The sequence below is a fragment of the Staurois parvus genome, unplaced genomic scaffold (genome assembly GCF_062004578.1).
Source record: "Staurois parvus isolate SC_StPar_1 unplaced genomic scaffold, SC_StPar_1.0 ptg000147l, whole genome shotgun sequence".
NCBI classification, from domain to species: Eukaryota; Metazoa; Chordata; class Amphibia; order Anura; family Ranidae; genus Staurois; species Staurois parvus.
The window spans coordinates 12490536-13643968 of NW_028317943.1; the positions used below are offsets into that span (position 1 = coordinate 12490536).

At 40.2% G+C, this 1153433-nt stretch overlaps 1 protein-coding gene across 5 annotated transcripts; it reads right to left on the bottom strand.

The window, feature by feature from the left end:
* Positions 1–142748: 142748 nt before the first annotated feature.
* On the bottom strand, positions 142749–770737 carry SYT1 (synaptotagmin 1). Of its 5 annotated transcripts, XM_089674049.1 has the most exons (14): positions 770387–770737; positions 729288–729365; positions 669714–669802; positions 604173–604229; positions 543104–543144; positions 459041–459104; positions 352891–353074; positions 327305–327489; positions 310343–310474; positions 295988–296155; positions 265653–265820; positions 230070–230187; positions 151940–152073; positions 142749–146428 (listed from the first exon to the last, which is right to left on the bottom strand). In XM_089674049.1, exons 7-14 carry the CDS (start codon positions 353057–353059, stop codon positions 146222–146224), a joined length of 1281 nt encoding a protein of 426 aa, XP_089530175.1. In that variant the 5' UTR covers positions 353060–353074; positions 459041–459104; positions 543104–543144; positions 604173–604229; positions 669714–669802; positions 729288–729365; positions 770387–770737; the 3' UTR covers positions 142749–146221. The 5 variants fall into 5 exon arrangements, with proteins under 5 accessions (XP_089530175.1, XP_089530174.1, XP_089530177.1 ...); XM_089674048.1 differs by lacking the exon at positions 729288–729365; XM_089674051.1 differs by lacking the exon at positions 729288–729365 and having other exon boundaries at positions 310343–310465; positions 770387–770736.
* Positions 770738–1153433: the final 382696 nt, after the last annotated feature.

Sequence of the window (1153433 nt, forward strand, 5' to 3'; positions counted from 1 at the left end):
TCAAGCAGATCAGTACGGATGCCATTGTTGTTTTTTTTGGATTTGGTGCAGTTATGCACTGGAATTTCTCAGCTGCCTTGGAAAGGTGATGTCTGAGCTTCTGGTGTGTTGCTGCACCTTTCGGGAGGAAAGGGCTGTCTTCATCAGAGCCTGTTTTCAGTATGTACATTGCTATATATATAGTTGGGTATTAATAAAGTTTAGAGTCTGGGACAACCCTTACCAGAAGTGCCTTGACCTGATAGTGTGGCTTCCACAGGTATTTGCAATTGTTCCCCAGAGCTAAAGTGAATGCAACAAAAGTTCACTCTGCAAAGAATGCCCAAACACGCGCAAAAAATAAAAAACAGCATTTTTTGTTTTCTGGATGATACATTTCTGCAGAACCCTGCTTTATTCATTATGCTCTAGGGAAAATCCCCTTGAAAAGTGCCGTTAGCAAGTCAACCCCAATGTGTTTGTTATACTGTACATGTTAATGGATATATTGGATATATTGGATATCTAATAATTTGGTTTACATGAACACTGTACAAATGCTTTGACCAACAGTATTGTATTGTGCCACTTTTTTAAATTCAGGATATACTGCTTTGCAGTCTTCAAGAAGAAGTGAAAAGTTCACTGGTCCAAACACAGAAATAGCATGAGAATGTGAGCTGAAACTACTCATAAGATTTTTAGGTCAGAGAAAGGCTATTGCACATGAATGTCAGACTTGGTACAGCAGAAGAACTTTGATCACACTCTAGAGGTAACCTGGGTTAATTCACACAATGTGAACATTTAATGATGAGTATAGATCAAATCAAAACTTCTTGAAACAAAACAATTCACGTTATAACTATGGTTAGATATTATAATATTTTAACCCTCACAGGTAAGTGTACCTACAAACATCATAGAAAAATCGATCGTGTTACAAATGTTTGTCTGTCAATCAGGGGCGGACTGACAACTAATGGGGCCCCTGGGCAATAGGGGATCATGGGGCCCCTGTGTCCTTGCTCAAACTAAAAAAGCCTATGAAAAAGGTACCAGGGGCATCTCATGGGGCCCCCTACTGACCCCGGGCCCTTGGGCAGTGCCCGAGTTTCCAAATGGTCAGTCCGTCCCTGCTGTCAATATTTAGTGTGAAAGATGCAATAACCCTGAATATGTCATTGGCCTTTTCAGCATTATTCAGAAGACTGTCACAGACTGTTTTTATCCAACAAGAAAAAAAGGGAATTATAACAAAATAAATTGTTTGTTATTCTTCCCCTTCCTTCCTGCATTCAATTCAACTACCCTAAAAAATAGTGCAAAAATTGTTCTACATTGGCATCATCGAAGTGATCATGCATATATAAAAATGAATGGTCAAAAAATCCAAGTGGTTCAATTAACTCTAGGAAAAGGATACACGGTAGGTCACTTTTCAAATTTCTTGACATTCGTAAGAACAAATATTTGCCATACAACATACATTTTGTAATCCTGCATGTAAACATTTTGACTATTTTTCCCTGAATCAACTCTGGTAACTATAATTAACCATAATAAATACAATAGATTCCTTTGTCAACTTCATGTGCTAGGTGATGGTTTGCCCCAAGATTTGCCAGGGCAAAAATTCACCAGGACAGTGCAGTGTTCTGGTGGGACTGGGAGGGGGGTTGGTGAGAGGAACGTGTGGTACAGTTCCCCACAGGGAGAGACTGAGCTGTGGGTGAGACTGCAAGAGCGAGATGACTATGTTGTCAAGCCACAGCCAGGATACGGACCTTGCTGCACTGTCTATTTGAGCACATCATGGGCAACCCAGAGTGAGTGGACATCTGATTGAAAGGACCACTACTGCCGTGTTACTGGATCTGGTGAGAGGACCTTGCAGCCACTACTTGCTACTACCACTAGAGAATTAGCCATTAGGAACTATCTAACCAACTACCTTATAGCTATGGTACCAGTGTTGGAACTACCAGGGTCAAAAAGGTCATACTTGTGACTGTTTGCAGTGATGACATCATGTTTTACCGCCCTGGGTGACACCAACCCTAGTGACACCACTAGTAGAGTGATACTAAGTACATTTAGCCTGGGTCTTTTCTAGCAGCCTGAACAGCGATGCCAACAGCTGGAAGAGGAAAAAAAGGTCAGTGTATTAAACAACACATGAACTGCACTTTTTGCCTTGAGAGAGTACAACATTTGGTGTACAGTGTTGGCAAGCACTACAGAGGAAAAAAATGTGGGGGTCCTTATTTCAGATGATTGCAAAATGAGCAAACAGCGTGACCAGGCAGTGGAGAAAGCGAATAGATTTCTATGATGCATCACTACACCAGCAGGAACAAGTAGGTCCTGATTCTCCTGTATAGATCTTTAGTGAGACCTCATTTAGAATATTGTGTTCAGTTCTGGAGACCTCACTTATAAAAAGATATTGATAAGATAGAACGAGCCCAGAGACAGGTAACAAAAATGCTGAAAGGTCTGGGGATAAAACATATCAAGAGCGACTTCAGGAACTTACTAAAGTATTACTAAACCCAGGAACCTGCATTCACATTATCTGGTCTCCCACAGTACACAGAACATGGAAGTGCAATTATTTTAGTAAATATTAACTGATAAATACCTTTTCTCATCAGCAGTTAGGGCAGTGTTGTGACTTCTATCAGTTGTCCACAAGAGCACTGATTAAAGCTTGTAAGAGGAGTTTTAATTCTGCTGTAGGAGGATGCAGGATCCCTGACCTCTGTCTGGACAGTGCTGATTGGCCCTGTGCTGATCACATGCACTCTCCCAGGAAAAAAAAATCCTCTCTAGCAATACACACCAAATTGAGCATGAGCAGAGTGACTTCACACAATATGTCTTATCAGGAGATAGGAGGACAGTGAATGAAAAAAACAAAAAACAAACAAAAAAAAAAACCAGGCAGACTTGACAGACCACTGTCTTTTTTCTGCCATCACTTTTCTTTGTTTTGCAATGGACATATTAGCACCTGTTAAAGGGTTAACAACTAGTAGGCTGCTTTCACACTGATCCGCAGGTGCACCTGCAGGTTTTCCTGTGGATTAGCTGCACTGAGCCATAGACTTCTATTATAGCCTATGAGTGTGGTGCGATTTCAGAAAGTGCACCATACCGGCAAGATATAATAGACGTCTATGGCAAAGCGCAGCTAACCCACAGGAATGCCCACAGGTGCACTGCATTGCACCTGCAGTTAGGGTAAACCACAGTGCATCAGTGTGAAAGCAGCCTTATAGAGGGCTCATTTATATTTGTGGTTTGGGGATGGTAAGACCCCATAAATGAGACGTTTTTAAAACACACTCCCAACCAATGGTGTTGCATTAGGGGTTGCAATGCCAACCCTGTCCGATGTTCCGGGGGCTGAGAGGCCTCCTTGTCACATTTTGTTTTACACTTAGAAAGGAGGGGTGGCGGGGACAGCATATACAAGAACCGATCCTCTCCATTTTCCTCCTGTTGAAAGCTGGCTTCTCCTCCTTTCCCTCCCGCTGGCATTCAGCAGCTGCAAGAAGAAAATGTTCATTATGATATTCAAATTTAAAAAAATTAAATTCTGAACCATTTCATTTCATTTTGATCTGTGCTTGGTTAAAAAAATTACTTAAGTGGCCCTTGCTCTTCAATTGGTGGAGCACCGCTGCAGTACTGCTTAGGTCTCGCAAGGTCTAAACTACTATAAGATTGACTATTAACATAATGAGTTACAGACATATAAAAATCAACAGTTATATCAAAGATTCGGTATCACGGACTCGGGCAGGCTTGGGCATTCCCTATATCAATAAGGATGGAGCATTGAATGGGGTTGAATGCTGATAACAATGAACAGTTGGATTATTCGTATTTGAATATAATATATGGACAAAATGTTATTTTGAGTATGTAAAAAAGGCAACTGCCCCAACCTATAACTGGCCTTTGCAGGAAAGAGCACATGGAAACGAAACACGTCAAAAAATAACGAAAGAAAATTTCCCAGCTCAACTTACCAACCAGCCTGCAACCAACTGAATTGTCCTAACAATTCACAATAAAAATAGGGGTTTAGTTTGCACACATTTGCAAATACATGTGTAACCTGCAGAGCCTCTTCATGGCACCCCAGTATTGACAGTCCCAACTCTTACAGTCTTAAAATAAATTTTAAGAACCTCCATAGTAGAAGTACATGCACAATTATGGATAGATTGAGGGCAGGTAAACCTGGAGGGAACCCACCCCTCCTTAAAGGCACAGGGGCTCACTGGACTCCCAGCATACTGCCCAGTGGCAGCAAAGGTGTCCAGTGCGTCCCCTCACCAATATACCAACAGTACAAACAAATGGCAACTGCCCCAACCTATAACTGGAGTTTGCAGCAAGGAGTGCATTCTTTGCTGATGTTTGACATATTTTGAGTATATGAATGAACCCCTTCTAACCTATCTGTGGTCACTTTGGGTGTAGATGTGCTTTGTTTTTCTGCCTTTGAACTACTGTACATGTACACGGATTCATCCTCTTGCCTATTCACAGCGCAGCCTATTGCATCAAGGTGTACAAGGACACATGTATGTATATATATAGATATATATATATATATAAGTGTGTGTATATATATATATATATATATATATGTGTGTGTATAGATAGATAGATAGATAGATAGATAGATAGATAGAGCTGGCACATTGATCTCTCCACCAGTACATTGAAAGCACTTCTCTAATGGCAGAGCGGTCAGAGTATGATCACTTCTATCTCTCCGCCGGCACACAGAGCAATAATGCTAATGCACACAGAAGAGGCATAGCTTGAAGCTTCTGGGCCCCGATGTATAAGTTGACCTGGACACCCCCCCCACTACCACCCATCCTTTTCACCACACGCCAAGAAACACATGATGGGCTTGTATGTAAAAGAAGAAAATCAGAAGGTCCTGGCCTGGGTCCCATGGGCTGGCCCTCTGACTTCCAGATTCACATACCAGCCAACTGCTTTCATCTACCCACTCAGAGTGTGGCCTACCTGCCCCCCCCCCCCTTGTAGGTGTGTGTGTACAGTTGAGCAGAGTTGGGCAGGGAAAGGAGGGAAGGGCTGTACTAGGTTGGGTGGAAGCGCCTGAGCAGAGAGTACACCACTGGGGAAAAGGGCTTACCTTGTCACCCTGTGTTGGTGAAACAGGAATTACCAACACAGGGTGATGCATCAAGTGCTTTTCCCCAGCGACACAGTGTAAAACAGGAGTGGGCACCCTTTGAGAGCTGGAGATCTACCTGAACAACATGAAAGAGCTCAAATATCACCAGGGTTTGGAGCCCTTTTTTTTGTTTTTTGAAATTAATTAAGGCCTACCTTAATAGTAAGCAAAAATTTAGAAAAGTGTTATAAAACAAATGTCACTATAAAAATATAAACTTAGCCTACCTTAAAAGTGGACAGTGTCAGACAGTAGGGCATTGGATGGTGTCAGTAGGACAGTGGACAGTAGATGGTTTCAGTAGAGCAGTGGATGGTGTCAGTAGAGCAGTGGACAGTGTCAGAAGAGCAGTGGGCAGTATCAGTAGAGCAGACAATGGTGTCAGTAGGGTAGTGGATGGTGTCAGTAGGACAGTGGACAGTGTCAGTAGGGCAGTAGATGGTGTCAGTTGGGCATATGCTTATGTCAGTATAGCAGTGGACGGTGTCAGTAGTGTTTTACTTTTATTATTATTTGTTTTGATTATTTTTTACAATTTTTTTTACAATTTTATTTTTTTAGCAGCCCTGTTGGGGGACTTTATGAAATATCAGGGGTAAAACAGGACCCCAATGTCTCACTTTTGGGACACAGTGCTCATTCTCTTATCTCTGCAGGCTCATCTTCACAGAATGAACGAACAGCAGTAGCTCTGTACAAAGTTTCATGTTCATTCACAAACTGTTTACTATGCTTCAGACATGAATGAACACAGTGAGTGATTGTTACAGATTATTCGCTGCGTTCATTCAGAAAAGGGGCAGGTGAATGACATGTTTACAAGCCCCTTCCCCACTCTCAATCCTGAAACATCTCCTGCAGCAGCTGGCGGGAGAGGAAATGAGGAGAATCCGGAAGCGCTGCGGGTAGGGGGGGCATAGGAGCACACAGATGGCCCAGACAGCAAAAGGAAGGGAAAACTGGATAGGAGCAGGGGTGGTATTTATCAATCTCCTTTACCTCCTGCCAGCGGGAAGGAGAGGGAAAGAAGCAGGCTTTCAGTGGTTGCAAGAGGGAAAGGAGATCTGTTCCAGTAAATGCTGCTCTCACTCCTGTCCAGGTTCCATAAAACCTAATGTGACAGGGAGGCCGCAATGGCAACCTCGGAAGCTACTCCCATGGCGCATGAGGTGACCAGGGTGTTCCCAGGCACACGGACACACTCCATGCGCATGTCTATTCATTGTACTTTGAAATGACAAAAGGTGGCACTGTAGTCATAGCTGTGAATGAAGAGATTGGTATACAGTACACAAATATAAAGTAGCTTTGGTATATACTGCTGTCAGAGCAATCTGAGATAACAATACATTTTCCAGCTGCTGGGAGTGGTATTCATACCAGCTATGTGTTATTAAGGAAATTGATTCCAAAGCATGCATTTTGTTGACAATAAATGGAAAAGCTTGGATTCTTGAGTTGAATGCTGAAATAATACACATGGAATCCTCTCAATCATCTCTTTCTTTTATTTCACACAATGATCTTTTGCTTCTGATTACAATTATAGGCTCATGCAGCAGTAATTGTACCTTGGGCCCCGTGCTGTTTTAAATCCATGGACCCCTGTCAGTTTATTGGTATCATGCAAAAGAGTCTGTGTACACAGACATTCCTGTTTTAATTCTGATAAGGGTTTGTAAGACTTCTCTGAAAGTTTCTCAAATGCAGTGAATTTATTTAAAGTAAAACTTTTTTAGTTTTGTATGGCATGGAGAGGGATTAGAACACCTGTCAGATTCTTATTTTTGTCTGTGTCTCTATTAGGAAGATTTATCCTATTTGTCCTGTTTACCATTATCACTGAAAGCGAACGTGAAAGAAAATGCAAATGTTGGGCTGTCAACTGAACAGGAATAGAGGGAAATCTTCCAAAGAGGAGCAGAATTAATGACAGCCAGGCATTCCCTCACTTTGGAGGGATTTCCCCTCACTTCCCCTTTTGCCTATGGGACAGAAAGTGAAGGGAAATCTACCCAATGGAGCACAGATGACAAAAAATAAATTGACAGGATTTATAACCCTTCCTTAAGCTATTCAAAATGAAAAAAAAAAGTTTTGTCTTTAGCTCTTATTTAATTGGATCTAATGTAATAGCAAATGTTTAGCAAATACACATGTGATGGTTGCAGATAATATTGAAACAATGTTTCTAGGTCCAAGAATTGTTCATATCTTAAATATAACCTTTATTGGGAGGACTATGAAGGCTGCCATTGCTGTCTGAAAAAAAAAAAAGTTTAAAGACTTGTAAAGCTGAAATTGAATTACAATAAATAGCATTGAGTTAAAGTTTTTTCCAGAATCCCCATGGGCTACCCTGGGTGTAAGACCTTGGGCTGTGCTTCTAGGGACTGCTGGGGAGGAAATTTTTTTAAAGAATAAGTTCACCTATAAGAACATGTTACATGTTCCACCTGTTCTTAGGGTGGAACATGTAACATATTACAACTGTTGCAGTGTCTCCATGATCCACCACTGTCACAATTTAAGAAAAAACGCAGATGTCTGGGATACTTCCCACCCAGTCGGGTCATTAATTTACAGAGTTCTGCGAATGGGAGAACTACAAGTACCGACAGCCTTTACGGATGCCCGCTTGCAGTGCTCAGTGAACTACTAGAGCACTATTGAGTGCTGTGGTAGTTCATTGATGCTTACTGTCAGTGTGTAATTTCCTGACCGTATGAGGTATGAGATACACTGGCAGTCTGCAAGAGCCCTGCTACACCTGCTATCTGCTGATCACAAGTGCAATGCTTTATAGGCTTCTAAAGAAAAAAATAATAAATGCACATTCTTTTAACCTGAAAAAAGATGTGCATTTAATTACTCTTTTTTAAAGGGTGAACTAATCCTTTAAATTTAGCCCACTCTGGAGTTTAAATAAACCCCCCCCCCTTTAAGCTTTGAATGAGGACCTTCATACATACAAATGGTTAGCCTCCACCTTCTGTCTTTTTGGCAAATATAGTAATGACTAGTCTTGGCTAAATATATGCAGAAATATACAGATTTTAGATATATATTAATAGACATACTTTCAGTCAAGGTTCTCATTTGTGTATGTTTTTTTTGTGTATGTCTGTCTTATGTGTATTTTCTAAAGAGAGAGCACAATGCTAGTAGTTTCTTATCAGGCATGATGCCTCTGATTGAAATCTCAGATGGAGGGAGAGGAGGAGAAGTGGGGTGAATCCCTGCTCTCATTGTTGTGCATATGTACATCTTTTGTTGGAGCTATTGAACTCAGTAAACAAAAACATTTTTACAACCAAATGGAGAAACGGGAAAAAGCAGTCTTTTGGCATAACATTTTTCTATTTGGGTATTGGAGCCTGTGCCCTTTCTGGCATTGCTCTATTATACTAATTGGCAAGTTTTGCTTGTAAACCTGATGGATATTGCCTTAGTTCTAAGAATGTGGGGAAGTCCCCTTTATGGTTTTGCTCTATTATATTAATTGGCAAGTTTTGGCTAAAACATGTTGTATAGTACCCTGTAATGTGCAATTTATGATTCTATATTTGTGCATTTGCAGGATAGCTCCTTGTGTGGTTATATGATTTTCCGCCCCAAGATGGCATATGGCATTTATTGGTAGTTTATGCTGTATAGTGTTGACCTGTGGCTTGTACCACTCCTCCGCACTGCCCTTTTGTATGTGATTTGGGTTTCGCCAAATGCTGATGCAGTGGCAGCCCTGCCTATTCCTAAATGACTTGGGTCCTCTGCTGCTGTTACACCATCACTGAGCATGCACGGACATTCTGCCACTGTCCCGCCTTTACTGCGCATGTGGGACGGCTGAGCGGTGCATGCGCAGTGATGCATCCATGTGAGCCACCAATTTCCAGCATCTAGATATCATGGGCAGCCCGTAGGGAGGATTAAACAATGCTCCTCCATTATTTAATCCTAGGCAGGAGTGCACTTCCATGGAGTGGAGTTCATTGGAGCATGGAAAGGTATATTGTCTTTCACTTAGTGTACATTCTGGCCCCTAGTTTTTGAGGTTATGCTGACTGATGGATCATTCCATTTTTTATTGGGGTTTCCCTTTGATTTTTGTGCTTAGGTGTCACAATTAATTAGATGTGAAGTCCCTTGGACCCCAGTTGTTGTCTGGGTTGAACCTATTGGCTGTTTTCTATCCATACAGGTAATACATATATTCTATATGACCAGGCATTATTATAGATACACATGTGTGTGAACAGCTTTCCTTATAGCTCCATTGTACTGTTTTTCTATCTTATGCAGGTTTATGTATGGTTTTGTTGTGTGACAATTAAAGAGTGCCACCTTCTCCCCCTATGCATTGCTACTGGGACCCTTGAACATATTTCCCATTTTTCTGACATGGGAACGAAGGACACCTGTCAGCAAAAGTATGTTGGCATAGGACACACCCCCTGCCACGTCCCCCTTAAAGGAGAATTATACAAAAATAATTGTTGGTTAAACACACAAGTAACTTTTTCACCTCTACTATTCCTTTATATTGGCTTTGGAAATTTACAAATGCAGCAATTTAGCAATTGGATGAAAGATTTAATACTGTAAAACACTTCTTGATAGATAGATAAATAGTGCATTTTATTCACAATTATATGCATCAGACCAAAATGAGGGACAAATGAGGAGGAAGGAGGGACAGAGGGACTTTGTTCCAAATGATTGACAGTCCCTCGAAATCAGGGACAGTTGGGAACTATGCCTTTGGGTCGGTTTCTTGGATGCCATTTCTATTTTGATTCCACCTGCTACCCTCCACGCTCATTCACATACTTTGTGAAATTATCTTACCGGAGCTACTTCTGCCCCTTTTTGTCCTTAGGGGTTATTTATTTGGATTTGTAGTATGTATGTTAACTATCTACAGTATATGTATTACACACAGGGGCGGACTGACCATTTGGAAACTCGGGCACTGCCTGAGGGCCCAGGGTCAGTAGGGGGCCCCATGAGATGCCCTTGGTACCTTATTCATAGACTTTTTTGAATTTGGGCAAGGACACAGGGGCCCCATGATCCCCTATTGCCCGGGGGCCCCATGAGCTGTCAGTCTGCCCTTGATTACACACTATATGATATGTGCTCTGTACCACATGCTATATGCTATATACTATATGTTGTTTTGTCTCTAACAACCATTTCCAGTGGCACCCCCTGAACCCCTGAAGAAGCTAAAGTGCAAAACACGTCGGGACTCTGCACCCCATTCCTGAGATATGCACACTTTTTGATATTTTAATGCTATATGTGTTATCATGCAATCAATTATATAAGGAGGTGAGGGGTTTTCTGGGGTGGGGAGGGGAGGTGTTCAGCTAACTATGGTTCATTTCATTTTTATTTATTTAATTTCTGGGCGGTTGTGCTACCTGAACTAATTTTTAATGGAATTTGTAATAAAACCCATTGATTTTATATTAATATATTTGTTGAATTTGTCCTGAGAAAAGGCATCAGCATCATTAAAATCCTACTTTTTTTTCCTTTTTTGATTGTTATTTCATATACAGTATTCAATGTGGTTACTGAATTCATCAACTGGACCTATTATTTTGATCAGAAACAATATTTGACTTGACTTTACAATAAAATACAATTAAATCTCTCTTTTTTTAAAGTCCTGATCATAATAAAGGAAGAAAATGTGTAGACAACCACTATTGATTTACTTTTAAAAATGTAAGCACTTATTTCAACAAGGCAGAAAACATTTGCCTCTATGTTACTCATTTCTCATACTGGAATCCAGCTGCATTATTGGGATTTTATTGTGGAACTGATGATTTACAGTGAGCAGTTCCCTTTATGTGAGTCTGAACAGTTCGACATTACTCTTTTTTCATCTTCCACATCTTCCTGATCTTTTCATATAGGATTTATTTTCCATTGGCTAGACCAGCATGATTCTAATCCTAATCACACACCCAGGTTGTACAGCTGCCAATGTTCATTACTGTAATTCCTTCACACGAACTTGGCAGATAAAAGAGGCTGAATACCTTTTGTTCTATACAAAGGTCTGCAATTTGAAACACGCTTTGCTGTGCAGCACCATAATCAATGTTTATATAATGTAGCTCCCACCTATATCCTTTCTGCTTGCTCTAGTGTTGTATATAATATAAACTATTACCGGAGTGGAAGTAGAAGATATAAAAAAAAAAAACAGATTGTGCCCTAGATATTTCAATAACTCTGAGATTGCTGGCACCGCATTGGCTACCTTCTGCACTATAGGCTAATTCCAGATGGGCACATTGTGTGCTGTGTCTGCTGCAATTAAGATTTTTTTTTCTTGTTTTCAGTAGCATGTTTTTTAAATAGTCAAATGAGACACACAAAGGAAGTTTGCTTGGCACATTACATAAGAGCTGTACAGGAAATCTTTGCATATATTTCATTTTATTCAGATAAATATGAAGCATACATGATATATACATGCCAACTTCCTTACATTTCATAACCTTTTTCTATTGGCTGTCTAGTCCTCTTGTGGCAAGATGAGTTAATAGAAGTGCCATATTTTCTTACTGGAGAGATGACTGATGATAGATCTTGGAACATATGGCCTGCAATAGTCCTTGTAGTCTGGGAATCAGAGAGGGAGTGCTTTATTACCAGTTTAGGCATCTAAAAAACATGTGCAGCCTACTGAGCATATTATAACATGAACATATACTGGAACCAATTTTTAACAACTGAATAGTAACATCTAAAGGCCAGATGTATGAACACCACATATTCCCATCTCTATTGAAAAAAAAAAACAGACAACAAATAAATAATTATATCACGAAGCAGTACCATGCATTTTAATCACATCATAAACTCCTTAGTCCACACAGGAGGCATTCTGCTCCTTTGAAAGGCTTTGGTCAGTTAGGGTTTCTGGTATCTTGTTTGGTTGTTGTCAGTAAGAATAGGAAATTGTCCTTCCATCAAATGAAAAGCACTGTCCAACCGGAGCAAGGTGACTCGCATTCCATATGCCATCAGTCAGTTCATAGATGTAAGGTCCTTGTTGACTTGTTAACTTTAAGCAGATTGGAAAATGTGAACTGAAATGGAGAAAGTGTACTTGTCTTGCACCATGTTTCTGATCAATATTTGCCTTATATTTACCATTTTTTTTTAATTTCGCCCAGTCTTAGCAGCTGAGGCACTGGGCTTTGTGGGATTTGTATGTCTGCAATGCAATTGTTCAGCTGGTGATTATTAAGTGTTCTTGCATGGCAAGACCACTTACTGTTATCTCACATATATATTCTTATTATTATAGCCAAATTGACTACCCTAACTCCTCCCACAGTTTTTACACTACATAGACAGTAATATACCATAACATGTGGATTGTTCCCGATTGGTGCGCTATTTTTGTGGAACATTTCGCCAAATGGTTCACAAAATATCGGCGTTTTTGTGGTGAAATTGGTCCCATAGGAATGAATGGCAGAATGTTCAAAACTAGAGTGGGAGCTGACAAAAGCTAGAGTGTGAGCTGAAAAATCAGGACATGATTTCCAAATTGCCATCACGCCCTCATTTTCAAGCCCATCTACACAAATCTTATATCAAAACGTTCAGCTATCCCTGCTGCCACTAAAAATGTCCACTGCTAAGCCATAGTCCTAATAGTTTTCACAATATGACCATTTGTTTGCAACTCACGCCACCCATTGACATTCATTGAAACTCCACTCTAGCCACCTCAAATTTGAAGGGCAATTTCTAAACTGCGACTGTGCCTTCATTTTTAATATTTCAGAGACATACTATGCATCAAAATGTAGGTCTGGGTCTTGTGATTCCCACAATATAAAGCTCTTCCCTGTAGGATTTATAGTTTTTAAAACTATACATAATTAAAAGTTGAAAAGCATTTCTCACTCTATCAAGCTTGCCATGTGCACTTTTTAAATTTGATCAATCAATTGGTTAGTGTAATGTTTACTATCTTTACTCACTCCAAACACTCCACACAGTTACTCTGCCCACTCCATAAAGTTACTCTGCCCAGTCCAACCTTTTCACAGTTACTCCAGCCACTCCAACCACACAACATTTACTCAAGCCACTCCACCCAGTTACTCCGCCCACTCCAGTTGTAGACTGCTGGTGGAGGCAAGAACACTTCACACAATTTCCCCAGAAATTCTAGCTTTTCTAGTTATTATTATTATAATGCAGGATTTATATAGCACCAACAATTTGCTCAGTGCTTTACAATGTAACGGGAGACAATACAGCAACAATACAGTTCAATACAAGAGGGTTAGGAGGGCCCTGCTCCTTGGAGCTTACAATCTAGGAGATTCTTGTGTTATTGCATGTTTAATCACTCTGTAGACTTGAATGAACTTTCCAAGATTTCCCTGTAAGATTTGCAGTCTGAAGAGTTTCTTCAAAACTTCTGTTGAATCTCTCAGTCTCTCTATATATTTGGAGGTAATAAACTAAGGATTTCCTATGAATAACATTTTTTCACTCTCAAGAAGGACTTAAACTTGGATGAAACAAACTGTGGACCATTGTCAAGGACTAGTTCTTTGGGGTACCTTCAATGTGGAAAGAGATTACGATATTTACAGTAGCATATGTTATATTTGTGACAAATATAATTTATGTTATAGCAAATTGGTAGTCTGCATGTGACTCTGTGAAAAAACCTACAATACCATAAGCAAATTTCTCCCAAGCAGAATCAGGCAATGGCACTAGTTGGAGTAGTAAAGTGTGTATGACAGCAGATTTGTCATGACTGAAAAATAATGCAAAAAATAGCTCTGCTTTGTACTTACAATTCCTTGGAGACTGTCATGTACGTATAAGCTGATCTCTCTCGAAGTCTCCAATGCTACTAAGTGAAGATATCTATGGACTATGAAGCCATCAATTAAGGACAGTTTATGTCTAATCCTGTAGTAAGGATTATTTTGTTCATAGTTTTTCCATTTACTTTGTAGAATGTCTCTTTATTGTACTAGACATGAAAGACTAGCTTGTTCTACTAATTTCTTAGGTTCTTGGGAAAGTGTTTCATTCACAGAGTAGGGTAAGAATCACAATTTTTGGCACACCGGTTTCACATCTCATTGCATTTGTTTTTTGTGTACAAAGTTCTTTGTGCAGCCTAGTAGGATGCCTCTGAATATTGAAACATTGGACACTGGTAGCATATGGGCAAGTATAGTGATGTCTTTCTGTATAATGCTGAATTCAGCTTTTATACTAATTGATTAAAATTTTACAGTAACTGGCAACCATCAAGCACAATAAAAATATTGTCTCTAAGATAATTAAATATCCCAGTAGGTGTAGTGTGTGGTTAATTTGCAAAGTACTTTTTATAGATTTTCTTTGGTAATATAGAGACAATATATCCTGTATTAAGCATCGTAATATTTCCTCACCCAACTTGCTTCCTCCTCACAGTTTTCCATCAGATTAATAACGCAACTATCTTTTCCTCATACCAGGATGCTAGGTGTTTCCAACCTTTGCTTTCTGCACCACATCCAATCACTGTCTAAATCTTGCCACTTTTACCTCCTTAATATTTCCACAATATGCTCTTTCCTAACCAATGACACCACCAAGCTACAAATTCACTCACTAGTAGTTACTTGTCCTAACTACTACAATTTCTCCTAACTGGCTTCCCTCTATGCAGGCTATGCCTCATTCAGTTTGCCATAAATGCTGCTGCCAGACTCATCCGTCTTACAACCGCTCAATATCTGCCATCCTTTTCTGCTAATCCCTTCACTGAGTTCTGATCAAGCAACAAATAAAACTGAAAATATTATCAAAAATGTGCAAAGCCATCCACAGCTCTGGCCCAAGATACACCACAAACCTTGTCACAAAATATCAGCTAAACTATCCTCTTCATCTCCAAAGGCTTCTTGCTCTCTAGCTCACAGGCAGGAAAGAGGATTGCTGACAATAAGTTTTTCACATGGGCTTTCAGTGTGCCGCAAGAGGTCAACAAGCATAGAATTTAGACTAACCCATTTTTTAAAAAAAACTACTGAGACCCCTTGACTGCATAGTGATTTTTTAAAATATATTTTTTACCAGCATTAAAAGCAATTTGCATAGAATAAATAAAAAAAAAAAAAATCAGAAATCCTAAACATTCTGTATCCCACAGGGATGAAAAGAAACTAGAACCATCCATCCCCTTTGTGTGGTAACAGAACACATTAACAATCTATTTATTGCATTTACAGCCCCAGGATTAGTCAGCAGCTAGAGAATTAATGATTTGTAGTTTCTATCTGAGCCTATTCCTATTGCACTTCATGCCAGCATCATTCAGCCTACCAATTTGTTTGTAACTAGTGAGATTACTGCACTTTGACCCACTGGTGCCTCATGCTGCAATGATGTTACTAATTTGTTGTGGATGTGTGCTTATTTTATTCAAATAGAATCTGTGATCTGATATCTGTAAATCATTTGTTTTGGATTACTGTACTAGCATTGTTCTTTACACTGGATTGTTGAACTGGGCTGAAGACTGTGCAATATGGCACTCTTCCCCCTGAATGTCTGCCTATGCCAAAAATGAACAACGGGGACACTTTTGTGTGTTTAGATGGCCTGATTCCAGACATCATGTTTTTATTTGATTTAGTCTGTCCAACTACCTGTCTATCTTTGATAACTCATGCCTTTAATGTTGCTTAGTTCAGTGTACAAGGGCCCTCCATAGACCAAATTATTCTCCAGGGTGGATGCAGGCATCATTAGTCTTAATGCTTAGATGCTGTATGCTCTGTGGATGCATCTAGCTTTCTTCTAAGAGCCTACAAGTGCTGATATCCACCTCCACCATAGAGAACAGATATCTTTGTAATTGACTGTTATACTTCACTGCTCCAGGGGCACTAAATATATAAATAGCCAGACAAAAGTAGATACTGTAGTCCAGGCTAGTGTATCCATAAGTGGATGAATGAAGGATTTGGTGCAGTGTTACCAGTACCGTTTTGGTAATGGGATGGATTTCCAGCAGTGACATCTACAGCAAGTATGACAAAAGGGGGGATTAACAAAGAGAAATTTGTCATTATTTTGGTCACATTTTCCTGGTGCCAAATCAACAATGCCATCATACAATTTCTATGTGTTGTAGTGCCAGCTGTGTCAAATCGTTTTGAAATTGATATGTGACAGTTTTTATGATGTTTGATAGCATGCGCCAAAATACCAAGCATTTCTGCCAGTGTTCTATGTTAAAAATTAATCTAAAATGAACACCATGGCCAGAGGATTGGAGTGAAGGATGTGTATGAACAGACAGAGCATCATTATCATGCAACACATTAACAAACTGTTGTGCAACACTTTTTTGTATATGGTGCGTAAAACACTTTGGCCTCTTTCACACGGGCGTTCTGTACATCTATTTTTCATCTGTCCGTTTACGGATGAAAAACAGACACCCATGTATTTCTATGAACTAGCGGATGTAAATGGATGATCATCTGTTTACATCTGTTAATGTCTGTATCCGTTATCATCCTTTTTTTTAATGGAAGAAAACCCTATTTTTCTTCCATAAAAAAATAGGAACAGACAAAAAAACAGATGTAAACAGATGAAAAACTGATGTAAACAGATGTAAACACGGATGTAAACAGATGTAAACACGGATGTAAACAGATGTAAACACGGATGTAAACTGATGTAAACACGGATGTAAACTGATGTAAACACGGATGTAAACTGATGTAAACACGGATGTAAACTGGTGAAAAACGGATGTAAACTGGTGAAAAACGGATGTAAACCGCTTGCAAAAAACGTGGCTGAACTGATTAAAAAATGCCTGTGTGAAAGGGGCCTTTCTCCATGTATCAATCTTTATTAATACTCCTGAAAGTTTAACCACTTGCCCTCCAAAGGATTTACCCCCCTTCCTGACCAGGCCATTTTCTGTGGTACGGCACTGCGTACTTTAACTGACAATTGTGCGGTCATGCAATGCTGCACCCAAATTAAACTGATGTCCTTTTTTTCCCACAAAGAGAGCTTTCTTTTGGTGGTATTTGATCGCCTGTGCAGTTTTTATTTTTTGCGCTATTAAAAAAAAACAATAATTTTGAGAAAAAAAAAATATTTTTGACTTTTTGCTATTAAACATGTGCAGTGAAAAAAAAAAAATCAAATTTCGGCATAAATTTAGGCCAAAATGTATTCTGCTACATGTCTTCACTGTAAAAAATCCCAATACGTGTAAATTAATTGGTTTACGTGAAAGTTATCCTGAGATGCAAAATCACGTATATATACATGTGATTTTGCGCATCGTGCAGCCCTGTAGCAGTACTTCTGCTATAGGGCGGACGGGAAGCAGTTAAAAAATACAGGGATACAGAATATGATTGCCAGGAGCAGGGCTTACCAGTAGTGACATGAATTCATGTACCTAGGGTGGGGTGCATATATTTTTAAAATGTATCTTTGGTGGTGTCAAGAAGAGAAATGTCACCTTGATATAACAACTATGGTATCTCATCTGTGGTTAATGGTCTCCGCTGATAAGAAAATAAAAATGTAACCACTTCTCGTCTCGGCCTCTTGACCTTTTAAGAGCTTCTAGATGCTGGGAGGTGGAGGTGGCCATTCCATTCATGTGACCGCTGTGATTGGCAGTCACATGATTGGAAGGGCCCTGATAGCAAGTATGCATCAGGAGCTTTCCGAAACTCATTACTGTGCTGGGAGCGCTCTCTCAAAACAGTAAAGTGTTTAACTAGGGACACATATATGCAGCCACTTGGCATTAAAGTCCACCCTCCAAGAGGCCCCATCGATGGCTGTGCGGGGGGGGGGGAGCATGTCAGGATAAGTCTGATCATTGGAGGAATTGGAGGAGAGCAGCCTGAGTTACCAGCACAGCTAGAGAACTGACCACGGTGTATTCTGCTGCTTAGAGTGGTCAATTTTTAAGGTGGTAGTGAACTGAATATCTCCTGAACTTTTGAGATGTTCATCCTGGATGCAGCCGGTGAAGTCACAGGTGAATGTGCTCTGAAGGCATGTCAGTACCATCCCTTCGGAGCTCTGTGTGGTGAACCATGACTCCTATGTGTGTGGGAGTAACGTCATCGCTGCTCAGCCATTCAAAATACTGGAGCCAGTGAACCCGGATGGAAGACTGGGGGAAGATGGGAGCCCTGTCAGCAGTGACAGCGCACCGCTGGCATGATTCGTTCTAAGAGAGGTATTTCATAATGTACTAGTATGCGATACATACAAGCACATTATGCCATTGCCTTACAGGAAATACTACTGCTATTACTACCGCTTTAATAGGAAAACAGAGGGACTGGCAGGAACACCAGGGATTTCGCACAAAGGAAGCACTGCAAGAAGAACAGGATACTTTTTCATGCAAGTACATGGTACAGCAGGGTCATATCAGGAATTTGAAATTTTGGGTTTACATATTCTTTAACCCTTTCTCTGCAAGGTCTGTACGGTGTACGGAACTTCAGCACTGATTCCAGCTGGCCAGGTCCATACGCCAAACGGACCTTGCATTTTCTAAGCCTGTAAACTCATGATTGCTTTAACAACCATGAATTTACACTCAAATGAAAGCTGACACTTTGTATTTTACTGAATGAATGTAATCAGCAGCTAACAAGCTTCTGATTACATACAAACACCTTGTAAATGAGCAGTTCTAGTGTGGCTCCACTGCATGGCTTTGTAAATGTAATCAAGCAGCAGCATGGGTGCTGATTACATTCACATGCTGAAAGTGTGCTTTTTTTTACTTACCCATATCCCCTACAGTGTCTTCATCCAGTGCCCCCCTTCAGTGTCCCTTTCTCTGCCCCTCCTCTATCCCTAATCACTGCAAATGTCCCTATTGCTAGCGCCAGCTCTGTCATCCTGCCGACAGCTGGCTTCCTTAGCTTTCATCTAGCCGGGTTGTTCATTTCTCTCTGTAGATCCTACCTCCCACAATGTCCCTCCCCTTACTGATCCCCTGGCATAAGTCCTTCTCCGTTCCTGCTCCTGCTGTACTGCTGGCTCTCCCTCTTCCCCCTCCCACCAGTTGCCATCTTCCTTTTCCTGATCACTGGAAGTAGTAAACAGTGTTACTATGCTTTAGTTTTGTGAATGCATAGGAGCCTCTAAACAGACTCCTATTCATTCATATACAGGGCAGCTTAGGCTGCAGAGAAAGACTGCATTCAGTCCCTTTCTCTGTCTCAAAAAAGGCATAAGGGGTCTGTTTAGACCTCTGTTATCTCCCCACATCCCCCACCCCAAAAAATAAAAAATATAAAAAAATAAACTGGTAGAAAAAAATTTTAAAATGGAAAAAAAAATAAAAATAAAAAAACCCATAGTAAGGCCTTGTTCACAAAGCCTACTACAGTGTATGCCCCTGCAAGGCCATGTTTACCTGTACAGGGATGCACAGGTGTTCCGTGCATCCCCATGCAGGCAGTCCCATTGATGTAATTTGGGATGTAGCAACTGCATGAACAGAGCTGCTGCTGCCAATTTGACATGCATGGGGGTTCCGGGTACTTATCCCCGACCTCACACTATCTGCGTTCGGAGACACACACAGATGTCAGATTGGGAGCAGCAACTGTGCCCATGCAGCTGTTAAATCCCAATTGACATGAATAGGACTGCCTTCGCGAGGATGCATGAAACACCTGTGCATCACCTTGTGGATGAACACAGCCCTCCCAGGGAGTACACGTTAGTACGCCTCATGTGAATGAGGTCTTAGTAGCAATTTAGCAATAATTATGTGGTGTTTGTGTCTGCTAATAATGATTTTAGTGTATTTTTAGTGAAAATATCGGTTTGGTGAATGCAACTATTGCAGGGCCTAATAAATCAGTAGAACTTTTTTTATTCTACAGGTCATGTGCTTTCAGAAAATGTATGGTTTGGGGGGTTGTCTACAAATTCTGAAAGCTGTAAGTGAAAAATGATAACTTCAGATTGTAAGAGTAAAAATTCTGTGCACCTTCAGTTTTCACCATTTCACAAAAAGGTGCAATTTAAAATTTACAAATATTTGTTATTTATTAACTCAATACAGTTTCATACATTTAGTCATGTATGTATCCACTAATAATGATTTTAGTGTATTTTTATTGAAAAAAGTGATTTGATAAACATTTGTGCAAATATCGCGGGGCCTAAAACAAACTCTGAAACCTCTAATGTTAAAAGAAAAAAAGCAATGGAATAATTGTAAAAATGGTCTGGCCACCTGAGTTTAATAGTGGAGTGCAGGTCCTGGCAGTGAAAAGGTAATGTAAGCACCCTGGCTGAATGATTATTTTAGTAAACACACACTATGACTGGAATATATAAACTCCTAGTCTCCTCCATATAGCATGACATACTTTCTAAGATGGTTTTGCAACAAAGATAAAAAAAAATGGTCTTGTTTGTGGATAAAATCTCAGAAATTAGTGAATCAAATTAGAAAAGCGCCAAATTAAAGTACAAAAACTGTAAGCAGCAAACCTAAAACCCTTAACCAAGGTATAGATAATATAAATAAATATAGGAATGTGCTAAATAATACAATCAAGAAAAACCAACTTAATGGTGCCAATTTAACAAAAAATGTCCATGTGTCAAGTCCAAACAAAATATCACTCTGAAAATTATTGTGAATAAAATAACACCGTGATCACAATCCAACACCAGAAGAAATAAATAAACTCACCAGAGCTATATGCTGATCAGATTATAAATCAGCATAAGCACTGTTGCTCTGGGAGCGATGGTAATAGGGTATATCCAGACTTTAGAAGCAATAATCTTCAGCAATGGGGGCAGGGGTGGACTGACAACTCATGGGGCCCTGGGCAAGAGGGGATTATGGGGCCCTTGTGTCCTTGCCCAAGCTCAAAAAAGCCTATGAAAAAGGTAGCAGGGGTATCTCATGGGGCCCCCTACTGACCCCGGGCCCTCGGGCAGTGCCCGAGTTTCCAAATGGTCAGTCCGCCCCTGAATGGGGGATATCCAGACTCTAAGAGTAATACTCTAGAGCAACACCAAGTCAGCATATGAGGGAACCTCTTATCTGATTTTCTTCCCCACCATACCTGTAGAAACCACACTCAGGGATAAAGAAAAGGCATGATGGTGCAGTGTGTTTTAAAATCATTAACATTTATTTAAAATCAAATTAACACTCACAAACAAGGTGTCACGGCCGACACCAGCATGATCAGCATGAATAAATCCGCATGGATTGCAATAATGAACGAGTCCCGCTTACCGCAGACACCGCCGACAATACCAGGGAGCGTCCTGACGTCACATCTATCCAAGCTCCACGTCAGGGCGCGTCAGGACGCGCCCTAGTATTGTGCAGCCGTGACACCTTGTTTGTGAGTGTTAATTTGCTTTTGAATAAATTGTTAAATTGGCACTATTAAGTTGTTTTTTTTTTTTTCTTGATTGTATTATTTAGCACATTCCTATATTAATTTATAAAATCTCAAAAATTACTGAATTATGTAAAGCTTGTACTGAAACAACATGTTTACATAAATTTCTACCATAGTTTAACCCCTTCCCTCCTGAGGATTTACCCCCCTTCCTGACCAGGCCATTATTTACTTTAACTTTAACACCCAAATTAAATTTACATCCTTTTCCCATGAATTGAGCTTTCTTTTGGTGGTATTTGATCGCCTGTGCGGTTTTTATTTTTTGCGCTATAAAATAAAAAAGTCCGCCAATTTTGAAAAAAAAACACCCCAATATTTTTAACTTTTTGCTATTAACCAGTTGCCGACTGCAGATAGCTGAATGATGGCTGCACTGCGGCCGGCCAGTTCTGGGAGGGAGTCATATGACGTCCTCCCAGAACGCGCTCTTCTGCGCGCCCCCGGGGGTGCGCACCTGGCAATCTCCGTGATCGCTGTGTCCTACGGACACAGCTGATCACGTGATGTGGTAAAAGGCCAATCACAGCAGCCTTTTACCACGTGATCAGCCGTGTCCAATGACACACTGATCACAGGGAAATGCAATTGCTGGTTCTCGGCTGCACTTTCCTCACACTGTCAGAGCGTGAGGAAGGTCCTTCCAAGAACTGGCAGTTGTCAGAGCAGGGATCGGCACCGATCATCAGGGCACTAATGATCAGTGCCCTGATGATCGGTGCCACCCACCAGCTCCACCCACCTGTGCCGCCCACCTGTGCCCAGCAGTACCACCCACCTGTGCCACCCACCTGTGCCACCCACCTGTGCCCATCAGTTCAGCCCGTCAGTGCCACCAGTCAGTGCCCAGCAGTTGTGCCAGTCAATGCCCAGCAGTGCCGCCAGTCAGTGCCACCAGTCAGTGCCCAGCAGTTGCGCCAGTCAATGCCCAGCAGTACTACCAGTCAGTGCCGCCTATCAGTGCTGACTATCAGTGCCCTTCAGTGCTGCCTACCAGTGCCCATCAGTGCCGCCTATCAGTGCCCATCACTGCTGCCTCATCAACATACATCGGTGAAGGAGAAAAATTACCTGTTTGCAAAATTTTATAATAGAAACAAAGAAACTTTTTTTTAAAATTTTTTGCATTTTTTTTGTTTATAGCGCAAAAAGTAAAACACCCAGTGACAATTAAATACCACCAAAAGAAAGCTCTATTTATAAGAAAAAAATGATAAAAATTTCATTTGGGTACAATCTTGCATGACCGCGCAATTGTCATTCAAAGTGCGACAGCGCTGAAAGCTGAAAATTGGTCTGGTAAGGAAGGGGGTATAAGTGCCTGGTAGGCAAACATGTCCAGTAAAAAATTTTAAAAAATCAAATTTCGTCATAAATTTATGCCAAAATCTTTTCTGCGACATGTCTTTGTAAACTAATTAGTTTACGTGAAAGTTATAGTTTACAAATGGCAGTATATATACTGAAAATTTTCTAATTTTTACTAGTAATGGCGGCGATCAGCAACTTATAACGGGAGTGCGGCGGATATTCTGACACTGGGGGGAACTGACTTGGTGTCACTGACAACCCCAGTGACACCAACACAGTGATCATTGCTAAAAAAAGCACTGACACTGTACTAATGGCACAGGGCAGGAAGGAGTTAACATTAGGGGCGATCAAAGAGTTAACTATGTGCAGGGAGTGTTTTACTAGGGGACGGGGTGTGTGTGTTTCACTGTAAGCAAACTGCTCTGGATGGCTGTGCTGTGCAGGGACAGGGAGGAGAACTGTTAGTAAACAAACAGTCCTCCTTCCTGTCAGTGATCATCGGAAATCACCTGGCGCGTAATTACCAGCTGGGGCCCGGTGACTGACAGCTGCAGCTGTGAATGGGTGCACATCCCCTACCCGGAAATGTGAAATCACATATATACGCCCTGTAGCAGTATTTCTACTATAGGGCGGTTGGGAAGCAGTTAAAGAATCTCTCATTTTGTACTTGTTTGAATGTTTTGTTTTTTTATGTTTTTTTCTAAAACCTGTTAGGATTACAGGGAATTACTAAACTAGAAACAAAGCATATAGCACCCAGTCCGAAATACTACGTGCACTGGTCCTTGTCTGTCTGTTTGTCCTGCAAAAACCAATCTGGATTTTCCAGTCTGCCCTGGGAATTTGACAGGTGACTGACTCCAATAAAACCACTTTAGAACTAAGCAGTATTTTTATGGTATGGTGAAGGACCTGGACTGCCAGTATGGATGTTGATGAGAAGCACTTTTGGTTTATTGCATCTTATTTCACATATACAGAGATATATGGGATTCTTATATATAAAAAAAACAATTCATATGTTTGACCCTAATATATAAGACTTATATGAAATAAATTATATCTCACTAAATAATATAAAATGGGATCAACACAACTGGCATCATCTTCAATGCTCTTGGATAGGAAAAATATATTTATAATGAATATACTTCCCAAAGCACAATTCTTATTCCAGATAAGACTTATGGGCATTCCTTTCACATACTTCCATTACAAGTATATTCATATAAAGATGCAAAGATCCTAGGGTGCTTGGTGCTAGCAGACTTTCGAATATACTGTATAGCTGCTTCTTTATCATAAAACCTAGACTGAAAATATTTCTTGGATCATAAACAATGGGTAATATAGAAAACATGCTCATGAATTCTGTCTACTATAATTTGGATCCTGAAACTCTACAGATCTTTTGCAAAATTCACCTCTTCTCATACAACCTTAGATTGACTATTTGGGTTGCTCTTCGCTCCAAATATAAATGGGAATACAAGTCCCTACTACTTCTTATCTGGGGCCATTGTATATTCCTTCCAGATCAAACATTTTTGGCTTTTGATCTACTTTAATTTTGCACAGAGAGGAAAGCCAAAGTGGATAGTGTCACAGGAAAACCTGTGTAACAACTGCGCTCACCCCCCGGGAAAATATCACCTGTTTAAATAGCTATAATGAGCCCAATAAGGCTCTCCACTAGCTAAGAGATTGTCAGAACCTGATTAGGATTGTGTGAGCGTGATGAAAAACAAACAAACCATGAAATGCTAAAAATGAGGCTGAGAATAAATAAATTAATCAGTTCAAGAGTACAATATACATCTAATAAATAATACAAATATAAACAGTGAAAAAGCAATATAAATATAATCAGGGCTTTTTGTCTTGGGGAATAGGTGCAGGTACTCCATGCTTCTGAGTCACCCCTTGTTTTCGCCCCTTATTCACCTCTGAGCGCTGTCCCTTGGTTCCACCTCCTCCCAGTATGGCCCTTTTAGACAATAATTAACCAAGTATTATTCTGTGCATCATGTATATTTGTTATTGGCAACAAGAAAAGTAATAAAATAGATCCCATGCAACTAGTAACAACAGACCCCTAGCAACAATAGACCCCCTGCAGAAAAATACCCCCACCAGTAACAATAGATCCACACCAGCAACAATATATCTCTCAGCATCCAGCAAAAATCGACCCAACCTTGAACAATAGATCCGACCCAAAACCAACTGCCCCCCACCAACAATAGATCCCTCGCAAGGAACAATAGACATCCATGCTACAATAGATCCCCCAGCAGCCAGCAACAATGGACCCTCCAGAACACCCCATCCCTCCTTGCCACTATATACATTCAGAGCTTCTCCCCCACGTTCCTGCTGAAAAAAAGCCCTGGATATAATAATATCTAAAGGCGGGTACCCAGATTAAAATACAGTAGAAAAGCTTCTATAACTAAGAGGGTGCTGCTACTGAGCTGCATAGGCAAATGCTGCACATCTGTGTAAAACGAAGGAGAGAGGGGAGCGCACACCCCATAGCGTAGCATGCATAAGTTTAATGAGAAAATAAAATCAATAGTTGCACTCACAAACAACTGGAGGGTTTAGAGGCTTGTCAGGTGGCTTGGAGGATAAGTCCCGAGTCAGTCTATGAGTTTATCCAGATCCCTGCCTTGGCCACTGACTGGGGAAAGCACACGCTGAAGTGGAAATGACACTGCTGGCAAGTATGGTGCTGCTACAAGATCTGGAGTCCAAGATGTGAAAACCTCCTGTTGTCACCATTGTGTTTCCCCAAAATAAGCGTTTTGAAGCAATTTTGCTTTCTTCCCAACCTCTGAGTACAACTATTCATTTGATATTGTTAATTAAACTTCCCTATGCATGATACACTATGGGGTGTGCGCTCCTCTCTATCCTTTCTTCTTTTAATTTTGCACATCTCTTAAAGGGTTAGTACATCTGTAATGATGTTGCAAAAAAAAAGAAGGAACTCTCTATGTACTGCAGCAGGGGTCTCCAAACATTTTAAACAAAGGGCCGGTTTACTGTCCTTCAGAATTTAGGAGGGCTGGACTGTGGCCAGTGTGAGTAGAAAATGTCTCGGCATCAGTGGGAGTAAACAATGCCACATTGTTGGTTTTAGCAGAAAGAATAGTGCCCCATTGTTGGTATCATTAGGAAGCATATTGCCCCATCTATGGTGTCAATGGGAGGAGTGGTGCCCCATCATTGGTCTTAGCAGGAGGAATAGTGCCCCATTTATGGTGTCAGTGGGAGGAATGATGCCCCATTAATGGCACCAATGGGAGGAATGGTGCCTCATCATTGGTGTCAATTTGAGGAATAGTGTCCCAAGGGCCACACAGAGTCAAGCAAAGGTCTGCAGTTTGGAAACCACTGCACTACAGCTTTACACATTAATATGAAATCTTCTGTTTAGTAAAATAATGCTTACTGTTTGTATTAGGTTCCTAATGAAATGGTAGGATGTAGTGACTGTTTCAACTTTTTACCTACCCATGCAATTTGCTTGTGAGGTGCTGGGGCCACCCATCTTAGACAGGATGGAGAGGGGTGCCTGGTGTAAAAAGAAACTCAAAAATAAAGCCTGATTTTACAAAACAGAGGACTATGTATTAAAGAATATGTTGACCTGACATTTCATATTCCTGATATGTGACTGCTGTACCATGTATTTGTAGGAAAATGTACCCTGTTCTCCTTTGTCTCCTGTGCTTCTTTTGGGTAAAATCCCTGATTTTCCTGCCAGCCCCTCTGCTTACTTATTAAAAACTGACCACACTGGGCAGGAGAGCACAGCATGGTCAGATTTCTGGCTGTGTTGAGAATTCAATCTGCTCTCTTCCAATGATCAGACTTGTGCTGACACGCCTCCCTTGCACAGCCATTCACTTGAAAAACCATTGTACTGCTGTTTCTTCTTATGCACCTGAGAACAGAAGGTATGTGATCACTTACAAAAAAGGGAAACTGTATTTATAATGTTTTATATATTTATATATATATATATATATATATATATATATATATATAGGCACGTGTTTTACATTTAATTTCTATTTTAAACTGAATGAGTTGTTTTACAAGGTGAGGATTTACATATGCTGTAATGGACTGAGGATGCTGTAATGCATAAGGAATTTTTTTGCAAATGTCTTTAAGCACTTGCCCTCCAGAGTATTTACCCCTCTTCCTGACCAGGCCATTGTTTGCAATACGGCGCTGTATTACTTTAACTGACAATTGCGTGGTCATGTAACATTGCACCCAAATTAAATTTATGTCCTTTTTTTCCCACAAATGGAGCTTTCTTTTGGTGGTATTTGATCGCCTCTGTGTTTTTTATTTCTTGAGCTATAAACAAAAAAAGACCGACAATTTTGAAAAAATCCCAATATTTAACTTTTTTGCTATAAAACATCCAGTAAAAAATTAAAAAAAAATCACATTTCTTCATAAATTTAGGCCAAAATGTATTCTGCTGCATGTCTTTGCTAAAAAGAATCCCAATACGTGTAAATTAATTGGTTTACTTGAAAGTTGTATCATCTACAATTTACGTTATATATAGTGGAATTTTTTTTTATACTAGTAATGGCAGCGATCAACGACTGTGGGACTGCGGTGGCATTCTGACACTGGGGGGAAACTGACTAACTGCAACTGACATCCCCAATTACACTAATTCAGTGATCAGTGTTAATAAAAAAGCACTGTATTAAGGACACTGGGCAGGAAGGAGTTAACATATGGGGCAATCAAAGGGTTAACTGTGTGCTGTTTTACTATTTTCTCTGTGTGTGCTTTACTGTGTAAGCACCCTGATTTGCATTGCTCTGCTATGCAGAGCAATACAAAGCAGTGTGCTGGTGCTGACAGGGGAGAGATCTGTATTGGTTACATATAGACAGGGGCGGACTGACAACTCATGGGGACCCCAGGCAATAGGGGATCATGGGGCCCGTGTCCTTGCCCAAACTCAAAAAAGTCTATGAAAAAGGTACCAGGGTCATCTCATGGGGCCCCCTACTGACACGGGCCCTCGGGCAGTGCCCGAGTTTCCAAATGATCAGTCCGCCCCTGCATACAGACCTCTCCTCTCTCAGTGTTCCTCGGTGATCGCCAGGTGCCAGTGGGCAATCTCCGGCCGGCGATCGACAGCTGTAGCCACCAACGGTGGCGTGGGTAGGGCGTGTGCCCCCTACCTGGAAATAAAAAAATCACATATACAGTATATATGTGATTTTGTGCAGCCCTGCCGCCCTGTAGCAGTACTTCTGCTATAGGGAGGTGGAGAAGTGGTTAAAGGTGAACTAACCCTTTAAGTAAAAAGCTGTTTCACATAGTTTGCTGTTCAGGTCTGTAGGTGGAGGGGTTACAAATACACAAAAAAGTAATGCAAATCCTTTATTGAATGACAGAGTGGCTTGATTAGCACTAGCAATGTGCCTCACTTGCGTGATCACTCTCCCACATTGTGTTTGAAGAGCAAACAATATACTCAGGACTCTCAATCTTTCTATCTGTAGTTCTTGTGATTCCTGGTATCTCAAGTCACTAATTTGCTTCACTGGAAATGACGTCAGCAGGCCAGAGTACACAATGCTGTCTGAGCATTATGCTGCTGGCTCAGATACAAATTTCAGCAGAGCAAGCTTTTGCTTGAGATTCTTTACATGTCCTTTTTTTTTTAACATGATTTCATGTAAAACTGACTTTGCTAGTACATGTACTTTAAGTGGTCTTAGGCTGGGCACCTGTGTGCATTGATATAATACCTACCACAACCCTTTTTAGATGTTGCTGCTGACACAATACACAAGGTAGGTTAGTGTATTAGTACAGCATTTGAATCACAGATACCTGTGTTAAACTTGGATTCAGACTGAGTTATAATCTATGCTATAAAAATTGCTGACTTGAACGTTTGCATCCACAATATAAAATTATACAGCCACGCCTCACTTGTTTTTGATGTTTCGTTAACAATGACATTTATTTATGACATGCTGGGACTTTTCTATTGGTTTTTATGAAGTGTTTGCTGGAGGGGGTATCTTTGCAACATAATGACTATACAAAACTTCCTGTAGTCTGCTTCTGCCACCTAATGGACATGATGTGTAGTGCATGCAGAAGTGTCAAACATTTCTGTCCTATGCAATGTGCAGAATTCTAAGCCAGTGTTTCTCAACCTTTTTCAGTCAAGGCACCCTTTAAAATTATAGACAGTCCCAAGGCACCCTTTAAAATGAAGGACAGTCTTGAGGAACCCCATTCTAAAATTGGGTACCTCTAGATTGTCCATAATTTTAACAGAGCACTCCATTCTAAAATGGAAAAAACTATGCTAATAGTTTTATATAATGCAGCAACATCCACACATGTAGGAAGCCCAACATTGGAAGTAATTTATTCCTCCAAAGCAAATACACTTTTGCACACTGGTGCTGACTAGTATTCCAATGTTTCTCTTCTCCCTCAGTTTTTCTCCATCACTGAGCTAATGTGACCCCAGCACTAATGGAGAGGGACAGGGGAGGGTCAAACTAGGATTCTGTGCAGGCAGCTGACATCCTCATCAACTGATGATGTCATTGGTTGTCAGGACGCCGGCGGCTAGAAGGTCAGAATGATGTACAATAAAAACCTGTGGCTTTGTGTAACTAAAAGGCGGGCCTGTTCCACCCACTGGCTTGTATACAAGTTTTGGGCAGTTTTTAGACATTTTGCCAAGGCACCTCTGAAGAAACCTCAAGGCAGCCCAGGATGCCTGGACACCCTGGTTGAGAAAGACTGTTCTAAGCTATAAAATGACTCCAGTTTTATGTGAAATGTTTCAAATTATTTATTCTGAAATCAGATGTGAAAGGTGGCCTCGCTGGCCAATAAAGAGATATGGGGGGGGGGGGCTTTGGGGTGAGCTAGAGCTTGACTTTCCCAGTTTTGGCTTCAATGTGCACAGTTATCATCAGTAGTGTTAAGGCTGCTAATACCCTCTGGGAGTGGACTGGATGAGCATGCTAACACTTTGAAGTGTCTTATGTAGAATTTGATAACAGTTAAACAACTCTGAAATGTGCACATTTTGCTTTATTCTACCAGAAACATTACAAACTAAAAGTATGATCTCTGTACAAAACTCTTTAAGCAATCCTTACATTATATAATGTTCTTTCCTTCCACCACAGGTTGAAGAAAAAAAAACACTCGACTGTGTTGATGGCACTATTGTGTTATGCTGGTGAGTAGCCTTCCCGGTCGGCAGTGCACAATGATCAATGCTAGCGGCCAAGGTTGCTGTTAGAAATCACAGGGCCCCATACAGCCTAATTGACAGGGTCCCTCCTCAAAAAATTATCAAAACAATATTTTCACTAAAAATACACAAAAATCATTATTAGCAGACACAAACACAACTTACAAAATTATGGGGGGAACAGGAGGGTACTGTGTGGGGGGGGCAAGAGGGCACAGTATAGGGGAGGCAGGAGGGTGCAGTACAGTGGTTAGGAGGGTACAGTGCAGGGGGAGGGTAAGCAGCCACAGTACAGGGGGCAGGAGGGTATAGTACAGTGGTTAGGAGGGTACAGTGCAGGGGGAGAGTAAGCGGCCACAGTACAGGGGGCAGGAGGGTATAGTACAGTGGTTAGGAGGGTACAGTGCAGGGGGAGGGTAAGCGGCCACAGTACAGGGGGCAGGAGGGTATAGTACAGTGGTTAGGAGGGTACAGTGCAGGGGGAGAGTAAGCGGCCACAGTACAGGGGGCAGGAGGGTATAGTACAGTGGTTAGGAGGGTACAGTGCAGGGGGAGAGTAAGCGGCCACAGTACAGGGGGCAGGAGGGTATAGTACAGTGGTTAGGAGGGTACAGTGCAGGGGGAGGGTAAGCGGCCACAGTACAGGGGGCAGGAGGGTAGAGTACAGTGGTTAGGAGGGTACAGTGCAGGGGGAGAGTAAGCGGCCACAGTACAGGGGGCAGGAGGGTATAGTACAGTGGTTAGGAGGGTACAGTGCAGGGGGAGGGTAAGCGGCCACAGTACAGGGGGCAGGAGAGTATAGTACAGTGGTTAGGAGGGTACAGTGCAGGGGGAGAGTAAGCGGACACAGTACAGGGGGCAGGAGGGTATAGTACAGTGGTTAGGAAGATACAGTGCAGGGGGAGGGTAAGCGGCCACAGTACAGGGGGCAGGAGGGTATAGTACAGTGGTTAGGAAGATACAGTACAGGGGACAGGTGTCAAGGTACTACCTTTCTTCAGAGCTTGTGCATCTCCATGAGCTGGCATCCATCTTGGTTTTCTGCAAAGCATGGTGGGAACCTTTATGCCCTCAGGCTTCTGCGGCTCCTCCTCAGAAGGGTGTGGTTGAGCACATTTAAACCTGCTGTCTGCAAGTGTGCTCTGCACTTGTGTCCTGTATGTTGCCCTGTTGCAAGCGCTTGTGTTGTTCCTATTGCTCTCCTGGTAACCGACTCGGCTTGGACAAGACTACTCTCTGCGTTAACCCTTTACCTGACCTCCCGTTGCTGAACCCGGCCCGTTACCTGAGTATTCTTTGCCTACCGTCTAGTACTGTCTGCTCCGTTGTTATTGACCCGGCTTGTCTGACTACTCTACTCGTGTTCCAATCTAGCTCCCACCAGCTGTACGCCATTGGCGGCAGTCGTTATCGCAGCTGGGGTCACTCGGGGGCTGTGACCTGGTCTCAGGCTGCGTCAAGTCCATCCCCACCATCAGGGGCCTGGTGAAGGGTAGCCTGGGGCTTAGACTCCGTGGCCTGAGGGACTCTGGTCTGTGGGTAGTGGCTGTCGTCAGTCGCAGCGTGACCATACCATAGGCCTGCCTGCCCATTCCAGCGTTCCTGCCCTGACAGCAGGAGGGTATAGTACAGTGGTTAGGAAGGTGCAGGGGGAGGGTAAGCGGACACAGTACAGTGGGCAGGAGGGTATAGTACAGTGGTTAGGAGGGTAAGCGGACACAGTACAGGGGGCAGGAGGGTATAGTACAGTGGTTAGGAAGGTACAGTGCAGGGGGAGGGTAAGCGGACACAGTACAGGGAGACAGGAGGGTATAGTACAGTGGTTAGGAAGATACAGTGCAGGGGGAGGGTAAGCGGACACAGTACAGGGGGCAGGAGGGTATAGTACAGTGGTTAGGAGGGTACAGTGCAGGGGAAGGGTAAGCGGACACAGTACAGGGGGCAGGAGGGTATTGTACAGTGGTTAGGAAGATACAGTGCAGGGGGAGGGTAAGCGGACACAGTACAGGGGGCAGGAGGGTATAGTACAGTGGTTAGGAGGGTACAGTGCAGGGGGAGGGTAAGCAGACACAGTACAGGGGGCAGGAGGGTATAGTGCAGGGGGAGGGTAAGTGGACACAGTACAGGGGGCAGGAGGGTATAGTACAGTGGTTAGGAAGATACAGTGCAGGGGGAGGGTAAGCGGACACAGTACAGGGGGGAGGAGGGTATAGTACAGTGGTTAGGAAGATACAGTGCAGGGGGAGGGTAAGCGGACACAGTACAGGGGGCAGGAGGGTATAGTACAGTGGTTAGGAGATTACAGTGCAGGGGGAGGGTAAGCGGCCACAGTACAGGGGGCAGGAAGGTATAGTACAGTGCAGGGGGAGGGTAAGCGGACACAGTACAGGGGGCAGGAGGGTATAGTACAGTGGTTAGGAAGATACAGTGCAGGGGGAGGGTAAGCGGACACCGTACAGGGGGCAGGAGGGTATAGTACAGTGGTTAGGAAGGTACAGTGCAGGGGGAGGGTAAGCGGACACAGTACAGGGGGCAGGAGGGTATAGTACAGTGGTTAGGAGGGTACAGTGCAGAGGGAGGGTAAGCGGCCACAGTACAGGGGGCAGGAGGGTATAGTACAGTGGTTAGGAGGGTACAGTGCAGGGGGAGGGTAAGCGGACACAGTACAGGGGGCAGGAGGGTATAGTACAGTGGTTAGGAAGATACAGTGCAGGGGGAGGGTAAGCGGACACAGTACAGGGGGCAGGAGGGTACAGTGCAGGGGAAGGGTAAGCGGACACAGTACAGGGGGCAGGAGGGTATAGTACAGTGGTTAGGAAGATACAGTGCAGGGGGAGGGTAAGCGGACACAGTACAGGGGGCAGGAGGGTATAGTACAGTGGTTAGGAGGGTACAGTGCAGGGGGAGGGTAAGCGGCCACAGTACAGGGGGCAGGAATGTATAGTACAGTGCAGGGGGAGGGTAAGCGGACACAGTACAGGAGGCAGGAGGGTATAGTACAGTGGTTAGGAAGATACAGTGCAGGGGGAGGGTAAGCGGACACAGTACAGGGGGCAGGAGGGTATAGTACAGTGGTTAGGAAGATACAGTGCAGGGGGAGGGTAAGCGGACACAGTACAGGGGGCAGGAGGGTATAGTACAGTGGTTAGGAGGGTACAGTGCAGGGGGAGGGTAAGCGGCCACAGTACAGGGGGCAGGAGGGTATAGTACAGTGGTTAGGAGGGTACAGTGCAGGGGGAGGGTAAGCGGACACAGTACAGGGGGCAGGAGGGTATAGTACAGTGGTTAGGAGGGTACAGTGCAGGGGAAGGGTAAGCGGACACAGTACAGTGGGCAGGAGGGTATAGTACAGTGGTTAGGAAGATACAGTGCAGGGGGAGGGTAAGCGGACACAGTACAGGGGGCAGGAGGGTATAGTACAGTGGTTAGGAGGGTACAGTGCAGGGGGAGGGTAAGCGGCCACAGTACAGGGGGCAGGAGGGTATAGTACAGTGGTTAGGAGGGTACAGTGCAGGGGGAGGGTAAGCGGACACAGTACAGGGGGCAGGAGGGTATAGTACAGTGGTTAGGAGGGTACAGTGCAGGGGAAGGGTAAGCGGACACAGTACAGGGGGCAGGAGGGTATAGTACAGTGGTTAGGAGGGTACAGTGCAGGGGAAGGGTAAGCGGACACAGTACAGGGGGCAGGAGGGTATAGAACAGTGGTTATGAAGATACAGTGCAGGGGGAGGGTAAGCGGACACAGTACAGGGGGCAGGAGGGTATAGTACAGTGGTTAGGAGGGTACAGTGCAGGGGGAGGGTAAGCGGCCACAGTACAGGGGGCAGGAGGGTATAGTACAGTGGTTAGGAGGGTGCAGTGCAGGGGGAGGGTAAGCGGACACAGTACAGGGGGCAGGAGGGTATAGTACAGTGGTTAGGAGGGTACAGTGCAGGGGAAGGGGAAGCGGACACAGTACAGTGGGCAGGAGGGTATAGTACAGTGGTTAGGAAGATACAGTGCAGGGGGAGGGTAAGCGGACACAGTACAGGGGGCAGGAGGGTATAGTACAGTGGTTAGGAGGGTACATTGCAGGGGGAGGGTAAGCGGCCACAGTACAGGGGGCAGGAGGGTATAGTACAGTGGTTAGGAGGGTACAGTGCAGGGGAAGGGTAAGCGGCCACAGTACAGGGGGCAGGAGGGTATAGTACAGTGGTTAGGAGGGTACAGTGCAGGGGAAGGGTAAGCGGACACAGTACAGGGGGCAGGAGGGTATAGTACAGTGGTTAGGAAGATACAGTGCAGGGGGAGGGTAAGCGGACACAGTACAGGGGGCAGGAGGGTATAGCATAGGGGCAATAATGTATAATACAGACATTGTCTCTTCAATCAGAGCTACGCAGGGAAGCTGCCGTCACAGATCCTACCTATTCTGGCAGGCTGACACTAGGCTAAATCTACAACTGAAATGACATCTCCTCCTCTATCTCCCCTCTGCAGTCCTCTAGAACTTTAGAGGGGCAAAGGAAGAACCCTGAGGTGGAGCATCTTATTACTGCTGCTGCTTGTGTGGGTGGGATGTTAACTGTGCCAATCACATGGGATGAATAGGAGAAGAGGGACAGCAGGGCAGTACACATCCTGCCCACACAAGTAACAGCAGTAGTAAGATGCTCTGCCTTAGGATTCTTCACACGTAAGCATTTTCTTCAGCGTTTTGCAGAAATGCAGTACAGTCCATTTAACATGATTTCCTATGGGACATGTTCACACCTGTGTGTTTTCACCCAGTGCGTTTTTTGGTAAGGGTCAGGGACTTTTTTGCATTTTTGGTTCTATAGACTTCAATGGAAACACTGCAGAAAAGCATGTATTGCATTTTTGCTGCGTTTTTGCCACGTTTTTGATGTGTTTTGCATTTTAAATCCGCCTAGCAACAAGAAAAATTTTAAAAAAGAAAAAAAAATGCAAAATGCACCAAAAATGCAGCAAAAAGGCATTAAAAATGCAAGTGCAAAAACGCAACGCAGTGCAGAAACGGCTCAAACCTGCATAGGTGTGAACCCAGCCTGAAAATGGGAGATCCTGGTCTGCATAAGGATAAAAAAGGAGAAGGATTTGTGCTGGCATGAGGGAAGGGGGAGGAGAAGCAAATAGATGGGGGTCAAGGGGACTGGAGAAGGATGGTCAGGGATGGACATGGGGAATACTGCTGGCTGGTGAGGAATAGCCACAGTATAGCTAAAGCAAAGGGGCTCACTGGGAGAGAAGGAGTAATCTCCATTTAATAATAGAGATACAGTGTTGGGGGTGTGCAGGGTGGGGGACTCCAGCCATGTGTAGTGTTTGTGTATTGGACACATGCACACCTATGTGAAGGTGAAGGGCCTCCAGAGAGGAAGCAGATAGATGTGGAGGGAGGGGGAGTGAACTGGAGGGACTCTTGTTGAGAAAGTGTCAGGAACAGAATTCCAGCCAGCTGGTGGATGAGCTGTGAATTAGCAGGACTGCTAAGCTGGAAGAAGGGAGCGAGGGTTAACCATGATCTGAGAGAGGCAGTGTGACATGCAGAGATGGATGGATCTGTGCCAAGACAAAAGGGAACAGGACAGGATAGTGACTAAGGCAGGGGGGAAGATACCAGGGAGGGAGAGAAAACAGCTGGAGATTTGAGAAACCAATAATGTAACTGACCTCAACTGAAAGCGGAGGAACTGTGGGCGGGAAACTTGCAAGGGCCCCCCCATGCACTTAGGGCCCCTGGGCAGCCCTAGGAAGGGGCCCACTCTCAGTCCTGACACATTCCCGTTTTCCTATAGCGCCCGGCGGGAAAGGCTGCTGAAAGGAAAGACACACACACAGGTCATCATTCCTGTAATTGTCACACAACACCAATCTACCTCCCTGTCCAGGCCCCCTGTGTGCCCGGGCCCCCTACAGGAGGACCGGTGGTCCCATCCCATCAGTGGCCCTGCTATCAGCTATATGGGCAGCACAGTGGCTAAATGGTTAGCACTTCCACCTAGCAGTACTAGGGTCGTTGGTTCGTATCCCAGCCATGGCACCACCTGCCTGAAGTTTGCATGTTCCCCCTGTGACTGTGCTGGTTTCCTCCGGGTACTCCGGTTTCCTCCCACACTCCAAAGACATGCTGGTAGGTTAATTGGCTCCTGTCTAAATTGGCCCTAGTATGTGTATGTATGAATGTGAGTTAGGGACCTTAGATTGTACGCCCCTTGAGGGTTAGGGACTGATGTGAATGTACAATATATATGTAAAGTGCTGTGTAAATTGACAGCACTATATAAGTACCCGAAATAAATAAATAAATAACCACCGGTAGTCAGGACAGGTGCTAGACTATTTTTTGCGCCCTAGTCAAGACCAGCTACTTGCTCCCCCCAAAAAAAATTTATAAAAAGTTTTAAAAACAGTAGAAAATATTTAATCAAGAAAACATGAAACTGCTAAATTTATTTTAATTTACAAAAAGAAGTGCCATAAGAAGGTATGGGTATCAGAGTAAATACAAATGCATGCCACACTTTTCAGATATTTATTTGTAAACATTTTTGAAAACCATTTATAATTTTCCTTCCACTTTTTAATTATGTGCCAGTTTGTGTTGGTCTATCATATACTGTAAAATCCCAATAAAACACATTTACGTTTTTGGTTATAACATGACAAAATGTGGAAAATTTCAAGGTGTATGAATACTTTTTAATGGCACTGTATATAGTGTGAGGGATTAGTTAGACAATTTCTTCAGTTTATATCCACTCACATAGGCACAAACACTACCCAGTTGTTGGTCAAAATAAAATGAGATTATGCAATCAGATTGTGACGTATGCAGTCAGCTTTATTGTTATACTGGATACATGTTTTAGGCTTTGGACTAATGAATAGACACATTATGGTGTAGATACAGTAAAAGACTGAAGTATATCTAAATCCATACTTCCCAACTGTCCCTCATTTGGAAGGACTGGCCTCATTTGGAAGGACTGGCCCTCTTTTGGAGCCAAATACTCTTCCCTACTAACATTTCCCTGTTTTTGATCTGATGTATAGACCTGCAAAAAAATGTATTATTTAACTAAAAAAAGTGTTATACTGCACTAAAATCTTTCATCCCACCTCAAAATCATTGCATTAGAAATTCTGAAAAGCCAACAAAAAGGAATAGTAGTGGTTAAAAAATCAATTGTGGGATTAAGCATTCATTTTATACATAATAATTATTTGTGGTACACCTAGTATTGGAGGTGGCAGGGGTATGTTATTTGCCTATATACAGCATGCTAAAATGTTTTCTTCTTTCTCGTCTCAGAATGTTGGGAGGTATGCTAAAATAGGGGAGTCAGTTTTTTTGCCATCTGTGTCTCATTAGGAGGATTTCCTTTTACTTCCTTTCCGTTAAACTCAACAGGAAATGTGAGGATATCATTCCAATGTGATGGATATTCCATCTTAGAGAGTTGTCACAGGAACAGGTGTCCATGGTGGAAGATGTCCACTCTATTCCTGCTCTGCTGGTAACTCAAAATTTTGGATTTATCCTCATTTCCAATGGCATTGCGAATCAGGACAATTATGGTGAGTGAAGCTCCCCAAAATGTACAATAAAAAACAGAGGTTTTAACCCCACACCATTCTAACCAAATCTACCCCCCCCCCCCCCAAAAAAAACCAAACAAACAAAAAAAGCTAACTTTTGTCAATAGTTATAGTTCAAGACATTTGCTTTCCAAGTTGCAAATGCAAATTTTTGGCATTAGTGTGCAATACTAGAACGGCACTCTTTGTATTCGTGAGCTGCATACCAGTAAATCAATCCACTTCCCACAGCGAGATAATATTCTGCTTGTGCTTTTAATGCATTATTTTGAGCTAATATCCCCTGGACTGTAGTTAGTAAGTGAAATTAGACTCTGGCTCTGATTCCAGTTAATTACCTCCATTGCAATTAGAAAGGAAAGGCAAGATCAGATTTTATCACACACTTTCATTGTTGTGCTTTGCAGGATGTCATTCTTTGAAGAGGGCATGCAAACAGAAATAAATTGTTTTTACCCTTCTGGGAAGCAATCTCTCCACCTTTTTTCTTCAAATCCCAAAGAATGTTTGCCCCTGCAAATGTAGCATATACTCTAAATTCACACACTGGTTATTCTGCCCCAGAGACTTTCCGTATAGCGGACCACACATGCCAAATTGTTATTGTTCAGATTAATGACACATTTCCATCGGTATTTACATCTAATTTATCAGATTTAATACAATGGAGCACAGTGGTTAAATGGTTAGCACTTCCACCTGGCAGTACTAGGGTTGTTGGTTTCAATACGAACCACGGCACCACCTGCTTGGAGTTTGTATGTTCTCTCTGTGCCTATGTCGGTTTCCTCCCAGTACTCCGGTTTCCTCCCACACTCCAAAGATATGCTGGTAGGTTAATTGAATCCTGTCTAAACTGGCCCTAGTATGTGTGTGTATGAATGTAAGTTAGAGACCTTAGACTATATGCCCCTTGAGGGTTAGAGACTGATGTGAATGTACTATATATATGTAAAGCGCCGCGTAAATTGACGTAAAGTACCTGTAATAAATAATAATACCTGACAAGTTTGTGAAATAAATTGTTCATGGTTGCAAGGGAATAAAACTATGAAAATAAAATAAAAAATGCAAACCTTTAAGTATTTTTTCTAAATTAAGGAATTTTGCACCCCTAGATATGATCCCTGGTTCCTGGTAAGGTAAGTGTTAATCTGGGAATTATACTTTCATCCATGGGTGCAACCAGAGATCTGAAGCTGTAAAATTTGGATCCTGGTAGCTTAATTTTTGTCCCTGATCGCTAATGGTACTAAAACACTGCTCTGCAATGTGCAAGTTTAAGTAACTGGTCCCAGTAGAATTCTTCGAGAGTTTCATGATACCCAGCATGCTAGGGGCAGTGTTAAAAAGTCATTAGGTTGAGAAAACACATCAGGTGGACAAGAAAGATGATGACATAACACAGGAGGTGGGTAAGAGAGCATTATACACCTTTTAGCCTTCCCTGCTAATGAACTTAGCAGCAGATAACATTGGCCAGAAGTGTCAACACCTTTTTAATCCTCCAGTCTGTATTGGGTGCCCACCCTGAAGCTCCTCCCTACTCAACAACAATGCGTCCAAATGGAGGGAAAGAGCCACACACTGATGACATCACAATGCTTAAAAAATGTGTAAAGGTAACACAGATCTACATAATGACATCCCACCTGTCATCTACCTGCCCTAACACGTTTTACCCAAAAGGGCCCATTCCTTCCATCTTAGTTCTCCTTCTTTGATCCTATTAGAGATTTGGTATCATTTAATATGTGCATTGCTGCGCCTCCCTGAGTGTCAACAGAAACCTCCCAATTTTCATATAAAACTAAAGAAAAATATTAATTAGTGAAAGTGCTTGTGATTTCAAAGTGCAAATACATACAATTTATAAAATCAACAAATCCCCACATGTGCCAAAATCTAAAATCACATGAATCACTTTCAAGAGATATAAACAAATAAAGTGCTCATATTAAGGTGCAAATATCACTTATGAAAAAACATCCATATATCTGTGCAATAATCTTATAAAGTCTATGTGCTCTTTCAAAACCATGCATATGTGCGTGATCCTCCACCATTCAAATCCGCACTCACCTCCACTCTGCGACCTGCCCTCTCACAGGTCAATATGCCTATTTACTTATAATTAGGATTCTTAATTGGAATCTCTCTCTCATGTATGGTCTCTGTTCCAACCGATGGCTTGTTCTCAGTGGTTAAAATGGATCCTTCAGTTGTATGTGTAACTGGCCCTTTAAATTAGTGATCTCTGGTCTGCGGTAAAACTCACACAAAAGAGAGGGCCCCCATGGTGTAGTATAAAAGGGAATCACATTTCTTGAATAAAAAATGCACTTACAAATCTGACTTCCTCAGTAGTACATGACTTCCTAAATAGTATGATATGTGTGTAGGTGGAGCCGAGTGGCTGGGAGCTTGGACCCAGAGGTGATGTGAGACCATTAGATCCATACATTCATGTTCTCCCAACTTAACTACTGCAATGCTCTACTCGCTCTTGTACCTAGATCCACTAGTAATCCACTACAATCTATTCAAAGATTCTGCAGCCAGAATCCTGATTAAACCTGGTACAAGTGACCATATCATCCCTATCTTGGAGTGCTTGCACTGGCTACCCATCAAGTTTTGCATAGACTTTAAGATCCTCTTGCTCATCTTTAAGGCTCTTCATGGCTTGGCACCCTATTATCTGTCTGAACTTTTATCAACTTACTCCACCCTCGTAGCCTTCCCTCCTCAAATTCTGGTCTTCTGTGTTTCCTCCCTACTCACCTATACTCGAGACAGGGCCTTCTCCTGCCATGCTCCAAAACTCTGAAATTCACTTCCAAAGAACATCAGAGAGTCTTCTCTAAACTCATTCAAATCAAATCTTAAAATGTTTTTCTTTAGACAAACTTTCATGTACGTAATTGTCCTTTTTTTTTCTTTTGTTTTATCCTGTGTATCTCTTGTGTTTTTGCTTTTCTTTGTAAAGTACTTTGAGAAGCTACCTTTAAAGGCACTATAAAATAGAAAGGTTATTAAAAACAAAGATTTAAACATATAGTAATAATGTATTAAGAACTATTTATAAACATAATATTTAAAAAAAAACAAACAGTTCAAATAAAATGTACCCCACATCATTATTCGTTTCCCTAAATGAATAGCTTATCATATTAAACAACACTCCCTGTGTTCTTTTGGCTTTTGCATCCACTTGGCATTGCGCTCATTGTCTAATTGTCTACAGTATATTCTCTTCTGTTTGTACCCTTGCTGTCTTCTTTCTTCCTTGCCTTGCTCTGCTGCATCCAATCTCATTCTTCTGCTCTGCCTGACTGTCTTATGAACTTTCTATGATCCTTTTTTTTATCTGTGCTTTCCTTATTTGTCAGTGCTTCTATGTTCTTCTCATAAGTACCATATCTCCTAGAATCACTCCTCAATACTTGCACAAAGCGTCTCTGAGCAAAGCTCAGTCTTTTCTGTAGTTGCTTTCCAACTGTCACACTGTTGTGCCATTTTCCCCCAAAGCCTTTTGCTTGAAGTTGCTTTTTTTCTCTGGGAGCTCTCTATTTAAATTTTTAAATTACCTTTTCACCTTGATGTCTTTCACTTACTCATCTGTGGAGGTTCTCATTTTTCCTGGTCATAGAATAGATACTAGTAGTTAGTCACATTTGACTGGACTTGTTGCCATTTTGAAGTTTATTCAAGCTATTGTTTTTTTTCGGTAGAGTTGGGAAAGATTAGGGTTTGTGGCAGGTTTTTTATTTCAGTTTGTGTCTCCATTAGGAGAATTTGACCTAACGTTTGGATAGCTTAGGTACGAGGTTCACTAGGTCATGTGAACACAGAGAGTACTTACCCCCTCTCAAAAATTCAAACCTTTCCCTACTGTATTACAGAGGTGTTTTTATTGTTTTGTCAGTTTCCATTAGAGAGCTTTCCTATCACTTTCCTTGCCTTTGATCACAGGCCATTCACTGGGACAAGAAGTCACATTTGATATATTTGTACATTGCAATCATATCCCCTCCTCTCCACAGTGAATAATTGTAATTTACTGTATGTAATTGATCCTCATAGCTGCGGTCCTCCATCACCCTTATTAATTTTATTGCCCTTTGCTTTGCAATTCAACAACATCTTTCCTGACAGAGAGTGATTGGAAATGTGGTTGGAATTGACAAAAACATAAAACAGTAATTTTGTGTGAACTACAACCTTTGCAACAAGAAGTGTGACCCACCAGGTGCTTTGTTGATAGTATTCAAAACACATTTGTACTGGTGTATAGTAATTCCTTTATTTTTATCACTATCTATGGGTGAGCTATGCATTCAGCCTCTTCATTTGTCCTGGTGGTCATTGTCATGGGGACAGAAAGTGAGGAGGAAAATCCATAATGTTAAAGTTTTTGTCAGAACTGGAGTAAATGGGCATTTTAAAATAGGGGTACTTGTTCCAGCGACAATGTAAGAGGGAATGTCTATGAAGACAAAACGTACAGGGAAAGAAAACACACATCTCAGCAAAAATCAGTCTTGATACTTGAGTTTTTGGCCTTTTTCTTTCGTACTAAAAATTGTTTTTTTTGTATGCCCATTGTGCATAATTTGAAATATACATGTTGGCACACAAAATAAGTATATATTCAGTTGTGATACATCCTGTACAGAAAAGCCTACTTTTAGTTATTGGGCACTGTGCATGTGTATTATGTCATCCAATATACATCCAATTATCTTGGTAGAATGAGTTGATAGCATTGGAGCATGCTTCTGTACAATATTCTGAGGTATCACCCACAAGTCTGGCAAGCAGTGTCTATGGGGAGCCATAGTTATTGCTGTAGAATGACATATGTCTCTGTAGTGGGAATTTATTTAATAATGAGGTTGGCAAGCCTGGGGGCTATAAAATAATTGTATTAGGGCCCCAACAAATATTGTCCCTGTTGCGTTTGGATCATTTTCTATTCTTCACTTAGAAAAATGACATCTGCCATCTGAAACCCTGCTATAGGGAACATCAGCTAGAAGTCCAATATGTATTCTTGGGCTTCCTCCTACAGACAAAAATAGAATTGATTTTCAGGTTTTTCTGTATTTGTTTTTGCATTTTATCATCTCAGTAAGTACCCCATTATAATTCTATACGTTAGGTGAGCCTGGAAGAATTCTAACCTGCAACTAAGCCTCTATTTTCTACTTTACTTGATACTCACATGCCTAAGTTAGAATCTAAAGATAAGGCAGGGGATTATTTGGTGTGTAAGATCAGCGGTATAGCTCTTTGCAGCTTCAGGGCTTCATTCTTGACATATAAACCCCAAGACGCAAGACAGTGAAATTTCATAATCTACATTTCCCTAAGTAAAGTTTAAATGCTAACCTTTTCTTTGTTACTGCATGCCTTCATCTTGGATGTTAGTACCTTCTGCTAGCCATACACTTGAATGTCTTGGTAAGATTGCTGTTTAATTAAACAGAGGCACCCCCTCTGCATTACCAATTGAAAATCTAAATTTGTGTCACATCTGCATTCATGTCTTTAGGCCTAATGTAGTAACACTGAAGAAAATGTTCTGTGTTTCTGCCTTAAACCAATTTACACTATATGCTTGCTTGAGTCTTTCTTATTAAGGTTTGTGAGTACTGTGACATAGGTCAGTATTATTAGATTTAAAAGTAAATTAGCAGCCTCTATAAAACAAATGTTACATGAAAATCCAGTCAGTGTGTGAATCAATCAGTTGATCTGCATGGTTGATCATCAGTAGATTCCTGTGCTGACAAAGGGGGGCTGGAAACTCAGCAGAGAGAAAGATTTAACACAACCTGTATAAACAAAAACAAAAGCAACAGAGAGCGCACATCCACCCTAGTGTAACTCCATTAATTAATATTTTAAAAGAACTAAAACCAATGCACTCACATGATGGTAAAATGTATAAGGCACATCAGTCAATGGTCCTCCTCAGCTTCTCCCAGATCACCACCACAGTGTACAAGGGACTGGTGTAGCAACTACGCTCTCTGGATGCCAGCTCTCCATGTCAACAAATTAATGGTGGTACGAGAAAACGTGTAGTCGCTCCTGTGCATGTGTCCGGGCCAGCCGGTGCCACACTCCGTCCAGATGGGACACAACCCAGAGGGGAAGAGGGAGGTGATTGGTGTGCACAATGTGGTTGCTATGATGATGTATTTCGGAGGCCACCTTTATCAAATCATGCCCGCACACCTCGCCTGGAGTCTTAAAGACAGCAATAAAGGCCTCCCACTCAATTTTAAAGGAGAGACTCCAGGGACAATCTGTGGTGGGACTACAGCAACCAATATCACATCATACAAAGAAAATAGTAATGTTATTAATAACAAAACCATGCCTCTTTCTATGAGGTTCTAAGGATATATGCTTGTATATAAATTATATTGCCAAACGTATTGGGCCAGCCCTCCACATCATTGGATTCAGGTGTTTCAATCACCTCCATGGCCACAGGTGTATAAAATCAAGCACCTAGGCATGCAGACTGCTTCTACAAATATTTGTGAAAGAATGGCTCGCTCTCAGGAGATCAGTGAATTCAAGCGTGGTACGTGATAGGTTGCCACCTGTGCAATAAGTCTTTCCCTGAAATTTCCTTGCTACTAAATATTCCACAGTCAACTGTTAGTGGTATTATAACAAAGAGGAAGCAACTGGGAAAAACAGCAACTCAGCCACGAAGTGGTAGGCCACGTAAAATGAGAGAGCGGGGTCAGTGCATGCTGAAGCACACAGTGCGTAGAAGTCACCAACTGTCTGCAGAGTCAATATCTAAAGACCTCCAAACTTCATGTGGCATTCAGGTTAGCGCAACAACCATTTGTAGAGAGCTTCATGGAATGGGTTTTCATGGCCGAGCAGCTGCATCCAAGCCTTACATCACCAAATGCATTGGAAAGCGTCGGATGCAGTGCTGTAAAGCACGCTGCCTCTGGATGCTAGAGCATTGGAGATGTGCTATATGGAGTGTCAAATCATGTTTTTCGGTCTGGCAATCTGATGTCTGGGTTTGGTGGTTGCCAGGAGAACGGTATGGCATTGGCTGCATTGTGCCAAGTGGTGAAGTGTGTGGGGTTGTTTTTCAGGGGCTGGGCTTGGCCCCTTAGTTCCAGTTAAGGCGTCAGCACACCAAGACATTTTGGACAATTTCATGCTACCAACTTTGTGGGAACAGTATATAGCCAGACATCTTAACACCAGTCATTTGTGTTTACATCCCTGATTGCCAAACTCCAGGTACAATATAACATCCCCATGTTCAGGCAAAATAAAGTATACTCAGGATTTACTCCAGTGAAAGGAATGGAGAAACTCATGGCTTCAGGAACTTAATAGCAAGATACTGGAAGGAGATTTCAAAAAAGCAGCTTGTGACTAGTAGTTCCATATTGGCTGTGTGCTGGTGATTGCACATTGGGACTGCAGGGACTTGTAGTTCTATATTGACTGTTTGCTACTGTCTACACACTGGGACTGCTGCGACTTGTAATTAAATAATGACTGCGTGCCACTATCGGAACATTGGGATCCCTAGGAGTTGGGGGCTAATCTGACACAAGTGTAATGGTTTCTGGAGTTGTCGGCACCCCTGGAATGCTTTATTTGTGAAATAATGGAACTTGCGTATGACACCTGCTTTTTATATATGTTCTTTTCACTTTGACCTTTTCTGCCCTATTGTGTGCTGAAACCTCTCAATAAATGCTGCTCACACTGGGTCCTGTGTGCTTTGGTCTCTCTCAGCACGTTAGTAAAACGTACATGCAAGAGTTGAATGCTAATTGATTTTGAAACATTAAAGTACGCATATTTCCTAAATATACCTTGGATAAGGATTTTCAATTAGGGCATAAGAGCTTACTTTATTAAGCACTGTAGTACTGTATGCAGACTGAGCATCCTATATGTGCTATAGCATAACATTTTTAATGCAGTACAGTGGCTAAGTGGTTAACACTTTCACCTAGCAACACTTAGGTCATTGTTTCAAATCCCAACCACGGCACTACCTGCCAGGAGTTTGTATGTTCTTCCTCTGCCTGTGTGGGTTTTCTCTCACACTCCAAAGATGTGCTGGTAGCTTAATTGGCCCTAGTATTTGTGTGTATGATTGTCAGATAGAAACCTTAGATTGAAAGCTCCTTGAGGGCAAGGACTGATGTGAATGTAAAATATATTTATGTAAAGTGCTGCAATAAAACTGTCAATGCTAATTAAGTACCTGTGATAAATATGTTGTTAAGAATTTTTAAAGGGTACATTTTACTGAAATGTTCTCTTTTTTTCAACATACAAAAGAAAGAAAACAAAACCAAGCGAAAATATAAAACCACGACGTAGCTCAGCAGTTTACATAACAAGATCAAATAACAGCATGTCTGTACATACTAGTGTACTGATAAATGAAAAGGACAAAATACCCTTCTCCCAAGACAGAAACATAGCACAGGAAATATATCATTATAAATGTTTCGAAGGCATAGATATATGAAATGACCTCAGAGCCAATGTCAGTAAGTAATTATGTACATGTAGGTACAGAACACTATTCTGGAGTAACCATATCTTGGGAATCTAGCCAGGGGGACAAGACCTATTAGAACTTCTTAGGGCATACCCTCACCTCATATGTCAATTTGTACATGGTAATTGCTTTATTAACAAGAGCAAGCCATAAAGATATGGAGGGGGGGGGGTGGTGGTTTTCCAATGCAGCACTATTAATTTCTTAGTATAGAAAAACAGTAAACGTAGAAGTGTTTTCGTTCCATTAGGGAGAGGGTCATCCTCCACATAACCTAATTTGCAACGTAAGCTGTTACATATATCGGGGAGCTGTAGAATTGTTCTGGAATAGTTAGTGACCTCAGACCAAAAGGCTCACTTTGGTGGGCATACCAAGACCATATGTTAAAATGACCCCATGGCTCCAGAGAATTTGGCACAACCAGGAAAGGGAAGCCTACCCTTCCTACAAAGAATGCACGGAGTATAGTATGAGAAATGTAGACATTTTGTTTGTATCACTCTATCTTGAACAGCGATAACCATAGAAGACTGTAGAGCCAAAATGTCCTGTCACACTTCTTCCATCAACTCGGGTACATCCCTCTTCCAACTGGATTTAATTTGGGTAACACGTTTAGTCCTAGAGTGGAGCAGGGAGGTATAATATGTGGAGAAAAGTTTGGAATGCTCTGGTTGCTAGAGCAATTTTTCAAGCTTATAAATGTGGGGAGATACATTAAGAAGCCCAAATTGAACCGCAGTTGTGTGACAGATTTGTAAGTATCTAAAATAGGCAGTCTATGGTGTACTATAATCTTGTTGGAAGTCTAAAAAAAGTTTGAAGGTTTCCATGTGATACAAATGTGCAACAGTTTTAATGCTATGATGGGCCCAGAACAACCCATCATCTCAGAGATAGAACTCACCGAACCGTGGGTTGTGCCATAAAGGGGCATTAGGCGAGAGATTACCTGATTCCCCATCATCAACCATCTGGGATTCCTTAAAGACATGGAGGGTCATGGTAAGTATTTTGGTAGTTTCACAGTTGGGTAGACTGTCTGTGGACAAGATTTTGCAGGGACTCATAGGATGCAGGGAGAGTGGGCACATTGAGAGACAAAGTAATATGTCCATAGGTTGGGTATAGCTAAATGTCCCTCTGAGGGAGGAAGTTGCAAAGTATCTTTAGATAGGCTTACCCTCCCAAATAAACAACAATATCAAGGAGTCAATGGCTTGAAAGCTATTTTTAGGAGAATAAACCAGAGAGTTGACAAGTATATAGAGGAATCGTGCCAGAAAAATCATCTTAAATATGTTTATCCTGCCTAGCAGGTTAAGGGGCAACTTAGTCCAGATGGTAGGAGTGTTTTTAAGTCTGTTAATAAGAAGGGTCAGGTTATTGTTATCTTTGAATGTGTTGTTTGCACACCTAAATATCAAAAAGTGTTAAAGTGATTCTAAAGCCTCAGAGTTTTTTTTACCATAGTGCATTCTTCTTTGTAACAGAATGCCCCCTCACCCCCTTATAGTTATCTGATGCCCATCGCGATCCAGCGCTGTGCATGAAAGCTGCAGCTCTCCTGGCTTTGTCCCTCCTCACTGGGTATATTGATAGCAGCAGGAGCCAATGGCTCCGGCTCCTGTCAATCAACTCCAGTGACAAGGAAGCAGAGGCAAGGCCAAGTCCTGCTGTCTGTGTCAATGAATGCAGCAGCAGGACTCGGGAGAGAGCCCGCAGTAGTGCCCCCATGGGAATTTGCTTCCTATTAGGAGCACCAGCAAGAGAGGAGCCAGATGCGCCAGCTGAGGACCCGAGAAGAGGAGGATCGGGGATACTCTGTGCAATTCTGTTGCACAGAGCAGGTAAGTATAGACATGTTTTTTATTTAAAAGAAAAAAAAATCCTTTGTAACTACTTTAAATAATTTAGGAGGGCAAGAGCTTGGAGCATGAACAGATGTTCCTGGATCCAGGAGGAAGATAACGAACTTTTGTTGCTAATCATTATTAATAAATATTACCAAATATTTATCTTCTATTAACTGTGACAGTAGGCAGGTAAGACTACCTGGTTGCGTCTAGGATGGCATATATATCTGTCTGAGATTTAGGCTCTATGTAGATTTGTTCCACTAAGGGGAACTGCTGAGCCTTCAGCAGTGAGGTAATGAGTCCAGCTGACGGTAGTGGGCTCATTAGGGCCTCTATAAAACTTCTCAGCTTGCTTAGGGAGTTGCTCCATCCTGGAACCAGATCTGTGCCTGAGTAGACTGGGGAGCACCATACTTGTCTGTGTGGTGAGACAAAGGCCTGTGTGGCTAGCCTCCAACTGATAGGGACTGGGTGTAGCATAAGGCTGTACCTAGTGGATAGCTAGGGAAGCTATTGTATAGTACATGGCCAAGTTGGCAAGGGTTTAATTTCATGTTTCTTTTTGGTTTGATGATTTTCTTGTAAATAGTGTAAATAAACCGCACCTTTTTGTTTCTCACCTACACTGCCGTTTTGCTGTGCCTGGTTTTTTTGTGTTGTGAACTCACCCAGGGGGTCACACACACCCGCTGCTGAGCAAACCCTGTTACAAACCCTACAGCTACATTACAGATGACTTAAGTAGGTATAAACCGATCTGAATTGGTTTTGGTTCCAGCAGGGTTTGGTGAACTTCACCAATGGGAAAATTCACCAAAAGCAATGGGAGCCAAATCCGTCTAATTTAAAATGCCCCTTTTCTGGGATAATATGCAATGGTATGCAAAAATAGCATGGGAAATGGGCATTGCCATGGGGAACATGTAAAAAAAATTTAATTCTATTTGGCCAGAATCTGTGATTTTATTTTTTTAATGCCTAAAGTAAAACACTAAAAATGCTCAATACCTTTAAATAACATGCCTGGAGGTGCCCTAATCCCCTTAGTGAAGAAACACATCATACGGAAAGTTCTGCAGCAGCACTAACATTTACAAAGAAAAAAGGTGTTCAAAAATTGCCAGTACATGACCTTTATAATGCCAGCTTCTTTTTTAAAAAGAAAACAGATCTCCCCCCCCAAAAAATGCATTATTATTATAATTATACAGGATTTATATAGCGCCAACAGTGTGCTCAGCGCTTTACAATATAACAGGAGACAATACAGCAACAATACAGTTCAATACAAGAGGGATATGAGGGCCCTGCTCCTTGGAGCTTACAATCTAGGAAAATGCACTTCCTTTGAATCTGGTATGGTACTTCATGCAAACAAAAAAAAGTAGTTTGAAGTCCCCCAGGAAATCCCCACGAGACTCATAGGGTCTGGTATAGATTTTAGGGAGATCTTGACATAAAAAAAAAATTCAAGAGGCTCCCTTAAATTTCATATGCCCTTCACCTCCTGAACCATACCAGGCCACATGCCCTCATTCCCTCAACATGGGGGGTATGTTGATGAAGCTTAATGGAATTTGGAAGCCCCCTTTAATAATAAGAGGAGCCCTAGATACCTTCCCTCCGCATGAATGTGTATTGGGTAAAAAGATTTAACTTAGTTATAAAGACACCCAAATGTTTGGCAAGTCTTTCCTAAAAAAAAAATACCAAGAAAATGACCCCTATTGCATATTCACCATCAATCACAATGCCTGCTGCACACTGAAAAGAAAAACCCAATAACCCAGTGTACACGACTGATACTGACAGTACCACTAACCAAATTTATGCTCCCAAAGCTGTCATCAGCTTTATAAAGGAAACATCAGGGATGGTGGTGACATCATTGCCCAAGGACATGTGTCCATATTTAGGCAATAAGATAACCCCTTTTATCCCCGCCCATTTACTTACACAGCTGGGGATTCCTGTCCATGTAAGCAAATGGGCTGGGTGATGTCAGTGGTTGGTAAGGATGCTGCAGGTTCAAGCAATCCATGCTTCCCTAGCAACTAGTGACAACCAGAAGCAAATGTACAAACAGCCAGTGTTCTGTCTGAACTTACATTCAGACTGAACTCTGAGCTCATCCCTAGTCCTAGGCCTTTCCTTTAATAAAGTTCCAGATACATTCTTCTCAGAAAATGATTGCTGTCTCTGGATGGAAGAAAAATGGGCACCAGTCACTTTAAAGTTACATTTAAACAGGTTTTACTGCACTTGGAATAGAACATAAGAAGGAGGATGGAAAAAGCAAATTTAAAAACAACCATACCATGGAAAAAGTCCTTTATGGAGGGGCACTCACAAGCAGCGACTCAAGATGGCCACGTGCTAACTTTGCTCCTCGCCACCTGGACACATCCGTATCAATCTAAGAGTCCAGAGGGTCCCCTGCCCACCCTACTGACTGGTTACTGAGTCTAGTGACCCTTGCGCACTTCATGGGGAAGCGTTCAATGTCCACCTGGGCGACTAGCGCCGAGCAAATGGGATGCAATCTGGATGAGGCTCTCCCGCCCAACACCATCTTAGATGTGCCAGCTTCAAGCCTGGACCCTTTCTCCCTTCCTCCAATGGAGGACTCCATGCATCCCTCCGAAGCAGATGAAAGCCAGGGAGAACCACAACTGCTTCCCCAGGTTCTGGCTTTCTGGGATGCGAACCTCCTGGCCATACTGCAGACAGAACTCTCAGCAGCAACTAGAAAACTTGCCACGCATCTCATCAAGGAGATTCAGGAGCTCAGATCCTGAATAAACGATCTGGAGGACAAAATGGAGGCTGCCACCATGGTCCTGAAAACCATAAGCAGGAAATCACTGACCTAAAGAAAGAACTGGAGGCCACTTTATCTCCGCTTGGAGGATTACAAAAACCATTCCTGCAGAGGGAACCTATGTCTCAGAGACCTTCCCGAAATGATCACAGACCTCACCTCCACTGCCAGCGCCCTATTCAAGGAGCCATAGACTGCCTGGAGTTCAACCGAATCCATTGGGCACTTGGCACCAAAAAAACAGAGGGCCCACCCCGAGACATCATAAAATTTACCTTCTGTTGCACCAAAGAAACCCTCCTGATGGTGGCCAGGGAGAAGCCGGACCTGCAGTTCCAAGGCAATTGCTATCAGATCTTTGTCGATTTATCTGAAACCACCATTGTAAAGCGGCACCAGATGAAGCCCTATACCTCAGCCCTGCTGGACCATCGTATCAGATACTCCTCTGGCTTCCCGTTCAAGCTCTCCTTTACCTGCAAAAGCCGCAGACATGTGGTGACTACCCTGTGATGAAGCCCGGTCTGTGCTGTCTTCACTCCACCTGCTATCCCCAGGAGAGACATGGCACAGCCCTGACCTGGTCCATCCCTTTTTTTTTCCCTTGTCTCTCCCCACTAAAAACCTATCCACTGCTTCTCTTCCTTTCTTTTTTTACCTCCCCCTTGTACCTCAAATCCCTCACTGGACCCCAGGTCGCCTACCCCCTCATGGGGTCAATGCAACTGGGCCAAATGGACCCTGCTATGTTCTTGGATGCACCTGAACATAACACCTAACTTGGATGTGAGGCCTCCCACGAGCGTACCACCACTTCCAGTACTTTGTGACTGCACGCACACTTGCTCAATTGGACCTTCTGCACTTCCCATGTTCTGGTAACCTGGCTCCAGAACTCTAGTGTCTACCCCATCTCCATTTCTCCGGACCCTTCTGCTACCCACCCAAAGCCCCCCTACCCTCCCTTCCCCTACACCCATTAGCGGACCTTGGTGTTATGGCTATCTTTCCTGCTGTGAATTCTATGGAAACTTTACAATGTATGACCACTGCTGAAATGTTTTGAAGGGGGTCATGTCTCCGGGTGCTGAGGCTGGTCAGGCCCCGCACCTCCCGGAAGCCCTGCCCCAGCTGGGGCAGGGGATGGCCTGCTTGGTTCCTGGAACACCAGTTTGGATTTATGCCTGTGGGCCTTGCCTGGCCCAACACCATTTTGATATTTGCTTATAGTGTTATACTTATTTTGTTATTTGCTTGCTTAACATTCTTGATGGCCCCTCCATTCTTGGCTTTCCCATCAACACTCTGTGGGGCCTTCTCCCTGCCCGAATTATGGGGCTGGGTCTCTCCAGTGGATGCGTTGACTTAAACCCTCATGTTGTCTTCCCTTTGAAGGGCTCCCAGCCTTTTTATTATTTGTTGGAGTCATTGTCTCACCATATTTGTTATCATGGGGGCTTATGTCCCTCTTTTACTGCAGATGTTTTTTGATGATGTTTATTACCCTGATTTGTGCCCTTTTGTTGACCATCTATCTTCAAGTTTCCTCTCCCCCCTACTCCTGGGAGCTGGGGGACCAGAAGCATTGCCCTAGTACCCCATCCCCCTCCCCCTCCTTTTGTATTCTTTTCTCTTTCCCTCCCGCCCTCCTATGACCCTCCCCAATTTTCAGGTGGCCCGACGAGCCTTGAGCAGTCATGTGTCCGGTGGCAGAGCTCCCCTACCCCTAACGTCCCCATCTAGGATGTGGTCCACTCTTTTAGGGGCAGTTGATTGTGTTTTTTCCTCTTCCCTCCCCCTCCTTTCTTTCTTCTCTCTTCACCTTCTTTTCTCTCTGTTGCTTTTCTATTCCTTACTCTGGTCCATGCGAGCCATCCTTCTTCTGATGTGGCCGTCATTTGCTGTGGGACAAGAGGGCTCCTACACTGGGCAATGTCAGCGTTGCTAACCTCCATCTCTATACCATGGCATCTGCTCCACTAAACATAGTATACTCTCGCAACATTAATGATTTCAACTCTCCAGCTAAATGATCTAAAGTATTTCACTCTCTCAAGTCTAGCTGGGTTGACCTTGTATGTCTACATGAGACCAGTTTTTCCTCCTCCTCGGTCCCCGAATACCTCTCCCCTCACTATCCTACCTTTTATCTAGCTTCTGTTCCAGAGAAATACAGGGGTGTCCTCATCGCGTTCCGCCACCACTTAGTGTTTGACTATGTCAAGGAAATTGCAGACCCCACGGGTAGATATTTTCTCCTTTAGGGTACCCTGAAAATGTTACTAAACCCACAACAATAAGATCAGTCTGTATATGCAGTAAAGCGTGCATGTTATACTCAACGTAGAACCTAAGGAGTTAATCCTCTGTATTGTGTAAAAATGCTGTTTGATCCTGACTTCTCTGTGTCCCCCTCTTATCTCCTGATAAGAGTTATCATGTGGAGTCACACTGCACATATTCACTTTGGTGTGTATTGCTAGAGAGGTTTTTTTTTGCTTGGGAGAGTGCATGTGATCAGCACAGTGCCAATCAGCACTGTCCAGACAAAGAAATTCTGCATCCTCCTAGAGCAGAAAGAAAACAAGCTTTAACGTGCCCTGCTGGACACTGACAGAAGTCACAAGACTGCTCTAATTGCTGGTGAGAAAAGGTATTTTGCAGTTTATATTTACTAAAATAATTGCACTTCCATGTTCTGTGTACTGTGGGAGACTAGATATAGTAAACACAGGGTCCTGAGTTTAGTAACAATGGGCAAGAGGTTACTTTAGTCACATACTTTGCCCCCAACTGCTTCCAACACAAATTTTTTTCTCATCTCTTACACGTTATTGCCCATCACAGCTCTGGGATCCTCTTCCTTCTGGGGGATTCCAGTGTGGCTCTAGATTCCTTATTCCTTATTTTATTTTAATTGTTATTTAGAGAGATTTATTATAAAGATTCATTATAAAGTATTAGATGGGTATTTTAATTTATTGTATGCAATATGAGGATATATTAATACATTGGTAGGAAGTTTATCTAATCTGTTTATTGCATTGTCTTTTAATATATATATAACGGTATGTGTATTGTATATGTTAATATAGTTATCCGGTTGTATTGCCTGTATAGAAAGCCGCTCATAGGGTTTTGGGGTAATCGGTGACAGATGCCCTTAGATTAAATGGCGGCGTAGGTTCCCTGCCAGTAGTTTGGGCAGAATAAGAGGAACCGCACTTTGGACATCAAGATCCCTCGAGACGAAGTCGGAAGTGACGAAACGCATCAGAACGTGACGTCAAACGCAAAACCGGAAAGAGCAGCGCGGCCATCTTTGTTGTTGTTTGAGCTGTGCTGGAACAGGATGGACGTTCGTAACTTTGAATGTTTGTAAGCAGTAATAAATTCGTTTTTAATACTTGCACACTCCACTGAATCTTGCTTTTCTTTGCCCTATGAGGATCGGGGAACAATGGATTAAGTTATCCGCATGGGGAAAGCTATTGTACCCCGGAGTATGTGTAATGCCTATCTGAGCTGAAAGAGGGTAATAGTATTTAACCCTACCAGAGTGGTGGCACTGATGTGGATTGTGGATTAGTTTAAATTCACAAGTTGAACACTTGCTGTGTATCTATTTATTTTTTAGAGTGTTGGCACTTTTTGCACATATTTCACAAGCCTAGTTATTTGCAGTGGATTTCACATCAGGAGGGGGCTGTGCAGGTGTATTCACCTCATTTATTTATTTATTTTTGTTTTTTTACACGTGAGATTCACTTTAAGTAGTGATTTATTTAGATATATATTTTTTTCTTTCACGAGTGTTTTCTTGCATGGTATCACAATATTTATTGTTGTTAAAAGTTAATGCACTATATTTAGTTTACTTTTTTTGGAGGTTTCTTGGATTTGAAGTGATGAATGGGACAATTTTCAATGTTTGAAGACTCAATAATAGTGTGGACTTGTGGTGGACTATTTTAAATTGATTTAGGTTTTTGTATTTAGTACTTTGAAGAAAAGGTTTGCTATATACTTGTACTTTCAAGGGTGAAAGGTTTACTTTTCTTTGGGATACTTAGAGAATTTGTTTATGATTCTAGATTCCTTGGTGGAAAGATGGTACACCCCAGGGACTACCCCCTCACATGACCAAACAGTCAAGGAACAGATGCACTCATTCTTGCTCTCCCATTGTTTAGTGGATGTCTGAATTGATCATGTCTTTATCCCCTTCTGCTTTCTTTCCTGGGTCAGACGAATCTCTATCCATACTTCAGCCTGGTCAGATCATGACCCTTTAATCTTTTCTGTTTCACTAGGCCTCTTTCTCAGTGGTGGCTCAAAGAATCCCTTCTTACTACTCAGGATTCCTGTCTAGATGTACACTCTTGCATCCAACTTTCTTCACTGAAAATGTGGGCTCAGCTTCCTCAGCAACCTCCCTTTGGGAGGCTCACAAGGCTTCCTTAAGGGGCCATCTTATTCAAATAGCCTCAACCCACAGACATGAACAGGAACGGAGACTTCGAGACCTCACCTCCCAAATCAGCGGAGGATGCGGCCTGGAAGTCTTCTCTTTTGGCCAAGACCCAGAGTATCCACAACATTACTGAACCTTCTAGTCTCCGACAAGGCATAGAAGGCCCTACGTTGGGCCAGGCATAAATTTTACTCTTGGGCAAACAGGTCGGGGGCTATGCTGGCTTCCTGCCTCACCCAGTAACCCATCCAGCTTAGAACTGCAAGAGGCGACCCTTCCTCAGATCCCAAGAAAATTGTGGAGTTCTTTGCCACTTTTCTATCTTCTCTTTATAGTAAACCTGCCCCCTTTTCTACTGATCTGACCAATGTCTTTTTTTCAAGACCACCTCCCAACTTGCTGTCTGCGATATGCTGAATGCTAACATCACTGAACTGAAAGTGACACAAGCCATTAAATCCACCCACCCCTCAAATGCTCCAGGCCCCGACGACTTCTCTGGCCTATGCTACTGCAAGTTCTCCCAACTACTGGTTCCCCATCTTACAGCTTACTTTAGTGATTTACATGAGGGCGAGAGGCCTTCCCCTGATACACTTCGGGCGCACATCTCTATGATCTAAAGCCCACGACCCCCAGGCCTTCTGCTAAATGAGGATATGAAACTTCTGGGCAAAATCCTGAGCACCCGCATCAACAGGGACTTGTATGAGCTGATCCACGGGAACCAGATCGGATTCATCCCAGGTCGCCAGGCAGTGGACAATGTTTGCAAAATGGTGCAACTTATTTCCCTGATGAACCAACGTAAGATCCCGGGGTTCCTCCTTTCACTTGATTTCTTCAAGGCGTTTGACACCCTCTCCTGGGACTACCTCAGATACGTACTGCAGCATTGGGGCTTTGGAGATTATGGTAATTTATGCCTCCTTATCTGCAATAAGTTCGTCTCGCTGTCATCCATACATGTTCAAATGGGAAAGTGACCTCACAACCTTCATAAAACTAGAGGATTGGAGCAGGGCCTGGTCTGCTGTAGCCAAATGCTCCTTCAACACAATCACCATGGAGGTGGCCTACAAAGTCCTCCTCCGCTGGTATTGGGTCCCAGCTCGCATTGCTCATTTGAACCTGTCTCTCTGGCCTCTTCTCCTAACAGCAGAAATTGGCCATATTTCTCTTTATAGTGGTGAAACGCGCCATTTCCAGGGCTTGGAAGAAGCCCTCTGTTGAGTTAGCTGAAGTGAAGAACATTATGACCACCCTCATGGTTCTCGAGAAATTGATAAGTATACTCCATGACTCCCACTCCAAATTTCTCAAAATATGGAACCCGTGGTGGTCTTATGCTCTCCCCACTCGGCCCCCAACTAGCTTGGGCATCCCTGGCCACTAGGGGATATTTCCACTTGCAGGCACCTCCTCTTTCCTCTACCTGACTTTGCTCTTCTCCTCCTTTACGTCTTCTCTTCTGCCCTCTGCTATCTCTCCTCCTCTCTCCTTCTTCCCTCTCTTGTCTTCCTCAAACCCCTTCTTTTTTTCTTCTTTTCTTGTTCCTCTTTCCTCATTAAACTACCTCCCCATACCAAGGAGGGGGAATACCCACCCCCTCCACTTTGTCAAGCCCTGGATTGCATGCTGCCACTTCTGGAAATGACTGCTGGATGTTATTGCTTCCCTAGCCTTGGGATCTCTTTGAAACGGGCTTGTCTGTTATCACCTGCTTTTTTTTGTCTTTGAACCTGTCCACTGTGCAGGACTTCACCATTTAATTTGTATCCTGTTATTATTAATCAATAAAAATGGTTGTACCAGAAAAAGGGTCCTTTATTAAAAAAAAATAATAAACAATGCCCCGCGATATAAATCCAATTTCAATCATGTCTTCCAGTGATGCTGATACACATCATACACGATGAGCGCTAATGATGTTGACCTGTCAGTCCCAAGGATGCTGCCCCACCACTACTCCTGACACAAATTACAGATCCATGCCAACTTCTGTATGAAAGCAAGCCAGTGGGATCCTGGGTGATGGCATTGATCGAATAGGCTCATTACCATATTTGGTCAATGACATCACCCAGGATCCCTGCCAGCTTGTTTACGTACAGAAGCAAACTGGGGATCTGTCATTTTGTACCACCTCCACAAATTAAATATCCCCAGCCAGCTTCAGTAAGCAATCCAGCCAACGGGGATTCTGGGTGACTTCAATTACCAAATATGGCCACGACAGCAGTAAAAATCAGACAGGGATTTTATTCCTTTCCTGCTATATCCAAAACTAAGAAAAAAGTTTTGGTTGGACATATGGACATATGTTTTAAGTTAAGTTACACGATTGTCCCAACTGACTGCCAGGTGCCACACAGAAGGCTTGATGGGCATGATATAGAATAGAATAGAATTAGATCATAGAATTTAGGATAAATCATAACCCTCTATACAATTCAAAGTACTAAATCTGGAACTGAGATTGTTCTGACAATGTCGCCATTATATCAATACTTTACCTTTATTTGGCATCATTTTGGCTGGAGTCATCTGGATGAAGATTTGTAATACAGGCACTGGTGTGGGGGGATCAATCCAGAAAAGCTGACCATCCCCCGAACATTCAGTAACAACCACTACATGATCCGTAGATGGCCCATTCGTACTCTGTGCAGTTACCTGTTTTTTCCTCAGAAAAAAACTATAGTTTTCTGTGTGTCATGTTCAGACGAGAATGCAGTGTTTCATTGAGTTCCAGAGCTGTGTGCTATTATGTAACATGTGTGCATAATATTGCACTGCTTTGCATTTCCCTGCATGTCACAGTGCAGTAAATGCAGCACACTGTTCTCCTGTACGTGAATGAAGTGTCTGTATACATTACATAAAGTTGGAACAAAAAAGGAAGCTGTGTGATGTGATAAAATCTGAATCACTCCGGCCCCTGCTGCACAACTCTGCAGCCCAAAATGTTGGGTTGCAAATGTAATGGGACTGGCTAATTAGAGGTGAGGACATGTGGGTGGCAGTGCTGTCCTGATTCACAGGACTTTGTGCAGTGTCCTCAGAAATTCTCCTGCTATTCTGCAAGTGTTGTCAGTAAGGAGAACTGCTAGTAATATCAAATGGAAAATTCTACACATAACAGTTAATAAATATTTTTCAGAGTATAATTGGGCATCAGAAATATAAATATAAATGTATTATGATGGTCACAGGTCATCTTTCTGTAGAATTCAAGCAACATCAGCTCAAAGAACAACTTGCAATATTTTAAAACCCCAAATGGATCATACACCTTGTTTGTTTACTCATGTATACCGTATTCACAGATATTTTGAATTGTAATAATGAATGTATGGATTCTAGTAAGTTAAATAATAAGTATGCCTGCTAATCCCTGACTCTAAAATTGTTACTATGGGAAAAAAATCTTGCAAGCAGTACATTATTTGTTGATCATTCCAGTTAGGGAAAAAAAGCAGCAATGTTTTATATATATATATATATATATATATATATATATATATATATTGTGGCAGTGTGGTATTCTGCCACAGTCTAAATCAAGGTTATAACCCAGGATTCTCAACTATACAGGTTGAGGGGCTCCAGGCGGTTTGCTTAATGCAGAGGAAACTGGTTTGTCAGTGTCCTCTTTGGTTCGTAAAGCCTGTTTTGGGACCTGGGGCCTGGAGATTTCTAAGTGATTTGGGAGGGATGAAATCTCCAATCCTGGGTCCATGTTTTGTGAACAGCCAGCACACTGATTACACAGGTGTGTGCAAGCCTTTTTGTAGAGGCCTAACCATGGTTCTGGGCTCCACCCCGGCAGACAGGAGGTCATTGCCCAGGAGTCAGGAGGGCTCCACCTTTGTTTTGTCTGTATTGATGGTGGATACCCCTGCGTTGGAAACCTAAATTGTATGGAACTTTCATTTAAATAAAATTGGGCAAAAAGGCCCTTAAAAAAGAAGAAAGCGAGTGGCTGTGTGCTTTAAAGCTCTACCATTTGATGCTAGTTCTCACAATATATATATATGTACTTTTGGTTTTGCACTCCATTGTTTGTGTATGGGGTACTGCTTCTGATGTTGTAGCTGTATCCTCCTCTATTCCTCAAATTGTAGATGGATAGCCAGTCACAGTGTCAAGCAGGCTGCATAATATTCATGGAAGATGATGGCTCTTTCTTTATCTTTGTCTCAAGGGGCAGGCACAAAAATGTTCTTAGTATGGATCAATTAACAAATCAGCATATTACATTTGTTTTCATCTGCATGTCTGACAGACTGCCCTAGTTATCTGGAACAGCATGGAAGGGGTAGCTTCACTCAAGCATGGACAGGCTCACCCAAAACCCAAGTGGGTGAGACCATAGGTAGGAACTTAGGAATTATGGCAGGGAGTCCTCATCATTAGTCACCACGATTTTTAAACCAGAATGCAATTAGATGACCACTCCATCTATAGCACAAATGCTATTTTCAAGTAATGAGTTGAATTTGAAATACTAGGAACACTTCCACTGAAAGATTAGGAAATCAGGGGCAGCTAGATGTGTTCTCCTCTTATTCCATGATTCACGATAACTTTATTTTATCTGTAAATCCTTATGTTCTTCATGTGGAAATGTCTAGTTTAGAACTGTTGTGATAACATACAATATGATGCAGAAGAATTTAGGTTGTTGGGTCAGACAAATGTTGTAGTAGATTGTATGATCCCTTTACCATGTGTCTTTGCTATTAAACAAAAAGTGCTCTTTATATCATATTGAAGTGCTTCTCTTTTTTCTGTCCCCAGAGCATTATGCAGCCACAGGAATCCTCTTGCTTTGACCTGAGTCATTCGGCTGATTGATTACTGTTCAGGTGGCCTTGAGCACTCACCACTTGTTGGCTTTATTCGGCTTGACCTATGTCACTGTAGCTTAGTAAATATTTTACTGGCTGGATTTCTTTAGCTTTTTGACTTTTCGCGAACATTTCTGTATATAATAAATGTTATGTTTCCACTATAAATTTCACTAAAGGCTATATGAAAAAACATTTGATAATTATTAAATTGTTAAGTAGGGAAGAAATGTTTTTAATTTATATATATAACAGTAATTTAGCCTGCTTGCTCAGTGACTGGAAATTTTATTCCTAACTGATTTAGGATGTGAGATAGGACAGCTATAACAACAGAAAACATTTACAGTGTGATTCTGGCAAACTTCCATCTGTGAAGTGGGAATTTTCTGTTCCCAGACTGATTAGATTAACCTAGCTATGAGGGGAATGACTGGAAAGCTTAAATATTGCAATAGGGATTTGTCATAGAATATTTGGTACAGTAATATTCCTGTTGTCTGTATAATACTTATAACCAATTGTGTATTTTTATTTGCATTGTCTATGCTAAAATTTCAAGTAAGCATCCAGAGAGGAACAAACTGCCTAAACATTGTCAGCATCTTTTCCAGATAGATAAAATTGTTTCTTGGCACTCATATTTATTCAGATGCTGAGATTATTATATCAGAATGGAAAACAAATGTACAGTGAAGTAAACCAAGAGTCCAAATGAAAAGAGACAAATAACCTCTTGAATCACTAACCTATCTGACCTTAGGTCATGGCAGGCAGTGCAGGACAATGGATCAGTGGGGAACCAATAAAGAAATACATATAAGAAGCCAGAAAGATTACCTGCAGTCAACAAATTTAAATGCTCAACTAGATGGGTCAGTCTTCACGTACATGTGCATTTGCATCCATCGCTGAATCAATTTAGGTGGGCATAGCCTTGTCAGTGCATAATCTGTTGAACCTACATGAGATAAAGGGATTGGGTCTGTAGGTTAAACTCCCTACCATATTCAGTAATTGGCATCATATGTTAGAATTGAAGAAGCTTAAAATGTAATATTAATGTTTTGAAACAGAATATACTCCCCATGATTCTTTATCTTTTTCAAATAAACTTTCCAGCTTACTTTTTCAAAACTTTACAATCCATTTTTAACAAATGCTATTCCTTGCAGGCCAAAAACCTTAGGAAGATTGGCACTCCCTTATATTGAACTTTACTATTTAGCCTCTCACCTTTCAAGAGCCATAGATTAGTGTAGACATTCTAATATCAAACAATGGGTATCCAAGGAACAATTTTTTTCTTCCATTCCCCTCTCTGCTCCCCTATGGAGCCCAATACTTCCACAATCAATTCTGAGTACTCACCCCACCATTGCAACCACATGGAAACACTGTAAAACATTTTTTAGTAAATATGGGATCTCCCCTCTCCACTTCACCTGATTGTACTGCTATCTGAGGCTCTGTTAGAGAGATATACACTCACTTTCTGTTCTGAGGACATTTTACCAAGCAGGAAGTGAAGAAAAATCTGCATCAGTGAGACAGACAACAATAAAAAATGATAGAGGTTCTTGCAATCCACTTAAACCTAAAAGAATGCTTACTTCTGTCCTGGGGACAACCTTTTTTTTTTACCAGACAGGAAGTGAAGGGATCTCCCTCAAATGTCAGTAAAACTTGACAGGAGTTCTAATTCTTAAGCAATCTATTAAAAAAAAGTCTACAGATACACTTCAATGACAAAGATGTAGACTGAGAAAGTGAAAGACAAGTTGAAAAAAAAATGTTTGCTTTTTTCTGTTGAGACAATGTTTGTAAAACTACTGCTACTGGAACAATCCACTGTAGACCCTAATTTTGCCATATTTCAGCAGGGGTTCAAAATTAGGAATCTCCTTAAGGAAAAACAGATCTAATTACTGTTTTACTAAATAAAGACTACTTCTGACATTGATATAAATGTTAAACAGATACATTTCATTACACTGGAAAATTAATAATATTATTTGCCAACAGCCAAAAGCCAACCAAAATAGATTCATATTTTTGGAAATAGGGAAAATTATTCACATAAACTATTTTGTGAGTACTTCAATATAATGTCATTTGCATAGTGGGAAGAAAGTGGTGTTTGATGTGAGTGGATTACATAATCTCTAGAAGTGGTGGCATTTCAAACAAACTAACACAAATGGGTCATTGTCAGTGAATGAAGATTTACATATGACTGCTGCCAAGTTCAATCTAGTCACGAAACTGGTCATGGCTTTTCAGGGGGTACATGGCTCTTTCTTGACATATACTGATAAAACACGTAAAACTTGTTTTGAGACTTTCAAATTAGGGGTTGGTTATGCTCACTGGATTTATAAGAGTTAGGTTTTTTAATTTTATATTCTAGGTGCTATTTAAACGAGACATCTGCCAAAAAATGGTTACTACACTCTGGATTGAATGGACCAGGGTTCACACCTAGGTAAGGTCTTTAGAATTTCCAATAGATCTTCTTTAACCTGGCTGCAGTAAGGATAGCTTAGATTAGACTTGGACCTGCTAAGTCAAAACTTGCTATCTTACAGGAAACATCTAAACATGTGACAGGCATCTTATGCCATCTTTTGTATATCTTCAGCTGCAGGAAACAAGTAATTAAAAAAAATATTTTTTTTTTCTATTTACATTTTTTTCCTATCAAACTCAATGATTAACCCATAATAACAACCCTATTCTCCACCTTCTTTCCTTAGATACTGTAGTTTTTCTAACTGTTCATAGCCATATGATTTAAGTAACTTTACCATGTGTAATAGAAACATTATTTTAGTGTTTTGATAAATTAGACATATGACAGTAGATGCTTTAATTTTGAAATTTTATCTGCAATAATATTAATGGAAAAACTATTTCTTATCTATCTGGAAAAATGTGTATTTATTGTTTTTTGCTTGCTTTAAAACATTATGGAAGCTAATACCACCAAAATAAATGCCCTCTCTCCCCCATAGAAAAACTAAAAATATCATGTTGAAGAAGAAATTACAACATTATTGCCATATCAATAGGGATATAGCAAATATGTGAAAATTACTCCAGGGCATAAGATGTAAACTTTAACCACGTACAGACCTTAAAGTGTTACAAAACCCACAAAAGGGGTTAATCCTTTCCATTGTGTAAAAAAACGCTGTTTGATTCTGACTTCTCTAATCCTCCCCTTCTTCCAGTGTCCCCCCTCTTTTCACCTGATAAGACATATTGTTTGGACACACTCTGCACATGCTCAGTTTTGTGTATATTGCTAGAGAAGTTTTTTTTTTCTTAGGAGAGTGCATGTTATCAGCACAGGGTAACTCAGCACTGTCCAGACAGAGGTCAGGGGTTCTGCATCCTCCTAGAGCAGAAATAAAACTCCTCCTACAAACTTCACCAGTGCTCTGCTGAACACTGATAGAAATCACAAGACTACTACAGTATATACTGCTGAGAAAAGGTATTTTGCAGTTTATATTTACTAAAATAATTTAATTTCCATGTTCTGTGTACTGTAGGAGACCAGACACAGTGAATGCAGGGTCATGGGCTTAGTAACACTTTAAGTGTAAGAGATAAGCCCTAACAAAGTCAACAAAAATCCTAGGGCATAGCTCCTCATTCAGTGCTGCTTCTCCCCTATTGCCAGATAATCTTGGCTGTCATAACTGGGATTTGCATGGTATCACTGCAGTTGCTAATGTGTAAATTGAAGCTTTTGATTAGTGTTTGGAGGCTTTAGTGAGCAATTTCATATAATTTACTGTTTCGTTCATCTTAAGATCAAAGGGGTGGTCTTTGATTTGCATATGATGTAAGTTAATGTCAGTTAAAGAAACCCTACCAGTAAAAAATTAAATTATAATGATTTTCTTCACCTATTTAATCCTTTATTTTTACCTTAGTTAACCCTAATCGGATCCAAATAACTCCTTCCTCCCTTTCTCCCTTCAGCTATTTTTTCTGCTAATTCTTTAATTACAATTTTTTTACATTAATATGCATACTTTCTTTTCAATGTTAATATTATTATTATTCAGGATTTTTATAATACCAACAGTTCGAGCAGCACCTTACAACGGTACAGACAGTAGAGTTACAATACAGTTCAGTACAGGATGAATCAGAGGGCCCTACTTGTTAGCGCTTATGATCTATTTGGTTTGTTTTTTTGCACCAGAAAACCAGAAATGTAATTTTAGTTCTACTATGATCAAATAATGAAATAAAATGTGCATTTTTTTATCTAATTATAAAGCAATGAATTTGACATTACCAAACATTTACTGGTTGCAAATTAACCGCTTCAAGTCCGGACACTTTTACCCCCTTCCTGTCCAGGCCAATTTTCAGCTTTCAGTGCTATCACACTTTGAATGACAATTGCACGGTCATGCAACACTGTACCCATATGAATTTTTTAGGATTTTTTTTTGAGACAGATAAATCTTTATTTTGGTGGCATTTATTCACCACTGGAATTTTTATTTTTTTTGCTATGTAAATGAAAAAGTCCAAAAATTTTGAAAAATTTTGTTTTTCTTATAAAATTTTGCAAATAAATAGTATTTCATCATAAATCTTGGCCAAAATGTATTCTGTTATCTTTTTAGTAAAAACAAAATAACCCAAATTAGTTTATAACCAAAAATTATAATTTTTTAAACTTTTTTTTACATTTTTTAAACATTTTTTATATTATTATTTATGTTTTTGTTTTTTTTTAACATACTGTCACCCTAGCAGTACAGTGTCAGCATGGTGACACTGTACTACTTGTGGGGGGTGATGAAGATTTTTTTTTACACTGATTGCTTTTACACCCATAACGGCTGTAAAAGCAATCATTTCTCCTTCTCTCTGGCTGCATTCTTGCAGCCATTGAGAACTACTGTGTGAGCTGTGATTGCTCACAGCTTGTCACATGGTACAAGGCTGTTGTGAATAGCCTTGTACCATGTGACCTCTGTGATCATTCACAGATTTCACATGTAGTAGGCAATGATGTCAGAAGTGACATCCTGCTTACTACTCTGCATGTGATCACTGATTGGCCAATCAGTGATCACATGATTGGGGCCCCGCACAGAGGTCCCGTCTAACGATCATTATTCCACTGTGTATGGAGGACACAGCGGGCACCGGACCACGGTGCTGTGCGCTCCCAGGGAGCACGCACAAGCAGGGGGCATGGAGCCTGTTTATAAATGGCCACCCGACCCTGCACTGCCACAGTCCGGCCGTTTATATACATGGGCCGGACGGGAGGTGGTTAATCACTGTCACTGTTTTGGATAGCGTTGAGAGGTATTAGACTACCTGTTAGTTTTTATTGCTCTCTGTGCCCCTGTTAGGGAGATAGACTTTCTCCATTGGTCCTTTTTTCAATTATCATCGACAGTGAAAGTAAAAGAAAACCCCCAATTTTGGGTTGACATCAGAATACTAATAAATAAAAGGGAAAATAATAAAAGGGGAAATCTTCCAAAGGGAACGCTGATGGCCCTAGTGAAATACCCAAATTCCTTCACTTGGAAGGGATTCCTCTCATTCCCTGTTTTGGCTATTTGAAAAATCTCCCCAATAGGACACAGATGGCAAAAAAAAAAACTGATGGGGGTTATAACTCTTTTGTACTCTACCAAAAGAAAGGCTTTGGTTGTCTTTAGTTACACTTCAAAACCCATGCACCAGGAAGATTCACTTGCAGTGAATGTTTGGTAAATGTCAGATTCACATCTTTGTTGTTATATCCCTTGTTGTTTTAAAAATAATTCTAGTCAAACCGTTATTTTGTTAACCTTTTCTTGGTTTGCAATATATTTTGGTCTATCGATAGAAAGCAAATTAAAGTGGTAGTAAATTCTCTTCCTTGATTTTTACCTATAGGTAAGCTTACAATAAAGCTTACCTGTAGGTAAAATTAATATTTCCTAAACGTCCACCTTTTAGGAGATATTCCAGCTAGCAGAAGCTGTTAACGTCACTGGTGCATGCACTCTGAAGGAATGGTATACCCGTGCCCTTCCTTCAGAGTTCTGTGCCGTACCTGATGCTCCCTGCACGCATGCATGGGAATGACGTCATCGTGGCTCACCCAGTCAGATGGCCAGAGCCCGCAAACCAAGAAGGAAGGCCGGGAGAAGATGGAAGCCCTGTGAACAATGACAGCGTGCCACTGGGGGGCTTTATTTTTAGGTAAGTATTTCAAAATGTGCTAGTATTCAATGCATACTAGCACATTATGATATTACCTTGCGGGGGAAATCTGTTTTTAAATTTTCTTTTGAAGGTTTACTACTTCTTTAAGCCTTATTTTTCCCAAAATATATGAGGAATTTTCAAGTCAAACAGGGACTTTTAATTTTACAGGCATAAAAAGGGATGCTAGCATGGCGGTCCTACATGCAGTAGCAAGTGGCAAGTGTGTGCCATTACTGATAGGTGGTGCACATGTCGCAGGTCAGTCCAGAAATATTTAATCAAGATGGCAGACAACAGTGTTACTACATGCATGGAACATTGTGTGGTGATGAAGTTTCTTGTGAATGAAGGCGTAAAACCCACGGATACAGTTTGCTAAGGTGCTTATCATTTTCATTATGGAATAGAACCAGTTGCAGCTTGATCAAAATAAAGATGAATTAATTGTCAGTCAAGAAGTTACAGCCTATATGTGTCTATATGTGAAATCCTGCTAAGAATAACAACTACAAACTAGAATGAGCAATAGGTAGTGTCCGTCTGCAAACATGAATTGAAATTGCCTGTTTCTGCTTTTTGTTTTGTGTATTATATTATATTTAGTATTTCTTTTCCTTATTCATTTTTTCCCAAACTCAAAACAATTCAGCACTTGGTAGACAGAACTTTTAGTAAAGTCTGTTTTTACTTATAGTGTACAAAACAAGATGACTGACATTAACAGGACATAGATTGACTATGGCTTACTGCTTGGATGATCTCTGATTGGCCACAGGGAATTCAAGAATACAGCTTATATGTAAGAGTGAAAATGCTTCTTGGTTGTAATTTTCAGTTTTCAATATGTCATATTTTTTTTGTTCATTTCCACTTTTCACCAAATATCAGGAATAGGGACACAAATGAGTAGCACTGACAAATGACTGGTATGTTACAGATTTTGACGAAACAAAAGTGGTTTCCTGTGGCATAGTGTTTAGCTATAAAAGTTGATCCACATGTCTTGGCGAACAAAATAAGGGGAAAGTGAAATAATCCCATGAGCTAGCACTTTCTTACCATTAAAACACTTTTACATTATAAAGCCACCAAAGCACAGGCCGTTGTAGACCTAGTGAATTGACAACTTAACATATATTGGCAAGCAAACAACTCTGCCACTCTGCATGGAGGCCATCATTGCTGACTTTTCTTTTGAACAGCTTGTGGCTGTCATACGGATTATCTTGCTTTAATACTTTTATGATGTGAATATACAGTATGGTCTGATCAGTAACAGAAAAAACAGCCAGAGTACTTGCATTTATGGCAGGAGTCCAGGAATAGCAGCTCCTTTATTTATTTCATTATACAGTAGGTCTGTTTTAAAAACCAGGATAGCAAAGGTGGATGCATGAGGTCTGGGATTTACTGGTGTATTGTGCAAAGTCTTTTTTCGGCACAATGCATGCATGATATGAAAGAACCATTTAGGTATTGAGCAACTTTATTTGAAAGATTTGTACAAACAATATAGGATGCAGGTCTGATATGAAGTGTAAGGTGAATCCCATGCAAAAAAAACCCCCAGCATGTCCCCCTGCAAAGTATATACCCAGATCCTTACCAAGAATATGGCCCCATTCCTCTTGCTGGGCATGGTAAGGAAAAGGGACTCATTCCTACAACCTTGCCCGGTGGATGCACAGGTCTGCAGGGGGGAGACTTATTAGAATGTGAAAACCCCCTTTAAAATAGTGGGTTTCAGATATATGGACCCTCTTTGTTAATAAGTAAGGGGTACATAGCGCCCCTAGTTACTCAGTCACAAAAAAGTAAATTAGTAAATAACCACACAAACACAATAGATACATTCCTTTACTAAAAAAGCAACAATTATAATAATAATAATAATGCCCCACAATGTCTTAAAAAATAATTTCACATTATGCCCAAAATCATTTCCCTTGATGTCCAAAAATAATGTCTCTCAATGTCCAAAAATAATGTCCCACAATGTCCAAAAATTACAGTGAAGGAAATAAGTATTTTATCCCCTGCAGATTTTGAATGTTTGCCCACTCACAAAGAGATGATCAGTCTAAAAATCGAATGGTAGGTATATTGTAACACTGAGAGACAGAATAGCAACAAAAAATTCAAAAGAAATGCATGTCTAACAAATTATGCACTGATTTGCATGTTTATAAGGGAAATAAGTATTTGATCCCCTATCATTCAGCAGGATTTCTGGCTACCAGGTATCTTTCATAAAGGTAAAAAGCTGAGATTAGAAGCAGTCTCTTAAATGGAGTTCTGCTAATCTCATTTTGTTACCTGTATAAAAGACACCTCTCCACAGGAGCAATCAAGCAATCAGATTCCAAACTGTCCACCATGGCAAAACCAAGAGCTGTCCAAGGATGTCAGGGAAAAGATTGTAGACCTACACAAGGCTGGACTGGGCTACCAAACTATCACCAAGCAGCTTGGTGAGAAGGTGACAACAGTTTGTACAATTCGCAAATGGAAGAAACACAAAACAACTGCCAGTCTCCCTAGGTCTGGTGCACCATGCAAGATCTCACCTCGTGGAGTGTCAATGATCATGAGAACAGTGAGGAATCATCCCAAAACTACATGTGAGGATCTTGTCAATGATCTCAAGGCAGCTGGGACCACAGTCACCAAGAAAACAATTGGTAACACACTTTCAACCAGTCCTCCTCTGCATCATTCAGATGTTCAGTGGCAAACTTCAGATGGGCCTGGACATGTGCTTTCTTGAGCAGGGGGACCTTGCGGGCACTGCAGGATTTCAATCCTTGTCGGCGTAGTGTGTTACCAATTGTTTTCTTGGTGACTGTGGTCCCAGCTGCCTGGAGATCAGTGACAAGATCCTCACATGTAGTTCTGGGATGATTCCTCACTGTTCTCATGATCATTGACACTCCGCGTGGTGAGATCTTGCATGGTGCACCAGACCTAGGGAAACTGACAGTTGTTTTGTGTTTCTTCCATTTGCGAATGATTGCACCAGCTGTTGGCACTTTCTCACCAAGCTGCTTGGTGATAGTTTGGTAGCCCACCCCAGCCTTGTGTAGGTCTACAACCTTGTCCCTGACATCCTTGGACAGCTCTTTGGTCTTTGCTATAGTGGAGAGTTTGGAATTTGATTGTTTGATTGCTCCTGTGGATAGGTGTCTTTTATACAGGTAACAAAACAAGATTAGCAGCACTCCATTTAAGAGACTGCTTCTAATCTCAGCTTGTCACCTGTATGAAAGATACCTGGTAGCCAGAAATCCTGCTGAATGATAGGGGATCAAATACTTATTTCCCTCAAAAAAAGGTAAATCAGTGCATAATTTGTTAGACATGCATTTCTTTTGAATTTTTTGTTGCTATTCTGTCTCTCAGTGTTACAATACACCTACCATTCGATTTTTAGACTGATCATTTCTTTGTGAGTGGGCAAACATTAAAAATCAGCAGGGGATCAATACTTATTTCCTTCACTGTATGTCCCGTGATGTCCAAGAAATAATATCCTGCAATGTACAAATATAATGTCCCATGAAGTAGGTGTCTGCTGATTCTATTCCATGAATAATTGCAAAACCTTATTGCTCTAATTTACAGCAGGATAGTGTTTGCTAGTATGCTGGAAGCTACTTGAGCTTATTTTATCTCAAAGTGAATCAGGCTAGGTCTGGCAGTCCAGGTAAGTAGTTGAGGGTTTCCAGGGCCAACTCCACAGACAAATGGCAGATAAAGACTCCCAGCTTGACATGCAGACAAACAGCTGTAGGAACTGGACCACCCAACTTCAGGCTCAGCACTCTGGACAAATTTAACACAATGATCTATGCAATAACTTATTAGGAAGCTTCATTCTTTTTTTGTGCTCCACTCTGCTATGCTCCACCACACTTTAACTTTCCATGCCTGGAAGGTTTGCAAACAAAGTTATCCTGCACAAAGCATTCAGGGGTTCCCTCAAAATTAGGTGTCTAGGAGAGCCTCAGGGGTTTATTTTTAGATCTGTCCACTAAGACAAATGTGATACATCCAGGGGCGGACTGACCATTTGGAAACTCGGGCAGTGCCCGAGGGCCTGGGGTCAGTAGGGGGCCCCATGAGATACCCCTGGTACCTTTTTCATAGGCTTTTTTGAGTTTGGGCAAGAACACAGGGGCCCCATGATCCCCTATTGCCTGGGGGCCCCATGAGTTGTCAGTCCGCCCCTGGAAGCATCACTGACATTCTTAAATCCAGAAAGTTGAAAAATGCTCCAGTTCTTATGTTGGGACTGTGACTCAAAGGTCTGTGGGTGCCCTGTGTTTGTGAGCAGTTTCTCAGAATGCACTGTATGATGTATTTCCAGACTATCTAAGCTAAGTAATGGGTGATTTTTGTTTCTCACTGGACAAACCTCTTGGAAGCTGTATCACTGTGTGACTGGATTTTTCACATACTCCATTGCCCTGTGTGTGGTACCGGGCACTGTGTGATTTCTGATACCTAGAGAGTGGCACTATTCTTGGAAGAGCTTGCTTTTAAAATGGGGTTTCTGGTCTGATTGTATCATCTGCAGACAGCCATAAAGAAGCTAGAAGTGCCTTCACACCTTCTGGACAGTGGTCTTGGTTGTCTGATCATGGGTTGGTACTGCTACCATGAACTTAGCAAGGTGGACTACCATAACTAGAACATGATAATATCCATCTTCTGACACTTGAAGTGTAAGATGTTGATGGTTAGTTCTTCCAGTGGGGTAGATGTGTATCAAGTTGTCAAGCCGTAGGAGGAATCTGTGCCTTGGCCTTCTTCGAAACTGAACAGACCACACAGCTTCAGCAGACCTGTTCAAACCATTATAACAAACCCACATACATAGCTTTTCTTTCAAACCAGGTGAATATTTTGTGAATATCAAGATTATATTGTTAGTAACACAACACAGAAAGTATTCTTTTGGTGAACAGAAGCCAGTGTTCCAAAAAGACTTGAAACATTTAATATGGATATATTACTAGGACCAGTTGGCTTATTCCTGAGAGTCCTCAAAGATTTTCTCAATGTTATAGCTAGACCGTGATTCTTTAAGGACAGCTTAATGACTGGAAATACCAGCTGTTTAGCTAAATGCTAATGTGGTATCAATATTAAAAAAGAGACAAGATATATACAATACTTTGAAACTATAGATCAGTCAGCCTAACATCAATAGTGTATAATCTATTTAAGGGATGATAAGGGGCCATATTCAAATATTTGCTGATGAAAATAGTATCATTAATAGTAACCAGCATAAATTTATGAAAGATCATTCTTGCCAGGCCAACCTATTAACATTATGTGAGAAGGTGAGCTGTAATCTGGATAGAGGAATACCTGTAGATATAGCATACCTGGATTTCATCAAAGCATTTAATATAGTACCCCATAAAAGCTTAATTTACGGGGGGCATGGCCACCATCCGGCAAGATGGACATCTGAGCTCTGAGCTCCTCACACCCACCAGGAATATTGATGCTGACAGAGCTGCCAGCACTCCACCAGCACTGCCAATGGACTCCACAGGTCCCTGACAACCCCGCACCATGCCCTGGCGTAAATGGGAACAACCTCAGAAACTTGCAGGTTTCTTCCCGCCGATGAACAGGCGGCTACAACAAAATGGCGGCAGTCTCCACACCTCATGGCCCTCCGCTGAACCTCTAGTGACAGCTCTCCACAGATCCACAGACATAGAAACAGCACAAAGCCCTGTGAAAACAAAACCTCCAAAGCCTTCTGAAGAACAGGACAATGACATGCTTACTGAGGTACAGTCTGAATCTAATATTACTCTTAATACACCCCAATATTATCCAATATCACTGTTTCCTACCAGTGGACAACCAGTATCTGACACTATGATGAAAGATATGCTCCTGTTACTCAGAGCATCACTCCAAACGGATCTGATAGCGTGTATGAACAAGTCCAAGCTTAAATTGCAAGAGCTGGGAGAGTGGGTAGACCACATAGAACACTCTATGTGCGACTGTACTGACAACTACAATACCCTGATAGACACCCACACTGCACAGGCTGAAGACATGTGAAAGGTCTCAATCACCTGGCCAAGTGCCGCTCCATGTGGAAAGATGCATCCACCCACTCTGCAGATGTAATCAGCATACAGGAAACCCATTGCCACTCCTAAATGTACATATCCAGCCTATCCTCATATTTTTAGTGAATGCTTTCAGAAAAAAGAAGAGTCCTTACTGCTATTAAGGGCATGGTCTCCTTTGTCTTGAAGTACTGTATTGCAGATCCTGATGGCAGATATAGTATCTTGATCTGTAGTCTAAACTCCGTGTTCTGTCTCTCCAATCTAAGCATTGATAGTGTGATCTCTGTAACTTACAGTGGCGATGAGATAGTGATAACTTCAACCTCAGTTGGATACCACGGTCAGTGACTCAATCGGAATGATATCTTGTAGATCTTGTGAAGTTTATTACATAAACTGAGAGAATAAACAACAATGAACATTCGATAGGTCAAAAGATCATAATGTTTCCTGCTCCATGGCATGAGGCTAGAGCTGCAATGCATTTCTGGGAAAGGGAGAGTGCTATCTATACAGCATTAACTAAACCAAAGGAAAGGGAGGAACAGAAACAAAATATAGGCATATGACAGTCAATATGACAGTCATGTGAAACATGACACTCCCCGTCAAAATCTATGATTTCTATTATAATAATCTTTAGTTCAAGTCCAATATAAATAATGAAGATTCTTTTCAGGAACATCTGCAAAACAAGAGGGAAGGGAAGAACAAATAAAAACAATGCAAACATTTAGCATAATACTTGCAGATGTTGGTCTCGAAAGTCCAGGCTGAGACATGGAAATCCATATTCAGATGGGAAGGCAACAACATGCACGATTCCTTCTTACTTCCCTTTAATTCAGGTTGATGACTTGTCTTCCTCTTTGGGCAAAAGAAGTACTAGTTTCTTTATAAGCCTGAAGTAAAGGTGTGCAGAACCTTCTTTCGTGGTGGATATAGCCAAGATGTGTCCCGAAATGGAGAAGTAGGTACTTCACGACTGCCGCAGTCAGCAGGGTTGAGGCTTGTGGGAACATAGTGCCGTTGTTCAGGCATAGAGAAGACATAATCTCTCTTCTAGTGGCATTCTTTAAGGATGCTTGGGTGTAAGAGCGTGGTATCTGGAGTTGTTCTAATGCTTTTAAAGACTGTTTCCAGGATTCCTTCCTTTGTTGTTTCTCCTTGGGTAAGGGGGTAACCCAGTCTAAGATTTCAGAAGTTGTCTTAGCAGTATCTTACCCTGAATGGTGAGAGGTGTAATGAATCCGAACGGATCATAAATGCTGTTTACTGTAGACAATACTCCTCACATTGTGAAGGGCTTGTCACAGGCTGATGCTTGAAATGTGAATGTGTCTTGTTTAACATTCCAAAGCAATCCAAGACTGCGTTGTGTAACAGGTCAGATCCTAGTTGGAATTTCTTCACACTGACAGCATGGTCATCAGCTATCATGACCTTGTCGCTGTTATAGATGATTTTGTGAAGTCTGAGGTTTGCAGTTGCAGGCATGTTCTGGGTTCTAGTAAGTTCTTCTTCATTGGGCAGAGATTTGAGTCAGTCGTCTACATAGAAATGTCTTTCGATGAACTGTCTTGCATCAGATCCAAATTCTTTCTCACCCTCTTGAGCTGTTTTCCTCAGTCCATAAATTGCTACTGCAGGAGAAGGACTGTTACTGAAAACATGTACCTTCATTCGATAGTCTATGACTTCATCGTTTACATCATTATTGCGGTACCATCGGAACCTGAGAAAGTTTCTGTAGTCTTCACGGACGATGAAACAGTGGAACATCTGCTGAATGTCAGCCATAACAGCAATTGGCTCTTGTCTGAAGCGAAGTAAAACTCCTATGAGATTGTTGTTCAGATTAAGCCCACTGAGAAGATTGTCATTGAGGGAGACACCTTCATGACGAGCACTTGAGTCAAAGACCACCCTAATATGATCAGGCTTGTGAGGATGATAGACTCCAAAGCATGGTAGATACCAACATTATTCTCCTTCCATAAGAGGAGGTGCAGGCTCAGCATGATCTCTCTCAAACACCTTCTGCATAAAGTCCACAAAGTGCCTTTTCATCTCAGGATTCTGGTTCAAACTGCGATTTAAAGAAACAAACCGTGATTCTGCATTTTACCCTGTTGTTTGGTAGTCTCTATCTTTGGGTACGAAATGGTAGAGGTGCTACCCAACTGTTGGAATCATCTTGGTAGAACTCTTTACTCACGGTTTTCAAGAATTCTTTGTCTTCTATGGTAGCTGCCAACTCATTGTCTTTAGTGGTTACCTTGAATACTGTGTTGCCGATGTTGTCATCCCAGAGATTAAGACCTTTCTTATTATCTTGTATGATGTGCCGTTGTGCACCTTTTTCAAACAGTCTTTCTTTCACAATATATTTATGTGGTCGTTGTGCAGAACAAGTTGTTTGTCCATTTGACAGGATATGTGTTTTAAAGGAAAAGACTGAGTAGGACCTCCTGTCCTTGTCTAGGCAGACATTGCCTATGATGACCCATCCTAGATCCAGACGCTGAGCATATGGTGCATTGTGTGGACCGTTTATTTGATGACAAACCTTGTGCACCCTTAGGATGTCTTGACCAAGTAACAGCAGGATATCGGCACTTTCACCGAGGGCTGGTATTTGGTTGGCTATGTGCTTTAAGTGAGAATGGTGAAAAAGCAGCTTCAGGAGTAGGGATCTCCTCTTTGATGCTTGGAATCTGGTTGCACTCAGTGATAGTGGGCAAAGATATTTTCCACATTGTCATTCGGAGGAGCAACTACAAGACCACTGGCTCTCCTACCTAAGACTTCTGTAGTGCCGGAACAAGTGCTTAGAGTATAAGGCAGATTATCTCCAGTTATGTTCAACAGTTCAAAAAACTGTGTTCTAGCAAGAGATCTGTTACTCTGATCATCCAGAATAGTATACAGTCTTATGGTCTTTTCAGGTTGACCTTTGGGGCATACACGGACCAAGCATATCTGCACAGGATTTGTCGCAGAATCCTTCTTCACAGACCTCTGTACATGTAGAGAACACTGGGGTGGTAGGTGCTGCTTGATCTGGGCGCTCCCTGCCTTGCTTTGCCTCAGGAAGATTGTTTGTGAGTGTAGTAGAGTTGAGCGAATATTGATGAAGAGCTTGCACATGGTCATCACTCTCACACTCTATACATTTGATGATCAATTTACAATCCTTTGCAAAGTATTCAGTGGAGGCACAGCATTTGTAGCAAACCCCAAATTTCTTCAAAAGTTCCTTACGTTCTTGAAGGGTTTTCTTTCTGAAGCCGATACATTTCTTAAGTAGATATGGTTTGTTATGTATTGGACACTGGCGATTTGGGTCCTCAATTCTCTTGTTTTGATCAGTCTTTTCAAGAACTGTAGCAGGTACAGGTAGAACATTAGTCCTTTTCACTAATGCTGGACCTCTACGGTCTCTGTGCAACATTCGTGTGTTCGTAGGTCTTGGAGAGAGTGTACTGAGAAGGTTACAGTCCCCATATGAGAAACTTGGGTCATTCTTAGTGTCTGCAATTCTTTTGATAAACTCGCAGAAGTAGGAAAAAGGAGGAAAGGCAACTCTATGTTCTTCCATATACTTTGATCCAAGCACTGCCCATCTTTCTTGAATTCCATATGGTAGCTTGAGAACAATAGATTTGATGCCATGAGAGGTGTCAAGGTAACTGAGACCAGGTAAGTTGATGTCAGCCTTAGCAAGTTGAAGCTCTAATAGAACATCGCTGAGTTCTTGAAACTTTAGATTGTCGCTAGCAGAAATCCTTGGGAAGCTTTGCAACCTTTTGAATAAAGCATCTTCAATGGCCTCTGGGTTGTATGTTCAAGTCTGCCCCAAGCAGCATTAAGGCATGCAGCAGGGTTGTCAATATGAACTGCTTTGAGCCTCTTGATGCATTCATTAGACTGGGGACCCAGCCATCTGATGAGTAGATCTAATTCCTCTGTGGCATTAATGTCTAGGTCACTCATTGTGGCCTTAAAAGTGGATTTCCAGCCTCTGTAATTTTCAGGCTTGTCATCAAACTTGGTGAGGCCTGTCTTAACAAGCTCTCTGCGGAGCATGTATTTAGCAAACTGTGGCATGACTGTGTTTTCATATTTTGGGTGCATGACTGCAGGTGGAACAGAGTTGGTTGTGACTGCTGGTGGACGTACGTGGAGTGATTTGGGAACATATGTTGCTGCTAAGGCATTCAATGCTGGAGCTGGCTTAAAGTCCATTGGCTTGTTGGTTTGTAGAGTAGTGCGTTTGCTAGGAGGTACTCTGTTGGTGCCAAAGTATGATGTACGGTCTATTAAATACACACCAGTGTCTACGGCTAGCTGAGATGCTGCAGTCTGATGTATTGGAGGATATAAGGGCAAATGGTCTTGAGGTACGGTAGGTGCAGAGAACAGACTTTGATGGAGTAGTTTGGCTGTGGTGACAGGGAGTTAATGTTCTGGAGAGGTGTGTGAAGAATCTGAGACATAAGATACAACTGAGTGCCTGGAACCGTTGTCTCTTTCGTTTTCACTAGCGGCTTGTTCTAAGACCCTTAACCTTGCCATGGCTGTGGCATGCTCACATTGTTTTTCCAAAGCTTCAACTTCTGCCTTTTGACGTGTGGCTTCAGCTTCTTTTTCTGCTTTCTGATGTGCGGCCTGAGCCTTTATTTTTGTGGCCTGAGCCTCTCTTTCTGCTTTCTGATGTGCGGCCTGTGCCTCCATTTCTGCTTTCTTATATGTGGCCTGAGCCTCTATTTCCGCGGCCTGAGCCTCCATTTCTGTGGCCTGAGCCTCTCTTTCTGCTTTCTGATGTGTGGCCTGAGCCTCCACTTCTGCAGCCTGAGCCTCCATTTCTGCTTTCTTTTGGGCGAAAGCTGCCTGAATTTTTTAAGCTTCAGCATCAGCATGGGCTTTTATTAGTTGTTGACTGAACGTTGAAGACCTTGATTGTATGGATTTGGAAGATCTTGAGGAGTGTCTAGTAGATGCAGAGCGATAAGATCTGGATTCATGGAGCTGTGTTATTCTCACTTCTGCCTTTGTCTCTGTTCGCACCACTAAATTGTCTCTTTCAAGATTGAGCGCCTCAAAACTCATTAATTCTTCCAATGACCTTTGAGTGTTATACCGCTTTAATAGAGCAATATATATTTAACACACAGACCTTGATAATTCTCATAAGCAACATTCAATTGCTGGATAGCGCCCTCTAGTTGTTTTTACTCTTGAGATTGTTGGGAGAGAGCAGATATGCATTTAACAGTATTAGACCATAAGTCATTAATATTAGACAGCAATTCTCCTTTGTCAGCATTAAGATTTTCTTGCACTTTCCAGGTTGGACTTCTTAAGCATTTTTCTCTTTTATCTAAGTCCTGCTCTGGATGTAGCTTTGATTGTGGTTGTGTATTAGTTTCCCCAAACGGTATATTACTTTCCTGAAACATCATGTTAGCAAGGAGAGGGGTTGATAGAAAGTTTACAGAGAAATGTATCACTTTTTCTGTGGGTGAGTTCAGGTTTTCTAGGCAATGATTGCAGGAAGGGTTTATTTTTCTTTTTTATAAGTTCACAGGCAAGCCATGTGGTAATGCATACAGATGCAATGAATAAACTTGCATTTGTAAAACATTCACATCAATAATTTGTTCTGACACTGATGAGTGTTATGCTGGGATATATGAAGCATTCCACAGATCTTTTGACTGTTCTCTCTCTTCAATCTAAGCATTGATAGTGTGATCTCTGTAACTTACAGTTGTGATGAGATAGCGATAACTTCAACCTCAGTTGGAAACCTCAGTCAGTGACTCAATCGGAATGATATCTTGTAGATCTTGTGAAGTTTATTCCATAAACTGAGAGAATCTTACAACGATGAACATTCGATAGGTCAAAAGATCATAATGTTTCCTGCTCCATGACATTAGGCTAGAGCTACAATGCATTTCTGGGAAAGGGGTGGGCTATCTATACAGCATTAACTAAACCAAAGGAAAGGGAGGAGCAGACACAAAATATAGAAACACTTAAAGGCATATGACAGTCAATATGACAGACATGTGAAACATGACACTCCGTCCTATATACCTTGGTAAATGTCTATGCACCAAACACTCATCAACTACGTTTCTTCAAGAAGTTGTTCAAAAAAATCTCCTCTGTAAGATCGGGTCAATTACTCATGTGTGGGATCTTTAATATGCTCATGCACCCTTCCTTAGATACTACTTATACATCGAAAAGACATCGCCCTAACCTTGGGACCTTTATCCACACCGAAGAAATGTTTGATGTATGGAGATGCCTCCATGGAGGAGAGAGGGATTTTACTTTCTTTTCTTCTAGGCACCATTCTTATTCTAGAATATATTATTTCCTTGTTGATAAATGGTTATTACAACGGGCTTCCTCCTCCTCCATTCACGATATCACGTGGTACAACCATGCAGCAATTTCGTTAACAGTGGAGGAGAAGGACACCTATCCTCCTGTGTTTGTTTGGCATTGCAATAATTCGATTGTCCAAAATCCTGAATCTCAATTTAAGCTAAAGCAACATCTCTGTGATTATTTCACTACTAACGACACCCCTGACATGGGTATATTCCCATTATGCAACACCATAAGGCCTTTATTCGTGGGATCATACTGCAACTCAGTGCCAGAGCTAAAAGACAACAAAATAGTAAGCTCATGTCTCTTTTAAAATCCATTCATGAATTCGACATCCAAAATAAACAATCTCTTTCTGAATCTAACTCATTCACTCTAGTAAAACTACGCTACGACCTTAGATCTCTTCTAAGCTCACAACACGACAGTTATTTAAGATGCCTCAAGTTGCACAACTATTCTAACAACAATAAAGCTGGAAAGCTTCTGGTGAATAGGTTAAAAACACGCACTTCTAAATCTATATTGACCTATATCTATCACCTGTTTATGAAACAGAGAATTGGTAACCCACAACACATAGCTGATGCATTTGCCAATTATTACAAGGCCTTGTATAACCTGAAAGCAGATAATTTAACTCCTCAGCCCACGGTAGATGATATTAACAAATACTTACAACAGGTTAAACTACCAGCCTTATCTCCTTCACAATTAGAAACCTTGAACGCCCCAATTACTTCCACGGAAATAGCTCTCCTTATAAAATCTCTGCCTACTGGCAAATCTCCTGGTCCAGATGGTCTCACAAATTAATACTATCAATGATTTGCAGAAGTTTTAATTCCCTTTATGACTAAACTTTTCACAGCAGCAGCCCATGAGGAATCATCCCCCGCAGAGATGTTGTTGGCCAACATTGTTACATTATCCAAACCTGGCAAGGAGCCTACCACACCTGCCAACTTTCATCCTATTTCACTTTTGAACACTGATATAAAAGTATACGCCAAACTCTTAGCTAGACACATGGATGTACTCCCCACATTGATCAAACCTTATCAAACAGGTTTCACTAAGGGGTGGCAGACATCAGATGCGACTAGACATCTCTTGAACGTACTTAGCAATGCAAAATCATTCCAAAAACCTTCTCTCCTCTCCTCCGTAGACTCAGAGAAGGCGTTTGATCGAGTCCACTGGTTATATATGCATAAAGTATTGTTAACATTTTGTTTCTCGGGCAATATTCTATCAGCCATTATGGCCCTCTACTCCTCCCCTTCTTCACAAGTTTTTTCCTCCAGTCTTCTATCTAAATCATTTCCTATCACGAATGGTACTAGACAGGGTTGTACGCTATCTCCTTCTATATTTAACCTCCTAATAGAGCCACTAGCTGAAAACATACTCTCCCACCCATCTATCTCAGGTTTCCAATTCAAAAACCACTCCCACGTGATCAGTCTTTTTGCTGATGATGTTATTCTAATCCTGACAAACCCCAAGACATCCCTCCCTAATGCTCAACAAATGTTAACTACCTTCAGCTCTATTTCTTATTACAAGGCAAATTATACTAAATCACTTATTCTAGATCTTGGCGTCCTTAAATCTCTCAGAAAACAATTGACCCAGCAATTACCCTATACCTGGGAAGATAAAAGTATCCCCTACTTAGGAATACAGTTAACCCCTGGCCCATTCAAATTGGCATCAGCCAATTATGGGCCTCTTATAGCGAAACTAAATAAAGGAATTCAACAGCTCTCTCGCTGTGAACTAACCTGGATGGGTAGACTGGCTACCTACAAGATGAAGATTCTGCCTCAAATTATATATATATTCTGGCCCCTTCCTATTCCTATCAATCGCGAACATCCTTGATCTCTAACTGCACTTCTTAATGCATTTATTTGGCAAAACAAAAAAGCACGCTGCTCCTATACGCATCTTATTAAACACGAACTGGCCGGTGAAGTTGGCTTTATAGATCTCCTTGATTACTATTATTCAACAATTCTTACACAACTGAAATGCTGGTTTCATCCTTCTCCACATACGCTATGGGTTACTCTAGAATCCTCCCTGGCCAACACCCCAGATTTCAAATCAGTTTTCCTAGCGAATCTTTGGTCTCCTTTGGACCTACATAAATTCCCCCCAACAATCCGGGATCACAGCATGGAGAATATTTGTACACAAATCCATATACAATAAACATACTGCAAATGTGCTTACCCCGCTCTCTGATTTGGAACTTTTTATCCCTAATCTGCAGACTAAATCGTGGCGAGAACTAGATATTTTGTGGGTAGAAGAGCTCTTCAAAAATAATATTCCCAGAACCTTTGATGAATTGGTACAAACCTACAATTTACCCTCTACTGAATTCTTTACACACATACGCATTGCCCATTTCTTAAAAACTAACCCTAAACCATTAATTTATATGCACCCACAAGCCTGGCAGTTCTATAGAACCCGAATCTCCCACACCAAAGGCACCTCCATGTTTTACAATCTCCTCCAACATAAAGAGGTGTTTATTAAAACATCACCTATGGTAAAATGGGAATCTGACTTAAAATCAACCTTCTCAGTTGATCAGTGGAAGAAAGCAATACGCTACTCCTACACTATAACACATTGTGTTAATCATTGAGAATTAGTCCAAAAAAATCACCACTAGATGGTATCGCACCCCTTATAGGCTTGCCCAATTTTCCTTTGAGCACTCCTCTGTGTTAGAGAGGTTGTGGACAGGTGGGAAACATCCTTCATATTTTATGGGCATGTAAACATTTGACTGTTTTTTGGCTTCAAACCTTTAAACTTATATCCAGACTAACCAGTATATTATCTCCTCCTGATCCAGAATTAGCATTACTTAATCTGGGTATTGAGAATTTTACTACCCCCTATAGTATTCTTGCATTAAATATCCTGCTGGTAGCCAAATCACTAATTACAAAAAATGGGGTGTAAAAACATAGCACCTAGTATATCAGAACTCATAGCCATGATTAATCTTAATTACTCTTACAAAAGAATGCTTGCTCTCAGAACCAACTCCATGCCAAAATGTGAACAGACATGGAAATATTGGACCTCAGATATTATTGTTTGAAATTGGTTGATGTATATATGATTGTTGCCTACTGTTACCACTCTCACGAGTGTCATGTTTTTGTTCTTTTTTCCCTTAACTTTAAACTCTTCTTCTAATTTCAGACAACTTATTGAACGTGTTGAATGAAAATGCGTATTAATACTGGTAAATGTTTATTCTGGAAACATTTGCAAATGATTCTATGAGTCCGATCACTGTATGTTTTTCTCTTTTAAACTCCAATAAAAACTTGATTGTTAAAAAAAAAAAAAATCTTATTTACAAATTGAGGTCTGTTGACACTGCCTATAGTGTATGTACCTGGATAGAAAACTAGTTATAGGAGCATATCCAGAAGTTGGTAATAAACAGTGTATCTTCTGAATTGTCTGATGTTGTAAGTGGGGTACCCCAAGGCTCTGTCCTGGGACCAGTTCTGTTTAACCTGTTCATAAATGATATAGAGGTTGGTATAAATAGTTCAATCTCAGTGCTTGCTGACGATACAAAACCAAGCAGGGTAATAATTTCAGAACAGGATATAGCAACTTTACAGGAAGACCTTGATAAAATAAAGGGGGGGGGGGGGGTAAGTACATGGCAAATGATGTTTATCCCCATTTATTCCTCTAAATATTCTACTAATAGACTTCAGCAATGTGTTTGGGATAAATTGGTCAATGTCAGGACAGTACATAAGCAGCTGAATATGCTGCAAACAGAAACAGCTCTGTAGAGCGAGTCATATTTTAACTTCTCTGCTGCTAATAGCACTGTTTTGCCTGCAGGATATCAGCCATAGTAAAAATAACAGCCACTTGGGTAACAAAGGCATAGGGGTCCCAGCAGTCAAACAGCAACTGAAATAATTGCTGACATACACAAAAACATCTCGCTCCCTGCAAAAAATAGTGTGTCCCAATACACACTGACTGTAAATATACACTGCTCAAAAAAATTAACTGTTTAATCAAAGTATAGCAGAGTATAGCATCAAGTCAATTAAACAGAGTATAATCAGAGTATAGCATCAAGTCAATTAAACTCTGGGGATATTGATCTGGTTAGTTAAGTAACAGAGGGGGTTGCTAATCAATTTCAGCTGCTTTGGTGTTAATGAAATTGACAACAGGTGACTAGATGGGCAACAATAAGACAACCCCCAAAACAGGATTGGTTTTACAGGTGGAGGCCACTGACATTTGTTTTCTCTACTCATCTTTTCTGACTGTTTTTCACTATTTTTGCATTTGGCTAGTGTCAGTTTCACTATTGGTAGCATGAGGAAATACCTGGACCCTATAGAGGTTGCACAGGCAGTCCAACTTCTCCAGGTCAATATGTGCCATTGCCAGAAGGTTTGCTGTGTCTCCTAGCACTCAACAGTATGGAGGAGATTCCAGGAGACAGGCAGTTACTCTAGGAGAGCTGAACAGAGCTGTAGTAGGTCCTTAACCCATCAGCAGGACCGGTATCTGCTCCTATGTGCAAGGAGGATGAGCACTGCCAGAGCCCTATAAAATGACCCCCAGCAGGCCACTGGTGTGAATGTCTCTGGCCAAACAAACAGAAACAGACTTCATGAGGGTGGCTGAGGGCCCAACATCCTCTAGGGCCATGTGCTCACTGCTCTGCACCATAGAGCTTGATTGGCATTTGCCATCAAACACCAGAATTAGCAGGTCTGCCACTGGTGCCCTGTGCTTTTCACAGAAGAGAGCAGGTTCACCTTGAGCACATGTGACAGACGTGAAAGGGCCTGGAGAAGCCGTGGAGAACATTATGCTGCCTGTAACATCGTTCAGCATGACCGTTTTGGTGGTGGGTCAGTGATGGTCTGGGGAAACATATCTGTGGAGGGACGGACAGACCTCTACAGGCTAGACAAAGGTACCCTGACTGAAATTAGGTATGGGGATGAAATCCTTGGACCCACTGTCAGACCCTACATTGGTGCAGTGGAATCTGGGTTCCTCCTGGTGCATGACAATGCCCGGCCTCATGTTGCAAGAGCATGCAATCAGTTCCTGGAGGATAAAGGAAATTATACCATTGAATGGCCCCCACGCTTGCCTGACCTAAATCTAATACAACACCTCATCATGTTTCGGTCCATACGACGCCGCCAGGTTGCACCTCAGACTGTCCAGGAGCTCAGTGATGCCCTGGTCCAGATCTCCTAATCCGTTGTCTCATTAGAAGCATACCCCGACATTGTCAGACATGCATTCAATACCATTCTGACTTGCTGCAATGAAATTTCAGCAAAATGGACAAGCTTGCTGCATCATTTTTTCACTTTAATTTTCAGGGTGTCTTTGAAGTCCTTTGTAGGTTGATAGTTTTTATTTCCATCAAACGATGGGGCATCCTTACGTTCCTAAAGCATTACCCAGTCCATATCAGTAATGATATCTAGCATGATATTTTTTCCCAATGAAATCTGATGTGTTTTCAAAGCATTCCTTTAATTTTTTGAGCAGTGAAGATGTAGCACCCTCCTAGTTTAGCTAGGGGGAGCTAGACCCCACTGTTTAGTCAGGAGCTGGTTAGTAGCTCAGGTGAGATAGCCAGAGGAACCTCAGCCAATCCTCAATAAGTGGCTTGACAAGGGTCTGGACTCCCTTAAAAAGGGTAAGAGCCTGCTCAGTAGCAGGAGTGTGGTGGAAGAGGAGTGTGATCATAAATATGTGAGGCTGGAGGTGGAAGGCTGCCAAGAGGCCTAGTGGGATGGGGCCTGCCTGCGAGCCTGGAGCTGGAAAGGAGGAAAACTCAGCACTCACTGGCACCCTGAGAGAGGATCACCTGTATGGCAGGGAAGGAGCAGTCCAGCTGCTGCCCATTCCACAAGCGGTACAGGAGAGTTAGTACACCTGCACCTGCACTGGGTGGATAGGGTAAGAGCACTCTGGTGGGAAACCAGATTAGCCCTCTGCTAGTGACTGTTACCCATTTAAAGGAACAGGAGCCAGATTCCCTTCTTGGGAAGAAAGTCTCCAGATTGCTGGGTGAAGAGGAGTTCATCTAGGGCAGGAGTCCTCAAACTTTTTAAACAGGGGCCCAGTTCACTGTCCCTCAGACTGTTGGAGGGCCGGACTATAGTTTAAAAAAAAAAAATATGAACAAATGCGGACACAGTACAGGAGATGACCAGAGACTGCGGACATAGTACATGAGATGACCAGACATTTTCCCCCAAGTGTGTCTTATGGAGCGAAATATACGGTAAATGCAGGACACCTTGTTGGGTCAGATCTGTGTACACTTCTCACACATCTGGGACCCCGGGCTGTCACCAGGATATGAAGGTGACCCTGGACTACACATCCAGGGAGGGGGCATTCCACAGGAGGACCGACACACTCCTCATATATGGAGTCCATCCTCATTATCAGTATTCACCCAAATCTCTCTGTGCTCTGCTTCATACATGGGGGGTCAGTGTATACAGAATAGATGGGGGGAAAGGGGGGGTTAGTGTATATAGAATATATGGGGTCATGGGGGGTCAGTGTATATAGAATAGATGGGGGAGTCAGTGTATATAGAACAGATGGGGTCATGGGGGGTCAGTGTATATAGCATATACACTGACCCCCCATGACCCCATCTATTCTGTATACACTGACCCCCCCCCCCTCTCCCCCCATCTATTCTATATACACTGACCCCCCCCTCCCCATCTATTCTATATACACTGACCCAACCATCTATTCTATATACACTGACCCCCCCCTGACCCCATCTATTCTATATACACTGACCCCCCATGACCCATCTATTCTATATACACTGACCCCCCATGACCCCATCTATTCTATATACACTGACCCCCCTATCTATTCTATATACACTGACCCCCCATGACCCCATCTATTCTATATATACACTGACCCCCCATGTATGAAGCAGAGCACAGAGAGTTTTGGGTGAATACTAATAACGAGGATGGACTCCATATATGAGGAGTGTGTTGGTCCTCCTGTGGAATGCCCCCTCCCTGGATGTGTAGTCCGGAGTCACCTTCATATCCTGGTGACAGCCCGGGGTCCCAGATGTGTGAGAAGTGCCGCTCTCCAGACTAACTTGTCCCCTCCTCACCTCCCCCCTCCCAGGCTGGCAGACAATGTGTCACCCTGGGTGTAAATCCTGCTGTAAATCTCCGGCCATGCCCATCCTACCTGATCCGATCATCGCACACAAAGGAGCAGCGCTCCCCGGGCCCCATACACACACATGAAACTTCCGCAGCTCAGAGAGGAGAGGGCGGAGAGACAGGACACTGCACGCCTCTGCTCGGCGGCTGCCCTCCCGATGATTTTAGGTCGCGACCTGCCAAATCCTAGTCCCTTGCCTCGCGGCAGATACGCCCCTGCCCTGCGGGCCGGATAAATGTCCTTGGCAGGTCACATGTGGCCCGTGGGCCGTAGTTTGAGGACCACTGATCTAGGGTCTGGGGTAGTACAACTGGAGCTGTTGGCTAGCACTCCAACAGAGACTGTATCAGAGGAAAGATGTTGTGAATAGTTCAGGAAGTTGTCCTCAGATTTTGGTTCCCTTGGGCATCCTATACACCCCTTACCCCATCCAAGTTTAATCCCCTCACTAAAATAACAAAACCAATGCTCAAGAACTGATTTCTGCCTATAGATGAAAGCCTGTGTGGAAAATGCTAACAGATTGGCTTTGCAGGACCCAAATTCACCAACAATCCTTAAGGGGGTAGTGCTAGATTTTCAGCAGCCCTGTAAAGGGAGGCAGAAGCTCTCTCTCCCTGCAAACACTCTGTCCCTCTCTGTCCCCATGTCTCCTCCAACACACCTACAAAAGGCTGCTGAAAACCCAAACTTTTCTATCAAATCAACTGGAACATAGGAAACGTCTATGATTGGCTAGTCTAAGCCACAAGATCACAGTTCAAAGGCAAGGAAGTGTATTGTTGATAATTAGTTGCTATTGTTTGCCATTTTGTCAAACCACAAATGACTTGAGTTCAGGTCACATTTGCGTACGCCCAGAACCCGAAGTATATTCCTAACAATTGCTAGGATGAAAAAAATTCCATTTATAAAAATGGCTTTATTGTTTACTAACATAGCTAAAGTGAGACTACATACACCTACTGCCTGAATTTTTAATGCAAAATATTTTTCTGCAATGATATGTTGAACATATTTTCCTTTTGAGCATTACTAAATATATGAGATAAAAGAAATAACGACTCATTGGTTCCCCTGACAAATATAATAGATTTTATTTTCTCTCTGTGACAGAATTGTTAATTACGGATGTTTATTAATTGTTTCTTTCCCAGTTTAAATCATACTCACTGTTTTAGCTTTGAGCAAAGTGCTATTTCATGTGCTGACAGTTGAACCCTTGGGATGCAGGAATGCTATGGAATGTAAAATGCATGTTGCTGTAGTCCTTTGTCATAGTTAGTCATTGTCTTTTTTCTGTCTCTTATTTTACATATTCTTTGTTGCAGTGTTAGATGTCAGCTCCTCTCTGAGACTCTTATTTAACATTCTACCCTGATGTATGTTTCAACGATACCCATCCATCTTATACTTTGTGCTTTATTTATTGGTAACACAATTAGATATGCCCTTTCTGTGTCACTTGACTTCCAGTTAAAATATTATTTTCTATTAAAGCCAGCACAGTCTTCACAGTCCTTAATCTTCTAAGGGATGCAAGGATATAGTTTGCATTTCAATCCAGATACACATAGTATGTGTGCAGTGATGGGGCTTGTAGAGCATAGGAGAGCCGGAGGTAGCAGCTCTTAGCTGCCATAGAGGAGCACTGCCATGCATGAAACAGCTTTTTTCCTTGTATATCAAGTGGGTTTTAGAACCCAAAACTTGTGTATGTGAAAGCCATAGTTTATCCTTAAGCTGTGCTGTTATGAGGCTGTTACTCTAAACAAACATGTATTACTGTATTAAATATTAAATCAACAAAGATAATATTGTGCACTCACACACTAGAGGGAAAGGTGAACATGTCAGGGCCTGAGCAGTAATGTGTAGCATTACCCTTGTAAGGGCCGTTGGACTTGAATTGCATCCCCCTATGCTCTGCATGGCCAGGCAACACATATTTCCCACACTTTGCACACTGTAGTCAGTAAAAATTCCTTGAGCTTGGTTTTGTGATTTTGTTTTAAGGGGTTAAGCCTGGAATAGGGTCTAGGGGTACATGGGATGCCCAAGAAACTGTAGAACTTGAGGACAACTCCTTAGCAACTATGTACAAAGATTCAGATTAGCAACAGTCTTTTAGTACTCACACTGTCGTCTCCTGTTAGCTTAGTGGGTTAGTGGCTGCCTTCAGGCTTTTCACTGGGCTGGCTCCTTCCCTGCTGCTCAGGATGTCCTCCCTAAGAGACGATAGTACAGTGGAGAGCCTCTTCTCCAGCAGCTGGCCTTTTGGTAGGTCCCCCTCTCAGGTTCCACACTCCCACACTCCTCAATGCATCTTCCACCTGACTCTGCACACCACACCTCCCCCCAAGCTCTGCTACATTTGAGGGTTGCCTTTGTCACCATGCCCAGCCTCCTGCCAAGGTCCCTCCAACATAGAGATCTGGGCCTCCTCACTTCCTCCACCCCTCCTCCAGAAAGTTCTCAAGTTTCTGGAAAGGTGGGAGGGTCCTGACCTGTTAGAGCCTCCTAGCCTGTATTGAGGTAACCTCACTACCTCACTCCCCAGGCTGACTCATCCCCAGGCTGCTACTCAGCCTCTATCTAACAAAAAACTAACGTGGAGGGCTTTACAAATGGTAACATCAAATGGGTGAATCTGTCTGTAGATCAGTGTTTCTCAACTCCAGTCCTCATGGACCCCCAACAGGTCATGTTTTCAGGATTTCCCTCAGATGAAACAGCTGTGGTAATTACTAAGGCAGTGAAACTGATCAAATCACCTGTGCAAAATAATGGAAATCCTGAAAACATGACCTGTTGGGGGTCCATGAGGACTGAAGTTGAGAAACACTGCTGTAGATAGTGGTGCAAGCACTGAAAACTGCTGGTCTTAGTCCTGGTTCTGTTGTCCTTATTGGTTCCTAGATACTTGCCTTTGTGATTCAGCTGCTTCACCTGAACTAAGCTTCATTTCATGCATCAGTTGACTATATGACACCACAATGTCCACCTCTTTTACCAGTGTGTTTCATAGAAAATAGGACATTTCATAATAAGATAGCTAGTGGAGCAAGCATTGAAATCTGGTAGGCTTACTCCTGGTTTTGTTGTCCTTATTGGGTCATAGATCCTCGCTTTTGTGATCCAGCTGTTTCACCTGAACTAGCCTTCATTTCATGCATCGTTAGAATGTATGATACCATGTTCACCTCTTTTACCTGTGTGCTTCACTGAAAATGTTTACTATGTTAAACATTGTGTTAAATATTTAGATCTATTAGGTCATCACTTTATAGCAGGGGTTCTTTAACTTTTTAAACTTCAAATGATGGATCCATGGATTCAAATAAGAAAATTGTTACTATGCTTGGACCCATAAAGAGAATTATTACCAAAATGTCAGCAAAGCTAAACAAAGACAACATAACAACCACTGCATATCACTTTACAGATGCTCTTCACCATTTTTGTAAGCTGTAGTAAAGCAGAGAGAAGTTTGCTCTTTGTTATATTTTCCTGTTGACATTTTCAACTAGCACCAAGGTTACTCCTCTCAACCTTGTCTGTGTAATTGGCTTTGACCCCCTTCCCCACATCTCCCACTTGCAGTAGTCTCCCATATGTACCTGTGCTGTCAATCATACTGGTTTAATTGCTTCACAGGTTTCGAAAGTGGTTATAGTTTCATGGGCAGGAATATTTATTACATTTTCATCCAATAGAAATGAACACTCTCTGTGATATAGTAACACAATGCATTGTTTATTAGCTCTGTCTTAGATTGAGATAGTATACCAGTAGAAACACAGTTAACTAACGTTTGCTATATTACTCACCACTGATTTCACTTTATTACAAACTAGGTTCTGATTAATATACAGTCATGTGTTGACCCATCACAAACTCCTCTGCAACCCATATTGGCTCTATATGGTTTAATCAAACCAAATACTGAATATTATTATTATTATTATATAGAATTTATATAGCACCAACAGTTTGCTCAGCGCTTTACAATATAACGGCAGACAATACAGCAACAATACAGTTCAATACAAGAGGGATAGGAGGACCCTGCTCCTTGGAGCTTACATAACCATACATACTTGTGTAGCGCTACCCCTGTAGGAGCCAATAGTAATTTTGGGTCATCTGCTATCCCTAGCCCTAGGTGAGGCATCACCTTCACTGACACAACTGGAATAACTTTTCTTTGAACTCCCAGCAATTTACAAGAATTGCTCACAATGCACTTCAAATAGATAAGCATACTGTATTGGCAGATTAAAGTGAATAAAACAGAGCAGATTGGTGCATCAACATCAATGCACATGAATGCAACAGTAGCAATTACAGAGTACTCAACATAGGTACCCTTAGAGTTAAGCCCAGCTTATAATGAAGCATAAACAATAGCTCTCTGCATGAGAGGTATGCCTCAAGTGACCAAAAAAATAATTATGAAATGGCATGGCAGACTAAGCCACTTGAAGGCTCCCAGACAAAGGCCTAGGCTTAGGCCTTTAATTTAAGCTCAGTAACAGCAACACAGTCCTCAGGAATTAAATAACGTGGACAAGTCTTTATGGTGAACTTCTGGCGTCTATGTTGGGGCCCTTTTAATTCGTTGGCTCACAGAATCATAAAGATGGCTAAGAGGGAGACATCTAACAGCAGTATTAGTGTAAACTTGCGCTTATTAGATTTGTAGACTGCTTGAGGCAGCAATGCAGAAAGTGGAACTAGCTCAAAGGGCAATTGGGGGTAAATGGATACTAAGTAAGCAACAGGAAGCAGATGAAAGGCAGGGCAAAGTCAGTGTTCTGGAAAACTAATGGCCTTATGCTCTAGAATTGGGTGCTGCTTAGTGGTGGATACAGCAGCCAGCAAGTGTGATAGAACTCTTGATGCAAAGGGTCAATGGTAATAAATAGCTCTTTAACAAAACTAAACTGAAGACAGGGTTAACAGGTGATTGTAATTATAATGCAGGTCAAAAACCATCTCAACGGATTTCTCCATAGGCATACCTCTAATGGCAACAAGTGATCTGTTTGATGGGGGCCCCATTATATAGTGATACAGCAGATGGTAAAAGATGAAATGGTGACTTAGACAGCAACAACAGCAGATGCAATGGTGATTTGGACAGCTCGGCTCGGCACAACATGGCTTGATAGAGCACAGCACTTTCTCCTACCTGGTTGGCGTGCTTCCTCCAACTGCCTGGCTGCTTCTCGGATTTATACTTTTATACAGTCCCTTCTACTCTCAATTGCTTTTGGGTCTTGTAGTTATGGTCCGTGAACAGCTGTAGATAGAATCCTCCTTCAAGACTACATCTCCCAGACTGCTCCTGACAACCTGTAATACAGCCACAGTTAGACAAGTCTAATTGACATGCCATATTGTGAACACAAAGGGGTTGATTTACTAAAGGCAAATAGACTGTGCACTTTGCAAAGTGCATTTGCACTCTGCAAGTGCAGTTGCTCCAGAATTTAGTAAATGAGGTACAGCTTCACTTTGCAAAGAATACCCACTCACGTGCAGGGAAAATTAAAAAAAGCATATTTGCTTGCACATGATTGGATGATGCTTGCCAATGGAGCTTCTACTCATTTACTAAGCTCTGGAGCAACTTCACTTGCGGAGTGCAACTGCATTTTGCAAAGTGCACAGTCTATTTGCCTTTAGTAAATCAGCCCCATAAAGTACTGCAATTCAGTAACATTGCTCAATGTGGCTACAATACTATGAAGTGAATATATTTCATTTCCTGTAACCGAACTAGAACTATTATAAATTAAATATTTTAGTTGTTCAAACCCATTGCAGGCCAGGAATGAACCAAACATTTATTCTTAATGTATGTTCGTGCTGAACATTTACTGTTTGGAGAAGATCTGGATTTTAAGTACATTTGGTGGGAATTCTTTCTTCTGAATGTCCCACAATGCATTGCTTGAGTCATGATTGGCCAAAGGCATGCATCTGAAATCTGGTAAGGTGCAAGACTTTTGTCAATGTTGGCTCACAGTAAAGTTGAAGCCCACACACTGTAAAAGACTGCTTTCCCAGCAGCCTTCTGTCAGTGTGTTGGTAAATTTAATGTGAGTGAGGGACAGTCGGCATTGGTTTAAAAGAAAGACAGGTTAGTGTAGTGTGCTTTCAATAACATGCTATAAACATTGCTCAGTGCTATTTATATTTTCTGATATTCTTGGGGGTTTCACTCAAGTGTGAGTTCCCTCCAGCCAGGAAATACTTTTTAGACCTTGCTGGCTCGCTTTTATTTAAAAAAAAAAGAAAGCAAAAGTTCCGACAGGAAAGCTTTTCCTTGCAGGGGCTTCTACTTTCAATTCAAGCACAAAAAAATAAATGAAATTAGTCTCCTGCCTTGCTCTGGCAACACCACTAGTCAGGCCTCAAGCTTAGGCCGTTTTGGTTGGTTCTTCAGACCATTACACAGCACCACTGTGCTCACGTGGAACCCCTGCACCTTTCTCTCAGCTATCATAGCTCTCTTGGCTCTCTAGCAGCTCCATGCTGCACTGATCCATGCTCTGACTTGGGACCTGTTTCCTTGGTTTAGCTCAAAACTATGTCCAGCCACGTGACTATAAAAATCGAATTTATGTGTTACAAAACCCAGAGAAAACTGAAAAGGCAATTTTCTCCGCTCAAATCAGACATTTTGGAACCCTTCAGTCAGCATCTGTGAGAACCCTACCATTTATTTCTTCTAACACAGTGGCAGAGCTTAGCTCTGTCACAGTATCGTACTATATAGAGTCCCGTATATTTGCTATTGATACTTTGCAGTGAATTGCAGTTTGTAAGGCTAAGGAGAATGGGGTGTAAGTATTTAAACAGTCCTTTTAAGGACTACTTTTTAGTGCCTGCGCCAAGTTCTGTTGCAGCATCAATGATGTTTCCCCATTTTTATTTTGGAGTGTTTCTTAGCTTTGTGTTAATAGTAGGTAGTTTTAATTAAAAACAAATGGCATGGGTCCCCAAAAAATCCATACACTATGCAGCCTGGCAAGCCAGGGCAGTATGCATCCCCTCTCCTAAACCTTACCAGTCTACATGCCCTCAAAGTGTGTGGGGGGGTTCCCCCTGGCAAAGCACCTTGTCCATAACATTGGTTTTCAATTGTGGGGGTCAGCAGGCAGGGGGTTTATCAGAAGATGGAAGCCCCCTTTAAAAAAAGGATGCTTCCCCTTGGGAATGACACAATGTAAATCAAACATCAGACACGTCATTAATTGCTTTCAGTCCTGATGTCTGGCTACAACTGATATGCAGAAAAAAAACAATCTCCACACTTCCGCCAAGATGCGCTCCCAACAACTGACTGTCAGCAAATGTCAGGTTCTGCAATGATCTGCAAATGTTAACAAAGGGGTGGGACCTAGTGGTGATGTCAGTGACCGGATGTGTCATGCATATATTTGGTCATTGATGTCACCTCTAGACCCTCTCCCCTTTGTTATTTTTGTTAATATGCATCTGTCATTGCTGGACCTGACATGCAGATGACTGGCTGTCTGGAAGTCACTCATTGGGAGAGTATTGCTTTGTGATGGATATGATAAAATGCCTATTTGGTTTCCTATTGAATATATACATTTTTCTATACATATCTACTTTTATACCTTAATACTTTTTATATTTCTAAATGTTTTGTATGAATATATATATATATTTTATGCCTGCTGGGCTTTGTGGTACTTTAAGAAATCCTTGCTCAAGAAATGTCTGCTCACATGCACCAACCCCCTCCCATCATGTGGATTAGAAGACAAAGACATATTTTTCTTTCTATAGAAATATAGAAAGATACTCTGACGAAGATTGTTTTCATGTGGAAATGACCAATCAAAGACTAATATAATGCTTATGCAGTGCTCACATGACTCTTGCATCATTTTGCATATATAAGCTCACTTTCTCATTATAATAAACTAGAAGTGTTCATAGACTGAATTTGTGTGTCAGCGTGAGTCTCTTTGGACAGGAGCAGATAATCACCGGACATTTTTGTCCTCATCTAAATCAGATTCAGCGGTTGGTGTTTTTTTTTCTTTCGGTGTGTTGGTAGACATCAGGACAAGGGTGATTTGCAACGCTGGATGATGTGACTGATGATGGATTTACATCATGGAACAATTTTTGTTTTCTTTTATTTTTATTAGGGACTTATCCGAGTGTGTACTTGTAATTTTCTACTATTACATTCTTTTTCTCTCGAATGACTACAGGTACCTATCCCTGTTATACATTCACGGAGGGGGCTGGTATCTACACACCATCTTATTTTAAAGGGGACTTACAAATTCCGATAAGCTCCCTTTGTGATCGTTAACATGGGAGGGTGCTTTGCTGGGGGGGTTCCTCTTTCCCTCTTGGCAAGGTACCACTCCATGTTTAGGATATGTGATTTGGAAAGGTTGGGGGGCCATGCTCATCTCCCATTTCCTGGTCTGCCAGTCTACATGCTTGGATTAAGGGTCTGGTATGGACTTTTAGAGGTGATCCAACATCATTTCATTCTTGGTTTTGGTGTGGGGTTCCTCCTTAAAGTGGTAATAACCCAAAACTAAAAATTTTATATACTGCAGGTTACCAATCATTAGATGTGGTGGCTGCATCAGTTTTCTTTTTTTTGGCTTTTCCCCCTCTGTTTTCACCTGGTGATCTGGCCAGTAAAACATCTTCTGTATTAGTGAGCCACAACTCTGGATGGATAAGCACAGTAGGCACAGCAGACAGCAGCATTGTCAATTTGGGGAGGGAGGGTAGTATTACATGTATTAGCAGATTTAAATAAACTAAACAGAATTGAAGCCAAACTCCAGCTCACACAGTTACAGCAAACAATTTTTCCCTCTTGAGATAAAGGTTTGCATGAATAAATAAAAACTGATCATTTTAATCACTCCTGCCAGTGTTTAATGGTTTGTATCATCCATGTAAACTGACGAATTCTGCTGGAGGGCATGTGCTTCTGAAATACAACAGACCTGCTGGCTGGATCACCAGATGAAAATAGCAGAAATAAAGCCTAAAACACACCAGTGTACAAAACACCAGTGTACAAAGGCGTATTTGCTTTGGAACTAAAAATCAACTCTAACTCTGGGTGTCCTACATGTGTGGATGTTTCTGCATTATGTAAAAATAGAATAGGTGGCACCTTGCTTATGCAGGAGTGAAGGATGCCCCTCAACATCTACAATGCTTGATTTTCTTTGTTCTACTGGGAGCAAAGATGACTATTGCTAGGGCATGGAAGCAACCCTCTGTCTCAGTTGCCCAGGCGAACAAGAAGATCGCTTGGATTATGGTTCAGGAGAACGCTATTTGTATACTTCATGATACCGTTGCTAGATTTGAAAGTACATGGGAAACCTGGGCTGATTTTATGAAAATACTTTAATTACTATATAATTGATTGGTGGGGATGGGGTATGTATGTCATTTGATCTGGACATTTCTTTCTATCTATATGATTCTTTTTCTCCTCTTTTCTTCTTTTTCTCCCTTCTTTCTGGTAGTCTGTTGCCAGTTACAAGGAATGTTTTAAGCAGTCATCTGAGGTGTCTGGTACCAGCGGTTCCCTTTTAGGGAGATTATTAAGTGATGCTTAGGGGATGTTGACCATTGTTTGCTTTAGCTTTTATTTTGAATTTAGATGTTATAACAAGACATTTGCGGATTGTATGTTCCCTTTGCATTCATTATGGGTCTTTGTCTTTTGTTATCCTATGTTACTCATTACTGGAATTTTTGGTGGTTATTCATTGTATTCTGTTAAAACCTTAATAAAAATCTATTGAAAGTAAAATTAGAATAGGTGCCATCAGATTGTGCAAAATTGTAAAGGGTGCCCAACTGAAACAAAGTTGAGAAACACTGATCTAGATCATTAAATTTAGCCTGAGATAGATTCAATGACACTTGATGGTTTGTATGTATACAAACCTGGCTTGGAAAATGTCAATAGCTCCAGGGCAAACCCTTTTGGTTCTATCTGCGCAAATATGGTAACCAATGCAATTAGCTTTAAATAAAAGTAATGAGACCAAACGTAGGTTATATTTAAAGTGCTTACTTATCAAAAATTAAGTACAGGCTACAACATGGAAGATATAAATAATATTATAAAGAAAAATCGAGTGAGTGGACTACTATTTGTAGGGGAAACATCATATGAAGGAGCTAGAGAAGAGAATAACCTTTGAGGTAATTAAGGCTTTCTGGGTGCATAGTGAACCCAGGCTCAGACTCTCTGACTTGACCCATACTCCTTGTGCTGTAATCTGAAAGGACAGGTAGCAGAAATTCCATGTATGTATCTTCTATATATGTGTGTGTGTGGGGGGGGGGGGGCACTGCATGAGGGTTTGTCATATATGACCACAGTAAGCGACTGCAGCCTTTTGTTCTGTGCAGGGAAGTATTTTGTGAGGAATGAGTACATTTAGTTCCTAGCCTATGCATGCCATTCAGGTTTAAGTTCTATCAACATTGGCAGAAACACTTGTTTACATAAGACACTGGCACCTATGCTAATGATGATATCTTCAATGTCCACTTGGGACCGAGGAACCAGCTGTGTTAACCTTCTTGGCGGTATGATTCTTTCCGATTTTTTGTGCTGAAAGCGGTACCATTTTTTTGCATGAAAATATGTAGTTTTTTATTGTAGGCTGTAATTTTTAGGAATAACTCACTGAAATCTGTCCGAACAAGAGTCTATTAAACATTCCGGGTATGATAAAATTTGAAACACGAAATCATAAATTATAATTTAATAAATAATCATAAAAAATAATAATATAATAATAATAAATGTAATTCAATATTATAATCAAACCAAAAACACTGAAATTTGAAATACAGAGGCAAATTCGCACATCGCTGAGCAAAGTCGCAAAATCGTTTTTAGTGTCTGATGACGAATTTCCCCACAAATCATTATCACTCAATTCTGCAAGTGGTTCTGATTTACTATCGCTGTTCTAAAACCGCTTTTAACGTAAAGGGATGCTTTGTGGACGCCATAGACTTTTCTAAGTTTTCAGGCAGAAAGAACATTCAAAATGCAGGCAGGGCACAGGACAAAGCACTAGGGACAAAATGTATGTGAAATGCATTGAAACAGCAATGACAGCAAAAATGACATTTTTAAAAAATGTCAAATTTCCCGCCGGTTCCGGTGTCCGTACGTCCCGACTTCACAGGGAACGGAACACAGAAGCCGGATGCCGGCATCGGCCGGAGGAGATGGCCGGGGACGCTGCAGGGGACACATCGTGGGAGCGAAGGACAAGATAAGTGCTGCAGGGACCCCCAGAGCAACGCCGCATGGTAAGCCCGAGTGTAGCTCGGGGTTTCCGCTTTTGGTATAGAAATTTTACCCCGAGCTACACTCGGGAATACCACTAAGGAGGTTAACCTAAACTGCTCAAGCAAGAATCAAAACTTGACTCTCTAAGTTATTAGTTGTGCTTTGGTGACCTCTATGTGATCATTTTCACCATTGAATGGAAAGAGTGTACCTGAAGATGACTATTGAGAAAGATGCAGATGTTTTACTTTTCTGCAAATGCTTACTGAAGAGTAAATGATATGCAGAACCTACACCAACTCCACCTGCTTATGGGAATCCTGTGGCATGTCCTTTCAGACCACAGCAGGGAGATTATGGGCATAGTCAGAGATCAGCGCCTTTCCCACTTGCACCAAAATCACCCACCATAATCTGCAGTTCTTCTCTGCTCTTTCTCAACCCTATTGACAGCCCATCCACAAATAACAGTCAATGGACAATTGATGTTCTTTCTCAGCAATATACACCACCTGCCTTTTTTCAATACCTTACCTATCACCTAGCAACACAACTATTGTGTTACATAGTGGTTTAGATTACAATTTATTTATACACATTTTTTCTTTGCTGGTACTCATTGTCCAAAAAACGTACTTTCTCATCTCCAGGGTCCATTTTAATAACTCCATAGGGTTGATTTACTAAAGGCAAATAGTCTGTGCACTGCAAGTGCACTTCAAGTGCAGTTGCTCTAGATCTGAGGGGAAGCTCTGAAATGAAGGGACGCTCTGTTGATTTCTATCGTTTATTCTTGTGCAAGCAAAAACATGCTTTTTTTTATTTTCCTTGCATGTGATTGGGTATTCTTTGCAAAGTGAAGCTTTACCTCATTTACTAAGCTCTGGAGGAACTGCACTTGCAGTGCACAGTATATTTGCCTTTAGTAAATAAACCCTCTTGTCTTCCACACATGGTATGTCTTTCTATAGCACCACTATGTTCTCTTTCTTCCCTCAAATCCTTAACACACCCTGTCCAATTACCCAAGGCACTTGATACCACCTAACCATATTTTTATATGCAGACTGTTACAAATGACAAACTCACCTAGAAGCACCTCATCTCAATGTATATAATCTCATCTTGCATTTACATGTTTCACATGTTTTAAGATGTGTTCAGCATAAAGTATCTAATATGCCCTTGGAGCACAGAAATCTTTTTTTTTCCTAAGCTTGGTAAATTGAACACACCTAGACACAGACAAATGCTCAGTGTGAATGATACCATTGAAAATTAATGTATGCATTTAGAAATAACCTAAAAATGTATATGATCATGGGTACATCAGTGTCAGTGTGAATGAAACCTAAGTGATAACAACTTGTCTGTGTGGCATTAGCAAGCCCAACAAGGCCAGTAAAAATCCAGAAAGCTGGAAAAATGTGATGCGATAGTTCCTCTGAGGCTGATGAGAATTGATGAAATTCCCTATGTAGTATTGCGGTGCATCATACTGAAGCAGCCCATACATTAGTCATTTTTTCATTCAACCAGTGGATTGAACAAAAAAAATTACCTGATGCCCTAATCAGGGACGTCTGAACCCCCCCCCCCCCCAGAGCAGAGTCGCCAACTGACAGTTTGTAAAAATTAGTTTGTACAGTCAGGGCCAAGACAAGGGGGCGGAAGGGGCAGTGCGAGAGGGGGCAGTGTGTTATTAGTGTAGCACCCTTCTAGGTAGCTAGAGGGAGCTCTATCTCTAATTATTATTAAGGAGGACTGAGTAGCAGCCTGTTTGTAATAGCCAGTTGGGTCAAATTTAGGTTAGAGCTGAGAGGCTCTGCAGACCAGCTCTCTGGGATTTTCCCCTGCACTAGAACTTTGGAGAAAGATCTAAAAGGAGTGGGTGGAGGTGAGGAGTAGCTAGTCTGTATTCCTAGAAGATCCTGGCCAATCTCCAACATGAGGCTTGGCAAGGGGTCAGGACAGACTTTAAGAGTAATTGAGCCTACTCAGCATAGAGAGAATTGGAGATTTCGGGTGGAAGATGGAGAAGTGAGGCTAGAGAGCAGGAGCCTGGGAGGGGGCACAGATGGGAGAGGGGCTTGAAAGGAGGAAAGTTTGGGACTTCACCAGTCTCTAGAGAGAGGATCACCTGTGTGGCAGTCAAGGAGTGGCCCAGCTAGAAGCCCAGGACAAGGCCTAGTAGCAGCCAGGACCCACCAGCAACACAGGAGAAGGACTGTGTGAGTAGGCCTGCGCCCCCTGGGCTATATAGGGAAAGGAGGTGGGAAATCAGATTAGCGACTGCCTTACTGTAAAGTGACAGGCACTGGATCTCCTACTCAGGGATTTATCCAGATCAGCTGGATTAGGAGAATCTAGGATCAGAGGTGGTACAACCAGAGATGCTGGCTAGCTCTCCAAGAAGAGGATTTTGCTGTAAAAAACTTGTATATAGTTCCAGGAAATTGTACTCGGTTTCACAGTTCCATTGGGCATCCCTTACAACCCTAACCCTATCCCAGTTCAAATCCACTAACAAAACTTCAAAACAAAGTTCAAGGAGTGGTTACTGTCTCCTGGATGCAAGTTATTGTGGAAATGCGTGTTGCCTGGCTGTGCAAGACTATAGGGGAACCCAAAACGTCAGGGACTCCTAAGGGGGTAGTGCTACATTAGCACTCAGAAGAATCTCACTAGCTGATGCCCCATGTTGCTGCTACAGCCTGCCACAAAACAGAGCTGAGGATGTACCCTCAGTCACTGCTGATCTCCTTTCTGCATGCTCCAAACGTGTGCCGCCCTTTCTGTTTGCTGACCAGGAAGTGATGTCATCTCCTAACCTCATTCTCAGCCCTCAAGAGTACCACAGGGAATGTTGGAATCCACCAGCACCACCCAATCTACAGAGACACCCAGTGGGGCCACCCGGGACTGCACAGCAGGACTTCCATATCGATAAGCACAATTTCTTCTAACACTTGTGAGCTGCTTGCCTTTTAACCATTAAAGCATTTTTAACCTGCTACACTTAGATGCGCTGTTCCCTTCTGTTCTTAGACGTTCACAAATGTATACCTTTAGAAAATTCCCAATCTAGATCAAATCCTTACACTAGCTAGTCAATATAATTCCTGCTACCCATTACCTTCAGTGGCAAAGTTTTTCAGACTTAGTCCAAACTGTTATTTCTACTCTTCATAGAGATCAAATCATTTTGTGGAACGTCACCAAAATTTATGGATATGTGACGTGTTTAAATGCATTGGAAATAACTTACAAGTTGTACAAATTCAGTTGCAATCATTCAGATGAAAAAAAAATCTATTGCATAATTGCTAATGTTATGATGATCTCTTGTGATTAGTCAGAACATTAGGGAATTCATTCTATTCATTCTAATAGATATAAAACAATAAAATTTACAGTGCCTGTATTATGTGTTTTCAGGTATGTGGTGAGTGGTAATAGATCACTGTCATGGAAGTGGGTGGTTGAATAATGTGTTTTGGTAGAACAGACAAAATCAGTAGATTGGGCAATTTAGAAAATATTCTTAACCTGAATTTAAAGAAATAATCATTATTTCTTATAACTTTCCATATTTACAGCAAAAAAAAAAAAAATTAGAAATCATAATGTACAGAACAAAATAACATCAACAACTCAACAACTTAGTATTTCACTTATTGCTCTTTTCACAATATTGACTTAATATTTTTTACTTGCAGCATCCAATCCAAGAGTGCTTATCTTTAATCTTGACTATAGGCTAGGACACCTAGACTAGTTTCCCTGAATGTCCAGTTTCTTTCCCTATAGTCAATGTGTGCTCAGTCTGACCTTACTTGACAATAAACACTAACATTCACCCTGCCTATCGTTCTGTGGGGGAGATTTACTAAAACTGAAGCACTCGGAATCTGCCATGCAGCTGCGTATGGTATCCAATCAGCTTCTAACTTCTGCTTGTTCAATTAAAGGCTTAGTTAATTTTTTTTTAAATTCCAGCTCCCCTATGTACCAATATACCATTAATGTATCTCAGTTGCAAAAAGTAAAAGCTTTCTTTGATTTTGAGAAAAAGTCTTACCTTAGCCCTTGCTGAATTTCTTAAAAAGCTTCATCACTTGCTGGTATGTAGATTTAGGACAGAAAAAGCAGTAATGTAGGCCATACATAGCTCAAATTCTGAACAAATTTTCTTTTGAAAATCAGAAATTTTGTGCATTTTGTAATCTGATGGTGCCTCCCTTGATTTTGTAATTCGACCAACCAAGCCTTCAATTTCCCCTGATGTTGCTACAGAAAAGCAATTTAGTGGCAGGGAATATTCTTTTCTTTCCAGGTAACAGCTCATGTGCATTTTTTTTAAATTATATTTCTCACACAATTCTCTCATCATTGATTTGAAATTCGTTAGTATTAAAAACAATTTCCAACATGCCTGCTCACTCAAATTTGAAAGGCGCATGAAAATCTGCTGTTGCGGCAGCCTGCTAACAATGCAAAATTCGAACGAACATTCTTACTTCTAGTTTTCCAAAGACAAATCATTTGGAATTTGGCTTAAGACACAGGAAGGCTTTCACCAGATGACCTCATTAGCACACACCAGTGGCTGCCTTCCCCCCTTCCAGCAGATCACTACCACCCACTTCCACAGGTGCATGGTTTTATAATGCAATTAATCAGTTACCACCGTTCTTACTAAATACACAGACATCAATTTTTTTGACTATCTTAACCGCTTTAGCTCTACCCCAAAGCAGGAATACTGCTACATGGTGGCAGCTGTGCGCAAAATCATGTGTATATATATGTGATTTTGCGTTGCTGTCATTCGCGGCTGCGGCTATCAATCACCGGGTCCCGGCTGGTGCTTAATCGCCGGCCCCTGGTGATTTCCGAGGATTTCCGATGGAGGGGGAAGAACTGTTAGTAAATAAAACAGTTCTCCTCCCTCCCCACTCCTGCACACTGCAAAGCAGTGTGCTTACAGTGAAGCACAAACACAGAACATAATGTAAAACAGTACACAGCACACAGTTAACCCTTTGATCACCCCTCATGTTAACCCCTTCCTGCCCAGTGCCAATAGTACAGTGTCAGTGCTTTTTATTAGCACTGATCACTGTATTGGTGTCACTGGGGATGTCAGTGACACCAAGTCAGTTCCCCCCTGTGTCATAATGCCCTCCGCAGTCCCGTAGTCCTGCAGTCCTGCTAAAAGTTGCTGATCAACCCCATTACTAGTAAAAATTAAAAAAAAATCCCAGTATATATAGCGCCATTTGTAAACGCTATAACTTTCACGTAAACCAATTAACTTAAATGTATTGGTATTTTTTAAGCAAAGACGTAGCAGAATACATTTTGGCCTAAATGTATGATGAAATTTGATTTTTTTATCTTTTTTACGGGACATGTTTAATAGCAAAAAGTCAAACATGTTGTTTTTTTCTCAAAATTGTCAGTCTTTTTTTTTTATAGGGCAAAAAATAAAAAATGCACACTCAGTCAAATACCACCGAAAGAAAGATCTATTCCTGGGAAAAAAAGGATGTAAAGTTCATTTGGGTGCAGCATTGCATGACCACGCAATTGTCAGTTAAATTAACGCATCGCCGTAACGCAAAAATGGCCTGGTCAGGAAGGGGGGTAAATCTTCTGGAGGGCATGTGGCTAATTTCATCTTGCATAGATTGATCATTTGACAGAGTGTGCAGGAGATGAACGATCAGATTGCAGCCTATGTGGATAGCTGTAATATTGAAACAGGAGAAGTGTGTCCTGGGTTCTGTACAGCTCACCATAAACCACACAATCTGATTGTACAATCTCCTTTAGATCTACCATCAACTATGTAGTGCAAGGGCCTGCTTGGTTACAGAGTGATTAGATAGATGGTGTGTCCTCCTATGATCTATTTTTGGTAAATCCTAAAGGAGAGTGTACAATCAGATTGTATAGTGTAGGGCCCTAAAGTGAAATTGGTTTGTTTACATAAGAACAATAAATCATCTGTGTTTCCAAACATATGTCAAACTGTACAGAAAATGCATGCTTTGCACATATGCATTGTGTTTGTGTTGCCATTACATGTTAAAGGCACCCCAAGTGTGGCAAACACACTAAAAACCATGGTAATGCTCTGCTCCAAAAAAAGTCCTAGAGCTTCTCTGGGGCGATTGTTGCATGTAGGGTGGCCCATTTAAGTGAATGTCCTGCCCTATGCATGACGAGTGAAAATGCTCCACACCCAACACAAACGTATGCGGGAATGTGAGTTTTTACTACGTGGAGATGTGAATGGAGCCTGACAACTGAGTGACTCCATCCACTCCCTCCTATGTACTTGTATAAAGATGACCATACACTGTGCAATCTGATTGTGTAATTCTGTACAATTTCCTTTAGATTTACCAGAACTATGGAATAGGACTACACACCTGAACAATCTATTCAATCTCAATCAAATCAGACAGGCCCTTGTGCTACATAGCTGATAGGAGATCTTAAGGATATTGTACAATCAGACTCTATAGAAAGTGGATAGAAGGTAGTATTGTAATGAGGGAGGTGTGGTCTAGAGTGGTGAACACAACCTATCACACTCTTTTCTGAGATGCAACATGGAACTGAAGGTTTCTGGGAGATGGCCTACAGGAAGTGAATGCTGAGAGATGATCTACAGGAAGTGAATGCAGAGAGATGATCTACAGGAAGTGATGGAATCTGAAAGTCATTTCAAAAATTCAAACAAAGAAACTTCCTGTGGATAAGGTAAGTGAGAGAAAAGCACATTGAGATGGCTGGGCCAGAAATGGCATTGAAAAATGCTTCTATTTATTATGAAAAGTGAAATTCTGCCAAAAAAGGTGAACTTATCCTTTCAAGTGTTACTAAACCTACAATAGTAAAATTGGTCTGTATATGCAGTAAAGCATGCTTGTTATACTCACTGTGGAACCTAAAGGGTTATTCCTCCGCCTTGTGTAAAAAGGCTGTTTGATCCTGTCTTCTCTGATCCTTCCCTTCTTCTACTGTCCCCAATCCATTTGCTGATAGTACAGAGCCCTAGGAGACACTCTGCACATGCTCAGTTTGATGTGTATTGCTAGAGAGTTTTTTTTTCTTTGGGGGAGTGCATGTGATCAGCACAGGGCCAATCAGCACTGTCCAGGCAGAGGGTCAGGCATCATGCAGCCTCATAGGACAATCAGGGGAGAATGAAAACTCCTCCTACAAGATTGACCAGTGCTGAGCTGGACACTAATAGAAGTCACAAGACTGCTATATACTGCTAATGAGAAAAGGTATTTAGCAGTTTATATTTACTGAAATAATTGCACTTCCATGTTGTGTGTACTGTGGGAGACCAGATATAGTGAATGCAGGGTCCTGGGTTTAGTATCACTTTAAGCATTAAAAGTAAAATGTGGAAGCTGATTGGTTTCTCTGCGGACCTGCACCTGATTTTGCACTCTCTAATTTTAGTAAATAACCCCCTTTGTGACACTATTCATTCTCTCAGCCTCTGTGTTAGACACTATTCAGCTCAGCAAGCCCTGTGTGTGACTGGCTATATTTTTTTTCAATGTGAAGGACAGGCTAGGTACCCTCTTGTTCTTCAAATATTAGTTTATACTTTTATAGGGTTTAATATTAATGTTATTATAAGATCTTTCATTATAAAAGGAAGATAGGAATGATCAAAAACACAAACACTCTTAATAAAACATGCGGTTTGATCTGGTGCTTATGGCAAAAGTGAAATCCTGCCTTGCAGAATAGCCTAATCATATCAAAATAACATTAAATATGTAGATATGGACCAACTTCTTATTTCCATCATCAACAAGTTGGTGCATGAGTTCTAAATTGCAATTTTTATTTCACACTCCAGCACATCTGAATAGATCGTGTACCAAGTTTTATCTTGCAGTTGTAAACCTAACTTTTTTTTCAAATACCACAAAATTAGTATGTTGATTATTCATATGTTTGCCTTTATTTTATAGATTTAATGATCATTCTTATAAATAAGGATTTCTATTTAGTTAATGTCCTAGTTACATTGTCCAACATGGATTTTACCAAGTAATCATTCTGCTTGGTTTTCCAAAGATCTAGAGTTTGGTAATCATGCAGATGCTGGGTTTTGGTAGGATTAAGATAGTATAGCACAAGGACATTTGCTTTCCATGGTGCTATGCATAAAACAACCCCTTGCCTGCAGGCACAAAGGATTTCAAAGAACCATCCAGCTTTTGACATTGGCACTTTGGGAAGGGCCACACACATACATATATATATATATATATATTTGCATAAAAAGTGTCATATCTTTACTGCATCAGTAAGCCTAAAATGTCTATTTATGAAAGATTCACTGGAAAATTCACCATTCCATATTTGCCCAATTGGTTTAGCCCAGTATTGGACATAATTAATCCATTAGATCCTGCCTGCATTTACTCAAATGTTGGCTGGGTGAAATGTACAAATGTCCAAAATAAGGAATAGGTTTTATTAGTATTTTCTGGGTATATCTTGTTAAATAATTGGAGTCTTACCATTTATCTACTGGCATCTACTGCCCATGATGCTGTCCATACAACCACTATATGCTAGCACTCCTTCTTAGACACAAGGGAATCCAAGAAGCTTGTGAGCATTAGACATTGCTTTTGGAGGGTAATGCCATTTGTAGGAAACCCCTTTCACCCTCCATTATGCCTATATCCCCTGAAGATGTTGGTTACAGAGAAATTCATTGGGGCACAGCACGTGACATCATCACACATGCAAGCTGGGGAGGCGGCTGCGTGTTTTCCTGTTATGCCGATGTTGTTTAGCATCTTGTAAGTGCTAATCTATTTTATTAAAATAAGCTTTTTTTACAGATACTGCACTATGGCACCGCCTTCTTTATTTTAATTATTCTTGAGAATTACATTCCACTTAGATGTCGAAGGAGTGTTAACTGGAACTGTTGCTTGAAGATTTTGGTGCTGCTGGGCAGCATGGTGGTTTATGATCTCTGTGTGGGATCTGAATACATGGTAAGGAACCTGATAACCCTTTGGTGGAGTGATTTGGTGACACCTTTTCTCCTGTGGCACTAAGCTATTTGCTCATCTTCACTTTGTAATCTGGTGACTTTTTTGGTACTTTTTTCATTTAATCATTTGGACATTTATGAATTTGGACTTTTTCCCGGATATGAGTTTACCAATATTTATTTGTTTATTATGATGAATTTTATTTGTTAATTGCACGTATTATTTTTTTGCACTATATACAGTAGTTTATAAGATATCAGGGACATTATTTATTGCACCGTTTTTTACTATGTATTGCACAGTTTCTTTTGATACATATTGATGTTTACACTGATTAATTATTGATGGATCAACTTTTTTTGTCATTATAAAGCTTTAAAGGGACAGCACACTTAATCTATGGGGATATCAGCCAGCACACTTATTGTGTCAGGATGCTTAGTTCTGAGAGGGGGTATTTTTCATGTTTTCCATCAAAAAATGAGACAGTTAACTCTCCTAGTGTTTAAACAATGCATATTCTTGGCTTTGGCACCACGAAGAGCTCTTTCTATTTTGCAGTGTAAGGTCAAATCTATTCTTTACAGCTACTCTACACAAGATATTTGACAGTTGCTGTTTTCACCAGGTGCATCCATGTGACTTTGGAATTCCAATGCCGTCATATCTAACTTTTCAGATGTCAGTAAAAGATCTACTGGGCATATTCCTCAGTGAATACTTCAAAAGCAGACCCCATGTCATGTTTGTAAATCAGTTTATGTTCATACTGCAACAACTTGAACTAGCATAAACCAATGTGGTTGTGAAGCTGAGCATCCAAGAAGTTTAACCACTTTAGCTTCCATACCTGTACTCCTCTTATAGACTTAAAGGCTAAGTTCACTTTTTTTAAAAAAAAAATGGAAAATGCAGTAGATTAAAATATGCTATGCAGTATTTAAAAATATTTGTTAATGTAGTTTTCCATATGTGTCGGCAATTTTAGATACTCCAGATACCAGGCAAAAAATCCCACAATGTTTGTATTGCCCATCCTGGCTAGCTGCTAGGGCATGGAACACATTGAACGCTATACCCAGCAGCATCACACTAGAAAGCACTGTTCCTACTGCAAAAGCAGTGTACTCTCTTTCCCCCTCTTGTAGAAAGGCTGAGCTCAGCTGCTGCTGCTGCTAATAATATACCAATGGTAAAAAATAGAAATAAAGAAAAATTATTTGCAGAAAAATAAAAGCTAAGGGAAGAAGCAGAGGAAGGAATTAATTAGCGTTTTTTTAAAGTTAACTAAGGGTTAATAAAGGGTTAATTAGAAACACATATATTTTAACCACTTCAAGACCTGACTGTTGCACCCCCTTCCAGTCCAGGCCATTGTTCCATTTTCTGCATTGTCACACTTTGAATGACAATTACTTATGCAACACTGTACCCAAATTAATTTTATTTTTTTTTTAGAAAGATATGTCGTCTTTTGATGGTAGATAATCATCACTGGGTTTTTTACTTTTTAATATTAAAGGAAAAACAGAACAACATTTAAAAAAACACCCTGTTTTTCTTGGTTTATGTTACAAAACTTTGCAAATATATAATCCTTCTTCATACATTTATACAAGACATTGCTAATGTACAGCATAGGCCTACTTAGAGTTACACTCCAAAACACATTCTACTACTCCTCTCTTGTATAGTGATACCACAGATGTGAGACTTTTCAGAGCCTAGCCACATACAAAGGCCCCAAGTCCAAGGAACACTTTCAGGCATTCCAGGGACATAAATTATGCATCTGATTTCCAGACTTTATTGGTTACAGTGATCACATGGTACAAGGCCAGTTTCATGGGCCCTGTATGCTGATCTGTGATTCACTGTGTCTGAGGGACACAATGATCACAGAGCTTGGCACTGAACACCCTAGAGGGTATCCATGAGGTGCATGAGCTGGAGTACGTACAGGTACATCCACCCATATTGGAAAAGCTCCTATCCAGATATATATATATATATATATATATATATATAATATATACACACATACACACACACACACTATATTGCCAAAATTATTGGGAGACCCCTGCCTTTACACGTACATGAACTTTAATGGCATCTCATTCTTGGACCGACGGGTTCAATATTGAGTTGGCCTACCCTTTGCAGCTTCAATTCTTCTGGGAAGGATGTCCACAAGTATTAGGAGCCTGTCTATGGGAATGTTTGACCATTCTTCCAGAAGCGCATTTGTGAGGTCAGGCACTGATGTTGGATAAGAAGGCCTGGCTCGCAGTCTCCACTCCAATTCTTCCCAAAAGTGTTCTATCGGGTTGAGGCCAGGACTCTGTGCAGGTCAGTCAAGTTCCTCCACCCCAAACTCACTTATCCATGTCTTTATGGACCTTGCTGTGTGCACTGATGCGCTGTCAAAAACAACCCCACACCATAATCCCCCTCCACCAAACTTTACAGTTGGCACAATGCAGTCAGGCAAGTACCGTTCTCCTGGCAACCTTCAAACCCAGACATGTCCATTGGATTGCCAGATAGAGAAGCATGATTCGTCACTCCAGAGAACATGTCTCCAATGCTCTAGAGTCCAGTGGCAGTGTGCCTTACACCACTGCATCCAACACTTTGCATTGCACTTGGTGCTGTAAGGCTTGGATGCAGCTGCTCGGCCATGGAAACCCATTCCATGAAGCTCTCTATGCACTGTTGTTGTGCTAATCTGAAGGCCTCATGAAGTTTGGAGATCTTTAGCTATTGACTCTGCAGACAGTTGGTGACTTCTGTGTACTGTGCGCTTCAGCATGTGCTGACCCTGTTCTGTCATTCTAGGCGGCCTACCACTTTGCAGCTGAGATCCTGTTATTTCCAGTTGCTTCCATTTTGTTATAATACCACTAACAGTTGGTCATGGAATATATAGTAGCAAGCAAATTTAATGGATGGATTTATTGCAGCAACCTATCACGGTACCACAATTGAATTCACTGAGCTCCAGAGAGCGACCCATTCTTTCATAAATGTTTGTAGAAGCAGTCTACTTGCCCAAGTGCCTGACTTTATACACCTGTGGCCATGGAGGTGATTGGAACACCTGAATCCAATGATTTGGAGGGGTGTCCCAATACTTTTGGCTATATATATAGTGAAGGAAATAAGAATTTGATCCTTTGCTGATTTTGAATGTTTGCCCATTCACAAAGAAATGATCAGTCTAAAAATCGAATGGTAGGTGTATTGTAACATTGAGAGACAGAATAGCAACAAAAAATTCAATAGAAATGCATGTCTAACAAATTATGCACTGATTTGCATGTTCATGAGGGAAATAAGTATTTGATCCCCTATCATTCAGCAGGATTTCTGGCTATCAGGTGTCTCATACAGGTAAGAAGCTGAGACTAGAAGCAGTCTCTTAAAGGGAGTGCTGCTAATCCCATTTTGTTGCCTGTATAAAAGACATCTGCCCACAGGAGCAATAAAACAATCAGATTCCAAACTCTCCACTATAGCAAAGACCAAAGAGCTGTCCAAGAATGTCAGGGACAAGATTGTAGACCTGCACAAGGCTGGACTGGGCTACCAAACTATCACCAAGCAGCTTGGTGAGAAGGTGACAACAGTTAGTGCAATAATTTTCAAATAGAAGAAACACAAAACAACTGTCAGTCTCCCTAGGTCTGGTGGACCATGCAAGATCTCACCTCGTGGAGTGTCAATGATCATGAAAACAGTGAGGGATCAACCCAGAACTACACATGAGGATCTTGTCAATGATCTCCAGGCAGCTGGGACCACAGTCATCAAGAAAACAATTGGTATCACACTACGCCGACAAGGATTGAAATCCTGCAGTGCCCGCAAGGTACCTCTGCTTAAGAAAGAACATGTCCAGGCCCGTCTGAAGTTTGCCACTGAACATCTGAATGATGCAGAGGAGGACTGGTTGAAAGTGTTGTGGTCAGATGAGACCAAAATCGAGCTCTTTGGCATCAACTCAACTCGCCGTGTTTGGAGGAGGAATGCTGCCTATGACCCCAAGAACACCATCCCAACTGTCAAACACGGTGGTAGAAACATTCTGCTTTGGGGGTGTTTTTCTGCTAAGGGGACAGGAAAACTGCACCGCATCAAAGGGATGATGGACGGAGCAATGTACCATCAAATCTTGGGTGAGAGCCAGGGCATTGAAAATGGGTTGTGGATGGGTGTTCCAGCATGACAATTACCCAAAACACACGGCCAAGGCAACAAAGGAGTGGCTCAAGAAGAAGCACATTAAGATCCTGGAGTGGCTTAGCCAGTCTCCAGACCTTAATCCGATTGAAAATCTGTGGAGGGAGCTGAAAGTTCGAGTTGCCAAACGGCAGCCACCAAACCTAAATGACGTGGAAAGGATCTGCCAAGAGGAGTGGGCCAAAATCCCTCCTGACATGTGTGCAAACCTGGTGGCCAGCTACAGGAAACGTCTGACCTCTGTGATTGCTAACAAGGGATTTATGGAAGGGAGGTCATGGAAGAGCATACTGTATATCACGTTTTTGTTGTAGAGGGCTTGCAGTGCTTGCCACAGTGAAAAGTACAATCACTAGAGACCTTTCACAATGCTAACTGTGAGCAAACACACTGAGACAGTTGATCAATTAGAGAGGAACTTTTGTCTGATTTTATGGTTTAAGTATTTGCCAATTCCAAACAAAAGGTGTGTACTGTATGTGCAAGCAAAGTTCACCAATGTTTGCAGTAACTGGCTTTGTTGAAATGTTATTATACTGTATATTAATATAAGTATTTATATAGTGCAGACACTTAAAGCAGCACTTTACATACTTTATATTCACATCAGTCCCTACCTTCAATGAGCTTACAATCTATGGTCCTCTTCACACATACAGTACACACACACACACACACACACACTCTCTAACACATACTAGGGCCAATTTGGGCAGGAGCCAATTCCTACCAGAATGTCTTTGGTTTCTGCGAGTAAACCCAAGCAAGCACATTCCAGCTTTCAAAAAGTTTGACCATGTGACACGGTTTTAATTGTTGACAGTTGTGCTGTTTACAGTATCATTTTAAACCCACCATTTAACGTTCAAAAAGAATGTATCATCTTTTTTGATAAATAGTATGCATTAATGTTAACCTTGTTGTACAATGGGAAGAACTGTTGTACTCAGGAAATTGGAGCACACTCACAAACCTGTATTGAAATTCCCATCCGGAAACTATACCAGTAACCCCCTTAAAGTGCTACAAGAGTTCCATACTTGACTTATCACACACCTATATTGAAATTCCCAACCAGAAACTATACCAGTGACCCCCTACAAGAGTTCCATACTTGACTTATGCAACTATACTACGATGAGGGCACTTTCGATCAATCTTAGGCTGACTCCCTCTCTTTTCCCATCTTATAATGCCATCCCTATCTGCCGCTCAATGTAAACACCTAGAGAGCCTCTTAAAGAGGTCCTTTCCACTATCAGCTCTCATAAGTGCCATAAGCACCCTGGTCTGGATGGTCTATTGGCCACTTACTATTAAAAATGTGCTTACCTGTTAGCCCCAATACTCAGATCTGCTTTCAATGTTTTACTGCAATCCCACCACTTCTGCCCAGAAACAATAATTATGATGATCCCTAAACTGAACTCTGACACAACCTCTTGGTCCAATTTTAGGCCTATATCTCTCCTCGACCTAAATATTAAACTCTTGGCTAAAATACTAGCATCCTGGCACAATCCCATCATTGGCTCCCCAGTTCAGGATCAAGTGGTCTTTATCCCACTGCTTCAGGCCGGTGACAATATCCGTAGAGCATCCTACTTCACAGAGCTAAAACTCCCCAAATTCCTACCGGCTTCCTCTGACTCAATAGAACAAAAGTGTTTTGGCACAGTCTCCTGGCCTTATCTGGTTTTGGACTCCATTGTTCTTCAATGGATAATTTACTTATATAGCCGTCCTCAGGCTTATTTGAAATAGTTTATGCCGGACACAAATAACAGGGGAACTCGGCCGAGATTTCCTTTATCTCCTCTTATATTTGCCCACCATTTTAAACCCACCATGTGCAAAAAGAATGTATCATCTTATTTGATAAATAGTATGCATTAGTGTTAACCTTGTTGTACAATGCCTGTTAGAATTGGCAAAAATACGTAGTGAAAGGGTTAAAAAAAATCCAGTAATGTGAATGCACTGTTTAGATAGGAGAGCATACAAAGCTTGCATAATCAGATTTTAATGTACATGTTTTAGGGTGAGCATGACTGGCTGATTTACTGACAACGTTCATGCTCCCTGACTGTACTTCAAAGAACCTTGCTTGCTCTGAAGTTGTTTTCAGTTAAGCATGAAAGTTCAATTACAGATGGGCACTAAACTCTCGTAGCTTAGTACTTGTGTATATTGAGCAGTTCAGCTTAGTACACTCTTTATATCTTGGCATCTGAAGAATGGTCAGTTGGCATAAGGAAATCATGCCCCTTTTTAACAACTCTATGTAAAATGTCTAATTGTCACAGTCAGTTAATTTTAAAAAGCAATTCCAAACAACGATGCAAAACAACTGAAAAAAGCAACTAATGCTATCCAGTAAACACCTCAACATTACTAAAATAAAAAGCCTCCTCAGCTAGTCCTAACCTTAGCTCTACATCTGTCTGTTGACAGTTTTTGTAAATTTCCCCACATGGTCACTGGAAGGATAATTTCTCAAGCAGATGGTGTGTAACTTACTTTTTGCTTCTTGTATCGCAAATCACATTCAGACTTCCCAGGATAATTTGTATCTGACAGGTGACTGTAAGAAAGTTCTTAGCACTAACACTTTGATACATCAGACTTTCTGTATGGTCAAAAAAGTTACCTGTAGTGTGTGCATTTGGAGATACCTATCCTGCATTACAAGCCTCTTAATAAAAGAGATTCATAGATCGCCAGATTACTGACATGACAGATTGGGAAGAACTGTTGTACTCAGGAAATTGGAGCACACTCAAAAACCTGTATTGAAATTCCCATCCGGAAACTATACCAGTAACCCCCTTAAAGTGCTACAAGAGTTCCATACTTGACTTATGCAACTATACCATGATGAGGGGACTTTCAATCAATCTCAGGCCGACTCCCTCTCTTTTCCCATCCTACAATGCCATCCCTATCTGCTGCCCAATGTAAACCCCTAGAGCCCCATTACTCTTAAAGAGGTCCTTTCCGCTATCAGCTCTCATAAGTGCCTTAAGCACCCTGGTCCGGATGGTCTATTGGCCACTTACTATTAAAAATTTGTTGACCTGTTAGCCCCAATACTCACATCTGCTTTCAATGTTTTACTACAACCACACCACTTCTGCCCAGAAACACTAACTGCAATAATTATGATGATCTCCTGGCCTTATCTGGTTTTGGAATCCATTTTTCTTCAGTGGATAATTTCCTTATATAGCTGTCCTCAGGCTTATTTGAAATAGTGTATGCCGGACTCAAGTTCCCTATTAAAAGAGGAATTCGGCAGCGATGTCCTTTATCTCCCCTTATATTTGCCCTTACTATTGAACGCAATTAATTCATTCCAACCTCAACGCTAAAGACGTGGACTTGGAAAGTCAACATCACAAACTTTGCCTATTCATAGATGATGTCCCTCTTTGAAATCCCCCCTTACTTCTAGACCTGACCTACTACCCCTATTGATGCAGTTCATCCACTTATGTGGTCTAACCACTAATCCTCAACAATCACAGGCCTTAAATATCTCATTAATGCCCTTCACTGTGTCCCAGTTACAATCCATGTTCTCATTTAGCTGGGCCTCAGATTACTTACCTTATCTTAGGATAAAGTTACCTAGCAGACCTGAAGACTTGTAGTAGTCATTTAACTACCCCCCATGCTGTTGCTCACCACCCTTCTTGATCGCTGGTCTTTTTTATGAATTGCTTGGTTGGGGAGGATATGAGATGGCATCAAACTGGGCAAATCCACCACGGAGACATTTAACATGATTTGGCAAGTTTACGGGGATGCTGCAATGAGTCGTTCGAGGTGTTCTGAGTGGCACACACACTTCAATAGTGGAAGAACATCACTGAAAGACGGCGAGAGATCAGGAAGACCTTCAACTAGCTCAACCCCCAAACTTCCCTTAGTTGAAGATCCAACTCAAAGGTCGCCGTTTTGACAAAAATTATGGAGATCCAGCAATTTACCCAGTTTCATGCAGAATTCCATGTTTGCTATTTGTTCTAAGTTGCTCTTCATGATGAAATAGCAAATGTGGTAATGCACGTGGTCAGAATAGCAACAGTTGGTTGGCGTGTTACAAAACTAGTCTCGAAACGTTTTGATACCACCTAGTAATAGTGGTCAAAATGACCATTTTACCCCAAATACTGTACCTTTTCAGGGTATTACCAGTAAAGGCTCCTGCTTATCATCTGTGTATACTGCAGGAGAGGCTTACTTATTTTATATGGGGCACTCTCAGACCTTTTAAACTTTCTCGTTATACTTTAGAACTACCGAAACTTAGAGGAGGTTTGGGCCTGCCCAACATTGCAAAGTACCACTAAGCAGCCCAAATAGTCCCACTTATGAAGTATCATGTGATTAAGGAAACCCCCCTTTGGATACATATCGAGGCAACTGAGTGTGATCCCCTCTCTCCATTACAAATTTATTATGGCTGTCAGAAGCTGTCCAGCAATACATTATTAACCGAATAGTGAAACTTTCCCTCACCATGTAGGATAGGCTCAAAACCACCCATGGTCTCCTTTCAATACACTAACCCCTGTTATCCTATCTTAAAAACTCATCCTTTCGTCCGACCCACATTTTTTCATTCCTGAGTAGCAGAACCACAAAAAAATTGTTTAAAACTTTCCCTGCTCTCCAGGAAACCCACAGTCTGCTGAATTCAGAAATCTTTCCTTACTTACAGATTAAGCATTTTTAGACCCCACTGTGCAAATCAGGCCAATCTCTTGATATAATGACACAATTTTCATTTATATTCAAACAAGACCCCCATTCCCTAGGTCTTCTATCTAAATGATACCAGCAGATGGTAGATTACCATGGTGGTCGTCCTGTAGTTTATGTGGGAATCTGACCTCGGAGGTTACATTAACACCTGATGATTGGAGCAAAATATGGGTCAATACTAAATCTTCAACGCAGAACATAGTGGAACTAGAGGCAAACTATGAGGTGCTAACCCTTTGTTATCTAATCCCAGCCAGGACATCCAAATATGTTCCTTCTTACCCACGAACCTGTTTTCGTAACTGTGCAGGTACTGGAACTAACTTTCACGTGTGGTGGTCCCATTGTGACCTTGTTTTGAACCAACATTTTCCGGTACCTTTCCACCCTGTTCTCTCAAATGCTAGCTACCCATTAGCAGCCCTCTTGAATTGCCAACCGAATGCTGTCACACAAACTCAGACCCCTGTCCTCAACCTGGTCTAGACTAAAAATAGGATAACCCAAGCAATGGTGCATGCAAAAATTGAAGCGTGTTAAGTGATAGAGTTGTGAAATATACTAAATTTTTGGCAACCATGGGTTGGCCGTTATCTTCCACCACACTTCAATGACACACTCCTGCTCCTGTCTTAATGGCCTGCGTGCCTATGATGCTAAGAGGCTTCACCCAATCCCCCACCATGTAGGATGATTGCTCATATTTTCTGCTTTTTCCCATTAACTGACTGTATTACTTCCATGTCAGTGAGCACTATATGTCTTTTTTTTTTGTTCACCATTTTTGCTCTTGGTCTTCTACACTCTGGAAATCAGAACTCCTGTATTTTGCAAACTCACTTTGCGATGCTGATTTGAATATGCATTTGAATGTACCTTTGTAATATCTCCTGCACATCGTGAGTGCCTTCAAGTTATTGCCATCTGTAAAATTCAATAAACACATTGAACAAGGGAAGAACTGTTATACTATAGCAATGCCTGGCTGAAAAAGGTAAGAAATTAGCTGGTAAAATGTGCTCCCTGTATGCATCTCAGTGAATAATGTTCAGTTTTGAATGGTATGTTCTTTTTAATATTCACTGCTATGCAATTCATCATACTGAGTAGATGCGACAGAGTTGACATCGTCTTAGTAAACATTTTGTGAAACAGTGGTGTTTTACTTCTTGCATATAGTTTTCTGTGGATGCATATAGACACTTGAGTAATCCTCTGTTTTTATTAGCTGGACACAAGTTGATGCAAGTTGGTGGGGCATGAACATAGCATATTGCCTGAATGCTAAAAACTGTGTTAGCAGAATTCCACTAGCTCACAACAGGTGGGTGCTCAATGAATGCATAAGTATAGGACCTAAAAGCCTTACAGTTTGATTGTTTGCTAAAATGGACTAATGTCTAAGTGCAATTACAATATGCCTGCTGTGATTGCATTGTGAACCACAATCAATCTCTCTCTGATAACATAGCAGTGGTTCTAAAAAACAAACACAATTTGGTCTACCCGAGTGTGCTATACATTCATCATCACATGAATGTACAATGTCATATGTTGTGACCCCAACAAAGCAGATGAGTACCATTCTCTGACAGCCTATTATGGGCAAGCATAGCTACATTCTAACTGTACTACTATATCCTTCTATACAAAATCTAAGAAGAGTATGTTTTATCCAAGCTGAAGCAAGAAAAGATAAACGCTATAATACATACACACACATAACATCTAAATATGATGGATTGTTATATTGGATAAGGGCCAGACTCTGACTATGTCTATGCCTGAAAATTAGACTCGGGGAACATCATACAGGCACTTTGTAAAAGAGTACTCCCATTACATATGTTAGAAGTCTTCATTCATTATTAAACCTTAGGAAGTCTCTTGAGGCCAGAACATAAGCTGTAAGTGTGAAGCAGCAATTCTACTGCAACTGTGCACTTCCTGGGGCTTGCATATCTCCCAAAATCTTGACATCTGATAACTCAGCACCATTCTTCATACATCTCCTTAAAGTGGTTGTAAAGGTTTAATGTTTGTTACTTTTCATGTTTTCTATTGAATATTCATTTAATTTATCCAATAATGTGCAAATAAAATAAATAAACATGTATTTGCTTTTCACAACATTGAAAAATTGAAGTGAATATTCAAACAATTTGTTCTGTAAAGATTCTCAACCCCTTTAGTAAGCAGCCTCAGAGAGTCTAAGATGTTAGACTAATCTGAAGAATGCAGTCTGGGGATTATTTTGGACATACATAATGGTAGTACAATGTCTGTAGCCAGGCAAGTACAGCTTTTAAAAATTTAGAGAAGGGTCTGGTCCTGCAGAATAACACTAGTGTAATAACTTCCCATGCTTTTCTACAGGGATGCATTTAAAATTCCGTCAATGCCGCTCCACTGTAAAAAAAACATGCTGGAAAGTGTAGATTAACTTCAATAGATACTTGCTTTTAAAAATAAATTCACAAAATACAGCATTTTTGCTTGACAAGGCAAATAGAAAAAATAGGAAAATTTAGAAACTGTAATCAGAACACATAACAAGCTCATTCTTTTTGCATAAATGATAAGTAATTAGTTTGCTTTTCTTTGGATCACTATCAGCTAGAACTAGAAATGAGAAATATATTCATTCTACACTCCATAGCTAGGGCTGCCAGAAGGGACTTCTTCATTTTGATAGTTGATTTGAGTTAAAAGTACTGAAGAAAATAGATAATTCCTATTGTTAACTCTTTGAATAATAATCATTTATATATATTTGAAAACAGCACTGAAAGATGTGCATCACTTTACCATAACTTTGAATGGCAATGTGCCTTTTTTTCAGCACATCGCCTCTGTTCCACTGTATAGCTCAATTCAATAGCTAGAGCAAGACTTCAAAGTAAGAGCAAAGCAGTTCTGTTTAGCTGCTAGGAATGTGTAAACATGCTTGAAAATATCTAAGCTGCATGAATAAATGTGTCTTAATATGTGGTTTTGTGTGCACGATATAAAGGCTGGCATCCTGTCTTGCATGAAATGAGCAGGATTTCAAGGATAATTTCAGCAACGCAATGTGCATTCCCAAATCCCTTGATTCAAGACTTTGAAAAATCAGTCATGCTACTAGCTGAGATTGTTGAGCTCCTGTTAAGATCCATGAACCCAGCTCACCCACACCAACATGTGCATGTGCATAAAACCCATTTATACATTCTTGGAAAAGTCATTAGGCATCTATGTATTCCAGGCATGGGGCTTAGAGCAGATCTTCCATTTTAATAGCAAGGTACACTGTTTATGTTTGTTGCTGAACCATTGGACAAAAGTGTAAAAATAAATAAATAAGGCAAAAAGTAGGATAGCATACTTACTTTTCCCCCTACTTCTACTCACGGCACCTAGGAGAGGGTGTCATCCTTCATTCCGCAAATCTGAGTAATGTATAGTAGCCTAAATCTCACTGAGAAGATGTTACTAGCATTGTATTGCAGCACCTTCTCGTGAGATTTGGACTACTCAGCACCTCCTAGGATCACAATGTTGATGATCATCACGTGACCCAAGATTTAATTTATTTTAAATATTTTCTCCAGGGTTCCAGCAAGGGTTAAGGAGGAGCTTTGGGTTTGGGTCAACCATATACAGTGCTATTAACAATTCTATACAGTATTGGGCTAAATGACAGTGAATTGCAGTGCTCATTGTGCTGTATTGTGCTACATTACTATGAATTGCAATGCAGCAGGTTACATATTATTGTGTACCGTCAATTGAATCACAGTGAATATATTGAACAGTCATTTTTAGGACAAAATTTTTGTATGTGTCAGTAATAACTTGTGTTGTTGTTTGTCTGCTGGGCACCTCCTTGCAGTTGTTTTGTTTTTTTTTTATTTCTTTTACACTTTTATATTTTTTTGAGTTTCTGAAAAAAAAAAACCCCAAAAAATACAGCTTTATACTTTTAGTATTTTCGAGTTGATATTTGAGGTTTAGTGTTTTGGGTAAATTTTGTTTGGAGGGAGGTATATTTTATTTCTATATAATTTTGCTAGGGCCCTGTGCCCACTGCCCGGCACCATAGAGCTCGATTGGCATTTGCTAGAATTGGCAGGTCCACCACTGGCGCCCTGTGCTTTTCACAAATGACAGCAGGTTCACCCGGAGCACCCTGTGACAATGCAATTTCAGCAAAATGGACTAGCCTGCTGCATAATTTTTTCACTTTGATTTTTGGCGTGTCTTTGAATCCAGTCCTCTGTAGGTTGATAATTTTCATTTCTATCAAACGATGGGGCATCCTTACGTTCCTAACACATTACCTAGTCCATGACAGTATAGATATCCAGCATTATATTTTTTCCCATTGATATTTAATGTATTTTAAAAGTGTTCCTTTAATACCGGGATCGTGGTTGAGGCTACATCCATGATCCCCGTATCATTTTTTTTCAGCAGGCGATTTTCAGCTACTTTACTTTTTCTGGAGTTGGAAGGGGACCCCCCTCCGCCACTTACAGGTGCTGTTGCCTGACTTCCCATGCAATCAGGAAGCCCAGGATGTGATTCACTGCTGCTGCCCAGTGATCACAGAGATGACCGACCAAGGACCAGATCATCCCTGGCCATCTCTCTGATCCTAGAAGGATCAGAAACATTCACTTTTGGTTCTGGCAGATGTAAATACATATGTTTTCGCTGGAAAGCCTGAGATCACATTTTTTAAATCTCAGCATTTCCAGCATAGAGGGAAGATGTGGGGTCTTATAGACCCCACATCTCTCCATAAAGAGGACCTGTCATGCTTTATTTCTATCTCACGCAATGTTTACATTCCTTGTGATAGGAATAAAAGCGATAAAAAAAGAGAAAGGAACAGTGTAAGAATAAAGTAAAATAAAATGAAAACATTTTTTTTTTATAAAGAATCCCCCCCCGTGTTCGCGTGAAGTGGGAAACATATATGTTGGTAACTGATGTTTGTACAACACATGCAAGGTATCTCCATAAACATTAGAGCAAGAGCAATATTTCTAGTGCTAGACCTCCTCTGTAACTCTAATTGGGTAACCTGTAAAAAATGTTAAAGCTTCACCTGTGGAGATTTTAAAGTACTGTAGTTTGGTACTGTGACAGACCCAACTGGGACAGGGGCTTTTGGAGGGGACTGCAGGCTAGCATTTCGCCTACTGACCATGACCCTGGCATCTGAGGGGGCTCTATTCTTTGGTGGGGGCTTGGGGGACCTTTGGAATAGTTTACTTTGGATTCAAGCATATAGATTTTGGGTTTCTGTGCCCAAAGTAGCATTGACTGCTTCAACCCTCCCTTCCTAGACTCAGAGACTCTAAGAAGATGTTGATATAATCAGCTCAAAAAAATCTGATGCTAAGGACTCTTGCTGTAATCTATTTATTAAGGTGTTATGTGTTTACTATCTTCTCCCATTGTGTGCCTTCTAGGTGTGCATTAGCATTGTTAATTGAGTTAATTGAGCCCCCTGTTTGTCTGTTGGCAAATCCTTCTGGAGGTGCCTACATAATAGGATTAGACTGATGCCAGCTTGACCTCGTTATCTAATCAGTGTGGGATGTTTATATCAATGTGTAACATTTGTTTTATTGTGGGGACTGCCCCTATTTCTAAAGAATAAACAAAACTGTGTTCTTGTTCAACAAAGTAGTTCTAGTTTGGCATCTAAGCTAGTCTCATCTAGTCTTGGGTGCAATGCCCAGCTATAATACCTTAGTTCTGTCTTCCAGTGGCGAGGAAGCGGTTCACTGATAGAGTCACCCAATCGGGATGACAGGCGTTTCATCACAGACACCATTCCACGAGCGTGTGCAAATTTAAAGCATGACATATTAGGTTCTATTTACCTGGTGTAACATCATTTTTTATATTTAAAAAAATGGGTTATGTATTCTGTTTTTTTTTCACAAAAAGTGTATTTTTTTAAAAAAATTGTGTTTGAAAAAAAATCACTGTGCAGATACTGTGTGACATAAAATTTTTTAACACCCATAATTTTATGCTCTAGGGCTTCTGCTTAAAATATACATATAATGATTGGGGGTTCTGAATAATTTTCTAGCAAAAAATTTTGATTTTTACATGTAGGAGAGAAATGTCAGAATAGGCTTGGTAAGCAAGTGGGTATTCATGGGTATTCATGAAGTCTAGGTGATGGAGTAGAAAACTCGACCTATCTCATCCTTCTCCCAGGCACAGGGCAGCACATTTTCATCATCGGTAATTGCACTCTTTTCTGCCTCTTCCTCTGCAGGTAATCCTACAGTTGCCCCGAAAATTGTCATGCAGCAGTCATCTGAATTATTTGAGCACATCTTTTTTTAACTTCCTACAAGAGAAATGCAGGAATAAATTTGATCTAATTTTGAGGAAGAGTGTGCAAGGATCATATAGGGAGGGGAGAAGCAATTGCCCTTAATGTTCTTACGGTCATATGGGATTGAAAAATGAGGCAGGTGAAGATGATGAGGCGTTAGACCACACTTGGGTGCCAGAGATTGTAGAGGAGAAAAATGAGGGAGGCAGGATGTTATCCAGGTGCAAAGGCTTCCTGAAGAATAGTGGAGGCTGCAGCCTTCCTATTCCACCAGATCTCTGCACATCTCAAGGCCAGGCTTTTTTTTAACACATATGCTGCCAATAGCACCATAGTGGTTTGTAGCTGCTACTGGCAGTGTATCAAGCTTGGTAATTGTACCAGTCATTTGGATACCATGTGTGGCATGTCAGCATGAGGCCATGCAGAGAAGGGCTAAAAGTTGGCTTCAAAATCACCGTACGTTTCCTAACCCCACCCCACCATCTCCTGCAGCATTCTTGGCCAGGCAGGCATAAGAAAAAATATTCACCCAATCACCCTCATGCCCAGCATCTCATTACCAACTTGGAAAAATTTCTGGTTTTACACATGCTCCCATTCCAGCTGTCAGAGTCTTCTCCTTCTGTAACTGCGCAGCCTGAGCTGCAGCACAGTGAAGGGTACCTAGTCACCACTTTTTCACACAGAGGGTCATCCCTGCTCTTCATCAGCATGGACCAAGTGGACCACATGATGACCACCGATACATGGTCTACAAAGCATGGGCAGTGACACTACATCTCTTTTATGGCAACACTGGATAAATTTCATAGTGGTGCCACCCAGTGTCCTGCAACTTGGTGATGGTTACAAGCTCAATTATTTCTAACCCATGCTCTTCAATAGCTATCCTTGTGACTCATTAGAACCACCAATCCCTCCTAAATGACCAAGAGCGTCCCAGGCAAAAGCTGCCACACATTTTTCAGCTGGTCTTTTTAGCAGACAGTGGCCACATTGAGCCACAGACTCTGTCAGCTCTTCAGGGGTAGGCCTAGAAGTTAGTGATCCCAATGCTATCTTGTGCCATGAAAGCTCAAGTGTGAAAAAAGCACCAACCTGATGTATGGCCTTTGGAAAGGAAAGTCCAAGCATGCGCCTTGCCTTGTGCACATCCTCAACCTGGTCTTGCAGAGGGAACCAGGTTAGGTGCCCTGGCTTCCATGATATCCTGTGCCAGGTCAGAAGTGTGTGAAGCCACTGCAGGAGGTCATATCCAGCAATTTGCCACTGGGGCAAAGTTCAGCCGCAACACAAGTTGCCTACTAACTGCCCGATATTCAATAAAATTGGAGGGGCTGGAATTTGATGTTGTCCATGCTGCAGCAGCTACACCTGCAACAGTAAGCTGTCACTTAGTATTTGTGCAATTATGGTAGGAGGATAGGCTCTGGAGTTATTTCCACCATGTCAATGCCTCATGATTCAGGACTCATATACTGTTTTGTCACTGTTTACAGAGATGAGCTGTGTTGAAACTAGGATCAGTGACATAATTATTCTGGTGTTCCTGCTGGAGATGATGAGAAAGAAGAGGACTTCCTGCTTTTTCAAGAGCTGCAGAATCCTTTCACAACTGACTCAATTTTTGTGAGGCAGCGGTAGGCAGAGGAGAAATGCAAGTATGATGGTTAGCATACTGGCAGTGAGGATGAAGATGAAATGCGCCAGGATTCCAGGGCTATGTTTCACTCCTTTCACTTATTAAAAACATCATTGTCTGCAGCCACACTTCTATCACCCAAAATGTGTGGCAAATAAGCGTATGTGTTGTTAGATAAGGCATTAAGGGCAGCAGATTGTGACAGAGAAACAAATTTGACTGTTCCCTGACACAGTTGATCATTTCACTTTTAAAAAAAAAATGAACCGGTCATGGATCAGTAGTAGGTACAAAATCCCTGCATCATATGCTAATGAATATATTTTTTCTTAGAATAAGCTAAATGAAAGGTCTGGTTTGGTCAAAGAGGCCTAAAAGACATTGTTGGATAATGCAGTGTAGTTTTTTTGGTCCCCCAAAGCTAAGTGAGAGTTGTGCTTCAGCCAATAAGGCCTACAAAAGATTGTTAAAATAATGCCTATGCATTGTATACCATATTACTTATATTGCAAGAAAAATATTAACTGTAAATAGATTTTGGTCATAAATGTAGCATGTATTTTAGCCAATGAGGCCTACAAAAGATTGTTGAAATTCTTTGTATGCAGTGTACACCTAATTTCTTCTATTTTATTCTGAAAAATGTAAACTTTAATTCGTTTATGTCCTCTAAAATTGCGTGCAGGATGTGATTTAGCCAACAAGACTGTCTCATATTGTTGAAATAATGTCTATGTAGTGTAAAACATTAAACTATGTTGTGTATATTTGTTCTGAGCAGCTGCTTTTTGTCTACCAATTTTAACTTTAGCCTACTCCAACTGCTGCAATGCTGTCCATATAGTCTGTACAATATTTCTTCCTTTTCCTTCCATGACATACTGTATATACACTTAATTGTGAATTTTTGGAATGAAACGCTGCACAATGTGTCCTTTTCAAAATTTGGCTTATTTCAACTGCTTCAATACTGACTTTAGAATCTGTACAATGTTCTAGCTGTTGTCTCAGAAATATTGGACTCTAATATTTACTTCATGATAAAACCTCTCTGTTCACTGCCTTTGAAATTGAAGCCTAGTAAAAGGTCTGACATAGTGTGCATGAAATCTGTACCATTTTTTTGTCCCAGAAACAATACACTCTAAATTTCATTTCACAATAAAACCTGCCTAGTTTCCCCCCTCTTCACTTTCAGCTTAGTAAAACCATTTAAATGATGTGCAGCTGTTGTCTCTGACATTATACATTTTAATTTTTATTTCACAATAAAACTTGCCCCATCTCTGCACTGTCAATGTGCCCTGATAAAACTGCTTACACTACATGATGTGTGGTAAGTGTGTTCTGGCTTCTGTTTCTGAAATAATACACTCTAACTTTTATTTCATGATAAAAAACACATTGTTTCTCCCTCATACACTGCATTACAATCACGATTACATACTCTCCAGCTCCACTTTGCTATATGTCTGACTATTGCTATTGCCTCTGCAATTAGGTACTATAGTTTTTTTTTCAGCATAACATCCCTATTTCTGGAATATGGAGTTTGTTGTTTTGAAGTGTTTTTGAGCATTTTTGTAGAGATTTTAATAAACGGTTTAGACAATGCAGTGTGGTAATATATAAAAAGGAGATCACAATCTTTACTATGAAACTGTTTTGCCACTGTTTGGCATATGGTACAAAGTTGAGAGCTTTCAGTCCAAACTAAAAAAAAAACCCTTAAATATAGGGGGAGCCTGGAAAGCCTACACATAAAGATCCTGTGTATTATCCTTCTCCTTGAGCAGCTACCCAGTGAGCCTCACAGGGGGATATACACTGAAAAGACTCAACAGAAGTGGGGCACTTCTAAGAGTATCAATAGATCTAGATCTAAGACATTAATCAATGTAAAATACTCACATGTGCAGGTGGTTGAGAATACACTATGATGTGTATCATGGAAAACAAACTTGGATATTAAATATTCACATTATATTGATTCTAAAATGTATTCAAAATGATCTTCAATCACTAATACATAAAAGAATATAACATCTAAAAGCAGCTACATCTGTCAGCAGAGACAAACCCAAGGGAAAATACTCGCCAGATATTGATGCCCATTTATGATATCACTCGGCTCAAGTGCTGATTAATGGTGTGTATCTACAAGGCGCAAACCAGGGAAAGTCAATCCCACCAGGCTTTATAGATTAAAATAACCCTCAAAGTTGAAAAAAAAATTGGTTAAAACTCAACGTGCTTTAGAGCATGCATCCTGAAGGGGAAGCGATTTATGCTTTGAAATTTCTTTTCACAGTCCCTTGCCTATTAGCTTTAAAAATACTGTAGAAAATAATTTTTTTAAGGCTCAGCCCTATTGACTACAAATGGGTTTAGATTTCGGTGCACAATTTCCAGAATTTAAATTAAATTTAAATTACAAACCTAATCAGGCTTGTTACCTCTTGTTTTCAGACTGAGTGATCTGACTTTTTTCTCATGTAACCATGAAACAGTAATCTACAAGGTTGCAAGCAAGAAAAGCAGTGGCCTGGCTTTTGAAAGCCATACTGAGGACTCAAAAAGTCACACTGAGGACTGAGAGAATTGTATAGAAAATGAGAAAGCTAGTAGGAAAGAAAAAGCAAAACAAAAGCTTATAGAGAGGAAGAAGAAAAGGCTTATACACAATGCAGTTATAGATAAGTAACTATAAATAAATACAATGCAGTTATAGATAAAAACAAAGTGGAAACTCACATATGGTGACATTGGAAACACTGCGCACATCAAACAACCAGGAAGCAGTAGGCCGTGGAACACAGAGCAGGGCCGACTAGATGTCAATGTCAAAAACTGGTGGCTTGACAAAGGAGCTGGGTGTAGTTACGCCCCTTCCAGTTTCCATCGCTGATGGCATTTCTGGTGTTCTACAGGCTGGCCCGCTTCCTGGTTGTTTGATGTTTCTCGACCAAACTGGCCAGTAGTGGTGCCCTTACAACCCCTGGACCGTATCCACCATCCCTGTGTTCAAAGTTACCAATCATGGAAGACTTATTTGTGATTTGCAGTTTATCACCATATGTGAGTTGGCACATTGTTTTTATCTTTTAAAGGTTTTGTGCATTACTACACTGAGATTAGTGGCCTCTGATGGGCTGTACAAAGCAATGATAGATTGGCAGCGACCACAGCTGTCCAACAGTGTTTAGATATAATTGCACATGGAGTGATTACATGTGGTTAGGGACAGATGATCGACCCTGTTTGATGCAGCCTATCATTGCCTTTAACCTTCAGTTTACATTTATGCAGTGATTCTTGCATCCGCAACCACCCGCAGTCATAATGCACTGTTGTGTGAAAATGCGTAACCCCCACACATCTTAAAACGCAATGTGTTTGTGGGTGCAGGAACCGTAGGAGAATCATATGGTCAAAAGGACCATGTGATTCCCCTGAGGACCGCGAATTGAAAAAAGTGCATGCACCATTTTTCTGCAGCAAGCACGAGCATGGCAGCTCATTCAAATGAGAAACAAAGCCCGCACACCCGCAAAGGTGTAAGCCTAGTTTCACAGTTCAGTGTCCACAACTCTCAGCATCCACCTGTGAATCCATCCACCAGAATACAATGTATTATTGCAAAACTGTCACGTTTTCCAATGTAATTGTGCTCTTAGCATGCATCCAATGATTTCAGACTTGTTAGCTGTTATCAGACACCATGACTTCAGCTAAATACAGTCATAACATATTGTATACAGTATTAATTTGAATGTGTGTGTAGTAGCTTCCACTGGAAATAATAAAGACTGTTCATTTATCCTAATTACAAGGAAATACCAACTACAAGTGTACAGTTTGAGGTTACATAGCAGAACCAGCTTGGCAGTAATAACCGGAAGTTTGACTTCGTTAGTAATAATGTAGTTTTATTGTGCACTTTTGAATGAATTATAAGAATAAGACCTGAAATTATTTTTGGTAAATAGGTTAAAGCTGTGTGCACACTGTAAAGCCTCAGGTTGCAAAAACAGAAAAAGATAAATCACTAAGCTTGCAATGCTCAGCTGAAAACCAAATATGACCAGAAGCGTCTAGGACTTTTGGTACATTTTGCCATTAAAAAAATGTTCCTCTTGTTCGGTAGTTACTTAAAAGACTCTATATTGGCTTACTTAAAAATACAGATTTATTTTTATCACAAACTATACTGAATGCCTCATTCCTTTCAATGCTTATATAATACTACATTTTATGAAATTAGCAGGCTTATTAAAAAAACAAAGAATTTGCAAAATGTAACAAACCATAGGAACCAATTAGCAATCATATTTTATTGTTTTGTGTCTGCAATGATAAAAGGTTATGTCTGGTTGATTGCTCTGACTTTTCACTTTTCAAGCCATCTTTTATGTTCCTTGTATTTTGAATTAGACTACTTGATTAAATATTGTTTGTTTCTTTTTCACTTTCATTTGGTTAAATCCTGATAAACCACTATCTACCAAAATGATAGCACACATGCATTCTCCTCAATATGGCTGCCATTTCCTTTAAAACTGACAAAGGCCTCGGAGGCAGTAAACACATTACATGTTCACTGTAATTTACTGCACATTTCTAATTAAATAATTCTGTTACAGTTTTCTGCACACCAAGGTAATAGGGTGTAGATTTCTGCTTTAGGCCGCATACATTTAAGGTAACTGAGTTAGGCCACAATTTATTTTCAGCATCAACCAAATTAACATTCTCTTTTCTGGCAAAGAAAAAAAAAGAATGAGATTTAACCCCTCAAGCAAATTATAAGTACAGAAATATAAAAATACTTCACATGTGGAAATGTGGTTTCTGCATGGGATATGTTTTCTGTTATTCACACCAGAGCATAAAACGCAAAATTACAATGATAAAAATTTAAAGGATCAAACTAGTTGTTCATACCATTGTTTTAATTTCACCATTCATTTACTTATTCTATTTCCATTCCAAATGTATACTTAACCTTCCTAGCGGTCTGATTATTTCAGATTTTTGGTGCTGAAAGCAGTACCATTATTTTGCATGGAAATATGTAGTTTTTTTATTGTAGGCTTTAATTTTTAGGAATAACTCACTGAAATCTGTCCGACCAAGAGTCTATTAAACATCCTGGGTATGATAAAATTTGAAACACGAAATCATAAATTATAATTTAATAAATAATCATAAAAAATAATAATATAATAATAATACATTTAATTCAATAATATAATCAAACCAAAAACACTGAAATTTGAAATACAGCGCCAAGTTCACACATTGCTGAGCAAAGTCGCAAAATCGTTTTCAGTGTCTGAAGACGAATTTCCCCACGAATCATTATCACTCAATTCTGCAAGTGGTTCTGATTTACTATCGCTGTTCTCTAGCTGATCTAAACCCGCTTTTGACCTAAAGGGACACTTTTTGGACGCCATGGACTTTTCTCAGTTTCCAGGCAGAAAGAACAGACAAAATGCAGGCAGGACACAGGACAAAGCACTAGGGACAAAATGTATGTGAAATGGGTTGAAACAGCAATGTTTTGCTATGTAAAATTTGTTTGGAAAAAAATGAAATTTTTTAAAATTTTTAAATTTCCCGCTGCCGGCAGCGCCCGTACGTCCCGACGTCACAGGGACCGGAACACAGAAGCTGGATGCCGGCATTGGCCGGAGGAGATGGCCGGGGACGCTGCAGGGGACACATCGCGGGAGCGAAGGACAAGGTAAGCTCTGCAGGGACTCCCTATGCAGCGCCGCATGGTAAGCCCGAGTGTAGCTCGGGGTTACCGCTTTTGGCACTGACATTTTACCCCGAGTTACACTTGGGAATACCGCTAGGGAGGTTAAAGCACACAAAAACATAACAGCCTTCATCAAAAAAATTTAATTCCAGACTACTTTTTGTGTTCAAAACCCTGTCAGGATTTTATTGCCTATTGTGACCTTGATGTAGAAATTTCACCTCAATTCCTGTCTTGGTGACCAAGCAGAGGCCTCCCTAAGGGGAGGGCATTGCACTTTCAAAAATGTTTTCCTGGCATCCACATTGCAACATACAACTATAAATACATATATTGCCATAGGTGTGAGGATAGCAAAATTATAGTAAGTATTTGATACAATTTTCTGCTTTATTACTGGTCTGATCACTGGAGAACAGGTAGGCTCTTCTCCCAGCACAGCCAGAAAACTGACCACATTGAGATGGATGTGCTCTCATGCCTTGCTTGGTCAGTTTGAAATAACAAAACAGGGGCACTGGTATGATCACTAGATATTTCACACAAAGGAAGAAATACAAAGAGAACATGATACTTTTTAACACAAGTGCAGGGTACAGCACATACATGCTGTATCAGGAATTTGAAATGTTGGAGTAACATATTCTTTAAAGTCAAGCTTAGTAAAAAAAATCAGCACAAGGAACATTACATACTTGTGATAACATTCCTTGTGACCTTTGTGCTGCTGGCTCCTGTTTTTGTAAAAAAACATCCTCCTCTGACACCCTCCCCCACACATGCAGCTGTGATCTTCTGGTGCAGAGGAGGTTGATAGAGCTGGAGGAGCTGTCATCCTGAGTGCCCAACTATGCCTGCCCTTTCTGCCCACCTTCTTCATTCATAGAAGCTGTTTTATTAATTCTATAAATAAAAAGCGACTTATGAATGGAAGACAGGTGGATGATTGAAGGGGTCATCTCCTCCATTATAGATTGTGTTTCATTTATACATGTGATAATATGGCTTCTGGCTGGAGGAGTTGGGCAGGCATAGTAGGACACTCTTGATGAGTGTCTGTCCCAGTTCCCTCAGATCTATTAACACTGCTGCAATAGATGATTATGGTGGCAGGGAGTAGGAGAGGGGATTGGAGCAGGAAGATTTTTTTCTTAACCAGGAGACAGAAGCCCAAGGGACACATCAAACTGATAGCAAGTAATATCCTTTGTGATATTTTTTTTTTCTACCTAAACTTAGGCTTTAACCTTGTCCAGCTCTTTCCAAAACAAGCTAATGATCATTTATTTTCCTTTAATTTTTATTCTTTTTGATGCAGTCATTTTCACTGATTTAATTTTTTTTTCTCTAAGCCTATCTGTTTTTATTAAATTTTACTATGATCTTGCTACCCTTTTGTCTTTCTCACTTTTTTTTTACACATCTTACACTTCTTTATGCATATTCCTTTTTGCAGCTTTTTATATAGCACTTTGTGTTTAGTGGTTTTCATTTTAGGGCTTTGTTAATTACATTTTACTTGAGAATTGATGTAGAGAAACTGCTAAGTGCAGCCCACTGCAGGACTTTTATTATTTTTAGACGACAAGAAAAGCTATACAAGGGAAAAATTCAAAGAGAAGTCCGCGCACATTAACTAGAATAGTTCTATGTGATATTTATCAAACTTTCACTGCAGGATTGTCTTCCTGATGTACCTGTTTTAAACTACAGTGATTGATTCAATTACAGTGAATGTCACTACTTTATAGATATTCCCTTAAGTGTTCGGGACATAAGATTACTAAAAAGATCTAAGAAATTCCAAAATAATCGGTGTGGAAATCTGTTGTGCATAGCATGCAATACCCAATGCACTGTGCATACAATGTCAAATTAATTTATTAATTAATAATTTAAAATGATAAATCACAGCCATGTAAATTAGATACAATATCAATATGATTAATTTTTATTAATATTAATTCCTAATTAAATAAAAGTGTCTATCTTTTTAATTACATATGGTGTATGTGCTTTAATCAATATAACATTTAGGATTTCACAAAAAGATGCTATTGTGCTTTCAATATATAGTATCCTGTGTGCTCATTAGTACATTTTCATCATAGTTCAAAAATAAAAGAGCAGTAAAGCTTGTAAGCTAAACCCAGAAGTGACCTCTGGTAGTAGCAGATATTGACAAAAAGATACAATCAGAAACTAAGGAGAATCTAGAAAGAAACCAAGAAGTTTTATGAGGAAGAAGACAGAAGTGAGCATCCAAAACATACACAGAAGAGACTTTTTGCAATACACGGAGGTCAATCAGAGCAGGACAAGAGTAGAAATCAATGTGCCCAGGTCCATAGCCCTCTCCACCATGATCACAGATCTCTCCCCCTGCTTTATACAAAGGCAAATCAGAGAAGGTGGTACCTGTAATTCATTTATGCAAAAAAGAAATGGCCTTGTCCTGTTGACCTGTAGTATACACCTTTCCCAACAATAGTAAAGATGTCTGTTACCGACTTTTTTCTATTATAATTTTGCTTTTATGAAACTTTAAAAATGTATAACAGAAGCCGCCTTCACTGCCTTCTACCTAACTCTTACTAAAGTATCATATACTATAAGAAGCTGCCAGTTCATTTTTCCAGACTGAAATCATGTAGCTTTTGCTCAGTGGAACTTAGCGGAAGTGAGGCCCACATATCAATGAACAATCCACCTAAGGAAGGTATTAAAGAAAGCACCTAAACTGATTCCTAAGACTCAAGGCTAGAATGACAAGAAACATGTTGAAACGTTCAAATGTTTTAAACTCGTGAACACTTGCCTATTACATTTGAATATGCATTGAAGTAACAACATAGTGTTCATGTTGTTTCCTTGAAAACTTGTCAAGTACAATACTTTTGATGCACTCCTTTACTCCTTCTAGTACCTGTAAAAAAAGGCATCTTAGAGGGTGTCACTTCACAGGTAGCACATTGGAAAATGAGTCAAGTGTGCCTTACAGTTTCCCACTGTAGAATAGTGAACTGTCACCTATATTAATAGAGGTGTAAATGATGATCTGTGATATGTTTAGCATTGGTTTTACCAGATTATATGTACTCAGTATTTAGCTTCTTTTCTTCTGTATAATTAGTTGCACTAAAAAGTGGAAAGCATTTTTAATGTTGTAGAACTTTACCTTTTACCTGTTTAATATTTTGAATTCTGTTTCAATCCATTGGCTTTAGCCTCTTATGCAAACATTGTAACCTCCTTTGTAATGGTAAATGTTTTGACTTTGTTCACAGCTAAGAATTCCTATCCAGGTGATAATTTCATGTTCATATTGTAAAATCTGACTCCTTTGGCTGATTATAACCTACTTAAAAAAAGGGGAATGGCATTTATATTTGTACGATGATCACCCTACACCTAAATTCATGTACACTAACTGGAGTGAATGGAACTTAATTGAATTGACTGTCAAATGATTATTGATTTAATGGCACAACTACTGCCATCATTAGGAAGGCATTTGAAGTGATATTTAAAATCACTAGTTTATATATATTATCATTAGTCTTTCTTTGATAAAGTATATGTAAATATTTTTGTAGCTAAAAGAGAAACTGGTTCCCATGTGCTAACAAAACAGGAAGCCAAATAACATAGGTTACCTCTAAAGCAAATAACAAAGGTTACCTCTAAAGCAAATAACAAAGGTTACATCTAAAGCAAATAACAAAGGTTACCTTACACAAAACATAAACAGTAATAAGAACCCTTAAATAAACTTGTTTTAACCACTAAAGCTAGCCATACACATTTAGATGTGTTTTATCCAGTCTTATGGTGCCTTACTTCCCTATCAGTGCCAGACACCATGAATGGAGGAATCTTCCCTGCCACGGGTGCTACAGCTGAGAAATACCCAAGCAGTGACTGCAATGACTACATCTAATTGGATGTAGTCACTATTTGGCTGACACTTTTCCACTTTTCCGCTCCTTCAACTTTTCAGTTCAAGTTAGGTGCTTTCATTGGCACCCACAGTTCAGTTTTTTTTGCTGATTATGCAGAGGTGACTAAACCTTGAGCCATATACTGTATGTATCCAGCATGATTACAGAAACATTGTTTTTGTTGTCTCTTAGGGGTAGGCAGCTTAAAATGTTTGAATGGGGGTGGGGGTTATGGACTGGTACCATGGGTTCACAAAGCAGTGTCAGTGTATCAGTTTTAAACTGCATGGAACCAGGAAAGCTGACCTTATGCCCAGATTTCCCTCTATAAAACAATTCTTAATTTTTACAGCTACCATCACACAACAAGGTTAATTTAGTAAAGGGGTTGAGAATCTTCACAAAATATATTATGTGGATATTCACTTTAAAGTGATTGTAAACCCTTACATATACCCATTGAAGTGACTGGCCTCAAGTGATACACAGAGATAAAACAAATACTCCCAAATAAGTTGCACTCATTTATCTGCATTCTTCTGTTCTTCACATATGTTCAAAATTCAGAATTTATAAAGCTTGTCTGAGCTTGCAGAAAACAGGGGGCAAAGAGCTGAAATTACACTCAGCAGAGCTCAGTGAGAAGAGCTCTGTGAGCTGATTGGAGGAAAGGGACACACACCCCTTCACACAGCACAGAGGAACAGACCTGAGACTGTCACAGGCTGTGTGCGGGAGGTCCCTCCCCTGTCACTTTTTTTCTCTTGGTGTCAGAAAAACTTGTCAGAACAGATTTCTGCTGATAGCAGGTACGGGGCAGCAGACAGAAATGACACTTAGTGCTTTTATTTGAGACAAGTGCACACTATAGAGAAATATGCTTTGTTCATATTTCATGTCTGAGGTTCACAACCACTTTAATTATCAATTAACATGAAATACAAATGCTTATTTACTTTTTTCATTTGCACAAGATTGAATAATTGAGGTGAATATTTACACAATTTACTGTGTGAAGATTCTCTAGTTCTTTGCTAAATCAGCCCAACTATCTCTTTGGAGAAAACATGCTGTGGCTTCCCCAAGGTTTTTGACAGTTATAAAAGTAGATGTCCTCTAAAAAGATTGGGCCCGGCAATGCTGCTTACTGTTTTTGTTGGAGTTTCTGACATGAGGAAGCAAAGCCCTGCCTTTATCAAGATGGAAGCCACCACATAGAGACTCAGTAAAAATTAAAAAATGGTCACTAATGGGGGGAGACCAGCTACAGGGTGACCACAGGCAATCATGGTGGGTAGTCTTGTGTTTAGTGCCAGCCTTTTTTGGGGGCACAGATTCTGGGATTCAGTTACTCTTTAAGTTTTTCACAAAAAGGTTTATTGATTTTCTTCAGCTATGATAATTGTATACAAAATCAAAAACTGGTGTCCAAATACACTAAATAAAATATGCAAAAAAACAATAACCCTAAAGATTGACACTTAAAAAGTCACACTTTCACCCTTGAAAGTCAAAAATGAATAATAAAAACCTCTTAGTGTCAGTGAGTCTTCTCAATTCTTTTTTTTCTTCAATATAATTATCAAAAGTATGGACGATTTCCACCATGTACCTCCAAAAAATATATAAGAGACTGGATAGTGTATTATCCTCAATATTCGAATGATCATGACATATATACATAAATTGCCAATATGTGTAAAAACTGTGAAAACACCCAGTGAGCAATTTTATGTGGTTAGAGTAAATACTCTTACCCTAAATAAAATAACCAAAAGCCTTTAGAATAATAATCCAATAAGCAATCTACAAAGATTTCTCCACGATTATTCCATAATCACTATGCAAGATACCGGACTACTCCATGTTCTCAAGGAAACACTTCACACGGCCGTCCATAGATTACCACTCATGGCCTGAAATCAAATACTCTCAGGCTGTTAGTTTCCTCCTCCACTTTGCTCTTCTTTGCTCTTCTTCAGCTACCAGATCAACCTCAGTGAAGGGGTCCCCTTCACTGCGGTTGATCTGGTAGCTGAAGAAGAGCAAAGTGGAGCAAAGCGATTATGGAATAAGCTTGGAGAAATTTTTGGAGATTGCATATTGGATTATTTTTTTGTTTACAAATGATTTTATTTTTCAAGAAATAGACTGTAAAATTACATTACAGCTTCAAACGGTGTGTAAAACAGTAACAAGGTACAACTGAAGTGTACATTTCAAAAAGGCACAATCATATAGAGTAAAGAAAAAGTTAAGAGAAGAGAAGAAGAGAGAATAGAGCAATATAAATAAAGAGGTAGGCAGAGTTATACATCTACCAACAGAGTAAGTCAATCAACCCAAATAAGGATTGTCCTTAGTCGTGTAGTAAATGTCTATGAATTCTCCAAATTTCCCATTTTCTATCAAATACGTGCATCTTGTCCAGTAAAGTATAATGAATTATTTCCATGAGCATCACAGCATCAACTCTATGTAGAACGGAGACCAATGGTTCTGTGATAGATTTCCAGTGTAGGGTGGTGGCCCATAGACAGAACTGCATAGTCAGATGCACCGGGGCACCTACCAGTGCAGAAGCTACCTCAGAGATCTTGTGCCACACCAAGGCGAGTACTGGGCAAGCCCAGAATGTATAGGCCAGAGTACCTGCAAGGCCACAGCCCCGGAAGCATAGGTGGGACTCCCCTGGATACAGGGCATGTAGTCTAGATGGGGTATAATACCATCTGGTTAATACCGTGAGGGCTGTCTCACGGACAGAGAGAGATCTAGAGCTCTTACGTATGTTATCCACCATGGAATCCCAATCTTCACCCGAAAAGGTGATACCACTATCAGCTTCTCATTTTTGTCTATATAGAAGGGGTGTGGGAAAGGAACTAACCAGGAATTAGTGATACAAATCAGATATAAGACCCTTGCCCCTGGGAGAGTCACGGCTAATGCATTCGAAGAACGAAATCGGAGATGAAGGTATAAGGCCAAAATGTGAATTAAAAAAATGTCTAATCTGTCGATAACGATAATATTCCTGAAGCGTGATATCAAAAAGTATACATAGCATCTCAAAGGTGATTTAGGATCTTCCTCTTTGAAAGTCAGATAACCTGATAAAGGATCTATCGTACCACCAACGGAACACCTGTGGAGAGGGGAAAATGCCGTAATAAAATTCGGGTCACCAAAAAATGATGCACCTGGAGAGACAGAGGAGATCAGATTTAATTTAAGTTTATATCAGGACCAAAGCAACAATGATTGGGCAACAATGGAATTATGATTATATAATGAGCGGGGGGGGGGATTTTGGACCACAATATGCCTGGTAAGTAGAATGGACAAATAGATTGAGATTCAAATCTGATCCACGGGATCTGGGAATTAATAGTCGCCCATTGTGATAATTGTGCGAAAGGGGCCAACAAGTAGCAAAGCCAAAAATTGGGAAGACTGATGCCTCCCGTCCGTTGCGACCAGCATAGAACCGATGAAGTAAAGCGGGGACATTTGTTACGCCAGATAAAATTAATTAAATTAAATTATTAATCATCCGTTGAAAGCGATCTAGGAACGTTTTCAAGACAGGGATTGGGAGTGCTCTAAATAGATAAAGTAATTTAGGCAACATATTAATTTTGACTGCCGTGACTCTGCCCAAGAATGAGATAGGGTAACCATGCCATATCTTCAATAGAGTAAAGAGGCGTGACACACATGGTGGGTAATTAGCAGCAAATATTTTTGAGTATCTGGGAGTAAGGTTAATACCTAAGTAGGAAATCCGATCTGTGGCCCAACGAAATGGAAAAGAATTACGGAGAGATGCACTCAGGGAATCAGGAACATTGATAGGTATAACTACTGATTTACTAAGATTTACCGTAAGACCTGACACTATAGCAAAGTCATTCAGTACTGTGCATAAATTAGGCAATGATATTAACGGTTTAGAAAGGAAAAGCATAACATCATCAGCATACATGCATATTTTGAAATATGAAACCAATAATGGGTAACCAGAGATATCCGAATGTGATCTTATTGCAATTGCCAACGGTTCCAATACTAGCGCAAATAATAAGGCCGAAAGAGAACAACCCTAATGGGTGCCCCTGCCCAGTGTAAAAAAATCAGAGTTGCAGCCTGGAAGCCTTAATCTTGTTTTTGGGGAGTTGTATAAGGCATGTACGCCAGACAGAAACTCGTCACTAAAGCCCATCCTCTGCAGCAATGAAAACAAATAGGGCTAGAGAACACTATCAAAGGCCTTGTTTATGTCCAGGCTCAGCAACAAAACTTCTTTAGAATGCAAATTGGCATCCTGAATAACTTTTAATGTGAGATGAATGTTATCCATGATAAGTCTGTCTGGGATAAATCCCGATTGGTCCGGAGCAACCAAAGAGGAGATAATAGGGGCCAACCTATGTGCCAGAATGCAGCTGAATATTTTCAAGTCATTGTTCATTACCAAGATTGGTCTATAAATTTGAGGTAGATGATGGTCTTTTAGTGGTTTAGGTAATAGAGATATGTTAGCCAACAGCATCTCCTCAGGAAACCTACCTCCCTGCAAAACAACATTAAATAAAGATATTAAAAAGGGAGCTAACGTAAGGGCGAAATGTTTATAATAACTGGCAGTAAACCCATCAGGGCCCGGTACTGTGGAAGTTTTTAGTGCGCTAATCGCACTGGTTATTTCCTCCAAAGTGCATGGGGCATTGAGAGAGGATATCTGAGAGGGTGTGAGAGCTAGGAGGGGTAAAGAATCTAGCCATGAGCAGTTTGGGGAAAGGAAGTTGATTGCGTGGGAGCTAATAGGTTGGAATAGAAATGTTCAAAAATACCCAGGACTTCATGAGGAAGAGAGGAGACACTGCTGGATTTAGTACGTAACTTATAGATGTGTGGGGGTCGTATATAATGGTTTAATTTCCGTGTGAACATAGTAGACGCTGAGTTACTATGTAATAAAAAGGAGGCCTTCGACCAGCATAGAGCTTTTTCAGTTTTCTGGGAAAGCAAAGCATTCAATTTTAAACGCTTTTGTGATAACAACTTTTTGTTAAGGAGAGATGGATTACCAACATGAGCTCTATAATGTGCTTCTTATTCTCGGGTAAGTTTCTGAATTTGTTTCTACCATTCTCTATTTCTAGAAGAAGTCATGGAAATAAGGCGGCCCCACAGGACCGCCTTATGGGCTACCCACAGTGTGGCCGGAGAGATTACGGGAGTTGTGTTTGACTGAAAGTATTCCTGAATGGAAGTAACTTCCTCCTGGTGAGAGTTAGTATCCGTGAGCATAGAGTTGTTAAGTCACCAGGAGTAGGGGGTAGGTGCTAATCCTATAAATGTGATGGATAGCGTGATAATATTGTGATCATACCAGGGGCTTAAATGGAAATGGATGCTAGCTTTCCTACAGTTAGCTACCAGGATGGGGTAACAGTAGATATAATCTAGTCTAGCATAAGAGTCATGTGGGTGGAAGTAAAATGAATAATCTCTAGCTCCTACATTATGTGCCCTCCAGGAGTCCACCAGCTGGAGTGTATCAATTTTTTGGTAAGGGATTTTGGGAAAGCTTGGGAGGATGGTGAGAATGAGCATCGGTCTAAAAGGGAGTTAGCTACCAAATTAAAATCACCTTCCACCAGTAAATGGGGGGATAGAAACCCATCAAGAATTTTGAAAAACCGGGCAAAAAAGGATGCTTGCGCTGAATTTGGTGTATAGAAATTAGCGATCGTGAGTTCACGACCCAAGAGGGTGCCTTTAATAATGATAAATCTGCTCTCAGGGTCGCGATAAACATGTTGAACATCGAAGGGAAATGACTTGTGTAAAAAAATGGCCACGACTCTACTTTTAGTAGAGTGTAAGGTGTAGAACCCCTGTTTGTAAGATCTATGAAAATATGTCGGGTGTTTAGTGGCTGCAAAATGGGTTTCCTGTAGTAAAATAATTTTTGCCCCTAGGCGTTTATATTGAAGGAAGGCAGTTTTGCGCTTATTTGGTGAGTTGAAACCCTGGACATTATGTTAAATACACTGGATTACCATGGCAAACAAGAATCATATCTATCAGCATTATAGTATTCATTTGAAAGGTATCCCATATAGTTTGTCTAAAGAGTGGACCATACAGATCCACATCAGACAAGGCTAAATCCGCCAGTATCAATTTTTTGGAGCATCCAAGCCCCAATATGGGGGCCAGGACGTCCACAATTGGCGTATAAGCAACATCATGTACCAAAATTGTCAAAGAAATAGTAACATAAATCAATAGAATTGGAGCTTTAAGAGCTCCTACAACTAAAGAAATCGCTATTAACCATGGATCAGGCTGGGCTAACTGCCATACCTGAAAATACGTAAGAATCAAACATCAAAGGGCCAATCGGGCCCAAACTCTGCCGTCGTGAAACACGGGGAACGGAGCAGCCACCCCTCAACTGGGCAGTGACATCTCTGGCCATGCTAGGCTGCAGGTTGGGGTCACGTGTCCAAGTGTTCTAAAACATTAGCATACGGGCGGTAAAGTAAAGGTCTGAAGACCTCTGTTGATCTTTTGCTTGACCAGATAGATGAAGAGGAAATCAAACATAATAAACGTATGAGTATGAAGAGATCTCAGCCTTGACCAAAAAGCCATCCAAAGGGTGTATGACATACAAATGAGCAGAATCCTTTCATTCTCGTTCTTGCCTGACTCTCCTCCTTTCCCTTTGTGGAGATGGAGTATGCAAAATGGGGGATACCCGAGGAGTGGACGGTGGACGTTGAGGTGAGGGAGCGTCTGCCAGGCCTAATTTTGCAAGGATTTCTCGGCCTTCAGGAAGAGATATAGCTACATATGTGCTACCATTTTGTGGGACTATCAGCTTAAAGGGGAAGCCCCATTTGTAGCGGATACGAGCTGAAAAAAGGGTAGATTTGATTTCCTTCATTTTTCTGCATTTCTCCAATGTGGCCGGAGAGACATCCGGAAATATTTGCAATGTTGAACCTTCAAAAGTGATCATTGAAGTATTGTGAGCAGCCCTGAGTATATCTTCTGTGGTCAGGAAATCTTTCATAGACAGGACAATGTTGCGAGGCGGTTTATCATTAGGAGGTTTTATGCACAGAGCTCTATGGATGTGATCAGAAAACGAAGGATCCAGTATCGTGGTCTGGGAGGAGGGACCTAAATAACTTGGTTGTGGCCTGTGAAAGGTCAGTCACAGTCTCTGGGACTCCCTGAATTCGTAGATTATGTCTGCGGTTGCGCTTGCCCAGATCCTCAACCCGCGCCTGCAGCTGTGTAAAGGCTGTCTGCAAGTGATCGTGATTTCTGGACAGCTCGCCATATGCTAAGCTGAGCTTGTCATGTTTTGTTTCTAAACAGTCAGTTCTGCAACCTAACGCAGCTATTTCCTGAGAGAGGACGTTTGTGCTCTTGTGGAGTTCTGATTGGAATTTAGCAGCTAACTTGGTGTACATAGTTTCCAGGCAAGATTCCAAATCCCCCTTTGTAAGTTGCTGTGCGTATTCACTGTACTGAGCTGAAGGATGGGCTGTGGTATGCTATATGGAACCGGAAGGACATGCTCGTTCTGTGGTATCTTGAGACATGCTGCAAATCTCGTGCGTTTTCATTAGATATGTCGTAAGGGATTTTTGAGCATTACCCCTACTTTTTTTTTTGGTGGACGGCATGCAGGAAGTCTCCTGGGGGTGATCAATTGAATTTTATATAACCAAGGATAGTAGTGACCCCAGGGGACCTATAACGCCCGGTACTAGTGCAAGAGTATAGTTACATAGATGCAATCAGGCATCTAAACACAATTTCCATATTGTAAAAATCAGATTCAACATATGGGTTTAATAAGTGGATATCAGCTGTGTGGCTATATGCAATAAGGGTCAGAGAACCAGAAACTGGCTCAACCACTGTAATTGGGCAAGATAAGGCACAGATGACCGCCTGGCACAGGATCTCCAGGACTCCAGAATCCAGAGCTGGTCAGATGGGGTGTAGGGAACCCAGATACCTGACTCCCAGGCAGTTGCAGGCCAGCCACAAGCTTCTGGGCCCAATAGGGGCTACGTTTACGGTGATATAGGCCCCAGACACCTGTCACAGTCCCTGGGGCACTGGTAGGGGATCTGATGGGTGCTGGCTGTACTCCCCCTGCTGGCTGTACTCACGATTGAGCTGGATGGTGTCCAGAACAGGGGCCTGGCTATATTGTGGCAGGCTGCGGTAGGCCCTAACAGGCCAGGTATGCCAGCTGCTGCAGAGAGGGGCCAATTGCAATCCTCTCCCCTCTTCCAGGTGTGGGGAGGGTCGGAAAGGCCTCTGGTGCCCACCAGAGGCTCCCCACTGTTCAGATGGCAGCAGATTATGCGAGGAGGAGAGATCGAGGTAGGCCGTGGTAGACCGCACCGAGCCAAGTGTGTCTGCCGCCACAGAGAGGGGCCAAAGTTGCACTGCTCCCCTCATCTAGATGCGGGCAGGGTCGGGGAGAACTTCGGTGCCCGCCGATGGCTCCCTGCTGCCGGATGGCATCGCCATCTTGGACACGTCCCTGTATATTGGATTATTATCCTAAAGGCTTTTGGTTATTTTATTTAGGGTAAGAGTATTTATTCTAGCCACATAGAAGTGCTCACGGGGTGTTTTCACTTTGTCACGTGTTTCACAGTTTTTCACATATTGGCAATTTATGTATATATATTATGATCATTTGAATATTAAGAATAATACACTATCCAGTCTCTTATATATTTTTTGGAGGCACATGGTGGAAATCAACCATACTTTTGGATAATTGTATTGAAGAAAAAAGAATTGAGAAGACTCACTAACACTAAGAGGGTTTTATTATTCATTATGATTATATTATGTTACCAGTTTAGATGTAAATTGGGCTTTGTGTAGTTCTGATTTAGATTTGTTGTAGTAGGTTATCACATGTGCATACAGCTCACAAAATAAGTCAAAAACACATTAGTAACCCTTACAGTGCCATGCAAAAATCAATACATTGGCAAACAAAATACAATATGAGACCGAAACAGGAAATAAAATATTTTTATTGAATATTTGCTGAATATGTCAAGGTTTTTAACAACGACCTGAAAACTCTACTGTGGGAACCACTACACAAAGTGAAACTAAATTATAACCACTTCATCAAAAATGAAGGCTTACACAGCAAACTTTGTTAGCCCGCGGGTCACGAGCAGTATGGCAAGAGAAAACACCCGAACATTTCTACGAGATACAAGAGAGAAACTCACACATAGAAACACTCAAGCAGGCAGTAAGTATAGACAAAGGCAACTAGGATTTCTACAGCATCAGATTCTAATACTTTACACAGCTTTGTCCAAAAGGTAGATGTGGCTTTTTTTATGGATTAAACCATATACTGATCAAATAGCAGGTTCAGTATACAAATTTTTGTTGTGTGATAAGTTTAGGCAGTACATCAAGAGATATCAAAGCATCTTGGGTGGTATGAACCTGCATTTTGAGCATACCTGTTAGACATATACACATAGGTTGAGAAAACAAAATAAGCTGAAATAGTATGATGAACTTTGGTCGGTGTAGTTATTTTAGATATGTGTCACCTTACTATTTCAGATTATGCAGCATACAATTTGTCCCTTTTAGGGTATGTACACACTTATGGGGTTCCTTAAAAAAACACTCAGACGGTCTGGCTATACTGTGATGCCTAAAATAGGGTAGACAGTTACTTTGAATGGACTCTGCCTTACACATGAAAAATAAGAATTGTCATATCTATAGTTTGATCATTTTTGGAAAACATGACAAAATACACATATTCTGTCCCTATCAAGGTAACTTTATACAGCATTCAGCTTCTTCAGTCCAGCAGCACAAAGATCAATGGCAAAGTACAGACAGCAGCAATCCACAGCAACCAATCAGACATCAGCTTACTTAAATCAGAGGTATGAAAGATTATTGGTGATTGGTTGCTAAGGAATGCAATTTTTTTTAGTTTGTTCATTGGCTTGACTAAGTATCATCATGAAAAAGCATTCCCCTGTCAAATTGCTCTAGTGTGTACATACCCTAATTTGTGCCTTTCAAAAACCAATACAGCAGGGTACCTACTGTTGTTACCATTCAAAGCAGCTATGGGAAACCTTTGGTCCCAACAGTTACTGAGGAACTACATATCCTTGCATGACCTGACAGCAAATGACCCACAGTGTGAGCTTGGACCTGCAATTCGTCAGTGGGCAGATTGCCCAAAAGTGTTTTGGAGTAAGTCTATTTCTGACACACTGTACAATATGTAGCGAAATAATCTGTCAGGAATATATTACAATCACATGCAACAGTACTGATTTTCAACAATACCAATTGCTAAAATTAAAATCGTATATTTTACCTTGTCAGTAGAAAATGATATAATTTTTCATGGACACCCTTTAAAAAACTAAATGCAAGGTAACTTGAGGACATATTCTCTACTTTGTACCCATCTTACCATTTTATAAGAAAAAAAGACAAATACAAATCCCATTCACATTCTGTGCAATGAAAAAACTGGACAGTAAGGGGTTTATTTACTAAAGCTGGAGAGTCCAAAATCAGACTCCCTTCTGCATAGAAACCAATCAGCTTCCAGGTTTCATTGCCAAAGCTTCATTGAACAAGCTGAGGTTAGAAGCTGATTGGTTTCTATGCAGAAGGGAGTCTGATTTTGGACTCTCCAGCTTTAGTAGATAAACCCCTAAATGTTTATTGTATCCTGTTGTCCAAGGTCTATCCACCAAATGATATGCATAAAGGATATAATCTACAATATTCATTGATATTTATATATTATTTATAATATATATAGATAGATAATTTATGGGCTATATTGCACAGTGCTCAATACATTGCTGTGTGATCTACCTATTCTATGACCAAGATCCAGCATAGCTCCCAGTTCCGAATTGGTCCGTAGTAACCTGTTTGTGCTATGCTCTCCTGCAGCAGTGCAGTAGAAAGAGATGGCAGTATCAGTACAATATCACTATAGAATTAATTGATTGCTATTCACTGAGAGAACTAAGTTTTATCTAAGCACACACGGCAGTCACAGTGATACACAGAGCAGTCGTTTAAGACTTATGGAATGACTAATAGCTTCATAATAGTGCCATTTACTACATAATAACATTGAAAACATTTAAAAACTCCTCCTGAAATGAGCATCTAGTATACACAAGAGGGTGCTCCAGTTTGCTAGCACTTGTTCTTTGTTTTATACCATTTTTAAAGGACAAATTAAAACTCATTATACAAATAGTAAATATATATAAAAAAGGTCACTAGCTGTTTTGGCTTACTTGAAGTGCATTCAGAATTATGGCTAAATTAGTTTAGTCTTTTTATATATATATATATATATAATAGATAGATAGATAGAGCGAGGGGGAGAGAGAGAGGAGAGAGAGAGAGAGAGAGAGTCACAATACTGTTTGTTAACTATGAAGACATGACTGTGTATTCATTGCACGATGCTTTCCAGCAATGCTCAGTATGCCTCACAATCTGTCATTATCACAAGATTTTTTTTTTTCACAACAAACACACACATATATGAAATATGTCATGTGTAAACACATGGATAAATCACAAGATGTACATTCTATGTAAAGCTAAAATTTACAGAATTGAGTGAGGGTTGTCAGCATATATCATGAGATGTCATAATCATCTTGGCACTAGCCATTCCAATATATATATATATATATATATATATATATATATATATATATTTGCAACCCATTCGCTCATATCTAACAAATGCAATTTTAGCTTTGGTTTTTTCAACACATTAATATATATATATATACACCGATAGCATGGCATCTAGTGACCAGATCTCTTGAGGACAGTCATGCATTTTTATCTGATCAAACTTTGTTGCTCCTGACTGTAATCTACACGTATATGAACTTGAAAATGTGGAATGTTGCCTGTCTTGTATTCAAATGTATCTGGCCAACCTTAGATTTAAGTTGTCCTTTAAGATGTCAGTGCAACTTTACTAGTGCCTTATAAGTTGGAATTTCTCCTGGAATGTGGGCGATACAATAACCTGTAATATTATCAGCTCTTCTATATTTAGTCAATTTACATTTTCTTTTAAAATAGAACATCTTATTAAAAACATTGAAGTATACACATAATAAGAAACGCTTACAACATACAAATACACGGACTAGAAATCAATGTTGGCATACTGTTATATACAAGAGTGTGTTAACAACAAATTGATTCATGCTCTATCTACACATCATATTGCTTAAAAGAAGAGTAAGAGGGCAATTTGTGGTGCACAACTGGGTTTCTTTTGGAGAAGGACATTTAAATTTGTGCAAATAAAATGAATTAGGTACAAATGACCTGAATCAGGTATGCATTGAAAGACATGAAAGGACCCATACTACTGAGGTATTTACATATACTGGCTAAAGAGCACTATGTGGGCAACAGCAGATTGAATTTGTTTTTATTTCTTCACTCCAAGCATTACATCTACTTCCTCCTCAGGTTGTAAAGTGTGCCACTGTGCAATGGGTCGTCGAGGGTTGGCCAACATGTCTGACCAATGCCGAAGTTCCGCGCCAGTGCTGTTATATCCTACAAACACCTTTCCAATAGCATCGTTTTTGCCAATCTTGTCATAGTCCAAAACTGTCACAACCACCTGCACTTTCTATAAAAGAAAGGAAATAAATATGAGCATCTAAAGAAAAAAAAACACATCTAACACATTTAGTATAGTTTAGTATAGCTAAACTTTTAAAACATATCTATTACTAGCCAACCTTTCTGGTTTAGTCAGTGTAGTTAACCTCCTGCTAAGCAATAGTTAAACAGTATTTAAACCCAACATTTCATATTCTTGATATGCATTAGCTGTACCATGTACGTGTATGAAAAAGCATCCTGTTCTCTTTGTTGTTTTAATTTACCTTAGTAAAATATATATTCACTTTGAATACCTGGTCATGGACAAAGGATAAAAAAAAAATGGATGGCTTGTGAACATTCATTTTGCTAAGTGAATTGTCTCTGCTTCTTTATTAATGAACCCAATTGCCAACAACGACCCATTCCATAAAGTACAGAATACCCTACTACTGGTCATCTTTTACCTTTCTGTTTCAAATCACTTACCAGCTTTTTTCAAAAGTAGATTACATGAGGTTATATCATATAATCTACGGAATGGGTAATGTTGGAGGATCTATAGAATGGGAACTATAGTGTTTTCAAAGTTTTTGGGCACATGTATAAAACAGATGAATCAAATGTATGTTTTATCAATGTATGATCATGTAGTAAACACTTTGTTTAACTGCTTGCCACTTGCAATCTGGACACACGGTCACTGCCAAATTCTTGCTGAATGAATGGTAATCTACATTCAGTTTTGGAACTAGTTTAGGGACTGCATTGTCTCTGACACTACTGATCTTGCAATAATTTGGGACCACACTGAGCGGGCCCTCATTTTGTTATTATAAGCCAATCAAAGTGATCACATGGGTTGTATATAAAACAGACCTGCTGCCTCAGCTGTCATTGTGCTTCACACAAGAAGAGGCACATTGACAGCTGAAGCTGGCAGGCTGCAGCTCCTAAAGTGAAATACAGACTGTACAAAACTGAAACATTTAAATAACATTAAATAATATTTAAATAATTAAAAGCGGTAAGTATAAATTGTGTACAGCCTAAAATATCATCAATGTAAGCAATTTACAAATTAAAAATCGTATATGTCAAAATAAAATTGTATATGTCTTAAAAACATAAAAAATATTTAGGCAGGTAAGTTATTTATAGCTATAGGAAAATGAATGTATTAAATGGTTAAATTCATAGTTTGCAATCATCTGTTTAAAAGGGGAAGCTTTTGGATCTTCACATCTCAATAAAGAATAACCTCTTCCAGCTGACATGGCACACATACAGTGGGGATCAAAAGTTTGGGCACCCCAGCTAAAAATTTGTATTAATGTGCATAAAGAAGCCAAGGAAAGATGGAAAAATCTCCAAAAGGCATCAAATTACAGATTAGACATTCTTATAATATGTCAACAAAAGTTAGATTTTATTTCCATCATTTACACTTTCAAAATAACAGAAAACAAAAAAATGGTGTCTGTAAATGTTTGGGCACCCTGCAGAATTTATAGCATGCACTGCCCCCTTTGCCAAGCTGAGACCTGCCAGTGTCATGGATTGTTCTCAATCATCGTCTGGGAAGACCAGGTGATGTCAATCTCAAAGGTTTTAAATGCCCAGACTCATCTGACCTTGCCCCAACAATCAGCACCATGGGTTCTTCTAAGCAGTTGTCTAGAAAACTGAAACTGAAAATAGTTGACGCTCACAAAGCTGGAGAAGGCTATAAGAAGATAGCAAAGCGTTTTCAGATGTCAATATCCTCTGTTCGGAATGTAATTAAGAAATGGCAGTCATCAGGAACAGTGGAAGTTAAAGCAACATCTGGAAGACCAAGAAAAATATCAGACAGAACAGCTCGCAGGATTGTGAGAAAAACAATTCAAAACCCACGTTTGACTGCACGATCCCTCCAGAAAGATCTGGCAGACACTGGAGTTGTGGTACACTATTCCACTATAAAGAGATACTTGTACAAATATGGTCTTCATGGAAGAGTCATCAGAAGAAAACCTCTTCTACGTCCTCACCACAAAAATAATCGTTTGAACTTTGCAAATGAACATATAGACAAGCCTGATGCATTTTGGAAACAAGTTCTGTGGACCGATGAGGTTATAATTGAACTTTTTGGCCGGAATGAGCAAAGGTACGTTTGGAGAAGAAGGGGCACAGAATTTAATGAAAAGAACCTCTGTCCAACTGTTAAGCATGGGGTTGGATCAATCATGCTTTGGGGTTGTGTTGCAGCCAGTGGCACAGGGAACATCTCACGAGTAGAAGGAAAAATGGATTCAATAAAATTTCAGCAAATTTTGGATGGTAACTTGATGCCATCTGTGAAAAAGCTGAAGTTAAAGAGAGGATGGCTTCTACAAATGGATAATGATCCTAAACACACCTCGATATCCATGGGGGATTACATCAAGAGGCGTAAACTGAAGGTTTTGCCATGGCCTTCACAATCTCCTGACCTCAACATAATTGAAAATATATGGATAGACCTTAAAAGAGCGGTGCGTGACAGACAGCCCAGAAATCTCAAAGAACTGGAAGACTTTTGTAAGGAAGAATGGGCAAAGATACCTCAAACAAGAATTGAAAGACTCTTGGCTGGCTACAAAAAGCGTTTACAAGCTGTGATACTTGCCAAAGGGGGCAATACAAGATATTAACTCTGCAGGGTGCCCAATCTTTTGCAGACGCCTTTTTCTTGTTTTCTGTTATTTTGAAAGTGTAAATGATGGAAATAAAATCTAACTTTTGTTGATATATTATAAGAATGTCTAATCTGTAATTTGATGCCTTTTGGAGATTTTTCCATCTTTCCTTGGCTTCTTTATGCACATTAATACAAATTTTTAGCTGGGGTGCCCAAACTTTCGATCCCCACTGTATGTTTCCTCTAGGTGGGTGGGCTTTAACCACTTGCCTAATGGGCCCTTATAACCCCTTCGTGCCCAGGCCAATTTTCAACTTTCAGCGCTGTTGCATTTTGAATGAAAATTGTGCAGTCATGCAACACTGTACCCATATGAAATTTTTATGATTGGTTTCAGACACATAGAGATTTCTTTTGGTGGTATTTAATCACCACTGGGTTTTTTATTTTTTGCACTATAACCAAAAAAGTGCAAAAAAGTTTTTCTTTGTTTCTATTTTAAAATTTAGCAAACAGGTAATTTTTCTCCTTCACTGATGTGCGTTGATGAGGCTGCACTGATAGGCATCACTGATGGGCACTGATGAGGTGGCATGGATAGACAGCACTGATGGGCACTGATAGGCTGCACTGATGAGGTGGCACTGATGAGGCGGCACTGGTGGACATTGATGAGGAGGCACTGATTATGCTGCACTGATATGCAGCAATGATGGTCACTGATAGGCGGCACTGATGGTCACTGATAGGCAGCACTAATGGGCACTGTTGGGCAACACTGACGGGTGGCACTGACTGAAGGCACTGACTGACAGCCCTGACTGGCACTGTTGGGTAATGACGGGCAGCACTGATGGGCACTGATGGGTGCAACTGCTGTGCAGCACTGATGGGTGGCATTGATGGGTGGCACTGCTGGGCACTGATGGGTGGCACTGCTGGGCAGCACTGCAGGGCACAGACCATCAGTGCCCTAATGATCAATGCCGATCTGCTCTGTGACAGCTGACGGTTATCAGCAGTATTTTCCTCACACTGTGACAGCGTGAGGAAAGCGCTGCTGATAACCTACAACTGTATTTACTCCATGATCTGCTGTTTCATTTGACACAGCTGATCACGTGGTATAAGGCCGCTGTGATTGCCCTTTTACCTCATCACATGATCAGCTGTGTCCATAGGATACAGCGATCACAGAGATCACCGGGTGCGCACCCCTGGGGGCACGGGAGGGCGTGTTCTGGAAGGACATCCTATGACGCCCTCCTACAACTGGGTAATCGCGCTGTAGCCATCATTCGGCTATAGCGTGATTACTAAGTGGTTAATGCTGAGCATCTGCATATGTCTGTCTATTGGTAAACGATTTACTGTGCTGAGAATGCATTCACTGCGTGCTCCCAGCACAGTAACCAACATGTATGTGGATTTTGGAGGGGACCCCACACCATTTTAAAATAAAAATTTGGCTTGGTGGTTGCTCTTAACCTGTTCCCGCCCAGCAAATAGCAGGATGACAGCCGAGCGGGACTCGCCTGCAAGGCCGCGCTGTGGCGAGATCTGTCACCGGCTGTGTACCTCAGACACAGCTGATGACAGATCTGTGTACCATCCACTGTCAGTACCACCTGACCTGCTGTGACCAGTCACAGCAGGTCACCTGACAATTGTAAACAATGGATGGCTTCCTTTCATGCCATCCATTGTATACAATCGTGTCACTAGCTGTATCACAGTGATCACATGTATAGACTGGGCCAATCACAGCCCATCTGTGTCATGTGATTATCCATGGCCAATCACATCTAATCACAACAAAAGACCTGAATGAATAGATTTCATTCAGGTAAATGCTTGCATATAGCAAAGAAATTCTTTGCTATAAGCAATCATAATGTGTAAAAAAAAATTACTGATCACTTCCCCAAAGTAGTACAATGTTACTATGGTAACATTATACTACTCTGGTCACAGTGTATTATGAAAATTTTTTTTTAAAAAAAGTTATAAAAAATAAAAACAATTATCTTACTGCATATGTGGTAAGATACCGCTTTGTGAATTGTCCTTAGAGTCTCTGTAGTAATGATTGGTGGCCAGAGACCATGTGACCTAGACTGGTTAGGCTCTGGAATAGCTTTGTTATGGGAAGAAAGTAGAATTTTCTCAAAATAGTAATGTGACTTGGAAATGTTGCCATATGCCTTATACATTTATTTGAAGTGTGAGTTTTATTGATAGATCCACTTTAAAAAAAACTATGAAGAGAATATTCTGGCTCTGTGAACCAACCAATATAATGTTATCCCTGATGACAATGAATATATGACTCTTCAGTTTTCATATCTGGAAAAAAGCTCCACGGATTCATATCACATATCTATTCCATGGCAGGCAGATTATGATAAGGCAAATTACCTGTCAAATGTGACGCGGAGAAGAGAAGAAAAATCTCATTTGCTTTTATCAATATAACATTTATCAGGACACCTCTTACTATTTAGTCCTTGATGTTCTTATTAGAGCCTGTATTATTTAAACACAATGTCATGTATGGGTTTGGCACTCCTATAATGACTTATTGCTCAGGATGGAAAGTTCAGACCTTTCTTTTTTAATATAATGGTAGATAAAAAGGCACACTAATTAGTAAAAAGTGACTGAATAGTGCAAGAAGCCTGCACCCATGTTTTACCCTGTTCAACGCTACATCCATAGTTAATAAGGTTTTAAGTAGGATTCAGCAGAGTCATTTTCAAGGTCATCTGAGAACATGAAGAATATGGTAATTTAAAGCCTTAATACATGTGTTTGAAAATAGAACAAAGCAGAAAACATGTTTGGATGCTCTAAGGTGATGTTTTAGATTACCTGAATTTGTTCAAATGGTACTTCAAAGCTGAAAGACTCATTGTAATAGGGATTAAGAGTATTCTTCTTAATAGTTGTCTTCTTTTTCTTCAGTCTCTTACCATTCTGCATGAGATGAATTTTCACATAGGGATCTGAAAAGATTTAAATTTAATTATGAGTATGTAAACTGAATGCAAAGGTCTGAAAAAAAGGTATTTAACATTTCTGTGCAAACAAATGTTAGCAGTGGATAATAATACTGATGATAATAGTTAGCCTGTGTTAAACAATCCTGCATAGGAATTTGTGTGCCTCAAGAAGTCAATGGGATGAATCTGACAGTTGTCTACACAAGAGCTAAAAGCTGACCTTCAGGCAGATATAAAAGACATAAATTATTGCAGCTCCGTTATCATAAATAAATGATTAAAGTGATTGTAAACCTTTACATATACCCAGTGGAGTGACTAACCTCAGGTTATATGCAGAGATGAAACAAATCCTCCTGCATTAGTTGTACCTGTTTATCTGCAGCCTTCTCCCCTCTTCAGCTGTTCAAAGTGTCCAGCTTACACAGAATTTTTGAGCTTCAGGAGGCAGGGGGCGGGGATCTGTTGTCACACACTGCATAGAGCAGGGAACTGAGTGTAATCTAAGACCTAAGTGGAGGAAATGGACACACCCCCTTCTACACAGTGTCAAACATCCAGGAAGTCAATCATCTGCTGTGTGCTGGAGGGAGGTTGGGACTTTCTCCCACAACTGTATGGTGTCAGCATAGACTGTCAGAAGTGACTTAAGCAAAAAGGAATGACAGAGTAGACAGAAACTTTACTAGGTGCTTTTGGGTTTAGGCAAGCACGCATTATAGAAGGGTATGCTTTGTTCATTTTTTATTTCAGGGGTTTACAAGCACTTTAAATGCATTTTGTTAATATGAGCAGTATACTTAATATTAGCCTCTTGCATTCTACTGCAGTGCAGCTCAGATCCTCCTCTTCTTGGGTCCCCCACCAGCACTATTTGCCCCCCCCCTCCATTCACACACAGAGCTATGGCTTGGCCCCACCCCTCCCTGTCCTGATTGGCTCACTGGCTGTGACTGACAGCAGCGGGAGCCAATGGCTCCTGTTGCTGCTCAGCCAATCAGGATTGAGAGTTCCCAGAGAGCCGTGGACATTGTGGCTCTCGTGCACATCCCTGGATCAGTATGGTACTCATAGAAGTGTTAGGGGGGTGGGGGGGGGCTGCTACGCACAGAACGTTTTTTATCTTCATGCATACAAAGGTATGCATAAAGGTAAAAAAAACCTTGAGCCTTTAGAACCACTTTAATCTAAACAAAGAAAGGAGCAATCCCACTTCTGACAGTTTTCTCTAGAGCCCCCAGTGAGAAATGTCCCCTCTACTCTTGTTTTGGTGACATATATAAACTTTTAGATTGCCTTTCACTGTCTGTCCCAGGGATAACAGTTGCCAGGGAGAATGAGCCCCACAAATGGGAATACAGACTGCGCTAAATTTATGTCCACACTGTTTAAAACTTTCCATTTTGTTAATATTACGAGTGTAGCTTGTGCATTATTCTGTCTTTACTTACACTACTGCTGCTTCCAGCAGAATCAAGCCCTAGTGACCTTGCATTGGAAATCTGTGATATATGTGAGTAAGGGGAGGAGACGATCATCATGACATTTCTTTATATTTCAGCTTCTTTACTTCCTGCTTCCTTCACTTCTCAGTGGAAGCCCTCTTTAAGCCAGTCACTGCATACACTTTCATTTTACACCAACAGCATTGTAATGGCAGCAATAGTTATATTTGAGAATCCAATATGAGCTTATTTGAAAAATCTCCTTTCATGTTGTGAGTGCTGCCTTTTTGGGGATCTCTTTCCACAACTTCATGGATTCCCTGCAAGCCTTGCAGCTTCTTCCCTGCTATTTACATTCAATTTCTAAGAACTATATATCCCATGGTACCTTGCTGGCCGCAATCAGTGATTCCTGTACTGACTCCACCTCCTGAAACTCCTCCACTCAGCACCTCTGTAGTTCAGAAGGCAGGCTCTGTAAAATGTGTGACACAGCAGGGCTACACACAGGGCATAGTGAATATTTGAAACAGGAATATATGATTTTACATTTTGTCCATATATATGTTTTAAAACTTTTTATTTTGTTTTATACTGAGCAGGGAAGGGTTTTATTGTTTTCTGTGTCACTACTAGGGAGATTTCCCCTTGTTTCTTGAGAGGAAGTAATGGCTTGTTTCTTCAAAAAGCAAAACATAAAAATACATTTTGAGTAGAATGAGGAAGTTTCTGAACTTCCACAATCTTTTTATTGCTCTCTGTTTCCTCCAGTGCAAGTGACAACCTCTCCCTCAATAATTTGTAATATAGTATAACTCTTCCCCACTTTATTAAAAATGGATTGAATTAAGCTGGCCATACACTAGTAGAATTTCATTCAAAAAAATTAGTTTTAAGAATGTTTGAATTTCTGAAAGTTAATATGGTCAAATCAATGTTGATTTTCTACCACAATGATGAGAAAACTGGAAGGTGCAGGATGACACAAAATTCTCAAATGAATACATTTGTAATAGTGAATGTGACTTTTGTTTGGGAAAGTCCATTGATTCCAAGTCCAAATGTTAAAGTAAACTTTTCTGAAGTGCTTTTGAACGACATTCATCAAGTTCTCAAATATACTTATGAGAAATTTCTTACAGTGCATGGCCAGCCTTAGATTTTAAAGTGGATGTAGAGGAAGAAGGATTTTTTTTTACATTAATGCATTCTCTGTTTTAAGGTATTAAACCTGCTGTGACCAGCTCCCCTCTCAGCCCCCGCTAATTATGTTGTACTTAACTGAGCTTGATTTCAAACCAGAGCTGTGCCCAAGAGCAGCAGCTCTGTTCTCTCTCTCCTCACTGGACATGGAGGCAGCAGCGACAGTCATTCACTCCTTCTGCTGTCAATCAAATCCTGTGAGGCGGGAGCAGGGAGTGGGGCCAAGCCAAGCTGTGTGTATCAATAGATACACACATCCTGGCTCGAGATCAAGCCCACACGAGTGCCCCCATAGCAAGCGGGGCACTCAGAAGGAGGAGTAGCCAGGAACACTGGCAGTTGACACCAGAAGAGGAAGTTTGGGCTGCTCTGTGCAAAACCATTACACAGAGCTGGTAAGTAGAACATGTTTATTATTTAAAAAAAACCCTTTAGAATCACTTATAGCACATATAGATAAAAGATGTGCATAATCATACATATTCAGAAAGATGTGCAGAATCTGCTGCTGAAATAAAACAGCTAAAAAAATCCTAGTCTATTTAAAGTGTAGCTTTTCGCTGTTTATTAAACAACAGAATTCTGGGCTGTTGTGCGGGACATAAACTTTTATTCTAAGTTTAACTCCATTGAATTCTTTTTATAAACTAAATGGCGTCAGAGAAGCAGCAAATTCAATTACAACTTTATAGTTGTTATTACAGACTGAAATTCCAAGCAAGAAATTTGTGATTCACCGCATGTTAGAGAATTTGCTTTTATGTGGCTTTTTTTTCTGCAGTAAAAGCTTAACAGGCAGTAAACACATTTTCTTTCCAGAAGGCACGTTCAATCGGAAAAGCTGATTGGAAATACAGTTGCATTCTAAATAGTGTTTGAATGTTCAGGCACCTGGTAAGGCACACTTTGCACTTAAAACTAAATAGTTCACTGGCCCTGAAAAATATGCTGCCCTCTTGATAACTAGTGTAGCATGAGGGAGTCTATCAAATGCATGATATAAAATATCCCAGCAGACATTGGTCTCTTGGGACACTGCAAGCGTGAATACACGCAGGAACAGATGGCTTACTATCTTCAATGAAAGGGGGAATGGACGGCTCGGTGGATTTGGAGACGTGAAAAAATCTTTAACAGCACAATCCGTTAGATCAGTGTCCAATGTTCTACACAAGATAAAGTCAGAAATACATGGAACCTTTGAGAAAAACTACATCTGAAATGAAGGCTGGGTATTTCTATTTAGCAAAATGAAAAACCTATTTGTAAAATATATTATGCAGTGACAGACGCTTTTCAATATTTTCAATGGTATGCTGCTTTGTTTGACGGTTAGCTATGTAATTGCTCAAACCAGAATGTAAAATAAACGTCAGCCTTCTTACATAGTTGGAACTGACATTCTTTTTCCTTTCTGTTATGGATAGTTAAATCTTATCATTGCCCAAATGGCATAGCATGACATAGCAACTTTCTGTAACCTTACAGGCATTCAGTAATCAGTCTAACAATCCATTTACTTGTGTACTTTGCAGACTATTACTGTAAGGAAAGGTGTGCTAGTTCATTTTCTTCAGAAATCAGCCAGAGCATAAGTAGAAATATATGCCCCCTGCCAATATACTGCAGAGAAGGACCTTTGTTCTCTGTGTGGAAACAGTGGTCTCTCTGCAGAGGTCTGACATGCCCCCTGCTTATACAGACCTAACCTATACTCCTACAGTCAGCAAAGCTCATACCTCCTAGTGACTGGATAGCTAAAGTTTTTCGTGATTTATTACTTCTTATTTTTAAGAGTGGCTCTTAGTGGGCTAACCTAAACTTATACTGTACATTAATATAATGTTGTACAAACATGAGTACAATTCACTACTATTTCAAGTGACCACCCAGGGCAGGAGTGCTCAACCTTTTGAAGAGCAAGGGCCACCTAAGTGATTTGGTAACTGGTCGTGGGCTGAAATGAAATGGAGTGGTTCAAAATTTAGATTTTTTTTATTTTGAATAGCATAATAAACATTTTCCTCCTGCAGTCACTGATTGCTGGCAAAGAGAGAGGAGAAGAAGCTAGCTTTCAGCAGTAGCAGGAGGAAAATAGAGAGGATCGGTTCTTGTATATGCCACTCTCATTGCTCCTCCTGCTTAAGTGTAAAACAGAATGTGACAGGGAGGCTGCACGGGTCCCCTGGAGAATTGACCTGGGTCACCATTGAGACTCTTGACACTACACCAGTGGTTGGGGGGGGGGGGGTAAAAACCACCTTCTCCCCAACTGCAGATGTAAACAAGCTCTTACTGTCCTGAACCCCCTTATAAGGCTGCTTTCACACTGATGCCCTGCAGTTAACCTGCATCTGCAGGTGCAGCACAGTGCACCTGCAGCATTCCTGTAGGTTGGCTGCACTTTGCCATAGACTTTTTATATTATATCTTGCATTTGTGATGCACTTTCTGCAAGCACACCAAAACTCCTGCATTCAGTCTGAGGTCAAGGGCCACATCAGAGGGCTTAGAGGGCCACATGTGGCCTGTGGACAATGGGTTGAGCACTCTTGGCTTTGGGCATATTTATAAAGCATTCAGTAGCACATTCTCTGGTTACTGTGTTATGGCACATTGGCCTGCTGCTCATTTGCTCATATTTACTGGGCATTCCCAAGTCACATTCCTACTACACTGCTCAAAACATTTTTTGCTGAAATTTCATGGCAGCAACTCAGAGTGGTACTCAGTAGTTTGTATGGCCCCCACGTGCTTGTATGCATGTCTGACAATGTTGGAGCATGCTCCTAATGAGACGACATATGGTGTCCTGACAACATAGGGAGCTGCAGAACAGTCTGAGGTGCAACCTGGTGACATTGGATGGACCAAAACATGACATCCCAGAGGTGTTCTATTGGATTTAGGTCAGGCGAGCATGGGAGCCATTTAATGGTATCAATTCTTTCATCCTCAAGGAACTGCCTGCATACTCTCACCACATGAGGCCGGGCATTGTCGTGCACCGGGAGGAATCCAGGACCCACTGCACCAGCATAGGGTCTGGCAAGGGTTCAATGGCATGGTCTAGCCTGTAGAGATCTGTGTGTCCCTCCATGGATATACCTCCCCAGACCATCACTGACCCACCACCAAAATGGTCTTGCTGAATGATGTTATAGGCAGCATATTGTTCACCATGGCTTCTCCAGCCCCTTTCACGTCTGTCACATTTGCTCAGGGTGAACCTGCTCTCATCTGTGAGAAGCATAGGGCGCCAGTGGTGGACCTGCCAATTCTGGTGTTCAATGACAAATGCCAATCGAGCTCTATGGTGCCGGGCAGTGAGCATAGGGTCCATTAGAGGACGTTGGGCCCTCAGGCCACCCTCATGATGTCTGTTTCTGATTGTTTGGACAGAGACATTCACACCAGTGGCCTGCTGGAGGTCAGTGCTCATCCTGTTCCTCCTTGCACAAAGGAGCAGATACCGGTCCTGCTGATGGGTTAAGGACCTTCTACAGCCCTGTCAAGCTCTACTGAAGTAACTGCCTGTCTCCTGGAATCTCCTCCATGCACTTGAGACTGTGCTGGGAGACACTGCAAACCTTCTGGCACATCTTGATGTGCCATCCTGGAGGAGTTGGACTACCTGTGCAACCTCTGTAGGGTGAAGGTATCACCTCATGCTGCCAGCAGTGACACTGACCCTAGTCAAATGCAAAACTAGTGAAAAACAGTCAGGAAAGATTAGTAGGGAAAATGTCAGTGGCCTCCACCTTTAAAACCATTCCTGTTTTGGGGGTCATCTCAATGTTGCCCATTTAGTGCGGCTGTTAATAATTTAATTAACACCAAAGCAGCTGAAGCAGATTAAGAACCCCCTCTGCTCCTTAACTTACCAGATCAATGTCCCAGGAATTTAATTGACTTGATGCTATACTCTGATTAAAAAGTGTTCCTTTAATTTTTTTGAGGAGTGTATATTTAACAGGGCTAATGTGTACCTAATGAATGTGACAGAAAGTGAATGGTCAGCATATTAACAATAATCTGTTGTTGTAGCTTTTATCTTGATGGCTTTTTCAAACTTAAAGTCAGCAGACTAAAGACCCATTCCTTACCAGTTGAATTCAGGGGGAACAATGATTTTAAATCATTGGGGGAAAAAAAAGCTTAATGAAAAAAAACAAGTGACTTGGAAATTCCTTATTTTGCCAGATTTTATTTAAAATCTCTTTAAAGGCTTTTATACTTCACTCTCTCACAGATTACATCAAATATCATGGTGGAAATGAAGCAAAATGTCATCATAGCCCAACAAAGCACAGCTGATCTTTTTAATTTAAGCTTGATAAATGTGCTTCCAGACTAGGTTAATATCAAAGAGACATATACACATAGACATGGAGTGATTTGTGGCATCTTTCTTAAAATAGTTGAATTAATTTCCCTTCGATTAGTGTGATACCCAGAACCCATCTTGTATAACACTAAATCCATTAGTTAATAATGATTTTTAGAGCAGTTTTCTTCCTAAGGGCTCAAAGTCATTTACAAAACATAGAAAATGTAAAGCAGCTATTGGATAAGGGTCAATGAATCCTTATACAAGACTAGACTTATACAAACAAGTGCATTTTTTTAAATAATAGAGAAGGTGGAAGTCTAAGCTACACATGAGAAGGAATTATAACTACAGGTAGAACTACAGGTTTTTTTTAACAGAGGGTTGAAGGTATCAAATCCAGGTATATGGATTTAGTAGATACTTCATATATGTTCAACAGAAGTTATTAAGTGCTTTAAAAGTCAGCATAAAATGTTTATTTTAAATTCTCCATATAAATGGCAGCAAGTGTCGGGTATGGAAAATTTGGGTAATTTGTAAATAGCAGGACACATTTGTAAACAAAAAGCTGCTGTATTCTTCACAAAGGCCTCATGCTGGTACTAAACTTGGAACGTTTGGCTCTTTTGCCAAAGTCCCTGGACACAACTCAATAAAAGCCTATGTGCCCATGCACACATAGGGGTTGATTTACTAAAACTGGAGAGAGCAAAATCTAGTGTAGCCCTGCATACAAGTCAATCAGCTTCCAGTTTTTTGTGCCAAAGCTTAACTGAACTGCTAAAGTTAGAAGCTGATTGGCTACCATGCACAGCTGCACCAGATTTTGCACTCTCCAGTTTTAGTAATTCAACCCAATAGGCTTTTACCAGAGTTTAGGAGCAGCAGTGTTTAGAGGTAGTAAATGCTCCACTCCTGAACGCAGAAGAATTGTGTTCAGGAGAGGAGAGTTTTGGCAGAAAAAAAACTTGTTGTGGCAAAAATGTATGAAAATGCACGCAAAAGCACTTTAATGCTAGATGCATTTAGCACTTGAGTGTTAATTCATCTCAATGGCCAGAATAAGTTATTATTCTGGTCAATGAAATTAATTAACACCTAAATGCTAAATGTGGTTAAATGCGGATAAATGTAGTACGTGTATTTACCAGCATCAAGCGTTTTTCTGCTTCCAGGGGAAAGGTGTCTAGGGAGCGTCCAGTGTGCATAAACCCTAATTGTTGTAGTTGTAGAACCTTTTCTGGAAGTTATTTAAACAAAGCACTACAATAATCTAGTTAAAGGATCACAAACGCTTGTATACATTTAGCAGGTCTAGAATAAGGTGCTTATTGGAAGAATGAGGATTTGACAATAGTTGACACTCGATGTCTAAATGACCCCTACCTTGTTTATGGCAGACTAATAAAGGTTATGTCTATAATTTTATCTTATAAACTCATTTCAGGCAAATAATTAATAAGACTGTGCCTTCCTCTGGATCAACTGTGGGTATATGATTATAACTCTTTTTTTTTTAGTGGTTGAACTGGATGAACTTTTGTCTTTTTTTCAGCCAGACTAACTATGTACTGAAAGTGGTTGTAAACCCTTACATATACTCAGTGAAGTGACAAGCTTCAGGTGATACACAGAAACGAAACAAATCCTCCTGTGTAAGTTTTACCTGTTTATTTGCAGCCATTTATCCTGTAGATCCTTGTAAAACTCAGAAATAAAATTCTTTTTCACAGACTCACAAAGCAGGGGGTGGGGAGCTGCAGTTACACGCTCTACAAGAGCTCTGAGAGCTGATTGGAGGGAAGGGGCACACCACCCTTCACACAGAACACAGGAACAGAACTGAGGCTGTCAATCAGCTTGAGGTCCCTCCCTGTCACATTTTTTAGCTCTTGGTGTCAGGAACCTTGTCAGAATTGTCTCATTTTCATTGCAGAGGAACTAGACAGCAGAGAGAAGTGACACTTAGTGCTTTGGAGAAAGGCAAGTAAACACTATAGAAATATTTTCTTTGTTCAGATTTAATGTCTGAAGTTTGCAACCATTTTAAAGTTTGCTTTTTTTTATAGAAAGAGTAGATAAAGTAGCTTTCATACATGAATTATGTACCGATTTGGGTCATATTCATAATACTAAAAATCATTTGGAGGAAATGTATAGCCTTGGGTGATCTATTTGATATGCCACAATGCTTGTATACTATTGATTTTTATTTTAGAATGACCTCTAGAGGAGCTCAGTGAACTGTATGCTCATTTTGTACACTTGATATATTTTTTACTTACTGGATTTATCAAGATCAGGGGCGGACTAACCATTGGAGCACTGCCCGAGGGCCCTGGGTCAGTAGGGGGCCCCATGAGATGCCCCTGGTACCTTTCATTGGCTTTTTAATAGGCTTTTTTGGGTGTGGGCAAGGACACAGGGGCCCCATGATCCCCTATTGCCTGGGGGCTCTATGAGTTGTCAGTCCACCCCTGATCATGATGGCCTTTCATTTCCATAAATTACCAGAAGGGATCAGTTTTCAATGAAGCGAAATATATAAAAAGTATGAGACTGGTGGTGATGTGTACATCCCTATGAAGCCCAGTGGTCAAGTAACAAAATGCCCCAACCTCATCACATGTGGTTCTGCCCACCTACCCATGCTTTTAGACCAAAGAAAGCCCCGCGGTTGAGGGAACTGTTTGGCGTGCGGCATCCTCCCCCCGCAACATGCTTACTTTCGGATTAACTATTATACATGGATTTACTTGAAAACTGAAGGAAGTAACCCCCTCCCCCATCCTACTTGTATTGTAAATGTGCTTTCCACTATATGTCTTATTGGGAGGTTTAGGTGGTGATGGAGTGAACTGGAATCCTTGTGTGCACATTACATTTACAGATTTCAGGTCATGCTTAATGTATATACAGTATATGATGCTTAATTGGAGTACCAACGTCCCCCCAAAAATAGCCTAACTCACTGATGTTTGCATGATATCATTCAAACTTCAATAACCTATGACTTGATCTGTGACAAGTCTAACCTTACATCTATGAGATTTATGATGGACATTTTCCATTTGGATACTTCTATTTTGTTTTGGTTTGATATTTATTAACAACCTATGTAAAAGTTATGTATTCTGCACCAGAACCTATAAATAACAATCGTCAGGGAATAATTGTTTGAGGATATACATATTCTATCAGAACTGTTTTTCACAGATGCATGGCTAGCATATCTTTATTTACTGTATTGCTTTTTAACATGCTTGTATTGAATATATTAGGCATTCATTGGTGCACCTGATAACTCTGAGCCTGAACAGAGTGTTGGGGAGTTTTTCGACATTTTAGATCCACTGACAACATTGTGATTTTATTGCAGGGTCTGGAAGGATATGTTTCATATTATGTTTTAATATAAAGAAGCTATTTGTACTTTTTGGAGAAATATAGTAGTGGTGTCATATTCCATTTTTCTTCCATTTTGTTTCCAATAGAATATGGAAGAGATAGAATCACAGGACACAGGAACATTAAGATCTGTTAATTGATACAAATGAGTTTAATTACAAATTACAGGAGCATCATAAACTTGGAATGCAATTATTTCTTACAATTTTGAGAAGGTGCCAATAATTTTGTCCAGTTCATCTTGGGGTTTTTTCGCAGAATGTGTTAGATTTGGCTTTTTGTTTCTCCAATTTTTTGTGTCATACCAATACATACAAAAGAAATAAACAGGATAATGCCAAAACATTTGTAATTGAGAAATTTTTCTGGGGCGAAGTGGTGCATTATCTGACAGAAATGCAGGGGTGCCAATATTGTTGGCCATGACTGTATGTATGTAAACAATAAATGGCAGCATATCTATTACTCCTAACTCAGGACTCCTTAAAATCCCTAAGCTGGCCATACATGATTCAACTTTTTTCTCTCAGCCAGCAGGCTGAATTTGAGGTGGATGTGGGAACCCTTCCCGCTGTGTCATATTCTGTCAGTGGGAGTTTCCTGATGACAGAATACACTGATTAGCGCTGCAGCTGATTGGCTGAATGTGCTGATCAAGGCAACATTTTCCAACAAGCTGGTCCATCAGACATCGATTGATAGATCAACGTCACATGAATGGGAACAGACATAGATGGATCGAAATTCATCCGGTTCCATCAAAACCGGCCAAATTTCTAGCCATGCATGGCCAACTCTACACTAATTATGCTTTACTTGACAGCTCTTATTTGGAGTCCTTCAACCCTCTGGTACACTAAAAGTCACAAACACATCCCCTAGGATGATGAGATGATGGATGATGGGAACTCCTCCTATTAAGTTTTTTCAGCGTACTTTTGTAGTCCTTCCAAAGATCTTTAAGTTACTTAGAATAATAAGCAGACCCTGCCATTTAACCATGCTACACTAAACACATGATCCTATTTTTGAAATAGCCTAGAGCAGTGGTCGGCAAGCCGCGGCTCGCGAGCCACATGCGGCTCTTTACCCAGTCTAATGCGGCTCTTCTGTGTGCCGGGCGCCTGCTCCCCTCCCTCCTCTCGGTCGGCCGCTCCCCTGCCTCCTCTCGGTTGGCAGCCCCAAAAGTCCGCGCGGACCTTTTAATCCGGCTTGCGGATGTGGCTGTCAGGATGTGTGTAGGCGGGGCAGCGTGCCGAACGTGAGGGGAGGGGAGCTAGGCTCCTCTCACAGTCCGCCCTGAAGACCCGAACGGCGCGGGAAGACAGCGAGAGGAACGCAAAAGGTAAGTGAATTGACACGGGGGACTTGGCTTACTAGAAGGGGGGGGGGGGGAATAGTACTGTGGGGGATGAAATACTATATGAGGGATGAATTACTTTATGAGGGATGAAATACTATATGGGGGGATGAAATACTATATGGGGGATGAATTACTATATCAGGGATGAATTACTATATGAGGGATGAAATACTATATGGGGGGATGAAATACTATATGGGGGGATGAAATACTATATGGGGGGATGAATTACTATATGAGGGATGAAATACTATATGGGGGGATGAAATACTATATGAGGGATGAAATACTATATGGGGGATGAATTACTATATGAGGGATGAATTACTGTATGAGGGATGAAATACTATATGGGGGGATGAAATACTATATGAGGGATGAAATACTATATGAGGGGATGAAATACTATATGGGGGGATGAAATACTATATGGGGGATGAAATACTATATGAGGGATGAAATACTATATGAGGGATGAAATACTATATGAGGGATGAATTACTATATGAGGGATGAAATACTATATGGGGGGATGAAATACTATATGGGGGGATGAAATACTATATGGGGGGATGAAATACTATATGAGGGATGAATTACTATATGAGGGATGAAATACTATATGGGGGGATGAAATACTATATGGGGGGATGAAATACTATATGAGGGATGAATTACTATATGGGGGGATGAAATACTATATGAGGGATGAATTACTATATGAGGGATGAAATACTATATGAGGGATGAAATACTATATGGGGGGATGAAATACTATATGAGGGATGAAATACTATATGGGGGGATGAAATACTATATGAGGGATGAAATACTATATGAGGGATGAATTACTATATGGGGGATGAAATACTATATGAGGGATGAAATACTATATGGGGGATGAAATACTATATGGGGGATGAAATACTATACGGGGGATGAAATACTATACGGGGGATGAAATACTATACGAGGGATGAAATACTATACGGGGGATGAATTGCTATGGGGGATGAATTACTATATGGGGGATGAATTACTATGGGGGATGAATTACTATATGGAGGATGAATTACTATATGGGGGATGAATTACTATATGGGGGATGAATTACTATGGGGGATGAATTACTATGGGGGATGAATTACACTATGGGGGATGAATTACACTATGGGGGATGAATTACTATATGGGGGATGAATTACTATGGGGGATGAATTACTATATGGGAGATGTATTTTCAGTTTTAAAAATGTGGCTCTCAAAATAAATTTCAATCATGGTTTTGGCGAGATTTGGCTCAGTTGAAAAAAAAGGTTGCCCACCACTGGCCTAGAGTATCTAAAGTTGGAATGCGACCTTCATCTTTTTACTTCAAAGTCCTCTGCTTCATCTTTACTTTTATATACAAAACATTATAAACAAACAAAAATACAACAGAAAATAGCAGCATTATTTTTTTTTATTTGCCACAAGTTACCAGCCTATTGCTAAATGGCTTCAAACATAGTAAAGCATGATGCCTGCCTGTGTCTTGCTAACGTTTGAACTCCAAGCTCTGCCTTTCCTTTACTGTTTGCTCTCTTTCTTGTTTTCTTAAAAACATAGACGAGTGACAAAAGAAAAACGGCCAAGTGGTCTATTAAGTCAGTTCCATTTTTTTAAAAAACATATACATATTTTATTATTTTTATTTAGTTATTTATTAAACTTTCTTGTCTGAGTAAAGATCTGTGTTTGTCCCAAGCAGGTTTGAATCCAGTTACTGTTGATTGACTATTTACCTTTTATGGAAGTCTGTTCTACTCTTTCAGTAAAATAATACTTTTTAAGATTAGTTTTGAACGTTTCTCCTGGTGGTTGGTTCTTTTATGGTTCTTCCTATCTTATTCTTATATGTCCACTTTTAATTGTTCTGCTTACTGCTCATCATCATCTATGATCTTTTTACTGCTTCTAGAACTAGATGTTATTTACAATGCGAGCTTTCCCAACTTGCAGCTGCTCTTATTGTTGCTCATTTGCTCTTTCCCTATAGATGATTGCGAGCTGTTTTTTTATCTGCTGCTTCCCTGAACTATGGAAAAAGCCAGCTGCCCCAAAAAAAGGATGTGGAAGATATTTTATTGATTTATAAACCTAAACAAAACAGCTAAATACATGGTTAAAATGCATATATGAAAGTTGCTTTCTTTTCCAAGATGTTTGTACTTTGTCTAAGCAGTCCTAGAAGACAGCACAGCCAGTCTAATTACCTGATTTTTTTCCCACTGAAGTTATGCAATGCAGTTTGGCCACCTCCCTTCCCCAGCCTGTGATTGGACAGTTGAAGGAGCAGCAGCAGGCTAATGAATGAATTTTTCTCCTCTCTCCTCTTGTCAGCATATTCCTTGTCAGAACATATGCATAAAGTATACCTAATTGGTACTAAGCATTGCTCCCCCCATGCCTTCCCAATCTGAGTGCAGATGCATAGAGGATTGCAAGGGGCTGAAACCAAGTCAGATTTAGGTATTTGTTGTATTTAAAAATTCATCAATGTTTCACTAGCATTTTATACTTGTTTGAAGTTTAAGGCACTTCATTAATCCCATTTTCTAGCTTTTAGCTGCTATAGCACCCCAAAAAGGTGAAGGCTTGCAAGACTGGGATGGTGTACACTTAAGCATTGAGTATTTCTAGCTGTGTGTATATTCATGCTTCAGAAACAAAGCCTCTGTACTCCAAATGCTCCAAAGTTTCAGCACCCTGCATACCAAAATTACAACAGCATATAAAGGGGTTGTATCTCCCAATTGGCAATATCACTTGAATAAAATTATAGCTGAAAAAAATAACATTTTCCTTTTTGCAATGCATTCATTTATTGCTATCATTTTCATAATGACTTTGACTCTTTGACTTTATAGCAATTACTTAAGTATTGTGTATGCAAAATCACTGACACCTTATGTGGTTTAAAATGCTCCTTCAAAGATTATCTAAGGACTTGGAAGAAAGCTGTCATTGAGGTTTATTAAAACCAAACGCTAGGTAAGACACAGAAGTGACACATTCTACATATGGTTACTTCTCCTATTTCTTTGTTATAGAACGCCTGTACTGTTGCCAACAAATACATTTAGACAGTGGTTGACAAGAAAATAACTCACTGCTACAAATTATTCAGGTGGAATGAAAAAACTGCAGACAAAGATAAGCCGCTACATGAAATACTGATTTCTCTTGAAGGCACTCAATATCTCACAGGAGAGCTTGTTTGAATTTTTTTGTATGCAATGTTAGTGATTTTATACATGTATTAATATATTAAAATAAAATTGCTCTCAAGTAAAACAATTTTATCTTCGATATATATATATATATATATATATATATATATATATATACTGTATATATATATCAGACTCCTTCCTGTTGATATTCAGATTATTCTTACTGCTACTGTTATTTATATTTATGGCACAGCAACATATACAGTTGAAATACATGATTTGTAACTATTTTAATTACTTGCATGTACTTTTATCCAGGCATGTGATCTAGGCACCATTGTCAAGGAGCAAATCCAGCTCCAGCACTCAATACTTTTCTCCAGACTGAACCTGGTCTAGAATATGCCCCAGAATGTAACTGAACAACAAATGTGCAGCATTATACTGATGAAGTAATCTCTCTGTACTCTCCTCTTTTTGGAAAGTTCTAAGTATGTATGCAATGCTGTAGAGCCTGATTGCCTTACAGTGCTGTTCCTTCCACACCCAGTCTGAGTGATGTTGGGTAGGGATGTGTTACAAATGGCTAAGATCAAAACATACTCAAGTTTAAAGTACAAATAAATATATATAATTTTTCTTAATGAATGAATAACTGGATCAAATGGTAGACTTTTAGATCTTTAAAGGCATCTAGCTTTAACAACAAAGTGTGTAGACCATACATTTATTCTTCTCATGCTATATAATCAAAAGCATGTAAAAAGTATTTACTGTACTTAACAATTTTGATAAATACATGTATAAATGTAAAAATATTATACAGATTAATTGGTCTTCTCAAGAAATATTATAAGCACCCTCTTCACATTGCAGAAAGAAAACTCCTCCTACAAACATTAACCAGTGCTCTGCTGAAGTCACAAGACTGCTCTAACTGCTGATGAGAAAAGGTATTTAGCAATTTATATTTACTAAAATAATTGCATGTCCATGTTCTGTGTACTTTGGGAGACCAGATATAGTGAATGCAGGGTCCTGGGTTTAGTATCACTTTAAGTACATGTTATTATGCAATGTATAGGTTTCAAACTTCAGATAGCTAATTCATAAGCTATGGGTAAAAATTTGCAAGAGCAAAATAGCATAGAAATACCACATTCCAACAAGCCAAACAATGGTTCATAAGCAATGGCATCATAGGAGAATCCTTCCGCAACTGCAGCCATTGAATGACCCTGGCATTTGTAACTATTCTTGCTCATTTGCCACTGCTCCCTTTCTAGCTTGCCAACACATCTCTCCTTCTCCTTGCAGCTGCCAATAATAATATCTTTGTAGACCATTCTAAGACTCACAGTAAGTCTGCATGGCTGGGTGACACCTGAGCCTTCAATGCCTTCCCTTAGACAACTTCCATAGTAACGTCATGCCCAACATTGCAAACAACAAAATACAAATCTGTAGGGTAAAATTAAATTTAAAGAATCAAATTGGTTGCCTTGAAGTAACACAATAAGTGTTTATTTCAGACATTTTAATAATTTAGATTTTTGCACTTAAGTTGGCTTGGGTTTACTGTCAGGTGCGTGTAACACTCCTGCTCCATCACAGCTGCTGGTCTCGTTCAAGCATTTGGTTTTGGTTGTGATACATTCTCCCTGTCTGTCTGTCCACCTGCAAGGTGATTGATGTGGCCAGTCTCTGGGTGGAGACCAAACCTAATTTAAGCCAGCCAAGCCTGCAGTCTCATGCTTGTTATATTGCATTTGTAACACATGCTGCAAGCTCCTTGCTGTCTGCCCTGCCTGCTAGATTGGATCCCCTCATTGATGACCTTGGATCTGATATCAGCTACTTTCTGCGTATTGACTATGGATTCGACCCTGACTATTCTGAGCCTTGCCTGCCTTGTAACTGGACTGTCATTGAACCACTCTGCCACTCTGCCAACCACAAGAACCTGTTTGCTCTGCTCATATTGCACTATATCGTTTGGAGCCAGGCACTATAGCATTGTGTATATGTCCTGGGGGCAACTGAGTACTCGTAATCCTCCGTTCCTTATGAGAAAGGGGGCCGCTATAGGTGAAGAACACAGTAGCCAGCTATAGTGTCTGACCACCTGCTTTGGGATAAGCTTGACACTTACAATAACACCATCTTTAATAGAAACCTAACCTAATATGCCAGGTTACATACTAAGATTCCTACTGCGCATAAGCAACAGTGGCTTGGTTGCATTATCTTTGCATTTAATTAATTAATTTAATTGATTCAACTGAAGAAAGGTATAATTGATATGTAAAAGACAAGCTAAAATAAACTGAAGAACTATATGTTATAATTTATTATGGCAAACAGAAATTATTAACTTTGTATTAACAGTACAGAATGGCAACCTTCCAATCTCCAAATACTCTGCAAGCTGTGGCATCTTGTACACACTAGAGAGGACATGAAATTAAAGGCAGCCTCTATTTTAGAAGTGGTAATCTGTCAAATGTAGACAAGCTATTGCCAAGAAACAACTGTTGTCTATCTTTAGCCAGCAGCTCAGGACTCCAGTTCATGGGGCTCCTTTTTTCCATACACAACAAAATAGTTAAGAAAGCAATTACTGGGCCTGTACTTTCTCTACACAACAGCAGATTGTTGACTGCAGTTTGCCTTTCATCTCTTTTAGTCCAAGTATTTCAGCTGTAACTAGAGTTTCTCAAAGGTTTTATCTGTTGCTAAATTGAGAATCTGTGTTATCTTCTTGCCTGAGCACTGACAACAAGAGCAACTGGCATTTTCCTGGATAAATACAGCAGCAATTCTAACATTAGCAAAATATAAATTCTACTTAGCATTCTAACCGTGATTGCTGAATAGGTCCATAATTATGTGAAGGTACTTATTTGAAAGCCTTTATTTCACTTAGAATTAGAGCAAGATATCAGCCAATTATCTGAAGCTGAGCAATTGTCCTGCTTATCACAAGAATAAAAATAGAAATAGTATTATATAAACAGCAAATTGGCAATTCCTTTTCACATGAACTGATCCATTTAAGGATAAATAAAACAGCTCATAAGATGTGTTTAGAATTTTATAACCACTGCAACATTTTTTTCTGCATACTCTTCAAAACACTGTTTATGAGTTTTTCCAGAACACATCCAGTGGGCTTTCATATACTGATTAGAAGTAATTGCTCTTATTAGAAACAAATGGTCAATATATCAGGGCATTTTACTTAGGTTAGGTATCTTAAAGGTACATTTCATTATTAGTGGCTTGAATGACCCTGAATCTGCTTCTCTGAAAATTCAGGCCAAATGTACTGAGGATATGAGCACTTGACCATTTTGCTGTGCCATGGAGTTTGGTGAACCCACTGGGGGGTATTTACCAAAACTGGAGAGTGAAAAATCTTGTGCAACTCTGCAGGTTGTATTGTCAAAGCTTAATTGAACAAGCTGAGGTTAGAAGGTGATTGGCTACCATGCACAGCTGCACCAGATTCTAAGTGCACCAGTTTTAGTTAATCTCCCCCATTGTGCCACCAGAGGAAACAGTGATGCTTTAACTCATTTACTAAGCTTTGGAGTAAGTGCATGTGCAGTGCACAGTATATTTACCTGAATAAATCAACCCCAAAGTGAACAAGAAGTGTGTTGATCAGTTTTTTTTGGCACAGAAATTTCCATGTGGAATATCTGGGGAAAGGTTATCTTTTTAATTGTTCATTTTATTGTCATACAATGCTTGTTATTTGTTTTATTAGCCTATGTAAGGAAAAATGTCACCAGCACACTGAGGATCACCAATATGGGTCCAAAGGTTTTAATGAACGATCACATAGTTACAGCAAGGCATGCTGTAACTATGTGATCCTTCATTAAAACCTTTGGACCCATATTGGTGATCCTCGGTGTGCTGGTGACATTTTTCCTTGCTGATTTTGTTCGGTTCCAGCCGACGGTCGCTGCAGCACCCACTTATACACACATCTAATGCAGGAACGTGTGCGTTTGGATTGTACACTTGCATTATTAGCCTATGTTTCACATTACTGTAGCTATTCCTAACACTTGACCAGTTTAGAGACAGTAGGTCATCACTGGCTTTTCATAAGTGAACAAAATGTACTACAGAGTATTTTCTGATAGAAGGTTTCTTAGTACGTTTCTGTCTTTGTGACCTTATCATATAAAGTGGACAGAATTCAATACTATCAAATGACTCATTGGATGATTAGCGGTATATAAGTCTTACACGAAAAAAGGAACATTTTGACAATTTGTATCTCTGCTCATTTCATTTTCTCCCAGTTCATCATTTCCTGTTTGATAAGACTGTAGTGTACATAACCAAAAGGCATTATTGATGTCTCTACCCCAGAGAAAGGAGTTCATTCTACTGGCCTACAGAAAAGAACTGGAGGTCATGTTTTTATAAGCTTTGAACAAGAGCTCTGAGACCCTGTATTGCTATTTTTTTCCTGGTGAACTTGTATAACACAATACCTCAAGCAATTATATAACATGTTATCTAATGCAGAAAGACACAAATGCTGTAATACTGTAGATAGATTTTTGGGGGATTTTATTTGTTCTTTTAAAATACAGGATTAAATGTTAAAGCTACCTGTAAAAATAGGTATAATTTTACTGCTGTTTAGGTATATATGATTGAGACTGTGTAATGGGAAGTTAAAAACTGAAGGTGCATTTACCTATATGTTCTATGGACTCCTGCATCAGCACTGATTAGCCTGGGCGTTCAAGTGGAGTGAGTCTGATACTTCTCGATACCTGAAAGAATTAGGATTTTCCTTGGGCAACTGACATCAAGGGCACAGTGGGGGAGAGAAGGAAAACTACTGGAGACATGGGATTAAAGCAAACCTGTTGCTTTTCCCTTAACTGAGAAAGCACAAGTTTGTTTTAAAGTGGACCGAACTGTAAAAAAAATGAAGATCTGCTATGCTAAAGGAAACCTTATTAACCCCTTCCCACCACAGCCTCCCAGCCCTTTAAGGGCTCATGTACACTGCACTGATAAACTCACTGTACACTGATAAACTCACGTTTAGAAGGTGTTCAGTGTTTTTTTCAGCAGCCCCTGAACTCACCCTATTGTTTTCCTATGTGTCCATGTGAAGGATATGGTAGCCAGCATGTTGGAAAACCAGATGATCCAGGAGAGTCAAAGTCCTTGGGCTGCTCCAGTAGTCTTGGTGCGTAAGAAAGATGGGAGTCTCCGTTTCTGCGTGGATTATCGGAAGCTAAATGCCCAGACCGTCCAGGATGCCTACCCCCTACCGCGGATTGAGGAGTCGTTGTCCGCCCTGAGTCATGCAAAGTTCTTCTCGACTCTTGACCTGGCCAGTGGGTATTGGCAAGTACCGATGGCCAAGAAGGACAAAGCGAAGACGGCATTCATCCTACCTATGGGTCTCTACGAGTTCAACAGGATGCCATTCAGCCTGTTCAATGCCCCGGGAACACTCCAGCGGTTGATGGAGCACTGTCTGGGAGATCTCAACTTCGAGTCGGTATTGATATACCTGGACGACGTAGTAGTGTTCGGGGCCTCTTTTGAGGATCACCTCCAGAAACTGCGACAGGTCTTAGGACGGCTGCGAGACCATGGGCTCAAAATCAAGCCCAAGAAGTGCCAACTGTTTTGACAACAGATAAAGTATTTGGGACATTTGGTCACCCAGGAGGGGGTAAAGCCAACCCCCGACAAGGTGGAGGCCGTCCAGAAGTGGCCCCAGCTGAGTACACTACGAGAGGTGCGGGCATTCATTGGACTGGCCAGCTACTACAGGAGGTTTATACCCAAGTTTGCTCGTTTGGTGGGCCCGTTAAATGAATTATTAAGGGGCACTGCAGGGAGCCCGAAGAATCGCCCCATCGAGTGGGGACCCTGGCAACAAGGGGCCTTTGAAACAGTGAAGGGGGCGCTGATTAGTGCCCCGATTCTGCCTTATGTGGGGTTCGACACCTCATTCCTGTTGTACACTGACGGAAGTCTACATGGTCTGGGGGCTGTGTTATCCAAAGTCCAGGATGGACATGAGAGAGTCATTGCCTATGGCAGCCGGGCTCTGAGGGAGTCTGAGTGCAACCCTGACAACTATAGCTCCTTTAAATTGGTACTACTGGCTCTGGTGTGGGCCATGACCGAAAAGTTCGCGGAGTACCTGACCGGTGCAGAGGTGACCGTGATGACTGACAACAACCCGTTAGCACATCTGGAAAATGCCAAACTCGGTGCGCTTGAGCAGAGGTGGTTGGCTCGCCTCTCTAAGTACCAATACAGCATCAAGTTCCGGTCAGGTAGGGAAACCAGCAACGCTGACGCACTCTCCCTGTAGGGTTGTTGGCTCAGAGTGCCGATGAGGAGCTAGAGGACACTGAAACTCCTTGGTCGATTACCCATGTTCCAGGACGTGGCACATTCAAGTGGGGTGGCGTCCGGGATGCCAATGGTGCTGGGAAAGACGTTGGCTGATTGGGAGAGGGTCCAGGATAGCTGCCCGGACCTGTGCAAAGTGAAAGAATGGGTCCGGACCAAGATCTGGCGTCGGTCAGAAGAGCGGGCTCGTCTGACTCCCGAGGGGCAAAAGTTGTTGAGGTAGTGAGATAAGCTAACTGTTACCCAGGGCCTCCTGTGTCGGACCATATACTTGCAGTCAGAGTTGCAGTACTGGTGACAGATTGTCATCCCCATGTCATTGGGACCGGAGGCTGACCGGGAAACCCATGAGAGGGGTGCCCATTTTGTGAGTGATAAAACGTTCAAGTGGCTCCAATGGCTTGTGTACTGTCCAGATTTGGCAGACATGGTGGCTGCGGCATGCCTTAAGTGTCGGCCCTGCGAGCTGAGTAAGAGAACTAAACAGTGGGCTCCTGTCCAGGCCATCCGGACATCAGCACCCCTAGAGCTCCTTATGATCGATTATGTACAGATTGGGTACTCTACCTCGGGACACTTGTACTGTCTAGTCATGACAGATCATTTCAAGTATGCGGTGGCTGTGCCCACCAGAGACCAGACGGCAGAGTCGGCTGCTGAAGCAGTTTGCAAACACTTTATACAGGTGTTCGGGTGTCCACAGAGAATACATTCGGACCAGGGGGCATGTTTTCAGGGTACTCTAATCAATGAGTTGTACCAACTGTATGGGATTGAATATTCCCGCACCACCCGTATCACCCCCAGGGAAACGGGGCGTGGAAGTGGTTCAACCGCACCTTGCTCCAGATGCTGTGAATTCTGGAGGACCGCCAAAAGGCTTGGTGGCCTGAATACCTACCTGAACTGATGTGGGCCTATAATAACAGGGTACACAGTACCACTGGACACTCCCCACATATGCTCATGTTTGGGAGGGCCAGACGGGAGATTGAAGATCTCCACATGCCCGATCCGATGGAGCCACCACCAAGAAATACTACCGCATGGGTGCAAGAGCACTGCCGTCGGCTGAGAGCGATCCACAAGGTTGTGGGGGAGCGCCTTAGACAAGTGGTACACCCCAATCCAAGACCAGTGCAGAAGGAAGGGTATGCCCCGGGTGATCGAGTGATAGTCAAAGCCAAGCGGCCATCTGGAAAGTTGGATGAGCGGTGGGAGGTGGTCCCATATGCGGTGAAGAGGAGAGTAGACCCTGCCATCCCGGTCTATGAGGTAGAGCCAATAGGGACTGGGGGGCCCTCATGAAACTTGCATCGTAACATGTTGAGGCATTGTAATTTTGATGAACCAGTGTGCGTGAAGGGGATGGCTCCTCCTGCTCAGAGTACGGAGGAAATCCCCTTAGAGGAGGGGGAGGAATGGTGGGTTGTCCCTGCCCCGGTACCCACAGAGGCTCCAACCTTAGCAAGTTTGCCACCAAGGGAAAGTGTTGAGCAGTCAGCAGCTCCTCTCCCATTAAATGTGCCTGACGTCCCCAGTGCTTCTGAGCCTGTCACTCTACGAAGTTCAACAAGGCCCAATGCTGGTGTGCCCCCACAGCGTTGTGCCCAGAATGAGTTTGTATGGGGAGGGTTGCCGAGGACGACAATCTCTAGTGGGGTGGCATGTGAGATGGGGAAACAGCTTTCATTGTTTGAACCCTGATTGAAGTAAATTAAAAACGTTCTGACTGACATTCTGCAGTTTAGCCACAAGATGTCACTGTTTTTTCTAAGGCAGCCTCAGACTGCATAGAGATTTCTATATTCATGATGAGGTGGGGTTTTACACTTGGAGAGTGACCAGGAAAAGGAGAGGAGAGCAGCCATGCTTGAGAGAGAGAAGGGGGGCTGTGTGATCTGAGAATCCGCTACTATCCAGATGTGAGGACAGCCCTCCGTAATCAGAAATTCAGTTGAGTGAAGCTAATGGTGTTCAAGATGCTAACCCTGTTCAAAGAAAGGAAGATTGCTTCCAGGAAGCTGATGGGAAGCTGAGGAACTAAGCAATATATATACTGTGATATTGCATGCTTAGTGAAGAGACATTTGTTCTGTTCAGAGTCACCAGCGGATGGAAAGCAGACCCGGGTAGGTAAGATCGTGCACGCACCTCATTTCAGTGTTGGCGCCTATAGGACTGAGACAGGCCTATAGTTAGTTAGTTAGGGTCTCTGTTTGTGTCAGGCCACAAGTGTTGTTACTGATCATTGGAAGGACTCCACAACTTAAAGTGACATTTCACATTGGAGAGCTGATAAAATCCTACAAACTCAAGCCAGACTGACGTTTTGCTCAGAAGGAATACTCAGGCACATGCTACAGGACCAGTTATAGGAGGGGGAATACTGTAGATTTGTGTAAGATTGTAAGCTGTTGTGCTGCACCGCAGGCTAGCCCATACCATACACCCATACACTGATTCTTGTTCTTTTAGGGTAATAACAGGTAAGGTGAGGCAGCTTAGTTGTGCCCGCCAGTAGGTAAATTACTAAACTTTCTACCTTCATCCATCAGAAGGCGCCGTGCTGTGCAGCACAAAGGTCTTAGCCTTTGGGCTGATTGTATGTAAATTTATTGTATATACCAGAATTTGTGGTTTTGTTTATTTGCCACATCTAAGTAAAATTCTGTTGTGACAAAAGCTGGTGTTGGGGTTGCTTTCCTCGTTCGTGACTTCACTGTATCCTGGGGAGCCCACCCCGGTACACGGCTTACAACTTGGCGTAGTTGGCAGGATACAGCGACCGTTATGGACGGGAATGAGGCTGGAGATCTTCCCACGGCGCCAATGGCACCGGTCCAGGACCCAGCTCAGAGTTGTCCAAACACCGCTGATACAGCTTGCCCCCACCCTGCCTGTACCAGTAGGGTACATTCCCGTGGGGGAGCTGTTGAGTCACCTGCCAAAATTTGACGGTAAAAATATGACGTTGCAGGACTGGACTGAAAGAGTGCGAAGTGCGGTTAGGATGTGTAACCTGACGTCCGAGCTGCGGGCAGAGGTTGCATTGGGGACTCTAGAGGGTGACGTCAGACGGACAGTAATGGTAAGGCCCGAATCTGAGAGAGACACCCTAGAGAAAATATTCTCCCTGCTGGAGAGAGCCCAAGGGGGGCGTGCTAAAGTAGTGCAGCTGCAAAGCCACTTCTTCAACCGACCACAGTGAGAGGGCGAGACCCTGATGCAGTACTCCAATGCCCTACAGGAGACGCTAAATGAAATACAGCGGCGAGATCCAGAGGCCATGGGAGCTTTCCAGGAGGTGGACCGGCTACTACAAGACCAGTTCATAGTGGGGCTCTCCAACAAGTTCTTACAGGACAAATTGCAAGAGATGACCCAGACTGGGCCCAACATGACATTCTACAGCATCTACTTAGCCGCCGTGGAGAGAGAGGAAGAGTGCATACCCGTGGTGGCGAGAATAGTGAGTAGTACCCCTGCTACAAGAGGTCAGTCTGCATCTGAAGACTCAGAATCCTTAAAGGATGTGGTCCAGGCCCTGCGGACAGAATTAAGAGAACTTCGGCTGGAAGTGTCCCAGATGAAGGCAGAATCTCCCCGGTCTCCGGAAATTACCTCAGCACCTCGCGCCACTCCACTCAGGATAACTCAGCTGTGGGGGTACGTCAAAATGGGACCCTTCTGTTGGGCTTGTCGACAGTACGCCGTGCTGTACAGCACAAGGGTCTCAGCCTTTGGGCTGAGTGTATGTAAATTTATTGTATATTCCAGTATTTGTGGTTTTGTTTATTTGCCACATCTAAGTAAAATTCTGTTGTGACAAAAGCTGGTGTTGGGGTTGCTTTCCTCGTTCGTGACTTCACTGTATCCTGGGGAGCCCACCCCGGTACACGGCTTACATACACATCATCGTTTACAGTCGTTTACAGGTAGCTGAGTTTACAGTCATTTTTTTTTAACACAGAAAACTTGCGTTCAGGAGTAGATTTTATCAGCGTTTCAAACACCAAAATGCATGTAAACGCGGCTAAATGCGGCTAACCGCATTTATAAGCGTTTGCGTTTGGAATTTTTTTTTAATTCTTCCATTTGCAGATGCTGTCCATGGCCTTTTTTCATCATGAAAAATGCATGCAAAGCTTTTTCCCGGTACTCAAATGGACCTGGTACACCATACTTTGAGGTTTTGCATGAAAGAAAATAGGTTAGACACTGCTGTAATAATTTCTGCACAGAAATGAGCTGGAACACATCCAAACACCACATAAAAAAAAAAAAGCTAATCTCAACGAATAATGCTTTCTCTGCTTCTGCTCTCTCTATTTCTCTCAAAATGTCTGAAATTGTTAATTTTTTTTACTGCTTTTAGTGCATTCTGGACATTTTGGAAGGTCTCCTGAGGTTATCTTTAAAACACACTTCTAAACTCAAACGCTCATAAATGCTCATAAACGCGGCATGCAAACGTGGCTAAACAGAGATTTTTTTTAACCTACGTTTTCCAGCAGTTTCCATCTTTCAGAAGTGTCCTGTATACATGGAGCCTAAGAGCTTTTAAATGCTGGGAGGTGAAGGAGGGCATTTGGATCATGTGACCACTGTGATTGGCTGTCACAGTGGTCACATGATCAGAACGCTCCCGATTAATAATATGCTTCAGCGGCTTTCCAGTCCCCGCCGGTGTCTGTGCTGGGAGCACGCAGGGTGTGTGCTCTTATCACAGAGAGTTGTTTATTTTGGGCCACATATATGTGGCCTCTCGGCTTTAAAGCCCAATCTCCAAGAGGCTGCATATATGCGCCATGTTGGTGGAAGAAGGTTAATGGTAAATGTGACTAAGGTGTACCCTGAAAATGTACCTTTTTGTCTGCAATTCTTACTGAAAAATAGCACTGTACTTCCTTTTATGTGAGTGTGCTTAGGCACTCCTCTGTCTGCAGCCTCATAGCTGTATTTATTGGCAGTATGGGATTAAAAGCCACTGCTGCTTCTGGATTTGGAGTGAAATTTGGTTATCTCAGTACAGCGCTGTTCACTGTTCTCCTTGCGGTAGGTTCAGACATGAAAAAACAAAGTCCTATTCATCTACCAAGATGGCTACCTCCACACAAGGCAGAACAAGGCATAGTTAATCAGTATAAGGAAAGACTAACAGCAGTGAAACCATACCTGCCTCTTTATTGGTTCAGTTCCTCTTTAAATGTATTTCTGAGTGTTATTTTACAAACACAGTATACTGTCATGTAAATAGGCACATATACAACTATATAGGCAGAAAAATTGTAATCAGATAGAATGAATAGCAGATAACGTTTTGATTTGATGAAGAAATACTTATTCTGAGCACTTCAATCAAATAAATCACATTTTTCTCTGTTAAAGAAGCAGGAGTCAAAATACAGCAATCCTTTCATCTGATTACATTCTCACCTGTAGGATTTTCAAGCTGAATCCGCTAAATAATGCAGTGAAAACATCTGTAGCGATGCATGCAGTTCACAAAAATGTGTATACCAAGTGCTGCTGTTGCTTTTTCATTAAAAGTATTTAGTGTGTTACGAAAACTGTAATGGATTGTAATAGAAATGCTCAAGTCTTGTCCAAGCTTTGATCAGCAGCATGACCCTCATGCTGGCATTACATTTTCAATTAAAATGGTACTATTCACTAAGCAGACCCACAGGCCTAAATTTTACTTCATCAGTTCTTTATTAGCATATATCATCTTGCAGCTGTCTCTTTCAATAAATGTTCATCAGGAAATGCAGAACGCAGTAAAGGTTTGCCAGACACTAATATGATATAAATTACTTATTCATTACTCTCTATTCACTTCTTTCCTATTACTAGATTCTATTTTCTTGCTGTTGTCAGGAATTACATTTAATATCTGTTGTCTTGTTTTTGCAAGTACTTGTTGCTGTCTGAAAAACAAAGGCAAAACCTCTGACCCATGGCCATAGATGTACGGTGTTTAGACACTCCTCTATTCCATCTGACCCCGTATTGTTGTAATATTTACCCTGAGTGTGTTGACACTGCTGACCCTGCGTTGTGCTTACTTGTGCTTGTCTCTTTACTAAGCTACAATGTGAAATATAGGTAGTGGGGACAGAAACACATGCGTTCTAGTGCCTTTAGGGGTAGAAGGTTGTAGGTTGCCCCAAGCGAGCTGTAGGGTTGATTAAAGTTGCAATGCTGCAATCCCTAACCACTTGCCCTCCAGAGGATGTACATCCCTTCCTGAACAGGCCATTGTTTGCGTTACGGCACTGTGTTAATTTAACTGACAATTGCGCGGTCCTGCAAAGTTGCATAAAAACAAATGGCCAACAATTTTGAGAAAAAAAAACAATATTTTTGACTTTTTGCTATTAAACATGTCCAGTAAAAAAAAAATTAAAAATCAAATTTCATCATAAATTTAGACCAGAATGTATTCTGCTACATGTCTAAAAAAAATCCCAATACGTGTAAATTAATTGGTTTACGTGTAAGTTATAGGGTTTGCAAATGGCGGTATATATACTGGGATTTTTTTTTAAATTTCTACTAGTAATGGCGGCAATCAGCAACTTATAGCAGGATTGCGGAACTGCAGTGGGCATTCTGACACTGGGGAAAACTGACTTGGTGTCACTGACATCCCCAGTGACACCAATTCATTGATCAGTGCTAATAAAAAGCACTGACACTGTACGAATGGCACTGGGCAGGAAGGGGTTAACATGTGGGGTGATTAACTGTGTGCTGTGCGCTGTTTTACTCTGGGCTGTGTTAGTGCTTTCCACTGTAAGCACAATGCTTTGCATGGCTCTGTTATGCAGAGCCATGCAAAGCAGTGTGCAGGACCTGACAGCTGAACTGCATTGTTAATATACAGTTCTCTCCCTTTGTCGGTAATGCTCCTCGATCACCGGGTGCCGGCGAGTAATCACTGGTCAGGACCCAGTGATTGACAGCCAAGGTCGCGAATAGCCCAGAAATGCAAAATCACGTATATATACATGATTTTGGGCAGCGCTGCCGCCCTGTAGCAGTATATCTGCTATAGGGTGGTGGGAAAACAGTTAATAAAGCACTGAAACATGACACTTTAGGAAACTTTGATAAAAAGTTTTCAAAATTATTTTTTTTTTGATAAAATTAATTTGGGGTATTTATGATTTCTTCAACTCCTTTTTGCCTTATTTTGACAAGGGGGAAATAAATCAGTAAAATAAAAGTTGCAGGGAAGGTTTGCCACTTTAGGAAGAGCTTCCACATATTTTACAACAAAAATTACAAGATGCCAAATCTTAATTAATCCATTATTAAAAAAGAAAATGTATTAACTTTTCCTGAGAGAAAATCTCTTATTTATTGTTATTAAGGTTTCCACAGACATGAGACAGCAATCTGATGTCTACGGGGGGGAGTAAAAGGGAGGACATTGATTCTGTTTTCTGGGGAAGCAGTTAATCAGGGAGGCTATAAAACCTTCCCAAATCACTCCTGTGCCTCCTGAGATAAGCCACATTGACAGCATTGGCTAGTGCAACCCTTCTCCCCTCCCCTCTAGTGCCTCGGCATCATCCAATCCTGGATCTTTTTCTCCATGATTAAGATCAGAAAGAAACAGAAGCTATGGTGTCCGTTTATGGACCAGCGGTAATAGATCGCTGCTCAGTTCTCCGGCATTCTCGGAGAACACAGTTCTCCTGTGAATGCAGTTTATGAAGCAGTTCTCCAAACGAAGGGAGAACGGTCTCCAAACGCTGGAGAACGGTCTACAAACTCTGTCAAACGGCTCATTTTACTATAATCTCGAGAGATTACAGTAAAAGATCAGTTTACTAAGCAGAGGTAAATTATCTCTGCTTAGTTTTCGGTCCCTCTGATTCTCCAGCTCTGGGCTGGAGAATTTGGAGGGAGAACACAGATCTCCAGAGAAGGGCTGACATGATCTCCTGAGTGTCATAAACTGTGAATGACCAGAGAATAGCTGAGATCTGTTGAATCGCAGCTATTCTCTGTGTCATAAACGGACACCTAAATTTGAAAAAATGTAGCAACCTAAAGAGAAACGTTAAATTTGATAGGAGAAATGTTAAGGCATATGAACTCTGATAGATAAAACAAAAAGTACACCTGCTCCACCTCTGTTATTCTCTGTTCTGAGGGAGGGCATTGGTGTTGGGAAAGGTTTCCATGACTCAAGCTGCAGAGTATACAGTATATGGACAATCCCACACACAGTTGAAGATTCCATAAAATTTTAGTTTTTCATACAAAGGCATTCAGCTAAACCTGCTAACAGGTTTCAACCCTAAAAAAGGGTCTTGATCATCAGCTATGTTTAACCACTTCCAGTCCGGACACTTTTACCCCCTTCCTGACCAGGGCAATTTTCAGCTTTCAGCGCTATCACACTTTGAATGACAATTGCGCGGTCATGCAACACTGTACCCATATGAATTTATTACCATTTTTTTGAGACAGATAAAACTTTATTTTGGTGGTATTTATTCACTGCTGGGATTTAAATTTTTTTTGCTATGTAAATTAAATGTACAAAAATTTTGAAAAAAATTGTTTTTCTTAAAAAATTTTGCAAATAAATAATATTTTATCATAAATCTTGGCCAAAATGTATTCCGTTATCTTTTTAGTAAAAAAAAAAATAAGCCAAATTAGTTTATAACCAAAAATCATAATTTTTAAACATTTTTTTACATTTTTGTTTATATTATTATTTATTTTATTTTATTTTTTTTACATACTGTCACCCTAGCAGTACAGTGTCGCCATGGTGACACTGTACTACTTTTGGGGGGGTGATGAAGATTTTTTTTTTTACACTGATTGCTTTTACACCCATATAGAATGTAAAAGCAATCATTTCTCTTTCTCTCTGTCTGCATTCTTGCAGCCATTGAGAACTACTGAGTGAGCTGTGATTGGTCACAGCTTGTCACATGGTACAAGGCTGTTGTGAAATAGCCTTGTACCATGTGACCTCTGTGATCATTCACAGATTTCACACGTAGTAAGCAAGGATGTCAGAAGTGACATCTTGCTTACTACTTTGCATGTGATCACTGATTGGCCAATCAGTGATCACATGATTGGGACCTCGTACAGAGGTCCCGTCCGATGATCGGTGTTTCACTGTGTCCAGCGGTGCTGTGCGCTCCCAGGGAGCGCGCAGAAGCAGGGTTTATAAACAGTCACCCGACCCTGCAGTGCCACCGTCCTGCCGTTTATATACAACGGACGGTCGGGAAGTGGTTAAGACCCAGGTTTTTGACTGAATGCCTTTGTATAGATAAATAAAATTGTTAAAACCTTGGACTGTATGTGGGATCATTCATATATGCCATACATGAACTCTATAGTTAGGAAATGAAATTTAGAGAGGAATAATGTTTATATTTGTCTAACCATTAGGGAAACTGTGCCACTGTATTACCAGAAAATAGCACAAAGTATTACCAGGAAACTCAAGCTGGAGAAAAAAAGGTTACATTTTGGATGCATAGGGTTAAACCTAATCTTAATCTAAATCTAATCTGAATTTAATCTAAGCTTTAATAACCTAGTTGGGGAGGGGGAAGAGTGTGTGAGCATTAATTTTAAAAAGACCCCTCTCCTAGAGGGTCTTGGAGTGCAGATGACTAAAAGGGATCTGTTCTGTTGTTTTTAAAGCAGATTAATGAAGAGATTTTAGAAGATATGCTGTGTATGAACTGTGAACTATAAGAATTTGGGGAATGCACAGATAAAGAATTTGTTTTGCAGACTGTTTGCTGAAAAATTCCAACATAAAATGGTTTTGAGCCTTGAATCATACTCAAAACGTGTAATATTGGTAAAAATGAAACTAAAGAGTGTTATACCTTTTTTACATTTTTAAACGTTTAAAAGTTTATAAACTAATATTTTTGTCAACAACTTTAACATTTGTAGAAAAACTTGTTTTTAATAAACAAACACTATCAGGTAATTTAATGCTTCAGAATGTGAAGTGCATGCTGAGTTGCCTAACAAAAATTTCCAGTACTAATTGTACATTTGTTGACTACTTCTGCAGATACAAATGTCTTTGTATGGGGAGAACGAGGAGAGAAATTCCCTCCTTTGAATCATTCAGCTGACTCTGCTATGTATAACACAATGTCCTCCTATTTGTTCTGTACATGGCTAAACAGCAAACCAAAAATCAGAAGTACTCTTGCCATCTGCCAGAATGAAAAGTTTAAATATTAACTATTTCATACACTTACTGGTGCCTCCTGGCCCTTTACATGATTTGTGACGCTGGGAGGCAGGGCGGGTTAATGTAACCGCTGTGATTGGCTATCATATCAGTCACATGATTAGGACGCTTCCGACCTCAAGTAGCAACTGGGACCTTTCCACGAGGTGCCGCTGAACGTGCCAGGGGCGCACAGGGCGTGCTTTCTCAGCACATTTTGTGTTTACATTTGGTACGCAAATATACTGTGACAAGCAGGGAGGGGTAGGGGGGTGGAAGGGACGGAGGTTAGGTCAGAATTACCGTGACTCCTTCAGAAGCATCAGAGCTGTCGGCTGCTGCATTCAGTTTCCCGCCCACACATCCTCTGAAGCTTCATGGACTGGAGTGTGGGCAGGAAACTTAACACAGCAGCTGACAGCACTGATGCTTCTGAAGGAGTCACTGTAATTCTGACCTAACCTCCCTCCCTCCCTTCCTTCCACCCACCCTTCCTTTCACCCCTTCCTTCTTTCCTGCCACCCACCCTTCCCTCCCTTCCTCCCCTCCCTTACTTCCACCCACCCCTTCCTTCCACCCACCCCTCCCTTCCTTTTACCCACCACTTCCTTCCACCCACCCCTTCCTTCCTTCCACCCACCTCTCCCTTCCATCCACCTCTTCTTTCCTTACTTCCATCCACCCCTTCCTTCCTTCCTTCCTTCCTTCCTTCCACCCTCCCCTCCTTTCCTTGCTTCCACCCACCCCTCCTTTCCTTCCACCCACCCCTCCTTTCCTTCCTTCCACCCCTCTCTTCCTTCCTTCCACCCCTCTCTTCCTTCCTTCCACCCACCCCTTCCTTCCTTCCACCCACCCCTTCCCTCCTTCCTTCCTTCCTTCCACCCACCCCTTCCTTCCACCTACCCCTTCCTTCCTTCCACCCACCCACCCCACCCTTCCTTCTTTCCACCCACCCCTTCCTTCCACCCACCCCTCCCTTCTTTCCATCCACCCCTCTCTTCCTTCCACCCACCCAAACCTCCCTTCCTTCCACCCACCTTCCACCCACTCCCTTCCTTGCTTCCATCCACCCCCCCTTCCCTTCCATCCACCCCTTCCTTCCACCCACCTCTTCCTTCCTTCCTTCCACCCACCCACCCCTCCCTTCCTTCCACCCACCCCTTTCTTCCTTCCTTCCACCTACCCTTCCTTCCACCAACCCTTCCTTCCACCCACTCCTTCCCTCCTTCCTTCCTTCCTTCCACCCACCCCTTCCTTCCTTCCACCCACCCCTCCCTTCCTTCCTTCAAGAGGGAGAAGTTGGGGGGGAGGGGGGCGGAAAAATGCAGCTCAGCTGTGAGCTGAACCCCCCCCAGAAAAAAAAATTATCTACAGCCCTGCATATATATATATATATATATATATATATATATGCTTTTTCACACCCCTGTTGCCCTGTAGCAGTATATCTGCTATAGGGCAGTCAGGTAGCGGTTAAGGAAAATTACAATTTGATGATTCACCTGATTTTGAAAACAATTTTCAGATGAACATGCACCAAAGGGGGATAAAACATGCTGCCTATACAATATATGGCATCATGTATTTCTCCCTTCAAGAGAATACCATGGCATGGGCTCTTTTTTTCTTCTTCTTTGCATTACTAGAGCCAATGAGATATGTAATTAACATATCAACACATTTCATTTTTTCAGGGCATTCATTTATCATGCAGAGACTCAGTGACCTGAATTCTAAATGCTAGCACAAAGCCAATGCTGAATTTTCATACTGAGCTGTAAGCAGAAAACACAATGTGTTTCTCATATGCAAAATAAAAATAGACTTGTATGCATCAATGAAACTATGCATATTTCTAAACATTATGTGGGGGCAGACCAAGCTTCAAAGCTTATGTCAAGGCAAAAACTGCAGTAAATATCTTCAATACATGTACATTCCTGTGTAAGCACATAAAGACACATTTTGATCTGCCAGAAATGCACTCAGTTGTGGTCTGACAACACCCTGCCTTTTTGTGGACAAGTGTTGTCAGCCCTGCCCACAGTCAGTTGCTAAACTATTTAACCATTCCTACTCTCAGATCATCACAACATGAAGGCTAGTTTGTAGTCCAAAATAAGAACTAGGAAGTTCCTTTACAATAACACAGGAAATATGCATAGGATATAGGTCAGCACAGAATTTCTGACAAGATCTACAGGTTTATTTTTGACTTGTTAAACAGATGTAACAAAATGCTTCCTGTAGTATGTATGGTTTGTGATACAAAAAAGGAATTAAAGGCTTCTATTACACGCTATGGGTCATTCCTTTTGAATTATGTGACTTTGTTGCTGTACACTATTTGATTATGAAACTTAACCATATTTGTAATAAATATCAGTTTTATTGAATATCTTGTGTTGCTGATTTTGGATGGCATGAGAAAAGCCCCACAAATATGCATTTTTGGTCCTTGCTTCCAATGGCATTTTAAACAGACCACAAGGGAGGAAATAAGAGAAATATATTGGTGTGGTTTACATGCACTTTAATTCATGCAGGCTAATCCTAATCTCCAAAGAGTGGCATGCCATTGGTAGCAAAATTATGTAATATAAATTAAACAATCGTGCTATATTTTATCATATTACAAAGTAATGATCAATTCACAAGCTTATATATAGGATGTAGAAAACATCTGAATTTCAGGCAAGGGGTCTATAGCATGTACAGCTCATTATAGATTGAGTATCTGATTTAAATGTACACTTATAAGCACTAAGGGCCAAAGGGCAAATAGCTACTACATACAATTTCAATGAAAAAATGATAATGTAAAGACCCTGAATGAAATTACATTTGTAGATAAAGCATGTTCTCTATAAGAAAGGATATATTTTGTTCTAGGCAGTGGTGTCCATCTGAATGGGTAGTATACAATGGTAAGTAGCAATAGCTATATCATTGATTGTTTTCTTTCTCTGCTTTTTTTGTTTTGATAGAGTGGGGAAGGATTCCCTTTTGTTTTCATTACTGTTATCTGATGCTCCATATGAGAGATTTGCCTTCACTTCCAATCCTTGTGACAGTGGTTTCAATAGACAGAAAGTGGGGGTAAATCCCCAACAACAAAATAGATTAAACTGAAGTGCTTCTTTAGTAGGGTAGGAGCAGTACAGAATCCCCATAAGCTTTTTTGGCAGTGTGTGTCCCTGCTGCACATTTTACCTTCTTTTTCCAGTGAAACCAATGTTTCATTACAGTAAGTGAGAGAAAATCATGCTAACAGTGGCCCATATAGGAATAAAACCATACAGGCACTGTAACCCTTCCTTACTCTTTGCAAAACTGAAAAAGAGGCCTGGATATACAATTTAGCTAAAATTGTGAAAGAGTAGTATTTGCTTTATGTATCGCACATTTTATAACATCTAAACCTCTGGTTAAGTCACTAATTTATTCCTTTACTACTAAATTTGTATACTGTATTCAGTATTTTTCCTTTACCAGTGACATAGGCAGTTCTTTCTCAAAATACATGCCAGCTATATATCAAAGGTTAGCGTGGCATTCATGTAGGGGACACGTACTTAAATCATATGCATTTGGATTTCATGCTGGCAATTCTTCAAACTACCTCATTGTGATCTAGAGATTTGTACACATCTAAATTCTATGTCCAGTCAAAACTAATTTTAGTAGAGTAGAGCAAGGCTTGAACACCTGTCAGCTTTGCACTTTATTTATGTTAAAATGTCACTAAACCCACAAGAATAAAATCTGTCTGTATATGCAGTAATGCTTCCTTGTCATACTCACTCTGGCACCTAAAGGTAATCCTCAGAATTGTGTAAAACATCTTGCTGATTCTGTCATCTCTGCTTCCCTTCTTCCACTGTCCCCAATTCACCTGCTGATTCTACAGAGCAATGTAGGCAAGCTTGATCATGCTCAGTTTTATCTGTGTTTCAATATTGGACATTTCCTCTGTGATCAGAGCTGTACAGGTCTCATGACTGTGACATGATACATGTGGGCATGTATGCAGATGATGAATGACAGCCCACATTCTCCCTCCTCCATGGCCACTAACTAGCAAAATACACAGTGGGTAGGATGGAGAAAGACTTTATTATGAATGTGTAGCCTCGCCCACACCATACTGTTGCTGAATAATAACAAAGCTTGGTTTTCAGATACTGCATGAGCTTGTATGGTCATTTAGGAAAAATGTAATGTTATGTAATGTCTATATTTTTCTATTGTATCATTAAAAATTTAATTTTTTCCTGGGGGGGGGGGGGGCAGTACTGTCTGGACACAAGGGTCACAGTTCATGCTTCCTCTTCTGATGATCTCTCCCAGCACTAAGCATTAGATATGGCAGCACAGTGACTAAATGGTTAGAGCTTCCGCCTGGCAGTACTACGGTTGTTGGTTTGAATCCCAATGATGACACCACCTGCCTGGATTTTGCATGTTCTCCCTGTGCCTGCATGGGTGTCCTCCCCCACTCTAAATTGGCCCTGGTGTGTGAATGTAAGTTAGGGACTTTAGATTGTACACCCCTTGAGGGTTAGGGACTGATGTGAATGTACAACATACTGTATATATGTAAATCGCTGTGTAAATTAACGACACTAAATAAGTACCTGTAGTAAATATACATCATGATACCACTGTATACAGCTAAGGCATACAGGTACTTAGCAGTTTATTTTTTGCAAATGAACTACACAAACATGAATAGCATACTTTGGCAAAACATATAAAGGTTTGTATGAGGTATGTGTTTAGTATCACTTTTAATAGATTTATTTTTATTATTTTTATTTAATTTCTTTTTTGATCTTTAGGATCTATGCACACAGGCTTTAAAAACTCTGTTTCTACAGGAGTTTTGTGTTTTGCCTGTAGAAGCAGCTAGCATGTTATCCTAAGTGTCCATGCACATTAGGATGTTTAGAGGCATGTTTTAAGCTCATCGTTTAGAGGCAGAAATTAAAACCCTTCTGGTTTGCATTTTTGATTGGAGTTTTCTGGCAGAAAAAATGCTAAACACTCCTAAACACACCTAATCATGTGTACAAAAATGTTCTATAGGACCATTTTTTTCTGCCAAGGGAACTGGCGTTACTTTAAGCCCAGAGCGCATTAAGCCTTACTGTTTTTCACTATATTTATTGAGCTCTGTGGATCAACGTGAGATTATTTGTATATTTTATTCTTGCATTTATACTACAAACGTCTAACTGAATATTGTACATAGCCTATTGATTGTACCTATTCTATTTTATCCACTTGCCCTCCTGAAGATTTACCCCCCTTCCTGACCAGGCCATTTTTTGAGTTGCAGCACTGCATTACTTTAACTGGCAATTGCGTGGTCATGCAATGCTGCACCCAAATAAAATGTATGTTCTTTTTTTCTCATGAATAGAGCTTTCTTTTGGTGGTATTTGATAGCCTGTGCATTTTAAATTTTTTGTGCTATTAAAAAAAAAGCGACAATTTTGAGAAAACAATATTTTTGACTTTTTGCTATTAAACATGTCCAGTAAAAAAATTTAAAAAATCAAACTACATCATAAATTTAGGCCAAAATGTATTCTGCTACATGTCTTTGCTAAAAAAAAATCCCAATACGTGTAAAATAATTGGTTTACGTGAAATTTATAGCGTTTGCACATGGCGGTATATATATTGGGGTTTTTTTTTACTTTTTTATTTTTATTAGTAATGACAGCGATCAGGGACTTGAAGCAGGACTGCGGAGGGCATTCTGACACTGGGGGGAACTGACTTGGTGTCACTGACATCCCCAGTGACACCAATACAGTGATCAGTGCTAATAAAAAGCACTGACACTATACTAATAGCACTGGGCAGGAAGGGGTTAACATGCGGGCGATCAAAGCGTTAACTGTGTGCTGTTTTACTGTGGGGCTGTGTGTTTGTGCTTCACTGTAAGCACAATGCATTGCAAGACTGTACTATGCACAGCCATGCAAAGCAGTGTGCAGGAGCTAACAGGGGAGAGAACTGTTTTGTTTACAAACAGTTCTCCCCCCCCACCCCCCTGTCGGAGATGCTTGGCAATCACTGGGCGCTGGCGAGTAATCACCGTCTGTGACCCTGTGACTGACAGCAGCAGCCGCAAAATGCGAAATCACATATATATATATACGTGATTTTGCTCACCCGTGCTGTCCTGCAGCAGTACTTCTGCTATAGGGCAGACAGGAAGCGGTTAATGTGAAACTGAGAATTCTGGTGTGTTATACTTTGTACAGTATACATTTTTTTGGTTTGTATTTGCTAAAAAAGTGATATATTGAAGATTAGTTACTGTTATATATTTGGGTATATTTTACGTTTTTCAGCAGAGTTTTTTTGGATTTTCAAGAAAAGTAATTTGCAAAGCTAGTACTTTTATCAATTTTAATGTAGAATCTACCCACCAACTTTATATACCTTAAAATAAATGCTTATCTTTTTCATGACATGATCTGACACAATGAACTTTATGTCTGCAATGCAAAAAAGTGTTAAATGCATATTTTTACATAAGCAATATATTGCTGTAACAATATAGAAAATGGAATCACTTTTTTGTTTTAGTATAAAAATAAGTGTGCGCACTAGGTTGGAAAGAAAAATATATCTGTTTCCAAAATAGTTTCAAGATTAAATTAAAAGATAGAACTAAAATCTGTGTAGCTTATAGCTGACTCAAAGGAACATGAAGAGCCTTTCATATTTGTGGCCTTGTTACATTTCTCTATAAAGTAGGCTATATAGACGTGAATAGATCTTTCTTAGATCTAAGTACATTGGTATTTCTGAACCAGCAGGATTTCTGCCAGCTGGATACTTATTGTACTAGATGACCTTTATAACCTGAATCAGACATTCAAGAGTATTCATCAAACTGAAATTAAGACATACAAGTATTTCATGGGATACAAATATGTGACTTCCCTGGAATACAAAACACAAGTAAGAAGACTTCAAGCAATGTTCATGTGCTACAAAAAGAATTTTTGATGTTGTATAGTAATCAACCAGACATAATTTTCAGCTGTAAGTGAACGAATGTGCACAACTCCTAGAGGTAGGGAACTGCTGATTTTCCTCTCTGGATCAATGCATATAATATATATATATATATATATATATATATATATATAAAAGTTAAAATAAATAGATAAATATCCCCAAACTTGCCACTGATTCAATGGAAGGGCAACATCCTTATAAAGCAGTGGTTCTCAACCTTTCTAATGCCGCGACCCCTTAATACAGTTCCTCATGTTGTGGTGACCCCCAACCATAAAATTATTTTCATTGCTACTTCATAACTGTAATTTTGCAGTGGGAGGAGTAGTGCCATGTCATTGGTGTCAGTGGAAGGAGTAGTGCCCCATCACTGATGTCAGTGGGATGAATAGTGCCCCATTGTTGGTATCAGTGGGAGGAATAGTGCCCCATCATTGGTATCAGTGGGAGGAATAGTGCCCCATCATTGGTGTCAGAGGGAGGAATAGTGCCCCATCGTTGGTATCAGTGGGAGGAATAGTGCCCCATCGTTGGTATCAGTGGGAGGAATAGTGCCCCATCACTGATGTCAGTGGGATGAATAGTGCCCCATCACCGGTGTCAGTGGGAGGAATAGTGCCCCATCACTGGTGTCAGTGGGAGGAATAGTGCCCCATCACTGATGTCAGTGGGATGCATAGTGCCCCATCGTTGGTATCAGTGGGAGGAATAGTGCCCCATCACTGATGTCAGTGGGATGAATAGTGCCCCATCACTGGTGTCAGTGGGAGGAATAGTGCCCCATCGTTGGTGTCAGTGGGAGGAATAGTGCCCCATCGTTGGTGTCAGTGGGAGGAATAGTGCCCCATCGTTGGTGTCAGTGGGAGGAATAGTGCCCCATCGTTGGTGTCAGTGGGAGGAATAGTGCCCCATCGTTGGTGTCAGTGGGAGGAATAGTGCCCCATCGTTGGTATCAGTGGGAGGAATAGTGCCCCATCGTTGGTATCAGTGGGAGGAATAGTGCCCCATCGTTGGTGTCAGTGGGAGGAATAGTGCCCCATCGTTGGAGTCAGTGGGAGGAATAGTGCCCCATCATTGGTGTCAGTGGGAGGAATAGTGCCCCATCATTGGTGTCAGTGGGAGGAGTAGTGCCCCATCATTGGTGTCAGTGGGGGGAGTAGTGCCCCATCATTGGTGTCAGTGGGGGGAGTAGTGCTCCATCACTGGTGTCAGTGGGGGGAGTAGTGCCCCATCACTGGTGTCAGTGGGAGGAGTAGTGCTCCATCACTGGTGTCAGTGGGAGGAATAGTGCCACATCATTGGTGTCAGTGGGAGGAATAGTGCCCCATCATTGGTGTCAGTGGGGGGAGTAGTGCCCCATCATTGGTGTCAGTGGGGGGAGTAGTGCCCCATCATTGGTGTCAGTGGGAGGAATAGTGCCCCATCACTGGTGTCAGTGGGGGGAGTAGTGCCCCATCACTGGTGTCAGTGGGAGTAGTGCCCCATCACTGGTGTCAGTGGGAGGAATAGTGCCACATCATTGGTGTCAGTGGGAGGAATAGTGCCCCATCATTGGTGTCAGTGGGAGGAATAGTGCCCCATCATTGATGTCAGTGTGGTGGAGGGGAGAATAGTGCCCCATCATTGGGGTCAGGGGGGGGGAATAGTGTCCCATTGTTGGTGTCAGTGGGGGGAGGAATAGTGCCCCATCGTTGGTGTCAGTGGGGGGAGGAATAGTGGTCCATCGTTGGTGTCAGTGGGGGGAGGAATAGTGCCCCATCGTTGGTGTCAGTGGGGGGAGGAATAGTGCCCCATCGTTGGTGTCAGTGGGGGGAGGAATAGTGCCACATCGTTGGTGTCAGTGGGGGGAGGAATAGTGCCCCATCGTTGGTGTCAGTTGGGGGAGGAATAGTGCCCCATCGTTGGTGTCAGTGGGGGGAGGAATAGTGCCCCATCATTGGTATTAGTGACACAAATGATGGGGCACTATTCCTCCCACTGACACCAATGATACTTACCTTGCTGACCCCTGCTCCAGCCTGGGCTCGCTCTCTCACTTACCTGTCAGCTGTCTTCCTTCTCTGGCCGCTCTCCTCTTCACTCGCTCCGGCAGTTCCCGCGATCTTCTTTGATGTACGCGCGCTGCCGCTCGGCTCCTCCTCTCCAAGCTCCACCTCCTCGCCGGTGATTGGCCGCCTGTGTGCCTCTCCTGAGCTACAGTTCCGGTGGCCAATCAGCGGCGAGGAGGTGGAGCTGCTGAGCGATCCCGGAGGTGTGGCCAGGTGACAGGAGCAGCGTATCATCCCGCCCACACATCGCCGGAGACAGCAGCGGTGTCTCGGTTCCTAAGACCATCGGAAATATGTGTTTTCCGATGGTCTTAGGCGACCCCTGGGAAATGGTCGTTCGACCCCCAAAGGGGTCGCGACCCCCAGGTTGAGAACCGCTGTTATAAAGCATAGTCCTGTTCACTACAACAGTGAGAAAAAAATTCTTCCTGATCCCCAATGCCATTCAAGAACCGTTCTGGTACAAAATTCTACAATGTTTTTTTCAAATAATTGAAATGGTTAAACTATCTTAATCAGAATTGATCATTTTGAATCCATATGCTGCTATCATTAGCAAATAGATAGGAAAGAATATTATATTTACTTGTTTTAAACTTTTTTTTACCATGTATGCCAATATTGTACCGCGCTCCAATATATACCACCTTATGTGATATTGTGAATTCCTAAGTGTACCACCGATAATCAAATAATAGCATCAATCAATTATACTTAAATATATGATTAGTGTGAATATATAAATTAATTATTTTATAAATGTGAAAAAATAAATAATATACTGTATAAGTAAAAAATATATAAGAAAAAAATATATATTTGAAGTGGGAATGACAGTTCTCTTCTGTGTTAATGAGATGGTATTGTTGTTCAGTCTAGTTAGTGTGATGAGTCTGTGTCCACTGCGTGAACCTCTCTCTCCTCTCTCCTCTCCTCTCTCCTCAGCACAGCCTTCTCAGTAGGACTTTCTCAGCTGGCTGCTTGGCTTATTCCTCCATATATGGAACATACAGAGAAGGGAAAAGAAACATAGTGTCTTATCCGGGATATCAATTGTTTATTATACTTTGATTTCCCACTCACATTGTGAAAATTTAAGTAGCGCTTTACATGAAATGTGTCCAGATCGTACTACAAACAGCCTTGCAGGTGTGTTTGCCTTCAATGAGTATACTCGCCGTTCCTCTGTGGATGCGTGATGACGTCACCGCCCCTCCCCTACGCGTTACGCTACAGGGACTCGTAGCTTCCTCTGGGGGATGTAGTTCCCCCAGAGGAAGTAAAACTACATCCCCCAGAGGAAGCTACGAGTCCCTGTAGCGTAACGTGTAGGGGAGGGGCGGTGACATCATCACGCATCCACAGAGGAACGGCGAGTATACTCATTGAAGGCAAACACACCTGCAAGGCTGTTTGTAGTACGATCTGGACACATTTCATGTAAAGCGCTACTTAAATTTTCACAATGTGAGTGGGAAATCAAAGTATAATAAACAATTGATATCCCGGATAAGACACTATGTTTCTTTTCCCTTCTCTGTATGTTCCATATATGGAGGAATAAGCCAAGCAGCCAGCTGAGAAAGTCCTACTGAGAAGGCTGTGCTGAGGAGAGAGGAGAGGAGAGAGGAGAGAGAGGTTCACGCAGTGGACACAGACTCATCACACTAACTAGACTGAACAACAATACCATCTCATTTACACAGAAGAGAACTGTCATTCCCACTTCAAATATATATTTTTTTCTTATATATTTTTTACTTATATATTATTTATTTTTTCACATTTATAAAATAATTAATTTATATATTCACACTAATCATATATTTAAGTATAATTGATTGATGCTATTATTTGATTATCGGTGGTACACTTAGGAATTCACAATATCACATAAGGTGGTATATATTGGAGCGCGGTACAATATTGGCATACATGGTTAACATTCACACACCTAGAGAGGGTGTAACAAGTACCTGGCGATCTAATATTTCATACATATTAATTTAAGCACGTAATTAACTAATCAGTATTATTTTAGCATTTATAGTAATTTATATATATTTTTTATATATTTTTTATGTACGTAATTAATTGATTATAGAGTTTACATTTAGTAAGAAAAGTCCTAGTGGCTCACAAGTAATCACCCAATTTTAATTTAAAACTTTTTTTTACATTTTCTCAGTTACTACCTGGTTTCCAGGCCTAGACAAAATGATGTCATAGATCCCTGGAGTCTTCAAGCGGGGAGGAGGGGAGAGAGGAATTTCTCAGCTGAGCATACCCTCCTGCATGCATGCCTGGCCTAAGGGCAGGCGGATTCCAGGAAGCAAATGCTACATAAATCATCTACTCTTATTTAAGATGGCCACACCAGAAACACTATGGGGTGTTTTTCACCAAAATAAAGCATGGAGACATATAGATGGGTCTGTTTGGTTTAGATATTAAAAATGAATAAGGTTGCTTTCACACTGATCCATCTTTCTTATGCTTTTGCATTAAAAAAAGTGGAAGAAAAACATGTGACCATGTATTCCTTTGGAACTCTTCACATTGATCTGTTGCAGGTCAGGTGCATTTTTCAAAGTCCTTTTTGCGAAGGTTTTGTGCGGTAAAAAAAACACACCAAAAGAGCATCTCCTCATTTATGTCAGTGGAAAATGCAGCAAAAACGCGGCAATAACGCATAAAAAAATGCATTAAAAAATGCAGTGCATTTTTGGGTCACATGGCATGTTCAAAATAGACCGCAAACACGGTAAAAACGTGGCAAAATGTGGTAAAAATGCAAAAGAATGCATATGCGTTTTTGCTGCCGATCAGTGTGAAAGTAGCCTTAACCACGTTTATGTACATGGGCCGGACGGGAGCAGAGCAGGAGTGGGTGGTCGTTTATAAATGTCCTTCCGCTTCCCTGCCTGTGCACGCTCCCTGGGAACACCGATCGCTGTATGGGACCTCTGTGTGAGGTCCCGATCATGGGATCACTGATTGGCCAATCAGTGATCACATGAATAGTAGTAAGCAAGATGTCACTTCTGACATCATTGCTTACTATTAGTGAAATTTGTGAATAATCACAGAGGTCACATGATACAAGGCTATTCACAACAGCCTTGTACCATGTGACAAGCTGTGCCCAATCACAGCTCTCACAGTAATTCTCAATGGCTGCAAGAATGCAGCGGAGAGAAGGAGAAATGATTGCTTTTACAGCCTTTATGGGTGTAAATGCAATCAGTGTAAAAAAACAACCTTCACAAGTAGTACAGTGTCACTGTACTGCTAGGGTGACAGTTTATTTAAAAAAAAAAACATAAATATTAATAGAAAAAAAAAATAAAAATGAAAAAACAATTTTATAAAAATTATAATTTTTGGGTTATTTTGTTTTCACTAAAAAGATAGCTGAATACATATTGGCCAGGATTTATGAAGAAAGATTATCTATTTGCAAAATTTTATAGGAAAAACACTTTTTTTTCAAAATGTTTGGACTTTTTCATTTATATAGCAAACAAATAAAAATCCCAATGGTGAATAAATACCACTGAAATAAAGTTTTATCTGTCTCAAAAAAAATGCAAAAAAATTCATATGGGTACAGTGTTGCATGACCACGCAATTGTCATTTAAAGTGTGATAGCATTGAAAGCTGAACATTGGCCTTGACAGGAAGGGGGTGAAAGTGTTCGGACACAAAGTGGTTAAATAGCGTTTTCAGTTTATGATGCTCAGATGTAGTTTAGTTCCACTTGAATATTTTGAGCATTTACAGGCACATTACAGTTCTTACAGTAAAAAATTATTTCTGCATGTGAAAGGTAAACCTCTTCCAACTAGTTACAAAGGCTCTCATGTCTTTTTAGTGAACTTAAAGTGAACAACGCTCCACTGATTTAATTTTATGGACTGTTTTTGTAGTTATACAAGGTGATTATATATTTTGAACTGCATATTGTTTCCTGCAATAATGATACCTATACTGAAAGGCAGTAGTAGGGGAGCCAAAACTGTGAGATTGTAAAAGAATTGTATAATTGGGAAATGATTTAAATTAGTTAATAAAAACTGCATGCTTTGGCCATTATTAGGGATGAGTAAATAAGTAAGCTAGGTTTGAAATATATTCCAATAAACACATAATTATGTAATCAAAGCCTGCAGCATGGGAGAGCAGTATCCTTCATGTTTCCCACAACTTGCCTGGTCTCTCTTTAACCATAAACCCACAACCTGGTTCATGATGGTAACTTGCATAAATTGACAGGTTTAATCATGAGATAAAAGGTATGTTACATACAGGCATCAAAAATGACCTTAACCCATATTGCACGGTAGGTAATTACTCTTAAGCCAATAGGAATAAATTATGTACAGTACATACCCACTGATAGCATTGGAAGTGGCAAGTTGGTATTTCCCTGTGCTAAATATAAAACTATAATATAATGAATCTCTATTATGTTTATTTATTCTGGATCTGGATTTATTCTCCACATTTAATGGTACATTTCTTTTTAAAGAAGAGGGGACCCAACACAAAATGGGAGAATGAAAGACCATTGGGGTTACCATTTACCATTTTATGCAAGTGGACCTTTATTATAGGTCCTTTTCCATTGCACTTTTTTTAATCATCATGAACAGGATAGGGATCCAGTAGATCTATCAACTATTACACAAGGGCAGGAATAACAAGTGAGTGGACCAAGGACAGAAATTTTCCATCCTCCAGGTTGCTCATAGTATAGTGAAGGAGTCCAGACCAGCGCTAGTCAGAAATAGGCTCTGTTTTCCAAGAGAAGAGACCATTTTTAAGCACCTTGTTAAAGCACCTGCTTGGTGTGGATGGACAAGAAAGGACTATACTTAATGTCTCGCGCATGCAGATATCATCCAGTATGCGTGTTGTGAATTATTTTATGGTTTTCTTAAAAATAGCTGACGGTGAGCAAATTATCAGGAATTTGATGAATTGTGTTGTTGACTCATAATAAAGTATGGTAGAAATTTTTCACCTTTGCCGACTAAGTTGTGCTAAATAAACATTAATATTACAGGTGTTTAATATTCATCTTCTTGTCAATGAGAGAGGTGTATGCTATTTAAAGAAGCAGCAATAATTCAAGCAAACTAGATAAAATATGTATGATCTTACAGCCTATAATGCCTTATTGTGCACCTTTACACGACAGATCTCTAGCAAAAAAAAGGTAAGGGAAGAGGGAAGTGGACGGCCTATCTATTTTAACCAACTAGATGGTTGATTACAGTAGAATTCTACATTTTTTTTTATTTTGGATAGAGTGGGGAAGGATTAAAAACTTTATCCCCCTGGGGATATTTCTTCACACTTCCAGCCTTGGTAATAGGACAGGAGGTAAGGAAATCTCATCAGTGGGGTTGGACAAAGCAACAAAAACCTAACAAAGATTTTAATCTTTCCTCATTGTACTAGTGATAATTCTTCTCTAGATGCTGGTATCCTCATTTGAGATATTTACCTCACTTTCTGTCCAGATGAAACAAGGTGAGAGAAAATCCATAACAAGGATGTATGCTTTCTTACAGCTGGTTTTGTGGCACTCACTTGCTAAATATACTTTCTAGCAAATCAGTCACTGAATACAATATATTTTAGTCTTTTAATAGTTTATCTCTAATGATGGGTACTTTATAATTCTTATTAGTAGGGTTCTTGTTTTTAGTACACTATTGTAGCATATTTTGTAACAGTTCAGTAGCCGCACACTAGCAAGCAAATTACTGTATATTTATGATTCATATAACTATTCTGTAGTTATAGAAAATGTATTATTTTTAAATGGTGATAAACATAGAGTAAATAAAATTATTCCATGGTCCACTGACTGCCTGAATTCAAACTAGACTTTATAAAACAGGAAACTATGAAGCTACCAAATCTTCTCATATAAACATATTATCATGCACTTATCATAAGTAGTATCTCACATGTATTTTTTTTTCCCAAGTCTTTTCATTTCTTGATATCCATACACACAGCCAATGCCTTTTATTTTTTGAAACCTATTCTAACTCCACGGCAGAAAATGGAAGAGCCAGCAACTCAAATGGTGTGTTCTGCCACTGAAGCCTCTATGAGATTTAGTGTGATATAATGTGATTCAGCCCATAAATAAAAGGGCAGTTTAAATGGACTAACCCATGAAAATGTCTTAGAACGATATAATGTTGATGATCTGAGCTACAGTTGTACATTGGGCTGATATACTTTTCCACATATAGACATACTGTATATCTTTTTTACTGCATGAGGAAGTTACAAATACTTCATATGTTAGCTTCATAGATGATAGTGAAACACAAATATTTCTGAATCGCTGTTACAGTATGTGTAAGTGAGATCGAACCACACTATCTTCCTCTTGGATATACAATGCCAAATACCTGAAAAAACATGCATTTTCGCAATAATCACCCCCAAAATATTTCTCTACATACTGTAACAATCTTGTTCCAAGCGCCATGGTACAATTATTGCATGAACCAATGTGTACTGTGTAGATAAAGCAAGCAACATCCCAATTTATGGAACATAATAACATAAATGAATACATATTTACACTACTGTCTTGGGAGAGCAACACAATATTTTAATGTTGCATATAATGATGCAAACTTGCAGTTACATAATAGAAAACATCATACAAATGAACCGCAATCTAATCACTCTCAGCACATTACAAAATTCTGTTCATTTACACCTTGCACATTATTTAGACAATACAATGGTACTAAATTGTAATTTACCAGAATCTTCCTCAAGTCTTATCATTTTCAACAGCGTCTTTTAAATCCCAAGCGCCAAGTGGAGATCTATTGTCTTGATGACTTTGGAGCAAATAAAGTCTATAGTGATTTCTTTCTTTCATACAGAATGCTAACTGTCGTTTTGAACAAAGGTTTCTAATAAGCAGGAGATTTTACATACATTATTCAAAGCTGGAAAATGAAGCATTCACATTGTACCGGCAGAAGCTCCCGTCTTCTCCGCATTATTCATCAACTCTCTTTCTTGCTGTTTAATAGCCATTGTTTTTTTAACCCTATATCAGACATGTCAAGCTTAATTTTGTTCTGGGTCTGCATTTGATTATGTCCTCAAATCTATTTAAACTCTATCAGGGGATCTAAAGATGAGTTTGCACATTTATTTTCTGTGTATACATTTTACATGGTATGATAAATGAACATTTAGAAATCACTTTCCCTTCCTTGCAGAGTGATAGCCAAAACTGTGAATTGTCGACAGAGGAGTGAACTGTCTACAGCTGGCTATAGATGATACAATTTTTTCTCAATGCTCCCATTAACACAGTCAGTTTTGATGGGGGAATCGCCCCCATGGAGCAATTCTCATCATCCATTGGGGAAGGGAGAGTGGGTGTGGGAGCCGACCCGCTGGAAGAACACAGGGATTACTGTTAGCAGCTATAGCCACTGGAGATAATCTCATGAAAAATGCTGATTGCACCCAAGTCGTACAACAATCAGTTTGGGTACAATCAGCCTGCCCACAGATGGTTTGACTGTCGGCAGTCCCTGCTGAACTGGCTGATATTCTATGGCTGATTTAAGATTTTTGGAGCTTTGTGGTTCGCTTCCTTAAGCATGTCTGCTCACTATCAGAAAGTAACGTGATGGAATGCCTCTCTGTATCTTCTGTACCTGGTATATTACTATTTCTGGCCAACCTTAGTGGAATTAAGGTGTCTTATAAAATACATGCACATGAAGTCCCATTAATCTCCCTGGCGGTATGATTATTTCACATTTTTGGTGCTGAAAGCGGTACCATTATTTTGCATGGAAATTTGGTGTTTTATATTGTAGGCCTGTAATTCTTAGGAATAACTCACTGAAATCTGTCCGAACAAGAGTCTAGTAAACATCCCGGGTAGGATAAACTTGAAACACAAAATCATAAATTATAATTTAATAAATAATCATAAAAAATAATAATATAATAATAAATTTAATTAAATAATATAATCAAACCAAAAACACTGAAATTTTAAATATAGTGCCAAGTTCGCACATCACTGAGCAAAGTCGCAAAATTGTTTTCAGTGTCTGATGAAGAATTTCCCCACGAATCATTATCACTCAATTCTGCAAGTGGTTCTATTTTACTATCGCTGTTCTCTAGCTGGTCTAAAACCGCTTTTGACCTAAAGGGACACTTTTTGGATGCCATGGACGTTTCTCAGTTTCCAGGCAATAAGAACAGTAAAAATGCAGGCAGGGCACAGGACAAAGCACTAGGGACAAAATGTATGTGAAATGGTTTGATACAGTAATACATTTACTATGTGATTTTAGTGATTTTAGTGAATGTCACTTTTTGTCCTTTTCAAATTTCCCACCGTTCCGTCCCCCGTATGTCCCGACGCTCACAGGGGACGGAACCCAGAAGACAGATGCCGGCATCCGCCAGATTACATTGCCGGAGACACTTCAGGAGGGACATCGCGGGAGCGCAGGACAAGGTAAGTGATCGAGGGATCACAGAGCAGCGCCGCATGGTATTCCCAAGTGTAGCTCGGGGTTACCACTTGTGGTACTGAAATTTTACCCCGAGCTACACTCAGGAATACCGCCAGGGAGGTTAAAGTGGTTCTAAAGGCTCAAGGTTTTTAAAAAACTTTTTGTGTGTAGCAGCCCCCAACACTTTTCTGAGCCCCATTGTGATCCAGCAATGTCCACAAGAGCCTTGGTTCTCTGGGGACTCTCACTCCTGATTGGCTGAGGCCGAGCTGTGGCTCTGTGTGTCAATGGATATGCAGAGCCGTGGTTCAGGAGCGTGCCTGCTCAGGTGGAATCCCCCCATCATTTTCCAAGTCCCTTTGACAGAAGTTGATCAAATTTCTGTTAATCAGGGTTGACCACACTGACTGAAATTTGGCCAGTCCGTGCTGAGCTGTTGAATTTGAATTTGTCTATGGCCAGCTTAAGTACTTTGATCTAGATAATATTATTTCTGTGTATTGAAGTGTTAAAGTTTATAAAGAAATTATTGCAGCCCCTTGTTTTGGTAGACTAAACAGAAGCAACTGTTGGTCTTAAATTGAAGCCTGTTTGATAGCATTCTGTGGTTGCAGTCTTTTGGATTGTTGTTACTCAAATGGGATTTCTTGGCAAGATATGGTTATATTTAGTTCAAATGTTTCTTCTACACATGAAATTCCAGATTTAGTCAGATGTCAATTAATCAACCATTTGCAATATACAGGGAAATGATAATAAGTAGAGACATAAATACATACACACTTATACACCCACAGAGGTTGAACTGGATGGACTGATGTCTTTATTCAGCCTTACCAACTATTAAACTATGAAACCAATTGACAACTAACCAGACAATCAACCTATATCCTTTTGGAAGAAAATCTCCAAAAATGCATAACAAACTCAAAAACCCTCTATAGGTAGGAGTGTTCTAGTACTGTTCAAACTTAGGACTGCAAAACAAAATCAAATATCTAAAAAAAAGTAACAAAAGCTGAGGTTTTGGTATGTTTTTATAGCATACTTACATTAGTCCAGCTTGCACCAATGTAAGCATGCAAGGTGGAGAGCTGGGGCAGTGATGTTAGGAACTTGTGCAGTCAGAAAATGTTTTGTATTCATTGAAAAAATGATGGCAATGCTCAGCAAGCAACCCCCTGTTGTTACTATGAGGAAGAGCAGCCAATTGGCACTGTATCTGGAAGACAACTGCTCTCACTCTAGTAGCAGCTATTACTTCAGTAATTTGCAGCATACGCAGGTATTAGTGTGCGATATGCATACTTACATTGGTTCAAGCTGGACTAGCTATGCTCTAAAAATCTACATAAACTTCATCTTTAAACTTTTAACTCAAGTGTTAAATCACATGCAATAGAAATAGCTGGATATATAAAAGAGGAAAGAAATTCAAGCAGTATTCATCCCTACATTTATTCCCTGTGATTTGAACACCTGACTTAGAAAGTTTTTTTCACTTAGAAAAAAACTAAATGAAAGAGTATGTGCAAGCTTTACTTGGTTAATCGCTCATAGGGTATGAAAAGTATGTTGTAAGTGTAATATAATATGAAGCAACTGAAATGTTGTACAATTCAATGTGAAAGTGGTTCAATACAGGGAACATTTGTTTAGACCTAGGATGCAACTATAAATCATTTTTTTTAAATAAAACCCAACTGAACTTTATGTTTAAAATTACTACAAAAAAATCCAGGTGCTTAAAAAAAAGGTGTTCAAACTATTACAATTTGTTTTTTGTATTTTTTTCAAAAAGAAGCTGTAACCTGACTAGAAATGTATGTCCCCTGCAAGCATGCTGCAGAAAACGAACTTTGCTCTCATGTGGAAACTGTGGTCTCTCTGCAAAGGTGAACCTGAAATGTGTTTAGCTGATTTAAGCTGAAGGTTTAGTTGGACTTTAAATTCACCCTGGAACTGTATTGAAATGGTAATTTTTCCAGAGATAAACATTTCTAACCTCATATGAAAAAAACTCAAAATCACATCAAGAAAAACACAGCAATGGGCTCCAATTAAAATAATGGAGAACACAAAAGATATATGTACTTGTTAAAGGTAATTAGAGTTTCTGCCCCAGGCAACAATGAAACTCTGGGCATAATTAGATTTTTCTCCAGTAAAATGTGTGGAAGTTACAAACTGCCCTCATTATTTCTGGTGTATCTTAATAACTACATCTAGTTAATTTTATGAAAGCCTTTAGCTATCTTCTACTTTTTTTGCATGATCATGCATCAACAATTTAAACTATCATGTAGAAGTATAATTAAGGTTTAGTGTAACTAAAACGGATACTTTAGTCATAAGTAACTGTTGGCAGGTTAAATCTATTGTTTTCTTTAAGCTCTTAGGCCTGGTTCACACCTGTGTGCTGTGCAATAGTATTTGCATTTTACACACAGCTCCCTTTGACTTTTATTAGACCATACATTTCCTGAAAATGCATTAAAGATGCAACATGCAGGACTTTGATGCGCTTTCATGTAAAACGCGCATAAATCGAAATGTACCCAAACCTCGGCTCACTGGTGTGAAGCTTGCTTTAGGGATTTAGACAGTAAGGTCCCTCAACCTGTATTCAATGTGAATATAGGGGGGCTAACAATGTTGTTTTATGTAGTTTTATTTATGTATATTACATTATGATAACTACAGGAAAAGAGATAAGGCTTCTGTATGCATTTATAAGAGGAGGTTCCATATTTGAACAGTAAACTCAGGAACACCAGCAGGTGGATCTTTTCATGAGTGTTTAAGAGAAATTAAAAGCCAGTGAGTAATTCAACTCACAAACATCAACCTAGATTGTACATGAAACATCTGTTCTAAGGAGTTTGCAATATCATCTGATTGATCTAGGATCTGTTAAATAAGGCAACAAGCCATGTGAAAAATCAAAACTAGTGAAGCTACCATAAGAGCAAACATGGGGTCTGGATTTAATCATCCAATGAAAATGTAAGGGAAATTAGGGACCTCTGCACACTATTCCCATGCATGGAGAGACTTTCAATGCTTCATACAGTGAACACAAAAATATTCCTTTAGTATTACATAGGAAACTGTCTATATAATATGAGACAAATATCACTCTTATGGAATGGGAAAAGCTGCCAGGAATCGGGACACGCATTTGGCAATGTGAGAAAAGGACACAGATTATTGTAAATTTTTGAGAAAATCCATATAGGAGAGTACCATTATTTTCTTAAAGTGTATGTAAATCCTAACAATGAATTTTTCTTATTTTCTTCCAGTTTGTTAAAAAATTGATTGGTAGTTTTTTTTTTTTAAATAACAAACATGTCATACTTACCCGCTGTGTGCAATGGTTTTACACAGTGCAGCCTCGATTCTCTTTTTTTGGGTTCTCTTCTGGCACTCTTGGCTCTTCCCCCCTTCCAAGTACCCCCATAGTAAACTGCTCATGTGGGCTTGATCCTGAGCCGGGCTCTGTGTGTCCATTGACATATGAAGCGCAGCTCGACCCCGCCTCCACTCTCTCCTTACAGGCTGTAATTGACAGCAGCAGGAGACAATGGTAGCCAGGAGACAATGGTAGCCAATGGTAGCTTGCATGTCCAGTGGAAAGAGAGAGTGAACAGCTCTGAGCTGTTCTCAGGCAAGACACTAGATCAAGATTGGGCTCAAGTAAGTATTTAGGGAGGGGGGAGGGGGCTGTGGTGCGGAGCTGAACATACAATGTTTTTACCTTTACCTGAGAGAAAGCTTTAAGGTAAAAATCTCACTGCCTTTAAAACCACTTTAATTGAAAGTGTTTTGTTATAGTATCTCTTTGATAAGTGCCAAAAATACTGGTTGAGCCTGAGAAATCGTGTGTTCAGATAATTTCTTGTGCTGTCTTTCAGGCCTATCTTTAATCTACACTGGATCTTTGTGCCAGAAGATGAAATACTTGTTTTGGTGCATAACAATGTGCATTTATGTGCATTTACAGGTGTATTGTGTTGAGCCTAAACACATTCTACTTGTCAGAATACTAATTTATTCTGGCAACTGGAATAAATGTATATGCATAAATGATGCTCATATGCTTTTGTCATCTTTGGAACATTTGTATGCCTCTTAATCCTGCTCTTAAAATACTGATATAAACTCCTAATGTACATGGCCACATATTCTCGCATAGAATGTTAAAGGCATGAAAAAATGTTGTATGCCTGTAAAAGCAGCTTTTTTAAGCCTGAGCATGAGGCCTTATCAATCAGCATTGTTCCCAACTATCTGTGTGGATATGTGGAAAAGGTTTTGTACTCCTTTACTATATATATATTATTTACAAGATTAGCAGGCAAAAAAAAGGAAATAAAGGCTAAAAAATAAATGCAGCCACATTTAAGGACTGGTAAGCTGCAATATGTCACACTCTTGCTCTTGGGTTCAGATACACTTAAAGTATCTCTCATTCTTTGATTTACAGTTTCATATACAGTACATCAATGACTATCAATGTAAATCCCTAAAAAAATTATAATTCTTTGGTAATTGCTAATCCTTTTCTTCTATACCTTTTGAGTCACAGAATGACAGCAAGTGTGCAGATCAGGTGCTCTGAATGTACTCTGACCTTACTTAGTGTGTGCATGCTTCAAGTTACTGATACATAAAATATTGAATCCATAGTTAGTCAGGCACTAACAAACTTAGGAGGTGATCAGAAATGGCAGCCTACATATTTTTCTTAAATTTCCTCTAAGCTGAAATTTTGCTAATGAATGGTGCAATAGGCACTGTAGATATGTTTGTTAGCATAATCACATTCTCCTTATTGGCTTAAATGCATGTAAATATTATATTTGACTGATTTATTATTAAATAATACCATTTTAGTTTGCTTTGGTATTAGAGGTGTTGGATATCAGTGTGAGGCCCCCAAGATACCTACCAGACTGGCTGATCCAAAACATTTTAAGAAAATGTAAACCCAACATTTTATATTCCAGATATGTGCCTGCTTACCATGTATTTGTATGAAAAAGTACCCTGGTTTATTTGTATTGCTTCCTTTGTATAAAATCCCTGATGTTCCTGCCAGTCTCTCTGCTTTCCTATTAGAAAGTGACCACATTAGGCAAGACAGGACAGCGTGATCAATTTTCTGGAACTCAGGCCGCTCTCCTCCAATGAGCAGACTTCTGCTGACAACCCCCCCTGCACAGCCATTCACTGGGAAGATCAGTGTACTGCTGGCGCTCCTCCCTGAGCTCCTTATGCAGCTGTGAACAGAGGGTATGTGATTACTTATAAAGAGGGGATATTTTTATATGTATACACACAGTAAACGTGTCTATCATGAGTGCTGCTGCCAGACTCATCCACCTTACTAACCGTTCTGTATCAGCCACCCCTCTCTGCCAATCCCTCCACTGGCTTCCCATTGCCCAACTGATAAAAATCAAAACATTAACAATAACATATAAAGCCATTTATAACTCTGCCCCAAATTACATCACCAATTTTGTTTCCAAATATCACCCAAACCATACTCTCCATTCCTCGCACGACCTCCTGCTCTCTAGCTCCCTTGTCTCCTCCTCCTCCCATGCTCATCTCCAGGACTTCTCCAGAGCTTCTCCCATCCTCTGGAACTCTCTACCCAAATTTATCAGACTATCGACTACTCTGCTCACTTTTAGGCGATCTCTGAAAACCTATCTCTTCAGGGAAGCCTATCCTGCCCTCAGCTAATAATGGAATCTTGTACTCTTCCTACCAGTCCATCCCCCACAGTTACTACCTTTTGTACCACTAGCCCCTCCCTCCTAGATTGTAAGCTCCAAGGAGCAGGGCCCTCCTACCCCTCTTGTATTGAACTGTATTGTTTCTGTATTGTCTCCTGTTATATTGTAAGGCGCTGAGCAAACTGTTGGCGCTATAGAAATCCTGTATAATAATAGTTAAAAAAATAAAGGTTTGCCTTTCATTTCTATTTTAAACTGAATGTGTTGTTTTACAAGGTGATGGTTTACATATATTTTAAACCAGAAATATTTGTGTATTTTTTTATTTATTCATTTCTTTATTTTGGCTGAATTTTCTGTAATGTACCAATAAAAGGTTGTTGCATTAAGCAGTCAAAATTATCTTCTTTTCAGTATTTAGTATTTTGTTTCAGCTATGAAAGGTGACTGTAAGCTTGGTCTTGCGCTAAGCCCACTAAACTATATAAATGTAGGGCAATTTTCTTTGTGCTTCACCTGCAGTGAATCTTTGATGAATGTCATATTTACAGCTTTATAAATATGTCCTGTTACAGTTAAGTCATGGTCAAAGACAGACATTGAATATCTCCACATCTATTAAACTATGTAAGGTTTCCAGGGTATGCTACAGGAATGCACTCTGTAAATTACTAGGAAAACCCTTACTGTGATGTGATGTACTAAAGAAATGAAGAATCCATATGTAAAATAAGTGAAAAATATAAAATAAGTTGTAAGATAAACTGCATAGAGGATATACTGTATAGTTCTGTCAAATGTTGGCAAAGATCTACAACTTCTGCTGGGCAAGAAAAATTAATTGGGGATATACAGAGCTGTCATTCCAACTACATATCAGTAAGGATTTGAAGAGTCCTGGCACAATAATTCCTGCCTTAAAGTGACTTAAATGACCCAGCAGTTGAGCAAAAACACATTTCTCCAGCAAAATGTGCACATTAAGATTAGTCCACACACAAGCAGATCTTTTATACAGTTGGAGATCAAGGCAATACATTATATATTTTAGTTTGCATACATTTTATAATAGAAACATGTAAGTCTTTGATTTATTTTTACATTTCAGTTTGTTACCTTTCTTGTCCCTTCCTTCTATAACCACACTGTATTATATGTTTATTCTAAATCAGCACTTTGGACTTTTGTCTATTATTATGAAAAAAAACCCAATGTTGCAAGAATCATATTTTATGCATTTATACCAAACAAAAAGACTAATATAACCTTGCCTAAAAAGCTATTATTTTGATTATCCTACTAGAATCCCATATTTTTTGCAAACTGTTTTCTAGCTATCCTGTAGTAACACAACAAAGCTACAACTAGAAGATTCAGAGATTCAGAAATGATATACAGTACATCAGAACCTCACCTTTGTAGAATGGCTATGTATGTGTTTCTTTAATAAAAAAAACGCCAACATTAAGAGTTCTGATTTCTGGCAAAACTATCAGATCAGCTTTAATATAATCAAACCATAAGTAGTTATTATGTATGCCAGCATTGCGTGCCATGCTTGAGATCATCTAGAGCATGCCACTACTAATTGTCAAAAGCCATTAACAGTGTAATCATTTACTGGCACTTTTTATACTCTTGATTTCAAATAAATGCTTGAGCATTTTCTTTTGCCAGAAATATAATAAAAAGAAAAAAAAATCCTTCTGGAAAATACATCATGCAAGAATTGTGATTATTATTTATTAGGTAGTGCAATGGAAAACAAAATAAATATGCAGAGGTACCACCCACAGTGTAGACTGTGTGAGTACGACTAAGCTTTAGTCAAGCTGTGCAGTGGAACACCACCTGTCACAGTTATCAGCACATAAATATTCACTTGTTAGACTAATTGTATTGCAATAAGGAGCACTTACATTGCTTAGAATACCAAACTGTTCTAGGAAAAGATTCTCCAAAAAAGATAAATGCATACTTTTCCATATACAGTACATGTGTCTATCTTGCTTCACAAAGCAATGTGTTTGGCCGGCATCTTCAAAACTTGGTACTGCTGACAAGGGAAAGATCACATCTCCCATATACATAGAAAGACTTTAATGTATTCTTAATCAGCTGGCAATAGCTTACACTATAGAACTCAAGGAATGAGCTTTGGGTTTGGTTGAACATGAGTTTGACCTTAAACCAGCTTTGTACACAGTTCACTGAATGAGTGAACAAACATTGCCCTGTCTGCCTGCCCAAACTCTCAACTGATGTTTGGTTCTCATCCTACCTATCCCGACGCTCCTTCAGTGTCACCTACAATGGTGCCACCTCCCCCTCCCTCCCCCTCTCTGTTGGGGTCCCCCAAGGCTCTGTCCTTGGACCCCTTCTCTTCTCCATCTACACCTCCTCCCTGGGCAAACTCATACAATCTCACGGCTTCAACTATCACCTCTATGCTGACGACACCCAAATCTACCTCTCCACCCCTCACCTCACCCCCACTATCTCCGCCCGCATCACTCACCTCCTAAATGACATCTCAGACTGGATGTCGCTACATTTCCTCAAGATTAACCTCTCCAAAACCGAGCTTCTCGTCTTTCCCCCTGCCCACACCCCCCCCCCCCATCCTATCCATCATCACCAACAACTCCACTATCACTTCCGCCCCGCAAGCCAAAGTCCTTGGCGTCATTCTTGACGCGAACCTCTCCCTCCAACCGCATGTCAAATCACTCACAAACACATGCAGGCTCCATCTTCGCAACATTGCCAAGATCCGCTCCTTCCTCACCCCAGACACCACCAAACTTCTAGTACACTCCCTCATCATCTCACGCCTTGACTACTGCAACTCCCTCCTCACTGGCCTACCCAAGTGCAGGCTCTCCCCGCTCCAGACCATCCTGAACTCAGCTGCCAGACTCATCCACCTCACCACCCGCTCCACCTCTGCCACCCCCCTCTGCCTCTCCCTCCACTGGCTCCCGATTGCCCAACGCATCAAATTTAAACTCCTTACCCTGACCTACAAAGCCGTTCACAACACTGCCCCTGACTACCTCACCAATCTGATCACCAGGTACCACCCTACCCGTACCCTTCGCTCCTCACAGGACCTCCTTCTATCCTGCTCCCTGGTCTCCTCCTCCCATGCACGACTGCAGGACTTCTCCAGGTCCTCCCCCATCCTCTGGAACTCACTGCCCCAATCCATCAGACTGTCGCCTTCTCTATTCACATTCAGGCGCTCCCTCAAAACCCATCTCTTCAGGGAAGCCTACCCCACCCTCACCTAACGGCCATCCTCCCTCATTCCTCCTACCACTTCATCCCCCCCAGCCACTTCCTACTGTACCTTTACCCCCTCCCTCCTAGATTGTAAGCTCGTAAGAGTAGGGCCCTCTTACCCCTCGTACGCTGTCTGTCTTTGTTGTACTGTGCCATGTATTGTCCCCCCCTATTGTACAGCGCTGAGCAAACCCTTTGGCGCTATATAAACTCGTAGTAATAATAATAATAATAATAATAATGTTTGTAAACAGTCATCAACCAGAAGTTTGTCATTTTGCATCTGACAAAGGATTCATCTCCACATTCTTTCTCCAAAATGGTATGTTGGGGTCTGGGGGGAGCAGAATTTGAAAGCTCCCTTTAAAGTAATTACCTGGCCTTACCTATAGGTGAATGAATACACCTTGTTATTCTTTCACACAAACAGTGAAAATTTAAAAAAATCCAAATCCGCAGAGTACAAAAAAAAATTCTTATTAAAATAAAAAATGTTCCTTAATGTAAATCCAACATGAATTACATCATCAAGCTACGAAGATAAGCATCAATCTTATCTCCGCTGCCAATGAGGTTTATTTGCCACTTCTCCAGTCACAATGGAGCTTTGTATGTAAAAAATAGGCTGGGATCTTGGGTAAAGTCTTTAACCTAATGTAATAATGACTGTATTTTGCCAATGATATCATCTAGATTCCCCATCCAGTGTTGAGAATCAGAAACCTTAAGGGATCTGTCATTTTGTGGTGGTAGCACTACCATCAAACAAATGACAGATTGGAGATCTGTTATTAAGTAGAAGAAGCTCTACTGCTGCACTAGATCTAAAGCAGCGGTAGCACTAACATTAGCTAGCATTAGCTCAGTGGTAAAACTTCCACTGCTAAATAACAGATCCATGACTGGTTTTTTACAAACAGCAGCTAGGGATCTGTCATTTTATGAAGGCAGCACTACTACTGCAAAACTAGCAAATTAGCCTTGAAAATGGCTAGAAAAAAATAACAAGATTTGGATTCCATAGACATTAGTGTTGTTTGGTGCAAATTTCCCACTGGGTTCATCAAAATTCAGTGAACCAAACTTTGCATGGTTTGCTCATCACTGGTGTATACCTTTAATATGCTTTAACGACCTCCAGTATTTCCTGGAGCTGCAGTTTTTACATAGTTAGTTTCAAAGGTATACTGGATATTTTCAAAGGCCTGGTACAGCCTGCTTTTTGTGTAGGGCAGAACATATATTCATCATGCGGTAACCCACAACAACCAATCATTTATTCATTTTCACTTTTTAAAAACAATTACAAAAACTTCTATGTTGTTTTTGTAAGCTCAACTACAGCCAAAAAAATATGTTCTTTTGTATTTGAGTCTATGGGCTTGACATTTAACACAAGAATAAGTATCTTAATTTTACTCATGTGACAGTAATTTTTAAATATTTTTGTGCTCTTATATCTTTTAGTGTAAATTTCTCCTCACTTCCTTTCAGAACCTGGGTATAGAATTAATGAAATGTATAGGCAATGTGTATAAATACTTTTGTATTTGCTTTATGTAGCTTTGGATACAGTGGAGAGGGCTACAACCGTAGGTTTTTACTGCTGTTAATGTCTACATTGAAGAAATTTCCCCTTTGATTCCATTGACACTTTGTCAGACATTGGGTGTTTCCAGGAAAGAGATGAGGTGATAGCGCTTGTGGTTTATCCAGGGTAATGCATGTATAGCAACCCCATCAGATTAGCATACCAAGACACCCTTCATTTTTTGTGAAATCCGGGATTTCCCAGAGTCCTATATTTAATGATGCCACACAGGGTCATGTGTTTCCATGGCACAGACAGGCTAGACCACCAGCACCATGGGAACACAAAATGCTGATCCAGGGTGGACAGCATTTCAGTGTCACTCCCAGAGTTTAGAAGAGGACTCTGTCCAGTCCTGCTCGTCCTCCTGCCCTCTGCCATGCAGCTACTGATGTACTAATTATAAAGTAGTGAACAGTAAAAATAAAATGAAGTGTGGTGTATAAACACAGAATCAGTGTGGTTTACCAGAGTATCATCCCGTATATACTGTATACTGTATACAGTACCCAAAGATAAACATGGATGTGGGACTTTAATTATACTACTGGTGACCACAAATGATAGAAAACCAAAATAATATATATAAAATTTTTATAGCGTTATTATACATTTGCTTTAACCACGCTTTACGGAAGTTTTGCCTCCCTTCCTGACCAGGACATTTTTTGCTATTTGGCACTGCTCTATTTCAACTGGTAACTGCGCTGTCATGCAATGCTGTGCCCAAACAAAATGTATGTCCTTTTTTCCACACAAATAGAGATTTCTTTTGGTGGTATTTGATCACCACTGGGTTTTTATTTTTGGTGATATGAATGAGAAAATACCGAAAAATTTAAAACATTTTTGGTTATAAAAATATCCATTAAACTCAAAGTTAGTTATACATTTAGGCCAAAATGTATTCTGCTACATGTTTTTGGTGAAAAATAAAATCCCAATACGTGTATATTAATTGGATTTTGTGAAAGTTATAGCGTTTACAAACTATGGTATAGATACTGGAATTTACGCAGTTTTTACTTTCTGACTGCTTATCACATTTTATGAGGTGCTAAAATGTCAGACCCAAATGGCCCCTTTTTTAGAAAGTAGACATCCCAAGGAATTTGCTGAGAGGCATGTTGAGTCCATGGAAGATGCCTCACTGCCTATCACAGTTTCGGAGACCCTAAAATTCCAGGATAGTACAACCCCCCCAAATGACCCCTTTTTTTGGAAAAAGAAAAGAAAAATACATTTTTGTTTTCTTTTGTCATTTTCCAAAAGCATGTAGCAACAAATGAGATCTGCAAAATACTCACCATGCCCCTTAGTAAATATCTTGAAGTGTCTGCTTTCCAAAATTGGGATCATTGGGGGGGGGGGGTGCTTCTATTATCCTGGGATTTCAGGGTCAACATTAAAGGCTTCTGCCACACGTCACCCATTTTTCTAACCACTTGAAGAACAAGCCTTTTCTGCCACTTTTTGTTTACATGAAAAAAAAATTTTTTGCTAGAAAATTACTTTGAACCCCCAAACATTATATCTTTTTTTAAAGCAATGGCCCTAGAGAATACAATGGTGGGTATTGCAATTTTTTATGTCACACAGTACTTGCGCAGCAATTTTTCAAACGGTAATTTTTTGGAAAATCATAATGCACAAAAACACAATATATTGCCCAATTGTTTGATAAGATATAAAATATGTTACACCAATTAAATAAATACCAAACATGACATGACTTTAAAATTTCACAAGCCTGTGCAACAGCGACAAACTACGTACATTTTTAATATTGATAGGTGATGTTTAAAAGCCTTTACAGGTCACCAGTTTATATTTACATGGGAGGACTAGTGCTAGAATTACTGCCCTCAATGTGATGTTTGCGATGATACCTCACATGCATGGTGCAAGCTCTGTTTACATACCGACATTGGACAGATGCTTGTGTTAGCCTTTGCACATGAACACGGAAAGGGGGGGGGGGTGGGGCAGGGGTGATTTTTAAAATTTTTATTTACATTTTTTTTCTTACACTGTCCTTTTCTTTTTCTTTTTTTCTATCACTTTTATTGTTATTACAGGGAATGTAAATATACCCTGTGATAGCAATAGGCAATGACAGGTATTCTTTTCTGAGAAATCCGGGGTCTAATAGACTCTAGATCCCTCCTCTGCACTTACACCATCTGATCACACCAAGATCGGTGTGATCAGACGCCTTCTCAAATTAAAAATGGCTCTGTTAATATCCAGCATAATGGAAATGATGAAATGCTCATAGCTTTCGGCGGTTTCTTAGACCTTAGAGATGATCGGAGCCATTCTGGTCTCTGATCAGCTCTATGGTCAGCCAGTGGAACTGCTGGCTGCATTCTCAGATTCCCCTGTGGAATGGGAGAGCCCAAGAAAGCGGGGGGGGGGGGTGAAGTCCCTTCCCACTGCTTGTAAAAATGATCCAGCAGCTAATTAGCCACTAGGATTGCTTTTACATGAAAGCCAACCACCAGCTGAAAAAAAATATACTAGGATGATGCCTGTAGCAGCAGACATCATCCCGGTATAACCACTCAAAGTCCAGCAATGTACCAGTATATTGCTGTTCCTTGTGGGCATATATGCAACAGCAGAGAGCATGGGCATATGATTAATGGGGTCTGTGAACCAATATGACCGCAATTCATTCTTTTTTGTAATGTCCATGTTGAAGGTTAGGCCCCAAAAAGTTTTAAATTCAGAAACCGAGATAGGTTTTCATGCAAATTGTCTGGCAAGACCTGAATTTGGGTGGGTGGCGATGTATTGTTGTGCGTATAAATTGCTTTGGCCCACAATCAATTCATACAATTCATCCATGAAAAACTAAACCCTAGTGCTGGCAGGGAACAGGGCTGATCCTTTTACCACTGCTTTTTTGGGAACACTATATATATACACTATAAGGAGGCCAATCAAGGGTAGTGTAGCACACAAGTTGCACAAAAACAGTAGAGTAATTTCCCTGCAAAGATGTCTAGGGGTACAACTTTTCTGGAGGTTCAAGAGTCATCAAGGTTGTGTCAGAAAAAACGTACCATTCTGTCATCATGTTGGAAAGGCAGTAACCTTTATCAAGCCTGTCCTTGGGATCTTATGGTTATGCTAGGCACCTTTTGAAACCTTTCCTTATTGATTTGGAGACACAGTCTTTATTTTGGCTCACCACATGTTAAGATACCCTAAGGAACTCAAGGAAGGTTATATATCAAGGGAGGTTATATATGCTTGGTAGTTTTTCCCATGGGCTGGCAGGCACATGTGTTTTCTGATGTAGCCTTGATGACTCTTGAACCTCCTGAGAACCTGAGAAGTTACATTGTGCTACATTGCCCTTGATACACTACCCTTGACTGGCCCTGAAGGAGCTGGATAACCAGCAAAACGCATTAATCTAGCTCAAGGATATGTAATATTAATGCCTGATTGACGGTTCTCCTATTTTTCTTATATGTGAATGCCAATGATCATTTATTGTTTTAAAGCAAATGTATAATACAGCTATACGATTTTATATATATACTATTTTGGTTTTCTATCATTTGTGGTCACTAGTAGTATAATTAAAGTTCCACATCTATGTTTACCTTTGGTTAACTATAAAGTAGGATGCTGATGGGAGGAGGCTCTGAGGACTCTACTGTGGGGGGCTCTGAGGACATTAGTGAAAGGGGTGCTCTAAGGACAGTGATGTGACATGGGTGGGGGGTCTGAGGACACAGATGTAGGGGGAGCTCTTATGACACTGACGTAAGTGGTGAGGGAAATTGTGAAAATCTCAACAAAGATACATGACTGCTGCCCAGGCTAGAGCTACTCCACTCTCACACAGTGCAGAGGTGGATTAGACTGCACTTACAGTATGCTTGCTTAGTTAATCAACTACTCTTTGTTATGGATATATTGTTGATTAAAAGTTGTACAAGTTTAACTAGCATTTTTAAATTGACATTATGGTAAAGTTACCTAAAACACTAGTGCTAGATATTTGCACAGCAGCACTTCAGTGCTTGTCATAGGTGCTATTTCCTGTAGATATGCCCCTGGCTAGGGAACCCTTCACTATTCTACTTAATTTGCTGAAAATTTTTCTTACTTCTTGTCCCAATGATAAGGAGTTAAAAAGTGAGTGGAAATCTCACTGGGGACATACCCAACCACTCAATCAAACAAAAGTGAGCTTTAAATAGGAAATGCTTATTGGCTGTGGTGGACCTTTAAACAGTTTAAATCTTATATAAATATTGCGTTTATTTTATCACATAAGCCTGCTCATTTGACATTTGTGTTAGCTAAAACCCCATTTTAAAAGCTCTGTAGGCTTACTACTTTCATTTACTTAGACCTCGGGTATATCACACTATCCACATGCTGCAAAGGTTATGTCATTTTAATCCACACATTGTTACTGTGTTGAGTTTGTAAACTGCATAAAAATGAGCCATTTATGCAATGATTACTTTTGCAGTCAGTTTTGCTGGCCTGTCTGAGTCTGCTTTAAGATAATGACCTATTGTCTGTGCTGCGCTTTTTTAAATTACTTTCTTTCAGTGCAACAGAACATTTCAAACTGTGTCACAGCTTTACAGAATCTGCAAGATCTATATATTCCGTTCTTGGCAAAGAACCTTAAATTATTTGCCTCCTCTCTATTTTCTGAGTCATTGGTTTCTATTCCTCAGTTTACAGTTGAAATGTTCTATACACTTGAGCTCCAATCTTAAACCCTATCAATTTGTTGTTTTATCTGGGATTTTCTTCAGATGACCTATTCTTGAAGAAGCAATATATGTGTTTCTCGGGAGCAATTTTATAATTACTTATAAACTCAACCAAGCAAAACTGAGTCATATACACAAATGTATAATTCGGAATTATTTTGCCATTAAAAACATAGTTTTTGTAGTTTTCTTCCTCCCAAAAAATGTGCAGATCATAGTTAAAGTACGTCTATGAGCAAAATGTATATGTTGAAGCTTAGCAGACCTTTTATGTGGTGGCTGAATTGTTTTTATATTTTTTAGACTTTTTTGCTTTATTTTTACCTGGTGATCCTGCCAGTAAGAAACTGCCTGTCCTAGGGTGACAAGGCTCACTCGTTGTCCTGTTTCAGTGGAGGAGCAGTGTGGTCACCCTAGGAAAGGAAGTGTGTTGAGACTACTGAATACCTATCCCTCTCCTTCATCCCCATAATATAGGGAGGAGGTGCTCTATAGTCCACAAACCGGAACTGGGAGGGATATGAATGCAGATTGCTCAGGACAGCGTTAGATTTTTGTCAGGATCAATGGGTATTTTTTGCACTTATTGAACACCTGTATAAAAAATGCTTTCAATGGTATATCTAACAGACCAAAAGAGTGCAAATAAGAGAAATTCATTGTTAGGGTTTAAATTAATCCTGCCATAAAAGTATCTTGCGCATTGCAAATTCTCCCTCAGAAAGCACTAGTTAGCTATTACTGTGACTCTAGTATAAATATTTAAAAAACTACTGGAAAAAGTATGGAAATCAGAAATGTGTGGGAACATTCCCCATGACTCAAACTAATTAAGCAAGATGATCAGTATGATCGCAGTCAAGCAACTGATATTTTCAACAGGAAAGGTCAGCAATGACACCCTACATGTTTCTCTCTTGATAAGTTTTCTTTAGGGCACGTTTACATTTGCAATTGGGGGGCTGGTTGAGCAGCATCCCTCAACCACTCCCTGTTTTGTTACTGAAGCAGGGCCAGGGGTGTACATATACCACAGCCAAGATGCTTTGCTTTGTGGCTACTGCAGCTATTATACCCCCTATTGCACTTGGTGGGCAGTATTCCCCACTGAGTGCAACCAATTGGGGTCACACCCATTAGGGTGAATAGGGCTATTCTGCAACCACACACAACATGCATGGGTTTGGTGTGACTATCCAGTATTTAAGGGGTTAAAACAGGAGGTGAGGAGTAGATACAATGCCTCAATGCAACATCTGTCTACTGCTGTCTGAAGAAAGATCTGAACATGCATTGCAGTTCAATCTTCAAAGCTGGTGTAAACAAGGTCTTTGCAGGATAAGTTCACCTTTCAGAGCATGTTACACATTACACCTGTAATGTGTAACATGCTGTAGACCTGCCCCTCACACCCCTGATTCCCCCCTCCCTGTGATAGGGGGAGGAAGATCTTCTCTCTGTACCTGCAGTCATATTTTGAAAATAGCAAGGCTGTGCATTCCACCTTCACAGTTACATCATTCATTTGCAGCAATCTGTGAAAAAGAGAACTACAAGTGCCATCAGCCATTGCAGCTAACAGCTGTAGTTCTCAGTGAACTGCGAGGTCGCTGATGAGTGCTCTCATAGTTCATTCACAAGCCCTGCAGCTTGTAAACAGTCAGACTGTATTGGAGTTACAGGCTGAAAGCTGCAGGGCTTGTCTGCAACAGCCTGGCATTGTACCCGATTCACTTATCACTGGAGCTTTGCTGGCTCTTGGGCGGAAAAATGATAAATTCACATTTTTTTCCTGCAAAAATATGTGCTTTTATTATTTTTTCGCAAAAGGTGAGCTTTACCTTTAAAAAGTTATAAGTTATAATTTTGCACTGGCAGGAAATTGCTACACACACACACACACACACACACACACACACACACACACTGCTCCCTCTGGTGACAACAAATTGAATGGGACGCATATTACTTCTTTTAGTAGTTTTGCCTAGGCAGGTAACTGTGAACAGTGAGGGCTTGGTAACATCCAATTAAACATTCATATAAAAGTGCAGCGCTAAAAATCTGAATACTATATATTATCTTAGTTGATATAATAAAAAGAAAAAAGCAAAAAGAACACAGTGAAAGGAATAAATAAGTCCCAGTGCAAAAGGACACTGTGAAATGTCCTTATAATACATTCATGTGTCTTCAATCACTAGGATGATAATATATGTTCACGTGCGGCATATATCACCCCACTCTGTGTAAAATATCCTTAAGTGCAGTCATATATCTTCAATTAATATGGTGATCAGATATATCCAAGTGCAGCATGTGTCATCCCCTCAGTGCTCAAAGGAGGCTTACCAGACAAATTTGACCATCATGTTATAGAGTGGTCAAATAAGGCACAAATATGATCAAATGGAAACCGCTGCAACCTCCTCCACAGCCTCCAAACGTAGGTCAGGCAGCGTACATCCACTTTATACAGATCATTGATGTGAAGCATGTAATGTGCATGTGCATGTGCATGTGCATAGCCCAAAAAAAAAACTTCCCATAGTGTAAAATCTGCAGCAAAGTTTATTCAAACCAAAGTATTGCACTTACATGAAAGAGGATTTAAAACAGCATTGTATAGTGGCAAAAATCCGCGTGCTCCCACTTCTAAAATGGCCACGGGCGTGCGTGCATGCGTGGTGACGTACGCCCTAGCTCCACTCTGATGCCACTTTATCCAATGAAACATTGCTCTCATTTTAATAATCTTTCTATTAGTTACAGTAGTAAGAAAATATAAAAAGGAACTTTAATAATGTTAGAAAATCTTTACATAAGTTTGCAACTAAAACATCTTTTATTAATATTTTAGAAACATCTTTAAATTAGGCCCCTTTTGTTACCTGGCAAGGACCTCATTAGTATGTGCATTTATATTCACATTGGAAACTCTGTTGATGCCCAGCAGAAATATTTGTTTCCTTTTCTTCAGAATGGAAATGACCAATTGTCTCTCCTTGTGCACATCAAATTCTGCTTGTACCCAAGCTGTAAACAATATAATGGCATCTCCCAGCAGTTTGGAGATGCCAGCAACGGTAGGCAGACCTCTCTTCTCTTTACCATCATTATCAATTAGATCTCTCTTTGTCATGGATTACCCATACTTCTAGAGCTCCTGCCATTATTTGTTCTTGATAAGAATTTAGCATTGCAGCAAAATGAAAAACAATGAAAACAGAAAGTGTTTTGTTCACCAACATCTCAAGATGCAGGTGTGTCTCTACAACAAATCTAGCATGTAAAATAAAAACTGAAACCATTCAAATCAATGTACTATATCCTAGCACACTTGGAAAGTATTGTTGACGTAAACTGTTGCTTGTCACTTTTGTGAGTATGCACTTGTTACTTATTTTCTAATAAAGCATTTGATACCATGGTAATGCACGAGGAGAGTGACTGGGGTGACCGTTATCGTGAGGCACTGTGGAGCATGAAGATTTGAGCGCAAGTGGTCTTTTGACTTTGATTCAGTTGTTGAGCGTAAACTAAAACACGTTCATGTCTGCTGGTATGAAAAAATAGGTTTGAGGAGCAAGCTGCTGTGTGTACATGGTGTCCTGTGATTGTTTCAGATTTTTGCCTTTATGAGATTAATTATCATCATGTACATCAAATGGCCAGCTGTAGACATGCCTTACAAATGTTCTGTTATGCAGTAAAAATTACTTATGTCTTTAGTATTAGATTAATGAATGATCGTATGCAAATACTGTACAATTCAGCCTTACTTCTCAATGCATTAACTAAATATATAGTGACATTTGATTTGATTGCACTGCTAGAGAAACTCATGACCAACATGACCCAGCAATACACAGGTAATGATTACTGTTTTCATTGTGATGGTATTACAGACTAAATTGTATTTAACAATTAATATAATTACTGTTGGAGATGTAATATTTTTGGGGCAATTGAATAACCCTTCCCCATCCCCATGTGGAAAAAATGTAAAATATTTAGAAAAACTTTTTCTGTAACTGTAAAATGTTCTCACAGAAAGCATTATTCTGCTGAACATCATGATATCAGTGTATTATTTGGATTGCCGAGTTGTAGAGTAGAAATGATAATCTTAGATACATGAATGCAGCAGAACTTTTAATTCCATGCTTACATAAAACTTTCCAATGCTGCCATGCTGACCTTGGAGCTTAAATTGTCAGATAATAAGTACCAATGGGTGATTGCAGTGTACTATCTGTGTTTTGCACATAATTAACATCACACTATGTGGTTCAGATTTGGCTGACAATTTGTATAGGTCTTTCGCAAAGTCTTATCAGCTACCTGGTAATTTGCATATCATTACCCTCAGTAATCCTTCATTTGAGTTATGCTTGGATTAAAAACTCTAATTAACTTTTTTAAAGTGTTATAGTCTGGTTAAAACCTGTTTTATGGATTCTGCATTTTAATAAACTTTGCTTATGCATGGCATTTTGCAACAGCAGATTTTTTTTTTCTAGCATTTACAAATAGGAGAAATTATGCATACAATTAATTTATTCTACCAACAATATATCAACCTCATATATCAACAAAGACTGGCCCTTACCGGGCTTATAAAAACAACCAATATCTTGATATTAAATATCAAGATGTTCATGTGTTTTCTGACCTAGTAGAAATCAAACACTATTTTCACACTAATTGTTGCAAAGTCTCTTTGCAACCCTATTTTTCTGTAGAGAAGGGTTGAAGATCAGAATTATTGCACATGTGCAGGGATGGAGGGGGGGGGGGGCGGCACCAATAGGCAGAAATTGTTCAATACATATGTGGAACCACGGGAAGACATATGCCTAGTCAGTACTCTTTAGATTATACTGTATCTTCTGTATGGCCACCATAAACTAATGGTACAGTGGTAGGAAGGTCATATTTACGATAAATAGTCCTTTTATTCTATCTTGGCAATCTAGGACACAGCACATTGTCCATGTAATAACAGACTACATTCATACTGTTAGGGATGGGGAATTGCCAATATCCCAAAGGGTAATGTATAATGGGACTTGCGAAAATGCCTTTTTCATTTTCCTTATTTTCATTTTATGTCTGCTTCTGAAGAATGACATCTCTGCAGTATTACATTTCCATTCCTCCCCCATCCCCTTGTATGGCTTGTCATGTACTACTGTCATGCAGATATAATATCTACCCAAACACAGTGATGGAGTGTCTTTTTTGGCTGTTTGCATGCATGTGTGCATACGTGGCTAAGGAAATCTGGCATGTAGCACTTAACAATGTGATATTTAGACTTGTTTTTCCTTTTTTTGACTCAAAGCCAGTGAATCCAGGGTAATACATCTGACCCATATAGAAGCTAGTGTAGACCTGCTAGTGTGACTTTCATGTTCGGTTTGCCCATGTCTTGAAGTAGCTGTTTGTGATCACTGATTACAGGGAATGTATTGTCTCCCCCAACACTTGAATCTATTTTTTTTTTTTATATACTATCAAGACATATACATATACTATTATATTATATACTATTATTATATGCTATTATATTATATACTATACTATTATATACTATCAAGACACTTGAATCTATACATATTTTTTATATATACTATCATAACATTCAAGTCCATAACAATACTCAGACTGGTAATAAAGAATCTGTAGCAAACCAATGGCACAGAATTGGCAACTCAAAATGAAATCTTAGACTAGATCACAAGTTATGAACCAGTTATGAACCAAACTCTAAAAAGGCACCCAAATCACCAGCAATAGCCATCACAGTCAGCAAATTATGCTAAATTTAACAGTTTTTTAGTAAATCAATACCAAGCACAACAATCCTTCAGTTAATGGTCCTCAGATGTTTTTTCATACATATTGAACATGCACAAAGGTAAGTGCTTATAGGAAATGAACAGTCACATAGGCATCCATTGTCATTGATGAATGAGACCAAGAGAACATCAATTAGATGCTAATATATATGCACAATACTTAACCTCATTTATTTTAATTCTTTTTCTGAGTTTTCATTTTGCAGTGGGCTAAATATCAAAGCACATACCTCACCATTAAAGAAAATTAATTTCATGGCCTATGCACTCTGTATTTCCTTGGGGGAATTTGCCTATATAAATGAATTAAATAAGTGAATAAACACATAAAATTCTCTTCAAAATACATTTAGAGAAAGCATCTATAATGAATGTACATCTAAATATGGCTCAGACATCAGAGAATTAGTGGGCGTTCATCAACTTCATCAAGAACAGAGGTCATGACCATTGTATCTCAGGTGTCTTGGGGCAGAATGCCAACCATCTGCTCTCCAGTTTACTGACATCCAATTTACTTTGCCTTGTTACTAAGTACAGGAGATTAATATTAGAGAGTGTACCTGCGCACTTTATTTGCATAAAACATGTCATATTTCAACTGTTTATGCCAGATCGATGTTGCATAAAACAAAACTGCATACATCTCCCAAACACATGTTTAAATTAAAGTGACAATGGTAATGCAACTGAGCTGTTGATATGATGCTCTCAGACAAGATGCCTCCTACACAAGCTAGACAAAAATGGAGACATGTCAGAACAATATTAAAACAGGCCCCAGGGTATTCTGAGAAAGATGCGTACCAGGGATCTCAGGTAACTGTACAGGTGATCAGAGTATTAAAGCAGGTTTTTTTGCAGAAAATATTAGCATTCCGATATGCCAGTACTATAAATAATGAAGAAGGAGATAACTGCAAACATAGAAAGCTGTACATGAATGCCCAGGAGCAAGCAAACTCTTGTGTAAATAGCAAACATTCTGGCCTTATGTCAGAAGTAGTGTTTCAGCTCAAAAGCTCCTATAATCTGCTGAAACATTTCCGAAAAAAAATCTAAAAAAAAAAACCTGATAATTTGTAAGATATAGACCAAACTATTTCTTTATGCTTTTCTCTCCTGGAAGCCAGAATCACAGTGAGAGTTCTCTCAGTTACTGAAATATAAATCAGCTGGACTTGGAGTGTTTCTTTCATGAAAAAAAGCCAGCTTTCATGCTAGCTTGTAGTTACACAGATGTACTCACGAAACAAAACTGTATAGCTCTATTTGGCCTGTCCAGCAGAATGTGGCGTATTTTATATCTCACAATGTGGCTACATGAAAGACCATGTTTACATTACAACATTGTATCTGCTTCAGTTCTGCCCCATAGCAGAAATAGTGGGCCAGGGCTGTCAATCACTGGGTCCCGGCCAGTGATTACTCACTGGCACCTGATGATTGCTGAGGATCTCCGATGGGGGGGAGAACTGTTAGTAAACAAAAAAGTTCTCATCCCTGTCAGCTCCTGCACACTTCTTTGCATGGCTGTGCACAGCACAGCCATGCAAAGCAGTGTACTTACAGTGAAGCACAAATACAGCACACATTGTAAAATGGCACACAGCACACAGTTAACCCTTTGATCGCCCCACATGTTAACCCTTTCCTGTCTAGTGCCATTAGTACAGTGTCAGTGCTTTTTATTAGCACTGATCACTGTATTGGTGTCACTGGGGATGTCAGTGACACCAAATCAATTCCCCCTCAGTGTCAGAATGCCCGCCGCAGTCCCACTATAAGTCGCTGATCGTTGCCATTACTAGTAAAAAAAAAAAAAAAAAATCCCAGTATATATACCGCCATTTGTAAACATAATAACTTTCACTCAAACCAATTAATTGGGATTTTTTTTTTAGCAAAGACATGTAGCAGCATATATTTTGGCCTACATTTATGAAGAAATTAGATTTTTTTAATTTTACCAGACATGTTTATTAGCAAAAAGTCAAAAATATTGTTTTTTTTCTCAAAATTGACAGCCTTTTTTTTTTATAACGCTAAAAATAAAAAACACAAAGGCAATCAAATACCAATGAAAGAAAGCTCTATTCGTGGGAAAAAAGGACAGAAATTTAATTTGGGTGCAGTGTTGCATTACTGTGCAATTGTCAGTTAAAATATTGCAGCGCCGTAATGCAAAAAATAGCCTGGTCATGAAGGGGGGTAAATCCTCTGGAGGGCAAGTGGTTAATATAATCAGTTTATATATTGCTTTTTATAATTTGATTAGTTAGAAAAACAACTGAGGACTGTTACAGATGAGACATCCCCAAAAAGATTAAATCAGAATTCCAGGAAAACAGCTAAATGCACAGATGAAATACATACAATATATGAGAACTGTTTATCTGCCAGAAGGACTTGCATTTCTGCCCACCCAGATCTGAGATTTACACATCTTTGCCACCCAACACATTCCTTTCTGGCAAGGGGGGGAAACGGATTTTTCTCTGATTCGGTTTCATTTTCACAGGTCCATCTGCACTACCACCATGAGAATGGGCAGTAAAAGGAGACAAAGCAAACTGATGAGCTCAACTCTTTGTCACTCTGCTGTTTTCTACCATCAATATAGTCCATGCACTATAACAAATACTGGCTACTTGTGCTGCTTTTTCCTGCTTATAAGAGGCTAATAGCATGTCAAATTAATTTATTTCAAATACATTTATTAAGTATTATTGGCTCCAGATATGCAGTAAATTGTGTCTTTTATATCTACCTGGAGTTAATCTTTAAAGACCTATAAAAATAATGAGCTTTCTTTCAGGACAGTTCAATATCTATGCAGTGTATAAATCTGGTATTTATTAACAATAAGAAGTAATTTTTGTAGTGTTTATTTTATTTCCTGGACAAACATTAATAATACAATATAAAGTGCAATGGTGGCCTAAAACAACCAATGGCATGTATATTTAGGGCATGCATGCTTAATACACCTAAACAAGGTACACTATATTGCCAAAAGTACTGGGACGCCAGCCTTTACACGCACATGAACTTTAATGGCATCCCAGTCCTAATCTGTATTCTGGTTCAATATTGGGTTGGCCCACCCTTTGCAGCTATAACAGCTTCAACTCTTCTGGGAAAGCAATCCACAAGGTTTAGGAGTGTGTCTATGGGAATGTTTGACCTTTCTTCCAGAAGCGCATTTGTGAGGTCAGACACTGATGTCGGATGAGAAGGCCTGAATGGCAGTCTCATCTCTAATTCATTCCAAATGTATTCTATCGGGTTGAGGTCAGGACTCTGTGCAAGCCAGCCAGGTAACCCCACCCCAAACTCACTCATCCATGTCTTTATGGACCTTGCTGTGTGCACTGGTGCACAGTCATGTTGTTACAGGAAAGGGCAATCCCCAAACTGTTCCCACAAAGCATGAAATTGTCCAAAATGTCTGGGTATGTTGACACCTTAAGAGTTCCCTTCATTGGAACTAAGGGGCCAAGCCCAACCCCTGAAAAATAAACCCCACACTATAACCCCCCCTCCACCAAACTTTACACTTGGCACAATGCAGTCAGGCAAGTATCGTTCTCCTGGAAACCGCCAAACCCAGACACTGCTTTAGAGTCCAATGGTGGTGTGCTTTACACCACTGCTTTGCATTGCACTTGGCACAATGAAGTCAGGCAAGTACTGTTCTCCTGGAAACTGCCAAACCCAGACACTGCTTTAGAGTACAATGGTGGTGTGCTTTACACCACTGCTTTTCATTGCACTTGGTGATGTAAGTCTTGGATACAGCTGCTCAGCCATGGAAACCCATTTCATGAAGCTCTCTATGCACTGTTGTTGTGCTAATCTGAAGGCCACACAAAATTTTGAGGTCTTTAGCTATTGACTCTGCAGACAGTTGGAGTTGACCCACCTCTGTCATTTTACGTGGCCTACCACTTTATGGCTGCGTTGCGTTTGTTCCCAGTTGCTTCCACTTTGTTATGATACCACTAACAGTTGACTGTAGAATATTTAGTAGCAAGGAAATTTCACGGATGGACTTATTGCACAGGTGGCAATTCATTAAGCTCCTGAGAGCGACCCATTCTTTGACAAATGTTTGTAGAAGCAGTCTGCGTGCCTAGGTGCTTGTTTATATTCACCTGTGGTCATAGAGGTGATTGGAACACCTGAATCCAATGATTTGGAGGGTGTCCCAATACTTTTGGCAATATATTGTACCTTTTTTCTTTACTTAAAGTACACATTGATGTAAAATTTAACATGGATAGTAGCCATGCATGATTTCTTAAGAATAAGTGTACAAATCTATGAATACTAACTGATTAATTTTTGCTGATTTTATTTCACAACAAAGGCCAATAAAGGCAAAAAATATGTATGGTAATTTGCATGCTAATGTTAAGCATTTAAAAGTATTCCCTGGAGCAGAATTATTTTAACAGCAGATGGGAAAGCATATTTTTTCAGTTGTTATTCCAGAAGTAGTTGGAAAAAGCTTTTAAACTGAATGCATAAAATCATGTTTTAATGCACATATAGGTTATTTATATATAATTCTCACTAATGCTGTTATCCATATTTAGCAATTAATCCTAATATCTCATCCAGCTAGGAAAGTTTAGATATGGCACAGTTGATCTCAGAGTGTGGCCAACTTACTAAAGGAGATGGAAACATTCACACAACACATTACTATTAGCTACTGTATATTGGTTCAGTGGTAATTATAACAATATCATCTTTCCTTTCATTTAAGTGCATGCCATCGATTCTATCTATTAGTAAGGCTGACTGACCTATTACCATGTTTTATTTTATCTTCTACAAAAAAGATGAAATGAAGGTATTTCCTGAGAGATGCTAGAAAATAGCAGCAGTGTAGTGTATCTAGTTTGCTAGGTGCTGTTCAGTTAGGATATTTATATAAATGATATCTGCATGGCAGTACTTGGGTTTCCCAACAATGCCTGGGGCACAGACAACTGCAATATGTATTATTAGGACTCAGGAAAGTATGGAGCTGCTAATGAATGGATCATTTGCAGCCAAAAAACAGAATAACTATCTATAGTAACCTTTACTGTACTGCTCATGTAGTCAACTTGCAGACAAGAGATGCTGGTTCTTACTGGTCCTTTGTTTAACTTGTGTTCTGTAAAGGAAATTTGTAAATTCTGTATAAAACTGTATTTTAGTTTGTATGCTTTGCTTATCTATTGCATTCATTGTGCACACAGCACTAAAAAAGTTTTCATTACATGTTTGCATTCTTTCAAGTGAATGAGCCTTCTTATGTAATGCCCCCTGTTACCACGAAATTACAATTGTATATAATGTGATATCTACATAATCATGTGTATAAAAAAACTTCAAATGCCCCGAATAAACAGAACAGTTATTTAGAAGGATGCTGACTGTATCCTTTTGTGTCTGTTCCCTACTGCAGTAGTAATAATTTGGAACCACTAATCAATATGAGGATAGGAGTTGCCTATCTATAAACTTTTGAGTATTAATGTCAAGAACAGTTCCAAAGTTTTTCTCGTACCAGAAATACAGATCAAATCTGATCCAATGGGACACTCAGCAGGGTGATTTTAAACTCCATAAACATATAAAGCTGTAGTAGGTATTAATTTGGGACAATGTTTTACAGTAACTAAGTTATGTGTACCCCATTTGCAGCTTCTAACAACAAAGGCATGTTTTCAGATTCCTAATGAGATAGCAATCATGGCACAAGATCAGCTTATTCCTAAGTGCATGCATCTCACAAGGGAACTACTGACTGGAACACATCATGTGAAAGATTTTCAGTTTAGAAAGATTTTAGGTGTACACTTGCTCTGCTCTGAAGATAACATGTAAATGAATCATTATCTTCTTACAGAGTCTGACATGACTAAAAGAGGTACCTTCGCATTTTTAATTAAACCCTACTTGTGTCATACATACAGTGATAGTTATCAAATATGCTTAAAACAGCTACTCATTTAAAAGAATCTTGGTTATGCTATTATAAAGTATGTTAGTATGTTAGTCCCTTTAGAGATACAAGTGAAATGTTACTACAGTTTATTGCAGTAATAGGCTATTTTCTTTCATCACTGGTATGAATGCCTAAAGCAATCCTAAAGTCTAAAGGTAAACAATGTACAGACATGGGATGAACCACAATATTACCAAATGCAAACAGATTATTTAAAAACTAAAATTGTGAAGTTAAATATAAGAAAATTAGATTCCCAGAACTTCCAGGCTAGAAGTTGTCTATATCTTCTAGATGCATCCTGAGGGACTGATACCATCTGACTTCCACCCCTGTCCGTTGAGGCTTTTATTTGCTGTATATAGGTTTTTTATTTTATGGTACAGAGTGCGGTATTTCTTATTACAATATAGCAATATCCAATGCCAAGTATATGACAAGTTTAATTGTTTTACATTTTACCATCCAGCCTATAGAAGAAGTGATTTGGGCTCTTTGAAAATCTACTTAATCACTTCCACAATGTGTATCTCTATAAAAACTGGTAGTAAAATCTACTTGAAAAGGTAACATTAAATATAAAAAATTTATGAAAACAATACAAAACAATAACATTTTTTAAAAGACCATACACATGCAATGAACACAAATATACATTAAATGTACATACATAAATACTGAACACAGTCCATACATTAGGTATCCCTAATATGTTAGAGTTATAGGTTTTGGAGTATTACTTGCTAACTGCCATAAGTGCTAAATTGATATAAGTAATGAGTCACCTATTTACAGTTTTATGTTATCTGTATTTATTACTGTTTTACAAGCACATGATTTTAAACCCGGAGATATTTATTATTTATTAACAACCTTGTTTCATATTTTATGTTTGATGGAAAATTTGGATCTTTAGTGCATTTTTAATTAAAAATAAAGTTTTGATAAAGTTTTCCCAATTACTGTAGCATGTACTAAATCAAGAATATTATCTTTCAGATTTATAGGTCTTCCACTTCATAAGATATGATTTGAATATCTCTAGTGAATTTTCTCTAAGTTCAAACTGTGCAGTTCATGTGTGCATGTAAAAAACAGCAAAAATTGTCCCAGCTGCATGAAGATTAAAATTTGTTTAGACAGGACATGAAAAAGGAGATATTCCTCAAACCTCATTGTCTATTAAAATAGATTTAAAGTTTTAGTCTAATTTAGCATGATATGCTGTTTTGGGATTTTCAAGAAAGCTCTAAATAGAAGAAAAGGTATATTATAATATTTTTTTTACCATCTTAAGGATCTGGTGCATGTATGTTACATTTGTTTTCTTACACACCATGAAAATAAACTTATATCATACCACAGATAATATAAACAAATTGTGATCCACTATCTAAAGCTTGAAAATTAAAAATCCAGAAAGTACTATTATTCAGATTTCTTTCAGATTTAATTGCAAACACATTTATTCACATGTAGCTAGGTGTCACTTACCAGATAAACCACCAACATCCATCTTCTTAAGGTTCTTTGCTTCCAGAATAACAACTGTGAGCTTGCCAGCCGTGGGTACATAGCGGAGAGAGAAACAGATGTCCCCAAGTTTCTCTTGCTGTAAAACAATCCAACCAGTAAATCAGCCAAAATGTTTGTACTCATGCAATATTTCCAGAAACGCATCTTCTAGATATATGTGCAGAATGTAGTTAGTAGTTTGAAGCACTAATTTATTAGACAGTTAAATTATAACAAAATATTTTATATATAACATAGGTGATTGGGGATATTTATTTCTCCATTTATTTCTCCTTTTATGGTATTATTTAGTAGTACAAATACCTAGCTGTTTCTTTTTTTAAAATGTTTTCATTTTTATTTCACTCTTTGGCATAGTATATGTTTCAACATCATGTTAACATTCCACCTAACGTGGTGGGACAGGAACAGGCTTTATAAACACAAGATACAAAATCAGAAAGAACCATGTTGAGTAAAACTGTGTCGCCTCATACAGCACTCAGAGCAGTGGACGGTTACATAAGAAATATAATTACAATTATAAGGTCTAAAGTCAATTAGTAGACATTGTCTGGCTGCCCTACCACCCCTCCAGTGCATTGGCCAGAGTCCAGACCATGCTTTTTGATGAATACATAACTGGGTTAAATGGTAATTTTTAATATCAGCCTATCTTCATATATGACCCATTTAGGAGATATAAGTAGCTATACCGAGGGACAGAACTAGAAAGGGCTACTCCTTTCAAACGACAAAACAATATGTCTTTTTTCTTCTAGCTGCAGAATCACTTTGGGGTTGATTTACTAAAACTGGAGAGTGCAAAATCTGGTGCAGCTGTGCATGGTAGCCAATCAACTTCTAACTTCAGTTCTTTCAATTAAGCTCTGACAAAAAAAACCTGGAAGCGGATTAGTTTCCAAGCAGAGCTGCACCAGATTTTGCACTCTCCAGTTTTAGTAAATCAAGCTCTTTGTCTTCTTGATCATATCTTTACTTCAGTCACCTTACACAGTCATCAGCTGAACTTTACAAATAGTATATGAAGCAAGGAGCACATGTGTCTCAGATTATTATAGCAATACATAAGAACATGGAAAAGAGATGATTTATATTCCTTTTTTACTTAGCAACTAGTCAATCTTAATGGTACAGGTAGACAATATCTTCATATAAGTAGTGCAGCTAGAGGTTATGGCTTACGAACAGAGAGACAGCAGACTGATCAGAAGGACTTCTTTAGTGACTCGTTATATTGTAAAAGCTTACCTTCTTTCACATAAATGTATAGTTACATGCATCTTAATTTAGAACAGTTTTTATTTATTTATTGTTTGTGCCAGGCCCATATGCCCTAGTATCAGGATATACTTAGATCAGAATGGACTGTAGTAGTCACACAATTTTGATAACAACTACCAAGAGTTGTAGAAATGAGAGTTGCGGGCCCTCTGGACTATAAAGTGTTATGATGTGCAGAAAGGGTCTCCTGTGGCCTAATTATCTGATATGGATACTGTGTGGATAGAGTAGTAGAAACTTTTTTTCTTCACTGAAAATAAATAATTTATGTAAGTAAATGACTTTGATCATTACATGAAATCTGTAAGGTACTGTTAGAGGGATCCCACTGTGTGGCTTGCAGACACAGCGTTAACCTTCTATCTTAGAACACTAAATTGACAACAAGTAAAGTTCTTCTATCATCTTGTTGAGCATTAGTTATTTCTGTTTTAATTTAAGATAAAGTTTAAATCAGATGCTTGAAGAAGTGTACCAAAACACATTTTGTTGGTGAATTCCTTCAAGGCATACCCAAGTTGTTTATTGAATAAACTTCAACATAGTTTAGGTAATATAATGAGCTGCTTTAAATAAAAAAAAAAAAAAGATAAAGAGGGTAGCAGGTATTTTTGAATTACAGCAAATTGAACAGAAAGATCCATGCAAACCAGTGGCGTTGCTAGGGGTGGTGCAGGGGGTGCGCACCGCACCCGGGTGACACTCGCCACAGGGGTGATACAATTCAGAGGGTGGCTACGGGTCGCAAGGCTTTTATTACAGCTAGAAAATAGCGGAACAGAGTTTCGCCACCTCCAGTGCTAGCCCTATGTTTTCTCCTCTCCTCTCACTAGCTGCTGTGCTGTCACTTCTAAATACAGCTCGGCTTCTGCATTTAGAAGTGACAGAGCAATCAACTCTCAGGGCAGTGTGACAGCAACACTGAAGAATTGTTCATCCTCCCCTCCTGGGCTGGGAGCAGCTGAGGATGTGCTGCGTGATGTGGAGGGTGCTGGGTGGGCGGGCCATCCCTGTGGCCACTCCTCTAACAGGTAGATCCAGCCATGACATTGCTAGACTCCGGTGCAGGGCATCCATCCTGCTACATGCAATTACCGTAATGGTGGAACCCACAGTATCATTCCCACTTGGGGCTGCGGTCATCCTGTTAAGAAGATCTGGATTCCAACAAACTTCAGGTCAGTTCCAATGCCATCTAGTTCCCCCTCATTGCATTGTCTGCTTTACCGTCTTTTTATTATCGGAGGTCTCCCTCATTGCATGGTGATCTTTGCCATACACCACACCAGTGTCCTGATCACCACCCTACACCATACCAGTGCTCTGATCACCGCCATACACTATACCAGTGCCCTGATCACTGCCATACCCCATACCAGTGTCCTTATTGCCGCCATACCCCCTACCAGCAGGATGATTGCCACCATACCCCCTACCAGTGCCCTGATTGCCGCCATACACTATACTAGCACCCTGATCACTGCCATACCGCATAATAGCATCCTGTTTACTGCCACACACTATACCTGCACCCTGATCACTTCCATACACCATACCAGAGTCCTGATCACTGTCATACACTATACCAGCATCCTGATCACCTCCATACACCATACCAGCACCCTGATCACTGTCATACCCCATTACCAGCATCTTGATCAGTGTCATGCTCCAAACCAGCGTTCTTATCTCCACATATGCCATACCAGTGTTCTTATCACTGCCATACCCCATATCAGTGTCCTGATCCCTGCCATACTCTATACCAGCATTTTGATCTCCACATATGCCATACCAGTGTTCTCATCACCGCCATACCCCATACCAGCATCCTGATCACCACCTTAACCCATACCAGTGTTCCAATCACCACCATACACCATACCAGCATCCTGATCACCGCCATACTCCATACCAGTATTTTGATAGCCACCATAATTCATGCCAACGTCCTAATCACTGCCAAACATCATACCAGCATTTTAGGGTCTCAACTCACTTTTAAGATATATATCCCATTGTTTGTAAACTAAAGTCTTTCACGCAGACTGAATATTATACATTATTTGGGGTTATTTTTACCCCCCAAAATGGAGCACTTTGGCCTAAATTTATGAAGAAAGATTATTTATTTGCAATATTTTAAAACTAAACAAAAACATTTTTTTCAAACGTTTTGGTATATTTATATTTATCAAATTATTTGGGGGGGTGACACCATGTTTTACCGCACCAGGTGACACCAACCCTAGTGACGCCACTGATGCACACTTTTTGAAACATTTAAAAAGTAAGAATAACCTAATATTGATGAAATTATTGTATTGTATGGGTAACAGTGCCTCATTTAGCTTTGGTAAGTATTACATCTATTTCAAGTTAATGGTGTATAGTAATTTCACTACATAAATACAGTAACTGAGCTTCAGTATTGCAATCATAAATAGTCTCTACACAAAAGGCACATAAAAAGCAAGTTATATGGGATACAAATACTTACATTTTATATTTACATTTTGTTACTTTTCTTATTAAAAAGAATCTGTGTGGGACAAAACATTTGTGTATGTAAAGCATTTTTATTTTAGTTTTGGAGTAATAAAGGGGTAAAACCCTTGTTGATTTATTTTTTTGTCTGTGTCTGACTAGGGAAATTCCCATTCATTTGTTATCCTGTAGATCCAGCAGGAGATTAAGAGGAAGTCAGGATTATTCCTCTCTTACAAATCTGACACTGGAACAGATTGTAACTGTAAAATTAACCATGTGACCTCTGGAAGTTTTTACTCCCTTCAAGACCAGACCATTTTTTGCAATTCAGCACTGCACTACTTTAACTGGCAATTGTGCGGTCATGCAACACTGTACCCAAATGAAATTTATATAATTTTTTTCACACAAATAGTGTTTTATTTTGTTGGTATTTGACCACCACTGGGTTTTTTATTTTTAGTTATATAAACTAAAAATATCCAAAAATTAAAAAAAAAAACATAATATTTTCTACTTTCTGTTATTAAACCTATCTTATGAAAAAATCTTCATAGATTGAGACTAAAATGTATTTTTGCTACATGTCTTTGGTAAAAAAAATCCCAATTAGTGTACATTAATTGGTTTGTGTGAATGTTATAGCATCTAGAGACTATGGTACTGTATATATATTTGAAAATTGATCATTTCTGATGTACTGACAGCTTATCTAATTTCTTGAGGCCCTTAAAATGCCAGGAGAGTACATATAACCCCTAAATGACCCCCTTTTTTGCCACAAGTTTTTTTGAAAATTCATAAATTAAATAATTTTATTTACACAATTTCTACATACTGTCACCAGCACAGTACAGCATCATCATATAACTGGTGTGGTGATGATCAGGGACACTGACTGGTGACAGTATGTTAAAAAAAAACTAAAAAAAAGTAAACATTTATTAAATTTAAAAAAAAGTTTTTTCTTTTTTTTTTTACTATTTTTGTTTCTTTTTTTCATTACAGTAGTTTAGTGTCACCATAGTAACTCTGGGGGGGGGGGATTTTTTTTTTTACATTGCTTTTACAATGATGATCATTGTAACAGTAATGTTTTGAACTGTCATGAATGGGTTACATTAATAACAGCTGTGATTGTTAGTGATCTGCAGCTGGCTACAGGTAATCACAAAGTACATGTGATTGGCCCGACTAGTAAATATTTAATTTTTTAAAGTAGCCTTTGCTTGATTTATTAGGTTTTTTTTTTAGACCAGTAGATATTCTCTGACTGGTGGACACATGCTTTCCGAGATGTGACAGCCTATTCTTCCCTTTACCTGCACAAACTCCCTGTGCCACTAAATGCACACAACTCCAAATTATAATAAATCCAGACCCATGCTTTACAGATTGCAAGATATATTTTTCTTCAAATATTTCCCCTTTTTTTTTCAAGCTTACGTTTGTTTCCAAAATTCAATTTTTGATTAATCCAAGTTCCTGGCTCTACAATACTCCTGCATGATCTAATCAGATTAGTCTAGTCATCTGCTGAAATATGGAAATTTTATAAATCTGCAAATCTGACCAGTCTACAAGCAGTTCTATTAAAGCCTTTCTTGGTTTTCATTCACAGTATAATGCATTATAATATTGGAGAGAATAGACTGATATCATCATGTACATCATGCAGAACAATGCACCATCAGGAGAAGATCAGAAGAAGAAAACCTTGTGCATTACATGACTGGTCTGAAGACTTTAAAAAAATAAGTATACAAACAAGGCAAAACATATAGAACAGGGAGCTCTGGGGAAAGGGGGGGGGGCATACTATGTTAGTGCCACATGATCTATTTGCAAAATATTAAAGTCAGTTCATTTAAAAAAAAGTGGTATTTATTGAATAGAAAAAAGAAACTGTAGAAAATAATAATCAGAGCAACTCTGCACTGGCAAGTAAGTGAAAATAAAACAATGTATCAGTATGAGAATGCAATGTTGTTAGCGCAGGAATAGAAATAATTTGTAACAATGCACCAGAGTGAGCTTATTCTTTGAAGAAAGGTACACTCCTGTTCACTCTAGCTTTGGAGCCACTGGCATGCCTCATCAGATCTAACCTTGATATTCGAGGCATTGATCTGGGACCTTACTCATACAAAATAAGCCTGTTTGCTGATGACCTACTTCTAACTCTAACCCAACCACATACCACTCTACCTAATTTACTCTCTACCCTTAATCGATTCTCAAACATATCAGGTCTCTCTGTCAATGAAAACAAGTCTATGGCCCTAAACATCACACTTTCTGACACAGAGGTAACCTCCTTGAAGCAAAAATTTTAATTCATATGGGCTTCCTCCCACCTTTATTACCTTGGAATTTATCTCACCCATTTTTACCAGGCCCTATACACTGCCAATTATATCCCAATTTCTTCTAAACTAAAAGCCCTCCTCTTCTTCTGGTCTCACCACCACCTTTCTTGGGTAGGGAGGATCAACGCTACTAAAATGACTATACTTCTGAAGCTACTATATTTGTTCCACACTATCCCAGTCCCCATCCAATTGTATGTGTTGAAATCCTTTCTGATTAATGTTTTCTGTTTCATTAGGTCCAATAAAAAAAAATTGGGTTTCCCGACATACAATATTTACATATAAAAGACAAGGTGGCCTTGCAGTCCCTAATTTCAATAAATATTTTGCAGCTGCGCAAATTGCCCTCTTTGAACTCCCTGTGTGCTTTCCGACAAGCTCCCTTGTGGGTGCATCAGGAGGAATTCTGTTGCTCACCAGTTGCTATTAACTCATTTCCTTGGCTCCCACCTAAAGCTCAACCCATTTTTAGGAGCCCTCTTATGAAACATACTCGTGCTATTTGGGACACCACCAAATACTTTAGTAAATTTCTCTTGCCATACTTACCTATCTCACCCCTCCTGGGTATCCCAATTAGAGATGAGCGAATCGAACCAGGCGAAGTGGAATTCGATTCGAAATTCAGGAAAAAAATTCGCGTCGAATCCGAATATTAGCCTACTTCGGGTGCGCGAATCGGATTTTTCCCGATCAGCCGGCAAACGTGTCCCTGCAGAGAGCTCCGCTATTTCTGACAGTTCTCTGACAGTTCCTTCACATGTACAGCGGTTGAAACATTGTATCTATTTGTTTCCATTTAGGATACAGATGTTTTTATTCGGAAACAGATACAATGTTTCAACCGCTGTAAATGTGAAAGTCAGAGAACTGTCAGAAATAGAGGAGCTCTGCAGATACACTTTTTGCCGGTTTGGAATTATTCTTATTTTCATCCTACTTCTTCTTCTTCTTCTTCTTCATCATCCTCATCCTTAGAAGAAGAAGAAGAGGATGAGGATGAAGAAGAAGAAGAAGAAGTAGGATGAAAATAAGAAGAATTCCAAGCCGGCAAAAAGTGTATCTGCAGAGCTCCTCTAAGTGTATCTGCAGAATAGAGGAGCTCTGCAGATACACTTTTTGCCGGCTTGGAATTCTTCTTATTTTCATCCTACTTCTTCTTCTTCTTCTTCTTCCTCTTCATCCTCATCCTCTTCTTCTTCTTCTGAGGATGAGGATGAAGAAGAAGAAGAAGAAGAAGTAGGATGAAAATAAGAAGAATTCCAAGCCGGCAAAAAGTGTATCTGCAGAGCTCCTCTATTCTGCAGATACACTTAGAGGAGCTCTGCAGATACACTTTTTGCCGGCTTGGAATTCTTCTTATTTTCATCCTACTTCTTCTTCTTCTTCCTCTTCATCCTCATCCTCTTCTTCTTCTTCTGAGGATGAGGATGAAGAGGAAGAAGAAGAAGAAGAAGAAGAAGTGGGATGAAAATAAGAAGAATTCCAAGCCGGCAAAAAGTGTATCTGCAGAGCTCCTCTATTCTGCAGATACACTTAGAGGAGCTCTGCAGATACACTTTTTGCCGGCTTGGAATTCTTCTTATTTTCATCCTACTTCTTCTTCTTCTTCTTCATCCTCATCCTCAGAAGAAGAAGAAGAGGATGAGGATGAGGATGAAGAAGAAGAAGAAGTAGGATGAAAATAAGAAGAATTCCAAGCCGGCAAAAAGTGTATCTGCAGAGCTCCTCTATTCTGCAGATACACTTAGAGGAGCTCTGCAGATACACTTTTTGCCGGCTTGGAATTCTTCTTATTTTCATCCTACTTCTTCTTCTTCTTCCTCTTCATCCTCATCCTCTTCTTCTTCTTCTGAGGATGAGGATGAAGAAGAAGAAGTAGGATGAAAATAAGAAGAATTCCAAGCCGGCAAAAAGTGTATCTGCAGAGCTCCTCTATTCTGCAGATACACTTAGAGGAGCTCTGCAGATACACTTTTTGCCGGCTTGGAATTCTTCTTATTTTCATCCTACTTCTTCTTCTTCTTCTTCTTCCTCTTCATCCTCATCCTCTTCTTCTTCTTCTGAGGATGAAGAAGAAGAAGAAGAAGAAGTAGGATGAAAATAAGAAGAATTCCAAGCCGGCAAAAAGTGTATCTGCAGAGCTCCTCTATTCTGCAGATACACTTAGAGGAGCTCTGCAGATACACTTTTTGCCGGCTTGGAATTCTTCTTATTTTCATCCTACTTCTTCTTCTTCTTCTTCTTCTTCCTCTTCATCCTCATCCTCTTCTTCTTCTTCTGAGGATGAGGATGAAGAAGAAGAAGAAGAAGAAGTAGGATGAAAATAAGAAGAATTCCAAGCCGGCAAAAAGTGTATCTGCAGAGCTCCTCTATTCTGCAGATACACTTAGAGGAGCTCTGCAGATACACTTTTTGCCGGCTTGGAATTCTTCTTATTTTCATCCTACTTCTTCTTCTTCTTCTTCTTCATCCTCATCCTCAGAAGAAGAAGAAGAGGATGAGGATGAGGATGAAGAAGAAGAAGAAGAAGAAGAAGTAGGATGAAAATAAGAAGAATTCCAAGCCGGCAAAAAGTGTATCTGCAGAGCTCCGCTAAGTGTATCTGCAGAGCTCCGCTATTTCTGACAGTTCTGTGACATTCCCTCCATACAGCGGTTGAAACATTGTATCTATTTGTTTCCATTTATGGAAACAAATAGATACAATGTTTCAACCGCTGTATGGAGGGAATGTCACAGAACTGTCAGAAATAGCCTATTTCTGACAGTTCTGTGACATTCACTCCATACAGCGGTTGAAACATTGTATCTATTTGTTTCCATAAATGGAAACAAATAGATACAATGTTTCAACCGCTGTATGGAGGGAATGTCACAGAACTGTCAGAAATAGCGGAGCTCTGCAGATACACTTAGCGGAGCTCTGCAGATAGATACAGCGGTTGAAACATAGGCTATGTTTCAACCGCTGTATGGAGTGAATGTCAGAGAACTGTCAGAAATAGCCTATTTCTGACAGTTCTCTGACATTCACTCCATACAGCGGTTGAAACATAGCCTATGTTTCAACCGCTGTATCTATCTGCAGAGCTCCGCTAAGTGTATCTGCAGAGCTCTGCTATTTCTGACAGTTCTGTGACATTCCCTCCATACAGCGGTTGAAACATTGTATCTATTTGTTTCCTTCTCCTTCTTCTCATCCTTCTCCTTCTTCTCATCCTTCTCCTTCTTCTCATCCTTCTTCTCATCCTTCTCCTTCTTCTCATCCTTCTCCTTCTCCTTCTTCTCATCCTTCTCCTTCTTCTCATCCTTCTCCTTCTCCTTCTTCTCTCCTTCTCCTTCTCCTTCTTCTCATCCTTCTCCTTCTTCTCATCCTTCTCCTTCTCCTTCTTCTCATCCTTCTCCTTCTTCTCATCCTTCTCCATCTTCTCATCCTTCTCCTTCTTCTCATCCTTCTCCTTCTCCTTCTTCTCATCCTTCTCCTTCTTCTCATCCTTCTCCTTCTTCTCATCCTTCTTCTCATCCTTCTCCTTCTTCTCATCCTTCTCCTTCTTCTCATCCTTCTTCTTCTTCTCATCCTTCTTCTTCTCATCCTTCTCCTTCTTCTCATCCTTCTTCTCATCCTTCTCCTTCTTCTCTTCCTTCTTCTCATCCTTCTCCTTCTTCTCATCCTTCTCCTTCTTCTCATCCTTCTCCTTCTTCTCATCCTTCTCCTTCTCCTTCTTCTCATCCTTCTCCTTCTCCTTCTTCTCATCCTTCTCCTTCTCCTTCTTCTCATCCTTCTCCTTCTCCATCTTCTCATCCTTCTCCTTCTTCTCATCCTTCTCCTTCTCCTTCTTCTCATCCTTATCCTTCTTCTCATCCTTCTCCTTCTCCTTCTTCTCATCCTTCTCCTTCTTCTCATCCTTCTCCTTCTCCTTCTTCTCATCCTTCTCCTTCTCCTTCTCCTTGTCCTTCCTCATCTCCAAGGGCATTTAAATTAAAGGTATAGTGTTCTGCACTAATTTAAAGGCTCTCTGAAGCCTAGAAACCCTTTTAATAAGTTAAATTCGTAGCTAATTAATTCGCATCGAATCGAATTTCTTCCTCAAATTCGGCGAATCAGCCGAATTGAATTTTTGAATAATTCGCTCATCTCTAATCCCAATGTTTCTTCTGGGATTGGAGCCTTCCATTGGTGGCGCCTCCATAAATTTGTCAGCACCCATTCTTCCCTCAATGGCCATACTATTTATATTTGGGTTTAAATAAGGGAAAAATACCACTCCCTGTCTTCTGAATTATTTCGATTCCTACAAATAAAACATTGGCTCGCCACCAAATTCACTAACATATCCCTTACAAGTCAGCTATCACTATTTGAACACATATGCCACCATCACCTCTCTCCCCTAAACTGATCTCTATTCTCAATTAATTGAATAATTCTAATCATCTTACTGGCCACGCATATGTTTGAAAGTGGGAGACAGACCTTCAATGCAGAGATAGAAAAGATTTATTGCAAATATGGGCTACAATAGCCTTCGGCTCTATTAATGTGAATACTATAGAGTCTGCATTCAAAACAGTATCCAGATAATACCTGGTCCCATCACACGTAGCCCATCTTCAGCCTTTCCACACATGTCTGTGCTTTCATGGTTGTCCAACACCTGCTGATGTTTTACATACCTAGTGGACATTTCCCATGCTCACAGGATTCTCTAGAGATCTTTGGCATGTCTTATTACACCTCTAACCCCCCCCCCCCCGATTTAACTAAATCCCAATTCAAATTGGCAACCTACATTTTGTTAGCGGCAAAACAGAGTAATGTCAAAGCTTGGAAGAAACAATTTGTTTCCTTTGACGAAGTTCATTAGTGGGTTGATGGGTTCTTTATCAACAAAAAACTGAACAGCAGCTGGACACGCAAACTAAATTCTCCCAAATATGGACCCCGTGGATACAATATGCCCATCCGTCACTGTCTGTGGAGACCTGTGCCTCATTATAGCAGTCCAGCTTGGGCTTATTAGTTTTGAGCAACTCTGACATTCACTCCCATCCCCCTCACCTCACCTCTCTTTCCCACCTCCCTACTGCAGACATCCTTCCTTTCTCCTTTTTTCTTATTTTCTTGTTGCAGATCTTGTTGTTTATTCAGACTTCATGTCCTGATCTGCTTATTGTTTCATGGCCTGTAATGAATTTACCTGGCTCAATGATACCTACTCTAATTTGCAGGCTACAAGTTTTGTTTATTAATATGCTATGTACCCTGTTGAATGTTTTTACACTCTCGTCAGCTACGTTTCAGCTGTCTAACATCTTCTTGACAATTTCAAAAACGTTTTCTTATGCTATGCTTTGTACATTAATTTTTTCAATTAAAATTTATTGAAAGTGAAGGTAGGTACCCTAAAAATGTTTTCAGAATTTCACAAGTAAGGATGTCTTCATTAATAGCACTGTTGTAGTGTTACAGGCTGAGACAGGACAACAAAAAATTATACTAAATTAGATGTTAAGTATCTCAAAATAGAATAATTTATTGTGTTAGTTAAAGATGGTGTGTTTTTTGTAGTGAATTGATAACACCTGCAATATTTAACTCATGCATTTAATATATGCACAAATGTATAGGATATTTAACTCTTAATGAATTGAGACAAATGTTTGTTAATTATAATAATGTTATTATTATTATCATTACATTATATGGGATAAAGTTTTTTTAAGCACTGCTAAAAATGTAATCTAAACTTTAGGTATGGTAGTTTTTAAATTTTGCCAATGTAGGTATGTATGCACCATACCAGAGGGATCCCTGTGGAAGCTGGAAATCCAGATCCTGCTGAGAAGCTTCCCTGCTGCTTACTGAACAAAGGAGGTTGATTGTTTGGCATGGGTGCCATTAATTTTCTCAATGAATACAACATGTTTCTGATTGGATGAAGTGGGGATTGTAATGTCAACACCCACCCTCTCTACCCTGTCCAATCAGAGAACACTTTGCATGTGTTATGAAAATGCAAAGTGTTCCCTTAATGGCAGCTTTGCTGAGTGAGTGACCTTATGTTCACCATGCAGCAGGGGAGCTGCTTGACATGGGGCCCAGAAGTTAGCAGAGATCACTGTAGGCAAACTTTCACAGGAACCCCACGGGCATACATATTTACATTGCCACAAGATATAAAAAAAATATCATGCCTAATATTCAGCTTTAAGGCAAAGTGGTGTTTGATGCTACATATAGCGGGACATAGGCTGCTTGATAGCTGTTGGATATGAAATAAAAACTACATTGCTGCTATTGTTTTTGTGTTGTATTCCCTAGCTATGTGACAGCTTTGCAGTTTAATTTTGATAAATACTTCAATATTAATTCATTCCAAAGGTACTCTGTGTTTTAGTCTACTCTGACATATTACTCAAATTGTCAGGTCAAGCGCTAGGATTGCAAAATCTCATTATCACTACCACTATCACAGCTATCCCTATCATTTTATGGTTCCTGTAGATGATAACAGAAAATCTTACCAACCTTACATTTTTTGCCCTTTAGTTCTAAGAGTTGAGGGTGTAGATTATTATTGCCTTTTTGAATCTGAACATAGTAAGTAATAATAGCAGCAAAAGGGATAGCACAAAGCACAAGATCTAAAGGTAGTGGATTACCTTGGTGGGGCTAATGAGATTCTCTGTTGAGTGAAACATTTTTTTAAATTTTCTGCTGACATAATTCTGTACTGGCAGTGAATAAGGCAAAACTCTATTAGATTTTATGCAAGTTTAAAGAGTTTTTCTTTTCCATTTTTAAATGAATCTACCATTTTTTGTGTTGTGCAATAATTACCTTGCAAGAAGCATTTAATTTATACTGTCCTTGAGACATCAGCTTTCTACCATTTTAGAAATTCAGATATTCTCACATTTATATGCAGATCACATACTGGTAAGCAGTGCTCACACTATTTTTGGTTTGTTCCTTGATTTATATGCTGTAAAAATCCAGACAATATGCATAAAACAAGACAGGATATAGTTACAGGATTTTTTTTCTTGAGCAGGTCACAAATGAAATACTAATTGAGTTAATCAACTAGCTAATCCAAATGTACTTAATCATGCAAATTAAACTGATGCTTTAGAAATGTCAATATAAAAACGTCATAGCAATGAATGTCACTCATTTAGGGGCAAGTTGTAATGCATGAGAAAAATTTACCTTAAGATATTTTTCATACAAAACATACTGTATTGTGTATAATACTATGCAGAGTTTGGAGTTAAACAGCAATTTTTTTTAATATTACAGCACATTCTTTATTTTTGTAAATTCTAATCATTTAAGGTTTTCATGTCTGTCGATTCTACCCTTGAGACAATACGCTCTCACAAAGTTTGAAGAGACACATTCACATTTTTTACCTAAATCTGAAGTTTAATTCTCTTATAGTTTGCCTTTACCATTTTTCCTGCCCTAGGTAATGCCCACATGTAATGCTAAGCCTCCACAGACTAGCAACAGCTTCTAATGCACACTGCGAGAAGCTCACAGTGTACTGTGAAAATAGAGTAATACTTCAACTGTGTTAATTTGCCCTTATGTGAAGATTTATCAAGTGAAAAACAGTGTGGCCTTTTTTTATTTTACATCAGTCCTAAAGTAAGATTGCATTTAGGGTAATAAAAATGGAACAGAATGGATCAGATCAGACAGTTTTACTATAGGCTATCATATAGTACAATAGTCTAATTCTAAATTTACCAGCTATTATAGAACTATACATGTAGATTAATGTGAAATTAAACCTAAAAAAAACAAACAAAAAAACACTGCAGACAGGTAGGAGTTTATTTTATGACTGAAGAAACCCTGTTGGTCTTTTCTGTTGTGAACTCTTTTCCCTGCCTTTCAGCATTTGTGTACACTGAGCTGTACATGCACAGTTCATCGTACATTTGCTGCATGACTCTGTGCCATGACAATGTGTCTCCTGTGCATGTACAGGAGTGAGGTCATCCCAGCCTGGCCACCAGAGTGGCTGAAGTCAGAACCCAGGAGTAGGACTAGTAGAAAATGCCAGCCCCCATGACCAACAGCAGCACTGACAGTGCAGCACTGGAGGGGATCACTAAACAGGTAAGTCTGCCATAATGTGCCGATATGCTGTGCATACTAGGACATTATGGCTAAAAGGGCCTGGTATATTTATTTATTTATTTTTGCAGAGCTCTAAAGGGGAAGTGTGGGATAGCAAGAAACCAAACATGCATATTCATTTAGTTGGCTTCAGCATTAGTCAGATACTGCTGCTGTCTACCACTAGCTTTAAAACTGAGAAATGAGTGATCACATGACCGCTGATCACTCAGTTCTTGGTCTTCAGTGAGCAGAGAGTGGTGACTGTCAGTCACTGGCTCTCTGCTCTGCCCTTCCAGTGCTCACTGGAGCTCCAGGCTGTGGAGGGGCTGGCTCAGGCTTTCAGCAGTGCATTGATAAGCTGAGCCAGCTGCCAGTCAGACATCAGGGTGGATCTCAACATTGTTGTCAGGATCCTTACAGAGCTTGGACTGGCTATGTGACATCAGTTGTTGATAGCTGATGATGGTAGTGATTTGTGGCTGCGTAGATAAACATTGTTGCCAGCTACAGTGGCAAATCAGTAGCTAGCTAGCTGCAAATCACCAAAACAGGCAGAATGATCTGAAGCTGATACATATTGCTTATACAAAACTACCTGTGTGACATCAGCCTTAGGATCACCAGTAGCAAAAAGGGGGCACCTAGACATGGCATATGATTTGCTGTAGTAAAACCAAAACTATTCTGAGTGTTGACATATAATATACAAAGCCAGAAAGCCACGAAGGCAGATGAAATCAGAAACAAACCTTTGCATTTCCAAAATGTGTTTCAGAGTGCAACATTCCGTTCAATTGAATGCATCATTAAAAAAGATTGTACATAAATATACTATGTACCCCTTTAAAGTATATTTTGAAAAGACTTTGTATTTTAACTTTGTACTTAAACATTTTGGTAAACGGGAGTACTGAGATGTCTTATTTTGTGGCAGCATTAGCCTTCTGACAAGCCTTACCATTATGGTTGTTTTTCTTGTCTTTTAGAAGAGAGTTTATCTTTGTGTGGCTGTAAACAACACACACTTCTACTGACAAGCTAGAAAATTCCTTCCTGAGCCCTCAGCACTTCAATATATTTTCTTAACTATCTATGAGGACTACGTTGCTATTTGACAGAAAGTTGAAAGTGCTTCGCAAACAAACACTATAATTTGGGTTTTATGAAAATGCTGCTTGATTGTCATTACTAGGTGAAAAGCCTATGCAATCATCTGTTCTCCACACATCTCTAAAAGGCTATGGTTGAAAACATTAAATCACTGCTTAGACACTGAAAAATGCTCTTTCATTTCAAAATGGGGGTCATGATGTCAACCATCATGTGCCTTGGTTCAAGGGAAATGTTAGAACTAAAAAAGAGAAGAAAAACAAGAAAAAGGTAGGGAAAATTTCTTTGAAATGAAACCAAAACAGAAAATCACCCAGAAATGACATTCAAGTGCACTTTGGCTCTTACCACTAATGCCTACAGCTGGCTGCAATGCTTTAATGATTGCATCTCATTCCATTTTGCAACTTGGCTTTTCCTAAGCTTCTGCCTGATCATATTTCGAAATGTCACTCATGTTTATGTGGGCCATTGCACAAAACAAAATTAATTTAACTCAGAACAGAATCTTAATATTATTACTTTTGACAGCATGGAAAACTTATTAACTATAGCTTGTCAAAAAGCTTTTCCATGAATGAATTAAACATTGAGCGGAAACATAATATATGCTGGAGCTGTTTTCTTTTATACTTTATGAGAAGTTAAACTGCACAGCTCTTCTATAATTATGGTGAAATAATGTGCCCATTGTATGGTGTGGAGAGGTAATCGTTGTTCTATTATAATAGTTAATCAGAATTCACAATACGATTGCTTGCTTAGCAAATAAACTGGATGGACCAGACGGTCAATATGGGGAATCAATGTGTGAATGTTTTTTTTTGTGGACCTGCCTAGAGTCTATACCTTTTAATATAACATGTTATGTACTGCACATTTTTCTAAACTTGTCTAATGGTTGCTTTAAATAATTATAATGATATGGAAATAACCAGCCTAAGGGTCAATTATTAGTAGGCAAAATACTATTATTTTTCCTGCCTGCCTGATCTGATAACACATTTTCTCAGCTATGCCAACAGAAATAGTCATAGCACAGCTGATGCTATACCTTCTGACCACAGCATGTTACTACTTTTATAATATATGCTTGTCATAAGTAAAAACTGCTTTTATCTCACTAATTTTGAGAAGTCAATTTATTATGTTAATCTGAAATCTGTTACTGATAACCCTATACAGTCAATATTCGGATAATATTGTTCAATATACTTTAGAGCATGCAGATCACAAGATGCTATCCATTATACAGTATATTGTTGATTATGAACACAGAAACACTGAAAAGTAACAGCACAAAAAAGACCAAGTGGTCCATTGAGTCTGCCCCATTTATTTGAGTTGTATATTATTTTTTGTTGTCTAAGTATAGATCTGTGTTTGCCCCAAGCATGTTTGAATTCATTTACTGTTGACTGACTCACTACCTCTGCTGGAAGTCTATTCCAAGCATTGTTAGAACAAAAGAAAAACCTGTGCAACTATAAAGAGTGCTATACTAATATTACTTCCCATGATAATAGCTACAGCTTATATAACGTACTAACATTATCAACAATAAAACTGTTCTATTTCAAGCATTGATTACTTTTCAGTAAAATAATACTTTCTAAGATTAGTTTTGAACTTTCCTCCTGTTAGGCTGAGGCAATGTCCTTGTGTTCCCTGGTTTCATATTGAAAAGACTGCCCTTCTGAATGTTATTAACCCCCTTGATGAACTGAAAGGTTTCAATAATTTCTCCCCTTTCCCTTCTTTCCTCTAATTTGTTCATATTAAGTTCCTGAAGTCTCTTCTGATATGTTTTTATCCTTCAGACCTTTCACCATTTTTGTTGCCCATTTCTGGACTTGTTCTATCTTATCAATATCTTTCTGTAAGTGAGGTCTCCAGAAATGGACACAGTATTCTAAATGAGATCTAACTAAAGGTCTATATAGGGGACACCTGAAATATGTACCCCCTATAATATATGTATAATAAGTGTTATATGAATTACTAATGAAGATCTGAATATTCTCTCTTTGGGTTCAATAGAAATGAGGAAAATTACAACCTCTCTGTGTTGTTACACATAATGGGAAACGGCACAAGGAATATTTGGGACTCCCTGGGTCTGGGTCTCATATCAACTTATGAATCATATACAGTATATATAGCTGCACTAGGTAAAAAACAGTGAATATATATCAAATGTTAAACACTCAATAGTGCAACTATTTAACACAACTGTGCTCTCAATGTTCAATGCATATAAAAATAAAAGTTAAAAGATAAAGCAAACAAAGAGTGTCCATAAAGTGTCACATTATATGATATTTCATGCTTCATAAAGTCTTCCTTATATTCTTTTGTGCACACAAACACCCAAATGCCACCACTTTTAACACAGCACACTAACCGCATGACCATGACCCTATTCACAATATGGGTCATACAGCGCTTTTAAGGGAAGGGAGTCCCAGATCATCAGCTCAACCTTTACCTCCTTAAGTCTACGCTCAAGTCCAGATACAGTACAGCCAAATGAAAAAAAACTTGCATGGTGTAAAATCCTCAATTTATTTAAAATTGTATTCTAAAAGTAAAAAAGTGCTTACTCACATTCATGCAGCTTAGAACTACTTCTTCATTTAATTTATTTTATTTTATTTAACTTAGGCTAAATATAATTTCTTTGCGTGGCACAGGTTGATTCAATTCAACTTATGTTTCAACTTAAAAAGGTATTAAACCCAAAACCAAAAATGTAATATATTGCAGCTTACCAATCATTAGATGTGGTGCCTGCATTAGTTTTCTTTTTTTTTAGTTTTTTTTCCCTATGTTTTCACCTGGTGATCTGTCCAGTAACACATTTCCTGTATTACAGTGCCCCCACTCTGGATGCATGAGCACAGGGTGCACAGCAGATAGTAGCAGGGGAGGGGAGTCTTAGATGGACTAGCACATTTAAATACACTCACAAAATAAAGTAAAAATCCAGATCATACTTTATAATCAGTTACAACAAACCATTTGTTTTACTTTTGTGATAAAGGTTTTTCATAAATAATGAAAAGTTGATCATTCCAAGCAACCCTGGCTATAGTAAATGGGTTTTCTCATCCCTGAAAACTGCTAAACCCGGAAGAGAGTTTGTTCTTTTGAAAAACAACAGATTTACTGGCTGGATTACGAGATGAAAATAGAAGAATGAAAGCTGAAAAAAAAATAATGCAGCCATCACATCTAAGAATTGTTAAGCTGCAATATAATAAATGTTTGCTTTTGGGTTTAATACTGCTTTAAGTTATAGGGTTATCTGACTTTTTTCTCAATGTTTGATAAATCCTGCAGAAGCACACTTTATATATGTAATACTTTAAAACAGCCTGGGTCTGATAAACAAGGCTAAAGCCATGTTGCCCTTTATTTTTCAGTAAGTAATCTGAAAGATAATAAACATATTTGATGCATTCTTAATGGGGTAAATAAGCCTACAGTACAGGTTGCATCATGTAGGTAGTTTACTACTGCCTTTTGCAAGAATATGTAATAGTAAACATCGGAAAATGTAGATATTTGATCTCGATTTGCAGCCTACTGGGTAGTATATAGCTGAAGTTGCTTCTGGCAAGCTGTACCCATGCCTAGTGTACTTGGCTCAAGCAAGATGTGTCAATGATTTGTGGTTTTGCCAACCTCTGCCTACAGGGATAATCAGCTTACTGGAGCTCATAGACTGTCAGTGTGCTGGGATTTATGAATGCCTGGGAGCTGGTGAGAGTCATCTTTCTTTTATACGATACCTATAGGCAGTACATGGCTACTTTTGACATTTTACCATGATAAATTCATTCAGTGCTCATTCATTCACTTTGATCAATATTTTTCCTAATGCTAAGGTGTTAAAAGACTGAGGATTAAAGTAAATAATAAGTATTACTTAAATTAAAGGAACATATTTCTAAAACACCTAGAAAATCCAGGAACATACTCAGCATATTTGCTAGCAACATTTTCCCCATTTACATTGCAGTCAATGTTCTTCTGGCAGGATATAGTAGGGCCTTTTTTAAGCAGTGAGTATGTGAAAAATACATGCCTGGGAATGAAATGCTGTCCATGGTGCTGAACTGTTCTTTTATTGTTTAAGGAGTTGTAATGTTACTTTATTTACTTAAAGCGGAGTTCCACTCACTCTGTAGAAAAAAAAAGACAGCAGCTACTAAAACTGTAGCTGCTGACTTTTAAAAAACAGCCACTCACCTGTCCCATGATCCCGTGTTGCCCCTGCCGCAGCCTGTTTCACCGGCCATCCTGTATTCCAGGCGCTGACATCTTAAGTGTGGGCACCCAGCTGTGACAGCTTGCGGCTTTACAGCCAGGTGCCCACTGTGCATACGCGAGTAGCGCTGCGCTTCCTGAATGGCCCTGTCATCTTCTGGGACCTGCACGTGTCCCACAAGACTTTGGGGAGGGAGGGTAGGAGGACAACTTCTGTTTCCAATCGCAGTAGAAGTGGGAATGGGTACCTGTCAAATTTGGGTACCTGCCCCCCCCCAGCTCCCCAAAGGTGCAAATCCTTAATGTGGAGTGAGGGACCAATCTTTAAAGCGGAACTTCCCCTTCTGGGTGGAACTCCGCTTTAATGTTTCATAGAAATAGAATTCTGCATATTGCCATCTTCATATAAGAATTGGTAAATATACTGTAGACCTTCCTGCCATGCAGATAACAGTCCACGTGCTGTTTAGCTTTTTGGGGATATATTTCTCTTGTTTCACCAGGGAAAGAAAAAAGGCAACAGAGATTCTGACTCTTGACCACTATATCAAAAACTAAAAATATAAAGATTTTGATGCATTTCTGCTTTACCACTGGTGCTTAGTAGGAGACTGCTTGTCTTGTTTATACACAAGAGAGGGATAGCAAAAACAAAACTATTAAAGGTTTCACCAAACTTGTGGACTGGTTTTACCAAACTCTGTAACTTACAAAAAATCCAGAGTTCCAGCTTGACCCTCTGAAGAAAAAGCTTCATGAGAACATTCCATATCTCCCTCCACTGTGTGAAAATATAAAATAAAAGCTCCACATTTTAGTGGTTTGCATTTCACTCTCAAGGTAATTGTTATGCTGCAGGCTAGATATAAATGTGATACAGAGCAGTGGTACTTATAGTTTTCAAACCCGGGACCACAAATTTAAAGATGAATTTCAGGTTAAAAAAAAATAGTTCAACTAGTATACACCTGAATCAGTTTTAGTATCACCCTCCTGTTCCTGTCCTCCACATAGTGGCACTTATAGATAGAGTGACCCATTTAGGGTTGAATTGCTTTCCACAATGTTGTCAGTCTAACACCGTGTACATGCTTACAGGAAGAGAGAGCACTGAAATGACCTCATCAGAGAGGCATTGCTCCATCATTCTTCACTCTGCAGACTGGAGTGTCAAGGATCTGCTGTGCTGTCTGGTGAGGGTGACCAGTTCACAGAATAACAAATCATTTGGCAAGTAAAATATATTTGAACTGTGCATTTAGCTGTTTGCCTGATGTTCAACTTTAACAACAAGCAGGAAACCGACTCCATACTTACTCACACAACAGTGGAATACATGCAGGACCAAAGGTAAATTACTTTTATGTTGCCTTTCCTATGACCAAAAAGATATTTGACTGCACTAATTCCAACACCTTCTGTAACACAATTTACAGTGTCTATAATTAAATATCCTTCCATTTGATACTGTCAGGTTCCATTTGGTACAGAAAATAAGTGTTTTAGGATTATGAGCCAAAATGAGTCATTTGCACTTCATTTTGTAAAATTTTGCTACACTAAACCTGAGCTTATGTGACTTTTCTAAAAGTCTGTCCTAAATGCTCAAATATAGTTGAATACACAAACACTGTCACATCAATGCATTTTAGTTTCAAAAATACTTTTTCTGAAAAAAAAAAGAAAGAAAGAAAGAAAGAAAAAGAAACACCTCACTTATGGCCTCTTTTGGGTAACTGAGTGGTGGGGGAATGCAGAAGGGGTAAGCTACAGCAACCGTCTGATGCAGATCATGTCATGGGTAATTACTGTTATGACCCCAAAACTTCAGATTTTTTTTTTACTTAAGACAACCTACAAACATCCAATAATTTACCTACTGATAAAATTAAACTATGGAAGACAATTATAGTTGTTAGAACTTATGTCTAAAGTGCCCATAGTATTAAAGTGGTTCTAAAGGCTCAAGGTGTTTCCTATCTTAATGGATTCTATCCATTGAGGTAAAAAACCTTCTGGGTGCAACTTCCCCCAGCACCCCTTTTATATACCTGAGCCCCATCTCAGATATTGAGAGCAGTAGCTCTCCCAAGTCTCTGTATCCTCATTGGCTCACACACCAGTGGGATCCTTGGCATGCTCTGTGTGGGAATGAACACACAGAGCACTGATTAGGAGCGAGTCTTGGTATGGGTGGAACTCAGCAGGGGGGAAGAGCCAGCACTGCTGGCAGGGGATCCAAAAGGAAGAGGATTGGGGCTAATCTGTGCAAAACCATTGCACAGAGTAGGTAAGTGTAACATGTTTGGTTTTTTTAATTCTTTCCTTTAGAATAATTTTAAGGATGGATGTTTTTTAATAGCTGGATGTGCATGCAAAAAAAAAAAAAATTAGTGTGTGCCTATATTATACAAAAATATATAATATGCATTGCCCATTATAAAATAAAATAACAAAACCAGCTTTTGCTGCAATATTTGCCTTCAGAGATTTCCACTTATGTACTTTTTCTGCCACTAGATGTCCTCCGTCTAATGGCCAGCATCATTTAATGCACTTCCACTGAGCTCAGGTCATGCTGGACCTGCCCCAGCTTAAGGCAGGACAGTGAAAGGAGGTGCAGCCCAGCGTTGAGTTCATCTTTCTGTCCTACTTACTCTTCCAATCAGGATAATTCTTAACATTACATGAACTCACTGGTGCCCTGTACAGCTTATTTCCCTCACAATCTAGACAGGAGGAACGAGGACTACAAGAGCCTGTTACCAGGTAAAATTCAGGTTTTTAGGTGGCTTGCATTTAAAAATACATTCAACGAGCTATTATTGATTGCTTTAATAGTGTTTTTTTAATTGTATACTGTATCTGCTTAGAGTTCAGCATTATTGTAGATAGTTCTTTTAACATTTAACAACAAAAGGTCTGTTTTTTGAAAACTTTTCTATGTTGAAAAAAGGACAGCTTACAATTATCATGTCAAAGAAGTTCCTAATAGAAATATGAATAAAAAAGTTTGTATTTTTAGGCATCCACAAAATGTTATCTCCTAATTCCCACTGCTAGTTTCCAGGCTTTGAAAGAGAAAAAACTGGCAGAGAACACTAAAACAACTCTGAAGTACAGCTCTTTCATTTTATAAAGTTCCCCTCAAGCATTCACCAAAACAGAAAAAGGCTGTAGCACATTTTAAGAAAAAATAAATCTATTTTTAAAAAACCTAATAAATACATCTTCAGATGCAGGTTGAAAGCATTCCATATCTATTTGAAAAACATCCAAAAGAGCAGAAAATCTCTAAAGTAATTTTCCAAAATGTCAGGTACATATGCTGCATTCATATAAACTAGCTGCTTATTTACTACAAAAATACTGTAAAATGAAATTATTTGAACACAGAGCACAGCAGTAAGTTCTCAAGTTGCGAAGCTTACCTGTGAAATAAACAGCATAGATATACTGTATAGAGAAAAAAGATATTACAAAAGGCAAATTAAAACTATTGATGAGCAAATTTGCTTGGGCTCAATTTGGGGGTAGGTTCGGTGAACACACCCTGAAATCCACGAATTGAAAACTTTAATGTGAACCTCATTGAAGTCAATGGGTGACGAATCTTCAAAACCAATACTCTCCATTGTCAAGGTTAGTATGCAAGGAATTATAAAAGGGCATGAGGGGCTGGGCACTGTCAGACAATACATGTACCAATACATTTTTTAATATAGTTTGGCAGGAGCAGTGAAATATTAAAAAAGCACAATTTCTTCAAATAATATGCTTGGGAAATGCCTTAAACATGCTGTCTGGATAGGCGAAATGTGCCCAGGCACATATTTATGTGCAGACGGAGAATTCCTATTAGCCAAGCCCATACTCATGCTCATGTGCATAAGCACGTGTGCACATGTGTGTGCACCGGCACGCATGGCGGCACACACACCCGCCACTAGATAGATGCCTAGTGGGCTATTTAAGCACTTCTGCTGTGCTAGGACTTTGCCTTATGATCTACAGTGTTCTACTACTTGCTACCTGTTCCTGTGCCTGATCTCCTGCTGCCGTCCTGATCCATCTGACCACGCTTGAACTCTGCCTAAACTGACCCCTGGCTTACTCTTTGACCACGTTTCTCTGCCTGATCCTTCTGTCTGTTTGCTTACCGTTGCCAACTTCAGCCTGAACCTTCCTACTCTTCTGCCCGCTTCTCTGTTCCTGAGGTGCTTGCTAGTATCTGACCCTGTTTTGTGTCCAGCCTGTAGTGGCCATCCTTACTCCTGCAGCATGCCAAGCATCTGCTGGCCTTCCAGCTTGCTCAGTGCCTCCTGTCTGGGACCTGTCAGCCTGCCAGCCTGTCAAGTGCCTGCTGCCTGTGACCTGCCAGCCTGCCAAGTGCCTGCTGCCTGTGACCTGCCAGCCTGTCTACCAGCCTGCTGTGCCTGGTACCCTGCGTCACAATTCAGCATGCATCCGAGTGCACACTGACTTCTCATCTGTAGTTGTCATCACCAGAACTGCCAGGCACTCGTGCCACTCCAGTCTCTCGTGCCTCCTATCACTACACCAGGGATACCGAGCCGGAGGTGTAAAAGATCGCCTTCCTCTCCACGTCAGGCTCCATCACCAGGTACTTGACACCTGCCTGTAAAGTGGTGCACCCAAGTAAAGGAAAAAAAATCTAAATTGTTGGCTGCTAAATGACCATTTTTCTCCTGCTTTCTTCTGTTTGCAAACAAGGGAGACCACACAACATCAAAAACTTTTGCCTGCATCTTACCAACTTGAAATCCAGTGACTGCAGTGCTAAAGAACAGTTGCCACATGACCCTGGGTTAATATGGCACACTGTAACAGCCAATGATGGTTTGAAAAACAATAAAAAATGCTGTATGGTCCTCTCAAATTCCATTCCAGTCCTTTTAGATCTAGCTTAAATTTTAATGGGGGGGGGGGGGTCAGCAAATGTGCAGTACCTATCCTCTACAACCATACTAAAGGACTTTTCAAATGTTAGGTCAGCTTATTTACACTGAATTTTTGTAAATGAGTAAACATGTTAGGGCAGAGGGCTCCTAGTGAGGCACTCATTTTGTCTGGTACCTCCTTTGGCCTAATGTGTCTGCACAAACTACTTTGACTGTTTGAACTGTGCTGCCACTTTGACTTTTGAATTTTGGCACATTGGTGGGATTGATTCATTAATGCAGTTACTTTGTCTAAAGCATCAGTTTTGAACAATTCTTGCTTGACTGCTCTAGTTAGACTGCATGATAGAGCAATTAACCCTCAGTTTCTTAGAATTGCATTGAGCTTGATATGGCTCTATTCTGCACTGACAACAGCCTTTAAAACATAAATTGCATGAATTTTATTCGCATTGACTACTTGTGCATCTTCTCAGCTGGGATATGTTTGATATTGTTATTTCAGAAATGTGAATTACAAACTTATCTTTCTTGAGGTGATTGTAGCCGTATTAGTCCACTTGCGACAGAAACACTTGAGTACTGTCTGTGATACTTTTTTTATTTGCACTAACACATAATTTTCAGGACAAGCTTTTGGGGTATGTCCCCTTCTTCAAGGTCCAGGCAATACTATGTCACAAAGTTTCAGCAGAATGTTATAAGAAACAGGAAGGGAAAAAAAAAATAAAAAAAACACACACAAACAAATGTACACAGCAATCATTATAAAACTAGGATTAGACTAGACATAAGACAGAGCAAAAGCAAAGATTGAGGGGGGGAGTTGGGATGACAGTCACAGAGGGGGTTGTAAAACTGTTGGATACTGAGTGAGAAGACCCATGTCTAAACTAAGGACTTTATCTTTTGTATTAAATAGAAATATAATTTTTAGTTCAAAAGTTTTCCTTTCCCGAATAGTTTTGAAATTCCATTTGAAAACTAAGAGGTCTTTCATAATGTGGTCCAGTTGTGAGACATGGTGTCCGACAGGTGTGCAAAACTCATCTTCTTTATGTTCCTTGATGGTATGTCTGTGCAAATTCATCCTTTTTCGCAACTTCTGTTCTAGTTAGCCTCGTAAGATCCTTTTCTACATTTTGTTGCACTGGATAAAGTACACAACATTACTGGAGGTGCAGCTGTATGATCTGGTGATATTGAAGATCCCTTTTGAGTGTGTGACCCTTTTTGATGGATTAATTTGATTGCACAGTTTGCAGCATTTTTTATTGCAGGGTTTGCTTCCATTATTTGTGACATCGGAGTCAGAGTCAGAGTTCTGCACACCTGTGGGACACCATTTCTCACAACCGGACGCTCCAGACCACACTATGGAAAGCCTCAATTATCTCTAATCCTAGTTTTATAACCATTGCTGTGTACAATTGTTTGTGTGTATGTTTTTTTTTTCCTCAGAGATTGTTTCTGTTAACATTCTGCTAAAACTTTGTGAAGTAGTACTGCTTGAACCTTGAAGAAGAGGACATAGCCCGAAAGCTTGTCCTGAAAATTGTATGGTAGTGCAAATACAAAAAGTATCATGGACAGCACTCAATTATTTCTGTAAACTTATCTTTGAATAAGGTATCCAGGATTTATAAAGGGACACTGGTCAGTCATGTGTTTTTTTTTACATTATAATATGAAAAAACCCCCACAATTTTCATTACATTCTGTAATGGACAAAGCAGACAATACCTTGGGGTACACAAAACATACCTATAACTCATATTGAATATCATACTGGACCAATAATAAATGTACATTTAGATTTAGTATATATCTGTTTACATAGAGTAATGAATGAATGTGTTATGGGCACGTTGGCCTAATAGGTAAGATCATAGATGACATTATAGAATTGGAAAAAAATCAGTAACTGAAACAAGAGATAGCAGAAAGGGGATCAAACTGCTAAAAGAGGAAGAGTGATGATCAGTAAGGCCACGTGAAGCATGACATCTCCTGTGATCCAGTAGTGGGCGGGGCACTATGGTCACAGGTAGTGTCCATCTTCTTGTGTTAGGGCTCATTCACACTTGGCTGTTTTACCAACGCTTGCCAAACGCCCCTATAGCATTTGGCAAGCGTTGGTCCGGCGTTTGCGGAGCGTTTTTTAACGCTCCGCAAATGCTCCGCAAACGCCGCATGCGCGGTTTAGTGGCGGTTTCTAGGCATTTGCCGAGCGTTAATAACACCCCACAAATGCCTTTTATACAGTTTGAGTGGTGTTACCGCTCCGCAAACGCCCCGCAACCGCGTCGCAACCGCAGCGCAAACGCCGGCCGGGCGTTTGCGGAGCGGCACCATAGACGAGAATAGGAGGCTTCAAAGCCTCCTGACTCGACCAGAGGCATCCGTTTTGCCGCGACGCAACGCGACGCAAACGCTCCCGTTAGAACAGCACCATGTGCTGTAATGTGCAGAATTGGCAGAGGCGTTTGGGAAGCGGTAAAAACGCTTCCCAAACACCTCTCTGCCGCCTGCACACAAGGCTAGTGTGAACGTAGCCTTACAGTGCCAGCGGACTGGTGACTGCATTTGTGTGTGAACAAAGGAGTGTTGGCAAACATCTTTTTAAAGGGGCCATACACCTAATTTACCTGCTACTGACATCCCAGTTTGGAGTCCTGAATGTTTTGTCTGATCAGTTTCCTGGAGGTTCTAATGGTTTGGTGGCATGATTAGTGTACACAAACACATATATCTTCAGTATTTAGGGGTCATAATTTCTGGTAAGTAGCTGGGGTGTCAGTGTTGGGGCTGGATCACAGAGGAAGTTATGCTTCATGTGTATCATTATCACATGTTTGATACAATGTTAGCACTTTTTATCATATCACATAGGTGTGTTGGATTGATATTTTATGTTTCTATGATTCTTTTTACCCTGTTGTTTTGTGTCTTTTTCAGATAGCACAGCTGCTGTTTATATTAGTAAATTCAGTTTAATCAGTCTTTCCTCATAGCTAAGGTCCTCCATGCCTCTTATCTATTTAGTTGTCCTCTGCACTCTCTCCAGTTCCCCAATATCCTTTTGATGAATTTAAATACATATTTAACCTAACGTAAAACCTAATATTTTTACAGGGTAGAATTGTGTTGCTCTCTATGGAATCTATAGCTCTTTTAATACATGAAATCATTTGCTTGCTTTAGAAACCACAGATTAGCATTGCATTCTGTTATTAGGTTTATGATCTTTGAGGACACCCAGGTCCTTCCTGATCACTGACTCTCCTAGTTGTTTTTTTGCTCTCAAGTGCTTTCTGTGAACAGGATGCAGGAAAGCTTTGCTACTGTTTCTACTGCCATATCTGGAATCACTGCAGAAACTACCACATTTATGCAATTAATCTTTGCAATCGCATGTGCTAGTGTGATCTGTGTTACTATTTAATTATGATTTCAGATGTCTACATCTCTGAATCTACTGTTGTGTTTTTACATATGAGGCTGTTCACTCTGCAAGGGAATTTCAATTTGCAAGACGTTTTCCCTTAGCTTAGTGAATGAGGTCAAGCTGTGCTGATTTCCATCATTCTATCATGTGCACGCAAAACTACTTTATTTCTTTTCCTTGCCTGTAATTTAGTCTTCTTTGCAAACTGAATTATCACCAAATTCACAAAGCCAAAGGAAAAAAATCCCTTGCAAAGTAAATAGTGTATTTACCTTTACTAAATTACCCCCCTGAACCTTATTGGAGGTAACATCCACTTAATGCTGAACTCTACAGTAAGCAAATTTTGTCTAAATATAAGAGGCATATGTATTCTTCTTTGAATCTTGGTGAGCAGAGTGATGATGTCACTACTAACTTTTTAAAATAATAACTTGATTTACAAAGGCATTCAGTGCAAAGGCAATCTATGTATATTAGGGAATATACAGTAGTTATGCCCAGAGCTCAGCTTAAAACATTTTTTCATGACATACTCAGTTTGAATTTCCATTTTTATAGTTTTACCTTAAAGTACAAGACAGCAAGTAATGTGGACCATCTACCCTTTCTGGATTAGATAGGTATAACGTTTAACAAAAATGGGTATAAAGTGGTTTGATTTATCATGTGATGTATGCATTTTTGTCTAGCATTCTATAAAAACATAACACATAGTTTATTATATTGACACCAAGTGCATGTTATAGTAAGGATTGTCATGTTATAAATATATTTCAAAAATAGTATTCCTGGCAAGTGTGTTAACAAAATTACAGTTCTTTTGTCAAATGTCAGACACAATGGAACAGTCAAGCTTCGGAGACTTGTTTGAGTCATCAGTACCACATATGCCATTTTTACAGTATATTTCTATTTCTAACTCACATTTCATGTGCTCCTATTGATTGGGTCTCAAAAATAGTACTTTTTATCTGCCCTTTGTCTCAGCAGACTCTCGATCATGGCTGTAGCAAAGCACTTCTAAAATAACATTTTAAAATGGAGTGCTGTAGATTCTTAATAAAAGAATGCCCAGTAACTTTAGCAAATTTAAATGTGTCTAGTCTACGCTAGTAGAATTCGGAATTTGGATAATATATTTTTTCACCTCTAGTTCATGTAATGTGATGTTTAAAGTCTAGATTGAGAACAAAATATATATTTACTAACATCCTAAACTTGCTTTGCTCAACTTAACAAAAATCTATCAAAAGTTGTATGGTAAAAGTTTTATATGGTAAAAAAAAATGTAATAATAAAAGACACTTGATAAATGTAATTGGTGAAGACAAAATATATGCTTTTTACAAATTAACATAGAAACAGGCAAAATATTTTCTAATATAATCAAAAGACAAAAATGTGTTACTAGTCCTAAAGATAAGAGATTAAAAAAATATCCTACTCTATATTTATATTGATAGTTCTCTGGCACTTTGTGTTTTCTCTGCTGTTGTGCTATCCCATCTGGATATAACTCACTATAACCCACCTTTTACCTAACAAATAATGTAATAATCTCTAATATCTCTGCACCTAAACTTTCACCTCAAATCAGTATCTAGTTTTGATCTAACAATTATTTTCACATTGCCTGCACTGGCTTAGCCTCCCAGGTCCTGTATACCTAGTAAGTCTTCAAGGTACTGTACCTTGCATTAGCCTTGGAAGAGAACAGGATTGCTAATGGCCTGGCATAGACCCATGCATTAGGTCACTTGATAATCTGAGGAATGTACAAAGTGGTGTGGGTGCAGGGGGAGGATAAGGGGGCTAAGTTAATTAATGCAACCATATATGTTATATGTGGGCGCCGGGCGTAAAGCATAGAAGGAATCATCCCTTTTAAATATGTATAGGAAAAAATGGGACAGTAATACGGACAAACAGCCCCATAGTAGAGTTTTCAGAAAGAAAATCTACTATGGGACTCTTTTTTGGGAAAAACTTTGGACTATCTTTGGTTCCCGCTTGGAGGCTTATCTGTGGCCTGTATAGACAACCTAACCAATTTTCTATTAATTGTAGCTTATATGTTGGAAGTTTGGAAATTTATTTTATGGGTAACACACATTTTATAAAATATATTTCTTTGTGTAGCCCTTTCCCTTTGCTATGGAATAAGTACTTTAATATTGCCTACTGAAAGTCTCCTAAGTGCACATGGAGCTAAGATGAATTTAATCGTTCTAGGTAAGATCTCTGTGCTTTGATATCTCTATGGATTATGTATTCTCCAGTATCCCATATAGATTATATAAATATCCAGTCCTATCATACAGATACACTTAAGTTTGTTTCCCTGGATTATGAGGTGCTTTGAGATTGTGTCCCTCCCCACAGGCCAGTAAGGCTGTGTCACCAACCACACATTTCTGCAAGTGTAAATAAAAAGTTTTTCTTTTTTCTTCTCTTGTTCAGTTTGGTTATTTTTTTTCTTCCTTCTTTTGTCCTCCATTGTTCTCTTATATTTCAGGGTGGGTACAGTTCAGTCTAATTATTATCACATATACATATATTTATGTGTTATGTATAACAAAAGTAGAGTGTTTTTATGATGTTTCTGAAAAATTGTTAAATTTTCTAATTACAATCTATTTGTACATATTGTTTCAGCAGTTGTTTATATTGAGATCCAATGTCCTGATGAAGTGGAAGTTTCATGCGAAACGCATTGACCATTTACAAGCTGGTCTCAAGAGTACATGAATGGCTATGTTGCATGGCTAAACTGTCTTTAAAATTCTTTTAGTGAAATTGTCTAATATATGTTAAATAAAGTGGCAATATTTTACAATTATATTTTTTGCCTGTATTAAACCTTCAGAGGTATATACAAAGTTCCATTTTGCAAGTTTTTTCCTATGCATAAGTGAATTAATGTACAACAGTTTTTAAACCTTATAGAAGCTTCTACACTTACTAAAGCTGGGCCTTACATAGATCGAAATTCAGCCAGTTCAGCAGAGACTGGCCGAATGTCGATTCATGTATGGACAGGCTGGTTGTACAGAAGTAAATCTAACAATCATCCTCTGCACAACCAGCCTGTTGGATTTTCCCCACTTGATCAGTGCAGCCGACTATAGCCAGCAATGCTGATCAGCATATTCTGGTGGTTGTCAGAGTATTATAGCACAGTGGGGAGGATTCCCTCATCCAACTTGAATGTGTGGATGGTGGAATTTTTTTTGTTCACTGGTTAATCAAATATGGGCTGCCATAGCTCTACCTTTTTCTGAGTCTGAAACTTGTGTAGGTAAAAATTCTATATATTATATATTAGTTAGTACAGGAACCTCTGTTACTGCAGGAAGTATTAAACAATTCATTATTTACTATTAATCATCTGAAACCTCACAAATTACTTCTACTACAATAAATATTAGAAAGAACTTGAACAGGTCTTTTAACACCATGATATTCAGAATAATTATATCTACATCTGATAAACTCATAGTTAATGAAACTTAAAATGAACACTTTTATTATCCACGAATAGAATCTAATATTAATATAAATAACTAAAATATTAAATGTTTATACCTTAACTACTTGGTAACACTAAACTAAAATCCAATTGAGTACTGTGGATTTCTATTCTACATAATTAATGTAATTTCTGCTGCTTTATTGGATAAGCCCATGCAAGTTTTTAATGGGAGAAGAATTTGTCTTTCTTGATTTGGAATTTATTGTTTTTTATTATGTTTAGTTTTAAATATAATTGCAAAACATTTGAAATAAACTATCCTTGCCCCTTTATCCTTATAGTTTTATAGGCTGGACAAAATAAAGCATACATACATGGTGGTTTTCTTTATCTAAGCTTGATATGTGTGTAATAAAATGAATAGGAAAAGTGATCTGAAGATAATATCATGTACAAAGCTGAATAACAAAATGACCTTTACAGTGGATGGCCAAGCATTACAGAGAATGGTGGAAGCTTAATGGTATTATATTAAAAAAGGTGTATTGCCATAGAAGTAAAGCTTCATATGGTGAGTAATTACATTTATCCTCCAGAAGCGATAAGATTATGAAGAATAAAGAGATGTGCGTTGATGCATAATAAAATACCTAATTAAATCTATTCTTTTGAGGAATTTACATATATAGTTCTAATTAAATAAATAAAATAGAAATAGCTCAGATTAGTTTTAATATGTTGACCTAACTAATTACTAAGCTTTACCATACATGGTTTTTTCTTCCAAAAGCAGGTTGGCACTTGCCCTTAAAAAAAAACAAATGCAGGTATATGTTGTTATTCTTCAGTCTGCTATGAGATATATTGTGAATATTGTCAAAATATATAGGTATCATCTAATCTATCTATCTATCTATCTATCTATCTATCTATCTATCTATTCCTTAGTATTATATAAGAATTCATACTTAAATATAGTCACCAGATCCATCATACTTGGTGGATGGGATGCAAACTGCGGGGGGCTGCACAGCACACTTAAAGCAGAGCTCCACCCAAAAGGGGAAGTTCCGCTTTAAAGCTTTGTCCCCTGCTCCCCGTTAAGGATTGGCACTATTGGGGAATGGGGGGGTGGACGGTACCTGAATTTGACAGGTACCCACTCCCACTTCCACTGCGATTGCAAGCTGTCACAGCTGGGTGCCCACACTGAAGATGAGTGGGATTGATAGACAGGTGAGCGTCCATTTTTTTAAAGTCAGCAGCTTCAGTTTTTGTAGCTGTTGACTTATATTTTTTTTTAATTACCCTTGGACCTCTGCTTTAAGATGGCCATAGATGGATTGGGTTTTTTGATCAGCCAGCCAGTTGATAAAAAACAAAAAATGATTCTCCCATCCACACAGTCAAGGTGGCTGGAGGAATCCTCCCAGCTGCGCTATTGTATCATAACGGCGGGGACTCAGCTGCTGTGAGAATATAGTGATCAGAGCGGTAGCCAATCATCTGCAGTGCTGATCAAACAAGAATTTTTCAAAACTTTCATTTGAAAGAAGCCAATTGTTAGATTGATTTCTCTCTAGTGGGTTGGTATGGCAACAGGGAAACAGAGCATTATCATGATCGACAATGGATTTCATTGATGATATTTGTTCACAAACAAATATGGTAAATTATGTCACCCAGTATCCCCAGCTGCTTGTTGATACTTTAGTGGCAGGGATTGTGTCATTTGTGATGAGAGTAGCAGAGGCAAGCTCATCTGGTGTTGGGTTGATGTGTCATTGGGAAGGCATTGTTGTGAGCAGGTTGTTATGACAGTGGGTAATGACTAACGATAAATTACATAGCTGGACAATGTGATTGACCATGGATTTACATCAGGGGAATTGTTGACAATTTTTACATGTATTTTATTTTTAATAAAGGATTTTCTAATGGTGGGTGTCTTTATTTCATTTTAACTCTTTCTAAGGAAATGTTTAATGGGTACTAATGTACTGTACTCATTTCCCTAGAGTGTAACAAATACCTGGGGGGGGGGGGGCTTCCAGATACCTGTAATTAGACCCTCCACAAAACCCCATATACTTTTTGGTTGATAGAATATGGGAAAGAGGTCCTTGTCCATCAACATTGGGAACCCTTGCAAGATACCCCCAATGTTGAAATGCATGTGGTTTTCTATGGTACAGGGAGGGGGGACAGAGCGCTCACTGCCCTTTCTTTCCTTGCTACCCAGGCTGCATTCCTGGATACCTAATTCAAAACTAATTTGAATAACAAAGGGAACCCCACATTGTCTTTTTTTCTTTTTTAAAGATACAGTACACATTTTAACAAATAAAAAAAAACACATGGGGTTTGTCCTAAAATTCCACCAGACTATAATCCAGGCATATCTCCTTGGTGGCCATGAAAAGGGAGTGCACCATATCAGAAACCTTTCAACACTGGGGGTTACTTGCAAGTGAGGGAGAAACAGAGCATCTTTCCAAGGCATTGTGTCCCAATGTTTAGGGACTAGGGCCTCTTCCTCACAACTGGTCCCAAATAGGATGCGGGCGTTTGAGTGGAATTATAGGAAACCATCTTTATAATAAGGGGTAACCATGTATCTGCCTAAGAGGAATGAGTATAGGGGTATATAGCACCCCTTATTCATTTGCACAGAGAGTTAAAGCAAATAAAGACACTGACTCTGTGAGAAAATCCTTTAATAATGTTTTATTTAAAAAAAATGTAAACACAGCTTCCTGACAAATCCATCACGAATCATGTCTTCCAGCAATGTAGATCCAGCAAGTCAACCATGATGACCTTACAGCATCACCACCATCCTATGATATTTCCCTGTCTTCCAGATGACCTGTCAGTTATTTTATGTGATGATAGTGTGGTGGGGCAAAAACTTTGGGATGCTTCGCGATGGCAGAAACATTATTGTGCGATGATCTATCATGCTTAATGATGGATCTACATTGCTAAATTATGTAATTGTTTAATTATGTATGAAGATCCATTATCAATAATGATGAACTGCTACCCCATGATGTTTATTTCCTTGTTTCCTAACAATGTTGTCAGGAAGGGACTATATGTTATCGACCTTGACTTCTTCTGATATCCACCTGTACCGACCCTGGCTTGTACTTTGGCTACTCTTTTACTTGATCCTTACATTTCTGACCTGCTCATCAGTCACTGACTTTGGCTTATATTCTAGCTTCTGTCTATGTGACCATACTCAATCTGATTGTCAGTTACTGAACCGTCTCGCTGTACCTCACTTATCCGCTGTCCAGCCAGTCTGCTGTTCATCTTCCAGCTGCCCAGTCAGTCTCTGCTGATCCTCTACCTAATGCCCAGCTAGTCTCTGCTGATCATCTGGATGCTGCCTGGTCAGTCTCTACTGACATTCTGCCAGATACCTGGCCTGACTCTGCTTGCGATCAGCCTGTCTACCCATACCAACCTCTTGCAAGAACTACAAGGTATTAACCTCAGTCTGTGGCCTCGCTTCACCTGTTCACTTTACCAGGGGCCTTGAACCAGAGGTGTAGGAAAGGCTGTCCACATCAATTCAGGTTCCTCCAGGTGTGACTAAATGACAGAATTGCCAGTACTGCTATAATATATACCGCAGTCCCAGGGATCCTGAATTACGTCAATAAAATTATGATCATATTTGGTCAATTACATTACCCTGGGGTCGTGGTATACATTACAGAAGCACTAGGAATTCTATCAATTTGCAACAGTACTGTGTCAGGGCAACATTGTTGGGATGGTGGGAAAACATCATGATGATGTGATTGACAATGGATTTACATCAGGGGACTTTGTTCACTATTTTCTATAAAATTTAGTATTCACGTTTTCATGTTGTTAGTGTGCTTAGCTGCATTTGACCTTTTATGGGAATAAGTAGTAATGTACCTCATGAAGGGGCAGGACATCTGGGGGCCCCCTTATGGAAATATATTTTATTACATACATTCACAAACAAATCTGCAATAAGAACAAGCTTACCTCTTCTTTTTCAGCACTAATAAGATCCCGCCACTCTTCAGTCACATGGCCAAAATCTACAGTGTTCATAGGGACCTTTACTTCTCCAATTACGTCATGTTTAGAGAATCGATCAAAGTCATAAACATTCATCACCAACGTTTTGCCTCCCAGCTCAGAGTAGGGCACCTATTAAAAGAAGCAAAAATTTTACTATTATGCATTCATCATAAAACAAGCATAATAACCTTAACGCAAAACTCTAGGAAAACAGCTACATATGCAGATGAAGTAGATATAACAAAGTTGTTTTACATGGCAAGGAATTTGTATGTCTTTCCATCAGACAGTGTCCGTAAGATTTATACAAACCCTGAAAGACAGCACAAGCAGCCTTGAGACCTGACCTTTCCCTGCCACAGAAAGGTAATAAAAGTATTGCTTTTCTTGCCCCAACCTCCAGCTTGTGACTAAACAGTGAAGGAAAATCAGGTGAGCTTATCTCTCTGTCAGTCTGCTGTGCCCACCTATGAACATGCTCCTTGCTGTACCCGAGCACATCATCACAACTGATTAGCTTCTTGTACTGCTTATCCCTCTCCCACTTCAAGCTTTATTGCATTTATTGCAAGAGGCTGATATCAATTCAAATGTAGGTACTTACTCTAGTTGTTAAAAATGCACTTAAAGGATTAGTTCACTTTTACAGAAAAATAGGTGATCTACACCATACACCCTGCCCACCCTCTGGTCCCTGTTGTACTTACCTCAGGGTATACTGAGCATCCCTGCAGGCAGTCCAGTGGTTTGAGGATTTGAGAGAGAGTAGCGTAAAGGTTTCAAATTCCCAGACCACTGAACTGGTTGCAGGGTGCTGACAGCTCGGCATCCCTGGGGGTATGTACAGTGGGGACATGGAGGTGAGGAGGGTGTACGGTGTTAATTCACCTTTACATTTTTTCTATAAAGATGAACTAACACTTCAATTAATTTTGATGAACAGATGTTTGCATGTATTGTTGTTTTTTCTACTTGCAGTTCAGTTTTAATATAGAATAAATATTACCAAAAAACACATAAAAGTGTCATCACAATCTATAGCTCACAGAAAGCTTTTGTGAACAGTGAAATCACAGAAAATGAGAAGCGAGCAATCATTTTCTAAATAGTTTTATCATTCAAAATATACTTGCAGTTTCTGTAAAAATGTATGCATCCTTTAAAGAAAATGGCCCTGCCCATCTCCACAAATAAAGTACAAAAAATAGAAAAGAATCCAATAAAATATATTTAAAAAGGTATAAAAAGGCTACCCAAAACCTAGTCAATTATGTAAATATACAAACACATGCACACATCCCAAAACATAGTGCGTATGTCTTCCTTGTGCCAGTCTGATATAGTCCTCTGTTCCACATCCTTAATGATAAAAGTGTATAAGTGATTTATATAACACATTGTGAACACAACTCTCTTCTGTGAATCTCCACTGACTCTCACAAACATTGTGTTTTTTTCACTAGATATCCACCTTTATGCATGAAAACATCCAGATTCCATGCTCACCTCCTGTGATAGACCTCTTATACATAAGAAGGTCTGCACACACTTTAAATGCCACCACTGGATTTTTTCCTCACCTTCCAGTCTCTGTATGTAAGGTACCACTAATTTTCTCGTACACATTAATCACATGAAACATATGATATATATTATAAAAATTTTATTAAAACAAATATAAAAAAATACACACACCCGCCTAAATGCCTGACTGCAGATTCTGTACAGTGACTGCTACTGATGTCCTTGAACACACTTCCTCTTGGCCTGCCATGTGGGATGATGTCCTCCATACATGTATCATCACTGGGCTTTGTCAGGAGCTCAGCTTTGGCAAGGCAAGAGGAAACAGTCATACATCCAAGTAGGCTTACACAGCCTATTGTTTTGAGTGCATGGTTAAATATGCACCTTACTATGTAAGTGTATTTTTAAAATGTATTTTAATAAAGGTTGCATGATGGAAAGCACTATGAATCTACCTTATGTTTTCATGCGATTAATGTGTACGAGGAACTGAGTCGTACCTTCTATGTGGAGACCATAGGATGAGGAAAGATCTTGATGTGGCAGTTAAAGCTTGTACAGACCTTCTTACTGTATATATAAGGGGTCTAACATAGGAAGTGAGCATAAAATCTGGATGCCTTCATGCATAAAGGTGAGCATCAAGTGAAAAACGCAAAGTGGTTGATTTACTAAAAATGGAAAATCTGGTGCAGCTGTGCATGGTAGCCAATCAGCTTCTAACTTCAGCTTGTTCAATTAAGCTTTGATAAAAAAACCTGGACGCTGATTGGTTTCTATGCACTCTCAAGTTTTAGTTAGTCAACTTCAAAGTGTGTGAAAGACAGAGAGATTTGCATTCACAGATTGTTATATGAAGCACTTATGCACTTTTATCATTATGAATGTGGAATAGAGGATTATAACAGACTGGCACAAGGACCGCATACTCACTTTATGATTTGATTTGTTTGAATGTCTGTATGCAAATACATGACTTGGTTTTAGGTAGTTTTCTTTTTTTTTCCAAAATTTTAATAATTTTTTTTGGACTTAACACTGCACTGTTTTCTGGTTAGTTTATTTGTCTATTGATTTGTGAATCACATAGGAGTGCTAGCTGGCTGAGTAGTTAGAGTAGGATATGGTATAGCAGCGCAGAAAACTATTGCATTGTACTTCCTATCCATCTCAAGCTCACTGCATGTACCAGAGATGGCTACTATTTCTGGATCTGATGATATGCAATATTTCACAAGATGTCAAGAAAACTGCAAGGAGATAAACACTGCCCAGCCCTTAGTAGGGTAGTCCAGTGGAAAGCATTACTCATCTGTAACTGAGGTATGTACTTACTATAAAAGTAAAATATTGTTATAGAGGGTTGGTGCATAATATGTGATTTTAAAAAAATGCACATCTCTTTCAAAGCTTGTATGAGCACGTGTAGGGAAGGGATCATTTTCACTGGGAGACATTAATTGAGCTGTATTTTATCTACCAGCTATGTGATTGAGTTAATACAGATATAATTAAAATGCTTTGTGTACTTTACACTAATTAATCAATTTTGTCAAAATTAAATGAGAATTATAGGACCAAATGTTTCTCTGAAAAGCTATGATATAAAGTCTCCATAAATATTTATAACAGCATACATTTTAATGGACAATTAGGCAACATATAGTGGTGTTAAGAAATACACAATTGTAAACCATATTGATTTCACCTCATCTGTTAATGCATTGTTTATACCTGGACACAACATAAAGACTTGGTTGGTTGGTTTTGGCATAAAAACAATAATGTTCAGTAAGCTGTAAAAATGTAAGTGGGACTTTATATAATAAATAAAAATATTTGAACATAATATGTCTCTTTTGCATTAAAGTATTCCTATCTGTTTGTTTGCAATGTAAACCAAGTCACACATGTGCGGGAATGATGTCATCCCAACTCAGTCAATCAAAATGGCAGAAGATCAAAAGCCAGAAGAAGACCTGCTAAAGATGTCAGTGGCCAGTGGGAGTGCTTGAGGACACTGCAACACTGGAGTGGAGGTGCGTACAGTTCCATTTTAAGGAAAAACAGCTAAACTAATCTGACAAGGCAAAGGTCTCACTGGTGGAGCATCCAAGGCCTATAGAATGCCATGGTCTGACTGCGATCCACCTTTATCTGAATTCCCTTTTGTGTGAGCTAATGCTTCAGTATACATTCTATTCCAGACTCCTATGTTAAATGTTCACCAGGCAATCTAAAACATCTTGTGTAGTAGTCACCAGCCTTAAGTTTACACAATGGATGGATTTAATTGAGATCTTGTGAGCTCTGATTTTTCCTACCACTATGATTCATGTTTATTGCAGTTCTCCATCAGGTCCATTGGAGGGTTAGCATTCTAATTGGTCAAGATATCTACATGACTGTGTTGTGATTGGTTGAGGGTCATAGCTAAATATCTGAGTGTGTTTGTTTTATTGTATACTCCATGCTTGAAAAGGAGCTGCATTAAACGTGAAACCTTTACATTTTTTGGATGGTGGAGCATTGTAGGTATGCTTATGCTATGCGGGAAATAAATTGTTAAATATGATAACTTTGTGAAAAACTCACCACGCCTCTTATTGAAAACCTTGGATTGTCTACTTTCAAAAAAGGGGTCATTTGGGGGTATTTATACCGTCCTAGTACTTTGGACCCTCAAGAAATGCAAGAAAGGCAGTCATTACATCAGGATTGATAGATTGAGTCTGTAGTCTCTATAACTTTCACACAGATTAAATAAATATATACAGAATTGGGTTATTTTGTACCAAAGAAATGTAGCAGAATACACTTTGGCCTACATTTATGAAAAAATATTATTTATTTGAAAAAATGTATAACAGAAACTAAGAAATAGTTTTTTACAAAAAACTAGATTTTTTTTTTAAATTATATAGGAACTTTTTTTAAAAAAAATCCAGTGGTGATTAAATATCACAAAAAAGCTCTATATGTCTAAAAAAATGATAAAAATTTAATCATAACAGTGTTGCATGATTGAGCAATTATAAAACAGATTCTGTAAATATCCCCAAAGAAAAGTAAACCTTTCACCCTTGAAAGTACAAATATATAGAAAACCTTTTCTTCAAACTACTTAGTCCCCTTCCTTAAATACAAAATAACCTAAATCAATTCAAAATAGTCCACCACAAGTCCACGTGTCTTTGAATGTAAGCAGCAATAAATTTGTTTTATTACTTGTACACCCCACTGAATCTTGCTCTTCTTTGCCCTATGAGGATCGGGGAACAATGGATTGAGTTATCCACAAGGGGAAAGCTGTTGTACCACGGAGTATTTGAAATGCCTATCTGAGCTGAAAGAGGGTAATAGTATTTAACCCTACCAGAGTGGTGGCACTTATGTGGATTGTGGATTAGTATATACTCACAAGTTGAGCATGTGCTGTGTATCTATTTGCTAGAGTGTTGGCACTTTTTGCACATATATCACAAGCTTAGTCATTTGCTGTGGATTTCACCCCACGAGTGGGCTGTGTAGGTGTATTCACCTTATTTACTTATTTATTTTTAGTAATTTTTACACGTGAGATTCACCAAAAGTAGTGATTTATTTATTCAAATATTTTTTTTTTCTCTCTCTCTTTCTCCTCACGAGTGTTTTCTTGCATGGTATCACAATATTTGATTGTTGTTAAAAGTTAATGCACTATATTTAGTTTATTTCTTTTGAGGTTTCTTGGATTTGAAGTGATGAATGGGACAATGTTCAACGCTTGAAGACCTAATAATAGTGTGGACTTGTGGTGGACTATTTTGAATTGATTTAGGTTATTTTGTATTTAAGGAAGGGGACTAAGTAGTTTGAAGAAAAGGTTTTCTATATGATTGAGCAATTGTCATTCAAAGCATTACAGCACTGAAAGCTGAAAATTGGTCTGTACTGGAAGGGGGTGAAAGTGTCTGGTCTTGAAGTAGTTAAATTCCTTGGTGCAGGTTGACCTTTTCTTAGGGTAAATGTCTGGATTAATTAATCTTGAAAATGTTTTAAACCAAAGAATTAACCTACTGGATCTTTATCAATACAGGATTAAAACAGAAACATGGTTTGGAAAATGATGCAGGTTCAGAAATCAGCTTTTGCAGTCATACGTGTACCTTTTTTTAATTACATCCTAAATTTTCCTATATAGCAAGATCTCTGACAGTTTATGGGATTTATGAAAGGGGTATAGTCAAGGAAACTTTGCTTGTTATGCCACCCTTTTTTTGTGTTGTTCCCAATGTCTCTGACTGAAGATGTACTAACTAAAAGTGACTTAGAATTTCACTTACGGCAATGCATTATTTAGACAAACGCGATCAGCTCATACTGGTTTCTGCTTTAAAGTGTGCATCTTTAGTTTGAAATGTTGTTAACATTGATTATGCCATATGTTATGATATCATTGCAGCTAAAGGAATGACTCATCTGGGATGACTCATCTTCATGCTGAGTATCTAATAATAGTCTTTTATTATTTGTATTTATATTATTTGTATTTTGGCTGTCATCCATGTTCCTCTTCCAAGAGACTGTGTATCTAGGTCTCAATGAATAACTGCCGAATGAACAGTGACATTACTGCAGAGCTTAAAAAATAACAAGACACACTCTTTGGGAAACATTTTAAAGAAATGGTCCATGAAAAACAGATATAACTCATATTTATTAAAATTAATTCATTTAAAATGAATTAAAACTATTTTGTTTTAATGATCTTTCCTCTCCTGCTCTTTCCCTCTTTTGAAAGAGTAATCTTTAACATTTTGCTATTATCATTTTCTATGATGTCAGTCCTTAGAGTCTGCATAGCAGTCAAATGGATGGAAGCTTGTTGAGACAAAGCTGCATAGGGGTAATCAGAGAGCTTCTAATATTATGTTTTAAGTTTAACATAGAAAAAGAAGCAATGACAGCATTTTCACAAATTATTACTGTTGCTTACTATTAATTACTTACATGGCAAATTTTAAGATCAAGGTGAATTTTTCTTTTGCCTAAATTACATCTCAATATTTTGGTAACCTAACTAGACATATAGACATCAGTAAACTTACTCTATGAAGAAGTGTCATAGTTTATGATTGTGCTGAAAAAGTGTTGTTACTATGGGGTTTATTTACTAAAGCTTGTTTACTCAGAATCTTGTGCACTTCTTCAAAGAAACCAATCAGCTTACAGTTTTATGCTAAAGCTTAACTGAACAAGCTGAGGTTAGAAGCTGATTGGCTACCATGCACAAGTGAACCATCAAAATATCAACCAAACTGCCCTCTTTGATCCTCCCAAGACCTTCTGCTCTCTAGTTCCTGTGTAACCTCTTCCCATGCTCGTCTCCAGGACTTCTCCCATCCTATGGAACTCCCTACTCCAATCTATGAGACTATCTTCTAATCTGTCCACCTTTATACGATCTCTGAAACCCTTCTCTTTAACATCCCTAGCGATATGATTATGTCAATATTTCTGTGCTCAAAACGGTACTTTTTTTGCATGGAAATATGTTTTTTATTGTAGGCCTGTAATTTTTAGGAATAACTCACTGAAATCTGTCCGAACAAGAGTCTAGTAAACATCCCGGGTATGATAAAATTTGCAACACGAAATCATAAATTATAATATAATACATAATCATAAAAAATAATAATATAATAATAATAAATTTAATTCAATAATATAATCAAACCAAAAACACTGAAATTTGAAATATAGCACCAAGTTCGCACATCACTGAGCTTAGTCGCAAAATCGTTTTCAGTGTCTGATGACGAATTTCCCCATGAATCATTATCGCTCAATTCTGGAAGTGGTTCTGATTTACTATCGCTGTATTCTAGCTGGTCTAAAACTGCTTTTGACATAAAGGAACTCTTTTTGGACGCCATGGACTTTTCTCAGTTTCAAGGCAGAAAGAACAGTAAAATGCAGGCAGGGCACAGGACAAAGCAGTAGGGACAGTAGGGACAAATGTATGCGAAATGCTTTGAAACAGTATTGTTTTACTATGTGATTTTAGTGTATTTTGTGAATGTCACTTTTTAAAATTTTTACATTTCCCGCCGGTTCCGGCCCCAGTACGTCCCGTATGTCCCTCGCAGGGACTGGAACCCGGAAGACGGATGCCGGCATAATCCGGAGGAGATAGCCAGGGATGCTGCAGGGGACACATCGCGGGAGTGTAGGACAAGGTAAGTGAAACTGAGAATCCCTGAGCAACGCTGCAGGGTAATCCCAAGTGTAGCTCGGGGTTAGCGCTTTTGGCACTGATAATTAACCCCGAGCTACACTCGGGAATACCACTAGGGAGGTTAAAGAAGCCTATTCTGCTTTTAACTAGTAAACTGCTTTTTATTTCCTCAGCTTATCTCCCACAGCTATTACCTTTTGTATCACTCAACCCTTCCTCTTAGATTGTAAGCTCTAATGAGCAGGGCCCTCTGTTTCGTCTTGTATGAAATTGTATTGTAACTGTAATGTCTACCTTCATTTTGTAAAGCACTGCACAAACTGTTGGCGCTATATAAATCCTGTATAATAATAATTAATGATAGTAATCATATTTAGTAAATAAACCCCTGTGTGATAACTTGATTGGAGGGGTGCTATGCAATGCTGACTGGTTCAGTCAGTTACCAAAGATGTATATCACTTCCAAAGATTAAAAATGAAAGTGGTTGTAAACCTCAGACACAAAATATGAACAAAACATGCAGTATTTTTGCATATAAGGTTAGATAGTGAGTTTATGTGAAATCTCCATTAACAGATGTAAGCAATAGCATAATTACAAGTATATTTTAGTTAGATAAAAATATACAATACTTAAACTATTGAGTGTTTTGCAGCATCAAACTATTTCTAGCTTCCATACTGGTGTGAATGTATATAGTTTTCCACTATATAAGTTCTGGTCTTTGTTGTCCCCTTAGCACATCTCACATGAGTGGTCAGGCTGTGCTCAATATACATTTGCTAGGTACAGTTAGTGGTGTATTTGGGTTTTGTGCTGCCCTATGCAATACAAAAATTGGATGCCCCCCCTCCCCAGCGGAGAGAGCCTGCCACCAACCAACTCCAGCCCCCCCCCTTTCCCATGGAGAGAGCCTTCACAGCTCTGGCCATCCCCAGGAACGACAGTTGGGCTCTGCATACACCATCAAGCAGCCTACAGCCTCTCTCGGAACTCACCTGGTCCCACTGTCCCTTCTTCCTGGGGGCAGTGCTGCCCCCAGGAAGATTTCATTTCTATTGATTTTCATTTGATTTCATTTCTATTTTAAACTGAACAGGTTGTTTTACAAGGTGGTGATTTACATATACTTTAAGAGTCAGTAAGTAGTTCAGCAACTGACCTCATTAACACACACCCTAAACTTGTTCTCCAATGCTGGAGGTTGCTCCCACCCACAACTGTAGTTACATGCAATCAATGTGAGTGAACACTGTTTTCCCAGAATACACAGCCAATGCCTTCCTCTACTGATTGATTGTTTTTTAAAGTACCCAAAGATAATGTACTAGGCATTTGCGCCCTTTCTGTTCTTGTTGTTGAAGTACTGGAATTCCCGATTTGTGGAGGGCTGCAGCACCTACATGTCAAGTTTGGGTTGTTTGTCCTTGGTTCATCTCCACGTTTAAAGGTGGGGGCCCCTACCATTTAAGCACCAAAGTGTCAAGTTTGTACTTTGCCATAGATGTGAATGGAGGCTGAAAGTGAAATTGGTGTGTTTACACAAGAACAATTACAGCTGAATGTCTCCATTCGCTCCCTCCCATATATTTGTGTAAAATGTAATATGACTGTACAACCTCTGTACAATGTCCTTTAGATTTAGCAGAAATGAAATAGCAGGACCCACCTGAACAATCCATTTGATTTGCAGTAAATCAGGCAAGCCCTTGCATTACCTAGTTATTGGTAGATCTAAAGAAGATTGTACAATCAGATGGTACAGTGTATGGCTACCTTGAAGGAAGAAGTAGGAAAGTGGGTGGAAATAACAAAGAGTTGGTGTAGTAATGAGGGAGGTGTAGTCTAGAGTTGTAAAACATGCCCTATTCTCTGATGCAATAAGGCAGTGCATGATGGAATATGAAGTTTCCTGAATGGTCAAATTATGGTACTGTTGAAATAGTAGACACAAGAATGCACTTTTGATGGTAGATTAGGAGGCAGTTATTGAGAATAATGACAAGTACATCAAGCCAACATGTTTCGGGAGAAAATACTCTCCCTTCTTCAGGGCTATTAAACAAATACGAAAAGTATACAGGGCTATTTGTTTAATATCCCTGAAGAAGAGAGAGTCTTCTCTCGAAACACATTGGATTGATGTACTTGTTGTTACTCTCAATAAATGCCTCCTAATCTATCATCAAAAGTGCATTCTTTTGGACATTGGGCGCTCCTTCTTTTCTACTATTCCAAGTATACATGTGGAAATGATCAAGGCCTACCAGAAAGGCAACAGCCCAAACCCTAAGAGGGTTTACCGCCAATATCCACCATTGGGTACAACTGACTGGAGGGACATTTCCCTACCCACCCACGCAACCACCCACCTATGACCAGTGAGTGATCCAGTCAGTTCAGCGCTGTCTTCAGCACAAACAAATTATCGTACAGGAAGTGATAGGCTCAGATGTATTGTTTTTTTTTAATTTTGAACAGAGAGGTGCAGATTCAAAGCTGCCATGGACTAGGTAAGTGAGAAATAAGCATATTGGGATGACTCAGGCAGAAAGGCCACCAGTAAAGGCTTCTATTTATTATAAAAAGTGAAATTCTGTCCAAAAAAGGTGAAATTTGCCTTTAAGGTGGTTTAAGAACATGACAGTCAGTAGTAGGGAGGATTAAAAAACACTTATACATTCCAAAAGGTAAAGCTGCAAATGTGTAGCAACCTGTTGTGAGAGCAGTTATGCTGTATAATCTTTGGGAGCCATTCCCAACTGTGCCTATTTGTTACCTTTTGTGTACACATATCAGTGTATCAGTCTATTAGCACAGTAGTCACAATTCCTAATATTCTACCTACTTATTGCCTTTTTTTGTGGTGAGGGTGCAAAAAGCATGGTGGCACAGTTGTATGTAGGGGTGAAATTCCATCCAATACAAGGTATGAAATCACTTGCTTTTTGTTTGGATAGGACTATGACAGTTGCTGATGAGCCAGGAGTTCAATCAGGTCCACTAGGATTTGCCTTGTTCTCAAAGTGTATTGCAAAATTACAAAAATAAAATGATTCAGAAGCTCTCCTGTGTGAAAAAGTCAGAGTAAGGGACTGGTATTTTGTTTTATCAAATTTTTAATCTAGAGAAAAATGTCATATGTCTAGATGACAGGTAGAAGCAGAAACAGAAAATTTCCTATATTGTACAGTGTATTTTGAACATGTGTAAAAGTCAGAGAGTAAAAGCAGACACACTTTTCTTGGCTGACACTTAACCTTCATAAACTGTTACAGTCTCTAAGGATGATGAAAAGCTAGGTGTGTTATTTATAGCTTAAGAATTATTACAATTTGCCAATAAATGTTTTTTTTTGCTCTTTTTTTTATTTAATCCGCTAACAGCTACAGGTAGGAAAAAAAAGATAGATAGACAACACTCACTGCACTTTGCAGTATTACTCTTGTAGACCTACTTCTAGTATAAAGTTTTTTAGCATGGCTGTATCTGCCCTAATGGTGAGTTTTACTGAAGACAAATAGGATGTTCACTTTGAAAGGGGATTTCACTTTGCAGGGGAATTTTCTCTTAGTTTATTGAATGTAGTGGAAGTTGCAAATTTGCAAGGAATAGCTAATCATGTGCAAGAAAAATAAACAAAACAGTATTTTTGCTTTAAAAAAAATACTGCTTTGTGAATGTGTGTGAATATGTAGTGAATGTGGTGAAAATTCACATGACTGAATGATGGAAGTCAGCAGAACTTCTCATTCACTAAGCCAAGGGATGACTTCCTTGAAGAGTGAAAAATACTGTGCAAAGTGAAAAGCCTATTTTCCTTTAGTAAATCTACCCCACTGTGTCCTTAACCCCCTTCACTCCCAAGGATGTAAGTCTTGGAAGCTGGCCAGATCAGTAAGCTTTAAGCTCAGGTTGCTTCAGGGACCACAAAATTATTACAGAAGTGTCCCCTAGACTCTCGATTAAATGAATAGCTGACAAGCTGCTGATTGCAGCCAGTCATTTGAAAAGTGAGCATGCTGTGCTTCCTTAGTCAACCCAAATATATACTGTTTATTATTACAGGATTTTACATTTGCAGTTTTTCTGTGTTCATGTTATTTACTAATAATGTCTATCTATCTATCTATCTATCTATCTATCTATCTATCTATCTATATATCTTTAAGTGCTCATTGTACAAATTGCTAATCACAGCCTGGAGGAAATTCTTTTATGGACTATTATTGAGACTCAGTTCACTTTGTGCCTCCCAGGCATTACAGTTATGCTCAAAAGTCTGCATACTCTTGGAGAATCGGTAATAGTATGCATCATTTCTTTTATTTCTTATGGGAATCATATTCAACTGTAGGTCCTAACATGGCACAATCGTAAAACAAAATATGGCAACAAGTAAACAAATTAAATGACCCCTGTTCAAAAGTCTGCATACCCTTAGTTCTTAATATTGTGTATTGCCCCCTTTAGCATCAATGACAGTGTGCAGTATTTTGTAATAGCTGTCTATGAGGCCCCAAATTCTTGCAGGTGGTATAGCTACCCGTTTGTCTTTGCAAAATGACTCCAGGTCATGGAAAGTCTTTGGTCGACTTGAATTACCCATACATTTGAGATCTCCCCAGAGTGGCTCGACAATATTAAGGTCAGGAGACTGTGATGGCCACTCCAAAACCTTCACCTTTTTCTGCTGTAACCACTGGAGGGTAAACTTGGCCTTTGCTTAGGGTCATTGTCATGCTGAAAAGTACAAGAGTGTCCTATGAGCAGCATTCGTGCAAAAGAATGCAAATTGTCTGGCAGTTTTTTCTGATGGCATGCTGCATTCATCTTGCCATCAATTTTCACAAGATTCCTTTAGAGCTCACATCCCCACAAAACATTACTGAGCCACCACCATGCTTCACAGTGGGGATGGTATTCTTGTCGCTATAAGTCTTGCTGACCCCTCTCCAAACATAGCGCTTATGGTTGTGACCATAAAGCTCTATTTTGATCTCGGCACTCCATATTACAGCGTGCCAGAAGCAGTGAGACATGTCAAGGTGTTGCCGGGCATATTGCAGCCAGCTTTTTTTTATGGCATTGGGGCAGTAAAGGCTTTCTTCTGGCAACTCAATCATGCAGCTCATTTTTGTTTGAGTATCATTGTATTGTGCTCCTTTAAACAACCACACCGTCTTTTTTCAGAGCAGCCTGTATTTCTCCTGAAGTTACCTATGGGTTTTTCTTTGCATTTCGAACAATTCTTCTGGCAGTTGTGGCTGCAATCTTTCTTGATCTACCTTACCTTGACTTGATCTCAAGAGAGCCACGCATTTTCCACTTTTAACAAGTGAATGAACAGTACTGACTGGCATATTCAAGGCTTTGGATATCTTTTTATATCCTTTTCCATCTTTATAAAGTTCCACTACCTTGTTACGTAGGTCTTTTCTGCTCCCCATGGCTCAGTATCTAGCCTCATCAGTGCAAAGCTAACAAACTCATTGACTATTTATACACAGACACTAATTGCAATTTAAGAAGCCACAAATGTAGGAATTTAACCTTTAATTGCCATTTTAACCTGTGCATTTCACCTTCTGTGTCTGTATCAAGGCCAAACATTCCAGGGTATGTAAACTTTTGATCAAGACCATTTGGGTGATTTCTGTTATCATTATGATTTAAAAAGAAGCCAAACAACTATGTGATAATAAATGGCTTCATATGATCCTTAAATACAAAACAGCTTTTGGCATGATCAGTTATATTTTTAATGTCAATGCCAAAATTTCATGATTTCTGCCAGGGTATGCACACTTTTGGGCACAACTGTATGTGGTTCTCAGGATCAAACCTAACCTTTTAGTTAGATCATCCCCGAATTTTAAACAAAACTTTTCTTTGTATCCTTAAGAGAACAAAGTACCTGACTTAAAGGGACAAAAGATCCTACTGTGGATAATGTATTCTTTTTTAGTAAAAAGGAGGATATGTTCACTTACATTTCAAATAATCTATGATATTTTATTAAATGTTTGAAATGTTAAAACAGTCCTAATGTGTCATTAACCCCTTACAAGTGTCAATGCTCCAGTTCAGGATGGCTTTCCCCTTCCAGCTGTGCCTGTTGCATGCATTAAGTTCTACTATATAATTTTATGACTTGATAGAAATAGCAAGATGGATATGAACAGCTTAACCGCCTCTCGCCCGCCGTATTGAGAAATGACAAACAGGCAGGAGCTCTCTTGTTCTGGGAGGATGTCATATGACATTCTCCCACTCTAGCTGCTCAATCGGTGGTGCACTTTGTCCCTAGGACACAGTGGATCACCGATAATGGCAAAGAGCCACTGACATAGGCTCTTTACCATGTGATCAGCTGTGTCCAATCACAGCTGATCACATGTAAACAGGAAATGCCGACAAGCGGCAATCCACACAGGGGACAACTCCCTGATGATCAGTGCTGCCCCATCAGTGCCCATCAGTGCCCACTGCCTTCAGTGTCCATCAATGATGCCTTTCAGTGCCCATCAGTGCTGCATATCAGTGCCCATCATTGATGCATATCAATGCCCACCCGTGCTGCCTACCAGTGCTTCCTCATCAGTGCAGACTATTAGTACCCATGAGTACCACCTATCAGTGTGAATCAGTACCCATCAGTGCCACCTATTAGTTTCCATCAGTGCCACCTATCAGTGCCCATCAGTGCCACCTATCAGTGCTGCCCAGCAGTGCCACCTATCAGTGCCCATCAGTGTCACATATCAGTGCACATCAGTGATTCCTGTCAGTGCCCATCAGTGTTACCTGTCAGTGTCCATCAGTGCCACCTATTAGTGCCATCTATCAGTGCCGCCAATCAATGCAGCCTCATCAGCGCACATCAGTGAAGGAGAAAAATAACTTATTTACAACATTTTATAACAGAAACTAAGTAAAATATTTTCCCCTAAATTTGTTTAGCAAAAAATAAAAAACCCAGTGGTGATTAAATACCACAAAAAGAAAGTTCTATGTCTCAAAAAAATTATAAAAATGTTGTTTGGGTACAGTGTTGCATGATCACACAATTGTCATTCAAAGTGCAAGAGCACAGAAAGCTGAAAATTGGCCTGGGCAGGAAAGGGGTGAAAGTGCCCAGTAGGCAAGTGATTAAAGAGTAACTCCACTTATGCAGAGAAAAAAATAATATTTTCTGGGTGATCAATGTACATCACAGGGATTTTAACAAACTATGCTGCAGAGCCTGTTTCTCTTCTGAAGAAAAAAGCTGTTTGTTGTCTACAACGGTGATTCTGAATGGGAGTGAATTTTTCATTATTAATCAGCAGATTAACCCTTTGGGAGTTTCCTCATCAAAATGACATTTTTTTTTGCAGTAAATTCTTAAAATCTGACTTGTATCTTTCTGCCGACTTCTGGGAAGTCAGTGAGCCAATCACACAAGCAGGAAGTGACATTTCTGGGGGAGCCAATACACCAGTGGTGTATGGGACACCTCCAGGTTGCCATATTGCACTGAATTTTACAGAATATTAAAGCAACTGTAGACTGAAAAAATAGTAATTTTTAATACCATTCAACTAAAATATGGCTTGTGTAGCAATTGTATATGCTATGTTGTTTTTCCCACAAAAGTGGAGTTACCCTTTAAGATATCCATTATAGCTCATCCAAATCCACCTGTTCCTACTTACTTAGTTTATTTTGGATTTATTGTTAACATTAGTACAGCAATAGTGAATCTAGATACCTGCAAACTTAAATCTTCCAACCCTTTCTTTTAGTTGTTTTCTAAAATACAGTATGATGTAAAAGCAGTAACAAACTTTTCTAAAATACCACCTAAATGATAATTGTATTATATGTTTGTATAGCAGGCAGTATAGCAGGCAGCCAAACACTTACAACACTCATATTATGGGAATACCATCCATATCACTGAAGGTTTAAAAAGATAAAATAGGATTTAATTAAAGAGGAGTGGCAATTTGTGGACTGACAAATCAGAACACAAGTGTGGACTGCTGGCTAAGCAATATGAAAAATGTGTTCATTTCTTGATCTAACACAAAACAGGCCAGCAGTCTTTAATATGATGCAAATAATAAGTAATAAAAAGATAGATGGGGGGTCCTTTTCCTGAGCATGGTTGGTATTGAAATAGCTCAAGCAGAAGGTATGGAATTTATTTACTAAAGGCAAATAGATGTGCAAATCCAGTTGCACTTATTTTCCCCAGAGCTTAGTAAATGTGGGAAATTTGCTGATTGCTGATTTGTAAGCAATTTGTAAGCAAAATTGATGTTTTTTTATTTCCTTCCATCTGATTGGGTATTCTTTACAAGTGAAGTGAACCTTCACCACATTCACTAAGCTTTGGGGGAAATTAGTGTAACTGCACTTTCAAAGTGCACAGTCTACTTGCATTTGGTAAATTAACCCCATTATCTTCCCAGTGGGTATTTACACCTTTGATCCTGTTTAATAGCTAAAAGTACAGCACAAGCTCATCCAAAGAACATTGTATATAGCTATATGTGTGGAGTGAGAATTAATTTAAAATGTGATTCTAAAATATATTCCTTTCTACTCTCCTCTTGCTTTACAGCGTTGTCATATACAGGAATAACAATTTACATGACCTGGAAAACCATATAATTATATTCTGTACCAACATCTTTGGTGATTCAACAGTAACATGTTTATCTGAAATAGTGTAATCCTTTTGCAAACTGCAATCCAAAGACACATCTGTTATTTTCCTTACACAGCAGAAATAGAATAAAAGAACATTTTGCTCTAGAATTCATGGCTTATTGGTATGTTAAAGAAAACATAGCTTTCAGTGCAACTGTTAAAATTAAATGTTCAATTATGTTGAAAATAGCCTTTTTCTAGCTCTATTACTCTGTGGAATAAGCCATTTTCATGTTTCTCCAATTTAATCTGAATATCCTTAATGTACTTCTTATTGACAGTTGCGGAGTGGCATTTTATTATCACGGTAGAGGTACTTAAATGCAATATGAAATGAAGCTTAATGCATCCAAACATTTCACATGAATATTTTATATATGTATATTAACCACCTCAAAACCAGAAACTTTCACCCCCACCCTCACTTGCAGCCCAGACCAGTTTTCAGTGCTATCACACTTTGAGTGACAATTCTGCCTATCTCATTTTTTGAGGCCCAGGAATTCCAGGACAGTAAACATACCCCCAAATGACCCTTTCTTGGAAAGTAGACAGTCCACAGAATTTAATAAAAGGCATGATGAGTTTTTTCACATTGTTATTTTCTTGTCACAATATTTTGGAAAATGAAGACATTAAATAAATGTTTTTGTTTTTTTTGTTACAAAATTGTAATTTTAGTTATTTCTCACATGGTGAGGGACCCAAAATCCAAGGAGTACTTTGAGCTTTCAAGAAGCATAAGTTATGCATAAATTATAGATCTATTTTCCTGGCTACATGCTGAAGGACAGAAGAACAAAAGAGTTCCTGTGGTTCTAGAAGTTCAGTTGTCCACAGGGGATGTCTGAGACTGATGTCCTGCAGAAACTTAGTCAGTAGGATATGCAGATGAGTCAGTTCAGATCACAGGCGGACAAACATGTTTAGCAGTGTCCAGGAACACTGTTGCTGGCTTACACTGATCTGGGGATACTGGTGCTGATGTGGTGATAACCAGAGACACTGTTGCTGGCTTACACTTGTGTGGTGAAACTGTGATTGGTGTGGCAGTGATAAGGAGCACTTTTGCTGGCATACACTGGTCTAGTGACACTGGAACAGGTGTGGCGATGATCAGGGACATTGTAACTTTTGTGTCAGTGGTCTGGAACAATATGACTGTTACATGAGTGGCAGCAACTAGGACATTAACTGGTGTGGCGGTGATTAGGGACACTGCCTGGCAGCACAATTATTATTATTACATACTGTCACCAAAGCAGTGCAGTGTTACCAAAATGACACTGTTCTGTTCTGGGGGGTGATCAGGATTTTTTTACACTGTAATTGCTTATCACAGTGATGATCAATTGTATCTGTTTGGCATCTATTTATGATGCCATTGTTTACTATTGTGATTGCTGTGACTGGCCACCACTATCACATAGTCCAGAGACATTGTGATTGGCCTTGTACCAGGTGATCACTGTGACAAATCACAGTGATTACAGTAGTAAGCAATGGTGTCATGACTGACAGCCATTGTGTGCTGCTTTTCATGTGCTATCTGTGATTGGCCACAGCAATCACATGGTACCAAGGCCGCTCACAGCAGTCCAGTAGACTGATCTGTAATCCTCTAGATACAGTGGTCACAGATTGGTCTTCTGTGCAGCCCCAAGGATATGCAACAGAGCCAGAAGTGGGAGGAAGCACCGGTGTGTCCTCCCAGAATTGTGCTTATCCCACTCAGTCACATTTGTGCATTGGCTGCACAAGACAGGAGACAGTTCAATGGGATACTTTAAGTGCATCTACAGTCAAACACTTTTTATGTTTTGGATACAGTGGTGAGTGGTTAAAACTTCTATCAAGTTTTCATAGCTGTCTGTGTCCCAGTTAGCGAGATTCACTGTCTGTCTATTTGTACAGGTGATTACTGCCATCAAAATTGCAAGTAAGGAAAAAGCTAGAATTTTGAGTTGCCACCAGAACAACAGTGGAGCTGAAATATGTCAATGAACATATTTGTTCCCATGACAACTGATGGCATTTTTCCTCACTTTGGATACTTTCACTTCCTATTGTGTCTACAGAAGTGAAGACAAATCTCCCCAACAGGACAAAAATGGCAAATACATTTTTCAAGATATACCTTAAAGCAGCACGTTTTTCCTACAATTACCGCATACTTAAAATCTGTATAGTAACAAAAATATGGTAAATTGAAAAAGCAAAAGTCAGATACAGTATCAAGAGAAACAATAAAAAGTACATCAGGACATGTGTGGTTCCAAATTGTCTTTATACTAAAATTACACTTTGGAATTCGATGCTTATGCAAATCAGTAGGAGTCCTTGAACTAGTACTTAACTGTCACAGACATTTTGGGATTTCAAAATAGAATCAAATAGAGAACTTTAATTTAATTTTCCACTTAACTGTGGCTGATGGATGGCTGATAGCAAAATACTGAGTGTGTATAAATGCACACTGAGGGGTCTATTAATAAAAGTTTTCACCTGGGATTCACATAAATTTCACTGTCATACAATTTTCTAATTGGATTCAACTTGAAAATGTATGAATCCTGAGTAAATGTTGTGGGTATTTTAAGTGAAAGGATTTATTACTTAGTGTACTTTGAGTAAGTATAAATGTCAAAGAACTGAGTATGTATAAGCCGACTGCATTACACATTCATTGTATGTTTTGTGTATGTATTTGAATCTTCCTGTGACTCTTGGTTCCTGCTCTTTTCCATGTATACTTACCACTACAAAACTTGAACACAATGGTCTTCTGATATTTTTCAATAGCTTGTCATAATGCCATTTTACTTTTCTATTACAGTATCAATATGTTTTAGCTCTAGACATTTTGATTTAGGCATACCTACATTTCTTACCTAACTCTCGAGGTTCAACTATAAATGCTATAAAAATATGTATAGAACAACCAATAAAAGTTATCAGTCATAAAGCATTCACCATTCTTTGACTCCAAGACCATTTATTGACTCAATACAGGAAAGTCAATTACACTAACTCTAAATAGATTCAGCTTTAATGTTCTGAGAGTCAGAGAACAACACTTTTCATCTCCAGCTTCTCACAGATGAAACACATACATGGGAGCTGTTTTGTCAGCCAAAATGATTAGCATTTTTGTTCTTCAAGCCATACTGAACAACTAAGACACCGCTTTCTCTGTCACAGACAGGAATACGGTTGTGGCATCCCTGAACCCTCAGCTTGCTGACTGAATAGAACAGCAGAAGACTAAAGTGGTCATCTCTCTGTTCATTATGCTCTCTCCTCCTTTAGACTTGTTCCTTTTCAGTACATTTTTATTCAGTATTCCTGACCGACTCCCAGTTCTGAATCTCCCCATCTCAGTCTCAGTGCTGGTATACAGGTAGAGGCTTACACCAAGTGAAATTCAGGCACTTACACATTCAATGATGTATTAATGAATACAGAGCTGCATGTATTTTAATATGTTATAGTTTCCAAGAGTTCAGATTTAGAATAAAGATTTAAGCTAAAAAAAAATATTTTCTGTAAGCAACAGAAGCTGTTTACTTTTAACATCTACAACTGTCTTCCTATAAATCTAGATCATCATCAAGTGATCCCCTCATATACAGTTTCCTTCATACAGGATGCGTTTGGGGACCCGCACCCACACTCATCCGTATATCTATATCTGCCATTCAGCCAAATGTCCCAATAGAAATGAAAGCCGGCACAGGGATGTGTGTAACACCTGTGCATTCCTGTGCCAGGAAAACACAGAGTTGCGTAATAAACACCCCGTGTGAATGGCCCCTAAGTGTTTTGATTGAGTGTTCTGAGAGAGCTTAATTTTGCTCCAGCTTTTATAGATGTTTTATTATCTGATGTGTCATCATAATTCAATTCAATCAGCAGCATGCATGTTTTCATTTACTGCAAATTATAGAAAAATAGAGAATCAGCAATGCTCTATTACAGTTTTGAACATAAAACAGCTCATGTTAAATTATCAATAAAAATACATTTATAGGACAGTATACCCCACAATGATGATTATATTCCACAAGATAAAACTATACATTAGATATGGAAATTGATACTTAATCCTCATCCCTGGGATGTCTAGCATGTTACTCCTTTCTAAAACATCTCATGAACAACGTTCAGAAACAGCCTATGCTACCCAAGGTTAACTGCCACTCAGTATGTATAAATAATAACTAATACATCTATCCTAGATTGACAATGACTTTGTCAAATGCCAGGGCAGAAAAGACTGATATCAATCAACAGTAAGTTATGATCTTTAAAAAAATACACAGAAAAATTCACTGGCTCCTAGAGGGCTTGCAGATTTATTAAACATGAAATGCAACTTTCTGGACATTCTGTTAGAATACCATACAGGTATGATATTTAGAGACCAATAGAACAATCAGTTTAAATCTGCTAAATTCATTTCATGTGCACCAAAACAAAGAGTTTTCAAAATCTTAAAGCCTGAGTAGAAAAGCATGTCCCCTGCTAGCGGCTCCCGAGAAAGACCCCTTCTCTATGTGTAGAAACAGTTGCTGTCGGGGTCCAACATGCCCCTTGCTGAGTCAATGCAAGATTACCTCAATTAGGAAAGCTCATGCTCCTTGCTGATTGGAGTAGTTTAGCTCAGGCCCCAACCTGCGAACAAAAGCCTGTCCCTCGCCAGCATGCTTCAGAGAAGGACCCCTTCTCTCTGTCTTGAAACAACTGGGTCCAACATGCCCCTTGCTGAGTAAATGCAAAATGACCACAATCTGGAAAGTTCATGCTCCTTGCTGATTGGAAAGGTATGGCTCTGACCCAGTGGTAGCATGTTGGACGTCTGCAGATAAAACACTGCTTCCACAGAATAAGCAGTGGCCCTTGCATGTGCTGGCAGGGGGCTGGATTTTTTTTAAAAATAATAAACTAGGACTTTTTTTTTAAGGCACCAGGAATGTATTTACATGGCTTTAACTGGAAGTTTGGTTGGGCCTTAACTTGCTGTTGATGTAAGACAGCACTTGAAAGGCAGTACTGCTCACCCTGCACTCCATCATAAACTCCACCCCAATGGTAAGCCCTACACGAATCCTGTGGAGATTTCTATTATGCTGCACCTACATTTTCTCAATTGATACATGTTAGGAACAGGTCTGTCTTCATGTGCATAGACATACAGAAATCTCACCATACAGGGGACTCAGTGACCTCTCTCTCAATCACTCTAGCTCTTTCTCTTTCTCTCTCTGTCTCTTTCTTTCTCTTTTTAGTAAATATTTAAAGTCACTGTATTGATATTGACATTTTTAACCAGAGTAGTGTAACATTTGAATGTTATTACTTTTTCGAAGAGTGTCAAAAGACTGCATTACCATATTCCTGCATAATATGTATAGGGTTGATATGCTACAAAAGTAGAGATGGTTTATTTATTAAAGATAATATGCATTTTGGAAAATGTTTGTTTACTGAGCTTAGTATATATTTGAATTTATAGTATCATTAAATACCAAGAGAAAAAAAAATGCTTGCACATTCTTTGGTGACTGAAGCAAATGCAGCTTCATCATATTTATTAAGTGAAGTAAGGCTTCACTTTGCTAAGTAAAAAGTTGCAAAATACCAATGATACTTATACATATCTACAGGTGCATCTCAATAGAGGAGAATATCATCAAAAGGTTAATTTATTTCAGTAATTCAATTCAAACAGTGAAACTCATATATTATATAGATTCATTACACCCAGAGTGAAGCATTTAATTCTTTTAATTTTGACGATTATGGCTTACAGCTAGCAAAAACCCAAAATTCAGTATCTCAGAATATTAGCAGATTGCACAGGACCAATAAAAAAAAGATGTTTAATACAGAAATGTTGGCTTATGGAAATGTATGTCCATGTACAGTATAGTATAATATAGGGGCTCCTTTTGCATGAATTACTACATCAATCTGCCATGGCATGAAGACAAAGACGATCAGCCTGTGGCACTGCTGAGGTGTTATGGAATGGGCTTTGATAGGTTGCTTTGATAGCGTGCTTCAGCTGGTCTGCATCGTTGGGTCTGGTGTCTCTCATCTTCTTCTAGACAATACCCCACAGATTCTCTATGAAGGTGTCAGGTGAATTTGCTGGCCAATCAAGCACAGCAATACCATGATCATTAAACCAGTTATTGGTACTTTTGCCAGTATGGCAGGTGACAAGTCCTGATGGAAAATTAAATCAGCAGCTCCATAAAGGTGGTCAGCAGAGGGAAACATGAAGTGCTCTAGAATTTCCTGGTAGAAGGCTGCGCTGACTTTGGATTTGATAAAAGGCAGTGGACCAGCACCAGCAGGTGACATGGCTCCCCAAACATTATGCAACTTGGAGTCTGTATCTCTCTACTCTTCCTCCAGACTCTGGGACCTTGATTTCCAAATGAAATGTAAAATTTACTTTGGACCACTAAGCAACAGTCCAGTCCTTTTTCTCCTTAGCCCTGGTAAGACGCTTCCGATGTTGTCTCTGGTTTAGGAGTGGTTTGACACAAGGAATGCAACAGTTGTAGCCCATGTCCTGGATATGTCTGTGTGTGGTGGCTCTTGAAGCACTGACAACAGCTGTAGTCCACTCCTTGTGAATCTCCCTAAAGTTCTTGATTGGCATTTGCTTCACAATCCTCTCAAGGTTGTGATTATCCCTGTTGCTTGTGCACCTTTTTCTACCACATTTTTTCCTTCAACTCAGCTTTCCATATACTTGGATACAGCACTCTGTGAACAGCCAGTTTATTTATCAATGACCTTCTGTGACTTACCCTTCTTGTGGACTTCTGGACAACTATCAAGTCAGCATTCTTCCCTATGATTGTGTAGCCTACTGAACCAGACTGAGAGACAATTTAAAGACTTAGGAAACCTTTACAGGTGTTTTGAGTTAATTAGCTGATTAGAGTGTGACACCACGGGGGAGATTTACTAAAGCTGGTTCACTCAGAATCTGGTGCAGCTGTGCATGGTAGCCAATCAGCTTCTAACCTCAGCTTGTTCAATTAAGCTTTGCCAATAGAACCTGGAAGCTGATTGGTTTCTATGCAGAAGCGAGCATGATTTTGTACACCCCAATTTTAGTAAATAAACCCCTACGTGTCTACAATATTGAACTTTTTCTAATATTCTAATTTTCTGAGATACAGAATTTTGGATTTTCACTAGTTGTAAGCCATAAATCAAAATGAGTTCCACTTTTTGAATTGAATTACTGAAACAAATTAACTTTTGAATGATATTCTAATTTATTGAGAAGCACCTGTAAATGTCGAATATACCGCTACTATATCAAGCATTACATTTTTTTCCCTGTGTTTCAAAAAGGGGTTAAACTAATAAAGGCCAGTTGGGATCAAAACATCTTCACAGAGAAGAAGCTTCTAGTAAGAGGGAAGCAAAAAAGAATTATTGGGATGCTAAATTACCTGAGGGGGTCAGAAAGACTTTAGCACACAGTAAAGGCTAAAGCCTGTAGGGATATCTATCTTACTGAGTGATTATTGAGCCTGGATCTTTTATTGTCTCTGTTTGTGAACTAGAGCTGTCACCATAAGACTGAGCATGCTGTTGAAATGAAAACGGCCTAGAGAAAAACAAATGGTATGTACGTTAAAAAGATATTTAGGAGACGACAAAATATAATGAAGGATTACTGAGTGAGCAGTGACAGTTTCTGTGGCACAAGCAGCCTTTGGAATGATAATTCCTCCTCAATTTAATAGTGTGCAAACATAAACAAAAGAAATGGGCAATGTCCTTCAACAATGAATGATAACTCTTACAGGTATGGGTGAGTTGTGTTTTTTGAGTTTTAAAAACAATATTTTTTAAGCCTTTTTTCCTAAGCACTTCTTCTCATTTAGAACAATTTTTGTATTTTAGTGGTCCCAACCCAAGTTAAAATGAATGGGCATCTCAAGGGGAGCTGATGTATTAAATCACAGTGGCTAAATGGTTAGCACTTCCCCTGGCAGTACTAGGGTTGTTGGTTCGAATCCCAACCACAGCATCACCTGCCTGGAGTTTGTGTGTTCTCCCTGTGCCAGCATGGGTTTCCTCCAGGTAGTCTGGCTTCCTCCCACACTCCAAAAGACATGTTGGTTGGTTAATTGGCTCCTGTCTAAATTGGCCCTAGTATGTGTATGTATGAATGTGAGTTAGAGACTTTAGATTGTATGCATAATCCCTTGAGGGTTAAGAACTGATGTGAATGTACAATATATAAGTAAAGCGCTGTGTAAATTTACGATGCTATATAAGTACCTGTAATAATAAAGGGAAATAGGCTGTTCGCTTTGCAAAGTGTACTCAATCACATGCATTGGAAGTACAACAAACAGCATTTTTGCTTGCATATGATTAGATGCAGAGCTTCTCCTCATTCGCGAATCTCTGGGAAAAATTACCTTCCAAAGTGCAACTTCCTTTGCAAGAGGAACATTCTATTTGCCTTTAGCAAATCAATCCTAGTGACTCCATGCTTCATGTATTGCTATCACAGGATGTACAGTGTTTGATTTTTGCAATACATATTGTATTTTATATACTGTATAGACACACCCTATACAATTTAGCCTCCATCCTTATTATTTGGCTGTATCTTTGATGTATCCATTCATTGAACCATAGCTGGCATAGAGGGATTTAAAAGTAAATAGGTGCCAACAGTTCTTAAACCAGGAAATTCACACTCACCTGCCACTTTATTAGGTACACCTTGCTAAATATCCCCCACACCATTACACCACCACTAGCTTGAACCTTTGATATAACGCAGGATAGATCCATGCTTTCATGTTGTTTACATCAAATTCCTCTCTGTAAACCCTAGAGTTGGTTGTGCACGAAAATCCCAGTAGATCAGCAGTTTTTGAAACACTTAGACCTGCCCGTATGGAACCAACAACCATGCCACGTTCTAAGTAATTTAAATCCACTTTCATCCCCATTCTGATGCTCGGTTTGACCTTCAGCAAGTCATCTTCACCAAGTCTAGATGCCTAAGTGCATTGAGTTGCTGCCATGTCATTGGCTGATTAGCAATTTGTATTACCAAGCAATTAAACAGGTGTGCCTAATAAAGTCACTGCAGAGTGTATATATATTGAATGTTTTACACAACAAAGCTTCATCTCTTTTTAAAAGCTGCCTTTCTTCTCAATAAATCATACTGACTAAAAAAAAATACAGATCACAATGAAGCTTAAGTTTAGTGAAATATTTTTGTTATTAATCAGCACCAGAGATTGTGTTTACAATTAATGAAAGTGTCCATTGAAATCTTCATTCCTCTGCTGCCCCCAGATACCCCCACAGCGATCTTAGGGTGCAATAAAAAACACTTTATGAATGGAGAAGATGGACTTTTTTTTATTAGTCTACCCTTCCTTCATTTATAGAGTGCTTTTCATTGCAGGAAGTGACAGTACAGTTTTTATGAGTACATGAGGGGAGTGGAAAGGGCGGGCATTGTCATACTTTTACACTGGTCCCTGCCACTCATGTAAATCCCTGTAACATTGAATGATCACAGCTGTGGAGGTAGTTGGGATGGGGGCACTGAAGATTTCAATGAATATAGAAGCCACCAGCACAAGGGACACTTTTTACTCATTGTAAGTACTATCCTGATTTAAAAGTTTTTCCTAAAACCTAAGCTTTAACCCTTTCTTGCTGTAAACTACAGTTAGAACTGTATAAATGTAAGCAACACAAGTTTCCCACAGATTTTGAAAGCATACTTGAAAACTAGGCAAAGAGGAACAAAACATCTGAAACAAAGAAAGAAAAATATTAGCAGTAATAAAGAAGGACAATGCTGTATATGCCTGATGTATTAAAACATATTATGAAAGCCTTGATTGAATGTTCTTTAGGAAGGGATTACTATACTGCAATAAGCAAACGTTCTGCTCTAACAGTTTTCAAAGGTGTCATTTCACCATTTCTTTTGGGATAGTAAGATTTAACACTGGCTGCAAGTATAGCTACATTATATATTCCTGCTTCCTTATCAGTGTGAAACATCATTTACTTTTTTTAAAGATTTTTTTTAATCCTATGCTTTGATTTAGAGAAAAAGCACAAAGTGCGCAAGTAATCACAAATGGTCCCTCTTTCAATCACTTTTGCTTGTGTTTTTATTGCCCTCCAATTTGTAATTCTTTGTCAATGCAATATGAGATAAACATGCATAAAAGCTAGTAAAATTTTACTGAGAATATTTATCAGCAATTTTTAAAATAAGAGGTACAGCACAAAGTGTGCCTACTTACACTAATAAAAGTTTATCAGTTTTCACGTGAATTCCCTCAAATGGGTAGCACAGCACCTATACCTGTATTTCCTATATTGCACTATCGTCAATCATCTCAAGGTGTGATAGCTAGTGTTTAAAGCAAATTTTATTGCAATTGTGCCTAAATAAAGACAGTTTTTACTTACAAAGTGGATAAAACAGTAATTGGCAGCCATTTGCGCAGAAACATTGGAGGACAGATTGAGATTAAAAGGCACTTGCACAATTTGCACTGACAGATGGGATGTGATTTCATTGTATGTTCTAAGAGGTTGAAAACAGCTCATCCAATCAGATGATGAGCTCTTGGGCATTGCCTGGTTAGACAATTCTTATTTAATTAACTTTACAATGTGTATAATGCCTAATAATACTTATAACTTACACTGCCTGTGAAACAGACCCAAATAATACAACTAACCTTTAAGTGGGTTTGAAATCATGCAGCATGTACTCCATTGTAATATATTTCTCTAAAGTATTAGAACTGCTTTTTATAGTTGCAGTTGCTTTAGTGAAAATATTCCAGTTTAATCTGCTGTATAGTCATGTGTTTGGCTGCTTTTGATATGACTTGGCATTCATATAATTACTGTACATATGAGAATATGCTAATTGTCAGAAGTCTATTACATACTTCAAGCAAGTTCAGTAATATATACAGCTGCCTAGAGAGGGCAAACGATCCTTGTGCATCACCTGGATACCTAGGTAAAATCAGCTAGCAAAAGGAAAAAATGTAGCAAACCACTAATATCTTAATAGGTGAAAACACTGAAAGGCATTTTAAATGGACTATGTGACAAAGATCTCTTGTCTTATCCATGTCTTAGCCATGTTATTCAGTCATCAGAACACCTTTGATGTTTCAGGACCTCCCGTGGTCCTTTTCAAAGTTCACTCCTCAAGTTTTTGGATTAACTGCATACCTAAGAGTGGGTACAATTGGCCAAATGACTCACCAAGAATGATGGTCAGTGGCAAATCTCCCTGACTTCAAATGAATCACATACCATCCAAATCCACTGCAATCTGTTCCACAGTTCATCTGATGGATTTTATTATAATACTTTTTTCTACAGAAAAAGGAATGTTTGCTTACCATATCCATTGCAAAGTAATATTCCAACATGTTGAAAAATATATTTGTGGGGAATTACATGCAGATTACAGATTAGACCCTTACATGCAGATTATGCCATTACATGCATAATGTTTGAAACAGTCACATTGTTTATTTTATCAGACCAACTGTGGCTTCACTTAAGCAAGCCATATTATGCAATTTTCTTTCCTTCAAACTGGGGTTGAAAGAAAGAAATCCACTTGATTCCCCATCAACACAGTCAGTGTTGATGGGGGAATCCCTCCCACTGAGCTATTGTACTCTGGCAGCTGGAGGTTTCCCCACCCTTAGAATACAGTGATCACTGCTGGTGGCTATGACCGCATGAAAAAAAAACTGACAGGCTGGTTTGACTTCAGTACAGCCAACCCAACCATAGATAGATCAAAGTTCATCAGGAACTGGACAAATTTAAATCTGTCTATGGCTGGCATTACTCTGTTAGGTATACTTAAAGAGACCCTATTGCTATACTGTATATTACAGTAACAAATATTAATATAAGTGGTATGTTCTAACAACTTAGAAGTTATCCCACACAGATTTGTTTTATAGTGGTATAGCATACATGAATAATAACTTAGTAGCATCTGTGGCTTGATCAATAAAAAGTAAGGCTTCATTTTGGGCTGACAAGATTTCAAATCCCTAAATATAAGCTAGCTATCAACTTTCTTTGTGGTGGGGTTGCATCAAATATGCAATTTAAAGGAGAATTCCAGTCAGGATAAAATCCGTAAACATCTTCTGTATCGGGATGAATGCATCTATTGTTTGTGAGCTGCATCCTTAGCTACTACTACTAGAACCTCTTTTTGCATAGTCATGGTGTCATTAAAAAGTTTAAAACAGCCATCTTCTATATATTTTCCAGATCTATGACTTGTATTTTGTGTTTAATCAGGAGTTATCCTTTAATAGTTATTCTGTACTCAGTAGAAATTGAAATGACTGGGCTTTTACAATTGCGCAAAGAGCAAAGTGCACAGGGAAGCAACTAATAACATTCATCAAGAATTTGGGCCTATTCATATTCATGCGTTGGTGCGAAACAGTGCCAGAAATGATACATGCGTCTTTTTTTTGGTGTGTTAGGTACCCTTTTCAAATGAATGGGCTGCCTTAATGCAAAGCATGTTAACGTGCAGCATAACACCTAGTATGAGTAAAGTGAGCTAGAATCTGATAGTTTGCTATAGGCAACATCACTTCATATATCATTCATTTTCTTTGCACAGCTAAGCCTAAGTGTAGGTAAAATAAAAAGAAAACATAAAAATCAGCACACGGGACACATTTTACAATCAGCAGGATGTGTTCATTGTGTTGATGCCTCTTCTTTTAGGTGAAATCCCCCTCTGTCAATGCCCCCCTCCCCAACCTCCGTGGTGTAATTTTCTGGGGCGGTTGGGGGTTAATAAAACTAATGGGCTGTCACAAGCTCTCAACAGAGCATAAATATGCCTGCAATTTCTGGCCAGCTCTGCCATTCATAGATGCCATACTACAGTGTCTATGAATGCTCCTATGAATGACCCTGTTTCATTCATAGACATTTTAAACAGAAGAAGATTCAGCCCAAGAGACACATACTACTGACTGTAAGCTAAGTTCCTTGTGCAGATTTTTTATTTTTTTTAATTTTAGCTACATTTAGGCTTTAATTGAAAAAGCTAATGTTGTGTATGCAGTATACTGTTTTAAGAGAAAGCATGATTTATTCAGGAGCCGAGCATGGGATCATTGAATGCGTTTTGGAAACAGAGCTGATTCAAGCCTAATCTACTATACATTTCCACCAAGAACAGCCAAACTTAGCAAGTGCTAGTGAAGATTTCTACAATTGTACCTGGCAGCTGGCAGCTTGGTGAATAAACACACAGTTGTTTATGCTTACAGATATAGTTGCAATTTAATAAATTATAACAGGGCTATGTCCAATGACTATAATGCTTAGTGAAATTCCTATGTAATGGCTAACTACTTAAAAATTAACTGATGATCTAGAACTATTTTAATGACATACTGTATCACAATAGGTTTTAGTTACATTTGTAAGAATTTTTTTTTCAACTGCAACTGCCTGTACAATTAAACTTTACCAATTATATAGACTTTCAGCTTACACTTCTTGTATCTGTTAGCAAAATGAAACTTAAAGGGCTTTTTTACAAAATCAAAGACAAACATGCATATATGGCAACAAGTCCGAATTCATCTTTCTGTATTCTGAATCCTATAACATGAAGTATCATTGATTCTTTGATCACATTGCCCTGGTTTTACATTATCACTGAAGCATTTGTATTTCCTTTGTATTTCCTTTGTTTTACAGTCTAGTCCATATAGAAACAAAGATTAAATACCTTAAAAGTGAACTGTTCATTGAAAACAGGGTTGAGAGTCTTTCTGTGAACCTTAGTTTCAAATTTCTTCTTTTTATCTGGGAGAAGAAACAACTTCACGTAAGGATCGGATGTACCCCCCATATCTAAAGCGGGCAGCTCAGCAGCTTGAATTATTCCAACCATCAGCTAAAAATAAAACAAAAAAGAAAAATCAGATTCAGTTATGTTATATATAGCAATGCACACGATATTCTATATCATTTCAATTCAATGCTAAAAATAAATTTGAAAAGAACACATTACAAAACTTAACGTTTGTGATCTATACATGCTAAAAGCTCAATTCCAGTTTTAATAGCTACTCCACTCCAATATTAACAAAAAACAAGCAATATTCACCCTTATGTTCCAGTGCCGTTCTCTGAATCCTTTTCATGGATCAATACCAGTCCTCTTTTACCCACTACCTGTGAGACCAGGGCATCAAGAATATTCCCCCTGGGGCCAGTGCTGTCTTTTAGGTCTTCCTCCATGATCCAGCACTGGTCTTCTTCAACCAGAAGTCAGACATGCCCCAATAGGTTGGAGACAGGCATTATTAAAAATGCCCTGAATTTACAGTAGAATGCTGTCAAATTAAGCCATGTCATTGGGTGAGCACCCTTCTCTACAGCCCATCAATGAAGAAAGAAACGGAGGACCCCAGTGCAACAAGTTATCAAAGTAACAACACCAAATAAAAATGTATGTACAAAGAAATTTAAAAAGTTGGGGAGTTGGGACTTTGGAAGAGGGTGGGAGCAATTAGAAAGCTGGAATTGGATATATATATTATCTACTAAAGCAACAATTATTTTTAAAGTTAACATTATTTAATATAAATTTTAATTTCAAAGTTCAACAACAACCAAATGTAGATAGTAGATTCATTTTGTTCCAAACTGAAATTCGGAAACAAATTTTGTTATTCGGAGCTTCGAATGTATCTGAATTTTAAAATCACAATAGTAATGAATTTCAACCAATTTGACATAAATTATAACAAAACAAATTATTTGAATTTGAAAATGAATTTGAATTTGAAATAGAAACATATTGCAATAAATACAGTAAGGTATAAAAGTAAAATAAGATGATAATTTCTACTTAGGCTGCTTTATAGAGTAAAATAGAAGATACTATAATAGAATAAACAGAATAGAATATAAAGGAATAGAATAGAAAAGAACAGAATAGAAGAGAATAGAAAATAAAAGCACAGACTAAGAAAGAATAGAATAGAATAGAAATGAACAGAATAAAAAATAGAATAGAATAGAACAAATATAGCCATCTTCTGAAATTTGAATTTCAAATCGATTTAAAAATAACAAATATACAAAACAAATACGATCATATGAAAAAATTCCAAAAAATAATCATTCTAGCAAAATGCATATGATGAAGTGAAATTATTAACATACAGTGGCTGTAAAGGTTCAAGGTTATTTATCTTCATGTATCCTATGCATGAAGGTAATTAACCTTCTGAGCCCCATTCCAATCTAGTGATGAGCCTAGGCTTTCTGGGGACTCTCCATCCTCATTGGCTGAGACAACAGTGAGAGACATTAGCTCTCACTGCTATCAATCATAGCTGGAGAGCCAATGAGGAGAGAGAGGGGAGTGAGCCTGCTTTGGTGCCCCCATAGTGAGGGGCCAGGAGCATCTTTGGGGGATCCAAGATGAGAAGGATGCTTTGTGCAAAACCACTATACAGAGCAGATAAATATGATATGTTTGGGTTTTTTATGCATTTAATATCACTTTAATGAATGAATCTGAAATGATACAAATTTTTTCCATCATGCATATCTCTAGCCAAATGCTAGGTATGGATAGAGTAAGATCAGCAGTGAAGTTCTCATAACTTTTAAATTTTATCTGTGTCATCAGAAAGGACACAGTCATTAGCTGGACAGCAAATGCAAGGACATTTCCACAGTGGAAACATAACACGCAGTGTAAACATTTTATGGTTGTTTGTGTCATTGCTGGAGAGGTTCTTGCCCTCACCAAACATCATGTTCTGTATAACATTGACCAAAAGTGAAGGACAATTTGCCTGGGACACAGACAACAGTAAAAAAACAACAACTGAGGTATTAATCCTTCACTACTTTATCCAAAACTAAATAAAGTTTGTCTGAAGCGTGGCTTTAACATTTATTAATAGAATGAGGTATAAAATGAACATTTAAACTTAGCAGAACTTAGTTCATTCAATATTAATCTGAAATGCTATAATAACCTCTTATGTTTGATAACTGTGTAACACCCTGCATTAGTTTTGGTTGCAGGATGTTAATTAAACACAAGATGGCAGTGTTCTGTGATTCAGTTTGCAGACTCTATTGAAGTAAAGCCTTGTTGAACTTGAATGCTGGTAGCAGGAATTCTGTGCTCAGATAAGGAGTAAACAGACTACATTTCCCAGACGAGCCGGCAAAAGGGCAGAAACAGATATATAGAGAAGCCCAGGAACTTTACGGCAAGGAAGTGAATGGTGAAAGGCGGAGGATGGGTGTGTGGAGAAAGCTGTGCGGGACTCCGGAGATCTGGGCTGGGTTGGGCCACAGAGCAGAGAAGTGACAAGGGACTGCAGACCGCTGGTATCGCTGACAAGCAGGACAGACAACCCTTCAGGGAGGAGGATCATTGTGCTGTCATCAGCATCGCTTCCTAACAGAGGGACCAAGAGAACACGGGGGCCCCCCAAATGAGGGACTACTTGTTACGCTGCAGAAGCTACAGGTCGTGTTAAAGGGTTCCATACCCAGATCATCACAATTTGAAAGTGACTGTTTTATGTTCAATTGTCTTTTTCCAGTTTAGTACACCTCACACCACAGTTTATCACTCTGAGGTCCAGACTGAAAATTGCAGGAGTTTAGCTACGGCAGACAGAATTCCATTATTATCTCAATTCAAGTCTCTTTCAACTTCAAAGGAACTTCTCTCACCAGACTAGTTTACCATCTTTAAGGTGGTAAAACTCTGCTGAAGTCTGCTTCTGCCCCTTTCTACAACCTTAATTAATGTTTGCCTTCATTTTTTGTGTTAAAAAGACTATACCCAAATTCAACATCAGAGGGGAAATCTTTCTGTGATTACACTATCTTAAAGGAACTTTGCTCTCAAACCAGAGGGGAGCTGAACCTTAATGTGCACCAACCAAGGCCCCATCAAGCTCGCAGAAGATTTCACACCTTTATCTAAGGGGACATTGTTACTCGTAACCAAAATATTCACCTCCAGAGTTAAACCCAGTTACCAGCAACTGAGAACCCAAAAGTGAGTTAGCCTGACAACTTGATAGTTAATTCAAGCTCACTTGGGGAGAAATGTCGTAGAAGCTGGAACTGATGTTTAAATTCTGTCCCTGCAGGATATCTGGGAATTGCTTTAAGTGTTAGTGTTTCCTTTTAGAGTGTTGAACCTTTCAGAATGTTTACCTCTTATCTTTTGCACATCTACTGGCATTTTTGTTGTGCTTGCACTCTTTATATTCTGACCTCAATATAACCAGAATATCTGTTGTCTCTAAATTGTGTGTGTTTAGGTTATGGTTCAAAGCCAGGGGGTCATCCTGGTCAAAGGTCTACAGTGGTGTCAGCAGGGGTTGTGCTCACAGAGCAAGGCTTGTGACAGACAGGGAACCAAAAAAAAAAAGCATTCAGGGGCCCTGGAGAGGGTAGCTCTACAACTGTCATGATATTGCAGTTTGCTTTTATGTTTCAGGAGACTATTTTATACTTTTATATATACTGTATACTATACTATTTAGCAAAACTGTGAGCAGAGAGATTAATCTGACTCTTGTTTTTTGTATTTGTCCATTTACTAAAAAGTTTTAAACAAAAGTGAAGATTGGATGACTGATCAACTTGAAACAGAAAAAGACTATTAAACACACAGTACATGCTGCTATCCTGTCTAGTGCATGATTCTCTCAAATCCAGCTCCTACATTTTAAAGTTCAATTCACTCAGAATGGTTATGACACATAGAAAATAATTAACTTAAACCATGGTGTGTAAGTTCAATGTGGGTCAAATAGATCAATTTAGTTTCTGGGGCAAAGCACCTTGGTTTGCTTCATGTGCTTTAGCAAATATATTTTTGGCTGCAGGAATACTGCAGAGTTCAGCTCATAGAAAACTGCATAGCGTAAATCACAAATCACTGTATATATATATATATATATATATTAACAGTATAGAGAGGAGGATACTGAGTCTGAAAAAGAGGTGCACTAAAGGAGGAATGCTGGAAGGGGAGAAGAGCCACAATATGGGGAGACACTGAAGCCATAGAAGAGCACAATATAGGGAGCATACTGGAGGGAAAAGAAACGAACAGAATAGATGTGGATACTGAAAATGTATGAAAGATGCAGTGATAAAACAATGCATTGGAACACCTATATGAGGCTTCCTAAGCCCCCTCCACCCCTCCTTTGCACGAACAGGCACACTTTTACCAAATAAAGAGCAGAATTTAGGCATTTGAGCAAGTACTACTCCTTGCATGTAATTATTCTAACACAAAACAAATGCTAGAGTAAACAAGAGCCAGCATTTGATATGCCTTATATGAAGGAATACTTTTGCACCGTACGCACTACTAACAACAGAAGAAAAAAAACATGTTTCCTGATTTATAAAAAGACTCAATATCCCCTGCACCCCCTTATCCCTACAGTTCTCTTGCAGATCTTGGCCAACAATGTCCAGAGGTGTCAATACAAAAGCAATAATTTGTTCTGGAATGTACAAAAATTATTTTCCATGGAGATACATTTATTGTTGGAGGTGGCATCTTTGGATGAATATTTAAAAGAGAGTAGAATCAGAATAAAAAAAAACTAATTGTTTGAAACCATAGATGATTTTAAACTACAGTGGCCAAAATTTTTTAATGAGGCATCCTTTGGGTTTATGGCATCAATAACAAACCAAAAGAGGTCCCAACTGGATAAAAAAATATAAGCTCCAAGGAGATCTGTAAAAGTTTTGTGGCATATCAAATTTCCAGATGGATAAATAAACTACGGTATCCAAATCTAAACAAAAAACTGCACCCAATAGCATAAAGGTCTATCTTTCACCCTTGAAAGTATAATAATCTAAATACCACCCTAATAATATGCTTTAAACTCAAATACATAAAAAAATATATGTGAAAGTCCATACAATCTCCACCCTAAAAAAAGTCAAATTATTCACTCGTGTCCATAAATAAAGTCATTCCAAACTCTGATTCCAATAAGGAAAATTCCAAAATCTTTGTTGCCAAGCCCTCCAAAATTCAGCTGTGAAGAAACAAGTGAATCATGCAAACAGCATATTGTGTACGTGATTTGCTGTTTGCATGATACACTTGTTTGTTCTCAGCTGAATTTATGTATTTTGGTGCACTTATTAGCATGGACATTGTATTTTCACGTTTAAATTATTTATTTGTAGAAGGTAATACACTATTATAGTTTGATTTTTTGGAGGTTCACAAAGAGTGATAAGAGAATTGGAATTTCAACATGGATTTAGAAAGAATTCCTTTTGGACTATTGATTGGACTTATATTTTGGAGATTTTTTGGAACATTTTTTGGGACATTTTTGGACTATTTTTGGGACATTTTTATTTTTTTATTTATTTATTTAATTTACTATTTTATATTTATTTGGATTAGTTTATTATTTATTTATGTTGGGGTTGGAATAGGAGTGATTTATATGTGTTTGATAATCAGGTGATTGAAAAGGTGGGTTATAATAATTTACTTTCAAGGGTGAAAGTGTTACTTTTCTAAAAGGGTTTATTACAGTGGGTATTCACTATAGAGTAAGGTGTGCTGAGGTACTATTGATTGATATCTGGATGATGTTGTCATTTTCAGTTTGACTGGAATTCTACAGACAGTTCAGACAGTTTTAGATATAATCCATAAGGCCATGTTTACAGCCTTATATATTCAGATTTTTTGTGTTTACTTTTGTTAGGGTGATAAATACCTCCAAGGTTGTTATTTTTTTTTCCAGAAAATTATACTATCAAAACAAAACAAACAGTCATGGTTCTTGAAGAGTCATACTGAATCTCCCATTTACATTTTGTCTTTTAACTTCTGAAGCATCCATTTCCAATGCATATATTTTTATTGCTGAATTGAAAAGAATATTTTTTTGGCAGTTAGTTGTTCAGTGACAGGCTTCAGACAGTGTCTCGGCAAATCAATCTTGCAAGAAGAGTGTCAAGAAAAATAATAAAAAAAAAATATATGTCATTGCTGTCAACTAAGAAATTGCTGTCAACCTAAAAAGATGTCACAATCTAATAAGAAGTACGACAGTGGATACCGCACAAATAAAGAACCCCCTCCCCCCCAAAAAAAAGCTAAGGGAAGTGCTGGTGTCTATGACAAATATTGGGTTTGGAAAGGTAAGGGCAGACTAAGAACACTTGATGCCATATAAATTATTTTCTCTAGTAGTAAGATGTTCAATGTGACTGAGTAAGCTGCTGAACAGTAATTTAGTGGACAGGACATGGGAACAAAGTTGAAAAGAAGGAGATTTTAGAGAAGGGATTGTGTTACAGATGATGAAACACTGCGATCTATCACCATAGAGACAAAATTATCCAGGGTCATCTCTAAAGTTTATTGTGAAGGTAAAAAAAGTTCCCGGATAAGAAGTTACACTTAGAAACAAATGAATTACTTTAATGTAGTGCTCAGAGATCTGATTAATTAGTTAACCTGTATGATCATTAGCACACAATGGGGTCAATTTACAAAAGGAAAAAAGACTGTGCACTTTGTAAGTGCAGTTCATTTATTAACCTCAGAGCTTAACAAATTTTGTGACGTGGTGAAGGAAAAAAATAAAAGCAGTTTTGCTTGCACATGATTGGATGATGGGAATCAGCAGAGTTTCCCACATTTACTAAGCTTTGGGGAAAATTAGTGAAACTGCACTTGTAATGTGCACAATCCAGTTGCCTTTAGTAAATCAGCCCTATGGTGGACCATACTGACATTGTTTTGAAAAATACACAATGTGATGTTTTACAATGAATAGAACATTAGTTATGTTGAATGATGATAGACCAAACCTCTTGAATGTGTGACCTCTGTGCTATAACCTAATATTCCTATTAAAAAACATGTAAAGAACAAAAATATTGGCCAGAAGATAACATGCCATGGTGATAAAGATGCTCTCTTGGCCATGGGAAATGCCAGCAATGCATTTTGGTGATAAAAATGCTTTCCCTGGTGTATGGAAAAAATCCCAGTAAAAATGAAAAACAATTAAATAATTTAGTTACACTAAAAAAATAAACATTTCCCTGACTTAATTTAGTAAAGGGATTTTTGGTTCTTTGTCGTTCCGCTCCTTATAATCTGTCTGGTTATGTTTTTTGTTCTCCATAAAAGTCATACTTTCTATGTGCGGCAAAGGTGATGGGCAACCCTTATACATTTGTATGTCATTTAGAATAAGTCAATTCATTGTAATATGCTATATCTGTGCTTTATCAGCAGTCCTGGATTCACATTTGGTTTAGAGCCAAAAAGGAAAGATTAGCATGGTTCTATCTGCTGTTATTAAATACCCTTCTATTTTAGGATCATTTGATGGAAACAAGACATGCCACCACTGTTAGAATGGCTTATTTAGCCTCTGCTTCAACAATTCCTAACTTCGTATCTGCACTCCAGTGTCAGAATCCAGAATCAACTTGTATGTCTTCCCTGAAGTACTGACTATCACACACTATCTTTCTCTGCATGCTCATTTACAGTCACATCATTAGGGTGCCTCTGATTATTTCTAAGCATGTGTTAGCCCTAAGCAAGCAACCTCTTGATGCAAATAATTTTCAATAGCTGTGGAGAAGGCTGTTGGTGAACTATGTTTTAAAGCTTTTTTTGGTCCTAGCAATTGACCTATTTTGATCAGTTCCATTTGCAATAAAACTGCTGGACAAAGAGCATATCCAAGATGAAACTGATCATATGAAATCTTTAAACACTGTGTGCATTTAACAGGTTATTTTCAGTTTGTTTTGATATTGGTGATTCACAAAGTCACACAATTCACAGTCACTTAGCAGTTCAAGTCCAGGGATTCTAAGGTTCGGTGACTTTCATCACTTTTAGGTTTAGATGGCTGTATACATATTACATGTCAAGTTCTGTCTCAAAGGGAGAATTGCTCTGTAATATTGTACATCAAGGTAGAAAATGCAAATCATAATTTAATGTAATTTATTTTATTCTGATGCTATTATTACTCAAGACCCAAACAACAGCTATAACTTTACATGAAAGGCAGAGAAACGAGTCTATGATTTATACCCAGTGGAGTGGAAAAATAATTCACTTCCTCTACTGAAATATTTGCTTGAAATAAGCTATCATGCTCCTACAGAGTTCTTTGGTCATGCCTCCCTTTGAAGCACAGTGCAATGCCCTGCGCAAGGTGAATGACAATAAGGCTTCCTACAACCTAAATCACTGGGTCATTGCACATTGCCGCAGTCTATTTCGTTTATAGATTAATCTTGAAATCATTCATATAAGTCTAATATTCCTAATATATAATAATATAACTGGTCAGTTATTCATTATGGCTGGCAATGGTTAGGGGGGAATAAAAAAATAATATGTTGTATAAGCAGTTATTTTTATGTGATCAGGACACCTTGTGCAAAACTATAACTTTAAATGCTTATTTTACAAATAATAATGATAAAACCCCTTTAGTGAAAAGTATTGGGACACCCCTCCAAATCATTAGATTCAGGTTTTTCAATCACCTCCATGACCACAGGTGTATAAAATCAAGCACCTAAGCACACAGACTGCTTCTACAGACATTTGTGAAAGAAAGCTCTCAGGAGCTCAGTGAATTAAAGCGTGGTACCGTGATAGGTTGCAACTTGTGCAATAAGTTCATCTGTGACATTTGCTTGCTACTAATTATTCCACACTCAACTGTTATTATAACAAAGTGGAAGTAACTGGGAACAACAGTCACGTAAAATGACAGAGCAGAGTCAGCACATGCACAGTGCACAGAAGTTGCCAACTGTTTGCAGAGTCAATAGCTAAAGATCTCCAAATTTCATGCGGCCTTCAGATTAGCACAACAATAGTGTGTAGAGAGCTTCATGGAATGGGTTTCCATGGCTGAGCAGCTGCATCCAAGCCTTACATCACCAAATGCAATGCAAAGCGTCAGGTGCAGTGGTGTAAAGCATGCCACCACTGGACTCTAGAGCCGTGGAGACACGTTCTCTGGAGTGATGAATCATGCTTCTCTGTTTGGCAAACTGATGGACGTGTATGGGTTTGGCGGTTGCCAGGAGAACAGTACTCACCTGATTGCATTGTGCTAAGTGTAAAGTTTGGTGTAGGGGGGGTTATGGTGTGGGGTTGTTTTTCAGGGGTTGAGCTTGGCCCTTTAGTTCCAGTGAAGGGAACTCTTAAGGCGTCATCATACCAAGAGATTTTGGACAATTTTGTGGAAACAGTTTGGGGATGGCCCCTTCCTGTTACGACATGACTGCACACCAGTGCACAAAGCAAGGTCCATAAAGACATGGATAAATGAATTTGGGGTGGAGGAACTTGACTGTCCTGACCTCAACCCAATAGAACACCTTTGGGATGAATTAGAGTGGAGACTGTGAACCAGGCCTTCTCGTCCAACATCAGTGCCTGACCTCACAAATGCACTTCTGGAACAATGGTCAAACATTCCCATAGACACATTACTAACCCTTGTGGGCAGCCTTCCCAGAAGAGTTGAAGCTATTATAGCTACAAGGGGTGGGCCAACTCAATATTGAACCCTGTGGACTAAGACTGGGATACCATTAAAGTTCATGTGGGTGTAAAGGCAGGCGTCCCAATACATTTATATATATATAATTCTTAGATGTTATAAGAAATAAATATAGAAAATACATTACAGGGCCTATTATTCAAGTGTTTTTGCCCAATATCCACACATCTTTGTAGAATTGTATCTGCATTTGACACAAACTCCAAAGCTTCCACATTTCCTTCATTTGAGGGGACTGTCCTTTTTTGGAACCAAATCCTTTTTTCCCTCTTTCCTCCTCTGTTGTCCCTCTTTTTGGTCTAATCTATAGAGCTCTATATCAAAATTCACTTTTTAACTTCTGAATTGATATACCACACTAAATCTTTCATCCAGCCTCAGAATTATTGCATTATTTGTTATTTTGTAAAGCAAGAATAAAGGAACAGGGGTATGGGAAAAAGCACTTGTGGGTTTAACAGGTCATTTTCTACATATTCACATGGTAACTGGAGAAGTGACAGAGATGTGGTCTTTGCCTACCTGCTTTGCACTAAAGGGCATCCCTCTTTTTCATCTCAGTAAGTTGGAATGTATGATAAACACTGGACATGCTGGGGTCTTGGCTTTGTTTCCCACTAAAGCATTATCTGTTATGTGAAGTGAACATGCTATTCTCCTTTATGAATTCAGGGATATTTTGCTTGTTTTACAAGTTTCCACCTACATTCTTAAAACATAACAGTATGTTAATAGGTCTTTGCTCTTCGCTGTGTGTAAATGACTGTGACTTGATTCATGAATATAAATGCATGAAAAAGCAAGTGAAAACCAAGTCTTGCACACAGAGATTTATGTGAATGGCTTTTTGCCAACTGTAAGGTGCCATGAAGTACGATGACATAAATTAATAAAACTTATGATGGCTAAATTTGGCCATAGATGGAGCGATTTTCTTTCCTGCAACCATAGGTTGACTGTGTTCATGGCGGAATCCCTCCCATGGAGCCATTGTGTTCTCACGGTGGGGGGATCTTGTGCTGGAAGCTCCAATATTGCTCCCGCCAAAGGTCCCGATTATTGCCGCTTCCTATTCCAGCTTTACAAACTCCAGCCACGTGTCCTGCATATACAGCCCAGCTACTTGCAGGCATCACTGTGCTCTACCCTGCTCTGCTGAGCTTTGAAGATATCAGAGGACTAGTAATGCTTTTATGTTTTTATGCAATGCGAGTGCGATTTTTAACTTATTTTTATTGTTTCAAGTAAATCTAAACTTAGATGGCGGCGCCCACTGTTGCTTTTGTTTTAATACGATCTTTTTATTTTTGCCACTTTTTATTGTGAATACACCATAGCAGATCTTACTCTGCAAAGGGTCTATCTGCAGATATCAATAATTTAATTTAATGTATTATTTGTAGCTATAACGTAAAGTACAACCTGGCAATAACGATACAATTTTTATTGTATTACACAGGATATGCTGGAGGCAGACAAGTTTGGTAGCACAATAGTACAGCACAGAGTACCTTAAAAAGTCAGAATAAATGAATGTTTGCAGTCACACAAAAGGTTTGCAGAGATCTATCATCCATACCTCATACCTGCTTTTTCCTGTAGCTATATGTGTATATTCAATACTATTGCATCTCCTATTTAAAAGCTACGGTCACTGAAACTGTTTCAGTGTATTACTGGCACAAGCCTGTATATTTACAATATGGCTCTTAAATACAGTTCAATTGTTCTGCACACACTTTACCCAGTAGGGGAGTTCAATGACTTTTTATTTGACTTTGTAGCAACAAGAAGCAGAACAACTGCTTTCTTTCAATAAAGTTCACCAGTTTGTTTTCATCTGCAGAGAAAGTGAAATGTGTTTCTAAGGACCAATTTCTTCCACATATTATTCTTTGGCAGGAATAAGCTGTTTGAGGTTTATAAAGTCCCCCATTGATTTAATGATATTCTCTGAGTATTGAGTGGTCAGTCACAATGAAAGGGAACAGAGAAATTGTGCTCCTGCATTGGCATAGAACATTAAGATGAGGTCTCTTTGATCTGCAGGCTTCTGGATTTCCTTCATTTGAAATGTACTCATGTTAAATCAAAATTACAGGCTGTTTCCTGTCTTTCAAATAACCACATTTGTATTTAGAAACAAACACACTCAACCACGAAAAAATAAATTTCTGAATCTAACGAAACTATGCTATTGATGATGTTTCAAATCATTATATACATGTAACTAAGTATTTGTCCAGTATGTCATATCTAAAATCTTTCAGGTATACTTCATTTTGGACTTGCTATAGTGTGCAATGTTTTGGTAAATGTGAGCACAGCTGCGCCTGATGCTTGGTGTCCTTAAAATGTATGTATTCTGAGGCCTTTCATACATAAACCAGACTCTGATGAGACTATTTATTTATTAACATCTATGCTAATGGACTGGGACAATTGGTGCCAGCATCTGATATACTGGGGTTAATTTACTAAAGGCAAATAGTGTGTTCGCTTTGCAGAGGAAGTTCTACTTTGCAAGGACATTTTCCCCACAGAAAAGCAGCATTGCAGCCTTCCATCATTCAATCACATGCAAGCACATATGCCATATTTTTATTTTCCTTACATGTGATTGGGTATTCTTTGCAAAGTGAAATTCAACTACCGTACATTCACTGAGCTCTGGGTAAAATTCCCTTGCAAAATTCAACTTTCCTAGCAAAGTGAACAGCTTTTTTTGCCTTTAGTAAATCAACCTCATAGTGTCTTTAAAAGAAATGCATCCTGATCATCAGAGACCCATGGTAGTGGGTGGAGGCCCTGACGAAACTATTTGTAGATTAACAGCTATGGCTTGATTTAAGCAATCTTTCCAATAGGAGTTATTGTTTTATAAAACCTGTTTCTATTTAACCAGTTCCAGACCACCTCATAGCCAAAAGGCAGCTACAGCATGGTTGGCTAGTTCTGAGAGGACATCTATAGACGTCCTCCCAGAACCACACCCTCCATGCACTCCATGCACTGTGATCACGTGTCCAAGTAAAGGGCCAATCGGAGCCGCCTTTTATCATGTGACCAGCTGTGTCCAATCACAGCTGATCACAGTGCAAATAGGAAATGTCGGTTATCAGCAGTCCTCTCCTCATGCTGACAGTGCATGAGGAGAGGAGAGCCAGTAAGCAGCATTTCTCATCTACACTGATCATCAGGGCACTGATTATCAGTGCCATGATTATCAATGTAGCCCCATCAGTGCACCCAATAGTGCCCATCAGTGCCCATCTGTGCTGGCTATGGGTGCCCATCTGTTTTGGCTTTCAGTGCCCATCTGTGCTGGCTTTCAGTGCCCATCAGTGATGTCTGTCAGTGCCCATCAGCACCACCTATCAGTGCCCATCAGTGCCACCTATCAATGCCCATCAGTGCTGCCTATCAGTGCCCATCAGAGCCTCTTATCAGTGCCCATCAGTGCCGCATCTGCATATCAGTGCAGCCTCATCAGTGCCTCCTCATCAGTGCCCATCAGTGTCCATCAGTGCAGCCTCATCACTAAAGGTGAAAAATCACTCATTTACAAAACTTTATAACAGAAACTAAAAAAAACCTTTTTTTTGTCAAAATGTTTGGTCTTTTTTGTTTGTTTAGCAAAAAATAAAAACCCCAGTGGTGAATAAATACCACCAAAATAAAGCTCTATTTGTCTCAAAAAAGGATAAAAATGTAGTTTGGGTACAGTGTTGCATGGCCACACAATAGTCATTCCAAGTGCGACAACCCTGAAAGCTGAAAATTGGCCTAGGCAGGAAGGGGGTAAAAATGCCCAGAAAGGCAAGTGGTTAAAAATTGAATATATATATATATATATATATATATATATATATATATATATATACATATGAACATAAATGTGGTTATATGTGCTCATTACTTATGCAAGCCGTACCTCCTGCTTTTAAGTGCAATTTTTTTTTTTTTAAAGCTTTTCTCACAATGTAGATATATAGAGTTCAGTCTATGAAGAGAACCATAGGTGGCTATGTAGTCAGGTAACAACTGATGTAAAACATTCTGTATAAGGACAAGACACTGATGAGACCATTACTGTATTAATGGTTATGGCATAGGTTTGGATTGACTGGTGCCAGATATTTACAAGAAAGTGATTACTGGTAGTGCTAATGCCATTGAATGTGTATTTGCAATTTCTGGACTAGAGAGTGAAGATATATGAGAAATAATAAATATATAATAGTCATGCACACAATACTACAGACTAACTGCAGTTTCTAGACAGAGGCAAAAAAAGCAGAAGGCAAAATACCAAAATTGCATATATGTTTGTAGAGCAAGATCATACATTTCATTGGATTCATCTGCTTTTCTGCATAGGGGCTGTGTGGAATATGCCGACTTTATGCATCAGCTCATGAGAGTAATGACCTCTAAAAAAGCTTATAATATATAATTTAAGGCATGGATCTAACCTGGTTATTCTGAAAGTCATAGTCCAAAGAATACTGCAGTTTCCCAAGCTTTTCTTCTTCTTTTGGTTTCTCCTTGTCTTCTCCATCAGTTAAACCTGTCTCAGCATCATCATCATCATCATCCTTTAATGCCTGGCAAGAAAATGTATGACATTACTGAGCTTCTTAAAAAATATAACATTAACTAACTCAAAGTAGGAAAATCCTCATTATGGTTGTACCTGTCCATTTAAATAATATATATGCTCAACAAGCAGCAAAATATATATTTTTTTTAGAAAAAAGCAGGCAGATAAAAATAATATGTCTAATAATGTATGTTATATTTTAGTAAGTATAGGAGATTTAAACATACTTTATTTAAGCTTTGTGAACATGCTGATAGAGGTATGACAAGAAAAGTTCTCATTACAAAGTAACATACCAAATTTATAACATTACCGCATGCAATATATCAGGCCTCATTCAAAAAAATTTAGCTGCCAGCTTCTCGTGTCTGTATGATATTTGTCAGTATGAAAGTGCCAACCATGGGTACATATGCAGCTCAAAAGTACAACATGCTATTATATAGAATGGAAGCTCATGGAATAAAGGTTTGTCTACTCTAATAAGTTTATTTTTTAGGTAAAGCCAGGCTGATCTAAATTAATTGAACAATCATAATATTTCAGTAAATAAGATTTTTTTTTTGGTAATTAAGTAATCCATTTGCAATTTAGTTAGTTGGAGATTAAGTTTTACATTTTCAACTAGTAATGGGAGGCTTCTGTGTTCTTGCTGCACTCTAAAAACATTTATTCTTTACAATCTGTATGTTTTTGTCTTCCTTTGTCTGGCCATGAGATAATTTATATTTGTAGCTATCCAACTGTAAGTACAAACATTTGGTTATTTATACAAGGGATGCACAAAGTTGTCTGAAATTAATCATAATTTGGTTTTAAATAACTCCTTTTTCAAAAATGTTTCTTTAAAATGAACCCCTTATCAAAGTATTGCTGTATTTCCCAGTCCACTCTGGACTCTAAACAAGTGAATAACTTGCTGTTTAAAATTCTGGTGAATATCTATTCTGTGATGGCTATGAATTAAGTGACTGGTGACCACAGGTTTAGTGAGCAGGCTGTGCTCATATTTATGTGGTGCACAGACCTGTCTAAAAAGACCTAGATTTCATCTAAGGCCTTGGCATATCTACATAATGAGCACCAAGTCAACCATGTTCATAAAACACAGTGTATTAAATCCATTCTATTGATTGCCTGATAAGAGGAGTACATTTTAGCATAATATTTTTGCTGGAATGCTCAACATGATTTGGCTCCAGAACTAGTGATATTTGCCAAGAAGCTATTCAGCAAATGAAACAACAACAGTAAAAAAGTTCATGATAAATGTTAACTAAGGAATATATCTGGCAAAGCACTGTCCTACAACTGCCAAAATGTTAAATGCCTTTTTTATTGACATGTTTTAGTCTTTTGGGCAAAACTGCAGTTTTACAATACAGAGCATTCAAATCACTCAGAAACCATTTGGTCTTCAACAAAGGTTTCAATGAATTGTTCACAAAGCCAATAGCATGTTGAAGATCGTCTATGTTATGTTATAGCCTTAAAACCTTTACAGAGGTCTGCAGTAATTTAATACTTTCCTATAATTCTCTCTCCCCCCCAACAAAAAATTACTGGGTTATTTATTAAAATTTGCAAGGATTAAGTACCCATGACTGCCAATGCATTGGCATGGTCTTGCTTCAGTGAATACAATAAAACCTATATTGTTCTATGAAGTTTGCTGCCCATATGCACCTTACATCTGCTTGGTATAAATTAACCTGAGTGGTTGCCCTTTTCCTTTTTTCTTGTTGAATTTGATACTGATACACACTGGTGGTGCTCAGCTGCCTTTGAATGGGCCCCTTTGTTCTGGTGTGTCCCTTTCATATATGTCCCATATGTTGTAAATGTATGCAGCAAAAACCTTAGTTGTTTAATGCTAAATGTAGTGAAATCACACTGATTAGCTGGAAAATGTGCTGGATATTTTTTTTTGTAGTGTATTGTTCTGTAAACTGTCCTGCATATGTGTGCTTTACTTTTGCTAGGCATAGGTTAATCTGAGTGGTTGCCATTATTACTTTGGTTGTTTCAGTAAAGTGAATGTAGATTAGATATTGAATTTGCACTGCTTACCAAATATGCCCAATAAATATTTTCCTGTGTGTTTCCAGATAAAAACTTTACTTTTGCCACAATGCCTAATTCTAGAATCTGTTTTCTGGTTGCTTTATCATGGGTGTGACAAAGGCAAAGTTCACACAATTGTCCTGGTTTACGGTTTGTTGTTGGTTCTTCGTGAAGAAATGGGTCTCATATTGAGATTCATGGGCTATTACTTAGGAGAAAGTATATATTAGAAAATATATATTTGAACACCTCACGTGTTGATTTAAAAAAGAATATATATATATATTTGAATCTGTTTATCTATTTATCTATCTATCTATCTATCTATCTATCTATCTATCTATCTATCTATCTATTGCTGACCTTAGTCAGTTGTAATCTCATTAGGTAGTATAAATATCAGGCCTTAAATCAAATAATATTAGGGAGAAATGAACATGGGCTACATGATTGATTTGTACCTTTTATATCATAAATGTTAATTATTTGCAGCAATTACACAATTTTAGCCTTCTAATGCAATTCTGTTTGCATTTGTGGGGATAACTCTGTTTGAATAAAATCAATTTAGTTCAGCCTCTTGATGTATTAAGCAGTGTTAAGCAGTGGATTAATCTCAATTGAGAAGCCCCAGCTGTCAAGACAACTAATCACAAAATGTTTTCACTGTCTATGGTTTATCCAAACAGGAAAAAAAAACCTACCGCAATTGACAATCCAGAACAGTCATGAGATACAACACAGAGAGGGAGGACACAGAAGGAAGAAATCAAATTAAGACAGCCACACATAACCATTGTAAGAGCCATGGAGAAATGACCATTAGATATGCATCTCATTAGCACTTCATTTTATTTACAGGGAAAATTGCCATGTAGGTCAATGCTGTTCTGTAGGAAGAACTTCAAATGTCCCCTGGATTAATTTCTGTTTGCCACAGTAGCTGACCCCAAACTATGTGGAGAGAATGGGGAAATCATTCTGCACACACTGCCACCCTCATTTTCCAAAATTCACTCACTAATGGCACAAATAGTTAAAAATTAAATCTCACGTCTGTGCTAGGCATTTATGGGAGGTAATTCATTTAGTAAAAGGAACAACCAGTTCAAACACATTGACAAAAAGAAGGTCAGCTAGAAAGTAATGCAAAAACATCTTAGAATATGCATGATCTGTAAATCTTCTTAATGCAGCCTGTTCATAAATGGCTATTGGAAATTCCATATAAAACAGTCTGTTTCATGGCTTGTGCAAATACATACTCTGGTCTGGGTTTTATCAACTACCAAAGCACAATTCTGGTTAATTTTTAATAATTCTGACTGTAATAGAGATTTCTTCAAAAAAAGTTGTTATGCTAAAATATAAGAAAATAACAATCATTATCAGGTGCTTACGGCTGAGGGGACACACTACGCTTCCTAAAAGAAACATAATAGGTGGCAGTAAGAGAGAGTCCAGTGAAACATAATAAAACAATATAACTTCAGCACATCCTTCAGACTGTGCGATTGGTTGTGTCATGCCTGAAATACCCTCGCAATGGACCAGAAATAATGACTGTATATTCTCTGTAGCTCTTTGGTACAATCGAACCTGTGAAGGATTACTAAGCACCACGTATAAGAGTCAGTTACTCTGATATATCAGATTGGATTTACTCTGCATAGAAGAAAAGACCAGGAGAATTGTATTCACTTTTAATCCTATTTATTTTACTGTTGCTTATTGTCTGACTCTCTGAATGCTCTTATCAGCAACTATAGATTTTGGCATCCATAAAGAGCTACTGTACTGAAAACTCTGTTACATTCCTGTCTTAGCATGGCAGCAAATGATGCAGGCATTTCTTTTAAAAGTTCCAAATTACAATAGCAGATGTTGCCTGTTTCCTTTAAAACATGAGATGGCAACAACCACATGTGTGTGAATTTGGATAACTTCAAGTTAACCTGCCCCAGTGACAAATCTCAGTCTGCTGGTGCGTAAATTGTTGTACCATGGGCTGGAAAATCTCAGTGCAGAGCAAGGCTGGGAGTGTAATATATCAGACATACTGCTGGAGTTTTTGGGGGGTCCTACATATAGAGTTACAGAAAAGTGATCTTTGGTTTTATCAATGCATGTAATGATAGGTCATATTGTATATGAGAGCCACCAATACCTCATATTCATGACCTAAACAAATACCTCTTTCAAAAATGACAGATAAAAATAAATCAGATGAAAAACTGGGGTGGGTGCATTGCTTTATGCTGGGCAAAATGGACTGAATACATTACATGTAATTACTCTATATTAGTATATAGAGATATCTATGACTTTGTCTCAAAATAAAGTATACATGTTCTGCAGTTAGAATACCGTATTTGCCGGCGTATAAGACGACTGGGCGTATAAGACGACCCCCCTACTTTTCCTGCTAAAATGTAGTGTTTGGGCTATACTCGCTGTATAAGACTACCCCTCTTCCAATGCACACCAGTGGGAGGAATAGTGCCCCATCATTGATGTCAGTGGGAGGAATAGTGCCCCATCATTGATGTCAGTGGGAGGAATAGTGCCCCATCATTGGAATCAGTGGGAGGAATAGTGCCCCATCATTGGTATCAGTGGGGGGAATAGGTGCCCCATCATTGGTATCAGTGGCAGGAATAGTGCCCCATCATTGGTGTCAGTGGGAGGAATGGTGTCCCATCATTGGTGTCAGTGGGGGGAGGAATAGTGCCCCATCGTTGGTGTCAGTGGGGGGGGGAATAGTGCCCCATCGTTGGTGTCAGTGGGGGGGAGGAATAGTGCCCCATCGTTGGTGTCAGTGGGAGGAATAGTGCCCCATCGTTGGTATCAGTGGGAGGAATAGTGCCCCATCATTGGTATCAGTGACACCAATGATGGGGCACTATTCCTCCCACTGACACTTGCTGACCCTGTTCTAGTACGGTGCTGCTGCAGCCAGCATATGTGGTTGCAGCACCTCTACACAGAGCACTTACCTGCTGCTCCGGCACTCAATTTTCGCGGGGCCGCTCGGCTCCGCCCCCTCACCGGTGATTGGCCGCCTGTGTGCCTTTCCTGAGCTACAGTTCTGGCGGCCAATCACCGGTGAGGAGGCGGAGCCGCGCAGCCGCACGAACATCCAGTGGCCGAACTGAAGGAGACGCCGCGCTTCCTGGACCGGATCGTCGTGGGACTGGATCCAGGTAAGAGACGTCAGCCCCTGCAAACCCCTGTACTTAATGCCGCAGCCCCCCTAACATGTGTACCGGCGTATAAGACGACCCCCGACTTTTGAGAAGATTTTCAAGGGTCAAAAAGTCGTCTTATACGCCGGCAAATACGGTAAATTAGTTGAAACTTTTTATTCATATCAGCTAACTTTAATAAACAATTCATGTAAATGTAACCTGGACTTCAAAGTGAAATTTTTTTTATTGGTTTTATTTGATATTTGTAAGCACAATAAAAACAAAAGTAAAAAGGCTTGTAAATGTAGAACTGGTCCAGCCTTTTTAAATGGGATGACTTTGTAGTTATAATATTAATAGCAACTTTAAAGAAATGTTCTTAGCACTAAAACATTTCAGTAAATCCATTATGAAATAACCATTGACCTGCCATATGACAGCTAAATTCCATTTACACAGCAGTAACCACAAAGAATTTTGCCTGTAAATAAGATGACTTTTTTAATGGTACAATCACAAAGAAAATAACTCATATTGAGGTAATGTGTCTATTTATTTCTTTTTTTTTTCTTTTTTTATATTTTGTTTGCTATCAAGGACATTAATTCTCAAACAAATAGGTCATTTTTCCAACTAGTAACGGAGATAATACATTGTACAAAAACTGACATATTGCAAAAAAAAAAAAAAGAAACAAAACACAAGTAAGCATTTACAATACACGTTGTTAGTAACACAGCAATACAATGTGGACCATTTACATGGAAAATGTAGATATCAATCAGAGTTATAAAAATATTCAATTGTACCTATCAAACAGCAAAAATTGTTATCGTTATAAATATACAGTCAGACAATACGGCAATAAAGCTATTATATTCACAGGTTTTATAGATAATTAAATATGCTATCTGCTCTGAATCCATCTGCATGGTAAAAATAGTTCTCAACTCAAACCACTCCCAAGTTTATCTGGGATTAAAAATTATAGGACTCAATTAATACTCTGCAAAGTTCTATTTTGTTTAGTACAACCTGTAAGTAAATGTTAGCAGGATCAACATGAATCCTGCACTAATTTACATAGCTGTGTGTGGTGTGTGTAGAATATGCAGACCCCATAGTGTATTGCACTATCCCACGTGTATGTTATTGTCCCTGCACCATTTAACTATACCAGCCGTACACTATTTTAGTAAAACATTTAAATTGTTGGGTAAATTTCGTAAATTACATTTATGACAGTGTTTCAGTGGCTGTAGCTTGTTATCCTATTGTGGCACACATGGGGAAAGTGTAACTACTAGCGTTCCAATCTTCTGCTGCCAGGAGAGCTGGTTTTAACATTTGCTCTTTGTTATTCATACAGGGTGCAGAGCAGTGAGCATTACATTTACCCCCTCAAAAATATGTGGAAATTTAATTTGTGCATGTAGGACTTTTTGTGCCAAAAAATAATGCAACTGTAGCATTGTCACTTCTAAATGATTCCTGCTGTTAATAAAAATAATAGTGTTTATTATGTTGTATTTTAGTTATAAATATAATTGACATTGTAAAATGAATTGGATGCTGCAAATGAAGAGAGGTCAGAAACACTAACCCATAATAAGTCTGCATTTGTATTAGCGCAAATAAAGATAAATAAAAAATTCAGTTTCTTCTTCTGTGCACCAAATTAATTGAGAACACAAGACTTAATGCCTAAAAGAAAGCTCATGGTTAGTAAAAATGTAATGCTGCATATTATAATTTTTAGTAGACCAAGTGTTGTTTAGCATAAAGGATCAACCCAAAACTGGATTTTCCATTTTCAGTAGCTGCTGAAGAATGGTTGAGTTCTCTTTGACTTACTGCAGTAATTCTCAACCTTAGTATGACCAGGCCTGGTAAATTTTTCAAAAGCCTTCCATGCCTGAATATTCAAAAACATTTATATTCCTACAATAATTTTGACTTTTTTTTGCTCTCTGAATCTTTAGTCTTTCTCTCTCTCTCTTATTTTTTTTGTCTCTGGTTTTCTCTTCCTTAAAGTGGTACTAAGCCATGCTAAGAAAAACAAAACACAGGCTCTTGTTATAATGTTCTAGTATGCAGACTTACCTAAAAAGGGTATCCCTCCAGGTACACTATGTCATCACTGACAGGGAATATATCTTTACCCCATCTTCCTTCTGAGTTTGCAGGCTCTGGCAGCTTGAATGGTTGAGCTGCGAGGACGTCACTCCCACGCGTGTGCATGGGAGTCAGGACCGTGGCACAGCTCTCTAAATGAGAGCACAGTGGGCATTTGCAGGTAGTGCTACTACACATGTAAATATCTCCTAAACGGTGCATGTTTAGGGATGTTCGCTGTACCTACAGACATGCTTTATCATAGACTTACCTGTAGGCACAAGTTAAACAGTTTACTACTGCTTTAATTTTTCACTTTATTGTTGCTCTCTTATATTTTCTTGAGTTCTTTCTCATGTTCTCTCTTTCTCTTGCTAGCTTTTTCCTTTTCTCTCTCTCTTTTCCTCATTTTATCTCACTCATTAATAAAGTGTATATAAAAAAAAAAATCACATAATTGCCTTTCTTAGGCACAGGCAAATCATATAGTCCCAGGAGTTAACTTTTCAGTTGGAAATTAATGCTAAAAACAAAATAATTAATATTGTATTTTAAATACTTTGTGCATACATTAATCACATAAAAAATGAAACCTTAGAATTCACACATACTTTAAAGCACAAGTTCACCTTTTGGAACATGTTACATGTTCCACCCATATTTAGGGTGGGACATGTAACATGTTCCAGCAGCTGCAGCCCTTCCCCCCCTTCCAGTGACAGTCAGCGGGGGGATCTTCTTCTGGTGCCCGCTGTCACAGTCTCAGTTTGTCTCAGTTTAATAGCCTTTGTGGCTGACAGCTTGTAGTTTTGAATGGACTGCAAGGTCACTGATGAGCGGCCTTGTAGTTCATTCACAAACCTTGCATCACTGCAGGGCTTGTCTGCAGGAGTCTGGCATTGCACCGCTGATCCACTGATCATGGGTGCAATGCTTTACAGGATCCTTAGAAAAAAAAAACAAATATGGTTTTATGTGCATTTATTATTTTTTCCCAATAGGTGAACTTATCCTATAAAGTAGAATTCTTTTTGCCTGTGCAGTGGGGTTGTGCCTGCACTACACAAGCTAACTGCTCTTTTTGTTCTAGGGGAGAGAACAGCAGAGATATACTTACCTGAACTGCCAATCCTCCCTGTAGTCCAGCCCTACTGCATGGAAAAACATTTTTTTTTTTACCGGAGTTCTGCTTTAATGAATGAAACAGCTATGGTCCCACAGTTCACTGAGTTCAATGAGAAATCACAACATAACCAATCAGACACTATTAAAATGCAGCCAATCAGGAATATCTGATAATGTCAGTTGTCAATGCTAGAACTTGATTGGCTTCTGCTTTAAAGTGTTTGATGGGTTGAAGGCTGTGTTTAGACATTATAGTCAGGTAAATGCAGGACATCTGTTTTTGGCCCAGCTTTCCCAGGCAGCCACAACCCAGCAGATGAAACTAGGAATGAAAGGGAAGTGTTAAGATCTTGCAGCCAAAGTCCCCAATAAATTTAGGAAGCCAGGGGATCACTAGCATCTGCAAATAATAAATAATAATATTAATATTTAGATCGATTTCTACTTAGCAGTATCTCTGGAAGAAACGATTACGCTATTAAATAAAGTAAAATTGCAGTAAAACACATTTTGGGTTGAGGATCAACAAAAAACTTTTATACTTTTATAATAACTTTTACAAGATAATTCCCACCAATGCTGATTTATTAATAAAATGGCATATAGCCTTTTTGGATGTTTTTGTCTTTTGTGTTTTGGTTCCTTTCTTATTTCTGTTATTTCTATTGCAACATGATTGCCACACAAATGAAGAAATCATGATTATGCAACTTCTTGTTCATTCAAATGTGAAAAGAAGTAATGTAAAATTTAGTATGATGAAAACTAAGACTGCTAAGACATTTACTTGTTTACTAATGACTTAGGCACTCCCTTGACCTGATACAAATGATTTCCCAATTTGCAGAATTGGTGGTTGCAGCAATCAATTAAATTATTTTCCATCATGCTGTAAATGAGCTGCTTGCTTTCACCACAACTTGTATGGCCAGTTTAAGGCAACTGGATTCTGCTTTAGTAAGAAATTGGCAATAATAGCAGAGTGAAACTATAAAACTACTGAAGCTAGCAGAAGTGACATGCTTACCTAGAATGATATTATGTTTGTTATTATAATAACAAGACTTATACAAAAAAGGCTGTAATGATAGCAAAGCTTTACTCTTTGCATTACCAAACAAACCTATATATTGAGCTCAGTAGAGACAATTATGCACTGGGAAGAATTATCCTTTAATCCAAATTTTACCAAAGAACAAAAGATTAGAAAGCAAAACAGAGTCAAATTATGGCATGTGTCAGCAAGCACAGTGGCAATTTTCTGGAGACAAATTACCTTTGTCAGGAGTTCCTAAGGCTCCGTTCAAATCAGTGTGTTGTATATTGCTGCATCATGTTATTAGGCACATATTACACTTGCTTTTAGGTGAGCTGCTATTAAACTCTATTAGAATGCACATTTTCATTAAAGTGCATCAAAGTCCTGCATTCTGCATCTTTGATGTGCTTTTATTAAAAAACATTTTTAGTAGCATTGCAACGTGTGTAAAACATTCACGTGTGAAAAAAAAAAAAAAAAAACACACCGCACTGATGTGAACCTGGCCTAACTCTTAAAACACTACGCCTAAAAATATAAAAAAAGATGTGAATTAAAACATGAAATTCATTTAATAAATAATATTACATGTATTAACCTCTTTTCTTTTTATTGCTTTTTCTTAACCACAGAAACCCACAGCAGTCAATTGGAATTTAAGGAGTATGATTTTAGCAAAGTGAGATCGATTTGGTTCTGCACTTAATCATTTTTACCTAAGAATTAAGAACTTTCCATTGAGTAAGGCCAATTATTGTAAATCTAGCAGTTTGCTTGATAACAACTTAAATTTAAAATGTTTTTAGATTAGAGTGCCTCCTTAAAGGAAACTTGTACTGAGAAAATGCTGCCTTTTTGACTTCTTTCCTTCTAAGTGTTTTTCTGTCAAATGCTCCTCTGCATTTAACACTTTCTGAGTGGTGAACTTTGGACCGCTGGTTCAACATAAATCCCAGGCATTAGCTACAGTATTTTGTACATTTAAATTCTATTATAAAGCACTGTAAAAAATATTCATTCAAGGCAGGTAATATGCATCTTAATTTAAATAATATAAACCAGCGCTTTGGATGTGACCCCTTAATTTACCACAGCTGCTGCACCAAGCACTACACTAATCATATCAGCCCTTATATATACTCTATCTTTTATATAGCGCTATTGGTTTTGTTTAAACATGTGCAGTAAACAAGCATATCCTCTACAATGATCATATTCTCAAATAAAAATTAAACATAGTTCAATAAAGTGTCCTTTGTGCTTCAATAAAGCCTATTTGTGCATATAAAGTGTCCATGTGCTTCCAATTATTCACAGTACAATGCACAAACTTCAAACTTATTAAAGTGTCCATGCTCAAAAAGTGCTCCATTTCCAATAATCAGTGCCATAGTGTTACTGTAATCCTCCAGCATCCACACAGAACACTCACCAGGATTATATGACTGCCTATCACAGGTTAGTCATACAGCACTTAGTATCATAGTATCATCACATTGTTAGGTGCATATCTTTTCACCAGGATAAAAATGCATGTTACATCATAAGCATAGGGATAACATGGATCTGGCTCTAGTCTCTCTCACCACCACCTTCTCCTGTGTTAACCACTTCTGGTTTCGCTGTACGGGATGACGTCACATACTTCTACGGTGGCGCTGAGAGAGCCTAGATCCAGATCCGTGCTATCCCTATGCGTATGATGTAACATGGGTTTTTATCCTGGTGCAAGGGTATACACCTAACAATGTGATGGGCATTGTGGAAGTGGTTTTCATAAATAACAGGTTTTAAAAATTTCACACTCCCACCATCTCTCCCTACATGTTGTGTGAGTTACTTAAAGGGAAGGAGTACGGCTGGCCCAGGAAGGAAAAGGCTGATGGTGGTTATCCATGATACAGAGGTGTCCGTTTATGAACCAGTGGTAAATGATCGCTGCTCAGTTCTCCGGAATTCTCAGAGAACATAGTTCTCCTGTGAATACCATTTATGAAGCGGTGTAGATCAGTTCTCCAAACGAAAGGAGAACGGTCTACAAATGCTGGAAAACGGCTGCTTTTACAATAATCTTGCGAGATTACAGTAAAAGATCAGTTTACTAAACAGAGGTAAATTATTGCTGTTTCGAAATGTTGTATTTTCTAAAGTTCGCCAGGACATCAATAAATGTCAATTGAAATCTGGTAGATTTAGTGGGTGCCACGGAGTTGACAAAGTTCCTTACTTGGAATATGTAGAAGAAATGGTGTGGCGGGAGTCCATAAGTTTGTAGGATACTGTTAAGAGATCTTGGGGAACCCGTGGAGATGTCATATAGTTGTTGTACCAGAGTTAGGTGTTGAACTCGCCAAGTATCATATGCATCATGAGATTGAGGAGGAGGAAAGGAGGGTGATGAATAGGAAGAAAGCGTGAAAGACACGGGGAGACCCCCAATTTACTCCTGACTTCCCTCCATGTAATAAGGGTGTCGAGGATGAGTGGGTTATATTTTAAATAAGGTGGCAGAGAGTTAACATTGGAGTGTAATAAGGCCGAGAGATCATAAGGGTATGCTAGTGCAGATTCCAAATGATAGTTAGAGTAATTAGAAGATTGGCTGAGCCAGTCAAGGCCTATACAAAGTAAACAGGAAAGATTATAGACGCGAATATTCGGGAGATCGGAGCCTCCCTCGCATCTTGGTAGGAATAATTTATCAAGTGCTATACAGGGACATTTGCCTTTCCATAAAAAAGTTGATATTGCCTGATTTAGCCGCGTTATGTCGCTGTGCTTAAGCAGGAGAGGTATGGTTTGGAGCGGGTAAAGAAGTTTCGGAAAGCTGACCATCTTAAAAAGGTGTGATCTACCCAGGAGGGAAATCGGTAAGTCCTTCCACATATCCAGTTCCCCAATAACTTAACTAATAAATAATGGCGCATGATTTAACGTATATAAGGATGAAGCTAGTTTCCCTATCTCTATACCTAAGTAGGTGATATGTTTGGGAGCGATTTTGAATGTCGAGTTTTGGGTCCACACCGGGAGACGGAAGTGGAATAGTGGAAGCACCTCGCTTTTAGAAAAATGAATGCAGAGTCCGGAGCAAAGGCAAAAAGAGGAGAAAATATGTTGGATATAGGGCAAGTCGAGGGAAGGTTGCGAGGTGAAAATTAAAATATCATCTGCAAACAAGGCGAGTCTCAGCTTCTCTTGCTTGATTTTGATGCCATGTAGATCAGATTGAAATAATAGGAAGCGTGCTAACGGTTCTAGGGCCAAGTTGAAAAGTAACGGGGACAAAGGGCACCCCTGTCTAGTGCCTTTGTGGAGATGAACAGGGTTAGATATGTGACCCACTGCTACAACTTGGGCTGTTGGAGATGAGTACATAGTTTGGATTAGATGCATAAACGGGCCTTCAAACCCAAACTTTCCTAGCGCTCAGAAAAGCCATTCAAAACTAACATTATCAAAGGCCTTTTCGGCGTCTAATGAAATTATTGCCGCGTCTAGGAGTGTGACGTTCGAGACTTGACTCAAAGCGGATATCACCTTCTGAATATTCGAGGCTGCTGAGCGTCCCTGCACAAAACCCGCTTGGGAAGGATGAATAAGAGTGGGTAAAATAGTTTCTAGGCGAGAGGCTATCATTTTTGACATGAGTTTTGCATCAAGATTCAGCAGGGATATAGGACGATACGAGCCAGGTTCTAACGGATCTTTATCTTTTTTGGCAATCAATTTAATGTAGGCTTGGGAACCGGTGGGAAGGTAGTCTCCTCCTGTCTGAATGGTCTGGAACACTGATTGTAATGTAGGGGAAAGGGTTTCAGTCATTAACTTATAAAATTTGGCTATATAGCCATCGGGGCCTGGGGCTTTACCGTTTGCAAGTGATTTAATTGCTAGAGATACATCCGTCAAAGTAATGGGAGCATTTAAGGCTTGAAGTGAGGTGGGGTCTAACCGTGGCAATGAGACATGGTCCAGGAAGGAGGTAGCTTTAGATATGTCTATAGGGTCCGGGCCATAGTTATCGCTGCTTAGTTTGCGGTTCCTCCGATTCTTCAGCTCTGGGCTGGAGAATCTGGAGGGAGAACACAGATCTCCAGTGAAGGGCTGAGCATGTTCTCCGCTGATCTCCTGAGTGTCATAAACTGTGAATGACCAGAGAATAGCTGCGATCCTCTGAATCGCAGGTATTCTCTGTGTCATAAATGGACACCTGTATGACTAACCTGTGACCGGTAGTCATATAATTCTGGTGAGTGTCCTGAGTGGATGGTGGAGGATTACGGGAACACTATAGCACTGACTGTTGGAAATGGAGCACTTTTTTGAGCATGGACACTTTAATAAGTTGAAGGCATTGTGCATTATATTGTGAATAATGGAAAGCACTTGGACACTTTGTATGCACAGAAAGACTTTATTGATGCAAAAGGACACTTTATTGAATTATGTTTAATTTTGATTTGAGTATATGATCAGTGTAAAGGATATGTTTGTTTGCTGCACATGTTTAAACAAAACCAATAGCGTTCTATAAAAGATAGAGAATAAGCATCTTAAAAAAGATATATTCAGCTAAGAAAAGCTAAATTTTTCTCTCAAAACAGATATAATTCAATTTAGTATGAATAAATCAATAAATAGCTAAATCTGTAATGAGTATAAGCACAACATAGTTGAAAAATGTAAATTAGTATAGTATTGGATTGTATTATACCATATATCTTTTTTCCCATTTATGCCAATATAGCACTTGTAAATGCCTCAGTCCTCTTTTTATAGAACAAGATACATACAACACACCAATAGGTGCCAAAAAAGTAATCAAAATGCTTTCCTGACAAACCATTGATATATTCTTTTTTTTTGGTCTGGTTACATAATTCTGTTAAAATATAAATCATTGACTAATATCTGACTCAAAAGCACCTTGATCTTTGCACTCTATTTCTAAATATTTCTCTATGAGTTTTACAGACCATGAGGTCACACCAACAAAACTGCTGTTTTAGAAGGTAAGTCTGTATACCTATTAGTCACATTACATTTTACTCAGAAACGTTTTTTTTTTCCCGTGGACTCAGCCGCTGCTTCCAATTTGGCAGCCATGTGCGTGCAGGCAAGTGCAGGTCCTCAAATGCAGACAGTGTACAATCGGGGACCCAAAAGGATGTCAGATTGAAAGCAGTGGCTGTATCCATGTAGGTGCCGCTTCCCAATTGACATGAATGGGACTACTTGCATGGGAACAAATGTGTGGGAAAACGTGCCTCCCACATGGGTGTACCTTTATGTGAATGAGGCCTAAGACAAGCAATAGATGACTCAATTTTCTATCCTTCCATAAAGAAAATTGTTCTATCCACCCATCAACACATTCAGTGTTGATGGGGGAATGTGTCCTGCAGTGCTAGTGTGTTCTGCCAGTGGAAGAGGGGGGCACAGGGAGCCTTCCCGGCTGGCAGAACACAATGATTACTGCTAGCAGCTATAGCCACAGGCATGTTAAAATCTGACAGGCTGGTTGTACCCAAGACGATTGATGGATCAGCTTGGGTACAATTAGCCCGCTCAAAGATGGATTGAATCTCAGCCGGTCCTTTCTGAACCTGCCAAGATTTGATCCATTTATGGTCTGTTTAGGAAAATCTCACAAAGTACACACAAAAGACACTTCAGCAGCAGGGTAGATTTAGGGGTAAATCAAATAAATATTATTGCCTGCCAACTTCCCAAAAAAAGGCAGCATTATGTCCACCAAACAAACTTTTCTCTAGCCTTTACACACCATACTATTCTTGTATATGTATACATTATGTATCTGTATCAGGATACAGTATCTATTAATTAATCAATCACACTAATTAACACAATAAATACTTTATCATATTTATCATGTTATACAAAATATATAAACATAAAAAATTGTCTTTTTACCTAGATGGAAGATAGTGAATTGAAATAATACTGCAAATATAATACATTAATGCATATTCAAACTCATAAACACAAAGAAGAAAGGCTGATTTTGAACATTTATTGAGCAGAGCATGAACACAACATTAGGGGGGAAAAAAGAACAACAAGAAAAACAACAAAGTAACTCAAAACCAAAAGATATACAAAAAGTACAACTAGAAAACAGTGCTATCTGCCAATAAGAAGACCAAGTTTCATTGTCTAGATTCTGTTGTATTCAAACAGTTCAGTAGGCCAATTATTGGTAGATCATTGTTTTTGTTTAGACATAAACATATTTTGCTAAATCAATTTAGGTAAATAATGCATTATATTTATTTTTTACAGATAGCAACTGTAATTAGTTTGCATAACACATAAAATAAAGGCGGATTAGTAACATTAATATAATGATAACATTAAAGATAACATTTAATTGTAAAATGCTGTAGTGTACATGAAAAAATATATGCAAGTGATAAAGTAACACATTTATTCTTACAGAGTAATTAAACATAATTGGGAACAGTCAGAATCCATTAAGTGAGGTGCAGCATGTGTCATGTGTTTATGAAAACATGTGGGCAATGGAATAATATAAATCACTACATTCATATGAAGTCAGTAATTTTTCAGCTGATGTAATGTAAGTAGAACAAATAAGTGTACAATAAATCTACAGGGCAGGCTCCACAATATAAATAGAAGAACCTGTAAACACCCTGACTTCAAATAAAACATTTCTTTGGATAGCCTCCTGTTTACAGTTAGAAGAATTTGCCCTTTCCCATGAGACAGGATCTGACATACACATTGGCATAAGGCACTCTGTTATATTCAGAAACAAGGGCTGTCATATTGCACCCCAAAATGACCCCCCTTTCCCTTCATTTCCTTTCTTCAATGCTTGGCTCCTGCAAGAGATGGCCCTGAATACTCACCTTTATGATGGAAAGTGAGTAGGAATTCTGCTGACTTCAAGCAGTACATCATCTGGTAAAGTCTTCAGCATTCAGCACTTCCAGGAGTGTTGAAAAACTGCATCCCTGCCCTGCACTGTGGATCCTCCTACTTGAGGGAAATTAAACATTTCCAGAACTATTAAAAGCTGTAATATTTATACTAACAACTGTTCTTAGCAAATTAGTACATTTCTTTTGCTTAGAAATTTGATTGTAATTAAATATAATAAATAAATCATACTAATCTACGTGGCATTCAAGCTACATTAAATTTTAATATGTGTATCTGTTAAGAAAATAAGTAAGCTTATCAAAAGCTTATACATTGTTATTTTGTTCTATAAATGATACCATCAACAACTAAAATAATACATTATTTTTACCTGGTCTTTCATACTCTTGCCTAAATCTTTAACATCTTTCATGTTGATAGCATTCTTTCCACCCTTTTCCTTGCCCTTCTTCTTGTTCTTCTTTTTGAATAAACATTTTTTGCACACGCAGAAACAGCAGGTAAGAATCAAGAGAACGGCAACTATGGCTATTGCAATTAAGGCCCATGGTGGCACTGAAAAACAGAGGCAATGCAGCAGATCATAAAACCAAACTGGTGAACAGAATATTTAAGAATAATGAATGATGTACAGTGGAAACTTTACATATTTTTAACACACAGTAAATCTTTAGAAACAAACAAGCCATCAGCATAGCTGCAGGCATTGTGGAACATATGCTCCTTAACGTTTCTAGTTTTCTGTCCTTTTAGTAGATCATTGTATTCTTTTCCCCCCTTTCAACAATGACTTGGTAGCACAGGGAGAAAACACTCAGAGAGTGCTGATGCCTGACTTGGATGACCTCACTACATCTCTTGAGAACTTTGCGGATTCATTTTTTCATTGCATCTTTAGCTACAGAGGTTTGAGATGACATGTTGTAAAGCCTATTTATTGTTTGTTAAAATATTTATATAACCTAGTCACATTTTTATTTTAACCACTTTTATGCAATATGGCATTGCATTATTTTAACTGACAATTGCAAAGTCATGCAATGCTGTACATAAATGAAATTTATGTTCTGTTTTTCCCACAAATAGAGCTTTCTTTCAGTAATATTTGATCACCTCTGCATTTTTAATTTTTTATAAACAAATAAAGACCGACAATTTTGAAAAAAAACTATATTTTTGACTTTTTGCTATAAAACATATCCAATAAAAAAATTTTAAAAATCAAATTTCTTCAATAATTTAGGCCTAAATGTATTCTGCTACATGTCTTTGCTAAAAAAAAAATCCCAATACATGTAAATTAATTGGTTTACATGAAAGTTATAGTATCTACAAATGGTATATACTGGAATTTTTACTTTTTTATACTAACAATGGCGGTGATCAGAGACTTATAGCGGGACTGTGGGACTGCGGCAGGCATTCTGACATTGGGTAGGAACTGACTAACTGCCACTGACATCCCCAGTGACACTAATACAGTGATCAGTGCTAATAAAAAGCACTGACACTATACTAATGACACTGGGCAGGAAGGGGTTAACATCTGGGGCGATCAAAGGGTTAACTGTGTGCTGTGTGTGTTTTACATTATGTGCTACTACGGAGACATGCTGCTTTGTATTTCTCTACTGTGCAGAGAAATACAAAGCAGCATGTCCGTGTTGACAGGGGAGAGACCTGTATTGTTTACACACAGGTCTCTCCCTGTCAGCTTTCCACAACGATCGCCAAGTTTCGGCTGGGAATTGCTGGCCGGGGACCTGGTGATTGACATCCCTAGCAGCCAATGGTGGTGCGGGCCGTGTTAGATAATGAGTTTATGTGAAATTTCCATTCACAGATGGAAATAATATTATAATTACAAGTATATTTTAGTTAGAATTAAAAATATACAGTATTTAAACCATTGAGTGTTTTGCACCATCAAACTATTCCTAGCTTCCATACTGGTGTAAATGTATATTGTTTTCCACTATATAAGTTCTGGTCTTTTGTTGTCCCTTATCACATCTCACTTGAGTTGTAAACAGCAGCCCTCTTTGAACTCCTCCAACCAGGCTGTGCCCAATATACATTTGCTAGGTACAGTGACCAATTAGGGAGCATTATATTATCCACATTACAGAAAGGAGGGGGGGATATAATGCTTTGTCAACAAGCTGTGGGTCTCACTTTGTGTTAGGACACCAGCAGCCAGCATTGCCAGACCTGAAGTTAAGAGGTAAACTAACTTCATAATTAAGCTGTACATTGTGTTGTAAGTACTGCTTAGTGTGTAATTTGTATATATATTGTAATTTTTCAATAAATGTATATTGCAGATAGAACTACCTGTGTTGTGTAGGAGCTCTCAAATCTAGCTGTGTATATGAAATACTCCTGCAGGGATTGGGGTGTATTTACAAAATCACATGACTTAGGTAACAGTAGGGCGGCATGCTCACGCCCCCTACCCAGAACTGCAAATTTTATATATATATATATATATATATATATATATATATATATATATATATATATGTGTGTGTGTGTGTGATTTTGCGCAGCCCTGCTGCCCTGTAGCAGTACTACTATTTTTTATCAATTTAACCAATTTCATTCCCAATGACAATGGTCAGTAGGACAAAGAGAGCATGTTAATTTCCTACAGTGGGGGCAAAGCCAAGGTTTTAATCACTCACCACTCTATCCAAAACTAAAAAAATGTTTTGGCTTTGGATAAAATTTAAGTTGTACAAATACATTTTAAAGTACAGGCAATAGATGTTAGATGGCAATAATATATAGTAATTGTAGGAAATTCTACCTATGTATGCAAAGACAGCAAATGCTATTGCATAATATACAGTTTAGATGTACATTATATTCTGAAATTTATTTCTTGTCAGTGTTTATTCAGGCTTTTTTTTATAAAGTGATCTGACAATCTTGCCAAAACCAAAACATATTTTAAATGCAACTCAGAACAATGTAAATGCAGTCAAATCACCAGTATTAATGATCCTTTAGTTCGATTTTCTATTTGCAAACAGGGTTCAAACTTGTGTCTGCACTCCTATTAACATCCTTAAACATACCATAGAATTCCAATTTGTATATTTGTCTCTACATACTGAAAAGCACAAAAATGAAAAAATATTGAAATGGTGTACTTGTCTACAGGCAATTTCTGCTCAAGGTCACCTTTGTTTTGTACTTCAGATGCCTTTACAAATGTATGTCTGTATTCAACACTGCCAAATGATGCAATTTTATGTATAAGAATAAAACATTTTACTTTACTATACCAGTAGCAAATACTTATTAGAACAATTATACCAATTCATGAATGTCTGTTACTATGATTACTGGAAACAAAGCTTACAGATAATGATAGAAGAAAAGTATAAACCAATTGTAAATTAGGGATAGAGATAAAATAATATTGTTAAACTGTTATCAGCAAATGAAAATAGACTGCGTAGAAAATCATAAAAATCAAGTAGAGTTTACTATCTATTCAGTATCTGAAAAATGTTGAAGATTAGAAAGATTAATATGCAAGTTGTAAGTCTACTCTTGAAGCTTATATTGTCTGCGGAAGATAAGAAGATATAAGCAAAATGAGTTTGAGTTCAAAATCTACCATACCAATGATTAACTTGATCTATGCAATTGATCAGCTGCATGGAAACATTCTATCTTCAAATCACACACTTTCTCACTTTGAAGTTTATTGTGTTATTTGAAGTGGCAGAGAAAAGCACTCCTTTCTGTTCTCCTTTCTGCCTTTTGTGACTTGAGTATAAATCTAGAAATATGTCCAGATGAAAATATTGTAGGAAAAGTGTTTTTCCAAGGGTTTTTTAAATTAGCCACCACTGCACCATCAGCATCTGTTAGGATAGAGAATATAATGATTATTACAATTAGGAATTCTACTTTATTATTTTTAGGGTGTGGCATGTACACAGCAAAGTGGTAGCCAAGGAGAAAGATTTATAGGTAAAATAATGTTTGCAGGGTGATAATACCAAAAAGAAAAAAAAAACATGAACATTTTCAGAACACCTAATGCTTCCTCCTCTTCACCTTATGGTGACTGTAAGGAACATTTGTTAGTCTGAAAGACCTAATAGGAAACCTAAAGGTCCAATGAAGCAGCGCAAATAGCAGGCTGACAGTGCTACTGCTAATTGTGAGCCAGTGGCCTAATGTTTTCATCTTGCAACAAGAAAACAAGAAATTCTGCTCTAACCAAATAGTAGGATCTCCAGGTAAGAATCAGCAACAGATTCACAAAAAAATTATATATATATATATATATATATATGTATATATATACAGTCAGGTCCATAAATATTGGGACATCGACACAATTCTAACATTTTTGGCTCTATACACCACCACAATGGATTTGAAATGAAATGAACAAGATGTGCTTTAACTGCAGACTGTCAGCTTTAATTTGAGGGTACTTACATCCAAATCAGGTGAACGGTGTAGGAATTACAACAGTTTGCATATGTGCCTCCCACTTGTTAAGGGACCAAAAGTAATGGGACAGAATAACAATCATAAATCAAACTTTCACTTTTTAATACTTGGTTGCAAAGCCTTTGCAGTCAATTACAGCCTGAAGTCTGGAACGCATAGACATCACCAGACGCTGGGTTTCATCCCTGGTGATGCTTTGCCAGGCCTCTACTGCAACTGTCTTCAGTTCCTGCTTTTTCTTGGGGCATTTTCCCTTCAGTTTTGTCTTCAGCAAGTGAAATGCAGGCTCAATCGGATTCAGGTCAGGTGATTGACTTGGCCATTGCATAACATTCTACTTCTTTCCCTTAAAAAACTCTTTGGTTGCTTTTGCAGTATGCTTTGGGTCACACATCTTGTGGCGAACCCTCTGTATTCACTCTGGTGAAGTCTTCTCTTGATTGTTGACTTTGACACACATACACCTACCTCCTGGAGAGTGTTCTTGATCTGGCCAACTGTTGTGAAGGGTGTTTTCTTCACCAGGGAAAAAATTCTTCGGTCATCCACCACAGTTGTTTTCCGTGGTCTTCCGGGTCTTTTGGTGTTGCTGAGCTCACCGGTGCATTCCTTCTTTTTAGGAATGTTCCAAACAGTTGTTTTGGCCACGCCTAATGTTTTTGCTATCTCTCTGATGGGTTTGTTTTGTTTTTTCAGCCTAATGATGGCTTACTTCACTGATAGTGACAGCTCTTTGGATCTCATCTTGAGAGTTGACAGCAACAGATTCCAAATGCAAATAGCACACTTGAAATGAACTCTGGACCTTTTATCTTCTCATTGTAATTGGGATAATGAGGGAATAACACACACCTGGCCATGGAACAGCTGAGAAGCCAATTGTCCCATTACTTTTGGCCCCTTAACAAGTGGGAGGCACATATGCAAACTGTTGTAATTCCTACACCGTTCACCTGATTTGGATGTAAATACCCTCAAATTAAAGCTGACAGTCTGCAGTTAAAGCACATCTTGTTCGTTTCATTTCAAATCCATTGTGGTGTTGTATAGAGCCAAAAATGTTAGAATTGTGTCGCTGTCCCAATATTTATGGACCTGACTGTATATATATACACACACACACAAATATTTTTTTGCTTTAGTTAGTATTTTCAACCTTCACTGACCTGACCTTCTATCTCTAATATCTCACTCCATTAAGCAAGCAGAGTTCCATTATAGCATGCTGCTTCCCTGATATATGTTTATTTATTTAAATTTTAGACACCAAATTCATTTGACTGCCCTCACTGTTGCCAAGTCATGCTGATATTCAAATCAGTTTCCATCCTGGTTCGTCAGCCTATATTCACTGCTTATTTTAATGCAGTGCTATACTCCACATTATCTGATCTCCAACTTCCCTTCTCCTTCACACAATCCCCTCTTTTGTCACTTTCCCCTCTGATAGGGTTACTCCGAATGACCCAACAGTCACTCAACCCTGCTTAACCCAATATAGGCAGTGGCCGTTTTTTGTACTATTTAACAAACCCTCGCTTGATTACTCCACAAACTCTTTTATAAGGACATTCCATAGTATATAATATTCCTATTTTTCTTGATCCAGTCATGTTTTGATGCATTTTTTTCTATGAATTTATATTGATTTTCATGGTTATGAGTGATTATATAAATAGTTGAATTATGGATAATATTTAAGGTATAAATCATATTTTCATTGATTATACTTAAGTTATACTACTGTACATTTTAACATTTATAAACATATTAATTTTTATGCAACCCTCGGATGTACTGCCTTATTTATTTCTTTTTTAGGGCTCATGTACACGGAGCGATTGGAAAACTCTTCTGAACGATGGAAACTGACTGCTGGAAAACGTAGGTTAAAACCCGACAGTTTAGACGTGTTTGCATACCGCGTTTATGCGCGTTTATGTGCGTTTGCATTTAGAAGGGTTTTTATAAGATAACCTCAGGAGACCTTCCCAAATGCCCAGAATGCACTGAAAAATAGTAAAAAATTACCTATTTCAGACATTTTGAGAGGAATAGAGAGAGCAGTATGAAATTACCTGTCTTTTCTGGTTGTATTCACTGTGGATCCCATCATGAGCATAATGCAGCACGTTCTACCATTTTTTCCTTCACGCAAAACCTGGAACTGACTGTGCTGGTGTACTAGATCTATTTGAATACATGGAAAACGCTTTGCATGCATTTCTGATGATGAAAAAAAGGCTCTGGACAGCATCTGGACATGGAACAGTTAAAAAACTCTTCTAAACGCAAACGCTTATAAATGCTGTTAACCGCATTTACAAGCGTTTACAAGCATTTGGCGTTTGCAATGCTGGTGAAATCTGATCCTGAACGCAAATTCGGTGCGTTAAAAAAAATGACTGTAAACTCAACTGCCTGTAAACAACTGTAAACGACATAGTGGAAAACATTAGGGAGAGTTCAGGGGCTGCTGAAAAAAACACTGAACAGCTCCTGAACATCAATTTAGCAGTTGCAGTGTACATGAGCCCTTATAAATATACTTTTTTAAAATATTTTTTTATATTGTAAATGTACTGTTATTCATCACATATAGATATATTTTTTATTTTTCTTTGTAAATTGAAGACAGGGAAGGACTATGTCTAAAAAAAAGTGTTCATATGTTCTGATGTTCTTGTTCAATTAGCAATTTAATTAATTTCTAAGTGAGGTGACCATTTTTATTAGACACTCCTGATCCCATATACATGATTTATTGTGATGTAAAGAAAATAAAAGACATTTCAATATACAAAGGTTTTTTTTAAACCACATTAAAGTAGTTACCTAAGAAAAAACAATGTGCATTAGGATGTTTTGACACACAAAGCTCTTCATCATGTATCCCTTCAGTGCATAACAAACTGCCACCAATTTCTGCTTGTGTGATTACACGCTAGAATAATGATGAAAGAAAATCCAAGAACCATCTGCTGACAGAGACACTAATAACAGTGCCTGCCATCACTGGACTGATCATTTTCCCTTCCTAACATACCTTTCTGGTAGAACTCAACACTTTTCTTAGCATCTACATGGAAAAAACGAAACAGCAGTAATTTAGTAAAACGAGAACAGAGGCTGAAAACAGGAAAATTGCTCACTCAAAGTAGCCAAATGGAGTGGAAATTATGATTGCAAGATGCTGGATAGGATATTGCTACTTGAAGTGATAATTTATGTCTTTGGTGAGAAAATGAACACCTTCCATGGATGGCCACATTGTTCCTTCTTCATACAGCAGCAGCAATGTTCATACATGTCAAGAGAGAAACGGCTTCCTCCTAGCTATTTCAACAAGCGTATTTGCATAATTTTTATCATGAAAGCAAATTCCTATAGTAATTTTCTTAAATCAAGACCACTTTCAAGAAAATTATTAATCTGTCATTCATTATCCCTCCATGATATTGGAAAGTATAACATGTAGCATATAAGGAGGAAAAAAAGCTACAACGCTTCTTTTAAATGTATCTTTGGGGTTCAGGACCATTATAAAAAGATTTTAATGTAATTCTGGTATTATCACCTGGTATGCAAGTTCAAGTGTTCAGTGTATAATATAATGTCCTTTAACATTTATGCTCTGATCATTGCATTTCATTCTGTAGCAATAAGTCAGCTCATGAATTAAAGTGGATCTCTAACCTAAAGGTTAATTTCTTATATTCTATTTTAATGAGTAGTCACATGTAAATTGGGGCCACTCAAATCTTATATAAATACATCTGAGTATCCTGAAAGGACTTGAGGTTCTTATTTTTCATAACATTTGACAATTCTTTGTAATCCCTCTAAGATTACTAAAGGTAAATAACAAAAAGGGAAAATCTGTGTAAAAGAAATTCTGTTCTTGCCCATGGAAATGCATTGTGTGTATGCAGTGAGCAGGGATGTTTGGTTGGGTGTTGAATTTGGAATCTTATCTGACCTGGCAGGCCACAAATTGGAGGAGGGGGGGAAGCATGTGGCACCAAACCATACAAGCACACATACCCTCAACAAAGCATCTTATTCTGCTGTTGATAAAGTCATAAGGACAAGAGCCTCTTCTCCACAACTGGTCAGGGGTTTGTGGAAGTCTGTGGACAGGGGGCTTATCATAATCTGAAAGGCACTTACATGACATGAATAAATCAGTAGCATATAAAGTTGACCAGCAGGTGGAAGACCTCTCCCTAGGAGGACACAGATGGTTGTATAGAAGGACCACTATGTAAGGGCCTGGAGGCTTGACTAAGAGGCTACCCCACCCCAAAACGCACTGCCATGCCCCCGTACTATGTGTGATATCATTGGCATTGTAGCTCAGGAAAAACGCCTATTGGTGGTTTCCAGTATAATCTATACCCATTATCTTTTTCTCTATGGTCAGTTTGTGCTACTGGACTGGTACATTTGAATCAGTCAGTTAGCTCTTGGCTCTACTTATATTTGGCCTAATTCCTTTGGTATTAAATAATGATTGAAAAGGCCACTACTGAATATTGATGATGACCATCAGGACTTATTCTTCTTGCCCCACCTTTGCCTGTGGACCTTAATTACAACACTAGGCGCGATAGACATGCAGCTAACACAATTGATTAGTTGTGGCCTGAGCAGCCACTAAGCAACACCACCTAAAACTATAGCCCACACTGTACTGTAATAAAATCATTTTTTGGGACAAGGTCAGGATTGGAAACTGTGCCACCCCCTTTTCACCTCACCAGCCCACAGCCAACTGATCCCCCCCAAGCTATCCCCCACCTATCAGGCTCCTAGACCCTCATTGGGTGGAGAAGGAGAAGGGGGTCAGGCCAGTAGCTGCACATGCCAAAATGTTTGTGACATGAAATAAAATAGCACCAGTGTTTGTGGTACACTGCAGTGAACTGAAAAATTTTAAATCAGTGTATAAATATGGGGCTAACAATGGCAAAGAAAAAAGTGTTCCTGAGGAAAAGACGCCCCTGCATCAACAGTGTCACTGAAAGAAAAAAGTACTTACGTTAGTGGTGTCACTGAAAGGGGAAAAATGTCTGTGCATCTGTGGTGTCAATGAAAGGAAAAAAATGTTTCTATATTGGTAGTGGCACTGAAAGGAAATTAAATCGAAGAGCATAAGTGGAGGATGGGTATGGGGTAAATATTCCCCCTGAAGGTACCATCTCTTCATATTTTCAGGAAACAACACTTAGAGTTGGGACTATGAACGTACCTCCCGAGGTATAGAACAAAGATGAATGTCAACACATAAAACCAGTATTTTATTGTTAACATAGAATTGTATCACAAATACACATAATAAAATAAATAAGAAAGTGGGGTGGGAGATGGAGACAATAATCTATTGTGGTATGTATCTGGATGGACTTTGTCTGTGACTATTGGTTTTTATGTCTAAGGGTATCTTTGTACTATTTTGTATTGCTTAGTTGTATCCAAGTGATTATAGATGTGGGTATTATGGGATTATGCTTGGCCTTTTCTCCCTCTGCTATTGGTGATTTCCCCCCCCTCTTTGCAGGGTTTTGACTAATTACTAGGTTGGGGAGTAGGGGTGTAGATTGGAATACTGTAGGTCACCATTGACCATTTTATTATGTAATTTTTTTATAATGATATTTGAGCTTTTCATGGTGGATGTAAGGCTCCCCATGACTAGCGGTCACTGATACCTTTAGCTGAGGGCCACTGTCCATGCAGGTATGAATCAAATGCCCTATATGTTATGCACTGGTCTTATGGGAGGTCATCAATATCACCTACTGGTAAATGCTGTCAGCCTTCTATTTCATTGTTTTCTTTTTTAATTCTATGTACTATAATGGTCATATATCCATAATGTGTTTTGGGCCTATTCTTGCTCTATTTTAGAAATTTATACTTTGTCTCCCTGAAGAAGCGGGCTTTTTCCCGTGAAACACGTTGGAGTAACGAACAAAGTATCCACTTGTACTTAAATGCTGGAGCAATTAACAGAGTATTTTATCAGCACCAAAGATGTCAAGGAATCATCCTAAGAGTATCATTATTTCAATCTGTGATTTATTGTCAGTAGGCTACATTTTGTAGTACTGTCTGTCCAACACATTTGGGCCTATTATGACCCGTGTGTCCTATTGTCATGCCCCAGCAATATGGTGGTTTTTAACTAATAAAAAGCGGTAAACTTTTCTTCAACCCTTTTTTCTTATTTTTATATAGATTTTGTTATATATGGTATGGTAACTTAAAAACCCCATTAGTTTTAATTGGTTAGAGTTTTATTTACTGTGTAATAAAATAAATAATGTAGCTTAGAGTATAACCATATATCTGTTCAAAAGATCCTAGTCTTAAATGGCTGACGCATTTCACGAAAAAAAATCTTTTTTGTACATAAACTTCAAATGGCATATCCCAACTGATGACGTACTCCTTGTACGAAACACGTCTTGGAGGAAGCCTGCACGCCCTGACCTTACGCCGCCAGATCAGGGAGGTCCAGCGGCCACCATACTTACACCAGCTGGTCAGTGCTCATAGCAGTTCTTTAGGTTGAATTGTTGTATCCACATTAGGAATTTGCTGCATTTTATCCACATTTCATACATTTAATAAATTTTTTGGATTCTTAATATGCTACACTATGGGCATCTCCTTTTGTTGCTCTTTTGCAAGCTTTTAATTCCACAGAGCCCCCTTCCCCCAGTGGTGACCATTCCATTACCCAGAAGAGCCTGCGTCCGTATCCGTAAAGGGATCCTCCAGACACAGCACCTACCCTGACGTGTTATCATCCACTCCGGGCTGTCATCTCTAATACCATCCTAAGAGGGACACTGGGCGGATCTTAATTGATATATATACTGCGCATAATCTATGCGTATCCGGTGAGTGCGCACTTTAACTATTTGCTTGCCGCTCACATGGACTGTGGGGATACACCTTATTTGGATTAGCACAAGTCACTTTGGTCATACCATAATATTCTGTCTTCATCAATTTTGGGACTACATGTGTTTTATATATATTTTTTTGAGTCCATCTATTTGACACGTATATTTTATCTAGTACCTCAGAGCTGCACAATTTTTTATATATTTATTTTAAAGGTTTGTGGTTTCCTTTTAGTGTACAGCTGCTTTTTACCATTATAAGCGCTCACTGATTTCTATACATTTTGTGCATAAACTTTTGTTTACATGTGCAACCTGCAGGGCTCGTGGGGAGGGGCTCAATCGTGGAACACCATGGAATTAGCAACACTTTCAAAGGACTACTCAAATATCAACATCTTACAGCCCAATAGGTTTCAAGAGTAGATATAATGTCACTAGCAACACATCTCCATTGAGTTATTGAATTTAGGGCACCAGACATATATTGCCTATAAAGACTGCACAATATCCAAATATATAAATCTCGGGTCCCAGTCCCACTCCCAGGGAGCGCTCTGTGTGAGACAAGCATGCCATCACTTCTAAACACAGAAGCCAGCACAGGAATCCAGCTTCTGCATTTACAACAAGCGATAGCCATGAGCACAGGACAAGTGATAGAGGTGGTGGTATGAGTACACCAAGTTCCAGATGAAAAAAAGACCTTGCTGGCAGGAGTGACACTGCAGCCACTCCTGTCAGTGAGAGGCAGGAAGAAGAGAGCTGCTGGAGATCCTAGCGCACCCCCTCTTATAGCGATACTTTGCCTGTGGCATGTGCCCTTTCAGCCCCCTCCTTATCCCAGCCCAATTGAGTACAATCATCAAGGAGAGTTAACGCAATCTTGCCTATTGGAATTTTCTGTGCTACAGCTGAACTTGAGGAAAACATAAAAATTGTTTAAAGCAGTTATGTGTTTATTAAAAATTTTAAAACATATTGAACTACAGCTAGTGTAAATAACTTGGTATCAGCCCATGTACAGAATCACTCTTACTGAGAGAAGAAGGGACAGCACTAAGACAAGGTGTGCACATGCAAAAAAGACACACTGACCTGAGGACAAGACAGAGAAAAGAATGAGCTGCTACTGCTCCTTTACTGTCCTACCACAGGCTATAGCAGGGGTCGTGTCTAAGTGTATTGATTTACTGCAGCATGTTGCCTTGTAAGGCTGTGTAAAACTCAGGACTGGATGGACTGGAGTCAAATCCTTTGATTGGTAAAACAGCTCCCCTATCTCAGCTGTGCGTTAAGAGTTTGGCTTTAAACTTTTTTTTCCAATTGCTGCATTGTCCATTTTTGACATTGCTTGAAAAAAAACATAGTAGGAAGAAAAATAAACATAACAGTGTTCACAGTGCTTGAAGAAAATGTAGTAGGAAAAAATAAAAATAATAGTGTTCAAATACTGTACCTCCTTTAATTAATCATGATAGGGAATTAAAATAAATAAATAAACAAGAAAGCATTTCTGTTTTGTGGCGTTGCATAATTACATGGCACTTGATTTATACTCTAAGTGCATTCACTGCATTTGTGGTTTATGTATCAAGTTAATGCAGTGACTTTTATAATGACAAAAGGACTTGAATTAAAATTTTAAATTAAAAGTGTCAGATGAAGCATGACTGGCAATTCAAAGCTGTCGAGGAAAGTGTGTAATCAGAAAAAGTACATTGTTATTTCATAATGCGAACAATACATTAGAAAATTTAGTGTTGCAATTTCGACATGTCAGATTTTGTGATTTCATTAAAATGAGTAACAAATTAAATTTGCTCTGTAAAAAATATTTAACCAATAATGTACCCAATATAATAGCCTCAGATAATACCAGGTTTAGCTGAACAGGCAGCACTGCTCACTGTCAACTCTTCTTATACTGTTTTTACACTAGGATGGAAAATCAGGATTTTAAATGAAAACTGTCATGATGCAAAATGCCTGTGTAAGAAGACTCACATGGTAAGCATTATTATCCAAGGTAGCAGATGTAGACAGACTGTAGATAGAGGGCATTGACAGTCTTTTCCTAAAAACCGCAAGTGAACAAGCACACTGGGTCATGGGTCATGCTTTAATGTAAATAATTCATATAAACAAGTCAATCTTCTCTAGAACATCACTTCTACAATTCCTACTCTTGGTGCTAATAGAGTGAAGCAGATTAGTTAGAATCCTTGCCTACTGTTCTACATAAGGATCCACCTGTTGTTCTGGCACTGTCATTTTTGCTTTTGACAACAACACAACCTGAATCATCTCTACAATTCCTACTCTTGGTGCTAATAGAGAGAAGCATATGAAAAGTTACAATCCTTGCCTACTGTTCTATATAGAGATCCACCTGTAGTTCTGGCCCTGTAATTTTGGCTTTTGACAACAACAAACGAGTTTCTCACAGGAGCATTTCATAAAGGATCCTTCACATGATACCTTGATCAATTCCAACATGAAAGCAAACACGCGTCCACAAATCTGTAGCATGTTTCTCTGCCCTCCGTCTCTCAGTGTCTTAAATCAAGTCCTAGACATCTACCGAGAGCTTCTCACCACCAATCACAAACAGATAGAGATTCCTTTGCCAAAGTGAAAGCCATCCCAGACCTAGATGCTGCATGTCTGCACTCACATGGGACCTGTTATATTTTCACACCTCCAAGAATATTCAATAGAGACAGGCAGACTTTGGAAAATTTCAAAAATTGAATGGACAAAATAAAATAAGCATAATCAAAAGATCTTCAATGTTTTCCCTAGTGCATCATGTCACCCTTTCCTTTAACACGTACACAAACTAATCAATAATTATTGCTAGCAACAAGAAGTACTGACATATGGCATGGCATGGCATATATACTTGTGCAGTACTCTAGTTTTAACAACTTTCATATTACAGGGCAATTTAATATCCTACATCAGCTTTATGCAATTAATTTTGCTTTTATTTAACACTGCAGAGTTTATCTTTGCCTAATTAATTGTTAGGGGAGATAATGAAATGGTAGACAGTAGACACTGACAGTTTGTTAACTTTAATGATCTAAAGTAGGCGGCGAGAAATAAACACTAAATAAAAGCAAATCAAATAATATAAGTTTGTTTTGTTCACAAGATCCAGCAGGGTGACAATATGTTAATAAAAATCCTGGTGGTGTGCTGTCCTTGTTGGTCACTGCATATGTCTTTTTTAATGACATGCAAGCTATAGCTATAATAGCACCTCTCTCCTGGCGAAGGGGAATTTTATTTGACACGGAAAATATGCTTGTTATCAATTCTGCAAACACGGCATCTGCCAGATTGCCAAGATCCATCTCAGGGATGAAAATCAATTAATATTCTAATTCATCTGTCATTACTGGTCACAGTGCATTATTCATCCCAATTTATGAAGTCCTACATGACTGTTTTTGAAAGGCATATTTGGTCTATTTTTTGCTTCATTTTATATCCCTAAAGTACATACAACAACACCAATTTTTATACATTTGAAACTTACAAATTTTAAGAAAAACACAATAACACATGGAAATGGAACCTAATGATGTGATTTGTGTTTTAAATGTTTTGATCATTTACTGAAGGATTTAGACATGAATAATAATGCTATTACCGCATGACTCTAAGTTTCTTCAAGCAACTAGATAAATAAAGAAATACATTCAATGACTTTCAAAGCACAGCAACCAGTCATAGCCAATTAATTTCAGTTTATTATAGATGAGAGAAATATGACTTTTTATTGGTTGCTATGGAGTCCTAAATTGTGCAATTGCAAATGTTATATCACCTCTCTTTGTTGCATAAACATACAATACATTTTATATGTATAAACCCTTCAAGGGCTACTGCTGGCATTTATGTGTTCATAGCAGTAGACCATAATTTGTACACTATTTTCCACTCTACCAAAGGCAACATATTGTCAGTAGCCAAAAGTGATGAGTGAAAGTGCCTGGGCTCAATTCTACTTTATTATATTTTTGGGAGATGCCTTTAAGCTGTATGTGGCATATGAAGCATAGCATATCACCCTCTATATTAGCTGTAAACTAATTCAGCAGACAGAGTACCTTAATGCCATTTTTTGCTCAGAAGGCCATGCTTGCCTCCACCAAAATGTGCAATGTTAATGTTTCTGTTTTACTGGACCACACTGTCAGTATCGGGGTCCACATGTACTGGTTCAACAAGCATAGGCAGAAATTGTATATCATCATCAAGGCACACCAGTCATATACAATGACTGGGAATGATGTAAGTGGGGCACGATATTGGAGCTGGTGGTGCCACTCCATGTGTTCCACCTGTGTGACAGTGAGAAACCATTACAAACATTAAACTTAATATTCCTGGAGAAATGATTCTTAAGAGGAGAAATGATCTCAATATACAAATATCTAAATGGCGATTCTAGCATGGGGAGAAAACTATTAAGTCTTATGTCTCTTGAGAAGACACACGGCCAATCAATGAAGTTGGATGAGAAGCACTTTAACCTTAAACTGCATAAGGGCTTAGAGTGGTAAGGAATGTGAAACTCACCTCCACATTTGTCAGCAGCAGGGAGTATTTATAATTAAAAAAAAGATGTGTTTTTAGAGAATACAATATACAGGGATATGAAAAATGGCAGTGAAATAACCACATACACATAGAGGTTGAAAGGGATGGAATGGTGTCTTTATTCAACCTCACTAACTATGTAACTATGTTCACTTCCCCCCTTCTCTTCAATGGTCTAAGATGGTCAACCTATGCAACGTAAAAGGCAAAATAATGGCACCCTATTTTGCAGCTGATATACTTGAGGAAGACAAGCCACACTGGACATAGATGCTTTAGGTCCTTGGGGGGAAGACAAGCTGATAGCTGGATGACCTCATGCCAGTTTGTGCCAGGCCAAGTCTTGTTTTGTTTACCTATTTCAATTATTATACAAAACTTTTTGGTAATTCTCTCTTCGCTAGGCCCTGCACAGGTCAGGAAATATGGTAGACAGGGACATTAAGGCTGTAAATAAAACACTTTCAATTTATAACATGCATTCAATTTTGGGTGCTAAGATTGGATCCTGGGGGGAGGTGACCCTACGTGCGCTTGAGGTACCAGTCTAAGCCACTGCATGTGTCATATCACTGAGGTCTTGCATCACAGCTGGGTGATTTGGTGACTGAGAATCTGCATTTTTATAACCAGGTGGTGAGAGTCTTGTTTGGGTGCACACTGTTATACTAATCCCTTTCATGAACTGCTGGGTATGTGAGACTACTGGTTAGAATTGGCCCTCTATGCACTTTTGGTACACTACTGCAATTTTCTGAGAGGGCCTTCACCACAGTGAATGAAATTTGTGATTGAGTACCTGGCATGGGGGAAGCCATTCACTTATACTCTGCATCACCTTTTCCGTCTTCTATTTTATCTTTCCTCTTCCCCTTTTCTTTTCCTGTCTTTTTACCCCTCTTTTCTTCTTTTATATTGCTGAATCAGTACAGTTTGCTATATGAAGTTTACCTTCTGGGAGGTGACTCCTTGTTGATCGTTTTTGTTTTTTGTAGCACACTGAGGATGGTCATTAGTGGACCATCAACCCTGAAGTAATACACACAGTAACTTGTGCAGATAAAATTTAATTCTGCCATATTATATGCATATTGGAACTTGGGACTGTACAGGTTTATGTCATGCAATTCTCCCCATTTTAAATTATTGTGTGATAGTTTATATATAGTTGGATTCATCCTCATTGCTCTTGGTGCCATGTTTGAACCTTTGTTTTCAATAAACAACTGTACTCTTTTCCTTTTGTTAAACCAATAAAAATGAATAAACAACAAATTTGTGACTGAACAACTGCATGAGAATAATTTGTGTTGATGGTATGTAGTGTTTTTGTTGCAGCCTTAAAAAAAATGGGGGGTGGTTTTTAAAGGATGCAGTAAGGTGCAAGGACAATACAGGAAGGTCCGGAAACAACTGACAGCAACAACTGACTGATGTGGTCTAATTAATGAAAAGGTAAATGTTATGTTTCAAACCATAAATAAAGCTATACAGATAACATAAACAATTACAAATTATAAATTAAGAAATACAGTATATTATTTAGACACAACAGGCTGAAATATTGTACAGGCTAGTTCCACAATGTATAAGCATTTTTTACAAGCAATAATTGTAAAGAGAAAAACCATTATAATTAAGAAATCAAAATGAAAGTGTATTATTTCAGGGACTAAATCGAGCCATCAATGCACACTCTATAACCAACTTTAGTAGGCTGCAGTTTAGGAGGAAGACATCAGGCAAGTTTTAATAGAGAAATCACAATTAGAGGTTGTTTTTTCACTAAAATACAGTACATGCTCAAAATGTGAGTTGCTTTAGTTAACCATAGTTTAACAGGAAGACAAAGGGTAGGTTTATTATTGAGAAATCCAATTTACGGTTTTATTTTAAAGACTAGAATATCAGAAATATTTTACTGATTCCATGCATAGTATAACAGCAATTTTATTAGGCTGCAATTTCAGTGGGAATCAGAAGACAGGTTTTAATCTATAAATACAACATAAGAGTGTACTATTTCAAAGAAAAAAAGCCACAAAAATTGTGCAGACCCAATGTATTGTACTTTACGCAAGCAGCTTAAGTAGGCTGAAAATTTCCTTGAAATGTAAACAGCCTATCTACCTTTAGTAAATCAATCCCTCTGTCTCACTATAAATATAGAAGTTATCTTAATGACCATCAGTTTGGAAATATACCTGATGATCTGAAAATCTCTCTCTAACAATGCATAACAAGCTCTGTGAGTTTGTCTATCACTGCATGCGTGGAAAATAGAGGGAATTGTTTCACTAACAGCATTAGCCTCTAGCTGTTCTTGTTCAAACTCTTTAAGGGCCAATTTACGCAAGTGAGCTGATCCGCATTTTAGCACAGCTGTAAAATGCAGGTCAACGCAATGACACCTAAAAAAACAATTGTTTCTCACGTATCCTGTTCACAACACATCACTGCGTTTACCTGCGTTGCATTAAAATACAATGTGTATGCATTTTAATGCAAACCAGGTCAACGCGTGTAAAATGAAGGTCATTGCAGAGCAACGCAATGCAAGTAAAAAAAAAAGAAAGTGCTTTGTGATTTATTTTGTGACCCGCAGGATATGATGTCACAGGAAATCCTGCAAAATGCAGTGCACATCCAGATGCAAATCAACGCAAGTCAACACACGTTAAAGTGTGACTAAATTGCATGGAAATGGAAATGCATTTTCCATGCATTTTAGAGCATGTCAGTGTGAATTCACCCTAACTCATCCCCTAAACTACTAGACAACCGCACAACAAACTGAGTGTGTGTCTGTAACTGTGTGTCAAAAGAAAATTTCAGCAATGATTATTTATACAACATACAACACACACTAAACAAAGACTCTTAGGAACCGTGACTTTAATATGAGGGGGCTGACACATTAAACATGCCCCATTATGGGTCTTTCCAAGCCACCTGGCCACAGTTCAGATGCCAGAAAGTGCATGATTGGTAATGGTCACTATGGCGGTAAGCAATCCCAATAGTTCACCATTTCCAGCTAGAGTTTGGGTCAACCATGAGTTTGAAGCTCATCTCTGGTAGGCATTGATTACTGTAAGTGTCAATAACATCAATTAACAGTCAGACAAGGTTATGGTCTTGTAGGTTAGTAATGGGAGCCATGGGACAAACATATTGAAATCTCACATCTCAAGATCTCAAATATAATAGAGGTTTGTTATGTAATAAACATCTGGCATTACATTACTGCTTCATACTGCCAATCAGAGAACAGATAACAGTTGTACTGAATAGTGAAAACATAGAAATGATCTTATATATCAGACATGAATTTTGCAATGTACATTGTATCAGCCAGAGATCGCAACCAGAACTGGTTTAAAAAACCCAACATTCCTTGTGTACTGAAAGGACTGGTGATAGAAAATAAATATACAAAAATTTTCATTAACCTAAGAATTTTCATTTCTATTCCTAATCTTCATTGAGAATAGGGAGATAAGTTGGCACTCTATGCTGCACAACAAAGGGAGATCTCCCCATGTTCTGGTGGATCCTCTGGGATCAGCTCTGACTCTTCCTACTGCCTTGACCAAAGCCCATTTGCAGTGCTGAAGAGATTAACCTCTTCTATTCAGTCACAGAGCTTTCTCAACATGCAGGAAATCACTGTAAGCACTGATGATCCCTCACATACAATTTCAGTGTTACAATTGCCCCCTGATATCTCATGGTCAGGTCAGGTATGGATCATCAAACACTAAACAGTATATTTGTATGTCTGATTCATCCATGCTTACGCTTAAATTCTAAAATCACTATTTATAGAAATAAATATATATAGTATAGCTTTTTGTGCCTTTAAAACCAAACAATATTTTTCTTTAAGATTATTTTTCTTTAAAATTGATTCCTATCTCTACTTGGCTCTATAAAATATATTTTCTTTCTGACCACTGGTCGATTTCATCTTTAATAACAAGAAAAACTTTCCAATGTTCTGTGTCTCAGGTGAACTGTCACTAAGATAGTTTAGATAAAGTGATTGCAGTTTTCTGGTCTATATTTCAGTAACATGACGATAGAAGACATTTACCATCACATATGTACAAAACAAAATGTGTCTTTCTAGTGCTTAAATGTTCTGAAGAACTGCAAGATTTGCATAAAGTGTTACTAAACCCACAACTGTAAAATCAGTCTGTATATGCAGTAAAGCATGCTTATTATACTCATTGTGGAATCTAAGGAGTTAATCCTCCGCAATGTGTAAAAAGCCTGTTTGATCCTGTCTTTTCTGATCTTCCCCTTCTTCTACTGTCCCCAATCCAGCTGCTGATAGTACAGAGCTCTAGGAGTCACTCTGCACATGTTCAGTTTTTATTGCTAGAGAGTTGGGTTTTTTTTTTGAGTGGGTGCATGTGATCAGTACAGGGCCAATCAGCACTGTCTAGACTGTCACTGTCAGGGGGTCAGGGGTTATGCAGCCTCATAGGACAATCAGAGCAGAATGAAAACTCCTCCTACAAGCTTTAACCAGTACTGGAGACTATACTGCTCATGAGAAAAGGTATTTAGCAGTTTATATTTACTAAAATAATTGCAAATAATTACTGTGGGAGACCAGATATAGTGAATGCAGGATCATGGGTTTAGTAACACTATAAGTAGAAGAAGCACAATCCATTTTCTGCAGGTCTAGATGAACTTCTGCTGTTCTTTCTGATTAATAAAATTATGAACAAAATTGTATGAAGAAACCTCTAAATTAGGGTGTACACAGTATAAATGGCCCAACCTAAGATACTATTATATGTTTAAACTTTTAAAATACATATTTGAGACGTGGCATTCAGAAACAAAATATTTAATATGGCCAGATTCAAACAGGAGAACCAATAGAAATGTGCCTGATTTGTACCAATTGGACCCTAAACTTGTGTCCAAAATTTTTGAAAATCTGTTACAGTATTACACATTTTACTACATCTAATGTTTATGGGAAGGGTGTAAATACAAACATAGATGCCCAGGCACCTATTATGGAGTTCGTAAACAGGGAAGAGTCCCATCAATGCCTAATGAAAAATCATGTTCAAGACCGATTGGCCCTGGTTAACCACAGAAAAGAAGCTTCTCAACTTTGTTACTTGTACCTGCAAACTATGCAGTGTATGTGGCCACCAATGGTAAAGAGTATGAAAAGGAGCCCTATACATCTACAATCTAGGTTTCTTACCTCTACTCAAGGCTATTAAAAATATACAAAATACTGTACGTTGCCCTTCTCTGACTACCAAAGTTAAAGGGCTGTAAATAGGGATGCATTATATGCCACTTGCCCTCAGTGGGGACCTCAAAATTGTGCTATGGGGCCCTCTGATTTCTAGTTACACTTCTGGTTTACAGTGGTAATTTTGTGTATGTGGGGAAGCTAGCTTAGACCTTTTTTCATCATCATCATCATTCCATTATTTTGCACCATTTCTTGACTTGGAAAATAAGCTGTGAATAGGATGAAGAATGAAGATGATTAAAGTATAGGGGGAAAATATGTTCCCTCACAGGGCATTACTATTCATAATCATTTTGTAAAGTGCTGCACAAACTGATGTCGCTATAAAAATCCTGTATAATAATATAATAAAATAATAATAATAATCATCATCATCAATTTTGTTTTTTTTATTAATTCAGTCAGGGAAACTACTTAATGTTTTTTTTTTAGTGTAGCATCACTGAACATACTTCCAATACAATGAGGCAATTTTTGGTACTCTGTCTATGGCCAGTAGAAAGCAGAACTCCCAACTTTTTTAACCTGCAATATTAATATAAGTTATGTCTCAAGAGTTTTGTGCCACGTTATGTATGGATGTACTTTTTCATTTTGAAACTTTCATTGAGGCCAAGAAAGTATAGCTCTCCCTCCTTTTTCTGCCTGCTGCAGCTATGAGAGCTGCATCTTTTATACACAGAAGCTATAATGTTCTGTGAATGGATAAGAGGAGAGGAGGGGCAGAAAAATGGCATTGTGGCTTCTGTGTTTGAAAACCACAACTCTCATAGCCACAGTGCTGGAAGTAAAGTAAAGGCAAATACTATCTAGGCCTCAATGAAAGTGTAAATATTAAAGAACGTACAGTCATACTTGAAGTTGCATATACTGAACCTCTTGAGACCTACAGTAACATATTTACAATGTAGATTAATAGAAATGCCTGGAGTTGTGCTTTAAGTGTATGTGTCTACCATTAAAAGGCAACTCTAATATTCCAAAGGACCTTCTTGCTTTGGGATACTATGTAAAACCTTGGCAGAAGAGGGACCTGGATTGTCAGTAAGACCAAAAGTGATGTAGATAATGATAAAATGGAACTAAACCCCTTAATTTAAAGTGTTGCTAAACCCATGAAAAACAGAACATGGAAATTAAATTATTTTAGTAAATATAAACTGCTAAATACCTTTTCTCATCAGCAGTTAGAGCAGTCTTGTGACTTCTATCTGTATCCAGCAGAACATTGGTTAAAGCTTGTAGGAGGAGTTTTCATTCTCCCTTTATTGTCCTATGAGGCTGAAGGACCCCTGACCTTCTCTCTGGACAGCACTGATTAGCCCTGTGCTAATCACATGCATTCTCCCAAGAAAGCAAAAACTCTCTAGGAATACACACCAAAGTGAGGATGCGCAGCTTGCCCCCAAGGCTCTGTTCTATCAGCAAATGGATTGGGGAAAGTAAAAGAAGGGCAGAATTAGAGAAGGCAGGACCAGACATCCTTTTTACACAATGCAGAGGTTTAACCCCTCAAGTTCCACAGTGAGTATAACAAGGCATGCTTTGCTGCATATGCAAACTGATTTTACTGTTGTAGGTTTAATAACACTTTAATTATATCCCAAAAAGTTAAATTCAAGGCATTCTGTGAATGATAACTATCACAGTTTCTTGTGCTCTCAACCAAACTGTGAAGTCATCATGGCTTCTATAAATGATCACATGTGCCACAAGGAAACTGCATTAAAAGTGTTAATAAACCCACAACAGTAAACTCAGTCTTTATGGAGTACATAATCATACCTCATTTTGCTTGAGCACCTTATGCATACCTTTGGTGGCACACAGTGGCTTGATCTGTGATCTGTCCCTCAGACACAGTGAATCACAGATCGGAGTACAGGGCCACTTTCAATGGACCTGTGCCAAAGGATTGCTGTGACCAACCCACCCCAGAGCAGTAAAGTAGCACTATGGTGACCCTTCATTGCTCTGATGACAGTATGTATATACAATTGTAAATACTTTTTTTTTTACATACTGCCACCAGAGCAACTGCAGTGTCACTATGGTGACACTGCACTGCTGTTGCGGTGATCTTTTACAATGGTTGGCTGCTCTGATATCACTGTATGTCAGTGCCACCAGCCATTGTCTCTAAACACCACCACAGCAGTATAATGTCACCAGACCAGTGCTGCCATTCACCATAGTATCCCTATTCACTGCCCCACCAGTTACATTGTCCCCTAATCACCCTCACACCAGTCCCAGTATCCCTGATCATTACCACACCAGTCACAGTATCTCTAATCACCACTGTATCAGTTACAGTGTCACCTAATCACCCCAGCACCAGTCACAATTTCCCTGATCACAACCACACCAGTCCCAGTGCCCCTGACTACCATCACACTAGTCATAGAGTTCCTAATCATCGAAATACCAGTCCCAGTGTCCCTGATCACTGTCATACCCAGTATCACCAGGCCAGTGTAAGTCAGCAACAGTGTTCCTAATTGCTATCACACTAGTCCAGAGTGTCAACAGACCACTGTAAGCTGGCAACAGTATTTCTGGCTGCCACTACACAAGTCCTAGTGTCACCAGACCAGTGCAGCCAGAAACAGTCTTCCTAATCACCACCACACCAGTACAGTGTTGCCTCTGTTAGCTACCTGTACTGACCCTGGACTGTTTATTGACCACATTTGTGTCTGGACTGATCTTTTGCCTGTTTTCTGACCATGTCTCTGCCTCCCACTTGAACTGTAATGCAAGAAGAGTTTAAATTAAAGCGCCACACCATTGCTAAGAGGTCCAAATACTACTTCTTTCCATTCAATGTCAGGGATACAATTCAAGAAGTATCCAATGCATTTTTGGGGTCTAAGTGCCCCCTTCATCAGGGCTTGACTGACAACAAAGTGAACAAACCAGAAGTGAACTGGACCTACAATAGTATTTATTCTAGTATGAATTTAAAGCAAAGGCTTGATCAGCAGCTTGCTTCTTTCTGTGTTCAAAATGTTTAGCATTTTTAGTCTTTTTCTTTAAATAGCAAAAAAAAAACAGTGATGAATAAATGCCACCAAAAGAAAGCTCTATCTGTCTCAAAAATTATATAAAATTCATGGCTGAGTAATTGTCATACAAGTGTGACAACACTAAAATCTGAAAATTGGCCTGAGCAGGAAGGGGATGAAACAGTTCAGCCTTGAAAGCGTTGAAATGATTAAATGTTGATATGTTTACTACTTAAAGCATAAGCCATTCCACATAGGTTAGCTATGTTCTTTGAATATGGAGATGAGGAGTTGAAGTAGCCATGTGCATAACTTGAGATTGTTCATTTTGTGCACAGAAAAAAAATGGAAAACTTTTTGCAATATATACATTTGTATACACTAGATAAGTAGGTGAGTGCCCCTTCACTTACCATGCTTGGATGCAGGTATTCGTACTGTAAACTACTCTTTAGATTCCCACAAGCCTCTGTATTTTAGGGAGACTGCTCCTGATGAAGCAGAGGTAGTTGAGCATGTGATTTGCAGCCAGGTGTGTGGTCCTTCACTGTAAATCCCAGCATGCAGGCAGAAAGGCAGGAGTTTAATAGCATAAGGTTTCTACAGAAGACATAGCTACTGTAGTAGTACTGCAGGGAAGCATTTGTGCCTCAAGTGTGATGGTCCTGTATCTCCAGGCACTCACTTGTGGTACCAGTTCAGGGATCCTCAGACCTACTGTGAACCTCACTATGGTTGCAGAGGCTAAGTGGAACCACCTGTTTATATACCTTACTATTTACTGAAAGAATAGTGATCGCTATCTAGTACTGTATCTGTGGCTACAGAGCCTTATGGAGACTGTGCTGTACTGCCATCTAATGTCCTTGTGGATTAACATCGGAATCGCTCTTATTAGCTCCTGTTTGCATAACTTCATAATTGGTCTAACATTGTTAAGTATTGTATGCACACCCCTTTGCCATTTTGACAATTCCCCTGTCTGTTACATTTGGGAGTTAACTGGCATCACTTCTGATTTCAGTATTACTTTAAGGCAGTTCATAGAATATGCATTTTTTTTCTATCAACCAGGGGTTGAAAGAAAAAAAAATACCTCGATTCCCCCATCCCCACATTCAATATGGATGGGGGATTCTTTCCCACTGTGGTATTCTGACGGTGGGGAGCATTCTCTGCTGTCAGAATTCAATGATCAGTGTTGCCGGCTATAGAAAACCTGGCAAGCTGATTGTACACAAGCTGATCAATAGATTGTCTTGTGTACAACCAGTCTGCCCATACATGGATAAAAATTTGCTTGTCCCTGCTGAATCAGCTGAATTTTGATCCATGTATAAGGCCTTAAGTCTGATAGGAAGCAATAGGGCTTGCAAGATATGATGTGAAGGGCACAGGCCTTACTTCAAAATGCTGGTTAATAAAATTGATTCACTTTTTGGCTTGATATGACATTAGTTTCATTGGCAATTTGCAAAACAAAAGTGTTAAGTATGTCAGATTGTAAGGTAATGCAAGCCACAGTAATTTCCAACTATACTGAAAATGCTATCTGAATATGTTATTGCAAGAAAAAAAGATTACTTTATGGTGCTATAATGCTATCATTGGATATAAAAAGAAGTTGCACATTTTTTTTACTCACATGGAATTTTATTCAGCTCGTTCATGAACTTCTCTTTGAGCTTTGAAAAGTGATTATCTTTCCCATCGCTTGGAGCCGAAGCCTCCGTGGTGTTCTCCCGTAAAGCAGGTGCGACAATTGTTGTTTGGGGTGCTGTCATCGCCTCATGACGGCTCTCGCTTGACTTCATTTTGGCCCTAAGGAACTGTTGCAGATGAAAGATAACAGGAGAAATATTATTTCTAAAGATCCAAGATGAATTCTATCTCACAGCTAGTGAAAGTCATCAAAAGCTGCATCTGCTGTGCACCTGCTCACTAAATAAATATGACTTCATTTGTGCATTCATTGGCGTTGCTTCATATGATATTTAACAAAAGAACATTTTTTTTACTATATAACATACGCGTCTCTGGGTATACATATACACTAAGTGTCGTTCAAGCTTATCTGGGGCTTATACTTTTCTTTTTCATTTCATTACAAATGTTCTAGAAGATATTATTGTACTTTAGCACAATTTCTCCCAACAGTTTTGAATACACTGTACTTTTTAAGACTACACTCTATGTAATTCATAAAACTGCTATTTCCTTGTTCAAATTATTTATTCTTTTAGTAAAAAACATGGTATAGAACAAGTAAAGACAGGCCGCCACAGTACATTAAGCATGCACAATTTACATAGATGTACAAAGGACATAAACAGGTACAAAGCAATACATTTCACAGTGCCTTATAGAAGTATCAGCTGTTCAGCCTACGTATTATCATAGTACACAATGAGAAAATCAAGAAAGAAACGGTTAACTAGACTAGGACATTAGGGACTGGAAAGACCTCCGGCCAGGAGGCATTAAGAAAATCCAATCCATAGGCTTGGTATGAATCATGGTATATTGTGGCCTGGGAAAGACAGAGACAGTATGAGAGAGTTGTAAGAGGTGAGTGGGTCTTAGTAGCAAAGGTACCTGGAGGAGCCAACTAACAAGTCTTAGGCTGAGCCATGGTAATGGCGTAATTAGTAGGGTATACAGCCCATATTGTGAAAAAAGAGAGTAAGAAGAGAAAAGAGGAGGAGAAAGATAAGGGGAACAGGGAGACAAGGGTCTCCAAGGCTGGTGTGGCTATAGCTGGTTGACGAGCTGGGTATGCCTACAGGGATGGGTCACCATGGTAGAAGTATCGACTCATCAAACTCAGGTAAAAGACAATGTTTGATCAAAGGCAGCCATATTGCCTCAAATTTACTTATCTGGTCCTTTTCCAGGGCTTCCATTTTAGCATGAATCAGGTGCGGTGCATTTTGTGTTTAGTCTCCGCCAAAACCAATAAGAGGGATTTCCACGCTTTGGCATTCATCTGTTTTGCAGCTGTCGGAAGCTGGATAAAGAGCTTGAATTGTCTGGTCATTGTAGATGCTGGCTTTAGATTGAGGAGAGCGTTGGTTGGGTCTGGTTGGAGGGGTGCCTCAAAGAGTTATGTGACAAGCGCAAAGATCGCCTTCCAGAAGTTTTAGACCACTGGAAAATCCCACCAAATGTGCCTGTGAGTACCTGGCTCTAAACAGCCAGCAAATTTTGCAAATTTTGCAATTCTGGTTGGTTCCAGATACCACCTGACTAGAACAAACTTTATAATTGACGTCTACCGGAACTACGTTGGGCAAGGAACCTTTGGTACTGTAGCTTGCCATATCTCCGACCATTCAGCTGTGTCAAAGATGCAGATCAAATCTTTTTTCTACCTGACATAAGATGGGGTACCTTCATCAGGTTTAAAAAGAATATGATTGTAAAAAGTCGAAATAAGGCCTCTGGCATGAGGGTCTTTGTTACAGATTTGTTCAAACCATGATAGATGAGTCAATGAACTACCTCTATGCATGTAGTGTGAATACAAATTTTTAACTTGTAGGTAACAGAATAACTCTCATCTGGGGAGACCAAATGATTCACAGAGAGTTGGAAAAGAGAGAAATGAGGTTGCATTGACCAATCTGAATAAGCAGATAAGGCTATTCCACGAATGAAACAATGCAGGGCTATCCCAGGATAGGTAAAAGAGAGGAGTGGATCGTGTGGGGAGTGCAGACTGTATACAATCTTGAGTTTCTCCCAAACTGACAAATAGTGTTTTGTGATGAGGTTGTGCATAAAATCTACATACGGATCAATAGTAGTTTAATCACAGATAGAGGGTCATAATCAACCGTTTCAATTGACACCCACAGAGGGGGTTTCATGTACCGCGTGGTATTTGGGTAGGTGAGCCAGGTGGGATACGTAGTAGTAGGATGAAAAATTTGGGAGACCTAGTCCCCCGTGAAGTTTGGGGAGATATAAGGTAGCTTTGGGTATTCTTGGTTTTGACTTACCCCAGACAAACATCATGGTTTTCCTTTGCAAAATTCTCAGGTAGTACGTCATAAAACTCTAATGAGATATAAGACCTTGGGCAGTACAATCATTTTGACAACATTAATTTTGACAATCCTTGAAAGCGGAAGAGATGACCCTTGCACCCATCAGGCCTGTCACCTGTTTCAGCATTGGAGGGTAGTTGGCTGAGAATAGATCAGAGTTCTTAGCAGTGAGCTGAATGCCCAGATAAGAGAGGCGGTGAGAGGCCCATCCGAACGGCAACGCCCCTTGGGCCAGTCGCAAGTTTTCCTCTGACATATAGTAAGTGCAGTGGATTTCTGGGCATTAACAGAGAATCCCGAAATGGTTGCAAACGGTGTGGCCATCAAGTTTGGTGCAGATATGTGCAGGGATGATAACAAAAAACAATATTGTCTGCATATAAGCAGATTTTGTGATGATAACCACCCATTTCAATGCCGGGGACAGTGGAGTCAGCTTTTATGTATTGCGCCAAAGGCTCAATAAGAAGAGCGAATAATAGAGGATAGAGCAGGCATCCTTGGCACGTGCCCCTTTTGATGTTGAACAAATCTGATTTATAGCCAGCAGATTTGATATATGCTCTGGGTGTGTCATAGAGAGCTTAGATCCAGCATAGGAAGTGGAGACCAAAGCCCCAATTCCATACGGTAAAGTGTAGGTAGGGCCATGACACAGTATTGAAAGCTTTTTGTATATCTAAGGGCAGGCAGCAAGAGGGGATATGGCGTGATTTGGCTGCAGGGGCTATTAGCACAGCTCAACATATGCTGTCACTGGCCTGGCAGACTGGGATGAACCCTACCTTTTCGCAGTGGATCAGACCTCCAATGACGTTGTTTAGTCAGGTAGCAAGAATTTTGGCCAAGAGCTTGATGTCCAGGTTTAATAAGGAAATAGGACAGTAATTAGTCCAGGTAGAGACATCAGAATGGGGTTTTGGGAGCATGCATTTTATAGCTGTCAGTGTTTCTGGTCATTAAGCATGTCCGTCCAGCAGAGTGTTAAAAACTATAGTTAAGATAGAGGTTAGGAGCTCTGTAAAAGTTTTATAATATATCCATCAGGGCCGGATGTTTATTCAATTTCAGAGTACGAATGGCAGTAGATAACTCAGCTTCAAAGACAGGGGATTCTAGCTGGTCTCGGTGGGGTTGAGAAAGTGTCGGCAAGGTAGCAAGGTAATATGTGAGAAAAATTCTTCCGCCAGGGTAGTATCACATCACTTTCAGACATATAAAGAGATTAGATGCAACTGGAAATTGTGTAAGATCTTTACCGGGTTGCTTTTGTATGTGTCCCAAGCCACTTTGAGCCAAATAGGTTTAGTAAGCTTGTCAAGTGACTTAACCTCCCTAGCGGTCTGATTATGTCAGTATTTCTGTGCTCAAAGCTGTACATTTTTTTGCATGGAAATATGTTGTTTCTTTATTGTAGGCCTGTAATTCTTAGGAATAACTCACTGAAATCTGTCCGAACAAGAGTCTAGTAAACATCCCATGTATGATAAAATTTGAAACACGAAATCATAAATTATAATATAATGAATAATCATAAAAAATAATAATATCATAATAATACATTTTATTCAATAATATAATCAAACCAAAAACACTGAAATTTGAAATAGAGCGCCAAGGTCGCACATCACTAACCTTAGTCGCAAAATCATTTTCAGTGTCTGATGACGAATTTCCCCACAAATCATTATCACTCAATTCTGCAAGTGGTTCTAATTTACTATCGCTGTTCTCTAGCTGGTCTAAAATCGCTTTTGACCTAAAGAGACGCTTTTTGGATGCCATGGACATTTCTCAGTTTCCAGGCAGAAAGAACAGTAAAAATGCAGGCAGGGCACAGGACAAAGCACTAGGGACAAAATGTATGTGAAATGCTTTGATACAGTAATGTTATACTATGAGATTTTAGTGTATTGACTGAATGTCACTTTTAAACTTTTTGAATTTCCCGCCGGTTCTGTCCCCCATACGTCCCGTACGTCCCGATGCTCGCAGGGAATGGAACCCGGAAGACGGATGGAGATGGCCGGGGGTGCTGCAGGGGGGACATTGAGGGACACTGAGCAACGCTGCAGGGTAATCCCGAGTTTAGCTCGGGGTTTCCGCTTTTGGTACTGAAAGTTAACCCAGAGCTACACTTGGGAATACCACTAGGGAGGTTAAGCGTCCGTACCAGTAGAGTGTCTGGTTTGTTAGCTTTGAGATAATAAGTGTGTCTGGAGTGCCGCAGAGATTTGTCTGCCAATTCGGTAAGAAATATATTAATAAATCAAATTCCAATCAGGCTTTGTCTAGTTAAAGTTTTGTGGTCAGGGATGGGTTGGTTTGGAATGCTACGTAACAGGTGTTAAAGTCCAACTCCAATTTGTGTTAGAGGGCTTTGCGTTCTCATTTGAAATAAAACTGCTATTTCATCACACTGCATCATATTAAAATGCAGTAGAAACAAAAAACTCTATAACAGTTGATGCATTATTGTTCTTAAACTGGGTTTGCATAGATTGGTATGTTAAAGGATAATTCCAAAAAACATGAAAATGATTATGTAAAATGTTGATTATAACTATCAACAGCATACTTAGATAACTAGAGACATAACTAGTAACAACTAGGCAGATACTGAAATACCATTGTTAGATTAAAGTATGGAGAATATAGCAGTTCATACTAGCCTTCCCTTTCTCTTAACGTATACACATGCCCATATCATAATTTATAATTACTGAGAGAGTTTGCACACTGTTGGGAAGAGTGCAAAGTACTAGCCCATTAACATGTAAAAGAAATTACAATAGGTTTTGGTTAATTGCATGTGTTTATATTCATTAACACTATAGACTGCAACAGAAGGTTTAACATTCTGAGCTTTCTAAAAAAATATATACAGTATAATATATATATATATATATATATTGCCAAAAGTATTGGGACACCCCTCCAAATCATTGGCTTCAGGTGTTCCAATCACCTCCATGGCCACAGGTGTATAAAATCAAGCACTTAGGCATGTAGACTGCTTCTACAAACATTTGTGAAAGAATGGGTCACTCTCAGGAGCTCAGTAAATTCAAGTGTGGTACCGTGATAGGTTGCCACCTGTGCAATAGTCCATCCATGAAATTTCCTTGGTGTTAAATATTCCACGGTCAACTGTTAGTGGTATTATACCAATGTGGAAGCAACTGGGAACAACAGCAACTCATTCACAAAGTGGTAGGCCACATAAAATGACAGAGTGGGGTCAGCGCATGCTGAAACGCACAGTGTGTAGAAGTTGCCAACTGTCTGCAGAGTCAATAGCTAAAGACCTCCAAACTTTGTGTGGCCTTCAGATTAGCACAACAACAGTGCATGGAGAGCTTCATGGAATAGGTTTCCATGGCTTTGCAGCTGCATCTAAGCCTTACATCACCAAGTGCAATGCAAAGTGTCAGATGCACTGGACTCTAGAGTAGTGAACATGTGTTCTCTGGAGTGACCAATCCTGCTTCTCTGTCTGTCAATCCGATAGATGTGCCTGGGTTTTGGTGGTTGCCAGGGGAAACAATACTTGCCTGACTGCATTGTGCCAAGTGTAAAGTTTGGTGTGGGGTTGTTTTTTCAGGGGTTGGGTATGGCCTCTTAGTTTTAGTGAAGGGAACTCTGAAGACATCAGCATACCAAGACATTTTGGAAAATTTCATGCTTTCAACTTTGTGGGAACAGTTTGGGGATGGCCCCTTCCTGTTCCAACATGATTGCACACCAGTGCACAAAGCAAGGTCCATAAAGACATGGATAAATGAGTTTGGGGTGGAGGAACATGACTGTCATGACCTCAACCCAATAGAACACCTTTGGGATGAATTAAAGTGGAGACTGCAAGCCAGGCCTTCTTGTCCAACATCAGTGCCTGACCTCACAAATGTGCTTCTGGAAGAATGGTCAAACATTCTCATAGACACACTCCTAAACTTTGTGGACAGCCTTCCCAGAAGAGTTGTAGCTGTCATAGCTGCAAAGGGTGGGCCAACTCAATATTGAACCCTACAGACTAAGATTGGGATGCCATTAAAATTCATGTGCGTGTAAAGGCAGGCGTCCCAGCAATATAGTATACATAAAAAAAAAAGAATTAGAGCATAGAGCTCATTGACAGCATGTTGCATGTCAGGTATCTCTGCCTTTTCTTAAGTTAACTGCTACAAAATGACTATATATAACACTATCATCAGTCCCACCCCTCAAGCCAGCGTACTAGATGTCATCCTAGACTCCCATCTGTCCTTTCAGTCCCAGGTCCAATTGCTGACAAGCTTGTGTAGACTTCACCTCAGCAACATCTCCAAGATACGACTGTTCCTAACCTCAGAAACCACTAAGCAACTCATTCACTCCCTTGTTATATCACGCCTCGACTACTGTAACTCCCTTCTTATTGGCCTACCTCATCGCAGGCTATCCCCACTTCAGTCTATCACGAATGCTGCTGCCAGACTCATCCACCTTACTAAGCGTTCTGTATCTGTCACCCCTCTCTGCCAATCCCTCCACTGGCTTCCGATTGCCCAACGGATAAAATTCAAAACACTAACACTGACGTACAAAGACGTTCATAACACTGCCCCAAACTGCATCACCGATCTTGTCTCCAAATATCACCCTAACTGTACTCTCCGCTCCTCACAAGACCTCCTACTCTCTAGCTCCCTTGTCTCCTCTTCCCATGCTCATCTCCAGGACTTCTCCAGGGCTTCCCCCATCCTCTGGAACTCCCTACCCCAATTTATCAGACTATCGCCTACTCTGCTCACTTTTAGGCGCACTCTGAAAACCTATCTCTTCAGGGAAGCCTACCCCGCCCTCAGCTAATACTGGAATCCTCTACTCTCCCAACCACTCCATCCCCCACAGTTATTACCTTTTGTACCACTATCCCCTCCCTACTAGATTGTAAGCTCCAAGGAGCAGGGCCCTTGAATCCCTCTTGTATTGAACTGTATTGTTACTGTACTGTCTCCCACCATATTGTAAACTGTTGGCGCTTTATAAATCCTGTACAATAAATAATAATATATATATAGTATTTTTAGTTCTAATAAACAAAGACGTTATATAAAGAAAACCTAAAAGACTTTTCTGGGTCACAGGAGTAAACTTAGTTTTGCACTCCTGTGATCCGCTGTTGGCTGATGTCACAAAGCTGTTCCAGGCTCTGGAAGGATTCTGACAATAATGTCAGGAATCACTAAAATATCTGATCTGCAGCAGGCTCAGCCTCTCAGTGCACCTCTGAGCGCCTGAGCCAACCTGCACCAGAGAGCACTGGAGGGGCAAAGCAGAGAGCAGTGACTGACAGACATCACTCCCTGCTCAGGGCAGACTGAGAACGGAGTGATCAGTCAGTCTTAGAACCATCAGGGTACAGCTGCAACATCACAGCGATAAAGCAGCCATATAAGTGAATATAGATTTTATTTTTTTTATTCCCCTACTTCCCCTTTAACATTAAAAAAATGTGATGACACCCATTGGTGTTCACCTATCATTCATAAAAAGGCTTATTCATCAAACATGTTTAACAAAAGGGGGTCGGGGGGTTAACTTATTCAAAAGACTATCAAAGTTTTTGTAATTGCCTGCCTTAATTGCACAAGATAGATTTCAGTAGCACATTTTGCTATCTGACAGATCTTTCAGCTAGCGTGTAGTATATACAGCAACTTAAATGGTGCAGTTACTAAGCAACTTTGTGATACAGTAATGACTCTCAGTTATGAGTCTGCAAGTAAATAAGTATTTTTAGTGTACTAACATTAATGAACAATGAGTGCTGAGTGCATTTGCTTTTATAAGTGCCTTAGTAGTCATGCATCAAAAAAAAAAAATGTTCTATTGGAGAGGTGGGGGTAGCTTTAGCAGTCATGTAGACATTTATGGCTATAGTTATAGTTCTATTATAATTGTTTTTTTGTTTTTTTTACTAAGATTCCAAAATTGTGCTTGTGGACATGTGTAGGTGAAGATTGTGATTTCACAGCAACTCGGGTAAGAAATATTTGACTTAAGTATTAAAGTACTTTGTAATGATTGCTAGAGGGATGCTGTGCTATTGAAAGGTCTTGGGTGAGGTCAAAGTGTGCTCTATTATATAAATTTGCCTGGAGAAAGCACACAGAAAGACAGAGTGAAGAGAACATAAGGCTAAGTGAAATGATGTCAAATGCTGGTTGTTCACAAACAGAACAATGTTAGGATTACACATTAAGGTTAACGTGTATCTATTCCTTACACAAACGGTTTTAAAATGACAATTTTAAGATTGTAAAACTAGTATTAGTACTTTGTTCTAAGGGGGCTCAACTATCATTGTACTACTTTTCTATTACTTCAGCCATTACTTTGCTATTATTCTATAAATGATATGGTCTAAATAAAACAGAACAAATATCATGTTCGGAAGCTTTTTGGATACAGCAACTGATTCTGATCCTACATTTGCTGGCTAGACTTACAGCTTTCATACCATTAATCATACATGCACTAAATAAAAAAAAGGATTATGATGTATTTTTGGTGCATTCTTTATTGGGTATGATGAAACGCATCTTGTAAAACAAGTTCCACCAAAAATGGAATACATGTAGCCAGGGGCGGACTGACAACACATGGGGCCCCTGGGCAATAGGGGATCATGGGGCCCCTGTGTCCTTGCCCACACTCAAAGCACACCCAAAAAAGCCCACTGCCTGAGTTTCCAAATGGTCAATCCACCCCTGAATGTAGCATAATCATATTTTGAGATGAATTGATGTATCTTCAACGTGAAAAGGGTGTGTTGTGCTCTTGTGCAGAATACATCAAACCAATCAAATAAAAAAGATATTAGGCTGAAAAACGTGATATCGGAATTCAAACGATGAGTTGAGTTGAAATGACACAGTATGTACATCAATTTATTAGATAGAAAGTGTTATAAGGCTAATAAAATGTTAAATGGTTTGGTCTAATAGGTCACTATAACAGCCACAGAAATAAGCATATCATATTTAGAAAAAATTGAGATTCGTATACTAATAAGTGCACATGGAGAGACACTGTTCACCTATGAATGACGGACCATTGTTAAAGGAGTGCCTGTTAATCAACCTGTTAATTTATCCATCAATGCAAAATAGCCTGGCCTAAAAGTTTTCAATAAATGAATGAAAATTTTGTACAGACTCATAGTGATCAACGCCATCCTCATATTATCCTCATATTATATTTCAACACCATCAAAAAACTTTGTTTATACGCAATTAAATATTAATTTGTTACATTTGATTTTTCTTTTTTCCCCAATGACCAGTTCTATGTTATCATTTTTAGATTAGCTTATGTACTACGACTTGCTTTTTATTACATATATATGCTATATAATCATAACCTGGAATGTAGCTGATAACTGCTGTGGCGTGTCTTCCTTTGTTGCTGCTATATTATCTTTCTGCATTGTGGACAGGTATAGTCATTAATGCAGAAATGCAGCAGCCATCTTTGCAGTGCTCATCTCTTAAGTGTCTCCAGTGCAGGGCAGGGGTGGACTGACCATTTGGAAACTCGGGCACTGCCCGAGGGCCCGGGGTCAGTAGAGGGCCCCATGAGATGCCCCTGATACCTTTTTCATAGGCTTTTTTGAGTTTGGGCAAGGACACAGGGGCCCCATGATCCCCTATTGCCCAGGGGCCCCATGAGTTGTCAGTCCGCCCCTGGTGCAGGTTCAGCCATCTTGGCTGGGTCTGGAGGATGGTGATTGGCAGATGCAACAGAGCAAGGAAATAGTGAACTGGGTTGCTGGAGAAGGAGAGCTCTGTTGAGTCACCAACCTAGGGAATGCAGGGAGGAAGCCACTGTGGGGAACATGTGATGACAAACAATTTCTGGTGCTGAGCAGATGAGAGAGAGCACCATAAAGTTAAAGTGAAGGGGGAACAGCGGTGTTTGGCCAGAGTTTGTTGGAGCTGATGCTATGCTGCCCAGGAGAAGAAGGCTGATCAGAGACTGCTGCTGCCATCATACTCTGAACAATGCTGCATGTAAGGGGACAGTCCTGCAAGCAAGCAGGTGTGTAGGAAAGAGACTGGGCCAGCTCCCTGCCATAGCTGAGAACTCTCTCAGGTGAGAACTCTTAGAAGCAAAGAGAGCCATCTCCCTAAATGCCTGGTGAGATCAAACTGCACTAGAGAGCATTCCCACCATTTGTAATAAATTAAAAGAGGGATTGTCTCAGCAGGACTGAGAGAGAGAGATCACCAGCAACTTCGATTCCTGTCTGACTTGAACTTGACTTTTACTGAATCAGAGCATGTGTCTGGAGGCACAGTAAAGGGTGCCCTGGGACTGGTAAGAGACTATCATCATACAAGTTAATCTGTTGTCTGCTAGGAACTGTTGTGCTCTTTATAAGGGCCCACACATTTTCCGGACAGTGTTTTTTTGTATTCATCAATCACTGGTCACTGGGATTAAACTGTGACTGTTATAGCAAGTTAGGACTGCCTTTATATACTGTTGCTACTGTAGATAAATGCAGTTCACTTCTGTTAATTACTGATAGTAGAAATATTACAGGTATTTAACCATATCTCTGAGAGTAACATTATTGTCTTAAAGATTGTCTGTATAAGTGCACTTGCTTAACTTCTCTTCTTTTAGGCTATGCTTTGCCTAATAAAGTCTTTGAAATACCTTGAGGTGTGCTGATAAGTGGTGTGTGAAAAAGGTATGTCATCTTCAAAAGCCCCCAACTCAGAACAGGGTAATCCTGTACATATGAGATTTTCTGTTTTGCTTTTAACTTGTATTTTGAAAGCATTGTTGAAAGAGTTAGAATTCAGCGTGTTTGCATTTTGAACATGCTCATGTGCAGCTGTGTTAATTTGTATTTGCTTTAGCCATGTATCATTTTGCCTTTTTTATTCTGTTATACAATTTAATATTAGAGCATACTGAGTGTATGGTAGATGCATCTGAAATGAGTGTCAGAGACATTTAAAGTGATTTTAAAGGTTGTAATAAAAAAGAAACATGTTATACTTACCTGCTCTGCACAATGGCTTTGCACAGAGCAGTCTCGATCCTCTTCGTTTTGGGTCCCCTGTCAGAGATCCTGCTTCCCCCCCAGCTGAGTGCCCCCAATAGCAATCCTCATGGTATGGGGGCACTTGAGCAGGCTTGCTGTCGAGCCATGCTCCTGTGAATGGACATTGTCCATTCTCACACAGAGCACAGCTCAGCCCCGTCCCCACTCTCTCCTCATTGGCGCACTGGCTGTATATCTCCTGCTGCTGTGTTAGCCAATGAGGAGAAAGAGACCCAGGAGAACCGTGGCTCTCATGCACATTGCTGGATTGAGCTGGGGCTCAGGAAAGTATAAGGGCATCTGAGGGGGGATCTGCACCCAGAAGGTTTTATACCTTCATGCAAAGAATGCATGAAGGTAAAAAGCTTCTGCATTTAGACCACTTTAATATGCAACGCATTTTTACCTAAAAGCACCTAAAAACATGCTGCATCTGACTTGCTTCTTAAATCTGATGCTCATGTTCTCTAAGTGTATAAGATGTAAAGCTCACAGGTCATTCCCTATACTTCTCTTCAAGAAAATCAAAGTACCCCCAACAGTGCAAAAACAAAACCATCCAAAGAACGTTCAACTCACCTTTAATACCATTACAGATTTCAATACAATACAGATTGCTAGATGTTTTCGACCATGGTATAATGCTCTGAAAACCATTGAAAACTGTTTTTAAGCTCTGATATTGAATGAAGATTGCTTTATTATGAGTGAGCATCCTGTGAAAATCATTGTATAGTGTATTTCTGCCTGTTCCATTATGACTTAAAAGACTGAAATGCAATAGAATTATAAAGGCAAGTATACAATAAGTAGGGATAACGGATACTGTTTTCAAACTCATTTTTATGTACTGTAGCATTAGCATACCAACATAATGTCATTAAAGGCTCTAACACATACAATGAGAGCCCAAGATTTTCTAAGATTACATACCTGTATGCAAGGGGGGAGGGCAGCATTCTATATACCCCTCTTGCACATGCACAACGCTGTATCACAAATGCATGATATTGAAACATTGGTAAACCATCCAAGCCTCATGATTTGTATGTTAAGGCACATTTTAATGCATCTCTGTATTTATCCATACATCAATAAAAGTATTGCCAACAGAGTAAGTAACTGAATTTGTCTTGAAATTGGCATCTTGCAGTCCCTGCATAGTAGAGCTCAGTTTAGAGGTGGAAGAAAAAGCACAAGGAGCCAATTAATTAATTAAGCAGTGCAAAAAGTATATTGATAGGAGGAGAGATCAGAATGACAGAGAGATGAGCTCACCAGTGCACTTCTTCCTTTTTCGAGTTACCATATCCTTCTCTTTAAAGATGCCTATCCTGCTTTTAACTAATAAACTGTGTTTTTACTTTCTCCATCAGCTCATCCCCCACATCCAGGGGCGAACTGACCATTCAGGCACTCAGGCACTGCCCGAGGGCCCGGGGTCAGTAGGGGGCCCATGAGATGCCCCTGGTACCTTTTTATTGGCTTTTTTGGGTGTGCTTTGAGTGTGGGCAAGGACACAGGGGCCCCATGATCCCCTGTTGCCTGGGGGCCCCATGAGTTGTCAGTCCGACCCTGCCCGCAGCTATTATCTTTTGTATCACTCGACCCTCCCTCTTAGATTATAAGCTCTAACGAGCAGGGCCCTCTGATTCCTCTTGTTCCAAATTGTATTGCAACTGTACTGCCTGCCTTCATTTTGTAAAGTGCTGTGCAAACTGTTGGCACTATTTAAAGCAGAGCTCTACCCAAAAGGGGAAGTTCCACTTTAAGGACTGCTCCCCTGCTCTCCATTAAGGATTGGCACATTTGGGTGGTGGGGGGAGTGGGTACCCGAATTTGACAGGTACCCGCTCCCACTTCTGGTCTGATTGCCTAGGCGACCGGAAGCGGAAGGTGTCCTCCCTCACTGTAGTCTTTTGGGACACGTGACAGGTCCTAGATGACTACAGGACCATTCATACACAGTGGGTACCCAAGCTATCACAGCTGGGTGCCCACACTGAAGATGATCGCACCTGGAACACAGGACGGCCGCTGAAACGGGCTGCAGGGGACATACCATGGGACCGAGGGACAGGTAAGTGGCTGTTTCTTAAAAGTCAGCAGCTACAGTTTTTGTAGCTGCTGACTTTTATTTTTTGACAATGTGAGTGGAACTCCGCTTTAAATCCAGTATAATAATAATAAGACTCCATAAGAAATACTGAATCCATAAGAGTTACTGAACTGCTGCAGAGAAAAAACAGGTCTTTTTCCCTGTCCAAAAGGACTCTGTTCTGGACAGGATGGACAGTAATACAAATCTTTTAGCAAGTAAAAGGCTCTCTTATATGTATTTTGTCTGTTGATTTAGCTGATTGCTTCAGATTTAGTTGCAGACTACATTGGTCCTTAGTGTATATTTTGGCCTGCATTCTATGTATGCATAGAAAGATTATATTTGCCCGAAACGATTGAATTAAATACCAACTACCATGTCTATGTGCCTTCAGAGACAGCCTCGGCAGGTTAATCCTGGAGGGAAAAGAGCACTGCCCACATTAGATGTTTCCTCCAAGGATAGGGGGGAATGATCTGTTGTGTACAAACCTGGGAAACACAGTAATAGGAAATGAACATGGATGTTGATGTGTCTATAACAGAAGACCGAGATCACTAGCAAGTCATTTTCTAATGTGTGAATAATATGTTCTGTCTTTGGCCAGGTTAGGTTAAATTTTCTGAATTGTAGGGTTTTTTTTAGCTACGGATCTGTTATATCCATCTGTTTTAGCTTATTTTGTTGAGATATGCCTCTTTAGTAGTCATTAAAAAAACAAAAACTTTCATCAGTGTTAAGTTGCCTATATTTTGCAGCGTTGGAACCAAACAACTATAAAAAAGAAGTCTTGCATATTTCAAAAATCCCAAATCACTTTGAACACGTCTTGGTATTCAGTAAGACAAAAACTATTTTCTTTCATCAACTAGTCAAGATTTGCCATTCATTTATCTTTTGAAGAAATAAATGGCAGCTTGGAAAAGATATATTTTCAGACTTCTAACAGGTATGTGTTCTGAGGACTGAAGTTAAATGAACTTGTCACACTAAAGTCAGCCTTATCCAAGACATGACAAAAAGCAAAGGAACCAATTAGTAAAGAAAAGATTCTTTTTTGCAGCAAGACCATTTTTCATTCTGTTTAATTGTGTTTTGCAAGTATCATCCTGTACACACTTAATGAACCTATCATGGGAACTAAGGGAGACAAAGACATGTTATTCCAAAACATTCAGTGAGGGTCATTGGCTAAGGATGGGAAATGAATACTGTTATTTGATAAAAAGAATTATTTTTCATATGTATACTGATATTTACTGCCATGCACTATAAAAATACAATTAGGAGTAAATGGGTAACCTGGAAATGAGGAACAAAATACTATATTTCTAATTAGTTCAAATTAATTAATTTCTTATTTATATAGCTTAACTTGCAAATATTCTACACATTTTGTCATAAGAATGTAATTTTGTTTTTATTTAAAAGTATACATTTAAAAGAAGGATTCCATTAAAATAGCTAAAAGACAAATATTTAACTACACAGCATAATCATATATAGTGAAGCACAGTGGGTAAATGGTTAGCACTGCTGCCCGGCAGTATAAGGGTCATCGGTTTGAATCCCAACCACAGCACCACCTGCCTGGAGTTTGCATGTTCTCTCTGTGCCTGCATAGGTTTCCTCCCACACTCCAAAGACATGCTGGTAGGTGAATTGGATCCTGTCTAAATTGTATGTTTATGTATGAATGTAAGTTAGGGACCTTAGATTGTACACTCCTTGAGGGTTAAGGACTGATGTGAATGTACAATATATATGTAAAGTGCTGTGTAAATTGACAGCGCTATATAAGTACCTGTAATAAATTACTTATTCTATACCTTTCCTTGTTATTCCTACAAATCAGTTAGTATACGTTTTCTAACAAAGGGCTGTGATTTAGATCAATAATCTCTTCTCCATCATAGGAAGTTTAAACAATAAGATTGTTACTCTACCAAAATTGTGCTAATTTTTTTCTCAACATCTAAACCATAAAAGTAATCAGTAAACTAATATTTTTCTTATGTAAACAAAAAAAAAAAAGTCTCATTGCAATGTACATCACTGTATCCAATATATACTGTAAATAAATGACATAAAAGTCCACACAAAGTGCTCAGTGTAAGGATTCTCAGTCCATATCCATTCTGATGGCTCTTGTGAATAGCACACAGGTGTTTCCAAGTGATTCCTCCACCACAAATATTCAGCCTCTTATCAGATCAATTAATCTCGATACTGAGATCTATATGCACTTGTGTGTATACCTTTAAGCAGTGCTTGTCATGTTGTTTTCAGCCATTCAGCCTCCAACAGCAATGATTTGCCAAGAAATGAATAAACCCTTTTCTCACAAGCTCAGCGTTTCAATATTTCTCCAAATAGAAGCCAAAGGGAGTTGCAATAGTTTTATACCATAAAAACTTGTTTTTTAATAAAAATAGACAAATATCCACAAGATCAGAAGAAACAAGATCGTGCAATATTACAAATTCCAAGACATGCTCTCGGCATACATGTGACGTCACCGGCTAGGCCCTGCCTGGCATGTTTTGTGTCATTAGGGTGTGGAGCATGTGCAGTAAACTATAAGCTTTTGATTTCAGACTCACTATGAGTTCAAGCCAGAGAAACAGCTACAATTTGGGGATGATTTACTAAAGGCTAATATACGGTTCACTGGACTGAAGCTCTGCTTATATCCATCATCCATCCGTGTGCAAGCAAAATTACAGTTTTTTTTTTTAATTCCTCGCACATAATTGGGTATTCTTTTTAAAGTGAATGTTCTACACAGTTGGTAAGCTAGGGGAAAATATCTTTGCAAAGTAAACAGTCTATTTGCCTTTATTAAATCAACCACAGTTTTTCAGCAAGAAACCAGAATAAAAGTGAATAAAGCACCTGGTTCGGATGGCATACACCCACGGGTCCTTAAAGAATTGAGCTCTTTCATTTCAAAGCCATTGTTTCTAATTTTTAGAGACTCTTTAATGACTGGCTTAGTACCACTGGATTGGTAAGTAATTATAGACCTGTTAGTTTAACTTCTATAGTTGGGAAGATAATGGAGAGTTTAATAAAAGACCACACAGATGAGTTCTTGCTGGAAAAAAATGTTTAAGCAACAGACAGCATGGATTCATGAAAGACAGAAGTTGTCAAACAAATCTGATTTTTTTTTATGAGGGCGTGAGCAAAACCTTGGACAGAGGGGTGGCGGTGGACGTGGTATACTTGGATTTTGCAAAAGCGTTTGACACAGTTTCCCACACACAGCTAATGTGTAAGGTAAAGTCTATAGGCTTGGGAAAATCCATATGTAAATGGATAGAAAACTGGCTAAAAGAACTTATTCAAAGAGTAGTGGTTAATGATTCATACTCTGAATGTTCTGGAGTCATCAGTGGTGTACCCCAAGGTTCAGTGTTGGGACCCTTACTTTTTAATATACTTATAATTGATATTGGGTCTGGGATTACACATACCTTTTCAGTCTTTGCAGATGACACCAAGCTGTGCAGTGGAATAACGTCCTTACAGGATGTCTTCAACTGACCTCAATGCACTGTTTAATTGGGCAAATGAGGTTTAATGTTGATAAATGTAAGGTTATGAACGTGGGGGCTAAGAATATGCATGCATCATACATACTAGGGGGGGTTACAAATGGGGGAAGCAATGGTGGAGAAGGATCTGGGAGTTCTGGTAGATCACAAGCTTAATAATGGCATGCAATGCCAAGCTGTGGTTTCTAAAGCGAGCAAAATCCTCTCTTGTATTAAAAGAGGTATAGACTCCAGAGAGAGAGAGATAATTTTACCCCTGTGCAAATCATTAGTAAGACCTCATCTGGAATATGCAGTTCAGTTTTGGGCACCAACTCACATAAAAGAACATTGGGGAACTGGAGAAAGTACAAAGAAGGGCAACCAAACTGATAAGAGGCATGGAGGAGCTCAGCTTGGAGGAAAAATTGAAGGAACTGAATTTATCCTCTCTTGAGAAGAAGAGATTAAGGGGGGATATGATCAACATGTATACTGTATATACATCAGTGGTTCATATAGTGAACTCGGTGTAAAGTTATTCACCCTGAGGTCATCACAGAGGACAAGGGGGCACTCTTTACGTCTGGAGGAAGAGAAATTTAATCTCCAAACACAGAAAGGTTTCTTCACAGTAAGAGCTGTGCAAATGTGGAATAGACTCCCTCAAGAGTTAGTTCTGGCCAGCTCAGTGGATTGCTTTAAAAATGGCCTGGATTCTTTCTTATATACACAGAATATAACTGGATACTAACATTTATAGGTAAAGTTGATCCAGGTAATAATCGATCGCCTCTCGGGGGATCAGGAAGGATTTTTTTCCCCTGCTGGAGCAAATTGGATCATGCTTTGCTGGGTTTTTTTGCCTTCCTCTGGATCAACTGTGGGTATAGAAGTATAATTTTTTTTTCTATGGTTGAACTGGATGGACATTTGTCTTTTTTCAGCCCGACTAACTATGTAACTATTAAACAGTCATACATTTGGCAGCAGACACAAGGGCTGTGTTTGGGTGAGCTGCTTTTTGATATGTTATTTTACATTTATTAAACATATGCTAAGGAGTTTATTTTTGGGAAAAACAAAGAACTTGCTGTGTGAATGCCTTGATATTTGCACAGCTATTGTGAATAATCCCCATAATGTGTCTAATATATGTATATCCTAAGATCATCTACTGCATCTAGTGGCCATAATGTACAATACTGCACCCACTATAATTTATATCATTTTTGAGACAGATAAAGCTTTCTTTCAGTACTATTTAATAACCACTGGGTTTTTATATTTTATTTTAAAAGGTAAAAACAAAAGAAAATCTTAACCTTTTGAAAAAAAAAAACTGTTTATTTTATTTTCTAGTATAAAACATATATCAATAATATATTAAATATAAATGTCAGGACAGTAAGAGCACCTCCCAAATTACCCCTTTTGTTGAAAATAGATACCCTAAGGCAGGGCTGGGCAACTGTGGCCCTCCAGCTGTTGTACAACTACATGTCTCATGAGGCATTGCAAAACTGACAGCTACAAGCATGACTCCCAAAGGCAGAGGCATGATGGGACTTGTAGTTCACCAATAGCTGGAGGGCCACAGTTGCCCACCCCTGCCCTAAGATGATCTACTTTTTTGCCACAATCTTTGGAAATAAGCATACTGATATTGAGGTCCACTTGAATTAATGAAAAGTTTAAATGTTGAAATTGCATTGTGTGCAATGGCAAGATGTCACGGATAAAATTATAAAATCAAAATATTTTAACCCCCTCCCACACACACACCAATGCCATCACACAATCATTGTTGGTCAGTTGCATTTTAAAAAGAACCCTGCCTTCACTCCATCATTGGTGGTCACTGGCACTTTAAACCCCCCCAATACAAATTCCACAACATTGTAAGTAGGAAGCCCTGTACCTCCTTCCCCTCCCATCCTCCACACACATACACCTTTGATTGTAAATTCCTGCTGCTGCAGCCACAGATTCATTCATTAAAGTGATTCTAAACCCAGGACCCTGAATTCACTATATCTGGTCTCCCACAGTACACAGAACATGGAAGTGCAATTATTTTAGTGAATATAAACTGCTAAATACCTTTTCTCATCAGCAGTTAGAGCAGTCTTGTGACTTCAGAGCACTGGTAAAGCTTGTAGGAGGAGTTTCCTTTCTGCTCTAGGAGGATCTGAAGCCTCTGACCCCCTATCTGGACAGTGCTAAGTGGCCCTGTGCTCATGACATGCACCCTCCAAAAAAAAAAAAACCTCTCTAGCAATACACACCAAACTGAGCATGTGCATGTGACTAAGAGTTCAGTTTGTATCAGGTGGTCATTTCAAAGCAAGCAGGGACAGAGATCAAACAGCCTTTTTACACAATGTAGAGGATTAATCCTTTAGATTCCACAGGGAGTATAACAAGCATGCATTACTGCATATACAGACTGATTTTACTGTTGTGGATCAGTAACACCTTAAGTATATGCTCTTATGTCTGGCTTTTCAGAGCTATCTAGACCCAGGTTGTGAAGACACTGTTATATCTGCATGCAGTTTGCACCGTATAATGTATGCAGCCATGCCTACAAAGATGTAGTCACATATCCCCAGTAGCAGATTATAAAATTGGAGAGTACTTTAAATGCCATACCTGTAAGCCACACACTGCTTACCCATAGTTTGGTCAAAAAGCTACCAATGTTAATGATCTTCCCCATCCTGCCTAGGATGTGCAATACAGCACATGTGGAGCGCACCTCCAGCACACACAGAGGAGCAAGTGCTCTAATTTTTTCAACAACCGTGTTTGCAAAGTGTACTCTCCTTCCCCCCCGTTGCAGCAGTGCTGAGCTCAGCCACTGTAGAGACAGAGGGAGGCAGAGCCCACTGCAGCATTTGGTGCATTCTTGATTCTAGGCAGAAAGGGGCAGATTACTCACAATGGTAGTTTTACAGCTAAGTGATGGGGAAACAGAGCTTGGTCTACAGGTCTGACATTTAACCATGACTGCATACTACAATTATTAGAAACACTTTTAAGCACTTTAATGCACATTATGTGATTGTACGTTGTGATAATCCACACACAGTTGATTTATTAAACCTAGAGCGTGTAAAATCTGGAGACGCTGTACATGGTAACCAATCAGCTTCTAACTTCAGCTTGTTCAATTAAGCTTTGACAAAAAAAACTGGAAGCTGAATGGTTTCTATGCAGAGCAGCACCAGATTTTGCACTCTCTAGTTTTAGTAAATCAACCCTTGCTGTTTTTCAGTCGCCTTCAATTATTTTAACACTGAAATTTGAAATGGAAACGCAAAATATCTAACAGATATAAAATAGTCCCAAAAAAGAAAATTTATTTTTTTTAGGTACACAACCACATTGCAGTTGTGTTCATCTCTGTGAGCGCTGTGGTGCAGGTGCATCTGTGCAACAACATATGCAAATTTTTGTAAGCAAATTGTTCCAGTTGAATCAAACAGACGTGTTGTCTCTGTACTGTACAGTGCAGATTGCAGGGAAACCACATTTAAGCAAATCACCTTGGACTCCAAAAAAGGTTATTTCTGAAATTTTGCTAAATTCCTTATGGTGTTTGATGTTTACAGCTGCTGTACCAAAAAAAAAAAAAAAAGAACATAGGTGCAACATGAAAAATATGACCTATTTTATTTATTAAAAGTCCTGGAAACTGTAGGATTCCCCATTAAATTGGTTATATAACGCAATGTGTCTTACTGTAAGTACTTTTACACAAACTCAATAAAAAAAGGTTTTATATACACTAAAACTGATCATTTTACTATATAGAATAAATACATTTTTATAAATGTAAAATGTTTCAAAAAAAGATGTACTGATGTATTAATAATTATGTATTTTCTGAAGAGTAGGACTTGTGATATTAAAGGCAATTGAAAAAAATAGCAAACATGTTATACATACCTGCTCTGTGCAGTGGTTTTGCACAGAGAAACCTCAATCCTGGCCTCTCCCTCCTGCCGAGTGCCCCCAGAGCAAGCAGCTTGCTCTGGGGGCACCCAAGCAAACTCACTCCCAAGCCACTGCTCTGCTTGTCCATTCACACACAGAGCCGTGACTCCGCCCTGCCCCATCCCCTCTTTCCTCTCATTGGCTCACTGGTTGCGATTGACAGCAGTGGGAAGCAATGACTCCCACTGCTGTCTCAGCAAATGAGGAGGGAGAGTGCCCGGAGAGCCAAGACTCTCATGTACATCACTGAATCGTGATAGGGCTCAGGTAAGTATTGGATGACTGGGAGACTGCTGCACACAGGATATGTGTGCATGCATAGAATACCTTTAAAAGCACTTGAAACACTTTTTTGAGTGTGCATGTGCTAAATTCATGGATTCATTACTATACCAGTATGCACAATTAATTGCTCAGATAAAAATGGTAACAAAATATGGATGGCATAACTACTAGAGGAGATTGACTTCTCTTTTAAATTGACATGATAATTCTGAATCCTTGACCCCATGGCTGTTTGACTATTTATTTATGAGCTTTAGTCATGCAAGGCTATGTGTCATGCAGGATAGCGGTAATGATATACAATGATGGATGTTGTCATTTCATGACTATATCTATAATCTTGGTTGATCAATACACAATCAATGTTGATGGAAAATTGACCATTATCTGTCTTTTTGTGATGCATGGCTTAGTTCCACAATAAAGAAACACTGTAGCGTTCTCTTCTATGACTATTACTGCCGTAATTGGGCAGGTTATTAAAAACGAATACGCAAGTAGAAGAAAATAACATGATTATACCTGTATCGTACTAACGACTTTTAAAATTGTATTGTATTTGTAATTGTATTCAATGTAATATTTTAGGGAAGGCTGGCATGTGGGGAAAGATGGCAAATGTCTCCATGGACACTTTTGTGATGACAGCAAGGCCTCCTTTAGTACATTTTACACACTTTTAATTACAGATTCATGGCTGTAAAACATGGCACCCATATAGAAATCTAAAGTATCTGTAAACCTTAACTGCATGTAGGGACCTCATTTCAGGTGTGACTGCTGTAACCTTGAGTCAGATGCCACTGGATGATTGTTGTTATGGATTACGCCTCTTTACACGACTCCTTGGCAAAATAAATAAGCCTGCATTATGGTTGCACTGTGTACTTTATGTAAATAATTTTTTCAAACAAATTTATATTTTTATATGATTTATGAAAAGACATGTAAATCCAATTTCACAGCTTCTGCAGAAAAAAATAATAAGCTAATGAATAAAACATGTCAAACCTACAGTAAAACTTTATAGTCAGCCTGTGTAGTTGAGTTGTTATTGCCTATGTGGGTCATATTTTTGGAATTAAATTATTCCTTTGAATAATATCCAGGCTTTATATAGCATAATATACTCACTAGTAACCAAGGGATTAGTAAAATTAATTAGAACATGCAAGATAGTTCATGCACTGATGTACCAAACATGGGGATCTTAGAAGCAAAGATTAGTTTTAGCTCACAATGTTGTTAGCTGTCAGAAATATGTCTTGAGATTAGCATTTTAAATACAGTTCTTGAGATTTTAACAGTGAACTAATCATTTTGGCAACTGGGATTTGAACTGACATATTTCTGCAATCTGATGTTAAAGGGATATATTCTGTATGACTCAAGCTGACCTAATGATGTCCTATAAATTTCATAAAGGTTTGCGCTCCAAGACCCTTATGTTGTTGTGGGAATGCTAAGCTATTATTTCTCATTAGTGTTTTAAATGTGATGCAATACACTGTACACTGCAATCCTCTTCTGTTTGTATCTCTGGAGACATGTCTCCAAATTGGATGCCTAACTTTAGCCTAGTCTGTTTATTATCTTAAACAAAATATATACATTAGACAGATCTTACAAGGGTGGCAACCGCCCTTCTACATTTCAAGGCTGTGTGCTCAAATCACCACCTAAAATAATTCTCTACTGACCAGATTATATTACACTGCTTCCTGTGACTCTGATGTCCATGTAGAATCATTATCAGATTCAGAGAAAATAATAACATAACCTGTTCAAAATAAGTATTATCCTCTTTTTATCTGAACTGTCGGACAGGTTTTATTTTAAGCAGTGTGTATTTGTAGTGTTCTTAAAAAAAAAAGACACCTGAGAAATGTATGTACTTAAAAAAAATCTCCAACTGGTCTGTTGTGTCAAAATACAGTTAGATTTAACTTTACAGATCCAATGTTACAAAGACACAGGGTTGAGGAAGGCAGAGGAAGATGTTATTGTTTATATTATTAGTTACCTAAATTCAGGGTCACATGATGCACCAAGCCCTGAGTCTTTTCTTTTTGGGGACTACTGAGAGCCCGTTTTTGGGTTCGTATGTCGCTGCCTGGTTGATGTGGACACTTCCCATTGACTCCAAAGTTTTATAAGAGCAATGATAGTGTCACACACATTGTTGTAAAGTCCAGAAGAACTATAAACCCCTAACTGATGTCATATTAAAGCCAATAACTTTCAGGGAATTGCAACTGTTCCCCTTCATCAGGCTTTCGATAGTGCGGGGAACTGAGTGTAATTATTTTTCTGCAGTTTAAAGGTACTGGAAATGGGTAGCCACTTAATAAAGATGTACTTCAGCAGGGCTAAAGTGCATCTTTAACAATCAGATACCTATTTCCAGTACAATTGCATAGCAGTCCTACCATGAAAGCTCTGATGAAAAGTGGACTATTGTTTCCCCCAAAAACACATTGGCTGTAACATTTCATCTCACCTCGATTAAGGGTTGATAAATATACTTTTACAGGCTCTACAACAATTGGTTTGGTGCTTCCATTACTTCATGTGGCACTCCCTGTGGTCCCTTAGTATATGAGCGCTGCCTCATCCAAAGCACTGTGCTACACAAATTGTCTAATGTAAAATGTTGTCCATGTAAAAGCCATAATAGCCTAGGGTCCAGCACCTCACACCCATATATATCAAATACTTTCCATTGGCTGTGCATCAGCAAAGTTCATTATGATGTCAAGATGTGGGGACCAGTGACAGGCACAGGTGGCAGTGCTGGATCACTGGTTTGTTGTGGTGGCAAGGGGAGGATGGAGATGCAGAGGGGGTTTTAAAGACGTGCTTTAAGTCTTGTGTTACAAATCTGTTGAGCTGCAGCAATGTCCACAGTTATAGGCAAAAAATCTCCTTAAGAATGTTAATCTATTCCTGCATAAAATAGAAAGATAAAAAGCACCCACTGATTTCAGAGCTGACAGTCATAATGAGTTAAATTATAGCTTAATTCAATTAAATTTAAGTTTTCTAAATGTAAGTTTTCGAAAAAGTAGAACCACTTTCAGACCACCTATTTTTAAATGCCTGCTTGAAATTCATACTTCAGTGACACACTAATTGTGTCTACAGCACAGCTGGGGTTACTGCCAGTATAACTTAAATCTCAGATATACAGTAACTACACAGTGATCATGTGATGCCTTGCATACAAATGGAAATATATTAAGTTCACTGTGTTACTGTCTAATTGCTAAAACATAAATTACATAAATAGAAGCATATAGGGCAGAAAAGGTATTCCACTCAGTAGAATATCATATTAAGGCTAAGTTAGACAGAAGCCAATCAAGGGCGGACTGACCATTTGGAAACTCGGGCACTGCCCGAGGGCCTGGGGTCAGTAGGGGACCCCATGAGATGCCCCTGGTGCCTTTTTCATAGGCTTTTTTGAGTTTGGGCAGGGACACATGGGCCCCATGATCCCCTATTGCCCGGGGGCCCCATGAGTTGTCTGTCCGCCCCTGAAGCCAACTAACATAGCAACGTATCTCTGGAGTGTGGGAGGAATACGGAATACCCAAAGAAAACCCACATAAGCACAGGAAGAACATCCAAACCTAATGCAGATAGTGCCCTGAACAAGGACACCAGGGCTGCAAAGCAGAAGAGCTAACTACTAAGCCACATTACTGCATATAGAGCAGTATACTCCCCATCTGCTGGAAAATATTATTAGACTTTTTGTGATTATACTGTGTATCAGTGAAAGTGTGCCCCTTTGGAGACTCGAGGGCTCTATCTTGCCTGCATAGCCATGAAGCACTCCCCAGACCTGCTACTGATTTCTCCACTACCATAAGTTATAATTATTTATTAATTATTTATTGTAAAAATTATATAACATGTAATTGTCCAAGAAAGCAGCTCTTTGAAAATATGTTATTTATATGTATTGTTATCTATTTTTACTTAGGCACAGTGTATCGTTTGTTTTATATCATACTCATATTCATCAGAGAGGGTTCATACATTACTTTTTTTAGTTATGAACGGCACTTGGCAAAGCTTTCATCCATTCCCACAATATCACTATATTTGCTCCTATCAGGAAACCAAATCAGGACATGGCTCTACACCCTCCAATCAGGACATGGCTATAGCAACACACAACATAAAATAAATCTATGCGCTGATGACGTTATACTGATTCTGACAGGTCTTTCAATTTCACTAAACCTGTTTGGGGAGGCATACTTCTATAATATTAATGACACAAAATCTCCTATACATTCCCCCTGGACTAAAGAAATCCATTAAGTCATTATCACCTTATGCATGGGCTACCAACTCAATAAAATATTTTGATTTTTTGATACTTGTTTCCCCCCCACATCCCACCGCGTTGAGCTTAACTATTAAAAAACAAAACAAATAAAAACAAAAAACTCAATCCTCCAAAGAAGCTCAAACACTTAGTCACATTTAAGATGTCTATAATTGGAAAAATTGGCATCCTTTAGGATAATGAAAAGTCTCCCAAAACTACTCTAGCTGTTTTGAACTTAATCCCATTACCCATCACCTATCCTCCTTGCTTCAAAAACACCCATTAAGCAAACCTAGATAACATAAAAACCAAGATACAATTCTACCATTCTTACTAAATCATAACCTACAGGAGGACTTACTGTCTCTAGTCTCCTTTATTATTATCAAGCCACTCTTCTTGATCAAATTCAACATTGGTGGAGACCAGACCCATAGAAATTGTGGGCACAAAGGGCAAACTACCTATTAAAAAACAAACATTTGGAAGAAATTGGGCATATTGTTACTATCAAACACACAAGAAGATACTTCTCTGAAACCTTTTGACTCTCTTTTGAGCAAGTATAACCTCCCCCAAAATGAATTCTATCATTCTATCATCATGGGGGGATATTATTTGGGGGAATTCAATGCTTACTAATCCACCATTACCTTCAGAAACATTCCATGCAACGTATGTTTTAAATAAATTCCAAGGCTTTGCTTATTTATGGCATTTAAACTGGTTCACACCTTTACTAGGCTGTCAGTTACTATATTTTGGGGAAACCTCTAGATTATGTTTATATATGCTTTTTTAGCTGAATGCAAACAAAAAATGCTTAACTTGCAAAACACAATACAACCAATAATGCACTTGTGTTGGCCCTGGAATATCTAGAATAAATGTATTTGTATTTCAGACTTTCTGTACTAATAAAAGAAAAGTATGGCCAAAGCTTTTTGGTCATACTTGTCTTCTGGGCCACAGGAGTACACTTTTTTTTGCACTCCCAAAATTGACTGCTGGCTGATGTCACAGAGTCACTCTAGACTTTGGAAGGATCCTGACAATAATGCCAAGATCCACCCCAATGCCTGACCAGCAGCTGGCTCAGCCTCTCAGTGCACCTCTGAGAGCCTGACCAAGCTGCTACTGCTCACTCTCCTGTCCAACACTCCAGTGAGCACTGAAGGGACAGAGCACAGAGCAGTAACTGACAGTCATTACTCTCTGCTCAAAGTTATGTGACCTCTTAGTTAAGAGCTGGCAGGGGACAGCAGGGAGGTGAATAGGTATATTTTTTTTAGAGCCCCACACTTCTCCTTTAATGAAACAGACTTCTAAAATGTATTATTTTTCATACAGACAACCTCCTTGCTGTAGGACAAAGTACCAAAGCAAAATTCCTGTTTATTAAGGTCCCTACAATTTAGTCAGCAATGACTACATACATAATTATCTCCTAAATTCAGACTGAGTAGTAGGATTTTGTTACTTCTCAGTTTGACACTGGTGATGTTGGTGCAACATTAGCTAGAGATGCAACCAAAGGGATAATCTTTTTGTAATAGCTGAGATTGATATGTACAGGTGAAACTCGAAAAATTAGAATATCGTGCAAAAGTTCATTTATTTCAGTAATGAAACTTAAAAGGTGAAACTAATATATGAGATAGACTCATTACATGCAAAGCAAGATAGTTCAAGCCGTGATTTGTCATAATTGTGATGATTATGGTTTACAGCTCATGAAAACCCTAAATCCACAATCTCAGAAAATTAGAATATTACATGCAATCAATAAAACAAGGATTGTACATAGAACAATATCAGACCTCTGAAAAGTATAAGCATGCATATGTACTCAGTACTTGGTTTGGGCCCCTTTTGCAGCAATTACTGCCTAAATGCGGCGTGGCATGGAAGCTATCAGCCTGTGGCATGGCTGAGGTGTTATGGAAGACCAGGATGCTTCAATAGCGGCCTTCAGCTCTTCTGCATTGTTCGGTCTCATGTCTCTCATCTTTCTCTTGGCAATGCCCCATAGATTCTCTATGGGGTTGTGGTCAGGCGAGTTTGCTGGCCAATCAAGCACAGTAATCCCATGGTCATTGAACCAGGTTTTGGTGTTTTTGGCAGTGTGGGCAGGTGCCACGTCCTGCTGGAAAATGAAGTCAGCATCCCCATAAAGCTCGTATGCGGAAGGAAGCATGAAGTGCTCCAAAATCTCCTGGTAGACGGCTGCGTTGACCCTGGACTTAATGAAGCACAGTGGACCAACACCAGCAGATGACATGGCTCCCCAAATCAACACAAACTGTGGAAACTTCACACTGGACTTCAAGCATCTTGCAGTGTGTGCCTCTCCATTCTTCCTCCATACTCTGGGTCCTTGGTTTCTAAATGAGATGGAAAAGCTGCTCTCATCAGAAAAGAGGACTTTGAACCACTGAGCAACAGACCAGGTCTGTTTTTCTTTAGCCCAGGTAAGACGCTTCTGACATTATTTGTTGTTCAGGAGCGGCTTGACAAGAGGAATACGACATTTGAAGCCCATGTCCAGGATCCGTCTGTGTGTGGTGGCTCTTGATGAACTGACTCCAGCTTCAGTCCACTCCTTGTGAAAGTCCCCAACACTTTTGAATGACCGTTTCCTGACAATCCTCTCCAGGCTGCAGTCATCCCTGCTGCTTGTGCACCTTTTTCTTCCACACTTTTCCCTTCCACATAACTTTCTATTAATGTGCTTTGATACAGCACTTTGGGAACATCCAACTGCTTTTGCAATTACCTTTTGAGGCTTTCCCTCTTTATAAAGGGTGTCAATGATGGTTTTCTGCACAACTCTCAGGTCAGCAGTCTTTCCCATGATTGTGATTCCTACTGAACCAGACTGAGAGACCATTTAAAGGCTCAGGAACTGTTTGCAGGTGTTATGGCTTAATTAGCTGATTAGAGTGGGACACTTTGAGCCGAGAATATTGCACCTTTTCACAATATTCTAATTTTCTGAGATTGTGGATTTGGGGTTTTCATGAGCTGTAAGCTATAATCATCACAATTATGACAAATCACGGCTTGAACTATCTTGCTTTGCTCATAATGTGTCTATCTCATATATTAGTTTCACCTTTTAAGTTGCATTACTGAAATAAATGAACTTTTGCACGATATTCTAATTTTTTGAGTTTCACTTGTATTTCATGTCCCCTAGCTACATGTCCACTGAAAACTACATTTTTAACATGATAAGTCTGTCATTGCCTTTCTTTAATATCTCTGCAAATCTGGTGGTCATCTATTTGTGCTTGTATTTACAGGTTTTCTCCATGCAATGGTCTCAACCAGCCTGTTTTTTTTTTTTTTTAGATTGTGCAGAACACAGCAGAGGAGTAAAAATCACAGTTACAGCAGACATTCAGCTCCAGAATAAAAATTCCACTGAAAAATTTTAGACAAATAAACAGGAAATTTGTTTTCCTATATAACTGGAGTGCACTTTGCTGCAGAGGTTACAAAATAGCAAAACATACTGGCCTATTTAGTGTATATAATAATTGTATTAATGAATGCTGGTTCTTACAGTTCTGCTATAACTTTTACAAATCTCCATCAGTTTTCATTTTCAATATCTAATGTAACTTCAGGATCACTTGCATCGACCTGCAGTGATTTTTTTTTTATGTGAATAGCAGCTACACTGTGAATACATGCAGTGCGAAAATATACAGCTTCTTACAACTGCTGAGCAGATCACACAGATACACAGAGCTGCTGCTACCGCGTGATGGGGTGTTATGTCAGGTTTGTGTCTTGCTATAGAACATACACCAACATTTCCTTTACATTGCCATAGTGATTTATATCAGGAAAAACATGCATTCACTGGAGGAAATGATTAGCTGTTACCATGCCCATCAAAGTGCTTTAATCATTCTGTGCAATGCTAATATATGGTAATTTGAAGGTATATTTATGATTACCAGATCTCAGTTGATAAGCAGACAATTTAAGGTGTTCTTCTACCCGCCGACCAACTGCCACTTATTGCTACAGGATAATTATATTTCCTCTTCAGCTCAAGTGTTATATGCCGCATGAAAGGCTTGTGGGCTCTCAAATTGGCAAATGACTGCTTTTCTTCACTAAAGGCCACTTTATCTATCAATTATCTGCACTTTAGCTCACACATATAAAAAGAAATAACAACATGTTGGAGATTTAAAAAACAATGTTTGCTATCAATGTAAAACTTGGAGGATCTACAAGTTTAACATCAAAGTTGGGGACCTAAAATAACCCTTACCTTCAATATGCAGCTACCCCTCCCCCTTACCTTAGCACTTCTTTTTTCCTGCCACTAAATGCCCACATTCAACCAGGTAACCTCCAGACCAAATATTTTTGGAGTACTGTGCACGTGCTGTTATCATAGATGGGAGAGCTGATGCACATGTGTGTGTGACCAAAAGGTGGCATGGCCAAAATGGGTGTTGCCAATGTGATTGTTTCTTCCCAGTCTATAGCTTGTAGTGTGTCACCTTTCCTTCATTGTATGGACTAAAAAGGGCCTGGAGGTACACTGAAGAGATTGTGGAAGTAAAATAATCTCCATTGGGGCCAGCAATAAGAGCCACCAGCAAGTGTCAGGGTCAATAGTGATAACTCCTAGTGAGGTGTCTGGCCAACAATAATCTCAAGTGAGGGGGGTAGTTAAAGGATAAGTTCACCTTAAAAAAATAAATAAATAAATACACATCACTTTGCAGGTATAAACATATACACTCCCTATTTCTTTTTAATAGGAGCCTGCAAAGCATGAAACAAGAACGAGTTTAAATTTGTTGGGGACTACTTTGCAACCAGCAACTGTTAAGACAATAAACAACTTGCTAAAAATATGTAATGGCCAACAAAGCATATAAATTGCAGTGGTCAGGACTGTAACAAACAACTCAGTGTAAATAATGTAGTGGTCAGGACTATCTAACATACACAGCACAGCAGTTTGGACTATGTATCAAACAAAATAGATTATGGAGTGATCAGTACTATCTAATGTACAGCATGGTGTATATAGTGCAACTATCATATGTAGGGCAGTGGTAAGGACTACGTAACATACAACAGAGCATATTGAGTATGAGCACCGGAGGGGCAAAGCAGAGAATGGTAACTGACAGTCACCGCTCTGTGCTCAGAGCGAAGGGGGAGAACTAAGCGATCAGCAGTCATGTGAACGCTCAATGAACTTGGTGTAAAGTTATTCACTTTCAGGTCATTACATAGAACAAGGAGGAACTCTTTACATCTGGAGGAAAAGAGATTTAATATCCAATTATGGAAAGGCTTCTTTACAATAAGAGCTGGTTCTGGCCAGCGCAGTAGATGGTTTTAAAAAAAGAACTGAGTGTATTCCAAAATGCACAAAAATAACTTGATACTCATTTTTAGAGGTAATAAGGTTAGTGATAGTTGATCCTGGAAACACCTGATTGCCTCCTGTGGGACCAGGAAGGATTTTTTTGCCCACTGGAGTGAACTGGATTATGCTTCATTAGGGTTTTTGCCTTCCTCTGGATCAACTCTGGGTATATGATTGTGTATATGGGGGTGTTAAAATCTTATTTTGTCTCTCTGTTGGTTGAACTAGATTTTTTCAGCCTTACTGTGTAACTATGCATGCATTACACATGGTTGCAGGGTGGTGTTAGGGAGGGGCTCAGGTGGCAGTATAACAATGGCTCAAATGTCTGTTGTTATTGCTCCCTTACATTGCCCTTACATTGATTGTAATTGGCATGTATTTTTATCAGGTTAGGAAAAAAACCTTTACAGTAATAGAGAGCGTGTTCAGAGGGAAAGCTCACTTTTCTTATAGTAAGATTTAGACTCCTTTCACACAGGGCAAACTCCGTCAGCTCAGCGGGGGATCTGTCTTCTGATCCTCGCTGAGCAGGTGGGTGGCTGGTCCATGTCCATTCCACTTATGCAGAGTAGACACAGCCCACTCTTTTCTAAGGGGCAGTCGGATGTAAACAGACCCATTTACACTCAACTGTCATCTGATCCGATCTGCACAGACGATGGGGAAAGGATCCCCATCCGTCTGTTTTTAGGGGATCATATCAGATTGGATACAGGTAGGTGTAAATGGACACATGTCTGTTTACACCCACCGTTCCATAGAGGAGAAATGAGGGTCTTACTGGGTCCACCTGAAAACTGACAGAGTGACCTGATCAGACCGTTCATGTGAAAGAGGCCTTCTTGTAAAACCTCACCAGCAATGTTAGGACTCATTCACACTAGTGGATAGGGAGCTGTAAAATCAAGTAGTTGAACTACATTCTTACCACCCCAACTGCTACCCCTTTAGCTACATAGGATGTGGCTGGGGGTGTACATATGTTGCAGCCATGATGCTTAGTGTCACAGGAGGAATTACACTTCCTGTTGCTTTTGGCAGGTGCTACCACCCACTGAGTACAACCCATTCAAGTGAATGGGGCTGCTATGCACACTGTTGAGGCACACCAGTGTGGGGATCAAGGGGTTAAAGCATGTTGAGAGGAGGTGATAAAATACCTCCTCACCACCTGGCTAATGCTTTCCGAAGAGTGATCCTTCTGCTGCCTGCAACAACAAACCTCTCCCTCTCTGAAGCAAACCTAAAGGAAAAAGCTCAGTGTGATTCAGAGGATCATTTTAGCTTCTTCTTCCTCCTCTGGAACATCCTGAAGTCAAAAAATGGCAGCAGGGGAGGAGGAGTTGGAGCATGGACACATGATGATTGGCTAAAACTTAGCAAGTGACCGTGCACATCCCACCCTCCCTCCGTGTGCCGGCTGAGCACTGGAATGACATATTCCTGCATCTACCTGCTGTTCTGTGAGTTCCTCCGACATTAGAGACAGCTTGCTGAGTGTCCACAGAAGGGCGGACTGTGGACTGGGAGTGTTGCTTGCTTCAGGAGCCGGGTCTGCCTGCAGTCATTATGACAAGATGGAGACCTAGTCCGGACTGCAAACTGTGAACTTTTTCCTGGAGGCCCCAGGGTGGCTGCTGATGGGGGTGCAACAAGGCTTCTATGGAAATTTTGGGGGGTCATCTCTCTGTCACTCTGTCACTTATTTCTCCTATCAGCTCATTTATTTTCCAGCACAAACTGGCTGGCTCCTTTTACTGTTTCTTTATCTTCCGCTCTAACCTCTTTTGTACAGGGACTAAAAGCTAATACCATATCAAATCCATGTACAAACATTGCTTGCATTTAGAAAAGACTTTTAATAATGTATTACTGAATATAGGGAAACATTAAAGTGCATCTTAATAGCGTTCAGCTTTAAAGTACATAAAAAAATGCAATAAAAAATAACAATATAAAAATGAATAGCCCATTAAAAGATAAAATGAAAAAACCATGCTTTCCCATGGAGTACTTTTTCTATTCCACTAGATGTTCTCATTGTGATGGCCAGCATCATAAAATCCACTTCTAAACCCAGGTTGTCCTGAACCTGCCCCAGCCTGACTGGACTTTGAAATAAAAAGCAGCACAGTAATGAACTCACCTCGCTGTCACACTGCTTCCGATTTGCTGCTTTCTCTCACAATCCCACTCTCCTGTACATTTATTACAGTAGTCTGATACCAGGTCCAGTTCAGGTATGCACTGCTTGCATTTGTGTACCATCCTGTAATACTCCTTCATTACAAGAACATTTTTCAGTTTTCTGTGCTGTGATAATTTGACTGATGATTACCCATAAAACACTGTACATAAATCGATTTTGCCATTTTTTGAGAAAGATAGAGCTTTCTTTTGCTTATTTTTTTACGATGAAAGGGAAAAAAGCCCAACATTTTTTTTTTATAAAATCAGGACAGGACAGTACCATACCCCCAAATTACCTATTTTATGGGAAGTAGACTCCTCAAGATGATCTAATTTTTTTGGCACACTTTTTTTTTTGCAAATTAACAAACATGCTGTTATTGAGGGGATTAAAACATGGAGCTTGATTTTGGTGCACTAGATACCTATTTATCCAGTGTTATTTACATATATATGTTGATGTGACGTGTAATATATTTTTCAAGTTTTCTATCTCTGTTTTCATGGATATATTTTCATCTGGTAATGACACAAGCAATCAAGTGAGATGAAAAACAAACAAAAAAGGGTATATAGGTGCTACCACAGTGTACACAAATAATAACACCAATTTCAATAATAAATTAAAGTCTCTAAATCAACAAAGTCCAACATAACACTGTGCAGTTAAATTTTCTGTGTCTCAGTATATCAAATCTTGTATCAGTGCCACCGTGATTCCCCACCACAATAGGGAACACCCATCTAATTTTTAATATGGAATAAAGTGAGCTTAATTTTTTATAATATAGATAATATAGGGCATAAGATTTTAGATGGTGATTGTAATTCTATGTTTATTGATGTGTTTTTGTGACGCCCAAATGGTCCGTGCCATGTGAACAGCCTTAAAATATATGCAGATGAATCGGGGCAATTTAACCAATCAATGGCAATGGTGGCTTCATGGCTTCCTGAGGATGCATTCAGCGAACCTAGTCGAGGCCCTAACAAAGTTGTCACAGCCGAATCCAGTGACATGACGTCCGGCCCGCTCCTTCAGATTGGTGGAATGCACATGGATCTCGAGGGAGATCACATTAGTCGCAGGCTGTTTACATTGGTGCCGATCTTGGGTGCTATCTTATGTGAGTGCAGTGAAAAAGCTTTTAATATCATATATTTTTTAAATTAATAAAGTACTACACTGTAGTCCTTTTTCCCTTTGCCTTGATGGTCTGCTAATTTTCTGGAAGGACATTTCTGAATGAAAGGAGGTTTTTGGAGGAAGTAAAGTGAAAGGGCATTACCCATTTGGTACAATTTGGTACATTACCCATTTGGTACAAGATTGAATATACTGAGACACAGAAAATGTAACAGCAAGGTGTTATGTTGGACTTTGTTGATTTAGAGACTTTAATTTAATAATGAAATTGGGATTATTATTTGTCTACACTGTTGTAATGCCTATATACCCTTGTTTGTTTGCTTTTCTGTTGGAGTAATTGCAGATCACTATAGGAGGGCAGCTTCACTCTATATAGGTATTTGATTCGTAATAGCCAGCACCTTTACATATAATTTAATCAAGTGAGATAGTTCACTTAGCTTTTTGGACTGTGACCCCTTTGAAAACCACACTGACCCACATTGTTCTTATCACACAATTATTTGTAAAATCCACAGATTGTTTTTCCACTCTACCCTATCTACCTAACTTTTTCCATACGCTTACTGGCTTATATGCCTATGGGTAAGCAATATGCATTTCAACTCCTTGTAGCCATCTATTTATCTAACTACCAATGACTGATCATTGTACAATTGTTTCATGGAATGTTAGAGTTTTGGGGGAACAATAAGCAATGTATTCATAATAGGTAACTGTATTCACTATAATATTACATGCCGTCTGCTAGTTGTCTTCAGTAAACACACTTTAAGACACTGTCGATGTACCGAAAGATCCAAATTCCTAAGGGCCCTTTCATACTGATACACTTTTGATGTGCTTTTGATGTGTTCCCATTGACTTTTGAAAAACTGCACCAAAGATGCAGCTTGCAGGACTTTTCAAAATGCAGTGCACCTAGTATTTAATGGTGATTAGTTTACATGCACGTTTGTTGCCCTGGAAAGAGTGTCAAAAGCACACCAGTGCAATTCCAGACAGACTATGTGGAGGAAAAGATCTAATTTTATGCAGATGATGCCCTTATCTTTTTGGGTGACACTAGCTGCTTCCTGATATCTTGTATGTAACCTGTCACCTAGTTTGGTTAACACAGTTTTGCTCCAAGTAGGCCCTCTCCCAAGACCTTCTCTGCTTGTGCCTCCCAAGTTTAGGTGGTTCTATCCCTCACTTTCCTAGGGTTGCAGGTTACTTCCTCCATCTAGGGGTACCTGGATGATAACTTAACACCCTTTCTTCATAAATTCAAAAGAGCAGTATGGGTTCGTATAAAGCCAAACACACATACTCACCTAGGCAGATGCAGCATTGATCCATCTGTTCCCTGCTAGCTCTAAAACCAAGAACTGAATGATCAAACACCACTGACGCTCAGCTCTCGGACTGTCAGTCACTGGTTTTCTGCTCTGCCCCTCCAGTGCTTTCTGGAGCATAAGGCTGAGGAGGGAGCGGGAGTGGCTGGCTAAAGCTCTCAGCAGCACGCTGAGAGGCTGAGCCAGCTACCAGCACAGGAATCTGGGTGGATCCAACTGTAAACTCAGGATCTTTCCTGAGCCTGCACTGGCTGAGTGACATCAACTGACAGAGGGCTTTTCTTTCATTTTTTTAGTTTTTTCTTCTTCTTCACAAGATATTTAATTCATTTTTATACTCCTAGAAATACATGCCATGTTGTATTTTACCCCATCTTCCATCAGCTCATACAATATATAATATTAGAATTAGATGCATATCAAGTATATTAATTTGATAAACGCTTTTCATTCTGTTTGTTTCCATTTCTTTTTTTTATTGAAGTTTCTGTTGTTTTACATTGTTTTTTACAGTACAATTATTTTTTAAATAGGAAAATATAGGTGTAGGTGTTACCTTACAGGATAGTCCATAGCAAAGGATGGCTATGGACAACAAAGACATGTTCATGCATGGTGCATATATTCATTATTTACTAAAGACTCAGGTGGTTTGAATTTTGTTAGAGCAACCAATCACATGCAAACATTTATACTCTTAAGATTGCTAAATGTCTTAATAAACCACCAACAGTTTTTTTTAACTATGTATAAAGCAGCAAATAGCTAACTGGTCTTTTAAAGTTGTGATCAACATTTTTTTTTAAAATAGCACATTTTTGCAAAGAAAGCTGAAAAATGTAGGAGAATAAGGGATAGTCATGAATTACGTACCTATCTATTTTTGCCATCATTGCTTTATTCCTCTCAAACATCATTCATTTTTCCCAACTGCTATAACCATTAAAGTGTTAAAATACTTCCAGTACAATTTATTAAACATTTAGTATGTAAAGCCAGACTTTACCCAAAACGGGAAGGTCTGCTTCTTTGCATCCCCCCTCCTCTTTATATATTGGCACTATTTTAGGGAGGTGGGGGGATGGCGAGAGTCGGTTTTGGTGATTTGAGAAGGCATTCAGCCCCCCTCCTTCCTCTGCAGCCTTGTGGGACCATTCACAAAGCGCAATGCAGGTTGCGCATATGCAGTGGTAGCCAGCTGTGAAGCCACAAGGCTTCACTGCCAGTTTTGCTTACCTAAGATGCCAGCACCTGGTCCTGAAGTTGACTGAACAATCAGCTTAGCCCGAGGGCAACGCTGGATCATTGGACAGGTAAGTGTACTTATATTAAAAGTCAGCAGCTACAGTATTTGCAGCTGCTGACTTTTAATTTTTCTGGAGGAGATTAGAGCTCCTCTTTAGGTTGCATGATGGCTCTATATCTGAAAAATATTGCTATTAATGGTGAAAAATGTTAATTAAACATACAGAAAAACATACTTTCACTCTTCCAGGTATAGAATGAATTGGAGAAACTCACTGTCTCCCTGAGAGAAGAAGTGAAGAACTGATTCATCAAACTGGCTGCCATAGTTCAAAACAGTGGACCCTGTCGGTCCATAACTAAGCTACAAGTGTAAACTTTTCCCTATCTGGTGGAAAAACCTTAAGATCCATGTGCAAAACCATCATCAGGGCCTGAAAGAACATTGCTTAATATTCCACTGTGTATCGCCAGAAATGTGAAGATGCATCACTGCTCTTTGCCATCTTCAGGAATCACTGTTCTTGGCTGTCCCTTGTATAACTTACATAATTATTAGTAGCTAAGTATACCTGTCAGTACTGCACAGCATTTTAACAAAACCAGTAGAATGACTATTGACACTTAAGTAAAAAAAAAGTTGCTTTGAGCGAATAAGCTGTCAATAGAAATGGCTCTATTTCTATACCTGTCAATTTACAGTCCTATTTTTAGCTATGCTTCTGAATCTTCTTCCTATCATCTGAGTGACTATACAAAAGCATCCCCAGGCAAAGCTACTCATTAAATACAGAAATACTGCTGTAGAAAATGCTATTGTTGTAATTCGTATTCTATAGTCTTTATTTGGCATGGGATTTAGATGTTTTCTTCCAGAATGCTCATACTAGAAATGTTGGCCTTAGTAATCTGTGAGCTTTATAAATAGTGAGTTCCTGATCTTTTGCATTAGGAAGAAAACGTTGCAATGATTTCTGTATATCTGACTGTGGTCCAGCCTGAGATAAAGCCTCTCATCTGTCTCTAAATTTTAGATTGTTCCCCCATGAGTGGTCCTCTAAATTGCCAAGCTTGCTTTTCAGCCACTGGATATCAGATGATTGTGAGTGTTATCCTATCCCCAAAGTCCTGTATAGTGACTTCACGTTTAGAGACCATCATTGTCATATCCTGATGCAAGGAATTGCATAAAAATATGAACATTTCTTTCAAAGTAAGTCACCAGTGACTGGTTAGATACTTAAATAATATCAATAGAGGCATCTCTGTGGAGATTCTGTGCAGCAGAAACTTTGTTGCCTGCCTCCTAAGAGTATTTGGACCTTATGCTGCTTTTGCCTTGGCATAATAGGGCAGCGATTTGATGGATAGTTCAGGGGGAGATGACTCACCGAACATCCGGCCATAAAGCTCATCAGGAGGAGGATAAGAAGAGCCATGTCATTTCTCAGGTTGTCTGCTAGATAGATAAGCAGCTCATATCAGGTAAATGCATGTTGAGGAGTAAGCACCATCTTGAGGCTCTGGAGCCCTAAGCAGCAGTAGAAACTGCTGAGTGTCTTAGGTTTAGATTTAGTTTAGGTCAGGTGTTACATAAGCAAGGTCCCTAGGGTGTGCGCAGGGGTTTCCAGCAGTAAGGAGAACATCATAGTTGCTGCAGTATCACTATGTAGGTGATTTTCCAGTGGAGCTAATTCAATCAGCAACCATTCAGCTTGATAGCGAGCACCAACCCCACAAACCCCAACATGTGTATAAAATTATGGAAGAGAGAAGAGGTACATGTAGAAGAGCTCCACCAAAGTTTCTTAACTAAATCGTCAGCTTCAACAAATGAAGAAACTAGAACCCAAGAGAAACCAGTTCATCACTAGATTGCATTTGAGCTGGTAGCAGTTGAGCTCACTATCCAGATCTTCTGTAATCTAAGGTTTGAAAAGGTTAAAATATTATGCAATCAAATTTTCCATCATCTATTCACTAATTTTCCACCTTCTGAATGTTTTACAAATGAATAATACTGCATTTACTGCAAACCTGTTGTGTTAACATTGTTAATATTTTGGGACAATATTGATATCTCAGGAGTATACTGTAGGTCTATAGCAGGCAGGGCTTGGAACTAGGGATATTGTTGCAGGTTATAATGACTATACATACAGTACATATGACAACATCATCTTTTCACCCAAAATTGACCTCATTAACTTCTGGCTCAGATCAAACAGGATTTTGACCTAAACCCAAGTCACTTGCAGTTTGAGAAAACGGTGAACTAAATCGTTTGTTTCCATCTATAGCAATTATAGCATTTCCTGGCCTCTGAGCTATGGATATATGGCGTAGAAGGACCAATCATGGAGGTTTTCTTATGTACTGGCATCCTCCCTATAAAATTCAGGGTCCCTAGTAGGCAATTGTCAGTGGACTAGAGAAGACATGAATTAGGTACAGATCACAAAGTGTTTTCAGGGAGAGTTAGTTGTTGCTGCTGAAAAAATACACTGATTTTGCTGTCTTTTCACGTTCTTGCGTAGTGTATTGAACCTGGCAAATTGCTAACCAATACATAACTGATGTTTATATTTAGAATATTTTCAGGATAATCAGGGATACTGGGAATGGTGGAGGTTCAGTGTATTTGGAACTGTAGTTTAAAATGTTTTATTGAACTATGTTTTGCCATTGTATTAAACGTTTTAGACAACACAGTGTGGCAATGTGAAAAAAGAAGCTCATTTTGTAACTGCTTATTGTTTTAAAGCAAGGGGCTTGGCTTCATTTATTTAAAATTATACTTTCTTATATCTATTAGATTTGTTGTGGTTGCTACTTCCACAGTTCAATTCAGGCCTATTAGTGCTGGATTAAAAACATGAATAAATACATATATTTTTCAAAAAGTTGAAATGAAGAACATTGAGGACTACAAGCTGACAGCCTCTAAGGTTGTCGGGACTTGTAGTCTCTCATTTTCAGAAGACTGAATGAGTAATGCAGCCATGTGGGTGGAGTCCCCCACGGCTACGTTTAAAAAAAAATTGACAGCTAGCAAGGGGGAGATGATCCCCAGCTGTCAAAGCAGAGATCAGGGGAGAGCGGGGGCCGGTCAGATCATAACATGTTATATGTTACACCCTGAATATTTATATGTTACACCCTAAATATGCGTGTAACATGTAACATGTTATGAAAGATGAACTCATCCTTTAAAATTAAAAAATAAATTAATTACCCATGCTTAAAGGGATACTAAAGATTTGATTTTTTTTTTACAAAACTAACAAACATATTTATACTTACCTGCTCTGTGCACTGGTTTTGCACAGAGTAGCCCCAATCCTCCTCTTATCAGGTCCCTCATGGGCGATCCTGGCCCCTCCCTCCTGTCGGATGCCCCCAACAAAAAGCAGCTTGCTATGTGGGCATCAGAGCATGCACACTCCCCAGCTGCTGGTCAGTGTCCATTCACACATGGAGCCGAGGCTTGGCCCCACCCTGTCTCTCTTCTCATTGGTTCACTGGTTGTGATTGACAGCAGCTGCTGTATCAGCCAATGAGGGAGTCCCAGAATAGCTGAGACTCCAGTGCACATCTCTGGATCGAAAGGGGGCTTAGGTGAGTATTAGGGGGGCTGGGGGGGATGCTGCACAGAGAAGGTTGTTTACTTCCATGAATAGAATGCATGAAGGTAAAAAACCTTGATCCTTAACAACCACTTTATATGTGATGGCAAAATATAATGTCACTGATGCTGTCTATGGGAATGGTACTGTTCCATAGTACCACATACAACTTAAAGGCATCTCTCAGCCATGTGATAGAAAGGGATGTTGTTTTCACCATGTTGCTCTCAAAGACACTAAAAAAGTACTTAAATGGGTATTTAAATGTTTTTGAATTGATACATGTTTCCTTCGGAAGTGCCCAGTTCTTAATGCCAGTTGCTTGACAATCCTTAGCCTGTTAGCTTTGAAAACTGGCATAGACTTTAATGAAGTTTGTATCACAGTTCAATGGTTTCAATGAGTGGAATGTGAGCTGATCCCAGACATACTCACTCATTCCTGCTCCTTACATGTGTTTGTGAATGAGGAGGAACAATAATCTAGGAACACACCCTGCTGAGATTGTGAAGCAGCCTGGCTCCTATATATTTTTTCAAGCTGTAACTCCTGCATCCATAATAATTTTACCAGTACATTCAATGTGTATGACCAACTTTAAGTACATTTATCATTTATTTTCTGGAAAGTATCTTGTAAGTACAATTTATACCTACTTCAAAATATATATTTATAATTTAATAGATAATACGTATTTTGATACATTTAAAATTAAGCCATTTATTTTATGAAAGTAAGGCCTAAACAATTGAACCTGAAGTGTAGTTTTGGCATGTTAAGATTCTACATTTCCATTTTGTCAAGTAAAGAAAAAAACAAAATGAAAACTTTTTTTATTGTATTACCTTATAAATACCTTACATTTTATATTAATAAAACCTTTGCTTGGATGCTCGAGGATTTACATTCTTTTTCCCTTATCCTAACCTTACTACTTTCTAATTCTTAGATATGGAAAGAAACTGAGATTAAGCCAAGGAGTCTGAAAAGATTAGATAGCTATTACTGAATAGGCTTTACAGTCTATTTTGCAACACAAGCACAATTGGAAAGGTTGCATTTGTAACAGAGTGCACTTTTACAATCTTTAAAATCCTCAGCAAATTAAAGTATAAATCTGCAAAATTAAGTTTTAAGCATCATTGTATATTTTAAGAAATTGGTTAGTTAGAACAGCTACCATCATTTGTATCTATGTTTAGTAAATCTGTAACTTCAAATATTAACATGAAAAAATGTATATTATATTGGAATGCGAAAGGGACAAAAATAGTAACAGAGAGGAACCAGGGAAAGTAAAATATAAATGGATTAAACTTCAGCTTTAATTAATTAGCTTATGCAGGCATCTTTTCTCTGTATAACACTCACCTCCTTACTCTATCAATCTTTCAATTATCTTCACCATCTCAAACAAGCTGAGCTTCTTCTTCCATACAAGAAAATGCAGACCTGTTTTTTAAGTTCTCACACTTTTCATAATGTTTTGCAACACTAAGTAAGTTTTTAAAGTTAGCATGTCTACTTTTATGTACAGTATACCTACAGCTGAATTTATTGTGTAATTCCAGTCAATTCAGTACCATGGACAGCAAGCAACTATCCATGCATAATGAAAGGATACGTTCACCATTTCTAGGGTGGCAAATGTAACATGTTCTCAGTGCTGCAGCCGCTGCCCGCTGCCTCCTCTTGAAGGATTACAGGGAGAAGTTCCCTGTACAAGCTGTCACTTTTTAAAAACAGTGGTAGTTCATCAAATCGTCCTGTCAGTATATCAGATATACTGACAAGTCTGCTGGGGACCTGCATGGCACCTCACTTCTTGTCCTATGGTAACAATGCTGTTGTCTTAGGACAAAACAAAAAGTATGTTACTGGTAGGATCTCCAGGTGAAAATAAATTAAATAAGCCTGAAAAATAAAAACATAATGACACCTATGAAATGGAAGCCTGCAATATAATATTTTTTTGTTCATGAGCTTAGATAAACATTAATTGCCTTGTACTACAGTAATAAATTGGATATTTATATTGGGTCAAAAGGTGAACCTAGCCTTTAAGTATATATGAACTCCTTTAGTGTTTCCTTTCTTTTGGACTGATAAATATATAATCTTATGTTATGGAGATGAGGAGAGAGGAGGTATTCGGCAGTTCTTACACACTTCTTGTCCTATGGTGACAATGCTGTTGTCTTAGCACAAAACAAAAAGTATGTTACCGGGAGGATCTCCAGGTGAAAATAAATTAAATAAGCCTGAAAAATAAAAACATAATGACACCTATGAAATGGAAGCCTGCAATATAATATTTTTTAGTTCCTGGGCTTAGATAAATATTAATTGTCTTGCACTACAGTAATAAATCTGATATTTATATTTAGAATATGCAAGTATATTACTGCAGGCACCAAGGTGCCTTATCTACCTAAAGTTAACTAAAAAAGTAAACTTATGGTCTTGTCCTAACCTGCAAAATTCAGCTAGCATGCTCAAGAGGGAGTCATCAGTGTAAGATACCCACACTCACCACTTACTGTTGTTTTTTTTTTTTTACTTCCTGCCATTTGTCAGTGACCTATCGAGAAAGGCCGGGCATTTTAACATGATTGGCAGTGGACCTGCCTAATCTTATGTTAATTGCAATGTTGGTAAACTTTCTAAATTAGGAGGCCAGTGTATTCAGTGCATAAACTAGACACTGATTTATGGGTCCCTTCACCTTCACCTACAGTATATCACTCTTACTGGCAGGAAATCCAAATTCACTACCATTAATGAAGACCTAACCAGACCTTACAGAGCCACCCTTCAACCCCTTACATGGATATTCAAGTAGGTCTTATACCTCTAAAGTAAACCATGCCCCCCAGCAGCTCACCATCCTATTTGTGTTTAAAGGTCACCTTCTTATTTGTTTTCATTTATGACTCTCTCTATCATCTGTGCAGTCCTTTTTGTTTTCTACAGTGGCAGGCACTTCTGCAGTCCTGAGGAGGGAGAGCTTAGAGCCAAGAAGCACAAAGTAGGCCACCGCTGTTTATTGCCTGCAATATATTGCTATAGCCCTATACCTGATTGAGCATTGCATTCCAGGTCCAAGGTCTTTAAAATTGTAAGGACACCAGACCCTACTTGCTCACTAGGTATTACCAGTTCACCCATACATTTTCCTCTACCTTTGCCATGGGGGTGACAGTCCAAAATCAGTTTTCAGCTAGACTTTAGCTGCTGAAACATGAAGACTGCATTCTATCAGGTACATTAGAAGCTGAAAAGCAGAGTTCAACCTTTATCACCCAGCTGAAAAACTAGGGTTTGGAAAATATACTACGAATACTGAGCTTGTCACATCTTCAGAAAACTCATTATTTTATATAATAACTCAGTATAGTTTTGTATGTTCTAATAGATAAGGTGCTATTAAAGCTGTGGCTAATGTACCAGTCTAGATTGAAGTAAAACAATTGTGACTAGCATATTTGTGCTCTCAGCACTTCACCTTCTGCAATGTAATCACATTAGCTATAGCGCAAAAACAACTAATATATTCCAAGCAGTGGCAAGTATTTTCAAAGCACTCACTATTTTATGAGGCAAATTACACATTTTATGGACTGTTTTTAATGGGATTTTTATGAACACAACTTTCACAAATCTCCATTTTTAGTTCAGAGCTGGCTCAGCTAGGCACTTTAGCGTAATGTCAAATTTAGCTTTTCTGTTGCTAAAAGTAGATCTTAAAATGTCATGTGAATAAAATGCCCATGTTCTCTGCTAACCATGAATTTTATTTGTCTCACTTCACTTGCTAACATAACGCAGAGAAGCAAATAAGCACCCCATGATCATTGTTATTATGTATTATTATTTTGCTGTACCACAAATTTCTCTTTATGGAACAGCTAAGAAAAAATATGGGACATTAATTGTAGCATTTCAATATGTTCAGTTGTGCAATGCGTCTATTTATAAACGTTAAGCACCATACCCAGCTAAATGGATAACATAATGTTTTATATCCCAGAATAACAGAGTATAAATGAAATTGTTATCATGGAAAACAAATGATAGGAACACTAGGGAAATTTTAGAAATGCAAGCACACAGAATAACAGGAATTTGTCATTCGTTCTGTCAGGCAAATGCATTATTGGCTCATAGTTTTCATTAGTAACTCTTGCCCCTTATGGTCAGAAGTAGTTCTTCGATTTATAATGTTCTGACTTTAAAAGAAATCTATGATCGCAGCATACACTTTCATTTTATAACATCAATATTGTAGTAACAATACAAATAATGGTTAGTTTTGACAAAAGCTTAATTGAAAATCTCCTTTCAAGTTCTGAGAGCTGCCTGTTCATTGGCCATCTTTTTCTACAGTTTCCTGGATGTCTTGCATGCTTTGCAGATTCTCATCTGTTTACGTTCAATTTCTAAAGACTGCATATCCCAAGGTACTTTGCTGCTTGCAAACAGTAATATCTGTACTGACTCTTCCTCCTGAAACTCCTCTATAGTTCAATGGCCAAGCTCTGTGTATTCTGTGACACAGCAGAGCTTAATCACAGGCCATGATAAATTTGTGTTACAGAATTGAAGAAACTAAATGTGTGGGGATCTTCTCAAAGTAAGTTTCCAAACTTCAAGATCAATCAGATTAATAGAAGTAGGATACTAATAATTGAAATGCAATGTGGTAATGACTATATTGATTTTACATTTTGACCATAGATGTGCTTTAAGAGGCAAAGCCTAACATAAACATGTCAAACATTTTCCAGTTTTCTGACCTTCAGATACCAAGGGTCTCAAAATTAACAATAAAATTATTAAAAATAATAGTAAATAACTATATTGCTGTATTTAATAGGATACATATTTTAAAGCTGAACTACAAGAAAATAGCTAATAAGCCTAAATACATATATGGGAGCTGTTTTACCTGTCAAAGATTTGTATTTCTGTTCATCTAGTTAGGAGATTTACAGAATAGACTGTCTGGCAGTGTAGAAGCCCTGATTTTTCTCCACTGCAGTTCAGTAACACTCCTTCCTAGCCCTATTTTCTAAAAGGTCGAAGGAGAAGTAGCCCACTGGTTAACTCATCTATCCTTCACTCTGATCATTCCACCTATCAGCATAGGCATAAAATAAACAGATTGATCGCTACTATGTAATTTGAATCACTAAATAGCTGCTTCAGTCTGTGTCTTCTATATTTATATCTCAATTTTAGCCTTAATTGCTCTTCATATTTATTTTTTAACACCTCCATTGCCACAATAATGCAAAGAACATTTTTGAGACAATTCATTCTAAATAACAATCTTTTAAATATGTTGTTAACAAAAATAATTCTGTTCTAAATGGTAGGGGCTCATGGATGAAAAGGACAGAACCTGATTTCAGTTGCAGTAATGTAACTGCAGAAGGCTGACATTGATGTGCTACAGAAACGTTATTGGGTGATATGCAAATGTGCTTATAAATATAAAAAAGAAATCCGAAGGTGTTTTTGACATGTCTTTAACAGCTTATGCAATCTGGAGTTTGAGATTGTTGAATATGAAATGTCAAGATGTTTGAATTATCCACAGTTATTAGTTTTCAAACCCGTCATACTTTTACCTTAAAAAAAAATCTACTTTTTTTAAGCCAGGTTTTGTGATGTGGTTCTCAACTGTCAAAAACACAGAGAACCAAAAAGGCATCTACCAGATGTTCCATCTGCATTAAATAATTAATTGTATTCCTTTGGCGCGTTTGTTTATTCTAACCCAAATAAAAATTGATTAATAATTCAGTTTCATTCACTGAAATATGGTTATGTTTATTTCCATAAACTCTAACAAAATGATGTGAAGGTAATCAGAGATGATCTTGAAATAATCAGCACATTTTATACAGGTTTGCCTTGCTAAACAGATACTCATAAGAAATACAGTAAAGGATAAGTGACTGACATAAAGAGCAACTACTGGACATCTGGCACATATTGTTTTGATAGTGAAGTTTAAAATATTGTATTTTACCATTTTTTTTTTAGCATACGTCTTGGAAATCCCTTTAACATAAAATTTAATTCCACTAAGTATTGTGAATTCAGAGCTGCAGTATGAGGGCGTGTACTTTCATTTTCCAATACCACATTGCTCCAACGAATTGATGTTATTGGCAAACCAAGATTGGTACAATCGACTTTGTAACTTTATTGTTTCCTACACCTAACTTTATTGCTATCTTATGACAGCACACTATAATTACAGGTTCACTTTACTGAGACATCAGGTATCTATTAGAGATCTCCCCAGATTTCCACTGAAGCTAATGGAGCACAGATCATGCACCATTAGCTTTTTCTCCAGGCACAACAGAGGGTGTGTGTGACAGCCAAACCTGAAAGTGAAGTAGCTCACATTGCTTCTGTGTTCATTAACCAGCTGATCGGCAGCTGAACAAATGTAAAAAGCCTATTCTAACAGCCACCATTTATAAATGGAACTGGTAGATAAGTGGTTTTTCCAGAGAAAAAAGAAACTAGATAAACTTTAATGTTTACCGCACATAATGAGAAAACAGGATCCGCTCAAATGTGTACCGCACATAATGACCTCATAGATGCACACACAGACCATGAGGCTGACATCGAACAAATTAATCTCAAATTGGCAGATTTAGAAGATCGCTCCAGGCGAAACAACATCAAATTCCGTGGCATCCCGGAATCCGTCACTACAGATGCCATAGTCCCATATATTCAACAATATATGAAAAATCTCATCCCTACCCTCACAGATGTAGAATTGGCTATAGATCGAGCACATTGAATCCCCATACCATCATTTCTACCAGCGACGGTCCCCAGGGATACATTTTTATCACGTGAAAGAAAGAATAATGATAGCAGCAAGAAATTCTACCTCCATTCCCTCAGCCCAAGCAAACATCAAATTGTTCGCAGACCTATCCAAAGCCACCCTCTCTAACCATAAAAAGCTTGTCACCATAACTAAAACATTACGGAATCATGGAATTGGATACCAATGGGGCTTCCCTATGAAACTAAACGTCAAACACCAAGGCAGATTTTATACGATCAAATCTCTAGAAGCAGGCATCCAACTACTGAAAATGTGGAACATCATCCCAGCAGACTTCCACCAACCAGCACCTAACCGACCACAACAGATGGAAGCAGAACGGCCATAACCTTATGCTCAAATATATTTTCTCTATGCCCTACACCCTGGGCCTCACTCTCTAACACATAAGCTGGCAATGGGCCCCAGATCAAATATGTTGAACTTCGTCTCAAGCATGAGCTCTCGAATGAGTCATGCTTACTCGTGCCTCCTCATTTTACAGTAGCAGACATTACTACACATGTTACTTGTGTTTTTTGAAAGTTTTTTTTACCCCTGTTCATACCCCAATCTACAAGTCAACAGACTCTAGAATCACACCTCCCAGCAACCTCAATTACACAACTGAATGCTCCTACTTCAGCTAAGACCAACCCAAACTCAGCAAGCTGCATACTTGATGGTTCACCACCTTCGTCATGTGGAAAATCACTCCTCTCCACAATACCTGAAACACCACCGCTACAAGATCCAAACCATCTCCAATCAACAAAATGATTACTATTACCTCATTAGGTGTTCGAGGCCTCAACTCCACTTTCAAGAGGTCCTTACTCTCGAGAGAAGTCCGCTCCATGCAGCCTGACATCCTATTCTTACAGGAGACCCACTTTGCCTCATCCAAAATTCCTAAACTCAACATTCTCCACCTCTCCACAATGTATATGGCAACAAACCCAAAAAGGAAAATGGCGTCATTACAGCCATAAAAGACTCCCTACAGTTCCAATTCATTTCTGAAACATCAGACCCACAAGGCCGCTACCACATATTGAATTGCAAAATCAACGATACTCCATACACATTGGTGAACGTCTATGGTCCCAACACCAATCAACTCCAATTCTTCAACAAACTTAACTCCATCATTACTCAACACAGAAAAGGCAGATTACTCATCGACGAAGACTTTAACATTATCGGTAATCCTCTTCTGGACTCCTCATCCAAAAAAAGATCTTCAAAACAAACCTTCAACCAATTCCTTCATTCCAACGATCTTTAAGACATCTGGAGATGCCAACACAGTACAGAAAAGGACTATACCTACTACTCCCCATCCCATTTATCCTATTCCAGAATCGACTTCTTCATCACTGATAAATGGACTCTACAACACATCACCTCCTCCAATATCGGAACCATCACATGGTCAGACCATGCTCCAATCACTGTCTCTCTTGACAGCAAGCAACATTTGACGATTCCCCGAATATGGCGTTTAAATGCGACCTTGTTGAAAAATCGAGACTACAAGCAACAAATACTAGATGCTCACAAGACTTTTTTTGAACTTAACGATACACCTGATATATCCATACCCATTCTTTGGCCAACCTATAAAGCATACATGAGAGGTATTTTGATACAACTAAACGCCCGCATTACCAAAAATAGAACCCAACAAATAGATGAACTCCTCGCCGCAATTAAAACAAACGAAGAAAAAAACAAAAAATTCAGAGACCCAGCAACCTTCTCATCCCTTACAACAGATAGAAAATAATTAAGATCCCTCCTACTTTACAAATATGATCTAAATCTCCAAAAAATGAAATCTAAATTCTACTCATTAGACAACAAAGCCAGCTCATTACTATCCAAAACAATAAAACAAAAGCGTCTAAAATCCAAAATAGCTTCAATTAAACACCTGTCCACGAATACCCTGCACACAAATCTGCAAGGTATAGCTAATGCCTTTGCAGAATATTACCAAAACCTATACAACCTCAAAAATGACACAAACACCATTCAACCAACAGTCACATCCATACAACAATTTCTCCACACGACCAACCTCCCTCAACTATCCCCAGACCAGCTTGATACCATCTCTACCCCAATTTCCCCCAAGGAAATAGAAACGACCATTAAAACACTCCACAGACCTATCACCGTACTTGACCAAACTCTTCAACCATGCTGCCACAACAAGCTCATTTCCCAAAGACATGTTACAGTCCATCATAACAACTATACCAAAACCTCGCAAAGACCCTCAACTTGTCCAAAACTACAGGCCAATCTCATTACTCAATACCGACATAAAACTATATGCGAAAATCATATCCCGAAGAATTCTCCCATACCTCACCACCCTAATCCACCCAGACCAAATAGGTTTCATCCCAGGTCGCCAAGCACCCAATGCTACTAGAAGACTTATTTCCCTCCTACATAACTTAGAAAACTCCAAAAACCTCTCCTTACTCTTATCTCTAGACACAGAGAAAGCATTCGACCGGATACATTGGCAATTTATGCAACTCACTCTTCAAAAATTTGGTATCACAGGCTGGATACTGAACGCCATTCTATCTCTATACTCACACCCATCCGCTAGAGTATTGACAGATTGCACATTATCTGACCCCTTTGACATCTCTAACAGCACCAGACAAGGCTGTCCACTCTCCCCGATAATATATACACTCCTTATTGAACCCCTAGCATCCAAACTCAGAGAGGACCGGTCATTTACAGGAATCACACACCTCAACGTAGAACACAAAATTAGCCTATTTGCGGACGATATTATACTAATGGTGACCAGCCCAAAAATGTCCCTTTAAACGATTCGCTCACACCTCCATAATTACTCCACAGTCTCATACTATAAACTTAACGAACCCAAATCTTCCATACTAAACCTCTACATTTCACCCCAACTCCAAACCCTACTAGCGAACAAATTCCCATTCTCATGGGAAACAATCAGCATTCCTTAGTTAGGTATCAGACTCACACTAACAAAGAACCAACTATACTTCGCAAACCATAAAATATTACTTGAAACTATTCCCCAAGACCTAACAACACTCCGTACCTCAGAACTATCCAAACTAGGTTGAGTGGCAACCCTAAAAATATTCATTCTATCCAAAATCTTATACATATTCCGTACACTCCCCATACCAATCCCCAACTCGTTCTTCCCTAACCTACAAACAATTCTCACAAAATTCATTTGGAACTCGAAAAAGCCCAGTTGCACCATCAATCTCTTAATACGCCCTACAGCTAAAGGAGGAGCAGGACTTCCACACCTCAAGTCTTACTACACTGCGACTCTTTTAGACCAAATATACTTTTGGTGGAACCCATTGAAAAAAAAAATTTGGACTACAATGGAAACCCTTCCTTTTCACCCCCTTAAACCCCAAAATATAATCCTAACCCCACCAACCAACCGAATAGAATACCAACTAAAACATCCCTGCATGCAAGCCTGGCGTGACCTCCTATCCACCAAGTTTAAGGACATCAAACAAATCCCCACTCCAACCAATATATTACATCTTCTTATACCCTCGTTAGACCTATCTCAATGGACAAAACAAGGTATAACTAATATAACAGACCTCTACACCAACCAATCTATATGCCCCTTCCAAATTCTCCAAGCAAAGTATAATCTCCCTAATTCTGAATACTTCACATACCTAAGAATTGCTCACTGTCTACAAACAACAATACTACCCCATACCACTAAGATACCAATTACAGCCTTCCTTTTTTTCACCAAACCTCAATACCCAGGTAAGGGCATCTCTACTTTCTATACATACCTCACAAACTTACAATTTACACTACAAACTACTTCTCTAACCAACTGGGAAATAATCCTATCAGAACAAATAACCTTACAATGCTGGGAAAATGCTTTCAACATTACCTATAAAGCAACCCGATGCAGCTCCCACTGGGAGTCATATCTAAAAATACTCCACTAATGGTACCTGACTCCGGTCAAACTCTCCCTCCTACCCTACTACTAACAGTCTCCTACATGCTGGAGACAATGTGGTGAGACAGGCTCAACACTACATATTCTCTGGTAATGTAAATCACTTAGATCCTTCTGGAATGCTACCTTCCAATTAATATCTGATATAACCAAAATTTTGATAACCCCGAACCCCTCATTAGCACTCCTACATATCGGAATCGAGAAATTCCCCCCTCATTCCCGAACAATCATTACCCACACACTTTTTGCTGCTAAAATAAACATTACCAGATTATGGAACACAAATATTACTCCCCCAATTACCTCACTAATCACAGATCTCAACACCCAATGCGAAATGGAGAAAAATCTGCAATCAATAATTCCTCCCGCCATAAATGTAATAAAAAATGGACCCGATGGTTAATTCACCCAAAATGCTCTGTACAACCCTGATAACAATTAAATAGTAAAAATTGCCTCCTAAACCTAGACTGGTATATCCTTATTCACCCAGTTATATCTTTCCTCCCCTGCTCCCCTCCTCCCCCATCTCCCCCCATCAATACCCCCCTAACATCCCCCCTAATCTCCTAGATTGTAAGCTCGAAAGAGTAGGGCCCTCTTACCCCTTGTGTACTGTTTGATGTTACTGTTCTGTTTCATGTATTGTCCCCCCTCTATTGTACAGCGCTGAGCAAACCCCTTGGCGCTATATAAACTCGATAAATAAATAATAAATAAATAAATAAACATCCCAATCCCCTCACCAAGGTTCATCATACACATATAAATACCTCTGATGATATTGCTAAATAAGACTAACTCCACCATTGCCTAATGAATGGAGTAACAACAACAATGCTCAACTGTATAATGTTTTATCGCAATATTGTATGAATAAACAATGTCTCATTCCCTTGTTTTTCCCTGAAAAATTCAATAAAAATTATTGAAACATAACTAAGATGTCAGCGTTCTACCTATCCATTGCAGGCATTAGGAGGACACATACAAAATAATATGGATTAGCTGTATCCTAGGAAATGCTCAGGAACCACTAAACCTCAGACACAGAGTCCAATTTTGCTGTAGCCCCTAACATGTTTCAGGGCAGTGACCCAGAGCAACTGCAGCAACAGGACTGCCATGTAACTAGAACTAATGTTGATATCGATATCAACCTCTTTCTCCGTGTAGAGATGGCTGTATCAGTACATGGAAGAGAAGCTTAATACTAACTGACCTAAACCTATCTACCCTAATCCCTAATGCTTCCTAAAGACCTTTCAGCAGCATATTTACTTTATTAGATGGTGGAGCCATTGACCCCAAAAGATAGCAATCCAATCTCTAGCACAAATAACACATGCAGGCAGTAAAGACTACTGATTCACCTGCCAGTGCCAAATTTTCTATTAAATGAAATTCCCGCAATGTATTAGGACATTACAGAATGGGAGAGATTTACTACAACTGGAGCACTCAGAATGTGGTGTAACCAATCAGCTAAAATTTGACAATAAAATATGGAAGCTGATTGGTTTCTCTTCAAATATGCACCAGATTTTGCATGCCACCAGTTTTAGTAAATTCCCACTAATATCTCTTATAGAGAATACCTGCCTTTATGTTAAGTATTGTACAGATATCTGAGGATATATGAAAGATATAACTCCCATTAAATTAAAATGGAATAGAAGTGCTGTGCTAGGAAGAAAAACAATTCCAACTTTGAGGATTTTATCCTGTACTAATTTAACAATGAGATGCCATGCTTTGGTTTTTTGTTTTTTGTTTTGTTTTTGGGGAACAATTGAGTGATCACCAGGAGGTGATTATCCAGAAAGAAACACTCATATGATATGTAGTACAGCAGCAACAGTGATGAATACTGGCCACCTTACTCTTCGCTAGTGTTGCAGAAACTACAGGCATAAAAAGAGACCTTTTTTTTTTTAATCCAGAGGCAAGCAGGTTTACTATACTATTCTATACTCTACTAGACTAACATATTTAGGTTAGATCTTGTTAGGTAACTTGTGTCTGTGTTGCTGGTGGAAGCCCTGTCCTAATCAGCTGTGGGGTAATGAATCTGGCCACACTATTTAGCAGCCTGTGCTTCAGGCAATAGCTCTATCTTTCTCAGCTGTGGGGTAATTAATTTGACCACAAACCTCCAGCTCTATGACTTAGGAGGTCTTTTATCATCAACTTGTGCCTTAGTACTTGTAATAGTGTTCCTAGTGAACACATGTGCTCCTGTATGATCTGAGTCAGTATTGATCTATGGCTACATTTAGTGGCTCTGTTTCTTGCCTGCTGCCTATCCGGACCTTTTACTGTTTTCTGGATTATTCTCTTGTCTGCTACTATACTGGCCCATGACTACATTTGCTGTATTACTCTCTTGTCTGCTGCCCATCCTGACCCTTGGCTACATTGTCTCCAAATACTCAAACCAGTGATTTGCATACCTGGCCTTACATATTTCACCACTAGACATGACCGTTTGTGTGCATACCAGATGTATAACCTAGTTTTAACAATGTATTGCCTGCTGTATGTGCCATACTGTACCAATAAATATATATACTCAGGGGGCTGGATTAACCATTAAACAAAATAAGCACATGCTTAGGGCACCAAGGAAATAGGGTAACATCTATCATGCCCTTAAAGGATAAGTACACTTAAAAACAAAATGCACTTATCTTTTTTGCCCCTATGCTCTGAGCTAACTGATCCCACACTTCCCTCCATAGATGTTTAATTTCTGAGATTCAGCCTCCGCTGTTTATTTACATCCTACACTGCAAGTCCTTTGCAATTTAACATTAAGATAATTAAAGTGGTTGTAACCCTAAAATTAAAAAAAATGCTCCTGTCCCCTTAAGGCATGACATATAGCATAGTGCTTTGTATTGTCATTTGATCCTTTCCCTGTTCTACAATACCTAGTTGATCCTGCCTGTTCCTATGTTCCCCTGTGTAAACTGACAATGCTAATCCTGATCCCTAATAGCATGGTCCATTCATTCCTCCATCATCCTGCTGTGCATTCAGCGCAAGTGCATCTCCCCCTCCCTGTCATTTATGTAGTCTTTGGGCTCCATTCACAAAAGGAACTCGCATGCGGTATTTAGGTGTCCAGACACTCTGTGCCTAAATATCACATGTGATCCTGAAACTGTCAATTCACTGTACCATTTTGTGGTATTTATCACAAAATGCTGAAAATGATCAGTAAACCTGAACAGCCATTAAACTCAATTCACAGAAGGAAATAAATAATAAAAAACATGCAGGAATTAAGTAGTAGTCCAGGCATGCAGTGTTTAAGGAATGTGTATGATTTTAATGATTGTTAAGTTGCTGCATCCTTAACAACCGAGGAATCATTCAGCTGACAGCAAACTGTAAACAAAACAATTGCCAGCAATTAAAAATTACGGGGAAAAACAGTTTGGGGCCCCCCTCACCCTATACCGGGCCCTTTGGTCTGGTATAGATTTTGAGGGCAACCCCACACCAAAATTTAAAAAAAATGGTGTGGGGGTCCCCCAAAATCTATACCAGACCTAAAGAGCCTGGTATGGATTGAGGGGACCGTCGTGCTGTTTTTTCCTGTAATTTTTAACCACTTTCCATCCAACCTATAGCAGAAGTACAGCTACAGGGCGGCATGGGTGTGCAAAATCACGTATATATACGTGATTTTGCATTACCGGGTAGGGGGAGTGCACGCCGTACCCGCCCTACTGTTCGGTGCCATGGCTGTCAATCACCGGGTCCCGGCTGGTGATTACTTGCTGGCGCCTGGTGATTGCTGAGCATCTCCAATGGGGGGGAGAACTGTTTGTAAACAAAACAGTTCTCTTCCCTGTCAGCTTGTGCACACTGCTTTGCATGGCTGTGCATATCACAGCCATACAAAGCAGTGTGCTTACAGTGAAGCACACACACAGTGCAGTATGCAAAACTTGCACACAGTTAACCCTTTGATCACCCCTCATGTTAACCCCTTCCTGCCCAGTGCCATTAGTACAGTGTCAGGGCTTTTTATTAGCACTGATCACTGTATTGGTGTCACTGGGGATGTCAGTGACACCAAGTCAGTTCCCCCCAGTGTCAGAATGCCCGCCGCAGTCCTGTAGTCCCGCTATAAGTCGCTGATCTCCGCCATTACTAGTACAAAAAAATCCCAGTATATATACCGCCATTTGTAAACACTATAACTTTGACGTAAACCAATTAATTTACACATATTTTTACATGGGATTTTTTTTAACAAACACATGTAACAAAAACGCACAGGTGATCAAGTATCAACAAAAGAAAGCTCAATTCCTGAGAAAAAAAGGACATAAATTTCATTTGGGTGCAGCGTTGCATGACCACGCAATTGTCAGTTAAAGTAACACAGCGCCGTATCGCAAAAATGGCCTGGTCAGGAAGGAGGGTAAATCCTCTGGAGGGCAAGTGGTTAACTGCTGACAATTGTTTTGTTGACATTCATCTGTCAGTGGGGAACCTTGATGACTGCTGCTGACTCATCAGCTGACAGTTGCTGCTTGATAAGGGCGCTTCTTAGTAGTAGATACCCTATCTACTACTGTCAATAAATGCCGCTGGCAGTAAATTACTGCATGTTTTCACTACTAAAATACCACATGACTTCATAATATAGCTCATGTGGTATTTTAGTAGCATTTTTAGTGAAGGCCAAAAAAAGTTTTGAAAAATGTTATGAGGTATTTTACCGCAAAGTTTACCACTTTGTGAATGTAGCCCTGTGTGTGAAACTGATCTCCTTCCCTCCCTCCCCCTTCTGCCTATTCTCCTGCAGTTGTTCCTCCCCTCCTCTATGATGCCGACCAGAAAAAACCTGTTATTAGGTAAGAGTGAGAGAGGAATAACGGCCTCTCTCAATGGAGTCCCTATGCTTGGAAGTGAGTAACGGACTGAACCATGAGACTGCACAGAAGAGCTCCTTGCTAAAGTTACTTAGAGAAGACATTGCCACATAAGAGAATGGATAATAGGAATTTGTTTATGAGACTTTACAACCACTTTAAGAAGTTTAAATAAATATTTGCTTACAGGGTTTTATGGCCTATGTGAAAGATTGTTAACATCAAAGTAACGTCAAGTACCATCAAATAATTTTTTTAAAAAAAGAGTTTTGAGAAAATTAATTTGTAAACATCAATGTGAGAATTGCATACAAATACTGCAAATACAAATTTAGAATGAAAAAAAATATGTTTAATTATCATTAATTAAATAAGTAACTTCCTCATCATTTCTAAATAAAAGGCCTCAGATAATTGATTGATTTTGATTTATGTCCAGTCTGATAAATAAATAAAATATAAAAGGTTTTATTCAATATACTTGCGGGGTCTGGACTGAGGCTGACCTGCGGAAAAAATCTTCAAACTTTTATTACAGTTTCAGTACTTATTGATTATGAATGCCTTGTCAGTTTAGCAATGAAGCTGCTGAGGATGGCACCATTGTTGAGCTGTTCTTAGGACTTTAGTGACTCTTAATTAGCCCTTAATATTTTACACCACAGTTACCACCAAATAATTCCTACATATATGCTGGTATGTTGTTATTTAGCACTTGACTTTATATAAAATATTAATGCTTGTTGCCCAAACATTGTAGTTTGTATGAACAATATAGGATCAGCAAATATAAGTAACTTATTATGAATATTTAAGTAAAGATTTTACAGCTATCTTTTTAAATAAACATCTCCTTTGCATAATGGTATAATTTATATGCAAAAATGTATAATATGCTTGATTTAAAATGCTTGTCAATCCTTGTACTAATTAATGTGAAATTTTCTTCCATGAGCAGTTCAACTTAATTATAGTCATTTTAAAAGAAATGAACTTTGTGTCAAACTAATCTCCAAGCCATTATCAGAGGAAAACAAACTTCTGAATATATTTTCAAGTCCATTTATTGGCAACGATTTATCACTGAATATTTATATCAAAGTGCCCTTTCTTTAGTTGGTATCAGAGGTACCTAAACCTATTAAGATCATCCAACCTGTCCCCCTGATCCTCTTGATGTTCTGTAATGGGTGTTGTTCTGGAAGGTGGAGCAATATTATAAAGATGTGATGTAGGTAGGACAAACAGTGGCAATAGGTGAGATGAGAGACTGCAATAACCTGAGAGAGACAGAAAAAACATGGCTGTGTGATAGTTCAGGCTACTAGTCCAGTCTTTTTTTTTTTTTTTTTTTTTGAAGGGGCAAAAGTATATACTTTTTATTCATTCACATGACAGTTATGCTCATTTAGATTATACAGGAGTTAGACAAGAAAAATGGAAACACTACATGATTTTCTGGTGTGAATGTGACAACATGTTTTGCATTTAAAATGGAACTGATGTAACATTATTTTGCTTCTGCTGTGTGATGAGACACCTAGCTAACAGATGGGAAGCCTCACTTTTATCATTGACTGCATGTGTTGCTAGTAAAACGGTTATGTCAGCGCTTACTGAGCTCCAAAGAGGGCAAATTGTTGGCGCCTGCTTAGCTGGTGCCTCTCTTTTTTTTTTTTTTAAACAAAGCTTTATTTGAGTTTTTCAATTTACAAACACTCAGCGGATGAAACACTCCAAGGATGCATCATGGCAACAAAGTAACTTATGTAACAGAACTGATAGATTGACCAATATGAGCAATACAATATTTTGCATAGAAAACTGATCAGAAAGATTCACGAAATGTCAGCAGTTAGAACCTCTGAACAGAAACTCTGAAGGCAGATGAGACAAAAGAGGGGAGGCATTGTGAGTCAGTAGAGTGTGTAGGGGATGTGTAATGGTGAGCTATGATATATATCCAAAGATAAGAAGGTCAGGACATATCACAGAACTTTGAATGGGAACTGGGGTGCTTAGAGTATGTCAGTTGTCATGCGTAAGACGTGGATGTTGAAGTAGAAGAGAAGCGTACGAAGAGGAGATAATCAAAAAAAAGAAGGAGCAGAGAAGATAGGCTAGTCCAGTCTTTACATTCGTGGGTTCTTTTATGAATGGATTTGGTTATCTCCTAAGGTTGGTGGGCGGTCCACTTAAGATTTAACTACTTTTCAAGACTCTGTTAGTGATTAGGTGAAGTATCTCATAATGGTATGGTGGTTGAAAAAAAATGCTGTTGTTGGTTTTGTCAGGAATGGCAGAGGTAATGAAGTAATGATACAATGAGCAGCAGTGAAGGGCCCCATTATCAAAATCTGATCTAGCAGAATACCTACATGGCAAAAGTTGCTGCAAGCTTATTGCATAGAATTAGCTAATATCATCATGTATATCACTATTTAGATTCTCTTTCAAAATTGATTAAAAAAAAATCCCTCACATTGATTTTGTTAGCAAGACTATTAATGAGATATTCCTCTCATTGAAGTGTTACTAAACCCAAGACCCTGCATTCACAATATCTGGTCTCCCACAGTACACACTACATGGAAATGCAATTATTTTAGTAAATATAAACTGCTAAATACCTTTTCTCATCAGCAGTTAGAGCAGTCTTGTGACTTCTATCAGTGTCCAGCAAAGCACTAGTGAAAGCTTGTAGGAGAAGTTTTCATTTTCCCTCGATTTTCCTATGAGGCTGCATAACCCCTGACGCTCTGTCTGGACAGCTCCGATTGGCCCTGTGCTGACATGCACTCTCCCACAGAAAAAAAAACTCTCTAGCAATGCACACCAAATTGATCATGTGCAGCTTGCCCCCGAGGCTCTATTCTATCAGCAGATGGATTGGGGATAGTTAAAGAAGGGGAGGATCAGAGAACACAGGATCAAATATCCTTTTTACATAATGTGGAGGATTGACCACTTAGATTCCACAGTGATTGTAACAAGCATGCTTTACTGCATATGCAATACAGACTGATTTTACTGTTGTGGGTTTAGTAACACTTTAATATGGATGACATACTTGTCAATGTGGAAAACAAATCATAATGAATATATGGCTACAGATGTCTCAGCTTCTGTGCCCCAACTTTTCATCATAAATACCTGCGTGTATATCTCAGCATTGAGGGCACCACTGATACTGACCCAATCTACAACTCCTTTTGCAAAAATGCAGCCCCAAAATTGCAAGGAACCTCCACCATGCCTTACTGTTGCCTGCAGACACTCATTATTGTACCACTGTCCAGTCCTTCGGTGAACAAACTGCCTTTTTCTATGGCCAAATATTTAAAATTTTGACTCATCAGTCTAGATCACCTACTGCCATTTTTATGCACCCCAGTTTCTATGTTTTCATGCATGGTTGAGTTGCTTAGCCTTGTTTCCAAGCCAGAGGTATGGCTTTTGGCTTTTTTGGCCACAATTCTTCCATGAACGCCACTTCTGGCCAGACTTCTCTGGACAGTAAATGGGTGTACCTGGGTCCCATTGTTTCCCACCAGATCTGTGCTGTTGGCACTCCTGGACATCTTCCAATATTAAAGGGTAGTAAGCATGATGTGTCTTTCATCTGCTGTGTATACAGTCCTCAATGTTTCGCCCTACTTTGAGCTTCTTCAAAAGAGCTTGAACAGCACATCTTGAAACCCCAGTCTGCTTTGAAATCCTTGGCTGAAGAGAACTTGCTGTTGAGTCTAACTACCTTATGTCTTGTTCTTGTGCTCAGTCTTGCCATGGTGTATGACCTGTGGCATGAAACTGTCTTCCACAACCTCACCTTAGTAGCAGAGTTTGGCTGCTTCTCATCCGGTTTTAAGCCTTCTAAACCGCTGTTTCTCTTTCAGTTAATAACTGTGTCTCAACTTACATATGAAATTGATGATCATTAGACCCTGCTTGGTATAATTGGTTAATCATACACCTGACTCTAATCCTTCAAAATCCCTGACTTTGTGAAAGTATGCAATGGGGGAGGTGTACTAAAATTGGTGCACTCATAATCTGGTGCAACTGTGCATGGTAGCCAAACAGCTTCTAACTTCAGCTTGTTCAATTAAAATTTGGAAAAAAAACCTGGAAGCTGATTGCAATATGCACAGTTGCACCAGATTTTGCACTCTCCCATTTTAGTGAATAACCTCCAAAGTCTGCAAGTGTAAGAATTGATGCTGGTTTGAAGCCAAGAGGTAGTCACATGAAATATTGATTTGATTTAGATTTTTCTTTTGTTTGCTCACTTTGTATTTTGTAAATTGATAAAAATAAACAATTACAATCTATATTATTGAAACATTATTACTTTGCAGCATTTCTTCACACCTGCCTAAAACTTTTGCACAGTAGGTTATATAAAACATTTAGACTTACATATTACATCATTATAAAATCCAACTAAAGTAACCCTTGGCAACCAGTAATAACTTTTATTTCTCTGGTTTTATTGGCATAAACAGATATATGGTTGCTAAAGGTTACTGCACTTAGAATTTGAACTGCTTTCTTAGGCCCTGTTATGAGATAAAATGATATATCGATCAACATTACTAGGCACGTAAGACAATAATTATTTCCAGATGAGACATTGACTTATTGCTGAAGTGGAAAATCTTGATTGCAATTTATCCTTACAACCCTGAATACATTCTTTCATCAGAATTCCTGAAATTATATTTGTAATGGCAAGTGACACAACAGAGTACATTATCTGACATTGTATGGATCAATAAATCTACCAACTACTGCATTTAAGAAAAGGTTAAAATCAATGAACATGTGTCCTGTAAACGTCAGGTTTATTACTGTGTATGTTGTCATTTTCCAGCAAAATCATATGACCATAGCATTTCTATTTCCTGTGGTAATTCAGATCTGTAAGTGTAAAGTGCATCTACAGCTCAAAAAGACTTCCAATACCCTAAAATAAAATGCTAAAGAGTAATTGCATTCCTAGTACATAGCAGTCATTGTAATGAACCAGCTCAAACCATTAGTTACCGAGTCCAGCTTTTCCTTCCTCCCACTGCCCCCTTAAAAACTCTGCTTTGATCTTACATAACTTCAGTCCCAGGTTCACATCTTTATCCCATTCTAATCACAGTGGCTCTGCTAGGTTCAAGCAGTAGTTAATCGATCATCTCTTGTTCTTGCAATCCTGCTATGAAATGCTCTACAAATATGTTTTGTAGCATAGTGCAACATAATGAGGTTGGTTTACTGGAGGAGTTGAGTATCTTCACGCAATAAGATAAGTGAATATTCACTTTTATTATTCTGTAAAAAGCAGTTTCCTGTTTACTTATATCATCTGCACATGACTGGAAAATTGAAGTGAATAATCACAAAATGTATGTGCAGGTTCAAACAGCCCATATACATTTGCATTGTACTTAAGGGGCTAGTGTTGTCATCTGTGATATCACTGGTACTACCTAAGTGTTTCACCAACAATCTTGATGGCTTCATAGCTATGCATGCACTTTTTACTGTATGTTTACTTTTTGTACCACCTTTCCCTCTCTTTAGGTTGTAAGCTCCATTTTCAATGGCACCCCATGTGCCAACATAGAGAAAACAAAGACACCTCCCTCTCAATGCATTGCAACACATACATATAATTAAACATTAAATATGATACCTTGTAGTGCATAAAAAAAAAATTAGGCAGGTGTCTTTTTGTTCAGTTTGAGGGTCCTTTGGAAATTAATGAAGAAGGCACAGCAAGCAAACTGACACACCAAACAATTCACATAAGCCTGTGTGAGAAATAGATCCTCAAGTTTACTTTAATTTATTTTTCAAAGATGCTGAGTTAAAGAAGATTAACATTTTTAAAAATCAATAGTTAGCAGCTACAAATACTGTAGCTGCAGACTTATAAAAACCAGGTCCAAAAATTCCAGTTCCATTTTCCCACTGCCTATTCATTTCACATGCAGTGGGTCCCCAGTGTTGCCATCTTGGATTTATGAGTTGGCCATGAGTACTTGATGAATTGTAGCCCACTCCCTCCTGTGTATGCAGAAGATTGTGCTATGCAGGGAGACTTGTGCAGTCTCCTAGGATGTGTAGCATGTCTCAGAAGGCTGAGAGGTAAGACAAGCGACATCATCTTCACCTAGGCTAAGATTGTGTAATTGTACTGATAAAGAACTGTACATGCTTCCCCAAGCTCCCCTAAAAACCTTCAACTCAGTTACAGGGTGGGAGGGGAGGAGAAAATCAGTGGCATCACTTTTTAAGTGAAGTTTCACTTAGACAATAAACATGACTTAGAAAAAAGAAAAGTTTAACAACTTTGAATATGAAATCTGAATGCATTACATTGAAAGCCTGTAATTTTATTCAAAACAGGTCTTGCAGTCAAATACTGGAGATTTTATCATTTTGCAGGTACTCAAAATGATAAAAAAGCACACTCCCTGCTTTCTATTTAGTATCTACTAATATACAGTATGTGTCTGACTGCCGCTGTCTATGGGCCTGAAATGTTAGATCAGGTGCAGTGAAATGTATGTGTTCAAAAATAGTTGTATGCAGGAGGTGTCTTTTTTTAATCCTATGACAAAAAGACAGACTGCACTGCATTTTGCATACACTCGCTTTGCATTTAGTAAATGGAAACCAATGATTTCATAGAAAGCTCTGAGCATAGATATCATTGAAAGTGAGTATATCACCAGGGAAAACCTTTTTAACTTTGATTACACAAAATACAATTTGACTCATGGGTTGCTTGTAATTGTCGTTATATAGCAATAGCTGAACTGTTCAGCACATAGCTAGCTGTTTGAGGATACATCTACTGCCAGTATGTAAAAATGAAAACATGCACATATTACAGAATGGGCATATAATAAGCATTAACATTTTTTTTTATGCAAAAAGCGTTCCAAAATGAATTATTAACTTAAAGCAATTATAATATACATGCTTTTTAATATGATCTAAGGTTAGCAAGGACTAACATATTTCTTGCAATGTGTAGCCCACATTTTATTCCTAGTTTTCGACAGATCAAGGAGTGGGGAGCTGAACTTCAGAATAGTACTTCTCTCCAAGGAACTGTAAGAGCGATTTTCCTTAAAGCGATTCTAAAGGTTAATTTTTTTTTTCCAGAAAATAATAAAACATGTCTATGCTTACCTGCTGTGTGCAGTGGTTTTGCACAGAGCAGCCCGGATCCTTCTCTTCTCGGGTCCCCTGAAGGCTCTCCTGGCTCCTCCTGTCTGTCGGTGCCCCCACAGCAAGCAGCTTGCTTTGGGGACACCCACTGCTCCATGTGTCCATTCACACACGGAGCCGTGGCTTTGCCCCACCCTCCTCATTGGCTGCCTGGCTGTGATTGACAGCAATGGCTCCCGCATGCTCTCTCAGCCAAAGAGGAGGAAGAGAACAGGGGCAGCCGAGGCTGTCATTCACATCGCTGGATCACGATGAGGCTCAGGTAAATATTGATGGGACTGGGGGGTACTGCTGCACACAGAAGGTTTTTTTGTCTTCATGCATAAAATGCATGAAGGTAAAAAGCCATCAGACTTTTCAACCACTTTAATATACTGTCCCATCGTAACAATGATTTTACCATACAGGAAGTGAGGGAAAATATTTAACAGGGACATACAGAGCAATAAGGTTCTAGCTTTCCACTACTTTACTAATAATAAAAAAATACAATAAAAAATATATTAAAGTCTGTTTAGGTTGCTATTGGAAATTCACCCTCATTTCCTGTAAAATTGTTTGAAGGAAGTGAGAGTTAAACTCACTTAATGGAGCCCTGATTAGCCAACAGTAGTTTTATCCCTTCCCCACTATACCCCTAAACGGTTGTGGCTGAATACAAATTTTGTATTATCAAAAAGTTTTCCCTTTAGTTCTGGGTAGAGTGGGAAGGCATAAAACCACAGTCAGTTTACTTTTGCTGTCTGTACCACATTTGAGAAATGTCATGGAGATGCAAGAGAAAATTAAAAGAAACCCCCAAAAATTGAGGAAAATTCCGTTCTTAGATAGTTGTCACTGAAGCAAGTATCTTTAATGAAAGAATTAGACCTTACCCAGATTAAAACCAAAATAAAATAAAAGATGAATAAACACCTGAAAGGCAGCTTCTGAATTGTTTGTCGATCCAAATAAAGTTGGAAATAATATGTAATACCTTATGAATCATTGTTTTCAGTCTCTTGAGTACATTGTATATACGTGATTTATTTCTCATTTAAATGAAAAGCATTCTAATGAACTTGATGAAAACCTTTGCAAGCTCATTAAAGTTCAAATTATAACTGTGCCTGGTCTTTCAGTTTTCTAATTAACATACAATTTTATTAATAATTATAGATTTTATCTAAAATAAGGCTCACTTTGATTTTAATTATTTATTATATATCTGGATAATCAACTACAATATATTCCCAAAGAGATATTAAATTGTGTTTTACTAGTATTGCAATGCCTTTTCACTGTAATGTTCCAAGTAATTAATTTCATTTTGTCATTGTAAAAAAAAGTTGTTGAATAATCACAGAAAAAAGTACAGAATGCGATATGTAGACATGTGTTAAAACTAATTTAAGATTATCCTATAAAATGTAAAATAGCAACAATCTTTATACTGATTATTTTAGCATAGTAGTGATATCTTGGGTTTATTAATATAAGGCTGGAAGGAAACAGAATAGGTATGGGCTTGTAACCACCAGGTGGCACCGTGGTTACAGGTAGGTATTAGGTGCCATGTCCTATACCGTGAGAAAAAGAACGTAGGAGTATGAGATATGGACTTTATAGTTACATAAACTATACACCGATTATTATATTAAAAAAGGTATTTATTTACAAAACCTTAAAACCATTTGTCACAATGTAGAAAATCATGCACTCAAAGAGTGGAGTACGGTGTATTCCCTCAATACTCAGTAGAGGCACCTATTAGTGTTACAAGTATTGTAGGGAGCCCAGTAAACTGTCTCCTTCCACTGTGGGGGTTTCACCTTCCCTAAATATGCCCTACTGTACATGTTTTGTGACTTGGGTCACTTCCTTAGGGGATTTAAGTGCATCTATAAAAGAGATCATATACAGATAATATCCAAATACAGACGTGTTGGCTACTTTAAAGTGAATGGTACAGATATACACTTACTAGGTACAAAAGGATAAAAATCAATGTATACACACTCTCAGAATGGTGAAAAGAGCTCCACAGACAAGCAGCGGGCCTATTTCCTTTGACTGGAAGGAAAATGCATAGACTGCAATAATACATAGCAATCAATCACATTTTTATTTGCTGTACATGATCACTGTTATCTGCATTGACTTATAGAGTAAGACTACATGTAAATAATAAGGCCTTTCAGAAATGTTAGTTAATAACAAGAATCAGGTTAAAAATTTTTCTTCTATTTTATGACATTCAATAGGCTAAGGCCTAAGGAAAGAGGATAATGTCAGCAAAAGACGAGACATCTTTTTCAATTGTTCACTCTCCTAAGAGCCTATAGAGTTATAATGAGGACTCTGGTTTATAGATTCTCTTTAGAAGTGTGAATGTTCAAGAATGCATATTGTGAAACATTCTCATGTTATACTCCTTCTGCACTAAAATTTCTGTATAGGAGCGGCCACATACTGATATCTTCACTCCTTTAGAAAAACTTTATTCTAGGTCTGTTATCTGACAGTCCCTACAAGAACAAATAATGAAACTCCTGTGCTTCAGTGCAATGTCAAAAATGTATTTCAATGTTCCCATAGATTAATCGATTTCAAGAGGTGGCACCGGTCTTGCTTGATAGGGCTGTGGGTGTCCTCATTTCACTAGAAATAACAATAAAGAAAAAGGGTGCACCGATCTAGTGTATTACCAAAGACACCATTTACTGAGAATAAAAATATATAAATTGTCTACTCACAAACTTGTGTGAAGTACAGGCATATATTAGAATATAGCAGAGACCGCCTCCAAGTCCATGATACCACATCAGTAATATGGGAAGTCAGCGTGGCATCCAGAATGGCTTACATGTTTCGAGGGATGGACCCTCTTCCTCAGAGCCAAAGTATGTTAATAAATGCTCTACTAGAAGTTCAGCATCAGGAAGAGGACAGAGCAGCCCTGCAGTGAAGATTTCTACAGAATCCAGCAGCCTGCACATCATGGGACAGACTTCATTACAGGTAAGTAATGTAAATAGAGCTGTAGAGAATTTTTTTTTACCTTACTTTAGCCTTAAAGGGGTATTACAGCTAAACCAAAATGTAAGATATTGCAGTTTACCAATTATTAGATGTGGTGGCTACATTAGTTTTCTTTTTTTTCCCCTCTCTTTTCAGCTGGTGATGTGGCCAGTAACACATCACCTGCCGCCACTCTGGATGAATGAGCACAAGGAGCACAGCAGACAGTAGCATTTTCAGTCCTGGGGGGGGAGTGTTAGATGTACTAACCACTTTGGATAAATTAACAACTTGAAATTCGCTCATTCTTTATAATCAGTTACAGCAAACAGCTTTTTTTTTTTTATTCTTTTGGGATAAAGGTTTTACATGAATAAAAGCTGATGGTTGTAAGCACCCCTGGCAATGTTAAATGGTTTGTCTCATCCATGTAAACTAATACATCTATAAGGGAGCTTGTTCTTTAGGAACACAAATAACTTATGAACTGGATCATCAGATAATAAAGGACAGAGAGCAAAACAAATATAATTAATGCAGCCATTACATCTAAGACTTACTAATGTTGTAATATAATAAATGTTTTCTTCTGGGTTTAATAGGGAAACAAGCTGAAAATGAAAACTAATACAGCCACCTTATCTTATGACAGGTCAGTTACAATACAGTATATTACATTTTTGTTTTTGTATTTTTGTTTTGATATGCTTTAATGTTTCTAAATGTTCACTGTAATATAGCAGAATCTTCACTTTTGACTTCAGGTCCATTATAAAAAGAGAGGGAGTGAGAAGTACTAAGCTGACACCAACAGGTGAAGAAGCAAAGCCCTCCAACCCCAGCTGTCAGAAGAAAGTGAAGCTTAAGGATATCTTATTCACAGCTTGTATAATGAAGACACTGTGAGTTCTTGGATAGTAATGCCCAGTGTCATTTTGTCATTTTATCATTACACTTTTTTCCTAATTATCACAGACATTGCACCCAGTCTTTAAACATTCTTTACTGTCAAGAGGTTCTGTAAGTTGATACTTTGTTAAAGCCTTCTTCATCTTCTGATTGTTTGATGGAAACCTGTCCTCTGTTGCAATTGAGTATCCTCTGTGTGGTTCCTGCCACAACCTGGCACATTCTGCCATTTATTGGTAGTTGGATTTGGCCAGGGGCAGGAGAAAAGGTTGCAATCCTAGTTGTTAGCTTGTAAACTGTTAAAAAGTTTACATCTGTAAAAACAGGCTTACAAGAAATGACCATAAATGCTAGCTAGAGCTGATCTTGTGTGGCCATTAGCCAATTACATAATGCAGTAAATCAGCAAAGCATTCATTAACAATCTTGTACCATATTTGCCCTAAGCAGATTTTATTAAATACATTTTTAGGAAGGATGGAAAAATGTAACAACAGAAACAGCTCTATATGCACTTTGCCATCAACATTTTCCCATTAACAGCACATTTATATTACAAAATTCACTGCATGAACATAAAACATTAAGCATTACTGCATTTTAACCTTTAAGCACTTTCCAGCACAGCAATGCAAGCTTACCATTTACATTATTTACGTAAAAAAAAAAAAAATCTAATTTCTTGTCTATTCATGCATCAAATGTACACATTTGCTTTATGTTTTATGAGGTATTATCATGTGTAATGGGATGTTAATATGACCCGGAACATCCATAATGGCTAATACGCTTCAGTGAGAGTTAGCTATTTAACCTGATGTTCATTTTGAGCTTTGTGGGATAAGCAGGCTTGGATGAGTCATGTATCCATTCTTTTTTGATGTTTCAAAGAGACCATAACCAGCACAATGTAACAAATATCTGCAACACCACCATTTTACAGCATACAAAATCTTTCGTTAAAAATATCACAAACCACAATCCTCTGAGAATGTACATGTTCTAGGGATTATAACAATAACAGAAATGATGCTATTCTTTATATGTTTTTTACTAAGGAAGTAAATGAGCAATACAAATGGACCTAAACTACAGGCAGAAGCCTTGGCAAATATACAAACACTCTTTTGTCCAGCTATGTATTCAGTTAAGAAAAAATTGGAAAGAAAATTGGAAAAAAGCACAGATGTATAATATATAATGTGGTCAGTCATTTACATTGTACAATGTGGCCAATTATTTTTACAGAATATAAAAGGTAAAATCTGATTGGTTACTATGCACAAAAATATATTAAGGTATTTAAAAAATGTTTTTGAAATCTATATATTGTCTTCTCTCAGTATCCTTTAAATCATATATCATAGCCAGAGTTTAGGCACTGACCAAGCAGGCTTTATTGCATTGTTGTCAGACATGTGGTCAGACATTGGAAGTTGGATCGGGAAGAGTTCTTTTCCATTTCTTAATTGCAAACAGGAAAATGGAAGTACAATGTTGAGGAAATGTCATACAAATTAAAGTCAAACAGTTTAAAAGATCTTCAAAATCAATCAATAAGTTGCAATTTACAAGATTTCTAACTGGAAAGTGTTGTGCTTTGCATCAATATAGACACCGTTTCGCATTCTTGATCTTATTTTACTAAGACCCATTTCACATGGGGTGGATTCTGTTCTGATCAATAGGGGATCTGTCCACTGATCCCCTGCTGATGAGAGCAGAGCAAGTGAATGGCAGGACTGTGTCCGCTCAGTTTATGCAAAGAGGACATAGACAGTACTGTTCATTTACACTCAACTGCCCTCCAATCTGATCCACCTAGATGGCGGGGGTGGATGCTATTCTGTTTTTTTTTTTTCAGAGGACTAGATCAGATTGGAGGTAGGCAGGTATAAATGGACACAAGTTTCACAGGCTGTTTTTCTGTACTCCACTGGAATTATCTAATAAAAGGCCATGTTTATCACTCCAGTGGAACTAGCCGTCTGAGAAAGGGTGAGAGACTATTAGTGGCTGGATCAAGAGACCTTTTTATCTCTAAACCAGCACCAGGGGTCTGAGAAAGGGTTAGGGGCTGTGTATGCCTGTACCAGGGGAAGGAGAAGAGTGCTTTTATCAGTAGATTAGTGCCAAGTGCCTGGGAAGGAAGAGGCCTCTTTATCCTTAAATTAGCACCAGGTGAGAAAGAGTGACAGCCTCTTAATGCCTGAACCAGGGTAATAGTGAAGGTCGTTTTATCTCTAAACCAACACCAGAGGTCCAAGAATAAGTAAGGGATGCTTTATGCCTGCACCAGGGCCAGGACTTGTTTATCTCTATGCCAGTTCCAGAGGTGTGCAGAAGGTGGAGGGTCTGTTTATCCCTATGCCAGTTCTGGTGGTCTGGCCTTGCGGCTGCTTCACACTTAGTGCATTAACATTGGAAAATAACTTATTTCAAAGTGATAAAAAATAACTTTTTGAAAAAATAGAACAGAATTATCCTGCATATTATGCCATTGCTTTTGTTTCACTATCTTTATATCTTCTAAATGAATGAGCATTCCAGTCTTCAATTAATATCAATAAAATGTCTCAAAATTGATTGAAGGTTAGAATTTCCTTTCATCCTTTCATGTTCTTCATCTTGTTTAACCTTACCTGTTAAATGGTCGTGACTGCTATCTAGCTGTGGCCAGAGAAATTTCCAAAAGCCATGGTTTGCAAAACGATTTCCTTTCTATCACCTCTGATTTTATATCCTTAGACATCTATTTCATTAACGTTTACCTCTCATTCTGCATTACAATTACTTTCAGTAATTACTACCTGTGGTGGATTACATTAGTCTGCATTTTGATGTGACTACAAAAATTCCATCTCAAAGCAATTATACATTCATATAAGTGTGCAATTATCATTTGTCCCCCCCCCCCTTCTTTAAGATTTGCTGTGTATATTGTCCTGAATAGAATCTGTTCTTTTGTTCGCAAACAGAATATGGTTAAAATGTATAAAAATCACTATGTACTGTGTGCCCTGTCATTAGGAACTATTATGTATGTAAAGGGCATGAAATACTGTAGTTCTTTCCCAATAATAATATGCTTTAAATTGAAGTTGCAGCTAAAATTTCATATTATTTCATCTTGAATTATAGGTTCAGTCTCACATCTATTTCTGAAATTAACAAAAACTATTCTTAGTTCCAGGTTTAAGATGTTTTATTTGCTGTATTTTGTTTTTGGGTACAAAATAGTACACATTTTCCTTCAAAAATATTGACTGACAGTCACCAGTCTGGTTTATAGGCTATGTGTTTTAACACAAACTTACAACAGGGCATTTTATTTAACATGATGAACCTGATTTAAATAATCCATACATGTTGCATTGAAAATGCATCAACCGGCATTAAAGAAAAGTCCATCTTTTGCAAAAAAAGTAGTAAAAGCAGCAACAATAATCCCATTTTCAGTGTCAATTTACTATTTTCTTTTCAATCAAGCCGACAGAGCATTGATCCTGCAATTAGTACATCACTAATGCAATACACAGGCTCTTGCAATGTTTCCCCCAGACTCAAATCTGTACAGAGGTTGGAGGAAATGATACTTAACCACAGAGCAGGGTGAGGGATCCCTGGACTCTGCACATTTCCTCTGTCATGATGGCAGATTAATCTAGTAGTAATATTCATAGAGCATTCCCACTGCCGTGCTAAATTCAAATAATTACAAGGAACTGCAGGTAAAAGCAACCTCCCTCCTCAATCTCACAATTAAAACCCTTATATGATACAAGAAGATGCATGGTGTTGCATTTGATCAGTTTCCATCTATAACGGAATAACTTTTGGGAGAACTGACCCTTTAAAAGTACAAATGGACCTTTAATTTAAATTACCTACATACATTCCAGGTAAATCAAAACAAACAGGTGTGTAAATTCTTACAGTTTTTTCCTTTCTAAAGCAGATGCAGAATATAAAAGCCTGTGCCCTTCCCGCAGCCATATACTGGAGGTGTTGTTCTCTGTGGGGAAGCAGGAAACAGGGATCAACCTCTGCAGCTGCTGGCAGGGGAGAGGCTTCTCTTTTCAGGTTATGGCTGGCTTAGAAAGAAAACAAATTGTAGCACACTGAACACCATTTGTTTTAAGAGCTTAAAAAGTATTTATCTAATTTAACCAGAAGTGTCACTTGTGCTTCAAACTTAAGAGTCTGTAGCACTTGAATGACTGGGCTGTCCGAGTTGGCATTTCAATTATGGTTGGACCCCAGGAATAAGCAAGCTATCAAAAATTCATGTCCACCATTTATCCATCCAATCTACAGGGCTGATCCACAAAGCTTTAATATTCACTGACCCAATTTGTTGCAAATATTCAATCTCTCACTGATGCATGTTTTAAGTTTTACATCTCCCCTCCCCTCCCACACCATCTACACTGGTAAAGGGCCCCTAACAGGTTTACTGTGGTGGCATGAATTGATTAGAATGTGTGCTCCTGTTTTTACCGTTTGGCCACCAGTAACAGCAAGTATTGTAAATCTACAGATGATTTATATTTATGAGTGACAGCACATAGCATCTTGAGGGATTTCTGCACTGCCATTCACAATTAAGTCAATTATTCTATAGGGAATGTTATGAATCAATTCCTTCAGCTGTAGTATACACTCTTTGGCCCCAATTAAGTTCCTGGGGAGCTAAATCATTCACTGACTTCTTAAATCTGTGAACAAAGCAGACTCCTCATTTCGAGTTCTACACCGTGGGTGAGTCTTGCGCTCTTCTTTGCAGCAGAATAAATCTTACTACTCTTCCTTCATTTTTATATGGTAAAATAAATAACAAATAAAAAAGAGATAATGGAATCCTCTGGTAATGCAATGTGTAATACAACTGGATAAAGCTGTAAACTTTAGTGTAGGTGTCTGTTTTGCTCAGTATCTGAGTAACTGAAAAAAATAGTTATTCAATCTGCACACATTTACATGAAGCATTATTAAAGTTTTAAACGTAATTAGATACACTGAATAAATACAGTTAAAAAGTTTTTGTTACTCATTGATTTACTTAACATTCTTCCAAATGAATAATTACAAATTTAGCTGCAAAATATTTTCCTGAGTTTTGCCATGAATAAAGATGACTATTGAAAACTCTACTGATCAAAATGCATGTTTCTGCTTTAAAGAAAGAATATGAAATCGCTCATGCAAATCTTTGTGCAGTCAATGCTCATAGGCATATTATCATTCTAACATGTATATGAGTGTAGAGCATGGTACACTGCTCTAGTTGAGAACATAGCGGTTCCTGCCAATTGCTTATGGCAGTCTGACCTGCCTGAGAATATCTGAGATATTTAACCATGATAATTATAGTGTGTCTTTTTTTGTTATTGGCTGTACCCTGTGGATAAATCACTGCTAACCTCTACAAATATTGTGTGTTTGTGTGCTGAGAATCATGCATGTTCAGCAGGCTTAAATTGTCTGCACTTCTAGTAAATCAGCTCTGTAAATTGCCTCTCTGATTGCTTACAATGTTCCCAGCAAGATGACAGTGAGGTCCTAAATAGTGTCAAGATAAGTACCTTGCTCTTACGCTCAATCTCTATCTTACATCAGGCCAGCAATTGACTCACTTTTCCCTCTCTTTATATTAAAGGGATATTTTGGGAAAGCACCCAAAGTGTATGAACATTCAGTGTAGTGTAATTGCTTAATAGCAAGGGAAATCCCCCAATAAACAACCAAAATGTAACACTTTCTCTATTTAAAACAGCTGTGATTGCTAAAAACAGAATATACAGACAGACAAGAGTCAGTGAAAGACTATTCAAACATCATAAATGTTCTCAAGAGGTTTCTGTTTTACACATTTGTTCCTTACATATTACTAGTATAAACCTAAAGGACTCAATTCCTTTACTGTAAGCACCTTGAGGGTACGGAACTGATGTGAACGTACAATATATATGCAAAGCACTGCATAAATTGTTCGCGCTATGTAAGCACCTGTAATAATGATAATTCAAATATGATTTAGGTTCTATTACTGCTATGCGGAAGGGTAAGAATTGTGGCCCTATGAAGCAGATCAAGGATGCAGAACTTGCATCTATACTAATAAAAAGCAGCTAGGACTAGCAGGGGCCATGACTTGTTGACTGTGAGGGTTTAAAAAGGAAATGCTGCAATATATGTCTTTTTGGCATGTTTATATTGATCTAGATGAGAACAAAGGAAGTCCAATCAGCTGCACTCCAAACAATTCACTTTATTGAACCAAGATAAAACCAATACAAACAGTGGAAATACAGTGGGGGGACTGGCAGGTAAATGTGTTTCACTCTAAAGACAGCGCTTATTCATTACCCTGTAGCGTGAAACGCGTTTACCTGCCAGTCCCCCATTGTATTTCCACTGTCTGTATTGGTTTTATTCAATAAAGTGGATTGTTTGGAGTGCAGCCGATCAGACTTCCTTTGTTCTCATCTATACAGCACATGAACTGGGCTAGCACCTACAGGAGGAGTTGTGCTTGGAGATTGGGAGTCTCTCTACCTTGAACAGTGGTACACATTTATATTGATCTAATTATCTCCAGGCACCACCATTGTCTACTGTCAGGAGTGTATGAAAAAGACTAGTAAGATTCTATGACCAGACATTGCTCAAATTATTATTATTATTATTATAATTATTATACAGTATTTATAAAGCGCCAATAGTTCGCTCAGTGCTGTACATTACAAAGGGGGACAGAACATGTGACAGAACAATATCAATACAATGCAAAACATGAGGGGATCGAGGGCCCTGTTCTTTCGAGCTTACAATCTAGGAGGGAGGGGATAGTGGTACAGGAGGAGATAGCTGTGGGGGATGGAGTGGTAGGAAGAGTGGAGGAGGTCGGCAGGTTAGCAGGGGGTGGGGTAGGCTTCCCTGAAGATATGGGTTTTCAGGGTGCGCCTAAAGGAGAGGAGAGTAGGTGATAATCTGATGGGTTGGGGCAGGGAGTTCCAGAGGATGGGTGACACCCTGGAGAAGTCCTGGAGGCAGGCATGGGAGGAGGAGACCAGGGAACTAGAGAGAGGGAGGTCTTGTGAGGAGCGGAGTGTGCGTGCTGGGCAGTACTTGGATATTAGGTCAGAGATGTAGTACGGGGCAGTATGGTGGACAGCTTTGTACGTCAGTATTAGGATTTTGAATTTGATCCGTTGCGCAATCGGAAGCCAGTGGAGGGATTGGCAGAGGGGGGTGGCAGAGATGGAGTGGTTGGAAAGGTAAATGAGTCTGGCAGCCGTATTCAGGATCGACTGAAGTGTGGATAGCCAGCGGCGAGGCAGGCCAGTGAGGAGGGAGTTGCAGTAGTCGAGTCGTGATATAATGAGGGAGTGGATGAGCTGTTTGGTGGTTTCTGGGGTTAGGAACGTGCGTATTTTGGCGATGTTGCAGAGGTGGAGTCTGCACGAGTTTGTTAAAGATTGGACTTGGGGCTGGAAGGATAGGTTGGAGTCCAGAATGACACCCAGTACTCTGGCCTGCAGGGTGGGTTTGATGGTGGCGTTGTTGGATGTGACGGAGAAGTCAATGCAACCCAAACACTATCTACTGTCTCCCCCAACAAAAAAAAATACTTTAGGTTCCATTTAAAATGTAGGAAGATATCCTTGACCACTCTCTGCTGGATACCATATTGTTTAGTCCATACTGCACCTGCGTTTTTAAGAGTTAGTCATAAAATGCATGTTTTGGTGTTGAACAGAGTTTAGTTACATGACTTAGAAAGGTCATATGACCAGGCCTCACATCTTGCTTTTTTCATTCATTCATTGGAATGAACACTTTACTTGCTACTGAGTCCCAAAGCAAGAGAAGCACAAAGCACATTCACAGCAGAACAGCAGTGCTCTATAAATGTGCTGGTGCTTTTATGGAGCAGTGGTATGACCATATGGCTGCTTTATGAATGAGTCCCTTAGTGTTCCTGCAAAGGGCACTGGCTGAGATCTGCTAATCACATTGGAGGAAGATTGTTTCACACAGCAGCTTTTTGCTTGTCCTTCACTTGAAGATATAGATCAGATTACCAAGTGAAGGGTAAGCAAGGACCATCCCTGCATTCTCATCTAGGTTTCCACTACTTTCCTGACATTTAATCCTAAGAATGTGGAACACTTCTCTAAATTAAACAATGTCCAATAACCCAACTGGATTTATGTTATGTTTCTATTTAAAAAGCACACAAACCATCTTGGCCTAGGTGTGTTTTAGTGTACTATCAGAAATAAGTTCAGGCTTTTTGTAATATCATTCAGCAACCAAGTCTAAAAGAGAAAGTTCACAAACTTATTAGCATGCGATCATTTGCATGGCCTTCCTTGAAAGACTTGATTACTATAAATAGACAAACTATAACAGGCACTCATCAGAATTAGAGATGGATGCAAGGCTTCAAGCGTGGATACACCAAAAATTTAATTTTCCTTATGACATTGCCTGTGTAATTAAATGTGAAATGCACTAAATATATTTTTTTGCATTCCCTAACCATTACTTTATTTATTTTTTTATCATTACATGTAACAAAAACAGTTTTTTTACCATTATCATTCCTTTGAAAAATTTTATATATTGCGGTCAATTTTTTTATGGCCAGTAAGACTTGTTTTATAATGTGAATTATGATTTATGTTTTTTTTTGTTTTTTTTTTAGAATATAAAAAGGAGGTTCTCTACAACTGTACTTTTTGCCTGTATTTTGTGGCACTAGTTATATTATCAGTCTATAAATGATTTATCTCCATCAGAAACCAGCCCAAAAAAAAAGCATACTTTCAAATCAAAGATTAAGACCTTACCTGTTGCCAAGAGCAGATCTGTGTAAATATGTAGTAAAGTGAGCCTGTCTGATCCCAAGGTGCAAACCCCAGTCCACTACTTGATGTTCGTTAATCACTGAACAATGATCCTGACATTTCTGTAGAGCTTTTCTGAGCTCTAAAAGTAGACACATTCACCCAGGATTTATGCACAATGTCTGAAACACATTATCTATCCACTTCCTTAGCAATGCTGCTCACGTCTAATACAAGACAGCTACTAAAGCACAGTCAAGGGCATTCCCCGAGAAACAGTATGCTAATTCCACATCTCAAGCTGCTGCTATCTAAGCTGGGCCCAGATGTATATCAGAGCATGCTGCTGAGAGAAATGGGTGTCATCATCACACATTTAATAGATAATTCAGACATATGATTTTTTTTATTACTTGCATTTAATTTCCTTGCACAATTATGCAGTGATCAATACAGTAGCAACGTTTATTGAAGTAGCAAGCGCCATAGGTTCAGTGCCTCAGGTTCACATTCCACATTGAAAAATTAAATTCCGGTACGCAATTCTGATAGCTGTAAGAGCTTCTGATTTTCTATAAAATGCACATTGGCTTCCTGCTGGCTTCAAGTGAATGCATTAACTGACAGCATCAGCCAACTGTAATATTACATTGAACCATGGACTCCAATTCACAATGTTAATGAATGATTCTATTAATTTATACTGTTTATATTTATGGTATGAATGATTGTCAATAAGGTCGGTCGGAAAGTTCGAGCCGAACTTATGTTCGACTCCAACATTGGGTGTTTCTTGTTAAGGGCATTCGGTGGGTTATTAGCCCGCCGCGCCCCACAATGCCCTGCATTCTCACACTGCATTGTGATTGGCCAAAGCAATGCACCTGACCACATTGGCTTTGGCCAATCACAACACAGTGTACTGTGAGAGCCATGATTGGCAAAAGTCTCGGCAACTTTGGACAATCATGGCTCACAGCCCACACTATATAAGGCTGCTTACACAGCAGCCTCGTGTAGTGTGTTTGTGGAGTTTAGTGAATATAGTTAGTGATGTGTTAGGAGACAGTGTAGTGCAATGTTATGTAGAGCAGTGTAGTGGTGTTAGTGAAGTGTTTTTTACAGCACTTCTGATTCACTGCTTTTCCCATTTTTTTTTGCAGCATCAGGTTCTGTTGCCTTATCAGCACTAAAAATATTTGGGGCATAATTGAGTACCTGTGTGAGTATGGCACAAGAACAGGCTCAGGGGAGCTTGGCTTTTTCCCATGCCTGTGGCTGCTGATAATGGATGCATGCACTGTCCTGTCACCATTTGAGGAAGCCGCAAGGATGATGAGCCATGACAATGCATGCATCAATGACACTATCCCTTAGTCTTCCTGCTGGAGCACATGCACCGTGGAATCATGGACAGGGCACTTGAGGCAGAGCAGCGGGAGGAAGAGGAGGACTTTCTTTCCTCTCAAGGTCCCCTTTACGCAGATATCATTCCCGTGGGGCCACAGAATAAACAGGAAGAAGAGGATTGTGCTGGCATGGAAGTAGAGGATAACATACGGCAGTCTTCAAGGGATGGTTTTCAGTCCCCAGAGACCCAGCCAGGAGTAGTACATGGCTGGAATGAGGTATTTCCTGACATTGTTAATCCCAGAGGACTCAGAATCTCATGCCTCCTCAAACTTATGCTGCATGGGCTCCCTGATTCTGCAACATCTGCCAAAGGACCCAAGGATCCGTGGTATCAAGGAGAGGGACCATTACTGGTTGGCAACCCTTCTTGATTCCCATTAGAAGGGTAAAGCTGCAGAGCTAATCCTGCCTTTGCAGAAGAGCAGAGGATGAAACATTGAGGCTGCCTTGAAGAAAAATTTGTCTAACACATTTCCAGACACTGGGAGGTTACCATTTTCTGGACAACATATTTCTGAGGCTTCGTTCGGTCAAAGGATGAACGGTGGAGAAGGCGCTCGGCTAACCGATGCCTTTAAACAATTCTTTAGTCCTCAATGCCCAGGGCTATTAGATTTAAGTGCCCATTGGCAGCATTTCCATCATATGGTGCAGGATTATCTAGGGGCAAGAAAAGACTTGCAGACCTTTCCAACTGAGGATCCACTGGGTTACTGAGTCTTGAGGATGGATCACTGGCCAGAACTTTCTCAATATGCAATTGAGCTACTGACCTGTCCTGCATCCAGCGTGCTTTCTGAACAGATATTCAGTGCTGCTGGAGCTTTTATGATGGATAGAATGCATTTGTCCACAGACTCCATTGACCGACTGACATTTATCAAAATGAATCAGTCCTGTATCAACAGCAGCTATCAAGCTCCTGATGCTGATGTAACTGATTCAATTTGTTTGGTATCTGGGATCCCTTGAAGACTGCTCATGCTGCCTATCCTATTCCTGAATCCTGATTATGCTAGCTTCCAACAATGTTTTTTGGTTTAGGGCACTACAAACACCCAAGGCTCAATTTTTCTGCACCTGTTTGATCGGTACATGTAAATTCAATTTATTACAATATTTTTCAAATTTTTACCAATTTTTAACAACATAGCCCATTGCTGAGCCCAGCAAGAGTAGCTGTGAGGGATTACAGTGTTCAGGCACTACCAACACCCAGGGCCCAATTTTTCTGTACCTGTTTAACAGGTGCATCTAGTTTAAAGTGTTTTTTACGTTTACCAATTTTTAACATCAGACCACATTCCTGTGCTCACCAACAGTAACTGTGTGGGATTAAAGTGTTCAGGCCCCACCATCACCCAAGGACCAATTGTTCTGCACCTATTTGACAGGTGCATGTAATTTAAATTTTTTACAATTGTTTTCAAATGTTTACCAATTTTTAACAGCAGGGCCCATTCCTGTGCCCAGAAATAATAACTGTGAGGGGTTATAGTATTCAGGCATCTCCAACACCCACGGCCCAAATTTTCTGCACCTGTTTGGCAGGTGCATCTAATTAAAACATTTTTACCATCTTTCTTCAAATATTTTAAAATATTTAACAGCAGGGCCCATTTATGTGCTGTTAGGGGTTACAGTGCCCATTTATGTGCTGTTAGTAACTGTTAGGGGTTACAGTGTTCAAGCACCACCAACACCCAAGGCCCAATTTTTCGCACCTGGGTGACGGGGCATATCTTTTCAATTTTTTAGAGCAGTGCCAATTCCTGCACTCATCAAAGTAACTGTAAGGGGTTACAGTGCAGAGGCACCAACACCCAAGGCCCATTTTTTCAATACACTATGTGACAGGTACATTTGAATTTTTTGAGCAGGGTCCCCCCCCAGGCCCTTTAGGTCCCCACAGTAAAGTGCATGGGGTTCCCCCTAAAAGCCGTACCAGGCCCTTTAGGTCTGGTAGGACTTTTAAGGGGAGCCCCACCTCCCAAAAATGGGGGGGGGGAGTGTGTGAGGTTCCCCCTAAAAGCCATACTACGGGGTCCCTCCTAACTTTCCTACCAAACCTAAAGGGTCTAGTAAGGATTAGGGAGGGGACCCCATGCTGTTTTTTTTTTTTAATAAAAATGTCATTTAAAAAAAAAATGTCAGTCCTGCTGCTGCAGGCTCTATATATTGTACAGATGTGCAACTTTGCAGGTAGTTTTTAAAATTTTTTTTTACTTTGCAATGAAAAATGACTGCCCCTTTAACCACTTTCGAGTCGCCTGCCACAATTTACTGCAGATAGGCGGCAGCTACAGGACCAGCGACATACCCATATGTCACTGGTCTTTTGCCAACCCGGGGGGCTGTGCACCCGCTCCCCGTGATTGGGACCCTGTGATCCCATGATCACTGTGAGATCACATGATCACAATGATAACAAAGATTTTATGAATCAATATGATTCATAAAAGCTTTGCTTTTGTTCCTGGAGAGCTGTGATTGGTCCACAGTGCTCACATGACACATGGCGCCAATCACAGCGCCCTTTACCATGTGACCAGCTGAAGCCAATCACAGATCATGATTATATTGAACTGTCATGAACTTAACACATTCATGACAGTTCAAAGCAAACTTTTCATTAACTTCTTGCTGACCAGCCACTGTAGAAATATGGTGGCAGGTCGGCACGGCTGGGCAAAAGCACATTTTAAAACGTGCGCTTGCAAAACAGGTAGGGGGCGCGCGTGAGGCACGTGCCTGCCCTATCCGGGCACTGATCACTGTATTGGTGTCACTGGGGATGTCAGCGACCCCAAGTCAGTTCCCCCCCCCAGTGTCAGAATGTCCGCCGCAGTCCCGCAGTCCTGCCATAAGTCGCTGATCACCGCCATAAGTCACTGATCCCCACCATAAGTCGCTGATCGCCGCCATTATTAGTATAAAAAAAAATTAAAAATCCCAGTATCTTTCCCACCATTTGTAAACGCTATAACTTTCACATAAACCAATTAATTTACACATATTGGGGTTTTTTTTTAGCAAAGACATGTCGCAGAATACATTTTGGCAGAAATTTATGACTAAATTTGATTTTTACATGTTTTTTACTGGACATGTTTTATAGCAAAAAGTCCAAAATATTTTTTTTTTCTCAAAATTGTCAGCATTTTTTTTATAGCGCAAAAAATAAAAAGCGCACAGGCGATCAAATACCACCGAAAGAAAGCTCAATTTGTGGGAAAAAAAGGATGTAAATTTCATTTGCATGACCGCGCAATTGTCCGTTAAACTAGCGCAGTGCTGTATAGCAAAAAACCATAGTTTGTAGACGCTATAACTTTCACACAAAGCAATCAATATACACTTATTAGGATTTTTTTTACCAAAAACATGTAGCAGAATACATTTTGGCCTAAATGTATAACCAACTTTGAGTTTACTATATATCTTTTATAGCTGAAAGTAAAAAATATTGTTTTTGTTCAAAATGTTTGGTCTTTTTTTGTTTATAGCGTGAAAAATAAAAAGCGCACAGGTGATCAAATACCACCGAAAGAAAGCTCTATTTATGTGAAATAAAGGACGTAAATTTCATTTGGGTGCAGCATTGTATGACAGCGCAATTATCAGTTGAATTAGTGCAGCGGCGAGGAGCAAAAAGAGGCCTGGTCATTAAGGGGGGTAAATCCTCAGGAGGGGTTAAAGAGCAATAATCTTCATTGCTCATGCAATACAAAATGTAAAAAAAAAATCCTTGATAAACCCCCGGAGTAGTAGGAGTAGTGCAATGTTAACATTGCACTACTGTGATGAAAGTATTTTTTGTTAAAAATAGTAAAAAAAAAAAGAAAAATAATGTTCAAAAAAATTAAAAATATTTAAAAAAAAAATTATTGAGAGAGATTTTTACTTAATTTTTTTTTTAACGACTTGCCGCCCACCTATCAACAATGTGCAGGTGAGCGGCAGCTCTGGGCAAAGGGGCATAAACTTACGTCTCTTTCTATTTTCGCGTGTACGTGCGCACCCTGCTGCCCCCTATGTCGTCCAGGGAGAAAAGGATGAACACAGCACTGATTAAAAGCACTACATTTTACATGCACAATAGATTTAACTCTTTGATCACATCTATTAACCCTTTGATCACCCTGTCACCCAGCCAGTGCTATTAGTACAGTGTCAGTATATAGACTTTTTCACTGACCACTGCATTACTGCCTCTAGCGATATGAAATAGCGTCAGGGTCAGTTAGCGCCCCTTCCAGCCAGGGTCAGATAGCGTTAGATTGCCCGCACTCTATCGCAATAGGCCGCTGATCACCACCATTAGTGTATAGTGTTTGTACCGTACAGATCAATATATTGTTCATGAACAGAACTATACTAGTGTCTCCTTTGTAGAGTCTCCAAAAACATAGTGTTAGCAGGATCAGTCCCGTTCACTGTCAGCGCTAGCGTTTAGCCCCTCCGCTGTTTTTTACAGAAGATCAATTGATTGTGGGCCAAAGCAATATATACCCACAACAATACATTGCCGCCCACCCAAATTTAGCTCTTGCCAGACAATTCGCATAGAAACCTTTCACAGTTTCTGAATTTCAAACTTTTTTTGGCCTAACAATCAACATGGGTATTACAAAAAATAATGCATTACGGTTGTATTGGTCCACAGACCCAATTCATCATATGTCCATGTTTTCTGCTTCTACATATATGCCCAACATGAACCAACTGGTACGTCGCTGGACTTTGAGTAGTTATACCGGGATGATGCCTGCAGCTACAGGCATCATCCTGGTATCACTTTTTCAGCTGGCAGTCAGCTTTCATGTAAAAACAATCCTAGTTGCTAATTAGCTACTGGGTTACTTTTACAAGCAGTGGGAAGGGACTCTCCCATCCCTTCTGCTACCTTCCAAGGTTTTCTTTGGCTCTTCCGTCCCACCGGGGAACCCAAAAATGCAGCTAGAAGTTCTGCTGGCTGACAATAGAGCTGATTGGAGACTGGAATGCCTCCAGTCATCTCTATGGTCTAAGAGACTGGAAGCTACGAGTACTTCATCATTTCTGTTTTGCTGGATATAAACAGCGCCACTTTAAAATTGGGAAAGCATCTGATCACATCGATCTTAGTGTGATCAGATGTTTTAAGGGCAGAGGAGAGATCTAGAGTCTAATAGACCCCAGATTTCTCAGAAAAGAGTACCTGTCACTGCCCATTGCTATCACAGGGCATAATTACATTCCCTGTAATAACAATAAAAGTGATTTTTTAAAAAAAATGAAAGGGACAGTGTAAAAATAATTTAAAAAAGTAAAATAAATAATAAAAAAAAATTCACCACCATCCCCATCCCTGTGCTCATGCGTAAAGGCAAATGCAAACAGCGATCCCATGGTGGTATGTAAACAGAGATTGCACCATGCATATGAGATATCGCCACAAACGTAAGGTCAAGGGCAATAATTCTAGCACTAGACCTCCTGCTTAAATCTAAAGTGGTGACCTGTAAAGGCTTTTAATATATTGCAAATTTAAGTAATTTGTCGCCGTTGCGCAATTTTAAAGCATGTCATGTTTGGTATCCATTTACTCAGCATAACATCTTCTGTTTTATTTTATCCAACAATTGGGCAATATATTGTGTTTGTGTGCATTAAAATTCAAAAAAGCGCATTTGTTCCAAAAAACGTGCGTTTTAAAAAAAGCTGCGGAAATACTGTTTGAAATTAAATATATCAACACCCACCAATTTATTCTCTAGGGCCTCTGCTTTAAAAAAATTATAATGTTTGGGGGTTCAAAGTAATTTTCTAGCAAAGAAAAACTGTTTTTTCAAGTAAACAAAAAGTGTCAGAAAAGGCTTGGTCTTCAAGTGGTTAGAAAAGTGGGTGATGTCTGGCATAAGCTTCTAATGTTGGCCCTGAAATGTCAGGATAGTAGAACCCCCCCCCCCCCCAAATGCCCCCTTATTTGAAAATAGGCACTACAATGTATTTGCTAAGAGGCATGGTGATCTCATTTGTTGCCACAAGTTTTTGGAAAACAAAGAAAACGAAAATGTATTTTTTCTTTTCTTTTTTTTCAAAACCCTGTGACAAAAATGATATCTGCAAAGTACTCACCATACCTCTTATCAATTTCCTAGGGGTGTCTACTTTCCTCAGAAACTGTGATAGGTAGTGAGGATGTGATATGAGGAAATATGCCCTTTGAAAGTCTGGAGGTGGTCATTGGATTTTGGGGGTGTGTATGTGGATATCCCCATACTCGAGAGAAGTAGCAGAATGTGTTTTGGGGTGTTATTTCACATATACCCATGGCATGTGTGAGCAATATATAATTTAACTGACAACTTTGTGTAAAAAAAAAAATAACATTTTGCAATTTTCCAAAGATTTGTGGAAAAAAATAAAATGTTCCATGGACTCAACATGCCTATCAGCAAATTTCATGGGGTGCCTACTTTCTAAAAAATGGTCCTTTGGGGGTTTTTGTACTGTCCTGGCATTTTAGCACATCAAGAAAGGCAGTCAGAAAGTAAAAGCTGCGTAAATTCCAATAAATATACCATTTGTAGACGCTATAATTTTCACACAAACCAATTAATATACATGTATTGGGATTTTTTTTTACCAAAGACATGTAGCAGAATACATTTTGTCCTAAATTTATGACTAACTTTGAGTTTACTATATATTTTCTATAACCGAAAGTAAAAAAAAATTTTTTTTTTCAAACTTTTCGGTTGTTTTTCGTTTATATCATAAAAAGAAAAACATCCATTGGTGATCAAATATCACCAAAAGAAAGCTCTATTTGTGTGAAATATAGGACATACATTTAGTTTAGGCACAGCATTGCATGACCATGCAATTTCCAGTTAAAATAGCACAGTGCCGAATAGCAAACAATGGCCTGCTCATTAAGGGGGGTAAATCTTCTGGAAGGCAAGTGGTTAAAAACAGTACTTTTTGAAATTTTTTTTATTCACTGAGTCATGTCCCTTAAGGCAGTACCCAAGTCCCCATGCATCATATGGCCAATTGAGTTTGAAGTTCACGGTTAAACTTTCGTTAGGTTTGAATAATCAACAGCGAACCGAACACGGGGGGGTTTGGCCCATCACTAATTATCAACACTGCTAGTGGATTATTGAAATATGTGAATTAGGCATACTTAAAATTCTTAAAAGTGCTTCAAGGTGGGCAGGGCTTGTGATGGTTCCATAAATGCAATTCCAGGACTCTTTCAACCAGTCTCCACAGATACTTCTCTAGAATGGTGGACACACTAGCTGCCTTTAAAATGATGCCAGCCCCTGCTTCAAAACCAAACCCAGCTCCCTCTGATCAGCCAAACGCTTCCACTGCACTTTCCTCCATGGACTCTTATTCACCTCATAGTATGAAGTATCTCTGGTGGTATACTCCAATCCTCTACACACAAGGCAGCATAGCCTTCCTGACAGATATTATTAGAAAACTCTTGCACCTCCAAGATCAAGAAAATTCAGGAGGATATGGAAGCACTTACTCAGCCCATTTGAGGTTTACCACAGGCCACCAGGGCTGAAGACTTAATACCTACCTTGCAAGGGATCTTTAACTACCTGTTGATCAGCCTTCTGACCATGAACTGGTTATCGTTCACATCCACAAATCACTGTGAACCCCTAGTATCTCCTCTCCAAAAGATGTAATCTGCCACATCCACTACTTTCAGGATAAGAAGGAGATACGCCTCCTGTTAGACGCAAGGGTGCCCTAGACTTCATGGTGCTTAGCTGCACTTTTTTGCTGACCTTTCGCACATTACTCTACTAGGTTACAGAGCAATGACTCCTCTACTGATCTTTCTGCAACAGTATGAAGCTACATACTGCTACTGGTCAAATTTCAAGTACATGCCCATAAAGATTTGAAGTCATGCACCTTCCGCAACACTAGAGGCATCCCAGCCCTGTTTCATATGCTTGCAAGTCTCCTCATCGAGATCACTACTGCTTCTCCACAGAGACCTGGAAGAGACCTTTCAGTCTGCCGAAGGACTGTTGATATAGTCCCCTCCAAATCTGATTTTGTTTGCAGTGTCTACAGTGAAATGCCATGGGTGAGCCTGCTCTCAGTTTTTCCCTTTCTACATCAAATGTCTTGGATCCTTCCTTTACTATGAGACCCATACTATATTTGGAATGTGGTACTACCTCATCTTGCCTCAGCCTCACCTCATGCACCAGTCATTGGCTCATATATCGCTCTTAACAGACAGAAGAATAAGATCACAGTTGAGGTACTTATCTTAATTTGTTGTTATTTTCAGTTCACTTAAGTCTTTCAGGAATCCTTGAGGGCTGATTTATCATAATCAAGTGGGCTTATTTTAATCGAGAAAGGCCAGAGACAGCACAAAACACTCTGTTAATGAGATCCATTGGGTCCATAGTACCAACACCTGGATGATGCTCCTATCAATTCCAGCACTTGGCACTTGTATTTGAAAGCCTATATGTACTACGTACAAACACGACTGAAAGGTGTTCTCCTTTTTTTGATCTTGCAGCTGTAGTTAGCTGCTGTGTTTTGCACTGTTCCAAACAAAGTGGTATTTAGTACTCCAGTTTAGAGCTATGTGTATTAACATGGTATAGAGGATTGCCATAGATTGTCAACATTCTGCCTTGATAACAAGATCAAGAACTTTTCTCTACTTTCCTATAGAAAGCTCACTTACCACTTTAATTCATATATGCAGCATTCAAATACTCCGGTGTTAAGTTTTAGCCTGAGCTTTATCTTTAAGGGTAAATATACTTTCATATGAAGTACACTTACCCTTCTTGTCCCCCAATTTAACTACCCCCCCCCCAAGCTCCATAGTTTATGACATATAAAAGCCTTGGTTCACTACAAGGTTTACATACTATAGGTTTACATACTATTGGTCTGTATATTCTTCCCACAGGTTAATGTGTAACACATTAAAACATGTTAGACTTTTATGAGGCTGTCTCCTGAACATCTCATGCATCAGAAAAAAGGCCCATAGAACTCTGAGGGGCCACTCCTTTGTAAGATCTGGGCTAACAGGATGTAAACATTGTGATAGCCATGATAGTTATGGAGCTAAGTGAAAGGGGAGTTACTGTGGAGGACAAAAAGTATAGGTATACTTTGCTTGAAGGTACACTTGCTCTTTAGTCACAAGTTAATTAAGACCTTAATCCTTTTACTGCCAGGCCCTTCCTCTCATTTTTCAAAACTATTTTTGCAGGCTTTCACTTTTTTTGCTTATCTTCATTGATTTTCTTTTTACAGCTGTGAAAATTTACTAAAGAACCCCACAAACCATATATTTTCTGAAAGAATACAACCTGTAGAATTAAACGATCATGCTGATGGTTGTGCATGTCCCATGATAGTTAGGAAAACGTTTATCATAATGATATTTTCTATACAAAATACTACAAATCTACTGTAAGCCTACACACATACAACATAACTTCCAATTATCCTTCTAAATCTGAAAACTGTAATGTAATAAATAACAAATATTTGTAAATGTTAAATCATGCATTTTTGCAAAACAGTGCAGAGAAAGGTTGATGGGTGTGGGTGTGACAGTGTGATGGGTTATAGTGCCATTCATTTTGTATGGCACGTAATGCACTTTGCTAGTGCACCTGAATAAATGTTTCTGTGAAGCATAAAACACAGATAAGTACCATCTGTGCACTGTGGGTGCTCTATAAAATAGAATTGTAAGTATAGGATTATCCTAATCCTTATGGTAGCAGTACAGAGCTAACTTTACTTTTTTCCTTTTTTAACCTTTTTAAAAACTTTTATTTTTAACACCACATACGGAATGGTAGGTCCTTCTGAGACACAATTCTTTTGACCTCATCAGGAAAGCTTTTAACTCTCTTGGTGCCAATGAAGTGATCAAATGATCCTGAGGTCATCTTTTCACTTCCAGTTAGCTTTGTGGAGACATTTCTGTTGTCTCCTCTCTTTGCTGCATGCAGTGGTCAGGAACAAACACCCCCCGCCTCTACTCACCTAGCTTGGTACTGGGATATTGAGCATGAATCCAAACATGCTCAGGAGTGAGCATGTTTGGTTTCAATTGCTGCAAAGGAGATTGGTGAATGGGAGTTCACTGATCTCCTACACCCAGTTATCCTTCTCTCTTTTACCCAGCATGGGACATTTTTATTAATGAACAGACTCTTGAACATCTTTACACATTGTTACCGTTTGAGAAAAACCAACCACTATCTTACTGACTTGGTCTGTTGCAAACTAGCCTGTTTTGACTTATTATATATGTCAATGGCAGGGAAGGGTTAAAAGTATACAACATGCCTATAAATTTGTTTTCCTGAAAAAAGGATCCCATTACCTAAAATAAGTTTTTGTCCAATTTGTTGAAGGAGCCAAAAGATCTAACACAAAATTGAACATAGTTCCACTGTAATGTTTTTAAACTACAGAGGTTCATCTGCTGTGTTGACTTTGGCTTACATTCTAGTGAAGAATTTCATGATTCTTTTAATGCTTTCACCTTCCTGTCATATTTTTTCCACTGATTTATTGATAGCAATATCTCTGCAAAAAGTAGAAAAGGCATAGTGCAAGCTATCCACCAGAGGTGAAGTCATCTGACTTAATAACACCATATTTTTAGTGTCTGAAAGGGCAAGGAGAAAGAACATTCCTGAAGGTTTTTTGTCTCACATTTATCACTTCTTTCCATCTTTAGCGAGCATTCTTTAAATAGTATTCTAATTAGATATCATTTTAAACTCTACAAATGCCAAATTTGATTTCTGACCTTTTATTTACAAATGCAATTGCCCCCCTTGAATTTAAAGAAGAGAAAAGATTAATTTTATGCATGGGTTAATATGTACTTTCATAAGACATATGTGCACATTGTCCTGTGTTGTGTGAACTGGAAATGTTTTGATAAAGCAATCTACTAATTTTGAATGGGTTATACAGGCAAAAAGGGAATCAATAAAACACATTCAAACACACTTCAAGATTCTTACTGTAGTCAGCCTAAAGTCAAGTTCTCCAAAGTGTCAAATCTATGGGTATATTAATGTAGAGAGCCAAGCAGAAAGATCAGTTTCATGTTTCATTTTTTTTGTGAATGTGAAATATGATACTGTCAAATAAAAGCTTAAATCACTGCTGAGTATGAAATTCAGCTCCCGGAATACAAAGTCATTGTGCTTTCATGATAGTGGAGAAACTCTGCCTTCTGTGAAAGTCGTGGGCTATTAGCAATGACAGAAAGGACAAGGTCATACGAACAATCAGTACAGTAGAAATTACAGTTTATTTGCAGAGATGCATGCCTTACTGTCCATAATACCAAAATAAATGAAAGTAAAGTCTATGACAATAATAATAACTACCCACTGAAATTATAGTTACTGGCAGGTAGTTAACCATTCTTTATTCCTCCATCAGGTCCAGGACTCTAACCAGTGGCAAGGTCAATTGAGGGAAAGCATTTTCCTGTTCATGATCATTTGAGCAGGCATTGTTTTCTTCAATCTCTGCTAAATTCAGACATTATGACATCCTAGGCACACTAAAATGATGGCATCCTTTTGTAAAAGCTCCTCCCCTTGAGTCATGCAATTAGCTTGGTAAAAAGAAACATTAAAATGTGCTATTGGAGGAAACATTGCACCTCATTTATATTCACAACTATTTTTTACCGTACAAGCTAGCAGACAAGAAAAAACAAAAAAGAAATGCTCTACATTTATTGAACTATAAACATTCTTCTGACTTCTCTCAACATCCTGTTTACACACTTTGCTGTATAGTTCATTTGCTATATCTGTCCAAATATATCCATAGGTAGCTAAAGGGGGTAAGAAAATAATAAGGATCACAGTTTGTCCATTTGAAGGCTAGCACATAAGTATCTTAAGATCATTTCACTTCTAAACAACATACAATTATCAGCAACCTGAACGTTTAGCTGAATGTAGGCACACTTCATAAAAGAAAGAAATGCCATGAAATCCTGCGGCACCTGGGAGGGGGTTAAGTTACATGGAGTCACATTAGTATTTATCACCGTAACACTGCATTTTCCATATAGTAAAGCAGCAGCAATGTATCAAAACTAATCCAGAAACTGACAATTTGGATGAGGTCCCCAGGTAGATGCTAATGTAGTGAGAGAACAGTGAGCCTGACTTGCTAAAGATGTTTCAAAGTCAATTTTCACTTATGTTGGTAAATGAGGTGGAACAAACTGAAAAACTATTTTGCAAAGAGTACTTTATCATGTACAAGCATAAAAAACAGGATTTTTGCCTCCGCGTTGAATTTGGTTATTGGTGGCATCACAACTTCACCTCATTCACTAAGCTAAAGCTATTTGCAATGTGAAAATTAGAACTGGATTACTCTTTCTAATAAGTGTCTGTAATGCCTAAAAATTAACTGCTTTTGTAAAAAGGGAAAGGATCGCCACTACTCCCGACCAGCCCAGGTGAATAAACGACAGAGTCTCCACCAAACTACACACTGTGATGCATTTCACCCCGCCCACTGGTGTTTAGTCATGGGGCCCTATGACCCTTTCAGCCTATGACTAAGCCCTGGTGGGCAGGGTAAAATGCATCCGTTTTATTGTTTATTAACCCAGGCTGGTCAGAAGTAGCAGTGATCCTTCCCCCTTTACATTTAGCAGCCCTCTGAATTGGTATCGGGACAAGCCTGCACCCCATGCTCTAGGACACAGGGATATGCTTTCACCTCTACTTTGAGCTGTGCCAAAAGCAATATAACAGGTTGCAATGAACTTCTCTTATTTGCTCCATTTGTATTGTTAAATATACCACTTAAAGTGTTTTGTTTATCTGTTTGATAAGAAACTTGTTGATCCTACCTGAAATCCAGTGCTGCCCGGTGTTAGGACTACAGAACACTTCCCTATTATGTTATGGTAAAGCAGAGATGGGGAGGTGTTCTTTAGTCCTAATAAACTTTATGTCCTTGGGTGATAATATCCTAAGACAAAAAGTATGTTACTGGCAGGACTATCAGGTGAAAATGAAGTTAAAAAACCTGAAAAAAACAGCCTTTACATCTAAGCACAGAAAACCTGAAAAATATTACAGTTTTGTTCTCATTTTGGATACATTTTAATATCTGGTTACAATTCTCTAAATGCCCTTTCTTTTGTCATCCTAAACCAGTTAGAAAATACCTGCATATATTTGCCATCACTACAAAATTGTTTTAATGTTTAAACAATACATCACTGTTTTGTATTGTGATTTTTTAGGAAATGAAAAACGGAAGGCACAAAGGATTATTAGCATTGACAGTTTAATTTTCTCTCTAACTACTGTACAACACAAGCCAGCCATGTAGCATAAAATTTAATAACACAATTCACTCCTGCTTTTAAACTTTGGTATAAAAGTAAATCTAAACGTCTATATATTATTAAAGAACTCATAAATATTAAATGATATACAATTAAATATTAAAGGGTGAATATTATTTGGAGACTGTTGCTGTAACAATCATTTCTTGTGTTTTAAAAAGAAAATGCATCAGTAGAGGTCATCTGTTTAAGTAGGAAATGCATTTTAAAAAAATAAAATGTAATAGTACAGTTGTGTATTGATTTAAAAAAATATTTTTATATTATGAAATTTCTAAATACAACTGCATACAATATTTCCTTACATTACTTTCCATATTCACCTGTTCAGAAATTGTGGGAGGTTATAAACTGTAAGCCACTCAGGCTCCATTATATTGCACAGTGCTGTTAGAGAGGAACTGGGGGGAGGCAGTTCACAGGCCAGTAGAGTGCAAGAAGAACGTTTATAGTGTCACTATGTTCTTTTATTGTCCAATAAATAGGAAGATGATACAAGGCTGCAAATCAAGAACAGCGTGACTATGGAAACCATTTCACAGTCTAAGCAGTGTGGCACACAAACAAGTGTGCATATTAAAATTATAATAAAATAAAAGATAAAGAAAAAAATAGCCATATCAAGGTTTGATCTAGGTCTCTGCCAGGGTTAGTGTTAGGTGTAAGGTAAGGGTCAAAGGTCAAGGTTAGGGTCAAAGGTCAGGGTCAGTTTATTTATTTATTAAAATCAGTATCAGTGTCAGTTAGTGTCATTGTCAGAGTGTTTTAAATTCATATTAAAAGTACATTTTTAAAAATAGCAAACATGTTATACTTACCTAATCTGTGTAATGGTTTTGCACACAGCTTACCTGGTACCCCTCTTTTTGGGTCCCCTGTTGGTGCTCCTAACTCCTCCCCTGACCACGTGCCCCCAGAGCAAGGTGCTTGTTCCGGTGGCACACTGCACGCTCACTCCAGAGTCCTTCTCTGTGTCTCCAGAAAACTCAGAGTGTGGCTCAGCCCCACCCCCACTCCCTCCTCAATGGCTGTCATTGTCAGCAACAGGAGCTAATGGCTTCTGCTGTTGTCTCTAAGCAAATAAGATAGAAGTATGAAAAGAAAGGTTAAAGTAATTGCTGAGGGCAGCCACCTGGGCAGCAGAGGGGATGATTAGTGGGTCTTAGAGTCAGGAGTTGGGCTTTAAAATATTTATTCAACACTCATACACCAAAGCTGAAATGTGCTTGCTGAAACTAAAGGTTTAAGACTAGCATTTTCAGGAAACATATAAAAACTAAGATTAAACAATGCATGTGTGCTCAGGGCTACATATGAAATTAATGTTAAAGTCATTGCTCATTTTAATATATTCTCCAATTAATGCAAAAAAAATGTTGGGTGGCCTTAAAGTCTGGACACATGCACATTGAGAAAAAACATATAGTTAGTGATATTTCCTAGGCATCCAGACTTTAGGGACACCCTGTATTATTATTTTGAGATGGCCAATCTTGTCCTAACCAAAAGTGCAAAGCAGTGGCTTGGATGTGTTTTTTTTTTTTGGAATACCATTAGTTTGTTGATTTTATTTTGCGATTAACACCTTGATCAGTTGCCCCTTTCAGGCTGAAGATTCTTCATTTTTCTAGTGCTATTTATGTTACCATTGGTCACTTCTGACAAGACTCACCAGTTAATGGTTATGTTCTCTGAATTGGTACATCCAATCATTTTCAATGCTCTTTGATCAATTATAAATGCTATTTGTGAGATCTGAGAATATGATGCATATTTACTGCACATTTACTGAGCATTCCTCACAAACCAGACAAATATCCATTATTTCTAATCGAAGCGTATTCACTAAACTCGGAATTGCTGGCTTTCTGTTCCCAAAGAATCGTGGAAAATCCAAGAAAAGACATGTCCATATGTTCCCAGACTGCAAGTCTGAATAAAAACCTAGGTTTTCAGAAATGAAAAGGTGGTAAATAGTAAATGGCAGAAGGATGCTTATGTGTCCCTCAAAAAGATACTTTATTTTTGTTTATAATCAGGGGCAGTGAAGATTGTAACCAGCCTACAACCACCTAATCTCTGGCCTCCTCAGCTGGAGAAAACCAAAACTAAGCTTTACACAAGTGAACTTAGTGTCACCTTGATGTGATAAATCCTTCCTATGTTCATCAAACTACAAAAGCAGGTTATGACTAGTAATTACTTATCAATGAGTACTAATTCTCTTTGTAATGATGCACTTTAATGTGAAAGATGATTGTTTTCAATCTAGTACACAGTAGCATAAATACAATAATTATAGACATAAATATAAAAACAGACAAAACAAAGCAGAGATGATAAATCCATGCCTCAAAGAACTTACAATTTTTTTTTGTGTCTGAGATTCAGGGAGACGTCATGCCTAGGGTCAGCATAATGCAGCCAAACAAATCATCAAAGCTCTGCACTGTTCTAGAAACCAGCTCCAAGACCAGGCAAAAAAATCTCACTGACTTCACATACGCATATCTGATTGATCTGTTATGCTGCGTACATTGATTGTTTATATTTGTACAGTACTTTACACTTACATATATTACATACATATTACTTACACATATTTATAGATTGTTAAAGTAAAATAACTGTTTAATGGAAACACAAGATATTGTATTAAAATGAAAATGACTGTAAATTGCTGAATGTAAAAAATTAACAGTTTTGTCTGCTTTCCTTGTAATGGGATGGCAGCTTATATGCAGTCCAGAATCTAATATTTGCTTATCAGACAATTCAGATGTCCAGGCAATCATGATTCTCTATAGCTTGAACATATATTTTATGCATGTATATATTAACCACTTGTCCTGATGATTTACCCCCCTTCCTGACCAGGCCATGTTTTGCGTTATGGCGCTGCATTATTTTAACTGACAATTGTGCTGTCATGCAATGCTGCACCCAAATTACATTTATGTCCTTTTCCCCCCACGAACTGAACTCTCTTTTGATCGCCTGTGCGTTTTTTAGTTTTTGCGCCATAAAAACAAAAGCCCGACAATTTTGAGAGCATGGTTTTCATGGTTGAAAGAAAGAAAAAAAATGGACAGTTTTAAAAGCTCAAAGTTGGCAGTAGTTTCAATTTTAAGGCAAATGTATTAATAATACATACCCTGACTTGTGTAGCAATTATAGCATGTATGTTTTAACAATTTTTAACAAAGGTGGCATATTCCTTTAAAATGAAAGTCTTTTCAAAACCATAAAAAGCATTGGATACCTAGCTGATGAGATAGCATGGGAATTTCTGAATTTCCAGCACTTCAGCCAGATTATTTCAGTGGTACACTGGATCTTTCTGCCTCTTGCACCTCCCATTCATTAACACTCTTATATCTGATAATTTATATGCTGCATTGGAGGTTTAAATGATTGAAATTCATATATCAACTTAGCTCCAATACTGACGGTTTTACACCACATTTTCCCAGACGATTAATGTATTGTATAACTTTCTTAGCTTAATAGGCTATAAACAGCAACCTTTTTTAGATCCTCCAATGAGGCTGGGCCCTATATACTCTTGTTAGGTGTAGTGACCAATCAGTGTTTCTTATAATAGCCACTGCACAGAAAAGAGAGGGGATATGTAATGAATTGTTACCAAGCTGTGCTGTCTCTCTTTTTTCTAGGACTCAATCACACCGAATATGACCAGACATGAAGCATAACTCCATATGTATAGATAGATAGAGAGATAAGTATCATGTAACTTCCTTTATTTTTACTGTACAATGGGGGAGAATTACTAAAACTTGTGCACTCAGAATCTGGTGCAGCTGTGCATGGTAGCCAATCAGCTTCTAACTTAAACTTGTTCAATCAAGTTTTGACAACAAAACCTGGAAGCTAATTGATTACTATGCACCACTGCACCAGATTTTGCACTCTCCAGTTTTAGTAAATCCCCACCAACTGTTGTAAATATGGTTTAGTGTGTTATTTGTAACTATTTTATAACACTATCAATAAACATATATGGTAGATTGGATTACTTTTGTCCAGGAATCCAGATGTAGCTGTGTTTATATAAACACTCTTATAGTGATTACAGTGTATTCACATATACACTTAACCTGGTTAATAGTTTATATTCCTTTAGACCATCTGCAGCACAGCTATGACAAATCCAAGATCAAATTATATAAATGCCAGTTAATATATTTCAGTTACACTCCTGAATTTTCCTTTGATCCATAACAGCCTTTGATATTAGTATACGGACTGTAGTACTTTAAACATGCATTAAGCAAGCATGTCATGTGCGATTCATGTCAAACAAGCACGTGCAATTACATAGGTAATTTATTAATTATAACTTATAATAACTTAAGTAATATTTTAGTTACTTAGACGATAGAGGGGCATCGAATAATAGTGTAAGCATATAGCTAGTAGTAGTTAGTCACATTCATGTGGATTTGTTCTGTAATATTCAAGACATTTCACAGCATCTCCAAGCCATATTTTCAGTTTATCCAAGAATATTGTTACTGAGTTTTTTTCCCCTTTGTGAATTGGAATGACAGAAATGTGTTTAATTTAAACTATTTATGGACAGCCCTATGGTTCATCCTATTTCTAAAAAGAAAAAGTAAAACAATATTAAAGGAACTGTCATAGCGTACAGCAGCTATCTAGAATTTTAGAGTAGTCCTCTCCTTTTTAAAATGATCTGCCTACTTATTTTTTCCAAAAAATTTAATATCATTTAATTAGTTTTAAAACCAAATTAGTAAAAGCGCACAAGTACCATAAATAAATGATTCACTGCATCAAAATTTTTGCACCTCATAAATACATTAATAATAAATAAACTCATTGATATGAAATACCCTGTATTTATATAATGCCAATATATTATATAGCACTTTTCAGAGTACATGGAATCAGGCACTTGAGTCTATGTCCCCTCAGGGGTTCACAGTCTAGTGTCTTGCCTCACTCAGACCAATTAACCTACCAGTATGTTTTACATTGAGCAAAGAAATCCATGCAAATATGTGAAGAACATAAAAGCTCAATGCAGATAGTGTCCCTGATGTTATTTGAATGCAATCCCAGGGCTGCGTAGCAAGTGCACATGCTAGCTACTTAGCTGCCATACTACTGTATATTCATCTGCTTTTAATATCTTCATTTATAAACCTATTCATGTCAATAATTACCTCTCTCCCTTAATCTTCAAATCTTAGCTGTTATAGAGAGGAACACTGAGAACAGTGCATAGTCCACAATAGCCAAGAAAGGCCATGCTTTGGGTAACTACAACTTGTCACACTTACCATATCTGACTTTACAAACAGAAATATTCAGAGAAGCTTACACTTTGATCATCACTCATGACAAAGAAGATGGGAGGTAGTCCTTGATAGCCTGCTGATAACTGCTAGAGTTGAATTCTTTAATCTGAGGGGTTTTTTTTAATTTAGGAAAATATCAGTCATTTGTTCAAAAGTGTTAAATATCTCCAGTTAACATTCTCAATTCTATATATAAAGCATTAAACTTAAAATTTAAGCACCTAGAAATGTTCAATAACCTAATCCTTGAATTCTGATGCTATTGCAGATTAGCACATTAGTGCTTAGAATTTAATCACAAACCACAAGAAAAGCAGTTCAATATTTTTACATGAAAAGTACTTTATTTTTCATGATTAAGTAGGTACTTTAGGTAGATGTAAACCCTAACTGAATTACATTTAATTTCCTAGCAATGTGTATTTTGTTACATTTTAGTGATCCTCCTTTTTGCAACCACTTCCTGTCCACATGCATTCATTTCTAATTGATGCATAGTATTTCTCAGGACAGGGTTCCTGATGGTGACAACAATGGACTAAGGTGTCCTTTTATGACACAGAGAATAGCCGTGATTCAGAGGATCGCAGCTATTCTCTGGTCATTCACAGTTTATAACACTCAGGAGAACATGTTCAGCCCTTCCCTGGCGATCTGTGTTCTCCCTCCAGATTCTCCAGCCCAGAGCTGGAGAATCGGAGGGACCGCAAACTAAGCAGAAATAATTTACCTCTGCTTAGTAAACTGATCTTTTACTGTAATCTCGCGATATTATAGTAAAATCAACCGTTTTCCAGCGTTTGTAGACCGTTCTCCCTTCGTTTGGAGAACTGATCTACATATGCTTCATAAACGGCATTCACAGGAGAACTGTGTTCTCCGAGAATGCCGGAGAACTGAGCAGCGATCTATTACTGCTGGTTTATAAATGGACACCTATGCCTGTTGAAACATCCACTTGTAGTCTCAATTGAAAACCCTTGTGATATTATGATAATGCAGCATCAAATACTGAGACGGCTAGAGCGTTTGCACCCTAACAGAATATACCTAAACAAGGACCTTTATATGAGGATCACCCATAATTCCTGAAGATTTAAAAATACGGAACATTACTTGTGAAATTGCAATAACATTTTCAAGCTTATAGGAGATTTTAGTGATTGGGCTTGCATTCCCGAGCTATCATATCATGCTAATTAAAATTCACAGTTCACACAGAGAAGAATAAAAGAGGCCTTACATGATATGGGCAAAAATATTTTTCCTGGCTCTAACCTACTAAACCACACACAGAAGCTAAGAAATACCTCTAAGTGTGGGCAGTAAAGACATGTGAGCACCATATAAACACAATTACTTTTATAGGAAATTGTAATAGTGTTATATTATTTGTCTTGTAATATTTACATACAAACTATGTTTGTTTCTGGTTGTCATTTGTAACCATATTCATAGAACACTAATTTACTGCTTTGAAAGCATTGCTATTGTAGTATAAATAGCATAACGCATTTAGGTTTAGCACATTGGCATGAGACCTAATTCATTCTTTAATAATGACCATAAATATTATAGGTGAATTATTATGTAGCCTACTTGACTCAAACTTAACAACTTGCTTTAAATATCTTTTGGATTAGATTCTAAAGAAAAAAAAGCCAAAATCTAGTGAAAAACTTCATACTGTCATATACAAATTATTATCTCACTTAGTTGTAAATATATTTTAAACATTTATTGATGAGCGAACTGGTAGGTTTGTACTGGCTGTATTTAAATTGTTTTCATACATTTATTTAAAAAAAAATGAAAGAAAATTGAGACTCCTTCCCAAGTTATTCCTTTTTGACATAGCAGACTCAGGCTTTAGGGCCATTAAGTACATGGGTCATACACAATGGTAATAAGATCACTGCTGTTGCTGTTGCCACCACCCCCAAGATAAATATGGACCCCTCCTCTGTCAAACACCAACCTGTGCTGTACAAATATATATAAATATATATATTTCAGTGATTCTAAAGGCACATTTTTTAATAACAAATATGTTATACTTACCTGCTCTGTGCAATGGAGCAGCTTCAATCCTCCTCTTCACAGGTCCTCTGATGGCACTCCTGGCCTCTTCCCCTTGTCGTGAGCCCACATACAAAGCCGCATGCTATAGGGGCACTCATTCTTGCTTGCTCCCTAGCCAGCTCTGTTTATCCATAAGGCACACAAAGCGAGACTCGTCCCCCGAATGGAGCAAGACATGAAAACCTCCACTCTTTTGCACATTGCTGGATTGAAATTGGGCTCAAGTAAGTATTTAGGGAGGGTTGGGGGGGGTTACTTTCAGATACCACTTTAACCAAATGTTTGCACAAGACCAGTTATTTTAGTCAAAAAGAAGGGAAGAATGGAGTGTATCCGGGTGTCAGAACACTCCCAAAAAGGTAATATGCTAGTGCCATGTCCTAGTTATAACAATCAAACTAAGGGGGAAAGAAAGGGAGAGAAAAAATTGCAAATGGTCTTTAAAGTCCATTTGCAATTTTCCCCCCCCCCTTCTTTCCCAGTTATTTTAGTCTTTTAAACCACAGAAACATAAGACAGCATTGCTGCGTGTATATCTACTGTAAGCAATTTGCAGACAAAGTACACATCTACAGTTGTTTCCATTGTTTAAAGAAATGAAGGTTAATTATTGGACCCAGGATTAAAAGCAACTAGAGTTTGCTGGCAGGAATGCTTCTCCAATAGAAACTGAAGTACTAAGGAAGTGGGAAGAGGTACAACCTAGTAGGTATGGGTTACAAATTTTCCAGACAAAAACTGTGTGATCTTGATTTAGTATTAAGGTCAATGGATTGAGGTGAGCACATGATAAGAGCACTGGTTGGATGCATGCACAGCACAGATTACATTTATAAGAATGTAAAAAAAGTATTATTTTCACGACCTGGCGGTGGAGGAATTTTCAGTTGTCTACAATATATGGACATTTTAATGGAAGATGTTTATCAATGTCACAAAATTTTGATATGTTTTTATTTTTATTGGTAACACACATTTTAGTTTAGATTGCCCTAAATCGTATATATATTGTGTTTGTTAAGACGGTGCTTCTGGCAGTGATCATCATGGTAGGGAACATCACAAAGACCCTCCAGCCATTGCAAATTCCAGACATTGGTATCATACAGTAGAAGGAGACTCACATTTTTATTATGATAGCTATAGATCAAAGTATAACCTGTCAAGTGTTCAAATTTACTGATATTAAATATTCATTTTTGAAACAGAACAATAATACCTGGATTTACAGTATATTGTACAATCCTAAAATGTATTTCACTACTGATCTTTTCCCAAAGAGAAAGAGAATCCCTGGGAATCTATGGAAACAGAAACACTCTCTTTCCAGACATTTTTGGTACATGAGGCCCAACATTCTTTAAAATATTTAAAATGTTACTAAACCCAGGACCCTGCATTCACTATATCTGGTCTCCCCCAGTACACAGAACATGGAAATGCTATTATTTTAGTAAACATAAACAGTGAAAAACCTTTTCTCATCAGTAGTTGGAGCAGTCTTGTGATTTTTATCAGTGTCCAGCAAAGCACTGGTTACAGCTTGTTGGAGAAGCTTTCATTCTCCTGTAGGAGGATGCAGGACCCCTGATCCCTGTCTGGACAGTGCTGATTGGCCCTGTGCTGATCACATGCACTTTCCCAAAAAAAAAAACTCTCTAGCAATACACACCAAACTGACTATGTGCAGCTTGCCCCCAAGCCTCTGTTCTATCAGGAGATAGTTAGGAAACACTGGAAGAAGGAGATGATCAGAGAAGACAGGATCAAACATCCTCTTTACACAATACAGAGGATTAACCCCTTAGGTTACACAGTGAGTATAACCAGGGCTGCTGTTAGAAACCATGGGGCCCCATACAGCCAACATGATAGCCCCCCCCCAAAAAAAACAGTTTACTATGCTTCAGTTATAAACACAGTAAGCAATCGGTACCAATCACTTATTGTGTTCATTCAGGAAAAGGAGCCCACATGGAAGAAAAGTATATTTTAAAAATATTCTTCCCAAATATATTGACATATATTTGAAATGCTACTATTTTGGCCATATTCAATATATTTCAAAATATATTTTATTAAATAAATAAATATATATATATATATATATATATATATATATACTGTATGCTGAAATGCATTTTTATTACAAAATATATGAAAAATATTTTTTAAAATACATTTCAAATATACTGTATGTCTTTAAAAATACTAATCTACATTTTTGGAATTCATTTACAAATATATGTAAAAATATATATAAAATGACTTTTTTATATGTTAAAAAAACTGAAGATTATATTTTAAAAAACACATTAAAAATATATATTTTTAAAATATATTCTTTAGATTTTTTTTAACATATGAAAAAGTCATTTTAACATATATTTTTACATATATTTGTAAATGCATTCCACATAGATTTGTATTTTTAAAGACACACAGTATGTTTGAAATGTATTTTTATAAAGACATATTTACCTGACCCTTCCCCCACTCTCCATCCTAAACGATCCTATTGTGTGCTTGCAGCTGTCGGTGGGAAGGAGAGAAGGGAAACTGGAAGCAGAGCGGGGCTGGGGGCACACAAGTGGGTATGGCCAGCAGGTGGAAATGTATGGTGCACAGGGAGGGTAATGGGTGTGGCGGAGGGGTAATTACTGAAACCAATTCCCTGTATGGCACTCTCTGCAGCAACTGAAAACCAGCAGAAGGGAGATGAGAAGAAGCCAGCTTTCAGCTGCCACAGAGAGAGTCATACAGGGGATTGGTTCCAGTATTCCCCCCCACCATACTGATCACCCTCCCTGCCCACATCTAATTCACTCAGCTGCTTGGACCCCCCTGCTAGCCTGGCCTGGTACCCCCTTATCCACAGCCCTGAGTATAACAAGCATGCTTTACTGCATATGCAGACTGATTTTACTGTTGTGGGTTTAGTAACACTTTAATTGTTTCTTTAGCAATTTTGTGTCATTGGGTTTTCTAGTAATGTGCTTCAAGGATCAATTGATGCTTAAAATCTCCTTTGGACAGGAGAATTATAAAAAAGTATTCAAGTGAAAAAAACTGAAAATAAAGCCATGAGATAAATACAGTGAGTACATTCTACTTGCTTATTATTTCAGCTTTTTATTCAGCATTGCTGTAGTACTCAAGTCTACAATACTCCCTTTAATTGTTAATCTGGTGATCCTGGAATGTTACTGCTACTGATGATGGAACACCTTCATTGCTGCTGTTACACACAAAAGGCCCTATTAAAGTTTCATAAAGCATTTATTGAGTATAACATAGAAAAATCCCTCAGTCTCTCTATGAACATTTTGAGTACAGAGAAGAAGTTTCATTGTGCCAGGAGGCATGTACAGTACATAAAGTATATCTTGTGAAAATATAGAGCAACACAAACTAATGTTGAGCATAAAAGGTGTACAGTTGAAACATAAACTATAAAGTATCTGTCAACATTAGATAATGCAATTCAGTGCTGGACTACCATTCTCCGGGCCTCAGAGGGGTTGTATGGTAGAGAATATGACATGGAGAACAGTACGCAGGAAAAACTGCATGGCTTCGACATCAGTGCCATATACAGAAAGGAGAGAAAAAGAGGCCATATGAAAATGTTGCTAACAGCCACTAAACAAATCCAAAACTGTCTTAAAAATGAGAATATGACTTGTGATGCAAAGATAGGCATTAGTAGATACATGTCTACTGACTCCATGAGGGAGTATGTATGTGCTGTGAATGCAGTGGAACTCCGCCTAACTACAAAATTGCATTGGAGATTATTTTGGTTTTACTTGTTTGCTTGGAATTACACTTTAAGTTTTTGGGTTTAACAACTGTCCAAGAAATCAAACTGGATAAGATAAAACCAATAGCAAAATATTCCAAAAAGGTTGCTATGTGGTTTTAAAATATACCTAACACATTATGTAAATTTAAGCCCTAAATAAAATGGTATATACAGCCACAGATAACACTTATTTTGTTATTTTCGTTGTAGATGTCAAAATATTTTAGCTTTGGTTCATGAATATGTCAAATTTCATTCAAAATATAGAAGCTTGAGTGCTGAGCTGTCCATGAGACATGCCTCTCTGTCTTTTTGTATATAAGAACATATTAGGTGACTAGATGAAGCTATTTGTCAGCTAGCCTTGCATTATTAAGGTTTATTTGTTCCACATATTTGTTGGCTCTTTTGAACCAGTCGAGAAACTCTTTCATTTGTCTAATTTATAAGCTTTCCCGGGCTTGCATTCTAGTAGTTTAGAAGTGTCACCAGCAATAACTATGAAAAATTGCAGTGTGCATCTTGCTCTCCTTTTCTTTTTGCAGCTTTACAGTCTATCCCAACTACCAAAGGGACTTCAGTTTCAAGACGTAACAAATCTAATTTAACCCTGCTGAATTTCAGTATCTCTGCCTAATGGTCATTTTGTAGAGCTTAAATACATTTGAACTTGTGCTGAATCATTTATGGTAAAATAAAAAATTGAAGTAAAGTAAAAAGTATTGTATTTAAAGTAAGTGGCAAAATACATCCATAGTTTAAGTGCTTACAAAAAGCCTGTGGTATTTAGCCCCATTAAACTGCTCCAGGGACTCTATAGAAGGTACCTCCGGATGCAAGGACACATGCATGTCTGTTTCCAGAGCTTTCTGGAACTGTCCAAAGCCCTGAGAATTCTATAAGGCAAAAGTCCAAAAAGTTGATGACTTGTTTGCCTCTTCCACCAAATCTCTATCAGCCAATAAGGTTTTCTTGCTATGAATGCATTTGGTATTAAGGGACATATTAGAACATCACATGCTTTGGGGTTACAATGGTGCTCTGCATACAAGTTGAAGCAGTTTTCTTGCACTCAGAGGTGCCTGCTGTAGAATCATGGAAAAATGCAGCAGCATTAAAATTACTACAGGTATACCTTAATCAAAAAACCTAGTGACAAGAACGCACTATCCCCTATAGTGAATGTCTCAATATCATACCACTGATTTCCTAGGCAGCTGCCCCTTTAAGTCCACTGTGACACTCCACATATAAACAAAAACAATGATAGTGGCTGCTCATCCTTAGCATAACAAATTAATAAATTCATAAATAAATAAATACAATGGTGATCATAAAGTTCAAATAATATTGAACAGAAAAGTCCCCATCCACCAAATTCTTGTGTGTGAATTCAAAAATAGAGTGACCAAATCTTCTTAATATTCCAGCAGTGTTCCACCAACGTACTCAGCTGAATTGTGTATTCACCAGATATCCTCGACCACCAAGTGGTCAGTACATGTTTGATGATAAATCCTCTATTCGACCCCAATTAGACATTTACTTACGGAATCTCCAAAAAAGATGTTCCCACAAGCATTCATTTAAAAGGCCTCTTCCAGTATCAACAATCGCTCTCAGAGAGAGGCCAGAAAGAGAATGTATATAGTGTAGTAAGTTTATTAAAGCTACACAATAAAAACGTATACAATACATTCACTCACATGCATCTGGTGCCAAGAGGGGCACCACCATGTACAACCCACCAGAGGGAACCTTTCCCCACAACGCCGCTAGTCCTGCAGCTAACATGCGTTCCAGCGACCAGAAGTGATGTGATGTGTGCTTCTCAGTCTTTATACATTTTGTGCAATGCACGTCCTCAGGAAGCTCCACCTTAAACACCTTACTACTTTGCTAAAAAAAAAAAAGTGGGTAAGAAAAACCAATATTTTGGAGCGTCATTACAAAAGGCACTGTAGAAAGCACACATGGTTGGCCAGTGTGCCCGATGCCTATGATCGAGCTGTCATTAGACATTAGACATAACAGTCAAGATCACAGGCAAAATGTACAGAGCCAATCAGAGTGGCTTTGTACTTTGTGATTGTTGTGATCTTGTCAATCACAAATGCAAACAATTCATAGTAAACAAGCACCAGCCCATTCCTTTCTCTCACAAAGGTTGACTATCACAGTTCACTCTGCCAAAGAGCGAGAGGGGGAGAGCCAAACTGCTGCTGAATTGGTAAAAAGTCTCTACTGAATGTGTCCCTTCACAATTAAGTGTGTATGGTATCTCTATTCACAATAATTCTGTTCTCTTTGTGTAATGCTGATGGACAGTAACTATGGATAGATTATACACATAGATTCCTTGTGACTTTTCATTGCTGCCTTCCTTACTTGGACAGACAGCAAATAGTCTGGCATGAAGCCACAGAAAAGCTATTAATTTGATATGTTCTCTAAGAAAAAAGTAGGGGAAGCAATTCCTGTAGTCTCCTGCAGTAACCCTGTGACATTCCAGACAGCCAGGTCTTGTGTTCTTCCCATGAGGGAGATTTACTAAAACTAGCGCACACAGAATCTGGTGTGCCTCTGCATGGCAACCAATCAGCTTCTAGGTTTTATTGTCAAAGATTAAAGCTGAAGTTAGAAGCTGATTGGTTATTATGCACAACTGCACCAAATTCTCTCTGTTCCAGTTTTAGTAAATCTCCCCCATAGATTTCACCCACATCCCTTAAAGCTCCGAGTCAAGGAAAAAATATGGCGGTGCCCACTATAAATATTGGCAAAAAGGTATATATAACCATTTTATTTTGCAAATATGTTTTTTCCATCCTTTTTTTGCACAATATCTGTAAAAACCTTAAAAAATATTTTTTTTTCAACGTTCATGATTATGCTGCATTTTACATTTGTATGTGAAGAGGCACAAAATTTTAGCATTATTTGAAAATATTTATATACCTTTAAGCAATTAAAATATAGTATGTTACAGGTACAGCTGGCAAGCATACAAATACCATCTATTAGTAGCAACTAAAGCCTTTAAAAGTTGTCTGTGCTGAAGTACAGGACAACATGGCAAAAGAAAATGTCCTTAATGCAATGATATACATTGTTAAAATCATGCATAAAGATATTTGATGTTATTTGTGTTCACTATTTCATTTAGCAGAATGTAAAATGTTCTTTGTTAGCAGGAATCAAAAGTAAGAATACAAAGGAAGGAAGACTGACTCTTCACTAATGAGCAATAAATTATTCAGCTGGAAATAAAATTATGTTTTGTATTATATAAAAGTGCTGAACTATAACAAGAGCAGGCACCAGATAAACCAGACCAAGCGACTTTGTAATAGGATTACAATCTATTATGAATCCTATAAATAGTACAAACATCAGGAGGCCTCCTGGCTACATTAAGACAGCATGCAGCCCTTTCGAACAAGCAACGCTTTTTAATTTTATATAGTGGAATACATGGTATTAACATGAATTACTTTTCAAAGGCAAACATTAGCCATTTCCATTCTTTAAAATAAAAGGCTTTTACTGTACCTTTTGAATATGATTGTGGTAAAATCCCTTTATTCTTGTTCCAGTTCAAAGATTGATCTGCTCCCTACACAAAATAAAGATATAAAAAGTTACATGTATATTATATATAATAACTACAAAATTCCTCATCCTTTCTTTTTCTCATTCAAGTTCAAAGTTTGATCTGCTTCCTACACAAAATAAAAATAAAAAAGGACGTTACAGGTATATATATAATAACTACACCATTCCTCAAAAAAAACATAAAACGAACTGCTATGGATGCCTTGGGCTCTGTGATGTATTTAATGCATACCTTTAGATGAGCCACAATACACATTTTAATACATTTCAAAGATTTTTTTTGCTAGATGATTTCCCAAGTCAATAAAACTGACATGTCACAGGCATACACAGGTATGCATCAATGTGAGGGAGAAAATGATCAGGTTGTAAGATCACCATGGCCTTATTGTTCTTAGTATGCTTAAATAAATTAAAAACCAACTTTGCTATCTTATAAATGTGTATTAACAGAATTCATAATACACAATAGTAGATTGGCAGATAGTATAAATGCACTGCACTCAGCAAACATATGATACATAGTACAGCCCCACATCAAATTAAGGAAGCTAAACAGATTTTAGTTTGCTAGAGTTTGGTTAGTAAAAGACTGGGATTGATTTACTAAAACTGGAGAGTGCAAAATATGGTGCAGCTCTGAATAGAAACCAATCAGCTTCAAGTTTTTTTGTCAAAGCTTAATTGAACAATCTGAAGTAAGAAGCTGATTGGCTACCATGCATAGCTACAAATGATTTTGAACTTTCTGGTTTTAGTTAATCAACCCCATTGATTCTGATTGCTGTTATGAACTTCCTAGATTTCGACTTACTAAACTAAACTGAGGAAAATGTAAATAAACTATGATTTTTTTTTCAAGCACTGAGATTTTTACTTTTATTTTAACACCTGGTTGACCATGGAGGTACGAACACTACATTTTCTTAAGTACGTTACTGCTTTGAACAATGCTGTAAGTCTAATATTGTGGTGTGTATACTAAAAGGGGAGAACAGAGGGATCGGCTCATCCTAATGCTTCTTATTCATTGTACAATCAGCAGTGTTTCTTAGCTGTAACACAGAAAGCAGCATTAGCCTTCTAATCAGTGTGAGAGAGCTGTGTGAATAGAAGAATTGGCTGAACACATTTAGAATTTTTGCAGAAAACAAAGTACCCCTGCATGTATTTTCAATGAATATTTAGCTGTTTGGACAGATTTTAGCTTCAACTGATTGCATATAACTCAGAGCAATCAGAATTTATGTCATAACTAATACAACACAAAGAGCAATACCAATTTGTCCTACTACCATTAACAGGAATACATTTTATGAAAATTGCTCACTAAGCATTCATGCTGGACAGGGGGATAGGCCTCTTTGAGTGTGGAATAGTCAGAAGATTTTTTTACCGCTGATAGAGATTTTCCAGATTGTACATATATAAAACTCTAAAGTCTTAAATATGAAAAGGAATTGGAGTTTATCAATTCAGATTTTCATAGGTGATGTTACCAACAAAGCTAAGCTTATAGCGTCTATACTAAACTAACCGTAATTTGTGCTTAGCTAGCTCTTCACCAATATTTTTAAAATCTGTCATATTGCCATATAAAATAAATCATGAAATTCCTAATCTTTTTTGTGTAGAGAAAATAAATAACAAATTTCACTGTTGTCTCAGTAAAGTATCATATTTTGTCTCTTGCTAAGCACTACTGAGTTTAAATGCACCATTGATCAATGCATTAGCTATGTAGCACAAAGTCTATACCCTGTTGTTACCCTAGAGTGTTCCTATTTGGTTCATCATTGTGATAATGCGGGACAATGTACGGTTATATAAATAGACATGGTCAATCAATATTGTGTCAGTGGTATAAAACTGAAAAGTCCTGATAATAACTCTGCATAATTAGAGCAATTGATAGCCAAGGGAATATGTGATCCACAAGATTAGAGCTATTTAAGAGGATTGAACCGCAAAAAAAGAGGGAAAGTCTATTGCTACTTTTTCATTTATCACAAATTTTACAAAAAAAATTTAAAGATGTCTTAATCTTCTACTTCAGAGGACTGAGAAATTGTAGCTATATTTCACATGCACAGTACAGCCTTGAAAGTTTGTAAAAGACCCCCCTAAACCATATATTTTCTGAAAGTGCAGAACCTATGAAGGTAAATTTTGGTACTGTTGATATTCTAAATTCCAGGATAGCTTGGCCAATGCTCAAGGTTATTTTTCAATAAAAACACAAAAATATTATTATCACACACAAGCACAACATAATATCTCAAATTTCTACTGAACTAAAATGTAAAAGGTATAATATTACCAATAAGCCTCTTATATGACACTATACACGGGGGCAACAGGAGAAAGTTATGGAGACATCTGGGATGTAAATAGACCTTGTTACCTCCCCTGATGGCTAGAGATAGGCAAAGATCCCAATTTGCGTCTCCCAATCTGCCCAGCATAAGATTGGAAGAGTATGTGATTGAACACTTGTAGCTTCATTTACAATGATAAAGATAGTGGTGTTCATTAGACTCATGTTCTGCTATCCTAATATATTGGTAATGAAGGGGAGCCAGCAAGTGTGGGAGAGTTGTCCATATATTTTCTACCCTTAACAGAGAGGCCAATAATTATAGTTACTTTTTCACAACATAGGAAATCAAGCACCAAGAAAAATAAATACTGCATATTTTTAATAATTCATGTTGTTTATCAAATATAAATTGCTGTTATATATGACATACAAGGCTTGTGGTCTTTTTAATTAAAATTGATTAAACTTTTTATGAACATTTATTTAAAACCTATATCTGTAAGAAAGGCTGACCAAAGGATACACTCTACCACAGTGCTACACATGGATTTCTTCCTGAACTGATCATGTATTAAATTAAATAAAAGGCATTCTCTAAAGTTCATGCAAAGGGTCAAGACCATTTTAATGAATTCACTGTTTGAATCAATATAATCAATGTGTTTCAAAATCTACTGTTTCTACAAGTTATGTATGTGTGTGCATACATGTGTGCGCATCACTGCTTTAAGTTCATTTATTTATTATTGGGCTGGGTGCATGAATGTTTTGAAGTTCTGATGACACGTTTGAAAGGTAAGCATACTTAGAAACTGCAGCTAGGCTTATCTTCTCACTAATATTTCTCATCTATCAAACTGCAGTGATTATGAAACTCCAAAAGACAAAATCAATACTCACATAGCATTTAAAATCATGTCTTCAAAGGCAGCTCATTAGGCAGCTTCAAAAGCCTGTAAACATTGTTTTGAAACCTGGGTCTAGTGTCATAAAAGCTATGTGCTTCTTAAAAAGGATTTGCCTCAGCAACTGACTGTTAGCTTTCATACATATCTATCAGAATTTCCCAATAGACTTATGCATCTTTATCAAGATTGCTGCAACTCAGTATATACCAGCATCTCTTCAAATCCTGCAAAAACTGAAAAGTATGTAGGGATAAAGCAGATTTACTAAAAGAACAGAGGTTCAACTTACTTAGTAAAAAAGGCCTCCTTTAGTAAATCACTACCCTTGTGTGCTGATCTGTGTTTACCAAAAACATTTAATGAAGGAAAATACAGTATCTATTTTTTTAAGTGTAAGTCAATCTACTTTTAGATACAGCGGGAACAGGTTAGAACTCCTGTTGGATTTGTACTGATATTTGGGGCTCAGTTAGAGAGAGTACTTTCACTTCTTGTCCTGCTGGAAATGGTTTCACCAGACCACTTCAAACAGGAGTAATAGCAGGTTGATAGCTTACAATAAATGGTGGCTCTGACTGGCACTTGTGTGTGATGATACCACGCACAGGCCACACCCTACATGTTTCATCAAAAACGATTATTGCTATTACTGCTATTACTCCTGCTTGAAGTGGTGATTGTACACCGTGATGTTATATGGTGTAATTTTTATATACCACTACAAACTTGTTTGGATTATGTTTTATACGTACTTCACAATGGGAGTATATTCTTTTCTCTGATGGTAATATCTGCAAGCAGAGGTGTGGTACTTGATCCTATGGTGGGAGCCATCGGAGGAATATACAACCAAAGCGAGTCTGACCATTTATAATTTTATGGTCCATCATATCTGGTAAAAGTCTTCTATCAATGATGTTACATGGTGGTGGAACTCCCTTCAAGTTTTGGTATATGCACTATTTTCCAACAAATGAACTGTGGCCTTTTATATACACTTTATAATTAATAAGGGTCTTGGACTTATACATTCCTGTGTGATTAGGTTTGTGGAAGAGATTTGTTCACATATGGACCGCTATGGACTTTCACAAATGATTTTAGGTTTGTTTTTATTTAAATATTTAGTGCTGCTTTTTTATTATTCTATTTTTCACAACTGGTATCACAATTGCATTATAGCTGCTTTATTTATATATAGTATTTGTTTTTTTTGGTGACCTAGCATAGATATATTTTGTTTTTTGATTCTTTATAATATATCTTGAGACAAATTAAGTTTCTGGAAGGGAGCCCCTATTTGGAAATTGCTGCTTGAGTCCAAGGCTTTTGCTTTGCAGTCAATTGATAAGCAGCAGTTATTCATCCATTTTGCTTTTGCGCTGGGAATTAATGTTCAGATATCATGACCCTGAGGTATGCATTTCCTGCATGAGTCTAGAGTACAATGACCTTTGCTGATGATGTCATGCCCCTAGGGCTTTAAAACAGACATCTTCTTAGTCAATTGTGTTCAAGAAGAATCATTGGCTTAAGCTATTAATGGAGACCCAGTGAAATATGACCTAATAAATGCTAATAATATTGTAAATCTATTGAGGCTTTTTCAAGCAGGTGAATCTGATGTAAACGGTATTATTAAGTGCAGTTACTATTTTTCAGTAATGGCAGTTTCAATAATATGAGTCTTGGTATACTGTAGATGAGAAGAAAATAGGATTAGACTATTATTTGCCTTCAAGAGAACAGGAATTAACAGTTGAAACTGAAAAATAGAAAATCTTCTTTATGTTTCTAAGTAAGAAGGCCCTAAGGTCCTGAGGCTTAGCCATTCTAATTAGTTTAATGGGGAAGACAGAAGTGAAGGACACGCACAAGACAGCTTTCAGTAAAGCAAATAACAGATAGCTCTCCTATACTGACTGAGTGAAAGGGTGGATGATTTTGACCTTTGCATTATGAATGTCACATTGTAAATGTGCAAATTATATATCAATTTGTGAAATATGTTTAATACATGAGAAATAACATATTTATTTCAGCTGTGAAACTTAAGAAAAAGTTACAATACTACACCTTTAACATGACATTTAATCAAATCATTCGAAATAAACACTGTTTATATAATTTCAATGATATATTTAATGCTGACATGAATATTAATATCTGTGTAGCAACAGCAAAGACTACCCAATGTCCTTTGCGTTGTCTTTGGTATGACCATCAGTTGCAGGCAACTACGGAATTGTAGCCTATTTATATTTTATGCAAAATCACAACAATGTTTATTTTATGAAATGCTGACCTTCAACCTTTTTTTAAATATAGATAACACATTGTAATCTATTGGTAATATGGCATTGATGGATGAATGGTTTGAAAATAACTGAGTATAGCTTCTATAAGACATTACATCTTTGCCTTGTTAAAAAAGACAGGTGTCCATTGAGTTAAAACAAGAGACAAAAATAAAATAAATGAAAGCCTGCATCGTGAGAACCCAACACTTGGACTTGGCCAGAGGAAGCAGAAAACAATCTTATGATATATGATCCAGTTTGCTTCATTAAGAAAAAATTCCTTCCAGATCCCCAAAGGTACTTTTACACTTCTGAATCAACAATCAACAGTGTTATTGCTTACAACATACACTATATTGCCAAAAGTATTGGGACGCCTGCCTTTACACACACATGAACTTTAAAGGCATCCCAGTCTTAGTCCGTAGGGTTCAATATTAAGTTGGCCCACCCTTTGCAGCTATAACAGATTCAACTCTTCTGGGATGACTGTTCTCAAGGTTTAGGAGTGTGTCTATGTGAATGTTTGACCATTCTTCCAGAAGCACATTTGTGAGGTAAGGCACTGATGTTGGACGAGAAGGCCTTGCTCAAAGTATCTGCTCTAATTCATCCCAAAGGTGTTCTATCGGGTTGAGGTCAGAATTTTGTGCAGGGCAGTCAAGTTCCTCCACCCCAAACTCACTCATCCATGTCTTTATGAACCTTGCTTTGTGCACTATTGCGCAGTCATGTTGGAACAGGAAGGGGCCATCCACAAACTGTTCCCACAAAGTTGGGAGCATGAAATTGTCCAAAATGTCTTGGTTTACTGATGCCTTAATAGTTACCTTCACTGGAACTAAGGGGCCAAGCCCAACCCCTGAAAAACAATCCCACACCATAATCCCACCTCCACCAAACTTTATACTTGGCACAATGCAGTCACGCGAGTACCATTCTCCTGGAAATGCCAAATCCAAACAGGTCCATTGGATTGCCAGAGAGAGAAACATGATTTGTCACTCCAGAGAACACATCTCCAATGCTCTATAGTCCAGTGGCGGTATGCTTTACACCACTGCATCCGATGCGTTGGATTGCACTTGGCTTGGATGCAGCTGCCATTCCATGAAGCTCTCTATGCACTGTTATTGTGCGATTCTGAAGGCCACACAAAGTTTGGAGGTCTTAAGCTACTGACCCTGCAGACAGTTGGCAACTTCTGTGCACTGTCCCTTCAGCATGCGCTGACACCGCTCTGTCATTTTATGTGGCCTACCACTTTGTGGCTGAGTTGCTGTTGTTCCCAGTTGCTTACACTTTGTTATAATACCACTATCAGTTGATTGAGGAATATTTAGTAGCAAGTAAATTTCATGGATGGACTTACCATAGCACCATGCTTGAATTCACTGGGGTCCTTAGAGAGACCCATTCATTCACAAATGTTTGTAGAAGCAGTCTGCATACCTAGGTGCTTAATTTTATACACATGTGGTCACGGAAGTGATTGGAACACCTAAATCCAATGATTTGGAGAGGTGTCCCAATACTTTTGGCAATATAGTTTATATTATTAATATAACATATATTATTCAGTAAAACAAGCATACTTTACTGCATATACAGATTGATTTTATTAAAATATAAAATACAGAAGCGAGCACTTTTCAATCTTGTATGCAAGCAGCTAGCATAAGGAAACCTCTAGAACCCTTGAACATATACAATATAAAAATGCAGCGCTTGAATAAAATTAAAGTGTAAACGTGACAAAAGCGCAAACTGATGCGCTATTATGTGACAATAGTGGTGTCTTAATGAAGACAAAAATTATGATGTGACAGTAGTAAACACAATATATCACATAAATATAAACGACATAAGTCCATTCATTAAAATACAGGTGCGTCAATGATTCAAATAGGGAGATGCCAATCAATCCCATTCAGCTTCCATCACTTAATAAGGTGCTCGTGACTTCCGTGATAATCAATATAGGGTGTGCTTGCACTCACCAGATGTAAAATATTATTACGCATGTAGTATATGGGCACTGGTGGTCATCTGTAACCCGGTAGGAATGTAGTACGCAATCGTCACTCGATATATCCAGGAATTATCCTCCAGACCTCATAATGGACCCTCTTTGGTAGTAGGAACCGCTCACAGGTTTCACTTACACCCGGCATCAGGTAAGTACAGCATCCCAATGAAGTCCACCTTATGAGGCTCAGAAAAGCCACCAGGACAAAGGGCTAATATAGTGTAGTATATTTATTTATTCAATGATAAAAACACACATATGAGGCAGCTCAAATAGAATCTCCAGTATAATAACTGTAAGTGGTGCAGTCCAATATTAATAGCCTATGTATTGCAGTATCAGCAAAGCAGGTATACATGCATCCCAATGAAGGGCCTTTGACAGCGTGCCTTTGCACGAAATGTGTCAGGGTACCAGCCTGCCACACTGACGTCACCCCATGCTGCTGTAGCCAGTTTGTTTTGGCTGGTGGCCATCTTGGATATTTGAATATACATGCATGTATACCTGCTTTGCTGATACTGCAATACATAGGCTATTAATATTGGACTGTATCACTTACAGGTTATTATACTGGAGATTCTATTTGGGCAGCCTCATATGTGTGTTTTTATCATTGAATAAATAAATATACTACACTATATTATATCATATTATGTCATAATTTTTGTCTTCATTAAGACACCACTATTGTCACATAATAGCGCATCAGTTTGCGCTTTTGTCACGTTTACACTAATTTTATTCAAGCACTGCATTTTTATATTGTAGATTGATTTTATTGTTGTTGGTTTAGTAGCACTTTAAGAATGAATTCACCTAGGACAAATGCTTCATACAGTTAAGCCTTCTGTTCAAAAGCCAAGAATACTTGAGCTTATTTTTACATTATGAATTCAGAATATATTGTGGTGTCCAGATTATGTCACCAAAATATTCAACACATGACACATTGAGATGCACTGGCCATGACCTTAAACATTTGCTACACCTTAACATCAATTAATATTCATACAAATAAATCACTTGTTGTTTTGCAACTTAAAAATATCTATCACAGTTCAGCTAGTATGCAAACAAGAAGGTGCCATTTTGTTTTTACAAGTCTTCCACTTATTCCAAAGAAGCCTAGTTTTATTGCCAAATGCTGCATGATCTCATGTTTATTACAAGTCAATAAGAAAAACAAATTATTTGTAAAGGTTCTAACTTTGCATTACAGATGTCTCAAGGGAACAGCCAGCACTGTCTATTCCTAATGCTTAAAAGCTGTGTTTCTGCCAATCTGAAATTGTCATTCTTCTCTGCATAATTCATTATGGTTATTCTAGCATGACTTAAAATAATAGTGGAGTCAAGCTGATGCTAATTTAACCTCCAAAAAATATATTTCTGAGCATATAGCTAAGTAACTCCATGTCAAGACCAGAAACGAATCCCCCAAAATATAAATAACCAAATGAGCGATTAGTTCTATTATACATAATTTGGGTACTACCGAAAATATGATTGAAAATATATAGCAATAAGACATGTGCAAATATTTGCATATATTCATTTCTGTATCCATGAGCAATCAAATGAGGTCTTCATGGGTAGATTTTGTGGATCAGATAGTGGAGTTTATTTAGTAAAGGTGTTTAGTAGTGGCTGTGTCCACTTCAATGAACCACGTGCTGGAAAAAATCTAATTTTATATTTGTGAGACATGATAGAATATTCAAAGTGAACAAAGATTTCCTTTATTTACATTCTCTGTGAAAAGTGAATGTAAAATATATCCAGGGAATATCCGAATGCCTCTCGGGGGATCAGGAAGGAATTTTTTTCCCAGCAGGAGCAAATTGGATCATGCTTTGCTGGGTTTTTTTGCCTTCCTCTGGATAAAATGTGGGTATAGGATTATAACTTTTTTTTTCTTTTTTTTATGGTTGAACTGGATGGACTTTTGTCTTTTTTCAGCTAGACTAACTATGTAACTATGAAATATATATGTAAAGTGCTGCATAAATTGATGGCGATATGTAAGTATCTGAAATAAAAAAATAAACACATAAATAAATTGAACATTTGCCGAGGAAACAGTAGGGAAGAGTAAAACAAATACAAAGCTTTTTCTTGGAGAAATAGGGGTTCCAATAGCTGTGTATTTGCCCTAAATGACCAAGGGAACATGAGGGAGGGGGGTTGGAGGAAAGTGGCTTTGCATAGACAGTGTGTTCACTGCAATTTAAAGCAATTTTTCAATCCTTCCCACAGATGTTCTTCAGTTAATTCTGCCCTGGAGGGCCACAAGGAAAAATTAAATGGCAATTTCCTTGACATTTTGGCAAATTCAAAATCAATTTTGAGGTGAAATCAACTTTCAGGCTCATCACTAGAGGACAGTCTGTACTCCTTTTGTAACTCAACGTCCACAAATCTGTATTATTAAATGTGGTATACTGCGTTAACTCTCTATACTCTGTTTTGTTTGTAACAGAATATAAGACAGCAGAGTATAGCAGATGTAGCAAACTCCCGAGCCTATGTGCCAGTTTGCAAGTTCTGAATCTACCTTTTTTTTACCCTTACCAGCTCTCGTTTGCCCACTGGCAAAATGGGTTGGTTCACACTACTGTAGTCATTGCATATATATCCAAGAGATAACCCAATCCCACAGTAGAGAGTGTCCATTTTACAGAATTAAAGAGCAAATGATACCATGAAAGATGCAATCTACAGAATGCAAATCCATTGCTACACTTGAAGCATCGCTGTAGGGTCTGGAAACCTATGAATGCAGTAGTAATTTGTGCACATCCGGTACTTGTTTAGGCTACAGAGAGACTTATGAGACCTATTGATAACTACATTAATGCAGAAGAAGTAAGGAGCTTATAGAAAAATATGCTCATATTTTTAAACAATGATGTGGCTCTGCATGCAAATGTTCTTACATTTAGATATTTGTCAGATTTCATTTGTGATTAAAAAATACATTGATATTAGATTAAAAGACCATGGCAATTGAATGCTTTGATAGTAGATATACATTTTTTACTGAATGGTAACACTAAAATGGTAGAATTACATTGTATATACAGTATGTATCATGTCAAGCATACAAACTGTAAATCTTTTTGCTTTAACCACTTGCCCTCTTGAAGATTTACTCCCCTTCCTGACTAGGCCATTTTTTTGCAATATGGAGCTGCGATAATTTAACTGACAATTGCACAGTTATACAACACTGCACCCAAAAGAATAAAGCTTTCTTTTGGTGGTATTTGATTGCCTCTGTGTTTTTTATTTTTTGCGCTATAAACAAAAAAAGACCAACAATTGTGAGAAAAAAAACAATATTTTTGACTTATTGCTATAAAACATGTCCAGTAAAAAAATGTAAAAATCAAATGTCGTCATAAATTTAGATCAAAATGTATTCTGCTACATGTCTTTGTGAAAAAAAATCCCAATATGTGTAAATTAATTGGTTTATGTGAAAGTTATAGCGTCTACCAATGGCGGTATATATACTGGTTTTTTGTTTTTTTAATACTAGCAATTGCGGCAATCAGTGACTTACAGCGGGACTGCGGGACTGCGGAACTGCGGCAGGCATTCTGACACTATGGTGGGGGGACTTACTGTCACTGACATTCCCAGTGACACTAATACAGCGATCAGTGCTAATAAAAAGCACTGACACTGTACTAATGACACTAGGCAGGAAGGGGTTAACATCTGGGGCGATTAAAGGGTTAACTGTGTGCTGTTTTCCTGTGTGCTGTGTGTGTTTTACAGTGTAAGCATATTGCTTTGTATTGCACTGCTATGCAGAGCAATACAAAGCAGTGTGCTGGAGCTGACATGTGAGAGATCTGTATTGTTTACATACAAACCTCTCCCCCGCCAATGATACCCGGTGATCGACAGGTGCCAGTGGGGAATCACCGGCCGGGACTCGGTGATTGACAGCTAAAGCCACCAATGGCACGTGCCCCCTACCCAGAAATGCAAAATTATGTAGATATACATGATTTTGCTCAGCCCTGCTGCCCTGTAGCAGTATTTCTGCTATAGGGCGGTGGGCAAGTGGTTAAATATATTCAGTTTGTATATTTCTAATGTTGATGCTAAACTCCAGGAAAACAGCTAAATAAACAGATGAGTTACATAACCGTTTTTGATAGCTGCTTTACTGCCAAAGCATTTGTATTTCTGTCCAACCAGCCCTGAGATTTACACAGTCCTGCCACACAGCAGAGTACAGAATAGATTTTTCACTATTGCAGTTCACAAACACTTGCAAGTCCCCCCCCCCCCCCCGTCTGTTAGTGAACTTTGAAAGGTGAAATAGAAAACTGAAGAACTCATCTCACTATCAGTCTGCTCCATCCTTCTATCAGCATATTGCTTGTCAATGCAGTTGCATGCTGCACACCTCATTGGCTACTAGTCCTGCCCCTCACTTTCCCACTTTTAATGCTACTGTATAGGGCAATGTTTCTCAACTTTTTTTTCAATTAAGGCACCCTTTATAATTCCACACAATCTTGAGGCACCTCATTCAAAAATGTAAAAATGAAATGAATAGTTTTACATAAAGCAGGTACATCCACACATGTAGGTCATCCAGCGTTATATGTGATTTATTCTTTTAAAGCAAATACACACTTGCACACTGGTACTGACTAGTATTCCAATGTTTCTCTTCCCCCTCAGTTTCTCTCTCTCTCTCAGCTAATGTAACCCCAATACGGATGGATGGAAAGGGGCATGGAAGGGCAAACAAGGATGCTGTGCAGGCACCCAATGCCCTCCTTATCATCTGATGACATAATTGGTTGTTAGGAAGCTAGCAGCTGAAAGGTTGTATTGTTACACAATGAAAGCCTGTGGGCTTGTGTAGATAAAAGACAGGCTTGATCCACCCGCTGGCATGTATCCATTTTTTGGGCAATTTTTAGGCATTTGCCAAGGCACCCCTGAAGAAACCTGAAGGCACCCTGGTTGAAAAAGGATGGTATAGGGGATTGCAAGTGGCTGATACCAGGTCAAATTCATGTACTTACATTGCTTGCATTTGAGAGAAAATAGATTTAATGTTTTATTAATAAATACAAAGCTTTATTAATTTGTGCTTTTTAAATGTGCCTGGAGTTCAGCGTTAGACTTAATGAGCTACATTTTACATCACTTTTTGTTTTTATACATGTAACACAATCTGCCTAAAATTACCTCTCTATATCATTAATGTTCTTGTTATATAAGCAACTCTTGTCAAATATGCAGCTTTCTGCCTTGAATTAATTTCGATAATTAAATCATGAAAAAAAGTTATAGTGGGAATGTTTCATTGTTATATGATTCCTTTGACTCTTTCACTATAATTTCCTGTCTTTGTAAAAATAAATTAGAGAAGGGGAAATGTTATCAGACTTAAATGAGAAAAAACTTTGAAGCCTAAATAGGACAGCAGGCTTGTAACGGTAAAACTTTTTGCTGTCTTTTCTTTTGATCAGGATGGTAAGCGGACAATGTATTATGTGTGTGACAGTATGTGTGCTGAGCAATGTTAAAGTAACAAGACCCACTGCCTTGCAAAGACACATCTAAAGAGCAAATCAGCAGTAAAGCTGCAGCCATTTGTCCTTCACACTGGGGAGTTATCTCATGCAAGACTAGCCATGGAGATCATTTTACCCCAAAACTTGTTTCACAGTCAGTATCGGTATAATCCCTGCAGACTACAATCAATGAAATGCAACCATTCGGTATGGATCATGGTTTTCATGATGTTTTTGGACATAAGGGCATTGAAAAATAGCCTAGATTCAGCAAGCTCAAATCCCTTTGTTATTTGATAAGCACACAATAATGTTTTCTCTTTGGAAATTGCGAAGACAGATAAATGATCCAGAACTGTTGTAGTAAAGAAATTGTTTATAGGAATCCAGCAGAGGTTATAGATGTTGTACTTAAATATATTCTGCTAATGGAATTTAAAAAATGCTACTTTTCAATTTAGCTACAGCAGGGTGATTTTAGTTTATCTTTCCAAGACTTTAATAGGATGAAATTAAAAATAAATAAACCTGAGAGATTCTGTCTTCTACAAATCACTTAAAAATAAAAAAAGAAAACACACTTTAAAATACCTTAATACATATCAAAGAACTGTTCCGAGCCATTCAGCTAGTTAGGCCACATGTCAGGATTTTGTTGATCAAAACGTATTTGTAATAATACTCCACAATGACTAATTGAAGTCTGAGCATGAAAGCCACTTTGTGCCAATAGAAGGATTAAAAATCAGTGCAAATGCATCAAAGAAAATCTCTCTTTTTAAGTTATTATTCTTTTGTGACATACATATCACTTTGTTATATAACTGTTGTGGTGCTATGTGCAGTCATAAAACACACCATAGCCAGCTCAGAATGGCTATTTTTATGCATTTTCTATAAATAAAGGACAATTAATGCATGCTATGTCATATTCTTGGATTTAAATGTAAAACCCATATCACTCTAAGAAATTCATAACAATGTCATTTGATTACTTAAAGCTTTTTTTATTACAATAAAGACTAGTGTTAGCTTGACATATGTAAGATGTGTTTATGTTGGGGGGCCTCCGCCATCTCCAGTTCAGCTTCTCAAAGTCTGCTGTAATTTACTATTTATTTCCCCTTTATGTATTATGCTCTGGACAGTTTTCCAGTGATATCAAAATGAAAATTATAAAAACAGCAAATACAATGCTGATGACTCTATTTCAGCGCATAAAGATGTGTATTGCTAGGCCAGCTTTGCTAGTTACAAAAACGGATCTGCTACAAGTAGGTGCAATAAAGCAGGTTCCTCTTTAAAGCTGAACTTTATTAAAGTAAGACTAAGGGTTAGTCCACACTGGATGCAGTTCAGTGCGCTTTTTTTCTGGATCAAAAATGCACGCACAGTATTTTCCATGTATTACAATGGCCCTAGTTCACACTAGTGCAGTTAGTTCCAGTCAGTTTTCAGTGCAGAAAAAAAAGTTGAACATGCGGAATTTTTTCTGCACAGAACCATACTGGAACATGACAAACTGCATCAAAACTGCACCGGAACTGCACGTGGTGTGAACTGTAAGCAAAAACGTATCCGGAGTGCATTTTTGTAGTGTGAACTGGCTCTAAGGGCTAGTTCACACTAGATGCAGTTCAGTGCGCTTTTTTTCTGCATCAAAAATGCATGCACAGTGTTTTCCATGTATTTCAATGGCCCTGGTTCACACTAGTGTAGTCAGTTACAGTTAGTTTCCGGTGCAGAAAAAAAAAAGTAGAACATGCTGCATTTTTTCTGCACAGAACACAGGGGCATCCCTAGCCAGGTGCGGGGGGTGTGTGCTACACTGGGTGACACCTTTTGCATGGGGGTGACACCAAACCCGCTCCACCAGTGGTGGACTGACCGAGGGCCCTATGAGAGGCTCAATCCATCCCTGTATGTGCCGCTGCTAAAATAAGCAAGCCTTGAGGGGACGGACAGTGAGGCAGGCACTTCGGACACCTCTCCTACTTGGAGTTTCAGGAGAGGGGCGGGTCCACATCCCTGCCACAGGTGCTAAAGTCGGAGAGCTGGAGGGGTGGGCAGAGTATGCAGCAGGTAAGTGTGTAATCCCCGGACCCTGGTGACAGCACTTCAGCTTCATGTAGTAGGTAGGGGGGAGAGAGAGAGGGGAGGGTGAAAGAGGGCAGAGAGAGAGAGGGGGTGTCACCAAGTGTTCCCGCACCGGGTGACACCAATCCTAGGGATGCCACTGACATTACCATACTGGAACATGACAAACTGCATCAAAACTGCACAGGAACTGCGTGTGGTGTGAACTGTAAGTGAAAATGTATTCAGAATGCATCCGGAGTGCATTTTTGTAGCGTTGCCCTTAAGGCAAAACATTTTTATTTAATTTTGGACAGAGCGGAGATGGATTAGAACATCTTTTAGGTTTTCATTGCTGTCTGTGTCCCCATTAGGGAGATTCACCTTCTCTGTTTGTCATGTTTACCATTATCATCGATAGTGAAAGTAAAAGAAACCCCAAATTTTGAGTTGTCCCCAGAAAAGTAATTGAGGGGACATTTTCCAATGGGGACACTAGTCCTGGTGACTTGGGCGTCTCCAAGGAATTCCCTTAATTTGTAGAGATTTTCTCACTTTCTTGTTTGGCTATGGGACAGAAAGTGAATGTAAATCTCCCCTATGGGACACAGATAGCACAAAAAATAAACTGCCAGGGGATTATAACTAGGGATGCACCGATACCATTTTTTATTGGCGAGTACAAGTACTGATACTTTCGGTCAAGTACTCGCCGATACTGAGCACCGATAATTTGCGGTGCAATTTGCGCTAAATGGATGCAAATTGCACCACAAAGAATAGCATGTGATTTGAACAGGAATGTGATTCCTGTCCAACTTGCATGCGGTTTCCCCACTGCTCCTGTGTAAACTCAGGCTCCGAGTTCATACAAGAGCAACCTCCCTGTAGGCATCCCATGCTGAGTGTCAGTGGTAGGAGAGGAGAGAAAGCAGTGGAGATTTGAAATCCCCTCCGCTTTCTTCCCTCTACTTGCAGCGATGACAGTTCAGGCTAGACGGCATCTAATTGGTCAGCTGCTGCTTTACTGTCTAAAACTTTTACTCCGTATCTCTGTATAACACAGACCCATATATACTTCTTAAAGTATGCTTCTATTTTAGCTATATCAGTGATATCCTTCAAGTAGTCGTGCAAAAAAACCTTCATGTATGGGGAATATTTTCTTACTGTGATATACTTAAAGCAACAAAGAAAACACCAGGTGATTTATTGAATATTCTGTGCAGGTTATGAGGATTTGAATAATAGATAAATGTCAACATCAATGGTAAACGCCATTAAAGCTTAGAGCCTTCTTGTGGCATTGCCTTTGTAGTGACAATTTCTTACGCACCTGAAAAAATCTTAATATATCCAGATAAATACAAAACTGTTCTCTTGATTTAACAGTATCTGCATAATTCTGTGTGAGATATTTGCATATAATTAGCAAGTGATAATAAATAAAATATTAAAATAATAATGAAGCAAAGGTTAAAGAGGACAAAGTCCATCAAGGTCTGACCTTATACATACTAACACAGCTGGTTTAAAAACTAGGGTGATTTCATCTTTAAAAGTGCCTAGGCATAGTCAATCCACAGCTACCTCTAATTTTAGAGAACTGATATATACAGTGTATATGGTAAGTTGTTGAATAATTTGTTCTAGAATAAAATAATAACTGATTTTCTTTTTCTGTACTCCTTTAGTTGATTCAAGCAATACTATGACACATTTAATTTGCATATTTTTTTTAGCTTGGCAAATGTTTTGCATGTGCAATCAGGAGAAAAAAGCTAAGGATATCACCCCAATGCCCATTAGTACCATATAAAAGTCCAGAAAAAAGTAGAAAATGTGAACTTTTTTTTTTTTGCTTTGAAGATGATCTACTAAATACTATAAATAGCAGCAGGGTATACTGTGAGGGTATGACTGGATCACATGAAAACATATGTCAGTTAACCTGCACGAATGTTCATTCCCATGTGCAATCGCGATCCAAAAATGTTTCTAGCATATTGTACACTAATGTTCAATGCATACAATGCATTGAACATTATTCAACATACAAAATGGTTGCTGGTATGCACCTGAAATAAAATAAATAAATGTGATGATCTTGCTAATTAATTAAATGTGCAAGGCATATTAAACCAAACCCAATATGCAATTCTGTTCTATTAACCACTTTCTGTCCGGCCCATGTACATAAACGGTTGGACGGGAGCAGTGCCAAAGCGGGTTGCCGTTTATAAACGGCCCCCACATTCACTGCCTGAGAGTGCCCCCTGGGAGTGCGCGGCACCGATTGCTGTACGGGACCTCTGTGTAAGGTCCCGATTCATGTGATCGCTGATTGGCCAATCAGCGATCACATGAATAGTAGTAAGCAAGATGTCACTTGCTGACATCATTGCTTACTACTTGTGAAATCTGTGAATGATCACACGGTACAAGGCTATTCACAACAGCCTTGTACCATGTGACAAGCTGTGACCAGGGGCGGACTGGCAACTCATGGGGCCCCCGGGCAATAGGGGATCATAGGGCCCAAGTGTCCTTGCCCAAACTGAAAAAAGCATATGAAAAAGGTACCAGGGGCATCTCATGGGGCCCCTTACTGACTCCGGGCCCTCGGGCATTGCCCAAGTTTCCAAATGGTCAGTCCGCCCCTGGCTGTGACCAATCACAGCTCTCACAGTATTTCTCAATGGCTGCAAGAATGCAGCCGGAGAGAAGGAGAAATGATTGCTTTTACAGCCTTTATGGGTAAAAAAGCAATCAGTGTAAAAATAGAAAAATAAATCTTCTACACCCCCCACAAGTAGTACAGTGTCACTATGGTCACTATGGTGACACTGTACTGCTAGGGTGTTAAAAAAAACATACATAATAATATAAAAAAATAAAATTAAAATGTGAAAACAAATTTAGCAAAATTATAATTTTTGGTTATAAACTAATTTGGGTTATTTGTTTTAATAAAAAGATAGCTGAATACATTTTGGCAAAGATTTATGAAGAAAGATTATTTATTTGCAAATTTGTTTAAGAAAAACACTTTTTTTCAAAATTTTTGGACTTTTTCATTTATATAGCAAAAAAATAAAAATCCCAGTGCTGAATAAATACCACCAAAATTAAGTTTTATCTGTCTCAAAAAAATGCTAATAAATTCATACAGGTACAGTGTTGCATGACCGCACAATTGTCATTCAAAGTGTGATAGCACTGAAAGCTGAAAATTGGCCTGGACAGGAAGGGGGTAAAAGTGTCCGGACTTGAAGTGGTTAAAACACTATGTATGAATAATTACCACTGGAATCTACAGTATATTCCAAGTGCCAGAGAATTGAATCTTGTGAGCTGACTGGTGAATTAACTCCTGGCCATATGCAGAAAGATACTTGCCTGGGCAGTACAATATCCCCATGTGTGTGGTTTACTGATTCCTTTGTCAAATCACATGTTTAACTATTGCTTGTACCCTTGTTGCAAGTTGCATTTTTTATTTTAGGCTTACCAAGGCTTAACTAGCATGTGCTTGGAGACAAGAGCATACCATCTACATCTGCAAATGGCTCTTGTTAATAAATTCTCGGCATACTTGTTATATTCTGTGTGCAAGCATTCATACACATTGCAGTTTAATTCTAAATTCCATAAGCATAGAGTTTGCTCATACTCATGGCATTGATCCGTGACTGTATAGACATACACTATGTTAGTAAATCATATCCTGTATATTTCCAGGTTAAATCTATGCATCAGGTGCTGCTTTGGCTGAAAAATAGTGAAATCGTGTCCAGAAAATGAGCTAATGGTGCAAAAAAAAAATAATAATATTGAACACAGTACCCATTTATATTGATTTTAATATAAATGTGCATATTAACAAAACCTAAATATCAACATTTCCACTTTCATATATCTTCTTGCATGGTGCAGTGTGCAAAACCTGACAAATTAAACCTTGCTTTTGTATATATTCATTGCATCACCTTGCGGAATGAACAGTCTTTAGCTGAAAACTGTATGTGGCCTCAGGAAACAAACATGCCAAATGTCAACTGAGCTGTTCAGTCAACCATGCTTAACAGCACTATGCTGCAATGATATTTCACTGTATGCTTTTCTGTTTATCTATCTATTCCTCCTTGAATTCTCAGCTACACATAGCAACACATCTATGTCTCTGGCTTTCTATCTTTTCTGACAGTATCTGCCTCTATCCATCTTTTCATCCAATCATTTTAATTTGATCTTTTGCCGTTTGTTGCATTTTATCAGTATAATAGTTCAAGCCTTCCACTTCATATAAATGTATCATTATTTGAAATATCTTAATGAGGCCATACATGAAAGAAGCAACACAATAACAAGAAGCTCTGCCTAAGACAAGCTATGTTTTTCTTGGTGGGAGGAGTGATTGATTCACATGCTTTGCTTGCATTTACGCACTCATTACATATTTTATTTCATAGTACATTCTGGTTTGGGAAACCTATAGCGAAAAAGAAAGGTAAAAAAAAACAATTTTGGAAAGGAATTTAAAAATGGGAATTTCAATTATAAACCACCAATAGGTTTATTCCGTAAAGGATTGCTATGCAATAATCCATTTGAATAGTATTTCTGAATGCAGATATCTTAGCCACAGATACGAATCTCTATATGGACATAGTAACGAATGTCAACAAATCCCAAAAAGTTATTACAAAATTAACAAATGTATTTGTTTCATTTGGATGATGTCACAGCATGCGATAGTAGTCTGAGCCCATGGGGAAATAAAATTCAGTTTTCAAAATTGTTCGATAATTCGGATTCAGGTAAATTTGTGATTTCAATTTAATTTGTAATTGTCACAGTCAGTCAGTTCAGTTCCACAGTCTAATTCAATCCTTAGGTTAGTAAAATCCGGGCCGCATTCTGTTGCATCTGAAAATATTGACTCCTTCCAAATAGTTTTTATATATGAATATCGAATTCACCTGAAATATATAGCAATCTTCCAAAATAACTGCAAAAATGTTCGAATCCACCCAGACCAATGAATATATGTAAAAAGATTTTGCCCAGCTATTTGGTACACACACTAAAAATCAGGCTTATTATTTCCCTGATGCTGATTTGCTTTTCAGTGAGCAGGCTGGAGGGGAAGAAGTATTGAAATAGGAAGTAAAATTGCTGAACCAGGAAACAAGTGTGTCCCCTGCCATGGTGTACTGCATGCAGGATGTGCATAAATCACAAGATTGGCTAAAAAAAATTACAATTTTGTAAATTAAAACAGTAGGCATATATGTATTTTAACTGTGTATTTAAAATTTATTTCAGTAATGATATAAAAATGTAAAATACAAGGAATATGACATAACATTGAAAACTGCAAAAAGGCCATATTTGTCATGAAAAACACCTAAGTTGTTCTATAGCTTCAAATTATATTCAAGCATTCACTTTCCCATTTAGCATTGCATGTTTGACAGTGTTTGCTATAAAGTAACAAAGACAGTTAAAAAAAAAACAAAAAACACTACAATAATTTCCAATGTTTTATACTGAAGAAGTGTTTTTTAATTAAAATAAATATCCATGGCTAATAACAGCTAAAACAAAATATAAAAACAAAGAATTAGTCTTCCTTTTACCAAAAATGTCTGTAGTTTTGATTGTGATCTTGATTTACCTGACATGCATTTAACTATGATTATGCTTTTGTCATCTATAGGTTTTTGTAAATAAAACTATATATATAACATTATATTTTAGCATAACCATAGCATGGCCATATTGCAGAACTTTGCCATACAACTCAAATGCTTTCAGAACTGACATGACATTGCCAGAATTAAGAAGCTTCCAAAATATTGTGCATCCACTTTGTTTTTTCTATGTAAACCATTTACTATATACTCACTTCAAGTTAGGTGGAAACACTATAAATTAAATATTTTTTTGTTCTGACTTTTAACCGCCATAATATTTTCAACCTCTGCTGAATGTCACTGTCATATGTATGCCACGTATTTCTAGGGGCAAGTTTACAACGCTTCAAGAAGCAGCCAGTGTCAAAGGTTAGTAGAGGAATGCCTGCAAGATCTCACAATATACAATGACATGCCATTATCAAACATTCATTAACAAGCCATTATCAAATGATGCTTTCACATGATAGGATACCAATTCATTGCTAAGAGCATGTTAATGGCCATAAAAGTTCTGTACAAATGACAGGGTTCTATTTCTGGGAAGGTACTAAGTTATACACATAAATAACTTATTAACAAATGTGCACCCATATTGTGTAACATAATGTCTATATTATTTATATTTTCTGAATGACCTTTAAGTCCCTTTGAACTCTCCCACCTTTTTAACTCGTTAAAATCCTGTGCCCACCACATGTTCTGATTTATGACTGATTTTTGCTTGGAAATGCCTTATAATACCTTTTTCTCTTGGTGAAACTGCTGCTTTCCACCAATCTCACCAGTTCACTTTGCTGGCATAGACCCCATCACAAGTGTCTTCTTACAGACTTGTATTGTAGAGATAAGAAGAAGTGTATCTGGCCAAGTCTGTTACTGAGAGATGATTACTGAATTAAGTGGGTCTAATTCTTGTGCATTGTGGGCAGGATGGTTATTGTAGACACCCTGAAAACAACTGTATCAGGTAAGGCTAAGGAGATTGAAGTTGTTGGTACAATGTATTTCTGACTGTTAATCTATTGGCAGCACAGTGGCTTTATGATTAGCACTTCTGCCTGGCAGTTTTAGGTTGTTGGTTCAAATCCCAACCAGGGCACTACCTGCATGGAGTTTGCATGTTCTTCCTGTGAGAACGCTGTTGCTTTAATAAAAAATTTTGAACACCTTTATTGCTGTCACAAGGAATGTAAACATCCCTAGTGACAGCAAAAGACATGTGAGATGTACTCTTTATGAGACCCCATATCCCTCTTCTGCTGTTAAAAGCATTTAATCACACCAAAGTCAGTATGATTAAATGCTTTTCTTTTTTAAAAATGGTGCTGTTTCCCAACTCACTCCTACCCTTCCTCTGGGTTGTCCAGTACCCATTGTCTCTAGTTTTAAATACTTGGGTATAGTGATTTCCAGAACAGTCACTGAGTTCCCGGGGCTCAATAACCCGTTGCTTAAACTTAAAAATACAGATGTAGCGGAAATTTTAGATCTCTTTAATAGGAAGGGCCAACTTGGTTAAAATGATACTTATACCCCAGTTACTCTATCTTCTACACAACTTCCCAGTGATAATTCCTCATAAAACTTTTCAAACAGTTAACTCCCTTTTCCACTCCCTTTTATGGAAGCAGGGCCCTTCTAGGATTAAGTTAGAATAACTCCAGTGCCCTAAGATGGCAGGGTTCATTGTGTTTCCACACCCTTGTCTATATTATATGTCTGCACAACAGCAACATATCGTGAGAAGCATGCCCCCCCCCCCCCCACTGGTACTGCTTGGCTGCACCATGATACTACCCTAGCTTTGGCCCTTCAGTTTGTTATCCTTTGCTAAACCAAATAGGTCTTTTCCCACTTATAGATCGAGGCATAATATTTGGCACAAAACTAAACAACTCCAGGGGCTTACAGGATATACCAGCTTCAGTACTCTCTGGCACAATCCCACATACCCCAAACTAGCTAAGCTCCAATATGTGTCCAAGTGGCAAGCATATGGCATCACCCATGTGAATCATGTTTTTGATAATGGTAAATTGTTACCGTTTGCAGTCTTGCAATCTAAATTTGGTCTCCCCCTGCAGATGTATTTCTATTATTTGCAGTTGAGACATGCAGTAATGGCCAGGCGTTTTTCTCCTGACTTCTGCTTCTCCCCTTTGCCTCTGTTTCAATTGATGCAACAGGATTTCTCCACTAAGGGCTTTATCTTGAAATGTTTCCAACACCTCCTGAGACCCTTTTTGGATAATTACCCTTGTAGATCTTGAGTGCGATGGGTACTGGTTGTGGGGGAATTGACTGGAGAGCAATGGGAGGAGGCTATGGAGATGGTTTGCTACAGTTCCTTGAATATTGATGGATTTACTGGCTGATGCCCTCTGTCCTAGGTGTCAAAGGGACCATGGTGACCTGATTCACATGCTATGACGGTGTCCCATGCTTCATAGATACTGGGTTGGTGTCCTAGGTATTAACCAGGTCTATCAACTCAAGTTAACATTGGAGCCCATCTTGCATTTTGGGTATTTTGGATCCGGTGATCCCTGATGTTTTTGTTAAGGAGGCAGTATTTAGTGCTCTGTTCCAACCAGAAAGGCCCTTCGCCCCCATGTACACAGCACTGGCTTACCAGCATGCACACTACTCTGTGCTATGTAAAACTCATATACCAACACAGGGGATGCCCAGCTAAATTTGATAAAATATCGGATGGCTGTCTGTCGGTCCCTGGCTTTGCTCTAGTGGAGCTGATGATGCCTCGCTTGTTAGGATATGGTTGGGCTTCTTAGTGGTGGGGCTCTCTCCCTAGAATGGATCCATTTTGATTAAGAATTTGAGTGGTCACAATACTGTTCTAGTTATGATGCTTTTTATCTTTTGCCCTTTACTTATCACCGGAGATTGAGGATGTTGTAAAGTCTATTGCTTACCACTTTATAATGTGATTGTATGATTTCTAAGAATCTGTACCCTTATGCTGATTAACATCTTCACTGTATGCTGTTACTGTGACACAGGTATTTTGGAATATGCTTTTGTGTTCTGTTAAGTAAACCTTTTTTTCTGATTTAAAAAAAAAAAATGGCACTGTTTATTTGAGCAAATGTGGAAGTAATGTAAGGTCATTGCTTCCTGGTTACTATATCATAGAGCCAGACAAAGCTGATCCAGTCCTTGTTTAGCGCTGTTATCCACTGGCGGAAGTGCTAGCTGGTCTCTCAGGACTCACAGTGGGACAGGAAATCCTGGTAAAGCCATGGAAGGCAGTGGGAGGCAAGAGACTCCCCCTCCCACTGCTTGTAATAGCAATCAAGCTAGTTAGCTGCTCCAATTGCTATTATAGGACACCTGGCAGTTAGCTAAAAAAAAATGGTACTGGGATGATACCTGCAGCTGCAGGCATCATCCCAGTATAATGGCTTAAACTTGTGTACATCTCTGAAGCTGATGTGGTTAAAACATTTCTTTGGGTTTCATACCAGATTCTCTGTGTACCAGGGGGACTGTAAGTCTATTTCTTTTGGTTTACTCTTAACACAAAATTTTATATGCCTATTCTGTTTTGTTGATGTTCCTATTGTTTTTCATACCGAGTTTGAATCAATTATATTGCACTGCATAGCATAAAATAAATATTGCAGAAACAAAAGAAATTAATTTTTAATGTGGAGAAAATGCATTTGTCATGATAACTGTGCACAGGTGTCTTCACTCTAATTACTAATATTTTATCATTAATGACTATTCACATTGTTCTAAAAACCATGGCATTTGTACAGGCGTGCCAGGAAGCAAATTAATTAGGCATGTAAATAAAAGTTGATTTTAAAGTCGCGTAAGGGAATACAAACATAAAAGGCCACAATTTGTTTTGCACCTATTATGATGCGAGGCTTATTTAGATATTCTGCCAGTGTTTGGGAAATGTACACATGCTTTCTTATTATTTTAATTAAACAAACAAAATGTAATGACTGTGTACATGATAAATAGAGAATTACAACATAGATAAGTGAGACAATTTGGTAAAGAATAAGGCCTCATTCACACAGGTGCTGGAGCCTCTACACTGTGAATCAGTCATATGGTTATGGGGCTGGAGCCACCAGGTGCTGCATGTCTATAGGGATGCAGCGGCTGTAGAGACAAAGCCACTCTTCTGAATTTAATAGATGTACAGTGGTGGGTGAGCAGATAGTGTGTGTTTGAGTCCACTCACTTGCCCCTGCATGCCTGTCAAATTAGAATGAGCTGCTGTGTCCCCATATACTTATAGTACATACGCTGCTGCACATAGCACCTGGTGGCTCTAGCGGTACTTTTAAAATCTAGTTGAATTCACATATATACATTTTAACTCATATAGACTTTTTACTAACAACTCCTGTTTTCATTGTCTTCCAATTCTTTGGTACAGCAGCTGTGCAGTGTGTCTAAATATGACTGATCAGTTCAATAGGCACTAGATTAACCACTTGACCCTCCCGGCTAATTCTGACACTTCTCACATACATATAAAATCAGCATTTTTTTTACTAGACAATCATTGAGAACCACAAACATTAAATATTTTCTGAAAGCAAAGGCCCTGGAGAAAAAAGTTCCTTGTTACAATTTTTTTTTATCACGTGATATTTGGGTAACAGTTGTGCAAATGCAAATATTTTGGAAGAAATACACTTTAATAAATTCTAGTGCACACAAACACAATATAATAAAACATTGTTTGGTATAATACTAAATACAATTGTTACAAGAGGTAAATAGATACCTAGCATGTCACGCTTTAAAATTGTTCACACTCGTGGCGACAAACTACAATACTTAAAAATCTCCATAGGCAACACTTTCAAACCTTTTACAGGTTACCAGTTTAGAGTTACAAAGGAAGTATTTGACATTTGTGCTGATACCTCACATGTGTGGTGCAATCACCATTTTCATATGTGTGTGTGGGACCAACTTGTGAGTTTGCATTTGCATGTGAGCATGGGGGGATGGGGGTACTTTACCTTTTTTAAATTTGATTATATATTCTATTTACTTTTTTTATTACACTGTCTCTTTAGTTTCTTAAACAAGTTTATTGCTGGGGGCAGTGACAGGCACTCTTTATTGAGAGATCTGGGGTCCATTAGACTGTAGATCTCTTGTCTGCCCTCAAAAGCATCTGATAAATGGAGATCAGTTTGATCAGATGCTTTACAAGCTGGTAATGGCTTGTAAACAAAAAACTGAAACTGGAAGTGACAGTTTTATAGACCAGACAGATGATCAGGGAACAGAAGTTCCTCCTTCATCTATATGGTGTTCTGCCCTGGCAGCTGGTTTCAGTCCTTGGCTTCCTGGTGGAAGTTTTTATTGTCATCGCTCCATTCATTAGGGAGATCCCAAATTCCTGTTACAACAGGAAGTAATAAAAATGTGAATTTGGGCAAAATCTCCCTTATAGGGGCACATGCAGTAGTAAATAAGAAATGCTATTAATTTGGAAAAGGGTGGGGAAGGGAAAAATTTTCTTGCATAGACATAGAATAGTTCATGTGTGATGCAAAACTAAAAAAATTATGCCAACATCCCCCAAATAGTACAATAAAAACTGAGAATGTGTTGTGGGTGTATGGAGGTTTGTAGGCACCAATTGAAACACACCAATATGTTAAAAGTACAAGTTTATTATGATAATAGTTAAGAGCAAATAAAAACCATAGGCTGCATATACAACAATATCATTGTACTCTCAATATAAATGTGCAGATACAACTTATCTAGTCAAAAAGTGAATGGTCAACACATAGACCTCAACATAAATGGAATGTTCATAATCACTATGGATGGCCGACACATTTTGAATTTCATCTTCTTTAAGGGAGAAATATAGCAGAATAAATGAAAGGAGTAATCAGTCTATACAAATGTGCAAAAGCTACCCAGCCTGCCAGAACACAAAAGGGGTCTGGGTATCCACAAGGACCCAAGGGCCAGTCACCATAACAAACATATGATTGCAACCATCCACAGCAGGGGATAACAGCCCGTTTACTCATCTTCTTGAAAATAGTTCCTTCAGGTTAATTAAAAGTTATGAAAATCAATAGGCATCTCAAACTTCCACATAAATGGATTAATAAGTGCAATGAGTATGAATACGTCTAATAATATCCTATTTTCATGCTAGCTTATACCTGAATTGCCTTTCTTGGGGTTTCATATAGCATAGGTTGTGGAAGATATCTTATCACCTCCTGATGTACTGTAGATACAGTGTGGACTGCATTGGTAATGCATGGTAGGGTCACAAGATGTTTGAAATCATATATATCAGTTATATGTCTCACAGCAATGTGCAGTTTCCTTAACTGCATCCTATTGGTCCCTAAATCTTATTTATTTATGCTCACTGAGCTCACTGCTCCCTGGCAGGAACCTGTTGAAGGTTTTGCTTGTTTTTCTTTTTTGGGGGTATATTTTGGTTTTGTTTGATTTATTTTTAATATTATAAATATTGTAAGGTATTTAGGTAGTCTATAAATCACTTAACCCATTTTCACACTAGTGCTACAGCATAAACATACCTTTTCAGTGCATTTTTGTAGCTATTGTTTGCATTTTCATGTGTTTTCGGAGAAGGAGAAGACTACTTATTAAGCACAACACCCAGCTAAAAATGCACCACACGTGCCAAATTGCATGTAAAAGCATTTTCATGCACTGCCAATCAAGTCTATGGGGCCAAAATACATTATGCTACAGTAAAAGATGAACCTGCACCTTTTGAAAAAAATCACACTAAACTATGTTGCATTGATGTAAATGAGCACCATAGAGAATAATATGATTTTAATTGTCTTGCATTACAGTTGCATAAGCAGACACAACTTGTTTGAAATTGCACTAGTGTGAAAAGTGCCTTAGGGTAAATCTGAAAGCTATGGTTCTCTGAAGGCTGCCAGTTGTTGTCCTGTCAAATGATAGACCTCATTATAACAACAACTGCTGCCTTTCATCTCCTGAGTGTGCATAGCAAAATTAAATAACAGTCTTGTGGTTGTTTATATTAGGGTGGAGGTTTACTATAGGGTTCCATTACTTGTTTTGAACGCTAGGAACTTGGAGACATAATGGGGTTGATTTACTAAAACCGGAGAGTGCAAAATCTGATGCAGCTCTGCATAGAAACCAATCAGCTTCCAGGTTTTATTTCCAAAGCTTAATTGAAAAAACTGAAGTTACAAGCTGATTGGCTACCATGCACAGCTGCACCAGGTTTTGCACTCTTCGGTTTTAGTAAATCAACCTCAATGTGTTAGCAGCATGAGGTCAGACAGTTATTAGGACCCCAAATTTTAGATTTCAGGAGGTCTCTTAGTTCCACAGTCTTCCTAATAAAAGTAGTTGTTATAATGTAAATAATAATCTGTAATTATGTACACAGAAGTATAAGAAGTCAACAATACTGCTGATGCTGATAAAAGTAGTTACAGTAAAACTATTGAATATTGTTGTTTTCATAATCCTAAATAGCATTTGAACCTATCAATTTAGCTGATGAAGATAATGGCATCTCAATTTAATAGCAAACCTAATATGCCAGACATTGAAAACAACGGGCTTTATTTACTAAAGGCAAATAGACTGTGCACTTTGCAAGTACAGTTGCACTGATGTTCCCCAGAGCTTAGTGAATGTAGAGAAACTCTGCTGATTTCCATCATCCAATAATGTGCAAGCAAACATGCAGTTTTTTTTATATTTAATTGCACCTGTGTATTCTTTACAAAGTAAAGCTTCACCACATTTGCCAAGCTGTGGGGAAAATTAGTAGCCTAGCTGCCTTTAGCATTTGAAACTATCATTTAATTTGATAAAGTTAACAAAATTTGTATTTAATGGCAAAGCTGGATATGCCAGATACAGAAAATAATATAATCTTAAATAGTGTTTGATCCTATTGGTTCAGCTGTTGAAGTTAATAAAATGTTTATTTAATGGCAATACTAGATATCCCTGATACAGAAAGCAATATAATCATACATAATATTTGAACCTATCAATTCAGTCGAAGTTAATAAAATGTGTATTTAATGGCAAGGTTTTAAAATGTTCATTTAGAAAGCACAAATACAATCTACTGGCCATGATTCAATGGTTTTGTTTACCTTTTTGTTAAAGGCTGTCTCTCCTGTTTCCACTCCAGTTATTAACTCACCAGAAAATTAAACAACATAAATAAAAACTAATATTTATGACCAAATATGAATTTAAAAATAATTCCTACAGATGAAGTATGGTTGCAAAAAAACTGAAAAAAAACCCCATATTATTGACTAACTACATAGAATTTAGTGCAAGCTTTCAAAGTAAGTTCTCGTTTTCATGAGAAGACTCTTACAAACACCTGAATAATACAATGTTTATAAACAGTATATTCAAATACAGCAAACATTCTAAAGAAAAAGCTACATTAAAAAAAAGACCATCAGATCAAGGAAATGAAATAGCTATTTCAGAGCTATGGAAGGAGCACTATGTTATGGCTAAAGATTCATCAACCTTGGTCCCTCTACTTAATGTTGTGAAATAAAGACACAAACTGTGCAACACTGGCCACAGTCTGGTTACAATTGTAACTAGAATCATCCATGTCCTCAGCTGTGCCCCAACCAGCTTGAAAACATTACAAATTCATACACTTATCTTTTCCCCGGGAACCTAGCTCCTGGGAGAACCACCAAAAATCAAGTGGAAGTCCCACAAAAAAAATGCAGCAGTCAAAACTCTATTCAACCACATTCTATAAAAGTACACCATAGTATTTATTCCCGGCAGTTGGCTTCCACACAGTCCCTGACTTATACCATGACCCAAAGTGAGGCAGAGACTGTGTCTGTGAAAACCAGCTACCTGGAAAATGCTATGGTGTGATTTTACAAAGTGTGACTTTGTTTCCACTTTTAACCAAGTGGAAACATCATATCCCAGATGGGCCTCCCAGTTTTGTAACAATTCAAGTATTAACTGATCCCAAAGACCCCCTGACCCCCAAGCTGCTGTTGATATGCTCAGTGGCCACTTTATTAGGTACACCTTGCTAGTACTGGGTTGGACCCCCTTTTGCCTTTAGAACTGCTTTAATTCTTTGTGGCATAGATTTAACAAGGTGTTGGAAACATTCCTCAGAGATTTTGGTCCATATTGATATGATAGCATCATGCAGTTGCTGCTGATTTGTTGGCTACACATCCATGATGCAAATCTCCCGTTCCATCACATCCCAAAAGTGCTCTGTTGGATTGAGATCTGGTGACTGTGGAGGCTATTGGAGTATAGTGAACTCATTGTCATGTTCAAAAAACTAGTCTGCGATGATTTGAGCTTTGTGACATGGTGCATTATCCTGCTGGAAGTAGCCATCAGAAGATGGGTACACTGTAGTCATAAAGGGATGAACAAGGTCAACAACAATACTTAGGTAGGCAATGCTCAATTGCTACTAAGGGCCCAAAGTGAACCAAGAAAATATCCCCCACACCATTACACCACCACCAGCCTGAATCACTGATACAAGGACGACAAATTTTAACCCTACCATGTGAATGTTGCAGCTGAAATCAAGACTCATAACACCAGGCAACATTTTTCCAATCTTCTATTGTCCAATTTTGGTGAGCCTGTGCAAATCCTGACAGGAGTAGCACCCGATGTGGTCTTCTGCTACTGTAGCCCATGTGCTTCATGGTTCATTGTGTTATGTGTTCAGAGATGGTATTCTGCATACCTTGGTAGCAACAAGTGGTTATTTGAGTGAAAGAATGGGTCACTTTCAGGAGCTCAGTAAATTCAAGCGTGTTACCGCTTGAATAAGTCCTTCCATTAAATTTTCTTGCTATTAAATATTCCACAGTCAACTGTTAGTGGTATTATAACAAAGTGGAAGCAACTGGGAACAACAGCAACTCAGCCATGAAATGGTAGACCGTGTAAAATGACAGAGAAGGGTCAGCGCATGCCGAAGTGCACAGAAGTCACCAACTGTCGGCAGAATCAATAGCTAAAGACCTTCAAACTTCATGTGGCCTTCAGATTAGCACAACAGTGTGCAGAGAGCTTCATGGAATGGGTTTCCATGGTCGAGCAGCTGCATCCAAGCCTTACATCACCAAGTGCAATGCAAAGAGCTGGATACAGTGGTTTAAAGTACGCCACCACTGGACTCTATACCAGTGGAGACAAGTTCTCTGGAGTGACAAATCATGCTTCTCTGTCTGGCAATCTGATGAATGTGTCTGAGTTTGGTGGTTGCCAGGAGATTGGTACTTGTCTGACTGCATTGTGGCAACTGTAAAGTTTGTTGGAGGGGGGATTATAATATGAGGTTGTTTTTCAGGGGTTGGCCTTGGCCCCTTAGTTCCAGTGAAGGAAACTCTTAAAGTGTCAGCATACCAAGACTTTTTGGACAATTTCATGCTCCCAACTTTCTGGGAACAGTTTGGGGATGGTCCCTTCTTGTTCTAACATGACAGCGTACCCGTGCACAAAGCAAGGTCCATAAAGACATGGTGAATGAGTTTGGGGTGAAGGAACTTGACTGGCCTGCACAAAGTCCTGACTTCAACCCAATAGAACACCTTTGGAATGAATTAACATTAGAATATTGTGAAAAAGGTCAATATTGTATACTCATGGTGTCACAATCCAATCAGAAAATTGACTCAAAACCCCTTTAAAGGTTTCCTGAGCCTCAAAATGGTCTCTCAGTGTTGTTCAGTAGGTTACATAATCATGGAGAAGACTGCTGACTTGACAGTTGTCCAGAAGACAGTCAATGACACCCTCCACAAGGAGGGTAAGTCAAAAAAGGTCATTGCTAAAGAAGCTGGCTGTTCACAGAGTGTTGTATCCAAGTATATTATTGGAATGTTGAATGGAAGGAAAAAGTGTGGTAGAAAAAGGTACACAAGCAACAGGGATAACCGCAGCCTTGAGAGAATTGTGAAGCAAAGGCCAATTAAGAATTTGGGGGTGATTCACAGGGAGTGGTTTTTGGCTGGTGTCAGTGCTTCAAGAGCCACCACACAGTCATATCCAGGAAATGGGCTACATCTATTGCATTCCTTGTGCCAAGCCACTCCTGAACCAGAGAAAACATCAGAAGCATCTTACCTGGGCTAAGGAGAAAAAAGGACTGGACTATTGCTCAGTGGTCCAAAGCCCTCTGTTCAGATGAAAGTAAAGTCAAGGTCCGAGAGTCTGGAGGAAGAGTGGAGATGCACACAATCCAAGCTGCATGAGGTCCAGTGTGAAGTTTCCACAATCAGTGATTTGGGGAGCCATGTCATCTGCTAGAGTTGGTCCACTCTGTTTTTTCAAGTCCTAAGTCAGCGCAGCCCTCTACCAGGAAATTCTAGAGCACTTCATAATTTCCTCTGTTGACCAGCTTTATGGAGATGCTGATTTCATTTTCCATCAGGACTTGGCATCTGCCCACACTACTAAAAGTACCAAAACCTGTTTTAATAATCATGGTATGCTTGATTGGCCAGAGAACTTGCCTTCCATAAACCCCATAGAGAATCTGTGGGGTATTGTCAAGAGGAAAAAAGACACCAGGCCCAACAATGCAGATGAGCTGAAGGCCACTTTCAAAGCAACCTGGTCTTCCATAACACCTCAACAATGCCAAAGGCTGATCGCCTCCTTTCCATGCCACACATGCAGTAATTCATGCAAAAGGAGCCCTGACCAAGTATTGAGTGCATACTATACTGCACATGGACATACTTTTCAGTAAGCCAACATTTCTGTATTTAAAATCCTTTTTTTCATAGCTCTTATGTAATATTCTAATTTTCTGAGAAACTGAATTTTGGGTTTTCACTAGCTGTAAGCCATAATAATCAAAATTAAAGAAAGAAATGCTTGAAATATATTATTCTGTGTGTAATGAATCTATATAATATATGAGTTTCACTTTTTGAATTGAATTACTGAAATAAATTAACTTTTTTATGACATTCTAATTTATTGAGAAGCACCTGTACATATATATATTTTAAGTATAAGTAATAACTCCCCACAATCTTTAATAACAAACTGAAAGTCTAGTGCAGGTGGGTGGCGAAACTTCCTTTTCACCTGAACTTTCCAAAATTAATTCCTAACATCCTTTGCTTGAACATCCCTTGCAGGCTCCACCCTGCCCATCTGGCCTTCAGCCTCCAATCAGGCAGGACCTATACCCTCTTATACCTTGAAATCACATTTTAACCCTTTTCTGACCTGTCCCTTCCCTTAGTCCTGCTGTCTCTCTATCCATTTGCTGTTCGCCAGGTCTCGCTTTTTATCTTGTCTTTTTCTGCAAACGAGCATGAGAAACACAGAAGTCACAACTAAGCTAAGATCATATCATATAAAGCTCCTTTCTCTGTTTGGGCTATGCTGTATTATATTTCATTTCTGTAGCAAATAACTATACAATTATTCCTTCTCTTTCTTTTTTTTTTAATCTTTCTCAAGTCAAACCCTCATTGCTCTGCATGTAATGTGTTGGGGTTAGATTATTCAGGTGCTCTGCATTAGGCCTTGTTCTCATCTTAGTATAGCAGAAACTTGTGTTCCTGCATGTATTTGTTTTGTGCGCTGTGGAGCATTTCACTTGAAAGGGTTGCCCTACATGTGACAAATGCCCCAAAGATGCTCAAAAACTTCTTTTGGTATGGTGCATCTTTTCACCACATGTTTTGGATCTTTTTTAGTGCATCTGCTACCGGTGCTTTGTGTGCCTTTAACAATTAATGTAACCGCAAGTGTGACACATGTTTGCAGTGCATTTTCAATGTGTTTCTGAAGTATGTAGCAAAAGGCACATTTTCCAGATGTCTGCTGGAAAAAAGTAACTTTTTATTTACCACTGTCATAAGTGTGCACATTTTTGCTGATCTTCCAACTCTTTTCCATGCTGGGAGATTTCACAGGGATTTTTATCAGTAGCTGCTGGAAATATAAATGTCAATCATATAAAAAAAAAATCTATCTATCTATCTACAATATATATACATATATATATACAGTTGTGTTCAAAATAATAGCAGTCAGACATCACTAACCTAAACAATCACTGTTTTTTGGTAGAAATTATATTTCTACGTGGCAAATAATTTACTAGCAGGTGTAGTAGAGTAATAGAAATCCAACAGACCCAACAGTCATGACATGCATGCTCCTGATTCTGTGTAATTAAATCACTAATTGAAAAGGGCATGTTCAAAATAATAGCAGTGTGGAGTTCTATTAGTGAGGTCATTCATTCTTTGAAAAACAGGTGGCAATTATTGCCCTTATTTAAGGAAGGAAGGCAGCAAATGTTGTACATGCTGGTTACAGTGCATTTCTCTCTGAAATTCTGAGGAAAATGGGTCGTTCCAGACATTGTTTAGAAGAACAGCGTACCTTGAATAAAAAGTTGATTGGAGAGGGGAAAACATATAAAGAAGTTCAGAAAATGATAGGCTGCTCAGCTAAAATGATCGCAAATGCTTTAAAATGGCAACCAAAACCTGAGAGACATGGAAGAAAGCGAAAAACTACCATTCGAATGGACAAAACAATAGCCAAAATGGCAACAATCAGCTCCAGGAAGATCAAAGAAGGTCTAAAGTTACCTGTGAGTACTGTTACAATTAGAAGACGCCTATGTGCAGCCAAGCTATCTGCAACAAGCCCCGCAAAGTCCCACTGTTGAAAAAAAGAGGTTACAATTTGCCGAAGATCACATTCACTGGCCTAAAGAGAAATGGCACAGCATTTTGTGGACTGATGAAAGTAAGATTGTTCTTTTTGGGTCTAGTGGCCGGAGACAGTTTGTCAGATGACCCCCAAACATTGAATTCAAGCCACAGTACACTGTGAAGACAGTGAAGCATGGTTGCGCAAGCATCAGGATATGGGGATGTTTCTCATACTACGGTGTTGGGCCTATTTATCGCATACCAGGAATCATGGATCAGTTTGAATACATCAGAATACTTGAAGAGGTCATGCTGCCTTATGCTGAAGAGGAAATGCCCTTGAAATAGGTGTTCCAACAAGACAACGACCCCAAACACACCAGTAAATGTGCAACATCTTGGTTCCAGACCAACAAGATTGACATTATGGAATGGCCAGCCTAATCCCCGGATCTTAATCCAATAGAAAACTTGTGGGATAACATCAAAAATGCAGTTTCTGAGGCAAAACCAAGAAATAGAGAAGAACTGTGGAATGTAGTCCAATGATCCTGGGCTGGAATACCTGTTCACAGGTGCCAGAAGTTGGTTGACTCCATGCAACACAGATGTACAGCAGTTCTCAGAAACAGTGCCTATACAACTAAATATTAATTAAGTGATTCAAAGGAAAGCAAAATCTTCAAACATTTTTCAGTTTATATAGTGAATGTTTGAGTTTGTAAAGAAGAATGCAAACACTGCTATTTTTTTGAACAGTCTAATATTCACTTTTCTTCAATTATTTTAGAGGAACAACACAAATTTGATATATTTTTCTTCATGTTTTGATTTGGAATAGAATGTGTAGTGTTCCCAATGCATTTGTGTGTATGGAAATAAAAGCTATTAGAAGGATTTTGAGCTTTATTCACTTTTTTTCAACACACTGCTATTATTTTGAACACAACTGTATATATATATATATATATATATCAGGGGCGGACTGACAACTCATGGGGCCCCTGGGCATTAGGGGATCATGGGGCCCTTGTGTCCTTGCCCACACTCAAAAAAGCCTATGAAAAAGGTACCAGGGGCATCTCATGGGGCCCCCTACTGACCCCGGGCCCTCGGTCAGTCCACCCCTGATATATATATGTATATATATATTGAGCCCTAAACATGTAAATAAAAAATAGATTCCCTTTAATAAAGTATATGAAGCTTGTAAATGAATCAACAAAAGCAAGGTTGACACCTGGCTAGCCACTGAGGGATCATATAATCAGTTTTTATCATGAAAAGTTAGGACAGTAATGGCCTTAATAACTACTACTGCTTTCTCTTTAATGTTTAAGGTGAGCTGGTAACTAGGTGTTCTCTTTATAAAAGAATTATAAGCTTTTTCTTACTGAATACTCAATTTTTATTTTACAGATGTGAGAAGATCAGTGTTTGTCCCAACCATGTTTGGATCCACTTACTGTTGATTGGCTAATTACCTCTGTTCCTCTGTTGGAAGACTATACCAAGCTTCAACTACTGTTTGGGTAAAATAATACTTTCTATAGTTATTAACTTTATTCCTGCTAGTTTTATAATATGTCCCTGTGTTCTTGATCCTAGATTTATATTAAAAATACTGCCCTCCTTAACCTTATTTACACCCTTAGTGTATTCAAAGGTTTCAGTCATGTCCCCCCTTTCCCTTCTTTCCTCAAGACTGTACACATTAAGTTCCTGAAGACTCTCCTGATATGTTTTATCCCCCAGACTGTTCACCTTTTTTGTTGCTGGTCTCTGGACTCCTCTATCTAATTTATCATTTTGTAATTCAGGTCCCTAGAATTGGATGCAGTATTCTAAATTAGATTCAACTAAAGATCTACAGTATATAGATCAAAGCTATCGTGACAAAACTACTTCTGCAAAATGGTTATTAAGCTTTAGTTCTCATGCATTTATCTGTAAAATCATTTTTTGGGAAATGCTCGTGTCGACTACTTGCACATTTATAATGGACAGCAAAGCATTTTCAGGCTCAGTTCACATTACTGTTTCCCTGCAATCAACTTTTTCTTTTATATCTTTCTGTTACTTGGCACTACATCTGTACTAAACTTTTTAACATTTATTTGGGCTTATTGACAAATAAATTCCTCTCAGGTTCATAAAGGTGAAAGCAAGCTGAAGAATTAAAATGGCTCTGCATGAAATCACTTCCCACTGTTAGCAAAACCTACATAATCTGAAAGTTAAAAGCATCATAAATATTAATGAAAAGTTTTCATGTGAAAGATGTCTAAGAACATCTCACTGTGAGGTATTTGATAGAAATGTTTATTATTCCTAGCAGGCTAAAATGATTTCACATAGTTGCTGTCATTTTCCCTCACAGTCTTATCAATTTATAATCCCTAACTATCGAAGTTGGTGGTAGTATAAAGTTATGCACAGAACATCCACGCAAGAGTATTCAAATTATACTTTGTAGCAATAAAATCATTCTTTGGGAACTTAAATAGTATCCATTATTTATAAAGAATGAACATATAATACAGCAGTGTATAGCAAAAAAAAAGTGGGAAAGGGTAGGCTCCAGCCAAAAACAAGTGGACAAAAAAGAAACAATAAAATAGGGTTCTATCCATGCAGCCTTTGAAGATTCAGGAATATTTATACAAAATAATAGATATGACTGAAGATGGTGGGAATTGGAGCACTGTAAAAGAAGGCAAGGTGGATATGTTTAAAGTAGTTGTAATTGAAAACTTCAAAATCAACTTCTTTAAACTTGTATATCGATCCTCAAAGACTTTAAAGATGGAAGATAGTTTAAACAGGTCAAGAACAAAAGTAATTTGCAAAAATCTTGTAGTCATACATTTGATGAGGTTATGTGTGAAAAGGACTTCAGCAGGCCAGAAGAGTGTAGTCTAATAAACATTTTACATTTTAAATATTGGTGGGGGAAAGGCTGGGAAGTGCATGCAAAGTACATTTTTACTGGAAACAAGTGAAAAGATTGGGGCAGCCAATTAGAAGTAAAGGCAGGAGTGGCTAAAGCCTTGTACACACAATAAGAATATTGAATGAATGATCATCCATTTTCTTTGCATGCTAGTCTCATATGGAAAATAAGGGAATTACTAAAGTTACACAAATTTTCTTAAGACAGAATACAACTTCAGAAGTAATGTAATGTATTGTATTGTACTGTAATGTATTATTTTCTATTCAGTTTCTGAGAATGCGTTGTCTTGGTCACTCAATTTTTTATAGATGAATACTGTACGGATTAAACAAAACTCATTCACTGTATGAGAAACATTTTTGTGCTCGTCCCTTTGAATAATTTCAAGGTAGGTAGGTAGGATTCAGTGTTGGCTTTCTTCACCCCATTGGAATACCCATATGTTTAGGCTTTAGGGGGTGGAACTACAGCAAGCAATGACATAAAGAAAGATGTGTTTTATTTAACATCTGCTACTTGGATTTTAATGGGGACATGTATTATGTGCACAGGAACCCCTGGAGGATTTAACATTCTATTTTTTTCTTCTGGTTATATTTCTTTTTTAGGGTGAGATGAGAACAGTGAGCTTGCAAAGTGGATGGGATGACATAGCCCATTACAAAGATGTCTGGCAATGATTGTAAAGTTTAAAAAGGGAAAATACTTAACTTAGTTCCATCCAGGCTCAGAATTTTGGTGCCCCTCTGAAGCGCACAGTGCACAGATGCTGTCAACTGTCTGCAGAGTCAATAGCTAGAGACCTCCAAATTTCATGTGACCTTCAGATTAGCAAAACAACAGTGCATAGACAGCTTCATGAAATGGGTTTCCATGGCCGTGCAGTTGCATCCAAGCCTTACATTACCAAGTACAATGCAAAGTGTCAGATACAGTGGTGTAAAGCACCTCACCACTGGACTCTAGAGCAGTAAAAACGTGTTTTCTGGAGTGATGAATCACACTTCTCTGTCTGGCAATCCGATGAACTTGTCTGAGTTTGGTGGTTGCCAGGAGAACGGTACTTGTCTGACTGCATTGTGTCAAGTGTAAAGTTTGGTGGAGGGGGGATTATGGTATGAGGTTACTTTTCAGGGGTTGGGATTGGCCCCTTAGTTCCAGTGAAGGAAACTCTTAAAGTGTCAGCATACCAAGGCTTTTTGGACAATTTTATGCTCTCAACTTTCTGGAAACAGTTTGGGGATGGCCCCTTCTTGTTCAAACATGACTGCACGCCTGTGCACAAAGCAAGGTCCATAAAGACATGGATGAGCGAGTTTGGGGTGGAGGAACTTGACTGACCTGCATAGAGTCCTGACCTCAACCCAATAAAAGACCTTTGGGATGAATTAGAGTGGAGACTGCGAGCCAGGCCTTCTTGTCTGACATCAGTGCCTGATCTCACAAATGCGCTTCTGGAAGAATGGTCAAACGTTCCCATAGACACACTCCTAAACCTTGTGGACAGCCTTCCCAGAAGAGTTGAATCTGTTATACCTGCAAAGGGTGGGATAACTCAAAATTGAACCCTACGGACTAAGACTGGGATGCCATTAAAGCCCATGGGTGTCCCAATACTCTTGGCAATATAGTGTACATAGTGTTATAGCTGCAAAAGGTGGGCCAACTCATTATTGAACCCTACGGACTAAGACTGGGATGCCATAAAAGTTCATGTGCTTATAAAGGCAGGCATCCCAATACTTTTGGCAATATAGCGTAAATATATATACGGACAGCACAGTGGCAAAATGGTTAGCACTTCCGCCTGGCAGTACTAGGGTCGTTGGTTCGAATCCCAGCCACAGCACCACCTGCCTGGAGTTTGCATGTTCTCCCTGTATTTGCGTGTGTTTCCTCTGTGTACTCCAGTTTCCTCCCACACTCCAAAGACATGCTGGTAGGTTAACTGGATCCTGTCTAAATTGGCCCTAATATGTGTATGTATGAATGTAAGTTAGGGACCTTAGATTGTACACCCCTTGAGGGTCAGGGACTGATGTGAATGTACAATATATATCTGTAAAGTGCTGTGTAAATTGACGGTGCTTAATAAGTACCTGAAATAAATAAATTATATATATACAGTGGGGCAAAAAAGTATTTAGTCAGCCACCAATTGTGCAAGTTCTCCCACTTAAAAATATGAGAGAGGTCTGTAATTGGCATCATAGGTAGACCTCAACTATGAGAGACAAAATGAGAAAAAAAATCCAGACAATCACATTGGCTGATTTGGAAAGAATTTATTTGCAAATTATGGTGGAAAATAAGTATTTGGTCACCTACAAACAAGCAAGATTTCTGGCTCTCACAGCCCTGTACCTTCTTGTTTAAGAGGCTCATCTGTCCTGCACTCATTACCTGTATCAATGGCACCTGTTTGAACTTATCAGTATAAAAGACACCTGTCCACAACCTCAAACAGTCACACTCCAAACTCCACTATGGTGAAGACTAAAGAGCTGTCGAAGGACACCAGAAACAAAACTGTAGACCTGCACCAGGCTGGGAAGACTGAATCTGCAATAGGCAAGCAGCTTGGTGTGAACAAATCACCTGTGGGAGCAATAATTAGAAAATGTAAGACATACAAGACCACTGGTAATCTCTCTCGATCTGGGGCTCCATGCAAGATCTCACCCCGTGGGGTCAAAATGATCACAAGAATGGTGAGCAAAAATCCCAGGACCACACGGGGGGGCCTAGTGAATGACCTGCAGAGAGCTGGGACCAACGTAACAAAGGCTACCATCAGTAACACACTACACCGCCAGGGACTCAGATCCTGTAGTGCCAGACGTGTCCCCCTGCTTAAGCCAGTACATGTCCGGGCCCGTCTGAAGTTTTCTAGAGAGCATTTGGATGATCCAGAAGAGGATTGGGAGAATGTCATATGGTCAGATGAAATCAAAATAGAACTGTTTGGTAGAAACACAACTCGTCGTGTTTGGAGGAGAGAGAATGCTGAGTTGCATCCAAAGAACACCATACCTACTGGGAAGCATGGGGGTGGCAACATCATGCTTTGGGGCTGTTTCTCCGCAAAGGGACCAGGACAACTAATGCATGTACAGGACAGAATGAATGGGGCCATGTATCGTGAGATTTTGAGTGCAAACCTCCTTCCATCAGCAAGGGCATTGAAGATGAAACGTGGCTGGGTCTTCCAACATGACAATGATCCCAAACATACCACCCGGGCAATGAAGGAGTGGCTTCGTAAGAAGCATTTCAAGGTCCTGGAGTGGCCTAGCCAGTCTCCAGATCTCAACCCCATAGAAAACCTTTGGAGGGAGTTGAAAGTCTGAGTTGCCCAGCGACAGCCCCAAAACATCACTGCTCTAGAGGAGATCTGCATGGAGGAATGGGCCAACATACCAGCAACAGTGTGTGCCAACCTTGGGAAGACTTACAGGAAATGTTTGACCTCTGTCATTGCCAACAAAGGATAAATAACAAAGTATTGAGATGAACTTTTGATATTGACCAAATACTTATTTTCCACCATAATTTGCAAATAAATTCTTTCCAAATCAGCCAATGTGATTGTCTGGATTTTTTTTCTCATTTTGTCTCTCATAGTTGAGGTCTACCTATGATGCCAATTACAGGCCTCTCTCATCTTTTTTTTTTTGTTTACAAACGATTTTATTGTACATGAGTAGACAGTAAAACAACAGCACACTTTAAAAGTGATATTGTCAGCAAAAACAAGGCACTTTTGAAAAGTACAATACATAAAAGTATATTAACATAACAAAGAAGATAAGAAAAAAAGAGGAAGTTACAAGTGCATGAAGTACGTAAACGACAAAGTAGGTTAGGTGATACACCTGTCAATAGCACATGCCAACCAACTTTTACTGGGGATGTTATTAAGCATGTAATAAGTGTCTGCAATCTCTCCATGACTCCCATTTTTTATCGTATAAGTGCATCTTATCCAGTAGGGTATAATGAATGCGTTCCATAAGCATTACAGTGTCAATTCTGTGTAAAACGGAGTCCAAGGGTACAACATTGGACCTCCAATGTAGGGCAATAGACCATAAAGTGGCAATACATAATGTGTGCATCAATCTCAGATTGGCATCAGAGACCCCTGGGATATGGGCCCCCAATAAACAGGTCTGCATGGACAATCGTATCGGGGCACCCGATAATAAGGCAGCGACCCCAGAAATCCTACGCCAGATCAAAGATATGGTCGGGCAATCCCAAAATATATGAATCAAAGTACCCGTGCAGTCACAGCCCCGAAAACATAGAGGGGACGTTTGCGGAAACAGTACATGTAGTCTTGACGGGGTATAATACCATCTGGTTAGAACTTTAAGGGCCGTCTCACGAACCAAAAGAGATCTAGAGCTCTTGTATATATTATCCACCATGGAATCCCAATCCTCATCCGAAAAAGTGACGCCACAATCCTCCTCCCATTTTCGTCTGTACAAAGGGGGAGCATGAAAAAGACAGATCAAAAATTGGTGATAAAGATTTGAGATAAGACCCCTACCCCTGGGAGAGTCACGGCTGATACGTTCAAAAAAGGAAATCGGAGAGGATGGGGTAAGGCCAAAGTGCGCCTTAAAAAAGTGCCTAATCTGTCTATAACGAAGGTACTCACGAAGAGGAACATCAAATAACACGCGCAGCATATCAAAGGTAATATAAGATCCTCCTCTTTGGAAATCAGATAATCTGATAAAAGATCGATCATACCACCAACGAAATATATGAGGGGAAGAAAAGGCTACAACAAAAGTAGGATCCCCAAAAAATGACACACCTGGGGGAATAGGAGAGACTAAACCCAATTTAGATTTGTGTTTGGACCAAAGCGTCAGTGAGTGAGTCACTATGGAGTTATGAAAAACAGTCGATCGGGGGGAGATGTTAGACCATAAAATTCCCGGTAAATAAAAAGGACGTATTGACTGAGACTCAAACTTGATCCACGGGATTTGAGAGTTAATAGTAGCCCATTGTGACAATTGCGCAAAACGAGCCGAGAGATAATATAGCCAAAAGTTAGGAAGACCGAGACCACCCGACCGTTGTGAGCGATACAAAATGGATGAGGCAAAACGTGGATGTTTATTTCCCCAAATAAAATTATTAATAGTCCGCTGAAAATGATCCAAAAACGTTTTTGAGACCGGAACTGGAAGTGCTCTAAAAAGATAAAGCAATTTGGGCAAAATATTCATTTTAACCGCCGTGACTCTACCCAGAAAGGAGATATGATAACCGTGCCAGATCTTCAGTAGAGTAGAGAGACGCGATACACATGGTGGATAATTAGCCGCAAATATATCCGAGTATCTGGGAGTGAGGTTAATCCCCAGATAGGATATCCTGTCCTTGACCCAGCGAAATGGGAAAGAACTACGGAGAGATGCACTTAGGGAGTCAGGAACATTAACAGGCATGACCACAGATTTGGTAAAATTAACGGTGAGACCTGACACTTTGGCAAAATCGTTCAATACAGCACACAAGTTAGGTAAAGAAGTCAGCGGGTTAGTAATAAAAAGCATAACATCATCAGCATACATGCTCAGCTTAAAATGTGAAACTAATAATGAATAGCCAGAAATATCCGAATGTGATTTAATCGCCAATGCCAAAGGTTCCAACACCAGCGCAAATAAAAGGGGTGAAAGAGGACAGCCCTGACGGGTACCTCTACCCAATGTAAAGAAGTCAGAGTTACAGCCAGGAAGCCTAATTCTCGTTTTAGGAGAGTCATACAGGGTATGTATGCCTGCCAAAAACCCCTCACTGAAGCCCATTTTCTGTAGCAAGGAGAACAAGTAGGGCCAAAGAACACTATCAAAGGCCTTGTTTATATCCAAACTCATCAACAGAACCTCTTTGGAATGTAAATTGGCGTCTTGAATAACATTTAGAGTGAGACGAATGTTATCAGTAATAAATCTATCGGGAATAAAACCCGACTGGTCTGGAGAAACCAAAGAGGAGATGATAGGGGCCAACCGGTCCGCCAAAATACGGCTAAATATCTTTAGATCATTATTCATGACTGAGATTGGTCTATAGTTTTGTGGCAAACAGTGGTCCTTCTGTGGCTTGGGTATTAGAGACATGTTAGCCAATAACATCTCCTCAGGGAACTTACCCCCCTGCAAAACATCATTAAATAAAGTTATCAAGTATGGAGCCAATGTAGAGGCAAAATGTTTATAATAGCTAGCGGTAAATCCGTCAGGACCCGGCGCAGTAGAGCGCTTGAGCGCGCCTATCGCACATGTTATTTCCTCTAAAGTACAGGGGGCATTAAGAGTGACAATCTGAGAGGGTGTAAGGGCAGGGAGGGGTATAGAGTCCAGCCAAGAGTCCGACAGAGGGACAGAATCCGACTGCGGAGGAGCTAGTAGTTTAGAATAAAAATGTTCGAAAATACCCAAGACTTCCTGAGGTAGAGATGAGATAGCACCCGAATTTGTGCGTAATTTATACACGTGTGGGGGGCGCAGAGAGTGGTTCCACTTCCTTGCGAACATGGTAGATGCCGAGTTACTATGTAATAGGAATGAGGCCTTCGACCAGCGAAGGGCCTTTTCAGTTTTTTGGGAAAGCAGGGCATTCAGTTCCAAGCGCTTTTGGGACAGTAGCTGTTTATTAAGTAGAGATGGATTAGCGACATGGCTTCTATAGTGTGCTTCTAATTCTCGGGTTAGAAGTAGTATTTGCTGCCAACGTTTTCTATTTCTGGATGAGGCCATGGAGATAAGTCGGCCTCGTAGGACCGCCTTGTGGGCTACCCAGAGTGTGGCTGGGGAAATATCAGGGGTTAAATTAGATTGAAAATATTCCTGAATAGATGTAACCACTTCCTGGCGAGAGGCAATATCGGTTAGCATAGAGTCATTAAGTCTCCAAGAGAAGGGAGTAGGTGCCAATCCCACAAATGTGATAGATAAGGCCACAATGCTGTGATCCGACCAGGGGCTCAAATGAATGCAAGCTACCCTAGAATTAGCTAGTAAAATCGGGGTACAATACATATAGTCTAATCTAGCATAAGAGTCATGTGGGTGGGAATAAAATGTGTAATCCCTGGCTCCGGTGTTGTGCGCTCTCCAGGCATCCACCAACTGGAGGGTATCTAATTTCTTAGTAAGGGATTTTGGGAAAGCCTGGGAAGAATGCGAAGGGGAACTACGGTCCAAAAGAGGATTTGCCACTAGATTAAAATCCCCACCCACCAAGAGATGAGGAGACAAAAACCTATCCAGAGTACCAAAAAATTTTGAAAAAAAGGTAGCTTGTGCTGAATTCGGTGCATATACATTAGCAATAGTAAGTTCTCGACCTGAAAGGGTGCCTTTAAGAATGATAAACCTACTGTCCGGATCACGATACACATGTTGAACCTCAAAGGGGAATGAGTTATGTAGAAAGATGGCTACGCCCCTACTCTTGGAGGAATGCAGGGTATAATAGCCCTGCCTATAAGATGTATGAAAATATGTCGGGTGTTTTGCAGCTGCAAAATGTGTTTCCTGTAATAAGATAATCTTGGCTCCCAGTCGTTTATATTGAAGAAAGGCCGTTTTGCGCTTGTTTGGCGAATTGAAACCCTGGACATTATGCGAAATACATTGAATTACCATAGTAAACAGAGCTTATTACTATCATCATAAAAGTACACATTACAAGGATATCCCCTAAAATTAATTGGCTAGACATAGAAATCCGCAGGTCTATAGCAGACAGACGTACAGGTGGCAGAACCAGCCCAGGGGACCCCCCGGCCCCAACATGGGGGCCATGATGTCCACAGACCGACACAACACCATCCTCATGCACTAAAGTGTTGAAAAAAAAGAAGACAAAAAACAATAGAGAGGAGAGTTGAAGAGCTCCTACAAATAAAAGGGTAACTGAAGAACATGGATAAGGCTGAAAATTTGTCATACCTGATAAAACAAAAAGTTCAAATATTAAGGGGCCAAATGGGCCCAAACCCTGTCTCCCTAAAACATGGAAAACGGAACTGCCACCCCTCAATCGGGCGGCGACACTTCCGGCCATGTCAGGAGGCAGGGTGGGGTAACGTGTCAAAGAGTTGTGAAACCATAAACCAATGGGCGCAATTAAGAGGGACCAAAGACCCTTGTTATACCTTGATTCGTCCAGCTATCAATGCAAGGCACACACATTACTCAGGATTATAAAATTAACATAGCAGTAACCATAGAAATACACATCCTGACAGCGTAAGATGTAAGAAACAAAATCCCTGTGTCTCAATTCTCGGTAAAGTCATAAAAGACAATAGGCAAGACCAAGGATTGTCAAACAATAGGTAATAGGCAAGTGAGAATGGACCTGTCAACCCGGATCCTGTCTGACTCTCCTTCTATCTCTCCGTGGAGATGGGGTATGCCAAATGGGAGAGACCCGAGGGGTGGAGGGTGGACGTTGAGGTGATGGGGCATCCGCTAGGCCCAGTTTGGCCAAGATTGCTCTACCTTCAGAAGGGGATGTAGCTATATATGTGCTCCCATTATGTGGAACAATCAACTTAAAGGGAAAGCCCCATTTGTAGCGGATACGAGCTGAGAACAGGACCGTTGTGACTTCTTTCATTTTTTTACGCTTCTCCAACGTGGCCGGGGAAACATCCGGAAAGATTTGTAAGACCGAGCCTTCAAAGGAGATCGTAGGGGTATTGCGAGCAGCTCTGAGTATTTCCTCTTTGGTCAAAAAGTCCCTCATGCACAGGACAATATCCCTAGGTGGCTTGTCAGTAGGAGGTTTAGGACGCAGGGCTCTATGGATGCGGTCACAGGCAAAAGACCCAGGGTCACGATCCGGGAGGAGTGATTGAAATAATTTGGTCACGATTAAGGAAAGGTCAGACATAGACTCCGGGATTCCCGATTCGCAGATTATTCCTGCGATTGCGATTATCAAGGTCCTCTACCTGCGCCTGTAGTTGAAAAAAGGCCGTTTGTAAATGATCATGCTCTCTGGAAAGTTCACCAGAGGCCAGGCTAAGTTCATCGTGTTTGGTTTCTAAGCGGTCTGTCCTGGAACCTAATGTGGCTATTTCCTGAGAGAGAATATTAGTGCTTTTATGCAATTCTGATTGAAATTTGGCGGCTAGTTTGGCGTACATAGATTCCAAGCAGGACTCCAAGTCTCCTTTTGTAAGTTGCTGTGTATTTTCACTGACCAAGGCCGATAAGGGAGCAGTGGTATCCTGTGTGGGATCGGACAGGAATGCTCGCTCTGTATTGACTGGAGACATGTTACAAAGCTCGTGTGCCTTAAGTAGGTATGTCGTGAGGGACTTCTGGGCTTGTCCCTTTTTTTTCTTTGTGGACGGCATACAGGGAGTCTCCTGGGGGTGATCAACTGAAAATAGGATAATGAATGGAGATTATAACCCCAGGGGACCTATAACGCCCATAATAGGTTTAGGATTGTAGTTACATGAATGCGGTTAGATCCATCTGCGAGAACATTATATTGTAAAGATATTTAGCAAGCCATGGAAGGGTAGAGAGGACATAGATCACAGTGACACGCAGATATAGCACACCGGAGCAGGATGATGGCACCAGATCCCAACCTAGGACACAAGAGGGACAAGTGGGAAGCAGAGGACCTCCAACACCAAGCACAGGGCCCTCCAGGGAGACACTCCACGGGGCAATATTAAGGCCCCAGTAGGCCTCTGAGCCCAACAGGGGCTGTGGTTACGGGAGATGGCAGGCTCCGGGGTCAGCAACGTGAGGCCCACTCCCCAAGTCACTGTGGGGGGAGCTAATGACAAGAGGGCACCCGCATCCCCCACTCACTGTGACCAGATGGAGGCTCCAGGCAGATGATGTAGGCCGCAGATGCCACCGCGGGAAGCAGCAAGGCTCAGCGGCGTCTCTCCCCCAGTCCCAGCAATGCAGAGGGCGCCGCAGATGTCCCCAGGCGATCTCCCACAGCCCGGATGGCAGCAGGTGCGGATGGGAGAGCTGATGGGTGGCGCCGGAGCCCCGGCCCACGCGGCCGCACCAGGCTGCGGACGTCAGCCGCCACGAGGGGCGGAAATATCACCCGGGTTCCGACTCCCCGGGATCGGGGATACTACCCGGGTCCTCCGCCGTCACTCCGTGATCCGCTGCCGCACGGATGGCAGTGGATTTAGAAGCTTGGCACCGGAGCTCCGGATTATGCGGCCGTTCCGGTCGCCATCTTGGACACGCCCCCCCCTCTCTCATCTTTTTAAGTGGGAGAACTTGCACAATTGGTGGCTGGCTAAATACTTTTTAGCCCCACTGTATATACAGTATATATATATATATGAATATGAACTATTTGGTTTTTATGAAGCAAAAAAATAAAACCTCTTCACTTTATGGGAAAGATGGTTTGTTAAACACCATCCATTTCTTCCCTGAGGACAATGACAGAATGCAAAGTTTAACTACTGCACCAGGAAGCATGTCTGTTGAATGTGAATAAAATCCACAGTAATACAGAAGAGCTTCTGTTGAAATATTTATTACAGTATATAGAATACCTTTCAAAACAGCTTCTAAAAATAAAAGGGAACCTGTCATTTCAAGCTCTGAAATCGTTTTACAATCAATACAGCAGGAAATAAGAGCATAAATCCACATTCATTAAGACAGATAGGAACAACCCATATGCCCTTGTGTGACTAACATCAAAGCCTAGTAAATGCTACATTCTCAAGGGAAGATATGAAATGTAGAAGGACTTCTAGATACAGACAGCTAATTTCTAGGTGGAAACAGGTTGTTGTGCACAGCCAAAAAAGATGACAGGTTATTAGTAATTATGTTCTGTGGAAGCATTGATTTAGATATGATGTAGCATAATAGTAAAGATGATGATATTGACTTAGAAAATATATTTTTATTGCAGTACATTTATGATAATGTAAGTTTTTAAGCATAGATACATTGTATATTTTGTTAACATGCTTTTAATAGTCAAAAGATAAAAGAAACAAGTACAAATGTTAATGTGGGACACTGCTTTAGTTATAACATTATATAATTAAAACATGTTATGCATACGTATTAATTGTTCCTTAGTATGGAATTTCAGGCTATGATTTATTTTTCCAGTTAAACCTTAATGGCACCAGGGATTTAGTGTAAAGGAAATCTAAAGTTATTCCTTTTTTTACTGTATCTGTGTGGCAGGTAGACACATAGATTTATTCCAATGACACATATTCACATAAATATATATAAATATGAATTAGAAGCATGTTTTTTTCAGTGAAGATGGCCATAGCATAGAATTAAAGTGTGTAAAATGTATCTATTAATTGTTCCAATATATGTTAGCTGGCCTAAAGGTATTAAAAAATATATTCCGGTTGGTCTCCCGAACGTCCAACGTCATTTCCGGTGAGTGGAACGCATGCCGAGGGATGCGTTCCAAGCGGCCATTTTGACTAGTGGAGGAAGTTTGTTTTATATGGAGGCTGTCATCCTGCTGCATACAAGGCTGTGAGTTCCTAGGAGCTGTGGAAATTAGTTTTGCTGTTCGAAAATTCGATTGATGTCCTTAAATAAATGCTGTTTTTTATCCTATGAAATGTGAGTGGTTTGGCTTGAATTAATTATAAAAGGGGTATAACAGTATTACACTATTAGTCTTTTTTCCCCTTTTTGGAACTTGGTGATGTGGTGAGGAGACGAGTGGAGAAAATACCTATAGATCTGAGGTGGAAAATAGAGGAGTCCTCAAAGGGGGTTCAGGAGCCCTTAATAATCCTGAAAGGTGTTTTCTCACCAATATCTGGTGAGTGCGGTTTATGTTGGTTTCGGCACTGGTGGATGGTGGAAGAATTATTTGAAGGACTGAAGTTTATTTTTGAGAAAGTTTTTTTAGGGATCACTGGACTTTTGATTTATGGAATCATTTTTTTATAAGTCACGGGTTTGTGGTCACTTACCTTTATCACTTGACTTTAAAGATTATTTATAAAATAATAATTTTATATTCACTTATTTTTTTAACATTTGTGTTTTGCGCTGGTTTATATTGGAAAATTAAAAAATATACATAAAGCTGCTGAAAATATAATTTCTTGAACCCAGCCTGGTATTGTTTTAATTTCCTTGTACAGAGGTGTAGCTTCATAAATTATTTATGAAGAAAACCTCTTGGAGCTAATACATACATAATAGTATTTCTATTGGTGTGTTCAAGCATTCCTAAAACAAGTTTTGATCTGTACCCCCAAATTTCCATCAGTATGCATAATTACCCCTGCATTCTACTCAGTTATTTTACAATATCATCAATATCATACAGCTGGTGGCGGTAAGAGTGTTACTTACAATTCTATTTAGCATTGTATTGTGTACTTAATGCAACTCTAGTTTTCTTTTTTTCTTTTAAATCTGGATTAAGCAAGGAATGTTTAGAGCCTCTGTAAGTTTTTTTTATTGCTATCTGTGACCCTACTAGGGAGATTTACCTTCACTGCTTGTCAAAACAGGAAGTAACAGGGATTCTCTTCAGTGGGGACATTGAAAAAAAACACATTTTTAATGGAATGAGGAAGGGTTAGAACATCTGGTAATATCTATACTGCTGATCATGCTTTTCTGTCCCATAGACTACCAACTCCATCCTTTCTATTTCTTACTTTTGTTGCAATCTTTATGTTGGCGCATGGAAGAATGGAAGGCACAGCAAAAATCATAATGCATGATTTACTGAAGTTCCCCGTCACAAAATATAGCAAATACCCATCAATATTTCAGGGACACACAGGTCCTGTTGATCCTGGTCCTGCCTGTTCTTAGAAATGTTGATGGAATATTTGTTATGTTCTGCAGCATTGAACTTCAGTAAATCTTTCAATATGATTTTTTTGGTCATTTACCTTTACCTTTACCTTTACCAGAAATTTAAACCTGACATAACTTGTAAGTTTTTCTCACTCCATCCAAACTAAAAAAAAAACAATTTTGTCTGAACTTGGACTTTAAAGGAAAAATAACATTTATATTGGGCAATTAGTATTTTATGTATTTTATGAATTCCTGAAAAAGGTTATCCAGGTCATGGAATACAGTTGCAAGAAAAAGTATGTGAACCCCTTGGGATTATGTGGAGTTTTGCATGAATTGGGCATAAAATGTGCTCTGAACGTCATCTAAGTCACAACAATAGAAGAACACAGTCTGCTGAACATAATACTACACAAACATTAGATGTTGCCATGGTTTAATTGCACATAACATGTAAACATTCACAGTGTAGGGAGGAAAAAGTATGTGAGGCCCTAGCTTAATGACTTCTCCCAGAGCTAATTGGAGCCAGGAGTGAGCCAACCTTGACTCCAATCAGTGTGATGATATTGGATGTGTTGCTGACAGCTGTCCTGCCCTTAAAAAACACACACCTGTTTTGGGTTTACTGGTTTCAAGAAGCACTGCTGATGTGAACCATGCCTCGCAGAAAAGAGCTCTCAGAAGACCTACGATTAAGAATTGTTGACTTGCATGAAGCTGGAAAGGGTTACAAAAGTATCTCCAAAAGCCTTGATGTTCATGTGTCCACGGTAAGACAGACTGTCTACAAATGGAGAAAGTTTAGCACTGTTGCTACTCTCCCTAGGCGTGGTTGTCCTGTAAAAATGACTGCAAGAGCACAGCGCAGAATGCTGCATGAGGTAAAGAAGAATCCCAGAGTGTCAGCTAAAGAACTACAGAAATCTCTGGCACATGCTAACATTTTTGTTGACACATCTACAATAAGGAAAACATTAAACAAGAATGGAGTACATGGGAGGACACCACGGAGGAAGCCATTGCTGTCCAAAAAGAATATTGCAGCATGTTTGAAGTTTGCAAAAGAGCACCTGGATGTTCCACAGCACTACTGACAAAATATACTGTGGACAGATGAAACCAAGATTGAGTTGTTTGGGAAGAACACACAACACTATGTGTGGAGAAAAAAAGGCACAGCACACCAACATCAAAACCTCATCCCCACTGTAAAACATGGCGGAGGGAGCATCATGGTTTGGGGCTGCTTTGCTGCCTCAGGGCCTGGACGGATTGTTGTCATTGATGGGAAAATGAATTCCAGAGTTTATCAAGACATTTTGCAGGAAAACGTACGACCATCTGTCCGCCAACTGAAGCTCCGCAGAGGATGGGTGATGCAATGGGACAATGACCCAAAGCATACAAGTAATTCAACAAACCAATGGCTGCAACAGCACAGAATACGCCTTCTGGAGTGGCCCAGTCAGAGTCCTGACCTCAACCCGATTGAAATGCTGTGGCATGACCTTAAGAGAGCGATTCACACCAGACATGCCAAGAATATTGCTACACTGAAACAGTTTTGTGAAGAGGAGTGGTCCAAAATTACTCCAGATCATTGCGCAGGTCTGATCTGCAACTACAGGAAACGTTTGGTTGAGGTTATTGCTGCCAAAGGAGGGTCAACCAGTTATTAAGTCCAAAGGTTCACATACGTTTTCCTCCCTGCACTGTGAATGTTTACATGTTATGTGCAATTAAACCATGGCAACATATAATGTTTGTGTAGTATTATGTTCAGCTGACTGTGTTCTTCTATTGTTGTGACTTAGATGACGTTCAGAGCACATTTTATGCCCAATTCATGCAAAACTCCACGTAATCCCAAGGGGTTCACATACGTTTTCTTACAACTGCAGCTAATAGTAACATTTGACTGGAACCCATTCTTTACAGAGCATATCCAGTTGAATGTGACCACCTACTACTAGCTATATGTTGAATGGTTGTATGCTTATAAATTGTTATTTTTTATCATTATTCATTTTACAAAGTAATTTCAAAGAAGGAACTTCTAAAACATTATTTCTGCAAAGCTTCTGGGCTTTCTAATCAGAAAGCCTAGTACTACCATTGTACCTTTCTAACCAGTCTTAGTGTGGAAAGAGTGGGGTAGGGGGTGCTTTACCCCTCTGACTCAATCAGCCAATTGTTCAGGATCTTTAGCATAAAGCACTGCAGAGAACAATCTTTAGAGTTCCACCTACTGATTTTAAATAGTACATTTGAAAATGTATATGTTTAAAATTGTATATGTAAGTGATTAAAAATAAATAACAATACAACTATAATGTTTAGTCCTAAGTATAAAATATAAAGGGATTGTATGAAAAGTCACTATAGATTCCCTTTTTATAGTACATTTTAATTTGTTCTTTTTCCTGGTTGGAAAAAAGTAGGAGACTACTATCATGTTAAATGCAGTTCTATATTGATCTCTACAATACATTTTTCTATAATGATTTGTTATTCTTAGCTAGCAGTTCCCTGCTGTGCATGTCTGCTATGGCTAGTGAAACTCACTGTGCAATGATAAAATTTGTTATCCAGTGAGCCAGATCACCAACAGTAGATGAGTTGTTAGGCAGCAGTAAGTGACTTTAATTCAGCTTTGTTTCAGTGAGTTAATTCAGATTTTAAATTTCACATGGCTAAAATAAAGTTTCTCAATCATATGTTAAAGCTTTGTGAATTTAGCCTCAGACCTGCTAATGAGTAATGATTATTGAGAGCCATAAATCGAACTGGACTGCACAGTCATATTTAGACCCCCTGCAAAACTGCAATCACATGAAAGCAGAGGTTGTTGTACAAAGTCTATCTAACTATATACCTAAGTCTATCTAACTATATATCTATACAAATCTCTTATTCCTATTGGACTTTTAAATGTTTTTATGTAAGTCATTGCAGTCTGAATTATGCAAACTCTCACACTTACTGGTGCAACCTCCCACCCTCTTTAACTGAGAGAGAGCATGGTGTCTACGATGTGATCCGTGGAAGTAAATGGCTCAGCAAATGGTGTTCCAGGTAGAAGGCAGGTGTAAGAAGTTGGTGTCCAGTGAGATACTACTTGATTAATGTTTTTTGTACCCCTGTATGAATTTGAAGTCATATATTTCAGAAAATATGTATTTAAAAATATTATCTATTCACACTAAACATACTGTTGTCCAAAACATTGTGTTTTCCAAATAATACTGCTATTTCACTTGCTATTTTCTACACAATGCAAAATCCAACAAGTAACAGTAAAAAGGATATAATGCAAATCACAGCATAATGGGTAAATAATTCAGCAGCCTGGCTGGAATGTTAAATTCTTATCTGTGTTTAGATAAAAAAAAGTTTCTTCCTCCAGTGTCTTGGAGTCTTGTCACATTACCATCCATTTTCATCTTTTTTCATGCTGCTGTCTTGTGGTGATTGATTAGTACATTTTGTGTACACTACCTTCAGAACACCAGTGCTAATGATAGGTTGTATCTCAAAAGGGCTGTTACAGTGTATAACAAATAGTAAGAGATAGGAAATATAGCATTTCACATGATCAATTCGATTAATGAAAAAGCTAGTAATCAAAATAACATTGTTTAAAAATATTCCTTGGACTAAGTCTGTAAAGTAACAAATGTAGGACAAAGAGGTAGCCCTTAAAGTTGGAAACAAATGGTAGAAGGATTATAGCACTTTAACCCATCCCATGATTCTAGATCTCTGACCTCTGAAATAGTGGACAGGAAACTGTGGCATTGAATCAGTATCAAAAAAAGGGTTTCAGGGGATACCTACAAATTCAATTTTATGGAGAACCATAGACATCCTGTATATACTACATACAAAAGGTTTCTGAATTATAACATGGAATAAAGATTTTATAAAGAAAATGTATGGGATTTGTGTGCATGGACTCAAAAGCAAATCTAAGCTTTACCATAGCTTCACAAGGCTGCGAGGTGAGGCAATAAGATGTGGGGGGCAGGGAGGGGGGGGGGGGAGTTGGAGCAGAAAGCATTCAGGATTCTAGGACTGTTGCTTTGAAAACCCACTTACATGAAGTACGAAGTGGCATTCAGAGGCAGAGAGGCAGTAAAGTACCTTCCACTAGCAGGTCAACACATGGGAGATAGTCAATGTGACGCATTTCAGGGTGGATCCCCTATGTCAAGTATATACACTGCATTAAAGAATATATAATCCCAACATTTCATATTCCACATATGTGCCTCCATGTATGAAAAAGTATCCTGTTCTCTTTGTATTGCTTTATTTGTGTGAAATAACTGATGTTCCTGCCAGTCCCGCTGCTTTCCTATTAAATACTGACCACACTAGGCAGGAGAGCACATAGTGGTCAGTTTTCTATCTGTGCTGAGAACTCAGCGTGTTCTCCTCTAATGATCAGACTTGTGCTGACACCCCCCCCCCCCCATTGCTCTATTCACTGGGAAGTTCAGTGTGCTGCTGTTTCTGCACCCCCACCTCTCTAAAATACTTATGCAGCTGGGAACAGAGGGCATGTGATCACTTATATATATATAAGGGGAAATATATGTATTATTTTTATTACTATTATTTTATATGTATATACAAATGTATACACAAATGTTTTGCCTTTCATTTCTATTTTAAACTGAATGGGTTGTTTGAGAGGTCTCACATATACTTTAACAGGTCCCTGAAGAGCCTTTTCTCTCTCTCCCCATCTGCAAAAAGAAATGTAAAGCTTTGCTCTTCTTCAGAGAAAATAACATATGTCATTTGTGATAGCTGATGCCACTGACTCTGCTGCTTAATGTTTAATTCATTATTTTGTAAAATTTGACTTTGGGTTGTTGCTAAAGTATTTTAGAGTACTATATATATGGCACGTAATAGTACAATCTATTTGCTGATTCAACATAATAAATCCTGTTAAAATGCATCATGCAAAGATGTAAGACAGACTTCATAACTAGAAAAGAACACAGCAGGAAAAACAGAAAAATGATTAAACTCATGTGCAATTTTTGTGATAGTGACAAAATAAAAACAATTCTCTTTATTGATGCAATGCATTTCCTTTCTCACTTTCAAAACAAGACAAGACAGATACATTGTTGACACCAATATACCAAAGGCTTTGTCACACAGATTGTGTCAGTGTGTTCTTTTCTGACCTGTATTGTTCATAGTACTCAGCAACATTCTCAAACAAAGCCCTTTGAGCTAAACAGAAGCTTTTAGAAAAAAAAGCAACATAATTAAGTGAATAAAATGTTATTGTGAATAAATTTTGTTACAATTCTTAAGAAGTAAAAGGACATTTTTCAGGTGAGATGTTTGACATTTCACTGACTATACTTACAACTTCATGCTTGGTGCCATTGTTTTTACAATCCTTTCTGACATGGCAAAGGAGTTAAACCTAAAAGTATTTACATTTCATTCAGCAACACTTTGATGTACATTGGGTTTCAAAGATAAAAATTATGAGATTATTTGAATTGTTCTTGGCTGAAAGTGATTATGCAGACAAATATGCTTCATTTTGAAAACCTAATGTGCTAAATCACATAATGATTTTAGGTCACTTTTTCAAATAAATGAATGTATATTTGCTTGTTTCCAGTTTATTATCAAGTGTTTAAAAAATCCTTAACATCAAAGTGTACCTTTGTGCAAATTTGATATTGTAGGAGCAATGGCTGTCTGGTAAATATGATAATGTACAAGCAGTACCAAAATAAATCCCCCTACAGAGGATGATTTACTTAAGTAAACTAAGATAAACTGAAAGTTCAGTTTTTACAACCAGCATTTAAAGGATAAATTCCTCTTCTCAAAATTTTTTTGCAATTAAAAAAAATGTGCATTTTTTTTTTCTCAGGAGCCTGCAGAGCATTGAACCAGCAATCAGCAGATCATGGGTGTGCTCTCAGGCTCCTGCAGATGCTCAACATTGCTGTCTGCCCATACCTTTCTTATCAGACAGCAGGAGGATCGATGAGAGCTCTCACCAGTGCGGCCAGCAATGGCTGATGGTATTTGTAGGCATTAATTCACAGGAGACTCTAAGCAAATGATGCAGCTGTGGGGGAAGAGCCCTGCATAGCTCTGTTATTTTCAAATTATTACAGTGGGCACGGGGAGAAAACCCCCCCTACCTGCTGTCACAGGGTGGGGGAATGGGGGAGGAAGAGGCTGCAGATGCTGGATCATGTTACATGTTCCACCCAAAAAACGGGTAGAACATGTAGCATATTTTGGCAAGTGAACTTATCCTTTAAACAATATTGAAACTTTTAATGTATCCAAGTAGATATATGAAGCAAATCCTGGTTTCTTTCACTTCACTTACATCATCTCACAGAACATTGAATATGTATTACCATTCTGTACACAAATGTAGACCACTAAAGCCAGCTGTGGTCAGAATACCACATCAAAAATGCAACATTTGTCACTATCAAAACCTGTACAGTTAGAACAACATAGGTAATGGCACTGAATACTATTTGCAATTGAACTGAACTGTTTATTATCAAGTGTTTAAAAAACCCTTAACATCAAAGTGTGCCTTTGTGCAAATTTTATATTGTAGGAGCAGTGGCTGTCTGGTAAATTTGATAACATACAAGCAGTACCAAAATAATTCCCCCTACAGGGGATGATTTACTTAAGTAAACTAAGATAAATTGAAAGTTCAGTTTTTACAACCAGCATTTAAAGGCTAAATTCCTCTTCTCAAAACTTTTTTGCAAGTAAATAAAATGTGCATTTTAGAACAACATAGGTAATGGCACTGAATACTATTTGCAATTGAACTGAACTGAGCTTTTTGGAATACCACCACACATTGGGATAGTGATACTAAAATATTAAGATGGATTGGCAAATGGAAAAGATTATTGGCTTCAGAAGTGCTGTGTTGACAAATTAACTGGGTAGTATGTGCATGTTTAATTACTAAAATATCATATACAAAGGTAAACACGGCTCCACCATTGGTTTTAACAGGGGGAATAGTGCCCCATTGTTGGCTTTAACAGGAGGAATAGTGAACCATGGTTGGTATCAATTGGAGGCATAGTGCCCCATTTATGGTGAAAGTGGAAGGAATGGTGCCTCATCATTGGTGTCAGTTGGCAAAATAATGTCCCAAGGGCTGGATAGAGGCAAGCAAAGGGCCACATCTGGCCCCCGGGCTGCAGTTTGGAGACCACTGGCTTAGAGCAGTGGATACTGGAGGGTGATGTTATTGTGCTAATGAATTCAACTCCGTTGTCATTCCTATCCATTGCAGAATCGAGCCAGAGCTTTGTTGTCATGTGACTGAATAGAAGAACATTTACAACGTTATTTATAGTGCAATTTATTACAAACTATATGCAGGGTAAAGGTTAGCACAGAGGATGCAACATATAAAAGCTGGTTTATAACAATAATATTCCACTTTAAAACCTTTTATTGGAAAGATCTGTGCACAGGCACCCAGGAATACTCTGGCACAATTAAGCACAATTACCATTAATCATATTGATGGTTTCCTGTATGGCTGTGCTTGTACATTGTTTTTTTTTAATAAAAGGATGCGAGCTGGAAGTACAATGAGAAACCACATGCTTCACTATCCTATATACATTGGCTTCAACCTAGCTTTTCTAGTACATCCTCCATTTGTTCAGTGTGGCTGGTTTCCTGTACCTGTTTTGCTTGCACATGGTTTGGAGCACCATGTTTTACAAGATGTTTTAACCCTACCAGCCAGTGTTAAAGGGCAATTATTTGTACAAATTTTACATTACATTATTCAACTATAATAGTAGTAGAAGGCAATTTCATGCTCATTCATTTTTGTAACATATCATTAGCTATTCCCAGGAGTGTAATTTCAACTGACAGTGGTTAGGTAGAGGAACTGATATTGTTACACTCTAGTTAAACACAATAATATATTTTGTGCATTCATATCATGATATCATATTGTCTTCATTATGTAACCAGTAGTCACAAGTGCAATGTGTTAGAATATCATATTCAGCACTTAAATCATTAATAAGAAGCAATCTTCTAGAGGTACCATAAATGGACTTAAAAAGTTATACTTTATGTTCCTGGTCAGTAATGAATTTAAATAATTTCTGATAAATTAAATAACAAAATCATGATGTTCTTTGTTGACAATTCCCTAATACTTTTATGCTAAAAACTGACTGAACAGAAAAAATCTCATTAACATAAAAAAAACAAAAAAACCCAAAAACAGATGATTCAGAAATATTTAGAAATTGTTACTACTAAAAACAAAATTACCATTATAGCAAAATTTCCTTCACGCTGGAATTAAAATGGCCATAACTTGAGTAACATACCAGAGATACTTGCAAGAAAATTATGTTATTAAAATGCATCTAGCTCAGTATGCTGCATGCGCTTTAAGCAAACAAAAAATTATTGGACCTTACCTCTAAAACCTGGAGGAATTGAAGAGCTGAAGTCCCTCCTATTGCAACTAATCATGTTTCTACTCCTGTTCTATTTTGCACTAGAATAGTGACAATTGGAAGTTGATTGATTGCTTTAAACCAGCTGATGAGCAAATTTTTTAAAGTATGCACAGAGAATGAATGATCCCTGTCCATGTTAAACGTTGTTAAGTACTAATTTGCCAATCTGTCAATCCAGAAGCATTTTAAGGCTTTTCTTTCTTTTAATGTAAACCTATGCAGTCTTCTTTCTTTAATATTCACTTCAAACTGATGTGTTTTTCCTGTTGGTACATGTTGCATTAAAGCAACACATATACTTTAAATGTGACCCTAATAAACTTCAATGCACATTAAGATATACCTGTTAATGTTATGGGTAGTGCATTTTACATCAAAATACAGAGCATTCACATCTGTGTATTTTGGTGCGCTATACTGCATATGTGCATGAATGTGCCTTTCAGAATGAACAACAATGAACAGATACCATACATTGTAGTGAACATGCATTAAAGTTGAAATATAAGCAACACTTTTTTTCATTTTGGATAGAGAAATGAAGGGTTATAACCCCTATCAGTTTATTTTTTTCCATTTGTGTCCCATTGGGGAGATTTCCCTTCACTTCCTGTCCCATAGCAAAAACAGGAAGTGAGAGAAAATCCCTGCAAATTAAGGAAATTCCTTTGGGGCCCCTGGGTCACCAGAACTAGTGTCCCCATTGGAAGATTTCCCCTCTATTACTTATCTGGGGACAATACGAAATTTGGGATTTTCTTTTACTTTTACTTTCAATGATAATGGTAAACAGGGCAAATAGAGAGGATGAATCTCCCTATTAGGGACAGAAAGCAATAAAAACTGATAGGTGTTCTAATCCCTCTCCACTCTGTCAAAAACAAAAAAAAGGTTTTGCCTTTAGTTGTACTTTAACTCGCATCATAAAGTGTTTTATTATGTATAGAAATACATTTGCAGAGATGATAAAGGAGCCTATATGATACCTCTCTAGTACAATGGGCATATGTTACAAGAACCAATATTTTAAAGCAATGGATAAACAAGCCCCTTTTCTATAAAAAAAAAGATGGGCTCATAGCAGTCATATTGGCCATATGTAATTTATGTAATTGAAATGATAGGGAGAGCTGACAATTTTAAGTAAATACATTTTGGCATTTGATCATGTCAACCATGACAAAGTCTGACTTTTTTTGTCTTTTGTTTGACAACAGTTTGCTAATTAGACCTGTAACTGGCCAGAATTGACTAACAAGGATTCAATGGATTTTATTGCAAAATGTTTGATATTTAAACCCAGCATACATCACTACTGTTCTGGTGTTTTAAGATGGGACCCCTTTCTTACAGAAAGAAAAACAGCTAAGTTGCATATATAATTTCATGTTCTTGACCCAATGTTTGTATTTTGTAAACATCTGTGGTGTAGTAGAACCTTCTGCTAGTCAGATTAGGCTATCATTTTTAGTACTCTATTTTTAGGTCCTCTACTCAAATATCTTAGTGATGTTAGCATAGGGAATATTATTTAACATATGCTGACCACCCTCTTGCTATGAGGGTACTAATCTATATGCCTGTCATTTAAGATGGATGGTATTTAGAAGAGATGAGGCACATTTTAAAAATGTTATTTAGGACATGGCGGATGTCACTTCCTGAAGATGCTGCCAGGTGAAACGTATGTCGAAGAAAACGTGATACCGTCATATCCGGGGTCCGGTGATATCATGTCCGGCCTTGACAGAGGCTTAAAATGCATGTCAGCCATCTTAATCTGAATATACAAGCAATACATGCTGGTGATGGCTTCTTAGGCACTTTATCATGTGAGTGTATTCAGTTTGTTAGTATCCCTACTCTTGGCATATTTAATACTACATTTAGATCATTATTGTTGTGATTTTTTTTGAGTATTATGGCATAGAAAGCCAGGATTATCTATTCGAGTCCCTCCAACTATTGTTTGGGGAATTTATTAGAAACTATACATCAGTCCCTCTGGCTATCCAACCTGGAAGTGCGGTTGTTGGTGATTATACGGGGAGGAACCTCCAAAGATTATCCTGATTTATAACACATAATGTGATACATGACCATTCTAATGGAGTCATATCGGTCTGGTGATCCATTTGAGGTCTAAGAAGGACTGTCACAATTTGAATTCATCCAGCACTTGGTGAAAGCCTAAGGACACTCTATAAAATTAGGATTATTCAGTCACTTTATAATCTATTTGTGTTTGGTTTATGAATTGTTTGATATTCATGTATTGGTATTTATTCCCAAAACGCATTATTTAGTTATTATATGGGGGAAATATAAGGTGTATATATACACTTTATGCTACATATTTCATTTGAGTACAGCGCCTACCTGCTCATCACTAATTCACTTGCACATGTCACATTAACTTTTTAGGGGTAGCTGTAAATACCTCTTAGGGGGTTAATATACTAACCCATATCTATTGGTGCCACAATAATTCATTTTTGTTTGGTCACATTTTAAAAATTGTTCAAAACGTTTTATAAAAGCCGTAAAATAAGTGAACCCTGTCAGCAGTTCAATTTATGGACTGGAAATTACTTTGCAGATACCAACCAGATACAAACCGGCCAATCTGCTACAAAGCTCAAACAGATGGCTATTCTCATCTCTGTGGGCAATATGCCCACTTTCATTTCCTCTAGTTTTTATGAGGTCCAATATTACTGACATCTATATTTACTCTTTACAAGAGGAATACACTGTATATATTCAATTTACCACCAATAAAGTTCTGCATATTCATATTCTGTATTTATACTTATCAAAGCTTTTTCTTAATGAATGTCTGTTTCAGTATAGACACACACAGAGTTTAAAGCATTTCAAGATACCCCAAATCATTTCCTCACTCACTTCTTGCATTTTCAGATCAAGTGATAACCTATCATTCACTTTGGTTTTGTATACTTCACATATACACTATATGGACACCTGACCATCACACCTACACCATATTGCCAAAAGCTAATAGACACACTCCAAACGATTGTGTTCAGGAGCTTCCAGCAAAGAGTAATAATAACGTTACAGCATATATTGTAATTATATACTGTTGAATTTTAACCTTGTGGCAACAGGTTGGGGAAGGCCTTTTGTTTGAGCCAGCTCACTAAAGACATGGTTTGATGAGTTTAGTGTGGAGGAATAGAGCTCTAACCTTAACCCTTTTGAAGATTGGATGAATTGGACCTACAATTGCAAGTCAGGTCTTCTCGTCCAACATCACTACCTCACAAATGCTCTTTTGGCTGCATGGGCACAAATTATAACAGACAAGCTACCCCAGGAGAGTGTAGGATGTTATAACCATAAAGAGGGTGGTGGGGAAGGTTAAGAGGTGACACCAAATTAAAGCCTACATAAAAATATTAACAAAAATTGAATTTAAAAAACAATAAATTGCAGGTTACTAAACCTTAGGCATGAAAGCTTTACTAATTTTTTTTTCTTTTAATTTTACCTGATATTCTTGCCAGTAACTCATCTCTTTTATTAGAGTGTCTACATTTACTCCTACACTGTATCTGTAGAGAATCGGTGTAGCCACCCCTGGACAGCAGCATTGTCAATATGTGGAGCGTGTAGTGATGAACTAGCAGATTTAGATGGCCTCTAGTTACAGTAGGTAACTAAAATTTTTCCTTTTGGGATAAAGGTTTTAACTATATAAACCATCGTAGGAACCCCTACTGTTTGGTTTGTCCAGCCACTTTTGCTGGACAAATTGGTCTGTCTATGGAAGTTGAAAAACAGCATACTCACTCACTGGCAGGATCAAAACTCAACACTTAATACAATTATTTTAGTGGGGCAGACGGGGGGGGGGGGGATATGGAAACATCTTTATTAATGCTAGTTACAAAATGCATCATATATGTCATTATTGCTTTTGCCAATAGCTCCACTTTAATGCCCATAGTTTTGGAGCTCATATACTGTAGGTGTGATGGTCAGGTGTCCACAATCTTTTATCCTTATCGTGTAAATAATTAATTACACTCTATATTAATTATATTTTTTGTTTATAAATAGAGATGAGCAATTCTGATCTTTGATTTGTAGTGGTCACAGGCAAATCTGAATTTACATGGATTCATTTATTTAACCAAAGCTATTAAATTATATGGGAAAATAAAGTTAAACAGATCTTTTAAAATTCAGACCCATCCTTGTTCTATGACAGACAAAATTGGGGTGATCAGGGGCAATGTTGCATTCGCTCACCTCTAGTTATAATTTTCCATATAATGTTAAAAACTTAATTAATCTAGGCTTAAGTTTTAACAGAGATCATAAGCATGTTACAAGATACCTGCTTAAATTTACACATGCTTCATGCAGTTGTTAACCTGTGCGATTAGACAAGCAAATTATACCTTGCATTACTGTTGTTGATTATGCTACATTTAGCATCTACTAAATGGCAATGCTTTATAATGTATAAAGAAGCTTGCGCATCCCTTTTCATTCTTGCGTTGCATATATGCATATGGTAAGTATGACATAAAAATGCTTCCTTTTATTCCAAAGGACATACTGAGGCCAGTGAGACCATAAGTGGAAAATTGCAATAAAGTAGATAAAATAGCTCTTCTAAATAGAATATCATGCTTCTTCATGACCATAAGCTCCTATTCACCGTGGTTGTGCACCCAGCACTGGGATGAGATCAAGCAGAAAATTAATGTAAAAAATGCATTTTAGTGCATGCATGCTGTGTTACTAGCGCATGTACAATGAAGCAAACAACTTAGTGATATACTTATCCCTGAGAAGTAAATGGTGGGGCTCCCTGTCATCGCTCCCACCTTACTGCCACTGCCTGTAGCTGGTAAGGCACACAAAGAAAGAGAAAACATTAATATCATTTGTTGTATTTGCTACCTGTAAATGCAAATCAATTTGCCAAATCCAGTGACAAACAAGTTTCAGCCCATACATGAGACTGAGTGATAGATGTCACCTAAACAAATGAGATACTGTCATACTGTAACCTTCTAAAGGATATGTATTCTACATTCACCTTCCTAAGCAATTTGCCATGTGTGAGATATTTGTTATCCTAATAACTTCAACGGTGTTCCTGCATGAATAATGAAATCACCAATCAGAACCTTATCAACAAACACCTCTTTTTGTGTACACGTTGATTGCTTTACATAACTATGAAAGAAATCTCTTGGTAATAAAAAAGCAAAACTCTAATTATACTACAGAGTTTACGTTTGTCCAAACCTTAACATGCCAAAAAAGAAAAAAAACTCAGATGGTCGCAGTGAATATACAATTAGACATCTATTTTCTTTAAATATAGCACTAGATTTATGTATGTAGAAATTACCTAAAGCATATTTAAACGCCATGTACATACACATTGGTTTATACATTTTTCACAATCATCAATCACAGTCATATTGGGGGACTTCAAATACATTTTTGTATTGTACACACCAAGGAATTTTTTATGGTAGAAAACAAAGTGGTTACCAGCAATAAAAAGGGGCAAAAGTGTTTAAAAAATAATTGAAGAATGAAGGATTTGTAGTAAGTATGTTAAACACGGAAACCTAAGGGCTCATTCACACTTGACTTTATTTCTAACTCTTGCCAAACGCCCCTATAGCATTTGACAGGCGATTGGGAAGCGTTTTTAAGGCTCCTCAAATGCTCCCCAAACACCCTATGAGCGGTTTTGAGGCATTTGATAGGCGTGTGCCAAGCGTTAAAACTGCACCATAAACGCCTATAATGAAGTTAAATGGTATTAACGCTCCGCAACCACCTCACAACCGCATCGCAACCGCACCGCAAACACCTGCCCAGCATTTGAGGAGAGGCAGCATAGACTTGAATGGGAGGCTTCAACTCCTCCTGACTCGACATGAGGTGCTAGTTTTGCAGCAACGCTCCCGCTTCAGTGTGAACAGCACTGTGTGCTGCCATGTGCAGAATTTTCATAGGTGTTTGAGAAGCATTAAAAACGCTTCTCAAACGCCTGTCTTACACCTGCTGACAAAGCTAGTGTGAACATAGCCTAAAAGGTGTTAAAAAAGATCCCTTGTAATGTAATTGTAAAAGAAAAAACCTTCCCCAGTTATACCCACACATCCTCTTGGGCACCAGGGGTATAGAAATATCCAATTCCCATCAATACTTAGGCATTAATAGTACTGTTAAATGTTAATACTTCTGTTAAGTTTTTTTTAATGTCCCTTACCCTACTGGAGATATTCCAATCTCTAATTTCACCTGGGACCTCAGTTTTTCTAAAGATGTGTTTTTTTTGCAGCCTGTGTCCCCACTGGAGAAATTTCTCATTACCTGCTTTCCCAGCAATGGGGCTACACACCTCAGTAAAAAACTGAAAGGAGTTATAGCCCTTCTACTAAAAAGAAATTGGCTGAAGTTGTGCTTTAAGATAGCATGGTGTTATGTTGCTAGATGAAATCATCTTCTACTTCCTCTTCATTTAATCTCCTCTAGGGTTACACTTGTGGAAATTTGGAGTGCCACACCCCCATGTTTTGTGAGTTAAGAGGGCAGTAAAAATATGTATTCTGTATTTTTTTTGTTTTTATCCTAACTGGACTTCACAAACTGCTTCTTTTCTTTACCATGTCAATAAGTAACATCATGTTGGATTGTGGCCCACCATGAAAGCAGTTTCTGTGTGTTACTATTGTAATAAGTGAAGTGAAATGATGTTTTATTTAAGGAAGGCTAAATGTTCTTAAAATTTTATTGGAAGCTTAAAGTGAATCTTGCATCAAAATGTGAGGTCTACTTATTCACTACCACTTACCCACCCTCCATGTAAAAATGGTGCAATACACCTTTAAAAAATACTTAAAGTTGTACTAAAGCCTTTATTTAGCTAAATTTGTTTATCTCTCTCTGCATCAAGGTAAAAATATGCCCCACTACCTGTACTTTCCCCCTTTGTCCCTAAACACTTACCTGATACAAAGTCACCTCTGTAGCAGTGTCTTCCCTCACAGGAAATAATGCTTTCACGGGAAATACTGAAGGCAGTGGAGTCATAGTCTATTGCTGCTTTCAGTCAAATGCCTTTCTAGCGGGAGCAGGGGTGTGGCTTACCAGTCTGTCTGTGGACACACACAGCCCTATGGCCCAAAATCTACAGATCCCTCCTAAGAAGCCAGGATTTAGGTAATTATACTTTTTTTCTGCTTGTGCATGAGTTTTTTTAATGGTTAATGGCACCTTTGTTACATGGGGAATGGCGTGCTAGTGTAAAAGTGGACCTTGCCTTTTAAAAGTCAACTTTAAATGTATTTTCTGGTTTTCCTACAAAAAAAGAATTATGTGTTTAAGAACTCTAAGGCTAGTTCTAAAGGTAGCTACTGTGCATAACCAAATACTATAATTAAATTGCTCCATCTAACAGAAATTTTAAATTAAAAATGCATATCAAGCTATCATAATGTTTACAATTTAATTAGGAGTGTTACATATCATTTTCAGATCATTTCAATTTTTGTGCTAGCAAAAATGTATTATGCAAATGTAATAATTCATTTTCACTTTTCTCTAAAAATATCAGGCTATGGTTAAAATAGGTATAGTCCAGGTTCTAGTAAACTCAATTTAATTCCTAAGATCTCATAAACAGATTGAAGAGAATTGCTGCTACATGGTGAAAAGCTACCGCTTACTTGCTTAAATTGTTATATGAAAGCAAGTAAGATAAATTGTCCATTTTGTGTGTCAGTGTGTCATTTTCAATAAACTGTAACACACCAAGCAGCCACAGATGTTTTATGGTAACACTTGATTGCATTGGACAAATAATATTACAGGATGCTGTTCTTTATGTGTATCTTTCCTCTGTTAAAATGAATGTATCACACTGAGCTTTTCCCATTCCAAGGTGTATTGAATTTTATAATGTTCTATTTGACTATATTTGAAAGGAATGTATTGGAGTGTAGCCTTTCCCCATCATCAAGGCACTAATTCTATCACAAATTTCATATAATACTCTTTTCTAGCTCTACATGTTTTTGAAGCACAGAAGGTGGAAAATGTCAAAGTGAGTCAGCAAGACTTTAGTATATTGAGAACAGTTGTACAATCTACTTGGAACCTACAGAGCAGAGTAACACATTGTGAATTGGCATTTCTTCAAAGAAAGATAGAAGTACAAATTTCACATTTGCACATACTAAGATATACTATCATGTTGTTGTAAGGAGCGCAAGGTCTCACTGGAAAGTGATGTTGACACTTTTATGTAATGTTATGCATGATTTAAAAATGTTGAGCAGAGCAGCTTAGTTACAACAGCCAATGTTTGTCATACTGTAGCACTGCTAGGATATAGGATACTGGCATATAGGATGTTTCCTACTGCACTTCTGACATGTGTGAGCCCTGCACTATATACAGTACAAACTCTTGAGGCCTGAGCTACAGTATAAGAATTATAAACTCCCAAGCCCCGCACTTTGTGCATTACACATTCATGATCTTTTTTGTGTAATGCACTCCTGAGCCCCGCACTCTGTATTTCAGAGTTGTGACCACTACACTGATAATGACATAATCCTAAGCACTGAATTTTTACCTACATTATATACTACTGATTCCAGCTGCACATTACATACGTAAGTGTTTATTGTCCCAGTCCCTGCTGGCTGATTATTTTAATGAAGTTCATCTTTAAGGTTGGTTGTTTGCACTGCAGCAAATAAAAAAATGATTGTGTTATGATTAGTATTTGTCTGACTCTCATTTGTGCCACTGATATTGGGCTCAAGTTTTATTTAACCATGCTCCTTTAAGCCCCTCCCGCTGTGCAATTTGACCACACTCATTATTCAGCGTTCTTCCTCATTCTTCTTCTCTTGGTTCTCAAGGTCGTTCGCAATCTTAGCTAGGGCCCTACACCATAAATAAAGGCATAGTGACCATAAAGAAAACCTGCCACATAAAGAAACAATTCAGACTATGATCAAATTAGACAAATAAGCTGAGATTGCATTAACTGAAAATTGCAGTTCCTGTAAATTTTTTTCATTTATTTCAGGTACTTATATAGCGCTGTCAATTTACGCAGCGCTTTACATATATATTATACATTCACATCAGTCCCTAACCCTCAAGGAGCGTACAATCTAAGGTCCCTAACTCACATTCATACATACACATACTAGGGCCAATTTAGACAGGATCCAATTCACCTACCAGCATGTCTTTGGAGTGTGGAAGGAAACCGGAGGAAACCCACGCAGGCACAGGGAGAACATGCAAACTCCAGGCAGGTGGTGCTGTGGTTGGGATTTGAACCAATGACCCTAGTACTGCCAGGCGGAAGTGCTAACCATTTAGCCACTGTGCTGCCCATAATAAATATTATCCTTTGCACTTTCCCCTCTAGCATTGGAGGCCTGCAGGTCAATAAGGCTGTCCATGACATTAAAAGATATGTTCACTTAAAAAAAAATAACAGAGGCATGTAAAAAATGTGCATTTACTATTTTGGGGGGAGAGCCAGGAAAGCATTGCACCATTGATCAACAGATTGCTGGTGCCATGCAGGTCTCCTGCAAATCTTTCAGTGCATCTGTGTCCTTGTACCTCATATGGGCAGGCAGTTACACAGTGACAGGAAGAACCAATAAAATACCATAGAGCTCCACAGCGCAATGATGGTTAATTGAGAACTACAAGCCAACAGCTGCAATGATTGACACAGCTCTATTGGAAACAGTTAAAAATGGGTGAAACATGTAACATGTTCTCAAAGGTGAACTTATCCTTTAAACAACTAATATAGATGCTCTTGGGGACAGAACCAAGATGGACTTTAACATGAATACTCAAGATTTTCAAATAAATTAAGTTACTTATATCTCTGGATCTACAGATTATTTGAACATTTGGTTTTACACTAATTGCAAATGTGATGATTTATCAAATTCTCAGTCTTGATTGCCCAAGTGTGACAGGCTACCTTTAATAGATCCCAAACACACCCTCAACATTGTTTCAGCACAGCTGTCATTCTTATGTTTGGATGTAGCCTTTCTACAAATGATTTGCTTGGACAAAACTGAAATTGCTGCTTTTCTGATTACAACCATTTTAGATTTAACCAACGTTAATGTCTCTCTTTCCTTTAATACAAAGCTGTCACATATGGTATAAAGCTACATTATAATATGCCAAAACTATTGTTTTTACTTTTTTCACTTTCAATAATGCAGCCACCACATTTGAGAATGGGAATGCTGCAGTATAATACATTTTTGTTTTTAAAGTGTAATACATTTTTGTTTTTTCAGTTTAATACAGCTTTAAATTATTTTGTATACTATTTAATGAAGGGGAATATAAATACATATCATTAGATATTTTTATATAGGTAATGTAGGTAATGTATATGTAATTTTATGGTTATAACTGGATTATATTGATCTATAAAACATAAAATATTTGTGTACTAGTACATAAAATACTAGTTTGACTGGTTCTTTTCTCTCCCACTTCTCTCTACTTGACTCTGCATCTTTGATTAAATTGGTGTCTAATATGAAATCTTCTACCTGCATACTTGATCCTATTCCCACCATTTATTTAAATCCTATTTTAGTTATCTATACCCCATTATCCTCAATATCATAAATTACCCTCTTAGAACCAATTTTGTACCATCGATTCTCCAAACTGTTGCTATCATCCCGGTACCAAAACAAAAAACGACATGTCTCTGGACAATTTAAACAACCTTTGCTCCATGTCTAACTTACCCTTCCTTGCCTAGATCCTTGAGCAGGATGTGATATCTCAGTTACATAACCACCTGTCTTTAAATAACCTATTTGTACCCCTCCCATCTGGTTTTCAACAACTGCACAGCACAGAAAACGCCTTGGTCAAAGTCACTAACACCCTTCTGTTAGCTTCTGATTCCAGCTCACTAACTATCCTTATTCTAGTGCATATTAGTTCTGCCTTTGATACTGGAGACCACAATATTTTACTTTTTCACCTTGAAACCATATTTGGAATCTCAGAATTGGCCCTGAAATGGATTAACTCATATCTTACTGATCATTGTCACTTTGTTTCTCTTGGCAGATTTCAACCTGAAGTCAGTCCAGTCAAGTTCGGTGTTCCGCAGGGCTCAATCCTGGGTCCCTTACTTTTTAGCATTTACATGTTTCCACATGGCTTCAATTATAACTTCTATGCTGATGAAAGCTATAAACTAGATTCTACTGTGGCTGCTTCTCTCCTATATAACTGTATTTTTAAGATAAAAACTTGTATGGCCCATAATCTCCTTCAATTAAACTCTGACTGCAACAAGTCCTGCTTATTGGCCCCCTCCCCCCCCTCCATCAATTATGTAAAGCCTGTCCCATCTATGGATGGCACTTTACTTGAGCTTCAGTCTAAACTGAAAAATCTAGGGGTGATACAGTATTTAATGCTAGTTTAACCTTTGATCCACATGTACAAAATGTTTTCAGAACATCTTTTTTCTACATTGCTCAGCTGCATCCTGTGCTATCATACACTGTAGCTGAAATGTTGATCCATACATTTGTGTTCTCCCAACTTAACTACTGCAATGCTCTACTCTCTGGTACCTAAATCCACTATTAATTGATTACAATATGTACAAAATTCGCCAGCCAGAATTCTCACTAGGTTTGATACAAGTGATTATATTACCCCTATCTTGGAGTCCTTGCACTGGCTGCCTGTCAGCTTTCGCATAGGCTTTAAGATCCTCTTGCTCACCTATAAGGCTGCTCATGGCTTGGCATACCATTATCTGTCTGAACTTTTATCAACTTACACCACCCCTCATAACCTCTGTTTCTCAAATTCTGGTCTTCAGTGTGTCTCCCCTACTCACCTACACTCGATAGGAGACAGCCTTTTCCTGCTATGCCTCAAAACTCTGGAATTCACTCCAAAGAACATCAAAGAACCATCTTCTCTAAACTCATTCAAATCAAATCTAAGAACATTTTTCTTTAGACAAGCTTTCATATAATTGTTCCTTGATTTCCTTTGTTTTATGCTGTGTATTTTTTGTTTTCCTTGTAAAGTGCTTTGAGAAGCTGCCTTTAAAGGTGCTATATAAAATAAAGTTTATTATTGTCATTATTATTATTATTTTTAGTGTAATTTTCTAATCTGTAGACCTGTAAATCATACTCAGTTACAGGAACTACATAGGCATTTTAAATTGGAGTAGTATCATATGTATAGTTACATACAGTTTTTTTCCTACTATAAATAAACACTACATGAACATTACAGTAACAGTGGGTAGGGAAGTTGGTTGCTTTAGGCTTCTTATTCAGGTTTCAAGGTAATGACTTTATAATTCTAGCACTTGTTTGATTAAACATGTGCTTTGCTTGAAATAATACATTTAATAATAATATGGTGTTGATTTATATTTTAAGTATTAAAAATTTACCATAAATTCCAAGATTAAAAAGATTATGAATTAAAAAATACTAAGTGCATTGAATTTTTAAAAATTAAAAAAAAATACTTAAAATAAATATGAATTAAGAAATGTACTCTCCAGCTATATTCATCAACTGGCTAATGGTGGACTATTTTGCAGAATTAAGTAAGAGGCTTTCCTGGGTTGTTACTGTTTAATTCACAAAGCTTATTAAAATAAACATTCCTTTAGAAGTGGTTTATGTATTAAAAACAAATCACCACAAAGTGCTTAAAAGACATAATGTGCCATTAATGAATATTCAAAAAAATGCTCCACTGCTTGAATTAAAAAGGTTGCCTGTTACCTTTTAAATAAAGCAAATTAAGTTTCTAGAGTTAGTGAAGCACATGGTCAGGCATTCAATGCAAGTATTTGGTAGTCCTAAGTAAACTACTTTCAGAGTTTTTCTTTCCTGTTGTAACTGACTACAGCAGTCAACATCCTATTATAGGCAGCATTGGTGAAATATTACACAGTCATGATACTCACAATTCTTTTCAATTTTACAAAAAATTAGCTGGTATGTCAGCACATACCTCAAGCCATCAAATTGTTCCCAAATTCTAATACAAAACAAAAATAACTGACACTCTAGCATTGAGTATAACATCTTTATTATTAAAAAAAAGGTTAAGAATCACTTTAAGTTTGCATCTGCAATTTTGTAAGTTTCCTTAGAGTGCTCTAGTTCCCTCTCACAATGAATGAAAGCCATGGGGTCTCATAGAGCATTGAAGTCTACACCACATCCAAAAGTAGATATGTCAAACAAAACAAAATGGATAGCGAGACTTTTTAAAGTGTTACTAAACCCAGGACCCCACATTCGCTATATCTGGTCTCCCACAGTACACACAATATGGAAGTGCAATTATTTTAGTAAATATAAACTCCTAAATATCTTTTCTCATCAGCAGTTAGAGCAATCTTGTGACTTCTATCTGTGTCCACCCCACCACTAGCTAAAGCTTGTAGAAGGAGTTTTCTTTCTGCTCTAGGAGGATGGAAATCCCCTGACCTCTGTCTGGACAGTGCTGATTGGCCCTGTGCTAATCACATGCACTCTCCCAAGGAAAAAAAAAAACCTCTCTAGCAATACACACCAAACTGAGCTTGTGCATGCCTATGGTTCAGTCTGGAGATATGAGGTGGTCACTTGGAAAAGGGGAGGAACAGAGAAGAAATGATCAAACAACCTTTTTACACAGAGGATTAATCCCTTAGGTTCCACAGTGAGTATAACAAACATGCGTTACTGCATACACAGACTGATTTTACTGCTGTGGGTTTAGTAACACTTTAAGGGGTATCCTCTCAACAAATCACTCATAATAATAGGTTAAAAATGTCTTCATTAATATTGATGATCTAATACAGCAATGGGCAAACTACGGCCCGCGGGCCGTATACGGCCCGGCAGACCTTTTAATCCGGCCCGCGGAGCGTGATAAAAAAAAAAAACAGCCAGGGCAGGCAAACATTTGCATCATTCAGCGCGCTCAAATGCAATGATTGGCCAGTCTCGCTGCCACTCACATCCTGATAGCCAGTGATTGGCTGTCAGGATGTGTGTAGGCGGGGCAGCGTAACGAACGTGAGGGGAGCTAGGCTCCTCTCACAGTCCGCCCTGAAGACCGGAACGGCGCGGGAACACGGTGAGAGGAACGCGCGGAGCAAAGGTAAGTAAATTGACACAGGGGGGACTTGGCTTACTACTTGGGGGGGAATAGTACTATGGGGGATGAAATGTTACAAATTTTAATTTAATTTATATTAATTCACACATACACATCATTCATCTACTCTTGGTCTGGCCCCCGGGTCCAATATATGAACCCATTGCGGCCCTCAAGTCAAAAAGTTTGCCCACCCCTGATCTAATATCTATGTAATTCAAAGTTTTATGTTTAACAACTTGACCTCTGGAAGGATTTACCCCCTTCATGACAGGGGAATTTCTTGCTATTCAACACAGTGCTACTTTAACTGGAAATTGCACGATCATGCAACACTGCACCCACATGAAATTTATATAATTTTTTTTCACACAAATAGAGCGTTCTTTTGGTGGTATTTGATCACCACTGGGTTTTATATTTTAATTATAAAAACTAAAAAATTACCAAAAATTTAAAAAATTATATTTTTTATTTTCTGTAATAAAACATTTCCAATAAAATTTATTTTTTTCATAAATTTAGACCAAAATGTATTCTGCTACATGTCTTTAGTAAAAAAAAGAGTCCTAATAAATGTATATTAATTGGTTTGTGTGAAAGTTATATCATCTACAAACTATGGTATATATGCTGAAATGTACGCAGCTATGATGCTATACCGATAAAGGTGGTGGTCAGTGACCTTTAGTGGGACTGTGAAAGTGTGGCAGGCAATCTGGTGCTAACAGACACTGGCTGGGAGGGACACTAACTGACATAGACAAGCTAGTGACAATAATACAGTGATCATTGATAATACTGTACACTGTCACTGTACTAATGACACTGGCTGGGAAGGGGTTAACATCAGGGCGCAATCAAGGGGTTAACTGTGTGCCTAACAAATGTAATGGGTGTAATATGTGCTGCTTTTACTCACAGATCTGGTTGTTTTTTTTCTCCCTGCTTTTCAGGGAGAAGAAACAGCTATATCACTGTTCTGTTTAGACAGATGTCTGTGTGTTTGTAAACACAGGACTCTATTTTGTGATTGGTCAAAGCCGATCAGCAGGTTTCAGCCAAAATCATTGGCTGTAACTTGCTAACAGACTTATGCTGGGGCCTGGAACATCAAAAATTAGCCAGCAAAGTACAGGAATGTTGCCATGGTTACAACTGCACGATTTTAGGCTAGGACTCAGTGATTGTCAGCAAAGCTGAGAGAGGAGAGATCTGTGTGTAAACAACACAGATCTCTCTCCTGTCAGCATGGATGTGCTGCTTTCTAGCTCTCTGCACAGCAAGGTCTAAGCAGGAGGTCTGCTTAGTAAAACACAACACAGTACACAATAAAATCACTCTCTAAAATACAGTTAACCCCAGATGTTAACCCCTTCCAGCCCAGTGTCATTAGTAGAGTGTCAATGCTTTTTATTAGCACTGATCACTGTATTAGTGCCACTGAAGATGTCAGTGGCCTTTAGTCAGTTCCCCTCCAAAGTCAGATTGCCCATCCCAGTATAAGTTGCTGCCACCATTACTAGTATAAAAAAATAAATGACTAAAAATTCAAGTATATATAACTTTCACGTAAACCAATTAATATACACTAATTGGGATTTGTTTTAGCAAAGACATGTAGCAGAATACATTTTGACTTAAATTTCAAATAATCAAATTTTATTTTAAATTTTTTTATTGGATACATTTTATAGCAAAAGTCAAAATTATTGTATTTTTTGTTTATAGCACAAAAAATAAAAAATGCAGAGGTGATCAAATACCACCAAAAGAAAGCTCTATTTGTGGGAATAAAAGGACTTCACATTACCACGCAATTGTCAGTTAAAGTAATGAAGCTCTGTATCGCAAAAAATGGTCTGGTCAGGAAGGGGGATAAATCCTCTGGAGGTTAAAGGTGACCTCCAGGTATAACAAATGTATCCTTAAACCTCCTTTGACCCTGTTTCTGTAGAGAGAAAAAGCTTTTTTTTATGACCTGCGACATCATCACCAGGTTTGCAGGGGCAACTTCAAGAGCCATTTCTTCACATACAGAAGTGTGGACTGGCTCTTGGGAGTTAAGGCAGAAGCATTGGTTTGCTGGGAAATAAATCAATTTATGCTTTAGACAGGCATAGAGAGAGAGATAGAGGTGCGGGACTATTTCAATTCATTAGTGTCAGTGTTGTCAACACACACCAGAAATTTAGGAGATTATTGCATTTCTAATATGGTCACCAGGAATATCTCTGTACTTACAGTATTTTCAAAGGAATACAACAGTGAGAATTGTGATTGTATTGCACAAGCGTACCGCATGTGCTTTTTCTCACATACACACTTATAAATTAGCAAACAAAATACTTCCAGTATGTAATTAATTTGCAGCATTGAAAATAAAATGTCAAACAGTCAATATATGACTGTATTTCTGTAATTAAGTTGTTCCTATCCCATTTAGGCACGTGCATTCTCTTGTACTTCTATGACTTCTAATTAACTGAAGGATACTGTAAACTTCTTATGCAGAGATAATTTGCCTGAGGGACAAAGTGCTGTTATGTGATAAAGTGCCAGTGGATGCTGATTAACTCCCATTACATGTACAAATCATGGTTTTATTGTAAAATAAAAACACTCTATATTAATTATGTAAATTGATATAACTACTGAAAATGCACAACCAGTAGAGCATACATATGAGAGTGGTACTCTTGGGTTACATAAATGGACACAAACAAGGTAAAACAAAATATCACTTTGTTAAAAATACTTTTTCTCCCATTATACACATATTTCTGGAAAACACTACAGTGTATTACTAGTTACTATTGCTGGTATATTAGGTCATGTCTTGTTTTTCACAAGTGTCTTATGTGCTACTGCATGAGAATTCTGTGTTACAGTTTAAGAGCTCAGCCGCAACTCTAACTTGATCTTAAATTCATATTACCAATATACCTAAGAAAATACATTTTAAATATTGGCAGAAGTGTAAATGGTTAGCTAGACAATGGGTCTAGGTTTTATCAATAATGTCATACTTGAACAAAATATGTCTTGCTTGCATTTCAGTTTTAACGATTGTCATTAAATATGAGAAAACAAGACATTATCCCTATAACTGTAAAATAAGCGCATGGGGCAAGTGAGAACAAACAGACAAGGCATGTTTACCCTAACAGTTATGGTAAGAAAGTAAAATAAGCCAGTAATCATTGTTCTTTTCTTTATGTTGCACCTTTCATTCATTTCAAATGCTAATGATTTAATGTAAATTCTGAATTTACCCACAACGGCATTTTTTTCATAATGTACAAAAAATATTTCATACTAAGCTGAGAAGTCCCACTATCCAACGGAAACTATACAGAGAAAAGTATTAAGGAAAATATAAATAAGTTCCATTTTTTCCAATGTCCCTTGCTTTCTTTCTAGAGCGATACAGCATAGGGGAAGTACCACCAACAGTAACTGGGTAAGGAGGGTAATGCATCTTTGTGGAGAAACAGCACAAGTAGCTTTCAGTAGCAGAATACTTAACTTGAATGGATAAGAGCCTAGGGTGGAGGCAGTAAGGTAATATGAGTTACTTGTAAATAAGTAGTTTTCCACATGTATCAGATGGATTTGGCTGAAATCCCTTGCACATCCAGAACTAATTGAATAGGTTTGTATTTTCATACTTTTAAAAGACAATTTGATGGACACCCTGGAGCAATGATTGCACCTTACATGTTAAATATCCCTTCAAATAAGCCACCGGAGTCCTGCATGGTAAATTGCTTCAGTGTAGTCCTTTAGTCCAGTGCATAATGCTTAAAGGCTACTGGTTCCTCATTCTGGTTACTGATGAATGGGGACAGGATATTCCAGATACGTAAACACATTTAAAATTTGGTCTCTTGATTACATAGAAAGTAGATAGCAGTTTGAAAAAAATACATGATATCAATATAACTGCTTCTATCCTATCACTTTATATTTATTATATAATTTTAACTTCTTCTTCCGATTTAAATTTTAAAAAGGGTCCCAGTCATGGTATATTTTACATCTGCCCAACATGGAGCAGTGCAACTATCTATATACCATACCTAGCCAATGTCCCTGGTAGCTGCAACTCCCACTGCTACTTTAGTGATCTCCACTTGATTCAGGGTCTCATACTGAGCAGCTATCCTGATGCATTAAGAGCACAGGAGGTTGCTACTTAGCATGGGTGCCATGCTGTGTTGAATTTCCAAAATAAAGCATTCTCTGATTGAATGAGGTGGAGAGGCGGGGTATTTATGTCTTGTTCTCCACCTCATCCAATCAGACAAGGCTTTGCATTTAGTCAGAAAATGCAAAGCATTCTTTGAATGGAGCCATGCTGACTGCTGATCTCTTGTGTTCACAATGCATCAGGTTGGCCACTCAGCATGTGACCCGAAAGCAAATGAAGATCGCTAGAGTAGCGATATCTTGTTCTGTGTCTGTGATTTCTAGCTTCCAGGGGCATTGGGCAGATATGTTGATGGGGCCAGTCAGGAATAGACAACAAACTTGTTGTCTATCCTTGACTCTTTAATTGAATGCAATGTTCAACAGGGCAGTTCATTAATTAAGAGAAATTATCTAAATGTGCCATTAAATTATAGACAATCAAATCAAATATTGTAAAATTGAAAAAGCTAAAATGTAAGATGGCATTATCAAACTGAAAGCAATGTGAAATGACATTTTAAAAATAATAAACATAGGGATCACATGAAAAAACAATAGCAGTAATACCACCACTATTTTTTGGGATATGAAGCCACCTAAAGGGTATTAGAAGATATTGTGTTTAAACACAATGGGTTCAAAATTAAACACAAACATACATTTATTGAATATACTGTATATTACAGTGAGTAAATGAATTGAAGGAATACAATATGCCCCTGAGGCTTTTATGGACAGGTCTAGATGGTGCTTCCAATTATAGAGGGTTTCAACGTAGCATTGTATGCGCTTTTACAGATATATGGATGAACATGCTTGGGGCAGGAATAATATTTGCATAGTCATTTTATCAAGTCTAAATCAGTAGATATATGATAAATACAGATTTTTTTTTCTCAGATGATCCTTTTTTAGTAGATCAAAATTACATTCCCCGAAGACAAACCCTGCTTTACTTATTAAAGTGATCTGAAAATGTTAAAGGGGAATGCTACATAACCGGGAAATGGCATGAAACGAGGCATGAATGGTAGAATTACTCACCTTTTCCCATTGATCAGCCATTCTAAAGTATTATACAGTTCATTCCTTCTGTAGGAGTGCCAGAGGTTCCTTTGGGACTTCTACAGATCCATCATTTAGTTCAAGCAGCAAATGCTTTACATGAAAGCACACTGAGTTTAATTTACAAAGGGAATAGGGTGCTCACCTAACCCAAAGAAGCTACACTTCAATCATCCAATCAAATGCAAGGGAACACATTTCTTTTTAATTCTTCTGTAAGCAATTTTGTATTTTAAATGAACACAGGTTCACTGGTCTAAGTGAACTTTCTACTTCTTTCGAAAATCAACCCCACAAAATGGAGTTCTTATTTAAACACACTAAATCGCTTCATATAAATGTTCCAGTTTCTTATCTGTTAGGTGCCATAACTTACTATTTGATACAAAGTAATAGCACGAATATACAGTGCATGACTGACATCAAGACCAGCATGGAATTTCTATATGACATGGCATAGGGGTTGATTTACTAAAACTGGAAAGTGTAAAATCTAGTGCAGCTGTGCATGGTAGCCGATCAGCTTGTAACCTCTGCTTGTTTGACAAAAAAAAATGCAAGCTGATTGGTTTCTATGCAGAGGTGCACCAAATTTTGCACTCTCCAGTTTTAGTAAATTAACCCCATAGTGTTTCTAACGTCATCAGCTTCTCCATCTGTTCTCACATATATTTTACACCAAGTGTATCATGTATGGAAAAATAAAAATAGTAAAGATAACAGTGGTGACATGTTAGGTGAAAATACATCTCGGTGCATAAAATAGTTAATGGGTATTCCAGCCATAACTAATGTTGGATATTGATTTAATTGAATGTGTCACTAGCCACATGCATTTTCAGATGACATCAGCAATATATTTTTCCCATTCCCTATATATACATATTGTAAAAAAACTTTCAATAATTTACTGACATTTTAAAAGAGTAACTCATTTTCTGGACAGGCAGATATTTTACCCTGGTCTCGTGTATGCATACTGGGTGGGCTTTAATAATGGGTGGGAGCCCGTATGTATCCAGGAGAACAACTTTGCTGACAGTGCTCTCACTGTTTTGTAAAAAAAAAATCCTTACCTACAGTGTATAGTTACCATGTTTGTTTGTACAGGACCAGTAATTTTCCACTGTGCCCAGTTGAGAATGTAAAGAGAATGTGTGAATTTAAGTAAAATGCCACACTTTGTGAGCTCTATACAATTACTGTAGACAGCTGGAGTCTGACACTTATGATATCAAGTAATTCGTAATCTTTCATTGCCCTGCTCTATACATATTAACATATTTATCAAGTTGTTTGTGGAGTTACGCTTTAGGGTTAATATGGATATATTAATATTTTGTAGAAATATACTGGCACACACTATTATCCTTTGCTTTTCTGTACCCTGGAGTCAGGATCAATTGGATAAAAAATAATTGTCTGTAAAGTTGATTATAAACTGAGACTTGTCTAAACAAAGCCAACAGTTTAGCTACTTAACTGTCAGACCAGTATGATAGGCTGCTTATGCATTTTTTTTTTGTTTCATCAAAATTTTTTTACACAGGATGACAGTAATTTTCACTGCATTAGATGGCAGCCCCTTTTGTACAATAAAAAGCTGATATGAGGTTTACATTTTAGTTTGGATATTTATACATTCAAGCTGTTGGTTCCAGCTGGGACTCTGCCATATCGCTGGTCAGACAAGATAACACCATGAAACATGTCGGTGTGATCAGCTATTGCTACAAACAGATGAACTGAAAAAGTTAATACGGTCATCACTGAACAATTTATTACATTACAAATCTAACAACTATTGTTTGCTGTACCATTTTTAACACATAATAGCAGCAAGTAAACTTGACAAAGTGCATCACATTTATACAGCAGTTATTAGAAATATATGCAGTTTGAAATAAACCACTTATAGTAAATCAAACATCAAACACGAATGCAGAATCTCATCCATTTTTCATGATGTTGGGACTAAGTCTAAAATCCTTTAGGTAAAGGAATAGCATAAGCCAAGAAGTTTGGAATGTACAGACTTGTATTACTATTGCCTCTAAAGCTCTCAAAGCTACCATTTTAAATGACAAGTAAAATTACTCTTACGTTAACAAAACATTTCCAGATGGGGGCCCGCAGTGCATACGCCCTACCCGCGTCATCATTCCGACCGCAGCTTTCAATCACCGGGTCCAGACCGGTAATTACCCGCTGGCACTCGGTGATTACCGAGCATCTCCGATGGGGAGGAAGACTGTTTTGTTTACTAACAGACTTCCTCCCTGTCGTCTAGGCACACTGCTCTAGATGGCTGTGCACAGCATCAGTATGCTTACAGTGAAGTACACCCCCCTAGTAAAACACTCCCTACACGTAGTTAACCCTTTGATCGCCCCTCATATTAACCCCTTCCTGCCCAGTGCCATTAGTACAGTGTCATTGCTTTTTTTTAGCACTGATCACTCTAGTGGTGTCACTGGGGATGTCAGTGACACCAAGTCAGTTCCCCCCAGTGTCAGAATGTCCACCGCAGTCCTGCTAAAAGTTGCTGATTGCCGCCATTACTAGTAGAAAAAAAAATCCAGTATCTATACCACCATTTGTAGATGCTATAACTTTCACGTAAACCAATTAATTTACACGTATTGGGATTTTTTTTTTTAGCAAAGACATGTCACAGAATACATTTTGGTGTAAATTTATCAAGAAATTTTATAATTTTTTTACTGGACAAAGTCCAAAATATTGTTTTTTTTTCTCCGAATTGTCGGTCTTTTTTTTATAGCGCAAAAAAATAAAAGAGGCACAGGCAATCAAATACCACTGAAATAAAGCTCAATTAATTGGAAAAAAGGATGTAAATTTCATTTGGGTGCAGCATTGCATGACCACGCAATTGTCAGTTAAAGTAACGCAATGTAAAAAATGGCCTGGTCAGGAAGGGGGTAAATCCTCAGGAGGGTAAGTGGTTAAGCAATGCCGATAGAAAGACAAATTAGAAATAAATCACAAATACAAATATTGGTGATGTTAAAGTAAACCCGTAATTAGGATAAAGCAGCAAATACCACATAATGGCTTCACTATTCTGCTCATTCCTCTTGGATAGTCTTGAATTATTATCCTCCCACCTCCTACTTTACAATATTTAAGCCCTGGGATAGGCCAGGGAGGAACTAAGCACTGCAATGTGAGATGTGGAAGGGATTGGAACTATTCTTCCTATATCACAAAGTGAGGATTTTTTGTTGGGATGTAGAAGAGAAAGGAGGGGATGCATGTTCCTAAATTGTATGTTGTTGGCATTGTTTTAATCTGACTACAGAATACTTTAACTGTAACTTGGGCTTAATAATGTAGCATATGGCATGACTAGTTATAACACAATTAGTATGGACAACAAAATAACTGTAGAATTATATTTGAATCTTTTTATTGCCATGCTGCTATTGCTCATTAAAGATATATACTTCATATATTCGAATGAAGAGTTGTGTACACTCTATTACTAACCATTTATCACAACATTATCTCCTGATGGACTTTTCTTTATATACAAGTCACATTCAAAACTATAGAATGTATAGAACCATTCACAATGTACTTTTATTCTTGTCCCCATGCTCTTCACTGGTAAAGAGTAAGCAAGGGGTATTTGTTATTTTTAGTTAAATAATAGGAAAATCAATTTGTCTTAAAAGAAATGTCCACAGTGTTCCTGGATTTTTGTTTCTAATGTAGACTCATTCAAATTGGCAGCTGGCATTTTTTGGCAATCTTTGCCAGAAATGAAAGCCAACATAGCATCTGCCCTGGAAACATATTTAAATAAATGGGTTTTCAAAGAGAAAGAACTGTGTCAGTTTTCTTTAAAACCTGAAGAGAAAAACCTCCTTTAATGATTTCTCAAGTACAGCACAGTTACTGCATCAATCACTATCAGAAAACTAATGTGGCCATTAAAGAAATGCTGCTTACAATTTTCAACAGATTAAAGAATATGGACTACACACCAGCAAGTCTGTTGCTGTGACTAACTTGCCCACAATTGTTTTTTAAAGAATAAGTGGACAATTAGGAAAAAAAATAAAGAAGGTGTTCTACTTTTTCACATAGGCTAATTCAAAAGGGTTGATTTACTAAAGTAGTAAATAAGGTGGAATTATGTTCGCATTCAATACCAAACTATTTGCAAAGGGCATATGGGGGAAAACCTGAAGCTAATTCCAGGTTTACCTTATTCCCTAATCAAAGTAAATATCACTTTGATAAATAAGTATCCTCTACTCATATAGTAAATAACTGGAACTTTTGATAGTGCTGGAAGCCATACAATATGTATTTCCTTAAAGCATGACCATCAGTGTAGTTTGAGAAAACATGACAAACAGTGTAAGAGACAAGAATGAGGTATCCCTGTATGTCTTTATCTAAACCTGAATCATTTCTTATTCTACAAAACTAACATCTCACTACTAAAGGGATCAGAAAATGCATTCCTTTAGGCAAATTTGATCTTTGCTATGAATGTCTGTGAGAAGTGGAAAAAGGGCAAAAGGAAAAAGTAAGCCACCTGAATTGGCAGATCCCTTGATGACACATCTCAAGGAACATGAAAGATAAGGAAACATTATGTTTTTTTCAAATTCTTGCAGTAGTCTATTAAATAAAGTAATGTGTTTGAAAAGGGCATTTATCTATTAACATCTAAAGAATCCTAGGAATTTAATGATTTCACAATTTCAGGAATAGGCAGGTACAGACAGTTACTGTGCTATTTTATGTGTTGATTGCTCAATGACCAGCGACGAGACCATAGATCAGATCAGTATTGCACAGTAATAATGCTACAAGTAGAGACATTCCAGTTGAATATGTAGTACATTGCATTGTAGTTTATGGTATGAGAAATGTTTTTTAAAAATACACATGAAAGCTTCAACAGATCTCAAGCACTGGAAAACCATATGTGTAACTAAGGTCTAAACTGCATGCATGATTTCAATTTCATGCTACTGATTGATATAAAGTGTATCTATGCCTAAAAACAAAAACTTAATCAATTTTAGCTTACCAATCCTTATGTGTTGAATGTATTAGTTCTCTTTTTTTCATTTTTTTTTTCAGTTGCCATTCCCTAGTGTACTCTTTGAGCCCCAGGTTGACTTTTTACTCAGTATTCCTAATAATAATTTTTAGGTGTGTCCTTTCTCTATTTTAACATTTTATAGACAAAACACTTAAACATACCAAAGCACATTAAATACAAACTTTCAAATCATTTCATGTAATGCTTTTGTATCTTTTTGGCACAACACGTTTATTTTTATTATAGTTCTATAAAATACACCAACAACTGTGCATTTTAATAATGTTTTGATGTAAATGTATACAACACACAAACTCAGTAAAGCATATAATGTATATGTACTTTTATTTTCTATGATGTTTGTCCATAAAGAATCTATATTTGCTATTAACATGTAATGTCATCTTTTGGTAATATATTCAGCATGTTAAAAGTCAAAATAATTTTTGGAAATGTACTTACAGCTTTCGTATTTTAAGTTTATTGTAGTCTCGATCCTTATCCTGTAAGAAAACAAAACACTATAATATATATGTACCACAGTTTTCTCTCAACAACTACTTTAATCTCTTGGGTTAATTCCAAAAAGGATCGACATCTGAACTTTGGCTTAACTAAGTTTAATTATGTTCCCACAGCATAGAAACAAATGGACGCTTTTGCTGCTCTGAGTGACAGGCCAAGTGACTCAGCACTTTGTATAATTGTCAAAAACTACATGACACTACTTTTCTAACAGGTATAACAACCTGCACATGTGGCAGATCAAATGCTGAAAGATTATTGTAAAACATGAACAAAAACCATATTCAAAGCATACAATTTCCAGACAAAATACACCTAGAAGAATACATATTTTTTTAAAGGTTTGAATTATTTTTTCACTTTTTTATTTTTAAATATATACACTTTTTAAATGTATGTTTTTTTTAAAAAGTGTACAAACTGCTGAATTTTAACACACTCTGCAACACGAGAGGTCATAAATGCTGGATTATCATTAGAGCCACCCACACCATAATAATCAGTGTTCAGCACAAAGCATTAGTAATTACACACAGCTGTTACACCACAATAATATTGTACAATAAGCATTATTGCAATAAACACAGGGAGTTGAATTTGCAGGAAAATAATAAAAACCTTACAGTACAGCTAATTAACTAATTAATAAGACTTAGAGACAAACCAGTGCTGAAGGGTGAAATTACTGTTTGAGACATGTACTCATGCAAAAGAACATGCAAGATGAAGGGCATTTATTTCATTTTATTCCTTTACCAAAAACCTCCAAAGAGCATGACAGATCACTCAGAACTAATCACATAAGGGCGTGTTCTGATGAAGCTTGTATTCTAAGGTTTGACATAAATTAATTAATTTTTTTATTCATCCACCAGATAGAATGGAAAAAATGACCTGATTTCCCCATCCATACATTTGAGGTGGATAGAAAAATTACTCCTGCTGTGCAACTGTATTCTGACAGTGGGGAGACCTCTCTGCTGTCAGAATACAATGATCAGTGCTGTCGGCAGCACTGATCATTCTGGAAAAGCCTCAACATATGTACAACCAGCCTGCTCATACATGATCAAATCTGGCTGGTCCCTGCTGAACAGGCCAAATTTCAATGCATGTATGGCTCTTACTTTCCTACTAAAGGCATGGTGACACAGAAGCATACCTTAGACTTGAGTGAGTGACGGCCAAGTAAACCACCAAAATGTTTATTTTATCATCATTATATGCTTCATTTCAACATTTACAATGTTAGGAGCTTCCCAACACAATGCCAAAAAGTACTTAGCAGCAGTCTGTACACTTGTTTTGGCTTTTTGCTTTTATATATCATGTAAGTACAATTGCTATTTCCAAAGCATATGTTGATCAAATATGACTTTTTGGAAAACCAAGGTATCACAAACAACTGAAATGTTAAGGAGATTATTGTGACCACTAAAGAATTCTAAATTTACAGTGGAAATGTTTAAATATTGAGTCTTGCATGTCGACAATATTTGGCAAAGGTTGTACACTTGCTATATAAACAGTGAGACTTTCCTTCAGTCTCTATTTGATTTGTATTTGTACTGCTTAGCTGTATTGTCATGACCATATTAACATTGCATTACGGCTTAAAAGGCATAGGGAATTGTAGGGGCTCTTTATAAACAAGTGGTATGGCCTTATCACAGCCTTATTGCTGTGTTAAAAAAAATAATTGACTCCTTTATAGAGCATGGCAAAGTTTACTTGGTGATAACCTACTACAGTCATAAAAGCCAACCAGTGTGAGTGTCTAGCTAGGTAAGAGAACCAATATGCAACTAATACCCTTGTTGTTTCCTCATACGTTTTTGATATTTTGATGATAATTTATTTATACCATGAACAACATTTTAGAGAATAAGTAATTAAATGCATCCACTATGCTTGCAGAAGATCTGTTTTACAATGTGAAACATCCCAGAGTTTCAGTAGCTAGCATCAGCTCCTATCCATGTTTGACACATAAAGCATAATCCTGTATGCATGGAAAATCATTAATTATAGCCTCAGACACTTTTTACTATATAAGGTCTCTGAACTGCACCTGCTGTGCTGTTAAAAAATCCTATTACATTCATATATTATTAAACTGGTCTCTTTTTCACTTGTGTCAGCAACACACATATGGCCCATATCATCCATTATCTAGCTGTAACAGTAGACGTTGGAGAATAGGCTTATACAATGTTACAGAAAAAAAAGATATACATTGTGTTAAACAAATTGTTTATTGGATATGGGACACCAGTCTTTAGTTTTGTTTAATTGCAGTGCTTTATTAGAAGCAGTACGTTTTTTATGTATTTCTAGACTTACATAGATTGCTGTCAAAGCAGAACAGCCCACTAGGTGTCACATCTAACAGAAAATGAACAGATATAACTTACATAAAAGGAGTGACAAAAGTCACAGTTCAGTTGTTATCATTTGAGCAGCAGTCTCTGTTGGCTAATAGCATATATAGAAAGACTTCCGAACATAAATGTCAGTTTCATTTGTCCTTGACAAGAATGCCCAGGCTGATGACTTGACAGTCCTCCTTAGTATATACTATATATTATAGATTCCAACAAAGTGAATAAAGATGAAAATGCACCCTTTATAATTGAAAATCCTTTCAGCAGGTATATCCTAAAATTGATCTGCCTTTCTTAAAAATGTATCTTGTTTTTTAATTTTTGGGGGAACTGCAACACCAAATTCAAATGTTTGTCAACATGAGTGGTTAGCATAGCAGAATAGCTACATTCTAAATGTGGAAGCATAGAAATACAGAAGAGTGACGGCAGAAAACTACCAAGTGGTCCACCAAGTCTGCTCTATTTATTTATCTATTGGTGGATCACCACCAGCCACTAAAAAAAAGTAAGTCTTTATTTAAAAATACAAATATTCCAAAAACCAAAAACCAAATGGCTCACTTCAGCAAAAGAACAACTAGTCTATACACAATAAAAACACACAAAACAGGATATTGGTGCAAATCACCATACTGGCACCACACTTGGGTTTTGGGATGTTCCCATCTGCTCCCAGGAGGGCCAAAGAGGAGGCTTTGATAGTCAGTAACCATGGCTCAATCCTAAACTCAGTTCACCAGGCTCATTCAGGTGTGTTCAGTTCACTCTCTCACTGCTCACTGATTAATTTTCCTTTTATGAAATCACACACAAACCGGTTAACCTCCTCAGGAAAAAAAGTCCCTGTAATCAGGGTTTGGAGGTTCTTCCCACCAAAAACTCTTTGAACCACTGAAACTCTGGGTTCCCAATAAGGACATCTGAAGAGTAAAAAAACCAATCCTTTCCTCTCTAGCCGGACTACCCCAAAACCAATCACTCTGCATGGGTGAGAACCCTGAGTACTCAACATACCTGCAAATCATCACCCTTAAAGTGACCACAACCAAAATAGTGAGGAAATATACCTGGCTTTAGGACCCAACCATGTGTCCTGTACAATATATATATAATATGTATTTTGTTTGAGTATAGATATATGTTTAGACTTAGGCATGTTTGAATCCACTTACTGATGACTGACTTACAATCTCTGCTGGAAGTCTCTTCCAAGCATCAATTACTCTTGCATCAACCTTCACCTTTTGTTTTTCTAAATACTGATGAAAAAGTCTAGAAATCTAAGAAGAAATAAATATTGCATTTACAGGTATTCTTCACACCATGTTTTGTAAGTAGGAAGTTCTTATTGCATAGCAAATTGCAAACACAGTCAGACCCTGTTCTAAAAACACCAAATCAAACCCTACAAGTTTAAATTGTTTCATATATTAGTAACCATTATAGACAATTCATATTTTCAGTAATGGGGTTTCTATTCATTGTTTACTCCAAGTAAACCTTTCGTATTTTTAATGCAGTAACATACAATATACATATATATACAAACGTGATGTGATGAAGTGGCATAAAAAATGTGAAAAAATACTAAGAGTAGCAAAAATATACAGTCAAATGCTCTATAGTATATAGTACACTAACGAAACATACGTTTGATAGAATTTATAAGCGTTTCCTTTTACTCACTTCTGTGCCTTTCTATTTGCACTGGCCTCATTTTGTTCCTAAACTTGCTGACAAGAAGGAAGGGTGTTGGTGCCAACAAGTACCATGCTTGTAGAGAACTGGTGGTGCATCGCCCAGTAAGAAGCTAGAATTTTGGTTTACAATGATGTTTACAAATGCAATTACATAAAAATTGGTTGTTTAATCACTTTCACTTTCTAAATAACTATGTTTTTTAACTACTGATAAATGTTACTGTCAAAGCATTAACATATAAATTGACTGTGATTCAATGTAATACTTATTTTACTTTTTTTATATTTCAATTTTTGATGCAGTGTACCAGCCCAGTCTCATTTGTTGGTAAATTGTAATCTAATGATCTAAGAACTCAATCTATTGATCCAGGACCACTATTCCCAAATACACCCACTGCAGTCATTGTTGCCTTTCACAAGACCTGTACTAAAGCATTTCTTGAACCTAGCAGTCTTATTCAAACACTGAAATTATGAATAAAATTTGTGATAAAGTAAACAGGGACAGAGAATGTTACGTAGCATGTGATTCTTCAGGAACTTCACTCCCAGCATGCTGCATAAGGGTTGGTTGCAGTGCTTTACAAAAAACTCAATTAGGTTAACTGAGTGAATATTCTGACTTTTAACACAGTTGAAATGTATGGTGGATAGAGCTATTACTTCTCTGACTGTTTTCATTTGTTGGAAGTAGTAATTGTTAAGAAAAAAGGTTTTCTCAACTTTTATATTTTTTTTAAAAGATAGATTGGCAAATTATCTATATAGCAAAGCAAAATGTTCACACAATCACAAAAATGTAAGAAGTTTCTTGGTGAGTAGCTGTTATCCTCTCATTTATAATGACACAATTTATTCTAAGGCTTTTAAGCCTGAGAAAGATACATGCAAGAACTTATTCTGAAATTGGGAAAGTCTGTTGTGTAAGAAAAATCATCTTACAAAACATTGACTCAATAGAAACTACTATCTTGCCTGGATTTTATTTGATCCAAATGAATCTGGTGGAACACAGGGAGGGACAGTAAAGGTAATACTGGGATAATGAAATTGCCATTTGAAAATATAATTCTACATCATGAATAAACTGATGCCTCTGTGGATATTGACTCGTGTTCAACTCAGAGTGATTTAGGTTCAGCCCTGAATTTTGCAGATAGGTTTATTCACTTCAGTTAAGATACCACAATAAAAAAGGGCATTTTATATTACTGTGTATTAATAACGAGATGCAAACATGAAGCGATGTAGACATAGCTTACATCAGTCTAACATGTCAAAACAATAATTGCTTTATTTTTATGTTTGCTACATGTTACTATGAATGTGTGAACACCAGTAAATCAATATTGATATGCATGTTACTTGATAATTATCTGTTACTGACAAAAGAATCAGTAACTGCTCTTATATTAGTTTTATAGCATTTTCAAATGTTGCAGTGACAACATAATTTATAGCTGTTGGCTCAAAGAGAGAGTAAAGGTGGTCATAGATGTATGGAAATTTGGCCAGTTCACCAGGGATCAGCCAAATTTTGATCCACATATGGGCAGGGTGGTTGTACAGAAGTCGATCTGTCAATCAGCTTCTGTATACCCTTCCTCTTGGAAAATTTACGCTTGATCAGTACTGCAGCACTGTTTAGTATATTCTGTGGTCGGGGAAGTCTCCTCACTGTCAAAGCACATAGGCACAGCAGGAGAATTCCCCCTTCCACCTCGATTCCCGCCATCTACAAGTGTGTAGATGGGGGAATTTAGTTTTTTTTTCATTCAACCTGCTAGTTAAACAAAAACATTTTTGGGCAAATTTTGATGATGTGGTTTATGCAGTTTAGACCTTATGCTATAATTTTCACACTACCTCAAATTCATGCATAAAAGTCAGCACAAATAATTTCAGTTATGGCATATTTACTTCATCTATCTTTATTTTTTTAGATTTAGATTTAGAGTAGGGAAGGGTTTACAATCCTTTCAAGTTCTGCTGTCTGTGTCCCCGCTGGGAGGTTCACCCTCTCTATCTCCAGAATAGTCAAATCAAAAGGTGACTGCAGTCCATGAAAAAGCACCCACCAATGTATACTGTGTCCAGTATCAAGAACTGAGGCAAGGAGCTGAAACGCTTAGTTTTTGAGCTTCCAATGCTTCTCCATATCATTTCATAGGAGTGTATATTCTGCATAGAGTTTACACTGGTAATGTATTAAAATCTTGTTAGTATGGATGCATGGGCATGTTAGTATGGATGACATTTGCCATTACTGTGCAAGCATCAAATGCTCACATAATGAACACAATATATTAGAATTTGTAGGAATCGCAAACTTCTGCAAAATGTTGCTAATTTATACCCTCCTCAATCCATTTGAACCTTATCTTAATTTTATTCATACTGTTTTTCCCCTACATGCACTGCAATGTAGCCTCAAAAAAGAAATAACATAAAACACATGCGTTTCCGCTTTACTATTTAACTACATTGCAGAAAAGTTGCACTAATGTGATTTCATTTTAATCAGCAGACCTAGTTGATTATGTCTGTGAAGGTTCTCATTTATTCAGGTCATAATATAACTAGAAGTATATAGGCACATTATATTATAAAGTAAATATATGGGGGTGAGAAAATTATGCAAACGCGGCTTTGAGAAAAATTACAGGAAAATGCCTTTTCTAGTTTGTTAGTTTATTCCAGATAAAACAAAGGAAATAAAAATATATTGTATATATCCAGATTTACTACTAAAGTAAAGCTCTGTATGTCCCCCCCAAAAAATCAATAGATTAAATTAGAGTAGACTACAAAAGCTCTCTGAGACTGGAGGAGATTAAAGAGAAAAATGCTTGGGGTCTTAGGCCATGATGTATACAAGCTATAACCCCCAACAATTTAACCATTAAAGGTATTCATGATTTTATGCAAAACAGAGGTAAGTCATTCTGATTGTTATGACTATATGTCTACTCACTTAATGACAGTAAATATAAATTGGCTTTTAGAGCTTATTTTTAAAATTACAATCATTAAATGTCAGAAGTAAAACCTATGTACACTTTTGAAATTTCTATGTTGTTTTATGTTTCCTTCTGACAGGTTGATGGACTCAGATGTCAGATGTTTGGCAATACACCCAACAGATTGACAATCCCCTATTCTGCTACATTCTGTGTACTCATAAAAGTTCATAAAGGTCTCAGATACATGTTTTTTTTTCCAGGATAGGTGTCAAGCATCATATAAATAAGTATTGTTATGCAAAAATGATCAGCTGGTTTTGAAGTATTACAATAAGCATTAAAAAGCATACTATTCAATGATACTTACAATTTATCTGTGTGTGTGTCTGTAATATGTGCTATAGCATGCCAATAACTGCAGGTGGCCACACGCATTCCATCCAGCCATTCAATACTTGATGTAATGTACAGAAAATCAGCAGTGGAAAAGTCTCTTTTCCACGTGTGTACTGTATTGTATGATTTTTTAATAAATCAATTCTTTCATTTGCAATTTCCTATTTAGTTTGAAGTAAACCAACTTATAAATATGAAAAAACAACAACAGCAATAACACAGAAACTTGTGTGACACTGCCATAGGGTACATGGTCCAATGCCAGCATTAAAAAAATAGACTGTCTCTCTGCACAGAATTTCTAACTCCCCCTAACTGGTTCAACATACACTGACAATGTGGCTGCTGTGAACGTATCCTTTCAAAGAAAGGGAGCTGGGTTATCCATTCCTTCAAATGAGTGGCTTTTGTGACTGATCTTCGAAAAAGGCTATGCAATGTGTTATAGGTTGTTCTTTATATCTGGCAAAAAAACTTGTTAAGTTTCAACCAAAAGTGAACATTGCAAATCCTGGAGGATGACTAAGAAGTAAACCTGAACCTCACCCCTACTGCTGATAAAGCAGTGTATAACCATTTCTTAAAGGTGAACTACGGTCAAACTATAAAATTACATAGGTGATGTAGCCATCCATTCCAGTAAAATCAGACTCTGTTTTTTTAAAGCACCTCCTAGAACATTTTGTAAATACTTTGATGGGGTGACACAGCACTTCCGTTTGCAGTGAATAATGTTACCCTGGCTGCCACTGCAGCTTGTTTGATGTCAGAACCAATATAATCCATATTGAAGAATAGCCATGCCATGCTCTACTCACTGATTGACAGCACATTGCTCTATTGGCTGCAGCTTGGAAAAATGATATAAAAATTCTGATTCAGCATCTCCCACCCCCTCCAGCACCATCTAGCAGGGTGCATGAGCAATCCAGCTTTCCACATGCATTTATCTTTGAAAAAGAGGTTTATTCTAAGAAATGTAGCATTGCAATATGCATTGGATATGCATTGAACACATATATTCAGCACAAAGTGTAATCAATTAATGCTTAATACCTATTAGATGGATGTTCACCTTGGATAAGCTGATTTAAAGACAGTCAATGTTTGTAAATAAATGTGGGAATTTATCTTACAATGGATGATCAATAAACAAATATTTAGGCTAACAATAGTTTAAAATGAATATTTTGCAGCATAACAGGACAATATTTAATGCTGTAGTAGAAAATCAAATTACACTTTTAGATTATGAATAATTATTAAAACTAAGATACACTTTACAAAGAATAAAATACTTTCAATGTTTTCAGGTCATTTTTGTTTAACTGGTAACTGTGCTTACATTAGAAACTACTGCTACCCCACCAGGCAAGCCTGGGCTGACTTTACAAATAATAAAGTATTCTTAAGTATTAACAATCTTGAACAGTGCTGTGCCTAATGCCATTCCATGTTCAGAGACTCTGCTGGTGTTTGCAATTCGAGTTGGAAACAAATGGATAGGATCTGCCTTTGTATGGTCAATATTCTTTAGGAGACAGGTCGAGGAGAACCTCTTCCAGTTGTCTGTAGCCTGCAGACACAGCTGAGCCTGCTTTAGGAACAATGATGCAGGTAGGGCTCATCAGCATTTTTATCTCATTCTACAGTCTCATCTGTTAGCCTAAATGCTTAACACTAATTATGAAACTATGATTTGATTTCAGTGAATAATATGTAAATAGTCTTGTACATACATATATTTGCTTTTATTAAAACAGAATAAGGTGAGGCATCAGTTGAGATGAAGAGCCCAGTGAGCAGGTTTTTGGCCTTAGTCAAATGTGAATACTGAAAAAGTGTTTCAAAATTAACATATTAGATTAATAGAAGAAAAATGAATGTGTAACTAGCACAGAAAGGTATGAACTTTGTAAAGCTAAGAAACACACGTGGGCTTCAGGAAACACACAGTACAGAAATACCTTCTTTCTTCTTGTATTTCATCTTAATTGCAGATTAACATACATGTTTTAATTACATGAACATCTAGAGCAGTGGTAAATGTATTCTTTGTGTTCCTTCAATTGGCACTTCCACACTCTGCCTACACACAGCAGCCAGAGTGAGTACTGAGTTCCTGGCATATTAAAGATAATATGCTCCAAATTCTGCCCGCAGATATAAAGTTTATCACTGCTAATGTGCCAGGGACTTGGTCCTCTATGACTGCCTCAGGCTGAGAATATCAATCAATAAATAAATATAAAAACCTATACAGTCTGCATTTATACACCTTCTCAAAGAAAGTTCACTTTGATTTCCAAACAAAAGGTAAACATGATCCACAGTACATCATTTAAATTGCAGCATTCTTAAAAACTACAGGTATTGTAAGCTTTTGCTAAGTCTTATGTATAAGACAGAGTTATTAATGATGGGGGCAATATTTAAAATGTTGCCTGTTTAGCGCTAAAGCCTAAAAATATAAATCCTTTATTGATACAATTCTTCAATTAACCTTCAAAGGAAAAACATGTTGTCTAGAATGCTTGCAAACGCTGCATGTACAAATAATGTATAAATATGCTATACGTGCAACAAAGGGAATTACTGTACTCTTTCAATAACTAAATATAGTCACAGTTGACAGAAAGACATAAAGGTCCCAAATTAGATACAAAGCAGGGGGTAGTAAAACTTCAAGTTGTTATATAAACAGAACTTAAGAGTCTAGAAAACCTTTTAATGCAGCCCTATTGGAAATAACATATCATAAAATATCTAGGAGGAAATACACATATGTGAGGCTGGTTTTTGACCAAAGATCAAACTGCTAGAGCACAATTCTATATGCTTTCCATTATTCCTGCTATGATGAAGTTGTATTCATATAAAGTGTTTACATTGATGTGTAAGAAGATGCCAAGCAGTTAGATACCAAACATGCCTATGCTGCTGTCCGGCAGGCAAAAGGATAACATTACATCATATTTGGTGTCAATGAAATTATAATCTAATTCTGTAATTCTGTCCACAAATATGTTGGCTGTCAGACTGGAAATCATGGGCAGATGGAAATATGGATTAAGTTAGAAAAACAGGCATTAAAGAGTCTAGCCTCCAAACATATAAAAAAGTACTTTGACACCCCTTCAGCAAACCATTCAGACCTTTTAATTGGTTCTGTTAATTCTGTAAACACTCTCTTCAGAGACCTGAAAAGATGGCTGCAGTTATGAGAGCCAATAATCCATCAGACTGAATTTGACTCTGAATAAAATCAAATACCAGGCAAACTTTGTTAAGTATTTTTTCACTTTTAATTTATTTTACTGTTGCTAATTGTAAATATTTTCTTGCATCTCTTTTTTCTTTGTCATTAAAATGATAACTTAAATTATTACGATTGATATCTAAATGCTATAATTCACAAACTAAAGAACTTTTGCCTGAGGGTTATAAAATGTTTCATTTCTGTTACATTCCTGTTGGACATGGCAGAGAGTGTCCCAGGCATTTCTCAAAAGTCAGAACTAATATAGCAGATGTTGTGAATGGTGCATATTTCTCTTAAAACATGTAGTGGAGGTTAACATTTGAGTATAAAGGGTTAACTGCTGAGTGGCATCCACTCTTGGTCTGCTGGCACTTAGATTGTTTTCCTGAGAGTTGGAAAATTTCTGCCCAGGGTGAGTCTGAATATGCAATAATTCACACCCTTAACTTCTGGATTAACCACTTGCCTACTGGGTATTTTATCTCCCTTCCTGCCCAGACCAATTTTCAGCTTTCAGCTCTGTTGCACTTTCATTGAGAAGTGCTTGGTCATGCAACACTGTACCGAAACAAAAGTTTTAGCATTTTTTGAGACAAATAGAGCTTTCTTTTGGTGGTATTTAATCACCACTGGGGTTTTTATTTTTTGCTAAACAAATGAAAAAAAGACCAAAAATTCAAAAAACAAAACGAAACACATTTTTCTTAGTTTCAAAGGGTTTTGTGATTTTTCTCCTTCACTGATGTGCACTGATAGGCTGCACTGATGGGCAATGATGAGGCTGCACTGATATGTGGCACTGATGGGCACTGATAGGTGGCACTGATGGGTAATTGGGTAAGCCAATTAGGAGAGAGAGGAATGAGCATGCTTGAGTGCCCCATAGCAAGCTGCTTGATGATCAGTGACTCTACACAGATGTCCCCCTGAGAAATGCCACTTACAGGCTCTAATCTCTTCACATGCTGTCAGCGTGAGAAAAGGACTGCCGGTTAATGAGGATTGATTGTAATCAACCTACTCTTAGGTCAGAGGTTTTCAGTGCTAGCATCTTTGCGAAGAATAAGTAGTTATTCTGCAGAAAATGTTAATGTCGCCATAGGGCCCAAGTATAGGTTAGATTAATTTAAGGAGATTTCATTTATCAGGGTTAAAGTGGTTGTAAACACAGAAGGTTTTTTTACATTAATGCATTCTATGCGTTAGGGCAAAAAACCTTCTGCATGCAGCTCCCCCCCTAGCCCCCTCTTATACTCACCTGAGCCGAATCTCGATCCAGCAATGTGCACGAGAGTAGCGGTTCGGTTCTCTCCATCCTCATTGACTCAGAGAGAGAGCGCAGAGCCAGCTTGGGAGAAAGCCCGAGTGAGTGCCCCCATAGCAAGCCATTTGCTATGGGGGCATTTGGCGGGGACCCGGAGCAAGGAGCTATGGCAGGGGACCCAAGAAGAGAAGGATCATGGCTACTCTGTCCAAAACCACTTGCACAGAGCAGGCAGGTATAATGTATTTTTTATTTTTAAAATATAAAAAGTAATCGTTAACAATCACTTTAAGGCTAGGATTAGATTTTATTCAAACTGGCAGCAGACGGGTGGTAAAAACAATTGGTTGATCAAATAAATAAACAATAAATGCACATTTTTTAACCTGCAAAATCATGTGTCTTTCCCTTGGATGAATTTAGCCTTCAAGAGTCAGATATTGTTAGAGACAGAAAGCCTTGGGGAGGGTATTTTATTGTAATACGTTTTTATCTCTGAAAGAACCATGCCAAGATATAATGCTCCCAATGCTGGAAATTTTTGTGCAGTGCTACTATGTCCCACTCCCCTAACCAGCAGATTTCTGTCTCTGCAGCCCTGGCTGCTGAAAAACATTGCCTTGCCAATGGCCTAACAAATTGAGCCTAACAAATTGAGCCTAACAAATTGATCTCTTTTTTTTCTGCAAAATGTGCCACTAGCACAAATAATAAGTGTTACTGAATAATTAATCTCTCAACTCTTTCAGCTTATACAACTGAACTAACTTGGTAAAAGCTAGTATTTGTATTATTCTGTATAAGCCACAGTTTAAATATTCTGATAAGTATTTCAGTATCAATACAGTGGCTTTTTCATATGCAACATGCAACATGCATGCATGTAAGTAATATTGATTAAGTTCAATACTCAAGCAACCTACAAGACAAACCTCAGATTTAACTTAGCATAAGATTTACAACACATGCTGTGAATCCTTCCGCAACCAACACTTAAAGGTTTTTCATTCAATCCCACCTGGTTCACCATAGCAACTACATCTTAAACACCAGGTTTGTAAGCAACACAAATAAAATGAGTACTAACTGAACAAAAAGGTGGCTGCTTTTATCACACTAATATTAAGCTGGCAAGCTTATAGTAAGTTGAAATCACTGAAAATATTTAATTCCATTTCTGTTATCATTGTGACATTGGGTTAGGTACACAACATTTCTAGTTTCCATTAAAAGGCTTTACGTATTCAAAAGTGTTCACAAGCACAATTGTAAAAAAAAATAAATAAAAAGTACAACTGCAGAAAATACATTCCTATTTACAGAAAGCTGTTAGTATGGCTGTATCACTTTTGAAAACTTAAAGAATATGTAAACTCAATATATTATATTTCCTATATATGCCTATATGTGAGCATAGAGTGGTCAGTTCTCTAGCTATGCTATATTCACCCCCCCCCCCTCACAGCCTTTCACAGAGAAGATCAGAGTGCTGCTGTTTTCTCCTCCCCCAGCTCTTATGCAACTGAGTACAGAGGAAATATCACTTGTAAAAAAAAAGGAAACAAGGTATCTACTGTATAATGCCTACTGCCTACTTGCAGCAAATATGTTCTTTTAGTTTTGAAAAGAGGAAAGAAGGATTATAGCTTCTGTCATGTCACTTACTGCAGTCTGTATCCCAGACATTATTAGAAGAGAACAGAAATGTGAGAACGTGTGTGAGCTTGTTATTGCTGTCCATGCCTTCCTGTTCCAGTGACAATCATTGATCTAATTTCTATTCCTGGTGCCACAAAGATAAAGCCTTTCCCCACAATAATTGAATTAGAGTTTAATCTAACGCATATATAATTTCAGTAAATATGATGCTATATATGCGCCATCCAGACTAACAACCTATCAGGTAACGGTTATGTGAATTAATATGTAGCAAACTGATTTCAGCTTTAATCACATTTTCAATGTGTGATATAGTGTTGTAAGAAGAACAATTTAGACAGAAATCTGAGGCAGCTTATTTACTTGCCTTGTGTATTTCTTGTTCTAATTCAGAGACTCCTGCCAGACACTATATGATGCCTGAACCTTTCAATCAAAGCTTGGGATAGGATAATATAGAGAATGGTCTGCAGTTCATTGATGGGGTCATCTTGGCGTTATCTCCTCCTAACAGCAATTTCTATTTGTAAGGCAACCTATAGATTATGCAATTTTCTTTCCTTCCACCACGAGTGGAAGGAAAGAAAATTTCTGTTTTGATGGGGAATCCCTCCCGCAATGCTATTGTGTTCTGTTGGTGGGGAGCCTTCCCTGTCATCAGAATGCAATAATCACTGCTATAGCAATGAGCTGTGCTTGCATGAAAAAATCGAATCTCGTCCAGTCCCTGCCGAAGCAGCGAGATTCAAGTGGTTGTAAAGCTTCAAAACTTCATTTTATGCATGAAGGTAAAAAACATTCTGTGTGCAGCATCACCCACAGCCCCCCTAATACTTACCTGAGACTCATCGTGATCCAGCAAGGTGCACCAGAGCCTCGATTCCCTGGGGACTCTCCTTCCTCATTGGCAGAGACAGCAGTAGGTGCCATTAGCTCCTGCTGCTGTCAATCACAGCCAGTGAGCCAATGAGCCAAGGAGTGAGAGGAATGAGCCTGCTTGGGTGCCCCCATAGAAAGCAGCTTGCTCTGGGGGCACTTGGCAGGAGGGAAGGGCTAACAGTGTCGGTGGGGGACCCAAGAAGTGGAGGATAGGGGTTCCTCTGTGCAAAACCATTTTACAGAACAGGTAAGCATGACATGTTGTCATTTTTGTTTTTTAATTACCTTTAATATCACTTTCAGTTTATCAGTGGTCAACTTTAGATTCAAAGCACTAAGCAATACAATAAAGCTTGTCTGAATGCTAATGTGTAGAAGATTACATAAGGCTAATACAAAGACAGACTGGGGTAACATTTAAAAACACACATAAGACTTTCTTATTAATAAAAAATGTAATTAAAATGAGGGATTTCATTACAGCATATATGCGATGTGTTTATTTATGGTAGAAGTAATTAAACTGTGGTATACCCTAATGGTAAATTTAGGAGATGTAAAATAGATTGGTTGCTTATTCAATGAATAATGGTATCCACAATTATTATTTCTAAAGGATAATATGTAATACTGTGATACCTAGAGCTGGTACCAGGGGCGGACTGACCATTTGGAACAAGGGCACTGCCCGAGGGCCCGGGATCAGTAGGGGGCCCCATGAGATGCCCCTGGTACCTTTTTCATAGGCTTTTTTGAGTTTGGACAAGGACACAGGGGCCCCATGATCCCCTATTGCCTGGGGGCCCCATGAGTTGTCAGTCCGCCCCTGGCTGGTACAACAATCTTTGTAGTGTGAGGAATGCTTATTTTTCTAGCTGTTGTACCCCCCCTCCACATTCTTACTTAGGTTCTGATAAATTGAAAAGTATTGCTGTGCCTCAGTGATGAGAATAATAAGAGACAAATATGAAGGAAACATACTTAATGCATGCAAAAACCCGTACTGCATATCTGTCTCTCATCCCCTTTTATCTAACTTGCACAATTTTTATACAACTCTCCTTATTTCTGCTTCCAAATCATTAGGTGAGAGTCTTTCAAATACCTGAACCAGAAGCCATAAACACATTACACTGTGACAGGAATGTGCTAAAAGCCCTTACAATGTTGTGAGTTGTCAAAGAGGTGTATAATAGACATACAATAGTGCAAGTTTTCACACAGGGTTCTACCTTGCCAATTGTTAATAAACCTTTTACCTTTTCTTGATACTACCCAAAGTGTTGGAATTAGGTAGGCCATACATTATGCAATTTTCTTTCCTAACAATGGGTTGTAGGCAGGAAAATTGCTTGATTCTGCCATCAACACTGTCAATGTTGATGGGGGAATCCCTCCCACAGCACTATTGTGTTCTGCTGGTGTGGAGCACAGGGAGTCTGTCCATATGGCAGAATACAATGACCACTGTTGGTGGCTACAGCCACCTGCAGTGATCGGGCAAAAAAAAAACCCTTCAGGCTGGTTGTACTGATGTTAAACCATAGATCGACTTCAGTACAACCAGCTTGCCCATGGACTGATTGAAATGTGTCTGGTTACTGCAGAACAAGCTGAATTTCGGTCCCTCTATGCCAAGCTTTAGATAGTCTTTGGTAAGTTGATGTGAACAATCTATGGAACGTTAATTTGGCCTACAAGAAAGAACATTATTATTTTACACAACTCTTAAAGATGTTATACCATAATATTAAAATAATAAAATAAAGACATAAAGTCTGGCCTAATGATGGATTACATTTAGATTAGAAATATGAACGAACAGAACTTCTGTCAGCACAGTATGGAATAGTTATTGCCTTAATATATATTGTTTATATACACACTATATTGCCAAAAGTATCGGGACGCCTGCCTTTATATGCACATGAACTTTATTGGAATCCTAGTCTTAGTCTGTAGGGTTCAACATTGAATTGGCCCACCCTTTGCAGCTCTAGAAGCCTCAACTCTTCTGAGAAGGCTTTCCACAAGGATTAGGAGTGTGTCTATGGGAATGTTTGACCATTCTTCCAGATGCGCATTTGTGAGGTAAGGCACTGATGTCAGACAAGAAGGCCTGGCTTGCAGTCTCCTCTCTAATTCATCCCAAAGTCGTTCTTTTGGGCTGAGGTTGGGAAGCTGTGCAGGCCAGTCAAGTTCCTCCACCCCAAACTCGCTCATACATGTCTTTATGGACCTTGTTTTGTGCACTGGTGTGCAGTCATGTTGGAATAGGAAGGGGCCATCCCCAAACTGTTCCCACAAAGTTGGGAGCATGAAATTGTCCAAAATGTCTTGGTATGCTGACGCCTTAAGAGTTCCCTTCACTGGAACTAAGTGGCCAAGCCCAACCCCTGAAAATCAACACCACACTATAATCCCCCCTCCACCAAACTTTACACTTAGAACAATACATTCAGGCAAGTACCATTTTCCTCCAACTGCCAAACCCATACACGTCCAGAGAACACATCTCCACTGGTCTAGAGTCCAGTGGTGGCGTGCTTTACACAACTGCATCCTACGCTTTGCAGTTCACTTGGTGATGTAAGACTTGGATGCAGCTGCTCGGCCATGGAAACCCATTCCATGAAGCTGTCTATGCACTTTTGTTGTGTTAATCTGAAGGCCACATGAAGTTTGGAGGTCTTTAGCTATTGACTCTGCAGACAGTTAGCGACTTCTGTGCACTGTGTGCTTAAGCATGCTCTGACCCCGCTCTGTCATTTTACGTGGCCTACCACTTTGTGAATGAGTCGCTGTTGTTCCCAGTTGCTTCCACTTTGTTATAATACCACTAACAGCTGATCGTGGAATATTTAGTAGCAAGGAATTTTTACAGATGGACTTATTGAACAGGTAGCAACCTATCACGGCACTACGCTTGAATTCACTGGGTTCCTGAGAGCGACCCATTTTTCACAAATGTTTGTGCAAGCAGTCTGCATGCCTAGGTGCTTGATTTTATACATCTGTGGCCATGGAGGTAATTGGAACACCTGGATCCAATGATTTGGGGGGTGTCCCAATACTTTTGGCAATATAGTATATGGGAATATATATATATATATATATATATATATATATATATATATATATATACACACACACTTATACTATCATAAGGGTCTTCATATAAATCATCCTCAATACAATGTTGTGTTTGCAATATTTCACCTGGGACGATAAATAAATATTGAAATGGATGTTCTACCTTACAGTGTACAGAAGTCATTGTAATTCATACCTAATTGTAAGTAATGAATTTATCTCCTATCTAGAGAGCACATATTTATTAAATTTGGCCTACAAGAATGAACATGGCAGGCTAATATAATGCAAATTGATTATGTTCTTTAAATTATGTGAGATAAGATTTTCTGTTTTTCAATGTTATTAATAACATGACAAGACTATCAAATTATGTGCTGCATTTTCAAATAAAAAAAATTCCTAAAGCACCAACTAAATTTAAACACTTCGAATTTCAAAGAAAAAAAATGTAATTAAAGTGTGTGTGTGTTAATATTGTATAAAACAGGATATTTTACTTATATACATATATATAAAATAAGGCATTCATCCCCTAAAAGCAAAAATATTCGCTTGGTACTGTAATTGTGTAATGAGGATGATTACACATAAATAAACTTCATAGATTTTACAACTGTCGGTTTGAATGAAGTTAAAAATGTAGGGAGATGGTAAAGAGCAAATATCGTTCCTATCCACTCAAACATCATTGGTCCCTGTTTGAACTAAATGCAGGATTTATAAATGTGTACATGTACCCATTTCATAGTGGCAAAGTGTCATAATAAATGACCGTACATACTAAATTCCAATCTTGCAGCATCAACACCATAAGCATGCAACACCAGCAGGGAGATTGCTTCTAACAAGGCATTTTAAAGCTGCATTTCAGGCAGGTGTAAAATACACAGTTTAATGCTGCTCTGTATTCTTTAATACTTTATTATTTTTGATGGAATCTGTGAAAGTACCTGAATTTGCTTTTCTATCAGTCTTTCAGCATCCCCTGCACAGCAGCGCTCAGACCTGAAGTGGCCAATCAGGTATGCTAACCAGGTAAGAGCAGAGTGACAGAGAGATGAGCTTTGCTGTTTCTCTTTTCACTGTTAAGTCCCAGGCTGGGGAACAGTCAAGACCTGTAATTTTTATTTAACTGTAGCAGAGAAAAATTAAGTGAACTGCCATGTCAGACAAGGAGTAACAATCAGTGGAAACATGATGTACAATGTGTTTCAGGGGCCAGAAAATCCCCCTTCATCAGAGCTGAGATCTGATTGCTGGGATTCCTGACATGGATTATATTAATCATATATGGGTCCCTATGTAAACATTCTCTTGTGTTGACAGTGCACTCTCTGAGTTACTAGAATACATGTTCCGAATGCCTGCCTCCGCCTCCCGGCATATAGAACCTCTTAAATGGCAGGGAGGCAGCAGCAGGAAGGGGTTAAAATCTTTCAGGCTCTCAATGGCAGTAAAATGGCAGAGCTACTTTCCTGGTCCCCAAAATGCATTGGCTATTGTATTTCTACTGGTTGTTTCACCATTGTCAAGAACAAAGGTTATTTTGACTTATGAACCGATTATTTAGTGCTCTGATTTTTCTGTTTTTGTAAACTCCTCAAGTTGGGTGTATGCCACTTCTGTGAGACAATTCCCTCTTTTGTTTTCTGATTGGCCCAGATACACTTGACAATAACCACTGTCAACTTGTATTTGAGCAAAATATGAATACCGAGTTCAACATTTGTATTTTATTTATTTTTTATTTTGTATTTAATCTGTGTCTTTAGCTGTTTTCCTGGAGTTTACCTTAACCACATCACCTCCTTGGACATATGTACATCTAGAAAGGGAAGGGTTTAAAACAAGCTAGTCGATGCAGTAGCAGTCATGAGCTTTTATTTGTTTTCTTCATCCAGTTGTCATGTAGAAGTGATCCAGGCGGCTGTATAGTGTGGCCATTGTGGTGCCACCCCCTCTGGATTCCGGGCTCTCCAGCTCTTCCCAGGAGTACCAGACTATGTCAAATGATTTCAAGACTGAAATCAGGAGGAGATGGAGGACATCCATTCCCTGATCTCCTCTGCTGTCAATAAAGCTGGAAGCGCTCAACTCTGAGCATTTTCCAGTTCAGAGGCTGTCCTTCCCCAGCTTCTGTGTCAGGGAAAGTAGCTAATCAAACATGATTTGTGCTGCAGTGGAGCACAGGGAAAACATTGGTGTTCTAATAGACCCCTGTTCTCTCCATATAGAGGACCTGTCACCTGCCCAATGCTATCACATAGAGGTCTTGTTATCCCCTTTGTGATAGCAATAAAGCTAAATGAAAAATATAAAAAAAAGTTTAAAAAATTACAGTAAAATGTAATAAAAATAAAAAAGTTAGGGTGCACACATGTATGTAAACAGCGATTGCACCACACACAGTATATATCACCATGAATGCTGGAATGAGAACCACAATTCCAGGCAATCATTTATGGGTTTACTCTACAATTATAGCTATAATAGCATTTAAAGTGTCACCTAGTGATAATCTTGGGTAGAATAACTTTTAACCATTCTTCAGGGCACACACAATTTTAAGGATTGACACCTTTGATATATATTTACTCTACACTACCTCCTCTTTGATTGGTTTGATCAAATTTGTGCCAATATGCAATATAAAAAAATTGCTATCACTATATTTTTATTTTACAAGAGCTCTGCTTTTCAAAAAATATACATAATGATCTAGGGGTTTTAAGTAGCCAAAAATGCAGATTTTAACATTTGCGCCAAAAAAAAGAAAAACATTTCTCCGGAGAGGAACTATTTAAAAAAATGATAATTCTAATGATAATGATAATAGATATTTTTTTAATCTGATTTAGCACTATAGCACTGCAAAAATCACGGACTTCAAACTTTGACTTGGAATATGACCAATGATGAAGAAAAATAGGATAAAAAATTGATCACTTTAATAGCAGTTTTTGTTGCTGCAAGAGCACGGCAGAATCTTGAATAGGGCAGGGAACCTGATGACAATAATGAGGAATTACACATACATAGAAAACAACAGAGAATACATTTTCCCCAAAAAATCTTCACTGTGAAGGATTTCTTCCTTTTCTATAGAAACATATTAGCTAAATGTTCATGCAAGCGGGTAAATAATAGGTGCCATTAATCTGTTCAGCAGCATTACAAGAGGATCACAACAATTCATTATATACTCCTCATGTAAATAAGATAAGGAACTACATTTATTTCTGGAGAATATGATTTGTTGTCTCTTTATAATCTGACATGTGTTCTATATGTTTTGCATGCCAATCCAACACAGTTTGTCACAGGAAAAGCAATTTATTTTATATGCCATATGCTGCTCTTAATGTCAAATAGCTTCTATAGAAATTTGCTTAAACAGTTAGAAGATTGGTTCTTTGGTTAAATATTCTATTAAGTAGAAGGTGCCTTTAAAAGTGGACCAAATATATTAGGTTTGTGCTAATACACACACACATACACACTTATGAAACATTATACTATAATTATATGTGATAAGCACAAGGAACAGCATGGCAGCTGAGTAAGAGTAATGAGCAAGATAGATGCATTAGACTTGTCATAGACTGCACTGGGAAAAATCCATAAAGGTCAGTTAGTGTAGATTAGGCCTCCCATATGAAGTATTTTTCATGAGTTTCTTTAATAACACATAAAAATACTTCCCATAATGAACTTGCTAAGTAATTATCCTGGATGTCCATATGAAAATCATTATTACATGATCACTTCCAATGTACAGTACATACGTGCCTTCGGTGTTTGTTCAAGCCATCAAAATACAAGGTGAAGCCCCACTCTAATCTATTTTTTATGCATAGTTGGTTTTATTTTTTACAAAGGTAAAATTTTGCTGTTTTTAAATATCAGTTTCTAGAAAATGTCTAGAGATTATCATTGTAGTTATCACTTGAGATAATTGGATTGATTAACCAAAGGAAATTGTGCTGTTCACTTTGCAAGGGAATTTTCCCTTAACTTAGTGAATGAGATGAAGCTCTGCTGACTTCCATCATCCAATCATGTACAAGCAAAAATACAGGTTTTCTTTTTTTTTTTTTAACTATCCTTGCATGTCATTGGGCATGTTTTGCAATGTTGCCAACACATTAACTACATTAACTAAGCTAGGGGAAATTTTCTTAGTGAATGAGGTGATAAATCATTTTATTAAGAATACTCAATCAAATGCAAGAAAAAGTAAAGGAAAGAAAACTGTATTTTTGTCTAAACATGATTGGATGTCAGAAGTTAGCAGAGCTTCATCTCAGTACTAAGCTGAAGGAAATGTTCTTGCAAATTAAAAATTCCCTTGCAAAATTCCCTAGCAAACTTTTTTCTGGTAATACCTAATGTATCAGTGATTAGCTTTACTTAATGTATTAATAAATAAACCTAATGTATTAGCAATTACTTTTTTAAAGATATTCTTTCAGTCATTTTACATGTTTGAATTAACCAAATTACTGATAATATACAGTATACACTTCCAGAAAAATTGTATTATTAAAAAGCAGCTCTTGAGCTCCAGTCCAGTGACCACAAAGGTTGAGAAGATGTCAACACTTCTTTCCTCAGTGGTCAGACATCAATTGCAACTTACTAGAGAATTACAGTGAGAAGTTTCAACAGATGCTAAGCAGTGTGAAACATTTGTGAACACTTATAAGATATGCACAGGCACCAAGATATCCGTGATTGTGTGATCTCCAATTTAAAAGAACTAAGTGCTGATTTTGAACAAAGTGATGGCATTATAGTAATAGATGTTTGGAAATTGTGATCTCCGTGAGAGTTAAGCAATACAATTGCAAGTGGTACAATTACATATTACTTAGCATGTTTTAAAAATAAAAAAATATTTGATGCTAGGCATGCATCAAGAAAAAATGCGTACTTTTGCCCACTTTTGACAGGTGCCTATTGCAACTATGAGAGGTAAGGTTGCAACACGACAGAAATTCTCCGTTGAGTCCCCAACAATCCCAACAGTCCCTTTTTCCTCTATTTCCTTCCTCTCCTTTGTTTATTTTCTTCTTTCTATTTGTCTTCTAATGCCTCCACCTCTATTTTTCTGTATCTATTTTCCCTTTTTTGTCTGTTTTCTTGTATCTGCAGTTCTTCTCAGTTTGAATGCAAGCACTGAGGTCTATATCACATTGAACCACTTTGTCACTGAGTTTCTTTAAGTACAGTACTATTAATATACAGGCTTTATATAGCGGCAACAGTTTTGCTTTACAAAACAAGGGCAGACAGTACAGTTAAAATACAATTCAGTACAAGAGGAATATGAGGGCCCTGCTCCTTAGAGCTTACAATCTAAAATGGAGGGTCAAGTAATACAAAAGTAATTACTGTGGGTAATGAACTGATAAAAGTACAGTTGTTAGGTGGAGGCAGGATTGGGAATTCAGGGATTACCTAAAAGTGGACAGAGTAGGAGATAGTCCAACATATTGGGGTAGGGAGTTCCAGATGATAGGAGAGGCTTGGGAGAAGTTGTGGAAGCAAGCATGGGAGGAGGTGTGAAGGGAACTAGAGAGTAGAAGGTCTTTGTTGGTACGAAGTGAATGACTTGGTTGGTAGTTTGAGACTAGGTTATTGATGTAGCTGGCAAAGCTGTGGGTGGTTTTGTAAGTTCTTGTTAGTATTTTTAATTTAATTTGTTGTGTGAACGGAAGCCAGTGGATGGATTGCCAGAGAGGGGTTGGTGACACTGAACAGATTGTAATGTGGATGAGTGTGGCAGCAGCATTTATGATGGACTGAAAGGGGGATAGCCTATGTAAAGGTAATCCATTGAGGAGGAAGTTGCAATAGTCAAGGCGAGAGATAACCAGGGAGTGAATTAGAAGCATTGTGGTGTCATTGGTTAAGAAAGGGCATATTTTGGAGATGTTGCGGATGCTGAGGCGGCAAGCTTTGGACAGTTATTGGATGTAGGGTAGAAAAGGAGAGTTTAGAGTCCAGGATTATACCTAGCACCCTGGAATGCAGGGATAGGTTGATAGTTGTGCCACTGATCTTGACAGAGAAGTCAGGGGAAGGGGCACGTGGATGAGGAAATATTATGAGCTCAGTTTTCAAAAGATTCAGTTTGAGGAAGTGATGTGACACCCAGACTAATATGTCTGTTAGTACATATGTGTATAATATAATATAAACTGACTTATTTCATACCTATAAAACCAACTTTGTGCAAGCCAAATCTAAGTTATATCATACCTGTTTTTGTAGTGTACTCTCAGTGTGTTGTAATATCCAAATATGTTCAAAGAAAAAAAGCACACATACTTATTACATATTGCCTTTTTTTCCCTCTACAGCAAGTGATTTCGCCAACATACTGTACCTGATGCATTTTAACGTGATGTCTCAGACATGAGACATTGAGCCCAACATCCAATGTAGCGCCTTTGGATTTTAAGACCTTTTAGCATTTTAAATCAAGCTATCTGTAACACCCTTTGTGTATTTCCTTTGTATGTGTATAATTGCAATCAGTCTATACATTTCTTACCTTACAGCCCAGATGAACCAATACGATTATTTCATATATCAAAATTAAACATAGATTGTTGTTCTGGGCAACTGCTCTATTTCTTTTCTTTAAAACCCAGTCCCCAAAAGGCTCAAGTAATTTTTAAACATACAATACTGACCCTTTATGTTCAGCGGTCATTGACTATGGGGTGGTGACAATCTTAAAATGACATGGCGAATTTCATTATCAGGACTTGCCAGCACATGATTGGATGATTCATGATTGCTACATCTTATTTATCAAGACATTCATTGAATGTTTCTCTATTACTTAACAAAAAAAATCAAACCCTTTAGTCAGTTTTGCCCTGTGAATAGCCTGTGAAATTGTAGTTTATTCTAGAAATGTACACAATCTTGGGATGATCATTGTCTAACTTTACAGAAGTAGAAATGTAAGCTACATTTAAATCCCCACCTTCGTACACCTCCTGATATACGTACATTATCACAAACTGGATATTTTCATAAATGATCCCTTCTTTGGGGAGCCCCTGCTGAAGCAAATGTGTAATGCTGAATGGCATGCAGGCTAGTATTAACATTGCAGAACACTCAAGTGATATCTGTGATTAGCACATAGCATATGTCTTATGTGTCACTGTTGGTAGCTTTGTTGTAGGAGAAGAGTGGGAGATTTTTTTAAATTCACTTATCTACATATAGAACACATTAAACAAAGTCTAAATGGTCCGCAGCACAAGTGTTAGTGTCAATGCCGATGTAAAGATATTTACTTAATTGTGCAATTTTAATTCAAGCAAAGTATTCATTTTCCTAATTGAGATATTAAATATAATGCTGAAGCAATTCTAGGACAGATAATTCCAATTTAATGATAGTTTTATCATATTTTATTGTATTAATGAGTGGTAATTCAGTATAATTACAGCATAGTTTTGTGGCTTTTGCCTAAAATGATTATATGTCAGCATGTTGCTTTAATCTAAAGCAATTACATTTTCTCATGTGACAGTTGCAAACAGACCATAAAAGTATGAATACACTGACTGTAGGCAGTGGCCTTAGAATTCCCAGAATTGCAAACATGACCCCTGTAAGGCCATACTGGTAGGTTTTGGCAGGAGCTATTGGATCACATAGTTACCTATTGGGGCGATCTACTAAGGGGAAATGCTCATTTTTTTTGGTGTAAAATATTTTTTTTTCTGTATATTCAAACATTAAGGAAATTTACAAACAGGGTATAAGAAATGCAAAGGTACATATCAACACATTGGAGTTCATTTACTAAAGCTAAAGAGTGTAAAAAGTGGGCAGACAATCCACCCTCCCTTTCCATTTAGTCGCTGGCACTTTATTATTATTATTATTATACAGGATTTATATAGCGCCAACAGTTTGCTCAGCGCTTTACAATGTATGAATAATCCCTACCCTAAGCTGCTAACTCCTTCCTTCAACCACAAAGTGTAAATACATACAAATGGTGTAGAGCTAAATAAATACTACCATGTGCATCAAAAATCAAATAGAATGTATAGAAAATGTATATAAATATATAAATAAATACATAACACTAATTATACCGTGTCAACATATAAAAGTGTCAACATATAAAAGTGATATATAATACAGTGCAAACACAGCAAAGAATATAGAATGATTCCCCCAAATTAATTTGAACAATATGATCCCTATTGAGAATCACAGTGCAAGTGTACAAAAAACACACTCAATGATAAAATAAATGTCCAATCTAAATAAAAGTCCACACGCTGCACAAAGTTCCAGAAACGTGTCGTATTCCAGTGATCTATACTATTCCAAAATTACATAAAGATCATATTAACCCGCCAGGAAGACCAATTGTTAGCGGTATCCAATCTATCCTTGAAAGATTGGGACAATATATTGATATATTTCTCCAACCATTAGTGAAAAAAATTAAATCGTATCTGAGAAATACGAAGCATTTAATACAAATTTTAATCAGAATAAGAGAGAGGGAAGCCCTCATATTTATTTAACAAGTGCTGATGTTGCATCATTATATACTTTTATCAGGCACAGTGAAGCAATGGAGTCTGTGGAATGGGGCCTTAGAGAATTTAGCGACATGACTTGGGCTCAGAGGAAATATATAGTGGAATCTTTGGATTTTTGTTTATCACATAACTATTTCTGGCATGATAAAAAGTTTTATAAACAAGTAAAAGGTGTAGCGATGGGGGCAAGGTTTGCCCCCAGTGTGGCCAATTTATTTATGGCCCACTGGGAGGAGAATGTGGTATATCAGCAGGCCCCGAGAGAATTGCTTATTTACAAACAATAAATTGATGATGTTTTTATCATGTGGGAAGGAGAGGTTGAGTCCCTTCTGTCTTTTTTAGAGAGACTGAATCATAATACCAAGGATATAAGGTTTTCTTGGGAACATAGTAATATACAGATAAATTTTCTTGATTGAATGTTAGCATTAATAAAGGGTGCATTATCACTAAACTTTCTTCAAAAGTGTTGATCGGAATGGGTATATCCCAAGTGACAGTTGTCACTATCCTCCTTGGCTTTTTAATATTCCGAAGGGCCAATTTGTCCGATTAAGGAGGAACTTCACCCAGAAAGCGGATTATATGGAACAAGCAGCATTAATAGGAGAGAGATTTCTGAAGAAGGGATATCCAGTGGAGCAGATCCGAACAGAAATCAAGGTGGTTGGAGATGTAGAGAGGGAACAATTCTTGGAGGATAGAGATAAAAGTAAGGAATATACATATGATGAGGAACAAGTTGCTATCATACTGGATTTTAATTTGGTTGAAAAGATTTTTGAAAAGATTTTTAAGTAACATTGGCCGATTTTGAAAACTGATCCTATTTTAAATAGAATTTTATCTGAACGGCCCAGGTTTATATATAGAAAAGCACCTACATTCAGAACAAAATTAGTTAAAAATGTCTTGGATTCACCAATAAAAAATTAATTAGTCACATTTTTTAATGATAAAGGTTTTTATCCATGTAAATCGTGCTATGTCTGTAACAAAACGAAAGGGATGAATCAGAAGTGGAAATCTTTTATAGCTAGTAGCAATGGAGAGGAGTTTAAAATTCGTGACTTCATTTCATGTAGGACGGAGGGAGTGGTGTATGGGCTTCAGTGTAAGTGTGGTCTACAGTATGTCGGCAGGACAAAAAGACCACTATGGAAGAGAATTCGGGAGCATGTACAAAACATTAAAAAGGGCTACCTGAAACATAGTGTGTCTAAACATTTTGTGAGTTACCATAATAAGGGCCACTCTACGTTATTATTTTGGGGTATAGATAAATACAGTGGCCAGTGGAGGGGGAGTCATAAGGTGCGGTCGCTTAGTAAGGCCGAATCTAGGTGGATTTACAATATGCAGACGTTAACACCTAAGGCTTAAATATAGAATCTGACCTTAATTGTTTTATTAGTGATTTTTAGTTATGATATGGTTTATTTATTCCACCTGGCTGTTTATATAATATTATTTATTTGTTTATTTATGAGATATATTATTATCTATTTATTATGATAATTTTAATCATTTTTAGTATAATATTGATTTTATAAACAATAATATTTTTAATATATAATTGATATATGTATGTTATTAATATCTTGATTTATACTGTGAACTTATATTATGGGTGTGTCCACATGGTTTTCTCTCTTTTAGGATTTGTTTTCCCTGGGTTTTAGAATATATTGATTATTTTAAATTTAGTATTATTCCTTAGTTTAGACTAATAAAGGTTTTAGTTTGGGTTTTTAATATATATTAATAAAATGTTGTTTTTAATAGCACATGATTATGGGGATATTACAGTTATTATATATGTATTTTGAGCTAAATTGATGTTTCCCGGTATAGCAGTAATTATTTGGCATATTATCTATGACATTGCTGTCTATGGATGTATTAGAATGGTCATATCCACGGCAGCATTGTATATTGAGCACTGAACTTTGAGAAAATGGCCGCCGAGGGTTGTCTTTTACCTTAATCGACGCCCAGGCAGCCTATTTAAGGCATCCCTGTCACTATGGGCGTATACCCTGAAGAAGTCATGTGGTGGTCGTGACACAACGCGTCGGTACGTGGAGACAGGATTTCTGGTGCGCGGTGATGTCAGTTCCGGGGTGGGGGCCATCTTGGATCACCCGCAACCATGCATATACACCTATAGTATGGGTAAAGGCTGCATATTGCTATTTATTATGTGAGTGGGTATTTTTTCTTGGTTTATTGGAGTAATAAATACTGATTCACACTATGGAGGATCTCTGTTTGTTTCTGCTATGATCCTTTGTGGGCGAACAACCATGTAAAAGTACCAGGGGATTGGAGAACTCAGGAGGATTATTAGTCTGTGGGAGTATCCAGGAGGGTCCATCTGGTGGTGACGAGGCTATTCCTGGGAAAGCGTGGCTTAACCTAAAGCGAGCTGGCCCTTGTGGTCACTGTAAGGAGGTGAGGGGGCACTTTGGCTATTTTTGGATTCACAAATTGTTTGGCACTGGATTCACTTCACGTTGTGCTGAAATTATTTACTCGCAAGTTATTTTTGTGGAGCACTATTCAGCATTATTTGTGCAGCGTGTGGACTTTTATTTAGATTGGACATTTATTTTATCTCACTTCTGCACAGAAACCAATCAGCTTCTAACCTGCAGGAGGCATAAAGGGTAGAAATAGAAAAGGGTTAGATTATTATTATACAGTATTTATATAGCGCTAAAAGGTTTGCTCAGCGCTGTACATTATAGTGGGGGACAGAACTTGAGACAATACAGTAACAAAAAAAAACACGAGGGGGTCAAGGGCCCTACTCTTTTGAGCTTACAATCTAGGAGGGAGGGGATAGTGGTACAGGATGAAGTGGCTGTGGGGGGATGGAGTGGTGGAGTGGTAGGAGGAGTGGAGGAGATCGGCTGTTAGGTGATGGCGGGGTAGGCTTCCCTGAAGAGATGGGTTTTCAGGGTGTGCCTAAAGGTGAGGAGGGTAGGTGACAGTCTGATGGATTGGGTTAGTGAGTTCCAGAGGATGGGGGAAGTCCTGGAGAAGTCCTGCAGTCGGGCGTGGGAGGTGGAGACCAGGGAGCTAGAAAGTACGAGGTCTTGTGAGGAGCGAAGATTACGGGTAGGGTGGTATTTGGGTATCAGGTCAGTGAGGTAGTTTGGGGCAGCGTTATGAATGGCTTTGCATTTCTGTGTTAGTAGTTTGAATTTAATGCGTTGGGCAATCGGGAGCCAGTGGAGGGAATGACAGAGGGGGGTGGCAGAAGCTGAGCGGTTGGTAAGCTGGATGAGTCTGGCCGCTGAGTTCAGGATAGACTGAGCGGGGATAGTCTGTGATGAGGTAGGCCGGTGAGAAGAGAGTTGCAGTAGTCCAGACGTGAGATAATAAGGGAGTGAACGAGTTGTTTAGTAGTGTCTGGGGTTAGGAACGTACGTATTTTGGAGATGTTGTGAAGGTGGAGCCTGCATGAGTTTGCCAACAATTGGACATGGGGTTGGAAGGACAGGTTTGAGTCTAGAGTGACACCTAGGACATTGGCGGGGTGGGACTGATGGTGGCGTTGGTCGTGATGGAGTGGGGGGGGTGCGCTGGCTGGGGGGAAAATCAGGAGCTCAGTTTTGGAAAGGTTCAATTTGAGGAAATGGAGTGACATTCAGTCTGATATGTCGTTCAGTAGGTGGGTGATACGGGCGGAGACTGAAGGGGTGAGGCGAGGGGTGGAGAGGTAAATTTGCATGTCTTCTGCGTAGAGGTGATAGCTGAAGCCGTGAGAGTGTATCAGTTTGCCAAGGGAGGAGGTGTAGATGGAGAAGGGGCCTGAGGACAGAGCCTTGGGGGACCCCAACAGAGAGGGGGAGAGAGGGGGAGGTGGTAGCATTATAGGTAACACTGAAGGAGCGTTGGGATAGATAGGAGGAGAGCCAGAAGAGAGCGAAGTCTCTGATGCCGAGAGAGTGTAGTCTATTAAGGAGGAGGGGGTGGTCAACTGTGTCGAAGGCCGCGGAAAGGTCGAGGAGTAAGAGGACTAAGTAGTGGCCATTAGTTTTGGCGGTTAGCAGGTCATTAGTGATTTTGAGTAGGGCGGTTTCGGTGGAGTGTAGGGGACGGAAGCCAGACTGTAGTGGATCGAGGAGGTTGTTGTCAGTGAGGTGGGTGCTTAGGCGATTGTAGACTAAGCGCTCAAGGAGCTTGGGAGTAAATGGCAGCAGGGAGATGGGTCTAAGGTTGTTCAGGTTGGTGGGGTCCAGGGAGGGTTTTTTGAGTATGGGGGTGATGTGCGTGTGCTTTAGGGGGGAGGGGAATGTGCCAGTAGAGAGGGAGAGATTGAAGATGTGGGTGAGGGAGTGTAGGATGGAGGAGGAGGGTGACCGGAGGAGTTGTGTGGGGACAGGGTCAAGGGGGAAAGTGGTGAGGTGGGCTTCTGAGAAGACCTTAGTGACCTCCTTATTGGTAGCAAGGCTGAAGGAGCGGAGTGTTGGGGAGGTTATAGTGTGCGGGATGTTAGGTGTGGTGGAGGGTAGGATAAAATCAAAAGAATAAAAGGATGTCCAGTAATGGACATTGAGTGACTCTAACAATTAGGTTTCGTACTTCCTTCCTAAATGGTTTGATGAGAGGACATTCCTTGACAAATATTTTGCCTCTTCCTCAATCAAAGGTCAATGATAGAGTACAGCTGTTACATATTTTATATAATTTCATAAGTAGATATAACATATTATCCTCAAGTGTGATGAAGTACCATGCAAACAGTCTCATTGTTGATAGTGCAGTAGGCTAGGAACGTCCCTGGGGGTACCATAAAGAAACATAAAAGTAAGTGAAGAGACTAGTGTTTAAACTCTCCAGAAAAATCTTGCCTAATAGACAACATAATCTTACACAAAGGTAATGCATTCACAAATCATTTATTTCATCTGTACATCATTTGTTACCTAATGATATGTTGTTAATGCATCAGTGTTTATGTATCTTCTCTGCTCAAAATAATTGTATTAAAATATGTTCAATAATGTTTCTTGAATGCTGATCTGACTGATTTCAGATACAGTACCAGAGACAAAAATAGAAAAAGTCATTCAGAATGTGCTTTGTCATTAGTTTCATATATGTGGGCCATTAAATGAAGCAGTGTATCAAAAATAAAACCATAAAATAACATATTCTTATTTTCAAGCTGCAGTGAGCAGATGGAAAAAAATAGAGGCGTACTTGACACCTGCAAATGTTATTGATTGAAGCTGAACTTACAACAAAATAACAGTAACATTGCAGCATTTACATTGAAGCCTTGCTTCATGGAAACACTTCTATCCAATGCTATGAAGTTAATTAAAAAAAGCTGAAAGAAATCTAATAAAGGAAAAAGTATGCAATCATAAAAAACACAAAATAAATCATATTTCATACTTGCTATCAAAAAAATTGTCTATAGATATGTGTATGCTTTGAAATATTTATACAAAATTAAAACAAAAATATGAAGAAAGAGTAGAAAACAAAACACTGCTGTGTGGCTGTATCTGCAGTTTAATGCATTTTAACTATGGTTTTAGTGCATTTTACTCACAATTTTAGCCACAGTCCTATAGATTAGGTTGGGCATTTTTTTCTGAAATCACACCAAAAGACCTGCATGCTACATAATTGCTGCATAAAGAAAACATGCCATAAACTCGCAACCTAATAGAAAGTCTATGGGAGTAAAACATGCAAAAAACACCTGCGTGGCAGCCCAGCAGAGGTGCAGCAGTGTGCAACCAGCCTAAAAGTAAAGTATAACATTTGAAAAAAAAAGTTAGCACTAGGAACCAGCAATGTCACTCCTGCTAGTGTAATATTTGGAGTATTTAGTCAGCAAAGGTCTAGTGCTATCACAGGTGGCTTTTGGAAGTCTTAGAGTTCTAGGGGTTAACACACTTTTTCCTTTTTCTTCTACTTTTATAGCAGTGTTTTAGGTTTGGGGAGGGGGGCTAAGAAATAGTCAGAATTTGCATTTTAAAATCTTTTTTTTTACAATTAATAATTTTATGCATGGTACACCCATGGCCCAGAGGAGCAAAATGAGAGGCGCTGTTGTCGTTTTTTATTTTCAGTCTCTTTTTAATTGAAAGTCTGTATGGAGCAACACTAAACAGGGAAAGAAGAGACAGGAAGGAGGAAAAATGTCTGCTCATACTAATTTGAATATGGGCTTATCACCTGCTTGATGGAAAAAGTCATTATTAAATATTTATACAGAATACTTCATATTATCTATCTGAAATTATTTTTTTTATTTCATAATCAAGGCCTTAGATCTGAATTCTGGGAAGTTTTTTTACACTTACAATGTAAATGTAAATTATCGCTATTGATGCCTGTCCCTGCTGCTTTGTAAGCACCAAATATCCAGTGCTGAGGCTTACTATTCCAGCTTTAGTATCACTCTGATGGCAGGCTGCTCACTCTCAACATTTTCCATTCAACAACATTGTGTATCCTTTTCACTGAATGCAAGGCTTTCTGTAATTTCTAGGAAGTACATTGAACATCATGATCTCCCCTTGTCCAATACCAGAATGCCTTATATTCAATGAAGAAAATACAAGGCTTTTTTTTTTAAAGGACAAGATAGAGAGTGAGCAACCCACTATCAGAGCTGTACTACAGCCAGAACTGTAAGTATTAACACCTGATGTTTGGTGCTTACAGTATTGTACAAACTGAATAAAAGTAAGAGTTTTCCCAGATGCAGCAGGTTTTCAGTTTTAACACAATAAATAATGAAATAAATACAAAAAAAGATGCATTCATTTAAATTGGTTTAACTACATGCCGCCCAGCCACTGTAGAAATACAGCAGCAGGGCAGCACGGCTGGGCAAAACCACATTTTAAAACGTGTGTTTGCAAAACAGGTAGGGGGCACGACCGAGGCGCGCCACCGCCCTACCTGTCCCGCCGATCATGGCCGTGGATGTCAGTCGCCAGGTCACATCCGTTCTTTACCGGCTGTGTCCCGCCAATTAGCGGCAATCATTGACAGAGAGCAGGGCTGCGGTAGCTCTGCTTTCTGTCAGTTCCCTGTCAGCTGCTGACATGCTGAGCCGGAGAGAAGAGTTTATCTCTCCCGATCAGCATGTCCCCCCCCGTGCAGTACACCCCCCCGCCCCCTAGTAAAACACTCCCCTCACACAGTTAACCCTTTAAGTAAATAAAAAAGTTAACCCCTTTCTCCCCAGTGCCATTAGTACAGTGTCAGTGTTTTTTTTTGCACTGATCACTGTATTGGTGTCACTGGGGATGTCAGTGACCCCAAATCAGTTCCCCTCCAGAGTCAGATGTCCGCCGCAGTCCTGCCATAAGTTGCTGATCGCCGCCAATATTAGTATAAAAAATTAAAAATCCCAGTATCTTTCCAGCCATTTGTAAATGCTATAACTTTCATGTAAAACAATTAATTTACATGTATTGGGTTTTATTTTAGCAAAGACATGCCGCAGAATGCATTTTGGCCGAACTTTATGACGAAATTTGATTTTTAAATTTTTTTTACTGGACATGTTTTATAGCAAAAAGTCCAAAATATTGTTTTTTTTCTCAAAATTGTCAGACTTTTTTTTTTATAGCACAAAAAATAAAAAACGCACAGGTGATCAAATACCACCAAAAGAAAGCTCTATTTGTGTGAAAAAAAGGACATAAATTTCATTTATGTACCGTATTGCATGACCGCGCAATTGTCCATTAAACTAGCACAGCGCTGTACAGCAAAAAAATGGCATATCTATACGATAGTTTGTAGACACTATAACTTTCACACAAAGCAATCAATATACACTTATTGGGATTTTTTTACCAAAAAAATGTAGCAGAATACATTTTGGCCTAAATTTATAACCAACTTTGAGTTTACTATATATTTTTTATAGCTGAAAGTAAAAAATATTGTTTTTCTTCAAAATTTTTGGTCTTTTTTTGTTTATAGCGTGAAAAATAAAAAGCACACAGGTGATCAAATACCACCAAAAGAAAGCTCTATTTGTGTGAAAAAAAAGGACGTAAATTTTGTTTGGGTGCAGCATTGCAGGACCGCGCAATTATCATTTGAATTAGTGCAGTGTCGAGTAGCAAAAAGAGGCCTGGTCATTAAGGGGGGTAAATCCTCAGGAGGGCAAGTGGTTAATAATGGTCGGCTGATGATCCAGTCAAAAGCCAGACGTACTGAAAACTAAACATCAGTAAAATCAGAAGAAATGTACTAGGAAAGCAAAGACCCACCTATTTTTTACAAAACAGAATGCGTTGGGGGGGTTGATAATAAGCGTGTCTACAGTAGAGCTGCTTTACGTATAATGGCATCTGCTGCAAAAGGCTTTCTTTATAGTGCACATGGCTTCCTCATGTTGCAGAATCAAGCCTGAGGGGGAACTCCCCTCCTTTACATAATGTACCAAATGTTACACTTGCACAATTTTTATTTTTACATTTCCACATTTCCAGCTGGAGTTGCAGACCCAAAATATTACATTTAATAAAGAAGTCATGAATTTCATAAATATATTTACTAAAAATGCATGAATCTGCCAAAAGCTACTGCTCTTCACACTCCTGCTTCCAGTTATTATTTAAATTCCTTCTTATTTCATAAACCAGTTTGTATTAGCTTCAAATTTATTCAGAGACTTTGTTTATAACAAACAGAAAACTTATTTCTGAATCTATGTAGTCTTTACGAGAAACTGTCAAGTAGATGTTCAGTTTCTAACAATTGTATTTTCACCAAGTCAGTTCTTGGAAAAGCAGCTTGATGTATATTCATACAAATTGCAAACAGTATGCATGTATATTTGTTGGTGTTAAATATATATACTATTCTATATGTTAGAAAAGTTATTCTTGATTTTCTTTAGTTGTAAGGTTGCCATGTTTATGGACTTCCTGAGACTTTGTGAATTATAGTTTGATCCCTCTGTATCACATTTTCCTGGGTAATCTGGAGTCTAATTAGCATTTTCTGCTCAGGACTGGCCAAAATATCTCTAAATTACAAATTAAATGCACAACCCATTAAAATTTAACTTCAAAATGATGTGACTAAAGTGGACATTTTGTGGCTTAAGGAGCTCATTGCACTACCAAAGGATCAAAAATAGAGATGGTAGCAGGACACATAGGAGGTAACCCGTTACAAACAAAGTGATTCCTTTTATGAGATTGATACAATTAAGGAAATGTGTGAGACTTTATTTAATTTCTATTTTAGAAAGCTTACAACAGTACTATTAGCATAATGCTCAAACATGAAAAAAATATATACGGTAATATTTTTACATTTTATTCTGACAATGGGTTTGTAATTTTGGCCAGCTGTTATTTTAAATACACACACCTCTTGTTAGTTAGGCCTCATGTACACTGAGCACTGGCTCAGCTTTTCAATACACCTTTTTCTCCTGGCATGAGAAAAGCTGCTTAAAAACACACTAAACGCCACATATTGCATTCATGTCTATGCATGTTTGCGCACATTTTTGCATTTATTCTGTCCATTGGACTGCATTAACATGCAAATGCAATGAAACACGTCTAGAATATTTACTCTTCTAATTTTTTATTTAGAATTATTGCATTCTAGGTCAGTGTACTCCATCCTGGAACCCTAAAATTTCCCTGCCACTGACCACCAATGGGGATGTGTTAAAAAATTGTCACTGACCACCAATATGGAGGGAGGGTAAAAAACACTTTACTTAGCACCAAAGCAGGAGGGCTTAAAAACAATGGGGGAGGGTCAAATAGCACTGCTACTGAGCACCAGTTCCGGAAGGGGAGTTAGCAGCACTGCCACTGACCACCAATATGAGAGGGTATGATAGTATTGCCAATAACACTGTGGTTTGTTATTGCTGTGATATTGACACAAATGCTGGGAGTTATTATTGCTGTCACTGATGCCAATGTTGAGGGTTATTAATATAGTCACCAACACCAATGTTTCCCGTTATAATTGTAGTCACAGATACCAATGCTGCGGGTTTTGATTGCAGTCATTGACTCCATTGCTGCATTATTATTGTGTCCACTGAGTCAGTACTGTGATCAATAATACCTGGGAATTGTTATTTCAGTCACTAGTACCATAACTGGCTATTTGTATTGCATCCACTGGTACAAATGGGGGTATTGTTGTTGTTACTGATCCCAGTGCTGGGGCGTTTATTTTACATGAGATGATACCAGTGCTGGGGGTTGTTATTGCATCCACTGACAGTGATGGTAAGGTTAATATTGTGCTCACTAACACAAAGTCTGTTTTTTTTATTGTGGCCAATGACACTATTGACGACTCTTTCTTTCCAGCATGCATTACAGTATGTTACAAAAATGCAGCAAGACAGAAATTTACAGGTAACAGGTACATTACAGCTCACTAATTTCTGTGTAACTCAATACAAAGTACATCAATTCACTAAGGTATGCAGCTATTGTGTGACCCTATGGAAGTGGCAGGAGTTGCACTTATGGCCACTTGACCACTGCTAAATGTTATGTTACTGATGATTACCTAGAAGTCCCAAATCCCAAGGTGCTCTATTATCTAAATATTTTTTTCAGTTAATCAAGGCTATAGCTAATATCCTTCCACAACCTTCTATTACAGATGAATATTGTTTGCCCTGCTCTGTGAAATGGAAAGGGCAGCCAAATAACTAATTTTCTATGTAAGGTCAGAATATGCCTAAGAGTGCAGACAATCTTTTTGGTGCCCAGAGTACACAATGATACTATGGTCAAGCGACCTTTAGTGACATCCTGCTCCTAATGTAGATTTTTCATAGTTCAATACAGGTACACTTTAGGTTCAAAGCATGCTGTCTCAAAATGAATATATGTCAATCAACTTCACATAAATTAATACATTTTTATATATGTATTCATGACATCTGTGGATTGCAAACATGGATACGGCAATCAAAGATGCAGATTTTGCATTCTGTCCAATACAATTAGAGATGAAAGGATGATTTCACCAAACTTTATTTATGTCAAAATTACTAATTTTGTGTTCACTAAAATGTTATCAAAATTGTCCACAAATTTCATCACAAGGGCTATTTAGGCAAAGTTTTCTTTAAAAAATTATAAACAATAACAATAAATAAAGCCAACCGTAACCCTAACTCTAACACTAACCCTAGTTTTTACAACTATAGGAAAAACTTTTTTTTTCATTTTGGATAGAGTAAGGGAGGATTATAACCTCTGTCAGATTTTTTTTTTTACCAACTGTGTCCCATTGCAGAGATTTCCCTTCACGTCCTGTCCCATAACCAAACAGGAAGTGAGAGGACATCTCTGCAAATTAAGGGAATTATTTGGGGACCCCCAGGTCACCAGAACTAGATTTTCTCTATATTACATTTGTGGGGACAACCCAAAATTTGGGATTTTCTTTTACTTTCACTTTCAATGATAATGATAAACAAGACAAATAGAGAGGGTGAATCTCCCTAACGGGGGCACAGACAGCAATAAAGACTGGCAGATGTTGTAATACCTCTCCACTCTATCAAAAACTAAAAGAAATTTTGATTTTAGTTATACTTTAAATCTCACCATAACTCTTACTTTAACAAGTGTTTTCTGAAAAACAAAAGACACTGATCAGCATATCAGTGCTCACATGGCTTTTTTCATAAGCAAAGCCATTCCTTAGCAGCAATGAAATGTCATAATGAAGTGGACTTTTTTTATCAACAAAGCCACTCATCACCATCTAAGCAACAACTCAGTCTTCATAATAAATGGCTTTGATTATGATGTGGCTTTGATGATAAAGCAATGTCAATGACATGGCTTTGTTTACCAACGTAGCTGTCATCTTATTTCTTTCAGGGTGTACTTAATGTGCACATTGTAAGAAATATTTTTTGAGAAGTAATATAGTTAATTTAACCTTTTCCATTGACTCCAATGCATTTTGCCAAAATGGTGAATTACAGCATGAAGCAGGTGAGAAAATCATCTCTTCACACTAGCTACAAGCTAAGTCAAGATTCTCACTATGCATTGCAGGAGTGGTCATGAGTGTGTGAAACAAACCAATTGGCATTACTGTTTCAATATACAAGAATCCCTTTGACAACGTGTTTTTACACGAAACGCGTCAGTTTTAGCTTTGTCCTACAGACGCTCCCCACTGAGGCAGCACTTGGGCCAGGTGGCAACCTTTTTCATATTTGCTTAGTTTGCGCTATATGGACTAATACTATCATTGGCCATACACTGCGTCATCACTATTTGGCACTTTGATATGTGGATACATCCAGATTTTAGTTTTTGATGTCAGTTTTACCAGTCTATTCCTCATAACATTAATAAACGTACTACACTATTATTACACCTTTGTTTTGATGGCTTCATTATTTTGAGCCATTTTAAGGTCGGAGTAGTACCACTGGTGCAAACCATCAAACCAGCAGCTGTTATCGCTCAAGGAATCATTTTTACGATCATCTGTACATGGGATTGGTCCGCTACATGGTCTGGAGAGGCACCGGATGTGTGTGAACCATTTGTGCCCCACTCTACTCCCCCAGTGACCAGATCCTTGATGACCACAAGGTTCCTGAATACTGTTGAGAGATTCATTACTAACTTTTGCGCTTCTGGTAAGTGCAAGCACACTTCACTCAAATTATCACAAAGCAGTCACCTGCACTGTTTCCTGTCTTCACCATGAACATCTGCATTCCTGACCTTGTCGGTGTTCATCCATTCATCATTTTATTGGACTGATATTTTCTGGCATGTTTGGCACTCATTTCCAATTATGGTGATATCTAAAACCATGAGCTATTCATAACCAGCTGATTTGTCAGTTTAGACATTGTCATTCAATCACCATCTCACTTGTCACTTTATTTTTATATGTATGAATTTTTTTTATGTGAGTTTTTACTGACCATATTAATTTCCCATTTTTATTGAGCGCTGCATATTTGTTTTAATATACAAGAATACTAAACTGCTAATCTTTACAAGATGTATGCAAAACTTAATTGACTATAACATCTGAATAATCTTACCATGCTCAATGAATACCTTTTGGATACTTAATCATCATTAAAAGTTTGATAGTTATCTAAAAGCTGTAAACCATTTATGGGACTGTGTTTTAAAGAATAGTAATATATCTGGTACACTGTATAATGCTATTTTCATTTATCTGTCATTGCATCAATAGCTAAACCAATTTAACATAAAGATTATCATCTTTGCTGCTCAGCACACAAGTGCACAGGAAAAGTAACCAAGATTTTTCTTTTGCACTGGTCAATCAGGTACTATCCATGGTGTGCAAAAATCAGACCTGACTATTTCCACAGATATAATCACTAGATGTGCTTAGGATCTACTGAGAAATTACTTACCCACAATCTTTTGTGTTGCATTTATTGGTTTTTAGCTTATAAAGTGTTTTTACCTTAGTAACTTATATCTCTGATAACGTTTTGGCATGCTTCATATTACAGAAAAAGTACGTGTTTTTTTTCTTTTAAATTCAGCCGTTAAGGGCATCTTGCGGTGAAAAAATTATAAGCTGTCAAAGTTATGCTACTTTCCCTAGTTCTCCAGCTGAGGACCATTTTATCACAATGCACAAGTATGTCTGAATGTAGTGTGGGCTATCTCACAGCTGAATGCACAAGCCATTAGGTGAAAACATATTTCATATCTTTATTTCATTTTCTGCCTGTCATATATAACATGGCTGGCAGGAAATCCTTGGGGTAACAGCATAGGTCTTGTGTTCTGCTTGGTGTGACAGGATACCTTGCAGTAAACATAAGATTCAAAAAAGTTGACCTGTAATGTTAGAAGTTGATTTTCTAGACCTCTGCAGATAGTAATGGAAATTAAAACTAGCATGCACTTTATGTTCAGACATTATTACACAAGTGAAGAGTTAAACACAGCTAAGTAAGAGAAGCTCCCACTATGTCACTGTACTAGATTTGTGTCTCTATCTGTCTGTCTTTCTGACTGATTGATATACTTATTCATACATTTATGTTATATGTACTAAGTGACAGTTCACTCTTCTATCAATACTGTTATAGTTTTTACTTTTTTTTAATGGTGCCTGAAAACAAAATTTTATCATCTGTAGACTTGTATATAACATTGTATAAGAGATGCTTAAATAAAGGCAAATAGAAAATTGTAAAATATGTTCCATTATCCAGGCATATAATACTGGATTTAAACATGCCATCTTGTTTCAAATGCAGAATGTAGCATGTTTGCCAACACAAAAAGGTCACAACGGCCTCAGTCTAGAATTGTGTATTTTTAGGAGACAGCAGCTAGCTTATTGTTCAAACATTTTAAAGCATAATTTCGAATAACCTTGAAAATATGTGACAAAAGTGCATTACATTTTATTAACTTAAAATTCCAGAGTGTAGTCAAAATATGGCAAAAATGACATACAAGCATAACTAAAAAGCACCAGGTCCAGACAGGCATACAGCTTTATACTGTCAAAAATGTACCACCATTCTAAATCTAAAAAAAGACTTCTTGTTCAATCATATCTTGAGAAACAAATCTACCTTTCTACCAGTTACAGTAAAAGCAACATTTATGGACTATAATTGTACCAATTATAGACTCATATTACAAATTAACAATGTTCTAAAGATATTTGCTTAAATATTACACAATAGACCGCAACAGGTTATTCCCAGAAAATCCATGCAGACCAAAAAGGACTAAAGAGAAAGAGCACAGGCTGGGGTTTTACCACAAGTAATAGAATACTGCAGAGAATACCGCAGTGTAAAACTGGCCAGCAGCAGGATCATTTTAATCAGGGATGGGCTTAACTTCTCTTTATTGTATTTATGGAGATGGGGGTGCATTAAATGAGAGTGATGCAATAGGGTTGATTTACTGAAACTGCAGAGTGCAAAATCTAGTGCAGCCATGCATGGTAGCAAATCAGCATCTAACTTCAGCTTCTTCAATAAGCTTTGACAAAAAACCCTGAAAGCTGAAAAACAATCTTATGCAGAGCTTCACCAGATTTTGCACTCTCAAGTTTTAGTAAATCAACCCCAGGTAGTTAAGTGCACACTGTTCTTGCAATTTGTCTTTTCCCTTTCAAACAGCGCAGCATCATGCCATGAACAAAAGGCAGCTTAACCCCCCTGGTGGTATTCCCAAGCGTAGCTCGAGGTTAACTTTCAGTACCAGAAGCGGTAACCCAGAGCTACACTCAGGATTACCCTGCAGCGTTGCTCAGGGATCCCTCCAGCACATAAGTAGCTGTCAAAGTTATGCTACTTGTCCTGCACTCCCGCGATGTCCCCCCTGCAGCATCCCCGGCCATGTCCTCTGGCCAATGCCAGCATCTGTCTTCTGGGTTCTGCTCCCTGCAAGCATTGGGACGTACGGGACGTACGGGGGAGGGAACCGGCTGGAATATCAAAAATTTAAAAATGTGACATTCACTCAATACACTAAAATCTGATAGCATAACATTACTGTATCAAACCATTTCACATACGTTTTGTCCCTAGTGCTTTGTCCTGTGCCCTACCTGCAGTTTTACTGTTCTTTCTGCCTGGAAACTGAGAAACGTCCATGGCATCCAAAAAGCGTCTCTTTAGGTCAAAAGCGGTTTTAGACCAGCTAGAGAACAGCGATCGTAAATGAGAACCACTTGCAGAATTGAGTGATAATGATTCGTGGGGAAATTCGTCATCAGACACTGAAAACGATTCTGTGACTGAGCTCAGCGATGTGCGGACTTGGCACTCTATTTCAAATTTCAGTGTTTTTGGTTTGATTACATTATTGAATTAAAATTTTTATTGTTATAATATTATTTTTTTATGATTATTTATTATATTATAATTTATGATTTCGTGTTTCAAATTTTATCATACCCGGAATGTTTACTAGACTCTTGTTTGGACAGATTTCAATGAGTTATTCCTAAGAATTACAGGCCTACAATAAAAAAACAACATATTTCCATGCAAAAAAATGTACCGCTTTGAGAAATACTGACATAATCAGACCACTAGGGAGGTTAAATAAAAGATGGTCAGTAACAAGTTAATGTTTTACTTTAAGAATCCCAGACTCAAAAAAGTCCTATAAACTTAAATAAAACTCCACAAAAGAAATGAAAACCACAAAATATCACCCCTGAAACAAAAGCCCTTTTTTAAGGGAATCCTTGCAGCAGCTTGCTATGAATAAGGACAGCAACTAAAAGTGACCACTGTCAGTCACAAAAGAAAATGATAAACCAAAAAGCCTCTAAAATTTGGCAAAAAATTAGAACAGCCAACAAAGGGTTTGAGTGGTCAAAGATGTAGCAATCAGAATTAAAATAGTTTCCTTAGTGACCTTAATCTCTCCCTATGCTTGACCCTGCAGCACCTTCTAATTCACTGGCACTATGGCTGCTCTGTGCCCCCTCCTTTTATAGTGGGGGGCTGGCTTAACCAAAACCCCCCCTGCTGGTCTTTCTAAACCTGCTGGTCATAGATCAAAGTCTATGCAGTGCATTAAAGTATAAAAAAAATTATCTTAAGTGAATTCGCACATAAATTTGCAGGGACTGCAAATCTTAAACCTGCAAGATTTGCCTCAAACCCATGATAATAGTGAACCCCAATCTCATCCATACTCCTGACACCCATACTCTGTTCTCTACATACTATTGACCCCTGCACTTGTGTATTAAGTGCTACTGACCCCTGTGGTCTGTACATTTCATACTACTGGCCCCTACACTCTGTACTTTACATACTACTGACTCATGCAAGTTGTGTATTACATACCACTGACACCTGAATGCATTGTGTTACAAATACATATATTTTGTGCACTTGTAATCTTTATTATACTTGTCTAAAGAGGTTGGAGATTCACTTTCATTATTGGTACTATTGCACTATATGGTACATATGTACTAATGTTTATCGTATACTATTTAATATTGATTTTTTTACACTGTGTGACACTAAAGAGGTTGGAGATTCACTGTCATCATTGATATATTATTACACTGCATGTAATACCACATATTTATTTTCATCTTATATTAGTTATTATTCATAAAGATTGTTTTTTTTTACATTGCGATTTGGAGAGTACGGTATTTCTATATTGATTGCATGTATATATTCTGAAGAGCAGCGCTAGACTAATTCATATTAATCTTTGTCTGTATTTGATGTGTTAACACATTTTGAGTGTATTCAGCAGTTCTTGTTTAATGTAGGTATTTATTTGGTGGTATAGGCAGCTCAAGAGTATTGTTTTCTTTTTAGTTCATTTTAGTTACATACAACCAACCACTGTGATATGTGTCACCTACTAATGACTCCTGCATGCTGTGTGCTACATATGCCTAGCACTTGAATGCAAAGCATTACATAACTCTGACCTCTGCACTCTGTGAATTACATACTAGTGACCACTGCACTCTGTGTGTTACATACTCTTGACCTCTTCATGCTGTGCAGTACATACTCCTAATACCTGCATGCTGTGGATTACATACACCTACCTTATACTAGCATCATATCATGTATCATGCTCTTTTTTGTAAGCCTGACCCCTGCACTGCTGTATATCACATAATCCTGACACCTGCACTCTATATCATAGGTACAAAGACTTAGGCATATTAATAAATAGGCTCATTTTAACCATGCCTCAACTTCCCCCCCTCCTTCACTGTGATGTGGGCATACCCATCAGTTGCCTTTCTTTAACCACTTGACTACCTGGCACTTCTACCCCCTTCCTGTCCAGGCCAATTTTCAGCTGTCAGCGCTGTCGTACTTTTTATAATTTTTTTCACATAAATAGAGCTTTCTTTTGGTGGTATTTACTCGCCACTGGGTGTTTTATTTTTTGCGCTATAAACAAAAAAAAAAGCAAAAAATTTGTAAAAAAAAAAGTTGTTATCTGTTTCTATTACAAAATTTTGCAAACAGGTAATTTTTCTCCTTCACTGATGTGTGTTGATGAGGCTGCACTGATAGGCAGCACTGATGGGCACTAATAGGAAGCACTGATGGGCACTGATAGGTGGCACTGATGGGCACTGATGAGGTGGCAAGGATAGGCAGCACTGATGGGCACTGATAGGTGACATTGATAGGTGGCACTGATGAGCTGGGAATGATGATGCTGCACTGATAGGTGGCATTGATGGCCAGCACTTATGGGTGGCACTGTTGGGCACTGATGGGTGGCACAGATGGGCAGCATTGATGGGCGGCACTGCAGGGCACAGGTGGGTGGCACTGCTGGGCACAGGTGGGTGACACTGCTGGGCACAGGGGGGTGGCACTGATGGGCACAGGTGGGTGGCACTGATCATCAGGGCACTGATGATCAGTGCCCTGATGATCAGTGCCGATCTCTTCGCTGACAATTGCCGGTTCTCAGCAGTACTTTCCTTACGCTGTGACAATGTGAAGTAAGTGCATCCGATAACCAGTAACTATATTTACCCGGTGATCTGTTGTGTCATTGGACACAGCTGATGACGTGGTAAAAGGCTGCCATGATTGGTCATTTACCAAATCATGTGATTAGCTTTGACCATAGGACACAGCAATCACTGGCGGCGCCGGGTGCTTGCCGCTGGGGACGTGTTCTGGAATGATGTCAATGGATGTCGTCCCAGAATTACACAACCGTGCTCTTGCTGTCCTTCAGCTATAGCACGTTTTGGAACTGGTTAATGTGTCCAAGGGTGCCCTGGGTCTTTCAGAAGCCTAGCAACACCCCTGACTTTAAAAGAAATCGACCCATGCTAACTAACAAAATCAATATGAAGTCCTTTTTCCTAAAAACTAAAAGAAAATCCAGAAAGAAGAGAATAATTGTGTTCCTATGCACATATTAATGGTATAGCTGTAAACTGAACCAAATTAAATTGATGACTAAATGGCGAGAAAATGGGAAAATGTAATCCAGCTGGTTTGGTCAAAGATATTCGTCATATATTCTTAGTTGTAATTAAACAGGGTAAATAGCTATACAGTTCTATATGTCTGATATACTATAGATCTATAAATGTACACTCACATCAAAATTCTGCCCTTCCTGTTCGACAGAATCAATTTATGTCGAGGAGGACTGTTGGAAAACTTTCATTTGATCAGCCACTGTAGCCAATTGGCAACAGAGCTGATTAGTGTATTCTGACAATGTAGGAGTCCCCTCTTTCAGAATACAATAGCACAATGGTGCTTGAGTGGATGGAGCATTCTGTTTGTTTATTTTGTTAAACCCAGCAACAAAGGTTGCTTAGAACAATTACTATATAGTGATATACAGTATTGTACACAGATGTGAACATTCAATAATAGATAAATAGGCAACAGGGTGTAAAAGGTATGTTCTAAAATGGATACCATAGGCCAGACTCCTAAACAAGAGTCAGGACAACTGTTTAACTATAACTAAAGAAAATTATGTATACTGTATGCTGTATGGCTTGCTTTAAAAGATAAGTGCACTTTTAGGGCACTCATGATTTTGTAATCCCTCCTGTCACCTCCCCAACAAATTAGACATATTGTATGTTTACCTACAACACTGTTCTCTCAAAAATAAAAAAAATACTGTGTGGCCTTTCCAGTGCTGCACAGCCTCTTGTTGAAATCTTCAGTCTGACACCCAGACTTCCCAATGAATCGAACTGAGGTTTTGGCATTCCAATACAACCCAGAGAGTTTCTGAAGATTTTATTCAGCTGCTACAGTTCTGCTAGTTGAGGAAAGCTACAGTTCTGCTAGTTGAGGACCACTAAGGTTATCTTATTGGAAATGTTATTTTAAAGTATTGATATTGATGTTTCCTCTGTTTCCTCTTGTACCAAATTGTATTGTAAATGTAATGTCTACCTTCATTTTGTAAAGCGCTGCGCAAACTGTTGGCGCTATATAAATACTGTATAACAATAAAAATAATAATAATAATAATAAAATGTAAATAATCTGGTTACCGGACAGGTGGCTTCTACACTCCTGAGGATCTCTATGGTCTCCTTGGCTTGTAGTTAATGTAACAAAAATGGAAATTGAAGCACTAAACCAGCTGCTGGTAAGGCCTCTTTTTGTAATATGACTGGAAGAAATGCCATTAAAGGCCAATTCTAGTCCATTCACATTGTGTTCAATCAAGCTCTGATGAAGGGCACATTTTTGAACCCCAAAATGCACTGGTCATTTTGTCCACCTGATTTATATTAGAATAAAGTTGAATCTGGACCTTCTTCTGTACAGTTCTGGGCAGGATACCCAGGAAGGATATTGGGGACAGTGGTGTTTGGGTAGGTATATACTATTATCAGCATGTTGGGGAAGGTGGTAGAAAATGATAAGCACACAAAAAGTATTTTATATTTTACATTTAAGGATAAATATCATTTGAAGGACATTGAACAAGACAACTAAAGAAAGATATATTATTTTTCTGATGAGATATATTGCAGGTATATCAGGAAGATTGTGATCATCAATATGGCTTTCCAAGACATATTTCTTTAGGTGAATTGTTTTTATTGAGGCAACATGGTAGTTTAACATAATTGAAATGGTTTAACATAGTACCTTCAGAAATGTGATAATTATTAAATCTTTTATGTTGAAACTAAGGACAAAGAAAGCAAAGAGAATGCCTTTGAAGTTGGCATGGCAAAGCAAGCATTTCTGTATCAAGGATACATAAGTTTGCCTGGAATGAAAGGTCATAAATTACAAGAAAATTCAGACAAGCAATTTCAAAGCAATAGACTTCCTACCGAGAACATTCTCCCCTGCCCCCTCCCAAAAAAATGAAGACAACAAAATGCTTACTCTGTGAAACTCACAGAAAATAGCAGATTTGTGCCCAAGCTATTTGATGCCTAAAACTCACCATAAAATATCCTTACAGCCTAACTACACAGAATGCAGTTATATGGCAAGCAAAATAGAAGGTTTGTAGTTAGTGGTGTGTGAATCAAATAAAAAAACAAAATAGATGAATAAGAGATTTTTAAATATTCTGATTCTCCTACATATATAAATGTGGTCATGTTCAGTCTGCAGGGAATCATACAGCTGACAAATTCTGAGTGTCTGGATCCATAAAAGTCATGCTTTTGAGCAGCTTAGACATATTGGCACGCATATATTATAGATGATAAAAAAGCATTCGACGATTCTTGTGATTGAATCATCCCTATATATAATTAACTTTATGATGATCAGATATCAAATTTGAGTATTAAATGTTGCTAGTGTTAATGAAAACCTTATTCAGAAAGATAATGAAAATATGATTTTGTTTTTAAATGCATGTTATTGAAGTGTACATATTGCTGCAAGATAAAATGATAGGCAAACAATATATTTTTGTTTAATTGAGAAGGTTTAAGTGCATTTAAAGTCAAGTCTTGTTATATTGGATAATAGCTTATGCATACAGGGGGAAAATTACTAAAACTGGTGCACAAACAATTTGGTGTAGCTGTGCATAGTAACAAATCAGCTTCTAATGTCAGCTTGTTCAATTAAGCTTTCACAATGTTTACATATGATTGGATGATTAACCACTTGTACTCCTGAGGATTTACCCCCCTTCCTGACCAGGCCATTTGCGATACGGCATTGCATTACTTTAATTGACAATTGTGCAGTCATGCAATGCTGCACTCAAATGAAATTTACGTCCTTTTTTCCCACAAATAGAGCTTTCTTTTGGTGGTATTTGATTGTCTGTGCGTTTTTCTATTTTTTGCACTATAAACAAAAAAGACTGCCAATTTTGCTATTAGACTGACATTTTGCTATTAAACATGTTGAGTAAAAAAAAACAAATTTCATCATAAATTTAGGACAAAATGTATTCTGCTTCATGTCTTTGCTAAAAAAAAACAAAAATCTCAATATGTGTAAATTAATTGGTTTACGTGAAAGTTATAGCGTTTACAAATGGCGGTATATATACAGGAATTATTTTTTTTACTAGTAATGGCGGCGATCAGCAACTTATAGCGGGACTGCAGCAGGCATTCTGACACTGGGGGGAATTGACTTGGTGTCACTGGCATCCCCAGTGACACCAATACAGTGTTCAGTGCTAATAAATAGCACTGATACTGTACTAATCGCACTGGATAGTAAGGGGTTAACATGTGGGGCGATCAAAGTAAGGGGTTAACTGTGTGCTGTTTTACTATGTGGGCTGTGTGTGTGTTTCACTGTAAACACTCTGCTATGCAAAGCCATACAAAACAGTGTGCAGGAGCTGAAAGGGGAGAGATCTGTGCACACCCTCTATGTATATATACGTGATTTTGCACACCCGTGCTGCCCTGTAGCAGTATTTCTGCTATAAGGTGGCGTGGAATCGGTTAAAATAAACACAACATCACTTTATTAACTAAGAACAAAGAACATTCTCTTTGCAGCATGAACAGATTTTGTTTTTAGTTTAGGCTACTCATTCATCTGGACTTGTAATATAACACTGAAAATCTTTTTGCAGCTTACCCAAACCACTTCTTTAGTCTCAAAGAGTGGAACATGCTTGAGGTTTGTTACTAATATTCAAAGACTGGGGTATATTCCTGACACTCATTAGAACTGAAGAAGAGAGGTGAATATACTGCATAAACATCTTCAACATCACAATACAAGACCAGTTGAATGTGATTAAAATATAACTAAAGACAGACCCTGTTCTCAGTTTTGAAAAAAAAATGGAGAGGGATTAGAGCACCTGTGAGGTTTATTGCAGTTTGTGCCCCTGTTAGGGAGATTCACCCTCTCTATTTGTCCTGTTTATCTTTATCTTTTTAAAGTGAAGTGAAAGAAGATATCAAATTCTGGGTTGTCACCAGAACAGTAATAAATCTTCCAATTGGGGCACTAGTTCTGGTGACCCTGGTGACAACCAGGGAGGGATTTCCTCTCACTTTCTGTTTTAGCTACAGGACAGGAGGTGAAGAGCAGGTTCCCCAAAGGGACTCAGATGCCAAAAAACAGGTTATAATCCTTCCATTATTAAATAAATACTTTTAGATCCAGAGTTTACTGGTTGCTTGGCAGGGGTCTGCTGCACCTGCCAAGTGCCTAGTAGATCAAGAAAATAAAAACAAATTGCAAATGAGCCCTTAGATTTATCATTACAATTTGTTTCTCCATGAGCTTTCTAAGAACACCAGTGCTGGCTGAAACTGGCTTTCTAGTTCTCCACCAGCATGTATGTATACCTTTATGCACTTATGCACTGAACACCACAAGTACAAAACCCCTATAAACTCACTTGAGTATCTGCACTATATATGCACAGTCTGTATTTATAAAAAAAAGAGTACACATAAATAAGTGCACTGTTAATACAAGATAAATGTGTGCATTAAAAATAAGCACTAAATAAACAAAGACATTACATTCACATATTGATAGGCCAATATCTGCATCTTGAGAACAATTTCTTTTATTGTCTTAAGCTCCTTTTAAACTTTAATTACAGTTTTGTGTGAAAATGAAGTCCCTAACTGCATCTTTTACCAGAAGTCACAAATAAGGATCTACAGGAATAGAAAATCCTAATTCAATTTGCAAACTGTAATCTTAGCAGTGCCCTATTTCAGTGCAACCTCATTTATTTCACTTGAAAGCTCGTACTTCTTGGTTTCATGAAGAACTGTGGCAAAGGAATAATGGTGATTTAGTGTTCAATAAACTCATGAAAAGAAGGGTTACAACTATAGAGGCAGTGATATAATATTTTTCTAAAAACAGAAAAGCAATTGAATTTAGCTGATTGTCTAACAGGATTACAATGCTTAATTCCCTGGAACTGACTTTTAACCCTGTGCAGTATTAAGTTAATTTGTACAGTATATTTATGTAGATTTAAAAAACAAATTAAGATTCCATAATGTATATCAGAATATATTGTCTGCAATAAGCACATACAGAAGGGTCCTTTATTTCATATGCCATGGAGTGAAAGCTGAAATACTCTAACTCACAGCAAAAGAAAAAATAAACACATTTGACTCCATGCTATACACAGCCTTATGACTTAAAATAATGTTTTTTATTGTGTCCACTTTATATGAATGGATAGTTTACAACTAATTTTACAGAGCAGAGGCAGCTCACATTCCATTTATTGTTCATACACATACTGTATGATGGCTGGACACAATCCTTAGTGTGTCATATTTAGGCAGCATGGGGGGGGGGGGTGTTTACACACACTTCCAGCTACAACAGTGAATCTGACAAACCAACTGTCAGGTGGAAGCAATCTATTGGCTGTATAGCTGCCAGATAACTTCCACAGACCCTGGTAGTGTGCATCTCACCTCAACATGTTTCCTGGGCTCCCCTGTCCCACCTGTGAGCCATGGGACCCCCATGGTGTGGGGTGTTGTGTAGAGGGAAGGGAGAAGTGTGAACATCCATTGGATTATATTGAATGAACATGGAAGTGGCTTTCATTATGCCACTTCTGATCTCAGCTGTCACTTTCCCCAGCCTCGCATGTAGGGAAAAAAGCTATCCACACTCCATTATCATCAGAGAAAGGCCCCTGATGTCTCATTAAAGAGAACATGTTTAAACATATTGCTATAGATGCATGACATAATGGCTACAGCAGCTAAGGGAGCTCAGTGTTTATCCTCAAATAATATAGGTGGATGTCTGTTATACTTGGTTGTTCCAGAAGGGACTATGCATAAGTATCAATAACAATGCTTGAATATCTTTTTTGATGCAAATCATCACACCTTTGGAGATCTATGACAAAGGACAAGGATGTAAAAACCACAGTTATGAGAGGACGTTTGAAGCTCTCATAGTAAGTGCTGCTATACTGTATTCCACAACTGGAAACATCCAATGTAACTTACTTTTAGAATATCTACTTGGAATTGCTAATGTTCTTTTTATCTCCTATGTAAGGACCATCATTGGATGATATTACTATCCACCCCACTATTATTTTAGAAGTCAAATCTAGAATTTGTATTGTTCAGTGGAACAAATAAAATGGCAGTTTCCTTGGATGTATGACAATTCATTGATTAATATTTGGTGGTGCACCACTCCATGAGACTATACATTCACATGGAACACGTTGATTTCCAATTGTATTTGCCTAGTTGTTCAAACTTTTTTAATACTTAATGATATATATATAACATGAATTGATGATCTTGGTACATACAAATATAAATGTTACAGTTTTGAATGCTGCACCAGATTTATGTATATATATGCATATAGCTGTCCTGGATGCTTATATTGACAGTACTGTCAAATATCAAAATATAGAAGAACCTTCAATATATTGGGGAGGTATGGTTGGTGGGTATTTAATGAGAATAGATATATCTTGATGTTTTTACATTTTGCACAATAAATGGCCTTTTTGAGGGTGCATGGCTTGAAGTTTGTTTTTTCTATTGGTAGTTTATTCATTTCATTAGAAGTATATAGTAGTTGTCCATTTTAGTATGTATACAGCAAATCACTTTTTGGTATTGCTTGTGTAATGTTACTGGAGACTCCAGATAGATGATGGATTTGTAGGTCTTAAGCTAGTATTTTGTAATTTTAAGGCTTGACATGTTTGGCATTATTTGCTCATCGTGACCTCATAATTTAAATTTTACCAAAATTATCTAATATAGAATGTTTGATACAAATCAAAGACAGCATTTCAGAAGAGCCTTTTACCAACTGTGAAGCATGCTTGTGGAAATTTTATGGTTTGGGGTAGCTTCAGGACCTAGGAAACTTGCACTCATAAAGTCATGAAGTGAACTATATACAAATAAGATTGAAGCTGAATTGGAAATAGATCTTTAACATAATAATCCAAAGCACATTCAAATCCTCCAGGAAATGGGTAAAAAAGAAGCAATGAAGAGTTGTAGACTGACCTAGTCAAAGCCCTGATCTGAATCCCATTGAACTGGTGAGGGGGAATTTAAAAGGGTAGTTCAGGTAACAAAGCCCACAAACATGTTGCAAGTGAAAAAACCTTTTAATATTACCTCATTCCATCTATTGATATTTTTGTAAATAAATGATTGAAAAGGTACATGTTGCTTGATTTTTTTTTTATTCAAGTATACCGTAGGTACAGTTTCAATGGGAAGCAAATTTATTGCCTTTTAGTTTAAAAAGTCAACAATTTTGGGGTGTCCTTACTTTTTCATATGACTGTATTTGGCCTGTAGAAAAAAACACACAAAGTTCTGTTCTTTGAAACCTTCAAATCTGCATATTTGGTTTTAAACCAGCTGATTAAAGAGTATCACTAGGCAATAGAAAAACTCTCCATTTACTTCTAAAGTGGGCTGTTCAGTGATTTACATCTCAGAGCTCATTAACTTGTACAGGAGTGCTGTGGGTTGTGTGAAGTGGAGCCCAAATCTAAAATCAGCTGCACAAAGACAGACTCGTTGTCTGAAAATATATATAGAGGGAAAGCCTTCCTATGAGTAGTTATCTCACAGATAATGAATTTCACATAGGAATAGAGGAGTATCCTCACCTGATGAAGTGGCTGCTCTGACACAAAAGTGGCAAACAGCGAGCAAGATTGTACTCCGTGAGCCAACTCCTGGACTCCACACACGTTTTTACAGACACTTTTTCCCTCTGGATTTTTCTAAAGCTATCATGGCTACTACCGTTGTATCGTTAATGAACTTAAGCGCATATATAAAAAGTAGGTATTCTGACTAAAATCAAACATTCACTGCAGGTTTCAAATAACAAGGATTAAATCACCATCAGTGAATGTTTAGTGAAAGTCACTTTCTCTGCCTTATAAATATGTCCTTCCCAGTAGGTGCAGTGTAAAGATAAAATAAGGTGCTGACTATGGTGTCCACTGAAATATATTCTTATATTTCCTAACTAGCACTACAAATGATTATGTTCCCTTAGCAAGATTCATCAATGAGTCCCATTGAGGCAGAAATGGTGCTTAGATTTTCTTATAAAAATGATCTGCATAATAATGTATACATTTTTTCTCTGATTCCTTGAGCGCCTTGAAACATGCCTGACTTTACACATGCAAGGAATTGCAATACCATGAAAATAGGTTTTCACGGAAGAAGCCATCATACTTTTTTTCTGGCAGTGAAGTAAAACATAGTAATTGAACCACTGTCAGTCAACTGGTATGCATCATTCAGATAAAGGAATAGCTACTTCCATCAGAACCTCACCACTGTTTCACCACAGTCTTCCTAACTCTCATATTCCTTACGTCAATACATGATAATACTTTCCTGTTCTGGTTACAAGGTAAAATGCAATAGATTCTTCAAAATGTATTTAGTTGTCTTTTGATAGATTTCTTGATCAGCTTGGCTAGATGTATAGCCTTAATTAGGAAAAATGTAGGGCTGCTCTTGCTATTTCTGATTAGGAATGAGTTTTAGGTTTGGGTCTACCATGGGTTCAAAGCAAACCCTGCTTAATCATGGTTTGTGAATCCTTTAAACTAATGTAGGTTTTCATGGCTATAGCCAACTATAACCATTAAACAATTCCTGGTCTTTTAACTTAGGTTATTTGGCACAGAAGGGCCAATAAGGGGTGTTTTGGATAAGCAAGCCCCCTTGCAATAACAGAGTGGGTTCTCATGAGCCATTTTGACACTTTGCTTTGCCTGTCACCTGAAAGCATAGCAAGTGCTAATAATAAAGTGCACAGTAACATGTTAATGTTGGTTTTGTAGACACGGCTGGTTTCCTAAAGTTGATGTCAACTCTAACTGAATTTTCTGAAGGCAGGAAAATGTTGTGTATGTTGGAGAATATGGGGTGGGTGAGGGAAGGGATTTTACATCCCAATACTGCCAGTCTCCTGCAACCTTTTTTCTAGCCTGTCCCTGTCCACATGCACTACAGTGATAACAGACTGAAAATCGTACTGTTCCATAACACCACATGCAACTTTAAGGCCTTCCTTAAAGGATAAGTTCACCTTTTGACAAAAAATAATGCAGGTAAAAAAATATGCATTTATTAATTTTAGTTGCAGGAGCCTGTAAAGTATTTCACCAGTGATCAGCAGACCGCTGGTGTTATGCAGGTCTCCTGCAGACCTGTCAATATATCTGCTTGCCTATAAGGGACATACGGGCAAGCAGATATACTGACAGAAAGAATCAATGAACTACCACAGCGCTTACAGTGCGATGGTAGTTCATCGAAAACTACATACCGACAGCCACTAGAGAACCGTTTTTTTTTAAAATTTTGACAGCTAGCGGGAGAAGATCCCCTGAAAGCTGTCAAAGTAGGGGAGCGGGGGCCAGTCCATTCATAACATGTTGCATGTTACACCATGAATATGGGTGTAACATGTAACATGTTGTGAATGGTGAACTTATCTTTTAAGTTATTTCAAGGATTTTTGTATTTTCAATGTTGCTTTCAAAGCCACAAGAAAAGAAACTCTCCCTACTGCATAGTATTTTTTGAGATTTTGTTTGCTATATTTTCTCCACTGACAATATCCTGCCTATTAGAATTGAAAATCATGAGTCCCTCAGCAATGGACTTCAATGGGGTTTGATGCCATATTCTGGTGTCATGAACTTCCTGCAAGATTTGACAAACCCCCATATATTGAACCCAAGCAGATTTGCTCATTGGGGGAGATTTACTAAAACTGGAGCACTCAGAATCTGGTGCAACGGTGCATGTTAGCCAATCAGCTTCTAATTTCAGCCTGTTCAATTAAGCCTTGACAATAAGACCTGGAAGCTGAATGGTTTCTCTTCAAAGTTGCACCAGATTTTGTTCGTCCCACTTTTAGTCAATCTCCCCCAGCAATTAATGAATTTTAGTTAACTTTATATTTCTATAGCACTTTTCATCCTGAGGATTCAAAGTGCTTTTATCTACTGTTGGGGCAGGTGGTGAGGCAACCATCTTGGGTGTTCTCATTCGAATACCATACTACAGTCAATTGTAGACAGGAAATAATAATGGTTGCTGGTTTGCCTTTGGTTTCAATAACTTCAATAAAGTCACTTCTAAGTCGCTGGTACTGAACAGGCATGTAGATTAAAAAGTAAGAACGAAGCCAGAACTCCTGATTTGCATACCTGTATCTGACTCAAAAATGATTAAAGCCATTGAATCAACATGACAGCCAGTATTTTCAGAATGACATCCTTCATAAGTTTTTAATTTTATTTAAACAGAGTCTGTCAAAACAAGGATGCAAAAGCTGTCATTGCTGACTTGTTTTGAAGGTTTATGTTTCGGGGATGTCATCCTTGTTCTTCAGGCCCATCCAACCCCCTATACATTTTGACTTTGTTCATTCCCTCTTTACACATATACCACAGAGCAACAATAACCATTTCTTGCTTTAAAAGATAAGTTCACCTTTGGGAACATGTTACATATTCCACCCATTTTTAGGGTGGAAAATGAAACATGTTTTCACTCCCAGAGCTGCTGCCTACTCCACTGCACCTAGTGACAGTGAGTGGGGGATTCCCCTCCGCTAACTGTCACAAATTTAAAAAAAAACAGCAGAATTTTGTAAATGGAAAACTACATGTACTATAAGCCATTGGGCTTGTAGCTCTCAATTAACTATTACGGTGCTGTTGAGCACTGTGCTAGTTCATTGTCTCTTCCTATCAGTATATTTTCCTGCCCGTACGAGCTCAGACAGATACACTGACAAGTCTGAAGGATTCCTGCAAAAAGATGTACATTTATGTATTTATTAAAGGTGAACTTATCCTTTAAAACATACCTAGTTGTTGAATCAACCTAGTTATTATCTTGCTAAGGAGGCTTTATATATCAAAAACATTTGGTAACCTTTATTTCCCCAAACACTATAGAGCCCTGGTGTCCAACCCACAGCTCAAAGGTCATATGCAGTCCCTTGGGTACTTATTGTGCAGCCCACAGGCCCCAGCAACTAGTAGTTAGCATTTTCCCTGCTAAGGTTCTCACTCAGGCCCGATCAAAGCATGACCTGGAGCAGTATGAACAGAAGTGTTCTTGGACCGTGGCTCTACATCACATGACCTAATTAGTGGAGGAGCAATAGGGAGCCCAAATATGAGAGTATTGCATTGTAAAGAATCAGTAAAGGCAATGATCTCCAACATGACTCCATTACCTGACTGTCTCCTCTTGCATATCCCCCTATCATCAACTAAACATGTACCATGATTTGCAGTTACTGAACATCTACTGTAGCATAGATGCAGTCTCTGATCATCTTCTGTTGAATTACACATACTTAATATTATGTGTGGCCCTTGAACCCTTTCACTGCCAAGTTTATATGGTGGCTTCCAGCAGGCCAGGTCTGTATGCCGTACGGACCTACATTCCTCTTCTGCTATAAGCTCATGGTCACTTTAGCAGAAATGTTCAGCAGACTCTGCTGAACAAAACAATAGCTCTGATTAGCAAGCCGCAGAGGAGGGATTTGGGGTCTTATAGATCCCAGATCCCTCCATAAAGAGTATCTGTAACATGCCTATTGCTGTCAAAATGGATGTATACATTTCTGGTGACAGCAATAAAAGTGATCAAAGAAAAAAACAATTGAAAGCAACAGTTTAAAAATAAAAACAGTAAAATAAATTAATAATTTAAATAAAATTAATGTGCCCCTGTCCCCCAGTGTTAGCAGCAAAGGCAAATGTGCACTTTGGTCCTACACACATGCAAACTTTCAAAAAATATATGGTTTATGGGGTCTTTTACAAACTCTGAAAGCTGTAAGTGAAAAATTAAAACTGCCAGGATTTTAGAGAAATGTTTGCATACATTTGATTTTCACCATTTCCCAAAAAGGCGCAATTTAAAATTGACAAATATGTGTTAATTATTAACTCAATACAGGTTAAGCTTTTATATTTAGTAGGACAGTAGCGGGGATTTTGTAACATTTGCTGTGTTTTTATCCACTAATAATGATTCTAGTGCATTTTCAGCAAAAATATTGCTTTGATAAACATTTGCGCATATATCGTGGGGCCTTAAAAATCAGTAGCACCTTCTTTTTATTCTACTGGCCAAATTTCAGAAAATATATGGTTTAGGGGGTGGTCTACAAACTCTGAAAGCTGTAAGGGAAAAATAAAAAAGCAATGGAAAAATTGGTCCAGCCACCTGAGTTTAAAAATGGAGCACAGTGCTTGGAAGAGAAAGCGTTAATGATGTCAGCATCCATATATGAGGCCCCCTATATGTAGTAAGTTGCCACCACTGCTATAGAATTTATTGTCAGTATCAATTGTGAGTTCATTTTATTTATTCAGTATTTTAGTTTGCTTGTTGATTAACAATAAATATTTTTATTCTGGAAACCTGTGAGTGTTTGTTCATTCTCAGAACAGCTAGCACTTGCATTTAATCAGCATGCCCAGCTTCAGTTGGCTCTTTGTGCTCATATTCATTTTCCTTGCTGAGTCATCTGGCAGTAAGCTTATACGAATAGAGTTATTAAGCCAGAACTTATCAATCACGCAATGAAGCACATTGTCTTTTGTTGGCAATTTATGTCAGCTGCAGATCCGTGTACTACTTGTGCTGTACTGCTAACTTGCTTTTGATGGATGCTTGCTTTTATTTTAGGACACCTAGAAGGTATGAAGTGTTCTCATGTAAACATGATGTTTATTTCTACATAGCTTTATGGTATGGTCACATAAAATATTATACAGACAATGACAAAAAAGAAAAAAAATCTGAACAGCTGAATAAATATGGACAGCTAATGGTGACCAGCGCTTTCACAAATATTTACATAATGTTTAAATATTTTTTTGGTGATAAAAAATGACCACTAGCAATCCTAAATCTTTTATTTCTGTCTGCTGATTCTACTTTGCCTAATGCCAGAGTTGTAATGATGTGGATGGCTTTCTCAGACAGAAAAGGTGGACAATGGTTGCAATTAAAAAGATTTAATAGAACAATAATTAAAGCTAGTCACAAGTCAAAAAGTGTTCAAAGCCTCAGTGATTATAAGGGGTATTTCTAACATGGAGTAATATTAGGCCACACCCTCTTAAAAGTCATGGAGTCAGTTATGTCACCTTTTGAGCCCTAACTAACCACTGGCCCTGCTGCTATGCCAACCACAGCCAACCACAGGAAACAGCGTAATGACCTGTTTAATTTATTTCCTTTCAATAACTACAATCTAATGAAATACAGAATATTTACAATTACATGCAGATCATGTTAAACAAAAGGTATATGACAATTTAGCACCGTTTTTTATTTAACACCAAGTCAATAGACATGTCAGTAGTACAACATGTCAGTAGATGCAAAGCTATACAAGCAACTGCTTAAAATAGGGACTAAAATGTTTTAAAATAACTGACAAATTATTAACAAATTATTAAAAAATGTATATTTAGGTGTTTCCAAAATCATCTATCTATTTATCTATCTATCTATCTATCTATCTATCTATCTATCTATCTATCTATCTATCTGTCTGTCTGTCTGTCTGTCTGTCTGTCTTTCTGTCTGTCTGTCTGTCTGTCTGTTGGTCGGTCGGTCTGTCTGTCTATGTCTGTCTGTCTATGTCTGTCTGTCTTTCTGTCTATCTTTCTATCTATCTATCTAGAGGGACCTAGAGAGATGGGTGTTCCTGCCCCCATATATGCTGCAAATATGTGCCTTGAATCTATCTCCTGAGATCTCTTTTGCATTGCCTTTTCTTTTGAATGCTTTTTTCCCACAATATACATTGTTTACATGTATTATTTTCAGAAGATTATTGTTGACTAAACGTTTACTTGTCCTTTTGCACAAAGTAATGAATTAAATATTTTGTTTGATAAAACTCTGGTCATGCAAGCATGGTTTTCAGTTAATCTAGTATGAAGTGCCGTAGAGAGGAACAGATAATACTATCAATGTAAGATATTCCCTCAGTATTCAAAATTTATAAGTAATTATTTTTAAAGTCTTTGATGTGCCGTTTGGTTCTTGATCTCAAATATATGATTTTCCCCCCATGCAAATGATTAAAGGAACAGATGCACTTAAAGTAGAACTACAAAACCTTGAAATTACCTAGAGCAAAATTCCAAGTTAATCCAATCTCTCATGTTAATCCATGCACTAAATATATTCTCAAGGTTTTTAGCTACATGAAGTCATCTTCAAGAGAGGTAAAATGAACTCAAGGTTTGGAAATATGGTTTGAAACAAGACATACATTAAATATTTGTATAACAGTTCAGTTTGCAAGCGAGTCTTAATGCAGTTAACATCGATGTCTATAGCATTCATTTTAGAACATTATGTATCACTGGAGATAAAATATCAAAACCACGCACATCACTGGCATTTATTAGATGGAACAACATATTGCAGATTTGAGAAAGGATTAAAAGAGTAGCTAGCAGTTAGTGATGAAAAAATAATGAGGGCATGGAAATTAGTAATGAGCTATAATTGATGACTGTTGTCTACATGTACTGAGAGAAAGCTGATGATGAATTCTAAATCATGATGAATGCTAAAGGCAATGATCTTCAAAGGACAAAGTATTGTAGGATGAGGAAAGTGCATATAGGAAGTTTCATATTTCTTAGTCATGACTCCTCTCACTTCCCTTGTCTAGTGTACTCTTTTACCTTTAACTCCTAGACAGTTTAGGGGAAAAAACACTCTCCAAATGACTTCAGGTTCACAGGTTCCAAATGCTGCTACCAATTGCAAGAAGAGTATCCAGACTAAGTCCCATAGTGGGCTGCCATAAAGTCCAGTTGGCCCCTGCCTCATTGTTAAGTTTGACTTTTTTTGTCAAAGCCTAGGTGAGGCAGAGTCTTGTATTTTATGTACATTGTCTTGCTGGCACATACAAAATCCCCACATTCCAGTCTTCCTACAGGTCAATTGGAATTTTTTTTGTTAATTTAATGAGAGTCAGCCAACCACCTCCTCAGTCACAGAGACACAGCACAAAATGCTGAAGTAAAAATGAGACACTGGTTGAATACACCCTGTAGAATTTATCTGCGGGATATAGGTTTTTTTGAAAGCACAGGCACCATATGGACCTAAATTCAATCTTTAATTTAGCACTGTTCTAATACAACTATTCTTATAAAAGTGTTATCTAAAAAAACGGTTGCTATATACTGTATTGCTTGTAAATGAAGGTATACATTCAGACAGCCATCTTTTCTCATCACATATGCAGATTCTACTTCCTAATTATCATACTATCTCACTGCAACTATAATTAGAGGCTATCTGTAATTATGTGAAAATTGAACAACCTGTCTATCAACGCAAATTTTCATTTGTTTTTCTAACCAGCTATAGGCTGCTTAAATCAATTGACTCTCTGACATTTCTGATTTTAAAAAAATACCCATAATGACTACAGTGATCTTTACCCTAGACTAATCTACTTGGATCCAGTATTTTCTTTTTTTCATAATGGCAAGGAAAAGGTCCATTTTGTGTTGGCTTGTTTTTTTTTTTTTTTTAATTAAGTACAGGATTGCTGGACTAGCATGTCAGGTTAATAAATCATCCTCCTACTTAGATGTACAAGCATGAAATATGTACAAGTTATGATCCAGACCTAGCATTGTAAGTCAATATACAGAACTATTTATATACAGAAACAAAAAAAAACAGAGTTTTTGCCATCAACCATATAAAAAAACCTCTATATTAATTATTTTATATCTTACAAACAGCATGATATATACTTACAGGAATGGAAACACTTGGATTTCTCCAGCTAGGAGCAGCTGCACCTTCCTTTTCTTCCTAAATAAAAAATGTAATTTATTAATGCTGTTGTCACAATATGGTATGAGATAATCACTATTATTTCCATCACACTAGTTGTCCCAAAACATTAACGTACGCAAAACAAATTGAGAAATGTATTCATTTTACCTTGTGCCAAAGCTCCACATAAATGTCAACATTATAAAGGTTACCGATATCCCTAATGAATTTTAAGCTTCCATTTTGTAACTTGCGTTTGGAAAGGCAATCTTTGTCATGAATAAATTCAATGCTGGATCAAGGACAGCAGGACCTTACTTGGGAAAAAAATGATTATGCACCAACTGTCACTAGCTACTTGTTAACTTGGCTGATAATTTTGATTCATGCCTATAATACTTTAAAATTGATAATGGAGTCTTGTTTTCATCTTTTGGCTTGTTTGGAGCATAGCCTAGTTGTAAATTACAGGGCTAAAAGAAAACATCAAACAGGTGCCTAAAATGTGTAATGAATAAAATCACAAGCAGCACATTTTGGAACAGATCAAAAAGACGCAACACAGTTTCCCATCAGAGCATACCAAGCAAATTGGTTCTTAAGTGTGAATGAGCCTAATCTGACCATCTTGTAATACAGAGACAGAGATGGCAGACAGGCTATTTGTAGACAGCTTTACAAGGTATTAGTTGCACAACTTACTTACTGATTGCTCAAATACTCTGCTTTCTTTAGCAAGATTTTTAAAGGAAGTAAAACAAGCCCCGAAAAAGAGTTGTAACCATGATTTTAGGCGTTTTTTCATTTAATGCTTTAACTTGTTTGTTTTATTTTCAGCTAACCAATAAAAGAAAATTTTCTGCCACACAAAATTACCTTGGCATTGTCTGTGCTCTATTATTTTGTAGAAATACCATATACCTATGTAATTTATTGTGTATGACTACTAGACTACTGCTATGAGTGAACTTAAAGTACACCTGTAATGACAGCAACATGGAGGCTGCCATTGCTGACTTGCTTCAGAAAATCATAATTTGGCTTCAGTTCTTCAATTCCACAGATCCAGAACATACACTAAGGGTAGGTTCACACCTATGCAGGTTGCATTTGCAATGCATTTCTGCATTGCAAATGCCAAAAGAAAGCTCTATTTGTGGGGAAAAAAGGACATAAATTTCATTTGGGTGCAGAGTTGCATGACTGTGCAACTGTCGTTTAAAGTAACGCAGCGCCGTATTGCAAAAAATGGCCTGGTCAGGAAGAGCATAAATGGTGCAAAAAATGCCGCAGAAAAACGGCTATGAAGTGCTAGTGACATAAGTGAATATACCAATGGCTGATGTATACAAAAGTGACTCAGTACCAAATGATCAAACAAAATTAATTGATGAGTGACTCAATCCAAAACCATCAAAAAAGTAACTCAGTCCCCCTAAAAATATATATAATAAATAAATAAATAAATAATAATTTAAAAATAAATAAATAAATATGACAGTCCCAAAAATTCTGAAAAAAAATCCAGAAAAAAACGCAGTGAGTCTTCAATGCATGCCATGACACATCCAGTGCTGCAAACATAAATGAACAAATCCTCCACCGGCTAGCTTGCGCACTGACCTTCACAATTCGACCCACAAGGAGTCACAAAGCATAGAAAGCCTCAAATGATGATTTCCAAGACAAAGGTCATCTCCAATGGCGCTGACACTCTCAGGCATGCTCCAGAAATGGTCGCAGACCTCTGTCATCCCCAATGCCTCACATAGAAGATGCAAGCAAGAAGACTCCCATAGTGTAATATGTCACAAACTTTATTTTAAATAACATCTAAGAATCATTACTCACATTTAAAATAGGTCCAAAGACCAAAACAGGCAAAATTATTGCAGTAAAAAAAACTGCAGGGAAGGTGTATGGGTTTGGGAGTACCAAGATGGCGGCTGCCATGCTTCCATCCTATGGGTTACGTCACGAGTCACATGACTTCCTCAGGGCTCCTTGTGTCACTAGCAATTCATAGCCATTTTTCTGCTGCCGGTACTGTAATTTGGCAATTATTGCACCATTTATGCATTTATATGTTATGTTCTCACCCGGATGAGGGACTTTTTATATACCTATTTAGTTTGTCATTAATTTTTTCACATATCAGTCACTTAGTAGCGCAGCACCCTGTCACGTTTTAATTGCTTTTTCACTATTTTGGAATATAGTTAGGTGTCTGCGGCCACTTTTTTTGTTTTTTGGGGTCACTTGGGGTAGGAAGGTAGCACAGGAGATTCATCTCTATTCTATTCAATAACAATGTATTGACACCCAGAGCCAATTACAAAAGCAGTGTGTATTGAATGTGGTGTGGGAAACGTGCATGGAATGCATCTTTCTACCACGTTCTGGTGTGAACTTGCCCTTAGACAATGACTTTTGAGTAAGGGCTCATTCACCCTTGTGCTAACTATGAAAATTGAAGCTCATTAATGCTCCTATAGCATTTATGATGTGTTTATGACATGTTTTCATTGTGTTTATGAAGAGCTGAAAGCACTTCAAGAATGCATGTCCATATAAGTGCTGATTTACTAGTATGAAGTGCTTAACCTCCCTGGCGGTATGATTATTTCAGATTTTTGGTGCTGAAAGCGGTACCATTTTTTTGCATGGAAATATGTATTTTTTTTATTGTAGGCTGTAATTTTTAGGAAAAACTCACTGAAATCTGTCCGAACAAGAGTCTAGTAAACATCCCGGGTAGGATAAAATTTGAAACACAAAATCATAAATTATAATTTAATAAATAATCATAAAAATAATATAAAAATAATAAAAAATTTAATTCAATAATATAATCAAACCAAAAACACTGAAATGTGAAATAGAGCGCCAAGTTCGCACATTGCTGAGCTCAGTCGCAAAATCGTTTTCAGTTTCTGATGACGAATTTCCCCCACGAATCATTATCACTCAATTCTGTAAGTGGTTCTGATTTACTATCGCTGTTCTCTAGCTGATCTAAACCGCTTTTGACCTAAAGGGACACTTTTTGGACGCCATGGACATTTCTCAGTTTCCAGGCAGAAAGAACAGACAAAATGCAGGCAGGGCACAGGACAAAGCACTAGGGACAATATGTATGTGAAATAGGTTGAAACAGCAATGTTTTACTGTGTAAAATGAAAAAAAAAAAAAATGACATTTTTTAAAATTTTTAAATTTCCCGCCGCCGCCGGCGGCGGCGCCCGTACGTCCCGACGTCACAGGGACAGGACACAGAAGCCGGATGCCGGCATCGGCCGGAGGAGATGGCCGGGGACGCTGCAGGGGACACATCGTGGGAGCGCAGGGTAAGGTAAGTGAAGAACACATACCGGAGCAGCGCCGCATGGTATTCCCGAGTGTAGCTCGGGGTTACCGCTTTTGGTACTGAAATGTTACCCCGAGCTACACTCGGGAATACCGCCAAGGAGGTTAAAGGGGAAGTGATGTAGAGGAAATGATCTAATTTGAGGCATGGTTAGGTCGTGGCGTGATACCAGACATTTTTGTGAATTCTCTGAAAGATGGATTTGAAACTTTGATCTCTTTGACACTTGTGCTTCTGTCTGGCACTGTCAGTATTGCTGGTTTGTTGATGCTTTTTCCTGCACACAGAAGCAAATGATGCTACCACATAGCTGCTCTGTACAAACAGGAAGTGGCTGGAGCTCCTTTGTCCTAGCTCTCTATTATTTCCCAGTGCATTCTGGGATACCGGAACCTCCAGTGCCTAGCCCCCAATGCCCAGTTAACATTTTATAAATGTTTCACTAGCACACCATAAATGCTATAGGTGCTGTTAATGTGCCGTTACTTTTGAAATCAATGTAGGCAGCTAACAATCATCGATGCCTCATAAACGCGACATGCTGCTTATCCTCCCTGGAGGTATTCCCGAGTGTAGCTCGGGGTAAAGTTTCAGTACCACAAGCGGTAACCCCGAGCTACACTCGGACTTACCATGCGGCGTTGCTCCACGATCCCTCGATCACTTACCTTGTCCTGCGCTCCCGCGATGTCCCTCCTGCAGTGTCCCCGGCAATGTAATCCTGCATCTGTCATCTGGGTTCCGTCCCCTGTGAGTGTCGGGCCGTACTGGGGATGGAACGGCGGGAAATTTGAAAATGACAAAAAGTGATATTCACTAAAATCACATAGTATAACATTACTGTATCAAACCATTTCAAATACATTTTGTCCCTAGTGCTTTGTCCTGTGCCCTGCCTTCATTTTGACCTTTCTGCCTGGAAACTTAGAAAAGTCCATGGCGTCCAAAAAGCGTCCCTTTAGGTCAAAAGCAGTTTTAGACCGGCTAGAGAACAGCGATAGTAAATCAGAACCACTGGCAGAATTGAGTGATAATGATTCGTGGGGAAATTCGTCATCAGACACTGAAAACGATTTTGCGACTTTGCAAGGAGATGTGCAAACTTGGCGCTATATTTCAAATTTCAGTGTTTTTGGTCAAATTATATTATTGAATTAAATTTATTATTATTATATTATTATTTTTTATGATTATTTATTAACCTCCCTGGCGGTATGATCATTTCAGATTTTTGGTGCTGAAAGCGGTACCATTATTTTGCATGGAAAGTTGGCGTTTTATATTGTAGGCCTGTAATTCTTAGGAATAACTCACTGAAATCTGTCCAAACAAGAGTCTAGTAAACATTCCGGATATAAAAAAAAATCATGAAACATGAAATCATAAATTATAATTTAATAAATAATCATAAAATAATAATAATATAATAATACATTTAATTCAATAATATAATAAACCAAAAACACTGAAATTTGAAATAGAGCGCCAAGTTCGCACATCACTGAGCAAAGTCGCAAAATCGTTTTCAGTGTCTGATGACGAATTTCCCCCATGAATCATTATCACTCAATTCTGCAAGTGGTTCTAATTTACTATCGCTGTTCTCTAGCTGGTCTAAAACCGCTTTTGACCTAAAGGGACGCTTTTTGGACTCCATGGACATTTCTCAGTTTCCAGGCAGAAAGAACAGTAAAAATGCAGGCAGGGCAAAGGACAAAGCACTCGGGACAAAACGTATGTGAAATGGTTTGATACAGTAATGTTTTTCTATGTGATTTTAGTGATTTTTGTGAATGTCACTTTTTGTAATTTTCAAATTTCCCGCCGTTCCATCCCCCGTACGTCCCGGCGCTCGCAGGGGACGGAACCCAGATGACAGATGCCGGCATCCGCCGAATTACATTGCCGGGGACACTGCAGGAGGGACATCGCGGGAGCGCAGGACAAGGTAAGTAATCGAGGGATCCTGGAGCAGCGCCGCATGGTATTCCCGAGTGTAGCTCGGGGTTACCGCTTGCTTGTGGTGCTGAAACTTTACCCCGAGCTACACTCGGGAATACCGCCAGGGAGGTTAAATTATAATTTATGATTTCGTGTTTCAAGTTTTATCCAACCGGGATGTTTACTAGACTCTTGTTCGGACAGATTTCAGTGAGTTATTCCTAAAAATTACAGGCCTACAATAAAAAAAATACGTATTTCCATGCAACAAAATGTTCCACTTTGAGCACAGAAATATGGACATAATCAGACCGCTAGGGAGGTTAAATTTTAACACACAGCACTGTGAGGTGCCTTTGTAGTATTCATGGCAGGCATGGGGCTTTAAAAATGCAGAATAAATGCTGCATAAACACAGAGTACTGACACATGTGCGAGCAAGCCCTAAAACAGAGAGGAAGTGGACATGCCCTTCCTATGACCCATTCATTTGTGTACATTACTTGAGCTCTAACTATTCAGTTATTTTGTATTTATAACATATGCTATTTTCAGGACAGTAGGAAAGTCAGTAAAAAAAGAGGAAAAGCAATCTACAACTCCAACTGCTGGCTGCAGTGGTAAATATGAAAAATTTCTATGCAATATTTTATATGTATCTGATTAAAGTAAACATAAATACACATATAGTCAAGAGCATAAAGAGATATATAATATTATACACAAACCCTATTCATTCCTTTTAACAACCTCCCGCCCACCATATAAGGAAATGATGGATGGGCGGCAGTTCTCTCATTCTGGGATTACATCATATGATGTCCTACCACTCTAACTGCGGACAGCGTGGCGATCGGTGGTGCGCTGTGTCCCTGGGATGCAGCAGATCATCGATCACAGTAAAGAGCCAATGACGTCAGCTTTGTTATGTGATCAGCTGTGTGCAATTACAGCTGATTGCTTGTAAACAAGGAAATGCCAGTTATCGGCAGTCCGCTCCTCACGCTGACAGCGCGTGAGGAGAGGAGAGCCGGTAAGCATTCCTCAGAGGGGACATCTACACTGATAATCAGGGCACTGATTGTCAGTGCCCTGATGACCAGTGTAGCCCAATCATTGCCACCTGTCAGTGCCCATCAATGCCACATACCAGTGCCCATCAGTGCACATCAATGCCACATATCAGTGCCTACCAGTGCACATCAATGCCACATATCAGTGTCCATCAGAGCTGCCTTTCAGGGCCAACTATCAGTGCTAGTCAGTGCCACCTATTAGTGTTTGTCAGTGACGGCTATCAGTGCCACCTATCAGTGCCCATCAGCGCTGCCTATCTGTGAACATCAGTGCTGCCTAACAGTTCCAATCAGTGCACCTATCAGTGCCGTCTATCAGTGCCACCTATCAGTGCTGCCTCAGTGCCATATATAAGTGCTGCCTTTCAGTGCCCATCAATGTTGCCTGTCAATGCCCACAAGTGATGCCTGTCAATGCCCATCAGTGCCACCTACCACTGCCTCCTTACCAGTGCTATCTATCAGTGCCCATCAGTGCAGCCTATCAGTGCCCATCACTGAAGCCTCATTACCGCACATCAGTGAAGAAAAAAAATACTTATTTACAAAATTCTATAACAGAAACTAAGAAAAAACTTTTTTTTTTTCAAAATTGTCAGTCTTTTTTAGTTTGTTTAGAAAAAAATAAAAACCCCAGTGGTGATTAAATACCACAAAAAGAAAGCTCTATCTGTCTCAAAAAAGATACAAATTTTGTGTGGGTATAGTGTTGCATAGCACCGCAATTGTCATTCAAATTGTGACAGCGCTAAAAGCTGAAAATTGGCCCGGGCAGGAAGGGGGTAAAGGTGTCTGGTAGGCAAGTGGTTAAAATATAAGACACAACTCACTCGTCATCGCAGCATTAAAGTAGGGCACTTGGGGATTCTTGCTTCTGGTTATATCCTGACAAGCGGGTGCTGGATGGAGCATGTGTTATATACATCAGAACTACACACATATGGATGTACAGTATGTTGGTGGATTACATTATAACAAAACTTTCTAAATGTTGACAATTACCAACGTAATGCAATTGCATTGATAAATAATGCTAAGATCTTTACCATTAGTCAGAATTTATAGCATACTTATAAATAAAATTGTCCAGAGATTCACAAAATAAGTGATAAAATATCTTGATTTGACAAAGTTGTAGAACTATTCCGTAATTCATCTATTATTGGATGTACACTACTGACTTGGTGGATTAGGCCCAGCTGTAGGCTTAAAAGAGAGTCTGAGGTAATTTCTACTATCTTTGGATTAGCTGTTTTTATCTTGTTCAGGTCCGTTCTATGATTGTCAAGTCATTATAGCAGCTTTGGCAGATGGTGCTTGTGGGCAGATAGGGAACAGTCTGAAGGTCTGAAGGTCCCAAACAAATGTATGAACCTGAAATGTATTGTTTTAAAGCCAGATAAAATGCGTATATTTATCCAACAAGTTTCATCTATACAGCTTTCTAAGCAAAGCAGAACATTAAAGTAACAAATACTCTCTTTTTAAATACATAGTTGAGGTGGTTTATTCAAGGATTATGCTTTTCATGTATCCAAGTGAACCAAAATTCACTTTGAAAACCCATGTGGAAAGAAAAAAACTTAAAAAATCCTATGCGCATCCTTTGATAATTGAGGTGTATATAGATACTCTTAAATAAGTGCAAAATGTTTTCTTAATAGTCAATAAACTTCAAGTCGCACTGACTTTACAGGATGTGATGGGAAATTTCCTTAGCAGCACACAGACAGCAGTAAGAAACAAAGGTTCTAATGGAGGGCATATGGGAATGTAGGCCGCACCTTTTCTCCCTCTCCCGAATACCAAATATCTAACTATTTAAATAAATACACACACAACCTTTAATGGCAAATTTTGGCCGCAGTACATTATTGGTTTAAATAAATAAATAATAACAAATGCTATAAATATTTAATTAATAATCAAGTTTATACTTCTCTTATTAAATAACAATCAAATAGCTCAGTCGTTAAGGACTCGAGCTCAAATTGAATAAATATAACAACAGTCCCCCCTTTAAATGTAAAGGGTGACAATACCACATAATGTGTGGGTGGTTGCACTGACACTGACTAGCTGGCAAAATCCAGCTGGCGGAGCTCCTTTATATAATAAGCCCCACTGTTCTGGAATCTTTCAACTAGTAATCCTACCTTCTGGAATTTTCTCTACTTGTTTTTTCCGCCCAAACTTTCTTCAAAATTGAAAGGCACAGTAACCTTATATATATATATATATATATATATATATATATATATATATATATATATATATAAATTATTATTATTTGTTTTAATTAAAAGAGGTAAAAGAGGGAGGGGCAGCCGCATACCCATGTTATTGGGCCCAAAGGACTGAGCCCTCATAATACATTCTTTTAGAACTGGAAAAATTTCTTATACAGTAGCTGAATTAAACATGAAAACCATTGATCATGCGACCACTGTGATTGGCTGTCACAGTGGTCACATGATCGGAAGCCTGTCCTGACGGCTACCCATGTTTTCCCAGGACAGAGAGCCATGTTCAGCAGCTCAGTCTTTGTGCTGTGAGCACACAGGGAGAATGATCCCAGAACATAAACATTGCCCGCCCAGCAACTCATAAGTGTGGCTTTATAGTCCAGCTTTTTGCCATTGCACATATAAATTACTGTCGCATAAGGGGGTTAAAATAAAAAATGTGTAAAACAGTTACAGTGTGCACTACCAAAAACAAATAAACCAAATAAAAATAAAATAATAATCAAGCTAACAGAGTTGCTGCACCCACTGATAAGTGAACCCACACCTCCAAGAATAAGATATAATAATAAAGTGCTATGCTACTCAATAAAACATCTCAAATACATAGGTACACTGAATATTAATGAAACAATCAAAAAATCATACTGTCTATTAAATAGTTCATATCAATAATGTGTAAGTGATCCAAAAAGTTATTTCTGTGCTTCACCCGACAAATATACTCCACTGATCCGGAATCAATCGTGTGATAAACACCACCACCACATGTGAGGATGGCCGCTCACCTGCACACCAGGACCTATATAATTAAATACAGGTCACAAGTGCTGTGTTGTATTTCCATGTGTAGACTCTAGACGGCAGCAATTGGTCACACTATATATCTCCTCCATCAGCAGTATAACCTCCACTCCAAATATTTCACCTACACTTCCTCTCCTCCTCTCCGGAACCCCCAGGGAAGGAAAAAAAATGGCCTCCAATATTAAATTAAAATCCGAATACCAATAAAACACTCACATATATACTAAATGTAAAAGCACAATTCATGAGGACCAGACTTCCGGTACGCGGCTCTGTACCGGAAAGTACGTCACTAAGCTCTGACCCATGTGTTACAACACCAACCCACTTGGCTTTGCAAGGGGGTTAAAGATTTCTTTGTGTACACTGTCTGCATCATAGGCACAGTGTAATGTACATTGCTAAGCCACTCCTAGAATGTACAGGGGTTATATTACTGCAGCCACCCAATGGATAAAGAAATGAAATGCCGAGCTGGAAAACTATCAGAAGAAAATGGCAGTTGTGGCAGATGGAGTGATGGGGGGGGGGACAGACCTTGTATTGCTGGAAAAAACCAAACTAGAAGGGAACTATAATATGAGAATGTACTGTGTAAACTTGCAAATTATGGCAAATGATAACAAATACATTTTAATGCAACAATTAACATTACCAAATGCATGATTTTTCGACAGAAGACAAACATTTAAGGAACTGAAAAAAAACTCACAAAATTAGAAAAACAAATCACACAATTAATGGGATTTGTTTATTGTGGACACGTTGTACATGTATACACATTGTATTCTTTGACTATTCATGCTTTTCATTGTTGTCCTACATTTACCTACCCAAACGTATTACAAATACATACGTGAAGCAGTAAGAAAGTGCTGTATCTTTATTTCAGAGATGATTTCTATGCTGGGATGGTTTGGGAGAGTAAATACTCCAATATCATTTAGAATACGCAACACAGACAAGAAAATACAATATTAGAGGCATTTGATGTTGAAAGAATTTTGCACAATGACCCAAAGTGGTTGATTTAAAAAAATAAAAAGTTCACTTAGTTGAACTTTTGCAAAAGAATTTGCTTGAGAGCTAAGTGAATGAGGTGAAGCTCTGTTTAATTCAATCCATCATGATCATCATCCAAACATGTGCGAGCAAAAAATGCAGTTTTTTTGTATATTCCTTGCTTGTAATTGTACATTTTTTGCAACGTGAAACTTTAGCTCATTTATTAAGCTCTGGAACAATTTCGCCCGCAAACTAAACAGCCTATTTTTGTTTAGTAATCCAACTCCAACATATCCAGTGACTGAGGATCCTCAGGTGGCCCTTTACTACATATAGGTCTCTGGTATTTGCTGAACAAAATACTATAAAGTCTGATTGCTGCCGTTTTAAGATCATAAACGTTATAGATAAAATTATTTTGCATTTACATTAATATATGTAGTTTGCATGTGTCTGTAAAGTCTTTTTTTTATCCAGGACATTTGAATAGCCAGTCATAGTTACATTCACTAGACTTGTTGGACTTGATTTGTAATGTTGAAAATATGTTATCAATTATCCAATTGGCTAATAAATGTCAGACACATACTCCTGTATTTACAGCCATATGGGTGACTCAACTTGATCTAATCACCATGGTGTCATGCAATGTGTCAAGTAAGATGTTGATTGTCCAAGAATCTGACAGGAGAAGTGAGCATTTTATTAATAATATGTTTGCCCTTATTTATAAGCTATTTTATATGTGGGTCTAACATACTCAAGTCAAACCCATATATTTGATTGGTTGTTTTAGGTAAAACATATCCTTCCTCACTACAATTATTTCTATCCAGACCCTAGAAATCGAAGTTGCATCTGAAGTGCATCTGGCAGAATGAGTCTAACATGCTCCAAATCTGTCAATGTTATATGTAATGCAGAAGACTGTTTTTGATTTCTTTGCTCTTTATTAAATTTTATGAATTAAACGGATATAAGCTCTAACGTCAGCCATTCTTATCGATATTAAAGAGACATTCTCAAAAGGATATTTGAAGAAAATGAAATTCTGTCTATCAGTCGAAAGCAGGCTACATTTGGAGGGATAATTAAATCTAAAAAAATAACTGAATGTCTGGTCATATCTATCAGATGAAAAGTGTCAGGTGCACACATATCTGATAAGGAAGTCCATTTTGTTTACAGCAATACATTATTAACGAAAGATCTATGTAAAATAAATACACACATACAGTATATAACACTGGGTCTAAAGAATATGTGTGCACACTGTTGCATTGCTGCATCCAGGATCCAAGCCAAAAAATATTAGGGTTTATTTACTAAAGCTGGAGAGTGCAAAATCATTCTCACTTCTGCATAGAAACCAATCAGCTTCTAACCTCAGCTTGTTCAATTAAGCTACGACAATAAAACCTGGAAGCTGATTGGTTTCTATGCAGAAGTGAGCCTGATTTTGCACTCTCCAACTTTAGTAAATAAACCCCATTTTCTCAGGATTAATGATGTGTGTATAGACACACAATTCTGGTAAAGTGTACATACAGCAGATTCATTAACAAATGTAGTTTTCTAAACAATGTATGCCCCAGCATATACACACTTTGTCAGCTAAGTGGTGGTGTGCCTAAAATGATATGTGTTTTCTCTAATGCTTATGGGGATATTTGACATCTGTTGATGTAGGGTACTTGTGTACCTTTGTACATGTGCAAGAAGTAATGACTTTGATCATGGCAAGCATAAATATATGATTTCTTTCAATGCTGCTTGCACATGTATGCTGTGATGTTTAGCATCCAAACTGATGTTGCTTTATTTGGTCTGAGAACATGGCAACTACTTTTTAGGAGCTGTTCCTTTGGTGCTTGTGCCTTTAATACTTTAGTAGTAAGAAATTGAGGAGATTGTCAACACATTTATTGAATAAGAGTGTATTCTTCAACAGGTAAGTTAATGTATAATTAAAGCCAAAACAATAATTTTAAAGAAATGGTTAAGACTCCAATCAAGTGTTCTGCTGTCTATGTCCTTTTTCTTTCTGTTCAAGAAAAACCACAAATAGGAAAAGGAAATCTATTAAAAGTTAGGGAAAAACCACCTTTTAGACAGCTGTCACCAGAGCAGGTGTTGCCATTGGTATTGCTTTAGATTTCCCATCTCTTCCTGTACTGGGGAAGATGATCACCAGGACAAATAGGATAAATCTCTCCAGTAAGGCATAGATAGTAATAGAAATTTGACAGAGGATTTAACAAAGGAAATGAAAAAAAAGTTTTGACTTTACATGCACTTAAAGAGGGCAGATGAGCATAATAACTGAAAGTTTAATGCTAGAGTTTTCCAACAAACAAAATGATTAATCATTTATTAAATTCAGGCTGCCAAAATACACTACATTGTCAAAAGTATTGGGACATGCACATGAACTTTAATGGCCTCCCAGTCTTAGTCTGTAGGGTTCAATATTGAGTTGGCCAACCCTTTGCAGCTACAACAGCTTCAACTCTTCTGGGAAGGCTGTCTACAAGGTTTATGAGTGTGTCTACAGGAATGTTTGATCATTCTTCCAGAAGCGCATTTGTGAGGTCAGGCACTGATGTCAGACGAGAAGGCCTGGCTTGCAGTCTCCGCTCTAATTCATCCAAAATGTGTTCTATCAGGTTGAGGTCAGGACTCTGTGCAGGCCAGTCAAGTTCCTCCACCCCAAACGTGGGCATCCATGTCTTTTTGGACCTTGCTTTGCACACTGGTGCACAGTCATGTTGGAACAGGAAGGGGCCATCCCCAAACTGTTCCCACAAAGTTGGGAACGTGAAATTGTCCAAAATGTTTTGGTATGCTGATGCCTTAAAATTTCCCTTCACTGGTTGAGAAACAACCCCCTCCACCAAACTTTACACTTGGCACAATGCAGTCAGGCAGTTACCATTCTCCTGGCAATCACCAAACCCAGACACATCCATAGGATTGCCAGACAGGGAAGCATGATTTGTCAAGCAAAATCCTCTCTTGTATTAAAAGAAGTATAGACTCCAGAGAGAGAGAGAGATATCATTTTACCCCTGTACAAATCATTAGTAACACCTCATCTGGAATATGCAGTTTAGTTTTGGACACCAATTCACAAAAACAACATTAGGGAACTGGAGAAAGTACAGAAAAGGGCAACTAAACTGATAAGAGGCATGGAGGAGCTCAGCTATGAGGAAAGATTAGAGGAACTGAATTTATTCTCTCTTGAGAAGAGGAGATTAAGGAGGATATGATCAACATGTATAAATACATCAGTGGTTAATATAGTGAACTCAGGGTAGAGTTATTCACCCTGAGGGCATTACAGAGAACAAGGGGGCATTCTTTACATCTGTAGAAAAAGAAATTTACTCTCCAAATACGGAAAAGTTTCTTCACAGTAAGAGCTATGAGAATGTGGAATAGACTCCCTCAAGAGTTGGTTCTGGCCAGCTCAGTGGATTGCTTTAAAAAGGCCTGGATTCTTTCTTGGATACACAGAATATAATCGGTTACTAACATTTATAAGTAAAAATTGATCCAGGGAATATCCGATTTTTGGGGGATCAGGAAGGAATGTTTTCCCCTGCAGAAGCAAATTGGATCATGCTTTGATGGGTTTTTTGCCTTCCTCTGGATCAACTGTGGGTGTAGGATTATAACTTTTTTATGGTTGAACTGGATGGACTTTTGTCTTTTTTCAGCCAGACTAACTATGTAACTATGTAACTCCAGAGAACATGTCTCCACTGCTCTAAAGTCCAGTGGTGGCGTGCTTTACACCACTGCATCTGACGCTTTGCATTGCACTTGGTGGTGTAAGACTTGGATGCAGCTGCTCGGCCATGGAAACCCATTCCATGAAGCTCTCTATGCACTGTTGTTGTGCTAATCTGAAGGTTGTGCTAATCTGAAGTTTGGAGCTCTTTAGCTACTAACTCTGCAGACAGTTGGTGGCTTCTGTGCACTGTGCTCTTAAGTATGTACTGACCCCTCTGTGTCATATTACCTGGCCTACCACTTCATCTGAGTTGCTGTTGTTCCCAGTTGCTTCCACTTTCTTATAATACCACTAACAGTTGACCGTGGAATATTTAGTAGCAAGGAAATTTCACGGATGGATTTATTGCACAGGTGGCAACCTATTACAGTACCATGCTTGAATTCACTGAGCTCCTTTCTTTCACAAATGTTTTTAGAAGTAGTGTGCATGCCTAGGTGCTTGACTTTATATACCTGTGGTCATGGAGGTGATGGGAACACTTGAATCCAATGATCTGGAGGGGTGATCCCAATACTTTTGGCAATATAGTGTACATTGGAAGACCCTATATGATATCTGTAACATACAGAGTTTTAAACACATCAAAGGGACAAATATCACTGAAGAACCTCAGCAGATGGTAATACCTATTTATAATAGATGGTAATACCCATTTTCAGGCTTTGAGTAGTCTACGCATAAATATGTATATGAACATACTCCGTTTTTGCATCACAAGGAATATATACAGCATATATCTCAGTTTTTAGAATGTTTGCGTTATCATTCAACCATCATCCAATTGGCAACCAATGTTAGGTCATGAATATATTTGGCATTGTGGAATGTTTGGCAATACTAATAAATATTTTTAATCTGGCATGTACATGTACACTGTATGACTTATCTACTGTAAAAAATATAACAACTGTTATATAGCAATCTGAAAGGGCTAGTTTTATCAATTTTGTTTTTCTTTTTAAACTATGGATTGGTTTAGACAAGATGTGCTTACTGCTGTGCTCAACAGAGACAGATATTTTTAGGACAAAATTTGGATTTCGTTGTGTTCTATTACTATGAATTTATGCTTCATCAACCCCAGACTTGTCATGGCTCATTATCTATAGATCATCATCCTGAGCAGCTTCTCATTTTAAAAATATGTTAAGGCATCTGCCCATGTGCTTCTCTGCACCATAGCACATACCAAGGCTATTTGTACTGTATATTTTTACATTGTAGAAATATTGCATTTAGTGTTTGCACAATACAGATTAAACATACAGTATAAAATGTTTGTAAGATTGTTTCTCAATCCTTATAATAATGAAACACTGTTATTAATTTAAATTGACTCTTATCTCAGCTACATTTTATAAGGTACCTTTTGAGAGGGTATATTTTAAAGCTAAACTGCAGGCAGATTAATAAAAGATTGTAAAAAACAAATTAATTCAGCTCTGTATTTTTTATTACATTAATATATTTGTTTAAGTACAAGCAGTGTAGAACTTAATTTTGATTTGGTATCAGCCTCTTTAAGACTTGAGGGGGGGAGCAGCCGAAGGAGCCATTTATTTGTGCTTCAGTGTTCATTTGCTAACAAGAAGTATGCTGATGGGAGAAAAGAGCAGAATATCACAGAGAAAAGCTTTTAGGGCCTCTGTCAATGAACTTTTCTTCAAGTCAGAATTGCTTCTCCTGTGGTACAAGTCAATGAGAATACAACAGCAAGCTGGCACAAGTCACTGCACTTGTCAATTAATTTCGAATGATCTTAAAAGCATCTTAACCGCTTCCGTGCCACATTATAGCAGAAATACTGCTACAGGGCAGCACGGGTGCACAAAATCACGTATATACTTAAAATTGCAGTTCCAGGTAGGGGGCATGCGCAGCCTCGGCTGTCAATCATCAGGTCCGGGCCGGTGATTCCCTTCCGGCACCCGGCGATCTCTGAGTATTTCCGATGGAGGAGAGACCTGTCTGTAAACAATATAGATCTCTCCCCTGTCAGCTCCTGCACACTGCTTTGTGTGCTTACAGTGTAAAGCACACACACAGCACACAGTGAAACAGCACTCAGTTAACCCTTTGATCACTTCACATGTTAACCCCTTCCTGCCCAGTGCCATTAGTACAGTGTCAGTGCTTTTTATTAGCACTGATCACTGTATTGGTGTCACTGGAGATGTCAGTGGTACCAAGTCAGTTCCCCCCAGTGTCAGAATGCCCGTCACAGTCCCACTATTTATGGACCTGACTGTATGTAGAGGGTGTGCACAGATCTCTCTCCTTTCAGCTCCTGCACTCTGCTTTGTATGGCTTTGCATAGCAGAGCCATACAAAGCAGTGTGCTTACAGTGAAACACACACACAGCCCACATAGTAAAACAGCACACAGTTAACCTCTTTCTTTGATTGCCCCACATGTTAACCCCTTACTGTCCAGTACCATTAGACCAGTATCAGTGCTTTTTATTAGCACTGATCACTGTATTGGTGTCACTGGAGATGTCAGTGGTACCAAGTCAGATCCCCCCAGTGTCAGAATGCCCATCACAGTCCGACTATAAGTCGCTGATCGCTGCCATTACTAGTGAAAAAAAATTTTTTTTTCAGTATATATACACCAACATTTGTAAACGATAAAACTTTTACGTATAATTGGCACGTATTGGGTTTTTTTTTAGCAAGACATGTAGCAGAATACATTTTGGTCTAAATTTATGATATCATTTGTTTTTTTACATTTTTTTTACTGGACATGTTGAATCGCAAAATGTCAAAAATATTGTTTTTTTTTTTTTAAATTGCCAGTTTTATTGTTTATATTGCAAAAAATAAAAAAAGCACAGGCTATCAAATACAACCAAAAGAAAGCTCTATTTGTGGGAAAAAAAGGATGTACATTTCTTTTGGGTGCAGCACTGCATGACTGCGCAATTGTCAGTTAAAGTAACACAGTGCCGTATCGCAAAAATGCCTGGTCAGGAAGGGGGTAAACTGATGTTTACAGCATGCTGCATTTACTTATTGATAAAATCCAAAAGCTTTTCAACACAGCCCCTAACTTTTCTCTGAGTTCTGTGTAATGCATTTGCATCCTGATAATTTACAATCCTCCCATACGCTGGATTGAATTTTAGCTCCATGTTTTAGGACATTTTGTTGCTGACATACAGTATTTCTTAGTTGTTTTTCATTCAGCAAGCCAAATCATCAACAAAAGTTTCCCAGCATGTCCCTTCGACAGAAGTTGTGTCGAGCAGGGAAAGCCACACACTGATCAGAATTTTGCTGGTCTCTGATGAACTGACCGAATTTTCAATCAGTGTATAGTTATCTTTAGTTTGTGCATTTTTTAAGTCAAATAACATTGTCTTCAATAGGATATTATTTGCATGATGAGTTCGAGGTCTAGAGGGCAAGATTTGAAAACTAACAGCAATATAGGATTTGACTACCTTGTGTTATTATTATGAATTGTGAGAAATTCATAATAATAATGCAAACTGAATGGGTGTTTCCATTTGCTTAAAGCAAAATTTATACTGTGTAAAAAAAGTTACCTCTGCTGAGGGGTATTCCATGTCCAGGATTAATTTATGCTTGACAGTAAAGCTCTCACTATTCTGGCCTGTTGCAGATATGAAGCTGTGGTTCTCATATATGAAAGCGCTAGTGTAGTTTACCTTTCTATACATCTTAAATTGTGTGCTTTCTACTATACGTTATTCAAAATGCAATGCCATAAATGCAATAGCTGGCAGTTCGTAATATAAAAGCGCTTTCAAAGTGCGCCTAAAGCGAAAATATTTTTAGTTTTGGAGAGAACGGTGAAAGAATTGAGCCTCTGGTATGCTTTTTTTGCTATCTGTGTCACTGTTAAATAAATTTACCTTTCTCTGTTTGTCCTGGTGACAACTGAAAATCCAAAATTTCATACTGTCATCAGAACAGAACTAAGCCCGGTTCACATATATGCAGCCGTGCGGGCCGCATTTTGTGCGGGCACGAGAGCCCATTTATTTGAATGGACTCCCGTGCCTCGTGACACGCAGAGAAGTCCCTGCACTTCTTCTGAAAACGCAGTCCACACAGGAACCTTGGTTCCCAGTACAGTTGCGTTTTCCAGTGCAGGCGGCATGCCATTAGAATTAATGGCACCCACCCGTGGGTCCACATTTCTCTGTGCAGGTGGCCCGGCTGCACGGATTTTCATGCGGATCTGCAGCGGTACCACCCGCACAGATGTGAACCTAGCCTAAAGGGACAATTTTCCAATAAGTACACTTTTCCAGTGATAACTGTCTAATAGGTCATTCCCCTCACTTAAGAGAAATTTCCTCTCACTTCTTGTTGTCACTACAGGACAAGAAGTAAAAATATCCTCAACAGAACACAGAGGGAACACAATTTGCAATTGCCTAATCTATCCAAAACAAGCCCTGATTTTCCTATCGTTTTGTAGAATCAGCAGTCTGGTTCTGTTGCCCTATTAGAAGCAGAAAGCATACATCAATAGCTTTTAGAGAAAGAAAAAAATATAAATGTTCAGCATTTTTGAGACCTTTGGGTTCAACCTGATTCTGGCCAGCATTCTTAATTTAACAAAGTTTGTGGTTTTCTATAGAAAGAAACACATATTAAAAATGTAAAAATAGAATTTCAAAACTAGTCATGAAATAAAGAATTAAATGGTGTTAAATAGAAGTTAAGTGAATATAGAAATTACTTGATACTAACATGTAAATAGGTGGGTTATATATTTTTTATATCTCCACTTTAAATGTTTGCTTTGTAAGAAGTGATTTGTACATCTTCAGAAAAAAACAAACCTGGTAAGTACTTAAAGATGTAAATCAGTGTATACATAAGGTTTTAAATCCTGTGTAAATGTCACAGCAGACAATCTGTAGCATATCACAATTACTATGCTAATATCTTATAGCTTCATCAATTCCTAAAAAAAAAAAAAAAAAAAAAATCTACATTGGTTTAATGAATACATTAAAAACTGAATGTTTTTCTAAGCCTGGAAAACTAAAATGTATGTTTTTATGTAACAGTCTCAAAAAATAAAAATACTAAGCAAACAAATAAATAGAGCAATGTGCTATAGCCAGAGCACTTTTAACATAAATTCTATAGTGGAATACAAAAAGTAAATTACATTCTCTTGCATCATTGGGGATCCAATAATTCTGATGATAGATATAAATGCATTTTAGTCTTTTTGCCATCTAATTAAATTACTTTTGTGTTGATTTACTAAAGGAGAAGCGTTTGTTCACATAAAAAAGTAAATGTCTACATAGCTTAGTTATTAACATGAAGCTGTGCTCAAATGTGCAAGCAAACTGAAATAAAAATGATTGAGGATTTATCTTGCATGGGACTGGGTGATTGAAGCGAACACAATCTCACCTTATTCACCTTATTCACTTTTGTAAATCTAGTCCCTGACTTGTTAATCCCCTGTCCAGCTGTTGCTAGAACGTATAGCCTAAGTAATAATTAACCTTAATAACTAACTGCTTTGTTACTCCTAAGTAAAGGATGGTTGCGGCAAGAGCCAAATGTTTTCTTTTTAATACATTTTTACCCCCTAACTGCAAGTGAGTAGTATACAGGTAGATACTTGAATGCAGAATCAACCCATTACTCCACTGGCAGAAAAGAGCTTTGGGCAGGTACTTTAGGCAACCTATCCATTGGACTGGAGAAAGTTTGTGGAAGTTCTTTAGGTGCATAACAACAATTCCCTGCAATAGCTTCTTTGCCAAAAACACACGCTTGAGGAGGTTGTGTGGATTGAGGTAGCCATTGTAGGTTTTTCCTTTTTTAATCTTTTTCATAATAGCATCTACTAATACTAAAGTGGTGGTGGATACCAGAAAGAGCTTTACCCATAACTGATCTTTCTCAAGGAGATACTGAGAGGATTAACAATTTAAAAGATACTTCCAATATGTGGAAAACACTAAATCATTAACAATCAAATACCTATGTTTATGAGTTCAGGGAAACATAACAGGCAGTGTTGGATCCAACACTGACCCTTCTCTGACACCAATTTGTGATTATAGAAACTTTCCATCAGCTACTGTGAAAGCAGATGCAAACAATTAGTACAAGCACTGCCATTCACAATCAAATAAAATCAATAAACAGCAACTGTGCATAACCTAATATTAAAATGTTTATGGTTTTTAGATTTGTTTAACTACTTCTCCTTTAGGCCTCATGCCCTTGGATGCCTAAAAACACTATGTTTATATGCATTCAGGTGTTTTTTTTGCTGATCTAAATACAGCGTAATGTTTTTAATGGGCTTGTATACACAGGAGCAGACACCTGTACTGTGTATAGATTAGTAAAGAAAAGTTTAAAAAACTGCATTGCTGGACAGTACTGCGTTGGGCAGGAAAGCCCAAGAAAAGCTAAAATAATTTGTACACACACATAGGTACATGCAAATACACTCATTTATTATAAAGCCCATACTCAGGTTTTTACACAGGAATTTTCTGCCAGGAATCTGATGTATATATAAAATGTAAGAAACTAACTGCCAGGGAGTTTTGGGACTGAAAACATGTTCTCTATAAAGAAATGCAGAACAACCAGGTACTATATGAATAGAAAGTAGGAAATAAATGGACATCAGCAGGACACCATATGAGTAATATGTTTTTGTGTTTGAATTTATAAAAATGAACCACTCTACTAAAATTCTTAAAAAAAAATGCTCATTAAGATTGAATTCACAAATGTATAAAGCTCTATGAAATATTTTGTGGATGCTATTAAATATTCACTTTTTTGGGGTTCTTTACAGCTGAACTCTAGGCAAACAGCCAAACACACAGTTGAAAAGCATATACTGCAGAGGATCTGTTGTCCTTGTTCAAACATTTTTATTAACAAAATAGAAAACTTTAACAACGCAATCAAGGAGACATTGTAGGTATACAGTGGACATTGAAGAGGCTATAGGACATTGAAGAAAGATGAATGAGGATCACATTACAGATGTCTATACAATTCAAGCAAAAGCAAGAACATAAAAGTCGGCAATAGATGACATTATCGTCCCAGCCAATCCAAGTAACGTCTCCTAAGTGCATTTAAGAAGTAGGGGGAAGTTTGGAGGGGGATCAGACGGGGGAGGAAGGGAGGGTATGGGAAAAAAAACAATAACGATGACTTCCATGAACAATCAACTAGTTTACAGCAGACTCCACGAGTTGCCCATGAAGGACTATTGACAGTATTCTGGGCGCACAATATAGAAATCAAGGGAGAAGGAGTGATTCATCAAAGTTAGGCGGGAGGAAGCGCTCTACCCAGGGGTTCCATATGTGCAAAAATTTAGGGATCGTGTCAAGAATTGTGGCTTCCACCTTTGCATGTATCATGGCTTGTGTTATTCTGGTTTTGACGGCAGCAACAGTAAGGGTGGGGGATTTCCAGGATTTCGTTATAACCTGCTTAGCCACTGTTGTAACTTGCATAAGGAGCTTGAATTGCGAGTTGGAGACGCCAGGGGGGCACTGATTGAGTAGGGCTGTTGTTGGATCAGGTCTTAAAGTGATAGCGCTAAGTGTAGATAGCATGGTGAAAATTTCATCCCAAAAGACCCGGGCCACTGGGCAATCCCACCACATATGGTAGTGCGTCCCTAAGTCTGTACAGCCTCTAAAACAGTTGGGAGAGTAATTAGGGGTAAATTTTGCGATTCTCGCTGGGACCAAGTACCAGCGGGTTAAAACTTTATAATTCGTTTCCAATGCTACAATGTTCTGCGAAGATGATTTTGTGTTAGCCCAAATGTGATCCCAGTCAGATGGGTCGAGTTTCCTGCCCAAATCCACTTCCCACTTATGGGTATACAGAGGAGGGGACGTGGTAATTGAAGTAGTGAAGAGTGAATATAAGCAAGAAATAAGCCCACGTCTATGGGGGTCTTTGTAGCAAGCTCGTTCGAAGAAAGACATAGCATCTGGCCAATTTATTGTTGTAGCGTAGGGAGCATAAAAGTGTTATAGCTGTAAGTATCAGAATATCTCGGAAGCTGGGAGGCCATGTGTTTCCCGCAGCGAGGCAAAGGTTTTAAACATATTGCTCTGCAGGAAATGATGCGTGCGGAGCAAATTAGAAGAGGACCAGGCTTTGAATAAAAGGGGCGTCTGCCAGGCCGGGGGAAAAGCTGGGTTTCTTAAAAACGAGAGCAGAGGATTATGTAGCGATTGGAGGGGATATCGGGTTTTCAGTTTATCCCATAGGGATAAAAAGTGAGAAGTGATGGGGTTGGTTATAGAGCGGCAGTCTATAGGCCTCAACCAGAGTAAGTTATCTGTAGATAAGGGGTCACATTCTATCGATTCAAGTGCAACCCATTGAGGGATTTCAAAGGTTGCATGGTACTTAGGTAATTGGGCTAAATGCGCTGCTTGATAGTATTTGCTGATGTCAGGTAGGCCTAGACCACCTTTGAGCTTAGGACGGTATAGGGTGGAACGAGGTATACGAGGACGAGTATTACCCCATACATAGGAAAAAATGCGACACTGTAGTGTGCGGAGGTAGTGAGGGGGGACTGGGACTGGAAGGACTCTAAATAGATATAGAATTTTTGGGAGGATTGACATCTTGATAACTGCTATTCTGCCTAGCCATGCGAGGGGTAAGGAAGACCATTTGGTCAAAAGGGCAGAAAGATGGTTTAGCATCGGAAGATAGTTAGCTGCATAAAGGTCTGATAACTTAGGGGTCAGTTTAATACCCAAGAATGGGATATGACAGCGCGACCAAGGGAATGGTAGAATCTGTTTTAGGTGCGTCAACTCTAAAGGGGGGAGAGAGATGTTGAGTGCTGTTGATTTATTAGGGTTTATTAGTAAGCCAGAGAGCGAGCCAAATGCCTCGAGAAGCTGGAGTAGAGAAGGAGTGGAAGTCAATGGGGATGAGAGAAAGAGCAAGACGTCATCCGCGAAGAGACATAACTTATGATGCGTGCCTCCTATCTCAAGTCCCCTGATATCCGGGTTATCTCTAATTAAGAGGGCTAGAGGCTCTATAGCCAGGGCAAAGAGCAAAGGGGACAGAGGGCAGTCTTGTCTCGTGCCTCTAGAGATCGGGAACTGAGCCGACCTGTGTCCCAGATACATAATTCTGGCCGAGGGCTCTCAATATAACGAGAAGAGCCAGGTTAAGAAATGTGGGCCAAAACCTCAACGACTCAATATATAGCTGAGATATGGCCATGAGACTGTGTCAAATGCTTTCCGGATATCTAGGGACAGGAAACAGGAGGGAATATTGCGAGACCTAGCTAAGTTAGCCAAAAGAGATGCACGTTTGATGTTATCTCCCGCTTGCCTAGTTGGAATAAAGCCCACTTGGTCGTTAAGAATTAGAGAGCCAATACATAGGTTAAGACGTGAAGAGAGGATTTTAGCTAACAGTTTAACGTCAATGTTGCGGAGAGAGATTGGCCTATTTGGACCACTGCGTATCGTCAGAATTCGGCTTTGGGATCATTGAAATGTTCGCTTGTACTGTATCATGATTAAAAACGTGGCCAGACAGTAGAGCGTTAAAGGCATTAGTGAGGATAGGTGTAAGGAGGTGAGCAAATTTTTTGTAATACGTGGCTGAGAAGACATCTGGTCCTGGGCGCTTACGTAGTTTTAAATTTTTAATAGCATCTAAGGTTTCGGCTAGGGAAATGGGTCGCTCAAGTGTCTCCAACTGGCACTCAGAAAGTTTCGGGAAGGAAATGGGGGTTAGAAGGGCATCTGCTTGCGTGGGGTCAAAAGGTGTAGAAGAGGAATAAAGCTGTGACAGGTGTTTATGGAAAATCTGTAGAATGTGTTCTGGGTTACTAGTGAGGTTGCCAGAAGAGGTGCGTAACCGGATAGGTCTAGTGAGTTGGTCAAGCCTACGAAGTGAGAGGGCCAGGAATGTATTGGGTTTATTCGCCTTGGTGTAATATTTGTGTCTAGATCGTCGGAGCGAGAGTTCAGCTTGATCTGTGAGAAATAGATCTAGAGCCAATCTAGAACGCTCCAGGGTCTCACGATTGGCAGGCGTAGGAGCCGCCTGGAAGGCTTGATGGGAACGATCATAGGTTTGCTCTAGTGTGAGATGTTGCTGCCTTTTGCTTTTATTTAAGAAGGATGCTTTGCTAATGCAAAACCCTCGCAGAACTGGTTTATGCGCTTCCCATAACAGGAGAGGAGAAATATCAGGTGATTGGTTAAGAGAAAAGTAGTCTTTAAGGGCTGCTTCGATTTCTAGGCAGTGAGCTGGGTTTGCAAGCAGGTTATCATTAATAATCCAAGAGGGTTCAGCGGGGGATGGGGCCAAGGAGGTCATAGCCGTGAATACAGCACAATGATCAGACCAAGGTATCGAAATTATTTCAGAAGTCAGGAGCCGGGGGGTACACGCGGTGGTAAGGAAAATATGATCTATCCTGGAGAATGACTGGTGGGGGTGGGAATAAAAGGTGTATTGGCGTTTCGCCGGGTTGAGTTCTCGCCATGTATCTATCAAGGGGTAACGGTGTAGAATGGCTTGGAAAGTTTGTTTAGAGGCCGGGGCAGAAGATGATTGAGGGGATTTATCGAGGAAGGGATATACTACACTATTAGAGTCTCCGCTAACAATTAAAGTTCCGCGCTCAGAGGATCTGTTTTAAGCAGTCCTACCCAGGGGCGGACTGACAACTCATGGGGCCCCCGGGCAATAGGGGATCATGGGGCCCCTGTGTCCTTGCCCAGACTTAAAAGAGCCTCTGAAAAAGGTACCAGGGGCATCTCATGGGGCTCCCTACTGACCCCAGTCCCTCGGGCAGTGCCCGGGTTCCCAAATGGTCATTCCGCCCCTGGTCCTACCAGACAGCATAGCCACCCTGGTGACCATGGTACCCTAACTCTGTTAGCATTAGGGAGTCCAGCTAGGTTACCTCCTTGCCCCTGGCCTGTGATTGGACAGAGAAGGAGCAGCAACAGACTGATGAAGTCATCTCCCTTTAGTCTCCTCCTGTCAGCATATCCCATTTTGGCATGTGTCAATATGTGTCAGGTGTTTTACCAATTATAATTAAACTACATTTCATGATTTTTTAAATAAATACATAACTGCTCTGATTAGTGATTTTTTAATATCTTCATAGAGTTCAGCTTTCATTTTGTCTCTTTAGGTCTAGTGATATAATTTAGTTACCAAGTTAACATTGATCCAAATTATGCTAGTGTTTCAATTTTATTTGGATGAAGAATAAATTTGCAAAAAAAATTCTCTCTCTCTCTTTATCTATACTATTTTTTCCTAACTTAAGTCAATTTTGACCTTGAACACTTACGATGCAAAGATTGGCAAAACGCTAGAGAATTAAATATATCCAGAGGATTATCTTCAACCCTGCTGAAAATGTGGCAGCTCTGTTTCTTTCCCTATTTCCTGAGTGCCAAGTCAAAATGTGAGCTCTTCAATTCTGCATCATAATTAAGCAATTCGTTTAGATGATAAAAATGCCTATTGCCTTTAGGAAGTGATTTGACACTGAACAGTTCACACTTGCTAATGTGAAGCTTACTATGAAATCTAACTAAAAAATATTATAGGATACATGCTACCTGAACTTATAGTTTTACTGTTTTAATTTTTTGTTTTATTCTACTTGATGAACGTGTTTTTTTTCAACCTGGCTATGTAGCTATATGTATTTCAAAATGTTATTTGAAGTAAAGATACAAAAGTAAAACAGGGTCTATCAACCTTTTGTTTCACTACCTTCTGAGTTACTTGCCTGAGTGCATATCACACAGGGTACAGGGATTAGGACTGCGTATTGTGCAGTGCTTAGGGATTCATGCCCCACAGGGCTCAGCCGTGTGTTTCCTGCAGGGTTCAAGAGTGCATACCACATAGGGCACAAGGCTCAGAAGTGGGTAACATAGGCCAGTGTACGATCAAATATTAACCATGAACAGAAACCAAAATATACAAAGTCAGTGATCCCTATTAGTGTAAAATAAGCTGCTTGCAAATACAGGTGAATATACATGACCATTCACATGAAGTTTAAATAAAAAATTTTGTGCTATGAAGACACATTAGTAATCCAAAAATGTCAGTCTCATCAACTTGGCAAATCAAAAGTCGTTCATAGTTCTTCTGTGCAATATATGTGTTGTTGTTCTTGATTTCCTTCAATAAAATCTACACTATCCACCACTGGAAATCAGAAGAATTGCCAACTCACCACAAGTATATGCTGCCCTGATATAGAGTGCAGCATAAGCACTTTAATCATTAGAAGACCATCCATCTGCTCATATGGCTCCTGGAGGACTGCTCCACTCCTTCCTTGTTTGTGATTTAAGACTTATATCGATGTGACACAAAAAAAATAGAACTATATAGTGTAGTACTCTTATATATAATAAAATTAATACAACATCCATTAAAGACTGTGTTCAAAACTCCACCACCCACATAACGTGCGCGCTCACTGCCAATATATGCTGCTAATGGGATATGCAGCAGATAACGTATCAGGACAAATTGAAGCACTGACATCAATCTTCTCTGCCACTAACTTTAATCACCTCTCCATAGGGGGCACTGGTCTATTCTCACCATCAAACACCACCACAAGGCACCAGAATAAAATGGCATATGGTGTAGTATTTATTTCAACCAGACAAGTTGCAGCACAGTGAAGACACATAAAATCAACAGTAAAAACAGCCACTCTGACTTAAATCTCACACCACCACTCCAGAAACAGATGTGGTGGCGCAATAATTTGCCTTACAGTACACCCAACATGTTTCTCACAAATGTACATCCTCAGGGGTCTTTAGCATCTCTTAGTGGCCAGCCTGGATATGTGGCCTTCTCACAGGACTCTGATCAGCATCACTTCCGGTCTATCACTCTAAATCAGTGTTTCTCAACTCCAGTCCTCATGGACCCCCAACAGGTCATGTTTTCAGGATTTCCCTCAGATGAAACAGCTGTGGTAATTACTAAGGCAGTGAAACTGATCAAATCACCTGTGCAAAATAATGGAAATCCTGAAAACATGACCTGTTGGGGGTCCATGAGGACTGTAGTTGAGAAACACTGCTCTAAATGAACATTATCTGTGGACTTCCTGTCTGGCATCTAAATGAACATTACTTCCGACCCGGTGCCATTTTGTTGTAGATCAATAAAAAGTCTATGACAGCCATTTTCCTGTGGATGCATCTTTACATAAAGAATAGTTCAAATCAACAAATATAAACCTTATAAAGAGCTGAGTAATTGAAAGTACATAACAGCCATTTTCTGTTGTGAGATGATCCATACTAGATTGGCATGTAAAAAACTGGACCAAAACTCTCCAGAAAAAATCTTTACACAATATGTATGTGAAAACACACACATATCATCATCACCAATTTGTTGGTCAAATATGACCTATACATAATATACATAATTAAAAATGGAGTCTGGGCAGACTATGTACATTTAAAGTCTATATAAAATATATATATATGTAAAAAACATATATATATATATATATATATATATATATATATATATTCATATAAACAATGTATAGAAAAATATATATATATGTAAAAACCCCTATGGAATATACAGATAGATACTGGTTAAATTACAAAATCTACAAAGGATATACATAAAACTAATAGTAGTTATACATAACTCTCAATTGGTATTGATTTCAATAAAACAGTTGATATTCCAGTCTATATTATGGCCAAATGAAAAAGGAAAAAAAGGATTTCAACTCATAAACCCAATACATCTCCATCTTAGAAATCCCCCTGGTCTTATTACAACCTCTCCATTGAGCTTGTTTGCCACTGCTGTAAATTTAAAACTACTAGGGTCTCTATTATGAAACTTGTGAAAGTGCAAAGACAAACTATGTTTCTTGAACCCAGTTCTTATATTGTAAATATGTTCCTTTAGACGATTTGTCAGTCTCCTAGTCGTAATGCCTACATATTGTTTTTGGCAGGGACATTCCAACAAATAGGCTACATGTTTAGTTTCACAGGAGATAAAATAATCTATAGTGTATTCTCTCCCTTTGATTGTAGAGGAAAAACATTCAGTTTTCCTTTGTCTACATTTTCCTCCAGTGCAAATCACACATTTAATACAAGGATAAAAACCCATCATCTCATTGAAAAAATGACTTGAATTTAAGTGGACCCACCACATTTGGTGCCAACTGATCACTAAGGTTGGGGACTCTCCTAAAGACTATTTCTATCATGTAAAGCTTTACTGAGTATCGGGTCTGATTTCAGAATCCCCCATCTTTTATTATTAATATGTTTGATTTGATGATGTTGTACTGAAAAGTTTGTGATAAAGGGGCAGAATAATTTTCTATCACTCATCCTTTAGGGCTAATAATGCTTCTCTGTCCATCCTCTATAGTGTTATCTATGGTTTGTTTATCATAAACTTTTTTCTAAAAAATGTTTCCTTAGAAACTGTGACTGTTCCATGTAATCTACTTGTACCCTACAATTTCCCCTCATCCTTATGAATTGTCCCTTCGGTATATTTTGTAACCGTTTAGGATGCTGACATCCCATAAGCAGCATTAATTATTATTATTATTATTATACAGGATTTATATAGCGCCAACAGTTTGCTCAGCCCTTTACAATATAATGGGAGACAGTACAGCAACAACACAGTTCAATACATGAGGGTTAGGAGCGCCCTGCTCCTTGGAGCTTACAATCTAAGAGATTAGTGGTGAGTGTGCACTTTATGTGGGTGGTGGAGTTTTGACTTTATTACAGATTGTTACCTATGCATGGATGTTGAATCACTTTTATTATTTATAGGAGTACTACACTATATAGTTCTTTTTGTTTTTTGTGTCACATCGATACAAGTCGTAAAGAAGGAAGAAGTGATGCAGTCCCCAAGATGGATGGTCTTCTCATGATTAAGTAAAGTGCTTATGCTTCACTTTATATCAGGGCAGCATATACTTGTGGCTAGTTGGCAATTCTTCTGATTTTCAGTGGTGGATAGTCTCATTTTTTTTGGAGGAAATCAAGAACAATAACATATATATTGCACAGAGTGATTATAAACAAATTTTGATATACCTAGTTGATGGGATTGACATTCTAGGATTACTTGTGTGCCAATCAAATATTGTCTTCCATGCAACACCCCCCCCCCCCATAGACCTCTCTGCGCTCCTAGTACAGAGTTCTTCCCCCCCCCCCAACTTTTTTCCCTCTAGTACAGATTTCTCCTCAGTTTCCCCAGTACAGATCTCTCTTCTCATCCTCCCAACCCTTTCCCAGAGTACAGAGCTCCCATCTGTTTTGGAAGAACATTTAGAACCTGAGAGTGCCAGGGAGAAGTCCTGCAAAGACTACAGGAAGAGCCACTATTACAAGGTTGGTGCAGCTCACCTCCTGTTCTCTGTCATATGGACAAGCAGAGGCCAGCAGAGGAAGTGAGTAGTGCAGAAAACTTCCTCTAATGGCTCCTGTGTCAAAAGTTGGTGAGCACAGGGCAGTGTCAGTTTCAGTACAAAGTATCACTGTATTATGGCCAAAAAAATTCCTTGGTCCTGATCAGCATACTTGTTTTTGGTCAGTAACATGGGATGAGTGTACACCATAGAGCCAGTAAAGTCATATCTTGCACTTATAAGGGCTAAGAAGCCTGAAACAAGTTGGAAACACTGGCCCTGCAAAATTGTGCTATAAACAGTGATGGCTAAAAAGGACAAAAAAGGGACAATTTGCATCACTCCACCCACTTACCCATAAGAAAAATATGAGCTCCTTGTTTTTGGCTTTGTGCTAGAAGTGAAGGTGTTTTAAGAAAGCAAGGCTGTATCTCATCAGGTCAGTAACACTAAATACCAAAGCCAGAGTGTGAGCAAAACAGTCAGACAACTAGCATTTTAAGAAGGGGGGGTCATCAGTGATAGCTTCCATGTGTCATTGTCTCATTTCTACAAGTATCCTAAATTTTATTGTGGGTTTTATTGATATTAATGAAATGCTCGTTCTTTGCTAAATATGAACTTTTCTTGGTGTTTGTTATTTTAGTCATAACGTGGTAGATATTCTGGGATTATATCAGTCATGATACAAAGGTGTAAGAAGCAATGACCTGTGGAAGGTATATATATTTATGGAAATATCAGGAGTTCATACTACACATTTAGAACTTCTTGTATTAAGTATCACTACTGATGGGTAGAAACTGTCCAGTTGCTGGTGAAGCAGCTTTCAAGGGAAGGGGGTTAATTGTTTGATTTTTCATAAAAGTCTTTGCAGATAAGTATTTATATAACTTAAAAGTGCTGGACAATCAAGCGGAACGAAAATCTTCTCATTAAGTCAAACACTGATTTTATATAAGTGAATTATGCAGCTGATTTCATGGTAAAGTGGTAGATGTTGTTCAATGAAAATAATAAATTTTTTGCACACATGTGAAAAATAATTTTAAGTCTGAAGATTATGTAAATCCGCCAAACATTATATAATTTCTTAAAGCAGACACCCTAGTGAATAAAATAGCGGTAGTTTCTAGTTTTTATGTCACACAATAATAGTGCAACAGTATATGAAATGCAGTTTCAGTAAAACTTTATACAAGTTTCAGTAAAACATTATGTGCTCTAAAATTCACTAAAAATAATTTTATGGCACATAAATGCAATATATTTCCCATTTTTTCCCCCCTAAAATATAAAACATGAGATGTGCCAAGAAAATAGATAACCAACATGTCAAGCCTTAAAATCGCACGTGCCCCTGAAATGGCAGCAAACTTCAGTACCCTATATTTTCCAAAGGTGACACTTTAAAAGCCTTAACAAGTCATCAGTTTAGAGTTAACCATAACTAATGGGTCTAGAATTATTGCTCAATATGGTGTGAACGGCGATATGTATCACAATCAACATTATCATGCGCAGGCATCTCTGACTCGTGCATTTATGTTCATATGTGTGTGTATGTGGGGGTGGGTAGCCTCCAAAATTTTCAGAGTGTAAATTTCATTTTTATCACTTACTTAATGACACTTAACCTTTTTTTTCACATGGTGAAAAAAAGTCTCCTAAGTGATACATTTTTGATGACAGCTTCTCTGTAGTGAGACATCAAGGGTTTAAGGATACCTGATATCGCACCTGTTCTCCAAAGAAACAAACGCAGTGCAGATTACATGGGGACTCAGAAATAATGTTTCACACATCGCTTCTGGGTCAGTAACAGGAAGGGAGACGAGCAAATGGACGCTCATTGTTCTCCCTCCCCTTTACCTGGGGGCACCCATGTTGGTCCCGGGTGCACTGATGGATGCATGGAGCCCAGGAAACATGGCAGGGTTCATGGCGGGTGGTCATTACCAGGGTTTGTGGAAGCAATCCAGTAGCTGTAGAGCCACCAAATTACTTCCTTCTGACAGCTGACAGTCAGCTTGTCAGATTTATACATACTCCCAGTGGCTGCAACTGCCAGAAGATTGTGAAAAACCTCCTGTGGCTGTGGCAGTAAAATTATGTTATTTTGATGCAGGCAGCATAGTTTTGATGGAGCTGACCAATAATTTTGTGCTGGTTCTTTGGCTAAAATGTGTAATTCACTATGCCATAGGCACCAAGAATTGTGACCTCTATTTCATGTGTCTGAAGTGAAGTGTTTGGCTAATATACCCCCTGAGATTATTTTTGCCTATAAGACCATAATGTCTCTGTAGTACAGGTTGGAAAATGTGTGAATGCTGTATTAGCGAGTAATAAAAACATATTTTACTCACATGTGAAAAATAGTTATTATTAATTTTGTTTACTCAAGAAGAACTACTCAAAGGCTTAGTTTATAAGGTGTTAAAAATGACAATTCTATTGGAACTTTCTATAGGAAAATGATAGGTGTTAAGGTAATATTTCTAATTTAAGCCTTGCCAGCAAATACATTTTCACATTTTTTTAATTAAAGTTGTTAGTGCAGGTGTGAAAAAATGTACAGATCTGGAAACCTCTAGCACACAAATTATCACTTACAAAAGTATTAATGAATGGTATTTGTATGCATTTATCTGAAAATCTATTTGTGATCATATTATTGGTATAGCTCATTTACAGCTGGAATTTGAATTGTGAAACAGCAATGAAGCAAAAGTTGTCATTTGGACTAATAGTGATTGTGTTGTGTTCATATTACACAAATCAAAGGCTTAATCTAACAGCTAACATACACAATTATAATAAATATATGCTTCTATGAGAATTTTCACTCCTGCCTTTCTTCTGCATTTACAAAAGTGGTCATACAAAATAAGGCCAGATATTGCCAGAAAATTGTATTTTTAAGCAAGGAAAAGTAATGTTACTGCTAAATTACTATATGTGTTTAACCACTTCCCATCCGACACATGTACATAAACGGCCGGACAGGAGCAGTGCAGGAGCAGATGCCGTTTATAAACATCCTCTAGCTTTTCTGCCGCAATCCGGTGCCTGCTGTACGGGACCTCTGTCTGAGGTGTTAGGTCCCGATCATGTGATCACTGATTGGCCAATCAGTGATCACATGAATAGTAGTAAGCAAGCTGTCACTTGCTGACATCATTGCTTACTACTTGTGAAATCTGTGAATGATCACAGAGGTCACACGGTACAAGGCTATTCACAGCAGCCTTGTACCATGTGACAAGCTGTGACCAATCATAGCTCTCACAGTATTTCTCAAAGGCTGCAAGAATGCAGCCAGAGAGAAGGAGAAATTATTGATTTTACAGGCTTTATGGGTGTAAAAGCAACAAGTGTAAAAAAAAAAAAATCGTCATCACCCCCCCACGAGTAGTACAGTGTCACTGTTGTGACACTGTAATGCTAGGGTGACAGTTTGTTAAAAACATAAATAATAATATAAAAAAATGAAATAAAAATGTAAAAAACATTTTTGAAAAATTATAATTTTTGGTTATAAACTAATTTGTGGGGTTTTTTTTACTAAAAAGCTAGCTGAATACATTTTGGCCAAGATTTATGAGGAAAGATTATTTATTTGCAAAATAAAAACATTTTTTTCAAAATGTTTGGATTTTTTCACTTATATAGCAAAAAAATAAAAATCCCAGTAGTGAATAAATACCACCAAAATAAAGTTTTATCTGTCTCAAAAAAATGCAAAAAAATTCATATGGGTACAGTTTTGCATGACCGCACAATTGTCATTCAAAGCGGTATAGCACTGAAATCTGAAAATTGGCCTGGACAGGAAGGGGGTGAAAGTATCCAAACTTGAAGTGGTTAATCAGATTAAGGACTGCTCCAAAACACAACCTGGCACTCTTATTTTTCTTTAACTATTTTTCTTGTAACCCTATTCAAAATGACTCAAAAACACCCAAGCCATTTACTACTGCAAGTTCTAACTGGAAATCTGGCAAGTCTCATATCCAAAGGACACAGCCTAACTGGGTTGAATTCTTGCTCATTCTATTGCAGATGTATTTGATTAAAATAGTCAAACTGAGCATTGGCTTTGCCTATATTGTGCTTAATTATTTTATTTTGCATAGTGTGTGGGACAACCCTAATTTATAAAGCCAAAAGGCATCACATTAAAGGAAACCTGCTACAAGAGCACCATAGAGACTACCTTTGCTGACCATTCCTTCTAAAAATGCTAGTTGTCTGACTGTCACCTTGATGCATTGGTATCAATGCTTCCAGAGTCACTGACCTGTTACAGGTAGAGAGATAAGGCATTGTGACACTTTTCTGTCACACTTTTACAGCATGCTGGTTCCAGGTCGGTGACTCAAATACCACCAACGACATACACAGTCAGGCAACACATATTTTTAGAAACATAATACATCTATGATGACAGAATCATTTTTTGTATAATAAATATGTGTTAGTTGTAGGAGGCTCTGCATGGTGTCCTACTTTTCTTCAATTTTCAACTGTGAGATTGTTTATAAAATGTTCATACAAACAAATATTGTTATTCTAAGGCTCTGTGCACACTAGCATTTTTTATAAGCTCAAAAAATGATGGAAAAAAATGGTGGATGAAAAACGCTGGTAATAGTGTTTTTGTACCGGCTTGTAGTAGCGTTTTAGTAGCTTTTAAAAGTGTTTAGGTGTGTTTAGTTGTGTTAACATTTTAGCATTACAAAACATGAACAAAAAATGCTTGAAAAAGCTGTTAGGAGCATTGTAGTAGCATTTAGCAGTGTTAACCCCTTCACGCCGGAATGTCCCGGCGTGAAGAGGAGTTCCTGCGCCAGGAGGTGGGCGGGACAGGGCAGGGCTTAGTGTCATGTGGCCGGTCCCATGATTGCGAAAGGTCCCAATCGAAAGAGCGGACCGGGACCTTTCCGTGAGTACCTCACATGTGTGCTGGAAGCGCGCGGGGCGCACTCTCAGAACATATGTTTTTTGTTACATGAACACAAACGTGCGGCAGCTCGGCGTCTAGAGAGGCCGCACATTTGCGTGGGGCAGGCGTGAAGGGGTTAAGGAGCATTTAGGAGTGTTTAGGAATGTTCTGCATTTTTTTTTCTGCTGGAAAAACTCTCTCAAAAAACTACAAAAACATTTTTTTTCTGCTTCTAAACTTGAAAGCTTGAAAAATGCTTCTTGCATACAATAATGTGCATGTACACATAGAATAACACTATTAGCTTCTAGGAGCAGAAACATGTTCATAATAGCTTCTAGGAGGTTAAAAAAATGCTAGTGTGCATTTAGAAGACAGGGTATAAGATAAATAATGTTTTTAATCTTTTTGTGCTATATTTGGTATCTAGCTATGCTTCTTTACATAATGAGGGGGTAGGGGTTTACACGACCTTGTATTTTCATGGAAGGTTTGTTTTAGCATACCTACGTGAATCATATGAATTTATGTACTTTTCATGTAGTAAAAATGGTTGCTGTTACATAAGAAAATTATATTATTGTGGGAGAAAAGAAGGGAAACCTGCAAACTCTATAAAACAGCAGCAAAACCAAATCCTATTTATAGGTGCAGTATAAATATATTTTGATGCACTGTTTTTCTCAACCTCTAATCCATACAAGCCTGTTGTTTTCATGCATTCTGAGCTACTGAAATATGATTTCTAGGGAACAACAGTTTATGTGAACATACTGCAACAGCTTGGTAGAATGTATGACCTACATTTATTATCTGATATATGCACAGATCTAGACAATCACTGCCATTCAAAGCTTACTTTTTTATTTACCTTTAATTTTATTATGTGTTACATAAAAGTGTACAATGCTCTAATTATAATCCGGCAGAACCATGTCCTACAAATACAAAAACAGAGAAAGATAATAACAGTACACAGCTCGCAGTCGCAAGATCACACATACACACCCCTCCTTATACATGACTCAAGGATTTAATGAAAGACTGATGCTTTGGGATGATTCTCATTGAATAGCGATGCATTATTTATACACTTGTTCAATAATATAGCTTTCATTTATGGTCTGATGTTTCAAAGTATAAGTGCAAGTAAGAAAAAAATGCTAAATCATTTTAAGATGTGGCCTTGAAAAATAAATCCAGTTCTAGTTTCAAACCTAATCTTTTAATGGATACTGTATATGACAACATCAGCCAGGAAATATATAAACACAGCATGGCAGTTTTAAAAAAAATGTATATAGACATGCACTTGAATATATATATACATTTATTTATTTATTTATGGCATATATATATATATATATCAGGGGCGGACTGAAAACTTACGGGGCCCCCGGGCAATAGGGGATCATGGGGCCCCTGTGTCCTTGCCCAAACTCAAAAAAGCCTATGAAAAAGGTACCAGGGGCATCTCATGGGGCCCCCTACTGACCCTGGGCCCTCGGGCAGTGCCCGAGTTTCCAAATGGTCAGTCCGCCCCGATATATATATATATATATATGTATATATATATACATATATATATATATATATATATATATATATATTACTGCCATAAATAAATAAATAAATATATATATATATATATATATATATATATATATATATATATATTACTGTATAGGAGAAGGAATACCTGCATAGAATAAATTGTGAATGAAATGTATTTTTATCATGACAGTTTCAAAGTATGAGAGACTTTTTGCCAGCTGGAACTCCAAACGTATAGTCCACATTTTGCTGAGTAGATCACTAACATATTCTGGTAATTAGCCAAAAATTGTGGACTTTACATGACCATTTTTTTTTTCTATCATTTTTTTGTTTAGTTTATTCAAAAGTTTAATACAACACATACTTTATATATCCTTAGCAATGACTAAGGATTAGCATCTGAAACGCGTAGGCTGTTTTATCAGTGTGTACATGTCTTTTCAATAAAGGCTCAAGATTTTATGGATGTCATCCTGAGTTCTAACCATCTCTTTGTCTATACTTTTTAAATATCTTTCCTAACTATTTATGTATAGAGTGTCTGAACTAGTTCTATTCAGAAAAAAGACAGACTAAAGTGGGGAACACCATCCCAAAGTTGAATTATAGTTTCAATGACTTAGAAATAAAAAAATATATATATAAAAAATATAAACAACTGATATATTGTTATTTCATATACAAGTTCTTCCTGGAGACACACAGTCTTTGACTATTCTCCATAACCTGAGCAAAAAAAATAAAAAAAGAGTTCAGTCATTTATTTGATGCTAAACAACAAGCTGAAACCTAAACGATGGCTGTGACCTTCAATTTATATAAGATAACAAAAACATGATCAATGCTGTGGAAAAAGACCAAAGTGCACATGGAAGCAAAACTTGCTATTTTTACAGCTACATGGCAAAAATACTAACAAGCTGTCACACAAAGGCCAGATTTAGATGCTTTTTCATGCTTATTGCTTAAGGCAGAAAGAAATATGTATTCAGCCCATGATACCCAGGGTGGAACTAAGAAATCATAGGGAATACCAATTTCTACCTACACAGAAAGTACTAAATGGAATTTGTAGCGTTAATGTTTGATTGACTCCAGACGCAATGTGAGCTTATTGATTCAGTTACAGCAGGCACTACAAAACAGGAAATGCTCTTTTTAATAGTGGTATAAATCCTATCAGCTCACATTCATATTTTTATGTCCTTGAAACCATATGACACTTCTATTTCATTAAGAATGCTGTTAGGTTATATTTTCTTTGGCGGTTTTTTAATGATTATGCACTGCTCTGTGTATTTCCTGTACCATTTTTTAAACATTTAGCAGGGTTTAATTAATGTATAGCATATGGAAGCTGGTTTTGAGTAATTCACACCTTTTATAAAATTCATCCCTTGTTACCCTGATCTGCATAAACATGATTTGATTGGGCTGTCTGATATTTCTCAGCAGCATCAACTTGATCTGTGCTAATGGTCACATCTGAGAATATAGATATTAAAGTGGTTCTAAGGGCTGAAGGGTTTGTACCTTCATGCATTATATGTGTGCAGTTTCCCCTTCAGCCTCCTCTAATACTTATCTGGGCTGGATATTAATCCATCCATGTGCAAGAGAGTAGCGGCTCTTCCAGGTCTCTCCCTCCTCATTGGTTGAGACACAGCAGCTGTCAGTCACAGCCAGTGAGAAAGAAGCTGGAGGGGCTGAGCTGTGCTCTGTGTGCCTTATGGACACACAGAGACGGCTCATGAAAAAGAATGCACAAGTGCCCCCAGAGCAAGCTGCGGGTGGGGGGGAGGGGGGCAGGAGCACAAGTGGGGGACAGAGAAGAGGAGAAAGATCGGACTGCTCTGTGCAAAACTATTGTACAGAGCAGGTAAGTATGACAAAAATCTGAACCTTTAGAACCACTTTAAGCACAGAGGTTAAAAATGCAACCTACTTGAACATATGTCTGATAGCCTCAAAATTATTTTTTCAACAAAAATGGTCTAAAATGACCTTTTCTTGACCCATCATCGCTTTATTTTGCCACCTTTAGGTAGTTACTCTTATTATTGCCATTTTTAGCTTTCATTTGTAGTAGTGATTGCATAAGGTGATGTTCCTTTCAGATACAGGGAATCAAAGAAAAATATGTATAGGCTACATTTAATTTGAGCACCTTTTTCAAATGGGTTTGGCTACTTAGATGAGGCATTCCTTAGGATATCAGACCAGCCCACAAATTACAGCAGACATATCAACACTTCGGTCACTGGCAGTGTTGTCATATTGTCTGTCTTAAACCGACCATAGACGTAACAAAATTTGGCCAGTTCAGAAGGCCAAATTTTGATCCATATATGGGCAGAATGAGTGTACTAAAGCTAATCTATCGATCAACTTCAGTACAACCAGCCGGTCAAGTTTTTTTCGTGCAATCATTGCTGGCGGCTATAGACACCAGAAGAGATCATTGTATTCCAATGGAGGGGAAACCTCCTACTGTCAGACTACAAAAGAGCAGTGGGAGGGATTCCCCCATCAACACTGACTGCGTTGATGGGGGGAATAGAGCAATTTTCCTTTCTTCAACCTGTGGTTGAAGGAAAGAAAATTGCCTAATCTAAAGCCAGCCTAACTGTGAACCTGTAATGTACAAATTGTGTGGATACTAAGATTGCATCTCAGGACACATAAATGTAATAGATAGATAGCAGGAAACAATCTCACTGCATTTTTACTAGGCCTGTGAAAAAATAGGTCAAATAATTTTTTTTCCACTATGCACACCAATGTGTTCAGTGATCAACTAAAAATAAATCCCTAGACTTACACTTCATGTGTGTACAGGCTATACATGGTGAAATATATGATGCAAAATTAGATTTTAATTAACTCCCCTGAAAATTGTTCACACCAAAAGCTTTATCATCACTTCCCATTCACATGTCTCCAGTTGTCAGAAAGCACATAGAATAATTGGAGATTTGTTTTCTATATGGTGAGGTCTTCCTGTTTCCTTAGGTCTCACAGGAAAAAAACAGACAATTATTTATACAATTTATGGAAAATGAAAACCAATGGTATTAAGAAATACATGTTAATGAGAACATGTTTAACATCTTCATCTATTCCTTCACAAAAAAATGGCTAAGCTATACAGATTCACAACCTCACCCAAACAATTTTGCATAAAATGTAAAAGAATTAATATCTTAGTTGAGGGACTTGAAGTAAAATAATCTATCCAATAAGGAAACAGAAATCAATTTTTATAGTATGGGAAAGTTTTAGAAAATCTGTCAGGTTTCTACTGCTTCAAACAGTAATAAAAATACATTTATGCTCTTTTTTCATTAAAAGTGTTACATGGTGCTGCTGGGACAGGAGGTATTAGCTCTTTCCAAAAAGTTTGCCTGCCTACAAGACATTAGCATTTCTCACCTAAAGCTATGAGCATTTCTGTGTCTTGCAATAATAAGATGGGTTGCATTTTAAAACCTGTAAGTTTGAGTTTTAGCTTGCAAAAACATCTGCTATTTGAGAATAAAATAAAATGTCCAAGAAATTATCTTTTCACAGGGTATGCACCAGTTATTCACAAAGGTCTTGATTTTGTTTTAGGTTTGGCAAGTTTTTTCTTGCTCTACTTTTTGAAGAATTAATTGAGAAAAAACGTTAACTTACAGAGGTTACAATATTTTTATTGAGCAATGTAGTGAAATAGCATCAAACTGGATGACCACATCTGTATAAGAGAGCACTTTGCTCTAAACACACCAAACTGCCCTAATTTACCCACTTGCCGATTGTGCACTGTAGTTTTACTACTACAGTGTGGGCCGGCTGCACAGAATTACATAAATATATGTGATTGTTTATTCCTGGGTAGATGGTGCTTGTGTACGCCCACTTGGGTGTGCTCCCACTGGCTCCCTTAAATGCCGATCAGCGAGTCCCAGATGCTAACCCCTTCCTTCCCAGTGTCATATTATTAGCACTGATCACTGTGTTAGTGTCACTGGTGACGTCGGTGGCAGTTAGCCAGTTCCCACTCAGTGTCAGCTAGTTTCAGATTGCCAACCGCACTATCACAGTCCCGCTATGATCACTCACTATGTTAGTGTCACTGGTGATGTCGGTGGCAGTTAGTCAGTTCCCACTCAGTGTCAGCTAGTGTCAGATTGCCCACCGCATCACAGTCACGCTATAAGTCAAACCAATTAATATACACTTGTTGAGATTTTTTTTGTACCAAAGACATGTAGCAGAACATATTTTTTGGGCCTTTATTTTTACAAAAAGTAAAAAATCTTATTTTTTGCAACATTTTTGGTAAAAAATTTGGTCAAAAATGCTTTATTTGTAAGAAAACAATTATATAAATTGCATTTTGTGTACAATGTTGCATGACCACGCAATTGTCAGTTAAAGTAGTACAGTGCCATATAGCAGCAAAAAATGGCCTGGTCATAAAGGGGGTAAAATCCTTCAGAGGTCAAGTGGTTAAACATATATAGTAAAAACACAAATACAACAGAAAACAAACTGTTTATAGTGTTTGGTCTCAGCTATCTACAAATGTGGATGCAAGGTAAATCAAGTTCTAAGGAACAGATTTTTAGGGCGTTGGTCCCACCTATCCATAAATATGGGTTTTATTTACTTGACAGAACACAAAAAAATAATAAAACACTTATGGTGTCAATTACAAGAATTCTTAAAACCCATTTATTTCTGCCTGTGTCCCTGATGACTTGATTTATGCTGTTTATATTGTCTGGTGATCATTTTCAATTGAATAGAAAAAAATGGGAAGTCCTAAATGCTTTTCGAATATGAAGAGATAAGAAATCTTCCAATGGTTACACCTGTTCAGTGACAACTACCTAAGAGGAGATTTATCCACAATTTCATCTCACTTCCTGTTGTATCTCTGGTAGAGGAAGTGACCTGAAGGACACAAACATAAACCAAAACATGATAGTGGCATTAACTGTATAATTAAAAAAATGTTTTGCCTCATTGATACAGATTTGAAGTGATATTAATGTCTATTTCACGCTTTAGTATTTTATATATATAGTTACCTATTCCTAGTTTATGGCACTGCTTTTCACTAGAAAAATGGTACAATAAAACAAAGCTGGCCAACACATGAAATATCTGTAGGATATGTTTGTCCTGTATCCTGACCTAGAAAATACTTGGTATCTTGACATATAATAGATCACCCTCTTCTAGTTTACTATACTTCAGGTCACACTTTATTGGAAATGCTGTTAGGTGCTATATTCAGTATGTATCCTTTAAATGTAGCAAATAATTGTCAATTAATCTGAATAGAATAAACCTAATGTTTTTCCTTCATCTTTGAAGCTTTTTATAGTGTAATTCCTTGACACATTGTAAAATAGTATTCACAATATTCAACATTGCCCATGGCAGCTGAATAGCTAAAGGAAATTAATCTAAGCTAAAAAGATGAGTCATTGTTGCAGTGACAGTCAATGTGAGATCCAAAACAAATTGGAGATGCAATTTGCAGCACAAAAGAAGTGAAGACATTGACATATGCAGTCCAGCTTTTAAAAATTCTGCAAATAGCTACAGGTACCAGTGACATTATTGACAGTACAGAAGAATGATTAATAGCTAGGCCATTTAGGTAACATTCAGTCAAGCTGGGAGTATTGTTTTTAAAGCACAATCTGTATGCTGGTCTAGAATAGATTCCATTGTTGAGATGGGATTAGAAATGATTTCATTATCATATGAATATAATGAGAAAATGAAGAGTCCAGCACCCTCTAATTTCAGCTGTCTGCGTTTGTAGTACAGAAAAATCTGCACATTTTTGCCAAGTAAAATACATAGAATGTGGCTTGTTTCCACTGTTTCAAATGCAAATCCGTCTTTATTTATATTAAAAATACGTCAATAGCAATGAGTGGTTGCTATGAGCAATAACTCATCTGTCAGCATAGTTCCAGAATTAGAAAGCAACTGTATAACCACTAAATATCCAATTCAAATTCAAGGTGTCATTCTCCCTCAGTTTCACTGAAGGCTTACAGTAAACTTGACCAGATGGTGTGAGGTAACACAGGCAGTTCTTTGTTCAGAAAGAATGGGGTCTATTTACAATAGGTTGACTATCTGTATATGGTTAGTATGTTACTACAGCAGTAATTATTTATACCACAGATTATTGATCTTCCTCTACGTTTGGTGGCCATTATTCGGTTTGGCAGGTGTTTGACACTCTTTCCAAATGCTGTATGAAGGTGGCAGAAAACAGCTGGTGTAAAGGTTACAAAAACAGATATGAGGGAAAGGCCATACACAGATAACAATATGAGGAAAGGACAGACACAAAAAAACAATATAAGGAAAGATCATAAACAAAAATTGATATGAAGAAAGGCCAAACACAAAAATCAATATGAGGAAAGGTCATATACAAAAAACTAATTGTCAGGGAAGACAAAATGTGCCCAGGTGCATAGTTTTGCACAAATGCAGAATGACCATTAGCCGTGCCCATTCACATGCTCATGCGCATGAGTGGACCGGCGTGCACGCCCACCTCTAGACTAGGCACCAAGTGGGTTATTTACACAGCACTGAGACTCCAGCACTTTACCTTATGGTCTACAACGTTCCTGTATACCTGCTACCTGTTTGTGTCTGATCCCTTGTTGCTGTTCCACCTTGACCATGCCTAAACTCTGCCTGTACTGACCCTTGGTTTGCCTCTGGACCACGTCTCTGCCTTCTCCCTCTGCCTACCTGCCTGACCTTTGCTGACTCTGGCCTGAACTCTGACTATCTTTTGCCTGCTGCTTTTTTTCCTGATCTGCCTGCTAGTTCCTTGCCTGACCTTGCTATTCACTCCTGCCAGTGGCCATCATCGACACCCAACCATCTGCAGCCTACCAAGGGCTTGCTGTCCTACTGTCAGTGACCTGCTGGGCTGTTGTTCCTGCTGCCCTGAATCCACAGCCCAGCCTGCATCCTGGTACACAAAGACAACTCACTTGCATCTGATGTCATAGAACTATTGGGCACTTGTGCCCCTCTGGGCTCTCGTGCCTCCTTTTATTTTACAAGGGTTACTAAGCAGGAGGTGTAAAAAAACGCCTACTTCTTCACATGAGGCTCCATCACCAGGTACATGACACTAATATGAGGAAAGGTCCAACACAAAAAACAATATGAGGAAATGTCACACGCAAAATCTAATATGAGGAAAGGCCATAAACAAAAACTGATGTGAGGGAAAACCATACACAAAAAAAAGATATGAGGGAAGGCTATTTCTTTCTGTCAAGGGTTATCAGGACAATAAGAGACTGAATCTACCCAACAAGGACACACAAAACAATAAGATCCTGATAGTGACTTTAACTCTTCCACACTCTATCAAAAGCAAAAACTAAGTCTCGTTCGACATCCAGGTTTCTGTGCAGTTCATTAGAGTTGACATGAACTGTGATTCCTAAAGCCTGTGCTGCGTAACCTCCCCACTTCACCCTTTGTCTCCAATCAATACAGCACTTTTAAATCTGCTTGGTGGGTTTGAAAACCTCTTAATGCTGACACCTTTCACATGAAGCAGGTGGATGTTTTTAGGAATTTAGCTTCTGCATCTAAAGCATGCACTTTCAGAACACCACATTACTGATGAAAAGAATGGAATGAACAGTAGAACAGTAGTACAACAGCAAAGCAGCAGTAGGTTGTGATCCTTCTATGAATCAGAAGGCTATGTAAGTAAATATAGTTTCCTGCTGATGACTCCCTAACTCATAGAGGCATATTTATAAAGCAGTGAAGGTGACCTTCACCAAAAATTCACTTTTGGTAGATAAATCACTGTTACTCATACATAAGCACTAAAAAGGTTCACCAGCAGTGACTGTTTGGTGAATGTCAAATTACTGCTTTATAAATATGCCCCATAATGTAGATCTCCTTCAAAACCTTTTAAAAATTGTATATTAAAATGTGATATTTAACAGGATCTGAAATGTAAAATTGTATTTTGCTATGCTACCGAGAACATTTAGAAATGTTAATTGTGCCTAAACAGTAGCCTAAAAAGTGTTTTTGCCAGGAATTCCATCTGTGAAATATCAGTGCACCTCCTGATATGTAAGAGTGCCTAGGCACGCCTTTGCCTACAGCCTCATAGCTGTATATATCTGCTGTGTGAGATCTAAGACACTGTTGCTGCTGATTGCTAGTCTCAGAAGATTACACTTCTGTGTTGCTCACTGTTTTCACTAGAGAGGGAGCTGTACCTGATGGCCTACAGTGCAAGGATCTCCCTGCTTTTGCTTTATTTATTCTGTACATCCATGCTTCCTCCACCTTGCCTGCTGCTTCTTGATCATTACCTTACCGTCATCAAATCACCAGTCAACTGAGTGTTGGCTTGAACACAAGGAAGCAAGGCCCTGCCCCTAAAAGGAGGCCCCCTCCACATAAAGACACACTGGGGTTGATTTGCTAAAACTGAAGACAGCAAAATCTGGTGCAGCTTTGCATGGTAGCCAATCAGCTCCTAACTTCAGCTTGCTCAATTAAGCTTTGAAAAAATTAAACCTGGAAGCTGATTGGTCTATATGCAGAGCTGTACCAGATTTTTCACTCTCTAGTTTTAGTAAATCAACCCCATTGTAAAAAAAAAAGGCATAGCAAAATAAAGGGGGAAGATCAGATGCAGACATACCCCAGACAATAATGATGACAAGGAATTTCCCCTCTGCCAGCCTTATTCTGGTTTCAGTTCAGTTCCTTCTTAACAATTTTCTAATAGAGAATTAGGCTCTCTCTAACTTAGCTGCAAGTTGTATGCTGTAAAGATACTCCTGTTTAAAAATATATTTTTATTTATTTTAAAAATATATATGTTCAAAAAATATTTTAGTGCAGAAAGAGGGCAAGACATGAGGGAATTTAGAGGCTTTTAGTGAAATAAAGGAACGATAATAAAATAAAGATTTAGTGGATGATGGGGGCACAAAGATCTAATAAAATTAATGTCATGTTCAATCTAAACTAGAAGACTGAACAAATGAATGGTTTGAGCTTGTAATTGAACTCACAACGGTAATTCAATGGCATGGATAGGTCACAAACAATATATCATCATTATGTGACTGTAATCCTAAACACCTTTATTTCTCAAATAAGACTATACCACTAGGTAACAAACACTAGCAATGCCAAACAATTTATGACACTGCATTTAGAAAATAGCGTAAACAGAAAACAATGTACAAACAAACTTTTTATAGGAGGATAGTAAATTAAAATTACAAACAGAACATTGGATAATATTGGTCCAATGCTTGCAAACACAGGCCCATTGAAAACTGACACAACACCAGCCACAATAAAATTGACGCAATAGTAGAGGTATGTATTTTCATGTGTGTTTATACTCTTATTGTGTGTGCCTGTTCTTAAATAAAACCTCTTCCAGTGATAGAGATAATCTTTCTAGCTGAAACACAACATTATCTCCATGCAGGAGAAAACTAGCTGTTTGTTGCCTCAGTGAACAATAAACGTTGTGCAGGCCATTGTACATGATAGTGATCATGCTAAATATAACAGACAATTATGAGAAGAAAGAAGGTGGCCTTGATTTACAGCATGCTTTCCTTTCTGCTGTGTAGCCATGTCACTCACATGCAGTGAAATCTGTGAAATGATCACTTCCATGGGTCAGCAAAAATGTTATACAGTTGCAAGAAAAGGTATGTGAACCCCTTGGGATTACGTGGAGTTTTGCATGAATTGGGCATAAAATGTGCTCTGAACGTCATCTAAGTCACAACAATAGAAGAACACAGTCTGCTGAACATAATACTACACAAACATTAGATGTTGCCATGGTTTAATTGCACATAACATGTAAACATTCACAGTGCAGGGAGGAAAAAGTATGTGAACCTTTGGACTTAATAACTGGTTGACCCTCCTTTGGCAGCAATACCCTCAACCAAACGTTTCCTGTAGTTGCAGATCAGACCTGCACAACGATCTGGAGTAATTTTGGACCACTCCTCTTCACAAAACTGTTTCAGTGTAGCAATATTCTTGGGATGTCTGGTGTGAATCGCTCTCTTAAGGTCATGCCACAGCATTTCAATCGGGTTGAGGTCAGGACTCTGACTGGGCCACTCCAGAAGGTGTATTCTGTGCTGTTGCAGCCATTGTTTTGTTCAATTACTTGTATGCTTTGGGTCATTGTCCTGTTGCATCCCCCATTCTCTGCGGAGCTTCAGTTGGCGGACAGATGGTTGTATGTTTTCCTGCAAAATGTCTTGATAAACTCTGGAATTCATTTTCCCATCAATGACAACAATCCGTCCAGGCCCTGAGGCAGCAAAGCAGCCCCAAACCATGATGCTCCCTCCGCCATGTTTTACAGTGGGGATGAGGTTTTGATGTTGGTGTGCTGTGCCTTTTTTTCTCCACACATAGTGTTGTGTGTTCTTCCCAAACAACTCAATCTTGGTTTCATCTGTCCACAGTATATTTTGCCAGTAGTGCTGTGGAACATCCAGGTGCTCTTTTGCAAACTTCAAACGTTCTGCAATATTCTTTTTGGACAGCAATGGCTTCCTCCGTGGTGTCCTCCCGTGTACTCCATTCTTGTTTAATGTTTTCCTTATTGTAGATGTGTCAACAAAAATGTTAGCATGTGCCAGAGATTTCTGTAGGTCTTTAGCTGACACTCTGGGATTCTTCTTTACCTCATGCAGCATTCTGCGCTGTGCTCTTGCAGTCATTTTTACAAGATGACCACGCCTAGGGAGAGTAGCAGCAGTGCTAAACTTTCTCCATTTGTAGACAGTCTGTCTTACCGTGGACACATGAACATCAAGGCTTTTGGAGATACTTTTGTAACCCTTTCCAGCTTCATGCAAGTCAACAATTCTTGATCGTAGGTCTTCTGAGAGCTCTTTTCTGCGAGGCATGGTTCACATCAGACAGTGTTTCAAGAGAAACCAGTAAACCCAAAACAGGTGTGTGTTTTTTAAGGGCAGGACAGCTGTCAGCAACACATCCAATATCATCACACTGATTGGAGTCAAGGTTGGCTCACTCCTGGCTCCAATTAGCTCTAGGAGAAGTCATTAAGCTAGGGCCTCACATACTTTTTCCTCCCTGCACTGTAAATGTTTACATGTTATGTGCAATTAAACCATGGCAACATCTAATGTTTGTGTAGTATTATATTCAGCAGACTGTGTTCTATTGTTGTGACTTAGATGACGCTCAGAGCACATTTTATGCCCAATTCATGCAAAACTCCACGTAATCCCAAGGGGTTCACATACTTTTTCTTGCAACTGTATGTGTGCTTTCCACAATGACATTGCAAGAGCAAAACCAAAAATGTGATATATCCAAGCTGCAATAGTTTTCAATTTTTTAGCATTTTTTTTCTCTCTGTTTTCACCTGGTGATCTGGTCAGTAACACACCTTCTATATAAGAGTGTCCCCACTCTAGATGAATGAACACGAGGGGCACATTTGGACAGCAGCATTGTCAGTCTTGGAGGAGGATAGTGGTAGATGTACCAGCAGAATCAAAAAGCATTAACAAATTGAAGCCAAACTCCAGCTAATACTTTATAAGCAGTTACAGCAAACAGCTTTGTGCTCCTTTTGGAATAAAGGTTTTACATAAAGTCCTGGGTGCTTCCTGTTGCTGATGTCACGAGGTCTCACAATGGATCCTGGGAAAACTTAGGATTCCAGCTCAGGCACTCTGCAGGAAGACATTCTCATGAGAACTAGAATCCTCAGCTTTCCTGGGATTCTGCCAGAAGACCAAATCACATCAACCTTATTTAAGAAAGCTCATTGTATCTAAGATGAGTATTTTTTTTTTTTTACAATTTTCTTACATTTTTATATGTCTTTAATCTATTGTTTTGAGATCGGGGATAGGGGGCTCTACTTAAACAAACTTTGTATTTTTTTGCAAAATCCATTTTAATATGTGGCTGAAAGAGACCTCCTCATTCCCAAAGTGAACCTGTATACCATTTCACCAGCCCGTTAGTATTCAGAATTCATCATGCCCAAAAAAGTAAAAGAAAGGAAAGGCAATAAACAAGGATTTAAGCTTACTTTCAGTGGATTTATGTGCTCGCAGTTTAGATGGCCTACGGCCATACTGCCATGAATGCAGCTTAACTCATCTGAGCTCAGAAGCTAAGCAGGTTTGGGCCTGGTTAGTATTTGGATGGGGCACTGCTTGAGAATACCAAGTGCTGCTGTGCAGCACATATATATCTTAACCACCAGAAGGTAGCAACACTGATTTAACATGTATTTAGATTTTTGGCGTTTTGTTAACTGAATAGGTATTTCATTATCTTTAAATTGTAAACTATGAGGTCTATTTCACATCTACATTGTATGCGCAATGCACCATGTATTAATGTATATGGGAACCGGCAACAGTTATGGGCCTTTATGGTGGTTATTTTCATTGGGTATATTAAGGGTTAAGACTATGGGTATAAATAACATCACTAAAATGGCCATAGATCAACTTTCTGAAGACGTCCAATCAGGATGAAACCAGTCGAAGGTGTGGTCTACGAGCTGACATCACTTCCAGCGACATCATATCCTCCTGTTGGAGCACATGCTGGTTTCTTACACATGCCCAGCCACGGCCATCATTTCCTCCCTATGCAAGCCATACATATCCAGTGCCAGTTCTTGTGGGCACCTACAAATGGGAGTGTGAATTTTTTTCAATACTTCTGTCAGTTTTATTAAAATCGAATGGTTTTACGTTATGAGATCCTCCTATTTATTTTCATGCATGACGGTACACCATCTGAGAAGGATCCATAGGAACAAACCATTGGAGACTTAGCAGTATATCCCCAAACACAAACGCTACTGACCTGACTAGCAATAGTAGTTCAACAACTTTTGGCGAGTGTCTGTCTGTATGGGAACACTGGACGCACTGAGAAGTGGTGCACCTGTTTTGTTTACACTTGCAGGAGCACTTTTTTATCTGAGACTTTTTACTTGGATTTATTCATTGTTTATATAACTACTTAATCTTAATGTTATTTTGTATTGTTTAGCATGTCAGTTATGGTCATGTTTTATATTTTGTTTATGAATGTTTAGAGCAGAGCTATTTATTTATGAAATTAGCTTTAATAAACAAGGATGGCAAACCATTTAGTTTAAGATGCAGATATGAGAAATAAAAGTGTATTTCAAGTTGGAATATCCTTAAAGATAAGGAATAGAAAGGAGACAAGAGGCGCAAAATGACATTCATGGGACAGTCAAAAGGGAGGAAGCAAGATGGGACACAGCGCACTGCCGATCGCCACGCTGCGCTCTCCCAGAGCCGTGCATGCGCAGTGAGAATGGGAGGATGTCATGTGACATCCTCCCAGAACAAGAGAACCGCCTTGCGCCCATCATTGTACTATATGGTGGACAGAAGGCGGTTAATCTCCTCTTCTCAAGAGAGAATAAATTCAGTTCCTCTAATCTTTCCTCATAGCTGAGCTCCTCCATGCCTCTTATCAGTTTGGTTGCCCTTCTCTGTACTTTCTCCAGTTCCCCAGTGTTCTTTTTGTGAATTGGTGCCCAAAACTGAACTGCATATTCCAGATGAGGTCTTACTAATGATTTGTACAGGGGTAAAATGATGTCTCTCTCTCTGGAGTCTATACCTCTTTTAATACAAGAGAGGATTTTGCTCGCTTTAGAAACTGCAGCTTGGCATTGCATGCCTTTATTAAGCTTGTGATCTACCAGAACTCCCAGATCCTTCTCCACCATTGATTCCCCCAGTGGTACTCCCCCTAGTATGTATGATGCATGCATATTCTTAGTCCCCAAGTGCATAACCTTACATTTATCAACATTAAACCTCATTTGCCACATAGTTGCCCAATTAAACAGAGCATTGAGGTTGGCTTGTAAGTTGAAGACATCCTGTAAGGACGTTATTCCACTACACAGCTTGGTGTCATCGGCAAAGACTGAAATGGTATTTTTAATCCCAGACCCTATATTGTTCATAAATGTATTAAAAAGTAAGGGTCCCAACACTGAAACTTGTGTGTGTATAAACAAATATAAACTGTATTACTGACTAGTTATATTTCTCACCTCATAAGTAACATATTGGCCGCACAAGCTACAAATTTTACTTTAGAGCCTCCCTTTCGGCCAGTTAGGATGCCCATCATTTAGGCGTAAAAGTCCTCACACTCCTCCAAACAATCCATCCAACACTATGAGGCCAGCAACTTGGTAACATTGAAATGTTTAGAACTTTATTGGCTACATGGTAAAATCCTGTAACAGGCTTACGTGATTCGGCTATGCAAAGTGGGAAGTGGTTACTATTTAAAATTGCTATGGAAAAAAATTCACTTTGCAAAGAATACCCAATCAAATGCAAGGAAAATTAAGAAACAGCATTTTAGTGTGCTCATTCACTAAGCTAAGGGAAATATCCCTGGCAAAGTGAACAGCCTATTTGCCTTTAGTAAATCATCCCTATTGATTGTTTTGCTATGCTGTTTTAACGATGGTAATCTCTGTCTATGTTTTTTTTTATCATGTGCTCAGTTAAAATGTATTTGTTGATAAACACTGGGAAACAAAAGTAAAGTTACACTTAAATCTAGCAAGCCCATGGAGCTGAATTATTTCAACCTAATTTTGTCAATCCAGAACCTATATCTTATTGAAGTTACAATTTGTGAAATGGGAAAAAAATAACAATGATTTTAGTTCATTAGTAATGATCGTGCTAGCTGCAATTGTGCTGTACCTACACATATTATGTCGGTGAAAGTGGTGGCTATTTCAGAATGACATGGTGCGTTTCATTATCCTCTGCAGGTTAATCATACAATAATTAATGAAATCTGAATAGCGAGAGGTTTGCTAAAGCCTCTATCTAATTTGAATATTGTAATTAGCATAAATGTGCACCCTGGGGGTGGTAGAAAATTGGTGCCTTGAGCTTGTTTGTTGTGCTCAGAGGGTTTTTGTAGTGAAAGGCTGTTTCTCCCACTGAGCATCTTTTCATCTGAAAGAACACTCGGAAATGCCTGTAGAATGGACTATAATTATTTTAATCCTTGGCTAGAATAAAAAAAACTGGTAGAGAACATATTTTAGTACTGATATACACAGCTTAAACCATATGTATATTGTACCCACTACAAACTATGCATTTATGGTTCTTCTCTAGTATATATAAAAAGGAAAATATATATGCTTACTACATTCTGGTTAAATAACTCCCTTGTTTGCTATCTGAATGTGGCAACAAATAATCCTGTTTTGTAAATTCAAATATGATTTGTGGAAGTTAGATGATGCAAAGATGACATTCTAGCTTTCAGTTCTGGGAGATCGGTGCTGCTGGTGCTTGGTACAGAGCTGCTAGCACTAAATGGTATTTCCTGCCCCAAGGCATTCCTCTCACTAACCCTCAATGTAATTTTAAAGAGAAACTGCTGTGGCAGATAACCCCCCCCCCCAAAAAAAAAAATAACTTGTGGTCTTCCTGCAGCAAATATTTTATCTGTTACTAAAAGCTTATGTCTTGTTCTGCATTTTTCTCTGTATGGAGGTGACCATCTTGATAAAGGCAGGGCTTTGTCTCCTTATATCAAGACTGTCCCTCTCATGACTGATAGGATGATGATGAATATGCAGCAGGTGAGATATAGAAAGAATTTGAAGACAAAAGTGTAAAGAGCGTCTAGCGCTCCTGCTCCAACACAGCTGTTGGTATCATTCCAGAATCCTGGTTTTGACTGTGATACAAGCTCACTGTTTGTCCACTTGAAAGGTGATTGATGTGGCCAGTCTCTGGGTGGAGACCAAACATGATTAAAGCCAGCCAGGCATGCAGTCTAATGCTTGTGATAGCGTGTGTAATACGTGCTCAAGCTCTCTGTCTGTCCTGCTCTGCTGTTTGGATTTCCCTGTTTATGACCTTGGATCAGATATAAAGTATTCTCTGAACTCTGCCTGCCTTTTGCATCTGGATTGGACCCCGATTATTCTTAACCTTGCCTGCCTTGTACCTGGACTGTCATTGAACCACTCTGCCTGGCTGCCAACTGCAAGTACCTGTTTGCTGTGTTCATTCTTCCCCAGAAGTAGCCAGGCACTATAACATTGTGCACAAGTCCTGGAGGAAACTGGGTACTGGTAGGCCTGCTTGCCTTATGGGAAAGGGGCTGCTATAGGAGAAGAACACAGAAGCCAGCTATATTGGGGTAAGCATGACAAAAAGATAAGTATTTCAGGGTACTGTTTAGGCACAAATAATATTTATAGCTGTGTAACAGGATGGGTAAAAGGCCAAATTACCAGGCAACTGTAACTGTAACTTACTGTTTACTAAACAGGTGCAAAGCTAGAATCAATAATGCAAAACAGGGTCATAATGGCAAATAGCACCTGCAAAGTGCAGAACAATACAAAACAGTTCATAAAAGCTGTACAAACATGGAATCTTCAGATCAATATCTCTGTGACTTAATCAAGCTGCACATTATAGTCTCTATAAGCCTCTATAGCAACAGAGTCAAGCTGAGAATCATTACTTCAGTAACAGGACATAGCCAGCTACTTACCCTCATAAATAGCATTCATCTCAGTGAAGTCCATGGTAGTTCTGGTAACACAGCACAAAGGATCCCAGGTCCAAGGACAAAGGGAAAGGGGGGAGCATTCCACTGGAACTTGAGCATTGCGGCAACAATTTGGGGGGTGCTCTACACGATAGCTGGGCTGGAGAAGCTGTGTACTAGTAGGCTCCACTATTAGGCCCACGCCATTTGTTACAGTTCAGGGCATCCCACTTGGCTGCAGATCATTTGCCTAGCTACCTCTACCTCATCAGCTGTGGCCTCTCTGAGCTGCTAAGGGAGGAAAGCAAAGACATGTATCTTCGCTGGGTGTATTCATGAATCCAGGGAGTTATGGTGAAAAGAGTTATAGGTGATTGCACCAGCATTTGAGCATAGTGTGTAAAAGGACACTCCACAGAAAGTCACTTTTTAAATTCAGATTCACTTTAACTGATACACTAATCTTTCCTGTAACACTTACCCCTGTACCAATCCGAACTGATGTAAAGTTGACCCCTTCACTTCACAGTTTGTTTACTCTTCAAGGTCTTATAGTCCTGCCATTCAGTCACATGTGCAAGTTCCTCCAGGATCTGTCACCCCCCCCCCCCTCCCCAGATTTACATAGCACACACAAGGCTGCCCTTTGTTGTCCTTCTAGCTAAAATTGTTTTTAGCCTGGAGGAGAAAAGAGTGCAGCCTCGTATGTGCTATATGAAACTCTTCTCCTTGCTTGAATATTCACATCGGATGCACCGAGATCCACGATGACAAATACTAACCCTTACCGTGTTGAAAGATATGAGTTCAAAGGTCTTGCTACTAAAAATATATTTTCAACAGGTAAGGAGACAGAATGGCCATAGGAGTTTAAGAGTACATCCAAGTAACATACCATATGATATTAGGACCTTACTCGCAATGGGTACTTAAGCAACAAGATGGATGGCCCCACAGCAGAGTGCCCATTTACTCATTATGTTCAGATGCAGGTATATGCCCCTATAACTCATTTTCCCTACAACTCCCCAGATCCCTGGAGATGCCAAAGGAGAATAATTTCTCCAGCTTGCCCCCCCCCCCCCCTCAGGTGATGAGGCAGAGGTAGTTGGATATGTGATTTTTCAGCAAGACAGTAGACCCTCCACAGTCACATCTGATGTTTGGGCAGCTGGTGAAGATCCTAATAGCTTCTTTAGAAGACCTAGCTACGATGGGGAGCACCTTCGAAATTGTTACCTAATTACTTCAGTTCAAGTAGGGTAGCACTTTGTCTTTAGGGTATGGATCCCTACAGCTGTCGATCTGAATTGTTTAACTGAAGTAGTGGTTTTTAGCTTAGCTCTTTGTACTTAGTGAGTCTAATAGAAACAATGTTATGCAGGCACATGTTACCCTGACTGAGCCACAGAGACAATGCTGAGTCCATGTTCTTTTGCCACCCTTACCCTAGGTTCACACCTACGTGTTTTCTGCAGCATTTTGCAGAAACGCAGCACATTCCATTTAATATGATTTCCTATGGGACAGGTTCACATCTCTGCGTTTTCCCCCGGTGCGTTTTTTGGAAAGGGTCAGGGACTTTTTTGAAAGCAAAACGTTGCATTTTTGGTTCTATGGACTTCAACAGGAACACTGCAGAAAAGAATGTATTGTGTCTTTGATGCGTTTTTGCCGTTTTTTATGTGTTTTTGATATGTTTTGCATTTAAAATCTGCCTAGCAACAAGAAAAAAAAAAAAAAAGCAAAACACATAAAAAATGCGGCAAAAACACAAGGCAAAATGCAATGCAGAAATGCAACCAATGCAACCTGCATAGGTGTGAACCTAGACTTAAAGTGGTTTTCATTATCTGCAGTGTATGCATGTTTTTTGCCATTCTGAACATGTTTTACATTATTGCTTCTAACTTTGCACTTGTCTAGTGTACTGAAAGTTACAGTTCCTTCCTGTCTGACCATTCAGCCTATTACCTATTTTGCTACTCCATCACATAAAAATCACCATCAGTAGTGCAACATTTTAGACTGTGAAGAATCTTTTCATCTAGGCTTCACTTCCAAAAGTAGGCAGCATTGGAACCTTACTACACTTCACCAAATAAAAAAAAAAAGATAACAAAACATAAAAAATGCATAGAGGTCACATTGTTGAGTACAGTTAATATGTTTAAGTAAAAATTGTATATAAAAAACACTGCAGATTACCTCTGTATAAGCAAAAATATAATATTAATATAATAATAATATCATATTTTTCAGTTAGAGTAGCTGCAAAAAATCACCTAGGTAACAGGAATGAATTACATTTGAAAATGGTTAATTAAAGTTATGGTAAGAATGAAGGATAGTAATACACCATAATCTTTAAGGATGAGTCGGGGGGGAAGCAATTCATGATGTGGTGGTCCAAAAGATTGTACAGTGGTTCCTGTGGCAACTCAGGGTGTCCACAGAAAAATAAAAGAGGGAGATGGGAGAGCCCTTATAGTGTAGTTAGTTCAGAGATGGTAATTATCTCAAAAGGTTCATCAATCTAGAAAAACTGAGAATAACTTACATCTGGTGAGGTTGGGGGTCACCCTATAGGCCAAAGACATACAACCTTCTGAGTGTGTAGGTGGAGAAACCCTGTCTCAATGCAGGATGAAAATGGTCACTCTTGATGCCACAGGGCTCCCAGCCCTGGGCTCTATGTGAGGTTCTCAGGCAGGTGTTTGGAACAGGTAAGTAAAAGAGGTCTGAAAAGGCAATCAGTGGTCCCATTAGGCGCCTCTGCTGACTGGGCCACCAACTGGGTTTTTTAGACCTCCTATACTAACCAAAAACAAAAGGAAGGCTCTTAAAGAGATGGCAAAAAAGGATATATAGGATATACAAATGTAACATTACAGAGCAAAAAAGTTGCAACCAAGACAAGTAAAAATTATTCCTATAGGGGGTTAATATTTGCTATGCAAATAAAATTAAACTAGAAGCAACATAGGGTGCCACATCATACATACAGCATGACCTTCATCTACCCTTGTGCCATACAATGTGCCTTTGCCTATGAAATCCATTAAAAAGACTATATTTTTACAGGGATTTTTTTGATGCTACCAACAGCATACAGAGGAGGATGACTGCACAAAAGTATCTTTAGTTTTATGTGTTTTTGTACAGCAGACTGCATGTTTTCTGAAACATTCGGGCCTGTTGGAATGGCATTTCCTATCCAGCATATATTAGTTGTACAGAACTTAATCAAGAAAGTCACTGCAACAGAACTATAATGTCTCAAAATCCATTCTAATCTGACAGAACTGTCTGTACAGAATTCTCCCTCCAAAGAAAGTTAAACTGGGTTTCTTATTTAGCTTGAATTAAAAATAATAAATTAATCAGAAGCCATTATTTAAGCTATTTCAGGGCTAGCAAGTACAAACAGTAATGGTAGTTAAAAAGAAACTACATTAAACTTCATATTCCTAGGCAGACTGACTGGTTCAATATATAATTGATAAGTACAGGCGTCTGCTTGACTGCCTCATTTTCATTTAAACCTCAAGGGCCAAATGAGATTCACTGCTCATATGTTTTAATTTTTGACCTCTTAAAGAAGTACTGTATAAAGCATTTTTAGACGGCTGGCTACATAGACACTCACTAATGTACCTCGACACATAACTTCAGAGAATCGGATTTGTTCTTGCTAATGATAAGTGTGATTTAAAGACTTGCTGCCCTTTTCTTGTATTCGTAACATTTTAAAATGATATTAAAAAAAAGGATATTCAGAGGTTAAATATCAGAAAACTGAATTTCTTAAAACTTCTTATTCTTGTCAAAGCGTTTATAGGGCTTAAAAGAAAGTGTATGTTTTAATATTACTTTCAGTATGCCTGTGAAAACAGCAAAGGAAGGCAGTAATTTGTGCCATGCAATCAGAATTCAGTACGTTATATATAGCTGGGCAGAATAAATAACTCACAGTACTCAGAAAACAGCTGCTTCAGTTAGGCATGCACAAGTTGCTGTAGGGTTATGCTAAATATCTAAAAGTAACCAAAACAAGAAGAAGTGGCAAGAGATCTTCAGGATCAATTGACCTGTGTTAGCACTTACAGAATTTCTACCTAAGGGTGTTGAACCTAATTTTAATTAATTTCTAGTTGCTGTGGGTAATTATTATTGGTTGTGGGTAATTTTACCACATTGCTGGAATACATGTTGGTTCTTTGCAGTTTCTCCTCAGTTTTAGCAGTGATTTGGAAGCCTTCCAACCGTATAATGTAAAGGCTGCCAATTCACTGCTGGGAAAGGGAGGAGGACAATTTAAAGCTACTAAGAAACCAACTAGAACTTAACTACAGAATTCTTGCCATTTATTTAAAGGATTGATTCACCTTGCTTGTAGCTACAAAAGCTAATGGGGGCTTGTGTTAAAACTAATTTACTGCTTTTTAAGAATATGCAAATATTTAATGCCCATAGCCTGGCCACAGGTAATCACAATAAATTAAATTATGAATATTTTATATAAAAAAAAATTGATGGAATTATATGTATATCTTGAATAATCACTTTTTGATCCCATTCGTAGCTCTCAAGCCTGCCTACTGGTCACTTAATGTGACCTCCCTGCATTGACCTATAGGAAGGCTATGGAGTTCGAAGTGGAATGGGTTTTTGTTTTAACTGATTGTTCTGTCATGCAGTTTTCATTGAAGATAAAGTCTGTTTTGCATCTTTTAATTATATGCTCAATTTACTTGCACAGGCTCATGACAGATTTACTTTATTGTCTGCAAGGTGCAGTTTAAGTCATAGCAATGATAATTTATGGGTTCCAGATAGAGTATAAACTTTACAGTTAAATTCAAACCCATAAATTTAAAATGCAAAAAGCATTACACATCTTATTTCACAGAAAGCACCACAAATATTTTTTAGGTGACATGGAGAAAGGAAAACAAAACAATAAAAAACCCTTCTTGTTAATATATGAGCATCATATCTAGGGGCAGCAGCAAAGGAAGCACACACGAGGGAGACATCAAAACTCACTAACATGACATACTTCCTAAGCGTGATGAAAATAAAATGAGATCCCTTTCTATGGAGTGCCCAGAACAAGAACACAAGAAATCATACGGTCATAGCTAGCATTATGAGGGACAACTTTATGTAAGTAATTTTTTTCAGCAAACCTGTAGGCATAATAATATTTAAAGCTGCCTGAACTTGGCTTGAATTTCTGCTGACTCCTACTGGGCTCTGCGATTGTCTAAATACAGTAGCTGGCAGGTGAGATTCCTCCATTCATGCTGGTTAGCGTGGATGGGGAATCGATTATTTGTCAATCTTCTTGAATATGCATATATTAAATAGTCCTTTGGACCACATTCTGCCTTAAGATGGCCATAGGTGATTCAAATCTTGGGCGGTTCAGCAGGAACCAGCCAAGATTTGAACCATACATGGACAGGTTGAATGTACCCAAGTTGATCGATTGATCAACTTAGGTACAACCAGCCTGTAAGATTTTATATGCTAAGAATTTTAAGGAAGGAATTTCATAATTTATAATGAATGACATTTTGCACAGCATTATTGGTGTGCTGACTTACAATTACATCACTGACCTTGTCTGAACTTATACTGCCTCATCCAGTTTAAAAATGTAATATGATTTTTATTGTCATTGCACTGCTAGAGCAAGCTTTGAAATCCAATTTAAAAAGTTTTGGGGGGCAAGATCTGAAGTATAGAAAATAATGGGACCGTTTTCTCTGTGCAAAGCCTGGTAGACTATTTTTTAGGAGGTAATAAAGCCCAACAGGGAATATCATACCAGGAATCCATAGTGAATGTCAATTCAATCAATGGGGCTCATATAACAGAGCTAAGATAAACATAGTTAGAGAAATACAAATATACTTACAGGCGATCTATTGACCCAATCACATGTTAGCAAAATAATAAGTCTAAAGATATCTAACTTTGGTCATTCATTGGATTGCTGACTATGGATTTTTCACTACAAATTGCATAAAAAAATGTTACAAACATAACTATAATATAATAAATTACTTTTATTTCTATCACATACTGTAAATAGATTGTAAAACCCTGAGTTAGGACATATAAACATTGGAGCCAATTTATAAAGGTAGTAAAGTGGTAAGATTATCCATTTTTAGTCATATTTTTGTTGGGAAGTCGAACAATATATGCAGACAATGTCCTCACATTTATTTAAATATTGCAATTGGGAAGTCTGGCAGTTTTGGTGCTTGTGTACAAAGACGTTGCTAATTCATGTTTGAAGATGAAGTCAGCAAATTCCAATTTATTTCAATGTACAGTAGTTGTGTTGTGTACAGGAGTGGTGTGGATTACAGCTCTGAGGCTGCATATGACCTTTATGCATTGCATTTATTCTCTCTGAATGCATTTCTTATTCAAGAAGCACTTGCATTGCAGGCGAAGCATGTCAAATGCAGCCATTTACTTTGAAAGCATGCATTTAAATGGCACCTCATTTGAACGTAAAAGTCAGCATTCGACAGCTACACTTACCCAAGACTTTGTAAAGATTTTATGCTGGTTTAGTTTATCTAATCATTAGATTCTACCTTATTTATGTAGTATTTTGAAGTGAAACATTCAGGAATATATGCAGGTTTACTAGATAAATAGCACTAAGTATTTTTGTGCTATAATTGCCTGGCAGTACCTTGTTATCTTCCTTCCTTATGCTTTCTGTATTTCCTTTTGATATTACATAGCATGCACATGAGGAAAACAATTGTGTAAACTGTTAGTGTAAAATTTAGGCTTATATAAATAATAATTAGCTTTAACTATAAATAGCAATTAACTGTGGGTAGTTTTTAGTTTATATAGGAATATGTCATATTCACCATATAAATCCAAGTGGAGGTCACTGTAAGCAATCAGTTCATGCTGCTGCAATTGTTTAGCTTATGGCATTTGCCAGCAGCACATTATAACTCTCTTCCCTACATATTATTGCTGCAGTTGCAGATATATCTATGCCATACATGCAACAGACAAGTTCCCTTATCATTATATCCAGAATGTTAGCATTAGGGTGAGATTCAGGTCATTGGGTTAGTCTACACAGCTTCGGTGCTCAACTGGGTTGTGGACACAGTAAACAGCACAGCAAGTACAAATACAACTTTTTAAACCCAAATTAAACTTGCCCTCCAGAGGATTTACCCCTCTTCCTGACCAGGCCATTTTTTGTGATACAGCGCTGTGTTACTTTAACTGACAATTGTGCAGTCATGCAATGTGGTCCATAAATGAAATTTATGTCCTTTTTTCCCGCAAATAGAACTTTCTTTGGTGGCATTTGATCACCTGTGCAGTTTTTATTTTTCGCACTATAAACAAAAAAAGACTGATAATTTTGAAAAAAAAATATTTTTTTTACTTTTGCCAGTAAACATGTTCAATAAAAAAAATTTAAAAAATCTAATTTTATCATAAATTTAGGCCAAAATGTATTCTACGACATGTCTTTGCTAAGAAAAAGTCCCAATACATGTAAATTAATTGGTTTAATTTTTTTTGTACTAGTGGTGACAACATTGCGAGACTGTGGGCATTCTGGCACTGGGGGGGAACTGACGGACTGCCACTGACAACCCCAGTGACACTAATACAGTGATCATTTCTAACAAAAAGCACTGGCACTGTACTAATGACACTGGGTAGGAAGGGGCTAACATATGGGGCGATCAAAGGGTTAACTGTGTGCTATGTATGTTTTACTGAGTGTGCTGTGTGTGTTTTACTAGGGAAACAAACTGCTTTGTATTGCTCTGCTGTGCAGAGCAATACAAAGCAGCCTATTCATGCTGACAGGGGAGAGATCTGTATTGTTTACATTGATCACTTAGTCCCAGGCGAGAATCGGTGGCCGGGACCCGGTGATTGACATGCCGAGGAGCCAATAGTGGCATGGGTAGGGAGCGCGCATGCGCCCCCTATCTAGAGATACAAAATTATGTATGTATACATGATTTTGCGCATCCCTGCCACCCTGTAGCAGTAATTTTGCTATAGGGTGGTCGGGAAGTGGTTAACTCCCATGAAAGGGAGGTCATAACATTTCTGAGATTTTTACAAACAAAATCTGAAATTTTTTAAAATATTGGCTATCATGACAAGACTCTTATTTAAAAAAAAAATCTTATAAAACTCATTTTTATTTTGCTGACATAGTGAAACCAGTCATATTGTTTATGCACAATTGACCAGTTCTTGATCGTACAACTATCTGCTGTGCCCTAGCTATAGGAAGGAAGTCAAAATGCAAAGTTCAATATCATTATTACTTTCAGCTAAACATAAATATTAATGTTACTTTGTAAAAGAAAGCACAAAAACAAATATACATATACATATATATTACATTAACCTTATAAACTGTATAATGTGCTATAATGTAGTAACATTTGAACTTTGTAGTGCAACATTTAATTTTCAGAATACTACCAGAAGCATTCAAGCAGAAAACAGGTTTACTTTAGACATGCAATACCCTAACAATGTAATGATCTCCAGAGGTTTCACACCCTCTTAACATAGTCACCTTCTCAGCTTCAAGAGGAAAAGAGCACATCCTACAACCATAGTGTTAACTTTTGGTAAATTCAGATACGCTATTGTCACATTTAACATTTCAACTGCATCTGATGCATCAACAGTAGGCAGAATATGTGAATATTGACAAATAAAGACATATATTTCACTACTGGAATACAAGCAAACATGACAGATATGTATTTAAACACGTAAACCAAGTTTAATTTGACCTAGCCATTTTAGAATAGAAAAGCAGAGAACATTATATGATAGCAAATGCATTAAAATTAGATAGCTTTATTTTTTCTATTAATTAGACCTTGCATTCATTTCTGCTACTCCTGTTAGTTATTTTGTTGACTACACAGTGTCCAAAGCATGTTGAACACAGGTAAAGCTGCTTTTCATTACCCTTCCATCTGCCATGCCAGGATGATTCTGTTGTGGTGATGTCAATGGCATTAAAGCAGAGCATATTTAGCTGTGATGCCAAAATATCTGCATGCCCTGGATTCTGCAGCCTTTTTCCTGTGTGCAGGCTCACAAAGAAAATTTTTACTTCTTCTGTTAGTTTAGAGGGTACTGATGTTTTTTGAAAAGAAAAATTAAAAATGATACGTACATATGAGATGTAAAGTATACATTTTTCACTAATCACAATATAATCACTTTTGTCTATATTTTCAAAAATACCCGCTATGCTTAAATATTCTGAAGAAAATTTTAATTCTAGTGCATGTGGGTCTTTTCCTTTACTTTAAAATCAGAATTTTCCAGCTTGGTTTAAAAGGTCCACAAACACTGCATAATTTAAAGATATCTGCACAGAATTGCAGGTGAAATAAGATTTGTGCTTATTTTAGAATGTTCATAATTAAAACATCAGTGCTCTCACATGTAAAGAGAACAAACAAAAGCTTTTTGCTTTGTAACAGAAACAATTCATGAATGGCAGGGCTCTTAAGCTCCTCAATGTTAACACTACATGGTGTTTTAGTAAGAATTGGGGCTGGCCAGAGTCTGTGTTCTTTTTATTTTAATAGATTTTTTTTTGTTGAAAAATTATGATAACTTACAGTGATGACAACTTAAAGTCATTGAAGAGGTTGCAAAAGACTTGGGAATAGTGGGGCAGGTACATTGGGCACAAACCATGTCTAATTTTTCAGGCTTCACTCAGAAACAATTGAGTACTGTCCGTGATACTTTTTTTATTTGCACTAACATACAATTTTAAGGACAAGCTTTCGAGGAGTGTCCCCCTCTTCAAGGTCCAAGCAGTACTATACAAATCACAAAGTTTTAGCAGAATGTTAGAAGAGATGAAAAAAAAAAAGAGGCTAGAGATAAGACACAGCAAAAGCAAAGGGGGGGGGGGGGGGGGGAAGACAACACTCACATCACAGAGGGAGTCAAGCTTGAGCTGATAGTCATAAAACTGTTGGATAATGATTGAAGAATCCCATGTCCAAATTCAGGCCATTATCTCTTGTGTCAAATAGAATTTCTTCGTTCTTAGTTCAAAAGTGTCCCGAGATGTTTATCTCTGTCTCTTGGGTCAGAACATAGTCGGTGGTATCTAATTGCCTGACTGTGTATGATGGCACGTTTTGTGTGTTGGGGGTGGAAGCTAGAACTGTGGAGGTAGTTGCATCTGTCAGTGGGTTTCCTGTATATTGAGGTGTGTTCCTAGACACCACAGTATACATCAGGGATGATATGCTTCACACCTCAATATACAGGAAACCCACTGACAGATGCAACTACCTCCACAGTTTCAGCTTCCACCCCCAACACACGAAACGTGCCATCATACACAGTCAGGCTATTAGATACCACCAAATATGTTCTGACCCAAGAGACAGAGATAAACATCTCGGGACACTAGCAGACGCCTTCCATAAGAAAGGTTACAAGGACAAAACTATCAACACCAGCATAAACACAGCCTTGAGAACCCGAAGAGAAAATCTACTTCAGTACAAAGAAAAAAAAACAAACAACCGTGTACCTCTAGTAACCACATACAACCCAGCACTAGAAGGGATAAGAAAAATAATCAAAGATTTACAACCCATCATAACAGAGGATGGAACTCTGAAAGAAATATTACAGCAACCACCAATACTGGCCTTCAGACAACCCCCCAACCTCAGAAATAAACTAATCAGTAGGAAACTTCCTTCTGATTATGAGGTCACAAATAATGGAAGCAAACCCTGCGATAAAAAACACTGCAAACTGTGCCACCAAATCAATCCATCAAAAAGTGTCAGACACTGAAAAGGGATCTTCAATATTTCCGGATCATACAGCTGCACCTCTAGTAATGTTGTGTACCTTATCCAGTGCAGAAAATGCAGCAAAGGATCTTATGTTGGCGAAACAGGACAGAAGTTGCAAACAAGGATGAATTTGCACAGACATACCATCAAGGAACATAAAGAAGATGACTTCTGCACACCTGTGGGACACCACTTCGCACAACCAGACCACACAATGGGAGACCTCAATATTTTAGTTCTTAAAGGAAATTTCAAATCCATTCAGGAAAGAAAAACTTTTCAACTAAGAATGATAACTCTATTTGACACAATAGATAACGGCCTGAATTTGGACATCTGATTCCTCAATCATTATCCAACAGTTTTATGACTATCAGCTCAAGCTTGACTCCCTCTGTGATGTGAGTGTTGTCTTCCCCCTCCCTCCCCCCCCCCCCCCTTTGCTTTTGCTGTGTCAGATCTCTAGACTCTTTTTTTCTTTTTTTTTCATCTCTTCTAACATTCTGCTAAAACTTTGTGATTTGTATAGTACTGCTTGGACCTTGAAGAAGGGGACACTCCCCAAAAGCTTGTCCTCAAAATTGTATGTTAGTGCAAATAAAAAAAGTATCACGGACAGTACTCAATTGTTTCTGTTGCAAATGCACTAATACGGCTACAATCAGCTCAGGCGTCACTCAAAACTCCTGCATGTTCCTGAGAGGCATTTGTGCTGATATCATGGTAGAAGAAGGTGAGCCAACCCTCAAGTTATAAGGATTCCAGTTATTTTGCTGATGTCATAAGCTTGTATATACAATATTAATATAATATTAATAATATTCAATAAAAAAAAAATCCTGGTGTTGATGAGAACTATACAAAATAAGCCTTAGGACCTATTCACATGGGTGTTTAGTCTAGATCCATCCTTCTGTTTTCCAGACTGAACCACAATGTATGTCTATGGGCAGGCAGATGTAAACCAATGATCATCCGTTTACATCCGCCTACATCCATTTCCAGTCAGGTCTGTTTTTTTTTAAATGGAACAAGGCTGCATATTTTTCCATTTAGGCAGATCTGAATCAATGTAAATGGATGCCATCCATTTACATCTGTTCAATGTATATCCATTTTTAAGCAAGAAAAATGTTTTGTTAAACTTTTGTCACAAACAAAAAAAGGACTAAAAAAAAAAGATGGAGACTGATGTAAACTGAATTGAACTGAATTGAAGACGGATGTGCAAAATGATGTAAACTGAATACTTTTTTCCCAGTGCAAAGGTGACTAAATGAATGACGCCCTTGCGAAAACCCCTTACAATATCAATCTAGTGCTAACGCAGAATCAACAATTGACAATGAATAGAATCCAATGTTTTTTCTTTATTTAAAGCCTGCTATTGCCTAAAAGTGATACAATTCCATACTTTGAAATGGAAATAGTACAACTGCCATAGTTCTCTAGTAACAACATGATTACAAGTTGAACCATTCCCAACAAAAAGCAATGACAGAAAGATATCCTCTCAGAGGCTGTTCCTTGATTCTGATTAGCTCTTGTTAGTTAGATACAAAATGTTGCTTATTATAAAATATTGGCTTAGCAATAAATACGATTCTGCTGATGGCCATTGGTAATTTTTTTGTTAGAAGTTATTAAAAGAAGCCAATAAAACACGAAATATGATTTTTGTAAGTTTAATGTTCATAGAAACAAAATAATTTCAATGAAGCATGATGTTACTGTAGTTTTACCTTTTTGTATGTTTTTCCTTATCTTCTTTAATAGATCTTCAGGCAAAATTCATCTTGACTGACTCCAAATTGGCAAGAGGCACAAAATACTAAATAAAAAAGAGAGGGGATGTTATACATAAGATTTAAAGCTTGGCTAAAGGTTTTTTTGCAAACATATTTATCAGATAATGCACATAAAGCCTAAGCAGAGCAACAAGACATACAGTTTCTTCTGTTTAACCACTATTACTCTCACCACTGTTTATCTTTTATGGAACACAGCAACGTTCACAATCTGCTAAATCCCTATTTTTTTGCCAACTACTTTGCTTTTTTATTATATCAATATAAAACATATCCTTTGTTTTGTTTTTCAAGATTTATTTTATTTTCTATCCATCTTAAAGATTAAAGAAAAAAGAACTCATGTTACTGTAAACACAAAGTTTATATTTGATTCTGCATTTTTACAATTTATTATTTCTTTTTTTTTTTTTTTAAAAAGGTGAGGTTAGAGAAAAGGAAAATTTAATTTAAACTAAGTTTGAATGAAATGTAGTCAATCAGACATGAATTAGGAAAAAAGTTTATTAAAAATACATTTTTCCCTCTTTGCATGGTACTTCTGCTGAAGTTGCAGAGCAGATCACAGAACAAGACTGGCATCTGCATGACAGTTGCAACTAAGTACATTGTAAGAAACAGTGACATATACTATCAATATTCATATTAGCATTCTGTAATAGGTATAACTAGTGCACAGTGTGGGGCCATTCAACCATTCTTGAGTTGACTCCAAATTGGCAAGGATAAAAATAATGCAAGTGTAATACTGAATTTGAAACATGAGTAAAGATGTTTTTGCATTTAGTTTATACATATAAAGCTGGCCAAACAAAACAGAACCTATGTGCAATTAAAGCATATGTTAGGGAGAAATTAACAATAAATGTATTCAGTATATCTCTGCAATGTGTGCTTATTTTCTTGTGTTTTATTCCTCTAAAGACACTGCAAGCATAAACAAATACCAGTTGATGTGACAGAAATACCCCCAGCTCCTAATTTTCTATTGTGGGCTAAAACACACTGCAGATTTGTGGACTGAGTGGTGTCAGTCTTGCCTAATTTTCTTTTGATAACCTAATGAAATCCACCAACTTTCTTCATTTTCAAAGTATAGAACTTTTGTCTGGCTCTCTCTTTGGATGAAATACATATGGACTTTTCAAATTGGGTGACCTCTGTGTCTTGACACAAGCCTGATTTGTGGAGAGCTGCCAAACACAAGCCATCTGGCTTTATTGGGTCTTTTCTCCTTATATATCGGGGACCTGTATCTAGTGACTCATCTTCATCCATACCTAATATACAATTGAGAGGGATACATTGTATCATTGAGATAGCAAAGGGAACAGAGTAGAGGACACAGGATAACTTTGTGTGATAACTCTGGATTTCTAACAAGACAATTGTTTTTCTCTGCAGATAAAACAAAATGCTTTCAAGTGCATTTTTACCAGCCCAAACACAATTTAACAGGCCAAAAGCAAACAAGATAATTTAATTGTTAGGATTAACATACACTTTAAGATATGCTGTCAGTGTGTATGTGGCAGTAGTAGAATAGTAGAGCGCCTTGACATTTTTGGCACAACAGCACCAACACTTTACAAAACGTTTACAGGATTAAATCTGTGAATTTTGATCCTTCCATCACTGTCAAAAATCCTAGAGTATTTTGGTTAGCAAGAGATCATTCATATACCTGTCTAGGCACAGAGAGAATTGAACCTTTTAAGGGTACATTAACATTTATATGGTGATTCATATAGTGGGTTGCATTTCAATCTAACACTGACACTATCATACTAACATATATAGATGAATTATTTTTTGTTACATTGGAAAATTCTGTTTTTTTACATTGGGAACATACAGTATATGTAGTATCTTCTGCATTCTAGAGCACATGAAGGTGTATATATCATGTGGTCCACAGGTAAAAGATTTATTAAAACTGGAGCAGACAGAATTTTGAGTAGCTGTGCATGACAACCAATCAGCATCTATCTTCAACTTGTTAAATTAAGCCTTGAAAATGAAAGATGGATACAGACTGGTTGTTCTGCTTCATGAATATTCCTGTAAATGTCGCTAAGCTGATCTCACTGTATAATAAATCTGCCTGCATATTACAAGGCCTACTCCATACATGTTCCATTTGCTAAAGATAGGTTTGGTTCCAGAGTGAAATTACTTTGACACATTTGGCCAGCTTGACCATGTATTGAAATATATGTGAACCAAAAATCCCTGTTATTATGCAAAGGTTTGCTAGAAATGTGTAAGGGCGTATAGCAGTATGCAAAGAGTTAATTTCAGTGTTAACATTTGGTCATACCACCTTTAACACCTAATGGGTTGAAATTTTCCAGTTTGTCATGTTACAACCAATGTATAAATGTATTTGTACATTGTAAATGTATTTAATTGGGATTTTATGTGATAGACCAACACAAAGTGGTACATAATTGTGAAGTGGAAGGAAAATGATAAATGATGTTCAACATTTTTTACAAATAAATATCTGAAAAGTGTGGCATGCATTTGTATTCAGCCTCCTTTACTCTGATACCCCTAACTAAAATCTAGTGGAACCAATTGCCTTCAGAAGTCACCTAATTGGTAAATAGAGTCCACCTGTGTGTAATTTAATCTCAGTATCAATACAGCTGTTCTGTGAAGCCCTCAGAGGTTTGTTAGAGAACATTAGTGAACAAACAGCATCATGAACACACCAGACAGGTCAGGGATAAAGTTGTGGATACGTTTAAAATGTGGAAGATCTCAAGGGGTATGAATACTTTTTGAAGGCACTGTATATGTATGTTATTTGGATTTGAGCACAGGCATGTCTCTTCCATTTCTACTGTGTAATACAGATCAGTGACCAAACCTGAGTCTGTAACTCCCCTCCAAATGTTTCTAACTGTCCCATATTGGAACAAAATGTCCATGAAAGTATGCTGCAGGCAAGTATTTGGCATTTTGCAGAGTAGACTAGGATTTGCCAGAGAAGGAGATTATTTTGTTGCAGACTACTTGACACCTTGAATATGCATTGCAATATACTGTGAACAATGTGCAACTTGCAGCGAAAGGTGGTTCTACAAAGTATTGACTCAGAGGGCTGAATACAAATGCACACCACACTTTTCAGATATTTATTTCAGAGCCATACAAAGAAATGTGCAAGAGTTGACAGGGGAGAGGTCTGTAATGTTTACAGGTCTCTCCCTTGTCGGTAATACACGGTTATCGCTGGCGCCAGTGGGGAATCACTGGCTGGGACCAGGTGATTGATAGCCGAGGCCGCCAATGGTGGTGCGGGTAGTCCACGTGCACGCCCCCTACCCGTACATGCAAAATCACGTATATATATGCGATTTTGCGCACCCCTGTCACCCTGTAGCAGTATTTCTGCTATAGGGCCGTGAGAAACCAATTAAATACATTGCATCAAAATAAAGATGTGCAATGTCTTACAGTACGCTTTCTTTCTAAAGCAGCTACAGCCTAAGCAAAAACATCTTTCAGCATCTGCAGAGAAGGAGCCTTTCTCTCTGTAGGGAAGCAGTAGTCTCTCTGCAGAGGTCTGCTCAGCCTCCTACAGTCAGACCTGTAACTATGCAACCAGCAAAGCTCATGGTCCCAGGTGATTGAAGAGCACATTAAAGCAAGGGTCCCTTTTCCACTCAGGCTGTGGCTGCTTTTCAAGAGAAAATGCAAGGCTTTGAACATATTTTGTTTTAAAGTACATGGAATGCAGTTAGAAGATTCCTGAAAAATGTAACAGCAATAAGCATAAATAAATGACTCTAAAGCTGATTCACAGAACACCATTCTCTCTCCATGTTGTTTTCTCATGCATTTTAAAACAGCATTATTCAACAATACTGTCATTTGTGTTTCAAATGAAGGCACACAATTGGGTTGATATACTAACAGAGAAGAGTGTTCACTTGAAGCGCTGCTCATTTAAATCATCCAATCATGTTCAAGGGAATTTTCTATTTTTTTTATTCCTCTGCACATCATCTGGTATTTGAAGTGAACACAGCTTCACTGGACTAATAAATCTTCTGTCATTTAGGAAACCCAATCCCAATAAATCTCTACATCAGTATTTTTGCTCAACAGAGACATTTTCCCTGGTTGAATCAGATAAATATCACAAAAATGCATGCTACAAAATGATAACATATGTTATCAGTACTGTTATAACACTGTAATGCATTCTGCGAGAAGTCCAGATTTTGCATTTTACCCAATCTGCATATTATACACAAACAGTATGTTGTTTTAGAAATTAGATTAGAAGTAAAAGTATGAGTGGAAACCACAATTCATATTATAATAAAATTAAAGTAGAACTATAGGTAAAACTTTTTTTTACATTTTGGATAGAGCAAGGGAGGGTAACCCCTGCAAGATTTTTTTTTGCCATCTGTGTCCCATTGTGGAGATTTCCCTTTACTTTCTGTCCCATAGTCAAACAGGAAATGAGAGGAAGTACCTGCAAATTAAGGGAATTCCTTTGGGATCCCCAGGTCACCAGAACTAGTGTCCATTGGAAGATTTCCCCTCTATTACTTTTTTGAGGAGAACACAAAATTATGGATTATCTTTTACTTTCACTTTCAATGATATTGACACAAACAGAGAGTGAATCTCCTTAATGGGGACACAGACATCAATAAAAATTGACAGGTGTTCTAATCTTTCTCCACTCTGTCAAAAACTAAACAAATGTACTGCCTTTAGTTATACTTTAAATCTCCATGAGTGAATATGTCTTTTCATATTTAACCCAAAGTCCTGATAAGTATCAGTGTAGCATTGTAGAACAATGGTATCCTCCATGTAATATATCACTGAAATTAAAGCCAGGGGTATTTCAAGAAATTAATTTTTTGTTCTACAACGTATTGCTGAACCCCTAAAGCAACTGTGTTATGTATGACCAAAACCCATTAACTACAACTGCACACAGAAAGTGATTATACATTAAATCATGAGGGTAAATCCATACAATTTATGAATGAATACTGCTGAATAGTGATGGGCCAAACACCCCCGTGTTTGGTTCACGGTCGAACGTTCGGACTTAATGAATGTTCGACCATGAAGTTTGAACTTAATGCAAGTCTATGGGACTCAAACTTATAAATTCAAAAGTGCCCATTTTGAAGGCTTATATGCAAGTTATTGGCCATAAAAGGGGTATGAGAACTCAGTACTGCCCTGAGGGACACGAATCAGTGAATATGTTTTAGAAAAAGTACAGTTTTTAAAGGGGCAGTCATTTTTCATTGCTTAAAGTAACAAAACAAAAGAAAAATTCCTTTAAACATCATGCCTGGGGGTCCCCTTAAACTACTTGCAAAATTGCACATATGTACAATGTATAGAACCTGCTGCAACAGGACTGACATTTTTTTTTAAAAAATGATATTTTATTAAAAAAAACAGCCTGCCCCCCCCCCCACCCTTTAGATCTGGTAGGAAGGTTAGGAGGGACCCCACAGTAAAAAAAAATTTAAAAAGTGTGTGGGGTTTCCCCTAAAAGCCATACCAGGCCCTTGATCCGAGTACAGGGTAGGAGAGGGGGGAAACTATCGAGCACCCCCCTTCCTGCAGCTTACCAGGTCACAGGGGCCTCTTCCCCACAACCCGGGCGTGGTGGTTATGAGGGTCTAAGGGCAGGGGGGTCATTAGTATCAGGGTACCCCTTTAAATAAGGTGCACCCTGTTGCTGCCACCCACTTGTTAATGAGTAAGGGGTACTTGTACCACTTCCCATTCACTAAAGGGTTAAATTCAGTAAAAAAATAAAGATACCATTCTTATGAAACATTCCTTCAACTGAACAAAAAAACTAAACAACAGTTTTTGACAAGTCCTTTAATAAAAAAATTTAAGTATGGGGTGTGGACTTAACTGTGAGCCAGGATTGGCCAAAGTCACCGTGACTTTAGCCAATCATGGCTCTCACAGTGCATTGTGCTGTGATTGGCCAAAGCATTGCACCTGAACTGTGGTAAGGTGCATTGCTTTAGCCAATCATGGCTCTCACAATTCACTGTGAGAGTGTAGTGCGTTGTGGGGTGCTCTGCAGGCAAATAGCCCTCTGAATGCCCTTACTGTTTGTATGTTCGGCGAACACACGAACAACCAATGTTCAAGTTGAACTTCAAGCCCAACACTACTGCTGAACTGGTCAGAATGTTTTTTTTTTTATGCGGTTATAATAAAGCAAACTAGAAAAGCTACAATTTCTGGGGAAATTGTGTGAAGTGTTCTTTCCTCCACCAGTAGTCTACAACTGGAGTGGGCGGAGTAACTGGGTGGAGTGGCTTGTCACTCTGCTGCCTGCTCACACACCTGGGTTCCTATGGCAACTCAATCTACAGCAAGGGCAGAGAAGAGCGGTTAAAAACAACCTGCTCCAGCTTGCTCACTTCACTGGCGGTTGCCATATTCAAATGGTTGTAGTGTAAAAATTATAAATCCTACACCAAAGAGCTTTATATTGTGAGAATCACAAGACCCAGACCTACATTTTGATGCATAGTATGTCTCTTAAATATTAAAAATGAAGGCACAGTCACAGTTTAGAAATTGCCCTTCAAATTTGAGGTGGCTAGAGTGGAGTTTCAATGAATGTCAATGGGCGGTGTGAGTTGCAAACAAATGGTCATATTGTGAAAACTATCAGGACTATGGCTTAGCCGTGAACATTTTTAGTGGCAGCAGGGATAGCTGAACGTTTTGATATAAGATTTGTGTAGGTGGGCTTGAAAATGAGGGAGTGATGGCAGTTTAGAAATCATGTCCTGATTTTTCAGCTCACACTCTAGCTTTTGTCAGCTCCCACTCTAGTTTTGAACATTCCGCCATTCATTCCTATGAGACCAATTTCACCACAAAAATGCCGATATTTTGTGAACCATTTGGCAAAACGTTCCACAAAGTAATAGCACACCAATCGGGAACAAGCCGCACGTTTCGCATATTACTGTCTATGTAGTGTAAAAACTGTGGGAGGAGTTAGGGTGGTAAATTTGGCTATAAGAATAAGAATATATATGTGAGATAACAGTAAGTGGTCTTGCCATGCAACAACACTTAATAACAATTTTATATATGGGTTTAATTAGGTATGCATACCTCCAGCACAAACACGCACATAGAGGAAATAAAAAGTTACAAGCCTACTGGAAACATTCTTTACCAACAGTTAAAGTAGAGCTCCAGACAAATATGAGAAGATACAAATAAATAGCCCATTAAAAGATAGCAGGACCAACCCCCAAAAATTCTTCAAATATATTAATAGTAAAAAGGTCAGGTCTGTGCATGTAGGCCCTTTACAAAATAATCAAGAGTGGGTGACTGGGGACAAAGAAAAGGCAAATTTATTAAATACCTTCTTCAGCTCTGTGTATACAAAGGAGTATGGGGGAGCTCTTGTCCACAATGGCCATGGTATTGACACAGCTCCAGATGATCCACATTGGCTCACAATTGATATGATTCAAAAATATTTAGACAGAATAAAGGTGAATAAAGCACCTGGACCGGATGGCATACGCCCACGGGTCCTTAAAGAATTGAGGTCTGTCATTTCAAAGCCATTGTTTCTCATTTTTAGGGACTCTTTAATGACTGGCATAGTACCACTGGATTGGAGTAAGGTCAATATGGTGCCAATATTTAAAAAGGGGTCAAAATCTTTACCAAGTAATTATAGACCTGGTAGTTTTACTTCTATAGTTGGGAAGATACTGGAGAATTTAATAAAAGACCACATACAATAGATGAGGTATTCCTGGAAAAAAATATTTTAAGCAACAGACAGCATGGATTCATGAAAGACAGAAGTTGTCAAATTTGATTTCTTTTTATGAGGAGGTGAGCAAAACCTTGGACACAGGGGTGGCGGTGGATGTTGTTTACTTGGATTTTGCAAAAGCGTTTGACACAGTTCCCCACACACGGCTAATGTGTAAGATAAACAGGCTTGGAAAAATCTTTATGTAAATGGATAGAAAACTGGATAAAAGATCGTATTCAGAGAGTAGTGGTTAATGATTCATACTCTGAATGGTCTAGGGTTGTCAGTGGTGTACCCCAAGGTTCAGTGTTGGGACCCTTTCTTTTTAATATATTTATAAACGATATAGGGTCTGGGAATAAAAATACAATTTCAGTCTTTGCAGATGACACCAAGCTGTGCAGTGGAATAACGTCCTTACAGGATGTCTCCAACTTACAAGCCGATCTCAATGCACTGTTTAATTGGGCAACTATGTGGCAAATGAGGTTTAATGTTGATAAATGTAAAGTTATGCACTTGGGGGCTAAGAATATGCATGCATTATACATACTAGGGGGGGGGGTACAACTGGGGGAATCAATGGTGGAGAAGTGTCTGGGACTTCTGGTAGATCACAAGCTTAATAACGTCATGCAATGCCAAGCTGCAGTTTCTAAAGCAAGCAAAATCCTCTCTTGTATTAAAAGAGGTATAGACTCCAGAGAGAGACATCATTTTACCGCTGTACAAATCATTAGTAAGACCTCATCTGGAATATGCAGTTCAGTTTTGGGCACCAATTCACAAAAAGAACATTGGGGAACTGGAGAAAGTACAGAGAAGGGCAACCAAACTGATAAGAGGCATGGAGGAGCTTAGTTATGAGGAAGGAGTAGAGGAATTGAATTTATTCTCTCTTGAGAAAAGGAGATTAAGGGGGATATGATCAACATGTATAAATACATCAGTGGTTCATATAGTGAACTTGGTGTAGAGTTATTTACCCTGAGGCCATCACAGAGGAGGCACTCTTTACATCTAGAAGAAAAGAAATTTAATCTCCAAACACGGAAAGGTTTCTTCACAGTGAGAGCTGTGAAAATGTGGAATAGACTCCCTCAAGAGTTGGTTCTTGCCAGCTCAGTGGATTGCTTTAAAAAAGGCCTGGATTCTTTCTTGCATACACAGAATATAACTGGTTACTATTTATAGGTAAAGTTGATCCAGGGAATATCCGATTGCCTCTAGGGGGATCAGGAAGTAATTTTTTACCCTGCAGGAGCAAATTGGATCATGCTTTGCTGGGATTTTTGCCTTCCTCTGGATCAACTGTACATGTAGGATTATAACTTTTTTTTTTCTTTTTATGGTTGAACTGGATGGACTTTTGTTTTTTTTTTCAGCCAGACTAACTATGTAACTATGTAAAAGAAAATAACAAAACCAGTTTTTGGTGAAATATTCAGCTTCGGTTAAGAGATTTCCACCGCAGTACTTTTTTTGTGCCTCTACATATCCTTAGTCTGATGGGCAGCAGCATCTAACCCACTTCCTCTTAGCCCACATCATCCTGAACCTGTCCCAGCCTGTGATTGGATAGTGAAGGTGAAAGTAGCACAGTGATGAGTTCATCTCTCTGTCACTCTGCTTTCTACTTCTATCAGCATGCTTCTTGTCAACACATGAACTTATTGTCTTCTTGAACTACTCTGTCCTCCTATACTTCATCTCTGCTATACAGGGTTCAACAAGTGGCTGATATCAGGTTAAATTCATGTACTCACCCTGCCTGCATTTAAAAAAATGCATTGTGTACTAATGGTTACAAACAATAGCATTATTTTGTGTATTTTATATCTGTCTAGAGTGCAGCTCTAAAAGCTACACTATTTTGTATGGTAGTAACAACCCCAGACAGCCAGATAGCAACATAGAAAAGAAAAATGAATCTTGGAATACATTTTTTTTTTTGGATTCATACAATTGTCAAGTCAATTATTAAGAACACAAACACATTTAAGTGTACATAAATACAAATATTCACTCCAGTGCACATAGCAGTCATGGCTTATCTACAGTGATGCACACGGGACAAAATGCACTGGGGACAGATGTTGGAGGATTACATCAACATAACAATGCACCAAGTCAAATTAATAATGTGTAGGTGTTGTATCACAAGAGATATACAATTCTCCATTTGTTTTACTACTGGGGCCACTCAGTAGTATTTTTAATAATATTTTTGTTTTCAAATATATGATTGCTAAGGCAATTAAAAACTAATTTCAAAATAAAGGATCTCACTTGGTCTGTTCCAGCTGTCTCTGTATCAGTGGTGTTCTGTAAAACATCTGCTCCTGACATATTCCATATGACAGTCATTCTGATTTCTATTTGCTACTTCAGAATTTGAGAATACCTTCACTGACATTCAATAAAAAAACTTGCAAACTGAAGCTAAGTCCATTATTTGCCTGTACTAAGATTCAGAAATAGACTCATTACTTAATCCTGAGTTTACTCTGAAAATACACCTCCTTTGAGCAGGCAAGTAACTGACAGCTAGAGTTGTCATCAGCTGTGGTTCAATGGCTGGGAGATCTCGTTATTGCATAATAAGACTCACTAATGGCAGAAATGTTGGGGAATCATCACCGTGTTCCTCTCTAATAGCTCCTGCAACCTCAGAATTCACACATTTTTCCAGCTGAATTCAATTAGTAAAAGGGTTTTTTATCTATTTTTTGGTATGCTGGGAAGGTTAAGAACCTTTTTTTCTCACCCAAATCAGCGTATATTACTTAGTTTGTGTGAAAGACATAGAGTTCACAAACTATGACATATACATCTGAAAATTTATCATTTCTGATGTACTGGCGGTCTTTCTCAATTCTTGAGGCCCAAAAATACCAGGACACTAAAAATATCCCCTAAATTACCCCGTTTTGGAAAGTAGGAAATTCAAGGTATTTAGGTATTATTTTTCTTTTTTTAAAGATGTTTTTTATATACTGTGACCAGAACAATACAGTGTTACAATTGTAACATTGTACTACCCTGAGTAGGATTTTTTTTACATACTATGATTGCTTATGCAAGTGAATAGCACTTGTACAAGCAACCATGTTTACTGAATGAAATGGATTCACTCAGTATTTACTATTGTTGTTAGCTGTGACTGACCACATCTAATTACATGGTACAGATGGGCAGTGATTGACTCTGTTTGTACCATGTGATCACTGTGACCAATCACAGAGATCAACCCAATAGTACACACTGGATGGCATGATTGAATGCCATCATTGTGTACTGTGATCTGCTGTGATTGGCCACAGCGATCACATGGTACCAGCAGTGATTGGTACACACATTGGTCATCCGCTGTGTCCGGTGGTCACAGCAGTGACAGGTCACAGTGCAGTGCATCCTGTGGGGCATGTGCCAAAGCACTTTCCAAAGAGGACCTCATATGATGTCCACCTGGGGATGAGTGTCCCAACAGGCCATCATTTGACAATAGGCCAGATGGGATCTGGTTAAAACAAAACCCAGAAGTAGCTTTAAATAGAGTCCTTTGTAAAACTGGACTTTGGCCTGGGATACACTCAACAAACTATAGTGCCACCCCCTCTAGGTAATTGCTGCAGCAATTTAAAAAAAATAATCTAAATACCCCAAATACCAAAATAATACTATGTGGTCACAGTATGCACTGGGTGCCGGGTATGCTCTACTATTTATTGCAGAGTGGAAGGGTCTCATGAACACTCCCTATTGACTGGCCAGTGATGAGGTCCTTACAGGTCCCTTACACTCCAGCAGCAGTATGATGACATCAAAAAAGAGAAGTAACAACAATACTACTCAGTAGGAAGACTGAACTGCAGTGCTGGATCACTGGTTCCCATTAGCAAAAGAAATGTTGGCAAAGGGAAATGAACTTTGCATTTTTTTTTAGAATGTCAAGCAAGAGCTTTAAAACTGACCAAGGTTCCATAGTTTTCTTGTACTGATTTACAATAATCTAGACAGGACCCACTAAGATAAATACAAATGCGTTTTTCTACACATATCAACCAATATTTTGTAATACAAATAAATCCTGTCCTTGCACTGTAAATACTTTCCTCCTCTGCTGCCTGTACCCACAAGGACTGCTTCAATCAAGAGAATTAGCTGAGTATTAAATAATTTACCAATTCATTTGTCAAGTCCATGTTTGGTCAATGACATCGCAAAAAAGACCCTCCCCTTGTTTATTTTTATTGATGGGGCCCAATGAGATGTTATTCAGCACAAGTAAACAACAAGAGCAGAATATGTTGGCAGAATTTTTTTCTTTCTTCAGGGTCTCAGGCATCATTTATGACGATTGGGGGGACCTACATAACTGGATGACATGATTGAGGCTGGATTTACATCGTGGCACTTTATTTTTATTAAACGACTTATCAAAAAGTGTCAGTGTGTTTATTTACTGTTTTAATTCATGCCTTGCTCATTCACATGGAAGGGAAGAATATGGGGTCCTACTTGTTGTTAAAGGATGCTTGCAGATTCCAATAATCCCCTGCCCACAGACCCCTACTGGGCCAGGGGATAAGGTGCTTTTCCAGGGGAGTCCCCTTGAGGGCATGTGTCCTGGTTCAGCAGGGGGGTGGGGGTTGCATGCTTGTCTCCTCTTTCTTGGCCAGCCACACATGGACAAGGGGCTAGTATGCTTTTTTTATGTGGGATCTCCCATTAACATCTACTGTATACCAGACCTTCATCTAGCATAAGGGTCAGCTATGAATGAAGCGAATCCCCAGATGCTTTGTTTGCATTAGCCAGAAAGTTAAACAGCATTTTTTACTTGGTAAATGTCAGTTTTCTGTAGTATGTTGTGTGCATTGTACACATCACGGCGCTTCACAGGCAGGTTTGGACATCCCCCAGGCACATTATTTAAAAGCACTTTGTATTTGGAATGTATTAAATCATTATAAAAGTTGCTTCTTCCCACCAAACTGAATTTTCTTACGTTTTTTTGCTTTCGTGCATGTTCCCCAAGCAATGCCCAACCCCCATGCCATTTGTTTGAGAATCCCTTGCCTACTGGCCTAGGAAATAGCCATTAATATTTTTTCAGCTCCTATTGATTTCAGGGGGTTTGGATTTCGCACCCAAACTTTAGTAATGTTTGATGAACCTGCCTCAAACTGAACCCAGGTATGTTGGACTTATCCATAGTGGTATCGCATGAGAGACAAAGGGATTTAAAAACCTCATTTTACATGGGCCCTAAACATCAGCTGCCCAAATCATGTGGCTAATTAACAGATAGGAGTGACACAATAAGGGTAGTGGCAGGCTGGTATGCTTTCCAACCTCCAGAAAATACCAGTCTCAGTGGTTGTTATGAGGGTAGTATGGCACGAAGGAGGGTGGTGCCTATGACACAAGTCTTTGTCCCCATACTATCTTCTGAGATCTCTGAGTTATTAATTATACACTGGTATATGATGTACATTACTGTATGTGCTCTCTTGGAGAAACATATTTATTTATTAAAAGAGCGTGTCAGGGAATGAGAAGATCGCCGCGGCGATCGAATCTGCACATGCGTAGAATCCTGACAAAACAGGCAGGCGGGCACTAGGAACCAGGCGCGCCTGTCACCAATGATGGCGCCGGGCAAGCACTAGGACCCAGGAGCGCCTGTCAGGAGTCGGGCAGGCTATTTACACCCGGCTCTTGCAATGCTCAATTGCCGTATGGTCTTATCTGTGTTCCTGAGTTCCTGAGAGTAGATTGTTTGTTGCCGACCCTGCCTGACCCTGATTTGCTGTCCGTCTCCTGTTCTGATCCCTGGCTTTGTCTGACCATTCTCCTGCTTAACGCCGCACGTTCTGACCTCCTGTTGACGAACCCAGCTTGAGTCCTGTTTATCCCTCTGCCTGCTGATTCTGTACTACACCGCCACCACTGTTACCGACGCTACTCTAGTTACCTCCTCACATCAGACTCTTACCTACTATACACCTTCTATGGTGCCTCTACCACAGCTGGGTGAACCCAGGGGCCGTGACCTGGTCTTGGCCTGCTCCAAGTCCATCCCCACCATCAGGGGCCCTGGTAAACAAGCAGGTCGGAGCTTAGATTCCGCGCCTTGGGGGATTCCGGTCTGTGGAGTGCTAGAGGCTAGCGCGGTTGGATTCCTGACAGAGCATGAACATTATGTTTAGAGTTTTAGATGTATCTTGAGTGGTGCAAAGTTCTTTCGAAGGAGGGAGTGTACAAAGTAAAACAGAACTGAGAAACTTTCTACCTTTATGGATGCTTGTTCTTGAGGAACATTTTGATATTTTATATATAGGTATATACTGTACATAATTTTTGGAGAAGGGTATATTAGACACATGTGATTGGTGTTAGTTTTTTCTTAATTATCAATGTACAGTATGCACAATATATAGATAGAGAGAGGTGCACTGGGCCTACTGGAGATTTCAGATTTGAATGTTACATGCTGGAAATACTTAAAACAGTTAACCTCTATTTCAACACAGATATTACATTTCTTTTATCTGATACACAATTATTTTACAGCAGCTTGGTTCGGTCTTCTTTTATAAATCATCCTAGAGTTCATCTTCTTCCTGTCTACATACAAAGAAAACCTTCAAAAAGAAGCTCTCAACTAAGGGAAGAAAAAAGTAAAATAGCAAGATAACATAGTTACACCTTTTCTCCAGATAAGAATGGGCTATGTCAATGTAACACTGCCTGAAAAAGAAAGATAATGTATATCTAATATTTTTATAGTTCATCAAGCTCTGCCAACTTAATAGAGGTGGAACAAAATATTCACAAGGTCATAACCAAGTACAAAAACAATTTTTGCAGGTCTTAGGCAAGGACATTATGCAGCTACTAAACAAACTGTACAATGCAAACTTCACTGTTTCCTCTCTTTATTTAGTTTCCATTATCTGTATTATGATTCCAGGTTTTCACAGACTTCAACACAACAGCCTTAGTTGGTACTTCAAATAAAAGACGAAAAAATTTACAATTTTTTTGAAATGTTGGCAGAAGGCAACATGTAGGTGTCTACCTACAACTTACATAAACTAGGTGGTCTCAGATAAATTCAGCTGGTGCTTAAGCAATTGTGTTTTATGCATCTACTGCATAAAGAGATCAAATCAAATCTAATCTTGTTTTATTGTTTTTTTCTTTCACTAATACAGGTATATATTGTAAGACAATGACAGTTGACTTACCAATTAATGAGTATGTAGGTACAGGTCTTGCACAGAAAAAAGAGATACAAAAACATTCTGAGTAGGAGGCAATAATAACCATTGACAGAAGGACTACATACTATGGTAGTACAAGGATTATGGTGCAATATGGATTAGAGGGTCGACCTGAGGCAAGCTCCGGTTAGGTAGGTTATATTTCTTAACTATACCATATTCCATAAATATTCAGACAGTTCGGTGCCAGAGTTAGTTTATCTAATAATGGGACAAACCTGTTGGCTTCACAAATATGCACTTCAAGGGATAGCTCATTTAGATATGCAATGAAGGTGGCCAGCTGTTCATGAATACTTAGTTTCCCAGGAAGAGGTCATAAACTTGCATGCTTAAATTCCATAAAGGGTGGGCCAAGATTTCCCTTAAAGGAGTTGGTGTATGCTAAATACAGGGGATTTCAAGTTAGCCAATTATGAAAGGGAATAGGTTTGCCACCCAATCAGAGATACTCCATGAAAATTAATATAGGAGAGGCCTATAACTATGGACACTAGAGAAAGAGAGGTTCTCTTTGGAACACCAGGGGAAGGGAATGGAACTTGTATGTCCAGTTCCATGGTAATTATGGAATATATCCCTTGCACTTATATCTAAATATTTGTCTTATGTCTTTTCTGTCTCACTGTTTGTATTTTGTAATATGTTCGAGCTTTCTTAATAATGTTTCTTTTATGTAACTAGATAGATTGTTTGTGTTAGTTTAGACCTCCATCTATTCACCAATACATTTTGGTTGTTGTATTAAACCTTTCATTTCTGGGTAAGAACTCTTCATTTACCAAATCATATCAGAGAAATATTATATTTCATAATCTATAGATTTGGTCAACACAGTATATTTGTTTAACCAGACATCCCGTATGGGCAAGCAGATATGCCGACAGCTGTGCAAGAGACCTGCAGGGCACCAGCAATTTTTTGTCAAAAGGTGAACTTCCCTTTAAGAAGAAGGGTTATCACTGGTGATAATGGTGATAACCCTTACCTCAATGTATGTAAGCACACAGCCCTGGAGTCATAACTTCTATCACAGCTTTCTAGGATGATACCTCCACAGTAAATTCACTGTGGGGCATTTATTGTTGTCACCCTGTCAAAGGAAGTTCCATTTAACAGTGAAATAGCCAAGTTTTTATTGCATAAAGGAGGAAGTTAAAGATAATAGTTTGCAGTTTAAATTACTTTATGTCCTTCATCTGATAATTTTTAATTTTGGACAAAAAACCCAATTAACCCACCTATGTTTCAAACACTTAACCAAATAAGTGTTTGAACAACTGACTTCTTCAGTAAAGTACACGTCATGAGAGAAATACAGCAGCTGCCATGGCTGACCACTTCTGAGAAAATTGCTAGTTGCCTGTCAATGCTAGTTGTTGATGCTTTGGTTTAAGTAGCTTCTGATCCACTAGTCCAGCACAAGTAGAGAAATGTAACTGTTTGGGTAATGTAAAATTAGGAGTTGTACTTATTGTTTGTTTCTTATAAATACTTCACTATTCACAAGGGAAAAAAAAAACCCACACTAGAACTAAAAAGTGATACCACCATACTTAAAGTGAAACTCCACTTTAAGAAAATAATCTTTTCCATGTTAGTATACATTGCAATATTTTAGAAAAATGTCATTGCTACGTATTGCTTTCTGCTGTCAGACAGAAAATGGCATTTTATTTACATCATCATTACGGTGTGGAAGTTGCCTATTATAGCCACATAATCAGCCTCAGTAGTGTAATATGGGAAAACTGTCGGGAAAAGCAGGCAGCTAATCACATTAATCACATGAGCAGAAAATAAGATTTCTGGGGGTATCCTGTACTTACGCAATGTATAATATACTGCAGTTGCTATGGTTACAGGAAAGTAACATTTTAAAGTTTTGTCAATTTTAGTAAATCATAGCTATATTCAGATTGCAATGGAAAGGTCATTTTTAATAACAGCAATTTGAAGAATGGCTCTAGAAGTAATTGTATATGTTAAGCAATTTTTAAACAAAAGTTGAGTTGCCCTTTAACTGATACAACCTTATCCCCTTTTAATACTTTTTTCAAAAGTTCACAATACTAATGCTTAAAATGATCTTTTTAATGGATAGAGCTATGCATACATCTTTGACAAAGGTGGGTTGTGCCCCGCTGAAACATTGACATTGATTAAACTATGTTGGAAAATTCTTCCTGCTGTAAGTCCCGCTGAGTGCACATACTGTTTGTTGCATATTCTACATATTTTTTTCATGGATTGCACTTGGGCCAATACCCCAAAAAAGTGTGTGTTGTTGGCAAAGTCTACATTACCTTCTTCCTTTTTAATACTTTTTTTAGTAGTTCACAAAACGAATGCTTAAAAATATCTTTTTTAATGGATAGAGCTACAGTATGTGTAAGTTTTTTTTGCCTGCCCTACAGTTTATCTATACCAACAATCCACAAATAAGCACACTTAACAAGTCATAAAGCAGCTTGTTTTGCAAAAAAAACATAGTTCATTATCGTATAACATTTGCAAACTGAAATCATAAATCTTTTTTTTTTTAAACAGATGCCTAGAGGGCATCTACTGAAAGAATGCCATATAAAACAAATGAAGTTTAGTGTCACATGTGGCTTGTGAGTCATTGGTTGAGGACCATTGCTCTAAATCTTTCTGTGTCCATGGAAGAAAGATGACATAGGGTGATACTGTAAATCAGCAGGTGTATGCAAACCCTCATATACATTTTCTTTATTTGCCCCCACTTGGTCTGTTAATATATATTTGTTTAATAAGTGCAAAATGCCTGTTAAGCCTGGCAGAAATCCAGTGAGCTCATTAGTTCCTGTACACTCTGCAACATTATTTCATGCAGTTTTATCAGCCTGGCACAGGTAACTGTGAACTAATTGACAACACTGCTCCTCCATAGCTACAGTACAGTGAATATCCATTGTCAACCTAGGAAAGGATGTGTGTTACTGGCAGGATCATCAGGTGAAAAAAGATCTATTTGAACTACTGCACTACTCCCGTGTTATCTTACATAAAAATGAAACCTGCTGCTGACACTGTTATGTGTTCCCATACCTTTGAAATGTTTTCTATGACAGTACCACACCATTATTACATGTAAATCCCATGAACGACCATAACTTACTTAAATGCCCCAAATGCCTAATATAAAAACAATAGCCTGCATGCTGCAAAATATATGTAAATAACTTGTGTGGTGTTAAATATATACAGTATAAATTGCTCCAATTATAGCTACATGGTCAAAAATCATACATGAAGTTATATATACACTCTATTCCCATCAAAACTCCATGTGTATTATTGATATGAAATCCATAAATCAAAGAAAGACCAAGAACAGTATATCTGTTCAGTCATTTCTGTGATATATTTAAACACTCCACATTGCTGTGCCACGTGTGATATCCCATATATCCACACTATTCTCTTACCTTATTGAAAACAGGTGAAAAAAATATCTATAGACCAGGGGCGGACTGACAACTCATGGGGCCCCCGGGCAATAGGGGATAATGGGGGCCCTGTGTCCTTGCCCAAACTCAAAAAAGCCTGTGAAAAAGGTACCAGGAGCATCTCATGGGGCCCCGGGAAGTGCCCGAGTTTCCAAATTGTCAGTCCGCCCCTGCTATAGACTTGTAATCTGCAATGTACTATATTTTTGTTCTTGGGATTAGATATACATTAAAGTGAACTGGCCAGCTCATGCAAAATTCCTGGTAAACCTTTTCTTAAAAATTGCTGAGAAAAAATGTTTACTCACATTTTGTATATACTTCTTTTAGTTGCCCTTTCCTTATAATTTTCAATTTCATTCTTGCTGGATAGTATACGGTTTGCTATCCAGCACTGAGACTATGAGACGTGTGGCTCTCATACACAGAAGATGTACTGTCATTTTTCTGCCCCTCCTCTCTATTCACATATGCTTTGTATTCTGTAAACCATTCATAGAATACAAAAAGCTGCGAATATGTTTGCTGTGGCTCCCATACTCAGCTCATATATAGTGTTCATACTCCCAGCGCCAGACGTATAAGGTTTACTTTGGCAGTGTGGCAGTCCCAAAAGTGGCATACTGTCTATGTGAGTACTTTTTTATACAGCAGATTTTTATGTCTGTAGTTCTGCTTTAAAGTGTTACTAAACCCACAACAGTAAAATCAGTCTGTGTATGCAGTAAAGCATGCTTGTTATACTCACTGTGAAACCTAAGGGGTAATTCTCTGCACTGTGTAAAAAGGATGTTTCATCCTGCCTTCCCAGATCATCCCCTTCCAATCTATCTGCTGATAGAAGAGAGCCTTGGGCTAGCTGCACATGCTCAGTTTGGTGTGTATTGCTAGAGAGTTTTTTTTTTTAAAGTGCATGTGATCAGCACAGAATCAATCAGCACTGTCCAGACAGAGGGTCAGGGGTCCTGCAGCCTCATAGGACAATCAGGGGTGAATGAAAACTCTTCTTACAAGCTTTAACCAGTGCTAGGGCTAGACACTGATAGAAGTCACAAGACTGTTATATACTGCCGGACACTGCTCTAACTGCTGTTGAGAAAAGGTATTTAGAAGTTTATATTTACTAAAATAATTTCATTTCCATGTTCTGTGTACAGTGAAAGACCAGTTATAGTGAATGCAGGGTCATGAATTTAGTAACACTTGAAGGCCAGGTTCTTACTACTTCGGCTGCGATATGATTAGATTTTCAATGTGATTAGGTAGTGTTACCTGGTTGCATTTTGGATTTGGTTGGCATATTCAATGCCACCAAAATTGTGCTGGAATTGCAGCAAAGTAGCACAGAACCCTTTTTCAAAATCACGCTGTGCTATGTTGCATCAATGTAAACACGAGCCATTGAAAACAATGTGGTTTCCATTGTAATGCTATTCTGTGTGACTCAAGTCAGTGACCCTGGTCTAAACAAGTAATAAAAGCACTTTAAAACAACCCATCATTGAAAGCCCTCAAATGTAAAACACACAGCAGGTGTTTCTAAGATACAGGTTCACTTTAAGGCTAAGTTCACAATAGCTTTGTTAGCAGGTGTCAGACAGGCGTTTGAGAAGCATTTTTAACTTTTAGTAAACATCAGATCTACATTTTTAGAACATCAGCAAACCCTAATATATATTTATATGACAAGTTACAAAATCTGTTATTTATGCTTCCGAGTATAGTACAGTATTTCCAGGATTGATATAGTTTATCTCTCATTGCATCGATGTAAAATGTTGATCAGAAATTATCAAAAATTGAAGGGGACAAAATAGGGGAGGGGTTGCAAGTGGACTTTAAAGGCACAGAAATTCCAAACACATATTAGTAAAATCATTTGTACTTTATTATGCGAATAAGTCATGAAGAAACATTTTGCAGTTTAAAAGATCACAGTTATACTATCCCCGCAGACAATGTTCCACAGTCCACCATATACAAGGAAGACCTTAATGATTGAAGACATGATAACCACCAGATGAATCCCATTAGGGGGTTGTGAAGGACATTGAACCACAGGAAAATGGCCCAACATGTTTTATTTGTATCACAGATCAAGCCCTTCCACAGGAAAAGGTCCTATACTCCCACGAAGCAACAAAAGTCAAAGAACAAAGATATCCTCAGATATTCAAAAGCTGTAAGAGTTGAAAAAACATCTCTGTTGGACATATAACAACACTCCCCAAGTAGTCACTTGTATGATAATAACTACAATGACATACCAGCTAAGAGAAGATGACTCCCAGTCATGATAATGCGACAGGATAATACACCTGGACCAGCCCGTCAAATAATTGGGGGTCTCAAAAAAGTAGGCCTAGCCTTTAATCAGAAGGCAGATCTAAGGGTGTAAATATAGATAAAGACAGTTTAATATCTTCTACGTCTCGCAGGGTATATTAATTATCTCAATGAATTCAAAAAAGCATCTTACCAAAGAGTGTTAATATTATGCTCTGTTTTATCCGGCAAGGAAATGGCCACAACTAGAGATGAGCGAATTTTTCAAAAATTCGATTCGGCTGATTCGGCGAATTCCAGGAAGAAATTCGATTCGATGCGAATTAATTCGCTACGAAGTTAACTTATAAAAAGGGTTTCTAGGCTTCAGAGAGCCTTTAAATTAGTGCAGAACACTGTACCTTTAATTTAAATGCCCTTGGAGATGAGGAAGGAGAAGGAGAAGGAGAAGGAGAAGGATGAGAAGAAGGAGAAGGAGAAGGATGAGAAGAAGGAGAAGGATGAGAAGAAGGAGAAGGAGAAGGAGGAGAAGGAGAAGGATGAGAAGAAGGAGAAGGATGAGAAGAAGGAGAAGGAGAAGGATGAGAAGAAGGAGAAGGATGAGAAGAAGGAGAAGGATGAGAAGAAGGATGAGAAGAAGGATGAGAAGAAGGAGAAGGATGAGAAGAAGGACAGTTCTGTGACAGTTTCTGTCTATTTCTGACAGTTCTGTGACATTCACTCCATACAGCGGTTTCAACCGCTGTATGGAGGGAATGTCCCAGAACTGTCAGAAATAGTCTATTTCTGACAGTTCTGGGACATGTATGGAGTGAATGTCCCAGAACTGTCAGAAATAGTCTATTTCTGACAGGTGTGGGACATTCCCTCCATACAGCGGTTTCAACCGCTGTATGGAGGGAATGTCCCAGAACTGTCATAAATAGTCTATTTCTGACAGTTGTGGGACATTCACTCCATACAGCGGTTTCAACCGCTGTATGGAGGGAATGTCCCAGAACTGTCAGAAATAGTCTATTTCTGACAGTTGTGGGACATTCACTCCATACAGCGGTTTCAACCGCTGTATGGAGGGAATGTCCCAGAACTGTCATAAATAGTCTATTTCTGACAGTTCTGGGACATTCACTCCATACAGCGGTTGAAACATTGTATCTATTTGTTTCCATAAATGGATCCATTTATGGAAACAAATAGATACAATGTTTCAACCGCTGTATGGAGGGAATGTCCCAGAACTGTCAGAAATAGTCTATTTCTGACAGTTGTGGGACATTCACTCCATACAGCGGTTTCAACCGCTGTATGGAGGGAATGTCCCAGAACTGTCATAAATAGTCTATTTCTGACAGTTGTGGGACATTCACTCCATACAGCGGTTGAAACATTGTATCTATTTGTTTCCATAAATGGATCCATTTATGGAAACAAATAGATACAATGTTTCAACCGCTGTATGGAGGGAATGTCCCAGAACTGTCAGAAATAGTCTATTTCTGACAGTTGTGGGACATTCACTCCATACAGCGGTTTCAACCGCTGTATGGAGGGAATGTCCCAGAACTGTCAGAAATAGTCTATTTCTGACAGTTCTGGGACATTCACTCCATACAGCGGTTGAAACATTGTATCTATTTGTTTCCATAAATGGATCCATTTATGGAAACAAATAGATACAATGTTTCAACCGCTGTATGGAGGGAATGTCCCAGAACTGTCAGAAATAGTCTATTTCTGACAGTTGTGGGACATTCACTCCATACAGCGGTTTCAACCGCTGTATGGAGGGAATGTCCCAGAACTGTCAGAAATAGTCTATTTCTGACAGTTGTGGGACATTCACTCCATACAGCGGTTGAAACATTGTATCTATTTGTTTCCATAAATGACATTCTGCAGATACACTTAGAGGAGCTCTGCAGATACACTTTTTGCCGGCTTGGAAATATTCTTATTTTCATCCTACTTCTTCTTCTTCTTCTTCATCCTCATCCTCCTCTTCTTCTTCTGAGGATGAGGATGAGGATGAAGAAGAAGTAGGATGAAAATAAGATTAATTCCAAGCCGGCAAAAAGTGTATGTGCAGAGCTCCTCTAAGTGTATCTGCAGAGCTCCTCTAAGTGTATCTGCAGAATAGAGGAACTCTGCACATACACTTTTTGCCGGCTTGGAATTATTCTTATTTTAATCCTACTTCTTCTTCTTCTTCTTCATCCTCATCCTCTTCTTCTTCTTCTGAGGATGAGGATGAGGATGAAGAAGAAGTAGGATGAAAATAAGATTAATTCCAAGCCGGCAAAAAGTGTATATGCAGAGCTCCTCTAAGTGTATCTGCAGAGCTCCTCTAAGTGTATCTGCAGAATAGAGGAACTCTGCACATACACTTTTTGCCGGCTTGGAATTATTCTTATTTTCATCCTACTTCTTCTTCTTCTTCTTCATCCTCATCCTCTTCTTCTTCTTCTGAGGATGAGTATGAGGATGAAGAAGAAGAAGAAGAAGAAGTAGGATGAAAATAAGATTAATTCCAAGCCGGCAAAAAGTGTATGTGCAGAGCTCCTCTAAGTGTATGTGCAGAGCTCCTCTAAGTGTATCTGCAGAATAGAGGAACTCTGCACATACACTTTTTGCCGGCTTGGAATTATTCTTATTTTCATCCTACTTCTTCTTCTTCATCCTCATCCTCATCCTCTTCTTCTTCTTCTGAGGATGAGGATGAAGAAGAAGAAGAAGTAGGATGAAAATAAGATTAATTCCAAGCCGGCAAAAAGTGTATGTGCAGAGCTCCTCTAAGTGTATCTGCAGAATAGAGGAACTCTGCACATACACTTTTTGCCGGCTTGGAATTATTCTTATTTTCATCCTACTTCTTCTTCTTCTTCTTCATCCTCATCCTCTTCTTCTTCTTCTGAGGATGAGGATGAGGATGAAGAAGAAGAAGAAGAAGAAGAAGAAGTAGGATGAAAATAAGATTAATTCCAAGCCGGCAAAAAGTGTATGTGCAGAGCTCCTCTAAGTGTATCTGCAGAGCTCCTCTAAGTGTATCTGCAGAATAGAGGAACTCTGCACATACACTTTTTGCCGGCTTGGAATTATTCTTATTTTCATCCTACTTCTTCTTCCTCATCCTCATCCTCTTCTTCTTCTTCTGAGGATGAGGATGAGGATGAAGAAGTAGAAGAAGAAGAAGAAGTAGGATGAAAATAAGAATTCCAAACCGGCAAAAAGTGTATGTGCAGAGTTCCTCTATTTCTGACAGTTCTCTGACAGCTTCTTCACATGTACAGCGGTTGAAACATCTGTATCCTAAATGGAAACTAATAGATACAATGTTTCAACCGCTGTACATGTGTTCCTTCTGTCAGAGAACTGTCAGAAATAGCGGAGCTCTCTGCAGGGACACTTTTGCCGGCTGATCGGGAAAAATCCGATTCACGCACCCGAAGTAGGCAAATATTCGGATTCGACGCGAATCGAATTTTTCCTGAAATTCGTATCGAATTCCGGTTCGCCTGGTTCGATTCGCTCATCTCTAGCCACAACCCCAGAGGGCACAAGACATAGTTTGCGTCACAAAGCTAGTAGATCTGGTAACCTGCAGGGCTTTACCTCCCTGAAAGAAAGGCACTGCGTGGCTCATAAACTGAAGCCTATATAGCGCATCAGGCATGATGTCACCACGTTTGGCCGTCAGTGATGACGTCGGCGTGCCATTGCCATGCATGCGCCATTCGGTGCAGTGGGCTCGGCCAGCACAGGCGCCCAGGGAGGAACAGTAGGTCCCTACCAAGCCATGGAAGTCCAGCCCCAATTTATGTATATTTCTTTTAGATTTTACTACTTAGCCCCTGAAGAAGCTGTCATTGTCGCGAAACGTGTTGGGCCATTTTCCTGTGGTTCAATGTCCTTCACAACCCCCCCATGGGATTCATCTGGTGGTTATCATGTCTTCAATCATTAAGGTGTTCCTTGTATATGGTGGGCTGTGGGACATTGTCTGCGGGAATAGTATAACTATGATCTTTTAAACTGCAAAATGTTTTTTCATGACTTATTGTCATAATAAAGTACAAATGATTTTACTAATATGTGTTTGGAATTTCTGTGCCTTTAAAGTCTATTTGCAACCCCTCCCGTTTTTTCCCCTTCAATTTTTGACTATTATAATTAGGACGTGGCACTTAAATATTACCTAATTTCTGGAGGTGATCTGGCACCCGGATACACTCCAATTTCCTCTTATGTTCTATTGATCAGAAATGACTTTTTAGTGTGGGACATTTTTCTGATTACTTTCTAGAAAACCAAAGAATCATTGGCAAACATATTTGTAATTAGATGTAAACCTCAATCAAAGAAACACATTTTTAAAAAGTCTTTCAATTAGGTGAGACTTGTCTTTAGGTTCAATAATACATTGAATAACATACATATATATTCTGACAAAATTCCAGTTTGTATTTTTTGTCATACTTTCTCTTTGAATTGTTTTCCACCTGTCAAAAGCCTGTTAAACTTGTTGTTGCGGTTCATTAGCCAGAAATCTGCAAATCAGGCCTGGCAAAGATTTTTTTGGCATAAACAGTTTGGGAAACAAGTAACAGATGCAGAATTTCATACATCTCATTATCCTATGGACCATCATTAACAATTTTTATACCATCTGTAGTCTTGTGAGAGCTCATCTAGTTGTAAAAGACAGACCTATTGATAAAGCATCACAATCTTTCACCCAAGATAACGCACTGGTACTGTGCTCAATCATAGTCTTCCAGCTATTCTGCTCCAAAATATCAAGGCTGCTCTGCTTTAACATTAATAACTATTACGTAGGTAGACATCTAATATTCAATGTTTCTTTGCCATTTGTAGCAAATAATATTTTAGAGGAAATCAATATAATGAGAATACACTGGCTACGTCTTTCACTCAGGAAACTGGGTGAATGATAATAACACACAGTAAAAATAAAAAAGTCTGCAATTTAAGCAGATTATGATCTGTGTTTAAATGTATGTACTATTTAAAATGAAATATAAAGCTTTAAAGTGTTGGATGCATAATACATATCTATAGTTACTTCCTTATCAAGGAGATGTCCTATTGGGAAAAGGAATCCTCTGGCCAGATCCTTAGTTTCCTTTGCACAAGAGAATTGCATGGATTTATGAAAAGTTATGAAGACGCCCATCTGCTTGTATTGGGCATTAGCCTGATATACAAAAGGGTATTTAGCATTGAGAAATGTAGGGGCGGGTGTTTGGGAGAAGTGAGTTTCTTGCAAGCAAACTATAGATGCCTTCAGAGACTGGAAGTCTCGTAAAGAGTTTTAGGAGAGTTAAGATCCTTGACATTGAGGGATAGCATTTTAAAGGTGAACATGTTGACCTAAATAAGGGAAGCTCCTGAGGGAGGTGCCAATTGTAGGGGTATCAGGTTGTTCAGGGATCCACTCTGATCTCAAGGGGATTGAGGAGGGGAAAAGAATGGGGAGGGAATGAGAAAATGAAGAATAGAGATGGAGGTGCCCAGCAGCGAGCAATTGTAGTTGAGTGCATACAAAAAATCCAAAAGACCAAGCCAGTTGGTCTAGGGAGTCTGGTAGGGGTAGAGGCTCAGTGTAATGGACCATGATTCTTCATTGAGTTTGGGGGGGTTGCAGTGATACCTCTCAGGTAAGAGACACAGCTTATCAGGAAAAAGCAAACCATGCTGTAACCATGTAAGAACAATAGTAAAATATATGGGAGGCCTAGCAATTAAAGTGTTACTAAACCCAGGACCCTGCATTCACTACATCTGGTCTCCCACAGTACACAGAATATGGAAATTCATTTATTTTAGTAATTATAAACTGTCAAATACCTTTTCTCATCAGCAGTTAGAGCAGTGTTCAGCAGGGCACTGGTTAAAGCTTGTAAGAGGAGTTTGCATTCTTCTATCACTGTCCTATGAGGCAGCAGGACCCTTGACCCGCTGCCTGGACAGTGCTGATTGGCCCTGTGCTGATCACATGCACCCTTCCAAGAAAAAGAAATAAAACCTCACTAGCAATACACACTAAATTTAGCATGTACAACTTGCCCCCAAGACTCTATTCTATCAGGAGATGAAATGGGGACTGTGGAAGAAGGGGAGGATCAGAAAAGGCAGAATCAAATAACCTTTTTACACAATGCAGAGGATTAACACCTTACGTTCCACAGTGAGTATAACAAGCATGCTTTACTGCATATACAGATTGATATTACTGTTGTGGGTTTAGTAACACTTTAACTGTAATCCTGCAAAAGTGAACAAATGTAATAAAATGGTTGCCCAGATTGTCAGTAACATAACTGGTAATTGACTTAAAGTAGAAAGGTTGACTAAACAGCCCTGTAGGCATCTGCTGCTCCCATCTAGGAATTAAGGATCAGTCAAGGGTGGATACGCTATAGTTAGCTTCATTCACCCAACTTGAGAGAGAGAAGAAAAAAAAACTGGGGGGGGGAGCAAGTGCCTTGGGGAAACATGAGAGGTTAGGAGTATTGCAAAGTACAGCAAAGGAGTGGGTAGGTATCGGGGTTCAGTCTCTGGGCCCACAGGTAAGAAACAATTTCAACTAAAAAAGCATAAAATATAGGAAAACAGGGGAATGGGAATTCAAATTGACCTTTAACAGCAAACAACATCAGTAGTTGTATGTAGAAATAAGATAAGCCTGCACTCTCAAATTCCAAATGCGGAGAGGTTAAAAGGTGGGGGTTAAGAAGGAAATAGAAAAGGAAGAGGGGGTTAGGGAAAGAGTTGGGGCATGTAAGTGCAGATGCTCAGGGGGCCATAAGCGTAACAAAAGTTAAATGATACATGGTATTTCAAATATAGTAGAGCTTTAAGTGTAGTGCAATAAAGGTCATGGGTGTGGGTGCAGTGGATGTGGCATAGAGATGGAATGTAACCAGCCATTTGGGGGTAATGGCAGGTTCCGTGTCCTGTGGTGAACAAGTAGGTCATTGAGAATGCTTGGAGCTCAGAATGCAGTAGTAGGCCTGAATTCAAGCCAACCAACAGATTTGATACCTGGTCTGGCATTCAGTGCTTAAAAAAGCAATATCTGCATTTATCCGAGCCTAGAAGCCAAAATAGCTGAGAAGGATGGTGGTTAGTGACTGTTTGCTGATAAAGCTGAAGTGTTGATCAGGTTGGTGATCAGGGTCGCCCAGGGGTGGAAGATCTGATGTGGGTGAGGCACTTGGGGATACCAGTTTCTGGTAGTAAATGAGAGTTGCTACTCGCACTGGGAGCTTTTGGTGATAACCGAGCTTGGGAGCGGATTAAATAGAGGCTATCTAGGTGATGTTGAACCTCTAAGAAATTGGTGCCCACATAGATGTGGTTCTGGAAGTTGAAGGTGAGCTTAAACGGGAATCCCCATTTGTAGGGAATGTGGTGGCATTGCAGGATTTGCAAAGCTGGCTTCATCTCTCAATGCTTTGCTATGGTGGAAGGGACCAGGTCTGCAAAGAGTTGGCAGTTAAAGCCTTGGAAGAATAAGGTGGGCTTCTCCCATGCAGCTTGCATATAGCTTGAACTTGACAATGATGTCCCTTGGTGGACCAGAGGTTGGTTTGCAGATGAGCGCCCTGTATATTTGCTCAAATAGTATCAGATTTTCTAACAAGTTCTTCTTGGGGATCAAGCATTAGGAGAGTGCTATAAAGGTAGGGGCTGGAAGGTAAACTGCCTGCAAAATAGTGAACACACTGCTGGCAAAGTACAGATTTGCTTTATGATGAATACAGAAGAAAGAATACATGTTCAGCACTTCCTTTTTTATTCTGGTGAATCTGTAGTGTACCACCTACTTACTTTTGTAATCTTGAGATCTTTTGCTTCCCATTTGGTAACACAAGGTAGGTATTCCAAAACTAACCCCTCATTGGCTTCCTTTTGACTATCACATACACATAGGCTAATCAAAATGTTAGTAATAGCATTAAGACATTGCTCACACTGACCACTGCAATTCAGATTTACTTTAAACAGAAAACTGTCACAAACTTTAGGAGCCACACATGTGAGGAGGTCTATGAATTCTGCAGTGGTTTGCACAGAATATAGATCAATGTATACTGATGTTGTGTCCTTAGTACAGATGCAGTGTTTTCTGGAAAGCATTGGCCACTCACACATCATTTTTATTTAATGAATAGAGTTGCTTTTTTTTTTATTGAAAATCACTACTGGAGAGATTCTCCCAATTCTTTATGTCCAAATGATGAGGGATCATGTTCTAAGTAGGACACATTTTCTTATGACAACTATCTAAGAGGGGAATGCTCCTCACATTTTAGAGATTTCCTCTGATTTCTTGTGTCCCCTGGACAGGAAGTGAAGGGAAATCTCACCAATGGCATACAGACAAAAAAAAAAGTGACAGGGTTTAGTTAGAACAGTGCAACTATACATGTGTATACACTTTAATACACACAAAAAAGAAAATATCTGTACATAGATAAACAGTTAGATATGGCTACTATGGATACCTGTTATGGACCCATGTGATAAATGGCTACTGGTAGCTATTTAGAATTCAGTTTTCACCAAGTATTATCCTAACATAAATTAGTAACAAATTAATATCTTACATCAAATATACCAATTTAAGAAAACGACTAACTCCTCAACAAACATGTGAGCTGTATCTGCAATATTTTATGAATTGATTAATAAAATGTCATAATATTATCATTACCAATGAAACTATCTAACCATGATAAAAAATAGTAACATCTGCCTAAGAGGTTGATTTAGTGGTTTCAAAAGCTATTTTGATGCAAAAGGTCACGCTTTTCAAGGACATGAATAATAAATTCATGACTGCATAGCTGAATAATGATGACATGCAATCATGACCGAGGATGATCTGAACTGAAAGATATCTTTCCTATGCCCATTCAAATGATAACCTGGAAAATAATCTGTCATATAACCGAATACTGTAATAGCATAATCGAAACATACCTCTTGCACCAACATTTTATATTTTGAAATAAATCTAGAAATGTCCCTTAAACTAACAAGTACTTTCATACTCCAGCTTAAATCATGCCAAACATTTATTATTTTAAATACTGTGCTAAGTACAGTAGAACATTCATAAAACAGCATGTATCGGGGCGTGACTTGGCAGGCAGAGGAAATGGAGGCATAGTGAGAAAGCTTCAAAGCCCACAGCAGCTACTCCGCAGCCTAGTGATCCACAGACAACACAAATCATGGCCTGACTGTCTATGCCTAGCCCACACACCCACCCACAACATTCATTGAGACCTAGGAGACTGGATACAGCACCCCCCAGAGACATGATCTGCTGTCTCACTAATTTCTGTCTCAAAGAAGACATTCTAGCCAAAGCAAGACAAAATGAGATAATCACATTTTATGGATACATCATTACATTATTTCAGGATTTATCCCCTATCACCCTGAAAAACAGAAGGGCTCTACTTGAAATCTTACAAGGGGATTACATATAGATGGAAATTCCCATTCTCTCTACAAGCTACATATAACAGCAAACAATTCCTACTCCGTACCCCGGATGAACTACCAACATTTTGTGAGAATCTACAGCTGGACTTAGTAGAGCTTCAAGAATGGTATCAAAAATGTTGCCTACCACCCACGGGTGCAAATTCTCCATCAACACTGAGATCCTCTCCTAACAAACCTGTTTTCAAAAAAGGCAAGACCTACAAACACACAGGATCAAATAACTCTGGTTCCTCACCCTCAATTCGCCCAGGATAAGAGATGACCGCTGAAGTAAGCGATTTCCCAATTTCTTTCCTTTTTTTCTTTACCCACCATTGATACTTGAGGAGGTGTCCCACCTATATACATCATTAGACAGTGCCTTCTCTATATTCAAAAGGTGACTCTAGAATGATATCCTGAACACGGATTTCTAGACTACGATACTTGTACTGTGTGACAGAGAATTATCGCTCATAAATGATCATTTGCGCAAGTAGTACTATCAAGAAAGTTTCCTGTCATAAATAGAAAGGTTATTTTTGTGAGTTATTATAACTATTGTTTTCTTCCTTTTTTCGGACTTGCCAAGAGATGGTGACTCCCATAAAGTTATAACATAAAACAAATTCACTTGGACTCTCTATAGTATAATGTAATTCATTGGGAAGCAACCCTTAGTGGCAAATCTCTAGGACAAATAATGATGGTCATCTTTTCAAACCTTTATCTCTGTGAAAATATAATATCAAATTTAGTGGATAGATCACTCATGAGATATGGTTACAGTTTAGATATTGAATACTTTGAATATTTGACAACTCTTTAGAATGTCTAAATCTTGACAACAAAATGTTCATGGGTAAAGATAATTGCACAATTTCCCTTCTTCACTTAATATAGTCAATCTTAAACTAACCTAAACGAGTTGTAGTCTTTTGACAAAGTTAACAATCCAAACTCAATAGGCCTCTAATTCAAATACTGTGACTAAGCTTTGTACTCTCCTATATAATATATACAAATGTAGTCCTACACTAAGAATTTGAAAATTATAACAAATCTTTTCTGAGACTTATGCAGCTCGTTTGTGGGTTTCTAAATTATTTTATCATTATAGAAATTTGTCACAAGGGATTTGTCACAATATTTCTTTTTTTCTTTTGTTTTGTTATGTTTCTCTTTTAGAAGATCATATATAAGGATTATGGCTTTGTTAATAAGCCATATTTATCATACCCTATGTTAAAACAATATAATACAAAACACTGTTAATTAGAATTATTCTAATGATGACTCTATGTTAACTGAATATTAGTGTGTGACTACTGTTGTATGTTTTTCTAAGCTTTACTTTCTTAAGACTGGTTCACTACTCTATTTATACTATAAATGCATATTTGCAGAGAGGCTGTGGATATATTACTAATTTATCTGTTCTTTCTAAGATCAGTCTCTATGCCTAATTGTTGCGTCTCCCAGGCTTCCCCTCAAAAGTAATAAATACAAATGCTTGTGTCTCTGACATAGGCTCCTATTATATTACAGAACCCAGTTTACCTATAGATATTATCTGTTAAACATCTATAGGAATACACAGAGTTAAACTCTCTTTCTGATTTCCTCATCTGACACCCCCCCCACCCCCTTTTTTTCTAATCCACAAATTGTTTTTCTCTAGGAAACTCATTTCGAATGTACCCAAAATTCCCAACCTCACTAACAAAAATTTTCCCACAGCATATATGTTACTAATTCTATCGCAAAAACTAAGGGAGTTTCTGTCCTTCTGTCCTCCTTAGCAGAAATACACCATTTACACTGGAACAAAAACTTTCAGACCCAGAGGCTAGGTACATCTTCAAGGTGCTTTAGCAGGGAAACCTATGACCTTAGTAAATGTGTACTTTCCCAATACAGCACACATTTCCTTCTGTCAAAAGATCATCGATGAATTTATGTGGTTTGCCACGGGATGCATAATCCTGGGAGGAGACTTTAACCACTTGCCTACCAGGCACTTTTACCCCCTTCGTGCCCAGGCCAATTTTCAGCTTTCAGCACTGATGGACACTGATGAGGTGGCATGGATAGGCAGCACTGATGGGCACTGATAGGCTGCACTGATGAGGCAGCACTGGTGGGCATTGATGAGGAGGCACTGATGCTGCTGCACTGATATGCAGCAATGATGGGCACTGATATGTGGCACTGATGGGCACTGATAGACAGCACTAATGGGCGACACTGATGGGTGGCACTGACTAACAGCACTGACTGGTGGCACTGACTTATGGCACTGACTGACGGCACTGCTGGTTGGCACTGCTGGGTAATGATGGGCACAACTGCTGGGCAGCACTGATGGGTGGCACTGCTAGGCAATGCTGGGTGGCAGTGATAGGCACTGGTGGGGGCACTGATCATCAGAGCCCTGATGATCAGTGCAGATGTCCTCTGTGAAATTTTCCCGGTTATCGGCAGTACTTTCCTTATGCTGCCAATAACTAGCAAGTGTTTTTACTGAGTGATCTGCTGTGTCATTGGACACAGCTGATCACATTGTAAAAGGCTGCTCTGATTGGCCTTTTACCTCATCATATGATCAGCTGTGTCCGTAGGACACAACGATCACTGACAGCGCCGGGTGCGTGCCCCTGGGGGAGCGAGGGAGGGTGCGTTCTGGGAAGACGTCATATGACGCCCTCCCAGAACTGGACAACCGCGCTGTAGCCGTCTTTTGGCAATAGCACAGTTGTGAAGTGGTTAATGTACAACTTAATCCTTTACAAGATACATCATCTTGTCAAACCTGTGTTACGTACAACATTTTAAAAAGAGATAAATCATTATTACATTATCATTAATCCTAGTCGATACATGGAGGATAAATTTCCCCTCTGACAGGGACTAAACGTTTTACTTGGCACCACATGATCGCTACTCCAGAAATGACTATTTTTTCCTCATGCAAAGAGATCTGCCTATTCTAGCTGATGTGAATATAGGCATTATTTCTTTGTCAGACCATGGCCAAATTTCAATGTCTCTCAATACTACTCAACATATCCCAAAACCATTTATCTGGAGATTGCATGCTTCTTTGCTTACTGATTTAAACATACAAAACCACATTAAAGACACTATAACTGCCTATTTTGAAATAAATTTCAATTCTGACCTTCCACCTTAACCATATGAGAAGAACACAAATGTGTGGTAAGAGGGGAATTCATCAAATGGAGCTCGAAATGTAAAAAAGAAAGAGAAAAAAAATCTGTGATCTTTCTAACAAAATTGCACATTTAGAATCACAACATAAAAAATCACTCTCAGTTCAAACAGCATCCATGCTATTAGATACTAGGAAAGAACTTAAACAACAACTCACTGACTTGAAAACTAAAAGATCGCTGTTCCTTCAAAAAGGCATATATTATGAAAACGAGGGACAAAAGAGGAAATTTCCTCACCAGAGCCTTATGGGACACAAAAACTTCTGGAAATATACATTGCATATGTAACTCTGATGGTAAACTAGACTATAACAATGACAAAATAGCTGCACACTTCCGTAACTCAATCTCAATCCTCAACACAAACCAGCACAATTCAATGGAGATAGGGAAAATATTTTTCTAGATTATCTGAAGCAAAGCAATTTGCCTACTTTAGCTAACAATGATACTAAAATACTTGAACAACCAACAAAAGCAGAAGAACTAACTATAGCCATTAAAGATCTGAAACCTGGTAAGAGCCCAGGATCAGATGACTTAACATTTCAATACTATAAAACATTTGCTCCCTCCCTCATTGAACCACTTTTAAACACTTTATATTCACTTAGTGAACTACAAAAAACCTCTAGCAACTTCTTACATTACTGTCATACCAAAATCAGAAGAGACCACACATAATGCTCAATTTTCAGACCTAGCTCACTATTGAATATTGATGTAAAATTATTGGCAAAGATTTTAGCAAATCATATTCGACCTATGCTTCAAAAAATTGTAGACCCTGAACAAGTAAGTTTTATGCCTGGCTGTGAAGCCAGAGACAGTATAATAAAAGCTTTAAACCTAACACATTCAACTCGATCTACAAATACTGACGGTCTACTATTATCTACTGATGCTGAAAAGGTATTTGATAGGGTCACATGGGACTATATGTTCTCTAGCTGTTCCTATATAGGCCTAGCCAATAAAATGATGACATGGATAACCTCCATTTATCAGAACCCTCAAGCTAAAATTAAAGTCAATGATACCTTCTCTGACCCAATCCTAATCAAAAACAGAACAAGACAGGGATGTTCTTTATCTCCCTTACTTTTTATTTTAACCTTGGAACCTCTTATCCGAACAATTAACTTACAGAATGTGATCCATGATTTCACAGTTAAAGGAAGGGAATACAAGTTAGCTGCTTATGTTGATGATCTACTTTTTTTTATTACCCAACCACATATCTCTTTACCCAACTTAACAAAAGCATTTCAGTTTTTTGGATATTTATCAAATTTTAAAATAAATTACAATAAATCTGAAGCCCTTAACTTAACTCTATCTAAAGATATAATAGCCTTCACCCAAAGTAACTGTTCATTCAAATGGGAACAAAAGGTTTTGAAATAGGGGTAACCCCTAGTTTAGACTCATTTTTTAACACAATTTTCTCTCATTGCTATGAGGCATAGAAAAAGATCTGATATCGTGGCGTTCAAAGAATTTTTCATGGTTTGGCCAAGCAGTAATCCTGAAGATGACAATTCTTCCCAGACTCCTATACTCTTTCATGCTTTAGCAATTAAACTACCAACACATTTCTTTAAAAAAATATTATTTATAAAACACACCTTTATTTGGGCCAATAATAAACCACACATTAAATTTAATTCGCTAACACTCCCTAAAATAAAAGGCAGTACGGGACTCCTTGATTTAAAAAATATTATTATGCCACACATTTACCAAGAATGATTGATTGGAATTGCCACTCACATAACAAAGACTGGGTACAATTAGAAAAGCTAAGCACAAACTCACCTCTGCAATATTTCCCCTGGATAACACCATCCAATTACCCCATAACTCCCTTATTAATACTACTTTTCCACAACATTTCTACCAGTTGTCAATTGTTTTCAATTCCTAGCTCATTATCACTGATAATAAATAACCCAGATTTCCCTCCAGGAATGAATCACAAAATGATTACATATAAAGGCAGACACACACCGCTTCTTGTCAGTCATTGCTTTCACAAAGGTACCATGAAAACATTAGACACACTACAAGCAGTACCTGCACACAAGAAACTTCTTATAACATCCTAACACGATGGTACAATATCCCGGAAAAAAAATAATAAGTGGTCTCCATCCACACCGGATATTTGTTAGAGATGTGGTAAGAAAAAAAGATCCTTTTTATATATTTGGTGGTCTTGCCTACTGATCTCCCGTTTTTGGGATCAAATCATACAATGGATCATTCACATCACAGAAACTAATTTGAAACTTGATCCACCATGTTGTCTTCAACACATATCTTACTACTCATACTACTTTCACAAGACATCTCCTAAACGCTGCTAAAGCAATCATACCATGTTATTGGAAGCCATCTCATGTCCCCAGTGTAAGGGAATGGATATTTGAAGTATATTCCATATATAATATGGAAGAAACAATGGAAATACACAAAGAAACAACCACCCACTTTCAAAAAACTTGGAAAACATGGTACACTTTAATTTACATCTGATAAGTATTAGTCAATCATGGAGACACGATTGGAAGAGGAAGGAGGGGGGGAGGAAGAAGAGGTGCAGGAGGAGAGAGGAGAAGAGGGAGGAGAGGAGGGAGGAGAGGAGTGAGGAGAAGGAAGGAAAAGAAATGGGAAAATTTCTGCTACTGAAGGAAAAGACTCTGTACCTTAGACATTAAAAGAATATACATTCCTAGATAATCAATACAGAAGTGTTTATGATTGACCCACATTACATGAGTATAAACCATTAGGCTTGATACTAATTATAAACATTCCGTTGTGTATACATGAGAAAAGACCAGTTCTAGATGTTATTATATGCATTATTTCTTTTTTTCTGTTTGATTCTGTTACCAATATTTTCTAAAAATGTAATATTAGTAGTTGAATGGGAATAATTCCCACATAGGTCCTGCAATTGACTACATCATATTGTTCAATGTATTTTGATTGATGTAAAAGCTTTTCTATACATTCATATCATTTATATACTATGCATACTTTGTTTACTCTGCTTCTTTAATAAAAATTTGATTGTGAAAAAAATGTATCTGCATACCTCCTTGACATCACAAATCCATAAAATAGGGGTATTGTTTCTAATTTTAAAAACACTGCTTTATGTGACCTGAGCCAACTGTAAAGGTTGGTTTACGTTACAGATGCTGGCTAATATTACAGAGACATTTTTTCTAAACTTCATACATCTGTTTCAGGCTTGCTGGGAAGCAACAATACAATGCTTGAAAAGGCTTCTAGACCAAGGACAAAGTATAACAAGGCAGGTTATATTGAAGTGGACATAAATGGATATCAATAAATAAAATAGAAAACAAAAACCCTGCAAAAAACTAACAATGAATGATTGATTGGTCAATAATGTTAATCATTTCTGTACATTGATTTACAACACAATGAATTTCCTTTAACAAATGGAACTGATAAAAAATACACTTTTTTCCCTTTTCAAAATCTCATTAATCTTAGGGTGGCAATTTGCAATATAACATAAATCAGTAGGATGTCTGAAGTCTCTGTGTTAGTTGCTAATGTGCCAGGAAGAAAACAAAACATCTATGGATTTAAGTCATGGACAAGCTAAGAGACTTCATAACTGCCACAACAAGTTGGTGTCATGTGGCTCAAGTCACGTAAAGCAGTATTTGTAAAATTATAAATCTTTTCATCTTTGAACGATGACTGGAGTAGCATTATTTTAGAAATCTTGGAGTGCCTGAATACATGATCACATAGATGGTAAATGTTACTTAAAGTATTATACAGCATTATAATACAGTATAGGTATAATATCTCTAGAATACAGCCAAGCCATCTGATTGTGATATTTAAATTATATAAAAGACCCAAGGGCATTTCAAGACTGGGGCGATGTACTAAAAAAAAAAAAACATATTTCCCCCAACTGCATGCAAAGAAATTTAAAAGATAGGACTTTATTCTGCTCCTGATTGGATAATAAATAAATCAGCCCCATTACATAACACTGATTCATGCCAACAGCATGACTAAAAAAAAAAAAAAACAGATGAAACTAATTATTGGCTTTAACTACTTGCCACTCAAGGACGTCCATGGATGTCCTTAAGTTGCAATGATTGCACTGGGATGATGCCTGCAGCTACAGACACCATCCTGGTATCTATGTTTTCAGCCGGTCCCAATGGTCCCCAATGGTCCCCAATGATCCCCAATGATCTCTATGTTATAGGAAACCCTGGTTTCCCAGATGTAAATAGCACCATTTTTAAATAGGCAAAACATCTCAACACACCAATCTTGGTGTGGTCAGATGCTCTTAAGGGCAAAAGAAACATCTGAGGTCTAATAGACCCCAGATCTGTCCATAAAGAGTACTTGTCACTGCCGATTGGTGTCTTGTGACAGGAATAGAAGTGATCAAAACTAAAAAACCACTGCACAAATATTGTGTGACATAAAAATATTTAACATTGCACCATTTTATTTTTTAGGGTCTCTGCTTAAAGGGATATGTAATGTTTGGGTGATCTAAGTATTTTTCTAGCAAAAAAATTATGATTTTTACAGGTAGGAGAGGACTATCATAATAGGCTAGGGAAGCAAGTGGTTAAACAACTTTCTAAAACTGCCAAAAAAATAAAAATGTTGCTTTTTGGCAACCAAAGAAACACTGTGACATTCTGTACACTGTTTGTTTTTCTCTTTTAATAACACCAGGGCTAAGCAGACAGAAACTTTAATTTAGCATTTCAGTCAGGTTCATCAAAACAGCAGCAGGTGAAATCCTTACTATGTATAAAAATGATCTGGAGAGGACTCCTTTTTCTATGAAAATGGAGTTATACTTTAATATAAATGAAAAGTAAAGGAGCCACCATATGAAAATGTATAAAAGTAAACTAAAAATGAGAAGACCTATAATAGGCTTTATTGGAGTCTGACTATAAGCCAAAGCATCTCATTTATCACCTATACTGTAAAGTGATATAATGAAATAATGAGGAATGTGTAAAAATGATTGAATGAGACACTATGGATTTTGAACTGGCCTTCTTGCTTGTAAACATTTTTTTAAATGAATCTTGGAATGGGACCATAAGTGTGTTATACAAATGAAAGAGAAACATATTTATGAAAAATAATGCAGTGTGGGAATCCAAGCGTGGCCCGTAAACAACATTCAATTATTTCAGATATGTGATCTCTTACAAAAACTACAACATTAGTGAAAAATAGTTTCACTAATAACAGTTTCATTTCACAATGGGTTAGGACAGGCATTCATGGTCCAAAGGAAATGATTATAACTGGAATTCAATTGAACATACAATTTGTAGCACGTAATTTTCTATCCTGATGACAGTGGGGACCAACATTTTTGAGCAGTGACATTCATCACTGGAATTATCTATGGCCTGCCCTCCTAATGTAAAGACTATGACATTGACTGTGTTCATTTATAAAATAAAACAGAATGGATTGCCTGCTACAGATGCAGTTTATTTCTTTTTATTAATGACTCTATGGATTAGTTCAATTATATTTTTTTACTGCCTGACAAATGTGTGGCAATAATTAGTAGCATAAATGAAGCATAACTGAAGCTCACTTAACTGATGAGCTATTAATCTGATGACATCTTCTACATCTAAATTGATTTAAGTAATTGCTGAAAAACATCCCAATATTGTTTTAGACATTCACACCGATGGCGAGTACAAAGAAGGAGATGTTTTATATTCTGTGACATCGAGAAGCATTTTCTTCCACTAATAGGAATAACATAACAAGACTGCATGACAGAATATCTCTCCCTAAGCAGAATGTTTTTGTATCTGCATGAGTGATTCTACAGAATCCATAAAAAACAGCCCTGCAGTTGGCATCAACTGCATGTATTTTGGCATCATTAAAAAATGATCTCAGTGATTTCAATAAGATAATTAGATAACACGCTTTTTTACAGTCTCTCATTGCTTAAATGTGTCTTCAAATCACAACTGGAAATGACATTTTGAGAACATACAGGACATAACGCCTATCTGCTGAGTAGTATAGCTATCCATCTATATATTGCTGTATTACACCAATCCACTGCAAACCTTTCCTATAATCTGGTAATCCTGAAAAGAACCTGCTGGTGATGCTGGGACTCTCTGATATAAAAACAATGCCACCGTTAAGTTTCTTACAGAAACCAGATTCAAACCTACCTTGGAAGTGTGAATGTGCTTGCAGATGCAGAAAACAAAGACAGAGCAAGTCACACAGCACATACAGTAATTGCACCTACAGTATGCTGCCTTCCTACAGCACCTCCATAGAGAAAAATGTGCTTACTCTGTAGGGGATTGCACAGATTAGCTAAATGCTTTCACTGACATCCTCCTACTCAAGCAGATTGTGCACGCCCTAGGTGGCATGCAGCAGTGTGATCTGCGGCCTGCTGTGTCCACATGACACAGCAGAACATAGATTATTGTTCAAAGCCACAGTGCACGACCCTAGTACCATGTGATCACTTTGACCAATCACAGCAATCACATATCAGTCAACAATGTCTTTCATTCATAGCCATTGTTTGTACTACTGTGATCTCTGTGATTGGTCACAGTGATCACATGGCACATGGGCCAATCACAGTGGACCTGTACCATGTGGTAGCTGTGGCCAATCACAGTTTTCACAATAGTACACAATGGCACATGAGTATACGTCATTCATAAAAAAGATTGCTAACATACAGTGATTATTACTGTAACAAGCAATCATAGTGTCAAAAAATTATTGTCACCTTTCCAGAGTAGTACAATGTCACTATACTGTACTGCTCCGGTCACAGTATGTAAAAAAAATTGTAAAAATATATATTTTTTGGTTATGTACTGTCACCAGTCAGTGTCCCTGATCACTGCCACAGCAGTCATATGTTGACACTGCCCTGCTGTGGTGACAGTAAGTAAAAAATTTGTGAAAATAAAAAACACATTTTATTTTATTTTATTTCTTCACTTCCCCAGAAAACGTGACAAAAAATACAACTTCATAAACTCACCATGACTCTTGATAAATACCTTTAACTGTCTTCTTTCCAAAAAGGGGCCATTTGGGGGTATTTGTACTGTCCTGGCATTTTAGGACCTCAAGAAATGAGATAGGCCATCCATCAGGATTTATCAATTTTCAAATATACAGTATATAACATAGATTGTAGACTAAATAATATACACTAATTTGGGTTATTTTTACTAATGTAGCAGAATACATTTTAACCTAAATTGATGAAGAAAGATTATTTATTTGCCGGAAAAGTGTTTTTTTTTTCAAAATTTTCTGTATTTTTTCATTTATATAGCAAAAGTGTTGATTAAATACCACCAAATAAGCTCTATCTAGCTCAAAACAATAATAAAAATTTTATTTGGGTACAGTATTGCATGACTCAGTAATTGTCATTCAAGTTGTGACAAAACTGAAATCTTAAAATTGGCCTGGGCAGGGAGGGGGTAAAAGTATCCAGTATTGAAGTTGTTAAAGTGATTGTAAATTTATTTTTTTTTCTTTAAAATACCAAACATGTTATACTTTCCTGCACTGTGCAATGGTTTTGCACACAGCAGCTCCAATCCTCCTTTTCTCAGGTCCAGGAGCTCCTCCCCCTGCTGAATGTCCACCATAGCAAGCTGCTTGCAATGGGGACACTTGTGCAGGCTCACTCTTGAGCTGGCTCTGTGTGTCCATAGACATACAGAGAATATCCCAGCCCCACTCAGCCCCTCACTGGTTGTGATTGATGGTATAGGAGCCATTGACTCCCACTGCTGTATCTGAGTCTATGAGGAGGGAGAGAGATGAGAGAGACGCTGCTCTCATGCACATTGTTGAATTGAGATCAGGCTCAGGTAAGTATAGGGGGGCAGTGGGGGAAGCTGTACACAAAGGATTTTTTTTTACCATAATGCAGAGACTGCAGTAACCACCTTCCGCACGCCCTATAGTACAATGACGGGCGCAAGGTGGTTCTCTCGTTCTGATAGGACGTCACATGACGTCCTACCATTCTCACTGTGCATGCGCGGCTCAGGGAGCGTGCAGCGCGGCGATCGCTGGTGCGCTGTGTCCCTCGGACACAGCGGATCACGGAAAGAGCCGAAGATGTCGGCTCGGTCATGTGATCACCTGTGTCCAATCACAGCTGATCACATGTAAACAGGGAAATGCCGGTTATCGGCATTTTTCTCCTCTCGAGCTGTCACGCTGACAGCTCGAGAGGAGAGGAGAGTTGGTAATCGGCTTTCCGCGGAGGGGACATGTACACTGATCATCAGGGCACTGATGATCAGTGTGCCCTGATGATCAGTGTGGCCCCAGAAGTGCCTCCTGTCAGTGCTCATCAGTGCCACGTGCCAGTGCCCATCAGTGCCACGTGCCAGTGCCCATCAGTGCCACAGCAATGCCACACATCAGTGCATACCAGTGCACATCAATGCCACATATCAGTGCCCATCTGAGCTGCCTTTCAATGTCACCCATCAGTGCCAGTCAGTGCCACCTATCAATGTCAATCAGTGCCACCTATCAGTGCTGCCACTCAGTGCCACCTATCAATGCCAGTCAGTGTCGTCTATCAGTGTGCATCAGTGCCAGTCAGTGCCGCCTGTCAGTGCCAGTCAGTGCCGCCTATCAGTGTCATGTATCAGTGCTGCCTTTCAGTGCCCATCAGTGATGCCTGTCAATGCCCATCAGTGCAACCTACCAGTGCCTCCTCATCAGTGCCCATCAGTGCCACCTATCAGTGTTCATCAGTGCAGCCTATCAGTGCCCATCACTGCAGCCTCATTAGCGCACATCAGTGAAGGAGAAAAATCACTTATTTACAAAATTGTATAACAAAAACTAAGAAAACACGTTTTTTTTTCAAAATTTTCAGTGGTTTTTGGTTTGTTTAAGAAAAAATTAAAATCCCAGAGGTGATTAAATACCACCAAAGAAAGCTCTATCTGTCTCAAAAAAATGATAAAAATTTCATATGGGTACAGTGTTGCATGACCGCGCAATTGTCATTCAAAGTGTGACAGCGCTGAAAGCTGGAAATTGGTCTGGGCAGGAAAGGGGTATAAGTGCCCTGTAGGCTAGTGGTTAAGATACAAAAAAACCTTTAGCTTTTATATGCAAAATATTTTTATTTGTTTTAAACTCTGGATCTGATTTTTAACCACTTCAGCTCCGGAAGATTTTACCCCCTTTAGGACCAGGCCTTTTTTGCTATATCACCATCACTACTTTAACTGACAATTGTGTGATCATGCAACACTGTATCCAAATGAAGTTTATATAATTATTTTCTCACAAATACAGCATTCTTTTGGTGGTATTTGATCACCACTGGGTTTTTTATTTTTTTACTATATAAATGAAAAAAGACAATTATATATATATATATATATATATATATATATATATATAATTTTTTTTTTCCTCTGCTATAAAACATATTCAATAAAAACATACAAAAACCAAAAATAAAACGTCTTCATAAATTTAAGCCAATATGTATTCTAGTAAGTGTATATTAATTGGTTTGCATGCAAGCTGTAGTATCTAAAAATGACGGTATATATACTGGAATTTGTATTTATTTAATACTAGTAATGGCAGTGGTCGACAACTAATATTGGGACTGTGACAGCGCAGTGGCAATCTGACACCGACAGTGAGTGGGACCTGACTAACTGCCCTTGACCTCTACAGTGACACTAATACGATCAGTGCTAACAATATGCATTGTCACTGTACTAATGACACTGGATAGGAATTAACATCTGGGGCAATTAAACGGTTAACTGTGTGCCAAGCAAGTGTTCATGAGTTTACTGTGTGGTGCTTTTACTAATGGATGTGATAGTTTTTATTCCCTGCTTTGCCAACACAGACCTCTGTCCTGTTATCTGCTCTGGCAATCAGCAGGTCACAGTCATAAATCACTGGCTGGGACCCGCTGATCGGCTTGCGCTGGAGCAAGTGACAGCACAGCTGGATCAGCAGGCATGCCTGCGTGCACCCTACCCGGAAATTAACAATCATGTATATATACATGATTCTGCAGAGCCAGCCTGCACTGTAATAAAATTACAGTGCGCGCTCGGCAAATGGTTGACAAAAACTACATTGAGTATCAAACTTATTTCAAGCTGAACTCTAGACACATCTTTTTTTAAAATATTAGGTGTTCACAGCCCTGAAGAGTATCTTTGTGCCTGATTGTCTCGGTATCCTTCAAAATCACTACCTGTGTTGATGCCAGATTTTACAGCTATCGCTGTACTTCTGACCTGCTGTGACTATGGGAGCTCTGGCTCTCATACAGGGAAGTGATACTGTTGTTTAGACTCCCTCTCTCTCTTTGTCCATTCACAGAATGTGATTTTGTAACTCATGTTGTGTTTAACAGTTTTCGCTGTACAACAGAAAAACCCACACTAGCATTACCGTTGTTCGTAAAAACAAATGTCCATTTAGTACTACTAGAATACAATTGTTCCTGCTTGCATTAGAAGTTTTGGGGCATAGTGATATCTCATGGAGTCATTACTGAAGCCAGATACACAAAACCATGACTCAGATTTCACGTCTCCTTTATACAAGTATGTGCAATAATTAATCCAACTATCATCCTAGGAGCTGCCACTAGAGAAATATTCTGCAGAACAGAGTTTCAAGTTTAAATGAAAATATGAAGTTAATATATAAAAAAGTTGTCTTGAAGTCAGGTCAACAATTACTTAACCATAATAGCAAATTACAACATTCAAAATTTTCACCTCAAATTCAATGTTTTAATTAGGCACAGAAGAAAGTGGTTATAGTTTTAAAATTTGCTTTACATTGGTGTAGATAGGATGCTTGCTCTATGTATTTGCTCACATAAAAACCAGTGGACATTGGACAGCTTTGTATTTTTTCTCATTAGACTTTCCATTTTTAAGGTCAAGAGTAGCCCTGAAAAGAAATAGCTAACATTCTGCTCTTGTTTTGCTAAAATATATTATCATAATATGACTTTTCTTACTATTCATATCTTTAGTGAAATATTCTAAATCCCCAGTGTTTTCTCACAGAACTCCAAGCTTGGGACAATTATAAATAAGATCCTAAATTCAAATACTTTCTAAGTATACACTGAATCGCTGCTTTGTTACTATGACTGGGCACACACATTCAGCCTCATGCCCTAACACTTTGGAAATTGTTTTCCTGGCTGTAACACTTGTTTCAATGAAAGAATTATATCATAAATCAATTGCGCTAAAAAAAGGTTCAATCAATGAACAGCATCTGCATCAAAAAGAACAGATTTTTCTTGGAGGAAAATATCATTAAAATTCACGAAATCGATCTTTCAATTTTTTGATTTGTCCAGTTGGAATTTGCAATGACTGACTCTTTGATTTTTTTTTTTTGTTACATTAGAAAAGCAAAGTGAAGATACTGCTAACACCTAGGTATACCCAATATACAGACACAAATAGAGGTTTCCTCACTATGTGCACCTTTCACCACAACTCCATATGGAGCAGTGGAATCCCTTACCCATTGGTTTGCTACTGATAATAGTTTGAAAGAATGGATCCATCAATTATTTTTGAGCTTTTTTAGGTTTCAGCCATCTGATGCAGAATAAACAATTTAATGTAAACAAAGGGCTTCTTTTAACCTAGTTCACCTTGGAATTTTCCGTTTTCATTGAATCCCGTCAATAAATGTTTTTGTATGTCAACACAAACTGCCACAATGATATGTAAAAATTGCTTGCTCAATGTGCCTTTACATATCTGTAGCCACCTCTAAAGTGAACTAAAAGTAACAAGAACATTGCTAAGAGGTAGAACATTCTGGCAAAGACTTTGCATGTCTCTGCTGCTAAGAAACTCTTTCCCCTTTTCCATAGGTTTTTTTGATTTTGCATATGCATGTGCAATACACTGTACACTCACGGCCTACTGCCGGTCTTTAAAAGATGCTGAAAATGGAGCTAGGTGCTGGAATGATGTAACTCCCGTGTGCATGTGTACAAGTTACATCATTGTTGTGTGCCAATGGCCAAAGAGGGAAGATGCTGGGCCTGTAGAAGCAACAGAGAAGAAGGCAACAGCAGTGGCAGTGACAAAAGGGATCTTGGAGTCAGCACTGGAGAAGAGAAAACCCAGGTGTAATTTTTCATAACGGGCTTGTATGCTGTAAGCACTTAGACAGAAGTGTCAAAATGTATTGCTCTCTCCTTTCCTCTCACTTTTCCTATTGGTGACCATCCTATCACTGTGATGGGCTCCCCCACTGGTCAACAGAAATGTGCTTGATGCAGAAAAAAGAAGGGCAAGCTTTAAATTGGCCAGTTTGTGCATGAGTCTTGTCCATCAAAATGGCCTAGGAACTATTCAAAGTGACAGGAGATTGCAGGATTCTGTACTTCATACCTTACAGTAGCTTTTTGGCCACATAGTTGCTTTAAACTGTTTTACAACCCTAAAAGTGTTATCAGGTGTTCCTGACAATGCCTTTCTATTTATTGTCAATGAGGGTAAGTATACAAGATCGTTTTTGCATCTTTTGAATGTTTTAGTCCGCAGCAACTAAGGTCACCCCTGTATTATTTTTCTTGATACCTCTTATGCTGTAAAACCCTGAACAAGAGAGAAATGTGTTAGTTCATCCATTGACTGTGATCTTAATTCAAAGCGCAAACTTCTTCCATCAGATCTTTTCAAACTACGATTATTTCTCTTCTAAAAAGGAAAATACAATCGTTTTTCCTGATTAAAGACAAAAATAGTCTGGGATTTGCTGCACTGATTTTCAAGGTGTAAGAATTTTAATGCAAAATCAATTACTGTGGTCAAAGCAGATAAGACCGAATGCATGTATAATTCATTCAGTGTAGAATAGGTGGACAACATTTCTTTGTGAATCAAACTGACAAATAAATCTTAGTTTTATTTGATGTAATGAACATGCATTGTGTAGCAAGATTTATTTAATGAAGAAAGTCTGACTTTTTAAGGTTGTGGTCTTATAACTCATCTAAATGAAAATATAAATCATGAATTATAATAATAATCACCACAGAGGATGAGGAACAAAATACTGCATAGTGTACAAAAGTCATGGGCTTGAATTGCCCTGAACCTCTTTTTTTTCCACAAACGAAAAGCTTATTTTTTAGGTCTACCTTTTTAATTGTAGCAGTTTACAATATCTATTTTACATTTCAGAGTAGCCTACAATATCAATTACAGTACCCTAAGCAAGCCTAGCAAAGCATGTGTCATGATGAATGCCTTTTAGATCAATGTTTTGTACTTATGCAGCCTACTTACAGGCCTGTTCTCTATCACACTGTCACTTTTTCCAGAACATTACCAGCTCATACTATTTATCTGTGTCACTGGTTTATCTCTTCTCCTATGTGAAATGCTGGAGTGCATCAAAACACACTTGAGGGGAAATTGTTGCTCAAGTGCAAATTGTTCCAGTCTGATCAATACTGATCTTGTTTCTGTAGAGAGGCATCTCCTAAAATAATGGGAAAAACAAATCCTTCAGAGTTTAAAGAAATGATGGGATATTGATACAAAAGAAGGAAATTGTGTTCCTTCTAACTGACTTGATTGTTTTCTATTGTATTTAATAAAGAAGAATAGAAAGGTGTTTTTATTTTTAAGCATGCTGAATTTCTATAATCTTATAGGATACCCATTTGGAAGCAGAAGCTTAGTTCAACTATTGATGTTCTAGAGTTGATGAGATAGATTTGAGCTCACCTATTGTATGCATGATCAATGGTATTTGTTACCAGTGCACTAATATGCTACAGTCATCTTTAGCTTTAGTTATGACAACTGCATAACATGCAGGCAATAAATAAGTTTTAGTACATTTTAAGAATGTCAAAGTCTGAAGCACTGGTTGCAGCTAGAAGGTTTACAAATATCACAAAAGATTTAAAAACATACAGAAGGTTTGCAATAACAAGATACTAGTTTTTTACTAGGTAATGCACTCTTTTATCAAATGCTCAGTTTAAATTTTGTGACAGGTTCACTTTAACTCAGGAGTACTTATTTCTTAAGGTGTAAAGTTTCAAGCAGGGCCATATGGAGGGATTAAAAAAGAGGAAGAAAAAATAATTGTTCAGACTTGTGTGTACAAATTTCAGCTTGATCTACTGAACTCTGTAAAAATAAACTTAAACCAAGAAAAGCATAAAACTATACCTGCTGGCCTGAAAATATACACTCTTCCTATGCAATATTAATTATTTACCTAACTTAAAAAAATAAAAAAATGTTAAAATGTTTTTAATTTCTGACCATAGTATTTAATAAAAGAAAAACAGTATATTTATCTGTAAAGCTAGTGTGAGAACACTAGATGGAATTTCAATATGTGGAACTATGAATTCATGTTTTAAAATAGTAAGGTAGATATGTATTAATGCAAAAACTAGTGTGTAGAGCTTTACTAATAAATGTTTACAAAGACATACATACACCAGTATGGATAAACTGAATGACTAAATAAAAATATGAACCAAAAATATATGGGTTTGTACTATCGTTTAAAATGAAATCATAAGCACACCTAAAGGGTTCTTTCGAAGTATGTTGTTTTTGACCAACAAATTAGCTTAGTTGGATCCAAGGAGTAAATTTATAATATTGGCAAGATACTGAAATTGAACCAGAAAAACTAGTAATGTATTTTAGGAGGAAAATTTGACTATGCACTAGAAATGGAAAAAGTCATTTGTAAAAAGATAAGATTGATGTTCTCTTCAGAAGGCTTGCTAAATATAAAAGCTTTTAGAGGAAGCAAATGAAGAATTGTTAATAAGTGATGGAAGGACAGAGAATGTCAGCCCATTCTTGTTTTAACCTTATGAAGCTACTTCATTTCGTATTACCTAGTACCTTAATAAAATGCCATTTCAGACATCTGTGGTCAAAAAGAGCAAGCTCTTTGCAGTGTCAGTCTTCCAGAGTCATCTGATGGTATTAAAAAGCAATCTACATATCACCTCTTTCTAATTGCACTGCAGGAGTAGATCTAATGTGGAAATCAAGAATATTACTTTAACTACCGGTAATAGCTGTAATCTCTGCTGCAATTTTTTATTTATTTATTTCCATTTATATAAGACCAGTATATTCTTTTGGGAAACTATTGTATCTTTCAAATTAGTTGATTTATTCTCTCTTGAGAAGAGGAGATTAAGGGGGGATATGATCAACATGTATAAATACATCAGTGGTTCGCATAGTGAACTCAGTGTAGAGTTATTCACCCTTAGGTCATTGCAGAGGACAAGGGGGCACTCTTTACATCTGGAGAAAAAGAGATTTAATCTCCAAATATGAAGGGGTTCCTTCACAGTAAATGTGGAGTAGACTCCCTCAAGAGTTGGTTCTGGCCAGCTCAGTGGATTGCTTTAATAAAGGCCTGGATTATTTCGTCAATACACAGAATATAATTGGATACTAACATTTATAGGTAAAGTTGATCCAGGGAATATCCAATTGCCTCTTGGGGAATCAGGAAGGAATTTTTTCCCCTGCAGGAGAAAATTACATCATGCTTTGCTGGGTTTTTTTGCCTTCCTCTGGATCAGTGGTGGGTATGGGATTATAACTTTTTTTTTGGTTGAACTGGATGGACTTTTGTCTTTTTTCAGCCAGACTAACTATGTATCTATGTAAAATTATGCCTCACAAAAAATAAGTTGGAGTGTTTGCTTTCCAAAATGGGGTCATTTTGTGGGTGTTTCCACTTTCCTGGTGCTCCAGGGCCTTCAAAAATATCTTAATTTTCAATAGAACTGTAGGAAAAATTACAACTTCAAAAAACTCACTATGCCTCTTGCTAACTATCTTGGACTGTCTACTTTCCAAAAAGGGGTCATTTGGGGGGTATTTGTACTGTCCTGGCTTGTCAGTGTCTCAAGAAATGAGATAGGATGTCTGTACATCAGGTGTGATCAATTTTCAATGATTGGTAGCAATGAAGCAATAGCTTGTAGACTCTATAACTTTGACAAAGAGCAAATAATATAGACAGATTTAGGTTATTTTTACCAAAGAAAGCAGTATAAATCTTGGCCAAAATTTGTGAAGAAAAATTACTTATTTGCAAAATTTTGCAACAGAAACAAAGAAAAATGTGGGTTTTTTTCAAATTTTTTTTTTTTTTTTTATATAGAGTGCAAAAAATAAAAAAACTAGTGCTGATTAAATACCACCAAAATAAAGCTCTATTTGTGTGAAAAAAGGACAACAATTTTATATGGGTACAGTGTTGCATGAGTAATTGTCAGTAAAAGTATGACAGTGCTGAAAGCTGAAAATTGGTCTGGGCAGGAAGGGGGTATAAGTGCCCAGTAGGCAAGTGGTTAAATAGGTTCAATAAAATCATGTGATAAGAGGTTGCAGTGGTTCACAGAAGCAGATGGAAGAGTCTGATGATTTTGGATGGGAGGAGAATTTAAATACAGGTTATATCTAAGCTAACTGAACTTTATGATTTTTGCATAGCTTCAATGTTTCCTGGATATCATCGCCCTGAATCAAAATTTATGTTTGATTGGAAATATGAAGATTGTCAATACTGTGTCTGACAGTGCACATACTCATTGCACCTGAGGACTCATTACCACTTATTTCTTAACCTCAATGTGGCTGAGTTATTTTTGCTAACTATGCTTGCAATATTTGCATAATTACTGAAAATTAAGCAGCGTATGGCCATCCTTACATGCTTTGAAATGTGGTTTTATTCGGCATTTACCTAAAACACCTGTTTAAAGAATAGACTGTGAATTGCCAGAATTTAAATTGTAGTTTATTGCATACTTACTGAAAATACAAACAAATGGTATGATTTTTCGCCACTTATAGCAAATATTGAAGACACCTGTAGAAAATTATTTTCCATCCAAGCTATACTTGTGCAGCACCTTTGGGGATCAATTATTTCTAAATAGCTTTAAAGGCATGCCATTTGTATTCATTCAGCTCACAGCATTGTACATCATTGTAGGAAATGTTAATATCATTAAACCTATCATATTGTATATGAATTGTATTTACTAGAACGGAGTTTGAACAATTATAGTTACATTAATACATTAAGTACATTTTGCTATTTTTATCACATACAGTCTGAATATGAATATGATGTGGGTGGGCCTTGGCCCGTGCATTCCCCCATGGCATCTGGCCCTAGTCTCCTCTCCTTTCTCTCTCTTGGGGTTGATTTTTTTGATCTGAACAACCATCAGTATGGGTAATTGATATTATAAAAACTGTATAAATTGTCATTTTTGTTAGTTATGTTATTATTTGATGGTTTACTGATTAATATCAAGTCATAATAAATTATGACTTGTTAAGTAAAGTTGTGATTTGAATATCTTGTATTTGATGATTACCATTGTATTTGCAGTGTTTTCCCCTTCTTTGAACCCCTGAAGAAGCCAATTTGGTGAAACACATTGGGATCTATCATCATATCACCTTCCTGACCTATTACAATGTGTTTGGTGACCTTGTGGTCATGGTTAGTTATAATATAAGAAGGAAGGTGAAAAGTGAGATTCGCTGTATTATAGGGTTCACACTCTTACCCTGTTTTTATGGGAAGATTTGTATGTTTAGTGTTTTACTATGTGGAATAAAATTCAATATTTGTATATGTTTGAAGTGTCTCAATTGTTCTATCCTGAGGGTACACTAGCATCCTAAAGGTCCCACACACTTTTTGTTAAGATTTGTAACATTTGGGACTTGGTGCTGATGGATCATGCATATCAATTACTAAGATAAAATCCCAGCCACAGCACTATCTGCCTGGAGTTTGCATGCTCTCCCTGTGCTTGCATGGGTTTCCTTCCACAGTCCATAAACATAATAGCACCATAAAAGTCCCACATACTTTTTCTTTTTGTTAAGATCTGTGGCTGGGATTTTAACCGACGACTCTAGTGCTGCTAGGCTTAAGTGCCAACCACTTAGCAACTGTTCATGATTCTTTATGATTCACATCAATCTACAGTGACCTAGAAAAAATGTAATCTATTGTCTCTATAAGAATCATGAAGTACGTATCCACATTCAATTCAATCCAAATTTTAATTTATTGTTCCTGTAAGAATCATAAAGCAATTATACAGATTCATATCCTTGTACTGTAAGCTGGAAAAGCTACCAGATTTTTTTAGATTGTGGGAAGAAATCAGACTATCCATAATTTAACAATGTAAACTTAATGGGAAGGTAAAAATTCCATGCAATTATGTCTAATTAAATGGTATGCCAAACTTTAATAAATGCTATACCAAGCTGTTTTATGTGGGTATATGAAACTAAGGGAGTAAAGATAAAATAAAAGTATACATATCTTAAATGTATGAGCCACATTCTGCCCTAGGTCAAGCAGAAATTAAATGTATTTGGAACCATTTATAGAACTTGTATATTATATAGAGAACTGCCCATGGCATAGATATAAATCCCAGGAGATCTGTGCCTTCCTGTACTATGTATTTTAGTATATTAAAGAAAAAAAATGTTTGTTTTAAATCATAGCAAATTAGATTTAGATATGTATTATAAAAATAATAGTATTTTCAAGTCAAATGGTATTTTTTTTTAAACTGGAAAAGTCTGTAAAGGCATACTGTTGCTAAAGTCTTAAGTAATTAACCAGACTAGATTTTTAATTTTCCAAGGTAGATCTTCTACCTAAAGATCTCAGAGATTAAAAGGTGGTGATTTGAATACACAGCATAGATCTCAATCTTATTTTTGCTCATAGGTCAGACAAAACAATCATCAGGCATAGAGGAGAATTGTGCATACAGAATACTGTATGCACAATTCTCCTCTATGCCTGATGATAGAGGAGAATTGTGCATACAGAACACTGTATGGAAGATATAAACAATTACAATGCTGCATATACAGGGTTTAATCTGTGTATGCAGATTCCTAGGAAGGTATTTTGTCTGTTATGTGACGTTAATATTTAAGATGTATTATTGTCTCACTTTACAATTACAGTTACAGTATATATTCCTTTTTCTTTTAGCTCAAAATGACCTTGAAGAATTACAGAACCTGACAGGTATCTCTTATTCCTATAGCTATTGAAAATTAAAAATATAGTTCAAAATAACATAATTATCAAAATAATAAAATAAATATGGTGATTTGCATTATATTGATTTTGCATATGTGTAATGTAATGCTTTCTCCTGAGAAAGGATTCCCACTAATGAGGCTGCAGTGAATGCTCATTGATTGGATAAGTAGTGATGAGCAAAATTTACCTGGATTCAGTTTGCAGGACATCTGCCAAACTGCTCCTGAGTTCGAATGTTGATCAAAACCCCACTGAAGTAAATTGGAGCCAAATCCTTAAAATCAATTTTTGCCATTTTCATTTCATGCTAATAGGCATGTGATTGTCAAGCAAAATGCTTGGGGAGCTGGTTACTGCTTTGGGGGACTTGTATCAATGCAAAAAACTTAATTCTTTGAAGTAGGGAGCAGCTCTTTTATTATCTCTTAAAGTGAAACATTAAAAATGAAAAATTCCTTTAAATAACATGCTTAGGGATGCCCTAATCTTGCCTGTGAAATGGCAAATCTGTATAATGATAAGTATATATCCCTACTCCACATTTACAAATAGCAATAAAAAAATGAATTGTAAGGATTATAGGAAACAACAATCTATGTACAGTATAAGTTGCTACATCTCACATACAAATCCCCAGTGAAAAAACATATAGAAATATACACTTACGGTATGATGCAGCATTTAAGTGTCTAACTCCTAACAATTTTAATTTCCAATATTTTTATTGAAAATGTTTAATTACAGAAAATTGAAATGTCGACAACAACAGAGTCACAATCTCAGGTTATCACCATTGTAACAGGAGATTATATCCAAAGGGAGGCAATAGTTATCCAGGTAATCACAGGTCAGTCAAATAAGGAAGCATATAGTGAACAACAACAACCTAGAGAAGCAGGTATTATATAGTCAAGTTATCAAAGATTCCAACCACTAACCATAGTGGTAGTAGAACAAAGTACCATCAAAGCAATCAGGATGATTATTATACCAGAGAAGAGGAGATCAATGGTGGGGTGGGGGTGAGAGAAAGGGATAAATGAGAAAACTGAAAAAAATGCATCGCCATTGCCTCAGAGGGTCCCATGACCATTGTCAAAGTAAATGGTAAGAGAAGGCTGAGTAAAGAAAGAAGGCAAGAATAACGAGGAAAGGGGAGAAAGAAAGAGGTCATCCAGGAACCAGTTAAGGAGCTGACAAGTACCAAATCCATGGGCCCCATGTTCTGTCAAATTTCTTAGTGTTATTATGGAGAATACAGGTGAGTTTGTCATTAACCATAATCCAATTAAGCTTTTGCTTCACATAGTCAAGTGGTACAACTGACTGCTGCCAATGTTTAGGTATAGTAATTCGCATTGCCTGGAACATATAGGTAATAAGTTTCACAGACTTCTTTTGGACCTCATTGGGTAGTTTATGAAAGAGGCCACCTCCAGGGATTTGCAGATATTCACTCCTGTCACTGAACTAATCATTTTAAAAAGTCAAGCTGTAACAAAAATAATACAGTGTAACAAAAGTAAACCAAAATCCCAAATAGCAATATAAGTGTCAATGTTCTTCAATACAGTGAGAATTCAATAGTGTTCATTATTCCTCTTTCATCCTTAAACTTCTTTTTTTCCATCCAACACATGCGGGCACTTCCACCAGCAACTGGAATCTCATGCATTCTCTTGATTGCCTCTCTCTTTAAAGAAAAACAGTACTTTTTGCATGCTAGAAATTTCTTAGTCTGGCAGGTTTTAATTCTAACACCATAGAATTACATATAATAGACTTCGTTTTTTTTTGTTCCATAATATTTTAGTTTGAGAGAGTGTACAAAAAAGAAAAAAACAACAGCAAAAAGAAAAACAAAACATAATACCAAAGCTGGTCTCCTCCAAGGTACTGGAACAAGTATAAAAGTCCTTTTGACAGTCCATGGGCTGGCCTCTGCCTAATAAAACCAGCCAGGACTGTAGGGTCTTATGCACAGTGCACATACGTTGTTGCAGAGTTAAATCATAACAAAAGTACAAGCCAATGCAAAGACAAAGAACACATCAGTAGCACATAATGTCCAAATACATAAGAGTTAGATCTCAAGATAAAACTGAGGAGGCTCCCATGTTATCAATCAGAGCATACAAGATTGGCATCCAGAGTAGACTTTTACAGGCCCATGATTAATTTTTAAAAAAGGGAAAAAGGGGAGGAGGTTGGGGAAGGTGAGTGGTTGTCGCACTCAGCCAGTTTCCTGTGCACATCAGAGGACAAACAGTCCCCCTGCCAGACCTACCCTCAACAGTATCACAAACCATCAACTAAGTGCACAGGTGGAGTGAAGATGACATGTGCAGAGGAAGACCAAGTATCAAGAGTATGGGTAACTCCAGTATGAACCAGGCTCCATAAACATAATTTGTTTGCAGGTATCCATGGCTTTATAATGTAACAAATGCCCAAGTTGCAGTAAATGATGAAATCCTGTCTTGGGCTGTCAGAATCAGCTCCTCCATCTCCTCCAGTCTGTTCAAATGGAAAAACCACTCCTTTATGCTAGGAGGCGACGTGTCCATCCAATGTACCAGTTCGCACAACCATGCAGTGTTAACCATATGGATCAACAGGGACTTTTTGTATGTTTGCACTGAGAGGGCCGAATGGTGAAGCAACTATTGGCTCGTCACAAAGTCTATTGCCTTTCCCACCACTTGAGTCATAATATCATGCACTTTGGTCCAAAAAGGGATCAGGCCCAGGCAAATCCACCAAATGTGGAGAAAAGTGGCTTAATGTGTTAGGCATCGCCAACAACAGTCTGTAACCACGGGGGTGATTCTATGCAGTAAGTGCGGTACATTTAAATCAAAAAGCTCTATAACTCCCCAAAGAAAAGTAAAACTTTCACCGTTGAAAGTGCAGAATATCATAAACCTTTTCTATAACCTTCCCATACCCTCAAAACCTACCCCGCAATCTCAATATTATCAAAATGTCCATAATAAAGTCCAAAATCCAAAATTGCAAAAAACCAAAAAGAAATCCAAAAAAATAGTCCACACTCTCCAATCTTCTAACTGTGAAAATGTCAGATTCTTCACTCCAATCCAATATACCTCAAAAAAATATAAACTAAATATAGTGCATTATCTTTCACACTATTATATGTGATATCATGCAAAAACACGTGTAAACAACATGTGAAGTGAAAATCCACTCCAACTCCACACAATTAGTGATCAGTGAGACAATGTGCAAGATCAAATAGGTGCCACCACTCTGCGTTTAGGATAATATACTATTACCCTCTTTCAGCTTGCCCAGGCGTCATGTAAATCCCCATATGCCAGAAGGTTTTCTTCTAATGGGAGTATGCAGATAATGGGAGTAAACCGTGGAATCACCCGTTCCTCATAAAGCAATGGACATTGGGATCCCCGTTCCTCACAGGGCAGAGAAGAGCACACTCAGTGGAGTAATATGTATAAAAACACAAATTTATTCACCGCTTACATTTCATAAAGTGCCGTCCGTCCTACATTCAGTCTGTCCTATGCTTAGACCATATCCAAAATGGCCACGCTGCTCCTTCCGGTTTTGCGTCGTGACGTCAGACGCAAAACCTGAAGGAGCAGCACAGCCATTTTGGATATGGTCTAAGCATAGGACGGACTAAATGTAGGACAGACGGCACTTTATGAAATGTAAGCGGTGAATAAATTTGTGTCTTTATACATATTACTCCACTGAGTGTGCTCTTCTCTGCCCTGTGAGGAACGGGGATCCCAATGCCCATTGCTGTATGAGGAACGGGTGATTCCATGGTTTACTCCCATAAGAGGAAAGCTATCTGCATACTCCCATTAGAAGAAAACCTTCTGGCATATGGGGATTTACATAACGCCTGGGCAAGCTGAAAGAGGGTAATAGTATATTATCCTAAACGCAGAGTGGTGGCACCTATTTGATCTTGCGCATTGTCTCACTGATCACTAATTGTGTATTTGTGGCATTTCACGTATTTAAGTGGTTATCTCACAAGATCACTAGTGGAGTTGTGTGGATTTTCACTTCACGTGTTGATTCTAATTTATCATATTTTATCACTAGTGTTTTTGCATGATATCACATATATTATAGTGTGAAAGATAATGCACTTTAGTTTATATTTTTTTGAGGTATATTGGATTGGAGTGAAGAAACGGACATTTTCACAGTTGGAAAATTGGAGAGTGTGGAGTATTTTTTTGGATTTCTTTTTGGATTTTTGCAATTTTGGATTTTGGACTTTATTATGGACATTTTGATAATATTGAGATTGCGGGTAGGTTTTGAGGGTATGGGAAGGTTATAGATAAGTGCGGTACATTGTACCAGTGGATACATATTTTGTAGGTATTTTCCTGTGTATGTACGTTGAGTGATCCCTTGTATCCAGGGTGTTAATATGCTCCCAGTCCTCCACCTGGAACTGACAATCCAGGTCATTTTCCCAGGCCTTACATGCACCACCGCTACTGTGATCAAGCTCGGCTGAAAACAGGGCATAAATATCAAGCTATAATACACTTCTTTTATCAAATCCTTCTTCAGCACATCACCATTCTGTTCTGTGGAAAGCAACTCTTTTATTAATGTTTAGAGTGAAACAATAGATCTGCAAAATTCCTTTAAATAATATGCTTGGGGGATGCCCTAAACATTCCTATGAACTGGCCTACCTATATGATGTATACAATCTACAACAAAAATGCTGTTTAAATTTTTGGTAACATTTTCTAGCCATTCTCTCAGTTTGCAGACAAAATGGCTGGAGATTTTCTTCATTTATAACAGACCACTATCCTAGATGATATGTTAATGGGAAAAAAACAATGACATGGGGTTTCCCTTAAAATATATAGTATATCAGACTCACATTTTCTGAGGGTCTGGTATAGATTTTAAGAGGGAAGCCCATGCAAAAAATATCCAAAGACGCTGGGCAGCTTGCACAGTAGGAAGTTTTCATTTACTGATGGTAGTAATATCACTTATAAATGAATGACCTACTGTTGTTTCTGCCAAAAAGTAAATCCAGGATCAGGTGTTCCACATGTTGAATGTTCACAGGAATGACTGCTGTGGGCTGGGAACCACCATGTCCAGGATCGTCACTGACTGGTGTATGGTCATTTTTGAAAAATTTACACCATTCAAATGTCTTACTGTGGCTGAACATCTCATTACACTATGGTGCTTGAAGTCTTCTGTAGATATCCACAGGTTTTATGCCTTTGTTCACAAGAAACTTCATCACCACACACTGTTCCATGCATGCACTAACATTGTTGTCTGCCAGCTTGATTAACGGTCCCTGAACTAGCCCACGACATGTGAGCCAAGTATTAGTAATATAATACACGTGCCACTTACTACTGCGTGTAGTACTGCCATGCTAGCATTCCTTTTTACATCTGTAAAAATTAAAAGTCCCAGTTTGATTTGAATACCCCTCCGTAATAAAACTATGGGAGATTCATGGACTCTCAAGGACTGATTTGGTGACAGCTGTTTCAAAAGTAAATTGTTTCGCCAAGTCCTAGATATAGCAAAACAAATACAAAGGAAGCACAAACAAAGCAGGTAGCTCATAAAAATAAAACAAAGGGATTACTGCATGCTTTTTAAATAAATGTACTAAATTAAATACCAAAGCTAAGATTCTACAACCTGAAGTATACAGCTTAAATTCTCTTTCATCTTTTTTTATTACATAGGATTATGAATGCAGGGTATTATGTTCTAGAAGCCCTTCATAAAGTTTGTATCATGAATGTTTGTAGAAGGAAGAAATCCTGTAAGTTTTAGACTCCTTATCTTGAATAAGCATTATATACAGTCTGAAATGTGCTTTAATCAAGGGAATGGCAATACAGGGATTGAGCCTGTACAAAACTGATAAAACAAATGAACTTATAAGAAATGGGTAATCCCTGTGGTGAAGAATTATAGGACAAAAGTATTTGTCTTTCCATAGTAGAGATAAAATAAATGTAAGAAGTGGAGTGGAAAGGAATACCAAACATTAAGGAAACACCACTTTATTTTTAATATTAATGTCAATACAAATTTGCACTTCCCATTCTTGTACATGAATGTAGAATAGATACAAGTCACTTGGGCAAGTAATGCACTGCAACTTCTGTTTTTTTTCTACTCTGCAACTTCATAGTAATATGTTGTATCAACAAATCAAATTACAATCATTCTAGAAGTAAACAAGAATATATGATCCTGACCTGTACAAATGGATACAGGATATTACCCATAATGTACAACTCCTACAAACCAAAGATAGAGGATTTTATCCATAATACACAACTCCAGCAACCAAGTCAGGCTTAGCTTATAGACATAATGTTGGATACACATACATTATTTAAAGGCAGTGTACAGTGGTTTTGGATATCTATATTTATTGTTGGGTGAAACTTAAAAATATATATTTTTTTTAGCCAGATGAACAAAAAATATTTTATATTATTATTGTGTGGTCATTTATTCAGTCAGAATGTAGAGCTCTAGCTTCTGAACAGTTTTTCTTATTTTTTACTCTCTACCGCCTGTTATAAGAAGCATGTTATTTCAAGAGATAAGTAGCTCAAAGTTAAATTCACCTGAAAAGAGATGGTTATTGCTTTGCTGTCTCATTTGCTAATCCACAATGCTCTGGGAATTCTTGGTCATGTATGAAACTATGAAAAATAAAAACAAGGAATATATATAATATATGAATATAAACAGCACTGTCAATTGGACATGTCAGGTGGCTAGAGATCCAGACTATTGGTCTAGCGGTGAGAGCAGCAGTCCAGGGATTTCCTGAATGCTGACTGTACAGGGCATCTTGATTTAGTGGTAAAGAACTTTTAACACTTAAAAAAACACACACACACACAGTATTGTTTTTGCTATATATTCAGATTGCATAACAATATTAAAATTGGGTTTTAACAAAACATTATAAACAACTATCTTCTATTTTGATTGTTAGTAACTTCAACAAGCAATATTTTTGTAACAGTCTTGGATTTCTCACGTATAACAACAGCACTCTGACCTGGATTTCCTCTCATGGACAGTTATCTGCAACAGTTCTAAGTATATGGCCCCCTTATTATGTATCAGGTTCCATGGCAACCTGTAATACCGACACTGTTTATTTTACAAGGCCATATCTATTCCAGTGCTATTCTTTGCTTCACAACAGGTACATAACCTCTACAATTAGTCAATCCATTGGAATTGCCATATATTTTTATCATAACAGACATTAGTGCAATCTGGGATCTGCTATTTACTTAATAAGCTATAGCTTTCTTTTTCTATCAAGCATGTAAAGTAATAAGTAACACCCCTGCCACCTTGCATATAAAGGAAACACTCTGGCTGTCCTTGTAGAAGATCTCTTAACCATAATTTTGTTCAAATCCTTGGTGTTATCTATTGTTCACAATTCAGCAGATACTCTAGATGGCCAGTAACTGCTGGCCATGGTACTGCAAAAGCAATATGATACATTTACTAAACTCTGTGTGAATTGTTTTACCAAATACAATATTTTATCTCACAATAGCTTTAGCATAAAAACATTCAATTCACCTGCTTAAATACTGTGAATGAATGAACCTGTTGTTTAAGCTTTTTTTTAACCCATTATCTACCAAGCCATGTTTATAAAAGTCCTGGTAGTCAAAGTTTAAAGCAAACTCACAGTTGCTCTGCAGTCAAGAACTTGGTATTGATTTTTTTAGCCAAATCTTGGTTGTCATGTAAAAGTGAACCCAGCAGCTATAGTCTCCCAATCACTTTTACAGTACATTTAATACCCCCCCCTCCCTCAATTTGTTCCCCGATCTTTTTCTGCAATTAATGAAACCAGAAGTAACTTCTGGGATCAAAGCTGTCATGGATTAGCTCCATAAGGAAGACATGTCACCTGCTTATTAGTCTCATTGTGACAGCAATAAAGTTAAGGGAAATAATAACTAAATAAAAAAGTGATTGAATATATATAAATAAATAACTACAAATAATTGTAAAAAATTGTAAAAGCACACACCGAAATGCAAGCACACACATAGGGCACACATGTATATGTAATGTACATGTGAGGTATTGTATCACTGTAAACATCAGAGTGAGAGAAAATATTCCAGTATCATTATTCATGGTTAATTCTAAACGGATAACCTGTAAAGGCTTTTTAAGCATCTCTATGGGTAATTTTAAGGCTTGACATGTTCGATACTCCTTTAGGTGATACAACCCTGAATTTTATATATTTCCAAACATTTGTATAATTTGATAAACCGTTGGGTAAATATCGTATGACATAGAAAACTGCAACTGCCAGCATTTTATTCTTCAGGGCCTCTGCTTCAGAAAATATATAATTGTCTGTTTTAGCAAAAATGCAGATTTTAACATGTGCGCAAAAAAAAACCCTGATAGAAAGGCATCACATGTCCTTTATGTCACATACAATATTATTTTATCTCATAAAGCATTTTTTTCCCATCTCAGAGTGTTTTATTTTCTGGTCTTCCAAGACATCTCAAATAACCTCAGCCTAAAGCTATTAGTATTCCAAGGAGTTATAATCTGTGAAATCATGCATTAATTGCAATAACATACAAAAATCTGACAAAAGGTATCAATAAAACTCACATGGTAACTCAGGCAATTGATGTAATAAAACTTTTTATAAATTAAAAACATTTTTGAATTGCAATAATTAGCAAACAGTTCAAAAATGAAAATATTACACATATTATGCTTCACTAAACTGACTCTGAAACTTTATCTATCTTGCTGCAACAGACACTTGTCACCTAAGACTGTAGGATTGTAAAAAAATTAGACAGCATTTACTTTAATGTATCAGTTAAATCATGACAAGTTCTCCTTTAAGTGCAACTTCAGACACTTAAAAAACACAATTTAATCCAGTTATGTATCCATTAAAATGTCCTTATCGGTCAATGTATTTTTACATCCAACTAGCATTTGTACCTGTAGGACTGGCACTTTAATCAGTCATGACAAGTTCCACTAAAATCCAACTTAATGTGGAACTCAAGGCAGCTATTTAAAATCACACTTTAATCCAATTATGTATCCATTAAATATTGTCACTCAATGTATTTTACATAGAACTAGCCTTTGTACTTGGAGGGTCAGTATTCCAAGAAAGTCAAGGCTGTATTTTTTCTGCAGTGTTTATCAGGTTAGCAGTGAAAGCGCTTACAGGAGGGAACATAAGGATGGCCTTATCAGTTTGCAACTGCTCCTAAATTGTCCAAATAGTAGCCTAGAATGCACAAGAGGCTAAGGAAAAAGAATAGGACATATAAGTAAGAGCATGATAAGGAATCTATGCGTCTTCTGACCACGTGTGATCATACATTATTACCTTCTTGCCTGGTGTCAACCAAAGGGCAAAGCCACCACTGCAATGTAAGAAGGATGGAGGTTGATGAGATATGTCTTACAGCCACCTTGCTCTTCACTAGACACCAAAGATGAAAAATAGAAGATTCCATTCTGAACAATATTGCCTACTGTAGAGGCAGAACGGCTTAAAGCACAGTCCCAGTGAATATAATCTTTGTTGCTTCCTTACGTTCCCATAAACAAAAATGTTAACCCAGATCCTGATATTGGGACTTTTGCCTGGCATGCTGTTTTGAAATGCACCTGTAGTTAAATGGCCAGAATCACTTCTACTGTCCACCAACGTTCAGACTTTTGCTGAGCTAATAGACCAGCAGTTACTATCCCCTTGTAATACCTGACAATCATTGAACATTTCTTACAGAAGTCTCCTGTGCTCAAACTACTAAACAGGGGAACACAACATTTACTGATTCTTCAATATAAAAGTAAAAACAAGGCGTTATGGATTCAGTGTAGGCTTGTGTACAGATGTAAATAATACTACCAAGGCCATCACTGAAAGGTGAAACTTGGCTTCACAGAGTTGGTTTTTGATCTCTACACACACAAGTATTTCTCACGAGCATACTCAGTGATGTAACTGACCTCACAGAAGTCCATAGAGATTTTCTGATGTCCAACATTCAGAAAAGTGGTTCTGAAGGACAGACAGACAATCTGTATAAATCAAAAGCAGCATAACTATATGCACTAAAAATCATAAGCAAATAAAGATAGTGGGGAAAGTAGAAAGAAAGATCTTGGTATTCCAAACTGTTTTAAATAGCCTTCAGTTGGTAAGAGCTAGCCTCGGTTCACACTAGAATGCGGTGCTGGAAACCCATGATCAGTACACATTTCCCACACTGTGTTCAGGTCGCACTGCCCTTTCGATCTTCAGCAGGTGTCAGTGCAATCTTAAAAACACCCCAAATGCAGGTCACAAAAACACAGTGCATTTGTCTGCACTGGATCGTACGGTAGAAAATGACCATGTGATCTAGTTGCAGTGCGTTCCCAAAATTGTTGCATATACAACTTTTGGTACAGATGCAGTGTGATTTGAGCCCATTCAAAATGAATGGGCTCAAACTGCACTGCACTGAATCACATGTGAATTGTACAGGAATGTGGTGCAGTTTGTGTGCAATTTATATGCAATTCATAGTGTGAACCTAGGCTTAATGATTTTAGGGTGATATTTTAGGGTGATATAGACTTTAATCTTTTGATACATGTGTGCATCAACAAAGTGAACTTTAAATAAACAATTAATCATAAACACCAGGTCATATTATTCACCATTATTCAAAACTTCATTTTTTTTCATTACAGTTTATCACATTCTTCGGTATGCGGTCTGAAGAAAGAAGGGCCTATTTTACTGAACAGAAAAGAAATGCTGAAATAGTTTTGCCCACGAACTCTGAATCCATAAATTTCTGAAGTGTCAGCAACTAATAATGGTATTTGTATTACTGCAAGGTTAGAAATGAAAATAGATTTTAATGGATTTTGCATAAGCCTATTTTAGATTGCAAGAAAAATGTCACTGTTGCACATCAGTGAAGAGCTACTTTTATGGTAACAGTTGCAAGCTTCTTAAATAAAAACTGGTATATAGTAAAATAAGATTGGTCAATTTAACTAAGCATATGATGAAAATGTATAAGAAGATGTTACATTCAAAACCTATAATTTATCAAAATCACCAGTAGATCCTATGATTTTGGAAGCTGAGCTCTTGAGTTTTTCTGTAAAAGGAAGGCTTGGCCCTGTTTTCTGCCTCTTCTTTAAGGTCATATATGAAAGTCTGGGAGTAATCAGAGGGCAGAACTATGCTCAACAGAAAATGTTGAGATTTGCATAAAGTGTTACTAAACCCACAACAGTAAAATCAGTCTGTATATGCAGTAGAGCATGCTTGTTATACTCACTGTGGAGCCTAAGGGGTTAATCCTTTCCACTGTGCAAAAACGCAGTTTGATCCTGACTTGATCCTCCCCTTCTTCCAGTGTCCATCTCTTATCTCCTGATAAGACATATCATGTGGAGTCACTCTGCAAAAGCTCAGTTTGGTGTGTATTGCTAGAGAGTTTTTTTTTCTTGGGAGAGTGCATGTGATCAGCACAGGGCCAATCAGCACTGTCCAGACAGGGGTCAGGGGTTCTGTATCCTCCTAGAGCAAAATGAAAACTCCTCCTACTAGCTTTAACATGTGCTCTGCTGGACACTGATAGAAGTCACAAGACTACTCTAACTGCTGCTGAGAAAAAGTATTTAGCAGTTTATATTTACTGAAATCATTGCATTTCCATGTTCTGTGTACTGTGGGAGACCAGATGTAGTGAATGCAGGGTCCTGGGTTTAGTAACACTTTAACACATCAACTCTTTATACACATCCCCAAATTAAATAATCATATTCCATTGAATGTAACCTCTGTTATTTATTCTTTCAAGCAAAAAATGTGGTGTTCAAGTGATGCCCTTTATCAGCTGTCCTAAAGTGTATCTAAAGCCAAAATGCTATTCTCCTGTTGGGGAGATTCACACTCTCTATGTCTCCTAGTGACCACTGTCACATGGACAGGAAGTGATGAAAAATCCAGGATTTTAGATTGTCACAAAAAAAAGGAAGAGGGAAAATCTTCCAATAGACTTTTTTCCAGTGACAACTATCTAAGATAGAATTTCCCTTACGTTTAAAAATTTTTCGCTCACTTCTTGACCTTTCTATGGGAGTCAAACATCTCACCAATGGATCACAGACAGCAAAAAAAAAACTGTGTTCCCTACGCTATCCAAATCCAAACAAAAAACGTTTAGTTTCAGTTACACTTTCATTTGGACCCTGCACCACATGCATTGTTTACTATTTATCTTTCCTCCTCTCCCCTTTCCCTTGCTGTTTCTTTTTGTGTTACAGCCATTATAAAGAGGGAGGGTGGGGGGCAAATGAATACAGTAGACCTTGCTTTTTAGGTGCAAGGTTCATTTAAGCTGCATTCCAAACAATCCACTTTACTGAACAAAGATAAAACCAATACAGACACCCCCACTGTGGGTAATGAATAAGCGCTCTCTTTAGTGTGAAAAGCGTTTACCTGCCAGTCCCCAACCGTAGGTCCACTGTCTGTATTGGTTTTATCTTGGTTCAACAAAGTGGATTGCTTGAAGTGCAGCTGATTGGACTTCCTTTGTTCTGCAATTGTTGGTGTTTGCATCTGATTCATGTGCCTGTTTCTAAAGAAATCTGTGTGAGCCAGGAACTAAGGTCAAATTGTATACCATATATAGTATGCTCCCATCCCCCCACCCCTTCCCCTGGCCACCTCCCCTGTCGCACATAGCTGAGAAGCTTTGCAATAGGGTGTGAGTAAAGACTGACGGGGAGCTAAAAGACTAGTTCCCCATCAGGTCCACCTTGCTGCGCACAGTAGTGGGCAGATCCATAGCTGCTATTCAGTCTACTTATGGCTTCTGAATCCACTCCCTGCCATGTGCTGTTAACCCCTTGGTGCTGGCACCTCCCGGCCCTTTAAGAGTTTCAGAAGCCGGGAGGCGGGGTTTTAGGGTCATGTGACCACCGTGATTAGTCGTCACGGCAGTCACATGATTGGGAAATGTCCCGATCGAAAGAGGAGATCGGGACTTTTCTGTGAGTACCGGACATGTGTGCTGGGAGCGCGTAGGGCACGTGCTCTCAGCACATAGGTTTTTCTTAGTTGCACGCAAATGTGCGGCCGCTCTGCATCAAGGCCCAGATGCCGGAAGGCAACACATTTGCGTGCGGCTGGCACGAAGAGGTTAATCAAAGTAAAGTGGACCTGATAGGGAACTAGTCTCTTAGTTCTCCATGAGGGTCCACACAACCAGTGATACAAGTCCTTTCCCAAATATGGGCATTGGCATACTTGAGTACTGATATCACTAATATCCTTAGTCCCCAGGAATCTCCCAGACAACTGGTAAAGCGGACTGAGGATAAAGCCCTGTGCTGGAAGCCATGACATGTCCCCCTACCTTGTACATCAGCTCAGAATTGGTCTTAATCATTTCCAGTTTTCTAATCTGCGAACTGGCAGTAATTCCTTACGAATCTGTCACTGCCATAATAACAGGTTTTTAAAGTGATGGTAGTTAAAACTACCTTAATTTTTTTATCTTTGTTGGTAATATTAAAACTGACACAAATGCTTGCCTGAATTAGGTGCAAGTAGTTCTAATGGGAACTACTACCAGAAAAGTGTTCTTAGAGCTATACTGAATTCCCCTAAATGTGTTTTATAAAGTTGTACCTTTAATAATTTGGTCAGTACAGGGCATTATGTCATTCAATTTAATTCTAGCACTACTCAATGGCTAACATGGGACAACACTGCTGCTTTTTGTTTTCAATTATTATTATATTCTCACATTGAATTTCTCCCATTTGTAACAGGTTTACTATGTCATATCTTGCCTAAAGGCAAAGTACTGTAAATTATTATTTTCTTTTTTCAACACACCCAAACAAAAGTATTTTTACTTGCCTGTTAATGGCACTAATTACATAGGAGAAAAAGAACAAACAAGCTATCCCTATATAAAGTGATATTATGTACACTTGGGATCCTCTTTGTAATGCAAAGTCCTGAAGTGCCTGTATGTAAGATTAGCGTTCTCTTCCTGTATCTTCCAGCTGTATCTAATTGTTTGCAATGAACAACATTTGTGAACATGGAAGTGTCCACTGTTGCAGTAATGCACCATGACTTGTTCATAACACAGCATAGATTGTCTAGATACAAATACTATAGGCACAAATAAAGTGGTTCTAAAGCCCTAAGGTTTTTTTTTTACCATAATGTATTTTCTGCATTAAGGTAACCTCCTTTCACTTACCTGTGCTGATCTCAATCTCGATCCAGCACTATGCACGAGAGCAGCTCTCTCCTCTCTCCCTCCTTACAAGGCAGATTGATAGCAGCAAGATTCCATTTGCTCCTGCTGCTGTCAATCAAATTCTATAAAAAAGAGGTGGGGAGCCCTGCTGTCTGTGTCAATGGCCCAGCCAGATGTCAATGGATGCAGGCAGCAGGGCTCGGGAGCGAGCTTGCATGAGCACTCCCCTTAGCAAGTGGCTTGGTAGAGGGGTACTCAGAAGGGAAAAGAAGCCAGGAGCACTGGTGGGGGTCCCCAAAAGAGGAGGATCGGGGCTGCTCTGTGCAAAACCATTACACTGAGCATGTAAGTATAACATGTTTTTTATTGAAAAAAAAAAGTTTAGAATCACAATAAATATTGAACTACACAACATTCTACTTCTGCATTTTTGGTTACTTTCTATTTCTCCTTTAAATTGAATCTTACTCTATTTAACCATCTAAGAGTACACATCCTACCTAAGAGCATACTTGACAAGCCTGATATTACCTTTATAAGGCAGATAAATCTCTTCTGTGCCCTTTACTTTCCCTGTCTTGATGGCAAAACCTTCCAACATACCATTTCCATTTCCAGTGAAAATACCTTTGCTGAACACTGAGACATCTCTTTGTATCTTTTAAAATTGTTCTTTTGTGTTATAGTCTTATTCAGCTTTGTTGTTTATTTTCATACGTTTGGAGTTTCAGTAATCTAAACCTGTATAAAACATTAAAGCTGAGGTTCTGGTATGCATGCTTCTGCATAATTATATTGATCCATCTTAGACCACTGTAGTAATGTATGTGCCATACCTAAAATAGCCCATTGGAAGCTGGAAAGTACAGTAGTAGATACCTTCACTTCGGTGATCATCGCTAACTACTGGTCCCTTACCCAATGGCTGCCCTGTTGCTTAGGAGGACATAGGATGTTGCTCACTCAGTACAGTTCTATTCAGAGGACACTTTGAATTTGCTCAAAGAATGCAAATCATTCTCTGAGTGGAGATTGTGAGGTTTCCATCTCATGGAGTGAGTATCACCTCTCACGGGGATCTTCCAGGTATGACACATGCATACTTATATTGGTCCAACGTAGATTAATGTGACTATGCAAAAATATCCATACCTGAACTTCCGCTTTAACACCTTCCCGCCTGGCCTATAGCAGATTGATGGCCGGACGGGACACTTGCCATTTGACTGGGCGTCATATGACGTCCTGTCAAAATGATCCAATCACGCGGTCGCGGGGCCGCGCAGAAGTGCACTCTGTCACTGGCTGTCTCCATGGGACACATTCGATGACATATCACTACATTGGTCCGTTGCCAGTGTCATGTGACTGCTGTGACCAATCACAGCAGATCACAAGTCAATTGTATACAATGGATGGCTTCCTGTCATGCCATCCATTGTATACAATTATGTTAGCTGTGACTGGTCAAAGCAGTCACATTATACAGACAGGGCCATACACAGCCCATCTGTATCATGTGATCAGCTTTGCCCAATCACAGATAATCACAACAAAAGACTGAATGAATCAGTTTCATTCAGTAACAATGATTGCAAATATCAATGAAATACATTAGCAATCATAATGTGTAAAAAAAAAAAAATCCTGCTCACTTGCCCAGAGTAGTTCAATGTCACAGTGTGTTGAAAAAAAAATAGTACAAAAAAAAAATAATGTAATAAAAAAATATATAAAAATTTAAAAAAATACAAATTAAATTATTATTATTATTTTCACCAAAGAAATGTAGCAGAATAGATTTTGACCTTTATTTATGAAGAAATGTTATTTATTTGCAAAATTTTATAACAGAAAAGTGCGTTTTTTTTTCAAAAGTTTCATGTGTTTTTTGTTTTATTTTGCAAAAAATAAAAAACTCATTGGTGATTAAATACCACCAAAAGAAAGCTCTATTTGTGTGAATAAATGATAAAAATTTCATATGGGTACAGTGTTGCATGACCGCTCAATTGTCATTCAAAGTGCGACAGCGCTGAAAGCTGAAAATTGGCCTAGGCAGGAAGGGGGTATAAGTGAAATTTATAAACAGTATCAAAGACACACTTTAGAATTCCAATGTGCCTCCACCCAATAAATGTTGATGTACAATAAATGTCCCTGATGTGTGGAGACATACTGAGAGTGGATAGCCCAACCTCAGTACAGTGGTGCTTACTCCTTGTCGCTGAAGCTGTCAGACAGCGCAGCAGCACAACATTTTGTACCTGGGGGGTGGAGCCTGATGGAACTTTACAGACACTAGTTCCAAATCAAGTTTGCTCCCCTTGTGATTGACAGCAGGCAGTGGGTGGATCCTTACCCAAAAGACAGCATGCTGTTGGTTAAAGAACCCACCCACTGCCTGATGTCAATTACAAGGACAGAGTGGACCTGATGGGGAACTGGTGTCTCAGCTTGTCTGCCAGGCCCTGCCCACTGCAGCATTATTGGTTGTTAAGAAGCTGTCAGATGTGAAGCAGACAGTGTCCTTAACAACCAGTGACAGGGAGGGAGAATCTGCTGCTAATATGCTGCTTTGCTACACTGTGGTAAGGGACAGGCACACTGTCTGTCTCTGTATGCAACTTTAGAGTAGGCCTTAATTACCTTCAATTTTGGTATCACTGAACTGGAGGAAATTCATTTTGAATCTGGTGCATTAATAGCGTCACTTTGTAAAAGTGGCGCCATTAAGAATTCCCTTGATCTGCTGTATGTCTTAGTAAAGTTACCAAAACAGGCACTAGAGATTTTTAGTTTTGGCACAGGCCATTTTAAAGGGCCATGGCACCAGAAAATGTCTGAATTCTCCCCAGTATTCTTAAACTAGTTATGAAAGTTACTCACACAGCACTGCTTATAACATGTCACTGCTCCATGTAAAAATGCTTAGTCAAAGCATTTACCACTTCAGTAGGAAGATAAGTGGGTAGCTTATAGTCTGTGTTTGAATGTCTGTGTGTATTACAAATGCATTCTATACAAGATTGAGTATCTACTTGCAGTATCAGCTTAAGGCCTTAGGTATGCATGTAGCTGTGTTTTGTTGCTGATATCAGGTTGTGATACATAAATTGAATCTCATGGAGGAACAACAGACACTTCCATTTATTGCTGCTTTTGTATCATGTTACTTTACATCTAAGCCTCCATAAAGTCAATGTTAATGCATCTCAAAAGCCTCTAAAAGTAGCTTTGAACTGATCTCAAACTGATATCAGTCATATCTGTAATGCAAGCTATTTTTCTGCATTTTACTTGCTCCTGATTCTGATACCATTTACATTAGTCCTAATTTTGCTTCCAGGAAGGCTAACAAAAACTGGAAAATCGGCTTTAGTCTATAGGGTATAACTACATGGGATCTGCTAGTCCACCTTTATTTAACCACTTGCCCTCCTGAGGATTTACCCCCCTTCCTGACCAGGCCATTTTTTGTGTTACGGCGCTGCGTTACTTTAACTGACAATTGCGCGGTTATGCAACGCTGCACCCAAATGAAATTAATGTCCTTTTTCCCCATGAATAGTGCTTTCTTTCAGTGCTATTTGATATCCTGTGTGGTTTTTATTTTTTGCGCTATAAGAAAAAAGACCAACAATTTTGAGAAAAAAACAATATTTTTGACTTTTTGCAATTAAACATGTCCAGTAAAAAATGTTAAAAATCTAATTTTGTCATAAATTTAGGCCAAAATGTATTCTGCTACGTCTTTGCTAAAAAATATCCCAATACATGTAAATTAATTGGTTTACGTGAAATTTATAGCATTTACAAATGGCGGTATATATACTGGGATTTGTTTTTTATATTTACTAGTAATGGCAGTGATCAGAGACTTATAGCGGGTCTGCGGTGGGCATTCTGACACTGGGGGCAACTGACTTGGTGTCACTGACATCCCCAGTGACATCAATACAGTGATCAGTGCTAACTGTCTGCTGTGTGTGTATTACTGTGGGACTGTGTGTTTGTGCTTCACTGTAAGCATGCTCCTTTGCATGGCTGTGCTATGCACAGCCATGCAAAGCAGTGTCAGGAGCTGACAGGGGAGAGAACTGTTTTGTTTACAAGTAGTTTTCCCCCTCGTCGGAGATGCTTGGCAATCGCCGTGCGCTGGCAAGCAATTACCGGGCAGGACCCGGTGATTGACAGCTGCAAATGGTGGAGTGGGTAACACCTCGTGCACCCCCTATACACATATATGCACATATATATATATATATATATACATGATTTTGCGCACCCGTGCCACCCTGTAGCAGTATTTCTGCTATAGGGCGGATGGGAAGCGGTTAACTCTGAACTCCAGGCTAACAGCTAAATAAACAACTAAAATACATGTGTGGGTGATGTCTCACCCCCCCCCCCCCCCCGCCCCCCCAAAAAAAATTAGTCTTTGCCTATCCAGTCCTGAGATTTACATTGTCCTGCCGCACAGTACAGCCAGCCTGAGGTCCTGACTTTTTTCTGCTGCAGGTAGTAAACGCAGATAAGATACTTTTCTGCCACCACCCAAGCACAGTGCTGTTCTAACAAGAAGCTGGAATCAAGTCAAATTCAGAAACAGCATTAGTGGCATTTTATATGCATTCAATACTTTTTTTTATTAAATACAGAACTACTTTCATTTAGTTTTTTTTCTGCATTTGTGTCTCTTCACATCCTATAGTATTCTTACCAAAAATTACGTATTATACCACATTAACTAACTAAACAGAATCATGGAAGGCTTTTTTTATGAGATATGACAGGATCCTTCTAAGATTTGACACAATGGTTCTGTAATTTTTTGAAACAACTCTAAGATTGCTAGTAAAATTAGTTTATGATAAACTTTTGTATCTGTAAACATTGCTAGATGCTCCATATTCTGTCCCTGTGAACTTGTCAAGCTTTGTCATGCTATGCATTCATCACACCATCACCACTAAATACACTCTGAACTCTGGTCAGCAGAAGTTGATACAATGTGATCCAGAGTACTCTCTGCCTCTCATTAGCACTGATGATAGACTTACAGTATGCAAATGCAATGGTTCTCGGAATGATGTTTTAATTCTTGAAGCACATTCAAATTAAAGACTAATCTGTAAGTATCCCTAGCATTGACTATCACTAATTTTAAAGTCAACACTTAAGCTTTAATAGCTTAACTCCAAAAAAAAATCCTTAACTCCACCTGACAGTAATGCTTAACCCTTACCTTAAATCTTAACATGTCTTTATACCAGATCTTGCCCAATCAATAGTTTAATCAATCCCCTTTAACCCTAACCATAACCGTAACACTTAACCTAATTCTTGATTCCTGATCTAATTCATAGCTCTGCCTTAAAGTACATTTCACTTAAAATGGACCTTTTACCTAATTGTGCCCCCTTCCCTTACTTAAAATAAAAAAAAAACACCTGTATAGGAAGAAGAGAATATACTTGCTGTCCTCTGGCTCCCATCCATGGCACCTAGGCAAGGGTTAGCATTTTCCTTAAGGCAAGATTTGGGAAATGCAGAGTAGCCTCATTTTTCTGAGACGATGTTCACAACATTGCTGAAGTGTCAGCTTGCAAGACCCAGAGTACATACCTTTTCCAGGAATCTCATTTGAGGCAGAGTTATGGATTAGATTAGGGATCTAATCAGCCCCTGGCATATTCACCTGGTTTTCTTCCTGGTTCAGCGTCTTTACAATCTTGATTTTCCAGCCTTGGATGGCGTAACTCCTGCACATGCACACAGGAGTTAATTCATCCTGACACCAAACCACAGAATGTACACTGAGTTGTGCATTCTTACAGTGAATAATTTTGAATTCAAAGCAACTTGCAGCTAACAAAATGTTATTGAATGAATGCTAAGACAAGTGTTTCTTGTGATAACTCTGCTCAATCAGATATTTACCACATGCTGAATATCTATTTTTAATGTCTGTTTTAGATAACACCATCCCACCAAATAAAATATCAATACCTTGTTACAACATGGCCATCATCCAAACACCTATCTAGCATAATAGCTTCCTAAATGTGACAAAAGGATATACCACAGAAAGACGTGACCAGAATGTAAAACCTCAAAATAAATCTACTTTCCACTTCCGTAAGCAAAATTTAACTGTGCTTAAAGGAAACCTGTACTAAGAGGAATACGAAGTAGGCTAGTGCTGAGCTCTCCTTTTGAAAATGCTGGCTGACATGCTGATCCGTTCGTTTAAGTACTTTCGAAGGCACTAACCTGGGACATGTATGCAGATCAGGTGTCTTGCCCTCACTCTGAATAAATATGGAAGAAAGTCTTCTAAAAACAGCTAATCGGTAGATTTTTGTATGGCAGAAAAGCTGGATAGTGCAAAATCAGACTCACGTCTACATACAAACCAATCAGTTTCTAGGTTTTATTGCCAAAGCTTAATTGAACGAGCTGATGTTAGAAACTGATTGGTTGCAGAAGCAAGCCTGATTTTGCACTCTCTAGCTTTAGTAAATAAATCTCTGTATGCCTCTTCTTACATAAAAGCTCCTTCCCTGCCTGCCAAAATGTTTCTTCTGATAGTACACTGAGCTGCACATACACAATGTTGGCATGCCATGGATGCTAGAACAAAGTAAGTCTTATACATATATGAATGAGTTATGTCATCCCTGGCTGGCCAGCTCATAAGAAGACCATAAGAAGATATCAACAACAGCAATGAGGTGACAAGGGAAATTATGGACTTCACATAAGGGCACTGTGCAAGGTATGTCTGCTATAGTCTGCAAGCATACTTGCACATAAGCATCCTAAACATATCTAGTTTTCCTGTAACTCGCAGCATTCTTCTAGGTCTAGTATAAGTTCACCTTTGTACAAAAAAAAAATAAATGCACACATTTTTGCAGGTAAAAAAAACCAATGTATTTATTATTTTTTTACTGGGTGCCTGCAAAGAATTGCACCTTCGATCAGCAGATCACGGGTGCAATCTCAGGCTCCTGCAGACTGTCAATGTATCTGTCTGCTAGTACCTTGTATGGGCAGGCAATTACTAAATGATAGGAAGCATCAATGAACTACCTAGAGCACTCATCAGCGACCTAGCAGTTCATTGAGAACTGCAAGCTGTCAGCCACAAAGGCTGTTGGTACTTTTTGTTCTCCCAATCACTGTAAATGAATGACATGACAGTGTTCAGAGTCCCACATGGCTGTTTTTTAAATTGTGACAGCAGGTGCTGGAAGAGTATCCCTGGCCTTCTCTCACAACAACAATCGTGGAGGGGTGGAGATGTGGGGGCTGTTGCAACAGTAACATGTTACACTCTGAATATAGGTGTAACATGTTACTAAAGGTGAACTTATCCTTTAAAATAGAGGCTGCTTGAGAACTGGCATATTCAAATTCAGGCCAGCAGAGGCAGTCTACATATTTCCCCCAGTACAGGTATTCTTTTAAGATACTTTAATAGAAATCTATACCGAAAAAACATGGTGGTTGCCATTGCCGATCTTCCCTTCTGAAAATGCCTGATTGTCATGTTGAAGAAAAAAGGCTACAGTACATCCTGAAGCACTGATCAGGAGAACTTATGCATATCAGGAGTTCTGATATCATTCTGACTTTCTTAGCTGTGCACCATTTTGAGGTCATTGATTCACGAAGTACTAAAGCCAGAGGCATCTAGGTACCGGACTTCTTAAAAGACATCAGCAATGGTGCTTACATTTCTTCCAGTACTGTTTTCCTTTGAGTGAATCTTTCCATTAACAATTCCTTGGCCCTTAGATATAAGGTTTCATTTTATGCCATTTATAGCACAGATACAGAGATCTACTTCTACATCAAACATGTTACAATATTTTAAACAGTAAATTGTAGAAAGTGAAGGTTAAATGTCAGCATATTCACACTATAACACTTTTTATTTATAAACACAATAGCAAAATGCTTGGTCTAGTTTTGGAACGTGTTTTGTCACAGCCTGAAGCTCCAGCATCACAGTCTGTTCCAATTAGGACTGCTGTGTTGCTTTGATTTCATGTATGAAATCGTACTTAATCAACCTCAGACACAGTATGCACCTTGAAAATATTTTAATTTGACAGTACACAAAAAATTTGGGCTATTGGTGCCAAAATGGAAAATAAATATTTGTAAATTTGCAGAACAAAGGAAGTCTGCATGCATATGTAGCTTATTTATTGAGGTTTAGTTTAGTATAGCGTTCTGTTGATTTACTAAAGGGGTAGAGGCTTAACACTATCACGTTTCAAGGTGAATAATGAATAAGATGAAGCTGTGTTCATTTGACTACAAAGTCATGTGCAAGTAAAATAAGAATAGAAAAAATCAGGAAAAAGTACAGGATTTCATGCTAGTATCATGTAAGAACAATACTCTATGCTATACGTATCTATTTCTTTGTACATACTGTGAACTGATTTACATACATTTATGGATGTATTCTGACTCCTGTACCAAACGGACCAAAACCAATTCACATACAACCAGGTCCCCTTACATCAGTGTCCTCAGAGCCCCCCCCCCCCACAACAGATTCGATTCCTCAGAGACCTCTCACATCAGTGTCTTCAGAGCACTCCTCACATCATTGTCTTAAGAGCCACCCCACACCAGAATGTTCCACCTCACATATGTGCCCTCAGAGCCTTCTCATGTAAGTGCCCTCAGAGCCTTCTCATATAAGTGCCCTCAGAGCCTTCTCATGTCAGTGTCCTCAGCGGGCTCTCACATCAGTCCTGCCGTATAATTAGTACAACAGCAACAGCATGGTAGAGGACAGGAAATTGAGCAGGCCTAGACAAAAGCAGATTTCTGTCCTCTTCTTTGGGACCATATTGGATGCTACTTGCCCTGGATTAGTGTGATGCCTTTTCATGGCGCTGGCACACAGAAAGAGACAATTCTAGAAAATTAAGAGTTTACAATTGAATAAGTGTTCTTGAACTGCTAATCTGATGGGGGTGCTTTGGGAGTGCTAGAATCAATTTTGGGGGTGCTCTAGCACACCTTAGATCCCACTTGGTGCCACCTCTGTGCAGCACCCCCTTCTCCCCTTCAAGTGGCACCCAGAGCACGTCATACCATTAGATATAGAGATAGTTATAGATATAGAGATAGGTAGATAGATAGATAGATAGATAGATAGATAGATAGATAGATAGATAGATAGATAGAAGTAAACAATTTCTAGTACCCTTACTGCAATCAAACTTCAGAGTCACATAAAGTATACGTTACATACCTGAATATATGCTCATATCTACCACTATATTATTTCAACACTACCATATAGATAGATAGATAGAAGTAAACAATTTCTAGTACCCTTACTGCGATCAAACTTCAGAGTCACGTAAAGTATACGTTACATACCTGAATATATGCTCATATCTACCACTATATTATTTCAACACTACCATATAGGGAACATTTATTACAGCTATGTACAGTGAACAATAACATGTACTACAGAATCTCTCACCTTGATCTCAAATTGTTTATCATATAATCGTTACTGTACATCAGCTGTAGTCCTTTAAACCATCCTTTATGAAAGCTGAATTCAGAAAAAAGGGGTAAGGATAGAGCCACTGAAGCAAATTACCAGTAAAAACCATATACGCTGGCAAGTAATACTTGCACAGATCAGTAAAGGAAGAGCATTTTATCTAACACATATGAAGGTCTTTGTCCCAGATCAAACCAATTACTGGGAGTGATGTGACAAGATAACAATGTATATGCTCCTTTATCTGTCCATACATAAGGTCATATGTATCTTTGCTAGGGTTCATTATGTTTCTTTCCCTTTGTAGAAACATCAGGACAAGAATATACTGTCTTTTCCAAGAACCCTGGTCTTTGTTCCTTGAATAACCAAAGATACAGCTTTTCACTATTCCATAACTTTCCAGAACATCTGTGTCATTTTCTCTCACTTACATGTATTATGAAATTTAGGTGTACTATACTACATTAAGCTTTAAAATAGGCAGAGAGATTGATTTACTAAATGAGCAGAGGCTGTTGACTCAGAAAAATAAAGGTAAGTTTGTTTCACAAAGAAAATGTTCTCCTTGCTTAGTAAATGAGACTAAATGTAAATTAAACTTTGCTCACTTTCAATACCCAATAATGTGCAAGGGAAATGAAACAAAAATGTTTTTGCTAGCTTGTGATTGGATGGTTGAATTATACATAGTTTTCTCTTATTCACTAAGCTAAGTGAACATTTATTTAAAACGTGAACCATCTCCATTGCTTTATAAAATTAACCCTGATCAGTATGAATTTCAAAATTAAAATAGAACTGTGGTCTCCCATTAAAAATACTGTATGTGCTACATTTCTTACAGTTTTCTCTGCAAAGTCCCACAAATACTTGTCAGTCCCAGTGAAGCCTGGAACCTACACTACCGGAAGCTGCATTAGGGGGATGTCTGGGTCCAGGGAGGAGCCCCATGTGTGGTTGGGGTCAACTATCATCTTGCAGATAATTTGCAAACTTTCCATTGTCACCACTGGAACTGGATGCTGGAATTGCATTGTGACAAAGCAGTGGAGGACATAAGGGAAGTTGTTGCCCATCCCTGCATGTGGGGGATGCTGTGCCCCTGTGTGAATTGGGGAATCACATTAGTATCCAAGGTAGAGTTACTCTACATTGAGAATAATGCATACACAAAGAGAACTGCATGCTCAAGTGCTATAAATCACAGTGGCATGCAAATAGAGAACACAACTCATTGGATATTCTTGTAGGCTTGTTTTTTCCACTGATCATCGTGTAGCCTCCAGGCTTTGCAGCCTTAATCAGATGGGATGGGGGAGGGTGGCAAATTCTGGACAATATAAGCAATTATGCTGCATTACCAATGGTACCATTTATCAGAATGTAAAACACAGACAATCGTACCCATAACGCCAAATGAGGGAAAGCCACATAACAGAAACCAAAAGGTGACTACAACTGTAGTCTCAATTTGTAGCTCTAGATAGACACAAACACTACCCAATGTAGAGCAGACAAAGACGCATCCAGACCTCTATCACTATATAAACATGTGTTTAATGGCAGACAAATATCTCTGAGGAAGAGGGTTTACCCTCAAAATTCATCAGCATCTGCTCTGCATTATGTGCATTACACTCATTTGGCTTTGTGAATATAATTTTCTGTGTTTTACATTCTAATAAATTCACTTTGATAGAAGCATTTGTACTAAACAAATTTATTTAATTTAATTGTATGCATTATATATCTTTAATATCTACTGAATTAAAATATATTAATCCTTTCAAGCCCTGCCTGATGAAAGAGCACACCTGGACTCATCCCGTCCTGCACGTACTCAGAAACGCGTCGCATTTTGATGACGTCAGACGCCACATGTGCTGATCCCGGACATCTTGGAGACACTGCCAGGCTTCACCATCTATGCTGCATATGCACAGCACCATCTGCTGGCAGACACCTTGGAGATTCCTCCAGGCTTACCATCCATGTTGCACATGCACAGCACCACCTGCTGGAGGACTCAATCGATCTCCTCTCTGGATCAGTCACACAACTACATCTGGCTACAGACATCTCATCCTGCTACCCATAAACCTGTTTTTAAATTCTAAGATATGAGTTACTACTTATCTTTCTATTAAATACCTTCACAGTACACACTTAGAGGCGCTGTGTTTTTTTGTTTCCCTTATGTATTTTTATGTAATCTGTTATGAATTGACAGGTCCCTGGAAGGGTCAAAACACTAATAACAATTTATTTGTATTGCTTTAGTTTCAGTTGCATTATGTTTACATGTGTTTATGTGCATTCAGGTAAAATACTGGCAGCTTGCATTTTAACACAATTCACTGCAGCACACATGTACAATACATCATGGTGTTAATGTGGCATATAGAAAACCATTGCTTTGCACATGGTGTAAATGGGCCTGTATGTAAAACAAGAGTAGTAAAAAAAAAATCCAGTATGTACTTCTGGCTAATGCATGTTAAAGCAAATAGACAGGTAGACAATGATATTATTTTTATTTGTTCATTCAAGTTCAACAGTTTATACATTTTCTACGTTCAGATGTATGTGAACCTAAAGCATTATTTTATTTAACAAATTCATATAAATGTATACCTGGCTCAGCACTTTGATCCTGATGCAGTTATAAGCTGGAAGACAGGAAATATATTTCCCTCCACAGCTAAGGGCTAGCTCATGCGTGATTAAGAGGTTGCTGCTATCTACAAGATTACAACATTTGCCTTTCATGGTCAGACAGGGGCAGAATTAGCATCAGGCATGAGCCCCACAACTCCAGCCTGGTGACCCCAGTTCTCTGCAATCACCCACCAGCCAATTTTGGGAGAAAATCTCCACTGTGTTCCAGTACATCCCTATCTGTCTTCCATATTACATGAGAGCAGAATTCCCCCTATGTTGCAGACTTTATTAGGCCAGTAACCAGCAAACAAGGACTCGTGGTGCTTACCCACTGTAGCCAATAGGGTTTGTGTGGGCAAAGTGGGTGGGGCAAACATTATATGTGTGGGTGTGGACAAAGTGGGTGGGGCACGCTACATTATATCTCCTCTCCAGCATTGCCTACCCTGACCTTAGCACCACCTGTATGTGTTCCAGCCAGGGGGGAACAGAGCTGGCCCACCTACCAAAATAACGACATCAAGATTTGCCTGCAGTATATATATATATATATATATATATATATATACTGTTTGTCTGGTTAACTCTTTAACAATTGCCACCAAGCACCTATTTTTATCTAAGTAGATTAAATTAGGCATTCTTCCCAGAAGATATATAAAACAAATGATGTGGCGCTGCTTACTCAAACATGTGAACTTGATTACATCACATCTGTGCAAAGAACAAATATATCTTACAAACAAAATATAATAGTAGGTATGGCTTCAATACATAAGTCCATATATCACATAATTGACCAACACCAATAATATTCAAAGTGCGTGTGCTTCTTAAAATCCACTTTGTACAATCTTGGGCCACCAAAGTGCTCCCAGAACTCTCACCTCCAATTTTCTTTCAGATAACATGTATGAATAAATTTCAGTGGTTCTCCTCCACTCCTTATGAATACTCCATACACCTCTTCTCCTTAGATAATTACCTGCTTATATCAGAAGCACCCCTTCTACAGCACACAGTATGCAGTCAGCAGTCCTCTGTACTCCTCTTTCTTCCAGGTCTCTCCATGCCCCTCCCACATCTTGAATTCTTTGAATATTATTAGTGTTGGACACTTATGTGATATATGGACTTATGTACTGAAGCCATACCTATTATTATATTTTGTTTGTAAGATATATTTATTCTTTGCACAGATGTGATATATTCAGGTTCACATTTTTGAGTAAGCAGTGCTACATCATTTGTTTTATATATTTTTTGCACATATTATGTGGGAACACATGTAGATGTCAGCAGCAGCTTATTCACTGACATATTTAGTAATTTTATGTAGTTGGTGCAGGAGTTTTCACTATCTTTGTATTCTTCCCAGTAATATCAGTTAATTACATACCAATTTGTAAAATGTACACATTTGTATGTTGTTTATTAGCATTGTACTGGCAAAAAATAATAATATTAAAAAATAATTAATAAATAAATGCAAATTACCAGTCTTTGAATTGTGTTCTTTTGTCACTGAAGGCAATCTCATTCAGAGGCTCAAATAGTGAATAACATATACCAGAAAAAGACAGTCAATAGTTCAGTAAGGGCAGAATCAAATAATGAATACTTGTGTAGTAATTCAACCAGAATTCGAGCATCACTACATCTAACACACATAAATGGCAGGTTGATAGTTCTGGTAGATGATGTGTCATAGAAAAATGAAATCACTGTGCAATACATTTGCTGATTGCTAGCCATATGGTATTAAAGACCTATAAATGAAATTTGTCATGCTGCCAGAAGACTGCATTTATGATATTGTACTAGTGGATGTGTTAAGGGATCATTTTACCAGGGCACAAGAATAATACTTTCATCTTTTCAGAACGACTAAGCTTAAACTCATAAATGTCTCTTAGGAATGACTATTGTTTAGAGATAAGCAAACTGTATGGCCAGACCTAGATGTAGTATTATGCTATAAATGGGTGGATTGTTTTAATTTCATAGTGTAACAGCTGCAGCAGTTCATGCCTGGTCTCCAGACAAGCAACTAAATACAAAATTAAAATGCATACATGGGAAATGTTCTATCTGTCATGTCTGTCTAGTGATCTAGGTACTTCTGCTAGATACCATAACCAAATCCATGAACATTCCTGCAACAGCAATTAAACCAACATGACCAATCAGCTCAACCTATCATCAATACCCTCCAAAACTAAATCTCTGCTGTTTAAACACAAAAACTATCCTGTTGCTTGCTGAACAATGACCAGTCCACATTCAGCTCACCACTGAGGAAGCCCTGAGGGAGGGTGCAATGCATGTATGGAGTCACATAGTTAGTTCAGCTGAAAAAAGACAAAAGTCCATCTAGTTCAAGCATACAAAAAAGAGTTATAAACCTATACCCACAGTTGATTCAGAGGAAGGCAACCTCCCCCCCCCCCACCCCAGCAAAGCATGATAAAATTTGCTCTTCCAGGGGGAAGAATTCCTTCCTGATCCCCGAGAGGCAATCAGATATTACCTAGATCAACTTTTCCTATAAATGTTAGTATCCAGTTATGTTATGTGTATCTAGGAAAGAATCCACGCCACCACCATCTTGCTAGCAGAGTGGTGAGCTGGATGTGAAGTGGTTTTATAGACAATACCTGTTCTATTATTTGTAAGTGCAATTTTAATGTGGGGGATGCAATAAAGTTTTTTGTTGTTTTTTGTTGCATGGGGTCCATTCTGCTGATTGTCTGAGAGTAACAAGAGTGTTATCAACCTGGAGTAAGACTGTGGTCCCTATTCAGAGGAGGCTGAGAGTATCCAGATGAGTGCATACGAACACATATAAGGTGAGCAGGTTTTTCACCTGGTGCGGTGGAGGTGCACTGGTCACTACAAGAAGAGGAGGAAGTTATATTTCACATTTCATTCGTCACCATATACGTTATGGTGGTTTCATTGGACTTTTTAAGTGGATGGGACTTTCATGTCACTGTATGTGAATTATTGTCTTATTATTTGTCTCATATATGTATATATATATATATATATATATATATATATATATATATATATATATATATTTGTATATGGAAGGGGGAGTGTATAGAGTTGCACTGCACTAATTTCATGTGATGATTACTGCAGTAGCATCATTCCTTAGTGAAAATCACATGGCGCTGATTCTGATTAGACAATGAGGGAGTAGAAGCACAGTGCAGGAGTCATCACCTTGCTCATTCTGTTCTCTCCTGCTGTCAGTGTATTCTCTGCCAGCACTGCAGCAGAGCCTTGTTGGCTCAAAGTGCTGATCCTCCATACTCTAATCTGCATGTCTGCATGTTGCTGAGCAAGAAAAGAGAGAAGGCAAATATAAATGCAGATTTGGATACCTAAACTGGTCGATGTCAATCATTTTTAGTGAATATGTAACTTTTATAATTGGGGTATTTTACATCTGCATGAAATTCAGCTTTGAATAGTAAATGCACTTTCAGATAAAGTACACTTATCCTACCTTCCCACCACCACCACCACCTGATTTAAAGTATCAAACTTTCTCTTTTTCAAGGAGCCCACTTTTACTTTCAATGTGTTTTATTATTGTTACTATTATTATTATGATAAAGAGTAACAATGTAAAAAGCATACAAATATAGGCCAACATCATGGCCATCCATTACAAAAATAGGTCTCAACAAGCTTTATATTTTTTGTAAAGATACAAAATTGGAGTAACAACAAAGAGTACAAAACCTGTTAATTTGGGGGGGGGGGGGGTGTTGAAGGATTCAGCCGTAAAGAGAAGTATGTCAAACAGCTTGCATATTTCTTTGTAGTCAAAGCAAAGATGATCTAAACAAGAGCCCTTTGCCCCCTCGTAACATAAACTAGAAGGGCTGATCTACAAGAGCTTAACAATGTGAGAAACATAAAAAGAAAGGAGGAACAGAGGAGTCATGAGAGAGAAAACCATAGTCAGGAGAGGCATGAAGAGGAGGGGAGAAGAAAAAAAGGAGAAAGAGAACCTGGAGCAGTGGCAATAAAAGAGTAGAAGCCTCACCGAGTGGAGGATAAGTACTAATTTGCCTAGTTTGCACTATAGCTCAACCTGAACATATTCTGACCAAGGGCCCCAAATGTGTTCAAAACATTTGGTGGTATCATTAAGCTCGCTGGTAAGTTGCTCGTTGAACATTATCCAGGATACCTTTTGCCTGAATGTTGAGACCGATACAGGGGATTTTTTCCACGAATGGGCTATAGTAAGCTTAGCAGCCAACAACATAAAGAGGACTAGCATTTGTTTTGAGTGAGGCTGCCCCTCCACCAGTTCATTTAGCAAGGTCACTCGAGGCAACTGGGGAACTGGTATGCCCAAGACCCTCCTAATAAGGGCAAAGATTTTATTCCAGAAACCATTTTGGACATTCCCACAAATATGGTACATAGTTCTGGTAGAATGGCAGCCACGGAAGCACAAGATCCTCGATCCACATAGACTTTTATAGAACTACCTATCAACCATCTTAAGCCAGCACCCAAAAATGTTTTTGCCCAGATGTAAATATTCCAAGTACGTAAGGGGTTAGAATGCCTGCTGTCAAGTTTATATTGCTGTATGTTTCCCCTTCAGAAAGATTTATTCTGAATCGTGGGGAGTGGGCAGGGGGTTGCAGGTGAAATTTCTGTGCCAGCTTTAATGCAGGGACTGTAGAGGGAGATTCATCCATCCACTCTGACTGAGCAAAGAAATCACTGTTTGTCCCAATGGTCAATATAACAGCAGAGAACTGCCAGTAAATGTGGTGTGGAGGAAGAGCAGGGCATATTTCACATTCCTAAAGTACATTTTTGGAGGGATCTCTATAGTATGCCTAAGATCCACAACAGGTTAAAGTATCTCTAAAACTAATTTGTGTTTAATTTTGTATAATGTGGAAAGGTTAGGACCTTGTTCGTGTTTATATTGATGACTCTAACCCCACTTAAGAGATACACCCTCTCAATCTCCACTGGTGACAATTGTCACTGGGATAAAAAGTGGTTGGAAATTTAAATGACAGTTGTCATTACAACAACAATATATGGGAAACACAGTGTGTGTGTGTATATATATATATATATATATATATTTTTTTTTTTTTTTTTAACCTAAAAAGTTGCTTTTACTGACATCATATGCAGACCAACGGGTCACCCCTTTGATCTGCTATGAATGAGACCCAATAGTTACAATAAAGAAATACTCTTCTTAAATGTTGTACACAGTGCAGACAGAGATCTCCCTCATATTATTTCTTCTTCTGGTCCAATGCTCTCAGCCTGTAATGTAAGACTATGTTCTCTGTTGGTCAAGTGTTCTAAGTCTTTTTTCTTTTAGGATCGAATGTTGAGGAATGTTATATTCACCCTGAGTATAATAACAAATACTGACATTTCACACATATTACAAACATTACAAGTATTATTTCTGAATTTTGGGCAAATGCTGAGACAGTCGCAAAGCAAATTTTGATAAATAGACCCCAGATGTGAGCTCTTAAAATTTCATTCCCTTGCTTTCTGAAACTGCAGCTTTGTTACTACAAGTGTTCTTATTATGTGCCTCAAATAGAGGGGTTTATCAAAACAGCATGAGTGTTTGTTCTGCTGATTTTTTTGTTTGTGTTATGGATTCAGCAGAACCTCCCGTATAATGATGTAACTTGCAAGTGACATGAGATTGCCCAGCCAATGTGACTCCCTGTGCCTGCTTCACAATATTTACATAACAATAAGCTTTGTTGATTTACCTTGACAATTGAATTTCTCTTGAAGTTGTTGGTGGCAAACAAAGCATCAAACGGAGAACAAATTCTCTGGTGTATATTTAGGAATATCTTCTCTTAGCTACAGAAACAAATTTAAAGCAAGCAGGTGCCTTGGAGACATATATCAGAGTGACTAGTAGGTATCTGTTAGACACAAGGTCCAAGCCTTTTTGCTATAACAGCACAACATGGGTGTTTAAGGTGGTACATGAGGTGTATAGGCTCCTAAAGGAACCTCATAGCTGAGGAGATTAAGGGGGGATATGATCAACATGTATAAATACATCAGTGGTTCATATAGTGAATTCGGTGTAGAGCTATTCACCCTGAGGTCATCACAGAGAACAAGGGGGCACTCTTTATGTCTGGAGGAAAAGAAATTTAATCTCCAAACACGGAAAGATTTCTTCCCAGTAAGAGCTGTGAAAATGTGGAATAGACTCCCTCAAGAGTTGGTTCTGGTCAGCTCAGTGGATTGCTTTGAAAAGGGTCTGGATTCTTTCTTGGATACACAGAAAATAACTGGATACTAACATTTATAGGTAAAGTTGATCCAGGAAATATCCGATTGCCTCTCGGGGGATCAGGAAGGAATTGTTTCCCCTGCAGGAGTAAATTGGATCATGTTTTGCTGGATTTTATTGCCTTCCTCTAGATCAACTGTGGGTGTAGGATTGTAACTTTTTTTTTTTTAATGGTTGAACTGGATGGACTTTTGTCTCTTTTCAGCCAGACTAACTATGTAAGAATCATCAAAAGACTCTCTGGCCATGTTTTCCTGCTTCAGGGTGTCTCCTTTCAACCATAGGGTTCTATGGAGCCACCCTTCTGTAAGCAATCTGGGATATGGGCGATTGGATGATGCTGGCCTGTGGCAGCATGTATCATCAGTCCGAGAGGCTGTACTCCTCTTCAAGGGAAAGTGCTTGAGAAGTGGCTTCTGAGGTTCTGCCTTGGGATCCACTGTCAAGCACTTCCTTGTGGGAGGACAGTAGTGTATTTTGTGCTGCCCTACGCCATCATCTCCCCTCCCCCAGGCTGGGCTCCCTCTCTCATCCACAGCCAGCACTCTCTGCTCCACTCTCCCCGGATCCCCGCACAGACAATGGGCAGAGCCAAGCTCAGGTCGCTCCCAGGCAGCACTCACTGATCAGCGGAGGCTCCTTCCTCGTCTGGCCACTCAGCTCCTCCTCTCTACCCACTCCGGCCTGTGTGTGCCCTACAGATCCAATGGCCACCATCCTCTCACAGATCAAATCCCATGTAGCAAAGACTGCTGCAAGCCTGCAAAAACATAACGGCCCCTGTGGGCCACTGCCACACATGTGTCACTGTGGCTAGGGGGGTGACGCCACCCTCTATAAAATGCCGCCCAGGGCAAATGCCTTGTTTCCCTCACAGTAAATATGCCTCTGGGGGAGGAGCAGAGGGTATGCCTTGTGTATAGATTAGTCTGCCTGTGCATGTTGGTGGAAGCAGCTTTTTCAGGTCAAGGTCATTTTTTTGAATGCAGGAGCACACATCTTCCAGGTTACTGCACACAGAAATTGGGGGAAGCGGAGCATGAACCTTGATAATGCAGCTAGAAATACAAAAGAAACTGTGTTTCTGAGCTGTATGGGAAATAATTATTTATACCACTGTGTTAAAATAGGCTGTACAGATGTGTGTCTGTGTTAAAGCCTAACTCCATGATATTAGAAACCCAATTCCCACCCTCTTCTAACTAACGGGTGGTATGAAAAAAAAAAGAAAAAGATCCAAATGCCCATTCTAATTACCTGACGCCATAACCACATGACAATCCTTCCCTGTTTATCAACTGGGGTTCTTCTTTGTGTGTCCACAGCACTGCCTGCATGATGTTGGAACCTGCTATTGGTAGAAGCAACACTTTCAATGTCCTCTCTTATAGACTCCAGAGGCAGGAGAACTTATAGGGGCCATGAGGGGACAGACGCCCAAGAAGATAACTAGTGGGAGAAAATGCTTGGTCCTCAGGCCAGGAAATTAGCTTGGATCATGGAAGAAACTGGGACTTTGATGCATTACACTTCAAATGGCTTATGAAGAGGGTTTCCATACTAGACTGAGGAGTAAGGTAATTTATGTGCTTTGTATTAATCCTTTTCTGGCTTAAATTGAGGCGTTAGCACTATTTTAACCACAAACAGCTACAATGTTGTACAGAATACTTTCACAGTATCCAAATGTATATGAGAAAGAAATCTGTACTGAGAAAAATATGCTGAAAACATGGTAGGTATGGAATTACCAGAGCCATAAATATAGCACTTGCATCCTGTCAAGTTTCCACACATCAAAAGATCTATCTGCTAAACAGGAGCTTTGAAAAGTTGGCTCTTTATAACACCTGACCATACCTGCATTTTATAAAAACAAAAAATTTATGATTTTTTTCCCCAAACAACAATGTTGTACAACTTAATATCTGGTCTACTTAGACATGAGTGCAATTATAAATATCAACTTTGTCTCTACTGGTTAGTTCTTCTCCCACCAGTATTTTTATCTACCAGTGTTTGTTTTCCTTTACTTTACCCCCCACCCCTCTAGAAGCACTGTCTGTTCTGATTCAGCATTAGCTGTGCTGGCTCAAAACACAAAGCTCATTTGCTATGGTATACCCACATAGTGTGGTCATCTTGTTGGATCAAATTCGGAAGATCTCCTTTTTTTGCAACACAGAGCAGTAATGGTGCAATGACTGGGTAAAGTGATGGAATACGGTATGTCCAATAAGTACTAAAGCCATTATACACCACATGGTGCTTGTCCCTACATTCATTTCAAGTAAGCATATTTTTTGTATTGCTACTAAAATTAATCATTTTAATGTTTGTGGGAGAAAGGGTTAATCTTTTATGCCTGTCTAAAATCTACTTTAATAAATCTGAAAAATACTAACATTTTATTCTCCTCCACTGATAGAGAACTTTGATCAAAAATCAATACTGCATGTTTACTCGGCTACTGTTTATTCTAATTCTAATATGTCATGTCAACCTGCCCGAAATTTGTTAGAATCACACTATTTACAGATAAGCGAAATTTGGATTTTTTTGCAGACTATAACATTTTTATATAATTATGTTATAAAATATGCTTAGCTAATGATGTTTTGATTGGATGGAGGGATATCCTCGCTCCATAACTGTTCTGATTGGTTGATTTGGTATTGGCTGTAATAATCTGATTGGATGAAGGGACATCCTCCCTCCATAACTGTTTTGTATTTAATTGCTGTTCACACTACCAATAAAAGAGTATACCAGAACCAACCTGTCTCTGTGGTCTTTCGTGGTGTGCTCCCAGAATTCTGACGGGGCCTTCCAGATCATCCTAGGGGCCACATTAACCCCTTCCCAACAATGTTGATATTCATAAAGGCAGCTTTTCTTTTCTATTTATTTGAACACTGTGACACCACTTCGCAGTCTATGGGTATATACTGTATACAGTACATTGTATATAAACATGTATAGGGTCGTACATCTACCATTTATAAATACATACATTATTTAAATAGTTACATAGTTAGTCTGGCTGAAAAAAGACAAAAGTCAGTTGATCTAGAGCAGGCATGTCCAAAGTCCGGCCCGCGGGCCATTTACGGCCCGGGGGTCGGTTTAATATGGCCCTCCAACAGCCCTCCCTGCTCTGTGTAATGTGGCCCTCCCTTCTATGGCAGACAGTCTTCTGCTTGGGAGCAGAGGGCAGTGCGCATGCCTGACTGCGGCGCGTTCTCCCTGGTCTGTGTAAATGCGGCTGTCGCACGGCCCTCCCTTCTGTGGCAGACAGTCTTCTGCTTGAGAGCAGTGCGCATGCGTGACTGCGCCGCGCTGGGAGTGACAGAGGGCAGTGACATCAGGGCCGGGCTTCCAGCGTGAAGTGTGTTTCTCTTCCCCTCCCGGCTGCCGAGCAGAGACTTCAGCTCCAGCTACCTTTTTCACCCTTCACATTAGTGCAGGTAAGTTTTTTTTTTTAATTTATTTTCAATACATTGTGAAAACTCAGCTGCCAGTTGATCTTAATGTTATGAAATGAAAAGTATGTCGTTTGCAATTAACTTGGCATAAAATAATTTATTTGCATTTAATTGTAATGGTTCAAAGAATGTTCGGAAAAATGTTCGGCCCTCCACCATGTTCACTTCATCCAATCTGGCCCTCTTTGAAAAAAGTTTGGACACCCCTGATCTAGAGGAAGGCAAAAACCCATCAAAGCATGATCCAATTTGCTCCTGCAGGGGAAAAAATTCCTTCCTGATCCCCAGACAGGCAATTGGATATTGCCTGGATCAACTTTACCTATAAATGTTAGTATCCAGTTATATTATGTGTATCCAAGAAAGAATCCAGACCTTTTTTAAGGCAATCCTCTGAGCTGGCCAGAACCAACTCTTGAGGGAGTCTATTCCACATTTTCACAGCTCTTACTGTGAAGAAACCTTTCCGTATCTGGAGATAACATTTCTTTTCCTCCAGACGTAAAGAGTGCCCCCTTGTCCTCTGTGATGACCTCAAGGTGAATAACTCTACACCGAGTTCACTATATGAACCACTGATGTATTTATATATGTTGATTATTTCCCCCCTTAATCTCCTCTTCTCAAGAGAGAATAAATTCAGTTCCTCTAGTCAGCTCCTCCATGCCTCTTATCAGTTTGGTTGCCCTACTCTGTACTTTCTCCAGTTCCCCAATGTTCATTAACAAACTGAAGCATAGTAAATACAGTTTATTATGCTTCAGTGATGAATGGACACAGTAGCACTCGGTACCAATTGCTCACTGTGTTCATTCATAAAAGAAAGTCCAGTAAATGTGACATATTTATCTGCCCCCTTCCCCACTCCCATCCTGAAGCAATCCTCCTGTGTGTCCCGCAGAAGCTGCCAGCAGGAGTGGATAAGAGGGAAGCCAGCAGTGCTGCGTGGAATGGAGCCACACAGGGGGACCCAGACAGCAAGTGGAAGGGGGTGCAGATACTAGAATTAATCCCCTGCAGTACAGCCTGTGGGAGAAAGAAGAGTAGAAGCTGGCAGCGCTGCAGGAGGATCCAAAAGAGTCACAAATGTCAGCAATAAGGTAGTAAATTTGGGCCCCCTTTTTGAACTGATGGGGTACGGGCTCAATACAAGAGGGCTGGCTGTATTGCCTTCTCACTGGCCTGGTCCTGATGGTGCCTTCAATTGTGCTTTCCATCTTCGCTATGACTCTGTGTGAGGCAAAAGCTCTGAGCCGCAATCAGTGCCTCTGTGTCCGAAAGATAAACAGCATGGATTGGAAATCAGAAGTCAGGATAGTAGCTGGCAAGACTGTGGTGATCCAGTAAGTATTTATGATAGCTAATGGATTTTTTCATATGGCAGCATCATGAGGAAGGTACACCATCTGTTGACTTTAGGTCTCATTTAGTAGATAACATTTTTCTCACTAAGCTGATTAGAAGCGCATACATTTCTGTAAATACAGAAAAAAGACTGTGGACTCCCTTCAAGTATACTGTTGGATTTGTCTGTTCTGCCATGTTTTAGGTATTAGTACCTTGTCATGGCATCTATTTATTACTAGTTAGTGCTCCTCTGCCCAGCAACACTGATTACAATACAGTTTCCGAAACATAGCCTTACTAAATCTGCAGTAGGATGCATTGGAAATTGTTCTGAATGTACAATAGCACATATTTGAAAGGTATCTTTTTTTATTGTAGATCCAAACCTGGTTTGACATTTTTTACTGTAATGCATTTCCTGCATGAATGTAGAAAATGTCTCAGTATTTGTATTGCCCTCTCACTTCCCTATATACTTACCTATCTTGATAAGTGCTGTGACCATCTGCAGTGGCTCTGGTCTGTATTCAGGACACAGAGGCGGCAGTGGGGGCCACTGGCTCCTGCTGCTCTCAATCAAATCCCTTGAGGAGAGATTAAAGGGTAGGGCAAGGCAGAGCTGTGCTGTGTGTGTCTATGGACACACGCAGAGCCCCGCTTGTGGTTGAGTTCGCAAACCTGCCCCCATAGCAAGCGGCTTGCTATGGTTACACACACAGAAGAGGAGGAGCCAAGAGTGCTGGCGGGGGGACCCCAGAGGAGGAGGCTTAGGGACACTCTGTATAATGCCATTGAACAATGCAGATAAGTATAACACACTTGTTATTTAGAAAACAGATACTTTTAGCCTTTACAACTTTAAAGTGTCACTAAAGGATATCCTTATTCTAAAATAATCCATACACTTCCACTACTTAATGGCTCTGTAATCTATTTTTTGTGAAATTGTTTCTTACAGAGTTTTTCTGTCTCCTTGTCATGACCTCTGTGAGCTCCTGAACCCCTCCTTTTCTCTCTCACTTCTGTTTTTGGAACAAGCAGTGCATGTTAGTTGCAAGTTTATGATTTCCTCTATGCACACTGCATATGTCATCGTCCATATTCCACAGTCCCTAGTCTCACTCAGAAGCAAACAAGAGAGGGTGGCTACGTTCCTATATGCAATGGGACCATACATAATGAATATAGTCACCTTGTACCAGGAAGTCAAATCACATCTGCAAAAAAAAAAAAGAATTTGGAAATTTGAGGGAGCCTGAGAGCAACAGAAGGTATAGTACCTTTTTGAGTTAAGAACATATACTTGAATAGAATGTATTTTTACAGCAGAGTTTTGTGACTTTTTGTTTGCTAAAATATTATTTATGTAAAATAATTTCCTTTTATTTAACAATAAATACCTTTCACTTTTTTCATCTTTTGTTGTATCACAGTTCTGTTTGTCTCCCATGACCTCTTTGCAAACATTTCTACGCTTATGACACACAAATCTGTCTACCCCTCACCTCACCCCTTCAGTCTCCACTCGCATTACTAGCCTACTAAGTGACATAGCAGCTTGGATGTCACTCCACTTCTTCAAACTCAATCTTTCCAAAACTGAGCTCTTAGTATTCCCTTCAGCCCATGCCCCCTCCCCTGACTTCTCCATCAAGATCAATAACACAACCATCTTCCCCTCATGCCAGGGTACTAGATGTAATCCTAGACTCCCATCTGTCCTTCCAGCCCCAGATCCAATCGCTGACAAAATCATGTAGACTTCACCTCCGCAACATGTCCAAGATACATCCATTCCTAACCCCGGAAACCACTAAGCAACTTATTCACTCCCTTGTCATATCACGCCTCGACTATTGTAACTCCCTCCTCATTGGCCTACCTCATCGCAGGCTATCCCCACTCCAGTCTATCATGAATGCTGCTACCAGACTCATCCACCTTACTAACCGTTCTGTATCAGCCACCCCTCTCTGCCAATCCCTCCACTGGCTCCCAGTTGCCCAATGGATAAAATTCAAAACACTAACAATGACATATAAAGCTGTCCACAACACTGCCCCAAATTACATCACCGATCTTGTCTCTAAATATCACCCAAACCGTACTCTCCGCTCCTCGCAAGACCTCCTACTCTCTAGCTCCCTTATCTCCTCCTCCCATGCTCATCTCCAGGACTTCTCCAGGGTATCCCCCATCCTCTAGAACTCCCTACCCCAATCTATCAGATTATCGCCTACTCTACTTACTGTTAGGCGATCACTGAAAACCTATCTCTTCAGGGAAGCATATCCCGCCCTCTGCTAATACTGGAATCCTCTACTCTTCCAACCACTCCATCCCCCACAGTTATTACCTATTGTACCATTAACCCCTCCCTCCTAGATTGTAAGCTCCAAGGAGCAGGGCTCTCAAATCCCTCTTGCATTGAACTGTATTGTCTCCCACTATAATGTAAAGCACTGAGCAAACCATTGCCGCTATATACAGTAAATCCTGTATAATAATAATAATTTCATATATTCATGTATTCCAGTGATGACTGCAAGGCATTTATTAGGGTGAATTTTCTGATGTAAAAATATCTCAAGAGTGTCTCCACTTCCATGCCAGTGTACACACCAAGGATGTCAGCTTCAAAAGCTCAGATTCCTCTACACCTCAAAAGCATACATTCCAAGAGAAAGACAGTAACAGTCCTTCAAAGTACTTTATATGGTAAAAGATAATTGATCTGGGAAATCCAAACAAACCCAGGAGAATGCTAGCGCATTTCCTCCAAAGCTTTTGACACAGCTCGGTCCTGATGGTGACAACAGTGTGTAGGGCAGGCAGGTGACACTTCCTCCATGTTTTCCGAATAACTTGCTGGGCACCAAGCCTGGGAAACATGAGAGGCCTACCTTGGGGTAAGTACTTCTGGGCTATGCTAGGCACCTTTTACAGGGTCACTCTATTTCCCACGCACGGGGTACCTTTACTGTGTGACCTTTCACCAATGCTCTGGGACAAGGCTGAGGTTGCCATCAGGGAATACTCAACCTTAAGGCAGGCCTCTACTCTTAGAGATGAATGTGCACCATGTACACTTGTACTGTAATTGTTCTCCAGCTAACTCTCGTGTCCCCGTGTAAATGTACATCTTTCACTGTATCTTGCATTTAGGCAGGACGTTCTGAACACTGACCACAGCCACCTGTCCAGCATTTCCAACAACTGGTCCCAGTAGCAGCATGGAACCCAGCCGCGCACATAGCACGGGCTCCAAACATGCACTTGACTTTAACTCTTGAACTCTGTACAGGATGGAGACCTCTGAAGTGCTGTTCTGCTCCGGTTGTTAGGGGAGACAGAATGCATTGTAGGGAGTGCCGACAACATTTCCCAAATCGCAAGAGGCAATTCAACCTATATCAGGAACATATTCATTACAGGCTGCTTGGTGACTGTACCTTCTGTTGCTCCTGGCAACCAAAAATATAACTTGCACTAAAGTGAATCCCAGCATGTTAACTCTTCATACCCCATGCGAAGGTGACCCAAGCTGTAGACTAAGTGTGTCATATTGCCAGGTACTTGCAAAACACCCCTTTTTAAAGACTTCAGACCAAGCAGAGAGCAAAGATTTTTACTTTGAAGCATTCATTCAAGTGTGGCATTACAAAAGAATCCAAAGCACACAAGACAGTCCAATAGAACTTTAATAAAAAATGGTCAACATCCTAAATGCCTAGCCCATCCTCCTAACCATGCTATGTGCTGCCCTGTTGTACCTGCAAAGGTAGAGTCCATGTAATTACTGAGTCCATCTGAGGCATTCTCCAGCATCTGGTGTCTTTGGGGTGAACCCCAAAGTTCTGACAACTTTACATCTTGGTAGTAGACTCCTACATCCTTGTACTCCTTTAGGGTGCAGCTCTCCTCTGGGAACCTGGAAAATGGGCAAGACCATGGCAAAGGAAAAAAGCAAGGCCAGGCAACTCTCTTGACTTGGCCCATTGTCCTCGTTTATATGCACCAGTGCAGTGGACCCAAAGATCCCACCAAAAATGTCAAAGAACTGGGAAAGCCATGAACTCCTACCCTCCTGTCCAGGGCAGCACCTAATTAATTTCAATCTGTTTACAAGTGGACCGAATGTACATAATGGGGGGGAGGGGCAATTTCCTAAAACTGCAGTGTGCAAAATCTGAAGAAGCCTAGAAACCAATCAGCTTCCAAATTTTATCAAAGCCTAATTGAACTGCTGAAGTTAGAAGCTGATTGGCTACCATGCACAGCTGCACCAGAATCTGAGTGCTCCAGTTTTAGTAAATCTCCCCCAATATGTGTTCAAATGCCTATGTGTAGTCTTAATTGGACATCCATGTGAGGCGTACAATTGGAAGAGAAGGACACAGAGGAAGTATCTCAACAAGAACCCTTATGGCAGGTTCACCAAGTATTCTTTTGATGAAAGAAGCTGATTTAAAATATTAAAAACTACTTTTGAAATTACATGTTATTGCCGCATACACATGGATGGTGAGAGACTGAAAGTAGGCTGAACGTGAAATTCCAGTTGTTTTCCCCCATATGAATATGCATATGGCAGTACTTTTTTAAACGCAAATGCTTCAGTGCAGTCATGTACAGCTTCCACTTGTGTTGCAGGATTTATGCAGCACCTGCTGCTCCCAGGCCCAAGGAAAATGCCCAGAATTTTGCACCCAGCATAGTTTCAATCTATTACTGCTCATGTGCATGAGGCCTAACACTTATATAAGGTTTTAGTGAGTGGGTTTAACAAGCTAACATGGAGAAAAGGGGTGCAATGCCTTTTACTTAATGTTACAAATATGGGCAAGCTCTGGGGGAATGGGAGGATTCCTTCATCTAGAACCTTACATCTTAACGCTCATTTCAATAGTGGTTATTTTCCTGCACTTGACATAAAATCTCATCAAATGCAGATAAGCACAAACACATTGACTTTAACAAAACAGTACACATTATAGTTTAGGGGCTGTGTATGACCTGCTTTGCATTGTGCTGCATGGCTTTGGACTCAACATATCTGACTGAGGTACATTTGAAACGCATGCAAAGAAAGGCAAATGTAGTGATGCCTTTTCCATTCGAACTCAGCTACATACAGTCAGGTCCATAAATATTGGGACATAGACACAATTCTAGCATTTTTGGCTCTATACACCACCACAATGGATTTGAAATGAAACAAACAAGATGTGCTTTAACTGCAGACTGTCAGCTTTAATTTGAGGGTATTTACATCCAAATCAGGTGAACAGTGTAGGAATTACAACAGTTTGCATATGTGCCTCCCACTTGTTAAGGGACCAAAAGTAATGGGACAATTGGCTTCTTAGCTGTTCCATAGCCAGGTGTGTGTTATTCCCACATTATCCCAATTACAATGAGCACATAAAAGGTCCAGAGTTCATTTCAAGTGTGCTATTTGCATTTGGAATCTGTTGCTGTCAACTCTCAAGATGAGATCCAAAGAGCTGTCACTATCAGTGAAGCAAGCCATCACTAGGCTGAAAAAACAAAACAAACCCATCAGAGAGATAGTAAAAACATTAGGCCTGGCCAAAACAACTGTTTGGAACATTCTTAAAAAGAAGGAACACACCGGTGAGCTCAGTTTGATTTATGATTATTATTCTGTCCCATTACTTTTGGTCCCTTAACAAGGGGGAGGCACATATGCAAACTGTTGTAATTCCTACACCGTTCACCTGATTTGGATGTAAATACCCTCAAATTAAAGCTGACAGTCTGCAGTTAAAGCACATCTTGTTTGTTTCATTTCAAATCCATTGTGGTGGTGTATAGAGCCAAAAATGCTAGAATTGTGTCGATGTCCCAATATTTATGGACCTGACTGTATGTTCAAATGGAAAATACAGTGTTTCACAAAAACACCCATTGACGCTTGATTTGTACAGCATCCCTGGCCCCTTGCAGCCACTTCATAGCTTTGATTACTGGCTTTGGCTCTACAGAGAAACCAGTCTTAGCTCTGAGCATGTTATGGAAGCATAAAGTTACTAAACGATCAAGGCTACCTACCTCACTATTTTCCCATAAACGTCTGTTATGATAAACATAGAGCTGGTACTCTGCTCCCATTAGCTGTTAAACGCCCATTGCTCCCAGAGCCAAATGGAGTCAACATATCCAACTGAGGCACATTGAAATGCATGCAAAGAAAGGCAAATGTAACAGTGCCTTTTCTATTTGAACCCAGCTACATATGTTCAAATGGAAGATACAGTGTTTCACAAAAATACCCATTGACCCTTGGTTCGTACAGCAATACCTGGCCCTTTGCAGCCACTGCATAGCTTTGATTAGTGGTTTTGGCTCTAAAGAGAAACCAATCTTAGCTGTGAGTATGTTATGGAAGGATAAAGCTACTAAACGATCAAGGCTATCTACCTCACTATTTTCCCATAATCGTCTGTTATGATAAACAGAGCTGGTACTCTGCTCCCATTAGCTGTTAAATGCCCATTGCCCCCAGGGCCAAATGGAGTCAACATATCCAACTGAGGCACATTTGAAAGGCATTCAAAGAAAGGCAAATGTAACGATGCCTTTTCTATTTGAACCCAGATACATATGTTTAAATGGAAAATGCAGTGTTTCACAAAAACACCCATTGACCCTTGGTTCATACAGAAATACCTGGCCCTTTGCAGCCACTTCATATTCTTGATTAGTGGTTTTGGCTCTAAAGAGAAACCAGTCTTAGCTCTGAGTATGCTATGGAAGGCTAAAGCTACTAAACAGTCAAGGCTACCTACCTCACTATTTTCCCATAATCGTCTGTTATGATAAACATAGAGCTGGTACTCTGCTCCCATTAGCTGTTAAACGCCCATTGCCCCCAGGGCCAAATGGAGTCAACCTTCTACTGACTAAAGCTTATGTAAATTAGCTATCTCATAAAAAAAATTTCTTGCAGAGAGATACAGCTGTAATACCACATTTTCATTCATCAGCATACAACGCTTTTACCATAAAAAAACGCAAAGCATTGTAAAAAAAAAACAGGATATATACTAAGGTATGAAGATTTTTACGCTGTGATATTTTCTGCTGGCATTGGCATGATTTGAAAGGAGACTTGTTGTCAACTTCAGCTACTGCAAAGCAGTACATGATAAATGTATGAATTGTTGAAAGTGACAACAGCTCCGCTACCGCAAACGCTGGTCATGTTAGAAAAGCAGTAATGAACTTGATTACGTGGAAAACAATCATGATAATTCTGCAAACTGACAATAACGTCTTGCTTTATTCATGTGATGTGCAAGATAGGATTTTACAAATTGCCATTTCATAAGGGAAAGTTTTGCCAGCGAGTTACATCAACTTGACAGAGAGAGGGTGAGTCATATAATATTCCTCATTTCAAAATGAAATGCTACTATTTAGAAAATGCTCTGTTATTGTTGGCACTTAATAGTCACATAGCTTTTAATTAACACACACGTGTTTGCATATCCTAATCACTTTGTCAGGCAGCAAACATCCACGGTAATGCTAGATACTGTTTGTGTGCACCTTACAGATTATGTTTATTTTGCTGGACTATAATAAATTATCCATTTTAAACTGAAATGTATATTCAGATCAGGAAAAAGTAACAGCAGACATACAGCATTATCAGTATGTTAGTTAAATATTCAAAGCCAGTTCTATGATCATAATCCATGTCAGTATACTGTACCCTGCAGTCCTTTGTATAATGTTTTCTCGACTCTGTCAAGCACTTGGAATATTTGTAAACTGGTGACAGTCCTAATCGAAGGTGTGTATTAGGAAATTTGATCAGAATCACATTAAAGCATAAGACCTTCCACAATGACTCATTATATTGGGAATAAAATCTTAATAGACATATCATGCATAGACTATTACTAAATTGAAGGAAACTGCTGAGAACAGCCAAACCTTAATAGGTCCCTAGTCTCTGACTCTGTTATAGCAGCACTGGTGACTGCCAACTTACAGTGTCCATACATGCCATTAACACACATTAACCAATTGAATCTTTGTCCTTTTTGTCCTTGCCGTCAGAAGATTGTAGCCAGACGTAAGGATCTGTAAAATGATGGCATGCTTTGAAATCCTAACCAGTATGTATATGAACATTTAGTCAACTATAATTTTAAAGGATAAAATATGTACACATATTTATTTTTTTTTTGCCATAGCTCAACACAGTAAATACATTGCACAATGTACTCTAACATATATTTGCCGATTCTACGCAAGTTGTATTACTTATACAAAAGCAACGCTTATTTCTAAAGTGCCTGTAAAGAATTCATGACACAAAATGTAGACATTTCGACAAACCAAGATGGAAACATAAGCACACTAACCTAGAAATTAAGACAGTTCATTATCTTTACAAATTCATTTTTAAATAAGCAAAGTAAGACATGACATCCTCATTGACAATCAAAAGGAAAGATTCATTAGAGGGCTAACATCTGCCTACAGACTGTAGCCAACTGCGTGTGTGTGTTCATTTAAGACCACACTTGGAAAGCTTTCCAGTTACATTTACCTAGAGATTTTGCACTAGCACTTCCCATCTGACAGAAATCAGCCAGCTGGGTCTGATGAATAATGGTCGAAGGCAGCTTGCATCGGTTGATGATTGAATTACACATCGCCAAAAGGACTGAAAAAGTCATTTCGGTAAGGAAAGGCATTTAATTTGCAATTTCTGAAATACGCCATAAATTCCTTTCTAATATATTGTCAGTATTTACTGTACTGTATATATACATAGTCCATAATATGTATCTATGTCGCTATCTATCTAGCTATATACACATATGTATGTACTTGTCTCCGAATGTATATCCAAGTGGTTTGCCTTATGGTGCATTCTTCCTGTATTAGCACTTGTAACCCCCATGCAATAGATTTCCACTCATTTCCTTTAATGAGCAATTTCTTTTTTTTGGGTTCTCGGAGAATACACATAATGGCTATATTCTTCGAGAAATACAGGAAGCATTTAATCACGTGTGACCTCCATTTCCATTCTGCTGTTAATGTTGTACAGAAGTGACAGTGTCCTATGTAAGTTTTAATATGCAGCTCTGTGCTGTCGCCAAAACGTCCCACACATATTCAAGAATAAGGAACAGAGATAAGGGAACACAACTGGACCCAATGCAATCTAGTTCATGCAAATTGCCAGATTTCACAACTGTGCGGTGGGTTTCCTTTTTTAGAAAGTTCACTTGTCCATACCCCCAGATAATCATGGGAAAAAATGAGTGGCCAGTGCATGATAGGTTGGGATTTGACCCAGATCACCCTAATTGGCACACGTGAATTGGGGCGGAGCTGAATTTTTAATGTGCCTATCCCTTATAAGGAATATATAATCCAGCGTTTACTACACAACTAGACCATATGGGAGTGGACCCATGGAACAACACAATTCTGATTACAAGATTGCAGAAAGTTCCAACAAGCAAAAAGGGGGGGATTTAGATCTTCCCGACGGTCTAGTGTTCTCGGGGTGTTACCAACTCAGCATTTTTAGCCGTTGAGTACACAAAGCTAAAGAGGCAGCAGATGTCAGATGGTTGACAATTGCAATCAGCGCCAATTAAGCAATCACCGGGCTTTTTAAGCCAAGCATGGGAAGTATAAAGAAAAAAAAACTCAGTGCAAGAAGGAGCAGAGCCAAGTTGCTGGAGTATTGTGTGGCTCTGCCCATCCATAGCAGCTTAGGTGATGTGGTCCCTTGGTCATTGCAGCCATGAATATTTCATGTAGGCAAGGGTGCATGGCAAGAGGTTCCAATTGAAATAAGGGGAATGCAAAACTGTCCTTGTGTGCTTTTATTCCATGACAGCTAACATGTGCTCCGTTTAGGGAGGGAGGAGGGGTGGGGGGTGGAGAGGGGGGTCATCATCACAAGTTAGGCAATACTGGCAAACAAGAGCAGCAGTGGATGACTTACCTTGGAGATGTGGGTGTCCTTCAGCTCTTGCTTCTCCTGGAAGACTGGAATCCCACTGTCTCCCTTGCTCCTAGGCAGCACAAAAGCTGTGTGCAGTGGAAGAGAAGAGGGATCTGCTTGTGTCAGCTGATCTTTCTTACATGCAGGCAGCTTGCCTTTTTAGAACAAGGGCGTCCTTTCCAAGCTGTATCCAGCACACAATCCTCCCCCCGCCTCTGGTGAAGTTTGAGCTGTCGGGGATAGAAGAGACTGAGCGAAGGGATGACACTAGACTGCTAAGAGTGGAGCATCAGCTGGCTGCAGCCTCCTCTCCGGCATCCCTCCTGTGCAAAGGCAGGACCCAGCGCTCAGCGCTCGCCGCCCATTGGCTCCCCGCTCAGGATGCTGTCCTGAATATCCAATCTAGCAGCACAAATCCATCCTGCATCGCCCATCCCATGGATTACTATCCCCCCCAGATGGGCAGGAAGGAGATCCCGGCGAATGACAATCAAGGACACCGAATGAGTCCTCTGGACCAGCAAAGTGACCCTTGCCTCACTTTACACAGCCAGCTGGGCTGGGTGACCTCAAGGTGCCCCAGTCCACTTCAACCTCCTGGGACCCATCGGGATTGACCATCCTAAATAACAACATGGCACAAGTATGGGGGGGGGGGGGAGGAGGCAGGGATGCTGGATCTTCAGATCACAGGAGTACAGTACATACACCCTGCTGGCAATGCATGACTTCCATGCTGTCATCTGCAGCCACTGCTTGTATTGTTAGAGGGATGTGTCAAATCCATCTATTTGCTGTTGTTTTGATTGCTGGAAGGATGCTTTTATTTTGTATTTTTGTTGTTTTGATCATTAGGATGCTTTTGTTTGTATTTTTTTGATCATCAGAAGGATGTTTTTATTTATATTTTTTTTATTATTAGAAGGGTTCTTTTATTTGTATTTTTTTGATCATCAGAAATATGTTTTTATTTATTTTTTTATTATTAGAAAGGTGCTTTTATTTGTATTTTTTTGATCATCAGAAGGATGTTTTTATTTATTTTTTTATTATTAGAAGGTTGCTTTTATTTGTATTTTTTTGATCATCTTCAGAAGGATGTTTTTATTTATATTTTTTTATTATTAGAAGGGTGCTTTTATTTGTATTTTTTTGATCATCAGAAGGATATTTTTATTTATATTTTTTTAATAGTAGTAGGGTGCTTTTATTTGTATTTTTTGATCATCAGAAGGATGCTTTTATTTATTTATTTTTATTTTTAGAAGGGTGCTTTTATTTGTATTTTTTGATCATCAGAAGGATGTTTTTATTTATATGTTTTTTTATTATTAGAAGGGTGCTTTTAGTTGTATGTTTTTGATCATTAGAAGGATGCTTTTATTTATTTTTTTTATTATTAGAAGCATGCTTTTATTTGTATGTTTTTGATCATTAAAAGGGTGCTTTTATTTGTATTTTTTTCTTATTAGAAGCATGCTTTTATTTGTATGTTTATGATTATTAAAAGGATGCTTTTATCTGTATTTTTTATTATTATTAGACGGATGCTTCTATTTGTATGTTTTTGATTATTCTAACGATGCTTTTATTTGTATGTTTTGTTTTGATTATTAAAAGGATTCTTTAAAATTCATCTGTTTTGAAGAAAATATTACCTACAGGGCTAGCCATCATCAACACTACAGGTAAGGGGGGACCTGATCACATAAGAGCTGCCCTGCTGTGATATCCCCCCCCCCAAAGATCTGCCTTTGATGATGTCTCTAAATGTCCCCCCAAGCAGTGGAGTGCAGCTGTATTTAAAGCTGATCCATTGCAGTCAGCACTCTATCTCCCTGGTGCTGCAGCTGACACCCAAGCTGATGTGGGAGTGGAGGAGGGGCTGTGGGGAAATGAACAGAAGCCTTTAACTGTCTGCGTGCCGGTGGATGCTGCTGGGAGTTTAGACAGATGGTTACATTGGCTTCCCTTTGGGACTCCTGCATTGTTACCTCGGATGGCATTTCCCCAGCCCTCCTATTGATCCTTAGCATCCTGATGTTCTCTCCTAAGATGGGCTGAACTATACTGGAGTGAATGCACATAACATATATAGGAGACAATGCCATATAGACCAGCTTTAGCCCTCCATGACCACCATCAGAGAATAGAAGATGGAATGGCACAGCTGTAAATTAGTAACCTGTGTAAGAACAATGGTGTATATTTTATGAGTCAATTTGGGAAGAGCTGGAAGTATGTGCTGCCAGGCTGCCTTGCGGATCACAGATTAGCCACAATGCATCTTTTTCTGACTTTACTCAAAAGAGTTTTTGGTTTATAGCATAACATTATTATTATTATACATTATTATACAAGAATTTATATAGCGCCAACTGTTTGCTTTACAACATAAAGGTGATCCTGCCATAAAGATTCTTGTTCAGTTACTTCTGTGTTCTTCTCTCCCAATTGCGCTCCTCACATGGGCGTCCAATTAAGACTACACATAGTCATTTGAACACATATTGGGAGAGATTTACTAAAACTGGAGCACTCAGAATCGGGTGCAGCTGTGCATGGTAGCCAATCAGCTTCTAACTTCAGTTTGTTCTATTGAGCTTTGGCAATAAAACCTGCAAGCTGATTGGTTTCTGTGCAGAAGCTGTACCAGATTTTGCACTCTCCTGTTTTAGAAAATAACCCCCAAAGAGAGACAGTACAGTTACTATGTAATTAAATACAAGAGGGTTAGGAGGGCCCTGCTTATGAGATTACAATCTAATAGCTTTATCATTCAAGCATTGTATATGAAAATCACATGCTATGAGATAAGAAATGTATAGCTCTTAAACCTGTGTGCTTAAAATGTTGTGTATTATCCATTTAAACAGCCTTCAAAAAGACAACTGTGTTAGGCAAGCCATAGATGATGTGATTTTCTTTCCTGCTACCACGTGTGGCAGGAAAGAAAATTGCTCAATTCCCCCATCAACACAGACAGTGCAGATGGGGGAATCTCTCACGTAGTGCTATTGTGTTCTACCGGAGGAGATCCTTCCCTGAAAGCAGAACACAATGACCACTGCTGGCAGCTATAGCTGCTGACAGTAATCACATGCAAACAATCCGACAGGCTGGTTGTACTGAAGTCAATCAATAGATCAAGTTCAATACAACCAGCCTGTCCATAGGTGGATTGAAAAGATCCATGTATGGCAAGATTAGGTTGGTAATACAATTTAGGACCCCTGGAAGTCCAATAAAAATAGTTGTTTTGTATTTTAAATCTTACCACTGCAGATACACACACCATGGCTCCAGGCCAGGTAATCTCTTCTTCTCAGATTGTCAGCATAAACATGGAAACAATGTTATAAAATCAGTTTCTTCTACTGCTGTTTTTTTCATCAACTAATCTCCCACATTTATAACCTTTTGTATGACTTCCCCCTTCCATTGTAAGCTCTCATGAGCAGGGCCTTCTTGATCCACTGTGACTGTACTTTCTCCATTTACCTTGTAAAAAAAAAAAAAAAAAAAATATATATATATATATATATATATCTTACTATTTAATATTTTGTATTGTTAAACTAAACAAACTACCAGAACGGGTAATCAGCCAACTGATGAGACAGTGAGTAACTGTAACTTGCAGTTTACTAAACGTGTAAAGTTGAAAGCAATTATTAAAATCAGGTTCAGGATGGCACAGAGCATGCACACACTGCAGAATAAAGAAAGCTGCACAATATATGAAAGCGGCACAGACACGGACTCCTTACGGAAAGGTCTGGCTCCATCAGGGTAATGTGTGGCTTATGCACAGGGGATTATTTACTAACAAAAATCAGCAAAATCTTGTACAGCTCTGCATAGAAGCCAATCAGCTTTCAGGTTATATTGCCAAAGCTTAATTGAACAAGCTGAAGTTAGAAGCTGATTGGCTACTAGTGATGGGCCAAACCCCCCCCTGTTTGTGTTGCCATCAAACATTCGAACCTAACGAAAGTTCAACCGTGAACTTCAAACAGGGATAATTCACCAAGTGGTATCTTAACGCATCTGAGTATGCCGTAAGATATCGCTCAGCTACTAAAATACCACATGAGTGATATTATTAAGTCATGCAGTATTTTAGTAGTGAAAACATTCTTTAATCTTTCAGCTGTCATCTGGGTTCCCCGCTGACAGCTGAATGTAAAAAAAATTGCTGGCAATTAAATGAAAAAAAAAAAAAGCCCCACAGGTTAGGAAAGGGGGGGCAAGCGAGTGCCCCCCCCTCCTGAAAACATACCAGGCCACATTCCCTCAACATGAGGGGGGGGAGTGCTTTGGGGCAGGGGGGCTCTCCCATCCCTTAAACACCTTGTCCTTATGTTGTTGGGAACAAGGGCCTCTTCCCCACAACCATGGCCGGTGGTTGTGGGGATCTGCGGGGGGCTTATTGTAATCTGGAAGCCCCCTTTATTAAGGGGGCCCCCAGATTCTGCCTTCCATTGTGAATGAGTATGGGGCACATGTTAACCCTACTCATTCACTAAAAAAAAGTGTAGTGTAAAAATGACAGAAAATAGTCTTTGACAAGTCCTTTATTAGAAACCAAAATAAAAAAATGTCCCCCGAAATAGATCCAACATTAATCACGATGTCCGCCACCACCGCAGACCCGGGAAAAGAAAAAAATGCCGTCTTACAGCTGCGCTGACATGGCAGTTCTTAAATACTGTGATGATGTCACAAGGGGGTGGGGTGGCCCCACCCTTTTTGACATCAGGTGCTTTGATTGGCCAAAGCATTGCATCTGACCTGTGGTCGGGTGCATTGCTCTGGCCAATCACAATGCACCTGTGGTCGGGTGCATTGCTCTGGCCAATCACAATGCACTGTCAGGGCGCAGTGCATTGTGGGGCCGAATACACGATGTTTGCGTCGAACTTGTGTTTGACTCGAAACATCAAGCCCAACCCTATTTGCTACCATACACAGCTTCATCAGATTCTGAGTGCAGCAGTTTTAGTAAATGTACCCAATGGTCTCTATAACAACAGATGGGGGACTTTAGTAAATCCCTCTTGACATATTTCTGGTGCTATGGCTTGTGCCAGATTCAAAAATCCCTGCCACCCATTTCAGTAAATATACCAATACGTGTGACAGATTCAGGTAGTTCTTAATAGCACTGCCAAATTAAAAAATAATTACCTCCAATTCCTAGATGATGAAACTAGAGGTAATTAGGATCTACTCTAAGCTGGTGTACTGAGACAGGCATAGTGCCTGTTCCTGTACACATATTTGTTGCTGCTACTCCCTCCCTGCCACTGGTTGCTTACAGGGCTGTTGGCTTCACAGCCGACAGCCTCCTAGCAACCAGTGATGTGACAGTGGGTGGAGCTTAAGAGGGAAGCCGAGACACTAGTTCCCCATCAAGTCCGCTCTCTCCTTGCAATGAGAGTAGGCAGTAGAATTCCTTAGCCAGTAGCAGGCTGGCTATTGGCTAAGGGTCTGTCCAATACCTGCTGTCAATTAAAAGGGGAGCAGACCTGATGGGGAACTATCCAAGTACAACTAAGGTACTCTAGTGGCAATTGGGGTGGTTCTGTCTACATTGGCTGGATCTTTTGGAGAAGCTGTATGCCATTAGGCACTTGCTTTACTGCCTGCATGTGGATTCTGCCAGAGGAAGGCCTCTCACCTGAGTGAAACCTACCTTCTCCATTGCATGTCTAGGGACACAGGGAGTTGTGGAAAAATGGTCTAAAATGGCCTGTGCCTACATCTGAGCATGGTGAGTAAATGGACTATAGGAGTAAAAATGCAATTTGCACACCATGTGGCAATACAACTACAATAGCAATGGGTACGTAAGCAACAAGATAGATGGTCCAGAAGCATAGTGCCCAACTAGCTCAGACAAGGATCTTATCCTCTCTCGGCATGTCCACAAACCCAAGGAGTTGTGGGCGAAAGAGATAAAGGGACCTGTACCTGTATCTGAGCATGGTGAGTAAATGGGCACCCCACTACACTATTACAGCAGCTTTTGGTGATTTGCATAATTTCTTTAAACAGTTTACTCCAATTCACACCAAACTGACAGCATGATAATTAATCTGTCTTAAAAGTGACATTTCATACAGCAGGGTATTGATTTCTTTTCATGTTCATATTCAAATATTTTTTATCATGCTATGTTACATGCTATAACTTGAATTTAAAGCTGAACTCAAGGCAGACAGCTGAAATACATACAGAATATGGAAGCTGTTTTATATCCCAAAGAATATGTATTTCTGTCATTCCATTTCTGAGCTATACAAAGCTCAACCACAGCAGAGCCCTTTCTGTACAGGCAAAGCATACGATTATCCTCTGCTGATGTTCAGTATTAGAATTTGTGTTTCTCTTACAGCCTGTGACTGTACAGTAAAGGAGAAGCAGCAGACTGAGGAGATCATCTCTCTATCACTCTGCTCATTCCTCCTATCAGCATGTTCTTTCTTAGCACATGAACATTGCAGCATACCTGGTTGGTTCCTTGCACTGCTTCTCCTTCTCCCAGTCTGAAATCTGCATTACTGAGAGAGGCTAAAGTTAGGTCTGATTCCAGTACTTACACTACTTGCATTTTAAAATATTAAATTAAATAACATATTAATAAATACAAAGCTGCATTAATGTGTGTCTCTTCTATTGCATGGGACTATTTTTAATCATTCTACCTTCTTCATGCTACATCCTGTTCTTTCTTCACACTTACCCTATAACTCGTGGATGTAATACATGTGCCATTATGCCAATGTGCATACATGTTTAGGGGGAATACTCTAATGCCCAAAAACAAAAATACTCATTAGATTTCAGTTTACTGATGTCAGATGAGTAAAAAAAATGAATTCTGTCTGGTTGCCATAGATTCCTGTGGTTTTCTCTTTTCTTTTAATGAACAAGCCAAGAGATTTTGCTTCATGTCATGCACTCATGCTTGGGCAGCACATTACATCACTTGTTCACTGGTTCTGTAGTATTGACAGCTGTGAATTGGAATCCCACGTCTGTGATATCACTACCTGCTCTGACCTTGGCTCCTTCACTCAGCTTTGAAATATTGATGTCTGCACTGACCTTGTCCTATATTCACAGCTGGATTTTCATCTTGAAACATCTATTGTTTTTTTCTGGAGATCTGTTCGTTGCTTACCTCTGTGGCCATTGTTTGCTCTCACTATCTTTTATCAGATGAACACATCTAATGTTGATAGTGAACAGTGTACCTTATGGCACTGCTCCAAGATATGGATGGAAGATAAAGGATCATCCCACCGGCAAGTGAGAAGATAGGAGCATTCCAAATGATTCCAGTGTCAGACAATACAAGTGAAGAGATGGATAGCCGAGGAGTACCCGACCCCAGGAGTCCCATGTTAAGAAATGGCCTCAGCCACTGTACTAGCCATGCCCTCTAAAGAGATGGATAGCTGAGGAGTACCCGACCCCAGGAGTCTCATGTTAAGAAATGGCCTCAGCCACTGTACTAGCCATGCCCTCTAAAGAGAGCGTGGCCAGTATGGTGGCTGAGGCCATTCCCTAACATTGGACTCCTGGGGTCTGTTGAGCAGCATCCATCCCTTCATGTCTAATGTTGGCAATACACAAAGCAATTTGCAGGCAGTTTCTGCCAGCTTTCTATTGCCAAAATAGTTAAAGAGAATAAAGTGATATTAAAGTCTTATTTTTTTTAATAACAAACATTTCATACTTACCTACTCTGTGCAATGGTTTTGCACAGAGCAGTCCCATTCCACGTCTTCTCGGGTCCCCCACCGGTGCTCCTAGCCCCTCCCTTCTGACACGTGCTCCCACAGCAAGCAACTTGCTATGGGGCACCCGAGCAGGCTCACTTCTGAGCTGCTGCTCTGTCCATTCAGACTCAGAGTACGGTCTACCCCACCTCTGCTCTCTCCTTACTGGCTCACTGGGTGTGATTACCTATGGCTCCTGCCGCTGTTTCAGCCAATGAGGAGGCAGAGACCCCAGAGAGCCACTGCTCTTGTGCACGTTGATGGTTTGAGAGAGGGCTCAGGTAAGTATTAGGGGGGCTGGGGGGTCTGCTGCACACATAAGGCCCTAATAAGTATAACCAAGCTATTTCAGTGCTTACAATGAGTGTTAACTGGTTACTATCATACGCATGAACAATTTGAGGCTGCATGCACGTATTTTTGTATTTTGCATGCATCTTCCTGTAAAACTATTAGCCATCAATCCCTTTCTCCCAAAAACTAAAGGGAAGAGTCCTGGACTGGTATTTATTATAAAGTAACATTTCAGAACCATGGACAGTCCATTCTTAGTGTTATGTTAGAGCAGGTTGGCAGTAAGAACAGACACGTAAGAGGTGATAGATTTTGATGGTTAAAGAATATGTTACCTCAACGTTTCATATTCCAGATATGTGTCTGTTGTACCATGTACTTGCATTAAAAAGTATCCTGTTCCCCATGTATTGCTTCCTTTGTGTGAAATACTTGGTGCTTCTGCCAATCCATGTTTTCTCCTATTTCAAACTGACCATGCTAGGCGTAGAAGCACATCCTTTCCAGCATGGTTAGTATTTTGGCTGTGCTGGGAGCTCAGCCTGCCTGTCCTCCAATGATCAGACTTCTGCTGACATGACCGCTCCCCCCTCCACCCACAGCCATTCACTGGGAAGATTGATATACTGCTGCTTCTCCACCTCTATCTCTCTAAGTCCTCTATGCAGCTGAGAACAGAGATTATGTGATCACATATGAAAAAAGGGTATTTATCCTTTTTTATACATACTGTATTTCTGTTTTAAACTGAAAGAGTTTTATAAGGTAGGCGTTCACATATACCTTAAGTATAGTGTTATTAACTGGGAGTTGCAGAGGGGTCGGTATGCAGTGTATTAACAGTGCAGTGAAGATTCAATGACCAAAGATACAGCCATAAGTGCACGTTTTCATATACAGTATTAAAATGATTATAAATGTAGAAGGTTTTAAACCTTCGACGTGCAGCTTCCCCTGCAGCCCCCTGTAAATAAATCCCTAACCCTAAACTTCTTTGGCTCTCTCGCTCCCCACTGGCTCAGACACAGCTGCAGTAGCCATTGGCTACCGCTGCTGTCAATCAGAACCAGTAACATGAAGTAAGGGTGGTGCCAAGCCCTGTTATGTGTATTGTATGGACACACATAGCTGGGCTTGGGAGTGAGCATGCATGTGTGCCCCCAGAGCAAGTGGCTTTCTTGGGGGGAACTTGGTGGGCGAAAGAGTTCAGAGTACAAACAGGGGACTCCAGAAGAGGCAGATTGAAGCTGCTCTGTGCAAAACCATTGCACAGAGCAGGTAGGTATGACATGTTTGTTATTTTAATTAAAAAAAAACAAAGCTTAACAATTACTTTAAGATTTTAATGGAAATGTTCTTAAGTGAATATGTTAAATATTTAGGCAAAAACAAAATATATAACGATATGCATATCACTTTCAGTTAAACCTATCCACCCTAGGGCACTTATTTTTAAAATATTTGGTTTGTAAACATTTCATCCATTGTGCAAAAGTAAAAAATAATAGAAGTAATGTTTGTAATAGCATGTAGTGCTAGTTTGCATTTCTTGACTTTTGTCATTGTATCTTAAAAGAAATAGTCATAAGAACATTTGGCCATAAAAGTTAAAAAAACATTCACCAATAGAAAAAAATACCCTAACACAATGGATTAAAAACATTTAAACCCAGAAGGGGAAATAATATGGGGGAGACTTCTATATGTACATAGTCTACGGAGATTGCTGTGTGAATGGCCAAATAAATGGGCATTGGTCAAGCAAACCTCATGCTACAGTGTGAAATGAAACATTTAGCAATGGTATTACTACTTGTTTAGGCCTCCTGATTGTTAAGGAGCTAGCACCCTCTAACATCCTAACAACCAGTCACTCATCCCCGAATGGCACATTCAGCTGTCAGCAGGGAATTCCAGGCTGACAATTCTACTATGAATGTTATGAAAAGGGGTAACCTCATGCAAAAAGCAGGAATAAAAAAATCACACTCAAAATCCATGTCAAACCCTTATCCAATCATGTAGCCTGGCAGGCCAGGAAATGGGAAGGGAAAATTGTCAACATGGGGATGTACCTTGCAGGAGGAGAACACCCCTGGCAAAGCACATTGGTGAAGACAACAGATTCTTCCTCATAACCCTGGCTTGGTGGTTGTAGGGGTCTTTGGGTCAGGGGCATATCAGAATCTTCAAACCCCAACATTCTGCCCTCACACTTGAATAAGTAAGCGGTACATAGTACCCCTACTCATTCACAAAAAGTGTCAATAGTAAATAAACACACACACACAGTTTTTGTCAAGACCTTTAATTAAAAAATAATATGTAAATCCACTGTCAGTCATATCGTCCAGTGATTCTGAGTCATAGATTTGTTGATTTTAAAAGGGTAGCCCTTGAATAAACAAGAAAAAAGAGCTTGTCCCCCCCCTCCAAAAAAATAATTGCACACCCTTATCTTAGCATACAGCCTGGCTCACCAGGAAAAGGAGGGACAAGCATGCACCCCAAAACCCTACCAGGCTACAAGCCCGCAACATGGGGGGGTACCTTACCAGAGGGATACCCCTTGCAAAGCACCTTGTCACTATGTTGATGAGTACAAGGGCCTCTTGCTCATAATCCTGTCCTGGTGTCTGCAGGCAGAAGGCTTATCAGAATCTGGAAGCTCCCTTTAAAAATCAGGAGGCCCCTAGATACCACCCCCTAGGTCAGTGGTCGGCAAGCCGCGGCTCGCGAGCCACATGCGGCTCTTTACCCAGTCTAATGCGGCTCTTCTGTGTGCCGGGCGCCTGCTGCCCTCCCTCCTCTCGGTCGGCCGCTCCCCTGCCTCCTCTCGGTTGGCAGCCCCAAAAGTCCGCGCGGACCTTTTAATCCGGCTTGCGGATGTGGCTGTCAGGATGTGTGTAGGCGGGGCAGCGTGCCGAACGTGAGGGGAGGGGAGCTAGGCTCCTCTCACAGTCCGCCCTGAAGACCCGAACGGCGCGGGAAGACAGCGAGAGGAACGCAAAAGGTAAGTGAATTGACACGGGGGACTTGGCTTACTAGAAGGGGGGGGGGGGGGGGAATAGTACTGTGGGGGATGAAATACTATATGAGGGATGAATTACTTTATGAGGGATGAAATACTATATGGGGGGATGAAATACTATATAGGGGGATGAAATACTATATGAGGGATGAATTACTATATCAGGGATGAATTACTATATGAGGGATGAAATACTATATGGGGGGATGAAATACTATATGGGGGGATGAAATACTATATGGGGGGATGAATTACTATATGAGGGATGAAATACTATATGGGGGGATGAAATACTATATGAGGGATGAAATACTATATGGGGGATGAATTACTATATGAGGGATGAATTACTGTATGAGGGATGAAATACTATATGGGGGGATGAAATACTATATGAGGGGATGAAATACTATATGGGGGGATGAAATACTATATGGGGGATGAAATACTATATGAGGGATGAAATACTATATGAGGGATGAAATACTATATGAGGGATGAATTACTATATGGGGGGATGAAATACTATATGGGGGGATGAAATACTATATGGGGGGATGAAATACTATATGAGGGATGAATTACTATATGAGGGATGAAATACTATATGGGGGGATGAAATACTATATGGGGGGATGAAATACTATATGAGGGATGAATTACTATATGGGGGGATGAAATACTATATGAGGGATGAATTACTATATGAGGGATGAAATACTATATGAGGGATGAAATACTATATGGGGGGATGAAATACTATATGAGGGATGAAATACTATATGGGGGGATGAAATACTATATGAGGGATGAAATACTATATGAGGGATGAATTACTATATGGGGGATGAAATACTATATGAGGGATGAAATACTATATGGGGGATGAAATACTATATGGGGGATGAAATACTATACGGGGGATGAAATACTATACGGGGGATGAAATACTATACGAGGGATGAAATACTATACGGGGGATGAATTGCTATGGGGGATGAATTACTATATGGGGGATGAATTACTATGGGGGATGAATTACTATATGGGGGATGAATTACTATGGGGGATGAATTACTATATGGAGGATGAATTACTATATGGGGGATGAATTACTATATGGGGGATGAATTACTATGGGGGATGAATTACACTATGGGGGATGAATTACACTATGGGGGATGAATTACACTATGGGGGATGAATTACACTATGGGGGATGAATTACTATATGGGGGATGAATTACTATGGGGGATGAATTACTATATGGGAGATGTATTTTCAGTTTTAAAAATGTGGCTCTCAAAATAAATTTCAATCATGGTTTTGGCGAGATTTGGCTCAGTTGAAAAAAAAGGTTGCCCACCACTGCCCTAGGTGAATGAGTGATAACCATTAAAAGCATTTTTTCAACAGAGATCTGCTTCTTTTCTCACCTAAGGGCAAAGAAAAGTGTAGGGTGAAGTTTTAGCTTCTAGTGCTATCGAAAAGACAGGCTGGATCTTGTGTTACATTTTGCACTGTGCAGTGTGATTGGCCAAAGCAATTCACCTGACCACAGGTCAGGTGCAATGCTTTAGGCAATCACAGCACAATTGGGTGGAGCTAGCTCAGCAGGTTTGGACAGGTCGGCGGGTGTCTGGATTTGTTTTTATTTTGGTGAGTTGGCGGCGATGTAATAACATGTAAATAAAAAAGGAAGGTGCCTTTAAGTGTAATATTGGTGATTTAATAATTCACAAATAGTAAAATGCATTTACAAGATTAAAAGTTTAAAAGGCTCATCATGTGGGGACCGATATTCTTGATGTAAAGGATGGGGCATCCAGCCGTCCAGCAACAGTGCGGTCCGTCAGACTCAGGAAATCAGAGCAGAGATGGCTGTGTATTGAAAACGAGGCATGAAGCATAACGTCGGATGTGACAGGGGATGGGGTGGTAACGCGCTTCAGAACATATGCAGTAAGCTCCTTCATCAGACCTAAACCCAGGAGTAGCACTGACAGTTTTATAGTAGTGAGAAGGATCAGGAAAGGAGAGGGTAGATAAGTGAAGCATGTGGCTCCTGGGTCCTAAGTACCTATTCATTTGAACATCATAGAAGACACTACATTATAAAAACTCTACAGCAATATATAAAAACAGGATGCCTTTTATCAATACTTATGGAATAGGAAGATATATATGTGTATAAAGCTAGCGTGCTAAATAATAATAGGAGTTGAGTAAATGAAAAATAACAATTAAATAAAATAAAAATAATAAAAATAAACGTAGAATAATAACAATACTGAAGAAAATAAAAATAATTATAATAAGAATAAAAAATAATAAATAATAAAAAATAATAAAAATAAAAATAATAGATATGTGAATATAGTAAATAAAGATAATTAAATGATAATACCATGAAAAAATCTAATAACATGAGAAAAATACACACAATATGTTACAATAACATATTTAGAATCTGCTAAAAAACATTCTAAATAAAAGCTTACTATGGTTGTATATAGGTTTATATCTCGTTATTATCCCATTATTATATTCTTAGAGGGATCCTAGTAAAAATAAAGAAGGATGAGGAAGGGGTATGCAGAGGCGTCCCTAGGGTAGATGTCACCCGGTGTGGTAACCCTTGGTGACACCCCCTCTGACGATCCCAGCAGAATGGATCGGATCTGCGGATTGAGCATAATGGATCGGACTCCTATCCATTATGCTCAATGCGCAGATCCGATGCATCCTGCGAGGATTGCCGGCTTTCTTTGCAACTTACCTTTTCTTGGAGCGGGTCTGGTGTCACCCCGTATAGGTTGCATGCCAACGAGGATCCTTGGCATGCAACCTATATGGGGTGACACCGGACCCACTCCAAGAAAAGGTAAGTTGTAAAGAAAGTCAACGATCCCCGCAGGATGGATCAGATCCATCCTGCGGGGATCATAGGCTTGCTTTACAACTTACCTTTTTGTGGAGCGGGTCTGGTGTCACCCCATGCGTCGGACCACACCCCCCGCACCTGCCTTGGGATGCCACTGGGGATGTACCTGAAATTGTTAAAGAAGAAAACGCTACTAATATGAGATACGAACAACTGTAAATAAAGGTATTCTGGTAATATATGTTACCAGTGGAAAATATCTCTACAAAATAGAGCTTATTTCAAGTTCCTCATTTAAACCACCGGGGAATAATACATCCAAGATGTAGATCCAATAAGTTTCCACCCCCTCCTTTCCTGATCCTTCTCACTACTATAAAACTGTCAGCGCTACACCGGGGTTTAGGTCTGCTGAAGGAGCTTACTGCGCATGCTCTGAAACGCGTTACTGCCCCCATCCCCTTTCACATCCGACATTGCACTTCATGCCTCATTTTGGATACACAACCATCTCTGCTCCTGAGTCTGACGGACCACTCTGCCTCTGGATGGCTGGATGCCCCATCCTTTACATCAGGAATAAGTGCATTTTACGATTTGTGAATTATTGAATCTCCAATATTACACTTAGAGGCGCCTTTCTTCTTTTTATGTTCATTTGCATTAGAGCTTTGCCTCCACTCTATGAAGAGCTGCCTTAGTGTCATTGCTTTCATCCATCCCCGATATCCATCTGGCACCTCTCTCCTATAAGCCACAGAGGTTGGTTTCTAGCAGGAGTGCCCTATGGAACATATACTGGCGGTGTGATAATGCTTGACGCTGTGATTGACGATGGATTAAAACGATGGAACCATTTTTTCAAAAGTCTGACGTCTTTATTTTTTACAAATGGAGAAATAGAAAAAGGGCACACCGACCTAGTACATTATCGTTTAAAATAATTTATTAAAGAAACAAAAATAGGTATCATACTCACAATGGACATAATAACACAGGCATGTCAAACTGAACAAGATGTATGATCCAAACAACATCTGAGTCCATACGATGGAACCCTGGATGACCAACTAGCTAACGCGTTTTGAGGACACAACCTCTTCCTCAGAGCCAACCAGGTTGGCTCTGAGGAAGAGGTTGTGTCCTCGAAACGCGTTAGCCAGTTGGTCATCCAGGGTTCCATCGTATGGACTCAGATGTTGTTTGGATCATACATCTTGTTCAGTTTGACATGACTGTGTTATTATGTCCATTGTGAGTATGATACCTATTTTTGTTTCTTTAATAAATTATTTTAAACGATAATGCACTAGGTCGGTGAGCCCTTTTTCTGTTTCTCCATTTGTATCCAGTGTATTCGGACCACCCCGGTCTGTTGAGGGCAGCAAGCAGTGCATATTCCAGAGAATTCCAAAACATTCCTATTGGGTCTACTGAGTCCTTTCCTAGCGCAGGAGTAAAGTGTTTGTTTTGTTGGATTTGTCTTTATTTTTTACTCAATTTAACCCTTTAGTGAATGGGTAGGGGTACAAGTACCCCTTACTCATTCACAAGGGGGGGGCAGCATCAGTGTAACCACTTGTTTAAAGGGGTACCCTGATGCTAATGAGCCCCCCTGCCCACAGACCCCCGCAACCTCCAGGTCAGGGTTGTGGGGAAGAGGCCTTTGTCCCCATTGGCATGGGGACCCTGTCCCCATGCCGAGAGCACGCGACCTGGTAAGCCGCAGGCCTGTGTTTGGATCAACGGTCAAGTAGAAATTGTTTTGAAAAAAAAATTACTGTGAGGTCCCTCCTAACTTTCCTACCAGACCTAAAGGGTCTGATATAGATTGGGGGGGGTGGGGGGCACACTGTTTTTTTTTCTTTTTTTTTTAATAAAAATGCCATTTAAAAAAAAATGTCAGTCTTGCTGCATCAGGTTCTATACATTCTACAGATGTGCAACTGTGCACGTAGTTTAAGGGGACACCCAGGCATGATATTTAAAGGAAATTTTCTTTATTTTTACTTTAAGCAATTTAAAATGATTGCCCCTTTAAAAATGGTACTTTTTGAAAATACAAAATTTCACTGATTCATGTCCATCAGGGCAGTACCCATACCCCTTTTATGGCCAAAAACTTGCATATAAGCCTTCAAAATGGACACTTTTGAATTTACATTGAGTTCGAAGTTTGCGGTCGAACATTCATTAGGTTCGAATGTTCGATATCGAACTGAACACAGGAGTGTTTGGCTCATCGCTACATTTGACATAAATTGACTCAAAATATTATAGTTTTATTTTAATAGCTACCCAAGTTTGGTGCTAACTTTGCAGCTATGTATAACATTTAAAGGTGAACTCCAAGCAGATATAAAGGTATAAATTAAAGTGGCTCTGTAACGTAGTATATATATTTTTTTTATTAAATTGTGTAAGCGTCAGAACTTAACTTGTTATCAGGCACTTGCAATCCCCTATAAAGCAGCACTCAGATCAGGAAAGGGAGAAGCAGGACTTGGAGCCAATACAAAGTGTGTGCATATGTATAGACAGGGAACATGCTGATATGAGGAGAGGGCAGAGTGAACACAGAGATTATCTAATCAGTATGTTGTTCTTCTTTCACTGTCCATTCAGCAGGCTGGCAGTGGAAAGATAAGTTTATGGTATCATTTACCCGTAAGTGCTGTCATCTACCTGTCAGTGATGTGTGATGGGTCTGTGTAAATCACAGGGCTGAATGGGGAGAAATACAAGTACTTTGTAAGATAAAAACAAAAATGTACTTCATTTGTGCATGTAGCTGTTTACCTGGAGTTCAGCCTTAAATGCTTTTTGCAAACTACTCTGTATAATAAAGAAAAACAAAATCCCTATTTTGATGCAAAACAATTGTAAATTTGAGTTCTTTCAGAGAGAGTCTGAAAAAGGTGTATGATTGAAAAGAATACCCAATGTTTTCCTATACAAATTAAAATGTCATAATGCAGTATATCACGGTTTCTTAGTACCATTCTTCAATGAAACCTAAGAAAGGATACACGCATATTAGGTTGTCAGATGGGTGCTTTAGGCTTCACATCTGATATTCATTGAAAGTGAGATTGTTTTTACATTTTTAATGACACAACTGCAGGGATACTGTCAAACATACTGGTCAATCATGAGGACAGAAAAATGCTACATGCAGTGTCCAAGCAGAACAGTTATCCTGTAAATGAGAAATACTGATCTATATATTTCACTTCTGAGGACCGTGGTCCTTTGACATGGAGCAGGATCACGGTAATAAAATTGTTGAAAACTGAGTATTGAGTTTTGTTACTCTGACAGTCACAGCACTGGAACTAAAATGACATTAGCAACATTTCAAAAATATGGAATTATAATGTGCTTTTAAAGTGAACTGGAAATCTGCTGTTGATATGGTGCATGGATACCAGTTTTCTATACATAATTACAGCAGCTTGTGTATACAGACAATCAAGTATGAGAATGGTTTAGTATAATCAAAAATATATGATGAGCTTTATCATCAATCACACGTATTATTATCAGATCTTAAATCAGAGCTGTAACATAAGTGCACTGTTCCTTTTATACACATAATAATCTTAGACCACCAGATATAATGTTCATTTTAGGTTTAATAAGGTAACAGGACAACCTTGAGAACTGTTCTGTGATCATATATCCTTATACAACAGAGCTGCAGGCAAGTTCTTGATGCTTCACTGCTCTAGCTGTCATCATTGGTATATGATGTTGGTGGCTAATATAAGAATCTCACACAGCACACCATTATTAATATCATATCACATGATCATGTTGGCCTTATCTGGAAATTAATACTTAGTGGATATCTGTCTTCTTAATGAAAAATTCCCCTCTTTTTCCTTTACAGATAAACTACAAAAAAATGAATGTGAGGACACATATGACTCCAAACAGTGTGGGTAGGTAACAGGACAAGCAGCAGACAAATGGTTAGCCAGCAAATGTTAGCCAACGTTCCGAAAGGGCAGTTGATGAGTGTGTAATCCAGTAAATGTTAGCCAAAAGTCAGTCCAGAATCAGACAACACAGGGATGCTTTGGTCATCCAGGAATTACAAGCACATTGGTATAGGCTGATGATGTTCAAAGAAGGTCACTTCTGCATCTAGAAGTAATCAATGTCTAGGGGCCATGTGGCTAGACTTGCTACCCCACAGCTCAGAAGGAAGACAGAGAAAGTACAAGGCAGAAGACAGTAAGCATTGGCAGGAACTGGACAATGCCTAGACTCATTACCCAGCAGCTGATGGAGTAGCTATGAGTCTCAGAAGGCTTGTTAACTCACATCTAATGAGTGAAGTTAGATTCCGCCTCACATTACTCACCTCTTTAAGGAGAGGCCACTGGAGTTTTTTAACCAAACATTTAGCGTGGACAGAAAAGGCTGGACCCAGGAAGATTCTTCAGGAATGTAGCCCTTCCAATGGACAAGGTACCAAGGAAAGTTTCTGACCTTTCTCATTTCTGGAATCCCCAAACAAGCACAGACAATCTGGAGGCTACAGAGATCTGTGGGTGCACCTGTTTAAGCAAGAAGATATAAAACGTATTAGGAGTCTTTAAAGAAGGAGGCAGTCTGAGATGGAAGGAAACGGGATTGGTTTTTCAAATAACCGTACAATGCACCTGGGTACAAGCTTTTTTGATGCCACTTTGAGAGAAATGTTCTTGGTAAAAAGCCCTATTAGGCTGCCTACTTTGAATTTGGGAGATGGTCAGCAATGACCATCAGCATAATTCTTTTGGGAGGCAGTTGCAGAAGACCGGTAGTTCTGAACAGTCTTCCAAATGTGGGAAAAGTTATGGACAAGAGAGAAGGGACCAGGAACATTGGAAGACGGAGTGGAAAATGAGTAGCCCTTTAGTAACCAAAAGAAATGTGGGATACTGGACAAAGATCGTGTGTATGATTATTATGGTCAAACTCAACCCAAGATAAATGGGATGCCCAGTCTTATCTGAGATGAATCAGTAGAGAAAAAGTTTCAGGCACTGTTTTGTCCTCTAAGCCTGATCATTAGATTAAGGGTGCTAGACAGAGGAAAGAGACAACAAGATTCCAAGAAAAAAGCAAATGCCTCACTAGAACATGAAAATAAATTGAGAGTCACGGTCAGAAACAGAAATCCCATGTAGTCTGAAGATATGCTGTATGAACAAAGTTGTCAGTTGGTTAACCGAGGGTAACTTGAGTAATGAAACAAAGTGAGACATTTTATTGAAACAATCCATAGTGGCCCATATGATTACACAGCCAAGCGAGCAAGAAGAATCAACAATAAAACCCCATAGAGATGTGGGTCCATTGATGGCTGCGAATAGTAAGAGGTATAAGCAATCTAGCAGGTCTCATTCTAGGGGACTTGAACCTGGCACAGACCTCCCAAGTTTAAACATAACAAGTCATAACTTACCTCAAAGAGGGCCACCATAAGTCACAGGAGATGATGATGGAGTCTTAGAAATGCTAGGAGGTTTGACTGTTCAGGAACTGTTTGCCTAACAGAAAAAAATTGGATCTGAGGCTCAGGGTGGCAAATACTTTTCTGGTCAGAAGACACTTTTAGACCTGTTTCTGTGCTCTTCCAGTATAGGAGGAGAGATCAGAAGAAAGTGTTTCTAAGACCTGGTGGTCTGAGGTGGTCTGATTGAAAGCAAAAAGGTACAGAACTAAGCCTTGGCCTTGACATTTGTGAGGCAGGATTCTAATTAATTTGAAAGTTGAAGTTGAAGCAAGTGACAAACTGGGAGCAGCAATCCTGTCTGGGGTTAAAATGTTTGACAGGTTTTTATGGTTGGTATGCACAATGAAAAGGTGCCAGGTGCCTTCCAGCCAATGATGATACCCTTCAAACACCCATTTAATAGCCAGGAGCACTCTGTTGCCTATATATGTTGCTTCTGTAGAGGAACATTTCTTGGAAAAGAAGGCAAATGGTGTTATTGATTGGTAAACATTTGGATAGTATATCTCCATCTTTTTCTCTGAAGCATCTATTTTCAAGGAAAAGGGTTGAGTACTGGGGCTAAAATGAGGGCTTTCCCATGAGTCTCAAAGGCTGACAGAGCTTCCAGGGGGCAATTAGACATAGAAACACCTTTCTGTGTTAAAGCCATGATGAGTGACACTGTCTTGGAAAAGTTTTTTAGGAATTTTCTGGAGAAATTTGTCAAGTCAATAAAATGTATTGCTTTCAAATCTTCAACTTTGGTCCAGTGGAGGATTGCTTGAACCTTGTCAGGATCCATAGAAATACTAGTGTCAGAAATTATGTAGCCAAGAAAAGGGACTTATGTTTAGTGAAAGTATATTTTGAAAACTCAGCATAGAAAGAATGTTCCCAGAGCTCAGGGAGGACCATGTGAACATGTTTGATAAGCTCAGAAAGGAGAAACAGAAAAGATGATAATATCATAAAGATTGATCAGTATGAAGTTGCCCTCGTACTGTCAAAAGATGTTAACAAACTCTTAAAACACAGCAGGAGCGTTCCTGAGCCAGAACGACATTGTGATCAAAGGTAAGGGATACTTGTGTGGAATTATTTTTGAGGCCTCTGTAATCAAAGCAGAGAAATAAAGTTTAATCTTTTTTCTGCATAAAGAAGAACCCTAAGAGGGGAAGTGAAAGGGTGAATAAAGCCATTTTTAAGATTTCCCTTAGTGAAGTCCCTCATACCTTGTTCCTCATGGCCTATTGGCAGAGAAGAATCAGACACCAGATCCATAGGACAGACATAAAGCCTGTGTTGTGGAAAGACAGTTGAAACTTTCTCACAAGATCTGGAAAATTAGAGAAGCAAGCTGATAAAGTGGGGGCATTCATAAGAGTGACTAGAAGAGGTTGATGCAGGTACCTTTCAATGCAAGAGTCAAACAAAGAGAGGATCCCACCTTTGGCCAAATCGACCCTTCAGTTGTGATGTTGAAAACCTTGAAGATCAACTCCTGAGCCAAGCAATGCAGGCCTTCAGCTTGCCAGTGAAAAACAGTGGTTGTGCAAAATCCATCTACAAATGCTTGGGGTTTGTGATAATCCAGTAAATGTTAGCCAAAGGGCAGTTCAGAGTAAGATAATATAGCAACATACTTGATCAGCCAGGAAATGCTATCACAAGCTCAAAGGCACAGACTGATGATATTTAAATAAGGGACCTCCTGTGCCGGGAACCTGGCAATTTATTTCTAATTTAACAATATTTTTTCTTGTATGTGTGAAAGTATATACATAATGAACTTACCTGTTGATCTTTAGGTGGACATAAGTCTAATCATATTTCAGCTATCTTAGGAACTTTGACAGCATTTAGCTGTCAGTGCAATAGTTGTCTCTGTTCCCTTACTGGGATCATTACAGGAGTGTCACATTCTCATGAACAGATTTACCTTGTTAGGTCACAATGAGAAGCAGAGAAAAGAAGCGTCTCCACAGACCTAGGATATTATTGGGTGATGTAGATTTCCAGCATACACGCAAAGCTGAAATATCAGTCTTGAGTGGGCTTGGCCTTTAATAAAACACAGTTACAGCTGTTAACGGGAGGATTTTCTTGTGTTACAGCTTACAGAATTCATACTGAACTTGTGAACATGAAGCTCAGTTTAACAGTCTTCAACAATCATGCTGTTCTTTTGAAGAAAAGCCTGCCCTAAACTATTACAGACTTTAGTTGACCTTCTGTACGGTGCTAATTATAGTGCCAATCAATACATGTAATTCTCATATAATGTCTTTTATTTCCACAAAAAATAATTTGCATTTGTTAAATAACAAACAAAACCTGTGTTAGTTGCGCATCTTTTATAATGCAGTCCTTTAAAAGCATACAGGCAGGTTGTACCATGGAAATAATGCTAATGTAGCTTAGTGCAGCATTCTTCTCATTAGTTGACCATGACAAAAAATGAGAACCTCCAGAGTTTTATCAGATGCAGCATAAGTAGCACTGACATTTTTCACTATGAAAGGACCACAGAGCTATATCAGTACGTTGCAATTAAAAATATTCAATAGCAGTCTTAGTGAAAGAAGTTAATTCACAAGTGAATTCATATTATAAGCCCATGTTATGAATGTTGTGCATTTTCAACAAATGTCAGATGTGACACTGCTTGCTTCACTTTGAACAGATCTTATTTCCAATACATTAAATTCTACAACTCCAGTTGATATAACTTTCCATAATTCTGAGACCGCACATAAGGCAAAGTGAAGTCAAAGGAAGTAGAGAGAAATGAAAATATAACTAAAGGCAAAGTTTTTCTTTTGTTTTGGACAGAGTGGAAATAGTTTAGTACCCCTGCCAGGTTTTTATTGCTATCTCCCTGTTTTTCCTGTTTTTAGCATTATCATTGAAAGTGAACTTCAAAGATTCACATGCAGTCCGAAGTGTGAATGAACCCTGACTGTATGACATTTGGTGGGTTAAAGGTAGAACCTTTGGAGAGTAATAGAAAGATTGGCATCTAAAACAGGATGTGAGAAGTTGTATAAGGTTTCCCAACTTTTTTTATTCAGTGTATGTAGGCTTTTTTCTCAACATGTAATGTAAGCCAAAACATAAAAACATCAGCTGTGAAGTCTGTGCAGAAATCCTTTAAAGGCTTGTGGACACGGTGGACACATAAACCTCCACATTCAGGGGCCTTTCACATGGGACTGAGATCCACTTGGTCAGCAGGGGATCTGACTGATTATGCAGAGCGGACATGGACACAGCCTGCTCTCCTCTACAGGTGGTCAAATGTAAATGGTCCGCCTGTCCTTTTACACCCAACTGCCATCTGATCTGATGGAACAGATCCCCATCCCTCTTTTTTGGTGGATTGGATTAGATTGGATGTAGGATATATATATCTAGTAGTTTCCAGCTAAATTGTATAAAGGGTCTTCTCTGGTGATCAAAGTCCCATTCTAGTCGCAGGTAGCATATCTCCATTAATACAGAGCCATAAACTGACACTAAGCTGCACTGATTGGTCGGGCAGCTTTTAGAAACCTAATCAAATTAGACTAGCCTTTTCAGGATAGGATGCTTTCAAATTTTCTTTGTTACCACAAATTCACCCCTTTTCATGAAAAGTGCTAATGAGCTAACTGCTAGAATTTTGGAAGGAAAATAAAAAATGTGCAACTGTTATAGGACTGCACCAGACTGATTTATTCAGCAATAAAATCCAACCACTATTATTGTCTATGTATATAAGAGAAGGTTTTGAAGTTAATATCTAGAAAAAAAGGAAAGTTTGCTCCTATTTTTTTAGATAAATAAAATTGCCATTACATTACCACCACTTCAAGAACAAATGGAAAACAAGACATGGAGATAGATCATACACACATATTAATCACACTCTAACTAAAATATATATTTATATATGATTATTTATATTGGCTAGTGTATATTTCACATAAACCACATACAGTAGCAAATGGACTGAAAAGGCATAGAAGTTTCACATCACATCTGTACATGTATACCACCAGAATACCTTCTAATTTAGTTTATTATTTAAATGAGATATAATGAATGGAAAACAAATGTGTAGGTGCCTGTAATAACGATGGAGCTCATCAATTTATTAGCTAGAAATCAACACCATTTTAGTGCAAGGGACTCAATTAATTCCGTATTGCTTTGATTCTGTTTCCCTGGTACACAAGAGTGCTTTTTAAGATTTCAGCTGCTGAGGCTTTGCTTGAAGTGTTTGGGCCACAAAGCTGTCTTGTATTCCATCATAATAGTGTTCCCAGTTCTATGCAAAAGTAAGTCACATACACGTGTCCCTATTTACAGGCTGTGTCTGCCAAGCTGAGAACTCATCGAACTCACAAGAGCCTACGCACAAAAATGTCAGACCATCATTCGTTTAAAAAAAAACAAATCTGGCATACAACACTTATGTAGGAATGCCTGTTGTATTTCTACACAAATTAATACAATTAACACTTCTAGTTATCTTTCCAAGTTGTAGTAAGGTGAGAAACATGTGAGGTGAGTTTTTAGCAGACGAGCATAATTAGTAGTTTTTATTTACATGAATCTAATAATATCTTTTGCTTTTACAGTTGCTTTTATAGAGATAATGCTGCATGTACAAGCTAGCTTGAAGAGAACCGGCCATGATACTTATTCAAGAATAAAAACTCAGTTTTATGAGGGGAGTTTAAATGTATAACTTACATATATGTGTTCCATCAACAAATGAGAAGAGGTAAAAAGGTACCAACTTCCTGATCTTAATGTAAGATGACTGCAAAATTTGATGCGAGTTGTAAGGTACCATATATTTCAATGTCCAAACCATATTATAATTTTTTTAACACAATCTTTATTGTTATACAGCTTTAATACAAGATCATGTAGAGATATTTGTAAAAAACATTATTCAGCACTTTAGGATAAATAAAACCCTCCTAATATTCCTTTAACCGCTTTCCCACCACCCTATAGCAGAAATACTGCTACAGGGCAGCAGGGCTGCACAAATTCATGTATATATACGTGAGTTTGCATTTCCAGGTTGGGGGGAGGCCTCAGCTGTCGATTACCAGGTCCCGGCCGGTGATTCCCAGCCGGTACCCGGCAATTGCCGAGCATCCCTGATAGGGAGAGATCCGTATGTAAACAATACAAATCTCTCCCTGTCAGCTCCTGCACACTGCTTTGTATGGCTCTGCATAGTGTGCTTACACAGTAAAACACACACACAGAACAAAGTACAACAGCACACAGCACACAGCAGGGGCGGACTGACCATTTGGAAACTCGGGCACTGCCCCATGAGATGCCCCTGGTACCTTTTTCATAGGCTTTTTTGAGTTTTGGCAAGGACACAGGGGCCCCAAGATCCCCTATTGCCCGGGGGCCCCATGAGTTGTCAGTCCGCCCCTGGCACACGATTATACCATTGATCGCCCCAGATGTTAACCCCTTCCTGCCCAGTGTCATTAGTACAGTGTCAGTGCTTTTTATTAGCACGGAACACTGTATTAGGTTCAGTGGGGATGTTAGTCGCCATTACTAGTATAAAGAAAAACAAAATTCCAGTATATATACCGCCATTTGCAGACACTATAACTTTCATGTAAACCAATTAATTTACATGTATAAGATTTTTTTTAGCAAAGACATGTAGCAGAATACATTTTGGGCTAAATTTATGACAAAATTTGATTTTGTACATTTTTTTACTGGACATGTTTAATAGCAAAAAGTAAAAAATATTGTCTTTTTTTGTTTATAGCACACAAAATTAAAAAAGCACAGGCAATCAAATACCACTGAAAGAAAGCTCATGGAGAGGCCCAAGTGTCTTCATAGGTTAGTACAAAAAAAATATCAAGCCTCCCTCTCTTAGACTAAGTAGACTAATCAATCTTGAATTAAAATACAATAAATAAAATACAATAAACATATAAGGAGGATATTAAGGGAAAATTAAGCAAATTAGGCATGTATTTCACTATGCACTATACCATAGAGATCATAAGGGTCATGTATGAATAAATAAATAGAATAGCCTGCTTGAGAAATTATGAATTGCTCGCAGTGAAATGGAAAGACAAAAGGGATGTTTTCATCCTGTCTTCCATTCATGTAGACACAACAGTCCAATTTTTCACAGTATCTGGTGTTGTTGAAAATTCCCTCCATGGCTATAACCTTAATATGGGAGGGTTGGACTGATGATGAAGCCATACTTAGTTTACAGTAAAGCTAGACGCTGGTACAAATAAGTGTCTGCATGTTCATTTAAATTGGCTCTGTACAACACTTTTTTGCTTTACAAAGCAATGGGACAAAGTGGATCCTTCCTAAAATTTCAGGAAGAGATCATCGCTGCCCTTTTTTATCCAGAAGGTGCTGTGCCTCTGTGAGATGGGGAAACAGCTCTCATTGTTTGAACACTGTTTGTGTGGAAGTAAATTAATGTTTTGACTGACATTCTGCGGTTTAGGCACAAGATGTCACTGTTTTTCTAACACAGCCTCAGACTGCATAGATATTTGTATATTCATGAAGAGGTGGGGTTTTGCACACAGAGTTGGAGAGAACAGGAAAGAGAGAGAGAAGCCATGTTTTGGAGCATGGTGAATGGGGGGCCGTGTGAGCTGAGAATCTGATGACATCCAGGTGTGGGGGCGTCCCTCAGTGGCCAGAGCTGCAGCTGAGTGAAGCTGATGAGATTGCTGCCAGGAAGCTGATGAGATTGCTGCCAGGAATGCTGATGAGATTGCTGCCAGGAAGCTGATGAGATTGCTGCCAGGAATGCTGATGAGATTGCTGCCAGGGAGGCTGATGAGAGCAGAGAAACTAAGCAACATATATGGCAAGACCGCATGCTTGTTGGAGAGACATTTGTTCTGTTCAGAGTCACCAGGGATGCAAAGCAGACCCAGTTTGGTAAGATCGTGCACGCACCTCATTTCAGTGTTGGCGCCTTGAGACTGAGTCCAGGCCTATAGTTAGTTAGTTAGGGTCTCTGTTTGTGTCAGGCCACAAGTGTTGTTACTGATTATTGGAAGGACTCCACAACTTAAAGTGACATTTCACATTGAAGAGCTGATAAAATCCTACAAACTCAAGCCAGACTGGCGTTTTGCTCAGAAGGAATACTCAGGCAAGTGCTACAGGACCAGTTATGGGAGGGGGAATATTGTAGATTTGTGTAAGATTGTAAGCTTTTGTGCTGCACCACAGGCTAGCCCATACCGTACACCCATACACTGATTCCTGCTCTTTTAGGGTAATAACAGGTAAGGTGTGGCAGCTTATTTGTGCCCGCCAGTAGGTAAATTACTTCACTTTCTACTTTCATCCATCAGAAGGTGCCGTGCTGTGCAGCACAAGGGGCTGGGTGTATGTAAATTTATTGTATGTTTCCAGCATTTGTTGTTGTGTTTATTTGCCACATCTAAGTAAAATTCTGTTGTGGCAAAAGCTGGTGTTGGGGTTGCTTTCCTCGTTCATGACTTCACTGTATCCTGGGGAGCCCACCCCAGTACACGGCTTACACCTCAAACCCCCAACCCAGATGCAGTGAGCTGGCTGCATGGGAGGCATTTTCCTGATGCCAATTTTTTTTCCCTCCTGTCCTGGTCAACCTGGTCTCTGACTCAAGAACTGTTTCCTTTGCTACCACACACTACTGAAGTATTAGTATAGGGTACAGCATGGCACAGTCTAGGGTACACAGTCACACAGGCTCTCCAAAGATATTAGGTAGTCAGGAAACTGGCTATCACATTTTGAGAGACCCTAAAATCACAGCCAGGAATGTTTACAGTTTTTATAAGTTACAAAAAAATTAAAAAAAGTAAGTGAGGTGGTCAGTGGGCAGTTTGCGCCTATGCTTCGGCATATATATTTTGCTTTTCTTTTTCAGATTTTAATTTAAAAAGTTGTTTTATTGAGTTAATGTTCTATTGTTACTTTGTTTTATTGTTAACCATTGTTGTTTGCTTTACAGGAACGCCGATCAACTGCAACACTGATCTGCTTATTCTAACAGCAACAAGATGTTGCTCTCAGAATACATACAGTACATCAGCTCTTGTAGAGCTGCTGGAGATTTCTCATCTGCCGTTAAGCACAAGCATGGGGGGCCCTGAGTGGTCAGTGGGCGGATGGCTACTATGTTTCAGCATATATATTTTTCTTTTTTTTGGCACAGATTTCAATTAAAAAAATGTTGTTTTATTGAGTTAATGTTCTATTGTTACTCGTCATTGTTTTCTTTTAGCTGCAGCACTGATCTGTTTATTCTGACAGCAGCAGGGTGTGCTTTCTGAATACATACATCAGTGATTTCAGCGCTGCTGGGGGAGATTTATCTTATGTGATTAAAAAAATAATGTATATGCCCAAAGATGGGGGCCTGGGGTGGACAGTGGTCCTATGCTTCGGCATATATTCAGTTTTTTTTGACAGAGATTTCTTCATCCACATCAATCAATATGAATGGTGAAATCTGTTCTTTTTTTTTATTTAGTCTGCAGGTTGAAAGGAAAAAAAAACACTGCATGTATACCCAACATTAGAAGTGGGTGGATGCAGGGCAGTATATTCTAATGGTGGGCATACCACACACTTTTTCTGGCAGAGACTTCTTAATTTACATTGATTGATGTGAATGGAAGAATCTGTTAGGTTCTCTTTTTTCATTCAGTCCACAGGCTGCATAAAAAAAACATAACATATGCCTAACAAGGATCTGCAATGTACTAGTACATCACTGCAATTTCAGTGGTTATACCAGGATGATGCCTGCAGCTGATTTGTTTTAATTTTTTTTTCAGCTGGTGGTTGGTTTTCATGTAAAAGCAATCCTAGCAGCTAATTCACCACTGGATTGCTTTTACAATATCTTTGGAGACCCTGTGTGACTGGGTACCCTAGACTGTGCCATGTTGCACCCTATACTAATACTCCAGTAGTATGTGGTAGCAAAGGAAACAGTTCTTGAGTCAGAGACCAGGTTGACCAGGACAGGAGGGACAAAAAAAAGGCATCAGGAAAATGCCCCCCATGCAGCCAACTCATTGCATCTGGGTTGGGGGAATGAGCCACAGCACCTTCTGGAGACAAAAGGGTTGTGATGATCTCTTTCTGAAATTTTAGGAAGAATCTGCTTTGTCCCATTGCTTTGTAAAGCACAAAAGTGTTGTACAGAGCCAATTTAAATAAACATACAGACACTTATTTGTACCAGTGTCTGGTTTTACTGGAAACTAAGTATGGCTTCATCATCAGTCCAACCCTCCCATGTTAAGGTTATAGTCATGGACACAAAGGGACTTTTCAACGACACCAGATACTGTGCAAATTTGGACTGTTTTGTCTGCATGAATGGAAGACAGATGAAAACACTCTCTTTTGTCTTTCCATTTCACTGCGAGCAATTCATAATTTCTCAAGCAGGCTATTTTATTTATTTATTCATACAGGACCCTTATGGTCTCTATGTCATAGTGCATAGTCCACACCAACCAGGGAGAACTGGGAGCCACAAGCACAGCCAAGGACAGTGCTTTGGAAACTTGCCTGCAGTGGGACTGGCCAGGAGTTGCACAGCGGTTGACACCAGTTTGACAAGAGCTCATTTGACTACTACATTTGTGAGTTGCCAGTTTTGTGGAAATAAATTATTTGCTTATATTGGTGTACTTAGATGAAGCTGCTTTTTTCTCTTTTATATATAATTTTTACCTTGGTGTCTGCAAAGCATTAAACCCGCAATCAGTGGATTGCAGGTGAAATGCAGACACTGCTGATAGCTGTCTGCCTGTACCTTTAAATGGGCAGACAGCTACTGAGCTGCAGGAAATGTCAACGAAATACAAGGGCACTGGTGGGCACCCTGGTAGTTCATTGAGAACTACAAGCCATCTGCCGTAGTGGCAGACAGGACTTGTAGTTCATTCATTCACAGATCTCTGAATGAAAGAATGAATGAATGAATAATGTGACTGTGCAGGCAGAGCCCCACACAGCCCCTCTGTTTTTAAAATGTGATTGCGGCTTTGGGGAGAGGAACCCCCACCCACTGTCAAGGGGTGGTGAGGGGGGTGCAGGCGACTGCTGTATTGTAACATGTTTGATGTTACACCCTAAATATGGGTGCAACATCTAACATGTTACTAAAGGTGAAGTCATCCTGTAATCAACTATTGTGGCTCCACATACTGTATGCAGCTATAAAAGGGGTCATAAGGTAACAATATTAATCTACATAATAGTTTTATGAATGATCTTGCCCGTTTGTATGGCAATATAAATTTGGTCAAAAATAGTAATAATATGGTTAGACATTGCGATACATGTGGTACCTTAAGGCCTCATGTACACTGAGGTTTTTTTTAGCTCCCCTAGAAGCCTCTTTTCGTCCAAAGAAACACCAGACACTTGTAAAACAGTGTACAGCATTTACACGCATTTACCCGCATCAAAAGTTTGGGCATTAATTGATTCCAGTGGCAGATTGGCACATTCATTTCATACATAAATGAATGCTCAAGCTTCAAATACGCCTAGCGTTTAGGCGCGTTAAAGCTTGTTTTTTCTGCCAAAACTCCACTGCTACAGGTTGCACTAGCCCTGGGTTTTTTTTTTTACTGCCTCTAAATGCCCCTGCCACTAAAAGCTTCTAAAAGATGTATGCATGGACACATAGAATAACATGGAGAGGCATTTGGAAGGAGAAAAAAAAAATAACTGATGCTCTTAAAAGCGGCAGGAAATGCCCTGTGTGCATGAGGCCTAAAAGTCCCATTACATTTTGGGGGTATTATTTCAAGAATATCACGTTTGTAAACTAGCACTTTTCTCCTCTGTGGGGGTTTACAGGAGGTCTGGGGTTATTTCCCACAACTAAGAAATATGAATACCAATTATCCTTTGTTTTTTTCAGTTGTGTATGAATACATTGGGAATTGCATATGGAATATATATACCTACAGTATATGTGGGAATTATACACATTTTACACAACTAAAAGCAGGACTTGACTCTCTCAGTTAACATGGACTAATTGTAATCCTTATGCTCCTATTATTAAAAAATAGAAAGGAAGTTATGTTATATTTACTTGTTTAAAACTTTTTGTTTACATCTCTACAGTTACTTCCTAGTTTTCAAGCCTAGGAAAATGATGTCATACAACTCAGGAGTCTTCAGGAGGGGAGGAGGGAATTTCTCAGCTAAGTACAATCCTCCTGCCTGCATGCTTGAGCTAAGGGCAAAGAGATTACAGGAATGAAAAATGTTACGTGAATAATATGCCCTTTACTCAAGATGGCCAAGGTCAGAAATGCTAGGGTGCGTTTTTCAAGTGATTTCTTGCAAAAGAAATCATGGAGACGTGGATGGAAAGGTGAGTTTGCTTTGAATATTAAAAATGATTTGAATAGTATATTTGGTGCTCAGATGCAGCGTAGTTATGCTTTAATGTCTACTTTTTATTACACTCCCAGCAGGAGGGGTAAAGGAATGAACAGATCTATCTCAGCATTTGTTGTGTAATTCTAAAGGAAGCATTCTTGAACTCTCTGAATGCCCACAAATTTGTATTATTTGAAAATCTGAACAACACTTATATCGTTGAGTGAGGCGCAGGCAGGCAGATATTGATATGAGAATATTTTATAAACTTTGAAGGTTGTATTTTCTGCATCACATTTCCTCAGCTGTCCACAGACTTATATTCACTAACATTGATCTTCATTATAGAATGAAGCACACGTTGGCATGTATTAATCTAATATGGCTGCCATGGCATATGGATGAGCATATCTATGAACTGTGAGCAATTATCCCCATATGCAATACATTGAATTACCAAGGTTGCTGTGGTTGTGTGTATTATATTCTATGTGGACAGAGATATCTACGGATCATTACTAGTATGGTCTTGAACAATCTTCAGGTAGAGAGCTGTACTAGTGGCTGTCTGGTGTCTGTCAGAACTTAACATTCCTTTTCAAGGATTACTCTGGAAACTTGCATTTTTGGATATGAATCCCTGCATTTGCATTGAGAACACAAAACTGCTTTTTGAAAAATATCTGCTAAATGATTTTTTTCCCCATGGAGTCAGTAAAAGCTTGTTCATGTTGTTGAAAGCTCTGAAATGAAAGTTAAAAGTACACTGCACTATGGGTGCAGCCTGTCAGGGATCTAAATTATATGGTTGATATTTACGTAAAAAAATGGAGCTAATCCACTGAATACTTATCTTAAAAATGTAGGTGCAAGGGGTAATGTAGTTTATAATTGCCCACCATGGTTTTTAATGTTTATGGTTATCTTTTGCTCAATAAACCACAGCGTGGGAGGTGAGAAGTAGTTTCTGGACATTTTACTTTATATATTATCAATGTAATTTTATTTTTTTTTGTGGAGTCCAGAAGACAGGTCTTTTTTATAACAATAGTTATACAAGTACCAGAGATTCTAAACCTTTTTCTATTTTCTTTTTGTTTCCATTTTTAGAAAACGTTTACAGTATTTTGGAATTTAATTAGGAAATCAATCTTTCATGAGTTTATATTTAGAAATATTTTATATTTTATATTTTTTTATATTTATATTTTATATAATTATACTAGTTTAAGTCTACATATACAGATTCTTGCATAGGCCTAATGTGGACTGGCTATCTCCTCAGGAAGTACTTTTCTTTTACAATTATAGTTACATAGGCCCATTGAAATTGAAATGTGCAAGTTTATTAATGCATTGTCATTGTTAACATTCTTGCAAGAAGTTCTTGTTTTCCATCAATAGAATGTGTTTTGTGGATTCTGATTCATATCCAGTTAGAGCACTGCACTATGAGAAATGTAGTCTCAGCCAGAAGGAGTCCCATTATCAATACAAGATAAGGACCAAGAATATGAAGCGAGCGCTTTATCTGATCTTTGCGCATTAAGATTGCGTTTCTGGTGAGTGGGCAATCTTTCCATATCCACTTTGATCGCACGTCACCGGATTTCCAGATTTATGCACACGGGGAGTTATATAGAATCTGTCCATCGTTCACCAGTGGGAATAACTACCACCATCTGATTGGCTAATTCTGGACAGTATATTGTATATCGAATTTTGAATTTTATATTTATGATTGGCTAGTCACTTATACATTATATTGGCATTTATTTGTTTAGCGCTGCACTACGTTTATGATCTGTCCATTATCAATACAGACACAGGACACTACAAAATCCAGTGTGCCTAAATGCAGGATGGATCACATAAATGTGCAGAAGAGAAAGGTCCTGTCTGGGTAAGAGACCAGATAGGTAGGTACAGTAAAGAGGCTGTGCGTTAAATCAATGACAGTGCCTGTAATTTCTGGAGAATGGCAAAAGCTGCCATAACCGGTCAAACCCAGTTTGAGTCGGTGGAGCCGGGGATCGTCATGAGGCCTACTATCAAAGCTAAGGTCTTTGCAGAGGCCAAGGTAAGAAAAGAGGTACCAATACAACCACAACTTCTGCAGTGATAGCACTACAGACATAAGTGCAGCATATGTTTTACTGGCAGTGGATTTAAAGAAGGAAGCACAAAGCATGTCAAGGTCTACACTGAACTACTAGAGTTTTGGTGTACAATCATTTTATTATGAAATAACTTGATTTGTGCATTCAATATCAAGAGTCTGATATATCAGCATGTACTTAATAAGGACTACTAGTTGAATTCTTGGTAGGTTTGAATCTGAGTAATGGCATAGAGGAAGTCATTCTAGTTCAAACAAGAAATCATTAATAAATCAGCCCTTAATTTTTATCTAAAGCCACAACTTTTTTTTCTACTACTTTGGATAAAGTAGGGAATGGATAAGCACTCATTAACAGGGGCATAGAAATGTATAGATAACCTTGCTGACAGAAATTTGATAGCAAGTTTCTGCATAAAAATTGTTCGTTGTGCATCTCAGCTTTTATAGACATTCATGCAAATATCTGCATGTAGTTGAAATGTGTACAGAGACATTCACTTAGAATGACTGGGGGATGATGTAATTCTGCACTGTGGTCACTGCCTACACTTTCCTTATGTTGACATCCCTCTCCTAGACCCTTAATGTGAATAGTAAATGGCTCAATTAGAGCCGAAGGGGAGATGTCAATACATACTTACATATTTAGTAAGGTTGAATAAAGACACTGTCCGTCCAGGTCAACTTGTGTTTGTGTGGATGTGTGTATATGTTATGTCTCTACTACTTCCCATATTCCTGTATATTGTGTTTGCTAAGATGCCCATCCAAAAGTTTTTTTAAAATTATCGACACTTCCCTCTGACACAACTGATTATGAAAGAGAGTTCCACATCCTTACCTCTAACCGTAAAGAATGCCTTACACAGTCTAAGTTTAAACCACTTCTTGTCAAACTTTATTGAGTGGCCACATGTCTTCTTAAGTGACCTGAGACTGAATAGTCTTTTCCCTATGTTAGAATCGCCATTTAGATATTTGTACCTTGAGATCACATCTCCTCTCTAGCGTCTATTCTCCAAGGAAATTAACTTAATTTTTAGCCCCTAAGTGCATTACCTTACATTTCCTACCTTGAGCCTCATTTACCATGTAGTTGCCCACCCCTCTATTTTAGTGAGGTTTTCTTCTAAAGTTACTATATCCTATTGTGAGGTTATTACCCTGATTAATGTTGTATCATCAGCAAAAACTCAAATTTAACTATTTATACCAACCTCTATGTTGCTTATGAACAAGTTAAACAGAATTTGTCTCAGGACAGAGTCTTGGGGTACTCTACTTACACTCCAGACCATTCAGGAGATACATTATTTATTACCACCATGCCTATAACCAGATTTCTATCCAGGTATATACACTATTGTCCATGCCAACAGACTTCAGTTTGTAAATTAAGCGTTTATGCTGTACTGGTAAACTCTAAATACACTGCATCCAAAGGTCTTCCTCTATCCAGATTACAGCTCACATCTTCATACAATGTTAACAGGCTGGTCTGGCAAGAACAATCTTTCATAAATCCATAATGGTTACTATTAACCACTTCCAGACCGGACACTTTTACCCCCTTCCTGACCAGGGCAATTTTCAGCTTTTAGCGCTATCACACTTTGAATGACAATTGCGCGGTCATGCAACACTGTACCCAAATTAATTTTTTACCATTTTTTTGAGATAGATAAAGCTTTATTTTGGTGGTATTTATTCACCGCTGGGATTTGTATTTTTTTTGCTATGTAAATGAAATGTCCAAAAATTTTGAAAAAAAGTGTTTTTTTTATAAAATTTTGCAAATAAATAATATTTCATCATAAATCTTAGCCAAAATTTATTCTGTTATCTTTTTAGTAAAAAAAAAAAAAATCCAAATTAGTTTATAAGCAAAAATTATAATTTTTAAACATTTTTTTTTACATTTTTATTTTATTTTTTTATATTATTATTTTTTATTTTTATTTTTATTTTTTACATACTGTCACCCTAGCAGTACAGTGTCACCATGGTGACACTGTACTACTTGTGAGGGGTGATGAAGATTTTTTTTTTTTTTTTTACACTGATTGCTTTTACACCCATATAGGATGTAAAAGCAATCATTTCTCTTTCTCTCTGTGTGCATTCATGCACTCATTGAGAAGAACTGAGTGAGCTGTGATTGGTCACATCCTGTCACATGGTACAAGGCTTTTGTGAATAGCCTTGTACCATGTGACCTCTGTGATCATTCACAGATTTCACACATAGTAAGCAATGATGTCACAAGTGACATCTTGCTTACTACTTTGCATGTGATCACTGATTGGCCAATCAGTGATCACATGATCGGGACCTCGTACAGAGGTCCCGTCCGACGATCGGTGTTTCACTGTGTCCGGAGGACACAGCGGGCACCGGATCGCGGTGCTGCGCGCTCCCAGGGAGCGCGCACAAGCAGGGTGCGGGGAGGCCGTTTATTGACGGCCACCCGACCCTGCAGTGCCACCGTCCGGCCGTTTATATACAACGGCCGGTCGGCAAGTGGTTAATGATACTATTTTCATCAGCAAATTCTTGGATATAGTATATTAGCATTCCTTCCAATAGCATACATATTATTGATGCTAGGCTGACTAGCCTGTAGTTTCCATGTATGCATCTCAGCCCTTTTTTGAATATTGGTATCCCATTAGCTTTTCACCAATCAGCTGGTACCATTCCAGTCAGTAAACTGTTCTTAAAGATTAGCAATAACTGTCTAGCACTGACCTGACTCCTTGACAGTCCCAAGCCAGTCATGTGAGCTGTCAAACCAGGTCTCTGATACTCCCACAAAGTTAAAGTTCTCATGATGTGTCAGTGGCATTTGTGAACATGCTTTTTAATTTTGTAATAACGTATATTATTTTATGCTTGTTTGTTCCGAAGCTTCAGTAGGATTCCACCAGCCTATTCGCATTGGTCTTAGGAATTTCACTACCAACACTGACCATAGTATCACATTTTGCCCTTCTTTATTTGTTTGGAATAATTTTCTTCTGATCCCTCCCCCCAACCTTTCTTCTTGTACCAGTTACTCAGCCTCTTGGTAAATTCCCTAAGCTACTACTGCCTCTCTGGTGTGGCTCGAGGTATAGGCAGTATTTCTGAGAATACCACCATAGAAGTCTTCAATATAGCTCCTAAGTCCCTGAAATTTTTTTTTAGGATGCTCCAACTTCCTCTAACTTTACCATTGGTAGCAATATGTATCATGACAGCTGGGTCCTCCCCAGACCCACCCAACAATCTGTCCTTCCAATTTATAATATGTCAAACCTGAGCTTCCCATAGACAACATACTGTTCAGCGATCACAGTCTTTGTGACAGATTGCCTTATATGTTCTTCTAACAACTGAGTCCTCTACCACCAGTATCTGTCTATTCTTAACTGTAACTTTAACCCATCCTCACCAGAACAGTCATTACCTTGACAGCTAGGGGAAGTAGTCTGTACCAGATACTCTTGAGCTGATATGCCCCTACAATCTAGCATATTTATTGGGAGGTACCAACACAGGACTTTCTAATGCTCTTCCCACTACCCCTCCTTCTAAGTGTAACCCAGCTACCTATCTCTGGCTCCTACACCTCTATATCACCACCCCCCTCTATACTGGCCCAAGTCAACACCTGATGGATAAGGTCCAAACTCCTTTCCAGGTCGTTCATGCTTCACAGTGTTGCCAGTTGATTCTTAATATCCAGAATCTTGGCTTCCAAACAAACAACTTGCTCACATCTTGCACAGCAATATTCACCCATCAAGGGACATATACATGGAGCAAGATGTGCACTGGGTTGCATCATCACTCCTGTTGGACATTTTCCCCACTAATATAATGGGGATAATCCACAAAAAGGCAATATTTTAAATGATTTGTTTAAACCTTTCTTCTTAACGCTATATTTTTCTGAGCACTTGTTGTTTCCTTAGTTGTTTGGGATCTCCTGCTCACTGATTACAGAGCCACCACAGAAAACAAAGTGTAAGTAGTGGTGGTGGCACAGTCTGTGAATGACCTTGGCCTTTAGTCATTGTGAATTAATGAGGGCTGAGGCCAGTTTTTGCTTTTGACTCATTAAGAGCCAAGGATGAGATGTCTAGATAAGCAAAATGTGGGTCCTGTAGCCTACAATACAGCCACATTGATACACATATAGAACCGTATACAGTACATATTGTATCTGAAAGCAGTTTTTCATGCCTGTATGCATGAGCCCTTTAAAACCATCTTTTGTTTTTTGGGGCATCATTTAGGAGATTTCCCATTACTCTCTGTTTCATTTACACCACAGGAAGTGAGAGGAATTTTCTTTGAACTAGAACAAATGTACTAGAACAAATGTTCCAGTTGAAAGATTTCCCTTTTTTCCCATTTCGGTGGTAGCTCAAAATTATGGAAATTCCCTCAATTTCAATCCTAGTGACACTGGTCACAAGGGCAAATAGAGAGGCAAGAGAAGTGAATCTCCCCAGACACAGACAACAATAAAAATCTGACGGTTTGGGCTTTAGATACACTTTAAATGTAATTACGAGATCTCCACTGTACAGATATCTTCCTCACCCTACACTCCTTGTCCACCTGCACAGTCTATACTTCCCTTGTTTAACCCAGCTACTATAGAGGAGGTTGGTAAACTTTTTTCTAAAGCCCACCTAACCACCTGCTCCCTGGACCCTGTTCCCTTGCAAATACTACGGTCACCCTCTGGCTCTATCCTTCACTCTTTAACTCATATCTTTAATCTCTCCCTTTCTACTGGCATCTTCCCCAACTCTCTAAAACATGTGCTAGTCACCCCCATACTTAAAAAGGCCTCACTTGACCCCACCAATCTTAGCAACCAAAGACCCATCTCCTTATTCCCTTTTGCCTCCAAAGTCCTTGAATGTCTAGTCTATAACTGGCTGAGCTGCAACCTTATTGAGAATCCCCTTCAGTCCGGATTTTGCCCATAACACTGCACAGAAACTGCTCTCCTAAAACTTACAAATTACTTACTAACTGCTAAAACCAATGGTCACTTCCGTACTTTTAGTCTTTGACCTCTCCACTGCCTTTGATACAGTTGACCACCCCTTCCTCCTCAAAAAACTCTATTTACTTGGTCTTCATGATTGTACTCTCCCTTGGTTCAAATCTTTTCTCACCGCACCTTCAGTGTCACTTACAAGTCTACTTCCTTCTCTCCTACTCCTCTTACTGTCCGGGTCCCCCAAGGTTCTGTCCTTGGACCTCTCCTAGTCTCGATCTACACTTCTTCCTTGGGTCAGCTGATAGCTTCCCATGGTTTCAAATACCATTTCTATGCTGATGACACACAAATCTATCTCTCTACTCCTCAGCTCACCCCATCAGTTTCACTGATTGGCTAGCAGACATATCAGGCTGGATGTCAGACCACTTCCTAAAACTCAATCAATCCAAAACTGAGCTTATAATATCTCCTCCCTCATGTGCCTCTTCCCCTGATTTCTCGGTCAGGATCAATAGCACCACTATCAACCATCCCTGCATGCCAGAGTGCTAGGGGTAACCCTGGATTCTGAACTATCCTTTCAGGCCCATATCCAATCCCTGTCCAAATCATGCCGCCTCAACCCCTTCAACATCTCCAGAATACTCCCCTTTTTAACCAATGATACCACAAAGCTCCTAATTCACTCCCTGGTTATCTCTCGCTTCGACTACTGCAACTCCCTCCTCATTGGCTTACCTTTACGTAGGCTATCCCCCCTCCAGTCCATCATGAATACTGCTGCCAGGCTCATCCACCTTACCAACCGTTCAGTGTCTGCTACCCCTCTCTGCCAATCCCTCCACTGGCTTCCACTCGACCAATGAATAAAATTCAAAATACTAACAACAACTTACAAAGCCATCCACAACTCTTCCCCCAGCTGCATTACCAACCTGGTCTCAAAATATCAACCAAACAGCTCTCTTCTATCATCCCAAGACCTTCTAGTTCCTGTGTCACCTCCTCCCATGCTTGTCTCCAGTCCTCCAATCCTTCTCCAATCCTATGGAACTCCCTACCCCAATCTGTCTGGCTATCTTCTAATCTATCCACCTGTAGACAATCCCTGAAAACCTCTTCTCTTTAAAGAGGCCTATCCTACTTCTACCTAATAAACTGCCATTTATTTCCTCCATCAGCTCATCCCCCCACAGCTATTAACTTTTGTGTCACTCAACCCTTCCTCCTAGATGGTAAGCTCTAATGAGCAGGGCCCTCTGTTTCCTCTTGTACCAAATTGTATTGTAACTGTAATGTCTACCTTCATTTTGTAAAGAGCTGCGTAAACTGTTGGCGCTATATCAATCCTGTATAATATTAATATTCCAGACACATTTGTATAAATGCTAATTAAAGTATTTATAAACAATTCTCCGTTAACAAAAGGAAACATAACATTTTTATCCACTATCATTTTCAGCACAACTCCCTTCCATATCTCCCTTCCCAGGGCAAGACTACAGTGAGCCCTGGTTCACACTGATGCTAATCTGATCAGTTCTGATGTGTTTCAGAAAGCATAGATTTTCATATCAACTGAATTATCATTTTTCTGTGAAGGCTGTTCACATATATGGGTCCTGTGTATGTTTAGTCCGGTGTGGTGCAATTTTCAACTCCATAGATTTCAATAGAATTGCAGTGAAATTGCATCTTGTGTTCAAATGTAATGCAAATCCAGCCTTTTTTTTTCTCGATTTCATTTCCACTCCTCCCCTACTCTCCTACTCAATCCTGTCCTTGTCCATGTGCTCACCTGTAACCGGAACCTAATTGTAGATAATGAGGAACTGATCCGACTTGTTCTGGAAAGCCATACTTCTACAGCTGCTGAGATCCTCTCTCTAACGACAACAGTAAGAAGAACAGAGGCTGGAATGAGATTGTGTACAATATGTATCCAGACTGGGACAGTTTTCCACCTGGAGTTCGCAATCAAAACTATTAGTATATTTCATTTTATGTATACATCAGGGGCGGACTGAGAGCTCATAGGGCCCCCGGGCAATAGGGGATCATGGGGCCACTGTGTCCTTGCCAAAACTCAAAAAAGCCTATAAAAAAGGTACCGGGGGCATCTCATGGGGCCCCCTACTGACCCTGGGTCCTCAGGCAGCGCCCGAGTTTCCAAATGGTCAGTCCGTCCCTGGTATACATTGATATGCCTGTTTATGCAATCTATACAGTTTGTATGAGACTAAGTTTAATACTCCACCAATTTTTCCCAGAGCCCAGCTATTTAACTTCATGTTCACTTGCAGTGTAATGGCATGAGTGAAGTCTGTGCGTGGTGTCCTAAACAGTGTCATGTTCTTGCAATGTCTGTATGTAGCCACAGACATGAGCAAAAAGGAAATAAATATGTTACACTCCTGTGAACATCAGAACCATATATTATTTATTGCAAAAATGCAAATAACACAGCATGCAAAATTTTTAGCAAAGTGTAGTATTTTTTTTTTTATTTAATTGCATCAAGTTGCCATGAGACCTGACATGCTGGAAGCATAAAGTAGTCAATCCTCATGAATGTTGGCACCACTGGTGTTGCTACTAGTTATGGTCCATTCTGCTTCTTCCGAATCATGCATCAAAGAGTCCTCATAAAGGTAGCAATCTTGAGTATGAACAAACCTGTGGAGTGCACATCCTACTTTTACATTATGGAGAGCATTGTCCATGTTCAGACTGATAGGGGTGTGCAGCAAATGCCACTTATTTGCAAGTATCTCAAACATGCACCTCACAACTCATCGTGCCCTCGTGAAATACTAATGAAATAATATCTTCTTCACAGAAAGTGAGCGATTTGCGTAAGGTCTTAGAAGGTTTTCAGAAAGATTAAAGGCCTCTACCCTAACAAAGACATACATTAGAGAAGGCTGACCAATGTCAATATAGCTAAAAGAATAATTGGCATCACTCACTGCCAGCTGAACAAAAGAGAAAAAAAATGTATAGTTAAAGTATTTGGAGCCACTAGCTACTGGATTGACTATATGTACTGTATGTGTTTGCCGTCTATTGCTTCCACACAATTTGGAAGGTTGCAGCGCTCCCAGAACAATTCTACTATATTTTCCCATTATTCCTTAGTTGGTTTCTTCATCAGCACATCTTTCAAGACATCCCAGATGGCTCTGCAGGTTTTATGGACAATTAAACTCATGGGGGATTTCTCCAGCTTAAACTCATATTGCAGATTTGCAAATAAATTACCAGTAACTAGGTACCTGAAAGGAAATAGAAGAATAATTATTTCTGTTTTTTTGTTAATACTTTTCAGTTGCAGCCATATGTACAAGGTGGCGTAGTCTCAAGGATACATACAAGAAGCGTGTGAGTAAAGAACATGAAACAAAAAGTTGATCAGCAGGCACTCAAAGAGTGTTTGCTAGATTCCTTGAATTCCTTAAACTGGTCCTGGAATTGAGGAGGTAAGCTGCCATTTATTAGGCATATGTATTTAGAGTTTAATAACTCACTGAGTTTCATGAAAATAATTTTAAGTAAAGCAAGTTGGGAGGAGAAGGAGGGTGCTGAAGAAGAGGAAGACGATGGGGAAGCGATGGCATGTGTAAATACTGATTATTTCTCTTTGGAGCAGCATGTAAAAAATAAAATAAAATAAAATAAAAAAATGTAATTACTATACTTTGGAATTATATATGTTTGCATTTCTCTGTATTGATTACTAGGGGCAAAAGAAGAACATTTTCATTGTATTGCAAAGATCATTACCTTAATATGACTAGTAATCTTTCATCAGGCTTAACACCTTTCCAGCAGGCTGTGTTCTGTCATTCCAAATGGGTGTATCTTAGTCCTAGCAATTTGTCAAAACTGAAAAAACAATGTAGATTATCATGACAAGAGACAGAAAAAGAAAGAGACAAGTGGGGGAGAATGGGTAATGGATAAGGAAGGGTGACAGGGAGGGTGGAGAGGGAGGGGTAGATGGAGAGGGAGAGTGAGGGGGGAAAGAGGGAGAGGGAGCCAGGATGAGGGTGAGGAGGAGAGGGAGGGAGAGAGGGAGGGTGAGAAAGAGAGAGGAAGGATGAGAGTGAGGGAGGATGCAGGTGAGAGGGTGGGAGGAAGGATGAGGGGGAGAGGGAGGGAGGGAGGGTGAGGGGGAGAGGAAGGGAGGGACTGGGACAAAAAATAGTCCTGGGCATTTTGCTGGTGGAACGCCAGGCCACTGTTGCAAGAGCGACCTTTGTAACCCTGGTAGTTCCGCCACTAGTGTCAGTTGGTTTTTATTTAATTTTTTACAATTGTATATTTTATTATTTTTTTTTATTTTTTCGCAGGAAGGAAGGAGGGAAAGAAAGAGGGAAAGAAGGAAAGAGGAAAAGAAAGAAGGGAAAGAAATAAAGAAGGAGGGAAACAGGAGACAGAGAGAGAGAAAGAAAGAGACGTATAGAAGGAGGGAAAGAAACAGGATGGAAGGAAAGAAAGAGAGGAAAGAGGGAGACAAAGAAGGAGGGCACGAAAGAAGGAGGGCAAGAAAGAAAGAGGGAAGGAAGGAAGGAATGAAGGAAGGAAGGAAGGAAGGAAGGAAGGAATTAAACAGGAGACATTATTTTACTACAGGTAAACCAGTCAAGCATGCTAAGTTAATTGATTGGCTGTCTTCAGCCTTCCAGCTTCTTGCTTAGGTAGTCATACTAACATTAAAATGCACACATTGGAAGCACACCAGGTGACTAAGAATTCTGCAGTACAGCCCACTTTCAACTCACAGATTCCACCCTAGTTCTGGTCCAGTGGAGCTGGGTTTAATATTTAAACTTTGAATACACCAGAACAAGAAGAACAAGTTGGGGGCAACTTCTTATGAAATAAGACTTTGGAAAAAGGTGATTTTTTATGCCTGCCAGACACTCTTTTCCGTTCAGTTGACACATGAACCGTGTCATCAGTCAAAAGCAGTTATGGCTACCTTAGTAAATGGGCATGGAATAGTGCCAGGGTTCACCACAGTTGTTTTTGAATATACCACTTCTTGTTTTACATGTTACCAAAGGAGTTACCACAAACTGAACATTCCTTCTAGAGATTACAAAAGGATATATTCAGATGCCCAATGTCAGGATCTTGTGAGTAAGCACTTGTCTGTATAGTCATGCTTTCTAAATGGCCAGAAGTTTGGCCAGTGGCAAATGCTACTGCAAAAACTACAGCAAAGAGTGTTATCAGATGTAGTCTATAATTACAGAGTCCCAGAAGCTATAGAGAGTAACAGAGGAACTCATTTTATGGGAGAGCTCTTACAAGAAGTAAGAAGTTTTATTTTACACCCCCTACCATTTACAATGTAGTGGAAAACGTAGAGTAACTAAGGCGATGTCAGAAACTAGAAAACTATTGCCTGAATGTCTTCATATTTTTTAAGCCCCTGTGGGGATATATGAACTCTCTCCCTATGAGATTTTGTTTGGAAGAGTGTTGCTCACTTGCTTATATCTTTCTCAGCAGATGAAAGCCTCCACTCAGATCTCACAAAGAATGTTACTGATCTCTTAAGGTTTTTGACAAACTCATTTATGTATTTTCTCCCCAAATTCCAGATCCTACCAGTTTGGATCGCATAAACTAAAGCCAGGTGAATTGTGGATTGCTAAATTGTTAAGAGAGATTTATACTACGACACTGCAAAAATGACTAAATGAAAGTCTCTCTTTGTTTAATTTAGTTTCCTATTGGAATCACAGTGTAGGGTACTATTTATTCAAATGCTTTCATAAATATACTAGTAAGGATATATGTATATTTAATGTGATTTGAAAAGTAGTTTAGCTATGATGAAGTCATATTGTCATTTATATGTCTTCCATTTTATGTAGAATTGTCTGTGTTTATGTTGATAAGTCAGTATGTCCACAATTAAGCCACAAGGTCATTCTGGCCACAGGATCTGAGTGTACAGCCAATTACTCTGTAAATATTTTTTTATCAATCATTTGTTTTTTATGTAAGTTTTAGTCACAATAAAAGGTCATTTTGTAATGATATAGTTGCGCTCAGCTATTATATTCTCCCCAGTGGAGTTTGCCTCCTAGGCCAGGATCAATTATGCCTAAATATAAGGAGGTTCCAGGTTAAAGGTAAGTGATCAAAGTGTAAAATATTGATCAAAAGAGGGGAGATTGTAAAGGAAATGTGCAAATTCTGTATAAAATTGTATTCTATTTTTTATGCTTTTCCTATGCATTGTACACTGCACTCATTATGAAAACGGCACTAATAATGTTTTGATAATATTTGCATTCCTTCAACTCCTCATTAGAAATTAGCCTGCTTATGTAATGCCCCTTGTTACCATAAAAGTACAAGTGTAATATCATTGTGATACCTACGTATCATGTGTATAAAAAAACATCAAATGTGCCGAATAAACAGAACAGTGATTTGGAAAGATGCTGAAGGTATCTTTTTGTGTCTGTTCCGTACTGCAGTAGTTATTAATTTGGAACCACTAATCAATATAAGGCTAGTAGTTGATATAAGGATAGGAGTTGCCTATCGATAAAATTTCCCCCTTAGTAAGTCCTATTGACCAGTATATGGAAAAAAGAAAAGAGTTTATCACAGAAATAAAAATGTCCTATATAAAAGAGCATGCCCTTGCCTAAGCGTTCTATTAAAGTGGCAAGGTCAATACAATGATTTGAACATTTAAAGAGGATCTTGCATTAAAATACAAGGTCTGCTTATGCTGTTGCCTGCCCCTATAAAAGACCATGGGGCCATTCACAATGCACAGTATGACTTGTGCATGCGCAGTGGGCACCCAGCTGTGAGGATGCAAGCTGTCACAGCCAGGTGCCCATAAGATGCCAGCACTGGGTACAGAAAACAGGAGGTGAAAACGGCTGGGGAGAGCACAGTGCTGGATAGTGGGACAGGTGAGAGACTGTTTTTTAGATATTTTATTGGGGGGAAGGGGTTAGCTAAGCTTTAAGTTACATCATGTATTACCTTTGACCACTGAGATTATGAATAATTGGTCTATCTGATGTAGTAGGAATGAGATGTTTTAAATTTGGCATCAATTGAATTTCAAAGGAATTTTACAATTCTTCATGGTTTGGGAAACTTCTAAATGACAGGTGAAATAGAAAGTTGCAACTAGCCCTTGAAGGAAAATGTCCAAGGAGTATACTATACTTCTTTTTTCATTTTAAAGATAGGAGATTCAGACTAGTTTTAGATGTTATGGCATGTCACACAAGAGAAATGCTGCATGAATTCTATCAAATAGTTAGAAGGAAGACTGTGGTGTGTGTCCTTTTATCTCAAGGATGTCTACTTTCATGTGCAGGTTTTCAGAAGACACAAAAATGATATGCAATAAATTGTTACCATCAAGGGATCTCTAAGATATATAATCATAATGGACTTTCTCACTAGATTGGGTCTGGTGCAAATATAGATTATACCTTATCTGGAAATCTGGCTGCTGGCAATCTCTAAGATTTTCTTGTTAGAATGACCTTGTTAAGGACACTAAGATTACTGCAATTCTTATATTGGATAATCACACAAACTTTGACCCCATACATATCCATACCGTGGGTCTCATTGTGAATACAATTCACTCAACAATGGGTTTTTTTGGTCATACCGAGGGTCAAAACTAGGTTCTAGATGAGTATACCATTTTGCCAGTCAAAATTATTGTTGTGCCTCTTGTATTTCTGCAAAATAACCATTTAAAGTTTCATAGTGCTAACTACATATTAAAATTTGCAGCAAGAAATATTTCAGGCTGTATCCATTTCTTCCACTCAGGTCTCAGATTACACTCAGATCCCTTCATTATACTGTGCAGTGTGTGACATCAGATCTCTGCCTCCTGGCTTCTGAAGCTCAGAAAGGCTGTATAAAATATGTGTTTTTGTGGCTGCTGAGAAAAGAGAGCTGAAGATAAACAGGTATAACTGATGTAGGGGGATTTGTTTCATCTCTGTGTATCACCTGAGGCTAGTCACTTCAGACCAGGAGGGTAAGATCTCTATATCTTATTTTTGCAGAATCATCTAATCAAAAACTCATTAACGCAAATCAGAAGATGAGGCCAACAGTCAAGAGACCTAATCCACAATGGGACCTTAGTCCAGACAAATATTTCAGTCTCCACAAACTTACCACTGATAGGCCCTCGGTAGGCCCAATAGACCTGAATTTATTAAACTTAATGCAAGTTTACAACTACAGTCTTGGATTCTTGCCCCTTACCTATGAGTTATTGTACTATACCTCTCCCTTTATTTTTCTTTTCCCTTCCTTCCCCCTTATGGTCATGCAACATCATTCCTATTTTTATCGAATGTGTTATCAGACCATATACTACAGTGTGCACCCAGTCGGCCCCAGTGACCCCCTATTATGACAGTGCATACGATCACCGCCACTGACTTCTTCTTTGAAATCACTATGGTGGAGCCTTCTCTCCATTCTCTTACTGCATTTTCTTTCTCATTTTCTTCTCTCTCTCTATTTCTTTTCAACGTCAAACAGCCTGTGCCTACAAAACCTGGACCGAGTTGGACCTATACTGCGTCTTCACGCTATCCTACCCCTAACCATCATGATGACTACTTCTAAATTTGTTGTGGTGTCTCACAATGTACAGGACTTTAACTCCCCCCAGAACCGTAGTGCACATTCAATTATTATGCCTCACTTCACGCCCAAGTTATTGGTTTACAGGAAACCAGATTTTCCACCTCATCCTCCCCAAATATTTCCACAAAAACTACCTCCAGGTGTTCCAGGTGACCTTGAGGAAAAACGAAGGGGAGTCCTGGTGGCGTTCCATAAATGTTCCCCTTTCATATGCTCTCTTGTAATTGTGCCCCCCACAGGTCAATACATAATACTACAGGGGACAATCCCAGATGTTGAAGTGACTATAGTCAACTACTACACTCCCAATGCTCATCAGTCTCGATTCTTTTCTCATCTCCTGCGGGTAATCTTTTCCCCTAAGAAGGGCACCCTGAACATGATGGGGAACAGTAACATGGTACTAAACAGACAGCTAGACCGCTCCCGTTCAATGGGCTCACCTGGGGCCTCCACCGAAGCTGACTCACAAATGAAGCGATTGTCCGACCTTTTGTCTACACCTTGGCCTGATCACTCGCCGTTAAAACTCACCTGTAACTCGCTGGCATCTGCCCCTCTACATTATTCTTGGCGTCTTAATGACTCATTGTTACCATTTAACAAGATGGTGGGAGCCATTAAGGACTCCATCTCCAACTACTTTATCGACAACACCATTTCAGCTTCATCCCCCAAGGTTTTGTGGGAGGCTCATAAGGTCACGCTTCGGAGGAAACTCATACAATTAGCATCCCGCAAGAGGAGGGATAGGGAGTTTAGGCTGGCAAATTTATCATCTCATCTTGTGCAGTTGGAATCTCAATTTAGGGATTCTCATTCTGTTTTCATACGCAAACAATTAGATGCCACTAGGGTGGAACTAAATCTTCTCCTCGAGCATAAGGCTGAAAAACAGCTTAGATGATCCCGACATAAATATTATACCTGCACCAATGAGCTGGGTCCAATGTTGGCCAACCTGAAGACCCACACCCAAGACTCTAAACCTCTCAGGCTACGCTTACCCCATAAAGTTACTACGGCTAATCCCTCTAAAATTGTGGACACCTTTGCTTCTGTCCTGTCCATGTTATACCAATCCCCACAGCCTTTTTGCAAAGAATTAGCAGTTTTTTCTGTGACATTCATCTCCCTGGGCTATCTCAGTCCATGTCGGACAAAATGGAGGCTGATATCACCATCACAAAGGTCCTCGCAGCAATCAAAACACTTAAAAGGCAAAAGACTCCTAGATTTGACGGTTTTGTGGCTCTATACTACAAAGAATTTTCCGACACCCTTGCTCCCCACTTAAATAACTTTTTCAACCATTTACGTTCTCATTCGGACTTGCACCCGTCCTCCACAGCTGCCCAAATAGTGATGCTCCCGAAACCTGGGAAAGATTCTCAAGATCCCCATAATTTTACACCCATCTCCCTGTTGAATGTTGACATTAAAATCTTTGCCACCAGGATGAACTCCTTCCTGCACCACCTCATTCATAAAGATCAAGGGGACTGTGTTCCCTTTCGGCAGGCCTCATGCAATACCTGCAAAGTTATCCATCTTATTCATTTGCTTCAACAAACTAAGACCCCCGATATCCTCCTAGGCCTGGACATTCACAAGGCATTTGACTCTCTCTTTCTTGGGAGCATATGTATTATGTCTTGGAAAAATGGGGATTTCCGACTGTTTTCATGCCCTGGCTGAAGACTTTCTACTGAGAACCCTCTGCCACCCTCTGCCACAGTTCGCTATCTTTCTCAAGAATCCTCCCCTTTTCCCATTCACAGGGGAACACACCAGGGATGTCCTCTTTCCCCAATACTCTGCATCTTGGCCTTGGAGCCTTTACTACACCTTGTCAGATCTAATGCAGATATCAAGGGGGTCTTCGTCGCTCACCAGTTTTTCAAAGTCAGTGCATTTGCAGATGACCTGCTCCTGACCTTGACTCGACCACATACTACATTACCTATCCTCTTTTCCATCCTCAACTGCTTTTCTACCATCTCCAGCGTAACAGTAAACAAGGATAAATCATCTGCCCTCAATGTCTCTCTTCCTAAAGCGGAGATTGACTCACTGAAAGTAAACTACAATTTCACCTGGCCCCCCCACTCATTTAGAATATGGAGGGATTAACCTCACCAAATCTTACCACACTCTCTATGAAGCCAGTTAAATCCCACTTTTTCATTCACTCAAAACCTTACTCATGTCCTGGCCACGAACCAATTTTGTGGATCGGGAGAATCAATGCAGTGAAGATGACTATTCTTCCAAAACTATTATACCTATTCCACACCTTTCCCACCCAAGTTCCTTCCTATGCCCTAAAGTAATTTCAATATTACGCTCTACGCTCTGCATTTCATCTGGGCCCACAAGAGACCCAAGATCACCAAACACACTATGCTCATAAACCGGAAACAAGGGGGCTTTGGAGTCCCTAACCTTTCCAAATACTACGTGGTGATGCAAATAGCACCCCTGATATCTTTATATGCAGCACACCAGGCCCCTTTATGGGTCACTTTGGAAGCACTTTCTTGCTACCTGGTTTTCCCTAGATCACTTCTATGGCTCCCTCCGAAATCTAGGTCCACCACCATCAGCCCTTTAATGGCCCACTTGTTCCGCATATGGGACTCCACCAAATATTTTAGCAGTCTAATCTCCCCTCATACTTCTGCTATATATCGGGAAGCATGCAATTCCCGACATATCACATTCTGACTCAGTGACCCATGGGAAACACATGATACACACGTAATTTGCTATGCCATGATTATATAATATCAGCCAATAGGATGTAACCATGACCTGATGAAATGTTGGAGTGCAAGGCTACTTAAGATTTCTAATTTAAAGCTAACTTCTCAGAAGAAACCATTTGATCCTCCCTAACTCCTTTGGGATTATAAACTTTCCTCAAACATCCATTACCCTCGTTGCTATGCTGTTCCTTCTTTTAAGACGTTCTATGATTTTATTATTATTTTGATTCTGAGCTAGGCTGAACATTCACAGTTTGTTTCCATACTATTCAATGTCGATGTGTTAAGGTTAACATTAGATTCATCTTTTCCTCTCCTATGGTTCTCCTGAAGTCTAGCCTAGAATAGCACTTACACAACTCCATGGCTTTTACATGTTATGCTGAGCCTGTATACTCTTGATACCCAACATTACCACTTTGGCTCCCCACTATACTAGTTTGCTAGCCATCTTCATGGTTGCAGATGCCTGACTACCTTGACCATACAAACGCACCCCCCACAGCAAACCTGTAGTGCTCTTGCTGACCTTCTGGCTTACACTTCCTAAGGTGGGACTGTGTGACTATTGCCACCTTTGGTACTTCTCTCTCTTATACTCTGTAAGTTAGATTAGCTCTCTCATTTCTCTCGTTCACTTTTGGCGGGGTTTTTTCCCTACTTTTTTTTCCCACTGTTTGCTGTCCTACCCACAACCAGCTCCCACCCTTGCCCGGCCAGCCAAACTCCTAAGGACACATATAAACTAGTAAATCTTGGGAGCTATTGCTTAAATCCCCAGGTAGATTAGTCTCTACTGAATTAAACGGAGTCATGCAAAAAGGTCAGAATGTCAAAGTCCCCTTATTGTTGAAATGCGTATTCCCTAATGTCAAGGGAATGAAAATTCCAGAAAAGAGAACACAAGTCATGTTCGCCCTTGCCACAAAGCCAATTTCATTTTCCTCCAGGAAACCTATTTCCTCTCTGATTCAATCCTGAAACTCTAACCGTCTCTACCAGGCAGCGATACACTCCACAAACCATCACTCCAAGACCAAGGGAGTGTCAATAGTAATCTCTAAACACACAATGTTCCAAATGTCTGACTCCATTGTAGACTCTGGAGGTAGATTTCTCTTTATTAAAAGCTTATTTGCCTCCAAGCCGATTACTTTAGCCAACATCAATTGCCCAAATGAACATCAAGTCTTCTACAGGAAAATACATGATCTTTTGTCTTCCTTTCAGGAGGGAATTCTACTCCTGGGAGTGGACTTTAACATCCCATTAAACCCAGACATTGATACCTCTTCAGGCACATCTACACTGTCATACCACGCCCTCCATCAGATTAAACTGCAACTCCAGAGTATATCCCTGCATGACGCTTGGCATAACCTTTTTCCATCTGAAAAAGATTACACTTTTTATTCTGCCCCACACCAAAAATACTCCAGAATAGACTACTTCTTTCTCACTCAGACCGAATTGCCCTTCCTCGCGCAAGCAACAATAGAGCCAATGTTTTTATCGGACCACCATCGTATCACGGTTACCCTGACTTTTCCTGACTCGATTTCCAAGACGAAAACCTGGCGGTTAAATCCATCTTTACTGAAAGATCTTGAAATAGACACCCAACTAACATCCTGGATTCAATCTTGATTTTTAGAGAATGCCACTCTGAATGCCACCCCCTGTTACCTTTTGGGAAGTACATAAATGTGTGGTCCGAAGCAAATTTATATCTCTTGCCGCAAAAGCTAAGAAGCACCGAAAGATGATCAAAAACTTGATAAAAAAAATAATTGCTTGGAAATGTTACACAATTGCTCTTGCACACAGAACACCTTACAGGAATTACTGTCTGCACACTCTCTTTTGTTAGATGAACTTGGGAAACACATGTGGAGACATTATGTACTATGCCAAAAAATGTTCTGCGAGCATGGCAACAAAAGTGGAAGACTCCTGGTGTATGCAGTACAGGCTACTAAAACCTCCCACACAATATACCACACACTCTTATCTAGGAATGATGCCATAGCAAAACACTTTGAACTCTGTTATTCAAAGCTTTAAAATTTGGGCTCTGAATGTTTAAACCTAGCTTCGCCAGAGCGTCGTGTGGGTATGCTTAGGGATTTTTTGTCCCACCATGGTGCAAAGCCCATTCCTCCCCAACAAGCTAAATAACTGGAACATCCATTTCTCTAGAGGAATTGAGGATTGCCTTGAGGCAAATGAATAAAAGCTCAGGGCCTGGTGGTCTCACGCTTCAGTACTACAAATGCTTTTCAGAAGTCTTATCCACTAGACTTTTATCAACTTTCAACACTTTTTATAATCCTAATGTATCTATGGGGCATATGTTAGAAGCCCACATTACTGTCATACTGAAAGAAGGAAAAAAGCTTACCAAGTTGCTAACTACAAGCCCATAGCTTTGCTTAATGTAAACATTAAACTGTTCATGAAGATATTGGCTACCAGATTGCTTCTGCTCTTGACTAACCTAATCTCTCTAGACCAGGTGGGTTTTATCCTGGGAAGAGAGGCTAGAGACAATAAGATCTGAATGTTAAACATACACCATTGGTTTACTTCATCTGGCTTCATCTGACTTCGTCCTTGCATTTAGCACTATACTCTACTCCCTCTGCGAGTGTACGAGTGAATGACCACCTGTTGAACGCCTTAAACATTAGTAACGGGACACGATAGGGACACAATTAAAAGACAGAACATTTTGGCAATTTGTCAAACCTCAAAATCAATTATTCCAAATCGCATGCCCTGAATGTCTCTCTTCCACAAAAGGGAACTGCTCACTGCCAAAACTCCCTTCTATTTCTTTGGAAAAAAGATGCCATTACATATCTAGATATTTAGATTAAACAAAACTACAAGATATAGTGGAGCGATTCCTTATCTCACACATTGCAGACAAGATTCTATCCTCTCTCTCTATCTCAGAATCTATAGTAAAGGTACTGCTAAGCTTTCCCAATTATTCCACATCTGGCAAAGGGATATTCCAACCCTAATGAATGAAGATTGGGTTGAAGAAATCCAGCAATATATTCCATGGGTAATATCAGCTAAGGACAGATTTATCTAGCTTAAATTTTTTTCAAAGAGCTTACTATACCCACAAATGACTTGCTGGAATATACCCTTCACACCTTGCTATTTGCCCTAAGTGCCACTGGAATATACCCTTCACACAAAATCCTCAGTTCTCTCTTCAGTTCCAGGACCCTTAACAGCAATAACCTGCGATTTTCCTCTGGAAGAGTCAAGATCTTTCCTGCATCAGGAGTGGCCCCAGGAGATACTTGCACACCAATTTTTTTTAAAGGTACTCCTCATTCATAGGTCGATGTCCCTTACTAAAACATTCCCATTTTGGACATACAGACAACTTCAACAATTTTTTGCTTCCCAAGTTTTGGCAATAGCTTGATCTAGGCAACTTACACCATTCGAATCCTTATGTACATGGAAACTGCCACGACAACATTTAATTTCCTACATTTATACTTTTCTCTTAGAGAATTCCCCTCCCACTCTGGATCTGAGTTGTTTGCTGTGGAAGAAAAATCTACAGAGCACATTTTTGGATGACGACTAGGACACTAGGAAAACTTCTATAAAATTGAAACCAGATGGTAAAGAACCCCACCTCTCCTACATAAATTCTCCCCTTCTACACCTAATACATTCTGGAGATGTGGGAGGGCTGAAGACACCATGCTTCACATTTGGTGGTCCTGTGAACTACTTCAACCCTTCTGGAAAGTGGTCCATGAGCCTATTACACAAGTGTCCACATTCACTTTAGACGTTACCCCAGTGCAATTTCTTTTACATCACACAACTCATAAAAGACTATCATAAATCACTGGCCATGCATATGGTAAATGCGACAAGACTATGTGTTCCTGTACATTGGCAGTCCACACGTGTTCTGACGATCATGGACTTGTTCACCAGGCTCTCTGAAATAGAGGAGATGGAAGAACTTATTTATATCTCTGAAGAGTGAGTACAAAAATTCACAAAAACATGGTTTTGCTGGACGCATTTCTAAACAACTGAGTGTTTTCATTCTTACTGGTTCTCAGGTGCACCTGCAATCTAACTGCTATGACTAGTATTCGTCCTAGACGATAGACGACCAGACAATGGGAATTGGGCAAAATCCTTCGCCTACCTATCCCCCGACCATATTTCTCCCTCAAGACCTTCCTCATCCCCCCCCCTTTCCTCTCCCCCAGTTTTTTTTTCTTTTTCTCACTCTTTCCGTTTCTTTTTGCTTCTCTTCTCCCCACATGTGGGCATTAATGAATCTTACAAGACACATAATGTGGGGCTGAGATAATAATTTTGCTCAAGAATACAGTTATGATACTAGTCTCACCTCTGTCTTACATGTTATTTTTGCAAAACAATTCAAATTACCGTACCTTTTCTATTGTTACACTCCATTGCCTTGATGATACTCACCTGTTGAATTGCTTATGCCTGTCATGGACCATTAACCAAGGTTTGCAATATCTGTAATGTATGGATCTTTTTTGCTCCAAATAAAAATGTTTATGGAAAAAAAAACACAAATCAGGAGCTCTGGGGAGGGGTAGAGCAAAGGGAGCTAAACCTCTCATAAACAACTTTAATGATTTCAGTAGTGATGTTGGGAACTTTAAAGATGAATTGCTCCACAGTGCCTGCAGCTACAGAGGTCTTGCTTTAACACTCATTAGCCATGTTACAATATGCAAATACTTACATTTCAATAGTTTTGGCACATTTACACTTTTTACACCTGAATAAGTATGTGTTCACCTTATATTAATAGATTAATGGCCTATGTAGAAAATCCAAAGGAAACTGCTTACTGTAAGGTCACCACAGAAGAAACAAGGGCACTCTATATGTGAAAATGTGGAATGATCTCTCAAAGAAACTTGTTTTAGCAGATATAGTAAATAGTTCACAAATGGACAGATGCATTCTTAGAAGGAAATAGGGGATATTTCTAAAAATAAATTTTATTCCAGATATTTATCATATGACAACTAAGGTTAATAGGGAATTATATTATCCATGTTAAAAGTTTAACCACACTTTCAGATAATTTTTTTTCTTTCCTTTTTTTGTTTTTGTTCTTTGAGGTTGAACTTGATGAACATATGTCTGTTTTAAACTAATACTATAATAAATATATAACATATTCTGACATCAGGTTTTTGTTTCCAGAGATGCCCACCATTGGCTTTCATAGGAGCAAAAATGACTGAAATTGGTTCCTTCTACCTACCCTTTTTATGTTCCCTATTGCAATACATACTATATATCTATCTAGAAGATAGTACTTAGGATAAGGACATATTCTGCAAGCACAAGAATATAATTCTTCAATCTCTGTCTCAATGTGTCCTGGAGATATGTGTTTTCTTTTCACGTATAGAGCTTGTCAGTTAATTTTTCCATTTCTGTGCTGCAAAGCTGATCAGGTTCACAAGCCATCAAACAGACGCTGTTCTTTAAGGTTGAATTTCCTGACAATACCATCAGTCATCCAACACTACTAGCAACAGTAGAGAGTCCTATGATTTTTGCTTTTAATAAAAGGCTTTCTTCTGAGAAACCATTCACCGCCACTTGTAGCTGTGTTGAAGGCAGCAGCTCTTGTTTGTCACCTCATAACTGGAATAGCCAGTCTGATTTCTTGAGCCACAGGTGTCGATAAGCCATTAGTAGTTTGCACTAGTCTTGGTGCTGCATCTGAAGTAATGATTTATCTGTCCCCACTATTACTGTATTTTTTCTAATTAAAACACCCTTGATTTGCAACACTGAGGTGCTGGGTTTAGTACCCAAGAGAGATATTATCTGAAGTCTTTGTTCCTTGTGTGTTTATGCAGACACTCAAAAACACAGTGCGTGTATGATTGTGGCAGAGACATTAAAAATTATTTTAAAGCTTTTGGAATTATATTTTTTTGTTGGATTAGTTGCACCTGTCAGCTACAGTCTGTTTGGCAACAATTTGTCAGAGTGCCTGGGCAACTATCTCTTCTTCTGTTTCTTGTTTAATGACCATGATTCTATTGTAGCCACCTGTAAGCACATCTCTGCATCTCCCACACAAGCTTTTATTATGTTCATTGGGAAACGGTTGTTTATAGCCTTTGCATTAAGATATTTAGATTTCCTTCTAGAATATAGGCAATTGATTAGAAATCTATATATGCACACATCATTCAAAAGTGAGTATGGGGGGTGTGGCCAGCTTCTTATGCAGTAGGACGTGTGATCGGTGAGCTCCGCTCTGCATCCAGTCATTAATCCTGATTGGTACCTCGTTCTCCTGCTACAATGGCATCTTGGGTCCCCAGGGTGTAATCCGACCCTCCTGCTGTCACTTGGTGCCCTGATTATCCTGATCCGAGATGGCTAAAAGGGGGAAAGAAATACGGGCCTTGCCTGAGTCAGCTGGGCAAGATGGCTGTACCCCGATCAGTGCATCCAAAGAGAAGCAGAGAGAGGCTGCTCAAAAGTTCTTTGTCAGGCCACTCACCAGGGAACCTTCCCAGAAACAACTTTTGGACTACGCTACTGAACCTGACTTAGACTGTACAGGCTGTACTCAGATCCCTCTTGCACTGGCAGACTGAGAAATCCCATCCTGCAGTCTCGCAGTGAGTATACCACCATCCCATTCTCATGGGACACAGCCTGCTGTTTCCATTGAAGATCATCCTGAACCCATCCTTAGAGAAATTCTCTCCACAGTCACTACATGCACCTCATCTGTAGCGGTTGTTACCAAGGAGGTGAAGGGGATGAGGATGGAATCGACCCTGGTGCGTCAAGATATGCAGAAACTGTGGGATTGCACTGCGGCCATGGAGGGGAGAGCGAGTACCTTGGAAGATGATTGGCAACCATTACATAGGGACATGCGATATGTGCAATCGATCACTTCTACTAATGCCTCTAGATTGGAAGATTTAGAAAATCAGTTACGCCGCACAAATGTGTATGCAGTGGGTATCCCGGAGCTCGCTGAGGGTAAAAATCCTGTAGCCTTTATTGAAGCCTGGCTGACCTCTATCTTTGGCAGTGATACATTCTCCCCCATGTTTTCAGTAGGACGTGCACACAGAGTCTCCGATCCTTTTTGTTTAGACTCCTCAGTTATCAGGACAGAGATACTATTCTCTCCAGGGCCAGAAGCAAGGGTAACCTGTCATTTGACAATGTTCAAGTATCCTTATTTCCAGATTTTTTCATGGAAATTCAAAAGTAATGAGCAACATTTCTGGATGTCAAGAAACATCTTCGGGCATTTGATAGTCCTAATGCAGCCTTGCAGTGGCTGGATGGAGTAAAACATCACCTGGTAAACTCCCCTGGAACTTGACCTTAGGGACCTGGTTGATCCTTAGTGCCGTAAACTCAGCTTAGCAGAACAGCGGAGTATTGCTCTCACATTTCCTCCCTTTTTGTATGTGATTTTTTTCCCACTTAAGTTGGGCCTCATCCCCTCTTAGGCTTTCCTTATGTTTACCTGCTGTGCATTGTCCATGAGGCATTGTGTAAACCCCAACCTGTTTTTGGTCCTTAGGGGACCTTTTTGCCTCCTGCCAATGTCTTTAGTTAATGAATGGCTCTGTTGGCCTACCTGTCGGTAATAATTTCAGTATTCTCTCTTGTTTTGTTTATGGTTCACTTGGGATGTCTGTGTTTAGTGGAGTGCATGTTTCTGGGTGGTCTGTCTTCCCTCCTTCCTGCGTGTTTCCTCCTGGTCACCCTGATCCATGTGATATGGATCCCTCCTACTGCCTATCCACTCATTGCTCCCCTCGGGGGGCGTTATATCTGTCCACGACTAAGTTATCCTTCCTATTTTATCCATATGTATTATGTCTGCCTCCCAGAAAGAATTGATGGTTTTATCCTGGAATGTAAGGGGCCTGGGTGATAAAACCAAACGGGATGCTGTCTTCCATGTACTTAAACATTTTAAACCGTCTGTAGTTTTTTTTGCAGGAAACCCATTTGAAATCTGACACTGTTGGTATCCTCCGCTCTCGTTTATTTCCCATACAATATCATTCCTTCCACTCCACATTTTCTAGAGGTGTGTGTATCCTCATCTCTAACTCTGTTCAATTTGTTCATGTGCAGGAGTGGATTGATGCAGAGGGCAGGTAAATTTTCCTACTGTGTACTTTGAATGGGTTTCGCTGCATAGTGCTCTTCTTCTTGCTCTTGTGGTGAAGTCAAAACAAGGGGTGTCCACTATAGACAAGATTGAGGATGCTGGTGGAGTGATTTGCACACGTCACGTGGAAATCCTGAGAGTTTTTCATCACTTTTACGACGATCTGTATGCTTCTAAAACTGTAGCCACCCATTCCGAGCTTTTGCAGTTTCTAGACACATGCTCTTTTCCTGTTTTATCGGAGACTGACCAGAGAGAATTGGAGATGCCAATTACTATTGAGGAGCTATCTGAAGCTTTAGCAGGCATTCCCAGTAATAAATCTCCGGGTTCAGATGGATTGCCATTCAAAATTTATAACAGATACGGTGTGCAACTCTTCCCATCATTGCTCAATGCCCTGAATGCCACCATGGAAGGAAATGATTTCCCCCCCCCTCCATGAATGAAGCTGTTATTATAGTATTATTGAAGCTTGGAAAAGATCTATTAAAACCTGACTCCTATCGACCTATTTCCCTTCTGAATATGGACACTAAATTGTTGGCCCAGATTCTAGCTACTAGACTGGCATGGAATATTGGTAATATCGTACATAAAGATCATTCGGGGTTTATTCCTTCTAGAGCGATGGCTAATAATATTCGCAGACTTTTTTTAATTTGCAAATTCTGGTGGACAATCATGGGGGAGAGCAATTTTATCTTTGGATGCGGCCAAGGCATATGATAGTGTGGAATGGTCATATCTATGGGAAGTATTGTCTAGATTTGGCTTTGGTTCACTCAGGCTGCAGAGGGGGACGCTCTCTCCTGATCCTGCCCTCTCTAGCCCCTTTTGTTCACGTTGGCATTGGAACGTTTAACGCTTTTGGTGAGACAATCTTTGGACATCGTCGGTTTTACAAGGGGTGTTCTCTCGGAAAAGATATTCCTTTATGCAGATGACACACTGTTATATTTGGGCGATACTTCCTCATCCTTAGATGCTGCTATGTCCCTTATTGAATGTTTTGCTAGATTTTCCGGCTTTAAAATGAATTGGCATAAATTGGTGTTGATGCCCGTGGATCCTGTAGATCTCCCCCTCCCGGCCTGTGCACAACACATCCAAGTAGTGTCTACCTTTAAGTATTTGGGGGTGGTAGTCTCTCCTGATCCTAAACAGTATATTTCTATTAATCTTTTACCTCTACTCCATCAGCAGAAACTGAAGTGTAACAGTTATATGTATTCAAATAAGTTGGTGCAGTGCTAAATGATAATACATATTAGTATACATAATGCCATGCCATTTCAAATAAATGTGGATAGGTGGTATCACCTTAAGGTGATTAATCGTGATATAATTAGTTCAATATAATTGTGTGGATCAAACAAAGATCACCATTCCAAGTGTGTGGACGTCCTGATCCGGGAGTGACAACAGGTGCAAGCCAAACGAATGGATAAAAAACGCACTCACCAGATGTGCGTTTAAAATGCACAATAATAAATCCTGCGTCATCAGGTTATAGAAAGGTCATCAGGTCTCGGGTCAGGTTACCATACGAATCACCATCCCAGCTCCACAGAAAAGGTCACCAGAAACCGCTACCGGGTATCACCATCAGGGTCATCTTTCCTCCAAATGGGCACTGTGAATGATGACACTCACACAGAGTGCCCAGTAAGAGACCACATAGCGTGATATTGCTTAAGGTACCTTTTTATTCAAGGATAATGGGTGGAATGGTAAATATCAGATTTTCCAAAAGTTCCAAAAGTTACTGACCATGTATTCAGGGTATGCTGTGGCTAGATGTCCAGTTGCTGCTGCCCCGCTGACGCGTTTCGTGCGTTGCACATAGTCATAGGGATAAGGGCTTACACTGTAAGCCCTTATCCCTATGACTATGTGCAACGCACGAAACGCGTCAGCGGGGCAGCAGCAACTGGACATCTAGCCACAGCATACCCTGAATACATGGTCAGTAACTTTTGGAACTTTTGGAAAATCTGATATTTACCATTGCACCCATTATCCTTGAATAAAAAGGTACCTTAAGCAATATCACGCTATGTGGTCTCTTACTGGGCACTCTGTGTGAGTGTCATCATTCACAGTGCCCATTTGGAGGAAAGATGACCCTGATGGTGATACCCGGTAGCGGTTTCTGGTGACCTTTTCTGTGGAGCTGGGACGGTGCTTCGTATGGTAACCTGACCCGAGACCTGATGACCTTTCTATAACCTGATGACGCAGGATTTATTATTGTGCATTTTAAACGCACATCTGGTGAGTGCGTTTTTTATCCATTCGTTTGGCTTGCACCTGTTGTCACTCCCGGATCAGGACGTCCACACACTTGGAATTGTGATCTTTGTTTGATCCACACAATTATATTGAACTAATTATATCACGATTAATCACCTTAAGGTGATACCACCTATCCACATTTATTTGAAATGGCATGGCATTATGTATACTAATATGTATTATCATTTAGCGCTGCACCAACTTATTTGAATACATATATACTATTGGAGGTTTTTTTGGTTGCCTATCGGTGTATCAGCTGCTTATATATTTAAATTTATTATGTTTATATTCATACATGTGTGTATGTATGTGTGTATATATATATATTTATATATATATATATACTTTTTGTTGTTTTTTTTTTTTGGTAGCGCTCACTGAAATCTCCTTTATCACATCCTGAAGTGTAACAGTTGGTGCAAACTCCTGCTGTTGGTGGTGGGTAGGGTCAATTTAATTAAAATTATTTGGGCCCCGCAATTTCTTTATATCTTTCATAATTCTCCCATATGGATCCCTAAGAAATGGTTTCATTCATTGCATAGAGACCCAGTTTAGGAGTCTTATTTGGAAAAAACAGGTGGCTAGGATAAAACTGTCCACGTTGCAATATGGCAAGGAGTCAGGGGGGCTAGCGGTTCCTGAGCCTAGACTTTATTTTCTGGCGGCCCAATTGCAGCAACTGGTTGGCTGGGATTCCCCTTATAATACTGATTCCATTATAAGTTTGATTTCCCTTCTTGATTCCACCATTTTGGCTCTTTCTCATCTTGAGATGGCTGCACTGGTCCTTCCATCCACGGCTCCAATCGCAGACCTCTTGAGGCACATCTGGAGTACGGTAAAAACATCCTTTAATATTACCGGCTTTCTTTCCTGTACTCCCTTGTGGAATAATCTGCAATATATAGAACTGGCTAAACTGGAGGTTTTGCACAACTGAAATTTATATCTCAGCTCTATTCAGGGGCAATCCTAAAGGCCTTTTCAAAACTGCAAATGGAATTTACAATTACACATAAGCATTTTTATCGATATCTTTAGCTACACCATGCTGTACAGTCTGAGCCTTCGCTCTCTAATCTAACATTGACAGACTCAGTTTTTTTTAAGGCTGTAACTCAGGCAACCCATAAGAAGGTCATGATTTCTCTTGTATACTCCCAGCTGTTGTCCATAGTACAGGATCAAGCTAGTCTCCGGGGTAGGGTACAGTGATCTCGGGATATTGCAGAGTTTGCTGGAGATGTCTGGGATGCTGCCCTGGAATCTGTTCCGGTGATTTCTCTTTCTCCCTCTAATAAATTGTCTTAATTGTTTATTCTCCATCGAGCGTATAGGACTCCTGTGCAACTGTACCGGTGGGGCAGTTGCAACTGATTGTCCGAGGTGTAGGGTCCAACAGGGAGATTTCATTCATATGCTCTGCCACTGCCCCAAGTTACATAGATATTGGAGTGAGGTTCTCCAGTTTATTTCTCTAGTATCACAATATACTGTTCCCCAGGATCCCTTGCAATGTCGGCTGAGGGCACTGGACCAAGAACTGTTCCAACCAGGAGTGTATATTATGGTATCTAGACTTTTATATCTGGCTAGGAAGTTGATAGCAAGGTACTTGTTCTGCCCATATGGTTGAAAATAATGTATGTAATATACTGTAATGTTATGTGATGTTGCTGCCATCTATTGGTTAGAGTTAATATGCCTAGTTATATCAGGATTTGTCAGGAAGTGGTAATTTTCACATAGAGGCAATAACCTCTAACCTGGAACTTCCTGTCCTCCATTTCGTGACTGCTTCTAGATCTAACAAGCAGCATACAGTGAGCTCTGAACTATTCCTGGACTTATGATGGAATTGTCCATGAGTACACTCACTGATGGGATGGAGCTGTTGTATAATGTTTAATGTACTGACACATATGTTTTGTTTCTGTTTATATTGTAGTTTTACAAAGTTATTCAGAAGAAAGAATACATACAGATCTGATGTCTCATGTTTCTTGACTTCTGAATTATTGTTAGACTGACTAGTGTTATACAACAGTTCAATAACGCGAAGCAGAACAGTACTGGTTATCATCAGCTCCTCCGATTAGTAAGCAATGGATAGATTATGTTAATTCTTTACTCCTGAGAGAAAAAACTCACGTACCAACATCGCAATGCTTATGGTAAGTTCCAGCAGGTATGGCAGGGTTGGCTGTATACACCTAGGCTCGCCCCTCCTCAATCGATAGTGGACCGACTTTTGCAGGTGTGACATTTTATATCAGGTGCGTGGCTCCACTCCTCCCCTTAGGGGAGATCATGTGCATCCCCCATTCTTTCTGATGAGATGTCTCGGGAGAACCAGAGGTTGTTGTTGATGTGTTTTTTTTTTTTTATTGTTTGAAGGCATGTTTTGGGCTTTGTTCCTTTACCCATTTTTGTTTACATCTGGACGGGAAGGAATAAAAGGAAAAAGGAAAAAGCAAGGTATTGTCAAGAAGGCTTTGGATCCTTGTGGTCTCTGTTTTGTTTGATTACTATTTCTGTTATTCTGTCCATTACGGGATCTGCGTATCCACTTTTTTCTATTTATGTGTAATCCTGTTGATGCAGTAATGTCATTGTGGATTCTGTAAGTACTGTTCCATTTTCTCTATTATCTTGACAATAAAAGTTGTTTGGATTAAAAAAAAAGTGAGTATGAATGTGGAGGATTGGTGCCCACTCAGATGCTGTAGCTTGGTTGCTATGGACAGCTTCTGACTTGGTATTAAAATGCATGCCTAAGATCAGTATAAGTTGGTACCTTTACAAAATATTAGAAGAGGTCCACATGTAGCCCACCAGAACCAGTTTCAATGTTTAGCTGTTCTCCATACATTTTTCTCCAGCAAAGTCAATTCAAGGTGAGTTTAGAAACAGAAGGCAGCCTGCGCCATTACTGGGTGTGTCAAATTATTTTAATGTCAATTCCATCACAATAGAAGAAGCAGAAATCCAAGTATCGTGCTGCCATCACTGGCATTCATTTCTTATAACCAATAATATATTATGCACACTTGTGTTTGATAATTTTTTTTAATTCAGAGTTGCCTTGAAGTAAGGGAGGTACCTTTGAATCAAACTAGATTTTGTGTAATAGCAAGATTCTTGTCCATTGAGCGGAGGACTAATGCAATTTCTAAGCTGCACTTCTGTACCTTAGATGCCCAACTTTTTCCAGAACACTACTTTCTTAATTTCAAATATTACAACAACCAATATCAGATAAGCTAGTTATAATACTGCATTCTCTTATAATATATATTTTTTTATGTGTGTCAATATGTACTACAATATCTACTGCTTTATTGTCTTCCTGCACTTCTTGACCACAAAGGCATGATTCTGACAATAATAATCTGTAATATCCCAGCAAGCACTAACATGGTAAGCACTCACTACATTACTTAAATTGATCCTGAAGATACCGTAATTACTTGCTACTCCTCTAGCATTTCAACACTGTTAATACCAGTAAGCCATTTTGGTTATCAGTAATGCCATTAACCCTTATATTGAGATGTTTTATAGAGGGAAAAAATACTTATTTTACTTCAGTCTGTCTTTGGACAGTAGCTTTGCTTGGCAATAGTCAAACAGGTGAGATGGGAAAAGAAAAATTCACCTCTATGGTAAGTAATTGGACAATACTGATCAGAGGTGAAAAGTTGTTACTGATTTCATTAGGAAAGGGAAATCCTGTCTCAACCTTGTGCCAGGAAATAGGAGAAGTTGAGAAACTTAAACCTAAACCTAAGCACCGAAAACGTAACAAACTTTAATGAAGTAAGAATTTTTTTGCCTAACTAATCTAGCAAATAAACAGCTGTGTTGGACTAACTTCTGATACTATCATAAGGGAATCAAAACATACACTATGTTGGCACACAGGCTTCGCTGCTCCACCCCTTTCTTAAACCTTACCAACTCAAGTCCACTGCTGGCCAGCTAATTAGTAACCCTCTAAAAGTCACATAAATGTTTCATAGTCATCTGTCTCACCTTTATTGCTCTTCACAACCTTTTAATGAACTATTGGCAGATTCTATTTTTTCCAGTGTTACTCTTCTTCAGCTTTTGCTTTCCTTTCTCTCTCTTCTTCAAAAAGAAATGTCCCTTTTGGAAGTTCAAACTACAATTAAATCTCTCAAAATTAGCAAACAACCAGGTCCTGACAGTTTTACCACCATCTATTATAAAAAAAAATGTTGAATGCATTGGCCCTAGGTTAGTTTCAGGCTTTAATAGTTTTCTTGGTACAGAACATTTTCATCCAAAATTTCAGGCAGCTCTTAGCATGCTTCCTAAATCATCTACAGATGATATTCATTGGTCTAAATTCAGACCTATTTCCTTGGTTAATATCAATGTCAAATTATTAGTGAAAATCGTAGCTACACACCAAAATTCTAATATAGCTGACCTCATATCCCAAGTAGGCTTCATACCTGGCCGCTAAGCTAGAGATAATGACCATCGGCTTCTTCATCTCATAGATTTAATCAAATCCAGAAAGGTCCCATCTCATATACTGTCCCTCGATATCAAAGAAGCATTTGACAGATTTTCATGGGACTACTTTTTCTTTGTTTTTAGTGAATGTGGTTTTGGAAATAACTTTCTCACTTGGATCTGATCACTTTATACCTACCCATTGGCTTTTATAAAATACTCTGGCTTCCAGTCCAGTAAATTTCCTATCTGTTGTGGGAATAGGCAGGGTTGTCTCTTATCTCCTTTATTCTTTGTCCTATGAATTGAACCCTTGGGGCATCTCATTCATCAAACCCTCTGATATTGCAGGTCTTTACGTGGCTGGCTCACAAAACTCATTCTGTCTTTTCCCAACCTATTTATTCTCCTGCACAATTTTGTTTCAATCTTAGGATGTCATGTCAACAGTCAAATTCCAAACTTTTGAATATAAATCTCTCTCCTGATACATATCTGTTTTTCCACACTGCCTGGTTATATGTCTAGTTGGGCCTCTGACCTTGGAATTGATATGACTCATGAAGACTGGTAAGATATATGGCATAACTCTAAGAGTTAGATCAATGTTGTAACAAATGAAACAAATTATATAGTACTAATGCATTGGTAACTAGTTCCTTACTGTCTATCATGCATAATCCCAGGATACCCCTTTGCTTGCTGTAGGCGATGTTTAGAACTTAGTACATTTAGACATATCTGGTGGGATTGTTCTTAGAACCATTGTTTCTGGTCCCAAACCTATCAATGCATTTATACTATTCTAGATAGACCCTTGTGGAAACAACTGCAAGGCTTGTTGGATAAGAAGCTAGACAACTATTAGCAAGACAGAATTCTGTTTGCTCTCATTCATTTTTACTAAAGCAAGGAAAAACCATTGGAAGTGCCTGGAAAAAATCTACTATCCTTTTTGAGAAAAACAAGCTTGAATTAATCTTTGCATAGCATGAGAAAATGGCAGCCATGTTAGATGATAGGATGCCCAAATTCCTAAAAATATGTGAACCTTGGATCTAATTACATGCCAGCAGACTTTGTACACTTTTTAACTAATTAAAACTTTAGCAATTGATCACTACAGATCTATGGACAAGAATTGTAATCCTTCTCTGGGGGGGAGGGGGGGGGGGTAATCACAGGCTGCGGAAGGGGAGATATACAAGCTGCATTGCTCTAACTGACCCAAAGCCAAATAAGCCAAAAGCTCCTGTGCATGAGGTATGGTGGAACCCAAATAAATGCAAAATTCGAGCGGATATGCCAAGCCTTGCTGCTCCTGTGTACAACAGGGAAAGTCAGGAGTAACTGCAGGAAAAAAATGGAACAAGACCGTACTGGCCTAGCACATTATCCCAGTGACAGTTTATTGAATGAAAGTTAAAATATACTCACAAACAAGAAGTGACACATCGCATAACAAATGACAATAACTGGAAATATGCTCCATATGGCACCAAGGGCCCCAACATAAAAGAAGTGCCATCCAAGGGCCAATGAAAGGCTCACACATTTCGAAGGAAACTCTCTTCCTCAAAGTAGTTGAGAAATGTCAGGTCACCAACCTGGCTGTACATTTTGGCTGAGTTGTGTAGGTCCTAGGACTGAATGGACAGAAAATCCTTTTGCAGTTAAAACAGCTCGCATGCTGTAAGTGTATTTAGTTTTTTTTTAAACTCAGTTTTATATATATATATATATATATATATATATATATATATATATATATATATATATTATATATTAAAGTGTAATGATGCCATAAATGGAAATGTATTTGCAAGAGACGTATCTACATAGTAATCATAGTAATCATTGATATTATATTGCAGGAGTACATGAAGAGGAGAAAAGAGGGAGAAAGAAAAAAAGGGTGGGAAAGGGCACAAACACAATGACCCATAAGCTAACAGGGTACATAACTAAAAACAGTAGATTATTGTAGAGGAACTGGTGCTCACCCACACCACTACTTCAGTCAAGGCATATTTAATCATCAAATTCCTAGGTAAGATCATACATACAACACTCCAGCATCAGAATATATAGACTCAATGTAAGAATGTATTGAAGTGGCAGGTCAGAAACTAAGTGAAGCAAAGAATCACTGGTATCCTGGGAGTTTATCCATGGTCCCCATATTTTAAGAAATATCTTAGGACTTCCCCTCTCCTCATATGTTAATTTATAAAGTGGAAGGTTTTAAATAATCAGTTTTTTCCTTAGGCCTAGATGGAGGTCATCAACCTTTATTCAATACAGAGCAATTGTTTTCCTAGCATAAAAGAGTAGTAATCTAAGAAAACTTTTAGTCCTAACCGAAAGTTCCATGTTCTCAAATACTCCCTATAAACATCATTTGGAATTGCATAAATTTGGGAGAGCAAAATTAGAGGCAGTAAACTCAGTAACCTCTAACCAAAAAGACCTGACCTTGGGACGGGCCCAAAGCATGTGTATAAAATCGCCCTGTTCAGCCTCTCCTTTGTGACACAGAGGATTCTCCCGCTTGTGCATAAGAAAGAGCTACTTAGGGATGTGGAAACATCTTGAAAAAGTTTATCTCTGACCAAATTACAGTGTCAAAAAAGAAATTAGCAACGTATTTGGCAATTGTCAGACGTGAGGTCTGGGACATCAGTCTCCCACTTAGATTGTAATTTGGGAAGTGAGGCAGAAGGCCTATCCCTAAGTAGGGAGTAAAATTCAGAAACCAGGCGTGTATGTTCAGGGGAAAGTGATGCACGTTCCAATTTGGAGTTAAACAGATGCACCTCTCTAAGAACTAGTTGGGCTTCTGTTGCATGCCTGAGTTGAAAATATCTATAATGTCAACCATTTGGCATGCCTAGGATTTAAACACGCCCTACTCATACAGCTGGTAGACATATATTAGACCTCAACGTGCCCACAGTAAACCATCCGGTAAGCCTAGGAAGTGGGATAAGTGGGGATTGTGCCATAGAGGTTGATTGGGTGAGTGAATATGATCCGTCTCATATAACAGATTCATGCAATGGTTGTAAATTCTAATAGAGGCCCTCAGTGTCACTTTACCAGTGGATGTGTTAAATGTGTGCCTATATATGAGATTACTAAGAGCTTTGCATGACAGTACCACTGCTGTTTCAGCCACAGTAGCAGCATTATTATGTTGCGGAAACATCCACCAGTGCACATAGACCATCTGGGCAGCATTATAATAGAAATGAAGGTTAGGGAGAGCAGGTCCCCCTTTATTGGTGGGGAGCTGCAGGGTCTCTAGGTACTTTCGGTGACCAAAGGAATATGGAAAGAAAAGAGTCAATGTTTTGAAAAATTAAATTTGGAAGATAAATCGAGACATTCACAAAAATATACAAAAACTTCGGCAGGAACACCATTTAAAAAAATTAACCCTTCCTAATAAGGACAAAGGGAGCTTAAGTCACTGATTGGTTTTGGTGCGAAAGGAGGAAATGCATGGTTCTACATTGATTTCAATAAACATTGTCAGGGGAAGTTACAGTTCAATACTGATATATTTAAATTTGTGTGTAACCTGCAATTGACATGATTGGGGTAAGCATAGGGATACGTCAACATCTATTTAGAATACACAGGATTTTGTCCAATTGACTTGAACTGTTGTATAATATCTAAGGCTGCCGGAACACTACGACCAAGATCAGAGAGATACAATAGCATGTCATCACTGTACAAAGATACCCGCTCTTCGAAAGTACCGTTCAGTATACCCTTAAGGAGAGGAGAGACCCTAAGGAGCTCTGCTAATGACTCTATTGATAAAGTGAATAGTAGGGGTGACAAAGGGTACCCTTGCCTGGTACCTCTTTGGATTGAAAAAGTATCCGATATGCGGCCATTCACTCTTATATGCCTGCAGGTCATTATAAAGGATTCTAATCCATGAGATGAAGGTTTCACCAAAACTGAATCTCTGCAAAATGTGAAACAAGTAGGGCCATTCTTTTAAGTCAAACACCTTATGTGTGCCCAGTGCTAAAAGGACTCTAACAGTCTCAGAGGTGTTTGGAACCTGCAAGATAGTGAAAAGTCTGTGCAAGTTTATTTAGGTTGTGTATTTAGCTGTTTGCCTAAAGTTCAGCCTCAAGCATTTCATTATGGAATACATTTTCTAAAACACATTAAATTACTGTTTTTTTTCTTTTCTCTATGTATTGTACATCTTAAATGTCAATATTTTACAGCAAACAACTAATAGGTTATCACACTGAATGTAGAAGGAATTGGGGGATGCTAAGGAAACACAGTTGTATGGAGAATAATAAAGTGAATACACACTGATAATAAACATACTTAATTTAATGCAGAGCCAAACTCAGCTCAGAAGCCAGAAGGCAGTGATTTAATTAATTTTGTTTTCTGTAAAGGCCTTACATGTGAAAGCAGATGAGCAGCATGATAGATGTATGATGCATGCAGGGAAGACTGAGCACATGTTTTATGGCACCTTTGCCTACTGATGGAACAGTAAATTATATTGCCTCTGTGTTCATAACTAGATTGCAGAGCAGATGTGCCAGCAATTTTAAAGCAGATTTCTTAATTAACCTCTTAACTACTAGATAAAAAGCATACTTTACATTTTGTGAAATAAGTACTATATTGTTTATAAATATACGGTATGTCTATATAAATGAGGAAGAACAGCCTTTGTAGAGGAACAGCAGTACTTTATCCGCATGGCCAGTACAATCTCTTTGGTCTTTCTCTCCCTAAGTGCATTGTTGCACCACCTGCTGGTTTCACTTAGATATCTAGTTCATGAATAATCATGGTAGCACGATGTAGTAAATGTAATTTTCTCTTTGGGCATTGAGCAATCTGTTCATGTTGTTCCTTGTAAGAATGCCATATCCCTTTCTGTGAATCTTGACCATTCTGAATTTGGTATTTTGAGTCTACCTGAGTCTGCCTACTGTAAACTTTGCCTGTTTAAAGAGACCATGTCACAAGGTGATGTTTTGCAGGCTCAATATATCATTAGAATATTTGAAAGTAGCATATACTATAGATCCTATTGTCTAAATAACTAATTTCCATGTTTGTCAATAAACAGTCCTGCAGGTCTCTTCAACCTCCAAAACTGAGTGACATTGAGAATGTCAGAGGCATTCTCAATCCCCCTGCTGCTCCCCCTGGCTCTGACATCATATGAGCTGCTGGCCACTGCCTGAGATAAATATTGCTGTGGAATTTGCTGTGATCTCCAAAACACTGCCTGTGATGAGGGTCAGAATCTGGTATTCTTTGTTGTTACTCTGTGTGTGTGTGTGTGTGTGTGTGTGTGTGTGTGTGTGTGTGTGTGTGCATGTGTGTGTGTGTGTGTGTGTGTGTGTGTGTGTGTGTGTGTGTGTGTGTGTGTAGGTCCTCTTGTGCACACAGCCTCTGGACTGTGACAGATTTCCTGGGTAATGGCCAGCACACCTAGTGACATTTGGGCCAGTGGGAAACAGCAGTCAGGTTTAGAGCAACTGCTGCAGTCAGGTTGGGATACCCTTCTAGCCTCCTAGAATGATTGATATGTTGGATGTTCTTTGAACCCGTTATTAAGTCTGAAAATGTGGAACTGAAAACAAATATCTATTGACTCTATTGGGTGCAAATTTTAAGAATAAATTATGGCCATTTTGAAGGGTAATATGAAAGGGGTAGTCAAAAAGGGTATAAATAACTGCTACAACAGGGAAAGGGCCCACCTTTTATTATGACCTTGAGGGTGACATGTTGCTTTACTTAAATAGAGCACCACTGCAATCTGATTCATGACAACTTGGAGAAAAGTCTGCTTTTAGATCCCTTTGGATGCAACACCTGATCTTTTTTAACCAGTTTGAAGTGCAAGTAGCATTAAGTGTACTTTTATGAAGATAAAACTCTTAACTTCATACATACAGTAGTTTGTGTGCTTCTTTGTGAGCTTATTTTTTCACAGTACCACACTGCTTTGTCTAGAAAGTTTTAAATGTCAAAAGGGAGAGCAAAAACCACAACCCCACACACCCTGAGCCCTTTTCAACCCCTTTATATTCTAAAAATATTCTAGAAAATATTCTAAATATAGATTTTAGGTATGTGTTTAGTAGACATTGGCTAGCATGGGGACAGTATGCAAGCAACTGAATAGGCTCCAAATTGGCATAGATAAGGCAGGTTTTGTCTTGCAATAAAAAAATAAGAGCATATTATCTGAGAGACAATAGCTACAAATATTGTTCAGTCACTGGACAGTATGTGAGCACCTTGGTTAAACCAAGGGAGAGATGTGGTACTTTTTATTCTGAAATAAAATCAGGAGTGTATTATCTTTGAGACAATGGTCACACATATTGTACATGGGCTGGACTGTATGTAAGCATTTTGGTTAGGCCGTAATGAAAGAGGGAGAGATGAGGCAGGTTTTCTCCTTAATTAAAAATTAGAATGTATTATTTTAGAAGCAATAGCCATAAATATTGTACAGTAGCTGGAGATTATGTAGGTAACCTCTGTAGGACACAAGATACAAGACAATTTTTAACAGTTAACTTGAAATAAAACTTAAAACGTATTATGTCAGAGACAATAACTACAAATATTGTATAGCCACTGAGCAGTATGGAAGCAGCTTGATTAGGCTTCAAGAGGTAGAGATTAGGCAGTCTTTATCAAAATATAAAAACAAGAGTGATTTTTTTTCAGAGACAATAGCCACAAATACTACAAATAAGGTTGCTAGACAATATGAAACCAACTTTACTGGGCTGCAATACAAGAGGGAGAGAAAAAGTGAGAGTGTATTATTTAAAAAATAATAGCCACAAACATTGTACAGAAAGTATGTAAGCAGCTTGATTTGGCCTCATTGTAAAAGAGAGAGATGGACAATTTTCTTCCAAAAAAATAAAATTAGAATGTATTATTTCAAATGTTGTACAGTCACTAGCCAGTATGTAAGCAGTTTGATTAGGCCGCACTGTAAGAAGGTGAAACAAGGCAGTTTTTACTTCACAAATAAAAATTAGACTTATTTCAGAGACAGTACCACAAATATTGTACAGTTGCTGGGTAGTACATAAGCTGCTTGATTACAGTTAAATCTTTGTCTATTGTTTTCAAAAGGAATATGCATACCAAAGCCAAATGTAAAGAAAGAAAAACTCACAAATTCAATTGCAAACGTACTTAGTCTCAGATGTGAAACAAGTGCAGTTCATCAAGGCATATACAATATAAACAAAATTGTGAGCTTTCACTTTCTGTCTTTTATGAGCATAAGATCATTAGTAAATCTCATCAGTAAATGTGCTCTTCTTGCAAACATGCAATAACATTATAATGAATCTATCTTGATAAGGGGACCTGTGCTTCAAAATTAGTTGTCAGCAAATAAGCACTATGAAAAGTGAGGGGGGGGGGGAGAAAAAAAAAGGGGAAAGATAAAGAAGGGAAAGGAACCAGAAACATACAGTATGCTGAAGTAATATGGGACCTGACCTGGGATATATCGTCAGGTATCATGTAAATGTGGAAATCACTGATTATAGGGGAAAAGTCTTTTTTTAAGTAAGTCAAAGTAGAAAAGTGTAGTCCGCTTGTCCACTAATTATGCAAGTGATCTAAAGTGACATTTTATGTCATTGACAGTATTAACCCACAGCAATATTGGGGGAGTAGTAGTCGTCTTCTGAAGGGTAGGTATAAGTTGACTACCATGCGACTATTATAAAGAAGGTGAAATCAATATGTAAAACCAGACAAACTTTTAAGGCACCCACTCACAAATATATAAAATCAAGTTATTTATTTTTTTATATAGACATTAAAAATAGCATATTAGTTAAATAGGCCACATACACATAAGGGTTATGTTGCACTCCCAGCATTACAAAACCATATTTCTATGTATGTAGCATAGTTATAATCAACATACACTGTATATCTATGACTATAGGTCATACAATTGGTCAAACATCTATTGCTGGGAGTGTGACTAGCCCGATCTCAATGCATTTTCTGGGATTAGTTTCCGCTTATTCAGGAGATAAGATGAGATGTACAGTCTAAGTTAAAATCATCCAGAGAGAGGCCAAGGCCAAAAAGTGAGTTGTTTAAGTAGTGGCTGGAGAACGCCCATCAGTGTTAGAATCAATTGGTGCCAAGCATGGTATAAAAAGATTAAATAGTGCATGTACCCCATTGAATAGGAATGGCCACATGGCTGCCAATGGTGGTCTCCTGTCCCAATGTGCGTGCGGCGCTGCCCCTCGCACTGGCAAAAACAACGTCACATGCTTTGCGCAATGATATCACAACGTATGTGCGGCGCCTGACTGGCCGCAGTCTCCAACAAGAAAGAGCGGAGTAATATTAATTAAAAAAAGAGAAAAAATACCTACAGTATGAGACAAAAGAGTCTTTCAGACTCGTGAATCAGCTAGACATAGCCAATGCATTTAGTAGATATTACGCAACACTATATAATACAATAAACTCCCAAGAATTTATCCTTCCTACTGTTCTGTCCCCACTACACGTGTTGCCCTGTGGCGTGTATGCAGCTCGACAGACAGCTAAACCTTCCAATAAGCCAGACTATGTAAATCTTGATGCTTTAATGTAAAAAACAGGTGTGAGGTGAAACTATGGGTAAGCAGACAATAATACACACAATTAAGGTATGAAAACAAAACATAATTGAGAAACAACCAGATAACAGCTACCATAAAGTCTCTCATACCAGTGATGCTATCTTAGAGCGAGATGATAGGTGTTCTCCAGCAATACATGCCAGGGCAGGGGCAGACTGACAACTCATGGGGCCCCCTGGCAATAGGGGATCATGGGGCCCCTGTGTCCTTGCCCAAACTCAAAAAAGCCTATGAAAAATGTACCAGGGGAATCTCATGGGGTTCCCTACTGACCCCGGGCCCTCGGGCAGTGCCAGAGTTTCCAAATGGTCAGTCCGCCCCTGTGCCAGGGTAAGTTCCTTCATGTGCTCATGAGTTCCTAAAATGGAGACTGAACTCCCAGCATACTTTGCTCCTACTTCCCTGGGAGGAGCATGAGAGATTCTTAAAGAAAGATTAGTTAAGAACTGCTCTTCAAACAAGATACTTAAACATTAAACAGGAGCCATCTTGTGGCCAATTTTCAGTACTGCATTCTACGGAACAAAACAGCACTTAGTGTTTCAGATAGAGAGGTTTCCATCTTCAGATTTTTCTCCCTGATTGGAAGCAGCACACCTACTAATGCTCAAATCAAAACCTTTCTGGAATCATTACAACTCCATGGATCTCCACGGAACAATTAGACTTACTATCACAACCCTTCACCCCCTCTGAAATCAATAAAGTGATTCACAATCTCCCTTCCCATAAATCACCAGGAACAGGTGGTTACACCAACGAATATTTTAAAACATTCACTCCAACCCTCATCCAATATGTAAATTTGTTAACAAACTAACTACATGTGAATCCATTCCAAAAGAAACATTAGAAGCTCTATCACATTGCCAAAACCTGGTAAACCTCCCACAAAAACCAGCCAACTTCAGGCCTATATCGCTCCTGGATACTGACAGGATCTATTGGCCATACTTGCAATTGGTTTTTAAAAAATGTGGATTATCAGGAGCTTTTGGGAAATCAATTATGGCTCTATATTCATGTCCCAGTGCCAGAATATGGTCATCCGGTATACTAGAAAGATCAATTTCAGATTTCGAATGGCATGAGACAAGGGTGTCCCCTATCACCCATGATCTTTGCTCTGTGCATAGAACCATTGGCAGAGGCAATCCATGTACAACCTGACATCAAAGGTATCAAAATAGGACACATAACGCACAAAATAGGATTATATTCTGCCATCATAATTGCTTAAACTGACCCCCTCATCTCGATAATGGCATTACAAAAAGTTATTTTGCAATGTAGTTCACTATCCCTATACAAAGTAAATGATGCAAAATGTTACCTATCGCGATATCACTTAACCTATATACACGAATATCATCTATTTCTCCTTTCTCTTGGGCAACATCCTCACAAATTACCTAACTAGTAATAAAATTAATGTCTCCTCATTCAAACATCTTTAAAATTAATTTCTCAAATCTGCTTATTAAAATAACAGAGTTATGTAAGGAGTTCTCCTACAACACTATCTCTTGGGCGGGCCGAATTGCTATTGTAAAGATGTTTAACTTACCACACATTTTATACTTCTTCTGGGACATTCCAGTACCACTGCTAACCTTATCTATACAAAAACTACAATCATTACTGAATGATTACATCTGGGAGCACAAAAAAGCATGTATCAACAAAATAGCATTATACTCTCCTCGATCTGATCTAGGTATGGGAGCCCCAAACCTAAAATTATACTATAAGGCAGTAATTTTAGATCAGGCGCAGCACTGGTGGTCACCTCAAACAGATAAGAGATGGAAGCAAATAGAACAATTCCTTCTCCCTAGTGACACTCAAGCCACAATGGGAGCTCTTACCCTCACCCATAGAATTCCAAGATATTGTTTAGACACAATTAATATAACTCTACGCACTTGGGTATCTATCTTGCGAACCTCACCTAAAACTCACCCTACAGTTAATGGCTTTATAACCTTACTCTCCATCTCAGCGATAACACCTGTCCTTGAGCTTAAATCCTGGAAAAGAGCAGGGATCCAAACCTCGCTCAACTATATATGAACTATATATAAACGGTACTTTACGAACATTTCACCAACTTTCAGAAACATATAATATTGTACCTAAGGATTTCTTTAAATACCTAAGACTCTATCATACATTAAAAAACCTAGAATACCAGGAAGATCATCTTCTTCGATCTTTGATTAATTTTTATTAAAGAACAGACCCTCATAAATGTGGCATATCGTTCATATATAATGAGCTCCTTCAACGTTGTCACCTAGAAAAACTGCTAGCGATGCAAAAATGGGAACGAGAGATAGGGAAGCAATCCCGATTCAACAATGGCAAAAAGTAGGAAACTGGACCAGGAAAGCCTACAGATGTATTAACCACTGGGAATCAGCCTGAAAGCTACTACACAGATGGTACATGACACCACAACATTTAGCAGCACAATCTTCCTACCACTATTCTTCACTATGTTGGAGGAATTGCAATCAACTGGGATCATATATAGTGGGAATGTCCACAGATCATCTCATTCTGGGCAGATACCTTCTTATTTATAACAACATTTACGGATTCATCTCAAACCCCTGACCCACACTCCTAGGTATAAGAATAGACTCCTGCCAGCCTCAATCCAAAACTATACTAATACATATTCTGATTGTTGCACGATTAAGTATTGCCAGGTTTTGGAAACAGCACACTGTACCATCCATTCATGCAGTGATTGAAATCCAGAACAAGAACATGGCATTTGAAAAAACCTTTGCTCAAATACACAACTCGCTCAATAAATTCCGGAAAAATTGGAACTTATGGCTCAAGGATCATTTATGTACTGTTGTGTAAAATACCTTAAGATGTACCATTTAAGCACCACCAGCAACACAGCTATCTCATTTCTCTATTATAATCTCATTGCCTTAGAGGAAATATGTAATATTAACGACTCAACTCTCATTCTATATTCTACTTTTTCTAGCCTTTAAACTTCTCTACTTACTGTTACCTTCCTCTCCATTCTAAATTACTGATCTACTGAAAACTCCAACAAACAATACACACTCACTAGACAAATGTATTGACGATAGTAACAACTACTGAAAACATTTAACCATTTTTGCTTGTTTGTAACATGTTGAATATACTTATACTCTATTATCTGTAAATTTTACAAATCTGTAACACACTATTGCGACAATACTGTTTATTGTTGTGAACATCTACATGATCAATAAAAACTAAGTTATAAAAAGGAAAAAAAAGAGCCTTTCAGGAGGGGAAGGCCTATGAGTGGCACCAATCACATAGATCAAACATAAATGCACGTATATATCTGCTAATATTCATATGGTTTCTGGTTTTTCTGGTTTTTCACCTATGTCTTTCTCTGCTTCCCACTTTTCTACTTATCAATCTAAAGGTACACGAATGTGTTTAGATTGAATATATTTTTATGAAAGTTTTCCTTTTTGTGTACAAAAGTACAAAAGAAAGAAAAAAAACACATAACAGAACACATAAAGAATGATAATGCCAATATGGCCATAACAGCATTGAAGTAACAGGATGTTGTTGACGGATATAAATAGGCCTATACAATAACGCTTAGAGAAAATCAGCCAGGTATCATATCAAGCGAAAAGAAATGTCATGTATACAACATCTACAAACACTATGTCTTAATAACTCTTGAATAGGCCTAAGAGAGGAGAAGAAGAGAGAAATAACAATTAAAAAAAAAGGGAAGGTAGAGAGAGCGAGACTAAGCAGAGGAAAGCATAGGAAAGTACAAAAGAGCATGAGTGTAAAAGGGTACAGGGGTACAAGGGTACAATGGTACAAAGGCATGAGTTTTACCAATCCAATTCCTTCTATATAGTATCTAAGGTGAAACCAAAACCATGGAAGTGATTAAAGTCTATGCTGGAGTTTACAATGCAAGGAGAGAGTATGGATGCCCTTGATAGAATTATTATTACGTATAGCTTGAGCTAGATGTTCAATAACCATCACAAATAGCAGCGGGGAGATGGGACATCCCTGTCATGTGCCATTAGAAATAGTGAACTGCTCAGATTGTGTTCCATTAACCTGCACAGTTGCGGAGGGTGTGGAATAGAGGGAAATAATATCGGTTAACATTCGCGGACCTACACCAATTTGCACCAAAGTTTGTCTAAGGAAGGACCAATCAACCCTATCAAAGGCCTTCTCTGTATCACAAGACATAAGGCAAGCTGGCACTTGAGTTTTCCTGACCATGGAGATAAGGTGGATTATTTTGGTGGTGTTGTCCCTGGTTTCTTGCCCTGGGACAAACCCAACCTGGTCCTTATGAATTATGTCAGGTAACAGAGGTGAAAGGCAGTTTGCTATAACTTACTTACTAGTTACTACAAATTGATGGATCTTTCCCCAGCTTCGGGAGCACAGCAATCTGAGCTTGGAGAAGTTGTGATGAGAATTGGTGAGATGCATCTATAGCTTTGAATGTAACTAGAAGTGGAGATAAGAACTAGAACTTGAATGTAACTAGAAGTGGAGATAAGAGTGGGGCAAAGGTCTTATAAAAACAGGGAGTAAATCTATCCGGACCTGGACTCTTTCTGATCTTAAGACCCTGTATGGTACCCAAGATCTCACGGGCCTGGAAAGAAGCATTGAGGTCCTGGGTGTCAACTGGAGAGATGATGGGTAATGCAGTCTCCCGTATATAAGAAAGTAGGTCTGAGTGGCCATGTAAGGAAGATATAGACTGTTGGGGGGGGGGGGGGGGCGGATTACCCACATGAAAGAACAATATATTTGAAATATATTTTTAACATTGCCATATATCTGAAATGCTACAATTTTGGCCATATTCATTATATTTCAAAATATTTCAATAAATATATATATATATATATATATATATATATATATATATATACACTGCATGTTGAAATACATTTAAAAAATATAATTCGACATTTTCGGAATACATGTAATATTTTCGGAATATATGTAAAAGTATATGTTAAAATTACCTTTTTATATGTTAAAAAAACCCTGAAGAATATATTTAACTAGCTGCTGCCCGGCCTATGGTGAAATGTCAGCTAGGCAAACACTTCGTCCATCCAGGAGAACACCATATGGTGTCCTTCCCGAATCACACATTGCGCATGCCCACGGGGCGGTGTGCTGGGCGAAATCTGTTAATGGCCATGAACGTACCTCAGACAATGCCGATAACAGATCTGTGTACCAGCCCTGTTGTCAGTACCATGTGACCTTCTGTGACCAATCACATGACAGTTGTATACAATAGATGGCTTCCTTTCATGCCATACATTCTATACAAGTGTGCCTAGCTGTGAATGGTCACAGCAATCACATGCACAGGCTGGGCTAATCACAGTCCATCTGTGTTATGTGATTAGCCATGGCCAACCACAGCTAATCACAAGAAAAAAACCTGAATGAATTGATTTCATTCAGTTAAATGCTTGCTTATAGCAAATAAATTCTTTGCTATAATTAATAAAATTGTGTAAAAAAATAAATAAAAAATACTGATCACTGATGCTGTACTGCACTGGTGACAGTATGTAAAAAAAAATCAGGAAGGAGAGCACTTACTGAGAACCTTGGTCATTTTGTTGACTCCCACCTGAAACCATGGGGTTTATTTACTAAAGCTGGAGAGTCCAAAATCAGACTCCCTTCTGCATAGAAACCAATCAGCTTCCAGGTTTCATTGCCAAAGCTTCATTGAACAAGCTGAGGTTAGACGCTGATTGGTTTCTATGCAGAAGGGAGTCTGATTTTGGACTCTCCAGCTTTAGTACGGTAAATAAACCCCCATGTGTCACTAGTTTACCATTTTACATTCAGCATACCATCCATTTATTAATTATCTTGGATGGTATTCACACTCCTGATGACATCGTCTTTGTTAGTATTGACTTTCTGTCCCCTTTTTTTTTCCATCTTTCCTCTCCTCTTTATGTAGTATTATTACCATTATTTATGTATCATTATCTTATTTATTGTATGGATTTGTTTTATAGGTTGGATGCCTCTTTTGTCATCTCCAGGAGTCACGAGTGGAGGCTGTTACATGGTCGCTGTTCATCACATGGTGCTGCCAGGCTCACTTGGTGAGTGCTCCGTGGAGTTCTCGTTCCCTGGCCGCTGTATTGGGTGGGTGAACTGGGCCCCCTATCCACTAGGGGCCATTGTGGTAACTCCATCCCTGACTTCTGTGTGGATGGTGGGCTTGGTCTGCTGCTCTATCTCTTTATGGAGACTGCAGCTAGTCAGACGTGCCAGCGGCCCTCGGTGGTGTGATGTTTTGCTGCACGTACATCATTGTGATATCATCGCACAAAGCGCATGACATCATTCTGCCGGCCCTCAGGGGACCTCCATGGATGGCCATGTGGCTGCTCCTACTTGATGGGGTGCATGTACTATTTAATCTTTTTATACCTTGTTTGGCACCAATTGATTCCAGGCACCTCTATGGGCTGATGAGCCTTCTCCAGCCACTACTTAAACAAGTCACTTTTTGGCCTTGGTCTCTCTCTGGATGAACACAGCCTGGTTGAACATGATACCATACTACTACAAGTGGTGAACATAATTTTTGACCAACCTTTTTTTACGCTGCATATGGGTGGGCCTCTGCTCCTCTGTACTTGGTTGCTTGCTTCCAATACTTTGTTACTAATGAGGAAACTCATTACAAACGCATTACACCCCCAGAGGAGACCAGCAGCCAGTGGACCTTTTTTAATAAATGTAAATTATTATACCCCATAGATTCTTTATTCCTCCACCCATTGTCAATATAGTGTGGTCCCTGCTGATAAGAGGTATACCGAAGCACATCCCCCCGAATGTGACACCTAGGAGGCATCTTCACCTAGCTCTCTGTGACCAACTTGAAAACAATATTTAATGCAGTACAATATGTAAGTGCCTGAGAAACCAGCAATTTTTGTACATTTTGAATTTGGCATATATTTTGCCATATTGTATGTGTCAATCTGATGTTTTGTTATGCTATGTTATAGACCTGACATGTTTATTTCCTGAAGAAGGAAACATGAGTTCCAAAAAGCACTGGATGTGTCTGTTAATCATCACTGCTCAAACCTACGTGGGCTGATAGCCCACTTGCTGTTTGATGTATCATAGACTGTCAGGTTATATGTATTTACATACTGCACAGTGTCTCTTATCCTTTGAGTCATGAATTTCTTTTATTGATCTTCCTGATCTTTTAAATCAATTTTTGTAATAAAAATGTATTGTTTTATATTGTTGTATACACTTTTATTTGCCATATAAAGTCCCAGGGGGATAACTGTATATTTTTATGATTCTTGCTTTGCTATTGAGATGCTGGCAGAAATAGTGTAATTGGTGTCCCCCAACCCTTAGTTTTATAAGGTAACAGGAAAAGGTAAAAAATGTGGAATAAACATAAAAACAATGAACTACCCAAAAAAAACCTGCGGGGGGGGGGGGTAATGTACTAGCTGTGTAGAGTGCAATAAAGCACTGTATAGCACAACTATCTCTCCCTATCTCCCTAATCACAGACTGTCAGCTCTCCCTATCAAATTCAACATACACTGACACATACCTGCTGAGAACACTGCCTTTTAAAAGTGTGGGCATAGCACATAGCAAAGCACCATTTAATGCCAATTTAAGCCACCTGACCTAGGTTTAGAGGCCAGAATATGCATTATCAGTGGATGGTTGCTATGGTGGTAATCACCTGTATTATTGTGCCATGTCAGCAAACTGTGATAGGGTTGTGTTATTTGCAAATCCAGTCTTGACTCAAACCTGAAACAAATCTCTAAATAACTTCAGTTTTGTTGATCTGAGAAAGTGACTCATTAAAACCCAAACTTTTTTTGTAGTGGTTCTGAGTTAAGACTGAACTTATCTAAGTACCTGTAGCTCAGGTAACGCCATCTGTACTGTAAGACCATTTGTAAGGTCCACAGTAATCTAACATTATTCTTGCATTTCTACAGGGACCTGAACAAATTTCAAGTGTAAAGCTGGCAAGTGTAACAGGAAAGAGAAAAAGGAAACATTGGTTAGGCTGGCCAGGAAGAATGTAGACAGCCCATCCCTAAAGTATATAAGCCTAATTTCTTTGCCTTTTGGGGAGCTGCACTTCCACTACAACAAATACTAGTAGACAGACTCATTGTGAGTTGTTATGTGAATATAAACATACCAATTTATTTTCATAGGTATCACTGCAGCATTTCCCTTTTTCAAGTTCACAGGCTAATTAACACAGTAAAGAAATAATCACTCCAAAACTATAACAAAGAAATGAATATGACAAATGTACCAGACACATTTCCATGGTATTTTCTTTGTTCTGAGATCAATTGCTGGGTCAGTCAACAAGCACTGCCATATAATAGAAAGGAGAGCAAGTCACTTGCTCCCTAATACACAGAATGGTATTTTCTTTGCTGTGTGTCTGAGTATTAAGCTAATCACCAATATTTGTCTTGCTCTTGATGGCTGAAAAGAGCAAAAAGGGAGTGAAGGGGAGATTACTATATGCTCCTAACTTCTTGTTATTGTTGTGCTATGTAAGTGGCAAACAACAAATATCATTATAAAGTGGTAAGACTATGTAATACAATCATAACCAGGGGCGGACTGACCATTTAGAAACTCGGGCACTGCCCGAGGGCCCGGGGTCAGTAGGGGGCCCCATGAGATGCCCCTGGTACCTTTTTCATAGGCTTTTTTAAGTTTGGGCAAGGACACAGGGGCCCCATGATCCCCTATTGCCCGGGGGCCCCATGAGTTGTCAGTCCACCCCTGATCATAACTAATCAAACTGGTTTCAAAATCAATAAGTAACAAGTATTAAAGTAAACATGGTATTTCAGTAGTTCACACTTTTAAGAAAATGATGAGTTCTTGCAAACATCTTGTAAGGTAAGTGATTGTATTCAGTATGTTTGCAAGGGTCTTTTGGAAGTATTAGCTCAAAGGTTATCTGACGATACAACATATACAATATTATAAAAAAAAGGAAATCTTCTAGAGGCCTCTCTTTGAATTCTTGAGCAGTGACCTTAATAAGTCACTTTATCTTTTTATGTATGAAGTGCAACACAATTAATTATAAACTCTATTTGCAGGGAAGCTATGCCTGAGGTCTGTGCATAGTGCTATGTAATATCAGCATGCAGCACTATGTAAAAATAATAATGATGTGGAAAGAAGAAGAGGTCAACAAGTCCCCTTGTGTAAATGGCTTTTTAATTTAAGCAAATAAAAGAGAAAAAAACTGCATTCCAATTCTTCTTTCAAAGCTCAAAACTACACATGAACCATATGTGATTTCTATTGCATTACTTTAAAAAAAAAAAGGTGATGGTGCATTAAAATGTCCATTGGAACTTATTGCTAGCCCAAATTTATGGACTCCATTACAGCAATGCACATTGATGCATTCATTAATACTCTATAACATAAATGCAGTAATGCAACACAACAGTTTGATTTTAATACTAAACAGCTGTAGGTGTTGTTTATATGCCTTGAATTGTGTACTTGCCTGTAGGAGTTAGAAATACATTTCTGTTGGTAATATTTTAACCAAAGAATGACTGCTGTAGAACATCTGTTGTATTGAAAACAGAATACAGCATGGATTTCTAAACATGCAAAACAATAGACCCATATGTACATACTGCAGGAGAAACTATATAAATCATAAATCAATATATTTATTTAGAAAGATCACAAAAGACACAGCTTATCACCATAAATTACAGATATGATTCCTAAGGAAACTACATTAATGCAATCAATTTAAATAAACATAAACTGTGGCAATACCATACTGCATGAGTTAAAATCATATTTCCACTACAAGACTTAAAGTGGAACTTCACTCTCTCAATCAACATTGACTATTCTTAATCCTTATGATGTTAGCAATAGTGAATAGATAGGAAAGTATATTATATTTACTTATTTTAAACTTTTTTTAAATCAATATCTTCAGTTACTTCCTGGTTTCTATGCCTAGGCAAATCATGTCTTACATCCCAGAAGTCTTCAGGAGGGGGAGGGGTTTTCTCAGCTAATCACACCCTCCTGTCTGCATGCTTGAGCTAAGGGCTGTGGGATTCCAGGAAGTAAATGCTACATGAATCATCTGCCTCCACTCAAGATGGTCATGGCCAGAATGGCTAGGGAGTGCTTTTCAAAGTGATGTTTCAGCACAGTAAAGCAGGGAGACATGGATAGATTGTGGGTGTTTGCTTTGAATTCTAAAAAAAAAATTAAAAATCTTCTTTTTTGGGGGGTGTTAAGACAAATAAACATTTTTTTTTTATCCTACGACTGAATAAAGGACAAGTGCTGTGTGGAAGAAAGACTTTACTATTGTTATATGAAGCAATCCAATGCAGGGGAAATCACTGATCTAAGAATTAAAATAAAGCTGCAAAGCTGTAAAAGGTGTTCAGATACAGTATAGATCCAATTTAAAGTCCAATGCCAGGATCAGGGCCCAAGAGGGACCCAAACAGTGCCTGTTCTCTACCACAAGGTGTTCTCAGTCTTTTGGGTTGCATTACACCTAGAGGACAGACTAAGCATGCAGGCTGTCACCATTGTGCATTATAGTCTTATGGGTTGATTTACTAAAACTGGAGCACACAGGATCAGGTGCAGCTCCGCATACAAACCAATCAGCTTCCAGTTTGTTTGTTTTTTTTTAAAGCTAAACAAGCTGAAGTTAGAAGCTCATTGCCTACCATCCACAGCTGCACAAGATTCTGCACTCTCCATTTTAATTAAATCAAACCCTTAGTGTATTGATGCAGAGAATGATGCTGTTGTCATCATGTCAGCACCACTGCATCATCCAGAACAGTGGGAGTAGAATAATGAAGAAGGGGACCTAGAAAAATAGGATGAGCATCCAGAGGACATCAGAAAAAAGTTAGCAAAAAAAAAAATAAAAAAGCATAACATAATTCTGGGTGACCTCAAGGATGGGAGCGTTCCAAGATGGAAAGGGGGAACACAAATGTTGGAGGCAGTTTTTTTTAAGAAATTAGTATCCCACAGACCATCTAGACCCAATTGTTGCTTTCAGATTATAACATGTTCAACGCCATAATGAATTTGAACAGAGTAAATAAGACAATTCCCCCAATTAATATAATATAAATGATGCCCAGTAGTGGTATAAACATACCCTATCCATTAATAGTTTTAAGTGATGATAAATAGGAATCATGTATATGATTTCACTGAGATGAATTTCTATCTAATGGCTAGGCCCTGTATAAAATGATAGAACTAATGTGAACCCATTTTATCACACCATGCTTAATTTAAGATATAAAGTAAATGTAAGCAATATTTTAGGAGGAAACAGTGATGAGCTAAAGCTAAGGTTGACATCAGAAAACTGGCATTGGTTGTTTAAATACAGTAGATAAAGATAAATGTCAATATAAAGATCTGACAAACTTTTTTTATCCTAGGACTGAACAAAGGACAAGTGCTGTATGGAGGAAAGATTTTAGTATTGTTATGTGAAGCAATCCAGTGCTTAACGTGACCCTGTTACTGATCTGTATATTAAACTAGAGCTGCTCCTTGTAAAAAAGAATGTAACTACTGACAGCCTCTATTGCCCGCTTCACAGAATGCTGCTATGTTGATGATGAATCATCTTCTTAAATCTGCTAGGAAAATAATTCTTGTAGGAATGTTACCTGTGTACCCCACAGTGCTCACTGGTTCCTCCCATTGACCTCCACCTCTTTACTGTGTCCTGTGTTGTTGGCAGTGAGCTTTGTGGAAGACATTCTTTCTTTTCTAATTTTACAGAAGGCAAATCTATTTACAGTTTTAGATAAGTGATAAGCTTGATTTAACTACTTCCCTTCCAGAGGATTTACTCCTCTTCCTGACCAGGCCATTTTTTGGGATACGGCGCTGCGTTACTTTAACTGAAAATTGTGCGCACAGTCATGCAACGCTGCACCCAAATGAAATTTATGTCCTTTTTTCCCAAACATAGAGCTTTCTTTCGGTGGTATTTTATTGTCTCTGCGTTTTTATTTTTTTTGCACTATAAACAAAAAATGGCCAACATTTAAAGAAAAAGAAAAAAACGATATTTTTGACTTTTGCTATAAAACATGTCCAGTAACAAAATTTTAAATAAAATTTCATCATAAAATCAGGCCAAAATGTATTCTGCTACATGTCTTTGCTAAAAAAACAATCCCATTACATGTGAATTAATTGGTTTACGTGAAAGTTACTGCGTCTGCAAATGGCAGTGTATACCTCCTAAACGACATATCAGACTGGATGTCGCTCCATTTCCTCAAGATAAACCTGTCCAAAACCGAGCTCCTAGTTTTCCCCCCAGCCCGCGCCCCCCCCAATCCTCTCCATCACGAGTAGCAACGCCACCATCAATCACACCCCACACACCAAAGTCATGGGTGTCACCCTGGACTCAAACATTTCCTTCCAACCTCATGTCCAATCACTATCAAAGTCATGCAGGCTCCACCTCCGCAACATCTCCTAGATACGCACGTTCCTCACCCCAGACATTACTAAACAACTCGTACACTCCCTCATTATCTCACGCCTGGACTACTGCAACTCCCTTCTCACTGGCCTACCCAAACAAATGCTATCCACACTCCAGTCTATCCTGAGCTTAGCGGCTAGATTCATCTACCTCACCAACTGCTCCACATCTGCCCACCCCCCCCTGCCAATCCCTTCACTTGCTCCCGATTGCCCAACGCATTAAATTCAAATTACTAACTCTGACATACAAAGCCATTCATAACGCTGCCCCAAACTACCTAACTGACCTGATACCCAAATACTGCCCTACCCGTAATCTTCGCTCCTCACAGGACCTCCTACTCTCCAGCTCCCTGGTCTCCTCCTCCCACGCCCGACTGCGGGACTTCTCCAGGACTTCCCCCATCCTCTGTAACTCCCTACCCCAATCCATCAGACTGTCACCTACCCTCCTCACCTTCAGGCACACCCTGAAAACCCATCTCTTCAGGGAAGCCTACCCCACCCTCACCTAACAACCGATCTCCTCCACTCCTCCTACCACTCCATCCCCCACAGCCACTTCCTCCTGTACCACTATCCCCTCCCTCCTAGATTGTAAGCTCGAAAGAGCAGGGCCCTCAAACCCCTCATGTATTGTATTGTCTCATGTTCTGTCCCCCTCGCTAATGTACAGCGCTGAGCAAACCCTTTGGCGCTATATAAATACTGTATAATAATAATATACTGGAATTTTTTTTTTTTTGCTTATACTAGTAATGGAGACGATAAGCGACTTATATCGGGACTGCAGTGGGCATTTTCTAACACTGGGGGGGGAACTGTCTAACTGCCACTGACATCCTCAGTGACACTAAGAGAGTGATCAGTGCTCATAAAAAGCACTGACACTATACTAATGGCATTGGGCAGGAAGGGGTTTACATCCGGGTGATCAAAGGGTTAACTGTATGCAGTTTGCTGTTTTACTATGTGTGCTGTGTGTGCTTTACTAGAGAAACAGTGCTGACAGGGGAGAGATCTGTTTACACACAGACCTCTCCGCTTTCACTGTTCTTCGGCGATCATTGGGTGCCAGCGGGGAATCTCTGGCCAGGACCCGGTGATCGACAGCTGTAGCCCCCAATGGCAGCGCAAGAATATATATATATATATATATATATATATATACACGTGATTTTGCACAGCCCTGCTTCCCTGTAGCAGTAGTTCTGCTATAGGGTAGTCAGGAAGCAGTTAAAGTGAACCTATGCTTTGCCCACTCAGAAAAAAGTAGCAGGTTTAGTTTAATTTTGCCCTTTGCTATAGAGGGCTTGGAAATAAAAGCAGACCTGATTTGGCTATAGCTAAAACTTTTTTTAGTCTTGGCTAGAGTATGAAAAGGTTAGAACTCCATCATGTTTTTGCCACAATTGCCCTATTAGGGAGATTTCCACTTTTTTTCTAATTTATTTCAAATGATTTATCTCACATTATTCTCCTTAAGAATGACCTGATGTTACTAGGTGTCCAAAATCAAACAAATAAGTACTCCATGTGTCTGAAACCAACCAAGAAATCAAATACAGCTATAGGGCTAGACATTTACAGAGAATAGCTAGCTGAAGCAATTGCAGTGTACATACCAAAATACACAGTGTTTGCTTGGCCCTTTGGCAATCCATATACCAAATGAGATTTGTTCAAGCATCAGTTATCTTGAGCTATTTAAGTTTTAAGCAGTCCTAGTGATTGAACATGCTTGAAAATCTTTGGTAATCAGCCAGTGATTATTTGTATTGCACTATGAAAAGGAAAATATTCCTTAACCACACCTGTGTGTGTTAATAAGCTGCCTAAACTGTGGGTCTTATGCAGGCCATAGACGGGGAGAAAAACGGCAGATTTTTCTTTTAAAAAACAAAAAATCGGTCGTTCAAGCGGCCGACGTTACCATCAATGGTAAAAAAAATCGTCCGATTTTCATCCCGTCTAGAGCCGGCAAAAAGTGTCCCTGCAGAGAGCTCTGCTATTTCTTTGACAGTTCCTTGACATTTACAGAGGTTGCAACAATGTATCTATTTGTATCCATTTAGGATACAGATGTTTTTATTCGGAAACAAATAGATACAATGTTGCAACCGCTGTAAATGTCAAAGAACTGTCAAAGAAATAGCGGAGCTCTCTGCAGGGACACTTTTTGCTGGACTGGAATTCTTCTTATTTTTCATCCTACTTCTTCTTCATCCTCATCCTCTTCTTCATCCTCATCCTCTTCTTCTTCTTCATCCTCATCCTCTTCTTCTTCATCATCCTCATCCTCTTCTTCTTCATCCTCATCCTCTTCTTCTTATTCTTCTTCTTCTTCATCATCCTCATCCTCTTCTTCTTCTTCATCATCCTCATCCTCTTCTTCTTCTTCATCCTCATCCTCATCTTCTTCTTCTTCATCCTCATCCTCTTCTTTTTCTTCTTCATCCTCATCCTCTTCTTTTTCTTCTTCATCCTCATCCTCTTTTTCTTCTTCTTCATCCTCTTCTTCTTCTTCCTCATCCTCATCCTCATCTTCTTCTTCTTCTTCATCCTCTTCTTCTTCCTCTTCTTCTTCATCCTCTTCTTCTTCATCCTCTTCTTCTTCCTCTTCTTCTTTTTCTTCTTTTTGTCTTCCTCTTGCAGGTCACTGCTCATGCGCAGATTTTTTATCGGTAAAAAATCGGCCGATTTGCCCATCATTGCCGCGAAAATCGGTCGATTGGCAAAATCGGCCGATTTTTTTCCAACTTTACCGAAAAAAAAAATCTGCCAAAATACCGAAAAACGGCCGACCAAATAGCCCACTAACGATCCGAAAATCGGCCGATTTTATTTTCGGCCGAAAAATCGGCCGATTTTCGACCCATCTATGGCCTGCATAAGACTTGGGACTGTGTTCTACTGTTGACCTGTTGATTTTATTAGAAGCATTTCTTTTCCGTTAAGGAATATTCTATCATGTTAAAAATTAGTTGCTTAGCCTTCTACGTATATAATGGTCTTTCACTATTAATGTTGGCACTGATGATGTGTGCTAATTCATATCATCAAATCACCCTTCACTCATAAATAAACTCAACATATCCCTGCTAAGCATTGTGAGGATTCCTTGATGACTACAGCTATACATATGGTTCAGGTTACCTACAACAAGAACATGATATCATTTGTGTACAATGGAAAATGCAGCAGAAACTTTTCTTAAAGTGATATTAAAGGCAGATTTTTTTTTGTTTAGAAATAACAAACATGTCATACTTACCTGCTCTGTGCATTAGTTTTGCACACAGCAGCCCTGATCCTTCTCTTATTGGGTCCCCTGTTGGCGTCTTCTGGCCCCTCCCTCTTGCCTAGTGTTACACACAAAGCGTGGCTCGGTCCTGCCCCCCGATTGGCACACTGGGTATAATTGACAGTAGCCGGAGCCAATGGTTATCACTGCTGTCTCAGCCAATGAGGAGGGAGAGACCCAGGAGAGCCGAGACTCTCGTGCACATTGCTGGATTGGGATGGGGCTAAGGTAAGTATTAGAGGGGAGGACTGTTGCACACAGAAGATTTTTGCATGAAGAAAAAAAACCTTGAGCCTTTACAACCACTTTAAAGCTGAACTTTAGCCTTACCTTTAGTCTTGCCAAGTTTTTCAGGCTTTTCTCCTTTGGTAAAATGTCTTACTCTCATTTCACTGCACACTGTGAGTTTCTCAGATTTTTTCATCATGAAGCGTAAGCCTCACATGTGAGAGTTACCTAGTGCAGGCTGCATGCAAATTCAGCCTGGCTAGGAATGCTCACTGCATTAGTTTGATCTCCACCCATCAAGGCATTTTTACATTTGCATGACTCTTCCCAAGAACCAGCCCAACACTTCCATCAGGGATAAGGGCTCTTGAGGGGAGTACTGAGACATGGTGATTTGATGTTTTAAGAAAACTATATGTACTGCACCCTGTTGGCCCCTCCCACCAGCCATAATCTGCTTTCCCTGCGCAGAGAATTGCAGAGACTCAGTGACGATGTCAATGGATCCAAAATAAGGTATGAAAAGGAAAGTTTTTTTTTTTTAAAATTAGCTTGTTGATGAGCTTGGGAAAGGAGGAGCCAGGGAAGACAAAACATACATAAATTAAACTTCAGCCTTAGGAGCCTTCATTTACAAATTACAATGTGTTTTTATTGGTTTTAACAACCAATTGTAGATAAATACTGTGAGGCATCTGCTTGCAGGATTGTGAATGGTGTATATGGGTTGTTAAGATTTCTCACCTATACGCGGTGAGGGGCTCCTGGATTTGTGATTGTTATGGAAAAAACAAACTTTTTGTGTTCTCAATTCTTAAAGTGAACCTAAACCCTCCTGCCATTTAGCCTGTGTTTGATCAATTGCTATTATGCTGCACATATTATCAGTTATGGCACCAGCCATATAATGGATTGACAGTTTTGGTTGAGTGCATAAGTAACTGTAACAGTTATCATTCTTGGCATGCCTTGAATGTAACTGTTTTAGGCAAGGTTTTTTTTCAGCTGGAACTTGACGGAATTCAGTTCCACCATTTCTGGCTCAGGCTCTCTACTCCCTGCTTACCATTATCCCTTGTAAAAGTCCAGCTTCTGTGTTTACAAGTGACAGCTTGTCTCCCAACAGCTCCCACAGATCTGATCTCCTGAGCTGACCCCACTGAGTGTAGCATGGGGACAAGGGGGATGCAGGTGAGAATGCTGACACCCCTACTGGATTTTCTCCCTGCAAGTGAGAGAGGCATAACCACCTACAGTGTACAGGAAGGTACTAGAGCAGTCTGGGTGCTTCATCTTAATACAGCAACAAAAAAAAGGAAATGTGGAAGATGCACAGTGTGTAGAGCACCCCTGAACTCTGCACTCTTTATGCAATGCACCCCTGAACTCTGCATTCTTTATGCAATGCATTTCTGAACTTTGCACTATGTTCGTAGCACTGCCCTAAACTCTGCACATAGCACACTCGTGAACTCTGCACTCTGTACATAATGCACTCCTGGTATTTAATAGCAATTTAAGACCCTCCTTCTGTTAGTAAAATGTGACCACGCCCACTATTTGATGTGTGAGGTTTGGAGGTTGAGTGTAAGGGGAAGGGGGTTTGGGGGAGGGGGGGTTGTGGTTGAGTTCCGGAACCTATTTTCTGAGAAAAAAAGCTCTGGTTTTAGGCAACAGTTAAAATGGTGAGCTTATTTTCATTTATCTGCTAATCTGGGTCCTAAAGTCCAGATGCTTTGTAGAGCTCTAGATGTTCTAAAAGCTCCTTTTGAATTAGGTCCTAGCATTGCAATCTGACTATATGGTATCATCTGGTGAAGTCAAGAGGAGTAAGCTCAATGACAGATATGTGTGGCCACCCGCGCTGCTTATTGTTGCCGTGGGTGGACCGCTGAATCATTCTTGTTGTTGAAAAGACAGTAATGACAAATCTGAACCCTTGATACTGCTACATATTGGTTATCTGTTCTATATTTACCTAAGGATTCTGTTTGTTTTTTTTATCACACCCGATGAAGGGTGATCTGTATTGTATTGTCTTTGTTTTGGATTGTAACATTTTTGCTGTAAAAAAAAAAAATTCTTAAATAAAGAATGCAAAAAAAGAAACCATCCTTTTATCAGTTCACATTTTGCCTGTTAGATTTCAGGATCTCTCGTGACTGTCTCAAACTTTGCTGTGAGAGTCTGCTGCTTAGTGAGAAAGGGCTGACTGCTGACATAACACTAAAAGGTACATGTGCTGCCTGTTTTTTGGGGAACCTATTAGGGTTCCATAAAATAAACATTGATTGGGACTCATGTCAATGGGTGTTTTGTACCTGTGTTTGATTTATGCTTAGAATGCTCCTCAAATGCAAATCGGTGAAATATTTTTTATTTTAATTGAGCAGTACACATGGCAGTTCAGAGGCTGCATTTGACCTACTTTGCATTGTGCTGTTTTTCTTTGCATAAACCATACCCAATATAGGTGCATTTGAACTGCAGGCAGAACAAGTCAAATGCATACCTTTCCAGTCAAACACTGTGCTTTCCATTCAAGCATATGCATTTGCAAGTAAATATCGAATGTGGCATTTGAAAGAATGTCCATCAAGATGAGCCCTTGGAAGTGATTTTTTCCATGTTATTCAATAACTGCCTTAGAGTTTGTGCTACATAGTTTAGTCTAAATTGAAGAAAATATTTTTTTTTCAAATGTCAGTACTGTGTTCCATTATAACCCACTTAATACATGCAGTTGTCTTTGTGTAAGCTATTAAAACTTCACAGCACTTTATCTGTGTCCAACAGCTTTAAAGTGATTGTCAAGGGATACCTTTTATCTAAATACGTGCATTCATTTGTGCATCTAATGACAGCTGTGACTAGCCAGCATTTAAAGCAACTGTAGAAGTGGGTGTAACTTCACAGAATAATTTATGAGTTTCATTTATTTTCCTAGTTTTATTGAGTCATTATTTAAATTCAGCTTCTTGTACACTTACTATTCCTTTGTGATGTACTCTATAGACCTTTATCTATGTGTTAAAAAAAATGCATTTACAATTTAAAATTACAGAGAGTGCTGCCTAAGTTTTTCATGTAGTTTTTTGTTTAGTTGTTAATTAAGGGCTTATTCAAACATGAAATTATCTGCTGCTTTTCAGGCACATGTCAAATACATTATCGTGACATGACAATCTTCTTTTACCTCTATGGTGAGTCCAGTTTGCTGTTTATACAAACCTTCAGCCAGAATTTCACTCAAACACAATTTGCACATAGATATGCCTCTGTGCCTACCCACATGGAAGAAAAATATATTTGAAATATAATTTAAAAATATTATTCTTAAATATATTGACATATATTTAAAATACTACAATTTTGGCCATATGCAATATATTTAAATATATATAGTTTTACCATGTAGGGAACTTCTAGAGTGCAACAACTAGCATTTCTGACAAGAAGCTGCGACTCCACAAATACAGTTGTGTTCAAAATAATAGCAGTGTGTTGAAAAAAGTGAATAAAGCTGAAAATCCTTCTAATAGCTTTTATTTCCATACACACAAATGCATTGGGAACACTACACATTCTATTCCAAATCAAAACATGAAGAAAAATATATCAAATTTGTGTTGTTCCTCTAAAAAAAATTGAAGAAAAGTAAATATTAGACTGTTCAAAAAAATAGCAGTGTTTGTATTCTTCTTTACAAACTCAAACATTCACTATATAAACTGAAAAATGTTTGAAGATTTTGCTTTCCTTTGAATCACTTAATGAATATTTAGTTGTATAAGCACTGTTTCTGAGAACTGCTGTACATCTGTGTTGCATGGAGTCAACCAACTTCTGGCACCTGTGAACAGGTATTCCAGCCCAGGATGATTGGACTACATTCCACAGTTCTTCTCTATTTCTTGGTTTTGCCTCAGAAACTGCATTTTTGATGTCACCCCACAAGTTTTCTATTGGATTAAGATCCGGGGATTGGGCTGGCCACTCCATAACGTCAATCTTGTTGGTCTGGAACCAAGATGTTGCACGTTTACTGGTATGTTTGGGGTCATTGGAGCACCCATTTCAAGGGCATTTCCTCTTCAGCATAAGGCAGCATGACCTCTTCAAGTATTCTGATGTATTCAAACTGATCCATGATCCCTGGTATGTGATAAATAGGCCCAACACCGTAGTATGAGAAACATCCCCATATCATGATGCTTGCGCAACCATGCTTCACTGTCTTCACAGTGTACTGTGGCTTGAATTCAGTGTTTGGGGGTCGTCTGACAAACTGTCTCTGGCCACTAGACCCAAAAAGAACAATCTTACTTTCATCAGTCCACAAAATGTTGCGCCATTTCTCTTTAGGCCAGTCAATGTGGTCTTTGGCAAATTATAACCTCTTCAGCACACGTCTTTTTTTCAACAGTGGGTCTTTGCGGGGGCTTCTTCCAGATAGCTTGGCTTCACATAGGCGTCTTCTAATTGTAACAGTACTCACAGGTAACTTTAGACCTTCTTTGATCTTCCTGGAGCTGATTGTTGGCGGAGTCCTTGCCATTTTGGCTATTCTTCTATCCATTCGAATGGTAGTTTTTTGCTTTCTTTCACGTCTTTCAGGTTTTGGTTGCCATTTTAAAGCATTTGCGATCATTTTAGCTGAGCAGCCTATCATTTTCTGCACTTCTTTATATGTTTTCCCCTCTCCAATCAACGTTTTAATCAATCATTCTTCTGAACAATATCTGGAACGACCCATTTTCCTCAGAATTTCAGAGAGAAATGCACTGTAACTAGCATGTACAACATTTGCTGCCTTCCTTCCTTAAATAAGGGCAATAATTGCCACGTGTTTTTCAAAGAATGAATGACCTCACTAATAGAACTCCGCACTGCTATTATTTTGAACATGCCCCTTTCAATTAGTGATTCAATGACACAGAATCAGCAGCATGCGTGTCATGACTGTTGGGTCTGTTGGATTTCTATTACTCTACTAGACCTGCTAGTAAATTATTTGCCATGTAGAAATATCATTTCTACCAAAAACAGTGATTGATCAGGTTAGTGATGTCTGACTGCTATTATTTTGAACACAACTTTAGATCTTGTGGCTTGTTGTAAAATATCTTTATGATTGTTCCTTTTATTGTAGGAAAAGGCTGCTTTATGTACAAGATAACATTTCGGGCAGTATTCCATGTACACATTAACCTGCTTATGAATTATTTTATTATTGCAAGTTTGAAATTTTTTTCAGTTCTTCACCAAACATCTGTTATTTTTTAATATATTGCGCAACCAAACTTTTTTTTCAACATACAGAATTTATAGAAAACAACAAAGTTATGCACCCGGGGCTGGGAGTCATTCAGCATGGAAGAGGATAGGTGATGAACCTGGAAGCAGTAATCTGTGGAACAGTGGTGGAGTAGAAGTGAGAAGTAGTGAGATTTAGATTTAGGTTTTTAACTTTTATAAATGCTGTTCTTTTTTTTTAAAAAAATAAAAACTTGACTTTACATAACTCAGTAAATGGGATAATTAGTGGCATTTTGAAAGCTAGGCTTCATTACAACTAGCCATGCTTAATATAAACCTAATTTATTCTGATTATTGCCATCAGCGTCAACCTGACAGCAAGTTCTAACAAGCACATATTGGCACAAAGAAATCAGTTTCTGACATCTGTCAATTTGAAGGGGCTTCATATACAGCTTGATGGCTTTGCTCTATTAAAACACAGTGAAACAATGTCCAAAAACCTCAACAGCTGGAACATTAAAGTATCTTCCCAGGAGCAGCCAGCCTGATATTTTTTTTCATTTATAAAGGAACATTATAAAATCATCAAGGAATTTATAAAATATTCTAAAAACAACAGCAAAAGAATAGCTTTTCTGCCCCATCTACTGAGTAATTTGCTTGTATCAATTGGACAGAGCAATGCAGTTAGTAAGCTTAAAGCAGGTACTGTATCTTTGTTGAACCACTGAGGGAGACACCAAATAGGTTTAGTTTCAGTGGCATATTTAGGGGGGTGCATTATGTGCTGGGTGCAGACTAGCTGGGGGTGCTGAAGCCACCTGATATCTTTTCTTGTGTGTCGCACGGTGCTGTAGCACAGGGCTTTGAAACACAGAAATGTCAGGCAGCTACAGAGACCCAATGCTTCTGTAACATCCAGAGCTTAGATTGGTGGAAGTCTGCTCTTCTCTCTGCTCTCCTCTTCCTCTCACCCTGAGCCGAGAATGGGGGTTGTCATTAATTAAGATTATGTATTTGGGGAGAGAGGGGTGTCTTTAATAGGGATTAGGTCACCAATTTCTCAAAATATCACCCGAACCAGGGGCGGACTGACAACTCATGGGGCCCCAGGGCAATAGGGGATCATGGGGCCCCTGTGTCCTTGCCCAAACTCAAAAAAGCCTATGAAAAAGGTACCAGGGGCATCTCATGGGGCCCTCTACTGACCCGGGCCCTCGGGCGGTGCCCGAGTTTCCAAATGGTCAGTCCGCCCGTGACCCGAACCATCATCTCTGCTGCTCCCTTTGCTAGCTCTCTTGTCTCCTCCTGCCATGCTCATCTCTAGGACCTTACCAAAGTCTCTCCCATCCTTTGGAATTTTCTACCTCAATCTGTCCAGCTATCTCCTACTTTGGCCACCTTTAGGTGATCCCTCAAAACTCATCTCTTTGGTGAAGCTTATCATGCCTCCAACTAACAGTGGAAATTTTCACTCAGCTTTTTCCATCAGCAGCTATTACCTTTTGCACTACTTCCCCAACCCTATTAGATTGTAAGCTCTTATGAGTAGGGCCCTCTTAAGCCCTTTGAATTGTGTTGTACCCATACTGGCTCCCTTTAGTTTATAAAACTCTGCATTAATTCTATATAAATTCTGTATAATAATAATAATAAAAATAATACTTAGGGAGAAGGGGGTGGGGTGTGTCTGTGTTGAGGGCTCTGCAGTTGGGGGGGTATGGGGTGTCTGTACTGATGGATCTGTAAAGAGGAGTGGGAGGCTGGGATGGGGAGGATTAGGAATGTTAGGGGTCAGGCCGTACTGAAAGGTTCATGCTGTTACTGAAGCTGTACTGTGAAGTTTTTTCCAGGTGGAGGGGCAGCCTGTACTGAGGCGTCTATGTTGGGTGGTCTGCACTGAGGGGTTTATGCTTGGGAGGGTCTGTACTGAGGGGGTAGGCTAGGAGGGGGGATTTACAGATGTTAGAGGAGATCTCTACTGTGGGGTATATGGGCTTGGGGGGGGGGGGATTTGAAAAGGGTGTAATTTTGGTTGTACTCTGTAATGTGACCTGCACTATAGAGACTTATTAAAAAATTTATCAAAATTACAGCAGTCAGAATGTAAAGAAGTTGGGTATGGTAACTAGAGATGAGCGAAGTATTCAAAAATTTGATTCGACTGATTCGGCGAATTCGTGGAAAAATTTCGATTCGAGTCGATTATATATTCGCTGCGAATTTAACTTATAAAAGGGTGTTTCTAGGCTTCAGAGAGCCTTTATATTAGTTCATAACACTGTACCTTTAATTTAAATGCCCTTGGAGTCTGCTGGGGAAGAGAAATAATACTGACAGTCAGTATGACATGCAGATGAGTGCCGTCGATCTTAGAATCACCGCACACTTCACTCATTTGGGCAGTCACGGGCCAAAACCAGAGTGTGGAGCCACAGTGTGGCGGTGGAGGCAGCAGCAATGGGAGGCCATACAGCACCCTATGACAAAAATGGAAACCACCAGCAGTGTGAGGAGACCTGAAAGTGGCACATGGCAGAGTGTGGCGATGGAGACAGCAGCAATGGGAGGCCGTACAGGGACCCATGAGACACTCTGGACCTGGCAGCAGCATGAGGAGGCGGTACAGGGGCCCATGACAGATTACGGGCCTGGCAGCAGCATGAGGAGTCGGTACGGGGGCCCATGGCAGATTACGGGCCTGGCAGCAGCAATGGGAGGCCCGTAATCTGCCAGCACCCTATGACAAAAAATGGAACACACCAGCAGTGTGTGAGGAGACCTGAAAGTGGCACATGGCAGAGTGTGGCGATGGAGACAGCAGCAATGGGAGGCCGTACAGGGACCCATGAGAGACTCTGGACCTGGCAGCAGCATGAGGAGGCGGTACAGGGGCCCATGGCAGATAAGGGGCCTGGCAGCAGCTATGGGAGGCCCGTAATCTGCCAGCACCCTATGACAAAAAATGGAACACACCAGCAGTGTGAGGAGACCTGAAAGTGGCACATGGCAGAGTGTGGCGATGGAGACAGCAGCAATGGGGGGCCGTACAGGGACCCATGAGAGACTGTGGACCTGGCAGCAGCATGAGGAGGCGGTACTGGGGCCCATGGCAGATTACGGGCCTGGCAGCAGCAATGGGAGGCCCGTAATCTGCCAGCACCCTATGACAAAAAATGGAACACACCAGCAGTGTGTGAGGAGACCTGAAAGTGGCACATGGCAGAGTGTGGCGATGGAGACAGCAGCAATGAGAGGCCGTACAGGGACCCATGAGACACTGTGGACCTGGCAGCAGCATGAGGAGGCGGTACAGGGGCCCATGGCAGATTAGGGGCCTGGCAGCAGCTATGGGAGGCCCCTAATCTGTCAGCACCCTATGACAAAAAATGGAACACACCAGCAGTGTGAGGAGACCTGAAAGTGGCACATGGCAGAGTGTGGCGATGGAGACAGCAGCAATGGGAGGCCGTACAGGGACCCATGAGAGACTGTGGACCTGGCAGCAGCATGAGGAGGCGGTACTGGGGCCCATGGCAGATTACGGGCTTGGCAGCAGCAATGGGAGGCCCGTAATCTGCCAGCACCCTATGACAAAAAATGGAACACACCAGCAGTGTGTGAGGAGACCTGAAAGTGGCACATGGCAGAGTGTGGCGATGGAGACAGCAGCAATGGGACGCGGTTCAGGGACCCATGAGACACTGTGGACCTGGCAGCAGCATGAGGAGGCGGTACAGGGGCCCATGGCAGATTAAGGCCTGGCAGCAGCAATGGGAGGCCCGTAATCTGCCAGCACCCTATGACAAAATGGAACCCTGGGCTGGGGCAGGCAGAACCGCCGTATCTTTATCACGGTTTTCCCAGGCCACCGAATGGCGACGCTGCATATGCTGACGCAACGCTGTAGTCCCAACATGGGCCCCCTGGCCACGCTTGACTTTCTGGCCACATAGTCGACATACGGCTACGTTTACTTCCTCGGGCGGCTTGATGAAAAATTGCCACACCGCCGAGTAGGAAACTTTGCCCCCGCTACTCCTCACTGGCTGACTGCTACTTCCTCCGTGCACACCGGCACCACTACTGGCCGTGGTGGTAGGCTGCAGTGGAGCTGGTGCTCTACTCCGTGGCCGTTTGCCTCCACTGACACTGCTGCGACCCTGCTGCCTCCTGGCAGCAGCAATGGGAGGCCGTACAGGGACCCATGACACACTCTGGACCTGGCAGCAGCATGAAGAGGCGGTACAGGGGCCCATGGCAGATTACGGGCCTGGCAGCAGCAATGGGAGGCCCGTAATCTGCCAGCACCCTATGACAAAAAATGGAACACACCAGCAGTGTGAGGAGACCTGAAAGTGGCACATGGCAGAGTGTGGCGATGGAGACAGCAGCAATGGGAGGCCGTACAGGGACCCATGAGACACTGTGGACCTGGCAGCAGCATGAGGAGGCGGTACAGGGGCCCATGGCAGATTAGGGGCCTGGCAGCAGCTATGGGAGGCCCGTAATCTGCCAGCACCCTATGACAAAAAATGGAACACACCAGCAGTGTGAGGAGACCTGAAAGTGGCACATGGCAGAGTGTGGCGATGGAGACAGCAGCAATAGGAGGCCGTATAGGGACCCATGAGAGACTGTGGACCTGGGAGCAGCATGAGGAGGCGGTACTGGGGCCCATGGCAGATTACGGGCCTGGCAGCAGCAATGGGAGGCCCGTAATCTGCCAGCACCCTATGACAAAAAATGGAACACACCAGCAGTGTGTGAGGAGACCTGAAAGTGGCACATGGCAGAGTGTGGCGATGGAGACAGCAGCAATGGGAGGCGGTTCAGGGACCCATGAGACACTGTGGACCTGGCAGCAGCATGAGGAGGCGGTACAGGGGCCCATGGCAGATTAAGGCCTGGCAGCAGCAATGGGAGGCCCGTAATCTGCCAGCACCCTATGACAAAATGGAACCCTGGGCTGGGGCAGGCAGAACCGCCGTATCTTTATCACGGTTTTCCCAGGCCACCGAATGGCGACGCTGCATATGCTGACGCAACGCTGTAGTCCCAACATGGGCCCCCTGGCCACGCTTGACTTTCTGGCCACATAGTCGACATACGGCTACGTTTACTTCCTCGGGCGGCTTGACGAAAAATTGCCACACCGCCGAGTAGGAAACTTAGCCCCCGCTACTCCTCACTGGCTGACTGCTACTTCCTCCGTGCACACCGGCACCACTACTGGCCGTGGTGGTAGGCTGCAGTGGAGCTGGTGCTCTACTCCGTGGCCGTTTGCCTCCACTGACACTGCTGCGACCCTGCTGCCTCCTGGCAGCAGCAATGGGAGGCCGTACAGGGACCCATGACACACTCTGGACCTGGCAGCAGCATGAAGAGGCGGTACAGGGGCCCATGGCAGATTACGGGCCTGGCAGCAGCAATGGGAGGCCCGTAATCTGCCAGCACCCTATGACAAAAAATGGAACACACCAGCAGTGTGAGGAGACATGAAAGTGGCACATGGCAGAGTGTGGCGATGGAGACAGCAGCAATGGGAGGCCGTACAGGGACCCATGAGAGACTCTGGACCTGGCAGCAGCATGAGGAGGCGGTACAGGGGCCCATGGCAGATTACGGGCCTGGCAGCAGCAATAAGAGGCCCGTAATCTGCCAGCACCCTATGACAAAAAATGGAACACACCAGCAGTGTGAGGAGACCTGAAAGTAGCACATGGCATGAGACACTGTGGACCTGGCAGCAGCATGAGGAGGCGGTAAAGGGGCCCATGGCAGATTAAGGCCTGGCAGCAGCAATGGGAGGCCCGTAATCTGCCAGCACCCTATGACAAAAAATGGAACACACCAGCAGTGTGAGGAGACCTGAAAGTGGCACATGGCATGAGACACTGTGGACCTGGCAGCAGCATGAGGAGGCGGTACAGGGGCCCATGGCAGATTAGGGGCCTGGGAGCAGCTATGGGAGGCCCGTAATCTGCCAGCACCCTATGACAAAAAATGGAACACACCAGCAGTGTGTGAGGAGACCTGAAAGTGGCACATGGCAGAGTGTGGCGATGGAGACAGCAGCAATGGGAGGCCGTACAGGGACCCATGAGAGACTCTGGACCTGGCAGCAGCATGAGGAGGCGGTACAGGGGCACATGGCAGATTACGGGCCTGGCAGCAGCAATGGGAGGCCCGTAATCTGCCAGCACCCTATGACAAAAAATGGAACACACCAGCAGTGTGAGGAGACCTGAAAGTGGCACATGGCATGAGACACTGTGGACCTGGCAGCAGCATGAGGAGGCGGTACAGGGGCCCATGGCAGATTAGGGGCCTGGCAGCAGCTATGGGAGGCCCGTAATCTGCCAGCACCCTATGACAAAAAATGGAACACACCAGCAGTGTGTGAGGAGACCTGAAAGTGGCAAATGGCAGAGTGTGGCGATGGAGACAGCAGCAATGGGAGGCCGTACAGGGACCCATGAGAGACTCTGGACCTGGCAGCAGCATGAGGAGGCGGTACAGGGGCACATGGCAGATTACGGGCCTGGCAGCAGCAATGGGAGGCCCGTAATCTGCCAGCACCCTATGACAAAAAATGGAACACACCAGCAGTGTGAGGAGACCTGAAAGTGGCACATGGCATGAGACACTGTGGACCTGGCAGCAGCATGAGGAGGCGGTACAGGGGCCCATGGCAGATTAGGGGCCTGGCAGCAGCTATGGGAGGCCCGTAATCTGCCAGCACCCTATGACAAAAAATGGAACACACCAGCAGTGTGTGAGGAGACCTGAAAGTGGCAAATGGCAGAGTGTGGCGATGGAGACAGCAGCAATGGGAGGCCGTACAGGGACCCATGAGAGACTCTGGACCTGGCAGCAGCATGAGGAGGCGGTACAGGGGCCCATGGCAGATAAGGGGCCTGGCAGCAGCTATGGGAGGCCCGTAATCTGCCAGCACCCTATGACAAAAAATGGAACACACCAGCAGTGTGAGGAGACCTGAAAGTGGCACATGGCAGAGTGTGGCGATGGAGACAGCAGCAATGGGAGGCCGTACAGGGACCCATGAGAGACTGTAGACCTGGCAGCAGCATGAGGAGGCGGTACTGGGGCCCATGGCAGATTACGGGCCTGGCAGCAGCAATGAGAGGCCCGTAATCTGCCAGCACCCTATGACAAAAAATGGAACACACCAGCAGTGTGTGAGGAGACCTGAAAGTGGCACATGGCAGAGTGTGGCGATGGAGACAGCAGCAATGGGAGGCGGTTCAGGGACCCATGAGACACTGTGGACCTGGCAGCAGCATGAGGAGGCGGTACAGGGGCCCATGGCAGATTAAGGCCTGGCAGTAGCAATGGGAGGCCCGTAATCTGCCAGCACCCTATGACAAAATGGAACCCTGGGCTGGGGCAGGCAGAACCGCCGTATCTTTATCACGGTTTTCCCAGGCCACCGAATGGCGACGCTGCATATGCTGACGCAACGCTGTAGTCCCAACATGGGCCCCCTGGCCACGCTTGACTTTCTGGCCACATAGTCGACATACGGCTACGTTTACTTCCTCGGGCGGCTTGACGAAAAATTGCCACACCGCCGAGTAGGAAACTTAGCCCCCGCTACTCCTCACTGGCTGACTGCTACTTCCTCCGTGCACACCGGCACCACTACTGGCCGTGGTGGTAGGCTGCAGTGGAGCTGGTGCTCTACTCCGTGGCTGTTTGCCTCCACTGACACTGCTGCGACCCTGCTGCCTCCTGGCAGCAGCAATGGGAGGCCGTACAGGGACCCATGACACACTCTGGACCTGGCAGCAGCATGAAGAGGCGGTACAGGGGCCCATGGCAGATTACGGGCCTGGCAGCAGCAATGGGAGGCCCGTAATCTGCCAGCACCCTATGACAAAAAATGGAACACACCAGCAGTGTGAGGAGACATGAAAGTGGCACATGGCAGAGTGTGGCGATGGAGACAGCAGCAATGGGAGGCCGTACAGGGACCCATGAGAGACTGTGGACCTGGCAGCAGCATGAGGAGGCGGTACAGGGGCCCATGGCAGATTACGGGCCTGGCAGCAGCAATGGGAGGCCCGTAATCTGCCAGCACCCTATGACAAAAAATGGAACACACCAGCAGTGTGAGGAGACCTGAAAGTGGCACATGGCATGAGACACTGTGGACCTGGCAGCAGCATGAGGAGGCGGTAAAGGGGCCCATGGCAGATTAAGGCCTGGCAGCAGCAATGGGAGGCCCGTAATCTGCCAGCACCCTATGACAAAAAATGGAACACACCAGCAGTGTGAGGAGACCTGAAAGTGGCACATGGCATGAGACACTGTGGACCTGGCAGCAGCATGAGGAGGCGGTACAGGGGCCCATGGCAGATTAGGGGCCTGGCAGCAGCTATGGGAGGCCCGTAATCTGCCAGCTCCCTATGACAAAAAATGGAACACACCAGCAGTGTGTGAGGAGACCTGAAAGTGGCACATGGCAGAGTGTGGCGATGGAGACAGCAGCAATGGGAGGCCGTACAGGGACCCATGAGAGACTCTGGACCTGGCAGCAGCATGAGGAGGCGGTACAGGGGCACATGGCAGATTACGGGCCTGGCAGCAGCAATGGGAGGCCCGTAATCTGCCAGCACCCTATGACAAAAAATGGAACACACCAGCAGTGTGAGGAGACCTGAAAGTGGCACATGGCATGAGACACTGTGGACCTGGCAGCAGCATGAGGAGGCGGTACAGGGGCCCATGGCAGATTAGGGGCCTGGCAGCAGCTATGGGAGGCCCGTAATCTGCCAGCACCCTATGACAAAAAATGGAACACACCAGCAGTGTGTGAGGAGACCTGAAAGTGGCAAATGGCAGAGTGTGGCGATGGAGACAGCAGCAATGGGAGGCCGTACAGGGACCCATGAGAGACTCTGGACCTGGCAGCAGCATGAGGAGGCGGTACAGGGGCCCATGGCAGATAAGGGGCCTGGCAGCAGCTATGGGAGGCCCGTAATCTGCCAGCACCCTATGACAAAAAATGGAACACACCAGCAGTGTGAGGAGACCTGAAAGTGGCACATGGCAGAGTGTGGCGATGGAGACAGCAGCAATGGGAGGCCGTACAGGGACCCATGAGAGACTGTAGACCTGGCAGCAGCATGAGGAGGCGGTACTGGGGCCCATGGCAGATTACGGGCCTGGCAGCAGCAATGGGAGGCCCGTAATCTGCCAGCACCCTATGACAAAAAATGGAACACACCAGCAGTGTGTGAGGAGACCTGAAAGTGGCACATGGCAGAGTGTGGCGATGGAGACAGCAGCAATGGGAGGCGGTACAGGGACCCATGAGACACTGTGGACCTGGCAGCAGCATGAGGAGGCGGTACAGGGGCCCATGGCAGATTAAGACCTGGCAGCAGCAATGGGAGGCCCGTAATCTGCCAGCACCCTATGACAAAATGGAACCCTGGGCTGGGGCAGGCAGAACCGCCGTATCTTTATCACGGTTTTCCCAGGCCACCGAATGGCGATGCTGCATATGCTGACGCAACGCTGTAGTCCCAACATGGGCCCCCTGGCCACGCTTGACTTTCTGGCCACATAGTCGACATACGGCTACGTTTACTTCCTCGGGCGGCTTGACGAAAAATTGCCACACCGCCGAGTAGGAAACTTTGCCCCCGCTACTCCTCACTGGCTGACTGCTACTTCCTCCGTGCACACCGGCACCACTACTGGCCGTGGTGGTAGGCTGCAGTGGAGCTGGTGCTCTACTCCGTGGCCGTTTGCCTCCACTGACACTGCTGCGACCCTGCTGCCTCCTGGCAGCAGCAATGGGAGGCCGTACAGGGACCCATGACACACTCTGGACCTGGCAGCAGCATGAAGAGGCGGTACAGGGGCCCATGGCAGATTACGGGCCTGGCAGCAGCAATGGGAGGCCCGTAATCTGCCAGCACCCTATGACAAAAAATGGAACACACCAGCAGTGTGAGGAGACATGAAAGTGGCACATGGCAGAGTGTGGCGATGGAGACAGCAGCAATGGGAGGCCGTACAGGGACCCATGAGAGACTCTGGACCTGGCAGCAGCATGAGGAGGCGGTACAGGGGCCCATGGCAGATTACGGGCCTGGCAGCAGCAATGGGAGGCCCGTAATCTGCCAGCAACCTTTGACAAAAAATGGAACACACCAGCAGTGTGAGGAGACCTGAAAGTGGCACATGGCATGAGACACTGTGGACCTGGCAGCAGCATGAGGAGGCAGTACAGGGGCCCATGGCAGATTACGGGCCTGGCAGCAGCTATGGGAGGCCTGTAATCTGCCAGCACCCTATGACAAAAAATGGAACACACCAGCAGTGTGTGAGGAGACCTGAAGGTGGCACATGGCAGAGTGTGGCGATGGAGACAGCAGCAATGGGAGGCCGTACAGGGACCCATGAGAGACTCTGGACCTGGCAGCAGCATGAGGAGGCGGTACAGGGGCACATGGCAGATTACGGGCCTGGCAGCAGCAATGGGAGGCCCGTAATCTGCCAGCAACCTATGACAAAAAATGGAACACACCAGCAGTGTGAGGAGACCTGAAAGTGGCACATGGCATGAGACACTGTGGACCTGGCAGCAGCATGAGGAGGCGGTACAGGGGCCCATGGCAGATTAGGGGCCTGGGAGCAGCTATGGGAGGCCCGTAATCTGCCAGCACTCTATGACAAAAAATGGAACACACCAGCAGTGTGTGAGGAGACCTGAAAGTGGCAAATGGCAGAGTGTGGCGATGGAGACAGCAGCAATGGGAGGCCGTACAGGGACCCATGAGAGACTCTGGACCTGGCAGCAGCATGAGGAGGCGGTACAGGGGGCCCATGGCAGATAAGGGGCCTGGCAGCAGCTATGGGAGGCCCGTAATCTGCTAGCACCCTATGACAAAAAATGGAACACACCAGCAGTGTGAGGAGACCTGAAAGTGGCACATGGCAGAGTGTGGCGATGGAGACAGCAGCAATGGGAGGCCGTACAGGGACCCATGAGAGACTGTAGACCTGGCAGCAGCATGAGGAGGCGGTACTGGGGCCCATGGCAGATTACGGGCCTGGCAGCAGCAATGGGAGGCCCGTAATCTGCCAGCACCCTATGACAAAAAATGGAACATACCAGCAGTGTGTGAGGAGACCTGAAAGTGGCACATGGCAGAGTGTGGCGATGGAGACAGCAGCAATGGGAGGCCGTACAGGGACCCATGAGACACTGTGGACCTGGCAGCAGCATGAGGAGGCGGTACAGGGGCCCATGGCAGATTAGGGGCCTGGCAGCAGCTATGGGAGGCCCGTAATCTGCCAGCACCCTATGACAAAAAATGGAACACACCAGCAGTGTGAGGAGACCTGAAAGTGGCACATGGCAGAGTGTGGCGATGGAGACAGCAGCAATGGGAGGCGGTACAGGGACCCATGAGACACTGTGGACCTGGCAGCAGCATGAGGAGGCGGTACAGGGGCCCATGGCAGATTAAGGCCTGGCAGCAGCAATGGGAGGCCCGTAATCTGCCAGCACCCTATGACAAAATGGAACCCTGGGCTGGGGCAGGCAGAACCGCCGTATCTTTATCACGGTTTTCCCAGGCCACCGAATGGCGACGCTGCATATGCTGACGCAACGCTGTAGTCCCAACATGGGCCCCCTGGCCACGCTTGACTTTCTGGCCACATAGTCGACATACGGCTACGTTTACTTCCTCGGGCGGCTTGACGAAAAATTGCCACACCGCCGAGTAGGAAACTTTGCCCCCGCTACTCCTCACTGGCTGACTGCTACTTCCTCCGTGCACACCGGCACCACTACTGGCCGTGGTGGTAGGCTGCAGTGGAGCTGGTGCTCTACTCCGTGGCCGTTTGCCTCCACTGACACTGCTGCGACCCTGCTGCCTCCTGGCAGCAGCAATGGGAGGCCGTACAGGGACCCATGACACACTCTGGACCTGGCAGCAGCATGAAGAGGCGGTACAGGGGCCCATGGCAGATTACGGGCCTGGCAGCAGCAATGGGAGGCCCGTAATCTGCCAGCACCCTATGACAAAAAATGGAACACACCAGCAGTGTGAGGAGACATGAAAGTGGCACATGGCAGAGTGTGGCGATGGAGACAGCAGCAATGGGAGGCCGTACAGGGACCCATGAGAGACTCTGGACCTGGCAGCAGCATGAGGAGGCGGTACAGGGGCCCATGGCAGATAAGGGGCCTGGCAGCAGCTATGGGAGGCCCGTAATCTGCTAGCACCCTATGACAAAAAATGGAACACACCAGCAGTGTGAGGAGACCTGAAAGTGGCACATGGCAGAGTGTGGCGATGGAGACAGCAGCAATGGGAGGCCGTACAGGGACCCATGAGAGACTGTAGACCTGGCAGCAGCATGAGGAGGCGGTACTGGGGCCCATGGCAGATTACGGGCCTGGCAGCAGCAATGGGAGGCCCGTAATCTGCCAGCACCCTATGACAAAAAATGGAACATACCAGCAGTGTGTGAGGAGACCTGAAAGTGGCACATGGCAGAGTGTGGCGATGGAGACAGCAGCAATGGGAGGCCGTACAGGGACCCATGAGACACTGTGGACCTGGCAGCAGCATGAGGAGGCGGTACAGGGGCCCATGGCAGATTAGGGGCCTGGCAGCAGCTATGGGAGGCCCGTAATCTGCCAGCACCCTATGACAAAAAATGGAACACACCAGCAGTGTGAGGAGACCTGAAAGTGGCACATGGCAGAGTGTGGCGATGGAGACAGCAGCAATGGGAGGCGGTACAGGGACCCATGAGACACTGTGGACCTGGCAGCAGCATGAGGAGGCGGTACAGGGGCCCATGGCAGATTAAGGCCTGGCAGCAGCAATGGGAGGCCCGTAATCTGCCAGCACCCTATGACAAAATGGAACCCTGGGCTGGGGCAGGCAGAACCGCCGTATCTTTATCACGGTTTTCCCAGGCCACCGAATGGCGACGCTGCATATGCTGACGCAACGCTGTAGTCCCAACATGGGCCCCCTGGCCACGCTTGACTTTCTGGCCACATAGTCGACATACGGCTACGTTTACTTCCTCGGGCGGCTTGACGAAAAATTGCCACACCGCCGAGTAGGAAACTTTGCCCCCGCTACTCCTCACTGGCTGACTGCTACTTCCTCCGTGCACACCGGCACCACTACTGGCCGTGGTGGTAGGCTGCAGTGGAGCTGGTGCTCTACTCCGTGGCCGTTTGCCTCCACTGACACTGCTGCGACCCTGCTGCCTCCTGGCAGCAGCAATGGGAGGCCGTACAGGGACCCATGACACACTCTGGACCTGGCAGCAGCATGAAGAGGCGGTACAGGGGCCCATGGCAGATTACGGGCCTGGCAGCAGCAATGGGAGGCCCGTAATCTGCCAGCACCCTATGACAAAAAATGGAACACACCAGCAGTGTGAGGAGACATGAAAGTGGCACATGGCAGAGTGTGGCGATGGAGACAGCAGCAATGGGAGGCCGTACAGGGACCCATGAGAGACTCTGGACCTGGCAGCAGCATGAGGAGGCGGTACAGGGGCCCATGGCAGGTTACGGGCCTGGCAGCAGCAATGGGAGGCCCGTAATCTGCCAGCACCCTATGACAAAAAATGGAACACACCAGCAGTGTGAGGAGACCTGAAAGTGGCACATGGCATGAGACACTGTGGACCTGGCAGCAGCATGAGGAGGCGGTACAGGGGCCCATGGCAGATTAGGGGCCTGGCAGCAGCAATGGGAGGCCCGTAATCTGCCAGCACCCTATGACAAAAAATGGAACACACCAGCAGTGTGAGGAGACCTGAAAGTGGCACATGGCATGAGACACTGTGGACCTGGCAGCAGCATGAGGAGGCGGTACAGGGGCCCATGGCAGATTAGGGGCCTGGCAGCAGCTATGGGAGGCCTGTAATCTGCCAGCACCCTATGACAAAAAATGGAACACACCAGCAGTGTGTGAGGAGACCTGAAAGTGGCACATGGCAGAGTGTGGCGATGGAGACAGCAGCAATGGGAGGCCGTACAGGGACCCATGAGAGACTCTGGACCTGGCAGCAGCATGAGGAGGCGGTACAGGGGCCCATGGCAGATTACGGGCCTGGCAGCAGCAATGGGAGGCCCGTAATCTGCCAGCACCCTATGACAAAAAATGGAACACACCAGCAGTGTGAGGAGACCTGAAAGTGGCACATGGCATGAGACACTGTGGACCTGGCAGCAGCATGAGGAGGCGGTACAGGGGCCCATGGCAGATTAGGGGCCTGGCAGCAGCTATGGGAGGCCCGTAATCTGCCAGCACCCTATGACAAAAAATGGAACACACCAGCAGTGTGTGAGGAGACCTGAAAGTGGCAAATGGCAGAGTGTGGCGATGGAGACAGCAGCAATGGGAGGCCGTACAGGGACCCATGAGAGACTCTGGACCTGGCAGCAGCATGAGGAGGCGGTACAGGGGCCCATGGCAGATAAGGGGCCTGGCAGCAGCTATGGGAGGCCCGTAATCTGCCAGCACCCTATGACAAAAAATGGAACACACCAGCAGTGTGAGGAGACCTGAAAGTGGCACATGGCATGAGACACTGTGGACCTGGCAGCAGCATGAGGAGGCGGTACAGGGGCCCATGGCAGATTAGGGGCCTGGCAGCAGCTATGGGAGGCCTGTAATCTGCCAGCACCCTATGACAAAAAATGGAACACACCAGCAGTGTGTGAGGAGACCTGAAAGTGGCACATGGCAGAGTGTGGCGATGGAGACAGCAGCAATGGGAGGCCGTACAGGGACCCATGAGAGACTCTGGACCTGGCAGCAGCATGAGGAGGCGGTACAGGGGCCCATGGCAGATTACGGGCCTGGCAGCAGCAATGGGAGGCCCGTAATCTGCCAGCACCCTATGACAAAAAATGGAACACACCAGCAGTGTGAGGAGACCTGAAAGTGGCACATGGCATGAGACACTGTGGACCTGGCAGCAGCATGAGGAGGCGGTACAGGGGCCCATGGCAGATTAGGGGCCTGGCAGCAGCTATGGGAGGCCCGTAATCTGCCAGCACCCTATGACAAAAAATGGAACACACCAGCAGTGTGTGAGGAGACCTGAAAGTGGCAAATGGCAGAGTGTGGCGATGGAGACAGCAGCAATGGGAGGCCGTACAGGGACCCATGAGAGACTCTGGACCTGGCAGCAGCATGAGGAGGCGGTACAGGGGCCCATGGCAGATAAGGGGCCTGGCAGCAGCTATGGGAGGCCCGTAATCTGCCAGCACCCTATGACAAAAAATGGAACACACCAGCAGTGTGAGGAGACCTGAAAGTGGCACATGGCAGAGTGTGGCGATAGAGACAGCAGCAATGGGAGGCCGTACAGGGACCCATGAGAGACTGTGGACCTGGCAGCAGCATGAGGAGGCGGTACTGGGGCCCATGGCAGATTACGGGCCTGGCAGCAGCTATGGGAGGCCCGTAATCTGCCAGCACCCTATGACAAAAAATGGAACACACCAGCAGTGTGTGAGGAGACCTGAAAGTGGCACATGGCAGAGTGTGGCGATGGAGACAGCAGCAATGGGAGGCCGTACAGGGACCCATGAGAGACTCTGAACTTCGCAGCAGCATGAGGAGGCGGTATGGGGGCACATGGCAGATTAGGGGCCTGGCAGCAGCTATGGGAGGCCCGTAATCTGCCAGCACCCTATGACAAAAAATTGAACACACCAGCAGTGTGAGGAGACCTGAAAGTGGCACATGGCATGAGACACTGTGGACCTGGCAGCAGCATGAGGAGGCGGTACAGGGGCCCATGGCAGATTAGGGGCCTGGCAGCAGCTGTGGGAGGCCCGTAATCTGCCAGCACCCTATGACAAAAAATGGAACACACCAGCAGTGTGTGAGGAGACCTGAAAGTGGCACATGGCAGAGTGTGGCGATGGAGACAACCCACCGACTGTTTTGCTCGCTGCCAAGCTGCCACCCTCTTCTCCTGATGATGCGGAAGCAATAGCCTGATGACGACGAGGCTGCCAAGTGCGATCAGCCTCATCATCATCAATTAGGGTCTCCGCCTCACTACTAGCCCCCTCGGCTGCGTGTGGGTCAGGAGACAGACCTGACTCTAGACCGGCTACCGAGCCACTCTCCTCGCCACTACTTCTTCGCCTGGCTGCTGAAGAGGCGGATGTCTCCCCCCGTTCCTGACCGCCCTCTGTTAGCTCTTCCTCACTGTACTGGATGACACCGGGAGCACTGGCCTCTGGCTGCGATTAGTGCTGCCTTGACCCCTTCCTCTGCTGCCACGTCTGCTCGCTCCTAAAACATTGCCTCCTCTGCCACTCCTCTGCATGTTGTCTGACATACTCTTTAATTCAACGATTCTGTGTCCCTGAGTAACAATTCTGTGTCTGTCCCTGAGTAACAATTCTGTGTCCCTGAGTAACGTTTCTGTGGCCCTAAGTAACAGTTCTGTGGCCCTCAGTAACAATTCTGTGTCCCTCAGTAACAATTCTGTGTCCCTCAGTAACAATTCTGTGTCTGTCCCTGAGTAACAATTCTGTGTCCCTGAGTAACAATTCTGTGTCCCTCAGTAACAATTCTGTGTCCCTCAGTAACAATTCTATGTCCCTCAGTAACAATTCTGTGTCCCTGAGTAACAATTCTGTGTCTGTCGCTGAGTAAGAATTCTGTGTCTGTCCCTGAGTAACAATTCTGTGTCCCTAAGTAATGATTCTGTGGCCCTAAGTAACGTTTCTGTGGCCCTAAGTAACGTTTCTGTGGCCCTAAGTAACGTTTCTGTGTCCCTCAGTAACAATTCTGTATCCCTCAGTAACAATTCTGTGTCCCTCAGTAACAATTCTGTGTCCCTCAGTAACAATTCTGTGTCCCTGAGTAACAATTCTGTGTCTGTCCCTGAGTAAGAATTCTGTGTCTGTCCCTGATTAACAATTCTGTGTCCCTGAGTAACGTTTCTGTGGCCCTAAGTAACAGTTCTGTGGCCCTCAGTAACAATTCTGTGTCCCTCAGTAACAATTCTGTGTCCCTCAGTAACAATTCTGTGTCCCTCAGTATACAATTCTGTGTCTGTCCCTGAGTAACAATTCTGTGTCTGTCCCTGAGTAACAATTCTGTGTCCCTGAGTAACGTTTCTGTGGCCTTAAGTAACAGTTCTGTGGCCCTCAGTAACAATTCTGTGTCCCTCAGTAACAATTCTGTGTCCCTGAGTAACAATTCTGTGTCCCTGAGTAACAATTCTGTGTCCCTCAGTAACAATTCTGTGTCCCTGAGTAACAATTCTGTGTCCCTCAGTAACAATTCTGTGTCCCTCAGTAACAATTCTGTGTCTGTCCCTGAGTAAGAATTCTGTGTCTGTCCCTGAGTAACAATTCTATGTCCCTAAGTAACGTTTCTGGGGCCCTAAGTAACGATTCTGTGGCCCTAAGTAACGTTTCTGTGGCCCTAAGTAACGTTTCTGTGGCCCTAAGTAACGGTTCTGTGTCCCTCAGTAACAATTCTGTATCCCTCAGTAACAATTCTGTGTCTGTCCCTAAGTAACAATTCTGTGGCCCTAAGTAAAGTTTCTGTGGCCCTAAGTAACGTTTCTGTGTCCCTAAGTAACGATTCTGTGGCCCTAAGTAACGTTTCTGTAGCCCTAAGTAACGTTTCTGTGGCCCTAAGTAACGTTTCTGTGGCCCTAAGTAACGTTTCTGTGGCCCTAAGTAACGGTTCTGTGTCCCTCAGTAACAATTCTGTATCCCTCAGTAACAATTCTGTGTCTGTCCCTAAGTAACAATTCTGTGGCCCTAAGTAAAGTTTCTGTGGCCCTAAGTAACGTTTCTGTGTCCCTAAGTAACGATTCTGTGGCCCTAAGTAACGTTTCTGTAGCCCTAAGTAACGTTTCTGTGGCCCTAAGTAACGTTTCTGTGGCCCTCAGTAACAATTCTGTGGCCCTCAGTAACAATTCTGTGTCTGTCCCTAAGTAACAATTCTGTGGCCCTAAGTAACGTTTCTGTGGCCCTAAGTAACGTTTCTGTGGCCCTAAGTAACGATTCTGTGGCCCTAAGTAACGTTTCTGTGGCCCTAAGTAACATTTCTGTTGCCCTCAGTAACAAATCTGTGTCCCTCAGTAACAATTCTGTGTCTGTCCCTAAGTAACAATTCTGTGGCCCTAAGTAACGTTTCTGTGGCCCTCAGTAACAATTCTGTGTCCCTCAATAACAATTCTGTGTCTGTCCCTAAGTAACAATTCTGTGGCCCTAAGTAACGTTTCTGTGGCCCTAAGTAACGATTCTGTGGCCCTAAGTAACGTTTCTGTGGCCCTAAGTAACGATTCTGTGGCCCTAAGTAACGTTTCTGTGGCCCTAAGTACCGGTTCTGTGTCCCTCAGTAACAATTCTGTGGCCCTCAGTAACAATTCTGTGTCTGTCCCTAAGTAACAATTCTGTGACCCTAAGTAACATTTCTGTGGCCCTAAGTAACGATTCTGTGGCCCTAAGTAACGTTTCTGTGGCCCTAAGTAACGTTTCTGTGGCCCTCAGTAACAAATCTGTGTCCCTCAGTAACAATTCTGTGTCTGTCCCTAAGTAACAATTCTGTGGCCCTAAGTAACGTTTCTGTGGCCCTAAGTAATGGTTCTGTGGCCCTCAGTAACAATTCTGTGTCCCTCAATAACAATTCTGTGTCTGTCCCTAAATAACAATTCTGTGGCCCTAAGTAACGTTTCTGTGGCCCTAAGTAACGATTCTGTGGCCCTAAGTAACGTTTCTGTGGCCCTCAGTAACAAATCTGTGTCCCTCAGTAACAATTCTGTGTCTGTCCCTAAGTAACAATTCTGTGGCCCTAAGTAACGTTTCTGTGGCCCTAAGTAACGGTTCTGTGGCCCTCAGTAACAATTCTGTGTCCCTCAATAACAATTCTGTGTCTGTCCCTAAGTAACAATTCTGTGGCCCTAAGTAACGTTTCTGTGGCCCTAAGTAACAATTCTGTGGCCCTCAGTAACAATTCTGTATCCCTCAGTAACAATTCTGTGTCTGTCCCTGAGTAACAATTCTGTGTCCCTAAGTAACGTTTCTGTGGCCCTAACTAACGATTCTGTGGCCCTAAGTAACTTTTCTGTGGCCCTAAGTAACGTTTCTGTGGCCCTCAGTAACAAATCTGTGTCCCTCAGTAACAATTCTGTGTCTGTCCCTAAGTAACAATTCTGTGGCCCTAAGTAACGTTTCTGTGGCCCTAAGTAACGGTTCTGTGGCCCTCAGTAACAATTCTGTGTCCCTCAATAACAATTCTGTGTCTGTCCCTAAGTAACAATTCTGTGGCCCTAAGTAACGTTTCTGTGGCCCTAAGTAACGATTCTGTGGCCCTCAGTAACAAATCTGTGTCCCTCGGTAACAATTCTGTGTCTGTCCCTAAGTAACAATTCTGTGGCCCTAAGTAACGATTCTGTGGCCCTCAGTAACAAATCTGTGTCCCTCAGTAACAATTCTGTGTCTGTCCCTAAGTAACAATTCTGTGGCCCTAAGTAACGTTTCTGTGGCCCTAAGTAACGATTCTGTGGCCCTCAATAACAATTCTGTATCCCTCAGTAACAATTCTGTCTGTCCCTGAGTAACAATTCTGTGTCCCTAAGTAACGTTTCTGTGGCCTTAAGTAACGTTTCTGTGGCCCTAAGTAACGATTCTGTGGCCCTAAGTAACGATTCTGTGGCCCTCAGTAACAAATCTGTGTCCCTCACTAACAATTCTGTGTCTGTCCCTAAGTAACAATTCTGTGGCCCTAAGTAACGATTCTGTGGCCCTCAGTAACAAATCTGTGTCCCTCAGTAACAATTCTGTGTCTGTCCCTAAGTAACAATTCTGTGGCCCTAAGTAACGTTTCTGTGGCCCTAAGTAACGATTCTGTGGCCCTCAGTAACAAATCTGTGTCCCTCACTAACAATTCTGTGTCTGTCCCTAAGTAACAATTCTGTGACCCTAAGTACAGATTCTGTGGCCCTCAGTAACAAATCTGTGTCCCTCAGTAACAATTCTGTGTCTGTCCCTAAGTAACAATTCTGTGGCCCTAAGTAACGTTTCTGTGGCCCTAAGTAACGATTCTGTGGCCCTCAGTAACAATTCTGTATCCCTCAGTAACAATTCTGTCTGTCCCTGAGTAACAATTCTGTGTCCCTAAGTAACGTTTCTGTGGCCCTAACTAACGATTCTGTGGCCCTAAGTAACGTTTCTGTGGCCCTATGTAACGTTTCTATGGCCCTAAGTAACGATTCTGTGGCCCTAACTAACGTTTCTGTGTCCCTAAGTAACGTTTCTCTGTCCCTAACTCTCTCCCTGCATACAGCCAGGTCTGCCTCTGTTGAATGACTGGAGGCAAATGGAGAATTCTAAAATGGCCGCCATTTATAGCTCGACCATTACACTGTGCTGGCTGGCTGGCTGCTGATTGGCTAATGCGATCACATTTCATGAATGAATGCATTATGGGTCAGCGCGCCTTGTCTGCGCGCCTTCCCAGACATCCCCACTCCGTCGCCGCACATGTCGCCGCCATTTTAGGAAAAATTTCGATTCGCGCATCCGAAGTCTGCTAATTTTCGGATTTGACGCGAAATTTTCCTAATATTCGAAACGAATTCCACTTCGCCTACTTCGATTCGCTCATCTCTAATGGTAACCATTCAGCTTCTATCTTTCAAAATAAATAAAAATAGCTTAAATGATAGTTCAAGATAGAAGCTGATTGGTTGCTATGCACAGCTGTTTCAGATTCTGTCTGCTCTTTTGATAAATGCTTCTCACTGTTTTAAGCTGTTCATACACAGTACAATCTGATTGTAAAATCGCCTTTAGCTTTACCAAAACTATGTACTGTAAGAGCAAACCTAAACTGCATTCAATATACAGTATACCACAGCCCTTGCACTACAGAATTCATGGTAGATCTATTTGAGATTGAACAATCAGGTTGCATAGTGTATGGTCCGCATTACTTATCATACTTCTCTAAGGCAGACTATTTGTAAAATAAATGATCTGTAATACAAGATTTTAATTTTAGTAAAATGAATGTACTGAGGTTTGTACATCTGTTACATTTTCACTTGCGGCACATTCATTAAAGAATATTTTGTGGGTAAAAGGTCTATGGCATATGTGTTCTGAGTATAGGAGTAGTAGGCTCAGATTTCATTTAAAGCGGAGTTCCACTCAACCTATCAAAAAATAAAAGTCAGCAGCTACAAAAACTGTAGCTGCTGACTTTTAAAAAACAGCCGCTAACCTGTCCCTCGGTCCCGTGGTGTGTCCCCCGCAGCCCGTTTTACCGGCCGTCCTGTATTCCAGTGTGAGCACCCGGCTGTGATAGCTTGCGACTTCACAGTACCCACTGTGCATGCACGAGTAGCGATGCACTTCATGAATGGTCCTGTAGTCTTCTGAGACCTGTCACATGTCCCAAAAGACTACAGGGAGGGAGGGAGGACACCTTCTGTTTCTGATCTCCATGGCAATCGGACCGGAAGTGGGAGCGGGTACCTGTCAAATTCGGGTACCCGTTCCCCACCCACCCCCCAAAGGTGCCAATCCTTAATGGGGAGCGAGGGAGCAGTCCTTAAAGCTGAACTCCCCCTTTTGGGTGGAGCTACGCTTTAACTATGCCTTTTTAAACCCCTCCCACTATTAGCACAATTTGACCGCAATTTAGCATGACGCACTGTGCATGCCATTTAATTTCTAACTAGAATTTTTGGAGGTGGGGGGTGTCAAAACAATTATCAGCCTCTGTTTCCAGATGTGATAGGTATGCCACTGCTTAGTATAGTAGTTAGGCTTGGATCTTCTCTGAGGTCTATTGTAATTATCATTGTTTATGCTATTGTTTATTGTATATCCACTTTTATGTGTGCATTATGCAAGGTATTGTCTATATTGCTCTGGATGAACCACTGTTCTATAGCATATGATGAACTAACTAGAAAAGCTACAATTTCTGGGGCAATTGTGTGAAGTGTTCTTGCCTCCACCAGTAGTCTACAACTGGAGTGGGCGGAGTAACTGGGTGGAGTGGGTTCCTATGGCAACTCACTCTACAGTAAGGGCAGAGAAGAGCGGTTAAAAACAAACTGCTCCAACTTGCTCACTTCACTGGCAGTTGCCATCTTCAAACAGTTGTAGTTTAAAAATTATAACTCCTACACCGAAGAGCTTTATATTGTGAGAAGCACAAGACCCAGACCTACATTTTGATGCATAGTATGTCTCTGAAATATTAAAAATGAAGGCACAGTCGCATTTTAGAAATTGCCCTTCAAATTTGAGGTGGCTAGAGTGGAGTTTCAATGAATGTCAATGGGCAGCTTGAGTTGCAAACAAATGGTCATATTGTAAAAACTATCAGGACTATGGCTTAGCCGTGGACATTTTTAGTGGCAGCAGGGACAGCTGAACGTTTTGATATAAGATTTGTGTAGGTGGGCTTGAAAATGAGGGAGTGATGGCAGTTTAGAAATCATGTCCTGATTTTTCAGCTCACACTCTAGCTTTTGTCAGCTCCCACTCTAGTTTTGAACATTCCACCATTCATTCCTATGGGACCACAAAAATGCCGATATTTCTTGAACCATTCCACAAAGCAATAGCACACCAATCGGGAACAATCCGCACGTTTCGGTATAGTGCCCAAGTTTCCAAATGGTCAGTCCACCTCTGTTACTGTCTATGTAGTGTAAAAACTGTGGGAGGAGTTAGGGTGGTAAATTTGGCTATAATAATAAGAATATATATGTGAGATAACAGTAAGTGGTCTTGCCATGCAAGAACACTTAATGATGTCATGAATGCAATGCTGGCTCACCTTCTCACAGAACAGGTGAAGTAGCTACAAACAGGCAGAAGTGGACATACTGAGTTGGATCAACAGAACGCAATTATGACCTGTGAATATGTAGCTCAAAAGAGAAGGCGAGCCTGCATTGCATAGGAGTGATGGGCAAGTGAGCACGTTTTGGAGGTGATGATGTGGAGTATACACCATTTACAACACAAGAAGAGTTGGTTGAGGGCACGGTTTTATTAAAGTGAATGTAAGTGCATATATTGATGCTGTTTGAGGCATATTGTTTTATGCAGTGTTGCACTATAAAATATATGTTTTATGTTTGGGTGGACTTTCAATCTTGCAGTCATAAAGGAGATTGTGGACTGAGGAGTCACTTGAAAAATACTATTGATTAAACAGCGCACTTGACCTATAGTTCATAGGTCTGGTCATGAAGTGAGCAAATTTTTCACCCAAAGGGAGCAGAGTATGTTGATCACGTTTTCCACGGGCACAGCATTGAATATGAGAAAGTGAATAATACGTATAATATTTATAGATTTATATAAAGTACCAGTTGCTGATGGACATTGTTAAATTGATACTTCTGGATTGAAAAAGGACAGTGCACCACGACTTTATCATTTGTGTATGTCAGGTGTGTGAGAGTGCACGTCAATAGTGGTTGCAGCAGTTCTGAAGTTTATATTTATTTAACTTTTTATTTTCATTTACACTGTATGGTATTTTATTTGTACATTTGACAGGGGCTATAGCAGTGCAGTAAGCATCACTTCTCTTTTACTGTCACTGTATTAATGACACAGGGCAGGAAGGGGTTAACATCTGGGGTGATCAATGGGTTAACTGTGCATTAGGGAGTGATTTTACTATGTACTGTGTAGTGTTTTACTAGGTGATGTGTTGGTTTTATCTCGCTGATTAGCTGGGAGATACAAATCAGCACATCCCTGCTGAGAGGGGAGAGTTGTTTATACTAACAGATCTCTCTCCTGTCAGTTGCTCCACTGATCTCTGGGTCCCAGGCATGAATCACTATCAGGGACCCGGTGATTGACATGTACAAGAGCCAGTGCGGGTAGGCAGGCGTGTGCCCCCTACCCCAAAATGTAGAATAGTGTATATATGTATATTTTTTTAAAGGAAACAGCTTTGGCTGCAAATAGTAACAAAGAACTTTCTGTAACTCTCATATAGCTGTGATTAGTATTATGGCCAACAAGGTCTTTACCGATAGATCTAGCTGTATGTTTAATAAATAAACATTCTGAACTTTAATTTCTAAAGTTCAGTCCGGGATTATTTTACTCAAAACACCTGTTTACCTATTTAGAGAGAAGATTGTGATGAGCCCAGGTTGTGTTTTGGGCACAGGCAGATATTTCATAAGAGTGAGATGTCTGCCTAACTTTGGCCAGAAGTGCTCAGGACAAAATTTCAGTAAGATGAAGGTATTAAAATGTCTGACTAAGTTAATATGGGAAAAACAGTACAGCTACAGCATAATTGGCACTGTAAAAGCAGGAAATATGATTGTAGTCCATTATCTTTAATTGTCTTTAAGAACCAAAGTCAGATATTTACCTACTTACAAGCAGAAAAGCTTTATGACAGTGCACAGACTATAGTTTTTCTCAATGATTTTTTTTTTGTTCTATTTTCTTAGTTTAAACCACAGAACGTATTATCAGATATTTATTTTGTCTATGGAAACTTTTACAATTTAATGCCAAGAAATGCCTTTTACTTATATTCATTCCTCCACTACGACTTTCAATATATAGAAAATACATATAAAATATGGATGCCTTATTTATCTTTACTTTTCTTTTTAGTAGTTCCTATAAATGTAATTTAGAGACATATTTTCTTTTCTTGTCCAGGTTATCCAGCTATGAGTCATGTTTCATGTACAGGAATACCATTACTGTCAGTGTTTAATTGGTGGATGGGTGAGCTTGCTCATAGCTAGATGGAACTGTGTAAAGTTTAATGACTAGGTTGTTGTCTAGAAACCATAGAAGCATAACACTTTTTGAGGCCAACCTCATACCTAAGCAATTTATAAACTTTTTCTAACAAATACATTTGCATCCAAAATGCTCAAAACATAACTATTTTCTTGACATTGGTGTTGCAGTTTGTGTCTAGCCTGGAGCCATGGTTTAAGACACGGCTAACAATGGCCATTATATTTCAATACAGTACTTATATTTGGAATGGTAATTGGAAAAAGTATATCTTTTATCTAGTTTATGTATGTATTGTGTGTATTAAATAGTGTTAGATCTTTTCCTTTACACAGTATTTGTATTTTACAGCCATGTCATCCTCATTCTGCATAAACTAGACAAAGTCATATATTTTCTGGTAGGAGCATTTTCTTTCACGACTTCATTCCCACATAGGAATTTTTGAAATTTGTTTATTTTCTTATCACTGAATTCTTACTTTGTAAGTCGAGAAGTCTGCTTATCACATAATTGCAATAACCCCAAAAGCAAAGCGGAGGAACTATTGCAGCATACTGGTTTCTAGCCAAGGTTTAGAAAGATTAATCACAGAAGTAGGATTCTGCCATAGCAATTTGCTGTTTCACACAGTACAGGCAGCACACACAGGAAAGTGCCAAGTACCAGAATGCTAGAGAATAGCAGAAATTGGCATAATTTAAAAATCTGTACAATAACAGGTTTAGTAACTGGCAAGAACTCGGGCAAATGAAATACGTATCAGTAAATCTGTGTTGTATAACTGCATCCACACTTACAGTACATTGTTAACATCACATTGTTAATATTTTCAAGAACACCATCTGACTTTTGTAAGCACTATATAGAAAACATTAGACCTGAAGAAATAATGTGTAAATATGGAGATGTATGTGACAGACACGCACACTTGGTTTTGCATTAGAAACATTGTCTAAACGCATTCAAAACTTTGGCAATTATAATAGTCAGATTTATATTTCTATGTCTTAAAGGTGGATAACTGTCTCTTAGAAATGTGTTTCACATTTTATTTCCAAAGACAAGTGACAGTTGGTCAATCCCATGACTCATTACATCTACTTGTTTTTCTTAACCTACCAGCTGCTGTTGAAGGTCAGTGGAAAGGCAGGGTACAGATTGGTAAATGCTGCCATACTGTTTTGTAAAACATGGGTAAAAAAAAGACACAAATATAAGACAGATTATGTAAAAAATTATCAATCTCATCTTGTTTCTGTACATTCATTGGATTGGTGAAGTGGTATAAAGTGGATCTTCCTCTTACATCGAATGTTGGCTATTTTTACTTCTCACAAGCTATGCAGAAGGCATCACTTGTATTACCAGGTAACATCTGAGTTAAAGAATAAACAATAATGATTACAGAAAAGCAGGGAAAGCCAATACTGCATTATTAGTTTCAAAAACTACCTGTGGGCTGGAGAATATTGCATGTTTGATGCAAAGAACCTGGTAAGAAGAAAAATGTATTTATTAAAAAAAAAAGAAACAGAAACTTAATAAATAGTATGTATGATCATGTACAGTATATTAATGGTTGGCATACCTTTCTTTCATAGCATTGTCATACCTTCTTTTCATCCTCCCTTCTTTTCATGCCTGTGTTTAATTTTTCTTCCTATCATTATCAGTATTTGTTTTTCTATTTATACCCTTTATGTAAATACTGTGCATCGTTTTTTTATTGTTGTGGCCTTCCCTTGCCTGCTGTTCATCATACAGTCTTTATTCTGTAACACTTCTCTAATATGAAAATGGACATGGTACTTTATTCTGAACCCTAAACATACAATTCCATCTCAAATGGGACTTAAAGGTAAGTATCATAGGAAGAGTATCTCATAAAATATACATATTTATTTGTGCATTTTAAAATGAAGCATGTTTGACAAAAAAAAATTCACAAAACAACTGATTTTTTTTTAAATCATGGGAATGTTTACATTCTTTCTACATATACAGTATACATTAGTCTCATAGACGGTCATAAATAATATACGTTGTACTTGCTGTTTCTGTACATATCTCTAGGCCAAGATGGATCTGACACATTTCAAACAATGTCTTCTTCAGGGTTTTATAAGATATCTATAACAAAATCATAACATTTTTTATAATGTATATGCCATATAATGTAATTCATGATATGTCAATCTAAGACTGCACAATTACAATTATGCCAAGGTGTATGTATCTATATATCAGCCAATATTAAAATCAAGGACTCTTTCTCATCATCAAGGAGGGTCAGAGCAGCTGCCCGTGCCCACAGTATGTGCACACAATGATCACATGGATAGCAACATACGCCATCTGTAAAAATCAGTAGCATAAAAAGGAGTTTGTATTGCCTATAATATAAATAAAGAGGTAACCCTGTTTATCATTAGAGCACTGTATTCTCTCAAAAGTAGCTAATGGGGAAGTGGGAATGGTATGTCCCTTTGGTTGAGGGAGGGGCAGGTTTACACAATAAGTGAGCCCCTCCCTAGGCTATTAACTAATATAGAGAAGTATAAGGTGGAAAAGATTTTGACAATTTGGAATTATTATGCACAGTCTTTTTCCTGGTTGTTTTTTCCTTTCTCTTTTCCCCCATTCTTTTTAGATTGGGAGGGAAACACAAGGGTCATGTCAGGGCAGGAGCTGAGGAACGGACAGGCAGGCCTAACAATGTAACGCACTGGCTGACGACAACCACCACCCACAGACCGAAGTCCCTCAGGGCGCGGAGTCTAAGTCCCAGGCTGCCCTTCACCAGGGCCCCTGATGGTGGGGATGGACTTGACGCAGCCAGGAACCAGGTCGCGGCCCCCGAGACACCTCAGCTGCGGTAATGGCCGCCGCCAATGGCGTGTAGCTGGTGGAAGAGACAAAAGAGTAGTCAGACAAGCCGGGGTCAACAACAACAGGACAGAACAGTACAGGACAGCAGACGAGAATCACAGGTCACGAGCCGGGTTCAGCAACAGAGGGTCAGATCAAAGGAGAATACAAAGAATAGTCAAGACAAGCCGAATCAGATACCAGGAGAGTCACGAGAGTCAGAACAGAATAACAGCAACACAAAGACACAAGACACAAGTGCAAAGAGCATGTGCGGGCCACAGGCTTATATGTCATCAGCCACACCCCTCTGGAGGATGGACCACAGAAACCTGAAGGCATAAAAGGGCTCCCATCATGCACAGCAGAATCCAAGATGGACACCAGCACATGAAGTAACATAACCACAGGGAAAAGGTAGGACCTTGACAGGTCATGAGTTCTACTAAGCTTTGTTATATGTATACTCTCTCTATTTTGCATGTATATTGTCAATATGTACAAAAATATCAAGCACAGTGCATCCTATTTCTCAACAGGACCAAGTTGGGTATACTGTATATGTACAAAGAATGCAAATATTGTCATGGTGTAAAAAAAAAATCAGCCATTTTATGATGTTAATTGTTTCACACTTGTTTCTTTTTATGATGTGCAAATCAATGTATGTGTTTTACTAGATGCTCTTCTCATGATTCTTGACTTTAAAGTCCCTCTGGAGATAGAGTTTTATGTTTTCATTCTCTCCCCCCCCCACACACACACACTCTTACCTCTAGTCCTAGCTAAGCATTACTGTTATTCTAAGTCCTGCTTTTACAGTATCCTGCTTAAAGTGTACTAAAGTGCCATTAAAAGAGATTCACACTCTCTGTTTGTCCTGTTATTCTGACTCAGATTGTTGTGATAGCAATTTATCCCTTGTGAGACCTCTATGCCTAGCCTGTATAAGCAGATATAATCACTGTGGACAATCCTTATCAGATAGCCTGAACTCACCAATACTGTGTTCATCCAGAAGTTGCTTTATTCTGTACATGTGACAACAGGATACAGCAGAATGAATGGTTTCCAGTGTTATGCGGTCAAAAGATGATACTTTCTGTAGCATACTATGCAGAATAAATGTGTCCCTGTTACATGTGGACTGTTAGCTGCCAGGAAGTGCTGTACTCAAAAAGAAGGGAGGAGCTTCATATGCAAAGGAATTCTGTCATAGATCTCAGGGAGGTAATATGAAAAACAAGTGCATTACCAAATAAGGCCACTGGATGGCAGCATATAACTAACTATATAAATATCCATAGGAAATGGTACAAAGAATAAACTATATGAATTCTCATGTACATTAACATAAATATTAACTGTGTAACAGCATACCTGTTTACCATTATCATTGAAAGTGAAAATGAAAAAGAAAAACCTACACTTTAGGCTAACAATGAAAATAGGAATAGAAGGGAAATCTTCCAATGAGGACATTAGTTCTGGTAATTCTGGTGATACCTAGTCTGTAATAGAACTTTAAGGGTAGGTATTCAAAGTGTATGCAGCAATGGTTTTCCTTTTCAGATTGTTGTGTAGGGAAAAACACACTGAAAAGGAATCCAGGCAATACCCAAATGAAGACATTGCTAGCTATTTTTACATGACCAAAGCTTTACTGTCACTTGCATTTTTCTTTTATTATCTTAGCTGGTTATACTTGGTTAGGATTTCTTTCTAATATTCATAGGAAATTCTAAGAAATCATTCTTCAGAGCATTCTCTGATGTCATTGTTAAAGCCTAAGTGTAAGTAAAAAAAATAAAATCAGCACAAGAGACATTACATACATTTAATGCTAGTGCTGGTTCTGGCGGTCACAGTAGAAATACAAAGTCCTCTGCTCCATTCCTGTACCCAAAATCTGGAATCTTCTGGTGCTGTTGGATATGAATACCAGAACTGGAGATGTGCCAGGCACTCATCAAGGGTGCTGACTATGCCTGCCATGCTATAAAAGCAATTTATGAATGAAGGAGATGGAATTTTCATCCATCTACCTGTCTTCCATTAATAGATCACTTCTCATTCATGGAAGCTATACTACAGCTTCTATGAATGGAGGAGGTAGGCAGTTAGGGTGGTCATAGTTGGTACTGTTAAGAAGTGCCTATCATATGTCCAGAACTGGTTTAAACCTTACAGCACCCAAGGATTATGGCTACAGGTTATGGAAATGCAGCACTTTGGATTTCCACTATGACAGCTGACACAAGCACAAGGAACATTTAGCATTATATGTACTGTAAGTAACACACCTTGTGCTGATTTACAAAAAAAAAACATTTTTGGCAAAACGTAGACTTTAACTCAAATAATTTAATTCAGAGGCCATTAATAATTTTGTTTAGACCTGCTACTAAAATAGGGTTGAATGATGGAAGTCACTTCGCTTCAATCAGTAAACTAGGGGAAAATTATATTGAAAAGTGAAAATTAGCCTGAAAAGGGAACAGCCTATTTGCCTTTAGTAATTAAATCCCTGGTCTGAGTACCAGAATGCATGGGAACTGATGGACATGTCAGTGTATAGCTGCAGTTAAGCTATAATGATGGCAGCGCAGAGAAAAGCATTAACACATTTACACAATATAACACAATGGCCTTGTTTTTTAGATTTTTCAACCTAAATTAAAAAAAAAACAATCAAATTTAAAGAAGAAGTTTCACTAGACTTTTAAAACTTGTATTTAATCATTTAGGGGACCAAGTACATGTAGCACTTGGTCCCATTGTCATCTGTCCTGCCATATCTAAGCATTATGGTCAGACAATCCCTACCCCCATCTGACCAAACTACTAGAAAGGAGATGGATTTATGAGTGATAGCACTATTATGAAGACCAGCACTGCCATTCAAAAAGATCACAGAGCCCACATCGCTGTGATCTTTCATTTTTATGAATGAACAATCAGCTCTGCGTGGGCTGTTCCATACACAGAATTAGGCCCAACAGTGTTGGTTGTTAATTCCTTAAAGCTAAAGATCACACAGCATTGCAGTGCTGTGTCATCCTTTGACCAGGGTCATGCATGTGTACAAGCAGCTGCAAATTGACACACAGAGGAGCAAAGCCAAGTGGTTTCTTACTAATATGAATGAAGATCAACTCTTTTTCATTCATATTATTAACAGAACAGTCAACTTAAAGAGGGGATGGGGCTCATTGCTGGCTGTTCTCCCCTCCAAATTTTGGCTTAAGGATGGGGTGAAGCTACATTCAAAAAAGAGGGTCTTTTAATCCCCAATGGGACTGTAAGGGATTTCCAGCTAAAAGAATCGCGTTTGGGAACGCGCATGCGTGAAAGAGACTCCGCAGAAGAGCTGCCGGTTGTGCACAGGCGCGAAGGAATGCGCGAGCGTGTACATGCACACACACGTGCACACACACGGCGAAGATTGGCGCCAGATGGGCTATTTAAAGAGGGCCTCTGTTCTGGTTCAGTGCTGACTGGTCTTCAGCTCCCCCCTTTGTCCTGCTTGCTCCTGTGCGTTTCCTTGTTGGTGGCTCGGCTTGTTCCTGACCCAACTCCGATTACTCTCCTGCTCCTGGTTCCTGACTTCGGCTCTGCTCCTGACTTTGGCTTTTCTTACTGATTCTGTACCGCGCTGCCCAACTGTTGATGACCCTGGCTATTCTATGACCCTGCTCCTGTCCTGTGTCCTGGCTACCTACATTGCTCTGCTGCACATCAGGCATTACCCAGAACCTACTCTGTCTGCTACTACAGTACCCAAATCAGAGGATACTCTGCCTACCAAGGTCATCATCTGCAAGAGCCGCAAGCAACAACCACTGGCCCTCTTGTCCCCCTGGTCCCTAGACTCCCTCTGTTCCAACCTCAGCGGGGTCAGGGCTAGTGACACAAGTGAGGCTGACTTTGTCAATTCAGTCTTCTATCAGGTACGTGACAGGGACCAATAAAAATAGAAGTGCTAATTATTCAAACAGTCATACCTGTACAGTATATACAATAGCCTATTTCATGTAATAAATAAATTCTGTATTATGCGCAACTTACACAGTACTGAAAAGTAAACATAAACTTGCTAATATTTTGGCTATGCTAAATTGGAAAAGACACTTTTGTGCCACAAAATTTTAAATTTACTTCTCAAATGTTTTGTGAAAAAAAAAGGAATAAATACTGATGATTAAAAGATGCTAAAAATCTTTGAGTGCATGTTACTTGCTATAAAAATTGTGTTTTACAATCTTGGAACTATAATTTTCAGACATCAGTTAAAAAGTCTTCAACGCTAATTCAATGAAACAGTTTTATTAGACTTTTACTAAATGTTGCACATTTAATTTACCATGATCCAATTTTAATGACTGTTTAAAGACACTTGATATAGAGAAGAACATTTAAAAATGATTGCTTCTTTTTAGTTAAGATTTTAGACATCTAACTTCTGAAAACCACTGGGTCTAGTAAATAAAATATACAAACTTGATAGCAAATAGGCCTTCCATATATTCTGTTTTAAATATTTGCTAACCAAAAACAGTATACAATTATCTACTCTAAATGTGATCATAGAGAAAAAATATAATTAATGTCATATTTTGTACTGGTTAGCTCACCCAAGTATCCCACTTCCATTTTCATAATTCTAATATTCATCTGTAGTTATTATTATTGTTTTTATTATTATGTATATAGCGCCAACAGTTTGTGCAGCGCTTTACAATACAAAGGGAAACAGCACAACAATAATACATTTCAATACAAGAGGGTTAGGAAGGCCCTGCTCCTGAGAGCTTACAATACTATAGAGACGTAACATAATATTGATTTATTTCTATGAAACCTGTGTTTAATAAATATGCTAGATTTCTTTTTTTTGCCAGCAAAAGTATTTATTGACATGTTGCACATATTACAGGTCAAGTACAAAGAATAGATTGCACAGGCATGATAAGGCACTGTAGTAATAACAGACCTGTTGTACATGTGTTAAATCACACATTTTGGTCTAGATAGTATATGCATACCAATTTAATTGGGAATAAGGGTGGGGTGGGGGGGGGGAGAGGAAGGGATGGGGAGGTAAATAAGAAGAGAAGGGAGGACAGGGGGTAGGGAGTAGGGAGGGGAAGGGAAGACAGGGAATAGATAGAAGGAAAAAGTCAAACATGCCCATCAGGCATCATAGAGGAATTTAGTCCACCCTAAGCGTTGACCTCTGGCACAATAATAGCCAAAAAGTGGTGAATATCAAACAGTAATCCATTTGGCATCTATCCAGTTGGATCCAGGTTAACTTAAATAGTGGGAGAATTTAATTTATTGCTGCCATTAACTCTGTCATCGCTGGGGGTCTGAGGAACCTTCCACTTGATTAGGATGACCTGCCCAGCATAGAATGCTGAATAGAGAATAAAAAATGGAAGTGGTGCTGAAGGCTTCAGTTTGCAGCTTCCCCCACAATACTTACCTAAGCCCAATCACGATCCAGTGATGTGCACAAGAGCAGCTGCTCTAACAGGTCTCTGGCTGGCATCTGCTGCTGTCTCTTAGTCATTGCGGAGGGAGTCGGGGATGGGAGCCCCATTCTAAGTATCTTATGGACTGACAGAGTGGGTCTCAAGAGTGAGCATGCGTAAGTGAACTCAGAGCAAGTGGCTTGCTATGGGGAAACATGGAGAAGAGGAGGAGCCAGGAGTGCTAGTGGGGGACCCTAGAAAAGGAGAATTGGAGCTGCTCTGTGTAAAACCATAGCACTTGAGAATAACATGTTTGTTATTTTTTTTTTCATTTATATACAGCAGAAAAATAAGAGGATCTCTTTTTCATGGTACATTACTGACAGGTGCTGGAGGTGTTAGGATACATGCAAGAAAGCCTCTGATGGGTGTAGTAGATTCTGTGTAATAGTTTAAGCTGAATAAACCTATCGCTAGCTCGGGCAGTACAGTGGCTAAATGGTTAGCACTCCCGCCTGGCAGTACTAGGGTCGTTGGTTCGAATCCCAACTACGGCACCACTTGCCTGGAGTTTGCATGTTCTCCCTGTGTCTGCATGGGTTTCCTCCAGGTACTCTGGTTTCCTCCACACTCCAAAGACATGCTGGTAGGTTAATTGGCTCCTGTCTAAATTGACCCCTAGCATGTGTGTGTATGAATGTGAGTTAGGGACCTTAGATTGTATGCCCCTTGAGGGTTAGGGATAGAGATGAGCGAATCGAACCTGGCGAAGTGGAATTCGTTTCGAATATCAGGAAAAATTCGATTCGCATCGAATCCGAATTTTAGCAAACTTCGGGTGCACGAATCGAATTTTTCCCGATCAGCCGGCAAAAGTGTCACTGCAGAGAGCTCCACTATTTCTGACAGTTCTGACAGTTCATTTACAGCGGTTGAAACATTGTATCTATTTGTTTCCATTTAGGATACAGATGTTTTTATTCGGAAATAAATAGATACAATGTTTCAACCGCTGTAAATGTGAAGGAACTGTCAGAGAACTGTCAGAAATAGCGGAGCTCTCTGCAGATACACTTTTTGCTGTACTGGAATACTTCTTCTTTTCATTCTTCTTCTTCTTTTCATTCTTCTTCTTCTTTTCATTCTTTTCATTATTCTTCTTCTTCTTTTCATTATTCTTTTCATTCTTCTTCTTCTTCTTTTCATTCTTCTTCTTCTTCTTTTCATTCTTCTTCTTCTTCTTTTCATTCTTCTTTTCATTCTTCTTCTTTTCATTCTTCTTCTTCTTTTCATTCTTCTTCTTCTTCTTTTCATTCTTCTTTTCATTCTTCTTCTTCTTCTTTTCATTCTTCTTCTTTTCATTCTTCTTTTCATTCTTCTTCTTCTTTTCATTCTTCTTCTTCTTCTTTTCATTCTTCTTCTTTTCATTCTTCTTTTCATTCTTCTTCTTCTTCTTTTCATTCTTCTTCTTCTTTTCATTCTTCTTTTCATTCTTCTTCTTTTCATTCTTCTTCTTCTTCTTTTCATTCTTCTTTTCATTCTTCTTCTTCTTCTTCTTTTCATTCTTCTTCTTCTTCTTTTCATTCTTCTTTTCATTCTTCTCATTCTTCTTTTCATTCTTCTTCTCATTCTTCTTTTCATTCTTCTTCTTTTCATTCTTCTTCTACTTCTTTTCATTCTTCTCATTCTTCTTTTCATTCTTCTTTTCATTCTTCTTCTCATTCTTCTTTTCATTCTTCTTCTTCTTCTTTTCATTCTTCTTCTTCTTTTCATTCTTCTTCTTCTTCTTTTCATTCTTCTTTTCATTCTTCTTCTTCTTCTTTTCATTCTTCTTCTCTTCTTTTCATTCTTCTTTTCATTCTTCTTCTTCTTCTTTTTATTCTTCTTTTCATTCTTCTTCTTCTTCTTTTCATTCTTCTTCTTCTTTTCATTCTTCTTCTTCTTCTTTTCATTCTTCTTCTTCTTTTCATTCTTCTTCTTCTTCTTCTTCTTTTCATTCTTCTTTTCATTCTTCTTCTTCTTCTTTTCATTCTTCTTCTTCTTCTTTTCATTCTTCTTTTCATTTTTCTTCTTCTTTTCATTCTTCTTCTTCTTCTTTTCATTCTTCTTTTCATTCTTCTTCTTTTCATTCTTCTTTTCATTCTTCTTCTTCTTCTTTTCATTCTTCTTCTTCTTCTTTTCATTTTTCTTTTCATTCTTCTTCTTTTCATTCTTCTTCTTCTTCTTTTCATTCTTCTTTTCATTCTTCTTTTCATTCTTCTTCTCATTCTTCTTCTTCTTCTTTTCATTCTTCTTCTTCTTCTTTTCATTCTTCTTCTTCTTCTTTTCATTCTACTTTTCATTCTTCTTTTCATTCTTCTTCTCATTCTTCTTTTCATTCTTCTTCTTCTTTTCATTCTTCTTTTCATTCTTCTCATTCTTCTTCTCATTCTTCTTTTCATTCTTCTGCTCATTCTTCTTTTCATTCTTCTTCTTCTTCTTTTCATTCTTCTTCTTCTTTTCATTCTTCTTCTTCTTCTTTTCATTCTTCTTTTCATTCTTCTTCTTCTTCTTTTCATTCTTCTTTTCATTCTTCTTCTTCTTCTTTTCATTCTTCTTCTTCTTCTTCTTTTCATTCTTCTTTTCATTCTTCTTCTTCTTCTTTTCATTCTTCTTCTTCTTTTCATTCTTCTTTTCATTCTTCTTTTCATTCTTCTTCTCATTCTTCTTTTCATTCTTCTTCTTCTTCTTTTCATTCTTCTTCTTTTCATTCTTCTTCTTCTTCTTTTCATTCTTCTTTTCATTCTTCTTCTTCTTCTTTTCATTCTTCTTCTTCTTCTTTTCATTCTTCTTTTCATTCTTCTCATTCTTCTTTTCATTCTTCTTCTCATTCTTCTTTTCATTCTTCTTCTTCTTTTCATTCTTCTTTTCATTCTTCTCATTCTTCTTTTCATTCTTCTTCTCATTCTTCTTTTCATTCTTCTTCTTCTTCTTTTCATTCTTCTTCTTCTTTTCATTCTTATTTTCATTCTTCTTCTTCTTCTTTTCATTCTTCTTCTTCTTCTTTTCATTCTTCTTTTCATTCTTCTTCTTCTTCTTCTTCGTCGTGCCCCGTGACTGCCCAAATGAGTGAAGTGTGCGGTGATTCTAAGATCGACGGCACTCATCTGCATGTCATACTGACTGACAGTATTATTTCTCTTCCCCAGCAGACTCCAAGGGCATTTAAATTAAAGGTACAGTGTTCTGCACTAATATAAAGGCTCTCTGAAGCCTAGAAACCCTTTTAATAAGTAAAATTCGCGGCGAATAAATTCGCATCGAATCGAATTTCTCCCGCAAATTCGGCGAATCAGCCGAATCGAATTTTTGCATAATTCGCTCATCTCTAGTTAGGGACTGATGTGAATGTACAATATATATGTAAAGCGCTGTGTAAATTGATGGTACTATATAAGTACCTAAAATAAATAAATAGCTGATATCACATTTGTCAAAAAAATGATCCAAACATTCAGACCAGTCCTCATTGGTGAGGGAAGGAAGATGCACATACCAACTCCAATAGAGGTCATCCAGCCCAGGCTTATTAGTGGGATTAAGCTCTGAGTAAATGAAGGAGAGTGGCAAGTCATCTGAAGCTCTTCTAATGTGTGAGAGAACAGGGAAACTGATTATCTAAATTGTGTGTGGACCGAATGTCTGAGTTGATAGTTGGAAAGTGTAGGTTTTGGTGAGTCAAATCTAAGAAGGCTTCCCTCAGAGATGATATATCATAGGAGGGTGATACCATACTTAGCTCACACCTGAGGGTCCGGTAGCATGCATAAGTTTGGTAAAGTGAAGTTCCCCCATAGGGGGAAATGGGGAGAGTGCACTCCTGGCTCATACTGGATTTCTTTATTATAAAATTATTTTATAGTGCAGAAAACAGTGTAGGGTGTGTTGTAGAGTATAACTAAACTGATTACTTTTAAGCGTTATTTACAAAACAAATTGTTTCAGCATTGTCTTGTCTGAAAATACATGTACAATGCGTTAAACCTTCACCTTTTATGAATAATATTTTAGTCAGTAAGCTAAATACACATTTCAAATACATACACATTGAATGTTTTACCTGTCATATGTTTTTAATTCTGGTTAGCCACTTTTTCTACTGCTATTTCCTATTGCTACTGTGTGATTTCCTGTATCACCTGCATGCTCATTGAACTGTTCTCTTTTCCTGAAAACTGTGTAAAGATAAGTGTTTCTTGATATGCTTCTATTCAATTTGCAGGCAGTTTGGCCAAATAGGTAAAAAAGTACAGAATTTGGAAGATGTTAAATTCTAAAGTTTAAAAGGAAGACATTTCAGACTTTTTTTTTTTGGAGAGCAACTAGAGAGGCCAAATGCAAGAATATGGCATGGGAAGCTCACCATATGGGAGATGGGAATGGGTCATTTTATGTGGTTTCAAGGGAAACATGGCACAAGCCCTTCTATTTACAGTTTTGTGGAATCCTTTAATGCTGTGCACGCTGTTGTAGAATCACTAAAGGCCATTCCTGGGACTCCCATCAGAGACACCATACATTGGCATTGTATACTTTGTTCTATATGTGGACATTTCTTTTAATACCTTTATTTGTACACATTATCAGGAGCAGCCCCAAAGGAATTTTTTAAAAAGGTCATAAAAATTAAAAAGTTTGGTTTTTCATGATACAATTCTTTATAGGGAAAAAAAATTAAAAGGTTTTTCTCTTGTAGTATGAGTCTCAACTGCTCCTGAAAAAAAACCCTTATTTCAACATTATCTGTGGGCAAACGGTTTTCACAGTAGTTACTGTTGTAAATAAGCAATAATGACTAATATTTGAATGTGATTATTAGTATTGTTGAAAACAAGAGGGCACAGACAAGTATAGAATGCAAACTCCTCCAATCCAAACAAATGTCTGCAGCAACTTGGTTGTTCCAGAGAATAGTATTTAATGGATCCCAGAAGAGATGACAAAATCTAGTAGAATACTTAGAATATATACAATAATTAGAAACCTTCAGAGTTCCATTCAAAATACACAGTCCTTTTTTGTCATAGCAAGCATATGGACACTCCACCCATCCAGAATATGCCCGATATTTATTATGCACCTACTGTAGGTGGCTTCCCTGCATGCAATGATGTATGCTATATTCTAGACCCATCTTTCCATAATATCTCCCTTAGCAGCTAAAACATGCTCCCTCCCCAAAATACTACTGACTGACCCTGAATGGGTTTCTGATTGGTTGACCAAACACTTTTGATCTCCCTGTTAACCAAGTTCAAAAGACCCTATTTGCAGTTACTGAAAATAACAATTAAGATCACTATAGTGTTTACTAGGTAAACAAGTTACCCTTTGAAATGCCATTTACAACAAACAAGTACCCCATGAATATTTTAGACATTTTATATTCATAAACAGATTGGCCCATAATTGCAAAAGTAAGGCATTTGTCTCTTGCATAAAATCAACAGAACAAATAGTCTTTACTCTTTCCTTTTGATGTATAAAATGCAGATTGTCTGGTCAACCATATGTTTCAACTTATACATTATATATATATATATATATCTATAATATATATATATATATTCTTATATATACACAATATATACATTTAATACATACATTTCCTATAGTTGTAAGAAGAATAGTAATAAAATACAGAAAAGGATTTCACTGTAGGCATCTGTCACAGTAAAAGAAAAACACCAGCAGGGATGCACTTAACCCACACACCAAACCCACCATAACCTAAAGCGTAGCTTTTATTAGACAGCTAATATGTAAATGTAATGTATGTAAAACCCATAATATAAGGAATGAAAAGAAGTCACACAAAAAAAATTGCCAACTGTGTAGCCTTATAGGGCAATGTAGGACTAACTCATATAAATGATATAATAATCATAGAATATGTGTACAATAACTTTAATTATAGGGAGATAAACATAGCATCTCAACAAACAGCAGATATATATTTTTTTAGCTGTTGTTGATTAATCTTTTTGTCTGAGCAGAGATGTTTATAGGGTAGGGTCAATATCCTGACCACATCCCACTACCTACAGGTATGGACTAATGCTAAGGGTCACTGTGGCTTTGCAGAGGCTTGACTGCCTACCTAAAGTCAAACATGCCACAATACCCATTCCAGGCTGGTAGAAATACTCTCCTATCAATCTACTATCTCTGCCAGTATATAAAGATCTCCCTTAATCCTCCTGCAACAGTCTACGTTGTCCAAGTGCTTAAAAAAGTGAAACACAAAGATGAAAAAATAAAAAAAAAAAGATCACTTAACCCAACATGTTTTGCATCAAAGTGAGGCTTCATCAGGGATGTAGTGTGTGTGGTTGTGTTAAAGAAAAACACATGGCAAATGGTGGATGCTTGTAGTTACCAGGTCCACAGTATTTATAATATGGGGTGGGGGGTGTGGCGTCTGTTATGATGTCTTTTTTTTTTAATTCTTCATCTTCATTTTTCACTTTTATGAGCACTTTGACTACTGTGGAAATGTAGACTGTAATGCAGGAGGATTGAGGGAAATCTTTATGCATTGGTGGAGATAGTAGATTAATAGGGGAGTACTTCTACCAGGCTGGAACAGGCACTGTGGAGTGTTTGGCTTTAGGTAGGCAGTCAAGCCTCTCAGTAGCCACAGTGACCTTTACCATTAGTCCATGCTTGTAGGTAGTAGGATGTGTTCAGGATAATGACCTTGCCCTATACAACTCAATAGGATTAATCAACAACAGTTAAAATAACATATCTACTGCTTGTTGAGATGATGTTACGGTGTTTATGTCCCTATGATGAAAGTAGTTGTACACATGTTCTATGATTATTATATCATATCTATGCACTAGTCTCATATTCCCCTATAAGGTTACAAACCTGACAGGTCTTTTTTGTGACTTATGTCCCTATAATGAAAGCGATTGTACACATATTCTATGATTATTACCAGGGGCAGACTGACCATTTGGAAACTTGGGCACTGCCCGAGGGCCCGGGGTCAGTAGTGGCCCCATGAGATGCCCCTGGTACCTTTTTCATAGGCTTTTTTGAGTTTTGGCAAGGACACAGGGGCCCTATGATCCCCTGTTGCCCAGGTGCTCAATGACTTGTCAGTCCGCCCCTGATTATTACCGTGTATCATATCTATGCATTAGTCCCACATTGCGCTATAAGGTTACAAACCTGGCAGGGTTTTTTTGTGACTTCCTTTCATAAAAGTTAAGTTTTAGGTTATGGTGGGTTTGGTGTGTGGATTCCCTACTTGTGTTTATCTATTAGCATTTCCCACAAAAGGCCAATCTTGTACATCAGACTGGCCTCTTTTTTTTTAATCTGTTGTAGTAACCAGAAATGAGAGCTTCAGCACTCTGGATTTATGGGTTAAATAGTAGCATCCACTTTCATGTCATGGCATTGCAAAATACAAATAGCTTTCTTGGAAATAAAAACATTAAAGCATCAGCCCTTGGGTATAAATGTGTATTTTTTTAATTAGCCCGGTCATAGTACCACATTTGGATGGCAGCACCAACAAGCCTGAAAAATCAGGGGAAGGCCCTTAAAGGTGTGTCCCAAAAATGGAAGCAACATTATACATGTTTTAAATGTCAGACTTTTAAAATGTAGCTCCTTTGATTTATTCATTTTTAATTTATTCCCTTTTCTATATATGTACTGATTGGTTTCTGGGGTTTTTTGGGGGTGGGGGTGGAGTTGGCAGGAGAGAGTGGTAGGTTGGAAGGAAGCTAGGCCAGAAATTGCCTGAGATTGGTGACCAGCACCATTCATTTACATATCAGTATTCCAGATACTGTAGTTAAAGGAGTACGGAGGCAGTAATAACAGCAGCACCACCATCTAGCAGAAACAGTATGTGCCCTTCATTTTTTAAATATATGCTCTGTCACAAAAAGGCAATGACAGACATTAGGGAGCATTGAAGGCAACTGAGATCTAAGCCTGGTTATTTTTGATAAAGGTCAAGTGCTCACCATTGTCTGTGGATAGGTGGAAGTATCTTTTGGTTACCACTCCTGCATCTGCAATGAACACTCTTTCTGATATGACACTTGCAACAGGGCATCTTCTGCAAACTCTAGCCACTCGTCCATCTTAGACACCCAGAGGTCTATGGGTCTTTTCCTATTTTCTAAAGTTGTTGGTATTCAAAGCCAGCAAACCCATTATCTACCATGTGCAAGTTGCGCCTGTGAATTCTACCTGGGGCCAGGGCTTCCCTGCTATGGCCTGAAGAAAGTTTGCAACTCATGGTGACACATTTTGTCTTCCCTCATGTATGGTGGGATGCAATCAGACATTTTGGACCTGTAGTATGGATCAGAGAGGGTGGCAAAAAGCTCTGGGGGGGGGGGTTCTTCCCTAAAAATGAGACAGGTCTTAGATCAGAGGCAGAAGACTCTTGAAGTTGTCTTCAAAAGTGAAGTTTGATAATGTAAATGTGAAATTTTAAAAAGTATATTTTTGTGTTCATTTATATTTTAATATAATTTTATATGCTTTCTTATATCTATTTACTATTTTAATTAGTGGATCCCACCAGAGGTGAGTGCCACCTGAGGTCAAGCCTGCCTTATGTGGATTGTCATAAGGCCCAGGGAATTTTGGGACAGCCAGGCAAATTTCCCTGGAACACTGCAGTTGATGAGCTAACTTGCTTTAACTTGAACTGAGCATCAACACTCCTAAAGATCTTCTGTATAATAGCAAGTGTAACCTAATTCTCTGCTGCACCTAGTGACAGCATGACCATCAGTGTGATAAAAAATTAACTTAGAAATGTACATATTTGGGTTTTCTGATGATTGTGTTTATGGAATTCTAACGACAAATGTGAAGTCAGAAATGGTAGGAGTGGAGATGACGGCATAGGGCTGCAAACAGATCTTTGTCCCAGGGAGAGTGGCAGTGGAAGATTATGGAAAGGTTCAGGTGTATTTCCAAGAGGGGTGGAGACCATGGCACAGGGATGCAAACAGATCTATGCCCCAAGGAGAATGGCCGTGGAAGATTATGAAAATTATGAAAATCCTCAGACGTAGTTCCAAAATACTTTAATGTAGCACCTCTTGAGAAACTGAATATTCTTTAGAGCAATAGATAAGGACAACAGAGGGTGCTTTTGAGTGTAGTGGTTGTTAAAAACATTATTTAAGCAGACAGTTGGCAACTCACACAGTACACATGATGATAATGACATGTAAGTGTAAACACACATATGTCAGCCTCTGGGGGTGAATCTTCTCACAGCAGGACAGGCTTCCTCAAAGGAATTCTAGCATGTGGGCTTGTTTGCAAGTCAGCTTGTGTGTCTTCCTTTTGCGGTACACTTAGTCTTCTGCCCTTGGCTTCCATTGACATCTACAGGAACCTAGCTGTTGTTAAACCCAGCCTGGCCTTCCTGTTTCTGGAAGAGCTGAAAGACTGACAGACCAGTGTAAAACTGGCTCATCCATGTTACCACAATCCCAGCAGGACAGGCTTCTTCAAAGAAATTCTAACATCTGGGCTTGTGTTTACATGAATGAGTCAGCTTTCGTGTCTTCCTTTTGCTGTATTGTTACAATTAGCCTGCTGCCTTTGGCTTCCATTGACATCTACAGGAATCTAGCTGCTGTGGAACCCATTCTGGCCTTCCTGTTTCTGGAAGAGCTGAAAGACTGACAGATCAGTGTAAGGTTGACTCATCCATGTTACCACAAGCCCAACAGGATAGGCTTCCTCAAAGGAAGTCTAGCATCTGGGCTTGTGGTAACATGGATGAGTCAGTTTCCGTGCCTTCCTTTTTCTGTACTGCTACACTTAGTCTGCTGCCCTTGGCTTCCATTGACAGCTACAGGAACCTAGCTGCTGTGGAACCTAGCCTGGCCTTCCTGTTTCTGGAAGAGCTGAAAGACTGACAGACCAGTGTAAGGTTGACTCATCCATGTTACCACAAGTCCAAATGCTGGAATTTCTTTGAGGTAGCTTGTCCTGCTGTGAAAAGACTCACCCCCAGTATGTGTGTTTACACTTACATGCCAGTTATCCCTATGTGTATCCTGTAAGTTGCTAATTGTCTACCTAAATAATGTTTATAACAACCACTACACTCAGATGTGACCTTTGCTGTCCATATGTGAAGTCAGAAACACTTACGGACAAATGAAAAAGACAAAACACTTATGGTCAACTACATGACTAATGGGATCTAAGTTGAAAGAACATGAGGTACACTATATTAAACATCCTTCAGCCTTCTCTTCTGTATGTTATTACCTTCTTCTTTGATATTCTCTTTTTATTCTGACTTTCACGCTGTAATAGATTTGTCACAACCCTTACATCCAACAGAAAAAGGGGGAAACCCCAGTTAAAGCAAAATTTGAAGCACCTGGTTCTTCTTTTTCAGATATAGGAAATATTGTTGTGGTGTTTTCTATCCACCAATTATAATTCAAAGGCAAACAAGCTTTCAGGTCAACAAAATCTAATGACTGCTTAAGATCAACAGTTTTCTATTGCTGCCTGTGTCCCACTGAGTTTTCCCTTTACTTCTTGTCCCAAGATCAGAACAAAAGGATATCTCCCTAAAATCACAGGGAATGCCACATTTCACAGTTGTTAGTTGCCTCTGTGATGTAGTGCACTCTTAGCCTCACTCTATGCAAAGATTTTGCAGCTGAGGAGACAACAATCTAAGTGCCAGTAGACTGAGAGTGGTCATCACAGGGAAAGGTTAACCTTTACACACAAAAACGTCAGCAGCCACCAAATGCTTTAACTGAATCATTCATCATTCGCAGCATTTATTTGAAATTCTGGCCTTTAAAAAATGTCTGTATCACTCACTGCCATGCCTAGACAGGATTTAACAAAGTTTACTATATAGTAGTTTTCTTCAAAGATGTAGTAAGTTTTTTTAATTTCTGGTTAGAGCATTCAGAGATTCAGCTTAACAATTTCTAAATATCATTTTAATGAAAGAAAAGAAAAAAACAGTGCACGGAAATATTAACAAAAAAGCAAAAAAATGGATTGAAAATTAAAATTCACCTGGTCCTTGATTTCTTGCAGATGAAGTTCAATCTTAAATATCAAAGTCATAAATACCTTTAACAATTCTTCATATCTACTGAGCTATAAACGCAGTCATCTATTCCGGTCTCTGAAGAGAGAATTTACAGATACAACACAATGAATCAAAGGATCTGAGGGGTGTGCTAAAGGGGTGTTGAAGTGTTGTTCAGAAGACACATCCTTACTGCCAATTTTTTGATATCTATATTTTTCGATATCTATAGTTCAATCTGACAAACATAATTTTAAAACACAGAATTAAATTGCAATTCATTAGCGATTAAATATACATTGGTTGTAAAATATACTTAGTTTAATTAATGTAACTTCATAACAGCCAGAACTATGGTCTACCCTAAGGGTACTCTGGTTACCACCCACACTCTAAACACATGCTGGTAGGTTAATTGACTCCTGTCCAAAATAACCCTATTATGTGTGGGTATGTGTGCATGCTAGAAATTGACCATACATTGCAAGCTCCTGGAGGGCTGGAACTGATGTGATTGCACAGGATGTAAAAAGCTGCATAACTTGTCCACACTATATAAATACCTGTAATTAATAAATGACTCCAAGTAGGCTTTTAGTAGTTAGCTAATCCGTTGTATATGAATGTACCTGTATGTTGTAGATAATGGGTTAAACTTATCGGCCAGGCTATTTAGGACATGGCAATTTTACAGCAGGACCTAATCTGAAATCATTGAGTGTTTGCAGACCCTAGACTAAGTAGGAGTTAATGATGTTTCTGCATTTCTTGTAGTTTATCTGCTTTATGTCAATATACCTTCAAGCTGTACTGTAAAGCTTTACCTCCACTAAATGCCTGGCACATACATGAGATTTAAATCTGACTGATTTTATTATCAACATTTGCAAATCGTGGAGAAATGAGTGGCACTGTGTTCAGTACAGAGGGGGACTGACCATTTGGAAACTCGGACACTGCCTGAGGGCCCGGGGTCAGTAGAGGGCCCCATGAGATGACCCTGGTACCTTCTCATAGGCTTTTTTGAGTTTGGGCAAGGACACAGGGGCTCCATGATCCCCTATTGACTGGGGGCCCCATGAGTTGTCAGTCCGCCCTTGGTTCAGTACCTTTATTCTCCCCACAATTTGAGGCTTGATAGACCTCATTATTATCATAGTCTGTCATGTGATAACTGTAAAATTTTCCCTCACTTTCTCTTCTGGTGATGACAGTCACCATGACAGAATGTAAGAGTCAATCTCTTTTCGATGGAGTTCAGCACCAGCAATGGAAAACATATGCAACATAATAAATTTATGGCTTTATTTTCAAACTTAGGAAACCTGTACATTAGGTTAATTAAATAATTCCCAAAATATACTTATACCCTGACCAATCCTCCCCAAGAAATACAGTAAGCAGCCACTTAATATTGCATCCTGTACCACTATCTTGATGGATGATGTCAGGTTGGAATGTTGGTCACTTGCAATACTGAAGCATCATCCTCCAACCTCAAAAAGGACAAGCCCTACATATTTTTCTCCATAATCGGCAGATTGATCAGCCACTGAGGTTCTCAAATACAGCATCTGGTCTCCGTGAAAGCAAAGTTGCTGGATATACAAAAGTATGAATTTAGGAAGCAAATTCAATCCCAGAAAATTAAGTAAGGGTATAGAAAGGCAGAGGTAACAGAGCAGCTGCCATTGGCACAGCTATCCCACCAAACTATAGATAGGGTGGTGATTCCTGACCATTATTTACCACTTGCCAACATATTATAAATACTAACCACTAATAAAAAGTAAGTATTTTTGCAGTGCTACAACATGCATTGTTAAAGAAAAACAATGATCAGTCCATTGCGGATTGTAACTACAGTACATGACTATAAGACACACACATTTTGATTTCTAATCCTAGTGGCTCCTGCAAAAAACATTATGTAGAGCGGTGCTATCATGACGCATGTGGTACCATCTGCTTGGATTTATTTTTTCCAGCTCAAGCAGTTTCATACAGCAGCATTCATTATTTTACGATTACTTCATATGTAAATTTTATGGAATTTTGTTACAAATGTATAGATTAGAAAGTCTAGTTATAATATGTGCTTCTTGCATTGCATAGGCAGAGACATTTGTATGGCACAGTCAGGGAGTATGCTTTTCTATATTCTGGTTATCACAAGAATGGGTTGAGTATTATTGTAAAGCCTTTTTTTCCTTGGGCAGTTTACAAAGTGTACCACATTTATTAACCACTTGTCCTCCTGAGGATTTACCCCCTTTTCTGACCAGGCCATTTTTTGTGATACGGAGCTGCATTAGCCTGTGTGTTTTTTATTTTTCGAGCTATAAATAAAAAAAAATGACAATTTTCAGAAAAAAAACAATATTTTTGACTATTTGCTATTAAACGTGTCCTGTAAAAAAAATTTAAAAATCAAATTTTGTCATAAATGTAGGCCAAAAATATATTCTGCTACATGTCTTTGCTAAAAAAAAATGTCAATACATGTAAATTAACTGGTTTACGTGAAAGTTATAGGGAACTGACTTGTTGTCACTGACATCCCCAGTGACACCAATACAGTGATCAGTGCTAATAAAAAGCACTGACACTGTACTAATGGCATGAAGGAGTTAACACCTGGAGCGATCAAAGGGTTAACTGTGTGCTGTTTTACTATGGGGGTGTATGCTTCACTGTAAGCACACTGCTTTGTATGGCTCTGACAGGGGAGAGATCTGTATTGTTTATATACAGGTCTCTCCCCCGTCGGAGATACTTGGCGATCACTGGGTGCCGGCGAGTAATCACCGGCCGGGACCTGGTGAGCCGAGGCCGTGAATTGTGGCGTGTGCACCCCTTACCTGGAACTGCAAAATCACATATATACGTGATTTTGAGCACCCAAGCCAACCTGTAGCAGTATTTCTGCTATAAGGCAGCAAGGAAATGGTTAACATATATGTATTTCAAAACAAAACAAAAGAGGCCTAGTTTTCAGTAGTACTCCCAGCTGTTGTCTTTTTACTTCAAGATAGAAAATAAAAATGTACATTAACCAGTAGGGGTAAGATATGCAGTTACCTTTCATTATTTCATCTTTAGTGTCTGTCTGGTATATTAAAGGGAACCATTTGCAAAAATAAAAGCGAGATTCAGTCTTTTTTGCCAATATGGCAGCTGGAATCTGGGTGCTATTAACAACATATTAGAAAAAGTTAGCAGCTGACTAGAGCAAACTGCAAAAAAGAACGGTATTTTGAATCCAATGCAGAGAAGTCAATAAACATCAATAATAGATGCGAATTAGAAGAGAACTTTGTTGGCCTATTAAGGGCTATTTTTCATCTACATGAGTCCATGCAATTACAGGATCAAGATTCCAGATATTTATATACTATCTACAGTCAAAAATACTTTCCATATGAACAAGAGGAAAAGTCTCCTTCATTTTTGATAACGGATCACTAGATCTATTTTTTCTTTATAACAATCCAACAACGAACTCTATTGGGGTATTTACCTTATATAATATACTCAATCTATTATTGATTTTTTTCATCTGACTAATATTTAGCCATGTACTTAATCACCATGATGCAGCTAAGTGTATACGCAGGACATTTTTTTGTTTTTTGTTTTCAATTCACTGCTTCTACTTTTTTGGTTGACTGTGTATTCACCATGAAATATGCCCACCCTTTCAAGAGATCTAAGTGATCAAAATAAAGATATGATTTGCATCTATTATTGATGTTTATTGACTACTCTGCATTGGATTCAAAATACCGTTCTTTTTTGCAGTTTGCTCTAGTCAGCTGCTAACTTTTTCTAATACGCTTATATTCGGTTTATTATCCAGACTCCAAAATAGGGTGAGTCAGAGAGATCCTCTTGATGGGTGGTTACACCCTATATGATGGCATTTTTTCCTTTTGTTTATGATATTAACAACTTATCTCAAGTTTTGAGACTCAGTGTGCATTAGAATAGTTAAAGCCACATGGTATCAACAGAACAGCATGAACGGCGAAGGACAAAAATCATTAATAGACCACCCATACTGATGAAACTTAATTAATAACTGATCCAATCCTAATTATTAAAAGATTAAAAAGATAAAATATATATAAATAGGAAAACAAAACCTATCCTATGTACCTATATGCAAATGGGGCAATACATGCATATATAAAAAAATATATATCCATAAAGACATATACATGGACTAAATTGATGTTACTATGTTTACACGGGTCACTTTGTGTGATACTTTCCCCCAATATAGGGGATTCACAATTATCCTACTTATGTAGGGGTGTTTAGGGGTTATTTATTACACAAATAAGATTTGTGTGTTATTTGATTGTACTTTAATGAGGCCTTGGAGAGGACCTCAGTACGCACTTTTGGACACTTTAGAGTGTTTGGACACTAAATAGATCTACATTGATCTTATCACTATTTATTGTTTTCTTGTGTGTGTGTTTTTTTTCTTTTTGCATGTCTTATATATCTATGAATTTATTCATTTGATATTTGTTAGATATATTGTTTTTATAGCGCTGCACTATCTTTATTGTCACATTAAACAAAGAACTGTGTGTGTAAAATAAATAAGTAAATAAAAAATATATCAGGGCTTGATCTAGGTCACTTTCAGGGTTAGAGTTAGGATCAATATTAGGGTCAAAGCTCATGGTCAGACTCAAAGATCAGGATCCATGTATTTTAGGTAGGATTTGAATAAAAAATGTTATATTAGTGTCATTGTGTTTTATATAGGTAAAAAAAGCAAAATAAGTAATATTGTTTCTGGGTCCTATTAAGGTACAAACAATAAATAGCATAAACATGTGTGGCATCACTGCTATTGTCAGGAGCTGAAGAATTTATTTTGGTTTGTTCTTTGATGGAAGGTTATGGTAGTAGCAAAAAAATATACAGCTAAATTTAAAAAAAATGATTACTATTTTGTGCCAACTTTTCTTTGATAATAAAACAAAATTGGGAGGTATCAATTACCATGTACCCCCAAATGAAAGCCCAGTTTGTCCTGCGTATAATTCACCTGGATACACTACATAGTTGTGATGATATTTACAGTTTTACTAACACATATCATAGTTGTAAAACTCTGCTCAGGTATTAGGATTTATTTTACCCTCCATCAGAAAGGGGTTAAGTAATGACAAAATTATTGTCAAACAAACAGGTCCATAGCAGAAATGTAAAAACTGCTGGTCCATAGAGGGTGTACAGGTGTGAGAGGTGAAGTGGTTAAAGAGCTCTTTTGAACTTGGCATGATGGTACCACATGTCATTAGCAAAGAGAACTCCAGACCATAGATATCTGAGATTTAAATAGGACAGGTTCCACCTGCAAACTCCGTAAGGAGGTTCTAATCACTCGCACCTAATCTGGAACACCTGTTCCTAAATTTGTGATTAATCCATCATGTCAATTGCATGTGTCAATTGCTTAAGCATATCACCTTCGTCTGTAGGCACTGTTTGAATAAAGATCGAATGTTTTCCTCTTCAAATATGTTGAAAAAGTCAACATTTTCCAAGGGGTGTTCTTACTTTTTCACATGACTGTAATTTCAGTTTTTGCATTGCTATCTTCTTACCATGCTGCTTAACCACTGTGCCCTCCAGAGGATTTACCGCCCCCCCCCCTTCCTAACCAGGACATTTTTTGCAATACAGCGCTGCGTTATTTTAACTGATATTTGTATCCATTTCGGATACAGATGGTTTTTTCGGATACAAATAGATACATTGTTGCAACCGCAATACTTTTTAATGTCAAATATAATAGCGGACTGGAATTCTTCTTTCTCTTCTTCTTCTTTCTCTTCTTCCTCTTCTTTCTCTTCTTCCTCTTCTTCTTCTTCTTACTCTTCTTCTTCCTCTTCTTCTTTCTCTACTTCTTCTTCTTTCTCTTCTTCTTTCTCTTCTTCTTCTTTCTCTTCTACTTCTTCTTTCTCTTCCTCTTCTTCTTCCTCTTCCTCTTCTTCTTCTTCTTCTTTTCTTTTGCAGGTGTAAGGGACCGCCCGGTGGTACCACTAGCACTCCACTGAATAGGCGTCCCCAGCATACGGAATCTAAGTCCCAGGGTGCTTGTTCACCAGGGCCCCTGATGGTGGGGATGGACTTGGAGCCCCCTGAGACCAGGTCGTGGCTACTGGGTACGTCCGTCAGTGGTAGTGGTATGCGCCAAGGGCTCCCACGGGAAATAGTCTGATACGAGGAGGTCAGAAGACCCCACTGCGAGGGATGGACGGATGGATGGATGAGCAAGGTCAGACGGGCCGGGTCGGTAACAGAGAGGACGGTAAGGTACAAGGCAGCGGGCAGAGGATGGTCGGGTCACACGCCAGGTCGGCAACAGCAGGTCAAATCCAATAGGGGGCATCCAGGAGAGAGGTCAGGCAAAGCAAGGGTCAGGACAGGAGAAATTAGCAAGGTCAGGTACAATCCGGGTCAAAAACTTACAGGGCACAGGTTTGCAGATTCACAGGATGCAGGAAAGACCAGAAGGCACTGAATGACAGCTCAGGGCCATTTAAATATCCCGCCCTGCGCTGCCATTGGTGCCCAGCGGGCGGCCGCGGCTTCTACTGCGCATGCGCGAACTCGAACGCCGTGGCCGGCCCGGACCTAGTGCCCGTGTCCCTGCACAGGGCGGTGCACTGCGCCTGCGCCGGGACCATCACGGCGGGGATCAAGGAGATCCCTAACAGCAGGTCACGGCTCATGCACAGATTTTTTATCGGTAAAAAGATCAGCCTATTTGCCCATCATTGCAGCAAAAATCAGCAAAATCCAGAAAAAGGGAGGACCAATTAACCCATTAACGGTGCAAAAATCGTCCAATTTTTTTTCGGCCGAAAAATTGGCCGATTTTCGACCCGTCTATGGCATCTAACACTGTAGAATGTTACAATTAGAGATGAGCGAATTTCTCAAAAATTCGATTCGGCTGATTCGGCGAATTCCAGTGTGAAATTCGATTCGATGCGAATTTCTTCGCTACGAAGATGACTTATAAAAAGGGTTTCTAGGCTTCAGAGAGCCTTTAAATTAGTGCAGAACACTGTACCTTTAATTTAAATGCCCTTGGAGATGAGGAAAGAGAAGGAGAAGGAGAAGGAGAAGGATGAGAAGAAGGAGAAGGATGAGAAGAAGGAGAAGGAGAAGGATGAGAAGAAGGAGAAGGATGAGAAGAAGGAGAAGGAGAAGGATGAGAAGAAGGAGAAGGAGAAGGATGAGAAGAAGGAGAAGGATGAGGAGAAGAAGGATGAGACGAAGGAGAAGGAGAAGGATGAGAAGAAGGAGAAGGATGAGAAGAAAGAGAAGGATGAGAAGGAGAAGGAGAAGGATGAGAAGAAGGAGAAGGATGAGAAGAAGGAGAAGGATGAGAAGAAGGATGAGAAGAAGGAGAAGGATGAGAAGAAGGAGAAGGATGAGAAGAAGGAGAAGGATGAGAAGAAGGATGAGAAGAAGGAGAAGGATGAGAAGAAGGAGAAGGAGAAGGATGAGAAGAAGGAGAAGGATGAGAAGAAGGAGAAGGATGAGAAGAAGGAGAAGGAGAAGGATGAGAAGAAGGAGAAGGAGAAGGATGAGAAGAAGGAGAAGGATGAGAAGAAGGATGAGAAGAAGGAGAAGGATGAGAAGAAGGAGAAGGAGAAGGATGAGAAGAAGGAGAAGGATGAGAAGAAGGAGAAGGATGAGAAGAAGGATGAGAAGAAGGAGAAGGATGAGAAGAAGGAGAAGGATGAGAAGGAGAAGGATGAGAAGACGGAGAAGGAGAAGCAGAAGGAGAAGGATGAGAAGAAGGAAAAGGAGAAGGATGAGAAGATGGAGAAGGAGAAGGATGAGAAGGAGAAGGAGAAGGATGAGAAGAAGGAGAAGGAGAAGGATGAGAAGAAGGAGAAGGATGAGAAGAAGGAGAAGGATGAGAAGAAGGAGAAGGATGAGAAGAAGGATGAGAAGAAGGAGAAGGATGAGAAGAAGGAGAAGGATGAGAAGAAGAAGGAGAAGGATGAGAAGAAGGAGAAGGATGAGAAGAAGGAGAAGGATGAGAAGAAGGAGAAGGAGAAGGATGAGAAGAAGGAGAAGGATGAGAAGAAGGAGAAGGATGAGAAGAAGGAGAAGGAGAAGGATGAGAAGAAGGAGAAGGAGAAGGATGAGAAGAAGGAGAAGGAGAAGGATGAGGAGAAGGAGAAGGATGAGAAGAAGGAGAAGGATGAGAAGAAGGAGAAGGAGAAGGATGAGAAGAAGGAGAAGGAGAAGGATGAGGAGAAGGAGAAGGATGAGAAGAAGGAGAAGGATGAGAAGAAGGAGAAGGAGAAGGATGAGAAGAAGGAGAAGGATGAGAAGAAGGAGAAGGAGAAGGATGAGAAGATGGAGAAGGAGAAGGATGAGAAGAAGGAGAAGGAGAAGGATGAGAAGAAGGAGAAGGAGAAGGATGAGAAGAAGGAGTAGGATGAGGAGAAGGAGAAGGATGAGAAGAAGGAGAAGGATGAGAAGAAGGAGAAGGATGAGAAGAAGGAGAAGGATGAGAAGAAGGAGAAGGAGAAGGATGAGAAGAAGGAGAAGGATGAGAAGAAGGAGAAGGAGAAGGAGAAGCAGAAGGAGAAGGATGAGAAGAAGGAAAAGGAGAAGGATGAGAAGATGGAGAAGGAGAAGGATGAGAAGAAGGAGAAGGAGAAGGATGAGAAGAAGGAGAAGGAGAAGGATGAGAAGATGGAGAAGGAGAAGGATGAGAAGAAGGAGAAGGAGAAGGATGAGAAGAAGGAGAAGGAGAAGGATGAGAAGAAGGAGAAGGATGAGAAGAAGGAGAAGGATGAGAAGAAGGATGAGAAGAAGGAGAAGGATGAGAAGAAGGAGAAGGAGAAGGATGAGAAGAAGGAGTAGGATGAGAAGAAGGAGAAGGATGAGAAGAAGGATGAGAAGAAGGATGAGAAGAAGGAGAAGGATGAGAAGAAGGACAGTTCTGTGACAGTTTCTGTCTATTTCTGACAGTTCTGGGACATTCACTCCATACAGCTGTTTCAACCGCTGTATGGAGGGAATGTCATGGAACTGTCAGAAATAGACTATTAATGACAGTTCTGGGACTGTTCTTCCATGCAGCGGTTGAAACATTGTATGTATTTGTTTCCATAAATGGATCCATTTATGGAAACAAATAGATACAATGTTTCAACCGCTGTATGGAAGGACAGTCCCAGAACTGTCATTAATAGTCTATTTCTGACAGTTCTATGACATTCCCTCCATACAGCGGTTGAAACAGCTGTATGGAGTGAATGTCCCAGAACTGTCAGAAATAGACTATTTATGACAGTTCTGGGACTGTCCTTCCATACAGCGGTTGAAACATTGTATCTATTTTTTTCCATAAATGACATTCTGCAAATACACTTAGAGGAGCGCTGCAGATACACTTTTTGCCGGCTTGGAATTAATCTTATTTTCATCCTACTTCTTCTTCTTCATCCTCATCCTCATAAGAAGAAAAAGAAGAAGTAGGATGAAAATAAGAATAATTCCAAGCCGGCAAAAAGTGTATCTGCAGCGCTCCTCTAAGTGTATCTGCAGAATGTCATTTATGGAAAAAAATAGATACAATGTTTCAACCGCTGTATGGAGTGAATGTCCCAGAACTGTCATAAATAGTCTATTTCTGACAGTTCTGGGACATTCACTCCATACAGCTGTTTCAACCGCTGTATGGAGGGAATGTCATAGAACTGTCAGAAATAGACTATTAATGACAGTTCTGGGACTGTCCTTCCATACAGCGGTTGAAACATTGTATCTATTTGTTTCCATAAATGGATCCATTTATGGAAACAAATAGATACAATGTTTCAACCGCTGTATGGAAGGACAGTCCCAGAACTGTCATTAATAGTCTATTTCTGACAGTTCTATGACATTCCCTCCATACAGCGGTTGAAACAGCTGTATGGAGTGAATGTCCCAGAACTGTCAGAAATAGACTATTTATGACAGTTCTGGGACTGTCCTTCCATACAGCGGTTGAAACATTGTATCTATTTTTTTCCATAAATGACATTCTGCAAATACACTTAGAGGAGCGCTGCAGATACACTTTTTGCCGGCTTGGAATTAATCTTATTTTCATCCTACTTCTTCTTCTTCATCCTCATAAGAAGAAAAAGAAGAAGTAGGATGAAAATAAGAATAATTCCAAGCCGGCAAAAAGTGTATCTGCAGCGCTCCTCTAAGTGTATCTGCAGAATGTCATTTATGGAAAAAAATAGATACAATGTTTCAACCGCTGTATGGAGTGAATGTCCCAGAACTGTCATAAATAGTCTATTTCTGACAGTTCTGGGACATTCACTCCATACAGCTGTTTCAACCGCTGTATGGAGGGAATGTCATAGAACTGTCAGAAATAGACTATTAATGACAGTTCTGGGACTGTCCTTCCATACAGCGGTTGAAACATTGTATCTATTTGTTTCCATAAATGGATCCATTTATGGAAACAAATAGATACAATGTTTCAACCGCTGTATGGAAGGACAGTCCCAGAACTGTCATTAATAGTCTATTTCTGACAGTTCTATGACATTCCCTCCATACAGCGGTTGAAACAGCTGTATGGAGTGAATGTCCCAGAACTGTCAGAAATAGACTATTTATGACAGTTCTGGGACTGTCCTTCCATACAGCGGTTGAAACATTGTATCTATTTTTTTCCATAAATGACATTCTGCAAATACACTTAGAGGAGCGCTGCAGATACACTTTTTGCCGGCTTGGAATTAATCTTATTTTCATCCTACTTCTTCTTCTTCATCCTCATCCTCATAAGAAGAAAAAGAAGAAGTAGGATGAAAATAAGAATAATTCCAAGCCGGCAAAAAGTGTATCTGCAGCGCTCCTCTAAGTGTATCTGCAGAATGTCATTTATGGAAAAAAATAGATACAATGTTTCAACCGCTGTATGGAGTGAATGTCCCAGAACTGTCATAAATAGTCTATTTCTGACAGTTCTGGGACATTCACTCCATACAGCTGTTTCAACCGCTGTATGGAGGGAATGTCATAGAACTGTCAGAAATAGACTATTAATGACAGTTCTGGGACTGTCCTTCCATACAGCGGTTGAAACATTGTATCTATTTGTTTCCATAAATGGATCCATTTATGGAAACAAATAGATACAATGTTTCAACCGCTGTATGGAAGGACAGTCCCAGAACTGTCATTAATAGTCTATTTCTGACAGTTCTATGACATTCCCTCCATACAGCGGTTGAAACAGCTGTATGGAGTGAATGTCCCAGAACTGTCAGAAATAGACTATTTATGACAGTTCTGGGACATTCCCTCCATACAGCGGTTTCCGGCAAAAAGTTTATGTGCAGAGTTCCTCTATTCTGCAGATACACTTAGAGGAGCTCTGCAGATACACTTAGAGGAGCTCTGCACATACACTTTTTGCCGGCTTGGAATTATTCTTATTTTCATCCTACTTCTTCTTCTTCTTCTTCTTCATCCTCATCCTCATCCTCTTCTTCTTCTTCTGAGGATGAGGATGAGGATGAAGAAGAAGAAGAAGAAGAAGTAGGATGAAAATAAGATTAATTCCAAGCCGGCAAAAAGTGTATGTGCAGAGCTCCTCTAAGTGTATCTGCAGAGCTCCTCTAAGTGTATCTGCAGAATAGAGGAACTCTGCACATACACTTTTTGCCGGCTTGCAATTATTCTTATTTTCATCCTACTTCTTCTTCTTCTTCTTCTTCTTCATCCTCTTCTTCTTCTTCTGAGGATGAGGATAAAGAAGAAGAAGAAGAAGAAGAAGTAGGATGAAAATAAGATTAATTCCAAACAGGCAAAAAGTGTATGTGCAGAGCTCCTCTAAGTGTATCTGCAGAATAGAGGAACTCTGCACATACACTTTTTGCCGGCTTGGAATTATTCTTATTTTCATCCTACTGCTTCTTTTTCTTCTTCATCCTCATCCTCATCCTCAGAAGAAGAGGATGAGGATGAGGATGAAGAAGAAGAAGAAGAAGAAGAAGAAGAAGAAGTAGGATGAAAAGAAGAATAATTCCAAGCCGGCAAAAAGTGTATGTGCAGAGTTCCTCTATTTCTGACAGTTCTCTCACAGCTTCTTCACATGTACAGCGGTTGAAACATCTGTATCCTAAATGGAAACTAATAGATACAAATTGTATCTATTAGTTTCCATTTAGGATACAGATGTTTCAACCGCTGTACATGTGAAGAAGCTGTGAGAGAACTGTCAGAAATAGAGGAACTCTGCACATACACTTTTTGCCGGCTTGGAATTATTCTTCTTTTCATCCTACTTCTTCTTCTTCTTCTTCTTCTTCTTCTTCATCCTCATCCTCATCCTCTTCTTCTGAGGATGAAGATGAAGAAGAAGAAGAAGTAGGATGAAAAGAAGAATAATTCCAAGCCGGCAAAAAGTGTATGTGCAGAGTTCCTCTATTTCTGACAGTTCTCTCACAGCTTCTTCACATGAACAGTGGTTGAAACATCTGTATCCTAAATGTAAACTAATAGATACAATGTTTCAACCGCTAAACATGTGTTCCTTCTGTCAGAGAACTGTCAGAAATAGCGGAGCTCACTGCAGGGACACTTTTGCCGGCTGATCGGGAAATGTTCGATTCGCGCACCCGAAGTAGGCAAAATTTCGGTTTCGCCGCGAATCGAATATTTCCTGAAATTCGACTCGAATTCCGGTTCGCCTGGTTCGATTCGCTCATCTCTAGTTACAATACAAATAAAGAAGAAGAGAGAATTAGACCTAAATATATATTTTCTCATCAAGTTCTAATTCTTAAAAATGTAAAAAAAATATAGTAAATATACATTTTGTTTATTTGCATTCTGTATTTACCAATATGTAAAGACTATAATTTAAAGATAACCGATTAGAAAAAAACAACACAGATAAATGGCCCAATAAAAGATACAATTAAATTTAGCTTTTGTCTCAATATTTTCAGTACTTGCAAAAAATGTACTTTGCCTTAATAATGGCTTTTTTGTAAAAAAAAAAATACAAAATGTATTACCAAAAAATGTGAAAAGTTACAGGGAGCATTCAAAGCATTATTTGAAATGAAAGTTGTGATGCTGCATCCTAAATTGTGAGTGCAAGTGATCAAGCAAGTTACCTGTGCCAGGACCATGGCTGCAAATACCGTCCAAAAACACAGAGAAAAGAAGATAAATGTCCGGTAACATAGTACAACTTCAAATAAAATCCATAGGATCTTTATTTCAATTCCATGAAGACAAAGATAGTTCAATATACAGTGTATTGGATTCCCCCTTTGTCTTGATGGAATTGAAATAAAGATTCTGTGGTTTTTATTTGAAATTGTACTGTGTTGCCAGACCTTTATTCTTTTTTCTCTATATTTCAAGTTTCATGTTTCTGTAAAATGAGAGAAAGTACACCAGACAGTCATGTTAAGAATATCAGGACTCAGAAATTATACAGACATTGTCTGTATTAGTCTGTATCAGTCAAGTATCAAATGGCAGGATCTTGTGGTGCCACCCATGTCATGTTGTGATCTGTAGTTCAAGATTCAGTGTTCATGGTTTGTTGTAGGAGGTCATTAGCCCTGTGGAAACCACATATAAGTGCATAACCATAGTATATAATACATTTTTGGCCTTGGGTTTTGTTACACTCTGTTTTCCTTATGGTAATCTAAATTCAGAGCTGTGCAGCTGTTGTTACTTTGGGAAAAATTATTATTTACCATTATTAAAATATTGCAAACGTGCTGTACTGTATTTTTTCCCATGAATCATCATCTTATCACTATCTTGACTAAGGTTCATTGAAACGTGTTTGTTAAGCTCAATAGCTTTGACTTTGACTGCTTTGCCTAACAAAAAATATTTTTGCATGGATTTTTAGGGGCATACAAAGCTTTTAACTTGTACACAGTAATAGCCAAAAAATGTGAAAAATGCAGTTTTAAGTAAATTTATGTGTAATATATTTTACAATTTATACTATCACAATTTTTTTCACCAGATTATTTTCTCCTACTTATATATAGTACAGGGACCTCATACAGGATATGTGTAGGTTTTCATATATAAATCAGCACTGTATAGTCAAGAGCCATGATCTGCTTCTACACCTCACATCTGTGCCTGGAGTTTGGCAGCTCTGACCCAGAAGTGCACAGCGCTGAACATTTTGGTGGTTCAGTATCAGCAGGAGATTAGAAAGTGAGGTTCCTGCTACAAATTGCTCTGCCTTTCTGATTATACCTCCAGAGGTCCCAGGTTCACTGAGGAGAATGAAAAGTCTGGATAGGCATGTAGAATGGGGTGAGGTGGGGGGGTGTCACTCAATCACCAGCATGTAGATATGCAGAAGACATCACTTCTAAATTCCACTAAAGCAAGAAAACAAACCCAAGGCTGCCAGTATGTTTTCATCCTCCCGCTGTACTGTAATAGCAGCAGCAGCGGAGGCACTAATAAAGCTCAGGATTAAATTGATGCTTTACTGATACGATCCTACAGCCTTCCCTTTGTAGACTGCAGTTGATCAGAGTATGTTGCAGCTGGATAGGTAAAATTTCATACTGTAAATGTCCTCCCAGGTTGGGACACTTGCTAGAAGAGCATTTACACAAATATGGTGGATGGGGAGGGGTTGACTTGCTCCATTTTTAGCTGTCTTGGAAGACAACCGATGAAACCTAACAATTAGCACCAGTGATACTTTAAGGAGTAAAAACAAACTAGATTTTGAGAAGTGATTACAGACTCTCTTTATACATACAGGCAGTCCCCAGGTTACAAACACGATAGGGTCTGTAGGTTTGTTCTTAAGTTGAATTTGTATGTAAGTTGGAACAGGTACATTTATTAAGTATAGCTTCAGCCAAAAAAAGTATTGTTAAGTTTTTTTGATAGCATAGTGAAGGGTTAACACCCCTGTACTGTTTGTGTTGCTGTCTGTGCCCCTGTTCAGAAGATTTCACCTCACTTTCTGTCCCTGTGACAATTGAATTTTTAAAATGTTGGGTTGTTGTGGAAACAAGGATTGGTGATAAACCTTCAGTGAAGATGCCTTTTTCCCATGATAACTCTTACAGGAGTGAATTTCCCTTTCTAGAGGTAGATTTCCTCTCACTTCTTGTTTCTCCCCCATTCATAAGTATGAATCGTTCATAACTTGAATGTTAGTAACTCAGGGACTGCCTGTATATTACTGTAAAATGTATAACATAATGGCAAAAAATAAATTAAGCAATTATAGACCTGTTAGTTTAACATATATAATTGAGAAGATACTGGAGAGTTTAATAAAAGACCACATGGATGATTTCTTGCAGGAAAAAAATTCATGAAAAATGGATTCATGAAAGACAGAAGATTTACATGTATTGGGATTTTTTTTTTACCAAATACATGTAGCAGAATACATTTTGGCCTAAATCTATGAAAAAATTGGATTTTTAAAATTTTTTTACTGAATATGTTTTATAGCAAAAAGTAAAAAATATTGTTTTTTTTTTTTCAAAATTGTCAGTCTTTTGTTTATAGAGCAAAAAATAAAAACCGCAGAGGCGATCAAATACCACCAAAAGAAAAATCTATTTGTGGGAAAAAAGGACATACATTTCATTTGGGTGCAGCATTGCATGACCGCACAATTGTCAGTTAAAGTAACGCAGGGCCATATCACAAAAAATGGCCTGGTCAGGAAGGGGAGTAAATCCTCTGGAGGGCAAGTGGTTAATGAATTAAAAATGTTTGCAAATGAATGAAAATGCCACATGCATTATACTTCTTTTTTTTTTGTATTAACAATTTTTATTGGTTTTCAAGTAAATCAAGTGTTACAGAAAACAAAGGGAAAATAAAACAAGCAAAACATATAAGTACATCGATGGCTAAGATTACATTTGGTCAGGACCAGTGGAGTCATATAGTAACAATGCAAAAAAAAAAAATCATGGTCTTACAATTTGGGCTGGCATAGAGGAAGAGAAGGTATCCCACGGGAGCCAAATCATCTCAAATACAGCAAACGAACCACTATGTGAATCAGTCAAACACTCCATCTGTCTTACATCGGTAATAAGTTTATACAAAGTTTGCAATGAAGGTGGGGTAGAGGATAACCAACACATAGGAATACTTCTCCTGGCCGCTGTTAGCACATGTGCAGCAAGTTTTCTGGCCAGTTTAGATAGACCCGGGAATGGCAAGCCCAGCAAAAAATGCAGTGGGTCAAATGGGAGAGAAACTTGCAACAATGATTGCAACAAGGAGCGGACCTCTTCCCAAAAAGGAGCAATGGAGCTGCAGGTCCAAAAAATATGATAAAGAGAGCCAGAAGCGCTACTACAGCGCCAGCAGGCTGGAGAAGCACTCGGATTATAAACATGAAGAACTTCCGGGGTTTTGTACCACAACATCATAATCTTGTATATGTTTTCCTTAAAAACCACACAAATAGAGGATTTAGATGCATTGTCCCATATTTTCTTCCACGTTAATAAGTCAATATCACGTTGTATAAATTGAGACCACCTACGCATATAAAGGTGAGCGTCATTGGACAAAGGGGGGGCCTCCATAAGAATTTTATAGGTGCTAGAGACAATACCCCTTTGTTGGGGACCTTCCAAACATAGACGTTCGAAGGGGGTAGGTTTCCCCAAGCTCAATGAGGGTGATAGAGTAGAGAAAAAGTGGCGTATTTGAAGGTATACATATAGATGATGAGGGGGTAGAGAGGCTTTCCTCTGGAGATCCGAGAATGAATGTAACTTACGAGTCACCGGGTGTACTAGGTGACGTAGTTGAAAAAGGTTAGATACTACCCAAAGAGACATCCGGGACATGGCCATATTGTCTGGAAGATTAGGGTTATGAAGGATATTTGTCAGTGGGGAGCATTGAGAAGCCAATGTGAATTTAGCCTTACATTTCTGCCAAACAGTCAATGAAAAAAGCATGGGGCCTAGGAGTGAGTGACGAAAAGAATGGACATCCACCGCCGAGGTCGACCAGAGAAGGGAACACAGATGAACTGGGGACAATTGTAAAGACTCGATCTCAGTCCATGTATTGGGAGGGTAGTGAATGGACCATGACAGAAGAAAGCGAAGGTGGGTTGCAAAATAGTATGTTATTATATCCGGTGCTCCCAAGCCTCCCCTAGAACGTGGGGAAAGCAGAACAGAACGAGCAATCCTGTGCCGCCTGTTGTGCCAAATAAAATGTAAGAAAGATTTCTGAAGGGAGTGAAGCTTGGACATAGGAACGGGTACGGGGAGGGTTGCAAACAGATATAAAAGTTTGGGTAGTACGGTCATTTTTAAGACATTAATACGACCGAGGAAAGAGATAGGCAAGGCATCCCAGTGTTTCAGGGAGCGAGAAATTGCTATAAACAGTGGGGGAAAATTGGCCTCGTATATGGATTGGTAAGAGGAAGTAAGGTTGGTGCCTAAATATTTTAAAGAGTGGGTGCACCACCGGTAGGGAAAGGCTGCCTGAAGGGAGGAAAGAACAACAGGAGAAACATGTATTGGAAGTGCCTCAGTTTTGGACGTGTTGACCTTATAACCTGATAAAGCCCCAAATTGTTTCAAAATTTTGTGCAAAATCGGTAAAGAGGTGTGGGGACTCGTAAGTGTGAGGAGGATGTCATCTGCAAATAATGATAATTTGTACTCATGAGAATGGGATTGTATCCCCCGGATATCCGGATTCGACCTGATGGCAACAGCCAATGGCTCCAGACAGAGAATGAACAGCAGGGGAGAGAGTGGACATCCCTGACGAGTGCCATTTGACATCTGAAAGGGGGGTGAGAGAAAGGAAGCTAATCTGACCTGTGAGAAAGGGGATGAATAAAGGGCCTTCAAAGCTGCAACAAATGAACCCCTGAAACCAAATCGCTCCAAAACCATGAACATGTAAGGCCAGCTTAATAACACAGTAGGGGTAGAGGAACGGTTGACCAGATCAACCAGATCAATAGATCTCCTGGTGTTATCCGCAGCCTGTCTGGCAGGTACAAAGCCCACCTGATCTCTGTGAATGAGCTTGGAAATAATACCGGATAGTCGATTGGCCAAGATTTTAGTAAAAATATTATAATCGGAATTAAGTAGGGCAATAGGGCGATAGTTATCTACGATAGAGTGATCCTTATCAGGCTTAGGAATAACCGAGATATATGCACGGGAGAAGTCAGTCTGGGGTATGATTCCCTTAAATAGATCTCGGTAAAGGGATAGGAGATGAGGGGCCAGAGTACCAATAAAAGATTTATAGTAGGAGTAGGGCAGTCTGTCCGGTCCCGGGGCTTTACGAGAAGGGAGGTGTTTAATTGTATCCAATAATTCCTCTAGCGTAATATCCGCATTAAGAGCGTCAATGTCTGAGGGTGATACTCTCGGAAGTAGCAAGGGGTCAAAAAAATTATCAAACGATGGTTGTGTGAGAGAAGGGTGAAGGTCCGGGGTTAAACAGTTATACAATTTCCCATAGAATGAGCCAAAAAGGGTTGCCATGGCCCGAGGATCATAAGTAGGGCATCCATCAGGCTGTATTAGAAGGTCGGGCATCGTGGAGGGGGACTGGGCTTTGAGACGGTTGACTAACATACGGTGTGGCTTGTTAGAAAATTCATAAAATTTCTGTCTAACCCAAAGGAGAGATTGTGCAGTCTTACTGGAGTCAAGGGCTTTAATTCGGTCACGTAGAAATGTTACCCCCTGAAGCCCTGAAATAGATGGCTTATTCAGTAACTGACGTTCCGCCAACGAGAGCTGTTGTATGAGAGAGGCCCTAGCACTCGCCGAGGACTTTTTTAAATGGGAACCCATGGAGATACAGAGTCCACGGAAGACCGCCTTGTGGGCCTCCCACAGAGATGAGGAAGAAGTTACGGAACCGACATTAAAAGTAAAGTATGTATCGAGTCCCCGTGACAATTCATCCCTAAGATGGTCTGTGGAAAGAAATGTCTCATTAAGGCGCCAGTGACACGGTTTGGGCATAGCAGGGGGAAAAAAAGATTTAAGGTCAAAGAGGCATGATCAGACCAAGTGATGGGATTGATTTCAGAGGAAACCAGAAGTGGGAGCAAAGAGGCAGAGATGAAAAAATGATCTAGGCGGGAATAACTACGGTGAGGGTTGGAGTAAAATGTAAATTGTTTATGAAGGGGGTGTTTAATCCGCCAAGCGTCAAAGAGACGATGCTCCCTAATCAATTTACGGAAAGATTTTGAAGAGGAGCATTGCCGCTTCGAGGGGGTGGACTCAAAAAGCACTTTCCTGTCTTTATGGGGGGAAACAATCAGATTAAAATCTCCCCCTACAATCACCTGCGAGGTAGTAATAGAGTCTAGATTAGCGAGCGTTTGGGATAGGAATTGCAGTTGACCTGTATTGGGAGCATATAAATTCAACAGAACAAGGGGAGTCTCGCCATGCATACACTCTAAAATAATAAAACGACCCTGATGGTCAACCTTGGAGGAAACAACCCGAAGGGAGCAGTGTGACCCAATAAGGATTGCCACCCCGGCCTTCCCAGAAGGATTAAAGGCCGAGTAGGCTTGGGGAAAAAATCTCGAGGCAAAACGAAAAGAGCCAGTTGATTTAAAATGGGTTTCTTGGACAAAAATAATGTCTGCTCCAGAGGATCGGAATTCCCTCAAAGCCATCCACCGTTTTTGAAAGGAGTTGAGGCCCTTGACGTTATATGACAGAAATCTCAACGCCATTATGAAACAACGACAACTGACCTACATGTAATAGCATGAAAAATGAATGGAATACCATCGATGTAATATAGTGAAAAACAAAAAACATAAAACAGTTGAATAACACAGTACAGTGCAAAGTAATAGTATAAAAAACAAAAAACAGAGAACTAACACTAATAAGTATCCGCAAGGATATAAACTCGGGGATAACAATGGGACCCAAGTCGTCTAGGCCTATGGCTAGACAAAGTCGGGGGCAACACGACAACCAGGACATCGGAAAGATCGTCAAGCCCGGCCAGAAAAAAAAAAAAAAAATCAACCATGAAAAACACCCGACAATTTGGCCGGACAGATAAGGTAAACCTGTGGGAAAATTATGTAAAGACAAAAAGAACCAAAAACCCAGGAAGGAAGGTTCATCACCGGATTCAGAAGGGCGCCCCAGAGAATCGTCAAGCAGGTGGATCAGTTGACCGAGGAAGACGCGGACGTTGTGGGGTACGAGAAAGTCTCTTCCGACCTCTGCGAACTGGGGTCCAGATCTTGTTGGGGGTAGCGGATGGATGAGACGGAGTTGGTGGCAGTGGGGATACATCTTCAGACAGAGGTGGAAGTCCCAGGCGTTTTAAGAAGGAGTCCGCCTCATGAAGATCACGGAGCACAACTTGGGTATTGTCCCTAGTTACGATCAGCCAAAAGGGAAACCCCCAGCGGTAAGGGACACGGCGTTGTTGAAGATGTGTGGTGATCGGTTTCAGATCTCGTCGCTTAGCCAGTGTAATCGGGGACAGGTCGCAGAAGAGTTGGAGTCTGTCCCCCTGAAATTCCAGAGACGATTTATGGCGAACAGCAGAAAGTAGAGCTTCTTTGCTTTGAAAAAAATGAAAGTGAACAATAACGTCGCGAGATCTGGTGCCTTCAGCAGGTTTTGGGCCCAAGGAGCGGTGTGCCCTATCCATACGCCAATCTGCCTCTGGAACCAAGGGTGCAGTCGCGGTAAAGAAGGACAGAAGATGACGGTGCAACTGTGCATCTGCAATAGACTCGGACATACCGCGGATACGGATATTTTGGCGCCGTTCCCTGTTTTCCAGATCCTCTTGCTGGAGCTGCATTTGGGACATGGAATGCTTCAGATAAGCGTTATCCTCTTCCAGCAAGTGGACGTATTGAACCAGATCATCAAACTCATTTTCCAGTCTGTCTGTGCGGTCTCCAATCTGGGCAATTTCCCCTCTAAGCTCCAAGGCCAGCTTTCCAATTTCAGCGGATATGGACGCGGTAATGTTGCGCAAAAAATTTTGTAGCTTGTCATCCAACGCTGACAATGTGAGGGAAGGTGACTGGGTGGCCTGTTGAGGTGCCAGGGTGGAAAGAGGATGCTTCTCTGAGGCAGAGTGCTCCGCAGCCCTTGCAGTAGCATGCTGGGGCTCATAGTCCTCCAGCAGGGAGTGTGTCAGGGCAGAGGCTGGAGTGTCTGTGGGTGCAGTACCGTCTGCGGCCACCGGGGGGCCGCGATCTCTCCCTGGGCTCTCAGTCATACCTGAGGCTGGGGATTGTGGCCTGGAGAGGAACCTCCGGAGCGGCGAGGGCCGCGGGTCACGTGGTTGCGGGGAGGGGGGCCTCCAGTGCCCTATCTTCCCCATCAAGCCTTCGCTCAGGTGCCGGGCCGGGTGCAGAGTACGGGTGACTCACCCGCAGCGGAAGAGGAGCGGAGGCAAGTGTCGGGTGAGTCTTCACTGGCCGGGATGAGCGGAGCTCACTTAAAGTGCGGCCGCCATCGTCCCTGGCCGCGCATGCGCCCCCCATGCATTATACTTTAATGAACAAATTCTATAGTTTCAAATATGTGAAACAGATCACGCTGTTTGATGTTTTGTTTAGCTTTAGAAATGTCTAGGGTATGGGGATCTGCAATGAAACTAGCAGGACACTGGATTTTGGAGGAAGTCTGAAAAGTACAGAAATGTTAACATGGTCAGCAGACTATCAAATAATCATCAGGTGTAAATTAGAGGACATTGTCACATGACAGGGACATATACAGAAAATAAAAAAAGCTTTCTAGTCTACCACAAAGTTAAAATTGTAATGTTGGAGGTCTGGTTATTTATTTATTTTTTATTTATTTTTTTCTCCTGCTGAAGGCTATTCAGTATATCATCCTATTGGGGGTTGCACACTTGCAGCCCTCCAACCCTTTGGATAACAGCTGGTATTTCTGGTGCAGCAGTCCATTACAATGGGTCACAGGGGCGGACTGACCATTTGGAAACTCGAGCACTGCCTTTTTCATAGGCTTTTTGAGTTTGGGCAAGGACACAGGAGCCCCATGATCCCCTATTGCCCGGGGGCCCCATGAGTTGTCAGTCCGCCCCTGATGGGTCAACATCACTAAAGAACCATAGAAATATAACATTGTATATGATCTAACAAGTGTACACTCATATACAACAGAAATGTATTATCATGCACATGTACCTTATTTAAAAGTACTTTGTAGGTAGAACCATCTAGCCATATCATTGCCTTTCTCATTGACTATAAAGGCTGACTGGAAGTGTAACAACTACTACGCCTTGTGAGGGGTCTGCAAGCAAACTTCCTGCCAACATGAGAAAACATCATATTACCAACTTGAGCCTCTGCAATTATCCCTTTCTCTAGCATGTGTCCTTTAAATTAGAAATTTTGGAAGATGATTTCAAGGTACTTCTACAATTTAGAGGTGAATTGTTTAATTTGTGTACCAGGTATTTCTCCACTACACCTTTTTATTCTGGTATTATGGCTTAATTCTGACATAATAAATTGTCATTTTAATATTGGACACATGACTTTGAGCTTTAAATCATACATTGACATTTGCAATCTCATCTGTAGGTGCTTCAAAAAAGTCCATTCAAAAGAGACAATATATTTTCCTGAATTGCCATTGTGTATGTCCTTATAAGCTCCTTTGGGGAAAGGGACTGATGTCAATTGCTCTATGTACTCAACATGTACTTTGAAATGTGTCAATTAATTAAAACATCTGGATATAAAAAAAAAGTATGTTTTAATGTTTTTAGTATCAGATGTATAAAAAAGTGTATCGTGTCTTTGGTGCACTACAGTCTAAGGCTCAGTTCACACTAGTGTTGAAAGCAAGCACTTGAGAGGCGTTTTTTTTTTAAATCCAAACAACTTTTATTGCCAAGATAATAACAAAAGAATGGAACAGCACTTACAGAATCCACAATGACATTACTGCATCAACAGGATTACACATGAATAGAACAATGTGGATACGCAGATCCCGTAATGGACGGAATATCAGAAATAGTAATCAAACAAAATATAGACCACAAGGATCCAAAGCCTTCTTGACAATACCTTACTTTATCCTTTTTTACCCTTTATTCCTTCCCATCCAGATATAAACATAAATGGGGGAAAGGAACAAAGCCAAAAACATGCCTACAAACAATAAAAAAACAACATCTGGTTCATCCGAGACATCTCATCAGAAAAAATGGGGGATGCACATGATCTCCCCTAAGGGGAGGAGTGCAGCCACACACCTGATATAAAATGTCACACCTGCAATAGTCGGTCCGCTATCAGTTGAGGAGGGGCAAGCCCAGGTGTATCCAGCCAACCCTGCCATACCTGCTGGAACTTACCATAAGCATTGTGATGCTGGTATGTGAGTTTTTCCCGCGGTAGTAACAAATTAACATAACATGATCTCCCCTAAGGGGAGGAGTGCAGCCACACATCTAATATTAAATGTCACACCTGCTAAAGTCGGTCCACTATTAATTGAGGAGGGGTGAGCCAGGGGCGGACTGACAACTCATGGGGCCCCCGGGCAATAGGGGATCATGGGGCCCCCGTGACTTTACCCAAACTCAAAAAAGCCTATGAAAAAGGTACCAGGGGCATCTCAGGGGGGCCCCTACTGACCCCGGGCCCTCGGGCAGTGCCCGAGTTTCCAAATGGTCAGTCCACCCCTGAGGTGAGCCCAGGTGTATCCAACCAACCCTGCCATACCTGCTGGAACTTATGATAAGAATTGCAATGTTGGTATGTGAGTTTTTCCCGCGGTAGTAACAAATGAACATAACATGATCTCCCCTAAGGGGAGGAGTGCAGCCACACGTCTAATATTAAATGTCACACCTGCAACAAAAGTTGGTCCACTATTAACTGAGGAGGGGTGAGCCCAGGTGTATGCAGCCAACCCTGCCATACCTGCTGGAACTTACAATAAGCATTGCGATGTTGGTACATGAGTTTTTCCCGCGGCAGTAACAAATTAACATAATCTATCCATTTCTTACTAGTTGGTGGAGCCGACGATAACCAGTACCTTGCTATCAACTTCCTAACCAGATATAAAAGTCTAAATACCATAATATACAGTACACTCCTGGTTGGAACAGTTCTTGGTCCAGTGCCCCCAGCAGACATTGCAAGGGATCCTGGGGAACGATATATTGTGATACTAGAGAAATAAACTGGAGAACCTCACTCCAATATCTATGTAACTTGGGGCAGCGCCAGGGCATGTGAATTAAATCACCCTGTTGAACCCTACACCTCAGGCAATCAGGTTAATCACTCAAAACCATGCATAGGGCATTTGGGGAACATTTGGGGAGCATTTTTAACTCTTGTAAAACACCTGTCTAATGCCTGTCAAACACCTGTCTAGGCATTTGGGAAGAAGTCAAGTGTGAACAAGCCCTTACAGCACTGGTACTAGTGACACATCCTCAGGACCAGCGTGCTTTGTGAATAAAAACGCTGCAGAGGTCTGGTATCAATTTTCGGTCTCACTTTGCATGGCATCCAAAATAGCAAAGTAACTAATTTAGTTTGTGTGTACATGTGGCTTAAGTTGATTTTTCTTTTCTGCACAGGTTAGATAATCATGCTTCATTGTTTATAGAGAAAAGGCTTGCAATTTATGCTATTTGTTATATTCACATAAATTGTATGTGTACAGGCCTATACAAATTTTCATGATGTTTGAGTTTTTATTTTGTTGTTTGAAATTGCAGTCTTTCATCTTGTATATATATTAGCAATTATTTTTGCACTAATGCTTGTTCACAGTCTAGTATGTGAATATTACAAAAAGCAAGCAGCTACTGTATACTAGGAGTATAGTGGTATTTCTCTCCTGTTAACTGAATTTGACTTGACCTGTGCAGGAAATAATCTATTTAATTTGACATAATAGATTGCCATTCCATTGCTAGCCACATATCTTGAATTGTAAGCATCAAATCATGTACTGACCTTTACACTCTCATTTGTAGCAGCTTAATAGCATACCTCAACAATGGAATTTCAAGGGCTAAAGTTTACCCCTGAGGTGCCAATAAACAGTCTGGAATTGAAGGCCATCTCTCTACTGCTTGAGAAAAAGCCAGACTTTTTTTGTGTCTTTAAGCAGGAAATTCTTAACTACTTCACACATTACAAATAGTAAAGTGTGCCTGACTGGTCTGAAGATGCCATTTACAATAAGATTCATGACTTGTGAATTGGGAGATGCACAACTGACATGTCCAAACATTCAGTGGTGTCCCTGGTAGAATGATCTCTTGCTTGCATAGTTCCTGTGATGCTGTCATTTGTCAAAGCCACTAGTAGAGGACTCAAAGCCCCTCCAGTTTCAGGTAAGTAAGCACTGACAGCAATGATATGTTTAAAGCAACACTGTCAGTTACACAAAAGTGAAATACCAGTCCTCTGTAATAAAACAGCTGTTATAATCACCTCCCTGGTGAATTTTGTTTCCTACCATTACCCTGTTACCATGCTGTAACCTCAGACTCTTCAGGATTCAACACTTCAGGGAGTGTCAGATGGCTTTGCACCCTTCAAACCTTACATTACTAGAAGTCACAGCACTTAGAAGGTAAGAATCGGAGAATGAAACCACAGCACCTGGTGGGTTACTCAGATATTCAACACTCCTGAAAGTGTAGGATATTGAAGAGCATGATGGAGGTTGCAGGGCTGGAATGGAATTATGGTAAGAGGCACAGGGATTTCAGCTTTTGTTAAGTGACTGACAGTGTCTCTTTAAATATATCTTGGTGTCATTATTTACTTACCTGAGAGAGGAGGGGCTCCCTGTCCTACACTTGTGGATCTGCAGAATGACATCAGCACAGACATTTTGCAGACATTCTTGGCAGGAGATCATTTTACCAGGGACCCCACTGGATTTTGGACTCCGTAAAACATGCCAATTAACATGTGCCAATTCATCTCAATATCTCCAAACATCTGCTAAATGGCACCTTCAGACTAGCCAGATAATCTTGACTGTTTGGAACGTGCAGAGCTTGAAGATACAATCTTTTTGCATTTTTTCAGGTGGCAGAGGGATGGGCCTCAACTCTAGACTGATTATTAGAACATTACCCTTTAAAAGAATGTTGTTGGATGCCGCCATCTTGAATGTGATGTCAGCAGCCCCAGCAGTCTCAGAGCTGTCACTCAAGTAACTTTCTATATTATTACCCTAGGCTTTTCCCCCCTGGCAGCTACATGAAAGGTAATGTAGAGAGGTGAGGCATAGAAGCACTAAGAGAAATAAAGTGCATTTACAAATTAAACTTTTTTGGTAATCTTGGATAGAGCGGGGAAAAATTAGAACTCCTGTCAAGTTTTGCTGCCATTGGTGGCCGTGTTGCAGATTTTCCCTAACTGGCTGTCTGATAAAAAGTTATCCTCAGAACAGAAAATGAGAGGATATCCCTCCCAAAGAGCCCCAGATTGCAGTTAAACCTGACAAGGGTTATAAGCCTTCCTCACTCTATTTAAAAATAAATAATAAATTGGAGTATAGCTATACCATGTGCAAGGAGGGACAGGGCTGTGCTATGGAATTGACACAAAGGCACATTGCAAGTGAAATAAAAAACAAATTAGAAACAAAACACTCCAAGTAAGGATATAAAACACTTGATTTCATTGATTGCTAGGACTCCAGTAGCTGCACAGTCTTTGGTCATTATGGTGCACCAAAACAACTTTTTACACCGTGCACAAGAAACCCTTACCCTTGATCAGGATCTGGTATGAATGACCCATGCAAAAACAAAAAAAAAATCTTGCTTCCCCAAAATCTATACCAGACGCTTATCAGAAGGTCAGGAAACGGAAGTTCAGCAAGTGTGTATATCCTCTTCACGAACCATACCAGTCAACCCTGTCAAAAATGTCTCCATTTTTATGGACCTCTTCCTCTCATCCCTGCCTGGTAGATGTGGCATCTGCAAGCACTTATAAGATACAGGAAGCCCTCTTGAAATAAATTAACCCCCAGATATCCACTGTCCTCACATAGATAGGTAAGGGAGTACATTCACATAATTTCCATTGCAAACTCCCGCAACCACTGGGCCAGCTTTGCTGGGGGGGCAAGATACCCTCTGCATGTTGAGGATATTTGATCTGTGGTTCAGGAGGTGGACTAAATGCTTGCTGCCCACCCCCCCCCCCCATTATGTATTAAATGATTGAAACTTTCATAGGAAAAACTTGGTTGAAAGCAGACGTGATCTGGTAAGGGGTGACAAGGAACCCTTTTACTATATAATGAGTAAATCAGCTTGCCTAGCTGAAAATGGATGATCCAGGCTGTACATCTTTACACTGTGGATTGGCCAGCTCTGGGACAAAAGTGTGAGAAAACCATTCCTCTCTTCACTAGTTATTCCAAATTCCATGTCATCACAAAAAGTACCAGTCAAAGATGCCTACTGTTTGTATGTAGATAAAAATATGTTATAATCAAAAATTGCAGCGCTTGACAAATATGTGCATACAAATATGTGAATGCATGAGCATTTTTAATACGTTTGATGTTGTTTTCCATATGAGAGCAAGCTTGCATGTAGTCATTTGTTTTATAGCATATGATTCTCTGAATCATTTGAGGTGGAAAGTAAAGAGAGAACTGGTGCATGCTCCCTTAGGTAGTAAAGATGAATGTGTGAACCCTTCACTAACACTGAATGGCCACTGAAGCAGCCTTTTCTAATTATGTCATACAGAAATACACTGCGCAAAAAAATGAAAGGAACAACTTGAAAACACATCAGATATCAATGGGGAAAAATATCATGCTGGATATCTATACTGATATGGACTGGGTAATGTGTTAGGAATGTAAGTATGCCCCATCGTTTGATGGAAATTAAAATTATCAACCTGACTGAATTCAAAGATACCCCGAAAATAACAGAGAAAAATTAGTCCATTTTGCTGAAATTTCATTGCAATATCTCAAAATGGTACTCAGTAGTTTGTATGGCCCCCACGTGCTTGTATGCATGTCTGACTATGTCAGGGCATGCTCCTAATGAAACGACAATTGGTGTTCTGAGGCATTTCCTCCGAGATCTGGACCAGGGTATCACTGAGCTCCTGGACAGTCTGAGGTGCCACCTGGTGGTGTTGGATGGACCAAAACATGATATCCCAGAGGTGTCCTATTGGATTTAGGTCAGGCGAGCATGGGGGACATTCAGTGGTATCAATTCCTTCATCCTCCAGGAAATGCTTGCATACTCTCACCACATGAGGCTGGGCATTGTTGTGCACCAGGAGGAGCCCAGTGCACCAGAAATGGGTCCAAGGATTTCCTCCCGATACCTAATGGCAGCCAGGGTGCCATTGTCTAGCCTGTAGAGGTCTGTGCGTCCCTCCATGGATATGCCTCCCCAGACCATCACTGACCCACCACCAAACGATCATGCTGAACGATGTTACAGGCAGCATAATGTTTTCCACAGCTTCTCCAGACCCTTTCACATCTGTCACATGTGCTCAGGGTGAACCTGCTCTCATCTGTGAAAAAGCACAGGGAGCCATTGGTGAACCTGTTAATTCTGGTGTCTAATGGCAAATGCCAATCGAGCTCTATGGTGCCGGGCAGTGAGCACAGGGCCCACTGGAGAATATCGGGTCCTCAGGCCACCCTCATGAAGTCTGTTTCTGATTGTTTGGTCAGAGACATTCACACTACTGGCCTGCTGGAGGTCATTTTTTAGGGCTCTGGCAGTGCTCATCCTGTTCCACCTTGCACAAAGGAGCAGGTGCTGGTCCTTCTGATGGGTTAAGGACCTTCTACAGCCCTGTCCAGCTCTCCTAGAGTAACTTCCTGTCTCCTGCAATCTCCTCCATGCTCTTGAGACTGTGCTGGGAGGCACAGCAAACCTTTCAGCAATAGCATGTACTGGAGGAGTTGGACTGCCTGAGTAACCTCTGTAGGGCCCAGGTAACGCCTCATGCTACCAGTAGTGACACTGACCCTAGCCAAATGCAAAATTAGTGGAAAACAATCAGAAAAGATGAGTAGGGAAAAAAACTGTCAATGGCCTTTATCTGTAATATCATTTCTGTTTTGGGGGTCGTCTCATTGTTGCCCATCTAGTGCATCTGTTGTTAATTTCATTAACACCAAAGTAGCTGAAACTGATTAACAACCCCCTCTGCTATTAAACTGACCAGATCAATATCCCAGGAGTTTAATTGACTTGATGCTATACTCTGATTAAAAAGTGTTCCTTTAATTGTTTGAGCAGTGTATTATACTATACAGTTGGCTGCCAGGTAGACATTGCTGAATATACTGTATATGTTTCTTATTATCATTTTATTCTAGTAGCCACAGGTGAAATTAGGAATTGCTTTGCTCTATGTTTTTAATTTGACAATAAACTTCTGGACATCATTAGTGGTCTGAAATGCAAAACTCTTATATTATGATAAGAACTTATTGAGGAAATTCTAGTGAACTTGATGCAAACAAATTGTCAACTGATGAAGCAAACAAGTGTAAAAAAAAGCTTTAGTTTTCAGGAAAAAAATATTAATATTAAAAAATTAGCTTGGTAACATCTACATTGCAAAATATTTTTTTTAACTTTTTTATGATTAGAGAGTTTATTTAAGAGGAAACCTTAACCCCTTGGTGCTGACATCACACAAATATCTGTTTTTGTGCAGGGAGCACACTGCACAGTGTGTTCCCAGCGCAAAGACCAGGGTGTCACTGAGAGCTCTGAGTCCCATACTAATGATCAGGACCCGGAACTCCCGATTCCTGGTTACCTGATCACTGTAAGAGCCTCTGATTGGCTATCACAGTGATCTGTCACTGCGAAGTCCACCCCACTTTCCTCTTTCCTAGACAGAAAAAAAACAGCAATGTGTGAAAAAAAGAAAAATAAATAAATATTTAAAAGGAATAGAAGAAAAAATACCTAGATGAAGTTTTGATCTAGGTCAGTGCCAGGGTTAGTGTTTGGGTCAAGGTCAGGGTCAAAAGTCAGGATTTTTAAAAAAAAATGTTTAAAATTAGTATTAATGTCAGTTTTTTCTGTAAGACAAAAAAAAATGTGCACTATTGTTTCTGAGCTGTACTACGAGTAAAATCAACAAATAACATTCACATATGTGGTATCGTTACAATTGTGAGGAGCTAGTTTTGGGTTGTTCTTAGGTGGTAGGTTATGGTAGTAACAAGAAACACCCACCTAAATTAAAAAAAATATATTTTTTACTATTTGGGCCAGTTTTCCATCGATAATAAAAAAACAGGAGATGTCCATTACCATTTATCACCAAATTAAACCTCAATTTGTACTGAAATACACAAGATATAATTCACCTGGATGTACAAAGTAGTTGTTATGATATGCACGGTTTTACTTTTACAAAGTTGCAAAATTTTACTTAGGCATTAAGATTTATTTTACCCTTAAGCATGAAGGGGTTAAACAGCTTAACAAGCAATACAAGAATACAAAATGCAGTTGTAATGTGAATAGTCATCTAATTATGCTTGTTTTTGGTTTTACTGGACAAAATTCTACACCTGATATGGAAGCAGAAGGATGTCTTCAGCAACCTTCTTCTATTTTGAGCTATATACAGGGTGTCCCTAAAGTCCAGACACATAGGGAAATATCACTAACTATATGTTTTTTTCTCAATATGGATTTTGTCTATGTGTCCAGACTTTAGGGACACTCTGTATATAATACAATTATTTTAATCAGTTCAGTATAAACCATATGTGGCATTTCCCACTTTTTGGAAGTTTTTTTAGTTTACCTACTTCAAAGTTTACACAATTAAAATACAGATGTATAGAGATGTATACATCATAGTAAAATACAATCGTACATATAAATAAAAAAAACTATTACTACCACACTTCACAAATGATCTGTGAAAATCTTAAGAACAGGAGAAACTTTGGCAGCAACAAACTGATTTGGAAAATCACGGAGCTTATCTTGGTAAAAAAAACAAATGTGACTAAAGGTGACAAGTGTGGGTTTTTGCAGCAGTGATAAATTATATATTGACAAGAACCATTATTTTGTGCTTGTCATTTTAGAGAACATCCATTATTCACAATGAATCACATTCATATAACTGTGTTTTAACTAAAAACCACTAAATATGTTCCAGGCAATGTGGGATGACTTTCAGGCATTACTTAGTCATACTTGCAATTATCCTGCAGGACTCACAGCCTGAGAGCATTGCTTAGATTCTCTATTTCTACATTGGCTATGAAAAGCACCAGGTTGAATCCTTATGATAAGTAAAAGTAGGTGGGTCTGTACACACTGCCCATCATTCTCTATGAGCCAGTGTGAGAAATGCCTACATATAGTATCATCCACATCAAGATGGAGCCCCATTTATAGCTACTGCAGAACAGGAGATTGCAAACATTGATTGCATGCCTCCTCTATGTTATTGAGTTGATGACCAGGTAGTAATGCTTTAAAACCCAATGTAACTAATTTTTTAGCACATAGTTAAGTAATTTAAGTAAACAGTGCAGGAAAACAGTCTTATGCAAACAGTTTTATTGTCTTGCTAAAATTATCTACTAATAACAAGGATTCTAAAATTGTTTGGTCAGCTCCCAAAAGATCCCTGCCTCCCAATGCTAAACAACGCAACATAATACTTTCCAAGAAAGAATTTAGCTCTCCTGTCATGCTGTGCACTTTGGAGAACAAAGATGCTGGTAGAAAGACAAACATTGGGCTAGTATTTGAGGGTTAAAGGATTCAGGGGTTCCTTCTTTGTGGGAAATGTAGCCTATATAATTCAATCCAGTCTGGGAGAAAATCGGGCCATTATCCTACTAATGTATCAAGTCACATAAAGATCTTGCAGATGTTCTGCCATAAAATCTGTTTATGTAAGGTAGATGCAAATACTAAAGACTATGTTGTGTAGAATCAAGTAACTATTCTAAAACTGTGGAAACATCAGAGGAACATGGAGTGGGTATATACCTTACACATTGGTCATAACACACTCAGTAGGACTAATAGACCAAAATAAGAAAATTAATCTACCAGCTTCTTCATTTTTTTTTGTGTTACTGAAAGTGACTGGATATTTTTATGAAAACGAATGTTTACACCGCTTGAATACATGTTGTGGCATGAGTGTAGTGGTGTGTTGTATGGGATCTGCTAAGGAGATTCATTGTGTCTTTTGTTAAATATGTCCCTTGAAGGCTTACCAAATTCAGCTGGTATTTCGACATAGCAGAGAACAATTGTCATGTGAACATTTCTTGTAGCCCTCTAGCATCGAGGAATAAAAAGGTAATTTTCTGTAAGTTACGCATTATATAAATGAAATACAAATGATGTCAGGATGAGCTGCAGTTTTATTGCAGAGCAAATAAGCTGTACAAGTAACCAGATTATTGCATATAGAAAAGTGAAGAAGAGGGGTTTCCTGATCAGTAGCCAACATCCCCAGAATTACAAGATAAATGAAGGGAAAAGACCCGCTATTGGACTTTGAAGGCATACAGTCAGGTCCATAAATATTGGGACATCGACACAATTCTAACATTTTTGGCTCTATACACCACCACAATGGATTTGAAATGAAACAAATAAGATGTGCTTTAACTGCAGACTGTCAGCTTTAATTTGAGGGTATTTACATCCAAATCAGGTGAACGGTGTAGGAATTACAACAGTTTGCATATGTGCCTCCCACTTGTTAAGGGGCCAAAAGTAATGGGACAGAATAATAATCATAAATCAAACTTTCACTTTTTAATACTTGGTTGCAAATCCTTTGCAGTCAATTACAGCCTGAAGTCTGGATGAGCAGATAAAAGGTCCAGAGTTAATTTCAAGTGTGCTATTTGCATTTGAAATCTGTTGCTGTCAACTCTCAATATGAGATCCAAAGAGCTGTCACTGTCAGTGAAGCAAGCCATTAGAGATGAGCGAAGAAATGAAAAATTCGATTCGACTGATTCGGCGAATTCGTGGACAATATTCGATTCGAGTCGAATAAATTCGCTGTGAATTTAACTTAAAAAAGGGTGTTTCTAGGCTTCAGAGAGACTTAATATTAGTGCAGAACACTGTACCTTTAATTTAAATGCCCTTGGAGTCTGCTGGGGAAGAGAAATAATACTGTCTGTCAGTATGACATGCAGATGAGTGCCGTCGATCTTAGAATCACTGCACACTTCACTCCTTTGGCCAGTCACGGGGCCAAAACCAGTGTTTGGAGCCACAGTGTGGCGGTGGAGGCAGCAGCAATGGGAGGCCATACAGCAACCTATGACAAAATGGAAACCAGCAGGAGCGTGAGGAGACCTGAAAGTGGCACATGGCAGAGTGGGAGCAATGGGAGGCGGTACAGGGACCCAGGTCACACTATGGGCCCAGCAGCAGCGTGACCAGGCGGTACGGGGGCCCATGGCCGATATGGGGCTTGGTGGCACCTATGGAAGGCCTGTAATCTGCCAGCAACCTATGACAAAATGGACAACCGCAGGAGTGTGAGGAGATTTCAAAGTGGCACATGGCAGAGTGGAAGCAATGGGAGGCCGTACAGGGACCCAGGTCACACTGTGGGACCAGCATCAGCGTGAACAGGCGGTACGGGGGCCCATGGCCGATTTGACCTCATTCATCCCATAGTCCTGCCGACTCACGAATAGCGTGGCCTCCTCAAAGGGCCTGAGCAAGCGCAGGTGTCACACATGAGCTGACAATGGCTGACATCTAAGTTACACAGGGAGTACCTTTATCCGCTTTTAACATCAGGAAATCTGTGATGGCCTTTAGCTGTTCGTAAAGGCGGTCTAACATATGTAGGGTTGAATTACACCTTGTTGCAACGTCACAGCATGAGGAGTCGGTACGGGGGCCCATGGCAGATTACATGTCTGGCAGCAGCAATGGGAGGCCCGTAATCTGCCAGCACCCTATGTCAAAAAATTTAACACACCAGCAGTGTGAAGAGACCTGAAAGTGGCACATGGCAGCAGAGTGTGGCGATGGAGACAGCAGCAATGGGAGGCCGTACAGGGACCCATGAGAGACTCTGGACTTGGCAGCAGCATGAGGAGGCGGTATATAGGGGCCCATGGCAGATTAGGGGCCTGGCAGCAGCTATGTGAGGCCCGTAATCTGCCTGCACCCTATGTCAAAAAATTTAACACACCAGTAGTGTGAAGAGACCTGAAAGTGGCACATGGCAGCAGAGTGTGGCGATGGAGACAGCAGCAATGGGAGGCCATACAGGGACCCATGACAGACTCTGGACTTGGCAGCAGCATGAGGAGGCGGTATATAGGGGCCCATGGCAGATTAGGGGCCTGGCAGCAGCTATGTGAGGCCCGTAATCTGCCTGCACCCTATGTCAAAAAATTTAACACACCAGCAGTGTGAAGAGACCTGAAAGTGGCACATGGCAGCAGAGTGTGGCGATGGAGACAGCAGCAATGGGAGGCCGTACAGGGACCCATGAGAGACTCTAGACTTGGCAGCAGCATGAGGAGGCGGTATATAGGGGCCCATGGCAGATTAGGGGCCTGGCAGCAGCTATGTGAGGCCCGTAATCTGCCTGCACCCTATGTCAAAAAATTAAACACACCAGCAGTGTGAAGAGACCTGAAAGTGGCACATGGCAGCAGAGTGTGGCGATGGAGACAGCAGCAATGGGAGGCCGTACAGGGACCCATGAGAGACTCTAGACTTGGCAGCAGCATGAGGAGGCGGTATATAGGGGCCCATGGCAGATTAGGGGCCTGGCAGCAGCTATGTGAGGCCCGTAATCTGCCTGCACCCTATGTCAAAAAATTTAACACACCAGCAGTGTGAAGAGACCTGAAAGTGGCACATGGCAGCAGAGTGTGGCGATGGAGACAGCAGCAATGGGAGGCCATACAGGGACCCATGACAGACTCTGGACTTGGCAGCAGCATGAGGAGGCGGTATATAGGGGCCCATGGCAGATTAGGGGCCTGGCAGCAGCTATGTGAGGCCCGTAATCTGCCTGCACCCTATGTCAAAAAATTTAACACACCAGCAGTGTGAAGAGACCTGAAAGTGGCACATGGCAGCAGAGTGTGGCGATGGAGACAGCAGCAATGGGAGGCCGTACAGGGACCCATGACAGACTCTGGACTTGGCAGCAGCATGAGGAGGCGGTATATAGGGGCCCATGGCAGATTAGGGGCCTGGCAGCAGCTATGTGAGGCCCGTAATCTGCCTGCACCCTATGTCAAAAAATTAAACACACCAGCAGTGTGAAGAGACCTGAAAGTGGCACATGGCAGCAGAGTGTGGCGATGGAGACAGCAGCAATGGGAGGCCATACAGGGACCCATGACAGACTCTGGACTTGGCAGCAGCATGAGGAGGCGGTATATAGGGGCCCATGGCAGATTAGGGGCCTGGCAGCAGCTATGTGAGGCCCGTAATCTGCCTGCACCCTATGTCAAAAAATTTAACACACCAGCAGTGTGAAGAGACCTGAAAGTGGCACATGGCAGCAGAGTGTGGCGATGGAGACAGCAGCAATGGGAGGCCGTACAGGGACCCATGAGAGACTCTAGACTTGGCAGCAGCATGAGGAGGCGGTATATAGGGGCCCATGGCAGATTAGGGGCCTGGCAGCAGCTATGTGAGGCCCGTAATCTGCCTGCACCCTATGTCAAAAAATTAAACACACCAGCAGTGTGAAGAGACCTGAAAGTGGCACATGGCAGCAGAGTGTGGCGATGGAGACAGCAGCAATGGGAGGCCGTACAGGGACCCATGACAGACTCTGGACTTGGCAGCAGCATGAGGAGGCGGTATATAGGGGCCCATGGCAGATTAGCGGCCTGGCAGCAGCTATGTGAGGCCCGTAATCTGCCTGCACCCTATGTCAAAAAATTAAACACACCAGCAGTGTGAAGAGACCTGAAAGTGGCACATGGCAGCAGAGTGTGGCGATGGAGACAGCAGCAATGGGAGGCCGTACAGGGACCCATGACAGACTCTGGACTTGGCAGCAGCATGAGGAGGCGGTATATAGGGGCCCATGGCAGATTAGGGGCCTGGCAGCAGCTATGTGAGGCCCGTAATCTGCCTGCACCCTATGTCAAAAAATTTAACACACCAGCAGTGTGAAGAGACCTGAAAGTGGCACATGGCAGAGTGTGGCGATGGAGACAGCAGCAATGGGAGGCCGTACAGGGACCCATGAGAGACTCTAGACTTGGCAGCAGCATGAGGAGGCGGTATATAGGGGCCCATGGCAGATTAGGGGCCTGGCAGCAGCTATGTGAGGCCCGTAATCTGCCTGCACCCTATGTCAAAAAATTTAACACACCAGCAGTGTGAAGAGACCTGAAAGTGGCACATGGCAGCAGAGTGTGGCGATGGAGACAGCAGCAATGGGAGGCCGTACAGGGACCCATGAGAGACTCTAGACTTGGCAGCAGCATGAGGAGGCGGTATATAGGGGCCCATGGCAGATTAGGGGCCTGGCAGCAGCTATGTGAGGCCCGTAATCTGCCTGCACCCTATGTCAAAAAATTTAACACACCAGCAGTGTGAAGAGACCTGAAAGTGGCACATGGCAGCAGAGTGTGGCGATGGAGACAGCAGCAATGGGAGGCCGTACAGGGACCCATGACAGACTCTGGACTTGGCAGCAGCATGAGGAGGCGGTATATAGGGGCCCATGGCAGATTAGGGGCCTGGCAGCAGCTATGTGAGGCCCGTAATCTGCCTGCACCCTATGTCAAAAAATTTAACACACCAGCAGTGTGAAGAGACCTGAAAGTGGCACATGGCAGCAGAGTGTGGCGATGGAGACAGCAGCAATGGGAGGCCGTACAGGGACCCATGAGAGACTCTAGACTTGGCAGCAGCATGAGGAGGCGGTATATAGGGGCCCATGGCAGATTAGGGGCCTGGCAGCAGCTATGTGAGGCCCGTAATCTGCCTGCACCCTATGTCAAAAAATTTAACACACCAGCAGTGTGAAGAGACCTGAAAGTGGCACATGGCAGCAGAGTGTGGCGATGGAGACAGCAGCAATGGGAGGCCGTACAGGGACCCATGACAGACTCTGGACTTGGCAGCAGCATGAGGAGGCGGTATATAGGGGCCCATGGCAGATTAGGGGCCTGGCAGCAGCTATGTGAGGCCCGTAATCTGCCTGCACCCTATGTCAAAAAATTTAACACACCAGCAGTGTGAAGAGACCTGAAAGTGGCACATGGCAGCAGAGTGTGGCGATGGAGACAGCAGCAATGGGAGGCCGTACAGGGACCCATGACAGACTCTGGACTTGGCAGCAGCATGAGGAGGCGGTATATAGGGGCCCATGGCAGATTAGGGGCCTGGCAGCAGCTATGTGAGGCCCGTAATCTGCCTGCACCCTATGTCAAAAAATTTAACACACCAGCAGTGTGAAGAGACCTGAAAGTGGCACATGGCAGCAGAGTGTGGCGATGGAGACAGCAGCAATGGGAGGCCGTACAGGGACCCATGAGAGACTCTAGACTTGGCAGCAGCATGAGGAGGCGGTATATAGGGGCCCATGGCAGATTAGGGGCCTGGCAGCAGCTATGTGAGGCCCGTAATCTGCCTGCACCCTATGTCAAAAAATTTAACACACCAGCAGTGTGAAGAGACCTGAAAGTGGCACATGGCAGCAGAGTGTGGCGATGGAGACAGCAGCAATGGGAGGCCGTACAGGGACCCATGACAGACTCTGGACTTGGCAGCAGCATGAGGAGGCGGTATATAGGGGCCCATGGCAGATTAGGGGCCTGGCAGCAGCTATGTGAGGCCCGTAATCTGCCTGCACCCTATGTCAAAAAATTTAACACACCAGCAGTGTGAAGAGACCTGAAAGTGGCACATGGCAGCAGAGTGTGGCGATGGAGACAGCAGCAATGGGAGGCCGTACAGGGACCCATGACAGACTCTGGACTTGGCAGCAGCATGAGGAGGCGGTATATAGGGGCCCATGGCAGATTAGGGGCCTGGCAGCAGCTATGTGAGGCCCGTAATCTGCCTGCACCCTATGTCAAAAAATTTAACACACCAGCAGTGTGAAGAGACCTGAAAGTGGCACATGGCAGCAGAGTGTGGCGATGGAGACAGCAGCAATGGGAGGCCGTACAGGGACCCATGACAGACTCTGGACTTGGCAGCAGCATGAGGAGGCGGTATATAGGGGCCCATGGCAGATTAGGGGCCTGGCAGCAGCTATGTGAGGCCCGTAATCTGCCTGCACCCTATGTCAAAAAATTAAACACACCAGCAGTGTGAAGAGACCTGAAAGTGGCACATGGCAGCAGAGTGTGGCGATGGAGACAGCAGCAATGGGAGGCCGTACAGGGACCCATGACAGACTCTGGACTTGGCAGCAGCATGAGGAGGCGGTATATAGGGGCCCATGGCAGATTAGGGGCCTGGCAGCAGCTATGTGAGGCCCGTAATCTGCCTGCACCCTATGTCAAAAAATTTAACACACCAGCAGTGTGAAGAGACCTGAAAGTGGCACATGGCAGAGTGTGGCGATGGAGACAGCAGCAATGGGAGGCCGTACAGGGACCCATGAGAGACTCTAGACTTGGCAGCAGCATGAGGAGGCGGTATATAGGGGCCCATGGCAGATTAGGGGCCTGGCAGCAGCTATGTGAGGCCCGTAATCTGCCTGCACCCTATGTCAAAAAATTTAACACACCAGCAGTGTGAAGAGACCTGAAAGTGGCACATGGCAGCAGAGTGTGGCGATGGAGACAGCAGCAATGGGAGGCCGTACAGGGACCCATGAGAGACTCTAGACTTGGCAGCAGCATGAGGAGGCGGTATATAGGGGCCCATGGCAGATTAGGGGCCTGGCAGCAGCTATGTGAGGCCCGTAATCTGCCTGCACCCTATGTCAAAAAATTTAACACACCAGCAGTGTGAAGAGACCTGAAAGTGGCACATGGCAGCAGAGTGTGGCGATGGAGACAGCAGCAATGGGAGGCCGTACAGGGACCCATGACAGACTCTGGACTTGGCAGCAGCATGAGGAGGCGGTATATAGGGGCCCATGGCAGATTAGGGGCCTGGCAGCAGCTATGTGAGGCCCGTAATCTGCCTGCACCCTATGTCAAAAAATTGAACACACCAGCAGTGTGAAGAGACCTGAAAGTGGCACATGGCAGCAGAGTGTGGCGATGGAGACAGCAGCAATGGGAGGCCGTACAGGGACCCATGAGAGACTCTAGACTTGGCAGCAGCATGAGGAGGCGGTATATAGGGGCCCATGGCAGATTAGGGGCCTGGCAGCAGCTATGTGAGGCCCGTAATCTGCCTGCACCCTATGTCAAAAAATTTAACACACCAGCAGTGTGAAGAGACCTGAAAGTGGCACATGGCAGCAGAGTGTGGCGATGGAGACAGCAGCAATGGGAGGCCGTACAGGGACCCATGACAGACTCTGGACTTGGCAGCAGCATGAGGAGGCGGTATATAGGGGCCCATGGCAGATTAGGGGCCTGGCAGCAGCTATGTGAGGCCCGTAATCTGCCTGCACCCTATGTCAAAAAATTTAACACACCAGCAGTGTGAAGAGACCTGAAAGTGGCACATGGCAGCAGAGTGTGGCGATGGAGACAGCAGCAATGGGAGGCCGTACAGGGACCCATGACAGACTCTGGACTTGGCAGCAGCATGAGGAGGCGGTATATAGGGGCCCATGGCAGATTAGGGGCCTGGCAGCAGCTATGTGAGGCCCGTAATCTGCCTGCACCCTATGTCAAAAAATTTAACACACCAGCAGTGTGAAGAGACCTGAAAGTGGCACATGGCAGCAGAGTGTGGCGATGGAGACAGCAGCAATGGGAGGCCGTACAGGGACCCATGACAGACTCTGGACTTGGCAGCAGCATGAGGAGGCGGTATATAGGGGCCCATGGCAGATTAGGGGCCTGGCAGCAGCTATGTGAGGCCCGTAATCTGCCTGCACCCTATGTCAAAAAATTAAACACACCAGCAGTGTGAAGAGACCTGAAAGTGGCACATGGCAGCAGAGTGTGGCGATGGAGACAGCAGCAATGGGAGGCCGTACAGGGACCCATGACAGACTCTGGACTTGGCAGCAGCATGAGGAGGCGGTATATAGGGGCCCATGGCAGATTAGGGGCCTGGCAGCAGCTATGTGAGGCCCGTAATCTGCCTGCACCCTATGTCAAAAAATTTAACACACCAGCAGTGTGAAGAGACCTGAAAGTGGCACATGGCAGAGTGTGGCGATGGAGACAGCAGCAATGGGAGGCCGTACAGGGACCCATGAGAGACTCTAGACTTGGCAGCAGCATGAGGAGGCGGTATATAGGGGCCCATGGCAGATTAGGGGCCTGGCAGCAGCTATGTGAGGCCCGTAATCTGCCTGCACCCTATGTCAAAAAATTTAACACACCAGCAGTGTGAAGAGACCTGAAAGTGGCACATGGCAGCAGAGTGTGGCGATGGAGACAGCAGCAATGGGAGGCCGTACAGGGACCCATGAGAGACTCTAGACTTGGCAGCAGCATGAGGAGGCGGTATATAGGGGCCCATGGCAGATTAGGGGCCTGGCAGCAGCTATGTGAGGCCCGTAATCTGCCTGCACCCTATGTCAAAAAATTTAACACACCAGCAGTGTGAAGAGACCTGAAAGTGGCACATGGCAGCAGAGTGTGGCGATGGAGACAGCAGCAATGGGAGGCCGTACAGGGACCCATGACAGACTCTGGACTTGGCAGCAGCATGAGGAGGCGGTATATAGGGGCCCATGGCAGATTAGGGGCCTGGCAGCAGCTATGTGAGGCCCGTAATCTGCCTGCACCCTATGTCAAAAAATTTAACACACCAGCAGTGTGAAGAGACCTGAAAGTGGCACATGGCAGCAGAGTGTGGCGATGGAGACAGCAGCAATGGGAGGCCGTACAGGGACCCATGAGAGACTCTAGACTTGGCAGCAGCATGAGGAGGCGGTATATAGGGGCCCATGGCAGATTAGGGGCCTGGCAGCAGCTATGTGAGGCCCGTAATCTGCCTGCACCCTATGTCAAAAAATTTAACACACCAGCAGTGTGAAGAGACCTGAAAGTGGCACATGGCAGCAGAGTGTGGCGATGGAGACAGCAGCAATGGGAGGCCGTACAGGGACCCATGACAGACTCTGGACTTGGCAGCAGCATGAGGAGGCGGTATATAGGGGCCCATGGCAGATTAGGGGCCTGGCAGCAGCTATGTGAGGCCCGTAATCTGCCTGCACCCTATGTCAAAAAATTTAACACACCAGCAGTGTGAAGAGACCTGAAAGTGGCACATGGCAGCAGAGTGTGGCGATGGAGACAGCAGCAATGGGAGGCCGTACAGGGACCCATGACAGACTCTGGACTTGGCAGCAGCATGAGGAGGCGGTATATAGGGGCCCATGGCAGATTAGGGGCCTGGCAGCAGCTATGTGAGGCCCGTAATCTGCCTGCACCCTATGTCAAAAAATTTAACACACCAGCAGTGTGAAGAGACCTGAAAGTGGCACATGGCAGCAGAGTGTGGCGATGGAGACAGCAGCAATGGGAGGCCGTACAGGGACCCATGACAGACTCTGGACTTGGCAGCAGCATGAGGAGGCGGTATATAGGGGCCCATGGCAGATTAGGGGCCTGGCAGCAGCTATGTGAGGCCCGTAATCTGCCTGCACCCTATGTCAAAAAATTTAACACACCAGCAGTGTGAAGAGACCTGAAAGTGGCACATGGCAGCAGAGTGTGGCGATGGAGACAGCAGCAATGGGAGGCCGTACAGGGACCCATGACAGACTCTGGACTTGGCAGCAGCATGAGGAGGCGGTATATAGGGGCCCATGGCAGATTAGGGGCCTGGCAGCAGCTATGTGAGGCCCGTAATCTGCCTGCACCCTATGTCAAAAAATTTAACACACCAGCAGTGTGAAGAGACCTGAAAGTGGCACATGGCAGCAGAGTGTGGCGATGGAGACAGCAGCAATGGGAGGCCGTACAGGGACCCATGAGAGACTCTAGACTTGGCAGCAGCATGAGGAGGCGGTATATAGGGGCCCATGGCAGATTAGGGGCCTGGCAGCAGCTATGTGAGGCCCGTAATCTGCCTGCACCCTATGTCAAAAAATTTAACACACCAGCAGTGTGAAGAGACCTGAAAGTGGCACATGGCAGCAGAGTGTGGCGATGGAGACAGCAGCAATGGGAGGCCGTACAGGGACCCATGACAGACTCTGGACTTGGCAGCAGCATGAGGAGGCGGTATATAGGGGCCCATGGCAGATTAGGGGCCTGGCAGCAGCTATGTGAGGCCCGTAATCTGCCTGCACCCTATGTCAAAAAATTTAACACACCAGCAGTGTGAAGAGACCTGAAAGTGGCACATGGCAGCAGAGTGTGGCGATGGAGACAGCAGCAATGGGAGGCCGTACAGGGACCCATGACAGACTCTGGACTTGGCAGCAGCATGAGGAGGCGGTATATAGGGGCCCATGGCAGATTAGGGGCCTGGCAGCAGCTATGTGAGGCCCGTAATCTGCCTGCACCCTATGTCAAAAAATTTAACACACCAGCAGTGTGAAGAGACCTGAAAGTGGCACATGGCAGCAGAGTGTGGCGATGGAGACAGCAGCAATGGGAGGCCGTACAGGGACCCATGAGAGACTCTAGACTTGGCAGCAGCATGAGGAGGCGGTATATAGGGGCCCATGGCAGATTAGGGGCCTGGCAGCAGCTATGTGAGGCCCGTAATCTGCCTGCACCCTATGTCAAAAAATTTAACACACCAGCAGTGTGAAGAGACCTGAAAGTGGCACATGGCAGCAGAGTGTGGCGATGGAGACAGCAGCAATGGGAGGCCGTACAGGGACCCATGACAGACTCTGGACTTGGCAGCAGCATGAGGAGGCGGTATATAGGGGCCCATGGCAGATTAGGGGCCTGGCAGCAGCTATGTGAGGCCCGTAATCTGCCTGCACCCTATGTCAAAAAATTTAACACACCAGCAGTGTGAAGAGACCTGAAAGTGGCACATGGCAGCAGAGTGTGGCGATGGAGACAGCAGCAATGGGAGGCCGTACAGGGACCCATGACAGACTCTGGACTTGGCAGCAGCATGAGGAGGCGGTATATAGGGGCCCATGGCAGATTAGGGGCCTGGCAGCAGCTATGTGAGGCCCGTAATCTGCCTGCACCCTATGTCAAAAAATTTAACACACCAGCAGTGTGAAGAGACCTGAAAGTGGCACATGGCAGCAGAGTGTGGCGATGGAGACAGCAGCAATGGGAGGCCGTACAGGGACCCATGACAGACTCTGGACTTGGCAGCAGCATGAGGAGGCGGTATATAGGGGCCCATGGCAGATTAGGGGCCTGGCAGCAGCTATGTGAGGCCCGTAATCTGCCTGCACCCTATGTCAAAAAATTAAACACACCAGCAGTGTGAAGAGACCTGAAAGTGGCACATGGCAGCAGAGTGTGGCGATGGAGACAGCAGCAATGGGAGGCCGTACAGGGACCCATGAGAGACTCTAGACTTGGCAGCAGCATGAGGAGGCGGTATATAGGGGCCCATGGCAGATTAGGGGCCTGGCAGCAGCTATGTGAGGCCCGTAATCTGCCTGCACCCTATGTCAAAAAATTAAACACACCAGCAGTGTGAAGAGACCTGAAAGTGGCACATGGCAGAGTGTGGCGATGGAGACAGCAGCAATGGGAGGCCGTACAGGGACCCATGAGAGACTCTAGACTTGGCAGCAGCATGAGGAGGCGGTATATAGGGGCCCATGGCAGATTAGGGGCCTGGCAGCAGCTATGTGAGGCCCGTAATCTGCCTGCACCCTATGTCAAAAAATTTAACACACCAGCAGTGTGAAGAGACCTGAAAGTGGCACATGGCAGCAGAGTGTGGCGATGGAGACAGCAGCAATGGGAGGCCGTACAGGGACCCATGAGAGACTCTAGACTTGGCAGCAGCATGAGGAGGCGGTATATAGGGGCCCATGGCAGATTAGGGGCCTGGCAGCAGCTATGTGAGGCCCGTAATCTGCCTGCACCCTATGTCAAAAAATTTAACACACCAGCAGTGTGAAGAGACCTGAAAGTGGCACATGGCAGCAGAGTGTGGCGATGGAGACAGCAGCAATGGGAGGCCGTACAGGGACCCATGACAGACTCTGGACTTGGCAGCAGCATGAGGAGGCGGTATATAGGGGCCCATGGCAGATTAGGGGCCTGGCAGCAGCTATGTGAGGCCCGTAATCTGCCTGCACCCTATGTCAAAAAATTAAACACACCAGCAGTGTGAAGAGACCTGAAAGTGGCACATGGCAGCAGAGTGTGGCGATGGAGACAGCAGCAATGGGAGGCCGTACAGGGACCCATGAGAGACTCTAGACTTGGCAGCAGCATGAGGAGGCGGTATATAGGGGCCCATGGCAGATTAGGGGCCTGGCAGCAGCTATGTGAGGCCCGTAATCTGCCTGCACCCTATGTCAAAAAATTGAACACACAGCAGTGTGAAGAGACCTGAAAGTGGCACATGGCAGCAGAGTGTGGCGATGGAGACAGCAGCAATGGGAGGCCGTACAGGGACCCATGAGAGACTCTAGACTTGGCAGCAGCATGAGGAGGCGGTATATAGGGGCCATGGCAGATTAGGGGCCTGGCAGCAGCTATGTGAGGCCCGTAATCTGCCTGCACCCTATGTCAAAAAATTTAACACACCAGCAGTGTGAAGAGACCTGAAAGTGGCACATGGCAGCAGAGTGTGGCGATGGAGACAGCAGCAATGGGAGGCCATACAGGGACCCATGAGAGACTCTAATTGGCAGCAGCATGAGGAGGCGGTATATAGGGGCCCATGGCAGATTAGGGGCCTGGCAGCAGCTATGTGAGGCCCGTAATCTGCCTGCACCCTATGTCAAAAAATTAAACACACCAGCAGTGTGAAGAGACCTGAAAGTGGCACATGGCAGCAGAGTGTGGCGATGGAGACAGCAGCAATGGGAGGCCGTACAGGGACCCATGACAGACTCTGGACTTGGCAGCAGCATGAGGAGGCGGTATATAGGGGCCCATGGCAGATTAGGGGCCTGGCAGCAGCTATGTGAGGCCCGTAATCTGCCTGCACCCTATGTCAAAAAATTAAACACACAGCAGTGTGAAGAGACCTGAAAGTGGCACATGGCAGCAGAGTGGGGCGATGGAGACAGCAGCAATGGGAGGCCGTACAGGGACCCATGACAGACTCTGGACTTGGCAGCAGCATGAGGAGGCGGTATATAGGGGCCCATGGCAGATTAGGGGCCTGGCAGCAGCTATGTGAGGCCCGTAATCTGCCTGCACCCTATGTCAAAAAATTGAACACACCAGCAGTGTGAAGAGACCTGAAAGTGGCACATGGCAGCAGAGTGTGGCGATGGAGACAGCAGCAATGGGAGGCCGTACAGGGACCCATGAGAGACTCTAGACTTGGCAGCAGCATGAGGAGGCGGTATATAGGGGCCCATGGCAGATTAGGGGCCTGGCAGCAGCTATGTGAGGCCCGTAATCTGCCTGCACCCTATGTCAAAAAATTTAACACACCAGCAGTGTGAAGAGACCTGAAAGTGGCACATGGCAGCAGAGTGTGGCGATGGAGACAGCAGCAATGGGAGGCCGTACAGGGACCCATGAGAGACTCTAGACTTGGCAGCAGCATGAGAGGCGGTATATAGGGGCCCATGGCAGATTAGGGGCCTGGCAGCAGCTATAGGAGGCCCGTAATCTGCCAGCACCCTATGTCAAAAAATTAAACACACCAGCAGTGTGAGGAGACCTGAAAGTGGCACATGTTTGAGGCATGATTCATGGCGGATTTAGTCAGTTGTGTCAGGAACTGGTGGTTTGAAATCCAGACTAATCCACGCCTGATTCATTTTCACAAACGTGAGTCTCTCCACACTTTGGGTGGACAGTCGTGTCCTCCGCGGAGTTACAATACCTCCTGCCGCACTAAACACGCGCTCCGATGCCACGCTACTGGCCGGGCATGACAGCCTTTCAAGGGCAAATTCAGCTAGTTGGGGCCAAAGGTCAAGTTTCGTTGCCCAGTAGTCAAGGGGATTGTCTACCTCGGTTGGCAGGGTGCTGTCCAAGTAGGCCCAAGCCTGTTGTTTGAGCTCCTGCTCCAGGTCCACCTGATGCTGCTGCTGCTGCTGCAGCTGGTTAGTAGTTTCCTCACTGCGCTGGTGAAGAAAGCTACTCATCATCGACTGCAGACTGAGGCAGCCACTGCTGGTGGAGCTGCCACTGCTCCTACCACCCCACCCCTCCCCTGCTGCCATGCCAGCGGAACGCGAGCGCACAGGGCCCACAGTGTCTGAGGATGGACGTTGGCGCACAAAGGCAGAGACCAACTGACTACATAGGTGGTTTTTATAGTACGTAATTTTGGCCTCCCTCTCAGCAGGTGTGAAAAAGGCCACCATTTTGGACCGGTAGCGAGGGTCCAACAAGGTGGACAGCCAAAAGTCATCCCTCTGTCTGATGGTTATTATTCGGCTGTCGCTACGCAAGCAACCGAGCATGCTATGGGCCATTTGTGCCAAGGAATGCGAGGGACTCCCTGCCTCCATCTCCACAGCATACTGCCACGGTGCGTCTGGGTCCTCTGTCTCCTCCTCCTCCTCCTCTACCAGATGCTCCTGCTCCTCCACTCCTGTCCGCTGAGTGGAAAAACCACCCATTTCACTCAATAATTCCTGAGCACAAATGTCCTCCTCTACCTCCTCCTCTTCTTCCTGTCCTGCCCCCACAGGGGTCATGTGGCGTTGAGATCTGTGCGCCACGTCTACCGCACCCTGACCAGCCATTGTTAACAGCATTTGTTCCAGGACGTGCAACAGAGGAATGACGTCGTTCATCCCATAGTCCTGCCGACTCACGAATAGCGTGGCCTCCTCAAAGGGCCTGAGCAAGCGGCAGGTGTCACGCATGAGCTGCCAATGGCTGACATCTAAGTTACACAGGGGAGTACCTTTATCCGCTTGTAACATCAGGAAATCGGTGATGGCCTTTCGCTGCTCGTAAAGGCGGTCTAACATGTGTAGGGTTGAATTCCACCTTGTTGCAACGTCGCAGATCAGGCGATGCTGTGGAATTCCGTTCTGCCGCTGCAGCTCAATGAGGGTGTTCTTTGCGGTGTAGGAATGGCTGAAATGCATGCACAGTTTACGTGACATTTTAAGGATGTCTTGCAGTGGGATGGTGGATTTTAGGAACCGCTTGACAACCAGATTGAACACGTGAGCCATGCATGGCGCATGGCACAACCTTCCTTGACGCAGAGCAGACACCATGTTCTTTCCGTTGTCAGTCAACATGGTTCCGATTTTTAGTTTGCGCGGAGACAGCCATCTGTCGATTTCTCTGTTCATTACACTCAGCAGTTCCTCCCCTGTGTGACTACGTTCGCCAAGGCATACCAGGTGCAGCACAGCGTGACACCGTTGCGCCCTGCACATGTGATATGCCGGTCGGGTAATGGGACTTGGCACGGGGGTGGCGGCTGAGGACACGGCGGAAAAAGAGGTGGTAGAGGCGGACATGCTTGCTGGACCAAGGACGTGCAAACGTGGAGGCAAAAGCGTCGTGACCTGTCCAAGTTGCTGGTGCGGCTGTGCCGGCACCACGTTCACCCAGTGGGCCGTAAATGACATGTACTGTCCCTGACCGTAGTTACAGCTCCACACGTCGGCGCTGCCGTGCACTTTGGCAGAGACCGACATGCTCAAAGACTGGCCCACCATCTCTTCTACATGTGAATGCAGGGCTGGCACTGCCTTTTGGGCAAAGAAATGACGGCTTGGCACTCTCCACCGCGGCGCGGCACAAGCCATCATTTCTCGGAAAGGTGCTGAGTCCACCAGTTGGAAAGGGAGGGACTGCAGCACCAGCAACTTGGACAGGAGGACGTTCAGCTTTTGCACCGTCGGGTGCGTGCTCGCAAACTGTTGTCTCTTGGATACGGATTCCAAGAAAGACTGTTGACGGAATCCGAGAAGAGGAGTAGCAGGAGAAGGAGCATCTGAACGAGCGGAAGATGCCAATGAGCGACAACTCCCCTCAGCAGAGGTGTTGGAGCCTTGACTGGCTGATAGAGGGCGATTGACGACGTCGGGTGACGGAGCAAGTAACGGAGCGGGTGATGGAGCGGGGGCTGGGGCAGGCAGAACCGCCGTATGTTTATCACGGTTTTCCCAGGCCACCGAATGGTGACGCTGCATATGCTGACGCAACGCTGTAGTCCCAACATGGGCCCCCTGGCCACGCTTGCATTTCTGGCCACATAGTCGACATACGGCTACGTTTACTTCCTCGGGCGGCTTGAGGAAAAATTGCCACACCACCGAGTAGGAAACTTTGCCCCCGCTACTCTTCACTGGCTGACTGCTACTTCCTCCGTGCGCACCGGCACCACTACTGGCCGTGGTGGTAGGCTGCAGTGGAGCTGGTGCTCTACTCCGTGGACGTTTGGCTCCACTGACACTGATGCGACCCTGCTGCTGTCTCCTGGGCAACCCACCGACTGTTTTGCTCGCTGCCAAGCTGCCACCCTCTTCTCCTGATGATGCGGAAGAAATTGCCTGATGACGACGAGGCTGCCAAGTGCGATCAACCTCCTCATCATCAAGTAGGGTCTCCGCCTCACTACTAGCCCCCTCGGCTGCGTCTGGGTCAGGAGACAGACCTGTCTCTAGACCGGCTACCGAGCCACTCTCCTCGCCAGTACTTGTTCGCTTGGCTGCTGAAAAGGCCGATGTCTCCCCCCGTTCCTGACCGCCCTCTGTTAGCTCTTCCTCACTGTACAGTGGGGCTGAGCCCACAGCATGCGATACTTCGCTTGGTGAGGGAACAGCAAAGGACAGGGGCAGGTAGAGGACACGTGATTTCAGTGGGCTTGGTCCCGGGCCATGCCAACTAACGGTTGTGTCTGACGTACCCACCGACCGTTGGCTGTAGGTGTCAGAGGTGACCTGGGAAGAGGAAGACGACCGAGCCAACCAATCAATGACGGCAGGGTTGTCGGTGGAGACACGACCGCTGGATGACACCGGGAGCACTGGCCTCTGGCTGCGAATACTGCTGCCTCGACCCCTTCCTCTGCTGCCACGTCTGCTCGCTCCTAAAACATTGCCTCCTCTGCCACTCCTCTGCATGTTGTCTGACATACTATTTAATTCAACGATTAGGTGTCCCTGAGTAACAATTCTCTGGCACTCAGTAACAATTCTGTCTGTCCCTGAGTATGAATTCTGTGGCCCTGAGTAACAATTATGTGTCTGTGCGAGTAACAATTCTGTGTCTGTGCGAGTAACAATTCTGTGTCTGTGCAAGTAACAATTTTGTGTCTGTGCGAGTAACAATTCTCTGGCACTCAGTAACAATTCTGTCTGTCCCTGAGTAACAATTCTCTGGCACTCAGTAACAATTCTGTCTGTCCCTGAGTATGAATTCTGTGGCCCTGAGTAACAATTCTGTGTCTGTGCGAGTAACAATTCTGTGTCTGTGCAAGTAACAATTTTGTGTCTGTGCGAGTAACAATTCTCTGGCACTCAGTAACAATTCTGTCTGTCCCTGAGTAACAATTCTCTGGCACTCAGTAACAATTCTGTCTGTCCCTGAGTATGAATTCTGTGGCCCTGAGTAACAATTCTGTGTCTGTGCGAGTAACAATTCTGTGTCTGTGCAAGTAACAATTTTGTGTCTGTGCGAGTAACAATTCTCTGGCACTCAGTAACAATTCTGTCTGTCCCTGAGTAACAATTCTCTGGCACTCAGTAACAATTCTGTCTGTCCCTGAGTAACAATTCTCTGGCACTCAGTAACAATTCTGTCTATCCCTGAGTATGAATTCTGTGGCCCTGAGTAACAATTCTGTGTCTGTGCGAGTAACAATTCTGTGTCTGTGCAAGTAACAATTTTGTGTCTGTGCGAGTAACAATTCTCTGGCACTCAGTAACAATTCTGTCTGTCCCTGAGTAACAATTCTCTGGCACTCAGTAACAATTCTGTCTGTCCCTGAGTAACAATTCTCTGGCACTCAGTAACAATTCTGTCTGTCCCTGAGTAACAATTCTCTGGCACTCAGTAACAATTCTGTCTGTCCCTGAGTAACAATTCTCTGGCACTCAGTAACAATTCTGTCTGTCCCTGAGTATGAATTCTGTGGCCCTGAGTAACAATTCTGTGTCTGTGCGAGTAACAATTCTGTGTCTGTGCAAGTAACAATTTTGTGTCTGTGCGAGTAACAATTCTCTGGCACTCAGTAACAATTCTGTCTGTCCCTGAGTAACAATTCTCTGGCACTCAGTAACAATTCTGTCTGTCCCTGAGTAACAATTCTCTGGCACTCAGTAACAATTCTGTCTATCCCTGAGTATGAATTCTGTGGCCCTGAGTAACAATTCTGTGTCTGTGCGAGTAACAATTCTGTGTCTGTGCAAGTAACAATTTTGTGTCTGTGCGAGTAACAATTCTCTGGCACTCAGTAACAATTCTGTCTGTCCCTGAGTAACAATTCTCTGGCACTCAGTAACAATTCTGACTGTCCCTGAGTAACAATTCTCTGGCACTCAGTAACAATTCTGTCTGTCCCTGAGTAACAATTCTCTGGCACTCAGTAACAATTCTGTCTGTCCCTGAGTAACAATTCTCTGGCACTCAGTAACAATTCTGTCTGTCCCTGAGTATGAATTCTGTGGCCCTGAGTAACAATTCTGTGTCTGTGCGAGTAACAATTCTGTGTCTGTGCAAGTAACAATTTTGTGTCTGTGCGAGTAACAATTCTCTGGCACTCAGTAACAATTCTGTCTGTCCCTGAGTAACAATTCTCTGGCACTCAGTAACAATTCTGTCTGTCCCTGAGTAACAATTCTCTGGCACTCAGTAACAATTCTGTCTGTCCCTGAGTAACAATTCTCTGGCACTCAGTAACAATTCTGTCTGTCCCTGAGTAACAATTCTCTGGCACTCAGTAACAATTCTGTCTGTCCCTGAGTATGAATTCTGTGGCCCTGAGTAACAATTCTGTGTCTGTGCGAGTAACAATTCTGTGTCTGTGCAAGTAACAATTTTGTGTCTGTGCGAGTAACAATTCTCTGGCACTCAGTAACAATTCTGTCTGTCCCTGAGTAACAATTCTCTGGCACTCAGTAACAATTCTGTCTGTCCCTGAGTAACAATTCTCTGGCACTCAGTAACAATTCTGTCTGTCCCTGAGTATGAATTCTGTGGCCCTGAGTAACAATTCTGTGTCTGTGCGAGTAACAATTCTGTGTCTGTGCAAGTAACAATTTTGTGTCTGTGCGAGTAACAATTCTCTGGCACTCAGTAACAATTCTGTCTGTCCCTGAGTAACAATTCTCTGGCACTCAGTAACAATTCTGTCTGTCCCTGAGTAACAATTCTCTGGCACTCAGTAACAATTCTGTCTATCCCTGAGTATGAATTCTGTGGCCCTGAGTAACAATTCTGTGTCTGTGCGAGTAACAATTCTGTGTCTGTGCAAGTAACAATTTTGTGTCTGTGCGAGTAACAATTCTCTGGCACTCAGTAACAATTCTGTCTGTCCCTGAGTAACAATTCTCTGGCACTCAGTAACAATTCTGTCTGTCCCTGAGTAACAATTCTCTGGCACTCAGTAACAATTCTGTCTGTCCCTGAGTAACAATTCTCTGGCACTCAGTAACAATTCTGTCTGTCCCTGAGTAACAATTCTCTGGCACTCAGTAACAATTCTGTCTGTCCCTGAGTATGAATTCTGTGGCCCTGAGTAACAATTCTGTGTCTGTGCGAGTAACAATTCTGTGTCTGTGCAAGTAACAATTTTGTGTCTGTGCGAGTAACAATTCTCTGGCACTCAGTAACAATTCTGTCTGTCCCTGAGTAACAATTCTCTGGCACTCAGTAACAATTCTGTCTGTCCCTGAGTAACAATTCTCTGGCACTCAGTAACAATTCTGTCTGTCCCTGAGTAACAATTCTCTGGCACTCAGTAACAATTCTGTCTGTCCCTGAGTAACAATTCTCTGGCACTCAGTAACAATTCTGTCTGTCCCTGAGTATGAATTCTGTGGCCCTGAGTAACAATTCTGTGTCTGTGCGAGTAACAATTCTGTGTCTGTGCAAGTAACAATTTTGTGTCTGTGCGAGTAACAATTCTCTGGCACTCAGTAACAATTCTGTCTGTCCCTGAGTAACAATTCTCTGGCACTCAGTAACAATTCTGTCTGTCCCTGAGTAACAATTCTCTGGCACTCAGTAACAATTCTGTCTGTCCCTGAGTATGAATTCTGTGGCCCTGAGTAACAATTCTGTGTCTGTGCGAGTAACAATTCTGTGTCTGTGCAAGTAACAATTTTGTGTCTGTGCGAGTAACAATTCTCTGGCACTCAGTAACAATTCTGTCTGTCCCTGAGTAACAATTCTCTGGCACTCAGTAACAATTCTGTCTGTCCCTGAGTAACAATTCTCTGGCACTCAGTAACAATTCTGTCTGTCCCTGAGTAACAATTCTCTGGCACTCAGTAACAATTCTGTCTGTCCCTGAGTAACAATTCTGTCTGTCCCTGAGAATGAATTCTGTGGCCCTGAGTAAGAATTCTCTGGCACTCAGTAACAATTCTGTCTGTCCCTGAGTAACAATTCTCTGGCACTCAGTAACAATTCTGCCTGTCCCTGAGTAAAAATTCTGTGGCCCTAATAACGTTTCTGTGGCCCTAAGTAACAATTCTCTGGCACTGAGTAACAATTCTGTCTGTCCCTGAGTATGAATTCTGTGGCCCTAACTAGCGTTTCTTTGTCCCTAAATAACGATTCTGTGGCCCTCATTAACAAGTCTGTGTCCCTGAGTAATGGTTCTCTGTCCCTAAGTAACTTCTCTCTGTCCCCAATTCTCGTTTCTGTGGCCCTAACTCTGTCCCTGTCCCTAGTACAGAGCGGTCTGCCTCTGTTCAATGACTGCAGGCAAATGAAGATTTCCAAAATGGCCGCTATATATACCTCGACCATTACACAGTGCTGGCTGGCTGGCTGCTGATTGGCTGATGCGATCACATGTCGTTGAGGAATGCATTATGGGGCAGCGCGCCTTGTCTGCGCGCCTTCCCCGACATCCCCGCTCCGTCGCCGCACATGTCAGCCGCCATTTTCGGAAAAATTTCGATTCGCGCGTCCGAATTAGGCTGTTTTTCGGATTCGGCACGAATCGAAATTTTTCCGATATTCGACTCGAATTCCACTTCGGATACTTCGATTCGCTCATCTCTACAAGCCATCATTAGGCTGAAATAACAAAACAAACCCATCAGAGAGATAGCAAAAACAGTAGGCGTGGCCAAAACAATTGTTTGGAACATTCTTAAAAAGAAGGAACGCACCGGTGACCTCAGCAACACCAAAAGACCCGGAAGACCACGGAAAACAACTGTGGTGGATGACTGAAGAATTCTTTCCCAGGTGAAGAAAACACCCTTCACAACAGTTGGCCAGATCAAGAACACTCTCCAGGAGGTAGGTGTATGTGTGTCAAAGTCAACAATCAAGAGAAGACTTCACCAGAGTGAATACAGAGGGTTCAACACAAGATGTAAACCATTGGTGAGCCTCAAAAACAGGAAGGCCAGATTGCAGTTTGCCAAACGACATCTAAAAAAGCCTTCACAGTTCTGGAACAACATCCTATGGACAGATGAGACCGAGATCGACTTGTACCAGAGTGATGGGAAGAGAAGAGTATGGAGAAGGAAAGGAACTGCTCATGATTAGAGATGAGCGAATCGAACTTGGCGAAGTGGAATTCGTTTCGAATATTAGGAAAATTTCGATTAGCAGACTTCGGATGCGCGAATCGAAATTTTTCCAAAAATGGCGGCGACATGTGTGGCGACGGAGCGGGGATCTCTGGGAAGGCGCGCAGACAAGGCGCGCTGACCCATAATGCATTCATTCATGACATGTGATCGCATTAGCCAATCAGCAGCCAGCCAGCCAGCACTGTGTAATGGTGGAGCTATAAATTGCGGCCATCTTACAATTCTCCATTTGCCTCTGGTCATTCAAGAGAGACAGACCTCTCTGTATTAGGGACAGAGTTAGGGCCACAGATACTTTAGGGACACAGAATCGTTACTTAGGGACACAGAACCGTTACTTAGGAACACAGAACCGTTACTTAGGGACACAGAACCGTTACTTAGGGACACACAATCGTTACTTAGGGACACAGAACCGTTACTGAGGGACACAGAATTGTTACTGAGGGACACAGAATTGTTACTGAGGGACACAGAATTGTTACTCAGGGACAGACACAGAATTGTTACTCAGGGACAGACACAGAATTATTACTGAGGGACACAGAATTGTTACTGAGGGACACAGAATTGTTACTGAGGGACACAGAATTGTTACTGAGGGACACAGAATTGTTACTCAGGGACAGACACAGAATTGTTACTCAGGGACACAGAATTGTTACTGAGGGACACAGAATTGTTACTCAGGGACACAGAATTGTTACTCAGGGACAGACACAGAATTGTTACTGAGGGACACAGAATTGTTACTGAGGGACACAGAATTGTTACTCAGGGACAGACACAGAATTGTTACTGAGGGACACAGAATTGTTACTGAGGGACACAGAATTGTTACTGAGGGACAGACACAGAATTGTTACTGAGGGACACAGAATTGTTACTCAGGGACAGACACAGAATTGTTACTGAGGGACACAGAATTGTTACTGAGGGACACAGAATTGTTACTGAGGGACACAGAATTGTTACTCAGGGACACAGAATTGTTACTCAGGGACACAGAAATGTTACTCAGGGAAAGACACAGAATTGTTACTCAGGGACACAGAATTGTTACTCAGGGACACAGAATTGTTACTCAGGATTGACACAGAACTGTTACTCAGGGACACAGAATTGTTACTGAGGGACACAGAATTGTTACTGAGGGAAACAGAATTGTTACTCAGGGACAGACACAGAATTGTTACTCAGGGACACAGAATTGTTACTGAGGGACACAGAATTGTTACTGAGGGACACAGAATTGTTACCCAGGGACACAGAATTGTTACCCAGGGACACAGAATTGTTACTCAGGGACACAGAATTGTTACTCAGGGACAGACACAGAATTGTTACTGAGGGACACAGAATTGTTACTGAGGGACACAGAATTGTTACTCAGGGACACAGAATTGTTACTCAGGGACACAGAATTGTTACTCAGGGACAGACACAGAATTGTTACTGAGGGACACAGAATTGTTACTGAGGGACACAGAATTGTTACTCAGGGACAGACACAGAATTGTTACTGAGGGACACAGAATTGTTACTCAGGGACACAGAATTGTTACTGAGGGACACAGAATTGTTACTCAGGGACAGACACAGAATTGTTACTGAGGGACACAGAATTGTTACTGAGGGACACAGAATTGTTACTCAGGGACACAGAATTGTTACTCAGGGACACAGAATTGTTACTCAGGGACAGACACAGAATTGTTACTGAGGGACACAGAATTGTTACTGAGGGACACAGAATTGTTACTCAGGGACAGACACAGAATTGTTACTCAGGGACACAGAATTGTTACTGAGGGACACAGAATTGTTACTGAGGGACACAGAATTGTTACTCAGGGACACATAATTGTTACTCAGGGACACAGAATTGTTACTCAGGGACGGACACAGAATTGTTACTCAGGGACACAGAATTGTTACTGAGGGACACAGAATTGTTACTGAGGGACACAGAATTGTTACTCAGGGACAGACACAGAATTGTTACTCAGGGACACAGAATTGTTATTGAGGGACACAGAATTGTTACTGAGGGACACAGAATTGTTACTGAGGGACACAGAATTGTTACTCAGGGACACAGAATTGTTACCCAGGGACACAGAATTGTTACTCAGGGACACAGAATTGTTACTCAGGGACAGACACAGAATTGTTACTCAGGGACACAGAATTGTTACTCAGGGACAGACACAGAATTGTTACTGAGGGACACCGAATTGTTACTGAGGGACACAGAATTGTTACTCAGGGACACAGAATTGTTACTCAGGGACACAGAATTGTTACTCAGGGACAGACACAGAATTGTTACTGAGGGACACAGAATTGTTACTGAGGGACACAGAATTGTTACTGAGGGACACAGAATTGTTACTCAGGGACACTGAATTGTTACTCAGGGACACAGAATTGTTACTCAGGGACAGACACAGAATTGTTACTGAGGGACACAGAATTGTTACTCAGGGACACAGAATTGTTACTCAGGGACACAGAATTGTTACTCAGGGACAGACACAGAATTGTTACTGAGGGACACAGAATTGTTACTGAGGGACACAGAACTGTTACTGAGGGACACAGAATTGTTACTGAGGGACACAGAATTGTTACTCAGGGACACTGAATTGTTACTCAGGGACACAGAATTGTTACTGAGGGACACAGAATTGTTACTCAGGGACAGACACAGAATTGTTACTCAGGGACACAGAATTGTTACTGAGGGACACAGAATTGTTACTGAGGGACACAGAATTGTTACTCAGGGACACAGAATTGTTACTCAGGGACAGACACAGAATTGTTACTGAGGGACACAGAATTGTTACTAAGGGACACAGAATTGTTACTGAGGGACACAGAATTGTTACTCAGGGACACAGAATCGTTGAATTAAAGAGTGTGTCAGACAACACGCAGAGGAGTGGCAGAGGAGGCAATGTTTTAGGAGCGAGCAGACGTGGCAGCAGAGGAAGGGGTCGAGGCAGCACTAGTCGCAGCCAGAGGCCAGTGCTCCCGGTGTCATCCAGCGGTCGTGTCTCCACCGACAACCCTGCCATCATCGATTGGTTGGCTCGGTCATCTTCCTCTTCCCAGGTCACCTCTGACACCTACAGCCAACGGTCGGTGGGTACGTCAGACACAACCGTTAGTTGGCATGGCCCGGGAGCAAGCCCACTGAAATCATGTGTCCTCTACCTGCCCCTGTCCTTTGGTGTTCCCTCACCAAGCGAAGTATCGCATGCTGTGGGCTCAGCCCCACTGTACAGTGAGGAAGAGCTAACAGAGGGCGGTCAGGAACGTGGGGAGACATCCGCCTCTTCAGCAGCCAGGCGAAGAAGTACTGGCGAGGAGAGTGGCTCGGTAGCCGGTCTAGAGACAGGTCTGTCTCCTGACCCACACGTAGCCGAGGGGGCTAGTAGTGAGGCGGAGACCCTAATTGATGATGATGAGGCTGATCGCACTTGGCAGCCTCGTCGTCATCAGGCTATGGCTTCCGCATCATCAGGAGAAGAGGGTGCCAGCTTGGCAGCGAGCAAAACAGTCGGTGGGTTGCCCAGGAGGCAGCAGGGTCGCAGCAGTGTCAGTGGAGCCAAACGGCCACGGAGTAGAGCACCAGCTCCACTGCAGCCTACCACCACGGCCAGTAGTGGTGCTGGTGTGCACGGAGGAAGTAGCAGTCAGCCAGTGAGGAGTAGCGGGGGCAAAGTTTCCTACTCGGCGGTGTGGCAATTTTTCGTCAAGCCGCCCGAGGAAGTAACCGTAGCCGTATGTCGACTATGTGGCCAGAAAGTCAAGCGTGGCCAGGGGGCCCATGTTGGGACTACAGCGTTGCGTCAGCATATGCAGCGTCGCCATTCGGTGGCCTGGGAAAACCGTGATAAACATACGGCGGTTCTGCCTGCCCCAGCCATGTCATAGGGTGCTGGCAGATTACGGGCCTCCCATTGCTGCTGCCAGGCCTGTAATCTGCCATGGGCCCCTGTACCGCCTCCTCATGCTGCTGCCAGGTCCAGAGTGTGTCATGGGTCCCTGTACGGCCTCCCATTGCTGCTGTCTCCATCGCCACACTCTGCCATGTGCCACTTTCAGGTCTCCTCACACTGCTGGTGCTGTCCATTTTGTCATAGGGTGCTGGCAGATTACGGGCCTCCCATTGCTGCTGCCAGGCCTGTAATCTGCCATGGGCCCCTGTACCGTCTCCTCATGCTGCTGCCAGGTCCAGAGTGTCTCATGGGTCCCTGTACGGCCTCCCATTGCTGCTGTCTCCATCGCCACACTCTGCCATGTGCCACTTTCAGGTCTCCTCACACTGCTGGTGCTGTCCATTTTGTCATAGGGTGCTGGCAGATTACGGGCCTCCCATTGCTGCTGCCAGGCCTGTAATCTGCCATGGGCCCCTGTACCGCCTCCTCATGCTGCTGCCAGGTCCAGAGTGTGTCATGGGTCCCTGTACGGCCTCCCATTGCTGCTGTCTCCATCGCCACACTCTGCCATGTGCCACTTTCAGGTCTCCTCACACTGCTGGTGGGTTCCATTTTGTCATAGGGTGCTGGCAGATTACGGGCCTCCCATTGCTGCTGCCAGGCCCGTAAGCTGCCATGGGCCCCCGTACCGCCTCCTCATGCTGCTGCCAGGTCCAGAGTGTCTCATGGGTCCCTGTACGGCCTCCCATTGCTGCTGTCTCCATCGCCACACTCTGCCATGTGCCACTTTCAGGTCTCCTCACACTGCTGGTGGGTTCCATTTTGTCATAGGGTGCTGGCAGATTACGGGCCTCCCATTGCTGCTGCCAGGCCCGTAATCTGCCATGGGCCCCTGTACCGCCTCCTCATGCTGCTGCCAGGTCCAGAGTTTCTCATGGGTCCCTGTACGGCCTCCCATTGCTGCTGTCTCCATCGCCACACTCTGCCATGTGCCACTTTCAGGTCTCCTCACACTGCTGGTGCTGTCCATTTTGTCATAGGGTGCTGGCAGATTACGGGCCTCCCATTGCTTCTGCCAGGCCCCTAATCTGCCATGGGCCCCTGTACCGCCTCCTCATGCTGCTGCCGGGTCCAGAGTGTCTCATGGGTCCCTGTACGGCCTCCCATTGCTGCTGTCTCCATCGCCACACTCTGCCATGTGCCACTTTCAGGTCTCCTCACACTGCTGGTGCTGTCCATTTTGTCATAGGGTGCTGGCAGATTACGGGCCTCCCATTGCTGCTGCCAGGCCCGTAATCTGCCATGGGCCCCCGTACCGCCTCCTCATGCTGCTGCCAGGTCCAGAGTGTCTCATGGGTCCCTGTACGGCCTCCCATTGCTGCTGTCTCCATCGCCACACTCTGCCATGTGCCACTTTCAGGTCTCCTCACACTGCTGGTGCTGTCCATTTTGTCATAGGGTGCTGGCAGATTACGGGCCTTCCATTGCTGCTGCCAGGCCCGTAATCTGCCATGGGCCCCTGTACCGCCTCCTCATGCTGCTGCCAGGTCCAGAGTGTGTCATGGGTCCCTGTACGGCCTCCTATTGCTGCTGTCTCCATCGCCACACTCTGCCATGTGCCACTTTCAGGTCTCCTCACACTGCTGGTGGGTTCCATTTTGTCATAGGGTGCTGGCAGATTACGGGCCTCCCATTGCTGCTGCCAGGCCCGTAATCTGCCATGGGCCCCCGTACCGCCTCCTCATGCTGCTGCCAGGTCCAGAGTGTGTCATGGGTCCCTGTACGGCCTCCCATTGCTGCTGTCTCCATCGCCACACTCTGCCATGTGCCACTTTCAGGTCTCCTCACACTGCTGGTGGGTTCCATTTTGTCATAGGGTGCTGGCAGATTACGGGCCTCCCATTGCTGCTGCCAGGCCCGTAATCTGCCATGGGCCCCTGTACCGACTCCTCATGCTGCTGCCAGGCCCGTAATCTGTCATGGGCCCCTGTACCGCCTCCTCATGCTGCTGCCAGGTCCAGAGTGTCTCATGGGTCCCTGTACGGCCTCCCATTGCTGCTGTCTCCATCGCCACACTCTGCCATGTGCCACTTTCAGTTCTCCTCACACTGCTGGTGGGTTCCATTTTTGTCATAGGGTGCTGTATGGCCTCCCATTGCTGCTGCCTCCACCGCCACACTGTGGCTCCACACTCTGGTTTTGGCCCCGTGACTGCCCAAATGAGTGAAGTGTGCGGTGATTCTAAGATCGACGGCACTCATCTGCATGTCATACTGACTGACAGTATTATTTCTCTTCCCCAGCAGACTCCAAGGGCATTTAAATTAAAGGTACAGTGTTCTGCACTAATATAAAGGCTCTCTGAAGCCTAGAAACACCCTTTTATAAGTTAAATTCGCAGCGAATATATTCGCCTCGAATCAAATTTATTCCTCGAATTCGCCGAATCAGCCGAATCGAATTTTTGAATACTTCGCTCATCTCTACTCATGATCCTAAGCATACCACCTCATCAGTGAAGCATAGTGGTGGTAGTGTCATGGCGTGGGCATGTATGGTTGCCAATGGAACTGGTTCTCTTTTATTTATTGATGATGTGACTGCTGACAAAAGCAGCAAGATAAATTCTGAAGTGTTTCGGGCAATATTATCTGCTCTTATTTAGCCAAATGCTTCAGAACTCATTGGACGCCGCTTCACAGTGCAGATGGACAATGACCCAAAGCAGACTGCAAAAGCAACTAAAGAGTTTTTTAAGGGAAAGAAGTGGAATGTTATGCAATGGCCAAGTCAATCACCTGACCTGAATCCGATTGAGCATGCATTTCACTTGCTGAAGACAAAATTGAAGGGAAAATGCCCCAAAAACAAGCAGGAACTGAAGACAGTTGCGGTAGAGGCCTGTCAGTGCATCACCAGGGATGAAACCCAGCGTCTGGTGATGTCTATGCGTTCCAGACTTCAGGCTGTAATTGACTGCAAAGGATTTGCAACCAAGTATTAAAAAGTGAAAGTTTGATTTATGATTATTATTCTGTCCCATTACTTTTGGCCCCTTAACAAGTGGGAGGCACATATGCAAACTGTTGTAATTCCTACACCGTTCACCTGATTTGGATGTAAATACCCTCAAATTAAAGAACATTACCCTCTGCAGTTAAAGAACATCTTGTTCGTTTCATTTCAAATCCATTGTGGTGGTGTATAGAGCCAAAAATTTTAGAATTGTGTAGATGTCCCAATATTTATGGACCTGACTGTAGATACTGTATATACCGAAAAAAGTTTATAAAAAATACAAGCTTTTTGTTGTGTCAAAAAAAAATTATTTTAACATGTAGACATACCATACTATACATCATCCAAAGTCATAGTACAGCATCACCATCAACATATTAATTGCATGATAAGAATACCCAGTATCACTATGTTTGACTAGCCATTAAAAATGTTGTAACATCCATACATATGATTACAGAGCAGGGGCGAACTGACCATTTGGAAACTCGGGCACTGCCAGAGGGCCCGGGGTCAGTAGGGGGCCCCATGAGATGCCCCTGGTACCTTTTTCATAGGCTTTTTTGAGTTTGGGCAAGGACACATGGGCCCTATGATCCCCTATTGCCCGGGGTCCCCATGAGTTGTCAGTCCACCCCTGTTACAGAGATAGTTTCTATATGAGCCAACACATTTCGGAGTGATTTCACTCCTTCAAAGAAAAAAACTCTGTCTTCAAAGTCCCAAGTCCTATAGGGGGTCTTTTCCTTCTATTTAGGTTATTGCATATAAGTTGTTTTTGAAGCCTCTGTCCCCAGAATAACTGCTTGACCATGTAGAAAGCAAGGTGGTAAGCCAAAATAACATTTTAACAGTACAAAGTATCAAGAAAAACAGTGGAGAAACCGGGACCTCACCCTAACCAATCTCATAGCAGAACATTTGACACTAGAAATCCACTGGAGAAGGGGAAAGTGAGCATTGACTTGTAGTGCTGCTCAATGGTGCTGCCAGTAGAAATAAATTTCCACTTGCCATTCAGTAAAGTATGAAAAGATCATTAATCCAGATTGTGCCATAGGGATTTCTCACTGTGACCTAGACACAGTGCTGCAGCTGGATCAAAAAAGTGCATTTCACTCATGGTGACCACTCTGAGCCCATATGGGTGAAATATGGAATAGGCAAGGGATAAACAGAATACTTGCTTGACATCCAGGAATTTGGTGTACTGTTTCGGCACCCCAGAGGAAACATCAGGGAAAGTAGAAATTTTGGAGTTGTCAATTTTTAAATTAGGATTCTTCTTGCTTTCTGAGAAATAATGTACTTGTCACAGTAGTTTAGTTATTTAATTAGAAAGATGCATGAAGGGTTTCTAGGTGGAAGTGGGCCACTAGGGACCTTGTTATCTCTCTAAACCTTGTGATCTCTCTCCACATCCAGCAGAAAAAGATTATCACTGTCAAATGTACCTCGCAATCATGTCTTTATGTAAACAGTTGTATAAGGAACTTCTGCTCATTTGAGAATAGGAAAGTGAAAGTGGCTATAAACTCAAAAAGGTTTTTAACCTTACTGCATTCTCTGCTTTCAAAACCTTACAAATGTTGTACCTCCACCCCCTTAAGCATTTACTTGAGCCCAATCTTGATCTAGTACTGTGCCCATCTGTAGCAGTTCTTCTCCTCTCTCTTCTCACAGGAGACTCAGCAGCAGTGAGAACCATTGGCCTCTCCTGCTGTCAGTCAAACCCTGTGAGGAGGGAATGGGGAGGTGGGGCCAAGTCAATTGCGAAAAAATAATATTTTGTCTATCCAAAGATATAAAGAAAGAAAATCTTCAAGCACATATCCTTATAAACATCATTATTCTTTTTCGTATCTTTTTTTTCTGATACTAAGAAAATAATTTGTATTCAGAATACATCCATACAAATAAAAACACGACTTGTCACTGGGAAATGTATATATTCCTTTACTGATGTTTTCATGGCTCTTCAGTATTCTGATTCTCTATATGCACAGTGTTCTGTTAATGTTACTCCAGTACTACTTCAAGCAGGACAGGGTGTCCAAACTTCCAGCTTATATGCTGTTGCTTAGCAACTAATTATCCAGCAGTTTGTGATGTAGTCTAGTTGCTTTGTGTGCCTTGATAAAGACATACTTTCATACTCCTTTTTTCTTTCTTTACAGGAGCATTTATTATCCATAAAGTTATATCAAGTTATTCCTTTTATTTCGGCTTTTTTTTTTCAGAGAATATGAGCAGGTAATAACCTCCTTCACCTGGGCTACCCTTTACTCTCTCCTCCCCAACTCCCAACCCCTTCTTTAAAGTATACAGAAGCAAGCATTGATTTCTGGTGATAAATATGTAATCTTTATTAAATTTGTTAATTATAAAAAGAAATGCAGATAAATATACAAAATATAAGAAATATGCAACACTTTCTAACGTAATCTCAGAAGTACTACCAAATTCTTATTCTTATAATTTGCATTTACTCTTCTCTCCTTACTATTGAAGTGGTTGTAAAGGCTAAAGGTTTTTTATCCTCATGCATTCATAAAGGTAAAACACCTTCTGTGTGCAGCAGCTGCCCTAATACTTACCTGAGCCTCATAAGGATCCAGCAATGTGAATGAAAGCCTCAACTGTCCTGGGTCTCTGCCGCCTCATTGGCTGAGACAGCAAGTGGGAGCCATTGGCTCCCACTGCTGTCAATCACAGCCAGTTAGCCAATGAGGAGAGAGAGAAGTGGGGCAAAGTGTGAATGGACACACAGAGCAGCGGGTGCCCCCATAGCAAGCTGCTTGCTGTGGGGACACCCAACAGACAGGAGGAGCCAGGATAGCCTGCGGGGGGATCCAAGATGAGGAGCATCCAGGTTGCTCTATGCAAAACCACTGCACACAGTAGGTAAGTATAGCATGTTTGTTATTTAAAAAAAAAAATTATCCTTTAGAATTGCTTTAACATCTGTAGCATGCAATATATAAAAGGGTGGTCAGGAAAGGGGCACTTTACGAATTCAGTGGGCCTGTGTGCAAGATCGTAAGCTGGACCCCATTGCTTGATTAAAAAACAAATTTGGCATGCTTAGTGGCAAAAAGCTGGCATAGTTTTCATTGAGGCTGGGGTATTGCTAGCATTGTTAAAGATCTTGGGTGTGTTTGGGATTTTCAAGTAGAGTAGTAATGTGATGTGCATATGCTGAGTGTGGCCAAATTGCATCAATAATGGGAGGGTCTTAAAAGGGGCATAGTTACCGGTAACTAAGACAAAAGCCTTCTTGTACCCATAAAATATTCTTGGATTGTGTGCCACAAGCACATAAGTCCCACAGACATGTAAAACCTCAAAACTATAATTTTTAAAAAATAAAAATGGAAATAGACAGAGAGCTAACACTTTGTCTGAGCCTACCTTATAGAGGAACTTCACTGTAATAGTTAAGGACTGCTTAACTGCCAACAACTGTTGAGACAATGAACACTTTGGTGAGAAGTCTGTAATGTACAATATAGTAAATATAATGTAGGAGTATGCAATGTACAATGTAGTGTATATAGTGCAGGAGCGTGTAATGTGCAATATTGTGTACATAGTGCATCCTCAGTCTTCACAGTCCCCCCTAGCCTCCACAGTTCCCCCCACCCACAGTCTTTGCAATCCCCCAAACTCAGTCTTCACAGTCCTACCCCTATCCATAGTCTTCACAGCCCCCCCCCCCCATCCTCAGCCTTTACAGTCCCCCTACATCTTCGGTCTTCTCAGTCCCTGCAGGTCAGGAATACAACATGGTATAAAGAGTGCATGGGTCAGCTATACAATATGGTGAATAGTGTGCAGGAGTCAAGAATACAACAATCATATAGAGTACATGGGTCAGGAACATATCTGGTTTATGTAATTCTTTACTAGTTTAGATAATGATCTACATGTACATACAGGCACCTAGTAATGCATCCATATGGGACTGTCATAACAGACAGCGACATGTTGCATGGCCAGGTGACTGCTTTAACTAGACATGCCCCCTTTTTCTTTCACACCCAGCTTAGAGCTTAGGAACATCTCTCCTCCAACCCTCATCACTACCCCTATAACCCAATTACCCAGGCAGGACACACTCACTTTTCGAAGCGGAGGCTACATAATAGCAGCTTCTCTACTTTCTTCCGCACTGATAGGTGAGGCAGCCAGGAGTTCATATCACATCGGCCAGTCCCTTTGCCCCATACCTCTTAACCTTATCTTCCTAGCATGTGACACTACTGAACTCCACCCCTGAAATACATAGCATTGAGCACACAATGCTGAGCTAGACTTGCCCCCAGTTTGTAAGCCCCTTCTGCTCCCCCCAAATGGATTACCCTTGATGCCCTCTAACATGTTTGACAGAACATTATGCTCTATTATCATTATTATCCCCACCAATCATATTCAGTCTCATGCTGCATTCAGCTCCTGGGTGTGTCAACTTGTGTTCATTCACAGATGGTTTCTGAGTACCAGAAAGTGACAACAGGATGCTTAGTAGCTCCTACTGCATAGGAAGTATGTAGTACAGAAGCAATGCCAGGAGGTGATTGTACACAACACTGGCATATCCTGTTATGAAAAAAGGCCTGCTTTTATTACAACTTTTTAAGTTATTAGTATGTAATATTTACAAATAGGAAATGATTGATCATTTATGTAATACCCAACAATCTGACACCTTTCTAGTATGTGATAATATTCTGCCTCCATTCTTTTTCTGTTCATTTTAATTGCTATCACTTAGTTTTGCTATCAGTCAGAGTTAATTAACTTCAACCAATGGCCTTTTCTTATCACAAGTTGTCTACTTCAGTCCTGTTCATCACAATTAGGTTTAAGTGCGCAACATGTCAGTAATGTTCTGACTACATAGAAAAATGAGATTATGACTTCTTTCAAGAAAATGTTAAATGTCCTTCATGGAGTAGAAAAACTGGGTTTATAAACATGCATTCCCGGAGTCATTGTTCTTTTTACCACTAAGTACTTTCAATTTTTGGTGTCTAGTGATAATAAAAATGGCAAATTTCTTTTACTTAGTGCAAGTGTCTCACAATGTTTTTTTTTAATTATTCTCAATGCTTTTTATAGGTATTGACATGTGCATTGACTGAAAGAATAAAATACAAATAGGTTTTCTCAATAGTCATAATTGCATTGTTACACATAAAGAAAATATTTTTAGCAGAAAGAATAAAAATTTAAATATTTAACTCTTATTTTGCTAATGCAAACTCAAAGTCAAATATTTTTACCTAACCCAGTCTGCTAAAAAGTACATGCACCTGGTCTGTTTCCAGATGATACTGAGTCTTCTTTATAAAGAGCATCTTTATGAGAATATTTAAATATATATTTTAACCAGTTTTTAAATGATGTGCTGCCCTGCAAACATTAAGTGGTGACATGCAAACAGTAATAGATTGATATTTTCCAAAATATATTTTAAATGTGGTAATTTTAAATGTGGTTATTAAAACTGTATAAATGTTTATTGTTCTGGCTAGATGATTTGAACATTGGGTAGGTTGGCAGCATGCAGAAGGGGTTAGTGCATTGTCAGCACAAGCTGTAGGTTATTTTGGAATTTAGAGTGTCATAATAGAAGGTGCACAGCAGAGGCGGCTCTTTAATTAGGTGAATTAGGTGGTTGGCTAACGTCTCGTGTTCACTGGTGCTTCGGTGTCACCTAATTTGCCTAACAGCGTTACTCAACCGGGGTTCCTCAGCGATCTACCTGTCAGTTGCAGGCAGCTGACAGGTAGAGTGCATGGACACACGTGCAGGGAAATGGCTGGCATACTACTGGCTGTAGCACGCTGTTCCCCGCTGGACCCTCCTGTCCATCTCGGGAGTTTGTATGTGGCATCATCTAGGACAGACAGAATAGGAGGAGGGGAGGAGGGGCTGGCAGGGAACAGCCCAGCTATGTCCCCCACATTGTGCCCAACAGTCTGCCCCATACAATGTGCCCTGTCCAATGTAAAGTGCTCTGTCACATGTAATGTGCACTGTCCTATGTAATGTGCTCTGTCCCAGGTAAAGTGCTCTGCCCCATGTAATGTCCTATGTCCCATGTAATGTGCTCTGTGTAATCTGCACTGTCCCATGTAATGTGCTCTCTGCCCTGTCCCATGTAATGTGCTATGTCCCATGTAATGTGCCTTTTCCCATGTAATTTGCCCTGTCTCATGTAATGTGCCCTGTCCCAAGTAATGTGCTATGCCCCATGTAATGTGCCCTGATCCCATGCTATGTGCCCTGTGCTCTGTCCTATGTAATGTACCCTGTCCCATGCTATGTGCCCTGTGCTCTGTCCCAGGTAAAATGCCCTATGCTCTGTCCCGTGTAATGTGCTCTGTCCCATGTAAAGTGCCTTATGCCATGTCCCATGTAATGTGCCCTGTGCTCTGTCCCATGTAATGTGCCCTGTGCTCTGTCCCATGTAATGTGCCCTGTCCCATGCTATGTGCTCTTTGCTCTGTCCCATGTAATGTGCACTGTGCCATGTAATGTGCCCTGCCTCCTTATAATGTTCCCTGCTCCCACATAATTTGCCTTGCCCTCTTGTAATGTCCCCTGCCTCCATGTAATGTGCCCTTCTCTTGTGTAATGTGCATGTTCCCACATAATGTGCCCTGCCTCCTTGTAATGTGCCCTGCTCCCACATAATGTGCCCTGCTCCCACATAATGTGCCTTGCCCCCCTGTAATATGCTCTACCTCCAAGTAATGTGCCCTGTTCCCACATAATGTGCTGTGCCTCCATGTAATGTGCATGTTCCCACATAATATGCCTTGACCTCATGTAATGTTCCCTGCTCCTACATAATTTGCCCTACTCCCACATAATGTGCCTTGCCCCCTGTAATGTGCTCTACCTCTAAATAATGTGCCCTGTTCCCACATAATGTGCCATGCCTCCATATAATGTGCATGTTCCCACATAATGTGCCTTGCCTCCATGTAATGTGCCCTGTTCCCACGTAATGTGTCTTGCCCTCATGTAATGTTCCCTGCTCCTACATAATTTGCCTTGCCCCCCCTGTAATGTGCCCTGCCTCCATGTACTGTGCCCTGCTCTTGTGTAATGTGCCCTGTTCCCACATAATGTGCCTTGCCTCCATGTAATGTGCCCTGTTCCCACATAATGTGTCTTGCCCTCATGTAATGTTCCCTGCTCTTACATAATTTGCCTTGCTCCCCCTGTAATGTGCCCTGCCTCCATGTATTGTGCCCTGCTCTTGTGCAATGTGCCCTGTTCCTACATAATGTGCCCTGCTTCCATGTACTGTTCCCAGACACACTGTTTATTCCAAGTTGGACCCAGAATGGAGCATCTCTACAGAAAAAGAAAGCACAAGTTTCACATTAAATAGGTACATTTTAATATTTATTCTTTTATTTAATGCTATTTTTAAAAAAAAATCAACAGCTCGCTGATCATACCAATATTCAGTGAGATGTAGATGTGAACATTATTTCAGATCTCAAACTTTTTTCCAGGGGTTCCTCGAAGGTAAAAAAGGTTGAGAAACCCTGGCCTAACGCATTACCCCAGTTTTGAGGGCCAGGAGACCTTAACGCTGCTGTTCACAGACAATGTTATGAGCCCTGATGCACTCACCTCATATACCCTTTCTGGAGCTGCGCTCGTCAGGCAAGAAGAGTGATGTTGTGTCCACTGACATCTCCCCTTCTATCCACAGGACAGTATTATCAGTTCTGGGCCTACAAGGAGGGGTGCTGCACAGGACAGCATTATCAGTATCAGTCTTTGTCTGCAGTTGGTATGTACTGTGTTTGCTCTGTCAGCCAAGAGACACTGCAAACCTGTAATTGATTTTTTTCCACCCTCCACCCACCCCCCCGGCCTAACACAGAGGAGAGAGTTAGGGGTTATAGCACAGTTAAATTGTTAGCCCCATTTCTGAACTGCCAATGGTTGCCCAGTTAATTTTAATTGCTGGAATTATTTTTCCCATAGTGGGCATGAGTGTGGCCTAGAGCATCCTCTGGTGCACATTTATAGAAAGCCCCGTGCAATAACGCACACGTTTCGTCGCTTGGGACCTTTACCCTTTTTTCTGGTGGAGACATGCCAATTACATCAACTTTTTTTAAAGTGCACATGTGTCTCCCCACGCAAGCTCATTCTAATGCTGACTCTTGCTAACCTCCCCTTCAATACTCAAGTTTCCCTGTCAGAGCTCCACTCACTTGTTGGAGTAAGGACAAGAAGCCTTGTGTAAGCTTCAAGTTGTATCTTGGTGTTGGTGTTTCATAGAGCTGGGTGCCTAAGTGGCCAGCTGCCCAATACCAGTGCTGTCACATGAGAGGGTTGGACGTAAGTCATATGTTCCCCCATCTTTAGAGGCACATGGAAATTCTTTTCTGTTTCAATTGCCGAATGAAGCAGTGGGGAATGTTGGAATGGTAAACATGAGTTCCTGTAGGGAGTTGGCATACAAAATACTGAACTCTTGCAAACAACTTAAGTAAATTCACATATGGAATATACTGTATATATTAATTTGGTTTAATTTATTAAAGGATTTATACTTCTGTCCATTTAATCCTGGGATTTGCACAGCCCTGACTTCTGTCTTCTGTAGTAAAGTTACACTTAAATGTTTTGTCCCTCACCAGCCTATGACTGGCCAATAAAAAGAGAAGTTTCACACTAATCATCTCTCTGTCACTCAGCTTTCTCCTCCTGTCAGCATACTCCTTATTAGCACTGCATCACAGCTGATTAGCTCCATGTGCTGTGTCTTTCTTTCCAATGCACAATACCTATTATTACAATATCCTGATGTGTACAGTGTACAGATCTATTTTAGCCTCACCAAATATACCCCTATGTGGGAATTGCATTCAGCAAGGGAAGGATGGGGATGTGCTCCACCAACTCCTCAGAGAGAGTGACCTCTTCCCAAGCACTGTTAAAAATGGGCCCAATATCCTGTTCCCACTTTGCTCTAGAAGGCAGATGGAACTTATGAAAGGAGTTCTCTAAGAGGGCTGAGTAGGTAACAGGAGTAAGGCCTTTGGTGGAAGTTGCTTGAACTACTCTATCCAATAATGGTATATGTTGCAATTGGGCTGCAAGAAAATGAATTATTGGATTTGGTACTGCTAAACCCCCAACCTCCTCTGGGTTATGTAAAAATTCCAATTTAAAATGGGGAACCTTTTTTCATCAAATAAAATTTCTTAATATGCCATTGACCCTAATAAATTTCTTCAAGGGGATCTGAACTGGGGAATTATGTAAAAAATATATAAGCAGCCTATTACTGAGAAATCCCTGGCCATGCCGGATCTCCTGCATGGTAGGGGTTTGGGAAAGACCTGGCAACCTACCCTGTAAAATAATTGCTAAGAGAATTCAAGGAAAAAGTCGCTTACGAGTGACAGTCCATGCAATCCCCAAGGGTCGAATACGACTGAATGGATAGCTAGATAGCTAGATTACTGAGAAGGAAAATTTACACCAGACTTTACATTGAATTTGATACCTTGACAATAATGGAGAGACATTGTCCAATATATGTATTAATCACTTGGCAACTGCGCTATAGCCAAAGGACAGCTACAGCGCGGTTGTTCAGTTCTGGGAGGGGTCATATGACGTCCTTCTAGAATGTGCCCTCCCGCACTCCCCAGTGTTGCGCACCCAGCGTTTTCCATGATCGCTGTATCACGTGATGTGGTAAAAGGCCAATGACATAGGAAAGTACTGCCGATACCGGCACTTGTCAGGAAACAGATCAGCACTGATCATCAGTGCCCAGCAGTGCCACCCACCAGTGCCACTCACCTGTGCCCAGAAGTGCCACCCACAAGTGCCAAACAGTGCCACCCACCTGTGCCCATCTGAGCCCAGCTGTGCCACCCACCTGAGCCCATCAGTGCCTAGCACTGCCACCCACCTGTGCCCAGCCACAGACCAGTGCTCATCTGTGCCCCCATCAGTGCCACCCATCAGTGCTGCCCAGGAGTGCCACCCATCAGTGCCCAGCAGTGCCACTAGTCAGTACCCAGCAGTGCCACCAGTCAGTGCCACCCATCAGTGCCCATCAGTGCTGCCCATCAGTAGCGCCTATCAGTGCCCATCAGTGCCGTCTATCACAGCCCATCATTGCTGCATATCAGTGCAGCATCATCAGTGCCAGTTCATCAGTGCTGCCTATCATTGTTGCCTATCAATGCCCATCAGTGCTGCCTATCCATGCCACCTCATCAGTGCCGCCTATCAGTGCCCATCAGTGCTGCCTATCCATGCCACCTCATCAGTGCCCATCAGTGATGCCTATCAGTGCAGCCTCATCAATGCACATCAGTGAAGGAGAAAAATTACCTAAAAGCTGCTAATTGGCCTGGGCAGGAAGGGGGTATAAGTGCCCGGTAGGCAAGTGGTTAAGGGAGAGGCTGCTCTAGTAATACCCAAATATTTAAAAGTGCCAACAATTTTAATCACTTGACTACCGAGCACTTAGTGCCCAGGCCAATTTTCAGTTTTCAGCACTGTTGCACTTTGAATAACAATTGCGCGGTCATGCAACATTGTACCCATATGACATTTTTAGCATTTTTTTCACACAAAGAGAGCTTTCTTTTGGTGGTCTTTAATCGCTGCTGGATGTTTTTTTTTTGCGCTATAAACAAAAAAAGAGCAAAAAATTGGAAATACATTTTTTCTTTGTTTCTTCTATAAAATTTTGCAAACAGGTAATTTTTTTCCTTCACTGATGTGCATTGATGAGGCTGCACTGATAGTTAGCACTGATGGGCACTGATAAGCAGCTCTTATTGGCACTGATATGCAGCAATGATGGGCACTATCGGCACTGATGGGCACTGATGGGAGGCACTGACTGACGGCACTGACTAGTGGCACTGTTGGGCACTGACTGGCGGCACTGCTGGGCACTGCTTGGTGGCAATGATGGGGGGCACTGTTGAGCACTGGTGGGTGGCATTGCTGGGCACAAGTGGATGGCAATGCTAGGCACAGGTGGGTGGCACTGCTGGGCACTGATGGGCACATGTGGGTGGCACTGCTGGTCACTGGTGGGCGACACTGCTGGGCACTGATTATCAGGGCTGGGTGCTTTCCGCTGGGGACGTGCGGGAGGGCGTGTTCTGGGAGGACGTCAAATGGCTATAGCATGGTTGACAAGTGATTAACATGTGCCAAGGTGGGTGGTAAAGCATTAGGTAAGGTATCTAATGGCAAGAGCATAGACTTCTCCCAGTTGATAGCCAAGAATCTAGCAAACTCATCCATATAGTTTCATCACTGCGTGGCATTCTGCATCATGATGTCACGCAATTATGCACATTAATGGCGGGTGTGGATGCATGTGTGTGTGACAAATTAGGCACATTTAACCCATTGATTTCCCTCCAGTTTACCCCTTCCCTGCCCTGTCACAATGTCATTAGTGCAATATACATATTTTTTACTGATCACTGTAGTAGTGTCACTAGCGATGTCAGATAGTGTCATATTCAGTTAGTGTCCCTCCCAGGTAGCGACAGATTGCTGGCCACATTATTGCCCTCCACAGTTAACCCTTTAATTGATCACCACACTATCACAGTTACACTAAAACTGCCATTGCTAGTATACTGCCTGAACGGATCAGCATCTTTGATCAGATCAGAACTATACCAGTGTTCCCAATAGTATAGTGTTCCCAAAAATGCATTATTAGAAGGATCAGTCCCGTTCGCTGGGAGCACTTGCATTTAGCTGCACCCCCATCCCCCTAAACAAGGGCAGTATATATATAATTTTTGATCACTGCCACATCTGATAAATTGTACACAAAACTGCAGTGTTAGCAAGATCAGGCCTGCTCTTGGTTAGCAGCTAGCTAGTAAATTTTATTTCTAGCGGTTCAAGTAGTCCCTGACAGCCAGGAACTCTTTTCTCATTACCTGGTGCTCTAGGTACCTATAAATTTAGGGGCCTAAAATTTCCAAAGAAGGGTACACTAGTGAAGAGGCCTACAGGATTCTGAGTATTACGGATAAGAGCAAGTGGGAGTCCTCACTGTCAGAATCAGACTCAGAATAAAAACCTGTAGAACACAGTGGCACCCTGACAGGTAGCTCAGACGATGGAGAAGAGTTCCCTGCTAAGGCCTAGTCATACCCAACCCCATGCCCAGATTGCTGAGGTGCTAGAAATGCACAATTATTCTCATACGCAGGAGAGTGCCAATACAAGCACTGTACTACCTTTTGGTGATCTGGCAAGTACCAGCGATCTAGTACATCCTGACATTTTAGACATCAGCACTGCAGTGTCTCATGGTGACGTGGCGAGTCCCAGAAGTGTAGTCCACGCTGGAGAGGTGGCTAGCACTAGTAGCATCCCACAGCACCAAGAATTCAAACAGAGGCCCATAGAGACCATAGTGTTACTTCCAGAGGTGCCTTCCAATCCTGTTTGACAGCCCCCAGGTTTACCAGCACCCATTATCACCCCATTCACAGCCCAACCTGGAATTCAGGTGGAAGCAGCAAACACCTACCCTTGATTTTTTTAAGCTGTTTTTTCACAGAAGATCTGTTTCAATTGATTGTGGACCAAATAAATCTTTATGCACAATACATTGCCAAAATTCAAATCTTGCCAGACCATTTGAGTGGAAACAAATCAGTTTCTGAGTTTAAAACTTTTTGGGGCCTAACCCTTAATATGGCTCCACAAAATTCGCCCCCTCGTAAATTACCTGTCCCAGAGATGTGCAGATGTGTATACTCCCCAACAAAACATAAACTTAGATGAGTCCCTAGTTTTTCTGGCTGTCTTGCATTCAAACAATATCCCCATAAATGTACCAGATATGAGGTCAAAGTGTATAATTTCTGTGGCAGGGCAATAGGCTACACATGTTGTTTTAGAATTTTTGAGGGAAAAGACAGCCATGTGGAGCTCCCCAGATGCCAATACTACATGGGGAGCAGTGGCAAGATAGTATGGGACTTTGTTTCACCCTTTTTCCTTATGGGGTAACATTTGTACATGGACAACTATTATGCAAGCGTTCCACTTTTTAGGCACTAATTCAGTTGTGGAATTGGCTGCTGTAGTAAGCTAATCGACGGGGCTTCCCCCCAACGGCTTGTAAACACCCAACTTACAAAGGGGAGAAAGCCTGCTTATGCAATGAAGAACTTCTTGCAGTGAAGTGGAAGGATAAGCGGGTTGTTTTTGTCCTCTCTACCATCCATGCAGAAACAACAGTCCACATTTGCATGGCTTCTAGTGTAGTTGAAAAGCCTCTCTGTGTCCACAAATCTAATCTTAGTATGGAAGGTGTAGACTCCAATGACCAAATGATGAAGCCATACTTAGTTTCCCGCACAGCCAGACACTGGTACAAAAAAAATTGTCTGTATATACACTGCTCCATAAAATTAAAGGAACACTTTAAAAAAACATCAGATCACAATATCATGCTGGATATCTATACTGATATGGACTGGGTAATGAGTTGAGAACATAAGGATGCCCCATCATTTGAATTCAGTCCTCTGTAGGTTGATAATTTTCATTTCCATCAAAGACACCCCGAAAATCAAAGTTAAAAAATTATACAGCAGGCTGGTCCATTTTGCTGCTATTTTATTGCAGAATCTCAAAATGGTACTCAGCACATGCTTGTATGGATGCCTGACAATGTCGGGGGATGCTCCCAATGGGATGACAGATGGTGTCCTAGGGTGTCTCCTCCCAGATCTGGACCAGGGCATCACTGAGCTCCTGGACAGTCAGAGGTGAAACCTGGCGGCGTCAGATAGACCAAAACATGATATTCCAGAGGTGTCTGGGATGCCAATCTAGCTCTATGGTGCTGGGCAGTGAGCACAGGGCCCACTAGGGAACATCCTCAGCCACACTCATGAAGTCTGTTTCTGATTGTTTGGTCAGAGACATTCACACCGCTGGCCACTGGGGGTCATTTTGTAGGGCTCTGGCAATGCTATTCCTGTCTCCTAGAATCTCCTCTATGCTCTTGAGACTGTGCTGGGAGACACAGTAAACCTTCTGCAAATGGTAAGTATTGATGTGCCATCCTGGAGGAGTTGGACTGCCTGTGCAACCTCTGTAGGGTACAGGTATTGCCTCATGATACACGTAGTTACACTGACCCTAGCCAAATTCAAAACTAGTGAAAAACAGTCAGAAAAGATGAGAAGGGAAAAAACTGTCAGTGGCCTCCACATGTAAAATCTGTTTTGGGAGTCATTTCATCATTGCCCATCTAGTGCACCTGTTGTTAATTACATTTCCACCAAAGCAGCTGAAACTGATTAACAAACCCCTATTGACCAGATCAATATCACCGGAGTTTATTTGACTTGATGCTATACTCTGATTAAAAAGTGTTCCTTTAATTTTTTTGAGCAGTGTATTTATTTCAGTTGGCTCTATAGAATGCTTTTGTGCTTCACCCATTATCTCCAGAATGTGCTGTGGCCCAAATCCTAAATCCAGATGCAGTGAGCTGGCTGCATGAAAGGCATTTTCCTGTTGTCTTTCCTGGTACCCCAACCCAAAAGTCACCCCAAAAAAGATGTGTCTGTAACAGATGCAGAACTAGGTGTGACACCCATTTTTGTGTTCCTCCTGTCCCGGCCAACCAGGTCTCTGCATGAAGGACTGCTTCCGTCACTATCACACACTTGTAGAGTATTAGTTTAAGATACAGTACTGCACAGTCTATGGTAGAAAATTCACACACAAGGGTCTCAAAAGAAAATTGGCTATCAACATTTTGAGAGATCTTAAAATCAAACATTGCAAGGTTATTGTACTAAAACATTAAATTGCAAAAAAAAAAAAGTTAAAAAAAAAATTAAGTTTTTTTATTGAGTTATATTGTTAATGTGTTTAATAGTTAAATTTTGTTGTTTGCTTTGCTAGCACACCAATCAGCTGCAACACTGATCTTTTTATTTTTACAGCAGCAGGGTGCTGCTCTCAGAATACCTACATCAGTGCTTGCAGCGCTAGAAGAGGAGATTTCTCAACCGCAGGTAAAAAAAAAAGTGTATGCCCAAGCATGAGGGGCTTGAGGTGGTCAGTGGATAGATTGCTCCTATGCTTTGGCATATCATTTCTTAATTTTTTTTGGCAGATATTTTTTTATCCACATCAACCCACGGGCTTAATGAAAAAAAGAACATTGCATGTATGCCCAACACTAGAAGTGGGTGGATGAAGGGCGGTAGATTCTAATAGTGGGCATACCACACATTTTTTCTGCAGAGATTTCTTTGTTCACATTGGTCAATGTAAATGGAATAAGATGTTAGGTTCTTTTTTTGTTCAGCCATCAGGCTGCATGAAAAAAGAATGTTAAATGTATGCACAACAGGGACCAGAGACATACTGGTTGCTTAACTTTGAGTGGTTATGCTGGGATGATGGCTAAAGCTGCAGTCTGATTTCTTGTAAAAAAAAGCAATCCTAGCAGCTTATTAGCCTCTGGATTGCTTTTACAAGCAGCAGATGGGGACATCCCCCCTCTTCCGCTTCCATGGTTTTCTCTGGCTCTCCTGTTCCTCTGGGGAACCTGAGAATGACCACAGAGCTGATCGTAGACCAGAATGGCTTTGATCAGCTTTATGGTCTAAGAAACCATAAGTAATGGTCATTTCATCACTTCTGACTTCACTGGATGTAAACAGCACCAATTTTAAACTGTAAAAGCATCTGATCACATCGATCTTGGTGTGGCCAGATGCTATTAAGGGCAGAGAAGAGATCTTGGTTCTAATAGACCCCAGGTTTCTCAGTAAAGAGTACCTGTCACTGCCTATAGCTATCACAAGGGATATATTCCTTGCGATAACAATAAAAGTGATAAAACATTAAAGGGACAGTGTAAAGATAAAAAAATAATTTAAAAATTTTAAATGCTCTGCCCCCCCATGCTTGTACGCAAAGGAAAACACATGTGTCAGTCCCACGTCAGTACATAAACACACATGTGAGGTATCACCAGAAATGTCAGATTGAGGACAGTAATTCTAGCACTAGACCCCCTGTGTAAATCTAAATTGGTACCCTGTAAAGGCTTTTAAAGCATTGCCTACTGATTAGAAAAATGTACATAGTTTGTCATCGTTGAATGGCGTGCACAATTTTAAAGCGTGACATGTTTGATATCTATTTACTTGGCCTAACATTATTTTTTATAATTTACCAAATAATTTGGTATGTATTGTGTTTGTGTGCATTAAAATTAAGAAAGTGTATTTTTTCCAAAACATTTGCATTTGAAAAACCACTGCGCAAATACTCTGTGACATAAAAATATTCAACACACACCATTTCATTTTCTAGGGCCTCTGCTTTACAAAATATATGATGTTTTGGGGTTCTAAGTAATTTTCTAGCAAAAATACTGATTTTTACATGTAAACAAAAAGTGTCCAAAAAAGTTTGGCCTTCAAGTGGTTAAAAGAGTGGGTGATGTGTGGTAGAAGCTTCTAACATTGGGCATAAAATGCCAGGACAGTTTAAACACCCCCAAATGACCTATTTTTTTTTTTAAAGTAAACACCCCTAACTATTTGTTGAGAGGCATTCTGAGTCCAAAGAAGATTTTATTTTTTGCCACAAGTTTTTGGAAAATTACAAAAAAATATATTTTTATATATAAAGTTGTCACTTTAATTAGATGTTTTTCGCACATGCCATGGATATGTGTGGAATTACAACCCAAAACACATTTTGTTACTTCTTCCGGGCATGGGGATACCACACGTTAGAGACCTTTTGGCAGCCCAGCCAGGTACAGGAGTCCAAAATCCAATGACCACCTTCAGGCTTTCAAAGGGTGTAATTTCCTCATTTCACTTCCTGACTACCTATCACAGTTTTGGAAGCCCTGAAATGCCAGTATAGTACAAACACCCCCAAATTACATTTTTTGGAAAGTAGACACTCCAGTGTGTTTGCTAAGTGGCATGGTGAGTATTTTTTCTATTTCATTTGTTGTCACATTTTTGGAAAATGAAGAAAGAAAACAAAAATGTATTTTTTATTTTCTTTTTAATTTTTCAAAACCTTGTGACAAAAAAATAAGATCTGCAAAACACTCACCATGCCTGTTTTCAAATTTCTTTGGGTGTTCACTTTCCAAAAAGGGGTCATTTGGGGGGGGGGGTGTTGTACTATCCTGGCATTTGGGGCACTTAGAACAGTTCTTACTCTGCCTATTTGGTAATCTGGCACTGCCTGCCCACCACCTACCTATAAATGGACAGTGAAAGGGGAAGCAGCTGAATGGTGAGTTTGTCTCCATTACACTCTGCTCTCTCGTTCCATTAGCATATTCCTTGACCTGCAGCCCAACTGACTGGCTGCTTGTGCTGTTTCTCCCTCAGTTTGAGCTGTGCTGTATAGGGACTGTAAGAGGTTGATACTAAATCAAGTTCAGGTACTTACGGTGCTTGCATTAAACACATTACATTTGAAGATGTAATAATGAATACAGAATGGCTTTAATCTAAGTCTTTTATTTCTAACTAGAATTCCTCTTTAATGAATTTATAATGCTTCTATGTTGCAGAAATCCCAGGTTTTTGATCAGGCATTATTGATTTTATTTCCACATAGCACTTCCCTACCTCTAGAATATTTATTCATAACTCCCTTGCTATTATAATTTACCATTAACTACAAATTTTAATTTCTGGTTGTTGATTACACTTTAGCGCAGTATTCAATAACAGGCAGCTGTCTATTTTGTACTTGACCTATTGATCATTTCTCTATCTCTCCAAAACACCTTATACATTCTTTAATCCATCACTGTCTATTTCAATTACGTTTCCCAGTGTTCATTTGTTTGTTGATTTTTAAGTGGCTGTACAATCTAGAAAACAGTTGAGTTTTAACTTTCCAATATCACTTCTGTAATCCGCAATTGAGTGATTTTCATGTATGTCAGAACAGGCTGTCATATTTTAATTTAAAGTGATTTTTATTTTTATTTTTGTCCAGTCATGATGATTACGTCTGACCTGATAATCTCACCTATGCACAATTAGGCAGTCCTAGAACTTGTGGAAATTATGGGTCCTTGATCAAAGGGATAACTGGGTATTCAAAAGTTAGTGGTAGATGCTACCAATGTTTGATCAATACATCACAGATCATAAAATCTATTCTTATGACCTTCTTATCCGGCTGCAGTGAGAGGAAGGAGACACCTATGCAAACCAAAAGTGATGGATGTAGGTTGGTTATATGCTAGGTAGTGATACAGATGAAACTGCAAATATAGGCCTTTACTAGAAAATGGAAGGGAAGTGCAGGAGAGATTTCCCTAAAATAACTTGACGGCTTACAGTGGAGGCAAAACTTAACAGCCTAAGACCTCATGCACACAGACACATTTACCTGTAGAGTGTAAAACATAGACAAATTTCAACATCTGGGAGGTAGAGGTGGCGCGTACAGCCAGCTGCAAACAGTCTATCAAAATCAGACAGGCTGAAATATGTTTCATACTGCCTGTATGTGGCTCTACATGTTGCATACATACAAATTATCCAGATGTGGATTTTCTGTATTCAGAGCATAAGTCCCTGTATGCATATAGTCCTGTACACGATTACACTTCAATACATTTACAGCCACATACAACCAATGCATATTTCCACCTGCCACTGATTTTGACAAGTTGCATGCAGTGGGCTACAAGTGTTACTTGCGTCTACCAGTGTCAGGGATCCCGGGTCCTCGGCGGCGCGCGCATGCGCAGACCGCCGATCCGTCCCAGTCGGTGAGCACAGAGTCCTCGGCGATCGCGGCAGCCGCGCATGCGCAGTAGCGATCGCGGCCGCACCAATGGGAGAGCAGGGCACTCTATTTAAAGCTGCCCTGTGCATCCCCAAGTTGCCGCAAGGTCTTGTTCCTGTCCTGTAAGTACGCTTCCTTGTTGCCAAACTCTGCCTGTTCTGTTTATGCTGACCTTCTCCTGCTCTGACCCCGGCACGTTCCTGACCATCCCTCTGCCTGACCCTCTGTACCACGCTGCCCGCTACCTGCTGAACCTGGCTTGTGACCCCGACCATTCTCCGCTTACTCCCCCTGTACCACGCTGCCCGCACAATACCAACCCGGCTAGTCTGACCTCGTCTACTCCTGACAGTCGCCCATCCATCCCGCTCGGATCGGAATCTGTCATCCCATCCATCCCGCTTGGATTGGGATCGGTCGTCCCCTTCACAGCAGGCTCAACCCGGGCACATACCCTCAGCGGGACCCCTCTGCCGCCGCCGGGGGTGCCCAGGGATGTGACCTGGTTTCAGTCTTGCACCAAGTCCATCCCCACCATCAGGGGCCCTGGTGAAAAGGCAGACTGGGGCTTAGACTCCGCGTCCTGGGAAACGCTGTGCCGTGGACCACTAGAGATCCCGTTGGGCGGAGCCTGACAGTACCTTGCGGCCATGACTGAGCCTGGAAGGGGAACTTCCCCTCTGGACAACATCTGCCAACAGATGGAGACCCTTACACTGGGAATTAGGGGCCTACAGGAAGGTTATACGGTATTGGACAGTCGCATGCAGACCTTAGCTACCTCTACCAGGGAGTCTGGGGAACCCACTAGGGAGACTCCGGGGTTGTTACCCGCACCAGAACCCCGTGTCCCCACACCAGAACATTTTTCTGGAGACCGAAGTAGATTCAGGGCCTTTCGTAATTCCTGTCAGCTATACTTTGACCTCCAGCCTCGGACCTTTTCCTCCGAATCGGTGAGGGTAGGGTTCATTATTTCCCTACTACAGGGGGGACCCCAAGACTGGGCCCACCGGCTCCGAGAGAAAGCGAGACCCACTGTTGAAGTCAGTGACGGTATTTTTTGAGGCTATGGCCCTCTTGTATGACGACCCGCTGCGCACTACAACGGCCGAGAGGGCCCTATATACACTCAGGCAGGGTCACCGGACAGTGGAGGACTATGCCGCTGAATTCAGGCGTTGGCATAGTGACAGCCAATGGAACGAGGCGGCTCTGCACCACTAGTTCCGCGTAGGGTTAGCTGAATCCCTGAAGGACGAATTGGCCCGAATAGACATACCTAGCACTTTGGAGGCCTTGATAGCTTTGACTATTCGAATTGACCGCCGGTTGCGGGAGCGCAGGCAGGAAAGGTGCAACCAAGGACAAGGACCAACTGGAACACCCCTTCAGGCCTCAACCCAGTTACAGCCGGCAGGCCAGAATCAGGATGCTATGGATACACCCGAGACCGGGCCATTGGGAAGGATCCGGCCGACACTTACGCCTGAGGAACGCCAGAGGCGTCTTACCAACCATCTCTGCCTCTACTGTGGGGGAGCAGGCCATGTGGTACGTACCTGTCCAGCCAAGAGGGGTAAGTGTTCCGCTGTTTTCTCTACGGTCACTTCTAACAGTGTGGGCAACACTAGTTATCTAGCGGTACCTGTGTCATTTCAGCTGCCGGGGAGAACAGTGGTGACCACGGCTATTGTGGATTCTGGGGCGTGTAGTTGCTTCATAGATTTAGACTTTGCAGTTCAGCAACAAATTCCCCTACAAACGAAGGAGGTGGGATTGAATATTTTTCTAGCAGATGGTTCACGTATTAAGTCAGGGGTGGTGGACCACCCCTGACTTAATACGCCACCCCACCTATCCGTACTACCGTATCGAACCATCATGAAGAACTCCTTCGGTTGCACGCCATAGCATCCCCACTATTTCCAATTATTTTGGGGCTCCCGTGGCTACGAGCCCATAATCCCCAGGTGGACTGGAAGGCGGGTTCTATGCAGTTCCTCTCCACATACTGCCAGCAGCATTGCCTCCCTAAGATCTCCCCGATTCCACCGACTTTGTTGTGTCTAGAGACAGATGCGGAGCTGGCGCAAGTCATTCCGTCAGTCTACCATAGTTTTCTGGATGTGTTTAGCAAGCGGGGGGCGGACACTCTCCCCCCGCACCGAGCTTATGACTGCCCAATTGATCTCCTCCCAGGGTCGGAAATCCTATTTGGGCGGATATTCCACTTATCCAAACGGGAGTTAGGGGTGCTAAAAGAATATATCGATGAAAACCTCCATAAGGGGTTTATTAGACCCTCCACGTCACCAGCCGGGGTGGGCATTTTCTTTGTGGAAAAAAAGGACAAGTCCCTCCGGCCCTGCGTAGATTACCGGGACTTGAATAAGGTCACAGTAAAGAACCGTTACCCGCTACCACTAGTCCCCGAGCTTTTTCAGAGGCTGAAGTCAGCATCTGTCTTCACTAAACTAGACTTGAGAGGTGCCTATAATTTAGTTCGTATCAGAGAGGGGGACAAGTGGAAGACAGCATTCTGTACCAGATTCGGACACTTTGAATACTTGGTTATGCCCTTCGGCCTATGCAACGCCCCTGCCACCTTCCAACATTTCATAAACGATGTGTTCAGGGACTACCTAAATATCTTCGTCATCGTATATCTGGACGATATCCTTGTCTTTTCTCTTTTCCCCAACCTTGGAGGACCATAGAGGTCACGTGAGGCGCGTGTTAGAACGGCTCCGCCAACACAGCTTATATGCCAAGGCAGACAAGTGCTGCTTTGAACAGAGTAGCATTTCATTTCTGGGTCTAACCATCTCTCCCACGGGAATAGCCATGGATCCCCAAAAGGTTTCGGCCATTTTAGATTGGCCAGCCCCCACCGATAAGAAAGCGGTCCAGCGCTTCATAGGCTTCGCGAACTTCTACAGAAAGTTCATTAAGAACTTTTCGGGCCTAGTGTCCCCTATCATCCAGCTGACCAGGCAGGGGGTTCGCTTCCAATGGACACCTGAGGCACAGAGGGCTTTCGAAGCCTTAAAGGAATTGTTTACGGCAGCTCCTATTCTGAGCCACCCTGATTCGTCCTTGCCATATATCTTGGAGGTGGACACATCCGAGAATGCGGTCGGGGCGATCCTGTCCCAGAGGAAGGGCATCAAAGAACTCATGCACCCGGTGGCTTTCTTCTCCAGGAAACTAACTCCTGCGGAGAGGAATTATGATATCGGGGATCGGGAGCTCTTGGCGATTAAGGTGGCACTAGAGGAATGGAGATACTTGTTAGAGGGGGCGATACACCCAATATTGATTTTTACGGATCATAAGAACCTAGAATATCTGAGGACAGCTAAACGTCTGAGGCCACGTCAAGCCAGGTGGGCGCTGTTCTTTTCACGGTTCTTTTTCCATATAACCTATAGGCCAAGGTCTAAGAACACAAAACCAGATGCGCTCTCCCGCATGTTTGGGGATCCCGAAGAGAATCCCAAGCCAGACACTATCCTGTCCCCTGGAAATTTCTTAGTTCTCCAATCGGAGCTCCATTCTCAACTGCAGACCACGTCCGTAGGAATGCAAGGTCCACCCGGTGTCCCCTTACTAAATAGGGAAGGACTTTTTTGGAAGGAGGATCAGATTGTGGTCCCTGAGGAGGCCCGTACATTGGTATTAGGATACTGCCACGATCACCCGCTGGCCGGGCACTTTGGGGTACAGAAGACCTTGGAGCTGCTGCAGCGTACTTTCTGGTGGCCTAATATGGCCAGAGAGTGCGAAACCTACATAAAGACCTGTCCCGTTTGTCAGAGAAACAAACCCACTAGGAATAAAGCTTGGGGTCTCTTGCGCCCATTACCCATACCCGACAGGCCATGTACCATGATTTCCATTGACTTTATCATGGAACTTCCACCCTCTCAGGACCACACAGCAATCTTCGTGATTGTAGACCGCCTGTCCAAGATGGCCCATTTTGTACCTCTAAAGGACACACCTACGGCCCTTGAGACAGCACGTGTGTTTATTAAGGAACTGGTAAGACTCCACGGAATTCCCAGGGACATTGTATCTGACAGAGGGGTTCAGTTTACGTCCAGGTTCTGGAAAGCTCTATGTGAAACCCTGGGAATTAAGTTATCGTTCTCCTCAGCTTATCACCCACAGACCAATGGCCAGACGGAGCGTACAAACCAGACCCTAGAGCAGTACCTCAGGTGCTATACTACCTTCCTCCAAGATGACTGGGTTACTCTCCTGCCGCTTGCGGAATTCGCATATAATAATGCAAGTCACTCTGCTACTAGACAGTCCCCGTTTTTCGCGAACTATGGGTTCCACCCTGTATTCCTGCCAGATCTAATCCCGGAGGTCGCAGTCCCAGCCACGCAGGATATGTTGACCTTTCTGTCAACCAATAGCAAGGTATTGCAGGAAGCAATGGCAAAGGCCCAGGATGACAATAAGAGGGCATTTGATAGGAAAAGAAGAGGGGAATTGAGTTTGCGGCCAGAGGACCAGGTTTGGTTGTCCACCGCAAATTTAAAAATGTCCTGCCCTTCGAAGAAATTGGCTCCCAAGTTCTTGGGGCCTTTCCGGGTCAAACGTAAGATCAACGAGGTGGCATACGAGCTGGCACTGCCTGAATCTATGAAGGTTCATCTGGTTTTCCATGTGTCCCTGTTGAAACCAGCAACTCCAGACCCCTTCCCAGATCGAAGGTCTAAACCACCGGAGGCAGTAGACGTGGATGGGGAGGAGGAATTTGAAGTTGAAGCTATCTTAGATTGCAGGAAGAGGGGAGGCCAGACTCAGTTTCTGGTTAAATGGAAAGGATATGGGGCGGAGGAAAATTCATGGGAGCCGGCCCAAAATGTGCACGCCCCAAGGCTTGTGCGGGAATTTTTTCGGAACCAGCCGTGGAGTAGGGGTCGGTTGGGCATCCGGAGGTTGCCCGTTGGGGGGGGCAATGTCAGGGATCCCGGGTCCTCGGCGGCGCGCGCATGCGCAGACCGCCGATCCGTCCCAGCCGGCGAGCGCAGAGTCCTCGGCGATCGCGGCGGCCGCGCATGCGCAGTAGCAATCACGGCCGCACCAATGGGAGAGCAGGGCGCTCTATTTAAAGGTGCCCTGTGCATCCCCAAGTTGCCGCAAGGTCTTGTTCCTGTCCTGTAAGTACGCTTCCTTGTTGCCAAACTCTGCCTGTTCTGTTTATGCTGACCTTCTCCTGCTCTGACCCCGGCTCGTTCCTAACCATCCCTCTGCCTGACCCTCTGTACCACGCTGCCCGCTACCTGCTGAACCTGGCTTGTGACCCCGACCATTCTCCGCTTACTCCCCCTGTACCACGCTGCCTGCACAATACCAACCCGGCTAGTCTGACCTCGTCTACTCCTGACAGTCGCCCATCCATCCCGCTCGGATCGGAATCTGTCATCCCATCCATCCCGCTCGGATTGGGATCGGTCGTCCCCTTCACAGCAGGCTCAACCCGGGCACATACCCTCAGCGGGACCCCTCTGCCGCCGCCGGGGGTGCCCAGGGATGTGACCTGGTTTCAGTCTTGCACCAAGTCCATCCCCACCATCAGGGGCCCTGGTGAAAAGGCAGACTGGGGCTTAGACTCCGCGTCCTGGGAAACGCTGTGCCGTGGACCACTAGAGATCCCGTTGGGCGGAGCCTGACAGTACCTTGCGGCCATGACTGAGCCTGGAAGGGGAACTTCCCCTCTGGACAACATCTGCCAACAGATGGAGACCCTTACACTGGGAATTAGGGGCCTACAGGAAGGTTATACGGTATTGGACAGTCGCATGCAGACCTTAGCTACCTCTACCAGGGAGTCTGGGGAACCCACTAGGGAGACTCCGGGGTTGTTACCCGCACCAGAACCCCGTGTCCCCACACCAGAACATTTTTCTGGAGACCGAAGTAGATTCAGGGCCTTTCGTAACTCCTGTCAGCTATACTTTGACCTCCAGCCTCGGACCTTTTCCTCCGAATCGGTGAGGGTAGGGTTCATTATTTCCCTACTACAGGGGGGACCCCAAGACTGGGCCCACCGGCTCCGAGAGAAAGCGAGACCCACTGTTGAAGTCAGTGACGGTATTTTTTGAGGCTATGGCCCTCTTGTATGACGACCCGCTGCGCACTACAACGGCCGAGAGGGCCCTATATACACTCAGGCAGGGTCACCGGACAGTGGAGGACTATGCCGCTGAATTCAGGCGTTGGCATAGTGACAGCCAATGGAACGAGGCGGCTCTGCACCACTAGTTCCGCGTAGGGTTAGCTGAATCCCTGAAGGACGAATTGGCCCGAATAGACATACCTAGCACTTTGGAGGCCTTGATAGCTTTGACTATTCGAATTGACCGCCGGTTGCGGGAGCGCAGGCAGGAAAGGTGCAACCAAGGACAAGGACCAACTGGAACACCCCTTCAGGCCTCAACCCAGTTACAGCCGGCAGGCCAGAATCAGGATGCTATGGATACACCCGAGACCGGGCCATTGGGAAGGATCCGGCCGACACTTACGCCTGAGGAACGCCAGAGGCGTCTTACCAACCATCTCTGCCTCTACTGTGGGGGAGCAGGCCATGTGGTACGTACCTGTCCAGCCAAGAGGGGTAAGTGTTCCGCTGTTTTCTCTACGGTCACTTCTAACAGTGTGGGCAACACTAGTTATCTAGCGGTACCTGTGTCATTTCAGCTGCCGGGGAGAACAGTGGTGACCACGGCTATTGTGGATTCTGGGGCGTGTAGTTGCTTCATAGATTTAGACTTTGCAGTTCAGCAACAAATTCCCCTACAAACGAAGGAGGTGGGATTGAATATTTTTCTAGCAGATGGTTCACGTATTAAGTCAGGGGTGGTGGACCACCCCTGACTTAATACGCCACCCCACCTATCCGTACTACCGTATCGAACCATCATGAAGAACTCCTTCGGTTGCACGCCATAGCATCCCCACTATTTCCAATTATTTTGGGGCTCCCGTGGTTACGAGCCCATAATCCCCAGGTGGACTGGAAGGCGGGTTCTATGCAGTTCCTCTCCACATACTGCCAGCAGCATTGCCTCCCTAAGATCTCCCCGATTCCACCGACTTTGTTGTGTCTAGAGACAGATGCGGAGCTGGCGCAAGTCATTCCGTCAGTCTACCATAGTTTTCTGGATGTGTTTAGCAAGCGGGGGGCGGACACTCTCCCCCCGCACCGAGCTTATGACTGCCCAATTGATCTCCTCCCAGGGTCGGAAATCCTATTTGGGCGGATATTCCACTTATCCAAACGGGAGTTAGGGGTGCTAAAAGAATATATCGATGAAAACCTCCATAAGGGGTTTATTAGACCCTCCACGTCACCAGCCGGGGTGGGCATTTTCTTTGTGGAAAAAAAGGACAAGTCCCTCCGGCCCTGCGTAGATTACCGGGACTTGAATAAGGTCACAGTAAAGAACCATTACCCGCTACCACTAGTCCCCGAGCTTTTTCAGAGGCTGAAGTCAGCATCTGTCTTCACTAAACTAGACTTGAGAGGTGCCTATAATTTAGTTCGTATCAGAGAGGGGGACAAGTGGAAGACAGCATTCTGTACCAGATTCGGACACTTTGAATACTTGGTTATGCCCTTCGGCCTATGCAACGCCCCTGCCACCTTCCAACATTTCATAAACGATGTGTTCAGGGACTACCTAAATATCTTCGTCATCGTATATCTGGACGATATCCTTGTCTTTTCTCTTTTCCCCAACCTTGGAGGACCATAGAGGTCACGTGAGGCGCGTGTTAGAACGGCTCCGCCAACACAGCTTATATGCCAAGGCAGACAAGTGCTGCTTTGAACAGAGTAGCATTTCGTTTCTGGGTCTAACCATCTCTCCCACGGGAATAGCCATGGATCCCCAAAAGGTTTCGGCCATTTTAGATTGGCCAGCCCCCACCGATAAGAAAGCGGTCCAGCGCTTCATAGGCTTCGCGAACTTCTACAGAAAGTTCATTAAGAACTTTTCGGGCCTAGTGTCCCCTATCATCCAGCTGACCAGGCAGGGGGTTCGCTTCCAATGGACACCTGAGGCACAGAGGGCTTTCGAAGCCTTAAAGGAATTGTTTACGGCAGCTCCTATTCTGAGCCACCCTGATTCGTCCTTGCCATATATCTTGGAGGTGGACACATCCGAGAATGCGGTCGGGGCGATCCTGTCCCAGAGGAAGGGCATCAAAGAACTCATGCACCCGGTGGCTTTCTTCTCCAGGAAACTAACTCCTGCGGAGAGGAATTATGATATCGGGGATCGGGAGCTCTTGGCGATTAAGGTGGCACTAGAGGAATGGAGATACTTGTTAGAGGGGGCGATACACCCAATATTGATTTTTACGGATCATAAGAACCTAGAATATCTGAGGACAGCTAAACGTCTGAGGCCACGTCAAGCCAGGTGGGCGCTGTTCTTTTCACGGTTCTTTTTCCATATAACCTATAGGCCAAGGTCTAAGAACACAAAACCAGATGCGCTCTCCCGCATGTTTGGGGATCCCGAAGAGAATCCCAAGCCAGACACTATCCTGTCCCCTGGAAATTTCTTAGTTCTCCAATCGGAGCTCCATTCTCAACTGCAGACCACGTCCGTAGGAATGCAAGGTCCACCCGGTGTCCCCTTACTAAATAGGGAAGGACTTTTTTGGAAGGAGGATCAGATTGTGGTCCCTGAGGAGGCCCGTACATTGGTATTAGGATACTGCCACGATCACCCGCTGGCCGGGCACTTTGGGGTACAGAAGACCTTGGAGCTGCTGCAGCGTACTTTCTGGTGGCCTAATATGGCCAGAGAGTGCGAAACCTACATAAAGACCTGTCCCGTTTGTCAGAGAAACAAACCCACTAGGAATAAAGCTTGGGGTCTCTTGCGCCCATTACCCATACCCGACAGGCCATGTACCATGATTTCCATTGACTTTATCATGGAACTTCCACCCTCTCAGGACCACACAGCAATCTTCATGATTGTAGACCGCCTGTCCAAGATGGCCCATTTTGTACCTCTAAAGGACACACCTACGGCCCTTGAGACAGCACGTGTGTTTATTAAGGAACTGGTAAGACTCCACGGAATTCCCAGGGACATTGTATCTGACAGAGGGGTTCAGTTTACGTCCAGGTTCTGGAAAGCTCTATGTGAAACCCTGGGAATTAAGTTATCGTTCTCCTCAGCTTATCACCCACAGACCAATGGCCAGACGGAGCGTACAAACCAGACCCTAGAGCAGTACCTCAGGTGCTATACTACCTTCCTCCAAGATGACTGGGTTACTCTCCTGCCGCTTGCGGAATTCGCATATAATAATGCAAGTCACTCTGCTACTAGACAGTCCCCGTTTTTCGCGAACTATGGGTTCCACCCTGTATTCCTGCCAGATCTAATCCCGGAGGTCGCAGTCCCAGCCACGCAGGATATGTTGACCTTTCTGTCAACCAATAGCAAGGTATTGCAGGAAGCAATGGCAAAGGCCCAGGATGACAATAAGAGGGCATTTGATAGGAAAAGAAGAGGGGAATTGAGTTTGCGGCCAGAGGACCAGGTTTGGTTGTCCACCGCAAATTTAAAAATGTCCTGCCCTTCGAAGAAATTGGCTCCCAAGTTCTTGGGGCCTTTCCGGGTCAAACGTAAGATCAACGAGGTGGCATACGAGCTGGCACTGCCCGAATCTATGAAGGTTCATCTGGTTTTCCATGTGTCCCTGTTGAAACCAGCAACTCCAGACCCCTTCCCAGATCGAAGGTCTAAACCACCGGAGGCAGTAGACGTGGATGGGGAGGAGGAATTTGAAGTTGAAGCTATCTTAGATTGCAGGAAGAGGGGAGGCCAGACTCAGTTTCTGGTTAAATGGAAAGGATATGGGGCGGAGGAAAATTCATGGGAGCCGGCCCAAAATGTGCACGCCCCAAGGCTTGTGCGGGAATTTTTTCGGAACCAGCCGTGGAGTAGGGGTCGGTTGGGCATCCGGAGGTTGCCCGTTGGGGGGGGCAATGTCAGGGATCCCGGGTCCTCGGCGGCGCGCGCATGCGCAGACCGCCGGTCCGTCCCAGCCGGCGAGCGCAGAGTCCTCGGCGGCCGCGCATGCGCAGTAGCAATCGCGGCCGCACCAATGGGAGAGCAGGGCGCTCTATTTAAAGGTGCCCTGTGCATCCCCAAGTTGCCGCAAGGTCTTGTTCCTGTCCTGTAAGTACGCTTCCTTGTTGCCAAACTCTGCCTGTTCTGTTTATGCTGACCTTCTCCTGCTCTGACCCCGGCTCGTTCCTAACCATCCCTCTGCCTGACCCTCTGTACCACGCTGCCCGCTACCTGCTGAACCTGGCTTGTGACCCCGACCATTCTCCGCTTACTCCCCCTGTACCACGCTGCCTGCACAATACCAACCCGGCTAGTCTGACCTCGTCTACTCCTGACAGTCGCCCATCCATCCCGCTCGGATCGGGATCTGTCATCCCATCCATCCCGCTCGGATCGGGATCGGTCGTCCCCTTCACAGCAGGCTCAACCCGGGCACATACCCTCAGCGGGACCCCTCTGCCGCCGCCGGGGGTGCCCAGGGACGCGACCTGGTTTCAGTCTTGCACCAAGTCCATCCCCACCATCAGGGGCCCTGGTGAAAAGGCAGACTGGGGCTTAGACTCCGCGTCCTGGGAAACCCTGTGCCGTGGACCACTAGAGATCCCGTTGGGCGGAGCCTGACAGTCAGGTACTGAAATACATCTGTTTTTTACACTGCGGATCCATGTGAATCCATGTGCATGAGGTCTAAAACTGAACTAAGGCATACTTACAAGAGTAGCCAAATTCCCCAAGAAAATCACAGTAGAAGACTTTTTTGCTGTTTTTAAGTTTAAACTGTCTTTTGAGTGTTTTAATTGATAATAACACTGGATCTATAAGTGTGCTATTATGAAACTGATTTTCAATTTATGGTAATTATCCTATTTGGATAAGTAAGGGTAGGTTAGAACCCATGTTAAGTTTTAATTGCCATCTCTCTGTAGGGAAGGCTTCTCCTCAGTTCTTGTTCCATTGACATTGGCCTCTAAGAGATGCACTCTAAAAAATAATGTTTTGGCTCAACAAAAAAAATTAACGCAACAGTTTGCATCAAGCTTTTTAAGTTATGACAATGTCTGGTGAAATTAAGTTGAAGCAACAAACTACATTGCATTGAGGTAATTAGCTTTTCTGATAGAAATGAATGCATTTTATTTACCGCCAACTTAATTACTAGCATTATAAACACATGTTTTTAAGTTGAGTACTTAAACATATTAAGTTAATTCAAATAGTTTTTCCAGTTTTTATAAGAAACCTTCAAGTCACGTGTACTTAATTGCTACAATTATGAGCAAGTTTTTTAAAGTTAAAAAGCAGTTAAAAATCAAGTTGATCCAAATTGATTTTCTGTATTAGTTTTTAGCTTTGTTTTTTTTATACTAGCTTTCAAAAATGAATTAATCAGTTTAGGCTTACACTAGAATGTGTTGCAGAAACCCCGCAATCTGTGTGCATTTCGCGCACCGCATTCAAATCGCACTACCCTTGCAGTCTGCAGTGGATGTCAGTGTTGCAAACACAGTGCATTTGCCGGCACCAGATTGCATGGTACAAAACAAAACATGCAATCTGGTTGCACTGTGGTTCAAAAATTGGTGCATGCATGTCTTTGGTGCGATGTGGTGTGATTTGAGCTCATTCAAAATGAATGGGCTCAAATTGCATTACACTGAACCACATGTGAATTGCACAGGAATGTGATGCAGTTCCTTTGTGATTCACATGCACTTCATTGTGTGAACCAAGGCCCAACAATCCAATTGTTAAACAATTGACATTTTTTGCACACCAAAATCAAATCCTTAAAGTTGTACTGATGAATGAGTAAGCACTTTGCATTAAGATTTTTTTAATATTGTCTGTCTGGTGCAGAAACTGTCTCTACAAGACCTTTGCTATATTGTGCAACAAAGTGTGGCAATATAATGAAGCTATTGGAGGATATTGAAAGTTGATATTTTGTGAGCTTTCTTACAATTTGCTATATTCTTTCCGCATTACCCTGCGACAACCATTTTGTGAACTGAAATAAAAGTGAAAAATGTCATCTGAGCATGACTGTGCTATGGAACACATACGTTCAGAGAATACTGTACTTGAGACCCATTACTTTAGCACTGGCTTTCAGTCCATCAAGTTCAAGGAACAGTTTTTGAAACAACTGAGACTTGATTTGTGTTAAGTGAATGGGGGTGGAGACTTGCAATGCAGCTCTCAATGTAGAGCAAAATTAAGTTACCAAGTCAAATTTATTAAGGTACCTTAACTTAAATTTCATTGTACAACAATGAATGCAGAAATGTAACTGTACATGACACACAATATTAAGTTGATGTAATTTCTAACATTATCATTTCAACACAACTCATGAAAGTAGGTTTTTAAATGAAAAAGTTTATTTAAACCAATAAATTAGGATTTTTATCTTGGAAATACACATTTAATTAAGTGGTGGTAACAGGTCGCTTGAGTTATTTTTTAGAGTGTGAATGAGAAGAAAATTGGCAATCATTTCACATTGGTGTGGTGTATTAATGTATGAGTGATAATACAGCACACCTGTGGTTTGCAGTATACTAAAATGTATGTGCTTTGGGGTGGGTTTTGTATATGTATTATGGTGCTGTTCAAAATGAATGGATTTGCAACACAATATATATGGAGCTGCAACATATACTTTTCCAGGTATCCTTTATTATAATACCTAGGTGTTTCCCTCCCTACAATAATTGGGCAGGTTACTTGGAATTGTACCAGTGATGTTTTGATCCTTAGGAAACACTGAAGAGAGATGGTAAAACAGAACTTTTAACACTCTTTGTACCTATGTTATTTTGTTTTTGGGATCATATTTAATGTGAGAATAACTGTGGTGGATATATTTGTTTGTTTGCTGTTCATATATTAGTTACTACTTGATTTTTGATTTGCTTTGATTTGCTGTATCATCCAGTAATGGGCCACCCTTGAACAATGTTAGCTGTGACAAATCACAGATGTCTGAAAGAAATTCATTCTATGACTATTTGCTTTCAAGATATCTAAAAATATTGTAGCCTTAATGTTCATGAATAGAAGATTTTCACGTCTCTATTAACCACTTCCAGACCGGACACTTTTACCCCTTCCTGACCAGGGCAATTTTGAGCTTTCAGCGCTATCACACTTTGAATGACAATTGCACGGTCATTCAATACTGTACCCAAATGAATTTTTTCCAATTTTTTTGAGACAGATAAAGCTTTATTTTGGGGGTATTTATTCACCGCTGGGATTTTAATTTTTTTGCTATGTAAATGAAAAGCTTAAAAAATTTTGAAAAAAAGTGTTTTTTTTATAAAATTTTGCAAATAAATAATATTTCATCATAAATCTTGGCCAAAATTTATTCCGTTATCTTTTTAGTAAAAAAAAAAATCCAAATTAGTTTATAACCAAAAATTATAATTTTTAAACATTTTTGTTTACATTTTTATATATTTTTATTTTTTATTTATTTTTTTTTTTTTACATACTGTCACCCTAGCAGTACAGTGTCACCATGGTGACACTGTACTACTTGTGGGGGGTGATGCAGATTTTTTTTTTTTTTTTACACTGATTGCTTTTACACCCATATAGGATGTAAAAGCAATCATTTCTCTTTCTCTCTGTCTGCATTCTTGCACTCATTGAGAAGTACTGAGTGAGCTGTGATTGGTCACAGCTTGTCACATGGTACAAGGCTGTTGTGAATAGCCTTGTACCATGTGACCTCTGTGATCATTCACAGATTTCACACGTAGTAAGCAATGATGTCACAAGTGACATCTTGCTTACTACTTTGCATGTGATTACTGATTGGCCAATCAGTGATCACATGATCGGGACCTCGTACAGAGGTTCCGTCTGACGATCGGTGTTTCACTGTGTCCGGAGGACACAGCGGGCACCGGATCACGGTGCTGCACGCTCCCAGGGAGCGCGCACAAGCAAGGTGCAGGGAGGCTGTTTATAAACGGCCACCCGACCCTGCAGTGCCACCGTCCGGCCGTTTATATGCAACGGCCGGTCGGGAAGTGGTTAAGGAGTGGGGACGAGCCAAACTGTCCTGGGTTTAGTTAGAGCAAGGTTTGGCTAATTTCAAAGAAATTTAGGTACCAAACCAAAACCGTATTGAAATCAATCTTTCAAAATAAAAATGCCTTTTCCAAGGGGATGTAAAAAAAATAGTCCTGGGACTTGGCATTGCCCTGGGGAACATTAACCAATGCAAAAAAATTTTATTACTTCTGTTCAGCCAGGAGCAGTGATTTTTAAATGCTTAAAGTGAAGCATTAAACATTTCCAGTTCCTTTAAATAGCATGCCTGGGGGATGTCTTAATCCTACCTGTGAATGGGGTACATCTCTGTGATGCAAAAAAGTGCTGCTGCAGCACTTACATTTAAAAAGGAAAGTAATGTTTAAAATTGCCAGCAAAACGCATTTAATTGCCGGCGTCTTGAAATAAAAAGCACATAGAATACTCCAATGTAGTTTGGGGGACCTTTGGCGAGGTCTGTGTGCTGCTTTTTATATTTAATTTTTTTCAATTTTAATTTGGAAAGGTCACTTTTTCTGTAGCACATCCTACAGCATGAATGGAAAAATTTGTGTAGAAACCCCCCCTCCCCCCTCAAAAAAAAAAAATGTGCTAGACGATTTAAGTTTGGTACGGATTTTAAGGGGTTACCTCAAGCCAAAAAAAAAAATTGTGAGAACTCCCAGGAAATCCATACCAGACTATTGATTTGAGCTTGGAGCATAGCTGATCAGGAAAGGGGGGGATGAGTGTGTGCCTTCCTTCCTCCTGAACCATACCAGGCCACATACCCTCAACATGGGCCTCTTCCCACAACCCTAGCTGGTGATTGCGTGGGGGTCATATTGGAATCTGGAAGTCCCTTTAATATTAAGGGGACCCTTAGATACCAGCCTCCTACATGATTGAGTAAGGGGCACATACTACCCCTTCTCATTTACGAAAAAAAATTGTGACCAAGAAATTAAGACACCCAAATGTTTGCGTTTTAAAAAAATAAAAATCCCCAAAAAGTCCCTTGTAAATCCCTCATCAATTACAATGCCCACTTAAAAAAAAACAATGACAGAGCACGCAGAACCAATCCTGACAGTGCCACTAGCCAAATGACAGTTTTCCGAGCTGTCATCAGCTATATAAGGGAAGGGGTAGAGATAGTGGTGACATCATTGCTTAAATATGGCCAAATATGAGCAAAACCTATACACACCTACTGCAGAGAACATACAGTATAATTATATATAATATACAGTAAATTGAACTTCCCATGTATAATACATTTGCAACTGTTTCTAGAAGTATTTTTTACACCACAGCAATATACAGGGTGGGTACATTGGCACTCTCTATTTATTGAATCCATAGGTCATTTATCCAAAACCCCATGTTCATTTATTCAGTTATCTGGAAAATTACAGCATGGCACAGAAATAGGACCATGGCTGCAGTTTGAAACTGAGGTCAGGCCACAAATTTATTAGACTTTATCAAATTAAACTGTATTCCAGAATAGGGCAGCCACACCATCCGTTCTCATTACAACCTGCCAATGTATGTTTTCATGCATTTACATACACAAGCAACAATGCAAATGAAGAACAATTTTATTGTTACTGTGTTTAATCAACTTTCCAAATGAAACATCAATTTGTATGGTTCATTAAGCCAGAATAGCTAGTCAAAAGGGGGATAATAACTCACACTCTGCATTGTTAAGGGCATCTCTGTATTGTATAAAGCAGGCAAATGATGCTTAACCCCTAGTAACACGACTACTGCTGTCATTAATCTACATTGTAAAAGATATTGCCCAAATCTAAGCTTCACTGCGCACAAATATTTTTGTCTTAGCAATTCCCAAGTATACAAGCAGTTCTGGAACTTGAGACACTTCAATATTTTCCCTGAAAACATTTTACCACTTACACTGCAGCATTTAAAGCACAGTCCCTCCATTTTATTCCCAGGAGAACATACAGTATTAGAAAAGAAAAACAGAAACCTGAATATTGATATCAGAAAAAAAATGTTTTGTCTTATTTGGCCAAATTAGCAAGTTAACAGTTTAGCCTAAAGGTAGAGTTTTATTTTACCAAGGCACATTTATGGATTTTTACATTACATCTGCCGAGAGCTTGCTTTAAAGTCCATTATTCTCTCTATAAAAGTAGAGCAGTGCACAAGTTCTAATCTCGCATTTTTTTAAAGGAGGGTACACTTTGTCACTTTCAGCTTGCCTCCTACCACCTCTGACCCAGCTTGTCATATTTAAGGACCTAGGAGCTAGATGCAGAAGGCAAGAAGGTATGTGCCAGCTATTGAGAAGATAAGTCAACATTTGTCTGAGAGTGTCAGTGAGAAGAAAAGTCAACATTTGCCATTCAGGTACTCAAAATCTTTAGATACACGCAGCAACTGTGGCTGTCTGCTTTTAAGTGTTTTTTTTTTTTTAATTAACCTCCCTGGCGGTATGATTATTTCAGATTTTTGGTGCTGAAAGCGGTACCATTTTTTTGCATGGAAATATGTAGTTTTTTTAATGTAGGCCTGTCATTTAGGAAGAACTCACAGAAATCTGTACGAACAAGAGTCTAGTAAACATTCCGGATGTGATAAAATATGAAACACGAAATCATAAATTATAATTTAATAAATACTCATAAAAAATTATAATATAATAATAATAATAATAAATTTAATTCAATAATATAATCAAACCAAAAACACTGAAATTTGAAATATAGCACCAAGTTCGCACATCACTGAGCAAAGTCGCAGAATCGTTTTCAGTGTCTGATGACGAATTTCCCCACAAATCATTATCACTCAATTCTGCAAGTGGTTCTGATTTACTATCGCTGTTCTCTAGCCGGTCTAAAACCAATTTTGACATAAAGGGACGCTTTTTGGACGCCATGGACTTTTCTAAGTTTCCAGGCAGAAAGAACAGTCAAAATGCAGGCAGGGCACAGGACAAAGCACTAGGGACAAAATGTATGTGAAATGGTTTGAAACAGCAATGTTTTGCTATGAAATAATAGTTTTAAAAAAAATAAAAAATTTTAAAATTTTAAAATTTGCCGCCGGTTCCGGCGCCCATACGTCCCGACGTCACAGGGACCGGAATACGAAAGCAAGATGCCGGCAACGGCCGGAGGAGATGGCCGGGGATGCTGCAGGGGATGCATTGCGGGAGCGAAGGACAAGGTAAGTGCTGCAGGGAATCCCTGTGCAACGCTGCATGGTAAGCCCGAGTGTAGCTCGGGGTTACCACTTTTGGTACTGAAACTCTACCCCGAGCTACACTCAGGAATACCACTAGGGAGGTTAAAAAACAACTGTTGGTTAATGGAAAGGTTAGTTCTAAGCATACTTCTGGTTTCTTTCATACCACCTCTTTTAAAGAGTATGTTACCCCAATATTTAATATTCCTAATATGTGTCTGTTGTGCCATGTACTTGTACCTATTCTCTTTGTCTTACTTTGTGTGAAATACCTGGTTATCCTGCCAGTCTCCTTACTTTTCTATTTTAAATTGACCATGCTAGGCATAGAAGCATATATTTCCCAGCATGGTTAGTTTTCTGGCTGTGCTGGGTGCATAGCCTGACTGTCCTCCTATTGCCAATACATATACCCCCCGCAGTCTCCTCTACCTCCTCTTATGCAGAGCAGAGGTTATGTGATCATTTTTTTTTTTTTAATTATATATACTGTATATATATATATATATATATAGAGATATATATATTATATATATATATATACTGTATATATACACAGGCACACACACAGTTTGCTTTACAAGGTGAGGGTTCACATATACTTTAATGCTTCCATATGTGTTGTTTTCTCTGTGACAATCAATTAAAGTTAACCTTTTACTAATGTGACAGTTGTCACCAGGACAGGAGTCTTGGGAGTTTCCCCCTCACCTCCTGTCCTGTTGACAATTGAAAATAGTGGCATTATCCTTCATTTCTGACCAGTGAAGCCAACATTCAGTGATGAAGAAAAAATATTATAAAAACTTGATATAGCTTTTAATGCTATAGTAGAAAGTTAAAAATACATCAGAAAAAAATTAAAAAGCTAAAGAAGACAATATAAGAAAATATTGAGAATTCATAGGGTTTTACATGGTTTAATATTTCCAGGCAACAAGTTAAAAATGGTCAATATATTTTCATATGTTTACAACTAAAAAGTCTAGAACATGTTTTTTGGACATGTGCAAATGAATAAAAACCTAGATTGCATACCCATATTGTTTTCCGTGTATAACTGTTATTTAATCCTTTTTTTCTATATTCCTAATTCCTCTGGTATTGAAGGACCCTTCAGTTTTATTGATTTTTACTTATTTTCTTATTCACCTTTTATTGATTTATTAGTGACATGTCTACTGTACCCAGGGGCAGACTGACAACTCATGGAGCCCCCGGGTAATAGGGGATCATGGGGCCCCTGTGTCCTTGCCCACACTCAAAACACACCCAAAAAAGCCTATAAAAGGTACCAGGGGCATTTCATGGGGCCCCCTACTGACCCCGGGCCCTCAGGCAGTGCCCGAGTGCTCCAATGGTCAGTCCGCCCCTGACTGTGCCAGATTATTGTTCACACTATTTTTTTTTATAGTCTATTATTCTTAATACATAGGATTGTAATCTCTGCTGATAATTGATTTTAAGTATTTTATAAATGTGTACTAGGTTTATGTAATTATTCTTTTCTTAATTAAAAGATAACTTCTGCAGTGTTACAGGCAATGTGAATTTTATAAATGTGCAAAAAAAAATATCTTTCAGTTGCAATTGTTTCCATAAGCAACTTCTGTTAGTGGATATGATTGCAACACTACATACTTGTGTCATATTTTTATGATAATAAAACAAACAGAAATCTGTAGGTATCTCTTCCAATAGCGTGCATCAGTTCGCTCAGCAAACTTGGAATCACAGCTTCAAGAAAATGACTGCATTATTTTTTAGATTGCATTTTTTTTTCATGAAAGGGTTTTACACGGACTTGCACTGAAATAAAATAAAAGCATATTCATGATATTAAGAGCATTTCAATGGATACAATAGACAAAAAAATAACAAAATTATAAAAATACACCTTATTACATTGATCAGTCCTGCGCAAAACTGATAGACAAAAAAGTATAAACTTTATTGTATCATTTGTCCCATTTAAAAAGACACTAAAATTATGATTCTGATACACAGCATTTACAAATTATTTTTTTTTAAATTTTGAGCTTTAAAATGTGACAATAAAAAATCATTGAACAAAACTAATTACAGTAAAACTAAAAAACATGTAATATTGATGGTTAGAATGTTAGAAATAGCAAAAAGGCAGTAAAACAATAGTTCAGGCTAGATCAGGAAAAAGTAGTTATTTAGGGTCATAGTGTAAAATATGGGTTATTTAAGTAAAAAAAAAAATTCTGTGTCCAGGATCCCCTCACAGCTCACCTTATACGTGCCTCAATCGATCTCAATCCAGCAATGTGCATGAGAGGAGTGGCTTGCTCCTTTCTCTTCCTCCTCAAAGGGCAAATTGATAGCAGCAGGAGCCATTGGCTCCTGCTGTTGTCAATCAAATCCTATGATGAGAGAACAGGAGGTGGAGCAAAGCCCAGCTGTTTGTGTTTATTCTAAAGCATTAGTATCATTTCACCAAGGGGTTTATATGACTTTCTTGAGTGTAAACATACAGTATATTCCTTATTGTTTGTGATACATTGTATTTTTAAATTCGAAGCTTCAATTTTCTACTAATTGATGAGTCAACCCAAACAAGTGACATTTGCATTTGAGAAGCATAAGATGGGTTTATTTACCCCCTGATTATTGTATCTGTTGATGCTTCCTGAAGCAAAACCTCTGCAGCTGACTTACCAGTAGCAATGAGTAAAATTGAGAGTTCTCATTCTCAAAATCTTAGTGTAGACCAGGAGGTTTTTCACTATGTTGGTTAAAAGGGTAGCACAGTGGCTAAATGGCTAGCACTTCCACCTGGCAGTACTAGGGTTGTTGGTTTTAATCCCAATCACGGCATCACCTGCTTGGAGTTTCATGTTCTCACTGTGCCTGCGTGGGTTTCCTTCTGGTACTCCGGTTTCCTCCCACACTCCAAAGACATGCTGGTAGGTTAATTGGCTCCTGTCTAAATTGGCCCTAGTATGCGTATGTATGATTGTAAATTAGGGACCTTAGATTGTACACCCCTTGAGGGTTAGGGACTGATGTGAATGTACAATATATATGTAAAGCACTGCATGAATTGATGTCGCTATATAAGTACCTGAAATAAATACATAAAAGCATTGGAGAAAATGGGAAAGGCACATTTAGGTGGTTTTGGGCAAACAAACATGAAACTAAAATTTCCCAGGACACTTACCAAGTACAACAATCGAAGAAAACAAAGTCCCGGACACTTATGGCACATACTTCTTTATTTAGTCATAAATTCCAAATGCTAAAAACAATTAAAACACATCCAGTCAATGAATATTTCGAGCTAGCTTTCCTTCTAGCCAAAGAAAAACAAAAACAATTTACACTGCTTAAACAATCTGAAGTAAAACAGAGGTTTTAGCTAAATGTATTTGAAAATATGTGCAGAACACGCATTGCCAAGTCAAAGTTTGATCCCTGACTTTAATCAAAGAGAGCTTCCATGTGCAGATATTTATAGCAATTAACAAATTGAGGGAAGGTATGCCAGGGGCGGACTGACAACTCATGGGGCCCCCAGGCAATAGAGGATCATGGGGCCCCTGTGTCCTTGCCCAAACTCAAAAAAAGCCTATGAAAAAGGTACCAGGGGCATCTCATGGGGCCCCCTACTGACCCCAGGCCTCAGGCAGTGCCCGAGTTTCCAAATGGTCAGTCCGCCCCTGGCCAGGTGGTAACCCATTCCAACACAAAAGTGCAGGGACACACCACAAGGGCATTATTAAGGGTGCAACAGAGCTAAGCAGCCTATTGAATGAAACCGAAATCACTATGCTCATCCCCACTCACAAGGTGCTTCCAGTTGCTTTGAACAATATAAGGGGGTCTCACTCTTTATGTGGGTCTTCTCTTTAGTTCACATTATGACATCTGAGCAGACATTTTTTTTCTTCTGCATGAGGAGCAGTGAACTCCATGTTGTGGAAAATCCTGGGAAATCTAATGGGTTATCCAGCTACTGAGATCTTCAAGAGGTTTTAGCATCCTATATGAGGGTTTAGGTTTTGGAATTTGCTGGGGACAATTAGTAGTATCAAAAAAGTCTACTGGAACAAATGGCAATACCTAGTTGGTTGTCACATAATTATTAATAACCACAGAAAATGTTACATTTAGAAGTTATTTTTCTGTTTGATCTTCAAAGCTAAATATTTACCTGATCCTAGATTAATTGGAATCATTTTCATCAATATGAAGACATGCGTCTTCCTATTATTAGTATGCAGTTGAATAAATTAAATGTTGCAATTATGAAATAAAAATGCTTCCATGTCTAATTTTAATTAAAAATGAAAAGACGCATTGAGTTCATAAGTCCCCATTACTAATTGTATTGACGAAGATGCAGTTCATAATGGAAAGAGGTTCTGATTCATAATTGCAACTTTTAAAAGTAACTTCACAAACACATGTATTTCTGATTATTTGTTCTTGTTTCCAATCACAGTATATCAATAGGATAACAGGCTTCTTGCAGCTTAAGAATGAACTGAAAATCTTAAAGTTTAATGAACAATGCAGTCTCCTGGTATTCAAAGTTTATTTTGGAATAATGAAAAGTGGTACTATGCCTCAACCAGCAGTACATCTTGAGTCCCCTGGCTCCCTTTGAAAAATGACTAAAAGGATGAACCTTAATAAAAATTTCCTGAAGCATAGTGTTCCCAATACTTTAGTATTATACTCATGCCAAGGAATCCAAATAAACTAGAATTGAATGGCTTACATGTATTACCTTTTACTTCTAAAAACATAGTGTTCAGAGCATTTTATTATTTGTACATCAAAGCAGGAACCTGGCACAGAACAAAGATCCATATTAATAAAAACATGATGGTATGCTTTTCTTATTATTGCTTTTATAAAAACATTATTTGGATCTTTGAGCATATGAATTAAGTTTCTTTTAAAGCACAGGAGGAAGATTTGTGTAATGCTCATATTAGTATCATACACAACATTTCTTTTAATTCACAGTGCACAGGACACATATACCAAAACCTACTCTTCTATAAACATAAGACGGCAGAGAGTATTCAGACAAATTCAATAAGATCTGGGGTTCCTGGTTGGATAGTCAGGAAACCAGTGACACGGTAATATTAAAAAAAAAAAATAGGATGAGAGCCCCATATCCAACGTCAATCATGTCATTCAACAATGTAGATCCTCATCAATCATGGCAATCCATCACAGGCCAATATTTCCTGGAGCAAAATGAAAGGTCCCCAGCCAGCTGCTATTTGTAAACATCCCAGCCTGGGATCTGTCATTTAGCAGCAGTAGCAGTACTACCTTGCTACCACTACTCTAGCACTACCACCATTAAATGACAGTTCCCCTGTTGATTTGTTTACAAACAGCAGTCAGCCAGGATGTCAGTGTGACAGGTCAACATTATTGAGAGGTGAGGCATGCAGGCACCTTGGAAACATTGTCAGAAGGTGTGAAAACAATGTCAAGTAATGAATCGTCATGATTGCTGAGGATCTACAATGGATGACGAAATTGCTGTTGATTTAATATGGAAGAATATTGTTAACATTTTTATTCAAATAAAAAACTTTGTTATAGTGTCTGTGTTTTTATTTATTTATTTACATTTTTGGTAGGAATGATCAAAAAGGGGCACTCGTTTACTCTGAGCTCATTCCCTTGGGGGGGGGGTGGCAATACCTGGAGTCCACTTCCTTTTTATAAAGAAGGCTTTCATATGTCAATAAGCCCTTATGCAAACCCCTATGCCCCTTTGGGGGGCAAGATGTGGGGATGAGGTCCTTTTCCTTGCAACACGGGAATAAGGTGCCTTGCAAGGTGCCCTACCAGTTATTGAAGGTATGTGGCACAATATGGTTTAGGGGACGCACACACTGACTGCCCTCCCTTTCCTGTAGTAAGCATGTGGCCTCCAGCTCCTGAACCATAACAGGTCACTTGTCTTCAACTTTGAGAGGGCACCTTCAAGGGGGGGGGGGGGGCAGCAGCAGCAAAGCCTCCCTTTCCTTGCAAGACACCTTGTTCCCATGTTAAGGGTACAAAGGTCTCATGCCCATTGCCCTCAAAACACGGACACCATGAAAAAGTCCTTTATTAAAGGCATCAATTACATTGTCCAGCTAATGATATACTACTACCACAGAATACCAGAACCCAACTGGTTTCTCTTTGTAAAAAAAGCAGTCAGAGATCCTGGATGACCTTACCCATGATCCCCTTTTGAAAGCCAACCTGGTATCTGTCATTCAGCTGTGGTCTTTCTTTAATGCTACTTTGAGAGGATTAAGTTGTACTATTCACGTGTGCAGGCTTCCCCCAAGCATGTCATTTGAAAGATTTGTTTATTTCTATGTTGCCCTTTAAGAAACCTATAAAAAAAATCTCCCCATTGAACAATATTAAAAAAATGTTTTTGCATTGATACTTGTCCCTCATGGCAGTGCCAAGCTACCCTACTTTTAACAATACTGTAGATAGCAAATTGGCCTTGAAAAGCCCAGGATAAAATAGATTTGGTAATATGGTCAGGGTTCATGGATTTCCTGCTGGGTTCCTGAAAACTATAGTGAACTGGAATTTGATCAGTTTGTTCAACCCCACAAGTAGGATTAGAGGAAGGGAAGCAAACAGCCAGGTGAGTCTGATATAATGTAAAGTATATTATGCATGATTACGAATTATGGCAAGAGCAGCAGACCTACAGTTTCACTTAAGTAATTTCTTCATAAGTTATTTTAGCATTTTACTTGTATTGCATCTGGGCTAACGTAAAGAAACATTAAATGAGGCAACTGCTTTAGGCCAAATACTGGAAACATCTCTTTATTGTGCATTAAACAAACTAAACCTTTTGAGATCTGCTTTGTCTGACTCATTGCCCCACTACATTTTTAATTGCCAGAGGCACCATGTTTTGCTGAGACATGTGTGCCTTGAATTAAATGATGCAGATGTAAACAGTATTTTTTTATTCTTTTTTCTGATAAAATGCATCAAAAGGTTCAGTAAAAATAGATGACAGAGGAAATCTGCATGGAAAAAAATAAATGCAACCTAATACAAATCTGGGACATTTATCAAATGAATCCAGTTTAATACATAAGGGAATATTTTAAAACTTATACATGCCTAAATAGGTAATTTTACTAACACTTTACCATACAAAAGAAACAAATATATACATTTGTGTGTTTCAAACGTTAAGTAGATTTATAAATATTAGAGCCAAGAATACAGTATATACAGTAAGCAAAATGCATCGGTTTGCAGTAGTTTTAAAAATGTCTACCCCCTTGTGAATTATCTGACATTTCTTTTAAAAATGAGATGGCATGACATTTTATTGCTTGGACCATTGTTGCATTTAATTACTTTTGTCAGACATTACAGATTTTTATTAACTGGCTGGAATTTGGCATTTTATTATTGGGGTATTGTAGTTCAACTGTTTCCTATACCATCCAGGGGCAGACTAACAACTCATGGGGCCCCTGGGCAATAAGGGATCATGGGGCCCTTGTGTCCTTGCCCAAAGTCAAAAAAGCCTATGAAAAAGGTATCAGGGGCATCTCATGGGGCCCCCTACTGACCCCGGGCCTTCGGGAAGTGCCCGGGTTTCCAAATGGTTTGTCCGCCCCCGATACCATCATTCACCAACATGCATTTCCTACTAGGCTATATGCATTAAACAATGTCATACTACATAGTACATTGTTATATGCATTTCCACTTGCCCTCCAGAAGATTTACCCCACTTCCTGACCAAGCCATTTCTTGCAATATGGCGCTGCATTACTTTAAATGACAATTGGGCAGTTATGCAATGCTGTACCCAAATGAAATTTATGTCCTTTTTTCCCACAATTAGAGCTTTCTTTTGTTGGTATTTGATCACCTCTGCAGTTTTTACTTTTTGTGCTATAAATAAAAACAGACGGACAATTTTGAAAAAAAAATAAAACAATATTTTTTATTTTCTGCTATAAATTGTCCAATAAAAACATTTTAAAAATATTTTGGTAAAAAAAAATCCCAATAAGTGTATATTGATTTATTGATTAGTTTGCACAAAAGTTATACTGTCTACAAACTCTGGTACATATTCTGGAATTTGTAAAAAATATTTTTATACTAGCAATGGTGGCGATCAGCAACTTACAGTATAGTGGGACTGCGATATTGTGGAATACATTTTTACACTAACTGACACTTTGTGGGAACCAGTGACACTAATACTGTGATCAGTGCTAAAAATATGCACTGACACTGTACTAATGACACTGGCTGGGAAAGGGTTAACATCTAGGGTGATCAAACGGTTAAGTCTGTGCCTAGCTATGTGCTTAGTGTACACTAGATGCTGCTTTTACTATGGGAGGTGATGAATTGTGTTCTCAACTCTACAGTGAGAAATGATTTATGACTTTCCACTGTCACAACAGTGCTATGGCTATGTAAACATAGCCATAGATCTGTTCTTTGCTTCTTGACTGACAATCTGCAAGTGCCAATGAGCAAGCCACTGAGGCTTGCAGACCGTTTTGTGCTATGACAGTTCACAGCCGAAGATCTCCTCTGGTGGGACGTGCATGCCCCCATGTGGCGAAAGTGCAAAATGGCATTTATTTATGTGATTTTGCACAGAAATGCTGCCCTGTAGCAGTAAAACTGCTATAGGGGCAGAGGGTAGGTTATACAATACATTAATCATCTGGAAAAATGTGGTATAAAACTGTCAGTATTGGAGCTAAGTCGACATATGAATTTCAATTATTTAAACCTCCAATGTAGCATATAAATGATCAGCTGTAAGAATGGGAAGTTCAAGAGGTAGAAAAATCCAGTGTACCACTGAAATAATCTGGCTGAAGTTCTGGAAATTCTGAAAGTCCCCTGCTGTCTCATCAGCTAGGTATCCAATGCTTTTTATGGTTTTGAAAATACTTTCATTCTAAAGGAATATGCCACCTTTGTTAAAAATTGTTAAAACATACATGCTATAATTGCTACACAAGCCAGGGTATGTATCATTAATACATTTACCTTAAAATTTAAACTACTGCCAACTTTGAGTTTTTAAAACTGTCCATTTTTTTTTCTTTCTTTCAACCATGAAAACCATACTCTCTGTCCAGAACTTCATAGAGTTACCTTTACCTGCTCATATATTTGGCTCACTGCTTTTTTTCTCAGGAGGGATGAGCAGTTGTAAAAGTATACTGGAGCTGTATCTTTTCTCACTACAGAACTGTGTCTGAAGATGTTTACTAAAACTCTTATGTTTATTAGCACAAGCATTTTTGAGATTCTGTGCTGGTATGAGGAGATTGCAGGGAAAGAGATGTTTTGGAGGTGAGGACTGACATATAGAGCCAAGTGAAGGGTAAAACAAAGGCAGTACCATTGGCAGAAAAGAAAATACATAGAACAATTCAGAAGTGAAAGAGAATGAATAAACATTAAATATACCATTCAATGTGTTTTGTTGACATATGTTTGAGAATTACAAAAAACACATGTTTCTCTTGCCAGAAATCCAGTGCTGTCCTGTGCATTCTGCAATGTTATCTCAAGCAGTGTTATCAGCCTTGTCCAGTTGCTGCTCCCTCATAGACACATTGCAGCATTGCCACCCTAGGACAGGTACTGTACACTTCAAGATTAGCAGCTTAGTTTACTGCAGGTTATGTTTTATGTATCTCTCAAACACACATTATTATTATTATTATTATTATACAGTATTTATAAAGCGCCAATAGTTCGCTCAGCGCTGTACATTACAAAGGGAGACAGAACATGTGACAGAACAATACCAATACAATGCAAAACATGAGGGGATCAAGGGCCCTGCTCTTTCGAGCTTACAATCTAGGAGGGATGGGGTGGTGGCACAGGAGGAGATAGCTGTGGGGGATGGAGTGGTAGGAAGAGTGGAGGAGGGAGGCAAGTTAGCAGGGGGTGGGGTAGGCTTCCCTGAAGAGATGGGTTTTCAGGGTGCGCCTAAAGGAGAGGAGAGTAGGTGATAATCTGATGGGTTGGGGCAGGGAGTTCCAGAGGATGGGTGACACCCTGGAGAAGTCCTGGAGGCGGGCATGTCTGTCACCACACATGAAAAGAGCACATGGGTAGCACAGTGGCTAAATGGTTAGAACATCTGCCTGACAGTACCAAGGTCATTGGTTTGAATCCCAACCCCTGCACCACCTACCATGTTCTCCCTGTGCCTGTGTGAGTTTCCCCTGGGTACTCCAGTTTCCTCCCACACTCCAAAGACATGCTGGTAGGTTTATTGGATCCTGTCTAAATTGGCCCTAGTATGTGAATGTATGATTATAAGTTAGGGTCCTTAGATTGTACATGCTTTGAGGGTTAGAGACTGATGTGAATGCACAATATATATGTAAAGTGCTGCCTCAATTGACAGAGCTATATAAGTACCTGAAATAAATAAATTCCCAAAAAAATTTGGAGATATTTGTTAGGACAATGGAAGATTATAACAATCATCTACATAAATGGGACTTTGCTCTTAAAATAAATAAATATACCAACCATGATGCCTAGGCCCAAATATAAATGCTTGTGCACAGAGGCATGTAACTGTATATCTGACAGTACGCAAGTTCTCTGATGAGTGGTACTCTCTTAACACCCTTGTCGAAAGGGTAGTCTTCAGACATCAGATCAATAGGCTTCTCGGGGTGGATTTATAAAAAGATATCCATAAAAATATTATAGGTTAGTTCCCTTAGGATCTCTTCTGATTAAAAACTCTAAAAAATGCCAAACTTGGCTTACCCTTCTCCTTGGGTCAAGAAATGGCTAACATCAATTCTTCTCATTTCCCTTGACCATAACAGATGCAAAAAATGCTAGATTCTAATGTAGAAAAGGATGCAGTGCTATAATTTTTCATGAAGACACAAGCCTAAGGGTTGAAATGTATAGACATTGGACAACAATAGGGTTCCCATTTTTTTCTTATTTAGAAAGGTCAGAAGAATCCTAATTTGAAAACTATGCTTGGTATATGCAAATTACACAGAAAGGATATCAAAGGGGGAGTGCGCTGCACGGCCGGCGGGACAGACATGTCTCCGTGAGGCTCCATTATACCGCAGGGAAGACAGCCGCCCGTACACAGATCCCGGCCCGCACAGTCAAATAAGCAGCTCCGGTTTCTGTGGCAACTCCCCTGGCACATAACAGCATGGTCAGGGGAGCGCCCCGACTTCAAGCTCCGCCGCCCAGCAAGCCCATCAAGGAGGCCCTGGCTCGAGCCTCCTCCAAGATGGCCACCGCACCCTCTCCTGGCAGCAAGAAAGCTGCACAGACATATGCAGCCCTGAAAACAGTGCAGCCTAGCCATTCCTGCACATATGAGGGTGAGTCAGATATTGACCCAGAGACCCCTACACACGCCTCTACTCCTGACCTTCTCAAGCACTTTGAAAAAATGCTACACAAAGCCCTGAAACAGACCTCACATCACAGACAAGCTGTCCAGAGAAATCCGCGAACTAGGGCAAGGCACTGCTGACCTGGAACAGAGAGTGGATGACCTTGACGCCTCATTCAGACACATGCAGATGACCTTGACCTTCTGCACGACGAAAACACAACACTGAAAGCATGTCTTGAGGACTATGAAAATCGGGCTAGGCACATAAATGTGCGAATCCGTGGCCTCCCAGAATCGGTCATCAACGTCCAATCAACCATCACAGCGTTGTTTCAAGAGCTCGCCCCCGCTTTTCCAATAGAACGCCTGGAAATGGACAGGGTTCATAGGGCACTAGCTCCACGACGCACCGATGGCCCGCCACACGATATTATTATTATTATACAGGACTTATATAGCGCCGACAGTTTGTTCAGCACTTTACATTATGGAGGGAGACAGTACAGTAACAATACAGTTCAATACAAGAGGGATTAGAAGGCCCTACTCCTTGGAGTTTACAATCTAGGAGGGAGGGGATAGTGGTACAAAAGGTAATTAGCTGTGGGGGATGGAGTGGTAGGAAGAGTAGAGGATTCCAGTACTAACTGGGGTCGGGGTAGGCTTCCCTGAAGAGATGTGTTTTCAGAGTGCGCCTAAAAGTGAGCAGAGTAGGCGATAGTCTGATATATTAGGGTAGGGAGTTCCAGAGGATGGGTGAAGCCCTTGAGAAATCCTGGAGATGAGCATGGGAGGAGGAGACAAGGGAGCTAGAGAGTAGGAGGTCTTGCGAGGAGCGGAGAGTATGGTTTGGGTGGTATTTAGACACAAGGTCGGTGATGTAATTTGGGGCAGTGTTATGAATGGCTTTATACGTCAGTGTTAGTGTTTTGAATCTTATCCGTTGGGCAGTTGGAAGCTAGTGGAGGGATTGGCAGAGAGGGGTGGCAGATACAGAGCGGTTAGTAACGTGAATGAGTCTGGCAGCAGCATTCATGATGGACTGGAGTGGGGATAGCCTGCGATGAGGTAGGCCAGTGAGGAGGGAGTTACAGTAGTCAAGGCATGATATAATAAGGGAGTGAATGAGTTGCTTAGTGGTTTCCGAGGTTAGGAACGGTTGTATCTTGGAGATGTTGCGGAAGTGAAATCTACATGAGTTTGTCAGTGATTGGACCTGGGGCTGAAAGGACAGATTGAAGTCTAGAATTACACCTAGTACCCTGGCGTGAGGGGTGGGACTGATGATAGTGTTGTTGATCTTGATGGAGAAGTCGGGGAGGGGGGGCAAGGGCTGGGGGGAATACTAGGAGCTCAGTTTTGGAAAGGTTGAGTTTGAAGAACTAGAGTGACATCCAGTCCGATATGTCACTTAGTAGGCTGGTGATGCGGTTGGAGGCTGACGGGGTGAGATGAGCGGTAGAGAGATAGATTTGTGTGTTGTAGGCATAGAGATGGTAGTTGAAGCCGTGTGAGTTTATCAACTGGCCAACAGAGGAGGTGTAGATGGAGAAGAGGAGGGGTCCGAGGACAGAACCTTGAGGGACCCCAACAGAGAGAGGGAGTGAAGGGGAGGTGGCAGCGTTATAGGTAACACTGAAGGAGCGCTGTGATAGATAGGAAGAGAACCAGGAAAGAGCGGAGTCTCTGAGGCCAAGAGAGTGTAGTTTTTTGAGGAGGAGGGGTGGTCAACCGTGTCATAAGCCGCAGAGAGGTCAAGTAGTAGGAGTATAGTATATTGGCCATTGGTTTTGGTGGTTAGTAGGTCATTGGTGAGTTTGAGGAGGGCAGTTTCAGTGGAGTGTAGGGGGCGGAAGCCGGACTGTAAAGGGTCGAGAAGGTTGTTGTCGGTGAGATGGGAGCTCAGGCGATTATAGACTAAGCGTTCTAGGAGTTTAGAGGTAAATGGCAGTAGGGAGATGGGTCTTAAGTTGTTCAGGTCGGTGGGGTCCAGGGAGGGTTTCTTAAGTATGGGAGTGATGTGCGCATGCTTTAGAGGGGAGGGGAAGGTACCGATGGAGAGGGAAAGATTGAAGATGTGAGTGAGGGAGCATTGGTTGGAAGAGGAGGGGGACCACAGGAGTTGTGAGGGGACAGGGTCCAGGGGGGTAGGACGTGAGGCAGGCTTTGGAGAAAACCTTAATGACCACTTCGGTAGTAGTGGGGTCAAGGGAGCGAAGTGTTGAGGGGGTTATTGTGTGAGGAATGCTAAGTGGGGTGGATGTCTGAGCAGTGGCGAAGTCCCTACGAATTCAATCTTGTTTTTGAAGTCATACTCCACTTTTAAAGCCAAACTCCACTTTTTTCACACTAAAGAGCAACTCTTACAAGCAGCCCACAATGCAGAATCTCTCACGTTCCAAGGTCACACCTACCAGCTGTTTCAAGACCTCTGCCTCACTGCCATCGCTAATTGCAGGGCTATGAAAGCTCATCTACAGGCGCTCCAGCAACATGGCATTCCATATAAATGGAGCTTCCCCTTCGCAGTGCGTTTCCGTTACCAGGCCCGAGACTACATCTGCAAGACCCCTGATGATCTACTGGACACCCTGCGGAACCTCCAGCTACATCCAATAACAACACCGTCAGAAGGCTCCAGACGGCGATCAGCGTCTTGCTCACTGCAGAAATCCCACCCTCCACATCTTGCCAATGGTCAACTCAACACCCACAAACGAGGGCGTTTTTCATCACCTGCTCCGTCTCCACAAGATTGCATGGATTGAGTCTCACCAATCAACTTCTACCTTACCGCCTACACATGACAATGCGGAACTCTGCCATCACGGTAGTTGACACCCATGGTGTCTGTTCTTGTCAGGGATCTCCTCGATCCCTGCCGCGATGGTCCCGGCACAGGCGCAGTGCACCGCCCTGTGCAGGGACACGGGCACTAGGTCCGGGCCGGCCGCGACGTTTGAGTTCGCGCATGCGCAGTAGAAGCCGCGGCCGCCCGCTGGGCACCAATGGCAGCGCAGGGCGGGATATTTAAATGGCCCTGAGCTGTCATTCAGTGCCTTCTGGTCTTTCCTGCATCCTGTGATTCTGCGAACCTGTTCCCTGTAAGTTATTGACCCGGATTGTACCTGACCTTGCTAATTTCTCCTGTCCTGACCTTTGCTTTGCCTGACCTCTCTCCTGGATGCCCCCTATTGGATTTGACCTGCTGTTGCTGACCTGGCATGTGACCCAACCATTCTCTGCCCGCTGCCTTGTACCTTACCGTCCTCTCTGTTACCGACCCGGCCCGTCTGACCTTGCTCATCCATCCATCCGTCCATCCCTCGCAGTGGGGTCTTCTGACCTCCTCATATCAGACTCTTTCCCGTGGGAGCCCTTGGCGCATACCACTACCACTGACGGACGTACCCAGTAGCCACGACCTGGTCTCGGGGGGCTCCAAGTCCATCCCCACCATCAGGGGCCCTGGTGAACAAGCACCCTGGGACTTAGATTCCGTGCGCTGGGGACGCCTATTCAGTGGAGTGCTAGTGGTACCGCCGGGCGGTCCCTTACAGTTCTCCTCAGCTCTCACTCAGATGCAGACGTTAAGTATCCGTATCCTTATGTTAGTCCTCAGGGCCCATATTGTCATTTTGTCTTTTTTCAATTTTCTTCTTTTTTTCTCAATGTATTTACATGTATTGGGAAAACACTTTCTTGTTTTTCCTGCAAGTTAAAGGTTATCTTAACTCTTCTCTCTCCTATGTCATTGAGAGCTTGTTTTGCCTTACTTGCTACTTGTTGAACTATTTTTTAAACGGTTATGTTTGAACATATGTACGGAGACCTCGGTTCTGGCGGCAAGGGAGATCACATCCTCTCATCTCTACTGGCCTACCTAGATGGCTGATGCTGCCCGGACCTAGGACCTCCTGACTCCTTCGGGAACCAACTTTATTGTTTTTTCACAGGATCTCATCACCATATATTTGTCCTTATGCTGTCTTCCCCGCAGCCCGCGTACCTGCACACCAACCACTAGCCCCTGTAGTATTGTATTTTTGATACTACTTGGGCTACTACTGTTCCCTAGACCACCCTATTTTTAGGTGACTCCGGGGACCACCTCCTTGGCCTAGTATGGCCGACCACACCCTCCTCCTGATACTTTCTGTCAGGAATGGACTGGCCAGCAATGGTGGGACTCACCTGCCTTATGAGCTGCAGTACCAGGGCTGGCCAGCGGGTGCTCCCAGCAATCAGAGACTCAACCTTGCAGCCAGTCAAACACCTGGAAGTGATTATACTGGTGTATTTAAGGGATGGCCAGACCTGCAGACTCTGCCTTGGTGTGTGTTTCTCCTGGGCCCTGTATCCTGTATCCTGTTCCTGTTCCTGCTCCCTGTTCCGGTTCCTGTCTGATTCGTTGCTGACCCTGCTCTGATCCCTGGCTTTGTCTGACCATTCTCCTGCTCCTGATCCTTGGCTTGTCTGACCATTCTCCTCTGCCTGACCCTCTGTTCCACGCTGCCCGCTACCTGCTGAACCTGGCTTGTGACCCCGACCATTCTCCGCTTGCTCCCCCTGTACCTACCTGCTTGATTGATATTGACCCGGCCTGCCTGACGACGCTTGCATTGTATGTACTGTCATCTGTGGGTGGTTGGTTTGGTTTGTTTGCACTGTGTTATGTTTTAGTATTGCACTGCGTTTATGTTTGTATTGTTAGTGTTAATAAATTATATTGTTTCTAACATATCTGAAGTCTGCGTTTCCCTGCGTCAGTCACACACCTCTGGTCATACCCGGGAGCCCTGACACTTTCCCCTAACTCTATCCTTCCATCCCTCCCTCCTACATGACTCCACAACTCTGTCTAGCTCCTTATGCCACCCAACTGCTTCCTACTGTAACTACCAGATTTCGTTCCAGCTGGTAATATCTTATTATCTAGTACGCTACACACTCTCCCCATGGGTTCTTTAAATATTTTCACCCTGAATGTTCAGGGCCTTAACATACCACAGAAATGCAACAAGGCATTCCGCTCCTTTGCACCGCATAAAGCTCATATAGTTTGCCTTCAAGAGACACACTACACTCCTTCCTCTACTCCCAAATTCTTTGGCCCTCGCTACCCACAGGTCTACACAGCCTCTGCCGCAACCAAACACAGAGGGGTACTCATTGCCTTCCATCACAAGACACCCTTTACACTGCATAAAGAGATTAAAGATCCTGAAGGTCGTTATCTCCTGCTAACCGGACAACTTTTGGACGTAGAAATCACCATCGCTACATACTACTCCCCGAACCAAGGTCCCTTACCATTTCTCTCTCACCTATTATCGGTCATTGACCACCATAAACGTGGTACACTATTAGTTTGCTGAGATTCAAACTGTACCTTATACCCCTTCCTAGACAAGTACCCTCAACCCCCCCCCCCCCCGCCCACCTTCAAACAAACTTTCCAAGACATACTACAGTGTTACTCCATGAGAGATACCTGGAGAGAACTTAACCTCATAAAGCACCAATATACTTTCTGTTCTCATCCTCATAAAACATTCTCACGAATAGACCACATCCTCATGACTGCTAGCTCTTCCACATAGACTATTGACCTCTGAAATCCTCCCAATTCCCTGGTCAGATCACTGTGCTGTACTTACTTCCATTGCCTCTTTGGCTCCATCCCCCCCTGACTCCTCCTGGATCATCAATGACCACCTATTAGCAAACCCGACACATTGCTCAGATATCAAAGCTGCTCTCAAAAACTACCTATCTCTAAATCAAACCCCAGACATCTCCCCTCTCCTACTTTGGGAAGCACATAAACCTGTGCTATGTGGGTTCTGCATTAGCAACGCATCCTTTTTAACTAAAGAGAAAAGACAACAATGCCTTCTCCTTGAACAAACCTACAACCAATCTCATCAAGCCTTCCAGGCGACCCCTTCCCCAGCCAACCGAGAAGCCCCGGAACGGTCTCAATTGGCCCTTGATCTTCTCCTCACGGATCAGGAGGAGCTCTCACTTCACAGATCCCAGCAAAAATATTACACAAAAGCAAATAAACCTGGTACTTTTTTAGCTCTTTCGCTCCTTAGGCTTGATCAGATCACCAAACCCATTCGATTACGCACATCCTCTGGCAACCCCACTAGTAACCCGGGAACGCATCCTACAAGTCTTCCACAAACATGTCTCACGACTTTATCCTTCCTCTACACCCTTTGACCCTTCTCAGGCTGGGGACAACGTCAGACACTCAACTCTCCTAGCACACATAGCTAAATCCCGCAATATTCCCGCCTGTTTCCTGTCCTTGGACATCTAGAAGGCGTTTGACACAGTCTCGTGGCCATACCTGCACTACATTCTGCGTCGGTGGGGCTTTAACCCTCACTTGTTAACATGGATCTTCTCACTCTATCGTAAGCCCTTAGCCAGAATCAGGTATCTAGGACATAGGTCTGCTCAATTTCCAATTTCCCGTGGCACCAGACAGGGCTGCCCCCTGTCCCCCCTACTCTGCGCCTTGGCCATAGAACCATTGGGCCTTCTGATTAGGGCTAACCCAGATATTCGTGGACTCGAGATAGGTGGCTCCCATCACAAATTATGTCTTTTTGCGGACAATGTTCTACTTTTTCTCACTTCCCCCTTGACTTCTTCTTCTCTCCTCCAGCTCTTCGAGAGGTTTGACTCACTCTCTGGCCTTTTAATTAATCTCCAAAAATCAATAGCACTCAATATCTCCCTCCCCCCTAGAGATCTGGCCCATTTGAAGCTGATAGTTCCTTTCTCCTGGCCACAATACTCTATTCCTTTCCTGGGTATAAAACTGACCCCCAATATATCAGATCTATATGCAACTAACTACTCTCCTATGTTAACCCATCTAACTGCCCTTATGACCAAATGGTCCTCTCTACCACTTGCATGGCTAGGCAGGATAGCAGTCGTGAAGATGTCAATTCTCCCCAAAATTTTATACCTATTCAGAGTTCTTCCAATATCAGTACCCGCCCATTACCTTCGCACCTTACAACGCCGCATTTTTTCCTACGTCTGGGGCACAGTCCACCCCCGCATACCTCGCTCAACCCTGTATCACCCCAAGCTTAACGGCGGTCTAGGTCTTCCAGATATTAGCAAGTATTACCAAGCGGCACACTTAGCACAATTGCCAAAATATCACGCGACCCAGGAAATCCCTCAATGGGTTATCCTCAAATCCATAGAATGCGACCCCTTGTCTACTGCTAACCTTCTATGGTTAAGACCTATAGACCGCAGCTCGATAACAAACTCCATCACATCTCACTTTCTGTCGCTTTGGGATAAACTGAAATCCCGCTATCTCTTGCAATCACTACATAATCCCCTGCTCTCATATCTCCGAAACCCAGCCTTTCCCCCAGCACGGTCTTCACCACACACATTCAAACTATGGACCTCAGCCAACCTTCTCCGGGCCCATCAGTTCATGCTTAGGAATAAATTTAAATTCTTTACCTCACTGCGTGAAACTTATGATCTTCCAGCCTCCGAAATATTCCGATACTTACAATTGCAACATTTTTACGCTCCATACACTACAGCAACCAACCAAGCGAACACCATGTTTACCATTGAACGGGCTTGTCACAAAGACCCCCATAGACGAGGCCTCATTTAATGCCTGTACTCCCTTCTTACAACATCTGTCACCAAGTCTCCTCCCTCACACACTCGCAAATGGGAAACGGACCTTGGCTGGCAACTAGACCCTTCTGACTGGGACTATATCTGGTCCAATACCAAGTCATCATCACAAAATATTGTAGCTTTAGAAACCAATGATAAAGTTCTAACCCGCTGGTGCCTGGTCCCAGCGAGAATTGCAAAGTATACACCAAATTATTCCCCCACTTGCTTTAGATGCTGTGTAGACCTGGGTACACATTTTCATATATGGTGGGATTGCCCAATTGTCCAAGCCTTTTGGGCTGACGTCTTTGGTATACTGTCTAAACTTAGAGCAAAAACGCTCCAGCCGAACCCGGATACAGCTCTGCTCAACCTATGCCCTCCTGACGTAACTAATTCACAATTCAAACTTATTCTACAAGTTACTACGGCAGCCAAGCAGGTCATAGCTAAGTCTTGGAAATCTCCCTCCGTAAGCGTTGCAGTTGTTAAGAATAAAGTTACGCAGGCTATGATTTACGCTAAAGTGGAAGCCACAATCCTAGATACTATCTCTAAATTCCAGAGTGTTTGGAACCCCTGGGTAGAGTGTTTCCTCCCACCAAACTTTGACGACTCACTTCTTAACCCATGATAAATACTTTATACTACTCTGGTATAATTTCCTACTGATTTCACATACTACTCCATTCACTGTTGCAAATTGTGGAGTCATTTACCCCATCTCACCCCTCCCCACTCTCCCTTTGACCTCCTTGACCTATCCCCCCCCTTCCCCCCCTTGTTTTTTTCTCTTTTTCTTTCTCCCCCCAGACCCCTTTCCCCCTAACTATCCTACATAACTCTATACTCCTATGTTATGTTCCCCTTATGAAACATTGGGGAGCGTGTTTATTCACCTGTAAAATTCTGTATGTACTTAAGCTAATAGCTTTACCCACCTTAAGTCATCTGAAATGTCATATTGTTATACCACCATTCCTCTCCTCTTCCCTTCTTTGTAAAGACATTATTGTCATTGATGCCAATATCTACGATTTCATGCCTGAGAAATGTCTATTATCAATGTCTTTTTTTTTCCCTGTTAAAATGCCAATAAAATATTTGAACAAGAAAGGATACCAAAGGACAGCCCTCATTTAAGTGACATGAAACAAACAAAAACAACAACCTATACACAAGCTGGTAAAATACAGACAACACACCTTAATACATTGTAAACATTCCAACCTAGTTTCTGTTTGTGTTCAAATATGAAGATTTCAGCATGGCACTGCACGGCTTAATACATTTTATGTGAAGAAACAACATATCCCACAATTAAAGGGTCTTTCAGTCTAGTAATGGTGCAGGTGAGAGATACACAGTAATTCGATTTGACAGAGACATTAACAAGTAAAGCATTCACAGACACATAGACAGCTTACCCTGTAGCTGGAAGATGTTTTATTACATTAGAATTTTGTGGCAAATAGAGACAAGCTAGCTGAATCAATACATGAACAGAGGGGAATTATTCAATCATGACACTACAAACTGTAACCTCACCATGCGAGCCCAAATTTACAAGGTAAGGCAAACAAACAGCACAGGGAATATAGCTACTAGGATTGCGCATGATTAAATAAATTGTTTTGTTTTAGATTCATTGGCTAAGTCAATTGTTTCATTTCGTTATCTTTGTTATGTTAGAATGATTCAATTTCGGAATTTGTTTAATCTATTCATATCATCCATTTTGTATTTTCGTTGTTCCAAATCGATTCATATGTATGGAAGTTATTTCAGAAGGTTTGGATTCTTTGGTTATGTCATTATGTTATTTCGGTGATTTGTTTGTGACTTTTCAATGTGACTTGTTTGCGACGTGCTTGCAATTTTGATGAAACTTGCTTGCAAGTTTTCTAAGCGACTTGCTTGTGGCTTGTTTGCAGTTTTGGTGCACCATGCTTGCAACTTTGATGTTTTGCTTGACTTTGGCTTTGGCCAACCATAACAATACAGAGAGTGCCAATATTATTGAACTTATAAAACCCTTTGAAGTTGCAAAATGAATGAATACAAATTAATTAGCTGTTTTTCGTTATTTTGTTTTAGGATTCGTTGAAATTCTTTACTATTGTGATTAGAAGACTCAGATACATCCGAATCTCTGAATAACAAATATTTAGTCCAAATTTCGATTCGTAGTAAAACAAATTGCACATGTCTAATAGCTACACTAATATCGAGTTAAAATGATGAAAATATTTGAAAGTGTATGGTAGGGATTCTTTCTATGTATTGAAGATACATGCTGTTTCAGCTTCTGTCAAGAGTCCCTTTCATAGGTAGAAATAAAGTGCTACAGGGAAGAGATCTCCAATCTCAAGAATAGTATTTAAAACAGAACTCCATGCATATTTTTTCCATTTTAGCTGTGCATACAACAAACACATCTCCTGAGGTGTATCTCAGTGCCTGATTACCACTGAGACCCTCAAAATCACTACTTGCATTGAAGCATAATATTGGAACTATCAATACACTTCCAGCCTTCTGTGGCTATGAGATCTGCAACTTACATTCCATGAAGTGATAATGTAATTTAGCCACATCCTCTCCCATTGTACTTTATGTATTACGTGACCTTCTGTGAATGCACAAGGGAGAGGAGAGGGGCTGATAAGTGGCATTATCTCTTTCCCATATGAGAGCCACAGTTCTCATAGCAGAGCAGGCCAGAAGTACAGTAATATCTGTAGTATCCAGCCTCAACAGGAGTAGTGAATTTGAAGGACACATTGGCAATAAGGAACTGAGAAGTTATTCTCCATGGTCCTTGTTGTTTAACCGCCTCCCGCCCACCATATAGTAAAATGATGGATGCAAGGTGGTTTTCTCGTTCTGGGAGGACGTCCTCCCATTCTCACCGCTCATGTGCGGCTCTGGGAGCGCACAGTGCAGCGATTGGCGGTGCGCTGTGTCCCTCGGACACAGCGGACCCCCGAACCACGGAAAGTGCCAAAAATGTTGGCTCGGTGATGTGATCAGCTGTGTCCAATCACAGCTGGTCACATGTAAACAGGGAAATGCTGGTTATCGGCATTTCTCTCCTCAAGAGTTGTCAATCTGACAGCTCGAGAGGAGAGCCAGTAATCAGCATTCCTGGGAGGGGACATGTGCACTGATCATCAGAGCACTGATGATCAGTGTGCCCTGATGATCAGTGTAGCCCCAGCAGTGCCACCTGTCAGTGTCCATGTGTCAGTGTTCATCCATGCCACCTGCCAGTGCCCATCAGTGCCACATTTCAATGCCTACCAGTGCACATCAATGTCACATATCAGTGCCCATCTGAGCTGCCTTTCAGTGTCGCCAGTCAGTGCCACCTATCAATGCCAGTCAGTGCCACCTATCAGTGCTGCCAATCAGTGCCCATCACTGCAGCCTCATTAGCGCACATCAGTGAAGGAGAAAAATCACATATTTACAAAATTTTATAACAAAACTAAGAAAAAACGTTTGTTTATTTTCAAAATTTTCAGTGGTTTTTGGTTTGTTTAAGAAAAAATAAAAAAACCCAGAGGTGAGTAAATACTACCAAAATAAAGCTTTATCTGTCGCAAAAAAAGTATAAAAATTTCATATGGGTACAGTGTTGCATGACCGCGCAATTGTCATTCAAAGTGTGACAGTGCTGAAAGCTGGAAATTGGCCTGGGCAGGAAGGGGGTATAAGTGCCCTGTAGGCTAGTGGTTAAGGAACTAAAACAAAGGAACTAAAATCAGGGATTCATTTTAGGCATGTAGCCCATGTGTGTCAAATCTTGGTGTTTTAGTACCCCCCTGGGAGGCATGGGTGCAGAGTTTCAGGCCTACATCCCTGAACAAATAGGGCCCTAAGCACAAGTATGGCATTCAACCCCACCAGCACACAGCCACAGCATGTTTAGCCTTTAGACTTTGATAGGCTGCAGGCAACAGGGCTAGATGCTGCAATTGTGCTTCCCAAGCACATTTAAATGCTGGGATTGGATGCACACAGGCTAAACATCTAATGTATAAGGGGTCTTATTGTTTTTGTGCCTTTGTGCATATTTAAGACAAATATATGTAATGTTTGCAGTCTTGTCTGAAATTTGGCCACCATAAAGTATGTTTAACTAGCAGATTCACTTTAAAACTTTATAAGCAGTAACAGCAACAGTTTTTCTCCTTTTTGGATAAAGGCTTTACACAAATAAATAAAAGCTGGCCATTTAATACTTTGGTGCTGTCCGTACTCATATATGCAGCCTTACATACTGTAAGTGGGAGGCCACATATATGCTTACCTGTCTTTGTGCTGGGAGCATGCTGCGCTTCAGCACAGAGACCGAGCTCTCACCAACAATTGGGACCCAAGACCCCCATTCAGGGGCGGACTGACAACTCATGGGGCCCCCGGGAAATAAGGGATCGTGGGGCCCCTGTGTCCTTGTCCATACCCAAAAAAGCCTATGAAAAAGCCAATGAAAGGTACCAGGGGCATCTCAAGGGGCCCCCTACTGAACCCGGGTCCTCGGGCAGTGCCAGAGTGCTCGAATGGTCAGTCCGCCCCTGCCCCCATTCATGGTCAACTGATTGCTGTAATAGCATCTAATTGGCTGCTACAGTCACCAGTCACTGTGCAGCCCTCCCTGTGTTTGTTTCTCCTGTGAATGGAGAAACAGATACATTGTGTATTTCTCTCCTTGCAAGGGAGAAACATTTCAACAAACAAAAGTATATACAATTTTTTTAAAAAAATTAACTACTTGCCCTCTGGAAGATTTATCCCCTTCATGACCAGGCCATTTTTTTGCTATACTGTGCAAAAAAACTATTTTAACTGACAATAGCACGGTCATGTAACATTGTGCACAAATTAAATTTATATAATTTCTTTTACACAAATAAATCTTTCTGTTGGTGGTATTTTATCATCTCTGAGTTTTTTATTTTTTGAGCTATAAATGAAAAAAGATTAAACATTTAAAAAAAACTATATTTTTAGCTTTTTGCTATAAAACATTTCCAAAAAAAATGTCTTCATAAATTTAGGCCAAAATGTATTCTGCTACATGTCTTTGGTATAAAGAAAAAAATCCCAGAAAGTGTATATTAATGGATTTGGGTGAAAGTTATATCGGCTACAACTAGCGGTATACAGACTGGAATTTTTTTTTTATACTAGTAAAGGCAGTGATCAGAGACTTATAGCGGGACTGCAGTAGGAATTCTGACACTAACTGACACTCCAGTAACACTGATACAGTGATCAGTGCTAATAAAATGCACTGACACGGTACTAATGACTCTGGACAGGAAGGGTTTACCATCTGGGGCGATCAAAGGGTTAACAGTGTGACAGGGAGTGTGATTAATGTGTACTGTGTAGTGTTTTACTAGGGGACGTGCTGTTTTTTGTCTCCTGCTTTGCTTTGTAGAGAGATAAGGAGGAGCACCTCTATGCTGACAGGAGAGAGATCTGTGTTGTTTATACTCACAGATCTCTCCCCTGTCAGCTTCTCTGCTGATCACCAAGCCCTACAGGACACCTACAGAAGCCAATGATAGCATGGGTAGAGCGGCGCTCACTATAGTAACACTGCTATAGGGCAGCCAGTAAGTGGTTAAAAAAAAAAGCTAGATCAAGGTTTGATTATGCTCAGTGTCAGTGTTATTGTTAAGATCAAGGTAAATATCAAGGGTAAAGACAAGGGTCAAAGTTCAAGATCAGTATATTTTGGGTAGGATTTTTTTAAAAGAGCGTTTTTTGAATTAGTATCAGTGTCAGTTTGTGTCAGTATGTTTTAGGTAGGCTAAAAAAGCAAAATGCACATTTGATTCTGGGTCCTACTATGGCTACAAACAACAAATAACATACACATATGTGGTATTGCTGCGATCGTCAGGATCAGTTTGTTCATTTGTGGTAAGTTATGGTAATGTTTTAGGTAGACTAAAAAAGCAAAATGCACTCTTGTTTCTGGGTCCTACTATGGATACAAACAACAAATAACATACACATACTGTATGTGGTATTGCTGCGATCATCAGGATTGGTTTGTTCATTGGTGGTAAGTTATGGTAATAACTATAAATATACAGCTATATTTAAATAAAATTATTTGTTTTACTGTTTTTGGCAAGTTTTCCTTTCATAATAAAAAATAAGGAGATATCCATTACCATTTACCATAAAAAAAAAGCCTAATTGGTCCTGAAAAATAACAAGGTATAATCCACCTGGATACACAAATTAGTTGCGATGATATGTGCAGTTTTACTAACATGTCAATGTTGCACACTTGTGCTCAGGCATTAACATTTGTTTTGGCCTCAGTCACTAGGGGGTTAAGCACCCCTGCAAATGGTGAATGGACAACTTTTTTGTTAATAAAAAAGACTTACTGCCTAGATCACAGGTAGAAATAAAAGAAACGTGTTTATTTATTTCAGGTACTTATACACAGCTCTTTACATATATACTGTACATTCACATCATTCCCTAACTCTAATAAAGCCTAAAAAAGGCAACAATCCATGTGAAGAGTAAACAAGTAGCTGAGGTATCAAAGTAGCCAGATTACCAAAGCAACAGTGCTATAATCAGAATGCACATGGGTAGCACCAGGAGGTCAAGAAAGTAAGAAGTAGAAGGAGTATTGATTACATAGAATGCCTAGCAGGATTTGGTATGACTAGCCTTGTAAACACATCTCTAGTTATCGAATGAGCATGCGAAACAGAGGATGCTCTTGACAGTCACAATACAATAACATTTGAACATGCACATATGTCCATGCCAACATACAAATCGTCCAAGTCATTTTTTAGTTCTTTTCTGACAAGTAGCGTGAGAATGAGGCACACCTGACGCAAAAGCAGAACTTCAGCCAAAATGTGTTTGATTTTGAAAACAGTGGAAACTCTGTCGGGAACATGAACAAATTTTTCTTTTTGCAGTAGAGCAGAGCTAAAACATTTTCTATGCACAGTATCTATTGCTGTCTACATCCCTTGTACAAGGTTTCCCTCCACCTTTTATCCCAGGGACAGGTTTCTGAAAAATCCATTATGGGGACATTAAGAAAACCTTAATAGGGGTTCTAATGCAGGCCATACATTATTCTTTTTTTTAAATTCAACCGGTGGGTTGAAGAAAAAAAATAAAACAAACAAATTTGATGTGGATAGGGAATCCTTCCCACTGAGCTATTGTATCTTGACAGCGGGACTTCCCCATCAGAATACAATTGTCAGGGTTGATGGCTATAGATGGCAGCATTGATCATTTGGGAAAACCCTGATAGATTGGTTGTACCCAAGTTGATGGATAGGTTGACTTTTGTACAACCAGGAAGACCATACATGGATCAAAAATCGTCCGGGCCTGCTGAACCTGCTAAATTTTGACCCATGTATGGGCGACTTAAGAAAAAAAAAAACTTTGGAATGGCATCTGCCTTTAACGTTTCAGTCCAGTAAGGGCCCTTGGTGTTAAAAGTTAATGATGCATGTATTTTTTTTTAATGTGCATGTATAGCATATTTAGCATTTCCTGTGTTGAATACACATTTTTATAGATAATTTTGTATCTTTCTATTTTCTACAGAGAAACAATACATTTCTTTGTGAGCAAATCCTCATTGTTTGGATCAGCAGGAAAAAGACTTGAAAAATAAAAGAAAACACTTTTGCAATCTCTGCAGGGAGCATGTGTTGTTTTGATGCAAAAACCTTGCCTACAGTATAGGTGTTAAAGAAAAACTAATCATCCTAAGACTAATAGCTGTTATTTCTTCTGCACAAACATTGAGCATAGTTCAATTCTTTTCAAGCAGTTCTAAGCTTTAAATGCACATTAGAAAAGATAGAAAGGCAAATAATTTCACTGGATTGATTGTTCAGCCTGAGTTACTGTATGATTACTAGACCTTTAAGAATACATAATGTGTTTCCGCAGAGAGAATGCGGTTTTTATTTCACAGCTAGATAAGCATTGATTATAATGTCTTAGAGAATTAATTTAAAATCCCTATCAGCATATATTTTGGCATTCTTATGCAGTATTTATGGAAATGTGTCATTTATTTACTTCTCTAGCAAACTCATTTTGAATCTTTCACAAGCCTTTCAGTTGTGTCTGTCTTGCTGTTATTTGTAAAGGGACATAAAACATTTATATAGTCCAGTTCCACATACATCTCACTTTGCAGAAGAAAACACTTTGCCCAAATGCCATCAATGCTTTTCAAAATGATAATAAAAAAAAAATAGGAAGCACTAGATCTGACAGGAGCAATAGTTAAAGAAAATGAGAGACGTCTACCTATTGTGGAAATTTAGTTCTCACTTAACCCAACCTGTTACATTTTTAATTAAGCATGGTAAGAAATATTGGTCACTTTGAAGCCTAAGTGTAGCAATTTGTCTTTTGTATTACTGGCTCCTAGTTTAGTTGAAATCTTCCTCCTTCAATCATACTCATCAGAAGATTGTGGTGGCAGGGGTTACAAGAGCTGAGCTGTGACAGGCACTACTCAAGAATGCTCGACTATGCGTGTCCCCTCTGTCCACCTCCTCCATTCATAGAAGCTGTACTACAGCTTTTAGGAATGAAACACACTCTATGAATCGAGGATGGGTGGATGCTTTAAATGACTTACTCTATTAATAGATTATTTTTAATTTTAATAATCTATATATCAATTATATATAGAACATATTAGCACACTCATGTTCCAGGATCACTAGAGAAATCTACAACATAAATATAAACAATTATTCTTTTCAATGCTACTCACAAACCTATTTTAAATGCACCTACAGTGGGGATCGAAAGTTTGGGCACCCCAGCTAAAAATTTGTATTAATGTGCATAAAGAAGCCAAGGAAAGATGGAAAAATCTCCAAAAGGCATCAAATTACAGATTAGACATTCTTATAATATGTCAACAAAAGTTAGATTTTATTTCCATCATTTACACTTTCAAAATAACAGAAAACAAAAAAATGGCGTCTGCAAAAGTTTGGGCACCCTGCAGAGTTAATATCTTGTACTGCCCCCTTTGGCAAGTATCACAGCTTGTAAACGCTTTTTGTAGCCAGCCAAGAGTCTTTCAGTTCTTGTTTGAGGTATCTTTGCCCATTCTTCCTTACAAAAGTCTTCCAGTTCTTTGAGATTTCTGGGCTGTCTGTCACGCACTGCTCTTTTAAGGTCTATCCATAGATTTTCAATTATGTTGAGGTCAGGAGATTGTGAAGGCCATGGCAAAACCTTCAGTTTACGCCTCTTGATGTAATCCCCCGTGAATTTCGAGGTGTGTTTAGGATCATTATCCATTTGTAGAAGCCATCCTCTCTTTAACTTCAGCTTTTTCACAGATGGCATCAAGTTACCATCCAAAATTTGCTGAAATTTTATTGAATCCATTTTTCCTTCTACTCGTGAGATGTTCCCTGTGCCACTGGCTGCAACACAACCCCAAAGCATGATTGATCCAACCCCATGCTTAACAGTTGGACAGAGGTTCTTTTCATTAAATTCTGTCCCCCTTCTTCTCCAAACGTACCTTTGCTCATTCTGGCCAAAAAGTTCAATTTTAACCTCATCGGTCCACAGAACTTGTTTCCAAAATGCATCAGGCTTGTCTATATGTTCATTTGCAAAGTTCAAACGATGAATTTTGTGGTGAAGACATAGAAGAGGTTTTCTTCTGATGACTCTTTCATGAAGACCATATTTGTACAAGTATCTCTTTATAGTGGAATAGTGTACCACAACTCGTGTCTGTCAGATCTTTCTGGAGGGATCGTGCAGTCAAATGTGGGTTTTGAATTGTTTTTCTCACAATCCTGCGAGCTGTTCTGTCTGATATTTTTCTTGGTCTTCCAGATGTTGCTTTAACTTCCACTGTTCCTGATGACTGCCATTTCTTAATTACATTCCGAACAGAGGATATTGACATCTGAAAACGCTTTGCTATCTTCTTATAGCCTTCTCCAGCTTTGTGAGCGTCAACTATTTTCAGTTTCAGTTTTCTAGACAACTGCTTAGAAGAACCCATGGTGCTGATTGTTGGGGCAAGGTCAGATGAGTCTGGGCATTTAAAACCTTTGAGATTGACATCACCTGGTCTTCCCAGATGATGATTGAGAACATTCCATGACACTGGCTCAGGTCTCAGCTTGGCAAAGGGGGCAGTGCATGCTATAAATTCTGCAGGGTGCCCAAACTTTTGCAGACGCCATTTTTTTGTTTTCTGTTATTTTGAAAGTGTAAATGATGGAAATAAAATCTAACTTTTGTTGACATATTATAGGAATGTCTAATCTGTAATTTGATGCCTTTTGGAGATTTTTCCATCTTTCCTTGGCTTCTTTATGCACATTAATACAAATTTTTTAGCTGGGGTGCCCAAACTTTCGATCCCCACTGTACCTTTTGTATCCCTCATCTGTTATATCCTTTAAATTGACCTTTAAAAAGGGCAGCAGCAATGCAGCTCTGTCCCAGCTTCCAAGGTATTAAGTGTATTTTCCTACCCCCTGATGCTTTTATGATGTCTTTATGTTATAATTTACTCTAAAATTCCCAGATTGTTTCATCCAGCAACATTTTCTAGGACAATTACAAATACATTTATTAAATAATCATACATTAAACACAATAAAACTGAAAAATTGTTCCAAGATTCCCTTTGATGTATATCAACATGTTCAATGTATTTCCAAGTAACAATAAGATGTACCAGCTCTGACTACATGCCTTTTCAAGAAATGGATGCTGCACACCAAATTATGGTCTTTAGTTATTCAATTTTATTGAACACAGCACACCCTGCAATGCCTCCTCCCTCTGATGAGTTTTTAATCGAAATAGCTTTGTCAGAATCTTGAAAAAAAAAAAATCATATTGTAGTAAAATGTTATCATATTTTTATTTGGTATAGCATAGGTAAAACTCCACATATTGTTTTCCAAAGAATTTCCTTGCAAAAATACACAGTATTATATTCTGGATGGGTGGTAAACTGTCAACTACAATATAAAAGAATAGCATCCCAAACCATCTTACCTTTTCAAAATTCTCTATATATAACCGGAGGCCTGGTAGCTTGCAGAAATACGATGGACAATTACTAGGCAATCCGTTTCTCCCATGGTGGCATGATGATACCAAAGGTTTAAGATCCTCTTATTGTTGGGTCATCAACAGTTGCAATAACACTTTGTGAGATATGCCACTGCACAATTAACAAGGCACTAAAGATAATCCAGCTGGCACAGCAGCATTCCCAGTGTGTCAGACAAGATGTTCTACTTTGAAAGGATGTCCCTGATGCTAAAGTACATGGACTGACATGGCTGGTAATCAGCAGACTCCCCATGAACAATAATGAAATCCTTGTCATTCCAAATGACATCATCAGAATTCACTAACTCCTACATTTTATGGAAATGAATACTCTGCTACTATGCATAACCCAAATAAAATTGTGTTGTAGATTTACAATGTGCCAATCATGGGAAACTAAAATAAAGCTTAACTTTTTTCAATAGTTTGCAGCATACCTTTTCTCTTTCTGATTGCTATTATCATAAATCAAATCTTAAAAGTACAATCATTAGACAATCAAATCAAAGACCATTATAAAGGTCATGATATTACAAGTAGTCATGGAATTGAAAATATGCTCAGTGCATGCCAAAATGTAAAATAAAATGCCAAACATTAATCAAACAATCAAGATGTGGAGATAATATGTAAAATGTTACACTTCAACGAACTTATTAAAATCAGTGCTCATTTACATCCATATCTATTTGAAAGTCACTTGATAAAATACAAATATTAATTTCCTAAAACATGTATGAGTTGCTATTTAAGATTAATTAGTATGTTTTTACTAGAATCAAACAAAGCACACCCATAAAATGGTATTCACAGGAAAAAGATTGGTTGCATCAGGCAATAACAAAATTTGGTATTATTGGAAACCTTTGTTATTATCAAATACATTAATGGTTTCTACATGTGCTGTGACAATTGAAGATTCACACAAATAGAATTAAGCCACGAGGCAAGTAAAGAAGCTGAGCAGATAGTCTGATGAAGTTTTTATTGACAAAGTTGTACATGATTAGCATAAATAGAGCAAACCATTTTGGAGATGGTTAAACAGTTTACCGTAAGTGGATTAGCAAAATTTTGATTTCATGTGGATGGAATTTTATTTTGGTGGCTGTCATGTAGGAGTTATAGCTCAGAAATGAATGTGGAGCAGGGCTTCCAATGTAGTGGATAGTATTCACCAGCAGGTTACTTTTGAAGAACTGTGTGTAGTACAAACATAATCTAATAGTTGGGGAGGAAAGAATGGTAACTCTAGTGTTAATTATGAAACATGGCTTAAAGTGTAGGTTAACCTTTTCACAGAAACCTGTATGGTGAACTAACACACTGCACACTCCCCTGGTCCCTGCTTCACTTACCTCTGTGGCCGATTAACCGTCACTGCTCACCTACAGTAAGAGGGATTGGTGGGGGGTACTCAATTGTTAATTTTTGTTTGTGAAAAGGTGAACTCATGCTTTAAACTCTACCTCTTTGCATTCTATTCAAATAGTGCTCTAGTACAGTTGAGTAGCATTGAAATGAGTCCAGTTTGGGACCCCAGCTTTCCATAACTCTGTCTACTTACAGTTACTCTAACCCTGTTATATCCCTGTATGCAGTCCTACTTCCACTCATCTGTAGGTTCTTTTCACTTACTTAGGGAATTAGGTGAAACTGTGCTGGTTTTCACCAACCAGTCAAGTGCAAGCAAAAATATACGGTAGTTTTTATTCTTTAATTGTGATTGGTTAATCCAGGTTTTCTCAATCTTTTTTCAGTCAAGACACCCTTTAAAATTAGGGACAGTCCCTAGGCACCCTTTAAAATTATGGACAGTCTTGAGGCAACCCATTCTAAAATGGGGTGGCTCAAGACTGCCCATAATTTTAAAAGGGCACCCCATTCTACAATGGGAAAAACTAATCGAATAGCTTTATATAACGCAGCAGCATCCACACATGTAGAACACCCAACATTAGAGATGATTTATTCTTCCAAAGCAAATAGACTTTTGCACACTGGTACTGAGTAGTATTCCAGTGTTTCTCTTCTCCCTCAGTTTTTCTCCATCACTGCGTTAATGTGACCCCAGCATTGATGGAGAGGGGCAGGGGAGGGTCAAAAAGGATGTTGTGCAGGCAGCTGACACCTACTTACCAACTGATGTTGTCATTGGTTTTCAGGACGCCGCAGCTGGAAGATCGTAATGGTGCACAATGAAAACCTGTGGCTTTGTGTAACTAAAAGGCAGACTTGTTCCACCCGCTGACTTGTATATAGTTTAGGGCAATTTTTAGACATTTTGCCAAGGCACCCCTAAGGAAACCGCAAGACACCCCAGGGTGCCTGGGCATCCTAGATGAGAAAGCCTGGGTTAATCGATGCAAATTAATTTGCACTGTATTCACTTAGCATAGGGTAAGCTACTTTGCATTGTGAACAATCCCTTGTGAACAGCCTATTTGTCTTTAGTTCATCAACTGTAAGTTTGTTTTATAAAAGGTGTAAAGCATATTCACTTTTAGGCTAGTTTCACACTAATGCAGTGCAGTACATCGCATGTGATTTGCATAGGAACCGCACTGCATACCTGTGCAAATCACATGCGATTTGTGTGCGGTGCGATTGGAGTCATACATTATGTATGGCTCAGATCGCACTGCACCTGCACCAAAAAGGTGCAGGACCCTTTTTTTGGGTCCACACTAGAATCGGATCGCATGGGTATTCACAGCTATGCGATCTGATTCTGCACATAACACTGCGTTTTGTGGACCAATGTCAGGGTGTTGCTAACTTAACATACACACCTGCATCGGTTCACATGGACGGGGTGCAATTCTGATGCAATATGGAATTCACACAGAAAACGCTGTGAGTTCTGCACAGCATCAGTGTGAACCCAGGCTTAAAGTGGATTTTCACTTTATTAAAACCCAACCCCTTCTTTTTTAAATATATCACCTATGTTTTATAATCCAGCAGCATGTTGTATGGTACAAATGGCTCCATGTAACCATAGCTCAGGCCAGCTTTTGATTGCTGTACCTCTTGGGCCAAAAATGGACAGATACATAATTTGCTAGTTGTGATTTAACTACTGTGAAATATGAGCATATAAGGAACTGGAAGAGGCACATTTTTATAGCTGACTTTCTTCACTGTAAATCCAGTGACCCTAGAGGCAGGGGCGTATTTACCACAAGGCAAACAAGGCATTTTAATGTGGCATTTTTCAGGGGGGCAGCACCGCCACCTGGAAGAGGGGACACACGAGGCATGGGGAGCAGGTGGGATCCAAGAGAGACTATGGGCTGCTTGAAGGTGTATGCAGAGCCTGACTCTCGTTCCCAGGGATGTCCAGAGCTGTGAAAGTGATTGTCTTTCTCTCTAGCACCAGGTGGGTAGGGGGTGGTTTGTCAGTGTATGGGGGGAGGTGGCAGTGGAAGCCTCTCTTGGGGAGGGGGGGCAGGGGTGTTGTTTGTCAATGTCAGGGTCTCTCTGCAGGGAAGGGGGGGATTTTTGTGTTACCTAGGACAGCACAAAACCTAAATACGCCACTGCCTAGAGGTACCCTTAGATCAGCTGTTGCTGTTGCTTAGCTTGACACAGCTGATTGTATAAAACAATAGACTTTATCCCACAAAACGTAAATGATAAAATAGCATCAAATACCTTATATTATATCAGAGTTTTGAAAACATACTCTACATACCAGCGGGGCTTTATGTACAGTTTCATTAGGCTTGACCTAGACATTTTGTCTAAACTATAACATAATCTTACTTTCAGAAGAGCCTTTGAATGTCTGAGATCAACATTCACTCTTTGGTATGTACTAGGCTACAAGCTGTGAACACAGTGCCATAATTCTGTTCTGTGAATTGTGAACACGGTGCTACCTTTTTCTTATGTGAACTACAGGGAGCCTGTTCACATTTTCAAACTGTTTTATTCACATTTTAATTTCTTTCTCTCAAAAGCTGATATTATTCCGATCATTTTACTAAGAGGCAGTCACGAAAAGGAGTAGAGGGTATTTCTATTGGGAATACTATTCACCCACCTTAAAGTGAACTTGTGACCAAATTATGCCCACTAAATTATTTACATATCATTAACAAAATTAGTGATAATAGAGTTTTAAACACTAACAAAAAATTCAAAGATATGTTCACAAATGCAAGAAGCCTAGCAAAAAAAATGGATAAACTAGAACTTCTGAACTTGGAAGAGTACTTTGACTTCATGGAAATATCAGAAACCTAGTTGGACAGATCACATGTCCAAGCTGCAAATATAGAAGAGTACACTCCATTATGGAGGGAGGGAATTGGAAGAAGAAGAGGGGTATGTATGTATGCAGGGCTGGTGCTAGACTATTTTGCGCCCTCAGCAAGACCAGCTACTTGCACCGCCCTTCATCTCCAGTGGATATATCATGAGTATCCCTCACTCCTCTCATTTAGGTGTATTATGAGTATCCCTCTTTCCTCTCACTCCTCCCTGTGACAAGTTCTTCTCCCTCTTACCTCTTCTCCTGGATGCAGACTCAGCGCTGGTGCACAGGGTAATACATGGGAGTATGCAGCTTGACTTCTCCAGGGGTAAGGGATGGATGCCGGCAGCTGGGTACCTGCACTGTCAGCACCTGCCGTCCTTCTTTCACCCTCCAGTGCAGAAGCTGGGCGGACCGGCGATGCTCTATACATTTCTTTTGTTCACCCACCTGGATAGCCAAGTTAAAATTTGTTAACTCAGGCAGCAGGAAGGCCTTTATACAGCCCTCTGCATGCCCACCTATGACAATCAATGCTTTGCTTACCACCACCAAATGAGTGACATGCAAGTGAATGGGACCTGGCTGCAACCACAATCCAATGGCTTGCAGTTGCAGTGCACTATTTTAATAGAACATCCATGTTCTGCAAAAAAAGGTGCACTGAGGAGGTGGCAAAATCACCTCCTGAATGCCTGTCAGCTGTTGCTCTACGGATCCATCACAGCCTTAGAGTTTCAATACAGGGGGATACAAGAGACTGGACAGCTGGGTACCTGCACTGTCAGCGCCAGTCATCCTCCTCCTTGCCCCTTCCAGTGCAGAAGCTGGGCGGACTGGCAATGCTCCTAGTGAGTGTCCTGGGACTGGGGGTCATGTGTTCCCTGTGGCTTGGTGTAGCAGCATGCTGTGTATGTAGCTGGCTGCTGCAGTTTCCAGGCTATGCTCCTTTCTACACCCCACTTCTCCAAGCCTGTCTACTTCCTGGTTGGGAAGAGCCACAGGGCTCCAATCACACAGGGAGGGGCGAGGTGCACAAACAGGATGGGGGATGTCACCGAGCACACCCGGGGACTGGAAGACAGACCAGGGACAGAAAGACTTTGTGCACTGGGTGGGAGTGATTGCTATCAGCCCAATCTCTGTTCTATCGGGACTAGCTGACTATGCAGCAGTGCTTTGGTGGCAGTGGGAAGCCTATGTGAAGACCGGTGGAGAGTAGGTAAACCAGCAGCCATTGCTGCACCCTAGTGCGTCATAGGTGTCTGCCTAATTTGCCTAGTGGCAGCGCTGGCCCTGTATGTATGTGAAGAGCGATTTCAAAGTAAACTTGAGAGATAATATCACTAATAAGAACTGTCATAATGCAGAGTGCAGCAAATAGTAAATTACTTGTGGTTGTATATTAAAGCCCCCATAACATAAAGGATGAGAAGGAAACTCAGCTCCTCTAACAGACTGAAATGGCTGGAAAGCAAGGCAATGTTATGTGATTTTAATTATCCTGATATTGATTAGGCATAAAAAACTGCACAGTCAATGAAGGCTTGTCCTTTCTTAAGTGTATTACAGGCCAATTTCATGGAACAGATGGCGGAAGCCCTAACAAGGAAAAATGCTCTGTTGGATCTTTTAATTTCAAACAACATGAAACTTATTACTCATGTGCAAGTCAACTTGAGTAATAGCGATCATGGTTTATTCACATTTGTATAGGTTACAGGAAAGAGGCATGATGGTATGACAGAAATTCAAAATTTTAAAAAAGCTAACTTCAAAATACTCCAATCCTTACTGCAGGACATTCAGTGGGACCAAACATTCGCAACAAAGAGCACACAAGGCAAGTGGGTTTTCAATACTAATTAACAGTGAATTTGTTATTTATAACAAGCATAAGAACCTATGTCTAAATTCTAGTGTTAAAAAGTAATAAATGAGATAAAACAGGTCTTTAAAAAGCACAAAGTGATTGGGGCAAACTACTCTAAAGTTGTAATGGTGTACCCCAGGGTTCTGTCCCTGGACCAATGCTGTTTAGTTTGTTTATTTGCAATATAGAGGTGAACTTTTTTGCTATTTTTTTGTGTGCAAAAATGGATGAATGTTTTTTTTTCCTAATAAAAACTATTTAATTTTAAAACAATATTGAGGTTGAACTCAAGAGCTCAATTTCAGCATTTGCTAATGAAACCAAATTATACAGGGAAATATCTTTGGAACAAGATATATCATTATTACAGGAAAACCCTGGCAAAATAGAGTTTTGAGCAGATACATGGCAAATGAAGTTCAATATTGCAATTATGCATTAAGGTACCAACTACAGATGCATAATTATTAGGGGGCTTCCCTGAGAAGATTCATGATGGAACAGGATTGGGGGTGGTTGCAGATCAGAGACTTAGCAATAGCATGCAATTCCAAGCTGCAGCTAACAAAGCTAGCAAAGTACTCTCATTCATTAAAAATGGCATACATTCAAAAGATAAATCAATCATTTTACCCCTTTACAAAACACTGGTTCAATCTCATCTTAAATATGCAGTTTGGTCACCAATCCTTAGAAAACACATTGATGAATTAGAAAGAGTTCAGAGAAGTGCAATGTAATTATTAAGGGAGATGGAGGACCTCAGCTACAAGGATCAATTACAAAGATTACAGTTATTAACTCTGCAGAAGAGGTGCTTAGGAGGGGATATGGTTACAATGTACAAAAATACCAAAGGTGACTCCAATAACTGTGATAAACTGTTTACCTAAGGTCCCTGAAGCGGACACAAAGCCACAATTTCAGGTTAGAAGAAAGAATTGTGGAAAGGGTTATTTACTGTTAGAGTGGTTAAAATATGGAACTCCCTCCCCAGGAAGTAGTACTAACAAAACTTTGTATGAAATTTTGCTTTTATTAGATATTGCATATTGAATAACATGATCTTCAAATCGACCTTGGCCATTGAGGTCTTAGTCTTTGTTTTTGGTGCCCGTGTGCTCACCCCTGGGATGCTATTTTAATAATGGTGCAGTGGTATACATAGCATGTATGATGTCTGCTATCAATATGTTGTGAAAACATAGATGTTGGTATAATATACACATGACTATTGTATTTTATGTTTATTGTAGAATTAGCCTCAATAATACTCCTGAGGAAACAGAATTCAGTTCTGGGAATTGCATCAGGAGAATTCTTCACTGCATCACTTGTTTAGCATTGTAAGCCATTTGACTATTGGTCATAAGCTGTAAGAGTATATGGTGAGCAGATACGTATGGGTTGGGGATGTATATACACTAAATTGCCAAAAGTATTGGGACACCCCTCCAAATCATTGGATTCAGGTGTTTCAATCACCTCCATGGCCACAGGTGTATAAAATCAAGCACCTAGGCATGCAGACTGCTTCTACAAACATTTGTGAAAGAATGGGTTGCTGTCCAGAGCTCAGTGAACTCAAGCATGGTTGCCACCTGTGCAATAAGTCCATCCATGAAATTTCCTGGTTACTAAATATTCCATGGTCAACTGTTAGTGGTATTATAACAAAGTGGAAGCAAGTGGAAACAACAGCAACTCAGCCACGAAGTGGTATGCAGCATAAAGTGACAAAGCGGGGTCAGCTCATGCTGAAGCACACAGTGTGCAGAAGTCACCAACTGTCTGCAAAGTCAATAGCTAAGGACCTCCAAACTTCATGTGACCTTCAGATTAGCACAACAACAGTGCATAGAGAGCTTAATGGAATGGGTTTCTATGGCCGAGAAGCTGCATCCAAGCCTTACATCACCAAGTGCAATGCAAAGCATCGGATGCAGTGGTGTAAAGCACACCCCCACTGGACTCTAGAGCAGTGGAGCCGTGTTCTCTGGAGTGATTGTACCATGCTTGAATTCACTGAGCTCCTTAGAGTAACCCATTCTTTTACATATGTTTGTAGAAGCAGTCTGCATGCCTAGGTGCTTGATTTTTTATACCTGTGGCCATAAAGGTGATTTGAACACCGCAATCCAGTGATTTGGAGGGGTGTCCCAATACTTTTGGCAATATAGTGAGTATACACTGTAACTTATATATTACATATTATACTGTATAAAATTGTTTTCAATTAATTTAATGTTAAATACATGCCCCCACACACAGAAAATATCAGGTCACATCAAACATAGATCAAACAGATCAAATTAAATTTGTCAGAACTTTTTATTTGTTTGGAAACCACTATGTAAAGTTTTGATAGGAAATATAAATGATGTGGAAACAAGACCTACACTAGAGTAACAAATTCTGTCTTAAGTTTTCTCTTCTAGAAACCTCACTCTTTGAGGTTTGAAGTTTTCTTTGAATACCATGGCTTTCATGTCTCAAAAGTTGTGTTCTGGACTGCAGATGTGTTTTGCTACTGCATTTACTTCTGTTTCTATGTTTTTATGAGGTAACAGCTGCCCATTATTTTCTTTGGCCATTAAATACATAGGAAGACTGGCCAACGACAATACATTATTTACTGCCTCTCTGTTGTTGCCACTTTGGGGTAAAGCTGGCCATACATCTATAGATTTTGGTTCGAGAATTTTCATTTCAAGAATATTCGTTTGATTTTCTAATTGCTATTGGGGTCAAATTGATGTTCATTTTTGCCAGCAGTGATGGGAAAATTCGAAGGGGTGGGAAGGAAAACCTTTCTCTATCAAACAAATTTTCGGTCAGTGTATGTGGTTACTGTTCAGAAAGTACATTAATTTTAAAATCAAATGTTAAAAGCAACGACAGTTGTCCATTCATTGAATGTTCAAACAATTTTTGTAAGACTTTTCTTATGAATATTTTCATCTGAAAATCTACATTTGTATGGCCAGCTTAAGTGTCTTGTGGTAATGTATGAATATTCTAAGATAATTAATATTTTTAGCTCAAAATTGGCACTGAGATATTGATATACAGCACTGTTGATCCATTCTGCAGGAAAGGTAAGACCTCTTGGAGTTTAAGATTATTTAACGCAGTGGTGCAGATGTACAATACTGGTACAAGAATGGTAATGCCGCAGTTTCAAATTCAGCAGAGTGACCTAAGGTCACATTGAATATTATACTGTTAACCAGGAGTTTTTAAATTGCCTATAGGGGTCAGAAGGCATTGTTTCCTTATTGGTCACAGCATTTTTTAGCTGTTTTCTGCATTAGAGGTTAAAGGTTCTGAGTTAGTTGTTTGTGACTTTTTTTTATTTACACAGTCCTTAACCACTTGCCCTCCTGAGGATTTACCCCCCTTCCTGACAAGGCCATTTTTTGTGATACGGCACTGCGTTATTTTAACTGACAATTGTGCAGTCATGCAACACTGTACATAAATGAAACTTTTCCCACAAATAGAGGTTTTTTTGGGTAGTATTTGATCACCTCTGTGTTTTGATTATTTTTTGTGCTTTAAACAAAAAAAGACCGACAATTTTGGAAAAAAACTATATTTTTGACTTTTTGCTATAAAACAAATCCAATAAAAAAAATGTAAAAATCTAATTTCTTCATAAACTTAGGTAAAAATGTATTCTGCTACATGGATTTGCTAAAAAAAATCCCAATACATATAAATTAATTGGTTTAAGTTTAAGTTATAGCATCTACAAAAGGTGGTATATATGCTGGAATTTTTATTTGTATTTTTTATACTGGTAATGGGGGCGACTTTTAGCAGGACTGCGGCAGGCATTCTGACACTGAGTGGGAACTAACTGCCACTGACATCCCCAGTGACACTAATACAGTGATCAGTGCTAATAAAAAGCACTGACACTGTACTGACACTGCGCAGGAAGGGTTAACATCTGGGGCGATCAAAGGGTTAACTGTGTGCTGTGTGTGTTTTACTGTGTGCTGTGTTTTACTGTGTGCTGTGTTTTACTAGGTAGCTGTGTGTATTCTGAATTGTTTTCCTGAGGTAGCGTTTCTCAGTCTATGTTTATTTGGAGTTTTATGGAGATTATGCTACGCAGATACACGTTACCCTGAATGTGTCACAGAGACATTCCTGTGAAGAGTCCTTGTTTGTGCAGCTTTCATAATCTGTTTTGCATTATTCTACAGTATATGTATGAACGTCACTATCCTGAACCAGTTTTGCATTATTGATTTTAACTTTGCCCCTGCTTAGTAAGCTGCCAGTTACAGTTACTCCCTGTATGATAATTTTATCTACTACCAGTTCTATTAAACAGGTACATTAATATTGAGCCTGGGTTCACACTTCTGCGGTGCGGCATATCACATGTGATTTGTACAGGAACCGCACCGCATTCCTGTGCAAATCACATGTGAATTCTGTGCTGTGTCATTTGAGCCATACATTTTTTATGACTAAAATTGCACCGCATCTGCACCAAAAAAAGGTGCAGGACCCTTTTTTTGGTCTGCATTCGAATCGGATCGCATGGGTATTCACACCCATGCAATCCAATTCTCCACATCGCACAGCGTTTTGTGAACCAATTTTGGGGTGTTTTTAACTTAACATATACTCCCGCAGCGGTTTGCATGAACGGAGTGTGATTGTGATGCGATGCGGAATTGGCACAGAAACCACTGCAAATTTTGCACCGCATCAGCGTAAACCCGGGCTTAAGGTAAGGTAATTGCAAGAGAAGCATGAAGGCCACCATTGTTGACCCCCCTCCCCATTGAAGATAATGGTTGCTTGCCTTTCACACTGCTCTCTTGCTTCATTACTTGAAGTCGATGACTTGGAACAAGTACTTGGTTAGATAAGGACTTGACTTTGCCTTTTGTTCTCTGATTGCTTGTTCCTGGTAACTGACTTAAGAAGTATTGAAGCCAGTCAATCTGCACAAAAGCCAGGAAGGTAGCACTTTTAGAACATCAGCGATGGCAGACTTCATAGTTCTCTCATAAAAGGTTTAAATTAACCTCCCCAATACCACCACATAGTAAAAAAAGTAGGAGATGTGGAAACATATTTCCAAGATGCAGTGCTGCAAAAAATAGAATGCACATGATCAAGTCATTAGAAAGCTCAGATCATATGCAAATTGCACAGAGCCAACAGAGTGTTTCCGTACCTTATGATTGCTGTGATGACCAATTATAGTGATTATAAATGAAAATCCTGCTTACGTTTGCATTTGAGAGCCCACCCCTTCCTCCTTTGGCACTGATTCCATGCCTATTGTCTGCCTTCCTTCTCTCCTGGCACTTTCAATGTAATTAATACTGCTCTTACTGACCACCAATGAAAAGAGGGCACACTGAACAACAGTGGGGTACACAGGACATATTGACCATAAAGGGGGCACACTGACTACTAGTGCTATGGGGAAAACCTCACTGACCACCAACAGTTAGAGGACACTTTCTACTGACCACCAACATCTAAGAGGCATTGGCCACCAACATTTGAAAAGTCACCCACTACTAACTACTGCCACAAGGGAACCCCTAACTCCTGACCATTGAAATCTGAAAGCTATCCTTTGCATAACACCAGCACTCTTACTGATACACTGTATACACTGAATGCACTGCATGTGCATAGGGAAATGTAATGTAAAGTCCAGAACATCTGTGTTTTTAAGCCTTTAATCTTTTCCCTTTATACAGTTAAAAAAAATGGTATTAACGACCACCAAAAGGAAGCTCTGTCAAAAAAGTTATAAAATGTATTTGGGTACAGCATTGCATTACTGAGTGATTGTCAGTCAAGCTATCACAGCACTGAAAACTGAAAAATTGCCAGGTAAAGAAGGAGTATATACAGACTCAAGTGATTAATAATAATGAGAACTTCAGAATTCGTTTCTGTATTAGCTAGTGTTTGAGTTTATTTGATCTGAGCTGTGCAGGTTACATTCTGTAATTCTTATTTTCTGCTTTCAGATCTCTATATACTCCTCCTTAATTTCACTCTATTTCCACTTGAGGTGTTTATTTTATTTATTAACTTTTTATACAGAATATAGCTAGAGGGGTAAGAACACTCCTGTTGCAGAGAACATGATACTCCAAAAATGATGTGGACATATGTTACAATTTACCATAATATTAATATTCATAGCATTTAAAATCATTTGCAAAGGATAAAAAGAAATCTGTGAAATTGTCTATAACTGTCACAGTTTTAAAATACCAGATTTAACAATGTTCCCAAAGTACAACCCTTTCAAGTAGTCATGATTCCAATCACATTGGCTCAGAATACAAAAGCTATTAAGAGAGAACACAGAAATGTACTAAGCAGGATGTTCACTGTCTTGCAATCTGTTATCCTACAAAGGTTGAAATTGGTGAGAAAACTGCTTTTGAAATGTCTTGCAAACATGAAACAAACACTGCAAACAATTTTAGACAATATGTGTATTGAAATGTCATATTGTTTTAAGTTTAAATTCTCCGCAGATAAAGATTTATATTTTTCTCTAAGGTTAACAGCTATTATCCTCTTAACTATACAATGTTTTAGAAACATTTGTTGCTGAAATACAGGGGAAAACTGACTTAGTGGTTCAATGATGATGGCAGGTTTTACCTGTAAAAACACATTCTTTGTTATGAACAACATTGGTATGTTGATCAGTGTTATATATAGATATAAATATGCAGCGCTAAAAGATAATGTATAATTGTGAGATGGGGAAACAGCTCTCATTGTTTGAACACTGTTTGTGTGCAGTAAATTAGTGTGTGGAGTAAATTAAATGTTCTGGAGTGACATTCTGCGGTTTAGCCACAAGATGCCACTGTTTTCCTAACACAGCCTCAGACTGCATAGATATTTCTATATTCATGAAGTGGTGGGGTTTTTCACACAGAGTTTAGAGAACAGGAAGGAGAGAGACAGCAGCCATGTTTTGGAGGATGGAGAATGCAGGAGCCGTGTGAGCAGAGAATCTGATGGCATCCAGGTGTTAGAACATCCCTCAGTAACCAGAGCTTCAGCTAAGTGAAGCTGATCGTCTCCAAGACCCTGATCCTGTTCAGAGAAAGGAAGATTGCTGTCAGGAATGCTGATGAGAGCAGAGGAACAAAGCAACATACACTGAGATACCGCATGCTTGTTGGAGAGACATTTGTTCTGTTCAGAGTCACCAGCGGATGCATAGCAGACCCGGGTCGGTAAGATCGTGTACGCACCTCATTTCAGTGTTAGCGCCTAGAGACTGAGTCCAGGCCTATAGTTAGTTAGGGTCTCTGTTTGTGTCAGGCCACAAGTGTTATTACTGATCATTGGAAGGACTCCATAACTTAAAGTGACATTTCACATTGGAGAGCTGATAACATCCCACAAACTCAAGCCAGACTGGCGTTTTGCTCAGAAGGAATACTCAGGCACGTGCTACAGGACCAGTTATGGGAGAGGGAATACTGTAGATTTGTGTAAGATTGTAAGCTGTTGTGCTTACAAGGCTAGCCCATACCGTACACCCATACACTGATTCCTGCTCTTTTAGGGTAATAACGGGTAAGGTGTGGCAGCTTAGTTGTGCCTGCCAGTAGCTAAATTACTACACCTTCTACCTTCATCCATCAGGAGGCGCCGTGCTGTGCAGCACAAGGGTCTCAGCCTTTGGGCTGGGTGTATGTAAATTTATTGTATGTTCTCAGCATTTGTAGTTGTGTTTATTTGCCACATCTAAGTAAAATTCTGTTGTGGCAAAAGCTGGTGTTGGGGTTGCTTTTCTCGTTCGTGACTTCACTGTATCCTGGGGAGCCCACCCCGATACATGGTTTATTCAAAGAAGTGACATCAAAGGCAAATGGATATGAACTTACATTCGGGAATCCAAGATGTCCACCGGCCATCCATATAGGCCGTGTGGGGTGCTAGCAATGGTTAGGGGCACCTTCTAACGCGTTTTGTGTACACACACTTTATCAAAGGGCTTTGTCACTTCTTTGAATAATAAATTACTACACCATTGGAGCCTTTTTTTCTCTTGGGCCTGTTTGTTCCTGCGAGCCCCCCTTTCTGCAGGTGATTCCTGACCTGACGTATGCATATGTGTATGATCCCCCTGGTGGCTGAGACCTGCATAGCTGGAGACTGGTAACCTGTCCTGGATGTATGACACTTGGTGGTTGCTGCTGCCCTGATGACTTCATCCGTTTGCAGTGTTCCAGATCCTGAGCACCTAGGAGTAGGTCTTATATACTCCAATGCGCAAGTGATTGCGCTATCTGGTTAGTGCAATATATATCCATTTTTCACAGGAGTCACGGATGTTTACACCATATGGTTTTATTGACTTTATCACAATTGTCACTATATGCACCTTCGAGGATTTACACATGAGACTGTTCTATATGCTATTTAGCGTCTTTGACTGCCATTGAAACTTTGCTTTATACGTTCATTTTATCATTACGGTAATTTGTGATTATACATTGTCTTTTAGCACTGCATATTTATATCTATATATCACATTTAGAGGTCTTAGAGGTTTTCCTTTTTATGCTGGCAGCTATCTGAACATTAATATTCACCCAGCGCTCGTTCATTTTCACTTTGCAAAATGTTGATCAGTGTTGCCAACCTCCCGAGGTGAAATTTACTGACAGGATGTCATAAATTTACTGACAGCGCTATTATTTTTTTGCTGACAAAACTTTTGAAATTTACTGACATATAAATTTTTTTACTGACACTTAAAAGTATATAAAATGAATCTTTTCAGTGCAAATATCAATATTTACGCTACACACATTTAGCTAGTGCTATTAGCAATGTGTTTAAGGTATAACAAAAGGCAAATACATATTTATCCATTTAAATGAAGGCCAGGAGTCTGTAGGGCTCTCCTTTACAGTACAAGGGGGAACTTTGATGTGAAAGGGACCCTGATGTACAAGGGAACTGTGCAGACCCTGATGTAAAGGAGAACTCTGAGGACTCTGATGTAGGATGAAATGCTGCAGACTCTGGTGTAAAGGGAGTTCACAGAGCTCCCCTTAACATAAGAGTTCCCACTTTACATCACAGTCCACAAAGTTCACCCTTACATCAGAGTCCACAGAGTTGCCCTTTACATCAGAGTCCCAGGGTTCCCCCTTACAGTGTATTCACAAAAGAAGGTTACATTCACACATGTGAAAGACAACATACTATATATATCAGAAAATAACATTTTGCATATAATTAAACAATTTAGCAGGGAATTATTTGCAATTTCTGTGCAAATGCTGACACATTCACACTATGAAGTTTTTATTAATAGACTCCAGTTGGCTGCAAATATCCTGTCACCCTATGGTGAAAAAGTGTGAACTCCACTCTTCCCAAGTGTTTACACTTCTGGATGTACAGAGACAGATGGAAGAAATTACCACTAACTATCTTCTATAAGGTAACCACCTTTTAGTCTATGGAAAACTGAATAAAGATGGGAAAAAGGGATGGCAGGGAGGTGGAATATGTTGCAATGTGGTTAAACCAATTTGATTTAGCCATATACACATTTAGCCACAGTCAGTAGTACAGTAAAATGTTAAAACAATGTTATAAAACATCTGAAAAACATCATCATAGTATGGAGTATTTGGGGATCTTGCTTCTGGATCCTCTATAATGCTAGAAGCTATGCACTCAATTGGTCCTCAAGGGCCTTGCTTGACCTTAACGTCACTGATTTGTTATGTCCCTTCTGAACAACTGTGTACTGTATGTTTTAGACAATCCAATTACCTAAACTGATTTTAATATTTCAACAGGTTTGTATACACTGTCTGAGTTATAGGAAGCTCTCTATTAACAATACAGTTGTGTCCAAAATTATTCAACCCCCACTGAAATTGAGTGTTTTGGCCAGTTTGACATTGCTTTTGATCATTCAGTCATCTTGCTTACATTTACATTAAAGAGGCACTTGTAGGTCAGACAAATATAACATAACAGTTATAATGAAATAACCACAAATGTCTTTTCTGTGCTCACAGCATTATCAGTTTTATTCAACCCCCAAGTGACATTCAATCTTAGTACTTAGTACAGCATCCTTTTACAGTTATAACAGCTTTTAAACGTGAAGCATAGCTTGACACAAGTGTCTTGCAGCGATCTACGGGTATCTTCGCCCATTCTTCATGGGCAAAGGCCTCCAGTTCAGTCACATTCTTAGGCTTGCGCACTGCAACTGCTTTCTTTAAGTCCCACCAGAGGTTCTCAATCGGATTTAAGTCTGGTGACTGCGATGGCCACTCCAAAATGTTCCAGCCTTTCCTCTGCAACCATGCTCTAGTGGACTTGGAGGTATGCTTGGGATCATTGTCCTGTTGAAAGGTCCAACGTCTCCCAAGCCTCAGGTGTGTGACGGACTGCATCACGTTTCCATCCAATATCTCCTGGTACTGAAGAGAATTCATGGTACCTTGCACACGCTGAAGCTTCCCTGTACCTGCAGAAGCAAAACAGCCCCAAAGCATGATTGACCCTCCACCATGCTTCACAGTAGGCAAGGTGTTCTTTTCATCATAGGCCTTGTTCTTCCTCCTCCAAACATAGCGTTGATCCATGGGCCCAAACAGTTCTAATTTTGTTTCATCAGTCCACAGAACACTATCCCACAACTTTTGTGGTTTGTCCACATGGCTTTTGGCATACTGCAGTCGACTCTTCTTATTCTTTGGAGACAGCAAGGGGGTACGCCTGGGAGTTCTGGCACGGAGGCCTTCATTACGCAGTGTGCGTCTTATTGTCTGGGCTGAAACTTCTGTACCCACATCTGACAAATCTTTTCTCAGTTCCTCAGCAGTCACACGGGGACTTCTCTCCACTCTACGCTTCAGGTAGCGCACAGCAGTCGAAGTCAGCATCTTCTTTCTGCCACGACCAGGTAGCGTTTCAACAGTGCCCTTTGCCTTGAATTTGCGAATGATGCTTCCTAAGGTGTCTCTTGGTATGTTTAACATCTTTGCAATCTTCTTATAGCCATTGCCCTTCCTGTGAAGAGAAATCACCTCTTCTCTTGTCTTCCTGGACCATTCTCTTGCCTTCACCATGTTTGTAACCACACCAGTAAATGTCTAGAAGGAGCTGAGTATCACAGTCATTTTAAAGCTGCCTAATTGGTGCTTATTATGCTTGATTGCTGCTCGGTGACATCCACAGGTGTTTTCAATACCTGATGGAAAGCACCTGTATGAACCTCTGTTCTTCAGAGTGGTAGTCTTTAAGGGGTTGAATAATTGTGGCAATGAAGAAACCACATAAGAACCATTTACTACTGTATTACATAAACAATTGATGTCATTTTAGTTGCATTTGGGTAGTTACAACGTCCTTGTAGGATTTGATTCTGAATACAATTCCAAATGTACACTATAGTCCCTAAACCCCTTTACAGCATTGGGGGTTGAATAATTTTGGACACAACTGTATATATTATTCAAGTTCAAGGTACTGTATGTAAGTCACATTATTCATTTTGGTGATGAGTAAAATACAACAGCTGTCAATACCGACCACCTTAAGAAAATGCTAGCTGTCTGTTTGCCATGCTGTTTTTCTGAGTCACTGACCCAGAACAGAATGCACAATAACAGTTCTGATCCCTGCATGCCAGTTCCTACATCAGGAACTGAAAACATTTTAAATCCAGAGACAGGCAACCAGTCGGTGGTAATTTGGGATTCTATAACCAGGAGGACTGATAGAATAATTTATAGGATAGAAAGTCTTGCACTCACCACACCTAGAGAAAATCTAGCCAGTAGTAGTCACCAAAGAGTTAACCAAATTTACATCTCTCTCTCTCTCTCTCTCTCTCTCTCTCTCTATACATACTGTATATACTTCCGTGTGATAACAAATACCCTGTATGTGTACCACCAATCTTGATTGCAGTTAGAACATTCCCAAGTTCTTTCCACTACACTTCAAATAACATGCACAATATATGATTTAGTGCATTCTCAACCAAATGTGTATTACCAACCAAATGTGTATTACCAATAAATATACAAATAAATCATATCAATGTGACATTTATGAACTTATGTAAATTAAATGTACTTTCTTCTTTTTATTGGTATAATCCATGCTATGCATGCATCCACCCAGTGCTCTTATCATACACGCACCTCAATCCATTGACCCTAATACTAAATCAAGGTCAAATGCGCTTGTTGCTGCACAGTGGGCTATCAAATTTTCACTCCTTCACTGGTCTGTATCCTTGTCTGGCAACTATTCACTCTCAGGGGAATGACATGTAAAATAAATGGGACCAAAATAGTGCTCTCTGTATAATGCTTTCTTTATTTAAAACTCATTAAAAGAGCACCCAAAGGGGCATGGCTTGGTGTGCAGTGAAGATGGCAGCCCCAGGCTCTACAACACTCAGCGACATCACTAATGCTGCAGAATGGGCAAACTTACCCACCATACACCGAGCACACAATCTCGCTGCTCAACATCGGTCTCCTGCTCCCGTAGCATTCCGGATATCTTCTGGACACAAGTTCAGCAGTGGGATGGTGACAAGCTGGGCAAGATGTTGCAGCACCATGGAGAAGATGCCCAATCAGCTTCCGAGGATGTGGTAAGAAGTGCTGCCACCCTTGTTCAGCCACTAACTTTTTCTGATATGACGAAAATAGCGGTAGACATAAAAGGTGCTTTCTCCTCTGCAATCACAGAACTCAAAGACTGATATTTTAGCCCTGACACAGAAGATAGCAGGAGTAGAGAAAGCAGGTACTAGACGAGATAGGGTCATTGCCGAGAAAGTTACTGAGTTCCATTCTGCTCATTTGATTGCTATTAACCGCCATATGGAGGACTTAGATAACAGGACGTCGTCATAATATCAGAGTCATAGGGGTCCCAGAGTCTGTTGAGCTGGACCGCATCACCTCAGCTCTGCCGACTATCTTTAATACATTGCTAGAATGCCCGACAGACACAACGATCAAGTTCAAGAGGGCACATAGAGCCTTGAAGGCTCGGCCAGTGAAATCTGCACCACCGAGAGACATTATTTGTTGTCTTCCCAATTTTATTCTGCAAGAGGACATTATGGCAAAAGCCCAACAAAATGATCTTATTACATTCAATGAGCATGAGGTACATCTGTTTCAGGACCTTTCACCAATAACTTTGAATAATAGACGAGCTCTGTGACCCCTGCTGGACATGCTTCACAGTAAAAATATCCCTTACAAATGGCAATTCCCTTTCGCCCTAAATGTCAACCACCAAGGGAAACAACACTATTTTCGAACACCTGATGAGCTGAAAACATTCTGTGAAGAATTACAGCTGACAAAAATAGAGTTACCAGAGTGGTATAGGGAATTTTGCACCTCTTACCAGACTCACAGCATGCCTACCACACCTGAATCTACACCTATTAAACCACAACCAAAGAGGGGAAAATTTAATAAACAATCCAGCACTCAACGCTCTCTGACATACTCCAAATCAGCTAGAGCACTTGATAATGATTAAGCTACTTTGCTGCTGCCATTATATACCACTGTTTGGGGCGCAACTCATTTGTGCTGCTAAGTTGTCTCGGTTGGACAAATCTATTTACCTGTTCACCTTTCCTTTTGGATGCAAGTCTTATCTAACTGTATGGATGTACACTATCAGGATCCTTCTGATGGTAGTGCCCGAAGTAGAGACCTCCCCTTATTATTGGCTATATATATCTGTTGTGGTATAGTCTATGAAACACGACTTTAACAGTCTACACTTGAAGAACATTCCACAGCTCCGGCTTCATGACTATTTTCTATATAATATTGTCTCAACAGGGAAGTCATACTCTTATCCATATAGTGTACTTATGGAAACACCTAGTCTCTCGAAAATATGCGGGGAGTACCTGCAGGGACGAAAAGGATGGTATCTTGCTAATGTGACCTAGCTTTGCATGCCCTACCAGGTTTATATGTATCCTTTTGCTCAGTATGCTGTCCTCCTTTTTATGGCAACAAGATTGATTGATGCTATTGAAAAGTTCCAATAACTGGCGCTTTTTATATGATTTTGTTTGACTTGATTTATGAATGAGCCAGGGGTGGGGTGAGGAGCAAAGTTCTTTTATAGATACAAATGACAACTGTCTTGCATCCAATAGTGACTGAGCTTCGCTTGTTCCTCCCACTTCCCCAACCGTGGGTAATTTTTTTTACCTTGCTCTATGTTCTGACTTTTGAGGGCATATATTGCAATATTTAGATACATAGACCCAAATTGTTTGACATCCCCAGGGGTCATACACCTGAGGAGACAAATTACCATTTCTCTACCTCTCCTCTGATGAGGGTTTGTTCTTTCCTCCTCGTTTTTCCTTCTTTACTGACCATTTGATTGGTTTGTGACTCTTTTTTGATTACTCTGTACTGGTTATAAATATTCGTATTAGCACTAATGGCATACTCTTTTCTGGGCAATAGCCCGTTATAATCTCTCATAATATAAAAGGGTTAAATATCCCTGAAAAAAAGAATACAGCTTTTACACAAACTTAAGAAGGTGAAACCTGCTTATGTATTCCTTCAGGAAACACATTTTGTGTCCCATTCTATTCCCAAACTGACAAGCAATTACTGCACTCAGGTTTACCATGCCATTAATTTCGCTGCCAAAATGAAGGGAGTTTCTATTTTGATAGGGAGAGATTCGGGCTTTGAACTGACACAGCAATTGGTGGATCTTGATGGGAGATATCTTTTCCTCAAGGGGACCTGTGGACATCTCACAGTAACTTTGGCGAATCTTTATTTCCCCAACACTGTACATGACTCTTTCTGCAGCAAATTAATTGATGATTTGACTTGGTTCACTTCTGGTTGTAGTATACTAGGAGGCAATGTTAATATTCCATTAGACCCCATACAGGATACCTCCAATGGTAGATCTATCATAACCTATTGAATTCTCAAATGACTTAAAACTATGTTGAGCTCCCTGATGTAGATCGAATCTTGGCATCTGGTCAACCCACAGGGTAGAGACTTTACCTACTACTCTGCAGCACACTGTAAATACTCACATATAGATTATATATTCATCACTCGAAGAGATATAACCTCTTCATCAGGGATACATATAGCAATCCATAAACTCTCGGATCATGCACTAACGCCAATTACCCTAAAATCACCAAATCCCATGAAACCTTACAGTTGGCAGCTAAATCCTACATTATTGACAGACCCCTTATGTGCAACTCACATTTCCAAAGCGATCACTGCTTACCTTAGAGAGAACTCCACGGCAGATGTTTCACCGTTAATTTTATATGAAGCCCATAAATATGCTGTGAGAGAAGAGTTAATTAGTTTAGCCTCGTGACTTAACAAAGAATCTGAACAGAAAATAATAACCCTGATACACCAAATTACTAAATTGGAAAAACAAAAGAACCATCCTATTCTCAAAGAAAGGCTTTTTTTACGAGCATGGCAACAAGAGCGGCACGTTTCTTGCCAGGGCCTTGCATGACATAAGATCTTCTACAAACCAATCGGATAAGATGCTTGGATGACAGAGCAAATCACTTCTGAATTTCAAAATTATTATGCTAAGCTATACAACCTCCCCCCAACAAATACATCCCCCAGACATCAATCAATTCAACCGGATATCGTATGTACTCTCCAGCGCCTCAGGATATGCACAGCCAAAAGGGAAGCCAAGGGTACCAGGACAGTGACAACCAAAGGAAATTCTTCAGGGGTGCAGCCCTCCTCAGACGGGGAAATCAGCCACTGGATAGAGAGAAAACAGGTGGCGCACACACCTAGTGCATTATCCAAGGTTTATTGTAGGAGTGAAAGAATAATAAAAACATACTCACAGACGAAGCATGTATCTAAAAAGCATAGAAAAATGACAATGGCCACAACGGCAGGCAAGGTGTTCTCACTGTCAGTGCGGTCAAATGGCTGACGCATTTCAGGGACGAATTCCTTTCCTCAGAGCTGATGACCAACCTCTGATGCTGATGTATGATGAATGGAAAGTAAGAGCCTTGCTGTTGATCAACTGCTGTTGAAATTTTTTATGTCACACATTATTTGCGCAGCGATTTTTCAAATCGAAATCTTTTGGGAAAAATAATTTTTGGAATTTTAATGCACAAAAACACAATATATTGCCCAACTGATAAATTATAAAAGATGATGTTACACCGAATAAATAGATACCAAACATGACATGCTTTAAAATTGAGCATGCCGGCGCAATGGCAACAAAGTACATACATTTTTACTATCAATAGGTCACCAAATTATATTTACACAGGAGGTCTAGTGCTAGAATTACTGCCCTCAATCTGACGCTCACGGTGATACCTCACATGCATGGTTCAACCGCTGTTTACATGCCGTCACAGGGTCAACGCCTGCGCGCAGGGGGGCAATAGTGCTTTTTTTTCGTTGTTTTGATTTTTAAAATTATGTTTACACTGTCCCTTTCATTTTTTTTTTATCACTTTTAATGATATCACAGGGAATGCAAATATCCCCTACAACTTCAATGGGCATTGTCATATATTCTATTTTGAGACATCTGGGGTCTATCAGACTCTAGACATCTCCTCTGCCTTACATTATCTAATCAAACCAAGATCGGTGTGATCAGATGCTTTCCCAATTTACAAATAGCGCTATTTATATCCTGCAAAACTGAAGTGATGAAATGCTCATAGATTCCGATTTTTTAGAGTAGAGATGATTGGCACTCTTCTGGTCTCCAATCAGCTCTATGGTCAGCTGGCAGAAACACCTGCTGCATTCTCAGGTTCCCCCAATGGCACGGGACTGCCCGAGAAGGCCGTTGGAAGGCAGCGGGGGAGGGGGCATCTTCTCCCGCGCTTGTAAAAGCAATCCTGCAGCTAATTAGCCACTAGGATTGCTTTTACATGAAAGCTTATCACTGTCTGAAAAAAACAATACCAGAATGATGCCTGCAGCCATCATCCCAGTATAACCACTCAAAGTCCAGCGATGTAGCAGTACATTGCTGGTCCAAGTTGGACATGTGTGTAACATCAGAGAACATGGGCATATGATGAATGGGGTCTGTGGACCAATATGACTGCAATTCATTCTTTTTTGTAATGCCAATGTTGAATGTAAAGTTTTAAATTCAGAAACCGAGATAGCTTTCCATGCGAATTGTCTAGCAAGAGCTGAATTTGGGTGGGCAACAATGTATTGTGTGTATAAATTGACTTGGCCCACAATCAATTGGTACAAATCTTCTGTTAAAAACAGCGGAAGGGCTAAACGCTAGTGCTGTCAGCGAACAGGGCTGATCCTGTTAACACTGCATTTTTGGGGACACTATACAAAGGAAGCACTAGTATAGTTCTGTTCATGATCATTATATTGATCTGTACAAACACTATACTAGTAATAGCGGTGATCAGTGACCTATAGTGTGAGTGCAATAGTGTGCGGGTAATCTCATGCTAGCTGACCCTGGCTGGGAGGGGCGCTAACTGACTCTGACGTTATCTGACGTCACTAGTGGCAGGAATACAGTGATCAGTGAAAAATGCTATATATTGACACTGTACTAATGGCACTAATGGCTGGGTAACAGGCCGATCAAAGGGTTAATAGGGGGTGATCAAAGGGTTAAATGTGCTAATCGAATGTGTGTGTAAAATGTAATGCTTTTACTTGATGTCGTGTTCTTTCTTCTCTCCCTGGACTGACCGGGTGGGCAGCAGAGGGTGCAGGTGCATTCACACCTCAAAATAGGAAGTGACGCAAGATTATGTCACTTTCCCAAGAGCTGCTGCTCGCCCGCAAAATGCAGGTAAGCGGTTGGCAAGTATTTAAAAAAACCCTTATAAAATAAAAAATAAAAATTCTCAATATGGTATTTTTTTCTTTATTTTTTTCTTATTTCTTTTAACATTTAAATTTTTTTTTAAAAATACTTTTATCAGAATAGTACCATGTTACCAAAGCAACATTGTACTACTGTGGGGGGGGGTCGGGGGAGGGGTGTGATTAGGGAATTTTTTTTTTTTATTATTTACACTTTGCTTTGCAGGAGAAATAAAGATCATTTCTTCTGCAATGCAAAGGTTTCTGTCATGAATCTAACTCATTCATGAACTGACATCAATGAGTTAAGTTTTTGACAGCTCGATAGTGATCTGTGATTGGCTGGAGCTGGTCACATGGTACATGGTGCTGTGATTGGCCCCATGTATCTTTTGACAGCTGTGGGCCAATCACAGCTCACTAGGAAGAGAAGCAGAGCTGTTATGAATTAGATTGATTCATAACAGCTGTGCTTACATTGTGATTACATGATCTCCAGTTCCCATTCACCGGGATCTTCATTCTGCGGACACAGAGGTTGCGGTTGGGGAGCTCTGCATGTCCGATTGGGCTCATAGCGCCCCCTTGTGTTAGTACAGCCAGGGCAATGTACGGGTACGTCGCTCTGCCAGTAGCTGCCGCCGGGCCACAGTACATTGCAGGCGGGCGGGAAGTGGTTAAGAATTAATTTAAAGAACTAGGATACCAGTTGAAAAGATGGACCTCCCATGTTATATTCTCTGAAATATTGCCTGTATGATGTACAACACAAAGAAGGCAGTGAGAGCTTAGAAAACTGAACACATGGCTAAGGACTGGGTATAAAGATTTGGGTTTCTACAGCACTGGACTGGCTTTCTTTTTGGAGTACCTATATGCTATAGATAGTTTTATGGAAAGACCGGAGGAGTATTTAGCAGGTAGAAAAGAGATTGCTATGTTGCAAACAACCAATAGCAATTACATAACTATTTTCTGTTCAAAATACAACAATGGATTAAAATATTTTTTTCACCAATGCCAGAAGTCAGACAAGCAAAGCTTTGGTGCTCATAGAGAACTATGTCTTAATTGGCATTGCTGAATCTTGACTTCATTCTTCACACAGTTTTGCTATTAATAGTCCTGGCTATGCTCTTTTGGAGAGACAGGGAAAAACTAATAGATGGAGGTGTCTATCTCTGTGAGAAGTGATTTCAAAGTGAGTGTGAAAGAGAACCTTGGTGATTATGTGTGATGGTGCTGAGGCATTATAAGTGGAGCTGCATATGAGTGTGCATATATCAAAGTTAATTATAGCCCCCTACCTCACCCCCCAGTTTTAAAGTATATGTAAAGCCGCACCTTGTAAAAAAACCCATTCCATTTAAAATGGAAATGAAAGGTAAAACATTTGTGCATACATATACAAAAATAAACATGAATAAATGTCCTTTCAATAAATATTAAAAGTCCATAAACTGTTGACATCCACTTGAGGTTGTTTACTTTAATCACCAAAGTGCATCAGGTGAGTCTCACTGCCCTCCAAACACATCACTCACCAAAAATATTCACCTCTCATTTGACCAATTGGCTTACAATGCAACATTCTCATACACAGTAGTCATTGATTGTCAGTCCCCACAGCGGCAATCATCAATCACTAAAACAATCATTAGATGTGGTGGCTGTATCAGTTTTCTTTTCTTTGGCTTTATCCCTGTTTTCACCTGGTGATCTGAACAGTAACACACCTCCTGTATTAATAAGACACAAGTCTTATCCTGACTTCTGCTAGTAGGCTGACTTCCAGTAAGACACCGAGAGAGGGAGGAGACCAGGGAGCAGGATGTGTGCAGTGAATCACTAATACGGGAGTTGTGTTACTGCTCAGATCACCTAATGAAAACACAGAGAAAAAGCCAAAGAAAATAAAACTGATGCAGCCACCACATCTGATTGTTTTACTGATTGATGACTACTGCTGTGGGGACTGCCAATCAATTATGGAGTTACTTCTGTGAATGAAAGAATTTTGCTATTTAAGCCTATCAGTGAAATGTTTTTGGTGAGTGCGGTGTTAGGAGAGGGGTGAGGCTCACTTGATGCACTGTGGTGATTAAAATAAACCAACTCAAGTGGATGTCAACAGTTTATGGACTTTTATTATTTATTGGGTGCAGGCCCAGACTGGCCATAGGGCACACTGGGCATGTGCCTGGTAGGCCAGGGCCGCCAGGCTTAAGAAGAGCGGCCTGTTGATGACCAGGCCACACAGCAGGAGGTAAGCGGCAACTGTGGTCTGGACAGGGCTAACACAAACTGTGACTGCCGCTCACCTCCCGCTGTACAGCTATGCCTAAAGCAGGGCCGACAGGAGGAGTGGCATTGATGGCTCCAGTGACAAGCAGAAAGCGCCACTGAGGAGACACAGGCACCTCCTCGGCTGGCCGCTACACATACAGCTGCACTGAAGGGACAACGGCGGCCTCTCTCCTTCACCGGCAGGCACACTGTGACAGCTCTGTAGCTGCAGTAGATTGGCCTATCTCTTTGTGGATTGGGATGTCTCTTTGCTGGATGGGAATGTCTCTTTGCTATATGGGGATGTATCTTTTCTGGATGGGCTGTCTCTTTGCTGGACAAGTTGTCTCTTTGATGGACATGCTGTCTCTTTACTGGTTGAGCTGTCTCTTTGCTGAATGGGCTGTCTCTTTACTGGTTGAGCTTTCTTTTTGCTGAACAGGCTGTCTCTTTGCTGGATGAACTGACTCTTTGCTGGCTGGGCTGTCTCTTTGCTGGATGGGCTGTCTCTTTGCTGGTTGAGCTGTCTCTTTGCTGAACGGGCTGTGTCTTTGCTGGACAGACTGTCTCTTAGCTGGATGGTCTGTCTCTTTGCTGGATGGGATGTATCTCTGTTGGACAGGAGGTCTCTTTCTGGGATTGGACTGTCTGTTTGCTGGATGGGGATGTCTCTTTGTTGGAGGCGGATGTCTCTTTGCTAGACTAGGCTGTATCTTTGCTCAGTTGGGTCCAGCAAAGAGACATCCCAATCTTGGAAAGAGACAGCCCAGTCCAAGAAAAGACATCCCCATCTAGCAAAAAGACATCCCTGCCCAGCAAAGAGACATCCCATTGCTTTGTGGATTGGGATGTCTATTTGTGGATTGGGATGTCTCTTTGCTGGATGAGGATGTCTCTTTGCTAGATGGGGATGTCTTTTTGGTGGACTGGGCTGTCCCTTTGCTATATGGGGATGTCTCTTTGCTGGATTGAGATGTCTCTTTGCTGGATTGGACCAGCTATTTGAATATATAGGGGACACTGTGATTAGATCTCTAGGGGCACTGTAATGTAAAGGGGCACTGTGATAGAAAGGGGACTGTGCTGTAAAGGGGCACTGTAATCAATACAGTGTCTCTTTACAGTGCAGTCCCTTTTATATCACAGTGCCCCTTTACATCACAGTGTGGAGGACCAACTCTGTGAATATTCTGTCACCAACTGACCCTTCGAATGCCCTTGCACCCCCTCCCCGGAAATTGGCTGCTCAGTCTAAAATGTCCGGGCCTATTTTTTGTCCCAGTCCAGGCCTGATTGGGAGTACATTTACTGGTGGTCTTGCACTATATCACCTGAAGGTGGAAATTTATTTAAGTAAATGCAGAGGAGCACTGCCATTGAGTGATTGTTATTTACTCTTAATAATTGTTAGTTACTTTATATATATATAGGGTAGCTGCTCGTTGCTTGTGTATTTTATAGGGTCATCATACACTCCAGAAGTGCATAGTATTGCTAAATATAAGCTGTTTAAAGATTTATTTCAATAAAAAGAAAATTAAATACCTTTTTATTCCCTTTTTCATAGGCGATCACATGCTGTCCATTCTCAGCTGCATAAGGGGCTAGGGGAGGAGAAAGAGAAACACACTGGTCTTCCCTGTGAATAGCTGTGGGGGGGGGGGGCATGTCAGCACAAGCATGATCATTGGATTAGCTCCCAGCAAAGCAAGAAAACTGACCACGCTGTGCTCTCATGGCTAGTGTGGTCACTTTTTAAAAAGATAGCAGAGGAACAATGAATAAGCACTGTTTTTAGCCAGAAACACGGTTACCTGCCAGTCCCCCACTGTATTTTCACTGTCTGTATTGGACTGGGAAGCAGCCATTTGCCTGTATGGTGAGAATAAATCTGTGTGAATAAGGACTCTGATTTATTCTGTGTGAAAATCAAGTTCCTGGGCAGTAGTAGGCTGTTCAAGGAAAGGTAGTTAAGTTCCTGTACTTGTAGTTAGACGCCCCATGTGGCAAGGGTTTATTTTCTGTTTTTGTTCAATTTTGCCATTTTCATACCTTTACTTTGTACCATGAACTTGGAAAAGAGGGGACAATTCACTAACATACCGCACTGCAACTAAAATACTGCATGAGTTATGTCATTAAGTCATGTGGTATTTTAATAGTGAAAACATTCTTTCATGTGTCAGCTGTCAGCGGGTTTCCTCGCTGACAGCTGAATGTAAAAAGAATTGCTGGCATTGCCCAGAAATGATGTGGGGGTCCCCCCAAAATCCATAGTGTGGCCCCCCCTTGTCTGAATATGCAGCCCAGCAGGTCAGAAAAGGGGGGGACGAGCAAGCGTCCCCTCTGAAAAATACCAAGCCACATGCCCTTAGCATGGGGGGGTGTATTAAGGCAGGGGGCTCCCCTCCCCAAAGCACCTTGTCCCCATGTTGATGAGGACAAGGGCCTCTTTCCCACAAATGTGGCCAGTGGTTGTGGGGGTCTGTGGGCAAAGGGGCTTAACGAAATCTTGGAGCCTCCTGTAATTAGGGGGCCCCCAGATACCAGCCCCCCCATGTGAATGAGTACGGGGTACATGGTACCGCTATTCATTCATTCAACAAAAAAAAGTGTAGTGTAAAAACTGACAGTAGACAGTCTTTGACAAGTCTTTTATTAAAAAAAAAATAAACCCTGCTTACAGTGATCACTGTTTTCGGGGTTGTGGCCATTGTGGAGATGTGTTGCATATATGGTGGTCATGCCCGAGACTAATTGGTTTTTGGTCTCATGTATTTGGCCTTCTTTACACATTGTTCCATCTCTCCATACGCCAGGAGGCTCGATGTGCTTTGCTTCATTGTCTCCTGTTGGCCCATCAGCAGAAGTTGGCTTCCTATTTGTTTTTGTCAGCCACTAGAACAATTGCTCAGGCCTGGAAAAGCCCGTCTGTCCCTCTTCATGAGGTGCGGGACCGTATGACCTCTCCGATGCTCAATAAACAGATGTCAAGTATCCGTAATGACTCCAAACAGAAATTCTTGAAAATATGGGAGCATATGCTTTTCCCACGCTCCCTCCGGCTAGTCTGGGTTCATGATGCTATATGGTATTGGCATCCCAAATTCCTGCTTCGGGTCTTGTTTTCTTCTTCCTTCTTTACTCCTTTTTCCTCTTTCTTTTCTGTTTGAATCTGTGAGGCGGTAGATATTTGCCTTTGACTGGTATCTTGTTGGTGTTATATCACTGTTTTTGTATTTTATGTGCCTTTAATGGCCCCTATGTGGGCGTGCCTTTTACATTGTTGGTGTTACAGCACAGTTCTCTTTATTTTTTATGTGCCATTGATAGCCCCTGTGCAGGTGTGTCTTTTGCTCTAGTATTCCTTTGTTAAATTGTTTTTAAAAAAAGTTAATAGAAATCATTGAAATACAAAAACAAAAATAAAAAAAAATCCCCTAAAGTAGATCCAACATCACTCACGATGCCCGCCACCACCGCCATCCTGAAAAAAGAAAAAACATTCTGACAGCTGTGAAGGGATGACAGTTCTTAAATACTTAAATACTGTGATGACCTTGCAAATTGTCATCATGCACTGTGATTGGCCACCTGTGGTCAGGTGCATTGCTTTGGTCAATCACAATGCACTGTCAGGGTGCAGTGCATTGTGGGGCGTGGCAGGCAATTAACCCGCCGAACGCCCTTACCATGGCTGACATTCGAGTTGAACTTATGTTTGACTATAAACACAGACTTTGTAAAAAAAATCCACTGTTGTGTTTCACCAAGACCCTGCTGTCTTGCTGTACCTTTTTTACCGCATTGCGACTCATCCAGGGAGTCACACACAACCCCATACTGAGCTAATTCCTCACAGCACAAATTCATTTTATTGGCATAGAACTGTATGGCTAAGGGATATATTAGGTTTGACAGGCTTGTTTTTTATTTCTTTCCGAAGTTTGAGATTTACATTTACGTACCATTTCCAAACAGAAAAAATGAAATTACAGCTGCTGTAGATACCAAAAGCAAACACAGGTTGACAACAGAAGATAGTCAAGGTCCTCAAAATCAGAAACAGACTGTATGCACATTTAAGATCATTCAGTCTGACAAGAGAAGAGGATATTGCTGTGGAGAAAAGTAAAAACAAAGACACAGTTTTAAGAAGCTGTGATTTCCAACAGAAGGAGACATGGTTAATGTTAAAAAAAATTACAGTCAGCAATCATATAGTAGACATAAAAGGAGGAAAAAGAGGAAGAGAGAGATTAAATCTGGGAGAAAATCTAACCAAAATGTCAAGATGTATTTTCAAAATGTCTTTTTTCAAATGCACATTCTCAAAGCTAAGCCACCAGGACTTATGTCATTCATTGCTATTGCTGTCAATTCATCCCTTTGAAAAGACAGGTATCGTGAACTGCAATGCACTTCTGACACTAAATGCTCACTCTTCATGTATATGCAATGTGCTTCATTATGCACTCCTGTCACATTTTGCCATTTTACCTGTTAATATGCCATGAAATCTAAGTCATCTCTAATCTTCCTCTTCTTATAACTTATATCAGCTCCACACTAACAGAGCTATTACTAGGATCACATAGGCTAATGACCAGAGAGCAAGAAGATACTATCTTTTCTCCAGGTCCATATGAGGAACACAGAAAGGATATGTGAGAAGCTGTGCTTAAATCTAGCTAAAAATTCCTCCCAGTATAGGAATCCTTTAGTGCATATCGCAGCCACAAAAGAAGTTTCTGACAAGCTGACAAGTGTTCAGATAACAGGTACCAATTGCTATAGAAATTATTGGGCATTTCTCCTGGAATACATGGACGGTAAACAGCATTATCTTTCCTGATCACCTAATGCATGAGTTAGTGTGCATGTCCCATATGGAAGAAAAATATATTTGAAATATATTTTAAAATTATTCTTCCCAAATATATTGCCATATATTTGAAATACTACAATTTTGGCCATATTCAATATAGTTCAAAATATATTTCAATAAATAAATATATAAATGTGTTTTTATTACAAAATATATGAAAAATATTTTTAAAAATACATTTCAAATATACTGTATGTCTTTAAAAATACAAATCTACATTTTTGGAATGCATTTACAAATATATGTAAAAATATATCTTAAAATGACTTTATATGTTAAAAAATCTGAAGAATATATCTGAAAATAATATATTTTTAAAATTATATATTTTTTTCATATTTTCTTCAACATATAAAAAAGTCATTTACCAATATTTTTGCACATATTTGTAAATGCATTCCAAAAATATAGATTTGTATTTTTAAAGACATACAGTATATTTGAAATGTATTTTTTAAAATATTTTTCATATATTTTGTAATAAAAACAAATTTCAACATGCAGTATATATATTTATCCAAATATATTTTGAAATATATTGAATATGGCCAAAATTGTAGCATTTCAAATATATGGCAATATATATGTAAAGAATATTTTTACAATTTATTTCAAATATATTTTTCTTCCATAGGGGGTGTCAAAGTAGTTGGTCATAGAAGAAGCCAATTAGAAATCTGGTTAAATGCAAATGCCTTCCCCTTTGAAAATTATATGGTTGCTTTTGTACTTTTCTCTCTACAACAATCTTTGAGGCGAAAAGACAAAGCAGTTTAAAGGAATGATGACACTGTAAATATGCAAGCATGTTGCATTATTATTATTATTATACAGGATTTATATAGCGCCAACGGTTTGCTCAGCGCTTTACATTATAGTGGGAGACAATACAGTAACAATAGAGTTCGATACAAGAAGGATTTGAGGACCGTGCTCCTTGGAGCTTACAATCTAGGAGGGCGGGGTGAATGGTACAGTAGGTAGTCACTGTGGGTGATGGAGTGGTTGAAAGAGTAGAGGATTCCAGAATTAGCAGAGGGCAGGATAGGCTTCCCTGAAGAGAGAGGTTTTCAGTGATCGCCGAAAGGCAAGTAGGGTAGGTGATAATAAGAGGACTTACGAGGAGCGGAGTGCATGGTTTGGGTGATATTTAGAGATAAGATCAGTTATGTAAGTTGGGGCAGTGTTGTGGATGGCTTTATATGTCATTGTTAGAGTTTTGAATTGTATCTGTTGGGCAATTGGGAGCCAGTGGAGGAATTGGCAGAGAGGGGAGGCGGGTACGGAACGGTTAGTGAGGTGGATGAGTCTGGCAGCAGCGTTCATGATAGAGTGGAGGGGGGATAGTTTACGATGAGGTAGGCCAATAAGGAGGGAGTTACAGTAGTCAAGGCGTGATATGGCAAGGTAGTGAATAAGTTGCTTAGTGGTTTCCGGGATTAGGAACGGGCGTATCTTGGAGATGTTGCGGAGGTGAAGTCTACATGATTTTGTCAGTGATTGGATCTAGGGCTGGAAGGACAGATGGGAGTCCAGGATTACACTTAGTACCCTGGCTTGAAGGGATGGACTGAGGATGGTGTTAGCGATATTTATGGTGAAGTCAGTGGGAGTGGCGCAGGCAGGGGGGAATACTAGGAGCTCAGTTTTGGAGAGATTGAGTTTGAGGAATGCGCCTGTAGAGAGGGAGAGATTGAAGATGTGAGTGAGGGAGCATAGGATGGAAGAGGAGGGTGACCGAAGGAGTTGTGAGGGGACAGGGTCCAGGGGGCAGTTGGGGAGGCGGGCTTCTGAGAAGACCTTAAGGACCTCTTTGGTGGTAGCGAGGTCAAAGGAAGACAGTGTTGAGGGAGGTATGGTGTGAGGGATGCTAGGTGGGGTGGTGTCTGTGTGGTGGCGATGTCCCTACGAATTGCGTCGATCTTGTTTTGGAAGTGGTGTGCAATCTCGTGGGCAGTGATTGAGGTGCTGGGTGGCAGTGGGGGTGGAGAAACTAGAGAGTTAAAGGTAGAGAAGAGCCGACGAGGACTTGAAGAGAAGGTATTAATGAGGGTGACAAAGTAAGCTTGTTTAGCAGCGTGAAGGGAGGAAGTATATATTAGGAAGGCGGATTTATAACTGCTGAAGGCTTGGTGGGATTTGGTTTTACGCCATAATCGCTCCAGCGCACGACTGTGTCCTTTAAGATTTCGGGTGTGGTCCGTCTGCCAAGGTTGTAGGGGTTGGGGCCTGATGCTTCGTGTTGTTAGGGGAGCAAATGTTGCATTTAATTATTATGTGCTTCTGGGCTGTTTAACCACTTACCCCCTTTCCTAACCAGGCCATTTTTTGCAATACGGCGCTGCGTTACTTTAACTGATAATTGAGCAGTCATGTAATGCTGTACATAAATAAATAAAATTTATGTCTTTTTTTCCCCACAAATAGAGCTTTATTTTGGTGGTATTTGATCACCCCTGCATTTTTTATTATTTGCGTTATAAACAAAAAAAGACTGACAATTTTGAATAAAAAACAATATTTTTGACTTTTTGCTATAAAACAGTAAAAAAATAAAAAAATAAAATTTCTTAATAAATTTAGGCCCAAATTTATTCTGCTACATGTTTTTGCTAAAACAAATCCCAATATGTGTAAATTAATTGGTTTACGTGAAATGGCGGCAATCAGCAACTTATAGTGGGACTGAGGCATTCTGACACTGGGTGGAAACTGAATAACTGCCACTGAGATCCCCAGTGACACTAATACAGTGAGCAGTGCTAATAATAAGCATTGACTGGGCATGAAGGGGTTAACATCTGGGGCAATCATAGGGTTAACTGTGTGCTGTTTGTATTTTACATTATGTGCTGTGTTGTGTTTTACTATGGAGACATGCTTCTTTGTATTTCTCTGCTGTGCAGAGAAATACAAAGCAGCATATCCTTGCTGACAGGAGAGAGACCTGTGTTGTTTACAAACAGGTACTCCCCTGTCAGCTCTGCCAACGATCACTGAATCCCAGCGGAGAATCACCAGCCGGGACCCGGAGATTCCCATGTCTAGCAGCCAATAGCGGTGCGGGTAGGGTGGCGCACGCACCCCCCACCCGGAAATGCAAATCACTTATATATACGTGACTTTGCGCAGCCCTGCCGCCTTGTATCAGTACTCAGGAAAGTGGTTAAAGATGAGTTCACTTTTGTACAAAAATAATACGTTTATTTATTGTATTTTTTACTAGGAGCCTGTAAAGCATTGCACCCATGATCAGCACATCACGGATGTAATGCAAGACTACTGCAGGCTCAGTTTAAACTTTCTGCTTGTACCTGCTTGTATGAGTATGGTTACACAATGACAGGAAGAATCAATGGACTACCAGGGTGCTCAACAGTGCCCTGGTAGTTCATTGAGAACCACAACCTGATAGCTGTCAGTTTTCCCATTCACAGAACTCTATGAGACTATTTTTTAAATAGTGACAGTGAGGAAAAACACAGATTGCTGTCACAGGGGGGCAGCGGATCGGGGCTGCAGCTGCAGGAGTGGGAACGTGTTACATATTCCACCCTAAAGATGGATGGAACAAGTAACATGTTCCCAAAGAATAACTTATCCTTTACGTCATCTCTGACAAAAGAAGTTGATTATTAGGAGTGCCTCTTCCATGGCTCCCAACAACCGTAGGAAGTAAATCTCATCTGCTGTGACTCTGCCAGAACCAGAACCTAATCATAAGTATTCTTTATTAAGGGCCAGTTCACACTACATGCGTTTCAGTTGCTTTTTTTCTGCATCCAAAATGCACAGAAAGTAGGTTATATGGTTGTCAATGTCATAGTTCCCACCAGTGCTTGCAGGTCCAGTGCGTACCGGTTGCAGAAAAAAAAAGTAGAACAGGCTGCATTTTTCCTGCACAGAACTGTACTGGAACATGGTAAAACACATCAAATACACACAGGAATGAACCAAAATGCACCAAAAATGCACTGGAATACTCATGTCCATATTTAAATTAAAGAAAAAGAGAGGGGGAAAAAATGAACTAAAAAGCATAAAAAATGCACAGAAACACGACAAAAACGTGTCAAAAATGCACTAGTACACGCCAAAAAGGCATAAAAAATGTGCACGCAAAAATGCATCCGGAACGCATTTGGACTGCATTTTTATGGTGTGAACCAACCCTAAAGGGATAAGTAGGAAACCCTGTGAAAATGTTAAATTCCACTACAAAATCTATTGATGTATACCTGTATAATTACAATAGTGCATGATGATGATTGTCATAATTGATGACAATGACAACATCTTCTTTCGTTAGGTCACAAAATTATATAAACTCTTAAAAGTGTTTCGGCTTTTCATTCTGATTTTTCTATATATATTTTTTTCTATAATGACAGTGACTATGGAGCGTGCAGATTTTTCTACATACCATAAGAATATGCATTTTATTCTCCATCTGGCTTTACATGGAGAATTTAATTCACTTGTATCAAGATGTTGCATGAGATATTCTCAGTAGTTGCTCACAGGTGGTGTTGATTGGTATTTCATAAATTGCAAGATCTTAGCCAATGTAACACACGAACATAATGAGCAAAAAGGAAAACAGATTTTTACTAAAGCTGAAGTGGGATGCAATTGGAAATGTCTTTACAAGGAAATCCCAAATCTACAGTTACTGTATATCGCTATGTGAGTGAAAGAATATCAAATAATGAACACAATAAATTATTTGCCAGTAGCAAATAATTGGCAAGTATTTAAAAACAATTGGGGCTGATAAATGTAACAATTTAAAACAGCAAATGCTATTGAGACATAGATTTAAAAATTAAAATAGTGGAAATCCAGAAGTTGAGTGATTAGCTGGGAAAATGACCTAACTGGGTGAACACAATCTTCAAAGGGCCACGTTATGTTACTAAGGGCATGCCTACTTAGTTACAGAAAACAAAAAGGGTTCTAGCACTTTAGTATCTAACATAATAGTAATAAATTAAACCTATCCAAGAGAAAGGGGCCTTAAAACATTTATAAAAGGATAAATTCACCTTTTTACAAAAAATAATAAATACACATTTTTTGCAGGTACAAAAAATGTGCATTTTTTTTTTTTGTTTCTGGAGCCTGTAATGCATTGCACCAGTGATCAGCAGATTGTTGCTGCCCATACGGGATGTAGGGGCAGGCAGATATACTGACAGGAAGAAAGAATGAACTACCACAGTGCTCCACAGTGCAATGGTTAGTAGTTCATTGAGAAATACATGCTGACAGCCACAAACAAGGCTGCTGTTAGATACAGCCAACCTGACAGCCCCCCCCCCCCAAAAAAAAACAGTTTACTTTGCTTCAGTTATGAATGAACACAGTGAGTAATTGGTACCGATCACTCATTCTGTTCATTTAGGAAAGGAAGGGGCTGGTAAATGTGAGATATTTACCAGACTCTTCCCCCACTTTCCATCCTGAAGGATCCTTTTGTGACGGTGGGAAAGAGAGGAGGGAAGCCAGCAGCACTGCAGGGGTGGGGGCACACAGGGGAGCCTGGGCAGAATGGAGAAATGTATGGTGCACAGGGAGGGTGATGGGTGTGGGGGGCAACTGCTGGAATCAATCCCCTGTATGGCTATCTCTGTAGCAGCTGAAAACCAGTTGCAGGGAGAGGGGAAGAAGCCACCTTTCAGCTGCTGCACAGAGAACCATACAAGGGATCGGTTCCAGAAATTGCACCCCCGCCGTCCTGATCACCCTCCTGCCCAATTCAGAATCACCCAGCTGCCTGGGCCCCCTGCTGGCTTGGGCCCCATACAGGAGGACTGATGGTACCCCCTTATCCACGGTCCTGGCCGCAAAGGATGTTGGGACTTGTAGTTCATTCATTCACAGACTACCATGAATGAATGACAGGGCTGCCTGGGCAGACTCCTGCGCAGCCACTTTTTTTTTTATTTGTGACAACTAGTGGGGAGGAGAAGATCCCCCACTAGCTGTCACAACGGGGAGCATGGAGGACCGGGGTGTGGTTTGTTCATAATATGTTACACCCTGAATATAGGGGTGACATGTAACATATTATGAAAGGTGAACTTATCCTTTAAGGTATCAAGCTGAAAATAAGGGAGTGTGGCCACTGATTCACAAAAGAAAGTTGATAATGTGGAACATGATTAACCATTTCAATACCGTGCAATTTTACACCTTCCTGCCCAGGCCATTTTTCAGGTTTCAGCGCTCTCACACTTTGAATGACAATTGCGCGGTCATACAATATTGTACCCAAACTAAAATTTTATCATTTTCTTCACACAACTAGAGCTTTCTTTTGGTGGTATTTAATCATCACTGGGGTTTTTATTTTTTGCTAAATTAACAAAAAAGACTGGAAATTTTGAAAAAAAACAAGTTTTTCTTTGTTTCTGTTATAAAAGTTTGCAAATAAATAATTGTTCTTCATAAATTTAGGCCAAGATGTATTCTACTACATGTCTTTGGTGAAAATAACCCAAATTAGGATGTATTTTTTAGTTTGTAGGAAAGTTATAGAGTTCACAAACTATGGTATAGATCTGAATATTGATCACTCCTGAAGTACTGACAGCCAATCTAATTTCTTGAGGTCCAAGAATGTCAGAATAGTACAGATATCCCCCAAATTACCACTTTTTGCAAAGTAAACAGTCCGACGTATTTCATAAGAGGAATGGCGAGTTTTTTGAAGTCATATTTTTTGGCCTTAGGCTGGGCGTCAAATGGTTAAAAACTACATAATTGTTCATAATATTTATAAATAGAGCAATAGAAAGCATCAATTGTGCAATCATTGTTGTTAACCGTATAAAGCTTTGTTGAGAACAATTGCTGGCATGTTAACTAGCAGAATGGAATCTACTTGTGTGTAATTAAAGCACAACAACACAACTAAACAAACAGTGTTTTGAAGACCAAACGGCTATCATCAAAAGTCCAGGATTCTGGAGAAGCACTCAATTTTATTTATAATTAATATCTACAAACCTACAAACATCCCAGGGAACTGTTAAATCGAGTTTTTAAAACATGGTAGGAATTAACCATGAGGTCCCTAGTAATTATAAAGGAGCTGCAGGGATTGACAGCTAACATAAGTGAAGTCATCTATAGACCAACTAAAACCTGGACATGCCTCAAAACTGAAAAATCCTAGAGGAGAACATGTTTTTGTCTGCAAAAAACAGACATTTGTAATTTTTAGTTTTCAGCAGTACAAACTTAATAAACCAAATTGTTACAAAAAATGTTTGAGCTCCCACCTACTTTATACCCCCGCCCTCTTATACAACTGCCTGCACTATAAAAAAAAAAAAAAAAAACTGAAATAAACAGGAAAAAAAAGGAAAAACACCTTTCCTTAATCCTTGTGCAGTGGTATTACATCAATATGTGACCAAACATCAATATACCAGTGTAATTAAATATGTGTCTATTGAAGACAATTCTACACCAGTGTCACCAAAAAAACCCCATAAAACAAAAACAAACTGGTGATTAAGTATTGTTCACACAAAATAATGCGTTCATCAATTTGTATCCACTCATAATCTTGTAGTGATTCAAGACAATATTGTCCACCCAATGTCCAATTAACTCTTGACTCCTCCCCAGGTGATCAAACAGGAATATTCCCAGTGTAATACCACTCCCATGTGGATGACACTCACCTTCCACAAATGAATAATACTAACATACATCAGATAAGTCTCAAAAGCTTGGACTCCACAGATATTATACATCAGCTGAGATATAATTCCTTGGTGTATTCAATTCATGCTCAAAAGAAAGGGTAAGAATCACACATGGCATAAAACTTTACTTTTATTTAAAAAATATATATTAAAAAACTAATCACATTTTGGTCTTTACATAGAAGCACGCATCAGCAAAATGATTAGCAGTTGTTACTCAAGCAGGAAAACCATCATTAGGTTCTGCCCAATGTGTTACATCATTTCTGACTTTATCTGGGGGAGGGGGGACATCATGTGTGAGGAAACTCTCCATTACTAGGACTGAAAAATAAGATGGAGCCAAACATATTCTAGAGGAGAGTGTATTTCTGTCTGTGAGAAACCAGAGAAATTGGTAAGTTTTACCTTCAGCAGGAGAAATTTAAAGTGTTACTAAACCCACAACAGTAAAATCAGTCTGTAAATGCAGTAAAGCATGCTTGTTATACTCACTGTGGCACCTAAGGGGTTAATCCTCCGCATTGTATAAAAAGTATGTTTGATCCTGTCTTCTCTGATCCTCCCCTTTTTCCACAGTCCCCAATCCATCTCCTGATAGAACAGAGCCTTGAGTGCAAGCTGCACATTCTCATTTTGGTGTGTATTGCGGGAAAGTTTTTCTTTCTTGGGAGAGTGCATGTGATCAGCACAGGACCAATCAATGCTATCCAGACAGAGGGTCAGGGGTTATGCAGCCTCATAGGACAATCAGGGGAGAATGAAAAATCCTCCTACAAGCTTTAACCAGTGCTCTGCTGGACACTGATAGAAGTCACAAGACTATTATAGGTATTTAGCAGTTTATATTTACTAAAATAATTGCATTTCCATTCTGTGTACTGCGGGAGACCAGATACAGTGAAAGCAGGGTCCTGGGTTTAGTAACACTTTAATAAACACAAACAAACAAAAAGCCAAAGCACACTGGAATGGTTAAAAACCAAGAACATGAAAATCTTGAAATGGCCTAGACCTCAATCTAATAGACAATCTATAGCAAGACTGGAAAGTGACTGTGGAGTGCCATTTTAAGCACCAGGTCCTAATCCTGTGACTCCCCTGCTGTCAGGATCCAAAAAAAGCTTGTCCAAGCTCTGCATGCAGCAATCTACTATAGAAGATTGGGCACCGCATACTGAAGATATTCCAGTACAAACGTAGAAAAGTGGCTTCAGCCTGTCTCCTCCAAGATCATACCCTCTAATGCATTTCACTCCCCCACATGGCTTAATCATAGAGATGGGAGTGATGTGCTATTTTCAGGCTTTATGCATTATGAGCTACGTAATCAACTAAAACCACATAAAAAAACAGCTAGACCCAAGGAAAGAGTAAAAAGAAAAATAAGGAGGGGGGAGGAGATAAAAAAACGGAGAGAGAGGAAAGGGGGGAGAAAAGGGGGGAGAGAAAATGGAGGGGGGGAAAAAGTAAAGAAAAAAGTGGAGAGGGGGAAAGTTATAACCCACTCATGATAGATAATGATCACCTGCACTTAGGACACACCAATCAATAGTGCACACTCAATATTAAACAAAACCTAGGCTGCTGCAGAGGACTACAAGCTCCAGCATAACTTCCTACATTTAAATCACTGGGAATGACAAGCAACATTTAATAAGGAGGACTACAAGCTCCAGCATTACTTCATATGCCCCTCCAAAAGCGTGAAAGACTTATTTCACCATAAGAGTCCATTAAAGTTGGTGAGTGTGGAGGCACACAGGCGGGGAGTACAGAGCACTTATCACCTTCTGGATGTGAAAGGGATTTCACTTTTAGACCTTTATTTCACAATTTATTGTTATGTGTTCATTATTTAAGCATGCTATATCCCACTCATGGTTTAAGCCTTTTGAAATTTTGGTGTTGTCTGAAATGTTTTCTACATTGGTATTCTTACCAGTTAATATTTGAAATGTGATCTCATACTCTGTCACAAAGATGTCTCGTTGTCCTACCCACATACTACAGTATATATTACATGAAATGCAGGTTATGACATATCTAATCTGACAGTTCACAAGTTGTTTTATGTCAAAATAATTGCCATTTGGGGATAACGTGATGATATGAGGATTACCAATGTATCTACAACTTGAACTCCCAGTAGTGCCACATCTGATAATATCTGCAATATGTACCCATGTATTCATGCTTTTCTCTGAGGAAAATAAACTTGGTGAAATATGTTTCCCAATTGTCTGTGCTTTCCTAGCCACAAACTTAGTGCCTTGCCTTAGTATGGCATTATAACCAGGATCACCCTAAAATATGGGGAGATACCTGGTAACAATGCATTTGATGAAATTGAATTGTGAACTGTATCGTGTGGAGAACACAACATATGTTGAATTCAGCTCGGAACAAGACCTCTACTTACTTTGAGGACAATGTTTTAAAAGATTATCTCCAGGACTACTTCTTGCACTCTGAAGTGCCCATTTAACTGAAATCTATTGTACCCATGTTCTTGGAACCTCCTTTCCATATGTCTTGCTCAAAATCTGCAAGAGTGGAACAATTGAGCTTGGCCCTAATGAATTGGCCTTTGGGAATAGCCCAAGTGACATGATGTTTAAGTGCCTGTAGACCTAAGATGTGGGGTATGCATGAATATAAGGACCTAACCTCAGCTTTCACCTATTGTATCTAAAATGTAAAATAAACTACACCACCAAGCTGAAAAGTGATTCATGAGACAGAAAGGCAGCTGCAGTAAAAGCATATATGACAAAGGCTGACTAACATATAGCAAATCAATTCTAAAAATATATCTTTGGTCTTCAAGAGTCCCAAGCCTTTAGTAAATCAACTCAGCTGCAATCAATCCAAGAACCCTATCTGTGGATCAAGAAACTCCCTGACAAGATAGATGACACTCATGTATCCAAGATGTATATAAGTACTGTAGGTCATAAAATAAATTGCATGGAACAAAACAAACAGTGAAGTAATATGAAATTAAATGGGACTAACAGCAGTGGAGTCAAATGTACACAAAGGCCTGATAATCACTAACCATACCGGAGTAATTGTGCTGAGACAAACTGCTTGGATGTGCAAGGTCCCGATCATGTGATCACTGATTGGCCAATGAGTGATCACATGCAGAGTAGTAAGCAAGATCTCACTTCTGACATCATTGTTTACTATGTGTGAAATCTGTGAATGATCACAGAGGTCACATGGTACAAGGCTATTCACAACAGTCTTGTACCATGTGACAACCAATCACAGCTCACACAGTATTTCTCAATGGCTACAAGAATGTAGTCAGAGAGAAGGAGAAATAATTGCTTTTACAACCTTTATGGGTGTAAAAGCAATCAGTGTGTAAAAAAAAAAAAAAAAAAAATCACCCCTCACAAGTAGTACAGTGTCACCATGGTGGGTTATAAACTAATTTTTTTTTTTTTTTTTTTGTTTTACTAAAAAGATAACTGAATACATTTTGGCAAGATTTATGATGAAATATTATTTATTTGCAAAATTTTATAAGAAAAACACTTTTCAAAATTTTTGGACTTTTTCATTTATATAGCAAAAAATATATAAAAATCCCAGTGGTGAATAAATACCACCAAAATACAGCTTTATCTGTCTCAAAAAAATGCAAAAATAATTCATATGGGTACAGTGTTGCATGACCGCACAATTGTCATTCAATGTGTGATAGCGCTGAAAGCTGAAAATTGGCCTGGACAGGAAGGGGGTAAAAGTGTCTGGACTTGAAGTGGTTAAAAAAAAAACCTAACTTTTTGTACAAATGAGTTTTAGGAGGTTCTTCAGGCTAGTTTTATCTAGTTTACTATGGGTGTGAAGGTGTCCAGCAGTCATATTTTTGTTTTGTCCCTTTCTCTCTATAGTAGCTAAGGGCTAGAACCTCTGTAATTTTTACTGAATTTTCTACTTAAATGACAGGTTTTTGCCTTGCCTCCAGTTATAATGGCTACCTGAGAGAAGTTCAAACTCTTACCCACACTGCTAAAAATAATCCTTTTCTATTCTTTCTATCCAATTAGAAACAAACCTCGATAAAATCTAACAAATGTTCAAATCCCGATCACACTAAAAAAAAAAAAGATGGGTTTTGATATGCAGTTTTGTACATGTTAAAGGACAACTCTACCTAGCTGCAGGTAGTAAAATAGGTCAGATCGTCTTCTTCACTCAAACATCAATCCTCAAATTTATTATAACAATCATGTTATGATTTCCTTCATCCTCTGATGAAAGCAAACATCCACTTGATTAAAGGGTCAATCTGCTTAAAGTACTTATGAAGTTATAGATGGAGCCTGGTGCAATGACTCCCTGGTTCTTAATATCTCTTGAGGACTCCAGTGTAATGAGCCCTTTGCCATAGTTCCGCCCATCTTTTTGCTTCTGCCTTATAATAAAAGCTTGGAAAAAAAAATATCCTAAATAGCTGATAGCTGGACCAGAGCTCAGACTTAGGCACTCAAGCATATATTTCTGTATCGTACATCACGGAACACAGAACGTTTTTATATTCATTGTAATTAAGGTTATGCTGTCACTTTTTGGTGAGTGGACCCTGGCAAAAAAAACAAGACAAAGTCCCCTCCCTGTTAGGCAAGGCTTCAATTTTTTGCTAGTGTCTGGAGGGGATGTCATGTCTGTGCAGCTCTCAGCACCAAGATAGCTAACTCCTTAACAGTTCCATCTGGGATTAGGAGACTGGCTTTATCTGGATCCATTTTCCTACAGCTTTTCAACGCTCAGAGGAATGGTACCTGGAACCCACAGGGACAACCTGTCCCCGTCAGTAATGGACCCTGCACAATGATACATTGCCTTACAGACCAGAAGGGTGCTGTACATATCCAGGGTAGTGACTCTCAGCTGAGAGTTTGAGACCTTGAAGGCCCTTTGTGGTAAAACCTGCTATGATAGTTGAAGATTGGATCAGCTGGTATTCCCTACCCTGCTGTAAGTGTCCCCTCCTCCCCCTACTAGTGGGACAAGGATTGTGGTAGCCAAAGGGATTTTTTTTTTCTATTACAGTTGTGGGCAAACATTTTCATACCCTTAGATTGTAAGCTTCAAGAAGCAGGGTTCTCCTAACCCTCATGTATTAAACTGTATTGTCTCCCATTATATTGTAAAGCGCTGAGCAAACTGTTGGCGCTATATAAATCCTGTATAATAATAATAATAATAATAATACTCAATGTGGTCATAAATGAATGCTAATGGAGTGCCGCTCTAAGCACCAGGTTCAAATAACCTGGTGACCCCCACCCTTCGTATGCTGGCATCCAAAAACAGCTCATTCCACTATAGAAGATCAGGTGCCGCACACAGAGGATAATCCAGTACAAAAGCAGAAAAGTGGCTTCAAACTGTCTCCTCCCAGGCCATGCCCCTCTGATGCATTTCCCCCTCCCACAGGGCTGCTGCTCCCACTTTTCACCACTTCCCTAAATTCCAAAAGTTGTGAGTATTGGCTCCCTGGGTGAACCACTAGGAAACCTAACTGATACTATATTACCACCGTTTACGAGATACAACGCAAACTATAAAGATATTAGAGGGGCTCCCATGGAACAACAAATACAAATGATTCACATTTTAGGTCCTTATGTTCATGCATACGCATACCTTAGGTCTACAGGCACTTAAACATCATATGAACCTATATACAGAATTCTCATCAGAACTTAAATTTCATTTTGTAAAGTGTGTCTTTTCTTTTACTACACAATTATTTGGTATATGCAAAAATGGAGAGCCTCAATGGAGGCAAGATTTGCCCCCGCATATGCTAATTTATATATGGGGTAGTGGAAGGAGCAGTTCATATATAAAGCAAGGAATTCCTACAGAAATTTTATAGCAGGAAATAAACTATTTAGATGTAACCCTGGTAGGCTATGTTCAGAACCATGCAGTTATGGTGTGCTTTTATAAGAAAACCTCTTCCGAAAACTCCTGCTGCATGCATTAAGCTGTCATTCTCCTCATGTTATTAGGGCTATTCTCAAAGGCCAATTCAATAGGGCTAAGAGCAGTTGTTCCACTCTTGCAGATTTTGATGAGGAAGCAAGCAATGGAAAGGAGGTTCCAGGAATGTGGGTATAATAGATCTCAGGTAAAAAGGGCTATGAATGTTCGACCATGAACATCAAACTTAATGGGGCAATGGGACTCGAACTTGTAAATATAAAAGTGGCCATTTTGAAGGCCTATATGGAAGTTAGTGATCATAAAAGGGGTATGGGGCCTCGGGTACTGCCCTGAGGGACATGAATAAGTGGGGAAAAAAATTTAAAAAGTAACATTTTTAAAGGGACAGTCATTTTTCATTGCTTAAAGTAAAAAAAAAAAAAAAAACACAAAAAATACCTTTAAATATCATGCTGGGGGGGGGGTTCCCTTACACTACCTGCAGAGTTGCACATCTGTACAATGTATAGAACCTGCTGCAGTAGGCCTGACATTTTTTTTTAAAATGACATTTTTATAAAAAAAACAAAAAAAAATAGTGTGGGGTCCCCCCATTCCAAACCCAATCCTTTAGGTCTGGTGGGAAGATTAGGAGGGACCCCACAGTATGAAATAAAAAAAAAAATGCATAGGGTTCTCCCTAAAAGCCATACCAGATCTTTTAGGCCTGGTAGGACTTTTAAGGGGAACCCCACCTCCAAAAAAATGGGGGTAAGTGAGTGGGATTCCCCTAAAACCCATACCAGGCCTTTTAGGCCTGGTATGACATTTAAAGGAAACCACAACCACAAAAAATGGATCCGAGCACAGGCCTGACAGGCCAGGACAGGAGGGGAATGAACGAGCACCTCCCCTTCCTGTGATTTATCAAGCCAATTGCCCTTGGCATGGGATGGTGTCCCCATGCCGATGGGGACAAGGGCCTCTTCCCTACAACCCTGGCCCGGTGGTTGTGGGAGTCTGCGAGCAGGGGAGCTCATTAGCATCAGGGTACCCCTTTAAATAAGGGGCACCTTGATGCTGCCCCTCCTTGTGAATGAGGGTGTTTGTACTCCTACCCATTCACTACCCATTCACTAAAGGGTTAAACTGTAAAAAATAAACACGCCAGACTTCATTGAACAAAAAACAAAGTTTTTGGCAAGTCATTTAAAAAAAAAAGCCCAAAAAATTATTCCATCATTGTAATCCATTGTCAATCACGGCATCCAGCATTGTCATGATGACACTGACTTGACAAAATGAAAAAAAAAAAAGCTGTCCGCCGACCCCTGTTGCACCCTCCAAGCACTCACAGCAATCTGACAGGTCTGACAGTTGCCGGTCAGATGTAAACAATTGGGCGGAACTCTGCATAATTGTGCAGGGATTAGCCAAAGCTTTGCACCTGATCTTTGGTCAGGTGCATTGCTTTGACCAATCACAATGCACTGTAAGAGCGCAGTGCTTTGTTAGGTGGGGGGCGAACAGCCTGCTGAATGCCCCTACCATTCGTGTGTTTGCTGAATACACAAATGGCCAATGTTCAAATTGAACTTACGTTTGACTTGAACAATAAGGCCATCACTAGTGGTGATTTACATTGGAGCCAGTAGAGAGATCCCCAGGAGGGAGAGAGTGGTGTAGTCCTGGGAATAGTGCCCTTAAAAGGGAACCTAATAGGTCCACAACTTCAGGTAAGAGCACATGACTAATGGTGGTGGGACTCACTTGTGCTGTTGATACATGTAAAGGATTACGGAAAAAGTACTTCTCATCGCTTTGAATTAGGCCCAATTGAAAGAACTCATGATGGAAATATTTGTGTGATTTATATTGTTTTTGTTACTTTGAGGATAAGTGTAATGCAGGCCATAGATGGGGAGAAAAAACGGCAGATTTTTCTTTTAAAAAACGAAAATTCGGTCGTTCAAGCGGCCGACGTTACCATCAATGGTAAAAAAAATCGGCCGATTTTCATCCCTTCTACAGCTGGCAAAAAGTGTCCCTGCAGAGAGCTCCGCTATTTCTGACAGTTCCTTCACATTTACAGCGGTTGAAACATTGTATCTATTTGTTTCCATTTAGGATACAGATGTTTTTATTCGGAAAAAAATAGATACAATGTTTCAACCGCTGTAAATGTCAAAGAACTGTCAGAGAACTGTCAGAAATAGCAGAGCTCTCTGCAGAGATACTTTTTGCTGGACTCGAATTCTTCTTATTTTCATCCTACTTCTTCTTCTTCTTCTTCATCCTCATCCTCTTCTTCTTCTTCATCCTCATCCTCTTCTTCTTCTTCTTCTTCTTCTTCATCCTCTTCTTCATCCTCATCCTCTTCTTCTTCTTCCTCATCCTCTTCTTCTTCTTCTTCATCCTCATCCTCTTCTTCTTCATCCTCATCCTCTTCTTCTTCTTCATCATCCTCATCCTCTTCTTCTTCATCATCATCATCCTCATCCTCCTCTTCTTCTTCATCAGCATCATCCTCATCCTCTTCTTCTTCATCCTCTTCTTCTTCTTCATCCTCATCCTCTTCTTCTTCTTCATCATCCTCATCCTCTTCTTCTTCTTCTTCATCCTCATCCTCTTCTTCTTCATCCTCTTCTTCTTCCTCTTCTTCTTCTTCATCCTCTTCTTCATCCTCTTCTTCTTTTTCTTCTTTTTGTCTTCCTCTTGCAGGTCACTGCTCATGCGTAGATTTTTTATCGGTAAAAAATCGGCCGATTTGCCCACTAATTGCCGCGAAAATCGGCCGATCGGCAAAATCGGCCGATTTTTTTCCAACTTTATCGAAAAAAAAAACGGCCAAAATACCGAAAAACGGCCGACCAAATCGCCCACTAACGATCCGAAAATCGGCCGATTTTATTTTCGGCCGAAAAATCGGCCGATTTTCGACCCATCTATGGCCTGCATTAGTCTGTCACTCATCAATGTAAATGGGTGGGTTTTTGGTGTGGCAGTGGATAGCTGCCTTTAGTTTGAGTTACTATCAGTGTTATACTAATGTTTTGTCATTTCAGTGCCATTGATAGCCCCTGCGTGAGCTCATCTTTTGCTCTGTTGGTGTTAGAGCACTGTTTTTTCTAATTTTTATGTGCAATTGATAGCCCCTGTGTGGGCGTGATTTGTGGCTCCTGTGTTAAACTGTTAAAAATTAATAAAAACCATTGAAATACAATGTAAATGGGTGCACGCATCATTATTTGATTAATGCAAATGTAAGATTGGTTGTTTTGAGTATTTTTGTTGATATATTTTATTATTAACTCATTATTTATTTAATTTATTATTAGAGCACTCACAATAGCCAAATAGAGGTAATAACTTTGAGACACAGAGTTGTTGCACAGCATTTTGTAGTATCTTAGTACACATTTCCTTTTTCCAATTTATAGGTAGTGTCAACATTTTCACCCGATCACTATTTTCATACAAAAAACGAAATATTTCAACTAAGCCATAAAATAAAAAAATAATTGGAAATAATGGAATTTCTATGTACACAGTATACAAATTACTACAAGTGTGGACATGTTGCAACACTTCACAGCACAGATACAGATGGGACTGGAATTAATATGGTTTGGATTGATTGCTCTTAGCGCATTATTGGCAAACACTGAAAATGGCATCATAGAATATGGGAATTAATTTTAGCGACATGTAATTTTTGCTGGATATTCTGTTTAAAAGCTGAGCTCAACCTATGTAATTAGATTATTAAACACATACATTACAGAGGTCTTATGGATTTGTTATTTTTAGCATACACTTATAACTCAGAAAGGTGTGTCCCCTAAGATTTCTCAGAACCTTTTGTGTTTCTTCATGAGAGACTCCTTAAAGGTGATTTGATCTTCATTAAGTCATATTGATACTACAAAAAAAAAACAGTGCCATGCAGTAACAGCTTTTATTCAATAACATTGTGAAATACCGTATATCAGAATCAACAAATTGCTCACATAGAAAATAAAATAAGCAATATTTTTTGCATAAGTCCTTAAATAAAATATTATCATTCCACCATATACAAGTGTCAGTGTCCTTTTTTTTATATATATACTGTTTATTCACAATCTTCGTTTTCGTGAATTCCACACTGTGTTCTAATATCCTCCACTTGCAATCGTGTAACGAATTTCACCATATATAGTGCAATTGTCAGGTGATGCTGTGATGTAATGCGTAGGGAGGGGCCGATGAAGTCAAGCTGCAAGACCAGAAGTGAGTGGATTGCCATCTTGTGAGTTACCAAAGTGACTGTACATCTTAGGGGAAACACAAGCCTTTTATCTGAAGTGCACCAGAACAGTGCACAATTTTATGGGAGTGGTATTTGAATGAGTTTTAATAAAATACTGGGAGGAATGCGGAGAGCGATATAATTTTTTATTCTTTTTGAGCTTTTGGTGACATTTCTTATATGGAGTGATGAGGATTGCGATATCTGGAAGCCACAGAGTGCGCAATCAGCTGTGGCTATGCTAACCCTGGTTTTAAAGGGAAAGGCGCATGAGACCTAACACAAATAGGTCATATTAAGAAGCTGAGGGCATTTGATTGTATATGGCGAAATTGGTTGCTCAATTGCAAGTGGAAGAGATTGGAATATAGTTTGGAATTCATGAAATAGAAGATTGTGAACACACATATATATATATATATAGAGAGAGAGAGAGAGAGAGAGAGAGAGAAATTGACACATGTATATAGTGGACTGATAATATTTTATTTAAGGACTAATGTGAAAAATATTGTTCTGTTTTGTAGTTGATTAGCAGTTTATGGATTTTGATATATTACACAACATTATTGAGTATAGGCTGTTACTGCACAGCACTGCTTTTTTTTGAAGGATTTAGTATTCACCGGTATATGTGGGAACACACAAAGTATCAGCACATATAGCAATAACAATAGTTTCATTCAAATACTTTTTTAATAAGTTTACATTTTTACACATATACAGCCAAAAACAGAACAAAGTAATGGGATTGTGCTTAATTGCACTGGAGTTTTTTTTATTTTTATTTAAAGTCATAATGATAAATAACCAGGGGCGGACTGACCATTTGCAAACCCGGGCCCTGCCCAAGGACCCAGGGTCAGTAGGGGGCCCCATAAGATGCCACTGGTACCTTTCATAGGCTTTTATGGGTGTGGTTTGAATGTGGGCAAGGACACAGGGGCCCCATGATCCCCTGTTTCCCGGGGGGCCCCATGAGTTGTTAGTCCGCCCCTAATAATGACTGTATAAAAGGCTATGAAGGCTGACAATGCTGATCTGTCCTGTTGAAAGTACAGGCCTCCTTGCTGCCATGCTGATTCAATGGCTCCAATACATTCTTGGACATAAACGGACATAAACCTGGAACAGACAATATTTTATTTTAATAAATCTCGTTGAACAAATGTTCTAAACAGTCTCTGACACTGATGAAAAAAAAAACATTACCATCATATTTAAGTAGATGAGCTTCTTTTATCAGAAACATTCTATGTAGTAATTTGAAGGTGTTTTGGTCCATTCATGTCTACAAAACTGTCTTTTAATATTGGTTGTCGTCCTTGAACTGCTTGCTATAAATGACTCCACAGCATTTCAATAGGATTGCAGTCGGTATTCTGACAGTTCTAACATACAGAATTGTTTGTTGTTCACTCTTGTGCTTTGAATCACTGTCATGTCTCCTGAATCATATTGTTTTAGATCACAGACATCTTCAAATTATGCTCACTAAACAGTTCTATGCCATTAAACTCGATACTCACATTTGAAATGAGATTTCAGAGTTGGTGACCAGTTTGTTTTATTTGAATGCTGTAAACATTAACAGTGCCAGAACATTTAATTTCTGTTTGATCTAGCAACAGATCATTTTAGCACACATAAATCAGATCTGGGGGGAAGCTTTTGCAATTATCTGCAAGTATGCCCATTATGGCACACATACTGCTGCTCCTCAGCTGGCAGAGCCACCTTTTTCTTCTGCTTCCTTATTTCAGCGATAGGGCAGTCAATGATGATACAACTCTAGCATATGCATACAGAAGTTGCAATATTCTAACACTAGTCTCTCTTCTTTAGCATCGTACAAATGCTGAGAATATACATTGCAGAGTGTGAGTAAAAACAAATTTCCAGCAAAACAGGAAAGCAGAAGACACATAAAAAATCTCTTCCATGAAAAATGTTGCCTAATAGTTTTTGTTCTGTATTAATTCCACTTAATACTGGACCCAAACCCCGTAAAGAAGGAACAGGGCTTCCCTGTGCCCCCCCCCCCCCCCCCACACACACACACACACATACTGCTACTATATTTAACAGCTTCCTTCTTGTCAATGATTGTTAAGGAAGCAGAAGATGCCAGCACCTACTATGTCCTTAGCAGCCATTAACATTACCCAGCCCATTCATTTGCTGGCTGTAAATACCTAAACAAAAAGCCTAATACGGTCCTGGTGTTAGACACCTTCCTTGTACCTTTATGTATATTCCACATGAGAGCTTGAAGAGTTGTCATTAGCGATGAGCAGTGTGATAGGCTAACAATTTTTTTCCTTTTGGCATTGGGGGGGGGGGGGAATTCATGGTCTTTGATGAGGTTATGCATTGTGGATATGTGCATAGGGAAAATAATTCCCCAAAAAAAGATAGTTTCATGTGGGACCATGCAGCTTTATCAAAGGGCTTTATTAGTAAAAAACAAACAAATGTGCATTGCACAAGTATTTACACAGAAGCTGAGCACACCACCACCGTAACTTCACCAAACTAAAAAGACAATGTTGTCTCGTCACCTTAGCAGCTGCTCATACAACCTCCAACATACACACTTAGGGGAAGGGGGCGAGAAAGGCTAAGGTGCAACTTGGGAACATATGGGGCAATAAACCATGTATTGAATGTAAGAGTTAGATGATTGTCATACAGTATTGTCCCATATAGTAGAGATAGGAGTCAGGTTGGGGACTGGTTGTCCTATAGCCATATATAATGAGTAATTATAGGACGCCTGAGAGTCCAATTACATTTTGCAAATGAGGCTTTCCAGTCACAATCCAGATAGGAATGTCCCATTAGTTGGCCAGTTTAGGCCATATAATATACCACCATCCACTCCATTAACACACAGTTACCAAGTAACCAGATTCATGAATAGCAGTGTAAATACACAAGAATTCCATTTCTCACCATCCCTTAGGTATTCACTGGGCTTAATTTCAGCAAGCCACGAGTAGTTCCATAACTATATTACTAGATGGCATCAGGATCCATATTTCATAGGCTGTACAGCATCAGCAGTAGTGGAAGTCCGTTCTGTATACTGTATACATGGCAGGAAGTGCTGGATACCCAGATGTGTGATGGAGGTCAGATGGGACGGCCGCAAACTGCGGTGACGTCACACACCAGGTGTGCATAGGGAGGTGCGGTCCAACATGTTTCACCCAATGAGGTTGGGTTTCTTCAGGGATATGCATTGTGGACAACATGATTGATGATGAATTGACAACTCTGTTTTTTATAAATAAAAGAGAATGTCAAATGTTTGTCTGTGTTTATTTACTATTGTAATTTTTTGTGAATGGTTAGAGTATAATGTACTTGTTAACAAGATGGATGATCCAGATATCTAAGGGTCCCTTTATCTTAAAAGGAGCTTTTGGATTTCAATAGTTCACCCTCTGCACCCCCACAACCATCAGGCCAGGGTTGTGGGGAAGAGACCCTTGTCCTTATCAACACATGGCTCCAGTCCCATGTCGAGGGCATTTGGCATGGTTTGGCTGTATGTTTGGATTAGGTATAAATTTGGGGGGAAATCCCAGTGCCTTAACTCTAACTCATGAATTGCTTGGAAATACTAAAGGTAGATGCTGCTGACAGAAACCAGTGGAGCCTGGTGTGAATTACACAAGGAGAAATCAGAACCAGCACAAATACTTCTAGTAACAGCAAAGAAAATTGTAACCAGCAACTTGGAATAATTAAAGTGATTGTAAATTATATATATGTGTGTGTGTGTATACAGTATATTTTATATATATATATAACAGGTTTACACCAACCTCCTCTTCTCAGGTCCCTCGCCGGCGCTCCTCCCCTCCACTGAGTGCCCCCATAGAATGCTGCTCGTGTATCTATTGACACAGACAGTGGGACCGTGCTGGCACCCTGCTCCCTTGTCACTGGCTTTGATTGACAGCAGCAGGAGCCAATGGTTCCCGCAGCCTCAGCAAAGCCCAAGCGACCAGCCAGTGAGAGGAGAGCTGCAGGTGGACACAACACTGGATCGAATTAGGGCTCAGGTAAGTAATATAAGGTAAAAAATGTTTAGGCTTAATAAGCACTTTAAAACAAAGGTGGTAATTCCAAATATAATATTATAACATAAACAATATTCCAGATAAAGCAAAATGTCCATTTACTGTAAGTGAGATGCTTCTAAAGTCAAGCGGCAGGTACGTGGTAGATCAAGGAAAGCATGGAGATGACAAAGAATATATTCAAGGCAGAAAATAGAGGGATGGATAAATGGGGCGCTGCAGGCTGAATTACATCCCACTGCACTGGACTACCTGCTACATGCAAACCAATAAAAAAAAATATATTATAAAATATTTAAAAATTATATTAAAAAAGAATAAATACAAAATAAAACAGTCAACTTACAGAAAATGGATATAGTCATATGGATGTACTCGTATTCCTTGCCATTTCCATAATCCCTGGCTTGAGAAAGCCCCTCAAAACGCATAGCCAAGAAGACAGTCTGACTCTTTCTGTAACTCAGTAGTGGTGAGATTTCACTCTGTGGGTTGGTTGGTGCTTGGCAGCTTCATCATGAAACACAACTGTGGAGGTTTCCATCCAGTTGTGTTCGCTTAAGTGGTCCTGCTCCTTCCCCTCGATTGGTTATGATCAGGGAGGCTAGATTGTGGATTGCATTTCACTTATTTGGACTTTTTGCTTTAACTGCAATATATTGTTTATGTTAAAATATCATATTTGGAATAACCCTTGGTTTTAATTTGCCCTGATTGCTGGTTACAATTGTCTTTGCTGTTACTAGATTTGAGCTGGTTCCCATTTATCCTTGCATAGATTTTGGCGCCCCCACCTCCCCTCCTCCTAAAATCTGTACCAGATCCATATGAACTCATTTGGATTTTGGGGGGATGCCTTGCTTTTATTTGCATGGAGTTCCTCCCAAAGATTCATTTCAGATCCAAAGGATCTGGTATTGCTGTTAGAGGGGACCCTACAACATTTGTTTACTTTTTTTGCATGCCTCCCCAAAAATCCATACCAGATCGGAAAAGTGGTAGAAATTGCTAGTATTCCTCCTTAATGAGGGTCGGGTTACATTTTAAAGCACAGGTGTCAAACTGGCGGCCCTCCAGCTGTTGCCAAACCACAAGTCCCATGAGGGATTGCAAGATTAACAGTTACAAGGCATGATGGGACTTGTAGTTTTGCAACAGCTGGAGGGTCGCCAGTTTGACACCCCTGTTTACAAAATAAAGAATTTTTATAGGGAAATGTAAATTACCTGCATTAAAATGGCTTTTTTTCTTTGTAAATGTTACTTTTGCTGTAGTACTTTGTATACATCCTAGAGATGGGCCACTTCACATGCAGGTTTAGGGAACCCCCAAGTTTTTTAACAGAATATCCCAAAGGAATATCAAGAAAATCACTGCTCCATGCAAAATGATGTTTTTATAAAACATTTTTGCATGGGTACATGTCCCCCAGAGAAGTGCCCCATGCCTTTGTTTGCCAATCATTTGCCTATTAGCCTTGAAAATGGGTATAATTGATTTTAAAGGTTTGGCCCACACTGACTTCAGTGAAGTTTGGATTCAGCATCCAAACTCGTGATATGTTTGACGATGTCCTATACTTCTGCTCATTATCCTTGCCGGTTAGAAAGCTATAGCTTTGACTCTGCAGGGATACTGTCAGACCTTTGCAGAGGGATCATTGCTTCCACACAGACAGCAAGGGTCCTTCTTCTTAGCATACTAGCAGGGTATAGTTTTTTTTCCTTTCTAAAGCTATGGTTGCTTTATAAAGAAAAAAACTAAGAATTTTGACACCTTTTTGTTCTGATGCACCTGAAAATTCAGTTGCACTTTAGTTGAAATGTGATGTTCTAATTGTATTTGGGTAAGATTAAGCCTTCTTGATAATAGGCTCTTTTGTAATATATTTTATTTGTCTGAGATGATTGTTAATCAGAGGTTCAATTGCTTTGCAGAAAGTGATGTAAAATAATCTCATTTGTAGTTGCACTCATAAATAAGTGCCTAGAACTGAATTCCAGAATCATGGTGTTGTCTATAGAGTGATGTTTTAAAAGAATGAGAAAATGTTTGCAATGCTCTATATATAATTGCCTTAATTAATTTGACCTTTAAATGCTATCTGATTTACAGTTTACTGTTTACAGTCAGCAAATACATTTTAGAACTACTGTATATGGCTCAAATTTGTAGTTTCTAGTGCCTAGAAAACATTGCTTTCTAGTAGCAGTTGGATGTCAAATGTCACAATGTTGAATGTCCATACATCTGAACAAGATAGCATGTGGCCAGCTAGATACATTCTTTTGTCACAGGAATGTTATCTTTATCCAACATTAACAGAATTTCTTAGTGGGTGTTCCCATTCTTGTAGCGATAAAAACATCGAAGGTAGTACCTGCCAAAATGCCCATAGACACTTTTATCATTACAATTATTGTTAACACTTTAAAGTAATATTCTATTGCCCCACACAGATTCATAAAGTAATGAATCAAAGGTTTGCAAAAATTATACTCAGATCTAATTATCTGATTTCAACAAAAAGCAAAAATAAAAGTGACAATAGAAAGGAATAGTATTCTAAGCCATTTTTTGTGGTTGCACAGCACAAATATGTTAGAGATCAAAATGTGATTTTCTTTATCAACACTCTACTATAAGCAGTTTGATGATCAAATACAGAAAATCTTTTTTACAGCTTTAATACATTCAATAGGGTGATTAAATGTAAAATATATTTCATGTTTTAATTCATTCAGATCATTTTGAAGTTTATTCAGTCTTATTACTTGTAATCCAATCCTTTTGTACTACTTCATCTTTCCTTGCCCTGCAAGTTTATATTATAGTGCAGTTGAGTGTGGTGTTTTAGTTATTTGTTTGTTGCTTAGTTATAACAAATATAGTTTAACATTTTATGGTTACTCACCAAAAGTTCCAAAAACTGGAGGGAGAAAGACTGTAATCCTAAAGTAAAATTTTGGCTGGACTAGGAACATACAAAAATGTATATACTTAAAGCAGAGTTCCAGTGAAAAAATAAAAGTCGGCAGCTACAAAACAGCAGCTGCTGACTTGTGGCTTCACAGTTGGATAGCCACTGCGCATACAGGAGTAGCTCTGAGCATTCTGAATGGCCCCATAGTCTTCTAGGACCTCTCACGTGTCCCAGAAGACTATGGGGAGGTACCAATCCTTAATGGGGAGCGGAGGACCAGTATTTAAAATGGAACTTCTCCTTATGGGTGGAGCTCTACTCTAACAAGCAGTTAATAAGTTTTAAAACAAGCCTTTGCTGCCCACGGTAGCTGTAGGCATTGTGGAGAAATAAAGTATATGTAAAACAAAAACTTTATTTAAGTCGCAAATCCCTGTCAAGTTTTTTTATTACTGCCTGTCTCTCTATAGGTAGATTTATCCTCTTAAAGTGGAATGACATTGCATTTGAGCACCACAAACCAAAAACGCCATTAAATTCATTTTAATATTCAAAGCAAACTCATCCATGTCTCCATGCTTTATTTTGCTGATAAATCACTTTAAAAAAACACTTCCTAGTGTTTCTGGCAGTGGCCATCTTGAGAAAGGGCAAATGATACATGTAGCATTTACCTCCTGAGTCCATTTGTCCTTAGCTCAGGCATGCAGGCAGGAGGGTGTGTTTAGCTGAGAAAGACCCTCAACCCTCTCCTGAGGACTCCTGGGATGTATGAGATTATTTGCCTAGGCCTGGAAACCAGGAAATAGATGAAGATACAATGATACATGTAGCATTTACCTCCTGGAGTCCATTTGTCCTTAGCTCAGGCATGCAGGCAGGAGGGTGTGTTTAGCTGAGAAAGACCCTCAACCCTCTCCTGAGGACTCCTGGGATGTATGACATTATTTGCCTAGGCCTGGAAACCAGGAAATAGATGAAGATACAATGATACATGTAGCATTTACCTCCTGGAGTCCATTTGTCCTTAAATCATGCATGCAGGCAGGAGGGTGTGTTTAGCTGAAAAAGACCCTCAACCCTCTCCTGAGGACCCATGGGATGTATGACAATATTTGCCTAGGCCTGGAAACCAGGAAATAACTGAAGAAATGTAAAAAAAAAAGTAAAACAAGAAAATATGACATCCTTTCCTATCTATTTACTAATTCTAACATCATAAAGTTTAAAAACAGTCAATGTTGACTGAGAGAGTGAATTCTAGCTTTAATTTGTCCTGGTGACCACCAACTCGGGCACAAAAAGTAATGTGAAATGCAGATTGTTAGGCTCTTATCACATGGTGATCCAATTAGGTCTGCCTGTCAGTTTTTCAGGCAGACCTGATCGAAAGGTCCATGCAGTCCTATGGACAGGCGGGTGTGAACAGACTTGTGTCAATTTACATCTGCCTACCTCTGGGTTTGATAGGTCTAATCCACTTCCATTTAGGCAGATCAAATCAGAGGGTAGTGAGGTGTACACAAACAAGTAGTCCATTTACTCCCAGCCACTCATAGAGCAGAGCGAGTTCTGTCCGTGTCCGCTGTGCAGAAATAAAGTAGACATGGATTGTGTGTCTGCTCTGCTCCAATCAGCAGGGGACCTGTGAGCTGATCCTCTGCTGATTGGAACGGAATCTATCCTGTGTGAAAGGGGCCTTCTTACAGGAACAAGTGGTTGAGGAAAGTTTTAGGGCTCATTTTCACAAACAGCACTCTCTGAAAAGCGATTCACAGTGGAGTGTTTGGCTTGCAGTTGCGGCATAGCCCCATATACTTGAATGTGTCTTGCTTGGCAGAGGTACTGGCTGTTCAGGTGTGTGTAGGTGTGTGTGTGTGTGGGGGGGGGGGGGCTGCCTTTTTTTTTTAACAATCTCTGGCTTCTCTGGCCTTAGTGACATTTATCTAAGAGGAGATTTCCCCTCATTTTGGAAAGATTTTCTCTTACTTCCTGATGTGTCCAGTTGGCACAGGAAGGGGAAGAGAAAATCTCTGATCAGCCAAAGATAGAAAAAAAACCATATCCTACACCCTGCTTTATCCAAAACTAAAGAAAAAGGTTTGTAAGCATCTAAATTTACTGGTGGAAAGCTTTCAGTTTCACTTTCAGAAGTTCAGGTCCGCCCACTCCCAGCAGTGATTTGATATCCTGCCAGCCTTCTAATATGTGAGGGCCCTTCACATCATGTATTTGCATTAACATGTGACACCACATGTTAAGTGCATTGGAGCAATGCAGTGCTTTTCATTCTGAAAGGCACCCAAATACACCTGCCAACAGATGTATGTTACAGTGCAGTACAACATGAAGCAACACACTAACATATATTGCTTGCTTGCACTATTTTTGGCAGTGCAGTGCAATTCACTGAAGTGTGAACTACATTTTAATGCATGTCCATCAGCAGGTGCATTGGGGTGCCTTACAGAATGAATGTCACCACATTTCAGTTCCTCTGCTGTGAACTTTGAAGATGAACATTTTCTCTGCCTGTGAGCACCTTATTTTATCTGCACATGATTAGGTATTGATCCATGACTGGATCATTGAAGACAACATTCACACAGTTTATTGAGTGAAGATACCCAATTTTTTTAGTAAATCATCCTGACCATTTCCATAGTTTAAATTCTACACATTTAAATTCTACATTATTTTTTCAAGGGATGCTGATACTGGAATGGAGTTTTTCATTGTTACAACCAACCCTCCAACCAACCCATTGTTACAACCAACCCTCCACTTTTGTTCTTATTGCAGGATATTCAATGGTTGGTCCTAAAGACGTACACATTATTATTATTATTATTATTATACAGTATTTATAAAGCGCCAATAGTTCGCTCAGCGCTGTACATTACAAAGGGGGACAGAACATGTGACAGAACAATACCAATACAATGCAAAACATGAGGGGATCGAGGGCCCTGCTCTTTCAAGCTTACAATCTAGGAGGGAGGGGATGGTGGCACAGGAGGAGATAGCTGTGGGGGATGGAGTGGTAGGAAGAGTGGAGGAGGTCGGCAAGTTAGCAGGGGGCGTGGTAGGCTTCCCTGAAGAGATGGGTTTTCAGGGTGCGCCTAAAGGAGAGGAGAGTAGGTGATAATCTGATGGGTTGGGGCAGGGAGTTCCAGAGGATGGGTGACACCCTGGAGAAGTCCTGGAGGCGGGCATGGGAGGAGGAGACCAGGGAACTAGAGAGAAGGTGGTCTTGTGAGGAGCGGAGTGTGCGTGCTGGGCGGTACTTGGATATTAGGTCAGTGATGTAGTTCGGGGCAGTATGGTGGACAGCTTTGTACGTCAGCGTTAGGATTTTGAATTTGATCCGTTGCGCAATCGGAAGCCAGTGGAGGGATTGGCAGAGGGGGGTGGCGGAAACGGAGCGGTTGGAAAGGTGAATGAGTCTGGCAGCCGTATTCAGGATGGACTGAAGCGGGGATAGCCAGCGGCGAGGCAGGCCAGTGAGGAGGGAGTTGCAGTAGTCGAGTCGCGATATGATGAGGGAGTGGATGAGCTGTTTAGTGGTTTCTGGAGTTAGGAACGTGCGGATTTTGGCGATGTTGCGGAGGTGGAGTCTGCACGAGTTTGTTAAAGAGTGGACTTGGGGCTGGAAGGATAGGTTGGAGTCCAAAATGACACCAAGTACTCTGGCCTGCGGGGCGGGTTTGATGGTGGCGTTGTTGGACATGATGGAGAAGTCAATGGGGGGTGGGGTCCGGGCTGGAGGGAAGACAATAAACTCGGTTTTGGAGAGGTTCAGTTTAAGGAAGTGGAGCGACATCCAGTCTGATATGTCGCTCAACAGGTGTGTGATTCGGGCGGAGACCGACGGGGTGAGGAGGGGGGTTGAGAGATAGATTTGTGTGTCGTCGGCATAGAGGTGGTAGTTGAAGCCGTGAGAGTGTATGAGTTGGCCAAGGGAGGAGGTGTAGATGGAGAAGAGAAGGGGCCCGAGGACAGAGCCTTGAGGGACCCCAACAGAGAGGGGGAGTGAGAGGGAGGTGGTGGCATTATAGGTAACGCTGAAAGAGCGTTGTGACAGGTAGGATGAGAGCCAGGAGAGAGCAGAATCTCTGAGGCCGAGGGAGTGTAGTTTTTTGAGGAGGAGGGGGTGGTCGACTGTGTCAAAGGCCGCAGAGAGGTCAAGGAGTAGGAGCACTGAATAGTGGCCATTAGCTTTGGCGGTTAGCAGGTCGTTGGAGAGTTTGAGTAAGGCAGTTTCGGTGGAGTGTAGGGGACGGAAGCCGGACTGTAGGGGATCAAGGAGGTTGTTGTCGTTGAGGTGAGAGCATAGGCGGGCGTAGACTAGGCGCTCGAGGAGTTTAGATGTAAATGGGAGCAGGGAGATGGGTCTGAGGTTGTTCGGGTCATTGGGGTCCAGGGAGGGCTTTTTAAGTATGGGGGTGATGTGTGCATGTTTCAGAGGGGAAGGGAAAGTGCCGGAGGAGAGGAAGAGATTGAAGATGTGGGTGAGGGAGCGTAGGATGGAGGGGGAGGGAGGTTGTAGGAGTTGTGTGGGGATAGGGTCAAGGGGGCAGGTGGTGAGGCGGGCATCAGAGAGGATCTTGGAGACTTCTTCGATGGTAGTAAGGTCAAAGGTGCGGAGTGTTGGGGGAGCTTCAGTATGAGGAATGTAGGGTGGGGTGGGAGAGGAGGTCAGAGCAGTGGTGGGGCCGTGGGAGAGGGGTGTAGAGGGGGTAGCTGAGTGAGGGGGAAGGGGGTTGGAGGGAGTTTGAGCAGCGACGAAGTCCCTGTGGGTTATGTCGAGGGGGAGGGGGGATGAGGGGGTAGCTGTGTGAGAGGGGACGGGTTGAGAAGGCGTGTGAGTTGCGGCAATGTCCTTGCGAATTGTGTCAATCTTGTTTTTGAAGTGATTGGCAATCTCAAGGGCAGTGAGTGAGGTGCTGGGTGGAGGTGGGGGTGGCGAGAGTAGAGAGTTGAAGGTGGAGAAGAGTCGGCGAGGATTGGAGGAGAGGGCCTTGATGAGGGTCAGGAAGTAGGCTTGTTTGGCAGTATGGAGGGAGGAGGTGTAGGTGTGGAAGGCAGATTTGTATCGGGTGAAGGCTTGTTGGGATTTGGTTTTGCGCCATAGTCGCTCCAGGGCACGACTGTGTCGTTTGAGGGTTTTGGTGTGATCAGTCTGCCAGGGCTGGAGCGGTCGGGGTCTGATGTTGCGTGTGGTTAAAGGCGCTAGTGAGTCCAGGGCTGTTGACAGCGCATTGTTGTAGGCGGTCATAGCCAAGTCGGGGCAGAACAGGGGGAGGATGCGGTCATGGAGTTGATCAACTGCGGAGTGGAGGGAGGCAGGGTTAAGGTTGCGGAGGTTACGGCTGGTAGTAGTGTGACATTTGGAAGGGTAGGCATTGGAGGATGAGGAGATAGAGAAAGTAATCAGGTTGTGGTCAGAGAGAGGGAAGGGGGTGTTAGTGAGGTTGTGGGGAGCGCAGCGGTTGGAGAAGACAAGATCAAGGATATTACCGTCGGAGTGGGTGGTGGATTGTATGCACTGTGCAAGTGCAAAGGAGGAGGTTAAGTGGAGGAGACGGGCTGTGTCCGGGTTGTCGAGGTTGACAGGGATGTTGAAATCCCCAAGGATGATAGTGGGTAGCTCAGAGGAGAGGAAGAAGGGTAGCCAGGAGGAGAAGTCTTCCAGGAAGCGGGGTATGGATCCAGGAGGCCGGTATATCACAGCAATCTTCAGGGGGGTTGGGGAGAATAGTCGGACGCAGTGGGCCTCGAAGGAGGAGAAGGATAGGGAGGGGGGGTTTGGGAGGACTCGGAAGGTGCTCAGCGGTGACAGGAGCAGGCCAACCCCACCACCTTTAAGACCGTTGGGCCTGGGTGAGTGGGTCCAGGTGAGACCTCCGTAGGAGAGTGCAGCAGGGGAGGTAAAGTCAGTGGGCTGGATCCAGGTTTCCGTAATCGCCAGGAGGTTGAGGGAGCGGGAAACAAAGAGGTCGTGGATGGCGGTAAGCTTGTTGCACACCGATCGGGCGTTCAGGAGTGCACATGAAAACGGGGGGGAGATTTTAGGGAGCAAGGGGACAGATACTAAGTTGCGGGGGTTGCGGCAGGACGTGGAGGCGGGAGGGTTTTGTGCGGGTGAGGGAGGTGGTGGAGGGCCAGGATTCGGGGAGATGTCCCCCGCGGTTATGAGGAGGAGAAGGGTGAGAAAGGTGGCATGGGAGCGGGATGTGCAGGAGCGTGAGAAACTACTAGTGGAGGTGTTGGGGTCAGTGGGAGAGTGGAGTAATAGGAGGAGGTGGTGGGTGCCATAGAGGGGTGAGGGAAGCAGTGAGGGCACAATATACAAATTTTTGGGAGGAGCAGAGGGATATAGTGAATGGATTTTGGGAACAGAGGAGAGGAAAATGAGAAGGAGGAGTGGAAGAGGCATTTTGGGGAGGTGATGAAAGCAGTAGTAGGGAGATGATAGCAATGAGGGGTAGATGTACAAGTTTTGGGGTGGAGCAGAGGGGTAAAGAAATGAGATTTGTGAACAGAGGATAGTAATATGAAGAGCAGAAGAGGAGCGTATTATATAAAGGTACACGGAGTGGGACTCAGGTATGTAAGAGATGTTTCCCAGGGTGTTTCCTTGCAGTCTGTCCAGCGTGCAGTAGAGTTTCTTGCTGTTGTTGTGTCTTCCTGCTGCTTAAGTTCTCCTGCTTTAGTTCAACTGCTGTGTTTAACTGCTCTGCACTCATTCAAAGCCGCACTCCATCATAAGCAGCACCCCCATCAGAGACTGTGCCCCCCATCAGAGTTCTCCCCCATGAGCTGAACTAAATTTATAGGGAGATGCTCAAATGAGCATTCAACTCCGCCCCAATTAGAAGCTGATAAGGCTCACATGAATAGGGGGGGATGATTCTTAGGAACCAGGCCACAGTCATAAACCTGAGTGCGCCTAGAGGTGAGGACAAGTCAACAGATACACAGATATAATTACAACATTTGGTGAGAATTTAACAGGAGTCAATGCGTTTGTCTGGTTAAGAGTGGAGGTAGCAGATAAATGCAGTCTCTGGTGGGACAGATGGCAAGAAAGCATGAACACCATAAAGATCAAAATGAAAGCAGAATTGTTTTTTGGAACAATGGGATAGATAGACTAGGGAAGTTAAACTTTGCAAGGGAATTTTCCCCGGATCTCTTTCAATTGATTATTTTTTGCAAAGTCAGGTGTCGTCATATTCAGTAAGCTCTGGGGAATATTGCCCAAAATCAACCCCAATGTCTCCCTATAGTCTGTTATTTTTTAATTTTTTTTGTTTGAGAAATTTGATTCACATAACTGATTTAGAAAAAATGAATTATTCAGCTCCTTAAACTTCTGTTTGCCAACATGTTTTTTCCTCTTATTTACTTTTTATTTTGCTCCTTAGAAACCCAAGATTTGCAGAGGAGCATCACAATGAAAAATGGTATATTTGTACTTTGACAGAATCAACTTACTTTACAATCCACACACAGATCATGATTCAGACTTTCAGCTTACCATTGTTTAGACAAAACTATATTTGAAACAAAGAGATAAAATTGGATTTGTTTCTGCTAAAGTCTGCATGTGGAAAGAAATCATGTTGTAAAGCCTCAAAAAACACATTTTGATAAACTTGTTTTAAGGAACACAATTCCCAATATTTAAAGATGGAGTTTTTACACTTGAATGCCATGCACACCACTTTCTTGTATTTTAACTTGGTCTGACATGACCAAGCTGTTCTCTCCACATCTTTGAGTTGCTCACCTGACGTTCTGTGATTATGTATTAATATTTACTATATAAATCCAAATTTCACAATATATCTCTATCTTCAAAATGTCCCTTGAATCACAAATGGCAGGAAGCCTTAGCTGCTGAAAACATTCAAGGAATGTGGCAATACTGGCATCCATTGGCTGAGCTGTACTGGGTGGTTGAAAGTCTAGAATTACCTTCTAAATTTTGAAGACTTTTACAGCTTAATAGGCAGAATGGGCATGCTGACAGTGTTTAGGTGTTACTTATTTTATTCAGAAAAATTAAGAAAAGACATCCTACCAGCCTTGATTCTTATAAACATATGTAGGTAAGGGGAGTAGAGGACACCACAAACACTTATATCAAAGACATTCCTTGCATAAAAGAATGGTTTTGGCTCAACATCTCAAACCCAAATAATTAAAGTATAGCGGTGAAGTGTTATAATTTAGACACCGACAGAGATCATTAACTGCACTAATGACCTTTATTAATTAAAAAAGAAAAACAAGACAAGTTGACACACATACATAAACCCATTTAAAAGAATGTTAAGGGTCAAAGGTCATGTCCATTAATCTATTGGACCGAATAACATCTATATACAACTGTTTCATTAATAGTCATGTTATATCAATTGAACTGAGAGCTCTCAGAATAAAAGGGACAAACATAGAGAGTAAGAAAAAAAATGGGAAAAGTGGCCACTCAAAAAAAAAATGCAGCTGCTAAATTGATGTTTCTCCCCCTCAGTCCATTGTTCAGACTATATTCCAAATATGCTAAATCAACCGTAGGACTCAAGAAATGGTACTATGGTGCAAACTAAAATAGATGCTGGTGTATTTGACTTAGGAAAACAACTAACTGGTAATTCCACTGAATAATTTATGTTTGAGCCATTCTGGATGAAGATATATGGCTGTGAAACATCCAGACTAAAGGTGTCAATAACAAATGGGCCTGATGGATTTACATGTGCTATAAGCCTCTGATGCAGCTGGAGGGGGGGGGTCCGGCGAAACCGATCAGGTAGAGTTTATGGCCTTGCCAGAATCTTTGATGGACCATTTTATAGACGGATAAGTATACATTCTTCATATATCTTGAAATGAGGGGCAACTCTTTGAATAATGGAGTGAAACATGGCCACTATTCTTACACTGTTAGACCAACTGTGATCTATACTTTAGGATGGAGTCAATATACATATGGGAGGTATATTTGTTATTGACACCTGCATTGGTGGCACCCAATTAAGCAGGAGCAAATAACACTTCAAGTGGCTATGTGTGTGAGGGAGGTTCTGGTTTATACATGTTGACTGATATACATTAATAGAGAGCCATCGCATTCAATTTTCGTCCTCTGGACCACATTCAGCTGTCTCCTCTTTGGTTGGAACGTTTCACAGCCATATTCATCCAGAATGGCTCAAACATAATTTATTCAGTGGAATTGCCAGCTGGTCGCTTTCCAAGGTCAAATACACCAGCACCTATTTTAGTTTGCACCCTAGTACCTTGTTTTGAGTCCTTTGGTTGATTCAGCATATTTTTGGAAATAGTCTGAACAATGGACTGAACATCAGTTTAGCAGCTGCATTTTTTTTTTGTTTTGAGTGGCCACTTTTTCCATTTTTTCTCACTCTCTATGTCTTTCCCTTTTATTCTGAGAGCTCACAGTTTAATTGATATAACATGATTATTAATGAAACAGCTGTATATAGATGTTATTCGGTCCAATAGATTAATGGACATGACCTTTGACCCTTAACATTCTTTTAAATGGGTTTATGTATGTGTGTCAACTTGTCTTGTTTTTCTTTTTTAATTAATAAAGGTCATTAGCGCAGTCAATGATCTCTGTCGGTATCTAAATTAAACACTTCACCTTTACACTTTAATTATTTGGGTTTGAGGTGTTGAGCCAAAACCATTCTTTTATGTAAGGAATATCTTTGATACTTATGTTATTCCCTGAGTGGGTTTTAGGTGGTCAGATGTCTGGTTGAGAATTTATAATTTAGGCAGGCATTGACAGTCAAGCATTTTGGCTATGGTAAGTTGTTTAGGTGCTTGCAAGTTATCTGTGGTTCACACAAGGTTCTTATTAAATGCAATATTTATTTATATTTATTGCCTGGATTTGCAATTCACATTTTGTTTAATAAAAATTATGCCATGGCCCTGCCCTTCCAGCACAAATGGTTGTGGTGTAGTTCTTTGGACAAGGGCCAATGCTGGGATAGAGACTGAATATTACTTGCAATTACTGCTTTTTACTATTGTGTATCATGAATCACAGTCATCAATATTCTACGACAGTATAAATTTTGGTATTAATTGCAGAAGGTACTAAAATTATTCAAAAGTACAGTTATGTTTTAATATGTATGTTAATTATATTTGCATAAAACACATATTTTACTAGTTCTTGTAAATATTGTTTGTGTCTGGTTGCTGTAGAAACCTTTATGATGCACATATATATATTTTTCTTATAAGCCAAGAGTGTTCCTTTATTGTTTGAACCCCTATGTATATATTACAAAATTGAAATAAGCGAGATAGATTCCAACAGTGATCTACATCAGCGGTACTGTGTCAAGAATAAAAGTCTGCACACATAGTTTATCTGCTGTAACATGATGTACTGAATTATGCTACATCTCATGCCATCTCTCTATCTTTCTCTCTCCTGTAAGCACAACAGATTTTATATACCAGATCTTAGAGAATGTAGTGTAGGCTAAATATAGACCATACATTTTTGTTTAACATGCATTTTATTGTAGGTTCTTCAAATAATCTACATGAAAAAATCTGTGTGTAATTAAAAGGATGACTGTTTCTGAAAATCAAAATTGTAGCCCCATAGCAATGACATACTAAAAGTCTTTATAGCAATTTGTCATCCATTCAAATACAACGTGTTACATTGGGTTAATTAAACTATCCCAGATTACACAGTTCTAGTAAATGTACTGATTGCCTTGGGGGGGGGGGGGAGGGGGGCAAAACAACTGTGATGTCTGCTTGCACAGCTGGTTCATGTAAAGAATATCACCTTGCCACAGTCTACAATAACCTGATTACACCCACAGCAGGTGAAGGAAATGAACACAAATTAACAAAATCACCTTTATGACTGGAAAAAGACAATATAGTGATTGCATGGGTTATTTTGCTTCCTTTGGTAAGTGGATATTTTACATATTTCAGTACAAAGTCAATCATTTTTCAGAACAAGATGTTTTGACAGTTAAAAAATGTAAATACACATACACCACTGAGGATGACGTGAAGATTAAATAGGTTATTACAGGCTTTGATTTGACCTGTTCTCTCATTTGAAGTCTGTTTGCCTGCACATTCACATAGTGGAAACATTTGTTACATCAGTTCATCTTTGGGGTCAAGAGTGAAATGCCATATCCTTGTCAAACTAAGGGGATGAGTTTACATTGTTGCTTTTGTTTTGCATTTTTGCAACAAAATTTGTAACCCAGTGATCACACCAATGCTAAACCAATTTAATCTCAGAAAGCAATTTTACCTAACATTGATATTTACATTCTGTGGTCCCTAATTAAGTATTCAGTATGCTTCTTTCTGAATGCCAACTCACAAATTAAAAAAAAAAAATCCAATTAATTATGTTCATAAACAAATAGCATAACATGTATTTAATTTCACTGAACTGTAAAGTCCCAAATAAAGATCTGATTCTTCCTAGTGTTCCTAGTGATATTTGATAGATGCCTATTAACTCCATAACTGAATTTCATGTGTTTTGCACATCCATAGAGCATGACACAAAGCTGAATGTCATTTTTTATGTTCTTGTTTTTCCTTCTTCACCTTTTTTCCCCCGTTATATCACATGCACAGGTAACTTCCCTGTCTCTAATAACTGTTAATTTCTTATCCATTTATGTTATTGTATAAAATATCTCATACTCTATATTGAATTATTTTCCTTTTTGATTGCACATGCTTTTTTTCCAAACAGGGATACCAATAGGTCACATGAAACAGTTTTAATTTAAACTTTGTTAAAAATAAATAAAAAAAATAAATAATACTGTATATCTATATCTATATATATATAAATATATATATATATATATATATATATATATAAAGTACTGTATATATGCTTGACATTGGATTCTCAGAACACTATAGGATACCTAAAGAGACTGCACAACAGCCACTGTCTGCTTAAAGGATGTATGTGTCCAAATGAAACTTCAGATTGAGCCACCCTGAAAGATGGGTCATCCCAATGAATCATACAGTTCAGTGTACAGTATACGTTTTAGCTTGACATATTAACCGCTTCCTGACCGCCCTATAGCAGAAATACTGCTACAGGGCTGCACGGGTGTACAAAATCACATCACATATATATAAGTGATTCGCAGTCCCGTGGTTTTCACACCCCTCCCAGATAGTGTCAGATTACCCTTCAGTACCCCAGTAATCACATTTAACCCCTTGATTACCAGGAACATGTTCATACACAATAAATCTCCATTGCTAGTATTGTGTCTGAACGGATCAATATCTTTGATCAGATCAGCACTATACCAGCATTCACAATAGTATAACAACCACAAAAATGCAGCATTAGCGGGATCAGCCCCGTCACCTGCCAGCACCTGCGTTTAGCCCCTATGCTTACCCCCCCCTTCTCCCCCAGCAAGTGCAGTGTCAGTAGGTCATTGCACACAAAATCGCAGTGTTCGCATAATCAGGCCTGATCTCTGTTAGCACTTGCAGGTAAATTTTGATGACTCTCATATGCAGCAGAGTGCCAGTACTAGTGCCGTGCTACCTTTTGGTGAACTGGTGAGCACCAGCGGCCTAGTACATCCTGGTCTTTCACATACCAGCATTGCAGTATCACTTGGTGATGTTGCGAGTCCCATAAGTGCAGTATAAGCTGGTGCAGTGGCGAGCACAAGTATTGTCCCGCAACCACCAAGAATTCGCACACAGGCCCATAGAGCCCCTAGTATTCTTCCGGATGTGCTTGCAAATCCCGATTGGCAGCCCACAAATTCTGCAGCACCTATACTTCCCCCATTCACTGCCCAACCCGGAACTCAGGTGGAAACAGTGAATTTACCTACTCCCCTTGATTTTTTTGGAGCTGTTTTTCACGGAATATCTGTATGTGGATCAAAGCAATTTATACGCACAACAATTTATCACTGCCAACCCAAATTCAAACCTTGCCAGACCATTCGCATGGAAACCCATTACAGTTTCCGAATTTAAATTTTTTTGGGGCCTAACCCTCAACATGGGCATTACTAAAAGAAATTAAATGGTCCAAAGATCTGATTCATCACATGCCCGTGTTCTCTGCTGCCATGGCCAGGCATAGATATGAGTGTATAATGTGTTTTATGCATTTCAACGACAATATACTATGTGGTCCTTGAGGTGACCCTGAATTTACCTGCTCCACAAAATTTGGCCCCTTCAGGCATCATCCTGGTATAGTTTTTTCAGCCGGCAATCAGCTTTCATGTAAAAGCAATCCTAGTGGCTAATTAGCTGCAGGATTGCTTTTACAAGCAGCTGGAGATGATGCCCCCCCTCCTCGGCTGTCTTTCACGGCCTTCTCGGGCAGTCCCGTGCCATTGGGGGAACCTGAGGATGCAGCCGGTGTTTCTGCCAGATGACCATAGAGCTGATTGGAGACCGGAATGGTGCCAATCATCTCTATAGTCTAAGAAATCGGAAGCTACGAGCATTTTATCACTTCAGTTTCACAGAATATAAACAGCGCCATTTGTAAATTGGGAAAGCATCTGATCACACTGATCATGGTGAGATTAGATAATGTAAGGGCAGAGGAGATATCTAGAGTCTGATAGACCCCAGATTTCTCAAAAAAGAATATATGACAATGCCCATTGAAGTTATAGGGATATTTGCATTCCCTGTGATAGCATTAAAATGATTAAAAAAACAATGAAAGGGACAGTGTATAAATAATTTAAAACATCAAAATAACTTAAGAAAGAAAAAAAAGCACCCTCATCCCCCGCTCGCGCACACCTGTGTGCTTGAGCGTTAACCCTGTGTCGGTATGTAAACAGCAGTTGCACCATACATGTGAGGTATTGCCATGAACATCAAGGGAAGTCATTCTAACACTAGACCTCCACTGTAAATCTAAACTGGTAGCTTGTAAAGGATTTTAAAATGTTGCCTATGGATATTAAAAATGTATGCAGTTTACCGCCATTGCATGGGGCATGCACAGTTTTAAAGCATATCATGTTTGGTATCTATTTACTTGGCATCCCATCATCTTTTATATGTTACCAAATAATTGGCCAATATATTGTGTTTGTGTGCATTAAAAGTATAAAAAGTGTATTTTTTTAAAAAAATTGCAGTTGAAAAACTGCTGCGCTTGTACTATGTGACATAACAAAATTGCAGCACCCACCATTTTATTCACTAGGGTGTTTGCTTTAAAAAATATATAATGTTTGGGGGTTTAAATTAATTTCCTAGCAAAAAATACAGATTTTTTTCATGTGAACAAAAAGTGTCAGGAAGGCTTGATCTTCAGGTAGTTAGAAGAGTGAGTGATGTGTGGCATAAACTTCTGATACTGGGTATAAAATGCCCCCACCCCCCAAAACTACCCCTTTTTGGAAAGTAGAAACCCCAAACTACTTGCTGAGAGGTATGTCGAATCAATAGAAGAATTTATTTCTTTACCACAAGTTTTTGGAAAATCTACAAATTTATTTTTTTTTTACACTAAATTGTCACTTAAATGATTTATTATTCACACAAGCCATGGTTACTCCCCAAAATACATTCTGCTACTTCTCCTGAGTATGAGGGTACCACATGTGAGAGATGTTGTAACAGTCATTTGTGGGAAAAAAGGACAATATATCTTTGATTGATGGTTCTTAAAGTGTGTTGATTTATTACATTTGGTAAGGGTATTCACTCCTTACACAATAGAAGTGATCACGGTTATTGACACTTGCTGTTAGATTTTTTTTTTGCACTTATTTAAGTCACGTTTGACACAGTTATTCACTTTTCACTGTCAGTGATCACGTGTGTTTTTTGTTTTTCCTTTTTGGCTCGATAGGGTTTGATAAAGTATAATTACTTATTGAGTGTATTTAATTCATGAGGGATAATGCACTATATGAATTTTCTGTTCTTTTGAGGTTTTCTTTTGTCCGGGGGAGCCATTTGGAAGGCTTCAACACCAGGATTTTTGGAACTTTCACTGAATGACTATATAATTTTTGAAGGACACACTTTTTATGGTTGCACTGATTTTTTTTTTTTTTGGACTATTTTATTTTACAATTTTTATTTTTGAATTTATTTTACTTGTTACATGCTTGGAGATGTTTATATGGTATAGGTAGCATATAATCAGTCACATAGTATTTTAGGTATAACTTATTTCAGTTAATTTTAATTATTGTCTGCATTGGAGAAATCTGTGCTGGAAATCTATTTGTAGCTTTAATCATGGTCAGCCATTATTATAGAATTTTTTAAGCTTTCTAAATGTGGTTGTATTATTTGTATTGAACTATTATTGTGTTGCTATTACCCCTATAGCAGGGATTATTTAATCCATGCTACTTCAACATAAATTTGTTTTGTTCTTTTTTATCTATCTCATGGGTCAGCATGCTGAATTGAGTTTCCTTGTTTGCCGCTTTCATAACAGCAGGCAAGACAGTCAATAAGCTTAAAAGCAAAATAACTTTTGGGGCTTTAGGGGAGCTGACCTCTAGTCTAATTAAAATTATGAATAATGAAAAAAGTGGCAGTCAGGTAAATCATAAAATAAGACATGCCAGTTAAAATAGTTTTGAATGGAAATAAAATGAACCCTTAAGGAAACAGCCATATCCTTATAAATATACTCAGAAAAATGTTTAATCACTACAACCAGTAAAAGCTGAAAAGTGACAACTTGCTGTTGAATCAGGTGCTATAAGAGATCCATTGCTAGTCTATGCCAAAACATTTAGGCTTTATTTACACGAGTCTACCCTGACCACCAGCCATGAAAAAAAAGAGAAACTTCAGCAATCGGGGTACTGCATTTTTGCCATGGTTTTGTGTTTACCCATGGTCGTTGTTCAAAACGTTCCTATCCTGAACGCGATTCTTCTGTGTTCAGGAGAGGGAGGTTTAACCTCACCTAACCGTGGCAGCTCCTGCTAAAAGCCTATGTGTACATGGACACAGGCTTTTATGGAGCTGAGTTTAGGAGTAGAGATGAGCGAATCGAAGTATCCGAAGTGGAATTCGAGTCGAATTTCGGAAAAATTTCGATTCGTGCCGAATCCGAAAAACAGCCTAATTCGGACGCGCGAATCGAAATTTTTCCGAAAATGGCGGCTGACATGTGCGGCGACGGAGCGGGGATGTCGGGGAAGGCGCGCAGACAAGGCGCGCTGCCCCATAATGCATTCCTCAACGACATGTGATCGCATCAGCCAATCAGCAGCCAGCCAGCCAGCACTGTGTAATGGTCGAGGTATATATAGCGGCCATTTTGGAAATCTTCATTTGCCTGCAGTCATTGAACAGAGGCAGACCGCTCTGTACTAGGGACAGGGACAGAGTTAGGGCCACAGAAACGAGAATTGGGGACAGAGAGAAGTTACTTAGGGACAGAGAACCATTACTCAGGGACACAGACTTGTTAATGAGGGCCACAGAATCGTTATTTAGGGACAAAGAAACGCTAGTTAGGGCCACAGAATTCATACTCAGGGACAGACAGAATTGTTACTCAGTGCCAGAGAATTGTTACTTAGGGCCACAGAAACGTTATTAGGGCCACAGAATTTTTACTCAGGGACAGACAGAATTGTTACTGAGTGCCAGAGAATTGTTACTCAGGGACAGACAGAATTGTTACTGAGTGCCAGAGAATTCTTACTCAGGGCCACAGAATTCATTCTCAGGGACAGACAGAATTGTTACTCAGGGACAGACAGAATTGTTACTGAGTGCCAGAGAATTGTTACTCAGGGACAGACAGAATTGTTACTGAGTGCCAGAGAATTGTTACTCAGGGACAGACAGAATTGTTACTGAGTGCCAGAGAATTGTTACTCTCACAGACACAAAATTGTTACTTGCACAGACACAGAATTGTTACTTGCACAGACACACAATTGTTACTCAGGGCCACAGAATTCATACTCAGGGACAGACAGAATTGTTACTGAGTGCCAGAGAATTCTTACTCAGGGCCACAGAATTCATACTCAGGGACAGACAGAATTGTTACTCAGGGACAGACAGAATTGTTACTGAGTGCCAGAGAATTGTTACTCAGGGACAGACAGAATTGTTACTGAGTGCCAGAGAATTGTTACTCTCACAGACACAAAATTGTTACTTGCACAGACACAGAATTGTTACTTGCACAGACACACAATTGTTACTCAGGGCCACAGAATTCATACTCAGGGACAGACAGAATTGTTACTGAGTGCCAGAGAATTGTTACTCAGGGACAGACAGAATTGTTACTGAGTGCCAGAGAATTGTTACTCTCACAGACACAAAATTGTTACTTGCACAGACACAGAATTGTTACTCGCACAGAGACAGAATTGTTACTCAGGGCCACAGAATTCATACTCAGGGACAGACAGAATTGTTACTGAGTGCCAGAGAATTGTTACTCAGGGAAGACAGAATTGTTACTGAGTGCCATAGAATTGTTACTCAGGGACAGACAGAATTGTTACTGAGTGCCAGAGAATTGTTACTCTCACAGACACAAAATTGTTACTTGCACAGACACAGAATTGTTACTCGCACAGAGACAGAATTGTTACTCAGGGCCACAGAATTCATACTCAGGGACAGACAGAATTGTTACTGAGTGCCAGAGAATTGTTACTCAGGGACAGACAGAATTGTTACTGAGTGCCAGAGAATTGTTACTCTCACAGACACAAAATTGTTACTTGCACAGACACAGAATTGTTACTTGCACAGACACACAATTGTTACTGAGTGCCAGAGAATTGTTACTCAGGGACAGACAGAATTGTTACTGAGTGCCAGAGAATTGTTACTCAGGGACAGACAGAATTGTTACTGAGTGCCAGAGAATTGTTACTCAGGGACAGACAGAATTGTTACTGAGTGCCAGAGAATTGTTACTCTCACAGACACAAAATTGTTACTTGCACAGACACAGAATTGTTACTCGCACAGAGACAGAATTGTTACTCAGGGCCACAGAATTCATACTCAGGGACAGACAGAATTGTTACTGAGTGCCAGAGAATTGTTACTCAGGGACAGACAGAATTGTTACTGAGTGCCAGAGAATTGTTACTCTCACAGACACAAAATTGTTACTTGCACAGACACAGAATTGTTACTTGCACAGACACACAATTGTTACTCAGGGCCACAGAATTCATACTCAGGGACAGACAGAATTGTTACTGAGTGCCAGAGAATTGTTACTCAGGGACAGACAGAATTGTTACTGAGTGCCAGAGAATTGTTACTCAGGGACAGACAGAATTGTTACTGAGTGCCAGAGAATTGTTACTCTCACAGACACAAAATTGTTACTTGCACAGACACAGAATTGTTACTCGCACAGAGACAGAATTGTTACTCAGGGCCACAGAATTCATACTCAGGGACAGACAGAATTGTTACTGAGTGCCAGAGAATTGTTACTCAGGGACAGACAGAATTGTTACTGAGTGCCAGAGAATTGTTACTCTCACAGACACAAAATTGTTACTTGCACAGACACAGAATTGTTACTTGCACAGACACACAATTGTTACTCAGGGCCACAGAATTCATACTCAGGGACAGACAGAATTGTTACTGAGTGCCAGAGAATTGTTACTCAGGGACAGACAGAATTGTTACTGAGTGCCAGAGAATTGTTACTCAGGGACAGACAGAATTGTTACTGAGTGCCAGAGAATTGTTACTCTCACAGACACAAAATTGTTACTTGCACAGACACAGAATTGTTACTCGCACAGAGACAGAATTGTTACTCAGGGCCACAGAATTCATACTCAGGGACAGACAGAATTGTTACTGAGTGCCAGAGAATTGTTACTCAGGGACAGACAGAATTGTTACTGAGTGCCAGAGAATTGTTACTCTCACAGACACAAAATTGTTACTTGCACAGACACAGAATTGTTACTTGCACAGACACACAATTGTTACTCAGGGCCACAGAATTCATACTCAGGGACAGACAGAATTGTTACTGAGTGCCAGAGAATTGTTACTCAGGGACAGACAGAATTGTTACTGAGTGCCAGAGAATTGTTACTCTCACAGACACAAAATTGTTACTTGCACAGACACAGAATTGTTACTCGCACAGAGACAGAATTGTTACTCAGGGCCACAGAATTCATACTCAGGGACAGACAGAATTGTTACTGAGTGCCAGAGAATTGTTACTCAGGGAAGACAGAATTGTTACTGAGTGCCATAGAATTGTTACTCAGGGACAGACAGAATTGTTACTGAGTGCCAGAGAATTGTTACTCTCACAGACACAAAATTGTTACTTGCACAGACACAGAATTGTTACTCGCACAGAGACAGAATTGTTACTCAGGGCCACAGAATTCATACTCAGGGACAGACAGAATTGTTACTGAGTGCCAGAGAATTGTTACTCAGGGACAGACAGAATTGTTACTGAGTGCCAGAGAATTGTTACTCTCACAGACACAAAATTGTTACTTGCACAGACACAGAATTGTTACTTGCACAGACACACAATTGTTACTGAGTGCCAGAGAATTGTTACTCAGGGACAGACAGAATTGTTACTGAGTGCCAGAGAATTGTTACTCAGGGACAGACAGAATTGTTACTGAGTGCCAGAGAATTGTTACTCAGGGACAGACAGAATTGTTACTGAGTGCCAGAGAATTGTTACTCTCACAGACACAAAATTGTTACTTGCACAGACACAGAATTGTTACTCGCACAGAGACAGAATTGTTACTCAGGGCCACAGAATTCATACTCAGGGACAGACAGAATTGTTACTGAGTGCCAGAGAATTGTTACTCAGGGACAGACAGAATTGTTACTGAGTGCCAGAGAATTGTTACTCTCACAGACACAAAATTGTTACTTGCACAGACACAGAATTGTTACTTGCACAGACACACAATTGTTACTCAGGGCCACAGAATTCATACTCAGGGACAGACAGAATTGTTACTGAGTGCCAGAGAATTCTTACTCAGGGCCACAGAATTCATACTCAGGGACAGACAGAATTGTTACTCAGGGACAGACAGAATTGTTACTGAGTGCCAGAGAATTGTTACTCAGGGACAGACAGAATTGTTACTGAGTGCCAGAGAATTGTTACTCTCACAGACACAAAATTGTTACTTGCACAGACACAGAATTGTTACTTGCACAGACACACAATTGTTACTCAGGGCCACAGAATTCATACTCAGGGACAGACAGAATTGTTACTGAGTGCCAGAGAATTGTTACTCAGGGACACCTAATCGTTGAATTAAATAGTATGTCAGACAACATGCAGAGGAGTGGCAGAGGAGGCAATGTTTTAGGAGCGAGCAGACGTGGCAGCAGAGGAAGGGGTCGAGGCAGCAGTATTCGCAGCCAGAGGCCAGTGCTCCCGGTGTCATCCAGCGGTCGTGTCTCCACCGACAACCCTGCCGTCATTGATTGGTTGGCTCGGTCGTCTTCCTCTTCCCAGGTCACCTCTGACACCTACAGCCAACGGTCGGTGGGTACGTCAGACACAACCGTTAGTTGGCATGGCCCGGGACCAAGCCCACTGAAATCACGTGTCCTCTACCTGCCCCTGTCCTTTGCTGTTCCCTCACCAAGCGAAGTATCGCATGCTGTGGGCTCAGCCCCACTGTACAGTGAGGAAGAGCTAACAGAGGGCGGTCAGAAACGGGGGGAGACATCAGCCTTTTCAGCAGCCAGGCGAAGAAGTACTGGCGAGGAGAGTGACATAGGGTGCTGGCAGATTACGGACCTCCCATAGCTGCTGCCAGGCCCCTAATCTGCCATGGGCCCCTATATACCGCCTCCTCATGCTGCTGCCAAGTCCAGAGTCTCTCATGGGTCCCTGTACGGCCTCCCATTGCTGCTGTCTCCATCGCCACACTCTGCCATGTGCCACTTTCAGGTCTCCTCACACACTGCTGGTGTGTTGAATTTTTTGACATAGGGTGCTGGCAGATTACGGGCCCCCTATAGCTGCTGCCAGGCCCCTAATCTGCCATGGGCCCCTATATACCGCCTCCTCATGCTGCTGCCAGTTCCAGAGTCTCTCATGGGTCCCTGTACGGCCTCCCATTGCTGCTGTCTCCATCGCCACACTCTGCTGCCATGTGCCACTTTCAGGTCTCTTCACACTGCTGGTGTGTTAAATTTTTTGACATAGGGTGCAGGCAGATTACGGGCCTCACATAGCTGCTGCCAGGCCCCTAATCTGCCATGGGCCCCTATATACCGCCTCCTCATGCTGCTGCCAAGTCTAGAGTCTCTCATGGGTCCCTGTACGGCCTCCCATTGCTGCTGTCTCCATCGCCACACTCTGCTGCCATGTGCCACTTTCAGGTCTCTTCACACTGCTGGTGTGTTAAATTTTTTGACATAGGGTGCAGGCAGATTACGGGCCTCACATAGCTGCTGCCAGGCCCCTAATCTGCCATGGGCCCCTATATACCGCCTCCTCATGCTGCTGCCAAGTCCAGAGTCTGTCATGGTCCCTGTACGGCCTCCCATTGCTGCTGTCTCCATCGCCACACTCTGCTGCCATGTGCCACTTTCAGGTCTCTTCACACTGCTGGTGTGTTAAATTTTTTGACATAGGGTGCAGGCAGATTACGGGCCTCACATAGCTGCTGCCAGGCCCCTAATCTGCCATGGGCCCCTATATACCGCCTCCTCCTGCTGCTGCCAGGTCCAGAGTCTCTCATGGGTCCCTGTACGGCCTCCCATTGCTGCTGTCTCCATCGCCACACTCTGCTGCCATGTGCCACTTTCAGGTCTCTTCACACTGCTGGTGTGTTAAATTTTTTGACATAGGGTGCTGCAAGATAACGGGCCTCACATAGCTGCTGCCAGGCCCCTAATCTGCCATGGGCCCCTATATACCGCCTCCTCATGCTGCTGCCAAGTCCAGAGTCTGTCATGGTCCCTGTACGGCCTCCCATTGCTGCTGTCTCCATCGCCACACTCTGCTGCCATGTGCCACTTTCAGGTCTCTTCACACTGCTGGTGTGTTAAATTTTTTGACATAGGGTGCAGGCAGATTACGGGCCTCACATAGCTGCTGCCAGGCCCCTAATCTGCCATGGGCCCCTATATACCGCCTCCTCCTGCTGCTGCCAGGTCCAGAGTCTCTCATGGGTCCCTGTACGGCCTCCCATTGCTGCTGTCTCCATCGCCACACTCTGCTGCCATGTGCCACTTTCAGGTCTCTTCACACTGCTGGTGTGTTAAATTTTTTGACATAGGGTGCTGCAAGATAACGGGCCTCACATAGCTGCTGCCAGGCCCCTAATCTGCCATGGGCCCCTATATACCGCCTCCTCATGCTGCTGCCAAGTCCAGAGTCTGTCATGGTCCCTGTACGGCCTCCCATTGCTGCTGTCTCCATCGCCACACTCTGCTGCCATGTGCCACTTTCAGGTCTCTTCACACTGCTGGTGTGTTAAATTTTTTGACATAGGGTGCAGGCAGATTACGGGCCTCACATAGCTGCTGCCAGGCCCCTAATCTGCCATGGGCCCCTATATACCACCTCCTCCTGCTGCTGCCAGGTCCAGAGTCTCTCATGGGTCCCTGTACGGCCTCCCATTGCTGCTGTCTCCATCGCCACACTCTGCTGCCATGTGCCACTTTCAGGTCTCTTCACACTGCTGGTGTGTTAAATTTTTTGACATAGGGTGCTGCAAGATAACGGGCCTCACATAGCTGCTGCCAGGCCCCTAATCTGCCATGGGCCCCTATATACCGCCTCCTCATGCTGCTGCCAAGTCCAGAGTCTGTCATGGTCCCTGTACGGCCTCCCATTGCTGCTGTCTCCATCGCCACACTCTGCTGCCATGTGCCACTTTCAGGTCTCTTCACACTGCTGGTGTGTTAAATTTTTTGACATAGGGTGCAGGCAGATTACGGGCCTCACATAGCTGCTGCCAGGCCCCTAATCTGCCATGGGCCCCTATATACCACCTCCTCCTGCTGCTGCCAGGTCCAGAGTCTCTCATGGGTCCCTGTACGGCCTCCCATTGCTGCTGTCTCCATCGCCACACTCTGCTGCCATGTGCCACTTTCAGGTCTCTTCACACTGCTGGTGTGTAAAATTTTTTGACATAGGGTGCTGCAAGATAACGGGCCTCACATAGCTGCTGCCAGGCCCCTAATCTGCCATGGGCCCCTATATACCGCCTCCTCATGCTGCTGCCAAGTCCAGAGTCTGTCATGGTCCCTGTACGGCCTCCCATTGCTGCTGTCTCCATCACCACACTCTGCTGCCATGTGCCACTTTCAGGTCTCTTCACACTGCTGGTGTGTTAAATTTTTTGACATAGGGTGCTGCAAGATAACGGGCCTCACATAGCTGCTGCCAGGCCCCTAATCAGCCATGGGCCCCTATACCGCCTCCTCCTGCTGCTGCCAGGTCCAGAGTCTCTCATGCCATGTGCCACTTTCAGGTCTCTTCACACTGCTGGTGTGTTTAATTTTTTGACATAGGGTGCAGGCAGATTACGGGCCTCACATAGCTGCTGCCAGGCCCCTAATCTGCCATGGGCCCCTATATACCGCCTCCTCATGCTGCTGCCAAGTCTAGAGTCTCTCATGGGTCCCTGTACGGCCTCCCATTGCTGCTGTCTCCATCGCCACACTCTGCTGCCATGTGCCACTTTCAGGTCTCTTCACACTGCTGGTGTGTTAAATTTTTTGACATAGGGTGCTGGCAGATTACGGGCCTCCTATAGCTGCTGCCAGGCCCCTAATCTGCCATGGGCCCCTATATACCGCCTCCTCATGCTGCTGCCAAGTTCAGAGTCTGTCATGGGTCCCTGTACGGCCTCCCATTGCTGCTGTCTCCATCGCCACACTCTGCTGCCATGTGCCACTTTCAGGTCTCTTCACACTGCTGGTGTGTTAAATTTTTTGACATAGGGTGCAGGCAGATTACGGGCCTCACATAGCTGCTGCCAGGCCCCTAATCTGCCATGGGCCCCTATATACCGCCTCCTCCTGCTGCTGCCAGGTCCAGAGTCTCTCATGGGTCCCTGTACGGCCTCCCATTGCTGCTGTCTCCATCGCCACACTCTGCTGCCATGTGCCACTTTCAGGTCTCTTCACACTGCTGGTGTGTTAAATTTTTTGACATAGGGTGCTGCAAGATAACGGGCCTCACATAGCTGCTGCCAGGCCCCTAATCTGCCATGGGCCCCTATATACCGCCTCCTCATGCTGCTGCCAAGTCCAGAGTCTGTCATGGTCCCTGTACGGCCTCCCATTGCTGCTGTCTCCATCGCCACACTCTGCTGCCATGTGCCACTTTCAGGTCTCTTCACACTGCTGGTGTGTTAAATTTTTTGACATAGGGTGCAGGCAGATTACGGGCCTCACATAGCTGCTGCCAGGCCCCTAATCTGCCATGGGCCCCTATATACCGCCTCCTCATGCTGCTGCCAAGTCCAGAGTCTGTCATGGTCCCTGTACGGCCTCCCATTGCTGCTGTCTCCATCGCCACACTCTGCTGCCATGTGCCACTTTCAGGTCTCTTCACACTGCTGGTGTGTTAAATTTTTTGACATAGGGTGCAGGCAGATTACGGGCCTCACATAGCTGCTGCCAGGCCCCTAATCTGCCATGGGCCCCTATATACCGCCTCCTCATGCTGCTGCCAAGTCCAGAGTCTGTCATGGTCCCTGTACGGCCTCCCATTGCTGCTGTCTCCATCGCCACACTCTGCTGCCATGTGCCACTTTCAGGTCTCTTCACACTGCTGGTGTGTTAAATTTTTTGACATAGGGTGCAGGCAGATTACGGGCCTCACATAGCTGCTGCCAGGCCCCTAATCTGCCATGGGCCCCTATATACCACCTCCTCCTGCTGCTGCCAGGTCCAGAGTCTCTCATGGGTCCCTGTACGGCCTCCCATTGCTGCTGTCTCCATCGCCACACTCTGCTGCCATGTGCCACTTTCAGGTCTCTTCACACTGCTGGTGTGTTAAATTTTTTGACATAGGGTGCTGCAAGATAACGGGCCTCACATAGCTGCTGCCAGGCCCCTAATCTGCCATGGGCCCCTATATACCGCCTCCTCATGCTGCTGCCAAGTCCAGAGTCTGTCATGGTCCCTGTACGGCCTCCCATTGCTGCTGTCTCCATCGCCACACTCTGCTGCCATGTGCCACTTTCAGGTCTCTTCACACTGCTGGTGTGTTAAATTTTTTGACATAGGGTGCTGCAAGATAACGGGCCTCACATAGCTGCTGCCAGGCCCCTAATCAGCCATGGGCCCCTATACCGCCTCCTCCTGCTGCTGCCAGGTCCAGAGTCTCTCATGCCATGTGCCACTTTCAGGTCTCTTCACACTGCTGGTGTGTTAAATTTTTTGACATAGGGTGCAGGCAGATTACGGGCCTCACATAGCTGCTGCCAGGCCCCTAATCTGCCATGGGCCCCTATATACCACCTCCTCCTGCTGCTGCCAGGTCCAGAGTCTCTCATGGGTCCCTGTACGGCCTCCCATTGCTGCTGTCTCCATCGCCACACTCTGCTGCCATGTGCCACTTTCAGGTCTCTTCACACTGCTGGTGTGTTAAATTTTTTGACATAGGGTGCTGGCAGATTACGGGCCTCCTATAGCTGCTGCCAGGCCCCTAATCTGCCATGGGCCCCTATATACCGCCTCCTCATGCTGCTGCCAAGTTCAGAGTCTGTCATGGGTCCCTGTACGGCCTCCCATTGCTGCTGTCTCCATCGCCACACTCTGCTGCCATGTGCCACTTTCAGGTCTCTTCACACTGCTGGTGTGTTAAATTTTTTGACATAGGGTGCAGGCAGATTACGGGCCTCACATAGCTGCTGCCAGGCCCCTAATCTGCCATGGGCCCCTATATACCGCCTCCTCCTGCTGCTGCCAGGTCCAGAGTCTCTCATGGGTCCCTGTACGGCCTCCCATTGCTGCTGTCTCCATCGCCACACTCTGCTGCCATGTGCCACTTTCAGGTCTCTTCACACTGCTGGTGTGTTAAATTTTTTGACATAGGGTGCTGCAAGATAACGGGCCTCACATAGCTGCTGCCAGGCCCCTAATCTGCCATGGGCCCCTATATACCGCCTCCTCATGCTGCTGCCAAGTCCAGAGTCTGTCATGGTCCCTGTACGGCCTCCCATTGCTGCTGTCTCCATCGCCACACTCTGCTGCCATGTGCCACTTTCAGGTCTCTTCACACTGCTGGTGTGTTAAATTTTTTGACATAGGGTGCAGGCAGATTACGGGCCTCACATAGCTGCTGCCAGGCCCCTAATCTGCCATGGGCCCCTATATACCGCCTCCTCATGCTGCTGCCAAGTCTAGAGTCTCTCATGGGTCCCTGTACGGCCTCCCATTGCTGCTGTCTCCATCGCCACACTCTGCTGCCATGTGCCACTTTCAGGTCTCTTCACACTGCTGGTGTGTTAAATTTTTTGACATAGGGTGCTGCAAGATAACGGGCCTCACATAGCTGCTGCCAGGCCCCTAATCTGCCATGGGCCCCTATATACCGCCTCCTCATGCTGCTGCCAAGTCCAGAGTCTGTCATGGTCCCTGTACGGCCTCCCATTGCTGCTGTCTCCATCGCCACACTCTGCTGCCATGTGCCACTTTCAGGTCTCTTCACACTGCTGGTGTGTTAAATTTTTTGACATAGGGTGCAGGCAGATTACGGGCCTCACATAGCTGCTGCCAGGCCCCTAATCTGCCATGGGCCCCTATATACCGCCTCCTCATGCTGCTGCCAAGTCTAGAGTCTCTCATGGGTCCCTGTACGGCCTCCCATTGCTGCTGTCTCCATCGCCACACTCTGCTGCCATGTGCCACTTTCAGGTCTCTTCACACTGCTGGTGTGTTAAATTTTTTGACATAGGGTGCTGCAAGATAACGGGCCTCACATAGCTGCTGCCAGGCCCCTAATCTGCCATGGGCCCCTATATACCGCCTCCTCATGCTGCTGCCAAGTCCAGAGTCTGTCATGGTCCCTGTACGGCCTCCCATTGCTGCTGTCTCCATCGCCACACTCTGCTGCCATGTGCCACTTTCAGGTCTCTTCACACTGCTGGTGTGTTAAATTTTTTGACATAGGGTGCAGGCAGATTACGGGCCTCACATAGCTGCTGCCAGGCCCCTAATCTGCCATGGGCCCCTATATACCGCCTCCTCATGCTGCTGCCAAGTCCAGAGTCTGTCATGGTCCCTGTACGGCCTCCCATTGCTGCTGTCTCCATCGCCACACTCTGCTGCCATGTGCCACTTTCAGGTCTCTTCACACTGCTGGTGTGTTAAATTTTTTGACATAGGGTGCAGGCAGATTACGGGCCTCACATAGCTGCTGCCAGGCCCCTAATCTGCCATGGGCCCCTATATACCGCCTCCTCATGCTGCTGCCAAGTCCAGAGTCTGTCATGGTCCCTGTACGGCCTCCCATTGCTGCTGTCTCCATCGCCACACTCTGCTGCCATGTGCCACTTTCAGGTCTCTTCACACTGCTGGTGTGTTAAATTTTTTGACATAGGGTGCAGGCAGATTACGGGCCTCACATAGCTGCTGCCAGGCCCCTAATCTGCCATGGGCCCCTATATACCACCTCCTCCTGCTGCTGCCAGGTCCAGAGTCTCTCATGGGTCCCTGTACGGCCTCCCATTGCTGCTGTCTCCATCGCCACACTCTGCTGCCATGTGCCACTTTCAGGTCTCTTCACACTGCTGGTGTGTTAAATTTTTTGACATAGGGTGCTGCAAGATAACGGGCCTCACATAGCTGCTGCCAGGCCCCTAATCTGCCATGGGCCCCTATATACCGCCTCCTCATGCTGCTGCCAAGTCCAGAGTCTGTCATGGTCCCTGTACGGCCTCCCATTGCTGCTGTCTCCATCGCCACACTCTGCTGCCATGTGCCACTTTCAGGTCTCTTCACACTGCTGGTGTGTTAAATTTTTTGACATAGGGTGCTGCAAGATAACGGGCCTCACATAGCTGCTGCCAGGCCCCTAATCAGCCATGGGCCCCTATACCGCCTCCTCCTGCTGCTGCCAGGTCCAGAGTCTCTCATGCCATGTGCCACTTTCAGGTCTCTTCACACTGCTGGTGTGTTTAATTTTTTGACATAGGGTGCAGGCAGATTACGGGCCTCACATAGCTGCTGCCAGGCCCCTAATCTGCCATGGGCCCCTATATACCGCCTCCTCATGCTGCTGCCAAGTCTAGAGTCTCTCATGGGTCCCTGTACGGCCTCCCATTGCTGCTGTCTCCATCGCCACACTCTGCTGCCATGTGCCACTTTCAGGTCTCTTCACACTGCTGGTGTGTTAAATTTTTTGACATAGGGTGCTGGCAGATTACGGGCCTCCTATAGCTGCTGCCAGGCCCCTAATCTGCCATGGGCCCCTATATACCGCCTCCTCATGCTGCTGCCAAGTTCAGAGTCTGTCATGGGTCCCTGTACGGCCTCCCATTGCTGCTGTCTCCATCGCCACACTCTGCCATGTGCCACTTTCAGGTCTCCTCACACTGCTGGTGTGTTGAATTTTTTGACATAGGGTGCTGGCAGATTACGGGCCTCCTATAGCTGCTGCCAGGCCCCTAATCTGCCATAAGCCCCTATATACCGCCTCCTCATGCTGCTGCCAAGTCCAGAGTCTGTCATGGGTCCCTGTACGGCCTCCCATTGCTGCTGTCTCCATCGCCACACTCTGCCATGTGCCACTTTCAGGTCTCCTCACACACTGCTGGTGTGTTGAATTTTTTGACATAGGGTGCTGGCAGATTACGGGCCTCCTATAGCTGCTGCCAGGCCCCTAATCTGCCGTAGGCCCCTATATACCGCCTCCTCATGCTGCTGCCAGGTCCAGAGTCTCTCATGGGTCCCTGTACGGCCTCCCATTGCTGCTGTCTCCATCGCCACACTCTGCCATGTGCCACTTTCAGGTCTCCTCACACTGCTGGTGTGTTCCATTTTTTGTCATAGGGTGCTGGCAGATTATGGGCCTCCCATAACTGCTGCCAGGCCCCTAATCTGCCATGGGCCCCTATACCGACTCCTCATGCTGTGACGTTGCAACAAGGTGGAATTCAACCCTACATATGTTAGACCGCCTTTACGAACAGCAAAAGGCCATCACAGATTTCCTGATGTTAAAAGCAGATAAAGGTACTCCCTGTGTAACTTAGATGTCAGCCATTGGCAGCTCATGCGTGACACCTGCGCTTGCTCAGGCCCTTTGAGGAGGCCACGCTATTCGTGAGTCGGCAGGACTATGGGATGAACGACGTCATTCCTCTGTTGCACGTCCTGGAACAAATGCTGTTAACAATGGCTGGTCAGGGTGCGGTAGACGTGGCGCACAGATCTCAACGCCACATGGCCCCTGTGGGGGCAGGACTGGAAGAAGAGGAGGAGGTAGAGGAGGACATTGGTGCTCAGGAATTATTGAGTGAAATGGGTGGTTTTTCCACTCAGCGGACAGGAGTGGAGGAGCAGGAGCATCTGGTAGAGGAGGAGGAAGAGGAGACAGAGGACCTAGACGCACCGTGGCAGTATGCTGTGGAGATGGAGGCAGGGAGTCCCTCGCATTCCTTGGCACAAATGGCCCATAGCATGCTCGGTTGCTTGCGTAGCGACAGCCGAATAATAACCATCAGACAGAGGGATGACTTTTGGCTGTCCACCTTGTTGGACCCTCGCTACCGTTCAAAAATGGTGGCCTTTTTCACACCTGCTGAGAGGGAGGCCAAAATAACGTACTATAAAAAACACCTATGTAGTCAGCTGGTCTCTGCCTGTCTGCGCCAACGTCCATCCTCAGACACTGTGGGCCCTGTGCGCTCGTGTTCCGCTGCCATGGCAGCAGGGGAGGGGTGGGGTGGTAGGAGCAGTGGCAGCTCCACCAGCAGCGGCTGCCTCAGTCTGCAGTCGATGATGAGTAGCTTTCTTCACCAGCGCAGTGAGGAAACTACTAACCAGCCGCAGCAGCAGCAGCAGCATCAGGTGGACCTGGAGCAGGACCTCAAACAACAGGCTTAGGCCTACTTGGACAGCACCCTGCCAACCGAGGTAGACAATCCCCTTGACTACTGGGCAACGAAACTTGACCTTTGGCCCCAACTAGCTGAATTTGCCCTTGAAAGGCTGTCATGCCCGGCCAGTAGCGTGGCATCGGAGCGCGTGTTTAGTGCGGCAGGAGGTATTGCAACTCCGCGGAGGACACGACTGTCCACCCAAAGTGTGGAGAGACTGACGTTTGTGAAAATGAATCAGGCGTGGATTAGTCTGGATTTCAAACCACCAGTTCCTGACACAACTGACTAAATCCGCCATGAATCATGCCCCAAACATGTGCCACTTTCAGGTCTCCTCACACTGCTGGTGTGTTCCATTTTTTGTCATAGGGTGCTGGCAGATTACGGGCCTCCCATAGCTGCTGCCAGGCCCCTAATCTGCCATGGGCCCCTATACCGCCTCCTCATGCTGCTGCCAAGTCCAGAGTCTCTCATGGGTCCCTGTACGGCCTCCCATTGCTGCTGCCTCCATCGCCACACTCTGCCATGTGCCACTTTCAGGTCTCCTCACACTGCTGGTGTGTTCCATTTTTTGTCATAGGGTGCTGGCAGATTACGGGCCTCCCATAGCTGCTGCCAGGCCCCTAATCTGCCATGGGCCCCTATACCGCCTCCTCATGCTGCTGCCAGGTCCAGAGTCTCTCATGGGTCCCTGTACGGCCTCCCATTGCTGCTGTCTCCATCGCCACACTCTGCCATGTGCCACTTTCAGGTCTCCTCACACTGCTGGTGGGTTCCATTTTTTGTCATAGGGTGCTGGCAGATTACGGGCCTCCCATAGCTGCTGCCAGGCCCGTAATCTGCCATGGGCCCCCGTACCGACTCCTCATGCTGCTGCCAGGCCCGTAATCTGTCATGGGCCACTGTTGTCGCTTGTTGGCATATTCCGCTCGTTCAGATGCTCCTTCTCCTGCTACTCCTCTTCACGGATTCCGTCAGCAGTCTTTCTTGGAATCCGTTTCCAAGAGACAACAGTTTGCGAGCACGCACCCGACGGTGCAGAAGCTGAACGTCCTCCTGTCCAAGTTGCTGCTGCCAGGCTCGTAATCTGTCATGCGCCCCTGTACCGCCTCCTCATGCTGCTGCCAGGTCCAGAGTGTGTCATGGGCCCCCGTACCGACTCCTCATGCTGCTGCCAGGCCCGTAATCTGTCATGGGCCCCTGTACCGCCTCCCCATGCTGCTGCCAGGTCCAGAGTGTGTCATGGGTCCCTGTACGGCCTCCCATTGCTGCTGCCAGGCCCGTAATCTGCCATGGGCCCCTGTACCGACTCCTCATGCTGCTGCCAGGCCCGTAATCTGTCATGGGCCCCTGTACCGCCTCCTCATGCTGCTGCCAGGTCCAGAGTGTGTCATGGGTCCCTGTACGGCCTCCCATTGCTGCTGTCTCTATCGCCACACTCTGCCATGTGCCACTTTCAGGTCTCCTCACACTGCTGGTGGTTTCCATTTTTGTCATAGGGTGCTGTATGGCCTCCCATTGCTGCTGCCTCCACCGCCACACTGTGGCTCCACACTCTGGTTTTGGCCCCGTGACTGCCCAAATGAGTGAAGTGTGCGGTGATTCTAAGATCGACGGCACTCATCTGCATGTCATACTGACTGACAGTATTATTTCTCTTCCCCAGCAGACTCCAAGGGCATTTAAATTAAAGGTACAGTGTTCTGCACTAATATTAAGTCTCTCTGAAGCCTAGAAACACCCTTTTTTAAGTTAAATTCACAGCGAATTTATTCGACTCGAATCGAATATTGTCCACGAATTCGCCGAATCAGTCGAATCGAATTTTTCATTTCTTCGCTCATCTCTATTTAGGAGCTTTGGCAAAAAAATGCCAAAAGCTCCTAAAATCGAGTTTAGGAGCTGCTCGTGTACAGGAAGCCTTAGGCTCCATGTACACTGCAGCTGATAAACTCACATTTAGGAGCTTTTCTTCGTTTTTTTCAGCAGCCCCTGAACTCTCCCTAATGTTTTCCTATGTGTCCATGTACACTATGTCCTTTACAGTCGTTTACAGGCAGTTGAGTTTACATACATTTTTTGAACGCACTAGACTTGCGTTCAGTAGTAGATTTTATCATCGTTTTAAAGCCAAATGCTTGTAAATGCATATAAATGCTGCTAACTGCATTTATAAGCGTTTGTGTTTGGAATTTTTCTTTAACTCTTCCATCTCCAGATGCTGTCCAGAGCCTTTTTTCATCATGAAAAATGCATGCAAAGCGTTTTCCCGGTACTCAAATGGACTTGGTACACCATACTTTGACGTTTCGCATGAAACATAATATGTTACACACTGCTGCAATAATTTCTGCACAGAAATGAGCTGGAACACATCCAAACACCACAAAAAAAAAAAAAAGACAGCTAATCTCAACAAATAAATATAAAGTGCAGCGCTATACCTAAATACACTAAATAAATATAAATATATAAAGTGCAAACTAACTATTCAAAGTGCTCTAAGTATTACCACAAGGTACTATACCTATGTGCAAAAATTGTGAATTTACAAAAATGCTGTGCAACCTGTGTATTACAAAAGAATAAGAATAAAGTGCAATTAGTGACAAACCAAATCACTGCAATCATTTGTTGTACATAATAATGAGTCCAAATACATTTTTTAAAATAAAAGTGTCCAAATGCAACAAAAACGCATTTCAATCTTCATGCATGTGTCACACGTGTCCACACTGTGTGAATCCAAACTTTAGCCGTGATGGCCCCTCACCTCCTTGTCACGACCCCACAGGGTCAGCTGAGGAAGTCACGTGTTACCGTGACGCAACGCGTCGCAACGCGAGGAGGATTATGGGAGCGTGGTGACGTCATTTCTGGCGTGGCGGCCATATTTGAAATCCCTCTATTGAAATACCCATGCAGGAGATTCATAGCATGGGGTATTGAAGGCTTATGAGGAGATGAACCAAAATGTGAGTGGGCAATTTTATTCTACATTTACTATACAAATTAAACAGGATTACACTATGTGAGTCTTTTTTGTCTGTATATGAATCGTGGAGGAGACTGCTGATAGAGTATAAGAGGCGGGTGAGGTCCTGGTGAGCTACTAAAAAGTGGTGTCCTGTTTTAAGCGAGCTGACCCTGTGGGGTCGTGACAAGGAGGTGAGGGGCCATCACGGCTAAAGTTTGGATTCACACAGTGTGGACACGTGTGACACATGCATGAAGATTGAAATGCGTTTTTGTTGCATTTGGACACTTTTATTTTAAAAAATTTATTTGGACTCATTATTATGTACAACAAATGATTGCAGTGATTTGGTTTGTCACTAATTGCACTTTATTCTTATTCTTGTGTAATATACGGGTTGCACAGCATTTTTGTAAATGCACAATTTTTGCACATAAGTATAGTACCTTGTGGTAATATTTAGAGCACTTTGAATAGTTAGTTTGCACTTTATATATTTATATTTATTTAGTGTATTTAGGTATCGCGCTGCACTTTATATTTATATGTATTCACTCATGTTGGTAAGGAGTTTTGTGTCAGCAGCTTGGTGAATAGGGCCCCATTTCTAGCACAGGAAGTTCTTGCATTCTAATCTCAACAAATACTGTTCTTTCTGTTTCTGCTCTTTCTATTTCTCTCAAAATGTCTGAAATAATTAATATTTTACTGTTTTTCTTTGCATTCTGAGCATTTTGGAAGGTCTCCTGAGGTTATCTTTAAAAAACGCTTCTAAACACAAACTCTCATAAACGCACATAAATGCAGTATGCAAACGCTGCTAAACAGACGTTTTTTAACCTACTTTTTCCAGCAGTCAGTTTTCATCGTTCATAGATGATGGCTATAATGGGGTTGATTTACTAAAAATAAGTTGTTTACCTTGCAAGGTAATTTTTCTTTTACTTAGTGAATGTAGGGAAAATGTACTCAGTCACATGCAAGGAGAATAAGAAAAAAATTCTTGCACATGATTAGATGATCAGCAAACCCTCACTTTATTCACAAAGCTAAGGGAAAAGTTTCTTGTAAAGTGTAAATTCCTTTGCAAAGTGAACAGCCTATTTGTCTTTAAGTAACCCCACTGACACTTAATAATAAGATGTACAGATATATTACCTTGATGTTGATGTGCGTTTGTGTGTGTGTTTTCTAACAGCGGTTTTTAATAGGATGTTCGTCACTTGAAAGGTTTGATAAAAGAATTGTCAATTGTCAAAAGCAAAAGACCATTTATTGATTTATTTTGACTTAATAGTTTCATTTTAGCTTTTTTTTTATAAATGTATCTCTAGTCTCTGGCAGTTTTACACGTATTACAAAATGCAAGCATTTTTTTTCCTTTGTGAAGCTGTAGCTTTCTTATGGTATCCTAGTTGATAGACTGTTGGCATTAAAATATTCTGGTTAGCCAGGGAAGAGGAGTTTCAGCATAGGCCCTGGGGTAGACAGAGAGATATAATTGAACAAAAAGATACCTGCGTTTTATTCTGACATAGGTATTGCAGTGTCTTTCTCTTAATGATTCCCATCTGTCTTTACTTCCTTACACACATATTTAACAGACTAGCAGCCCAAGGTGACCCTGTCTCAATAAGCCTTGACTCCAGCAAGGAAACTGATTTTCCCCCCGGGAAGATCTATGCCTGTGCATACTGATGTAATGTCACTAAGGAGGGAGAGGACAGTGGATATTCTGAGTGCTGCCAACAACTGCAAGGGTTCCATAGTGATTTGGATCTCTGTAGTGTTTGAACCTGCTTGGAAGGGCAGGTTGGGAAGATCCAAACCTTTTCCACCAGCAGTGAGCTGCTGAAGGTATCAGAAAAGACACCTTCATTGTCCCAAATTTCAAACTTTTTTTTAATTCTGAATATTTTTATATTCCTTCAATTCCATGGGCTGCAGCATTCACACCCATGGTGCTCCTCTCTTCAGTTCAGGGTGGTCCCAGGAATCCATAGGATTCCAAAGGCAAACGATGCACAGTTCACATTCAAAATCACAACAGGTGACAGGTCTGGATTCACACAATGTAGCTCTTTCCATTAAAGTTTCAGAAAATAGCATTATTATTTTCTCATCCCGGAGCCTTTTGCCTGTCACACAACAAACTAAATAAAAACACATTACATAGTTTTTCTGTGCATTCCTAGATTTGCTTTGATTGGGTGTCTGTTCTTCAGAGCTTTGATATTTAACAATGCAATCAAACATTATTTTTTATTCCTTTTCACTGTTAAGGCTGTCTCGGTTCCAATTCATACAGCTATTCTCTCACTAATTGACTGTTCTAACTTGCTGTTTGGAAGATGTCCAGATCTGCCGATGGCACCAGCCATTTGTTTTAAATTCTTCTAGATGAATAATTCATTGCTGTCCTAACCTTTTGCTAATCAATACAGTAGCAGAAAAAATCCTTTTGTCTGTGGTGTAACACAGTGACTTTATGTTTTATTTTTAATATGTTTGTGATCATATTCATAAGTAATGCACTGCTGGGCACTGGGTATTATATATGATGGATACTGCTAACAGTTATGCAATGGATTTGTTGGATAATATGTATAGTAGGTTTTATTCGTCTTCACCAAATACTGGTTGTTAGGATTGTAAATCTAATGCACAGCATCTGTTCAACTGTATCTCAGAAGATACATGACTTAAAGTGTATGTAAAGACAAAGGTTGGCTTTTATTTTGGATTGAATTGAGGGTTAGAACCGCTGTCTGGTTTTTATTGCTGTCTGTGTCCTTGCTTGGAAGATTCACTCTCCCTGTTGGTCATGCAGGTTACTGTCTCCAATAAAGAAAGTGGCAGTACATACAACATTTTTGAGTTATCACAAGAACAGGAATTAATGGGAAATCTTCAAAAGGGTATACCTGTTCTGATGACAATTGTCCAATAGGGGTTATCCTCTCACTTTAGAGGGATTTCCGATGACTTCCTTTCCCGCGGAGGCGGGCATTTTGATCATGTGACCTCAGTTATTGGCTGTCACAGAAGTCACATGATCAGAAAGCTCCTGGTCCCAAGTACACATTCAGAGCTTCCAGGTACATGTAAGTTGTTGTACTGGCAGCACATAGTGAGCACGCATTCAGCACACTAAATTGTTTACAAATAGACGTGGACATATGCGGCCGCTTGACGTTAAAGCCCACGCGTCCATTGTCACATATATCCACCATGTTGGCGGAAAGAGGTTAAGGAAGATCAAAAGGCAAAACATGTTTTTAATTTTGGGTACAGTGAAGGGGGGTTATGACCTCTGTTTTAAACAAAATATAACAGCACAGTGTATCAACAATACCAATATGATTAAGCCCTTCTCTATGACTAATGTGATTCAATCCCCATTTACAATAGATATAAATTAACAAATGGTGCAGTGCTGGACTTCAAGTATTACCCTATACTGTATATAAAGTACAAATACAGTACCTCCTGACTACAATGTGTAAAATAATACCAACAATGATTCCTCATAAACAATAAGCCAAAAAAAACAAAAAACTAATTTGTGTGCTAAAAACAAAAACACTCATAAACCTAATCCTTTCACTTTAAAACCAGTCATATATGTTCAGGTTCAGCACGGACCAGCCTAATTTCGATCCATGTATGGACAGGCAGGTTTTGCACAAATCAACCTATCAATCAGCTTCTGTACAACCAGCCTATCCGGTTTTTCCCAGACGATCGATTCTGCTGGCTATAGCTGGCAACACTGACCATTTTATTCTGATGGAAGGGAAGGCTCCCCACTGTCAGAATACTATATCCCAGTGGGAAGATTCCCCCATCCACATTGAATGTGTGGATGTGGGAATCAAGGCATTTTATTTATATTCTTTTATATTAATTTCAACACTCGTGTATCATGCTAAAATTCTTGTACCTTCATATCCTCTGTGCCACTGTCTCCAATCAGTGTGTGTCCAAACTCTCACCCTAAAGTCGGCCATACATTATACATTTTCTTGTTCAATTTCTTTTAGATTTACCTTCAACTATGTAGTGCAAGGGCCTGTCTGATTCCATAAAAATTTTAAGTGTTTAGGTTTGACTTTATACTACATGGTTTTGGTAATTCTAAAATAAAATTGTACAAGAAAATTGTATAATGTATGGCCAGCCTTATAGTTAGACCTCTATGTTATAAGAGGTCATAAATACTGCAGCTCAAATCAAGATATGCCAGGTTCTGCTGAGGCAATTGTTTGTATCAGCTCTCAGCTCTCCATGTCCACCTCTCCTTCAGTCACATTATCTCCTTGATGAAGCAATAAAAAAAAACACATAGCGATCTCTGAGGATTTGAAGTGCCTGTGAATGTGTATGTGCATGTTTTAATATTTTCTGGGCTTTAATAAATGATAAAGCAGAGAGCACTATGTGGTTTTTCATTGTTCCATTGAGGAGATAATGTGGCCAGAGGAGAAGTGGACATGGAGAGCTGAGAGAGAGCATGGGGCTGAGAGAGAGGCAGATTAATTGAGCAGAACCTGAGATATCTTGATTTGAAATATTTATTTATGAACATAGAGGTCCAGCTATAAGGGTGAGAGGTTGGTCACACTGATTGGTGAAGCTTGCACAGAGGGTGTGAAGGCACAAGAACTGGAGTAAAATACAAGTGTTGAAATGAATATACTGTACATTGGAAGGACTGATTTTTTTGTTTTGTTAATTTTGCCTTATTGTTTACGAGGAATGATTGTTGGTATTATTTTACACATGTGGTATGGTGGTTTTTGTACTTTAAATATAAGGTAATACTGGGAGTCTAACACTGCACTGTTTGTGTATATACATTTTTTTTGCCAATTGTGTCCCACTGAGACTTCCTTTCACTTCCTATCTCATAGCCAAAACAGGAAGTGGAATAAAAATACCTCCAAAGTTAGGATATCCCTGGTTGTCCCCAGGATCAGCAGAATTAGTGCCCCATTTGAAGATTTCCCCTCTATTCCTGTTCTGATGGCAACCCAAAATTTGTGCTTTTCTTCAACTTTCAGTCTTGATGATAGCAGTAAACAGGACACATAGAGAGGGTAAATGTCAGGAATGGACTGGCCAGCAATTGTGGGACTCACCTGCCTTGTGAGCTGCAGTACCGGGGCTGGCCAGCGGGTGCTCCCAGCAATCAGAGACTCAACCTTGCAGCCAGTCAAACACCTGGAACTAATTATACTGGTGTATTTAAGGGACATTCAGACCTGCAGACTCTGCCTTGGTGTTGTGTTTTTCCTGGGCCTTGTATCTTGTTCCTGCATCCTGCTCCTGCTCCTGTTCCTGTTCCTGTCCCTGTCTTGTTGCTGACCCGGCTTGATTCTGACCTCTGCTGACTTCTCCTGTTCTGATCCCTGGCTTGTGACCCCGACCATTCTCTGCCTGACCCCCTGTACCTACCTGCCTGTTAGTTGCTGTACCCTGCTCGTGACCTGACTATTCTCCGCTTGCTCCCCCTGTACCTACCTGCCCGACTGATATTTACCCGGCCAGCCTGACGACGCTTGCACTGTATGTACTGTTATCTGTGGGTGGTTTGGTTTGGTTCGTTTGCACTGTGTTATGTTTTAGTATTGCACTGCGTTTATGTTTGTATTGTTAGTGTTAATAAATTGTTTATAACTTATCTGAAGTCTGCGTTTCCCTGCGTCAGTCACACACCTCTGGTCATACCCGGGAGCCCTGACATTACACCAAGGCCAATCCTGACCAGAAGTGGCTGCACAGGGAAGCCATCTTGGTTTGTTGATGGGAAGGATGGATCTGGATGAGGTTGCGTATTTATATCTGCTAGTGTTTGATGACAGAGAGTATGCTTATCAAACTCTGAAGGAGTATACCCGGGATGAACTGCTAGAATGTATACGGCTCGCTCATGTTCTAGTAGATCAGGGCACAGAGTTCTCTGAGGTGCAGCCATTGATTGAGGTTTGTGCTGAGTTGGTTTCATCTGGTACCCCCGAATGCAGGGATGAATTTTTGCCACCATTTAGTGCAGACCAGGTAGAGTCCCTGGTATGGTTATTAGAGGATGATGTGGGTTACTTTCTGGAGCGTTATTCCACATGTTCACCACAGGTACTAAGAGATTGTATAAAGGCAGTGCAGTCTTTGGTCAGACAGGCTTTGTGTAAGCTCAGCGTTGTTCAACCCATACTGCAGACATGGACAGATTTGTTACACCCAGCCTCAGTCAGCTTACAAAGACCCAGTCCTGCTTCTAATCTATCTCCTCAAAGCTCTACTCCTGTATACCCAACAGCTTCTCCAGTTACAGCCCAGTATACTTGGCTATCTACCGCATGTCAGTACCCTGTTCCCACTCGCTGCACCTATCCTGCCTTTAACCCTGTAAAGAAGCCCTCTGTAGCGACTGTTCCTTCCCCTGTTCCATCCTCCAGCTCTTCTCTGTCTCCAGCTGCTCCATTCATTTGCAGACCTGCGTTTACTTGCAGTGCCCCAGTAGTTAAAACCAGAAAAAAGCGAAAATTCTTTGCAACCAGTACCATCCTGCCAGTATCCAAACCGGTGAGCCTACCGTCTGAGAACCTGCCTTCCGTGGTTCAGCCTGAAGCCTCTACTCAGCCTGAAGCCTCTACTCAGCCGGATGCCTCCACTCAGCCTGAAGCCTCCACTCAGCCTGAAGCCTCTACTCAGCCTGAAGCCTCTACTCAGCCGGATGCCTCTACTCAGCCGGATGATTCTACCCAGCATAATGAACTGATCCAGCCTGATGATCCTATTAGGCCAGTTGACTCGGTGCCCGCAGTCTTGCCAGACGACTCGGTGCCCACTGTCGTGCCTGGTGACTCGGTGCCCGTTGCTCCGCCTGGGGGCCCGAGACCTGTCGCTCCGCCTGGGGGTCCGGCGCCCGCCGCTCCGCCTGGGGGCCCGATGCCTGTCGCAATGCCTGGGGGCCCGATGCCTGTCGCCCCTCCTGGGGGCCCTATGCCTGTCGCCCCTCCTGGAGGCCCGGCGCCTGCCGCTCCGCCTGGGGGCCCGATGCCTGTCGCCCCGCCTGGGGGCCCGATGCCTGTCGCCCCTCCTGGGGGCCCGGCGCCCGCCGCTCCGCTTGGGGGCCCGATGCCTGTCGCCCCGCCTGGGGGCCCGATGCCTGTTGCCCCGTCTGGGGGCCCGATGCCTGTCGCCCCACCTGGGGGCCCGGCGCCCGCCGCTCCGCTTGGGGGCCCGATGCCTGTCGCTCTGCTTGGGGGCCCGATGCCTGTCACCCCGCCTGGGGGCCCAATGCCTGTCGCCCCGCCTGGGGGCCCGGTGCCTGCTGCTTCACCTGATAATCTCCCAATGTGCCTCTGCCCGGAGTCCAGCCCGATGTGCCTCTGCCCAGAGTCCAGCCCGATGTGCCTCTGCCCGGAGTCCAGCCCTGTGTGCCGCTGCCCGGTGTGCCGCTGTCCAGAGTGCCGCTGCCCGGAGTGCCTCTGCCTGGAGTCCAGCCCGATGTGCCTCTGCCCGGAGTCCAGCCCGATGTGCCTCTGCCCGGAGTCCAGCCCGATGTGCCTCTGCCCGGAGTCCAGCCCGATGTGCCTCTGCCCGGAGTCCAGCCCGATGTGCCTCTGCCCGGTGTGCCTCTGCCCGGTGTGCCTCTGCCCGGTGTGCCCCTGCCCGGTGTGCCGCTGCCCGGAGTCCTGCCCGGTGTGCCAGTCTTTGATATCCCGCCAGTTACCAGACCCGGGCGGTGGAACTTTTTGCCCAGCTAGGACTGTTTGGAGCGTCCTGAGGCCGCTCCTTGAGGGGGGGGGTACTGTCAGGAATGGACTGGCCAGCAATTGTGGGACTCACCTGCCTTGTGAGCTGCAGTACCGGGGCTGGCAAGCGGGTGCTCCCAGCAATCAGAGACTCAACCTTGCAGCCAGTCAAACACCTGGAACTAATTATACTGGTGTATTTAAGGGACATTCAGACCTGCAGACTCTGCCTTGGTGTTGTGTTTTTCCTGGGCCCTGTATCTTGTTCCTGCATCCTGCTCCTGCTCCTACTCCTGTTCCTGTTCCTGTCCCTGTCTTGTTGCTGACCCGGCTTGATTCTGACCTCTGCTGACTTCTCCTGTTCTGATCCCTGGCTTGTGACCCCGACCATTCTCTGCCTGACCCCCTGTACCTACCTGCCTGTTAGTTGCTGTACCCTGCTCGTAACCTGACTATTCTCCGCTTGCTCCCCCTGTACCTACCTGCCCGATTGATATTTACCCGGCCAGCCTGACGACACTTGCACTGTATGTACTGTTATCTGTGGGTGGTTGGTTGGTTTGTTTGCACTGTGTTATGTTTTAGTATTGCACTGCATTTATGTTTGTATTGTTAGTGTTAATAAATTGTTTATAACTTATCTGAAGTCTGCGTTTCCCTGCGTCAGTCACACACCTCTGGTCATACCCGGGAGCCCTGACATTACACCAAGGCCAATCCTGACCAGACGTGGCTGCACAGGGAAGCCATCTTGGTTTGTTGATGGGAAGGATGGATCTGGATGAGGTTGCGTATTTATATCTGCTAGTGTTTGATGACAGAGAGTATGCTTATCAAACTCTGAAGGAGTATACCCGGGATGAACTGCTAGAATGTATACGGCTCGCTCATGTTCTAGTAGATCAGGGCACAGAGTTCTCTGAGGTGCAGCCATTGATTGAGGTTTGTGCTGAGTTGGTTTCATCTGGTACCCCCGAATGCAGGGATGAATTTTTGCCACCATTTAGTGCAGACCAGGTAGAGTCCCTGGTATGGTTATTAGAGGATGATGTGGGTTACTTTCTGGAGCGTTATTCCACATGTTCACCACAGGTACTAAGAGATTGTATAAAGGCAGTGCAGTCTTTGGTCAGACAGGCTTTGTGTAAGCTCAGCGTTGTTCAACCCATACTGCAGACATGGACAGATTTGTTACACCCAGCCTCAGTCAGCTTACAAAGACCCAGTCCTGCTTCTAATCTATCTCCTCAAAGCTCTACTCCTGTATACCCAACAGCTCCTCCAGTTACAGCCCAGTATACTTGGCTATCTACCGCATGTCAGTACCCTGTTCCCACTCGCTGCACCTATCCTGCCTTTAACCCTGTAAAGAAGCCCTCTGTAGCGACTGTTCCTTCCCCTGTTCCATCCTCCAGCTCTTCTCTGTCTCCAGCTGCTCCATTCATTTGCAGACCTGCGTTTACTTGCAGTGCCCCAGTAGTTAAAACTAGAGATGAGCGAAGTATTCAAAAATTCAATTCGGCTGATTCGGCTAAATTCGATTTGAGTCGAATATATTCGCTGCGAATTTAACTTATAAAAAGGGTGTTTCTAGGCTTCAGAGAGCCTTTATATTAGTGCAGAACACTGTACCTTTAATTTAATGCCCTTGGAGTCTGCTGGGGAAGAGAAATAATACTGTCAGTCAGTATGACATGCAGATGAGTGCCGTCGATCTTAGAATCACCGCACACTTCACTCATTTGGGCAGTCACGGGACCAAAACCAGAGTGTGGAGCCACAGTGTGGCGGTGGAGGCAGCAGCAATGGGAGGCCATACAGCACCCTATGACAAAATGGAACCCACCAGCAGTGTAAGGAGACCTGAAAGTGGCACATGGCAGAGTGTGGCGATGGAGACAGCAGCAATGGGAGGCCGTACAGGGACCCATGAGACACTCTGGACCTGGCAGCAGCATGAGGAGGCGGTACGGGGGCCCATGGCAGATTACGGGCCTGGCAGCAGCAATGGGAGGCCCGTAATCTGCCAGCACCCTATGACAAAATGGAACCCACCAGCAGTGTGAGGAGACCTGAAAGTGGCACATGGCAGAGTGTGGCGATGGAGACAGCAGCAATGGGAGGCCGTACAGGGACCCATGAGACACCCTGGACCTGGCAGCAGCATGAGGAGGCGGTACAGGGGCCCATGACAGATTACGGGCCTGGCAGCAGCATGAGGAGTCGGTACGGGGGCCCATGGCAGATTACGGGCCTGGCAGCAGCAATGGGAGGCCCGTAATCTGCCAGCACCCTATGACAAAATGGAACCCACCAGCAGTGTGAGGAGACCTGAAAGTGGCACATGGCAGAGTGTAGCGATGGAGACAGCAGCAATGGGAGGCCGTACAGGGACCCATGAGACACTCTGGACCTGGCAGCAGCATGAGGAGGCGGTACGGGGGCCCATGGCAGATTACGGGCCTGGCAGCAGCAATGGGAGGCCCGTAATCTGCCAGCACCCTATGACAAAATGGAACCCACCAGCAGTGTGAGGAGACCTGAAAGTGGCACATGGCAGAGTGTGGCGATGGAGACAGCAGCAATGGGAGGCCGTACAGGGACCCATGAGACACTCTGGACCTGGCAGCAGCATGAGGAGGCGGTACAGGGGCCCATGACAGATTACGGGCCTGGCAGCAGCATGAGGAGTCAGTACGGGGGCCCATGGCAGATTACGGGCCTGGCAGCAGCAATGGGAGGCCCGTAATCTGCCAGCACCCTATGACAAAATGGAACCCACCAGCAGTGTGAGGAGACCTGAAAGTGGCACATGGCAGAGTGTGGCGATGGAGACAGCAGCAATGGGAGGCCGTACAGGGACCCATGAGACACTCTGGACCTGGCAGCAGCATGAGGAGGCGGTACAGGGGCCCATGACAGATTACGGGCCTGGCAGCAGCATGAGGAGTCAGTACGGGGGCCCATGGCAGATTACGGGCCTGGCAGCAGCAATGGGAGGCCCGTAATCTGCCAGCACCCTATGACAAAATGGAACCCACCATCAGTGTGAGGAGACCTGAAAGTGGCACATGGCAGAGTGTGGCGGTGGAGACAGCAGCAATGGGAGGCCGTACAGAGACCCATGAGACACTCTAGACCTGGCAGCAGCATGAGGAGGCGGTACGGGGGCCCATGGCAGATTACGGGCCTGGCAGCAGCAATGGGAGGCCCGTAATCTGCCAGCACCCTATGACAAAATGGAACCCACCAGCAGTGTGAGGAGACCTGAAAGTGGCACATGGCAGAGTGTGGCGATGGAGACAGCAGCAATGGGAGGCCGTACAGGGACCCATGACACACTCTGGACCTGGCAGCAGCATGAGGAGGCGGTACGGGGGCCCATGACAGATTACGGGCCTGGCAGCAGCAATGGGAGGCCCGTAATCTGCCAGCACCCTATGACAAAATGGAACCCACCAGCAGTGTGAGGAGACCTGAAAGTGGCACATGGCAGAGTGTGGCGATGGAGACAGCAGCAATGGGAGGCCGTACAGGGACCCATGAGACACTCTGGACCTGTCAGCAGCATGAGGAGGCGGTACAGGGACCCATGACACACTCTGGACCTGGCAGCAGCATGAGGAGGCGGTACAGGGGCCCATGACAGATTACGGGCCTGGCAGCAGCAATGGGAGGCCCGTAATCTGCCAGCACCCTATGACAAAATGGAACCCACCAGCAGTGTGAGGAGACCTGAAAGTGGCACATGGCAGAGTGTGGCGATGGAGACAGCAGCAATGGGAGGCCGTACAGGGACCCATGAGACACTCTGGACCTGGCAGTAGCATGAGGAGGCGGTACGGGGGCCCATGGCAGATTACGGGCCTGGCAGCAGCAATGGGAGGCCCGTAATCTGCCAGCACCCTATGACAAAATGGAACCCACCAGCAGTGTGAGGAGACCTGAAAGTGGCACATGGCAGAGTGTGGCGATGGAGACAGCAGCAATGGGAGGCCGTACAGGGACCCATGAGACACTCTGGACCTGGCAGCAGCATGAGGAGGCGGTACAGGGGCCCATGACAGATTACGGGCCTGGCAGCAGCAAGAGGAGGCGGTACAGGGGCCCATGGCAGAGTGGCGAAGCGTAAGCAGCTTAAATTGAAGGCCATACAGAGGCCTATGTTAAAAATAATAACGTTTGGGGCATGATTCATGGCGGATTTAGTCAGTTGTGTCAGGAACTGGTGGTTTGAAATCCAGACTAATCCACGCCTGATTCATTTTCACAAACGTGAGTCTCTCCACACTTTGGGTGGACAGTCGTGTCCTCCGCGGAGTTACAATACCTCCTGCCGCACTAAACACGCGCTCCGATGCCACGCTACTGGCCGGGCATGACAGCCTTTCAAGGGCAAATTCAGCTAGTTGGGGCCAAAGGTCAAGTTTCGTTGCCCAGTAGTCAAGGGGATTGTCTACCTCGGTTGGCAGGGTGCTGTCCAAGTAGGCCCAAGCCTGTTGTTTGAGGTCCTGCTCCAGGTCCACCTGATGCTGCTGCTGCTGCTGCTGCGGCTGGTTAGTAGTTTCCTCACTGCGCTGGTGAAGAAAGCTACTCATCATCGACTGCAGACTGAGGCAGCCGCTGCTGGTGGAGCTGCCACTGCTCCTACCACCCCACCCCCCCCCTGCTGCCATGGCAGCGGAACGCGAGCGCACAGAGCCCACAGTGTCTGAGGATGGACGTTGGCGCAGAAAGGCAGAGACCAACTGACTACATAGGTGGTTTTTATAGTACGTTATTTTGGCCTCCCTCTCAGCAGGTGTGAAAAAGGCCACCATTTTTGAACGGTAGCGAGGGTCCAACAAGGTGGACAGCCAAAAGTCATCCCTCTGTCTGATGGTTATTATTCGGCTGTCGCTACGCAAGCAAGCGAGCATGCTATGGGCCATTTGTGCCAAGGAATGCGAGGGACTCCCTGCCTCCATCTCCACAGCATACTGCTACGGTGCGTCTGGGTCCTCTGTCTCCTCCTCCTCCTCCTCTACCAGATGCTCCTGCTCCTCCACTCCTGTCCGCTGAGTGGAAAAACCACCCATTTCACTCAATAATTCCTGAGCACCAATGTCCTCCTCTACCTCCTCCTCTTCTTCCTGTCCTGCCCCCACAGGGGTCATGTGGCGTTGAGATCTGTGCGCCACGTCTACCGCACCCTGACCAGCCATTGTTAACAGCATTTGTTCCAGGACGTGCAACAGAGGAATGACGTCGTTCATCCCATAGTCCTGCCGACTCACGAATAGCGTGGCCTCCTCAAAGGGCCTGAGCAAGCGGCAGGTGTCACGCATGAGCTGCCAATGGCTGACATCTAAGTTACACAGGGGAGTACCTTTATCCGCTTGTAACATCAGGAAATCGGTGATGGCCTTTCGCTGTTCGTAAAGGCGGTCTAACATATGTAGGGTTGAATTCCACCTTGTTGCAACTAGAGATGAGCGAAGAAATGAAAAATTCGATTCGACTGATTCGGCGAATTCGTGGACAATATTCGATTCGAGTCGAATAAATTCGCTGTGAATTTAACTTAAAAAAGGGTGTTTCTAGGCTTCAGAGAGACTTAATATTAGTGCAGAACACTGTACCTTTAATTTAAATGCCCTTGGAGTCTGCTGGGGAAGAGAAATAATACTGTCTGTCAGTATGACATGCAGATGAGTGCCGTCGATCTTAGAATCACTGCACACTTCACTCCTTTGGCCAGTCACGGGGCCAAAACCAGTGTTTGGAGCCACAGTGTGGCGGTGGAGGCAGCAGCAATGGGAGGCCATACAGCAACCTATGACAAAATGGAAACCAGCAGGAGCGTGAGGAGACCTGAAAGTGGCACATGGCAGAGTGGGAGCAATGGGAGGCGGTACAGGGACCCAGGTCACACTGTGGGCCCAGCAGCAGCGTGACCAGGCGGTACGGGGGCCCATGGCCGATATGGGGCTTGGTGGCACCTATGGAAGGCCTGTAATCTGCCAGCAACCTATGACAAAATGGACAACCGCAGGAGTGTGAGGAGATTTCAAAGTGGCACATGGCAGAGTGGAAGCAATGGGAGGCCGTACAGGGACCCAGGTCACACTGTGGGACCAGCATCAGCGTGAACAGGCGGTACGGGGGCCCATGGCCGATTTGACCTCATTCATCCCATAGTCCTGCCGACTCACGAATAGCGTGGCCTCCTCAAAGGGCCTGAGCAAGCGCAGGTGTCACACATGAGCTGACAATGGCTGACATCTAAGTTACACAGGGAGTACCTTTATCCGCTTTTAACATCAGGAAATCTGTGATGGCCTTTAGCTGTTCGTAAAGGCGGTCTAACATATGTAGGGTTGAATTACACCTTGTTGCAACGTCACAGCATGAGGAGTCGGTACGGGGGCCCATGGCAGATTACATGTCTGGCAGCAGCAATGGGAGGCCCGTAATCTGCCAGCACCCTATGTCAAAAAATTTAACACACCAGCAGTGTGAAGAGACCTGAAAGTGGCACATGGCAGCAGAGTGTGGCGATGGAGACAGCAGCAATGGGAGGCCGTACAGGGACCCATGAGAGACTCTGGACTTGGCAGCAGCATGAGGAGGCGGTATATAGGGGCCCATGGCAGATTAGGGGCCTGGCAGCAGCTATGTGAGGCCCGTAATCTGCCTGCACCCTATGTCAAAAAATTAAACACACCAGCAGTGTGAAGAGACCTGAAAGTGGCACATGGCAGCAGAGTGTGGCGATGGAGACAGCAGCAATGGGAGGCCGTACAGGGACCCATGAGAGACTCTAGACTTGGCAGCAGCATGAGGAGGCGGTATATAGGGGCCCATGGCAGATTAGGGGCCTGGCAGCAGCTATGTGAGGCCCGTAATCTGCCTGCACCCTATGTCAAAAAATTTAACACACCAGCAGTGTGAAGAGACCTGAAAGTGGCACATGGCAGCAGAGTGTGGCGATGGAGACAGCAGCAATGGGAGGCCGTACAGGGACCCATGAGAGACTCTGGACTTGGCAGCAGCATGAGGAGGCGGTATATAGGGGCCCATGGCAGATTAGGGGCCTGGCAGCAGCTATGTGAGGCCCGTAATCTGCCTGCACCCTATGTCAAAAAATTAAACACACCAGCAGTGTGAAGAGACCTGAAAGTGGCACATGGCAGAGTGTGGCGATGGAGACAGCAGCAATGGGAGGCCGTACAGGGACCCATGACAGACTCTAGACTTGGCAGCAGCATGAGGAGGCGGTATATAGGGGCCCATGGCAGATTAGGGGCCTGGCAGCAGCTATGTGAGGCCCGTAATCTGCCTGCACCCTATGTCAAAAAATTAAACACACCAGCAGTGTGAAGAGACCTGAAAGTGGCACATGGCAGAGTGTGGCGATGGAGACAGCAGCAATGGGAGGCCGTACAGGGACCCATGAGAGACTCTAGACTTGGCAGCAGCATGAGGAGGCGGTATATAGGGGCCCATGGCAGATTAGGGGCCTGGCAGCAGCTATGTGAGGCCCGTAATCTGCCTGCACCCTATGTCAAAAAATTAAACACACCAGCAGTGTGAAGAGACCTGAAAGTGGCACATGGCAGCAGAGTGTGGCGATGGAGACAGCAGCAATGGGAGGCCGTACAGGGACCCATGAGAGACTCTAGACTTGGCAGCAGCATGAGGAGGCGGTATATAGGGGCCCATGGCAGATTAGGGGCCTGGCAGCAGCTATGTGAGGCCCGTAATCTGCCTGCACCCTATGTCAAAAAATTTAACACACCAGCAGTGTGAAGAGACCTGAAAGTGGCACATGGCAGCAGAGTGTGGCGATGGAGACAGCAGCAATGGGAGGCCGTACAGGGACCCATGAGAGACTCTAGACTTGGCAGCAGCATGAGGAGGCGGTATATAGGGGCCCATGGCAGATTAGGGGCCTGGCAGCAGCTATGTGAGGCCCGTAATCTGCCTGCACCCTATGTCAAAAAATTAAACACACCAGCAGTGTGAAGAGACCTGAAAGTGGCACATGGCAGCAGAGTGTGGCGATGGAGACAGCAGCAATGGGAGGCCGTACAGGGACCCATGAGAGACTCTAGACTTGGCAGCAGCATGAGGAGGCGGTATATAGGGGCCCATGGCAGATTAGGGGCCTGGCAGCAGCTATGTGAGGCCCGTAATCTGCCTGCACCCTATGTCAAAAAATTTAACACACCAGCAGTGTGAAGAGACCTGAAAGTGGCACATGGCAGCAGAGTGTGGCGATGGAGACAGCAGCAATGGGAGGCCGTACAGGGACCCATGAGAGACTCTAGACTTGGCAGCAGCATGAGGAGGCGGTATATAGGGGCCCATGGCAGATTAGGGGCCTGGCAGCAGCTATGTGAGGCCCGTAATCTGCCTGCACCCTATGTCAAAAAATTAAACACACCAGCAGTGTGAAGAGACCTGAAAGTGGCACATGGCAGCAGAGTGTGGCGATGGAGACAGCAGCAATGGGAGGCCGTACAGGGACCCATGAGAGACTCTAGACTTGGCAGCAGCATGAGGAGGCGGTATATAGGGGCCCATGGCAGATTAGGGGCCTGGCAGCAGCTATGTGAGGCCCGTAATCTGCCTGCACCCTATGTCAAAAAATTAAACACACCAGCAGTGTGAAGAGACCTGAAAGTGGCACATGGCAGAGTGTGGCGATGGAGACAGCAGCAATGGGAGGCCGTACAGGGACCCATGACAGACTCTAGACTTGGCAGCAGCATGAGGAGGCGGTATATAGGGGCCCATGGCAGATTAGGGGCCTGGCAGCAGCTATGTGAGGCCCGTAATCTGCCTGCACCCTATGTCAAAAAATTAAACACACCAGCAGTGTGAAGAGACCTGAAAGTGGCACATGGCAGCAGAGTGTGGCGATGGAGACAGCAGCAATGGGAGGCCGTACAGGGACCCATGAGAGACTCTAGACTTGGCAGCAGCATGAGGAGGCGGTATATAGGGGCCCATGGCAGATTAGGGGCCTGGCAGCAGCTATGTGAGGCCCGTAATCTGCCTGCACCCTATGTCAAAAAATTTAACACACCAGCAGTGTGAAGAGACCTGAAAGTGGCACATGGCAGCAGAGTGTGGCGATGGAGACAGCAGCAATGGGAGGCCGTACAGGGACCCATGAGAGACTCTAGACTTGGCAGCAGCATGAGGAGGCGGTATATAGGGGCCCATGGCAGATTAGGGGCCTGGCAGCAGCTATGTGAGGCCCGTAATCTGCCTGCACCCTATGTCAAAAAATTTAACACACCAGCAGTGTGAAGAGACCTGAAAGTGGCACATGGCAGCAGAGTGTGGCGATGGAGACAGCAGCAATGGGAGGCCGTACAGGGACCCATGAGAGACTCTAGACTTGGCAGCAGCATGAGGAGGCGGTATATAGGGGCCCATGGCAGATTAGGGGCCTGGCAGCAGCTATGTGAGGCCCGTAATCTGCCTGCACCCTATGTCAAAAAATTAAACACACCAGCAGTGTGAAGAGACCTGAAAGTGGCACATGGCAGAGTGTGGCGATGGAGACAGCAGCAATGGGAGGCCGTACAGGGACCCATGACAGACTCTAGACTTGGCAGCAGCATGAGGAGGCGGTATATAGGGGCCCATGGCAGATTAGGGGCCTGGCAGCAGCTATGTGAGGCCCGTAATCTGCCTGCACCCTATGTCAAAAAATTTAACACACCAGCAGTGTGAAGAGACCTGAAAGTGGCACATGGCAGCAGAGTGTGGCGATGGAGACAGCAGCAATGGGAGGCCGTACAGGGACCCATGAGAGACTCTGGACTTGGCAGCAGCATGAGGAGGCGGTATATAGGGGCCCATGGCAGATTAGGGGCCTGGCAGCAGCTATGTGAGGCCCGTAATCTGCCTGCACCCTATGTCAAAAAATTTAACACACCAGCAGTGTGAAGAGACCTGAAAGTGGCACATGGCAGCAGAGTGTGGCGATGGAGACAGCAGCAATGGGAGGCCGTACAGGGACCCATGAGAGACTCTGGACCTGGCAGCAGCATGAGGAAGCGGTATATAGGGGCCTATGGCAGATTAGGGGCCTGGCAGCAGCTATAGGAGGCCCATAATCTGCCAGCACCCTATGTCAAAAAATTCAACACACCAGCAGTGTGTGAGGAGACCTCAAAGTGGCACATGTTTGAGGCATGATTCATGGCGGATTTAGTCAGTTGTGTCAGGAACTGGTGGTTTGAAATCCAGACTAATCCACGCCTGATTCATTTTCACAAACGTGAGTCTCTCCACACTTTGGGTGGACAGTCGTGTCCTCCGCGGAGTTACAATACCTCCTGCCGCACTAAACACGCGCTCCGATGCCACGCTACTGGCCGGGCATGACAGCCTTTCAAGGGCAAATTCAGCTAGTTGGGGCCAAAGTTCAAGTTTCGTTGCCCAGTAGTCAAGGGGATTGTCTACCTCGGTTGGCAGGGTGCTGTCCAAGTAGGCCCAAGCCTGTTGTTTGAGCTCCTGCTCCAGGTCCACCTGATGCTGCTGCTGCTGCTGCGGCTGGTTAGTAGTTTCCTCACTGCGCTGGTGAAGAAAGCTACTCATCATCGACTGCAGACTGAGGCAGCCACTGCTGGTGGAGCTGCCACTGCTCCTACCACCCCACCCCTCCCCTGCTGCCATGCCAGCGGAACGCGAGCGCACAGGGCCCACAGTGTCTGAGGATGGACGTTGGCGCACAAAGGCAGAGACCAACTGACTACATAGGTGGTTTTTATAGTACGTAATTTTGGCCTCCCTCTCAGCAGGTGTGAAAAAGGCCACCATTTTGGACCGGTAGCGAGGGTCCAACAAGGTGGACAGCCAAAAGTCATCCCTCTGTCTGATGGTTATTATTCGGCTGTCGCTACGCAAGCAACCGAGCATGCTATGGGCCATTTGTGCCAAGGAATGCGAGGGACTCCCTGCCTCCATCTCCACAGCATACTGCCACGGTGCGTCTGGGTCCTCTGTCTCCTCCTCCTCCTCCTCTACCAGATGCTCCTGCTCCTCCACTCCTGTCCGCTGAGTGGAAAAACCACCCATTTCACTCAATAATTCCTGAGCACAAATGTCCTCCTCTACCTCCTCCTCTTCTTCCTGTCCTGCCCCCACAGGGGTCATGTGGCGTTGACATCTGTGCGCCACGTCTACCGCACCCTGACCAGCCATTGTTAACAGCATTTGTTCCAGGACGTGCAACAGAGGAATGACGTCGTTCATCCCATAGTCCTGCCGACTCACGAATAGCGTGGCCTCCTCAAAGGGCCTGAGCAAGCGGCAGGTGTCACGCATGAGCTGCCAATGGCTGACATCTAAGTTACACAGGGGAGTACCTTTATCCGCTTGTAACATCAGGAAATCGGTGATGGCCTTTCGCTGCTCGTAAAGGCGGTCTAACATGTGTAGGGTTGAATTCCACCTTGTTGCAACGTCGCAGATCAGGCGATGCTGTGGAATTCCGTTCTGCCGCTGCAGCTCAATGAGGGTGTTCTTTGCGGTGTAGGAATGGCTGAAATGCATGCACAGTTTACGTGACATTTTAAGGATGTCTTGCAGTGGGATGGTGGATTTTAGGAACCGCTTGACAACCAGATTGAACACGTGAGCCATGCATGGCGCATGGCACAACCTTCCTTGACGCAGAGCAGACACCATGTTCTTTCCGTTGTCAGTCAACATGGTTCCGATTTTTAGTTTGCGCGGAGACAGCCATCTGTCGATTTCTCTGTTCATTACACTCAGCAGTTCCTCCCCTGTGTGACTACGTTCGCCAAGGCATACCAGGTGCAGCACAGCGTGACACCGTTGCGCCCTGCACATGTGATATGCCGGTCGGGTAATGGGACTTGGCACGGGGGTGGCGGCTGAGGACACGGCGGAAAAAGAGGTGGTAGAGGCGGACATGCTTGCTGGACCAAGGACGTGCAAACGTGGAGGCAAAAGCGTCGTGACCTGTCCAAGTTGCTGGTGCGGCTGTGCCGGCACCACGTTCACCCAGTGGGCCGTAAATGACATGTACTGTCCCTGACCGTAGTTACAGCTCCACACGTCGGCGCTGCCGTGCACTTTGGCAGAGACCGACATGCTCAAAGACTGGCCCACCATCTCTTCTACATGTGAATGCAGGGCTGGCACTGCCTTTTGGGCAAAGAAATGACGGCTTGGCACTCTCCACCGCGGCGCGGCACAAGCCATCATTTCTCGGAAAGGTGCTGAGTCCACCAGTTGGAAAGGGAGGGACTGCAGCACCAGCAACTTGGACAGGAGGACGTTCAGCTTTTGCACCGTCGGGTGCGTGCTCGCAAACTGTTGTCTCTTGGATACGGATTCCAAGAAAGACTGTTGACGGAATCCGAGAAGAGGAGTAGCAGGAGAAGGAGCATCTGAACGAGCGGAAGATGCCAATGAGCGACAACTCCCCTCAGCAGAGGTGTTGGAGCCTTGACTGGCTGATAGAGGGCGATTGACGACGTCGGGTGACGGAGCAAGTAACGGAGCGGGTGATGGAGCGGGGGCTGGGGCAGGCAGAACCGCCGTATGTTTATCACGGTTTTCCCAGGCCACCGAATGGTGACGCTGCATATGCTGACGCAACGCTGTAGTCCCAACATGGGCCCCCTGGCCACGCTTGCATTTCTGGCCACATAGTCGACATACGGCTACGTTTACTTCCTCGGGCGGCTTGAGGAAAAATTGCCACACCACCGAGTAGGAAACTTTGCCCCCGCTACTCTTCACTGGCTGACTGCTACTTCCTCCGTGCGCACCGGCACCACTACTGGCCGTGGTGGTAGGCTGCAGTGGAGCTGGTGCTCTACTCCGTGGACGTTTGGCTCCACTGACACTGATGCGACCCTGCTGCTGTCTCCTGGGCAACCCACCGACTGTTTTGCTCGCTGCCAAGCTGCCACCCTCTTCTCCTGATGATGCGGAAGAAATTGCCTGATGACGACGAGGCTGCCAAGTGCGATCAACCTCCTCATCATCAAGTAGGGTCTCCGCCTCACTACTAGCCCCCTCGGCTGCGTCTGGGTCAGGAGACAGACCTGTCTCTAGACCGGCTACCGAGCCACTCTCCTCGCCAGTACTTGTTCGCTTGGCTGCTGAAAAGGCCGATGTCTCCCCCCGTTCCTGACCGCCCTCTGTTAGCTCTTCCTCACTGTACAGTGGGGCTGAGCCCACAGCATGCGATACTTCGCTTGGTGAGGGAACAGCAAAGGACAGGGGCAGGTAGAGGACACGTGATTTCAGTGGGCTTGGTCCCGGGCCATGCCAACTAACGGTTGTGTCTGACGTACCCACCGACCGTTGGCTGTAGGTGTCAGAGGTGACCTGGGAAGAGGAAGACGACCGAGCCAACCAATCAATGACGGCAGGGTTGTCGGTGGAGACACGACCGCTGGATGACACCGGGAGCACTGGCCTCTGGCTGCGAATACTGCTGCCTCGACCCCTTCCTCTGCTGCCACGTCTGCTCGCTCCTAAAACATTGCCTCCTCTGCCACTCCTCTGCATGTTGTCTGACATACTATTTAATTCAACGATTAGGTGTCCCTGAGTAACAATTCTCTGGCACTCAGTAACAATTCTGTCTGTCCCTGAGTATGAATTCTGTGGCCCTGAGTAACAATTCTGTGTCTGTGCGAGTAACAATTCTGTGTCTGTGCGAGTAACAATTCTGTGTCTGTGCAAGTAACAATTTTGTGTCTGTGCGAGTAACAATTCTCTGGCACTCAGTAACAATTCTGTCTGTCCCTGAGTAACAATTCTCTGGCACTCAGTAACAATTCTGTCTGTCCCTGAGTATGAATTCTGTGGCCCTGAGTAACAATTCTGTGTCTGTGCGAGTAACAATTCTGTGTCTGTGCAAGTAACAATTTTGTGTCTGTGCGAGTAACAATTCTCTGGCACTCAGTAACAATTCTGTCTGTCCCTGAGTAACAATTCTCTGGCACTCAGTAACAATTCTGTCTGTCCCTGAGTATGAATTCTGTGGCCCTGAGTAACAATTCTGTGTCTGTGCGAGTAACAATTCTGTGTCTGTGCAAGTAACAATTTTGTGTCTGTGCGAGTAACAATTCTCTGGCACTCAGTAACAATTCTGTCTGTCCCTGAGTAACAATTCTCTGGCACTCAGTAACAATTCTGTCTGTCCCTGAGTATGAATTCTGTGGCCCTGAGTAACAATTCTGTGTCTGTGCGAGTAACAATTCTGTGTCTGTGCAAGTAACAATTTTGTGTCTGTGCGAGTAACAATTCTCTGGCACTCAGTAACAATTCTGTCTGTCCCTGAGTAACAATTCTCTGGCACTCAGTAACAATTCTGTCTGTCCCTGAGTATGAATTCTGTGGCCCTGAGTAACAATTCTGTGTCTGTGCGAGTAACAATTCTGTGTCTGTGCAAGTAACAATTTTGTGTCTGTGCGAGTAACAATTCTCTGGCACTCAGTAACAATTCTGTCTGTCCCTGAGTAACAATTCTCTGGCACTCAGTAACAATTCTGTCTGTCCCTGAGTAACAATTCTCTGGCACTCAGTAACAATTCTGTCTGTCCCTGAGTAACAATTCTCTGGCACTCAGTAACAATTCTGTCTGTCCCTGAGTAACAATTCTCTGGCACTCAGTAACAATTCTGTCTGTCCCTGAGTAACAATTCTCTGGCACTCAGTAACAATTCTGTGTCTGTGCGAGTAACAATTCTGTGTCTGTGCAAGTAACAATTTTGTGTCTGTGCGAGTAACAATTCTCTGGCACTCAGTAACAATTCTGTCTGTCCCTGAGTAACAATTCTCTGGCACTCAGTAACAATTCTGTCTGTCCCTGAGTAACAATTCTCTGGCACTCAGTAACAATTCTGTCTGTCCCTGAGTAACAATTCTCTGGCACTCAGTAACAATTCTGTCTGTCCCTGAGTATGAATTCTGTGGCCCTGAGTAACAATTCTGTGTCTGTGCGAGTAACAATTCTGTGTCTGTGCAAGTAACAATTTTGTGTCTGTGCGAGTAACAATTCTCTGGCACTCAGTAACAATTCTGTCTGTCCCTGAGTAACAATTCTCTGGCACTCAGTAACAATTCTGTCTGTCCCTAAGTAACAATTCTCTGGCACTCAGTAACAATTCTGTCTGTCCCTGAGTATGAATTCTGTGGCCCTGAGTAACAATTCTGTGTCTGTGCGAGTAACAATTCTGTGTCTGTGCAAGTAACAATTTTGTGTCTGTGCGAGTAACAATTCTCTGGCACTCAGTAACAATTCTGTCTGTCCCTGAGTAACAATTCTCTGGCACTCAGTAACAATTCTGTCTGTCCCTGAGTAACAATTCTCTGGCACTCAGTAACAATTCTGTCTATCCCTGAGTATGAATTCTGTGGCCCTGAGTAACAATTCTGTGTCTGTGCGAGTAACAATTCTGTGTCTGTGCAAGTAACAATTTTGTGTCTGTGCGAGTAACAATTCTCTGGCACTCAGTAACAATTCTGTCTGTCCCTGAGTAACAATTCTCTGGCACTCAGTAACAATTCTGTCTGTCCCTGAGTAACAATTCTCTGGCACTCAGTAACAATTCTGTCTGTCCCTGAGTAACAATTCTCTGGCACTCAGTAACAATTCTGTCTGTCCCTGAGTAACAATTCTCTGGCACTCAGTAACAATTCTGTCTGTCCCTGAGTATGAATTCTGTGGCCCTGAGTAACAATTCTGTGTCTGTGCGAGTAACAATTCTGTGTCTGTGCAAGTAACAATTTTGTGTCTGTGCGAGTAACAATTCTCTGGCACTCAGTAACAATTCTGTCTGTCCCTGAGTAACAATTCTCTGGCACTCAGTAACAATTCTGTCTGTCCCTGAGTAACAATTCTCTGGCACTCAGTAACAATTCTGTCTGTCCCTGAGTATGAATTCTGTGGCCCTGAGTAACAATTCTGTGTCTGTGCGAGTAACAATTCTGTGTCTGTGCAAGTAACAATTTTGTGTCTGTGCGAGTAACAATTCTCTGGCACTCAGTAACAATTCTGTCTGTCCCTGAGTAACAATTCTCTGGCACTCAGTAACAATTCTGTCTGTCCCTGAGTAACAATTCTCTGGCACTCAGTAACAATTCTGTCTGTCCCTGAGTAACAATTCTCTGGCACTCAGTAACAATTCTGTCTGTCCCTGAGTAACAATTCTCTGGCACTCAGTAACAATTCTGTCTGTCCCTGAGTAACAATTCTGTCTGTCCCTGAGAATGAATTCTGTGGCCCTGAGTAAGAATTCTCTGGCACTCAGTAACAATTCTGTCTGTCCCTGAGTAACAATTCTCTGGCACTCAGTAACAATTCTGTCTGTCCCTGAGTAAAAATTCTGTGGCCCTAATAACGTTTCTGTGGCCCTAAGTAACAATTCTCTGGCACTGAGTAACAATTCTGTCTGTCCCTGAGTATGAATTCTGTGGCCCTAACTAGCGTTTCTTTGTCCCTAAATAACGATTCTGTGGCCCTCATTAACAAGTCTGTGTCCCTGAGTAATGGTTCTCTGTCCCTAAGTAACTTCTCTCTGTCCCCAATTCTCGTTTCTGTGGCCCTAACTCTGTCCCTGTCCCTAGTACAGAGCGGTCTGCCTCTGTTCAATGACTGCAGGCAAATGAAGATTTCCAAAATGGCCGCTATATATACCTCGACCATTACACAGTGCTGGCTGGCTGGCTGCTGATTGGCTGATGCGATCACATGTCGTTGAGGAATGCATTATGGGGCAGCGCGCCTTGTCTGCGCGCCTTCCCCGACATCCCCGCTCCGTCGCCGCACATGTCAGCCGCCATTTTCGGAAAAATTTCGATTCGCGCGTCCGAATTAGGCTGTTTTTCGGATTCGGCACGAATCGAAATTTTTCCGATATTCGACTCGAATTCCACTTCGGATACTTCGATTCGCTCATCTCTAGTTGCAACGTCACAGATCAGGCGATGCTGTGGAATTCCGTTCTGCCGCTGCAGCTCAAGGAGGGTGTGCTTTGCGGTGTAGGAATGGCTGAAATGCATGCAAAGTTTACGTGACATTTTAAGGATGTCTTGCAGTGGGATGGTGGATTTTAGGAACCGCTTGACAACCAGATTGAACACGTGAGCCATGCATGGCGCATGGCACAACCTTCCTTGACGCAGAGCAGACACCATGTTCTTTCCGTTGTCGGTCAACATGGTTCCGATTTTCAGTTTGCGCGGAGACAGCCATCTGTCGATTTCTCTGTTCATTACACTCAGAAGTTCCTCCCCTGTGTGACTACGTTCACCAAGGCATACCAGGTGCAGCACAGCGTGACACCGTTGCGCCCTGCACATGTGATATGCCGGTCGGGTAATGGGACTTGGCACGGGGGTGGCGGCTGAGGACACGGCGGAAGAAGAGGTGGTAGAGGCGGACATCTTTTCTGGACCAAGGACGTGCAAACGTGGAGGCAAAAGCGGCGTGACCTGCCCAAGTTGCTGGTGCGGCTGTGCCGGCACCACGTTCACCCAGTGGGCCGTAAATGACATGTACTGTCCCTGACCGTAGTTACAGCTCCACACGTCGGCGCTGCCGTGCACTTTGGCAGAGACCGACATGCTCAAAGACTGGCCCACCATCTCTTCTACATGTGAATGCAGGGCTGGCACTGCCTTTTTGGCAAAGAAATGCCGGCTTGGCACTCTCCACCGCGGCGCGGTACAAGCCATCATTTCTCGGAAAGGTGCTGAGTCCACCACTTGGAAAGGGAGGGACTGCAGCACCAGCAACTTGGACAGGAGGACGTTCAGCTTTTGCACCGTCGGGTGCGTGCTCGCAAACTGTTGTCTCTTGGAAACGGATTCCAAGAAAGACTGCTGACGGAATCCGTGAAGAGGAGTAGCAGGAGAAGGAGCATCTGAACGAGCGGAAGATGCCAACGAGCGACAACTCCCCTCAGCAGAGGTGTTGGAGCCTTGACTGGCTGATAGAGGGCGATTGACGTCGGGTGACGGAGCAAGTAACGGAGCGGGTGATGGAGCGGGGGCTGGGGCGGGCAGAACCGCCGTATCTTTATCACGGTTTTCCCAGGCCACCGAATGGCGACGCTGCATATGCTGACGCAATGCTGTAGTCCCAACATGGGCCCCCTGGCCACGCTTGACTTTCTGGCCACATAGACGACATACGGCTACGTTTACTTCCTCGGGCGGTTTGACGAAAAATTGCCACACCGCCGAGTAGGAAACTTTGCCCCCGCTACTCCTCACTGGCTGACTGCTACTTCCTCCGTGGACACCGGCACCACTACTGGCCGTGGTGGTAGGCTGCAGTGGAGCTGGTGCTCTACTCCGTGGCCGTTTGCTTCCACTGACACTGCTGCGACCCTGCTGCCTCCTGGGCAACCCACCGACTGTTTTGCTCGCTGCCAAGCTGGCACCCTCTTCTCCTGATGATGCGGAAGCAATAGCCTGATGATGATGAGGCTGCCAAGTGCTATCAGCCTCATCATCATCAATTAGGGTCTCCGCCTCACTACTAGCCCCCTCGGCTGCGTGTGGGTCAGGAGACAGACCTGTCTCTAGACCGGCTACCGAGCCACTCTCCTCGCCAGTACTTCTTCGCCTGGCTGCTGAAGAGGCGGATGTCTCCCCCCGTTCCTGACCGCCCTCTGTTAGCTCTTCCTCACTGTACAGTGGGGCTGAGCCCACAGCATGCGATACTTCGCTTGGTGAGGGAACACCAAAGGACAGGGGCAGGTAGAGGACACGTGATTTCAGTGGGCTTGCTCCCAGGCCATGCCAACTAACGGTTGTGTCTGACGTACCCACCGACCGTTGGCTGTAGCTGTCAGAGGTGACCTGGGAAGAGGAAGACGACCGAGCCAACCAATCGATGACGGAAGGGTTGTCGGTGGAGACACGACCGCTGGATGACACCGGGAGCACTGGCCTCTGGCTGCGACTAGTGCTGCCTCGACCCCTTCCTCTGCTGCCACGTCTGCTCGCTCCTGAAACATTGCCTCCTCTGCCACTCCTCTGCATGTTGTCTGACATACTCTTTAATTCAACGATTCTGTGTCCCTGAGTAACGATTCTGTGTCCCTGAGTAACAATTCTGTGTCCCTGAGTAACAATTCTGTGTCCCTCAGTAACGATTCTGTGTCCCTCAGTAACAATTCTGTGTCCCTGAGTAACAATTCTGTGTCCCTGAGTAACAATTCTGTGTCCCTCAGTAACGATTCTGTGTCCCTCAGTAACAATTCTGTGTCCCTGAGTAACAATTCTCTGTCCCTGAGTAACAATTCTGTGTCCCTGAGTAACAATTCTGTGTCACTGAGTAACAATTATGTGTCCCTGAGTAACGATTCTGTGTCCCTGAGTAACAATTCTGTGTCCCTCAGTAACAATTCTGTGTCCCTGAGTAACAATTCTGTGTCCCTGAGTAACAATTCTGTGTCTGCCCCTGAGTAACAATTCTGTGTCCCTCAGTAACAATTCTGTGTCCCTGAGTAACAATTCTGTGTCCCTGAGTAA

Bases quoted from the DNA above. Each gene is read 5' to 3' on its own strand.
- SYT1 (XM_089674048.1), bottom strand. From the start codon at position 353,059: ATGAAGTCAAGCGAGAGCCGTCATGAGGCGATGACAGCACCCCAAACA. The intron at 327,490-352,890 runs GTGAGTAAAAAA...TCTGTTTTTCAG, and splicing joins CGAGCTGAATAAAATTCCAT to TGCCACCATGGGCCTTAATT. The intron at 146,429-151,939 runs GTAATCTAAAAC...TTTCTTTTATAG, and splicing joins TACCATTTGAACAAATTCAG to AAAGTGCAGGTGGTTGTGAC.